General features: G+C 39.0%; 9 protein-coding genes and 1 long non-coding RNA gene across 18 annotated transcripts; 8 read left to right on the plus strand and 2 right to left on the minus strand.

The window, feature by feature from the left end:
- The first annotated feature begins 941 nt into the window (after window positions 1-941).
- Window positions 942-29312, plus strand: LOC124159234 (unconventional myosin ID). Its single transcript, XM_046534901.1, has 16 exons — window positions 942-1141; window positions 1670-1776; window positions 3412-3607; window positions 9849-10068; window positions 11391-11609; window positions 11712-11915; window positions 12876-13077; window positions 13731-13900; window positions 16049-16309; window positions 16737-16981; window positions 17123-17285; window positions 17868-18034; window positions 18571-18892; window positions 22176-22316; window positions 23587-23747; window positions 24868-29312. The coding sequence occupies exons 1-16, from the start codon at window positions 1053-1055 to the stop codon at window positions 25073-25075; spliced, it is 3075 nt and encodes a 1024-aa protein (XP_046390857.1). The 5' UTR covers window positions 942-1052; the 3' UTR covers window positions 25076-29312.
- A 408-nt stretch (window positions 29313-29720) lies between these two features.
- On the plus strand, window positions 29721-33206 carry LOC124159235 (dynein axonemal assembly factor 3). Its single transcript, XM_046534902.1, has 2 exons — window positions 29721-31451; window positions 31535-33206. The coding sequence occupies exon 2, from the start codon at window positions 31572-31574 to the stop codon at window positions 32961-32963; it is 1392 nt and encodes a 463-aa protein (XP_046390858.1). The 5' UTR covers window positions 29721-31451; window positions 31535-31571; the 3' UTR covers window positions 32964-33206.
- A 204-nt stretch (window positions 33207-33410) lies between these two features.
- Window positions 33411-113770, plus strand: LOC124159236 (ATP-dependent translocase ABCB1-like). Of its 3 annotated transcripts, none has more exons than XM_046534904.1 (27): window positions 33411-33519; window positions 46260-46471; window positions 84746-84809; window positions 85178-85315; window positions 86025-86176; window positions 86288-86423; window positions 86656-86789; window positions 87819-87990; window positions 88148-88272; window positions 88602-88773; window positions 90021-90245; window positions 90938-91063; window positions 93684-93887; window positions 94743-94913; window positions 96175-96410; window positions 96533-96674; window positions 97057-97200; window positions 99165-99266; window positions 101055-101216; window positions 101345-101548; window positions 101634-101734; window positions 102865-103005; window positions 104343-104499; window positions 107293-107487; window positions 110413-110634; window positions 112628-112774; window positions 112885-113770. In XM_046534904.1, the coding sequence occupies exons 1-27, from the start codon at window positions 33433-33435 to the stop codon at window positions 113077-113079; spliced, it is 4266 nt and encodes a 1421-aa protein (XP_046390860.1). In that variant the 5' UTR covers window positions 33411-33432; the 3' UTR covers window positions 113080-113770. The 3 variants fall into 3 exon arrangements, with proteins under 3 accessions (XP_046390860.1, XP_046390861.1, XP_046390862.1); XM_046534905.1 differs by lacking the exon at window positions 33411-33519 and adding an exon at window positions 40337-40523; XM_046534906.1 differs by lacking the exons at window positions 33411-33519; window positions 46260-46471 and adding an exon at window positions 73794-73975.
- Window positions 113771-117458: 3688 nt separating this feature from the next.
- On the plus strand, window positions 117459-118302 carry LOC124159847. The gene is made up of 3 exons (XR_006865030.1): window positions 117459-117767; window positions 117881-118046; window positions 118130-118302. It is a non-coding gene; the product is annotated as an uncharacterized LOC124159847 (long non-coding RNA).
- Window positions 118303-120160: 1858 nt separating this feature from the next.
- Window positions 120161-130476, plus strand: LOC124159237 (ubiquitin carboxyl-terminal hydrolase isozyme L3). Of its 2 annotated transcripts, XM_046534908.1 has the most exons (8): window positions 120161-120416; window positions 120523-120534; window positions 120725-120853; window positions 122880-123025; window positions 123152-123293; window positions 125145-125220; window positions 129518-129576; window positions 129723-130476. In XM_046534908.1, exons 1-8 carry the CDS (start codon window positions 120384-120386, stop codon window positions 129807-129809), a joined length of 684 nt encoding a protein of 227 aa, XP_046390864.1. In that variant the 5' UTR covers window positions 120161-120383; the 3' UTR covers window positions 129810-130476. The 2 variants fall into 2 exon arrangements, with proteins under 2 accessions (XP_046390864.1, XP_046390863.1); XM_046534907.1 differs by lacking the exons at window positions 120161-120416; window positions 120523-120534 and adding an exon at window positions 120538-120623.
- Window positions 130477-177497: 47021 nt separating this feature from the next.
- LOC124159238 (Krueppel-like factor 8) lies at window positions 177498-345450 on the plus strand. 2 transcript variants are annotated; one of them, XM_046534909.1, is made up of 6 exons: window positions 177498-177950; window positions 276839-277350; window positions 279686-279721; window positions 281992-282641; window positions 283761-283820; window positions 341696-345450. In XM_046534909.1, the coding sequence occupies exons 1-6, from the start codon at window positions 177840-177842 to the stop codon at window positions 341884-341886; spliced, it is 1560 nt and encodes a 519-aa protein (XP_046390865.1). In that variant the 5' UTR covers window positions 177498-177839; the 3' UTR covers window positions 341887-345450. The 2 variants fall into 2 exon arrangements, with proteins under 2 accessions (XP_046390865.1, XP_046390866.1); XM_046534910.1 differs by lacking the exon at window positions 279686-279721.
- A 41598-nt stretch (window positions 345451-387048) lies between these two features.
- On the plus strand, window positions 387049-404625 carry LOC124159239. Of its 2 annotated transcripts, XM_046534911.1 has the most exons (6): window positions 387051-387477; window positions 388474-388638; window positions 393567-393626; window positions 395716-395784; window positions 399693-399752; window positions 401197-404625. In XM_046534911.1, the coding sequence occupies exons 1-6, from the start codon at window positions 387343-387345 to the stop codon at window positions 402319-402321; spliced, it is 1614 nt and encodes a 537-aa protein (XP_046390867.1). In that variant the 5' UTR covers window positions 387051-387342; the 3' UTR covers window positions 402322-404625. The 2 variants fall into 2 exon arrangements, with proteins under 2 accessions (XP_046390868.1, XP_046390867.1); XM_046534912.1 differs by lacking the exon at window positions 388474-388638 and having other exon boundaries at window positions 387049-387477.
- A 3925-nt stretch (window positions 404626-408550) lies between these two features.
- On the minus strand, window positions 408551-420341 carry LOC124159242 (E3 ubiquitin-protein ligase RFWD3-like). Its single transcript, XM_046534917.1, has 6 exons — window positions 419827-420341; window positions 419629-419744; window positions 419102-419516; window positions 417469-417872; window positions 413679-414212; window positions 408551-411017 (listed from the first exon to the last, which is right to left on the minus strand). Exons 1-6 carry the CDS (start codon window positions 419894-419896, stop codon window positions 410367-410369), a joined length of 2190 nt encoding a protein of 729 aa, XP_046390873.1. The 5' UTR covers window positions 419897-420341; the 3' UTR covers window positions 408551-410366.
- Window positions 420342-420447: 106 nt separating this feature from the next.
- Window positions 420448-472909, plus strand: LOC124159241 (ubiquitin carboxyl-terminal hydrolase 47-like). Of its 4 annotated transcripts, none has more exons than XM_046534914.1 (23): window positions 420448-420535; window positions 421840-421904; window positions 422877-423099; window positions 437412-437802; window positions 440174-440349; window positions 441362-441536; window positions 442326-442447; window positions 443795-443988; window positions 445439-445793; window positions 447203-447550; window positions 447650-447817; window positions 448484-448663; window positions 449272-449470; window positions 455634-455935; window positions 456471-456597; window positions 458800-459148; window positions 465112-465295; window positions 466457-466607; window positions 467763-468016; window positions 468636-468751; window positions 469831-470158; window positions 471322-471503; window positions 471620-472909. In XM_046534914.1, exons 3-23 carry the CDS (start codon window positions 422884-422886, stop codon window positions 471843-471845), a joined length of 4743 nt encoding a protein of 1580 aa, XP_046390870.1. In that variant the 5' UTR covers window positions 420448-420535; window positions 421840-421904; window positions 422877-422883; the 3' UTR covers window positions 471846-472909. The 4 variants fall into 4 exon arrangements, with proteins under 4 accessions (XP_046390870.1, XP_046390869.1, XP_046390872.1 ...); XM_046534913.1 differs by lacking the exon at window positions 420448-420535 and adding an exon at window positions 421379-421487; XM_046534916.1 differs by lacking the exon at window positions 420448-420535 and adding an exon at window positions 421379-421487 and having other exon boundaries at window positions 437412-437640.
- LOC124159243 lies at window positions 472517-910519 on the minus strand. Its single transcript, XM_046534918.1, has 7 exons — window positions 906815-910519; window positions 859814-859961; window positions 479024-479333; window positions 475821-475923; window positions 475710-475735; window positions 474863-475124; window positions 472517-473977 (listed from the first exon to the last, which is right to left on the minus strand). Exons 2-7 carry the CDS (start codon window positions 859814-859816, stop codon window positions 473428-473430), a joined length of 1254 nt encoding a protein of 417 aa, XP_046390874.1. The 5' UTR covers window positions 859817-859961; window positions 906815-910519; the 3' UTR covers window positions 472517-473427.
- Between the last annotated feature and the right edge of the window lie 112840 nt (window positions 910520-1023359).

A 1023359-nucleotide genomic window follows, 5' to 3' on the forward strand; every position in this document is an offset into this window, starting at 1 on the left:
TTACATTGGATGTTTTCACATTGATAACACACTAAGCGAAGCTTAAAAATTACTATGCAATTTTTTAAAAGGCAGGATTTCACCATATTCAAGGATTTTGTGAGGGAGAGTAAGCATTCTCTAACTCTTCTGGTCTGGCCTTCGCTGAGGAATGTCTGGAAATATGAAGTTAGATGTGGTAGCAGAGGGAAAGGATAATTTTCAGCAAGTCGATTAAAAATATTTGCCCATTTTTGTTATTTTCTGATAGTTTTCATCGTTGATATGACCTATTTTTTCCCAATTGGGATTACACTTCCTCAGCGATTCTAGAAAATTATGTATCCATTGACTAACAATTTTAACCCATGGAAAATATGACGTATAAAGGGATATACTTTGTCAAAATGAAAAATAACGAACCCCACAGAATGAGGCAAAAAGGATCAAATGGGTAGGCCCTTTCCCATCGACATGCTTTCACTCCCATTCTTGTAGAAGCGTTTGCTACGAAACGCACAAAATCCATTGATACACAGGTACAAACATATAAACACCTGTGTATACGCATGGCTGGTCCCCCAATTATTACGAGCAATAGAAGCGAGATAATTGCGCTGTATTAATAAAATCTCATCCCGCGGCAGATAACATTTTACCGGAGGCTTTCTTAAGCTGTACGTTAAATAACATTGCGGGTCATTTCTAAGCAATACACTTCAACTTTAATATGTCTTCTTCGTGGATACTTATCCCGCGGGACGAAAGTGAAAAAGAAGATCGTTATTAACAGCCATTGGATAGGTTTATCCGAGGTAGTGAATTATTCTTACTACATGCTTAATACCCGAAATTGAATTTAAACGATTTAAACGCTCACAACCATCAGCGGTGCCAGCTGTTGTTGGCAGTTGTTGGCTTGACTAGAGATTGCATAAGTCGCCGATAGGGAGCGTTGAGTTCATCGTTGGTGGGACGGGCGAAGGAAAGCAAATCTGATTGAGGTTGCCGATGCGTTAGTGTTGTAAAATATTGTATGGTAACGGTCCCGTAGCAGGAGTGAACGCTCGACCATGGCCGGACAAGAAGAAGTTGGAATTGGGGACTTTGTCCTTTTGGACGAGATCACCATCGACGCATTTATGGATAATCTCAAGAAAAGGTTTTTATACAAGTGAAAGTGTTTCATAATTTGGAATTCTTCTCCGCGCGATTGTAATTTCTTTGTAAGAGGAAACCAGTCATCAGTTGCATCTTTATTACATCAATTATCTTGTTTATTCCATTTGTACATCAGTAATAGATGTGAATTTATCAGTGAATTGTGTGACTTGCCCTCATTGATCGTAGTAAGTATAGTAACCTGTAATATGCTTAGAGGGCGTGGCTTGTGGTCGTGCATTGTTATTTTCAGTCTCGGGGAGGAATTATTACAAGAAACAAGTGTAGTTGTAACCGTGATTTAAAATTTGTGGGTTTAATGTTAATTTGAATTCCTTGGCGTGTTTCTCTAGAGGACATTACCCTATTTTAACTTGTAGTGAAAGTTCATACCGGTGATTCATCGTGAGTCACCGTTCGTATTTAGGTGTTGGATAATGTTATGCGCGCGGTGTCATCGTTGAGTGCATGACAATGTTGTCGAAATGTGTCACTCATGACAGCTAAACTGATGGAATTTTTTCTGCAGATTCAACGCTGGAAAAATTTACACTTACATTGGGGAAGTATGTGTTTCCGTAAACCCGTATCGGACAATGAATATTTATGGTGCAGACTACATATCAAAGTACAAAGGTAATAAAATCGCCTTAACAGTCTCTTAAGTAATAATTTTAAGTTTGAACCCCAAATTTTCGTTAATTTCCATATCAACCCCGTCTGGTCATGAGATAAGGTTCGGCTGGAACACAGATTAAGTGCAGAGTGGTATCTAATCTGTAAAGTAGGTGCATCGAGTTTTATCATTTTTAACCACTTATATTTATATGCGGGAGATAACTATGAAGATATCACTAATGAGTCCGACGGAAAGCTTAGATGCCTTTAACTTGATCTGCTAAATCTCTGATAACTTAAGAACACTTTTTGTGGTATTTTACCGGGTAATTTGTCATTAATCTACCCGTAGTTTTTAATTTTACAATGTCTTTAATGGAATGAAAGACAATTTCAACAGTTTTACATTTCAGCAACTAATTAACTCTAGTTCTTAGCATGGGATGCTAAAGCTCAGTTTATTTATTAGAACCAGCATTATTTGCGTTCGAATCGGTTACTCCTCACATAGCTGATTAAATGAATATGGCAGGAAGGTATGAAATACCAATGAATTAGCTGATGTATGGAACTAGTATGAGCATGCTTATGAACACTGCGTTGTTGAACCACCTACACATCATACTACGAATTGTTAACACAAAATGCTCGACTTAATAAATCCCTATCATCCAGAAAGTTAATGGATAAACTGTGAACCATAAGAAAAAGGGCATTTGCAGATTATGAATGTATACATATGCAATAGCATTATAAATATTACAAAGCTTTATTTATCAATTCTGTCATGGTATATCACATAGGATGATGTTTTGAATTATATTCTTGAATGTTCCGAATCAGCAGTGTCGGTTTGGGCACATGGGTGTTTAATAGAATTGATGGTGAACTAATTGAATAGTCAACACACGTGCTTGCTCAACATGAGACAAAACAATGTATGAGGTACTAAAAATTCATAGGCCTGGGCCAAAGTCAAACATGAAGACTATTGAACGTTTTGGTCCAGCTTTTCACCTCGAAAAGATTTTTCTTCGTATTATAATAAGACCTTCTGGTGGGCCATGCCACCCAAGGCACAACTCATTTCAAACTGGAGTGACTATATCACCCACCAGTCGGTCATTCTCTCACTATACTGCGCAACATTTTTGACCACTTTTGATCAGAAGAAACCTGTCTGTGTGCAATTTTTGTACCAAATACATACAATCCAATCCAATGTTTATGCGACCCAAATATGTGATGTCACTTCAGAATGGAGTTATTCAATTTAAGTTTTAAAAAATGGGATCGTTGGTGCTCCTATCTGAAGTTGGTGTCAGTCTAATGCTCAAGTTGTATGAGCTGGAAAAAGTGCCACAGCCAGGACTAAAACCCCATTTTATAAAAAAAAGTTTTGGATTATTAAATAGGTATAGAATCACATTATTTGTGGAAATTAATAAAATACCGTTGTTGGAATTGGGCCATGTTATAAAAAATTCCAAATTAAAGTTAAACATTTTGTTATATAAGCCTTTTTTCCATAAAATTAAAATTAGAGATATGCCTTGTTTGTGGAAATAAAATCTGAAAAAAATGGTCTTCATGTTCTTCCCATTTCCACAAAAAATGTTAGATGATTATTAATTCTCTTTGCCTTTGTTATAGGAAGAGAAATCTTCGAAAATCCTCCCCATATATTTGCAATAGCGGACTCTGCTCATATGAAAATGAAGCAGTCTGGCAGAGATACCTGTATTGTTATAAGCGGGGAATCGGGTAGTGGAAAGACAGAAGCGTCCAAGATCATTATGAAATACATAGCTGCTGTTACCAATATTGGAGGCCAACAAGAAATTGAGAGGTAAAAATTTTGTGATCATGCATTGTTTCAGAATAGTTTTCAAGTATAGGATGGAAGTGCTTAAAAATGACTTTTTAATTTACTGTGGATTATAGATTTTGGATTGAAATTGTGATTCTGAGTTTTCTTTAGTATAATTTTGTATAATATATATTTAGAATATACTGCCATGGAGGTATATTTATTTGTTGCACAAAGCTCAAATTAATGTTATTTTTAATTTTTGATCAGTCATGATGGAGAAAATGTGGGAGAAAGTCTTCCTGGGGGGGGTTTGGAATTTTGTTCTTTTACCCCAGTGTTTTCATCATTACCTGCTGTGAAGTTTCCTTTATCTTCCATTTTCCCAATCTCTCATACAGTTTAGATAGCGTTGGTGTGTGATGCGGCTGAAAATAGCATAGAGCCACTAGAGTAGTTTTTTTTTCCAATGGGAACATGCAAAATTTTTTAAAAGTACTATAATGAGAAGGTCCATACCTCAAATGCACTTGCCAAAAATCTTGCAGATGATTGATTACATAATGTTTTTTAGCTGAGTTATTAGTCTTTAAAAATTAATCTTCATTGGCTGCTTGAAAACACAATGGTGACGGTATGCACTGATGACAGACTGAGGAAGTGGATAGGACATCGGTCTATGCAGGGGCTCGAAGAAAACTTTGGCAAAAAAATTGCTATTTTAATCTCGAACTGAAGATTGTGAATATGTTGGGTTGCCAAGGCATTGTTGGAACAAGATTTTCTTTTTAAAGGTTTTCAATGGCCGCGGATTGTTGCACAAAGAAGACATAGGTCGCAATTAAGTATGACATCCGGTCATCAATACTGTAGACAATTCTTGCCTCATGGTCGGGAACTGCTAACACTGCATCCATGGGGCCTAATCAATAAGGCCTCATTATCAATGTCAATGGTCAAATGTCTTAACTGGCTTCAGGGTCCATCTTGCGGGGACAAGCAAGAATGGAGGCCCTGAAGTTGGGAATGGATAGCTCACGGCATCCAATGAGTGGCTTCACAAATTTAAAAGGTAGTGGAACCTGACGTCATAAAAATTTTTGGGGAGGAGGCTTCTGTGAATTCTAATGTGGTGGAGAGTTGGAGAGAGAAGTTGCATTTTCTAGTTGGAGAGGGCAGCAGTTCCAAGAACATATAAATTGCTGACAAAGTGTTTTTTTTATAATTTGCTTCCTAACCGTACTCTCAAGGAAAAGGCATACCATGGGGGGTAAATGAGCAAAGAAACTCAGCTGTTTTAAGAATATTGGAGTGATGCCTTCCCCCTGTGGTAGCAGCAAAATGTCATGAATGACAGCAGGATTATTGCAGTGGTGGTTGGCGGGAGTTGATGCACTCATGAAGTCTTTAAATCTGGATCAATATCGGCAGTTATTTATCCAGAGTGCAGTGGAAATGATGCTATTTTCAATGAATTATTTACTAAGACCGCAACCGCAAATATTGCAATAGAGTATTCTTGATTCAACTACTATAAAGAAATGCTGCCAACCGCTACACATATTAAAGGGTCGATGAAAGTTGCAACTTACGTCGTTATGGAAGAGCGATCTGAATTACATGGGGATGAAGGTATAATTAGTGCGGTTGACTTAAATTTATATTAGTGATGGTAAGATCTATCGAAATCATAATTTTTCAGTGTAAACTGCGGGAGTACCGGTACTCTATTTCATATTGAGAATAAATGGATCGCCTTACGCTCAAAGGGACGCTGCATGCATTTTTGAAAACCGATTAAAAAGCACGCGGAGTGATGGAACAATACAAACAGAGGCTTCCTTTTTCCGGGTTGTGAATTATCCGTGCATGATTAATACTCTCGCTCAATTTTTTCCGCGATCTTTAAAAAAAATTAAATCGGACGCAAAATCATCAGAATTAATGTATGAATGCGAGGATACACCGGGATTATCATTTCCGTTAGAATCCCCTTCGTAAAACTGAAGCAATTGCGTGCAAGCTGCACCCATGGGAGCACCGTGTTCCTGTTTTCCAAGCCTCGCAGTGCGTGACCGCCCGCCGTGATCACGGATACTCGTCCTGCAGCAATTGCAACCTGGGCAACTTGTGCGAGATGCGACTACGTGGCGTGGTGCCTGACAGTGTAGTTTCCGACGTCAAGCAGTGGTTTTGAAGCAATCGTGCAAACCACTTTTCTGTATCCATGATCACGCAGCCACAGATGTGTAGTTTTCGAAACCAGGCCTTACATGGGGCATTAATAATACGAGTACAACTATGTTATCACCGCTAAAAAGATTGTGCACTGGTGAAGAAAGCTCTCAATGAGTCCCGGAAACACTCTGAAATAAAAGAATACCTGCATAAATAATAATAATATATTGTTTGTTTTTGGTAAATTATTAACACTGCAAGACATTCAAGTGAAAGTTTGGGTTATTCGTGTTTTCCGGTTATTCGTTCCGTCTCTCCCCATCATTAACCAGGATGATCGGGAGTGTACTGTATTATCAGTATGTTTGTTGTCCTGTAAAACCATGGCGAGTAAAGGATCTTACTAATAATGAAGTTGCATCAAAAAAAATTCTGTGAATGTGCAAATAGTTGTCATAACCACATATGTACTGATGTAGAGTATGGTTACTGAGAATTGATGATTTGAACTTATGTCCTGCTTACACATTTAATTCATTTAATGATGGAAAATCTTCGGCTTGTGAAATCAGATTTTAAGCATTTTTGAGGTTAATGTTACTAACTAGACACGTTATTGATTAATAATTTAACTCCTTATAAGATATTATAACTCCTTACATATTTATATTGCAAAATATTGACATTATCAATTAAGCATTTCTTTGCTCATTATACATCCATTTTTTGTTTAATAATTCTATCATTGGTTTATCTTTAAAAGATAGTCAATCACTTTTAATTTATAAATTTAATATCAGTTTTTTATTACTTAGATTACTACTTAGATTATTCTACTTTATTATGTCGGATTTGTTTTAATTGAACATAACAATCATTGATAATATGTGAAAAGAAAATCTTTTCTTCTTACAATATCCCAAGTTTTCTGTATCAGCTTTAAATTATATAAAGACTCGTGCTTATTCTTACTATCTAATATTATTGTTTGAAGTAAGTGTATGGAGAATGATTATTGCCAAAGTTGTCAAATTTGCTGATACTGTCTCTTTTGGACTCCAGGTGTCCAACGTTGCTTTTAAGTTGTGCGTATAAGGTAAGTTTTAGTAGGACTTTCAGCTTTGGTCTTGAAACAAATTTAATACATACTTCTTTTAAGGTCTTGTAGCATGCTGTAAGTTTTGTACAAGTTGAATGCATTATATAGGATGTATGAGTATTTATCTAATGATATGTACGTTTGCTCGGCTGTGTTTCTTAATTTAATGAATTATGTTTGACTGTAATAGGCTAATTTTGATCCCTGGAAGAAGTTAATCAATTTTTATTTGCTTTTAGTCGATTTTCCAACAGGTTGATACAAATTGCCTATAATCATGTATGTTATTGATTTAATTTTCCTTCTGTTCGTTTTACTTTTGTTCCTGACTTCAGTTTTTACATTTTTTAAGCTTTTTTTTTACTGTTTCAGGAACAGTATTTTCTATTGAGTTTAAAGAATGATATAATAATGGAAATTGTGCCATTCGTTCTAATTGATGGAAATGCTTCATTTTCTTGTTTCATTACATTAGGTACTGAAAAATGTCATATCTTTTCTCAGTGAGAATTTATGATTGTGGAATTTGTATACTAATTATTATATATGTATGCATGTATGTATCAAGTCCTTGTTTCAAGTTGCCCAAGTTTGTGTGCATCCATTATGAAATGGTTCTATAAAAAGCATTTGTATGAGCAAAACAACTTGATTGAATGGATGGTCATATAATACATTCAAATTTTTTCTTTGAGCGCTTGTGAAGGAACATATCCAAGTTTACCTTTCTGGTGACCTAGTTTTTAAATATTCTAGAGCTATTCAAAAATCATTCATTATTTTCAGAAATGAAATGGCAATAGGTCAGATGCAGTCCAAATCTCATGTTGTATTTTTGTTCTATATTTTTCCCGAAAATCACATAATATGATGTTTTAATATTTTTTTATATTCTTGAAAATTTTCTTTGCATTAATGAAATTACTGAGGGTGTATTTGTTATGCTCTCAGTCCCAGTTTTAGGAAAATACTGCCTGTCTCTCTCTGGAAGACTTACCACGACTTATGTTCGGCACTCTATGGGATGGGCTCTGGGTGTTATCCTCCCTCCTCAATGCAATATTGTGGTTTCTGCTCCTGATGACTACAATTTAGCCACTGGAAATGTCGATGAGGGGCTGAATTCTAGCACAGATGAGAGGTCTCTTTGATAAACATGACAACATTGCCTTGTGATTGTAATATTCGACACGTCTCTGAAAGGATTCCATTTGAGGCTTGCATTAGCATTCCTTTCTCCCATCTTAGATAGCCTTTTGATATTTGCTGTTTGACATGCCATTCTCAAAGAATGTTCTAATGGAAATTAACCCTGTCTTTCACCAAATGATCCTGTAATTAGCTCATATCTGTTGGATGTGTGGTTGTCTCACTCTTATGATTGGGTCGTTGGGTGGATCATAGGTACCTGGTCCACTAAAGTGGCTGTTTACCTACACTTTTTCCTCCTTGATTTTGTCGGGTCATCTTAGTGCAAAACACACGTGTATATTCATGCCCTCATGAATTGTGTGCCTTGGTCTCTCGAATGAGGGAGAATTGAGTCAGGGGAAATGAGTAGGATTGGGAAAAAACTTTCTTGAAACCAAAGAATGGTTTGTCTAGCCCCTATGATTCATTTCTAAAAAGTATTAATTCAATAATCTCAAGAGTGCTGATTTGTCAGCTATCAATGTATCGTAAAAGGAAGAATATGTTTTTGGGAAAAAAATCTACGACATTTATTTAAAAAAATATATATATATATTACAACAGTTGTGTGGTGGCTGGGAATGTTCAGGCATCGACCTTCAACAAAAACAAAAAATAAGGAGATACGCATACTGAGTCCCAACAAGCATTTAATAAAGTCTGTTTTTGTTTTGGGGAGAAACAAATTCATAAACATATCAGTTTGGCAAAATATATCTCTTAATTCTTTGTTTCTCTCGGACCTTGAAATATATTGATATTGTTAGATGTTGTTCTCATTATCGTCTCAGTATTGCTAGGAAAGATTTCTTTATGTTGGAAATAGCCGTGTGTGATTCTCATTCTTAGAGACAAGATTTTTTTTCAGTGTGAAATGCCATCATGTACACTACCAAAACTTCATAATCAGTGAGGTGGTGGATATATGAGCAGTCTGAATGGCAGTAGCAACCTAATAGTGCCAGCAGTGACCTCCTAAAAATCACCCTTAGCAATTTAGTGGATTAAAATAATATTCTATTAATTTCTTCAACCCCATTCTTAAGGCTAGGAGTCACATTGACTTGGTCTGTTGAGTGTGCGTTTGTAATAGTTCTGTACAAACTTTAATGGGCATCTATTTAGCATTCCATCTTGATAGAAATGTCATATTTTATTATTAGTACATTTAGTGAGGCATGATGATTTTTTTTGTGTTGCATTTATTCGCCACTTGAAAATTTAAAATCCAGTTAATTTTTATTCTTCTAGAACAGTGACAGTGCTAGCGCCTTTCAATTAGTGAATGGATATGGCCCAATACTGTATTGTACTTAGTTTTGGATACGTAAACATGAAGAAACCGTTATAATCACCATTCTTCTCAACTTTTAATTCAGAAATATCCTCTGTGAACATTGAGCACATGAGAAATGAATATTTCAATTCAAGTGATAAATTTCGAAGTTGTGCCTGAACCTGCCAGAGTTGAGAAAAAAATGAACTGGAATTTGTTGTATCAGAGATATTTGCATGTGTATTAGTTGTTATTGGTGTATATATATATTTGTACCATACAGACTTATTTAATCAGTGAATTTTAATTTCTTGCATTATGCATTTTCATGGGTTAATCAGCATGTGAAGTGTGTATATGTAAAATACAATTACCTAGTTAATGTAGTATTTACATACATGTAGTAGCTCTGTATTTATCTCGGTGCCGTGCACATAATACTTAGTCTTTTTTATGCCTGCCTTTTATGAAGTTACTAATGTTGTTCAGATAATGTTTCAGAAAGTGGCCACGTTTAACTTTTACTTTTATTTCAGGGTAAAAAATGTGTTACTGCAATCAAATGCAATACTGGAAGCTTTTGGCAATGCAAAGACGAATCGAAATGATAATTCATCGAGATTTGGAAAGTACATGGATATAAATTTTGACTTCAAAGGTGATCCAATTGGTGGACACATAAATAACTATCTTCTTGAAAAGTCAAGAGTGGTGCTTCAGCAGCCTGGAGAAAGGAACTTTCATTCATTTTATCAGGTGATTTTAAGTCTTCGAATAAATATTGATTTTTATTGTATAAAAATTGCATCTTTTATTAAGCACTCATCTTATTTTTATTATCCTTTGTAAATTTTGTATATTGGTAATCTTGGATTGTGGTTTTTCCTGTATCAATATTGTTTCCTTGTACCAGTACCATTACATTTATTTTGTCATTACAAGGAACATCAATGAGAAATCAATATAAATGACAATTTTTAGTGAAATGGAATTTATTGCCGTAATTATGGTGGAAATCCGAGATCATCCCTTTCTCTTAGGTGTTAGATTTTGGAAGAGCACGATTGTGTTATGAAAGCATTCCATCAAAATTTTGGTATTGAAATCTATTTTTCTTATTCTATGATTCAAATATTTTCACTGAAAATTGCATAATTATTTGTGTGTGCTGCATCAATGTAGTTAATAGTGTGAGAAATTTTAACACTGGTTTACAGGGAAGTACGTATGTATTTTTTGTTGAGCAAAATTTAAGAGTATTTTCGAATATTTATACCTACTCATTGTAAGCCCTAAAAGACTTGAAGTGTCCCATATAACTTAAACATCAAATATTTCATGACCAGTTGAATACGTAGAAAAAATTTTAAATTTTGTTAAAGGTTGATTGCAAGCAAAGTGAACATCATTGAGAGTGAAATTCCCTGTTTTTGTGTTGTAAGAGTAAACCACAGAAATTCAGAATTGCAATGGAGTTTGGGTGCCACTCATTAGTATTTAGTGCATATTGTTTGCGTATGTTTTTGTCAAAGTACTGGTGTTTAGCTTGATGCTGTGTTGCAAATCATGAAACCAGCAAAATGTTTTTGTGAAACAATGCAGTTTTATAATGCGATCATTATGAGGGCAGTTACTGTGCTGAAAGAGTCCTTGATCACCACCTGCCTTGCTGCCTTCCGTGATATGAACACAGGGCCCACATTAAGGCTTTCTGTGTAGTGCAAGGGTGCTAGTTTTGTCCATGTAGCAAGCAAAGAAGGTACAGCTGTGCAATAGCAATGACAAATGAGTTGGTTAATGTGGGCGAGTGTCTTTGAAATGGTGGACTGTTTCAGCTCCTGGACTAGCTAATGCCTTTGTGGTGGAATTAGAATCTATCTGTTGAATATCAGGGTACTAAAACCTCTTGTATTCACTGGGATTTTTGTTGCTCATTTTTTTTAAATGTATACATTCTTTTTTGCCTTTTCTACTTGACCATAAATTTGTGCCTTTTTTGCTAAAATTTCAATTTGACTGCAAAGGAAATGACATCATTTGTTGAAAAGAGATATTCATGGTTATAAGTACCTTTTCAGTTGCTGTGTGGCTCAAGTGACAATGAGCTTTCCCGTCTGCATCTGAAGAGGGATATTGGGGCATATGTGTATGTGCGACAAGCAGGGCAGTCTGCTCGAGGGGATCCAAGTGATGACCGTCCTAATTATCGAGCAACAGTGTCTGCATTCAAGACTTTGGGATTTACACAGTCTCAAATTGACACAATTTGGAGAATTGTAGCTGCTGTTCTCCACTTGGTAAGAGAATTGATTTTTGGGTAACAACCATTCTATAGTATTACGTTTGATGAGCTATAAATTGGCCTGGTTCTGTATGTAATGCCATATATTTGTTTGTAGGGGAGTGTCGAATTTTTAGCAGATGGTGATAACACTCGCATAGCTGATCCTGCCACTGTGAAAAATGTGTCTTCCTTGCTCTCTGTCACTGAAGGAGAATTAATCCAGGCTCTATGCCATAGGGTTATTGCTGCCAGAGGAGAAGTCATGCAAAAAGGACACACTGTCTCTGAGGCTGAGTACGGGCGTGATGCCCTCGCAAAGGTAACATGCTCACTCCATGAATATTAAATTATCAATTTCAAAATATACGCAGTCCTAGTGATAGAAGTGGCTGCACTTCATTCAGCTACTGGTTGTTATTCTATTTGTTTTCGAGGTAGGCCTGAAGCTATAATTCAGAAAAGCATGTCCACTGTCATTGGGGCCTGCAAGCCATATAAGGAGCCGGGTGACACCCTTCCACCCCCTCCCTCTGAGGAGGCGGTAGAAGGGTGTCGCAAGAGAAAACATGCACAGGGTCGCTTATCAACTGCCTACTTTGTTCATCTGCCAATGGCCACATCGGCTTCTTATGGTGTAAAATGATGTAACAATGTAATGACAGAAGCAACCAAAGAGGTCTCCATTGATTGTAAATTGTAACTTAGTGGTAGAATCCTGCAAGACAGCATCCATACATGGCCGCAATCAATCGGCTGCTCATAAGCCATCTCCCACTCTTATGTTTTTGATGGAGAAACAGGTGAAGAGCCTGGAATGACCAGAAATTTTGGCTGAATATGGCCATCCTGGACAATGAATCGGATACAGTCATACTTGCCTGCTTGCCTGAGAAATCATGTCTCACTTATCACAGCTCCTAAGAATGGTCTTATTAGTAACAAATAGGAGTGCCGAAAGAGCTGCTGAATTGCCTCAATCCATAAATGACCAGTGGTTGATTGTGGACGTGCCTGTAATTAAGGACAGCCACAATCAGTTAACTCAAGGTTTGAGTGATACATTGGATTCTACTGTGTGCTGGGTGAAAGTTTTCAATGCTTTGCAGGGCCCTAAATTGGGGACGATAACACTCGTTATGAATACCTGTGGGTTTCTGCTTGTGTCTATTAAATTATCTTCAGTTTCTTTGTGCAAGTCGATTTCATACGTTGACATTGTTAAAAACTTAAATGTTGAAGTGTATTTGGAATGTACTTACATTATTTGCTTTTATTTCAGGCTGTGTATGACCGATTGTTCACCTGGATTGTGCAGAGCATAAATAAAGCCATAGTTGTGCACACTACACCTGGGTACCTTCCTTATAAGGGTACTGTCATTGGTGTCCTGGATATTTATGGATTTGAAATTTTTGATCAAAATAGCTTTGAGCAATTTTGCATCAACTATTGTAATGAAAAACTGCAGCAACTTTTCATTGGTAAGAATTTTTTTCCTTTTCTTTAAGTCATTATGCTGAAGAGCAATGGCATTAATGCGTATTCTGAGTTGAAAATTTAATGAATTGGAAATTCCACTCTTAACCTCAAATTATTGGTCATAATGTGGCTTTGCAATATGTTTGGTCCATAGTTTTAAATAATTTGCAGTACATTTTGATTTATTCTTAATAGAATTTTGAAGTTCTCTTTAAATATATATTTGAAGAAATTGAGTGTAAGTAAGAGGAGTAACCTGGATGCATATGATCAAAATCATTCTCATTGAACTTACCTCTTTTGCCGATGATTATGGAACCTATCCAGAACAACTAGTTAACTATCCATCATCTCATGTGAACCTCTTGGCACCTCTTGAAAAAAAAGAGTTTCATGGAGTTGTCTGAATGAACTATTTAAGGTTTGAATGCATGTATACATATTCATTTTGGAAGTTCATTTTGAATGTTTCAGTTTTATTACAGATATTTTTGGATTCTTGGCTTTACTGTGTACTATGAATAGAACTGATAGCCATGTGTTATTTTTGCCATCTAGGTATTATTCCCTGTCTTAATAATTTTCGTACATGTCTATATGATTCATTTCCTTCTCCAGTTTTTAACCCATATCCTTGCTCTTTAATTTCTGTCAGAATTGGTGCTTAAACAAGAACAGGAGGAATACATGAGGGAGGGAATTCAGTGGCAGACAATAGAGTACTTCAACAATCAAGTTATATGTGATCTTGTTGAGCAACCCCACAAAGGAGTGATTGCCATTATGGACGAAGCCTGCCTAAATGTTGGGAAGGTGACAGATGAGGTATGTAATCTGTGATGAATCTTTTTTTCTGCATTTTCTATTGCTAACACTTTGCCTTGTCTGTGCTACCTTTTTTGTATTGGTATCATCTTTGGCAGTGATGTAATTAGGAATATGCTTAGGGGGTGACCCCAACCCCCAGGCAACCAGGGGTCGGGGAGGGGGGGGGGGGAGTTTTTGTTAACTTGCCTGGAAATACATTTTCGTCTCACTGTCACGATATTAATAAATGATCTTTAACTTTAAGCTGATGCAGTTATTATGCATCAAAACGAAGGCTTAGTGTCTGTGTGGATAAGTTCGGATTTTGTTCCAAGGCAGGATGGACCACCAGGTATATGCATATTACGTGTGTTGAGCGTAGAAGCAGTGACAGTTCATTAATTTTTTGTTGTCGATACAGTAGACTCCCGTTAATATGAACAACGTTATTACGAAGCAAATTGTTGGTTCCGATGAAAAGGCCTATCCAATTTATAATAAAAGAAACTTTATTACGAAATTTTCGTTATTACGAAGTTCCACGGATATGCAATGGCATTTTGGTGGATATACGCTGTGCTAAGTTTCAATAATTGCGCCACGTTTAAGTTTTCCTCGTGAACTATACCAAAGAGTGTTAATTGTGGTTCTTTCTTCAGTACGTATGCAACATCATATAACAAGCTTCATTCCTGTGGAGTCATGGTTACCCACTCATAACCATTCGTAAATTGTATGTACAGATAGTCCTCTGCCTATGAACATTTGATTTATGAACTTTCAGAGTTGTGAGCTTTCAAAAATTTCAAATTTCTAATTTGGCACCTCTTGATTCGGCCAATGCGACGGGGTGTGGCGTGGAGGAACTTCGGGCATAATCTTAAAAAAGTATCATTGAATCTGGTGTGAATTTAAGAACTGTTCAGCGTTTCGCCCAGCCTTCCTTACGGTGGGGAGCAATTTTTCCGGCTCCGGCTGCGTCGCACGCCCAGCTAGATCAGTTCGTCACAATCGAGAGTTTGTGCACAATTGTGATGCAATGTTGCATTCGGCAGGATAACAGTACTCCTCGATGACTTTCATATTGTCCAGCCGGCAAGGGTTGTCCGACGACAGCTCTAAAGGAGGGTAGGAGAACCTTGCACCAGCACGGTTTGCAGCCAATCGCTGTTCCCCAATTTCACCTCACACCCTCGCCTAGTCATACAACATTTTCACATGTATACGAAGCACTGAAACAAGCCTGAACCACCAAGACAAGCCCTTTCTTTGAATCACCAAAACAAGGAATTTTTCCTTTGAGTCCTTCACGCTCGTCGTCCCTTCCGGCTCCTTTCTTCACGGAGGCCTTTTGTTTACCAGTGACGTCGGCGGTTTGGCTTACTTACGTGGCAACCTTGCCCCCTACCTCGAACTAGACCCTTCTAACTGTCATCAGACAACTCTCGGCGGCCGGAGTGTAGGTTTATCAACTTAAGAACAAGCTCTCGGAACGCATCTATGTCGTATATCGAGGACTAACTGCATTAAGTGATCAACCCTCGATTGAGTCATGCCGCATTCTTCTATTGAGAAACTGAAATGTCTTCTAGTTTTTATATATTTGGGGGTAATTTAATCGCGTACAAAATATACTGGTTTTTTAATGATTCCTAAAAGAAACGTTTATATGAGCTTCATTATTACAAACCTCCTGTTTTTCGGTCCCATGAACTTCATAATAACAAGAGTCTACTGTAGTACTTTGGAAAATATTACTCCTTTGATCGAATGTTGATCTATGAAGACTATATTCTTAATTCATGGCATTTGGTTTTCAGTCCTATGACTTCTCTCCCCTTATGAAAATGTAAGATTTGTTATCACTTTTTTCATCCTTCTTTCATATCTGGGCTGTGTCCATTTATGATTTGAATTTTCTTTTTAAATTCATTTAATGTGGCCTTCCTGGTTATGAAAATCCTGGTATTGCATTTCATAAAACACATTTTTTCTACCTGAAAATATGATACCCATTATATGTACTTCACTTTCTGCCAGATGACCTGGATTATGGTACAATTTGCATAATGTTAAATCTTTGGAAAGAATGTTTTGATAAGGGTACGAGTTAAGTAACTGCTGAACTAATATTTTTTATTTTATTACTTTCTGCTATTTATCTAGATGCTCCTTGAAGAAATGGATAAAAAGCTCTCTAATCATCACCACTATACTAGTCGACAAACTCGTCCCATGGAGAAAGAGTTGCGTCACAAACAAGAGTTCAGAATCAGTCACTATGCGGGAAATGTTGTGTATGATATCACTGGATTTCTCGACAAAAATAAGGATACTCTGTTTCAAGACTTTAAGAGGCTATTGTTCCATTCTTCAGATCAAACTATTAAGGAAATGTGGCCTGAAGGCGTCATGGATATTACCAAGGTAAGTTGTTCAATGTGGAACTGGTTGTGTTCTTATGTTGATGTATGTAATATTTCTTTGGATAACATTGGTATTGTACAGTGGTAATAACAAATCCTTATTTGTTTATATGTGTATATGCAATAGAATTGCTAATGTGTATGTGGTCTTCTCATATTTGTATACAGTTTATGTTAAGTATTAATTTTTATCTGATTATGTATTGTTTTTATTTCAAATTACTCAGTAGTTGGGGATACTAACCCTGAATGGTTTAAAAAAAAAGAATTATTGAAATTTAGGCTTTTCCTTGTAATTTCTCTGGCCAAAACATTTATTTGACTGAATGTTACTTATTTCTGTTTGACTTCTGTTTGTTATTATTGTAGGATGAATGCTGATTGGAATTATGTTTAAGTCGAATTGATTTTATTTTAATGTTTTTCAGACGACAAAAAGGCCTCTTACAGCTGGAACTCTATTCAAAAATTCAATGATAGCCTTGGTGAAGAATTTAGGTAGTAAAGAACCTTATTATGTGCGCTGCATAAAGCCCAATGATGCCAAAGCTCCTGCAGCATTTGACAATGAGCGAATAAAGCACCAAGTGTCCTATTTGGGTTTGATTGAAAATGTCAGAGTTCGCAGAGCTGGATTTGCCCATCGCCAGCGCTATGACCGCTTTCTTAAAAGGTTAGTTTCTTTAATTATTGTTGGCTGAATGTTTCTGTTGTGTACCGACTGATTGCCGTATCATTTGAAAGGAAAACTGTATGGACTTAATATTGTTTAATTTTTTGAGTGAAGTCAATTTGATTTTATTCTTTTTTCCAGGTATAAAATGTTGTCACAATACACTTGGCCTAATTTCCATGGAGGTTCATCTCGTGATGGCACTAAGGTCCTGATCGATGAACATCGGTTTTCTGACGATGTGATGTATGGGAATACAAAAATTTTCATTCGATCCCCAAGGACATTATTTGCCCTTGAACAGGTAAATGAATCCAGTGTTTATGAAATAGAATGTGTGTGGGCTGTTCTCACTTCCACAATTTTTATAGTTGTTGATTTAATTGTGTATATTTTAATCTTATTGGTTTTTGTGATTAATATGTTTTCTGTATCATTTTCCACTTATGTATTTATATTGGCATGAAATGCATGCGAACTCAAGAATTAGTGAACATTTAAATTTATATTATTATTGCTGAGAAATTGAATACCTGAGATTAACAATGCAAGTAATTTTAATGACTATGTTTTTGTTGCGTTGATAGAAATTAATGTACTCTTTTTACCAACCAGCCATCAAAGGAAATAAAAAACATGCCTGTTAAACTATGTGGTCAAGAAATATCAAAATTTAATACTTCCCTTCAAGCCATTCACTCAAGTGTACATTTATGGAACCAGAATAAAATGAAAGTCTTTTTGGGTTATTGTTGGTGGGGTGGTGGCAGCCAATGAATAAAAATACTCTTGTTTGAAAGGGATGGTGATGTCTGTGTTGAGGTTTCGTCACATCATGCTTAATTTTAGAGCCTGAGTTCTAGCTATGTTTTGATTTCTTTTGTAGGAAAGAAGCAATTTGATCCAAGGAATTGTGATATTGCTTCAAAAGCAGTGGAGGGGAACCGTTTGCCGCATGAGGTACAGGAAGATGAAAGCAGCATTGGCTATAATGAAATATTACAGGCGATACAAAATTCGTTCTTATTTCAACAGTCTCCAGAACACTTTCAGGTGAGGTTATTCTCCTTTCATTCTCCGTGTCTCTAGGAATGTTCCTCAGAGAGAAAAACTGAAATAGCTCATTGTAATGTATTGAGGCCATAGGCATGTAGGTAAATTAAAAATAACCAGGAGAAATTACTGCCACAAAGAAATTGACTGTTTGGCTATTTGTAATCATGTTCCATGAAGTTTGTTAATCATAAGAAAGTCTATTCAATGTAGCTGCTCGTTTGGTCAGGGTGGCTACTCTTCTGAAAAGTCAGGGATCCCATTGCTTCTGTAAAGTTGAGATAGTGATAAATAATTCTAGAAGCAGCATCATTGTTGTGAAAGTATGCAGTAGTGATGAAGAAGTTTGGTGTTAGTATCAGTTCTAAATGTAAACCTTTTGAACTCAGTAAATCATTTGAAGACTCAAATTCATTGTTTTATGTGTTTAAAGTCTGAGTTGAAAAGGATTATTCAGTATTCTATCCTCCACCTTCAGGTGGTGGGTGCTGAAAATTCTTGTTAGTCATGAATTGTATTTCTTGTGTACTTTCCAGTGGGGTTGCTAAACGCAAAGATTATGGTAAACATCTTACCTGGCCAATGGCACCGTTAGCTGTCCGGAAGACTGTTCCAATGCTCCAAAGTATTCATGCAAGGTGGAGAGCCTGGATGATTTTGCGGTCTATTCCCAAAGACCAGTGGCCCCAGTTACGGCTCAAGATATCTGCAGGCTCAGTCCTTACTGGGCGTCGACCCGATTGGGGACAAGCTAGACCATGGGAAGGAGACTATTTGTCTAAGCCAAATGAAAATCATTCTTACAGCATTTATAATGACAGTGTAAACAATCTTAGAAATGGAGATAAGTGTGGGAAGGTGAGTATCTTACTTTTTTTCCATCCCTACCAGTTTTAGTGAGTGTGGCCTAAACATAGGTGGAGTTGAACCTTTGATTGATTTTTGAACCTTTACAAAGTGACCATAGTTTTCAACCTATCTCCCAGCCTTGACAGGCATATAGAGGGTACCATGTACGGATCAATGAAGGAAGTTGCCAAAGTGGACTACCAAAAAGTGTGTGGTAACAATTTTGCCCCAACTATGAAACTTTCTTCCTGCTAACCCTCTTCCCTTCATGAGGCACCATCAAAAAGAAAGTTTGGTCTGCCTGCCTTAAACAATAAAGAAATGGTCGAGCCTCATATCTGTGTTAGGTTAACATCTCTATTCTACTGGAAGAGTCTTAACTTTTTTCATGGCATTCCCTTTGAATTTTCATGGTTCTGACTTCAGTATTAAAATGTTTTGCAAACTCAAGACATATGACCCTCAGGTGTTTGAAAGTTTCTCACTTTTGTTAACATTTGGCATGTTTACCTTACATAGGTAGGTGAAATGGCTACCCATTGTCTATAAATCTCAGAGAAGCAACATATTTCCTTTGAAAATAGAGTCAATGCTAGAATCTTCCACTTGACTTGTATGCATAATTCTCATTTGTATGCTATGTTATTGGTTCTTTCACTATAAGTTTGTCATTTTGAACGAGTCATTTTGCAGTCAAGAACTTTAATGCAGTGCAACCTCGATAAAACGAGACCCCACGGTGCTCAAATAAACACTCCCTATAGCGAATTGTCGCTTTACCACAGGTGGAGCAAATAATAGCCAATATATCTATTGCGAACTGTTATACAGGAACAGGAGTGGTACGGCAACAGATAAATTTATATCCGATAAACGTAAGCATAAATCCAGACAAAAGGCGATGTTTTTTTGCATCACTAAATTTCCTTACATTAATAATTACTATTCAACCAATTTATAAATGCCGTACTGAATAAAAATTCATGCAAAGCATTGCTTTGTCAATCATTATGCCAATGCACAACCGGCAAAGCCATTTTTCTATGTACTTAATTAGTACATTATGTGATCATTCTATTATTTTGGTATTTTCCTCTGAAAATTCAAAACGTAACTGATAAAACTGTATCGCAGTTATTTAATGCCTCAAATGCTTCCATTGGATTGTTCCTGTACGTTAAGCGGCAGTTAAGTGAAATAACGTGTCGCATTTGTTTCTGCAGAGGAAAACTGTGGAAGGTTGTATAACAATCCTGCCTCGGAAGACTTTTTCTATCATATAACGTAATAAATCTTCATTACCTGCGGTAAATATTTTGTTAAGCATGCAAAATGATTTGGTTAAAATTGCCGTTGTTAAAAAAAGTTCCTTTTGAGTGTTACGCTCGCGACGTATTTGAAAAAATACACTGAGTTTAGCACAGCAGTGCAATAAAAATCATTTGAATTAAAATTGGTAGTATACGAAAAGATATATACATAATATTATTGCACAAAAAAATATAATGCAGATATTATGCTGATGTCACTTAAGTAAAATAATAGCAAGGTGCAAGAAACAGCGTCAAATATAACTCACATGGGTAATATTTGCGACTAAGAAGCGGAAAGGCATGCACATCTGATGGACCCTAAGGCCAAAAATACTTACGAGTATGAATTTATTGATTTAAAATTCTCAATAATGACTGAGAAACATGAAAAAGGAATGCAGAATTTTTTAAATGAAATAAACTAAAAGCGCTGCATCAGCTCTTCACATATGTCCTCTATGGCGGCGCCGAATGCATATGACATGGTGCCATAGACCTTGAATATAAGCCTATATTCAAGGTCTATGCATGGTGCCAAACGAGAGTCAGTTGTTCTGTGAGTTCTTCCAGCATACTCGGCTGCCCGGGTGACGCAAGAGAGCACCAGTACGACCTCGACCACTGACGCGAATAGTCCACCCTTGTGAATATTACATTGTGATCGTGACTATTACTTGTAACCGCAAGAGAGAATAAATACGTCCATCCGGACAATTCACGCTGAGTATCATTGTATTGTACATCCTACACCATCGCTAAGGCACGCTACCTACCTCAAAAGCATCATAGCAAGAAATACCTTGTACTGCAAGGGTTTTGTTGGGGAGTAGGTTGTAAAAGATTTCCGTTTCGTCTATGTTATGTCACGCGGGGAATACTTCTTAAGATACCTAGGATCGGAGTGTTTTCTTCCACGACTTCGGGTTTACACCGCAGGCATCACCAGCAATAATGACAGGAGATAACGCTTTGGTGCTTTGAATTAGTATAACCAACCTTCTGAACTCTTGAGTTCTCGATTCGCAATCTATCCCGGAAGTACTCTGCTTTAGGCTTTGGCATAGACCCTTTCTCAGAATTTCCACAGATTGAAGTGGGCAAAACCACCCGAACAAAGCTCCTTATAACTCTTCATGGTCTGCATACCTTGGGCACTTTTGTTTTTATTTTTAATTGTGAAGAGCGAATAGGAAGATAAATTAATTACGCCACTCTCATATCTACTCTATTATTTTTATTTTCTTGCTTCGACGTGTTTGGCGTTTGTTGGCCATGGTGTTTTGAAGCAATTAATTGGTCTGCTACATCAAAACAATAGGGTCCTCAAAATGGAGCAGTACTGTGTGGCTCTTTAGTCCCAATAAGCAGGTAATATAACAAGGGAATTCCAGGTAAGGTGGGAGAAAGAATGAAATATTGGTTTTGGATATGATTGTTGTTATTCACAGACAGGTTTACCTTGTAAAGACCTTGGCAATACATGTGGCTTATCAATAGGCGAGAATGGGGAAACTGAAACGAGGAGGGGCGAGAGAGTTGGATTGAGAAAGTGAGTATAAATGCCTGGCAGAACTGGAGACAATAAGGAGAAAAAAAAGAGTTACGAGTAAGAGAACAGGAGATATAGAAGATAAATGAGTAATTAAAAAGAGAAATGGTAGAGAACGAGGAAGGAAAGTGGGAACCTAAGGTGCAAACGAGAAAAGGAGGTTCACGCAGTACGAGTGCTAACTGAAGACGTGGAATGAAAGCTTAAGGTTGTTAGAGCGGCATTGGCTGTAGTCAAGTGATGTACTTGGGCTATCTATTATTCACGAGAAAGAGAATTTATTTAATTTTCATTCATTTTATACTCACTATCTTTTATTTTTGCGAGAGTTGCTTGAGGCAGTGTGTGTTCTTTGTAATTCTCTCTATTTTAAAGTTTTTTTATCTCCACCATTAGTTAATTGCTATTTTCATGCTCTTTCTTTTTGCAGGTATTGTTCTCAGCCTTTATTCAGAAAACTAACAGATTCAATAAGAGTGCTCAACGAGTGCTTCTAGTCACAGAAAATTTTATTTACAAGCTGGATGCAAAGAAGTACAAGCCAATGAAGAAAGGAATTCCTTTTCGTGAGGCAAGTATTGACTTATGCTTTTATTCAAGTGGATGCTATTCTAATGCTTAAGATCCATACAGGCAGCATCATGTATTTATACTTTGTATTCAGAGTGTAGTTTTGAAGATGGAATGCTTATTTGCCTCATCTTATTGTGATTTTTAAATGATGCTCTTTTTAATACAAGGTGAGTTTCTCACTGCTGTATGAACTTTTCCCCTCATAAATCACAACCTAAGTTGTGGGTGTGAGTGCAATGCTTCTTTTTTATCTTTAGGCTATAAAGGGTGCTGAGGAAATAGAAAATTCTTCTGCCAAATGAAAGCTTAATGTGCCAGAATCATGCGTATGAGCTGTAGCTGGGATAAGGTTGCTTCATTTCAGATGAACAGAAGGTTCTTAGTAGGTTTTCCAAAGTGCCAATAATCAAGTTTACTTTAAGTTCACTTGATGATCAAGCACAATTATCTCATATGACAGTTTCCCAACTAGTACCTGCAACGAAGGAGATATCTAGCTGTTGTGCATTGAATATCATGAGCATTGAATATCCAATGGTACCCATTATACAGAAATCATTAACCTTGAGATTTATCCTCTTGTAAAGGTATTTAATGAATTGTGATATGGAACTGTTGTCCTATGTCACCAAGTTAAATCAAATCATCTTAATTATTGTCACTTTAAGTAATGCTCTTAGGAGTAAAATTGGCTTGCCACCAAAGTGTGTGTTGTAAAGGCACTTCATGTTGTGAAATTGGTGAATTTCAGTGAGATAAATTGTGAAAAGGATGATTGACAGAATATATAGCGAGTTAAGGAAAAGTGTGAGATAGGTATGTTAGTTTTGTCGAAATAATACTTCCATTAATACAGAGCAAACCGTGTCAATGGATCTTTATTTCTTTTTTACGATTTCGAGATTTCTCCGTTCCCTAAGAAATTCTTGATTTGGCCCTAAAAATGGTCTTGTGGGCAAAAAATCTTACTTTAAGGCTACTATTGAATATCCCTCCTTCCAAGCTCCATGCCTGAGAAAAATGCCATGTTAAGTATGAGAAAAGAAAACTGGTGTAAGATTTTGATAGTAGCTGAAACAGTGCTAAGCCCTGTAAAATCTCATGCTTGGGTACGTAATGAAAAAAATTATAATCGTCTACTTATTTCAAAAGTTTTCACGAGTTACCTAATATTTTATAGAAATTTTGTGATTTGTCAAAATTCATTTATTACAGTAATAGTTCTTAGAATTATGGTATTGTTAGTAAAAACTGTTTAACTTTTGCAGGTAACTGGCATCAGCTGTACACCTGGGGCTGATCAGCTCATAGTGATCCATCTGAGTTCTGGAAATGATCTAGTGGTGTCTTTGGAATCTTGTGGTGGCATTGCTGCTAGGGAAGATCGTGTCGGTGAGCTAGTCGGGATCATCATGGATAGGAAAAGACAGTAAGTATTGCAGGTTCATTCATTGAAGAAGAGGAAGAAATGCCATGTAGAAGGGGATTTTCCACTCATCAATGCCAATGAGTGGCATGGGTTTTCAAAAACCATCACTTGTGTTTACTTATAAGTATGGAAGTAGTTGGTCCCAGAATTAATTCCTCCCATTTGATTTAATTTTGTTTTTGTTAATGATTATTTCCTATTAAATGTAATACAAAAACATCTACTGATAACTTTCTAGCATTTTGTATACTTCACATTCTTATCCAAAACTTTTGATCTAAATAGGTTTGTCTGTCTGGTTTTAATGTTTCTGCAGTAATTGTTATGAATTATTACTCTTAAGTTTTTCAAGAGTCCATGGTATTGGTTGCCTCAAAGGCTCCCTCAATTTGTTAAAAACGGTTGTTATCAATAACCATCTACTCCTATTGTAAAGACAAACAAACCTTATAAACGGATGGTATGCTAGCACATTGTTCACCAATTGTAGCTGTTACACCTTGCAATGGAAAAAGTTCTCACATTGATGGGCATTCTATGAATCATTTCTCTATTGTTCTAATTCAAATCTAAACTGCCCAATGCATTTGAATGAAATTGATCCTGTTGCGAGGCAAATGATAGACCCTGTGTGCAAGATCTGTGAAGTTTTTATTGTTACATTTTCACAATCCTCTTGAAAATTCTGCCTTCCACAAAGATTGTTGTAACCGTCGCACCCTATAATAAGAAATAGAAGAGTTTTGATTTTGTCTCACATTCTCTCACCTTAAAGATTTCTTACTTATCTTAAACTTATATGTCGTATTTTATGAAATGTAAATATTGTGGATAGTATAAATTGCAAAAGAAGAAAACATGAGTAATATACATTAATTTCTCTTAGGTTATTGGCCCACTCATGTGCATGAGCACCAACCCTAAGAGCCTTTCCATGTTTTTTCATCTTGGGATGGGGTTTCGATACATATATTTTAGCTTTCATGGGGAAAATTTCTCATAGTTCTCTAGTTTAACGTGTCTTAGATAGTGTCTTCACTGAAGAAATCGTTTTGAGATTGGTAACCATCTGTTGCATTTGTTTTTGCTAATTCTTGATTTAATTTTGTATTTATTTTAGGTTGAGAGAGAGAGAATTGCCCGTTAATGTCAGTACCAGTTTTACATGCTCTCTCGGGAATAAGAGGCATGCTCTTCGCGTTGAAGCATCACATGAAGTATCTGTGCCATCCTTCCGTAAGGATTCAGGTGATGGCATTGTGTTCTCTCTTCCAGCCAACTATGCCATTGGAATGTCTCACCCCAGCAACGGGAAACATGTTAAGTGAATTAACTCTGAAAAGAGAGATGGTGAACACAGCTCCATAGCTATCTTCTATCATTTAGCTATTTTATGTTTTAGATGAAAAATCGTCGCAGTTGCAGCAGTTGTTTATCTTTTTTAATTTTAAGTGCTTTTATCAGAAAAAAAACTTAGGGCCAATAGGTGAATAATTAGAAAATTCCCTATTTTAATTACATATGAAATAACTAGGCCATGAATTACAAGAATCTGCATTACCTTTTGTACAAATTTATGTAACTTATTTCCTTTTTGTGCGAGTTTCTTTCAGTGGTTGGCTGTTTTAATAGGGTTTTTATTTATTAGATATTATATTTGCTAGCAATTTTAGTAATACATGAGATGTATACATAATTGAATGTACAGTATTTTGAATTGATACTATTTGATAGTCAAATGATGCCATACATGTTTTTATTGAAGGAAAGTTTAAAATGTGAGATGGATACAGTATTTGTCCAGTACATCGAATTTTGTGTTGTTTTTAAAGCATTTAATTGCATTGGTGAGTACTTTTGTACCACTTGTACAGTAAAGCATTGCCAATTACCATATAGGAGGTAAATAGTGCTTCAACCAAAATCATTCTCTATATTTTTTTAAAATCTTATAATGTTGCCTGTGATAAAGAGTACATACTGTGGTGTTTAGTGAACATAAGTTTACATTTTCATGTTTTTGTTTGTGACTTGATCAGAAATTTATTCCTGTTGCAATTTTTCATCTCAATAGGATTTATTCAGACCATCTTTAGGAAGTTTAGTATTTTAAAGAAGTAAATTTTTATGCATGGTTGAAATATTTTGGATATCACTTTTGTCATACATTTGACTGTCTGAAAAGTGGTAGGCATGTTGCTGAATGAAATTCTAAATTAGGAATTTTCATTGATCAAGTATGCTATTTTCCCCAAAATAATGTAACAATTTTAGGGATCCCAATTCACTTTTCAGTTGCTTTCAATTCTTAGTATGTAGGTGACCATACAATTTTCTATGTCTTGAGCTATTTTGTCAGAATATCTCTATATAGGTTCAATATTTTTCTGCTCTATATCAGGTATTCTGTTAATTCTTAGGATGTTCAAAAACTTATCTGAATGATTTTTTTTGCCAGAGTAAGGAGAAAAAATAGCTTATTTCTTGGATGTTGAACCTGCATCCATTTATAAATCTTTGGTGAGAGGTCAAGTAAGGAATACACGTGCAAGAATTTTTGCTGTTTCCACGGAAAAAATGTTTGGAATCGGAAAATTAGGGTACTTTGATGAATATTTTAACAAATAAGTTTTTATGAGCAACATGAGAAACTAAAAACGTTATTGGCATTTTATCTTGGAGGTCATCATTTCGAGTCTGGGGGTATACATTAACTATTTTCATTCCAATGTGATGTTTGAAAATTCACATTTTATCGTGATTTTTTAATTTCTCCTACCTTGGCTATGGTAGGGAAGAATAGTGCCTCTCCCCCGGTGAGAAGTGTAGCTACCACAAATGGATTTTTCAGCCAGAAGGCTTGTTTTATTTTCTTTCCCTGCTAGACAACTTGCCAATCCTATCTACCTAATTATTTTACCTTCCACTCTTGTTCATAATTGTTTCACTACTTTATTATCTCCATATCTGACTCTTGACTTGAAAAATATTTCTTGATGTCACTTTTCACTTGCTGTAGGGATAAAATGTTCTATGTAAAGTTTGTAGAGAGCAGTTTGGGAATCCAAGATTTGATTGAATTCTATCATATTTCTTATTTAGGTTTGTGATGCTCTTATTAAGGATTCAAGTACCAGTTTTGCTAGTTCCATACGCTAGGGGCAGAATATTTACAGTTTTGCTGAAATGTAAGTTTAATATCTGGTGGATTGAAGTTGAGAATTAACGCGTTAACTGCTGAGTCTAACAATTTAGACTCTGCCTTCCCCCAGGGCGGAGCATGTTGTTGGGCATGCCTAGTCTCCATTTCCTTGTTACTGGTATAATGTAAATTATTAGAAAATTTGATTGGAAATATGTGATACTTTTTACCCTAAAAATGCCATATTAAAGTAATCAGAAAGGTAAAAATCTCCTGTCAATTAGTTAATTAGGTGGAAGCAATATTAAAAAATCAACTGATAAAAGGTAGACAAAGATTTAAACACATAAGGAATATTATGTTTCTTATTTGATTTAAAAAGGAATGGTGTATTACCAATTAGGATGTGAAAAAAAGAAAGGATTATCAAATTTTGGATTTGACCCATTACTAGTATTAAGATGTGCAAGAGTGAAAATGGTTCTGTTGAAATGAACCAAAGTGGATTGTATGGAAACACCCTTTTCTTCCTTTCTTATTTTATACTCTTTTACACCATTAGTGCAATATTTTGTAAATTTAATTACTTATGTAAAACATTAAATCATATAGGCCACTTAAGTGAAGCCACCTGTCTAATAATCACTCCATGTAGGCAACCCTCTCGATGAGAAATGATTTTTGTTAGTATGCGACCCTTCAGGCTGAACTAGTGTGGTAATTGAAAAGTGATTGTTGGTAATCTGGGTAAAGTGAAAACATAAGATTTCTTCCCAGTTAACAGGGCCCATTTCAATTATGACTCATTCCTCATTTTGAAGAAATTTGCTCCATCCTAATCAAATTTACATTGAGCCATGGTTAAAGTTAATTAAATATTATTTTCACTTTTTTAGGACTAACACTCAAAAACTCCCATCCTAGTTCCCAATGAAAAGCTTTTATGTAATGACAAAAATAAAAATATTTCTCACTTGAAACTTCCTAGAATACAGTCATCCATAAATGAGTTGAATTGGTTCAATTACTTAGGACATTGCCTAAATTGTATTATTATGAGTCAGATGTATTGTATCTGAAACCCAGAATTGTACAATGAGATGAAATTACTTATTTTACAAGTGACGTGGTCATAAGCTAGCATAATTACCCAGGTATAAATATAATTATTATGATGAAAGTGGTTTTGGATTTGGATGCAGGAGATGCTCATGCTACTTAGTTGATTATGGTGATAACACATTTCAGGAAAGACAAGGCATCAAATCCCCTGTCTGTCAGTGGCAAACGAAGTTGCCTTTCCAAAGTTAATAGCTTGAGTGCTGAACCTTGGAATGAAAAAGAATTTAGCTATGTCATCGGCTATTTCATACATTTTTATCAAAATCAAATTTATGCCGTGATTAGGTAGGAGAAAATTTCAATACCTGGAATACCCATGTAATCAACAGTGTAGTAAGTGTGCAATACTTGGACTAAAAGGAAGAGTCATCCATTGAGGCTCATATGACTCGGTTGATGTGCTATACAATGGCTCAAGTGGAGGGAATATAATGTTTATCCATGCATAAACAATAATTTGAGTTAGGTTATCCAATTTAATTCAAAAATTAGTCAAAAGCATTATCTTTGAGATTGTGGACAGTTGGCTATGAGCCAGAAGTGTCTCGTGTAGTCAAATATCATAGGAAGGCCATAGCCAGGGTCAAAGGGTGTGTATCTTCATCTCTTTGCCTCTCTTGAAATGTACTCCCTCTCTGAATAACCCCCTACACAAACCCTCAAACTTTTGTTTCTGGCCCTGGCCTTATATTTTCAGTAGAAGTAATTTCTTATCCCAGTAAAATTCTACTGATATAATTTGGAACCATCCCATTTTTAAGCACTCATGAAATTTATTATCAATTGGCATGGTTGCAACTACTGTGCAAGTATTTTTTTGGATATAATACTATTTGTAAAGTGCATTTTCATGGAATGTCAATTTATTATGTTTTTATAAAACCTGCAGGGTACAGATTTGGCTAGGGATTTTTATTCTAGAATATAATGAGTTAATGGGCTCTCTATTAAATTTCAAATGAAGCATTTATTGAAATAATAGTTTTCTTAAAAAAATTTTGAAGTGCCCTGGAATGAAGTTTCAAGGTTTAATGAATTTTGTCCAGTATTAAATGAGGACTTTGATTGTATTTTTAACTGAATGTGATATATGGAATATTTGGAGCTGGTACTTATATTGTTTAAATTTATGTTCACTTTTGATGAGTAATTGTGAATTGTACAACTATTTTTGTGACCAGTATCATACTGTGTCTGAAAGATTTACATTAAATTCTGTAAAATACAAGTGAACTCTGTGAGCACTGTTTGTATGGATGATTTATCAATAAAATTGGATTATATTTAATCCTTTTACTGTACCCTTTGTTGTAAATGACTTGCTATCGGATGTACAATAGTGCACCGATTATCGGTAGTAATGGTGGTAGAGGTAAAATTTGATAATCTATTGAGAACCATTTTCGTAGTTGTTTTCACCTCCTGTTTCAATGGTTTCCCTGTACCTTTGGCACCACTTCAATTGAAGTACGATTTTCAAAGGGCAAGGTCAGGAATGGGGGAAAGAAAATCTGTCTGAAGGGGATGTAAGAAAGGGAGTGGACAGCAAAAATGTAGACTGATAATTAAACCAGTTAATAAAACAAGGGTAATTATCACTCTCATATGTTTAATTTTTTTCAAAGAATGGTTTTATTTAACTTTTTTCTTTCGACCTTTTTCCAATGTTTACCGCCATTAGATTGAGTAAGATTTATTTTTTTGGGTTAAATATTGTCAACTCCTTACTTTTATTCCTGTAGCCACTCATATCCAAGCTGATTTTTGGACTTGTCAACTAGCAGCCTCCAACCAATCCTGTTCTCTTCCATCTAAATGTTACCTAAATCTAAAACCATGGCCATCTAAATCTAAATTTTCTCCTGTCATTTGCCACTTCATCATCCCATCTTAATCTCTCTGGTGGGCACTTGCCTTCCAGATATACTCTTCACACTCCTATTATAATTCTGAGCCCTTATCTTGTTCTTGCATGCCCAAGCTATCTGATCTATCTATCCTCCTGCTTCTTACCACAGCCACAATATCAGGCCTTCTATAATTCTTTAAGTTTTTTTTTTCAACCCACCACGTCCCCGTTTCATATTTGATCCATTGATTTTTCTTAATAATATCCTGTCTTCAAATTTTTCTGCATGTATTCCTTTATTGTCCACAATTCCGACCCACATTAGAGGGTTGGATAGTAGCCTTGTATACCCTAGTTTTTTTATTTCTCGATTGAGGCTGGCTCTTAAATGTTGGCAGACTACAGTAGCACGTATTGGAAGCATTTAGTCTTGCTTGTATTTCCAGTTCCATTCTATTTTGACTAGTAATAGAAACTCCTAGGTATTTGAACTGTCACAGAAAATTAGTGACCGCTCATGTTCTACAATGAGTTGGCTTTGCATCTCCTCCTATTTTCAAATATTTTATTTGGAATTCAATCGCATGTAAACCAACTTTGCCTTCTTCTGCTAAGAAGGCTTCCGCTATCATGTTTTAGATCATTTTTACTGCTTTGTCATCTGCAAAAGGTAACATGTGTATCTGCAATTCAGACCATCTATAATTTGTGCAATATAGTTTGTATCCTTTTTTAGAAGAAGGAACAATCACTGCCCCTTGCCACTTTTTCAGCAAGGTATCCAAGTTCCAGATTTGCACTATCATATAATGAAAATATTGCATCGGCAGTCGTCCACTATATTTTATTTCTTCATTAGGTACACCCTTCTCTTCAAGAGGCTTATTTATTTTTTAATGTCTTCAGCTGAAATTAAAGTATTCTTGAAACCTATTTTTCTGTTAATTTAGAAATTTTTTTACAGCCTATTATGGAATTTCTGAGAATTTTCCGATGCGGTTATGGAAATAACACTTGAGATAGGCAGTGTCCGATCGGTTTATTTTGCAGTTCTAAGCAATGACGGACAAATAAATACTCTTTTTCTTATGGCACACACTTAAAGAACTATTCAGTACCTTTTTAAAGTTCCTACAATGGTTTTCCTAATATTCATAAACACAGCACAGTACCTTCCTACAAGTAGTCTCGTTGCAAGACAAACATTTTAAATATTTAACCTCAGTGGCCAAGAAAGAGGACATTTTAGTTTGTTAAATGCCTAATGATACGCGATCTCAGCCGTTCGTGCAAGCAAGTCTCACTCGTTGGACTGGGAAGAGTTACTAACTGTTACTGATCAGTCAACTTTTAGTCATTCAACAATTGTTCAACAACAATTCAACATTAATGCATGAAAATATTTATCATCGTCATACTTTTGGGCATACTCATAAAGAACCAAACAAGTTTATTACCTCAAATGCAACTATTAACCATTAACGCCTGCAAAACAATAAGGGATTCCACTATAGCTACAGTTGCTATGGCAACAGCCCATCCAGAAGCCAACAAGCTAGTTGCTTCAGTCCTTCCCCCAGGACCTTGTGAGGTAAGTCATTTTTAGAGTCCGATAATGTTTTCAGCAGAAATTCTGGGTAGCATTAATTTTTTTATTGTTTTCCTGCACGACAGAATTCTAACTTCCTGTGAGAAGAAAAAACAACCTACAATGTGGGGTTACAGTCCGGCGTTGGATTTGCTCGAGGAGATAACCTTGCTCTCTCCTAAATCTCCAGGCGAGGATGGCCGAAAACAGCTCAATATATTGTTGATTGGAAACTGCGATGGCAGGCATATATTCAAAACACTAGCTCAACTTCAGCGGCTTGGAGCGGATGACGTTGCTGTAACTTTCTACGTCATAGAGAAATCGCTGGAGCCTGTTGCGAGGCAAATGTTGCTATTGACATTGGCCCTCGAACCAGCTGACATACTAGGTTTACAAGAGAAAACAATTTTATTCTTGGAGGTGTATGGTAATACTATCATAAGACCTACGAGCTACAATTATATAATTCAGAAAGCTCATCAACTTATCCACATGGTTACGGACTTCGATTACTTGGCAGCGAGAATGCCGATTATAAATATTGAAAACTTAAAGTACAAAGAGAGGGATGCTTTGGAAACAATATTTAAGTTCTGGATAAGCACCAAAGCGAGTCAATTAAACACAGAATTTTTATGGGACTCAAGACTTCGGAGATCGTTGACTAACCGCTATGATTCGAAACTGGGGGTTTTTGATTGGGATTACCATATGAAGTTGTGTAAGGCAGGACAAGAATCCATAAGCCATGCTGAGTATAACAAGTGGAGACTCAAAGGAATAGCATTCTCTTGGCATGATCGAGTTCTTTCTAAATCCAATTACACATTAATATCAGGTATCCAAAAAGTGAACGGTGAGATAGTGAGTTTCGGGTACACCGGCGATATAGAAAACGGTCCTTTCGCTACATACGGATTAACAAAAGATATTGGAGACGGCAAGCGTAAGATACAGAATCCTCGGAAGTGTACTACAGCTTGCTTGAAAGAAGTAATGACGATGCTAAGCTGTATTATTCGTTCTACTGAAAGCGTGGTGATCCCCGATGGAAACGAATTAGAGGGAACAGTGCTCGCAGATGATCTACAACAGAACTTGTGCTCACTGACTGATAAAAGTGAAGACTTTCAAGCTGAAGAAAGTGCCAGGAAAATATTTGATAAGGAAACATACTCCGCTGCACCACTAGGCCCAGTGAAAGTAGTCTACTTGCCGCTATTATTCCAATCGGATATCCACCTCAGGGACAAGTTCAGGAACGTGTTTGATGCCATTGTCATTTCTCACAATTCAATCGATTCTTTGAATTCTAATTTGATTAAAACGGCCAAATCGAATTCAATAATTGTGGTGGAAACTTTAAATTTTGTGTTGCCACCTCAGAAGGGATTCCATGAAGCCTTCGTGGAAAAAATTGAAAAGTTAGCTAACGATAGCAATTGCAAACCAATTCAACTTCTAGATGGTGAGGAAGACTTTTATAGAAGATTTGAGGTCGTGACAGAATGATTGATATCCACCGGCTGCATAAGTTTTCCAAGTAGTTTCTCAATTAAAAGAGCTAATTAATTGAACATAAGACTTGCTTTAAACCAATTACGGGCTATCATTATGCTGCATACATATAATTTAAGTCCCTTTGATACTAATTAATGAGTTGTGGGACACAATAAGTTATTAAAACCATGTGAACATTCTTAAGTGGATACGCCGTTAAAAGTCACCGATGAGAAATAAATAATTTTTAAAGATCATGGTTGTTTCATTTACGACGATTTACAGCTGGAAACTAAAGAAATCCTCCGCAAGAATTATATTAACCTTTATACTTGTTCCTTTGATAGCCCCCAATTTTAATCCTTCAAGGTCAACTGTACGACGGTACAACCGTTTTTGTCGATGTCCTCGATCGCCAGTCGAATTTTTCCTTTTCTAACGTAACAGTTGAAGCTCGTGAGGCCCAGAATGCACGAGTAGCATGGCACCAACGTTAAAAAGTGTTGACTCCTGTGCAGGGAACGAAGAAACGCCGATTTCTTTGGGAAGTCTTCGTTCTGATGCTGGTGTGAGTATTTAAACTTAAGTAAGGCGATACTCCTGTCTGGAATAGCAGAACATGAATGTAAAAATTGTATGTCACGCTTTAATATAAGTTTTTCTTTTAAGAAAAGTATGGGCAGGAAGCAAGCGTAGGCTACAACAGGTTTTCCAGTGGGCTTAATATATCTAACAATGAGTTATCGCCATCAGTTTGAATGGCTATGCGTCTCTGTTTGAATGTGATCATATTTAGTCTTAAAGTGATTTATTTTTCCGCCCCTTCACCTTGCAATTCGTTTTTCAATTAGGCCTCTTCATCGGGCGACCTTCTCGGTACCATGTATTGCAAGGCTGCGCCGATTAGTTAATTGACGGATTACCGACTTCCATGCATTACACGACTGTAGTTTAACCCCTCTAGTAGACGGGGTTCTCGAAAGATTTTTTTAGCCCTTCTTGCACTTCCGCAACATGCATCGTTGCGTTGCTAGAGCATCTATATTGCTCCTAATGGTGTACGTATTGTCGGATCCAGCTGAGCTCTCACTAAAGTATGCACTCCTTTGAATAATCTTAGAGAATTGAGCTGGAGCAATGTTATAATAAGACATCCTCGCTGAATCCACTCAGAATTAATGAGGACCTACTGCTGCGGCCAGGACTTAATGGGGACCTCAGAATAATAATCCGATGATTAAACAGTTAATTAGATAATTTTCAGTCGTGAATGTTTAGCTGTGCATACTTCAGTGTTCGATCATGAAAATCTTAAATCGGCTCAATTAAATATAATGATCTTGAGAATAAAGATCTTGTATCGGTTGATATCGGAACTTGCTGATTTAGTCGATGCAACCTAATGCAACCCTCGACAATACCAAAAATACTGACTCTATTTTCAAAAAGATTCAGATCACGAATATCCGTGATCCATGAGTCCAGCGTAGTCGCTTTCTAGTAATTTCACCATTGAAAGCTGACGGTGAAAAATAATTTTGTGAGGATCCTTTTGTTGGAAAATTTTCCTTTACCTCATTTAGTTGGTTTATTTGTCACTACTGTTAATTTACCTTACTTTTGATATAGTGCATGGAATGTCATATCGATAATTACGATCATGAAAATTCTAAACGAATTGTAGCCCGCCTACTTTCTCTTATTCACCTTAACCCGCTTGAGCCGATTTCTTAGCAGCAATGCCAGTGACGATGTGATTGGATTTTTAAACTTTGGGTTTGTTAAATTTTTATTTGTTGAATTACTTTTCTTATTTCGGGGCACTACCGCGGGAAGATTCCTAATAAATCATGTAATTATTCAGGCCCGTCGCGAGGGCGGGGCAACCAGGGCATTTTGCCCTGGGCGCAGCAAGTTGGGGGCGCACCGTGTTCGCCGACGAAATTTTTTTTAAAAATATCCTTGTATGTTTTACTTTCATAATCGATAAAATATCTTTATTACGAAAAAATGTTTTCAATTGTATTTTCAACTCTCCCGATTGCAGATATATCAATGTTATGGTTCGGGGGGATGGGGGGGGGGGGGGGGGGGGGGAGGCGCACGATCACAGTTCGCCATGGGCGCCAGATCAGCTAGCGACGGGCCTGTAATTATTTATTTAAATTTTATACGTTGCGACAGAGAGGTTTAGGTCTATGCCTTGATCGAAAATCCTCGGTTACCTTTCCGAAAAACATCAGCGCAAGCGATATTGTTTTTATTTTGAATTATTAGCCCCTGTTAGGGGTTAATATTCCAGACAGGATTATGTTCTAGATGTTGGAAAATTTTCCTCCGAACCTCTCTTTGGAGTCATAGACTCCCTTAATTCAGACCTGAAAGATATTACATCTTACTCTTTATTGATATTCCAATGTCTAAGGTAACTTCTTGAGGGACTTTGATTCTGTATCAGATCCGAATTACCTGATTTCGCTCTAATCTCTCTACTTCGCCGCAGTGGATGTGGTACCTGTAGGCATTAGCGTAGCCAGGATTTTGAAATAAGGGGGTTTAACAGAGATTTCGAGGCCCTTCCGCGGTGTATGAAAAACACTCCAGGGCAAAGGGATATGGAGGGGTCCTCCCCCGAAAAGTTTTGGCTTTTTGATGTTGAAAACGTGATTTTTAGGACTGAAAAACAGTATATATATATACATTATCTTTTTATTTATTGAGGCCATGTTACTCGTTTTTAGCGCCTCTTTTAAGAGGGAGGTGAGGGAGGGAGGTGGTTTGTAACTCGGAAAACCCCGTGGCTACGCCACTGCCCCTAGGAGACAGGGAGGTAAGGAGTACCCCACTACTGTACCATTTGTCATTTTATTGTCTTTAGGCCGTTTTTACACGGGGCATGTCTTTGCGCAGGTCAGCACTGAAAACATTTTCGAAATTGCGGGAATGCGAGCTCGGGATTATATCACGGGCTATTTTGCCATCTCGCATCCATGCATTCTCGCTTGCGTTCTAGCAATTCACCGTTTTACACGATGCAAATGTTACTGCACCTTCGTACATACGTCAGATTGTGCATTGGCGTGCCCCTAGTAATACGGCCTTTGGGGAGTACCTAATTGCTTGGGGAAGTGGGGAGGGGGGGGGGGTTCGTTTCCTGGTTCCTCCGCCGATCCTCCTTCTCTACCTTGATTTTGTTTTTTTCCGACTTTGATTGTTCCCATCAGATCCAGAATTAATAAATGGAATGGAATTTTAGGCGTAAGCGTATAGAGGAGAATTGGGTAGTTTCCTTCATCAAAGAAAACGAAAGGAAATGATTGCGATTCGTTACCCACCATTAGTGTATTCATGATATACAAATTATTTGGTTGTAGAAATACCAGTTTAGACGAATGGCAATGGTCAATTTTGTCCTCATTTGAAAAAGGCCAGATTGGCGCCCATGCGATGCCACCCCACGTGACGTCTCAGGGACCTAGTTTCTATACGAGTAGATAGGAGTTATGCGTCGTCTGAGGTTACCAATGCATGCATGAGGCACAGAGCTCAGGGAAACATGTCTTAATAATCACCTATTAAAACTGGCTAAGGTCGCAAAGTTTTCCTCGTTTGATAATGTATTAATAATCCTTATTTAAGCCAAGCGCTACCAGCGAGCAGGGTACTCTGCTACCACCCTGCGTCGTATCAGCGCTCAAAGCCTCGCCCCAAGGTCACCTCACTTGCAGCAGCGGGAACCAGAACGACTTCACACAGAGTTTTCCCAGCATTCATACTTAGTCGTCGCATTTTTGTGCGCTTAAAAATTTTCACTTTTCATATAATCGCGTAAAATAGATATCGTCATTTAAATATCGAAAAGCGTGAAATACGTACTCCAGGAGTAATAATCTTTCGATTTAGGCAATAAAAAAATAATAGGAAACCACCCTATTGATGAAGCATATTTATTTAGGTAATTTTTTCTAACAAAATAGAGAGCCTCAAATATGAAAACATTTCGCAAAAATCGCCGCTACTAAATTTTTGCAGTACCGTCGTTTTCCAGGTTTTACTAATAGGTTTTCCGTTTGACATGACATTACAGAGTCAAAAAAATGAAATAAATTCATTAATATTGTGTTTTAAGTTGAATTATTGTTATAAGATAATAATTATTTAAAAATATTTCTGTATTCATTTAAATGTATAAAGACTTCCATGTTCAAACCTGAGTTACAGGTTCTGCCTTTGAAATGTAATTCAAACTATCATTCTCAACTGTCACTTCGTGCCAGCTTGGCTAACGCGTGTTGCGTGCCCTTTTTAAAGAAATCATAAACTATAATCGATATAAATATTCCCCATTGTGTTTACGTGCCCTTAATTTTGGCTGTTGTTCTCACATTTTAGCAGATTTTGGTGCATTTTAGGTATGGAGTTTTGGAGATATTACTTCTTTTGCTAATTTAAGTATCTAATTTTTTAATACCTAAAAGTGTTATTTAATAGAAAAGTAACTATATATGAGGCAATCAAAAATAAATTGCCATTAGCATATGAGAGCATTTCATATCGAGCTACTTTTTGTTCTTATAGAACTATACTGACATATATGACTTGTGAGATATGTATATAAATAATGTCACTTTTGACACAATTTTGTTATTTTTAAACAAATTTGGAATTTATATTACGCGATGCGTTAAACTTAGAATTTTTTTCCTACTAATTATTAAAAGAAATAAGAAGCCACCCTATAATATAGAAATTTTAACATTCTAGTCTCGTTATTGTCCTAATTAGAGCCATTGGAAATTTACCGTTTTCCCCTTACTCGCCAGAATGGCCGTTTTCAATGTTTTTTAAATGGCTGCAACTTCATTAAAAATTAGCTTAGACCATGCGTCTTCAATCTTTTTTAATCCAAGGGCCAAGAATAGATTTCACATCGCTCGTAGGGCCGCAATGCTCCACACCACTTTACCACCACATCAATAAAATAAAATAAAAATAATTTCAAAGTGCAATGTCTTTATTGGTTAAACAATTCAATTAATCAAAGCGATTTTTGACATTGTTTATTTGTGACAAGTGTGTCGATGTAAATTTTATATTATGTAGCGTGATACAATATTTTCTGTAGCCTCTAGGAACTGCAAGAAATAAGCCGGCGGGCCGCATACGGCCAGGGGACTGAGGGTTGAAGACCCTTGACTTAGGCGATTAAAAGTGGCCGATTTCTAAATCATTCATATGGGTTTACAGCATATTTAAAAAAAATCTATGATGGTGACCCCGCACTTTTCATTGGGGCCTGCATGAATTGGAATATAATGGACCGATATTAGTTGTAAAACTTCTATCCCCTTAATTAATTCAGTCGACTCATGTAAGTTAAAAGTCATTCAGACGGACGACTGTCACACAAGCTCAGCCCTCAAGCTCTCACGTGCTTTTGGAAGGGTATTTCGTACGTTTTAAAACTTTATTTTCCCCGCCCCAATTTTTTCTATTGAACCTTTCAAGAGTATGACAACCGCATGATTAGGCGCAAATCTAGATGTTGTTGGCTGGGTCGCCAATACTCGCCTTTTTTGGACCTACTCCGAGAAAAAGTCATGGAAGTACGTATACTTTTGGCGGAGCTGTTTTGCGTGTTTGCCATCGAAATTATCGTAGATTTTGCTTTCTCCGAGCTGCTGGATAAACTGTTTCCTATCCCCTATTAAACATGCGCCGAACCGTCTCCTTTGCTTTCAGGATATGTTTCGGGAAAACCGGACCTCCGCGACCCTCTCATTTGCATCATCCTCTACCCATGATGGCCAGCCACCGGATAGCCATTATTAAATATTTAGTTAATTTCAGAACGGTATTCCAATGACACAGCACTATATATATTCTTATTTTTTATTTCTATACTCGGAAACACTTAAAAGAAATCTTGCTGCGTTCATTCTATGCGATTGCTTTCCTGCACGTTGTCATTTTTCTCCCCTGATAATATCCAGATATGTGTTTCAGTTTGCTGTTGTCCTCCGGTGCCCTTTAAATATAATTAAAATAACCAAATCATTGGCTAAATTTGGGATATCAATGCGACTCTGAGAGTGATGAAAATTGTAGAATTTCTTCTGTTACAAGACCCATTTTATCAGGCTGGTTGTTTCCATATCCATTAAAGATTTGAATTGAAATAAATACTTGCAACTTTCCACGATTATAAAATGTATTACTTCCTAGGTATGAATGGTACTACATCATCTTCAAGATTGAAAAAAATGGAAAAATAATAAAACAGTTAGAAAAGGAACTCTCATGACGTCATCAACTGATGATAAGTGGGCAGCATCTTTAAAGTTTTCTCGTATCTAACTTACGATAGATGAGTGATGAAGTTTTTTTTTCATCGTAGCTTATCTGTCCTTTCCACCTAATTAATTTTTTTTATCAATAGGGTAGTTACCTTCACCAAAGAAAACGAAAGGCATTGATTGCGATTGGTTACCCACCATTAGTGTATTCATAATATACAAATTATTTGGTTTTAGAAATACCAGTTTAGACGAATGGCAATGGTCAATTTTAACCGCATTTGAAAAAAGGCCAGATTGGCGCCCATGCGATGCCACTCCACGTGACGTCACAGGGACCTATTTTCTATACGAGTAGGTAGGAGTTTTACATCGTCTGAGATTACCAATGCATGCATGAGGCACAGAGCTCAGGGAAACATCTCTTAATAATCACCTATTAAAACTGCCTATGGTCGGAAAGTTTCCTGCCTATGATGAGGTAGTAATAATCCATAATTAAGCCAAGCGATACCTGCTAGCAGCCTGCATCGCAGTGGCGCACATATTCTCGCCCCAAGGTCACCTCACCGCGGCAGTGGGAATCAGAATGACGTCACACAGGCTTTTCCCAGAATTCATACTTAGCCGTCGCGTTTTCGCGCGCTTTAAAATTTTCACTTTTAATTTAATCGCGAAAAATGGATAACGTCGTTTAAAAATCTAAAAGCGTGAAATGTGTACTCTAGAAGTAATAATCTTTCAATCTAGGCAATAAAAATGTATTAGGAAATTGGGGCTTCGGGAACTATTGGGGAACTATTTTCATGTAGGTATCACGTTTCTTTGGTTTTTTCTTATGAAGTAACCGTGACGGGGTCAATTTTCGAATTTGATCAATTTGATATTTCCCCAAAAATCGATACTTTTTATCATCCACGGATAGTACGCTGGTGTCCGTATCTTCGTCCTTCGAGAGGATCTAATCTTTAGCTCACGCCCTTGTGGGCGTAAACCCGGCAGTGATTAGATTTTGCCGTCTATTTTTCTTCGCAACGATCGGAATCGGTCGAATGGTTCCCCGCCGTTCCATTTTCTAGGTCCCCTCTTGCTTAGGTTAGGGAATGGGCAGTATTGAAGACCTTACGCGTGGAATACTTCGGAAGGTGAGCACGCGTGACGGCTTGCAGTCAGCCTCTACGTTCGGTGCACACGTGAAGAATCCCCCCTGAGCACTGCATCGCCCCTACAAGCCCTCACCCCTGAGGACGCAATGGACTCGAAAGCAGCCAAAAGAGTAAGCTATTTCCTCATAGTTACTCGTCGAAACGTGTCGCAAGCTGCACTCTGCGGATGCTAGCAATGGGCGTAACTCAGGATTCTTTCGGCGAGAGGTTGTGGTGTATTTGGGTGGTTTTTATTTGAATGGTTCAGTAACGAATGCTTTTTAAATATTTAGGGGAAAGAGGTTATTAGCTTTGACACTTCTGATAGGAGTGGAGAGGGTTTGTTTCATGAATGGCTGTCAGCTGTCGCAGAAACTTAGGTGTTTCCAGTACCTGCTTATTAAACCTTAATTATAGTTTTTTTCACGTGCATGTCCCGCGAGCAGCCTCATTGGTTCTTGGGACGTGTTCAAAAATCAGTCATGTGAATTAAAAACGGAAGTGAAAAGTTAGAGTATCTTTGAATTTTCTACTGCAAACCAGTTGTTTTAAAGCGTATGATCCCATAGAAAATAAATAATTACTTATATTTTCTTGGACACTTAATTTATTTCTTTTCTACTGGTCTTGTAAGTCTTGTTGGTTGAAACTTATATCCTCTGTACAAGGTGATCTTTTTTTGAATGGGTAGTTTGGTATGTCCAGGGGCGGATCCAGGATTTTTTTCTGGGAGGGGGGGGGAGGCACAAGGGCCTGACAGGCAAACGATCTTCTCATACTTGAGATTAAAAACAAGATACAACAATTACTGTACGAAATATTCTCTTTAATACACAAAACAAAACTTAATGATAACCGTATAAAAATTTTGTCTGGGGGGAGGAAGGGGCACGTACTAAATCCGCTTATGGATATGTCCATGCTAATTATTTTAACATTATGTTTAGAATCCCTGCCAGGCACGGAACTAGTGCGGGGCAGAGAGGGCACGTGCTCTGGGCGAAAGATTTCCGGGGGCGGCAAATTTTGAAGTTTATTTACATAAGTTATTTTTCCAATTTAATTATCTAACATTAATTATTAATTTATAAATTGCTAGACATTAATATTATTAAAATTTCTTAGAAGCAAACATACGACGTGCTATTTAACTACCGTATCTAAAAAAAAATAGCTTACGGATGTATAATATTTTATTGGCGGGAGAGGGTGAGTGTGTGAGGATCAGGGGAGGGGAGGCAGTAAACTGATCTTTGCCCCCCTGGCAAAACTCTAGGTTCCGGCCCTGATCCCTGGTTCTCGATTCTCTAACCCTGGGGCATCTTTATGTTGTTGGTTCGTAGGGATACAAAAGAATGTATCCGATCTTGCCAGTGGCGCCGACTCCATGGGGCCTGAGGGTGCCCGAGCCCCCTCAAAAATTCGATGTGGGGGGAGGGAAGATGTGTCAGGCTAGTAGATTTTCCCCGCAGGGTCAAGTTATCGAGAGTCGAGTTTTCAGGGTTCTTTCTAATGTTGATAATATGAATCTTCTAAAATGCTAAAAGAAAAAGCTTTAAAACTCACTATTTATAAAAGTTCCCGCGGCAAGACCCCCAGTGTGTGCCCCCTAAAATTTTGTATAAGTCGGCTTTCCCGGTTCTTACACGTGGTGATGTTTAAAAAAGTATTTCATTAATTTTTATAACATATCTTTATTTATCATAACTGATCATAAACTGGACTTCCAAATTTAAGATAGTGTAAAATAACCTCGTTTTTATGCTATGGGTAAAGTTTGTTCCTCTAACTTGTTAACTGGAAACTCCGTGCAAAAACTTCCTTCGATTTCTCCAGTTATCAGCTGGTTTCTTAATTATCTTCAATTAAATTTTGCTAGCCGTTGATGTAAGCGCGAATTAATCATTCAAGCAGGACTCAGCTGTTTAGAGTCATAGTGGTAATCATCTGGATGGACATTCCTTCCCGATGAAGACAAGAGAAGAAATAGGGATATATGGTGGTATTTCTTGGATAATTGTTGCTTGTAATGAAGATACATTTTATGGTAGCTCGAAGAACGGATTCTATACATGCGCTCTTGTCGAAAAAGGGGCTCCGTCTGGTTTCATGCACACCATAGAGTTTTTTGCTGACCATAATGTATGAGGCATTTTTGTATTAAATTTCTTCGCCTGAGGTGCTGAACTAAAAAATATAACACACGTCGTATTCGGAGAGGGCTTCACTTTCAGTTTTGACGTAGTCAGTGATTCATTCGTAACGGTGATTGAACTCTCTGACGAAAGGTTTTGTTGAACGCCGATAAAAAACATTAGGAATTCTTCAGTGAGCGCAAATTAGATTAGATTTTTCTAATTAATTATTTTCCCGTAAAAAATTCCAAAAATTGTATTTTCGAGTAATCAAAATTAAGACGGGATTATTAATTATGTGAGTATATCGGGTCTAAAAGATATGTGTAATATACCATGACAGAATGTCGATGTGTTTTTTAATTGCTTGGCATATTTTATTACGATCGAAAATCACAAGATTTAATCGTTTAAAATTTTATTGGGAAATAGAGAAAAAGAATCGTAGAATCAAGTCTTAAAGGATATCACTTTAGTACTTACAATTAGTGGGAGGAATATGTAGTCTGAGTATATGCAGTCTATTTTTATGAATTATTTTACAATATATGAAAAGTTAAATATTATTAAAATAGGAGAGTATTTGTATCAATTACTTCAATAGCTATCTAACTAACTATCTAAATATCTATAGCTATCTAACTAACTAACATCTATCTAACTATCTATCTTATATATATTAAAGAGGAAAAGAGGATGTCTGTTTGTCTGTCCGTTATGCATTTCTCTACGGCTGCACGAATTACAACCAAAGTTAGTACGTTGGTGGATCTCATACTCCCAAAGCCTGTAGTACTACTTCCGGTTGTGTTCGACGCGTCTTTTGTCGTTTTCTCATTACCGTTTGTTACGTCACTTCATACCGCTGCCTGTCAACACCTGTGGTTGGACATCCTGAGGGGTGGGCACACATATTGACACGTTCAAAGGGATAACATAGATCAAAGGATTCTACACTTAAGTATTAATCCTCTTTTTGCTGGCGTACCTATGCGTTCACGTGACGTTTTTGGTCTACGCACGTACGGACACGTAGAACGATCTATGTTTTGAAGCGGCGTATAAGCTGATACCGTGCGCGGTATTCGGAAATCATTTTTTACTTCGTTTGCTGTTACGTATATATATAATCATAATATCTGCTTTGTTCTTTTTCCTAAAAATCCTTCCATGTGACTATGAACTCCAAGTTACAAATTCCCCACTTCAATGGGTATTATCCTTCCCGAGCAACGCCGGGTGGCCTGCTAGTATCCAATCACTACGGAAACAGGAAATGGAAGCATTGAGATGGGTGACCATAGAGAATTCCTTCAGCGAGTCTTATCAGGAACTTGATAAGAATTTCCGCAAATCTGTTGTGCAGGGATGAGGCAACACGCTGTTGCGTGAGCGTAACGTCGTAGACGATACCGTTTGACCAGGGTCAGTGGGAGTTTTGGTATTTGATGTCGGACTCATCCCTTTTTCTTCCTGCCTTTTATCTCTATTATCCATGGTCAGTGCTTGGTCCGACGAAATCAGCATGCCTTAGGGGCCGCTCGCTGATATGAAGAGGAACACTTAGACGACGGTGCACCGTTGTCAAGTCTTCGGGTGTTTAGTTTGAGATTGAATTTTAAATTTCCTTCCTTTTCTTCTTCCATGAAAAATCATCGAATTTCTCGAATGCTGGCTTTAGTCGCTTGCTAGCGATTGAAGCTATTTATTTCAGATTCAATTAAATCGAGGCGAATGCTCCCTTATTTTTACAAGTTTCTGGAATTTTAATTTACAAGGTTTGAGGAGGGTAAACGGTAAAAAAAATTAATTGAAGTTAGATCTGTTCGGCAAAAATATACTCTGCTTTCTGGCATTAAATAGAAATAATAAAAATACAGTAATACAATACTGGACTTTATTATTTCATCAATAAAACAGCTATTAGAGTACATACTCATTTCATTCACATAAAATGTGGTTAGAGTGATGTTCTCGGTAAGAAAAAGAGCAAAATACACATGTATCGAAAATGTTTGCTATCGTTAATTCTTTTTAGATTGATGTAGTCCGGAGTTGTATTCTTTGGTAATATAGGTATCATTTTTTGGAGATGACTTAATAATCATTCAGCTTTCTTATTTTATTTGAAGAAAAATTCTTTTTAAGAATATAGGTACGTAATTTCACGAAAAGCGAACGAGCGTACAAGTACAACCAATGTATAAAATACCTCCGTTTTTGAAACATTTACATCCTGAGTTTTTTTTTCTCTCTTATTGATAATTCTGGCGATGTATTTATAGGGGTCGTTCACTCAGACTCGAAATCGCAATTCATACTGTTGACGTTCATTCCACTTTTTATTGTAAACCTGATGTTTTATTATGTCAGCCAATATTCCTTTATCTCTGGCTATTTCCTCATTTTTATGGGTAAGATCAACTTGACCTTATTGATGACCTCTGGCCTTGTTAGCTACTCACGAACGCGCAACATAGGACCACCAGCTGTGTGTAGAAACTCCGTGGCAGCTGCTCAAATCATGAACTGGTACTATTTATTTCCTTTCATACAGCTGCTCTCTTGTACTGATTACATTGTTTACTAAGCCTGTCGAATCGTAGGTATTCCTCGATGTTCATCGTGATCTTGAGCACCTAGGTTTCAATTGAGATGTTCTTCTGACGGTTCCTTAACACTTCCGATGCCCCTTGCATTTGTGTAGCCCTTGAGGCCGGCCATTTTTTTTAAATTTTCACGCAGAAGCTACAAGTTTACAATTAAATTCACACAACTCAAGAACTAATACATGTTTGATACATGAACATGTACACGTTTTTATAATGAACATATATTTTTAATGTATATATTTTTATTTATTTTTGCAAGAACAATAACTTGGTGCAACAGTTCAAAATAATTCCGCAGGGGGGAGTGAGGAATCATGATACAAAAACACGTAAAAATACGTGACTGGAACACTACCGATGGATGAGGAAACACGTACTTTTACGTGAAAGGACCACAATGTGTTAAGATCTGAATATTTGTACTGGATAAATCGGGTGTCTTTAGGGCCACCTTGAAGGGAGGAATTGGCGTCCATAACCGTGGGGCTCATTGTCAGACCCTCTGTGGCTCTTTGCACCATGAATGTTTGAGCGTTGGTTGTGACGGAATACCTGCATTACTCTACTTAGCCTTGAGGCCCGGATCGGTCGTAGGTGGACCTGGGGTGGATTGGTGAGAATCGTATTGCCGTATTGCAATGAAAAATTTAGTATTTTTATTAAGCTATGGGGAGAGCTAATATTAGTTGTCCATTCTCAATCTCCTTTGATAAGAATATGAATCAAGTACCGTTACATTATATTCAAAATAACAGCTTTTATGATTCAGCCAATCTATGCTGTGGAAGGTTATTTCTCTACATCGATTTTTATTAGTTTGCTTATATCAGAGCATTGAAAATTTCTCCATCAGTGGCTCTTAGAAAACACCTATTATTAGTAAGTTGAAGATTGAATGTTGAACACAGTACTGATTGGCGTTCTAAAATCATCAACCTGAATTTTATGTCACGAATTCTTCGTTTACTAATGTCGCTTTTCTTTCTTTTTTCACCTCCTTATTTCCTCTCTAAGTTGTTTGAGTAAGTGCTTAACCCCTTCGTGTTCAGAGGCCTTGTTTTTAATTACCATTAAGTGTAAGCTTCAGTTTCACTTACGACATTTTCATTTCCTTCGGCAGGAAGAGACAGCGGCATGCCTGTCTCAAGAGATGACGTCCATCTCCTTGGGGGGCGGAGACGCCTCACAGGCCGATGGCGACGCCGAAAAAGACGCAGACGCCACCAGCGCGTTGCTGGATTCGAAGAGGGCGATCCAGGTGACGGCGAAGGGACGTCCGTCGGACAATGAGAAGAAAAAATCTCCGACAAAATCCTCGCCTCCAATCTCTCCGTGAGTTGACCAAACAATGTGGATTAGAATAACCGTGGTTACTGGCGTCGATCCTGTGGGAGATCTGGGGGACACGTCCCCCCAATATTTGATATCGAGGATATTTGCCCTAGTGAATTCAATGAGTTTATTATGAATTATCGCCATTAGCCTTTTTTCCTGATAGGATATAAAATGGAGTGCAAAATGCTATGGAGTCACAATTTCCATGATTTTTTTTGTTAATTTCCGGGTTAAGGCCCCCAGACCTCTCTTCCACTGGGAGGTATTCCATACCTTCCAGATCCCCAAAAAGTTCAATTTCAAGTTTCAAATACATCAATCGAAGCCAATGACCATGGTAATAAAAAGCTTCGTACACTTCGACACTTTTACACATGAATATCATGATCTCAATCGATTTCCGATCGAAGTTTTCACCCACTGAACTGAGTTCAGTGACAACACGCCTTTTTCAAGAGATCTCAGTAATCTCTGTTGAAATCGTGTAATTAGTAAAAATAAAACAAAAAAGATAAAAACTTCGGTTTTTCCAAAAGCAGGATAAAATAAACTAAAAACGAAAAATGAACTTTTCATCACTCGGAGAATGAACCGTGGGTCCTGATTGGGTTTGTTATTAATGAACGTTGAAGAGCCTGTTAGGTGAGTAAGGATTGGCACGCAATTTTAATATCTTAACCTAACCAGAACCCTCGCTTGAAATTTTAGCGAAAATCAGATTCATGTCCGTTGTTCTTGAGACCTCCGTAATGATGATTGTAATAATTTTATTTGGCATTCATAATTATTTGAGAAATTGTGTTTCCATTACTTCCTAATTTCATAACACAGCTGTAATTATTTTCTCAGCTTAATGAGCATGGATTTACTTGCTATTACCGCTATTCTTTTATTTATTGCATCACCGCTTTGTATGCTTCTTTGGATACATAATCCTTTTTAGTGAAATCTTTGAGTATATGCTAACACAGCATGTATGTACTGCAACGAATAGGTATTCTTATCTAATGGAAATGTTCGCTGATCGTCTTGAAGTTGTTTCCACACTGCTTTATCCTGAGTATTACTGATATCCTCTTGATGAAAATAAGTTGAAATGCAAACGTCATCAAATGATGCAATACGTTTGGAAATTATTTACCTCCGCAAATTCTACTTCTTGTTAGAGCGTTTCTCTGTTCGCATAAAATGTAAAATTAATGTGTACAAACTTTTTCGAATGGTTGTTGACTGAGTTCATAAATCGATTATTCGGTTACTAAAGACAAAATCCAATGAAAATGGTGAGAAATCATAGGTATATATTATATGCACCAAGGATCAAGTTCGCCAAGAAAAAAAATATTTGGCTTAGCCGTGATCCGACCCCGGATCTCCCGTAAGGTTTAATTTTCTTTAAATTGAAAAATTTGGCAGAGTTATATTTCTCTTAAACGTCATACATTTCTTCGGGAGATCCGGGTTCGAATCGCGGCCAAGACAAATATTTTTTCATGGCGAAGTTCATGTACTTGCCGTATATTATTTCAGATGATCAGTTAGGCATGTTGGGGTTATTGATTATGAATCCTTTTGGATCAGATCACGAGTAGTGGATTTGTTGGCACCTACGTAACGCGTAGATCATCGTGGTGGTGTATGAGTTAGGTTATGGACGAGTTACTTTTTATTTGCACTGATAAATATATGAACGCGTTGGCGTGTTGTCGCTCTTCTTATCAGAAAGCATACATTCTTGTGAGAATTTTTTTCGAATTCTCTAGTGGTCACATATTCCAGTTTATGCATGGGTAGGTTTGCTGGTTGAAAGCATGTAGGAATTCCCTGGAATTATTCCCGGAGAGTCTGCCGTGGGCACGAGTCCGAGTACTAGGAGACGAAATCTATTTTCACACCAAGGAACTCTACGTCGTAGCCTTGCTGCCCTGCGCGCAGTTTTAAGCTGTTTAAGCTAGCCGGTGCCAGATGCAATGAAACCTTCAGGTCTTGCCTGGGCTTAATTCATTTCCCTGATGCACTCAATCCTCGGAAAAAAAACTTGAGGCTCATTGTCAGTGGAAAACATAAATATTGGGCTTAAGGTTTTAAGCTTCCTGAAGGTTACAAGTTTGTAAATTCTGTTCTATATGGAGTGTTAGTAAGTAATCGAGTAAAAGTAATCGGACTACTTGTAACGATTACTTTTGCAGTAATCCTAACGTGTAACGGTTACTTTATACGCAATTCAACTTTATTTGTAAGTTTTTTCTTACGGTGAAAGTTACTCGCTCTTAATAGACGATTACTTTTCTCATTTCGCTAATTTACCTAGGTCGGCAGATAACTTCGAGTCTCCGAGTACTATAATTTACTTTTTTAAGTCCAGCCACTCTTATGTTGTAGCCTACTTATGATGGGTAAAAAATGTGCCACCTCTTGTGTTGTTATACCTTTTATAATTGTATCTATCGTAGGTGAAATTGCTATTAGAATTTCTATGACTCAATTATTCCAACTTTTTTGTGCAATATTCGACAGTTGCCTGGTTGTCTCTAGAGTGGGCAATTTTACGAGCAGCAATTTTATTAGTACATGTAATTTTACTGATTACTCCTTTTAAAATCAATAATGTGCACTCGTAATTGATTAATCATTTTACGAAGTAACTGTTATTGAGTTCAGTTACTTTTTCTCGGTACTTTTACTAACAATATGTGTATGTATTTTAAATGCTTCACAATTTAGACTCCACCTGTAATGAATGGCTATATAAGACTGCCAAATTTTTTAATTTACTAAAGAAAATTAGAGTAATAATAAAAATAAAATACAGATAACCATTTGTAGCGAGTACTGTACGTTTTAATTTTTCGACGCATCAAAGAGATATTTTTATGAATAATGTGATTTTTGAGGTATCTATTTGCCATATTTGGTGGGTGGATAGGATCATATAAGGCTATCACTAAAGTGTAAATAGCGCTAATAGAAAAGGTCCCATTCAATCATTCTCTTTCAAAATAGGTACGCGAAATGCTCTCCGAATGGCTTAAGTGCTGCGAGAGTGATCGAGAAAACGCTCCATTTGATCCTGGATTTATATAGGTTAGCCCAGCTCTTCTGCTGGCCTATAAAATTTTTAATGCAGTCCTTAGGTGGGTAGTTTACTCCCTTGCCATAAGGTCATGCAGAAGGATTTTTAGCTAATGTAAATTGGCTGGGGAAACGAGCCTTGCGAAGATGTCTATCCTGAACGAGATGCATTCGGAATTAATTGTTCTATTCTCTGCTATCCAATGTCTTTAGTGCAGCTTTTTTTGCTAGACCTCGTACGAAATTCTACGGGATTGGTGTGTTGGCAACGTTTCTAAATACTTATCTTGGGGTTTTAGTGGACTCTACCCTTAAGCTAGGTTTACACCTGCGAGAAAAGTTGCGACATAAGTTGCGCGAGTGGTGTCGCATAGTGTAAACTCACGGATGCAATTTTTCCCGAGAGTTGGACGCGAGTTATTCTGCGAGCTCTCGCGCGAGCCAGTGTCACTGTTGGTTGCGACAGTTGGTATGAAATCCGTTTACATGTGACAGCATTCGGTGCAATTTCAACTCGCGGAAGTGGTCCCTCCCGTACCGTGGTCAGTAGCTTTTTACAATGTCACGAAGTAGACGAGCGCAAACTGCCGCTACAATAGTGTTACTTGATTATTGGCATAGAGCACATAAACAGAAAAAAAGGAAGAGGAGTATCTGGGTTAAGGAATGGATTGATAGAACATTTGAGAGCTTTCACGACTTTAAGTAAATGAGTTACAAACAGAGGACTCTCAACAGTTTAGGAATTTCATCAGGATGTCTGCTACAGAGCTGGAGAATCTGCTCTACTTTTTTGGGCCATAAGTCCAATAACAGGACTTAGTTTTGAGAGGATCGATATCAGCGAGTCAGCGGCTGATAGTTATAACCCCACGTTTTCTTGCCTCTGATAATTATAATCGTTTTTATTCGTTATATTGGCCTGTTTACGTATGTGTAAATATCCACAGTAACCATACGGATGGCACAGAGGTACAAATTGCGAATCTAGCGGGAAAAAATTATTTTCTCAAAAAACATAGATATTTTGTCGTGAAAACATTCAGAAATGCCAAATTATAGACAAAAACACAAAATAACACTATCACAGGTATTTTCAAGGGGGCTTTTATGAAAAAATTAATTTAATTTGCAAAATAATTTCATGTTACTTAGCACTTACAGAAATATCAAGAAAATCATTAAACAATTGTATAGTTATGCGCTTTTCTTAATTTAATGAACTAATTACGTTAAAAATATGCTCTCAAACACAGGATTTAAACGTAAAATCGTTTTTCACAGAAAGTGAACTGCGGAACGTTAGTCACCTTCATCATTATTACTCTCCCAACTCTCTTCATTTCCGACATTTACCGACTCCACGTCCTCCATCTCTTTAACATTACTCATTTCATTAGGCGCAGGTAATAATGGTTCCCTGAGAAGCTGCCTGGCATCCATCGAGAGGGAATAACAATGCCTTGGGTGCAACGAGCTAATTCTGGAAACATAAGGTCAGATGTGACCAATAGTAGGTTAAAAACATCTCTCATTGTGTCCTTTCTTGAGTATTTTAGCGCGTGATTTTCTTTGAATTTCCGAATATGCTTAATCCTTGTTTCTTGGGCCTCTTCGGAAAACAATGCAATGGGGACAATCAATCACTTTTGTCCCATGAATTATATTTTAAGTACCGTGAAAGGCATATAATACCATGAGTATGACGCATGTATATTTCTACTGTTTTTTAGCATACTTCTCAAATTCCCTTGTACTTATGGAGAAACCACAGGAAAGTGCGCTAAGAATTGTTCCAAACCAATGAAATAATTCCACCTCTACTCAACTAATGCCTGATGAAATGTCAGGATTCTTTTAACGTCAAAATTCTGATACTTTGTACAATTTTTTCTCGTTTATTTCGATGACCAAGGGCATCAGTGGAGAGATCTGTGCCTTTATCTTTTGCAATTCTTTCCCAGTTGCCTCATAACTTTCATATTCCATAAATAATTTAATGGGTCTACAGTACCTGATCGAAGACGGCCTAGTATTCTGCCATAAGATGTTGTTTTTATCATTTGATTTTAGCGGAAGAGGCAACATAGAAATGGAAAACATATAGGAATCATCCACTGAACCTAATTCCTTCCGAAATACAAGTCTCAGCTTATATTGCTTATGGCCACTACTTCCATGTTAACTCCACTTAAATATCATCGTATATTTGAATTCATTACCAGACCGAAGGAAGTTATGAAAGTTCAATTATAATTTTCTTCAAATTTTATAAGAATAGCTAATACTAGTAAAGTAGTAAAATTGTCCATTACAATCTACTTGAGAGAAAATTTGTGCCACTGAAGTGGTACCATGTATAGCTTTAAGGCCGTTTTACACGGTACACGGAATTGCGAGGTCTGACGTACGTGCGAAGGCGCAATCAAAATTGCGTCGTGTAAAGCGGTAAATTGCTAGAACACCTGCAAGAATGCGTGGATGCGAGACAGCAAAATAGCCCCTGTTCTAATTTCGTTCATGCATTCGCGCAATTCCACGCCATTGTAGAAATTAATGCAGCTCTAACCTGCGCAATTCCGTGTACCGTGTAAAACGGCCTTTATGTTTGGCGCTGTACTATCTATGCACTATCTTCGTCATACAATCTCTATTTTTTAGGTGACTCTTATCATTCTCTGATGTATTTATTCTTCTTGCTAATGTCACGCAAATATTCCTGATTTTTCACTCTGTTTCTGTAATCTTTCAGGGTCACATTCCACAATATTTCGCTTTCTTCATATAAGGTAATATGTTTTTTTTGTCACCAAGTCCGACCATTTGTAACTGCTTTGCTCAAGGGGATTATCCATCCTTTTCCCTTCATCCATCTACAAAACAACATGACACAAAAAAAAACAAAAAAACAACAAATTACAGGAGACTCGAGAGACAACACAACTACCCTCCGCCCAACTTCCGCAAAAGTGTCGGGAAATATCTCCCGTGGTTTGATCAGGCGACAGTGCGAGCGCGAGAAATTGCTAGAGCTAAGTTTCATGTTTAGACCTGCGAGTCGAAGTGTCAGACACTCCGCCGCCCAGCTCGCGACACTGCTCGCGACAACTGTCGCGACACTGCTCGCCGACCCGTTTACACTTGCAATTTTGACTGTCAGACAGTAAACTCGCGCAATTTCTCGCAGGTGTAAACCTAGCTTTATGAAAGTAGGAGAAAAATATTTCTGAGGAGACTAGGTTCCCATTTGGCTGTTACTGTAGTCCTGACATTGAAGCTTTTCACCTCCAAGTTTTTTTTACTGAACCAATTGACTTTTTTTCTCAAAATAACAGCGAAAATCGATAGAGAACCATATATAAAGCAGATATCTATTAAAGTTTTTATAAATTTTTACTATAAAGATTTGATAAATATATACCATTGGAGCTATTCAGGATTGGATACTTCGATTTTTTTAGAAGAATGCCGTGCTTTGTAACTGTTTAACTGAAAAAAATATATATAAATATATAAAACTATTGTCAAACATAAATTAGCTTATAAGTAACAAATGGATTTTTAAAAAGAATGTTCTTAATTAAGTCGACTGCAAGGCGATAAATGATTGGTGGAATGAAACTATTTTTGCGAGAACTCGAATCGATGCATTCGATGTCAAATAACGGAAAAAATATTGATTTCTCTGGTATAATGTCTTGTTGGTTTTTGGTAGTTCTTGAAAAGACCATTTAAATTAGCACTGATAAAAGTCAATTAGGGTAAAATTGAAGGAGCTATCGTAAAAAACGGAGTTTAGCTTTCAAGTATTTTAATAAAAAATTAATCTCGATGGTGGTTGGTAAAGGTTGAAAAGTGTCAAACATATCGTAAACCATGTTCGAGAAAATGGGGAAAGTTATTGATACTTTATTTTTAAACCAGATTGTTATTAATCAAATTCTTAATCCTAAATTATTGTTTGTTTTTGCTAAGAGGTGGTTTTTACCCCATAAAAAACTAAAATCATCAGGCACTTTTCCCTCAGATAGGATTTACCTTTTACCATCATTCAAATCGATGCAGATCCAAAAAAAATTCGGAGGTTACAGCTGGTTCTGGACTACTTTACCTACCATTACCTACTATCGCGTTCAAAAGTTGGTCAAAAACAACGGCGCAGCCGTCACCGTATTTTTCTGCATAATACCTTCGTGTATTACATATCCGGTCAATGCCTTCCGGGAGTCAATTATCATAATGGATAACTTTCAGATTTTAACAACTTGTACCACAATCGGGGCCCCGGTACGCCACGGTATCGTTATCTTGAGGGTTCTAGCGTGGATTCTCATTCTTGATTTGTTGTTTAGCTGAGCGCTAAACGATGACAGGCGATGAGCGAGCACTTTCCCGTCCAATTGACTCCTGTTGACCGTCGGCTGGCGGTGGAGTTGCATGTTCTCCGCCGCTGCTCTGCCCTGTATCACGCTTCAGAGGATCGTCTCAAGGCCAAATTAGATTGCCCCCCGCTCGGAAACTCCATCCGAATCTCGCTTTCTAGTTCTCGTGAATATCTACTTATTTCGTCGTTCGGGCTCTCTCTCCAGCCAGAACGGATGTCACCAAGGTAGAATGAACCGTGTTGTTGGCGACAAAGTTTCTCCGAGTTCAGTGGCTCATCGCGACTGCTTTCAATCTAAATAGGAGGAAATCTCCCTTTTAAAATATTTTTGGGCCCTTCCTATCATAGGGAGATCTGTGTTTGACGCTGTTACTGATAATAAATAGTTATCGAAAAATTAATATTTTTTGTGTAACCCATTTCAGGCCAGAAAACTTACTGCTTGCGATTGTGAAGATATTTAGGTGCCTTACTCATATGGTCGTCTTTTTTAATCTAATGAAATATTTTGATGATACTTAAATTTGTTTCCTCTAAATGACCCTTAGTAATATAGACACACTGGATGTTAGCGATGTCAGAATCTAATGTTGGTCAATTTCTAAGAGTGATTTTGATAGAAAGGATGAATCTTCAGGGCAAGCACATGTTTGGGTGAAGGATAGGTAAAGGTAATCTAGATAGTGCCATTCCCTGTTTAATTTTATGATACTTGCATGTAATTAACTGACTCAAAATCATGGCATATTTCATGGACTGCAATTTGTAGTTGAAAACAATGGAGGATGGATAGACGGATGTGCATATTTCTTTAACTGGAATAGTTTCGGCAACCATATTAGTAGAAAATATAGTTTTATTGTAATATGATTTCATTTATAAATATATCAAATTTACATTATTTTATATCCGAGGAGTTCATAAAAACCCATATCAAGATACATTTTTCTAAGAAGTTTAGAGTTCTGCAAGTTTCAAATCCTCATCTCAACCTTAGGCACGCAAGTATGACCTCATTATAGTAAGTCCTTGTCAAAGGGGTCACTGTTGCTAAAATTTAATCCTGTAAAAACGAAAGATAGTAGTTTGGCATCTCACATAACCACGGTCGCGAGTCCATTTCAAAGTATTTAATAGAATATATGAGGGGGTGAGAAGCCAAGGGGTACAGGTGATTATTTTGTAAACAGAGTTAGGAACATAAATTTGGTAAATAAAACAAACGAGATCAACATCGCCGGCCTCGGTGGCGGCGGGGTAGGGTTCTCGCCTGCCATACAAGAGGTCGCGGGTTCGAGTCCCGCCTGGGTAGGTTTCCCCGGTCCAGGGCATGGTCGTTTGTGTACGTTTACTTGTTACATTTGTTGAATACCCCGGTGTAAAATGGCCAACAAGAGCTGTATCCGGTGGTTTGAGAAAGAAAAAAAAAACATTTAGTGGTGCATTTGATTTTCCACTCGATGTCAGTACAGTACAGATGTGGACATAGAGAAAGCATTTGACAACGTGGATTGGAGCACAATTCTTGGAATTCGAAAGGGAATTGGGGTTCTTTTAAATGACAGAAGAATGATACACAGTTTATACAAAAACCAAGTAGCAGTGATAAAATCAGGGACCAGCATTCGATTCTGTAAATGTGATATCTGTGCTTCGCGTGCTTCGAACCACAGTGGAGTTCTCACGCCTCTCACCGTGAAAGACGTTCAAGCGATTCTGCAAGCCTGTGTCGTGAGATGTTTGACGGATTGCGAACGATCACTTCAGTTTCTTATGTTGGTAGCTGTGCGGATGCGAGGAACTAATCAGAATCTCCGACACAAACGTACTTCAGCGGCCAACTGCAACTTCAGTTACCATAGAGAAACATATACAATGCCGTGGAATATTCACTCCCAAAGTAAATAATACTTCTTTACTCAATTTTGAGTGAGGTCTTTTCTTTTAAAAGTACCTATTAATAAGTTCAACAGATTCAGGCTTCAATTGGTGGAAGTTAGACATATTTAAGTAAATGAAAGGTCGTAGCACTTTTCCACAAGACTTTTTTATTCGTACAACGCGTTTCGGCTCACTGAGCCATCATCTGGTACAAGACGCTTGAACACATGTGAAGATCCCTTTTATACCCTTGAGAGAGGAGAGTATTGGAGAAGGAGAGGATTTGACATCTTTGAGGATGGGGGGGGGGGGGTGGGAACGGGTGTACAGAGTATAGACAATGGGGAAAGATACAACTACGGGATGTGGAGAACCCACGTTGGAGGGAGGGTTCTGTTCATAACTGTAAAATGACGACACGTGCGGAAGACCATAGCAAAACAGGAGGAGGGGGGGGGGGGTGTTGAGAAGAGTGAAAAAAGGGGGGGGTGCTTAGGGTAAAAAGAGGCCGCGTGTCTTTTGAAAGTGAGAGGAGTAAGTAGCGACGCAGGAAAAAAAGGCGGGGTGAGGAGTCCCTTTGGGTTAGCTGAGAAGGAGTGAAAGTTAGCGGGGGTACAAGGGGGGGAAATTGCCAGCAATAGAAAATGGTCAAATGCGTAGAGAGGATGGGCGGACGGGAAACACCCCGTGGATGTTGGGGCACTTAAGGCGTGGGTGAGGAAAGAATTTCACCATTTGTTTTGGTGAAAGGTATCTTTAGGAGAGGGGAGTGGGTGAAAAACACTTGCTCATTCATAAGCGTATTCAAATCACTTTGTACAATTTCGAATTGCTCAAAAACATCCAGTCTTGTACCCTTACTTTCTAAATGTAGAATTTCAGGTTTAAAATTACAATAATGTAAGGTCTGAAGAAGGTGTTTAGCGAGAAGTGACGTTTCATCTCCATTTTTCCAGCACCTTCTATGTTCTTTCATTCTGGTAATGAAACTTCTGCCTGTTTGACCGATGTAACACATGTTGCATGACTCACAATTAACCTTGTAAATGCCAGATTGATTGATTGAATCTATTTTGTCTTTGTTGCGGCACAAAACTTTACCAAGAGTGTGGGGGTTATAAAAAGAGACATTGAATTTATTTTTGGGGAATTTGCGAGCAAGCCTATTTGAAAGATCCCCTACAAACAATAGCCGGTACCATTTTTTGGATTTCTCCTCTCACTTTCAAAAGACACGCGGCCTCTTTTTATCCTAAGCACCCCCCCTTTTTTCACTCTTCTCAACACCCCCCCCTCCTCCTGTTTTGCTATGGTCTTCCGCACGTGTCGTCATTTTACAGTTATGACCAGAACCCTCCCTCCAACGTGGGTTCTCCACATCCCGTAGTTGTATCTTTCCCCATTGTCTATACTCTGTACACCCGTTCCCACCCCCCCCCCCATCCTCAAAGATGTCAAATCCTCTCCTTCTTCAATACTCTCCTCTCTCAAGGGTATAAAAGGGATCTTCACATGTGTTCCAGCGTCTTGTACCAGATGATGGCTCAGTGAGCCGAAACGCTTTGTACGAATAAAAAAGTCTTGTGGAAAAGTGCTACGACCTTTCATTTACTTAAATATACCTATTAATGATAAGTTACGGTTGCTTAATTAGTTTGTAGCTATAAACTGTATATTACCTCTTTTATATGTTGTCAAGTGCTGCGTATCGAAGTCAGTTATCACGTAGCGGGCTCGTAATTGCACAATTAGCTCTAATTTCCTCATAGCATGGAGCTAATACTTACGCGGAATGATAACAAGTGTTATTTTATTATTTAATAATGGTTCATTCTCGTATGCGTTTGAGCTGTTCTCATCATTTCAGTACATAATTTTAAATGCGCTGTGGTGCGTATACATATATGTCTGATTGTGCAAGCACATGCCACTATTCACGATTTATACTGATGAAAATGTTTCTGGCGCGAATACGAGTAGATTATTAACAGTTTCTGCTAGAGGGCGAGATATTTACATGTCTTAGTAGGTATTTCTATTGTGTCGACAGAAAAACGAATCATGTTGGTCGTGTTACTGAACGGCAGCAATAATGCATGGAAGAGATGGAATAGATGATCAATGTTTATCTTAACGTACTAATTGCCCCGGCAAGCCATCTAATCGTCTACGAATTAATCGTGGTGTGAACTCAGTGATCCATCGCCAATCTCACGTCTCGAAGGGATTGTTGATATCGCGTATCTGCCGCCGAAGTATGTGCATCTATTGCCTCCGTCGACATTGATGCTCATGCAAAAGTAGCGGAGGTATGTATAGAGCCTCCATTCTCGTTAATAAAAACAAATCGAAGGCTTGAACTTACGAAACAAATATTAAATAAATCTGTTAACATTCAGTACCGCACAATACTTTTACCATTGTTTCTACTCCAAATTATTATGAACATTAAGTTGTGAGTATTTTACTTGTACATTCTAGAAGATGCACAAATATAAGATAATTGCCAAACCCTCAGCGCAAGGTTTAACTTCCCACCAACTTCAATCGCAATGAAGGCCAATCAATTTAAATAGGACGCGAATGTAAATTTAACTTTACGCATTTCTTTTATTTGTTTTTAATACATATTACTTATGGGAAGTGACAATATGAAATAGCCACCATCGTAATTAATGAATAATTTGCTATTAATTATCAATCACAGCGTAAATTCATAATGAAAAATTTGAGCGCATTGCCGCGACGAAGCTACCACGGGCCCTCTTGGGCGTGAATACTTTCACGGACGCGGCTGCGAGAGTGACGTCACTAAAAAGTTTCAGAATCGCTCCAGCGTCAAAGCCGTGAATACATTGACGAAATCCGCTTGTGACGGCCATATCACATTTACAGAATCGAGCTGCAGCTGTGAAGAAGCAAGCATTAAGAAAGGAGTGCGACAAGGCTGTACATTGTCACCCGTAATTTTCAACGTTTACATTGAAAAAGCCATTAATGAAATCAAAGAAAAGGCATTGGGAGTGAAAATCCATGGAGAAAAAATTAGCATGCTAAGATTTGCCGATTACATAGCCATCATAGCAGAAACAGAGAAGGATTTGAAAAATATTCTGATTAATATGGGTAGGGTAATGGGTAGATATCAACTAAATATAAGCACGAAGAAAACCAAGATCTTAGTATGCAGCAGAAGAGAAGAAGTCAAGACTAACATGAAAATAAGGAAGGAAAAACTGATAGAGGTGGATGAATTCGGTTATTTGGGAAGCAAGATAACTAGTGACGGGAGAAGTAAGAAAGAAATTATCAGCAGAATAGCCCAGGCGAAGAGAGCATTCCACCAAAAGAGAGACCTGCTTACAGCGGGAAACTTAAATATGGAAATAATGAAACAATTTATAAGAACCTACATTTGGAGTATGCTCCTATACGGAAGTGAGGCATGGACAATGACCGCAGCGGAGAAAGCAAGGATAGAGGCTATCGAAATGTGGTGCTACAGAAGAATGATGAAAATCAAATGGATCGACCGAGTTAGTAACGAGGAAGTCCTAAGAAGGGTGGGATAGAGGAGAAGCCTCATGAAAACCTTAACAAGAAGACGGAACAACCTTATAGGCCACATCTTGAGACATGATGGCCTGATGAAGACAATCGTCGAAGGACAAGTGGAAGGCAAGAACGGAAAAGGAAGACCTCGAATAAAATATATGGAACAAGTGAAGAAGGATGTGAAAGAAGAAATACGTAGGTGTGAAAAGATTAGCTGATAGGAGAACTGAGTGGAGAGCTGCGTCAAACCAATCCTAGGATTGTTGACCAGTGATGATGATGATGATGATGTCAGTACAAACAGAGAATCACTAGTATCCCTTATCCACCAAGTTTTTTAAAATATTTCTTTTATCAATTTCTGTACCTAACTCTGTTTAGAAAGAAAATCACTTGTACCCCGTCAGGGGCGGATCCAGGATTTTTTTCTGAGGGGGGGGGGGAGGCTCTAGAGTCTGACAGGCAAACCATCTTCTCATGCTTGAGATTAAAAAGAAAAGGTAAAACAATTCTATACGAAATACTCTCTTCTCTTTATTGTAATGTGAAAGTTCTTAATATTAAATTAAATGATGAAGGCCCATAATAAACAAAACGAACGTAATGATAATCGTATAAAATTTTTATATATGTTTAAAGCGTCTGGAGAGGGGGCGCGTGCCCCCGTGCTCTCGCCTCCCTAAATCCGCCTATGTACCCCGTGGCTTCTCACCCCCTCATATGTAATCGTTGCGACATGATGGCTTTTCAGTCGTATTCTGACATGCGTTACCCAACAATATGCAAATGCTTAGCGCGTATCAAATGACGGCTTCAGAATTCGCCGTAACACGACTCCGTGAGGCATTCACGTTCTCTCGGAGGCCTAGGCTCATGTGCACCCCATCATACAAGCCACTTTGCCGGTCGAATTCCTTTCCGCGATGAGCAGCATACTCTGATGCGGAGTTGTTGTTCAGCGGCTTTGCCTAATCGTCGTCAATTCGTTAGGTACTTAGAAAATTTTCGTCTCCTAGATGATAAGCTTTTTGTGTGCGGGACCATTCTACGCTCTTTAAATACTGCGAAACTTACCTTTCCAAGAGGGTAAGCCGAAAGGGATTTTTTGTCTTGTAATAATTAATATAAGCCGTACCTGTACTTCACTGCCATGTGAGCTGGGAGGGAGGATCTGTCATGGGTTTAGCATTTTTCTAAGTGGCCTGCAAAATTTTGTGATTTAGACCATTTTTGTTTCCTGTTATCACATTCATGATATTGAAAATCAAGACTCGCTGGCTGTGTTGTCATCTCTATGTCTGGACAAACGGTTGTCTTTGATAAAAAATACAGTTATTTTCCACAAGATAGATTGCTTCAGCTGGCGTAATCAAAATTGACGTGGCGAAAATATTTTGCCTAATCTCCTTGTCCTAAATATTCTATACTAATTGCCTAATCTATAATTATCTGCAGTACCCTTTAAACATCATTCTTCCGTCTGTCTTCTATGTCAGCTCACCCTTCCCTTGGGAATTGCTCCTAACTTACTTTTAGCTATCTCCTTATCTCAGTCGCTAGTTTCCTTTCTTTGTCACGGTGGCGAAAACTACTTCTCATACACGCGTATCCGTGCGTAAGGTTTTGAGTAGGGGTTTTCTCTAAAGCTTACCCTAATTCTCCCTCATTTTCCTTTAAAAAACACTTATCTATGTCTATATTGAACGTGATACTTTAGAATATAACATCTTTGTCATCTTCTTTCCCGCCGTTTTTAATTTTTCAGTATGTTAGAAAAATGTCTGAGGTTACTATTACTCATTTTTTATGATGGGCACCCGCAATGCTAATTCAGTAATAATTTAGGCAAGAATTAAAATTTGACATGAAATATTTAATATGTCAATCATGTATAGCTAAATTGAATCGAACGCATGCGGTATGTAACCAGTCTGTTTATTTTTATACAACTAAGAATGTGAGAAGAAATTTCGAGCATGGGTAGTTATAACCACTCTAAATGTATTGATGCTTCTATGAAGGAAGTACATAGTGTAATTTGAGGAGAATTATTTCACGAAAAATTGGATTTAAACATTTGAATATTGCTTGTAACATAAATTCGGCGCGTTAAAATACCACAGTAACTTCTGATGCTCACAGGAAAATTTAATTACTTTACTAATAACAAAAAAAACACGATGAGAATTCGTAATCCCTCTCTGTCTGATCTCTAGCTCTTATTCTTTTCAACAAAAATATTTCGATATTTATGCGTTTTATTCGTCGCTTAAAAAGTCATCTGACTTAATAACGTTTTTAGTTGATCTTGATTTCGCATAGACATGCTCATTATTTGCCAATGAAAGTTGAAATGGAGAATAGATATTCAACCCTCATGAATCCATGATATCTGCCATTTATTCCCATTCTATGGCCTCTTCAGTATCTTTGCTGGCGGGTAAATCTTCCTGCACGATGAGATTGCTAAATTTTATCTCACCGATTGAGAAACGCTGTGTAAGATTACTTGTAATTGCTTTCCATTCATGACGGAGTGGCCGTCATCATCATTAGTCGGCAATTCGAAGAAAGATTGGGGGTATACAGAAACCAATCAGACGACCGTTTTCTCCGTTCGCTATACATTTTAATTTAGATCCTGCGTCACCATCCTGACACCTTCTAATTATAGTAGGCTGTGCAACAAACATCAAAACCTGTTTTCTATCGATGTTTAAATGACTTAACGTAGCCATGCCGAGGTTTTTTGATGAAGGAGGTTAGAGCTCAACTTAGACTGATATATATTTACATAATAATGTTCAGTGGCGGATTTAAGGGGGATCACAGGGCTATGACCCCTCCCCCAAAATAAAAAAAAAATTAAAACTTTAATTACTTATATAGTTTTTGTATTCTTATAAATGCGTTTAAGGGCCCCCGCGCACTGACAGCTAGGTCAAAGCAAATATTTAGTTGCTAAAAACCCACGTGGTCTATTCCTGCCGGCAACAGTTTACTCACCCTCGGAATAGGTCCGGACACAAATTATTTGGTTGCGGCAACTGAAAGTCGCTCGTACGCGAGGCTACAGTCAATGACATGTGTTTCAAGGGAACTTCGTCAAAGCAATTAAATAGTTGCTTTATAAAAGTTGCCGGTGCGCGGGGGCCCTAATGCGAATAGTAAAGGGAGTTCATATGGAAATGCATGGCAACAAGTCACAAACGTGATCGAAGTTTGAGTTGTATTTACCGTAGTGCGTAACACTCCCTACCGTAAAAAAAAAACAAGCTGAAAAATAAAATAAGCTGTGTCGTTAAGAATAGAAATGAAATTTTAGGCTCCAAAATGCGAAAAAATGGATATTTTAAAACATTTTACACAGGAGAACACCCTTTTCTCCTATTCTCCCTTCTCAGGTATTCCATACTCCCCGGACCTAGATCATCAACTTCCCCCTTCCAAATTTGATGCTGCTTCCGCCCCTGATAATGTTACATGACCCGGGTGGTGAAGAAGGGGAAGGGAGAACAGGAAACGAGGCTAAAAAACCTCCCAGGGAAATTCTCCACTGACTCCCTTGTCTTAAGTTTTTCAATATTCGACGAATGTGAATGGGAAAAAAAGCAATCCTTATGTCATGAATGGGCAGCGATTTTTTTTCATTCTCTAGTCGAATTAAGGAGAAGAGGTTCCTTTTCCGTGACCCTTGATATTTTTGGAAGACGGAAAATGCACAACTAACAGTTTATTTTCGGTTCTTTCATAGGTTTCATCCGATGCGGATTTAAGTCCGTATAAATCAGGAAATTTCCGGTTTTAGGGTGGGTCTAAGATTGAAATCCAAGCCTTACACTCGGCTACTGTTAATTTGATCTTTCTGTTTTGTGATCATAATGGAGGAAGTTTTGCGGCCAAAGGTTGTGTCCACGGGATTGGTTACATTAGAGTATGATGCAAGTTGTCCAATGCCTTTGGGTATTGGTACCATTACATGCCAGATAGTGCCCCGAAATTTGTTTTTATTTTGCAATCCGTCATATTTGAGATCAATATCAGCGAGTATCGGGCGTTGCGGTTTTTACTTTTTATCGAAATTCTCTCTCGAGTATTGCCAAAGGAATGGTTGTTTACTTTTGATGAGTTTAAACGTGTCTTACAAAATTGTATGCATTATTAGAACTGCAATCCTTACCTAAGAATATACTGAAAAAAATTAAAACTGCATCAACGTTCAGCAATGAAAAAAAGGTATTGTGATGGCCTACAGTAACTTTTTTTTGTTGAATCTCTCGCGGGTCATTTTAGATGTTTTTCGGGTTACACCCGAAAAACATCTAAAATGACCCGTATTTGTTCAGTTTTTGCCCGACGTTTCGTGGCCGTTTCTGCTCACTTTTTCAGTGGGAATGAAGATAGTCTTTTTGTGGAGGGTAAATATATGGAAGGAGGTTGAAAGGGGAGGAGAGAGAGAAGGAACTGTCATTTTATTTTACATAATTTTAGAGCAGGATTCCAGGTGTGGCTGATTTTTAAACCACAGACCCTGTTGATATTCTGTTTGCATTTATATATCTCCTACGCCTTTCGGATAAACCGGGGTTTGTAGTTATTCACTATGGTCATTACTTTAGCATATTTGAAGTCAATAGTGTGTCCTGAGGCTGCATACTCCGCCACCACCGACTTCAAGGGTTGTGCCAGTCGAATGGCACGCTTGTGCTCTTCCATTGCTGTTTTTACGGAGCATCCGGTTTCCCCGATGTATTTCCTGGGGCAGTCTTGCCCGGGTGTCTCATACACTCCTACTTGAAAAGGTGTTGTGTCCTTCACACTCCTCAGGCAATTTTTAAGTTTTATATGTGGCTTAAAAATTGTTTTTATTCCATGCTTGTGGAGAGAACTTCCTATTCTTTCTGTCACTCCACGGACACTGAAGGAAAGCCATTTTGTCTTGGTCTGGAGTTCCAATTCCTTCCTTCGAGGCTTCTTTATCCTCCGTCGCGACGTACAGCTATGTTTTCCGCCGAGGTGGTAAACTCCCGTTAAGAAAACTATCACGGATATTATAATCACGAAAACTATCTTCAAACTCGTCCTTGTTGTGGTGAGGGGAGTCGAGTGTTTAGTGATTCTGCTACGCGGTGGGATTCCAAGTACCCATGGGGAAAGCCAAAATCAAAATGAATTTACAACCAAAAGAAAGTGTAAAATTTTATTTATAAACAGATTCTCTAAAATAAAAATACGACTTATTATCTGATCATATCAGTTGTTTAAATCCCCGATGTTAATGTAATCGATCGGAATAATATCCGATTATCGATTTAATGTACATCGTGCTACTCATAATTTTTCTTCTCAACCCTCATCCTAAGTTTAGTTCTTAGGACTTTTTTTTAGTTTTTTCGTCGAATCCAAACAACCTACGATCGAAATGGAGTTGAGCTGTCGCTGAAATTTTTTACTCTTCCCCGTTCTTCTTCGTTGGTATCGAAATAATTACTTCTTTAGGAAAATTGTCCGTTGGCTCTTGGCCTTTTTTGTATCTGTAAATTGTAAAGAAGGTGAAAGTGAAAAATCTCTCTTCTAGTCTTCCTTTGGTGGCTCATGGTAACGTTCGCAGGAGTGAAATATTTTGTAATGTGGACCTTAATTGAATGTATGGCGTTAAGCTTATGGGCATTTTGCCTTGATGATGTTATATTTTTTGATAGCTCATTTCCCCTTGCTGGATCCAATGATCCAATTATCTTCAATATCTTTTCAGCTAATAGTCAATTTCATGCCATAAATTCCAAGGTATTTCTGACCTGCTACTTCAGCTTTATCTCAGCCATTGTATTAATAAAAATTAAAAGTTAGGACCTTCGGTTTGGTGTCATCTTGCGACACGTGCACTCAAGGCTGTACAATCAGCATCGAGATACGATATTACGTTAGTTTTAAAAAACAGTTTTTGATAACTCTTTATCAGATGTCTGATTGGAAAGTTGAATAGAAGATTACAGAATTCGTGAATTTTTACGTCATGTTATCTGAGATTTTTTTTATCACTTTAGAATGTGTTTTCAGGCTTTTGGAGATTGTCAATTTACGCTACAAACTAAGGATTTTCCGCGAAAAAAGGTGTAATTACTACCTCTTTGAATAATGGCAGTCCACGCCTCCTAAAGATGGTTCTAACTGTATCGACACTGGTGGTAATTAAACCTTTATTGTGGAAAATTGGCATTATTAATATACCATAAGCCCTAAGTCTTGATTTAAAGAGTAATGAAGAGTGCAGTGATTATAATAACTGGACGTTAGTTTGCAGGTTTTCGCGAAATTATTGACTATGCAAGTTTATAGGTATTCGGTTACACCTAGGGTAGGTATATATCACTTGCAAACACTAATTATAATACCTTAAATAAATAAATCTTGGTGACGTAAAAGGATGTTAATGAGAAAAGGATGTTAAGTATTCAATTCCACCCACAAGAAGGAAGTTCTTTGGTGGAGAAAGTGCACGGTTGAGGGGATAGCTCGTTGATCGGTGCAAGTGAGTTTAGATACCGATACAGTAGCCATGCCTCGAAGCGTAATGAACTCTCCAAGATTGCGGGGATAGTCTCACGAGGAAGTCGCAACGATAAATGTAGTAACCGGATTCAGCAGGACACGGAACAATCAGAACGTGAAGTATTTGCTTGACGATATGGACTGTTTGTCCGTTCTACCGACCGTCATGGTATTGATAGTTTTGGTGTCCACAGCGCTGGCAGGCACGAATCCAGGGATTCTTCGCATTTTAAAACTCTTGATTCTTCACATTTTGATTGAAGAATAGGTTATTATCATTTATTAATCATGCTTCCAAAAATTTCAATAAAAATCTGTCTAATTCTTAAATGAAATGACTCTATGATATCATGATGTGGATTTCCGCTATATCACGCCCGAAGAGGTTCGTTTTATTTATCAAATCCTAAAGGGGGCAATGCTATATTCTACTCTATTGCTTCATATTCATAATCCAGATATAATATATGTATAGTCATCTCTGGTTAATAATATTTAGATTGGTTTGACGCATCTCTCCACCTAATTCTCATATCAGGTAACATTTTCACGCGTATTTCTCTCCTTTCTTCGTCCTTCCTTATCTGCACCACGTATTGTATCCGTGGTCTTCCTTTTCCGTTCTTTCCATCCAATAGTCCCTCGATGACTGTCTTCATCTGGTCATAGCCTATTAAGTTGTTTTTTCTTCTTCTTAAAGTTGGCATAAGGTTCTCTTCTCTCCTACTTCTTCATAGAACTTTTTCATCGCTCAATCGGTTGACCTATTTGATTACCATCACTTTTCATGTTGTGTCACATTTCGAATGGCTCCACCCTTGATTTATTTGCTACTTTCATTGACTGTGTCTCACTTCCATAGAGAAGTATTTATCAGATGAAAGCTCTGATGGATTGTTTCATTTTTTATGCACTTAAATTTCCTGCAGTAGGTAATTAGATCTTTCCTTTTCTAGAATGCTCTCTTCACCGGGGCTATTTTACTGATAAATTATTTCTTTCTCCCTTCAACGCTGGTTATTTTGCTTGCTCAATAACAGAATTCATTCACCTTCTCCAGTTGTTGTTTCCCCAGTTCACTGTTTTTATTGCTGTAAAAAATTGTGTTAAAATATTGTGCATAACTGGTACGAGATTTATATTTCACTCACCCCTATCGTCAGCTTAATTTTTATGAATCCTGCCTCGAGCACTGATATTTTGGTGTCTACGTTTTTGGGCGTAAGGTTGTTTTCTTGACTTTGGTTTATCCGTGGAATTCAACGGAGCGTTTTCCTGGAGATAAGTGGGGTAAATTGGCATGAATTTCTTGGGTGAATTTTGAAGAAAATTGATAACTACCTTTTTGTTAGAGAAGAATGCTTGGTAGCTTTGTTGATAATATAGCAGTGTTTATGTAAAATATCTTCCCAAAGCCTTTTAATCCATTCCCACTTTGGTAAGGTATCGTGTTGTGTAAACTGAACATGGTCTACGTCTGGCCATGAGGATTATATTTGTAACAATAAAATAAAATGGACGAATATACCATTCAGCCATTGCAAGAACATTACAGTATGTGAAGTAGCAAGTAGAACCTCGCATCAATCAAATCTACGACTTGCCTCCTGTTAGTGACTTGCGATATCTTGTTTTTAATTGGGTGGATAGATGAATTGGTTACTCATGGTCATGGGTAGGACCATGGGACTACGTGTAAGGATACTATTGGAAGCAGTGGCGCAGCGAGGGGGTGGTTTTGGGGGTTAAAACCTCCCCCCCCCCCAAGGAATCAGAGAAATTTTTAAGTTTAATCCATTGTACTTAATTGGATTGATATTACTAATAGAATAGTGTAAGGATTAATAAAATATCCCTCAGAAAGCCGTAAAACTCACCATTTTGAACCGTTTATCTTAAAATTCCGCAATTCATAAATCTCGCACCTACCGTTTATCCTGGTGGGTATTCCATACCCCCACACACCTCGGTATTAGTTGCACCTAAACCCCTCCCCCCAGCCTCAATTCCTAGCTGCGCCCCTGATAAGAAGGGTCTATGTTTTGGTTTTGAGATCAAAATTTATCGTGACAGAGCCGCTGCTGAATTATAGTCATGAATTTTGAAAAAAATACGTGTAATAGCATAGAGTAAGAATATACTATATATATACTTACTCTATGGTAATAGTTACGTTATGGTATCTCTTTATCATACTTTTACTATTTATTTTTCCAGGTTAGGAACAGATTTATTGCAGTTCGTAAGGGATTCGGTTTATTTTTTTATGAATTCAAATAGATTATGAATCCATAAGTCACAACAAATTGCTATTGTCACGTCAGTTTTAATATAACTTTTCTTAATTTTGATCACTCCCTTTTTGGCGATGTTAATTTTTTATGATATTCCTGCTTGTTCGAATATTTCTTTGCAGCTAGAAGAATGTGTATCAGGTAAATGACCCAGCATGGTATCTCTTTGCTGTAGCCGTGACGGGGCAAAATTGTCCTCGCCGAAGCGGATTATATTTTGTCTAGTCATCTATGACTTCCAATAAGTCTTATCAGAGATTGTCTATGGCATAGCAAACATTCGTTACTTCATCATACTTCATCATTATATAATATGCCTATGACATATTCTTGGTAAATCCCGAATCACACTATCATTTTTTCCGTCCCTCAGAATGATACCTTTAGCAATAGGTTTTCAGGGATCAAAAGAGTGATCGCTCGACCCATCATTTTCTGAATAACACCACCACCATTCCCACCATAGGCGGATTCGAGAGGGGGGGGGGGGGAGAGGGCACGGGGTCCCCTCACCCCGACGCTTAAAAAATAGACAAGGTTTTTAATACGGTCCCTACTTTCGTTTTGTTTTTGTGCAATCAGTTATATGATTAAATGTAGAGGATACTTGAAAAGCTTTTCTTTCGCTCGTAAATTCAGATATCAAAATTTATATCTCTTGTTAAATAAAAAAAAACATCAGCTATTGATCGCGAGTTAATCATAAAAAATATTAACTGTTTAAAGGAAACGTAAAATAAAACTGTCGTTATTATGTACGTAACTTATTCATGTTTTCGTAGTAATAACTTTTTATTTAAATATAAAGTATATTTCGTACAGTTTTTGTTTTATCTTGTTCTTAATCACAAATATGAGAAGACCGTTTGCCTGTCAGACCCCTCCACCCTTCAGAAAAAATCCTGGATCCGCCCGCGATTTCCACCATCTCTTTTTCCATAGATTATGCCATCACTTCCCGTACTAATAATTTTCATTCATTTGAAAGCCAAGCGTGGCTGTATAATCGATGTTAACGGCCGTGCGTTCTGACGGGTGACGAGTGATGGAAAAAGGGATGGGATTTCTATCCCTCGAGCAATCGCGGAAAATGATCGCGTGAAAAGGTAATTTTTACCGCCATCATTGAAGCGATCCCTAGAGCTGTCCCTCGAAAGGAATGTTAAAAATGATAGCGTGATTCGGGCGTACGTCATGAATTGCTTGACGGAATTAAAGCGATAGGTATTTACTTTTTATGAATCGGTTTCCGTTCGTTATTTAGTATATTGTAAGAGTAAAGTTGAAAAAATAGCTATTTTATCTGTATAAACTCTTCTCAGGTTACCGCGCGGGTAAGATTATGTATGAGCGCCGACGTTTCGGGTACCGACTCGCTACCTATTCTCACGGCTACTGAAGAAGAGTTTGTACATGTTGTTCGCCGGGAAAGTGTAAAATCTTACATAGCTATTTTATCTCTTTCTCTTCAAAAGCACAGGGTGTAGCTGATAAGCGGAGGCTTGATAGGAAGTGGAAGTCGGGTAGCTAGCGACGTCAATGTCGACGTGGATTTGGGAAAGGAGTAGAGGAAAGGACATAACTATGTACCTAACTATAACTATGTAACTATGTACTATGTGAATATATCTTGAGGTAGGGAACAAATTTTCGCTAATTGGAGTTGCTTTAGTGACAAATATCATCTTTGAAACTTAAATTGTCCTCGATTGTAAACTTCGATCACATGCGTAATCACATATGCCCAATTATACGCTTAAACAATGAATGCAGTTGGTCATACCATCAATACAGGCCACTTACGTCACTCTGTTAATATATTTGTTTGAGGAGCCCATTCATGACTTGGGTTATTAGACAACTGTTAGGTGCAACGTAACTCATAAAGGGTGTGACGCCATTGGTCCAAACCTAACTCCTCTTGACCTCTCGTGAAGAATATTTTTTGTGGGAAAAATATTTTTACTAGCAACATATGCAGTTTATAGGACAAAAGAGAGTTAAATTCACGTAAAACCCGTGGAACTGCTGTCCTTTACGGAATAATAACACTGCATCATCTAAGCCACTCACATATACTGTATTTTCTAAACATTGTGCTTAATTTAGGTTACTTTCGTGGTTGTTTATGTAAGCTTGAAGTTGTTATTTTTCCCTAAGCGCAAATATTGATGTCTGCCCCGCGTTGACTCTGTTCCAGTCAATATGTATGAGGCAATATGTTCTACTTTAGGTCATTGGGTCAAATTAGACTTTTCCACTCAAATTTTTCAAGGGCCTCTCGCGGTTTGAATAGTAAATTAAAAATTTCTTTTTAAAATATTTTGTCAATTTTTTTGTCCCAGATGCACAATGGAGAATTTCTGTTTATCTCTGCTCCTTAAAGATCCGCTTATGTTCCCCTCCTTTCTCCATACCGAAACCCAATTATTACATAGCAGTGGGTTATAATTATGGGCCAATTCCCTGAACGTGTAATTTATAGATATTATTAAGAAATATTCTTTTGGTATTTTTATACCACGATTCGGGGATGGTAATAGTATCACTATTTTTTTATTTATTGTTTTTTCATCCCTACGTCAATAGTTACGTATGTCATTCGCGAAGCAATTAATGTTGCAATAATAATTTTCAGAATATTCACTTGATTCCATGCGCATTTTTAGTGATCGCATGCAAAAATATTTTAAGCTAAGGGAGTGAAAACAAAATTTAGCCTAGAATGAAATACCTACATAAATACATTGTTGAAAAAAAACTATGTGCATGCCTGTGGTGGACAATTCATGACGCCGCTAACAGTGTCTTTCCGTTGCGTTCACTATTGTGGGCGAGGTTAGTAGTTAATTTTGACGACTATAACATTCGCAGAGGCACTCCCAAAGACGCGGACATAATAACAGTCAATCCAAGGACTGAAGGATGCGTCGTAATTCCTTAGTATTTTTCGCGTATGAAATTAAAAAAATACTATTTACATTGCAAAAGCAGGGAGAATTAAAATTTCGGGGCGTACTCTGGAAACGTGGTCTTCCATCAGCTCCACTGTCTGGACATCTATACATGATTCCAACAAAAAATCATTTGTCGAGATTTCACTCAGCTATCATTTCATATCTGCGTTACGGAAAAATAAAAAAAAACCTCGCTAAGCGAACATATTTTCTTAGGTCGCCTTTTTTGACTCTCACTTGCGTATTCTCTCATAAACCTGAAACCTAAATATGCTTTCCCTCCACTCTAATATTATCATTTTTTCGATAGTATGTACTTTAAAAAACGATTCTTTATTCTGAAGACTAGAAATTTATCATTTTCTATTGCGGAACGACGAAGTTCTGGACAGGGTGGGTGTGGAGAGACAACTTCTAGGTGAGATACGGAAGAGGCAGAAATTATGGAAGGAACGAGTACTGATTGGTACGGTGATGTTGAAAACGGTTTTAAAGGGTAGAATGTTGGGATACAAGAGAGAGGAAGTAGGTTAATAAAATTTTAGATAGAGTGAAAGGGTTTTATTATGAATTGAAGAGGGAAGTTCATGAGGGGAGAGGAGACTGACAGAATCCGTTTTAAATACTCCATGCAAACCTACCTTATTCGGTGGAATATTTTAATAATATTCTCACTATAAATAGCCCGTAAAATAGCCCGCCTCTCGGGGTAGAGGATAACCTTTCTCTCAAGTAGGGGCATGTCCTCATTCTTGCCAACATGAGTGGCTATTACGTTTTCTCTACTAATTACGTGCTCCCGTCACATTATCTCGTTGAATTCATTTGGATCGCAAACCCCGCCGAAAACTTTTCGCGTTGCTTTCCATGAACGTAGGTATGTGGATTTTATGAATTATTGTGTGTACGAAATTATTCGAGACCGTATGCATAAATATGAACTCCAAAAATACCATGCTATTTGTTGTTTTCTGCGTAATTTCTTATGTTGGAGACTGATTCACATTGTGTCGATTGATACCTTAACTATAAGGAGCAACTTCATGTCTGAAACATAAATTAATATTTTTGTCGTCTTTTTATCTATAACATTGAGAACTTCAAAAGTTTTATAAGCTAATTCTTCCATAGAGGGATAAAACTATCTCAAAATAATTTGCTGCTATATAAAAAATGTGCATTTCGTTTGATGGTATAGTTACTTCGCTATTTTATTACATAATATTACTGAATAACATCCCCAGCAGCACTAAATGTCGATATTTTCGTTGCTTTTCTTGCATGCCCCAAAGTTTGTATTGCATGTCCAATGTCCATCCGACAATAACCCAAATTACTGATGTAGGTAGCAGAACGAACTGCTGCGTGCTAGGTGAGAGCTCCCCTGACACGTAATGGCTCGTCCAATAGGGTAGTTTCCTTCACCAAATAAACGAAAGGAATTGATTGCGATTCGTTACTCACCATTAGTGTATTCATAATATGCAAATTATTTTGTTTTGGAAATCCCAGTTAAGACGAATGACAATGGTCAATTATAACCTCATTTGAAAAAGGCCAGATTGGCGCCCATGCGATTCCACTCCACGTGACGTCACAGGGACCTAGTTTCTACACGAGAGGATAGGAGTTTTACATCGTCTGAGATTACCAATGTATGCATGAGTCACAGGGCTCAGGGAAACATCTCTTAGTAATCACGTATTAAAATTGTCTAAGGTCGGAAAGGTTCCTTCGTTTGATAAGGTAGTAATAATCCATATTTAAGCCAAGCGCTATCTGCTAGCAGGGTGCTCTGCTACCTGCTAGCAGCCTGCGTCGTATCAGCGTTCAAGCCTCGCCTCAAGGTCACCTCACAGGGCGGCAGAGGGAACCAGAATGACGTCACACGGACTGTTTTCCTTTCATTCCTACTCAGCCGTCGCGTTTTCGCGCGCTTGAAAATTTTCGCTTTTCGTTTAATCGCGAAAAATAGTTATAGTCATTCGAAAATCTAAGAGCGTGAAATGCGTACTCCAGGAGTAATGATCTTTCGATTTAAGCAATAAAAAAAAATAGGAAACCACCCTATTATGTTAGCATCTACATGTAGCGGAGTGCATGTTTGGGAGAAATTCCCCTTAAACCCTGACATCGGAGGGGTGTCTCGAAGGATATTATAGGTAGATAATATGTTTGCTCTGATCGTGTTGATTGTGGATAATAGGCAGTGACCCTTCCAGCTCTTTATTTCGGTGGACATGTAACCTCAAAATGTTCGCTCGTTACGCTATCATAAGAATAACTTTCTCGTTTACTCAACCAACGTCTCAGATAATAGACCTCTTGCGCTGCTCTTTTGTGTTTGACAGATGTGCACTCAGAAATAGCGTGACTGGTCACCCAAAAATTTCGAAGTCGAAGGCAGTCGAAGATTGTCCAGCTTGCAGAATGGGGTATTATGACGTGGCATCGGGACAATTTGAGCAACAGTCTGCGTATGTGCTGCATCGGTCGTCCCGCGATAACATTTTAGGGTGTCAGTTAGATGCCTTGTCGATAAGGAATTTCGTCCGAGGGCAAACAAGCATGACTCTTAAGGGATGGGAATATTGTCTCGATTTTCGTATTCTGTCTAAGCAGTCTAGTGTCGGCTATCCGAGTGCACGGGTCGCGGCAGCTCCGAGCTTGCTGTTGTTGCTCTGTTTAAGTCCTAGGGCCCAGGGCGGTGTGGTGCTGCTGCCATGTCCGAGAAAACACCGCTGCTTAGCGGGAAGGCTTCGGCTTTCGAAGGATGGACCGGGGTGCAGAATGTCCGGTGGTATGGGTATGTTGATCCAGAGAATAATTTTGTGAATTTTATTAATTTTTCAATTCGAAGGCAACTCGCGTAAGCTGTGAACCCAATACTTAACGCTCCAAGTTGAAGATATTTTAGTACTCTACAGTTCGTGCATGGAGTTTTTTTGAAAAGTGCTTCTTTGAATGGTTAGGTTTGAAGTAAGTCGTTTAGGCAAAATTATGAGTTTTGTCTAAGTCTGTCTTTGTTTTGATGGTGGCTGTGTTGTGCGTTCATTTTTAACGGTGTACGGGGCGAAGGAACTTCTTAAATCACTTGCCTCTTTTCTAAAATTTTCTCTTGATGGTGATAATGCTGTTAGGCGGTGTTACTCTAATTAAAGATTTTTGTTGAATCTTCTGTTTAAGCCACGATTATCTACCCAATTCTTCCCTTCCTGTATTTTCTGAGATCTTTGATATTTGAGTGACGCTTTGGCATATTGTCTTTATTTTTGTTTGGAATTTTCTCCGTCTCTTTTCGTGACACATAGTTTCAGACGCTAGAGGAATGATTTTATGTTGTCATTTTCAAGGTTGACCATCATCTTGTCATATTTACGCGGCGTGTATTTCTTCTGACTTTTGGTTGTGGCACACGTAGCCTACAAGGTTACGTTAGTTCTATCTTTATGTTAGTTCTGCCTTTAAATGGGTTTGTCGCTGGACATGCATGTATAAATGATTTAACGTGTAGTAATAATTCATAGTTAACGTGGTGTTTCAGTGATAGCCTCATCTGTTTTGGCTATCGTACTACCTAATGATGTATTGAGTCTCGCTGATGTTATCGTTTAAGGAGAATCGGAAGCTTGGGTGCAGTATTGCAGTAATATTTTATCTATGTTAGTGCAATTGTAGTTGGATGCCGCGGAGGCAACATTTCTCCAGAAAACTTAGCATCATGTAACGTCATATCAAGAGCGAAGTTGGGTAGCGTAGATATTTTCGGAGTTACCTAACGCCTAAATCTTATCGGACCCTGTCTGTCCACTGAGTGAACTGTCCTTTGTCCGAAAACATCACATGATGTTTGAACATCATCTAACAATAGGTCATAGATATGTAGGATCCTGTTAAGATTAGCATCTCGTGAATGCCCATTTTTTTGGAGAAAGCAACCTCCAAGGTTGCAATGCGATGCAAATGGTAATTTTTAGTATTGTAAGAAATTGGTAAATAGTAATGATAGTTGGACATTTGCCCCAGCTTCAGATTCTATATGAAATGTTACGATATCAGCTCATGATAAGTGGCTGAATTGCGTAGTTAGTGGCGCTTAGAATAAGAGTTTCGTCGTAAAGGGAATTTGAAACCGAATAGAAAAGGACAGATTTTCGTGATGTTTTATATTACTTACCATTCCTTCCGTGACTGAAGCCGCGTAATTTTGGTGGTGCCCTAATGGTCTTATCCTTCAGATCAAGACTGCGGTTGTAGAAGACGACCTGGTAATGCGGGTTCCTTTGCACCGCAAACGCTTATCGCATGAATATTTTATAGCTAGAATTTGGTTTGTCCTAGAGGGCAGACCTCATCGCGATCCAAGCCATACGTATAAGAAATTCAGGCATTCACCTTATAGCCACTTAATTTACCTTGTCTGCTTGCAATTTGATGCTAACTTTTGGCCAGCGGAAAACTGCTCCGTGACGGTCCTAGGAGTATCCGAAGGCTCTTCACACCCAAGTAAATATAAATAAGAGGGTTCGAGGTGGCTGCGCAGAAACCAAAATCAGAGGGCAACATAGGAACTCCACCTTAAGTATTACTCTAGGAAATTTGAAAAATTAGCGAAGGAAATACACACAAAGAGACTTTTAGTAAAATAATGACACGTGACTCTTCAATTTAATAGATATAAAAATTCCAATCGAATGCTAAAAATGAATCAAATCGCCAACATGAAAACTAAATATACCGTCGTAGTCACTCCTAAAAATGAATCGAATTGCCAACATGAAAACTAAATATACCGTCGTAGTCACTCCTAAAAGTGAATCGAATTGCCAACATGAAAACTAAATATACCGTCGTAGTCACTCAATCAAATCCGTCACGCTCTGTCGTATTCTGCCTTTTCAATCTTGGTCTCATGCGCAGTAGACGATTATCACTGCTGTGTATGTTTACTCTGAGACTTCACATTTGTGCAGGGACGCCGACTTACAAAAAATATTGGAGGGCCCAAACCGGGGATCTTGCCCCAGGAAATTTTATAAGTAGTGAGTTTTAAGTTTTTTAAGCATTTTAAGAGTAATATGATCAACAGTAGAACCCTGATAACTCGAATCTCGATATCTGGACACTCCGGGGAAAATCGACAAGCTTGGCACATTTTTTTCCTCACACCCATAACGAATTTTTGAGGGGGCTCGGGCCCCCTCAGGCCCCATGGAGTCGGCGCCACTGCATTTGTGTCTAAGAACGACCGGTTGTCGCGCCCTCCCCAGTAGTTTGTGCAACTCTCTATCCGCTAGACCATTACGCAGGAATTTGTTGATATAAAGTTCACATCTCTTGATCGAAGAGTCCCGGGTTGATCTCGGGTGTTACCTTTGGAAACCCCAAACAAAAATCCTCTAAGTGCGAGGTGGCTCACAGACTGGAACTATCCTCCCCTCCCGGGATGCCTAAAAGTCACACAGCTTTGCCTAAGACTAGGGTGAGCTCTACCCTTACTATTCAAAACCGACCTTCGGTTTGAATTACGGAGTGAGTGACTAGAATTCCTGGTCGGTTCCTCAGCCTCACATTCATACGTTTTATTTCGTCCTTGTCCCCGTTTACTCGTGTTCAGCCGAGGGGCGGATTGTGTTCCTCTCTTTGAGGAAGGGGGAGCCGTTAACTACCTTGCGGACGCCCAGGGCAATGCAATAGTTCGGGAGCTCTGTAGCAGGCCCGTGCTGGGCCGCCGGGACACCGGGACGTTTCCCGGTGCGCCCTCGAGATGCCCTCTTGAGATCTTTGGCACCCTCCTGTTCCGAAACTGACAAATTTTACAGTCGGAATACAAACATTGAGCAGTTTACTTGATTTCAATGTCGTCTCATTTAACAGCATAATTGACGCCGTTTTGAGTAAACAAAATGATAAATTAATATAATTCAATCGGATAAGATTCAATTCAATCTCAAGATGTTAAGGATTAAAATTTCAAAATTAGTTTATTATAATCCACACCCCCATACCTCTCGGTGGTCGTTCTGCATAATGCTGACGCTGCTGGCCATGGCCGTCCTCCGCCGTACGAAGGGGTCCAGCGCGGGCCTGCTCGGTTGGATATCCTTCGGAAAACTTGGACATAAAACGCGTGTAGCTAAAGTGTATGCTGTCCTGGATGGAGAACTATTACTTACACCACTTCTTTTTAAATAAAGCGACGCGGGTTTTGATGAATAATCATCATCATTCGTCAGTGGCGTTGCTAAGAATATGCTTTGGGGAAGGGGGGAGGCAATGGGACAACCTCCTCAAGAAAGTGAAATTTCATGAAAATTTTTGAAAAATATCATGCCTGAAAATGCATTTTACATCATTTTGGTACTTAAAATTTAACTTAAAGCAGATACAGTTATTATATATTAAATCCAGAAAAGATTTTAAAATAATTTTTTGATTTCTCCGAGGCTTTGGGGGTGGGGGAATACATCCCATCATCCCCCCATAGTTACGCCACTGTCAGGCGTGAATTATTAGCCATTTAATGTAATGAATAGCTAAGAATTTACAATTGATGATGGTTATCCATTGAAACCCACGAAGTTTTATGTAAAGAAAATTGTTATAGGTAGTTATCCATCCAAGGCACATCAGAATGGAATGCCACCAGTGGTGTCAAGGCAAAATTAGCCATCACGGAACGCACTTTTCTTTTTTTCACAAGTGGAATATTACAGTATTTTTTATTAAGTATTGCGACTGAATATTTTAAAATATATTTTTGCTTTGGTTACGAATGTATATATTAGAAATTTTGAGGCAACTAAATTGATAAAAGTCTTAATTGACAATGATGTCGTGTCTTAACCAGTGGATTAAATGCCTACACGGTACCAGAGGCGGATCCAGGATTTTTTTCTGTTGGGGCACAAGCAATGCCGTATCCAGGATTTTGTTCTGAGGGGGGGCACAAGGATACCCCGTAATACAAAACGAACGCAATGATAACGGGACCGTATTAAAAATCTTGCATATTTTCTAAGGGTCGGGGGTGGGGGGAGGGCACGTGCCCCCCCCCCCCCAGATCCGCCTATGCACGGTACCATTCCACTGGTCGATCTCGGAGCTGACGTCGTACTGTTTGAATAAATCCCCGTAGCGGCGATGATGAAAAACGCATTGCCCGACGACTCATCGTGCTTTTGTCCACTATCTCACTGCAGGCATTCTGCAATCCCCTATGAATATTTTTGATATTTTGGTTTTCCGCCAAAATTAACTCAATCACAGCCCGTTGTTTGGAATGCTCCTCCGTTACAGGTGCCATTTTAATTGCTCCGTAACGCGGTCACGTATCGGAAGCCAATGCAACTATACGAGATAGTGGGCATGTTTGAAAATGTTCCACAAGAGATTCCAAGTCTTTTCTACCATAATTGGCCGTGAAAAAAATGCGTTGCATTACTTATTGAAATCGCATCTTATTTGTGGATATGCCTTTGCTAGAACGAAGAACTTCATCCTACGTCGTTTTGGCTGATAAAGTTGCTGGGATTCATTACTGCTTGGTAATTGTTGCGGTACCTTATCAACCGGCCGTTACGAATGGCGCAAATATTCAGTTACCCTAACCAATTAAATTTCATTCACTTGACGAACTATACCGTAATCCGTTCTTTATCGCAGTTTTTCGAGCGGAATTATGTTTTTTTTCGGGAAAAGTAAATCCCTCAGTGAAGATTTCGGCGCTTACTGAAAGCCATAAATGTTTGTATAGTGAAGATACGATTGAAAGGAATGTTTCCTTGACTGATAAGCCATATTCTCTCTTATCTCAGTTTTTTAAATAATGTTTGTCTAGGTTGTAAATTAAGTAAAAAGTACAATGAGTTATCTTTATTATTTTTTTCCTCAGGAAGATTGTTAATTGTGTTTCCTGCGAATACTGCTAAATTTTAAGAAATTCTAATTAAAGCCGAAAAGTAAGACGAGTGCCTTGAAAATAATCTTGCATTAATTAAGTTGGCGTGTCTGAGGTCTGTGGATCATCACTGTCCCTTAACAAGGTTGAATAATCATTTAGAAGAAAAGTATGCAATTTTGATTTTTTTTATTCAGAATATTTTTTACTAGATTGCCATAAAGGAGTTAGAAATTATTTTTTGTCAATAATTACCATTTTTGTCGAAAGTTGCTTGGGCAGTGGTAGGATCTCAAGCTCTAGACGAAACTTAGTACTCAGTTAATCTATCTCTCCGGAAAAGGAAGTTGGATAAGGAATTAAGTCCATCCGTATAATGTGTAGTTTTCGATTCAAGTGCCCAAGAAATCAATCAATTCTGATGAAAACGGATGAAATTTATGCCATCGCCTACTGCGTTGTGATATGTGAAAAGTTGAAAGTTTGGTAGATAAAAATTCATTTTCATTGGAGTTTTTGGCGTGGCAGTTTTTATCTACCTTGATAAGTTTACATTGGAAGTGTAGATAGCCAAATACATTCAAATTTTAAACAATTCATCTTACGTAGCCTGTTTTTTTGTATATTAATCGGATTTGCACCTTCAAGTCGACGTATTAAGACCATTAAGGCCTGTTGTACTTGTTCTTATCTAATACCAATCGAAGTATCGGAATGAACGTGGTGAAATTTCTTTTTCAATTATCTGACCGCTGAATAGCCTGGGTTTTTTATTCAATGTGGATTTAAGTGGTGTCATGATTAGTCCTTGCGGATTTTAATTGATTAATTCAGGTTTAAATGAATATTCAGAGTGTTACAACGACATCTCATCGACTGAGGGCTCATATAATGTTTTGAAAAGTATATATGAACCATCAAAATTTTTTAAGAGTATCTTGTTCTAACACTCGTTTTGTGGGAAAGTTAAGGGTTTTCTTTGCTGGGAGTCATGAAGCAGGGCTCCTTTTAATGATGCATAACTTGGATTTCGAACCGTTGGAAATTCTTGACTTACTTTCTCGTAGCGTCGAACAATCGAAATCAATGGATCAACAAATTTGTTCATCAGCATTTATCTAGTTCAAAAGAAACAATTGTTTTGTATGTAAATAGTAAATGATACATTTACGGTGGGACCCATTACTCTTATAATAAAAAAAGGCCAAAACTTGTTTATTACACTTTTTGCGGGGTCACATTGGTAAATATGTATTTTTACCAAATAGAAATAGTCATATATTTAAACAAATGAATGGGTTTATTGTTTTTTATTTAGATTTTAAGATAAGAATTCAAATGATTTTTTTAATAATATCTTCCTTTGGTTGAACTTTCCGTTTTGCGTCGTTAGTCTAATTTATTTAGAAAGTTACGGCGCCTGGCACTGGTTTTGAAGACCATGGTCCTCTTACGAAAACTGGTTTTTCCTCAGAAACCTATTCTAGGCTCAAGTGAAGGTGGAGGGCATTCGATTCTTGGCGAAGATTTTATTGTCTTTTGTGGAAGTTTTTCAGTCAATTTTTCAGTTTCTCCTTTATGGAATTCTGAAAGGTATGCTCAGCAAGCCTATGATAAATTTTTAAAGCAATGCCACGTTACTAGTTTCAAAAATCGATAATGCCTGAGTGAGTAACAAATAATGAATATAGCATAAATTACTGCATTATTCAAAGGGATTTCCTCCTCGCAGGACGCGCGTAACCACCTCTTTGAGTTAGGGAAAAGAATGGAGCGCGTCGTGATTGTTGCAACTTCCTTCCTGTCCCGGACAGGATGTGCGATTCTCAGTTGTATTTCTAAGTACGAAAATAGCAATTTCCCGGCAGTGAGGATGACTTAACTTCATTATTCCTTCTCTCGTGTAATATTATTCGGAATTTCCTTCTGCCTTGCGTACACCAGTTGTACATCGTAATATTCTTTTAAAACCGTGAGTGAAGATGAGCAAAATTCTAATTTTTGCGTGATTAGGTCTGAATTGAAAGTCAATGTATTGTTACGTCCTTATTTCATTAATATGGGTACAGTGTGGTAGCTTTGTGCAATGATGTAGCAAATTTTGAAGCGTACCCATTTTTCATTTGGGAATGTAAATTAGGCGAACTAAAATTTAGCAATCAGTGTGAATTTAATTTAATTGTTAATAAAATTATTTATCAAAATAAAAATATTGATAGATAAAGGGTGACATGATTGCTTGATTCCTCGTCAGAAAAATGCCAATGCTTCACTTGATTTAGACGGCTTTATCATAATTTTAATTAAAAAAAAACGCTAAAACTGCTAGAGTTTGATGGATTAAAATGTATATTCACCCCGGACATCCATCGAGGCGAGCGAATTCTTCTGTTGTTAATTGCACGGATGAAGAAAATACACTACATATTACTTTATAAACTATTCGTATTCTCAATCATTTTATCGTAGTTAGATAAAAACCATGCTTATCGGTTTTACATGGTGTTTTCGGAATTAAGTACATTACGGAAGTGCCTCCATAGGAATCTTTGGGCCCCTCGGTTTATGAACCAAGCAACCACCCTCTCCCAAAAAAATCTCACTGATTTGTCAATATATCCATTACCTCATTTCCTTAGAGTATTATGGATACAGTTTTCCCGTAATTAGACAAATAGACTGAAACCTTAGTCTGAGGAAATTAAGTTCATTGCATGTGGGGAATAAGATATCTCTAGTAGAGATTTCTTTAATTTTTTGTTTCCGATTACTTGACTCCAAGGAGGTTGTAAATTGTAAAGTCAAGCAAGGATGTTGTATATTTACAACCTCCTTGCTTATGTTGTATATTTACAACCTCCTTGCTTGACTCCGAAATTTCTTTCCATCGTCCGCTTTTATTGTATTTTTTATCTCTTTTTCTGCTTCTTCTATTTCAAATACCAGTATATTTGAAAAAAGGGATGAAAGTCTTTACCCCTAAAATGGGTAAAATCGTAAATTTTCTGATCTTTTTTAGAATATTATTAAATCCATATTTTTGGGCCCATTTTTCCACTTTGATGAATGAAAAAAGGGGGAAGTCTTTTGTATTTTCTCTTTCGTGTACGAGCTAGTGGGTGTAGAATGCCCCTGTAAGCGAATAAACTAAAACTCTTCACCTTATTGCTATCTGCCCAAACGATATTCCCCGAATGTTCCTTGGCAAACCATTTTCCATGCACCGGAAATGCCTTAATTCGTCGCATGACTTTCTTTTACGAAGGCAAACAACTTCCTGGCAAATTACCGGCCGTAATAGGAAGAAATGTTTTTACGTTCGAAGGCCATTTCCTTACAAAAAATAAAATTTTTCACTGGAGCTGAAAGTGCTGCTGCCCCATTTAGAATGCGCATTCCACGTATGCCAAGTGCAATGAGGTGACTCAACACGGTCACGTTTAACGATAGTGATCGAAATTTTATGCAAGCTCCGAATAGCTATTACCTAGGTCATGGTCGCTAGCACACATAAATATAGGTGGAAGATGTAGCGATGAAGAGGTCACTGATATTTTCATTCTCGATGATAGTATAGTAAGCTGAGTATATATACACCCAAAAAAATATTCTTCTTCTCATTGTGAGATTTTTTTATAAAATACGCCGTACACGCGAGGAGCTAAAAAAATTTTCCCCTCTCTGCGGTCCAATTTTGCAAGCGTTGATACTTCAACAGTCAAGCTACCTCTGTACTTATATTCGTGCCTATAGATCATAGCCTTCACTTACAGGAATCAAAATAATCGGATACATCAAATTGTGGAGCATTCAAATCTTTGGGAGTATAAAGCGAAAGTACTGTTGAGGGCACAAATGGCCTGTCAATATCCCTGTCTTCGGTACTTTTATTCAAAATCTCCTGTTATATTTAGTTCAGAGGTCATACGTTGCCCTGTATACTCAAAGAATGTGAAAATTTGATGAGGCGCTAATGTCGCCTTCAGAATCAAAGCTAAGGACTAAAAGAAAAGAATACGTTAATATTCCATCGTTGCGGGTTGCCTGTTCTTGAGGATAAAAATTCGTTTTACGTCTCGGCATTGTTATTCGAGAAACTTTAGGCGTGTTCCCAGGATAAAGTAGATACCAGCTATGCGAATAGGGTAATAGAGACATCTGATAGAGAGTGAAATATGTCATTATAATTGTTGCTAATTGTTCTGTTCAGTTTTTTGCAGTGATGTAAACAGTATACTTCTAATGTAACATAATTTAAAGAGGCCAATGGCGTAGCCAGGAATTTCGTCCGAGGGGGGGTCCAAAACCAGGGGAATTTTTTTTTTTAAAACAGGCTACGAAGTAGAGGCTTTTAAACTAATTTTAACACTGTTTATAATCGAAAAAACTCCATTTGGTAAGGAAATATTTTCTAAATTCATGATTTTTCAATATTTTGTTTTCTTTTATGAAGGAAAACAATTGTGTTTTTATATTTCGTGCTTCCCCTGGCTATGCCACTGAAAGAGGCAGTAAGTGATTCTAAGTATGGAATGAGCATGGTTCTGGGCTTTAGGCAACTAATGAAGCACATTTGCCTTATTCTCTTTTCTGCAGTAAATAATGCCACGGAGTCTATTTTTTCATTCAATGCTTTAGATGGCAGCAAATTTGTACTTCAAAGAGATAATAAGGTTACTTGAACATTCCATTGGTGGATTTGAAAATTTTATGGAAGAACCCATTGAAGAACCCATTGAAGTTTTCCTGATATTAAATCATGTGTGTACCACCTAGGCGCGGCTTCAGCATCAAATTTGGGGTTTTAACCTGGGTCTGGGTAGTATGGAATACTCCCACAGGATAGAGGGGTGTTGTTAGAGTAGGGAGTGCTATGCTCTCTAATAAATACAACTCAATTCTCTCATGTTTGGGACTTGTAGCCATGCATTTGCATATACACTTCCTTTACTCCTTTTTAACACGTTCACTGCTGCTTTGGTCATAATGACCGAAACCCAGACTTGATCCTTACACCGTTTCGGTCTTCATGACTTAATAATGAGTCACATTTTTGCCCTCGCATAGCTACTTGGTCACAGCTACTTCGGTGCCGTGTATATGATGTGGTCGATACAGCACACGTATACGAATACATACGAAAACTGAAATGGAAAGGATCCAAGTATTAAAGAGAAAGGAAAAAGAATTACACTTTGGCGCAGTGGGTGAATTTGTCTAAAACTCCGTGGCAGGGAACGGGTTAAATTTTACAAAAACTATTAGAATAAAAAATTAAACTTTTTGTAAGTTTCAGGGGAGGGAGGTTCATAACACCTGTGATCCCCCCTAAATCTGCCCTTGGAACCTCCCCATTATACCCCTATTTCAATTTTAACCCTCCTTAGTGCTTTCTCCTAGCTAAATTTAAAGGTAATTCAGTTGAAAAGTTGTTTGTAACGCAATCAGAATTTATTAGGACTTGTATTTGCCAAATCTTGTTCAATGTATATGACTGTCTTTATCACCATTCATTCAGTAATTTATATTTTGTCCCACTGAGCATGGCAGAGGTCCTATGTGACCACCAATTGGGCTTGGAACAAACGTTAGGAACCAGTGCTCTAGATATTGCAGTGGTTTGACTTTGAGAGGATAAGCTAACTTACTCATCATCATGTTTACTTTTTATTTTAGGGGTAAGAGGAAAAGACGAGGAGATGATTCAGAAGCCTTGAATAAATCTGGTATCCTTGGTTTGGTGAGTATGAATTATTTACTTTGAGTGGTTGAGAATAATTCCAATCTGTACAATTGCTGCTGGTGTTTTTTGTAATGATTTTTTTAAATTTAGCAATTATATTAGCATTAGATCACTTAACTTAGATGTGTGATGGGATTTTGTATTAAGTTTCATTCACTATGGAATTTTTGGCATAGTGTTGACTCGATATTTCACATCAATTAGTTAAGCTAAGTCACAAATTATAATTTGTTAAAATCATATTATTATTACCATGGAATAGGGTACCAAATGGAGTTAATTACAGAGTATGAAATGTGGATCTTAAGCCTCCAATTTAGCTCTATATTTTCTGCATTGAAGATAATAATGTATTTTTTATACAGTTCAGATGTGCAAGACCCAAGGATTTGCTTCTCATGGCTATTGGACTGTTCTTTGCCATCATTCATGGTGCCAGTTTCCCTGTACTTGCTCTTGTATTTGGTCGGATGACCAACACTTTTATACTTCAGACTGTTTGGGTACGTACATACAAATGGTAAATAATGTTAGTGATCCACTTTTTCTCATCAATTTTTATTGTTGTAAGTTAATTCTATTTTCACTATGTAGGTCTCACTATTCATCGTTATTATTATTTTAAGACCTCAGTCATAGATTAACTCTTGTTAGACACATTGGTGTAATTTTGGCCAACATTATTCCTCTATTAGCTTATACATATTTTATTTTTTAAATGGTATCAGTCCTTGCTCCTATGGGAGATGAGTTTTTAAACCCGTTTTTGTTAAATTAAAAAATATCCATTCTAATGCCTTTAGTGTTAACTTTACATGACTTATTTTTTCTACCAATATATCTCATGTACCGTATTTCTCTGAATGTAATCCCCCTCTGAATATAGTCACCCCCCCATAATTTTGAGGCTTCAGTTTTGAAAAAAAATTGCGTTTGAATATAGTCCCTCCTTTACTTTTACCGCAGGCATTTTTGGAAGAAAAGGGGGACTAGAATCAGAAAATTACAGTTATTAACGACTTAATTTATCAAATACTTACATGTTGTATTAAGTGTAGTGGCAAGTACATATATGTATCAAGCGCTAAGTTATGAACTTACAGATCATGATGAGCTAATCAGAGGATATTAAATATTTAATTTGTGTTTTGTTATCATCGGTATTTTAATTATGTACTCTCATTTTGATTTTAGTCAAATTGTATCTTTCAGGGGTTTAAAGATCAAAATTCATCTACGGTAGAAAATTCTGAATATTTTACTACGGAATCAGTTTTCATGACTTCTACGATATCGTCAATCATTGAAGAAGAAATGACTGACCCATTCACCACGATTACTAGTGAGACAATTGATAATCATTTGTAAGCATAAATTGAAGAGTGTCAAAATTTTACTTTGCAAATCAACTGTGTTAATACTGCCTCATTTTTTGATTTTGAAGAGAATTTAATTATGTACTTAATACATTTCAGAAATGCTTCTGGAGGTGTAAATATAACTAACAGTGGTTCTCCTTTATCTGCTGAAGAATTTATGGCTTACATGACTACATTTTCATTGTATTATTTATTTATTGGCATTGGTGTGCTGATTGCATCATACATACAGGTAAGAACTTGAATGTAAGATGCCTTGTGCATTTGTATTTTATTGCTCTTTTGTATTGTATTCTACTTTTTGTATTTATTCTACACTGTAAGATGTCACAGAACATGAATAGTAAGTTCAGTGACATCTTACTATTTTCATTTCATTACCGCAGTTGGTTTTAAATGTCTACCACATGTTGGTAATAAATGTGATTGAAAGTGTAATTATGCTTTGAATATTAAACTTGCAGACTTATTGCTGGGAATTGGCTTCTGAAAGGCAGGTGAATCACCTTCGTAGACTGTTTTTTGCCCAAGTTCTTCGTCAAGATATAGGCTGGTTTGATAAGAATCAGTCGGGTGATCTCAGCGCTAAACTTTCTGAGTATGTATTTGGTTTTAAGTTATTATTTTTGGTTATCTCTAAAATTACCTTAAATGATTAACCTATGCAGTCGAGCCTTAATTAGCCATCATTTGATTAACAATCAGTAGGATATCTGATGATTTACCTCCTCAGATACTCCCCTAACACTTCCCACCTAATCTCCCTAGCTTATCTTTCCCCATTTCAAAATAACTAAATTACTTTTCAATTCAATAGGTGCAAAACATGTAGATCCTTAGAAACCTGCATACGAATGGCTAACAATATAATCATGTATGGATATTCCGATCCTTTCATTATCATTTGGGCTTACTCTTCCATTAGGATGGATGATCAGAGCTCCACTGTACGTGTTCTTACCTTCACTTAAAAAATTTATGTCAGTAAGTCCCGAGTGCATTATTTGACAAATGTATCAGGAAGGTCTTGTTTTTATTCTTTTTGAGCACATCATAAAAAAACCTTTTCAGCTGTGTTAATTATTTGGGAAAATTTATGATTAGGTTCTCTATTTCATATTTGATGAAGTTAATTTATATTACAGGTGTCATTTGTCTAATTTCGTAGGTTAACTTACTGTTACTAATCGTTTTTTTTTTTTTAAGAAACAAGTACTGCATACTGTACTCATTCCCCCTAAATTCATATGGGAATTGGAAATTCCAAATCTGTTATGATTTTTAAAATATGTAGTATCATTTGTTCAATGGGTTTTAATATTTTTGTTTAGTACTTAGTTTTTAAGTTACTTGCCAATGGCTGACACTTTATGTTGAAGCAAAGCTTGTAAATTCTATGCGAGTCGTAATATAATAATTAGATAGAGCCTTGCATACCTATGTATATATTAATGACGTGCTCCATGGAATGTGTTAGGAGATGGGATTCAAAGTCTTGGTCGTCATTAATTCAAATGTATCCTTTTTTTCCTTTCTCAATAAATAATATTTGATTGTGTACTTAATCGACCATGTCCAGAAACAAAAACCTCTAACATTTTTTTTTTTTTTTGCTTTTGTAATGTAGTGATTTGGAGAGAATTCGTGAAGGACTGGGCTGTAAGTTTAGCATGGTTCTGCAGTTTGTTTCCACTTTCATTGCTGGTATAATTGTAGGCCTAATTGCAAACTGGAGACTGACATTGGTTATAATGGGCATTTCTCCTCTTCTTATTGGCACTTCAGCCTATCTTGCAAAGGTGAGAATAACACATGATATGATTGGGATACTTATTATGCATGCAGTCAGAGTAAATTATTAGCCTAATGCTGCAGGCATTGACAATGGAAAAGTCCTATTATTTTATGCACATTTATAAAACTTCGCAAACCTTAATTTTCTTCTGTATTAAATAGATGGCATCATCTTCTGCTGCCAGAGAGCAGTTGAAATATGGTATCGCTGGAGGGATAGCTGAAGAAGTGTTATCCTGCATTCGAACTGTGGCATCTTTTGGAGGACAGAACAGGGAAATACGAAGGTAATGAACAAAATAAGAGTGTTCCCAAAATACTGAGCTATGATTTCAATTTTAAATAACATTCTTTCTGTAATTATAATTCAATGCTGTAATCCTTGTTTAAGCATTATTTTTGTCATGCTGGACAAATTTGCATTCATATTTATTTGTGTGTGGAAAAAGTATTGTGATGTATCCATATCTTAGGAACAAAAATGGTATTTATCGATTCTCATTGTGAATAATGTGATTAGTTATCCAGATCATAAAAAATTGTTATAGTGAATGTCTGTATAATTTTCTTAAATTTTTTGGTAAAATTCTCTATCTTCCCTGTCTTATCACTGTAGGTATGAAGATGCTCTAGAAACAGGGAGAATTCTCGTAATGAGAAAATATTATCTAATGGCATGTGGTGTTGCAGTTGTATATTACATAACATATGGAGCATATGGCCTGGCTTTTTGGTATGGATCTGGACTGATAGGTGAAGGTGTGTCTACTCCAGGAAGTGTTTTCACTGTGAGTAATATGCCTCGACTTCTCTTGTCAGTGGTTGTTAAGAGATGGGTGTCGGTTAAATAGGTTTGGGAATTCATGCCAACTTTTAGATGTAAAGTTTGCCTTACATAGATTATGAATTACCCCACAAATGGGGAGCGTGGGTGCCTAGTGGCTAGAGCACTTGTATTGTGACTGAAGGCTCTTAGATCCAAATCCTGGGCAAGGCCTTTGGACACCTCTCTTTCAAGGAATCCTATGAAGTGGGAGGGGGCCCAGGGGAAAGACAAACATCACAAACAGGTTTGTTTGTTTGTTTGAAGGCCTTGTACCCTAAATATGTGAATTCATAGCCTATCCCTCACCAATACAGACAAAACTAATGTTTGAAACTGAGTGATGCTTTTGCAACCAAATAAAAAGCCTTGAAACAGTTGAAACTCATAGAAAATCACTTCAAATGGTGCTCTGTTATCATGAGGAGGTGGCCTAATTAATTAGTTTCGCTTGAGGGCAGCAGGCTCAATCTGGGACTTTAGTGTAGATAATCTGTTGTTGTATTCTTGTTGTTTATCTTTTGTAGAACCTGTCAGTGCTTTCCTATTATCATGGTTTTCAGTCAAACTGGTCATATATTTCTATAAAATTGCCGTCTAAGCACATATACTATGTACACTCATGTCTTTGCATGAATAGTTTTGCGCAATCATTTTTATGCTTTGATTATTTATCCTCATGGTAATCAGTGAGGTCTCCATGTTTTTATAACTCAAGGCATTAATAAAACATAATTAAAAGGCTACCTTTAATCAAAAAAGCTTGACACTATAATTAACAATGAAAAATTAAAACAAGCAAAAACAGCAAAATATATTTGGATTTTTCTGAAGATAACCCATTAAAATATGATGAAAATACTATCTACAATTGGGTTGCAAACTTGGTCCTACCATTTATGAGTGGTACTTCTCTCTTACTTAGCTACTTGTAGATCATAAAGAGCACCATTGGAAGCAAGTCCCTTTTTAATTTTAATGGATGTTGACTTTTTTTTGTAAAGTATTGGTTATATAGCCCTATTTATGGGAAAATTTGTGATCCACAAATGGCGACAATTATGCTTGCAAAGTTTGAATTAATTCTGAAGCTCCATTGCATGACTCACCCCTTGTTAGTTAATTGTTAAACATAGGACTTCAAAATTTCATGGGTTAATATTTTTTAAATCACATTTATCATACAGCATGCTTTTCTTGGGGTGCTTTCAGGTTTTCTTCAGTGTGATGGCTGGGGCATTTTCACTGGGCAATGCCCTGCCATTTGTTAATGCTGTGAGTACAGCAATTGGTGCAGCTTCTACAATATTTGGAATCATTGATCGCGTTCCCTCAATTGACCCTTACTCAAAGGAGGGGATGAAACCCTCTGAGGTTGATGGGAGAATAAGCTTCCGTGGTGTCAACTTTTTCTACCCTACTCGTCCAGAAGTGCAGGTAAGCTTCTTTTTTAACTTTAAACTTTTTTCATAGGAGGGAGAATAAAAATGTGAATAAATATTGATGCATAGATGTAGAAAAAAACTTTCCAGACTGGAACTTCTGGAACACTGGAACACTCATTCATGACACTCTTTTAGAAATATTTTATTCCTCTCGAGCTTAAAAAAATTAAGGTTTTGAGAGAATTCTTGGTAATAATTTTGATGTTAGTGCTTATTATTTAATCTATATATTTTCGATGTCTAAGTTCAACATGCATTCTCTATTATTGTGACGAATTGCTCCATGGAAGAGCTACGCAAGATTTGATAATTTGAAGCAATTTGGGTGAAATGCAAACTTGTATAATGGGGTGAAAATGTGCAAAAAGTATGTAAGCAATGGTCAAACTGTTATTTCATTATCACTTTTTTCTCAAGTAATTAAAAAAATGGTGCATTGAAGTGGTCCAAAGGAGAGGAATATGATCTGCAATTCAATCTGGAAGTTATTTTATACATTTTTCCATCCTTTTCAAGAATGGTGCAATGCATGTGCAGGTCATTGTCATTTAATGATGATCACCCATTGCAATAGTCCTCATTATATATGTGAAGTGCACTATATTACAATCTCATGGCAAATCTTGAAATGGAGTGATATGAGTACACTTTGCTTTAATGAATTTGTATCTGTTTTAACCTCAGGTTTTGAAGAACTTCAACTTGGATATAGAGCCTGGTAAAAAAGTGGCCTTAGTGGGATCGAGTGGTGGTGGTAAAAGCACCATTGTTGGCCTTCTGATGAGATTTTATGATCCCTCTTCTGGAAAGGTAATGACTCAGGAACTCAATGTTGTTGATAAGTTTTCCTTTGCGTTTTCTCCTCCTGGTGATCTCCCACTGCTCAAGTGCATTGAACCGATGTCCTTTTTTCTTGAAAGGCCAATATTTTTGGGGTGAAATTGCACGAATGGCCCTCGTTGATGAGATGAGTGGCTGACTGGGACTTTCAAAACATGTTTTATGTTCTGCTGCCCGTACTTTGAAGTTCCAGCGTGTTTGACGTACATATGTTGAGTCACACCAGTCACAGCTGATTTCATAAATGCCGGATCTGAAAAGAGGGTCCAATTTGTCTAACGATTTGTCAAATAATGTTTCTAGCGACAAGGGGAATAAAAACAGAATTTGAATCAGTCTCTCGGGAAGCACTTAGAAACTTTGTAAGACTCTTTGCGTACATATGGTAGTTTCACCCACTTCTTGATATTTGAGGTTGGCTTAAGGTCTGTGATTTCTTTGAAGGCCTTCTTCATACGTGAATTCCGTAATATCCTCTCAATCAGATACCCATCGTAACTGTTAACCAAGGCAATGTGATGTGGTTCAGTTCTTTAACAAAGGACTCCCATGAAAGAGGAATGTTCACAGGTCTATTAATCATTGAGTGGAAGGCTGTCATTTTGTGACTGAAAGCATGGCACAAATCAGAATGACCGTAATCGGATCGGAATGACCATATCTTTAGATATCGGTTTTCTAAATATATCAAACATGTGTTTTTCCCCGGATAAAGATAGCTGTTAGTCTAAAAAACTGATCCTTCCATCTGTAGCTTCCTCCATAGTGAAATTAATATTTTTATGACTTGAGTTTAAAAGGTTTAAAAAAATTATTGGCTTGCTGATGACTTCCAGTCCAGCAACATAAAATACAGTCAACATAGCGAAACCAGTAAAAAACGTTTTTTTACAAGTGAGTCATTGGAGTTAAAAAGTGTCCTTTTGAAATTGTCCATAAAAACTTCAGCGAGCAATGGAGAAAGAGGAGATCCCATTGATAGGCCTTCATCTTGTTGATAAAATACATTGTTAAAAAGAAAGTAATTTTGTTTTACACATGGCTACTGGGTTTTCTTGTGAATCATTAAGGATATTTATAGCCATTTCTAAGGCTTCATTCACGGGTATGGAAGTGAAAAGGTATTTGATGTCAAAGGAAATTAGTTTTGCATTCCTAGGTATCTTGATAACTTTAAGTATTTCGGCAAGTACAATAGAGTTTTTTATGCTGAATTTAGGGGTAAACTTTGTGAGCTGGTGGTAGAGGTGATTAATCCTATGCAAAAGTTTGTGTACTGGTGATCCAACACCGGAAACCACTGGTCGTATGGGAGTGTTTGTTTTATGGATTTTTGGGAGCCCATATAGCCTTGGAGGGAGGGGATTCATTTGTATCAAGTGATATTTATGACAATGAGTATCATCAATTATTAAGTATCAATTAAACCATTGTGAATTCAGGAACTGCAAAGCGTTTCGTATGGTTTTCCTTCCCTTCACATTTGAAATTTTTCGGTTCCAAGCACGTGGCACACGTAGCTAGATCAGTTTGTCACCATCGTGATTTAACGCAATATTGTGATGCAGTTTTGCATTCTTTAGGATAACTACACATTTCGTTGCCTTGCTTAGGTTTTCCTAAACAAATTCAACTTACGAACAGGGTCTTGAAATGCATTTTGTCCATTCGTGGAGGACCTACTGTAGCAATAAGAAGAGAGAGGTTCACTCTAAGAAAAATTGCTTTCCTTTTTGTCTGACATGTCACAATTGTGTCAATAGAACATCCAAGTATAACATGAGAAAGGTCATTGAGGGTGTCTTTTACATCCAAGACTTTGTGTATTACTTTAACCTATCCAGAGACGTTTTTGGAGACGTTGTTACTCAGTGGGAAAGAGGACTTGGGGAAAATGCTATGGTTTTCAGTAAATGGGTGAAGTGTTAAAAGTAAAATCAACCAAAATGGTAGTTAGCATTCATGCACAGTCACTTTACCATCCAATTGTCCTAAAATTAGGAAATATTTCAATTAAAATAGTAAAAAAGGTGCATGGAAAGCATGATATAGGAACAAAGGTGCGAACTACTAAAAATCATCATGAATGGTTGTCTCTCTTTTGGTTGCCTCTCATTTCCAGCTGCCCCTTGGTGACCATAGTTTGCTACCGTGATGTTAAGGTATTAAGCAATAATTAATTGTATATTTAGCTTTTTGAAATCTCTTCTATCAATTTGATTTTGGTTTACATTGGCTGTAAGGTGATTGACTAACTTGAAAATCCATTTCAACTCATGTGCTCATCTCAACAATATCGAGTCAATAGGAAATCACTGGCTTTCAATTGTACCACTGAGTTTCTATCCTCATGCCTGGTTACATTCCTCTCCCTTTCCCAAAGTATACATTTTTGTGGGAGTCCTTTTTATCCTATATGATTACTGGTCACTGACACAAGGAACACTTCCCACTGTTCAGAAGGTGAAAAATAATCTTTTCATGGTTAACCATGTGAATTAAAAGTGGTTACATATTGATAGTGAGGTGACTGTAAACTATGAATTACCTGTTACTACTTTTGGCATATATGTGTTCATTTCTTTTCTAGATCTGTTTAGATGGTATTGATGTTCGCTCTCTGAACCTCCATTGGCTACGCAGTCAAATAGGTGTTGTACCTCAAGAACCTGTTTTGTTTGGTGCTACAATTGCTGAGAATATTCGCTATGGCAGGGAAAATGTGACAATAGAAGAGCTTCACAAGGCTGCAGAGTTGGCAAATGCTCACAGTTTTATCACAGCCCTCCCATTGGTAAGTACTTCAGCTTTAGTTGTGAATCAGCTAAAGTCAAGTAGCCATAACAAGTGGGGGAGGAGTATCAGGGTTCAAACTCGAAATGCTTGGTAGATAGCCTTTTACTGCCCTTTTTATTTGAACCCTGTCAAAATCTACACCATGTGGCAAATTTGAAGTTGCTGATTACCAAGCAGAATAAATTTACTGTATATTTGTTTTGTACTTTGATACTCAATTTTTTGAGACTGGAATTTTAAACTAGAACTCAAAATGGATTTTAATCTCAATCAAATTAAAAAATGCCAATCTCCTAACATTCCTTTACTGTACCAAGGAGGTATGTTCTCATTTTATTGCTTTTCACATGCTTACTTTGTGTATAATTCTTGAAAGCTCTATAATTACTCTTTTTATTTTAACTTTTGTTTAACATTTTTAGATTAGAGTTTGTATTACTTTCAGCTGAGTATTTGTTGCAATATTTTGGTTCAATTATTTTTAGTCTGTATAGAATATCCTTGACTAATTTTCTCATTAATCTGAGCACAAAATTAATTAATGCAACACCAAGGGTGAAATTCCTCATGAAAAAATCATGTGGCTTTTTTAATGGCGAATTTCACCTTGGTGTTTTTCTGCACCTGTGCATGTGACTGTGTACTAAGTCTGTTTCATGCAGTGCTTTGGAAATGTGTGCAATCTTATATATTGTACATTTTTGCTAATGCATGTCTGCTTGCATGCACTTCTCTGTTACTTATGGATTTGGATTCATTTATTTGTTTATGATCATAGTCTCTCTTTATAGTAAGTGTAGTGTCTGGTACATGCGCATACCCCTTTGGTAATCCTTACCTTTTTCATAACTAGGGTTATGACACTCTTGTTGGAGACCGAGGAGCTCAGTTGTCAGGAGGACAGAAGCAGCGTATAGCCATAGCAAGGGCTCTAGTTCGTGATCCAAAAGTTTTGCTCCTGGATGAAGCCACTTCAGCTTTGGACACCCAAAGTGAGGGTGTTGTGCAGCAGGCCCTTGAAAAGGTGAATTATGCAAAGACAGTACATTATTATATGTATTGGTCTATCATTTTTTGGTTTTGTATATCTTTTCCATGCCTTTTTGAAAGAGGGTTTTTAAATGAAAAAATAACTCATTGTATTTCACAAACAATGAATTACATGCATGCAAGATTAGTGTCTCAAGGTGACTTAGTAGAAATTGAGCTAATTTAGTTGGAAAATTCACTTAAAAAAAAAAAGAAATTTACCAGATTGCAGACAATGTGCATCCTCTTCACTCAAGATGTCATTTCTCTTATTGTTGCTAAGGCTCCAGATATCCATTTGTCCATCACTGCACAAACAGTCATGTATACCACTTAGTAGCTATTACTGATAAACAAATACTAGTTTTTGTATGGTTCCTCTTTTGAAGAACGTTAGGCTTTAGTACCACTGGCAATCTCTTGGATTCATGTGATTTGTTTTGCATACACCCATGCCTCGTATAGCGCAATTTCGATATAACACAAATGGGTTCCTTGGCCTAGTGTAGCCTAATCAAAAACTTTAACACTCTCACGATAAAAGGTGAACTTGCGCTAAGAACACACGATATTGCTATCATTTTGCGCGTATTAACAGTACTGCTTGCCTCAAATCTTATTTTTTTTAAATATATTAATCGAAATCCATTGCTGTGCATTGGCCAAAAGCATTACTCTTCATTGGGTCCAGATAGCTGGCCTACCGGAATAATTTTCTCGTGTCCTTGATAGAATGACAATAGTTATTTTAGATCATTAATTAAGCGTGAAGCTAGTGGAAATAAGTTTTTTTAAGCAATATGGTTTGAGACGTAATTTTTGCCGTCATAGGTTACCGGGCAAATGACTTCCAGGTAGAGGGTCTACGCTAAAGCCTTCAAGGTTATCGGTATTCACGGGGGAGAAATGGAGCTGTGGTCGAGTTGCGTATGGATAGCATCAATGCATAAAAGGGTCCGCTATAGAATCTCAACACAATGACTTCATTCCCTCCCAGTAGTCGTAGGCCCTCTGCGTCTCAGGAATACAGTTACTTCTTGAGTACAGTTTTACTTCTTGAGTGATACCAGCAAGGTTTATATTGGTTTCACAGGCAATGAATATGATAAGCTTTTTTTATTATAGTGCATAATTATGTTAGTTCCAAATATTGAACTACTTTTTGCAAATAAAGTTATGTCATTTGATAATCTGATGCATGCAATATTTATGCATAAAGTACGTGTTTTGAAGTATAGTTTACATTTAATCCTTAGGCAATGTACGGCCGCACTACCATAGTGGTAGCACACAGACTATCAACTGTGCGCGATGCAGATGTGATATATGCCATGAAGAATGGGGTTGTGGTCGAGTCTGGCTCCCATCAGGAGTTGATGGCTCTCTCTGGATTGTATTATAGCCTTGTCATGACTCAGGCTGCGATTGAAGAAGAAGAAAATCAAATGTCTGATAATGCTGTCGAAGACTTGAATGAAAAGTCTTTCAACCGGTAAGTTGGCAAAGTGCTTGATATATATTTTAAATTTCTCCTTGTCGTTAAGCATTTGACAAAAAATATTTTTTTACTCCTCCTAAATTGACCTGACATAAATTAAGCAATTTTTTTTTCAGCCAAGAGTCTTATGATGCGGAAAAGGGTATTAGTAGTCCATCTGAAAGAAAGAGAAATAGTACTAATCGAAGCTCATTATCAATTGCTGGATCTCTACATGGTGACCCTGAACTTGACAAGCTACAGGAAGAAGTGGAAAAGGTAACATATTGCTTTCTTACTATCTTGAAGTGTTTTTAGATAGCTTTTATAACTTGATGCTGTTAATAATTTGGTTACATATGAAAATAATTTCTATTTCATCTGATGAGATGTTGAGTTCTTGAGGCTGATCATATCATCGCAGAAAAATTATTTCTCTTGTATCAGGCATCTAATCATCCTCAATTGACAAGAATTGGCTAATCAGTTTAATAGGTTGCATTCTTTAGGATATTTGGTGGTGTTGTTGTTCATGCAGTGGTCATGCATGGGTGATATTTTTTTAAATTCTCATAGTGATTTTACAATTAATAATTGTGTAATTATTGAATCCAAAATCTTCTCATTTCTCTCATTGCAAACTAATTTTATTTTTTCTCAGGCTAAAAGTGTGGATGTGAGTGTTTGGCGGTTGTTTAAACTGAATTCTCCGGAATGGCCCAGCCTTGCTTTGGGACTCTTTGGCTGTGCTATATGCGGCTCCATAATGCCTGTATTTGCTTACTTTTACGGTGAAATTTTCTCTGTAAGTACATCAGTTTGAGTTAATAAGTCATTTATTATGTCATCTATATAAATAAATCATAGTAGTTTAGATTTCCATAAATGAAAGAAATCTGTAAAAATATAACATCTTGGCATTTTCTGAAATGCCTTAGAATAAGATTAAGTGTGTTCAAGGGCATTGGCAAAGAAGGTTGTATATCTCCTTCAAATATTGTGTCTCTTATTAATGGCAAGTGAAAATGGTTGTGGAAAAGTTTGTTTCTTACAGTTTTAAGTATGATAGTGCCTTTTATCTGGCCAAACTTTAAACTTTTCAAGCTAAAATATAGATTACAGTGGAACCTCGTTAAAGCGAGTACGGGCCATAGCGACACCCCCGCTATTACGAGAGATAGCCGATGCACCGTCAATTGACCCTATAATAAGCGTGTTAAAAAATTCGTTTTTACGAGACCCTTTCGGTGTTGGCTCTCGCCATAGCGAGGGTTTCACCGCCAGAAGACTTTCATGAAGACTCCTTAACCTCTGTAATTGCTGGCGATCTGTTAGAAATGAAGTTAATGGAGTGCTCAGTCTAAATTTATGTGGTAAACTGTCATTCGATAAATATAATGATGACGAAACAATGCTTTGCATGATTTTTATTCAGTGCGGCGCTTATAAATTGTTTGAATAGTTAGTCGTTATTTGAGTAAGGAAATTTAGTGATGCAAAAAAACATCGCCTTTCGTCTGGATTTATGCTTACGTTTATCGGATGGATGTTTATCTGTCGCCGCACCACTCCTGTTCCTGTATATCTGTTCGCAACAGGTATATTGGCTATCATTTGCTCCACCTCCGGTAAAGCGACAATTCGCTATAGCGAGTGTTTATTAGTGCACCGTGGGGTGTCGTTATATCGAGGTTTCACTGTATGTTATTCAAGGATGTAGCTGCTTACTAACCAGCAGTGTACCTTTATGGAGTCACTCACTGGTGCATGTACTAGCCAAAATTTGTCTGAGGGAAAATCATTTTCCTTGACTGAAAAAAAGTTTGCCAAAGAAGAATATGCCTTTGTAGTTCAAGTGATGGAACACCTGATGTGAAATCAGGATCATGTTTCAGTCTTGGAAAATGCTTTTTAAATTTGTGGATTTTTTGCACTTAGTGTACACTGAATGAATTGAACCCTAAACTATCTATATCCTCATGCTGATCTCCTTCTGACCTTCCCTGCCCACCGTGGACAATTTGCGAAGTTTCCAGCCAATGTGGAAGTATTAACTCCTGGTAGCTTCACTGAATTTTATATCAACTACTTCATTTATGGTTTTCTGATTGTACCAAGGCCTTGGAAAGACACCAAAAATCTTAGATGAACTAGCATGCTTCAGCAATCCATGTAAATTTTTCTTCGAGACTTTGAGAAGTGTGATTGAGTTGCTCAAGCCTCCACCACCGAATGCTGATAGTGTTTGGTCTGCCCGTATTTAAATTCACAGCGAAACTCCTTTTGTCTTCCTGTTAGACTTTGTAGCCTACCAGAAATCTGAGAACTGGCAAAGCTCTAGATGTTGTGTTCTACTTAGGAAAATGTCACCATCTTTGTAATAGTAATCCTTCTTCAAAAATTGCTTTGTGCCTCTGCTCCAGTGCCCTTGGTGAGGAAGCTGTGGCAGAGAGAACTGCTCGCGCTGGCTTGAGCTTGTTGTGATATTGTGTTTTTTCTTATCCTCTCCTCCTCATTAATTTACAAAGAAAATTGCTATTAAATGTAATTTCCATCATTTATTTTCCCCTTCTGACAGTTACTCATTGAGAATGAGGGGTTACTCTTGATGGAAGGGTTGGCTGTAAGAAAGTCCAAATCTTTTCCAAGCAAATGGAAATTCATATTCTGTGGTGACTGTACAATGTGGGTTTATTGTTATTGCATATGTACAAAGATTGAAAAGTGTGTGAAGCAAGAACTGATTTTAGTTTTGTTCCTATCTTTCAGACATTTACCTTGACAGGGGAGGCCCTAAAACAGGCTGCACTTTTTTGGACTGGGATGTTCATGGTTTTGGCATTTCTGTCCGGCACTGGTTTTGCAATTCAAGTAAGAAATAATTTATGCATTTCATCTCTTCTCATCTTATACATATTGACAAAACCTGTGCTTACCTTTTTATTGGGAAACTAGTACAACTCAAAGAATAATTATAATAATAAAGAAACGAGAATAATTCAAAATAATGTCAGTAAGGAGGAAATCAATAATGAAGTCATAATAATAATAATAATAATAATTTATTAATTTGCCAGACGACAAGTATTGTACATACATTGTATATGGCACGTCATGAATACAAAATCAAGTTATATACAAAATGGCAGTTTAAATACAAAGGCAGTTACAAAGATAAATATTCATCAACTGAGTAGAAACAATTGGATAATAAAAAGTTTTTACACTTCGTTTTGAAGGTCGACAAACTCATGGGAGCTTTTAGGTTCTTCGGAAGCTTGTTATAAAGCCTTAGAGTCATTGTTTTAAAGCCACAGATAGCTTTCTTAGTACGTACAAATGGGATATGCAAGTCTCCCTGCTGCCTAGTACCCTGGTTATGAATATCCGAGTTTAGCGCAAAGTCCTTAAAGTTTGACTTGGCATATAATAAAACAGAAAGTATGTAGACACAGGGAATGGGTAGCACGCGGAGACATTTAAACAAAGGGCGACATGGGGTTCTACATGGTTTGTTTGCAATCAAACGTATAGCTCTTTTTTGGATTTTAAAAATGGTCACTGCATGGGGTGAAGAGCCCCAGTGTAGAATGGTGTATAGTAAATGGGGGTAGAATTCCCCATAGTAAATAATTAGAAGAACATCAATGGATACAGTGGATCTAATTGATCTGATTAGGAAACACTTAGAGCTAAGATGACCAGCTAGATTAGAGACAAGTTTTTCCCAGGAAAGATGCGCATCGATATTCATTCCCAGAAACATGGTGTCGTCAACCTGTGGAATACATGTTCCATTTAGGTCAACATTAAGCAAACTAGGGGTTTTGTTGAAATTAGAGAAGTAAATAAGTTGGGATTTTGTGACATTGAGATTAAGGCAATTCAGTTTACACCAAGTAAGAACCTGATCGGAGACAAAGTTGGCTGCTGTATGTAACCCTTTGACAGTTGAGGACGTTCATGTCATAGATATCCACTTGCAGTCATTTTTTTCTAATAAACATAGATAATTATTAATTTATAGGTATTGTAAAGCCCATGAAAAGTGATTACAATCATATTTTATTTCAGTTCCATGAAGTTGAATTTTTTAAAGCCAAACTATCACGTAGTAGCATTTTTTGCCAGACTATGTTAAATAACTAGTAAAAAGTTAAAAAGGGAGTATTGATAAATCAACTTGTCTCAAAAATCAGGATTACCTTATCTACTCTGATAGAGATTCCCCTCGTCAGCTTTAATGCCATTATTGCCTAAGGAAATATGTATACCAAATTATTGAACAAGCTAATATTGCTTGCTGGAGCAATCACTTTTGATCATCTTATTTAAACTTCAAATATTGTTCCTTTGATATTTATGGTTTGAGTCCTAGCAGTTTGGGAATTCATTCTCAGAATGCTTATCTCATATCAGTTCTTTGTCATAAGTAATTGAAAGTTACATACTACTCTTATCTTGATTAATCTTTCTTATAATATGTTGAAAAATCATTTTTACTTTCTCTTTAAATGGGTTTCATTATAATATTTTTCATTTATATTTTTGATTGTGAACTGTATATCTATGATCTTTACAGTGTGAATTGCATTTGAATTTTCATTACATTAAGCATAATCCTTGAACTGCACACTACATACTGATTTCTTTTCATAGTTGATATTCATGTGCCTGGCTGCGGAGAAGCTAATCATGAGGCTTAGACTCTTGGCTTTCATCAACATTTTGAGGCAGCCTGTTGGATGGTTTGACATGGAAACTTATTCTGCTGGAAAGCTAATCACAAGACTGGCTAGAGATGCCCCATTTGTCAAAGCAGTGAGTACAGTGAAGTCATATGATACCTAATTTTTATTTCCCAGTGTACATTATGCTAATTGTATGAGGTCCAAAGTGTATTTGAAGCTATCAGTTCTGCTGACTCTTTGTTTCTTCTGATATTTCAGGCTGCTGGTCTTCGTGCTGGTACTGTTATAAGCTCAATGGTCACTTTGATTTGTGCATTGTCAATAGCTTTTATATATGGATGGAAGCTAGCAATGCTACTAATGGTCGGTGTACCACTTATTGCCATAGCTTCTTATCATCAGACCATGGTCTTGCGACGGAACCAGCGTCGTGATGCTGACTTAATGGAGGATGCTGGAAGGGTCAGTATAATTACCTTTCTTATATTTTTCATACATTATGGAAAACTATCTTACTAATGAGGTGTATAATATCTTTTCTTTTTAGGTTGCCTCAGAATGTATTCAAAATGTTAAAACTGTCCAAGCACTTGGCAAAGAGGATGTTTTTAATAAGTTGTACATGGATAAACTGAAAACTCCATACAGGCAAGTACTTTTTACCCTATTTAACACTTACACAGAAAAGTATATGAGATAATCTTTGTGTTTTGCAAAAATTAACAACCAGCTGACTCATTCCTGGTGAGAACAGGTTTGCAAATCAACGTGGATTCATTGAGGATCCACCGTAGCATATAAATGTTAGGTGGCTGTGGAAATTTGGTAGATGTAACATGAATCCCATCTGGATATTAGGTGGGAATCATGTAGGTCTTACATAGAAAAGTGGGGATTTGGTGGGTCTTATAACCAAGTCTCATGAGTGCCACTGTGTATTTTCATCAAATTTCCACAAGCGGTTCTGCTAGTGGGCATGAAACTAGATGCGCCATGGTGTGGCTATGTTCAAGATTGTGCAAGAGTTAAAGAGAGAGAAAAACCCTAATGATCGATCTGTTTTGTTTGTTATGCTCTAGCCAAGCAATCACAGGTGCCTGGAATTCCACCAAAAAGGGTTATTGACAGGAGTGGTTTTGGAATAACTGTAATTTGTCTTGCCTGAGGCAGTGGAGTCGACCTGTCGATTTGTGAGAGACTTAATCTGCAAACTGAATAAAATTCAAAGGAAGGCTGGGCGGTCTGTCAAAAACTGTTGTGGGCGTACAGACAGCGTTACCCAGATGTTAAGCAAATTAGGCTGGGAGCTGCTGGAGACTCGGAGGCTGCGCACTAGTCTTAGATTGCTTGAACAATTGAGATGGATATCTTTAAGAGCAACATAGAGAACATAATATTAGAGCTCCACTATATTTCCAGGTCTGATAGAAGCGATAAATAGAGATGTTTTGCCGAATGGATAGATATGGGAATTCATTTTTCCCGAATCATAATGGACTTTGATAAATGCTAGTCATAATTTCTTTAGAGCACTTCCTTATGTGTAAACGGCTGGTGTCCTAACACCCCCTGCCACACACCTTTTAGGCAGCTTGCGAGGTATTATGTAGGTGTAGATGTATATGAATTTTTCTGCTTTGATTGGCTGGATATCCTGATTTGATCATAGATAAAAATTATATATGTACTAAATGCATCAGTGATTGCTTTGCAATGGAAATAAAATGTTTTGCCTTCTATTTTTAACATTAGATTATCCCCTTCTTTTAATCAAACAGGGAAGCTAAGAAGCAAACATACATCTATGCAATGGTGTATGCCTTTTCTCAGGGTGTTATCTTTATGATGTATGCTGCTGCATTTCGCTTTGGTGCCTATTTAATTGAAATTGAAGAAATGGAGCCTACAGATGTTTACAGGTAAGTGCATGTCTCAAACTTTTTATGATGTCATTCAGTAGTTAAGAATAAGGGTAATTATGTCATGAGCTTAGGAAATAAAACAATGGATATCCCTGGACTGTTGTGAGCATACCCTTTGTAGACAAGGGGAATTAAGTCAATCCTTTCAAATTTTGCTCAGCCATTCTTCAAACTTATTTTTAGTTTTTGAGTGCTATTGATAAATGTGTAGCCATGTACATTAAAAACTTAGCTCTATGTTTTTCAATCATGACCCGTGAGCATATTATATATTTAAGTTTAAAATAGGCTTCCAACAAATGGATTTCATGTCAATCTAGAGTTTTTCCTGTGGTCCATGTCGTCCTTGCAGGCTTTTAGGATTCTGTTGCATCTTGAATTATTGGGCTAGGGATTTCAATCCCATTAGAGGTAGTGTCATGAGAATAATGAGTAGCTTGGTATTTTTGCAAGAATTGATTTCTGCTTGCTCAAAATGCATGATTTTTGAAGCACACTCAAAAATCATGCACTGTCAATAATTTCAATATGGAATTTTCAATAGGAAAGTTTCAATATGGAATTGGTTTTCCAACTATCTCTTGATAACTCCTGCCATTATCCTGATAACTTGGAGAAATTAATTTTTTCAATGATTAATTTATAAATCCTGAATTGGTTGTCTTGCACAAAGCTTTTGGAAGGCTGGTTAAAAAGATGACCATTATTGCTAATACTCATCATCATTATCACTGGTCAGCAATCCTAATATTAGTTTATTGCAACTCTCCACTCAATTCTTCTATCAGCCAATCATGATTTCTTGAATTATCGGAGTGCATATAGAAATTATGAATTGTCAATTATTTTGATTTCATTGTTTTATGAGGGTAATTTATGAACATGATACAATTTGCTTTCTGGTATGCGGATATTTTTGAATGCCAAGATAGTTTATGCTCTTCACCTTCTTGATTTGCTGAAAAATGTATTTTTTTATGTGCTTGATTTATTCAGAACTTCTATATGCTTGCATGAAAATACAAATTTGCTTTATCTCTGAGTTAGGCATCTCTTATTACTTGCCTTGAGATGCCCAAAAACTTGCATTGCATTTTGATTTTTGAGCCATATGGTGTTTTCTGTCTTTTTATTAGAATTGCTTTGCAAGCTTAAATGCTTTAAATTTATATTTTTAATGTGAATTTGTTGTTGTAAATTTGTACATAAAAATTGTTATAATCATAAAAATTAAGCATCAAATTCTCCATGTTTTAATGCCCACAGGTGGCTACAAATTTCATTTTTCGTAGTATGGTTTGGTAACACCTTCAAACTTTATTTATCCATTTCAGAGTATTTTTTGCCTTAGCATTTTGTGCAGCATCAGTTGGCCAAAGCTCTGCATACTTACAGGACTACACTAAAGCAAAATTAGCGTCTGGGCTCATGTTCCAATTGGTTGATCAAAAATCCAACATAGATCCCAGTGCATGCACAGGAGTGAAACCGGTAAAAAATGTTATCCAAAATTTCTGGTAAACCAGAGGAAATTTTGGGAAAAACTTTAGTGAATCATGTTTCATAGTGTGTAATATTTCAAGCGTGCTATGTGAGTGGTGGTGAAATTTATGTGAATTGCCATGAGGAAAAAATTCCTATTGTGGGAATTGAGGAAACTGGATGGTGCAGTGGTGTGTGGAGTGGCCCAGAAAGCCAAAGGTCCTCTGTTTTATTCCCAGTCTTGGGGATTTGTTCTCATGGTATTTCATGTAAACGATTAATGATGTTTGATTGTTAAGTTTAAGAAGTTACTTCATCATGGTAGTCATTTTCTAAGATTAGGGTTGTATTTTGTCATTGCCATTTGTCAGTGTTACGCTGCCCTCTCTAATGCACATAGTTTAAAAAATTGTATTGCCATTTCTAACAAAAGATTATTTTTTCAAAATTTAATTGCCATTTCAAGATGCCCATTTCATGCTCCCAAGTGAGAAGCAGATGATGGATTCATTTCAATCCAAATGTATTGGTTTCTTAGTTTTTGCTATCATCTTAATTTTGTTTTAACATATTGTTATGCATTTCCATATGCGATAGTTGTTCGTTGACTTTTTTCGACTATGGCAGATAAGCTAGGAAGTTATCTCAGCTCAAAAAGCTATGAATGGGTGAAGGCATTTATCCACTGCCAAAGTGATCTTTTCAAGTTAAAAGGGATACATCCTGTGCTATACGCAACCCGTTATTCTTTGGTGTAAAGTGGGTTGCCATGATCGAGGGGCTCAGTTGCTGTTGCCATGTAGAATGAGGAATATTAATGTCACTCGAGGGAGATTATTAGTTATAGTTGAAGGATGCTATCGTGTTGAACCATTCCTGATTTTGCTTTGTAGTGAGCTAATTTTAAGATAGAATTGTGCTGCTTTTCACCTCAAACTGGAGACAATTATTCATCAGATAACTAAAATTTTAAAAAGCTAGGATCATTTCTCTGCTTGAGAAATCCCTGAGAGAGTGTTAAAATGATTTACTATTGCAGCTTAGATATTCACTTGTGAAGGTGAATTGCATTTGTACCTTTTTCATGTATGGAATGGTTAGGTTAGTTGGTAAAGAATGATCCTGTGTTTGGCAAATGCACAGTGCTGAAAGTACTATACACCTGCATGCTAATAAAGCATCAACCTATTTTTTGCAGTTTAAATTGTTGTGATTCTGCTACAGTTTTAACCCATGAATAAAAATGATATCAGTTAGCATCGTTGCACTCTTGAGTAGTTAGCTAGCAAGTAAATAAGTTATACCTAAAAAGAGAATTGCAATTGTTATCATATACAGCAAGAACTTTTAGATGACCAAAAAAATAAAGCAATTAAAGTATCACTTATAGATAAATAAAACCGTTATGTCCTTCTATGTATACTGATTCATTGTAGCGATCTATGTTATTGAGGTTTTTACTCCTGAGCAATTAAGTTAAAGTATTATCCATTGCATTGTCCTGTGCAGCTATATAATAATAAGAGTTTATTCAGATTTATTGTATACATTTTTCTTATAAGCAGTTTTTTTGGCACGCTATAAAATTTTGGCTTCTACTTATGTGGTAGTAATGCTGATGTAATAGTAATTCTTCGAATTGGCTATTTCTGGTTCTGGTAGATTGCTTTGCTTATTTATACGATGGCTATTTTTTTCAACCTCCGATTGGTCATGAACAGAAGATGAAGTGATTGATTTAAAATTATTTCATTGCTAAATATTGATTAAACTTGTGGTGTCCTTTCAATTTTAATTGCCTCGGGATGGAATTGGTCGTGCGTGTGGACAAGCTTTACTAAACCTTCTTCATAGGAAGTTGCTGCCAATATATGACTTCCAATGAACTTAGGCTTTGTCGTGAAGCTCATCACTCGTTTGAAAACACTTCCCTCCTTGCTGCATCTTCATTTCATGGTAAAGATTGAAGTCACATGACACTAGGTTGACATTGCAAGGCAGCTGATCGAAAATGTACCATTGAAATTTCTTGAGGCAGTTGCTGCATCATCGCTGAGATAGCAGGCATTGTCATGGATCAGAACGCATGCAGTAGTCAGCATGTCTCTTATTTTGAATGGGAATCTGTGTAATGTTTCAAACTGAGCTGCTGCATTTACGTTTTCACGGCTGCATGAAATCCTTGAGCAACCTTTTTGATTCAAAGCACAGTAGCATAACCTGTTGGATTGTTGAAAGGAATTTTTTTTGGTTTGCCTGGTGATTTTTGGTGCATCCATTGTTGCAATTTTTGCTTTGTTTCGTGAGTGGCTTATTAAATCTGTCTCATCTCTAGCCACGTTGCATAGAAAAAATCTCTCATCTGCAGTAAGGGCAAGACATGTCAATGCTGAAGCCATTTGGAGAAATTTCTGGCTGCTGCTCCACAGTCTACACTTGACAGAGTAATCAATTGAAACAGTGTGGTTAATGAGATTACCACTAACCTTAAACTAACAACTTATGGTTGGAAATGACTTGAGCGTGTGGTCCGGAGGACTAGCAGTTGACCTATCCTTGCAGTACCCGCCTGTCACTTGTATGGTGTTTTTGCTGAGCAATCGAAGGTTGAAAAAACAGCCCTTGTATTTGCTTTTGAATGTGAAGATACTCTCTATTCAGGTTCTCGGCTTTTAAAGCATAACCATATTTTGTCAAAAAATATTGTAAAAGAGGCATGTGTGTGAGAGTTGCCAATATCTTTCTATTTTAGAAAAAAAATATTTAATTTTATTGATAATCTTCTTACTAAATATGTTTCAGAGCATACAAGGATGCATAGAGTTGCAAAATGTCTACTTCTCCTACCCCAACCGATCAGAAGTGTCAGTTTTGCGAGGACTCAACTTCTCAGTCAATCCAGGTCGCACTTTGGCTCTCGTCGGTGCCTCAGGATGTGGGAAGAGCACTGTCATTTCATTGCTTCAGAGATTTTATGACCCTAAACATGGTGTTGTGGTAAGTAATGCTGTTAGTTAATGGTATTTGAATGCAGCTGTCTCTCTCCTGCACAGATTTTTCTTTTTACTACAATGCCTTTTCCTCTTGGAAATAGGACAGCTCAACTGGAAATAGTTCTTTTATTTGTTTAAAACTTTAAGATTGATTTTTTGCTCTTTTTAACATCTTGATAGAGAATAGTTACATCTGAGGAAAGAGTAATTGCTGAGCAATAAAATATTATACGAGTTGATTTTTTATAACCATATGGTGTATAAACAAATTAAAGTTAGACACTTAGATGAATCATGAATTAGAATATTTTATGAATTGTGTCATTTATAGGAGCTCTAGTTAGTCATTTGCTCATCTCTTCAACCACCAAGTCATTTTGATTGAATGGATAGTATACAATTATGTGCAATATCAACAGATTATTGATTCAATAGAAGATACCTACAAATTACTTGCACTCGATGATATTGAATTGAAATATGCAGAATTGTGTAAAAAATTGAGGAAATTTTGTCATTTATATAATTCAGGTAAATGAATGAATCTATGAGCATCTGGGGACATGCATAGCTCCATTCATACACATATGTCTTTGGTAAGGTGTGTATGTTTTTATCAAGTTATCGCTGGGTATTAGAATAATACTGAACAATTGATAATTCTACAAATAATCATATGTACAGTTAGGGGAAAACCCATATCCACTTTTCACTAGGACGATGACCTTATTCACCAAGGAATGTTTGTGTGTAAACTAGTGATGGGTCGATTCCAAAATTTTATCGATTCCGATCCCGATTCCGATTCTGACATTTCGATTCCGATTCTACCGATACCGATTCCATCGATTCTGACGACATTGGCTCCAAGAAAAATACCACTTATAACTACAAGGGAGAGCCCTGAGTAAAGTCATATTTACAGTTATAATTAAGATTAAATACTACTTATATAAATCATGTAATATTTGGCCCTATCAAATTCTCAATCAGAAAAACCAACATGCTCATGCTCAGCCAGCAGGTTTTGATGTCTCCATGCTACAGTATTACTGCCTGCAGAAAATTGCCTTTTGTACATAATTGTGTGACTGGAAAAGTACTTTCCTCCCAAAATTGCAAGATTTCGGAAACTTGAAGTATATCATCGATCTTCATGGATCTTGAATCCTCATGGAACTCAAGTTGCCCAAGTAAATGAACTAAAGAACTTAGCTTTAGTTTTGTGGAGCCAAAAATATCCATACTTCTCACGTCGTTTAATCAACCTTAAAAACTCTTTGTTTTTTTAAGTTCAAGATAGAAACTAAACGCTACCAATGAATATCACATCGGACGGACGCAGTAATAAAAAAGGCTAAAAGATGCCTAGTGATGTGAAAAAACTTCTTTCCGCGCGACTCACCTCTGCGAAGGCGGAGAGGGAAAAAGGGTATCGGTTGTTGCCTTTCGAGGAAACAGTTCATTTTCCTCTCTCTTTAGCATGCCGACTTAATCTCTTCACTTCACTTCAATACCCGAACCATATTTCTCCGAATCCAAGGGTGGGATGGTTCCGAAAAATATTCAATCCTTAGTATTTTCACTCGAGTAATGCGTTAAATGGTCAAGTCGATCTATACGTAACCCTTTTTAACACCCTCAGTTTAGTTTTTTAAGTCAATGAAGACGATTATCCGTGCTTTAAATTACGATTATCAAGACTAAAATTTTAAAAAGCTTGAAAAATCGGCCTCAGTTACCGAGTTCCGCGGCGTGTGGCTCAGCCTTACAGCACCTTGGCACCTCAGCCTTGGCGCACGATTGAAAAACCGCTCTTATTTCCTTTTTCGCATAAGTTTTTTTCCAAGATTTCTGCTTAGTACCCTTTAGAAATCTCTTTTTTATATTGTGGTTCAAATTTTCCGAGTTATATTTTTGGTAAACGAAAGATAGTTTCTACTTTACGTCAAATTTTAAGTGAAAAACGGGTCGACCATTTCGCGCTGTAAAACCAGACAGATGAAAGTCAAAATCTTCAAAAGTCATTGGAAGTATAGACAAAGCACCAAGTGAAAGGAATATTGCGTTTTTTATTCCATAAAAATCATATTAAGGCAACACCACCTGGATAAATTTAAAAATTTTTGAGGGTTAACGAGATCGCGTGTGGTTATGAAAAGTTGGTCATGTTTGGGCCACTGTATCATCACTTAAGCGTCGTATTTATGTAAAATGGCATTTAAGTATATATCTGGTAATTATTTATGAGTATTAAGGCTAAGTTTCAAGTCTCTATCCCCAAAAAGGTGATTTTGGACTGGATTCCAGCTTTTTCCGATTTCGGACCGGTGTGCGCCGGGTCGGTAGACGATCGGATGCCGCGGCTGGCGTAAAGATATTCGGCCCCCAAATCGACAACTATAGTGTATTCGGCAAGCTGAAACTACCAAGCCAAGGCATTGGAATGACTTATCGGATTTAAAAACAGTATCACTACATGAGTTTCATGATAGCGCTTCCTGTCGGCACACTACTGGACCTACTAGCCTCAAAAGGCATGTAACCGTAACTTATTCCACTCGACATTTGCAATGCTACTCGAAATACTCGAGTCAAGTACCAACTACTCGAATCTACTCGAACTTTCGAGTACTCGCAAATCCCTAGAAGATAATGTGTTTTGTTGTTACGATAACGCGGCGCGAAAATTCAAATGACTGTTGGAAACGCAGTCATATTTAAATTTGTGGTTTGAAGTACCACTGGAATCGGAATCGATTTTTCACATTGGCAAGTACTCATTTTCGATTCCGATTCTTGGCCGAGAATCGAGGAATCGAAGAATCGAGGAATCGAACCGACCCATCACTAGTGTAAACATATCTACAGGGATTGCTGAGGGTATTTCTGACATGCTAATGAAATTTCCTTTTTTTTACCTTTACAGCTTGTGGATGGCTTTGATATAAAAACCATGAATGTGGCTCATTTGAGAGCCTCAATGGGTGTTGTTACTCAAGAGCCAGTATTGTTTGACTGCAGCATTAGAGAAAACATTGAGTATGGTATCTGCGGCTTGACATCTTCCAAGATATCAGTTTCAGATGAAGACATAGTGCGTGCTGCCCGCACAGCCAATATTCATGACTTTATTGCTAGTTTACCTGAGGTAAATATTAAGTTATTACATCTTCTTTGAATTTATTTTTATTTACTGTGGAGCTATTGTCAAATAATTGAAGGAAATAACCATGGATATTTCATTAATAATGAAGTGAAGTAAACTTTTGAAATTTCACTTATAAGTTAAATTCACTAGTTTGGTTGTTGTGTGGCATTTCCTGGACTAAATAGCATTGGACTATGACTAATTCTGTTGGGTAAACTTCTAATGATTGCATTAAACATTGCACGATTATTTTAATAAAAAATATTACCGCACAATATGTTTCATTGTCACTACATTTTTAGCTGAAAATTTTGTGAAAACATTGTGTTATGTCCATTTTAATTGAGGATTTCCACCACATTGTGCCACACATCATACATGATCGAGTATAATTATACTGGTGAAATTTACAGAGTTATTTATTCAACATAAAGCATTTTCAGTAAGTAACTCTGCTAGGGATGTGCGAGTGCTTGAAAATTTGAGTTGAGTCGAGTAGTTGGTACCCGACTCGAGTGATTTGGGTAGCATTACGAATGTCGAGTCGAGTAGTTTTGGTCATAGAGCTGTTGAGTCTAGAAGTTCAACAATCTTCCGACAGGAGGCACTATCATGAAACTCCTGTAATATTATAATTTTTAAAGCCAATAAGTTGTTCTGATGCCTTGACCCTGGAGTGTTATCTTGCGGTATTCATAGCAGTCAGTAGTCGATGTGGGCGCTGGATACCTTTTCGTCAGCTACGGTGACCAACCATCTTGCAACTTGGCGTAATTCAGAGTAATTGGAGTGAACCGCTGCACCACTCATACTTACCTGTGCGTTAACCCTACCTTATCTACTTAACTCAAACGCCAGGAGAATACGTAAAAGTTGTTAAGATTTCAATGAAAAAAATATGTAACTTTTAGTTTTTAGTCAAGGTTGTAAATATCTGGAGGTGCTGTATTCGAGTTTTAAGCATGGTCAGAATTCTGCCATCTTGGTTTGACAATTTTCGGACTTAGTCTCAAACAGTGTTCGTATATAATCAGGTACATATTCTATTCCTTTTATGGCCTCTGATTTATAGAATGGATATTCAATTATTACATCTTGATTGTCGTCAGAGTGTTCTGATCGTTGGTCATACTACTGTGTATATTAAACTGTCCATACAGTCATATCGTGGTGATAATATATTGTATGTACATACTTTTGTACTATTATTGCAACCGGTCCGCTATTGTAAGATTTCCATTGGCTGTAATCTTAGTAATTACCAGTAGAAGTGCTGGGGAATGGATATTTTACACTTGTAAAATGTTATTTTCGGCTAAGCTAGTTGCACAGCGGAACCATGGTGATTGAAAATAATTTTTCCTCAGGAAAAGACATTCGAGGCATATTTTCATGAAGCCTTCCCATAATGATAGAAAAAAGGTTTACTGTGTTTGTTTGCGATAGTTTATTTTAACATAACAATGATCAGGACCTAATATATCACAAAATAGTTAGCATTGACTCTTATGGGATTATCAATGTTTTGGCCAAAGTAGGCGTGCCTACTATCCTACCCAAGCACCCCTATTCCTGCCACACTGTGCTCAATGCTCAAAACCAGTGGTGCCCCCTCCAGTATTTTTACAACCTCCTTGGTTTTAGTTGACAGTGCTGGTTTTTTCCGGTGTTTGACGTCACAAGTAGTGACATCTTTAAGGCGTTTTGAATATTACTTACGTCTGATGTTAATTTTTGATTATTCCATTCTTAAGTTTAGTTTCCTTCTTGAACTTGCGAAAAAGGATACATACATTCACTTTAGATTGAACTGAACTAAACCCGTTATTTCTGCATTTGAAATTTTGTCCCTGTATTTGCTTATTGAGTTTTAATGTTGAGTGACCAAATGATACGAATGCAATTTTTTTAAATGAAATATTTGTATTAATATTGGTGTAATGTATTAGTTGAGTATGTGATTAAAGGACTCAAAAGATTTTTCACTTCATAGGGCTATGACACAATGGTTGGTGAAAGGGGCACTCAACTCTCTGGTGGGCAGAAACAAAGGATAGCAATTGCCAGGGCATTGATACGGAATCCAAAGATCCTACTCTTGGATGAGGCAACTTCTGCATTAGATACAGAAAGTGAAAAGGTGAGTGACATTTGCTGTACCAACTTCATTTATCAATTTGGTTTCATGAGCATCATTCCTGTATGGTATTGTGTTTCATTATTTTTTTCTATTCTTATTTTGTGACACAGGTTGTTCAAGAGGCATTGGATAAGGCTAGTAAAGGTCGCACCTGTGTTGTGATTGCCCATCGTTTATCTACTATAATGAATGCTGACAGTATAGCTGTGATTCACAAGGGAAGAGTCGTTGAGCAAGGAACTCATGAAGAACTGAAAGCCCTTCGAGGTTTTTATTATCACCTCATCACAGCACAAAGACTATAATCGGTGGGATTCTCATATTAGTACTTAAATTCATCACTTTTACCTCAATGATGGTAAAATTAGTGATATGGTGCTAAGTATTTTATCTGATTATGGTGATGCGAACACACACAAACTCTTCCAATCTTGAGAATTCTATGTACATATCATTTGTTTTAGATGAAAATTTTTTACTGTGGTGATAACTATTTAAAGAAAAGACATTTTATACAAATACAAATGTTTTATTTAAGGAATTATGGTAGGGCATGGTTATGTGATCCATGTTCTTGTATCAGCTTTTGTGTACGTCTTAGAAATGTGTTTGTTGTGTACCACATCAGCTGATGAAATTACCAGGATATGTGTATTTAATAAAATACAGATGTTTTATTTCTTTTCATACAATCACACATACTACTGCTCTTGAGTTATTATACTAGTAACTGTATCCTATAAAGTAGCTCTGGTGTGTGAGTTTCGTCCAATTTCGTAAAAATGCATGTTTTAATATGATCCTATAATGAGTCACAAAGTGTTTTTATATTTTTAAGTTTCTGTATTGATAATATTTAAGTTTGTAGATTGTGAGCAGTTGGTTGTGCATTTACGTCCAAAGAATTCCTTTATATGTCTATTTAAGTCTTAGATTATTGTGACTGCATTTTAAACATGAAATCTATACATTGAATTTTGAATCTCTCTAACCAAACATGACTTTATTATTTACCTTGTTACAACCATAGTTTATAGAATACCTGTTAAATACGTCCTGTTGATTTGCATCTCGAAAGTCAAGAAACAAAATAATTTTTTAGTCGGAGAAAGTTTGTAGTTTATCATACATTTTGTGGTTTTCCACAGAAATACACTATTTTCACCTCTTTATTTCACGGCAAGTTATAGGTTGTTCAAATGATTTGAAGATGTAGTGCAGTAGTAAACCTTAAAAATTATTTTGGAGAAGTACATAATGAATCTAGAAATCACATATGCAGAAAGTCTCATTTGAATACTTGGAATATGATATGTTTGGTGACTGCTCTTCAGGTCCTACAATTATAATCAAAGTTAGAAAGGCTGCTATACTCGGCGAATGATTTCATTCGCATGATCATTCACTGTGTATAACGGATTAATTCGTGAATGAACCTTCATGCGCATGATCATTCAGTGAAAATTAGATCAATTAAATCAATTTTGCTCGCATGATTCTGTGAATGATCACGTGGTCATTCAGCATGATCATTCACCATGTATAGTGGCCTTAAGGATGCCTTCTACTTAGGATGGGAAGAGGATGTGGACTACTTGTAATCAGAGTAGTGAGTTTTGGAATGGTATGCCATGTGAGTATATTTTTGAAGGATTATGATCGGTGTCAAAAAGTTTAAGCCTATTTGAGAGACTGAAAATAACCAAAATAACTTCAGTATTTAACTATTTATTTAATTTCTGTTGCTTAAAAAAATAATTTGCAGCAAACATTGTTCAGAAAAAGATGGATGATAGAAAGATACTGGATAATAAATTAAATGGGAAAGCTACGAGAACTAAGTGAACAATATACATAATTGATAATATTCGTCTTCCCTCATCTCTGTCTCATTTGGTTATATTGCTTTTAAGTTAATGATGAAACTGCTGAAAGGTAGTTTTGCAAGAGCAGAGAGACTGTTGAGATTGAACTGCAAGGATATCCCATAGTACATAAAGGAGAAGAAACTTAAACCTTTCACTCCCAGCCCATTTCAGGTGGGATGTACGAAGACTGCCAAGGCTATTTTCCAGAATTAGCAACATTTCATATTATAAAAATATTCCGCTACTTAATTTTATTTAATACGTCTAGATTTTTTTTCCCAATTCTTAAGATATATTTACATCTTATATAACCATAGATAGATTATGGGGGTTCACATAAATTACAGTCGTTGAAAAGGCCACAATCACGAAAAAAGGTGAAATAAATCGGTCCCTGGCATTTTTCGCTCAACCAGTGAGGGCCGATATATTGGCCCGGTGGCAGTAAAAGGGTTAAGAGGGACGAAATATGTGGACAACATTCTGAGCCTGTTGTTGTTTTTAAATGGAGGGACAAAAAATTCTGTCTTTAATCTTCACATTCCACAACGCTGAAATGAATAGTATTGAAAGGCCAAAAAGAGACTCGCAAGTCTGTTGGTGTGTTAGATGATTATCAATTTATGGGTGGGGAAGATAAGATTCCTTCTAAACAATCAGCATGTACTAGGATCTCTTCAAGATATTTTCTTGACTATTGATGGAGCTTCTTAACCACGTGCTTAAGTCCACTAGAGCCATCATTCATGCTGTGTGGTGTTCTTTCAGATAGTTTGTTGAAATTCTCATCGGGTGTACTTCCTGTGTGTGGTAATTTTTTTATAATTGGGGACTCTACGAAATGGGAGTAATATCAAAAGGCAAAAAAGAGACTTGGAAGTCTGTTTGTGTGATTATAAAAAATTTATTGGCGAGGTGAATTTCAAGGGCCTGTTATTGCATTCTACCTAATGAAAAGAAAATGCCACAACAAGAGGTATATGAAGTTATATTTAGGATACTTTCGAATGCTGCAGTCCTACATTCATACATTATTCACTGGGAAAACGGGGATTAAAAATTGGCCCCTTCATCATTTTGCATGCAGTTGGTCAAGGGATTATTTTTGAAATATGAAACTGCATATTGGCAGTTTCCCAAGGAGGAAGAAAAGTCAAAATGACATCACTTTGACCTCAAAATGACCCACGAAAAGTCACTATTCAGTCATAACCGTGAAGGTGACTTTTTGCGGGTCATTCTGATGTCAAAGTGACGTCATTTTGACTTTGAATTCATTTGTAGATGTTTTCATTAAAAGTGAGAGCATATAAAAAAATTATCAAATATTGTCTACGATACTGGCTCTCCCTGCATTCCAACCTGAAGGTTGGTTCAGAAAGGTGAGGGTAGAGCTCACCCCTGACACTTAATCACACAACCGCGCATGCGAATATCACACCATAAGGAGGGGGGCCAGTTCCTTTCCATGGGCTAGTTCTACAGATAATTATTAATTTTGGGGAGCCCAAAGCTTCACCCCAGGTTTAAACTCCTGGGACCCATCTCCCAATAGCCAATGGCTAGATCCAATAGGCCACTAACATATAGTGGCATAGCCAGGTTTTAGGTCTAAATTTAAAAGCCTTAAAATTCTCCCCTCCTTCCTTTCCCCTATTGATACCCCAAGACGTGATTGCGCCACTTGCCCAGGGCGATATGTATCGTGAAATATCGCGATAATTAATTATATCGGGAATACGAATTCGAGTTTCGTACATTATCGAAAAATCATTGTCCGATAAAAAGGGCCCAATAAAAGTATTGGGACTGATAGAATATCGGAACCGATAAAATATCACGATATATCGTCCAATAAAAATATCGGGTGCAATAAATTAACTGAGCCATTAAAAATATCGGAATCGTTAAAAATAGTCTTCCGATAAAATACTACGGAACTACTATTATAAGGTAGAAATATCCTTTCGATAAAATATAAAGATATATCATCCGATAAAAAATATCGGGCCTGATAAAAATCGCCATTTGATAAAATACTACGCTTGATAATCCGATAAAAAATCGCCACTGCTAAAATATCGCGAAATATCATCCAATAAAAATTGCTGCTCGAATAAAATATCACGATTTACTGTCTTATAAAAGCCGCAGCCGCGATAAAACATCGTGATTTATCACCCGATCGCGTCGTCGCGCGCGATAAATTATCATGTTTTGGCATCGGGAAATTAGTTTGGGAAAATGTTTATGGCTGGAATATGTATAGGGTTGGCCTTCGTTTATGCTAGACCATAAATCGGTGCGTTAAAAACTTACTAATGTATGGTATATCGCGATATTAAATAGGAGGTATTTTTTCATCGAATTATATAACGTGATATATTTTATCTGAAGGCAAATTTTTATCGGGCTGGAGATTTTTTTATGAAATGATACATCGTGGTATTTTATCGGTAGGCGATTTTTATGGGCCCTGATATTTGTATCGTCCGATACAAATATTGGTTTAGGATATCGTCATGTTTTAATGGATGATATTTATGATGATTTTTTTGTTCTCGATATTTTTATCGATTTTCGTCCGAGATTTAATGACGATATATAGATAATTGTTCCTTAAAAATGGTCTATTATTCGCTTTTACCGCAAGAAAGTCCCCGGGAACGAACCTATTTCGCCAAAATATTTCGAAGGAAATCCGTGACGCGCCATTTCTAAACTAGAATGCGCCGCGGTTTTTTTAAATAACTCATCGTCGCTGATTGCTGCATTTGCGTAAGAAATAATTAAGCTTCTCCTCGTTTTTAATAATATTTTCGGTGAGAGCCCGTGCGTACGTCACTACGGGAATAATAGCCAATAATAAATATCCGTCTTCATTTCAAATCAACAATGGAGCGTTCGTTATCTGCCATTTCTTGATTTATTTACGTTTGTTTTTACAAACGAGACAAGAGATTGCAATCATACAGGAGAGGAAAAGGAAATGAAAATTTGCTTTATATTAATCCAGAAGATGGGATGTTTGAAGCAGCTAATATGCCAAAAGTTCTCTGGGTGACGAGAAGGATTTAAACAACTTTGAAGAGCTCCTGAAAACCTCATATCTCTTCAAATCATTTGTGAGTAAATTGACTGTTATCTGCTCTACATCATCCATCAAATTAACCCTTCTATTTTCCCTTCTTGAGCCATATGAAAAAGTTGAAATTTATTTTGGTTTCCTATCTCACAGGTTTAACATCTTAGACAAATTGCAGTTGATCATACTGATGGAGTTTTCAGCCCATGCGACCAGATATATGTGTACAAATGAATTTGCTCGCTGCATCAATTGGGATGGAGAGCTTGGAAAAATTATGTTCAACAACCCCTACATCAATACCTTAAGGCTATATGCAGTTAGTATCAATTTTTCTATTTAATGTATCATCGAAATTAGAAACTTTCAGCTTCTTGATGTTATTTTTTCCTTTGTTTGCAGTCCCACGATGGAAGAATTTCCCTGAGGATAAAGTAATGAAAACGAAGGCAAAGATTCAGCGGTGGTTCAAGACAATTGCTTAAGCAACTAGAGGCAACTGAAGGGAAAGGAAATGCAACAGAATCAACTGAAATGGCCAATGTAGATGATTTTTCTCGATTTGTATTTGAAGAGGGAGAAAAGGAACATTAAAAGGAAAATTAAAAACAAATCCTGAGGAATTTCTTCTTGTAAAATCTATCTGTTTTTTGTTGCAATAAACCCTAATAAAGGTTGAGTTTCATATCTGAAGTGTTTAATTATCCCTAAATGACAATCTAAATACAGAAATTATAGTATGAATTGTCATTAGAAGAACAAATAGATTTGGTCACAAATAGTCAAAGTGAGGTCAAAATGAGGTCAAAATGATAGGTAGTCATTTTAGGTCATATTGACATCATCATGAGTCACGAAGGATGTCATTTCAAGGGACCATTTTGAGGTCACCGTGACTACCAAGCCATGACTTGAAAATGACATCAAGATGATGTCATAATGACTTTTCAATCCTCCTTGGGTTGTACAAGGCTGTCAATCCTTATACAATTTACTACCAAGACTCACTGTAAGACGTTTCCTAAGGAAAATTCCTGCAGCTGGGAAGAAACCGAAGCCCAAAAGAAGGAGTTCAGTGTGTGCCAGGCATAGGAAAAGAAGAGAGCACGTGATCTGATGTGGACAATGTGCAGTGAGCATTATGCTTGGATTGCTTCGAACGATGTCACACGTACAAAGCAAAATTACTAGGTGAGGTAAACTCATTGGAATTTATGTCCATATTGATGTTTGAAAAAACAGATCATAAGTACCTATAAGAAATGATTTGGTTGTAACAGAACAAAGTCAAAGAATTGGGTGAAGTCATGAATTTTCATGAAGGCAAAACAGGTAATCCTACTTAAAATATCCAATCAGTTATGAAATTTTTAAATCTTTATCACTAAACTATAACATGCCATTATTTAAAAAAATTCATGGCATGTTAGAGATCTTTGCAGCTTAATCGAAACAAAATTTAAAACTTTAAAAACTGAAAATTTATTCATTATATTTTTACAGAACGAGAAACATTAAATAATAAATATTTATTCAAATTGATTGAAAAGTTGTCAAATAGTAACGCATCGTGTTTTGCAAATTTACTAAAATTTTCAATAATTCTGGCCATATATTACTAAAGTTATAAATTTTTTAATTATAGCATACCAAAAAAGGTGAAGTCCCTTAAATCTCATCCGGCCGCTGGGATTTAATTGAATGCCTGCCGCACTTGAGGGGTTAATGTAAACTGTAGGATGTGCTTCTTGAAGCTCTAGAGGGGAAAATTTTTGTTGTGGATATCAATATTATGATGGGCTGAGAAATGGAAGGCAACCATATATAGTTGTTTGTGTATAGTGATGATAGAACTTCATCAGAGGAAAGTGATGCAAATAGATAAGGTTCTTGATGATTAATGGAGCATCTCGTCTAACCCTGAAGATGGTAGTAGATGGCATGTTGTAACATCAGAGCAGTTTTAACGATGGGAAAACTGAAAACACTATCACATATGCATTAGCTGGGAAAACCAAAGTTCTTTCTAAGGTAGTGCTGGCTGAACAGAATGTTACTGCTCTTTGCCTATTTTGAGTTACAGTGCCGTTTTTACCTTTGGATTAATCTCACAGTAAAAAAGGGAAAGTCCCTGGAGGAGCATTTCTCGTTACCATCTAGATAATGTATTTCTCTTGGAAGACTATTTTACTGAGAAGCCTGGGGTGGTCCAGACTCCTCCCCCTCTACCCTCCCGCAAAATATTTAAAAGCACAATTACTTTACTTCATCTTCCCCAATACAAATTTCTCCATTGACCTGCCTTTAAAAACGCGCGTAAGTCGCCGCGCTCGGCCGGAGGGCCGTAAAGGCTCTCGGAGGCAACAGGCTGCACTAGGTAATTCAGTTTATCGCCACCATGTCGTTTATGGCGTAACAATCGGCATCTAGAATTTGGTTGGTCGCCAAATTTGTCCAAATCACATCGGCTGGCATTCGGAAAGCCGGTACTCATACAGAAACTGTCATATATTTGAAACTAAGTGTATTTGTTCTCTTTATTGTCAATCTATCATATCTACAAGAAGTGAACGCTATATCTCGTATTCTAGAGAAGACGCTGACTTTGGCTGAAGATATATTGATTTCGTTAAACGTAGTGAAATAACTTTTCAAAATGTCTTGGTTACCATTGGAATCGAATCCCGACGTAAGTTTTACCACCTGTTTTCATGAAATTTGTTAATTCTCATTCATATTTAAACAATATACTTTACATGAATATTGATTTCTTCTTCTCGATTGTCTTTTTATAGGTCATGAACAAGGTAACGGCGTAGGTGTGGTCATGATAGTTATCAGGAGGAATGGAAAGAACGAAGGATTTTGGTTACGTAATTCCGAGAAATTCGTTCAGGTCCAATCTAATAAGCATATTGATCCATCTAATCAATTTAAGAAGTAAAGGTGACCGAAAATCTTTTTAACTCATTATGTACCCTTTTACCCCCTTACCAGTACCTCCAAAGCTTGGGCGTTCCCGAGAACTGGCAAATCGTTGATGTGTATGGTCTTGATCCTGATATTTTGTCAGCAGTCCCTCAACCCGTAATAGCTGTGCTGTTGCTCTTCCCAACCAGTGATAAGGTAAGTGACATTTCCCATGGTCACCATTCGAGTAAACTTCAGGTTTTGTTTTAACTATTACTTAGTAAAAATATATCTAAATATCATTGAAAGTATACTGCAACCGCAGTCCCTCGTATAGGTTCGCGTTATAGAAACTTATTTTACGTCATAAGTGAACATGGCATGCACAAGTTGGTGGAATTCAAATGCCTCAAGCATCGTGTATCCAAATGCTACGATCTTATGTAGCCACTAGAAAACCTTTGTGTCAATATGAGGTTTTTATGGCTATAAGAACTAGATAATGGTTTAGAAACTAACCCTGTGATACATTTGAGTTGTCGGTGCCGGGCTAAAATCCCAATATATATATTCTCTTATACTCATCCACTCCTGCTCCTTTTTGCGATATACATTACACATTGAATAACATTTCTATTAGCTATTCTTGTCCATTAATCTGGATTATTTCGAAAACTTATTCTCTCTAAAGATCATATTATTCTTTCATCAGAAAATTTGCTAGCTGCGAAGTTGCTGTTGCTTAATTACTTTTTATATTCTGGATGATGAGCATCTGTCTGTCGATTGGAATACCACTTTATTTGGTGACACACAACTGTTATCATTGGACTCTCCAGTCAAGGTCATCTATGCCAAAGGACTAGTCATGGCTGGATATTATTTATAAGGAAGTAACTGATGAGGAATAAGTATATGTATTATAAACACATGCTTAATACGTTTGTGAGGCTGAGACTTTTGATGAACTAATAAATTCCAACAAGTATTAAATTAGATTCTTTGAAATATTTCATCACCTAAGGAAGGTAAAGATGAATAATTACAATCAGACTTACGGAGGTTGAGTCATGGGCATACCCAGTGGGGGGCAGCTGTATCTTCCCCCTCCCCTTCCCCCGGGAAGTAAAAGTAAATTTATTTCAAAATGAAAGTTATGAACAAATATCTTTAAAGAATCCAAGGAAATTGATATTAGTGTAAGTATGCAAAAGAAATATAAATATTTTTCGGAGTAAATAATTTTACAAACTATTAAAGTGCTGTTTTATTTTTCCTTTAATTTTGGATTCTATAACTTTGTTTTTTGTTTTACAACGTAAACGACTTCAGCTTGCCCCCCTCTAGTTTTTGTCCAGGGCACACCCTTTATTACATTGTTATTGGGAGAATACATTGTAGAAGCCAAGTCAGGAACTCAGAGCGGCAAAATTTGGAAACATATTACAACAATAATGAGCATGAGTGAATGGGTACACAAGGATGTAATGTGGGATTTTTTTTCTGACATCAATAACTCTGTCTTAAAATATTTTTTTTAATCAACCCGCTATCTAGTTCTTTTAGCCATCACAGTCCCTCAATGGCACTTAGGTTTTCTAGTGCCCACACAATATCATAGCATTAGGGTACAGACCAACTCCACCAACATATGCATGCCACATTCAGGCCATCATAATATATTATAATATACTGAGACACATAGAGTGAACTATGGTGGCGGCCTTGGCAGGTTTTGAAGGAAGTGGAAAGTTACTTATAAACTTAAGGGAATAATCCCCTCTCATGCCAAAATTTTTGTGAGTGTGACTTCAAGTGAACCTGCAAAAAAATTCTGGCAATTGCTCTACAGTGGCTTAATGTCAGTAATGAATTTGGTGTTGTAAGGACTAGCCTAGTCTTGGTACAAATGTACTACCCAAAATTTTTACATTCGCAGCCATTTGAAGTTGTGAGTTTCATTGGTGAGGAATACTAGCTGAATCTTTAAATATAGCATTTCAGTTCCTTTTTTTTTGTTACTCATGGGGATTTATTTAAGAATGTACATTTTTTGAGAAAATCCCCTCTCTGAAGTCTTCATTTTATTTTTATATTTGAGAGACATATACTGAAGAATTATCCTTATATGATGCATTTTCTTATAGCTTTAAGAATGAAAACTTATGAATGTCGTCAACATTTTTAGTTCCTGTGGGATGTTTTGTGGTTTTATGAAAATGCTGTTATTTTCTTTAACTAGTATGAAGAACATAAGAACAAACAGGAAGAAGAGCTTAAGAAGGCTGGTGATGCCATGCCTGAGAATGTGTACTATTTGAAGCAAGTTGTTAGCAATGCATGTGGAACCATTGCTCTTATCCACAGTGTAGCTAATAATACTGATAAGTGAGTACATGCATATTATTCTCTCTCTCCTACCTACTATAGTGCCTACTTTAATTTGGTGGTTAGCTAATTAATCATTTTACATATGCTTAAGATATATCTTTTCACGTTCCATATTGTTTTCAGAATTGATCTGAAGGATGGAGATCTGAAAAAATTTTTACATGAAACTCTTAGCTTGAACCCAGAAGAGCGAGGTGCAAAGCTGCTTGATTCTGCTGGCATAATCAATACTCACAAGGAAGTAGCTCAGGAAGGTCAAACTGAGGTAATTATTTGTTAGTCTCATAGTTACTTTTTTATACTGTAAACTTTGATCTTGTTACATCCTTCTTATGGATGAATGTTGGTGCACTTGGGACATTCACGTAACACGGAGTCATTTATAGTTGTTACTATACAATAAAACTTTTTTCCGACCACAGCCCGACTGATTCATTCAAATGTTTGCAGTGAATAAGACAAGAAAAGACAAATAGTTGTTGAATTGATGAATTTTCTATCTAATACAGTGTTTCCAACTGCCTCTTTGCTTCTACTTTTTTGGGGGCATGGGGTGGTCAAAAAGTCAATTTTTCAAAAGTTTAATGCTTTCAATCTAGACCACATGATACGACGAGAAACCAAGTTTCAGACTGATGAATCTGCAACTATAAAATGCACTGTGGGTGCCTGTGTGGCAGTAATGTTTTTAGGATTCTATTTTCACATTACAATCATAAAAAGTATATTGAAATGAGTTTGTAGCATTTTGAAGAACATAGTACCTATTTAAAATCTGGGTTCTGTCTTCTTGGGTGAATATTATGAAAACTGACATCGGTATTGCTAAAAACATGATCAAGGTATCAAAATTATTGTTTAAGTAATTTTAGTGAAAAATCAAATAAGAGATTACTATTCATCAAGCATATTAAGGTTAGAAATCTTGTGTGTGGACTTGTAAAATTTTTATAAATTGTTCTGAACATGGGTGAATATTTGTTACTGATGTAGTAATTGGAAACATTTCTTGTACATGATGAAGGATTCGAGGTTGTCCATTTGGTGTGGAAGATAAGACGTTGAGAACCAGTTATTATGCTTCCCGTCTCATATTAGTGATGTTGGCGCTTGGATTCATCCTAAAGATTACAATGTGCTCAGCCCTTAAAGCATGTCGCACATCAAAGGTGTTGTACATTTCAGATGCCTTGCAGGGAACTCCAAAAATGTCTTTATTCTCTCCCCATCCTATTCGCCTTCCCTGCAAATCCATATCCTGCGGATGATGGTGCTTAGGGAAAAATCTCATAGGTTTGTCCCAGGAACAACAGCCAAATTTCATGTATGCTTCATCAAATACAAAGTTTATGTATGCTGTACTGCTATGATTAGTTTAGGACTAAGGATGGCTGTGTGCCATGTAATTTGGTTCATTTTGATAAACTGGTAAAAAAACTGATGAGTATGGTTGTCATTGTTGAGATTGCTACAGCACCAAGGTGAAGCAAAGGTAGATATGTGGTATTATTTCTTTCCACGAACAAATAATATTTAAAAAATGCATTTTCTTGTTGAAATCCATTTACATGCAATGCTTTCCATCATAGACTGTCCGTCCTTATCCAAGTCTGTGTTGCTAACAAAATTTGATCCACATAAAATGTTAATTATATTATTTGATAATGTAAAAGTCATACATTTTTCATGTGGGAATGTGAATAATAAAGACAAAAAAATTTTAGAATGGCACTTATTCTTTTAATTTCTGAGAAAAATTCTTTGAAGTTCAGTTTTCTCCAATCATACCTGACTGCCTAAAAAAAGTCAATATGTCTCGAATTTGATTCTTGTTGCCCATTATTTCACTGTAGCTCCTGGAGCTCTCTATTTAGAAATGGCTCGTATTCCAATGGCACTGATATCTAAAAATTCCATTTTTCAAAGGTGTGCCTGGTTTACTTTTTTAAGGTATTTATTTTAAATCAGTCTGTGAAATCAAATACTTATAAATATTCCTAAAAGATGCTATATTATTGTACAAGGGCACATGCTATTAAATGCGAGTGCTTATTCTGTTCCAATGTCTATTTATTTTGTGTGAAAATACTTAACAACTTTTACATTCCTTCTATAGGCCCCAGACTGCAATGACCCAGTCAACTACCATTTTGTTGCATTTGTTAATAAAGATGGACAACTTTTTGAATTGGGTAAGCTGTTCTCTTTTATTATCATTCTAAGTGATCATTTCAATGTTATAATGATCATGAATTATATCATCATGTGGCAAAGTAGTATATAGGAACACTGTCATTTTTTAGATAAATGTTTATATTGTGATAATTGGGAGTTTAGCGTCAAGCTTGACAAGCAAGAAAATCAGTTATTAGTTCCAATACTACAATGCAGTATATGTTTTGTATAGTTTCCAAATAATTCCTTGTTGATGCCTCATGCCGCTTAAAATGCAGTAGATGAGTAGCTCTATTTATGGTTTTATAGTGTTTTAAATTCGCTCAATTTTTTTGTTGACATCCTATTTATCCCTAATTTTTTCCCAAAGTCTACTGGAAGAAACCATTTATTTAAGTACCATATATTTATTTAAGTTCTAGTAAAATGTTTAGGTGTTGATTTTGGCCAGTCTTAGCTGTCAAGATGGAGTAACATGATTTCTATGATTGAAATTTCACAGAGCTCAAAATTATATTGCCATCTTTGATACTGATGAAAATTTGACTGCAGAGTACCTATTCAGTAGACACACTATAAATACCTCTCCACTGCATAGTGTGTCTTCAACTTCCCTTCTCTTCTCTCCCTAACCCTCCCCTCTTTCAATGTAAATTTTGATGTCCCCTAACGTATGGGAGCTGCCCTGTTTGGTTGCATTTAAGTATATGGGGGTAAGGTGATGCTAATTTTTGAATGGGTTTTTGTCCAGTTTTCATGGAAAGCTTTCCTGCCATAAGATATTTCATTTATTCAAGGAGCTGATTAAGTAATCGTGGTGGTAAACTACAGTGGAACCTCGTTAAAGCGAGTACGGGCTATAGCGACACCCCCGCTATTACGAGAGATAGCCGATGCACCGTCAATTGACCCTATAATAAGAGTGTTAAAAAATTCGTTTTTACGAGACCCTTTCGGTGTTGGCTCTCGCCATAGCGAGGGTTTCACCGCCGGAAGACTTTCATGAAGACTCCTTAACCTCTGTAATTGCTAGCGATCTGTTAGAAATGAAGTTAATGGAGTGCTCAGTCTCAAATTTATGTGGTAAACTGTCGTTCGATAAATATAATGATGACGAAACAATGCTTTGCATGATTTTTATTCAGTGCGGCGCTTATAAATTGTTTGAATAGTTGGTCGTTATTTGAGTGAGGAAATTTTGTGATGCAAAAAAACATCGCCTTTCGTCTAGATTTATGCTTACGTTTATCGGATAGATGTTTATCTGTCGCCGCACCACTCCTGTTCCTGTATATCTGTTCGCAACAGGTATACTGGCTATTATTTGCTCCACCTCCGGTAAAGCGACAATTCGCTATAGCGAGTGTTTATTAGTGCACCGTGGGGTGTCGTTATATCGAGGTTTCACTGTATGCGGTCTTTCAATGCCGAAACTGCATTCTATTTGTCGAAATTCCCCGATTTTAAAGTTGTGAATTGTAATAGTTTCATAATTTCATTAAATCTTGAATTTATTTTTGAAAATATGTTTTAATGGATATTATTTTGTTATTAGCGAAAGTTTTCATTTTTATTTTTTTAATGCAAAGCCAATATTTTCAACAACAAAAAATGTTCTACTTAACAACTCTACAATCAATGTAATTTGACGAGCTAAAGGTAAAGAAGGGCTTTAGCTATTTAAAGGAAAACAATCACTGTGCTTAGTTTTTCAAAGAGTTAAGTTTGTGAAATAAATATGTTACTTAACAACAGATGCCAATGGGATGGTTTGCCATGGTGAATTGCCTTGTGTATATTCATTGTTGTGTAAATACAAGCATGGCAAAACTCCCTAAAGATCAGCATTTTTCAGTTTTCTTGAAAACTCTTATGGACTATGTAGCTGCTGACAGAGTATTTTCATGGTTTGAACAACTGCATCATGTTTTATAATGATACTCAGTCTCAATTTTGACTCAGTTTCATAGATTAATACTGGTTTTGGGTGTCCTCACGTTATGAAAGTAAATGTTATGGGACTTATCAAATAAAATATAGTAAAACTACAGTTAAAAAATCTGTCAGTTTATTCTGATTGGGCATTTGGCAAAGTATTGTAAAAACATATGCCTAGATAAATCAAAAATCCACCGTGACGTTGAAAGTTAAGCAGATATTTTAAATCTGTACCCAGAGCTTGGCTGTGCCATCTGGATGTAGTAAAACTGTGAATCACCTATTTTGAATGAGGAGTTTTACCTTGAATTTTCAGGATTTTGAGCTGTGTACATAGTTGCAGTTATAAATAGATCCTATAATATGTGGAACACTTAAATAAATTGCTGATGATATCATGGCATGCAGAAATCAGGGTCGTACTATTTAAACATAAGTGTGAAATAGAATAAAGTATTTTTATTTCAAAACAGAAAATTTTTACCTTATGATGTTTCTTCACTTGTATTCCATAAAACTTAAATGATCATGCTCTTAAACTCTATCTAAACTGAGTTTTTTACCCAATAATATTATGCAAAGCATAAAATAGTGCGTAAAAATTATTATTGTGTATGTTCTGAGGAGCCTGTTTGTCATGCCTTATTCCCTGTTAATTTTATCTTTGCGGGTGAAATGATGTGGCTAAAGCAAGTGGGAGTGAGGGGAAGGAAAGTTTCTCGACATGTGATTCCTTTGCCAATCTGCAGACAGTAGGCGTGGCCTAGCGTTTCAGAAATTGTTGCTCTCAGACCTCCGTCGTGTTAGCATCGTGAATCTGCTCGTGGAGCAGTGTTGCCAAACCACATGCATTCTCCTTTATGTCTCTAAGTACACAAATGGTGCCGCATTCAATTAGGTAGCTGATAATTTCATGGCTTCTGTGAAGGGATTATACTCAATAACTTCAAAATGAGAATGCATTTTGCCTTGGTGCCAGGCCCAAAATACCTGTGGCCACCCAGGACTCGCACATCTTCAGTGAGTAACTAGGGCAGCAATGTACGTTTGGCAATGTTAAGTTCACTCTTGCTCTCCCTCTCAGTACTACCCCTCTCCCATCAGTGAAGCCCTTTGAGAGTATTAGGACTCTCAAGAAAGCTCACCTGCAAACATTAAGTGAACAGATAACAATGCACAAAAGAAGGTCTAGTTAAATTGGACAATTTTAGTATCATGGACCATTTTAGAGTATTGAACGGTAATTTACATTTCAAACTATTTTTCCTTTTAAAATTTTATGCCCGAATTTCATTATTATTCTTTTATCTCAGTAATATTCTCGCTGTTGCAAAGAATTTTTATCGAAATTTAAAGCAGAAAGTCTTCTGGTCTCAACTACCACCATTTACTAGACTCATTACATGCCACCCTTACAAAAACCTCCATCTAACTTTGAACCAAAGCCACGTTTGAGCTTACATAACATAGACATAGTAATATAGTAAACTCCCTATCATCTGTACACAGATTATCCATGTTGCACATTCTCCATTCATGAGTTTCACTCTCCACGATTTATATATTTTCCAAGATCTTTATAAAAAATTAAATCATGTCTTCATTTGTCATGTGATTATTATGTTATTAAGTCTAATTCAAGAAGTGAATTACATATAAGTTGATCATTGGTGTTTTATGAATGACTTAATCAGATTAGATTGAGTGTAATACAAAAAGTAATCCATGCTGGGGTGTAAAGGGAGAGCAATACATTGCGTAAAGACAAATCAACCCGCTTGTGATTTGCTGAAGACCTGGGGCTGCATTTACAGAAGAATGCCATGGAAGAAGGACTACCAGCTACATTCTATGGACTCGAACAAGAATGTTGGCATTAAATTTTTGCTGTTGTGCTGAAAGTTAATGGGAAGGGATTATTCTAGGCACCAAGCTATTTCATCACCCAGGTTACAAGGGCAGTTGTGTGGTTATTTGAATTGCTCACTGAAAATAAAGTGATTTAAACACCAGAAAAATCTTAGTTCTGGTTCTCCCTGGTCCCAGATAATCAATCTGGTATTGTATATTGAATACATATCTATTTTTTGCATCGGATGTATAAGTTGAAAGTATGTTTAAGTATTCACAATTTCTCTATTCCTTTGTTTTATCTCACTACAATATGAATGTATCATTGTTGAAATGACACATTGCAATATTTCCACTTATAGAAGTTCACTTCACTTTCCACTTCCATCTATAAGTGGAAATATTGCAATGTGTCATTTCAACAATATTACGAACTTCCACCACATCGTGCCTAATATCATACAAGATATGAATGTATCATTCTGTTGTTAATCTCTTTTCAAATGCTTTCAATTTCAATGGCAGATGGTCGCAAGTCATGCCCAATAAACCATGGAAAAACAAGTGATGCAACCCTCTTGCAGGTATGAAAGTGTTTATTTTTCCAATAATGCCATTTGTGTATGTGCTTTCAGACTTATGCGTTTGTATTCAATATCGCTCTTACAATTAGACTAATTATTTGGGCCATATTTATCTCAATATTCACTTATAACCCTATCATTTGTAGGATGCCGCCAAGGTCTGCCGTGAATTTATGGAACGTGATCCAGAAGAACTGCATTTCACTGTTGTGGCTTTAACAAGCTCAGCTTAAGTGGCAATATTGTGATATTCAAGGAAAAAATATCCATGAAACAAAGCAGCTCATTAAAATCCATTGATCTTAAATTTTTTCACCATAATTGAAGGTGAAATGCTTTAAAGGCTTTTTGTAATAAGTCATTTGTCTTTCTGTGTGTTGCCTCATGAAGTCTTGATAACCATTGGCTTTAATTCCAGTGATGTGATAAAAGCATATTTATGAAGGCTGAAGAGATTTTATTACCTGCATTTTAATCTATGTATTCATTGATATGAAAATCTCAAAAAGAGTAAGGTCTGACAGTTGTCTTTTAATAACTATTTTGATCTCTTTTTCAACCCAGTGCTACGTTTTTGATGTGCTAATATTGTTTCACGCTCTGCATAAATGTTTAAAACATGCCTTGGAAAAGAGTCGAGTGTGGCTGTTGCCTAATTTTGAAACCAAAGCATATATCATTACCATTACTAAGTCTCAAGATGAATAGCACTTGTAAAATTCTTGTTCATTTGTAGCCAATATCATGGCGTTGATTTATACTGTGCTAATGAGGAGGGTAAAGAAATATTTTATTTAATTTACATGTATTTTGATATTGGAGAGCATGTTTGTAATTTTGAAATGCTGAAAAGATTTGCATACTTTCGCAATACCAAATAAATTTGAAGTTTGAAAGCAACATTTTTCTTGTGTTTTGGATACCGTTGTTGAGTAAGTTGAGTAAATGTTACTAAAAATAAGTGTAAAAATTGATTTTCATAAAGCTTAAATGAAATTAACTTTGGAATCTAGAGTTGATGACAACTAGGTTGATAAGAATCTAAGGTCTGGAGAAATGTCATTCCATTTAACACTGTATCAAGATTTTGACGGTTTATTGACTGGAGTGGATTCTGTGAAGAAATTCCTGACATCCACCTATGGTTTCAAGTGAAGGGAAGTGCTTATTTTCTTATTTGAGAATAAGGATGTCTTGGAGGGCATTCATGCTCTGGTGTGACCAAAGAGGTTGTAAATATTTGGAGGTGCTGTTTCCAAGTTTTTAGCGTGGTCCAAGTTCCGCAATCTTGATTGGACAATTTTTGGACTTAGTCTCCCACTGATATTTTGATGTGGCTAAGTTATCTTCTGAAAGTGCCCTACAATGAGTGGAAAATTGACTACAATCACTAGTATTTCACCTGTGATTGTTAATGGATTTTTCCCATCATTTGCGATACTTCTATTAATGTCTCAACACTGTGTCTGTTAGCCTCTTTACAAGTGGGAAAATCCTTGAAAATATACTTTACTACTGTGATTGTTAATTTCCGTTGGCTATAATAAAATGAAATACCAGTATTAGTGCAGGTAAAAGACTAGTTTACTCTCGTGAATTTAGTCAGCTGAGCTGGTTGAAGAACATAACCGTGGTGATTCATTATAATTTTTCCCTGGGAAAAAATGTTTGAGTCATAACTTAGCGAAGCCTACCAATGAAGTAAGGAAAAAAGGTTTACATTAATAGGTTATTTAAATGTATTGACGAGTTATTACAAAAAATTTCACCCAATGAAAGCATTGACCCTAATGGTATTGTCAATGTTTTGGTCAAAGTTTGTCCTACCCAAGCACCCCCATTCCGGCCACACTTCGCTTTACACTTGAAACCAGTGGTGCCCCCTCCAGATATTTACAACCTCCATGGGTGTGACTCCTTGAATTTCTGCGATTAATTCTTTCATTAAGTCAACACATTGGGCTACATTTCATGAGATTGCCCTTCCTTTGAGAAAAGAATTTGGTTCTTTAAGTTTAATTTAGCTATCAGAAAGGGCTCACAGAAAACTTAATGGCAGGCAATAGCCATATATATGCCATTTGGTTATGAAAGCGACACACTTTCCAGATTAATAGATATAACCCTGGCATTTTAAATCTTTGAATCGATGCAGTCAATGATTATAATTTTATTACAATTCAAATGATCCTTCTCGCAGGAATTTTTCTTCTTTCTGATGTTTAAATCTTAGATCGGCATCTGCCCCTTCTAATTAAGATGGCCACAAAATGTATGAATCTATCTATGCTGTAATTGAAATCCTACCATAAATCATGCTATTATAAAATATAGTATAAAACCCATATCCTAATGGTCAACTATAGTCAGAGAAAGAAGGAGGAGAGGTTCTTTTCTTTGGGAGGGCAGAATCCAGGAGTTCAAACTTCCCTTCAGAAACCGTCTGTGGTTCAGTCTTGAATTATTCCTTACTCCCTGAACAGTGGCGCCAACTCCATGGGGCCTGAGGGGGCCCGAGCCCCCTCAAAGATTCGTTTGGGGGGGCGGAGCTCCCTCAATATTTCAAGAAAATAATGAAGTTATATTACGCTTTTTGAAATCACAAAAATATATTGGTAATTTTTATTTCCCATGTTTGACGATAGTAAACATCTGTAATTTGATTATTTGATACCTTTTAAAATAAATTCAATAATGTGTTAAAACAAATAATTATAAGGTGAAGCAGGTTGACTGAATCAGGTGGTGTGAATCATGATAGTGTTCCGGTGCTGCGACACACTTTGAATTTAACCTCTTTCCGGGGCAAGACCTCGGATATGGGCCCCCCCAATATTTTTTATAAGTCGGCGTCCCTGTCCCTGAATGCACCCCTCCGAGAGAATCCCCTTGAAAAAATGATCAGGCTACAGCCATTATAGACATTACATTACTTCATGTATTTGTCAGCAGAATTCCTATTTATAAGAGCATCTAGGCTAACTTTACCCATGACCACCCCAACCAGTGGCAGATTAGGAAGGGGGCAGGATAGAGTGGTGATTCAACTTAAAAATTGCCAATTTTGCCAGTTCCTGAAACTCCACTGAAGCGTTTTATTTTACCGGCTTAACAGCGTTTAAAAATAATGGATGAATGTGTGTAAGCCAGAGCCGGCATTAGGGGGGGCGACTGCCCCGGGCCCCGCGCTTTGGGGGGCCCCGCGTTCGTGAAAAAAATTAAAATATACGATAGTTTGAAAACGCAACTTCAACTATTACTGTATTGTTAAGTCCGTGCTAGACAAAAAATAATATTATGAAAAAGGAATAATAATGCAGTAATTTAAAGTAAAAAGCGCGCTTTTTATGTTTATTTTATGTTATAATTTTATGAATAAATATAATTATAAATTTTATTTGTATTATACTATTTTGAACTCAACTGCGTGATGGTATCATAATGGCGTAATTACGAAGTCTGAATTTGGGAGGGGAACACATACTTAGCCAGAGAGCGGTAGGGATTCAAAATGCTCGAGTTAGTAGATGGGGTATAGAGTTTAATATTTTAAGTGAAGGGCCCCGCACTTAAGGTTCGCCCCTAGCCCCGCACTAGCGCCGTCCCTGGTGTAAGCCACTTGGTATGCATCATCATTGAGGTATTGCATTCCACCTAGGCGCCGCTGAACGTTGTGAAGCCCCCTAACCACTCAAAAAATCGACCTTAAACTATGACTCCCTACCAAATTTCCCGGTAATATCTTCGCCTGTGAAGGAATCAGATTTTCTCCGAGGCTTTTAGGATTTTCTACGAGCCCGTAGCAAGAATTCTTTGGAGAGCATTCCTCGAAGACCGTTATCCAAGCATTTAAGGGATGATTTGTATGTAGTTCGTGCAAACGTTGTTGTGATAGCGATGAACGTTCTTTCAAGTGAATTCAGAAGCTTTTTGGCAATTACGGTTTGTGATTGCTTCCATTATTAGCGTTAATGATAACAAATTGACAAAATGCCGCAATATAGTCGCATACCATTGTAAATTTACCGAATCATTGAGGTTATTCAACCGATTCAACTCTAGAACACTTGGAAAAGTGAATTATGAGTCAATTAGTGTTGCCGGAAGAGCTCTCTCCAATACCACCACTGCGGGCATATGAAGGAATCCTTTATTGTAAGTATACCAGGGTTCCCACTCAACCGTGAAAGCCTTAAAACCGTGAATTAGCCGTGAATTTCGTCTACCGTGAAAAAACCTGGAAATAGCCGTGAATTTCGTCCTTAAACCTTAAAAATCTCTCAATCTTGATAATGATACCTTCCCAAAAATTTTCAACTTCGTTCGTAGCGAGCGCACTTCTATTCATTGTGGCGAGCATCGTCTCATGGGTCAGAAAAGCGTGGGAACGAATGTTGCCTGAAAAAAAAAAACATCTTTTCCCAGCGCAGGCCTTTTCTCTCCCCCCTCCTGAAATATGACACCACTTCTCATCAGCTTGTTTACTTTCCTCGACCGGCTTGGTTTCCCCTCCCTCGGTCACTGCTTAGTCCCCTTCCACCCAATTAGGCTTCCCACTGGCTGCAGCGACCACTTTCAAAACTAAATCTAGATGGCATTTGTTTCGAAAAATTTGTACGTTTATTCAACACCCTCAAACCTGTGATTGGAAGATCGCTAACCTGGACAACCTGCTATGCGCTGTGGACACTACGCTCCTTGCGTTTGAACCGGGCGACAGCGAGCTTTCGGCGCGAGGTTACTAATTCTCGCGCGTTGCGGCCTGAAAACTAGAGAAGATTTCCGCTTATGGCAACACAGCATTACACGATCTTCGCATGCGTCGACCTGGGCCTTGCCAGTTTTACGTCGCAACCGGAAAGTTTGTGTGGAAATATTTGACGAGTGATAAAGTAAAGTGAAAGTGAAAATAACATGTTTCAGCAGGTATTTATTATGTCTTTATATATGTATTTCAAACCAAGTGAATTATAATGCACCTATTTGCACCTATCTAAGACAAGTTTTTTTTTCCTCCTAACTCCTGCAGAAAAGAGGGTTCGTCTTACAATCGAATGCAAAATTCTCGACGTCAATCGGGTTGCATAATTTTCGTCGGAAAAAATTATGGATACCTGAGGTTGCAACCTAATATATATAGCTATACAACGAAAAATCAACGTCAAAAATACCTGAACAGTAATTTAGCTTATTTAATTTTGTGTTTAAGTGAAAAACTATTGCCATTTTAGGCAGCAGGTAAAGCGTGCGTGCCAATCAATCGCCTGGTGCACTTCTGCCGTGTCCGCGAGATCGCCTGCTTTCTCCCTGGGTTCGGCTCCATTCAAGTTAGAGCTTGATCAACTTACAAAATTTTTTTGTGATTGATTACAATTTACCTAAATTTTAACCAGAGGCGGATCCAGGATTTCTTTCTGGGGAGTGGGGAGCACAAGCAAAGCCGTATCCAGGATTTTGTTCTGGGGGCGGGGGGCACAAGGATACCTCATGATACAAAACGAGCGCAATGATAATGTGACCGTATTCAAAATCTTGCATATTTTTTAAGTGTCTGGGGGGTATGTGCCCCCGTGCCCCTCCCTAGATCCGCCTAGGATCGTAACGTTAAAGCCTCAATGCCGTCGCGATATAAACTGCTACAAAGTCGTTCCATTTTTCCCAGAACAACAGTATGAAGGGAACATGATTTGCCTCTGATTAGAGAGATCGATTCAGTTTTGGTTTCAGAGTATTACGGTAGCAGAGAAGTCATTACACTGCCGCTTTCAAAAGAAAAGTTATACGGTGGAACCTCGATCTATCGTTCCCGCATTGATCGTTCGCCGTTTCTAATCCCAAATAAAGTTCCTTATAGACAATGTAATTTTTTCCCGCATCTATCGTTCCCCGAAGTATCGTTTCTCGCATTGATCGTTTGAAGATCGTGGTTCCGACGCATAATTTTCCCGCATCCATCGTTAGACGAAAATGAGACGAAATAAATACAATGTGTAATTTTTGGCTAATAACGAATAGCACATAGTTGGAATCTTCCCCAAGAGGTGGAACTACCATTGGGAGAAGCTCAGTGCCGTGGGAAAGTAACATTAGCGCATTTCCCAAGATCCGTTATCCCCCTCCATTCAGCATTCGCCTCCCCCCTTCTGACGCTTTCCTCTTCTTCAAAATAAAAAAGCCCCAGCTCGCGCAGGGATTGTATTACGAAGACCTTAGCTTCGAAAAAATTATCGAGTTACACGAGGACAACAGAAACGTGTTTCGTGCTCCCCCCTCTTCTCACCCAATGACCTTTTTCAGCCTAACTCCTTCAAAGTTCCCAGTTCCTGGAGGTCAACTGCTGCATGAGTCCCCTATTAGCCCAAAAGGTATCTAACAATCATATTCAGCAATTGCTATTATGCTTTTATTAGATTGAAATGTTAGTAATTTGCACGTAATTAAAAAAAACGAGACCAAACGCGACGTATTTTAAGCAAGGAAATAGATGAAAAAATACGATGGTGATTTTTGGCAAAACGCGATATCCTCGTAGCTGAGCTTCTCGGCAGTTAATTCGGCATTTTGTCCCGGAAACATGATATCAGGTTGTTATCAGTTATCAATTTACGAGCTATACTATAAGTCTCACTTGTCAGAGTTACTGACGAAGGGATATCTTCTCAGGATTTTTGTTTCTCCCTACTAACAATCCAAATTCATCTGCTCATCTGGCACTACGATAGTTACAAAAGAATGGGTATCTTTAGGGTAAAAAATTTGATGGCGCAGTCATATGGTCACGCTTCGCCCTCTGCAGTGTGCTCTGCGTACCCCCGTACGCGATAGCATCAGTTCCGATCTTCACCTCGTACGAGTGGTACCCTACTTTCCAGGGTGGCTGGACTTCGAACCACCGAGTGTTTTCCATGTGGGTTTAATAAAGTCAGGTTTCATTTTCACTAGTTTAATTTTATTCGTCTTCGGACCTTTGCCACTCCAAAGAAACTATTGAGAACTTTAAGAGATGGACTGAAAATAATTGAACACGAAGAAAAGAATCCGGGGTAGATGCGCGTGAATATTGCAGAGCGCCTTGGGTTGTCCGCTAGCACATGACGGTAGGGGTGGGGGTAGAGTGAGCTACCTGGAGAAAGCAAGTAGAGATATGAAGGCGAAGATCCAGATGAGCGTGCCACTGACGATTAACGCAACATCGTTCACGCTTTACACACTACTCAATTATATTAAAAATACAGAATTTGACAGGAACAATTCAAGTAATAGACTATTTTTAGCCTTCGTCATCCATCTCACAACCAGTCACTGTGCCGGCGAATGCGGTTGTTTTAGGCACAACATGCACATTGCTCTCGTGAATACGTGTACTGGAAATGGTGTTTGATGGATAAGAATTTTTACATCAGACTGAAATCCATGATAGCAGTGTAAATTCCGAGTGGAGAGCAAACATTTTTTTAGTGAGGTGGCGTTTTCCTTCAGAATTTTGAAAGAGATATGGGTCGAATCAACAATATGACCTATGTGTCTTGATAAAGTACTACTATTCCTGTTATTATCTAAAATATTGTTTGAAACCTTTAATTACTCGCCAAAATCTTGCGTTTCCTGGGACATAGGCAACCTAGCAAAAAATAAAGCATCGATCTTTTTTCCGCATTCATTTTATAATCGTAACGTTATTAGGAAAAAAAATTTTCCCCTAGTGGAGTTCCAAAAAAGGAGGGTAGTCTTAGAATCGTGTTCGTCTTAGATTTGTGCTAATACGGTGTATGAAATTGTTTTTCGATTTATTTTATTCTATAAACAATTTAAATAAAATATTTTCCGTTAAATAAGAATGATTGGGGTGGGGGAAATTCGGTTACTGTGCAGTTATAACAACGTGCGCAAAAAACAATCTCTCGGCGAGGAATTGAAAAAGGACCTCGGGTGTCCGGACGGAAGAAGGTCCGAAGGGTATTCGGCGTCGAGGCAAGAGCGCGGTTGGGCTGGTCCTTTAGTCGGCCCTGAATTTTGCAAACGATAGATCACGTCATAACAGATATCACTTTTCATTGCGGCGTTAACAATTCACAGCGTTTGCCGCGTACGTTTATTTTCTGTTGATGTACGGCCAGTGATTTTCTTATTGTTGGCTTATTAACGGACCGTGAATTTAGCGAAATTGTGACCGTGAAAACCTGAAAAAAAACCGTGAAAACGTGAAAAATAACCGTGAAAACCTGGAAAAAGCCGTGAATTTCATTATTCAGGTAGAGTGGGAACCCTGGTATACCTACCCTTAAGCACTTTTTTTTCGTGGGTAACTCGTGTATTCTCTAGTAATCGGCGAATTCAATTGTGTACCCATAGTTTATATACAGTGTTTGAGTATCATTTGAACTCGTTGCAGTTCGCATCTGTCAGCTTTTTGCATCTAACACTGCGAAAAGGAATGAAGTTTGTTACTAAATATGTATTTATTGATCCCATTGTTTAAAATTGGGCTGTTCTTGACTGGTAATTTTGTTCCAGGCGCACAAATACTAGACATTGGCCGTATAATATTTCGTAGTGCCTTCCCAGGATTCACGTGCAATTTCGAACCAAACCGTAGCGACTGGGGAGGTCTAGGGGACATGCTTGGCAGATACTGTACCCTCACCATGGGCGTACCCAGCGAGGGAAGGGGGAGTGGGCAGCTGGCCCTCCCCCTAGAAGCAAAAATCGCAAGTGTTTAAGCAAAATCAGTACTGAATTGAAACGAAAGTATTCAACAAATTTTCTTTAAACCCACGAAAATTGATATGTATTAGTATAAGATATGTAACTAAAATAAAACTTTTTTCAAGGAAATAATCTCGTAAACTAATAAAGCGATGTTATAATTTTGTTAAAATGTTGGTTTCATTCACCTTTTCCATGCTAAAATGTCACAACTTGGCTTGCCCCCCTGGACCATGGCCTGCCCCCCCTGGACCATGGCCTGCCCCCCCTGGACCATGGCCTGCCCCCCCTGGACCATGGCCTACCCCCCCTGGACCATGGCCTGCCCTCCCCCCCCCAGTTATGATCCTGGGTACGCCCTTGACCCTCGCCCTGCCAACTGAATCCCCCTTCCCTGAAATATAATCTCTCACCAGCTGATCCCCCTCATACATTTTTCTGGGTAGTGATTTATTATGCACGCAATTATAGCTTGTGAGATTGGTGCACCGATTTTCTCTCGTCTCCTCATAAGCCAATTTTACGGTAAGTGGGTAACTTGAGGGTGAATGAGGGAGCCTTGGGGAAAGACCCAGGCCCCCCGGCAACGGGTCCGAAAAGTTTTGAAAATTGAAATGCCTAAAATTACATTTTACATCATATTGGCGCTTAAAATTTGGGTTTCACTCGTAATTCCGCGGGAAATCGTCTCAGAATTGGAAACATTAGTATGCTATTTTTTTATTTCTCTGAGGCTTTGGGAGGGGATCTATCCCCCTATTCCCCCCAGTATTGCGGGGGAGATGTAACTGCTTAAAGAATCTGGCGTTCGTGCGAGAGCGCATTTGAAATTGCGTGGTGTAAAGTGGTGAATTGCTGGAGCGTATGCGAAAATACCGGATTGAGAAAAAAATGCAGTTCTGAATTGTGCTATTACATGCCACGTGTAAAACAGTCTCTATGGAGGTTGGTATTTTTCCATTTCGGTGGTGTCATGGAGGAGTATCTTCATCTTGTATTTCTGCCTCGTGTGATTTGTTATGGCATGTGCTTTAGTTAAGAAAAAAATGCAGTAATTTCAGTGATGGGTCTGAGGGAGGAAGAGGGAAGGGGATTTCCTACCACATTTCCGTGATTTTCCATGTTTTTCTGAAGGCCGTTTTACACGGTACACGGAATTGCGCAATCTGACGTACGTGCGAAGGCGCAATCAAAATTGCGTCGTGTAAAGCGGCGAATTGCTAGAACACATGCGTGGATGCGAGACGGCAAAATAGCCACTGTTCTAATTTCGTTCATGCATTCGCGCGATTCCACACCATTTTAGAAATTAATGCAGCTCTAACCTGCGCAATTCCGTGCCCCGTGTAAAACGGCCTTAAGGCTAAATTGCTGCAAGGACTAATTTTGGCGGGAGGATCACTTAATGATTGAATCATGAACATATATTGATAACTGAAGTAATATGTGTTTCATGGAACATACTACCATTTGCTCAGATTGTGGCAATTTTCCGTTTATGACATGGGACAAAATTTCATTTATTTGTAGATTCTTTTCTGAAAAGGACACTGGTAGAAACATTGTGTAACCCATGCAACATGATAAGCCCTCATCATTGGATGCCAAGTAAGCGTTTAACGTTTTTCTAACGAAAAATTAAAGAAATAAGTTATTTTAAAAATCATTTCTCGTTAATAAATGCGCGAATTGCTTGAACTTGTTTCTGTATATTTGTCCATATTCCAATATATTGAATATTGCTATTGTATTACTTTTTGCGTTGAGTGTTTGTTTTTTGAAACCTGTCCATAATGTGTAGCCATGCCCAATTGGTGGGACGCTGACCATTTGCGGTTTGCGAGAGCCTCCGGAGTGGTCTGCAGAATTTCAAAAACAGTAATAGTAATAGTAAAAAAGTAAAAAGTATTCTATCGTGTAAAGTAGACTTACGTGAAACATTTTGCTAATCACCTTGCCTGTCCGCTCTCCCCACATTGAAATTTCCTCTTCCATTCCTTCTAACCTATTTATAAATCTTACTCTCTTCCTTCCCCGATTACCTGACATTCTTCTCTATAATGCGGTTTTAAACATCCTCTCCCCGCTTGGTTGTCGCTCCATCCAAACCTTTTTTCTTCTCCGTATCATATGTGCCTATGTTCTGTGTAGAAGCAGAGAGGAGTTTACTTATATACATCCTCGGTATAAGTTACCTCTTCTCGCTCGCCAAATCTAACGCCTGGTCGTTCCTCTTCCGCACCTTACATTTCACTTTCAATGAAACATTGGTAAACTGGATACGGGACTTTCTGAGTGATCGTAAACAAAAAGTAGTTCTTGTTGAAATTAGTTCTGGTGTAGTTAGTTGACATCAGGTGTCCCACAAGGAAGCGCAAGCGCTTCTGTTCATTATATGCGTAAACATTACCTTTGCACCCGAATTAGCTGTAAAATTTATTTTCTGACGACGACGTCATCTTTCGCGAAATTAGAGATCACTCTGACTTAAATTCTATCATCGGGTTTAAACAACGTTTATATGTGAACCCAAGAGTGCGGCCTGGAACTTAATCTGAGCAATTACGAGGTGGTACATTTCTTGCGTAGGTCGTCCAACTATCCACTTGTATATTTTGTGGATGGTTCGATATAAAAGCGACAGATGAAGTGAAGTATCTGAGAGTTACAATAAATTCGAATCTATCGTGGGGAACACACAAAAGAAATATTTGTGGCAGAACCCTGAACAAGCTGGGATTCGTCAAGCGTGTTGTGGAAGATTTTCGGTTGAAAAAGTAAAATAGAGGTGTTATTTCGCATTCGTCCGGCCACACCTTGAAAACGTCGTGAGCACATGGGATCTGGGGAGGAAAAACTTAATCCGTCAACTAAACGAAATACATGGGAAAGCCGAGCTATTTGGTAAATACTAGGGATGAGTCGATTCCACTTTTTTTCGATTCCGATTCCAATTTCGATTCCTTCAAATCGATTCCCGATTCTCGATTCCGATTCCATCGATTCTTATTCCTTCTAACAGGTGGGATTTTGATTTTTCTGTAGCATTGCTGTCATTAAAATTTAAGAATTGAATGGAATAAAATAACTAGGGATGGACGGATCCAGGATTTTTGGAGCCAGATCTTTCGAATTGGATATTTTCGAATCCAAATGCATTTTCAAATTCCTACCATTAAACAAAGTCATTATTCAAGTTTATTGTGGGTGCATACAATCAATGGAATGCTTTTTAGATTTTCATACACATTTTAATATTTTTATAAATTAAAAATTATTTTATGGGCTTTCAAGTTGTTTTTTAAAAACATCTTTACATACTCAGGGCCTAAACTGTTACGCTTGGGTTTGGAAATGAAAATAGGAAAATTCTTAGGATGAACCACTGACCAGTGGCGTAGCGTGAGGACCCCCCAAAATATAAAAACACAATTACTTTCCTTCATAAAAGGAAACAAAATATTTAAAAATCATGAATTTACAAATGAAAAAAATGAATCTTTGAAAAGTGAAGTATTTTCCATTATGGAGGGCGTTAAAATTAGTTTGAAACCCTCTCCTTTGTACCCTGTTGTTTAAAAATTTCCCCCCCTGGTTTTGGATCCCCCCTCAACAAAATTCTTGGCTACCCCCCTGCCATCGACTGAATTCAAATTTTCCTCACTCACGTTTCCCACGAATTTTACTTTCTCATCGCATACGGACTTGTGTTTCATCCGAAAATGCTTCAGTATTGTGAGGTGGATTTAGCACATCCTCGCGATAATTTACGCCACAGTGCGTAATATATAAAAAATCGGACACTAAATAATGGGTTTTAAACTAATTTTAACACTTTTTATGATCGAAAAACTTCATTTGTTAAAGAAAATTTTTGTAAATTCCTGATTTTTCGATATTTTGTTTTCTTTTGCGAAGGGCAATAACTGTGTTTTTATATTTCGGGGGGTGGGGTCCGGACCCTCCCCATGGCTACGCCACTGGGAAGGAGCGCGTAAAGGAGAGGTGGAGAGAAAGGAGCACGCTCCCTCCGTATTTCAAACAACGAGGCTACAAATGAGGGAGTTGGACGAAGAAGTTAGATCTTGCTTCAGTGACGTCGTTGCCTTCAAAGCGAAGCGCGCTACGTGGTATATGTAGTTGGCGTTTCCAATCCGTCTCTAATTGTTTGAGGGGTTAATGCTGCGCTTTTTTCATTGAAAATTATGCTGTTTTGAAAATGTTGCATATCAGTAAAGTGTAATTGTAGAATTGTAGATAGAAAACTGAGTGGCAATCAATTAGAGCTGAAAAATAAACATAAATATCGTCAGGAATGCGTCTCGTTTGGTCTCATTCTTTTTTAAATTTCGTGCATATCATCTAATTGTCGAAGCTATCAAGATATCTTCGGGCCCAGAAAGTCACTCTCCTAGCATTTGTCATCTAGAAACGGAGAATTGAAGCAGGAAGGCCAAAAAAGGTCAGTTGGTGAGACGAGTTAGGGATGAAACACGCTTCAATTGTTTTCATGTGATTTGATATTCTCCTTAGAAGACAATGATTTTTGGTCCGTGTGATTTCGGATACGAAAAAAAACAACAGAGGCACGGGCTGATGGACGGCCGAGGCTGGTTTTCTGAAATCTGCGACGTAGTTTCTTTTGACGTGGTTATTATCCTACGGCGCTGAGATTCCTCCGATGATTGTTCAATCTCTTGGGAAGAGTCACACTATGTGCCAGTCGTATTTTGCCTTTTTTATTTTCTGGCTTGAAAATCCTGGCCACGGCTGAAATTCTACTCGCAACATCTGCGAGAGCTTTCAAACAAAACGGTTCATGAGTAGGACAAGAATCGCATGCGACGACGCATTCGAAGAGAGAATCGGAACTCTTTCCACCCTGATGGGGCGTGGCATTCACTGAAGCTATTATTTAAAATTTCGGATCCAGATCCAATGTCTTCCGCGACTTTGGATCCGATGTATCCGATGAAGGGCAATATCCGCGGATATTTGGATCCGAGGTATCCGATCCGACCATCCCTAAAAATAACAATAGCCGCGGTGGCTACATTCTCGTTTGGCCGCGGTGGCTAAACAAATAATGTAGCGTTCATTGCGTCCATACATACCAGAGCAGCCTGGCGGGTGCGCGGTGGCGGCTGAACGCAACCTGTCGAGTCCGCCCGGAGGCCGCGGCGGCTTATGCCAAGCAAGTATCAACTTCCTCAAGGGTTGCATTGATGAAACTGGGCTATACAAACGCGAATGTGTCTATTTTTTTTATTATTGACGCAGACGCGTGTTAGTCTCAAAAAGTTACGTATATAAAAAAAACCCGCTCTCAGCGCGTATTTATAAGAAACTTTTTTCACAGGAAAACTCGCTCTCTGCACGTTTTTATTATCATCAGACTTCAAATATCATTCGAAAATAAAAAAAATATATTTCGATCTATTATACTTTAAAATTGGTGGTCGAGATGAATTCTCCGAATGTGATTCATCGCAATACTTTGATTTGCCGTGACCAGCGGCTAATAAAAGAACGGAAAACGCATGCATTGCTTCCCGATCCCGAGGTTTCCAATTTTTTTTCTCTTAGAGTTGCTCATGATCACGCGCCATTTCAGGGTTCGTCGGTTTGTCGCTCTTGCCGACATTTTCATGTTTCCGAGGCCGCTTAGGTATGTTCGTCGCAGCACCCGCGAGCCGGGCGTATTCTCCGCGCGGGCAAGGCTGACACCGCGGCCGCTTGGGTGTGTAGCGGCCTTTATGCCCCAAACTTATATCATTCAGTGAAAATTGGAACATGTTCTATTTTGCTCGCATGATCTTGTGAATGATCACATGATCATTCGCATGATCATTCACCGTGTTCATATAGCGCCTTTTACTAACGCAAGTGTTAAGCGAATTAGGCTTGGAGCCGCCAGAGAATCGGAGGCTGCACCCTAGCCTTAGATTGGATATCTTTTAGAGCGAGACGGAGAAGATCACATGTTTCGAGGCCCGACAAAAACGATAAATTAAGAGAGATATTTTTCCGATCGGATTGATTGAGTATTAGTTTTTCCTACGAACAATAAAGGGCTTATAAATTGAAGCGAAGGCTTCCGATATAGCTATAGCTACTTTCATAAATGCTATGCGGAAGTTCGTTTGAGCATTACCTTTTTATTTGTCAAGGGCCGTGTAATAACACCCCCTACCACATGCCTATTGAGACGGCTTGCGGAGTAGTATGTATACGTATATTATGATGAGATATACCTAATACTCTATCTGTTTAACACGGCTCTCTGCGAAGACATGGGGAAGGTAGGCTATTTGGATTTCTGTAGCATTGCCCTGTTGCTGCTGAGATAAAAAAAATGCTTCCTCATTCTTTCGGATTTCATCAAGGTTTTATTTTCCTTTTAACAAAGGGAGCAAGATACACTTTTTTTGCTCTGAAAGCGGAAACTACTATGAAATGCGCCATGCTGTTGTTCATTAGATCTATCTGGTTCAATAGAAGTACTGAAAAATCAATAAAAGCCATTTATACCGTAAATTTCAGCCTATATTTTGACCAAGCACCTCATTTCAGAATGCTGTGCAAAATTTTATTAAAAAAAAATGGGCTTTGTTCATTGATCCACCGGCGTATTTAGTCGATAATGAACTTTTATTGATTTTCATGCATTTAGAATATTTTTAAAGTGATCCACTACTGGGTACTTCTCTTCCTTATCATTGCTCCTATCGCTTTAATCTGACGGGATAACACCTTTAAAATAATTTTGAATTTTCTTAAACTGTTGAGTGCGTACCCATTCATCGGAATTGGATATAGATTTTAATGCGAAGATCGAGTTATTATTTATAGGAAAAAGGAATTTCTACCTTTTGATACAGAAACATTTGATCCGAAATTAGATTGTAGTATGAATTACCTCCTTTTTTTACAAAATTCATTTCGGAAGATACGAAAGATACTTTTTTGTGTTAACTTAGCATAATATTGTATCTTGCTGAGGTTTTGAAACAAATTTGTGGGAAAAAGATTATATTTCTCATCCCTCTCCTCGAATAACGATTTTTGTCATTCATATGACGTATATCATTTTATCAGCCAGTTAATGATCATGAATGTGTTCGTGGTTTCAACTCTGTAGTGAATTAAACACTACTTTCACGTAATTGACTGTATGAAATGTCTTTCGCAAGCATATTAGATTGACGGCTCGTCATTCATGTCACATTAGGATGGCGCGGTTGTCATCACCGTTTATTAATGACGTTGCCTGGCGTATTTTTTTTTTTAGCTCGAATGGAATGCCTATCAATAGCCGTGATGCATGGGAAAAGGCCTTGAACCGTTCCGAACCTTTCGAATGAATCATTTTATCCGTATATGGCAGACATTTCTGGACAAAAATGCCATGTTGTGTCTGTGAGACTGACTAAATAATGCTGCGGGAGTGTTGATCAATCAAGTCAGAAAATATGACGCCTTTTACCGGTCCGTGTTAAGGACCTTCACGATAGTTGGAAAACGAAAAGTGACTGATCGCCAAAATAATATATGTCGAATTTTTCCGCCAAGGATTAATTGCATTTCTGCCGAAACATCAAAGATCGTGTTTCCAAAGGATAACCTCTGCAAGTTATAATGTTGTTCAGGCCATCTCTCGCCCCTATTTTGAAGACTCGGTATTTAATATTTCGCCCCTACTTCGGCGTAATTTTGGTCATGGAGGATTAGTAAGTTCTTCGCAATTTTATTTTTTTCCTATTTTGGAACAGATTGGTAGGGAATTTTGACATGCAACTTTTTCGCCCTTACACTAACACAGTTCTCACTTCCATCATTATGCGCGGTTCGTGTAGAATTTTCTAGTATTAACTGTATGAAAGAACTCACTTATTGAAACATAGGAATTTCTGGAATAAACAATAAATAGTTAAGGCATTAGATTCAAGGAAAGCTAAAATATTTTGTTATTTGTGGTGATAGATCAGGCATACTAGGGAAATTTCTGTAAGCCATATTAAAATAATAAAATGTTTTTAAAAATAGCAATGTACAGAAGATGGATATGAAGATCTACAAGAGCTCCATGCGGGAGGGCGGTAGACGGCCTCAACGCGAAATATTTTCCTGATTTCGGAAGGGGACAGGGCCACCTGAGCTTCCCCGTATTTACGACACCGAGGAAGAAAGGTGTATTCCTAATTTGCCATGTTGACTACCCAGCATAAACTTATGATTCCCACCTATATATATACACGCCCACCTATAACTTATGCATAGGTCGTGCTAAGATTATTTTTCCCCGCTCCCTCTTCATTCATCTCCTCCAGAGATAACACGGTCCATGACGAATATTTTATGCATCCGCTTGCTCAAAAATATTAATTTGGTTTTATGTATCGGTCTCACGTCGACGTTTCGTTTGAAAATCCGGGTATAATCATAATTACATGCAGTGAGAAATTTTGCCGTAAAATGGGTGCGCATAGAGTCGTTTTTGTCGCAGTAGTAACGCTAAGATCTAAGTATTTGTTGTTGACAGGAAATTATGACTTTCGTATTTGAAATTGTGAGTTTAGTTCAGACGATTAACTCTGTTTATTTACTCTCGGTAATTTATTTTCTATTTTTCTGTTTTTGTATTCGGGCGATAGTAAGATTCCGTGATATGTAGGGTTATACGTACTTCATAACCTGTGCTTAATTTTTTTCCGATGGTAGGTAAAGAGTCGGACTCGGGGATCAGATTCAACTGCTCAATAGAGCTTTTAAACTAATTTTCCCTCTATTTTTTGGAGGGTGAAGTTACGGTAGAATATTGTGCATAGGATAATTCAGGAATTAGAGAAAATAATGTGAGCGTATCTTCAGATACATGATGGCAATGTGCTTTACGAAGATACCCATACGTTTGGATTGGAGATTACATTTACTTGCATTAACTATTAAAATATAAAAAAAAACTTACAATAGATAGCTAGGTTACGTACGGGTCTTATTTTGTGAAGCACTCTTTGGGGATTGTGGGAATGAATTAACTTTCGGTCAAGCGATTTCATTTCGGTTCTTAGTCCTTCACACTAAATCTCTGTGGCGGTTCAACATTCCTTTTCACGAAAAGAAAGCAGCGGGTAGAAACAATATGCTAATAGTTCCAAATTCTTCCTCCCCCTTCACACCCGCCATCGCGCGCTTGTCGATGCAAATCATGCGCGCACACGGGACGCGGGAAATTTTCTCCCTCCTTAGGACGCGCCATTTTGGAGTTCTTTTATTTTTTTTATTAATCCACGACTCCCTCGGGCGAAACACCTTGTGGCCGGTGCGCGCGAATCGACTGGTGCAGGTGCTGCCCTCTTCCCTTCCTCCACGCTCCTTTGTCATTCATGCCTCGCTCTTTCTCTCGGGGGAGATTTTTTCGTGGTCCTGCGTAGAAGGGCTTTCTCGTACGGTGGGCCCACTCACGCAGGACCACGGAGAGGAGAGAGAGAGATCTTCTCAAAGAGATTCGGAGGATGTCGGGTGGGTTGAGGAGGGAGAGGAAACGGCAGGCACGAATGGAGTAGATAGGAAAGAGCGCCGTGACTCCCATATCTTTTGGAAACCGGTTCAAGTTTCTCAGCCTGCGCGCGTGTTACCTCTTCCCTCCCCACTATGTGCCATGTTGTTTATTTCTTTTTTTTCATTTCCATTTTATTTTTACGAGTCGACGACGCCGACATCCTCCGCCGTGCTTCAAGGCACCCCGGTGCGGTGGCGGTGGTGTGACCAGGCTGTCCCCGCACCATCCACTGGAGGAAGTCGAGAGAATCGATGCCTGTCGAGTAAGTTCACAGATATCAGTCGCTGCCAATCCTTTTGTTGCAAAAGGTGAAGGCAAATTCAGGATGGAGAAAAATTATGTCGCAAAAATTTAACCTTGCATACCTGGAGCAACTAGGAACCAAAATTAATGCGAATGAATTTACTTCTACGTTTTCCCGAGCGCACATTGTTTGATTCCAGGCCGTGGATGTCCGTGAGTGATTAAAAAATATCCGGGGTGAACATTCGTCCGGAGCTATATTAATTCTTTCTCGAGAACGATGCATCCGGGTTCACTCACACGTTAGTACAGTGAGGCGGTCTTGGAGATAAGGTCGTAGGATTATACAATGTATAATATACATCCCTTTTCGGCAGGCATTTTTCGTATGACGGTTGGGTGGTGTTGCTAATGTTAATGAAGGCACTTGAAAATACATTGTGGAGAAAAATTGTGTCGCGAAATTTTAAAATTTTAACCATGGATAGCTGATACCAATTGGAGCCAAAATGACTGATGAAGTTTAGGTCGAAACTCGCGGCCAATCGGAGCGCTTGGCTCAAAGTTTCTGTACTGGTTCGTGCGTTTTCGATCTAAACATTATCGATCATTTTAGCTCATATTGGCATCAGCTGTCCAGGGTTAAAATTTCGTGACATAATTCTTCTTCACCCCTCTTACTCTCGATTGTGGAAATTGAATGTACCTCTCGTCCAGAATGTGTTTTAGTATATCATTCAATGGAATGCAATCCCAAGTTTTGTTTGCAGAAACTAATCTCATCTAGCTAGATTCATTTCTCCCTATTCCAATCTAAATCCTTAAGCAACCTAATTTTTTTGTGTGCTTCAAATACTTATCTCTTGGTCTTCCTCTGTTGGAATTTTCATTAAATTTTTCTCGCCAGTCCTCTCGTTATTGCTATTTTATGAAAGTGCTTATCGGGTCCTTCTCTGGCTTATGGTGCTTCACAGTTGCCTCTATTCTTCAGTAAATATAATTTCTTACCCTATCCGTCAATTTCTATTGCGGCACCCGCCGTCAACACTCGGTCTCGAAGGCCTCTATTCTTTTCTGATCGACTTTTCTATTAGTCCACGTTTCTGATCCGTAGATTCCACCTCCCACGCAAGTTTTTTCGCGTACGTTTTTCCTTGTCTCCAGTCTTATGTTCATGGACCAGAGTAGCGGCCAGTGCGCCATGAAGGCCTTCTCATTTCGGGCTGTACGACGCTTGACGTTTTTGTGTTCGAAATTGTAATACATATATATATCTCATTGTCATCATTTGGATGGTTATGAACTTCGGTTAACTTTCACGGCAGATAGCTCTAGTTAATTCTTTTCGGTTTGTCCTCTTATATCTCTTTCTCCCTCGAATTTTAAGTCTACGTTATATAAGCCGACGCGAAGACTATTATTTTAAATTGAAACGTCGCGACGTTTAACCCTTAGTTATTTTCTTGTTGATATAATTACTGAATTAATATTTTTTCCATTTATGTGAAAAATTAGTCATTTATTTAATATTAAGATTATATAAAATAGTTTAGAATGATTACCAACTTTCACTAATTGAACTCACCAACCATTGACTTGATTGGCCTACGGTTCGTTGAGACCTTATCCTAACGTCGTCACCATAGGAAGTGGGAACAAATCTCCCCACTAAAGTTCGGTTTTTATCGTGCTGGTTCAAATCGGTCGGAAACCCGAAAAGAATGCCTAAAAGTTGGTTGAGTAGTTGTGAGTCGTTAAAGATATACCTAACGTGGATGTTTGGTGAAGATTAGAGGACAAGGTCTTAAAACAAAAAAAAATTTTTGGCGAGTACACAAGTCTTATGTGGAAATCTTCCATTGTTGAAATCCACCGCAGGACTACTAATTTAAAGGGACATCGACTCACGAGAGATATTGTATTCTATTGGAGATCTGTAAGAATGGATATCAGCTCGAACTCGCATTTCTCTACCAGGCATGACGAAAAAAATCGTCGCGAGAAATGAATACTAAAAAGTACTATATTCGTGCACACCTCGGATGAAGTTCGCCATGAAAAAAAAGTTTGCTTACGTTATCGGAGAGAACTTCATGGCGAACTTTGCACCCGTTCATGTGACTGCGTACAAAGTCAGTTGTTTCATGCAGTGCTTTAAAATCATATTTCAAATTGGAAGACTGCTTTTCAGTATATTTTGTAGAATTCATTTTGTCGGTTCGTGAGGTGAACCAGAGGTTTATTGAAACTCAACTAACACCGGCAATCAAATGATTCAGCGGCAATTGTTTTTGTGATAGCGATAAGCTTTTCCGAAATTTTTTTGTGTTGTTTCATCCGAAGATGTGTTGATATCCTTTATCATAAGGAGTCAACTACCCGAAAATGTGTACGATATGTAGAGTCGTTCCAAAGGAATTACTGTTATATTTATTTATTAAATATTTCTGGTTGTTTTTTCCTAGTTTTATAAATTATACCATTGGATGGGTTTATGACATTTTTTATTTTGATAATAATTGAATGTTTATTTTTAAATGACATTTTCAAGTGATTGTTTGAAAAAGATACATAGAGAGACTCCAAAATAGGGAATTGGTATGAGAGGGACTCCAGAATGCATCGAGGTCTAATAAAAATGTGACTGAAGATTTAGATAAATTATTTTTTATGTAAAAAATTCGCGACATAACAGACGTTACTCCACACTCAATTCTCCAGCAGCACACTAAAACGATTATTTTATTAACACCCTTAATCGGCTTCTTCATGTTTATCATCCGAGCCCCTGTTTAGTACCTCTCCTGTCCATACCTGTGCGGCTAAGTTAGTTGAAATGATAAAAGCCATAATTTTGTTATCATAGACTGAAAAGATAGGGTAAGGTATATTTTTAGGCGGTGTGCATTGCAACCTGATTATGTGAGTAGGGTACCCTTATTCCTTCAGTCCCCCCTATTATTGCACCATTGGTTACGGGGAGGATAATTTTCTTCTGTTTGATATGTTTTTTCGTTACGTTCAGATATTTTTGTACGAAAAAATTGTGAGATGAGAAGACCGGAGGACTTTTACAACAGCGCAAAGCGTGTGGTGGAAAGTAAAATCTTTTCTAACCCTAAAAAAATCCTTTCCAATGCAGAGAGAATGTCGGGAGACTGAGGAATTAATGGAAGATGCAGGGAGGTGAAGAGAAAAAGCATCAGCTCAGGACCGGCTCAAGTCCCGTCGCTAAGGAGGATCCCCCCCCCCCCCCCCCCGACGCTAACACAACGCCACCTCTCTCTCATTCCTCCCCCAAGTGAACCCTCCCCCCTCAACCCTACCCCCTCTCCCCCGCCCCCCTCCACTGAGTGCTTCACTATCTCTACCTCCCCATCTGGACTCCCCCTACCCTCCCCCTACTCTTCCCCCCCAAAATACCCCCTCCCCCTCTCTCCCAATGCCTCTCATTCACACTTGTACAACCCCTTCCTTCCCCCCTCCCCCCTCCCCGCTCTCGCCCTACTCCATTCATTACTTCACCCCCATCCCCGTCAATGGCCGTCCCACGCATAGACCAAAGACGGCCTGGGAGAAGAAGACCGGACTCGTGGGAGGGTGGGTGGACAGGTATCTTGGGTTTTTGACGACGCGAGCCGCCGCGCCGCTGCTAAATGCGAATCGAAATTTTCGCTATTTTCTCATTCATCCTCATCGCAGCGGATGGAGTAGTACTACGTTCTGCCGTGAAAATTAGCGCCCATCTACTGGTTTAATTTGGCAGAAATATCATAATAAATGAATATAAGGTTGAGAGATTGTGGGGACCGGCTTGATGTGGTGGCTAGAGTGTTGGCTTCCTACTCTGCGGGCTCGGGTTCTAATCCCGGCGCTGGCAGAGAATTTTCAGAGACTGCCCGATCCCTTCTTGTATGTTGTGTGGGGGAAATTTCAAATTCAACATTCCGTGCGTCGGATGGGACGTTAAGCCGAGTTCCCTTTGACGTCTTTCGTTTGGAGTAGGCTAACACCGACCGCGACGTCGGGTTTCTCTCCACCCTTCCTTCCATACCCTTCCCTCATGGCGCAAATGGCCTCAGCTGTCGGTCCCCCACTAAAAATAGCAAGAGATTGTGTCAAGCTTTTCTGCAGATTCAACTCTTGATCACGAAACTATTTCTCATTAATTAAAGGTTGGTGTATTTATATCGGTTTATGTTTAATAGAAATATTATGAAAGGTTGAGAGACTGTGGCAAGTTTTCCGGAAGATCCAACTAACCACCTTTTCTCATTTGTTTAAGTTTACTATATTTGTTTTAAGAAGATGATTCAATATACATAAAATATAGGAGTGTTGGATAGAACTATAAGTTAAGCGATATGAGAATTAGTCTCCGCAGACAAAAACACTTGTAATAACTTGGCAATAATCCTCTAAAGCAATCTACTTGACTGGACTATCTGCTACTGAACTCTCTGGAATTCTGCCTTACTCGAAGGCCTATTTTCCTCATGAATCTATGGCGCCCTATTACACTCGCGAATTCGAGTTTTCTGGCACCCTCTGTAAGTACGATATACCTCATACCATTTTTCATTTAACTTAATCTCTTACTGAACATGTTTTCCTCTAATTTTATGCTATACCAGACGATGCCACCTAAATTAATCGATAATTTCTAATCCAAAGCGTACGTTTAATAAACTTATTAAATATGAAACAATAACTCATCATAGAGATAGTCTACCGATTAAGGTAGTTTCCAGGACACTGATTTAGGTTCTGGGTGTGATGAATGAAATCCGGTTCACTAAAATTTTTTTCACACCCGTTCCATCCTCTGTTATTTCGAGGTTATTCCTTCAGCTCGGCACACTGCTTTGTTCTATTCATTCTATCTGCATAGAAAATACGTTCTCTTCATTTCCTTGGTTGAATCGGAACCCATCAACCTATCTTGGGGCCCGTCAATTTTTCCCATTTATCGTGCGTATATCCTTTCTATAATTTCTTTCTTTCTATCCATTCATTCTCCTCGGCAGCGTTCCCCGTTTGAAATTCATCAAAAATGTTTAGCCATTATACGGTAATACTTTTCTTTTTGCCGGCTAAGTCTTGTTATTTGCTGTATCAGGAAGGTCAAAAATAGATCAAAGAAAGGAAATATCAGAAAATTGGTGCCGGGAGTTATTCTTTTTGGCATAATCTCGCAGCTTTCAAAAGCTTCTTTTATTATAAAAATTTATTCTACCATGTGCCACCGATGTAAAGCTTCCTCTTGAGTGTGTCACCATTGACAGGTTTTTTGCCCTCTGGCAGGTCTTAACCCACCAAGGTTGTCTCCTACTCCTCGTGTCCCATGCCTCCTCCTTGGTCTCCTTATACCATCTTTTAATCCTCACTTCATCTGTCATCTTCAGCCACCTTCTTCCTCTCCTCTTTTCTCCTTTCTCTGTTTCCTTCAGAGTGATGGTTATTTAATTTCTGATTTAATTTTAGTCACATTTTTGATGAAAACTGTCTACTCATCCTTAAGATTCAGTTCTGTTTGTTGGCCCTCCGTAATCTAGGCCGGCATACAATCAGATCCATTTTTCGAAGACCCCAATACGTGATATCGTATTGTGAGAGTAGTAATACTCGATCTTATGTTTTTATTTTATTTTACAGAATCTATTAAAAAGTCAAGTTTACATTTCTGTGGCCTCAATAGTACGGAATATCCGATGGTGATACAGGGAAATTTATACCCTGAGTTAACAGTCTAGACGCCAAAGAAAAATGGAGGTGGCCAGAATGTGTACGTGAGACATTTATTGCTGTGCGAAATAATGTATTGTTTTTGGGAAGTAGAGTCATTATTTCATATTTTTAGAGCGTGAATACTTAAGTAAGATGGGAAGAATAGCTACACTGTGTCGCTTGTGGGTAATATACACCGGAAATGCGGCATGACATATCGGTGTGAGAGGGGAAGATGCGGGACGGTTAGCGTCATTAGCGTGAGCCGACTAGAAAAACAGAAGACGTTACTCAGGCGATCGTCAAAACAAAAGGTTTGTTACATTTTCTTAGGGAGGAAAGAAGGAGAGAGGGTGGTTTTATTAAGTAGAATAATTAGTTCTCATTTTAAAGGGCTTGTGCATGCGTTATCAGGGTGGCTGCTCTTCAGTAAAAAACAATGAAAGTCAGCGAAAGTCATGGAATTTCGTAATGTCTTGTAAGTCATGTAATGTCAGGGAATAATACAAAAATGTATGGAGAGATTGTATTTTTTGTAAAAGTCTGGTGTTAATTTTTCCTCGTCCTCTTACACATTGGCCAATATTTGATATTTGATCCTCTTATTCACAACATTTCCCTTAGATTGTGCTCAATCAGTGGCGTAGCTAGGGAGGAGGTCCGAGGGGTCCGGATCCCCCAGAAATATAAAAACACGATTACTTTCCTTCATAAAAGAGAACAAAACATTGAAAAATCATGATTTTTCAAAATATTTCTTTGACTAGTGAAGTTTTTTCGATTATGAAAAGCGTCAAAATTAGTTTAAAACCCTCTACTTACAATTAGTACCCCGTTTTTCAACAATTTTCCTCTCATTGTTAAGGACCCCCACGCCCGAACGAAATTCCTGGCTGCTCCACAGTCATCAGTAACAGTCAAAATTCATTTCTATGCTGTGAATTTGTTTAATTTATTTTAGGCTATTATTTCATAACTCTCAATCGCGTTTATATATTCTGTAACAATTAATATCTGTTAAATACGAAAGGATAATAAAATCCTGTGGTGAACTTCAAAAAGAGTATGAAAATTAATGGAAAAGACAGAATATTTCAGTTTCTTTTTTGAATGGCCATCCTTGTGAATTCGTTTCAAATAGTGCTGACCTATGTGTTATTTCTACTTGTATGTTGAAACACGATAGATATCAGCAATGTAGTCGTATTTATGAAAATTATCCTCTGGATATTCCGAGCACCTTCCACAAAATGAATAAAAATGCCTTGCAGTCTTTCTATTCGTAAAAATGGCGGTCGTAGTTTTGGTGGTTGAAGTAGGTAAATTATATTTTCCCTAGTATCGTATTTTAGAGCACCGTTAGATTCATGAAATATCGTTGGAAGCGGCTAAAATGGCGATAATGATATGGTATTGAGGTGAAAAAAGCTCTCTCGCAAAGCCTTATTTGGCAAAAAAAACTGCCTTGTTTGGGAGTCTTTACTGGTGACCCGAGGCCATGGAAATGGGGGTGGAGTGGAAATTTATAGCCCTGAAAATAACAAGGGAGATCAAGAGGAAAGGACCAGGTGTGATGGAATGAGGAGGATGTGGAAGGTTTCGTAACGGAAGCAATCACCGTGGTTCGTTCACTGCATTGGTGACCGGCCGAATTTCAAATCGGCCGAAACGAGACAAAACAACTTTTTCCCCCAGAGGGCGGACTCTTGAGAGATTGCCCCTTCCGTTGCTAATTAAGCTGCTTCCTCAAGTGGAGAACACATCCCGTTTCGCTAGGTTTCCCATTTTCCCTCGAAAATTATATTTTTTTTTTGCAAATACAGGATCTCCGAATCTACAGGAGAAATTTCCTCTGGATCCAGTCGCTGAGTTGGTTCTTGAGAGCCAATCTGAAAGCATTGGTTTGGACCATTTGCTGTAGATACGTTTTGATTACAACAGGAAGACAAAAGAAAGTCGTGAGACTTTTTATGAAAAAAGTGCCCTCCGGTGACCTTTCCTAAGAATGCAGCAAAAATTTTCAATAAAATCTACGGGCTTCGGAGAATTTGAGAGGAATTCAGTTGTTGTTGTAATAAAATGTGGGCGTCAGAGATTTGGTGCAATTATTTTTGGCAAGATTTGATGAAGATGAATTTATCACAACGCCGGGACAACTCTTTTTAACGCCTTGAGATGATCTATAGGATCTGTTTTCACCTAGATGAGCCTAAGATGACGATAAGACTCGTCTTTATGAACTAATAAAAAAATAGGGCCACACAATTTTTATTTTTTAAAGTGTCTTTAATATGCTAATTGAAAACCTCGTTGGGATTGTAATTATACATTTAATTCACCTGATTATGACGCTCTGCGTCGAAACGCATTGAGACTGGCTCTCGTCATTAAAAAGACTGTTATGTAATGTTGTTCCACCCAGGGGTGCAGCTTTGAATTAAGGCTGGGGGGAGGTTTAGGTGCAATTACCTAATACCGGGGTGTGTGGGGGTATAGAATACCCACCAGGATAAGCGTTAGGTGCGAGGTTAATAAATTGCGGAATTTTAAGATAAATGATTCAAAATGGTGAGTTTTATGGCTTTCTGAGGGATATTTTATAAATTCTTACACCATTCTTTTAGTAATATCAATCCAATTGAGTAAAATGGATCAAAATTAAAAATTTCTCTGAGCTCTGAGGGGGGGGGGGGTTATGCCCCAAACCCCCCCCCCCCCCGCCCTGCTCCACTGGTTCCATCACATCTCATTGAATTCTGTTGAACTTATTATCTGATGAGCATGAGAGTTAAGGGTTAAACAATTTGTTTTAAGGAGAGAAGATCAGCTTCTTTATCTGTACCGACGTTTATGATTGGAATTGTAAGATACATACCTAGCTAAAGAATGACGAAGACAGTTGGTGTCGCATGTACATACGTGAGGTCATAAATGGGTTGAGATTCACAATTATCATCATGTCTAAGTAGGTATAATTTTAGGGCACTCAATTGAGAAATATATCCGTAATGCATTCATATCCTAAACAAGGGAGATCGGATGAATAAAACAATATTGCCTTGTAAATTTTCATTAATGTGACTTCAAAATATCCGACATATTTAACGACATTACGACGTTCTGCAAGTACGGAACGTTTATTTTTGGTAAAAACTTCGTTTCATTTTTTTAATACTAGACGGGGAAATATTTCCTGTTTTAGCAGTGTGTCTCTGAAGTGACGATGGGTGGGAATCGGAGATTTATACGTGAAACGCCGAAAACTAAATCTACTCCTCAGCACTGATACTCAGCACCCCAGCCAACTTAACTAATCCAGTCGTCACGTGTTGAGTATGCAGATGGGTTTTCCCTTAGGATCATGTCCTCGAACTCAAGCGCTCAGGGCACCCTACTTCCTTGATCTTCTGATAATTAATAATGATAAATCGAGGTAATAAATATTTTTGTTTGGTCAAATCTCATTACTGACGACATATTTAATTGACCTGACAATGACGATATGCGTCGAAACGCATTTTGACTTTTGTTATTGAAAAGACAGTGTTAAGTTCAAAAAACTTTATTTACTCTATTCATAAAGTTGTTCCACCACATATTACCGAAACACTGATTAATTATCTGATATCACGGCGAATAATGTTCGGCTGTACCCATTTCGTTACCTGGCCGTATTAGCTGGTGACTTCGCGCACTCCTGTCGAGCGGGTCTCTACAACTGCTGCTTACCTGTGTTTTTTTATCGTTTACTATTTTGTGAGCGATTCATTCCCTCGAGAGAACCGTTAATGGATCTATTATAGGTTCATCTTCATATCTATTGGTCTATGATAGATCAAATTAACCAAGAGCGTACCCAGGATCAAAACTATAGGTTGGGGGGGGGGGGGGGGGGGGGCAAGCAGTGATCTTTCAAGATGTAATACAGAAAAGGTTAAGGAAACAAAAATTTCAAGAAAATTACAAATGCACTTTATTATTTTCTTAAATTATTTGCTCGAAAATAAAATATTTATATTTTAATTACGTGTTTTTATTGCTAATATCACTTTTCTTGAATTTAAATTGAAATTTGTTCAAAACTTAGCTTCAGTTTGCCCCTTCCTGCCCCCTGCTGGGTACGCCCATGAAATGAACGTTTCTCTCGTAACGAGTTAATGAATAGTAACTAATGATGTCACCGAGTAACGCATTTAGCGATTATCAGCAATACGGTTGCCCATGCAATCTCACCCATCAGTTTTCAGACAGTCATGATCGCACTTTTTCGCCCAACCTTAATTATTTAATGTCCTTAAAAATCCTAGTAGTGAATATAATGACCAAAAGGCGGGACAGCCACGAAAAACCGTTTTCATGGTAACTGCAAAGTGTGCCCAAAAATGTTTGCGTTGCCATGGCAAAGTAACTAAGGAGTTGCGACACCATGATTATGGACAAAGAAAAACTTAAAAGAGTCTCCCCCCCCCACCTCAAGAAGTATTGCAGATTCCTGAAACATCCTGTTATACTTATAAACGAATCACTTGTATTCCTTTGCTACAACAATAATGTGTACTCCATCAATCATTATCTGCATTCTGCACCTATCTTCAAGTTTGTACAAATTGCGCTCGTAACCCTTGGCTTCTAGGGTCCTCAATAGGGTGGTTTCCTATTATTTTTTTATTGCCTAAATCGAAAGGTTATTACCCCTGGAGTGCGCATTTTACGCTCTTAGATTTTAGAATTACGATATCTATTTTTCGCGATTAAACGAAAAGTTAAAAATTTCAAGCGCGCGAAAACGTGACGACTAAGTAGGAATTATGGGAAAAGTCCGTGTGACATATGTCTGGTTCCAGCTGTCGGCCTGTGAGGTGACCTTGGGGCGAGGCTTGAGCGCTGATACGACGCAGGCTGCTAGGAGGTAGCTGAGTGGCCTGCTTGCAGGTAGCGCGTGGCTTAATTAAGGATTATTATTCCCCTATCAAACGAAGAAAACTTTCCAAACTTAGGTATTTTTAATGTGTGATTATTAAGAGATGTTTCTCTGAGCTCTGTGCCTCATGCATGCATTAGTAATCTCAATGTAAAACTCCAATCTAAACTGGCCCTTTTCAAATGAGGTTAAAATTGACCGTTGCCATTCGTCTAAACTGGGATTTATAAAGCCAAATAATTCGTATTTTATGGATACACTAATGGTGGGTAAGGAATCGCAATCAATGCATTTCGTTTTCTTTGATGATGGAAACTACCCTATTGCATTCAGCCTGATCTATCCCGATAAAAGGACCAGCCCTTGTCCAATAGGGAAATGAAACTCTCTCTTAGTAGATGTACTACTCCTTTCACATCAAACCCCTTGCAGACGGGAGTGGTTTGAAACATTTTCCGCTCCATTCCGACCTGAAGAATGTCGGGTCTCACCGCGCCGTGCATGCACTCTGTGCAGCCCGAGATTTTTTTCTCTAGAGACGGAATGAAAAATCGAAAACCAAGAGAAGGGAATGCCGGATTCTCAATGCCAAACTGCGTTCCTTCCGCGTTACGCAGTTGTTCCCAACCCTCCATTTATTGGTCCTCTCAACCCCGTCCCAGTAACTGGGGGATGAGGGAGGACCATATACGGCGTACTCATTTTCCTGTCGAGGAAATTCGTTAGTTCAAGTGGTCTCGGACATGTCTCCAGCCACTGAGGATCGCTTTTTTTCCTTCAAGAATTAGTACAATGAATAATAAAGGCAATATAAATTTACTGTGAAGTACGAAGAGGAACGAATAGTAATAAAACGTACGGCTGGAGAATGGATATATTCTCTGGTTTGTAGTTTAAAAATTTTCCAAAGGTGGAAACCGAAACGCTGGGAAGTGAAATTGAGAATTCCAAAACGGTACAAGTCAACTAGGTCGGATTTTGGGACGAATAGTTTTTTATGAATCGTTGGAGTTAATTCATCTATTTCTTCCATTTTTTTGTCTTTGATTTGATAATTATTGCATAACGTAACTCATCTTTTCAAGGAGAAAGTCGTATGTATGGCTTTCTCAGCTCTGAACGTGTACAGATAATGTGATCTGTCTCAATACTTCATAGAACGTACTCGTGCTTTTTCATTATGCACGGATTCAATTATGAACTCGTCAATGCGCACTAAGCGAAAATGGATACCAGATAGTTTAAAAGAATCGAGGAAAGAGTAAAACCACTTGAGACGCATGATTCGAATGTCTGCAGATAATGCAACTTAAAATATGATATATCTTCAATAAACTGTTGATTTAGAGACTGGATTAATTTGAGACAAATTTTGTGCTTAGATTCTACCCTTTAAGCAGAGCTTCTCAATCATACATTATGTATTAATATTCTAGTCAAATTCGTTAAAATCTTGTGTACGAGAAGTGGTGTAATATTCATCAGGCTTGATAATGATTTCATAATTATTTCGTAAAAGAGATGGCAATCTTCATCTACTTGCTCTCCGCATGCTGCATAAAAAGGCGTGTGGCAGGAGGTGTTAGGACACCAGCCGTTTCCTTAGTTTCCTTCATCAAAGGAATCGAAAGGCATTGATTGCGACTCGTTACTCACCATTAGCGTATTCATAATATACAAATTATTTGGTTTTAGAAATCCCAGTTTAGACGAATCTTAATGGTCAGTTTTGACCTCATTTGAAAAAGGCCAGATTGGCGCCCATGCGATACCACTCCACGTGACGTCACAGGGACCTAGATTCTATACGAGTGTATAGGAGTTTTACATCGTCTCAGATTACCAATGCATGCACGTGGCACAGAGCTCTGGGAAACATTTCTTGATAATCACCTATTAAACCCTTTCTAGCCCAGAGCTTCTTCTGGGAAAAATCAAATTTCAAGACCTCTTATTTTAAAATGTGAAAAATTTACTACTCAATTATAATTATTGTGGCAGCTACTCATTTCGCCATTGAACTTTACAGCACAAAAGAAAACAAAGTTTAAATCTTTCCTGGATAGAGCAAAAAATGTGAACATTTTTGGTGTTACTTATGTTAGAAGTAACATTGGGTTATAATGGGTTAAAAATGCCTAAAGTGGGAAAGTTTCCTTCGTTTGATAGGGTATTAATAATCCTTATTTAAGCCCAGCGCTACCTGAGGGCGGGGTACTCTGCTACCTGCTACCAGCCTGCATCGTATCGGCGTTCATAGCCTCGCAAAAGGGTGGCCTCACACGGCGGCGGCTGGAGCCAGAATAACGTCACACGGGCTCTTTCCAGCATTCATACTTAGCCGTCGCGTTTTTGGGCCCTTGGAAATTTTCACTTTTCATTTAATGGCGAAAAATATATACCATCATTTAAAAATCTATAAACGTGAAATACGCACTCCAGGAGTAATAATCTTTTGATTTAGGCAATTTAAAAAAATAGGAAATCACCCTATTCCCATATCTATCCGTTCGGCAAAATGTCTATCTTATTTTATTTCTTCTGTCGGACCTGGAAATATTTTGGGGATCAATAATGATGTTCTCCGTGTCGCTCTTAAAGATATCTACTTTCAGTTGCTCAAGCAATCTAAGCCTTGCGGGAATCCTCCGAGCCCCTTGCTGCTCTCAGCCTAATTCGCTTAACATTTGAATATCGCTGTCTGTACGCCCGAAGCAGTTTTTGACGAATCGCGCTGCTTTCCTTTGTAATGTGATGTATATGTATGTTACATATACACCATACTATTTTGCAATGGAGTACTATCGGTACGGTAATAAACACATTTTATTTTAACTCTTTTTAGTACCTACTACTCTCTCACGCAGTGGCGTAACTAGGAATATGCTTTGATGATGGTGCTTAGTGGGGACTACCCCCCAAGAAACGGGGAGTTCAGGAAACATTTTGAAAAATAACATGCCTGAAAATGAATTTTACATTATTTTGGCACATAAATTTAACTTGAAGCAGGTGGAGTATTCATATCAAATCTGTACGAGCAATACTTCTGGCGGTGCACCGCAGTGCGGTGGCAGGGGAGACAATTTTAAGCATTTTTGTTCTATAAACATGGGATCGCAATTCCTGAGTTACTGAGATGTGGCAATGCAGATGGAGTATTATATATCAAATCCAGACAATATTTTAAAATATTTTTTTTATTTATCCAAGGATTTTGGGCGGGGGGGGTCATACATCTCCTCATTCCCCCCATAGTTACGCCACTGCTCTCACGGGCACTATCGGTACTCCACCTGTCTGGCTTTTTTGGCATCCACTCGGCCATTTTCCTCGTTCCGCCGCGACTCACTGCCCCCTCCATTAACTTCACTCTTCCCCCCTTCCTCTATCATTTCCCCTCCTCCCACTCCCACCCATACCTCTCCCCTCTCCCTTCCTCCTTCCACTCGAAAATCGTATTCTCCTCTCTCGCTTCGGAATCTTCAATGGATGCTTTACGGCGGAGTTGGTGGTGAATGGCCGAGTTCACCTCACGGGCCTTTTCGTATACATATATAGCAGTGGCGTAACTACGGGGGGGATGAGGGGATAGAATCCCCCCAAAGTCCAGGAATAAATAAAAATATTTTAAGCTATTGTCTAGTTTTGACATGCAATGGATCCATCTTAAACATGGGGTCGCAGCTGCTTAGTTTCTGAGCAATGGTAGCGCAAATATTTTTAATGCACTTTGCAATTACCATGAAAACGGTTTTTCTTGGCTATCCAATCTTGTAGACATTTTATTTAATAATATGGGTTTTTAAATACTATAAATAACTAAGATTGGACGAAAATTCGCGATTATTATTGCCTGAAAATATTACTCTTTGAGCTTAATTAAAAGATAGCTTTGAGCGAGTATCAACAATACAGTTACGAAAACTCACCCATTTTGATTTTAATAGTTTCAGACAACCAAAATCGTACATTTCCGTCTAACCTTAATTATTTAATGTCTTTAAAAATGCAGAGTATTAAGTAAAATGTCGAAAATTCATGATAAAAAAAAGTTTTCATGGTAACTGCAATGAGAATCCAAAAAAAGGTTTGCGTTGTCATAGCTCAGTACTAAGGAGGTGCAACCCCATGTTTATAAGACAAAAACTGCTTAAAATTGTCTCCTCTACCGCCTTCAGAAGTATTCCGATTCCTTCTGAAAAACCCTGCATTTTCCTTTCCTAACAAACCTATTCCCCTGCGCATTTCCCGACAGTCGTCGTCCAATAGGGTAGTTTCCTTCATCAAAGAAAACGAAAGGCATTGATTGCGATTCCTTACCCACCATTAGTGTATTCATATAATACAAATTATTTGGTTTTCGAAATCCCAGTTTAGACGAATGACAATGGTCAATTTTAACCGCATTTGAAAAAGGCCATATTGGCGCCCATGCGATGCCACTCCACGTGACGCCACATGGACCTAGTTTCTATACGAGTAGATAGGAGTTTAGCATCGTCTGAGATTACCAATGCATACATGAGGCACAGAGCTCAGGGAAACATGTCTTAATTATCACCTAGCAAAGGTCTGAAAGTTTTCTTCGTTTTATAGGGTATTAATAATCCTTATTTAAGCCCAGCGCTACCTGCTAGCAGTGAACGATACGCTACCCGCCAGCATCCTGTATCGTAGCAGCGCTCAAAGCCTCGCCCCAAGGTCACCTCACACGACGACAGCGGGAACTAGAATGGCGTCACACGGAGTTTTCCCAGCATTCATACCTAGCCGTCGCGTTTTCGCGCGCTTGAAAATGTTCACTGTTTATTTAATCGCGAATCGTAATTTTAAAAATCTAAAAGCGTGAAATACTTACTTCAGGAGTAATAATCTTTCGATTTAGGCAATAAAAAAATAATAGGAAACCACCTTATTTTCTTTCTTCTAAGACCACATCGCTGTTATTATTGTTAATCGCTTTCGCTCGTTCGCCTCAAATTCCCCCAAGAAAGTAGAAGCATGCAAGGAGTAGACAGCACTGAAATAGACAGAAAAATTAGTAAAATGAAATATAAAAAAACTTTATAATTCCACATAAATTTAACACTGTACGACCGAGGTATCGACGTGTCATGACCAGCTGTAAACGGTAACAGTTGATGATAGGCAGCGATTCTTCCGGGTTCCCTTACGCGTTTATCCATTTTGCTGGACAATATTTCGCCAACGTCCAGTCGGCTTCCTTAGGTCCACTGAAGTGTCGATGCAGGAATTTATCTTACTTCTATACACATATGTGTATTTACTTACGACTACTGAATGTACTGAGGAAGCCAACTGGAACGTTGACGAAATATTATCCAGCAAAGTGGATGAACGCGGAAGGTAACCCGGAAGAATCGCTGCCCATCATCATAATCTCCGCGGAAGCCTACTTGGAAACGGTACCGGATGATGACATAAAACGTCGTAACCTAGGTTATACAGTATTAAATTTATGTGGAATCATTTCCTTTTTTTTAAATTTCAAAATGCTAAGTCGACGCCATGCCTCCCGAGACAACGAATAATAGAAAATTGAGTGTTTCGACATTTTTTCGTGGACGATTTGCCACCGTTTTAGAGGATTGTAGAGGGGGTCGATGCTATGAATTTTTGTCGTTTCTCGTTCCGTTCACTCCAAACATTTCTATGAATCAGTTGGTGGACGGAAGTGGGTTATATAGCATTATTGTTATTACATTTTTTCTCCCGCGGCGTTGGATTTGAAGACTTTTAAAGCGATTGTGTCCTAATTTACCTGACGGAAACCTCAGGCCAAATAAAAAAACTGATGTCTCTCCGCGCTGTCTCGTTTGTTTCACTTTCTTTCGCGTGGTATTGTTTCCGGGTTTGTAAACTTCTCTATACCTCAGTAATGCCCTCTGTCACAGCTTCTCTGCTGCAGTAACTCTTCATCCACAAAATGCTAGGAATGGGAATGACCGACAACGCCTACAACGGTAATCTCATAGTAAGTAGGAATACTATCTCTTAAGTCGACAACGATGGTAGCTTACTTGCTATTTGGTAGGGAAGCCTGTGAACTAAATAAAAAATAAACTTAAGCAGCTAAGTTACTCAAAAACTACTATGAGCAAACAGAGAGCGTTACACAGGTAATAAGCGCATTATTTTGGTAGCCGCTTGAGACTTAAAAGCTTCCGTGTTACTTTTAGATTATTTGACCTTTCAGAGCGATTCGTAGAACATAATACTAGAACTGTATTATATTTCCTGGTCCTACAGAAAGTTAAAATAAGAGACTTTCTTTACGGAGCGGATTGGCATAGGAGTTCGTTTTTACCTCGAGCAATGATATTTGAATCACTCGCAACACACCACTTACATTATGCATTCGCTCACAGGTTAACGGCTTGTGTTTTAACTCCTCCTGCTACTCGACAGGCCAAGTGAGTTGTTCCTTCTTTATCTTAGGGTTTTTGAAGACTTCTCTTTCCTCCCATCTTCTTAGCACTTCCTCATTGCTTACTCGGTTGATCCATGTTCTCTTCATCATTCTTCAGTGGCACCAATTTTTCAAATGATTCCTTATTTGACTTTTCTGTCGCTGTCAACGTCCTGCTTTGCTCATATAAAGAAACATGCTGCATATGTAGTATCATCTGAATTGTTTTATACATACTTTATTAGATGGGTAATATGCGTTGCGTATATATTTACTGGAACATAGAGGGGTAAGTAACCGAAGGTAATTTAAGTAGCAATGTTTATCATGGAAACGGGAAAAAGTTTCGTAAAAAATATGCAATCATGTTTCCAATCGCATGGTATGGAAAAAGTGACGGAATATGAAAGATATAGTGATAATTATTTCAAATAAAACAGTAGATGGTGGTGACTTTCCATATAATATGATTATTATTTAAAACAACCAGCCAAGGTTGTTTTGTACGTAATGGGATTATCAAGGTGATTATTATAATTATCTGCATTCATTTTCTTCTCTTGATGTGTGTAGTTATATTGAAAAATCTTGAGTTAACGAGGAGAAGTGAAGGGAAGACGTTAAGGGTGTGATGGTTTTTGATTGATCAATTGAATGAGTTGTACGTTTTTTTAGAATTTAAAAATATTTCACTACACGGGCACCTTTTTATTATTTCAGGTAGAGTAGAGAATTGAATGCTTCAGGCTCCACATACATATATAATGTTTTTAACGAAGTAATTCGTGGTTTAAGTAGCTTATAATCTAAACGTTTATCAAATGTGAATAGTACTGGAGGTTCGGCTCAATAATGAAGGCAGGAAGCATTAAGAAATCGAGGTTTATGAAGACACATAAGGAAAGTGTGAACGAAGACATCTGTTTACCAGATACCTTAGAGGAGGAGAAAATATGCCCTTTGAATTCAAGTTTGCAAATAAAAAGACAAAGTACTTTTTTAAACATTCGTGAGTTGAATTTTATCCTTCTCAGTTAATACTGTTGTATATTGATGCCATTATCGGCTAATTTTCATTTAAATTTCTGCCCTGTCAACTTTTCTATCAGGTTTTGAAAAAACATCCTTGTCCTGAGCTGTGGTAGGTTGAGCCGAGACGTGAGCCCGCAAATCCAGGATTTGTATACAATGTCTTAAACCTATCGCCACTGTCGATGACACTATTGGGATAGGGAAAATAATTCGGATTTTGGCGGAGGTGTATAAAGGGGGTAAGTTTTAGGAACTGAATAACATATTTCTGTTTGTCTACGTTAAGATACCTACTTATATTAATTTTGTATTTCATATACACAATCACTTTCAAAAGTTATAGGAGAAAAAAGTTTGTGGCGCCAATTATGCACTTTTGTTATCATTGGCTACGCACCGCAAATATTTCATTTGCGCGTGTAGATATGTGCAATCAGAGGGAGAAATTACTCGCAAATTTATCATTTCGATGTTTCGATTATGTTAGATTTAACGATTATTTCGCGTGCATTTACTGTGTACTTGCCCTGGTGTTCACTGTCGATTTGTATTTTACGCTAGTAGTAGTCGCTATGGTCTGGTGAAGTAATGGTAGGTAGATCGAGTCCCCGACTTTTCTCATAATTTTTTTCGGCTCATTCGCTCGTTTTGTGTTTCTTGAAGGTCTCCAATCACTTTACATTCATTGCAACAGCTCTTTTAGCGGTATTAAATTATATTAATAAACTAATATATAATTAACTGAATAATAATGAATTGAAAAAAATTCCGCATGGAAAGATAGTTTTACATTTTCTTTATAGATGGCGTTATTTATATTTTTTTGGTCAGCTCTGGCGTAATCGATTACATGATTCACCGCTAAATATTAGGAAATGAAAACAAAATGAAAGAAGGTTAAAAAAACACGCTCTTTCCAAAAACAATATAAATTCAAAATTAAAAAAAAAATAAGTTTTTATGACTTGGAGAGTAAACCGAGGTTACTGATTAGGTTTAGATATTAACATTGCATAGACATCCTTGCTCACCAAGATTCTTTTTTCACTCATTTCTTACAAATCATGTTAATGTAATCCTGATGTTGGATAAAGCATGTTTAAAAAATATCTTGAATTTAATCTTTAATCACGGAATTGGAACACTCCCCACCAGAAATCACGTGGGTGGAGGAAATACTCCCCGGCCCCCTCTTAATTTTTCCCCTCCTGTGGTAAGCTAGCGTTTTAGCGGACTGAGAAGGAAATTAGATAATTCAACAAGTGCTACGCACTTACAATTAAATAATTTTTTAACGAAAAGGTACCCTTTTTTGTGCATCTACCGATTGAATGATAGCTCATAACTGCACTGAAAGCTTGAAAGGGTTGCTTTCTTCAAGAACTGAAGGTGGATCGTGATGGTGCAATGCTTCCAGAGACAACTCTTACGGACTCAGCGTCCACTACGAAGATCCGTCGGGCCGTCGACTACCTGGCGAGCGTAAACTGGTTATTCAGGAAGATTTTATTTCCCAGCAAAATGTCTTGGTTGTCTTTTTCGTCGCGGAGGTGGTCTCCAACGCTATATGGCCCTGCATCGGAGCGCAATTGATGACCCGTAACCTAATGGGGTCCCGAAATAGTCGCTGAAGCTTATCTCCCGAATTTATCTCGAGTGCCTCCACGGGCACTTGTGAAACTTCCAGGGAGAGATAAACTTTAAAAATTAGTCAATGAAGAATATCACTTGACATCGGTAACCCGGATATCGTATTGGTGGGTCGTCAGTGTACTACTCTTCTCCTATGAAACACAAGTAACCAGGGTGGGAGCCATAGGAGCTTATGCAGTGGCGCAGCGAGGGGGGGTTTTAGGGGATAAAACCCCCCCCAGAGCTCACAGAAATTTTTAAGTTAAATCTTTTTTACTTAATTGGATTAATATTACTTATAGAATAGTGTGAGGATTAATAAAATAGCCCTCAGAAAGCCGTAAAACTCACCATTTTCCTTCAATTTTTTTCTGGTAGAGGGCCTCCGCACCTTCCACTTACCCTGGCGAGTATGCCATATCCCCAGACACCCCAGTATTAGTTGCGCCTGAAACTCCCCCTAGCCTTAATTCTTAGCTGCGCCCCTGAGCTTATGCACCAAGAAGACTGCATAGAGGAGGCCCAATTCCATTGCATAGAAGGGTAATTTCTGTTGCTACTTTGGTCGCATTTTAATTAGTTTGAAAACATGTCCACGTCATGGTGATTAGTACAGTACGATCCAATTTTTTTCCAACATTTTGCAGCATAATTTTTGCGATTGCGAGGAATTGCATGGAAAAGCTATGAATTTGATATATCAAATCATTTTTTAAATATAAATATCGGTTAACACCCCTAATTATACCTTATTTCCCCGTGAAACACGGATCACTTTGTCGGTCTGCGACACGAGTGGCGACTTTTATAAACCTACTTAAAGGCGCGATGGGTGACATCATGCAGATGAGGCCGACTTGAGAATCCTTTTTTTTAACATTAGTGTAAATATATTGTGTGGGATCAGCTAAATACTAAGTTAATCAGCATATGATCTCTCCCTCCCTGGCGCCACAGTCTATTTGGGACCTCGGCCTACTCCACAATTTGCCTCCAGTCTTCCTTATCTTTTGATTTCCTTCTCCATCCCGCGAAGTCATCAGCCGCAATATTGTAATACCGTCATCTATCCATTTGAGTTTCGGTTTGCCTTACTTTCTTGATGGTTGAGCTTTCCCCTCATTATTCATAGGGGCATTTTAGGTATTTGGAGGAGGCGACCGACAGCTTAGGTCATTTGCGCCATGAGGGAAGGGTATGGAGGAAAGAGTGGAGAGAAACCCGGCGTTAGCATTAGCGTAATTTAAACGAAAGGCGCCAAGGGGACCACGGCTTAACGTCCCATCCGACGGACGGAGTCATCATCATCATTACTGGTCAACAATCCTAAGATTGGTTTGATGCAGTTCTCCACTCAGTTCTCCTATCAGCTAATCTTTTCACACCGACATATTTCTTCTCTTTCACATCCTTCTTTACTTGTTCCATATATTTTGTTCGAGGTCTTCCTTTTCCGTTCTTGCCTTTCAATTGTCCCTCGACCATTGTCTTCATCAGGCCATCATGTCTCAAGCTGTGGCCTATAAGGTTGTTCCGTCTTCTTGTATTGCGTTTAAATTTCCTCCAAACAACATTCAAGCAAGGATATAGCAGTATTATGGGAATTCTATCTTCTTCCATTCTGTCAATACGGGTTAGCCGCTCTTCACGAAATAATAATCCCAATAAATTATTCAATGCAACAATGAAATTCGTTCTCTTTTTGCACTTATAGGAGACTTTTAATTTGAAATAGACGTAGCTCGCCGCCCCCCCTCTCAGAAATAAGATCTGTGGCTACGTGGCTATCCCCGGCTGGCTTTTTTCGATTCCAGTGTTAGTGGAGATATAGGAGAATCTCTCTCAAACTCCCTCCCATTTGCATTGGCCCCTGGGGGAGAAGAAGTCAAGGGTTCAAGGTCAAGGGGTCAAGGTCAAGGGGTACTTGTAGCTTATAGAGCGGTCGCGCCCCTATTAAAATTTTTATCAAATATTATTTTGAATTCCATCCATTCCACAAAGTAACTATTTTTTATATTTTCTGTAATCTCTAGTGTACCGAAATATCGCGTTGGTTTTATTGTATTCTGCAAAGCTTTCTATGAAAAGGATACGACTTCATGCAGACCTTTAATCTCATAACTAGATTACTAGATCCAAATCAAACTTATACTTATGAATCTTCAAACACTTATGAAAATCACCATTATATTTTATTCTACCCTTCATTTTTGGGGTTATCAATTTGTAAAAAAGTCGTTAGTGATTCTCCCATGATTAGTCATTCTGAGTTGTCTCAAACACTTATTATGAGTTTATTTGTGTTTGGCCACTCAGTAAAAGGACGTTCTTACTTCAGAAATAATTCAAGCGAACTTGTGATGGATCGGAGCATACGTTATTCCGAGAAAGAATTCCAACTAGCAGAAAAAACCTTACTTTCTCTATCTCAGGGAGCTATTTTCTTGGGCAGGTAAATTGATACTCAAAGTAAATCTAGGCCAAAATGTCCATGATCGCATTCGGTGTACGGAAATAAGGGTGTACAGTCAATTTTTTTCACGAATTAGTAATTACCAGGTGTTCGCAATTCATTGCCTTCCAATCTTTTTTTTTAATGACCAATGCAACTTTTAAAAAGTCATCAATTCATCATGCCCTCCATTGCTTTTAAATGCATTTTACATGTATTTTTTGCAAGAAAGTTTTTTTAAAAAGGATTTACATTTTCCTCTCATTTTACATTCACAGTTTACGCCCACATATCGGCAGATGTGAGCAGGATTATCACGCGTTACTTATCACCGACTATGGGCATACCATTGCTTTTATTTTCATTAAATAAAATGGCTTTTGGTGTGATTTTCCTATTCTATTGCGTTAAGGATATTCTAAGCATCGAAAACTGTGGATGATTTGCCCTTTTTTTATACGATTGCTCTCGTATTCAATCAGGGGCGGATACAGAAAAAACTCAAGGGGGGGGCGCAACATATCTTGAGTTGTCTTTCCTTTTATCGTAATAAAAGATGATCAAGTCACAGGCAAAGTATATGAAAATTTTATTTAAAGTGATTATAAACATGTAAAACACAATGCCATCTAATGATATAAAAAGTTACAATTGTGGTTTTGCAATGTTCGGCAATACAGGCGGACCCGCAAGGGGGGGGCGCGCGCCCCCTGCGCCCCCCATCTGTATCCGCCACTGTATTCAATAATATTAGGGATGCATATTTAAATCCCCAATCAACCATATTTGTGTCCATACAACTACAATGTTTAACCATAAATTAGTTTTTAACCCATGATTTATTTACTAATCCCCTCAGGCTGGTGTTTAAACTCACAAAACTTTCTCTCCTTCCACATGTGATGTAACAAAAAATTAAGATTATTATATTCGCATGATACACAACAGAACTTCTCTACAATTCCAGTCCGAGAACATCTAATTTCTTAATGGCTCCACATACTAAGAAGTTAGGCTACCGTTTCCGTGTATTTGGAGATAAATGTAGCGTGAAAGAAGTCGAAAATGATTAAGTTTTGCTATCATAATTCATTATTGACTCACTCTGAGATAAACTGATAGAATTCTCTCTACCAACTCATTCATCAGAATAATTAGTACCTTGGAATCCTCTTACGGGAAAATTCCTCGAGGAATGTGATCTTGGAAGTAGATATATCTAATTAATTGCAAAATAAAGTCTTGGAGTGGAAAATATCTTCAAAATGTTTCTGTATAATCCTCTTGGGTACGATTTTAACAATCTTCGGCAGAGATTCTGCTCGTAATCTCGTTTTTTATTGGTTTTTCGGAGGGGTAAGTTGTGATAGTTTTTTCGCGAGCTGGTGAATCACAGTTTTCACAATAAATTATCACTGTATGTTACCTATCTGGAAATAAACTCTTTTGCAGCACGATTCCTATTAAAAGGAGAGCGAACGTGATCAAGGAAACGTTTGTGCTATAAGAGGGGAACGTATATTACGTATGAAGAAAAAAGAAACTACTGTTGGTAATGCTTATCAATTCGAATTCTGTTGGACGTGCAAGGTTGCGGAAAATCGCTGTTCTCATTATTATGAATCTTTGGCTCGTAATATAAGCATATTGAGTTTATTATAATATACGTTCATTTAACTCCAGTTTTAATTTACGCTAAATTAACATAAGGTTATAAATTTTTGCAATTAAAAGCCTACTGGCTCGCCCAGTACGCAAAACAATTTTATTAGGTATTAATCTGTGCTTATAACTCTTGAAAAAATCGGTATACTATTTAATGGAAGCATACGTTTTGTTCGAGTTCCAATTTCTTCAGGACTGCTGATATAAGTCTCCATGAAAAGTTTTACTAGCACTCTCGGTAATCGGAATTTTTTTACTAACGTTGAAATTAAGTAATTAATTATGTGTTTGGATAGTCTCTCAACGAAACGTGGGTCTCCATCTTGCACAATTTAATCTTATGGGGAATCCGTAAGGAGGTCACCATTAGTAAAGAAAAAGTTCTCTTTAAGTGCGTGAAATATTCCATTGGGAATTATAAAAAGAGAGGAAACCTTGTTTACAAAATAAAAAAATAACTTGGAAGCAGCATTATGATCCTCTTAAATTAGGTTTAGAATATTAATTGTTTACTAAATCAGTATATAGGATTGTGTAAAATTGAATAAATGAATCTATTTATTATGAGAAACCATTCGCATCGGAACAATCAATTACACGTAATGTTTATTTTAGTAATTCATCCAAAATATTATTGAAAAACAGAATGTGTGTAAAACATTTTTGGTTTTAATTAACAGCAATTTTTTTAAACCGTTCTTCCTTTTTTCGCTTCACCAGCCCGAACTTGTGGATATAGGCTGATAAATTGGTCACTTTATTTCTTAATTTACTCTGATGTTGTGAGAATTGATTTACCGATGTGATGGGGGAGAGTCTCGTCAGTGATGACGTTAATTGGAGCAAGGGGAACAAAACAAAACGTGATATTTCCTCTCGGGAAGGGATTATATCGAATATAAGGCTCATTCGGGAAAAGCTTGATTGATTAGCCCTCGCCTATGGATGAAAGTTTCATTTATCATTAGAAATTTCTGTACACTTCGTGGAACAAAGCCAATTTAATGTCAGCTTTTTTAGATCACCCGCTTAGAATTTCACAAGCTATAACGTGTTTGATTAATTGTAATATGACGTGTTAAAATAACTTTGACTGGCTATCTGCTAGTTATGGGGCGTGATGTTTGTTTCAGTGTTGACAAAAGATGCTGAATATTTTATCACTTGTTGGATTTTGTGACTATGATGCAAATATTATTGGATTTTTTCGTAGAATGGTATAGTGGCAATAGGTCTCTCATATGTTCTCTAAGATTTTATCAAATCCCCTCATAGTTTACCATCATTGCTATTGTTGATCGAGAACGTACCAAAACCGATACCTAGCAAACAGTAATACGCAGGAGATGGCGAAGGAATATCTACCAGGTTGGACAATCTAATTCTTAAAATTCTTTTAAAAACAATAGTCAAGATTTATTGAGAAACGCGAACAAATTTTATCTACTAAAAGAATGATATTATGATGCACATGGTTCTATAAACACCTCAAAAACAATATATTTTAGTTTTTTTCCCATTATACTGCATATTGTTTTTCTGGTTCGATGAAAACAAGCTTTATTTATTTCGAATTGAATACTTCGATAAGCTAGCCACAAATCTGTATGTTCAAATAATCGATGAAATTGGTCCAGCTAAGTGGCTAATACATCTAATAAATCTGATTAGCGAGTGATGAGCAATAATTGTCACGCAGTATGTGACTGAGTTGCTAAAGCTAATGGAACCAAACTTTACTATGGTCTATGAGAGGCTAACATCATCTTTATTTAATCCTAACATTTGATTTAATATTTCCGCCGTAGTTTATGCATGCTTTTGCGTTTTGTGAATGACTTTAAAATAATGTATGAATCCTGAAATGCAGAATTTTGTCTCTTTTTTTTATATATCATCCATTGCTTTCAGTGGCGGATGCAGAAAAAACTCAGGGGAGGAAGGTGCAAAAGATATTTGGAGCTACCTGTACTTTCATCGTAGTGAAAAATAATCAAGTTTCATCCAAAATTTAAGGTAGTATTATTTAAACTGATTATACGCATATAAAAGGCAATGATAAATTGTGATGTATACAAGACAATGATATATTGTGATATAAAAAAGTTACAGTTGTGGTTCTGCAATGTTCGGCAATGCGGGCAGCCCTGCAAGGGGGGGGGGTCGCACCCCCCGCGGCCCCCTCATGTATCCGCCACGGCCACATTGCAATGCTTTGAAAATCGATACTTGTTTGATGTTGGTATTCGCAAAAAACACACGACTTCTAAGGTGATTATAGGTTGGGAGGGAAGGAAATATTGAGAGAAACCCTGGGATCGTGTAAGCCCACTTTTAGAATAGGCGCTAAGAGAACCGCGGTTTACTGTCCAATTCGAAAAGCTGAAGTGCAAGGGCCCTATGTAACATCCAAGTGCAAGTGAGTATGCCGGGAGTAGCCACGGTGATAGCTTTACTGAGTCACCCGCAATAAACAAATGCGCGAAATTCCACAGAGTATATACATATAGTAATAAGTCGATACTACAGTGCACCTAATTAAGCAAACTTCCAGAAACATAGTTTGAAGTTGTTATGATAAGGAGACGACGGTAGCCAGCAAGCATGCTTGGAAATTAAACTGCATGGTTTTACGAGCTCAAAAATTGAACAGAATGAATAGAGAAACCAGATCAGTGTTAAACCTTGTCCTTGAAGTTAAGTGAACCGATTTCATGCCCTTAAATCTTCATCAAACCCTTCCTTGAGACACCAATGTAAAAGATATTTTCATATACTAAAAGACACCTAATGAAATTTCATAGTAAAAAAAATAGAACTTAAGTTTGAATATACATAACAACAACATAATTCATGATGCAGACTAATTTTACGCAATGAAATTCGAGTTTCTTGTCCATGGATATTCTAGGATATTCAGGGTTTACAACTTTCAATTTTACATTTGTCTCAATCCTTACCCAACAATCTAAGTTAACTTTCAGTTTGAATTATTTTTAGAATTACCTGACTTAACTGACCTTGCGGAGGATCGGAAAGCGAGGAATCCGGGTTCGGATCCCGGTGAAGGCGAATGAGTTTTCCTCTGCGGAATTTCTCACATTTATGCATTACGGGTGACTACAGATTGTTCTCACCGTGGCTAGTCCTGGTATACTACACTCAGTCAAGAGTGAACAGCTCTAGCGTTCCAAGTTCGAACAGTGTCGCACGACTTGGACTGCTAGTCGCATAATGTGCACACCAGTCCAGACCATCTTGTCCTGTATATTCCACAAATTTCTAAAGAGGGGATTGACGGTAGTTTAACTAGCTGTAGCACTCGACCGAAAATTGAGGGATTCGGGTTCGAATCCAGATCAAGACGAATGATTTTTCTTAAGTGAAATTTCGTACCACCCAAGTATGTATATCCACTTACTTGGTGGAGAAACTACCGACCTACCTCGCCGCACTAGGCTACCACACTGTTATTTCCTTTATTCTGCCGGCGAATTCTCCCCTTATAAAATGTGAGTTCATATCTGACAAGGTTTCCATCAATGTCATTCCACGCATGTTAGGCTCCCCATTCAGTTTTCTTCTCTCGCCTAAACGGTCGCTGACGATACGGACGGAATATCAACATCTACTTTGCAACCATTGGATACCTCTTCCTAGCTTACTTTATACCTTTATTCGATTCATAAGTTTTGTTAGGATAGAGAAAGACTGGCTCACGTTCTCTTCGGTGTCCTTGAATACCTTCTCGCGACGGATAATGTAGAGGAGGATCTGAGAAATAGCTGAGAATTGCGTGTTTCGTGATCTTTCGCAGATGTAATTTTGAATTTAAGACAGTGGTCAGGGATATCCAGTTGTTTAAGCATTAGAATGGCAGCGTGACCATCTACAGAAAATATTTCTAAATGCCGGTTTTGGGAGAATGCGCTTTACTGGTTAAGGTTCCTTCATCTGAATGCATTTCTCAATGCAAAAAGTTATATAATAATTCTCTGAGTAATGGAGTAAACCTTGACCCCGTAAAAATCTTCCTTATTCAATAATTCCCTAAAAATTTCAAAATAAAAAAACGCAAAATTTGCCGCCCACTTTTCATAAGTTGGTGACGTCATTAAAGCTCGGGTTCATGAACTCTTGGACACTGAGGGAGAACCACTCATGAGGGAGAACCACTCATTGTGGGGAGGCATCGCTCAAAAATGAGTATTAACCCATTAACTGGGTAAAACCGATGCGATAGACGGGAGTAGCGAAGACCCAGCTGGCTTGATTTGCGACGTCATCAACTTATCTACGAAAGGGTTGACGGCGACGATTTTTCGTCGCGAAAACCTCGGAAAATAGTTGACGTATCGAGAAACGGAAATATGCAATTTAGTCACTTTACGTTTTTAGTTCTATCACAATCAATAATAAAAGAAAATTGGTGAGCGTGCCCATTACTTTGCGACCCGTTTGAGGCCAGATATTTTAAAGAGTTGGCGAACATAGGGAGCATGCACATAGATCGGGTTTCTTCATTTTCAAATACGGCGGCGCGTAAGCCCCCAATCATGATCTTCTAGGGAGAACCACATGGTCAGCGTGAGCCCTCTTTTAGGTATTCGACTTACAATTAGTTTTGACCATTCCGCACAAAATATTCGTAAAAGCCAAACGTTCTCTCTTACTTGTGCCAAATGGAGGGGAGGACAATATTCTTCTCTCCAACAAATTTTTTAATGATTCCGTATTGGTTTCACTGCGCGAGAATTGGACGCATGAAGTAGATTAGCCATGTAAATTTTAGCTTCTTGTAATATTTAGTATGGAAGCGATAAATTGAGTGACTTTATTCTTTCAACTCAAATTTATAATTTAATTTACAAAATCATAATATTATTTTCGCTATTTTTACTCCGGGGAAATTCTTTACCTCACACCTGTAAAAATATCAGCTGTAATTATTAGTGAATTTTTTGGCCAACAGAGAATTCTAATAAAAAGACTTGCATGCATATACATCTAAATAAATCTGGCGTTAATTTCCTTCTGCATTAAATACATGTTATCATCTTCATCTACCTGAGAACAGTGGAGATAGCATTGCCGCAGGAGTAGATGAAAAAGTGTTATCCTGCAACATTGGGAGGACAGAAATTGGAAATGCCCTCGAGAGGATTCGACTTTGTTTTGACCAAAAATATTCGCAGACTCCGAGCATTTCCTGGCGAAACTAAAAAACAAGAGGGGAGGCGGGCCAACATTCCTCTCCCATCCACATTTTTTAAATGGTTCCCCAAAAAGGCTGCGCGGCGGAAAAAAGACGTAAGACGCGGTAAATGAGCGCTGCGCAGTCTTCGGCTCCGAAGGAAGAATGAAGCCCGTGGAGGAGTGAGGGAGGGGAGGGAGCTGGAGGGTGGTGATGAGGAGGTGGGGGCGGTAGGGGAAGTAGGGAGTGGGGGGGAGATCGGAGCTGGAGTTGTACGCAGGGGAAGGCGATGGTCTGAGGAGGGGTGGTTAAGCGTCTCTAGAGAACACACACCACTCTCCTCAGCGCGCGAAGCCTTCTTCTTTCCTCTCCTTTCCATTCAGAAACAGACGAGAGGCTTGCCCGGTCGGACACAGTCGGCGGCAGTGTGCTCTGTGCTCGTGTTTTTTTTTTAATACTAGCCGTGAGGGGAAGAGAGAAATAGTCGAGGCAATAGTGTTGAATCGGAAGGGAGACTTGTGTGACCCGCGGTCTGTCCCAGTGCCTTCTTCGGCGCGTTGTGGCTGGATTGCCTCCTTGTTGGCTGGCCGCGCGCTCAAGTTTGCCCCAGGAGCGGCCCTTCGGACTTGGGGCACGAGGAGCTGTTGGGACGGCCGCCGGTGGTGGAGTCGCCGACGAGGAGGGGCAGACCTCGTGATGGAGAGCGGCTCCTCCGTCTGCTACTTGAGGCGCATGCACCACGATGATCAGATAGTGCCCGACGAAGAAGTTAGCCCCCCCTACATGCAGTCTTGGATGCACCTCCAGGTGAGTCGGTCGAATGAGTACCCACGTATATGAATGAACGCACATGCTCACTTGTTGTCGCGGACGTAATGCCGAGTCGTGCGTTGTGCTGGGCGAATCAAGTGGAAGGTGATGAGCGGGGATGCTGATTGCTGTTTTAGGCGGTCGAATGCCGTGAGGAGGGTCTGTTTGAATGTGGTTAGAGGTAACAGCGATCTTTATCCCTAGCCGATGGCGGTGTTAATGTGTGGATGCTATAAGAGAGTCAGTTAGCGTCAGCTGAGCGCCAATTAACTGTCAAAGGCCATCGCGAGAAAGCCCTCACGATGATGTGATAGCCGAAAAAGCTGTGGCTCAAATCAGTTTGTGCGTGAGTCTCTACTGTTTAAGTATCAAAGTTAGAGTAATGTTTAGCCACGGAAGAGTATGGTCGTAGGATTCGAATTGGGAGAACTGAACGCCTGTTCAATGTACCATTAGGGATATGATGTTCGGCAGGTCGTCCGTTTGACATTAAGTAGGAGCTTAAGTGCGATCCTTTTTGAACCCAAATAGGGATTGGATCATCGGTAAAAAAATTATCACCTCCAAAAGCTATTGTTGACAATGGCATGTTGGAAACGTCAAAATATGGCAGTGACGCCTTCTAGGTGTTGTGCTCAGCATTTCCTTCTTAACACCTTCCATGAGTGTATATTTAAAAGAGTGGATTCATCTGACCTTTCGTAATAAATACCTATACATTTCCACCTGCTCATTTTGCTCATCAATCTGGGATGATGCAACTTCCATCTATCGCATGTTCCGAAGATGCTAATCAAGGCAAATCTTGCTTATAGCCCTAAGTCTAATAAAGCAAGCTTTGAATAGTATGACTTACGGCTACGAGGCAGAATCGCATTATCGAAGGGTCTTGCATTTCTTGGATAGAGTATGCCATCGTTTTCAGAGTGGATCACCATATGCTCACTTATCTCAATATTGTAAATGCAGGGGCGCAGCTAAGAATGAAGGCTAGGGGGGGTTTTAAGCGGAACAAACACTGGGGGGGTCTGAGGGTGTGGAATACCCGGCAGGGTAAGCAGGAGGTGAGGGGGCCCTTCCCGAGAAAATTTTTCAGTTAAATGGTGAGTTTTACGGGTTTCTGAGGGATATTGTATTAATCATTACGCTATTATTTTTTAGTAATATTAATGCAATTAAGTAAAATGGATTAAACGGAAAAATTTCTCTGAGCTCTGGGGGAGGGGGTTTATCCCCCATTACCCCCCTTGCTGCGCCACTGTGTGAACGTACCATTGGGAAAACTTTAAATCTTTCAGTACTCTACGGTTAACGTGCAAGCCTGACACCTCCTAGCCCCACATGGTTCTTTGGTTGTACGTATAGTTTGTACAGCTGACCCCGCCCTCTTCGCCAAAGGAGCGAGCGAAGCACAGCACCCCAGCCGCTCCAGATGAGGAAGAAGAAGCAGGGCAGGCATGAATCCCTCCTCCTTATTTAGGCCCCACTTTCTCATTTATACCCACCCGCCCGCGGTCCACGGCTGCAGAACCTCGGAGATAGGGTTGCGACACATCCATCCGCGGAGGCCCTCTCCTCGGCCGATCTTCTCGTGTTGTTTTCCCCCCCGGGGACCGTGCTGTGAGAGAGGAAAGCGTCTCTCGTCGATTTGATTCTCGAGCGCGCGGGAGGGCAGCAGCCCAATCGGATTCGAGACAGTTGAGAGCGCTCGAGTTCTCTCCCGCGACGGAATAGCATACGGTACAGGGACAGATCAAAGCAGTAGCGGATTGAGAGAACACTCAAGGGGCGCGCAATAAATATCTCGAGATACCTTTAATTTTATCGTAAAAAAATAACCAAGTCACATGCAGAGTTTTAGGAATTTTTAAGTAAAGTGATTAGACACATATACAAGAAAATGCCACCGTATGATATAAAAAAGTTACAATTGTGGTCCTGCAATGTTTGGCAATACGGGTGGCTCCGCAAGGGGGGGGGGGGGGGGTTGCCCCCTTCACCCCCGTTTTGAGGACTATAGGATCCTCTTTTGTATCATTCGTGATAACAATAGAGGATCGTATTATTAATTCTCTCAATAATATTCGTGATTACAATCGAGGATCCTCAAGTCCGCCTCTAGACATTTTGTCTCCCGCCGCGCATTTAAATGGGTTTACAAAAGTCGCCACTTGCGTCGCTGACGGACAGAGTGATCCGAATTTAATGGGGAAATAAGGTGTAATTAGGGGTGTCAACCGAAATTCACATTCATGATGATGTCTATCAAATTCATATCTTTTCAGCGCCATTCATCGAAATTACAAACATTATAATGCAAAATATGTGAAAAAAAAGTGGATCGCATTGCACTCATCAGTGCGCAGTGGGCATTTTTGAAAACCGGTTAAAATGAGACAAGAGTGGCAACATAAATCAGCCTTCTATGGCATGGGATTGGGCCTCCTCTATGCAATCCCCTGCATTGAAACTAGGTATGAGTCGATTCTAAATGTCGATTCTCGGGGACGGAGTCGGAGGCCAGAATCGATCGCCTTAAATCGATTCAGATTCCAGAAGATAAGCACTTTGAGCATGGACTATAAGCTTTGGGCATAGAGGCCGCCACACACCTGAGCCATTGAGCACTGTAACATTATTAAGTTTATAATTTATCTCTGAAACACTTTTAAGTGTTTATTATTTTATTAAAACTGAGGCATACCAAATAGAAATTTTTAATGAATATACTCATTAGAGCCACTTAATTGTCTTTGTTATTTTGTTCCATTCAATTTTAATGACGGCAATGCTACTAACAAATCATCCCTCATTTTCTCGGTTTTCCGCTCGGGTAAGATATTCGAAGGCGCTCTTCGAGTTTCTTACCCGCGCGGAAAACCGAGAAAAGTTTAAAATATTCTGTTCGCCGGGAAAGTGTAAAATCGTGCATAATATCCTTCCTATTAGCATGAATAAGAATCTATGGAATCGAGAATCGGGCATCGTATAAAATCGTTTCAGGCTTAACTTGGTTGAAGTTCAATATATCTTCGATAAAAAACTTCAAATAGTAACTTCCACACAATAATTCAAAACTCAACTACCGACCATGGTTCCAGCATATATACTTTTATGCCTATCGGTGCCTTGAAAATGATATATATGTTGAAACTATGGTCGGTAGTTGAGTTTTGAATTGAAGTGTGGTATTTACCATTTGTGGTTTTTAGCTTGTATGTATCGGGAATCGATTGTAAACGATCGGAATTGAAAAAAAGTGGAATTGACCCATCCCTAGTTGAAACAGGAGCTGTCGGAGACGCCGGACGCCTCAATGGTCGATTGCAAGAGAGGATTTCGCTTCTCTTTCAGCCGGAGAACGTAGATTCAGAATGTGGCGTAGCCAGAGGATAGCTGTAAAGGGGCATCAACAAGGTCTTCAAGGGCGTAGCCAGGACGATGTGTTTGGGGAGTGTCTCTGTATTTTTTTAAACAATATTGTGACCAAAGATTTTCCTCTGCGAACCATTGAAAATTAATTAATTAAATTCATGCCTGGGCCAAAACTCCATAATATTCACGACTCTAATAAATGCAAAATATTATAAGCGTTCGATTGATATCATCTAACATTTCAAGCTCACGATTGCTGTATTTGAGGAAACCGGTATTTGTAAATAATTTGTATGTTATTGTTGTTGTTGTCGCAGAAGGATGAAAATAAATCTGTGAGCGAAAGAAAAAATGTTTTAAATCCTGACTGGGCCCATAGCTTATTAGAATTACGCTGTATAATGATAAAATGTACAATTCCATTATGTTTTGGGCCCATTCAGGATTAATATTAGGCCCAGCATCCAACAACGATAAGTCGAACATTGCTCATGTTTGTATTTACTCTTAGCCCAAAATGTCAGGTGCGGATATAAGAGGTCAGGAAAGGCAGGGAGATCCCTATATCTTTTCCTTTGCTTTCCTCTCCATCCCCGTATATTATGAACAGGTATAGGTAGAACAACGAAACCTCCACTGTATCACCGCGCAAAAATCGCCCACCGGATCACACCCGCTCATCTAGGAGTCCAGCAATACGAATGCGCTCAGCTGGCAATAGCCGGAGCACAAACGCTCACCTCCAATTCTCCAAGCTGCGGAGGTGAGCGTTTTTGATGCGGCTATTGCCAGCTGAGCGCATTCGTATTGCTGGACTCCTAGATGAACGAGTTTGATCCTCTGGGCATTTGTTGATCGTATGTACAATGGCAGGAAAAATTAACGCAAAGCTCGCTGGCGTCTGAGAGCGGCCAGTTCGGGAACTACTGGTCTTCCAAAATGTTTGCCCTCGTAATGCTCTCATACAACCGGGGGTTTTAAAAGCAATATATCCCTTATACGAGGGAAATAATCATGCCCGTCGCATTATGACAAGGCGCAAAAGATCCGGCTACGAATTCTTCGCCATATTCTCCGAAGTATGCTCTGCCCTCGACTCACCTAGAATGGGATCTACTCTCGTCGGGACATCAGTGGACGCTGCCGACATATTGGGCATTGAGAATGCCTTAGAACGCAATCGTTCCGGTGGTGTAGTGGGTACTCCCGGTTGTATGAGAGCATTACGAGGGAAAAATTTTGGAAGACAAGTAGTAGTAGTAGTTCCTGAACTGGCCGCTCTCAGACACCAACGAGCTTTGCGTTAATTTTTTCCGCCACTGTACAATGAAGGTATCGAAGTATAAATATTTGTGTATATTTTAGGCAGAGGCATTTTGTGCAAATGCTATTAAAATATGCTTGGCATTCGTTTGCCCCAATAATTAGTGTAAACTGTTTCGTGTTTCTTGCCTGAGACGGGAAAAACTTCTTTTCTCTCAAGCTTTCAAGGTATGGAGCTTCTTACGTCGATTGAGGGTCGTGACCACCTCCTCTTTCCCGCCGCCTCTGTACGTTCAAAGTCATCATCATCAAAAACATTGACGACATCAAAAACGTTCCCTAAAATCTGTTTCGCCGATACTTTTGCTTCCGCGGCATCCTGTCCATATTTTTACATTTCTCAAGTACGAGGAACCTTATTTTCTTATATAAACGAATTAAACGAATATATAAACGAATTTCTCGTACCTTGTATTCTGAATGAAAACACTCATTTCATGTTTCTTGATCTCACAAAACGGTACGTTTCTTTCACAATACTCTTGTTGATTTATTCTGTAAGATTGGGCTTAGCATATCTTACGAAGGAGGAATAACGAAGTGCCTGACATGGTGGGTGAGGAGAAGCAGCTTCTAGATGAGATTATGTTAAGAGTTAATTTTCAGCCGCAAGAAAAGGGATCGGCATCCTAAGTTATACTCTCTTATTTTGAGTTGAAAACGGAAATTCCCTGGACATCTACTCTTGGTTGTCTCCACTATGAAATAAGTTTGTCCACCTGGAGATGCGCACGCGTCGAAAAGACGCTCTCGACTTGGCTCCTGAGATCTCTTGTGGACGGTTGCCATCTTTGTTCGGTTGCCAGTTGGCTGGGCAGCCGTGTTTACCATCTTTAGGTGCAGACTTCGTCGACTTCCCCTGGAAATTGATAGGCGTCGGGAAAGCATGTTCTCGTCTACTCAGCTTGATACTTCATTAGGGGTTTTTGGCTAAAGTTTGACTTACATCTTAAATGGAAATATTTTAATTGCCTCCGATTGGCGAAGACCTAAGCCAACATCTCACGGGGGGTAACATGCATTACAATTAAGGATGCATCACCTATTTAAAGAATTGGGTCTATCTAATGGTCATACAATTCTCTAATCATAGATAGATAGTATGTCAAGCCTTTGAGATTATTGAATGACTCTTTTCGACTATGTTGGTGGACTTGTCATTTCAAGAGAATGTCGACGCTAAGCCTGATAAATTAATTAAAGTATTCTACCGATTCAGGAAGAAGCTTAATTAAGGTAGGAAGGAATACTTACGAAGCAATGTGGCAGCTTCCACTTCCTTCATGTGCTTCCCTTTTCAATTCACAATTAGGCAAATTCCCTTTCATTCTACCTAAAAATCCTATTCTCTTCCTTCCTCTCCCTTTTATTACCCAACATTCTACCCTCCAACACTGTTTTCAGCATCCCCTCCCCGCTAAGTACTCACTCCGTCCACACCTTTTGTCACCTCCATATCTCATCTAGAAGATGCCTCTACTCACCCACCATGTCCAGCACTTCGTGGTTCCTCCTCCCCTCCGCCTTCTTCACACTATCCACTCTGAAAATTAAAAATTTTGCGCCACTTTTCCGCAATTTTAACAAAAGTGCCATGCGTTTCAACCCACGGAGTCATCACCTATAGAAAAAATGAGCCTTTCATGGCAATACCAAGCCTTTACCTGTTAATGGTGAGCGTTAATTTTATTCCAAATCCTCTTTATTTTCTTAAAGATACAGATTCTTTTGGCCTCACTACTTCAAGCAACTTTCCTTGCTATCTCTCTCGTCAACAATCCCTCCCATCAAAAACCTCTTACAATAATTAAATATCACAGGTTACGGGTACCCTTAAGATATTGGTATTAGAGTGATTTTGGTTGCTTTAGATAGACTAACACTACAAGTCTAGGATGTTCTCTCTTCGAGTTATTTTTAGCCCGCAGCAAGCTCCGTGGATATACCTACGCAGAATTCTGTCCAATAGGTCTCCTTCACGGGAAGGAAGGCCTATTCTTCCTTTTTTCCTCTTCCGATCCAAGGAAACCGTTTCTTATCCTCCTAGTTTTCATGGCAATAGGCGAGGGAGACCTTGTCTCCTTTATCTATCTCTCTCTGTTATTCGTCGGGGCCCGTATAACCTCCTTCCCATATCTACGTCTTCTCCTCCTCTGTTGGGAACACGCCGCGCGGCCTTTCTCTTTCTTCCTCCTCTTCTCACTGCTGCTGCTGCTGCGGAATTCCAGCTAGAGTTCTTCCCCGGAGGCTCTCTTGGAAGGTTCCCAAGTCCATCCATCGGTTGCGAAATGCAGCTTCGGCAGCGAGCAGGCCTTCCTCTCTCTCTCTCTCGTACAGCCCCACGTTCTTCACGGCTCGTGCGATGGCTTATGCTCACCGGAAGAGCGAAGAGCGACTGTGGCTACCACCGCCGCGCCGTCTCCATGTGCGCTGTACCTCTCTGGCGTTGAAGACTCCTCCGCCATGCTAGAAGAGTGGGCACTGGAGCAAATATTGGCGAGTTGTCATCGTGGAAAACCATTGCGTGTTGAATATAGTAAAAACATATCTCTATCGTCTCAACTTCGTCAGGCTCAACTTTGAGGAAGTACAGTTTAGCGTTAATCAAATGAAAAACTTTGTTTTATTTCACCAATTTATTTTAATCTATGACTACTGGCAGTAGTCATACATTAAAAGTAGTGGTAGGAGTAGTATCTGATGACGCCGCTGCGTCGAAACTAGTCATACCTTAAGATAAATCGTTGGAATACAGCAAAGGTTTTAATTTCATCAACGTTATAGTTTAAACAGTGTTCTTTACTCAATAGGTTTGGAGAGAATAAAAACAATAGGCTCAGGTTTTGCTTTGTGGAACTTCGCCATTATGGCGCTAAAGTAAAATCAATTTTTAATATCCATTCACACTTTCGATAACAAACAAACTGGCCAAATTTCGACCGTTAACCTTGACAGTGACGGTTAACAGTCGAAACCTGAGTCGATGTGACTTTTATCGGAAGTGTGGATCGATATTACACAATTTTTTTCTTTTACCGACAAGGTAGAGGAAATTTGAATGTTCTGTGTTCGCTTCGCTACCGAGGATAAAATGTAGTTTACAGGAATGATAAGGATCGAGCTAGAATCAGGGTTGTGGAGCGTAATTTCAAAAGAGAAGAATCTATTCCCTTGCCACGTGGAAATGAGTGTAGATGGAAAAGGAATTGAAGAGAAAATAACTATCGTCCGAAGATATGGAGCAACGCGTTTGCAAGCCCAAAAGACTTTTATGGGCTTGACTATCTATTTCGGCTTTAAGATTCTCCCAAGAACTTAAAAAAATGAATTTGATGGTATTACAATCAAAATAGCTGATAAAATTGATGATAATTACGGTTGAACTGCTGATGAAAAGGCGTCATCATGTTTTAAATTACGAAATTCCTTCTCCCTCTGTGTCTTGTACCTCCTTGTCGACCGTTCTCGTCTGGAGATCTGTGCATACCAGAAAGTTAGCGGCGACATCTTATTCCTTGTGAGACATTTATTTCTGGCGCTGAAGATTGTAAAGGAAGATTGAAGTCCTAAGTCTTTTTAAAACCCTCTTTGACATAAAAGAACGTATAACTGGTCAGTTGTATGGGTAAAAATGGTATCTTGATACCTTGATAAAATAAACTTAAGGTAACCGCTGCTTGTGGAATAGGGCTTTTTCTTTGGGATTTTCTTTGATATTTTTGTAATCGGGCCATTCTTTTTTATGATTGCCATATATCAAGATTAAATAAACACTCACTGATAAACCTTTCACTTTTCCAGACGAACCAGGAATGCGATTGAGGTGATATAATTTCTTGATTGTTTAGATTTAAGAACTAGACCATAATAGAATAGAAGTAAGTTCTCTGTATTTCAGAGTTAGCACCTGAAATATTCAGTGTATCTCCGTTAATAGCTAGTTTATTTCTCGGATTTTCTGAGGATAATTTTTATTTTATTTTCCTTTAATACTGGAATGAATTTGGAACTTTCATGGTTTAATTTTCCCAAAATTTTAAAATGTTTTTCCATTACATCTGAATTTACGTCATAATCGATTTCCCTTTCCTCACGAGCATTTTTTATTTCAGAGTTTAACCCAGTTTCCTCTAGGTGCTTCCTTCGATTGATTAAAATATTATGGTCCTTTACATTGTTTTACCAATTTGCGTGACCAATTTTCTCTCGCTGATTCCTTCCTGATATCCACGCAAGTATATCCATTAGCGAGTCATCCATCTCTTTAGGTGAAGCCTAAGTTTAATAGCGTCCATGGTGTTGAGATGTTAAATTGATGGGCGTGTGAATTAAGGGTTGTCAGGCTGAGACAGGTGAAGTGAGCTATATGTTCTTTGATTCAATTTAAATGATTTGAGGAATGGATGCCGGTATTTCTTAAATTGATAATAGCAATTCTCTTTCCGTTGTGAAATGTAGTACATTCGGCTGATATGCTTACGATAGCATGGTTTTAGCTTTGTATACTAACTAGATCTTCGTAACTGTTGTAAACGGAATTGTTTATTTTCGAATCTCTCTAATTTTTGGGGTGATCCCTTGAAGGTACCAAAAGTCTTTTTTATTCATTGTAAGGATTAATTAATACTTTTTATGGCCGAAATTTTTAAGGACCGTATGCAAAGGGTGCCAAAGCTATTATTGCTTAATTTTACATGATTTAATTTCATACGTTATTGAGAATGAATTATTTCCTATGTTGTAATTAATTTTGAATGCCTGGCCTCCAATCCAATCTCCTGTAATGCATAGACTGGATCGTCTTTTTGCCAGCGATAAAAAATGCGCACCTTCAGTTGTGTGACTGTGCGCAAATGGATATGGATCCCATAACAAATTCCGTCCAAAATTTTTACCGCCCGTCATGAGAATAGAATTTTTTCTCTTAATGAAAGCAGGGAAAGAAAAGTATCAGTTTTAATATCATTGGATACGAGAATGGTTCAAATGATCGTGTGTATTTCACAAGTAGCGAAGATAACCTGTCGAGAAGATGAAGGAAGTCTCGAAGGAAAAACTGTGAAAGTGACTGTGTATATAGCTATCCGTTAAATGTTATGACATGATAAGCCTGCGGCAGATAAGCGTTAAGGCATGGGTAAACGGAGAGAACCGTGGACATTCACGACACCGAGTGAGATAAATGAAGCAAATAATGACACAGTATCTTGCGAATAAGTGCGAGAGCCTGAGGAATTTATCCTATGGATTTATTGACTTGGTTTTCAGGGCCGAACACGTCTTACGATTTAGCCCAGGCAATAAAAACGATGTGCCTTATCTGGGGTTTCGGGAGTTGGTAATTCGTGGAAAAGGGGCAATTCGTATCACTTTCACACTCATTCTTGTTTACGCTTAAGGTAAGATATCGACCTCAGAATGGGTTAAATATATTAATTTTCGTGACAGTGCAGGAGCATGCGAGTACCTACTGCTGTAACAGAGAACATAATATTAGAGCCACACTATATTTCCAGGTCCGATAGAAGTGATAAATTAAGAGAGATGTTTTGCCGAACGGATAGATACGCGAAATCGTTTTTCCCCCGAACCATAAAGGACTTTAATAAACGCTAGTCCCAACTTCGTTTGAGCACTTTATTTTATTTTATTTTTTTGCTGTAAACGGCTGGTGTCCTAACACCCCCTGCCACACGCCTTTTAGGCGGCTTGCGGGGTATTATGTAGATGTAGATGTAGATGTAGATGTAGATGTAATGAAGTCTGGGTATGGAGCATTATCGGGCTTAACACAAGATTTTCTGACGACTCGATATGTATAATACAAGAGAAATACGACCGAGACAACTGCATGATTATTACAAGGCACTAAACATTTCATGGCGGTTATTTCCGGGTGTATTTTATACGCCGTGCATTATATTTATTATGGTTAGGCCAGATAAAAGCGTGAACTTTGTTTTAGACACAGGTAGTTTAAGAGTCTTTTCCTAAATATTCGGCTATTTTTTGGAACTAAATATTTAAGTAGATGACGCATTCCATAATTTGCTTCCATTTACTACGAACAAGGCCGTAGCCAGGGGGAAATCAAGGGGGATTAATCCCCCCCCGGAATGAAAAAAATAAATAGATATTTTATGCTAGCTTGGTGCTCACACGACGATATTATATAGCGGCGCAGGGACATCTAGTAGTCCAATGCGGCTCAAGTCAATAATTATCTAAGCGAATTTGTAGGTGCAGTGTGTGTAGTTGTAGTGCAGTGTGTGAAATAATAGTGCTGTGAATTAGTAGAAAGGTAGACTTATGGACCTCCAGAGGGACCGCAGAATTAACATCGACACCAAGGAGTTAATTCATTTGTTCGCTGCAAAGAAAGCTAGAAGGCTAAATTCAATTTTATAATAATATTTTTATATTTTCCTTTAAGTTTTTATAATATATAGGTATATTTCACCGTATAAGCTATTTTATTTATCCTATAAAAGTGATTTTATGTTTATCTACTATTCCAGAAACCCCCCCCCCCCCCGAAAATATTTTCTGGCTACGGCCTTGACTACAAAGAACCCATTGAAGGAACCTACAAGTTCAGTGAATACTGATTTGTAGGTTTGTAGATTTGTAGATTCGTTTCACCCTCTAGGAACCCGTTCTTGAAAGTCATAAGTCATGAAAAATTGATGCACAAAAATGAGATTAAATATCGAGCATAAATACTGGCACTGAATATCGTATTTCACGATGTTTTTTTCAGCAGACTAGGCGTCGGTGCTGCGACTGTTTTTCGGCGTCGTCGGCGCCCTGCTCTAGATGGAGGAGTCTATGTAGTTAGTGCTTAGAAGAGAATGGCGTCTGCGAATGAATGGAATGTGTGTGAAATCCTGAGGCAGTGGCTACCTATGAATGAAAACGTATCGATTCGAATACATGCACCCAACAAATCTTGAATGGCACCCCGCTATCCAGCAAACATGCCTGGCGAAATCTTGACAACAATAACAGCCCTGAAAGAATCTGCCCGAGGCTCGTTAGTGAACTTTTGACAGGCGCGGGAAAGAGTGACTGGTGTCCTCTGCGCATGCGTCCAAATGGTACAAATGGAAGAAGGAAATTCCCCCATCTCGCGTGAGATCGTTCTGCTACAGAGAAGACGTTGATTGGCTAATTCCGTCAATAGAATTGTTTGAATCTAGGATCATGTTAATAAACAGATAATCCCTCTATCACTTTACTATTAAAGTGGTTTGTTCCTACGTCAACCTGGACCACTGGCGTCAATACTGTTACCGAACCTTCGGTTAGAGGAGATCGTTCACAACATAGTTTTAAGCTCAGAGTTAATATAATTCACAGTGCGCATGATGATTGCGCAGTAAAAAAACTGAGGCTATCATAGATGCCTCAACTTACGGATGAGTATGAAGTATGGGTACAGAAAAAATACTTCTCTTAATTAATTATATAGTATTAAATTTTTGATACTTTTTCTAATTCGTTAATTTATGGGAAATTCATGATTTCCAATTGAAATGAAAAACATGAAAAAAGCATTATCGTCTCAGTCGGCCAACAAGACCCATCTTATCCCTCATGTTATCCAGGTTTTTGTCATTTCCGTATTGACTATATCCATGCCAGTGTGATTATTAGAAATACAGGCTATGGAATATAAATCAAGATAGCGGAGGAACTATAAAATTGAAATAGAGCCTGTGCGTCAGTTAATTTTTAGTATTTTATAAATACCCTATAACCGCAAAGCTAATTCTAATTTTATTTTACGCTATTTTTGCTAAGTCTAGGCATTAACCACGCAGCCAGGTTGAACGTCCTGTTGATTTTTGGCGTGAGGAAACGATGGAAGGAGTTCTGAAAACGAGAAGGAAGAAACCCACAGGCCCAACTCAAGTCCTTCTCGAAGTCCCCTTGGAGTGCTTTATTATTGCCATTTGACCGTGTCTCCTGTCACGGCTTCCCTCCAATTTCCAATGCTCTGTCGTATGTGCCCACCGTCGAGTGTCGTTGAGGACCCTCTCGTACTCCAAGTGCGCCTTTGTTCTCCTCTGTACCTCACTTCCTTTCCTTCTGCTGCCTTTTTCCATCGTCCCTGTTAGCTTTGTGAGTATTGTCCTCTCTGTGGCCATATATCACTTTCTTTGCGAACCCCGTTACGACACTTTGGACTCTGTCAAGGGGTCGTCTGGTTCCTGGATGACTTTACACCATCCGAAATGTAAGGAGACTCTTCGTGGTCAAACCTTCCCGAAAACGGGAAATAGTGGAAATTGCGTGTTTTTCTGGTATATGTCGATTTTTAGTTATGTATGGATATCTCGGAGTAGATATTGAGTAATAAAACGATTTAAACGAAGCATAGCCTGGATCATGCTTTTCTTTGGAGCTATCTCCCCCACCCTACCCTTTTAATATAAAACACCACATATGCTTTCCTCAATAATTATAAGTAAAATGACCGAATGAAAAATTTGACATCAGGTTTTTACCTAAATGTTACGAATGAATTGCTAATGTTGCCAGTCATGAATTAGCCGGAGTAATATCAGCTCCGTTGTAAAGCTTGTAAGATTGTAGGTTAAAGTATTTTTTACGTAACCGTGTTCCCATAGGTCATTTTATTCTAAACTCGCAGCCATACCACTTATTTCACAAAGGACGTAAGTGCTGCCTCACTTGGGAACGATTTTCCCTAACTCTGAAGGCCGCACTATACACGGTGAATGATCATGCGAAAGATCATAAGGAATGATCACGTGGTCATTCACAGGATCATGCGAGCAAAATAGAACATGCTCTAATTTTCCCTGAATGATCATGCGAATGGAATCGTTCGTCGCGTATAGCGGCCTTTATTGTTGAATTAGCCCTTCACGCATCACATGAGTTTTAATCTTAGACTTTCGCTGTCACGTAGTTTTTCATGTACTGAAAATGAATTTGACCGCATGATTCGCAAATTAACTCATTGTTTTGTCTCCGTGGACTCTTGTAGATATGTTCGAAACTTTCGATGTAGTTCGTACCGTCCATAATTTTAAAATGACGGTGCGTGTTCCTTCAGTTTGCCTGGTCTATGGTTGTTCGTTTATATATTTTGTTCAAGGGAATGCAAGAGTTATTCATTTTAAAGTCATCGAAGTCATAATTTTACAAAGTGTTTGTTTTTGTGTAAGACCAGTGTATAAATAAGCGATTTTTTCATTTTATACGATAGAAGGATGAATAGTGTCTCCGTTTTATCAGAAGTAGAAGTTTTATCGTTTCCACCCATGGACATCCTAAAAATCATGCTAGGATTGGTTAATCACGGATAACGTTACGGGTATTGTATAGCATGGGAGCTCTGATTCAAAGCGGTGCTAGTAGGTCGGAATTACCAATGGTTTGTGGACTAATTTCAGACAGCAGAAAGGAATTTCGGGTTTCCCACCGGGTAATTGGCTAATTGGCCGGGAGACGTGAAGCCAATTACCCTGTGGATAACCCGAAAATCCTCACTGCACCTGATACGCCGGAAAAATATAAGATCTGATTCCAGGTAACTGAAAACTTTTCATCATGCTAGGAACAAGAATAAAAATCTTCATTTGAGCTTGAAAAGAAATGGCAAATTCCGTCTCCCGTTTTCGATGAAAGGCCATCATTCCGCCGACTACTGTTTCACGAAACACCTCCGAAAGCTTTAATGGAATCTCTCCGTTTCCACTCTTTGATCATGAGGGAGGAAGATTGGTGGCTGCATCCTGCGTGTATTCAATTCGCCGTTTCCCACCTCCAGTCGCATGCCAATCATTTTGACAACCCATTACGCCTTCACAAATTTCCATTACGCCCCCGTGGGGGGAGCCACTGGTTGGGAGCGCATTCCTTCCTGGGAGAAAAAGTGAACAATGTCGTGAGCGAGGCTATATCGTGGTGGAGGGGATGGTGCCTAGTGTAACGTCTTTCCCTTTTTGGACTCGGGGTTTGAGCGCTCAAGACTGTGTGGGGATGTTTTTTCATGGGGTTAAGATTGCTATGGACAGAAATCAGAATTGGAGCTTGTTATCTGAGGCTTGGAGGTGCAACAGCGTATTCCACGACGGAGAGTAATAGTACAGGGTGGCTGGTATATAAGTAGATTTTGAAAAAACGAATAAATTCTATATTAACAGCACTAATTTATTAAAATTAATATTATACATATAATATTATATAAGAATCTTGATACATACTTTAAAATTCAATGTAAGCACCTGTGGCATCGGCAAATCGTCTCAAGCGGCCAGGTATGGAGCCCACAGTTTCCAGAATACCATTACCTAAGTATGGGCTTATTTACACAGGGATTCATTACGTTCCTAAACTGAGCACGTGCCACGTATATTCGAGTGTCTCGGTACCCTTGTTTTTGCGTATGTTGTCGGCAGACGAAACTTCTTCACTAAAGGTATGGAGGAGGCGAACGACCCTTATCTCGTTTTCGCCATGAGGGAAGGGTGGAGAGAAACCCGGCGTCGGCATTAGCCTGCTCTTAACGAAAGTCGCAAAGGGGATCACGGCTTAACGTCCCATCCGACGGACAGAGTCCTGTACTTGAAGTGCCCTCCTCAAGTCTCCAGTGGCGCCGACTCCATGGGGCCTGAGGGGGCCCGAGCCCCCTCAAAGATTCGTTTGGGGGGGCGGAGCCCCCTCAATATTTCAAGAAAATAATTAAGTTATATTATGCTTTGTGAAACCACAAAAAGATATTGGTAATTATTATTTCCCATGTTTGACGATAGTTACCTTTTAAAATAAATTCAAAAATGTGTTAAAACAAATAATTATAGTGTTTCGGTGTTGCGACACACTTTGAATTTAACCTCTTCCCGGGGCAAGACCTCGGATATGGGCCCCCCCAATATTTTTTATAAGTCGGCGCCCCTGCAAGTCTCTCAAGTAAGGATTGGGCAGCCTCTGATGAACTCCTCAGTTTTCCAAAACGGCATTTTTTCTACGGAAAAGTGTACTTATTGCACGCTAGTTGTCTTTCATCAATGGTTGTACTGGTATATGTATCACAAATACTTTCTTTCAAAATTTTTCGAATGTTTAAACTACATGCTCATCCTATCAAGTCCTTATCGCGCTTAGGAATAGTTTTTTTTGAAGCAGTTGTGCACATTGTACCGGGAAAAGTGAGAAAATTATATTTACTCCCTCACTGCCTTAAATCCAAGAGTCATCGCCTCAGGAAACATTTATAAGTTTGACGGCGCAAGTTATGCCTATTTTTTTGGCACCGGCGTGTGATTGTATGCTTAAGTATAAGTTCATGGAAGCTGTTCACCTTCATTGTGACGCGCGTCTTGTGAGACGACATACTCGCAGGCGATGAACGACACTCAGCGAATTTCTAAGAATAATTTGAAGTGATTTACATGCGAAATTTGGATATTTCTCAGAAATAAGGCTCTGTGATGTTTCTTGCGGGATATGATGCATTCTTTATGTTGATAGTGGTGTTATTCAGTTATACCGATGTGTGGTGTAGTTGGGCTTGATTGTTAGGTTATCAACACTCTCTCTCCAAGTAAGGACCAAAATTAGTCCTAATTATCAAGGATAAATCAAGGTTTATCCTAAAAACTTTTATTAAAAATGTTTTTAAATGAGAATGAATTGATAATACACAACCGTAAAATAACTTTTTGAATTTAATGCTAAGGTTTAAAAAAATAATATTCTGGCTTTGAATGCAATAGTAGAAAAACTGTTATAATATCCTAATGAATCAACCCTTCCTCATATAGTTCCTCTCTGGGCTCCGCCATTGGTATAAATCCTTACTCATCAGCAGTGGCGGTGGTTAGGAGCTTGTATTGGGAAGAGAGCAAAAATGAGAAACTTTATGAACTAAATGACTAGAGAGCGGAGTTTATGCTTGTTAATGTGCTTCAAGTTAACGCCTTTTGATTTAAATTCATCCTTAAGAAACTCACTGTCGTTTTATAACGTCGCGACTTAATTTACAAAAGGTGATTTGGAGCAACTACCCTCCTCAACCCCTCTTATCGCCATCAATCCTTATTACTTATGTGGAACAGGGATTGTCCAACTAGCTTGTCTGTATTGGTTTCCAGTTCCACGAATGAAGTTTCTATGAATTTCTCTAAAATTATTATTGCGCCTTCTCATTGGTTGGTTAGCCTATGAAAGAATCTAGATAAATTCTCCTTCGTTAAGGTGCCTAGGATGGATGACTATTATTAATACCACTTCTTTTTCAAGTAGAGGGACCCTGATCTCCATTAATAATCAGCTAAGAATTTACGCCTGATGAAGATGATTATTCATCGAAATGTAATATTTCAATTTCTGGACAATATAATATTTCGAAGAATTTTATTTAAAAAAGAACTGATATAATTAGGTAATTGTTATCCATCCAAGACACTTTTAAATGGAATACCATACAATTTAAAATGAGTCAGTGAATCTTCCTCCGTCATTAGCCGCATTAATGGATTTCTTGAAGAGTGGCAGGTGTTGCGAGCTGCTCCTTAAAGTGAAAGTCTTAGCTGTTCCTCCCCCGTCTGCGATTGTGAACATCTCACGGTTAGTTTTTTTGTGAACCTCGGACAACTGCGTCGAAATTTTTTTCCGGAACGGCTGAAAGGAGAGGAATCCCTCCAAATGCTGCAAAGTGACCTACTCCCAGAGCCTCTTCGTCTGCTTTTGCTTGGTTGAGACTTCCGCCGCCGCACAGCCGCGGGCATTCCTCGAATCCTCCGCCAGTCAGGTTAACGGAGGGGACTCGGCGGCCGACGTTTGGCGGTCCGTGACGGAGATGGGCATTGCGATGCGGATGGTTCGGTCATCCAGGGAACGACCATTGGAGAGGAGAGGTGGTAACTTGCTGCTCGAATCGGAGGGGGCATCGCTGTAGAGGAACTAATCTCGATAAGAAATAATGATACTTTGCACTTGCCGCATATGTCTTTATTTAAAGGATTCGACATGTTTCGCTGCACTGCAGCGTCATCAGGAGTTAAACATGGGCGTTAGGCATGTTTAATTTCTAAGTTAGCCTTCATGATGCTGCAGTGCAATGGAACATGTTGAGGAAACAGGCTAGCGCTCACTTTTAACTTATATGTTAAGGCCGTTTTACACGGGGCACGGAATTGTGCAGGTTAGAGCTGCATTTATTTCTAAAATAGCGTGGAAAGGCGCGAATGCATGAACGAAATTAGAGCAGGGGCTATTTTGCCGTCTCGTATCCACGCATTCTGGCATGTGTTCTAGCAATTCACCGCTTTACACGACGCAATTTTGATTGCGCCTTCGCACGTACGTAAGATTGCGCAATTCCGTGTACCGTGTAAAACGGCCTTTAGTCCTGATGATGCTTCATCGCAGTAAAGCATGTATAATCCTTTTAAAAAATTATGAGTTATATTTCTGCATTTATGGAATTAGCATTTATAGTATAAAGGATATTAAGATTCGATCATTTATATGTGATTTGATTTGAGAGAAACGGTCTCCATGTATACGCATCATTCTCATTCTGAGAAACGCTTCAAGCCATTGGTATACCGCGGAGAGAATGGTCCAAAGCTGGAAAGTTCTATTTCAAATACTGCGTTGGAAAGCGAACCACATGCAATTTCATTTCTACTGTAATATCTTGCGCCTTTTATAGATTGCACAAAGGACACTTAAGAGGATAATGCTTGGCCTTTGAAAACTATAACCTCGGTGTGGTTATGAGTTTCCATTTGCAAGCTTCATTTTAATGTGTGGACGAGCGGTTTCGTGGGAAGAAACGTATGTATTTAGCAATTCGAAAGACGACCGTGAAGAGAAGCAATGGTTGGTGATGAATATGCATATAAATAGAAATACATTTGAGTGCTCAACGCCAAGTGAAAGCGATTATGCAAAAATTAGTGCTCTTCTTGAAAATAAATCTTATTCTGTTATTTATTTCCTATCGTGCATGGGTCTGAATTATTACTACAACCCCTGCGGTCAATCAATGGCGGATTTATAGTTTTTCTCTCCACGGCTTAGGTTCATCAGGTTCACGTCCACTACCTTCCCTTTTCATGCGTTTAAATGATTAAAGCTGCAAATCACTTGGAAATACCCGTTTTACTGTCGCGCAAGCTTCCTGTAAGAGGAATTTTTTCCCCTACTCTTTTAAGCATATTCATTGGGTACTGAAAGCTATCAGGAAAAGAAAAGCCGTGGAGCAAACAGACGTAATGAAACTAGCCTCGCACGTTACGTAACTAAGAAATGCTAGAGACGCGGCGTGGCAGATCATAATTGTGGTGCCACTTTAGATATTAAATTACGATTGTCATCTTTTTACTTATTGCGAGGGTATTCCCGTATTTTATTTCATGGGGCAGCGTCCTGCTTGCATCTCGTGGAATGCATGAGTGCTTCTTTGCGTTGAATTCAACTCTATATTATCTTCGGGGTACTTGCTACGTAACGGTTTTGTTAATCACTAAGAAAGATATTTATGGGAGTTATGAGTAAAAAGTATGAGGTTTTGGTTTTTTTAAAATCATTCCTTCTTCTGGACTAGATATGTGTAAATGGTGTAAAGGCCTTAAATGAGCTGTTTTAGGGGCTATGAAAATAAATAAATAAATGAATATGATTAGAGACTGTAAGAATAGTTTCTGTTTTTTTTTGTTCTCATCCCCATGACACTGGTAGTGATATGAAAACTACATCCAAAGAAAGGTGGAGGAAAGCTGTTAAATTGTTGCGTACAGTATTTTAGCGGGGTGTTTTTTTTAGAGCAATATGTGCTTAATGACTATTATTTTTTATAAAATACTCTTTCTATTGTTTGTTTGAGGAGTTCTTAACAAACAGGATGGCGTTAATATAATAGTTAACCAATCATATACGGAGCGGTAAAAAAAACCTCTCATAGGATACAACATTCAAAGTTACTTTCTTGATGACATATTTCTTCTAAATGAGGCAGAAAAGATCATAAATATATTATTGATGATAATTGATTCTCAAATTCTAGTAAAAATTAATTTTAAAGTTTGCAATTTTACACTCAAAATTAAGCGGAATAATGCTTATGTGCGGTGAAGATATATGGTCGCACGCATCTCGCACTGCGAAGCTAAGTGAAAAGAAATGTATTGGATTAAACCTTTTGAGTGGCGTAAATAGGATTTTAATTTGAAGCTTGATGAACCTCTAAGAAGACACAATATATCGAGGGGACCCAGCTAAACAAACTCCCGAAAAATCTTTCAACCACTTCGCATTGCTACTCGTTTGCCTATGTATTTGAAAATGCTACGTTTTAAAGTCATTATTATACTCCTTTTGCTGAATTGTTCTGCATATACGCAAAAACTGGAAAGAGTGTACTAAAGTCCACTTGAAATCTCGATATTTTCTGTTATTGAACTCTGAGTAAGTAAAGCGTTCTACAAATTCTATATTATCCCCAGTAGGAGACTTCCCATTTTCAATTCGGATTGAAAGTCTTTCTGCAGGAAATATTCAATACTTCAGAATGGCAGAACAGAATTAAAATCTTTGACATTGTGGGAGTTTCACGTAATAGAATTTGCATATGTATGCCGCATTCAATTCATGATGCTAATTTGTAACAGAATGGATTGGTAAGATTGATTGCTTGCTCATATGCAGCTCGCATGTGTGTTGCAAATAGTAGTTTCCATTGAAATTATGCTTACTTTTTTTGTCTTCCGCTGAATGCATTATTGATATTGAAACGGGAGTCCTTAAAATGGCGGCTCTATTCTTTACCTGAAGATTTTGTTGCCTCGATCTGCACTGAGCAGCATATTATAGTGATTTCCTTTTGAATGATTGTGTTTATAAGTAAAGAGATAGATCACAAGGAAACCGGAGTAGTTAAAAGTAGTAGCAGTTCAATTCCTTAGCTGAAGATTGTTTCGCCTCGAACGACACCGAGAAGCAACCTATGGTGATTTTCTTCGTAGAATTTATTGACTGTTTGTAGTAAAGATATGACTGGTGAATCATAAATGAAATTCTTTCGTTTTGAGTACACAACGGAAGCACCTAATTGCCACTCTCGAGAGGAGAAACCTGTGTCTGTAGAGAGGACTGGTTTGCATATTCAAAACGCTTCGGCCACAAATTATGTTTTTAAGGAGGCTCGGTGCGCACCGGATCCAGTTATGTGGGGAAATAATTTTTCTGCGAAATGATCATCGTTGATCGTTACGGTTACTACGAGGATCGTACGGTCATGAAAAACAGGCCAAATGTGTCTTCTTTTCCAATTTCTCTTCCCAACTTAAGATATTTTGCGTTGTGGAATATTTAAAGGATTAAAGGCATAACATGAGGTTTTGTGCTTGTATCCGCAGCAATTGCAATTATTTACAGCTTGTAAGTTGGTTGAGAATGATGACGGGGAATCGATTAAAAGTAATCATTTAAAAAATCAGTTTAATCTTTAAAAGAAATTGAATGCAAAATCTTTCCTTTATAGTGTATTTACCGAATAAAAGAAGATTAAATTGGAATAAATGGGAAAATTCAGCAAATTATTGGAATAGCGGAGGCATTGGTTGCTAGCGCGTGCCAAGGAAGGTTATTTCTTTTAGGTCTCATTTGAAATAAATTCCAGTAAATCAAACTGATTTTTACTTTTTATCGACGCTTAAATGCTTTTGGGAGCCTTGGTGGCCCAGTGGCTGGAGGACTATACCTCATATATGAACTTTGGCGAGGCCACCCGCCAGAGGTTCCCATGTTCAAATATCGGCAATTTATTTGAAAATCACTAAAGAAATCATAGTAGTGCGAATTCCTAGTCGTAAGTCCTTTGATCTTATATTCTTAATGAGTGTATCCACTGAGATATAACCCTATGAATTAAATCAGTGATCGTTTTTGTGTAGAATGGGGATACGACATATTCCTTTTTCTTATGTTTAGATGAGAAAGAACGTATATCCTTTTACTCCGTTTAAGTTGTATTGGTAAAAAATGCCAAAAACGTCTTAAAGAATCAAAAACTTTTATTTTTTATTTGTACATGCTTTTAAAAATCAATCCGATTAAATTTCACTTGCAGGAGTAAGTTGTTTCTAATATCACATTATAAAATCACCATCGCATCCAAATGTATTTTTCTGCTCCATCACCTCTGGATAACTAGATCAAGTAGGATGGCGCTGCCTGATTTGGTAATTGAAACGTTGTCAAGCATTAAGGCTTAAAGATGGCGGACCGAGTGAATGGCCGGATTTCGGATCGCATCAATTTAATCAAAGTTCACCAGGATAATATTGTGTCCTCATATGCCTTAAAGCATACATCTATAGGCATAATACACGAATGTGCGATTTGAATCCGTGATATTGTCTTTCGGCTATTGAGTCTTTAAAATACTGCTGAACACTCATACCTTAATTTTTCTGAATCCATATCGTCGCTCAAAACGTATAAATATTTAAATTTTGTGGAGGAAAATGATTAAAATAATTTTGACGATCCTGAAGATGGAATATAAACGAGATAAATTCAATTGTTTCCTATTAGTTAGCCATCTTTCTTTGAAATTTAAGGCGTTATTTTGAATAATGTCGAGATGTTGTCGAAAAAATAACTATAAAAATAATTCAAGTGTGTTTGATATCAGTTTTTGGATGCTGTTTTAAATTGCTTTCTTTACTGAAAAAGTTGGTTCTAATTGGGAATGCATAATATTAAACATAAGTTTTATAATAGTTTAGAAGATAAAGAAATAAACTTAAGCAATTAAAATACTGTCGCAACATTTTATGATTATTTGATTTATTGCGGTCTCGCAATACCGCACGCCACAGGTTGTGTAACAAATATTTCACGTGGATGAAAGCTTCTCGGGTTTCCAACCGGGTCAGGGTCTGCATGGTGTAGGCCGACGTTTCGTTGGGAGACTTTCCCAACATCATCAGGGCTGATGATGATCATCTGATGATGATGATCGTCATCATCAGCCCTGAGATTGTTGGGAAAGTCTCCCAACGAAACGTCGGCCTACACCATGCAGACCCTGACCCGGTTGGAAACCCGAGAAGCTTTCATCCACGCTATTCACCGGGAAAAGCTCAGATTCTTTAATATTTCACGTCACTGATAAAGGGTTAAGACTCCAAGATGTCACGATCCATCATGATGAATGCATATTCACCTGAAATTATGGTTTCTAATACCAACCCACATGCTATTTTCCTTCTTCCAGTTCCTCGTGTCACGCGTGAAACTGTTCCCCCTCTCTCTGTTCAGCTCTCACCTTCCGTTTGCTCAGTCTCCTCGTCAAACGAACATCATTTCCTCAACTCTCCTGGAATTTACCTCCCATCACCTGCGAAATGCGCGTTTCCTACTCTTCTTATATAGCTCCACTATAGAGTTCCACCCGACTTCACTTTATCTCCATTTGCGTATTTTTTTAAATGCCCACCTTTGCCGTTCGTTTGATAGAAACATTCAGGAGTTAATGCAGCGACCAAACTCCCTTCTCCCTCCATTCCTCTGCTCTTTATGAGCGCTTTCCCGGGAAGGGTTAAAGAGTGTGTGTTCTTCAGCGGAGCATGCGGAATGTGGCCTCGTAGCTAGGTGTAGCATCTACCTCGTAGCATGAGAGGAAGTTGCTGGTCAGTGACTTGGGCATTTTTAATACGGTGCACCTTTTTATCGCTTGTTTCCCTCAATGCGATTCGTAAAACGCAGCGCAAGGCGCCAATTTGTATCGATATTACGGGTGTGATTTTTAAAATTTCCGTTAATATATTATTTAAAAAAATTTAGCTTCGTAGTGTTTTCAAACTAAAAACTGTTAGATATGTATTAATTTGGTCTTAAAGACCATTGGTTTTGGGTGAATATGTTTTAATCATGATGGATCTTGACATCAGAGTCTTAAAATTCCAGTTGTGTGTCAAATTTTATCAATTACATGACTGAAGACAATTGCTTAATTTTAAGGTATTTTTAATACGGTGCCTCATTTTGCCACTTACTTCCCTCGATGCGAATCGTAAAATGCAGCGACAGGCGCCAATTTGTATCGATATTACGGGAGCTATTTTTTTAATCGCGTAATATTTTCTTTAAAAAATTTGCATCGTAGTTTCGCAAAACAAAAAAAATGTTAGATACCATAATTTTTTATTGATCATACTTTAATCATGATGGATCTTGTATTCTATGCGGCACGGAACCAACGTTAGAGTTCCTGTCCAACTATGAAACTTATTACAATGCTGCACATTCAAAATTCTGGTAACATTTAAATCATCTTATTTGTACTCACAATACCGTGAAAGAGTAAAAATGATTAAAATGTCGAATATTTATTTATGCATATAGGTACTTCTTAAAATCTCCGTAAGCATTGATTCTCCCCCATTTTTTGTTCCCAATGGCACGACTTACACTCTTGCCACTTGCACTCTCCCTATGTGCAGCTATGTCTAGAAGTGTTGAGAGGTGAAAGGTTTGCCGAGTTCAATGAGAAAAACAAATGATGACCACCTAGCAAGAGGCAAAAGGGGATCAGGCGTATATAATAAGATGAATATTGGTAGGACGTATACCGACCTGTAGGGATAAATGAGGGTGGAGTTCATAGATTGAAGCTGCGATAAAGAGGAGCGGGGATGTTCGTCTTTAATTAAAATTCCTCTTGCGGTAGATTACTCTGATTCATTGGCGGATTGTGGTTGGCCAGATCCCCTGTAATTCCTGAACAATTAGAAATAGTAGTAAACATCAACACATTATTCCTTAAAGGAAGTTTTTTACGATTAATAATTAATTAAACGCAATAATTATTCGTTTCGCAAGCGTGTTTCCATTCTTTTAAGTTTTCTAATATGTATAAAGGAAATAAATCTGGAAGTGACACGGATGGGACAGAAGGTATAGATGTAGCGAGTACTCAGCGGGGAGGGGATGTTGAACACAGTGTTAGAGGGTATAATATTAGGTAAACGAGGGAGAGGAAGGAAGAGAGTAGGATTTTTAGGAAGAATGAGAGGGAGTATGCCTTATTATGAATTGAAGAGGGAGGTGCTTGATGGAAGAGTCCGAGAATTCTTCTCAAGTACTCCATGCAAACCTATCTTAATCGGTAGAACACTTTAATAATATAAAGAAGAAAGGTGACTTCCCTTCTAGTCCCTTTCCTTACACTTTATTTTTATTTATGTTTTCATACGTTATGTACCATGGAATAGCGCACCGCGACGTACCCGGTCGTATAAAATAATATGTATGTGGAAATTACACACGTTTTCGTTTCTGCACGAAGCAATTTCACCAAGTCACGTCGCAAGCTACTGATTTTTTTCCTGGATCAATATATGCAAGGATTTTTTTCTGGGGGAGGGGGGGAAGGAAAATATAATTATTTATATTTTATTGTTTTTATTGTGTATATCTGTCCGGAAAGTTATACAGCAAAAATAAGAAATTAACAAAGGCACCTGCTGACAAGCCGTTTTGGCTTAGCAGGACCTAAATTGTAAGATGTATGTATTGATATATTGATTATTGATTCTTTTATTCTCTTATATTTCTCTTTTTTTATTATATTTTGTTTATTATTGTATATTATTTTATATTATTGTATATTATAATTATCACATTATTTCATGCAATAAAATTGTAAATTAATTATTAAAAAATATATATTTCTGTTACATCATCATGGCGTAATGATGGTCGTATTAAAAATCTTGTCTATTTTTAAGCGTCTAGGGGGGAGGGATACGTTCCCCCGTCCCCTTCCCCTAAATCCGCCTACGAATCTATGGGCCAATCTTCGTTCTCTCTGCAGCATCCTATCGCTCGTTCGCACTCGACGCGGAAACGCTTGTGATCCGATCCCGCCGTGAGCAGCGCCACCGTCGCATCACGATTTCACATTTTCATTGAGCTCGCCCACACACGCCTCCCTTCCATTCACAGCACTGGATTCCCGCCACGCTTGCTCGTTGTCTCGGGCAATCGCCGATGGCTGGCGCATGGCTGCTTTTGCTGCCATTCAAAGAGAAGGGGAAATCGAGTTGGGGTGCCCTAAACGCGTCTCCGTCTGTTTTTCTGGCACGAATATTAACCATAAGTATTCTCCAGTCGGCCTTTTGTTGCCGTGCTGACACCCGCCGCGCTTTTTAATGAGTTAAATAAAGACACCACTCGTGGCGGTGAGGGGCAGAGTGATCCGAATTTCACGAAGAAATTAGCTGTATATAGAGCTGATTAGCTAGAGCCAATGCTGAGATAACTAGACCAAATAAAAAATTGGGTGCAGTGATCTAATTTATGAGTCATGCGCTGAAGCATGGCCGCTGTATGAAGTGAAGCTATAGTGCTTCCTCTTTTAACTATAAATTTATTTAAATACGCGATATCTTAGAGTGAGGGGTTTATAGAATATATATATAGTTAGAATTTATAAAAATTTCAGAGAAACAAAAAAAAATATTTAAAACTATTGTCTAGTTTTGAGGTACAATAACTGCATCTGCTTAATGTTAAATTTTTAGTGCCAAAATTATGTAAAATGTAATTCCAGGCATGTAATTTTTCAAAAAATTTCTCGGACCCCCTTGCCTGAGGCCACCTGAGGCCATCCCATCGCCCCCCAAAGCATATTCCTAGTTACGCCACTGCTTTCTATAACAGAAAGTGATATATACGACCATGATAAAAACTTCGAATGGTAAATTCCACGCTTTGAGACAAAACTCAACTACCGATTATGGTTTCAACATATTATGTGATTTCCAAGGTCCTTGGATTAGCGTAGACTAAAAAAATATATTTGACTGATTTTCATATGTCGTTTCAATTTTCAAAATCGAAGAATGTGCTGAAAGCAGTGTTTTTAAAGTGAAGTTTATGGAAAGGTGACTTTTACTATTTAATCGGAATGTCTTAATCGCGTTAGCACCTCCTTTAAGAGAGACCAAACCGAATGGTTACCCTCTCTATTTCTCCGCGGACAGGATCAATCTTGGGCATTTAGCATTTCCACCCAATTAATCCCGATACGCTTTCATGCACAGTAGGTCGGTTTAGCGGATAGGTCAGAATAATTGGGTACGATTTTCATTTTAGAATGGCGGCAATTTTGTATTCGTTATGGATTTACCATGTGAGAGTTTCTATGGTGCGCCCATTTTTAAACTTCGGATAGGAAATCAGTTTCACCTGAACACTAATAGGCCAAAAAATCGATTGCTTCAGATGTAACGTGGTGGAAATGTTGGATATTCATGGTAGCACAAATAAACATTATAATTTTCAGAGAATTCAGTGGAAATTACTAATTGCAAGTTTGATTTCTCAATCAGTAATGTGCCATGTTATAGGGTTGACGATATGATATGCCCCCTCCAACGATGTCGTCCATATGCATTTGTAATCTGGGAAGGGAGTAGCTGGACCCCTTTTCCGCTCTGGATTCGCCGATGGCCTTGTCACCAGACTAATTTTTGTCGTTATTGAGACCTTTAAGACTTTGTTTACTAAGTAGTTTTGTTTTTAACAAATGGGTATCATGCTAGTGCAGAGTAAGGTTAAACTAATGCGGTTTTCGACTTCTGCACTTGCGATCAGGATAGGAATGGCAAAAACTTCGATCACGTAATGGTCTGTCCGATTTTATTGTCTGACTGTGACGATACCGCTGAGTTTCATGTTTTTTTTCTGGCTGTTGGAGATTTAGTTTCCATTCAATTTAATGCTCACAAAGAAGGAGAAGCATGGAGATTTCAATAAAATATATTAATAAGTATTTAAGTTTATAGCTTCTATTTACCACACAAATATTGCAAAAAAATCGCCACAGACGTATGGGTGCAAAATATTCGCCACAACTTTTGGTTACTTCGCAGCCAACACGAGCGTTCTCGAATATGTTTGATCTGAGGGTATTATCTCTGCAGGTTGATAAGTTAGTGTATAGGATACGAGAGCGGTCCCTTGCCTTCGCAGCCTGTGTACTCCGACAACGATGCTTTCCCCTCGCGAGCAACTTCGCCACCGAGGTGTAAAGATGAGGAGAAGGGGGAGGGGGCGGAGTGAGCGAAGCTGAGCAAATGAAAGAAATTGCGCAAGCGCCCTTCTCCGTGCTCTGCCATTTTCTTGCATCCGTGACTTACGCGCAGTACTTACTCCCAGCCTCTCCCGCTCCCGTCCTTAATTTTCAAGATATTCCGGAGTGTGCGCCGCCGGCAGCGCCATTCATGCCTCCAATTCGCCTTGAAATGTATTAGTGCTTGCGCGAGGGCGGTTCGCGCCGAACAGATGGGGGTGACGTAAAGAGATTGCATGGCGACCGCGTGAATCGGAAAGATAATGAATCTGTTTTACTGTTTCAAATTACGTCTTCGATCAAGATTTGTGTTTTCTATCAAACGTGGCAATCAAAATGACTTCGATTAACCTTTTGTGGTGATTCAAGCTTTTGCCATTTTTGCTAAGTCTTCCTTAAGAGCAACGGTATTGCCATGTTAAAGTTTTACGAGCTCTATATGATTCATTAGACGATGTCGTGGAATTGAGAGACTTACATGAAATGAGGGGTTATACCTCAATCAAAATTGCTGCGGCACTTATTGAGGTATTGAGAAATTTCTTGCAGTTGGTGAGCAAAAAGCTAAACATTTTCAAATTCAACCAATTTTAAAATATGTTTGAAAAAGGTAACAGAATAATTTACTGCACTGTTAAATTAGCTTTTTTCATAACAAAAAATTTTTACGACTGGAGGCAAATAGAGGAGGATATCTCCTTATAAAAATTAATTTTTTTTTTGAAATCCTAAATGCCAAATTTCATTAAAGTAGTGCAGAATTACTATGTGCGGAGACGAAAAAATAATCATACCGTGTTGACAGTACTTATTTTATTCATGACTACTGGTCTCTATGTTTTAGGGATGATATAGAAAAATCGACTTCCATTGAAAGAGAATTTAATGTTGCAAGTAGCTATAACACCTGATCAGTCACAAAAATCGAGATATTGATGTATGAACCTGATCTTATCTAATGAGGATGCATTTTCATACACCTCCATTTCAAAGGTGGATTTCAATGCGCAGTTTCGCAACGTGAAATCATTCGAAGCGCTATTAATCGGTTTATTATTCCTGATCAACCACTTGTTTGTGAGGCCACATGTTCCCCTGGAATAACATGTGTTTTCCTGGTAATAATTATGGTTTGAATAAGCCTGTAAAATATTAGCCAATTCTAAAGGAATAGACTATTATAAAACAATATACCTATTGTCATTAAATGATTTTTTATTAAATACATCGATCTACAAAATGTGTTGTTTTTAGATTTGATAGCTAGTTTCAAAGAAGATATTAGCATAAATTATAGTTATTTATACGTTGGTAAGAATGAGGGATTGTTTTCCAACTTGAGCTATGCGACTTAATTTACCACAACAGATGATTTCTGGGTGTTAATGGCGATTGTTTCGGATTCATATTCTGCCTTGCGCATTGTAATTAAATTCAGAATTACCCTTTGATACCGTGTAAATTTGTTGTTCCTTGTACTCCTTATCCAATCTGTTGGTGAACCTAATGGACTTTCTTGATCGTATTCTGTGTATCTAATGCGCGAATGACAGTCTTGCTTAATTGTCTCTCTGTGTGGGCTGAGATTAAAGAATGGTAATGCTCTAGGTGCTCTCATGCTCGACGTATCCAATGGCATATCATCGAGAGGTGACCTGGGAAAACCTGTTTCTTATATTGTAATCCAATTGTTTTCCGCTCATTCCATCCTCGGAGACGTGATCGTACGATTTTTTGCCGTGGCGCGAACTACGGTACTCGTAATCCTTTGGGATTTGATGAAGAGAGATTTCCTTCCATCCAATAAATAGGCATAGCATTTTCCCTTAATTTAAATGAGATACGTCTCTAAGGATAGGGAATTTTTTTGAGTATTCGACTCACCCTTGCTAGTTATTCTACTTCATTTTCTAGGGCGGTAAATCGGCAAGTTATTTTGGTTCATCAGGAAGAGACCAGGGACGTGGGAAGCATACGACTTTTTCTTCCTAGATCCTTAATGATAGTTCTCACACATTACTCACTTCTTCATGCTCGAAAATTAAATATGTAAGCTTTCATTTCCCGTGAATGCATCAGATATTCCTTACCCATCCTACAGTTACCTCTTGGAGGAAAGCATATGAAAATACAGAGGGCATAACATTGGTTAACTCTTTTCTTTTCAATTGAGCTTCGGTTATAATATTCTTCTTACTGCATCAAATGTTTAGGAGACTGGAGAACTGAAAATGTTAAATGTAATTGGAGTATGAAGTATCTATTGCCAAATTAGAGTCTGGAAAAAATTTGCATAATTATTTGTTTGAATAACATATTACATTTTTCTGTTTTTTGACGACTCTTGAATTTGAGTTTCTTCAGCTGATGATAATATGTCAAAATTACCTTCGCTGTCAAGATAAAAATTTTTGGTGCATTCTTAGTTGACTCTGGCCGACACCTCAAAATTGAAAATGTTTCCTTCGTATTTATTATATGTATTTTTTTAACTTTTGGGATGATCTCTATTGTTGATTAAGATCTATTCTACATACTTTGCAATTTTTAAATCTGATGACTTTGGTTTAAAATGGGTAAACGCCAGCGAAGAAAAGGCAAAATACGACCGCCCTGTAGAGGGAGTGATGCTTCTTCGGTTCGCGTTACCTCGCGACGTGAGCTGCGGCAAGGACTCGAGAGGGAGATGCACAATTAACCGAGCGGGAGGAAAGGAAGACTTGGAAAAATCAAAGGGAATGATCTTTCGCGGCGGAGGTCACCGAAATCCACTCCACGTGCGGTCACTTGCGTGTGAAGTCGCCGCTTGGCGATCGAGTCGGTGTGTGTGTGTGTGTTGGGGCCTGTCCTTCTACGGCGAGGCAAGAGGAGGATAACGGAAGATCTTTTCCACCGCCCGCGTGAGAGACTTGGCCAGCCTCTCTCTCTCTCTCTTGCTTACCGGAGGATGGAGACAGAGCTAAATGCAATAGGCTTTTTAAGGAGAGAGGCCCGTTATTATATTTTCTGGGAGGAGCGGGAGGAGGAGGCCTTTAAGACGGCAAATAAAAAGGGGGCCCCATGAGTGGATTCGGAATTTAGTTTCTTGGAGCCTTCCGTGTAAACAAAGTGATTACTCTGCTGACCTGTCTCCTTGTCATGTCTCCCTCGCTCGTGCCTGGGAAACTTTCCCAGAGTGTTACGCGAGCCTGAGGTATGATTGAGCGCGCGAAAATGAGACGTTGCGTTGGTGCAGTTTACATCGGTGAAGAATTTTAAGTGTCTTGAACGTTCATTTTCTTGAAACGATCTGAAAACGAAATTTGCAGTTAAAGTAGGAACTGATTTGTTCTCCTAAATGTGGCCGATTACAGGGGCGCAGCTAGGAATTAAGGCGAGGGGGGGTTCTAGGGTAACTAATACTTACGGGTGTGGAGGTATTGCTTACCCAACAGGGTAAGCAGGAGTTGAGGGGGCCCTCTTCCAGAAAAAAATTAAGAATATTGGTTCAAAATGGCGAGTTTTACGGCTTTCTGAGGGATATTTGAAAAATCAAAACACAATTCTATAAGTAATGCTGATCCAAATAAGTAAAATGGATTGAACTTAAAAATTTCTCTGAGCTCTGGGGGGGGCTTATCCCGCAAACCCCCCTCCCCCTTGCTGCGCCACTGGCTGATTGTATCTCGTCTCACACATTCAAGAGAATTTGTTTCTTTGTCGCGAAAAAACGTGATTCTTTGAACTGACTTTGAACATGACGTCTTTTTAAACCGTCCATGATTATATCTTTTGCATTCTCTCGGAAATTTTTTTCCCTATCGTATTACGAGTACCCATAAGTATTAAATTACGTGCTAAAATTGCTATTATGAATGGAACAGATTAGTTTGAAAACAAGAAACTCAAGCTGAGAGTCAAAACTAACTGAAGTTAGCGGTTCCAGTCCTGGTTTGAAATTTTTAGCTTTAATCATGAAGTTAGGATTTTTAATTTTATATTTTCATCATTGAAATGTTTTGTATAGTTATTTGCCTGTAAGTGACAAAAAGAAAGCATTTACAAGATTACTTCCTCAACTAAGCTCCTATTTTGTACAATGAATGTATAGTACAATGTTTGTATATGCAGACAAATATGGTTATTTTTAATATCTGATCTAATACAGCAATGTGGCGTAATATATTCAAGCTTCCAATTTGCTTAAGCGTTAACTAATCCGCTAAGGATTAAACTTTCCGATGCTAACGAAATGAATGCGGTGTAGGGCGTGAGTACTGCTTTAATTAAGCACCATATGCAGCAACTTCTTTAAAACTAGTCTGCGAGGAAACCATTTACGAAGCAGATTCTTTATTTTTGCGTGACAGGAAATTTCAATGCCGTTATGGAGAGAACACTTCATTCCGATCGCGTCATTTCTTAATCAAGTTCATTTATGTATCGCTCCGAGGCGAAATTTTCGAAATTAAATATTACCGACGAATCTATTGATTCCATATGCGGGGTAGCAGGCTATCGCGATTCTTTCCCGATGACTAGTTCCCTTTCATTGGAAGTTGACATATCAGCCTCGGGGCGATCGCAAACCCATTATCCGCCATCTAGAACTTCTCATATTTCAAGGACGATCCGCGGAATAGTGATTTACAGCCGGGAGAAACTCTTGCGAGCTCTTTCTCTTCAGTCGTATTCACCTCGAACCAACGCCGCAGATGCTTTGTCGCGGCGTCATCGCTAGGCGACAATGCAATGCATCAATGACGTTGCTCATGTTTTCAGCCTCAAGTAAAGAGACCATGGCTCTTCATGAGCGGGGAATAGATGTTACTCGAGCTTACCTCTTTGCATTGTCGAGTTGGTTTCACGGAGTCTCAGTTGAGTAGTTATTTCTGGACTGAAACCTCCTCCCTTCTTCTTTAACATCTAAGTTTTTGCAACTCTCCCTAATGATGTATGGATCCACCAATGAAGGCGAGCGAGGAAATTGAGTTTTGTGCCTTTCGTTTACGTACAGCGCGCTGGAAGGCTATAGTAATAGAATAGATTTAGTATATTTGAAATGGAGTTGAATTTTTGGTGATGCTTTGTGACTTATCGATTTAATTAGGCTCATATTTGATTTTTGACCTTATCTAATACCTTTGCTTTGTAAAATGCGCTCATCATAGACACGATGGATTTGAAGAATATCATACTGATACGGCAATGATATTCGTATCGACATTAGGAACCGACCGATTCTTCAACATTTAGTTTATATATTAGTCTCTAACATGTGAAAGGTCTGTGATGAAATCGATAAATGTAGTTTTTGATTTTTGGATTATAAATCCTTAGATATCACCATGTACTACTTGTAATCTCAAGTATCGATGGCCCGACTAGAGGCTTCATACTTCTAGACCGGCTCCCTCATCTCCACATTAGGATAAGTTCAACTGTAAATTAGCAGCATGATGAAAGAAATGGTAGTGGTGATGACAACCTTATGCCAATATTAATCCTTTCTAGAAAAGCGGTCAGTGCGCCCAACATTAAAATGAAAATTTGTGCAGCGAATACGTGATATTTATCTGATTTCGAGTCGAATATTGAATTTTTGTGAAACCTCTTGTTATTGAGTGCAAGAAATGAACGATTCGAAAGAATAAGATGCTTTTTTCCTTAGCATATCCGACCATCCGAAGACAGAGAAGGCTAGAGGTGACTAATTACTTGTGATGTAGTATCCTAATATGTTTTTGATTTTGTTTTTGTTTTTGAGGAAAGAAAGGTTGTGTGAATAACGGACCAAGGCTTTAAATCGGAAATGAGTAACGTTGTAAGTCTTGAATTTTTCGATAAACTATAGTTAACCCAGTTATTCTTAAACAAGTGGAGGCTCTGGTAAAAAGGTATTGTAGAAAATCTCGCAAGTGTTGAGATTTTTCTTTCCAATACCAATAATAAGCTTATGTATTCTGTTCTTTCTTTCCTCCATCGCGTGCCAGTGCTAGAAAGTACGTCGTCTGTTTTCATTTTTTCGAATTTAAGAATACCGGGACTAGTCACGGTGATATCTTTACGAAGTTACATGCAATGCAAAAATTGTGCGAAAAATCCGCAGAAAGTAATTATTCATGCATTGGGGGTGACTCCGTAAAGATAACACAGTGGCTAGTCCCGGTATACTTAAATTAAGTCATGATCGACCGCCTCTATGTGATCAAAGTTCGGGCTTTGATCTCCGGCTGTGGTGCTGTGCGCACGATTTGAACTGCTTGTGGCATCATATGCTCAGCAGTCCATACCTCACAATATATAGTTCAATAGGGCTTTAATAACTTTATGGTCCATACCACCTTGTCCGGTATAGTCCTCAAATTTCCGCAGTGAAGAATGGCGCCTCGGTAGCTTAACTGGCTAAAGCACTTGACCGCAAATTAGGGGATCCGAATACGAATCCTGACCATGGCGAATGATTTTTTCTCTGTGGATTTTCGCACAATTTGATTCTTTCCATAAACAGTGGTTTTTCCTTTTTATCGTTAAACAAGTGGAAGCTCTGGAAAATATTTTAATGTAGATAAACTCTCATGAATTGGTATTTTACTCTCCAATTCCAAATCATATGCTCATGCATTCTTAGTTGTTTCTTTCCTCCAGCGCGTGTCAGTGCTAGAAAGTACGTTTCATGCAACCATTGAGCCCGTATGAGGTGTGGGGGAGGAGCCTAGTCCCACCACGCGAACGGAAGCGCGTTGCGTGCCTTCACTCAAGTGTTCGTATTTGGCTTTTAGTGTGGAATCCGTGGCGGGATGCTCGTGTCTCCTCCGCTACCGGAGCGTCAGCGCTTCCCACCGACCTGTTCCGCATTTTTGAGATGTTCGGGCTACACGCGCTCCTTCTCCTCCCCCATCATCTTCCGCGCCGACCTGATGCGACCATTTATCCCGCAGTGAGTCATCCAAGATACCATTAATCCTCCCGATTGTGGAGATGTTAAAGGAGGTTGCGGCGTAACTATGCCATTCAAAACAATCACATAGTTCCTGTCTTCATTAGTAATGTTTAAAAGAATTTTTAACGTCGAATCAGTAATGAAGTTGATGATTGGTGAATTAACTCTGTGGAAGTTATACATGATAAAATAAAATAAAATCACTTTGTACTTTCCGCACAGTTTTTTTATGTTTTTCGACCGGTTTTGACGTGTTCTACGTCATTTTTTTCTAGAGGGAGTCCAGCTTGAAAATGATGTAGAACACGTCGAAACCCAAAGTGATTTTATTTTATCCTTTACAATATTTACAATAAACCTTGTAGATTTCCCATAAGTAATATTAAAATAATGTAATGATATAATATTTTAATGATATTTATGTAAAATCAACAAGTTTTTTTTATTCGAAATGAAGCAATTTCACGAATTCTCGCCTCAAACTGTCCATTTAATTTTTTTTTAACTTTTGACATCTGAAGATGCTAAAAAGCAAAATCAGGCTACATAGCATGCGGATTAGTCAATGTCTATATCCCGTGGCATACTCTAATTTGCCTTCGTGTATCTGCCCTCTGAAGACACTTTATCTCACGATATAAATTATTCATTTTATTCACATAATTCGTAAATTTTTCGTTGAGCATTTCTTCTCTTCAGCATTAGCATAAATCCTGTTATAATTTGATTGATGCATCCGTACATGTTCCGATCCAGTCCAACAAAATCGTTCGTGCAAACAAACATCTCGTACGTGTTAATGCATTTTGTAAAAGTGAATCGCGTAGCAGGGGAAAGGATTATTTGTTTTGGGAGGGAATGAGCCATCATGGTTGGAGGATTGGGGGCACCTTTGGTGCAAGTCGTTATGGTCGGTTTACACGGGGCACGTCATCGCGCCATTTGACGTTTTTACGAAGACGCAATCAAAATTGCATCGTGTAAAGCGGTGAATTGCTATAACACAAGCGAGAATGCATGGATGCGAATTGGCAAAATAGCTTATGCTCTCATTCTCGCAATTTCAAATTTGTTTTCAGTACTAACCAGCTTAATGACGTGCCCCGTATAAAACGGCTTTTATGTTTCATCCGTGGGTCCTTACAGTGACGACAGACTCCAATGAAATGTTTGGAACTCATTGCCTTCGGAATACTTACAATCGAAGCTCATCTGAATCCGCCAGCGACGAACGATACTATCAACCTTATATTCCGACAGCCATCGAATCCAACCGGACAGCTCCGAACTCTTCGGCCACCATTGCCAATAATATTCTGGGCTTCTTCCGCGGTGAAAGCAGTGCCCCATAATGGATGCGAGGCACATAATTTAGTTCGCCGCCTGGTTCGAATGTCGCAACTGCGCCATTGGACCCCGCTGTTTCGGCTCGTCTGATGCTATCACATCGGACGGTGGACCTCCGCGACACATGACTGATCGCCTCCGAAACATTGGAAGTCGTGCGCGCGGCGCCATAATCCCTCTTCGGGGATTAAGTCCTCTAGGAGAAGATCAGAATCGAACCTGCCCGAACTTAAGATTTCCCAACGGTCGCAAAGTCAGGCGAACTGCGCCGTAACTTTTTGGAAGATATTGCGATTTTAAATAGTCCTTCAATCATTTTTACGCGAGTTTTCAAGGCGTCAGCTAAGTCTCCATTTTGCTCCTAATTTAGTCTCGTTCGGTATGGTTTTTCTCCATTTCATAGCTGCATAATACGACGCACTATAGTGTTTTTTTTGTTCCAATTAGCTCTGATTTCCTAAATTATAATGTAGAAGAAAGGAAGAAGGACTTTTGATAATTACTGGATAAAGGTTTATGATTCCTCATCATCAGAGGAGTGTAATCCCAAGATTGGTTTGACGTTGCTCTCCGTAGAAGTTTCGTATGCGGTAGTTCTTCTCCTCCACATCTGTCTCCACATTTACATTATAATCATCCTAGGCATTCCATTGTCGTTCTTCCCGTCCATTGGCTCTTCGGTGATGGTCTTCATCAAGCCATGGTTCATGGCCAATCATTATGGTTCATTGAGTGCCCTTTTAAGTTGTTCCGTCTTCTTTCAATTTTCGTAATTTCTCTTTTCTCTCCTGTCTCATTATTACCAATGAATTACTACTAAGGCAACATCATGCCTTTGAGAAGCCTATTTTATTATTTATTAATCGAGTTTTATTTGCTAATCAACTGTATACAGGATATCATCTTAGAAACGAATTAATTACTTAGTTCTAATAGTTTTTCCCTATGAATATGAACCCGGTGTGTAGTATATTTTTTCACGGGTGTACACTTCTTTTTCTGCCCTGAATTAATTCGTAATTGCGCGAACAATTGAGAATGGATATCTTTAACAGCGACGCGGAGAACAACATATTAGAACCCCACTACGTTTCCAGATCTGGCAGAAGCGATAAAGTAAGAGAGATATTTCGCCGAACGGAAGGTATGGCAATTCGTATTTCCTCCGCACAATAAAATACTTTAATAAATGCTAGGCATAATTTCGTCAGAGTATTTCTTTTTTATGAGCAAACAGCTGTTGTCCTAACACCCCCGCCACTCGCCTCTTGAGGTGGACTGCGGGACGGTATATAGATGTAGATGAATGAGTATGCCATTCAGTGGTGTATTTTTGTCGGCCCATAATTATCTTTTTTGTGAAAGACTGTTTGTGAATCAAAGATCTTCGTTACTCATGCTGATTTCCTCATTCCTTCGAGTGAATTGTTACCGCAAAATTGTGTTCGCTCATGAATGATGATCACTGCTCGAGACCAATAAAGAACTTTGTGATGAGTACCAGCCTATTCTTCCTCTTTTCCATGAGTCACATCCTGATGCACATCATGCCTCAGTTTCTTATCAACACTTTCTGGCTGTAAATCTTCAATTTCGCGCGAGGTTAAACCAGTGATTCAGGTATGACCAGGTATAGGCCTTATCGCGTTTGTTCTTCAAACATTTGCGGTTATCTGACGCTGAAATTACCAAGAATTTAGGAAATGAGCAATGTCGCAAAGTAACCGAATACATTTCCTTGGAAATTGCAAGTGCCCAAGTAAAGTGATATCCCATTGCTATCTTTCTTGGATTTCTTGCCACTCGATTGGTTTTCATTGTAATGCAAGAACCGATAAAATTACTTCTCTGTCGAATTTTCGTTTCCATTAAGGGTAGATGTAATATTATTTCTTCTGGAAAATTTATGGGTGTGAATTGATGACAAGCTCCTTGTTGCACGTACTGCTTAGATAAAAATATGGGAGACAATGATGCTTAAAACGATAAAAACTGAGTTCTTTGTTTCAACGCGTAACTTTGTATGATCGATGATGGTGGTGGTAGTCCAGGCACTAAATAGGCCCAAAAGCGGTCGTTTTACAAATGGAACGGCATTTGTTTCGGCACAATTATGTTGAGGGTAATTCGACCCCGCTGGATCCTATTTTCTTATTTTGATTCTGATTGTTTTGAATTTTGGAACCTTAATGCCAAAAACAAGATGGCGACGATTTTTATCAACCAAATTGGCTTTTCCTTTTCATCCGTAGGCCATGAACAATTAGTTCATTTCCTTCTTTAATTTGTATTTAGAAATGTACCACCTATCAGAAAGGTCTTGTTAAGGCACTTCATGGGGCCTGAACGGGTCCTAGTTTAATATGGCGTCCAAAATGATAGCGTTAAAAAAATAATTCTCAATGTATATTACCATAAAATGTGACAGAACAAAATGTGGGTTTTTGGGGTTAACTATATAGATAATTCCAACTTGAGCCATCGGCGTTTGAAATTAATGCATTTCGGGGAATACCTACCTGCCGGTGTAACTTTTTATTGACCTCGGATTTCTTGAGAGAAGTAAGCTGTACCTCGAAGATTTGTTGTTTGGGTTGAATAGAGAATTTACCTTGATAAGGAACTGGAATCATCCAGACTGCATCCTAATGATTTTTCCAGGATTGTTTAAGGTAGAAAATTTATATATTTTTAGTTACCGATTTTGAAAAAAGGGTAGAAGTTCACATCTTTTACAGATCTCTTTCGAGCTGATTATAATTCCAACTGAAGAGAAGAGTTATATTACAGTGGTGAATTGGTTTTGTCACGCATTAAGAGATGCAGTCAACGTGCAGGAAATTGTATCAACGGTTTCCCGACCGACTGAATGCATTTCATTTAATATTTCTCGGGGTGCGGCCACGAAATGAAGGTAAGACGTCTTTGAAAACACTTAGCGAACCGCGGGACTTGAGAGTAAGATGGAAGATACTCGGGGAATACCGAAATGGTCATTTAGCTTTCGAACTGTCTTTTGTGGAGAGGCAAGGAGGTATTTGGTGCTTTTGATGGGGTCGGCAGCATTGAAGTCGCAATCGTGACTGTGATACCAACGCGAGATGGGAGAAAGTCAAAGGCCTCGTTGAACCTCCCTGGCCATGTGCAAGCATCGGGCTGAAAAAAAATTGATCTCTTTTTTTCCGTAAGCGTAAAAACAGTCTTCTTCGAATTACGCTTTTAGCTGTCGGGCTTTTTTCTAGGAAAGTTCTTCAGAGCAAACTTTCTTCCAATGTTTTCATAACGGAAGAATTATATTTACTTCACTTATTGTCTTAAACTTGAAGAATACCAGATTTTACCCCATAATGTTCACTGATAGAAAAGCCCAACGCACCAATTCTGTCATTTGCCTGTATTTTCTATTCTTACATCTGAACCATTTCCTTATTTATTCTCCACCATTAAACTCATTTACTTTTCTGTCTACTTAGTCTGCTACCTCTGTCCACCTTCAATGCACATTTCGATTGATTCCCAATCATTTAAGTAAATGCCTCTCAAGAAAGCGACGGAGAAATCTTCTGCTATATATGACGCAAATTGTTAAGTATAAATTCTACGGCTTGCTGAATAGATTTGTTGCCCAAAGACAATGGTAAAATTCGACTAAACAGTTTAATTCACGGGCTATTTATACACCTCTAGTGCCCCATTATGGCGTGGTTGAAAACTATGCATCGCCGACTTTGATTTACAGCTACCGAAGTAATCGTGACATCAATTTGCCTAGTGAGGTCACTCGAGTGCATATAGGTGTATCACTGCTTGGATTGCGTCGTTTCCATTATTATCGCGGAGAATAGAATGGTGCGACGATATTTGTGGCGCTCATTTCAGGAAATTCTTTTGTTAAGTCTGTTAATTCTTTAACCATCGGGAGATTGACAACGGAAGCTTTATGACTTTTGATAGCCACAAACGCGGATGATTCTAAATGAACGATATTTCCGCCAATTGCGGGTTCAGCGCTGGCATGAGGTCTAAAGCCGAGTTGACAAGTGGTCTTCGAACTAATTGTAGAAGACCAAGGTACTTGGTTCGATTCTCCACCCAGGTATATTTTTTTCTCATCACAAGTGATGCGATTCTTAAGGCCGTTTTACACGGGGCACGGAATTGCGCAGGTTAGAGCTGCATTAATTTCTAAAATGGCTTGGAATCGCGCGAATGCATGCACTAAATTAGAACAGAAGCTATTTTGCCATCTCACGTCCACGCATTCTCGCATGTGTTCTAGCAATTCACCGCTTTACACGACGCAATTTTGATTTCGCCTTCGCACGTACGTCATATTGCGCAATTCCGTGTACCGTGTAAAACGGCCTTTAGAAAGGTAGGAAACTAACACGTGCAAACATTTATGCGCACGGATTAAGTATTGCGTACTTTGTGAGTAGTTCTCTTTAAGCACTCTGATTTTGTGGACATGGACGAGATATTGACCGATAAATGTTATTACCAAGAAAGCCCGCATCTCCGCGATTGTAGATACCTTTAATTTATAATTGCTAGTTATTCAACGATGCCACTATATTTGATGTTCACGATTTTTGGAGAACACGAAAAAGATAATGAAGAACGGTTAAATAGGTTTTCATTTGATTTAAGTGGATATGAAACAGTCAGTATGTTATTGTATTGAAACAGCCGTTTCACTCAATATCCATTTACCGTATTCCGTTCCCTCTTATTCGTGAAAATTCATCTGAAAATTACAGACTAATTCAAAATGTACCGGTTTCTCATGGGGTTTGTGCGTTCCAGAACTTGAGTAGGTATTATTAGTATTCCGATTATCGAATCGACCACCATAATGGAAGTCCACAAAAAATCCCCCCCCCCCTGAGCCTCGCATACCAGCGGCACTGTTTTATTGACTTTTGAGGCCTCTGCGTTCCAGACCGGTTAAAATTGGGGACACATTATGATCTTCTGCGCAAACGACTATCATAACTGGACTTCAAAGAGATGGTGATGAAAGATATGCGCGAGCATATTTTTTGAGCTGCTTTGAAACAGTGGATAAAGTGGATCCTGAAATACTGCCATTGTGGGTAGATATTTGAAAAAGACGTCATCAACTCACTTATATCAGTGTTCGATTGACTGACCTCGAGGCTGACCAGCGCTACCACTCGCCAGTTTGTTGTGTACTTAACGTGCGAAAACAGTAATTTTATGGAGAAGGAGTGGGTTAAGAAACTTTCGTGCTGGTTTTACCAAAAGCAACATCCAACTATATACATTAAACACCTGTCATTTCCTGCATCTGGGGATAGAGGGTTAGAACGTAATGTCGGAGGTAGTTTTCACAACTTTTCCGCAAAGCTAAAAGACGTTATTTTGAACTGTAAGGAGCTATTATCCTGACCGGTAATAATAATTAGATTTACCTTTTCCTTGTCTTGACCTCTATTTTTTAATTATCATGAGTATCTAGGAGTTTAGGTCAAATTATTGCAAAATTTTTATGCCGTCGTTTCGGGATATTTGTAAACAATATTTGCTTACAATTAAACCGAAATAATAAATTGTTTTGTTTCTTTCAATAATAGTAATAGTAATTATTCTTATTAAAGTTATTATAATAAAGTAGCATAAATAATTATATATAATGATTATTTATGATACAATATTAACAATTATCACTTCTCCATCATTTTTTTTGTGAGCCTACATTTGTGGTTATGTGAGGCAAAGTGTTTTTCTTCGGCAGCGTATAAACGACGGAAACAGATATTGTGTTGAAAAAAGGCGCATAATAAAAACAAATGAACCTAATAAATTCTGTGAGGTTGGGTTGGGTCGGTGGGTTGGAGTGGCCGTGATGTCCTCAAGTCGGATGTTGATGCTTACGGATTCAATGAGAAAGTACGTAAAATCGAATATGAGGGATGAAGACATAAAATGTGGTGAAGGAGGTCTATGAGAAACTAAGTACTTAAGAGATGAGACTGGTGAACCTGATATTATTTGATTGGCATCTTTTCCATCAAGAAAATATCACTATCACAGGATAATGTTAGGATCATGAGGGGTACAAGCATAAATATAAGCAGGGATGCATATTAATCATCGTGAAAGAGACAAGAAAAATATAAATAAATGATATTAGGATTGTTGGAATGCGGATCAGATATGTTGCACATGAGCAAGCTTGGAAAAAATTTATAAATTGGGGATCGGGTTGGTGTGGTGGCTAGAGTGTTGGCTTTCCACCCGGCGGGCTCGGGTTCAAATCCCGGCAGTGGCAGAGAATTTTCAGAGACTGCCCGATCCCTGCTTGAGTGTTGTGTGGAGGACATTTTAAGCGCAACACTCCGTACGTCGGATGGGACATTAAGCCGTGGTCCCCTTGGCGCCTTTCGTGAAGAGCAGGCTAATGCCGACGCCGGGTTTCTCTCCACCCTTTGCTCCATACCCTACCCTCATGGCGCAAATGACCTCAGCTGTCCGTCGCCTCTTCCAAATACTATACCAATTTAGAAATTTTTACGGAGACTGAATATTTGAAATTTAATGTCATAATTTTCATGAACGTGATTTCCCTTTCTTGACGTGGTTTCTCGCGAATGGGATATTGAATGAGGCATGTGCACCGCCGTGAAAAACTAAATCTCCGGACGGGAAATTTGCATACGTCGGCCGGAGAGATGTCCGCACGTGCGGGGTCGTCTTTAAAGTCCCTTTGTCGGAGGGACGGAGAAATCGAGGATTGGCGCGCGTGACAATGATCGATTGAATTTTGGGACAAGCCAGATCGTGGGAAAACGCATTCCACCGTCTGCGTCTTTATGGGCCTGTCATCCACGCCGTATTTGTCAGTCTCGCGTTTCAGGAAAGGAACGGGTGAGACGCTTGCTTAAATAATAATAATAATAATTTATTCTTCCATGCATACATATTTTTTACAGACTATTACATCCATTCAAGGAAGTAAGGTAGCCCATAAGGCAATAAGGCAATAAGCCTGTGTTTGGGCTAACTTCAATTTTCATAAATTGCGGAAATGATAACACATACAACCAAAATACACAATACCTTGAGAAAAAAAAAACCTGTTGAAGTTATATGGAATGCAATTTATTTATTTACTTTTTATATATTTTAATTACCCCCGAAATCAGCACAGTGAGGCCTTTACATCGGGAGTTTTAACAATCAACAACAGACGATCACTTACATCCATGTCACGGGAGGGGAAACCTATATTCAGGCGGGACTGGAACCCGCGAATGAATGAATGAATTTATTACTCCAAAATTAAACTTACACATTTTTTTAACAACACAATTGAAAGGAGCTTTAGGTAGTTTCAATGGTAAAATAAACGAGCATGGAAGATATCATCCTTAAAAATTAAATACGCCCGTACGTCCTTCGGTATGGTAGGCGATGGGGATGGCCGCCATCTAGGCCGACAAGTCACGTATTATAATAACCAATGACAAATATTTTTTGAAAAGAAATACTTCTTTTTTTTAGTTTGCAATACTCATGGCTATTATAGTAATTATTCCGAATGCCATCACAAATCTTAATTACATTAATTAAGCCATTTTAGGATTGGTGTCGCAGAAGGAATAAGAAGAAAAAAAACGTTTGAAGGTGTTAGCTCGTATTGTAATGTCTCTATGGTTCGGAGGGAGTAGTATGTACTAAAGAGAAAGTACTAAAGAAATAAATTAAGAAATGCACTGCAGTTTGAATAGATATATTATACTTTTTCGGAATATTTTTATCGAGTTGTTGTCTCGAATTTTTCCCAACAACTCGCGTATAATAATCGTAATGTTAATTAATGATGAAATATACTATCTCCACAATTAAAAAGAACAAACTTTCTATTTATCCACCAATTTATTTTCCTGGTACTCGTGGATAAATGGCGGTAAGTTGGTGGATAAATTCAAAGTTTTTCTTTTTAATTGTTGAAATGAACTTCCACAAAGTTGAGCCTGAGACTATAGAGATTATACTATCTCTCTAATCTTTTTCATCATCGACTGTGGGTAATCAGAAAGCGTTAGATGCCATTCAAGTATATTTGTGGGCATTAGTGTTTCGTTATGCTTCACGTAGTGAATGGATCGAATGCATTACCCGCAGTATCTATTTTCCTCTTCGCTGGGTATTTCGAATAGCACGTCGTTTCCGTCACCGAGTTACATTCACCTCGTATGCCTATTCGACCCGCATACTTTATGAGCTTGCGACCCCCATACTTCTATAATTAATAAGCGGTGTCAATTAGGGCGACCGTGAGAATTTTTCCCACCTTTGTAAAAAAAATAGGCACCTCTTCTGAGTTAAAAAAAATTAATGCGTCCCTTTGAAGGAATTCGGCAATTCCTTTCAGCCATCCATTAGCAAGTAACCAGGAAGGGACCAATGTTTAAGGTTCATAATTTAAACGAATTGCACAATATATATTCAGGCGGCGTCTGCCAGCTCTTTTAATAGCATTCGGAAAGGATGACTGAAAACGGCTAACGGTAAGGCAGGCTTTAATTTCGCTGAAATATCTGACGCTCTCCGATGACGTCTCTCGTATTTCTTTCTTTCATCTTCCCTCTCTCCCTCTCTGCTTTTTCCTCCGCTGTCCCAGCACTCGAGACGCTTAATTTATTCGTGGAATTCTTTTTACTGCTGGTATGGTGCGCCTTTTTCTCTCTCTCTCTCATGCACACCATTACAAGGGAATGCTAAACACGGCACTGAAATAGGCCACGGACTAAAATAATTGTTTCGAGTCAATTATCGAATATCGTCTTGATCGTAACGACCTGAGTATCGGCAGAGGGGTATTAAGTCTACTGGGCAACGAACTTGATCGCCGTTTGCCTCGTTCACAGCGGCTTAACTTGGCGTAACTTGAATTAATTAAACAATTATTCAAGTAAAAAACTATAACACTATAAAATCCTATAAAACAAGAAACAAAAATACCGGTGCTAAGGTAAATTATACATAAAAATATATGAGAAATATAAGAATTATGCAGATGACTTGATTTTTACTGCTTTTGGTTAGAATATTGTCTTTTAAGTGCAATATTTTTATGTTTTTGATTTTGGATGGTTTCTACCGATTGCGAGTTATATTTTCATACGATTTTTTGATCGTCATTTACCTCGTTCACAATAACTTAACTTGGTGTAACTTGAGTTATTTTGAGTTACACCAATTAACGACATATTCCGTCAATCAAAACTGAAACCGAGAAATGATTGTGAAATCGATTTTTAGAGACCTAAGATTGTTTTATATAAGTTGATATAAAAAATTATTTTCTTTGCTTCGTCTGTAGAAATTTCAGCCTTACTCCACCAATGAATATCCTTTGTAGGTCGAGTTATGCCATTTTAAGTTACTGATGCTCTCTCTCTCCGAAAGTACGTTGTTGTGAGCAGGGCTTTAGCCGTGTCTAGCATTTTAAAACTCTCTAGTTTACAATAAAATAAATTAAACCAGTTTTTCATCCATACTAATTTTTTTATTCCTGCGTGAATTGTGAATGTGAATTTTATAAATTTGACTTATTTTACTTTTGGAAATTATGTTCAGTGTGTAGAATGTATCATGTGCTAATGGCATTAGCTGTCGACGCATTTAAGAAAAAACCCACATCTTGCACTCGAGTGAGTGATCGAATTGTTATTTTACTTTTTTCTTTTTCTTGACCTCAATCATTTAATGATGATTAACGTCTAGGAGTATAGGTCTGAGAATGATATGCATAAATGCTTTCCAATGTTTCGATATATTTCTTATATCTTCTTCAGGACTATGAATCGTAATGCATACATTAAATTGATATGTATAGGTATGAAAGATCATTGCAATGTTTATTACAATAATGAAAAAGAATTCAATTGTTCATGAGTGAAAAAGAAGAGACAAGAATTTTGACTCACCTTATTTTCACAGATTTGTTAGCTGGTTGTAACTAAGGTAGTACATTACTAATATCATAGTTTACTTATTGGAAGTAAGGAAATAAAACTTTGTAAGGTTCACTGTTATTTAATTATGGGCACGACCCGGGCTAACTTGGTTACATCGTCAGGTGACTGATCTTGCATGCATCATACCTGAACCTGCACCTGCACATACATGCACCTGACGATGTAACCAAGTTACGAAACCCGGGTCGTGCCCATAATTAAATAACAGTGAACCTTACAAAGTTTTATTTCCTTACTTCCAATATGGAGAGGTTTCACAAAGTAAAGCCTGAAGTTATTAGTTATATATGGTTTACTTATTTCGAGAATAATCCAAAATTATATTCCTACGCATCGAATATTGAATTAGTGGCTTTAAAGTTCGTGAAGTTTTATAAAAACGAAAAGTTATCCGTGATTCGGATTTATCGCAATCCGCAAGAACATCCAGAAAGAATGTGAGAACAGGATTAATAATGGAGTAATGCCATCGGAATTCCGTGTGCTTGTCGTGGTCATGCGTGCTTATTGCATTTGGTTTATCGACGGAGACGCAGCGCAATTTGCAGTGGCACCCGCCGCAGATGCAGCGCCGTTTTTTCTTCCACCTTTCTATTTTACATACTGATGGCCGGATAACTGCGCAGTCCCGACGAGTCGCTGGCATTAAGTTGCGACATAATTTCGAAAAGAAGGCATTCGGGCACGCGTGTGTGTGTGTGGCCTGTGTGTGTTATAAAAATTGAACGTGACGAAATTTCTTATCCGAGCTATTTCCAATGATGTATTCCGGTTATTATACCGTGATGTCAAGGAATGACGGTGATGAAATACAATTCGTTGATACTGAAGAGAATAACTCTTAATGCAGCCGCAGAGATGATATTCCTCCACAAAATAATCGTGAGGTAATAACGTAGTTCTATTTGTTTTGACTCCATATTTATTTTTTCGTCTACTCTAATGAGCAACTTCATTAGTATACCTTCTTGTTTAATCGTTATGATGTTAACCATATCACATTTGTCAAATTTTTTAAAACTATTTTCAATGATGTAATCGGTTTTTTATACCATGATGTCAAGTAATAACTATGATGACATAAATTTCGGTGATACTGAAGGAAATTACTCCTAATTGAGCGTTAGAAATGGTACTCCTCCGCAAAATAATCGTGAGGTAATGGTGTTTTAATTGCTTTAAACCTATCCTTATTTTTTAATTTATTGGATTTTGAATGAATAATTTCATCAGTGTTTTTAAACTTCATAACGTAATGCAATTCTTGATGCTGAATAAAGTATCTCTTGATAGTTGCCATGATATTCTTGCGAAATATAATAAATATAAGGTAATCGCGTTGTATTATTTGTTTTGACTCTGTATTTTTATTTTAGTCCTCTAGGATGAGTAATTTTATCACTAAATTTACTTGTTTAAACGTTATGACGTAAATCATATCACGATTTGACTACATTTGGCATTGATTATGTCAATTTTTATTTGTACCTGTGTATAATCCTGAATAATATAGTTGTGAATGGTATCGTTCCCCATTTTATCCGTTAGAAATTTATTTGGTGAAAAATCGTCAAGTTAAATCGTCTGCACTGAACAGTGAAATATATGGGCTTTATTCTTACGGCTTTAAGGTTGAAAGTTTTATTTTAGTGCCGTATTTTTTTATCCTTTTGAGTTATGCTGATTTCTCTCGATCGCGAGTAATATTTTTATCACATTTCTGAAACTTTTTAAACGAGTGATTCGTCAGTTCCTTAGGGCCTCTTATTACTGGCTTTTGGTACAACTATCAACTACTCATCATTATGAAGTATTTTACTCATACTTGAAGGGTTCACAAGACCAATTTTCACGAATGAATTACGATGTTTTTTGTGAGTAAATAATTCCGTTTTTCATCAATAAATCAAAACTGAACACCTGTGTGAATTTTTTGATGGTATTCATCGCTGTTAATAATTACGAATGAATGACTCTTTAAAAAAACATATGTATTACCTTTGGTTACTATACTCCTTTTATGTTAGCAACTAAGGAATAGGAAAAAAAACCAAAATGAAGGTAATTGGTCATTCAGTATGGACTAAAAAAGAGAGAGCGAAAATAATTTTAAGCCCTGAAGGAGTCGTAAATTCTTGTATTAGACTGAACGTCCCACTTGCCTGATGATTCATTGCTTATGAAACTTTCGCGTCGAGCCAACCTTTATCTCGAATTTTGTTGTGGTGTGCATTGAGATAATTGCATTTTCTTACACTTGACCATTTTTTGTTTCCTTCATCTCCATGATTTTCCGCGCATTTCACTAATATTGTTCTAAATTTCCCCGACAGTCAAATGCTTTCGTAATACTCGTTGTAAATCTTAGAAAGTTAAGAAACAATGATAAAAGGGAAACAGTTGCCTATGCCCCAAAAAAGTGTATAGATTCAGTAGTGTTAATTATGCCCATTTTTACTGGGCTTACATGCAGCTTATGGTAATACTTCGGTTTAATTGGTAAATTTATTTCGAATCAAAATATCCCATTTTTGTATCTTTCAAAATCATGAATTACTTCACGTCGTTGGTTTTCAAATTCTTGAAATAATTCTTATTTAAGGTCCTGTCTATCACCATATCTATAGATTTTCTCTGGCTATCCTATCCTCTTACATCGAGTTTTCACTTTCATGAAATCTGTTTCACGTTAAATCTAATCTGCTCTGCAAGAAGCTTGTTAATAACGGGTTAAAAATAGTTTAACCCGTTCTTAACAAATTTTTACTCCTTTCGTGTTTCTATACTATTCATGTTACCTTCTTTCCTCTTGTACCGCTGACACGTGTTTAATACCATATTGCCCATGTCTGACTCGTTTGCTCATGCGAATTTTACGATATTATGCAGTAAAGTATGTTTCAGCGCACTTTTTATGCATATTTTTTTGTTTATATTTTATAATATATTAATTAGTCATACGCCTTAAATTACTTCTTAATATTTACTAAGCTCTGAATTTTAAGATCCCTAGTAAACAGCTGGAAAACGGGAAGGATGCACACTTAAGGTGAAATACGCCAATAGCATATGTTTGCACTTGTGCACGTAACTGGGTAAAAAACATTTGTTTCGTGGAGTGTTTTGAGAGGTATGTCAGAAAATAGAACTTTAATAGGATTCTACTGCTTCCGAGATAAAGGAGGTGTCCCCATTGCTGAGAATTATTTAAATTATCACGTCAATAGCTCGCATCGATCTCATCCATCTCAACCCTTTGTCTGAAGCACCGAGTGAGTAATGAGGAATATGCGATTTGAGTGGTCTCAAGGCGTGAATAAAACAAGTTTTTATTTTATTTTAGACTGATAGGCGTGACTACAAGTATCATTGGTCACCTCATAATGCTGTCTGTCATTTAAACCCGTATAGTCTCTGTATTTATGGAATGACGATTTCCACCGTGGCCTATTGTCTTTTGTGAAACACATAAGTCTGAATCGAAAGAGGTATTCGCTCAAGGACATTTGCGGGAACCCAGAGTCTGATCTTTCAATGAATGGAGTGATTTTTAGTCTCCGCGAGATTGATGGAAACTCATTACAATCTCCTATCAGCGAGCCATTTATAACAAGCGTCTAATGTATCCAGTAATTGCGATCTTTGCAGAACTTTCAACCTTTCATCATCCCGAGTAGCAAGGTCTATTACCAGGTACATGATATATTCTAATTTTCTGCAATATATCATTCCGACTGTGAACATCTTTCTACCCGTCCATGCTAATATTATACCCTAATTAATTAATCATTCCGATCACTGTGTGACATAAAAATGTTGACTTCTTCACCTGTAAATTGATTTTGTTTCCGCTGACAGCGTTTTTTATCTAAAATTGGAACCATCACAGTTGCAATTATTATTGCAAGGTGCTTTTTTAACGTTTAATTATTTTGGGAGTATGCAAAATCACCGTGACAATGATACGATTGATATTTGCTGTAACTTTCTCTTAATGATGAAATAGAGACCTCCATAATTGCTATTGGTTCATTCTAGAAATAATCGTTGACAAGAATTGATCAGGTATATATTTTGAATATTTGGAGGGATTAAAAATTATTTTATCCATTGATTCCTGGCCATTTCGATGTCTTTGGGATTTTTAAGGTTTAATTTTAGTAAATTATAGAATTGAAACTATCAGCTAAACTAACAGCAGTGACCATAATGAAGATCCTGCCATAATTCAGATTTCCAAAGCTGTGAGAAAACATTGCTTAAATATCGTACCAGTTACAGATTTGGAGGAGGGTCTTATCCCATTTAAGTCTCAACATTGTTTTTACTGATATATTTTTCGGAATCCGTAAAAATTATCTTACCAGCCTTCTGAAGTTACATATTTTCTGTAACCATTTATCCTTGATTTCATATCCTCGCCTAATTTTTTTTACTGCGTCCTTTTCTTCGACGATGCCCCTAAAAGGTTCGTGCCGATCGTGTTTTGAATATTTATTTTCCGAGCCGAGGCTGTTTTGACTATTCTGTTTCATTTTTCGAGAGACACATCTTATGGGTTCGCATTGATCTTCATATTGTTTGATCTATTTTTCATTTGCCAATTCCAAGTGTATTTTAATCGGTATAAAAATAGCCTCCGTAGTTTTCCTCGTGATAATTGCAATAGACGCACTCCAATTTGATAATCAAACGAATTCTCTCCAATAAAGTGAAAATCACTATACGGGGTCTGTGTCTTTTATTGATTGAAACTGAACTATCCCGGTAAGAACACAGACAAACGATTTCCTGCGAGCATACTTCTGTCATTAATTTGAGTAAAATGCACGTAATACGTAAATGCCTCAGGAGTGCAGCCAAGGTTTCCGAGTTGACCTCGCCACGGAAAAGTCAGTGGATTCGTGTGCTTCTTTATGACATCTTACATATCCCTCTTTAATTCTACAAAGGGACCGTGTTGTCGCGAGTTGAGCAGGGTAGTAAATATGTCATGAAACCGTGGTTCAGGTGTGTGTGATGGCTATATATCTGGATTAGAAGTTAGAGAGCTCTGCTTGAGATCATGATACCAAATATATGCTTCATTGAATGTACAGGTACAAACAGAGTTCTTGGAAGTGAATACTCACACATTGGAATGGAGAATTAACTATTTTAAACTAGCTCTTCGCCCCTTCATTCCCCGAAATAAGCCTTTGCTTGAGGAGATTCTATAAAAGGAAACGGAATTGGTGAGAAACAATTATCGTGCTTATACATTATTCTGCATTACAATAAGGATATAAATAAACTGGATATAGATATCATTCAGAGATATAATTAAAAATTACAGGTCACCGTAAGTAACTTTTGGAATATTTGGTTTATATAAATGTAAATTGTTTTTGAAAAGATCGCTTCTCAAGAAAATTAGGAAGCAATTATGTATGAAAACCGGATTTCGGAAGCATCATCGGGTAAAGAATCCCCGCAAAGATTTTCCGAGATCCCTTATGGTTTGGAATTCTATTCTGACATTTGCGTACTTTCGTTACCTTCGCCTTTGAAACTTTCATTCAATGGTGGTATTTGAACTTTGAAACCCAAGCCATGCATGTTATGGATTCTTATATTGTTTGCTTGGTATATTTACCTACATACCTATATAAAAGAGGATGTCGATTTTCTGTCCGCAACGCGTTTCCATATGCTTGCACGGTTTGCTACCAAAGTTAGTACATAGGCGCATCACATGCTCTAGAACCCCGTAGTGCTACTTTCGGTTGCGTTCAACCTGACCTTTTCGTCATTTTCTCATTAACGTTTGTTACGTCACGTCATACAACTTCTGTGGTTGGACGTCCTGATAGGTAAGCAGACCTCCACGCTCAAAGGGAAATTATTACTCAAAGGATTCTACTCTATCATAATATTATATTAATCCTCTTGGTGCCAACTTTTTATCTGGGGAATGCATTTAAACGACGTTTTTGGTCTACGCACCCAAGGACACACAACGATGAATATTGTGCGGCGGGGTAAAACGCTGATCCCGTCGGAAAAAAATTCGAAAATCGTTTTGTTCCATTGTTTGCCGTTATATATGTATGCCATTACAGGGGCGCAGCTAGGCATTAGGGCTGAAGGGGGGGGGGGGGAGAGGGTTTAGGTGCAGCTAATACCGGGGAGTGTGGGGGTATGGAATACCCACCAGGATAACCGGACCGGTAGGTGCAAGATTAATTGCGGAATTTTAAGAAAAATGGTTCAAAATTGTGAGTTTTATGGCTTTGTGAGGGATATTTTAATAACCCTTACACTATTCTATTAGTAGTACCAATCTAATTAAGTAAAATGGATTAAACTTAAAAAATTCTCTGAGCTCTGGGGGGAGTTATCCCCCAAACCGCCTCCCCCCTCGCTGCGCCAATGTGCCATCATCATACTTGCTTCGTTGCTTTACCTAAAAATCCTGCCATGTGACAATGAATTCCAAGTTTCAAGTTTCCCACTTCTCTGGGTGCTACCCTTCCCGAGAAACGCCGGGTGGCGCGCTAGTATTTCATAAAACCACTGTATTTAAAAAGGTTAGGAGACGCATCTATCCGTGAACTTGAGTGGTACGCCTTGTGCACTGTCCTGTAGGAATGCCACCCTGGATGACAGCATTCTTCTAGCAGCTTCGCGAGTGAGCGGTGACCGTGACCTTTCTCGCGCTATCCGATCGTCTTATTTTTTTCCCCTCCTAACAAATGCCCGTGACTCAGAGGCTTTATTAGTCCTCAAGTGTTTTGATCCTCCCACCGCGTATGAGGAGCATGAGAGAACCACTTTGAAGCCGCCTTTGCCATTTGTGCCGGTGAGCTCTGATTGCCCGAGGCAACCGCGGATAATTGAGCCTATTCAGAAGGAGAAATGCTTTCTAAATCGCTCTTGAGCGAGTGTTTTCTCAATTAAAGGGGTCTTCGCCGAGAAATTGAGTGGATTTCATTTTTTCCCGACCTCCAAGAATAGAATGAAGAGGTGTCATAATGAAATTATAGGAAGGAGTGTGGGAATTGAAACATAGAATGACGCGCTTTCATTTTAATTATTTGATGTCATCTTGAAATAAAAGGTAGTTGTACTTATCCACTTGTGAAAGGTCCTGTACAAAACCTAGTACAAGATCTTGTACCAGATGATGAGCCGAAATGCGTGTCATTCTAAGTTTCAATTCCTATCTATTTTTTTATCCTATATTCCTATCCATCTAATTCCTATCCAATCTATTATGTTCGAATGTATGTTTATTTTTTATGTTTTTCATTCTGTGCCACTGTAAACTGGTAAGCTGTGTGTGGACAATTTACTAAAAAATACAATAAAAATAAATAAAGTCAACAAGTCTGGTGTCGTAGTGATAGGGAGCGCTATAAGAGGCGAACGAATCCATCAAGTATTCTGCTGTCGATCGGTGAAGTGGTAAGGATGCAGGTCAGCTACAGGAAATAGGAGACCGTTAGGGAGAGATGACGAAATCTTGGGCAACATCGAAGAACACAATGCCACCTCAATGTTAAAAGGCATCATTCTCCCGAGACACGTGGCATTTGGGAGGCTTAGTTTTATATGTATTTGCACGGAACTCTCACCTCGTGTGCATTCGGACTATCGCTTAACCTTTTCCCGTTGATACATGAGCCGTGCGAAAAATAGTCGAGCCACAAATCGATCTCTCCCCCGCTGTTTGTCGCCTCCGTTACCTCGCCACCCATGACGATTGACAGTGATCAATCAAGCCGTTACACGGCCTGGGCCATTCGACTCCTTTTGCCTTTTGTTCCACGAGGCGATCCCTCTTTTAAAGTCGAGAGAGTTACGCTCGAACCCGGATAATCACTCGCAGATCGTATTTCCAACGCGCTATTGAAGCACTGCGACGCAGTCGCAAGGAAATTTGTGCAGGTCACGTTAATACCAAACAAACCTTTCATAGATCCTTTGGAACGATTGCAGCGATTCTTTTTTTTGTTGGCGGTAGAGAATGTCCTGTTATTTACGACATTAGAATCAAGGGTTACCATTTAGTTGATTTTCTTTGCTGTCTTGTCGGGTTCAATGGCTTCGGGTTTTGTCTCTCGAATACAAAAACACTATGAGCTTGAATAAACTGTTCTCGCCCAAATTTAAAAACTATTTAACGGAGTCTACGGTAAGAAGATTATTTATTCGGTGAGAAGTATTTTTCCAATACGACAGGCTATGTAATATTCAATTTTTTTTACACTCATTTCTATTAAGTACTCGTTTACTATCCGCCTTTAATTTTATTACACTCGTTTTCTTAACTTGCTTTGCCTTTTTGCCTGTTTCATCGATGGAATCTTGTAATTGTTTTGTAACCCACTTCCCAATGTCGGATTGGCTTTAAACTTGCTTGCATTTGATGAAAATATACTATTTAATAATAGGATATTTGAAATTTTGTTCTATAGTGGTCTAATTAATTATCTGAATTTTCATATGGAAAGATAGTTTAACATTTTCTAAAAATATGTCGTTAGTTGCAATTATTTTTTATCACATATTTATTTAACAGCTCTGGTTTAATCAATTTCGTGATCCTCCACTAAAAAGTTGAAAATGAAAATAAGCGAAAAATAGATGAAAAACTCCCTCTTTGTAAATGTAAAATGTAAAAATAAGCTTTTTGTCACTCAGGGGGAAAAAACGTGAGTACCAATTAGGTTTACTTATTAATATTGCGTGCCGATCGTAACTCATCGATCAGGGTCATCTACACTCATTTCTAGTGAATTTAATTAGCGCCCACGCTATATTTTACGTGTGATGAAAAGTTTATTTTTTTTACTTTTAAGTGAATTTTATACTGTTTTTGGAAAGAGCGTGTTTATTTAATCTTTCTTATTTTATTTTTTATTAAACTTCTCTTTCAATCTTAACAGATACATGTTTATTTTGCCACATAAATTTCACTGAGTATGCAGTGCATCGATGCAATCCCGAGCTGTTTTTGTGCGATGATTTGATGAGTAAATATTCTCAGTTAATCCATTCATCTCCAGTTTGTCTCCATGAATTTTAAATTGCAAGTGGCGTAGTGGGATGGGCGTTCCCCCTTCATGCGTGTCGCTGAATATGTTTGAAACATAACGGTATAGTTCATTCCTTAAGATCTCACTTCCGCAGACCGTAGCTCTGATGCCTCTTCTGAAAAGGAACGTGTTTCTCCGAGAGCCAATTTAGATAGATCATTCAGAGGTAGGTTTTTACTATGTCGTTGTGAAAATCTCGGCATTTTTTCTCCTAAGAATAATCCATCACTTTGCTATGTTTAAAAGTAGCGATATTTGTCCGAAATTGGTCGTAGTTGTATCTTTGGAATATGTAGTCATTACGATAACGGTCATTTTATTTAAGTTGGATTAAACATATAATTTACATGTCAGTACGAGATAACTTTTTAACTTGATATGTAATTAAGAAATTGTAGTTCTAATATGGATAATTTTCCGGGTCATTTACTGATCCTTCTTTTTCTCTTGTCTCCAGACCTTGATTACATCTGACATTCGAATACTTTATTCAATCAGATGTCAAAAATCTTGGTATGGTATTAAAAGGAACTCTGCTGAAAACTGCGGTTATTGGTGATGCTGATAACCGGGTGAAGGAATTGTGGAGAGAAACCCGGCGTGGTGGAAATAGGAACAGTGGCAGGCTTTAAGCCGATCCTGAATTGAGTTTTGTGCACCCAATTACCCGTAAGGCACCTAGGTAACCGCTCTTAATCATACCACCCATGTTGTTACTATGCGTTCCTCCTCCCGTGTAACATAAGCGGATAATCTTGGCCCGAGGTCTATTATTAGCCGTGACTCACGTCGAGAGATACATCGCGAATGCCACATGACTAAGACGTCGGCGGAATAACTTAACAGAGCGAAGAAACAACTTGTCGGCGATAAATATGCGAGCCATTCAAATCGCCTTTTTTCCGTCAGAATCGCGTAAAGAGATGTTTTCTTCGGAGACGGAGTTGCCTCCGAATACCCTTCTTTTCGCTGCTGTGCGGTAGGAAGTCGTAACTCGGCGGGGTCTCGCTGTTGTCGCTGCCTGAGTGTAAATTCCCCTTCTTCGACCTTTAGCGCTGAATTTTTACATCGCGCCTTCCTTCTAACGCGCGTTGGCTATTTTTTAAAGCTCGGAGTTAATCCTTGCGCTTGGCAGAAGTGAAAGGCGTGCTTCCTTAGGACTGATTCGCCATGTCTTCCACCTCCGCTACAAGTGCTGTTCCCTCTCCAGGGTCAGTAAATGTGGCGACGGAGATACCTATAATGGCGTCGAAAGAGATTTTTTTTCCCCGCCACTGTTTGAAATACGCGAATTAGCTTGTCATCTTATTCGCATCGATTTTGACGTTTCTTCATTTTTTTCTCCTCGAACTGAATTTTTAGAATATGGTTTAATTTGGTGCCTCAAAGCATGTTAATCATTCACTGCACTATCTCGGCCTTCGGGGTGTGCCCAGAAGATGGAGTGCTGCATCGACTCCGAAACGTCGGCCAGGTATGTGCACTGTGACAAACTCGACGCGGCCTCACCCCGAAGATGGAGATAGTGCAGTGATTAATTTTAACCGCTGAAGCCTACCTTTTAGAATGGTCAATCCTTTCAACATTTCTTACCGTATTATCACGTTAGTCGAAAAATTTCCCAAAGTGATGAAAAAATAGCCTCCAGTAAAAGGTGAGCATACCTTCTCACTAAATGAATGAGGTATTGTTTTGTCAATTTGTAATTCTCGGAGATGATAAGCCGTTAAGTATTGGATGATTTATTGTAGATTGTGGGTCAAATTCTTGCATGATGCAGCGATCGGAGGTGGCCCAAGTTATGGACTGACTCGGCTTTGGAAATAAATCAAATGGTGGATTTAAAACCCATGCTTACCTCGTGTATCATCCAATCTTTGAAGTTGGTGGAGATTTCTTCTTCATTAGGTTTCTCAGAAAGGTTTCTGGGCCCAAATCCATTAACGCGGGTAAGTTTTCATCCATATTATTTTGAACACGATCAGTTGTAATATTTTATTATATCTTAACTTAACATGAGTTTGTATCGATAATTTTAAATCAGCAATCTGCGTTTCTCTTGCGTTAAATTTCCTAAAACGTTATTACATTGAAACTTTCTTTGGGAAGCACTTCAGTAATAAAACTAGATTTTGGAGTATATCTTAACACTTTGATTGCCGGCCGCAAATTTTAAAGCCCTACTGAAAAATCCAGCCATTTTTTACTAAATTCGCAAATTTTTTAAAACATTAGCATCAAAAATATATTTATATCGCTGTGTATTGCAATAAAAATGGACTTTCCTCTTCTTAATGAATTAGTTGAATAACATTTATTGCTAACTTTTAAATATATATTTTAATGATGAAAACCTACAGTTTTTGTAAAATAAAAAAGTCGCAACAAATGATTTACCACCATACAATGCATAATATTTTTTTATTACGCTCAATTTGAACTATTTAAACCAAGGAAATCATACAAAAGCATTGTTCCAAGCAAAGCATTTAAAATCCTGGATGACAAAAAGGGTAACTGCACCCTCAATGAACTTTTCTTTCCTCCAAAGAATTTTCACACTAATTATGCTGAGATACGGGTGCCGGTAGCTACAGAGGATTTTCGTCCTCAAGACATTAAAAGAACTCTTTTTTTCCATCGAGCAGTTAATTTTTGAAATAACGGAACCGCTAAGCAGTAAACTGTAAAAGTACCTTGGGCGAAATATTACAGCTTCACACAAACAAAGTCAATAAAATAGGTAGAGGTAATATTACGTCCATGGTAATCCTCTCAAGGATTAACAGGACGTAATATTACGCCCATGGCACGCAAAGTGTTAAAATCTTTTTGTTTCCTTTGCTTAAAATATTTATGCAAAAGCTTTCTGTGGCAGCTTTATTTTAAACGACGTTTCAAAACTGCCTTCATCCACCTCGTCATTTTTGTCCATCTGGCGTCAGTGGGGTAAAAAGGTTACGTTAAGTGGGGATATGATGAGACGTTCACATTTCGATGGAAAGAGAGGCTAGGCAATAATGGGAAGGATTATGCAGAATGACAAGTGTTTTGCGATCATCCTCTTTCGAGTGGATTTTTTTTTAACCAAGCGCAGCCTCTCCGGCTGGTAGGTAGGTAGCGTTTTTCACCCACCGTATGCCCACAGGCGTTTGATGTAAATTGTGCTCACTTATTTTGCCGCTGAGTCACCGCGGGATGAGTAACCAGTTGGGTCCCAAAGTCTTTTCTCCAGAATTTTTTGACAAGAGTTTCCGCCGAGGTTGTCCTCCAACTCGCTTATTGTCATTTGGCCCAAGAGGAGCGAGGTATTCTCTTTCCGCCCGGCAAATTTTGGATGTATTAGCCTCCCGTGGGAGGAAACTATAAGCATCTCCTGTAGCCCATTGGATTTGACTCGTTCCTTCTTCCTTGTAAGCTTTAGTTATCTTCCGTGCAACATTCTCGCCATTGTCAAGGATGGCCATTAATTCTGGAAGCGGACGTGGAATTGAAATTTTTGAAACCAGGCTGCCTTGGACTGAACTTCCAGTCGCGTTTTCGCTGCATGCCAGCTTGTACCATTCGGATATATGTGATATCTTGAAGGTGAACATATCCGCGTCTTAAATTGTTGCGGAATTTGTCTGAGATGAAATGATAATGAAGTCGTTAATATTTGAGCGAATAAAACTCTTCGTACACTCCTTGAGCTTTGAGGATAAGCATTCTAAATGTGGTCCTGAGTAAGGATGATGGAGAGGAAATGATTAAGTCAAGTGAGTAAACAGAATGCTTTAAGCGGAAATATTTTTATACTCTACGTTCGACCAAATAATAAGACTAAGTACTCTACGACTTTAATCTTATTTCGTGACGTATTTCTGTTATAAAACCTGTGGTGGCATCATAAAACTTTCAGGATACATAGAGGATACCTTTGTTTACATATTCCTCTTTATATTTGCCTTTTGTGTCCAAGAATATTCTGAGGGAAAATTTCGTATTCATAATTGAGGCAAAATCTGAACAGGATGTACTTAACTATGTATGTTGAAGTTTCATGATGATATCACGTACTTTTAACAGGGAATAAGTCATATTTAGAAAAGTAGGAATATATAATATAGAGACATGATGGTCTAATGAAAACAATGAACGATCGGGCGATAAGAATGGCTAAGAGATGTCGCTGATAAAATACTCATAGCAAGTGATGAATGATGAAAAAAGGGAAGAATAGCGCAAATGTGAAAAGAGTATTAACAAACATGAAAAGAGGAGAATAACTTCAAACCAATCTCAGGACTGTTGACCGATGTTGATGAACAAATATGATATACTTTGATGAAGTTCTGTCCCTCCAACACCACCCTTTTACTGATGGAGGTGTTTGTTGAGGTATTTCCACTGATTTAGTCATTGACTGCTGCACGTTCCGGTTTTAATTGCTTTGTTGGAAATTCTCACGACGCATTCGACATTGTAGCCATTTCCATTCTTCTACCCAAGATGTGTTGTCGTCAATTATCTTGCGCGGAAGTAAACCTATCATTAAGAGGCGTTAGGTGTAATACGATGTCACACGGTCAGTTTCAGCATTAAATCTCGGCAGTGTGCCCATTAATGACATCCTTCAAATGATGCGCCGTGAAAGCTTCGTGAATGCTGAATTTTAGCTGCGTTCCAGACTTTCAAGCAAACGAGAGAATTTTCGATTAATGATTGAATTTTTATTACTTGGTGTTCCAAGAGGAATCTGCAATTCTCCAGGAGCTGGTAGGGGAGACATTATAAACATTTTATCCATAAATATGAATATAAATTCTTTAGTTACTGAGTTATGGCAACACAAACAATTTTGGATGCACCCTACTGTTACGATGAAAACGTTTTTTATTGGGTATACAGCCTTTTCGACATTAAATAATTAAGGTTGGAAGAAACAATGCGATTATAATTGTTTGAAACAATCTCAAAATGGGTGAGATTGCGCAATCGTATTGCTGATACTCGGTTAAAGAACTCGTTCAATTAAGCTCATATATTTATTGTTTCCGACAATTTCAATCGCACATTTTCGTCCAACCTTAACTATTTAATGTCCTTAAAAATTCATGTGACATATTAAATAAAATTTCAAATGTCAAAAAATTGTTTATGGACAAGAAATGCTTAAAATTGTCTCCCATAGCACCTCCTGAAGTATTGCAGATTCGCTTTGGAACACGCTGTCAACTATACAGTTGTTGCGGGACAAGTAAATGGCCAGAACGGAATAGGAAGACCTCGAATGAAATACATTGAACAGGTAAAGAAGGATGTGAAAGAGAAGAAGTATGTAGGTGCTAAAAGATTAGCTGATAGAAGAATTGAGTGGAGAGCTGCGTCAACCAATCTTAGGATTATTGACCAGTGATGGTGATTATGAACAGGGGCGTAGCCACGATTTTCGTTCGATTGGGTTCCAAAACCAGGGGGGGGGGGAATAAAAAAAAACTGGGTACTAAGTATTGGGTTTTAAGCTAATTTTAACACATTCATAATTGAAAAAACTTCATTTGTTAAAGAAATATTTTGTCAAATCATGATTTCTTAATATTTTGTTTTCATTTACGAAGGAAAATTATTGAGTTTTTATATTTCGGGGGGGTGAGGGTCCGGACCCTCTGGATTCCCCCTGGCTACGGCTCTAATGATGAAAGTTGAAATGACAGCGATAAACCAAAAGTATTCTACCGGACTTCCGCATGAAAAATATTTTCAACGTTACTACATTTTTTACCCATTCCTTCATTGATTTAATATTCCTTAGAGTCTGCCAATCGCAAAATATCATGTGTTTCGCGGAGCTTCGAACGCGTTCCGCGAAGAAATGACGGATACTCTGGCTGAAGTGGACGCTCACCGTGCTACCCTCGCACGTGATCTTTTAATTAATGCAAAGCGTATGCGGCGCTAGCCGTGTTTCCTGCGCATGTCATTTCGGGATGAGTTAATCCCGCGCGTTGGATTTCGTTTTAATGCCTCCTTTGGTAGACAGCTGATGATCGCACTCCTCTTACGCTTGTGTGAAAAATGGCCTAAGGTGCTTGTCTGATAAGTGTTAACCCCGCTGTGGGCTGATGACGGAACCATTTTTCCCTTAGTTTTTTTTTAATCGGTGGACGCAGCGTCCCGTCATTCATTTGGCAGAAGAAGTTAATGAATGAGCCGTGCGACATTAAACCTCGAGAAATTACTTAAGTCGTAAAGATTCGCTATCGAGCATGCTTTGAACTCGTTGCTCAGTGAATTCGTTTAGAATATTGGCGCTCGCTGAATAATCGCTCCGGTAATGGAGTAATTTTAGCTGAAAATATTTGACGGATAGGTAGTCATATATACCACGTGCACGGCAAACCAGCGCAGATACTGACAGTCTCTACCGCCAATAAACAAAATCAGCGTCCTATTCAAGCAATAAGTTGCTGGCCATGTTCTGTTTCAAGAAGCGTGGCGGGCAGTCGCCTGAGTGTGACTGGGTTTCGCTTTATGTTGGTAAAAAATAAAGTAAATTGTAATGTTGTCGACAGAATACTTAATTATATTTTCATCTTTGACCTATTCCTTTGGGAATCTACCGTGGTTCGACATTTGTGGGAGCAACATCACAGGCTCTTCATCATGATCTGTCGTATTATGATAGAAATATGCCCAGGTTTGTTTATGGACTACACTTGACTAGTAGGATAAAATCGGAATTAAAGTTAACCGTAACTTAATTAGTGTTAGGAAAATTTCGATGGGGAAATTAATGAGCTTTTTCTATCGCGTTTATGAAATCGTCTGAAATTAATTCCTAGACATTGCTTCGTAATCAGGTGGAGGCTATGTGGGCGAATCCGTTTAAAAATATTTTTTTATTTATCCCATTGTTAGAATTACTGCTATGGGAACTAAATTTATGCGCGTAAAAAGGGTAAAGCTGAAGTAATTACACTTAATTTTTTTCATACGAAAATCGGCTGGTACGCTTCTATCATCTTTATTTTAAAAAATAAATCATCTTTATTGTATTATTTACAACAAAATTATCAAACAATAACTCTGTATTTGTATGGAAATAATCGTCTTTTTTTCTATTTTTATTGGAAATTGAAAAAAAATCAATCCCACTTTTCGCCACTGCCAGGAGTAAGCCGAAAAATATTTATCATATACAATATGAAACTACTCTCTGATCTGCTAACTAACTCCCTGGTACATATCTATTCACAAAATAGATATATTTACAAATAATTTTGGCGTAATATTCCTCAATGTGAGGTTTGTATCTATAGCGCACGTGACTTCACCTGTTCTTATCCATCTCCCCCTCTCAGTAAGCAGAAAATTTTTCCATCGTGTACCTGCAGCATCCGCCCATCTTTCTCTCTCCCCCTCCTCCTGCTACACCTGCTCTCCTTCCCCTCCTCCCTCCTCCCCCTACCGCCTTTTCCCCTCCAAACGCGTTGTATAGCTCCCCATCCTCTTCCGTCACCCTCCAAGTATTTGGGTCGAGCGGTTGCATTCCTTCAATAGCATCTCTCTCCCTCCCTTTCTTTCTCTCTCTTCTTCCTCCTCTCTTTCCATTTCTTCCTCCGATCTCTCCGCGATTATCTCGCTCGAATACAGGCAGACGGAACGGCGTCGGCTCGCCCGTTGCTCATCTTATGTTTCGGCCACTCCTTCCTCCGATCTCCGCTACGGGTTCTCCTCTCTTACGTTCACCTCCAGCTTCCTTCGTTCACCTCTTTGTTCATACACTTCCAGTCCTTCCTCGTGAATCTGATCCAAGATTTATGATCCATTCTGAGATCTTAGTTTAATTATATTATTTATTTAATACTAAACAGCCGAAGTCAATCACTTGGCATTGATGTATTTTTTGAAATTTATTTATTTATCACCAAAAACAGCAAAGCCAACATTTAATAATGAAGTTGGCCATGAAAAAATACTTAATACTTTGCACCCGCGCATTAAAAATACTTAACTTTGCACCCGTGCGCGTGACTGCGTACAAAGTCACTTGTTCCTGCAGAGCTTTTACTCGTTGGATATTTCATAACTCGTTGGATTCCTGAATCCCTGAAGAAGATGGGCGAGTTTCTCATTGAAACGTTGGAAGGAGACATGGAGGATCTGACCCAGTGAGAATCCCGACAAATTTTTACTTCAATTGTTCGCCGGGAAAAAAAAACAAAAATTTTATAACTTATGTGTAATATTTCAAATCCTGCCGCGTGAATGGCGGTGAAATATTCATGAATTACCATGAGAAAAAAACCCTCCCTACCGGGAATTCGAAATAATCAAACAATCGAATGGTACAATTGCAATGGGAATAAATGAGTCACGATAGCGTGGTGGTCTGCGAATTAGCCCGGAAAGCCGGGGTTCGTTCCCGGTACAGGGGAATTTGTTCTCATGGCAATTCATGAATATATGACTTACATTTGAGTTTCATGAAAAAGTGATACATTACGTAAGTATGGCGAAAAACAAATGTATAAAAGTATGGACGTTCAGCCATGATCATGCCGTGGAAGGTGTAAATTTCATCCCCCCTAGGTAATTGCAGAGCTTCTCCGCTACAGGTTCTCCTCTCTTAAGCCTGAATCAAACGATCGTTTTTTTTCCATCTCTTTCGAGGGACAGCTCCAGCGATCTTTCCAATGATGGCGGTAAAAATGACCGTTTTTACGCCATCATCTTCCGCGATGGCGCGAGGGATGGGAGTCCCATCCCTTTGTCCATCACTCTACTCCCGCACGTAAACACAAGAGGGAGATGGGAAACAAAAGTGTGGCGAAATAATGTTCTAGCGTCAAAATCGAAATTATCGAAATATTTGAATTGTAATAGTAATAACGAAGGTGTATAGCCGAAAGTGAACCCTTCCGGCGAAATGTTTCGATGGACTTAGGAGTAGATGTAGATGAACTTGGGAGTTGTAGATGTACTTAGTGTGTAGATGTAGAACTTAGGAGAACTTATGCAGATAAACTTAGGAGTGCGACTATATCGATATTTGTTTTGCGTTGAGTGATTTTGGTGTATTCGTACAATGGCGTCAGTCCTGTGAAGGAAGCGGGGGACGCCCATGATTTGATACGTAGAATATTTCCCCCAGATAATTTTATAAGCTTAATATAAATTTGGGTAAATAGCGTAAAAAATGCTTTAAAATCACAATTTCCATGATTTGTTGTGTTTATTTTATAAGGAGGGGCGCCGGACTCCTCTTCCTCTGGGAGATATACCATACCCCCAGACCTCCCGGAAGACCGTCCCCCACAAAGTTTTACTGCAGTCGACGCCAATTAATTCGTTTGTGCGTAGTAGTGATTCATTTTAAGGAAATGGTCATCAGTGGTAAATTCTTTGACAGTGAAATTGAGCATTTTTATGCGTAGAAGTGTGTTATTTACATGGATTCTGAGACTATCGCTATTTTTGTTGAGCTGTGAGCGCTGAGATTGCTAATTTGGGTGAGCTCTACCATGACCAGACACCGACCAAACGGCGTCGACGCACGGGTCGCTCCTCACATGTTTTGCCTCTCCCCTGCCTACACCTCTTCTCTCCTCCTTTCCATGTTGATACAATTGAAGCATATTTACGCTTCAAAGCTTGTTATTTAAATGAACGTATGGACTATGGATATTTTCATTGAATTGTGAGCGCCGAGATTGCTAATTTTGGGGAATTCCACCATCACCAGACACCGACCCACGAATATTAAAAAAGAGGATCCTCAATTCGGTAAATGTGTTGTCAACCACCGCGCATTTAAATTGGTTTACAGAAGTCGCCACTCGTGTCGCTGACGGACAAATTGATCCGAGTATCACGAGGAAATGAGGTATAATTAGGGATATCGACCGAAATTTACGTTCGCGATGATTTTATTTATTCAATTCATAACTCTTCAATGCTGTTTCTTGCAATCCTAAACATTCTCCTGCAAAATATAGGAAAAAAGTGTATCGCATAACTCATCACCGCGCTGCGGACATTTTTGAAAACCGGTAAAAATACGACGGACGGGGCAACTGAAATTAACCTTCTGTATGATGGAATTGGGCCTCCTCTATGCAGTCCCCTTGATCAGCAGACACCGTGCGAACAGCGTCGACGACGCGGGTCGCTTCTCAGATGTTTTGCCTTTCCCCTCCCACCTTCCCCCTCCCCTCCCCAAACTCTCTCCGTCGCATTCCTGAGACACCGAATCGCATGCGTATATGTGTTCCATCTCCTCTTTCCTCCGTTCCATTTATTCCCCCATTCCAACCCTCGTCCACCTTCTCTTGCTCCTTCCTTCCTGAGGCTTGCATCTCCTCCTCCTCGGCGTCCCAATTTTCTCTCAAGACTTTTCCCCTTCCAACTCCGCTCATCTCGGACCCTTTTGCGATCCCCTCCCCCCCAAAGCCACTTCTCCTCCCTCCGATTTAACAAGAGGTAGTCCTCGCATTCGTGTCCATTATACACCATATACTCATTTTTTTCCCTCCCCAACGAGATTGGCTCGGCGGGACCTTTTAATTTCGACCCAGCAATCAACTCTTTGGACCCGAGATGTACACCGCATGGTCGTGTTGGTGATGAGGGACCGGCGATCTTTTTTTTATGGCCTAGGTGGTTCAAATTTGATACTTATATTTTAGGAGATGTGGATTTCGATAGTGATGAATGGAGATTGAAAACGGTTTGTGGATATTGGTGTCTGTTGGTTGCGGTATGGTATTTGGAGGAGGTGACCGACAGCCGAGGTCATTTGCGCCTCGAGGTGAGGTTATGAAATAAAGGATGAGCAGAATAAGCCCGCTCCTTCTTTTAATTGACGGTGTGAGATGCCAACGGGTAGGAATGATTTTTTTCTAAACAGAGTTAGGTACAGAAATTAGGTAAATAAAACAAAATAGATCTACTAGATATTTATCAGTGCATTTGATTTTCCACCGAATGTCAGAGCAGGACAGAGACTCGTATTCCTTGAATACCAAGTTTATTATATTTTATCTATTAATTTTTGTACCTGACTCTGTATAGGAAAAATATCCCTTATTACCCTTAGCTTCTCACCCTCTCAATTATATTTTTTTAACGAGAGGTGCCGATGACGGCTCAACGTCCGCCACCATCCATTCGACGTACGGTGTGCTGTGCTATAAGGGCCATCCACTATGCCAAGGGGACTGGATAGAGGTGGCCCTATTCGATCCCACATAAGGCTGATTTCTGTTGCCACTTCCGTCGCATTTTAATCGGTTTTCAAAAATGTGCGCCGCGCGGTGATGAGTGCAATGCGATTCACTTTTTCGCATTATTTTGCAGAATTGTCTTTGCAAATGCGAGGAATGGCATTGGAGAGTTATGAATTTGATTAGTGGCATCACGATAAATGTCAATTTGGGTTGACACCCCTAATTATGCATTAATTACCCGTGAATCTCGGATCAATTTGTCCGTTAGCGACGCGAGTGGAGACTTTTTTAACCCATTTAAATTCGCGGTTTGACAACACTTTAGAGACCGACTTCAGAATCCTCTTTTGTAGTATTCGTACACTAAGCGATCAAGTAAGGATGCGGAATTCTCCCAGAAATATACTCGGGATTCGCGTCCAGTCCCCTAAGCTGGTACACCAACGCTATAACCACTCAACCAACCCGATCTCCTTTGTTTGTTAGGGATGAAGGAAACCGCACGAAATTTATAAAATAATACAGTACGACTGATCAAAGCCTTATCATTTAGATCACTCGGAAATTATATCTCCCTTATCGAATAATATAAAAAGAAATGATCAAGACAACGGATGGTTAATAATATCGAAGAAACCAAAATCGTGCGGTTAATTTGAAAAGAGTAAATTAAAAACGCATAATTATGATTGAATGCGCTTTGAATAGAAATCCTTTACTGCCTAGTCTGAGATATTAAGTTTTCTCTTCATCAGCCCATCGAATATAGGTTTCTTCATTTATAATCTCATTTTTACTTGGATGTACACCAAGAGTCTTTACCCTTCCAAGAAGTGAGCAATGGATCTTATTTCCCTTTATAACCAGACGAGATTTCTCCAGATTTTAATTGAGTGATGTCATTTCTTTAGGCGGAAATAGCGTGGCTGACTCTTGACATACGAATAAGACGGTTAATACATGTAAGCGTTTGGTAAAAACATGATAGACTTGTTTTTAGTTTTTTTTTTCATTCTTAAGGAAGTTTTGATCGTATGGATTGATGTTACGAAATGTCTATAAGAATGCTCCTTCTAACATACTTAATTATGGTGATTTCTATTCGAAATAATTGCTCTCGCGGCTAAACAGAAAGTAAAGTAATTTGATTGAAGATGTAAGCATTGATGCCTTGTCTATTCATTTTAGCCTTTATTACTCTAACTTGGTTGATAGCATAATTAAACACGAAGAGGACATAAATTCCTTTCATTTTTAGCAAACATAAACTGAAAAACAAATATAAAGCTTTCAAACTGTTTTCATCCGTCATTTCGATTTTACCGTTATCATTGCTAAGGTCATTTCGTCACGTTAATTTTAAATTTTTTTAACGAGTTTGAGGTCTTAATAGGAAGTACACAAAGGACAATGGATGAAGGATATATTACTTTTTTGTGAATTTCAAATGGATCCTTAATTTTCTCTTGGCTTACCATCACTTCGGAGTAATAGAAAACGAGAAATTGTTTATCGCGAAATAATGTAATGAAACTGCTTGTGTTTTTAACTTAACTTGCATGATGATCTATTTCTAAATGTTGTGCCACTTTTAGCATAAAGAAGGTTCTGTTCTCTATTATAATTCCTAATCGATGAGAATATTGTTTTCTTTGTTAAACTATACTTAAAATTATATAAACTAGTACAAGGGGTCTCAGTTTTATCCGGTAAAATAATATTTTTTGTTAATTTATACGTGACTCAGAGGTAAAAAAAATCATTCATCCTTTCGAAATGGATAAATTAATACAGTAGTAGAATATCTATCTGGCCTTAGCTATTAACGTAATCAATCGGTAATGTTTATTATAACTATTTTTATGAAAAGTATACTTTCTGCCCATTGTTCGTGCATCTCAGTTATTACTTTTGTCTAATTTACTTATAATATTCACCCCGTGGTGCTCCTCCATCACATTCAAAAGCGCCTCGCGTTTAATTGAGAATTGAAAATTAATTGGAATGAGTTGTACGCGTTGGTTGATGTTGGTGTTGTATGTGCTGGAGAATTAAATTACTCGTAATATGCCTACACTATGCAAAGAATATGAGTGCATTCTATTTTTTATTCCTGATTAACGGCTGATTTATTAGGTTTCTTGACATCAAAGCTGAATATTTATTACTTTTGTATAACATATTCATCATTAATCCGCTGACAGACACGAAGAATTTCAAAGTGGCTTTGAATTTCATAATGGCCGGTAAATTTCTAGTCATGCACATGGAAAAACTTTATCGAGCGATACGATTAGGAATTATTATTTTCTTCGACTGGAGGAATTGGAATATTTTTTGGCTTTTGAGATTTAAGGATCACCTCGCGAGATCATTCTTCTTCTATCCAACGAAATTCAAATCTTGCGCAGTCTATATCATCTTTTGGTGAGTTGAGCTTTTCGAATTGTATGGAAATGGCCAATCGATTGTCCATCTCGTTCGGGATAATCGAAGAGGAAACATCTAGCATGAAATGCGGCACGATGTGGTAGAAGCTCTTAATGTTAGTCAAATGAGTCATTGCAAAATTTCCACAGGATTTGCTAATGTTGATTTGTTAATGATAATTTGGACTTGATAATGTTGTTTGTGACAGCGAAACGCATCGTGTCCTATTAAATTCTGTGGAAATATTGCAATATCTCATCTATATTTATAAAAGAGGATGTCTGTTTGCCTGTACGGTATGCGTTTCCATAGGGCAGCACGGATTGCGACCAAGAGGGGATTGCCTAGAGAAGTGGAAAACTTGGAATTCCTGGTCACATAGTGGGAAGTTTAGGCAAGCTGAACAGCTAATTATGTAAAAAAAAACTATATCCATATACCGCGCACGGGATCTGCTAATACCCCCACACAGCTTATACTCCACAACATTGATCACTTTTGGTCTACACACGCACCGACAAACAGCTATCAATGTTTTGGAGCGGGGTATAGGCTGATTCCGTGCCCATTATACGGAAATAATTTTTTCGATTGTTTGCTGATCAGCGTGCCTAAAAATCCTGCTATGCGACCACAGTAACGGATGCAGAAAAAACTCAGTTGGGGTGGGGGAGGTTTTTTGAGGTACCCATATTTTTGTCGTAATGAAAAAGAATGTTACATTCAAAGTTAAAGATAGTGTTATGTAAACTGATTATACGCATACACAAGACAATGCTATCATATGATATAAAACAGTTAAAATTGTGGTTCTCAAATGTTCGGTAACGCGGCCAGCTCCGCAAGGGAGGGGGGTCGTATTTTGGCCCCCCACGCCCCCCATATGTATCGGCCACTGTGTGACCATTAATTCCAAGTTTCATATTCCCCACTTCTCTGGGTACTATCCTTCCCGAGCAACACCGGGTGGCCTGCTAGTTTAACTAATGAAGAGGAAACAGCTTTCATGGCCATCGAGCCAGAAAAACGAAGAAACAATGGAACATCTCCGCGGTGTGAGCACGCCGATGAGTCTGAGGGCATCGCTAGGTGGCAGCGGTGTCGGTCGGTGGCTGCGAAATAATTTCACCCGCGTGCCTTCGCTGACCAACTTTCCTGGGCCGACCAACCAACCAACCGGCCGCTCACCTGGCCGGTCGGGTCCGAGAGCGAATGAATGTCCGTCCATCCCCAACGCCAGCGAAAGGTTAAAGTTCGCCATCTACGGCTCTTCCCCACCACAATGGCTCCATCTCCACCGCTCGAGCCAGAAAGACCCGTCCGACCAAGTCATCCTGGCCTCTCTCCTCCCTCCTCTGCATCTTAGCCATTGTTTGTATCCACCTCGATCGTGTTTGTATCGGAATGTGACTGTGAAATGTCTGCATTTGTGTATTTAAAAAATAAGGCTCACATTCTGGGATCTATAGATGGAACGATAGGGAATTAATCTAATTGCGATTTGAAAAGGCAAGTCCAACTCGAGGGGGAGGTGGTGGAGGAAACGAGATTTATGTATTTATTAATTAATTTAATTCAATCCAAATACAGCACGAGGCCAATTACAGAGGACAGAGAATAACAGGAGAGTAGTTTACTAATGTTAAGCGAAACGTAACCAACAACGAACAAAATAATATTCAACAGTATTTACATATAAATAACAAAGAATGATGGATTTCATCAGGTGGTGCGAGGAGTAGGGGGAAAATTAAGATAGAGATGGTGTAAAATGGATGAGGGATGAAAAAAAAGGATCAAAATCTGGAACTCATTTGGAATAGGAGTTCATGGAAGAATTAAGTCTGAATCGAGATGGAGTAAATCGTATAATATTCCATTTAAACCTACCTTAATCGCTAGAATAACTTTGATGTAGCCGATGATAATGATATGATAACCGAGGATAACCGATCGAATAACTTTGATAAGCAGTTATTTCGAAGTAAAAATTTCTCGGATTTCTGAAGATGATGGACGAGTTTCTCATCGAAAAATTGGAAGTGGATATGGAGAACCAGACCCAATGCCGAACCCGAGAAATCTTTGCTTCAATTGTTCGCCGGAAAAAAACAAGAATTATATCAACCCAATATTTCCTTTGATAATAAATTCATAAAAAGTGCTCCTACCGATGACAAAGGGGGTTTTCAGGCTTTGACTAAAGTAATAGCTTGACTTTTAGTAAATTATAATTTTACTATTATTTTTTTGAAAGCATGAAAAACTCCTTTATAATTGGAAGGAGCATTATATTATTTGCGTTTATTGTTACAGGTAATAAACAGGTTTTTACTGTAGGTATTCTAGTGGTTAAGGTTGGTTTAAAAGTAGCATTTTCCGATTTGCCACGTCCTGTCCCTCTTCCCAAATCGGACATCTGTTTTCAATTCAATCCAAGACTTACCTATTCTCTTTCATCCCATTCATAAATCCGATTCCCTTCATCCCCCTTCTTCGCTTACCTAACATTCATTCCTCGAGTTAATTACTTGAATTCTCATCCGGCTATTTACCAGTTTAGGTGTCGTAAGTACATAACTACGAAAAATGCAGGACTTTCCAAATTTTAGTAATTTAGTATGGCGTCAAGATTCCACTAATTGAAAGTCACCCCTCTATGTCTATCATTTTTCCACTGATCATTTGCAAAAATTTGTATTCGCGAAAATCAAGTGGCCCTATTATTGGTAAATGCGTTTGCGAAGCTGGACAACCTATATCAGCAGTCGCAGCTGCAGGTCCCCTATTCTCTGGTTCTATTTCATTCTTCTGTTCAGAAAAGGGCTTAACTTCCTTCATATTGTCCGTGGCACGTATCCTATCTCTCTTTTGTACTAATCTGTTGGGTACCCTTCCCTATATCACATACACATTTTTTCGCCCTCAAACACAAGGTCTATCCTCACTCTTTTTATATCATTTTATCCATTCACCCTTGATGCCTAGAATGTATCCATTCGTTTTCCCCATTATCCCCTACCACCTTCTATTATCTATTTCATATTCACTTCTGCCTGCCTGCGCACTATTTTAAACATCCTTCCTGAATGTCTACATTTTCGAGCAATTCACTCCTCCGTTCACTGACAGACTTGGCTCTAAACAAGTTGTTTCCAATTCATATCGTGTCTGTCCAGCATGCTCAGGTTTGTTTTCCAATAACCGTGCCAAGTAATCACCGATGAAGTAGGTCCCGAGCCTTTGCTTTGATATAGACTTGACCAAAAAGTTTAATGAATGTTTTGCGGTAAAAGTTGCTGCGTTAATATTCGCCACAGGTGCAATCGTGTTTATGATAAATAGTCGCCGACCAATGTAGGTTCTTTAAATTAAATGATTGATAAGTACGTGTTAGCAGATATTTAAATTATATCATTGTGTGATGATGGGTGAACATTTTTAACTGCCTTCAATTGACTGATAATATTTCAAATCTGAAATTTCTGTAATAAGAGGTATGCCCTGGAGAATTACAAGTATTTTAATTATTTAATGCTAGTTTCTTGTTGAGAAGGGGCGTATACAAAGAGATAAATATTCCTCCAAAGTTTCCTGACTCTAGTCCCCTAATCTTTCCTTCGTCCAAATTGCTGTAAGGTAAAATATTTGCCTTAATGAGTTGCATTGAGTATCATTCTCGTATGCAAGACATACCTCCAGTACGTGGTGTTTTTAGATGTGTTGTTTCCGTCGCTGTCTCTCCGATGCACACCGTTAAAGATGGAATGAAACTTCAAATAGGTCACCCACCGGGTCTCGTCACCATGCGGATGTCAACGGAACGGAATTCCATGGAATAAAAAAAAAACACTGTCGTATAGTCCCGATTTCTTTTCTGAGAGTCGCAAACGATCGGTGACATTTGCGCCTTCCCCTAGACTTCCCCGAGGAATAAATTATGATTCACCATATGTTCTTTTGTCTTTATCGGCTTGTGTGAGGTCGTCTTTTTTTCGATTCTCCGAGGATGAGAATGTCTGGGGAAGTCCCAGAGTGCGGTTAGTACAACTTAACCACATTTGCATGACCCCTGTCTTCTTAGGGATTTAAATTGTCCGTCTTAATTCCACGAATCTAAATTGAGTAATCTTCATACCTGGCTCTTGACTTTTGGATTGCCGATGATACCAACAACGACCCGGAGACTTTGGGTAATGGATGCATCGAGGATGAAGTTCGCCATGAAAAAATATTTTGCTTTGCCGGGATCCGAAACTGGATCTCCCGATTGCTAGTCAGGCATGCTAGCCAATTACACCACTAAACCATCTTCTCAGAGCGAACTTCATCGTTGTCACTTGCTTCATGCGGAGCCAGTGGCGTAGCCAGGAATTTCGTTCGTGGGGGGGGGGTCCAAAATCAGAGGGGGAAATTTTTGAAAAACTGGGTACTAAATAATGGGTTTAAAACTAACTTTAACTCTTTATAATCGAAAAAACTTCATTTGTTAAATAAATATTTTTTAAATTCATGATTTTTCAATACTTTGTTTTCTTTAATGCAGGAAAATAATTGTGTTTCTATATTTGGGGGGGTCCGGACCCCCCCCTGACTACGCCATTGTGCTGAGCATTGAGTAATACGTTAATTGACCGTATCTGGATGAAAATACAGTGCTTTGACTTAATGCTCAACCGAAAGGTGTTAATTGAGAGACAGCATCTAGGACAACTGTCAGCCAGCTATCAGTGACATTTTCGCAATATATTTTGTTATAATTAGCTTTTATTAATTGATTCCAATTAATGTTTTTGGAAATTTAATTGCCTGTCAAATTAGGAAAAATTTCCTCTCACCAGAAATCAGGTGCTTGTGAGATAAATAGTTACCTAGGTGTCTTATTGTGAAACAGTCAATGGTTGCTTTTGCAAATGCCATCATAGAATACCTTCATGATTGCGAAGAGAGACAATCATGGAATCGGCACAAAATTTCTTCACCATGATAAAATCACTGAGAATATCTTGTCCTTCAGTGCTTACATAAGTTACTTCTCGTCGCAACGGATATTTGTGATTTATTCATCGATGTAAATAAGAATTGGACACAAACCTAGGCTACGGTATGATTCGCGTTGAAAAATATAGACAGGCAGCTTTGAAATATTGGTGCATTTTCTGCGGTTGAGTCAATCCTAACCGGCAGGTTATTATGATTACGAAAGTGCTCTGAATAATGACAAAAAAATTCCGGAAAAGGTGAAATATTATTATATCGAATGAGATAGCAAGCGCGCTAACTCATTCAGATGCCACCGAATGTATGAAATGGTAATTTTTTGGCACACTCCCAAGGCATAACTGTGCATGGCATGCAAAAGAACCTCTCGCGTACCCCTCGTGTTTAAAAGCGCTCTTGTATCTGTGGGTCGGCTGTTCGGCCATGGGTGCATGTCTTGCTCGAGAGAGAGGCCGTGAGAGTCTATGAGACGCGGAATGACTCTTTGTTATTTACGACCCTCGGAATGGTTGATATTGATTAATTTGGTCGTCATTGCGTGGGTTTTGAGGAGTTCCATTATCCTTACTCATTCGCTCAATATGTTCCCGTATGTGGTCATCATTTCATAACATGGGGGGTTTGAGGTGGCAGATCGATAATTCTCTGCTTCCAGTGCTGTGTACATTATGGTAATTATGCAAAGGTGGAGATAATCTACCTTTCCTCAACTGATTGCAGTGCGCTCATGATGAGTCTTCTCTTACCTCACCATATTATTCATTCGTAGATGTGTTGATATTTGATACTCGCGTGTGCATACAGTTTTCCTCGAGCAAGCTTCGACAACTTCGTATCGGTTTACGTTCTTCAGTTAATGAGCAGCAATCAGCGCATGAAAGTGACTTACGTACCGTTTTATTTATTAATTTTACCCGTGAGTTCACCATTCAAGGAATAGTTTGCGTCAAATAAAAATAGTCCCCTCCTTTGAACGGGAATGGTGTTTTCATTATCGTTACTCGTTAAGTTAGAATTTCTGGGATTGTAATCGGCTTAATTTTTATTGTGAGCAGTATTTTAAGAAAAATTCGAGAATTTGTGCATATTCCAACCGTATTTTTCGGTTTGGTTGAGTCATATGATGTTATGCTGTCATTACGGTAATTAAAGTAAGTACAGAATAGATTTTTAAGTTTATATCACGGAGGGGATTAGAGTCAAATCATGATATGCTGTCAAAATGGTTATTACAGTAAGTACAGAAGCCAACGAATTTTTAAGTATATATCACAAAGGAGATTACAAAGTTTTGAAAAATATTGGTGTTAATGTTCTAATAATTAATTCACAGAATTCTCAATAATAGTGGGATTGCCTTAGATGTCTAGTCAATTCTTAGAATCTATCTAATTCTTCCCATTGCGAATCACCTTTTTTGGCTGGGGAGAATCGGATATCCTAGCATTGGCATGGTGCATCGAATGACGATGCGTCAGACACTGGCGGTGAGAGTTGAGAAGTGTCCAACTCACCCGAAATACATATTCCGTGATTCCCTCATCTCACCCCTTGGAAGAGGTGTGAGATCTTACGGACTCGTAGAGGAACTGGGTTCTAAATATTGCACTGCATAACCGCGCCGAAGGCGCTAATAGGAGCTGTACCTGTGAGCCTCGGCTCACCCCAACCAGCCAATTTACAATGATATTTACAAGCTCGATTTGTATTTTATATATTATAAAGCACGTGTTCTGTTGTTTGTGAGAAAGAAAAACTGAAATCTAGAATTTGATAGTACTTTATACATTTAAAATTTAAGATAGCATCCCATTTTGCTGTTAATAGTTACGATCCTGCAATTTTAATTAGTCTGTTTTTACGTTCCAAGAATGTGATGGCTCTTGACTTTTTTGGCCTGGAGTGTAGTCTTTGTGGTGTAGAAGCGTGGACGCTGAGGAAAAAAATGGGGAGATAAAGGAATCATTCCAGATTGCAAGAGCGGGGACAAAATGCAAGTGGGCAAGAAGAGATAGCTCCAGAGGAGATTCAATGGAGTCAATGGTAAATGGAGCAAGTACTTAGCGGGAAGTGGATCCGAAAAACATGATTTATAGGCAAGCGGCGATGAGGGAGGAATAGGAGTGGGTTTTTGAATGTATTGAAAGAGAATGGGCCTAACTGTAACGTAAAGAGGAAAGCTCAATGTGGGAAGAGGGAAAGAGTAGAGTGTTTATCAAATTTCACCTTGTTGTATTACCGTATAATAATAAATTCTCGTAATAATCTGAGCCGTGAATTTCAAAACGGCTCAAAACCATTCCTTAAAGTTTTAAGACATGGCACTCATTCTGTTTACCTTCGAAAGCTACCAAACCCATCTCTTCGACTTTTCCTCATCAATAGAATTATATGTGCTACGTCAGGTTGAACGTGTTCTAAGAACAAGAGCACTACAGCCTGCACAAAGTATGCGTTCTCGGACCAAGGTTTATTGGACTATTTTTCTTGCTATTGTGCACTATCAACTCTCAAAGTATTGGCACTATTTTTCGAACACCCTGTACAATTATATGTCATATCCACTCTTAGAAAAAAAATCGAAGCAACAGGTATAGACAGACTAGGCTTAGATTGCTTAAACAATTGAGAATGGATATCTTTAAGAGCGACACGGAGAACATAATATCAGAGCCCCAATATATTTCCAGGCCCGATAGAAGCTATAAATTAAGAGAGATGTTTTGCCGAACGGATAGATATGGGAATTCGTTTTTCCCACGAACCATAAAGAGCTGTAGTAAATGCTAGTCCTAACTTTGTTAGAGCACTACATATGTATGTGTAAACGGCTGGTGTCCTAACACCTCCTGCACACGCCTTTTAGGCGGCATCCGGGATATTATGTAGATGTTTAATAGCCTCTAAATTATTAATAAATAATGGTCATCCCCAATGCCTGCGAATCAGAATTATTGCGTTCTTATCAGGCGTTGGATGTGTCGCTTTTTTTTCGTCATCACCCCAAGATTTTCCCTCATTCGCAGCAGCCATCGAGGGATGACGAGACAAGCCGAGTTCCCTGCCACCAAGTCATCCGAAATGGCTGCACTGTTCTCGCTTACTTTGTATGTCATTTAGTGCGTTGCCTGGGGTATGTCGCGTGTCGCGGTTGATGCATCGCTGAATTCGCGAAGGCTCGCGGCGGTGACCTCACCCTACCCATCCCCCTCCCTCAGATCTTCTCCCTTCCTCCCCGTCCTCTCATTAATGATTCCGAGGCAGTGCGTCGACGGAGCTGCTCGGCGGAGTTGACTTTCGGAAGACCAATGAGAGAGGAGGAGGAGTCGTGATCCGCCCTGGGCGCAGGTATTTCCAGTGGGGGCCTCTTAGTCATAACTCTCTGCGATCTTCTTTTTTTTCTTTCTCTCTCCTCCCGTACATATCTTACCCTCTTGTTTATGTGCCTGCTATCTCTTTCGGAATAACAAGAGCAGGGTCGATAGACAAGGAAAGCAGCGTTTAAGTTGTGAGGAAAATAAAAAATAGATAAGATGTTGGTGATGGAGATTGGAATTATTATTAGTGCGACTTGTTATGCTTTGTAGCAACTACCTTGAGGGAGGTGTTCTATTAAAAGGAAGGAGAAAGGTCTATAAATAATTTTTCTTAAGGGAACATGAATGATTATGGTTACGACAAAACGAAAGAGATCAAAAATACGGCATTGGAGGTTTAGTCATACGGCTCCAAGGACAAGGATTGTGCCCAAGGAGATAATATTGATATCATATTTATAGAAATGTATTTTTACAGTGTGATTGAGCAAAATGCTAAAAATATATACGTTATAATGAAAAATCTTTGCCTAATCTAATTCCGTGCTGACCGTTATCAATAATATCACACCACAATGCTCACTTGTTTCCATTAGGCTACATCACCACAGTTATTACCACTCCATTTATTAAACCGAATTTTCATTTGATTAGGAGACATAATGGCTACAAATTTAAAGGCAAATCGCCGAAGTGGCGTGCTAGTGGAAAGTAGCCGTTGAGCTAGCAAACTTTTTGCGATAAAAAATTCAGTATGCGAACGTTTTTGGGTTGTACGAATTTTCTTACTTTAGCTATTGATTCTTCAGCACTTACTAACGTGTTGGAGGCCCTATACGGAAATATCTTGAAATTATTGTTCGCAACATGTGTCTCCAGGGTTGGAGAAAGCGAATTTATTCGCGCACAAATTTCAAGGGACGAACGTTTGTGGATTGTGTGAATTTTCGATCGTATTTTTGTAAGAGGATTTTGTGCTTTAATTCGTCTTCCTCAACGAGTGCCTTCTAACGCGCTGGGGAAATCCCTTTATGATCTTAATCGCAAAACCTCTCGCGCTTGTGTTTTTTTTCGTTCGTCCGCCTTTCGCTTTGGATTGCATCCTTCAGTGTGCAGAGAGAGAGTGTTTCGGAGAAAGCGAGTCGCACGCTGTGGAGTTCGCCGGAATTATTAACCCCAGAGTCTGAAATAAAAGGTGTTACAAAAAAAGTTAACGTAATTTATAGTTCTATGGTGCTGGATCCTTTGTAGTTTAAATGGGCCAGGAACAAAAGAGTAAGCCGACGTCTTCCGAGACTTGTTTTTTTTTGGTCCCTCAGGGCATTCGCGAAAAATTCCGTTTTTTTTACGCAGTGGAGTTATTCTGAGCTTAAGGTTCGGTAATGGTTTCAGTAGATTCTAGTTTTAGGTTAGCTGGTGTGTAATTAACCTTTTAGAAATATTCCAAGCTTTTAGGGTGAACTATTTATTTGTTAATTTAATGGGATATGCAATAGAGTAAAATGTTGCAGCATTCGATTTAAATATATAATGATTATATATATAATGATAATATATAATGATTTAATATTTTAAGTCACCCATCATGAGATCAATATCATTGGATACATCCATTTATTTTAGAATCAACTATTAATTTACAGGGGGTATTATTTCAAGCATTAATCCAATCATTACGATACCCTGCGTTACACTATATCATTTGCCATAAACCTTGCTGTGATATCCCCGAATATATTCATCAGAGGATTACTTGGCTCTTGATTCAATTATATAATCCGTGATAACTGGAGTAAACCCTATATGCCAATCGTTTATTGGCAAATATGAACCAAAAATCCCTGAATAAATTTAACTTTGCGTGGAAAATTCAGATCTTACACTAATGCCGATCTCTGTCTCTCATCACGGAACTGATTGCGAATTTAGATCCCTTGAAGCCTGCCATTCTCTGAGTAATCATATCTCCATGCTCATTCACGGATTATTTCCTTTCCTTATAGTTCTCCAGACACAATCATTTAAGAAAAAAATACATCCATTATTTAGTTTAAAGGGGCTGTATATGTTCTCTAAGCCTTTTTACATCAGTTACTCTGATAAATCTTTTTTCAAAAGACTTACTCGCCAATGGAAGGTTCAAAAATACCATTAGGAAAGGAACTTAAGCCTTTAGAGACTCGAAGGCATTATTTTGAATGCGAAGTATTATTTTAAATTTAATGATTGTTCCTATATAATTTCTTTTTTTAGTGTGGTAGCTTTTTAATGCTCATGCTGCTTTCGAATTGGAATCGATGAAATTATTTTTCGGGGATATTTTTTCTTTTAGGAGCATTATTTCTAATTATAACTCAGATTTATAACTTTTTCTTCTAAAAAATACCAAAAATATTATTCAAGCAGTATTATGCTTTTGGTGAAGAAATTGGTGAAGAATCCAATGTATTCTATGCATGAATCGAATTTTATTATGAGAGCAATAAACTTTAAAAAAATGTTTTTTCAGCTCACAATTATGAGGGATTTGTATGAGTAAGTTTTCTTCCTCAGGTAATTGTAACATTAATTTTATGGTCGTTATTGGGCCAATTATATTGGACAGTGAAGTAAGTTCAGTAATATACTTTAAGGAGGGATATATAGGCTGAGATTTCTTTATACACATAGAGAAATGAACTGTCCTGTGTTTGTATCAGAATATTATTGTATCGAAAAAATGGTTCAGTATTTACCCCCGTTCCAACCTTCACAAAAATATATTAAAAAACGAAATGTTTTGCTATAAACTAATGATGTTGACATCCTTTAGGGATTCGTATCGTTAAGATTATATATTGAGACATTTTTATCGCTCAGAACGCACTTCTGTTGAGAGAAATTTAATTGAATGTGGGATCATGCGGCATACATGCATAACAAACCACATGGCTAAGAGAACAAATATAGTATCATTTTCTCTTCTAATATGAAAAATATTTTTCGCGAAATTTCGACCGAGTACGACTTTTCGAAACCTGTCCACCACCTTTAACCTTTTGAGTGCCAACCTATTTTCGAGGTCCTATGCTAAAAGTTCCGAGGATTTTTTTTTCTGATTTAGCAGTAGATTAGGAAAAAAATTAGGTCTCAAAAGCAATACAAGGTATATATTCAAAAACTTTAGGAAATCTATATTATATGTGGTTACACCTTTCCAATGTATCATTTGACGAATTTTTGGTAATATGAGTTAATTTTTATAATTTAAAGAACATAGTTAATGTTAAAATAAAATAGCTATTGATTATTGAATGATTAGTGAACTATCTGGCACTTTTCGCGAGAGATAGGATGAGGGCGATAGCGCTCCCCGACACTCTAAGGGTTAACCTGCGAAGTGAGAAATGTATGTAGAAAGGCGTCCTTCATGAGTTGAGTACGCTCAGTTGAGCCTCCACCCCTCCTCCTACCATGATTGTCCTTTTCCATATCGTCCGTTTCATCGCATATCGCATCCATCAAACACTTTCTCCCGATTTCCGCCCCGTGAGACGCGCTCGGCATGGGAACGTGCACTTCCCCATTCTCGAACGTGAGCAACACTCGTCCATTCACGCGCGAATCTCTTTGACGTGACGTTTGATAAACATATGCACACGTTCTCGTGGCCGGCTGCCGGGCGACGCGGGCCGCATGTGTTCCCGGTGGCCGAAGTCACGCACCTGCGCCCGACACCCGAAGGACACGGCCATCCTTGACCGGCGTGCCTCCTTCGCCCCCCGTGAGGTCGCATTGTTTCCCCTGGGTGGCCCGATCATCCCTTTGGGACGCTGAGGATCTCAGACCCTTATAATTTCACGCATACCGCCTGCTAGGGTCCTGCCGATTATTATTTTTGTGGGAGGGTATTTTTTTCGGATGGATATCCCGTAGTTTTACCGGAAGAGAGTTTTAAAGGGGTGGGAATAACTTTCAACCGTTGAAATACCGATACAAAAAGGGTTTCGACAGTTTTCTGTGTCGGTTTCGACTCTAATCCCTGTCTATTACATAGCAAACGTGTCCCTAGGGCTGGAATTTGAACGGAGTGTGAACAGACCGCACAACTTGGCTTTGTGTTAGCAAAACAACTGAGGCTGCCTTTGAAAACGTATTTCTGTGTAATGCCGATATTATTTTGTATAATAAAAAAGCTTCCAAAATGAATATCCAGCTATGTTCATTTTGGGTCAATTACAGCGTCAGTGTTAAGGCCTGTATACGCTATGTATTAACACGTGCGAGTTAATGTGTGAATTCATAAACGATTTTTGTGGACCGTAACGGAGCATCTACAAATTCATGAAACTAATTAGAACAGGTTTCATCTTCTGTACACATTCGCAAAATTTAAGTGGTTACACAATATATTTTTTCGTTCATTCATCCTCTCGTTCCTTCATTTAGACAATAACTTCTACCAGCTAATGTGGATGGGATGGGTTTAGGGAAATTATGGAGCTTTCTGGACGTTTCTTTCTTTTCTGGAGAGTACTGGTAGGTAGGTGCGTGGTTAAATGAATGCTTGAACATTTGAATATATTCTTGGCCAGATACGTTTAGTTCAAACTTAGAACTAAGTTAAATTGGATATAATTTTCATTCGAAACAAACTCATAGTTTCGATTTTAATAAACCTGTCGACGGAACCATTGATGTCCGCTGCCATGGGAAGAATGGATTAGGGGCGACTTCAATTCAGGGACCCTGGCGGCTCGTGCGGAAGCCAAAAGGTGGTATTTCCTATCCTCCATATACTTTCTCTGGGTGGTCCAAATATTCCTTTGATGCTTCTTTGTGGAGAATCTTGCCCTTATAATTTCATTCATACCGCCTGATAGGGTCCACTCCTGAGGGTAGTCACACGGGATGGCGACTTCGTAATGCTGCGGACGAGTATATAAAAGTAGAAGTCCGAACTTTCAACTGCCAGAGAATTTATCTTTACTCTTTCCCTTTCATTCTTCCTTTACGCTTCTTTTCTATTTATGGATACAAACATTAAGCTGGAGACATTGTCAGGATCAAAAATTCATACTCTTTATGGATACATTGAGAGTATATTATGACAGTGGGTGCGTCCAATATTTCTGCAAAAGTAAAGCATCGATGGTGCTTATTTATTTGTTTAATCCAGCCCAAAAACAGCACGAGGCCAATTACAGAGGACTCACAATAACAGGAGAAACAATTTAATAATATTAAGCAACGTAACCAATAGTGAATAAAAATATATTCAACAGTATTTCCAAATAAATAGAAAAGAATAGTAAATTTCATCGGGTGGTGCGAGGGATAGGGAGAAAATTACGAAAGTGATGGTGCAAAATGGATGATGGATGAAAAAAAGGATAAAAATTTGGAACACATTTGGCAAAGGAGTTAATGGAATAAGGAAGTCTGAATAGAAAAGAACGTTTAGAGACAGAAAGGCGGGGGTGAAACAATGAAACCGGTCATTTACTTTATTTTACCGCCAATAGATCGGTGGAAGAGGGCACGATTTATAGTATGTTGGTGTGTTGTGGAAAGAAAATTGAATGAACCGAGTTCTTTTAGATATGAAAGAATTTTGTGGGTGGCTAAAACGTTAAACGGGTTACCCAGGCGAGCCTGTTTCCATCAGTTCTTCCCAAGTAAATCCAATTTGAATAACAAATTATTGTTGTTATTATCATTTATGCCATGGGAATGTTTCATGATCATTTTTTAATGTAAGTCTAGTTGTCTTGGCAGAAAGTTGTTATAATATTTTTATAGAAATTCTGCTGGAGACTTTAAATTTACATGGATGGCAAGACCATTTTCTCTGTGGTGACATGTAAAATATTCGCTCAGTTAGGTATTCGAAAGATCGAGGAATGTGACCTCTTCTCCTGATTTATGCCTCTATATTCCGATTGCGGTGAGGCAACACTCTTCTACGTGCAAGGGTGGTTAAATCCTCCAGTGAAACGTCAGGTCGCTCTGGACATAAATATGCTCCATAATGGGGAATCATTTGGATGCAGTATAAATTCCAACAATTACAATTTAGCAATTACTCCAGCTCCGCTGAGTGCTTTTATTATGACTGGTCTGGAATGTTCCCACTTGTTTGCTTGTGCCTCGCAATGAATTTCCTGAAAACCACCTTACCACTTAATATTATCTCACTTACAGTTGTTCCAGCAATTAAGAACGTTCATAGTCTTATAGCTACCTTGAGTCGATGACAGTTTCCTAGCAACGATCCCAACCACAACATAGTCCTTGAACACTTCTCTTTCACAATGGGCTGAAGGGGAAGCAAACTGGCGAAAAACTCAAAAGCATTTTGTTTTTAGCTAGGAAGATATAACTTCGGACAAATATTTTCAAATAATTCGTTCATAACGTGCCAATTTTGATATTTTCTTATTCTCTCACAATAACAATATATATGGGGCAATTTTTTTACTTCTCTAAAAACGTCACCTTCAGCTTTTTCTGAAAATTACTAACTTTAGCCTCTTGCTGAAGTTTAAAGAATTCCTTTTTGGAAAAAATATCCATTAATTTTATTTGGCATGTAATGAATACATATTTATCTCCTATGGAATGGTTTTTCAAAGATTTGAATTTGCTAATAAGTAATAATCTTATATACAAATTGGCGGAACCTACTTTAAGGCTATATGTTACGCATATGTTACTTATACCACGACATTCTACTAAGCTTCTAAATTGTGAATATTTAGTAAAATTTTGCAAATACTACCAACCCCGAATAGGTATACTATGCATAAATTATTTGAGAATATACATGCGACGTTTCATCTTCCAAGTAAAAAAAAAGTTTTTGAAGTTTTGTCAAGCTTTAATCGATTTCAGCCCCATTTGCTCCTACTCATGACCCAAAACCGTATGTGAGTTCAGAAACGTTCGGTGTATATCCCATGTTTACAATTTGAATTTAAAGACATGGTTCTAACTGAGAACTATCAATAATAGCCGCCGTGAACTCCTAGAAACGCCTCTAATTCACGAATACCTGGATTTGGCCTCCACTTCGGGTCTTTTCCTGTGAAAGAGAAAAATGTGGTCAGAAAAATTATGCAAATGAGTTGTTAGAATTCTTTGATGGAGTGTATTTGTATTCAGAACCATGGCTAAAAGGATTTCAGACACTCCTGGCGTACACAGCTCGAAGAACCCAAGTTTATTTTTCCCTTCCTCATGCTGTGTCTATCATAGGTAGTTGAGGTTCTTTCGAAATTACTTACATAGTTCGCAAGATCACACAGGTCATTCCTGCAATAGCAGCTTAGAAATGTTTACTATATTCAAATATTCCACCATAAAAGCTTTCACTCATGTAGTAGAGTATGGTCCTTTTAGAATATCTCGGTCGTTTAGAAAATCGGAGAAAAGAGAACAGTGGTGAAAATATTAAGAAATAAGTGAAAATGATAAGATAGAATTAATATAGTGTAGAACTGATACTCTAAAATTAGTAAAAATACCAGGTGGCGAAGAAATGTCATTCTGATATGCAAAGTCCTATTGAACTTTTAACTTATAAAAAATGAGAATAAACAATTAACTATTCTGAACAGGAGGATTGGGTTAATGTGGTGGCTATGTGCTGGCTTCTCCCCTTGTGGGTCCGGTTTCCAATCCCGGTGATGGCGGAGATTTCACTCCGTCCGTCGCGTCGGTCTGATAGGATTTTTAGCTGTGGGCACATCGCTATTTTCGTCAAGAGCAGGCTAATGCTGACGCCGGGTTTCCCTCCACACTGACTTCTCTAACCCCCTTACATGACGCGATTGCCCTCAGCTGTCGGTCACCTCCTCTAAATACCTTCTTGACCTCAATTATTTAATGCTGATCAACATCTCGGAAAATATGTCTAAGAATGATACGAAAAATTGTTTTCGAACGTTTTGATGCAGGTATTACATCTTCTTCAGAGCTTATTTTCAAATATCTGTTTACTGATGCAAATCAGCCCTGAAGAAGATATTATGAATGTATCGAAACGTAGAAAAAATTTAGTATATCATTTATGGACCTATACTCTGAGACGTAAATCAATATTTATTATTTTATTACGTATTGTTACTAGTAGGCTATCGCCTGGTGGTAGCAGAATATTATATGCTATATTATAAAACCAGAGTACGTACTTAAAAGCTGAGGTTAGCCTCCCTACCCACCTCCAGCAGTACATCACAAGTCCCAAGAATGGTTCCGTGTCCTCGACACCAGCGTCACCGCTTGCTTTCGGATGCTTATGGCTTGGAGACACATTCGAGCAAAAGCTAGCGTGTCGAATGGGGATTTCGGGCGTTAAAGAAGGAGCCTGGGTGTGGAGGCAGTGATGTTGTGTTGTGAGTGGAGAGGATGTCGGGTGGTGGGGGAGAAGAGGGAATGTAACGAACGGTTCTCCGCCGCCAAGCATTCGGATTCCTCCGGCATCCACGCTGCTGCGGCAAATAGCGATCTCCTCCTCTACGGGAGGTCGACGACCCGTTGCGCGCCTTGGTTGTTCGTTCTCTTCTTCCGCGGGGATGGCGGGAGGGAGGGGCCGAGGGGCGGGGGAAAGGGTGGGGGGTTTGGGTTCGACCCCTTCTCTGCGAAGAAAGAGGCCCATCAGCATGGCACACCCCCCGAGGTCCTCGCCATTAACCTCGGGCAACCATTCCAGAGACTCACCGGAAGAACAGCACGTGCGCCCCCTATAATTTCGCACGCCCTCCTCCAGATCACACGTGTTGCTCCATTTGATCCCAATTTCCATACCCGAAAGGCTGCAGGATCGCATCGGTTGCGGTGACAACAACGGGACTATTCTGGTCTTGTGTTCCTTTTCATTTAAGCTCTTTGACGCTATGTCTAAGTTAAGTCTTCAGAAATGCGAATTCGTTTTTCCACCGAACCATAAAGGGCTTTAATAAATTATAGCCGTAATTTTGTGTGAGTGTTCGCTTTTAATGGTGTTTGCTTTTGACGGCTGGTGTCCTAACACCCCCTGCCACACGCCTTTTTAGGCGGGTTGCGGGGTAGTGTGCAGATATTGAAGTCTGCCGTCTGACGTAAATTTAAAATGAAAATATAAACGTGCCGATGTGGACTGTGATTACCCATTGATTAACTATATTAATTGATGTTCTTAATTAGGAAACGATACTGGTAAAAGCAGGTATTGGAATTCGTTCTACCCCCGCACGATAATGGACTTCAATGAACGATAGACGTAATTTTGCTAGAGAATTTCCTTTTTATATGTTAACGGCTGGAGTCCTGTCACCTCCCCCCCCCCACCTATTCAGTCGTATTGCAGGACAGTACATAGATGTACAGTACTTAATGACAGGTGGCGAGAAAATGTCATTATGATGTGACAAATCTGAATGAACTATCATGTTCTCATCTCGTGTTCCACTGGGGATTGGGGCATGCGATAATCATTCCCCTTAATAAAAAAAAATATTTTTCTTTCCTTTTTTCCTTATATTCTGTTCCATTTTTTGTCATGGTGGGTGTTTTAGGGATTTATTACCAGGGCCAACTAGTTTCCGAGACTCTAAAATTATGTTATGTCAGCTTCGCTATATCGGCGTTTTTAATTATTCTTAAAACAAAGATTCCACGAAGTTGAAACGCTATGAAAAAATTGGAGACAGCATTAGGTCGAGATCGTAAATGATAAAATCTCTGATATCCAGTGACACACACCCTTCATTTGATGACCGATGACCGCTATCATTTGAAATCCATCCGTCTCGTTATATTTATCATGATTGAATTTTTGCGTCACTCATATTAAGAGTTGTGAGTTTTTTTGCAGTATAAATGGAGCCTTAGCCTTTTGTAGTATAAATTGAGCCATCGTAGTTCTTACTAGTAAACGATTTTCCCGCTATTGAAGGTCTTAAAAAGGAATTGATCATTGTAACGATGCTAATATTGACATTTTTATCTCATTAGAAATAATTAGAAAGGGTTATTTTTATGTATTCTTTAACGTGATTAATCTAAATGAAATATCGCCATTGGTAATAGATATGCGTGTGGTATTATTTGAATGAGTAAAATCGGCCAAATCAGCTGAAAAAATAGGTTAAATTTTTTAGGATTTTTAAGTGCAGGAAGATTATTAGAAAATGATTATTATTTATACTATAACATTGAAATTGTCCATGAAAAACTCATTTTGCGTAAATAATTTTGTCATGGCGAATTTCATCCTAGGTTTAAATTTGCAGCCGTGCGCATGACTACGTACAGAGTCAATTGTTATATCCAGTGATTTGATTGATCATTTATTATACATTAATTTCTAATTAAAGAAAGAACACCAATATGTGTACACCTTAATAGCAGTTTAAGCACCCTAAATCATGCAGTCTTGTAAGTGATTGCGCCCATGAACAATGCAACCGGCGTCACATTTTACTCCTAAGTGCCGGTGGCCCGTGTTACATAATTTCATTCGTGGCTGAGCCCCATGAATGGACACCACCCGAATATTTCCCCACAATTAGTCGAGATCTTCAGTGATATATGATACTTCAGTATAAGACGGAAATTTCTCGTCGATTAGCTTTGGTGACTGAGAAAAGAATTGCGTAAAATCTCGTGGATCATATAGATGGCTTGACGTTTACGTGACTTTCAAGAAGATTTGGACGTGACAAGAATCTTTAAGCTTTGGTTGGATGTATATCATACTCTAGATGTTGAGGCTGTTTGAATATGAAATTTAGCCATAAATAAATTCGTTTTCAGCGGACAAGAAACCTTGGTGCACGCCTCAGAATATTAATTTTTTGCTGTTTTCCCTGGAGTTTCCAACAAAATTGAATCGTGTCATAACAAGTATTACTCAACCAGATCATACATGTAATTGGCCACTGTAAAAATTGAAAATTAGTGTGGTGAACATTAGCGCCGTTTAAAATCCTCTGGTCCACATAATCATATACGTATTTTTCTACCACCGAAATATAGTATTTAGGACGAGGAATGGCTATAATATTTCTAAATGTCTATAGCCAATAGTGATGATTTTAGTAAGAATAGAAGTAAGATATTAATAACTATAAAACTTTGACCAAATGAAATTTTATGTTACTATCTTCATATGAGAGTACATCTATCGCGATCATCTGATTGACCATATTGCATGCACTATTTATAAATGTCATAATCTAGTAAAAACGAGTAATATTCCTTTTGTTACTAATATTGAATCAAACGAGCATATTCTAAATCTTTAATCCCGAAACAGAGAATATTATGGTCAGTTTTGGCGCCATGAAAGAATGATGGAGTTGAGTCACCTTTTTTCGACTCATAGCTAGTGTGCAAAACTGTAGTATATTAATTTCAATATTAGTACATTAATTTCAAACGATCTTCTGCACTCTTTCCTGCTCACCATAGCTTTCTCATTTGCTCGATCTTAGATCATCACGTTACCTTATCTAGGAAAATTGGGGTATAGATTTACGAAGACGTAATTTCTGGTTTCGACTACGCAAACTCCTTAGTGGTTAGAGGATGATGAGTAACCCGACTAATATCCCAAGCGATACAGAATTAACCGCTGAACCGAGAATAATGGCTGGAATTCAAATTAATATCGAAAATGTTGCATCAATGGAGAAGAGCATAATAGGTCATTTGAGTATCCGCTGTGCCATGACTAATGTTTCCACTATGACTTTTTCCCGCGTTATCAGCAGTCCCGATTTTAGAATCCTGACCAAGATTTGTAGGGTGGGCACCATCCCTCACAGTGCTGATGGCGTATTCATTGTAAAAGTAACAATTCTCCCCCCACTGGTAGGTATATTGTATGTATTTTAAAAATTCCCCTAAATTTCTATCTATGTAAAGTCACATTTAAAAAATTCTTGATATCCACAAGAGGTAGGTTTGAATAACTTATAATTTAGTGCGTATTGATCAAGGGCATTTGGTGCGTCATTAATGTTTAGGGAGTAATTTCTCCGAAAAAAAATCGTGGGCATATTGTAATATTATTAATGTAAAGCCACAAAAATTCTTGATATCCTTGGGAAAAATGTGTGTATAACTCCTATCTTACTGCGTCCAATTCAACAGAATTTGGTGCGTAATTTTTGTTTATAGAGTACTTCCTCCGGTAAAAAAATTCGTGTCCATACTATATTATTATCTTCATAAAGACGCATTTTTGAAGATTCTTGGGATCAACGGGAAGACTGTTTGAATAACGTCTAATATATTGTCCAGATCAGTGAAATTTGGTGCGCAGTGACAATTCAGGGAGTACTTCTTTCGGTAGAAATTTCATGCACATATATAACATTATCTATGAAAAGTCAAATTCTTGATATCCACGCGAAGACTAAGAATTTTTTCTAACATATTGCGTCCAGATCAACGAAATTTGATGTGTCATTATAGTTTAGTGCAGGATCTTCAATCTTTTTTATTGCAAGGGCCAAAAATCGATTTCACATAGTCCCGAGGGCCACAATGCTCCACGTCACTTTACCACTGCATCATAAAATAAAAATATATATCATTTCTAAGTGCAATAATCTTTATTGGTTAAAAATTCAACCAATCAATAAGATTTTTGGTATTGTTTATTTTGACGAGTGTATCGATATTTGGTTCGCGATACTATATTTTCTTTAGCGTCTATGGGCAGCGAGACATTAGCAGGCGGGGCGTGGGTTGAAGACAATGAAGACCCTTGGTTTAAGGAGTACTACCTCCGGTAAAAATTTCGTGTGCATGCTATAGTATTATCAATGTAAAATCACATTTTTAAATTCCTCTGTATCCTCGGGAAGAATATTTGAATAACTTTTAACATATTACGTCCACATCAGTGAAATCTGTAAGCCATCGTCGCAATGGAATCGTCCGATTCTGGAGGGGTCATTTTTGCCCTCGACCCCAGTCGGGGTAGGGTTGACTCGTCCCATCATAGGCGGGGGGAGGGGTCGGCGGAAGTGCTAATGGTCCTCCTCTCTGGCTCTCCCACGACGGCCTCGAGGTACGTGGGTGGGCATCCCTCGGAAGTGGGCATCTCTCTTGCAGTGTGGGCGGCGACAGGTAAATACATTCCACTTGATTACATCCCTTCTTCTTCATCACCATCATCACCCCATCCCTGCTCTTTTGAGAGGTGCGGAGAGTGAATGGAGACGATAGGAAACTTGGGTACTGATGGAATGGGGAAGATCATAGGGTTTGGCGGGTTAAGGTTGGTTAAGTTCGAGGAAGGGGTGAATGGAGTTCGAATTTTGGTGCGTAGAGGTTTTTTTTAAATATTCCATTATTCAATTTCCTGGTTTTTAATTTTACCCTTAAAAATTAGATACTATCTGTAGCTATTAATAACGAAAGATTTCTCTGGTTCATCACATATCCTCCCACTTCCTGACCGGGACATCTCCTTTTGGTCTAACAGAACAGCTGCTAGGAAAAATAAATCTAAAAACCAATCGTTCAGGGTTTTACAGAGGATTTTAATACGTTCATAATTTATTTCTAGCTTTGTTTAGAACATATATGATTTCTTGGTTTATTTTTGAAAATTTCATTCCACAAGTTGTAAATTCAATCTTCATAAAATATTTATATTGTGAATATTCTGAATCAAATCTTTGATCAAATTTTTGTAATACTTCGTAGATATAAAACATAAGTCTAAAATCGAGAGTATGTGATTGATTGTGATCCATATAATAGATCTGCGGAGAGAAGAGATCATGTAAGGAACGTGACGTTTATGGCAAGGAGGGATATCATATCTTATCATATCAGGGTGAGAAAGTTCAAGCTATGGAGGCATCAAACGTGAATACAACGCTATAAAGAAAGGCCAGAGCTATTGCGATAATTCGAAATGATGCAACCGACTATGAATTTTTCTCTATTGGCCACTGAATTTACTGCTCTCCTCCCCGTGCATTTTACTATGTTTACTAAATTCGCCATTCGAGATGCTGAGGGTGGAGCGATCCGAATTCCGAGACGGAAATGAACTATAACTAGATTAGATAATCGGAATTTATGCTTGGAATTGTACAATCCATGGAATTAGTAGCGGATCAATGGGAGGGCAAAAGGGGCTATAGCCCCCCCCCCTTTGGATATCCTATGTACACTAGATAGAATGGCAATTTTGTTCTGACCCCCACTACTGCTGGGAGTTCATACCCCCCCTTTACCCCTATTCTGGACCCGCTATTGCATGGAATTAATAGATTTTGTTGCAACTGCTTTTTCTCGCGAGTGCAGACCTTTTATTGCTAAAAATTTGAAATAAATGGATCGCTCCTCGCTCATAGCAACGCTGCAGAAATTTTTGAAAACCGTTAAAATATCGAGCGAAGAGGCGGCGTAAATCAACAGAACGGGCTGGGGCTTGCTATGTGTAGTCTCCTTGCTATGGAGGCATCAACCACGAACCCTTGGGTCATTGCCCGAACCTACTGGAATTCAGCACTGTAAAAGAAAGGACAGAGCTTTTGCGATCCGATTCTTTGTTGTTATAATTGATTGATGGGTTGTCCCAAACAAAAAAATGAAGGAACTCATCCGAACTGGACTCTCTGTAGCTGCTAGAATCGTTTTATGATTCTAAAAGCCCGGCGTTTTTCCCCACGTTTTTCAACGCGAGATAATTTTATTTTATTTTCATCACCTCCCTTATACGTGTGTTCCTGGAAATCAGCGCGTTTATCGAATTTTATTCCCGCTTTTTTTTCTCTCTCTCTCTCTCTCTCTCCTTCCGAAACGTCGATTGGGGTCGCATTCGTCGTGTCGCGATGCACGTGTAATCTAACCGCCGCGTCCGAAATACCAATCCATCTCCTTTTATTTGTCCCGAGTTAGTATCCGTCAAACTGAACTTGTTTGCTTTGCGTTTGTGAGTCGGGAACACGATACCGCGATGGCTATTCGGCGCCAAACATCGTGAAGCTGGTGTCTTTCCGTTTATGCTCACCTCGGGGCGTGCCGAAACGAGCAGACGAGTACTTATTCTGAACTCCGAGACAAGTTACTTCCCCTGTGACTTGGTTCTTTTTTTATGGAGGAATGACCGGGAATGTACGATTCAAAACAAATACTTTTCACGAATGTGACACGTAAAAGACAGGATGTTTTTTTCTAACTTACCCCCCGTGGATGGGTATATTTCTCACCGAGCTTGGTTTTTTGCTGTCACTCCCTGTGCATTTAACTAGGCTTACTAAATTCGCCACTCGTGACGCTAAGGGTGGAGTGATCCAAATTACGAGATGGATATAGGTTAACTACAACTAGAACTGATTATTGGAATTCATACTCGAAATTGTATAATCCATGGAATTAATAGATTTTAATTAAACTGCTATTCCTCGCGAATCAGATCTCTTATTGCGAACATTTGGTATAAATGAATTGCGAGTATTAACGAAGAATTTATTTTTTTGCAGTCAACTTTAATTAAATTAATTGCTGAATAACTTATGAAAACACAAAGGCAATCGAGTAAATACATTGTCTATCGAAGTAATCAGTGATTACAATTAGATAAAGTATAAGATGTATCATTACAAAGGCACAATGTACAACACAATAGTAAAAAACACAAGATCATAAACTTATGACCCGTCCGCAATGTGCTAAAATTAAGTTATTCGATCAATGACTGCATCCATAGAGTCAAAATTAGAATAATCAGAATATGGATAATGTAAAATATTTTTAAATGGACACTTGCGCCAGGTATTTGTGCCGACCGTAAAGCCATTTTCATGTAAGGAACGTGATTTGACTAAAATTACAGCATTTATTTGCTAATGACTCGAAATTGGTGAGGTGATATGCCTAGGTATTATTTTTTGGTTTTCGGTTATTATCAGGATTCTTATGATTTCGCGGTAATTAAATAATTTTTTTCTAAAATGATGCATTTAATCTTGCATTAATCGATTTTTTTCTCTATCTACCGTTGTAAAAGTAAGAGGAAGTATCGCCGTAAGAACCTGTGTAAAAATTCTGATTTTCGAAATTTATTCCCTGAAAATGTAAAAATTAAAGCCTTTCATTTGTGACCGTCATCCAATGAAGCGCAATTAGAGGAGGTTATTTTGTATCGTTCAAGAAAATGTAATGTACTCACGTAGTTTCTCGGATCTTCTTAAGGGCAAAAAGCGAGCGGCATTGTTTTCGTGGACTCTAGGGATCTCTTCCGCGAGCACGTTTCCCTCCGCCTTTCGAGATGTTTTCTTTTCATTCCCCGTGTTCTCTGCTCTCAAACGGGTCCGTTGTGTGCCCCTGCTATATGGAGAGCGGAAGAGGAGGCCGTCCCTCCCGCTTTCAGGCCGCGTCTTCGCCGCCTTTGAGCGAGGCTTTGTCAGCGAGTTCATCACTTACGAGAGAGCGGGTCGAAACATAATCCTCTGCTGGGTATTGTATACGAATAGTATAACTATGCGGACTGATGGAGCCGCGAATTTTTCTCGAGTAATGAGGATTCATTACTCCTTATCGACCGCTTTTATTTTTTGGCTTGATTTACAAACGTACTACTTCTTTAAATGTTGCGTTATTATCTCGAAAATTTCATTGTAGATACACCAGACCCTATTCAAGAACAAAATTTAAGTAAAAATGAAAATTACGCCTCAGTGCAGTGGTTATGAACTCTCATTTTTTGGCTGTTCCGGTAAACCATGTTCACCCCAAACAGCCAGTTCACCATATAGTAATTATGTAGTGCACTTATTTGTGCTGTATAAGTAGTATGCTATTATTGATTGTATTATATGAGTTTGTACATCGTGTCTAGAACATTGATCAGAAAATATTAAAATAATTATATTTTTTCAATATTCTATTACTTGTAATTTTTCCATTTTAATGATTTCATTTTTTTTCATCGAAAGTAGAAATTTTTATCATTTTGTTTAAGTGCGTTATTTTCTATATCTATTCTTCATATTTATTTTATTTATCATATTTTTTGACCCTGAAATACTATATGTACCATGAAAATTGCAAGATGATAACATTAGCTATATAAGAGTTAAACTCCCGGAAGACATCAGTTTCTTCCTTCTCAAGGGATTAAATTTGCGAACCGATCATCTATCACCAGGTTCACTGAAGCGGTCCAGCCCGTAATCTGAGATGGGAGCGCGTAAGGCTTGCTTCATTTAAGAAAACATAAGGAACTAGCGGATCGAGACTGGATGTATTTTTACCAGTATTTTACGGTAGTTCCCCATTTTAATTAAATGTATAATGAAAATCAAGCTGGGAAATTTAAACATAGTGAATTAATTTGTCACCCTTAAAAAAAGAAGAAAACCATAACGTTTATATTAATAAATACTAGAAAATTTAAAATATCGCCTGCATAAAACTTCTCGTTGATATGCAGTATAGTGCCATGGCAGTTTTTCAATACCCTTTCTTGCTTCATTTAAAAAAACATAAGGAGCTAGCGGATTGAGACTGGATGTATTTTTACCTGTAGACTACATAGACCTGGGCCGAAGCTGAACACGCGAGAGTGCTAACCCTTGATGATCACTTTCATAATCGTGATGTTTGTTCCAGAAGCGTTGCATTATGTGAACCGATGGTTGAGCAATTAATCGTGGAGAACAGGAGGGCCTTCTGACCCATGGCAATTCGAGAATGAGTGAGAGCTACTTGTTACCTTCCTCCAACAAAGAAGGGTGGGTGGGATTGTATTCTCCTCGGAAGAGTCACCTCTGTTCACTTTCTAGACTCAACAGGCGTGGTGTGTGAAATTTGTGAAACGGAACTTATCACGCTTAAACTATCTTAGACCACAAAAGTAACTTCACTAGAAGATGGAAAAAATTAACTATGAAAAATATCCTCATAACTCAAAATTTTTATTTATTGATGATATTATTCAACCGATTAAGGTAGGTTTCCATGGAGTACTAAAGAAGTAATCTGGGAGCCTCCTTTTCCTTCGAGCTCTGCCTTCTTCAATTCACTGTAAGGCCTAATCCGTTTCAATCTATCTAAAAATCCTATTCTCTTCATTCCCCTCCCTCGTTTACTCAACATTCTACCCTCTAATACCGTTTTCAACATCCCATCCCCGCTAAATACTCTCTCCATCCAAACCTTCTGTCACCTCCATATCTCATTAAAAGTTGCCTCTCTTCACCCACCATGTATAGCACTTCGTCGTTCCATCTCCTCTCTGTCCGTTTCACCTTCTCCATTCTTCTCCATACCCACATCTCGAATGCCTCCAATCTTCTCTCGCCCTCCTTCCTTAGTGTCCACGTTTCCGCACCGTAGAGAGCTACAATCCAGATCAAACTCTTCACTAACCTTTTCTTTAAAATCTTGCATAATGATCGTTTCAGAAGCTTCTTCCTGGTCATGAACACCTCCTTTGCTATTGCAATTCGCTTCCTGATTGCCTTACTACTGTATCCGTTTTCCTCTGATGTGCTGCCGAAATATAACTCATAATAAAAGACATTAAATGTATGCTGCTAAAAAGAATGGGATAGTATAATAGGGTTAAGAATTATTTTGAATGTTAATTTTGTGCAGAAAACCAAGTATCTTCTTCACGTAGGGGTAAAAATAGGTTCCCTATTTTTAGTGGGATTTTTCGATTGAGGATGAACGAAGATAATTGGAGGGAGGTGGAGTGGACCACTGTCAATTTTAACCTACTCATACGGTCTCTCTTTCATCGTCAATCTACACTGTATGGTCGAAAAATAAAAAAATATATTCTATTTTAATAGCAACACCGATCATGCTTTCATATACTATACTTTATTTATACTTAGCTATATTTATATATTCTTTACTTTCGCGAAGGAAAACCTCTGTGAAAAATGGCATGGAATGGGAATTATCAGTCTTTCACTTTGAAAAATTGTCCATTGTTCTCACTTTTTTGGTATCCCCGTGGACTTAAGTAAAGGTAACCTTAGTTGTCAGCATAACCGAATGTAATTTTATCGAACTAATAGCGTAAACGATAGACTGCTAGCAAAATGTATGTGAGGAACTAATTATCACAATTTGGCTACCCTCACCGAAAAATTTAGGTTTAAAATTTTAAGGCACAGAAATGGATTATATTTTTATTGTTTCCATAAATTTATTATTATTTGACTGTCGTCCTTGTTGGTGGCGGGGCAAATTTCTCGCCTGCCAACCAAGAGGTCGTTGGTTCGAGTCCCGCGTGGGTAGGTTGCCCCTATCTAGGGCATGATTGTTCGTGCATGTGTCATTGTTAAATTTGTTAAACTCCCCGATGTAAAATGGCAAAAATGTGCAGTATTAGATGAAATGGGAATAAAAAATATATGTAAAACAATACACTTTGGCCATAGTATAATAAGGTGCAAATAATTGTTTAATGGAAATGAAAGAGCCATTTAAACGCGTTTTGGAAATTCTTTCGACACCATGCTATCTGGCTTCGGTGAGGATTCCACGAGAAACTCTACTTACGCGAGAAAGACGGTCGCCTACCCTTGTTTATGAGTTGCGCCCTCTTTTATTACCGTCTTCTCGGGTCACTTTTATTTTTTTCCCATCAACACCTGCGTCTACGTTTTTCCCTCTCGCGTGTCGGTCTTCACGTGTGTCCACCCTCCACACTCGGCAAAAATCCTGCCGGATTTTTATGAGTGCATCGAACCTAAATTTGTCTTCTTCGGCGAGGCAAACGCGGTGGGGATCGTCCGATGCCAAAAATTCTCCGAGCCCGGTTTCTCCAGCGCCGACACGGGACGGAGAACAGGTTTCGAGTGTTTTCTTTTCGGGGTGCGTTCGTCGATTGTTTTATTTTCGCGCGTCGCCGCGGCGGGATCGAATTCTGTTTTTCATCCGCCGAGTGCATCGCATGAATCAAGGCTTCAGACCGCTCCGCAATGGAGAGAAAGTTCCCGGCGTACGTAACGAGAGGTCTCGTGAAATCGGATACCGAACCGAAAGCCTGGGTCCGAAGAAATGAATGGCGTTAATTGACGACGCCGGGGAGTAATAATTTTCAACTCCCGTCTGTTACGTGGGAATAAAAGAGGTTCGAGCCTCATACGCTTAAATGAGAGCCCTTCGCAGTTAAATTTTCTTGGGTTTCGATTGACATTGAGTGCTGTTCCGCCTGTTATTCTTTTCTTTTTAAGGCTTTCATTCGCTCGGTTCGGCTCAGGTACTGCATTCCTGTATTCGTTCTCTACCAAGGTCCGAAATAAGATATTGTGATGAGATTTAATACCATGCGTAATTGGGCGATGAGTGTGAGAAATTTTTTTTTTCGAAAATCTCACGGGACAATAGTAAGACTTACACATTATTAAAAAATTAAGGGTAGTCATGTGAAAATAATTTCACAGTGTTTTGCTTTGGGCAACGGCATTAGAACATGTATTTATCTTTGAGTTTTCGGTCATATTTGTATTATTGCAGAACTTTTCTTTGATTAACCACTTCCATTTTTGATCCTTCCTCATCCCTGAATTATGGGCTGTTTTCTTTTTGTTTTTCTACTCAAATTGCTTGAAAACTAAAGAAAATATTTAGTAAAATATTTAGGTAAATATAAATTGGTTAACTGAGAGATCTGTCCTGAGTTAATATTGAACATAATGTTTGACAACTTTAACTGCTGAGTTCTCTACCTAATGTTTTTATCTCTGTGAAATATTTGAGCTTCATTTTCCTTCAAGGGATTGTAACGTAAAGATGATGAAAATATTCGGCATGACCTTTGGTGGGTCCTTCTTAGATGAAATCAACCGGTTTCTTCCTGGTTATAATGTGGCTTCTTTTGAGTTGTTCAGCATGTTTGTCGCATTGGTGCTGTGTTTACGACGAGATGACTGCTACTTCTGGTCGAATTTCGTCACCTCAGCAAGTCGTTTTGGAAAATTGCCAAATGTTAAGTAACCTTTGTTTTTACTTGAAATTCGAGGAAATAAGAAATAACCGTTGGCACAGTGTTTTCTACACGTTAGCTCATATTCAGTAACACTTTTCTTAAGCAATGACTAAATTATGAAAATTATTTACATCCCTTTATCGAAAAAGAAGAGGTGATATCTTGTAGAGGTTAATGCGTTTTAAATACTGTGATTGCACTTGTAGCAACTAATTTTACAACAATTTATCTCTGGCACAATTTTCACTACTTTCAAAGGTGATACTATCGTTGCCACGTTATGGTGTCTCATTTACTATCCATTAGAAGGTGAGGAGTCCTTCGTCTATCATGAATATTACCAGCCATTCCATATTCATTTTCGCAAAGCGGTGCATCGTTGTCAACGCAAATTAATAACTGATAGATTTTGGTATTGTCTTTCACAACATATAATAAACTTGCCACAATTGGTTCTGTACTACATGTTATCACCAGGTGTAACATATTGAAGTCATTCGATACTCAAGCCTGGATCATTTAAGTTAATAAACTTAAGGAATAAAATTTTCCATTATTTATTCAAGTAAATTTTATCGTTTTCTTATTTTTAGAAGTTGACAAAGTAATTCATTATGTTTAAATTTCTCAGTTTGGTTTTGATTAGACATAAAATTCAAATTGGTATTTACCGTAAAAAATTATTTAAATAAATACTAAAAACTTCTGAACGTGATCGGAGAAGTATAATTTTGAACGCTTCCATGTTTTCTGCTAACTCAGTGCCCAATGCTTATAGAGATATTTCATTTCCTTTTGCAGAGCGGCGAGCTGGACGCTTTCCTGTGCCGCCAGGAGGATTGGTGCGAGGGCCGGGGGGCGACGCTGACCGGGGGCGGCGGACCCAGGGGGTCCCCTGCGGACATCCCTTCGGCGGACAGCTGCCTGGGGCGCCGCGGAGTGCCCGGCGGCGGCGTTGGCGGCGGCGGAGGCATGGTGGTGTCGCGGGCCATCGAAGACGACGACTCGCTGGACGTGAAGCCGCGGCGGGAGTCGGCCTCGCAGATCGACGAGTTCTTCGAGGACCCGGCGGCCATCCCGCCCGCGCTGCTCCACCTGCACCCGCTGCACGCGGGGCCCGCCGTGACGACGCAGCGCCGGAGGCCCCTTGGGGACCCCGGCGGCGGTGGGGGCGGGACATTGAGGCCTCCCCTCGCCGTCAACCCCGTTACCAGGATGGTGGACGAGGACGTGTTCCTGAAGCCCCTGTGGGAGGATATCGCGACCAGTATCCAGAAGCTGGACCCTGAGAACGCCGACATGCTCGTCCACAGGTGTGTAAATTCGATGTGGTTTATGTCAAATAACCGGAGTAAGCATTGCAAGAGCGATTTTTGGATGCTGTGCATGAGACGAAGATTCGAATGGCAACTACGTATATATTTACACGTACGAGTGACACACGTCCAGAAAACTTTCTGCTTGCGATTGTGAATATATTTAGTTACGTTGCTCCTATCGTATCGTATTTCTTGATCCACTGTTATGATACAATTAGTTACAATAATATCGACCGCTCCTAGCCGCAAAGTAGTATCTCAAAAATCATTCCATTCTCGTGTATCGTGAATTTCAAGTCCACAAAATCGCATGTGTAAAATTTGAGCGTAAAAATCATAACTGAAATTGCGTGCGTCAGAATATCAATCCACAAAGCTGTAATTTTGCTATCCGGAATGACTTTTTGAAATACAGCTTTGACAAACGAATTTATCGATGAAATTTCAGATACGATTGAATGACACAAATTTTACATGCACGTTTTTCTGGTCTAGAAATTCAAGATACGCCAGAATGGAAGGATTTTTTTTGAGGTACTACTTTGCGGCTAGGAGCGGTCGATATACACAATGCCGTTCCCTGTTCAATATTTGATACTTTCATGTAATTTTCAAACAGTAGGTATCCATATTGAATTTTCGTTTTGCACCCGTATCTTCCTTCAGTTAGCTTATTTCGACCGGCTTCGTGAGTAAACTAATTAGTGGATTAAGAAATTGCGAGCTTCAACAACATATTTGAGACAGTTTGACAACAAATAGGAATGCGGGTTTTCTTCAAGAGCCTCCTATGCTCAGGATGTTAGGATGTAGCCATACGGCTACGGTGGGTAGAAATGAGTTAATGTTTGATTGCATGGATGATTTTGTGGGTCTGAACGGAACATTACGAATGTATGAACCAAATTAGAACTCGTTCTATTTTCGGTACATGTGTTTACACACGGTGTATTTTGGCGTTCATTCTCGCGTCCACTCGTTTAGACATTAACTTGCACTAACTGATGTACCCTGTAAACAGGCCTTTAGATCACATGCTTGGTCTGATTAACTGCTTCCGACGTTAGCGTTAGTTTAAAAGTTGCTGCTTGTCGTTTATATATGTCGTTTATTTCGTATGGAAATAAAATCTCCATTGAATTAAACGCCAAAGACTAATGAGAAGTATGAAGATTCTTAATAAATTCCATTGAGTTTGCTAACTTTTTTCTATTATCTCCAGTAATAATTAAGATGTGGTTTCACAGATAGCATACGTTTTTGTATCCCGCGTAGCCATCTTCAGCGTTCTTGCTTATATTTACACTGAGTTTGAGATTAGATTCACATCAATCCGGTTAGGTTTTACGTGACAATACTCGCTCTCATATGAATGAAATTTTGCCTAAGAAGTCTCTTTTATCTGGTTTCATATTTTGAATGAAAATTTCTTTATTATCACTATATTATATCCGGGCGTGGTGCTAAGTAGGTTAAATAAGAGACTCTCTTCCCCGTTTTTGACCACTGTAAACAAGCCCTCCGTTTCCTGGCGTCGGAATTCTCTCTCCGTCATAAATGTCGTGTTAGGGTTTTAAAAACTCATCTGCATAAAATATTTTTGTGTATATCAAGGGAAACGATTTTTACCGTTAAAAGCTGTCAGCTCGAGGGACTCATTCACCGAGCTTCAGAATTTAGTAATGCATTTGTTTGCCCCTGGCATACTCTTTAAGTATTACCCCATCGACGCCACTACATTATGCAAATTCCCTGTACTTTAATTTACCGACTCTGTTTGGCAAATATTTTGTGTGACACAATCCGCTTCAGAGTGCATGGGCTCAATGGAAATCATAAAATCGGATTAAGAAGTCCATGTGTGCCGTTGTTGTTCCGTCCTCATACTCGAGCAGCATTGCTGACTTAGACGACAGCTTTTGAATTTAATATCCCTGATGACACATAAATAATATAATTATATTGCTTAAAATTATCAGTTGTTAGCTTAAATAAAATATTGATGGAAGCATAGATGAGGGGTGACATTCCTTTTCTATACATTCCTTCGGTTGAGTCAAAATTAAGGTTATTTCGTGACGTGACAATGTCATGCTTTCGTATAATTCTAATCCGAAACGAAATCTACGTTTACGTACGTTATCTCTAGTGTTGGGATTGAAATATTAGAAGATATGGGAAATATTAGCAAAAACTTAACTTGTTTACCTATTTGAAGATTTTGCATGCTTAATGTGTTGTCTACTCTCCGTCTCCACCTTGTATGTGCTGCCTCACGACGCAACTGTTGCTGGAACTGTGAACGTCAACTCTCCAATACGATCCCTAGACGGCAGATGGACAGAATATGGAATGCGAACAATCAGTGAGTTTTAAAAGACGCACTTCCGTGTCGAAAGCCTTTAATACGACTTTTTCTGAACATTACACAGTAAAATTATTTCTCTTTCTCTTGTAACTAGCTTGTTTTCCGGCTTGATAGCTACAAAATGGTTTCCTTCTTAGGCTTCATGTGGCAAATAAATAGGCTACCATTTTGCTGTAGCAATGTACTCTAAAGGATGAACACAATAACATGGACGTACGTGGCAAAATTCGCCTCTCCTAAGAACCCAAAAGCATTATGAAATATATTAATCTTTTTGCAGTCCTAATCTTTTCAATCTTAGAGCTTTATCACTGTTCATGAATTCGCGTAAACTTGAAAATATATTTCATAATATTTTGATAGACGCAATGTGTTTGAATTTTTCAAAGAAATAAATTTATGCTCAGGCTCTTCCTAGCGTTGTGGGTTCATGAGCGTGGTGAAAAACAAGATTGAACACTTGCTTACTTATCGAAGGGTCTTTGGTTCACTCCTAGGTTGAGTCTTCTGTCAAAATGCTCGAAAATCGGGGTGACCCTTGTAAAGAAAGTGCTCCCTCTAAACCATTCTTTGGCTTACAATTAGTCTTTGGCGATCTTAGCTCTCACCTATTAAACCCCCAGCACTGGCGCAGCGAGAAGGGGAATAAACCCCCCCCCCCCAAAGTTCAAAGACATTTTTAAATTGAATCCATTTTACTTTAATGGATTAATATTACTCATGGAATAGTGTAAGGATTAATAAAATATCCCTCAGAAATCCGTAAAACGCACCATTTTGAACCATCTAGCTTAATTTTTGTGGGGTATGGCCCCCTCTCCTCTTGCTACGCTGAAAAGTGTAGCTCAAGTTCCCAGCTGTTTTAGCCGTCCACTGAGAAGTTCTGCACATTTGATGGTTTCAGTTAATTAATTTTCTCGGTCTGATCATGGCATAGTGTCGTAGGCCCCGCACCTCCCGCTTTTTCTGTCCAGACTCTACAGTATTAGTTACGCCTAAAACCCCCTAGCCTTTAATTCCTAGTAACGCCCCTGACCCTCAGGACATGTTAGGAACACTGTGAGCTGAGGAATTGATTTTGAATCATGCATTGATGGAGAAATAAACTTTTATGCATTGATTTCGGATTAGGAATGGAATCGCAGTTAAATACTTGCAGATTTGTATCATCTTACCTATATTTGATGTGGATTAAGCTACGCTGTCTTAAAATAAGAGCAAATATTTTAAAATAAACGGACTAGGCCTTCCACTCGTTATCAATTTTAGCGATTCAGGAGAGAAATCTTGGATTTTAAGCGCGTTGAATGCTTGACTGAATGTATGTACGTGGGGCAAGCCCACTACCAGATCAGGTCTTTGATAATAATCTTTGTACAGCCACTTTGTACTGCAATTTTATTCTAGGGCTGTAATATTCTCCTTTTTAATAGCCATTTTTGTTTAAAAAATAATTTATAAAATATAAAAAATAAAAGGCGTAAAATTATTTTAAATTGACTTTCAACTATAAAGTAATCAGGATTAGATAAACACTCATTGCCCTAATTTTCTCCCGGTTGTGTGACTTTAAGTCCAACATTTAAACCGCTTTCTCTACCAATACCTTTATGAATGGAATATTAATTTTCATCAATGAATAAATGATTTTTAACTTCTTAAAGAAGAAATCATCCAGATGGAAATCTGAATGTCCAACCAGCCTATACAAATTACACTAAGTATTAAAGCTGAAAATATGAACTCTCTGGTGACTGATTTAGAAACTGAACCGTAATTTAATGAAGTAATATTTCAATAATTGTTCATCCTTGCTGTAATCATTAAAGAAACAAACTTACTTCGATGGTGGGCACGAAAGTGAAAATTTAAACCCTGATGGTATTGATAATTAATAAGAAAATTGTGTCCACTAGTTGGTTACATTTCAATTATTATAGTTTTTGTAACAAATGCTTGCTCAATATGTACCACTCATACTATTTGCAGATTTGAAGGTTCTTCGAGCCTAAATTAGGTACACATTGGGTAGCCAAACGTAGTCTAAAGTTAAAAATATTGTAATTCATGTAATAAAATAGTCGATGTAATAAAATATTTGTTGGAGTCATCATTGGTTTTAGAGTACGATATCGAAAATAATATTGCAAATATGTTACTCTGAAATGCATTTTGAATCTTTGGAAAGCTGTGATCATTTTGCTAATTTGTAGCGCTTTGGTCATTCTGCAGAACTTTATAGAAGGCTACACGTATTCCTTCCGCAGGTGCGACCCCACGACGCTGCAGACGCTCAACGTGAAGGTGGAGCGGCCCGACCGCATCCCGTCCGTCCCCCTCGTCCCCCCCGCTTCCTCCTCCGCCAACCTCTTCGGCGGCGGTCCCTTCTTCGGCGCCCCCACCACCACCACCACGGCTGCGGGGGCCTGCTTCGGCGCCAAGGGCGTCGGAGGCGGCGGGGGCGGCTTCTGCCTGGAGCGGCCCTCGCAGCATTCCCCCCAGGCCGTACCCTCTCCTTTCGGCCCCCCGCTCTCCACACCGCCACCTCCGACCATCCTCGGGGCCCCTGGGGGCCTCCCGACCCTTCCCCTGATCGAAGCCTCCTCGTCCCCGCTGCCTCCGCTCCTGCCCGCGTCGCCGCCTCCGCAGCTCCAGAAGAGGCGGACGCCCCCGCCCCCGTACCCCGCGCCCCCGCCGCCGCCCCCGCCGCCCGCGTCTGCCTCCTCCTCGCCGGTCAACAGGCAGTCGTCGCTGGCGCCGGCCCCGCAGGTCGGGGGAAACGCGAACGCCGCCGTCACCGCAGCGGGCAGCGGACCGGCCGCGGCGGTCGCGACACCCGGGCCGACGGTCGTCAAGTACAACCGCAGGAACAACCCGGAGCTGGAGAAGCGGCGGATACACCATTGTGATTTCCCCGGTGAGTAAGCCATTTTTAATGTTCATTTTATAGTTATGTTTTTATTTCATTAATAACTTTTGTAAGTTTATCAACCGCTAATCGAATTTTCATCCTCTTTACTCATGATTTATGGTCCTTTTTTGCGCAACTTTCATCTATATCAACTCAGTGTATATCACTCTACACCAGCCATTACGCATTAAGATATCATTGGAGAATGTTGTTGATTAACGTATCGGAGTATAGGTAAAAGAATGATTTGTAAAATTATTCCCCACGTACCGTACGTATGTACTTATTATATCTTATTCTCTAAAAAGAATTCATTTGCACATCAATTTTTTGGGAATTACAAGCATCAGTCATCGTGACGTGAAATTGAAATTGATTTCTCCGCTATCACTCTAATTATTTGCTGAAAGTATTATGTAAAATTTCGGTGAATCCCGATTCAATTAAATGCGATATCATGAATTTTTTTTGTCAATATAATCTGCGAAAAGTAGTATTCGGGAGTCGTCAGAATTAGTTTAGGGGTCCCTTCAATTCTATATATCCTTTTCCATGTGATCATAATCTCTTTCTTGGCACGAAATCTTTGAATTTTGGAAGAATTTGAAGAGCCACCTGTAATGACCACGTGACTAGTATTTTTATCATATTGATGAATTTATAAAGTTAAGGAACATGTATCGTTGATAAGGATCTGAGAAGGTGAAAAGTATGATGAGAAAAAAATAATGAGACTCGACATACGGAGAACTCGTGAAGTAATTAATCACTTATGCTGGTTTTAAAAATTGTCGTGTTCCCGTAAAGCAGTAGATAAATATATCTGTATCGGGAGATCGATATAATTTCGGAGACACACTCCAGCAGTATCGATTTTTGATTGAATTGTGAGAAAAAAGTAAAGAGCAATTATTTTTGTTGCTAGACTATTCAGGCTCAATAGTTTTGATTTATTGTTTGAAATTGATGATACAACAGCAATTTTTACTCTACAGAACTGTGTACTAATACTTAATACATGTCTACATAAGCTATTTTTTGCTTTTCGATATGTTATAAATTTAAATGGAGTTGGGGTGGTTGTTAGTCTTGTTCTAGAGTATAAAACAATTCTCTCGTTTCCAGGTTGTACGAAGGTGTATACCAAGAGCTCCCATTTGAAGGCGCATCAGAGGATACATACAGGTGAGCTAAATACTCATTTCAAATCATTTAAAGAATGATATTTTAATTTTAATGATTATAAATGTACATAATTTTCTATTCTTACCGCGTATCATGAACTTTCTAATTACGACATCAAATCCTCTGAACTCTCACTGAACTATTGAAAAGCTGCAATGGTAATATTTTAATGGCTGTAATGTGAATTTTCTCGTCTGCCTTGAGTCCGCAATCTGGGTTCAGTTCTAAGTGCGCAATGAAAGAGCAGTGTAGAGTACCTATTACGGGTCTCCAAAATATTCTATCTAATTCAGCAAATTTACCTGGGAGACTTCAACGCCTGCGGTGAGTCATATTTTCAGCTCTAAGAAGAATCCTCGTTTTGTGGAATGACCTATTCGTTTGAACTACATCACCTTTATCATTACGTATAAACTATAATATCGTACTTTTTTTATATGCTTAGTATTTTATGAGCGTATGGTGTGCCTGTGGGGATTGTCTTGCATGGTAAGGATAGGTCACCCCCTGCCAAACACCCTACAGGTGGCTCGCAGGGTATTATGCAGATTTAAATTCCATTCTTTTGATTATTTCAATTCCAAACTCATGGGATTTTCCTTTTCGAGATCAACTGAAAATGTCTTATTGTATCGTATTACATTTTTACTTACTTCTTTACCCAACCAACTCTCTTATTCTTTCGATTTACTTTTCTATACATTAATCCATTGGTGAGGGGTGTTGCATCCTCTAAAAGCTTTGATTTATCAGTTTTTCCATTTTGTTATTAAGGTATTGGCATCAACGCAAAGACATATAAGGTTTCATGGTTGGCCTCCGCACTCGACTTTCTCCCAGCCTCGTCGAGCATCTGGTTCGCTAAACTAAGTAAATTCAAACTATTGAGGAGTGATTTAGTAGAAGTTCGATATATTACAGTAAAGGTTGTTACACTTTTCCGCATTATTCTAATGGGTACGATGTGTTCCGATTCACAGAGTCATTATCTGATACAAGGTTTTGTACAGGGTCTTGAACAAATTCTTGTACAAGCTTTTGCACAAATTCTTATCCAAGATATTGTCCAAATCCTTGTACCATATGATTGCTCTTTGAGCCGGAACGCGTAATACACATCAAAATAATTGTAAATAAAAGTGCAAATGCCTTTTATTTCAGTGTGGTTCCCTGACCGTACTCCGCTTTTCATAGTCGTTAGAGCTGGATTGTGTATCTCGCCCACGAATCCCTTCCAATTACCCATTGCTCGGATTCCTCTTCTTCAGTGTTTTTTCTCCCTCGGAAGTCACATCTCCTTAGCACCACACAAAAAAACACTTTAACCGACCTTTAAAATATTTGGTCGACCTCCCCTTGTCTCTCTCTCTCTCTTCGTCCGAGTTGATTGGAGGCGACGCGTGCTCCGGCTTCTATTTTTTTTCTGCTGCCCCCCTTTTGTGTTTTCTCCTTCGGGCCTTTTCGGGCGACTCCTCCATCGGGAAAACGAGGAAAAAACGGAGCGGCGAAGACTAACCGTCTCAAGGGAGAAATGGATTAACCGGGGTCAATCGTGGTCTCGCCTCATCAACCGAGAAGAGGAATAAAAAATCTTTTCCTCCAACCACACCGTGTCTTTCATTCTATCCTCTACCTCGCCCACGCGTACTTACCCGGTCGTATTTTTTTCTTTTACTCGGTCCTCGTCGTCCACATTTAATTGGCTAACACCTCAAAGGAGTGCGCGTGGTGATAGGAACGTCTTTACGTACGTATGCACGAACTTGTGTGCAAACTTCAAATTTTACTCTATAATCAACCCACCAGTATAATATGCAAAAAATTTCCTCTATTAACGTTTTTCATATTTTCGAAGGGAATTGCTATTTTGGATCAATATAGAATAGAATAGAATTTTTTTTATTAAGCTCAAAGTAAAACCTACGAGAGCAAAAAAAAAATGGAAAATACAGGAAATGTTCTAAATATTAACAAAGGCATTTTGACAAGTTGTTGATATTTATACAAAAGATGTAAAATATTCAATACTAAAAACAAAAAAGTATATGTTTTAACTTAGACAGTAATAAACACACACATACATATACATATTTATGTAGAAATTTTTGTTAACATTACAAATTTAAGATAATAACTCTAATGAGTTTAGGAGACTGAATTAAGCCGAGACTTCAAATACGAGTACAGCCTTCTTTTAAACGACTGAAGTGATAGTGACGACTTTATATTTAGCGGAAGAGAGTTCCAGAATCTAGACGCAGTTAGATGAAAAGATTTGAAATATATATTGGTGCGGGCTTGGGGAATTTGAAGGTCAGAAACACGGCGTATATATATAGAGGTAAGTGGTCCAAATATTATACAACTAAAAGTTGTAAAAGGCCGTTATGTGCTATTTACGGGGAAGTTTATCGGGGAAGTTTACGGGGAAGTTTATTTAATCAACCGTCCTCTCAATTTCTTCCCAGCAATAGTTCGACACCGCATAACTCACCTCAGATTCTCTTCACGTGCCGAAATACTTCATTCACTTGGATTATTACACCCCAACCACCGCAGATTGACATTAGACATAAAATTTCTTTACCGCATCATGAATTGGTCCTCCAGATCCAGTGATCTAATATTCTTTTCACTACGCATTCCTGCTCGCAAAACCCGCAATACTGAAGCTCTACACCAGCCCAATTTCCGTCTGGCAATATCTCATAGATCCCTCTTTTTCCACCTACCTTCTATTTTCAATTCAATCTCCAATACTTCATCCTCTCTTGACATCTTTGCCTCCCGCACCAATTTTAATAACCAAGTGAAAAGTCTGTCTTTTCGACACCGACCTTTTGTATGCTTTGTACACGTTGAAAATGATTGTTATTTATGATATTATTTTATTACATGTTTATTAATTATATTTACATAATTTATTTTGTTTATAAACCCAATGTAAAGGCCTTAGTGCTGTTTTTGGTGTGATATAAATAAATAAATAAGTTGATAATGAATAAAAAAATAAAATAAACCTAGGCTTCGCATTTTCGTTTCGCTGCGGGTCGAATCGAAACATTTTCGTTGTCATCCCTGCTTTTACCTACGACATGCGACGCACATTTCGTCCTCGTTTTCGCGATAGCTGTGCACGTACTCCTCTACTTGCCTCATTTCCCGCTCTTTCCCTCCCCATCCCCCCTTCCCCTCTCGGCGATTTCAGTGAATGGGACGGACAAAATGGAGGGGAAGCGGGGGGAGACGGGGGTGGAAAAGTCCCCCTCCCCTCTCCATCTCCTTGTCTTTATCTCTCCTCCCTTCTTCCACTTGTCGCTCTCTTCCTTCCTCCCTCTAGCAAGCCTTTTTTCGGCCGCCTCTTCTTTCTTCCTTTATTTCTTCCATGGCGCACCGAGAGTTCTTCTGCCTCTTCTTTCTTCTGCCTGAGCCTTTGGGCTGCCTCATAGTCCTCCCTCCCGTGGGGTGCATGAAAACGCTCCGGGAGGAAAAAATAAACTCTGGAAGAAAAATAGCCTGCTGTGCACGAGGTCATTCCACCCTACTCTCCTCTTCGCTCGCCTCCCCATTCTTCGCCAACCTCACCTCTCTGCCTCTCTTCCTCGAAACCCGTACCAGATGGAAGACTCCACGCATGCTTGAGGTCCGAGTGGAGGTTGTAGTCTGGGTAAAAGAATGGAGAGAGAGACAATGAGGAAGGTTTGTGGATATATTAGCGCCGTATTGTAGTTTTAGCGTAGGGATGCTCCTTGTTATCACGGCGCACGTTTGATGCTACTTTGCGATCATATACCATCAACTAATGTTGCGCTAGCGTTGGCATCTCTCACGGGGCACGTACATGCACAATCTGACGTGTGTGTGAAGGCGCAGTCAAAATTGCTCCGTGCAAAGCGGTGAATTGCTAGAACACATGCGAGAATGCGTGGACGTGTGATGACAAAATATGCCCTGTTCTAATTTAGCTAGCGTTGGCTCTTAAGATCGTTTTACACAGGGCACGTACATGCACAATGCGACGTGTGTACGAAGGCGCACTCAAAATTGCGCTGTGTGAAGCGTTGAATTGCAAGAACACATGCGAGAATGCGTGGACGTGAGATGACAAAATAGCCCCTGTTCTAATTTAGTTCATGTATTCGCGCAATTCCGCGCCATTTTTGGAATTAATGCAGTTTTTACCGGCGCAATTCCGTGCCCCGTGTAAAACGGTCTTTAGGCGGACGCGTCACTCGTGCTTGACCGTTGGTGTTTTTTTGCCTCTTATTATTCGTCCAAAAATTGGAGTAATTAGAGTCGACGGCATGCCTAGATTTAACCCTTTCAAAGCATACTTGTACCTCATATGTGTCGATCTATTTTGAGGTAAAATATAACGTTTTAGCATGTGAAAATTATATTTACGGGATACTCTTATGTACCCTGAAAACGTTCAGATGAATTCGTGAACATAAAGCTGCTACTTCATACGTAAAGAAAAATGACCGGTCTAGGAAGATGATTGTTCCTCAGAATGAACGTTTTGCCTATTCTTTAACAAAAAAAATCAGTGGTTGGGACAATGAATTTCTTCTTAAAAATTATTTGTATGATAGTTATAAGCATAAAAGATAGTCAACTACAGACGTGGAAATCAGAAGGCATTGGAAGCGGGTGATAAAGTTGTTGGAATCGAAGGGATTATGAAAGGGGTAAGTAAAAGGGATGCTGTAAAAGGAAGATAAAAGATTGATAAATTGGTCATTACGATAGGTTTCCGAATTAGCAGCATGGGTAATAGTTCGACATTGCTAATCACGTGGTGGTGAACATCATGTGTTGAAACCGAAACGAAATAATAATTTGGAACGAGGCTGAGGAGCGGAAATATCGAAATGAACGGTCGAAATATGTGCTTTTCTGTTATTTAGCTAAACATTTATGCATTTTTTTGGGATAGTTTGGCCGTTTTTCTTTTAACTTTTGTGCAATTTTGCCCATGCGTGTTTTTTTCCTTTAAAATTCGCTCCTTTAGATACTTTCATATTATAACTTATTTAATAGTGGCGTTACGTAGACATAATGAATATATGTAGCAATTAAAGGTCAAATTAAAACCCTATCCCTCTGGAAATGTCATACAAAGATTTCAATAAAATTCTTTGAGCACCGAATGGTTAGTGATTGCATGAGTAACCGCAATCACATAATTAGAGTACGATTTATGACTAAAAAGTGCGAATACAGATCAGCTTTCGGTGGCTATAATTATAACTGCTTTCTCTTGCAGCCGCACCAATTCAACTCATGTAACCAGCTTTGGTTCTATAATCAGAGCATTATAAGTGAAATAAAAATTGCTGCCACTAATTGCGTATTGAAATGTATGTCGCCGCAGTCTCGGAAGAATATAGTATCCTCTTAATTGTAAGTTGAACTCAGAGTAATAAGCACAGAATTAAAGTTGGTGTCTACGGTACAGAATCAATGGTACTGGAGCTACAAAAAATGGCGGATCTCCTTTAAAATGGTGATTACTCGATAATTGCAGTGTGATATATCATCCGGTGTTCTCAGCGTTTTTTGTCTGTTCTGAGTGTATTTTTTGCATCGCCGAGGACAACATTTAGGCACATGAAATATGGCGTTGCCAAACGACTCGTTTCAATTATAAGCACAACGCTGAGGTCGACTGCTTTAATGTGTTGGCGATTGATTTAGTGGTCGAAAAGATATTGCAGCTGAGGTCGCGCGCAGGTGATTGTATGCGTACCCCGAATTTCAGGTAGGATCATTAGTGTTTCATTTTTGCTATTATTGTCTAAATATTTCCGAGTTCTCCGTAAAGTATTCCGAAACACTGATTTTTACGTCGTGAAGTTCTGCAAGGTTCTCGAAAATTTGGCCACTGTAAAAATACGAGGCATATTCATAATTTAAGGGCCGTTTGGTCACAGGAAATAATATACCCATATGAAACACATTTTATTTGTACTTTTAGTTAGCCAGAAACCTACTTCACTTCTCTACATAATAGGGTAGTTTCCTTCATCAAAGAAAACGAAAGGCATTGATTGCGATCCGTTACCCACCATTAGTGTATTCATAATACACAAATTATTTGGTTTTTGAAATAACGGTTTAGACGAATGGCAAGGGTCAAATTTTATCCTCATTTGAAAAAGGCCAGATTGGCGCCCATGCGATTCCACTCCGCATGACGTCACAGGGACCTAGTTTCTACACGAGAGGATAGGAGTTATACATCGTCTGAGGTTACCAATGCATGCATGAGGCACAGAGCTCAGGGAAACATGTCTTAATAATCACCTATTAAAACTGGCTAAGTTCGGAAAGTTTTCATCGTTTGATAAGGTATTAATAAACCTTTTTTAAGCCATGCGCTACCATCCAGCAAGGTACTCAGCTATCCGTTAGCATCCTGCGACGTATCAGCGCTAAGCCTCGCCTCAAGGTCACCTCACCGGGCGGGAGGGGGAACCAGAAATACGACGTACGGAGATATTTCCCGGCATTCATACTTAAGCGACGCGTTTTCGCGCGCTTGAAAATTTTCACTTTTCATTTAATCGCGAAAAATAGATGTTGTCATTTAAAAATCTAAAAGCGTGAAATACGTACTCCAAGGGTAATAATCTTTCGATTGAAGCAATAAAAAAATAATAGGAAACCACCCTATTGTCGTTCTTTCCTACAAGCCGGCTTCGGAGGTGGTGGGGTAAAGTCCTCCCCTTCCATGCAAGAGGTCACGGGTTCGAGTCCCGCCTGTGTAGGCTTCACCTTTCCAGGCTATGATTGTTCGTGCCCGTGCAATTGTTAAATTTGTTGAATGCTCCGATATAAAATGGCCAATATGAGCTGTATGCGGAGGTTTGGGTATTAAATGTAATGAAATAAATTAAAAATTTTTTAGCTTTTTTCGTACCGCTGCACGAGCTTCTTTATTATTATTAATACATAAATTGTTACAAGTCGACCATAGTGTCGGGTGGTAACATAAAATCAGGAAATACATAATACAAAGAAACAGAACCAGAATATATATCCATGATAAAAATAATACCCTTATTCTAATCTCATACAACTAAGAATTTAACATTATCCCAATAAAACAATTTAAAACAATCCATTAAATACATTAATTCTAATATAATACAACTAAAAAATGAGCATTGACCCAACTTCAAACTCTCTTTTTGAAACATTATGTACTTAATCAATAGTTAAGTGCTTCACACTTCTTCCTAAAAATTTTGACATTTGAAGGGAAGATCTTAAAAATCACTTCAGGTAGGTCATTCCACTCTTTTATTCCTCTATGTAGGAAGGATTTTCTCAAAATGTCTGTTTTCTGTTTTTTCAATTGAATTTTAAATTTATGGTCTTTCCTTCCTATGTAGCAGGGTGAGCCCAACTTTAGACCTAATTCTATCCAACCCCTCTGCGTAGAAGCTCGGGTGCATTAGCGGTGAATCCTCCGTAGCGATACACAGCATCTCGTTGCTGGGCACTCAAAAGCGGAAAGGATTATAAGAATGGAATGATACGTAGCGACGCAGGAGGAATAGGATGAAGTTGGGCTCTTTTTCCCTCTGTCTCCTCCGGTTGTGCTGGTGGTTTATGCGTGGGCGGTGGGTCCCAGCGGGGTTTATTCCGGCAGGGATGAGACAACGCAAGAGGGGGTGGCATGTCCCCTCCACTCTTGTGTACACCTCCACCTTCCCCTCCAACCTCCCCTCATACGAAAAGACCCTTAAAATCCCTCCCCCCCTTCTTCTCCTTCTCTCCTCTCGGCGACGGGTCCGCCGCACCTGCTGTGCTACCCACAGGTCACGGAGGGTCGCCCGCCGCGCCGGCATTCCAAACCTCATTCAACCTTTTCTCTCCCCACTCCCCTCCTCTCCTGCTCAACCCTTCCCCTCCGGCATCTCCCTCCCCTCCTCCCTCAGCATCACTCAACTCGGCAATGAATGGGCACGGGCTCGGCGCATGCGCAGAAGGTTGAGGGAAAAGCATTTTCGTATAAACCTTCCCCCTTCCTCCTCCTCGGCCGTGTTGTGGCTCTTGTGCGCGCCGCCGTGTTGTAGACTTGGCAACGTCGCTGGCTGAACCAATGAATGGGCGGCCAATAGATCGTTTGAGAAGGCAGGGGTGTGAGTTTTTATTTTTTTAAGGGGATGGGGGTTGAGTGGAGGTCAAGACGTGAGGTAGGGTGAGGTGGTTTGGGGATGTAGTTTAGGAAAGCAAGGAAGAGCAGTTTTAGGAGGATTGGAAAATAATAGGAAAAATGCTGGAGGCGTGCAGCTCCCTTTTTTGGTACCATTATTGCCGGGGATAATGGTAATTGCATCGGGAATAAGGTTGCCGTTTCATTGTGTAAACGTGGGGTAGACCCGCCGAGCTATACCTGTAAAAGTCACCTTTTCATTTGCCCGTTACCGTTTTTGAAAGGGACGAAGGAGCTATTCCGTCTTTCTAAAGGGACCCGTAAAGGGATCATTCTGCTGTTCAGTTCTTCGAAGACTAGTGTGTCTATTTGAAGTTTATTTCAAAGATTGTTTCCAATTACGTGTTTTTCACCCGCTGTGAATTATTGGTATAAACGCTTTCCATTGTAATATTTAACTACACTCATAGGCTGCATTTAACTATTGGATATGCTTTATTTAGCGTATTATCCTTTCCGGATTTGTAACATGCGTGGAAGTCGTCACAAAAAATATATTCATGTAAATAGACTTCATAGGAAGCAAGTTTTCAAGGATTGTATTCAATACGTACTTTCCACAAAATTGGGCTATATTGGAGCGAAATGTTGCAGTGTTATTAGAAAAGTATTGTTTAAACATTTACTTATGTGTATGGGCTTCTCATCTCTCTTCCAGATTACAATAAAATAGAGAATCGGTATGGTAATAAGTGTAGGTACACTCCATAATTACGATGTCATCATGTTGCGGTCAATAAAAACGCTATAAAAGTGGCCTTCAGGATCGTATTTTCTCTCTTGTCACCAGAGGTTGCGTTTAGAATGATATTTTTACGATTTTAACCATTAAAATTGAAATGCTCACAACAATGCTTTTCGCAGGAGTTCAGGATACAATGGTGTTCGATTTACTTCTTATCCGATTCCTCAATAGACTTGGTATACACTGGATCAGATTTTCCCATGGTTTAACTAGGCTTCAGCCTACTGGCTTATGATCATGAGGCTTACTTTCAAATTGTTGGCAAAATTAAAATTATACTATTCTAAAAACAGTGAACACTAAAACACTGAACCGAAAACTAGGAGAAATTCTACGAATACGACGAATATTTTATTTATTAAAGTATTCTACCGATTGAGATAGGTTTCCATGGAGTACTGGAGAAGCATTCTGGGAGCCTCCTCTTCCTTAAAACACTTCCCTCTTCAATTCAATATAAGGCTTCTTCCTTTCATTTCATATACAAATCCTATTCCCTTCCTTCCTCTCCTTCGTTTACCTAACATTCTACAACATGCATAAAAATGTATTGGTTGCGATGAACACGTTTGACTCAAAGGGCCTCTTCTCATAGAAATCCGGCCCTAGTCATACCATCAGTAATATTGTAGCGTATTTTCTTTACTTTATCAGTCGTAAGCGATGTAACTTAACTTAACTTAATGTGACTTAAAATACTTTGGTCAATACAGTGCGTCAACTACTTGGTTGCGCATCATCAGCGACCGTAATCAATCATCCATGGAGAGTATCATTTATCTTTCAACATTCTCTCCCGTATTATTTCGTATCTTATTTGCTCCTTTCCTCCCTCTTGTTTGACAACGTTTTGTCTTTATCCTGCTCCTTTGAAATTTTTGTGGGAAAGTTTGTCAACCTCTTTCTTTCTCTCCTTTTTCGGATATCTTTGCACAGGAGGAAAAAAGGGGTTGCCATGTTTGTTCTATTCATGTCCACTCAACCGACAAATCAAACTTCTCCTGTTGCAGCAGTGGGAAAGAAAACCCTGAAAATACCCGACGTAGTCTCTCTTTACGGCTCAAAGTATGGCTAATTTTGTTTGATCCTCAAGCCTCGACCGCAAACGTATACTGATCTTTAGTCGTGGAATCCAAGCGCTTGTGTTTTCATTTCTCCTGTGGGAACCTAGAAAGATTTTTGACTCCATGGCTGAATTTACGAAAATTTTCCCTTTTGTTTACTTAGGCGCCATTTGTGGTTTTCGGAAATCTTTCGTGATGGCTGAGGTCGATTGCTTTGCTTAAACAGCTTCGGGGAGACGCGTGACTCCATTGTATCTCGTAAATTAATTCTAAGCTACGACCATATTTGACGCTGTAATTTATTGGAAATATATCGGAATAGGAAACCTTCGTGTCGCCAGACATGGGACAGTTGATGTAAGTTTCAGAAAAGTGTAAGGAGACCTGTCTACAAGTAAGGTGTAATGTATTTTAATGAGTGTATATAAAACAAGCTTTTACCTTCCATACTTTTATATTATGCTAAATGAAGTTATTTTTCAAGCCAATTATTAGTCCAAATATATCTCTTTCTTAGCCGCGTTCATCCATTCTTCAGGAGGGATTCAGGTTTATATAATATTTTTCTGCCTTTCCAAAGCCATAATTTGAATCTATAAAGAGTTCGCAACCTTTATTACGGCATTTGTGGGTCCATTTTACTTCATTCACTGTTTGTAAAACCTTAACCTTGACGCAATTTTGAAGATAACTTGCTGCTATCATTTACGTACTGTTAAAATTAAGAGCTATTTATTTATTGAAAATACTTCAAATTGGCGGCTGTGACTATACTTCTTTTACATTGTTGGAGACTTGGCCTTTGTCTGCTTCATCAAAAATTTGGATGCCAAATTATTCGGAATGATTTGATAGCTTGAAGAAATTGTTATGTAGGTAAGCAAGATTATCTAGCACCGCCAGAGGAACCAATCTCTGGCTTTTTCCAGTCTTTACTGTACCAAACTAGACATAACTTTCCTAATCCAATTTGCCGTTAAACCTCTTCCTTTTACGTACTTCGATTCCTTTCTCCATCCCTCTGTTAACTATTGAATTGAATTAGATGGGTCCATTTGTAATACTTTTCGTGTGATTTTTAATTCATTTTACAAACATAATATTCCTGTCAGCTTTTAACTTTTTTCTGCTTTGTGACATTATAATATTTTTCAGTGATTTGGGGGTATTCTAATTTGCATTCGTAGTATTGTTGCATGGGCGGAGGCTCTTTGACTCGGCGACAACCTCATCGCATTCTGCCATTTGGAGAGAATCCAAATCACTGAGTGACTCATTAATAGGTCTACCTACTGATCTCATCCGAGTCTCCTGGCTACCGTGATAGACTTGAGCGACCACCCCTTCTATATTCGATGACTCGCCAAGTCCGTCGAAAGCGAACCCTCTCAGTCTGAATTTGTCCTTAACGCTCGAGTATCTACTCTGGGTATGACCATTGACCAACCCGTGGACCGCCTTGAACATTTGTCTGGCCTATGAAATTCATTACACTGTTACAAATTGTATTTATTTTGTAATGGGAAAAATTGTGAGAGGCAATGCCTTAAAATTGCATAAGTTTATATAAAATAAATATATTTATACGGGGGTACGTAATTTTTATGCGGCCCGCGAGATTATGATGCATTTCTAAATTGCCTCGCGAGATCAGTTTTTTGGCCACTCATGATTTACTCTTTTAGAATGTTTTTAACCCTTTTCGCGGTCCAACGTCAAGGCTGGGTCGACATCACAAGGTGCTGCGATTACACTAAGGCATTGTTTCAAAAGATATCTCGCATTGAAAAATTTCAAAGAATAAACTCTTTGATTAACAAAGCATAACATCACAACCTATGGATTTTTACTCTAAACAATAACATAAAAACATTTAAAAGGTCAACAATCAATTTTGTCAATCACTTATTTTTCTCCTAAGAGTTTATATGGACCAGACTACTCGAATAAAAAATTAGGCGCCAAGGTTTAAGCTTCCAAGTGATTATCGCATTGCAAATCGCCAACTTATATTCATTTTCACTTTCTTTGCCCCCAGTTATGTCTACCATTTTTATTGAATTCATTGGATTTAATGTGCATCTCAAGCGATCCTCAACCCCGACCTTCGTGCTTTATAATTTGTGGCTAGCCGAATGCTTGGGGGCTATGTCGTAGACATGAATGAGTGATAAGGTCCACTTGTTCGAGTACTATGGAGTAACTGGGACAGTTCTCTATGAACCCGTAGCTAAAGTGCACCCGAAGAGACCAAAATAATAAAGTGTCATTGAAAACGTCATTAATAAGGAATTTCACCGATGAAAATATTAGGTAGGTGATAGCTAATGCAGAGTACATTTCAAAATTTTAAAATTAAAGCTTACTGCGGAGGAATGGTGAGAGAGGACACCATTTCGGTTATCTACTCTAGGACCCCGTCTAGAGTCTTATGGACATACCATTGATTCTGGACATTTCCGCCTTTGACCTTGCTTAAAATATCACCTCTCACCCTCTAATGTTTTCTTCGACATCATCTCAGTTTTAGTCCACCGTTTCTTCTTCGATAAGTCAGGCATTTGCCATTTTCTAGATTTCTATGTTTTGCTTTCTAGCTATAATCTCACATCTCTAGACGTAATTGTCACCCGTGGTCTACATGAAGCTCGCTATAAACAGTTAATTGAGCTTTGCTTTAAAATTCCTATATTTTTAGCATTTGTGTAGAAACTTGATTCATGGTGGGAACTTGGAACAATTTATCTCTGTCAAAAGTTCGAAAGCTACGGCTTGTTTTCGCCATATCGCAAGAAAAATGTACTTAACATCTCCCCTCATCAATTTTTTTCAGTTCACTTATAGATATGCGTCATCGTTTTCATGCGTCGAGGAGTTGGGGGGCGTCGCGTTGGCAACGTTTCGTTGCCGGTGATTGTGCATCTCAAGCGATCTGTGAAACGCCACCTATTCCATATTAAACTGCTCTGAGTTAAACTTTTTTTTTGTATCCGCCAAGACAGAAACTATTACAAGTAGTTTGTCTCTCGTGATCGGCATCGAGATGACGTACGATTTCGAGCGGCCCATATGGTGAGGTACTTAATGCATGCCGTTTGTGTTCGACAGCATGCATTGAGGCGGAAGCGCATTTCCGTATACGAGCAGCATTACGTATACGAGATACTCGAGGGTGAGGGCATTCCAGTAAAATGAAGCCAAACAAAAAACTCGAATGGCTTTCCGTAAATCATGCTCGAGTGTTTCACTACGTGGGTTGGCATACATTACCCCCGTCTCATTTATCACTCCACAATTACTCTATTCGTTTTGAAATGCGCATGTTACGTGCACCCGCAAATGTCACTACTCCAGCTCAGTGCATAGTCGATTAGTATTGAATAAACGCTTTTAGTTAATTTTCTAGTTTCCTCTCCTTGAATAGTAGTATATAGATTGCGTAATGGTGATTTATCTATGCATTGTTTACTCATGTCTTTCAAACCAGTGGGCCCGGTTGCAGTTAGATCCAATTAGTCTTGTCAACAGTGAGCCCGTAAGTTAGAGAGACCCTCTCGATAGAGTCCTTAACGGTTTGTTGAAGTGTGCTTTCAATGATCGGAGGTAATTGTATTTTTTGCTGCTGCGTAGTGCGTACCCATAGCGGTGCTTGTTTGAGCCAGGAAACACTGTCTTCGGAGAGGTTTCATATTATGCATGGAGATGGATGCTGCGGACGTGCTTTAAGAGGGCGCATCACTCCAACTCAAGCGGTCGTCTTTTGTCTTATTTACGACGCATTGCGTTTGTGAGAGCTATGCCATCGTATTGAAATTTCATGAGTACGGAGATTAAACTATTGTCAGCATTTGCCTGTATCTCAAATGCGAAGAAAATATATTTGATATTCCGAGGAAATATCAAGTATTAAGAAATAAATTTATTCAAGTAAATCTAAATTTAAATAATAAAATGAATATATTCCGCGAATATATTCATAACTGGCTTCTTTGCCAGAATTGTGAGATACAGGGTGCCCCACTTGGGAGACAAGTCTACCAGCTCAATCCTATCTTCTCTGTCGATCACTGATCTCTGCCATCCAAGGATTAAAACGGATTTCAAATTTATTTTCAATTTTCTAAACACACAGATTGACTGTCCTGATTTGCTTTCCTCTATTAATTTCAGAGTGCTTAGCCAAGCCACACGTACACATCCCTTACTTCATACGCCTATCCCTAAACTACCCTCGTTAAGCTCTCACTCCGGCACCGCCTTTACTCCATGCTCATTTCATTGCCAGACAATATTGATGCGTTTTTTCGGCCCTTAAACTCATTTGTCAATCTCGCGACGTCCCATTCCCCAGCGAATGAATAAACCTCCTCCCTCACCTCCCTTTCCACGTGTCTTGTATTTTTGTTCTTTATTATCTTTTGCTAGTACTCTTTGTTTTGATTGTTTACGTTTAAATTTCTTTTTTGTCACTGCGTCCCTGCAAATTGGCAGAAATGCTGTATGTGAGAAACTACTCAAATAAATAAAAAAATAATAATTTTAACCCTGAATCGCTTAATCATTTTTTCCTTCCCTCAGGATGATATCTTCAGCGATAGGTTTTCATAAATCAAAATAATGGTCGCCTGACCCCAAGAGCGTACCTAGGATCAAAGCTAGCGGGGGGCAAGCCGTGGTTGTTCAAGCTGTCGCCTGAGGGGGAGGTCCCAACCCCAGCTTCCTTCATCCCCCCAAAGCATATTTCTAGTTACGCCACTGTGGCGTGATGTAATGCGATTAAAAAGGTATTTAGACCACAGTTGACAATGCCATTGAGATCGTTCATGAATGTATTGGAGGCACTTAGTCTTTTCCTCAGAGGTTCCTTTAAATAATTCATGGATAAGCTCTTAATGGATTCGTTAAAGTTTTAATAGCAATTAAAGGAAAGCTTATTAAAACTCTTTAGAGATTATCTTATGTAACCTCCTTTGTCTTTCGGCAAAAACATGTTTAAAGGAGCTTAAAAAAAACCTGTTGAATCAGGTCATGTAAATTAGGGATGCAAATCTCAACTTACGAATTTATAAGTAATTAGCAATAATAGTGGGTAAAAAGTTCGGGTAAATTTGAAAAATATTAGGAGATATTGACAATTGGTGAGAGTCATTGCTTTTGGGAGGAATAAACCATCGTCAAATTGTAAGATAGGTATTGGTTAGCCGTTTTTAGAATCCTGGCCAATTCAGTACGTTGTCTGGAACATTCGGTACGAAAAGTTTTTGGCAGGGTTTCAGGCTGCATGCGGACCGTGCGTTGCCAACTCCTGCGGTGTACACCGTGCTGTTCAAATTTTCTTTCCAAGCGAAAATAAAAAAATAAATAAAAAACGAAGAAGGCAAAAGATGAGCGGGAGAGAGGTGGCTGTTGTTGACTCGTGGAGCGTTGCCAAGACGAGGAGGGAGCACGCTCGACCGTTGTCAGCCGTCTTCGTGCACGGCGAGAACCAATGGCGTCGCTTTGCGAATGCGCCTTCGGAGGAAATACATCTACGAGAGCGTGCTTCGCTGCTTCGGCTTCTGCGCATGGGAACAAGGCTGGAATGGTGAGAAACGTGGGTCACGTGATGAATCTGATGGATCCGATAGGCTAACTGCGACTATCGCGATCAGGGGCGCAGCTAGGTATTGAGGCTAGGGGGGGTTTTAGGCGCAACTAACACTTACAGGTGTGGGGGTATTGCATACCCACCAGGGTAAGCAGGAGTTGCGGGGGCCCTCCTCCAAAAAAAAATTAATAATAATGACTCAAAATGGCGAGTTTTACGGCTTTCTGAGGGATATTTGATAAATTCTTACACTATTCTATGAACAATACTGATTTAAATAAGTAAAATGGATTAAACTTTTAAAAAATTCTGAGCTCTGTGGGGGAATCAATCAAAACCCCCTCCTCGCAGCGCCACTGATTGCGATTGCTAGTTCACGTTTCATGACGGCTGATTGATCCTGTAGTTCATTACGATTGGAGATTTAATTTTCATCAAATTTAATACTCATAAATAAGGAAGAGTTTCAGGGTTTTTATAAAAAATCTAAAAAATAATTTTTAGTTAGCTAAGTACATGGAAGAATGGGAGAGAAGAGAAGCCTATTGAAAACCTTAATAAGAAGACGGAACAAAATTATTGGCCACATCTTGAGACGAGATGGCCTGATGAAGACAATCGTCGAGGGGCAAGTTGATGGCTAGGACGGATAAGAAAGACCTTGAGTAAAATATATAGAACAGGTAAAGAAGGATGTGAAAGAGAAGAAATACGTTGGTGTGAAAATATTAGCTGATAGAAGAATTGAGTGGATTGCTGCGTAAATCAGTCTTAGGATTGTTGACTAGTGACGATGATGATGGTGATAAACTATTTCCATTTCCCATCATTATACGGAAGTTGGGGTATTAATATTTGCTTCGGGTTTTGGTTACTGCGTACAGTCATCAGCAATCTTGTGTAGTAAAATTCCTTTGAGAATGCGTCGCCGTGCGGACTTCATTTCGCATTTTGAACGCACAAAAATGGCGGCCGCCGCGCGCGGTTCGTCAGAACTCCTCTATGAGCCTCCTTCCCTCCCCTTAGGCGAATACGTGCCCATTTCGATTGACAGTGTGGTATTACATATTGTGGGCTCTCCATTTTATTTTTCGAGACGAAGACGTGACGGACATGTATTAAAAGCTCGCGCCCAGCCATTCACGGGGCGCTCTTCGATTTGCTTGCTGCTGCGTCCCGGCGATGCACATCCTCCTCACCTTGAGCCCCACCGGCGGTTAATCAAGTGGAGGGAGAACAAATACCGTGGATTAATGAATACGAGAATTGAAAGACTTTGATAGCCCTGATTAGCTTCCTAGTTCGTAAATTGGGTTGGGAAATAGATATCTTTGGCTAGTGTAAATAAGGTTGTAATTTTGGGCCTCCGGTCTCAAAGGTAGTTTTTCACTCTCAATTTCTGCGCTATAGTATTCCCTGAGCGGTAGCTCTCGCCATGCGAAGGCACTTGTCATGTGTTGGTGGATTGCTTTATATCTTTCATCCATAATCGTAGCTTAATTGTGAGATATTGAGTGAATAAAACATTTATACCCTCAGTTTGAAAATGGAAGCAGACGCGCCTGATACAGATTTCCACGTGAATATAGTGAGGTGTTAAAAAGCTTTTATTTTTTAAACTCACGAATAATTCTGCTAGAAAGAATAATTTTCCTGGAGTAATTCATGGCTGAAGTAAAAAAATCTATAAAATATCCTCAAAATTGTGAGTCATTTATCTTAAGGCCTCCAGCTGCGATTTATTTTACGTAAGGGTACCGCTGGCCCTTGAAGAGTATTTAATGGCACTCAAAAATTTAGTTTTCTGACTGATTTTTCGACATCTACCTTAAAAATAATGCTAAGATAAATGGAATGCAAGGTAGCTGAGAGGAGCCTTCGTTACTCCCCCAAATGGATTGTTTGGTAGATCACTTCAATCCAGAGTAAATGATGCTTTAAACGATACGTTTTCAAAAACCTAAAATGCTCTTCCGGAGTCCTCGGATTGAATGCGTTAAATGCTGTTCCGTCATTCCCATTCCGCAGTGAATGTGTTTACGGCAGTATTCTTCGACAGTTTCTAATCATTCAAAACCTGGCATTGCTTCCTCTTGCCACTTATCCATACTCCTATATTTTCATCTCCTTCCCATTTATACTTTTGCTCTGTTCAAATCTCTCTCCTCCATGTTTATTCAATGTCCCTCTCACGTATTCTCCGTTGCTATGGCAAGTGTTCTCTCTGCCACTCAAAGTTAATTTTCACTATTTTCTTTCTGTTCGGCTCATCCCTTCTGCCATAATCTGTTCGCTAAGACAGCTCGCATGGTGTATTACCCAGATATGTATTTTCTCGGTTGAATTTATCATCTACCATCTCATTCGGCCTATGCTCTTCATATTATGTCTCCTGCATGAGGTACTCTCTTTCTCCTCCGTTCTAGCTTCTTGAGATTTTTTGAGTCTCTAGGTTCAAAACCCTATCGGACGGAAGTTCCCTTTCCCCACGTTGACAAAAATGTCTTCTTCCCACCGTTTGACAGGACCCGTCGTCCGTAAAAACCCTCCCGTCTTGTTGTTTCATGTGCTTGGAGGGTATAAAACCCAAAACTCTCGGGACGTCTGCGTCGCCTTCCAGGCCCCAACTTTCTCCTGCGGACCTCTTTCCTATTCGTATAACCACTCTCGTGTGTGTGTGTATGCGTGCGCGCGCTAAAAGGCTGCAAGACTTCTTCTTCGCCCGGGAGAAATTGGCGGCTGCCAAAGGGAAGGGGAGGAGTGGAGAGTGTTCTCCCGTCCGCCTCGCCCGTTGACGTCCGTCCCCTCAAGCGCGCCTCTTCCCAATTAGCACGTGCTCCCGAGTCGGATTCTGCGACGAACCGGACTCTCGTGAATGAGCGCGTTTATTTCCCTCCGCGGCAATCTCCCCCACCTGCGTGTCCTGCAAGTGCATCTCCCGTGGGAGTGGGAGGGAAAATGGGGTGCAAGAGAGGCGAAAGATATTCGTGGAGTGGCTGGCTGTATGAGTTGGATTTGCTCTTTTTTCCCACTGGAGACACTTCACCGTGTGAAAGTATATGACGCAATTTATTAGCTTCGTAAATTTTTGTACATGTATTTTGATGGATTTTTTTAGTGTACCTATTTGATAGCTCCTAGTTTCCTAGTTCCTAGAATTGCAAGGCGTAGTTTTGCACTCTTGGAGTGGTTGCAAATCGAGGAAAAATTTACTTGTTTTCATTGTCTTCCCATTCCACATCGTCTAATCTAATGATCATTTCGGCTCTTAAGTTTCTTAGGTTAGCGTTTTACTTGTGGATCATGCGCTCAAAAATTATTTTATTTAATTCCAATTTTCCATGCAGTATCTTCCGTAAATTTCCATTACTTTCTAGATGATAGTTTTGTGTAAATAATCTTGAGTTTCTTACTTTCTTTTCGAGGGTGGGGATATTTTTTTTCTTGATTCAAACTAAATACAATTCGGATCCGTGGTTTTATGGTCATGGCAGTTTTTAATACTTGTTTTCTTTGAAAATGATTTTGGTGAAGCTGCTGATGGTAATGTATATGGTTTCTTGAATATTGTATAAACTCGTGTGTGTTGTGACTCATAAAAAAGGAAGAATAGTTGCAGTGATTGCGTTTCTGAATGGAATGTTTTAAATTTCAAATAGAAAAAAAAGAGAATTAAGTTAATTTCACTCGCCGATTTTAGATCTACAAAGTGAAAGAAATGTAGATCTACTTATTGTAAGGGAAACAAATGGAGGCGGAGGGTTGATGAAAGAATTGAAAGACACGTATTATTCAAGCCAACAAATATGTAGGTAGTTATCCCAAAGAGCGAATGTGACATGAGCTCTACAAATGACTGCAGTGAAACAAAAATCCGAGACTAATACTGAGACCGACATTATTATCATGGGATATGGGAAAATTTAGCGAATTAAATGCATTAAAAGTAGATTATATTGAAATTATGACACTTCTTCTTCCTCCTGGGAATTTCCTTTTTTGGAAATAAAATTTTTAATCAAAATATACAGCATGTAAACTAACGTTATCGACGGAATCAGCCAATCAGAGTCATCAAGTGATTACAGATTTCAATCTTGGCCGCATGCGAATAAGCCAAAATTTCTCCTGCTTACATATGCTCTTTAACTTCGGAACAGAGTCTACAAGGCGTGAAACCTAATTTATTTATTTCCATTATTAGCACCGAAAACAGCTCTATACGGCCTTTTACGTCGGGGTTATTAACATGTTAACAATTTAATGTACACAAACAACCATGCCCTGGATAGGGGTTACTTACCCAGACGGGACTCGAACCGGTGACCTCTTGTTTGGCAGGCGAGGACTTCACCCGCCGTCACCGATGCCGGCTATGCTATTGCTCTGGAGGTTTGAAACAACAAATTGACAATTTTGATGGCCTATTGTGAGGGGATTTTGAGAACAGTGTCGGAGGGTAGAATGTTGGGTGAACGATGGAGAGGAAGAATAGGAAGAATAGGATTTTTAGATAGAATGAAAGGAATTGGGTCTCATTAAGTATGAATTGAAGAGGGATAACCGTGAAAGGAATGAATAAAATAGCTCTGGTTTGAATAAGACGATTTGAAATTTTTGATGGCCCATTAGGAACGCGAGAGGTGGTGTCTAGCAGCACTTCCTCGCCATTATACTGCATGGCCGTTTGGTTTTTTCGTCCCTGCTGTTCCTCCTCTCTCTCTCTCCATACTCTCTCTTAGACCCATCCTCCTGCCGTGGAGTCTTCCCGTTCGTGTCCCGTGCCCCATACCTCTTTCATACGTCCCCGTCCTACAACTCTCTCCCTCCACAACTCACTCTGCAGGCGGTGCCAGAAGAAAAATCCTTTTGGAAAGTGGTCCCAAGGATGGTATCGCGGAGGGTCGGGGGAGGGGTGGGGGGAGAGGTCGACCGGGGTACGGGAATGGGGTGGAGGCGGTTGGGGGGGGGGGTTGAGAGGGGTCGCTCTTCGGCTTCGAGGTGAGCCACATTCTTGTGCCGCCGCCTAGTTGTTTGAATGGACGCCTACTATCCCCCCTCCTCTACACTCCCCTCCAACCTACCCCCCTTCCTTTCCGTTCACCATTCAACTTCCCCTCCCCTCTCTTTTCGTGTGCCCTCTTCCCCTCCTCCTCCATCGTTTCCTCTCTTTATTTCCTTCGTTTTCGTCTCTACGATTTTATGATTCTTGCCGTTAAAAAAACTAAGCGTTGCATTGGCGTAGATTAGAGTTTTATTTATTTATTTATTATTTTAAAGAAAGAGAACCGCTTGCAGCACACAGTTGCCATTTTATAGTGGCCACGTAACAATACATAAATTAGAGGACAAATAAACAATATAACAAGCGGAAACAAGAAATTATTATACAAAAAAAGACAACAAGAATCTACAGGTACAAGCTACTTCGGCGACAGGATAGGGAATGGCTTACGAAGGATTACAATGGGAGTTGAAAAGGGGTCAATGTATAGAGGAGTGAGTTTAACACAGAAGCAATCCGGTAGAAAAACGAACGTTTAGTGAGTGAAAGTCTAGGAACAGCATTATTTTGGGGGACAGCAATCCTGCCAGTAGTTTAGGTCTATAAGGTCTGAAAGCTCATTGCGGTGTTATACATCGTGGGCTTTCATTTTTTCACCGCAACTAAAGATATGCTGTGCTTATGTTTCATAAACTTTGTTTTCGTAGGAGACGACCCTCGATGTTAAAAATCAACCTGATAGTACAGGATAGTTAATAATTTTAACCTAAAAGTTACTCTTAATATCTTAATTTTTTACAAACGTCTGCCATAAACTTACTTTACCTTAAAGCGTAATTTTAATGGTAGTTCATGTTTTGGCTATAGTATGGTAACATAAACGATTGAGCACTCGCTTATAAAATAAATTCGAAAAGCTTCTCGCTAGTGGACTGATTTGCGAAATTTTTGCTGCTGAGGGAAGATGTCTGCTTCGATTCGGGATTAATGAGGAACCTCCAATTATGTACTCATCAAATGTGCCGAGAAAAATTATCAGGAAGCTAATTTCAGGCGGCTAAGAAACGTATCCATTGATATCGGTATCAGAACTATACTCCCAGTTTCTTGGCGTTTTCCTTCCTTTTCAGTCTACATAGTTGTTTTAATTAATTTTATGATTCTCTTATAGATAATTTCAAATCACATTAGGTCCACTGTCTGTAAAAAAAAGCAAGATACTTGAGTTTGAGGAGCTCTAGCGTCTAAACGAAGCAATCGATTTCAATGCAATAAAAAGCATACGAAAGAAAATTTAGTTATACGTTATATCATGTACTTTAAAAATTCTTCGGCTAAATAGTATTTCCTGTACTTAATTTTTTCTCAAAAAAGTACCCGTTTTTTGCGCGTAAAATCAAGGTGCCCAACTTTGAGCGCTTGGCATTCCCGTAGTTTTCGTTCTTATAACTTGCAATTTTGACATAAAGAAGCCACATCTATTACTAGCAGTTTGCCGAAACTAAATTGTTTATACCAAAAAAATGAACAGAGTTGTTGTAAACAACGCAAACCTCTGCTAACTTAGTGTCGTAGTAACTTAGAGTAGTGTCTATTATTGATTGTGAGTATGAGCATTCCCGTTTTAATTTCCATTTTTCACTCAATCATTAATTCCGTCAAGCTGTATATCTTCGTTAACAAGCTGGTGCTTAAATGTTAGAGGTCTCATTTTGATTTATATAATTTTGACAACTTCAAAAAATTGTGACAAAAGAATTAATGATCCATAGTTACTAAGATCATTTCCAAAAGTCGTGCTTATCTGTTAGAATTTGTAAAATGGTCAAATATATTTTCATTTAATTCTTTCACAAAGCATTTATGAACCGCGATTCAAAGAAATATCAAGAAGTTTTTGCTCCAAAACTCGCACGTAACGCATGGAATGTTTCTGGAGTCATGTAGCAGTCTCTTTTGAACGGGCACTTGGTTTATTAAAGTATTTTACGAGTTAAGTAAGGGTTAACATGGAGTATTTGGGGATTATTTCGGCCGCCTCCGCTCTCATTATGTCCCATATTGGCCAAAGTGAGTGAGCGCGAATAAAAATGGAGCAGTATATGGAGAGCGTAGATAGCGGTTTCACGTCAATTTTTATCCGCGTCGCTAGATCTACACGTGTATCATTTGCGTCGACCTTGGTCGGCATCCAGAAGCTCAATCTATATGCATCACTGCCTCGGGGATTTACGGAGTCAGCCGCGGGTTCCATCATTAAGCATCACATTAAGTTCTAATAATATGTTTTCATTCCTTTCCAGGAGAAATATCATGAAATTCAATTTTATAACTCCATTCGCATTCCTTCCTATCCAACAAGTATTGGATTACTCAAATGAATGCACTGAATTTATGTGCACGTATACAGACGTGTCCAGGTATTTGTAATCACCACCGTACTTGCCGTACCAGGTAGATACTTCACAACTGAAGTTTATAGGATAAAGTAACGGCAATTAGTGCCTCATTCTGCGAGTAAAAGTATGCAAATTTGGAATCGTGAGAGCAGGGAATCGTCACTGGAAGTGGAGACAGATAGAAATAGCGAGTTCAAAGTTATCGCTTCTCACTAATTGATACTGAAAATTACATGGATTGGTTGTATTCATACCGAAAATTGATAGTTAATACCATATTTAACAAACTTATATCTGCAAATGGTAACAAACTATTATTATTGATGTGTGAAAAATTTCTAAATGCCACATTTTTTCGGAATATCAATAATCTAAAGAACTTCTTGGTGCATCCTATCAATTTATATTTTGTTTAGTTGTATTATATATTAATGGTAGTTGCACTTTACCACCATTATTTTATAATGCGTACGACGCGTTCTACATCTGGTCTTGTACCGTACGATGGCTTTGTGAGCCGAAACGCGTCATACGCATGTGGTAATTGTGGAAAAGTGAAACTATCTTTCATTTCGAAACGTCGAAATTATACTTTATCGCGTATGAATTGGTTGATCGTCTTTCGTTGCTTCATTATGACGTTTGGATTCAATCTCTTTTTTATCTACTATCTCGCTTTGAGTTTCAAGTTTGCACGGTTATAATTACTTTTCATTACTGACCAATTGTGGGTATTTAAAGAGCTTCCTAGCTCTCTATTCACACCATTCCGCAATTCTTCGCGTTGCACCGAGTATTGCATCCTCGGAGGAGGCTTACTTTCGCCAGACTAGCCAACCATGTGCGAGTTCGTTGTTTTTTCGCCGATGGCATTAAAAATCACCTGAACCTCAATATTCTAGGAGGAGGCGACATCTGTGGACAAAAGTACATACTAGCGATATCTGATCAACCATTGTCACCGTTCCGCTTACGTTTATGCGCTTGCGAAATGGGTGTATTCGTGTGTCTCTCCCGCGATCATGAGGGTCATATCGTAAAAGGCTAGGGAAGAGTTTTGAACAGTGTAACGTGAATGGTGAATGTCACCGTCCTCTAGTAATGTTTGAGCTCTAGACGTCATTAAACGCTTTCAGCGAAAAATCTTACAACTCCCTAAAGTCTGTTGAGTCTGGCGGAAGTAGACCCGCGCCAAGTGTAATCGGTGAACACTCAATCCCTGCCAATTGCGCGAGGTGGGGCCGATCCTCTTTCGAGCATAACCATGGGTGCTGGTAGAAAAATTATCGGGAGGGTTCCAACCTTGAGGCTTTATGTTGCCAGGGGTGGCGATGAAGTTTTTTTTAACGGTAAAACTATGGTATTTTGGTTTAAACGGACATTTTTTCGGTCGTAACTTTTCCTTTTTCAATAAACTGTCCCTATTAAAATTATACATGGAGTTTCAGGAGGAATCTGCAATGTTTCAGCAGATGGTAGGGGAGACTATTATAAGTAATTTTTGTCCATTAACATGGGGTCGTAAGTTACGACCCAATGGCTCCTTCGACTCGTAACTCCTTAGTTACTGAGATATGGCAATTCAAACATTTTTTATGCATTTTGCAGTTACCATGAAAACGGTTTTTCTTGGGTATCCAGACTTTTCGACATTTTATTTAATACTCTTAAATTGGAATTTTAAGGATATTAAATAGTTAAGGCTGGTCGAAAATATACGATTATAATTGTCTGAAGCAATTATTCTTGATATGGGTGAGATTGCACACAATCGCATTGTTGATAGTCGCTCAAAGATCTCTTTCAATAAGCTGAAAGATTAATTGTTTCAGTTTTCAATTTCATAAAATGTCGAAAAGGCTGGTTACCCAATAAACACAGTTTTCATTGAATTGAAATGCAGAAACATGAAACTCCTTAGCTATCAAGGAGTGATAGTCAGTTTGCTAAAATATTTTGAATGATTTCGACAGTTTTAGCGATTATCCTTCCTTTTTCGTTATTCTGTAGTGCTTCTTTTTTATTTTTTTTACATGTCAAAATTTTATTCCCTAATCAACGAATATAGCTCATATTGGCCATTTTATATCGGCTTATTCAACAAATTTTACAATCTCCCATACATGAATTACTATGCCCTGGATAAGGACTCTAACGGGACTCGAACCCGCGACCTTTTGTTGGGCCAGGGAGGACTTAACCCCGCCACCACGCTGGCTGGAAAGTATATCTCTTGGAAAGTATATAAGTATTCTCTAAGTATATATCCCTTCCCAGTCCTGCGGTTCCATCTATTTTCTCACTTTCTCCATGACTTTTTTTCCTGAAAACCCAAAGGGTTCTCTAATGGTAAGCTTACCCATTCAAATTCATCGACGCTTTTTTATCGTCTCTCACGTTGTTGTTTTTTTTAAACCCCGCGTGCAAACGTTTTCCCTACCCGTCCTCAATCCCCGCCATTTCCTTTTAATCTGTTCTCTCCCACAGAGCCTTTTAAGTCAGCCACGAGTGTTCCTTTTCAATTAGCGACTTCCCTCGGCGTCCATGGGAAGCGATCTATCGAAAGAGGAAAAACACATATCATCAGCATTATTATCCCCATTATTTGCACAGCATTCCCGCCAGGGGAATTTAATGGTGCTTGTGGGATTGAGAGGTATAATCCAAGTCGTGGGGAGATTAATTTAATGGTGAAAGAGGCGCGCTCTTCGTATTTGTGCTATTATCCTCTTTGTGGAGAACCCGCTACCATTGCATTGGCGCGAGACTCTTACTAGGGTCAACACTCTCCTACGACTGGAAAAAGGTAGGCATTTGCTTTTATTCAAGAAATGTGAGCAAAGTGGTTCATCTGTTATACCAATTTTTTTTTTAATTCCCAGACCACCGAATACAGCTGTCATAGGCCATTTTATATCGTGGAACGTATACAAACAATCATGCCGTGAATAGGGGAAACTTACCCAGGCAGGAATCGAATACGCGATCTCATGTTTGGCAGACGAGGACTTTACCCCGCCGCCACCGAGGCCGGCTAATACGTTGTTTTCGGAAGATGGATTTTATCAGGAATAGTTGGCCTAAAGAAATTCTTACCTTGCGAAAAAAATTCCGTTGGGTGATTTTTCTCCATCCTCTTCACTATATTCAGAGAAAGTGACATTTTTCATTCATCGAAATACTAAATGTGATAAGAAACCCTTAATATTTTTCGAGGGTTTTTGAATGGAGTGTTGCAGATGTTTTATCTGACTATTAGACTCAAACGATTGAATAACCAATTGAAGTAGCATTGCATCAAATTACATTATTTCACTCCATCGTGGGGCTATTACAAAGGGAAGTCTTTTATTAAATTTGTTTACCTCTGTTTTACTTTCGTATGGTTGACTCCGAGATTCCTCCTTTCTATTAAGGGGATGCGTAGAGCTTAGCATTTGATGAATCATGGTTTCTTTACGATTAAAATAGGAAAAGTCTGAGGCTCAAAATCATTAGTAATTGTTTGGCATAGTTATATATACCAACTGTGGCTATGAAGCTATCTCTACTAATTCTTAGAAACGGGCATATTTTTGTCCATTTTCATTTGATGATTTTTTTACAATAACCGCTCTTTTAACATTCAGCCAGTCTTATCAAAATAATGCGAAATTTCTTTAATGCAAAATCAAGCTTTAATAAACTTTCTTTTTAACTCAATCGTTTCTGAGTAAGCAATGATCTCGGTGAACTGGACGGTAGCAGCATGGTGAAGTCCTGACCTAAAAAACTGAAGGACGCGAGTTCGAGTCTTGCTTGGGTAGGTTGCCCCTCTTCCAGGGTATATGTGCTGGCGATCGTCTTACATTGTTATTTGTTGAATAAGGTCTTGGCTGCGCTTTTTAGAGGCATTGAAAATGAATAAAAAAATAATAAAATATTTCGTTGATTTTTGTATTTTCATTCGAATATAGTGCTGCTTTTGGATAGGTTTTGCTTAAGTATCTTTTAATCACGTATTTTGACCAAATGCTAGGTGGTTAATGCTTCAGCTATCACGTAGCCTTGCTTTCAGCTATATTCAAGACGTGAATAACCTTCTGTTCCAATTGGATTTCCCGCCTTAATGCGACCCGTCCTTTTCTCAACGCGGTTATCTTCAGTCTCCTCACATCGGTTTCGTTTAAAATTTACATATTTTTCTAATGATCGAGACGAGAGAGGATTTCGTCAACGTTGTTAATGCCACGATAGATTTGAGATGAGCTCAGATACGCGTATATTATATGAGAAAATCTTGCGCCGGATGACCTGTGCCATTTTCTTAAGGATTCAAAAGAAACTGTCGATGCAATATGAAAGAGTATGGACACAATACACTTCTTAACCCGTAGATAGAAAAAAATATGATTACTTTCCAAAGATAACAGAATTTTGGCTTATTTTTTTCACTAGAGCATCTTTAAATGAGACCATGGAGTCAGAGACATCGTGTGTTGATTAAAATCTCTAAAACAAATGTAACACAGAGAAAAGAATCATCTTCCTTATTTATACTTTATGGGATAAAAATATTATACCATCCCGCCTAATATACAATACAATTAGGTAACATTATCTCCTCATTCAATGAAGCCGATCTTTGAACTCAACAGTTGTACATGGGGCGCGAGATTGTACATCCTCCAATTGCATGTATTTCTCGATTTGAGTGTTCAATAATTGAATTTGAGGATGGGCTTTTCGCCCACCTTTCGTTTATGGTTTTGCGCGTATTTTCATACGATTCGCGACTTTACATTATGAATTTTTAATTACACGTTCGCACGGGCATTTCAAATATATCAAGTTGTTCAATCGCTTGCCTCGTGTGATACCGGCTTTTAATACCGCTGTTTACACAATATGACCGATTTAAATGTATACTTAGCGGTTTGCTGTAAATAAATTTTCGCAGAATACTGAGGATAGATATAATGGAAGGAAATATTTGCTTATACTATACTATATACCAAACTATACTTGCTCTTTAGCACAATTTTTAGTAGTTAAGATCCTGATTTAAAATCCGGGTGCTGTAAATTATTGTTCCAATAGTGAATAAAAAGTTAAATTTTACTTCCTTTACGGAGGAGTTCCATAAATTAAATCTTGAAATCATGTAAAAAAATTTTCTGCATTATGTCCTCACAAAAATATTGAATACCACCTCGAATTTCTAATTAATATGAAGTCATCTGATTCACAACCTGAAGTTATCGAAGGGTTGTTGGAAATCGGGTCGGAATTAAACATTCATGTATTGGCTTCACTTTTCGCACTTACTGTGTTAAGAGCTACTCCTTTACACAATTACATCTGAAACAGCCCAGGTTACTGAATTCTTTGCGAACCTAGAAATGATTGGGTATTAAAGGTTTTATTAAAGCTTAATTTGGTGGAAATTTCACATATTTATGGATAAGACTGGCAATTCTCCTTTAAAAAAATATCCGACCGGCTGTAATGCAGTTGGTAGGTATCATTCCCTGGTTTGTATAATCTACTTGAGGTTGATGCTACCTGTATTCTACGCCAACTAGGTATGGAGCCCCTGGAGACCTAGAGGTTGCGTGCTGGGCTTAGATTGCTTTAAGAATTAAGAACAGATACATCTACATTCTACATAATACCCTGCGAGCCACCTCTAGGGTGTTTGGCAGGGGGTGATCAATCACCATCAGATACCTTTCATACTGACAGGTAGAACATCACGCAAGAACCATTATATATTTCCAGGTTCGACGGAAATCATAAAATAAGAGCGATATTTTGCCGGATAGATAGGTGGGGAAAGTTCGTTTTTTCCGCGAAAAATAATTAAGTAAATTAAATAGACGCTACTTCGAACTCAGGCAACGAACATTTCACTGCGCGAACCTTATTTTTTTGGCACTCTCGTACAGAATTAAGGCTGGTGTTCGAGCACATCTTCGAGCACACGACCATTTAGACGGATCGCAGGGTAGTATGCCGATGAAAATAAATGTATGGAAACCGGTAATCTGTAAAGTAAGTTTTGGTGGAGATACATCGTGCCTTTTTCATTGATGCGATTGAGACTCATAAGAGACGCCATACAAAGGGGTTTCGGGGATTAAAGGAGTGACTGATGACCATTTATATGGCACAGGGGTCAATAAGTTAAGAATTTAGGTATTTAACAAACGGGTAGAAGGATGACCGAGTTCCCTGCACTCACGTACAGATAATTTCAACTCGTGTCTCAACCACCTTGGAGAATTTCAGGCACATTGGGTCGGGGAAGGGGGCGTGGCGACCACATTTCACCTTCTCGATGAAGGAAGACAAAAGTCAGGCCCTCAATTATGTATCGAGGCCAATTGCTTCGTGCATCCAAGTCCATCAGCTGCGATTACGAAAATGGAATATTAAGGGTTTGGGCGGTGTGGAATTATATGGAATATAATATGTTTGGGCGGTGTGGATTTACTTCAGCATGCGTGTTGATTTATGTTTATACTTTGGTATGCAAAATAACGCATGCCGTTCCTCGTTTCGCAATATAATAGGCACTCATTACAACGCAAGGATGTCTATTTGGGCTAGGATGTCTATGCTTATTTATTCAATGGGTATCAAGTTAATTATTCCCCGGAGTTACCTCGTAATAGCCGTCAACACTGACGTTGCTAGAGCTCCTCGAAGTGTTGGAATACTGATTTGTTCAAAGATGCTCCGTTCATTCAAGACTAATGAAACTGAAATTAATAGAATTTTAGTATTTGCTATTACATATAGTTATTTTTTCAATTTTATTTGTTCATTCGTCTCCGTAATTTTAATTTAAAGGGTTTGGCTGGAAGTCCTTGGGATAAACCCCCTTTTTATAGGTGCATATCAAATTATTTTTAAAATTTTTTGCAGCACTAATTTTTATTCAAGCACTTTCATATGAAGTGCTATGGGGATATATATTTGATACTTTAATGCTACGGACTCTACTCGTTGCCTATTCAGCCTTCATAGAGCCGTAATCTAGGCAATCTCATATTGTTTTCACTGTTTTGTCACTTATATTCATAAAAAAGAAGTGTTCTCACTGATTAACTGATTACACAACTTATCATCGTAAGGTCCCAACAATCGATACTGGAAAGCCTCTATGCCATTCATTTCCTTCGGGATTTCCTTAATGTCGCTCATATCAAGCGCGAATTCATTTCGCGTAGCATATGTATTATTTGATCCGTAATGAGACCGAATACTTCTGAATATTATTCAATATGAAAATACTTCGCTGGCGCTCAGGAGCATAATTTACTTCATTTGATTCGTTCGTATTTGCTACTATCACGCTATAGGTGTCGCCAGGGTATTTTCATGTCTCGGACTATATTTTCTTGGGAATTTTCCTATACAAACTTTCAAAGAAGTATAATTACAACAATTCAAATAAAAGAAAAGGCCATCAGAATAAAAATCGGTTCCGCGAAAGCTAAATCGAGAAACCATTAGAGCAGAATAGGTGATAGCTAATCTTTTCTCGCCGAAAATAATAAGCGCTAATACAACTCACTTAAAGAATTAGTTTGCTTTCGAGCTTAACTTTACTTTTAAATTAATCGATTTACTACCAGCCACTCAAAATGACTTATTTTGGGATTATAGTTGATAAAGTTAGTTTCCTAACAGCAACTAGCAACCAGTAAAGAACACAATATTTCCCAAATATTTTGCGAGCGAAAATTTATTATCCTGTCGTGATATAACACGAAATCGCTTTTGATTACATACTAAGATACTTAGAAAATATCCCTTCTCACTCGTGCAAAAGAGTACCATCATATTCATTAAATTCAGCTTTGCATAGAAATATGAGGAGAAATATGAGGCGAATTTTGTCTACCAGTGTCAAACTATTCATCTAATACTTCAATAGGGTAGTTTCCTTCATCAAAGAAAACGAAAGTCATTGATTGAGATTCGTTACCCACCATTACTGTATTCATAATACACAAATTATTTCGTTTTAGAAATACCGGTTTAGACGAATGGCAATGGTCCATTTTTATCCTCATTTGAAAAGGACCAGATTGGCGCCTATGCGATGCCACTCCACATGACGTCACAACGACCTAGTTTCTATACGAGAAGATAGGAGTTATACGTCGTCTGAGGTTACCAATGCATGCATGAGGCGCAGAGCTCAGGGAAACATGTCTTAATAATCACTTATTAAAACTGGCTAAGGTCGGAAAGTTTTCTTCATTTGATAAGGTATTAATAATCCTTATTTAAGCCAAGCGCTACCAGCCAGCAGGGTACTCAGCTACCCGCTAGCAGCCTGCATCGTATCAGCGCTCAACTCGCCTCAAGGTCACCTCACAAGGCGGCAGCGGGATCCAGAAATACGTCACACGGAGAGATTTCCCGACATTCATACTTACGCGTCGCGTTTTCGCGCGCTAGAAAATTTTCACTTTTCATTTAATCACGAAAAATAGATATCGTCATTTGAAAATCTAAAAGCGTGAAATACGTACTCCAGGAGTAATAATCTTTCGATTTAGGCAATAAAAAAATAATAGGAAACCACCCTATTACGATAGCATATAGTAATTAAAAAATAAGGTATTAAAAATAGGTATATAATGTATTTACATTAAACTACATGCTTTGAAGTTTGGCATTGCCATCCGTGGGAATTTTTAATCTAGCCATCAATGAGCTCGTTGAATATGAATAGACTGAATTTTGAATGCGTGCGTTGACCGCACAATACTTCCTGACTTCACTACACTCGTCGGGCTCGACTAAAAAGTCTGGGAACCGAGGGAGAGTAAAGGGTTTATCGTGTTTCTGTATGCGACCAAAGTGATATAACGTACAGAATTCGTGGATACTTCGACGGAAAAAAGAGCCAAACAAAATCTCCAGCCCTCCGTTTCGTCCGAAGTGGATCTTTGCGCAACATAGCTGTTAAAGCGGGAATAGATCCTCGGATTCGAGAGCCTCCATCTCGGCGTGGAGAATCTAGAAATAAAATAAGCCCATCGAGGGACGTATTAAGTATCCGCACTAGGAATTTCCGGGCGAAAGAGTTGGAAGGAGAGGGGGGGGGGGGCGAAATTTGAAGAGGGATATTAGTAACGGTTCTGAGTGGGGCATTCTTTTCGTCTGCGTGGGGCCTCTGGCGACATTAATCGGTACGACAGCGCGGCTCATTGTTTCGGGCAAGGAGAGAATTCATTTTGTCGAATCTCTTCTTTCTTCCACGTAATTTTCCCCGGCATCAGCTGTGAGCAACAAAATGTGGGCGGAGCGTGCAACGCCTTAATCACGGTGATCTCGCGGGCCATCATTATATAATTCTCAGGGTGCCATTTCCAGGAATATGGTCCGTCGCATTCGACGTGCCGGAAAATGGCGCCGTCGGCATTCCTCGTAGAGCATGCAACGTGCATTCCATACGTAATGGGACTTGTATTTTTGTTCCTTACTATTTTTACCCTGTACTCTTTGTTTTGGTTATTTTTTTACGTTTATATTTCATGTTTGTTACTGCGTCACCGTAAATTGGGAGAACTGCTGTATGTGAGCAATTATTTAAATAAATAAATGAGTAGTATGAAGGGAATATTAAGCTGTGGATGGAGAGCGCGTTGTACCATTTGTGTCGTAAGGAAACATAAGTATATGGTTAAGTACCAGCGGAAGTCACATGTTGAAATACAGCGTGGAGTGAAAGATATTCAGCATGGTAAACATCTATGTACTTGCATTTCATTAGTCTCCCCTCACTGTTCAAAACATACCCTTTCTCACTCGTGCAAAAGGGTATCGTTATATTCGTTCTTAAACTCAGTTTTGCATGGAAAGATGAGGATAATATGATCATCGAATACTTCCATTACGATACAATACACAAAGTGTAAGTGTGGTATCTTTAATAAATAAATATATAATGTATGTACATTCGAATTCAACGATCAACAAATGTTTACTAATATATCAAATGAGGGCGTCAAAATTTTCCACTGCTGACAATTTTTGACTCGAAGGTGCCTGATGCGAATTTATGACTAATTAATGAAATTAATAAATGCAGCTTAAAAAGGTATCTCGCGTGAAATTATGGATATCATAATGCGTGTGAGATCCGAAAAGCAAAGGAATGTGGCAAATTCAATATCTACCTTGAGATAAACGTATGAGTATTATCAAAGTTTGAGTGGGTGTTGTCCGTTCAGAAATACCACTCGAAATGACCTGCGTTCTGTGTGGCTAGAAATACATGGCGTACCTCAACGTACAGATCTCTTTGCTATCTTAGGCATTTGAATCGGAGTAGAAGCACTATCACGCTCTGCCACGCACTGTATTCTTAGGAGTGCTTCAAGCGGAGATAATTTTACTATTTTCCATTAATGCGTGCATAATATTTTGTCTCATGTTGTCAGTATCTGTGTCATCGCATTTCTCCCAATGTCCCGTGTTTCTCTAAATGACACTGCTAAATTCGTTGATTAGATGAGAAAATTAAGGCCTAGCATTAGCATATTAAATACTGTGGAGTATACGTCTGGATAGGATTTAGAAATGGAAAATATACACGCCGATCAAATTTTATCAATTGGTCATTATGAGAATCAAATTGTTGGAAATAAGTTGCCATGTAATGGGCAGATGCTAGGGTTTCTTTTTTATAACTCTCTAAAGGGAACTTTAAATTTGTGATTAGCAAAGATTTATCTAACAAAGTTATGTTATAGGCAGGATTCATAATACAAATTCTATCATCATATATGTACAAGAACCTCTCGCAAATCGAGGCCAAAATTGCTTCGAAATTAATATTTATAGTAGAAAACCTACCCCCTTTTAATTAACTTGAAAAAGCAGACGATTCGCATTATTTGTGATTATTTCCATCTCGAGGCTATCAGGTGAAAGTACTGACCCAATGCCCTGAGATTGCTAAATTTAAACTTTTTTCACTACGTGTTGGCAGATGTTCAAATGAACGAGGCTTGATTATAACCTTTTCTTACCATTTTACTCACGATGCAGGCATACTCATAATATAACTCGGCGTCTCACAACAGCAAGTGATTATCACTCTTTGTACTAATTATGTACGAAATATTAGCAATATTTTTATGTGAACCAAAATAGGTTTGATGCCAATATAGTTTTAATAACTTTTATCGAAGTGATTTGATGGTATTATCTCGTGCTGACGTTTTTTTAGGCCCACTATTAGTGCGAGTTTAAGAAATTGGTTTGATTTCCAAGACTTTGTTCGTACAGATACATTGATGTCCAACAATAGATTATGTCAGGACCAATTATGAAGGAACTGTTCTTATTTCATATATTGTGAATGGACTCTCTGAAATCAATCGCGATTATTTGTATCTTTAGAGAAATTTAACAAAATTTATCAGCAAAATTTCTGATTCGCTCGTATGGTATTGTCTTATCTGTAGAATGTACAATTTTTACCTTTTCCTGTCCACGTTGCTTTTGTGCTCTGCTGAAGTACTCCCTCATCACCATTGCAGGGCATTCATTTACAAAATATAGCATTAAATTTCTCCTACGATTGATCTCCAAACCTCATTTTCCAATTCCTCCTTACTTTTCATCCCGTCCGCCTAAGCGTTTAACTATATCCATGGTTTATTTTGCTCCGGGAATTAAATTAGCTTGGAGATGTAAAGGCACACTTGAAGTGGGCATAAACGAGTAATGGAATAGGAAAGCATGCGGAAAGGAAAATTATTCAAATTAATCGTTATAATACATGTAGAAGCGGATTTAGATTTTTGTTTTCAGGGGTGGAGTTCATTACTTTCCGCTGCGCCTTGTTGGTAAGCAATACGTCTTAATGATGCAAATGCAATCTTAATCCTGAATCACTTGATCATTTTTTTCCATCCCTTAAGAATGATAGCTCCAGCGATAGGTCTTTAGGGACCAAAAGAGTCTCGCTCGTCTCATCATTTTCTGAATCACAACGTCATTCCCACCGTCCCTTCTCCCGACGCTTTCCCGTAGTTTTCCGAATTTACAACTGTCATCATCATCATCGTCATCACTGGTCAACAATCCTAAGATTGGTTTAACGTAGCTCTCCACTCAATTCTCCTATCAGCTAATCTTTTCACACCTACGTATTTCTTCTCTTTCACATCCTTTTTTACTTGTTCCATATATTTTGTTGGAGGTCTTCCTTTTCCGTTCTTGCCATCCACTTGTTCCTCGACGATTGTCTTCACCAGGCCATCATGTCTCAAGATGTGGCCTATAAGGTTGTTCCGTCCTCTTATTAAGGTTTTCATGAGGATTCTCTTCTCTCCTACTCTTCTTAAGACTTCCTCGTTACTAACTCGGTCGACCCATTTCATCCTCATCATTCTTCTTCACCACATTTCAAAGGCCTCTATCCTTGCTTTCTCCACGGCTACCATTGTCCATGCCTCAGATACTCCTAAGGGGGAAGATATAGGAACTCCAAAGATATAGGAACATACTCCAAATTCAATCCAAAGCCAAGGGTGGTGTCTCTCTTGCTTTTAGCGGCCGTGCGCTCTAATTGGCTGAGGGGTGGTGCCAGCAATGGTTTCAGCGACGGGAAAAGGGATGGGATTCCCATCCCTGGAGCCATCGCGGAAAATGATTGCGTGAAACGGTCATTTTTTCGCTATCATTGGAGCGATCGTTGGAGCAGTCCCTCGGAAGGAATGGAAAAATTGATTGTGTGATTTAGCCTTTCGATGCAGGAAAATTTTGGTAAAGGTCTGTACACCCATTTGTTTAGGGTTTAGGTATTAATATTATTACAGTATCCTACCGATTATGGTAGGTTTCCATGGAGTACTAAAGAAGTAATCTGGGAGCCTCCTTTCCCTTCGAGCACTGCCTTCTTCAATTCACTGCAAGGCCTACTCCGGTTCAATCTATCTAAAATTCCTATTCTCTTCCTTCCCCTCCCTCGTTTACCTAACATTCTACCCTCTAACACCGTTTTCAATATCCCCTCTCCGCTAAGTACTCGCTCCATCCATACCTTCTGTCTCCTCCGTATCTCATCTAAAAGCTGCCTCTCCTCACCCACCATGTCCTCCTTCTCTTACTTCGTCGGTCCTCCTCGTCTCCGTCCATTTCACCTTCTCCATTCTTCTCCATACCCACATCTCGAATGCTTCCAATCTTCTCTCGCCCTCCTTCCTTACTGTCCATAATTCCGCACCGTAGAGAGCTACACTCACGTCATGAAAAAATCACAATGACGATCGGTTGAGAGAGTGTGTGATGCGTTCTGTTCAAGTTGAAATTCAACCATATTGTAACCTGTAGAAATAAGGTCCTGTATTATTTCCGCTCGTTAACGGACGCCAACGTGATGAATAAATCCATGTTCCTTCCAGGTTCTTTCCAAGAGTCATATCGCGCCGTTAAAAATAAATTATTTATTCTGAGTTTTCCTGGATATCAGACAATTAGTTATACCACTTATTTTTTATCAGAGCGCGACCCGGGTTTCAATGAATTATTATCATCTTCAGGCGCAAATTATGATTTGTTTATCTTATTAATGAGTAATTGTCTGATATCTAGGAAAACTTATAATGGAATACCACAAAGTAAATCAAGAGTCAGTGAATTTTATTTATTCTGAGTTGAAATATGAATCGATCTATTTATGAAATTCATGATGACATGGTAATGTTTTGATGCGTAGATGCACTCGGACATGATCGATGGTTTAAGAGGCGTTGGATCTTTCTCCTCACGAATTAGAGGCATATAAATGCTCGCTTCGCCTCCAAGTGACGCCCTAGTAGTCGGCTGTCACAGCGCCAAGATTGTATGCTCGTTACGAATTATATCCTGTTAAGACAAATGAATCATGTTGGTCGCCAACGAGTTAGACCCAGGAGTCTTCAATCGCTCAACCCCCAAATTGCTGGTGAGCTGATGGAGTTACACGGGAAAGCACTTAAGAAATTGCGGAAATGTTATCGCGACAATCCTCAGTGAACAGAAGCGTTAAAACTTCAATGTGTTTTTTTGCACAAGGTCGAAGGTCACATAAATCTATATGAAGTTCCTTTTTCCTCTGGAAGTAAAAACCATGGGTAACATAATTAGTTCAGTTGAAGGGCGTAAGTAGAGTTTTTCGCTCTGATCAGCAAATTTGACATTTAACCTCCAAGATCATAGTTGCTGTGTTTAGAGGTTGAGGATTGTAATAATTAAGCTTTATTTGACTTCGCGTTCTCCAAGTGTATTGATATACAGTACTATTAGCTGGCCATAATATGAGAATTATCGTGCTCCTGTTTACGTGGTAACCCTTGTCACTAGTGAGTGTTGGTTTAGGAGACACATTGGTACCCGAAGGGAAAGTTCGGGGTTATAATATTCTAGTCGGGTTACTGTAGTAAATTGTATTGTGTATTCTGATTGCCTTATTTTCGCACAAAATGGAAATGAATTCGGACAAGAGAAAGACCATATGCCCTGAATGTGTGATACTCACTTGTCAATAGCTTCGGGCGAGCTCTACCCTCACCTGTCCAAAGCAACCTTTGGTTCAAAACACTGGATGGAAAAGGTGACAATAGCGCTTTCTAATTCACACCAGCTGGAAATTAGTGGTCTTCTACGTATTTGAAAAATAGTTTATGTAGTCAAGTTGGAATGGCTCTTGGCTTGTCTAGCATTTTATTGAATGCCGGAGGTGAGAAGCCAAGGAGTACAAGTTATTATTTTTTCTAAACAGAGTTAGGAACAGAAATTAGGTAAGTAAAACAAACGAGTTCAACTAGATATTTAGTTGTGCATTTGATTTTAATCTTGATGCCAGCACAGAATATATGCTTACTCGTATCCCTCCAAGTTTTTGTATATTTCTTCTATCAATTTCTGTACCTAACTCATTTTAGAAAGACAATCCCTTGCACGCCTTGGCTTCTCACCCCCTCAATTGTTTTATGGATAAGGAAGCTTCTATGGGGAAAAATTATACTCATGAAAGTAAATTTAAACCTCATAATTTTGGATACTAGCAAAAGTCCCATCGCACTCAACGTAGTACAGAATTTTAATACTGTCGTGATTATAAACTCCTCTGGACTATATTTTACCTCGTTGACTACCAAGTAAAATACTATTGGGCCTTATTTCTCCAGAGAATCTTTGTTGACATATTAAAAAAATTATAAAATACGGAATGTTCGCACTATGAGCGATTAAATGATTGCAGAGATAAACTAAGATGGAAAAATGAAGGACAAACACCACTATCCGGGAATATTTACCAAGGTCTCCGTATAGAATGATTATCTCCTGCTGTTTCGATGAACATTGCATTTTTCTGTTAGTTTCCAACACATGAGGCTGAGGTGTTTTTTCCCCCGTGTTGACATTTTTTTCTCTTCCTCCGAATACCTGCGAGGGCCTCGTGTTTGGGTTGTGTAAATTTGGTCTCCGATAGCTTATCGCTTCACGGTAAACTTGCTAGTTTTTTTTCTGTTTTATTTTTGACGCAGTTTTTTCAGATGAAAGTTTTCTCAAATCTCCTCATATATATGAATCAAAAATATTTTAAGCAATGAGTTTGAATTTGTTGGAAGAGTTATAATTTATTGATAGAGTAAGGTAGTTATTTTTCCCTGTACTTTGGATTGGAATGCGGATGAAGATTTTTATCCTTGGGTTCCTGTCCTATCGCATGCATTCATGTCTTATGTACCCATATCTGAATACATATTGCACTATATCGCCCTATCAATGTCTTTCATGCCCTCAACAGGGAAATATCGCATAGACTATTCATTCAAAGCTAGCCGTAGTTACGATTTTAGCGTTCCGGTTAGATTTATAACATTAATATTCTAACAAAATCGTTCCCTCTTTTTTTCTATGAACGATTGAGCCAAAGTTTACATAAAATTTTTGAACGAAGAAGACCGAGGAATTCTATTACTAAACATATATAATGAAAGATGAAAATTAAAGATGCTTATGGAAAGGCACTTGTTTATATACCTTCGGAAAACACTTAAAAATACTCGAAGGCATTATTATCCCAACCTTATTGAGGAAATTTGTTTCCTTGTTCATGCCAAAACACTGCCGCTATGCCTATAAATACAACCATCTGCGCATGAATGACTTCCGTAACTAGAAACATTCATTAATACAACACCAGGGAAAAGTTCGTCAGCTTAACCGGACACTGCAGGAAGTTACTATTAAAAAAACTAAATTCTTGTAGAAAACGTTGTTCAATAAACTTCGTATAGAAAGAAAAGCTGTTTGTAGCAAAGAAAATAGGTCGAAAAATATTTCTTTGTAAAAAAATCCTTTTACAGTGTGACTTCGCTTTTTTCTTTCTTTTTTAAATAACCGTGTTGAGAATTTTTGTAAATATTTATATAACGTTTTGGTCCTATCTTGCTGTCGAAGCACGTACAATATAGTTTTTGCCGATATTGTTTTCATGGAAAATAAAACTATCCATCTATCTGCCGAAAAGATCATTTCCTTCTCTCTTCTTACGAAACATTCGATAAAAATCTCATCTTTCCGAACGAAGTCGAAGCGGAGAGCGGCCATAAACAATAATCCGAAGCAGACGGAGCTCTGGGATCTCAATTGGAGGTGAATGCGTATCAGGAAACGCCAAAAACTCAAACATTCGTAATCTTCGACCGCGATATTTATGAAGTCAATAAATAAACAAGAGATTAAAGAATAGTGCGAGAGTGGACGAGCGGAATTCTCTTGGCGAGATAGTCGCGAGCGCTGCCCGCGGATGATAGCGGAACTGAAGAAGGGCGGTGAAATTGCTTCATCGCCAGGTAATGATTCCCGTCAGATGGCCAGTGATTCACCCGTGAGTAAGGGGAGAAAGCAGCAGTCTCCTCTCTTTCTCTCAGTCCGATACCATTAAATCACCGCTGAAAACGAAAATGAGGTTCAGGAAGAAGAAGACCCCACCGTTAGCTAAATGTCCAAACAAGGGGGAATGTTAAAGCTTGTGAACCTTCGCGCTTTTGTCGGCCGCTTCCTTTGATGCGAGCCGGAAGAACCGTTTTCGGAGTTATTTCGTTGACCGTCCGAGTTAGCTCGAGCGCGTTTACAGCTAACACTATATAATAAGAAACGAGGCTAAAGCTGTGTGAAATATAGTTCAAACTTTTCGATGAACCAGCGGAGACGTTTATGCGTAATCACTGTTATGGACGCTGGATGGCTCGGCTTTTTTTACTGTATGTTACGGTTTGATGTCTGTAAAGGCCGTTAAGGGAACGTACCCTCTCTACTAGTCCTTTTCCGTCAAGTGCTACCTTCTTAGAATTCACGCCACCATCTTAACTTATATCGGATTGTAAAGTTGACCCTTGAAGACACTTAATTTTATCAAAATTATAATAATATTCATCATAATTAGTCGGCAATCCTAAGATTGGTATGACGCAGCTCTTCATTCCTCTCTCCTATCCGCTTGCCTTTTCTTAGCGACGTAATTTTTCTCATCAATATCCTTTATAATCTGTCCCATGTAACTCATTTGAGGCCGTTCATTGCCCTTCTTCCCTTCCACTTGTCCTGCTATGCTATTTTGTTTTCATCTGATTATTTAAAAGTTAGAGTAGATGCGACTCATCGGAATACTAATGTGGTGGTTTCCCCTTGCCATCCAAATCGTAGTACTACAGTCGTAAAAATAAATGTTACCACGCCTGTATTGAAATGAGCGTCTCTGATAATACTAACCGAGTATTTTCTCGAATCTTAATGTTCTTAATAGCGATACAGAAAATTGTTGCCTTGGCTGCGTTGAGAACTAAGAGTTCCAAAAATCCTGGCAGGTATCCGCGCCAGTAATAGTTTCAGGTGTATTTACGTCACTGATTCAAAAATGGAAATTGGGAATACATGTTCCGGATTACCGAGGCGATGAAATGGCTTTATTTCACAAGGAGTGCTGAAAAAGCTGAATGAAATGGTTTCGGAATTTTTCAGAGGAAAATCATAATTTCTTCATTGAAAATTTTCGTTGTGTTCTGAATGCGGCGCGAGATGGTTTAAGGGCGGAAATAAACTTGGAAAGAGTCGTAGATGATTCCTCTTCAACTCTGCGTCAGGTATCCTTTCCAGCGCAATGCACTCCACAATGAGGTGGTTGCGGTTGCATTCCACTATTCTATGCCGAAACTTATCGTGATATCTAAGGTAGGCGGAACCGTTATGACCTGCTCCCCACAGTCATTCCGAGTAGAGATATCGCTGAATAAAATCCCTCATTTTATTTCCCTCGTTGCCGTAAATGGAGCCCGCGCAACTTCTCTCGGAGACGCATATTTTACACCGATGTTATAAGTAAAAAAAAAACGGGTGGAGAATCATCCCGAGTATGTGAAGTGGCCCTGTTTTTTATTCATCTGCTTAAACTACACCAGTAGTTGACGTTGTCTTCGTATTCCCGATCATAATTTATGTTTAAAGTAATATTTTTTCTTCTGTTTTCCTGTTCTCTTAAAATATCTTAAAGGTCTATTATTTACTGCAAGCGTTACTCATTTTTTGATTAAAAATTTCAAAATGGTTTAAAACTCAATTTTATGGATATTTTTAAAATGGTTATGGATGTTTAAATTTCTCATTCATTATAGCATTGCGTTATCGATAAAATGCAAACCATGCACTTTTTTCTTCAATACTGTACATTCATATGCATACAGTGTTGTAAAGGGCTTTCGTTCAAGAATAGAAAGACTTCTTAATCGTGATAGCATGGAGCTAACGATCAAGTGCAATGCATGCATTTGTTTCTTCAACATTGTACATTTATATGTATGCAACAGGTTTGCTAAGAGTTTTCACTCAGAAAGAGAAGAACCTAAGATGTTTTGCACTTTTCGCTCAGGTCGTGCACCTCATTGATGTATCCTTTGATGTTCATGAATGTCCTTAACGCTCGTGCTGTATCTTCACACCCTTGTGGCGTTTAATGGTGCGTTGTCAACCCCTCTTCTATCTCCCCTCCACTCTCCATATCCTACCCCCTCTGCCCTTTCATTCCGAAAGCACGCCGCAGAGCATGTTGTCGTCTCGTTCGTCGCCGCCGAAGACGCCTCGGCATTTAGTGGGGTCGTAGACCTCGACGCCGCGAGATGGCACGACCGTCCTCCGGTCCGTGGAAGATTGTCCATCGGCTTTTGTACTCGGCCGTGTGCATTATCCATGTGTCGGGCGGGAGACGCGTGTAATAGCTTCCGACTGTGCGTACAATCCACACGAGGAGGCTTTTCTGAGAAAGGGTCGTTGAAAGGCAGGGAGGGAAGTGCCGCTCGTAATGGAAGTCTTGGCTTTTTCGGGATGGGTGACTACTAGAGATGTTATGCGCTTGGGAAAAATTCTGCCCATCGCGAGGGTTAACTCCTCGGCTAGAACAGCCCTGTTAACGATTTGAATTCGGGTTCCGGAAATTCTCAGCTTTTAATGCGATCCCTGACGGATATATATGTATGAGTGTTGGAAAAGGTAGGCAACTTTTCCTCATAGAGGGACCTCCCTTCCTCAGCTCTGGACTGCCCGGGAGCAGCACTCGGAAACTTTTATAACCCCTCCCTTATCGATGCATGTTGTGAATAAAAATAATTATTTTGTAAACTCATCCGTGATCGTTAATTTAATCAGAATTGCAATGTTTCATGAGAGGAAAATGACAAAATTTTTAGTTCCAACGAAAAAAAAAGTTTTATAATCGATTTATCTTTTTGCTTTGCTGCAACTTTAAGTTCTTAATGTATTTTCATAAATTACTCAATGGATTTTATTTTAATTCGTAATAATATGCAAAACTAATTATTTAAGAATTATTTTATTAATATATCACTTTAATGTCCCTTTATAGAGTCTATATACACATTATCTCTAATTCTGTGGAATTTATAATGCTTTCTTCCTGACTTAACATTCTACCGACTTATATTCTGCTGCACAACCAACATGCTGTTCATTTTCAGTGCAGGGGCGGATGTGAAGAAAGCTGTAAAACTCATTAATTATCTCAAACCCTTTGTTTTCTTTAAAATGTATCTTTTACTCACGCTCATTCAATGTTTCGTATGATCTCCCGACCTTCAAGTTCTTCATATCGCTTATCTTCGGAGATTTTTTCGTCCCACTTCACCCACCCTGTATATTTTCATACTTCCCCTACCTTTCATCCTATTCTCTCTTCTCCCATAAATCAGCTCCGATATGAAGCCCTATTTCAATGTGGTGAAAACAAAAGAAGCTCTCCGTTCTTGCGTATATCCATTGCCGGTTCATACATTCCACATATTTTCATGACCCACTCATTCTTCACTTTTATAGTAAGCACCTCTCACAGAACCCATATCCTTTTTACTGAGCTCACATTCCTGATAACCGCTAAGAAGTCCAACGTGGAAAGTAAGGCCGATGCAATATAATAATCTAGAATCAACGGATACGACATCATACACAGAGAAATTACGGAATGTTAAGAAGCTTGGGAATCCTAGTCTATTTCTCTCACAGAGCCTATATTCTATTTACTGAGCTCACATTCATGTAACCGTTAGGAAGTCCAACGTGGAAAGTAAGGCCGATGCAAAATAATAATCTAGAACCAGCGGAAACGACATCATTTCACGGAGAAGTTACGGAATGTTGTGTGAAGCTAGGGAATCCTAGTCAATTCTCACTGCATACATGTATTTAACGGTTAAAATTTCTGTGAAACGTCTCATAAAATCCTATAATTTATACAGGGTGGGGCAGAATGGACTCCCTAGTTTCAGACAATCACTGTAGAGTTCGCAGGTGTGTTAGCGGGGTGGGAGTAGTGTCGTTTGGTGGGGGAAGCGATGCCATTTTTTAGTAATTGCCATGAAGTGGTCCGGTGAGCATCGAGGTTTTGTCATAGAAACGTTCTTTATAAACAAAAATAGTGTATTGGCGACACAGAGGGCTTTTCGTAGGCAGTTTGGTTTGGCTCGTCATAAATAGGTTTCTGATGCAAAAACCATTAGGAAATGGATCACTAGTGTGCGGGCGATAGGATCTACACTTCCTAGAAAACCAGCAGGGCGACCTAAAAGTGTTAGGACACCTGAAATCACCGTGGCAGTGAGAGCGTCCATTGAGCAGTCCCCATGGCGCTCTGCGCGGAAACATGCTGCTGCCCTTGAAATATCGTCCAGAACAGTAAGGCGAATTTTACACAATGACCTTCACTTACACCCCTACAAGATGATGGTCGTTCAAGAATTGAGTCCACAAGACTGAAACGTATGGATGCTTGCAATGCAATTTTAACCTCTGTGCAACTCCACGCTATTCTGTGGTCTAGCGATGAAGCGCATTTTCACCTCTCCGGCACAGTTAGCAAGCAAAATTTTCGGTACTGGGCGACTGAAAATCCTCATGAACTTCACCAAAGACCTCTTCATAGCCCCAAAGTGACAGTTTGGTGCGCTGTGTCCTCCATAGGCATTATTGGGCCTCACTTTTTTGAATCTCGAGGTTTAGCTGTTACTGTTATCTCTAAGCGTTATTATGAAATGCTGGAGAACTTTTTTCAACCTGAAATGGAAGAATATGGTCAGCAATATGGCACATAAGCCTTTTGGTTTCAAGAGGACAGTGCCACGGCTCATACCGCCCTTCGTTCACGCCAAGTTCTGCAAAGACAGTTTCCCGGCCGCCTGAACTCATTAATAGGCGAAGTTCCGTGGCCCCCTCGCTCCCCGGATTTGAGTCCATGCGATTTTTTTCTTTGGGGATATCTCAAAGCTGAGGTTTAAAAAGTCCGACCAAGGACCTTGGAAGCTCTTAAGGAGGCAATAACAGATATCATCGTTGGAATATCAGAAGATATGCTGAGAAGAGTTTTCGAAAACTTTTTTGAACGACTCAATATGTGCATCGCTCGCCAAGGTCGTCAACTGGATGAACAAATTTTCAAATTCAAATAAAAATAAAATGGCATTGAATGCAGTTTTGGGAAGTATAAACGTTTTAAAACTATCTTTGCTAGTTTTTTCACAATTTACCCGTCAAATCAGGGAGTCCATTCTGCCCCACCCTGTATATAAATGACATTTTTTAACGATAAAGCCGTTATGTAAAACGAAATTGCAGAACAAAGTGACACATAACGTTTTTTATTGCAAGCAAGCCCTTTTTTATATAATCAATGGGTATGATATAACGTTTTTCTGTGAGTTATTGGCGTTGCTCATAATGGAAGCGTTATTGTTCCTTAGTTTTATAATTTTCGCCTCACATGTTTTACTCTCTAGAGACACCTGTAAGAATGTGATCTGAAAAAGAGCATTGATCCGATATGTCTTGCTGGCTCTTTCGATAGAAATATTTTGACGACGATTTCATTTTACTGTCTAAAAATTGTTTTTTTTTTTTAATGTTTCGCATTAAAAATATGAAAAAATTCATTTCTGAATTCTAAATCATCATATTTTTTTAACTGGCGTTTTGATGTTGATTTCAAACGGAAGCAAAGTCAAATATGCGGTCGGGCATATTGCGATAAATTGGTAATGCTCGTCAGTGTGACCTCATGCACTCGGAGTATTGTATTTAATGCTATACCAACCACTGTGACTTTAGGAAGTTTTTTAAAGTTTATTCCAGCCATAAAAAGTAAAATGTTGCCTCCCAGACACACAAACTTCTGCTGAATCGAGTCGTTTTGTTTGAGGAAGGTGTGTACTCTTATGAATAACTGCATAAGAAGTTTACGATTGTTCGCTAGATGACATCATTATGCCATGACCTCATCTAGACGTCATCCTCGTCCTCCTTTTACCAACATTTACCCACAAATACATTGATACTAACGGATATGCAAAGAACCATGTATTTCTTTCTAATTCTGGAAAGGGGCTTTCTTTTGCTCGATTCTCGTACATCGGTCGAATGAAATTATTCACTTCATTGCTATGGTAGGATAGACTAATGATGGGAAAGGCGTTGAGGTTTTCCTTTAATAAGGCAATCATAGGTGATTTTCATACATATTTTCTGAAAATTTTTATTTTAGTATATTCTTTTTCCGTTACTTTTTGTGTGACTCTCGGTAAAATCAGTGTTTTTTTTTGTAATTGGGAACAGTGGCGCAGCGTGGGGGGGGGGGAGGTTTGGGGGATAAACCCCCCCCCATAGCTCAGAGAAATATTTGAGTTTAACCCATTTTACTTAATTGGATTGGTATTACTAATAGGTAGCATAGTGTAAGGATAAATAAATTATCCCTCAGAAAGCCGTAAAACTCACCATTTTGAACCGTTTATCTTAAAATTCCGCAATTTATTTATCTCGCACCTACCCCTTATCCTGGTGGATATTCCATACCTCCACATACACCGGTATTAGTTGCACCTAAATCCCCCCCCCCAGCCGTAATTCCAGGCCGCACCCCTGATTGAGAAAATATTTATTTTATTTTCTACGGGATAGATACTGTGATAGTGAGCACATATTGTAATATCCTCCCTAATTATTGAGTATATTTGAGATTTTGCAATGTGAACAGGGATTTTACGGTAAAACCTAAAGTGAAATTCTTGTCGTTTTTCTCCTTGACCACAGCTTCTGCGCATGGGTACATTGAATCCTAGAAATTGAAAATTTAATCGGTAATCGTCTGTTTCCCAATCATTTAAGGTTTTATCTTAATTTTTTTCAGAGTTTTCCTTTAAAAATACACGTAATAATTATGAAAGAAAGTTCTTTTATTTGTATTGTTATTGTTTTGTTTAAAGCGCAAGGTTTTGTTTTGTCCATACTAAATAATAACAGCGAAAATAACACTGTTTGGCCTGCTGAAAAACACCATAAGAGGTTGATGACATACCGATCATTATTATTCGCTGTAATGATCGAGTTCTTTGGGATCTTTTTCAAGATAATCAAGAATACTTGAAACGAAATTCAGCGAAATCCTTCACATACCGTACTTAAATAGTTTTCCTCATTACAGTTAAAAAATCATAATCGTATATTTGACGGCCTTATTTTTTTTACCTTTCCGGAATTCACAACCGCTTTATTATCTTCAGCATCATCGTAGAACAAAACCCTAGCTGTTGTATAATGAAATATGTGTCTTTCTGTGTCCGCAAAATGATGAACAGTGATTGCTTCTTCCGTTTATGGAACTGTTATTCCTATCTGATCAACCCTCACCGTTCTTGGAAGCGATGGCATTTCCTTTCTGGTGACTGGGCATTTGAGTTGGACGGGAAAATCCCCAGCAGAGAAACCGGTCATTCGCAAGCATGATTTTTTCCGTCATTCGTTTCATTGAGTATACTCTCTCCCTTAGTGTCCAGATTTTGCAATCACAATTCGAACTTACTGTCGCACAATCTCAACATTTAAATTAATGTCCCGTAATCAAGGAAGTGAAATTCTAGTTTATTTTAAGGAAAATTTAGTGTTTATTCCGAAAATAATGGACGTTGATCGGTGTCTCGGAGTGCAGGTCTCGAAGAATTTAAATGCAAATTTCTGCCAACGTTTCAGTATAAGTACTCATATACCTTCATCAGGGCTATGAAGAATATGAGTACATAAAGTTGATGCATAATGGCGTAAAAGATCATTAAAATGGTTCTTAGAATAATAATACAAAAATAGAAAAAGAATTCAGCTGTAAATTAATTGAAAAGGAGAGATTAGAATTTTGGTATCTACTAAACTACGTTATTCATGGAGGTCATGAGAAAGAAAAGAAAACTCAATATATTGGAAATAATAAAGTTCTCCGTGAGAAACTGCAAAATTATTTCTCTCGTCCGTTTGATTGCTAAGCGAATTTTCTTCTATGTTATCGTAAATTCAAGTGTTTCAGCCCGATGATTGGTTGATAGGCTAGGGTAGAGCTAACCTCCGACTAAGTGTTAGGTGAACGATTATCAAACACAGTGGAATGAGTTTTTTTCTCTTTTTCTTCCCGACTCAACATTCTATTGACTTACTCACAACTTAGCTGCTTTTAATTTTTTAGAAGCTAAGAGAAAGTTTGCTATTTCTCTATTAACTCTTATATTTTCTTTGCTAAACGTTTTATATATTTGTGTGCATTAGTATTTGTGGAAACAAAACTGTCTCCATAAGATAATAATGCAATGAAGCAATAAGTGAGCATTATTACCACTAACATTAAGTAAATGTTATTTTTATCACACACTATTTCCATTCGTGCCAATACGTGTTCATAATGCACAGTTTATCGATGAGAATTTACGTAAATTTGTAATACGTAATTTTGCACATTCTAATTTTACTTACGTAATTTACAAATATTGTATAAAGATTCATTCAAGTTCGCATGAGTAAAATTATCTCACTCTAATTATAAATATGAAACAAGATCGTTCCTTTTCATATTATATTCATCCTACCTTCGGTATTCCTTTTTTGCGTATTCCTGGTTGATCATTTTCCCACGCGTTGAACTCCTCTGATTTTATCGACGCCTCATCGTCTGCTCGAGATGTCAGGCGTGGCTTTGTCGGCGGAGTTTTTGCCTCCGAGTGATTTGGAAAGCGAACACGCAATTGACGGCACGACCGTTAGACTGGGAGCGCCTCAAGTCTTAAGGCCGTTTTACACGGTACACGAAATTGCGCAATCTGACGTACGTGCGAAGGCGCAATTAAAATTGCGTCGCGTAAAGCGGTGAATTGCTAGAACACATGCGAGAATGCGTGGATGCGAGACGGCAGAATAGCCCCTGTTCTAATTTCGTTCATGCATTCGCGCAATTCCACGCCATTTTAGAAATCAATGCAGCTCTAACCTGCGCAATTCCGTGCCCCGTGTAAAACGGCCTTTAAATGTGATTGTGAGGTGAGAAGTGGAGGGTCAGAGGCCGAAGAGAAGGTCCCCATTAGCACCATGCCATAGGCCTTCATTGCGGGAAAAACTTCTTCATTCAAACTTCTTAACATCAGGGTAGCGCGGTGGCTAATAGTCGTGTGACGGCACCGACAGAATAGCACTACCGACAGGGTGGCAGATGAAAAGAAAACTATCATTATCAAGGATTCAACTTCCATAGGGGAAATATTTAGACTGCGTTGCATTTAATCATTGTAGCAAATCTATACTTTCATACCTTTTCTTTGTAAAAGATTAAAACCAATAAAAGTCTTTATCGATATACTATAAAACTCTTTCTTTATTAAAATAATAAGAAAAAAAAAACTTTCGAGCTCTGACTGATTGATTCATACAAATGTTTGGGGTGAACGAGGCGAGATACAACAAAGAGTCATAGAATCAACCTCCTCTAAAATCATCGGAAACCCTAGCAAATATTGTCGGAATACTAAATTTTCTATCTATTGCAGTATTTCCAACTGCCTCTATGCCTCTTCTTTGTGGGTGCATTTGGGGGTGCAAAAATCGATGATAATGAGGAATTTAAACATCGTGGAGAATCCTTTTAATGGCACCAAAGTCATTGCGGCTGCCACGAATATTACTAAAGAGGATCCTCAAGTCGGCATCTACATGTGTTGTCACCCACCGCGCATTTAAAAGGGTTTACAAAAGTCGCCAATCGTGTAGCTGACGGACAAATTGATCCGAGTTTCACAGGGAAATAAGCTATAATTAGGGGTATTAACCGACATTTTTGCACATGATGACGTGATCTATGAAATTCATTACTTTTCCATGCTACTCCTCGCAACGACAAACATTATATAGCAAAATATTGGGTAAAAAGGATCGCATTGGACTCATCACCGCGCCGCGGACAATCTAGAAAACCGATTAAAATGCGACAGAAGCGAAAACAAAAATTAGCCCTCTATGGGATGGAAATGGGTCTCCTCTATGCTTCCTCTTGGCGGCAGCCATTAATCCATACCTTGTAACAATCAGAAATTCTGGCAGCCAATTGCTGTTTGTTATTCCTAGGATTCAATTTCAGTAGGTTAGATATCACCGAAGAAAAACGATTCATAAAAAAATGGCTGACTCAAATGGTAAGAACAGGCTGAATGACCAGAAAAGACCGCAGGCTGCAGCAGAGCTTCCCCTGTGAGCGAAAGCGAGTCCTACTACACTTATTGCGGTGTCGGTATAAATGTTCCTCGAGACAAATTTGATGTTTGTTATATATTGGTTTTTGGTCAGATATGTTTTGTTATGCATTGGTTTTTGGTCAGAGTGGTATCTAAGCTGGGCCATTGGATGCCGAACTTCACCTAATCAAACAAACCTGTAGGCTGATTCACTGGGTGAGATAAGGTTTTGGTTAGACCAAATGTCTATAAAAATATTTCAGCTATCAATAAAATGTCCGTGCTTACCAAATGCATGAACTACTTAGATTACTAATTTCTTTGTGAATTCGTTGCCTTAAGGGTATTTACAGATTACAACTGATTAAAATTAGCAGTCGTCTGGCGTAATGATAATTTTAACGAAGCATTTTAATGGCTTCGGTAATGAAATTGGCATTGAAAAGGCAAAGGTTCCGTCATGCGTAACCTTGAAATGCATCACTTCCTATCTTAGCTCCTTAATTTATTGCTGGGAACAGTGGATTTTCCACCGGCGGCGGTGCTTTTTGTACGCAGCACTTTGTGCGCATCATCGATTGGTTTGTTGTGCCCATCAGGTAATGCGCATCAGACACTAAAGCCATTTCTCATTACACGCTTTTTCATAACTTGTTTCGTCTTTTTGCATGGGCGTACCCAGGATCAAGACTAGGGGGTTGGGACAAGCCGTGGTCGTTCAAGTTGTAGCCTTTCAGCTCGGAAAAGGATAATAAAACCAAAATTTAAAGAAAATTATGACATCCCTTTATTAATTTAAAAAATCATTTGCTTGAAAAAAATGATTCATTTTGTTCCATATCTGATACTAATGTCATTTTTCTTCAAAAGAAAATTTTTTCAAAACTTCCCTTTTGAAGTATATTTATTTTCGCTTCTAGGGGGAGAGGGTAGCTGTCCCCTCCTGCCCTCCTCTGGGTACGCCCATGTCTGTTTGCCTGTTTCATTGATGGAAACTTGTAATCGGTTATTAACCCGTCTCCTAATGTCGGATCGGCTTTAAATGTTGCACACTTTAATGCTTCTCATAACAATGCAATCAATACTCAGTAATTAGACATTTGAATTTTTTTTCCATTTTGCTCTAATTAATGAACTAAAATTCCGAATGGAAAATATTTTTAATAGATGTCGTTAGTTACAAGTTTTAGGCAGAACTTTTTTTAATAGCTATGATTTATTCAATTACATGATTCGACACTAAAAAATATAACATAAAAATAGAATAAAATAGATTAAAAGAACGTGATTTTTCAAAAATAGTATAAAATGAACTATTAGGTAAAAATATCTTCCCATTACTCGAAGAATAAAGCTTAGGTGTTGATTAGGTTTAGATATTAATATCGCGTGCCGATCCCTAGTGTCATATATCTTTTAATATCAGTTATCATTAAGCAAGTTAATTGACTATGATTCGGGATAGACGATTTATTTCTCAAACTTATTATTAATCACTATGGTAATGATACTGTTAAAGGCGTTCAGAAAGGCTTATATGATTCTCTGGTCAGGATTTTGACATATTTGAGAGGCATATGTGGCGGCCGCACCTCCTGCCTCGCCGCCACACCGCTTGCTAGAAGTTTCTTTAATGCTCAAGAAAAGTAAGATAGTAAGAAAAGTAACATACTGGAAGTTGGCAAATTGAATAAATACTGCGGCCTTTCGGCCGGCAGTTCAGTGTGGAATTGTAAACGAATCAATAAACATCGTCCAAACCATTCCATCGAATCTTCATTGATAGCAGCCTACTTCGACGCCTGCTACATATTGTTTTCTCGGCGAAAGAGCCCTAGAAATGCGATAGTGTTGCACATATTCGAGAATTCAATCAAGGTTCGAGCCAAATCATGTCTTTAGAGAATTCAAATGAATACGGGATATATACTGCCACACTGTAAAATAGAATAAAATCAAACTAACTAAATCCATTTTCTAGGGGCCCCTACATTCCGGACAAGTGATTCATTAAATAATAATTGTATTTGTCTATTCGAGAATAAATCATGTTAACAATAATCATTACTATTATTGTTTTATAGAAAGAGGAAATAAGTGCTAAAAAAACTGAAGTAGGCATGCGATTATCCCTGAGAAGTTTATTACTCATACTGGGGATTCGAACACAGGCCACCAATCAGATTTATCACAATCCTTTATCATGGTTTAAAAAAAGATCTTAGGTGAAGCACGATGTGGTTGAATGAATGATAGGGAGTAATAAATTCTACGATTCCACACTATTTACGTTTCCCTACCAGTGAAAATTTGGGGCAACAGCAAGAGAAGGCTACTAGGACTACCTCACGCTTAGATCCTCCTCTGCTAGTGGCGTTTGAGATTTCTTGGTTCGACTGTGTGATTCTGGATGTTCGATTTGTCCTTTTTTTGCTTCCTTCAATCGTATCGAGTTTAATTTGAGTTAAAAATCCGGATTTTTTAAGTTTTAAAAATAACACAAAGATGGCAATATTCCACAGGTTTATTTTCCGCACAACGCGTTTCGACCGTTAGGTCATTATCAAGTACAATAATGAATGGTTGGTTTTGGGGTTGTATTTATATAGAACGGATGGGTGACAGGTGGAAGGGGAAGTTGGGGAAGTGTATGTGTCACTGGGTGGAGCGCTTCGGGAATGGTATGGCCAGGAGTGGGGAATGTCCAAAAAATAGTTGTTCATTCATCAGTGAAATGCCTCCTTGCACAATTTCCAATTTCTCCAAAGTGTCCAATCTTCGGCCTTTCATCTCCACGTGGACGATCTCCGGGTCAAACTCGCAAGAATGTTTTTCCTCAAGGAGATGTTTCGCCACGAGAGAGGTGGTATCTCCTTTCTTCCAGCATTTCTTGTGCTCTTTCATGCGTGTATCGAAGCTCCTGCCTGTCTGACCGATGTACACTTTATTACAGTCGTTGCACTTGATTCTATAAACCCCCGATTGTTTGAGGTGAGGGATCTTGTCTTTCGTGCGGCAAAGCAGCTTTCCCAAGGTGATCGGATTGTGGAAACATGTTCGAAGTTTGTTTTTCGGGATATACTTGGCGATTTTGTACGATAAATCACCAATAAATTGGATTTTGCACCACTTTTTGGTTTCGAGTGGGGGCGGTCCGAGGGAGCACAAATTTCTAATGGCGACGTCACGTTGTTTTTTATTTAAAAGTCTGTCTATTAAACCGTCACTGTAGCCGTTAGCCAGAGCTATGTGTTTAATTATGTTGAGTTCTTTTGTGAATTCCACCGGTTGAAGGGGTAGGGACACCAGCCTATGGATTAAAGAGTGGAGTGATGCCAGTTTGTGAGTGATAGGACGGACCGAGTCTATAGGGATCACTGCGTCATTGTAGCACTTCTTCCGGTACACTCCGAACTCGTGATTGCCATTGGTCAGGGATATTTTCAAGTCTAAAAAATTCAGCTGTCCACTTTCGTCTTTCTCCAACTTAAAATTGATCTTAGGGTGTTAACAAACGGTCGAAACGCGTTGTACGGAAAATAAACCTGTGGAATATTGCCATCTTTGTGTTATTTTTAAAACTCAGAATGTCATTCCACTATATAACGCCTGCTTCTGTTACTTTTAAACATCTGGAATCCAAGTGGTAAACATGAAAATTAAATCTTTATTTATTACGACTTTTTTCAGCTTCTTCCTATCTCAGCTGCTTTGTAGACGTAAAAACCGTGTTATTCCTTTCATTCATATTGCTGTATAAATATGAAATATGTTTTTAAATTTCATACTTAGGGATATCATTGGATGATGTAAAAATACATTTTGCCATTTTTAAATTTTTTTCTGACATTGTGTATCCGTATTCTTCTTTCGTGTAAACTTCATCAAAGTTTATTTTTCTGAACATTCATTGAAATTCATTTTGAGGATTTCCTGTCATTTATCAATGATATAAGAAGCTTTCGGGCATTTCCCCGCGTTTCGTTATCATGAAGTGGCCATAGTCTCTCCAGCCATCATGCTGATGTCTCCAGATCAGAAGTGATGAAATATGCTTGCCCTCTGACCCAAGGGGACAGAGATTTCTATAGAAACTTAAATTTACCTAAACGAGGAGAAATAACCGATTACATCTCCTATTACCTGATGAAAATTCTATAATATAGCTGCTTGTATAGATTTCCGAACCCTCATACTCACGGCGTAAACGAGTGTAAATTATCTAGTTTCTATATTAGTGGTAAACTCATTGGCTGGCGAGGAAACCATGTAGAATTTAACCATCCAAAATTAAATTGATGTCCGTAAATGGATGAAACTGGTCGACTCAAATATTTTATTTTCACTCAAACCTACACAAGTGAAAATCTCCAGCCTTTGAATTTGTCCACGGGGTAAATGAAGATATGAAAGGATCTTGAAAGGCATGCATTTTATTTTTAACCGATGAGGCATAGATCAGGCTTAAGCTATTCTTGATATACTTAGAAACAGTTTTGTTTAATTGACTATGAGTTTGCTACGGGAAGATCACTAAGGAAGGGTTACAGCTGGTAAGGAGTCGGAGATGGTTTCGTACACGATTTAATTTCAGGCTGTGTGGTCCGCATTTTTCTACAGATGGGAAACTACTGTTCTAAACGAACCTTTTTATCATTAGCATCAATGGGGTCTTGCTTCGTATTGTGAACGGCGTGGGAAATGCGCCCTGCGTTTAGTTTTTAATCGAACTGCGTTAGTTAAATTGATGTTCAGAAATGTCTGACTTTGGTGTAATCGAATAAAAAGGTCTGTGCAATAGATTTTATCTCATTTTCACTCAAACACCCACAAGTAAAAATCTACAACTTTTGAAGTAGTCCACGGTAAAAATAAAATTACAGGTGGATCTTGAAAGGTATACACTGTTCGTTGAATCGAATAGGGCAGATAGGAGGGCTAGGCTATTATTGGCGTACCAATAAACCATTTTCCTTAATCATCTGTGAGTTTGGCTGCGAGAAGAACGAAGAAGAAAGGGTTACTATAACAACTATATTGCACTAGACATCGGTTAAAGCTGAAAATATGCCGTAATAAATAAAGTAGTAAATTTGCAAGTTTATCGTTTGGATTTCAGATATTTAAATCAAATTAAGCTCATTATCATTAAAGGAAGCAAAAAAGGGGAGATCGATTATTCAGTATCACACAGACGAACGAAGACCTGATAAAAGGTATAATAGGAGGACGGATGTGGCTTCGTGCACGATTTAATTTCAGGCTATGTGAATGATCTTAGGTTTTCCGGACGTATCAGGGCCAGAAAAGTTTCTCGGGTTTTCCACCGGTTGATGTTCTCCTTGTCTCCCGACGTTTCAGAGGATTCCCTGAGGATGAACGGCAAGTCGCCGCTCGAAACGTCGGGTGACATGGAGAACATCAACCGGTGGAAAAGCCGAGAAACTTTTTCTGTTCAGGCTGGTTGGTCCGCATTTTTCTACGGATTGGAAACTACTGTTCTACACGAAATTTTTTATCATTAGCATGAACGAGGCGCGTATTTTGGCTGGCGTGGGAAATACGCTCTGCGTTCCAAAAATAAAATTATATCCCCTCAGCGGAAGCCGCTCACTTGATCTTCCTCCGCGAGTATGTACCATCCTGATCCAGCCGGAGGCAGCGATGGTAGCGATAAGGCTACAACTGAAAGCTCAAGGAGCTCGCTTACATTTTTAGTGCAAAGTATTTATGTGCGCACATATCTGGGGATGGAATAATAAAAGTTTCCCCCCCCCCCCCCCCCCCGGTTTCCCGAGAAGGGAGTTTTGGCATCGCGGCATCTCATCTGAATTGTAAAGTCGGTCCGCGGGACGTGTCCAGCGTGCTCATATCCAGCGATGATGGGGTCGAGAATTGGCTGCGGTTGCGTGAGGGTCTGCCGAGACACGCGCGGCCACCGTCTGTGTTCGGATTACGTATTCCGGGCGTACTGAGTCATCAATGGGCAGCCGCGTGTACTGCTTAATTTCGTGCCGTGGTTTCTCGGGGCCCGTGATGATACGGCACGTCCCGTACCGTCGCGTATCTGATGCCAGACGACGGATGCAAAAGTTGGCCCGGGAATGGCTGATTTCAGTTCGTTCACGAAAGTTTAAATTTCTAATTTTAATCTTGGATACTACCACGTTCCTCGCATGAGGTACGATACGTTGATTTGGTTCATTTTGAGAAATGATCTAAGATTTTTATTGAGGCCGAATGATTCCTATCGACCTCTGTTTTTATTTATATTTACTTACTCTGGAGTTTACATATGAAGTGGCAACAGCATTTTGGATAATTTCAACTTTTCCCTAAATGATTCATTTTCTAATTTTAATCTCCTTGTTTTTGTCCAAGGAAATTTTTTTCAATTGGTTTGTCTCGAGGAATCTACTTGAGAATTCATCGAGGTCCAATAATGCGTCTTCTTGACAACTATTGCCATTTTCCTAGCTCATCATCTATTTTTTATGTAACAATTATTTTTATCAATGATAGGTACACTAAATTGATTTATTTTAACATCCGAGTTTTATTTTTTCACCCTCTACATTGGTAAAAAAAAACTTTAGCATTGGCTAGCATTAATAAACAAACTAAAATTTACTCAGAAGAAATAAATTATAAAACATAAATATAATAAGTAAGAAAAGGTGGCGCCCACTACTCGTGAGTCACGGCATAATACATTACGCAGACTTTGATCAAACTTGTGAGGATGCTAATGCTTGGAGATATGAGGACAAATATGAAATTTGGAAGAGACAGTGGCTTTCACTACAAGGGATTTTTGGGTTATGATATTCTTAAGACACTGTGACACCTGACACTGTGAAATAAAAAAAATATCATTGGCGTAAGACTTAGATGAATTGATTATGCTGTAAATTCTACGTCTATATTTTGTTTTTAATTCTCTGGCAAATTTAATTCGAAAACCTACTATTAATTTGACAAAAATAAACATAAACGTAAATATTTATCAATTATCATGGCTTTAAATTATTAAATTTTCCGCCCAAGATAAGAATGTTAAAAAAGGTATGCAGTGGTTGCAGAAATTCGGTCGTTTTCATAAATTTTGTTTCTAGAGAAATATATAAAAAGTGGCAGGCCATCGTTATTTTTTATCAAAATGGGCTCTTTGTTTTTTTTAACAAAAGATACCGTTTCCAGCGCGTTTCGGTTGAAATATTTGATATTGAACATAATGAAAGCACTTGCCTATTCCCACATTTCTTATTCTGCCGAACCAGTTTTCGACATCTTCGCCATGAAAATCAGGGACGATTCAGCATCAAATTTGGAGGGGTTCATGACCTGGGTTTGGGGAGTATGGAATACCCCCCTGGGCGTTCTCCCGTGTAAAAAGTTTTAAATACCCAATTATTACGTATTTGGAGCCTAAAATTTCGTTTTTATACTCGAATACAGTTGAAATTGAATTATTTTAGACATTTAGGGATAAAAAAAAACTATGAAACTAGTAAATATAAAAAAAGGTTTGATAAAATTTTGGGTGGAGGTCCCCTTTGACCCCCCTGTATACGCCACTGTTTAAAATAAAATTATGTCCCGAAACCTGAGCCGGTAGAAATAAAGAAGTGCAAAAGACTATTGAGAGTGATTTTCTTGTTTAATCCCAGTTTTTTCTCATATTTATGCTTTGTACATTTTCTTTGATCCAAAAGTTAACGTTTGTCTCTTTTTTTTTTCAATTTTCCAGGGGAGAAGCCATATCGTTGCCATTGGCCGGAGTGCGAGTGGAGGTTCGCGCGGTCCGACGAGCTGACCCGCCATTACCGGAAGCACACTGGCGCCAAACCGTTCAAGTGCCAAGTCTGCGACCGTTCGTTCGCGCGCTCCGATCACCTCGCCCTGCACATGCGCAGACACCTACCCAAGGCCCCGAAATGATCGAAAATCAGGGCCCCTCGACGAAAATGGGCGGACCCTCGACCCAGATGACGTCGGAGTGCCACACGGGAAGATCTACGCGGGAGGGAAGAAATGTGCAGTGCCGTGTTCGAGGACGTCTCGATTTGGAAGACATTTTTTTTTATTTACGTTACCTCCGTTCGAACATCAGTGCGCAAAACTGCATCTTGCCAGTAGACTTGATTTTCACGAAAACGTGAAGATTTACCAACTTTCTTCCACACCCCCATTTCCTGGCTCTCTTCTCCTGACAGTCGTTTTGTTTTATGCTACGTCTATGCATCGTGAAGTACAAGTTTGAAGAGTGAAAAACATTTAAACCGTGTTCCTTAGTACGAATTTAGATCCTCGAATTGTTTTCGTAAACAAGGAGGTAATCGGGAGTAATTCGATCGTCGGCTTTTCCTTCCCCTTGAATGCTAATCGGATTTAATAGAAGAAATAATTGAGACTTTCATATTGTCTTGGGTTCTGTCTCATTCTATCTTAGTATTGATTATTTTGACATAATTTAGACAAGCCTAAGTTCCGTCTTTCTATACCTCTCATCTTCAGAGTATACAAACATCTATGTTGAGATTTGCTTGTTTGCTCCAACTGTCTATAAAAGCCAAGAAGGTTTTCCCGCAACGTGACAGTGATTCTCAAGATCAATCATAGTTTAACTATTTTCGATTATCAAGCTATTAACCATTTTCGTTTATTCAAACCGTTGTTTCAGATGGCAATCATTTATGAAAAAATTGTATGTACTCAAAGAAATAGCTTGCTACTTATCTTCACTGAATCGCGCTGAAATGTACTTAGTTATTTTCCTTGTTGACAGAAAGTATTTTCCATTAATTCAGCCGCTAAGCGGTTTAAGGAACTCTACAATCTCATCTTCCTAGACTACCCTTTAGATTGATTCTACTACTATCCTCTGGGCTGGAGTACTACGAAGGTTCGCTTAGAGTTGATGGTTCATACCTGGGATCGCGTTGGCGAATGTCGATCGATTGAAACACAGGTGAGAAATTGTGAGCAGTTTTTCAAATAGCTGAAGAATTGCTGTGAAACCTGAATGTGAAAAAAGTGCCATTTATAGTTATAGCAAGGAAAGACAACAGAGAAAAAAAGTCATACAACGCGCCGTCCGTATCGACTACTCCCCTTATATTCGCGAAAATATTTCCGTTTGACGTATTAATCGGCTTCGAAATTCATAATCCTGAAAAAATTATGTGCAATCTATTGTTAGGGTGATTTCAACTTAAATCTAGATAGATGTGAGATATTTGAAGCCTCCACTTTGTTCGAAGCGGAAGAAAACATTAATAATGCGCCCTTAGGACACAAATCGTCTATTTACCTTCTAATTACGAGCGTACTAGATTTAGGAATTGAAGATTTCGCCCAAATTCCGAAGCTATGACGTTTATGAGGCTTAAAAATATGTGATGAGTAAAGAGAGACATTCCAGACGTTATGCATATGTAATATATAATGGTGCATTCGAAGAGTTCTACGTGCATATGTGTGTACATAGAGATTTTTATAACGTTTTACAAGTTATTGAAGTTTTACAATGTCTATTTTTATAATATTTTATATCGTTTGATTCGTAAGAATTCCGCTCACCCATACTAATGTTTTATACTTATATCGTTTTATAACGCGATCATTTTTTTAACAACTACTAATTTCTGAGGTCTAGTGCGCAGGCGAAAGACTGCGTCAGTCCTGTACACATATTAAAAGGTAATTACAAATAAGATTTCAATGAAATCGCACGCTTCAGGGAGTGAAAAAATTGTATCGTTGTAAATAAATTACATAATGGCGTTCCAATTGCATTTACACCACTGAGTGATTTACTTGTCATGAACTTATGTCATCGCCATCCAGTGCCTTATCCAGTATTACTTCGATTTTTTTAGAAGTTGTGAGAAAAGGAATATATTTTGACGACATATTAATTGCCATTCCATTTTATATGTTGAATTTATTTTATGCTGTTTGTCCAAGGAATGTAATATATTTTACCATAGCAAACGTTTACAATTAAAAAATAAACTGCCGTCTTATTGTTTTGCCAATTGCCCACTCTGTTGGGAACTACTTAGTCAGATTTTTTTTAACATTTTCTGTCGTCAATAGTGTACCTTTTTAATCTGGGGTAAGATCCATATTTTTTTATCAAACCTCATGATCTAAATCGTGTTCCGAATGTTAACTATGTACTTGAATCATCACCGCTTGTAATGCCTTCTCGCAAGTGATGAAGTGGTATTCAGTGTAAATTAATGCCATGTATTTTTAATCTTATACATATTCATATTTTATTTGCTGCGATCAAGTTCTGTGACAAATTTACATATCTCAGAAATGCATTTTTCATCATCATACATAGAAGAAAATTCGTCGTACACCCTCCATTGCAATCGTTGTAAAAATATTAAGAGAAATTTCTCAGGGCGAATGGTGCAACAACGCAAGTACCTTTAATTTTAAATTAAACCACCCTAAATTTAATGTAACAGTCAGAGTCACTTTTATGTGCTCAATTTTCGAATGATTCTTCCTTTCAATGTTTCTCCTATTATGTCTTCTAGTATTCTCCAATAGTGATCTCAGGCATTTTGCTGGCCGAAAAAGATTAAAAAATTCTATCTTTTTTGACTTTCGAGTTTCTTATTTTTCCTCTTATATCTGGAATGAGTGGTGTAAAAATTATTAATGAAATTTCCTTTTTGGTAGAAATTCTACAATCCAAGCCATTGGTATTATTCATTGAAAGTTATTAATTAAATTCTGTCAACAATACCAACCTCCTCTGATTATCAAACTTACTTAAGCCATTATTAGTTACGCCGATTAGATTTCAATCCCATGTGCTTAATACATTTCTCATGTACTCAAACTTTACCAACAAAGTCCTGGGACCACCGTGGAGAGTATTGTATTTATTCTGAGCTTCTCGACGCTCCTACATGTACAAATTCGCCCATTCAACTTCTCTCTGGATATCGTGGATACATTTGACCCCGCTAAAAATAAGTCGTTCCCAATATTTGAACACCTCAAGTAGCCCTAAGTATCACCATCTTAGTAGTTAAATTATACATACAGTTTTCAGTGCCCGAAAATTATTTTTACCATCAATCGTTACCAAGATACAATCCATTTGATGGTACTAGTTGCCTCAATGTGCCATACGTTGCCCTAAGCGACCACCAATTAAACATTATTTTGTATTGCAGTCATTGGATTAGTTTAGATCAGTCTACTTGAAATCTCGTGTTAAAATTGTGGTCCTTGCTCATAGATTCATAATTGGGCAAGGGAGCAAGCAGTACATAACGTATGCTTGCCGGTGTTTATACCTTTTCCCGCTATATAATTGGATCTTTTGAATAAAATCAAAGGATGGTAAATTATTGTGCCAAGGAAAAGTTTGTAATTATAGTTGCCAAATATTGGTAAAAATTTTGTACATTGTTCATTATTGTTGGATCTGTTCTAAAAATGTCATAAATGTGTACTTAAAATGATGAAATCAAATTTCTTGGAAAAAAAGAAGGGCAATTTTCTTGTTCATCGAGAGGAAGGTATCCGTTGTAAATGAAAAGTTCGGATCTTCCTGCCCACCTGTCTACTGATATACGAAGGTGCTAATCTGTATTTAAACGGATGTACAATTTATGCTCATTCACAATGGTGCATTGTTGTCATTACAGAACTCTATTTTGAAAAAAATGTGTTTTTATTTTTATGCCTAATATAAATGGAACTGTGAACTAATCATGTCTTTCCGTTTAGCAAGATCTGATGGTTTCCCGGCGAATATATTCGAAAAAGGCTATTCGGGCTTCCAGCCGGGTGGTCTCCGGGTGGGCACGAATGGCAGCCGTGCGGGCAGAATGGAGAGAGACCACCCGGCAGGAAGCCCGAATAGCATTTTTCGAATATCTTCCCGTTGTTTCATAACATTCCTTTTATCTTGAGCAACAAGCGGGTGGTGGTATGGTATGATATATAAAGAGGGTGACTGACATTTGAGGTCATTTGCGCCAAGGGGGAAGGGTATAGAAGGAAGGATGGAGATAATCCCAGCGTTGGCATTAGTCTGATCTAAACGAAAGGCGCGGCCCCATCAGACGGACGGAGTGTTGAGCTTGAAAATTTCTCCAAACAAAACTCAAACTAGGATCGGGGAGTGCTTGAAAATTCTCTGCCATCGCCTGGATTTTAATCCGAGTCCATTGGGTGGAATGCCAAAACACTAGACACCACACCAACCCGATCCCCAGTAATATACAGGTAGATTTCGGGGTGGTCATCGAAGTATTGTCATTATACCCTCAAACAGTTAGCTTGAACTCCGGAAAAGCAGACATTGGTCAGAGGAGCGTATATTCCAGAAAAAAGATTATTTGCTTATAAAGGCAAAACTTATCACAAGTGATTAATGGACACAAATCGCCCTGAAAATGTTATACCAGAATAATCATGATATTTGAGCAAAGTCAAATTTTAGACTCATTGTTCATGTTATAATATACAAGAAAATATATATTTTGTAACTAAGAAAGCATGAACATCATAATCTGGAACATGTTATTTTTTTTCTTACTTGAATTGCTATTAGAAAAAATTATCTACACCGGGAATGGAACCACGGACTTCGGTTCAAGAAGCGCTCTCCGCGACCTCGGTGCCATACCAACCGAAAATATGTTTTGATTCAACACGATAACCCTCGGCCCCTCATAAGTTTGAGGACTCCTGAACTCATGACAAAATAGGGTTGGACAGTACCACCCCATCCACCCTGCAGCCCTGATCTGTCTCCCTCGGACTTCCACTTGTTTGGGGTATTACAGGATGAGGACGACTAGGGAGTGATTCACACACAATGTTGTTAGAGAAGAAATGGTTCCGTGACCTTAACAAGGATTGGTACCAACAGAGCTTACATGCCCTTGTTTCGCGCTGGAGGGAGGCCATAAAACTGGACGGAGATTACGTGAAAAATAGGGTGTGTGGCAGAGATATCATTCTTTCGTGTGTATAATTTTCGCAATGTGTGATAAATAAATGTCGAAGAAAAAACGTGATACATTAATATCTGGGCTACACTCGTATAAAACAAAAATAAATCTTTTTTGACTGAATCTATAGCTGGATAAATTCGGCTAATTCATCGACATAACTTTGAAGTTAGGATTTGGGAATCGGATATTTTCTGGTCATAAGAGGGTAGTTGCTAGTGAAATGGATGAGGTTAAGTGGAGTGAAAAATACTTATATAGGTTTTCCTAATCTACTCTTTCCCGAGCCGTAGGATTTTCTGGCCAGTTATTTAAAAAAGTGCTAACTATAACCTGTGATTCGTGCATTTTCAAATCAAATATGAAACATTGCTTAGCTGGGCTTTAGCTTCATTGAATGCTGCTTCATACTCAAATTTCGGAAACCTTCAGGTATTACGTATTTTAATAGCTTTTTAAATCTATGCATTAATGACTCAAAATATTGTGTTCTTAAGGTCTACCAAAGACGTTGGATTTGTCAGACGATCTCATTTATTCACACAAAGGTGCCTGTTAATTAAGAGAAGTATTTGAAATTGAATCCTCTCCTCTAGTCATTCTAAATTCCCTAATGGCTGAGATATCTCAGAATTATTTTATTTATTATCAATATTTACGTCCTTACAGTGAACAACACTTCACAGTTCTGAAATGATATTTTTTTTTAGTTGAGCAGCTGACTAATTCGAATTCAGCGCACGAATTTACGCGAGAGGAACCACTAAAACAGGATACCTGGGTCGGTATTTACTATCAAAATTAACTACATGAGTGCTTTTTCCTTCTGTCAGTCCATCCTGAGGCTTGAATTTTAATGCTAAGGTAGATAATGATTTTTTTGCTGGAGTTCAGATTGGAGTTGGACGGCATTCGGAGCCTTTAACGACTGCTAACACTTGTGACCCGCAAAAGAAGTGTTCAAATGACAGAGTTCAAGCGTGAGTAAGTATAGGAATTCGACTTTATATACTTTTTTAAAATAAGGGCAATATTTAAGGAAATAAACTATACGCGCAAGTTAAAAAATTGTGTTCTATCTACGTCTCAAAAAATGTTTAAAAATGTACATGTGTTATTTTTTCTCTCCTTGACATTTACCATCTTTGCGTTTTCAGGATGTTCTGAAGTATGGAGTGGTAGAAAGGGCTTTTGTAGATAAGGATTGCGTGAGGAAGGAGAAGAAAGAGCTATATCCAGGGGGAAAAGAGGTAGAAAGTTTACCTATTTGAATGATAAAATCACTTTCGATAACGGGAAATTGTAGGTATAGGGGATTTAAGGAGATATTATAGCTTTGATAGGTTTTATTTCTTTTGATAGAATTTTTGACTTTAAGATTAGTTCTATTGTAAAATGAAAATCTGTCAGTGAATATTGGTAAATATTGTTGAAGGATAGAATATCTTATCCTATATAACTTCCTCCCTTCAAAACACAATCAAAACCCAACCAATGCTGTGCCAATCCCTGGCTAAATAATGTAAAAATATCGATTTATTCTATTGATTTTATTATTAAATTAAACATAACATAATTCTTTAATGGGATTCTTCTAAAGAGTTTTCGTGAGAAACGAATTTCAATACTGCCGACCGCTTGATCTTATCAAATATCACTTCTCGTGACAAAAAAGGGCATAAACCAGAATAATTTTTTTCTCTCTGGTAAGTTATTTTGCACCATGATATTTCTCTAGAGGTTTTTATTATTGCAAAAAATTTAACAGAAATGCAATGGTTACAAAAAAAATTTACGTGATTAAAATTAAAATTTTGTTGAATTTACTTCCAAATAGGTAATTTGTGATGATGACGATGTTACTCAGTTACCAGGGAAAATGTTATGTAGGTATCTGTAATGAGAAAATGTATCACTTACTGAATCATGAACCATTTCAATAACACTACTATCGGCGCAAAATAGGTATAACGCTGAACTTAAGGCATTTGTGTGAAATACTGCCGGAGCTCATAGGGTCGTGTATTATATCGTTTTATTTGTTAGACTAATATAATGAATCATTAAACAGTGTTTAAACGTAAATGTTTAGTTTCTATGGTCAAAAGAGTGAAGAAGAACACGCGAAAAACGATGAGAACGGCGAAAAGATCGTCTTCTTCATCTCATCATGGCCAAATATTTGATTGGTGCACTTCATTGTCTTTTTTTTTAGAGAGAACGGTACCTTTGCATTAAAAATAGCTTTTTAAAATTGGTTTCTTTACAACTCCAAGCTGTTTTCGATGGATAATTTTTTCCTTTCATACTTTTCGCTTGACAGGATTCACTCGTGTTGCCGGTGCAGAAATTTTGCGTATTTTCGATCAGTCCATGGAGGTTTGTGGTTCATTGATATCGGTTGGTACTCCGTGCACAAAGCCGTTCGTTACAGCTTTACCCATTTCGTTCGTTCCAGCTCTAAGTTTACCCATTCTTTGATTTTATTTGAATGGCTGAAAGGTAGTTTTCAATTTCCGAGGTGTAGAAAAGTAAATGAATGTTGAAGTTACGTATGCAAAGTGGAAAAAATATTTTCATACTTTTCATATAATCGATATTATTCCTCTTACTAAAAATAAACTAATAAACGAAAATCGCCATTTCGGTAGCGTGCATATCCGCGGCGATTTTCGTCTTCGAAGTGTTGCTATTTCAATTTTCGTCCCATGCACAGAACCCGAATATCCCTCTCGTTAGTATTTTCACTGAGGCAGCGCCTCACGCTGAATTCCCGAGTACCGCGACCATACCGAATGTATGACTAATGCCAGTGACGGATATCGTCGTTGAAATTGCCGTGCCAATCCGTCGTATTGCTTGTCGAGGTGGTCGATGAGGGGTGATTCATCGCTTTACTCTCCGGAGCGAAAGATCAAGACAAAGCTGGAACGAACGGCTTTCTACACGGAATACCAAACAATATCAATGAACCACAAACCTTCATGGACAGATAGAAAATATGGTAAATATCTGCACCGTCAACATGCGTGAATCCTGTCAAGCGAAAAGTATGTGAGGAAAAATATCCATCGAAGACAGCTTGGATTTGCAAGGTAACCAATTTTTCTCATAAATGAGCTAATGGCTGAGAAATTTTCATGATGAAGATATGGATGCCATCATTTGAGCTATTGGGGGACAAAAAGTTGTCCGCCCAATGAGATGTTAAACAAATGACCTTGAGTGATAATTCTTAGGTGCTGGCAATTTCCGACTTCCGGACCTTCTCTCATTTTATCTTCCTCGCGGACCAAATATATTTGGTTTCTCGTTCACCTTATTTCAAAATCAATGTAAGGTTACTAATGGTGTGGAATGTAACATATAATTGAAAATAAAGTGCGTTATCGGTAATCCGACCAATATGCAGCCGAGGCATAGCCGGTTTCATGAACATACATGTATGTTCATGGCCGGTTTATTGGAAACACAAAAAACAAGCACAGCGCACAAAAAGCTTTTTAAGGTATAATTTTGCAATTTAATACAAATAATGACGCCAAATCTCCCTACTTCTTAGGATGTGAGTATAAGATATATAACCAAATTACGATAATAATAACGATTTGGTCGATAAAGGCAGAATGAACTCTGAACACCACTGTGACTCTGCAAAGAAAATCTCTTTTCCCGATTCAGTGGGTCGCATAACCAAAACTTCAAGCAACTTATGAACTGATGAACACCTGCATACAAAATAATAAAACAAATACTTACTTTATGTAGAAAAGTATTTTATTTAAAACTGTCGAAGTTATATGAGCCGAAGGGAGGTCGCTAGCCTTGCATGCCAGATTTCTGGACATGTCGGATTATCGTAAGGCCGGATTACAGAGATTGTGCTGTAAGTATGGAAATCCATGAATTCAAATCGAAAAATGAATGTTAAAAAGATATTAATTCACGATCCAATTCTTAAAGTCTTCCCTTGGACTATAACCACTTTTCCCTACTAATCCCTTCATTGATATCAGCTCCAATTACAATGCCGTCAAGTAGAAAGAGTGGATGACAAGGCTGGTGCGATGGGAGAGGGTCTTGAATGATAAAGACCTTTCCACCCGAGTTACTATCTCATTCTCATATGAATAGAGTGATTTCGTCACTACTACACACCGTTGAAATCAAGGATTTTAAACTCTGCAAATATAAAATCTTGCTTAAGAGGAAATTAATTTGACGTATAAGACCAAATTATGGCGAAAAGAGTTGCTGGAATTACAAATGGCCCTTTTAAAGTTTTAAAAATTGAAAATACAGTTAGAATTGGTATCGATTGTAAAAAAATCTCTTGCTCTATGGCATTGGCAACGTGCAATGACTATCAGTTATGAGAACGCCTCCTTCACTCACTCTGGGCTGGTCGTATTTTGTCTTTATTCTTACGTGGTTTGGGTTGGTGTGGTAGCTAGAGTGTTGGCTTCCCACCCATTGGGCCCGGGTCCAAACCCTCCATTCCTTAAACTTATCGTTCTCGTCTTGGAAATTTCGGAGTGTTTACAGTTGGCCTTGGTTTGCATTTACCTGCATCTCAAATATTTAAAAAAGGACATCCGAGAAAATAATTAAAAGGTAAAAGTTTCAAATTTGTGATACAGGCTTAGGGGATTGAAACGCTCTATCAAAGGTAGTTTTTGAACCATCTTTAACCAAAAGGCCTTCATGAGAAGGTTAAATAATATTGAATTTAAGGGTCTCCCTCATTTTTGTGTTTACTATGTTTAGATTAAAGTTTGTTTTGTATTACTGCTTATGTGTTTCTCCATGTATATGAGAGGTGGAAAAGCCGGTGGGTACAAGTGATTTTCTTTTATAAACAAAGTTAGGAACAGAAAATAGGCAAAGAAAACAAACGAATTCGACTAGTTATTCAGTAGTTCATATGATTTTCCACTCTTTCCACAGTTTAAGTACATCTCTTTTATCAATGTCTGTACCTAACTCTGTTAATAATAAAATGCACTTGTACCCCTTGGCTTCTCAACCCCTATTATATTTTTTTTACATTGCAGCGTCATGCAATGACTTATGTAAAACCAATCTTTGTTATCACTAGACCGAATAATCCACTTGTTCCTTAATTTTTATATATATTAATAATAATAATAATAATAATAAAATTTCAAGAGAATAGCGTCAGTTTTAAGCAAGTGAAAGGTACCTCATCAAAAAGTATCGGTAGTGATTCGTCTTCCAAATATACGGAACCCATCATACCATATCCAATCTTTAAGGTTGTCGCTTGATTACATGAGTCAGAGCCGCTCACCTGATGGAATGGATTCAGTTCCAATCTCACCGTTCATTAAAAAAAAAATGGAAATGAATTGGCATTACTCATCCGTGGTTTTGGTGTTAGTTGAAAGTCACGCCACGCCATGGCGTCGTTTTTTTCCTCCCGTGGACCGGCTGGACGACAAAAGCCTCCCGGTTCCCCTTCCTCGTGGCTCCCGTTGACCTTTAGCCGCGAGCCAACGAACCACTCGGCCACCCGGTGTGGGAATTATGGGAGGGGCGGCACGAAAGAATTGGCTCGATTACGGGACAGATACGAAGATTCGGTCGCAACCTTACAGCATCCCTACCATCGGAGTGGATGACTGTTAGTTAGTAGATGCGTTGCCGGGACATGTATTGGTTTGATACCTGCAATGAGCTTATTTTACGGACGCCAACATACTACGGAAGATCAGATCATATTAAATAAAATGAGAGAGATAGACTGTAGAACAGACAGATTCAGAATGTCTTTTTTCCATGATCAATAAGAGGTTATAACGGCAGCGATAGAACTCATAAATAGATTAGATGACTTGTGGTGTAGCCTACTAACCTATGTAAAACTTAATGCATGTTTCTTAATTTTATTATTATTTATTACAGCATATGGTAGTATAATTTGTCAGTATGCGTGACGTTTTTTTAGACTGTGTGGTGTGCATGTGGAGTCCAATTGCATTCTGCATACTGGTGATTGATCATCCCCTGCCAAATACCCTAGAGGTGGCTCGCAGGGTATTATGTAGATGTAGATGAATGAGCTATGGAAATCTTTATCAGGGTGTTTCAAAAAGAATACACGTATTACTAAGTATTATTTTGTCCAAACTCTCAATTGTTGCTCCGCGGTTGTCTCCGAGGTTTCACGAAGATAAGCTCATTTTTCAACAAAACGAGGCACCCCCATCACTGGAGTCGCCAATAGCATGAATATCTGAGTGAAACTCTACGGAACCGTTGGATTGGTCGACAAGGAGCTGATGACTTAGCATGTCTCAGCTTGGCTCCACTGTCACCGGAATTGGACATTCTGTGACTTCTTCCTGTGGGGTTTCGTTAAAGACAACGTTTTTGTACCACCACTACCACAAAACCTGGAAGAGGTGAATAACCAGATCCGTACTGCCATAACATCAGTGATAAAGGACATGCTTTTCCGAGTTTGGGTGAAATTTGAGTATCGATGTGTTATTATTCGTGTCGCTAATGGAGACGCAGTGAAGATATGTAAGCTAAACTTGAGAAGTTGGTAAATTTAGATGTGAAGTTTCATATTTGTATGCCTTAAAGTTAAAAAAATATATACATTCGAAATACCTGTATTCTTTTTGCAACGTCCTGTATATAAAAGAGGATGTCTGTTTGTCTGTCCGCTATGAGTTTCCATTAGGCTGCACGGATTTTGACCAAAGTTAGTACATAGGTGAATATTATGCTTTCAAATCCAGTATTGCTACCTTTGGTTGTGTCCGACGCGTCCTATTCGTCGGTTTCCCAGTGCCGTTTGTCACGTCACGTCATACAACTTCTGCGGTTGGACATCCTGCCGGGTAGGCACACCTCTTGACAAGCTCAAAGGGAAAAACATAAAAATCCCATGTGACCATGAGTTCAAAGTTCCAAGTTTCCCACTTCTCTGGGTACTATCCTTACTGAGCAACGCCGGATGACCTGCTAGTTAATCATAAAATTTATAGAATGGCTCTGTAGAAAACTTAACCCGGACTATTCCGGAGCTTTTCTCATCTTCACTTCCCCGTGGTCAAAACACTCCATGTTTTTTAAAAGAGCGTTTGTTACTGATGTATACCAGTTACTTTGTTTCGTACCTGAGACGTAATACCAACGTTACGAATATTATTTTTACGGAGACTATTTTCTGCTTGACGATGGAGGCCGTGGATCTCACCTTACTTGTTCTACCTTCAGTTTCTCTTTCGCTTTCATTCGGAACCAATGTAATATTGCTGATGGTATGAAATTTAACATTAAATTACAAATAAGTATAGACAGGAATGAAATAAATGGGAAAAATAAATGTTCACCAGGAATGAATTGACGATCCACTTCTTAATGTTATTTTATTGTAAGACAACGCCGTTTTGCCTTTCTTTAGATTATATTCACTTTTCCCTATTACTGCCGTCTTTTCTGTCAGAGTAATAGTGTTTAGCCGTGGTTTGGGGGTTTGACAACAGGAAGGCGTGATAGAAAAGATTTATAACTGTTCTTCGACGAGTATTCACCCATCTTCACTAAGGAATTTTCATTTTTATTCCTGATATAACTAATCAATAAATCAATAAAATCTATGAAACTATTGTATCTCATAAAATCCTCTGCATCTACAATTTTCCTCGAAAGTGATGTCATAATTCAAATCGGTAAACCTTCTACCTCTCTTTCCGCTGACTATAGCTCTTTCTTCTCGATCCTCCGGCTATTCTGTTCAACCGAAGCTCTTTCAACTACTCTACTTATCAGGATATCCTGGCATCTCAAAAATTGTGAATGTAAAGCAGCGAAAAGGAAAAATATTTGCCTTTTAACATATTTACGTGTATAGATATTTTAAGACATAGGTTACAGCCTTTAACCTGTGCATAAAGTCGATTTCCCCTACATACTGCCCGTATTTCAAAAGGTGTATAAATTTGTATTTCCAAATTTACTTTTTTCGGGTGACAATATTTTTCAGTCGTTAAAGTCTCCAAATTCCATTGAAATCAAATCTCAACTCAACAGCAAAAAATTCTTTATCGACCTCAGCGTAATAATTTAACCCTCGGAATATATTGACGAAAGGATATAGCATTTATTTTGTAAAATTTGAAGGTAAATACCGATCCGGTATTTATCCGGTGACCAATTATGCCCTCTTCCTATGCCATTGAGTTCTGAACTTGAAACTTGAAGGGCAAGTTTGATGCGATAAATCAATTCCGAGCTTCCGTTCTTTCGACGGGAAGCATTGAATGGGCCCGAGTCCTCGAGGCTAAGTGCTAAGATAGCCTCAGAACTGTGAGTTTAAGCCATTCAACCGACTAACGACGGCAAATGACTCAGTCCACTCTTCCTGTAGCATGCCCATTGTGAAACGAAGTGATTACTCCCGTTTTCTCCTTACTTGCCTTCATTTTCTCGCTTTCAGCTTAGCCAGGTGGAAGTGCACGAGTGGAGAGTCGAGGAAGGAGAGGTGTTGAACGAAGAAAAATCTGGAAAATGAGGTAGGCCCGGCTATTAGAGTGTAACTAATAAGGGATGGACCTGGCGATGGATTCACATGATAAAAACACAATTTGCATTGTCCGTTGGGGGAGAATGATTTCATTTTGACATTAATTTAGTGTCTAAGGACATTCGCTAGGTTAATGAACTTTGTGATGGAAACAATAAAGTATAAGGAAACCCGAAAGAATTGAGTTTACGTAACTCTGTACCTAATAAGTATCTAAACTCTACCGGTTGAGCACGAGGTAAATTCAAGGAGCTTATATTGATACCAAAAAGAAACCACTGACACCTCTGAAGAAACGATCAACTTAACCCCTCGTCCATTATAAATTATGAAGCAACAATGCATTCAAGTTTCTTAGGGAGCCACGAATGTAATTAGTGTGGATGGGTATCCACAACGATTGATTTGGGTGGATTCGAAATCCTATGGTAATTTCATCGAGTTTCATGATGATAGAGTTCACACAATGCATCCCAAATGACAGCGCATGGGTGAAGAGAAATTTTTAATGGCATTTTATGTGAAACTTTTCCTCTATCCTTAACACAATTTTTAGCGTCCCTTCCCTGATTACTATCATTTTCTATCCTGTCCCTGTTATCACCTTATCGCCTATTGAAGTTCATTCTCCACGCCCATCACGTCTAGCACTTCCTCGTTCCGTTTTCTCTCTCTTCATATCACATTGTCCATCTCCTTTCCAATAATCACGTCATATTTCTCTCGTGGAACATGAACATGAGTTAGAGAATCGCTTTGAATGAAAAAACCACCAGTTTTGCTGTTTTCAGAGGATTTTTTTTTACTTCCGGAGATGTCAATCTTTCTTGATTTGCCTTTTGTTCTGGCTCTCTTCGATGAATAGTCCCCACGACACTTTGCAGTACACATTTACCACAGATTTATTCTACTAAAGTTTGTCTTGGAAGAATTAAATTCTCTACAAACCTGTTGCTGTGGGTAGATGGATGGTACAGGTGTTACCGGCACGCCTTTTTTCCTGTTTACATTTCCGATCTTCACTGTACATTTCAACCAATGCAATTTTCAGCTTCTCTATACTAGCATTTATCTGATCAAGGTTGCCTCGTAAATATTGCGGCATATGCTTAATTTATTCCCATTTTCGCGCCTGTTTTCTCCGATTGTACTTACCTCAGTAGCTCAGTTCACGGCTCACCTCCGTCTGTATCACTCGATCAACTCTCCCAATACCACAGAATTCTTCAGAATTTTCTCGGGTCTGGTCTACCCAGTACTGGAGAAGAGTACCTGCTTACTCTTTCCTCAATATTTTTTTCCCAAAATTGTATTAACTTCTCCAAACATGTCAAGCACTTCCTTGTCCCAATTTTTTCATCTCTTTCACTTCATATCTTCTCATTTATACTCGCGTGTATGGAGCAAACTCATAGGTCAATTATAATTTTTCAATGTAATCGCACTATGAAGGCGTATGGATGGATATTGAATAATCTCTCTATATCGTTTCTGTTATATTTTGATTTTTTTCCCGTGAGAAAATAAACATCACCTTAATTTCTCTCCTTTACTGCACAATACTTAGTTCATATCTCTAATAATTTACTCTCGTAAAAGAAAAATAAGGTTGGCCCGTAGGCCATCCATTCAGATGTGTGGGCATGTATACATTGTTTTTGACTTTGAAATTTGTCATTTGATTTCAATGAATCTGAATGCCTTCAGTTATTCGCCATAGTGTATTTGGAAGGGGCGACGTCCCTTCGTAAATGGCTTAAGGACAGCGGGGAAATATTGGCTACGTGTTTCAAGCTCCACTCCGAGTCGAATTGTTCAGTACGACTTGGAATTTACTTTTGTGCGATGTTAGTCATCTGCTTTCCATGCGCTCACTTTTCGGCACCGTTCCTTTCCAAAACCACACCGACTCGATTCGCCTGCCGTGCTCCGCGCCTGTAAGGAATGCAAGCTTTCGCTGGTACATGGCGAATATTAATATCTAAATCTCAATAGCACCCACGATTTAATCTCCGAGTGATGAAAAGCTTATTTTTAACTTAACTGTTTTTTTTTTTGAAAAATCGTTTTCGTACCTTTTTTTATTGTATTTCCATTTTTTTAAAGCAGTGAATCATGTTATCTATCAAACCAGAGCCGTTATTTACCCAAAAATTATATTTTTACCTGGATACCTTGCACTTGGGCACTTGGTCCTCACTATAAGAATCGCAGAGGGGATACCATACCAGCCCTACACCAAACCAAAATGCGAACAAAGTGGCTACAGAAATCAGCCTTCTTACAAACAATATGCTGCAAAATATTGGAAAAAATTGGATTGAATTGCACTCATGACCTGTCGCTGACATTCTTGAAAGCCGATTAAAATGCGACCGAAGTGGACGCAAAAATCAACCTTTTATGGGATGGAATTAGGCCTCATCCGTGCACTCCCCTTGATTCCATCAATGAAACAGACAAAAGACGAAGCAACTTGAGAAAAAGCGAGTTAAGAAAAATGCGACCGGTCGACACCAAGTAATTCATCCTCTTGAAAATCGCTTCGCTCTCACACCATTGTCTCGAAGACATCCCCGTGAGTGTCCGGGAGGGTGGAGCCGATGACTCGCAGGAGAGATGGACGGCTGCCGCTTCGGGAATCCTTAAAGGTCCGTCGACACCTGAGGGCAACCATGAGGTCACTCTGCAGTGTGACGACGCCGCTCTGCTCGTGTGTATACAAACAACATGAGCGCAATGGCGATGGAATGGGCCTGGGACTGGCGGTTGGGTGCGGGACAGGGAGGAGGAGGGAGTATATGTTGGTAGGATGGAGAGGCGCCCGCCAGGATTGTGTGCACACGTGAATGAACGCGCTTGTGGGCGGATCGGGAGGCGTGAGTCACGAATCGTGATGTTGTCTTTGAAAGAAGGGGGTGGTGAGAGGATGGAGTGGGAAGGGATTTTTGCGTTGTGTCATTGGTGGGGGAGAAGGGAGCTGTGGAATTAGAATGTGTGGGAGAGCTATATTTTTTGGAGGAGTGAAAAATAGTTATTTTATGTATTAAAGTATACTACCGATTTAGGTAGGTTTTCACGTGGTATTTAAAAAGTATCTTGGTCGGATGTTACTTACACCACTTCTATTTTAAATAAAGCGACCCGGTTTTCAATGAAGGCAATTTCATTTGTGACGGAATTGCCTTTAGAGAAAACTCTGCTGTAGGATATTTCGACAAAACTGTGGAAACAAAAAAATTGCAAAAATTCTAACTCAGCATGATCAAAAAACATTTATGAAGGTGATGCTCATATACAGAAACAAAAATTAATTATCGAAATACCTTCTAAATATGCCCTAAATTAACACTTGACGGAATAACTGCCAAACTGTAATGATTTCAAACATCTTCAAAACTCTGTGAATCGAAGTATATTTTGAAAACTTTTAATAAGGCTCTGAATAATGTTTCAAATACTGATTTCATAATATTCAATAAATTAGCTGTTGATTTTTCAAGATAAAATATTTCAAGCCTAACTTTTAATTTGAGAGAAAAGTTGACATTTTCATGGAAATACCCATGAATAATCATCATCATCAAGTGTTAAATATTATTTATCTAGTTACCTAACGGAACAAGAGATGAACTTTGAAATGGACGCCAGAATAGGGTAAAAGAATGGGTAAAGAGATATTTGTTAATGAGAGTGTTGTCCTGGTTATTAAAATTATTAAATTGGATTTTAGAAAGCAGAGCAACCTTAAAATCGAATACCACACAGTTAAAAATGAGTTGGTGAATTTTATTTTAGACGTATTCTGAAGGTCTCCCTTACCATCATAGATTTTACAAGGCCGACTCCTTTTCATTCTACCTGAAATTCCTATTCTCTTCCTTCCTCTCCTTCTTTTACCAAAATTCTACCTTCTAGTGATAAAATAATTCTTGGAGTATAGGTCAAATGAATATAGTGCAGAAACGTTGGCAAACAACTTTTTTGCATTATATACATTTGACCTATACTCCAAGAATAATTTTATCGTTAATTAAATGAGGTCAAGATAAGAGGAAAAAAACTAATTATTCTACCTTCTAAAATTGTTGTAAGCCTTCCCCACCAGCTGAGTACTCGCTCCATCCCTGCCACATATCTCCTATGATCTCATCAAGAAGCTGCCTCTCCTCACCTTAAATATAGTTAAGAAAGGTGAGAGCATTATTACGTTCACGAAGTAAGATCACCGAAATTTAGAGGATGCATCTTTCCCGCTCTATGGGTCTTCTTTTCCTGGATGAGATATGGAGGAGACAGAGGAGTTGATGGAGCAAAGACTGAGCAGAGAATTTCAAATTTTGTGTCAGAGGGAGGAGTTTAGTTAAGGGATGGAGAGGAGACGGATTGGGTGAAGAGTTCTCGGGATCGCCTTCGGGTCGGGAGCTGCATTTCTGGCGGCGTTTCGATGTCCAACTCAGCCATCGTCCTCAGTGCTAAGAGTGACTCACTGACTCATACCCCTAACAAATCTTCACGCAGTTTATTCGCCCGGAAAGCACCAAATATTTCCTCAGGAAGGAGGAGATTTGCAGATAGAATGAAAGGTGATCGGACTGATTGAGTATTGAAGAAGGAAATCCGATTTGGGAGGGGAGACAAGTCGAGGTCACTCGCGAAATTCTTCTTGCAAATCTACATTAGCTAGTAGAATACTTCTATCATAGTTATTGTTTGTAATATTAATGTAAAACATAATATATCGTCTTTAAATTTTCCAATATTTAGAATAGACTACTAAAATTTGCGTGAATCTCGAGTTGAAAATTTGTTCATAAGTATTTTATCAGCAATGATTTTTTTAATTTGAGAAATAGGTTTTTGAAAATGGGTCTTGTTGAAAATTTGTTCATAAGTATTTTATCAGCAATGATTTTTTTAATTTGAGAAATAGGTTTTTGAAAATGGGTCTTTTCTACACACTTTGAATTTTTTAAAGATGTCAGCTTAATTATGATAATGGAAGGTAATTCATTATATAATTGTGGAAAAGTGCAACTACCTTTTATTTCAGCATGCCGAACATATTTCCATATGTCCTAGGAATGCTTTAAATCAATTATTAACTTAAGAAGATGACTATGGAGATAAATTTCGAAGATACCTTAAATACTAATGTGAAGATAGTCATAAGAGCCGCGTCAGTTTCGGAAGTTAATGAAAGTTTTTTTTAATAGCTTTTATTAAACCTTATCGAAAAACTAAAATGGATTATTTAGCGATTCTTTATGCAATAAGAGAAATTATAAAACCTTAGACAGGGCAATATTACTTTTTCTGTTGGGTGGGAAATAAAACATCGCAGGGCTTATGGAGTTTTAACATCGGAATAGAATCTCCGTAAAGCAGCTATTGCCAATTGAATGTGGATCTCACTAGGAAAGGAGAGTGCTAGCGTTTATTCAGAAGCGGGGATGAGTGGTCGGAAACAGTTAGCTAATTCAGCATCCTCACGCGGTATTTTCCCCTCGAGGGGAACAGCCCGGGGTTATAGCCGGAGGGAAGCGCCCCCTTATACCTTCAAGAAGATAGCGTTCCATCGAACATTCCGAAAAGAAAAGTGGTGCGGTGAAAATCAATGGTATTCCACCAATGATAGTCCTGTTATGAGATCTCTGGGAGCAGAATTTTTGTGCCTTGTAAATAAATTTTGTAACGCTAAAATTTTCCGAATAGTGCCTTTCACCTCAATTATTACATTACGCTCGCATCGAAATAATGTGTGGCTTACGCATTTTACGGATTACGACAGGGAACAGTTCTTGAGTTAAAGAGATAATCAAAGCCGAAGTCTTAACATTAACTGTAAGATTTTTTAGCATCGGATATGACAAAAGGTGAAGTGTGAAGATCATTTTATTTCGAAAATGCTGTGAATTTTTTAACTTTCTTTTGTTCGCCTGGAATTGAGGAATCTCAATATTGTCCGCTGAAGTTGGATAATTCTCATTTCAACTTTGTTTATTGTATGTTTGTTCAGAAGAAAAATTGAAATTTTTAAAAATACGATAATATTTTTTTATAATTCGTATCGTGGAGCAAATCTGTATTCCTTCAAGACTAAAAGATTTTTAATTTCGTTGGATTGTTGTTGCAACGATTTCGATATAAAATCAAATTTGTTTGTGATTTCCCGCCTATTTCAGCTGAATAGCCGATTTTATATGAATTAATTTTGATTTTCTTTTTTTTTCTCGTAGCGCGCGGCTAAAAAATATTTAACATGACAAAGGAAATTGTATTGTGACTATTTCAGATGATAAAATGCATTTTTATCACAGACACTCTGAGGTAATTGAAAATTTGGGAGCTGGAGTCTTATAAAAGCCTAAATGAGAAGACAGGACAACTTAGTTTGTTATATTATGAGAGATGATGGCCTGATGAAAACAATCGTAGAAGACGAATTGAAGTTCGCTCTGAGAAAATGGCTTGATGGTGTAACTGGTCAGCACGCCTGACCGGCAATCGGGAGATCCGGGTTCAAATTCCGGCTAAGTCAAATATTTTTTTCATGGCGAACTTCATCCTTAGGTGTATTTAATCGTAGGAGGACAGGTGTAAGGGAAGAAGAGTAAGGTACGGCCCTGAATGAGTTATGTAGGATATAAGGTAGAGGACAGGTTATAAAGGATGTAAAAGAGAAGAAATACGTCGCCATGAAAAGGCTAGCGGATAAGACAGAGGAATAGAGAACTGCGTCAAATCAATCTTTGGATTGTTGACTCATGATGATGATAGATTGTAGGTCTTGGGATGAAGCTGAATGAACGTTTAATGCTATAAAAAAAGAGCTCGTAAACATATTTAATTCCAATACTTGATAAGTTTATTTCTCCGATAATATTTCAAAAAAAGCAGTACGAAATCTTTGAGATATTAACTGTTTACGTCCTGGTACGTAACCGTCCATTATCGTCGGCTCTTCAAAGACTGGCGTCGGCTATTCTGAAAGAGCATCGGAAATGGAAATTTGTGCTTGAAATTTATTCCTCATCCGAATGCACTACGCATTGAATTAACGTTATGTATATGTTAAGAGTTCTTCACCGTTTATCATTTTCCCTCATACCATTAACTTCTCCGCCATTTACCAGTTTGGTGACTCATCTGTCATCAATTCAATGCACATGACTAAACCGTCATCTTTGACTCCTTTCTGTTTCGTCCATTAGCAACGCAATTTAATTAATATTTTCTCTCGTTATCTTCTTATCCCTCACTGCATCTTAAAATTCCTGACTTAACGATTCGCAATTACTCCAAATGTGACCCACACTCACCTCACCTTATATTAGGTGTATATTTCCTGGAGGATACGACTTAAGTTACCACCGAGGAGATTGGAAGGTATAGCATCGTCGTTTTGAGGATACTTTGCTTCCTTTTAAAGATGTCAGTTGATCATTTTGTCAATAATATTAGTTATTAACACCAACTATTGATTTTACTTCTATTCTAAAACCAGCGCTGAAATTTTCGAAATAATGAAGAGGAAATATTTACGTCGATGGAAGAAATAATTCGTGAATCGATTCGTTGGTACCTACTGCTGATGGAATATTTTATTAATCACTAAGGGGACTATTAATCACTCCCTTAATTGATCACTAAGTAATGAATCTCCTAAGTAGTTTGTCTGTCTGACAAAAGGACAGGTTTTGAGTCGTGTGAATTCTGAATGAAATTGTATCAGCCCTGACATGGTGTAAATGCGGTATAACCATGATAAAATATGAACCATTATTACAATTATAATATACACCATTTGTAGTTTATATTTCATCATGGCGTACATTCTGTTGTAATATTCCATCATTCGCGCGAAGAATGAATTTGTACCTCTACATTCTGGAATCTTATTGCTGTCGACCAGATATATTGAAATAATTTTAATTCAGCCTTCCGCTCAACTCTCCTATCAGCCAATCATTTCACATTTCCACAGTTTTGTGATCATCCAAACTACTATATCATCGGAAATGTGTGTATACAAACACAGTTGAAGAATAGTCGTGAAAGAATCATTCATCACCCATCCTTGGGTTTTTGAGCTTGAAATCCTTGATCATCATGTGCAGCGATGCATAGTTAAATTTCTTGAAAGAATGCCACCAATATATTTTACCGCACGGTCATGCCATCGCCAAGGAATGTGGAAGACTTGATATATTATAGTTAATGTTACAGTTTCTGCGATTTATTTATACGTTCATCTATACTTCTAAATAATTTCGTAAGTTTAAGAAAAATATTTACTAATCCGTGGAATTTTAACCAAACGTAATCGGAGATTTCTGACCCACAGCGCACATATCAGCCAACGCATTACTAATGTATATTTGGAGTAATTCTCTGTTTAAGGTTGGCTCATATATAATGCGGCAATACGCCTTTTATTCCCATTTTATAGCCTGTTTTCTGCGATTGTACTTCCATCCTTAGCTCAGTTCACCTCCCAACTCTTCCTTTATCACTCGTCCAAATTTCGCAATACCACAGACATCAGAATTCCCTCGGCTCTGGCCTATCCAGTACTAGAGAGGAGAGTACCTACTAACTCTCTCCTCAGTATTTTTCCAAAATTGTGTTATCTTCTCCAAACATGTCAAGCACCTCCTCGTCTTAATTTTTTTCTATCCGTTTCTCTTTATCTCTTCTAATATATGCTCGCGTATACGAAACAAACTCAGTTCTAACTTTTCAATGGAATCGCACTACAATGGCGTTTGGATGGATATATAATCTCTTAATAAGCCTTCTATTATACTTTGATCCTTTTCCAGTGAGAAAACAAACAACACCTTGATTTTTCCCTTTACTATACTAGATTATAATTATAATCAGCTGTCGTGAGAGAAAAATATTGTTGGTCCGCAGGCCATCCGTTTGCTGGTGTGGGCATGAATTCAGAGTTTTTGACTTCCTTGTCGCGATTACAAAAATGAGCGAATGGGGTCTGCATAGAGGAGGCTCAATTTCATTGAATAAAAGGCTGATTTCTGTTGCCAATTACGGATTTTAATCGGTATTCAAAAATGTCCGCGGCAGGGTGATGAGTGCAATGCAATCCACTTTTTCACATTATTTTGCAGTATTATCTTTGCAAATGCGAGGAACAGCATTGAAGAGTTATGACTTTGCTAAATCACATCATCGTCAATGTGAATTTCGGTTGACACCCCTAATTTTAACTCATTTCCCCGTGAAAATCGGATCAATTTGTCCGTTAGCGACGCGAGTGGCGAATTTTGTAAACCCATTTAAATGCGCGGTGGGAGACGACACATTTAGAGGCCGACTTGAGGATCCTCTTTTTTGATATTCGTGAATAGACGTATCAAGATGCATCCTTCTCTCGGCGTCTGAATGTCTGTCGAGCACTTCGCAAGCCAGCTCCGAGGTGCGTTCGGAGAGGTGATTTCATTCCATTCGCGACTGGTATGGAATGCCAGATGATGGAGCACAACAAGATGCATGTAACTTCAAGGTCAGGGACACTCAAAGAACTAATCTGTGTGTCCGCAATCTGTTTTACTGAAAATTTGAATGAATAATGTGTTATTTGTATGTATCTCGAATTATCGGCATTAAAGCGGTTAGCTACAGACGTCTACGCAGAGAATATAGAGGTCAGTCCGATTGGTATCTGGCTATTTTGTTTTAATCCCTCCTGGTTTCTTTGTTTAAAAATGGTAGTAACTCAAAGATGGTCAGTCATTAATCTAACATTAAATCAGTTCAAGTCTTGATAAGAAATCATACCTCATGAGTGGCTCGAGGGAGAAAGATTGTCTGATGCTTCCGCTAACAAAGAGAGCAAAATTTTCCTGGAAGATGGAACTGGAATTAGCGATATTTGTGTCGTGTAATCCCGGATGGTATACATTCATGAATAAATATAAGCTTGTCAAGAAATTCGCTATCATTAATAGTCAATGCAATTAAAGTGATCCATGTTTGGGCCAGCATTTTGAAATAAAGCGTTACCATCACTTCATCGTGAATGAATCGAAGATAAAAATCTGTCGCATTGTTTTATGTTTTTCTGTACTTTGAAAAATAGATGAAAAGGTATATTTTTTAATTTTAAAATGGAGATTTAAAAATTTTTCCCCAGGAACTACGGATCCTCTTTCTTTTGGAAAGTTTGTATAGAAAATACTGTTTAAGTGAGTTATTAAATACAACATTGAAAATTGTATTACCTATTCAACCAGTCAGTTGGCCATTGGTAACGCGTTTTCGGTCGTCATCTGAATATATAAAAAAAACATAAGAAGTCGGCACTTTTAACATTACATCGTCCTTGTTTTTGCGGAACTCAAAATTTATCCTAGCAATGAGTTTTGCATTCCTTATTTTAGCAATTATTTCGTCTCTATAATTCTATTGCGATGCCCAAATATATCCTCCGTAAAACCTTTTGAACTGAAAGACTATCTTCTTCTACGTGGAGTAGCTAGGGAAAATCCATGGTTTAAAAACCTACTATCCCAAATCTACTACTAAAACTATTCTATTACTCTAAATCTGCTACGGACCATCTTATCATGGTCCGATTGAGGACAAAATGGAGGCTCTCATTACATGTATGTTTTATAATAATGTTCATTATATGGTTCACTTTTATTTTTGTTCATGCAAGTGATGATCATGGAAGGGAAACTCATTCAAAAATTTCACCAGTATTTTCAATTACGTCCCTGTAGCTGAGCAAGCTATATTCTAAAAACTGCTCCGGTATTTCGGAGTCACTATGAGGTTAACTTTGTTCCAGAAATTCCATTGCCACTCCGAAGTGCGTATTTTCCAATAGGCATTTCCCATTAATTAATCGCTTATAAACATAATGAAGGGTTACTTGCGCATGTGATGGTAATGTGAGATTTAATGGCAGTTCACCTGGTGTGTCTATATGTCTATCGTGTTCTTAGAATATATCACTTTATAAAGAAATATCGGATTCGTAGCATTGTACAGTATTAACCCTCTAAAAGTGTGATTTTCATCTATGTGTCCATAACCATTTCAACAATTACTACGAAGATTTAATTTTTAGATTAAAGATTAAATGATACAATTCTGTCCGCTGTGTTTCAAATTTAAAATATACGTTAAACCGTCCGGTCAGTAACCGGGTACCCGGCTATCCATTTCAGTTTCACAGGTAGAATCTATTAACTTCCCCATAAAAATGACCGCTCAGATCCCCAAAACGGAATTAGTTTGACACCAATTTTTCAACAAAATATTTTGCAATCAACGATTCAAAAATTGTTATAAACTATTGACCGTGATACGTCCTCCGTTCAATAACCGGGTATCTGGGTACTCACCAAGATCATTGAGTATGAAACCCAGGATTATTCTCACTGAAGTACCATTTATCAAATTATTAGTAGCTAGGCGTATCGCCCGAGTCTCGAGTGGTTTAACATCTGCAACTGAAATATATACGAAGAACTCGAAATCCATTGATATCGCGACACTTCCCGAGCTTCGGAGAGCAAGCATGCGTTTTTATGCCTGGCCATCATTTTTGGCATCGACCGCATCACGCACCATTCGACTTCCACGACACGAATGCAAACTTGAGATTAACGGAGAGGTAGACACATTGAAATGGGATGAGGACATCGCGTGCGACACAGGAAATTGCGTTCAAAAAACTAAAAGATAAACTTCTGGCCTTCACATCGATTGGCCATCATCGCAGCGCTCACGCTTATACGTCGTCACTTGTTTTGGAAAACATGAAACATGGATCGTAAGAGCGCCGTGACGTGACCGTGCGGCGGAAGGTGAATCGGCGATCAAACATTGCGAGGGATAGATGTAATATAAACGCGCTTCAATGGCTGGGCTCGTTAGGTAAAAATACCAAACCTCAGGCCGAAATAGAGACACAAGCTAGGCTAAAAGCTGGTCAGTAGACAAAGTAAAGCAAAATGCGCCTAAAGAAATGAACTGTATTGCCTCTTTTATTATCTAATAAGGATTCGCCTTTCAAATTTTGTTTTGCATTTTTTTTAACAAATCTCATATTTTCGATATTTGAAAAAGAAGTTGTTATTAAATAACCAATAATTAATTATGTGTGTGCACCATCTTACGTTTTACGTTTCAAGCAGACATTTGCAGAACAATCCCTGTTTGTTTTGGAATTGAGGTTCTTTCTTTCAAACCGTAGGTAGTTTCATTGAAAAAAGTAATGAAATTTTATGTAGTTATTTCCTTCATTTACATTCCCTTCCACTATTGCGAGGCAGTGTATTTTATTTTTGTGGCATCGCGCTAAAAATATTACGTGTTTTTACTATACAATATTGCCGCTATTTATGCTTACATGCGTTTATGTAAATTATATTAGCATTTTAGTAATTCAACCTCGAAACAACGGTGCGTTTCTTTTACTCAAAAAACCATAGTAGGTTGTGGCTGATTTTGAGTCGTAGATTTTTATTTCCCCCGTACAATACGCAATACTTAGGCGTTTCGCGAATTCGACCATTTCTTTATTTTTTACGTGGAAATTCCTCAAAACTCCTTTGTATGAATTTACTTTGCATGTATTCCAGGCGCGACGACTGGTAGTAAACCATCCTCCTCGAAAGAATGACTCAAATTCGTTACTTCTCACTTTACAACCTTGGGGGATAAATGTAAAAACGAGAGATGATTGGCTTCTGTGCATGCGATCACAACGGAAACGGCAAAAATCGAGATTACATGATCGTACTGTTGGTTCCGATTGCCTGATTTCGACGATTGCGTTTGTTTGAAAGCTATTTTATTACAATTGGAAATTTTATATCCAAACAATTTAAAGTTCACTATGAGGAAAATTATCAGAATTTTACTGAAATCTTAAAGATTTTAATTTTCTAAAATTTTCCATCTCTCACAGTCACACTGAAGTTGAGGGTTTCAATGTTGTCTCAGCTTTCGGGTACTGCTTAGTGGACTGAAATCGAAAAAAGGTGGCCAAAACTCGAAATCCAGTTACTTTTTATTGCAGAAGCAAGAATTTATCTACTATAAGTGATTCGTACCTTCTTAATATGAATATGCTATTTGTTTATAATTGTGCAATCGAGGGGCTCTCTAAAACGAAATGACGGAAACAGTTAAACCCTAATTTAAAAACAATAAAATTGGAACAAACTAATGTACTTACTGGGATGGGACACATGGGATACTTAACTTTTTCTCAATATTACTGTGAATTATTCACGTAGCCAACTTGTGCGCTTTTGCACATTTTTACCCTTGAGATTTCAAGCATCGTCAGTAATCACAATTATCACATAATCATTCGCTAATCTCTTGCTGTTTAATTCGCATTTCATGATCAAGGCTAAATTCTGAGCAACCCTCGTAACCTTGTGCATGGATGTTTTACTTCATAAGCCTGTGAGCGACCCTAAGTGGGGATGGAAGAGAGCCGTTCACTATATGAGGAACGAATCGGAAATGAATGTCGGGGAAGATAGTGCGAGTGAGGTACATGCGATGGGGAGGGGGTTATGCGTCTCAGGAGAAGGGGTAGGGAGAGTTGAGGGGTATGGCAGGCAATGCCAGGTTGTGAATATGTTGGAAGATCAAGGATTGTGGGAGGGGGAGAGGTACAGCGTATTAAAATGGAAGGGAGGGAATGGAGGTGGAGGGGAGGGGAGAAGGAATTTGGCGAGGGATCGCAGCGACTCTCGACGGCTGGGATGAGAACTAGAGGTGGAGACGTTGGGGAGAGGGGGATGGAGGAGCAGTTTGGGTGGGGGAAAGAATATCAAGAGGGATAGAGGGACGTCACTTCGGTTTAAAAAAACATCGAGTGGTTATTTTTCTAACAAAAAAAAATTTTCATCCAAAACTTATCGAATTTTCACACACTTTTCCGCGTTTGTTTGCGTTTTGTTTAAAGCCAATTTAAATTTTATTTTCATCGAATATAATACGAAAAATAATAAGGATTTTTATACAATCTAATTAAAATTACTTCATTGTCTTTCTTTTTCCATTTCTTTTTTGTCAACCCGAAGTAATGGTATCACGAACCCGCTTACGGCCAATGTGCAGGTGCCTTGAATCCTCTTGCTATATTTTACTCGCTTTTCCTTGCTATGTCTGTCAGCCAGTCTCACCAATGGAATCTTGTCATTAGTTTTTTAACCCATTTCGCATAGTAGTCTCGGCTTGAAATTTTGCACACCTTATTGCTTTTGATGACAATACAATAGGTACGTAATCAAACATTTGATAAATTTATCCATTATGCTCCAATTAATTAAAACTAAATTTCCATTTGGAAAAACAGTTTATAATGTTCCACTAGAATGGCGTTAGTTATACTTTTTTGGCAGACATTCCTTTATCAGCTCTGGTTTAATCGTCCTCATGTTACTCCACGAAGAAGTAGAAAATAAAAAAAATAAAAAACATTTTCATAGATTTTTCCAAAAACAGAACAAAAAGATTTAAAAAGGAAAAAAATATGCTTTTTATCACTCGCAGAGTAAAGTGTGGGTGCTGATTAGATTTAGACATTAATATTGCGTGCGTAACCTTACTCACCTATCAGGTTCTTCTACACTCACTTATAATTAACCTTATCAGCACCTACGATTGATTCTCATAGTCGGGGAGAGCTTGTTTTTTAATTTTTAGTGCATTTTATAATGTTTGTGAAAAAAGCGCGCTTTTTTCTTTTATAATTTTATTTTATTTATTTATTGTGTGTTGAGATGTTGAATATTTTGTGCCTTCCAGCCTAAAAATATAACTAACGGAAAATTAATGGTAAGCCAAAATTTATATTCTCCTAAAGACGTGTAGGTGCATATATTTCTCTTCCAACACCTTTATTCCTCCTTTTTTTCTACATCTGCAATCACAAAGCGTTTTGGCAGTGTTGTACCCTTCTATGTAGATAATAATGGCTACATATCGTTCCTCAGATTCTAACTGACCCTGTGATTCAACCCGAATGTTGGTTCGCTTAGGTGACGGTAGAGCTCGCCCCGGAATAGGCTACAGGCGTGTGAAATTTACGTATTCAGAGTTCCTTCCCGAGATTAAATCGAAACTTGAAGCTTTTACGTGGTGGAAGGGCTCCATATTAATTATGAAAAACCTTAATAATGGAGTAACAAAGTGTTTTTCATTATTAATTCCTTCCCGAGGGCCACCTCGTACTGCGAGGATTTTGATTTGGGGTGTCCGAATGCCTCACCCGGAATCTGAACCCGGGACCCCTCGATTACCAGCCGAGTGCTCTACCCACTAACCTACCACACTCCTGATATTATATATAGCTTTTTACTAAAAAGTTTCAGCTCCAGCGTGCAAACGAGACTATTTTCTGGCACTCGATCTTTTCGTGATATCGGCAGAGAAACATCGAGTTGGGCGATGCATCGATGTGGTATCCCTGGCAGGAGATTTGTATGCGCGAGGGTGTGAGGAGTGTGTGGTGGTTGCCCCGTGGCAGTGGGCAAAACAGAGATTAGGTGAGTCACGAGTGGTGAGCTCACTCGGCTCCATTCCAACCTCCTCTTGGGGACTGGAGAGGGGGGAAAGGAAACGAGGTATTAGGAAGGGGAGGGGAGCGAAAAAAAAATGAATGGCATGCCTACCCCTCCCATTCCTCATGTTCCTCGCATGCCGAATTTTTTTTCGTATCTCTCACATATTTAGTCCAGGACTGGCGTCCAATCGACACGAAACGATTTTAACGCCGCGGAATAACGGCAAAATCCGATTGATTTTTCACCTGGCCACCTTATTCCAATCTCGTCTAAGTTCACGAATGGCACCTGCTAGGTGTGTGGAAGGGAAGTCGCGAAGAGAGGTTACTCTGTTGATGTTACTCTGGTTTTGCCCCATCACAACTTTTTTAGAATTGTTGAATACATCATACAGTATAACCTGTCTGAAGCTGCTTAATCTACATAATACCCTGGGAGCCACCTCTAGGGTATTTGACAGGGGGTGATCAATCAACACCATACATCCGCAATTTTATTACAATTTCTTAATATATCATACAGTATATCCTGTCTTAAGCGGCTGCATCTACGTCTACATAATACCATGCGAGCCAGCTCTAGGGTATTTGGGAAAGAGTGATCGATTACTAACTGTAGCCTGCATGAGGAACGCCGCTTGCACACCGAACTGCCATAAAATACAAGCAACACGAAGTACCTAATGACTGGAAAATCGCTAATGTAACGCCTATATTTAAAAGTGGAGACAAGGAACAGCCATCTAATTACAGGCCGATATCTTTAACGTCCATCTCTTGCAAAGTCCTTGAACACATCGTAGTCAGCTCGGTAATGAAACACCTAGACGCGCAAAACTTATTAATGGGAAATCAACATGGATTCAGGAAAAGCAGATCGTGCGAAACTCAGTTAGCGCTTTTCGCCCACGATATTTTAGTCTCCGGGGAAGACAACATTCCAGTAGACGCGATTTTTCTTGATTTCAAAAAGGCATTTGATAAAGTACCCCACGGAAAGTTAATAATAAAACTGAAATCTTACGGTCTAGACGAAGATGTCATTTCCTGGATTAGAGAATTTTTGAGCGACCGCGTCCAAAGAGTAGTATTAGACGGTGCAGTCTCCAATGAGGTTAGAGTGACTTCTGGCGTTCCTCAGGGTAGTGTCATTGGCCCACTCCTATTCCTTCTTTATATAAACGACATTGGCGAAGTAGTGCAGAGTAAGTTACGATTATTTGCAGACGACGCTGTAGTTTACAGAGAAATTCGTTCCAGCAAAGATATAGATGAACTAACGAATGACCTTGCTGCTATCCAAGCTTGGTGCGATGCTTGGCAGTTAGAATTAAATTTGGAAAAATGCGTCGTAATGAATTTCTGGAAGAAGAATAACTCCCTACAGCGTAACTATGTCATTCGGGGCACGCAGTTAAAGGCAGTTGAATCTGTGAAATATCTAGGGGTTAGACTCAATAATGATCTATCGTGGAATAAACATATTCGAGAAATAACCGGTCAAGCTAATCGTAAAATGGGTTTTGTTAAAAGAATATTAGGAAAGTGCGACGACAAAGTGAGAGAAATTAGCTACTTTTCCCTCGTTAGACCACATTTGGAATACGCTGCCAGTGTTTGGGACCCTCATGAAAAAGGCTTAATAACAGAGTTAGAACGCGTGCAAAGAAGAGCTGCCAGGTATGTGAAAGGTCGTTACGATAGTCTTGTTAGTGTAACTGACCTCTTACATAAACTCGGATGGGAATCTCTGTCGGACCGTAGATTGAAAAATAGACTAAACCTTTTAGATAAATTCAAGAGCAATGTCTTCTCTAACGAAGTTAACCATATCTTGCGGACGCCAACGTACTACGGAAGATCAGATCATATAAATAAAATAAGAGAGATAGATTGCAGAACAGACAGATTCCGAATGTCATTTTTTCCACGATCAATAAGAGATTATAACGGCAGCAATAGAACGCGTAAATAGATTGCATGACTTGTAGTGTAGCCTACTAACCTATGTAAAACTTAATGCATGTTTCTGAATTTCTATTCTATATTCTATTTCTAACAGCATATAGTAGTATAGTTTGTTATTATACGGGACGCTTCTTGGACGGTGTGGTGTGCATGTGGGAGTCCAAATGCATGCTGCATGCTGGTGATTGATCACCCCCTGCCAAACACCCTAGAGGTGGCTCGCAGGGTAATTTGTAGATGATGTAGATGAAAATATTACGTATGCTAACAAATTATACGTCCACATTCATGCAAAGAGAAAACTTGCTGACAGCTAGTAATTCCTATGGCAAATCCATGCAAGGTTGGATACAATGGATAAATAACAACATGCAATGAGTCCTCTTAGCGAGTGACGCCATTGATTTGATTAAAGAGACACCCTGATAGTACGAGGACAGAAGGACATTTTTATATTCTCTGTTTTTCATTCCATTTCCTTTATTTTCTTCTTGTGGTCACGTCTACCAAAGTATGGCGGTAAGCAAAAGATATTTCACATCGTCTAAGAAAAAATCTTCTCCGAATTTACTAAGTAAATTTAGCCTTTACTTTGACTTACGATCATGTAAAGATTCGCATTCTAACATTTTGGAATTTTGGAAATTTTGGAAATTTTTATCGTAACAACTAATCACGAATCTGACTGCCCAGCGCTACAGTCCAATGATATCAGTTATCAGTCCTACTTCATTAAAGTCCCACAAGGTCGCAGCATATTTAAGGTGAGGCCTAACCAGAGTGAGGTTGCTAATCTCTTTCACCTTTCTACCGAGCGGGGGAAAAAATGTGGCCACTAGAGGTGATGACCGCTGAAGTGACATGAGAGGATTAAGAATTTCACGGATCTGGAGTATTAGGGTAAGCTATTCATATATTTTAATTGCGAGTATGATGAGCAAGGGTACGAATGAAACAATTCTGGTTGGAGGCCACGGAGGGACTTTGGCAAAAGAGAATCAATTCTTTAAAACAGCGGGGTGATTCTAAAAAAATAGGAAGTGACACATACACGATACTCCGAATTACTTAGTTTTCTATGTTACGGTATAGTTATTCCCAAGAAACATTCGCGGGTATTGTGTCGCAATAAAGGTCAGGGGCTAGTCTCACTTAGCGAATTGACCGAAAAAGATGCGACCGCTGGCCGCTGAAAAGAGGTGGAGTTTAGATTGCTTCTACAGATTGCTTATACAAGTTTTGTAGATCAGATCATATAAATAAAATAAGAGGGATAGACTGTAGAACAGACAGATGCAGAATGTCTTTTCTACCACGATCAATAAGAGATTATAACGGCAGTAATAGAACTCGTAAATAGATTATATGACTTGTAGCGTTGTCTACTAACATATGTACAACTGAATGCATGTTTCTCAATTTTCTCAATCATTTCTAACAGCATGTTTTGTGTGTTCTAGCTTTATTGGCAGATGACCTCGATGAGTAGTTCGTAAGTTTTACCTGTGCATGAATGTGGTAGTATAATTTGTTAGTATGCGTAAAGTTTTTTGTACCAAGTGGTGAGCAAATGGGAATCATGTTGTATACTGCATGCCGGTGAATCGATCACCCCCTGCAAAGCACCCTAGAGGTGGCTCGCAGGGTTTTCTGTAGATACAAGAAATATGTAACATTTTATTCCAGGGAAGAGTGGACGCTTATAGAGGTGGCTGCTGCAGGAGAGGGTTGTTGGGCACGTTTTACTGTTTTAAAACAAATTTCGTACCAAGACTAATATAGGTTGATTCGTAGTGAAGACTTCTCGGGTCTCACACCCGATGAGGTCCTCCGACGTTTCGAAGTGCAACTCATACATCGTCCTCAGGGATACGGGAATCGAAACGTGGGAAGGAGATATGAAGGACCTTACACGGTGTGAGACCCTACTAGAGTAGAAATCTTCACTGCCATTGTTCGCCGGGGAAAAACAGACATTACAAGGTTGATTCGTCTTTAGAAGCAACAACTTTTCGCGAATAGCGAAATAATAGAGTCCAATTCATATATTTATATTAAACCCTACGAGCCACGTCTAGGGTGTGAGGCAGGGGATGATCGATCGCCAAAATGAAGCATGCCAGAGGACCGCCACGAGTAGGTACACCGCACGGTCATAGATATATTAAGGATGATAACACAAAAAATACGTGCATATTCATGCAAAGACAAAACTTTAATAAACGGTTAGTAATTCCTGCAGTAAACCAATGCAGGGTGGGACAATATAACAATGTCAAAAACATGCAATAAGTCGCACTAGCAAGTGAATTCATGGGCGTAACCAGCTTGGGGCAGGTGGGGGCAGCTGCCCAACCCCCCCCCCCAGAAGCGAAAGTAAATTTAGTTCAAAACGAAAGTTTTGAACAAATTTTCATTAAATCTAAGAAAAGTGATATTATTATAAAACATGTATTAAAAATAAAATATTTTATTTCCGAGTAAGTAATTTTAAAAACTAATGAGGCACGATTGTGATTTTCTTGAAATTTTGGTTTCTTTAACCTTTCCTGCGTTACATCTGGAACGACCACGGCTTGCCCCCCTCTAGGACTCTAGAATCAAACGGTTAGTGTTTACGTGGCTGTGATATGGACGACATGAAAATGTTAAATAGTTTTAGTAATGTTAAAGTAGGCATTGTTTTTTATGTTTTATTGCAATTATGGCTACGAATATAGTTTGAATAAACTTTACTTAAATTGCCATTCGCGAAAATTCTGTTCCTCAATTCATCTTTCACGGAGATTTACATCTACATGATACCCTAGGAGCCACCTTTTGGGTGATTGGCAGGCGGTGAATGTTTCTCCCCAAAACCACATGCTACATGAAACGATGTGGCTATTGAGATCTTCTGCCACTTAATGCACAATATGAAATATTTTATATGAAATAATATCCCCGTTTCCATCGATGAACATACGAATACGCTCCTCTGGAGATACTTTCTCATGGAAATTTGGAGCCATTCAGTGTGTCATGTGAGCCATGGGTGTATAATGTATATGTATGTGAGTTTATTTTGTGAGAGTATTTTTCAGAGTGTTTAGGTCGTTTTACACGGTACACGGAATTGCGTAGGTTAGAGCTGCATTAATTTCTAAAATGGCGTGGAATTGCGCGAATGCATGAACGAAATTAGAACAGGGGCTATTTTGCCGTCTCGCATCCACGCATTCTCGCATGTGTTCAAGCAATTCACCGCTTTACACGACGCAATTTTGATTGCGCCTTCACACGTACGTCAGACTGCGCAATTCCGTGTACCGTGTAAAACGGTCTTTTGTGAGTGCATCGGCAAACTAAACCAAGGGTCCTTAACAGGATCCCACCCAAGTGAAGAATCCTAGGTTATAAACTAGGAAGCCTTTGCGAGGTCATGTCAGCTCTTAAAAAGAGTACTATTTTAGTTGTTTGCATTTGTGGATGACAATTCCATGTTGAGAGCTCTTCATGCCAACCCTCAAGGTTGAAACCGTTGATTAAAGGCCTGGTTACACGGTGCATTAACCCGTACGGGTTAATGTATGAATGCATGTCTGCATGGACGTTTGCGTGAACGAGGAGCATGAATGAGCGGTTACACGGTACATGCGTTCACACAAGTTTTCACACATTTTCTCGTGACGTGAGGCGTTTAGTTTTTGTTGCCACCAAGTGGCTCTGTTATGAGTTCAACTTGTGCGAATGCATGAACGAAATTAGAACAGGTTCTATTTTCCGTTCACGCGTTCATGCATTTGTACATTTTGGGGTGCTTACACGGTGAATTTTTTCGTTCATTCTCGCGTTCATACATTTAGACATTAACCCGTACGGGTTAATGCACCGTGTAACCAGGCCTTAAGTGTTGATTTTCAATCCTGAGCCGTTGACCAGTGATGATGATGATGATAGCCAATAGACGACACCACGCTGCAGCGTGGTGAAATTTATATCATTACAGAAAGGCCGTTTTCTGTTACTTCGTATAAGCTCGGTTAATACAGCACCTTCAGTGATAAATGAAGTATCATTTAAACGTTGAATCAACGGCTTCCGACGAAAATTACAACATTTATCTCAAATTTTACTATTAACCTATAAATTTGATTTAAAAGTTTCGATTTTGCCATGTCGATAACTCGCTCGAGGTATTACGACTCCACACAGTTTTTATATTCTAAACTTCAAAAAAAAGTATATGTTGTATATTTTTGCTAAACAAACAAGTGTAAATAAAGTACTTTATGACACGCCTTCTCAATTTTAAACCTAATTACACCATTTCCTTAACGTACTTATTCCCTGATAGCGTGAAAGTTCGAAAATTTCGCACGGGTTAGCTGGTTTATTTTAAATCGATTCCATCGAAAATATCTCGCACATCATCGATAGCTCTTCTTCAGTCTTCGTGACCATCACTCGGTCCAACTTAAAAAAAAAAAAAAAAAAAACATTTGAAAAACGCCGCCTTTGGTGGATGGGGTTAATACCAAACGCGCCGCCCCACTTTGGTGTATCTTTTCGGAAAGAACGGGAAAGAAAATTCGGCACCTAATTAATGGCTAGTAAGGCAATAGGGGGAAAGAAGAGGAGGCCGAATCCATTTTCTGTCGGACCGCTAGACAGAATGCTGCACAGTTTGGCGGCCTCCAGCTCCCATATCAAGGCTATCTCAAACACGCTTCTTTCAGAATCGGCGGCTACAGGTGACGTGGACTTCGCAATTTGCATAATTTTAATCTTTTAACCTGCCCTTTTTTTTCGCTCTTCCTCGGAATCTATCTTATTGATTTTCTACTCACTGTCAAAATTATCTTTCCCTCATGTCAAGATTATTGAAGAAAAATATGATGATGTGAATGTTTCGACAATTTTATTTTCCATTATTTTTCGATATTTAAAGGCCTGGTTACACGATACATTAACACGTACGGGTTAATGTCTAAATGAGTGAACGCGAGAATGAACGCCAAAATGCACCGTGTAACCACCCAACTTGTGCAAATGCATGAACGGAAAATAGAACCTGTTCTAATTTGGTTCATGCAATCGTACATGTTCCGTTCCGGTCCACCAAAATCATTCACGCAAACGTACATTAACTCGTACGTGTTAATGTACCGTGTAACCAGGCCTTTAAAAGCAAGTGGCTCGATTTGTCTAGAAATCTAATTATGACATATACTCGCTACTCGATGGGAATTCCCGAATATTACTCTTGTTATGATTGTTTAAAGAAACTTATTTGGTTTTAATGGACGGGATTTCTCCGGATAAAATCCTAAGTATTCTTTAGAATCAGACCTAGCTTGGAAAAATTTTCTTCCATTTCTCAAATTGAGCACCTCATCAATATCACGTCTCATACTTTGGGGGTGGTAACATAATAAAGAAAAAGTAGGAAAGTAGGGAATAACGAATCCGTTAGTTTTCTCTCGTGATTTTGGAAAATAATTGTTTCCTTCGCTTCATTTTGTTTCGAGATTTCACATTAAAAATCCTGGAAATACGTTCATTTTTCCTTGAAATGTGCCCAAATACACGATTTCTTTGGTGAGTGAGGCAATGATATCTCAGAAGATTGCTTTATGGTGGCTAATGGCCCCACTGGGTTTTTATTTTGATGTTTTTTTTCGGTCACACAGTAGTAAATAGATTTAATTTAATAACTTCAACCTGAAGTTGTTTACGCTGTGATGCGTTCAGTGACCGATGATTTGAAAATGGTAATGATTAGCAAAAGCCTCAGCTCCATTTCCTGTGATCATAGCTTAAGAGGTATGCACTGATATCAGTAGCAACGGAGGAATATCATTGTAACAATCGCTACACCTCTGATTGTGAAAAAAATGAGGCCGCAATGGAAAGTAGACAAGACAACGAATTTCAGCTTCAACCATGGCTCCAAAAATCCTCAGTTTAACCGAATTCGTTCCTAGAATACTTTATCTCAAATGATGTATACCTAGAAGAAGAATTTGCTAGTATTTTTTTAGGTATTGAAAATCTAGACTGATTCCTTAAAACTTAAAGTAGCCTCTACTGGTCTCATTCCATCGCGCTTTAGTTCGCTATTGCGAAACGGTTTCATAGGTGCGTGTTGCAATTGTTTTGATAGGGGTTAATATGCCTCCTTATCAAATTTATTATTCTAAAAAAGTTTTTAAATAAAAAATCTGTTAACGTACCACCGTATCCAAATATAAGTCCAAATAATATTTTAGAATCTATATTCAATGTCTCTCTTATACTCGGCAACAAGTCTATTCACTTCATTCATTCTACTCTACCTGTTGAATCTAAACTTCTTAACGACTCAAGAAGCATTTGTTTGACCAATCTTCCTTGAATTCCTTTATTTCATAAATTATTACATTTTTTCTTGCGTTTTCCCGATCAGTTCCTCTCTTTTGACCTTCATCACCCATCTCTATCAATTCTTGCTTCGATCACAAATACCGTTTATTTTCAAAGTCGCTGGCGCAAGAGCGGGCGCGAATTTGAAGGACTTACATTTTTTATACAAAGCTTCGAAAAATAGGATAACAAGTTGAGAGTTGCTCTTTTTTCTGATAATATAATCATGAAGTTTCGCCATAAAAAGTCATGTGACAAAGTCATTAGCATAGTAAATATGATTAATTCTCAGTAGGTATAGAGCTTTCAATAGCATTGGTGTTTCGTCGTTTATTCGCAATTTACATCACAATCGACTACTACATTATTTTCCCCAGCGATTAAAAGAATCATTATGAATGTTGGAATGCAGTCTTTCCATCGAGTTAGTTTTTCAAATACACATAGATAATTGTAATTATTTCTTAATGTCAAGATGTCCTGTTTAATTATTTTTCTTTTGTGTAATATATATATTTCTGGATAAATTCAATACGGATTTAATCGTAAATTCCCTAACTGTGAACCCAAATGGTGTAATTTCCATCTAAAAGTAAAAAATTGACTATAAAACGCCGCATCAAGTGATATGATCCGAATATTTTTTTACAGTCTATCTGCCATTACCTTTGGCAAGAAACCAACTAGTCTTTTCACTTCCATCATTCTATTCTCTCTCTTAATGATGACTTTCTGAATAATTATAGTCTTTTCCTTGCACTTTCCCATAAGTAAGTCATTTGCACTCTTTTCCAATCTTGTATTTGACTGCTTCAGTCGGTGAATTACCTCCATTATTCCTTTCACCATATAAATGACCTGAATTGCCATATTTGGGGCGAATGTTATATTATTTCCCCTTGTCTCTCGATAATTTCTCATATTTTCCCTTCTATTCATCTCCTACTCTGATTTCTACCTGTACAGTACGTACAGCGTACGATCTTTCGCACGTATTAAATGTACGCACCAACCAATAGTGTGAGCAACATGATCTCTGGCAACATGGCTATTTTAGTCAGCTTCGATGAACGCTTCTCGAACGATTAAATGTCTCCAACAGCTCTCAATTGTCAGATTCAATTTTTTGTGTTAAAAAAATATTTGGTTTAAATGGATCCAAATAGTTTTTTGAATCTTATTTGAGGGAATATGATGAAAAACTGTGAAAATAATTTCTCAGTAGGCGAAGAATTTTTGGGTGCTTATCTGTAAGATTTTGCCTCAGCAAAATCATTTATGTGTATTCATTTATAATGATATTATTGTTAATTTATGAGTATCTCCACTCTCATTTTGTTCATTTAAATGCTATTTTTACGAAAAATGGGCGCTATATTGGATCTCTGGCATTTTTATGAACTGGGTTTACCCTCCCTGGTCGGAATCTAGATCCACCTCTGAGTCCTATTCAATTGTGTTCATCCATCTCAGTCCGTGACGAGTTGACCAAATTGCGAGGGTGACTGCTGAGATCATTCCTCGACCTGTATTGGGTTAATGGGAAATGAGGACGGGGTGAAGTAGAGGAAATGGCGTAAGGGAATGAAAGTAACTCAGCGTCAGAGGTGTGCCCTGGCCCTGTTTTGTGTGCTGAGGACAAGGGGTGTAGACATTAGTATGGAATTCCTTCCAACCCACGCGGCGCAACTTCCGGAAGTGAGGTGAGCTATTGAGGAACATATAATCCATTAAATGGTTTTCGGCTCAACTTTGTGGAAATTAATACACGAAAATGAAAAGGAGACTTCGCTGCTTTCCAGATTTATTTCGTCCGTACGACATGTTTCGACCATAGAGGTCATTATCAAGTACCTCTTATCTAGTACCTTATCAAGTACATACCTTATCTAGTACCTTATTAGATCATTTTCACATATAATCCAAATGCTGTTTGGTCAAACCCATATCTCCATTCTTTTTCTAAGTGAAAGCACACTAAGGTTTTACTCATTTACAAATTCAACAGAGAATGCGCTGTTTTCTCTTTGCAGCACATCCTATAAGATAGTATATTTTAGCTCTTGATTGGTAATATCTACTGCAGTTCAGAATAAATTTAAATAATTTGTTTGTTGGATTAAATTAATGAAAATTAATGTGCTTTTTGTATTTCATAGTACCATGGGACGGCCCTCGTGAACCGAAAGAGAAACGGCGCTACAAATGCATGAAGTCTCAACATCTCCCCAAAGATCCAGAAAAGCACTAACTTTAAGCATTCAAGCTTGAGTCAGCTGTATCGGTATTCAAAAAAATGCAACCATTTCCATGATTAAAAAGCATTTACATCCATCCTGCTGTTCCTAACAATGAAACGATTAATTTTGCCAAAGAAAAATAATTAGATGAAACGGTTTCTTTTAATAATTAGAATTTCAGCCTTTGAGAAAATAAATTATGCCTCAATAACGGAAAAGAGAAGCGAGTACCTAACATTAAAATGCAAAAAAAAATACTTTTTCATGCTGTCAATAACCAGAGTGTGTATTCTAGGAATATAAAATAGTTTGTTATTTCTCCTCATGCTATGAAATAATATGAGAGGGTTTGGTAACCTCGGTTGTTCAAAGTCGGTTACATTGAAAGGACCTCGCTGCAATTTATCTCCAAGCCCAAGTTCGTAATGAGAATAAGTGAAAACACTTAGTATTTTTCCCTATCCTCTTATTCCCCTGCAATACCGGTTTTGATGCAAATGAGTCATCCTTGAGAACAGAGTGAGAATAACTTTAATTCACCCGTCTGCAGTTATCAAATAATCTTAGAGAAAATAAATTTATTGCTTCCTTCTCTAATGCATGGTTGAGTGACGCAACGGTACTATGTATTCTTATGTCCTTCACAACAGCCATCTTTACGTCGAATGTGCCGAAGTGTACCTATTGAAGTGTATTCGCGGATGGGACGAGCTTGTGATACCAACCAAGGCGGCTACTTGTACATGAGTCATCGTAATGAAAGTACTCAACTTACAAAAGGCGCTGCCGAGGAGATTTCTCTGATGATTTACGCCGTCAACTATGGGACTTCGTTTTGAATGCAGCCGCTTGCGCGGTGCTTTCAGATAAATATCGTCAAAAAAAATCCAACTTGTTGTGAAATACTGAATCATCCTTCACAAGATCCGTCCATATCGTAATTCCTGTCGGATCTCCTGTCTCGTGGTTTATATTGATTTATTATGTTACTTTTATTCTTACCGCCTTGATTTCAGAATTTATCTGATGACCCCTTTTCCCACTACCTATTGGAACTCTGACGATGATCATTGGAAATAACCAGCAATAGCCTCATCTCCATTGACACAATTTATCAACTCTTTCTTTCTCTGTTGGAGCTCAAAAAATATCAAGAGCGCTTGAATTGGCCGCGCAGCGATCGATCGCGGTTGCCAGCGTTGAAAAACGTTACTTTGTAGTAATCACGATCAGGGGCGCAGCTAAGAATTAAGGCTAGGGGGGGTTTTATGCGCCACTAATACTTACGGGTGTGGGGGTATTGCATATCTACCAAGGTAAGCAGGAGTTGCGGGGGCCTTCCTCCAGAAAAATTTTAAGAATAATGGTTCAAAATGGCGAGTTTTACCTCTTTTTGAGGGATATTTGATTAATCCTAACCCTATTCTATAAGTAATACTGATCCAAGTAAGTAAAATGGATTAAACTTAAAAATTTCTCTGAGCTCTGGGGGGGGGGGGTTATCCCCCAAAATCCCCCCCTCGCTGCAACACTGATCACGATGTGATTACATAAAATAGACAAATTATCCAACTGCTTTAATCTGTGCAATAATTTTCAACTTAAAGCCTGATAACCTGTAGCAGTCTGGAGTGGATTGGGGCACTTGGCTGCAGTTCATGATGAAGCCCTGCTTACCTGGGTATTCGGGGGTCCTTCCTCGGAAAACTTAAGGAAATTAAATGCCCGGAAATGCATTTTTAAGGGGATCGGGTTGGTGCGGTGGCTAGAGTGTTGGCTGCCCACCCGGCGGGCTCGGGTTCAAATCCCAGCGATGGCAGAGAATTTTCAGAGACTGCCTGATCCCTGCTTGAGTGTTGTGTGGAGGACATTTCAAGCGCAACAATCCGTCCGTCGGATGGGACGTTAAGCCGTGGTTCCTTTGGCGCCTTTCGTTATGAGCAGGATAATGCCGACGCCGGGTATCTCTTCTTCCACCCTTCCTTCCATAACCTTCCCTTATGACGCAAAGAACCTCAGCTGTCGGTCGCCTCCTCCAAATACCATACCATACAATGCATTTTTAAGTTAGTTTGGCACTTAAAAACTAGATGTAAGTTAATAAAAAAGAACAGCAATTTCGAAAAAAAAATTGTAGATTGAGAATATTACAGCTTATAAAATTTGATAATGCATTACGGTTCTATTATCTATTTAGTGAAGGTGTTTCTTGAAACTGCACTGAAATCTAAAAAAAACTCAAAAAATGACCTTTGCGGGGATAGACTTCTGAGGGGCGGGACTGAAGTCCGAGACTTTTACACCCGCACTCCTCAGGAGGGGAAGGAAAGAGGAAGGAATAAAGGAAAGGAAGCGCCGCCGCGATGAGAGCCCGACGACAGCTCCAGGGATAATATCGGGATTGAGGGAATGGGATAGGGAAATCCCGCCGCGGCTGGACTGAAACTGAAAAAAACTGGGCAAAAATCGCTGTATTCTAGCATAAGTGTAGCTAGATTTATGAAAATTGTGTATTTTAAAGATACAATGAAAGTTATTTAGGATGATTAAGTCCAGAATATTGTTTATGAAGGTGATCAAAGTAAATAAATAAGGTTATGCGATGCGGGGAGTATAGTTTCCCGGGGTAAGTCGATTATTTTTGTACGGGAACATTTGGCGAAAGAAAGAATTTCTTCCATTTAAAACAACGTTAAAGCTAACAAGCTTGATGATTTAAATATTTTCTATTGGGTCTTTAACTTGGAATTTTAGATCATTGAAGCGTAATAATGTAAAAATATGCCGTAGAGAAATATTTTTATTGCTAATTGCTCAAAAAAAAAAGGCTTAAACTCTTATTTTTAGTCAGAAGATGACGACTCCTCATATTCCCAAATATTTTTTTCTATCGACAGAATATTTTTCACCTCCTCTGGTAACTTATTTACTTTAGGGTGAACCCCCGCGGAACAACAAATGAAAGGATCTGATGTAAGCAGAAGCCTATGGAAAAGGTCATGGTTTGCGGCAATCCTAGAACCTTTTCTGGTATGTTGGTGCCTATTGGTGCCGGGCTTCCAATGCATTCCTTCGAATAGGAAGAATGGCATTTTTCACTATTCCCTCTCCATGCATTAAACATTTATGAATAAACATTTATGATTAAACATTTGTGAATAGTTGGTGCCATGCGATGGCATGGATAAAGTTTTTCGCACAGTTTAGCTGTTTTAAGCCAGCATTAAGCTGAGAAAATCGTATCATTTACTTGAATTCCAGTCGATAAAATTCTCAAAATTACTGAGAAGCGGGTAATCAGGTCGTCCAAAATTCCAAGAAAAGTATTTATCATTGACCTCTACTAGTATTGTCGATTCATAATTTTACCAACTCGAAGATATTTGGGAGATAGGTATATTAATACAGCATTTAACAAGTGTGAATGACTTTTTCTAACCAAATTTTACTAATATTCAGAAATCTATCGCGATTTTTTGTCACTTTTTGTAGGTTAACATGTATACATAACGAGCATGAATAAAAATGAGTTAACCAATTTTGGGTATCTAGACTTAAAAAAAATGTTATTCAACTTTTGGATCAATACAAATAAATGGCAAAAAATTGGATTTTGGTCGGCTTTTTTCGATTTCCGCCCTCTTGTCTCTTCGGTCTCATTAGAGCGGCGGGGACCACTGTTATCGAAACCATGATTTGCACCTCCTATGTATGTGGAAGAATATTCCAAAAATAAAAATATTTCACAGATATTTCTGTAGATAAATATACAAAACATAGCCATTTTATGATATAAAAAAGCTACAATTGTGATTCTGCAATTTCCGGCAATGCGGGTGGCCCCCCAAGAGGGGGGCGCGCGCCCCCCCCTGTACCTCCCATACGTATACGCCACTGATCCTAATGTAACTTTGGGCATCGACTTGTAATAAACAAATGGAAAAAGAGACTGCCTATTTTCCTACAGCACCTTCTCTAGATCATAGTGCTCTCCGGTGCTCCCCTAATGTCACAGCCGCGAGCGGGAGAGGACCTACCTCTCTCTGGAAAGACCGAATTGCGACCAAGGCCCGTATATAAGGGCCATGGTTGCGACAAAAGTTCGGAAAGATTTTTCGAAAGAAGAAAGGAAGAAACAGAGGAGCACATTTTATATATGTACTTTGCTGGTCAGTGGTCATTATGATTGAACGAAACTTTTTGTAGGGACTACAGTTAATGACGGGCTGGGCCGCTGAGAGGGCGGGGACAAAGAGGGGCACTTTCACCGATCCGATATCTGTATACCGATGTATTTCGAAATCTTTAAAATATACAGATATAATCCTTTTGGTGATGCCAGGGTAAGGAAGGAGTAGGGTAAGAACAACATTCCTTCAACCTCAAATGTATCTAGCTAGCCATGATGAAGATGGGTATACCTACCATGGTAGGTACCCGCAACAACCTTCATCAGAATCATCTCATTTCGGGACCTTAAATTCCGTGACAATAATGAAGGGCGGCTGTGGAAGAGAAGAAGAAAGGTCTATTCGTTTTCTTCCTGGGTTTATGAAGGGCGTGATACGAGATAGGACATCAACTCTTATGAAGAACCTATAATTCCATAATCTCATCCCTCGGATTCGATATTTTTCTTCAAACTCCTCCTTTTTTTAATGTCATGATTGTCTTATTGTTAGATAGCGGTCGCAATTAGGAGCCGATGGATTGATAAAAACATCATTTTTGTGACAGTTAATCCCTGATTTATTCCTGTATAGGAAAGCAATATCAAATTTCTACTTATTCGAAGGTCAAAATTTTTATTTTTTTTGGAATAATTGGGGACTCCCCTTAATATGCACTTTTTCTTATATTTTTATGTGATCGTAGTTATATTTCTCTGTAATATTTTTATTTGTGGTACTGAAGAATTTGGTGAATGGTGTATACGTGTTACACGTCGGTTTATTATGGGGCACCATCATTTGTCAGTACTTCCGTGACCCTAAGTAATTCATTTATTATTATATCTCAGAGTGTGAGTAGTAGCTTCCACCATCAATTACGTTTTTAGCAGTCGCATAATTTAATTTATAACTATATTTTTTATATGATTGCATTTTTACGGTCACAAACCATGTGAATAGTTTGATGTAGGCAAAATTGAGGATATATTCAATATTGACTTCCTCTTGCTACATGTGACCACACACTTTAATTTATATAGCACTTTCAGTGAACATTTTATTTACCAACCTCTCTAAGGTCTCGGAAAATGCATAATTACCGATTTTTTAAATTATGTATTGAATATTTATTCTTTTTTATATCCCTATAAAGACGCTATTAGCAGGTGTTTGATAATTAATGGTACAGTAAATCTTCCAGAATATGGTACTCTTGACAAGGGTAGGCAAACCGAGTGCTAAGAATTTTGTGCGAACTTCACGATGTTGTTGTTTACATGCATTCAGAAAGAATGCTAGGGTTTGGGGTCTTTTCGGAGCAGGGTAAACATACTAATTGAAGATGGTTGGATGAGTAATTTTTGTACTGTTAGATCTCGATTCTCGACCTGTTAGAATAAGTAGAATGTAGAAGTACAAATGTTTTCTTGTAAGTGTTCTTGAAGGATAATTTGAAAGTAAATCAAGACATCCGTGAATATTTCTAACAGTTAAAGGTTCAGTCTTTATTACAATGGGTTCGTCGGATAAGTTTAATACGTGTAGACTGTGCTTGCGTGATAGTGTTTCTTTAATCGATCTTTTTGAGGAAACTAATGAAAGAAGATGTAGCATTAAAGAAGCCATTGAAGATTTATTACATTTTAAGGTAAGGATTCCAGGGTTGAAAATAACTAGTTAGAGCTTCGTGTTTAATTCTTGTCTTATGGTTTTCCTTAGCATTGAATTTTCCACGTGGTCATTGTTTACATTAGAATAGGAATAGGGTTATTGTAAGCGATACTCTATCTGCGTAGTGTGAAACAATCGGTCATTTTGATGGTCTTCTCTCTCGCCAAGGATGTTTGTTATAATTGACCGGACAATGTATCCAAAATACCTCTTTAGGATTTAATATGATGAGCAGCATCATTCATTCATATTATTTCTGTCATTTCGGTCACAAGTGCGATTTTTTATCGTACAGCTCGTAATGTTACTGTTCAGATGGCACCAAATTGAAACACTCCTGTTGGATTATGTGGTCCAATTCCCCTATGTAAAGCTTCAAATATTGCACTTTAATCCATTTTTTCTTTACGTGTATTTCGTAATCAATCGGTTTATAGAAATGTTATATTTCGTTGCTCGGCTTCTGTTTATGAACCGTGCTAGATATGGTTATTTGCTTTGGTTTGCCTAATGTAGTCCTAATGCCAACGATTTTCTTGATTCATTAATGACACTTTTCTTTTGTAGAATTCAGTTTTTCATCTAATACTTTCAAAATTTTCGCTTTGCTAGCTTTCCATTCTTGTCTTCGATTATCCCTTGAAAGACTACATCCAGGCAAAACCTCTGTAGAGGCATATATACCTTAAACGCTCATAGACCTTATCAATTGAAAATACCATCATCATTCTACTTATCTCATAATCTTAATGTCTCGGAAATTCTTGTGAAGAAAAAGTAAATTCTTGCAAATGCGGATCTTGTACCTCGTATGCAACGTTACTGTTAATCTTGAAGCAAAGTATGGTTACAGCTTCCTTTGCTTTGTCCATGCTAAAAAATCGATGTGCTTAATAAAGTTGTTAAGTCTAAAATGTCATTTTTTTAACAACGCCCATGTGTACATTAATGCTGATACATGTTCTTCATTAAGGTAAACAAAAGGCTAAGTTTGCCATGGGTTGTTTGCCCGCTATGTTGTGCCAAGCTGGATGATTTCCGAAATTTCAAGATGCTTAGCCTTAAGTCCAATGAAAAATTTGAGATGAAATTAAACCATCAAGAGGAACAATTTGAAGGATCTTCCTCTCCAAATATGGTATGTTTTTAGAGTTGATGTATGAATTAGCCATTAGTCTCCCATTTTTCATCATGGCTAAGAAAGATAAATAAAGGAACAAGTAAGAAATTAGGTGGTGCAAAAAAGAGGACACCGACATATTCTTATCATGACACCCAAATATTGTGTTGTCATCACTTGGTGAAGCCAAGCTCGTATTAGGATGTTGGGGTCATTTTTATAAGTATGATTGTTAGGGATTAGTTCCTATGGATGGTGTTCATGGGTTTGCTTTGCTTTCTCAAGCTTTTTTGACCGGCGCTGTATTTCATGTCAAAGTCCCCTGTGAATCTGGAATCCTCATTTCCTGTCTCCTTCATCCCTTTTCCTGTGTTGTGCCATGAAGGGTTGAGGGAGGGCAGCCTTAAAATGGGGGTAGGTCTTTCCATAATTAGGTAGGTAAATAATTTGTGTCATTGATCTCTGGGCTCATGCCAAGGCTGATTTAGGGGGGGTCGCAGGTGTGATGACCATCTCCTTAAATTTTATCTAAATTTTAATGACTTAAATAGTTTTTTATTCTTGTAAAGGAGTAACAGGAGTGCAAATGCATGGCTGCAAGTCCCAAATGTGAGAGAAGCTTGAGCTGTCGTCCTTAGAGTGTAGAACTCCTTACTGTAAAAACACTCTGTATTGCTAGTAGACAAGTGGCTTTTAGAAAATTTTCAGTTATGCTTAAACATTGTTGAGCTGGGGAAATAAAAAAGTGTATAGGAGAGCCACCTTAATTATTACTTTCCTACCTTTTTTCTAGAAATTAAGAAGGGGTCACTCTGCGAACCACCTCTTAATCCACCCAGGGGTCAATCATCTGAGTTAAATCAAAATAGATTTCAATCATCTGAGTTGCAGGGCTGCAACTCAGATGATTGAAATCTATTTTGGCTTCTTTCCTTCCTCCCTCTGCTACTCAATCTCTCTTTCTGCTCTCGTCCCTCCATCCATATCTCCCTGCCAATATTATATTCTTCAAATTTTACTTTGGTACTAACTTGAGTACGTCGTTTCTTGTTCCTGCTTGTTTCAAATGGAATATCAGTGCAAATTAGAAGTATAAATCCAGTTAACTTTCTCTGTGAGCCATTCTGTTAAGGCCATGATTATTTGCACCTAAGACTTTAATCTGTTACTATTGATTTTCTTTGTCATTTGACCTTGAACCCCTGTCATTTGACCTTGTACTCCTGTCATTTGACCTTGAATCCCTGCAATTTCACTGAAACGTGTGTAATTTGACTGTGAAATGTTCCGCTTTTAAGCCTGGCTTATAATTTTTGTCTTGACCTTTTGGCTTAAAATTCAGGACCCTTTAAAATGCATAAAGAATGTTAAAGTTGGGGTAACATTTTTCTCGCAAGAAATAAGGAAACCTCTGAACCTCTCCATTCATTCTAAATAAACTTTTATATCAGTTACCATTGAGAAAATCCTATAGTGTATATTAAGGATAGTCAAAAGGTCAATGTACGGATGATTAGTTTCTACAAACTGTGATGTGGTGGTAATGATGATATTGCAATACTTGTTCATTATTTAATTTTCATGCCTATTATTTCCAAGGCATTCTCATCGCTCAATTGCAATCAGTGTAAAATGCTGCGTTCTTTACACAGGATCTGGCACATTTTAACTACAGCCATGAAATATGCCTACAAATTCAAAATGCCATTGTGGAAGTCTCTTTGTGTTTACATTTAATGAGTAAGCTATAGCGAGGAAGATTTTTTGGGTGGTTCACTTGGAAAGTGGGTCGGAGGGTTTGATTGCAGGGGGCACACTCAAGGCTACATCTCCCTCCCTATTGCAATACCAATTTTGCAAAGCATAAGGTAGAAAGTAGTCATCATAGTGAATTTAAGCTGTCAATTCTTCATTTAGAAAATAATGGTGCAAAATTGATTTTCTGGGAATACTGAAAATTGTCAATGCCCCAAACAAAAAATTCTTGTAGAACGACCATGCTTTTGAATGTTGCTCAAATCCAAAATAGCTGAGTTGAGTAGGGTGTTGGCAAAAAATTTCAAATTTATGCTTAAGCAATAAATTCCACCTCAACTGTGGGAAGGATAGAGGGATGTAAGGATAAGAATCGAGGAGTTCTGTATTTCTCTGAATATAATTCCCTCCCCCCTTAATTTTGAGGTTTAAGTTTTGGGAAAAATTAAAAAAAAAATTCATAGGAATATAGTCCCCCCTTTAATTTTACCATGGGCATTTTTGAAAAAAAAAAGAGGGAACTATATTCAGATAAATGGGGTAATCATGGAGGAGAAGCTGGTAGTGATTTGATGGAATGAACATTTAAAAAAGTTATTGAATGAAAAGGAAGATTAAAATGGTAACATACCTTAAAAAAATTAATCATGGTGGGGAATTAATACCAGAACCTATGATAGAATAACTAGAGTCAGTAATTAAAATTGTTGCACCGAGGGCAGTTGGTGTGATTGTAGAGTTGATCAAGTTGGGTTGTAAACATTTTACTATTGTACTATATATGTACATAGGTCTATCTTGAGGATTTGGAAAAGTAAAGCCATATTGCATCAATAGAAAATATGAGTAATATGTCAAATATACCAGAAAAAGTGAAATGTATACGACAGGTGAGATACCAAAGGATTTCGAGAGGAACATTATAATCCCTATTCCTAAGAAGAAAAGAGCGGAGAAGTGCGAAGATTTTAGGACCATAAGCCTTACTACACATGCATCAAAGATACTGACAAGGATCATCTATAGAAGAATAGAACGAAAAGCAGAAGAGTACTTGGATGAGGACCAATTTGGATTCAGAAAAAACAAAGGCACAAGGGAAGCAATATTGGCCCTAAGACTGCTCATAGAGAAGAGAATGGAAAAGAACAAGCCAACATTCGTTGCGTTTGTGGACTTAGAGAAAGCATTTGACAACGTGGATTGGAGCACAATGCTTGGAATCCTAAAGAAAATTGGGGTTCTTTATAATGACAGAAAAATCATCCACAGTTTATACAAAAACCTAGTAGCCGTGATAAAATCAGGGCCCAGCTGTGAAGAAGCAAGAATTAAGAAAGGAGTGCAACAAGGCTTTACATTGTCACCCGTAATTTTCAACGTTTACATTGAAAAAGCCATTAATGAAATCAAAGAAAAGGAATTGGGAGTGAATATCCATGGAGAAAAAATTAGCATGCTAAGATTTGCCGATGACATAGCCATTATAGCAGAAACAGATAAGGATTTGAAAAATATTCTGGTTAATATGGGTAGGGTAATGAGTAGATATCAACTGAAAATAAGCACGAAGAAAACCAAGATCTTAGTATGCAGCAGAAGAGAAGAAGTCAAGACCAACATTAAAATAGGGAGGCAAAAACTGATAGAGGTGGATGAATTCTGTTATTTGGGAAGCAAGATAACTAGTGACGGGAGAAGCAAGAAAGAAATTATCAGCAGAATAGCCCAGGCGAAGAGAGCATTCCACCAAAAGAGACACCTGCTTACAGTGGGAAACTTAAATGTAGAAGTAAAGAAACAATTTATAAGAACCTACATCTGGAGTATGCTCCTATACGGAAGTGAGGCATGGACAATGACCGCAGCGGAGAAAGCAAGGATAGAGGCCTTTGAAATGTGGTGCTACAGAAGAATGATGAAAATCAAATGGATGGACCGAGTTCGGAACGAGGAAGTCCTAAGAAGGGTAGGAGAGAAGAGAAGCCTCATGAAAACCTTAATAAGAAGACGGAACAACCTTATTGGCCATATCTTGAGACATGATGGCCTGATGAAGACAATCGTCGAAGGACAGGCGGAAGGCAAGAATGGAAAAGGAAGACCTCGAACAAAATATATGGAACAAGTAAAGAGAGATGTGAAAGAGAAGAAATACGTAGGAGTGAAAAGATTAGCTGATAGGAGAACTGAGTGGAGAGCTGCGTCAAACCAATCCAAGGATTGTTGACCAGTGATGATGACCAGAAAAAGTATAATAATTAGGCATGTGGTTACCATAGACTTATTATGCTCTTAGGGCAGTTTGCAAGATATTGTTTTACCTGATTTTCAAGACTTTTACATAGAAATATTTGTAGTCTTAAGGCAATCAATCCTTCAACAGTGTCAACCAGACTAGACTGCAGAGAGTACTCAAAGAGTATGCAATATCTGCAAAATTTATGGAATTATTGAAGGGGAATGTGAATGATGCCAAGATAAAATTAAAAGTCAGCAATTGGTTGGGTAAAGAAATTGAAAATAGCACAGGCATTAAGCAAGGAGATGGGCTTTCCACCATTGTATTTGATTTTGCTCCGAACAAGGGGATACATGTGTTTGAACAGATACATTATTAAGGAAATTCAGTCAGATATGTGCATATGCAGAAAATATCACAGTCATTACCAGGAAAACACACATTCTTAAATAAATGCGTGAGCTGATGGAAAAAGAAATATAAGAAATTTAACTTCTAGTTTATTATAGGAAATCGAAGTAAATGGTAGAGTCTTAATAGGAGGTCAGAACTTCGAAGGAGTTTCCAGTTTCAGATATTGGAATAATGGCATATGTATGGAAATGGTGAGATCTGTAAAGAAATAAGTGACATAATTCAGCCTGGAAATTCTTCATTTTTTGAAAACAAGCAAATGTTCAGGGTTGTAATAATTATTAGAAACTCAGAGATAAAATACCCAAAGCATTGGTTTGACTTGTGTCACATTTTTTGAATATTTTGTTCCTCAAAAACTTGTTTTAATTGGCTGATAAAAAAATAGTTTTATAACTATGATCAGTTGCTATTGTATTGATGCAAATATTGATTGCATACATCTGTTGCAGTTTTAAAATTTTACTTACTTATTTATGAAATCTAAAATAAATATTTGTATGTCTAACTTATTCTAATTTCTTTACTTCAACAGTTTGACATTGTAGACATGAAAACAGAGCTGTTAGAAGTTCAGGAAGAAGCAAGCCCTCAGGTGAGAATACTCGTTGTTAAATAATGTTGCATTCATTGCATTGATACTTTAAATAACCTTTTACTTTTATAAAATAGCAATGTCAACTGCATCTAAGTAGCCATTAACCTTTGAATTTGTGGTAATTGAAAAGCTAATTTATGATTAAACAAAGTATGTATCCTTTCAGTGTGGAATTATTGTTGATGATTACGGTTTTGGTTGAATTTTTATGTGATAATACATATTTTAAATTTGGCAAAGAAAATAAGACCTGTGCCTTTCAGAATTTCTGACATTGTAATCAAAATTTAAGTTTGAAATGTAAGGGTTTTAAGATTTATATTTATGAAATTGGTGTGCAAAATTATAAGGTAAGGTGCACAGATACAGCAAACTCCTAATGATGGGGAGAGGCAGCACAAATAATTAGAAAACACGAATAATCCAAACTCTCACTTTAATTTTCTGGTCATTTTCATAATTTATGTAAATCAAACAATCTAATATTATATATGCACATTTTCAGATATTATTGATTGCTTTGTGGAATCATTAGGTGCTTTATTATCCCATTGTTAACCACTGAAAAATTTTCTAAAATTAATAAAGAGTTTTTTCCCACCGCTTATCGTCGTCTGCAATGTGTTGGTGTAGCCATGCTTTAAAATGCAATTATCGTGGTGCTTTTGCATCCAATTTTATTTTTTATGAAAATCGCATAAAAAGTCGAAGGAGCGTGAACTAGTGCACTGATAATCTGCATCACGGATAAACTGCAGCTGGATAATCAGAAGTCTAAACTGTAATAAGGAGCAGTGGCGTATCTAAGGGGGGATGAGGGGATAGATCTCCCCCCCCCCCAAAGACTCAGAAAAATAAAAAAGTCATTTAAAACTATTGTCTAGCTTTGAAATTCAATAACGGCATCTGCTTACAGTTAAATTTTTAGTGCCAAAATTATGTAAAATGTTTATCTAGGTATGTCATTTTTCAAAAATTTTCCCTGACCGGAAAATCTTTCTTCTAATTTTTTGAAAAAATTTCTACTGACAATTATTGCCTGGGGATGGGGTCGCCACCCCATCCACCTCCTCCCCCAAAGCATATTCCTAGTTACACCACTGATCAGGAGTGAATATAAATTTGGTTAGTTGTTAATTTTTATCTAAACTTCAATATCTCCATAAATAAGGAAAACCAAATAATATCCAATGGCTCATTTTAAAGGTCTTAAATAGAGTAAGATAACTAATGTGGTATTTTATATAAGCTGAACATAGTGTTTAAATTCATAACTAATTAAAATTTTCAAATGGGTTTTCAGGATAAAATGAGGAAAATCAAAGGGATAGCATCAAATCATAATTTTTTTTCTTTGAGTGAAATATTACTCCTACCAAATTTTTAAAAACTTGAATAGAAGGGTTGTATCTTCAACCCACAAAAAATAGAAAAAAATCCAAGCGGTGGCTACATTGTCAAAATTCGCTTTCAAAACTTAAATGTATTATAAAGTTTCTGAATGTTTTAAAATTTAATTAATAAATCCATAAGTTATCTTTCTTAGTTCAATAATTAAAATGAACCATTGCATACTTTAATATCTTCTTTATTTCCAGAGATGTAATAACTGGAATGAAGGCATTTTCATCAAGTCTCAGTTTTATAGCTAAGCATTATTATGTAAAGAGTCGCATGTATTACTTTCAGGGCAGTCCTCCAATATATATCAATATAAGGAAGATAATATTTTTATACATAGCTTGACCTTTTATATCAGTGGCGGGTACATGTTGGGAACTGCAAATACATATGTACTAACATTGCAGAACCATCCACCAGTAGCTACCATCTGGTGGCTCTTCAGACAATTTTTTCCATTGTAAATCGCCTTAGAAATATTTATACTCCTACTAGATGTAAGAGCAGCTAACTCTTAACAGCATATAAAAATTTGGTCAAAATCAGTCAACAAATACTCTATTAAAAGTCTTATTTAAACCAACTCTAAAATTCTTCAAAAGTCAGTGGTGTTTGGGGTCAATTTAAATCCCAGGGGATGGATGCAAATGGGTTAATATTACATTTACAATTTATTTCCATTCAGGTCGCAAGAATCTCTCCCATTCAAACGGAGCAGGAAGAAGAAATGATGTCTGATCGTGCATCAATGGAGGTATGAACCATTTTTATTGATATGTCTTTTGATTCTCACTTTTATCACCTTAATACATATTCAACAAATAGGTATTGTTGTATTTACTTCTGTCCTGTCCTATCTTGGAATCAAACTTTTTGGTTGCATACTCTAGGTATACATATATTCAACTGATATGCATATACAAACCTCCTCTGAGGCAGAGAATGATTATGATATGTGGTTGGTACTGAAATATTGAATTTGATCAGTTGACTTCATCCTATTGCCATTGAAATTGGCGAAACTTTTGTATATAATGTACATCATATTTTTATAACAGAAAATAATCTTTATTGTGATGGGAAGAAGAGATAGCCTATCTGTGGTCGTATGGCAAATTGTGCAGAGAACATCATCTAGACCCTCAATCAATCAGGTGCACATTTTTAGAATAAAGGATAAGAATTACCACTACCTTAATGTGTGGCACATGACCACCCTTTTTTATTTCAATATAATCTAAGGAAACTTGTGGGTAATATTATTTTTTGAGGTAGTTATATTTGAATATCTTGTTTTATGTTGATGTAATCTTGTTACATCCCGACTTTGGGCCTTAAACCCATCACCAATATTCTTTTGCAACCTTCGACCATCAAATCCCATAATCTTTTGTGGCCTTCAGCCATTACACTGGTTTACAAAAAAACAAAAATTTTCTGGCGCAAGAGGTTTATTAACCGATCTTTATAAGGTTTTTCACGCTGATTTCAAATATGTAAATAGTTTTTCTCCATCACCCTCAGTTTTCGTGTGATTCCCCGAAATGTCCCGAAAATCCCGAAAAATCTGGTTTCATGCACCAATATACACTTAAAAGGTCATAACTTCCACCCTAGTTATCGTAGAGCAATGAAACAAAAACCAGCGCACTTGTCATACTATACGTGTGAATAGAGACTGCATTTCGTTCCATTATACATCGTCAGGGTTGGTACCCGGGGACCACAATGTCAAAAAATGCAATTTTGGTAAACACGATTTTTGGTGCAATAGGTTCATTTGCTGACCCTAATAGGGTTCTCCGCGCTGATTTCAAATATGTAATTAGTTTTTCTCCATCACCCTCAGTTTTAGAAAAGCTTGCATATTTATAGAAATATGCAAGCATGTAAGAAAGTATCATCTTACCTTAAAATGTTGTGGAGATGGATTTCCTTCTATATTTCGCATCTTTCACATCTCTCTTCAGTGTCCAACGGTAATCAGAAACCATTCTTGCATTCCACTGTCCCTGATACCTCTTCTCCATAACACTTATATCTTGGTGGAACCGCTCACCATGCTCGTCACTGGCGGCACCAAGGTTGTCAGGAAAAAAGTCCAGATGCGAGTCCAAAAAATGAATTTTCAGCGATATGTTGCACCCCATGTCTTTGTACGATTGCAACATTTCTTCCACAATGTATCGGAAGTTCTCTGCTTTATTATTCCCCAGAAAATTCCGTATCACACTTTTCAGTGCCCCCCAAGCTGTTCTTTCCACTGGGTGTAACCCATCCTTGAACATTTTGTCACCCATCAAAATTCTCATCTGGAGTCCCACAAAAATTCCCTCTTTGATTTTGGCGTCACTTACCCGAGGAAATAGTGCCTTCAAATGGCGAAATGCATCTGAATTTCTGTCCATAGCCCTTACAAAGTTCTTGACCAGCCCTAACTTTATGTGCAGAGGAGGAAGAATAATTGCATCTGAGGAGACTAATGGAGGATGCGCAATATTTTTCTGTCCAGGAATTCGTGATTGCCGCTGTGGCCATTCCTTTCTGACATAATGTTGTGTCTTATCTCTGCTATCCCATTCACATAGGAAGATGCAAAATTTGGTGTAGCCTCCCTGGAGACCAGTTAACAAGGCAACAACCTTTAACTTGCAACACACCATCCATTTGTATATATCATATTGAATTGTGTCCAAAAGAAATTTCATGTTTTCATAAGTTTCTTTCACGTGAGTAGCATAAGCTACAGGCACAGAGGGGAATTTGTTACCGTTGTGCAACAGCACAGCCTTCAAACTCGTTTTTGACGAGCTGATGAATAGTCTCCATTCACTCGTTTTATGTTCATGGCCAAGTTCATCCATCACATTCTCAATGTTGTTGCAGTAAACCAGACCATTTGCTTCAGAATAGAAATTTTGGAACTCTCTTTGACGATTGCGATAGAAACACACCTTTGTGTCATGATGCAATAAGTTCCAGCCACTTAGTCTTGAACCTATCAGTTCGAACTGTTGTTTCGACAAGGAAAAATCACGAATAAGATCGTTTAAATCACCCTGAGTTAGGAGATGAGGTTCACTGGAAGATAAACTTGCCGTAAACGTAGGATCATGCAGCTGTACCTCTTCAACATGGGTGTCTTCCTCATGTTCAAAGTGCACTGGTGGTTGTGGTGGATGAGCTGGCACGGGTAAGTCCTCGCTGTGAGCAACTGGCCACATTGCAGACGGCAAATCTGGGTACTTCACTGTATGCTTGGATTTTGCAGTAATTCCACTTATCTTTGTTACACAGAAGTAACAGTCTAATGAGTGGTTTCGTGGTTCACGCCGAACCATGGGTACAGCAAAGTTCATGTGACGCTGCGATCCCTTTTCCCACTCTGTGAGACGTTTCGCGCATGTCGAACAACATATATGTGGTGCCTAGTCCTTGTCTTGCTCCCCCGCTTTACAACCGAAGTATAATTCATAGCAATGTTTCACCAAAGGGGTCAAAGAACGATGTTGCGACTTGAATGTCAACTCCCCACAAATATAACAGAAGTTGTTGGGGTGGTTAACGCACTTCCGGGGCATCTTGTCTCACACGTAAAACACAGGCACAGCACCGCACCCTGAAGAAGGAGAAAACAAATTCACTTCGTACCGGTTATTCAAGTCCTCTGTCACCTTACGCTTGCCACTGAAATGTCGGTGATTCTGACGAGCGAGTGTGGTCAACAATGACTGACAACGCGACTACAGTAGGAATGTGTGCGATTATAAAGCACGCACTCCGATCCACTACTCACGACACATCCCTGATTAATAATATATGAGCGATAAAATTGACAATACTAAAAAAATAAATATATATATCACTGGGCGTCCAGAAAGTTCGCTTTTTCAGGAACAAAATTGCATTTTTTGACATTGTGGTCCCCGGGTACCAACCCTGACGATGTATAATGGAACGAAATGCAGTCTCAATTCACGCGTATAGTATGACAAGTGCACTGGTTTTTGTTTCATTGCTCTACGATAACTAGGGTGGAAGTTATGTCCTTTTAAGTGTATATTGGTGCATAAAACCAAATTTTTCTGGATTTTCGGGACGTTTCGGTCAATCACACGAAAACTGAGGGTGATGGAGAAAAACTATTTACATATTTGAAATCAGCGCGAAAAACGCTATTAGTATCGGTTAATGAACCTTTTGCGCCAAAAATCGTGTTTACCAGTGTTATCGGAGTCACAATTTTCTCACACTTTCTAATTTAGCCGGTCGTCCGCACTTAGGACTGGCCGTTCCCACCAATAGAGGACGAGGAGAGCTGTTCATGCCATTCCACGATATTCGCCTTGCCTTCTTCTCCGCCTTAACGCTCATTATTTTTTGCCTACCCTTTGTTATCGCCACTGCTATTCTCCGCGATGACCACACAGTTCCGGCTCGTGATACGACAGTCTCATGCAATTTTTCCTAGAGTTGTTGATGTTAATTACGTAATATCCTTAAAGTATGACTATGTAATTGATTTCATTTTTCTAACTAGAATATGACTCTTAGTGGAAAAGATTTTACCTTTATAACGGTCATGTTGTGACTGCATACATTCATGTATGTATATCAAGTATTATATATGATCACAGAAACTGTGTTTTCTTGCTCTTGCAGATGGACAGCATGCCTTGTTGTTCTGAAAGAGGAGTGACTGATCCTCGCCTAGGATTTGAGGTATGATTTTTCTTAAGATCATTAAAAGGTGTACACAGTTCAGTCATTTGAAGCTCTTGGATTATCATATTTTTTTGTGTCTTGAGTTCTTAATTTTATTCAGGATGCTTATGCTATATCCTTTTTTTTTACTCTTGGCGGCTGAACCAAAGAGAGCTAGTAACCAAACAGAGGAGCTATCCCCCCCAACCTCACTATTCCTCTTCATCCCTCTCTTTTCTCCCCAGCACTCCCCTCCTTGTGGCCTACTAGTGTTGCTAGTCCATAAAAGTAAATGTGCGCTCGCTCAAAAGCAAACCACGCATCTTGGAACCCTCCTTGCTATAAAACCGTTGGTTTGAACCAGTGGTGACTAGCTGCTATAACCATGTGTCCACTTCACATATAACCTTTGAATGCTTTCTACAAAGGAATGAACTGATGTGGCATTTGTCCTGCATGAGCTGATAAAAATAGTAGATTCATCAAACTTATAATATAATTAACAATGTTACAGTTTACTTGACCCCTATGCATGGGCATACCCAAAATCAAAACTGGGGGGGGGGGAGCAAAACTAGCTGTGGTCATTCAAGTTGTAACTTTTTTGCACTGATAAGGTTAATGAAACAAAATTTTATGGGAATTATGACAGCAATTCATTAGTTTTTTTATAATTATTTGCTTGAAAAAATAATGTTTTTTATTTTAGATTCATGTTTTATACTAATACATATATATAATTTTTCTTCCAAAAGAAAATTTGTTCATAACTTTTGTTTTGAACTAAATTTATTTTCGCTTCTGGGGGAGGGGCAGTTGCCCCCCCCCCCAATTGGCCCCTATGGCTTAGTGCTGATGTAGTATGTAGCTGACTTCAAATGGTGTAACATGAATTGACAGTACAGGAAAGAGTTCGTTTTTTTTTAGCAAAAATTGGGATAGTTTCTCATCCATCTAGCTAGCAGCATTATGACTTTTTAACAGAATCAAGTGATAGAAGTCAACTAGCGTGAACTGAGGATGGAGGGTAATCATTATAGAGCTAATCCAAAAGTTGTATTATTTACTTTCAAGCTGTGCAAAAAGTGTTGCTGGAAGCCATGAATGAATCTAAGTTAGCATTCACGGGAAACTGACCTTTTAAAAGTTGGTCTGAATAAAGCCTTCAGCTTATTAAATCCAGAAACTTTAATACTTAGCACGTAAGATGGTACACATGTTACTCTCAAAATTTTATGAGGAAATATTTCATAATTATGTTGATTTTTGTTCATATTTTACAGCGTCTTTGATGAAAGTGTTTCTGGAAAATGACAAATTTAAACTCTATGATTCCTGTCTTTGCATACAGTTGTGGCATGGTTGACTCTCTAGCAATTGGTGTGGACATTTATTGCTATGCTTACACGTATACTTGAAAGGAGCGTAACTCTTATTTGTATTTTGGTTATTGCCACCATAGGGTTTTGCAGCTGATTTTTGGAGAGCCACAGAAGCTGCTCTTGAAATAAAAATTCCAAAGTATCTGAAACATATTTTAAAAATGAATGGATTTGATAATGGATTATCAATGGCTAACTTCACTGCTGGAAGTCTTGTACCAGTTCTGGAGAGGTTTGTCCGAGAGGATATGCCTTATGTCATTCCAGCTGATTGTTTAAGAGAAGACTATTATGGAATATTTGAAAGATGTCCTGAACGTTTCAGGATTGTATGGGGTCATGTCAATATTCTTGTTAAAATGGCTGAATACTGGAAAGAATCTCGTAAGCTATCCAGAGCAATCCAAAAGAATAATGAATGCTCATTTGCTGATGAAGTTGGGTTGAATCCTCAGCCATTTGAAAATCAGGGGCAATTGTTGGATCAAGATTGGTGTAAAGAAGCTATTCAGGATAAAACTGTATCTCTTAGTGATACAAAAAGTGATAGTCAGATGCAAAAAGATTTTCCCAAGATAAGGATTTGCCAGCATTCATCTGGTGTTCCTAATGCTATGAAAACATGTTTGAAGCATGGTGAAAGCTCTGATATTGGCTCTGAAAAAGTGGATGAGAGTGAAGAATGTGGGCCTTCGTACTGGAAAAGAGAAAAGGATCATCTTGTTAGTGTAATTAAAGAAAGTTTGAGTGAAAAAGTATCAGATTACAATGAGAACATAAAACTTGCCGTTAATGATTTGCACGGTCAGCATGTCATTACCAAGTTTCGACTGCTCGCAGATGTACAGTGCTTCCTGTGCACAATATCGATTAGGACTTATAGAGTGTGCAGTGAATACAACATGTCAAAGTGGATGGTATCAAATTATGTGCGCCATGTCGTTGAACAGCACTGCGTTGGAGGCAAAAAGAATAAGAAAAAAAGCGTTTCACTCAGTGAAACTAGCGCCAACAGTGTGAGTGATCACAGTGCCCAAGATAACCAGCATTCATCACACAGCAGGGAAAATGTTTTGGGTTGCACTGCCCTGGAAGATTATTGTGCAGAAGATTCTCATCCGAGAATCAGTTTATTCAGTGATGAGACACCATCAAAAAAGAAAAGAAGTGTAGAAAGTAAAGAATGTGATGCTTGTGAGAGTTAGGGTATTAACGTACCAAAGTAGTACCTAAATATTATTTTTGTTCTGTTATTTTGTCCAGTGATGTTATCAGCAATAGAATTTGTTCATAGAAATAGACATTGCCAAAAGATTGGTAATTATGTTGCACCTTGATAGTGTTATTCTTATTTCCTATTGTATGTGTCTTGGATGAAGATGATACAAGATACGTATATTACTTCCATTCACCATGCTTGCCATCAGTTTGTATCAACTGTTGCATTTCTAAGAATATGGGGAGCATCATTTGCATTTAAAGCTTACATTGTGAACGATGAACTGAGGTCTTTATTGTTTTCTCTGATATTCAGAGGTATGAATACTATGATGTAATGACAAAACTGCCTCATGATGAAAGTGAAGCTAAAAAAATGGGATTCTCGTGCAATCACTTTTTTTTAAAATTGGGAAGGATATATTATTTTTGCCATATTGGATTCAGGATTTAGTCGGAGATAATGCTATTTTTCTTTAGCAGAATGAACTTATGAAATTTACTGCCATAAGGCCTCTATATTTTGCCTTGATTGCTTAAGGATGATTGATTTTTTATGAATGGTTATTTACAAATGTGAATGACATCTATTCAACAGTGGGCTATCCTTAGTAAATACCTTTTGATTATGTACATCAATTTGTACTCGATTTTTGTACCTCTTCCTCATTTGGCAAATGAGTGCCCTGTGCTTCATGATTACTGTTATATTCACCCTATCTCGAGGAATTAATTGTAAAAATAGAAAAAATGCTTTGTCAAAACTTTGGTATGTGTAATTTTGTCCTTCTACTCATAATATAATAAGCTTTTATTTTTCTTGTCACTTAATCAGCCTTAGGTCTATCATTAGGTGTTTTTTGGAAGTAATTTGGCCAAATTACCTCTTTTAAGGAAATGGTGTTTGTAGGAATGTTAGTAATGGATAAGTTGTAATTTACATGGTACATCATTTCTAAAATTATAGCGGCAGTGTTTGGAATTGTTTAGGCTATGATGGTAATTGGGTAACTGAGATTATCTTAACTAAGAAAATCTTCTGACATGATTTGGCTGATTTCTTGAATGGGAACCAAAGTCAGAGGGAGAATTTATTTAATTTATGAATAGAAATTTGACTGTGGTCTTATTTTCGCCTGGTTAGCTCATTCTTCGAAGCCAAGATTTAGTAGGTGTAACTGCAGTAAGGGCTAGTTCATATTAGGAATATGATACCTTTTGGAAGTATTGCTCTCTCCGAGTATAATGCCAATTAGTATGAATATGTGTAAGATTATGTGGTGATTCATAAGTCAGGAGACTTAGATTTTGGTAGAAAAAATCATGAGCTGCAGATGTGCAAAAGATGGTTAATTGCTAAGCAATGACTGTGGGTGATGGATTCTTAATGGAGTTCATTCATCTGCATGCGTCAAGTTATCTAGTACAATGGCTTTAGAAATATGAGGCTTTAGTGTTCTATTACATGCACGTGGGGTGCAATGACTCTTTATGGACAATTAACGCATAGAGGAAAAGAATGCTATCTTCTGCTGTAGCTGAGTTGTCGTTATAATTATTCATTTCGTAACAACCCCTTATTTATACACTGCTGACTTATTCTTCAGAAATACAGAAGTCTCAGGTTTTCAGATGTTTGCTTCTGTGAAATTTAACAGTCTCTGCTATTATCTTTTGGGTGAAATAGGAAAGAGCTCATCATAAAAATTTCAGTGGAGTTCCATAGCATCTATTTGGAAACTTAAAGAAGTATGTACATCATATGCTTGAGATGGGATAACTTGAGAATGTGTGTTATAACTCTTCATTATTGCTTTGGGCAAGGATGTTTTTACCTTCAATTTCTACACAAACTATCTCTACTTTTCTAATTCTTCATCTTTCCTCTCCATGTTTCATGTTTTTAAAATTACCATTCCCATTAAGCATAAAACTTAAACCAAAATTTTTTTATGGGACTACACAACATTTTTTTCCCTGGTTAATATTTATTCTATCGTAATTGTACATACTTTATTACCTTTAATATTTTTGAAGCCATTGTGATTGGTAATTCTGTATTTATGAAGTGAAGTGGTAAGTGTTTCCAGAACTTCTTACACAAACTCCTTTCTGAATATTTATTGTTACCATCATCCTCTTCTTGTGCGGAGTTCTAATTGTTATCTGTAAATGCATTGACTTCCATCTAATCACCATTTTTGTGTGCCTTTTAATTTTCTGTTCAATTAAATTTCTATTTCTCTTTAGCTTAATGTAATCATCTGTTAATACATGATTTACCAAATTAATTCTTTGTCTGATTTCATACACATTACAATGCCACCATTGCCATTTTATTGGTAAGGTATATAGAGAGAAAGCGGTGATATTGATACATAACTGTCTAAGCTCTCCACATATTGAATTAAAAATTAGTTGCCCAATGCTTCATTTGTAATCCACCTTGAAGGTGTCTAACAGGAAATGTTAAAATGGGAATAATGAAAATTTTGTTTTGCTTGTCAATCTTTTCATTCTAAAAATTTGTTATTTTTTTTTTTAACGTGATGTTTTTAAGTTTTCTACCAGTCAGGGAATATTAAGGAAAAGTATTTTTTTAAATCATCACAGCCTTTCCCCCTTATTGCAATGAACTTACCTCATTATTCCACATTAGAGCCCATCCTCTTTTATTCTATCCATGATCATGGATATGTTGCGGTATTCATTTCATATGAAAATTATTCTCTTCCTTCCACTTTACTGCTTCGTAAACAGCCTTCCTTCTAGCAGTTTTCATGAAGCAGTTCTTGTTTAGCACTTGCTATGTCAATACATACGTACTAAGTTCATTCAATATCTTCTCTTTAAGTTTTTTCTCCTCAACCCCCATGTCAGTTCTTATTTTTATGTATTCATTTCCATTCATCTCACATACCCACTTCTTGAATGCTTCCTTCTTTTACTATCCTCCTTCCTTCGTATCCATGTTTCTACTCTACATTGCAACACTCCATATCAGACTCATCACTATGTCCTTTTCTTTGCACTTGTGCCCACTGATTGTAAACACTCTCCAATTCATACACTCCTCCTTTGCTTAAGTCATGTACTCTCCTCCTGAAATTCTTACTGCTGTGTCCATTTTCATTTATTGTAGTACTAATAGTTAAATTATTCCACTTATTCAAGTTCATGACATCTACTTGTATGCTTAGCCTTAATTCCTTTCCCTTAAAATAAACTACATGACTGTGGACTATATGTGATTAATCTTAATGCAGTATTATTTTTATTATTTACTTGTGCATACCCGAGAACCTGCTAGCATTTGGTGTCTGGCTCAACAATGCATGATCATTCACAAACCACACTGATTTAGGCATCTATTTAACCTCATATTAGGCATTTATTTTGCTCTATTTTTAATTTTAAGTAACTCTTCTTACATCTCCATTACCATCTCTTGCTCATTCACTTTCAGTGGTAAGAGGAAGACTATAGGCAGCAGGGGTGGTGTGGGGGGATTGTGGGCCCTCGGCTGGGGCTCATGATGGGCCCCATATTATGGGGGTCCTCCCCCAGAAAATTTTAGGCAATTGCATGGCTGGAAATGAATTTTAATGCTATCCTGGCTCTTAAAAATTCGATGAAAGTTAATAAAATATAGCAATTTTGTTAGACAATATATTTAGTGAATTTGTTCCTGGAAACTGCACTGAAATCTAAAAAAATCTCTACAATAACACTTTCAAAAAAGCATCAGGTTCTCTTGTATCTTCTGGCACTTTTATTTATTTGTTTATATAATATTTTATGCTAAGTGTGCCGTAAATAAAGCTGTTAATGAAAATGAGGATTTCATAATTGCAATAAGCTTTGGTTCAAATAATCTAAGTCTTTTGTTATTACACCATTCATATTCGCCTCACAATAGGCACGAGCATTGTTGGGACCCCCTAAGCTCGGGGCCCTCGGCGATTGCCGCCCTGGCCAGACTGCCCCTGATAGGCAGCCTTGTCTCACCCCTTGGACTGTGCTTGCTCATCTATGTACTCTATCGGCTAGCCTCTCTTCAGGGCCATGAACAGATTAGGAGTGAATTGCCTTTTCTTCCATTCCACCCCTAGTTTCTAATGAAGAGTCATTAACTTTACCCATTAATGAGACTACTCAAATAGGTGCTTTTTCAGAATTCTTGAAGCAAGCTTACAAGTCCTCTTCATTCTCCTAATAAAGACTGGGTTCCAGGGATGCCGACTTACAAAAAATATTGGGGGGGCCCAAACCGGGGATCTTGCTTGGGAAATTTTATAAGTAGTGAGTTTTAAGTTTTTTAAGCATTTTAGAAGAGTTGTATAATCAACATTAGAACCCTGATTAATTGAATCTTGATATCCGAACACTCCGGCGAAAATCGACTAGCCTGACACATTTTTTCCTCACACCCATAATGGATTTTTGAGGGGGCTCGGGCCCCCTCAAGCCCCATGGAGTCAGCTCCACTGCTGGGTTCTTTCCTACTAGAGTCATCTTTAATGTTATCAAATCATGGATTGACTTCAGGAAAACAAACTGATTGTCACTCAAGTGAGTTTTTGCTCTTGCCTCCACCCTCGGCAATAGTTTCACTACATGTGATGACACTGCATTCTATGGATTTCTGGTTTCTTGGTAGCAGAAAGAGAATGCAATCCTCAGGCCACCAACCTTCTCCATAAATCATATGAATGAGTTTGAAAATTCTTCTTCTCCCACTCTTTCTGCATTCTTTTAAGTTTCAGAGGGGACAGTGTCTACACCTTCATATCTTGTAAGGCTCTTATAGTTATGGGTCTACCTAAGTTTAAACTCATATCAACTTTTTTTCTGGTGAGTTAACTTACCAATACATTGCAGTAGCATTTCAATGATTGATAGGCTCTTACTAGGATGGTATGACTTACACCGTTGCTAAATCTACATTTAACTTTTTACCATCGCATATATAAATTATCCAAGAAGAGAGACCACAATTTTTAATGTCATACATAAGTTTTCCAGGCTCTTGTACAGAAATAATTGCTAAGAAAGGTAGTGACCCTTGAATTCACTTCCTGAGAAGTGATAATTTTTCACGGAGAACTGTGCATGTTCCGTGAATCTCTCTTCCAAATTAATTGTATGTAAATATGTATGAAATTTTTTCATTCAAACATAGATTTCATGCATTTCATTTGATTGAAGTTTATGGTTTTCACGTATCAGTAAAGAAAGGTGAATTTTAATTAATATTCACTTTTGATGCTTTGGTTACATTTGGATCTCAAGAACAGAGAGAGAGGAGTATTAGGTGCAGATAAAAGAACCACCAAACTTAATGAAATTCACTCCTTTACCTGTGATTGCCTTTAATTCTTGAAAAACAACCAATTTTCCTGAAGTCACATTGAAATTAAGATAGACTTATTTAGTCTGTCTAGCAAGTTCATAGGTCTATGATAAGGTCTATGATTAGGCAGAGCTAACTTTGTCAACCATAGATGTTCTGTGTCACGAGATGTGTAATTTAAAATTCAAACTTTTCTCTCAGCAAAAAGAAGTCAATAACTGCATATGAGAGAAAAAATCCCCCATTGATTCATTTAATCTTCTGTCATCCAGATTATCAAAAAAATATTTTGTGCATCACCTTAGAGAATATCTTTTTTCCTTGCCATTTTTAATTGAAAAATTGTAAATTTTTTTGCATATAAAAACACATTCAGTGCGTAGCCGGTCATGCCGGGAGCCCTTTGTCTGCCTTCATACATGACTAATATCCACTCCCGAGTCTTCTGATCGTGCGTATGGCCTTCAGCAAGCTTCCCTCTTTCAAACCGTGTGTGCTGTTTGTAATAAGCAGTATTTGAACGGAAGTTATGGTGCAGAAACCTCCCTCTATTTTTCTTTCTTATTTTAACAGCCGATTTTGACGACTTTAATGGAAATCGGGCCTGCATTGAATGTGTTAAAGTCTGATTGATTACACAAACATCAACATTACAACTTAAGAGCGAATGCATGATCAGTAAGGAGAACCTGCTCTCTCTTAATTTATGCATTTGCATAAGTTCCATTATGTCAAAAACAACAAATGTACAGGCACTTATTAAAGTCAATGTATTGCATATCCAGGCCTTACGATCCAAAAAATGTATCCAATGAAAATATTTCAATGGTTATGAATAAGAAAAATCTTCAACAGTTTTTTTAAAATAATACAATTCATTGAAATGAAAAGAGAAATTGGCATTGTAATCACAGTCATAGCTTTTGAGGATACATGAGTGTCAACATATGTTAACATTACGATTTTTCAATCTATTATGTTATGTAAGTCTCATAAAAACCACAAAGTGCCATACAGGGTATTCTTTTAGGATGCCAAACCTGTTTTTTAAACCAATTTCACCAACCAACCATGGCTAACTCACTCCATTTGTGGCTAATTCAATAAGAGGTAACAATCATCAATGCAGATGAAACTTTTCAAAAGCACATATTTTTGAAGCATGCCACATAGGAATGTAGCTTTAAATGTATTAAAGCAATATCCACCAATAAAGTAATCAGAGTTCTCAGTGATTACATATCAGACAAAATATTCATCCAATGAGAATTAAGCTAAGTATTTATAATTCTCTGAACATGAGTATGGAAGAACTTTTTTCACATTGAACCAAATTTCATCTAAGAACTGGGATAATAATAGACTGTTCTCAACCTTTCAATAGAAAATTGTCACAAAACAGACAAATCTTGTTGCTATTTATACTACCAGCCCTTCCTTGAATTGCAGATAAGTACACCAAGTAGAAAAATAATTTTGTACAAATTTTCCCTGAAGGCAACTTCCCTCATTACATAGTATCAATAGAAATGGAAGGAGTTAACCTTCTAATACCAAAAGCCTTTAACCCATTTAAGTGAACAAGTACAGCCTTACAGTACAGCCTTTAACCCTTTTAAGTGAACAATTTATGGTGATTATATAAAACTGTGTGATGTAGGCCTTGGAGAATACAGTTTTAATCTGTTCTTATAAAGGCTGCTAGACTCATGCTTAATTTTCTATTTTTCTTCTTTTCTATTGACATATTTTTTGCAGGTGAATTAAGTCGTAATGCAGAGATTATTTTATTTTCTCCAATAAATTAAAAATTGAGCTATAATGAGCAATGGATACCAGTTTGTCAAATAAATTCCTCACTTAAATTGGTACATTAAAAAGCTAATTTCCAGGAAAGACACATTGTTACTCCTATTGGTTTACTACAAATTCAGTGTATTTATACAATCTTGCATTAGAAAGTAATGAATTCAAATTTATTTATTTGTTCCATTGCAATATTGCTTGAATATAGGAATGGCCCTGGATTTAAGTTGGCCTCGTGCTCCACCACATACTATGCTTACATTCAAACACAAAATTGATTTCATAGGTCTTCATTCACACTCTTTCATCCTAAAATAATTATATGGTGTTTGCAATATCATTAGTAGGCTACTGCCTTCATTTGAAAGAGTGTTTGAATAATAATGAAACTTCATTAGTATGGAATTCAAACAAAATATGCAATGAAATAAGAATTGGAGAGTATTTAAAAACAAGTGACATTCCATTCAAAGAGTAGAATAATGTTTTTTTTTGATGAATTAAATGAACAATGCCAAACTATACAACCAATTCAACACATTCTTTAATCTCATTGTCATCCGTGAAAATTAATGCTACTACCTTAAAAAAAAGCCTCATGCACACATTTTGTACTATAACATCATCTATTTTCAAAAATATAACTCAAAATTCCTTTCAACTTCCTCACTCATTCCAGGAACGCACTATAACACATCAGAACTCATGAGGACTAGTATCAAAGCTCCTCTTTCATAACACATTTGAGAAGGATAATTCACCCGGGTAGAACACTTTAACGCAATAAATTGTACAATCTCAGCTCATTCATCACAAAGCCTTTAAACATAATATAAGGAGAGGTAATCATTCACAAACGCAAAAGATCAAACACTAATGAATCCTGTACAGCCTCAAAACTTTCTCCGTGAGCAAGGCTAAATGAGTATCCCCATTGGATGTCAAAGGGCACACGTCTATGACTGGATCAGATGCTGGAATTGTGGCAACTCTGCTACCAGTTCCCACACTCCAAAGCGCCACAGTACTACTGCTCTCTTGGTGAGCTGCAACCACTAAGTCTCTGCGAACGGGCAGCAGACAAGGCCGTGACAGCACTCTCTGACTTGTTCCCCCCAAAAATGTGTGCACTGGTGGATTGCAAACTGAAAAGGAAGTGGATTCCTCACTACTGCTTCCCCCATTAGTCCTCGAGTTCCTCAATGCCCGCTCACACACCGAATGTCGGGCGTGAGGTGCCCTTGCTGAGGGTCGTGCGGACACTAAAAAATGTTGAGTTCTTGATTCGTAGCGAAGGGCTGTGAATGGCCCCTCATGAGGTAGACGAAGGGAGCCAGGACTGGTTGAGTCGTGAGCCCAGCAAGATGACAAATGACAAGAGAGCAACCCACCAGATGGCAATGCTCTACCTGCACATGGCTGAATAGGCACAAGGGATATGACTGGGCTGATGTCATCTGGATCCGATATCCGTGACAACGGTGCTGATGTTCTCCTGACATCAAAGGACAGGACTATGCCTCCCTAAAAATTCATAAAGATAAATGGTTAACCAACTATGAGATGAAAAAGCAGGACCTTCATTTCTCAACACTTGAATGCATTAGAGATGATTTTTTTTTTTGTTCAGGCTTACAGTCTGACAACCAAATCCAACATCCCTGACTACAATGGTATTATTTACATAATACACACTCACACTTGCTATGGTGAACGCAAATGAATTACCGTATAAGCGTGTGTAAGAGGCGCACCCCTATTTTGAGCATCGGAGCTATGAAGAAAAAAATTTTGCGGCATTTATTTAATACTATCGCGCGGTGTTGCAGTCGTATGCCTGGAATTTCGACGGTTATCGAACTTTCCTCTTTCAATATTATTTGAAAGAAGAAATTTTGATAACTGTGGCGGTAATAGCGGCATAAGAGGGAGTAGAAAGAGTTCTGATCCTCTCTTCGCATACGATGTTGCTCTACGATGCTTGTCCTATTCACGAACAATTTTGTTTAAATGCTCTCGCAGGAGTATTGCAATAGAATTGCAGCCGTGGAAAATTTTAAGGCAAAACTCGACAGGCACATAGCATGAACCTTCCCAAGAGCTTGGACAGCAATCGGGGCAACCTCAGCGCCGTAGGATAATAACCGCGTCGTAGATTTAACGGAGCCACACTCGGCCCTCCATCAGCCAATGCCTCTGCCGTTTTTTTTTCCTTTCCGAGGACCCCACAGGAAATTAGGAAAACATCAAGTTACAGGGGAACAATGGAAACGTGTTTCATCCCTACCCCGTCTCACCAACTGACCTTGATCGATCTCCCAGTTTCTGGAGGCCAAATGCTAGGTGAGTCATCTACTGAGCCCGAAGATATCTCGATAGTTTTCAATAATTGTATGACATGTACGAGGTTCATAAAAAGAAAGAGATCTAACGCGACGCATATCTGACAGAATTTAAGTTTTTTAAGCTCTAATTGTTTGACACAAAAGTTTTATAGTTACAACAAGGCTAATAATATTCAAAATAGTCCAAACAGGACAATTTCGGAAGAAACAAGCGTAGCATAAGCGCATTCAAACAAGACGAGACGGACTGGAAACTTTGGGCAACTCAAACTGCGTATATCACATTGCTGCGCCTTCGCCCCTTCGCTTTGAAGGCAACGACGTCACATGCAAGATCGGACGTGTTCTTCCCGTGCTCCTTCGCTCATAGCCTCGTAGCTTGAAATACGGAGGGGAGGGAGCGCGCTCCTTCCCTCCGTATTTCATTTGCATTTCGTTGCTTGCTTCGAAGACGGACGGATCGCGCTCCTTCCCCTCGACCTCTCCTTCCGCGCTCTTCACTTATAAGCATTTCTGATTTCTTCCATCCACAATTTAGTCCAACAATGAACACACTCGTTCGAATTTTTCAAAGCGCAGGTTTTGACACCAATATAATTTTCAGTTGCAATAATCCTCATATTAGCGTCTGAAGATGATTTTTGGAAAATCAGGTCCTCAGCTTAATGGAAATTACTCGGCAAGACAGATATTGACTATTAACCAGGTATGTCATTCAAAAATACGCGTTTCTCTACGTTTGATAACCGATTACTATATGCAGTATAAATGCCGCGGGATGCCCACTCGTGGCAGTAAATTTAGCGCGCCCTCCGGAGCGAAAAACCCTGCGCGATCTTCCATGTTTACCTCTGGGGTACCGACGTGACGGCATGATGCTTACAAGAAAAGCAAACAGGAGCATTTTAAAAATACGTCACTAAGGGAGAAACTCCCCTGCCTGCCGCTTGTTTTTGACCCAGGGTTCCAGATGACTGACTAACACTGAAAACCAAGGCCACTCAGTTCCCCTTAGACTTGCGACCGGTGAAGGGGAGGGGGGAAGATAAGAAGTTTGTGTAAGAGGCGCACCCTCATTTTCGGCTGCAATTTCTGGGAAAAAAGGTGCGCCTCTTACACGCGCTTATACGGTACTTACACTAGCTAACCTTGCTGCTTTCAACAATAAGGCATCATTATTTATTGCTGTTACTGATTGATTGATGTTGTTTCATGGGTTTTGGAGTGAAGCCAATTCAAGATGAAAGACAAAGATCATCAACAAACTACCATCAGCAAATTCCATTGTTAAGCAAAATTAATTTGCAATACATATTTCCATGAGCTAACATAATTTTTAAGAGCAATAATATGCTATCAACACGGCACTTCGGCATAGAAAAAGGTTTAGAAATGAAAATACAGTAAACTCCAGATTATCTGTGAGCGGAGTACCATGAAACAGTATTTTACCTTCACATCCACTGGAAGCATTCTCCTTCGCATCCTCTAAAGAGAGTGAAAGGTATATTGCTGCAAGTATATCTTTTTACAGCCGACTAATCTTTATTTTTGGCTCTGGGAGGGGAACACAAAAGTATTGTTCATGCATTAACAATTTGAGCATTATATGAATAAAATTTGAACAGGCAAAAAAAGTTAAATACTTTGAACTTATGAATGCGGATGAATACTGAATGATCATTTTCATGCTCCAAAACCCCAAGAACTCTCATATTTTGCAAATGACAGGTTCAAAGTTACACCTTGGACAATGTCATCTAGTTACGATAAATAAAATCAAGAAGGGCAGAAGCATCAATCCCAAACAATAGCCACATTGACATAATAGTAAACTCACCTGTGTCCCAACATAGAGTAAATTGGGATCACATGCATCCCAACAGCAACTCCACAAGGGCGTGTCTGCTGAAAGGGTTGCCACAACAGCATTCGCACCACCACTTACATCCAGCAAGCGGGCTGTGCAATCGAACGAAGCAGAGAGAAGAAGACAGCGGATTGCAGACGGTGGAGCAAAAGCCAAGTCTCTGATTGGCTTTGGATGGGCTGGAACAAACTGGGTGGCACGGAACTCCAATGAATCAACTTTCTTCACACCGAATCCAGGGAAAAGTGGATTGGTAGAGCGCTGCGAGACCACAACGAGGTTGAGTGTCTCGCAGTGAGCTGCGACACGACAGCCACCTTCCCTAGCTATTTCCACGGTGCTCCTCAAGGTGAAGTGGCAAGGGTCACCATCGCCAGCAATTCCTACCAACTTCGTTGAAATTTGAGACCCTTCGTCAGATGTGGAGTTACTTCCTGCAGTTCTGCCAGACTCATGCATGATAATAGCACCTGTTCTTCCTCTACGCAGTTCTTCAAGTTCAGCCTATGAAAGGTAAAAGAAATAATAATTATTTAAGGGTGGCAACTCATATGTCAACCTGGAATTCTCAGACATTTCCAGTTTTCCTGACTATTTTTTTTTCAATTTTCCAGACTGTTTGATAACATAAATTTTACGGTATACATATTCATCTTTATAAGCTGTAAAAATGTAAATCAGTTATTTCCGGTGCTCAATCTGAAGTTTTAGCATTCTATTTTCCTGTTAAAAATAGAGAATGATTAATATTAGGTAGCCTCACAAGGAATACAGTATTGGTTGGCGTGACATTTAGTCTTGTGACTCCTTGTTGTGGGACAACTTGATGATAACGGTGATGCTTGCTCGTGGTACTCATTTTACATTCGTAAAAGGCTTTTTCCTTTCATTTCTTCCCGTTTCTTATTTAAAAGTTCTTTCAATCATAGAATCCAGCAAAGACGCATGCCTGTAATTACCATCCAGTCAACTCGTTCATCACACAAGCCTTGTTTTCAAATTGTAACTGGTAGTGAAGTGAGTGGTATAGACTTTAATCTTTGGTTAACTGCTTTCTTTTTTTCTCATTGATATATTTTTTTAATTTAAAGGCAGCATTGAATTATAAAGTCTTGAATTTCATATTTATTGTAATAGGATTGCACGTGTGTAAAATACGTAAACCGTATCTAAATATGGCTTGAGGTAATTAATAGTAGCGGGCATAACTTGGTGGCAATCCATAATCTTAGGAATAGAAGGAATTATAACTTTGCTATTTCCACATGGCAATTTATTGAGACCGACCGCTGTAACGAAACCATGGTCAGTATCAATAAATTACCACGTGGAAGTAGCAAAGTTATTATGTATTCCTTCTATTCCTAAGGCTTTAGGTAAAGCTGAATAGCTGCTTTATTTATTCATATCCATTACCAAAACGTCTAGCAAATGGAAAAAGACAATGTTGAAGGGATGCTTAACCATTTATGAAGAGATTTAACAGTAATATATTATTTTCAAATATGTACTACTTCAATCAAATTTCTAGTATTAACTTTAAGTGACTTCCAATTATAATCGCTTCCTTTCCCTCTTCTTCCAGCTGGAACTTTTTGTGCCGTAACAAATGAAAAAAGAAGTGATTTTCACTGGACTTAGGCTATAACGAGTTCTTGTCACAACAATCGATTTTCCAGTGATATTCAGAACTCATTATAACAAACTTCTATCATAAATATTTAGTGCTGAACGATGGGCACTGATTTCAAGAATTAAAAATGTTTCAGATTATGTTCTTGAAGATAAAAACTAAGATTGATTTCTATAAAATCACGAAATTAGGTCCAATTACTAATCCCTATTTCCTGTCCACATGTGGACCACAGATTCATATTTTATCTTCTCAAGTTTGATTATATATATCCTCAGGAATTTCATCACTGGTTTTCAGAATTTTTTAAGCTTTACCCAAACTTAGGAGTTACTAAAACTATGTGCTTTGACAGCAGCCACCATATGTTCCAATGAAAATATGTAATGCCAAAAACATAAAATGAGAACTTCCCATCTACCTTTTTCAAGAAAAGAGAATGTACCCAGTCAGCACAAAAGATAATTTAGATGGAAATTATTTTGTTAATTTGGGGCAAATTTACCCGTGTCATCTTTACCACTTAATAACTCGCATGCAGAATTGCCAACAGTAAGGTATGAAAAATATATAGTGAGGCATTTACTTAATTGTATGTGCTTAAGAAAAGTTCAAAGAAGAAAAATGAAGTTCAATACCACAGCAACTCTGTAGTTTCAAATTATTTTCGATTCCATTTCACAAATAATACACATTATATACACACTATCGATGAAAGGCTGTGGTCATTAACAGAAATTAAGTACTGTATATGGTCCCCCCTTTTTTTTCCAAAAATGCCTGTGGTAAAAGTAAAGGGGTGGACTATATTCAAACGCTTTTTTTTTTTAACTTTTCCCGAAACTGAAGCCTTAAAAATTAGGGGGGGGGACTATATTCAGAGGGGGACTATATTCGGAGAAATACGGTACTTAAAAATTACCTGATTATTTTCTTAAATACATGGAGAAGAGTACAAATTTTCATCGGATAATTATTTTTGCTAAATTAATTATATGAAAGATCAAATTCACATCGTAACAGTTGACTATATTGGTTCCTCAACTGCGATGTGGGAATAGTGGACCATAACATTGGCTACGAGCGGACAAACAAAAAATGAAGGAGGAACATGAACGCGACTGCAAGTGCCGAAGTAACGTGCCTGGCAATTATAATTTCTAACTATTACTGCAGCATGAAGTAAACTAAACTAAGTTACCTGATATAATGCTGAAAATAGTAATATTTAATTCAGTGGAAAATTTAACCAGAGAGTTGCATCACTTTTTGTAGTGACGCCATGGTGAGACAATACTTTTTAATAACCTTCATAACAGTTATTTGTTTCCCTCAACCTCTGCTTAAGTATAGCGCTCTTTATTTAAAGTGATTTCATTGAAAAATTAAGGTGAAACAAATTCGGAAAAGCACTTCGTTTTTTGGATCCGAGTATTGACTCGATCTTTTGGGTGAATTTGTTTGCCCTGAGGCGTTCGGTGTGGAAGCTGTTGTCACCGAGTGCTCAACGGAAAAAAATTAGTTCTAGTAACATTGTGTCCATGTTAAAAGAAATCAAATCTCCAATTCCTCTTAATACATAGCTGTGATTTATTTCGGCCATTTCTCTTTCAACGAGTACGTATGTCCTCATGAGTGCGAGTTTGATTTTTGTAATTATGTATTTCTTTTTCATCAAGTGGTTGTTTTCTTATATAAATGTCGTATTCGTATATTTAGTAACTTTTCATCGTTCAATAAACAGTAATTCTTCAATATCAATGTCAATTTCGTTCATTATCGTGCAATAATTCCTATAATGTCTAAGTCAATGGTTTACATTAGAACCAACAGAGGGGGTGGCATCATGTTTCTTTTCAAGCTCCGTAGATAGCTCTGATGTCACAACCGGAGGTTTCACCCGGAAAAAGTACAATTTTATCACCAAATTACCCAAATTTTACCACTTAAATTTAAAGATAGTTTACCCATTACCACGCAAGATAGATTACCCATTAACACGCAGGTTATCCATCTTTTACCATAATTTTACACGTGTAAAAATGGGGTAATTTATCTTTTGTGCTGACTGGGTAGTAGTTGGTAGCAAAAAACCTATAATTAGCCTGGAGACTATTACAATCATACCTGAAGTTTCTCGACTTGTGCTTTCTGCATTTGATTTGCCATGGTGAATCTTGTGACTTCCAATTCTAATCGTTCCCTTTCCCTCTTCGACTCTTCCAACTGGGCCGCCAGCCGATCTCTTTCTGCAGTGTCGATTGCTCTCAGAGATCGAGCAAAGAGAGGGCGAATGTCTCGGACTTTTGCTTTGGAGTTGCACTGCGGGCATCGTCCAGAGGACAGAGTGGTAGTAGATAGCCACCTTCGGATGCACGATTCCCCATAAATATGACCACATTTTAAGCAGCATAGGCGATGGCCTCCTGAGTTACTCCACTCATCCATGCATATGGGACAGGTCTGACTAGTGGAATCATCCTCAGAATCCACAGGATCATCATTTTCAGGATCTTTTTTCCTCTTCTTACCTTCATAAGTGAAAAACAAGACCGAATTCATGAGAATTGAGAAAATTGGAAACAATTGAAAATTGTGAAACTATTCAAAGTGTGTATTAGAGGTGGGCAACACAATTGCTACCAACACCGTAAACTACAGATACACACTACCTCGCAAGCTGCCTCAATGGGCCCATGACAGGGGGTCGAAAAAAAAATGCGAAATTGAGTTCCTTGACCACCGAGTCACACCTAGCATTTATTGAAATTCTTTGTCCTCTTTACTCCCTTGATAAATTATTTCACGCAGATGCACCAAAACCATGCCAGCTAAAAATAAGATTGATAATCATCCAGAATATACTCAGTTGTAGGATACTCGCATAGAGGACATTCAAGCTTATTTTTTTCATTTCTTAATTCTTAAGGCTTGGTTACACGGTACAAAAGCACGTACAAGTTAATGTACGTTTGCATGAATGATTTTGGTGGACCGGAACATGTTCGAATGCATGAACCAAATTCGAACAGGTTCTTTTTTCTGTGCATGCATTCACGCAAGTTGGGTGGTTACACAGAGCATTTTGCCGTTCATTCTCGTATTCATACATTTAGACATTAACCCGTACCTGTTAATGTAACGTGTAAACAGGGCTTTAGAAACTCTGACTTTAGAAACTTTTCAATTGTGACGTTATGATGTGCAAGTACTTGTCGTTATGACCCAAAATCACTATGTGGCAGCTAGAAAAATTTCAGTGACTCTACTATGGCTTGTTATACAGCTTCATACATGGACATACATTTGGCCATGTGAAATTACCACATTACCTAGAAAAAGTAGCCTTGCATGCGAAAGGAGAGATGAAGGGCAGTAGGGTACCATACATTTAAGATTGCTATGCTAAGTGGTATGTGCTATCTTTAAAATAGGTAGAGGAGTACTCGTGGTTAACAGATAGAAAAGTAGGCCAAGAAACAGAATAAGAATGTGACATTCAGTGACAGATTCAGAGCACTCTTAATAGGTGAATACCCCAATGGTAACTCTCAGGTTAATATATTGATACAGAGATGTCACATTTCAATTCTCTAAATAATTAAATCGTCCAATACAACGAGAACACACTTGAGTACCGATAAGTTAAATTTTGTGAGTCATTCGTATTCAACAACGATCAACAGTAAATATAATAAGCACGACTTAAAGCTGTGACTGATCACATTGCATCACGAATAAAACCTTCCATATCCGTTACCTCGCGGAGATTCGCAGTCAGGCCCTTTCTTCTCCGAGGAAGTTTTGCCATGGGATTCATTCGATTGAGCAGGCTGGGCATCATTTGCTGGCACCTCGGAAGATGCCGATGTAGAGGGTTCGCCAGAAGTCGACAAATCATCCAGTGAAACGGGTACACCTGAGCCGGAAGGTGCTGTCGATGATGCAGAGGGTGCTGTTGATGATGCAGAGGGTGCTGTTGATGATGCAGAGGGTGCTGACGATGATGCAGAGGGTGCTGACGATGATGCAGAGGGCGCTGTCGATGATGCAGAGGGTGGTGTCGACGAGGATGATAGTGCTGACATCATGGAATTTTCATCTTCCAGTGGATCCTCTTCGGGAGGGTGCCAGGAAGAATCCTCGGAAGCTTGCGAATTTTGTAATTCGGAATCCTGAAATACCGAATTCAATCTTTTTCAATATTCCTGAATAGGAATTTCAAACGATTAATGCCAAATGATGGTTACATCATTAGAACTACTACCCCTGGTTGGGAGTGGTTACCTCAGCATCACTAAAATCGCGAGTCGACTCCGATGCGGACGTTAAACCGGAGAGTTCAGCCTCGACCTCAGTATCACTTAAAATGTCCTGCACTGCATCGTCTGACTCAATGTCTTCTACAACTCGAGAAATAACAATAGTTTGCATGTATTTGCTTTTAGGTGTACTTCAAATAGTCATGCAAAAACAATCACTTACCGTCAAAGACTGAAGCAACTTCATATACAACCGAATCATTATCGTGTTCCTCCGATTCTGATGAATCCATTATTAGACACTAATACTTTAGACCTCTTAAAGAGGAGAGGATCATGAGAGAATTAACAGGAAGCGTTAAGCCATACATATCTTAATGTTAAGGCGCTGTACTCGCGTAGAAATAATTTCGCTTATTTATATATTTGATGAGAAAAAAAGGAGCAGGTTCATTGCTGACATTAGCATCAACATAGAGACACGAAACCCCCAAGGAGAGAGCGCGACCCAAAGAAATGTTTCCTGTATGTATGTATGGCGTCAATTCATGAGATTGAAACACACTGATATTCAATAATTATAGGCCACACTAATTTCAACAAAATATTTACGTAATATCGACTTTCAGACCACGAAATCGTAACCACGACTTGATACAAGTTTATACACAAATCATTTTCCCTTGCTGATGAAAACAAATAACTATCGTGTAGCGTGAATGGAAAAGGCGGGTAACGTTTATTTGTTTACGCTTTAACCACCCCTGAGTAAACAAGGAATGAAATCAACAATAAGGCAGTAGTAACTGAATGGTTACGTGCAGTAATGATAGCTATCAATTTCATATTCGGCTGTCCGAGTTCAACTTATGTGGCTAATTGTGCCAACATGCATAGCAATCCCATAGAAGGGCGAAAGATATTACAGCCAGGTAATAAACTTCTAACACTTGTTACTGTATTATTAGTCAATACAACCAATCAGATTCATAATATTTCTCCTTTCCCATGTGAAGTCATACAGAATGGTTGACAAGTTCTTGCGTTAGAAATGCACTACAGTCTAAACGCTTGGCACTCGTTTGAGTCGAAGCAGTGAATGACTTTTAGTTGGGATGGATTTTATGAATTTTGCAATCATTACACTTAGATTACTTTCCGGATACGTCTTTGTTGTAGTATACATGTCATAGACGACGATGTGGTGCCACGAATACGCAATGAAAAGGAATGGGAATTGCATCTTAAAAATTAAGCATTACATTGAATGAAGAATCTTTAGAGTTTTAGTACGAAGCAGCTTTTTCCTGCTTTTTGTATCGTTAAAATTTTGTATTTTATAACAATTGTTTTACATGGCTTTCCTGTCATACGCTCCCTCGTAATGTTTGCGGGAGATGGAAAAAATACGACCTACAATCAGTGGACTAAGCATACCAGTATTGTAGTAAAAATTCACGTGAGAATTATGCTGTGTAATGGATTTTAAGACGCATCAACCATAGGAAAATAAGTAAGAGTCACCAGTGAACATGTTTCCTTGACCGATTTTGTATTTGGAGATAACATAAGAAGGCCTTATTGCGTGATATATAATTTTCTTTATAATTTGGTCTTTGCTATAAAGGCTGTTGCTTCTTCGGATTTTATGGATAATATTTTAATAATGGCTAATATTGTTACCCGCTGAATTATGCGCAGCACATTTCTTTCAATACGTAGTTATTTGTGCTCTTTTCTTATGTCACGCGTAAAAAATGACGTTCACATGCCTGCATGACGTTTAGCCTGACGTAGCCTGATTTCGACCAATCAGGTGGTAGGTGATTGGCTGCAGTTAGTTGGTTATGGCTGTGATTAAAGTCGGCATTAGAGATAAACTCGGTGTGTACTGTATTATTAATGTCTTTTTCTTCGGGCCAATCTGTATTTTACCTCAGTATTAACATCTTCTTTAAATTTAATGTAATAATTTGTTAATCCTAAGCCACATTCCATGTATCTTGCACGTAATGCGTCGGAGTGGGAAAATGAGATTTCATTTAATATTTGTGATGTTTTGTTGAATTTAAGTTCGTGTTTCCACGTATTGCATGCTTTGCTTGTTTTACCAGTGTATGGGTTGTTTAAATGGTGTTAACCTCCGATTTCATGTTAAATTAGGGTGTGCCCCTTGTTGTCGTTTACATGTAGACCATTGGTGTCAAGTGTTTTGCTTAGTAATACTCTCTTTTAGGCCCTGCCATTTGAGTTCTGACTGCCACAAGGCCATCTGGTTAATCATTGGATTGTATAAATTTGGTGAGTGAAATTTTAATTCCATCTATTTTTGTGTTGAATCACCTAAGTGGTACACGTGATTAGTTTACTTGTAGCCCTTCTCTTTATTTACCCAGTTGCCGATTTTTCATCAGTTGTATTAATTCTTTGTAAACTAAAGACACCCCTTTGACTTATATTTTTTGTAGTTGAATGTCGTGCTGAAGAGAGTTAGTCATAACGTATTTTTGGTCTTTCATCAACAAATATTATACCATTCATGAGAGATGGGAAATGTCATTCGTTAGTGTTCTTGTAATTCGAAAACGTTCGCACATTTTCTTGTTCTCCACCATCACTACCATCAACTCAATAGATGTGACTGCATTGAAATAGATCGGCTGAGTTAGCCAAAAATAGAACCCTCTCTCCCAACGCCGCTCATGTGGGCGGCTTTCTTAGGATGGCCACTAGGTGACTCCCTTCCCGTGGTAAAAAATAAATTATGTGAGCCAAATGCACTCCCAAGTCTGCTGGAGAATTGCCAGAATAAGGCATACCTGCCTGTCCACGTTTTATAACATACTTCGTTACATAGAATTAGTGTAATCCCAGTGAGTAGTTATCGTTTTGTTTGTACTTTCACAATTTTTATGGCCTGGGTGTAGTATTCCCTTTCGCCATTGCCTTCAATCTTTTGAGTAAAAGAGAGATGTCCTGTAGTGACTGTTGAAGTATCAGCCATGCTCTTGACCTCTATTTTAATTGGATAGATCCTCGTAATGCATGCTTTTTTGTTTGCTCCATCAAGGGGTTGTTTGTATTCTGAGTGAGGCTCCTCCCTTGTCGCTTTTCAATTTTCACCTCTTTGCATAATTGTAATTCTCTACAAATCATAGTTATTTGTGTTCCTGAAGTATTCGTATGTCTAGTGTATTAACTCTTTTAATGTTTTGGTATAAACTTCCTTATCTCTCTTGATGCAGTTGATTACTTGATCTTCATTTTCTGTAGTGTGAAAATGGTGTGTGCAGCAGAGGAAGAAGATACCGGCCGTGCCATTTGTGTGGTGAGAGATATGAGAATGCAAACTGTTGAAAAAATGGATGGAGTTGTTACCTTACATCCAGAGCCAACCACGACCATAGGGGAGTTTATTGAGGAAACTGCGTCACAGTTCCACTGTGCAGAGGACTCTTTCGACTTGGTTCTTGTCAAGAATGTTGATGGTGCTTCGGTGAGTACAAATGGAGACTTTTATATTCTCTTATGCGTAGCACAATGATGTTTTTCTATTCTGCTTGTGTTACATTTCATCTCAAAATAGCCTTTGCACAGTACTTCAAATCGACAATTGAATCTTAGGATAATTTTCTGGTAGATAGTGAAAATGATCAATGACAATTATTCTGTCCTATTTTTTTGCATTATGGTGGAGAATATGTTGGATAGAATATGAGTGCTTAAATGTTTTATCTAGCTAAAATTCCATGTAGTCATTGAACCATGCAAGCATTTTTCATGTGTAATTGATCACTGCTTTAATATGGGAAGTCTATTTTGGGGTCATTGTCAAGCTAGTATGTAAGTGTTAGAATGAGTTGTACCAACTGTTACCTTATGGAATACTCCACCAAGGAAAAGTAATTGGATATTTACTGAATCTTTGGTGATATCTAACACCAACTATTAGCCTTCTTTATATTTCATATATGCTTTTTGCCATTGAAAGGAATTTCATTTCATCAAATGATAAATATTAAGTAGCTGATATTTATTCATATTTTCTTCTAAGTTCCCCATCATGCTCCTGTCCATTCAGAAAAGATTACATGACCAAGAACCTGGGAAAAAAACATGAACACTTCAACTAGATGTTATGAAAAACTATTTATTGTACATGTACAATCGAATGCAAAATTATTCTAATTGATTGAATTTGTTCCACAGTTCCAAAATGGATTTAGTTTATTTTCTATGGCCTCTGAAGAAGGGAAATTTGAACTGCATTCATATATCCCATAATATTTTAATTACTTCATCAATGATGGGAATTAGTTAAGGGGAATGCTTAAAGTTCCAAGTTTTCATTGATTGCTAGGCTCATGCTTGAGATGAAATCCGATACCAGGGCTTTAAATTTACAAAACACGGTAAATCAGCAGATTTTTTGAGACATACACACTTACCAATTAAGCTTTATCAATGAAGGTGAATGATAAAAGAAATAAGCCTTGATATCACTGCTATTGATGCCACCATGTTTAGAACTAAATGTACTCTTGTTACTCTTACTGATTGGTTCGTTTTTTTGGTTCCCTCTTGTGGATCACCAAAATCTGTTATGGGAATCAATTTCTTTCACTGCATCTGATAGCTTAGTGGTACAGTGGTAGATAGAAGAATTTGTGAACTGTAGTATTGTGTGTATAAATCTTACTGGTAGTATTTTATTTTTATGTAGGTAGAAAATGTTTATAAAATATCCTTCCTATGTACTTTGTAGTATAGGAAACACTACTTCTGTTTTCCATTTTTTATAGCAAAAATTCATTTTGTTCTCCACATAAATCACAGGCAACAATAATAATAATTATTGTTTTGTAGCTTACTATTCCAATCAGAGTTTCTTTTAAAATCTATTTGGTAGAAGTCTAATGGCATATAGTAGAATAATTTTGTAAGTCCATAGTCACAGCCTTTGTCCTTCGCACAACGCCTCCCATAGTACATCTTAATTGCCCTTATGCATTCAATGTCCCAAAATTTGCCGAGAATTCCTCACAGGCTGCTGTGTAAAAGGTAGACTGAAAAAAGAAGCCACTGACATGTAGTGGTGCAAGCCTTGCTATACTAGAACTAGGTTTATAAATTGGGTGTGACAGTGGCGGATACATATGGGGGGTGCACGCCCCTTCCTTGAGTGTCTGCCCATGTTGCCAAACAATGCAGAGCCACAATTGCAACTTTTCTATAGCATGAGATAGCATTGTCTTGTATATGCGTATAATCAGTTTAAATGAAACTCTTACATTTTGCGTGTAACTTGATTATTTTTCATTACGATAGAAGTGTGGGTAGCTCAAAATATCTTTCGCAACACCCCCCCTTGAGTTTTTCTGTATCCGTTACTGGGTTGTTGTTAAAGTACCTGCCTCAGCAAATTATCTTTTATATTGGGAGATTATGTGAGATGGAGAGGGTCAGGTGTTGCAGGTGGCCATTGGAGAAGAAACTAAGGGATGGTACTCTTCAATAACTTTTATCTAACAGGACAAGCCTAAAAACCAAATGTGATTTATCCAACCTGATGTTTTGTTAAGCATAAATAAAGTCCAATTATAGAGCTCCTGATGGCATTGGAAAATCTTGTAACATTTTCCCTTTTTCCTTGAAATTGGCAGTTGGTTATTTGCTGCTTAACCATATCCCCACACCCTTTTTTGTTATTAGCCTTGGCCATTTCTTTTTTTTATAATTTCTCTGTCAGAATTTTAAGATCAAATATCATTTTGTTGTTGTTATTGGAAGCAAAGACATCACTTTGGGGCTAGGGCTTAAATGTATTTTACTGCTACTTAGAAAGCAGAGGTCATTTATTTACTCTTCCTTGTGTGACTTGTATGCTACTTAGATTACATCCGAGCTAATTCTGTCGATAGTCACTAATGCTTATTGTCGCTCCCTTAAGTGGGTATCCAACTTTATTGTTAAGGTATCATGTAAATGCTTACATAAAATTGAGAAAGGGATCTTGAAATTGTTTCTTCATTTCATATGATTGAAGAATGTTGTGAAGGAAGAGGTAATTAAATTGTGCAAGGTATCAATCGATGTGTTGATTCCATAAATTTTTCCTGTATAACCTGCTACATGTTTTTGGTTTTAAACCTTCAGGTTGTACTGTATAATTTTTTCCTGGATTTCATATGTCCTGTGATTACTCATCAGTTTAAAATCATACAATATGTCAACATCTTCATGAGAATAAGTGATCTCATTGGCAAAATCTTCAATTATGCCATGGGACATTGGCACAAAGTCCCTGGAAGTTATATTTTTTTGGAAATAATCTTGTTCTACCTATTTATTCCAAAAATATTTTCAATAAATGCCATTAAAATAAGTTATATTTGATGGAATTGTTGAAGCTGTGCTGTTAAAGTTCCCCTTTCACAATTTTTCCTCTTTTTTCTATTTTATAGTAAGAATACTGGTCTTTGGGGACAGTTCATGCCCACATTGTTTCAAAGCAGTGTTTTTTTTCAGGAATCTTGTTGGGAAACAAAGAAAAGAACCTGTTAAATATAATTTTCCTACAATTATTTTCCATAATTCATTTTTTGAGTGATATTTTATGGCTTGGGGTATCATTGGTGGTGATTTTTAATGGGATTTACAAAAATAATCTGCTATTTTCTCATACTGTAACTTTTGTTAGCATTTATCAATTAAGGTTTGTATTTTACAAATAGAGGAGAGGAAGATGATCACAATTGCTTTTTTCTGCTAGCCAGCTCAGCACTCCTTCATTGTCGTTGATAATTTTACTCCTTAATGCATATCTACCTCACTTTCATCTGCTTTCTTTACATTCCTGCTCTCACCTTCAAATGACACCACTGTTCTTCTGCATCTTTGAACTGCAACCACTATTTCCTCATCATTCATTTATGAACACATTGGAGTTTCTCCATCTTCATCCACTCAGACCGTGGGCAGGGTTGATTGATTTAAATCATAATGTGATCTATATGTTTGATTTTTAAAGAGTCAATAAGAAAAGGAAGCTGCAAGTGCATAATTTTGATTTTTATTTCTTAATTAATACAATGAATCGACAGTTATCAGCACAATGGTGGCTCTTCAATAGAAATGATACTGTAAGAATGCATGTTACATGAAAATTTAAAAAAATGGCTTTGGTTAGAATACTAGTGTATCCGTTGAAAAAAATTGTTTTCTGATTTAACTTCTAAGCGTAGGCACCATACAAAGTTGCAATTACAGAATTTTTCTAAACTTATTATGCTGGTGTAATTTTTAATTTGATACCATTTGCATTTCCATAGTTCTCTCCCCTGATTGACTAAATGTTGTATTGAGTTTAGAGTATCTTGCCTCTTGTTGTTTCTGCAAATGATCATTCTCCAATATGCTGCCCAAAAAGTTAGTTTTGCAAATAACTGAATTTTTGATGAATGGAGAATCATAAAAATCTCATTTAAATCAATAAAATCCGATTTAAATAAAAAAATCAACAAAAATGATTTTTTTGAAAAAAATCATGATTTTTATCAACCCTGGCCGTGAGGTCATTCTCAATCAGTGTATCAGCAAAATATTTTGAAGCTTCCCTCACACCTTCCTCCGTCATCATCATCATTTGTCAAAAATCCTTAGACTGCACAGTGGTCCCAATCGCTAAACTAGCGGGGCAAAAGTCAATTTTGCAACTTTTAAAAATAAAGTCGCCGTAGGTGTCGCGATATCCGCAATTAAATGCTTCATCATGATTGGTAACTTTTACAACGTTTATATAAGTTATAACAATGTTATGCAGCTGCAAAGTCACGCATTGAGATTGCCTACCATCCGCCTACACCCAGACGGTGGCTGACTCGCTAGCATTAACACGTACCTGCTAGATAGCAATAACGCAAGGAACGACAATTTCTAACGGGATCTTATAGCCATCGGTATATAGCATTATTTAGAGTGATTTTTCTTCAAATATAATTGCTTTAAAATACTAGATTTCAAATGGCAATCTCTTAGTCTTTAAAACCTCGTTTTTTATCGACTTCAATTGTTTAAATTGACTTATAAAAAATATATGTCGAGGTAGGATTGCGAAACCTTCAAAGGCATGTGGAAACGTCCTTATAGTTATAGATACTTTAATCACATTTTGCGCCTACTTGCGCTTTTTGACAATAATGCCCTTTTTGTTCCATGAAGTTAACAAACGAGAACCGTTGAGACGCGGGACTGGGGGCATTTCCTCGGACGAAGCCTGGAATATCGGGATAAATTACGCTATTATAGAGAAGAAATATTTGTAATTTTAACTATTGCAGTTTTGTACTGTATAAATTTTTATTAATATTTATGGTATAGTTATTACATGGCTTACAATTGTTTACATTTTTATATAGATAGGGAAAATCATGTCGCATTCAGAGCGATTCAAGGTACAGGCGGTAAATCGCATGGAATTGTTATCATTGCTGAGGGAAAAAAGACTATAGATGATTTATTAAATGCGTAGAACATAAATTAGGATTTGAAAGTCGTAATGAAGATACCTCAAAGGACATCAGGAAAATTGTGATGCTATTTTAGAGTTATTTTGATAAAAAGTAAAAACAGTGCTCCAGAAAATACGACAGATTTTGGTAGATGTGAACAGTCTCTTTTGAAGGATATATCGAAAATAGAACCTTGTTTTGCAAGCCAGATTTCATTGCCAAGCTCTGGGAAAAAATATGCGGCTGCAATTATAAAAGACATAACTGAAAACATACAGAAGAGAGCTACCAACTATAGGAAGGCTTAATTGTCTTCACCTTTGATTCAAATACCATATTCATCATCAGAAGCTTTGTCCTTTTCCAGGGAAAAAACCTGCTAAGCAACAGTGCGTAAACATCAGAAGAGAGGCCAACCAGAGACGGTGCGATATTTATCCCTCATACAAGATAAATTTGAACTCAAAGTTGTCTTGCTATCCCCCATCACAAGAACTGACCATTACTGATACTTCGGCCGAGGTCAAATTACTGGCTCTCGTGAATAACACTATTTTGGCTCAGAGAGATGTTGTCGCCGCTTTCCTTCGGTCTGGTAATGAATTCAAACTAACGATGATATTTAAATGGGGTTAAAATGGGAGTGACGGGCACAAGCAATATAAGCAAAGATTTGTATTTCGGAAGGAATTAGGTCCAGTGGACGATTCCTATATGTTTTCCATTTCTATGTGAGCTAAAATCAAATGATAAAAACAACATCTTATTGCAGAATACCAGGCCATCTTTGATCAGGTGTTGTAGACCCCTTGAATTATTTCTGGAAGATCAAAGTTAGGAGATAACTGTGAAAGGAGTGCAAAAGATAGAGGCGCAGATCTCTCTACTGATGCCCTTGGTCATCGAAATAAACGGGAAGAAATTGTACATAGTATCAGAATTTTGACATTAAAAGAATCCTGACATTTCATCAGGCATTAATGGAGTAGGGGTGGAATTATTTCAGTGGTTTGGAGCAATTCATAGCGCACTTTCCTGTGGTTTCTCCATAATTACAAGTGTATTTGAGAAGTATGCTCAAAAAACAGAAAAAATATACATGCGTCATACTCATGGTATTATATGCCTTTCACGGTACATGAAATCTAATTCATGAGACAAAAGTGATTGATTACCCCCATTGCATTGCATTAGTTCACATTGGAATGCTTTCCGAAGAGGCCCAAGAAGCAAGCATATTCGTAAATTCAAAGAAAATCACGCGCAAAAATAATCAAGAAAGGACACAATTAGAGATGTTTTTAACCTACTATTAGTCACATTTGATCCTTATGTTTCCAATATTAGTTCGCTGCACCCAAGGCATTGTTATTCCCTCTCGATGGATGTCAGACAGCTTCTCAGGGAACCAATGTTACCTGTTCCTAATGAAATGAGTAATGTTGAAGAGATGGAGGACGTGGAGTCGGTAAATTTAGGAGATGAAGGGAGTTGGGAGAGTAATAATGATGCAGGTGACTAATATTCCGCAGTTCACATCCGGTGAAAAACGATTTTTTGTGTATCACCAGTGTTTAGGAGTATATTTTTAAAGTAATCAGTTCATTAAATTAAGAAAAGCGCATTACTATAGATTTTTTAAATGATTTTCTGCATATTTTTCTAAGTGTTGAGTAAAACGAAATTTTTTTATAAATAAAATTTTAATTTTTTTAATAAAAACCACATTGAAAAGACCTATGATAGTGTTATTTTGTGTTTTTGTCTATAATTTGGCAATTCTGAATGTTTTCACGACAAAAGCTCGAAGTTATTTGGGAAAAATAATTTTGTCCCGCTAGATTCGCAATTGGGACCACTGTGGACTGGTTTGACGTAGCTCTCCACTCAATTTTTCTATTAGCTAATCTTTTCCCATAGAGATACGTGAGTAGTACCGTATTTCTCCGAATATAGTCACCCTCTGAATATAGTTTTCCCCCCCCCCCCCTAATTTTGAGGCTTCAGTTTCAGGAAAAGTTAAAAAAAAAAATGCGTTCGAATATAGTCCTCCCCCTTTACTTTTACCACAGGCATTTCTGGAAAAAAGGGGGGGGGGACTATATTCAGACATATACGGTACTTATTGATCTTGAGTCGTTGAAAACTACTCGCAAGTATCGAGTCGAGTATGGCAATTCCTGAACTACCATCGGCACAAGAATGTAGAACGCTGAACTTTAACCACTTGCACACAATTCTCCCAAAGCTCCATTGGGTCGTGTCATTTATGGTTTTACTCATTGTTTATTTGATTACAACAATGGATCATTAAAATTGTTAAAACGTAAACGTTTAGCTTCTACACCCAAAATAGTGAAGATGAATACGTGAAAAACAACGAAAATGGTGAAATGTTCGTCTTCTTCATCTTGTCACGGGCAAAATATATGATAGGTGCATTCCATTGTATTTATTATAGAGAGAACAATATCTTCGCATGATAAAGAGATTTACAAAATTAAATTTTACCCATTCCTTGATTTTTTAAATCGCCGAAAGGTAGATATCAATTACCGAGGTGTAGAAGAGTGCATGAATATCGAAGTTTGCTTTATGAAAAAAAATATTTCCAATCTGTTCATGTTTCTACTTTTTTGCGGTGATAGTAGGCAATACAGCAATGCACACTCCAACATATCCTCATTTTTCCTATCCCCTTGTGAATTGTCTATTCGGAATGCATAGCCTGATGTGAAAAGGAAAATATAATGAGGGACGTTAATGGTAATTGTGTCACAAAGAGGAGATGAATGAAAATTAATGTGTCTTAAACAGTTCCATAAGCACAATTGAAATGAAATAACCCTTAGTAATATGTTAATTTAATTAATGTATGTATCCAAGCTGGTCAGAAGAGCCCTCAGTAAAGTCATTTGTACAATTGCAATAAAGATTGCATACGAAAATGAATAATGTAATATTTGATCCTTTCCAATTCTCATGCAGAAACATTAATGTTTTACATTCTCAGGCAGCAGGTTTTAACGTCTCCGTGTCACAATATTATTGCCTGCAGAAAGTTGTCTTTCGCAACACGCTTGTGTGGCTGGACAAATAATTGCTTGCCAAAGTTGCAAGATTTGGAAACCTTAGGAATTTTAATTACTGTTATATCAAATATTTTTATTGATCTTGGATCTTCATGGAATTTATTTGGACGAAGCGAATGAACTGTAGAACTTAGCTTTAGCTGTGTAGACCAAAAGCTTTTTTATTTCTTACCATGTTTAATCATCCATAGCAAATCTTTTTCTGTTAGTTCAAGATGGAAACTAAACGCAACCAAGGATTAAGCAAAAATTAATATTGGATGTATATAGTTCTCAAAAAGGCTAAAAGGTGTTACTCAAAGAGGCTACTTGTGACGTCAAATACCTGGAAAACCCGGCATTGTTCGCTAAAGCCTAAAAGTTGAATTTTTTCCATAGAAACCCTAACAATTACTAATTACATATTTCCTCAGTACGGGTAGTGTATAAAAGAAAATATATAATCGTATAAGAAAGTATGTGAGATGCAGTGGTCCACTCCGATTATGCCGCCAGGTTTGAAGACGGTCGACCACCATGGCTGACAAAAAGGAATTCAGTGCCTATGCGAACTACTAAGGTGGTTGTGCCTCTCTACCTATAAAATAGCTGAAACTCCTCGACTAAGGAAATAAAACGACTTATTGACTTTAAAAACGAAAGTATTGCATGAGTATAATGATAGCACCTACTGTTGGCAGATTTCTGCACTTAATGGTCTCGACAGCTCCATAACCGAAACTACTCAAAACACTTGAATTGAGTGCCAATGACTCGACTCGAATTTTCGAGTACTCGCACATCTCTTTTTGCCCACCTACATATTTCCTCTCTTTCACATCCTTTACCTGTTCCAAATATTTAATTCGAGGTCTTCATTTTCCGTTCTTGCCATTTTTACTTGCCCCTTGACGATTATCTTCATCAGGCCGTCATGTCTCAAGAAATGGCCCTAAGGTGGTTCAGTCCTTTTTTCAAGGTTTTCATGAGGCTTCTCTTCTTAGGACTTCCTCATTACTTACTCCGTTGATCCATTTGATCCTCCTCATTCTTCTGTAATGCCACATTTTGAAGGCCCCTACCCTAGATTTCTCTGCGACTTCCATTGTTCATGCTTCGCTTCGGTAGAGAAGCATACTCCAAATGTTAATTCTTACCTTCCTCCCTATAACCAAATAAAAACATTTTTAGTTTGTATCCTGCGACCACAAGCAACACACAATTTGACCAGCAACTTTGAATTGAAGTGGAAGATATGTCATTCTAAGGCAAACCAATATTATAGACCATGTTTTCAGGGTAACTGTTCTAATGTATTGCTCTTCCTGAAATTCTGAATTAATGGCAGCAATGAGTAGTTCCCATTTCTAGTAGGCTTTAAATGGTCTTATTTAGTGATTGGTTGATTTCAAGATTTTAGCAATCCTGATTCTGGTTCTGACATTTCGATTCTGATTCTACCAATAACTATTCCGTTAATTCTGATGCCATAGGTTACAAGATAAATATCATTTAATTCCAGGCAACAAGACAACCGCTTAAAAAATTATTACTCTGTGGAAGGACCAGTTTACGAAAGCATCACTGTGTAATTAAAATATAATTGATAAATTTCAGAACTGAACTAATGTGTCTTCAATGTAGCTACGGGACTATGGCATTATGCTGATTCAAATGTGTTTTGTTTTTCGGATTATGTGGCGTGAAAATTCAAATGATTGTTATAAGCACAGTGGCGTATAAATTTGTGGTTTGAAGTAATACTGGAATCAGAATCGATTTTTCGCCTTGGTGAATACTCATTTTGGATTCCAATTCTTGGCATAGAATTGAATAATCAGGGAATCAAATATAACCATCACTACTCTATAACTCCTTGATCCATGGGCTGAGAAGGGTAGCAGTTTTTTTGTAAAAACATAGCTACAATTTCGCCATCTGTTGATTTTTTTAAAATCAGAAGATGGGTATTGCCTGTTCTACACGCTCGGCTCAGCGCCTAGGATCAGCCGTCCTGGCGGCTGATCTTGCCGTGTAGAGACGTTGCCACGGCTCAGCCGAGGGGGTCGAATCATCTCGCCTGGGACCCCCAGCTTGAGTTAAACGCTGCGCTGTTGTCATCACCTATCTCTCACATGGTGCGTGTATTTGGTTGCGTTCGGTTTTCTTCTGAGTGTGGTTCTTCTCACTGAGCTCATAAATGACAAAGTTAGTGGTGCGTGCTCGAAATGGGATTGTGAATGAGACCAACGTCCTTACTGAAATATTATAATACGTTCCTAGTGAACAAGAAATTTGAAAGCCTTTACCGTCGTCGCCTTCTCCTCAGCGTTCTTGCCATCTTATCGCGGTCTCCTTCATAACCATTCCATTGCTGATCCAAAGCAGTCGTAATATTTAATTAACGGAGTCATATAATATATCAAATATATATTTAGGATTTTTTTCAATGTACAAACTTCAAAATTCTCTACTTAACCTGTAACAAAAACTGAGTAAGTATTATCGTCCTAACCAACGAAAAATCATCTTAATTATTCTAAATTCCTCTCCTTCCGTTGAAGTAACTCATATATCAACTCGGGAATTCACTGATCTACCAAAATAAATCCGGTAATTATCTGCTTTGCTAGAACTTTTTCCATAAAATGATTCAGCGCTCGCCGATTCTCAAGTATTCTTAGGCTTTCAGTTATTGCCATCAGATGGCGAGGGGTCGACTTAAGCCTCTCGTTAAGAATGGGTTCGCGCTGAGCGATTTGGCTGAGCTAAGCCGGATGAGCTGATCCGAGCATGTAGAACAGGCATATGCAGTATGGTGGGCCAAAAACATGAATGTGTCAGAATCAAATAGTATTAGTGAACAGAAGTTGCTACTCATGACAAAGGTAAAAAAAATTGAAATCAGACCATATCTTCCTTTGCATATAGATTGTAAAATTCTGAAATACCATGAAAAATGACTTTTGGTATTTTTGAGAAAGGAGTTGCATTGATCGAATTACATTTCAAATCATGATGTGGTGACTTCTAATTACCCTTTGTCTGAAATAAATTCATTACTCCTTCATCTCCTTTTCAGTTGAGGGAAGGGATCGTTCATCTCAATCAAAATTCATTAAATGAAATTTAATAAAAAAAGAATAAATAGTTCTTTATCAAAAGGAGGGACTCCTTTCCTGCACTAAAGAGTATTTGGCTGTAAATTAAGTTATATTTTACCTGAATGGCATTGAAATTTTATATCTATTGATATGGGAAAAATTCTCCTATACCGTAGCCGGAAAAGCTTAAGGTCCTTGGTGGCTACTTCCAGTCAAGGGGAATTTTTTCTTATTGCAAATATGTAATGTGAATTGTCTTAAACACGTTGAAAGGAATTTTATAAATTTCTCTCCTTACTTTTGCCATCGCCATTCATCGTTCAGCAAAATGAGAAGTTAAGAGTTTATCTTTAATAGACACTTTAAATATGTCATGTTAGTGGTACTGCTAGGTGTCAAGCATCTCCAGGTCATGCTGACCAGAATGAAAGAGGGTCTATTTATGGGTCCCACTTTTAGCCTAGGGACTTAAGCTTTAGCTAAGCTTTAGCCATTAGCTTTAGCTTAGCTAAGGGCTGAGTGGGACCCTCAGGACACACACTATCCAGACTGGATGGCACGATGTGAAATGGTCGACCATTTTTTGCATATCCTTGCACTTACGATTGGTATTTTGGCCTCAATCTGATAACAAGAGGGTGATAGATACAGTAGAAGGTTGGTTATCCGGAATGCTTGGGCATTCTGGATTAACGATATTTCCAGTGAATAGATCAGTTACCAGGATGTAGGCAACACTTCAACATGAATTTTTTTTCAGAACGTGCATTGTTATCATCGAAAATGATGCATTTTTGAGACAAGGGTCAAGTAATGAGAAAAACCCAATCAAATTCATAAAATTCATGATTAAAAATGTGATTTAAGAAGATTCAAAACATTTGTTCTTCGTCCGTAAATAGCAAAGGTGGATAAGTCGTGTACGTTATCTCGATGAGACCGCCTGTAAGAGGAAGAGAAATTGCTCCACATTACTGCATCCTCATAGAACATGAATATTTAGCCCCTCCATATTTTTCAATGTACTCCTGTTGCAAAATCCATCTCGTTTTCTCGACCACTAGCATCAACTTATCGGTAATCATCAAATTCTCCCATCAGTGGTAATCCCATCCCAATCCGTTACCATGAATAATAACCGATTGTGAATTATAACTCTTATAGTTAATATTAGCAGTTGTAGTTAATCTTATAAGTGTGGAGAATGTGAGTATTTTGGAAAAACTGCATGTTATTAATTTCATAAACAATCTTCAACTAATCCACATGACTCATGCAGAGAGGGGCCCTTAAGGCTCGCCCATCTAACGACCAACTCAAGAATGGTATGCGGGTGGCCTGTCACTCTTCTCATGGAACTGATCATCTAAATCCCAGGTTTCAAACACTCATTTGGAAGTGTTAGAAATGTTTTGAGAATGAAATATTTTTCAGAAGAAAACGGCAAATTCATTGATTAACTCTCCCAGAATTATGGTGAAGATAGCCAGGCTGTGAGGCAGCAATTAAACGACTTAGCCATATTTTTGGTGATGCAAAAAAAAATTAATTTTGAAAAATTCTGGTACATCTTCTGTAGTTTAGATCATTTCATTGTTTAGATTTCCATATTGTCAATCTTCTACTGTGCATGATAATTTAGCAGTGGTGAGACTTGGTTATAGGTGTGTGTGCTTTAGAAGGGTTCATAGCATTCAGAGAAGCCATGGAGATTAATGGTAATTAAAATTTGGACTGAAAGGCATGGAAACATCAGAGAAATTAGAAAAAAAATATTAGGTTTTGATCAGGGAACAACTGTAGATTCTTGACGAAAACTGTGGTTGAACACACGAAAGTGCTTCTATGTTCATGTGGCAATGTGGCTATTTTGTTGCTGCCTTGACTGGGTGGATTGGTATAGTGCTGACTTGGCACTATTCTCCTTTATTTATGGTACTACCTCTACTGCACCATATAGTTTCACACTACAACTGGCTGAATTTAAGATGAAATCCCTATGTACAACTGTTTTATAATTGACGTCATTATCATCATCATCACTGGTCAGCAATCACGGGATGTCTCAAGATATGCCCTGTAAGGTTGTTCCATCTTCTTGTCTATGTTTTCATGAAGCTGTTCTACTCTCCTACTCTTACTAGGATTTGTTAAGTACTAACTCAATCTATCCATTTGGTCCTATCATTCTTTGGTAGCACTATATATTGAAGGCCTTAACCCATGATTTCTGTGCTGATGTCATTATCCATGCCTTTCTTCCATGAAGAAGCATAATCCAAATGATATGCTATAATCAAATGATATAGCAATTGATGAAAAGTCAGGGACATTAAAAAATTAAAACTAGAAATCAGGGATAAGTTTGAGACGCTGAAACTTATGTACCCTGCGTAATCTAGAGGTGCAGTACTTGGAGGGTCTTGCAATGGTGCCCGTAGTGTTCTCTTGTGCAGCAGTAGGCCTAGGCTGTGGCTGCCCGAAATTCCTCAACTTTCCCTCTACCTGCTTCTATTGGCGGGTGGGTGTTGTGTGCACTTTCACCTCTTGCCAGTAGATAGAAAATGATCCTAGACTGGACCAATTGGTGGGCCATACTGGGCAGAATGAAATCCATGCATGACCCACCTGTGGGTCGTACTGGATTTTGATTCTGGGAAGGGAGATTCATCTCAACAGTGAATCTATTGTGTGTAAATATCCCTGAAAAATTATTTCTCACACAATCCTGCCATAAAGTGTGCTCATTCACCAACACACATATGTAGAAATCTACATGGCTCTATTATCAATAGTTTTGTCTCCTTATGTGTGGTAAAATTAAACATTAACCGTATAAAAATTATTCCTAAAAAATTAAATCTCTAAAAAATTGCTCCTCCGTGCATCTGTGCACAACAAAAAGAATTCATTCTTGTGGCTGTGAATTTATGAATGGAATCAATCTAGATACTGTGCTTTATGCACACACTTGTTGAAATTAGTCTGGTAAATCTATCGTTAATTTTATTTTGTAATAAAATTTTTTTTTTCTGTCTAGCTTTGCCGGTTCCAAGGTATCTAGTCTTTCCCGTTACAAACCTTTCAATGTTTGATAGCATTAGCATCTGTGATTCGTTGCAGGTAACACTCAAGAGCAGCCGTGCTGAGACCTTGAAGGATGTCGGTGTTTCCTTCAACCGGGACGCAAGGAATAATTTTGTGCTCTCGGACCCAAAAGGCACAGCCTCCTCATTTGGGAGGGTGCGAAGGCATGCGATTGTGGAGGAGGCTGGAGATGCCAAGGAAGAAGTTGGTGGGAGCGGAGAGCATGCACGGCCCTCGACCATTGGGAACCTACCATCGTCAAAATGTCAGTGGGGTAAAGGTGGGAAGGGGGACTACCTTAAAGACTGTACCCTTTACTTGCCTCCTGGTGGGCCTGCAATTCCAGCCCCTCCACCAGCACCTCCCCCGCTTGTGTCGCATGTTGACAGCAGTTCTTACGCTATTTCCATCATGAAACCAGACACCCGTGAGTAATTGGTTCAATATTTGGTAGATAAGATTTTTTACCATTCTTATATACAGTGGAACCTCGTTAAAGTGAGTACGGGCTATAGCGAGTCCCCCGCTATTACGAGAGATAGCCGATGCACCGTCGATCGACCCTACAATAAGCATGTTAAAAAATTCGTTTTTACGAGGCCCTTTTGGTGTTGGCTCTCGCCATAGCGAGGGTTTCACCGCCGGAAAAACTTACATCAAGACTCCTTAATCTCTGTAATTGCTAGCGATTTGTTAGAAATGAAGTTAATGGAGTGCTCTGTCTCAAATTTATGTGGTAAACTGTCGTTTGATAAATAAGTAGTTAATTTTGGTGAAAATATTGTGGCATTAGCATTCGCGAATACTTGATCTTCTTTTGTTCCTCGGGCGGCAGAAAGCAGTCGTCTGCATACCTGCACGTCCATGAGCTGCATGAATAGAAAGCATTTGATGGCAGACACCATGGCCAAGAAAACACCAAACAATTAGTCATTGTTTGAGTAAGGAAATTTAATGATGCAAAAAAACCATCACCTTTCTAATGGATTTATGCTTACGTTTATCAGATAGAAATTTATCTGTCGCCGCACCACTCTTTTCCTGTATAACTGTTCGCAACAGGTCACCTCCGGTAAAGCGACAATTCGATATAACGAGTGTTTATTGGTGCACCGTGGGGTGTCGTTTTATCGAGGTTGCACTGTACTTTGTCAAATTTTGTCATTTTTTTTTTATTGTTTGGAAATTTTTATTTTGTGATCGTGAACCATGATAGGATACGTTTTTGTCATATTTTTATAGTTTTGCTTATGAAGTTTTAGGTCTCAGGAGCAATACCCCTTGACACTGTGGTTTCTCATAAATAATGTATAGGAATTTACTTTTGGAATTTACTGGTGACTATGTTTCAAGGAGCTAACAATTTTTTTCCATAGTTTTCATTATTAGCCAATCATTATGGATGAAAAGGTGGAAGTAGGTGTCTAAAAATCATTGGAAATCGTAAGAACTTTCAAATTAATGTTTATTAGAGTTCTTAACAAGGCAAAATAATTTTCAACTTGCTTATTTGGTTAATATGCTTGATTAAACTTAAAAACCATACTATACTACTTCATATATTAACGACCTTGACTTTTGCAATGGTTATAAGATTTGAGAATGATGAGCTTAAGTTTTTGTGTGAAAACTTTAATCAATATTAAATTAACCATTCATTTTACCTATTATTTGCATTTTATAATGAATTTTACTAATACTGTAATTATACCATGAAACCAAGAATGCTGATCTACAGTGTTCTCTTGAGGGGAAAAATTTTTTTAAGATATTTATTAAAAAGTAAATATCATCTTAGAGGATACAAATTTGATATCATAAAACCCAGAAATGGTGCTGTTTTATATATTTAAGTTTTCTTTGTTAATACACCAATGTTGTAACTTTTCTTGACTAAGCAAGATTTTAACAATACATAGTAGGGGAAATTGATTTTTGCATTGCATATGTCCGAAGGAAAAATTGATTTCTCATTTCCTTTGACTCCACGTTTAGGTGAATTAATTAACCATAGTAATTCTAATAAGTTTTATTGTGTTGGAATGAGTTCTTCATTGACTTCATTTTGAATAATTAATTTAATTAGTTTGAATTGAATGTTTGTTGATATCATATTAAGTTTGCATTTTAGATTTTCTCATGCACTTGTAGCTCCTCATTGGCTACTCTCCTTTATTGGTTTTGAGCATTCACTTATCAAATTTCTTTGAAGTTAACACTATGTGTATGATAAAGACTATTTCGTATTCATAGAGTGTACTCTTTTAAAGATTGATATATCTCAGTTGTATTTTGTTGTTGTGTTGGTTGATAATCTATGTATATACATGAATAAACTCATTTCTTTTTTAATTTAATGGTAACATGCTGCGTGGATATTGATTTTTACTATCATTCTAAAGTTAAAATCCATTTTCCTATAGTAAGCAATTGCTTGGATGTCAAGGCTTTTTACTGGCCAAGTGAATATAGCTTCATGATTATTAATTTCCCACTGCCTATCAATTTTTTCATTGATTAATCGGGGCAAATGGAAAGTATTTTACCAAAAATATAAGGAAGAACATCATAGTGAAATATTTTCTCCAATTTTGTCATAAGGACCTCTCTTTGAACGAAGATTTCATTTATTCTTGAATTACTTGATTTTTATTAAATTCTAGAAAGTTTTTTATGGTCAATCTTCTTATCTGATTTGATTTATATTCAATGTAGGTGTTATTCATAGACTTTAATGAGTGGTCTTAATGGCGAAGTAAAGAAAGCAAGTAATTCATTACCCGGTTATTTTTTCCCAGGTTATGTGGGCCTAGTGAACCAGGCCATGACCTGCTACCTCAACAGTCTTCTGCAGGCCCTCTACATGACCCCAGAATTTCGTAATGCCCTCTATGAATGGTGTTATGATGGCACAGAAGAAGGAACCACTAACTCGATCCCCTTTCACCTCCAGAAACTATTTCTGAATCTGCAAGTAAGTGTCACCATCCAAAGTCTCATTTTTCTTTTCTTATTTTACATCTTTCCTAGATTCAAAACTTATTTACATACCATAGAGATGCCAGCCTCGGTGGTGCTGGGGTAAAGTCCCCGACTGCTAACCTGGAGGTCGTGGGTTCGAATCCCGCCTGGGTGGTTTGACCACCACCCAGGACATGGATGTTTGTGATTGTCAATCAAGTTAATTGTAAGAGAGGACAATGTTGTCCTAAATTAGCTTGAAAAATAAAGATGAAATTATTATTATTATTCATTTTTCAGTCTTTCGAGTTACTGTTTGTGGGATTATCAACCTATCACATACCTTGCCAAACACAGTCCTACTCCATAATCTCTCAAAACACTGCCCTGTTCTCTCATTCCTACTCTCCTAGCTATTCTTACTCTTCCACACCTCGATACAACTAAATTTTCTGTGGAATCGATGCAAAAGATGGAGAGAAAGGATGATTCATAAAATAACTTATAAGTTGTCGGGGTCATGAATGGATTCTGTCTCTTTTGATTATCCTTCCATTATTTGGATTACCCTTCCATTTGGAGGGTTAATCAAAGCTTGGCATTATTTTATTTCACCCTATTCTGTTTCTGTAAATGCTCTTTAAGCAAATAAAATTATGCCTGACCTTGCTTTCAGGAGCACAGTAATGGAGTGGCTGTTGTAACATATTCAGGTGATTCAAACTTTCATAATCCAAGAAATCCATTGAGTATTCTTTTGAATTACCCTCGTCACATTTCAAAATTCCTGTTTTTGTCTTGACTGAATAACTTCCAGGGACAGAAATATTTGCACTAGCTTTATTATGGAAGAAATGTCAATGGTAAAATTTGAGTGTATCTTGAAAGAATGACTTTTTGTTTCTCCTTCAAGATAAATCGTTTTCTGTGGATTGCTAAATAAATTTCTTTAATTAATTTACTTGCTCATGGAATTCTTTTAGAATTATTTTTGGTTTAATTTTATTAAAACTTATTTCTTCTAGACTTCATCACGACCTGCAGTTGAAACAACAGAATTAACTAAAAGTTTTGGCTGGGAATCTAGTACTGCCTGGCAGCAGCACGATGTCCAAGAATTATGTAGAGTAATGTTTGATGCCCTGGAACAAAAATTCAAGAACACACCTCATTCTGATCTCATCCAACGGCTCTACGAAGGTAGATCCATTTATTTTGTAATACGACTGATTTATAACAATATATTACTCTGTGAAAGAAGCAATCAATTCTCAATCAATGCAGCATTTGGTCTTTCATAACCAAGTCCATGGTTGGTTTTTTGTGATCAAAGTCAGTGTGGGTCGTTCACGTTGGAGTAAAGTTTTCTGGAAATCCTCCATCATATCTCTACTGACCACTGCTAATTGTGGTTTTTTCCAATAATGGTATTCAGTGAGTTATTATGGTGTTCTATTCAGAAATACCATGGGTAACATTTTATTGTAATCATAATATGCTTCACTGCCAACTGCACGTATATAATGTAATGCAATTACTTAATCGATTAAAAACGAAATGGCTCTACAAACTTTGTCATCTCCTGACTTTGGGCTTCGCTTATTAAAGACTGGATATTTTTTTATTGAACTTATCCCTGTGATACAGCAAGCTAGGTTTTTTGCAACCAACTATAATTTATTTAATAGCTAAATAATTAACAAATAAACAAAGGCGATTGAGTGTAATACATTGTGTACTAATGTAGTCAGTGTATAGAGAAAGTAGTTACGATGTATCATTACTGGTGGCACATAAAGGCAAAAAGCAGAAATCACAAAAGTTGAATCGTGACCTGTTCGTAACAGATAATGGCTGAATGATGGGTGAACTCATGACCCATCCGCAATATGTTAATAATCTTTCATTGCCATATTCTGAGTCTTTGGTAGAATTCATGTAATATTAATTGTAATTTTTTGCATAACCTCTGGTTTTCTTAATTTTCAGGAAATATGATAGATAGTGTCAAATGTAGAGAATGCAGTACTGAAAAATGCCGTAAGGATACCTTCCTGGACATACCCCTAGCTGTCCGTCCATTTGGCTTAGATGTTGCATATGGGAGTGTGGTGAGTAATTTTTATTATGACTGGCACATGCGAAGATAATTTTGCCGTTTTGAAAATTGCTTGATGACCTCACTAATACGTATTTATTTTACATGAAACTCATTGGTTTAGAAATGGTCTCTAAACCCTGCAGATCTGAGCTTCTTGTTTGTGTAGGTGTACAGTGAACAAGTTGAAAGTTTTCTTATTTCATGTCATTACATCTTTTCACTACTCCAGATATTTTGGTTTTTCGCCAATATTGTGTTCACTTCAGTATCATCTGGAGAAGTTCAAAAACTTGAGCAATTGTTGAACAAAAATGCGTAGTGCCTTTGAGACTATCATAGCACAAATAGAAAACTTTTATTTTGAAAAGGATGTGGAACACAGCCAACAATCAAAATCCAGTAATATGATTAATAAAGCATGCATTTATAAAGAAGTTAGTTTGAAAGTGAAAAAATGAAGTTACCACTTTTGCATAAATCTAAGACATACAATTCTAAGGTAGTTCATTTTTTAGAACTCTGTTAGGCAAAAAATTAATTTTGAAAAATATTTACTTTATATCTCCAATTGTCATCCCCTCTGTCTAGTCCAAAATCTCAGGAAGATAAGTAATAGGGTAGCCTATATTGTGGCCTCCTTTAATAATTTATTTTTTAAAAGAGAGAATACCCATGTTTGAGCTTAAGTACTTGAGTGACTATAAGGTAACCTGAACATCATTGTCAAAATATAAATCGCGTCGTGGCGGACATAATTATTTGAGGTTTTGACATTGTCAAATATTATTTAAGATGTTTTTAAAATTTTAATTGGAAACCAGTGACCAAATTTTGAAGGAATACTTGCAAGAATGCAAAGTGCGCACGTGCAAAAATTTTGTACATTCACTCTATCAGGGAATAAGTATGTTAGGACGATGGTGTAGTTGGGTTTTAAAACGATAACATGTATCATAAAGTACTTTCTTTATACTTGTTTCCTTGCATAAAAAACATATGAATACAATACAGGCAAGAGTGTTTGGTACCTGTAGGAACAATCATGACATCTGTTACTGAATAATGGCACTTAATTTACAAAACTTCTTTAAAGACAATATTAGAAGTGACTATGTTGTTGTCTGTAACTTTTTGGTTATGAGTTTCTTTAACACAAACATGTTAGCTCTGAAATTCCATGCCATACGCTCGTTCGAATCATTTCAAATAATGTGATTTCTGTACCATTACTTAGCATACTATTTTCTCGCTTTAACTCTTTGCAAATACATATTTGGCTTTGTGATCCAAAAAGTATTTTGGGGGTGAATTAAGTATTTGGGAAGAAATGTATTACGTACCTCTTTTTTATTTGCAGGAGGAAGCTCTAAAAGCCTTTGTACAACCTGAAACTCTGGATGGGAATAACCAGTATCATTGTGAATCATGTAATAAGAAGTGTGATGCTTACAAGATGCTTAAATTTTCCAAATTCCCTTATATACTTACTCTCCATTTGAAGCGTTTTGACTTCGATTGTAATACACTTCATCGCATAAAGCTTAACGACAAGTAAGTATTCTTTCTTTGTGCATTCATGCATTATTTTTCAGATAGTAACAATCCTGGATTATATTTTTATAACAGCAATTCTTATATGAGAGGTTATTTGTTTCAGCTGATAGCATTTAAATTGGAAATTATTCCTATGCATTTGGACTTAACAAAAAATCTTACTTATGTTAAAAGCTGTTGCCATTTCAAGCCTTCTTGCATTCATGCTCAAAGCTGCAGTCCTCCCATTTCTTAAAATTTGTTTTAAATCTTATGGTCATTGTGATGTAGTCTCCTTGGATGACTCTGAAGGTTGCAGCATTTTATCTTTAAGTAGCAGATCTATGCATGCATTGCTCATTGAAACCACAAACACATGCCTCTGAACCTAAATGAGCCTTTATTACGAGGAGATCCACTCCAATACCTGTAAACAAGACCTATTGGAAGGAAGGGCTTTTATGTCACTAGACAAGCAGCTTATACAAACTTATGTATGTCTGTTTGATTAGAAATTTGGAAAGGAGGTGGAGGCAATGTATTTTTTTATTTCCATTTTTCTGATTGAATTGAATCCTGCCATAGTTACTCAGTATGCTAATATGATTTATGAATCCTTTCAAGATGAAAGTTCACATCTGCCTACAATCAAACTACACATTATTCAGGGACATTTTCTAACAAGTTGTATTCTACTATTTATTTACATCCGTTATGTATGATAGGATAGATATTGCCTTGGTTGAAAAGTTCACTTATTTGAAGAATTCAAGGGAATGCCTCAGCTCTTATCTATTCTGTCTCTTTTGGTGAAGCTCATTATGATTCTGTTAGGAGGAATTTATGTAAGCGATATGAGAATCCTTGGATCCTAGGGTTAGTTTAAATTTACAAAATTGTAGAATTCCCCCTTTCATCTCTGGCATCTTTGATGCAACTGTTTATGGTCGTTTTCTGAAAATCACTCTGCCTTCGTTAAATATTCTTGAAATGGGGAAATTCATTTTGTTTAGATTAGCAGCTTGCTACATTGGTGCAGTAACTCTTGCCCTCTTTGAAAAGGCATTAGATATTGATCCATTTCCTTTTCAGTTTTGTCAAGAAATGGATCAAAGTCTTGCAGACCTGCCTTGGCCCTAATGTAAAAGATTCGGTTTATCTCCAAAAATCTATGCTTTCTGCAAAGGTCATTATACAAATTTTTGTGGACAATATCTTCTCAAGTTAACAGATATGCTCAGGAGTTGGTTCTTTCCCTATATGTGAGCCCACTCATTCTCTATGGAAGTGCCCTAAATATCTCAAGATGAGTGTTACTGATTGTGCTTGTTTTTTGTGCTCGAAAAGGCTTCACTTCAATTGTTTGAAGCCAGGTCATCGGGCTGTTAAATGTCATTAGAAAGTCGTGCAGTGTCGCTACAAGAGCACTATTCTTTTGATTAATGAACATTTCTGTATTTTCCAACAGGGTAGTGTTCCCAAAGATTCTTGACCTCAACAGCTTTGTTCAGGATGCCTCCCCTAACAAAGTGGAAGAGCAAGCAGAAGAGGGAGGCCAGGGGTCTATGGAGACAAAAGGAGCCAATGACATGCGCTGTGATGATGGAGCAAGTAGCACCACTGACAGTGGATCGGCTCTGGATGAGGACCACAATGGTTTCCCATTAAGTAACAATATTAGCACTAGTCCAGGTGGAGAAAGGACACAAATTCCACCTCAAACCCTTTCACTACCCCAGCATCAGCAGCCCCCGCCTGCACCCCCACCATCGTCTTCGTCTTCATCCTCTTGTGGGACTGGCGATGCAGCTATGGAGTCCCAGGTTTGTATTACTTTCTATAGTATTTAGAGTTAAACTTGATTCTCATATCTTTTATAAGGATACAAATTCTCTGAAAATAGTTACTTCCATGTTTTGTTTCTTGTAGCTCATGTTAGCTCAATGACAATCGTAAGGTTCTCCCTTCGCAAACTTTCCGAAACCTTAGTAATCCAAAGGAACTTGTCGTGTGCATCATGGTGGGGTTCTTTTTCCCTTGATACTTCCCAAAATGCATCCCATACAAATGATGCCAGGTGAAATAGGCCCTTTTTAGACGAGGTGGTCAGACTACGTAGCTAAGCTATGCAGCTAGCTACTGAACCCATTGACGAGTAGGGTGGCCTCTCTAAGCTAGATTTCCTAGTGTATTAATCTCCATGAGATAACCATACATGATGATGAGTTGAGCAGCTAGCTGCATCGCTGGTGATGTGGCCCGGCCACCTAATCTAGTGAAATTCACTTGGTTTTTTTGGAGCCTACCGTATAAACCCGTGTAAAAGATGCACCTCTTTTCCCAGAAATTGCAGCTGAAAAATGGGGGTGCATCTCTTACAGATTTCTTATCCCCCCCTTCCCTGGTCGCAAGTCTGAGAACTGAGTGTTTTTTGTTTTCCTTGGGCCTGGTTTTCAGCATGAGTCAGTCATCTGAAACCCTAGGTCAGACTATAACCATGGTACGCTGCATTCACGATAGCATTAATTTAAAAATTTTGGATTCAGATTAAATTCTTAAACAAATTTGGATCCGAAGTATTGGGTGAAGGGCATTTTCGGTGGATATTTGGATCCGAGGTACCTGATCTGACCATCTCTAGTAAGCATCATTAGGTTAAGACTACAAGTGAATAGCTAATTATCTCTGAGTGCCATACATATTGTGTAAATTTAGCTGAAAAATGCCACGTAAATTTTTAGTATTGAAAGTGGAAATTTTGAAAACTGTCCCAAGTCCAGGCATACGTCTGCAACACTTTGCGATTGGACAAAAAAAATTGCCGCAAAAATTATTTTCTTTAGCTCCGATGCTCAAAACAGGGCTTCATCTCTTAAACAGTATGTGTTCAGACACTTTTTCATGTAAAATGTTGACCTGAAAATCCTTTGAGAGTTAAAATTTTTTTGTTGTAGGAATTATAATCATCCAGTTTGTTGTGATTTGATTTTAGTGTGATTTTCTCAAATGTTTTTCTGGATTTTTATTGTTTAACTGCACAAACATCCTTTTTTCAATGCTAAGATGGCATTCCTAATATAATAAGAGTAATTGTAATTCAGATGATGAAGCCTGTCGTCATTAACTCCTTCGCTCAGCTACACTGTCAAATACTCAGTTTTATTGGGAATGTTTTGCTTCTATTAGGTCATTTATGAAAGAAAATTAGTGACTATTATTTTGCTCTTTGCAGGAGGATGATGAAGGAATAGATGTCAGTAGCATGCCATCAAGGAAGACCAAAGTTCACAATCATATCAATCATGAGAGACAGAATTGTCACAACATGGAGGATGAGGAAGAGGAGGACTTCGATGAGAATACTAATTTAAATGACTGTTTCATGAAGGTTAGGAGAAATGAAAGAAATTCAATGGAACAACAGTCATCTCCAGTCTCAACATCTACAGGACCGTTTGTGTATGAGCTATTCTCTATTATGATCCATTCTGGCAGTGCTACTGGTGGTCACTACTATGCTTACATCAAGGACTTTGCCACTGGGGAGTGGTTGTGCTTCAATGATCAGTCAGTTACTAGGGTAAATATAATTTAATTATGGATGAGTTTTCTTCTTTTTCACCTCGGAATGTGCTTGCTTCCTTGAAATATTTTCACTGTCATGAAACAACTCTTTCAGATCACTGAGGAAGATATTAAAAAAACATATGGTGGAGGTCTACCAAGAGGATATTACTCAGGAGTATATAGCTCCAGTACAAATGCATACATGCTTATGTATAGACAAATAGACAAGGATAGAAACTGTCTAGCCATGAATGTCGATCAATTTCCACCCCACATTAAGGTAAGTTTGTATATGACTGAAACTTAATATGTCCATTATCGGCCATTTGTCGTCTCTGTAATTTCTGTGCTTTCAGCAAGTATCTCTCACTTAAATTTACTAAATGAAATTGAAGGAAAAACCTCACCATATAAGAAACGTTGCGTTATCCCTGGATATCTTCTGTGATTAAGACATCAGTTAGATAATTTCTAGTAAATACATTGATAAATAAAAGCGAACAAACTATGTATAAATCCACCAATTGATTTTTGTGGTACTACTAGTTTCGACGCAGCGGCATCATCATCAGGTACCAGGTAGGCATCAGGTACCAGATAGGTGCCTGATGATGGCGCCGCTGCGTCGAAACTAGTAGTACCACAAAAATAAATTGGTGGATTTATACATAGTTTGTTCGCTTTTATTTATTAGAATGAACCTCCACAAAGTTGAGCCTGTCATGATAGAGATTAAATACATTGATAGAAAAATTGTCTCGTTGATGGAAAGTTTAAAAATCCTCATGATTTTTTTAACTCACTTGTAAATAGGATGGAAAACAGAAATGTGATTGAAGTAGATTTGTGCATCAATAAAATATTAACCGTCACGTTAAAAATCTTGGTGGTGTTGAAATTTTATTGTTTCTCTTGTTGAGTTCGTAAATGTTGATTTATTTCCTAGGAACTGCTTGCCAAAATGAGGGAGAAGGAAGAACAGGAGAGGGCTGCTCGAGAACGTGATCTTGATTCAATCAAAATGAAAGTCTTTCTTAATCACCCTGTGCAGCAGACCATTGTTGATGCAAGACTTACTTTGTCTAAATCAACCACTCTTAAGGAAGCTGTTTCTGTTGCTCATCAGGTAAGGTAGCTATTGCAGATGTATTAAGTTTTTATTGCAGCAATTTTTTTAGTGTAATCAGCAGTTTCTATTATTTTTTAACTTACTCATTATGTCTGGAAAATATTAAGTAGCTTGCATCTTTTAAGAGGATATTTAGTATTGAATTAAATTGGTCCAAGAGGAATTCCATTCTGATAATTCTTTCCTTAGAAAATGGTTTCAGTTATGGTTATAGCTGCTCAAAAGTCCTCATTGAAGGAAATAATAATTTTAGAATAGCATTGATATAAGGCCTGATTTTGCATTGCTCTGGTAATTAAAAATTGATGTTGCTCCTTGATCAGTAATATTTTGGTTCAAGACGTTTTTATTTTGTTATTATTTAAAATAGATATTATGAATGTATTTTTGGGGAACCACTTTAGTAAATGAATAGCTATTTTGGATATTGAAAGCCTTGTGCCACATAGGGAGCCACTTATGAATAATTTTTTAGATGAATGAAGGATAGGAATTGCAATGAAGAAAAATTAATACCAGCCCAGAGTAACTTTACTTCTGACTTTGGTAAATGTGTACGGACCATGGGTATTAAAACGTTCCTCTTCATTATTATTTTTGCATAGCTCTTGGACTTGGAAGGTGTGGTGGATGTTAACCAGTGCAGACTCGTCATTTACGAACAAGTTTTGGGTAGCATAGAATGCAGTTTTGAAGGCCGAGAGGATGACCCTGTTGGAGATGTCTTAGCACCTTATGCCAAGTATGACCTCTTGCTGGAAACCAAAGAACCTGATGCTGAATTTGAAGTTTATCATCCTGGTGGTAAGTAATAAAACTGGAATTAAATGCTGTACTACTACTTTACCCTATTAAACACTGTTTAGATGTGTTTAACCCTTGAAGGGCTTCTGGGAGAAATGATGAGGAAAAATAAGTAAATTGTTACTTCTTTGGAAGAAAACATGAAGGAGCTTTTTTTATGTATCCATAACCATTTTTTATGTTATTTATTTTTACTTTATGTATTGTGTAAGTTTTAGTAATTACAGTAGACTCTCGTTATTACGATGTTCGGGGGACCGGAAAACCGGAGGTTCGTAATAACGAATTTCGTATCAACGTTTCTTTTAGAAATCATCGGAAAAAATAGTATTTGATAAACAAGATGAAATTAAGCGGAAATATGTTTAAACAGGAAAATTCGTTCCAGTTTCTCAACAGAAGACTGCGGCACGACGCAATCGAGGGTTTATATCTTCCCGAATATAGCAAGTCCGATATACGAATTGGATGCATTTCAAGACCTTGTTCCTAAGTTGATAAACCTACAGTACGGCCGCCGAGAGTTATCTGATGACACACAGAAAGTTCTATGCCGGGGTAGGTGACAAGGTTGCCAGCTAAAAAAGGGAAACGCCTACAAAGGGTTCCGCGAAGAAAGGATGCGAAAGCGACGCCGCGCGTGAAGCACCCAGAGGAAAAATTACTTGTTTTGGTGATTCGAAGAAAGGATTTTTTGTGGATCAGCCATATTTCGGTGCGTCTTATGCATTGACAACGTTGAGAGACAAGACGAGGGAGCGTTTGGAGGACAGCGATTGACTATAACCCGTGCTGGCGTAGGGTTATCCGCCCCTCCTGTTGTGCTGTCATCGGGCGACTCTCGCCGGCCGGACTGTATGAAATTGCATTGAGAAGTACGGTTATCCTACAAAATGCAACACTGCATCACAATCGTGTTCTAGCTCACGATATTACGAACTGATCTAGCTGGGCGTGCGACGCAGCCAGGGCCGAAAAATATCACTCCTTGCTGTAAGGATGAACGGGCGAAACGCTGAACAGCCATTCACGCCGGAGTCTATGATGCTTTGTTCAGATTGTGCCCAAAGTGAGAGTTCCTCTACGCCAAGCGAAACCGCGAAGCATCGGCCAAATCGAAAGGCGCCAAAGTCGAAATTTGAAAATTTCGAATGCTCATATCTCTGAAAATTCGTAAATCGGATGGGCGTAGGAAGAGGACTAACTGTACGAGCGGTTACGAGTGGGTCACCATGGCTCCACAGGAATGAAACTTATTATGTGATGTTGCGTGTACACTGAAATAACAACCATAATTGATGCTCTTGGGCACAGTTCTCGAGAACTTTAACGCGGCGCGATTACTATAACTTAGAGTAGTGAATATCCACTTAAATGCCGTTGCTTATGCGTGTAACTTCGTAATAAAGTTCATTTTATAGCTGCCGGGACCGGGACTAAGGTTCGTAACTTCGTAAAAACGAAAATTTTGCAATAACGTTTCTTTTACTATAGCTTGGATAGGCCTTTTCGTCGGGACCAACTATGTGCTTCGTAATAACGAGAACTTCGTAATAACGTTGTTCGTATTAGGGAGAGTCTACTGTATAATGAAGGGCTATGCAGGGGCCAAAATATTGTCCCCTTGCACTTTCTGTCCAAAGCTGATATTAAGGCCCACCTCACTAGGAGTGATAAGTTTTAAATGAAGTGTTTCTTATAAGTATTTTAAATCCAGTATTTTAATTGTAAAAGCACGGTACTCTTTCTCCCAAACTATCCATGCTGTCATTTGATAGCTCCCTTGTTTAGTGTAGACCAAGCCCGTATTGACATTGTATTATTGCAAAGGATGGGTCAGTTCCACTCTTTTTGTAACTTCTGCTCTGAATTGGCTTCAAGGTACAGTAAACTCTTGATTTTACGAAGTCAGTGGGACCGGAAAATCGGCACTTCGTAAAATCGAGTTTCGTAAATTCAAACCTTTTTCATAAGTCACGAAAAAAATGTTCGCTTTTGTTTCTTCCGCCGTTTTTTGTCTTTAGTGGTCTCATTTAAATGTTTTCGGTGGTTATTCTAGGTATAATTCATAGAAAAGACTTCTTGTTATCGATGTATGATGTGAAAAATCGTTAAATAATTATACCACCATAAAATTCCCATTTCTTGTTCATACTTCAACATCAACGATCGCTTAAGAAATTCCCGACCAGTTTTGAAAACGTAATCAAATAATGAATTGCTAAGTTTATTATAAGAATTTAATGTTATAAATTTGTGGTTAGGAGCGAATAACAACTATTAAGTTAGCGTAAGATAGATATTTGTTTCCAGCACCCACGGAATGTTAGCGGCAGCCGGCCTAACCGCCATTTATGTCGCCCTCTATCGCTCAGTGACGAGAAAAAAAAGAAAAACGAGGGCCTCGACCCGTTTCGTAAATAACCTTCGTAAGTTAATATTTCGAGTTACTCTGTATATTCAATTGAATGTGCTATCTTTTCCATTGGTTATTTTTGTTGAGATTCAGTTACTTTCGTAGGATATGATTATCTTCTGGCGAATATTGGAAGTAAATTCTGTATGAGCTCTCCGTCCGGATACTGTGCTCCATCATCTTCGCAAACGTTGCTACGAAAGACTTTATTCTTCATCCGGACCATATTCTTCATACCGGGTGTGAAGTGCTATGTTCATATAGTATTTCTCTCTCTTCTTTTATGCCGACAGGAGCAAGGTTCCAACCGGAAAACGACAGGAGAAACATCTTCCATTATCGGAGAAATAAAGAGGGAAACGTTATTATCCGCATTGATTGTTTTTCTACAAGAGATGTTTCATCATTTCTCAGCGTGTGTGAAGTATTGGTTCACTTGCGTGAATTCCCAAAAATGACACGCAAAAACCTGCACATTCACCTCATTTACTTTTCGTGTCCCTTTCTCTTCCGTATTGAAAGTTATGCAAAGAATCATTGACGTAGAGAAAAGATTTTCTTAGCTTTAGCACTAAAAATAGTCGCGCCATAATCGTAAATAAATATAGTGAGGAAAGAGCAAAGAAAATAATTTCAATTGAAACGTCAGCAGAGAAGAAGAGAGGGAATTATAAGCGCGGCACCATTTCCCTGATAGTGGAAGATACTTCTTCAGCCTCTCTCCAGTTAATAACTTACCCCCGTTGCAGGTAAAGATGAACCATGCCCTTCTCCACAATCGGGGAACGTTCCCAGTGGGTGGGGTGAATAAGAGTGGGATGGGGATTGCCTGAGGAAAGAAGTGTGGTCAGCACAAAGGAGTGGTGAACAGTGGTGAAGGGGGCAGGAGAAAGAAGGGTGGGGAAATGGCCTTCAGCTCTGCCTCAGTCTAGGTTTGGGGGCCGTATTTTTTGCGACGCACTCAACCTCTGTCACCTTAGGGGGGAGGGAGTGAATGGGAAATGCTGGGGAAGGAGGGGTTTGGGATGCGTAAGATGGGTGTCAGCAAGATCAGCAGAAGGTCGCGGGAGGAAGTAAACAAAGACTGTGGAAAGAAAGATCTCTCGGCATGGGAAAACGGGGGACGCGCGAGAAGAAAGTTCACGGTTAGAAGTGCGTCTTCATTACGAGTAGACTGAAAAATAAGTTGGTGGTTAATAGAGCCAAATACTTAAGATATTTAAGTTGTTTATTCAGGAAGGCTATTATATACACGAAAAGATACTACTAAAATATCAATTATTTTTTTTCCCTTTTTGCCCTTCTCCATCGCCGCTTCCTCCATGGTTTCTCACTTGCATAAATGGGAATGAAATTGGGGACCTAACTCGTTAGCCAGATCAATATATCTTAATGTTTTGAGGGCAGCGGGTACTTCTTTTTTATTTGGTGAAATTACTTCACTTTCATCTTCGTCGTCTCTGCTATTATGACTAGTCCCGGCCGCTGTTTCTTCCGACGCATGTACCGGCGTCCCATTGTCGCAAGCCCGGAGATCATCGTCAAGGGCAATATAATCGTTTGATGTTGCGCGCTGTGCTCTTCCTGCTTTTTCCAAGAATTTTTCAAAATCATCTTTTAAGCCTCTAATCTCCTCCGCGATTTTATCCGCTGCTGCTTCCTGAATGTATAACGTAACGAATCAACCATGGCCGTGATACTATAGCAGTAGAATTACTAGTAGGCTAGTTGTATCCATTACCAACCTCGAGAACATCCTCATGATGCGCTATCAAAGGGAATACGGCCGATTTCCAGCAATTTGCGATTGTAGTGGAGGAAATAAAGTACGTCTTTGAACCGTGTTTCTGCGATGAAAAATGACAATTTTATTAACTTGGCCATTTTAGCAAAGTTAACAAAGTCGTTATTCCTCATCGCAGAAACACGGTTCAGAGACGTACTTGAATGCCTGATAGGCAGGAGTGCGATGCAAACAATTATTTTTGATGATGGCATTGATTGATAGATTTTCAAAATGCAGTCAGAGCGGTCACTTTTGGGAAGAAAAGGCCCCACGCCCGGAGGGTCGAAGAGAGGGGCCAGCGAGGGTGAGCTCGTCGAGGAAAGGGTCCCGGATTACCCTTCGTAGTGCTTCGGCAAAAAGTAGTCAAGTAGTCTTCGAAGTACGTTCACAGTAGCCTGCCTTGCGAACGTACCAGGTACGTTCACAGCAGTGCAAAGGGTTAATTAGGACTGTACGAAAGACCCCGCTCGACCTTCCTGACATGTTAAACTACGAAATATTGTCGATGCGATGTTTACGAATAGGCACGTAAATAGGGGCATTATATCAGTCGCGATATTTTAATTAAGTCCTACTTCCCCTAAATTCCCACCGTGAGGTTTTAGGCGAACCCTTTCTCTCCAAAGTTGCACTATCATTTACGATTTCACACTTTTGATGAACCACAGTTGGAAGCGCTGATTTTTTTTAGCTGCTTACGCCGGCGTAACTAGTTTTTTGACAAATATTTCGCCATAGTTCGTATAAACGAATGCCTTTTGCTCCTGGGGACCGATCCGAGGTTCGTAAATTCGAAACATTTCGTATAATCGAAACTTCGTATAATCGAATAGCACCATGTATTTACCATAGGCTTTTCGCCGGGACCGCACTATCACTTCGTATAATCGAAAACTTCGTAAAATCCTGCTTCGTATAATCGAGAGTTTACTGTAATAGTTCAAGGTCCTAGTTCTTGGTTCTAGTTCATAAGTAACTGTTCTATTTTCATTGAATAATTTTTGAGAGCTTGCTATGATTTTTGCTTTACTCATATGAAAACTGCCTCAATCCGTGAAGTTATATCATGATCGATTGGCTCCATTGCATCACTCTATTTCAAGTATGTCATGTAAATTCTGCTAAAGAAAAATTTTCAAACTGGAGTTTGAATTAATTACAGTGAAACCTCTATTTTACACTTTTGAATGGACCGCTTACATTAAGTGCAAAATTGAGGAAATTGTAAAATAGAGTATCATTTATTAAAGGTGGTATTGTTCGGGACCTGATAAAAAGTGTGCAAAATCAGGGAAAACGTAAAATGGGGGAATGTAAAATCGAGGTTTCACTGTAGTTCAGCCCTAGCATTCAGTCTTTGGTTCCAGTGCCAGTTCTAAGCTCAACAACTGAAGCACTTTATTTATTGCACAGGACCAACCCTTTATCCCTTTTCCTAACCATTGTCAGATCACAGTTATACAAAAATGGTTCTGAACTTTTAATTTTAATAATACGAATAAGATTTTAAATTAGGCAAGTGTTTTAAACAAACTACTGAAACAAGTGGTCTAGGGAAGACCTTCAAACCCTACATCATAGTCAGGGTGAATTACTTACATGACAACGCGATTCATCACTCTGTCGTTTAAAATTTTTCAGTGGGTTCTCTTTCTAGTGGCGAAACAATCTTTTACCAAGGAGTGGTACTTAAGATTTGCTACACCCCTAATTTAAATTTGTTTATGGAGAGTAAAAAATCATATCCTGGCAATGAGCCCTGAATATTCCTGGCATGATATTTTTGGTTTGACTCTTGATGAATTTAAGTAGTGTAGAGTGTTTACACAAAAGCTGTCTGTGATGACTTACTGAAACATAACTGTGTGTGCGATGGCATACTGCTATTTATATTGTATGTATACATAGTATTGGATGAGAAAATGTTTTCCTGTTATGATAATTATTTACTTGCATTTCAGGTGTTGTTTCTAAAGTCTACTTCGTTGATGTGGATACAGAAGAGGTTAAAAGTCCAGTCACACTCAGGAAAAACATGAATATGACTTTGGGTGAGTATAAGGAATGCCTTTACAAGGATCTTCACCTGATTGATGATCCTGGTGAGGAACAGGGCGAGGAAATTAATGAGGAAAAGAGCACCAAGCAGAAAGAAAAGAGGCCACCACTGTATTTAGTCATGGAGAAACATAATATGGACCTTAGACTTCTAGAGGATGACACTCGAACATTGAAGAAGGAGGACTTTGCTACATATCACAGAGTAAGAATAAACTTAGACCTAGCTATGCTATGTATATTTACTCCAATTACTCATAGACTTGGTTTTTCAAGCATATTAATGTTCTGCAGGTGTGGAGCAGTATCTTTTTCTTTCTTGAACCTTGAAAAGTTGAGAATCGCATAGCCCTGAAAGGAGTCTACCTGATTTTTTTAAATGCCTTGTTCTACATTTACCTTTTCTTTGATGTCTCTTTTTGATATATCCTATGACATGGACATATTCAGCAAAATATTTTTATTGGTATCTGATCATTTTGGCGGGTATCTGTCTGTTGTACTAATTAATTTAGCTGCTTATTTATCATCGTTTCAGTAATATGTTCTAATGCCTGTTTTAATGGCTCATGTCTCTAGTGACAAAATTTTTTAATGGTTAATTTATAAAGATGGTGTGTTTCATTATGTGTGTACCACACTGTACCATATTCCTTTACATTTGTGTTTGACTGTGTACTTTTTTAGATATTTTTTATTTTATTAGCTCAACCAATGTTCAATTCCCTCTTTTTTTATAGATCTTTGTGTCATTCAAACTGGATGATGAGCTGCATAAACCATTTGTAACATCCAAACTCTACCGCATAGTGAAAGATTTTGTCCATATAATAACCCTGAAAATAACTCTCCCAGACGTTGATAAAGGTAAAATAGTTTTTTTTTATATTAAAATAGTATTTTATGTAGAAATTCATGTTTGTGATATAATATATTCAGCATAGTATTTTACCACAAGTATTCTCTTTTATCAAGTACTGTACTTAATGTTCTTATTTAGGTGTACTTTGATGGAGCACTTTAAATGAAGTGGTGTGCAATTTTGCAGTTTTCATTCATGATTTTGTGGTCTTAAGAAATATATTTCGTCATTATAGCTTATTATTATTATTATTGGGTGAGTTCAAATTTTATGGGAATCAGAAAAAAACTGAATCTATTAGGGTGCCTTCATAGCTGGGCGTTGCGTACTTGGGGGTGGAGCTAATTCATCGCAGCAAGTTGGAGCCCTTCACTGCTCTGCGTTGCAAAAACAAATGAAAGGCAAAAAGCGATGGCTCCTAAAAATCGGCCTGGGAGCAATTCATCTTATGATTTCGAGCCAAATGCACAATACATATGTTGTTTTGTGCATTTTTACGCAATTTCATTTCTTAAAATATCCCTCTTCCCATAAACAAACACCAATTCGAAATCGTCGGTGCACTGCCGCCTTCACGCAGAGAAAATTCGACAGGTTCAGTTTTTCTGCGACGACGCAGCGAGCTGAACACGTGACGTCATCAATTCTCAAAGACGGGCTCTGATTGGCTCGCTAGCTAGTCAACATAACGCCAAACTGTGATGGCACCCTTAGCCTAGGTTTTTCATCTCCTTAATTTTACTTTCTAATTGGCAGTAGGTCATTTTTTAATGATGACTTTTCATGGATTTCTTTTACATAATCAGGTGGTTAATTATACATTAGACTCTCATTATTACGAAGTTCACAGGACTGAAAAACTGGTGGTTCGTAATAACGAAGTTTGTATAAACGTTTCTTTAAGGAATCACAGCAATAAAACGTACTTGGTCAAAATTTCTGGTCTCCTCAGTATTCCGTATATGTAGTTGCACTGCAGAATAGTTTCAGTGTCATGTGTTGACATAAGTGATTAAATTATGTGCAAATTTATAAAAACAAGAACATTCGTTTGGTTTTAGCAATTAAAAAAATGCAACATGATGCAATCGAGGGTTGATATCTTCCCGAATATAGTAAGCCCTCGGTATATGAATAAGATACGTTCCAAGACTGTGTTGGTAAGTTTATAAACGTAACAAAATGTGCTGTTATCCTGCAGAATGCAACACTGCATTGCAATTGTGTGTTAACTCATGATTGTGCCGAAAAAATCACTATCCACCATGCGTAGGGAAAATGTATAGTTCTATAGTTAGTTAGTTATTATGTATAGAAAAAGGTGCTGTATAGTTCCCAACTTCACAACGGTTTATATGATACTTCGTTCAGATTATGCCCGAACTGTGAGTTCCTCTACACCACACCGAGTTGCATCGGCTAACTCGAAAGGAGCAAGATTTGAAATTTTGGGCACCCTTCAAATTCTCGAATGCTCGCATCTCTGAAAGTTTGTAAATCGAATGTTTGTAAGAAGCGGACTTAATGTACGTTAAATTTACGAGCATAAAAGAGTGGGTCATCATGATCCCACACGAATGAAGCTTATTATATGATGTTGTGTGCATACTGAAATATCTCCTACTGAAGAAAGAATCGTAATTGATGCTCTTGGGCACAGTGCACGAGTAGGACTTGAACGAAGCGCAATGATTATAACATATATCCTCCTAAATGCTGTTGCTTATTCTTGGAACTTTGTAATAAAGTTCTTTTTGTAACCGCTGGGACCGTGACTGAGGTTTGTAATTTTGTAATAATTTTTTTTTACTACAGGTTGAATCGGTCTCTTCGTCGTCACCAACGATTTGCTTCTTTACAATGTGAACTTCGTAATAATGTTGATCATATTGACGAGAGTCTCCTGTAAACTTCTGTTATTTAGATTAAATTGACTCTTATAGCTGCTTGTGACTTTGAAATTAATAATTATTTGTTAAATCAAAATAGTATATTTAAGGTATTTTCCTTGGTTTCTTCAAAAGTTAAAAAAAAATTTTATGTGAAATTTCTGATAATATAATCAAAATATAAGCTAAACCATAGAGTGTGTTGTGACCGCTTTAATTTGAAATGTGAATTTGGGATATGTTGATTATACTGACGTTATCAATTATCTCTTCATGGTTTGTACTGATTAAAAAAAATTGTCTCATTGTTTGATTCAGACATCTTGGAAAGAATGTCAATCCCTCCACTCAGTGCTGTCCAGAATCAACCCAAGCCTGCAGCCAACAACGATGAGGGTGGTTTTGAAGAAAACTTGAACTATAACATGCGCTTTGTCTTCCAACGCACTGTTGTCAAGCCATCAAATGTTGACGAAGAGGAAGAAGATGAAGGGATATGGGACGGGGAGTGTCTTGGAGCAACCGATAATACTGCGGCAGCTGGAGAACTGAACACTGGTATAGGTAATTGGACTGGGCGTATGTGTGTGCCAGGGGAGAATGAAGTTAGCGGCAGAAATAGTGATCAAAGTGCAAGTGAAGACAGCAGCCTCACAGACAGTGAAAGGTGAGAAAGCCACTCTGTTTTAATGTGTCACACCCAAGATTGAGTCAATGCTATTTGAGCCTTGAGGGGAGCAGTGATTTGCATGGAACTGAGGCTCAACCAGGACAAGATATTCCCGTTTCTCTTCATCTTGAATGGTTTCTATAAGTGCATGATTGTAAGTATAACAGAAGACTTTTTATTCTTAATATCCAAAAGAGATAGGAGTCACTTATTCACCTCGGATGAGCCTTTACAATGCAGCTGTTTGACTTATTACCAAGTAGATAATGTTGCATCTAGTGTAGTCGTATTGCTCTGAGGTTAAAGTTGAACTTGTGATGTCATCAGTGAGTTTGAAGTACAGTAGAAATCTATAATTGGTATGGAGGCTTCCGTGGTTATTTAATACCGTATATCTCCGAATATAGTCCCCCCCCGAATATAGTCCCCCCCCCCAATTTTGAGACCTCAGTTTTGGGAAAAATTTTAAAATGTAAAGGAAGGCAATTTTTCTGTGGTTAGCAAGTTAAGATTCTAGATTCGATAAAAACTATTATTTTCTGTGAAGATTAAGAACATATCTGTTCACATATTTTCCATCACAACAAAATAACTATACCTAAAACATGTTGTGATCCATTGCATGTATCAGTAATTTATAGTTCCTTAACCAGATGTAATGAAGAAATGAGAAATTTTTTTAAGTATCCAAGGCTATTGTATTTTTTAAACCTTCACAAATTATTAATATTTTTGATTTCCAAATGACTACAGACAATGTCAATATATAAGCTTTAACTTAAAGCCCATAAACAGTATTGCATTTGGCCCTGAAACTTCCTTAGATCCAGTGTAACACACCCATCAAGTCATCACAAATCCAAGTGACCTGAAGAATTTAGGAAATCTAAATAAAATTGTGTTAAATAAATTCCCAGCTAGCACATTATAAGTCATTGAGATAAGGTGAAAGGAAGAAATAAGGAAGTCGCTTCTCAAGTAAGCTTGTTATGGGTTTCTTACGGCCAGGGCGACAAACATCCAGAGTAATGGCAAAATGGATGCCAAACTTTCAGCACTTCCGTAGATGCTGTTATTATCCCATCGTTACAGAGTGTTAATTAAGGCCTTTATGCATTAAAACAATGTTTTTATTATTGGCGCTTCTATATTATGAGGAGAAATAACATCATACCGCCATAATTTGAAAATCATTCACATTTATGAACTGATAGCTTAACGAAGGTCGTAAGAAAAACACAATTTCACAAGAATACCAACGTAGAATAATATAAAAATGCCGGAAGGAACATCTAATATACGTATTGTAGTCATCGGGTTATCAAACCATAATTTAAAATTCATAAATGTTAAAATGTATGGACCTTGAATAAATTCAGTTTTTCATGCACATGCCAAACAAGTTTTTTTTTACATAATTGGATATTTAATTAGTAACTACGCCACCAGTTTTCAACAACTGCCGTGGTGTTGTGGTTAGCGTGTAGTTCTTCGGTTCCGTGGGTCGCACGTTCGGATCCACCCTGATGTTATATTTTTTTTCTTTCCGCCGCATGGATAGAGTACTTTTACTATGCTTTATATCTTCACTAGCCGGTTGCTTGCAGTTATTAATTTTTTTCTATTTACGGGAAAATCTGTTATCAGTTGTTCAGCCCTTATAAAAACTCGCTAAATTTCCCCAATAGCCTTTAAATTCATGTCAAGATGAACCGCGTAGCATGTGTAGTACGCTGTTCAGCCGCCTTTGGCGCTCCAACAGAAGTGACTTACATTGCCTGAGGATATTTGACGGCATTCCTTACCTAAACGTCCCTAACGTCTTACCCCTGCCTTATATAAGTCCCTTAGCTTACGATAAGCTGCTTATCAATTTTTTCCGTAAGAAAACCATAAGAAACGGTTAACTCACTTACTTTGTGCTATCTGGGTTATAAATATTATAAAAATATTGCTATCAAATGCCTGCTAAGCAAAACAATTAAACTACAGGACTTACAAATATCAAAGTAATAAAATTAAGAAATAAACTTTTTCCAACAAACATTAAAACTGAAAAAAAATTATATCAATTTTCAATGCCTCGTCGCGAATCATTGCATAAGTTACACAAAGAGCATCTGCTCTGCATTTGCGCACAAATTCGACGATATTTTCCTCTAATTCTTTGAATCTGCCGCATCGAGACCCCCGAAATGACTTCCGCGATGTATTAGCGCTTTGCAAGCGCTGTAAATACTATGATTTACGGCGTATTCTGCAACGGCTATTTTTAAATTGGCATCGAAACTCCGTCTTTGAAGGCCTCTAATCTGCGGCAGGATTGATCCTCATCTTTCTACTTGATCCATCACCTCACTGTTGAACGTAAAATTATTTTTAATAAAGAAAATATCGCGGAAATAATTGCGAAACGTTATGCGACGTAATTTATCGATCCTATTTACCCTGACGAATTGAAGATATTCCTCAATAAATTGATTACACTTTCGATGCTGAGTCGCTGTATTTCGATCAAATGCAGTAATGCCGGAGCTTCTGGTTTAAAGTCGTCGATTATTGCGCCTTTTCAGAAACAAATGCATCACCTATTGCGCATTCTTGTCCTGCGAAGGCGGTAAAGGCAGTGGTTGTAAACACCGTAAACACGAACCGCACGGGCACATGGACGTATAGTAGCTACGGACGCAATGAAATGCTAAATCGTCACGAAAGGTTCACTTTATGTTTATTTTTCGCAATTATTTAAATCGTGTAGTTAATAAATGAGCGACGGGTACATATACTATTGATTCAATTCTAGTGTTCGATTAATGTAATGATAGTGTGTGTTTAGTTTTCATTTTAATTATTTACTGTTTTGCGTCATTAAGTGATCAGTGTCGATTGAATTATTCTAACAATACTTTTCCAAGAAAAATTAGCAGCTACCCGATGGATTCCGTGAATACGCATATTCGATATGCTATTTGAATCGGAATAATCGTATCTGTACAACATTTGTGGTAAAAATTGTCTTAATTTCCGGTAAAACGTGGCAGTATTTACTAATATCCCCGATTATAATCCTTATAAATATACTCAAATAGAAAGACTACGAGAACATTAGGCATTATGCCGTTATTTATTACTTTACGGTCACCTTTAGTATGCTAAACTGGATTACACTCGATTATAGTCCCCCCCCCTTACTTTTCCGCGGCCATTTTTGGAAAAAAAGGGGGGACTATATTCGGAGATATACGGTAACAGTATTGTCTTTGAGTTTTTCATCTTTAGGGACTAAACGAATCACCGTGACAGTAGAAGTCTATCATAATTTGTTCAGCCTATGGTGAGGTACACTACAACGAATCATTTTTTTGTGTTGGTTGGTCCTTGTGGAAGAGCATATGGAAATCATCTGCCTATTGCAATAGCTCGTGTTTGCAATAGAGCTATAACAAGTTCATTTCTTTGCAGATGTTATCCGTGTTGTATTACTCTCAGAATATCCCCACGCTAAAATTTGATGGCAGGATGACTGTAGCAGGGCTCTCACTTGACCATGAAAACCTTAAAACCGTGAATAAGCTGTGAATTTTGTCAACCGTGAAAAAAACTGAAAATAGCCGTGAATTTTGTCATAAAACCTTAAAAATCCATCCTACTTGATCATTGAAGTACGATTGACAGATGAAAAGGATAATCGATATGTCGATCGTGTTTCAAGGTCAGTCACGTGCAGACACTGTTCATGCATTTATCTGCTTACATAAATTCGAAACGCAATTATTGGTCCATGTGCCATGAAGACACATTGACCTTAAGCCTGTGATTGGAAGACTGGTAACCAAAGTGTTCATTAACTTTGGTGAAAAAGCAGACACGTCTTCATTTCCCTGCCGCCCTACTCCCTCCATTTTCCCACTCACAACCTTTAGCCGGCCCTGAATTTTGCTGACGATTGGTGACGTCATATGATATAGCAATTTTGTTGCTGCGTTTGCTTTCACTACCTCTTTTGTATTTGTTAAATTTTTAGTTAGCGTGCGGCCGGATTGTAAGTGCGGTTATCCTACAGAATGCAACACTGCATTACATGTTTGCATTAACTCAAAATTGTGATGAGCTGATGTAGCACATGCAAAACAGCTGGAGCAAAAAAAAATCACTGTCCAGGAGAAGGAAGAAAGGGCAAAACGCTGAACAGTTCCTGACTTCACAACAAATTAATTGATACTTCGTTCTGACTGTGCCCACAGTGCGAGTTCCTTTATGCCACACTGCATTGCATTACCCAACTGTAAAGGTGCCAGATTTGAAATTTTGGGCACGCTTGAATTTGTTGAATGTTAGTATCTCTGAAAGTTCGTAAATTGAATGCTCATAAGAAGAGGACATACTGATCGTTATATACTAGTGTTAAGGAGTGGGTCACCATGATTCGACGGCAATGAAGCTTATCATATGATGTTACGTGGATACTGAAGGAAGAATAATTGATGCTCTTGGGCACACAGCCAGAGGAGAATTTAAACATAGCACAATGATTATGACATTGCAAAGTGTATATCCACTTTTAAAAATGCTGTTAGTGTGTTATAAAACGCTGTTAGTTAGTGCCAATGTTCGTCGGGACCAATGATTTGCTTTGTAAAAATAAGAACTTCATAATAGCTACGTTCGTATTAATAAGAGTCTACTGTAGATCATCCAGGCTTTGGAATATGTGACTACGGAAGCGAAGCACTGGTTCATGCAATCTGTAGTTGAGGCTGAGTGGGATGGGTAGTGCCAAAGTGATTTTCACTTATAAGAAAATCTATTGTTTTTCATAATCTTTCAAAGGGAAGTGCGCAGTTATTACCAAGAAGGTAATTGTCTTATGCTTATGTTGCATTCTAATCTTATGGATTCTGACAAGTGGTTAATTCCCATGCAAGATATAATTACTCAGCCCCTCAACCATATTTACTTAAAGATCTCTGGAGTTTACTGTTTGGTTAAGAATCTTTATACCTAATATATATACAGCCCTATGTATGACTGACTGACTCACCCATAGATACAAGTTCCTGATCACTTCTAGACATGCTGGAGGGTTGAAAGTTTGCACACGTGCAGGGGATCGGAAATAATTCGGAGTAAAAATCTGAAAATTGGAATTTTACGTCCCACTTTGTTGCTAGGATGAAAAAATGGCAGAAATCGTGCATTTTCTGGGGATGGTTATTATGTTAGTACACACAAACCATGCGTGACATGCAAGTGGTCATTGTAAATTTGAAAGATGATGAATGTGGCCATGTATTCATGTGTTTTTTTTTTTAGTTTATTTTGAAGTGCATGGCTGCAATAAAGCCGAAAAAGTTGAGGAAAAAGAATTTTGCATTCTCTGAGAGAGTTTTTGTTTGATAGTTGATATGGCCCTTAGGAATTATCACTCTTGAGACAGCTTTCGCAAAAGCCAAAACTCTCTCTGTAGACACCTCGCTTTAAATTGAGTTTCCTTTGCTCCTGGTCTTACCTCATTTGTGAAGATTTTGATGAGTACGCCTATGTGACTTTTTTTTGTAAGGTTGTGGAAAAACACTTTCTATTCATATTTGATTATTTTCTCAAATTTATGTGTTTTTAATTTGCTCAATGATGCATGTAATTGTTCTTGGATGTTTTTGTTTCTGACATAACGATACCTTTACTGCACAAGCACCCAACAATTGCCCACTAGATCAAACCCGCTTATCTAGGAGCCCAACAATACACATGTGCTCAACTGGCAGTAGGCGGAATACAAACGCTCACCTCGGAAGCTTGGGATCAAACCGGCTTATCTAGAATCCCGCAGGTGATTGTTGAGTGCTTATGCAGTGAAGGGTCAATTTTGTAAAAAGACAAACTTTATATTCTTGATTGAATTCTCATGTTTTGTAATAGCCAGTACATTAGTGTTTATTTTTTTCTTTTATGTCATTTAGGACATTGGTTGGAGACCACCAAGAAGAAGCTCTGGCCCAAGTTTCAAGTTCAAGCAATTCTCCTCAAGGCTCTGATCACGAGCAGGGAATATCCTCGCCTGAGGAAGGAAGTGGTGGCTTATCCCTGCCCTCGGCGAGAGTTGGTGGAAGGGATAGTTCTTCAAAGAGGGTTATCCGGTACAAAGTGAGTTCCCAGATTTTTTCCTTAAACTCGCACTTTCTGGGGAATCTTGAAGGGATATTTGGTCTTGCCCATAAGACAAGTGTGAAGTGTATCACTTCTTCTATCACATAAATTATGTGACACGTTATTGATTATTAAAAGATAATCTCTAATTTCATAAATCAAGGAATAGGTTTAGCGGAAAAAGATTTCCTAAATGGAGCGGGGTGAAGATTTTGTTGCCAACTTCACTCAATTTTGAAAGTATAGAATTTAATAAAATAAAATGAGATGCTAAGGGCTCACTAGCTTGTGAGAAAAACTTCAAACTTCAAAGTTTGCTTGGTATCACGATTCATACAGTACAGCAATCACCAGTAGTGAAGGCTATTGCAACTCGGGTGAAGCAGCGGCCTCGCCACTTCAACATGTCACTTGCAGTGTGTGACTTATCGGAGTTGTTGAGGAGAAAATGGAGTAGAGGGAAAGGAGAGGAAGTATGAGGGTCAGATATGGGGAAGTGATTATAATCTTTATTATTAATCCCAAAATGAAGTACACTTTCTATGTAAGACATTATTAATGCTGAGAAAATACTCCAATTCCTGGTTTAGTGGTTGCTTAATGGATCAGCTGCTGTTCAGCTTGATGGTTCTCAATTTAATGCAGGACGTTTGCTTTTTCACATGCGTATGATTTTTTCGCACTTTTTCCGTGTGAAAAAAATGGATAAAAAGTTTCCACACTCATAATTAAAATTTTCATTTGAAATCATTAAAATATTGGTGAAAACTAGGATTCTTTGGAAGAAATGATGAGCAATAATTTTTGAGAGATGAGGCTCAATCTTGGGACGTCGACATGGCAGTCAAACATCATAACCACCGGGCTACAGCAAGGAATAAAAATGTCTCCTATGAAGGGAGACATTTCTATTCCTTGCTGAAGGAAGACCTGTAAATTTTTAAATGTATATTTTGTTTTAACTCTTTTTTTATGTAACCCCCTATGTTGGTGATTCGGCCACAGTGCCTGATGGACTAAAACTCTACAAAGTTTGATTAAATTCTGAGACTCATATTTCCAATACTCGTTGTAATAAATTGAAAGCAAATTGAGCTTTGAGATCTCAACAATTTCCTAATTTTGATACATGTACTAATGCTAAGCCTGATTTTATAGGATTTGGATGGTGAAGATGGCTGTCACGCTGAGGAAAATTGGGACACAGATGCAACAACTGGTCCAAGCTCAAAGGTGGAAAACTCTCCTATATCATGTAAATTCTATTTCAAAGCAACTCATCTACCAGATAATGGTTCCAATCGTAAAAGTAAGTACTTCTGGCCAATAATATAATTAATTGACTAAAATGGTCCAGAATGACAGACAGATTTTTTGGGTGAAGCACATTTTGCTATTAAAATTTTTTATTTCTCATTATATGCTGCCAGTCTTTGTTAATACTGCCGTAGCAAATTGTGAAAGGGATTATTTCCAATAATACACACACCTCTGCGGAAATGGGATTATAAGTGAACTCAAACAGTATAGTTTTCATAATTGTGTAATTGAGTATTGAAATAAAGTGGTCAACACAGTTAACCATAAAGAAAAAATAGTGCTATTTGAATAAAGAAAATCATTGATTTTGTGATGGTATAATTCCAAGTAATTACTAGTTCAATGTCTATAGTTTAGTTTGCTCAGAAATGGAGGTAGATTTGATCTAAACCTGTGGTCATTTGGCTATCTGGGGTCACATTTATTTAAAAATGTTAATAAGAAAAGGAGAGGGGAGGCTTTTATCTGGCAAGAACATTAGTCATGAAATGTTCTGTTGTCGGATTTCTAATACAAGTGACTTTTGAGAACTCTCAGACCTATACTTTAAGATGTTATTCACTACTTCATAATTGAGGTCAAGAAAAAAATTGATTATTTACATGTAAAATTTTTCCAGAAGTTAATGAATCTATACTACAAAAATTGTTTTTGAAAAAGTAAATATGTTTTCATTATAAATTTAGTCAATGTCTTGCAAGTATTGCATCATTAGTTGAAAAAAAGGAAAAGACAATGTTTGATTTAATTACATCGTAATATCAATCAATGTATTATAATCAATCTGTGAATAATTCAAATATTTGTTGAAAAGGATGATTGCCAGTCCTTATATTATTGTATCATCAATTTCAGATGCTTTATTCATCAGTAGGTCCTTCAATGTGGTGTCAAATTTTTATCTTAATATTGAAGCTTCCATTTCATCCTTAGACTCTTCTTTCTCTGCAAATGTTTGCAGTGCAAGACTATTTCTATGGCATAAATATTCAAGACATTCCTTCCATCTCTTCAATTTGTGTTCATTTTAAATCAGGAGATCTCTGTTCTCTCTCTAAATGGTATTGCATATTTGTCTCTGATGCTTGTTTTAAATTTAATACCTATCTAATTTCTATTAAATATCTACCATCATTGTTTTCAGTGCTCCAAGTTCAGGTAGATAAGCGAATGCTACTAAACACCCTCAAACTCGAGTTGGAGCCATATGTTGGAGTTCCTGTGGACTGCTTCAAACTTAGTAGGGTTATGGGACATCAGGATTTTGAGTGCAATAGAGTCGGTGGTCTCCTCAACATATTTCAAGATGGTGATCAAATTTTGATCAAACTTGGAAGAGTTCTTCGGAAAGGGGACCTCCTCGGAAAAGTCTTCATGTTCAAAATCAATGAAAATGAGGTAAGTATGCCTCTATTTGAGAGGTATATAAGTGTTCTCTCCTAATATTAGTCATTTAATTAAAATTTTACTGCATGTAACAAACAAATGTACTGTAGTTTGCCATTCAGATCTTCCTAAGAAAAAAATTAATGTGATTGTTGTTCATACTGTCTAAAGTGCTGTTTACTACCAGTTTTGTACAATAATTGAGCGGTGGTGATGATGAACATTGATTTAAATCTGGCAACTTATGTTTCATAGCTTATGTAGCTTCAGTGTGTCTGTTATTGCTATGATACCATTGCAATATTTCACGTTCGTTCTCTATGTAACTAAATCAGTAGCCTATGTTTTCTTTATTATTTCATACAGTTTTTGCCTATGAACTTAAATATTGTCCATTGTTTGGGCTAAGATCATCATTAGGTTCTTTTGAAATCAAATCAGTTATGTCTCTCAAGTTTTGTCTTAATTGATTCATTGTGTGCTATGTGTACTATTTTATATTTATAATCAACAATGTGAAAGCATCAGACTTAAGTTGTCGGCTATCATTTTTTTTGCATGCTCTTTGTTGTATTTGTTCTATTTTTCATAAAAATTTTTATTGATAGATCATTTATTTTTATTCAAAAAGCATAACAAGCTCCTATTTGAGTTCGTCCTGTCGAGAGGCCAAACGGTTCTTCAAGCAAAACGAGAAATATTGGCTGAGCTGAAGAAGAAGCTGTCCATTGAAATACCACTCAATAGGTAATTAAGGAGATTTGCATGATATAAATATTTTAATCGATATTTAAACGAAGAAATCCAGTTTGAATGTTGAAATAGAAATAGGTGCACCTCTATGGTAGTCCCCTGCTCCTGGGCCCCTCAGTCTTACAAAATTATTTCTTTCTCATTCGTTAGAAATGCAATGCATTAGCCTGTCTGAAAGCTGACCTATGTCTTCATATATCCACTAGGCTTATTTTATTTCTTTTCTTAACATGTTTTTATTACATTTTTTTGCTGCATCGCAGAATGCAGCCTCTTGAAAGGTTTCCTGGATGCGGTTTGGGGTGGAATTAGTTTTTCTGGTTCTCTACCACATTGCTTAGTTGTAGAAGACAATGTCAAAAGAATATTCCCATTTCCCTCTCACTTGGAAGAGACGTGACATTAAGCAGAAAAGTAGAATTTTTCTGATTATTTTTTCATTGGTGAAACAATCTGGGAGAGATCTTGAAATGTCAGCTATCTTAAGTAAAGCCTCTCTTTTCCAGTATTGGCTTCATTCACATAATGCCCTTTATTTATTTGATATACCTTTTCCCTCTCCTAACATGCCCAGCGTTCTCCTGACAATAACCTCTTCCATCAGCAATACCTATTAATTCTGTCTCAATCCCATTCTTGAATGCGTAAATCCTCTTTTCATTTTTCTTCCTCATGATCCATGTTTCAGAACCCATTAGAGCCCAAGGCAAATTTATCTTCATTTCCATGGTTTTATCTCAATGTGTACGGAACAATTTATTTAATAGTTCTTCTCACTCAAATTTATGGCCCCATAATTTTTTGATATGTTAAACCTCTAGTCTGATGTCTATGAAAGTCAATTTTGATGCCTTTTGGTGTTTTGCAAGCTCAAGAAAATGTGTTTCACCCACAGAAAGTAGCTCACGATCTGTCAAATCTTTGTATGGCTTTCCCATTAATAAAATTACCTCCTCTAAATGAAGCTAGTTCACCTGTATAGCTCAGAATTTTACATTTTTTATGAGAATTTTTTCTCTTCATGTGCTGTGCCACTTTTATGTCTATACCTTTTATGCTGTTTATCATTTCAGGTGTCGTCTTCGTAAAAAGTCATGGAAGTGTCCTGGTAAAGTGTACCTAGATAATCAAAAGTTCGACGATGACCTAAACTTTTTGCAGCACTGGGAAATGTTTGTCCAAGAACTGCCCCCACCCCCTGTACAGAATGATAAACCCAATGGAGAAGGTGACAGTGAATCATCTACAGCCGTGAAAGAAGAGGATATCCAGTATGAGCCTAAAACAAACCCAGATCAACTCTGCTTGTTTGCTAGGCGGTGGCATCCAGAAACCCTGGAGCTTGGAAACCTACAAGAAGTAGTTATTAATGATGCTACTGTTCAGGAACTCAAGGAGAAGGTAATGAATGATATTTGTAAATGGAATGATATCCTGGTGTAATGATCAAATTTGGATGTAGTTCATTTCAATTTCTGGTTCTGTCATCAAAGCACTTATATTGTGTGTCTAGCTATCTGGATTGTGTAATCTGCCTGTCCTATGTGTAAGGGCATTTTATTGTAAATGGTCATAGTCTGTAAATCAGTGGTGTAAAGATTGTGCATTTTTTGCCTAGTTGGGAAATCAATTTTCTCTGGAGTAGTCGAATGTTTTAGTATTCCTTCCACTTATGGGAGTGCAGTGTTTTGAGAAAATCAGGAAAAAGAATGGTTTTTCTTCTCCCCTTCATTAACTTGTGACAATTACTTTGAAAAAACTCATTGACTTCATTATTTTAGTTGCTGAGTACCTTCAATGTCAATGCTATTATTAGCAGCCTGAATGTAATATGCACACTTTTTCCTGAGGGCTAGAATGACATGTAAATCTAAGCAAGGGTAATGCTGCGATTTTCTCTAAAGCTATTTATAAGTGTTGTATCATTCTGTTATTTTTTATTTTCCTCCATATACACAGTTTTTAAGTAATCCTTAAGGCTGTTTTACATGGGGTATGTAATTGCACAGGTTAGAGCGGCATTAATTTCTAAAATGGCGTGGAATTGCACTATTGCATGAACGAAATTAGAACGGGCTATTTTGCCATGTAATATATTGTGGAAGTGTTAAGATTAACTCAAAAAAGTGTGGCAGCCAGCATATACAAAACGCAGGAGATATTCATGAATTTTTGTTTTATCTGACATTGCTTCAGAACAGTTGAATTGAACAGTTTTCAGAATCCTAGCCTTACTTTATAGATGACCTGATTCAATGAAAAAGACATACACCACTTGATTCTGTGAATTCCAGTAACATAAACTAAATTTCTTTCAAAAAAAGGTTTAATTGAGGTGACAGTTGATTTATCCAAGGCCGTAGCTAGAATTTTTTTTGTGGAGGCTCTTCTGGCTGTTTTTCGGGAAAGCTCACTTTGGAATTCTTTGATTTTCTTAGGATTTTTACAGCCTTCTCCTCTTAGCTGGTCACAGCCTTGGATACACTATGAATTATATTCTTTTTAATTATCGTCTATTTATTACAATATTATTGTTCGTTATTAACAAGCTTATTCATTTACAGTTATCCAAAATGAGTGGTATTCCCTTGGAGAGGTTAGAAATTGCTCCTGCGGATGGAATGTTTCCGTACATAACACCAATTCTATCAATCCACTCAGATATGGATTGGGATAATCAGAAAGTCACGTCTTTGTCGGATGAACCATTCTCCATCTATGATGATGGATCATGCATATATTACAGGTATGAGTTTCTGTGAGGGCTGAGACCCAATTTAAGGATTGAAAATCTTTGCAAATTCTATTTTATTTCGTCTTCTTTGTGTGTGTACTGATTGGTTATTTTTTTACGTTGGACAGAGATTCTGCTGACCAGCTGAAGAAGCCATCCCCAGAAGAGAGGCCAATGTTGGCCTCGCGTTGTAGCAAAGGCCTCGGAATGCTTGGCTCTCCCTCCACCACCTCGTATTCCCCTCGAAAAGAGCGAGCCCTCAAAATCTATCTGGACACTACCCCTGCGCCGCCCGTTTCCGCTTCTGCTTCGACTGCGCAGTCCCAACGCAAGGATGAGAGTGAGGTAGATTGAGCATCCTGCCATTTGTGTGTTGTGCATATAGAGCCGGCCAATTTTATCAAACGTGGGAGTGTGCCGCAGAGGAGAGGACCATTGGTTGGCACGTCAGCCAGTGAGTGGAGTGGAGGGGCTGTGAAGAACTTAACTGGTTCCTTATGTCACCTTATGCACAAGCTCCAGCTCATGTGTTTGCAACAACCAGTTTGTTTCACCCTGGGCTCAATGGAAGGTGTTTGGCTGAGATGATCATACATGCGTCGAACTGTAAAAAGCTGAAATAAAAGCCCGAGTGGTGATTCTTTGCTGGGGTGTGTGTGGTCTTTGTCCAAGTTTGTTGTGCCATTCTATCAATTGCTAGCGCCTTAATCGCATCTCTTTCATGATCCCCTTGCTCTATTAATATTTCACCTACAGGTTGTGTTGTGTGTGTCTGAAGATGACTTGCTTTGATGTTGAACTTTTGGGGAAATCATCTTTGGTTGTGTATTTTGGTCGGACTCGGTCCCGTACTGTTTTTACCTTCCCTGTCTTGAAAGTCCTGAGCTTTGAGTGGCTCCTTCCCTCCTAGGTTCCTTTTTTTTTACTCTCGTCACAATCTTTTTGTAATTTTCACCATTTTTATTTTCTGGGTACTTGTTGCCTTGCATATTGCATTTTTTGTCTTCTGTACTTTTTGAAAAGTCTTCCCTCCTACAATCTAAGAGCAAAGCTTGCTTCACCCCGGTTTGGAATAAGGGGTTTGTAAGGTGCTTTTCCCTCTTGGTCTAAAAAAATCATAGGCAATAGTTATTATGAAATGGCAGAATAAATTGCATGTAAATAATGTCATAAATTAATTTTGGTCCAATATGCATTAATTTGTCTCTTTTTAAGTGCTGAATTTTAAGGAAATTGTCTTTTTGGATGACCATTTGTGTCTTAGATTATCAATTGATGAATAACCTTGCTTTTTGGTTCCATTGCAATCTTGTTGAAAAGCTAAAAGCAATTGATAATGATTAAACTGCTGGAGTGGATGAACGGTTATGTTGGCTGTCAGTATATATTTATTGTGAATAAAGATAATTAACGGAGAATGGTTTATGTTTTTGTTCAGAATTGAGCATATGTGGTGATATGAAATTTAGCATTATTGCAAGAGCATTCTTATTTAGGAGGAATAATTATTTTCCTTCAAATTATAGTATTTGTTCCTGCAGTAATGGCTTACTTCAATAATTCTCAAGTTTATAACTTACATGGTTCAAGTTATATTGAGATGTTACATTTTAGGAACATCACTTACCTTGTAAAAAATATAATTTTCTTTGTTTAAATTATTGGAAATACCTTTAATTTTATATTTCAGTTTTATTAACTGGTTATCATAATAACAAAGTCAGGCTTGTAGCTTCTTTCCTTATAATGCTCTGCTCTACTTCCTATAAACATAAATACAGTACCCACCTGTACAATACTTCTTGTAGGATTTGTAATCAGTCCAAGTAAAAAAAATAAGGCTATTATTTACAGTCGATCACATTATAAGTTCTTGTATAAACGAATGGTTGGCATACTTAAATGTCTCAACTCTAGTCTATAGCACTTTCTCTCTTTACACATAATCAGATGGAACTGTTTTTGTCACTGGCAGGGAACAAATGTGATGTCTGTTGTTGCATGCAACATGATCTTCCCCCTCACTCTCGACACAGAGTAGTCCGACAGCACTGTTCACTGCCTCTGGTGGTATTGTCATTTCAATCTCATTATCACTGGGCCTGATTGCAACTGCATTTGGGTGCACGTCTGAGGGAAGCCTTGGGTCCGCATCGACGGCTTCGTAGGTTGCTTCCCAGCCACCATTTGGTGCCTGTGCACTCGTGGAAAGGTCCGAGTAATAGGCACTGCTGCTACTAAGGGGGGAGGATGCAGACAGACGGCAATTCAGTGGGTCCATCACTGATCCCTGGTATGCCATATTTTGATAGGAAGGGTCCTCATATTCTGGTGATGGAATGGCCTCCGCCCCATCCTCGTCTCTCGGGTCCAATTCGGCATAAAGGGCCTCCTCTGCAATGCTGATTACTCCAACTGGCATCATGGGAGCTGCTCTTCCAGTGGATGATAGGGTGTAATGATTCTCTGGGGTGTAGTGGCGACGCCTACAAGGCAAAAGATGATATTATCTTAATACATATCATTGTAGTTTGATCAAATGGAAATTTGTTTAACTGCCTTACTTCAGTAAATATTTAACTGTAGTTGTAGTTAGTATGTTCCATATATAGTTATTATGTATTATCATGAATATCCCTGTGTTGAAGGTTATTGATGAAAAAGTGAGGTTTTTCCTTTCAATTTAAGATCAGGATAAAGAAATTAAATTCAACTAGGTGGAAGCAAAATAAAATGCTGAGAAATGATCGATTTTATCACTACCTATAAATTGGATATGCTGCTTCAAAAAATTCTAAACCAGATGAATGAAAACATGAGCTCAGCCTTCCGCACAGGCAGCATTTCTTTATTTGTACTCTAGAAGAAGAGGAATGAGTTAATCCCCCAGTAAAGTGTAGGATTCTACTGTTTTGCAATCCTTTTCCATGAAGTGCAGATATTAATGGTTAACTCTTTGTGAATTCCACTCCTCAATCAACATGACCTTGGGTTTCTTTCAAATTTTGTGCATTAAATGACCCTTGATAGTTATGAAATTATTATGTATTTGCAGAGCTTTAAACTTTCAAAAAGTTACTGCGCACTGAAGCTGAGAATTTTTCAAATGAAAACGTCTCTGTCTCAAATTTAGGATTATTCCCCTTGACTACTTTCTTCATGAAAAATATACTATGTAGTTAGCTATTTTTGGAGTTACTACAGAGAGAAGATGATTAATTAGCTATTGCAGCCATGAAGGGAATTACAATGGATTAAATTCCAATGGAATTGATTTAACTAGACCATAAGCATTTATTCCGTGTTTAAAAGGTCTGAAGTTAAATTTCATTAGCTTTTAATAATATTTCAAACAGAGTTATGTCTGTTACCTTTCAACGTGGGGACTTGGCTGATGGTCGTAGCGCCTACTGCGACGAGTGGTGAGCCAAGCCCAAACCCCATGTCCATTTGAAGTTTGGGGCTGGGTCGTGGTGGGTGGAGTAGATGGTGGTAGGGACAAGCAACTGACGGCAGAGGCACGTGAGTATGTTTGTCCTTTATTTGCATCATCTCCATGAACATCAGAACCTCCGACATTGTTCCCATTTCCTTCAGGAGAACCTCCAACTGTGCGGCAGAGTGAGCAAACCCCTGGCAGAAGACAAAAGTGAACTATTTCTTAGTTATGCATCTCAATAACACTGAGGATTATTACACACTTGCCCTGGCAATAACTTAATTCTTATGTAATTTTTCATTGTAATTATCTCTTAACCCTTGTAAATGCCATTCAGTTAATGTATTTGTAATTATGGCATATTTTTCATTTTCTTAACCCTTTCACTGCTGCTGAAAACCTACCCCTCACATGCGGCAAAAGTGCTGAGCGCATAGCGGGGAGGAAGAAAACGTTCACAGCAGCCTGTCATGCGAACGTACCTGCAGGTACGTTCACGGCAGTGAAAGGGTTAAACATTGAAGCATGCAGTTTTAATTCCATAATTTTTTATTAGTCCATTCTTTATAGGAGGCGGAATGTAATCCTTGGAATTTAATCTTTAATTATCAAAAATTTTCAATCTCGCTAAAATTTTATGGGATGTAGTTGTAATCGTATACCCTCCAAAAGAACCCCTTGAGTTCGTCTACTTAGGGGGAAACCTGGACTAACTTACAGCTTTTAATTTAATTCTAACTGGCCTTCTATTATGGTGAGCATATTTATTGAAAGCTTACCTCTTGATCTGATGTCCTTCAGCCGGCTGAAATAGAATGAAAAGAATCTGTTAGTGAAAGTAGTTTCATCTATCATTTATTCAACACTTGCAAATGAAATTAAGTACTTACTTGCGGCATTGGATTACTGTGACCATTATTATTGCACCAATTACTGCTGACACTATGGATACGATGATGAGAGCTAATACCCATCCAAACTCTTGCGGTGTATCTGCAAATGAACAAATGAAAATCAGTGCTTTCACACCTAAATGCATGCGAGCTGTATACACTTAATTTTTTAAACAAAATCACAATTAACAGATAGCTCTGCTCCCAAAGGGTGTTCTATTTCCTGGCATCGGATCCCAGTGGTTTTCAGTTTAGTGATGCTGAACTTAAGCTTATGCAATGGACAACAGCTTTCCATTCACCGTAATTTCTATCCAAGGCAACATTTCCATTCCTATAGCATTAATTAGATTCTTTAGTAGGGGCGTAAATCTCCTCCCTCCATCGAAGAATAAGATATTTTAGAATTTAAGGGCATGGAACTAAATTTTGTAAGTGAGAGAATTGCCCTCGCGAAAGAAATCGTTCTAGTCAGTTTATTAAATCTCTTCTTCTAAAAGAAAACAGAAAAATGAAATAATTTTTTACACTTAAGCGGCAGGAAGTTTTTCCTTCAGAAATAAGGGAGTTATTTTTCTCAACTGTGGCAGAAAAGAGACAACCATTTACCAGAAATCTCGAATGTTTCTCATTCCGATTTCATATAAGCACTGGCTTCCCAGCCATATTATCACCGTTCCCAGGATAAGTTTTTGTAACCGCCAAAACATTGGCCATTAGACCGAATTTTTATTATTTCCACTTTAGACTAAATTCAACGAGACGTAATTGAGACATATTCGTAATACTGCAGTATTATTGAATCAAATATAGTACTACGATCATGGTGAAAATCCATTGCCTCTCAAAAAGGAGAGCAGAGTTTCTTGCAACTTGAAAAAATATATGGATAGTCTAATCGAGAGAGAAATCAGAAATAAACGCTAACAGCGAAAAAAATAATTAAGAATTCGCGGGGGCAATTTCTACAGTCATTTGTCACCGTACTTAACTGCGAATGGAGCGTCTTTTCGGAGACGTAAAATTGGTTTGAGTCAGTGAAGTTTCGGAGATTATTTTTGTATACTTGATTAGTATAATTCTATCATGCGTTGTAAACTTCTGGTGTGTGATAGTATTATGCGAATGAAACGAATGTGCTGCCAGTGAACGCGAAATCTTTGCCATTTGCATCGTTTTGATGACTGTGATTGATCTTGCCGTCCTCCTGTTTGATGGCCCATTGGATTAGACTGAGAGTGACCAAGTTTGTTGGGACATCGCCTGTAAACAAAAAGATAGCGTATTCTTCAGGTAAGGATTCATCTAGAACCCTCATTCAATGTATTCTGCTTGCATACCCTTATATTGTCTCATCTTCCAAGGGCCCAAATATTGCGTTTGAACCTTGCGGGCATCGGTTCTGTGATGTGTTAACCATTGGGGGGAGGGGCACGGGTTCACGTGTCCCCTCCCATCCCACACAATCAAAAAATTGCCAAATTTTTGTATACGGTTATAATTACGTTCGTTTTATTTTGTGTATTACGGTGCATCAATAATTTAATTTCATATTAATAACTTCATATCAAAATAAAGAATATACAATCAATGATATAATTTCGTTCAAGAAATGTTATATTTTGTTTTTAATCTCAAGTATGAGAAGATCGTTTGCCTGTCAGACCCTTGTGGCCCCCCAGATAAAAATCCTGTATCCGCCCGTGGTGTTAATCATTGTTTAACCTGCAATTAGTGAAGCGAATAATCCATGCCATTTTAAATGGTAGGTTACTGTTATGCTGTACTAAAATTTCGGCATTTAATGCTTTGAACACCTTGATGGTGAAAATGACTGGCTGGAGTAGGTAAATTTATCTCTTAAGGGTTAGGCATGATCACGAAACTTGCGAGCTGCTTTTTGAAGAGAGATGGATCTCATTTCCGATCATCAAGCAAATTTACTCCGGCTTGATCTGATTGGCAGTGCAGGATTTACGTCCAAGTTACACAGCATATAGCGTAGGGCCTACACTTTCTTGTAGGAGCTTGACTGAAAGTCGTATTTGGTTCTCACATATCTCTCGAATATCTGGACTTCTAAAGGGCCCCGTATCTGAAATAGCTTAGGGCAGGCATGTAATCAGGAGAGGGCTTAGGGGCTCCAGTTCCCCTTGAAATGTCTACCTTTGCAGCGACTGCCCACCATACATTCGCCAAGGAGACGGCTTGCCGAGGGTCACTTTTAATCTCACTTTCAGTAAACTATTTAAATTTGATTGATATCAGGGTCTCAGATTCGAGATTTTCTCAGAATAGGATAATATTAACAACTTACACGAGAGTTAAAAATTTTCAAAAAATTGTGCGAATTTCGGAAAAAAATCTACGGAGACAAATATAAATAACTTATTTTTTTATAATTTGTATTTATTTATTTTTAGTCTCTAAATATATCTATAATAACTGGGGAAATTTCAGCATAAACAATTTCAGCGACATGCGAGCGAAATGTACTGCGTATTTAAGTGAAATTTATAATTTTCCTACGCATGAAATTACCAGATGAGGAAACACGCATGCCACGCAAATCCCTCCCTGAAGCAAATTGTGGCTACGGGACTCATCAAGGCTCCCGGTCACCTCGGCCGAAAACTACACCGCAGACGTCTGGTATAATTCGTCTGATTCGTCTGCCTCTGTTATTCTATCCACATCAGTGGCGCCGACTCCAAGAGACCTGAGGGGGCCCGAGCCCCCTCAAAAATTCGTTATGGTTGTTAGGAAAAATATATGTCAGGCTTGTCGATTTTCCCGAAGTGTCCAGATATTGAGATTCGAGTTATCAATGTTTTAATGATGATCATATGACTATTCTAAAATGATTAAAAAACTTAAAACTCACTACTTATAAAATTTCCCGGGGCAAGATCCCCGGTTTGGGCCCCCCTAATATTTTTTGTAAGTCGGCATCCTTGATCCACGTAGCATTTTAAGGGTTATTTATGTATAAGCAGTGATAATTAAAATAAGCGAAGCAATTTTTCATTTATCATTTTTCACGCTGCAATATTGACCGCGGAAAAACACTAGTTTCGGTAAAATTAGCTGCCTGCCACGGCGTGTATGACGACCAAGTCCAAATTCGTGTGCACTTTGCCCGGGCGTACTTATCGGACACCCTCGCAGAGTACAAATTTAAGCGCGGTGGTGGTCCTCACCGTTGAGCGCCGTTCCGTTGGCCCTGGTGCCGTCGAGGAAGAGCAGAAGGTCGCCCTCGACGTCGTTGCCCTCCTGCCACGCCCAGCCGCACAGGTCGCAGGGGGCCTCGTCGGGGATGTCGAGGAAGGCGGGCCGGGGCGGCGGGGGCGGGAAGGGCGCCACGAACAGGTCGCCCCCGTACTCGGGCAGCAGGAAGGCAGCCGCCTCCTCCGACAGCGTGTCCTCCACCGCCGCACCAGACCACCACTCGTCCTCCTCCTCGGCCCAAGAGCTGCGCAGGAAGGTCTCGTTCGGGAACGCAGTCGGAATCTACAAACAAGAGGGGAAGGAAGAATTGAGGATTAGAGGAGCAGTTTCGGAGTCGTTTACTCAGAATTGCAGTCCATTCATGGGCGTACCCAGCGAGGGGCAAGGGGGGGGGGGCAGCTTACCCCCCCTAGAAGCAAAAATTGCAGAAGTCTTTAAGAAAAATAAGTCCTGAATTGAAACGAAAGTATTCAACAAATTTTCTTTAAACCCATGAAAAATGATATGTAATACTATAAGATATGTAATTAAAATAAAACTATTTTTCAAGGAAATAATCTCATAAACTAATGTCACAACTTGGCTTGCCCCACCCCTATACCATAGCTTGCCCCCCCCCCCCCAGTTATGATCCTGGGTACGCCCTTGAATCCATTCGAAGAATATGCAGTTGACGGAAGGGATGGATAAGAGCGAAAGTTGCCGCTCACCTATCTTGAGTTGCTGACGTCAATTTGACCACTCTTCTAACCACTCCAAAATATTAGTGATGCTGTAGAGCGCCAACAAATTCTTACGTAATGTTCACCCAGCATGCAAAGAAATACGGCACAGCCAATTTCGGTTAAGCACCCGTAAAATTATTTGTGTGTGGTGTTGTACTTATTTACCAAATTTTAAATAGCTAAAAAATGTTGGAATCATCAGATCGTATCCGTACTGCTAAATTAGTCACATTATAGTGTTGACTTCTTTAAGTAACCAGCCTATCGCCCTGGAGGTGGTTTACAGGGTATTAAGGCCGTTTTACACGGTACACGGGATTGCGCAATCTGACGTACGTGCGAAGGCGCAATCAAAATTGCGTCGTGTAAAGCGGTGAATTGCTAGAACACATGAGAGAATGCGTGGATGCGAGACGGCAAAATAGCCCATGTTCTAATTTCGTTCATGCATTCGCGCAATTCCACGCCATTTTAGAAATAAATGCAGCTCTAACCTGCGCAATTCCGTGCCCCGTGTAAAACGGCCTTTATGTAAATGTAGAGTTATATAGGTAATTAAAAGTGCTTTTGCCTGCATCATATGTTGCTAAAATTCGCTTCATCCTCCTAATAATAAGTTCCTAATAATCGCAATAGGGTAGTTTCCTTCATCAAAGAAACCGAAAGGCATTGATTGCGATTTGTTACCCACAATTACTGTATTCATAATATACAAATTATTTCGTTTTAGAAATACCGGTTTAGACGAATGGCAATGGTCCATTTTTATCCTCATTTGAAAAGGGCCAGATTGGCGCCCATGCGATGCCACTCCACGTGACGTCACAGGGACCTAGTTTCTATAGGAGAAGATAGGAGTTATACATCGTCTGAGATTACCAATGCATGCATGAGGCGCAGAGCTCAGGGAAACATGTCTTAATAATCACCTATTAAAACTGGCTAAGGTCGGAAAGTTTTCTTCGTTTGATAAGGTATTAATAAACCTTTTTTAAGCCAAGCGCTACCAGCCAGCACGGTACTCAGCTACCCGCTAGCATCCTGTGTCCTATCAGCGCTCAGAGCCTCGATCAAGGTCACCTCACAAGGCGGGAGGGGGGACCAGAAATGCGTCGCACGGACTTTTTCCCATCATTCCTACTTACGCGTCGCGTTTTCGCGCGCTTGAAAATTTTCACTTTTCATTTAATCGCGAAAAATAGATATCGTCATTTAAAAATCTAAAAGCGTGAAATACGTACTCCAGGAGTAATAATCTTCCGATATAGGCAATAAAAAATAATAGGAAACCACCCTATTCAAAATTTAGTTAAGATTCAAAATCCCGACTCCCCCAAGAAAAAGTGGGGATGTACGTAACTAGTAGACACTGTTCAACACCCAATTTAGGTGATTGCCACAATTTATATCCCTTTTTTAGGTAAGCTGTCGTTAAAGCAACACAAGCCTCGGGTTCGGAGGACTAGCCATTTCCACAATCTTTAAAATAATTTGGAACTGAATGCTACTGCAGATACGGTAATTAACTTTTTCTGTGAAACTTTTATGCGGTGATTAAGCTGATTTGTCATCCCTTTTCACTGATCCTGGAAATTGCTATTCCAAGGTTTTTGACGTTGGTGGGTGGAGTTGATCACTACGTATGCGCGGACTCCCCTTTTGTATTCACTCGTGCGTTGGCACATTCGCTGCTCATTTATGTAATTTTGACCCTACATCTGTTCTTGCGTCCACCTGCGCAAGGTTACAACTTGGCCTCGATCGGTAGCAGGGTCAAAATTCTGCCGGTAATATCATCAAGACAAATTCATTATCGAAGTGCCAAAAGATTTGTTGTTGTTATAATTGAGTGGAGAGCTGCGACAAACTTGTATTCGCATTGCTGACTGTTGGTGATGATGATTACCGCCATCAATTAGACTGATTCTTGCCTCCCTGGTAGGTAATGACTAAATGACAATTTTTTCTAGTGGCAGTATTTCATTAGGAAACCACAGCATATCCCTATTTTTTCTCTACCTCTCTATATATCCGTTGTGTTGCAACGCTTCCTACCGTTGAATTTATTTCTCCGCATTCAAAGATGGTGAAGATACGGCGACTCCGTGTATATCCCTCTCTTTTGATCCTATCTTCCCTTCTAGTTCTTTACTGCCGAGTTCGGATTTCATTGCTGCCACCTGGTCTTTATGAGGACTGTAGATTTGCTGTTCTCATTAAAATATCTTCTATTTGCTCCTTAATATTTCCTCTCTCTCCTGCTCCAGTCCACATGTTTGTCAGTTTCTACCTCAGAGTCTGTTAAAACTACAGCTTTATTATCCTTTCCCAATGTCCTCTCTAAAAATGACCTCTGAGCGAAAGTAATAGCACACAAGTCCTGACTAAATCAAACGTATTTCACTTTTTCTTCAACCCCGGGGTAGGGTAGTTTCCTTCATCAAAGAAAACGAAAGGCTTTGATTGCGATTCGTTACCCACCATTAGTGTATTCATAATATACAAATTATTTGGTTTTAGAAATACCGGTTTAGACGAATGGCAGTGGTCAAATGCCTACATGAGGCACAGAGCTCAGGGAAACATGTCTTAATTATCACCTATGAAAACTGGCTGAGGTCGGAAAGTTTTCCTCGTTTGATAAGGTATTAATAATCCTTATTTAAGCCAAGCGCTACCAGCCAGCAGGGTACTCTGCTACCTGCTAGCATCCTGCGTCGTATCAGCGCTCAAAGCCTCGCCCCTAGTCACCTCACTTGCGACAGCGGGAACCACAACGACGTCACACGGAGATTTCCCAGCATTCATACTTACCCGTCGCGTTTTCGCGCGCTTGAAAATTTTCACTTTTCATTTAATCGCGAAAAATAGATTTTTTTCATCATCAGATCATTTAAAAATCTAAAAGCGTGAAATACGTACTCCAGGAGTAATAATCTTTCGATTTAGGCAATACAAAAATAATAGGAAACCACCCTATTCCTCTGTCCAACGATAAATTCTTATTCCTATGATGCTCATGTTAGCATCCTCGAAACTTATGTTCGTCTCAATAAGTTTCCTGTAATTTTGATTCGATTAGGTCCTATAATTAAGGTCCTTGATAGTATTGATTTTTGTTGATCAGTTTTCTTGGTGCATATTTTTGGTACAATGGAAGAATTTTCTCTGTAAATCATACATTAATGAAAGGCTGGTTGGTTGCGAACAAATGAATAGTGAAGGCATTCCCTTACTGTGGTCTGCCGACTCCTTCATAGGGGATCACAGTAGCCTGGTCTAATGAACTTAATTATAAATATCAAATAAAGTCTGTGTGGTGACCTTTTAGATAAACTGATTGACTACAGAGCAAATGATCCCAGGTTTAAATCCCGTGGGAAGACTTCAGGCCCTCCAATCCGAAATTATTGAGGTGAGGAGGGACTCTTTAAGTACAGTTCATGCTTTGAAATTAACTTAATTACTTGATGGGAGAGAAGTTAGTCTTAATCATGGGTATGCTGTACCCTCGCCTATCCTAGCCAACTTTGATAGAAGTTTTGAGTGAGAGTTATAGAACCCAATGTAAAACGCTAAGTGCTGTTTTTGGTGTGAAGTAAATAAATATGAGTGAAAATTTAAGTTAGGCTAATAACGTAGCTTAAATTGTGCGAATAAAATTAATGATTGTAGCATTTGTTTTAAAAATGGAGATTTTGTTTAGTGCTGAGTAGCCCTAACTTTTTCGTTTTACGCCATAAGCACCCTCAAGTCGCAGGTCACTCTATTTTATTCCCCGTTAAGAGGAATGAAAGATAATTAGAGAGTCCCCGAGTTCCTAAAGCATACAAAAAAGTAATTTCAAAACTTGAGGGAAATGACATGACTGGCTGCATGGCATGCAAAGAGTGCCGATCCCAAAATGGGTGTCTGATATGTCCAGATATTTCCATTCGGGCCGGGCTCATATCTGGCCACTTTTGATGGTCTCAGTAATTGCTCTTTTGACGGTCGGATTCTCATTAGCAAGCCGGCAACTTCTGAGTCATGCCCTCTTCATTTTCTTCATGCGAGAGTTCCCGGAACTCTCACCACTCCATGAAACTAGCCCGTCTTCATCTCTTACACAGTGGCTTACGACGGACAATGCGCCGTCGTTAAAGTTATTTCTTCTTGCTGACGGAATATCGAACGAAGCTTTGAGATGTTCTTCCCGCTTTTACGACGGGAAACGATGTTTTCTGTTGGAATTTTCTTTCTGTGGGCTGTTTTACATACGATTTTGGTATGTCTTTGACTCCAGGGTGAGGGAAATGATCTATTGGTCGTCATTCACTTTTTACTGCCGAGCATGCCGATTTTTAGTTCCTCTTCGATGAAATAGGGAATGGATGTCTAATTAATGACCATTGAAACTACCTAACTAGCCTCTATTTTTTCTTCTTTTAGTTTGCATTTATTGTTGGGCTTTGTTGCGAGGAGGAATTTTTATTGTTCCTGTAATTTTTTTTAAGTATCGAGGATACTCGGTTGTCAATTGAATAAATTTGACAATTCTCCGGAAAGTCATTGAAGCCATTGTTCTAGCAGCATGAGTACGATGCTTTTTTATCTTTATCATTATTAATTTTCCATGTTGTATCGAATCCGAATCGTATCTGTAAGTTATGTAGTCAATTTTTCTCACTTTGAATTTATTACAAATGCTAAAGAGGATAGAGTTAGCTATAACTAAATAATGACTTTAATTATAATTTACAATATGCTAATATGCTCCAGCATCCACCATACAGTCCGGACCTGTCACCGTCTGGCTGACATCTGTTTGGCCCCATGAAGAAATTCCTGGCTGGTCAACACTTTGCTACAGATGCTGAAGTGAAATCAGCAATCCGCAGATGGCTATTCTCCCAGCAAACGGACTTCTACGAACAAGGCATATTGAAACTGGAACCACGAAGATGAATAGCAACAATAAATACTGGGAGAAATGTGTTGAGAAAATTCGTGACTATGAAGTGAAGTAGGTCAAAAATATGAGTTAATTTGTGATATTTTTGGTTGTGGTACATATTAAAGTTTTTGGGAAAAATTATTGCGGCTTACTTTCCGGTCTGCCCTAGCAATTTAGTTTATCTTTAGGAGAAAATTTTGGAGGGAAAAATACTAGTGGAATGCAGAGATGGCGTATGTTAGGTGGTGTGTTTTGGAATGAACAGCACAGATAAATTGTAATATTTAGCCGCATTCAACAAGTGATTAAGGTGACAGCATCATCAGTTTCATCGGTATCAACCGATAAAATGTTACCAGCTATTGCTATAATATAACATCTTACAAGCTTGAGGCTCATTTGGACATAATGTTGATGTGATCGTTTTAGAGTTTTGCGAACCCTCCAAGCCAACTTCCTCGGTGTCGTCTAAATTATTATTTATCATAACTCCTAATATACCTACTTTCTTGAGGCTAGTTTTATTTTATATCTGGGCGGAAGACCGTGAACTGTACGAACGTTTTTTTTTCTGTTTGAATGCTGGAGTGAATTAATTTTCCCATTCATTACCGATGCTTCAACGAGTCCTTAGTCTGATTAAATATGCGTGGTCATAACTTTCAACTAACTCCAGGTTGAGGTGTATTGTGCTTGACGTATATTGGATGCCACATAAAACTGTTCCCTCGCTCGCTAAAATCTGAACGCTCTTGCCACGACTTTTTGCCCAGGAAATTACGTATTTAAGGGTGGTCTCGATAAATCTGCAAGATGCGACACTGCTTCGATGAATTCTCTCATTTACGGGTGATCCCGGCCGTGTTGGAATCGGCTCGCCTTTTGTGTGCCGTAAATTAGGCCGATACCTTTTCGGTCCACCTCCGGTGTTTCCTCGTCGGGACGTCGACCCGACCCGAACGGAAAAGCATTCGTCTATATGTGATGCCTGTGGAAGAAAAACTGGTCTCGATCGGTCTCTTAATGTGGATCATTTTGCGAGTCGAGTCTGTTCAAATAATTCGAAGTTTTGCGGTCAGTTGCAGCCGCCGAGGCGGCTCTTGTGCTTCATGACGCATAATTCTTGTAATTTTCAATCGGTTCGCGGGCTCTTTATTTTCGATCGGTAGATGTGGGTACGTAATTTGAGAGCTGATTGAGTTAACCGCGGGTAGGCTTCTCGTGCCTCGTCATTGAAATATGGAGTCTTCGGGAGGGAATTCGACTGGAATCGGTGTGTGTGTGTGTGCCTTCGTGCATGAACGGTTCGAGTTTAGGGTACCGTTTTCCGTCATTACGTGCATGAATGGATTTCACCGTCGGAGCTGGGATTGTTTCCCTTGCCTGGGCAGGATAAGTTCTCAGTTTTGTGAAAGATATAACCGCGATGTTTAATGAGGGTATCGGGTATATAATATATTTCAGGCGGGTGAAGATCTATGCAAGTTTAGGCTTTTTTATTGTTGATTAAGACACCCCACGATATATTATGTTAAAATGAATGTAAAATCAAAAACGAATAAGAAGTACTCCTATATGTCTAAGCTGCGGGCTGTAGTCAGTTTAAGCGCTAATAATTGTCCTCTTTCGGTAGAAGGGGTCCCAGGTCTACGTATTACGATAATGCCGCACCTGATTGATGATAATGCCCTATTTATCGGTGATAAACTCTTCTCATTTAGATTACCTTCCCAATCTTATGAAAATCGAGCTGTATTCTTTAATTTGAAGCTTAAAATCATTTGGAAAATTAAAAAAAAATTACTCGAGAAAATTTCCAAATTATTCAAAGTGTGATATTCCACCATATCATGCCTGATATGCTGTTTATGTATCTTTATCTCCTTGCTGTCCAAGGTGGCAAATATTAATACCTTCAGGTACTCAGCGCTCTACCTAATGAGCCCCCACGGTCCCCTTTACGATATATATGCCGGTTATTATTTTCGCTATAAAGTCACAGCTTTAAATCTAAAAATAAACTTGTACAATCCGATGGTTAATATGGTTCTTGGACCATATTCAGAATCTCTTTGTCAATGTAACCCATCAATTCCTTAGTAAAATGGCTAATATTGTATCTATAATGGAGGTTTTTTTTAGATAGATTGAAAGGGAGTTGGCCTTACAGTGAATTGAAGAAGGTAGCGCTGGAAGGAAAGGGACTCTCCCAGATCACTTCTTTAGTACTCCATGGAAACCTACCTTAATCGGTAGAATAATGTAATAATAATAATGGAGGTTTGAAAAGAGCGAATAATTTGTATCGTTTTAGAATTGGATTGATATTATCGAAATATCCTGGGTTCGAATCCGAGAAAGGTGTCAATTAGTTGGGACGATGAAATTTCTGGGAACCGTAACTCCGTGGGAAACTTCCTGTATATGAAGGGTAGGAGGGGCTATCGCCACTTCCTCCGCCACGAATGGGTGGCTTCCCGGCACCTTGCGCGTTACATCTATGCTATGAGAAATCCCTACTATTCGTGTTGATCACAGTGTTGGTGAGATTTTCTACCCATCTCTCCCGTAGTCGTACGCTAAGTTCTCTGTAAAGGCCATTTTACTTCAAAATCAAAAAATTGTTTTTTTTGTACGCATTTCTAATTCTGTAATTGTGCATTTTTCTTTTATTGCTTTACTTTATCAGTGGAAGCGCAAGGATGATACCCGTCATGAAGGGAAAATCCAGGGCTAGGTAACACCGAATGACCTAATGTAGTTTTACTGTTATTTCCAACATTAATTTCGATCCCTGCCATTGTCCTGTCGCGTCGGTTCCCTTTGGACCTGACCGCCTAATGTCACGATCATCACCTTTTAATGTCCGTATTTGGAAAATTTAATATTATATCTATATTGAATTTAGAATTTTTATCTATAGTTTTCCTCCGGATATCTCATATCTCCGGTTATTACATATTCATCATCATTATTACTGGCGCTTAAAAGGAATTTAAATCTTCCCTGGTGTATTAAACCCTTTTCTGAATAATAAATGATCCCAACCTCAAAAAATACGTTTTATTATTGGTGCTCAAGCTAGTAAATTTATAAATTCCCTCATTTTGGGTATTTATGAATTTACCAGTCAATGGCTATTTATATAGTCTTCTCTTCGGGAATGTTTCCTGGATATCATCACTAGTGATAAATTATCTTAACTTAAATAAAAAGTTTAACTTTTCCTGGTGAATAACATTCTAGTATTTCTCTCGGACTCTACAACACAGTAGCGGATATAAAAAAAAAAAAAACTCGGGGTGCAAAAGATATCTTGAGTTACTTTACTTTTATTCCAATAAAAAATAATCAAGTCACATGCAGAGTTTGAGAAAATTTTAGTTAAATTTATTACACACGCATACAAGAAAATGCCATCTTATGATTTAAAAATTTATAATTGCGGTTATGCAATGTTTGGCAATACGGGCAAGCCCGCAAGGGGGGGCGCCCCCTGCGCCCCCCATCTCTATCCGCCACTGCTGTAACAGGTTATTTCAGTCGCACAGGCCGATATTTCGGAAAACGACTTTTTTCCATAATCTAGACGATCCTGTCTTAATGTAGAATTTGAGTGTGAAATCCTACATTGAGACAGAAACACGCCTTGCGAATGGATAACAAGTCGTTTTTCCGTCGCCATCCGTCTTTTGAAAAATCTTGGTTTTCCATTTTTTAACAAAATGGAACATCTCTAAACCTAACCTCTAAATAAATAATGAAATAAATAAATGACCAAAATTCATTTTTTTGGAATGATAGCTAACATTTATTCCTTCCATCAAAGGTTGATATTTAAGAAAAAAAACACCAAAGTGTTGAAAATGGACAGTGCTGGGGTACAGATCTTCAGTACAAAGGTCTGCAAGGTAAGTGTTAAAAAAAGGAAAAACCCAAAAATGGATTTAACCCCACAGCCAGGCCGACGAAATCAAAAGTGTCCTTTCTCTTGTTCTTCACTACGCTCGTAGCGGGCGCGGAGTGGTCGTAAGATTGAGATTGTTTGCAGAACCGTTTTGCTTCGCCGTTTATTTTTCCCTCATAAAACAGGAGTGGTGTCCACTCGCGCGTGTGGACGCTAGAGCTGTTTTGGGCGGAAGGACGATAGAGAGTATTAAAAAATAATATCCGAAAACCCCGAGCTCGTATTACACCTCAGTGGGCATCCTGTTTCAACCTTCCCTCGACCATTCAGTGAACATATTCCTCTTACTTATTTTTAACGAGGGGACCCGCCTTTTCGGTCGAAAAAAATCGCGGAGGAATCATCTTCGGTCATTTTTTTTGCATAAAAATGAGAGATGGTCCGTGCTACCCTGATGTCATAAAATCCTTCACCCTCTCCCCCCTCATCCCAGGAGCACATCCCCCGGAAGTCGGGTGTCTGTTCGTTCCTGGAGGAAGTTTTAGTAAGCTCGCACAGGTAGAGGAGTGGAGGCGGTAGCAGTGAAACGGGAACGCGAGGCGAGGGGGAGGTTGGACGAACACCTGCCGCCGCCCTGGCTTTCGGACCCGGGTGGGCTTCATAGCTCAAACAGCTCGGCCCGGCCTCATGTTGTTGTCCTCCCGTCTGGTGTCGCCTTGGATACCAAGGCCGATTCACGGAGAGAAAATTAACCCCGAATATAAAAGTACCGGTGGTGATGAAAACTATTCAAGAAGGTGGGATGTGAATGACTTCAAAAGCAAACCTAACATTATTTGAGACTGGATCTTCAACCTTTTTTTAATGCAAGGGTCAACAATCGATTCCACATCGTCTGGAGGGCCGCAGTGCACCGCGTCACTTTACCACCACATCGATAAAAGAAAAAAAACGCTCTTTCATAGTGCATTAATCTTTTTATAGGTTTACAAGTTCAATCAATCAATGCGATTTTTGACATAGTTTATTTTTGACGAGTTTGTCGATATTTATTTTATATTATGTGACGCGATACAATATTTTTTTAGCCTCTAGGGGCCGCAAGAAATTAGCCGGCGGGCCGCATGAGGCCCGGGGGCAGCGGGTTGAAGACGCTTGATTTAAGAGGTCCTTTGTTTACTTAGGACCTAAACTATTAAATGATCTACCAGAGAATTCGAAATTTTCAGAAAACATAAGAAAAATTCTAAAGCTGCTAAAGGAATGGATACCTGCTATCCACTGAAAGATAATTAACCCCGAATTTAAAAGTACCGATAGTGATGAATACTATTTAAAAAGGAAGCGATGTGTAATGACTCCAAAAACAAGCCTAACACTATTTAAATGCTTTTGTTTACTTAGGACCTAAACTATTAAATAATATGCCAGAGTATTTAAAAATTTCATTCTGAAAACATTACGCAAGAAAAAATCTAAAGCTGCTGAAGGAATGGATACTATCTATAAATAGAATCGAAGTTTTGTTTTATATTTGTAACTCGTATTCCGAATTTTAATTAATCATGTAAGTGTTTAGATAATATAGCTTGATGTTTTGTAAAAAAGAAATATGTATGCTGATTTTGTTCACAATCTGGCATAAATGAAATAGTCTTATTTGTGTACATATATGTAGGGAAAATTTTCAGTTTTTGCATAAAAACACCAGAAATGTCATGCATTTATTTACGGAAGGCAGTCTCGATTCAGGTGCTTGTACTTTTGAGGCCAATGGGGTAGCCAGGAATTTGGTTGAGGGGGGGGGGGGTCCAAAAGTAAGGGAGAAATATTTTTTAAAATACAGGGAACTAAGTTGAGGGTTTTAAACTAATTTTAACTCCTTTCATGGACGAAAAAACTTCATTTGTCTTAGAAATCTGTTTAAAAAATAAAGATTTTTTCAAAATGTTGTTTTCTTTTATGAATGAAAGTAATTGTGTTTTTATATTTATCTTTCTCGCTCCGCCACAGTTTGTGGCTCCCTATAGTGACAGATTATTTGTATTTAAATGCTAAAAAAAGTTATGGAGTAAAATATACATTATTATAATATTATTATTGAACCAAGACTGAGGATCTGTCGGAACTACACAAATTATTGCCAATACGTAATTACAAATTTTAATATGAATTATTTTATAATAGTACTGCCTACATAGATTCAATGTTTTAAACTCGTAAGTAAGGTTCTTGGAATGTAGATGAAATACAGAGCATGCTTTGGGAGGTTGCATCAATCACTGGCCTTAATATATCTTTTTTGTGACATATTACTGATTTAAAACATACGCGTTCATCTTTATACGCCATAGAGTTTGAATTAAACCATTCTCAACATTTCTCTCAAAATTTTACTACGAGAAAGATATTGGGGTAAAATTTTCATATTTGGTGTAGAGGTGTATGTTGAAAAGAGTCCACTCTCTGTAACATGAATAATCAAGATCATAGGCGGATTCAGAGGGGGCACGGGGACACGTGCCCCCCCAGACCCTAAAAAATATGCGAGATTTTTAATATGGTCCCATTATCATTGCGTTTGTTTTGTATTACGAGATATCCTTGTGCCCCCCCCCCCCCCCAGAACAAAATCCTGGATACGGCCTTGCTTGTGCAACCCCCCCAGAAAGAAATCCTGGATCCGCCCCTGATCAAGATGATAACCTTAAAGATGAAGTTTTAAACTTCTAAGAGTAACGAAAAATAAATCAGTCGATCGGGAGTCGTCTGTAAATTGACGAATTATCTGTTGATTCCTCTTTTTCCATTTGACTGATGTATTTTCTCTCCAGCTACAGAGTAAAATGCAAAGAGTTGGCGAAAATAATTAATGATCCTTGTAAATTTGTTTTTATGCAGTATTTAATTATTTTTGACGTTAGTTAGAATTTAAGCAAATTTTATGACTGAAAGTGAGCATTTATTTTGAATTTTTTATTTTTTCAATTCATCGCTCAAATAGGCCGGAAAAGTATTTGCGGTACGAACCAAAATTGAACAATTCTGTAAATTTTTCTGAATTTCAGTCAGGTCATGTGAATTAGTTGAAAATAAAATCCAGGTAACCAAAAGTTTTTTGCGCTGCTTCGGTGGAGTTAAGAGTTAATTAATACTGGAGTGACGGCGTTGTGCAATTTAGTCTGCCATGAGCCATTATTTCAAATAAATATAATATTGATAATATTAACTGGCAGACTCTTTTTTCATTAATAAACTGATGCTTGTGTAGCCTGTGTCAAGCCAAGTCGTAACGCATGAAGAATATTAAAATATTTCTGCTCCCTTTTGCTCTTTTAATTTTATCGATTACTCTCACACCGTAATATTTCACAATGGATTATTCTGACTGCTGTCATAATGACACGTTAAGTGCAGACGTAAGTGAAGGTTATCGGGATCAAACCAGTTATAATAAAAAGGCTGGCCACCCGGCGTTGCTCTGGAGGGATAGTACCCAAAGAATAGGAAACTGTGAACTTGGAATTCACAGCCACATGGCAGGATTTTTAGGTGAAAGAAAAAGGAGGTATGATATACATATGAAACAGCAAACAATAAAAAAACCATCTTCGTCTACCGCGCACGGGATCAGCTTATACTTCGCTCTGCAACATTGATCGTTTTGAGTGTCCGTGGGTGCGTAGACCAAACTCTTCGTATGAATGCATACCCCCGCAAAAAGATTTGCACTGATTATGAGAGGATTAATAAGTGAAGAATCCTCTTGAGTTTTGTTTTCCTTTGAGTGTGTCAAGAGTTGTGCATACCCTCCAGGATGTGAAACCACAGAAGATTGATGACGTAACGTTACAAACGCGAATGAGAAAACGATGTAAAAAACGCGTCGTACACAAACAGAAGTGGGACTACGGGCTTTGGGAGCATGAGATCCACCAATTTACAAACTTTGGTCGTAATCCATGTAGCCATATGGAATTGCATAGCGGACAGACAAACAGACATCCTCTTTCATGTTTATAGATGCGTGTATGTCATAAGCGGCGATGATCCGGAATGAGCGCCCCCATTTAGTTGTTACTCTATAAACTACTCTCGTTTACGTTCAGTTAATAAATAAATTGTTCGAACAAAGCGTGTACCTCTTTTCCACCCCCTTGCATGGTTTTTTTGAGCCAAATCGCGCTGCGAACGCCAGCAATGTATGGGAGTCAGCAAATAACCTCGGCAACCAAGTCAATTTCGGCGTTAATTCAGCGTTAATCATTTTCCACAAACTGCTTATTACGATAGGCTCCAGGAAAGGTGGGCGGACGTGTAGAGTGTAGTTACATTCTTCAAAAAAAGTCACTTCCTCCTGCCAAGGCCTCGAGTAGATTGGACGTTTGGGCGCGTCGTAGTGGAATTTGTAGACCCGCTTTGATTGATTGCAGTCGGAGTCGAAAAAAGTGTTCTTTTGAAGGAACAAATTCGGGTGCTCGTGAAAAAAATTGAAGGGCCTCTGCTAATCGGAGATTGATTACGTTCACGGCGAAAAGTGAAGAAAAAAGTTTGTGGTACGAATAATCCCTTAAATATTTATTATTATAATTTGTGCAACTTGTTTGGGCAGTGTTTGGTCTGTGGGGTGACATTAATATGGGAGAATGACATTGGTCTGTGGGGTGACATTGGTTTCATAGCAGTGTTTCGATTGTAATACGGATTACTTTCGTCGTTGTGCATGTCTCTTTTCTTCTCACCATAGTCCGGATTCGGGTGTGAAGTACGGTTTATTTTAATTTTGAATATTGATAGATACCTAAAACGTTATGCTAACGTTTAGCTCTGCAAGAACGGCTATCTTTTGAAGGGACGAATGACATTTGAATTTGATCGTAGTGCGCAATTTGTCATCGTTATCATCAACAAAGGCCTACAAATGTGTGTGTGGATCCATTATTTTCATTTATATATTTAATAGTTTTTCGTGACTATTAAGTGTTCCTTTTAGAAGATTTAGGTAGAAGTATCACAATTCGTAAGCGTCTTTTTACAAACAATTCTTAAAATTCCTTTAAAACTCAATATTTTATTAGTGAACGACTGCTGAAGCGTGGCTGAGATCTAAGGGAAAAGCATACGCATGATTTTTTGTGCTGGCTCACGAAGTCTTTTTAGTGCAATACAGCCTGTTTTAACAGCTTCGTTTGAACGCCTTAATTAATGAAGAGACATGCATAAATATGAAGAGGATGAGCTGATGGGATAGTTCAGTGGAAAGCTGTATCCTAGTATTAATGTCTTTAAATTAAGAGCACGCGAGAGTACGGAATTATTCTCAATTTGTAGCGGAGTTAATGCTTAGTAGGCCTTTTACTTAGTAGAAATGTTCGTTAGGTAAAGTTATGATAATAATGATGAAGGAAATGCCATTTTTTTCTACAACTTCTTTGGGTGTGAAATAAAAAAATCTTTGGAAGAGTTAATGTTTTTTCAGTTATCATGAGTATAGATTTAATGGCATTAAGCGCAGCCAGTGGTGTCATGGTGCCGGAACGCCGTTCCCGCTTTGGTTAACAAAAGACAAAATAGTTAAAAAACACTATTATAAATTTTGCTGCTTCATAATTTCTAATATTTAAATTCGTAACCAGAACAATGTAATAAACAATATAATAAAATGTAAATAATAACTTACAATAATAAACAAACAGTAATATTTCTCTTGTAAAAAAGTTAAGGAAAGTGCGTTCCGGCATCGCTAATTTTGCCATGACGTCACTGAGCGTAACGTAATGGAATTCTATTTCAGCAACGGCTGTACAATTTTAAACTTCGATCGGTAATATTACAAAATAAATCTGTGGAATGTATTAAATCGTGTAGAAGTGCTAAGGGTTGAATTTGGTTTTTTAAACTAATTTTTATGGCAATGACCATCGTGAGAAACTTTGTCTTAGCCCAGAGTGGTAATCGTTCAACTATATCGCGGCCGCGGGGCGGGATGGAGCGGCTAAGATGCAGATAAGCGCTTCGACGTTCCTCCGGTGCATGACGATGGAAGAAGAGAATAGGGTTGCTCAATGAGCCGCTTCAAGAGGTCCGTCCCTCTCTCCCATTGAATCACCTGGAATAACGGCGTGCAATATGATCTCGGTTCACCCAGCAACCTGTTGCACGGAACTGGTTGCATGTCTGCCTGCGTTCGTGCGTCCTCTTCGTTTTATACTGTGGCGGGAACCACTTAGCGGCCTTAAATTCTTTCCTGTGATATGGGCCCATTAACCGCGAAATCACTCAAGTGCCTATATCGACTACTTATGAAAAATTCCTCTGTTCCAACGTTCAGTTTAACTTCCACTTGCGAGCATATATGCACTTAAAATGCGCGTCACAAATGACATCTTTATCCGACCGCCTTGACAGTTTTGCCTCTTGTCAAATGCTTTTCTTTGATTAGCTTTCTTACCTTACCTCTTAGATTAAAGAGACCAATTCGCCCTAAGAAACATTTTCTCTATGTAACCAATTAAATCTAGTGTCACACATTATTTTTGCTTGGACAGGACTTCGTACTGCATGAATTTAGCTACAAAGATGGCGCTTGGAAAGGTAGTACCTATTTGACGGTACCACCTTTTGTAACAATGACGGCTGTTAAAACTTTTTATAGGAATTCAACTCCTAAATTATATCAAATGAAATTTAACCCGCGTTCGCGCTCATCATTATTAGTTGGGGGTGAAAAATCCGTTATTTTTTAGGGAAAAAGCCGAAATTAAACGAAAATGTTTTTAAAGTCGATTTTGTGGCCAATTAAAATTTTTTTCGAAATATAATGGCAGATTGATTATAATGCCAGATGAACTGGTAATAAGTATATGTATTCTTCCGATAGCTGATAGCATCTGACCACTTTTTCTTTTTTTTATATCATTACTATAGTACGTAAGAATCCCACTAAAGCATTTATACGATTATCAAAAGTTATGCGTACATATCGTAAGAAAAGTAATAACTATGAATGTTCATGTTCATCTTTTTGATTGTTCTATTCCATAAAAATGTAAGTACTTAATTTTTTAAAGGAAATTTCATCAATGCACTTAAGGTGTAAAAAAAGGTCATGAACCAATATGGCGTTCCAACGATCGTTCATTATTATCTTGATTTTGAATCACTTTTCTGCCGAAAAAACGGCAACTGCCACTGCTCTCGGAATTTACTTAACTTTGGTATTGGTGAATCGAAATGAAAATCCTCATTGAAATATACCTTAGATAATCAATCTTAAGCTATGCGAGCCAGATTCTAGTATATTTTATTCCATTTCTCTCTTTTTATTTTTCTTCACACTCCTGCTGCTGCATTTACGTACTCAGTTTCGAGGAAATAGTAATAATATGTTTCGTATTGGCTCCTGTCGAGGAAGGTTTTATTTGATATATGTATTATTTTTTAATTGGATGATCTATTAATGCGATACAAATATTATATATTACGCGATATTTATCTGGTATTCTCTCGTTTCTTATTTCAGTGGTTAGCGTGCGTTACTTTCATTACATCCTTATGTATATTCATTTACAATTACCGTCGTTACGTTTGTTGTGACATTCATGATATGAATTACGATGATTAAATTGAAAATTTCTTGGCTTTCTACTCCCATTTGGCCTATTCACGCCTTCTTTTCATAGCTCCAACGACGAATCTGTGAAAAAAACAGCGTTTACATTTTTCTCTCCCCCCAAAACACAGTCTGCTCTTTTAATATTTTTTTTATCTCATCCATATCCCCGTGCGTGAATATTTAAAAGATCAACGGCGATGATGAGTATTCATGCCTTATTTCTTTATTATTTTTGTCTTCTCCTCGGCTTTCTCGCATGCATATTAATGAAAATACCTTTTTTTCTTTTCGGGAATCGCTTTACATTCCTCCTGCGATTTCGATAATCGTGCTTGTGTGTCTGCACGTGGTTTTCGCCATGTTTCGAAACATCTTTCGCTTCACTCGCGTCACCCAGGAAATGATCGATCGTCACATCCGTCGTGCTGTTATTATTCATTCTGGTCTAGCAAGCACAAGGAGGAAGTACGTGATGTCGGAGGTAGCCCTAAGGTTGGTCGCCTCCCTGCCCCAGGCTATTCACGGTGTACCCACTGAATGGCGACTATCGTGCGGGAATTACGTGAAGGGAATTCAATGCGAAATAGCTGGTACGCGTTGAAATGTGCACGTTTAGCGACTTTTGTCGATGTGCAATTATATTTTCAGTTTTTTTTTTGTAGTTACAGCGGCACTGCACCTCACATGAAATAACATGTTAGGCTGTAAGGAAGTACAATTCACGGTGTTCTCACTCAATGACGACTGTCGTGCGGGAATTACGTGAAGCGAATTCAATGCGAAAAAGCTGGTACGCGTAATGTCCATGATTAGTGACTTTTGTCGATGGGCGATTACATTTTCAGCTTCTTTGTTGTTATGGAGATAGTGCACCTGCTGTTAATTCTTAAAGCCTACTCCTATGAAAAAATTCTCAATCCACAGAATGGACCTTAGTTGTGTAGAGTTTATTCTGATGTAAATTTCTGGGATAATTATTATAATTAATAAAATTACTCAACCGGAGACATTCTCAGTCATTTTAGGAACAATTGAACTCGGAGGGTGCTTTTGATATTTGAACTTTGCACTCGCCCTATACTCAGCAACAGGCCATCTAAATTTCCATAGGACAGAGGGTTAGTTCCTCCTCTATGGCAACCTTGCATCATGCGCGTTTGCTTTGAGTCCAAAAGAAATCGTTTGGTCACTTGAAACCTGTGATTAGTAGCCTAGATTCACCACTCCCTTATAGTGCTGAATATTGTAAGAAGAACATTAAAAAAATGTTGTTTATACTTGTCAAATTGCATGCATATTGAAATTATGATCAGTGTAGACATGTGGATTTGACCTTAATTTTGCGACAACTGATCATGCTTTGTAGTATGCTATCTAAATACTACTTTAGCCGTACACATGAGGCATGTTCGTCGAAAAATGTGCGTATTTTTAAAGATCAAATGCTGTAAAATCCTCTCGTGTTAGCGTCAAGGTTTCTGGGCAACATGGCTCGGAAATTAGAGGACTCATTCTTGTGATACACTGACCCTGCTTTGCCTCACGTTAGAGGCTTGGTCTTAGAAAACATAGTAAAAGGCTTCGAGCGATCTAAAGGTTCTGTGCGGAAAACTATGACCATGGTTCTTGTTTCTCGTTGCCTGATTTGCTTAATTTATCCAAAGATCATATATCTTTGGAAAGGACTGCACTTTGAGGTAATTAGCAGTTTAAAAGCTCATCTCGCCAGATCATCGACGCAGAAATTTTCCGACGACCGGGGCCGAATTTTAAATCTCGTATTTTATTCAGAATTTTATCTCCCTAGTAAACGTCGCGATTTTGGTTTTATTTGTTTTTTATTCGTTCTTCGAGGGAGATAAAACAATCCGTTACGGTTGGAAGTGTAATGGCTCTTCTAACCGTATCTCATCATAGCTGTTTCCTTTGGACTTTCTCGTGTTAATATTTTTTCTGCTTTGTTAAGATGTTAATACGGTTGCTTATTCGGTATTTCGGACAGTTTTACGCGGCAGCAGAGGTTTTGTTTTTGCTGTTTATTATTTTCATTTCTAGACGTTTTTGGAAGTCCGTTCTTAGATTTTCTCCCGTACTTGTTGTGCTGTGATTCAATCAATCGCCTCTCCTCCAGGACCAATTACCCATGTACTGCATTTTGCTTTCCCTCTACATTCTTCCTTTATGCAGTTATTTTCTTTAGTATGTCTGAATTATGTTAAGCATTGTGATTTTGATGTGAAAGATGGCTCATTGTGTACGTTCTCTTGCTTCTGCGAACTCGTAAATGCATCTTATCGCTGTTCTCATGGCCTCTCTGATAATTCATCTTCGTATGAAAAGTATCCAAACTTGTTAGCCGTGCAGTCTCATTAAATTCTGTACTTCCTCCCTTGATGTTAATCTTAGTCATTATTATTTCGGAAAAAATCACGCTGTCTTTTTAAAAAAAATGATTTCCCTTCGTTTCTTGCCTCTTGCATTGACCCTGCAAGTGCTCTCTCAGCCATGACCGCTATTCCTTGACCGCTAATTCGCCGAACGAATAGCAAACAGCCACAGCCTGGCTTAACGAGCTATCCACCCTACTCTCCGTTACCTAATTATTGCCCGTGTAATGCATCCGCCACTGTTTACCGTCAGGGTTGAAAGTACCCAAAAAAACTGGAGTCTTTCGCTTACCGATTCCTTATCTATGGAATCTAGCCATGTATTCAAATTATTTAAAACGTTGCTTCTTAGTGCCTCGATAATTGTGGAGTGTACTTATATATTCATTTCGTTCAACCAGATACTCCACTTACCCGATTACCTGATATCCTTTACCGGGTTGGTGTAGTGGCTAGTGTATTGGCTTTCCACCCCGTGAGCTCGGGTTCAAAGCTCGGCGGTTGCAAAGAATTTTCAGAGACTTCCCGATCCCTGCTTGAATGTTGTGTGGAGTACAATTTAAGCGCAACACTCCGTCAATCGGATAGGGCGTAAAGCTGTGGTTCCCGTGGCGTCTTCCGATAAGAGCAGGCTAATGCTGACACCGGGTCTCTCTCCACCCTTTGCTCCAGACCTTTCCCTCTTGAGTAAATGACCTCAACTGTTGGTCGCCTCCTCCAAATACCATTCCATATCCGGTAATAACTAGTAACAATTCAGTAGCGAACGTAGTTTTTATCCAAACATTTTAAATCTGTTCCCTGTTTTCTCCGTAATGTAAGATATGTATGAAATCATATTAATTTCTTCTCTCTTAGATTTCTTAGCCTTAGCGTGGTGGGAGGTATCTACAATATTATTTTAACCGTTCTTCGGATGGGATCTTAAGCCTCGAACGAAGCCTTTAGTTCCTTTTTTAAAAACAGTTATTTTATGCTGATTTGGTTAACCCCTCCGAATATCCTTGTCAAACCTTTGTTTATCCACGTGAAATATAGGATTTTATTAATGTCGAAGTGTGACGTCGTAATGTTTCTTCGATTGCTTTCAGCGCCGTTGGAGTTTTGCCTTTTTTGTTTCCAAAATGTTTAAATTACATGTTGGAAATACACTCCTTTTTTTTTAATTGGTGTGTACTTCAAACAATCCCGTTATATTTCATTATTTCTTAGCGTTCGTTTGTTCATTACCTAAATTGATACTTAACCTCGACGCATGGTTATTTTTCATGGTTAATGGGAGAACATCCGTCAAATGATTTTGGGAACGCCTCAACTCCGACCTTTTCTCTCTCTCTCTCTCTTCTATTCCTCTCCTTCGTTAATTTTTCCACAAGTCCATAAATTGGCTGTAAAATACCTAACGGTTGTCTTAGTGTGAGCTTAGGGTGAAGGTGTCTCAAATGGGTTCGTGAGTGTTTCGATTAGAACGGCTTCGAAATTTTATGGCTTCAAAATCCACATTGGTTTAGTTAAAAATATTTTAATTGGAAAATTCATGCTCAAAATATCTAAATTTAACTATAAAATGATGGTGATAATAATAAAATTATACGATGATTATATAAATATGAACTAAAATATCTATGATGTAAATATGAACTTAAAATCGAGTAAAAAATTAAGACGTAACTAAAGTAATTAATTTCAACGATTTTGATTTGCCCTCTCTTGTCAGCAACTCTTTATTTTATACTCTAACGAAGTTTTGTTTTGCTTCGAGGTCCATGGTAATGCTTCGACTTATATTTCATCTATCTCTTTCGAAGCGCCTAAGCTGTTCTTTGTATTCCAAACCTATTTTTGAGTGATATTTGCTCCGGCAAAACCCACTTTGAAAAAAAATACTGGGCAACATACTTAGATCGTTGGAATTTTTATTTGTACTTGTTTTCGCGCTAATAATAATAACAAACACTTATTTTTTCTTTATATGATTCCATGTAGAGGGAGCGTGGTATCCTAGTGGGTAGAGCAGTTGGTCGCTTATTGAGGAGTCCCAGGTTCGAATCCCGAAAGAAATCCGAATGAAAATCCTTTAAGTACGAGGTGGTCGAGAAAAAAAGGTTACCCCCCCCCCCCTCCGCTGAATGTGTGAAGTTCTCACGCCTGTGGCCTAGTTCGGGGTGAGCTCTACCCTAACCTTACGAAACCGCCTTCGGTTTGTATCACTGACTGAGTGATCCCATGAAGTTAAGGGTTAGCTTATCAAATATATGAGGCCCAGACTCCTCGTTTACGTACGTTGGTAACGACATGTTAGGTCGTGTGACCATGTTCCATGCTGCGATGTCACAGTACCTCATGTGAAGTGTTGGGATCTAGAATTTCCCCCGGAAACGTGTTGCTCTCGCAAAGAAAAGTAACGCATGCAGTTAGGCAAGTCCGTAAACGACCTTCATCCTGGTGGGAATGAGTAATTGTGAGGAGACAAGGGTTTTGCAGCTGTTAAAGAGTGATGTGGGTGTGTGAGAGAATGGAAAAGGAGAGATGTACGGAGTGGAGGACAAATGGGGTTGTGGATGGTGGGCGAGGAGAGGGAAGTGCTGTTTGGTGAGACAAAGAAAGCGGGCAGAGAGGCGGGTGTGGCCGAGCATTGTGTTTTTCTCCGCAATTCGGGGCGAAGAGAGTGCCATAAAACAGCATTTTTTTCATAATATGCACCATTGCAATTAACTATTTCTAAAGTACAAAGCAGAGAGTCATCAGTAATGGCTAAACTATTACTGACAAATCTAATTGGAAATATCTATTTTACAACTTGACTGTTTTCAAATTTTTTGAGGTGCGCGAAAATCCAGATCTTCCAATAATCATTTTAGCATGCTAACATATATTGAATGTCAAATTCCTCGAAAACGATAATTTTTTAATAAAAATCACCCAGATCACGAAATGCAAATTTCTCAAGATCGGGATTAAACACGTAAGTACCTATTTCAAATTTTCACGATTTTTTTCGTAGACCTGACCTGAATATCTTCTGCATACCCTCTAGAACTTGGTAACCAAATTTGGGAGAAGAAATTGTTTTTCGCAAGAATTAATTCTTGATAATTTTTAAAAAGCAAAGAAAAACATGTTTACAAATATCATGATTGAAGAATTAACGAACATCGGTGATAATAATCAAGATTGATTACGTGTCGTGACATTTAAATGTGAAGGGACTCGAGACTCCTTTGAAAGAATAACTTTCATAGAATTTTATCATAAATACGGCATGCTTTTGCCTCGATCATGTAAATTTTCAAGTATGAAAATGTTCGGGGTCTAGTAACCAAATTGGCTTTCATAAATAGTACAAAATTCGATTATTTTGTTCAAAAAAAACTTTATAATGTTTCACTAAACTCGATGTCTGTTTGTTTGATTTTAAAAAAGCAAAATTCAAAATGTGACGTGTCCGTGGTGTTAAAATTCTCCATAACGACGCAGAGGACAATAGGATGCAAGTGCTGCTAAACAAAGATTCTCGTTGACGATGCGAAAATAAACAAAAAGGGGATACATATAATGAAAATAGTGGCGTTTTGTCGTACGTCCGATTTTTCGTCGTGAATACTTATCAATTGAATTGGTGAGAAGCCTAAGGGGTGAAAGTGAATTCCTTTCCTATACAGAATTAGGTACAGAAATTAGCTATAGAAAACAAACGAAATCAACTAGGTATTTAGAAGTGTATTTGATTTTCCACTCAATGTCAGTACAGAATAGACACTCACTCGTATTCCTTGGCAACCAAGTTTTGTTGTATTTCTTTTAACAATTAACTTTGCCAAAATCTGTTGAGAAAAAAATCACTTTTACCCCTTGGCTTCTCACCTCCTCAATTGTGTTTGCAATTTGTGTGTAATTTCATTTGTGAAGCAATGGTACGTGTCGTCGCTCCCGGATTTTCATCGTGACTAATCACCCGGAACAGTGGCGCTGACTCCATGGGGCCTAAGGGGGCCTAAGGGGGCCTGAGCCTCCGATAAAATTCGTTTGGGGGGCGGAGCCTCAATAATCAAAGACAATTAAATAATTTTAATCCACTATATTAATTTATTCTGGTAATGGTAGTTAAGGATTTATTTAAATATAATTCCAGTCTTTTCAGAGCTACAAATTCACTGCTCTGTAATAGTCCATTAGCATAATTATTACCGTATATTAAATTATCTTTTTACGAAAATACCGTGCTTGTTTATGTTTTGTTTCTTTTTTGAAAGCCAGAAAATGCGTCAGGCGTGTCGAGTTATCAAAATTCAAATGTTGGTCATATGACTATTCTAAAATGCTTTTAAAAACTTTAAAATTCACTATTTTTTATCTAAAATTTAGAAAATTTCCCGGTGCAAGGCCCCCCCGGTATGAATATTTTTAATAAGTCGGCGCTCCTGATTATGTATGTAATTTGCGTTAATTTGATTTGTGAAGTAATGGTTCGTTTCTTCGCTCCTAATTTTTCTTCGTGAGTAATTAGTCAGGACAATTATGTCTATAATTTGTATTTAATTGATTTGTGAAGTAAAGGTGAGCATTAAGGTGGGGAAACATTTTTGCGAAGGTCACCTCCACGGAAGTGATCGCTTGGGACATGATATGTTCTATAAGCATTAGTCTGAGATTTTCTCCGTGAGAACTCGACGCGTAACCTCTGAAGGTGAGTTCGTACAGGGAGCGCGAGAGAGATAACACTAGGAAGAGCTGAAACCACGAAAACGACCACGACACTCGCGACGATTGAAAGGGGAAGGAATAAAAAAAAAGAAGGAGAAACTTGCGTCTGGCATATCTGATGCTCGCATTTTGCGTAATTGGTTTTGCCGTGTGGAGGCGAACATGCGGCAAGGGGGTGCGCGCAGGTGGCCTAATCTGCACCCTTTTTCGCCCCCCCTTGTCGGACGAATGGATTCGCTCGGGATGGACTCCGGCGTCGCGAGGTATGTTCTCCTTATCTGCCTCCGAAATGCGAGTTTTAGGTTGATTTTACCGCGCGGCCTCTCGATTCTTTTATTTTTTTCTGCGCCCTCCATACTAACGATGAGACTGAAGGTAGCGGCTCATCCGTACATTTTACCTGCATCGGTAGATAAGAAAGTCCGTTTTCCGCACAGTGCCCAAAGCTGCCTAGACCGCAACTGTCCCTATTCCGCACATTAATCCTAACCCTCTACTGCAGGCCACGGTGGCGCTGAGGTAACGTCCCCGGCTGCCAACCTACAGGTCCACGGTTCAAATCCCACCTGGGTGGGTAAACCTCCATACAGGGCATGGATGTATGTGATTGTTAAAACAAGTAAATTGTAAGAAAGGCCTAAATAGTTCTAAATTCGCTTGAAATAAAGGCGACATTATTATTATTATTATTATTAACAAAAAGATCCTGCAGAGATGGCGAGTAAAATGAAAATAAACATTTTCGTTTCGTTTCACTTGCCGTTTCGGAGGTAAAGGAAAATACGAGGCTTAGGCTTGAAATTAGTTCGTAGCCGCACGAAATTTAAAATCACCAGGGAGTTTAGTTTCGAGCCTTTACGGGACAAAAATTTACTCCCGTGAACGAAACTAAATTAATCGAAAATCCGCCCTTAATAGTTAAGTTTCGACCTTAATAGTTGAGTGGAGGGGGATAATAGGGAATAGTTTCGACCCATTACGTTTGACATGCGTATAGAGAGGTTAAAACATTGAGTTTAAAAATCGAATGGCCAGTTTGTGTTCACCGTTCTCCTGTTAGTGGTAAAAATATGAGTGCCCCATGCATCATCTAATGGCGGTGGGCTGAACCTCTTCTTCATTCAACCATACTTTGTACTTGGTGTGTGGGTCGAAACTTAACTTTTCGAAGGTGAAGCTTTCCTGACCGCGAGCGTTCAAGCTTGGCATATTGCTTCTAGACCAAAGGCCATAGGTCGTCTCTCGGGTCTTAAATAGGTATATAGTTATTATATGTATGGTACCCGATGGCGGAAAACACATTGATTTGTAATGAAAAGAAAGTTGTTTTTTAGCCGATCGAGGCATAAATTAGACATAACCGATCAAATCAAAAACTAAATGCATGCGCTCCAGCACGTTGATAAATCCTATCTCATGAGGATCCCACGTAACGGCAGCGTACTCTAAATGAGGTCTCACGCGGGAAAAATAGCTCGTTTCTCTTACTTAGTCTTTGCACAAGAATCACGAAACGAACAACCAGCTGCTAGTTATTTGCGGAATATAGACGCACGGATCAGGGGGACCTTTTTTCGACCCTTTTTGACGGTCACAAAATGTGCCGAATGCGGATGCGACCGAAGGTTGCGGGCGCGGGTGAAGTGTGATTGGCTTCTCTCCTTTTTAGAAGGTTAACCAGGGGATCTATTGAATATAATTTTAGAATCAATAGGAAAACTTGGAATGGCTAAAATTTTGCACAGATAAAAATCCAACTTACATGCGATAATGATGTAGAGAAATGGGTAAAAGGTGTATTTTTACTTGATTCAAACGCAATTTACTTGAAAGTTGTCCACGTGAAAAATATAAGCATAAAAAATCTGTTCTTCTTAATGTTAAATCGGTGTTCAACAGCAGGTACATAGGCGGATCTAGGGGGTGACGGGGGCACGTGCTCCCCCCAGACCCTTAAAAAATATGCAAGATTTTTAATACGGTCCCGTTATCATTGCGTTCGTTTTGTATTACGGGATATCAATGTCGTCCCCCCCCCCAGAAAGAAATCTTGGATCCGCCCCTGAGCAGGTATGTTTGTTGGTATATATTTACTATAATAATAATTTACTAATAATTAATATAATATAATTACACAATCTCTGCATGAATTTTTGTACAGTTTGATCTCCTAACAAGGATGTATAGAGCGAGCAGTGTACCATTGTGCTGCGTGTTGCATGCATTCAGGAATTTTCCTGTTACTTTCCTTCGCAAAAATCTCGAAAACTATTTTGCGTTGGCGGATGAAACAAAAACAGCACCTTATGGGTAACAATTTCCTATCACCTAGCAAAACTTGAACGATAACTGGTGGTGACACTTGAGGGACTTTCTTTCTATGCATGCTTAGCAATGAAATATTTAGTGTAGAGGGCGAACTAATTTCCTTTCCAATTATGAGCTAATTTAAAAATCACCGGCCTATAAATTCACACTTTCGATGAGGATTCTCGTCTAAGGATGTTCTATCTGGATAATGAACTGCTATATTCCTTTTTTTCTGTAATACAATAAACGTTGCAAAATCCTTAGCGATTAGCGATTTCCTGTATGCCGAAGTGCTTGATTTCTCCTCTTAACTTTGTGACCGTAATCCCTGCCTTTAATTGTGCGAGGGGTAGAGCAGAGCACTAATCTTCGTGACCCGAACTATGGACTAAAGATAAGGTCTGTGGTAGCACGTAACTCTCGGAAAAAAAGGAAACGAGCGTTACAACAAAGTCGGTGAAAAAAAGTCATTCGGCCTACTGCAGATATAGTGGCGGAGGTTTTAAATACAGTTGGCGTATTCGATAGTAGTTCCGTTACCTTGCGATCCAAACCTCGGGTCATTAAATAACTGAGGTACGCTACCACCTTGCCAATATATTGGCTCCAGTTGATTCACCGGATAGGAGGATTCCAGATGCGTAGGCTTAGATAAGAACGGAGACTGAAGGAGGGTAAATATATTCGAAGGAGCACATACTATTTATTGGATGGGGAAAAGAGGAAGTAGTTGGTGGGAATAAAATAGAGGATATTTCATGAGTGGAGATAGAGTGAGCTAGGGGGTTAATGGCTTCACAGAGCATTGAATTATTAAGAAGGAAGATAGATGGGGAAATCGTTGCACATATTATTCAACCGGGGGGAATAGAAATAATTAAAATTAAAGTCAACGGACTCATAAGTGTTTGGTGACCGGAGAATGTTTAGGCTAGTACGAGGTGATTTTTGTCGACTGATTCAAGACTTAAAAAAATTAAGTAAATAAGAATTATTATATTATGATAGAATTATTAATAAGCAAATTCAGTAAGAATTTCAGGCAAGTATTCTATGTGAATATTGCTGTTAGAAATCAGTTCATCTGACCGTAGAATTAAACGTGCCTGAAATATTGCAGGGCGCTGCACTGTGGGACAATTGAGTGGAATATTTTTATTATTTAAGAGTAAACTAGTGGTCATATGCCTAACGTCTTTTCGTCGTGTTTATTAACCTTATTTTCACGAAACCTTCACCTTTCTTTACATTACATATTGTATCATTCCTCCTCCCTCACTGCCTCCTTTTAACGCTTCTGTGTCGCCTCCGCCTTTCCTTCTTTAGATTAATTTCTTGTTCTACTCGTCGATTTCTATATTCCTCGTTTTCCCTCATTAGCTATTGTCTCTTCTCCTCTCTTACCTATTCTCACGTCTGAAACTACTGCTTTATGTTCTCATCGTCTTACCCTGTAGTACATGTTACCACTCAGTACTATGCGATTATGTGATACGCTTTTCTTTATTTACACCATTTAGAGACGGGAGATGTGGGTGATAAAACCCATCTCGTTAAAAGAGGTTTTCATTGAAGGCATCTCTGAACTGAGGAACAAACGAGGTAAGAATTAAGAGTTTTATTAAAATTTTTATTAAAAAATAAAGTAGCTCTTGTTCCCATTTTCTTGAAAATTTTACGCAGATATTGTAGTTTTTTTTACAAATAAATTCTCTTTGAGGCGCCTTTTTCGCGGATGAAGAACTTTTTTCATACCTTGAAATCCACACCTACCCCATTCAGATGTTTTTTTTTACTATAACCTTGCTTAAGGAGTGTATAGCCCTCTTTTGAAGGACGTAGTTAGAAAAAGTGACCTTTTGTGATAGTGCTCGTCCTTGGTTGAAATGCATCAGGTGAAATACTTTGCAAGAATAATGTCGATACAACGCTGGGAGCTTACCCAGGGTTTTTTCCAGCTAACTTGTGGCTATGCCTCAAATCTAGGGTTCGTAGTTCAGCCGCTGGTTTATCAGATCCTTTTCGTCTCCAAGATCAACCTTAAATATTTCTCCGCCGTGCTTTGGCTAGGATTAAAATCATCTGTAACACTCCGTGCCCCATGGAACGGCTCCCTTTTACTGAACCCATTCCGAACATTGGACCCTTCGCATTGAAATAAATTCGTCCTCTGCCACTTTTCATCCGAGGGAAACCGATTCAACAAAAGATTTCAAGGTGGATAGTCTCCACGAGACAGTAATAAGAATAAAAGATAAGGGGTTAGAGGCGAGTAAAATATCACCCGTCGAAAGTGGCGACGAAGGTTCTCGAAAATAAATCAAATTGGGATGTTACGTACGGCATCACATCTCATTAAAAAGTATATATAGTCGCCGTGCCCCGGTCCCAATGACTCCTCGGACACCCGAGACTCCCACAGGCTCTCGCTGCCGCTCTGTAGAAAGGACGCCCACGTGAGCTGGAGCACACAATGCCCGCATGGCCTAGGGCAGGGAGGAAATCGTTCCGCTTGAAACGACAAGAATGAAAACATATATACGCGTCCTGACTGACTTGCTCGCTCATCAACGCGCCCTGGCCAAGCCATTGCGAGGTTACAAATTTTAGATTTTTTTAAGGCTATATTCTCCCCATATAATGCGGGTACTCACCGTGTTCGAAATGATTTTACGTATGAATATTTCCAAGCTTAAGTGTTGGGTATGTATAGAACATTCGAAATTTTGTTTTCCGCCGTATAAATTAATGTATTTGATAACTATTTCATTTATTTGTGGCATTGTCAGGATGTAGTATTGGAAAAACTGAAACTATGTAATCAATTCAATATTAAGCATGCGATGTGTTGTTTTTTCTGTTTTATTATAATTATAAATTTAATTATCCGTCATAATTGAAATTCGAAATTTTTTACATGAGCCATCGAACTCGAGTGGTTATTCGTGGTATTTGGAGATATTTTTTCCCCAATTTTCGTAATGTCATCTTCCTAGCTGACACTACGGGCTTAATTTTTATTTTCACGTGTACCATGCAGAAACGTATTTAATTTATAAATTTTAGGTATCATTTATCCGTGAACTACCAAAAATTACTGCACTGAAGACGTATTTTTACTATAGAACTGTGGGTAGTAAGTAGTTATTAGGCGGAAAAATGAAGAATGCCTCTTGAAAATATTTATTAGAGTGACTCCGGTAGGTGACACATTTCTGCTACATTGTTTTTCAGTATGACAAATATTTTATTTTACGACGAAAAGCTCTTCTGTTATCTTAAGTCAGTTGGGTATGGATATGCTTAAAGTCGCAAATAACTCAATCGCTTAGGAAGAGTTACTTGCTGTTCATCGCGCTAAGTGCACTAATATACTCGAAAATTCCTCCTCTGATATCGAGATTTCGTACATTCGTCCAATCTTATTCGCTGTCACTTCTCCCCATAACGATTTCAGCTGCATCTAATTTACACCACGGTGGGCCTGAGATAGGCCAACGAGACGTTATTATATTTGTGTAAACTTGATAGAAATGTAACGACGCATGTGATACCATCACGGTCTATAATGGAATCATGGTTCTCCCGCCCATATAGGTATACCTACACCCCATTACGCGCCTCCCGGCATCTGTAACAGCCCGTGCGAGGCGTGCCACTCCAGATTAGCTCCACCTAACACATCGGAGGGGGAGAACACTTTTTCCATCGCCACCCACGCGGGTTGCTCATTCATTGCGTTGCAGACGAGAAAAGGCGGCGATTTCGGGGCACGCCCTCGAAATAAAATAGTCCAACAAAATATATATGTTTATATATATGTATGTACTAGTGGAAACGGTCACAATGGATCCCGAAGACGCGGCCACTCCCCATCTGCATCCTTCACTTCGGGTTGTGTCTCTCACGCGCGTACGGCGTGACAATCGCACGCGGGCATAATCAGCGCCACCTCGTGGGTATCCTTCTCACTGAATGGTCACGGGAATAGACTTTTGTGTCGGAAAAAAATCGCTTTTTTTTTTTTTTTTTTTTTGGAGTAGGGCCGTTATGACTTTTGATGTATGAGAAGCCTCGGGAGTACGTACTTCCCACGAATACCACCCTCTCTCTCTCCTTGTCCATTAGCTCACGCCTGTCATGGTGGATTTTTTTTTTCGGATCAAAAATCTAATTTCCCGACTCGGACCCACACACGAAGTCGTTCCAGAGTGTTTGCGAGTCTAATTTCGTTATCCGCGTTGTCACAACTGCAGCTGAGGTAACAATCGGCGTAGGTAACCGCGTCGGGGGCTTTTACTGTGGTTTAAAATGCCGCGAGCATTATCTAAGTTTCTTCCGATGGCATCGGCTTGGTTGGGATTTCATTAGCTTTGCGTGATCCATAGGAAAACGTATGAGAGGTGGTGTTTACTTATGCGGCATATAGTTGAAAATCAGGTAAGTTATTTCAGGAAAGCGACAGTGATACGTCTTTTTAAAGAGATAGAAAAATATAGTAGTAGAAATGCGTTTTAGGGGTGCTTCGATGACAGGCGCATTTTGCACGCTCATGTTCCTTTTCATTAAGGAAGCTTACTGATTTCTGATAAGTGATTTCAAAAGAAAAAATGTTCAGAAAAATCCTTAAATCAAAAATAATTATAATAATAAAGTTTGTACGCACATACATAATTACAAAAAAGACAAACTGTTCATTATATGCATAAATCTCTATGTATAATGTCTTCTGAATTAATAACATGACAAATGTATGTACCTACGTAAAAAGGGAAAATAGAGTAATACACCAAGCCGGAGTCGATACAGCGCAAAAAATCATGCATTCTCAACTAAAAAATTACAAAATGGTTCAGTGAATAAGGATGTGAAGACCCAAACTCGAACGAAGATCCAGCCAAGTAAATAAAAAATGGGAAAATGTCAAATTATTGTTCAAAAACACGAACAATAATAAAAAAAACTTGGTTGTGCTTTTAGTTTCACTCCAAGGCTATAAAAATAAGAGAGACAACGTAGACACTTCTCCGTATAATTTATCTCCCTTATTATCATCGGATGAATTTCTAACAAGTTAACTCGTCGAACATTTGACTTCAGGCAGTTTGTCACCTTGGAATCTGACCATACGAATTGGTAACTTATCCCGTAATGCATGTAAGAGCATATTGACAGGATAAAAGCCAAGGTGAAGAGCGAAAAATTTACTGCTCTATCCTCATCATAATTCCTCGTCAATCCTAAAATTTGTTTGATGCACCTTTCCTCTCAATTCTCATCTCTGTTCCTGTCTTTGTATTTGTTTTCCTGCATGCATTATTTGATCTATATCTAAGCCTTCCTTTCCGTTTTTTCCGTGAAATAACATACCTACTGTTGTAGGATCTCTTCAGCTGTCGACAATTCAACAACGAAAACCTCTGTAAACGTGTCATAGACGACTACGGTGTATGCAAATCGAGGAACTGTTCTTACTAAATCCATTTCTCCTTAAGACCTTTCTTTGGCAAAAAATGTCGTTACTCTCTCTGTTCGTCGAGGTTGATGCCTTTTCAGCCCTTGCCATTCGCTACCCCTGATCACGTGATTGATTTTGCTCTCTTTTAAACTCTCCTTAGAGACAAATGACCCTTGAAATATGCAAATTGGAATTCAGCAGAATCTGAGGCAAAAAAGGTTTTCAAACCAAGTTTCATTCCACTTCTACAGGCGGTTGATTGTGTCGGAATAAATTAATTTGAGCCTTAAAAAAAACTTTGTGAATGATAATAAGAAATTCATTCGTAGTTCGTGCATCCCATTCGACTACAGATGTACTTAGAGTTAAGTTTATTCTTAGTAGTTATCGCAATTGAGTGGGTTGGAAACCAAGGGGTGCGAGTGATTTCTTTTTTCTACACAGAGTTAGGTACATAAATTAGGTATAGAAAACAAACGAGATCAATTAGATATTTAGGCCCAGTTTCACCAACACGGATAATATTCTCTATTATCTCAGTTTTCAAAAACTCGGTTAAAATCATTATCTCAGAAATGTGAGGGCCGTGTTTCACCAACGACGTTTTATCCTAGTTTTCAAAAACCGAGATAATCAGAATGAATGATTTGGCTTGTACGTTTTTCATAACTCTGACGTGGGAAAAACAAATGACGGTAAGCAACCGTATGACATGGAATCAGCTTTAATAAGCCGGTAAGTGTACAATCAAGTACAGAGTGATAAAATGAACAGCAACAGTATTAATATAGACAATGAGAGTTCGAAAAGCTCAAATATTAAGTTTTCGTGTAAGGATTTATTAATTTGCCTTACGAAATACCACGCACGGGTAGTAAAAAATAAATAAAAAACAAATAGGGGAACCGCGTTTAGCAAGAGCAAGGAATGCGAGAATATTGCGGTAAAAAAACTTGTAAGCACCTTTGTTTAATGCATCGTTATTTAAAAATGAAAATTTTTAATTTACCGAGACTCCCACATTTAAACAAACACAGTTCTTGGTTATTTTGTGCTACAATAATTAATTACGTCTCACATTGGTAATATTGCGATTTCGAAGATAACGATGCTGTTACATAGGTATTAATTCAGGAAGAGGACAGGGATAAAAGGTTTTTGTACATATATGTAAGAAAATTCAAAGAAAGGCTTATGACATTTATGAATACGAACATATTTTGGCAAGAGTTGTCGGAAATATTGGCTCAAGGGGAGCATAGGCATGGGAAAGCTCAAGTTTAAGAGAAAGAAACGTGAAATTTCTTTGACAAGGGGAGATCACGTACCCCATTATGATGATAAAAAATTTTCCTCATGTCTATGCTTGCTACAATTAAAATTATTCATATACTTGTCGCCGTATGATCAAAACGAAGACGAAAAAAAAAGCTATGCAAAAGTTGCCACGGCGAAGGATCGGACCCTGGTCCCCTGGGTGAGAGTCGACGACGGTACCACTACACCAACTACCCAAGATATGTGATGCCACGCTATTTTAGCATTATAAATCATTATTGAACAAGGCTTGTTAAAAGTACCGCATGAAAATTAATTAATTACAGCCAAACAAAGGCCCATTCATTAGAATGACCACCAGTTTATAGATGTGTTCGCCATTCCGAATGCTATAAAATATACGGCATTGGAAACCTCCACTTCCCCTTGTTAGTAAAATTCGTCTTCTTCAATGAGAGCGAGAACTGCCTTTGTAGTTTCATATGCCATTTTGGGATGAGTAAATAAATGTACTTCACCATATATATTAAAATAATCTGCACGCTCATTTATCCATAATGAACGTGGTCTCCGAATAGAATGTCGATATTCTTCATCGCTGTCATTCGTATTTTCCGAGAGCTGATGAAGCTGCATGCGCGCCATGCCATCTGCCCTCAGATTAACTCGGATAATAAGCTTTGAACTGCGGAATATCGTCAGTAAAAGTATAAACCGAGATAACAGCCCAAAACCGAGTTAATGCATCTGGTGAAACACGATTGTTGTAATATCTCGGTTTTTGAGAATATTATCCGAGTTAATTCAATTATCCTCGTTGGTGAAACTGGCCCTTAGTAGGGCATTTGATTTTCCACTCGATTGTCAGCACAGAACAGGGACTCACTCGTATCCCTTGGCAACCAATTCTTGTGTACTTCTTCTAACAATTAACTTTACCTAACTCTGTTGTAATAAAATTCACTTGTAACCCTTGGATTCTCACCTCCTCAATTCTAATGATAAAGAATGATCCGTAATGCTCAAACTCTAAGACATTAAATTTGTACTTTGGAGTTAAGTTTTTTTAGTAGTAATCGTAATTCTGATGAAAAAGAATATTTACTTATCCCTTGATTTAAAGGCCTTTAAGTTGTGGGTTGCTCAAACTCCAAGTCACCTTAAAAGCTGTATCCCAATCGTCAATCATCTTAGAAATCTGAATGCCCCAGAAATATCGGCTCTTTTTAAGAGGGTAGACTTGATGGCGTTTTTTTTTAAATCTTCTCTTTTACAAAGCAATCTTTGATTTTGAATTCGATTATAATCCCTCACAAATGCCATTCACCGGCTCTTAAATTGCGCAAATCGATGCGGAGGCGCCGAATAAAAACATGACTACCGCCGATCCGTGGATCCTTCGGGTTTGAACCGCGCTTAATATAATCAAGCGTCGGGAATCACGCGTCGTTTTGTTCGCCACGGGGAAAGAACGATGGCGTCTTTTGCGCGCAGCATCGATCACTATCCATCCTTGTCTGCATAAAGTCAGCCGTCATAAATCAAATTTCGAACGCCGGTTCCTATTTTTGAACCCCCTGACGTGTGCTCCTCACGAATACAGAAATGTGAAAGCACATCCCGGATTGCGATGCTGCGCGGGAAGGAAGAAATGAGAGAGGTGAAAAAGGTAACTCGTTTTAGCAGTGTCAGAGTTAAAAGAGTGTGCAAATAGGCAATGCTGGTAAGCAATCGAGTGAAAGGAATCGCACTACTTGTAACGATTACTTTTGCGGTAATTTCTACTTGTAACGATTGCTTTTTACAAAATGTAGTTTTTATTTGTAGTTCACTCCTTATGGTGAAAGAGGAATCGTTACTTTCATTGCAATCGTTACTTCGACGCTAATCGACGATTACTTTACTGATTTCACGGATTTACCTAGGCCTTCAGATAATTCGAGTCACTGAGTACCAATATTTGCTTTTATAGGTTCATCCACTCTTATGTTGTATCCTACTAATGATGGGTACAAAATATCACATCCCTTGTGTTGTTACTGCAGTCATAAATATATGTTTCGAAAGTAAAATTGCAAATAGCAATTTCTATGACTAAATTATTCCACATTATTACTCCAATATTCGACAGTTGCCAGGTTTCACTAAAGTGGACATTCTTACAAGAAATAATTGTAGTTTTATTAACTACTTTTTGAAATCAGTAATTTATACTTGTAATCGATTGATTTGTTTACAAAGTAACTGTAATTGAGCACAGATACTTTTTCTCAATACTTTTACCAACACTGCGTATAGGCCTGTAGAGTCGGGCTTCAATAGGATTGCCTAAGAAATAAAAAATACCTATGAGTCGCGAAAATTTGTTACCACTAAAGTATGAAAGCATTACAAATATTGATTAAAAAATTAAGCTCGCACTCCTGGATTTCCTCTAATTCATTCACTGTCTATCCGAGGGTTTTGGCGTGTAGAGTCGGACCTCTGTCAGTCAGATCGCCTAGAAAATTAAAAATACTATGAGGTGCAGAAATTTATTACCACTGAAGTAGGGAAGCAATAAAATATTGATACAAAAATTAAACATTACTCTGGGAGTTCCTCTAATTCATTCACTGTCTATGCGAGGTTAGACATGTAGAGTCCTTCTGTCAGTCGGATTTCCTCGGAAATTAAAAGTACTGATGAGTCCCGGAAATTTATTATCACTGAAGTGGGATAGCAATTTAAATATTGATACAAAAATTAAACTTGTACTATGAGTGTTCCTCTTATTCAATCATTGTCTATCCAAGACTTTTGTGAATATACAGAATTTTCAGTATTTAAAATAAAAATACTTTTGCTGAATTTTGGATAACCCTTATAAATCAACAAACCTCAATGAAAACTTTATTAAATTGACTTTAATATCCATATGATGAAGTTTAATCACGGGTATTGTGTGGATTGTCGACTGTGCCTAAGCGGGTATTACCGAATCATTCCACTCGTTGCTTTTTTTTCTCTTAGGCTATCGCAAAACCTCATGTATGGTAATTAAAGCAGTTGATAATTCGTCGTAGTAAATGCTACCTTAGTAGTCAGTAATGAACGGAAGGATCACCTAAATGAGTTCTTCTCATTGATACGTATTTTCTTTTTTCCCGACAGACCACACCGTTTGTTTTTCAAAATGCAGTGACTAGGGCTGACTTTGTTACTGTAAAATAAAATATCCAGGTGATGGTTGGAGATGAATTCAACTGGGTATGTCGTATTGTTATGTAACATACTGTCCAATAATTCAATGAAATAATTACAGATTTAGAAATTTTTAATTTAGTGTATTCTATTTTATTTTCTAATACAACTAGTTTCAACTCTAGCAAATAAAAATAAAAGTGGACATCTACGATAATCTTCAATAATTTCTTTTCTGGGTTGGAGGTTTTTCGAGCAGCAGGTTACATGTATCACCCGTTTTCGACGTAAATTCGGTATCTGCATCCGTGCCATTGATCTACGATCCGCGGCTCAAAGTGTAGCTCCGTGAAAGAAGGATGGGGAAGGATGATTAAGCGTGCTCTGGGTCCACGCGAGAGGCACGATAACTATGCATCAATCAAGGAGCGATAACTGTACGCTTGGCTCTCTTCTTTTTTTTTCGAAAATTTATTCTTCTTTCGCTCTCCCGAAGCTAATTCAGCGGGAGGTATGGTGTGTTACTTTTTTCATCTTAGCGCGAGCTTGCGGGTCGCTACTTCCCAACAGGTGAAGCGGAATACATCTGTTTGGGAGCTGAGGTAAGCGCGAGATGAGGGCGGTTGGTCAAAGCATTGATCATTAATGATGCTGTATTGCGGGACGGAATGACTCATGAAAACAAATGAGAAAGTCCATCTTTTTTTTAATTTTGCCGCAAGAGAAAGAAATAATGGCATTCTCAATGTGTAGTTACGTCCCTTGGCGGACTAGAGTACTATTTTAATGGATGAAACCTGCATTCGTCGGTACAGATGTGTCTCGAGTTCTACCCGATTAGCTGACACCATATCCGACGTATGCTTACCTTGCCATAGATTATTTTTTTCTATTTATCGTCATCGCCTCGAAAAAAGCGCATTTAAGGCGATTTTAAGCGATGACTGGAATCTGACGAATAATAATGAACGATCACAAACAACCATTCCCTGAACAGGGGCAACCCAGCCAGGCAGGACTCGAACCTGCGACCTTACGTTTGACAGATGAGGACTTTACCCCAACGCCAACGAGGCAGATACAAAGACGAAGTCACTGTTCTCTTCATCCCCGAAGCCAGTAGTAGATTTACCTGACGAAACGCTGGAAAATCAGGCTAATAACCAAATGAATACTCGAGAAGCCTCTCCTAGCAGTATCATACCAGAAAAAACTTCTATCCCTTTGTTTCGTAAGCTAATTTTGCTGGCTGTCTCCCAATCCGTTGCACAACTGACCCCGATGATGATACTCATTTGACCTAGGCCTACATGATATAATTTTTTTAAAGCATGAATACATATGAACCTTGGTTTTAAGTGAAGTCGTCAAATGACATACAATTTTAATAACGTGGTATCAAATGTACCCTTCATTGAGGTTCCTAGCCTGTTTCTAGTGTCGCTGTATTCATCTATCTAGTCCTTTGCATATACTTATAGGCTTACATTAGAGTAATATTTTAATGAATGTTGATTACTTAATTTAATGCTGATGTGTTAATTAAATTTATTTAAGTGCGTTATTTAGATGGATTATGGTGTTTTCTTCGATCTACGTATATTTTTTTTCGATCCGATGCCTACCTCTTGATCCATTCGCCGAGCAAAATCGATTTCGCAGATAAGCTAAACAAGAATATTTCTGAGATTCGCCTTGGAAGAAGATGGCTTGGTGTGGGTCCGAATCCTGGCTGAGACAAATGATTTTTTAATGGCGAATTTCATCATTGGTGTACATAACTTCGCAGATAGGTTGACGACGAAACGAACTTATAACTCCCGCATTTCTATTTTGACGGAATGCAGTTTGGGTTCTCAGTGAACAAAAGCGAGAATCTGCAAAAAGGACGACTAACTGGATCCATATAGAAAAGTACGCTGTTCTAATTTCATATTCTTTTTTTTTTGCTCATTGAATAGCTCAATAACTAGATTGTCGAAAGAATCCGAAATGAGGACAGTGCTATTTTCTCTATTAGGAGAATGATTTATGAAATAATAGGGTAGTTTCCTTCATCAAAGAAAACGAAAGGCATTGATTGCAATTGGTAACCCACCATTATTGTATTCATGATACACAAATCATTTGATTTTAGAAATCCTAGTGTAGACGAATGGCAATGGTCAATTTTAACTGCATTTGAAAAAGACCAGATTGGAGCCCATGCGACGCCACTCCACGTGACGTCACAGGGACCTAGTTTCTAAACGAGTAGATAGGAGTTTTACATCGTCTGAGATTACCAATGCATGCATGAGGCACAGAGCTCAGGGAAACATTCCTTAATAATCAGCCAATTAAACTGCCTATTATTACTGCCTTAAAACATATTCTAGCCCCAAGGTCATCTCACTCGGCGGCAGCGGGAACCAGAATGACGTCACACGGGCTTTTCCCATCATTCATACTTAGCCGTCGCGTTTTCGCGCGCTTGAAAATTTTCACTTTTCATTTAATCGCGAAAAATTTATATCGTCATTTAAAAATCTAAATGCGTGAAATACGTACTCCAGGAGTAATAATCTTTCAATTTAGGCAATGAAAAAATAAAGGTAACCACCCTATTCGAAATGAGGACAGTGAATTTTTCTTTATGAGGAGAATGATTTATGAAAGAATTCAAAATTAGAACAGTGTACTTTTCTCTGCGAATCCTGTGAGTCGCCAGTGTCTGTCTCCCTTCTGTAGATTCTCGCTTTCCTTCTCTTCAATTCTCTAGCTTCTAACCCTTCTCTCCTCCTGCCTTCCTTCCCCTGTCTCCATCCCCTCTGATCCTCCTCCTGGGCTGTCTCCACTTGATCCTCCTCATTCACCTTTTTTTTTACCCCCGTCGCGTCGCAACCAACAGTGAGGATTCCCCGTCAGTCCAGCGGCGCCGCCGCGGAGATCGGCGATGGCGGAAAGTGGACGGAATCTTATCCCCTCGCAGTAGAAATGACGCCTTTTCCCCGTCTCTTGTTTTTTTTTACGTTTTCGAATGCTCCCTCCGCAATCCTCGCCTATTTGTTCGCCGCGACGCGCTGCTGGTGGGAATTTTCGCTCCTCCTTGTCTTTCCATCTCTCGGCCGGTGGATGCTGCCGGTTGCGGGGAATCGGACACGGGTGGGTGGAGGGGGTGGGGGGAGTGGTGGGGGTAATCCGAGTACATCCCTATTGAGCAGGAGAGAGACTTCTGTCTTTTTTTGTGCTCTTCCCTGGGGAGTCTCTTAAGTAATTTATCGGCGGGGAGGAGATGGGTCTCTTCCTCCCGGAGTTATGCGATTGGACTTCTTCAATCTTTCGTGAACCAGGTGGGGTCTGACGGACCCCCAAGTAAGGGAAAACTACTGAATAAATGTATTGATTATCGTAGTAAGTTTGGTGGGATGAAAATTCTTTTGTTTTGGGCGATATCAATGTTGATTATATATTTGTGGGACGGCAAGAACAATGCAAGGTTATGAACAATAAGTGGAAAATGTGGACGTTCTGTAATATTTTACATTATAAATATATTTGAAAAAAATTTTGATGGTACGATGATGATTGTAGATGGTCTGGGATTACTAAGATAACTCCAAGCGATGGGGGTGAAGGACTCTCTATCGTTAAAGCTTTCCTCATTTCTAGGCCACCTCTAGTCCCCCTTCCTCCTCATAGATCGAATCCCCCTAATTCACACCCTGGAGAGGCCACCCGAAGACAAAATGTCGCTAACAAACCCACAAGAACGCAGGGATACGCAAAAACTATTTTGGTTTAAAAACAGCTAATATCTATCTCTAACATAACCATCGAGTTTGCTTTACAATTTACATCTACGTGTTAGTTTCCGCCGGCTACATGACTTATTTGATACGTACATGCATAACTAACGTAAGGCAAATCAAAACAATTATTGTTTTTTGTAATTTTTAGTGCTAATTCGTGATTACTTCATGCTTGTGATTCACCATCATGAAGAACTGATAAAAAGCCTTCATAATTTGAATTAAAAAATTGCTTGTCTGAAGTAATTACTTTCCTTTTCAGAAATATATTTATCACTCATCAAATCATTTTAAATGGGCGATTAATATGTTTGATTAATTGTTTAGTTATTGTAATGTGATTGATCGATTTATTGGAAGGTAAGAATTGATTATTTGCATTGAGCGATTAATCGTTGCCATCCGTAGTGCTATAACCTTTAGATGAAGTCTCTTCAGAGAGGGCCTCTTTTTCCTCCTCTTTTCTTCATCTTTTTTCTCTCTCTCCAGTCGTGGTGTTGAGTGTTCTGTTCCGATCCTTGCCTTGCAATCCACCCTCACGGAAACGGACTCGTCGTTCAGAGATCCGATCGCATTGATGCGGTGGCTACCGTACGGTGAATGCTAGGCAGGAGAGGAAAAAAAAGGATTCCCACGCCTTTGGGTCGGGTTCGATTCCCGGAAGGTGTCACGGGGAATCTTTTCGGTCAGTGTTCCGGTCCCTTGGTTCCCTCACCGGGAAAGAGTTTGTTGCACCTTCTGGCTGACGCGACCGTGATTGTTGGATTGTGTGGTTTTCTAGTAGTTACCTCCATCTTTCCCATGGTAGATATACCTCGTGAGTTCACGCGGTGAACCCACATTTTTTGGTCTATTTTGAGTAGATTTTTTGATAAAATCAACAGTTTGCGGCGTCCCTTTGTGAAATTGCTTCATGTTGAAAGAAAAAGCTTTGTAAATATAACGTAAATGATTTTATACGACCCGTTTCATCGCGGTGCGACACCTTCCGGTCAGGAAAACCTTAGTCTTAAATCTCTGTTGACCATGTGCTCTGTTTTCTTGCACTCTGTATCATAGCATGCTGCAATAGACAAAATGTACGATTGTAATTGTCTGAAGCAATTAATCTTTAAGCTTAAATAAGTGAAAGCGACTATCAACTATGAGATTTCACAATCTCACCGATTTTCAGATACATTTTTTCAGACGATTGTGTACCTCGGAGTTAAAGGGCTCTATGTCCGTTTTCTTAATTTTTCATGAGAGCAGGTTCACGATAAAAAAAATATAGCCACTGGTTACTAGAAGGTTAGGTAGCAAGTTTACTACATTTTTATATAATTATGGTATTGGCATTGAAAGTAACCTAGCCTTCTAGTAATTACTGGTTAAATTTACAAAAATCTTAAAACTGCTCTCCTGAAAAATTAGAAAAACAAAATAAAATTCCGGAAAGCCTGGATACTCAAGAAAAACCGTTTTCATGGTAACTGCAAAGTGCATTTAACAAAATGTTTTAATTTCCATGTTGCGACCTCATGTTTATGGACAATTACGCAAAAAATTGTCTCTCCTTCCACCTCCAGAAGTATTGCAGATTCCTCCTGAAAACCCCTATATAAATGAGTACCTGCCGTTTAAGATTTTTCATTTTCATGTAGATGTCGATGGGAAAAATTTCCCATAGAACCAACCGGCCCTGCTAAAAACGTTGTTTTGTTCCCCGAAGCGTGTTGAATTATTACAAAACCGTTAGTTTGTTCGTGTTACATGACTCAAAGTTGAACTGTCGAGGATGTGTAGTAATGCTTCCAGCGGTGAGCTGTTTCTCATGTCGGACGGCGGCGGCGTGTGAAGGGCTGACGGTGCGTGAATCACACGGCTTTCACTCAGCCGTTCGTGACCCCTAATCAGTGAGACGGGCGAGTCTAAATTCCTCTGCAGCGGAATCGCGCCTACTATGTGTTGAACGGCAATGAACGTGACCTCATAATCCGTGCTTCGCCCCCAGTGGAGTGAAAAATTTCCTTCATGATCGCGGGGGCGTGACTTCGGTGAGAAATTATGCCGGTGAAAAAAAGACGAATTATTGATCGATTCAGTATATTTTTTGTTGTTCTAGCTATCCTACATATATGTATCCAGAAACATATTGCTCCGATAGTGGGACAAATTATTATAATTTGTGCATATGCTTCTTAGGCATACAAAGGGGAATGAAAGTTAAATGATCTTACGATAGAAATGTGCCTCCTTATTTTTAACGTAAATGGTGAAACTATTTGAGTTTTTTACAGATTTTCTTTTATTTGTGTGAACAAAGTGTGGACACTTAAAAAATATAGCATGTTTTAGCATTGAAATAAAAAAATAATTTGTGGTACTTATCAGGCTAGGGTGTATTGAAATTAACGAATAATAAAGTAGATTAATTTTGGATAAGGCATTATTTTATACATCCACGGTAACTGATTTGTTTCTCTCTGAAAGTAAACACTGAAAATGAAGGGCTTCATGAATAGTTAGATTTACTACCAGCAGTATTTCCTCACACACAGCTTATTCTCATATTACTTTCGTAAATGAGTATGGTTATTAGAACTGCCTAGCGTGATATTCATTCTTAAATCCTTGTATCTGTTTGTAATTCACTATATAAACCATAAGTTCTTATGCGTATGGTTCCAGATCCCATCAATTCAAAGAGTGGGCGAAGGAATCTATTTGGCTCCTTTGATAGGAGCTTGAGGAAGTGGTACGGAAGTTCCCATGGAGGTCAGGGCACTGCTGGGAATAAAGTGGTGAACTTGAACGTTGGCGGAGAGATTGCTGAAATGGGATAATGAAATTGGAGAAAGATGTGAAGGATACAAAACACCCTGGATAGATATCCATGGAATATACAAATATAAATGAAAGGAATATCAACTCCGTTAATAAGAGAACTTGAATAATAGAGGAAAAATTTTAGCAAATACACAATTATCCCTTTCGGAACTGAGTATGCTCCATTCGTTGCATGCATTTTTTTTGGCGTTTTTCATTCCACAATCTAATCATTTATTGGCGTTCTCTCGCTATTTATTTTTACCTAACTGTAGTCTATTTTTGTCTTTGCTCTTTTACGTGTTTGTCAATTTTTTGAGCAATGTCGTTGTAGGTGCTTTAAAAAAATAATTTTAACAGGTGCGTAGCATGGCAATCGTTACTGTTACGGGGTTAGTTTGGTCTCTATCTATTCGAAATTGTTACGGATCGCCCTTGGGTAGCAGATGTATAATTCATCCCTTTCTTGATTTATCTTGGCCATATTACTACAACATTGTTTATTTTCCTGTACTAAAAACTTATAATTTTTTTATATTATTTTATAATATGATTATAATTTTTTGTGAATATTCCTCTCTTTGAACTCATTACAGATTTAGTTGGAGTGTAGGTATAGATTTAGGTGTTCATAATTGGTTTAGCTATTATTTACTTCTGTTAAACGTGAATGCTATTATTTGAAAAAAGGAGAGGACGGAGGTAATTAAGCTCCCGCTTTTGTCACGTGGCCGATTTGAAAGTATCTTTATTTACCGCTCTATTCGGCTTTTTTCTACCATTTCAGCTAAGGGCTAGCGGAACGCTTATTGTTGTATATCAATGGGCACCGTTCTCCGTGCTTTATAATGTCACGTTTCCACTCACCGCGCTCACGACATGGGCTTAAAAGGGTCTCTATCGGATCCCACGAGAATATATATCTTATTCTCAATCGACCCGAATCTCCGACGGTCCCGTTCAAAATGTCAGTCAATGCCTAGCATTCGACTGCGTCTCGGGACTAGGCAGCCTGGCGGCTACTTCCAAACTATCCTCTATCTTTTTTTACCAGCGTGAAATTTAAGGAAGAAGATTTCGCGACTGTGTTATTCAATACTTACCGCCGATGTTATTTTTCGCCAACAAATATGGTATCCGTCGAATTTAACAAGTGAGATTGGAATGCGAATAATTCAAGTCTAATAGTTTTAAGTCGACACTCTTTCCAGCGATTTTAGCCAACCTTCGTGCCATTTTCATGTTACTTACGTGATTACGGCCGTGAATACTGTATACACTAAGGCGTTCATTTGATACTAATATTACAATAGATTTTTTCCAAACGACATATATTCTTACATAGTTCAACATTTTTCGTGCCCTTAAACATTCATCTCAATAAGAAACTGTATAAAACTAAGGATTTTATGGTGTAATTTTCAGAGAATATATCACGAAGAGCTTAGTTTTGAGGCCGTCAGTCGACGAATTATAAGTGAAAGAACATGTTTTGATATTCTCTTGAAAATGTCATACTTTGTTTTCCGTACCAACATCCTTAACGAAGAGAGCGCTCACATTCGCTTCTCGTTACTCTTTTTTTTACGTGGTTTACGTGTTCCTTCCTCGCGTTCTTCGAGCCTGACTGTCGGTCGATGGAAGTGAAGCTCACGTCATTAATGCGTTTTGTTGATTGATAACTCTCTCTCGAGAACATTTTCCCTGTGGCAAGCCCTCAATCAATCCCCAATGAATTCCATGCTGTCGTAAAAAAAAACAATGCGTCGTCTTATTTCCCTGGATCTTAAGGTGAAGTCTTCATCTCTCAAAAGCTCTTGGCCTTGTGTGACTTTTATTTCTCATGTTGTTTCCTCGAAGTAATAGTCTAAGTTAGATTCAAATTACTCAAAAATTAGTGCAATTAGGTAGAAGAAAAACGTGTGGAATTACTCCTAGTAGTCACGATTAACGCAATCGATAGTTGATTGGTGATTTGGTGAAAGATTTCAAAATGAATAACGAAGGAATAATTTGTGGCGAAAAAATAATTATTTCTGTCGGTAAAAGATACAGTGTCCGGCGTGATGCGGTGGAAATCTTTGATAAATAGCTTATTAATACAACTTGTCTGTTTCCACACTATTTTATTTTTACCGACCATGGTTTCGGCAGCTTGTGCCATTGTCAAGGTGATTTTCTCGTCGTATACATTTTTTGGCGTTTGGCGAATGTATTACTGCTTTTTTGTGGACCGTTATTCCACTATCTAATTATTTATTGGCGGCTTTATAGCAATTTTATTTTGCCTAACTGAAGCCTGTATCTCTTCCTCTTTGGTAATATTTTTTTAATATTGTCATAATGAGTGTTGTTTATCAATTAAACACGTAATACTTAGTTTGAAAACTGTTACCGTTAGCATTTTCCTTTCCATTTTATTCTAAAGCAAAATGTCTCCCATTTGCAAGGATGGTGATTTGAAGCCGCAGGATAATTTTAATGAACCAGCGGTCACCGAAGAAATATCACGCACCCAACTATCAGCAGGTACATATTAATTTTTCATAATGAACATTGGCTTTTAAAGATTTCGTAATATTTATTTCCCATGTCTTACGATAACAAAGGTCCATCAGATGAAAGAACAGTATTCCTCTTTAATTTAACGAATAATAAAAGTTATCCGTTTTATTTTGCTGCAAGATTGTTATAATCTAGAGATTGCTGGATAAAGCTCTATTGTGAACTCGAATAGTCACTGTAATTGAATGGAAACTCTCTGGATTCCATTAAAAATATTTTCCTATGTGCTTTCCACATCGCGGCACCACAATGTGGAATTTTTACTATCCCTTTCTTGAAATGGATGCAGTGTTGTCATCGTTCCCAATTCTATTACCCTTTCCACTCTCCTCTAAAATAAAACGAGGATCTGTTCCATTCTTTCACGTTACTGTAGGGCAACAATAGTTGGCAGCAGGCCTCCGTTATCGTTTAGTACGCTCAAAGGATTTAATTATATATTTTAGGTCATCCTTGGATGGATAGAATTTTCGGTCTCCAAGTGTTGTCGTTCCTGTCTGGCGGAACATCTTTTTGGTTCTGTATTCCGTCGCAGTATTTGTTAAGGATTATAATGTCGTTCTTACGCTTCAAGGCAGTAATTATCATATTTATTCAGGATATTATGTAGTATTGTGCAGTTTTTGTATGAAGTTGCCTAAAGTTTCAGTCAATACATAGATACAACCCCATTCCTATGAAACAAAACAATTTTTTAGCGTCAAAAATAATTGACTTTTCAGTAGAAATCAGTTTTTCTCGTTATAATGGTGTATTACGAGCATTATATCTTAGAGATATCTTCGGTAAAATAAATTCCTGGTACATATGATTTTAAAAAGGAAACATTTTCGGTTGAAAAATACAAGATTTATATCTTGGGTCGCTATAAAATAACGGTATTGAAATGATGTAATCTATTTCACGTCATTTGAAGTTTAACCCTTGAAAGATCGATTTATATATTCTTTAATTGAGATACCGTTAAGGTTAATAGGCTAAAGAGCTGAAATTACTGCCTCCTAGGAATTATAGTTAATTGACTCTCGGTAAAATTTTCATACCAGCTAGTACATGTCATACTTACGTTTGGCTGAGGTAGGTATGTTAATTTTCAAGAAACAAAACAGAAAATTCCTAACTGTGAAGTCATTCCTGTTCAGCTTATGATATTTTTGCAATTAGAGGACTCGAGGGAACAATATGTAGATTATTACGACTTAAAGGACCTAGCCTCAATGATGCGAAACAGTAATTATCCGCAAATATCCGCAGAGCCTCAGAATTATCCAACTATAGCAATTGGATTTTTACCGTTGGCCGGATAATATCTTTTTTATAATTACTGCAGGTAAATGGAAATAATATTTCCCATTCGTGATTCGGCTCCTTTAGTTTGAATGCATGACCTGGTAGTGGTGATTATTTTTTGGGCCACAATTTATTCACGCATGTATTGAGAAGGGAGCTTTTCGAAGTTCACAATTTCTCTTGGAATACCCGAAGATGGTGGGTGATTGCATCATTCTAGAGTTAGCGTTTCACCTGCAGTTAACCACTCGGGATCGGAAAAATTTTTCGCAGCTCGATGAGAAATTCCGCTGGTGGCAAATAGCTGCTCAAAGCCTCAATGGGTTGGTTAAGTTTTATGGAAGTCAAGGAGTTGAGAGCTACGAGTGTATTTTCTTCGCCACCGGCTCGAGGAAATCTCAGGATTCACCCCACACTCCATTTTAACCTCGCACTCGAATGGGATTGGTAAAAAAATGACAGGTCGGAATCCATTAAATTTATTGAAACGATTCTCTTCCGCCTCGGAGGAAGCTGAGCGTGAAATCACCAAAATGCGTAAAAAAAAGCCAAAAACGACCTTTAAACTTCCGGGGTCATCAAAGTCTTTATCCATTATTCAAAGGCGTAAGAACATTTTTGCGTCTTCGTTTCCTACATAATTGCGGTTGTTGTTCCCAAGATCATGAAGCGTATGATTTCAAACCCGTCTTCCTGTTGTGTAAGTGTAGAAAATTAAAAATGAGCTGCAGAAAGTGTGACTCGGTGCGCATCAGGTATTCATAGTTTTGAATCCATTAATGATTGGTGAAAAATCTACGTAGATTTATGCAGACTCGTGTATTGCTGTATACTTAAGGAGGATATGCATTTTGTGTGCGTGGCTGCATAGCCATTGGCACGTTTTTAGCTCTGAAAATTACGGCATCTTAAAACAGTCGACTCCGAGAAGGCCTGACCAAGAGTCGTAATAATATTTTACCTTTGGCGAGGTAACCATAAATCAACAAAAAGCATCACTTCCTCTCCACTGATATTTTTCCTGGTAATACTTTTTTAATTTTTACTTTTAATGGACGTAATACATTTTGAAAATTTCAGAGTATGTTGAGTTAATACTAGCCAATACTTTTTTGTATCTTAGATAAGAAAATTTTACCTCAGATTTTTAGTATTTCAGATACATTTAATGATTCAGTTTGCTATTGTTTGTATTTTAACTCACCTTAACCCATTTTATGTCTACAAGGGTCTACTCTATACCCCTTGAAAATTTTTAAAGTTTGCTAGCGTTAGTTTATAACAATTTTTTAAAGGATTTTCAGCAAACAATCATAAGCTGCGCGCTTATTATTCGTCAGAATGCCATAGACGTGGAAATTTTTTCTTATGTATAATTATTCTTTTTCCCGCCAAAACGATATACATAACACATCATCATCATAAGTCAACTATCCTTAGATTGGTTTGAGGCATATCACCATTCCGCTCTCCTACCCGCTAGACTTTTCATACTGACGCATTTCTTCTCTTACACATCCAAACATATCATAGGTCGGGATATATTTTGTTTCATGGACCAGTTTGTACCGCGTTTGATTTTTCCCTGTCATTAGTTGTGGGCACCAACTATTTACTGGCAAAAGAAAAAAAAAAGATCCTGAGGATGTGGTGATGGTTTTTCCGGTTTAAACCCGCTGCCGCATTGGTCATACTTGTTGGTCGTATACTTGTTTCGTTTTCCGGTCGGGATCGCATCTCATTCCCGTTTGACGAATGAAGCGGAGTGGATGCGTCACGCCAAAATAAACAAGCTTCGCGGAGTGGTTTCGCACCCGCGATTTCATGCTTAAGAACGCGGCAATGCTCTCTCGGCCGGTGGTGTACGCACAACCGGTTCGGTTCCCTTATTCGATCGGGAGAAAAGGATCTTTTCTCGGATGGCTTCCTGGGGAAAATCATCATGGATTCGTGGATAAGTGCTGATCGAAGATAAAAAGCGTTTAAGGTTTCAAAGTGCCTATATATTCATCGCGGATTCGCTGCGTTTTAAAGCCGCATTTCGTTAGAGGAGTACGATTCTATATATATTTCGTCGTCGCACTTTCTTTTCTCCGCGAGGCCACTTGACTTCAACACTGCTCTTTACTGTCGTTCCTCCCTTTTCTTATCCCCATTTGCCTTTTATCTTCAAGTGGCTGGGTTGGATTTTCCTCGAACATCACTTTCTTTTTTTTTTTACTCCTCATTTCCGTAACTAGGGTGTTTGGTTTTTTTGTATCGGTGTCCGCCAACGTGTAAGGCGATGGCATTTTTCGCGTCGCGTCAGTCAAAACTTCGTTTGGTGTGTGCTTAAATCGGTAAAATTTCCCTATGATTGACGATGGAATCACAAAATTGGGTAATATTAGCCAAATTTAGTGGGCATTTATGATTTCTCTTGTTTGAATTTTCAGCAAAGGCCATCAAAATATCTATCGCACATGAAGAATGGACTTTGTCCTCCAACATGTAAGCCGGCGATGGTAGTAATTTTCGCGTCGAGCCAGTCAAAACTTCGTTTGGTGTGGGCTTTATTCAATAAAAGTTCCTTAATATCGATAATAGAATCGCAGATTTGGGAAATACTAGCCAAAAGTATTGAACATTAATCATGTTTTGCTTGAAATTTCAGCACAGCTAGTCTTCAAACTATTCATCATAGAAGAATAATGGACGTTGGTTTTTGACTCACAATATAAGGAAATTCCAAATATTGAGCCTAACTCACTAACTGTGGAATATCATCGATGATGGAATCAATGACCTCGGCAATGCTATCAAGATATTAGAGAGAAGTTGGCCGAATAACGTGGACGGTTAAAATTGTTCACTGGAAATTTAAAAATGAGGCCAACGGAATTTTCAGTAGCGAACAGTTTGCAGTGAAGTTTTTTCGGGTTTCGCACCGGGTCAGGTCCTCCATTTCTCCTGGGAAGGTGAAATGAAGGACCTGACCCGGTGCGAAACCCGAGAAAACTTCACTGCATTGTTCGCCGAGAAAAAAACAAAAATTATATTGGCGAACAGTTTGATTTACGATGGTTTTAACAATCCGGATATCGATTCGACCTTTTTTATTTTATTTTGTTTTTTATTATACCCTTTAACTTTTTGCGATAATTTCCTTTTTGAGATTTTTAGGAATTCTGCTATTTCCCATGTGATTGTGCAAATTATGGGCTAGCGAGGTTTTACTGTGTGTTTTCAGCTCGGTTAAACACCGATGCTACGATAGCAGATTCAGGAGAAGTAAATATTTTATTTCCGTAACATGTTGATATTTATTATGCCCTCAAGTTTATGGCGGAATGAGCTGTAGAAATATCGGTTTCATACCATGCTCGGCGTCGTGAAATCGGAGAAAATTCAGAGGATTTTGAAATTTCTTGACGCCTGCTTGGGAGTCCATTGCTTCCCTACGAAGGGCGCAGAATCTCTCATTTCATTAGAACCTCATAGAGAAACCATGCTCCTCCTTGACGTGGTTTTTCTCACGCTCGGCGATATTCTATCCCGATAAGGCATCATGCTCACATCGAAATCCACGGCTGAGGTTTCATGAATGCTACGTGAGGACATGCGATTTGAGAATCTCGCCATTTCGTTTGAAATAGTTTTTGTTGTTATAAATACGAGTTATAACATAGAGTGAAACGTCGCTAGACTGTAATTTGCACAACCAAGGGAAACAGTTGAATGCCTGGAACTGCATGAGAGTATTATCGTAATAAGGTGCCCGGTGAAAAAATGTAAAAAAAAACCAATAGCGATTTAATCAATATCTGGATTGTTAAAGCCTTCTGGTTTTATTGGTTAAGTTATAAATTAAAACTTCACGCATAGTTAAAAATGTATTAGTCCCTCTAAATGGGAAGGATAAGTAAAATCTATTGAAGGGAATTAGCGTTTTTCGACCAATTTTTCACTTATGCTGATATATTTAAGTCGAAAAGTTATATTTAATTGGAGCGTGTGCAATTCATGAGTGATAATTTTTTAAGAGGAAAAAAAATCATGCTAAAACTATGCATTTGCTGCTGAAATTCCTTTTTGTGATCAAAATACCAACCACTAGTAATCCTACAAATAATTATTCTTACGGAAGCTCACGAAAATCACTTAAAATCACGAATTGGATATTCATTTTGGGTGTCTACACAATCCATAAACTATTGATAATAACCATCGACCTTGAAAAAGTAGCTTTATGACTACATTTTCAATTGAAGGCTGGAATGAAAGGATGAAAGAGAAAAAAATGTTATCTAAGGGCGAGTAATGGGAGAAAAAAAAAATGGAATAAAATAGAAACACCCAGCATGGCATGCAAATAGTACCTTTCGCGACTGCAGATATTTGATTATATATTTAGCCAATCGATCTGTCAGCAGTGATGCTACGCGTTGAGCGATGGCGCTTCCTCAACGTCTATTTTCGTCAGTCTTTTTTTACCGCCTTCTGTGCGGGGGAGTAAGTGACGAAGCACCAAAGGAAAGGAGTTAGGGAAGGCAGAATAGTCATAATTCTTTTAATTGAAGGTTAGAATTAAAGATTTAATGATTAGGTAATCATTTCCTAATTATGTCTCTAAAAGCGACATAATTTGGAAAAGATTTTTCAAAATATTAGAAACAATAGCTATGGCTACCAGGCACTGAATTTCGTAGCTGCAAGTATTGGTCTAATCGTGCTCCTGTCAGTAGCGATGCTCGCATTTCTATGAATAAAGCGATTTGCTTCCTCAGCGTCTGTTTTCGTCAGTCTTTATTTTTTTCACCAACCTACTCCTGCGGGGGAGTACATGGTGACGTCTTAGAGGCCATATGGGAAAGGAGGAACGTAAAGTAGAATAATCATTATTCTGTTAATTTTTTGTTGGAATAAATGGTTCAATGAGTTAATCTTACCCAAATTATGTCTCAAAATCGACGTAATTTGGGGAAGATATTTCGAAAACTAAGAAACAGTCACATTGAAAACCAGGTACTGAATTTAAAAGCTGCTAATATTTAGTAGTTTTAGACTAATCGGGCTCCTTCCAGTACCGCTGCTCGCATATCTATGAATTGTGCTTCCGCAGCGTCTGTTTTCGTCAGTCTTTTTTTTTACCATCATTTGCGCGGAGGAGTAAGTGACGTCTTAGTGGCGCCGAAGTAAAGGAGTTAGGTGTTGTAGGATAATTATTATTCTTTTAATTGAAGGTTAAAATAAAAGGTTTTTGATGAGTAGTCAATCTTTCCCGAGTGATATCTCTAAAAGTGAAAAATTATAAACAATCACTATGGCAACCAGGTATTGAAAATTTCAGATATGTATATTTAGTAGTGGAATAAAGCTGATCGGGCTCCTGTCAGTAGTCTAGCTTGCATTTCTATGAATCAAGCAATTTTGCTTCCTCGTCGTCTGTTGTCGTCAGTCTTTCTTTTTAACTTTTTTCTTTCGCGCGGGGGAGTAAGTGGTGACGTCTTAGCGGCAGAGGAGGCAGGATGCAATGGCATTTCTTCGGGACGGGAAGCGCGTGCTAGTGCTGGCGGCAGGAAGGAAGGGCCCGGAGGGAGAAATTTTAAAAATAATGGCGGAGTTGGCGGAGGGCCAATCGCATCTCTTCTCCCTCAAAAAAAAAGTCGCGGGGTGGCAGCACCGTCGAGTGGAGCCATAAAGGCTGGGAAGAGATAGAGAGGAGGCGGAATGCGCGTCTATATACCCACTCTCTCTCTCTCTCTTTCTCCTTGTAAAGTGATAAAAGGAAATGCACCCTCTCGGGTTACGTGAGCTCTCGGACCTTCTTCGCGACCGCGACGACGCGTCGAAGTCGCGCGAGGTGTTTTACAACGCGTAGACATCTCGCGGACGGGTCGCCAACACCTGGGCCGGGTTTTACGTTCTGCGGAATGAGGAGACGTGGTGCCCCACGAGCAGTAGCTCCAACTTTGTCGATGAGAACGTCATTTTTTCAATGGGCTCGTAGTGAAAGTGAATGGCGTCATCAATATTTGAACACGTTCAACGGATTCAGGCGAGATATCGCGGTAGTTTTTGATGTTATTAAAGAAATATGCATGTCATTGATAAAATAAATAGAAATATATAAAACATTAAAATATATTTTTAAATTTTTAAAAATAATTTACCTATGTTATTTTATAATTTGGTTTTATATATTATCATGAATGTATCGTATTTCCACCTCGTCAAGCCTGAAACGATTTCAAAGAAATGAATATTAACACGGATTTTAACTGGTGGTACGCATTAAAATAATCTGCGAGAAAGTTCATTTGTTTCTTTTACTATCTACATCTACGTAGCACCCCGCGAGCTATCTCTAGTGTGTGTGGCAGGGGTGCTAGTTATCACTTCGGCAAGGGTGTTCATATATGTATGTGTAACCAATATTTGGTATTCAGAGATAACTAATGCTATTATTGTTGTGAGGAATGAAGTAGGTACTTGTATTATTACCCTTAGATTATCGATTTAAACACAACTGGCGTATATTTTACTCTCATTAATAATGCAGTAGATTTTAATCTGGTCCGTAATAAGTTAAATGGAGTTCTCCCTGCAATAGATATCAGAGAAACCTATTGGTTTGTATTAATTATTTGTTATTAAGGACAGTGAACGGTACTAACGTCTTTGGCGCTTCGAGGGAATAAAGGGAGGAGAGAAACCCAGAGTCTTGATTCTCGTGATCTATCTTAACAAATAACTGCTGAGCGACCACGACTTAGCCTCTGCATACTAGAAGTAAGGGAAATATAAAAACAGTGTTTATAGACCGCATGCAAATAGTTTTGACGTTTTCTAATAAGAAACACCATGTTTTATGGTATCAAATGTGCCAATAGAGTTGGAAGACATTTGTACTACCATGCATAAATAACCCGATAGATGACTGGTCCTGAGATAGACGTGGTTATTTATGTGTACACTTTAGCACATATTACTCTTTCTTCAGAAAACACCTTTCATTACGTCATGCCGCAAAGAGCATTAATCATTAATCTAAACAAGCGTTCCCTTCAGCCAAGAGGAAATACCTAAATATCCGTGTGAATAGATCTTAATTACAGCAGTTAACCCCTTGAAACTTGTTTTATGGTTTCTTTTCATTCTTCTATTGCTTGAGTTCCAAACATAAATTGCTAAATGAGTGCTCTAATGTTCTTGCCACTCTTAATTGTCTACCTTCACATTCTCAATGAAGTGCCTTTCGTGTCCCGTCCCTCACCTCTCCTGCAAAGAACTCCGCTTTCATAAACCTGTGCTACCCCCGACTCATATATTCTCTTAACGCGGAAAAACAAGCGGGGCACCTTCTCTTCATTTGAGTCTATCGCCGTAGGATCTATTCCGCTAACTTAAATCACCCTCTCGTTTATAAGCTTGTGACCCCCTTCCTCTTTTTCAAAAGAATTTTAACGCAGTTTAAATCCGCAGAATGTAGCGTACAAATGTTCTTGACGCGTAAAATTAAGTATCGCCGCTTTGGAATGAAGCGTTCGTGGTAATATACGAGGTGAATTCAATAGGTGATGCAGCAATTTTTTTTCTCGGCCAAATTTGGTTGAAAAAACTTGCAATTTCTTGCGGAAGATTATAAAACACAGTAGATGTATGAACGCGAGAATGAACGCCAAAATGTACCGTGTAACTACACAACTTATGCCAACGCATGTATCGGAAACGGAGCATGTTCTAAATGGTTCATTCATTCGCACATATTCGGTTCCGGTCCACCAAAATCATTCATTCAATCAGATGTTAACTCTTACGTGTTAACATATATGTAACCAGACGTTAATAATATAGAAGATCCACGCGCACAGAAGTCTGTTAAGTTTATTGTCGATGTGTTTTATTGCCGGGTGAAACTAGGCAAGAATATTCCGTCATGTTTTTGTGGAAATAAATCCCGCCTTAAGCATCCCTTCCCAGTCAACTGTTAGAAAGTCAATCGTTGATGCGGATGTCGTGACAGGTGTAAAAACTGCATAATAGTGGTTCAGTATTATTAGTTTTTTTTTGGCTACGCGGTTTGTAGTTTTTTTTGGTGTTAGCAGACCTCACTTGTGTCTCTCCAACAACGATTGGAGAAGTTGTTTATGGCCCATCCAGTGTCGTCTTCCTTATTGACGCTTCGCAGCTGTAAGATTTCCTCACTCTTCATTGTCGTATTGTTGTGTTGCATAGATCTATTAATGTCATGATATATTGAGGTGGAAAGTGATAAATATATGAGTGGATGAGACGCCAAGGGGTACAAGTGATTTCTTTTTTCTATGCAGAGTTATATACAGAAATTAGGCATAGAAAACAAACCAGATCAATTAGATACGAGCGTGATGTGCCCGCTCCCAGCCCGCATGCAGCGGGCTGCCCCCGCTCTTTTCAATGCAGGTCCACAGAGGAATAGGCGCGTTTCTAATTTTAAAATGTAGAAAAAAAAGGCAGGGTCTTATTTAAAAATTTAATTGGAATGTTCATGTACAAATTGAGGTCAGAGGACCTCTTTAAGCACTACATTGGAAGTAATTACACTATCCTCTGTTAATACTTGTTTAGCGTTTATCTTAATATTTACAAAAATATTTTGAAAAGATCTTACCCTAGAGAATTCTACATTAAGTTGGCCATGAGAGAATACAGGGTCAGGCAGGAATAAGCCAGCTCTTTGCAAAGTCTGACCCTGACCTTGTTAATAGTCGTCGCATAGGAAACCTTAATGGGAAATTGTCTGCGAGTCAAATTAAAAGGCATGGTGGGATCCGACGGCGTTAACTGTATTCTTGGGATGAGGACAATCTTGCCGGAATCGTTTATTTTTTTAATCGATTATTTTTTTAAACCTATTTTAGGAAACAATAGCAATATTTAGGAAGTAAGATATGCCGTCGCATGTTCTCTGATAAATTCTGTGCAATATGGTACCTCATTTGTAGAGTTTAGTTGCGTATAAGTTGAGAAAAAGGTATCTATACAGTAGAAATAATATAGAGGATTTAGTAGTGCATTTGATTTTCCCTTCGATGTCATCACAACAGACACACACTCGTATCTGTGGTAACCTAGATTTTGTTTCTTTCTTCTAACAAATAACTTTACCTAACTCTGTTGAGAAAAAAATCACTTGTATCCCTTGGCTTCTCACCCACTCATATGTTTTTACTTCGACCTATGACAAATAGTGGAGAGTTCTTACAATTACGAAGAATACGGATTATGCTGCTCAAGAAACCTTTCATAAAAGAAGCAATATCACAATTCATAAGAATCGAGATACAAGCAAAATTTTCTCGTCCTAAAAAGCCACTAACTCCACATTGTAAAATATTTGTATTGGGTTACTATCGTGTAATTTTTACATATTTTACGACGCAGACAACGAAAAGTTCAATTGGTTTATTATGTTTTGTTATATCATATTTAATATTTGTTATCCTGCGTTACTGGTTCTGTTTTTTTTTGCGCTGTTTACTGCCAAAAGCAAAAGTACGCGTATGATATCACTTCTTCTTATGAAACATCTTATGAGCGTTAAAGTCATCTTTCTAATGCAGTCGGTCTTCCAAGGTGCAAGGGAGTCGGAAGAATTGCTTGGATAATTCATCATTGGATGCTGGAAGTTCAATTGGTTTATTATTTGTAATTAAAGCATATTTAATATTACTTATAATGGGTTAGCGGCTCGGTTTTTTTGCGTCGTGTACTGCCGAAGGCAAAGTATATGTTACCAATACAGATTTTTTTTCATTACGTGGTGGGACTGATTGTCGAATTCCCTCGATAGCTTCTGTTTTCGTGTTCTTCTTTCTATTGGCAATTTTACTTCCCTTAAACTTAATGCTCACAGTGAAGAAGAAGTATAAGTATTTTGATAAAACTATTTATTGGTGTTTCATTAGCTAACACTTTCCTTCGGAACGTTTTATGAGTGTTGAAGTCATCTTTCTGTTTCCGTTGGCGTTCCGAAGTGCATTGGAGTCGGAGGTTTTCCAAGGATAATTCGTCATCGGATGCTGGAAGTTCGATTAGTTTATTATTTGTTTTATAGCACTCATAATATTGGTTATCCAGGGCTAGTGGCTTAGTTTTTTTTGCGTTGTTTACTGCCGAAGGCTAAGTACATGATATCACCCCTTCCTATGGAACATTGTATGAATGTTAGAGTCATCTTTCTATCGCAGTTGGCGTTCGAGGTGCACCACCGTCGGAGGAATGGCGAGGATAATTCATCATTGGATGCTGGTATGTTCCCTCTGCTCTCTTCCATAAGCATATGCCGGTAACGAGAGCCCGTGTCTCTTGCTCAGCACATTTTTAGGTAACGAAGTCCCGTGGCGAAGTCGTTTTCGTATTCCTCAAGGATTTGTCTCCGTCTCCGCGTCAATTCTTCCATTATATATCATCATACTGTTCGTTCATCCGTCACAGTCGAACGTGCAACGACAAAGGACTTGATGAATCCTTTGCTTGTTCTCATCCTTTGTTACTTCCGTGTGCCTTCCGTGTTGAACAAGCGTCGGTCGTGCCCTTGAAGGATGTCATAATTCTAAGCAATAAAGCCGACTCATTGCTTTTAAGAGTCAGTCGCAGTCTCCTTTGGGTACGCGAAACGTCGAGTACGTTCGTGGGGGTTGTGAAACGCGAGTTCGTTAGGAAACTAATTTTTACGTTGCTTTTTCTCGCCGTAAAGGGACATTTTATGACAGCTGACAGAGTTTCATGCAACTTTTTGAACTCTATCGGCATTCTAGCACGATGAGTCAGAAATGGCTATTTATTCATCAGTAGTGTTCGTTGCTCGCTTTGATTTTGTTTTTCGACCATGATTTCCACACCTAAAGATATTAAGGACATAAGGCTGTCTGCTGCTAAATTTGTATTCAGCGATAAGTACGACCAATTCAGGTATGAGATGGTGGAAGTTTGACCGGTTGAAATTAAAGGTAAGTGGTACTTTTCCTCAGTTATGTAATGAGTACGTTGCGTTTCGCCTCTCAGAGCCATCTTGCCCTGCGTTCATCACAGAATCGTCTTGTGCCAGATGATGACTCAGTGAGCTGAAATGCGTCGTACGCTTTAGATCAGGGGTCTCCAATTTACTAGGCCACGAGGGCCACATTCCAAGTTCCGAATCGCCCCGCGGGCCGGATAGCAAATTTGCCGATGACTGAAGTATTCGATACCAACGTCTACTCAAGAATCCGGTGGCGTATTTCTTATTTACGAACAGTTGAAGGCGACTTTGACGTGCAGTACAGCGCTGCAATGCTCCTAGCGGCGTCTTACAGAGTTAAACGAGCGAGAATCGCGCGCTACTTGAAACGAGTACGCGGGCCGGATGAAAGCCCTTCGCGGGCCGGATCAGGCCCGCGGGCCGTATTTTGGAGACCCCTGCTTTAGATGACCGAGGAAAAGTTCAAGTACCTTTTATTTCAATATTTCAGTATTCAGCGGTACTTGGAATTTTGTTTTCATTATAATTATTTTTCACTTAATTAAATAAAAATTGAAAAAGAAGTACACTTATGAAAAATCAAAATTATTAATTCATTTGAAGTGGAAGATTCCGTGAAGTCGTTATTAAGTTTCTGTGCTTAATTGACGAAACCATTTTTTTTAACTCGAGGTCTAAATTACATAATCACGCATTATTGCAAGTGTTATCGATAAATAATTTGAAGTGAAGGCCAATTCATGTAAAATTTATTTGTCATGCTTCTTCAAACAATGTTTGGCATTTCATTTTCATCGTGATTATTTTTCGTTTAATGAAATAGAAATTTAAAACGAAACACAATTATGCGAAATCAAAATTATTGGTATTTTTTATAGCTGGAAGATTCCATAGAGTCGGTAATAAGTTTATGTGCCTGATTAATGGAACCACTTTTTTATTCGAGGTATAAATTACATGCTCACGCAATATTGCATGTGTTTATACCTAAATTATTTTAAGGTTAGCTCAATTCTTATTACGATTCATTTGTCATGCTCCTATAAACAAGTCGCAAGCAAATCTCTTTTTGAAGTTAATTTCCAGTCCGTATATTAGTGATGAAGGCTAGGAAGCCGTTGGAAAGAACTGCAATGTAAAAGATCAATCACCAATTCCTTTAGTTTTCGTTGATTAATTTATCGTATTATTGCATGTGTTTATCGCTAAATAATTTGGAGGTTAGCCCAATTCTTATAACTATTTATTAGTCATGCTCTTCCGTACAAGTCGCCCGTCTCTTTTAGAACTTCATTTCTAGCCCGTATAATAATGACTAAAGCTAGAAAGTCATTGCTAATAACTACAGTTTAAATGATCAATCACCAATACCTTTAGTTGTCGTCGACGACCTTCAAAAATCCTTCGCAGCTGTGGAGTTAGCCTCCACCTGCACGCCGAAGCAATGCGTGAACATTTTTTGCCCACCTACCACTTCGTATTTCACCCGGCTGATGCTTCTAAAATCGAAACCGAACGAACTTCATCTCTTCGGAGTGCACTCATCGTTTTTTTGTATCGAGACCGAAGGCGGAACTGCATATGACCCTTCGTTCGTTTCAAATTAAAAAAAAATTCAAAGGATGCTGGAAAAGGAGTAGGAAGAAGAATCGGCCTCGTTAAATAAAAATTCCACGGTTATCGCCTCCGACCTCCAGTATTTTACACCATCTTCGCCAACCTTCCCCCTTGAAATAAAATCGTCCGACGGCGTCGAAAACGGAGGAAAAAGTGGAGAAAACTCGAAGAGGGAGGCGCTATAAAGTTTCAACTCGTCGCCTTCCTATTGCACATTGGCGGCGGGTTCGTTTCCCTCCGGAGGCGTTGCAAATTCAGGAAACAAAAGGCAGAGAGGGGTCGGGGAGAATATGTATATATTCTTCACCACCACCCCTGTTCACTCTCCCCCCTTTCCTCCCCACCCATTTCCACCTCTTTTCCGTATGTGATCACAATCGAAAATTCCTCCGCTCCTCCGCTTTGCCCGGCTGGCTGGCTGGCTCTCACTCGAACCCCCCGCCACATAAAGTTTTCGAGAAGTTTGCTGGGTTTGGTTTTATACTCGAAAAGGACCGAAAGAGTGGAGAGAGAGAGAGAGAGGGATGAAAAGAAACAAAAAAAGAACGCCACGGGATGGAAAACAAGTGAGGAGCGGAGGCGAACAACGGGCTGAGAGAAGAAACGACACGATCGGCGATTATTTGTATATATTTTCGTTTTTTGCCTCTCTCCGCCTCCACGTAAGAAAAACGTTGGGAGGGAAGAGAAGGTGGTGGTGGTTCCGTAAGGTATAAGGAGGAGAGGTGGCGTAAGGAAATATGGCGGACACCCGCTGCTATTTTTCTCTCTTCTTTTGTTTTTTATTTTTTTCGTATTTTTTTTATCTCTTCCTAACCGCCCCACTGCGAAAAAGCGCCGCAATTCTTTTCTCTCATCCTTTTTTCACATCTTCTGTCTCTCTCTATCTCGGGGAAGCGATGGCGCTAAAGGAATTCCTCGATCGCCTCAGCATCTAGCTCATCCATATTCTCTTTCACCTCAGCCATTTCCCCATCTCATTCCATCCACACCCCCTTCCATATTCCTCCTTTCTCGCCTCGGCTACTGCGAGAGCCCATTCGAGCTACGGCAGATGGAAACCCTCAAGCGGATTCGATTCCGTAACTATCCGATACCTTCGATCGGAGTTAAACGACTTACGACCAGATACCTATTATCAATGAATCATTTTGCATAAAAAAACCTGGAAGATTTCACATGAATAATTTTAATACCAGCCAGTTTCGTTACTGTGCGACATCGTCAGGTGCAAAAAAGAACTAGCAGGCGACCCGGTGTTGCTCGGGAAGGATATTGCTCATAGAAGTGGGAGACTTGGAATTCATGGTCACATAGCAGGACTTTTTGGTAAAGGAATCAAGTAGGTATGGTGACGGTATATAGGTATCGATTTCCGTATACCGCGCATGAGATCACCTTGTACTCCGCTCTACAACATTGATCGTTATGTGTGTATGTCCGTGCGTAGACCAAAAATTTCGTGCGATACGTTCAGTAAAAAGCAGGGATGGCAGTTCGTACTTCAGTAAAAAGCAGGGATGGCAAGTGAAACGAAACGAAAATGTTTCGTTTCACTTCACAATGAAAAGTAGTTTTACTTCGATTTCGTTTCGACCCTGAGTTTAGCTCCCCGTGTTTAAATTCATTTCGTTTAGTTTCTACATTTCGCTCCCGAGAACGAAACCATTGAAATTTTACTAGTTTTGACTTTCGTTTAGTTTCCCTTACCATTCTTGGTAAAAAGGTTTACACCGAGATGATTGATGGGTAAGTGTAGTAATACTACACCGTAGTATCCTTCGAGTTGATTTCCCCGTCCAACTGCAGAAGTTGTGTGGCGAAACGTAACAAACGGTATTGTGAAAACGAGGCAAAGGACGCAAATGAAAGTAGCATCGAGAGCATGAGATGCACTTATGTTCTATCTTTGGTCGCAATCCGTGCTGCCGTATGGAAACGCAAAGCGGACAAACAAACATACATCCTCTTTTATGTATATAGATAGATAAAGCCCTGTATATTTGCATGAAGATGTCGTAAAGTGACGAAACTGCTCGATACTAAACTATTTATGAGAAATCTTTAAGGTTTTTTGATTCGGCATGAAGGAATTTCATATATAAGATTTCATAGTATAAGAGAGCTACCGATTGGCGTTGCCGAATTTCGGTTTCACATCAATAAGGTTTTATTCAATACTGGCGTTTTACATTTATATTTACAAAGTGAGGTTGGTAGGTTTTATATTTACAGTCAGGTCTCAGTTATTGGAAAATATTTCCTCTTAAGGGCGAAGGCGGTGGTAAAACCAATGGAATTCATATTCAGGTATGGTTCGATTATGAGTATCGCTTGCAAAATTTGGTGCAGTTTATGATATTGCTGTTCTACTGATTAAAATATCGCTGAAGCTTGAAAGTGAAATATAATTTTGGCTGTTAGGTTTCACAGTTAAACAGCTGAAAAACAATTTTTTTTAAACTATAAGGCATATAACTTTATACCCACTTAAGATCCGAAAGACGGCCTACTGCCGTTGGCGTGGAAGGAGTATGCGAAATTTGGACGATCACGGTCAGGAAAGTTCGGTTGATGTGCGGAACATGAATAATCGTGGTGATGGTATCTTTGGGTAATGTGCGGAAAACGAACGTTCATATCTAACGAGGCAGATAAAATGTTCGGAGTACGGATCGACCTGTTAGAAACTCTCTCTCCTCTCTTCCTTTCCCGCTCGAAAAAGTAAAAAAAAAAAAAAATGATGAAGCCTATCCTTTGCGGGTTGATGACCATCATGATTTTTTGATTCCATATTTATTTCATTCTTTCCAGTTTGGCGACCTTAGAGAAGATTAAGGCATTAAGTTGGTGCGGGGCGATAAACTGACTCATCGATTTCTTTACGTTTGAAAAAAACATATAATTTTAAAAACACCCGCCGGGTTTTCTCTGCCTTTTAGCGGATCGACAACTATCAATCACCATCACGAAATTGTTTTTTTTTTTTTTAAAGTAGTCGTGGGGTCTGCAACTCTCCGTTATGCGAACCCGGCGGAAAAATTTCTTGCTGTTTTGCGTGGCTCCCCAAACATTCGAATCTTCCTGGAATGTCTGCGGGAAATCGCCCGCAGGTTCTACTCGGTAGGTCCTTCTTTCATGTACTGCCGACAGCTGGAGTTTATTCGCCCAATCCTTTTTTTTCATGTTTTCTCTAGAGTTAATAAATGGTGTTGAATTTTCCTTACTCCATGGTATTTATCGCGGCAAGATCAAAATATATCCTATGTGTACTTCAAAAATTACCTATCTTATCGTATATTGTTGGATTAGAAGCTGAAATAATGAAATTTAACGAATAGTGGTGTATAAAAAGATCTTCAAACTAAAAATATACAAGAATACTTTCGGTGTTATACTTAAAACAAAGGTGTTATTTTAGGTATGGCATTGATTAGGCTTGTAATATGAAAATAGCGGCATCCTTTCATCTTCAAAATTATTTTCATTAGATATTTTCTGATGTTCATTATTTTTTGTCATGAGACCCGTAGAAAAACACACCGGGTAAGGAAAAAATTATTCGCCTAAAAAAATCTCACTGAATCATTCTAGCGCCACATCTAGATGTGGTAAATCCACTGATTGCTTACCTCCTACCCCCGTTCGATCTCTCTATTGGATAACATCAACCACCATGGAAATTAATGATGACCTTTGTAAAATGACCTGGACCCTCTGGCTTGGAAAATATGTTTTTTTATAGTTGAAAGCCTCAGGAAAATCATTAAAGCTATGTGATATTTATTTCTTTATTTTCTGTTTAGAATGCTTAAATATTAATTTTAATTCAAACCCTACAGATTTTATAGAATTTTTGGTTTTACAAATTACTTACAGATGCCTAGCGTTTAACAATTTGCTGTTTCCATTCAAGTGATCACCGTTCATTGTTTTTCTCGTTATTTGGATTTATTATTTCGTATGTTTATGCATATGGGCCGGGAATAAAACTATCCGTTATTGTAATTGGAATGTAGAACTTACAACCGCAATATCGCCGTAGCTGGGACGAAGTTTATATCATGGTCAAAGTACCCATGGAATTTATCGGAACCTTATTTCAAAGCGGGTGGTTTATCAGACGATGTAAATTGGCCCATAGCGTCTGCGCGTTGCAGCGCGTAAGTAATTTCGAAGTATGGTAGCGGAGAAGATTCACGCAGCCAATTTTTGGTTGTCAAATCGTGTTTCAACCAGTTTTAGTGCTTCGCCAGGTTTTTTCTCCAGAGATATCATCAATTGGCTCCTTTAAATCCTATCGCGGATGCCCCACTCGCAATGAGTAACCGCACGTTTGATGTGATCCATACTTCCCTACAGTTTTGTTGACCAGCTTTCTATTTAACATTCGCTTAAGATAATATCGAATTATTGACTGCCTATTCCTTCGCGCGAGAATTTGATGAATTGATATCGTTTGCATTGTGAAATTAGTGGATGCATTTTTGATTCGGAACTTGTAAATATCGGAAAAGGACAGACAGCTTGATATCTGCGAGTTGATAGAAATTTTATATTTTCTCCTTAAAGGTATGGGTTGCCAACTTTAGCAAGGCTAATTTTTGTACTTAACGATACGAACGACATTTTGATACGCTACGAGTTGAATGCTGACAGCAATTATAAATTGATCGAGACGTTATTATTAGGACATAGGCATATTGTGTTGTAACCTTTGTAGTATTCTCGCTGGTGCGTGCCCATTAGTGATTTGGGAGAAGATAAAAAAATGAAAAATAACCACCTACTTTATTTCATTCTACTATGAAACAGTTGAACTGTGAAATGGGCAAGAAAGATGACTGACTCATAATGTATTAGTACCGGATAGACAGTAGTCTAACTATAACAATCCCGTGAAAATCACATTTTCGACTTATTTGACCTAAAATACTTCATTTACCATCTCATTTTACCGCTTCCTTGTGATTCCCTTAAAATTACTCATAGCATAAAATAAAGTTTACTATCTCATGAGACGTTCTTCTTCGATCTTTCAATTTCTTCGTGTTTTCCCTTTTTTACTTTCCGTATTTTTCGAGCCTGAAGATTAAGGCTTAATAAAATTTTATTCTTCACTTTCTGTATTTAACATGAAACGAAGACACGAGTAAAAACTACCCCAATGATAAACTTCTAGTTTACGGCTCACGAAAGTTTATCTATTTGATCTTCTCTCGGCATGATCACTTTTGAGACTCGTACTCATCAATATGCTAGCGTATTAGTTCTGTGGTCACCATTATTAGATATTTTATCGCCTATTTCACTATTGTTCTTTCGTGTCAAACATATCGACGGCATATTTTCACCCTTCTCTAAACGTTACAGCCCTTGCGGTGTATTGGATATTTTTTCCCTCTCAAGAAATTTAAGATTAAAGTATCTTATTTTTTCGCATTCAAGTGTCCTTCAGTTGTTTTTTCAATCCCGCGAACTTCCATCGAAATACTGATTTCTAGTCTTAGATCATTACTGAATATCCAAATGTTATTTTTCGTAACATTTTATCATCTCTAATTTTCTCTCTAGCCTTACCCAAATCACTCATCCTAAGACAAACGTATTCTTACAGTTTTACTCAATTTTTCTCTTTACTTTTCCAGCCAAAACTATTCTGGTCCTATATCGTATCCTTTCATCTTTTCAAGATACCTCACATTATTACTGAAGTGTTGCAACCCGAAGATAGTTTCATTAGGTTAGAGTAGAGCTCGCTCAATACAAAGGTATTGGAATGTGAAAGGAACACGTAAATTGCCCAGGGGATATGTCCTCCAGAGCATAAATAAGAAATTTTTATGCTCTCTTCTTAACAGTGTGATGAAGCATCGCGACCTTAGAGCTTAAAGGCGTGGTCTCCCCAGCGGCCAGGCGTTTAAAATATTTTAGTCTTTAGTTTCAATATTTAATTAATTTTAGCCCTCACCAGTAGCAATTGATTGGTTTTATATACCTCTACTGATGCCTTATCTAATATTTTATAAATTTTTATTGCATAAATTCCTTTTCAATTATAGTCCACGATAGGGTTTATAATTTTATAGTTCGGCTTAGGAAAAGTGGCCACGATGATATCTTTTTAGAATTATTATATTCAACCGTCAACATCATGGGATTAAAGCAGATGATATAAATCCAGTTTATCAGAAACCAAAGCATTTGAAAAGCTCCACCTTTTCTTTCTAACAGCCTTTGATGGGATCTCTTAAGGTTTAAATTCTTTTTACTCCTTTAAAGGATCAAGTAATCGGCAATAAATGGTCGGAGGTGATTACACCAAAAAAAAATTGGTGCCTTCGTCATTTTAAGTCCGGTTTCTCTACATCTAGCAAAAAACCTTTCCAGGTTCTCCTTCGTTTTTCGGAGAGGGAATCTGTAAGGACTGATTATTAATATTTGTGAGGCAAGTTTCTGTTTCCTCCTGTATCAAGTATCCAGTTACATTAATGGTTGATAAAAATCTAAACTTTGGGGGCATTAGCGAGGAGCGAGTTTGCAAAATTAAAAAATCCCTCGATACTCCTTCATCAAGTTCGATCATTTAATCCACATTTTAGTTGACCCTCCAATGCTCATTGCGTTCTCATGGCTTCAACCTGTATGGGTACGGATGCGATTGCCTTGACCTGAGGCGGATTTAGAGGGAGGGTCACATGGATCATGATCCCCCGCAAGATTTTTAATTGTTTAAATTTAATTGTTTTTGTATCCTAAAATGTATAAAATTGTTCTATATCATTTTTTAAGAGTAAAAATGAAATTGTAGGCTCCAATTCTGTTAAAAAGTCGGTATTTTAAAAACTTTTACATGGGAGAACGCCCCCCTCTCTCTCTGGGGACATTCCATGCTCCCCGGACCCAGGTCATCACCCCCCCCCTAAATTTTATGCAGAATGCGATCCCGGCTTTGATCTAAATTGCACTTTAAGTTTCAAAATATTATAAATTTGGAGAAGTTATTACAATTAAACTTATTGAAATATGCCCGGCTGCTGCCCCCTCCCTGGAAGCGAAAATAAATTTAGCTCAAAACGAAAGTTTTGAAAAATTTTCTTTTCAAGAAAAATGATATTAGTGTAATATTCGGAACTAAAAAAATCATTATTTTTTTCAAACCAATAGTTTTAAAAACTATTAGCGTTGTCATAATTTTATAAAAATTTTGGTTTCATTAAACTTTTCTGTGCTAAAATGTTACTTTTTGAACGGCCAAGACTTGCCTTCCCCCCTAATTCTGGTCCTGTGCTGGATATGGTAACGCTTTAAAAATCAGTTACCACCACCTTATTTTGGAGAGAGGGATATCTTAATTAAGCACATTACTGTCTCACTATTTCTGATTTACTAAGACTGATTTACTTTATCTGTTTTTAACGATTGTTATTTAATGAATTCAGTAGAGGTCGTAGGACAGTGGCGGGAAGTTGCCACTACTGTTAGCCCCAGAGAAAATCTTAAGCGTTATGCTCCAAGTAAACTCTAAACCCTCCCATCTACATCGCTGTATTTTATGGAAATGAACTTTAAAACAAAAAAAGATGGACCATACATGTCATGAATATTTTTTTGGCGACCACGTCTCGCGTTCTCATCCACGTCTTGCGTTCCTGAGCGATGACTGGATAAACGGCTTTAAATATATTGTCTCGTGGAGAGAGGAGCAGGTTGGAATAGCCGTCATAGATAATTCATCGTGACGCGCGGGAAGAGTGAGTGAATGGTAGTCAAGGGAGAAGGAAATATAAAAATAAATAAAAAAAGAAAAGGAAATTGAAAGGGAGCCCAGGAGTTAACCCCGTGGCATTCGTTCAACCGTTAAGATGTATATATTAGGTATGAGAATCGAAATCGTAATCGAGAATCGATCGCCTGAAATCGATTAGGGGCATTTTTGCTCAGTTCGCGAGAATATTCTGAATAATCTTCATAATATTCATGGTTACTAATGCGACATCTATCGGAAAAAAATATTGAAAGTTCGAGAATGCGAGCTCGGAATTAGAGCAGGGGGTATTTTGGCGTCTCACATCCACGCATGCGTTCCAGCAATTCAACGCTTTACACGACGCAATTTTGATTGCACCTTCGTACATAGGTCAGATTGCGCAATGACGTGCTGCGTGTAAAACGACTCAAGGAAAATCAACTCAAGGGAATCAAGGAAAATCTTGATTGAGACGAAAGTTTTCAATATATTTTCTTTGAAAACCACGAAAATTATATTAGTATAAGACATTAAACTAAAATAAAAATATTATTTTAGATAATTTTTAAAACTAATAAAACGCTGTTATAGTTTTTTAAAATGTTGTTTTCATTCACCTATTCCATGCGAAAATGTCACAACTTGAACGACCGTGGCTTGCTGTCCCACCCTTAGTTTTGATCCTGGTTACGCACTCGGACTCATCCCTAATATATCTATGAATTGGAAGTCATTTGTGTCTCCGGTCGATTCTCGCGGTAGTGAAGGAAATCGAGAAGAAGATCCCGCGAAGACGAGCCGGGGTGAATACATACGTTATCAGGGCGGGAGTGTAGGCGAAGCAGGGGGTGGTAGGGCGGTGGGCGTCTTTCTTACTACCTACTGGTGTTATTCCCTTCGCAGTCAATCGTCCTGAAAAGTGCTCTCTCACTCATGGGCCCATCCCTCCTCTAGCTCCTCCCCATCCCCATTCCTCTCTCTCCCACGGCCCCAGTAACTTATTGTCCCCGTCAAACGGTCGACCGCTTCTGGGCCGAGGGGATCTCGCGCTTCCCCTCCCACTCCGATCTTCGCAGCCTCCCCCCGTCATCTCATCAGTCCATTTTCCCCGCCGCGGAGGGCGCCCTAGCTCCGGCGGCGGCGGCTTAACAGAGATAATGCATCGCCGCGGAGCATTCTCCGTCTCCTTTCCTTCCTCCAAAGCATCCTCCTCACCTTCTTCTTCTCGCTCGTTCATCTGTCCCCCATCGCATGCCCGCGTCTAGCATTGCATTGCTTGCACCTTGGCGCAGAGGGAGTTTTTGGTCACAGTGGATTAATTCTATCCCAAGCGCTCGAAACACTGTTGTGTCGGTATTATTATTAAAGGATTCTACCGATTTGGGTAGGTTTCCGTGGAGTAATTAAGAAGTATTCTGGCCGCCTCCCCTTCCTTCGTGAACTTCCCACTTCAATTCACAGTAAGGCCTACTCCCTTTCAGTCTAGCTAAAAATCCTATTCTCTTCCTTCCTCTCCCACGTTTTCCCAGCATTCTGCCCTCTAATACTGTTTTCAAATTCCCCTCCCCGCTAAGAAGTCCCTCCATTCACACCTTCTGTCTCTAACGTATCTCATTTAGAATTACTACTCACCCACCATGTCGAACGACTCCAGTCTTCTCTCGTCCTCCTTCCTTGGTGTCCACGTTTCCGCACCGTAAAGTGCTGCGCTCCACATCAGACTCTTCACTAACCTTTTCTTTAAACAACGTACGCTCCTATCATAAGCTCCTTCCTATTCGTTAATGCCTCCTTTGCAAACAAATTTTGTCCTTACTGCTGTATCCGTTTTCCTCTAATGTACTGCATAAATAGTTGAATTGCTTTGTGCCGGTAAAATATTTAGTAAGTCTTGTTGTGAATTTTCAGGTTTCCCATCCTGTTAGTGGCTCCATGGTTGCCAATGTATCGGTTTTGGTTTTTTATGTCATGTTTAATTTTTCGGTTATAACTTCCATGGACGCTGAGTTTAGTATTTATTATCCATTTATATTATCCGTTTATTTTATTATCCATTCCATGTCTAAAACTGTACAAAGGTGGCCATTTACCATGGGGAATATTCAACAATTAACAATGAACGATCACAAACACCCTGCCCTGGATAAGGGTTACCCACCCAGACGGGACTCGAACCCGCGACATTCGGTTTGGCAGGCGGAAACTCTACTCCGCCGCCCACGAAGAAGGAGAGATATTAGGATTTTAATGAAAATTAATATCGAGTAACTGATACTAAAACAGATGACTGTGCCCCCTCGCGTGATTGGAAGAGTATTTCGCCTTTTCTGAAGGGGGAGGAATAGCAGGAATTTAATAAAAAAAATTTAAAACTTATTGAACTAATGACATGAATATGAAACCTCGTGTAAATGGAAGAGTAGTTCCACGAATATTACAAAAGAGGACCCTCAAGTTGGCCTCTGAATGTATTGTCACCCACCGCGCATTTAAAGAGGCTTACAGAAGTCGCCACTCGAGTCGCTGATGGACAAATTGATCCGATTTTCACGGGGAAATAATGTATAATTAGAGGTGTCAACAGAAATTTACGCTCTTGATGATGTTATTTGTCAAATCCATAACTCTTCAATCCTTTTCTTCGCATTTGCAAAGACTATACTGCAAACTATTGGAAAAAGTGGATCGCATTACACGCAACACAGCGTCGCTGACATTTTTGAAAACCGATTAAAATGCGACCGTAGTGTCTCCAGAGATCGGTATTCTATGACATGGAATCAGGCCTCCTTTATGCAGTTGAGTATTTCACTGCGTTGAGAGGAATTGCTTATTTAATCGATTAGTGATCGGCAGCGCCGGTATTTCACGTCGTAACATCGTAATTCTCTCCGCATCCTTTATAACTCAACTGGCAAGTACTGACATGTGTGTGTGTATGTATGCTTTCGTCTCCGACTTGGATCGTTGCGGTCAAATTAATTCCTCCCCGTTCTTTCCCCGTTTTCATCTCCGCATGCCATTAACTTAATCGTCCGAGAGTGAAAGCGCTGATTTTTTTGAAAACCCATCTAACGCTTGGCTTGTTTCTCCTAGTCATTTTCATACTCACTGAATTTCACGCTTGCTTCCCTCGCTTTTTCGTCTCCTTAAGAATTACTCAGACGTCAAGTTTCCTCGTTCGTCTCTGCCAGGATAACTGTGGCTTGATTGGCCAGATTAATGCTCTGAAATAGATTAGGGAGAATGTTTCGTAGAACGTGGATCAGATACTCCAGTGTTGGGATGGAATAGAATGACCTTCTTTGCTGACCCCGTGCACTGAGTAATTTTGCTTTTTCGATCTAAGGTATTGAGCTTATACTGTCTGAAGCTAGAGTAAACCTCTGGCCGTTTTTTGATTAATTTATGAAAGTTAACGCATCGAAAGTTCGTGCCACGTAAACAGGTATCAAAGCCTTGGATAATAGAAGTAAAATGATATGTCCCTTAATACAATTTGCCATCTTGTGTGGTGATTTCAATAAAAATCCGGACATTAATATCCAATGACGTCGCATATATTTTATTTCACCTGAGGATCCCGTGCATGGCATTTTTTTGAACGCTTTGTGATGGTTGTTTATATTCGCGCATGCGCAGTGCAATTCACGGGTCGTGTGACGTTAGTGGCCCAGAGCAAGCTTCCCATGAAACATGCTGGGGTAAATACTATATCCTAGCAAATGCATTTGCTGTTGGCATGATCTAAGATCGAAACTAATAAGTACTGAAATTGAAGATGTTGGACGCATCTTTCATCCTGCACTATCCCAATCAAAACTAGAGGAAATGTCTTTTTATTCCCTATTTTTAACAGACTGCATATATTTATTTTCTGCTACCACGATTCAATTGATTGTTTCCCTTTATTTTTCATTAATTCAGCCCAATCATAACATGTGTTCGTGTTTTCTTGTCGAAGTACGTTATAGTGTCACCTTACATTCATATTGATCTTATCTGCGAGCTTTTACTCATCACTTTGAACCCTTGGCTATCTTATTTTTCTCGGGTCTTCTTATACTTCGGCCTCGACTACCATTAGGAACTTAATCCTGTGTGACGTTCACCCTAGAGGGTGGATTTAAAATTCCATTAGAGTCCCACGGTATCTTCTCGCGGCATCGGATATTTTAAGGTACCGTAATAATTTTTGCATATCACCTTTGAGGCCATTTTTAAAGGTGACGTCGTTAATTCTTTGGTAATATGCATAGTATTCTCTTTAACTTAATGTATCCGGGTAAAATTTTAGTTCTCTCTCGTGAATTTATTTCCACAAGAGTGATGAGAATGTATTTAAAGGTCGTGGGTCGTAAGCAAAGCAATCATTGTCATAAACTTTGACTATTTGAACCATTCCCTTCTTAGTCAAAGACATTTTCATGGAATGGCTCGCCATTAACGAGTTATGCCTCTCTCATGTGCTCATGCCATAATTTAAGCTTCAGTCATGGGAAGGCGATTGTTGAATTGATATATTATTCAGAAAGATCGCCGTAATATTTTTCGACACCAGAAGAATTCGAGAGAGAAAGCTGAGCATATTGTATGATCATTCTTTGCCTATCACGGACGGCCTACTTCGGCGAATAAGTGAAGGGAACGAATAGGGAATAATATCTTTAGAATCATTCACCCAGTTAGGCTACCGGAGTCGTGATTATAATAGCCCAGTATAGCTTTCTTCAGCGGCATCATCTCTCGGAAGCTTTGTACCACTCCGGCTTTGGAACGCGAGGTGATTTATATCTTTATTGGTTCCCTCTTCCAGCTTAATGTATTCAGCCGAGATCGGTTTTGAAAGGTTGGACAGAATCCATTTCTTTCTTACTCTACTGTCGGTTCTTCATGGTTTTGATGCTTCTCATTCTCTATTTCGGGGAGATGACGTTATTTGTGGTATGAAGATGAGGTTTGAAGTCTTACTTCATTTCAGGACTGGGGTTAAGAGTTGAGAAAAACTCGGGACTAAGGGGTTGCATGTCTTACGTTGAGACGACTTAGATCCGACACGTTTGGTGACAGCATACTTTCTGGTTCTGCATAAAGGAGCCAAAAGGAAATATTTCCTATTTTTTTCAATGAATTTCTTTAATTATTGTTTTTGGAATAAGGACAATAAAACCTTGTCCGATTTATATGCTGAAGACCTACTGAAAATTTCCACTGTTGATGTCATTAATAGTTTAAATTCAAAATAATTATAGTATTGTGTCGAGATTTTATTCACATGGAACTTTATTGGAAACATGTTTGATTTTCATGGGATAAATACTTAAATTTTATCTTCTAAGCACTTCATAATTTAGTTCCGTGTTGTTTCACATTCGAGCTTAGTATTAGTAAATTTGCATGGAAAGATAGGATTTTTCCGTCTTTTTCAATAATTCTTTTTTATCAAATTAAATTAGTAATTTTCAATGAGGTGCTCAGAATTTTGCGTTTAACCGCAATTACAGAAAAGAAATACTATTTATGAAATTATGTATTTTAATGCGGAAAACTTAATAGGAGGCCAACTGCTTCAAATATAGTGATGCGCACTTTAATACTCGGTTACTATCAATTACATGGAAGAGAAAATATTGAAATCTATTTAAAATTCAGCTATGCATAAACTAAATACTCTTTTCTGATGGTGCATTGAATTCTCATGTGGCTAATTTTGCTCACTAGTTAGAGAAGGTATCAGTCGTCTGATTGCAGATAAAAGGGTGATAAAATGAAGGAATAGTTTTCGGGTTTTCCACCGGTTGTGGTTTTGGTTAATTGCTCCCAACGCTTCAACGGCTGAGTCAGCCATCGTCTTCAGGGGTAGAATCTGGAGCCTAAATAAACCAACAAAGGTATCCGTCGTTTGCAACCAGATGACTGATACCTTATCTGACTTGTGAGCTAAATTACCTAAATGCGAATTCATTTCAACATCAGACGAGAGTATTTAGTTTGTACACGACTGAAGTTTAAACAAATTTCAACATTTTCTCTTCCATGTATTTGAGAGTAACCGAGTATTAACGTGAGTATCACGACGTTCGAAGGTGATAAAATGTTTTCAGATGCAAAACAGCGTTGAAATGGAAATTTTGATGCAGGTTTAAGAGCAGACGAGAAGTGATTCGGGTGGGCAGGCCAATTTGTTACTCTTCCTTCAATGCTTTCTCACGAAGGAAACACGAAGGGCTAATTTGCTGCCTTCGCTTGGATTCGATCCAGCGAAAAAAAATGAGGTCTCAAGCCTTCCAATACTTTTCCGGCTGTTAAACTTGAAGTATTTGTCCGCTTTGCTTATCGCTTCCTCGCGAGAAGGAGCGTATGGAACTTTCTCGCGTTGCGCGGGAATGAATAATAATGTTTCGTGCCACCAATTTTTTTCCATGCCGCCTCCGCGGTCGCCCACTTGTTTCTCCGGCGCGCCAAGCATCGCGATTTAATGCGATCGTTTTATTTCTCATCCACGTCCACTCGCGTCGCTTTAAGCGGGTCGGGAATCTCTGTCTCCTTCTCTCTTCGGCCAACGATTTCACGCTGCATCCATCCGTTGGAATGTGTGGTATGTGCAGGATGGAGAAAATTATGTCACGAAATTTTAACCGTGGATAGTTGATGTCAGTAGGAACAAAAATTACGAATGATGTTTAGGTCGAAAGCGCAACATTTTTACGAACTACAGAAGCTTTTGAGCCTTTAGATGGGGAACAACAGCACTGTCTTCGAAGTAGTTACTTTTCTCCTTGATACACCTCTATCAAATTTTACAAACAAACACACCAGTGTATCTCAGAGACGAATTTCTAACACTTAGTAGAGTACGCGACTCGAATACGAGATGAAATGAAAAACTCGTTAAACCTCACCAGTTAGATTCAATAAATCATTCATTGTGACTGCATTTCGCGAGGGGAGCAACATTGATTTACCGCTAAGAAAATCATCATCACTCGCCTCCTTCAAAAGGGAACTACACGTAAAACTTCTCCGAGAACAACAAAGAGACATGTAACATCAAGGGAACAGTAGGAAAGATTCAACACTTATATCTTCCGGCTCCATCTGATTTTCCTTTTCTTTCCAGGTACCGGGTGAAATTTCCTTTCAATTTCTAGTATTTGTAGATACCCATGTTTACAATACCTCTTTCTCAGCAGGTTTTCGTTGGTTTTTCACGCCCCCGTTCTTGCGTTTTCCTGCAGTGCGTTATTTCCAACAAGGACGAAAGTCAATACCCTTCGGTTTTCCCCACGTTAGCTCACATCTTTTCACACTTGGTAAATGGTAACTTTGTTATCTTATAACTTTGTTTGTTGATTGAAAAGCGTGCTTCTATGCCTCGTTATGTAATTTCTCTGCATGTAATTTCATGAGCACCTAGAAAATGTATTTATTTGCATAAATTTTATGTTTGACGAGGGGTTAGATGGAAGATGGGACTTTCTAGTCCCAATCTCGCCCAATAAAGGCGTCTTATTATTATTATCACTGGGTTATGTCACGTAATTTTATCCCTGCACAGCTGATGGCAGAGATCAGGACACCAAGGTGGGTCCTCTGAGAGTTACAACGCACCGGGGCCGGGAACCAAGTCCGAGACTTAAACGCCCGCGCTCCCGGGGAGGGGTTTGGATGGGAAGGAACAAGGAAAGAGGCGTCGCCGCGATAGGAGCCTGACGACGCCTTTGGGATAATGATGGGGGAGGAAGGGAGGGACGGGGTAAAAACCTCGTCGCTATAGAGGCGAAAAGGGCCCACTAAACAGCGAAACCCGGCACCAGCCGTTAATGTGCCAACAATTTTGGTGGATTTTCGTATTAAAGAGAAAATTCCATCGATAAAATCGTTGGATCATGGCTGATAGCAGAAGGAACAAAAATTACTGATTATGTTAGGGTCGAATAAGCACCATTTCTAAACTACAGAAACTTTGAGCCAAGCGCTCTGATTCGCCGCGAGTTAGCTCTGTTGCAGGATGCTCTAGGCAAAAGCAAATGCAGGCAAAGATTCGAAGTCATTAGTTGTCCAGAGCATCCGGCAGCAGGATAAACTCGTGGCCAACTCGGAGCGCTTGGCGCAAAGTGTCAGTAGTTTAAAAATGGTGCGTTCTCGACCTAAAATATCATTTGTAAATTTGATTCTTACTGTCATCAGCTATTCTGGGGTAAAATTTCGTGACATAATTTTTCTCCACCCTGTGTATCGAGTTTCCGTGCACCAGGTGTATTTTTCCACATGCGTTGACTTATAACTATATTCAAAGTACTGCATTGGAACAAGTAACTTTCTTCGCAGTCACACGCACGGGCGCAAAGTTGTATTGCTGTAGTGTTATTGCAAGAATGAAATTCGCCATGAAAAAATCATTTGGGTCCACCGGGATTAAAAACGCGGATATACCGATTGTCGGTCAGGTGTAATACCAGTTACACCACAGAGCAATCTTCTTCCTAGGCGAATCTCTGACTGCGTTTACCGAACAAGGTATCGCCGTCTCGAGTCCACGCTGTGCCACAGGAGATGGAGGCCGTATTTACGAAGCCACTGTAGGAGAATAATAGCCTACTTTGTCACTATTCCGAGACATACGTTTTCCAAGGTACTGCATGGAACCAGTTACCTTGCGAGGAGTCACGCGCACCGGTGCAAAGCAGTGACGTCATGGCAAAATTAGCAGTGCCGGAATGCACTTTCCGTAACTTTTTTGGAAGTGAAATACTACTCTGTTTGTTTTGTATATTGCAAGTTATTATTAACATTTTATTGCATTTTTTTTGTTTTGGCTTCGAATGTATATGTTAGAAATTTTGGGGCAGCATAGTAGATAAAAGTGCTATAAGACTTTCCGGCATCATGACACCACTGGTCCACTGGTGCAAAGTTTTTCACACCAGGGTGAAATTCGCCACGAAAACATCATTTGTTTAGGTCCATCATAGGTTTTTTTATTCCTCAACCATCTAAAACAGCTCACATTGGCATTTTACGTCGGGGTTTTCAACAAATTAACAATTATACATGCACGAATATTCAAGCCTTGGATTAGGTCAACCTAACCAGATGGGATTCGAACCCGCAAACTCTTGTTTGGCAGGCGAGGACTTCTCTTCTCCGCCACCGAGGTCGGTAATATTTTTTGTCTATTTTCAAACATAAATACAAATAAATCGTGAAGAAAAGAGGTAAAACGCAAACACAAAACGTTGGACACAACGGTGGTGTGGAGTCGAGATGATGGTCGAAAACGCATGGAAATAATTTCACCTCGACGGAAAACAGAAGGTCCGCGGTTCCTCGAGATGAAATTTTTTTCCGTGTTTGCTTCCATCGTCTCATCCACACGCCACCGCTGTGTCCCGCGTTTTGTTTTCCTTAGTGTTCTATCTCTTTGTTTCCGCATCTATTTGTGTTAATGTTTGTGTATTCTCTTACGGCGACCTGTGTGTGTATTTGATATTCGTTTATCCACATACCACCCCGTAAATCGCCTCAATATGTGTGTGCCGGAAAGTGTAAGGACACCGGTTGTTAACCTAAATAAGAAAACAAAATAAATTTAGGTGCCTGTTGTTAGAGATTTGACTGCCGAATTTGATCTAGCAATTGTTCAAGTAGTTTTTAATACGGGGAAAAAACAAATTCTTACACCTCTCTGTTCGGCAAAACCATCATCATCACAAGAAGTGACGCAGTTTAGTCGTTAAAGAAAATGAATGAAATATCGGATTAAGTATTATTCTTTTAACTCTTAATAATAATATTGAACTGTAAATATTGGACTTAGGAAATTGAATACATATGAAGTTTCAATATATTTTACGCACAAAGGCTGTTGGCAATTAAGTGTTTATGTTTTAAGACTATTCAATACAATGAGTGGTCATTTACTAGGACAGATCCAGGATTAAATAACTGTATTAAAAATCGTGTGTTTCTTCAGGGTCTGGGGGGGCACGTGCCCCTTTACTCCCCCCCAGACCGAATTCGCCTATGGTCGTTTAAAAATTATGGAATCTAGAAGAGAAGTTAAGAGAAGTACAAAAGTTGCTATACTCATAAATAATGTTGCTACAGATATGTGATAATTCTACTTATAAATTACAAAAGGCACCTGCTAATAAGTCAGGAGTGGCTTATCAGCACAAAAATGTTAAATTAATCAAATAGTTTACTTTTAATGTCAAACTGCCACATTATAAAAAAAGTTGTTCTACTATTGAATTTATTTCAATGTCACATGCATAGTTAAAATCGTTGATTTGATGTAATAAATGAATAAATCTAAAACATTATGAACCATTTTCGGGTGAACTACAGCATGGAATGAACTTTTATTGGGAAACATTTTAAGTATATTCCAAGCAGCAGTGCATCCGAAAATGGCTTGCAGTAGTGTATCCAACCGCTGCAAGTGTCAAAAAACGAAAATATTCTTTTGGCCGTCTTCCTATCGGTGTGTCGATGTATTTTTGTACAGTGGAATAAGAATTGCATCGATGATATGTACTGCTCCGACCTGCATGCATCGTACGATGCAGCTCATCGCGAAATACCCTTGAGAGCTATTTTTTTAATTGACCAATCCAAAACTACGATAGTCAGTTGCGAAAGCGCTTATTTTTTCTTTAACCAATGCGAAACAACGCCTATTCGGTCACCGCAGCGCCTAAGCGTCGACCGCAAAAACAAAAGAGCAAGGCTTCCCGCAGGATGATCGTCGAGTCTCTTTTTACTTTTCAATGTCATTTCTCCCGGCCCTCACACCGAATGGCTTGGTGCTCCCATCTCTTTTCTTCTCCCTCGTATCACCTTTCTTTGGCTTCGCTCTTCCTCCCATCCGTGTTCGCCTCCTCCTCTTCCTCCATAAGATCATCTTCCCTCCACCTCCTCGAATCTCCCCGGCGTTATCTGCTGCGGATCGACACTCTCCTTTGTTTCTTGTTTCCCTCACCGTATGAATGTGTTTATATATAAATATACATATGTACGCTGGCGCACATGCGCACGGATACATATTCACACACACATATATATGTGTGCGTATCTTGCGTTCCTTTCTTCGTCCATGTAGGTATAATCCTTTCGTGCTTTATCGCGTGTACGTGGAGCCATACCGCCTCCCGGCTTATCTCCTATCCCACTCAACCTATCTAACTCCCCTTTTGATTCTCCTCAGACCCTTTTTTTTCTCTGTTCGATTCACCTCTTCAATCTATCTCCTCCTCATATTTATGCTCAAATGTTGGTCGCTTGAATCCACCCATTTTAGTTTTCTTTCCTGCCCAAAGTATTAAAAAATTGATCAGTACCCACTGGAGTGAGTGACATACGGTGCATTTTCTCTAGTTATTTTTTCTGCAATTAGCATGTTAAACCTCGATTAGTAAGTATATCAAATTACGATTAGTTTATTACACTGCGTTACTTTTAATGTTAATATTAATTGAAAAAGTTAATTGCGAAGGAAACTCCAAATCTTTTTTTTACAGCAATCAGTGCTAGTGATAGTAAAGAAAACTAAAAATAATATTTTTCAAAGACAATTACTTCAAGGGAATCAGTTTTTCACAATACAGTAAAATTAATAGAATATTTACAGCAGGAATATTTATATCTAAACTTAATGGTGAAAGAGTCGTGAAAATAGAAAAAAAAATTCATCACGTATAATCAAACAAAGCCTCTAAGACTAAGGTGGTGGATTCGAGACCTGGGTATCATCATATGTTTTTGGAAATTCCATACGGAACTTAGAACGATCGTCGAAATCATGTTATATTGCATGGTGTTCTGTAAATCGATGTGGAAGTTAGGACATACATTTATACCGACAAACCGAATACAATAGAGTCTTTTATCCCATCTGTGAGAAAATGCGCTAAAATGACAATGGTATGACTCTAGAATTTACGTTTCACTTCTTATCGAATGCCATTTTTGCGTCTCCCGCTTCCGGCAACGTAGTAAAAGTTTCCATCCCTTGATCGGCTAGTTATTTTGTGATGGTTTCATTTAAAATGAATTGATGAATTGTTGAGGCTTTAACTTCGTAGAATTCCATTTTAAGTTAGGAAAAAAATTGCTTTCTACAACTTAAACTGTAATTATTTTTCTAGAAAATGGTACCGTTTAGCGAAACTAGTGGACAATTAAATGTTAAGTTGTGAAAAGTAAGTTTTTTTTAGTTTTACCTAACTTAAAATGAATTGGTTTTACGACAATCCAATCGTTTTCTAGTGAATTAGCTAAAGAAGGTTTTTAAGGGTTTTCTACCGGATGAGCTGTTGCATGGTAAAAGATATTCGATCGCGATCGAGAACAGTGGCATTCCCATGCGGCCTCTGATCGACCGAGAAAGTAAAGAGGAAGTCCTAGAAACCAGTGGCGTAACTAGTAATATGCTTTGGGGGAGGGAGGGCGACCTGCCTCCCATCCCCCCGTTTGGGAAAATTTTGGAAAAATGGCATGCCTGCAAATGCATTTTACTTAATTTTGGCAATTAAAATTTTGGTTTAATTAAAAGGTTATGTTAACATTTACTCTCTGTCAAAACTAGATAATAGTTTTGAATATTATTTTTATTTCTCTGAGGCTTTGGGGGGGATCTATCCCTCTCATCCCCCCCATAGTTACGCCACTGCTAGAAAACAGTAGGAGAAAATATACAATAATTGCCATGAGAAAAGATAAACCTCGTGAAAACTTTGATAAGAAAATGAAACAACCTAATAGGTCGCATCTTGAGACATGATGGCCGGAATAAGGCATTCTTCGCGGGAAAAGTAAATGGCAAAAACGGAAAATGGAAACCTTGAATAAAATATATGGAAAAGGTAAAGAACTAATTAGACGTGAAAAGATTAGCCAATAAGGGAATGGAATGGTGAGCTGTGCCAAACCAATCATAGGATTATTGACCAGCGATGCTGATGCAGTCTCTGTAATTAAATGCTTGGATGGCTAATGTTGATTCTTCTTGCTGCATGCCGTAAGGCCCTTACTATAGAGGCAGTTTATTCTACATAGTTTGTGAGAAGTTGTTATGTTTTCATGGTTGTGAACTTGTGCTCTTTGGAGTAAAGCAGAACATTTTCTATCACTCTTTTCGTAATATACGAAGCCGGCGTTGAGTATTATTTTTAATCGTGTCATCGTCGTTAAGTCATCTTCAGATTAAAGAGAAGAAATTAGCTAAACTGCATGTTCATTCTTCTCGTGGTTTCGAGAGACGACGTGAAGTATCTCAACCCCTCGAATCGGCATCCGAAAAGGGCATTGTACACACCAATCATCCCCGCCAGCGAAGAGAGCTTTGGTGGATAACAGAGAAGTGAAATTTGTACCTTTTATGCATTTTCGCCTCTAGTATGACTTATGGGTCTGAAAATTCCTTCTCATTTTTTTTCACTCCCCCCTCTTGCGGGTCTAGCTATTGCGAGGATGGGGGCGGGCGGAGTAAGGGTAGCTCCACGTATCCCCTCGTAGATTCTTGATGGCGGAACACCGACGGGGAACATCCGTGCCCTAGCCATGCTTCGAACCCTTGACCCCGCCGGAGGGAAGACGGACGAGCTACAGCGCAAAAAAAACGTCGGAGGTATGGAAGGAATGCACTCGTACTCCGCGCTATACATCCTCGCTCATATGAGCCATTGGTCACTCATCCTTCGCTTAGCCAAAGCAACAATCTCCCTTCCCCCACCCTGCACCTTCAACCACTCGCGCATAATGTCCCAGGCGAGATCGTCATTTGTTACCGTAACTCTGGCGCGGCTCTCTCAAAAGGTGGCGCGCATGGTGTGTGCAACCGGAACCTTATGAAACTTTATCTCGTGCGATCTGCGACTCTTTGCCGAGTGTTTTGGTCAAGTGCACGACGGCGGAACAGAAAGAAAGACAAGGAAGAGGAATGCTCCGGACCGTAATGTTACAGGCGGTTCGGAGGTCGCGGGGGGGAAACATAATGGCTCGACAGCGTAGACTTCTCGCCGCTGTTGAGTGTGGTCAAAAGCATTTTGGCTCGCTTTAGCGTGGGTGCGGTGGGTAAGCACGGAATTCATACGGTTGGCACTTTTATTTCTCTCTTGATTCGCGAAGTAAGACGGATTTATCGCGCGGTTGCGAGACACCTGGATAATCCTGGAATAAATCAGAATTAATTCTGCGACACAAAGTGCGGTATTTTGACTTTCGGTTGGTGGAAATAGTTTATTCCCCTGCGCAGTTTAGAAGAAGCCGTAATCTCACGCTGGGGGATTGATATCCTGTTTCCTAGGGTTGAATCTCATATCCTTCCACCCTTTTTCCTCTCGAGAGAAGATTCAGTATCTCTTTCGTGGTTGCGTTGTCTCACGAATGACGTCCTGACGGATTGCGTCTAATAAACAACTATATTACGGTAGGTCAAGCCGTGTAAATATCAGGGAGAACATGCAATTGTGGTGGTGTGGATATATTCTTTGAGGGAAAGGAAATCTCTTATCTTTAGAAAAATATCGAATGGAAAAATATCTCGTGAAATTCAGGGGTCAAATGAAATTGAGCTGAAATATTCATTTTAGATTGTGTTCGGAGTCAAAATAAAAATAAATTGCTTTTATGCGTTTTGTATAGCGTTTCTGGGAAGTTTGAACAGTTTGATAACCCGCTCGCAATGGTTTGTTTAGATCGGGTACTCCTCTCCATTAGGGGCGCAGCTAGGAATTAAGACGGGGGGTTTAGGTACAACTAATACCGGAGGTTTCTGGGGGTATGGAATACCCGCCAGGGTAAGCGGGAGGTGCGAGATTAATGAATTGTGGAATTTAATGATGCATGGTTCAAAATGGTGAGTTTTACTATATTTTTTATTATCCTTACACTACAGCACTACACTAAAACACTGTAATATTAATCAAATTGAGTAAAATTTATTAAAATTAAAAATTTCTCTGAGCTCTTGAGGGCTCTGAGCTGCGCCACTGCTCTCCATCACAAATATTCAGGTGTAATTATTATCAGTTTCTTAACTCGTATGGTTTTATCACTGCCATAACGTAAGTAGTAATAAAATAGGGTTTCAATCTGAATTGAAATTAATACGAATCCGCGATCGTCCAAGTTAGTTCGCGGATAACAGTTATACTCTGTAAACTCTTTTATTTCAGATTCAGTATTTAACTTTTTATATTCAGGTTTATAGCGCTTAAATTTGGTGGAAACGCACTTATAATTAATCCTCCGTAAATTATTTTTTGCACTCATTCTTGCGATCTCCTTGGAGAATTCCTCACACGATCAAAACCTTGGCTATAAAAATTGTTTTTGAAACCTCGAAAGAGAGCCAACGGTGAAATCAAATTTTAATTTTAGAATTACATTTCGAAGGTCACGCGAAAATAATTTGACGTCAAAAAATCTATGCAGCAATTTTATTGCCTTTGGGCTCAAAATTTGTAAATATCCACTCTATTAAAGGGTGGCGTGAGGATAATTCCGATGGCGCGAATGTGTAAAACTCGCTGTTCGTATCCCTTTTTTCTCCCCCCTCCCTCGCTCTCACTCCGGAATCTGCAAGCCACGAAACGCAATAATGCTGGAGAATGACATGATTACCACGTCAAATAGAATACTAAGTCACGAAGTTACGTTTTCATTCACTCTTTAATGAACGGTTCACGTCCCGAATCTTTGTTTTTCCTCTCCATCTTCCCTCTTCGGTCCATTTATCTTGTATTCCCATCTCTTTCCACTCTGGGTCCATCCCCTCTTCAACCTTCCCACTCATGAAGAATGCCAACGTCTCGAATGGAACACTTTTTTTTTAGCATTTCTTTTGAGTTCTTTTTTTCTCTCTCTCTATATATCCACTCCCCACCTCTCTATGTACCCCTTTTGCAATCGGCTTTGGTTCGCAGCGAATAAAAAAAGGGCAGCTTTATAAAGCCATTCTCTCTCCCGTACGTGATTACCGTCGGATTTCAATAATGTAATCCTTCATTCGCTGCCGTCGAAGCCTTGACTTTTTGGCGTCCCTCGCTTGTGAGTAGTTTATCTGACCCGATCGAACTGCCGTCTACCGTCGGGTGTAAGGAACAGATGGATCGCTCCTCGCTTTTTCTCAAGAGTGTGCGTGTGTGTGTGGATCACACGAAGGTTGGTATACAAGGTGGCACTGTTTATTCCTTTTTTATTGAGGTCATAGTTTCGCCATCTTGGTTTGACATTTATGGGCTTGGTCTAATGCAGTCTGTCGAGCTACAGCCTGCGTTAAATTTACTTGGGTTATATAGAATTAAATACTTCCAGATATGAAATAAAATAGCCAATTGAGACGCGTAAAAATACGTGAAATGAGGTTGAATTTGCTTTTTGCTGCTCTAAATGCACCGAAAATGTAATCGTATAGCTCTGTTACTTTTTTCCCTTAAGACATATATCGAATCGATTGAAGTCAATTGTTGATCCCATAATCTTTTGAATAGATATAATCATGTATGAAAAGAATAGAATTGTGTGAGCTTGAAAGTTTTATATACTGCGTTTAAAAGTATATTTTTACTTAAAAGTTCGTCCGTCTAAGATAGGCTGCGCAATGCGATACACTCCCTATTAAGACTTCTCTAGGTTAGAGCTTGGTCATGTCTAGCACTTCGTCGTTCCTCTTTCTCTCGTTTCAAATCACCTTCTCCAATCTCTTCCATACCCACACCTTGAATGCCTCTATTCTTTTCTTGACCTCTTTCTTCAGCGTCCAATTTTCTGCTCCACAAAGCGATACACTCCCTACGAAAGCTTTTCTTTGAACTTTTGTGGCCGAAAATTTCTTTGTATTTTTTTTGTTTGTTTTGTATAAAATTTGTAACTTACTCATTGACCTTTGGGAAAATTCCAATATTATGGTCGGAGAAGGGGTATCGTAACCTGTCGAAGTATCCATACGACATTTCGCCCCATGATCGGAACGAGTCCAGTGTATTCCAAACTCCTCGGTGGACAGCGGGGGCTACCGACGCCACCGCCCTCTTTTTCACTTCGCGTGGAAACAGATGAATGTGGTCGCGCGCGAGCAGAAACACAACCTCGCCCACTACCACCCCGTGCATTTCTCTAACTTTCCGGAAGATTTATTCGAGGTGATTTTCATTCGTCGCACCTACAGAGGGCTGGCGCTCCTTCCAAACCGTCTCCTTCGGGTTCTCGTCGATTAAAAATAAAGAGAAAGAGTTGCATGCTCTCCCTCGGTCCGTTGGAGACTTTAATTAGCGGTTCGAAAAGGGGGGCAAAAACCTCCCTGTTGATTCTCAAAGACGCGTAAGGGGCTATCCTAAATAGAAAAGAATATTTTCGAGTTTCGTTTCAGGAAAGGATGTTCGTTTTTTCTTTCGTAGTGGGAGGAGTTAGTTTGGGGTGTATCTCGGAGTGGATAGGTTAAGGGGATCGCGGGAAAAGTGGGAAAGACAGGAAAGCGTTCGTTTGTGTTTGTTTTAAGGATCATTTTTCATTTCACCCGGGCGGCGCGGGGCCTGCCAGTCTTTTGTTTCGTTTTCCGCGATGGGAATTTGTTCTCCCCTCTTCCCCACACCTCCCAACCCCCCGGGATAAACAGTTGCGCATCGCCCCCCGGCGAAGCAATCAGAAGGCAAGCGAGCGGTGGCAACATCGAGTCGTCGTCTTCTTTCGTCTTTTTCTTTGTTTCTCTACCTGTTGTGAAGTTTCCGTGTTAACTGCGTGAGTAGGAAAAATTGAGGTATACCTTATTCACTTTGCAGTGTCATTGAAATTACAAGCGCCGCGATTTTGCTTGTGCATCTTCTTCATGCCACGCCAAAAAGAAACGTAGAATCTGAAAGCTAGAGTATGCTTATAAGAATATGTTTATTTCTTTCAGTAGCACTTATTTCCATCCCATTGAACCTTACTTTGCAGTTCTGTTTTTGACTATAACTTACTGTTTGTGTGTATCAGGCATCAATTTCTGTCACCCAGTTACATACATCTCAGAGTCAATGAGTGCGTTAGGACATCTCTCTCATTAAATGATTATTTCTTCATAATTTCCGTCACATTTCGAAAGGAGTCTACCGCTCATTTAGTTCTATATTTCATCTATTTTTCTGCGTTCATCTTAACGAATTTTTAAAAATTAGATGGAGATTATTTTGAGGATTTAGGAATTATATAGATTTCGATTGGGGGAACATTAATTGGCGTAACTTAGGGCATATTCGGCTGCTCGGCAACCTTTTCGGCCCAGATGTGGAAGAAAACTAGCCTAGGATCATTACCAATCAATTTCTTGCACCTATGGCATCATACATTGCTAATCACTCCGGAAGTTCAAGTGAACTGTGAAGGGATAAAACATCTATTGCGAGGGTACGATCTTGAGCAATCAGCTGAGTTATGGCTTCCGTTGATTCTTGGATTGGTAGTACTTTTTTTTAAGAATATAAAATGGCCATAATGTCGTAGCGTAGCTACTGGGGAGTTTAGTCAAATCCCAGAGGTAAAATGGACATTCGATCGAGGTCTCATTAAATTAAATTCGGTCGAGGACAACGCCGAACTTATGTATGGAAAATATTATGGTCATATGTGTGTATTTACGTGAATTTATGTATTTTTCGTCACATATTAGAGTGATTTAAAAAGGACAATTAGCTCGGAATATTTTCGTATTATATTTCATCATTCCTTCAAAAAAGTCGTGTTCTGGTTACATCATGGAATAATGAAGCGTGATTTTACGTTTTTCTGGTCCTTATTTTTCGTATCCTCGGTCTTTTCACGCACTGTCATTGCCTTCCAACTAATTATTAGCTAACAATTACATTTAATGCTGAAAATGAAAGTTTTGTCATCCGGTGGGAAGCAGGAGTGGTATTTTTTGAATGATAGTAATGATGCTCACCTCATTATACGGCGATGCTTCCTCACTTGGCCCTTTGATTCCGTAGCTTATCCTGGGTGGCAGGAAGAATGAATTCCACGGACACCCGTCTCTATTCTCACCCCTTTCAGACCATCCTTTTCCTTCTTGAAGCCCGTTTTGTTTTTTTTTCTATTAATTCTGGGAATAACAGATTGACAACCCTTGATTAAACTCGCAAGGGGATGAGGAGGAATCAGATACGTATCTGCGGCGTGAGGCATTGCCATCCGCTTCTTAGACTTCTTTTTTTTTTCTTTTAATCCGCCGCTGGCGCCCAAAGGCGTCATATGAAAGATTTTTCGCTCCCGTCGATTGTTAACTCCGCGCGAAAAATTAGTTTCTGTGAATGTGCGTATTGAAAGTAGAAAAAGCGCTTTGGTTGCGGAAAAAAATGACGTGAACGCAATCAATCCGTACATTGGACGCATTGGTGATGGAATATTAAGTGGTGGTGTTGAAGAAAGCGACAACTAATTAATTTTATCGCCGCATGGAGGGGAAGTGATTTTTAATGGAACGGTGATCTCAGTCGCGGTCGGAGCTGTGGCGACCAAAGGAGCTTTTTTGTATTGATTTGTTCGGCTTCATCGTTGTTCTCCATTTGTAATCTTAGAGCTTGTTTTTTTTCTCGTTAGTCGCGGATGTTTGAGGAGAAATTGTTGAACGTGTCGATACTTGTGCGGGAAATTTATCAGTGTCGTTCATACTGTGGTTAGGTTTATTCCTCAACCGGTGGCTGACTTGAAGCGTGAAGCAATTGAAGCAGCAGGGGAAGGTAATGCTCAGCATTCAATGAAATATTAGTGCGTTCTTCGCATTCATCCATTAATCCTGACAGCTTTTAACTTAGGTATGAATAATGATGATCCAGGTAACTCGATAGTATCATAGGAGTGATCTTAGATACTCCCTGCAAGGATTCATGGAGGGATTTGAAGGTTTTTATTTGGAAGTCTCCGAAGCCTTTACACAGGACACTTGAGCAGCCAAGTGCACTAGGCACTAGTCTTATCACACTGTCTTGACAGTACATAGTCACAAAAACAACATTTGAATTTCCACACTAAATTTTATTTATTCAACTTGTTTTTTCAATTTATTGCCATTGCTAAGAAGAGTGGGAGAAAAGAGAAGCCTTATAAAAACCTTAAGCAGAAGACGGGACAACTTAGTAGGCCACATTTTGAGGCATGATGGCCTGATGAAGACAATCGTTGAAGGACAAGTGGAAGGGAAGAAGGACAACGGACGGCCCCGAATGAGTTACATAGGAACGGTTATAAATGATGTAAAAGAGAGTAAATAAGTCACTATGAAAAGGTTTGCTGATAGGAGAATTGAGTGGAGAGCTGCGTCACACCAATCTTAGGATTGTTGACTTCTGATGTTGATTGCCATAATAATGGTTAAGTCCTCAAGTTGCGATATCAATATATAATGGTCGGTTAGTACTTTGAAGCCTGAGTATACCTCGGGATGTACCCCTATATATACTGTCAGGGACCCTACCCCGAGTACATCTATCGTATTTGATTCCGTAGAAAAATATTCCGTGTGCTTTCTCCTCGGGCCACAACTAGGTAGCCTCTTTCTTAAGCTATTTGGTCTTCTTGTACGGAGGGTGCTGCCGTGTGGCGGCTCTTAATTGTACTTTTTAGGATCAGGAAATGGCTTTATTAAAAAAAAAAAAAAAATATTGTCACGCAACCCGCGGATAAAAATATCCCGGGCTTCAAATTATAAAATAACGTTGAGTGTGGAAATTTACGAGTTGGTTTTTTTTATATTTATGTCACATAGTTTCGCATGTTATCGCTGGAAATCTGAAAATTTGTGGGAGAAGAAACATTGAAAAGCCTTACTCATACCATAGGGCCGTGGAGGAATGAGGATGGCGTTGGAGTTGGTGAACGTTATGCAGAGCTATCAATCCGACTGGGGCTTCCCTTGGTGGGAGCTGTCTGTACGCATATTGAAAAATACGCGACGCGGGGCGTACTTCGAACGCTCGACTTGAGTATGCAGATTAGAGTTGAAGGATCGCTTTGGCATCGGGGGTAGTCGCTGACGTTAGACTTTGAACATATTTGGTGAACCGCACTTGACGCGTGAAGTAATAGTGGACTCGGCGTTATCGAGGCGAGCGACCGGCTAGGTCATTTTTGCAGCTCGAGCCGCTCGAGGTAGATGTTCAATTAGAGCAATGGTTGGGACGGGAGGCTGGGAAGAGAGGTGAGGAGCAATCAGGCGGCGGGATCGGTCTCGTCTCGGACGGACTCCGCGGAGGTCGACGATAAAACGTTCCGGCTGTTGGGAGGTGGTTGGTGATTTGAACGCCTGCATCCGTCCCTGGCGGATCTCAAGCGAGGAATATGGATATGTTATTCCTTACCCTATGAATCAGAGCCGCATTACTCGGAGGCTACTATATAGCCTTTACCTTTTTGGAGAAGTTGGTAAATGGTATCTTTCAGTATGATGCAAGGGATATCCTTTTGTACCAACGCTATACTTCAAGGCGTGACAAAAATGTGAAACATTTTGAGGTATTTAATCGAACGGATAGGAAATAAGTGTTTTTATATAGCCTTTACCTTTTTGGAGAAGTTGGTAAATGTTATATTTCATTATGATGCAAGGGATATCCTTTTGTACCAACGCTATACTTCAAGGCGTGATAAAAATGTGAAAAATGTTCAGGTATTTAATCGAACGGATAGGAAATAAGTGTTTTTATATAGCCTTTACCTTTTTGGAGAAGTTGGTAAATGTTATATTTCATTATGATGCAAGGGATATCCTTTTGTACCAACGCTATATTTCAAGGCGTGATAAAAATGTGAAAATTTTTCAGGTATTTAATCGAACGGATAGGAAATAAGTTTCGAAAGGATTTTTAAGCGGAAAAAGAAGAACAGTCCCAGCAATTAAGAATTGTCAAATCAATCCTTTCGCACGGATACGAAAAACACCCCTTTCAAGCGTAAAATAAGAGCAATCACAATAAGTACGCATTCTCAAATCAATCTCTTCGCACACCTTTATTTTTTTGTAATAATTATTAGTGCAAATCTTTATTTCTTTTTTTTCGTCATCTGAAATGTTTGTTTCCAAATCGCAATCCTAAAAAAATAAATATTGAACATGCGATCTTTTTCGAGCTTCAGAAAATGAACTCTGTGAAGGAGTAAAGAAGTAGCCTTTTTTTCTTAAGGTTCTTCAATGTTTAATCAGTCCTCGAGATTCTTTTGTATTGTCTTCGTCGGACGTGTGGAGATATCCTCATTAATTATCACTGGAAACATTTCGCACGCTTCGGTAAATGATATGAAATGATGCTGAGGGCACGTTTTAACCTAATCATAAATATGCAAAGATATCGTGATTCCGTATTATTTTCAGTTGCCTCGCCTCTACAGGCTTGGGAGATCAGGTGCAAGGAACAAGTCTGAGGCCTCTGGAATCCCATCCTTTTTATGAATAATCTATGATTAAACAGGGCAAAATGGAAAGCACACCTAATTCCTATATTGAACCCGTGAGGCTCCACTTCCATTCCACTAACACTAGCACGTGGCCAATCATCAACAGCATCAGTTTTTGCCCCTACCTGTTTTTTATTGTCAGCGTATCCTTTCAATTAGCTTGCTGTTCGACTTCAAGGTAATTTTCTTCTTCCCACGTCTGCGTGAATTCCCTCGTGGAGACTATTAATTTTCCTTTAATTAAGTCATCCCTTACCTATCGGAAAACTATCTCATTTTCTTTTTTCTTGACCAAGCTCGCAGGTTGACGTTCGAGAATGGTCGCATTCAATCAACTCCGGTTGGCATTGGAGGTAACATTTATTTAACTAAACTGCCTTAGTGTCCGGTAAATAAAAAATATTTTTATTCCAAGCAACCTGCCTTATATTTCACCCCTAAGCTTTTGCCGTCAGACCGGAGAAAAGTACGGAGTGCCACTGTGCGCATCCAGACTGCCCCAGACACATAGACTGGGGGGGAAAGAAAAAAAAAAAACGAAACGATTGAGTCAACTTCCGAGTTTAATGGATGCCACTGTCCGCGGAGAGTGAGATCAATTTTTCCCCCGGCCCATGTAAGGAAGCTCGGGTGGAGAGGGTAAAAAAGTTGGCTTCTTTAACAAACCCGACCGAATAATTATTTTAACGAACTTGACTTCCGAAGCTTTTCCCTCTCCCTCCCCAACCCCTCCCCTGGGCTTTCTCCCCATCCCAACAGCCCCACGCGGTGTGCGCGCGCTTACAGTGACAAATTAATGCCCCGATCGCGTCCAAGCGCGGTAATCTTGATAGGGACGTGGCAAAGACGCCTCCATAAATAAGGACGCGCCGTATGACGGCCGTATTTTATGGCACACGGATGAGTAAATAAAGAATCCGCATATTTCAAACCCCCTTCCCATCCCACGAGACCTCCTTAAGTTTCTTTTTATTTCTTTTTTAATTTTCGTTGCTCAAGTTCGCGCGCGAGAGTCCGTTTCGCTTGCTCGTGTCGTCTCGCAGATGTCTATGCCGGCGTGCGAGTCATGTTATTTCGCGTATTTATGTTTGTAGATGTGTGTTACAGGTTGAGGAAATAGTTTTGTTGCTATTGCTTTTACCTTAGGATCGCGGAAGAATTATCAAGGGACAAAGTGGAGATATGAGGTGAGCGATTTGGTTTCATGAGAATGTATCGATGGAATGAAGTATGAAGGAAGAGAGGAAGGTACACATTGAGGCAGAAGACGAATGTATGGATAGAGAGTATCAAATCGAATTGGAATTAGGTCATTCAGATGGAAGAAAAGAGGAGAAAAGAACAAGGAAGATATGGAGGAACAATGCTTAATGAAGTATTCTTACGAATCGTCATCAGGGCATGCCGTTCTGTCTGATGTCAATGGAAAAATTTCATCGAAATGTCGGCCGTGATGAAGGACCTGACTCGGTGGTAATCCCGAACACCCTTCCACGATACAATACGCCGGGAAAGCCTGCGTTTATTCTGACGAATTATTATAATCAAGGGGACTGTAGAGCGCCAAACGACCAATAGGGGCCACGTCCAAGTCGTTTCGTCAAATATTTTGAAAATCATTGACGAAAAGCCCGTAGGGTAAGGCCGAGAGGTAAATACTTTAGATACATCAAGTAGGAATGAGAACATAGGGTAAATGAAGGAATTGGCTTAGGAAAAGGAGGAATGTAGGGCTGCAGTGTGCCTATTTTAGGATTAAAGTGCTATTAATTAAAATAATAATAAAAAGCCTTTATGTATCATTGAGAATATGTTGGACTGACCATTATCGCTTCACATTCGTCTAACATTCACAAAATCAAAAACTCATTCTTACACACCGATGCGACCCGCGACCTTTGTTTTAGCAGGCTAGGCTATACCCACAAACACCGAGGTCGGCTACAGAAGTAAAGGGTGTAGAAATTAAGTGGAAAAGAGTTAGAGATAATAGGAATGAAGTATGGAAAGTTTGGGTAATAATGTGAGGAATAAAGTTTCGTGGCTAAAGACTAAGAGTAAATTGTCTGATAGGGTTAGTAATAAGGCTGGCAGTTATGTAGTCCACGCAAGAGAAACGTACTCAGGGTAAGAAAGCGTTAAGTAGAAATGAAAATTGTTGCGGTGTTTTCCAATTTGGATTCATTTTGATGCAGAAATAAGTCGCGCTTTTGATGGAAAAGAAGCGGGGAAGGTAAGTAATAAGGCTGAAGAAGAAGGAGGAGAATGAGACAGAGAATAATAATAGAGAACGTCGCCATAACTCATTTAAATGAGTATTTAGACATGGTCCACGCTTGGAGTGAAATTATTTATAATGCATATTAAATTATTTCAATAAATTTCATTTGAAAATCCCGCATTGGATATTTGTTGTACTGTAAATGCCAAATTAACCGCTGCTAAAGAGTACAGAATGATAATTTGATAATACAAAAGATGAAGTACAATAAAAGTTAGCTTACATGATAAAGGTCAAGGGTTTTCAACCTATTAAGATAAGAAGATTTTGGCAAGAGACGCTTTTGATGATAGAACAATAAGAGGAAAGAAAGGTCAATATTACAAAAATAACTGGAAACAAGAGATCAGTGCATTGTAGCAGGGAAGAAAAATTAAGAAGAAGATATAAGTTCTATATTCAATATTAAAATCCTCGCCAAAATAGTATGCGAGCATCGTTGGGCGCAAACGGAGTGAAATGTTGGAAAGAATTCCTTTGAGCACTTTAACATCTTCATAGTTTCGAAAGAAAATGTCCTCCAAAATTATCATATATGAATTTTCACCGCAGTTACTAGTAGCAGCATCAAAGAAGGAAGGCTAGTATTTATTTTACAATAACGATTAATGGTGGGTGCAAGGCATTTCATTGGTTGAGAATGCGATACCCATATGGGCCACAAAACTTTATCAGAAATATTCTTCTGCTGTACCGATATGAGGTAAATATCCAGAAAGCAAAGACAATGGAAGATATTTGGTTTCCCAAAAATATTCAACGAAGAAGCGAGGAAGATAAGTAAGAAAGGCGAAGAGGAAGAGGGAAGAGAATGAGGTAGAGAATAATGAAAAGAGAACAATTTTGATTGCGCCTTCATTCATAAGTCAGATTGAGCAATGATGTGCTCCGAGAAAAACGGCCTTTAAGAGTAATTTCCTCAGAACCGCGCCTCAAACTTTAGAAAGAAACGGGAAAAGAAGAGGGGAAGATAAGTAAGAAAGTTGTAGAAGAAGGAGAATGAGATAGAGAATAACAATAGAGAGCGCCGCCTTAACCCATTTCGTTGGGTATATAGACATGGACCACGCTGGGAGCGAAAGTATTTATAATGCATATGTTTTATCATCTCCGATACGTCCTCTCCCCCTCTTTTATTTTTCCACGTCATTTTTCTTCGCGTCTCAATCTCGCGCTCTGCGCCGCGAGACAGGCGGAGAGATAGATAGGGGTTGGGCCAGGCCGGGCAAGAAAAAGAGGGGAAAGTGTTTCTGGGCGATAGGTGTGTGGGAGGGGGGGAATAGTAAGAGATATATCTCATTCCACCGTTTTTTTTTTGCTCATATGCTTACCGACCTTTCTCTCTCCTCCCCTCCTCCCTCTCCGCGGTAACCCTACAGCGAGAGAGTGTTCTCCTTCTCTTCGCCCGTGTTGTAAAACTCCCAACGGGCTCGATCCCTCCCTCTCCGCAGCCTTCACCTCCTCTTCATGCCTACAAAGTCTTTCTCTCTCACACGGACAAGGAACTCGCCGCTGGGACCACCTTCCTCCCTACTCCTCTCCAGTTAACTCTCTACCTCCCAAACCCGGTGCGAGCATTGCATCTGATACGTCTCGGAAGAATGTTTTCGTATAGCATTGTTGAAGGGGGTCCGTCTTCTTATTCTCTTCTTCCTTCCTTCCTTTTCAAGCATCTTTGCTTTTTCGTCTTCTCTTTCTCATTTGTTTTAGCCATTCTCATCTCCTCACTTCCTTCTCCTGCCCATACTTCTTGTTATTTTTCTAGTTCAAAAAACTCTTGTCCAAGTAAATGAATAGGTTCATCTTACGTCATTACTCTAGTTTATAAAATCGTTTCAGGCTTAACTTGATGGAAGTTCGTTATATCCATGATAAGAACTCAAGTGGTAATTTCCGATTGAATACGTCATTCTTCTTCGTCAGATTTGCGTATTTCTGTGTATCCTTATCTTTCTATCACTCCTAATTCTAGGTGTACCATTTGGAAGATAAATTAAAATTATATTGTTAATTAAAATGTTTTTGGGCAATGTTGACCGCATCAATTTTCGGGTAGCTCCAACGTTTCCCGACCGATGCTGGTCGCTTTTTCAAGGGAATCTCTTAAGGCCTGGTTACAAGATACATACGTACGAGTTAATACACGATAAACACTTACGGGTTAATTTCTAAATGTATGAACGCGAGAATGAACGCCAAAATGCACCGTGTAACCACCCAACTTGTGCGAATACATGCACAGAAAATAGAACCTATTCTTATTTGGTACATGTATTCGTACATGTTCCGTTCCGGTCCACCAAAATCATTCGCGAAAAAGTACATTAACTTGCACTTGTTTATGTTCCGTGTAACCAGGCCTTTAGATTATTCAATAATAAAATTCTATTTATCGATAGCTATGTGTACTCATGATTCAGCGTTTATCAACATTTTAAGCGTCACCATCAGGTCGGGTCAGGTGTAATGATGTGGCTTTAAGCGCATGCTTATAACGGCTCCGTTTCGCCTTCATTAAATATCTATTCCATTCCCTTCTCCCGTTTGCTCAAGTCGCCATTCTTGTCCCCCTTCTTCTCCTTCTTGTTCTTGTATCAGCGTTCTGACCCCCCCCCCCCTTCCCCACCCGGCTTTAACCGAGCTCAACTTCTCATTCCGAGTCTCCTTTCCAAGTCACTTTTCAAGGGCTCTCTCTCTCTCTCTTCCCCTCCACCCCCCTCCCCCATCTTCTCCTCCCTTCGAGATCGTGGGTGGGCTAAACCACCTTCATTCGCTGACCTCTCCCCCCCCTCCCCTCTTCTCCCACCTCCTCCTCCTCCTCCCACGCCCCGTCTTTGCGGACACCAATTTCCTCCTCCTCTCCCCCCCCCCACCCCTCCCTCCCCTCCATGCCTCCCCCCTTTTACCCCTTCCCCGCCCTCCCCAATCTCCACACTCCTTTCTCATGCAATTCTTATCCCACCTCAAAAGTCTCCCACGAAAGTCTCTTCCTCCTCTCACCTCTAGCTACTATCTCTATTAATCCTCACTATCCGTATAGAGAATTGTTCCAGGCTTTAATCTCGTGGAAATCATGAATATCATATTATACGAGACTCAACTTTTCCTCCTACAAGGAATCGTGTCATGCGAACAACACCGATTGGACATGTTTCATTTTAGTGGAATATGTTGAGTCTTTCACCCAGCTAAAATGAAAAAAAATATTAATCGTCCAACTTGGACATGATGGACCTCTCTGCAGTTAGCGGTTAATTAAGTTTCCACTCTGTATTGATATTGTGGTAGGAAGATTTTCAAACTAACAATTGCGTGCTTCTGTGGTTATCGAGGGAAAAATATGATACTGTTGGAAGTTGACTTTTTGGGGAAAGTTGCCATTTATTATTAAATTATTAACTCTCTCTCTCTCTATTATATTTATCCTCTTACTCTCATTATCTTTCTCCCCATTCACCTCCGCCTTCCAAGCTATTGCCCTGGATATTTGATTCAGAAAATCGCCTAAATGGACCAATGCCTTCTTTTTGGGTTCCTTAATATTTTCCTATCTCATTTTTGATATTTTCACTAGCTTTATGGAATGTTTTCTCCTTTAAATACCGCGTACGAATACCTAAAAATTATCATATCCTCATACATTCATCCATGATAAAAACTACAAATGATAATTACCATTCCTCAATACAAAACTCATATACCGGCCATGGTGTCGACATTCCACATATTCCACATATCTTTCATATTCCCATTTTCAGTTCTCTTTTCATCCAGTATAAAATCTGGCTCAGGTGTCAAATCTTCTTCCATTTCTTCTGATTCAATTTCTTCCTCAGTAATCATATCCAAGGAACTCTCACCTCTCTTTAGAGAACCTTTTCTATCTTCTGCTGCAGAAGTATCATGCAATGGCTTACTTTTATCTACACGATAAAAACTACAAATGGTAATTTCCACTCTTTAATTAAAAACTCAACTGCCGACCATGGTCTCAAAATATCATGACATTTTCAAGGAAATTTAATTTTTACCTTGAAAATGACATATAATGTTGAAACCATGGTCGATAGTTGAGTTTCGAACTGAAGTGTGGATGTTACCATTTTTAGTTTTTATCATGGATATATCGCACTTCTACCAAGTCAAGCCTGAAATTATAATTAACGTTAACAATCCATATTTATCCTGAAATTAAAGATGATTTTTCATGGGACCATATGCGAATATAAATTAAAATTGATAATTATATTATTCCCTTCAACGAGCTGGTATGGTATGCCGTTTTCCGGAGAAAAACTTCGTACTTAAGGAATCAACCATAAGGAGTCATCATCCCTTTCAACTGACACACACTCTTTACCCTTATGTCCGTCTGTTTTTCTTCGAGCCTTCCTCCGTAAGACCCCGCTGGTCTCTCGTGCAAGCTTTACTCCAGATTCTCCGCTCTGGTCGTGATAAAGGAGTGAGCGTCGTGTGAAAGGAAAAGAAAGGGTCTCCCGTGTAACGGGAGGGGAGGTGCCATGGGATGATCGGAGTGGGATTGGCGGGGAAAGTGTTTTACCTTGTGGGGGGCTTCGTATCAAACTGCAGTCTTCCTGTGTTCCGGAATGAGATAGATAGAGAGAGAGCCATTTGGAAAAAAAACTCACGGGATCGGGTGAAAGAAGTGGGAATGAGATTCCGAGAGGGATGGTGGCGCTGTAGCTCCTGGCATCTCCTCGCTCTAGGGAGGTAATTATTTAGGGGCCAAATCATTTTGACAGGTGTGCATGCACTGCCGTAGAGGAGGTGAACGTGATCCCGTCATGTCCAAGGTGTGCAGTTCCTTGAACCTAGGCTTTATTATCTCTTTGTCGGCCCTTAGATTAGCGTAAATATTGATATCGTGATACATTTCTACTAGTAGGACGTATTTCAGGCAAATCAAGGGAAAAATCTAACATTCGCATTTTCCATCGCTACTGCAAGCGGCTCTCAGAATTTCTCTTAAATGAGAGCTTTGCCAATATTTACTTTATATCTTAGTTATCAATAACATTGTACAGCAATTATATTTTTTGTTAATTAAATATTTGTACTGTCCATTGAATTACGACTCGTTTGAAGTGTCCTATTGGAAAACTCGTTTTGCCTAGTTATATTCATCAAAGCATTTCGTGCCTTAAGTACCTATATTCTTAAAAGAGTGTGAGATTTGCAGGCATGAGGTGGTGAATAGATCATTTCCTTCTGTAAATTGGAAAATGAATAATACTTATTAAAAAAATACACCTAAGAGAACGGCATTTATTTTACTGGTTTCTGGAAATTCTTTCGACACTACAAATCGAATTCCTTAAATGGACGAGCCATTTTTTGAAAATATAAGGAATGATTTTTTATGCTTATTTCAAGTAAGTTACGTTGAAATTTCTTCATAAAATAACATTCAAAGGAAGCTATACAATTTCCATTTAGATAACTTGGGACCTTATAGGCGCATGCTTATTATTTCTGCCGGACTTTTGAAGTAAATAAATAGTTTTTCCAGTACTTGCAATTCCAAAGTGATTGTTAACAATTATCTTCTCAACAGTCTATCTACATTTTTTCTTAGCCGTTAAAACTTGAGTATACTAATCATTATTACATTTTTCGTGAGTCGTGGAATAAAATATTTTTTAAAATATTTTTGTCAGAAATAATGACCAAATTCATCGTAAGTATTCGGCGAATGCAATGATTCACTGGCAACGCTTTTTCCTCCATACCTGAAAGGCATTTATTTATTCGATAGAGGATTATATGAAATGTTTATTTCATCTTCAGGTCACATTAAGCTCGATGGCATCCGAGGAAAATCCGGTGTTTGTGATCACGCTGGAAATTTCACATATTTCGGTGCATGTTGCTTCCAAATTCGTGTTCGGGGAAAAAAATGGAAAATCACTCTGTTTCTCTCTCTTAATTGGGGACCCAATTAGAATGCTTTCGGACTGAGTCATCCTTCTTTGCCTTCCCTTGTCCCTGTCTCTTTTGCTTGTCCTTTATATATCCAGCGGGACTTGTCTCAACCTCCCTCTCCCCCTCTTACCCACAAACCCCTGTCCTGTCTCCCTCCGCTCCAGTGCTCTGCCACCGCTGCTGGAGACCTCTCCTTGCAACCCTAAACTACAGGTTGGCGGGTATATAACTACGTGTTATAAAATAGCTAAGAAACAATTTATAAGAACCTACATCTGGAGTATGCTCCTATACGGAAGTGAGGCATGGACAATGACCGCAGCGGAGAAAGCAAGGATAGAGGCCTTCGAAATGTGGTGCTACAGAAGAATGATGAAAATCAAATGGATCGACCGAGTTAGTAACGAGGAAGCCCTAAGAAGGGTAGGAGAGAAGAGAAGCCTCATGAAAACCTTAATTAGAAGAAGGAACAACCTTTTAGGCCACATCTTGAGACATGATGGCCTGATGAAGACAATTGTCGAAGGACAAATGGAAGGCAAGAATGGAAAAGGAAGACCTCGAACAAAGTATATGGAACAAGTAAAGAGAGATGTGAAAGAGAAGAAATACGTAGGTGTGAAAAGATTAGCTGATAGGAGAATAGAGTGGAGAGCTGCGTCAAACCAATCCTAGGATTGTTGACCAGTGATGATGACAGAATCATACATTATATTACGGAAAGGTTTTTTTCCTGCCTTTCCGTATATCGATGGCTAAGTTCTAACAAAATAGCAACTTTTCAGGAGAGCAAAAAAACGATAAATTATTTTTACTTGAACACTGAAATTAAAACCCATAAGTTCGTAAAACTGAAAAAGAAGCATTCATTTTCAAACAAAGAGTTGTTTTTCGCTTGTATTTTATTTTTTTAATGTTATTACACTATGTTTAAGATAACTGTCCCAAACCGGCCGAATTTGAGATACGTGTTGTTAGAACTTAGCCATCGATATACTCCATTAATACTGCGCCTACAGTGATCGACGAGGTATCATTATAGAAGTTGAATCACCGGCTTCTGACGAAAGATACAATTTAATTCTCAAATTTCACCATTCAACCATTAATTTGAATTAAAAGTTTCAATTTTTCCATGTCGACTACTCGCTCGAGGTATATCGACTCCATTTTTTTTTAATTCTAAACTTCAAAAAAAGTTTTAAAACCCGTTTCATCCATAACTAGACCAAAGAAACGTAGCAGAAGCAGGCAAAAATAATAAAAGTAAAATGTAAGAAATATGAAGAAACCCAATTACATCGTTTCCTAATTATGCTTATTCCCTAATAGACTGAAAGTGCGAAATTTTCGCGCGTATTACTTAGTTTTAATATTGTTCTATAAACTTATACCTAACAACCACAATCAAAATTATTGTAATTATTTCGCAATATTCGTGAAAATCGCAAAAAAATCATCATGTCTAATCAAACAAAGCCTAGCAAAGGTCGTGGATTCGAGATCTGAGCATCGTAATACGTTTTTGGAAATGGCACTCCATGCCTGACCTAAGACCACCATCGAAATCATGTTACATTGCGTAGTGCTGTAAACCGTATGCAATAGCACCTTTTCTTCCTCATAGGTGTATGAGTAAATGCGCTAGATAGTGTGCACATGCAGGAAATCAAATAAGGTTTTGATTATCAGATGGCCTACTGTATCTGCATGGAATAACATCGATGACATTATTTTTATGCAAGATGGCGCACCACCTTTACAAATGTCGTGCGTGCGTGGTTTGATGAGAGGTTACCAGAAGGACGCTGGTTTTTGAGACGCGCACTTCATGAGTGACCTACTAGCAATCCATATCTGACACCATGTGACTTTTTATGTGGCTGGGCATAATGAAAGGTATACCGGACAAAACCACGCAGACCGCTGCGATTGAAAGCAAGGATTCATGAAGTTATCAACAATATCCCACGCGTCTTCCTCAAGAAGACCGTCGACTCTATACCTGGCCGCTTGGGACGATTGGCCGATGCCAAAGGCGTTTACATAGAATTTTAAACTATGCATCAAGATTCTAGTATAATACTGTATTTATAATATTAATTTCAAAATATATCAGTGCTGTAAATATATAATTTATTCGTTTTTTTCAAAACCTAATTATATACCAGCCACCCTGTTTCTAATACTGTATGTATGATATTGATTTCAATAAATTAGTGTTCTTTATGTATAGAGAATTTATTAATCTTCAATTTTCAATTCCTACTTATGCACCAGTCACCCTGTATTTGCCCCTCGTTGGGCTACTTAATCGACTTCTAGTTCGGCCCGGACCTCTTTTATATCGGTGGTTCTTTGCTCATTATCCGAGCTAAGCGCTCGCTCACCTGCTCACATATTTTCCGTACCCTCCCACCCCCTAGCCCTTTCGTTCGCGTTGTTTCTTTCCGTTTGATTTGGAAACGAAAACGGACCGGATTCGTAATGTTGTGCCATTGGTGTTTTTCTCGATTTGCGTCCCGAAGCATTTCTTTCGATCTCCTGTAGGTGGAAGTGGTAATCATGTGACATCGGCGGTGATCGTATGACTTCCCGAAAGTGTGAAAAATAATGATTTTGTGCCTACTCTCTTCAAGTATCTCATTTACACTCTTTCCGTGTTTCAACCCGAATTGATGAGGTCGCTTCATATTGACCCACAAGTTTATTTTGTAGTTTCTTCAGGAGTTTCAATGGCTTCTGTATTATCATTGCTGAAGGAGTTACTCAGACAGTATCCAGATCTTATCATAAATTGAATGTTGTGGTTACATTTCATCCACCAATTGCAGTCCCCTACAGAGTCAGAACTAATGGCATTATGGAATTTTCTCATTGAACCTTGCTTTCGATTTATTTTTTTGGTGTTAGAGAATGAAATCTACGAGGAAAGACACGTATTTGTGAATGGCTTCTTTCCGTATCTCCTTCTATGATTCTCCGATTATGATGTTAACCTCAGAGGAAATATACGAGAGCGCGTTTGATGACAGTGCAGTAGGAAAAGCCGACAAAGGCCAGCATTCAAATTCCTAACTTTCCTATTACAACGGGAAATAGAAAAGAAGGTTCTCTTGATCATGGCTCCAAATAGAAAAGCGGCAAACGCTAAAAAGCTGGGGTTGAAACATTTATCAAAGTAAATAAATGCCAATAAAATGAATTTTTTGGCATCTTTCTTCTTGAAAATTACATCAAGTGGAAATGCAATCTCCAATATACTGTAACAACGTTTTTAACCTAAATTTTTTGCTAATTTCCAATCGAAATTAACAACAGCGTGAAACACTATCATCATAGTCAGCCAATGAGGCCCATCCATCAAGCGATCTAGGTTTTTGCCATTTCAATCTTGGTCTCATGCGCAGAAGCTAGTATGCGTTCTCGGTCTTGCATATATATTTCCTGTGAGGTGTAATTCCCTCCCCTATCGGATCATGAATGCTGACCTCAGAAGTCGCTCGCCTCCGCATTTATAACCACCCTTGCGAATATCCTTTGAGTTACACCCACCTTCTCGCAACACCATCCTCCACCCCATTCTGTAGGAGTGGTCGCGATGAAGTTCGCGGGGTGCCTACCTGCAATCGATTTAGTTTATTTTGACCTCGGCGCGCGTAATTTAGACGACTGGTCTCGGAGACGGTTTAACTCTTTCGAATTTAATTTGCTGTCTGCTCCTCTTTCGAAAATATGAATCACAATCACTTGACCTCAGCATCCGAGGGAGTCTCGGATGCGTGACAAATTTCAAAGCGCGCGATGCGCATAGTCTCTGCTTTTTTGTTTTCTTTCGCACGGTGGTATATCGTCGCTAATCATCTCCGCTCTCCTGCGTACGTCATCCGTAGAAACGAGGTGAGCGCAAGGTCTTGTCCTCCAGTATTTTTAACGATGCTCTTTGGAGGAAGAGTTATGATGAAGGGTGGCCGTAAGTCAAACATTCTCTGACCTCTGAAAAAATAAGGTCAATTCTTCTTTATGTATTTATGCAAAAGTTTTTCAATGGTTTTAAATTTTCACTATTGTATCTTTCGTGAATTTTGAGGGTGTCAAAGAATGCAGTATCTTTTATGGTTTTCAAATGAACAAGCTCTACTCAAGTAGATATAAATTACAGACTGAGGACTTCTTTGCTTTTCTTAGCTCACTCACTTAAACTTTTGTGGTAAAAACAAATAGCTCATTTGTATTTAGTGGTTCGTGAATGAATTAGTTGTGCAATGGTATACATTATCGGCATCATATCTCAGGACCCCCTAGCTTTACGTAGCTTACTCATTTAAACTCATGCAGTAATAACTTCGCCATTTCGATACCTTCCCATTAGGTTAGCCTTTTATGACTGATGAATCTGCGTAAAAGTTGGTATTTTCGCCATATGCGCTTACCGATTAATGATATTGTAAACCTGGGGATATTTCCTAAACTCATAGCTTTCCAACAATTCACTTCGGCCTCAAGTTTTATTTTCATTAATATTGCCTTATGTCCTAATCCTATAAATAATTACATAATCAGATAATATTTGTCACACACAGTGTGTTGATTTTGTGGAATTAGCAAAAATTTCCGTTGGATGTTTTTTTCGTGACAAAATAAATTAAAAGCAGCAAAAAATGACCTCGAAGACGTTACAATGATCATGGAAAATTTTCTTCTTACCACAATTTTCATGATAGGATATCCTCCAGGAGTAACCACAACATCATTGGTGAAAATGACGGCGTAATGTTGGAATCTGGATCTGGTCACTTACCTGAAAATAGATAAATTAAAATATTAGAAACCATTTATATATTTAACTGCAAAGCAACTCTATTTAATATCAGCGGAAATAATTAAGTATTATATTAAAAAAGAAAGTAGTAATCTGGGAATGGGATTCAGTGATACTTATTAGTATCTTCTGAATATAATTATACTGCTTAATTTCGTTCGGGTTGCATGTCATTGTTGTGTTGTAATTGATGGTTTTTTCATCGTGTTAAAATCCACCACAATCGGTGAATTACTTCTCATAAATAACACACTTCTTTCATCGCACTACACTGTTGGGTGTACAAATATTATTACACAGGTATCTTTTTTATTTTGTCGTTTTATGAGCTATAAGTTTAAGGGCTCAATGAAACTACCATATTTCTTGTTGAAAATATTTTTTCCCACCCAGGTGAGACGGATATTATAGACGACGACGATAGAATGAACGGTATGATATGAACGCACATACTAGGAAAAGCATGGATGATTGTGGTTGAATAGAGCATTGGTAGGCAGGGGAGAGAAATTCGTTGGGTGTCCTAAGTTGAAGGAATCTGCACGACGAAGTGCTTGCATTAAAAAAAAAAAAAAACAGAAAAAAATGGCGCGCAAAGATGAGGCAGGATGGAGGGCGTTATTAAAACATCCAATTTTGTTGGCCTCAAGTCCAATAATTAAGTTCTTACACGATCGAGTTCGCCGCGAGAGGGAAAGGCGTGATTGGTATTTAACAACGAAGATTATTATTGCATTACATGCTTCAGTTATTTTCATGGTTTGTCAGCGCTTCCCTTCCGTCGCTCCACAATACTTGCGTTGTATCAAATTTTCAATTAGTCACGCGTTGCCTGACCGGGTAATGATTGGTTGGACGCAGATGAGAACGAGTATAACATACACGACCTTCTTCCTGCCGAGCAAAGTTTTCCATGATTTTTTCGCCGCTCTCGTTAAGGAAGCTGGATCGCAACTTCGTGATTCAAAAGAAATACTTCTCGCGCTATTTTTTTTTTTGTAAAAGTTTGAGGCGTCATAACGATCAATAAGATCGATCGAAATACAGTGACATTAAAAATTGAAATCTGGGTACAAAGAATGCGGATAATTCAAGCTTTACATGTTTAAGTGAATATTTTTTTATTATTACAGTCTACCATAGTGCTATTTTCATGTATTTACAGTGGTGATTTGACTTCAGTTACAGCATTCATTTATTGATAACTCAAAATGTACTACGGTGACGTGCCTAAAATTTAATTTATCAAAGTATTTAAGTTTTTAAAGTTTCGACGTCCATAAATTGTCGATTAATAAAACTTTTGGGTTACCACCGTCTATATAGGGAAGCCTATGTACCCGTCTATATAGTGGTACTTCGTAAACACACCACATTTGCAACAAGGGGCCTAGGGCAGACGCCTAGCAATGCATGCCTCCCTGGAATATCTCGAAATAAAGGAATAAAACACCTGAATTTTCCATTCCAACTCCCCTATCCCCTACCCCTCCCTCACCGTGACAATATATTAACAGATGCACAACCTTTCCAAAGCACGTTATTCCTGAAAAGGTCCCCGGCAAAGGGGAAGAAACGTTGAATTTTAGGCCACAAAACGCGGGTCAATACAAAAGTTCTATTTATTGAGATTGTGCTTAATTAATGTTTAACTAGCATCATATCATTTCATCTCGAGGCTTTCGCAGCGCCGGATTGCAGTTCTCTCTATGGTTTCCGGGTTAGTTGCGTCGAAGTCGATGAAAGATGCAACAAACCCGGAATCTATGGGGAGAACAGCATCATATCAGTTTTCCATAAAAAATGAGTGGTAGAATGTGATAGTTATTAACATTTTTCCAATGATTAAGACAAGTACTGCCGTGAAGAGTATCGTTTTCGAAAGTTTTCTTTCGAAAGAAAATTCATCCCCACCTTTTTTATCTCTTACATTCCGCCCCAATGTCCAGCTCGGTCCCATCCCATCCATACATACCCTTCCTCCACCCTCCTCCTATCCTTTTCCCCATTGCTACCCTTTTTGGGCAATAAATGCGCCGGCCGAGACTGGCTGCATGCCCCCACCTCCGCACATTATTCCCTTTATGTGCATCTCGACGACGCTAAATCTCTCGAAGATGTCTCGTTTCCGGCTCGGATAATTATCTCGACGGTTTTTTGTGGCAATTCTACTCTATCTACATCTACGCACCACCTCGGGAGCCGCCAGATGGGCGTGTGGCATGGGGTGTCAGGACACCGGCTGTGTAAGGAATGGAAAAGAAAAAAGATTGGTAGAGGTAAAATATGAGTTGAAAAAGTAGTGCGCGAAGCGGAATGGGCTCGTTAACCAGTTTGCCGATTATCTGATTAATGTTGAAGAAATTGATGGCTTTGCAGTAGTTTTGGGAGTTTGACATCTGGAAGAATGAGTATTTTATAAGAAAACGTTTCGAGAGACAGTTCGCGATGTAATAGGAAAGTCTATGAAGAGATTTCTGATTCCAGGATAATTATAATGGTACAGAAAGGGTTATCGGGTTTTCCACCTGGTAATTGGCTTCATCTGAACTCCTTAGATTCCCTGAGGATGAATAGCTAGTCGTTCTTCAAAACGTTGGGAGACAATTACCCAGTAGAAAACTCGAGAATATTTTCTGCAGTTAATACACCCGGAAAATCTAAGATCTTACAATTATATTGTTACTTTGGTAATTTTGGTATTAGTTGCCTATATTTACTTTATACTTGTGTATTTAAATTCATAAGCTTAACTTCGTATGTTAATGAGTTGGGTGTCTATTAAATATCGCATTCTTGCATTCAAGACTACCCTGTTTTGAATAGCTGGAGATCATGGGGTTGATCTCTCATTTTGACCTCTTTTTCAGCTAAAATTTGAGTGTAGTTTCTATATTATTATTGAATTCTTCCTTCTATCCCTCAATACCAACCTTTTAATTTATTCATAACGCTTACGTGAGGAAAAGACTCACTGAAAACAATCTATCAAGAGTCCCTGATATTCGGAAGATGAGTAACTCATGGAATGCTCGACATAATTACGGAGGCGATGTTATGTTCGTTTTTATATTTTAGCAATAAAGATTAGGAGGCATCCATAAATTACGCGAGAAGTTTAGGGGGGAGGGGATCAAGCCAATTCTCACACAATCTCATGGGGGTGCTGGCAAGTATCACGTAATTTGTTTTCCGCAAGAAACAGTGTAAAATGTGATTATAGAGTACGATCTTAGTAATCTTAAATAACTAGTGTTAACGAATCTTAAATAAAAATTATTAAACAATTTTTAAAATAAATCCAACGAAATGAAGCATAGATTAATGCATAGATTAACGCCAGCCTCGGTGGCGGCGGGGTAACGTTCTCGCCCGCCAAACAAGAGGTCGCGGGTTCTAGTCCCACCTGGGTAGGTGTCCCCGGTCCAGGGCATGGTCGTTTGTGTACGTTTACTTGTTACATTGGTTGAACACCCCGGTGTAAAATGGCCAATAAGAGCTGTATCCGGTGGCTTGAGAATAAAAAAATGTACACTGGGAACACACATTTTGAACTATTTCACGTGATATTAGAGGGAGTATAGTGTGGATCGAGCGAAATATCACGATATCTTACTAACAATGAGAAGGGTCCAAAAATCGCCAAAATCATCTCACGTAACTAATTGACGCTACCTTAGCCCAATATTAATATAACTTATCTTTTCCCCAGGGTAGATAAATCACAATAAACGCTTCGTTGGGCTCAAAGCACGCTGGGAGTCATTTCTCGTTGGGACAGTGTCATATCCTGTAATATCAGCGCTTTTAGCGGTTCGCTCTCAGCGCTGTGGCACCAAAATACGCGTGCGAGGAAAAGACAGCGAATGGCGGAAAAACCATACGGATATTTCATTTTCAACTATTTCGTCTGATTTTCGGAAATGAGTAACCCATGGAAAAATCGTTCATAATTACGGAAGCGATGTTACATTCGTTTTTATATTTAATTTTTACTCAATGGGCTAGTATTACTGTAACTTCTATTGCCCTGATTATAGAAAAATCGCAATAAACGCTTCCGTGGGTTCAAAGCCCGTTGGAAGTTACATCTCTTTAAACCATTTTCTTTGGGCTCGTCATTGCGAAATCTTACGTATGTACAAAGGCGCAGTCAAAATTGCGTTGTGTAAAGCGGTAAATTGCTAGAACTCATGCGAGATGTTAAAACAGCCCCTACTCTAATCCCGAGCTCGCATTCTAGCGATTAAAAAAAATGTTTTCAGTGCTAACCTGCTCAGTCACATACCCCGTGTGAAACGGCCTTTAGGGACAGTGTCATATCCTGCCATACTCTGGGTTTCCACCATCACGTCTTGCCTCGCAAGCGCTTTTAGCGGCTCGGTCTCCGCGCCGTGGCACCAAAATGCGCGTCCGTGAATAAACCAGCGAATGGCGGAAAAAACCATAAGGATATTTCATTTGCATTATCTCGCCGTTTCATTTCCAGATCTTATTTCTCTCGCCTCCGTGCGAGCAGAATCGTGAGTGTTTATTCCACCTTCGTCTTTTTTTTCTTCCCCACTACCTCCCGTGTATCTTTTGAGGTATTCTCTGCATGCATGTTCACTCGGCCGAGTCCTTCCAGGAAGAATGAAAAAAAAGATACTGTCGGATTAATGCGTCACTTCTCTTCTAGTGGCCATTCGCGTATTTACGAGATTCTATCTCCTCCGACCTTCATTACCCGCTCAAAAAAACACTCGCCTGTCTCCCCGTCTGTGAAAAGATGGCGTCGCGGTGGAGAAATGCCAGGGTGTAGTATTTGATGGCCCTCGCAGGAGCGTCGAACGAGTTTTCATGTCGACAAGATAGAGAGATTTAGGTGTTAATAAGTGGACATTTTTTTTTCTAAGCACTTTCAAGTCTTGTCGCCTCGGAAAGTTGTAGCTTTTCGGTTTTTATGGCTTCGTTTTGCCTGCGTTTGAATCTCCTTGTTCATTTATGTCTGTTGCTCCACCTTCCTTCGCTATCTCTCCCTTCTCTGTTTATGAAATTTCGCATGCCCAAGTTTTTCGTGAGAACCTTGTTGATTTGTTGGGTAATTAGTGGTGTTATAGTCTAAAGTTTTCTGAGAAAATGAATACCATTTTCTGATTGTTCTTTCCTTTCTTCCTTACAGCGATTCACAGTAATTAAAGGTTCTTTAGTTCGCGTAGAGTTGTCCTCTACTGAAGAGAAGACCATATACCCACCAAAATACAATGGCAGAGTTTGTATCTACCATCACCTACCTTCAAGTGCTCGTCGGGCCGACTGTGGCGGCTCTCGAGAAAATAAAGTAAGTACATTTTGCTTTTAGGAAATGATCTAACTGTATAATTTGTTGTTTTTTTTCTATTGCGGAAACTAAAAAATCATTATTGCCCTTAAAATTCATGTTTCTTTTTTCACGAGAATAGGTTGAACTTCGTAACAATGGCATTATTTTCGAGTTGATATGAATGCTGCATGCATGGCAAAACTGAGTTATATTGAAGACAAATAAAGTAATAAAATTACGAAGATTCAGTAAGTATTAAACTTGGGAATTTCCACCGTAGCTACTATCACGGTTACCAGCTCTCAGTCATGTGTGATAAGTGATTGTATTCGTGTTGCGTGAGTCGTATGCAAACTGGCGTCAGTAATCGTTGAAAGAACAATCTTAAAAATGTTATATTCGATAAAATTTTGTCGTGTTATATCTTCATTTTAATTTGTGCCCGTCATAATTGATAGCGGTTATTTAAAAAATGAAAATGGGCGATTTCTGTAATGTGAATAGTTTCCACATTCGAAGTCGAAAGATATGAATGCATCAGAAAAACCATCCAGAAGCAATCCAGAAAGCAAGAAGCAAATACCTAAGCGAACGTAATTGCTGATTACATTTGATTTCTTTGAGCTCATATTTCCCACTTTGGCACGGCGATGAATCCCGTGCCATTTCCTCCGTCGTGAATACAAACGATTGAAAAATGTGATCGATTGGCGATCACGCCATCAAAATTGACTGTTTTATGCATTTCAAGGATTTTATTTCATGTTCAGTTGGTCAGATTGAAATCGCACCGCGTCTCGAGTGCTCATCTCCGCTGGAACACGTGGATCTTGTGTGAGGGGCGGGAGTAGGGTGTGTGGTGTATGTATAGACTTAGCTAAGGGGGAAGAAGTTGAATTTCAATGCGGCGAACAAGGAGGCACTGGCCCGCGACACGGCGCTGCAGCGGTCGACGCTTCCCCTTTTGGAAGTGGACTGACTCAAAACCCTCGAGAAATCGCGCCCTATTAAATAGGCCAATTACAAAAAAATAGAGGCAGGAGCTGTATTCAACTATAACAAGGTTATTAATTTCGTATGAAACACATCAGCTAAAAGAACTTTGCCGGGTTCAATCGGTGACAAACCGATTTCCAACTTTTGTGCGTATTCAAGAGGCCGTTTCGCTCCCGTTCTACCGATCTTTTTCGGTGCCGTATTAGTTGACCGAAACTTAAGGTATTATTAATCACGTTCAATTCATTGGGTAAATAATGTAAACCGTTGAAATCAGCCTTTATCTTGAATATGAAAGATATACCTCAGTATTTTCTTCAGAAGAGATATTTTTGTATTTGGGATAAAGGTAAATGGTGCAAAAGTTGTGCTCCACGTACTCAGAAAAATGTAAGTCTAAAACCAGTTTTATGTGTCAAAAAATACGCAAAATACCAGCGTTATAGGGGAATATTGGGTCCTCCTAATGCCATTTTATTCTTTATTACATCGTAAAGTTCAATGTGTGCTTTGTATTTATTTTATGACGAATCAACCAACCATTTGGTTAAATTTGTGTTTTTGTTTTCGTAATCATTTCAATGCTGAATCTTCGCTTTGTGTTTTTCTCTCAAAACTTTGTGGCGACTAAGGTTTCGGCATGAGATGCAATCAATCGTTAAGCTTAATAATGTCATCTCAAAACTATTGTCGGTACGAGTAAAGCACGAATGTGGATTGTACGTAAAAATTTATATTTCCTTTCCAATCTCCGAGTATCTCAAAGTCAGCCGCAAACGCTAAATCGTACTGAATGCTCAAGTCGGATTGAGTGCTCTATATTGCTTTAAACCCTTCGTAAAAACATTATATTCTTTTATGCTTCATTATTATGTCATTAAAGTCGATTCTGACACCTCTTTTTTCTCATTCCCTCCTACCTAATTGTTATTAACTAAGTTAAATTGTACGTGGAATTATTGCTTTATATTTTTAAAATCTCTAATACCTTTATCTTTAGTTTCCTCCTCAGATACATAAACTAATCGATTTTCGCAGTCGAAGTTTATTAAAGTTATGACACTCGACGATGAGCTTTAGTTTTGCGAATCGGTACTAGATACATTTTATTAAGCGGAATTTTGTTCGAATATCAGCCTAAACCCTGATCGGTTGCAACAACATCGACTGTACTTTATTAAGTTGAACATCGCAAATGCATTAATGTAATAATACGGATTTAATAGTGATTGCTCAAATAGGATTTTTACATGCAAAGAATCGTTATCACTGGAACCTGTTGAATGCAAAATAAATTATATGTTTTCATTTAACAGCCTACAACAGCTAAGTTGAAAACGGTGTAAGAGGTTGAATGTTAGGTTAACGAGAGATAGGAAGGAAGAGAATAGGAATATTTTGTAGATAGAATGAAAGGGAGGAAGATGCCTTACTGTGAATTGAAGAGGGGGGAAGAAGTATATGAAGGAAAGGGAGGATGCCAGAATGCTTCTCAAGTACTCCATGAATTCCTACCTTAAACGGTGGAATACTTTAATAAAACAACACCTACAAAACGTACGAGAGTGTAGTTCTTTCCACTCTCTCTTCATCGAGTGGAAGAGGCATAAAAACGAACTCCGGTGGTCGTGAGGAGTCGCGCGTGGAAAGCTCCCATGTCGGGTAACATCAACGACCGAGACTGCCCGAGACGAGGAAGGCTTTTTTTTTATTAATTTAATGGGAAAAGCAGGATGATATGAGAGGAGGGAGGGAGACGTCCTTTGCCTTCGCTCAACACTTTTTCCTCTCAAGTTTTTCATCGCTCGCTCTCCCGTCGTACCCTCCACACCCGCGGCGCGGCGCAGGTCAGGCTCCTTCTCGCCTCCAACTGACTCTTTGAAAGTTCCACCGTGGGATTTTCAAGGCAAATAGCCAAATGCGAATGTCCAAAGTCGCGGAATGTTTTTATTTTTTTCTCGTGAGCGGCGTGTGGTAATTAAAACGGGAAGATCTCGTTGATTGGTGGTGGAAAGAAAACGAGTGATAGTTGGCTTTGGGCCAAATATGTACATCTATACCTACGTAATACCCTGCGAGCCACCTCTAGGGTGTTTGTCAGGGGGTAATTAATCACCAGCATGCAGCATGCGATTGGACTCCCACATGCACACCACATATGATGGGCAATAACATCTACATTGACACCAAGGGTGAATTTCGCCCTGAAAAATCATTTGGGTTAGCCGGGATTCGAACCCTGACCTCCCGATTGCCCGTCAGATATGCTACCACTTTCACCACAATGGTGAAGTTAAGAAAGAAGAAGGCAAAAGTGGCTGAAGTTTTCATGGTGAATTTGCACCCGTGGCTGCGTTCAAAGTCTCTCGCTAAATTCAGTGCTACGAACAACCACATTCATTTTTATAAATTCTCGTATAATTGATCATAATTCAGATCCATCAAGATCGCATTATTTTGTAAACTTTTCATTTTGAAGATAGTTTTGTTAGATCTTCCATTACGATTATAAGTAAAGTGATTCAGGAAATTATGCAGTCACTCTGCAGGATTTGTCGGGCCTCGTTGAAGTTTGAAAGTGTACCTAAATTTTGGACGAACCAGCGATTTTAATTGTGATTTTTGCTATGAATCATTAAATGCTTAAAACGAGTCTACATCACGTGATTCAGGAATGCTACGGAGTCACTCCGAAGGAATGGTCGGGCCTCTTTGGAGAAGTTTGAAAGTGTACCTAAATTTTAGACAAACCAGCGATTTTAATTGGGATTTTTGCGATGAATCATTAAATATTTTAGACGAGTATTCATCGCGACTTATTTCCGTAGCTGTGCTATACGCTATTCGCCCAGGACTCATCTCTGGAAGGAGGAGGTTGTTTCTGGGCTCCGATGCGGTTCGGATCCTCCTTAAAAACCATCTTCCAAGCCGACCCGCCAACACTGTTGCCTTCCTCCTTGCGAATGAGAAGAATTTAACTCTTACCTCCCTCCATCTCTCTTTCATTCTTTCTCCTCTCTCTCTCTTTCTCTACATCTATCCGCAGAAAGAGAAGAAAATCTTTTCCTCTCCGGATTGCTCCGCCGCCGACTTCATTGTGTTCCTGCGAACCTGGCGAATTCCACGCAAGCCAGCTTGCCTTCTCGTTCCCGATGGTGGAGAGAGAGAGGGAGAGAGAGGGAGTCTTAAATCCAAGTTAAACTCACCGCCGGTGACGTCGGATTCTTCGTCTTCCTCTCCGGGGATGGAGCGGGCGGGGAAGAGGGGGTTGGGGGGTCCATTTCTTGAAGTAAAGGTGGGGAAAGGGTAGGCGCAGGGCGGGGGAGGGGAGAGAAGGTAACAGTCGGACAGACAGACTTAAGATACAGCATGCCCTCGGATAGGCGGCACGTTTGTCGTCTTAGCCGTTAGCCGATGGTTTACGTCCAATTAAAAGACTTTTGCCCGCGTCGTTAGGATATGATCGGATGTTACCCCTCCCTCTCCCCTCTTCCCAACCTTTAAGCCCATCGCAGTGCCCTTCCTCTAAGTACTGCAAGAGTCCTGCGTCCTTTTGAAGCGCCAGCTCTCCACGTCCTATCTAACATCTACGCATTATCCCCCTCGCAGGGGGCGTGAGTGCATATACGTGGAAGGGTGTTGTTTGGTCGCCCTCCAGGGATGGTGGATGGGGTTAAGACCTTGAAGATCATACTGTGGACTTATAGAGGCCTATAAATCTGTAGGGTAAGCTTGGTGGTGTGGTAACATGTTGTTTGTTGGTGGGATAAAAACAATTCTACATCTAAACTAGGATTTTACTTTATCTTTATCAAAATTTTATCGTAAGTAAAGAAGTATTATAGAGTAAGTTACCAAATATGTTTAAGATAAGACTTATTGTGATGATAAGAGAGATAGATGGAGAGCTGCGTCAAAAATGACCAGGATTATCATCTGCAAGAAAAAACCTAGGAAATTTTTACAAACTTTAATTGGACCTACCTTTAATGGAAGTGATTCACTGACGCTTAAGTCGGTCCAATAAAATATTTGTGGAAATTTCAACAGTTATTCATGACATAATATTTTTCACTTATTTCCTCAAGTTAGAGGCGTAATCCAATATCAGGATCGTCAACTCATGACGATTATCAAAATTTTAAAGCTGTCAAATATTTTTACGCAATGTATTCCGTAGCATTTTTATCACTGTCCAGTTCCTCTGTGATTGAGTGGGATGCGTTCTTAAATTCACCAGCGACCTTGGTGTGAGCTCCCGTCCACAGGTGGAAAATTAAACAGAAATTCCTTTTGATGGTTAAATGAACAGATGTATCGCGGAGAGGCTTTACCTAGCTAATGAAACGAATCCAAAAATTCGTGTTCTTGGGAAGGTTGGCCTCCCATCTTTATTTTCAGGTTATTGGACCAGATGTTTCTGCTGAACGCTAATAAGGTAAATACATCTTATGGAAGGAAAAAAGGGAAAGAGTTTTTTTAGGCAATAAATCCCTTGGAATCGTTTTTTTATGAGTAAAGTATTTTCGCGCAGCTGTTGAAAAAACGGGTGATGTGACCAATCAAGATTAATTCAATTTCCGAAATGGACGACTAGTGGTAATGTGGTCCATAAAGGCTGGTACCGGTTCCTCATCGATTTTGTATTCAACATCTATCTATCTTTGATTATATACCGGTTACTTATTCAATAACAGCTCAACCTAGGGTCGTCAATGTAGTAGTAGTTGTCATGCCACATGAAATTTTTAATGAAGTGGAAGAAAGTTAATGTTTTGGTTATAAACAATTGTGAGTCCAGTAATAGTTTGAAAAGCAGCTTAACTTGTGTGGCAGTTTCTAATAAAATTTTCGCTAAATGATATTCATGTAATATTTATTGATGTAATATTAAGAAATATTTAAATAGCACTCAGTTCTTTCACTTTTGCTGTTACTTTGTCCTTTTTAAAGTCTATTTGAAGGAATAGTGCATATTTAAATACATCAGTTTATTCTTGTTATTTGAATACTATTTGTTTTCAGCCTAGTATTTCAAATACCTACTAATTTTGACGTTTTCGGTTATAAAGGTTGTAAATTCGAATTTATTTGTGTAGGATTTTTCTTCGGGCTATTCAGTACAATGGTAGAGGTGCTGGTAGGTGCCTTATAAGAGAGGATTGGGTCACTATTCTTTCCCAATGTCAGATGGAGATGTGAGCCAAATTCAGCTGTCATAAATTCGTTCATGTTGTGTATAATATATTAATTTGGTGCCCTGAAAATTACTTTTTAACTAAAAGACCGAATAGGGAAACTAATTGCTTGAAAATATATTTAGTTTGCCACTTTTTATTGTTAAATACAGATAAAATTCTATTTCAATCAATTATTTCAACGACGGAAATACGATAGATTGGTCTCGCTCATTCTCTTTCGTCCTCCATACCGCGTTAAGGGATTAAGTCTGTGCTCTCATTCAGGTGCGTCATTGGGATTGGCTCAAGTGTTCCAATTGCGTGAGGGTAAAACGATTCATTGCTTCCATTTGCTCCGCAGTGGATTCTTTTCCTTCGATTTCCACATGAGACTCCCCATTCCTCCACATGCCACAATACCTCCCTCCAACCCGCCTATCCATCTGAGATTCCGAGACAGATCAACCCTCTTCCCTTCAATCCGGGACCCTTTTGTGGTGGCCCGGCGATAAGATGATTTGCGATCGGATGGGAGGGAATGGAATTGAGGTGGACGGATTCTTTCCCCGGGGATGAGTGTCTAAAGGCTATTAGCGAGAGGATCTCTCTCTCTTCCTTGCATCGTGTTCGCTTTCTCTCTCTCTCTCTCTCTCTCATCCCGGAGCCAATCCTACTACTTCTCCTCCGTTTTTCCTCGGGGGAGCTCTCCTCATGTCGGCTGTGCCCATTGTTCCACTGCGAAGCTCGGATTCCGCACCTCCGTCGTCCTCCGATAAAACAAAAAACAAACGGTTTGCGTCGCGGGAGACTCTTCTTTCTCTCGCGCTAGAGGAGGGGGTGGAGATGGTAACGGAAGGTGAAACGAATGGCAATGGTTTTTATGCCCCGTTTCCTCGCGAGGGACGTACCGATTTGCCCATTGCGTTCGGACGGAGAGCGTGGGCGAAGTGTTGGGGCCCGTTAGTGTTCGCTAACTAGCAGTCGTCCCTGCTAAAATGCCCGCTGCGCGACTCCTAGTTGGTGGTTTCCCATTAAGATGACTCGAATGAGGTTTGATTGTCGTCCTGTTACCTGCGGCAAAATAGACTCGTTGTCCTGTTTCAGATGCAGAGCGAGGTATTAAAACGAAGAGTCACTAAAGTTCATTGGTAGATTAAAAATGAAAACTTTGTTGTAATTACACACAGTATTTATTACAAAAAATCCACCGGTTTCGACCTTTTCAGGTTATTATCAAGATATTGATTGTTTACATCTTGATAATGACCTGATAATGTCGAAACCGGTTGAGGTTTTTTGAATAAATACCGTGTGGATTGTAACAAAGTTCAATTTTTAATCTATCATTTCACGATTCCACAAAGTGAACACGAAAAACCATTGATTTTATTGTTCAGTGGTTTTAATGCAATTTTTTTCAATTTCGGTAAATATTTGATCACCCAAACGGTAGTGTCGTTTGTCGGTGAAAGGTAATGGTCAGGCTAGAATTAAAGATTTCTACCGATTAAGCTAGTTGACCATGGAGTAATTAATAAGTATTCTGGCAGTCTCCTCTCCCTTCGTGCAATTTTCTTTTAAATTCACAATGAAGATTACTTCCTTTCATTCTATCTAAAAACTCATATTCCCTTCCTCGTGTCTGTCCTCCAACGCAGTTTTCAACACACCATTTCCGCCCAGCTCTCGCTCCATCCATGCCTTCTGTCTCTTCCGTATATAATCAACATGCTGCCTCTTTACACACATCAAGTCTAGAACTTCATTGTTCCTTCTCCTCTGCGTTTACCTCGCCTTCAACGGTTAGGTTTAACTGGAAAATTAAATTTCGCGGTTAATTTGCTTTAACTCTTTTGAGATATGACGTATGGTTGCTTATGATTTTGCGAACTAGGAAAACTTTCGCTTGTGCACTTGTATTTGGTGGCGCAAGTTATATTTTCGGATTACGACCGGTCAGTTGCATTACTCTGAGTCATTTGCAAATCTCTGGGAATTTCTTTTCCAAATGCGAGGGAATTGGTAAACAATTGGGAATGTTTTACGCCTCATTTCCACGACAGGTGTGCCAATTCTCCATCGGGTACGAGCGAATCGTGGAATCGATGTGCGAGAAGTGTTTCCAAGGGGGGTGCATAGAGGAAGCCCAATTCCATCCCACAGAAGGCTGATTTCTGTTGCCACTTCGGTCGCATTTTAATCGGTTTTCAAAAATGTCAAATCGCGGTGATGAGTGCAATGCGATCAACTTTTTCCAATATTTTGCAGTATGGTGTTTGCAAATGTAAGGAATGGAATTGAGGAGTTATGAATTGGATAATCACACTATTATGAAAGTAAATTTCGGCTGATACCCATAATTACACCTTATTTCCTCGTGAACTCGGATCAATTTATGCGTCAGCGACCCAGCGGCAACTTCTGTGAACCCATTTAAACGCGCGGTGGGAGACACATTATGAGGCCGACTTGAGGATCCTCTATTGTAACATTCGTGAGTGTTTCTTTCAGTTTTCGCTAAGTAGCCTCCCGGGCTACCATGGGCATCAGGTGGTTCCCCATTAATATGACAAATGAATTTTCACTATCTTCCTATCACCTGTTACAGAATAAAAATGGTAAGCAGTTTGAGAAGTAGAGCAATACTTATCCTTCAAAGTCTCTTGTAACTCGAATTCAATAGTAATTTTGTGGATTTTACACGAAAATATTTGCCTTACCCAGAATTTTTGCATGTTACCAATAGTATCATCGATGCGAAAGAATTTTATATGTGAGGTATCGCCGAAAATATAATTTTGCGATTAAATTGCTGAAAGAGTTGTGAGTTTTGATTTACAGCTGCAAACAATTTTTTCGACTGGATATGAACGCGTAATTTCAGCGCCTTTTTAATTTCATTAAAGTTCACTCACAGTAAGTTAATCATACCATGCGATTTACGGCATACTCACTCATATCATGCTCACGCAATTTAGTTAGGATCTTAATCACCAGTAAAACTCCCTCCTATTTGAATGCATCTGAGTAATTTTGAAAATCTGTGGTAATATTTTTCTCGAATAAATAGGAATAGGTGCACGAATAGGAATGATTTATGCACCTTTGCTTCGAGTGTCGTAGGGACTTGCCGGTGCATATGATTCGTGTGGGCGGAGAACGCCATAGACGTGTTACGCCCGTTAGTATTCGCCAACTAGTCATCCTGTTCAAAATGTCCACCCACTTAATCTCCAATGATGAATTCAATGTGGTTTCATTCACATCCAGTTAATTATCGCGATGTGAAAATGGGCGTTGGTTTGATATGAAGCACCAGTTCTGCTAACAATGCTTTTTTTCCTAAATAAACAATAATTGCTTGCTTTAAATGAATAATGATGGATACTTGGACAAGTGTAATATTTTTAACAAACAAATATACATGCTACTTTTACAAAAATTCTTTGTTCTGTCTTGTATATTGCACTAGTATCTTTGAGGAAATAATTTGTGAGTTATATATCTTTAGAAAGTTTTTCTTCGTGATTGCATTGGAATTACACCAGCCAGTTACTCGATAATGTACTTCCATTTAGTTTCTTGCGCAATTTCGTTGTCAGTAAGCCAAGGAAGTTTTATACCCGTTGTATTCGCCAACCAGTCATCCTATGTTAAGTGTGCCTTCTCATAGAGTTCTATAATGAATTCAGTGTGAGATTTTCCAAGGTACTGCTGTGACAAATGGGAGTGGCAGAATCTCCTCCGTATGGCAAATTCAAAACATTAGTTAACGACGTCAGAAATTGGAACTTTAATGCGAGAAATTATGTAAAGCGTCCTTGAAAGAAAGCGTTAATAATTTTTCACAATGTAAACTAGAGATTTCAGCACTAAATATTGGCCAATAAATTTATGGTAGTGCTAGTTTTAACTTTTGACTTATGAATTTAATGTGCTTATTCTTCCCACATTACGGTCGAAAAATGACTACTTCCTCTCTGATTTGTCGAAGTAACCATTTCAGTGTACAAGATTCAATTTTTAGGTTAAACAGTGAGGAAAACCTATAAGTTTACCATTGTAAACAGCCGGTTTACATGAAATATTTCCGTCGTGATGCCTATTAAAAAGATGCTACTTTTAGGGACTTCTTTCTGGCCATCGAGTAAAGTCCATAATAATAATAAGAATTAACCAAACAGTATAATATGTAAATATTAGCTGAAATATTTGAAGTAATGGTTTGTAATTTACTACTACTATTTACAATGGTTTGTTGGTTACTATAATTAACGCAAAATCGTCAAAATATAATTGTAACACTAAACAAATTTGCAAGTTTGGCGCAGATGGGAATTCCCTCGAGAGATTTCAACGCCTGCAATTTTTTAAAACATATGCTCGCGGAAATTTTTTCAATAAAACTGCACCAAAAGACTACGAATGTCGGAAAAACGGCCGTCTGAATCGATTTAAACCGTTTTGTCGGAATCCAGAGTGGTCGTAAGTCGTCGACTGACTGCAGCGAGAATGTACTTTGGTTGCCTTCGATGGTTCGTACGTGTGCAATCGCATCGGAGACGGGACGTTTGCAGTTTTTCGGTTTTTCTCCGAGCGAGAGAGAGAGAGTGTGCAGACTGGGGTGAAGAGGTAAGGAAGGAGCTGTTGTGGGAGTGAGTGGATGCGATTCTTCTCCTCCTCCTCCATCCTTTTGCTCGGAGATTAATGCCCGCTGTTCCCGCCGAAAAGTAATAGCCAGAGCTTTCACTCGTCCTATGTACCTACTCGGGAGGGGGTTTGAAAATAAAGGGTAGTTGGGGGGTGGATTGAGGGAGAGTAGGTAAGGGGGTGGTTTCTGTGCCTCCCCCGCACGTATAGTAACCCCTCCCCACCCTCCTTTTACCTCATTTCCCCGCTTGGAACTTTATTCCATCCTCTCCTCCGTCGTCTTCTCTTCCTCGACTTTATTTGGCGATAAGTGGTCGGGGATGTGGTGAAATTTATGTAGGCAATAACGTCAGCGTTTAAGTTCCAAGACCTCCCCCTCCGTGCCTCTCCTCCACTCCTCACCTGTCCCCATCCACCGATTTCGCCTCCCCTTACGCGTCTGTGACCACCCCTCCCACGGCCGACCTCATTGTTCGCAATCAATTATTCAGCGTTGTTATGACGCCCCGGCGTGGGTGCCCGTTTTGCCGCTGTCTCTCTCCGCGGGGAGGGGCGGAGGAAGAGATGATGCCTTCATCAAGCGCGTGTGCCTTTGAGTGTTTCGTGCTCTGCGCCGCCCGTCTTGTCGTCGCTTCGCGGAAATCTATTCCCTCCGCGAGGGGTCGGGACCGAGTCATGGCGGCTTTCCTCTCTCCGTCTTTTCTCCCCCTCTCCGCGCCGGCGCTGTCGTCGTGTGCGATCGCCTTGCGCCGACCGCTTCGTCTTTGTTCGACCGCGAGGTGGACTCGTTACGACGCGCAACGAAAATTCCGCGCGAGCCTTTTATCGGACTGAGGCACGTTTTTCTCTCGATGCCTTGCCTAATTATCTCATTTGCTATATTTCTTATGATTTATTATAGTAAAATTTATTGCCTATTTACCTCATTCGAATCTTTTTTTTACGTATGTCTGCGGATATTACAATTTGAAGGCTCTAGAGCGCTGGTGAGGGCGTACCTTCTCCGCTCCGGCGCTGTCGTGTGCAATTCTCTTGCGCCGACAGCTTCGCTTTTGTTCGACCGCGTGTTGGATGAGGTGGACTCGGAATTATGCGTAACGAAAATTCCGGGCGAGCCTTTTAACCAGACTAAGGCACGTTTTTCTCAAGAGGCCTTTCCTAATGATCTCATTATTTACTATTATTTATTATATTAGAATTAATTGCCAAATTATCTCAGCCGAATCTCTTTTACGCATGTTTGCGGATATTATAATTTGAATGTTCTTGGGCGCTCGTGAGGGAAAGTTTTGTACCTTTTCCGCACCAGCGCTGTCGTCCTGTGCGATCCTCTTGCGCCGCCCGCTTCGTCTTTGTTCAACCGCGAGGACTCGGGGGCTACCCATAACGAAAATTCCGCACGAGCCTTTTTTCGGACTAAGGTACGTTTTTCTCTCGATGCGGCGGGCGATTCAACTTGCCGAATTTATCGCCTAATTATCGGAGTAGAATCTTTTGACGCATGCGTGTGGATATTATAATTTGAAGGCTCTTTTTTTTTTGAAATTTCTCTCGTGCCCACCTGTCTCGAATGGATATGCTAAAACCCTGTTTCTTGCTGCAATACACGCACTCTTAATAAAAATAAACTCAATTAGTTCGACTGCTCCGTCCTTTTTCCAGCTCTTTATCGATGGCCCTAGACATAACCGAGTTCATGAATTTTATATTTTCCTTGCGGATTTGTCATACAATTCATTTCGGAGGTAATGAGTGAAGAGGATGTTTCAGTTATTGAGTTATTTTTTTATTAAAATATCCTTTCACGTAGAATATTTAAATTATAGAAATAACGCTACCATTTATCATCCCTCTATTGCAACTCGTACGATTCCTTATAGGATTTAGTTTCCAAACTTCTTTTTGGCAACTCTTGTTATTACTTAAAAACCCTTTTTTCACTATCATCGTCATAAAATGTCGTTGAAATAGACATAAAATTTGGCGTAGTCAAAATAATCACCAAAGAAAGAAGATATTATCCCAGGCTGCTAAGGGAGTCAACTGAGGTCACCAAAACGTCAAAAAACTTCAACAGGCAAGACTGATACCATCTGGCTAATGCCTGGCAGAGAGTGTTCCAGGAACCGGCCAATCACAGCGCAGATGCGGAGACTGAGGGTAATATAAACGAGGGGAAAGATGGGTTGGTAGCTTAAGTGGCTAAAGCACTCGACCGGAAATCGGGAGCTCCGGGTTCGCATCCCGGTCAAGGCGAATGATTTTTTTCTCTATGGAATTTTCGCCCAATTTGTGCATTGCGGGTGACTACGGACAGAAATCTCCGTGGCTAGTCCCGACATACTTAAATTATATAAACCCAGCCGGCACTTCAACCTGGAGAGGCCTGGTGAAATCCCGGCGGAACTACCGTCAACATCAGACAAAAAAACGCGGCGAAAACCTGGAAGTTGAAGAGATCCTCGAATCTAGAACGCTACGGAAAACTGCAAGCCTAAACTGCCGCCGTCGTTGAATAATATCCTAAACTTCTCTTCCTTTAAGCAATCATTGCCGCACCCATCTAATCTGCTAAGAGTGATTATTAGACGAGTATGAGTTATAACGTATATTTCTAATAAGCGCAACGCACTGAAGTCAATTCACGAAGACTCGCGTCCAGAATAAGTGTTGCGTGGCTAGCGAAACATAATAAGATGGCTGAATCCTGCTCGTTCAGGTTCTTATTTCCTTCTCCTCCTTCATCCTCCCGCCTTACCCCGGAGATAATTGAAAAGTCGGCGCTAGTAGTTTATGTGCATAGCCAGTGATTAGAAAGCATTTGTTTAGTCGGTTATCCTACAGTTTATATCCCTTCACCAACCATCCTGTTAACACCTGGTTTTACTCCTTTAGTAAAACCCTCCCTTTCCTCTTCGGAAACTACAAATAATCACGCAATTCGACTCTCATTTACTGGCCATTATTGAGGATGGCCGTTGAGGAGGGGGGGTGGTCGAGTGTGATCTATTAGTTTGTTGCATGCTCGCCGGCTTCGGCAAATCTTATAATTGGACCTTGAGCGGAAAGAATGAGATATCCGATACGTTTTGAGCTTCGTCGGTCTTCCACGGGGCGTCATCAACTTTCAATCAAGTCTCGCGACTTCAATTAAAATTCCTCCGGCTGCTATTTGCGCGCGCCGCCAGTGTCCGCAAGTCCTACGCTCATCGATAGACGTTAATCAAGGTGTTGGCGATGGGTAAATTGAAAATTCCATCGTAGTCGTCCTCGTTGTTTATAGCACTTCGATTGCATTATCTCTACCGCTTCTCGGGTACCTTCGATCCAGTCTTCCGCGGTCGCCGGGTGCATAGGTATCGTATTAACGCTGTGAGCGAGGGTGTAGACGTGATAGGAAGTGGTGGTAAGTCTTTTTTGATTTTTTGGTCCGATGGCACCCGAATGGGAGAGATCGCGAATATTAAGGCCGCTATACACGGTGAATGATCATGCGAATGATCATGCTGAATGATCACATGTTCATTCACAGAATCATGCGAGCAAAATAGAGCATGTTCTAATTTTTACTGAATGATCATGCGCATGAAGGTTCATTCGCAAATTTTTCCGTCATACACGGTGAATCATCATGCGAATGAAATCATTCGCCGTGTTTGGCGGCCTTTACAAAAGAGGATCCTCAAGTCGGCCTCTAAATGTGTTTTCACCCACCGCGCATTTAAATGAGTTTGCAAAAGTCGCCACTCGCGTCGCTGACGGACAAATTGATCCGAGTTTCAATACAAAATAAGGTATAATTAGGGAGTTTTAACGGAAATTTATATACATGACTATGTGATCTATTAAAATCATAACTTTTCGATGCTATTTCTCGCAGTTACGAAGATTTTGCTGCAAAATATTGGAAAAAATCGGAGTGGATCACATTGCAAGCATCACAGCGTCGCGGATATTTTTGAAAACCGATCGATTAAAATGCAACACAAGTGGCAACAGATATCAGCCATGTATGGGATGGAATTGGGCCTCCTCTATGCAGTCTCTCTGGGAGATATTATGCGAAAAAATCGCGCAGCGAATAATGCGCAAATGTACATATGCGCGAAGAAAGGGCACAAGGGCCAATGTGACAGTTTAGGATATGGGGTTACGTTACCCGGAAATGAATACTAGGAGCTGATTGGAGGTGAGTCACCACACAAAATACTTTAGCTCAATTATATTTTCTCTGACATAAAAAGTTACCGTTGACAGAGCTACACTTTTACTGATTTTGGATAAGCTAAAATATTCTGCTAAGACTGTAAATATGTTTAAAATTTTTTTTACTTATATTGATTTTCAACACGCCTAATGATAAACAACCATTTGGTATTTAATCATTTAACCAGTGCAAAGCCTGGATTAAATGTGATGGGAATCATAAACTAATTAATTCAACAATTATTTAATTGTTGAAATGCCAAGAAGCGTGACCACAAATAACATGCATCTTTTATTTTCTGTTTCTGATCTGGAGAGTAGCGCTTTATGGTGAGGAAACATGGACACTTAGGAAGGAGGACGAGAGAAGACTTGAGGCGTTCGAGATGTGGGTGTGGAGAAGAATGGAGGTAAAGTGGACGGAGAGGACGAGGAACGATGAAGTGCTGGCTATAGTGGGCGAGGAGAGGCAGATTTTTAGATGAGATACGGAGGAGACAGAAGGTATGGATGGAGCGAGTTCTTAGCGGGGAGGGATGTTGAAAACAGTGTTAGAGGGTAGAATGCTAGGTTAACGAGGGAGGGGAAGGAAGAGAATAGGATTTGTAGATAGATTGTAAGGGAATAGGACTTATTGTGAATTGAATATGGAAGTACATGAAGGGAGGGTTGATTCCTAGAACGCTTAAATCGAAACCGGTCGTAAAATAATTTTCACAAATACTTTGTGGAAGTAATAAAGTGTCTGTAAAACACACCAAAGGATGAAGCTAAGCTAATCCCGGCTAAGTCAAATATTTTTCATGGCGAACTTCATCCTTTGGTGTATTTAACTTTGCACCCGTGCGCGTGACTGCGAACTAAGTCATTTATTTCTGCATTGCCTTGGAAGTGTCTGTTATTTATAATGCCAGAACGCTTATTAAGTGCTCCATGGAAACCTTCCTAAAACGGTAAGACGCTTAAATAATAATTGCCTGTGTGTGTGTAACATTCCTTATTTCCAAGAAGATAGTGGATAGATTCCTTTTATAATTCGAAAAGGTTTAACTGTGAGCTTTTTTCTCTGTTCGCTTTTTTCGCGAAACCATAGGACAAGCCTTTGGTCTAATGAAAAAGGGTCGTATTCAGTGGGCGGGGTGGAATTACGCTGCTCTTTCAGACTTCGACTCTTCTTCCAAAGCACGTACGAGAGTTTACTAACCCTGGCTCTCCGGGGACAGCCGATGGAATCTCTGCCGGGAAGTCTCTCATTTCCCCCCCGCTAAAGGGGAATCGTGAATTAAAACCTCTTGCGCGGAATCCTCGCGAAGGAACAAGTGAGAGGACTCCTTGAGGTGCAAAACTAAGCTAATTGGATCCAACTCGTTCCTCTTTTTGACCATCTCCTCCGTCCCGGAGAAATAACTCCTCCCTTATTCAGGACTTCGTCTCTTCTCTTTCTTCCCGTTGAGGAACCGGTATCGTGATAAGCCTTTCGCAGCGTGGTGGCGGCGCCTCGGACGGTCAAAGAACCTTTAGCAGTCCATTAATGCAGATTTGGTGTGTACGCACATGACAGTAGGGATTAAAGTCACGCGGGATTATTTTCGGCCGGCGGGAGTTAGTCATGGGAAAATCCCTTTCTCTCTCTCTCGCCGTGGTGGTAGGAAAGATCGTCCTCGGAAATATGATATGTTTTTCTCTCCTTTTCCCGCCATATGCCGGCGTTTAAATGAGAAGGAATTTCATTTCGGAAAAATTGTTGCTTCGGAGATGTCTTTACAAGTCTCCTGCCGTTATATCGCCTTGTTCCGCATGGCGTTGTGAATGTGTTCTTTATTTATGTCATTAGTCCAACACTGGATTGGATGAAAATTTCTTGTTATTTTATTTATTCTTTGTGGCACTTTTATTGCGGATCGAATTACCCAGTGTAATATTAGACAATTGTTTCCCTTTAGACCTGTTTATTCTTTTTCAAATGATATATTTTCAATATATCTTTTATTTAATGGCTTCTCTCTCAACAACTCCTTGGGAACATTTCATCAGTATTCATTAAACATAAACATTATTGATTTATATTAATAAATCAATTGATTCATTAACATAAAATCAATAACAGACTTCATTTAGTATACACCGAAATATCAAACGTTACACCAGTAAATTCTTCTTTCGCAATTCATAATAAGCGACCTTTTTCTCCTGTTTAAAATAAAAATACTCATTTATAATTTTCTTTTCTCCAACTGAGAGAATGTGACGATGTACCTACATCGTTAGACTCGGAAATAAAATACGAACTCTCTATTAATTTCAAGGCAACAAAATATTCATTTCCATATTCAGATATATTAATTTCAAATCAATTTTATCGGATACGCTAATGAATTATGTGATTGATTATGCGAGAGAAAATATGTTACGTATGGTATCATTTATCGCAATTCATCGGGAATTATCATTAACATTATTATCTGGCTCGTCCCACTTGCGATAGTTTTAAACTTGTCATAAATATTGAGTCTCATCGCTATAGTATATCGCAGAGACATGCCAAATAAAGTTGTTCACATAGAATTTGCTGGACAAAAGGTATCATCAAAGAGGCACGTTTCTATCATTGGCAGAAAATCGCTGTGAGATGGTCTCTTTAGTGCATTGTTTCCATTATTAACGTACGATTGATGCTATAAGAACGCCATATATATTTCAATTCGTTAACCTTGTTTGAGATGAAATCATTTTTTCAAAACTTCATCGAAAAACAGCATAGCCATCCATTGCTTTCTTATCGATTACTTTAAGATGTGTATTATTTGTTAACGAAGTTATCTAGGCTTCAACTGAAGTATTATTCATTTTATAGTATATTATTGACACATTTGCTCGTAAAAGTGTCGATGTTGTTCTGTGAATTGCTTGCAAATATTGTCACCTCTTGCGTGAATTTGAACTGTTGCAATTCCAGTTTTGGTCTTGCAAGCATTTATTTTTTTAGCTCTACACTTGCCGAGCCAATATTTTGAAATCTTATTGCGCTCTTCCTGGCTATTTTGAATATCGATCCTCTATCAGCTGTAAAGGTTTTCACAGTATGAGAGATAAATGCCAACTTGCCGCATATTATCGCAACGGGGTCAGTCGCTAATGGACAGTCGCATGTGAAACGATTACGAGGATAAGGATCATTCCCTGGACCATGGTAATCGTCATCGGTTTAGTTGACCGTGCCATGTAATGGAGGAATTGTGTGCTGCGTTCTATAGAAAGCTCCTTTCTAAAGTGCCAGAGCTATGATTGAATCGTGAGTTCAGACAATTGAATTTCTCGGTCGGGCATCGGTGAAAAGCTTTCTGGAGTAAAGATTATAATCGACGTCGGTAGTGGATAGTTGAAAAGGGCGATTGCTGGTGACTTACCGTCTATTTCAGAACGTATTTTAGAATCTCGATTTGCCTCGACATGGAACTAAAATTTCACCGGCGAAGCCTTGGCAACACAGTTATGGCGCCGCATTAACTAGGAGGGAGGAGGTTTCTAACCATTTCAACGGAGCTCACGAGCACGGGATGTTCATATTCACATTCACCGGAAATGAGCTCCTTACCTCGATACTCGGGTTACTCATCCAGGGAATTAGTCGACAAAAAAATCGATAGCCAATGCAAAAGCCACAAAGGCAAGAAATATTCCGAGTACCATTAAAAGCGCTATGTAAAATTTTTTAGTGCGTTGTGCCTAGTTGAGTCAATCTTTCTGGCTTCCTTACGAAGGAAATAATGTAATACAGAATTGTTTTCGGTGATATGGTTTTTGAGAGTTGAAAACACATTGGACTGCATATAACGACAGTTGGTGGTACCCTATATTCATCGAAAATCAATCAGGATTATCATTTTCATCCACCTTAGAAATAAATGTTCAAAAATTCATTGAAGTACTCGAAAATCGGATGCAAAAATCATTTCTCAAGGTGGCGGTCAATTAATTTCGCTTAAGGCATCTATGCTTTTACCTAGTTCATGATCTTTTACCTATTTTCTAATTTATTTATTTACAATTTTTTTCCGAAAAAAATAATTGCTGTAATTAGTTGGTTAGAAACTAAAATTTTGATTCGCACTCTGCCAAATCTCATGCCAGCTGTCGCGCATGAGACCTCTGCATTGGTTTCTTAAATACAAAAGTTATGTGCTCAACATATCATGAGCGTCGCCACATTAAAGAAATATTTATAATTTAAAAAGTTGAACTGCATGCAAGAATTTGTGGGAAAACACGTGAAAAGTCGCTGGAGCGTAGTACGAGTTTTATGCCAGTGATACAGGGAGCACGAAATTTATCTTCAAGATGCATCTTTTTCTTAATCGGATGTGCAATCACTTTAGAATAGGAGCAGGGACACCTTGCCTTCACGCATTTTACGGCTCAACACGATGCATTTTGAAGTACATGTCCGCGCATGCATTATGTTGTGCAGTTTAGTGCCTCATGCACAACGGGCTGTAAACTTGTGAAAACTAGAAGTGCTTATAGCCCTCCTGTCCAAGGGCGTACACTGGATCAAAACAAGGGAGGGGGGCAAGCCATGGTTGTTCAAGTTGTTGGTAAGATTGAAGCATGGAAAAGGTAAATTAAATCAACATTTTAAGGAAACTTTAACAGCTCTTTATTAGTTTTTAAAATTACTTAATTGAAAAAATAATATTTTCCTTAAAGACATTTGCGAGTTCTGCTTCTAGGGGGGTACAGCTCGCTGGGTACGCCTTTGCTCCTGCCTCCCACGTAGCTTTTGCCTTGGAGGTTGGCTCTCAATAAAGGGTTTATTTAGTATTTTTACTAATTCGATAGGTAACTCCAATTCAAAAACGCTCAACAATCGCCCACCAAATCAAATCCGCTCATCTAGTAGCCCAACAATACGAACCCGCTCAGCTGGCAGTGTCCGGAGCATAAACGCTCACCTCCAAGCTTGGCAAATAAGTGGGCGATTTGGCGGGCGATTGTTGAGCGTTTTTGCCGTGGAGGTATTGAATTGCCATTGTAGCTGATTATGAAGCGTTATTGTTTGTTAAAACTTTCGCGATAGTTCGTCATGGTTGCTAAAAACATTTTGGGCGTCAATTTTTCGATGGCCACTTTTTTTGAATGCTGGTAATATACTTGTCACAGTGCGAATCAAACTTTTAAATACGGACCTACTAAGGGGCCAAAAAAAAGACAAGCCGATATAGCCCAAACATTTTTAACTACCACTATCATGAAGCTATTCAACTAACCCTTTGAATAGAAAAAAAAACTTTCCGTGTGGAAGATTCCTCCTATTTTCTCGGCGGTTCTTGAAAGAAAAAATTTGCTATCGTATTTCAGCGCTTGCTTTATCCAGGAGGAGGTCCATGTGGAAAGCGTGAGATAAGAGATCGCTTTTTGAGAGACCGTGAGAATCTCTCCCTAATCCTTTGCGATCCTCAAACAAAACACGGGGAGGCGTTCTTCCAACCCCTCCCCCTCCACATTTCTAGGCTTCACAAAGCGTTGAAAAACATCGGGACACCATGGCAAATTGGGCATTACCGTGGCCTCCTCATGATCTCCAAATACACTCAGGTGTGAATTTTTTTACAGTCGTATAATTAAAACGTTTTGGGGGATTGGGAATTTCCTCCGCCGCGTCCTTATCGAAATAATTGCTCGGTTGGCGTGCCTGCGTACGATCTCACTTCGTGCCGGAATCCATTCAGAGAAATTATCGCCTCGCATCATTTTACCCTCCGCGTTCCCATCCCTTGCACATATTTACATTTTTCCATTCATTGTGAGATAAAATTCGAGAATTTCTCTCTTAATAACAATACCCATAAAGAAGGGAGGTTTGGGTGAGTACTTTCTTTTAATTCCACGATGTACTTGTCCCCTATTAAGGCCGTTTTACTCGGGGCACGGAATTGCGCAGGTTAGAGCTGCATTAATTTCTAAAATGGCGTGGAATTGCGCGAATGCATCAACGAAATTAGAACAGGGGCTATTTTGCCGCCTCGCATCCAGGCATTCTCGCATCTGTTGTAGCAATTCACCGCTTTACGCGACGCAATTTTGATTGCGCCTTCGCACGTACGTCAGATTGCGCAATTCCGTGTACCGTGTAAAACGGCCTTTATACTTAACTCGTGCATTCTTGTAAACTCGTGCAATATTAGGCTATTGACATTAACCCATTGTAACCCAGTGTTGCTTCTAAGTAACATCAATAATGTACACATTTTCAGCTCAATTCAGGAAATATAGGATATTTGAGTTGGTATAAACCACGTGTTCTTTTGTGCTGTAAACTTTAACGGCGAAATATGTATCTGCCACAATAATTCTGATTAAGTACAAATTTTCACATTTTTAAAATGAGAAATCTTGCAATTTAATTTCTCCCGAAGCAGCTCTGGCTTATAGGGGTTAAGGAAGTAGGTTTGCGACTGCGATATCCATAAGAAAAACTTATCTTCAAGGGTGTAAAACTTATTTCGATTGCAAACGATAACAAACGAGGCTATCAGGTACGATAGGGTTACCCAAAATACGGGTAATTGAGTCATATAATGTTTATATTAATATTTTTTTCAACTTATGGAACCGACTGTTTTCAATATAATGGTTAGCTCGGAAATGGAATCCGTAATAACGTTAATTGGCCTAAATGAATTAAGAAAATTGACTTCAAGTTCAGTACGACGCCATCGTCATTTGAGTTCTACGAGCTCGGATTTAGCACCTGTTAATGGAGTTAAGTTTTCTGTTCATTGTTAATTAAGTCTTTCTTTTGCTATGTCCAATATCTTATTAGCTAATAATAGCATCAGTGAATTTTCAATACTATTTCGTATAATTATTTGCGTTTAATTAATAATTTATTAATTAATAAATAAATAATACGATTAACACGATTAATATTATTTTTATCATCCTTCATTTATTTGCAGTGTTTCATTTAATTATCGGAATTGGGATGAATTGTCATTAATGAAGATTCTTTAAATCTTGACCATCAGATTCTTTCTTCAATCAGATTTCAGAAATCAGATTCTTTAAATCGTGACTAATAATACAGGAAAGAAGCGTTGTGAAAGTATACCTACAGGTTTATCCAGCTTGCACACGTTTAGCGCAATGCTAAGATCCTAACTCAAAGATGTTGGCATTTATTGTGAACATGATATCGAGGCATTGATACTTAATTGACATTCCTCGATACGTCAACATCTTTCCTGAATTGGTCGTGACTAATAATACAGGAAAGAAGCGTTGTGAAAGTATCCCCACAGGTTTATCCAGCATGCACACGTTTAGCGCAATGCTAAGATCCTAACTCAAAGATGTTGACATTTATTGTGAACATGATATCGAGGCATTGATACTTAATTGACATTCCTCGATACGTCAACATCTTTCCTGAATTGGTCGCACTAAATTAACGATGCGACGGCTGAACTTCGAAGCCAAAATTGTTTATACTACTCACGTCAGGAATGTGGCGGATAGCATCTATCGGAAACCTAACGCTGGGAATGCATCGGCGAGAGCATGAAATCCCATCCGCGCGGACGTTGCAATATGTTGCTCCCGTTTCATTCATTCGACCGAGTCTTGTAGCGCAGTCTTTCCTCTCCATATCGACGCATCGTGATGCATCACTATTCAAATCGCGCGTAATGGTTATCTAAAAACGTCTCGGCGTGCGGCAAGCGATTGTGTGAAATCATTTTTTTAATAGCCGCGAAAGGAGATGAGCTAAAGAAAGGGGTGGGGAGGGGGAGAAATAAAAAAAATAACATCGACGCATTCCTGCTCCGAAACATCTAGAGTCCCTTAAATGCTAATCGTCGTCTCAAATGGCTCGCGCTCTCGAGACGGGAAGAATCCATCGGCCGAACCATAACGGGGAGGACGCAAGAGTATATAACATGTCGATCGCTCTTCAACGGCATCACCCGGAGTCCAGTGGCTCCTATTGTAACAGCGCCCTCGTAAGAGTTTTTGATCCCATTGCCTCTCGTACGGTCTCCCTTCACTTGTCGGCGCTCTCGGGCAAACATTTGAGGATCGCCGGTGCGCTGCGATCGCAGACTTCCTTTCTCCCGACGAGTATGGTAAGTCATATATGAGTATACCACCACCCTTCATGAGCCGCTCCAGATATATCCCTCCCGAAGATTACGGAGCCTTCCAACAATGGCTCTGCGTCGGTCCTCAACTCGCTCTCTTCATTTCTGTCCGTTATCGAAGGGACGGGATCTCACTTCGAGACGTTGTGTGGCTGCTGAATGCGTGGCCGGGTGCGGGGTGGAGCGCTGGAGTCCAGGGCTGGTAAGGGGAGGATATTTCGTTGAGGGTGGGGAAATCTAATGGCCGTTTCCTGTTGTTAGATGAAGCGAGAAATCTCCCCAAATTGCTTTTACTTTCCAGACAACGTGAGGTGGTTCTAAGAAATTGTGAAGTGGGAATTTAACCTTGCCTTTGGAGAACTTCCTTTGTGCATTTAATTCTATTGTATAATAATATTTATTGTACATTTTTCCTGTACAAATCTACTAAATTGTATAATATCACATTATATTGTATAGCATTTTATAGAGTTAGATAAGAATAAGGTCAATGCAATAACTTATTTAAAGTTTACTGTTTTTTATGAAAAAACACGAAGCGATTGTTTCGTTCATTATAATCTACTTCTCTTACAACCCACCCTCTACAATTTTCCCTAATATTTTTAGTCTCTGGTCGATATCTCAAACAAAGAATGTGCTCACCCGCATGTTTGAATGTTAGTACGTTTCCTTTAACTCCAGGAATAAATATCTAGAAATATAATAGCTAAAAAATGTGCACTAATTTTTTTCAATTTTTTAAAATTCGTTGCGCATTCAGATTAAGTATTGCCCTAGAATAACTTAGTAAATTATTGTCCAGCCAACACCTTTTTGTGGATGATTGGTCTATGGTCTTAGTTAAATGCGTATGGTAATTTACCTCGTATACTTGATTTTTTTGTCTAGACGTCAATCGTTACCGTTCTAAAAACATACACTCTATTCTTGGTTAGCTGTACCGGAGCTCATTTTTCTTGATTTATTCGTCTTTCAGAATCTCTCCTCGCAGGATAACTTCCCGTGATTTAGGCCACTGAAAAATCGCATCACATTACATGTCTCAAGAACTATCCAAAAGGCGAAAAGTAAGATCTTCTACAAGATTTATTAGCCTTTCATTTCAGACCTCACGGCATATTTTCTAACCCCTTATCCTTCATCCGGAAAGAACATTCTCTCTCCCTCTCTTTCCCTGCATAACCGCGTTATATCGCGTTGATCAGCATTCCATATCCCCTTATCGCCAGCTATATCCGGTCTTTCTTCGTACTTGTATCCCTCTTCGCCTACCTGCCTTAGCTAAATTATCATCTCTAGTAATTTTTAGTTCACCTAAAGGGTTCTTTTTGAATCTTAAATATTTGTTTAAATCGATTGAACTCGGATAAAGAAGTGATAAAACGAAGCAAATGTTTCCTTTCCTGAGATGATGACTATGTTCATCTAATGTTCGTGAGTACCTACAGTTTCTCTGGAATCAAGCTTAAATTTAGTTTTAATTCTCTCACGTTATTTTTATTAGGTATGGGAGCAATTTTAATTTAACGAAGAATTCCAATTTTAAGCTTACTGCAGGAAAAAACTTGAAGAAAATTTAGGAATACATTACAAAAAATGACCGATCAAAAATTACGCGGTAATGCCTCGCAAAATGTGTTATTGCTAGATTTTTTACTTCGCTAATTTGGCATTTCGTTCGGATTATTACGTGGTCCGGAATATTGACGGTTAATCAGTTTACTACAGGGTGAATGTGTTGCTCCAAACCGTAGTAAAGACACTTTCCAATCAAAGCTACGCTTTATTTTTACACTCTAGAAAGTTACCATAGAGTATATGAGGAGGTGAAGCGAAATTACTAAGCGGTCTGCGATGATTTTTGCTGAAGAAAGGAAGTTACATTCAGGCTAATTATTATCAGTCAAGATGCGAATCATTTTTTTGTCACCTTACCCAACCAGACTTAATCAAATGTCATCATGTCATGTCTTGTAGTTTCAGTTCCAGCGAACAGAGTTTTCAAAGGATTGCTGCAGTGTATAAGCATCGACACGATTATTTTTTTTTCAAATTCTGAATGCTTGTATGGCTTTATCATTATTTTTGGTACATCACGTTTCATTTTTCGCGGGGTGCTCGCTAGACTCTGGGAATCGAAGCGCTTCCGTCCGGTTATCGAGGAATGAAGGAAGGGATTTGGGAGACTGTGATGAATCAATGGATCATGTGTAACGGCTCGCCATCCAGCGGTCCCGCGTTCGAGGAAGAGCGTGCCGTGTTTCCCGGACGGATGAACGAAGCAAAGAAAAGAGGAGGACAAGCCACGGAGGGAGTAAGTGAGAGGGACGTCTTCGACAGAGGATAGGAGATAGGGTATGGGGGCAAAAGATAGACGCTGAAGAACGGGTTAGAATCTTTGTGTAGATAGTCCCTGGCGTTACAAGACGACGGAGGATGCAGTTCGTCTCGTCGATAATGCATTCAGCGCGGACCGTTCCCTACCTTCCCTCAGCCTTTCGTTGTGGCCCCGGGTTCGATGTCGCCGCGCGGGTGATTCACGACTGTGCGGATTCCGCGATGCTTTTGTTTTTTTTCAGCATCGCGGGACGTGTGGTTAAAGCGATCCCCTTCACCCATTCTTCCCTCCTCCCCCCCACTTGTCGGGTGAGTGAGATGTTTCAGTCTCATGGAGATGCACGAGGAACGGCACACCGTTGGTATGGTCCCGGCACCGTTGGTATTCTCCGTCGCATGGATATCCATGTAGAGTGGTCACTCTGGTGAGATGTTGAGATGGCTGCGGCCCATGAGGATTGCACGCTACAGGACTACAAAGGGGAGACTCCCGCCCATCCCTTAGAAACTTGATCTACAATAATTATATTGGTCTATTATAATTTCTAATGATACGTGAAAACCGCATTTGCGATAAATGCGATACACGTGAATAAATGCGACGCAGGCGCGATGACTGGACTTTTATGATATTTAAACTGCAAATTTGCCTTTTCGATGACAAAATTCGTAAATTTAGTGCCGAGCCCACCTTTCGCCGTGCCCCTGGACGTTGGGCCCTACTGCTTCATAGATATCACTTTCTATAGTTACTTGTATTTTCATCGGCAGATACTAGAGAGGTTGAGAGAGGACCCTCATAGCTTCTGCGATGTTAAGCAAATATTTTTTGCCATCTGCCTAGAAAAAACTGAGTTTGTTAGTGCTGCACTCCACACGATCTGGACACCAGTTAAACATCGTGGATGTAGAGAGGTTTTTCAGCCAGTAGAATCTAGTGGTGACTGACAGACGCGACCAGTTGAAGGAAGAAAGTTTTGAAACTTGTTCAATGTTAATGTTCAACTGGTGTAAATGATATTCAAGAAACTAATATAATTTATTATTATTTACTTTATGTCATATTCCTAATTTATAATTGTTATACCCCATCATTATTTAAACTATTCCGTATTTTTTCAAATAACTACGTTTCATCACACATTGTCTAAAACTACTAGTGCTATATTGTGAAAGCAAAGAAAAAAGTAGATGCTACAAAATGCTAAAAACTGTAATTAAAAGTGCTATAAAATTAGAATGAAAGTGCTATATTCACGTATCTCTAATAATGACGTGTTTTTATTGCTCTTGAAACATTTTAAAATATCATTAATACAAAACCATGTTGGAGCTTTAGGCCCCAGAGGCATTTGACTGTTTTGGCCACTTGATTCATATTTTATCGAGTTTCATAAATGCCCGCTACGCGGCGGTGTACGTAAAGCAATCCATTTATTACCAGTTTTACAATTGAATTGTATTTTCTCACGAGAGGAATAGAATTTAAAAATTATGAATCCGATTAATTATATTACCTCGGTGAAAATATTTTTTTCAACGCGCATGACTTGTTTAAAACATACGCTAACATTTTCAAAATTTCCTGGGTGTAAGGAAGGACGCTTTTTATCCTTTATCTGTATCTTGAGTATGAAAATGTTTCCTCTGAAAAAATACTGAGATAAAATTTTCAAATTTGAGATCCTGGTAAATGTAGACAAACCTCTACGCTATGCACTATAAAAATTATAAGGTAAAATGTGAGTTTTAAACAAGCAATACGTGATGAAAAATGACTAATCGAATGATTATAAAAGATGCGTCCGCCAGGAAGTCTGATATGCTTGTACTAATGCTATTCGCCGTTTATGTAACACCTTCCGCAATTTCGGCTGCTTACGGGGTAGTATGTGGGTGTACTTCTAGTAGTATATGAACTGCATGAATTAACTCAACAGGTCGATAATCTGGTTTATTTTGACTGGTATCCGTCCCCGTCAACCGATTTTACTCGGACACCTTGGGTTTAAAATAATTCGAAAAGTAATTTTAATGTATAGGTGTGTGTTACGTCTCGACTTTTACATTACCGAGTTCGAGCTGTACCGAGTCGTGAATTAAAACTAAGATCATCTTTTTCCATTAAAATTTCTGTCGCGTCAAAAGGAGAAATTTAAAAGATCGCTGTAGCATGTGTCATTCGAGTATTAAATACCTAAATAACTCTGTTCTTCCATGATAGATACTTTCTCTACGAAATAATTCAATTTATTTATCACTTAAGAGCCATTTTTCGTGAGCTTTCTCTTAAAGTGTGCTAGTAAGCTGGCCTAAATTCGATAAAAGCCGCTAAAAGCTGTCAATTAGTGGCATGAAGACTGCGTCAGGTTTCCACGTGAACATGAAAATAATCTCTTTTGTGACGGGTCTTTTTGTCGTTGTAGCATAAGTTATTTTAGTTAGTAGCATGCGAATATTCACTCCCTAAATACCCCTGTTCCTCTATGATAGATATTTTCTCTACGAAATAATACATTTTAATTATCAATTAAAAGCCATTTTTCAAAGGCTTTTCTTAAATTGTGAACATCAGTTGGTCTAGTTTAAATAAAAGCTACCAATTAGTCGCATGAAGCGATTGAAATATGGCGTGGCTGTGTCGGGTTTCCACGCGAACGTGAAAATAATATCTTTTGTGACGGCGAAATTTTGGACCAATTATATTTCTTTTATATAGGTATGCGTGGCGGGAACGGATGAAGCTGATTCCGTGATAAACCTTTTGACGGCTCGTTTGTCTCTCGTATTTTTCTTGGTTTCGGGAAATTCGGTTTGCCATTAACATCACGCCATTGGAAGTCTCTCAAGTCTTACCGTCGCCCCCTTAAAACGCTATCGTCTCAAAATCTTTATAGTCGAGAAACTCTCTCCCTAATTAAATTAATAATTGGACGGGACTAAAACAAACCTTAAGGAGTGATTGGGGATGACAAGTGGCTAACAGAAAGCGATTAAACACGTTTATGAACCTATATAAGTCTCGTGGCTTTTGATGGCCGTCTTTCGGAATCATTCCTTCAACTGTTTTCGGTCGGACGGAGCGATAGTAATGATGCGTTCGCCAAACTCGCGGGTGGCTGTTAAATTCCTCCTGCCTGTCAAAAAGAATACCCTCGTCTTATTTTGATGGCCACGGATGCCATTCGGAATCGAGTATAGAAATCACGAATATTACAAAAGAGGGTCCTCAAGTCGGGCTCTAAATGTGTCGTCACCCACCGCGCATTTAAATGCGTTTACAAAAGTCGCCACCCGTGTCGCTGACGGACAAATTGATCCGAGTTTCACGGGGAAATGAGGAATAATTAGGAATATTAACCGAAATTTATATATGAGGACGTGAGAAGCCAAGCGGTACAAGTGATTTTTTTCTCAACAGAGTTAGGTAAAGTTAATTGTTTGAAGGAATACATAAAAACTTGGTTGCCAAGGGTTACAAGTGGGTCTGTGTTCTGTGCGGACGTCGAGTAGGAAATCAAATGCACTACTAAACATCTAATTGGTCTCGTTTTTTTCTATAGCTAATTTCTGTGCCTAACTCTGTTTAAAATCAGAAATCACTTGTATCCTTTGGCATCTCAACCACTCATGTATGATGGTGTGATCTATAAAAATTCATGACTTTTCAATGCATTTCCTGGCAATTGCAAACATTTTACAGCAAAATATTGGAAAAAGTGGATGGATTTGCACTCATTACCGCGCCGCCGACATTTTTGATGGCCTATTAAAATGCGATCGGAGTGGAAACAGAAATCAGCTCCCTATGAGATGGAATTGGGCCTTCTCTATGCAGTCCTGTTGGTCGAGATGTTTTGAAGTACACGAAGACAAAAGGACCTGTTGACCTTTTTGGGTGCTGATGGAGGTGAAGTCAACGAACTGGGCTTAATGTCGGGGATGAGGTAGACGTGACTAATTGTAATTTATTTGAGATCAACAAGGCTATATTTAAGAAGACTTCATTCCCTCCATAATTTCCGTATTTCGTCTTTTTAGGTGACTTGTTTGTCTCTTAAAACTTATCTTAAATGAAATCTTTTTAGGAGCCACCCGAAAATTGTCGCGGCGACACATTCTAAAAAAGTTTATGTAACACGAAGTGTACCCGCGAAAGTTTTAACGTAGAATTCTTGAAAACTAAAGTTATCATCTTGAAATTTTTGGGCAAGTAAAGTTGACTTCTGTCAGTGCATGCCTCTATCTGAAGCACCCACGCAAAAATACAGCTGAGAAAATTCGGAGGTAAAATTTTCAAATTTGAGTTCCAGAAAATGTTGAAAATGTGTGTCCTTTTTATGCCCCGAAAGTTTATAGATGATATAATTAGTTTTAAACGAGTGATGCCACACGAAAAACAAAGAGGATGTAGGGAAGTGATGCGTTCTGAATGAATTACGAACTTTTGGTCTTTTTCTACAATCATTTTATCGTCCAATAACTAACTCATGCGTTAGTATTGGAGAGGTCTGCCTTAATTATGTAATACCGGTGTGATAATTAGGATACCTACATTTAGAAGTACAGCTTATGGACCCGACGACTAAACATTGTTCGAGCAAAAAATCCCACCGATATTAATAATAATTTTAACGCGTCTCTGCTTCACCGTTATCATAAATAGTGCCGTAAATAAAGCTTTTATGCAACATTATAGCAATTTACTATATTATATAAATTTTATTGTATTTTCCCATTTATTGGTGCAAAGCCAGCTGTTAACAGTAAAATTAGCGTCCTGAGGCTGTCGAAGAGAAAAGGTACAGTGAATTGACCTCAAAATGTTAGGAAGGGGAACTAGCACAATAGCCTATGAGAATTCTATCCAGTTAACTACATATCATCGTGTTATACCGTGTACATACAGAATTGGAAAATGAAAGGTATGGACATTGAAAAGAGAAAGTTCAATCCCTTGTGCAATCTTTAATGGGAATATTGTGTTCCTGGGTGTATGCTGAAAATGGAAGATAAATTTATATCCAGGATATGCAGTTTCTCTAGCCAGAAATATTAGCACCCGAGGAATAGCTGGCATGTACCTATTTAACGGTGAATGTACGCCCATTTCGTCTTCTGAAACAACTACGCCTCAATTTAGTTCGCTAGATGCCTTAATCTTTATGCAAGTGCATTGAATGAAGAAAGTTCAGTTTTTTTTTCAATCCATCGCGTTACCCTCTTGGATAATGAATTTTTTCCCCGCCAGTCTTTACGCGTTATACAGGCTATTCATGCGTTATTCACTGAAACAAAAACAGTTATTTTATCGTCTTTCATAGCCTCTTGTTTTATTCCAAATACGAAGACATGAAATTTCTTTTAGTTATCAACCTTATTTTTGCAAAAAAATAAATCCCTTGAAACCAAAGTGAATTCCTTCCAAAGAACCCGTAGTTAGCTTGTTGGGGTAACTAAACCATCGATAGAGGGAAGTAATGCTGTTAATGTATCATGATTTTCTGCCGGCAGATTTATACGTAAGAGGTGAACGCCTGCGCACGGGGAATTTTCTTTCCCTAAAATGTTTTCAGCTACTTTTCCTGAAAGTATTTTTCGCATTTTTGTGTACATGTGCACGTTGCTCCGATTATGCTCACCGCCGGCCAGGCTGGGGTTGTTTCATTTTGTTAATTCTTTTACTTACCGACATGGATTTCAGAATGGCTACAGCTTCAGGATTGCACTCACCTGAAAAACAGAAAGCATAATATTAGGCTCAGAATTTAATTGTCCTCATTTGATGATTTATATCACAAATAGAATTTTTAGAGAAATTATGACAGTATTTATAAAACTTTCAAGAATATCGTAAAGACGTGGCTTACGAAGATCAGCGAACAGGAATGATTGTAAGTCCGAAGAATGTTCTTGCTTTGAAAAGGTTTCGTAACGTACCATTTTAATACAGCCCATTGATGATTTTATCGGAGAATTACCAGCCGTTTGTGGCTTGATGGGCCATTAACGACTTCCTCGGCATCTGTGAACCGAGATCCTAGTGTCTTTTTATCGCCACATTTCCATTCTAGGAAATCGACAAGTGCGTAATTCATGGGGATCATCCTCTTTGTATTCACGAGAAGAAGATTATACTTAATAAAAGATATATTGCTTGGTAGTTGAGTGGGAAGGTGGTTTTAACTTGAGTGAAATCTAAAATCGCTTTCCTCCTGCGGGAAAGTTCACGATACATTGAGCATCATGAGGTACGTAAACGACATGTCATATCCATTCCTGAGCAATAATCTTGGTTGTTACGATTGGATCTTCGCTGTTACGTAGGAGAAGATCTTACTAATCATCTATTCGTATAAAGGGAGATGGAAGTTTATCACGCACCCTATTGTTTAATTCCTAGAACTTAATCCATGCATTGTTTTTGGGATTGCTTTATCCGTCATTACCTTGCATCTCAGGGCTTTTATGGGGCATATCCCACGTGATATGTTCCTTTAATATTCGACAGGATGGATTGTATCAGTATATTAATCTATACCATGTATCTTTATTTTACATTGTCCACGTTCTTTATTTCCCAGTAGTTCAGAGAAATTCGTCAATTTGATCCTCATTAATCCTAGAATGTCTGAGAGAGGTCCCAAGTGAGCATTTTCTTTTGGGACTACACAATAAGATCGTTTCTCCGGGTGCAGGTCTCCTCTTTCTTAGAAAGGGAAATATAAAGGTAATTTGATCCGGTAAAATGGAAATTTGGAAAAAAAGGCTAGAAAGGCTAGAAAAGGTCAGCTTACGAAATCGTTTTACGAATCTTTGACCTTTTCTACACTTTTTGAGGATATAGTTATACATGATACGTAAATATTTTAATTTCTGAAATATTCAGATACTGTGCCTTAATGTAATATTTGAGCCTAGCAAAAACATTCGATATGCGGGACGTGGCAAGTTTCCCAATGCTGACACGAGTGTATAACTTGGTGATTTTCATAAAATTTCTTAATTACTGGCTTCTCAGTTTTTTTCATTTTTGGGATTCTGTTCCTATGGCGTAAAGTCCCTCTTGTAGCGACTTGGACATTTTCGGACTCAGTTTAAAAAAAAAATTGAAAAGATTTTCTTTTTGAAAATGGCACCTAACCAATAAATCGTTAATTACTGAGGCCAATGAACATTTCCACGAAGATTAATTTTTGAGATAAGGTATTATACGTACAATAAAGCAAATTTGGAAAACTGAATTTATGTCTCAGTTTTCAAAGTATCGTACCCAATTAATCTCAAGTTATGTAGCTCAGGCTTAAAATATTCTGGCTTTATACAACGTTGTGCCACGAAGCACTTAGAATTTATCGTCAAAAGAATTACATTTAAGGTTAATAATTTATACAGCTACAAGTGTTTCCCACGCTTTCATTTCATTGGCCTCAGCTTCAGGTTCTCAGGTTGAAACTAGTTGTACTCCAATTAAATTTTTAAGGAACATGCTGTTTTTCATTTCAATATTTAAGCTTCTTGAGTTATTTCTTTGCTCTTCGCTTCCTTTGCTCTCTCCAAGATGTTCCCTTGGACATTTAATCGTCAGATAGTGGGAGTCGTCCCATAGCCTGTCACTTAAAGCTTGCTGTGTAAACAAAAATTTTCCGTTGGGTGAGCGCGAATTAATAACACTGTGCATTACTCACTAGGCCGAGATTGTTATCAAGCTGGTATGTAACGCGAGATAAGGCGAATGCGCGCTATAATTTCGGTTCCCGCCCCTCGAGAAAATTATATGTTTGTTTATATATGCTGCGGCGTCAAATGCTTTCTCTCCCTCCCTATTTATTTAACATCAAGATTTTCCAACGGCCGCGTTCCGAAATTATTTTGAATTAGGGTGCAGGAGGGTGTCATTGAAGAGAGTGTGCGTAAGTTTTAAATGTTCCGGAAGGGGAGGTATCGACAGGAGATGGGTGTCTTGCACGGCAATTAACTCCGAGCTATTTTCTCGCGGGTCCCATGAAAAAGTGACACCTTTAACTAGTAGTCTGTTGGTCGATCCAGTAGTGAAGGGAGGAACGTAGTGGGCCTGAGCTTCGTCGCCTGTTCCGTGTTCTTCTTGACTCGTGATTATAGTAAGGAAGAGCGTTGCCCCGAGCTCTCCTTCATAAGGCGAGGCAGGAAGAATACTTTGATTAGCAGCTGCCCAAACGTTCTCTTCCCCCGGAAGTGCCTTGAGTTTGTTCAGCAGAATCTATAATTAACACCATCCGGGTTATCTTATTAAAAGTTGATTACGACAATGTTTAATCTATAAATATATTTAAAAGAGGATGTCTGTTTGTATGCGTCTCCATACGGCTGCATGGATTTTGATCGATCATAGTGGTTAGATCAACCGTATCCATTATTCGATCTCAGATGTTTTCTAATTTTATTTCACACGCAGGCGAACTATTTTGAAGTAGTATACCTTATGCTTCGAATATTTTGGTTACAAATATCGTGTGCTGTGGAAACTGTTAGAATATAAAGTCAACTGATCTCTGTATGAACTCTCAAATTTTAAGTTACCTCAAGTTTTTTCTGATAGTTTCGTTGCACAGGCAACAGCGTCAGATTTTCCTCTAAATTTATAGTTGTAGTACGCTACGCAATATATTTTATTATAGAATTCAGTTAATTTCACTGACCAGGCACGTTATTAGATTACCTTGCGCGCGAAAAAGTCATCTATTTGTTGAAGTTTGATTTCATTTTCTTCCCGTTTACGATTTTGCTAAGTTGGCTGGAACAGTATGGGCACAAGTATTTATTTTTACTGCAAGAATACCAGGATTTTTTTGTTCGGGCGTGATTAAGAACAGGGTGTGTTATAACGATTCAGTCTTTCATTTTGGAACCAGAAATTAATAAATTGTAATAATTCATAGACTACTTAAAATGAGCGTAATGTTAGAAAATATAAAATAGCAATATTAATGTATGAAAAAAATGTATGTAGTTCATTGAGTTCATACTAGACAGTGCGGAAAAGCACTAGGGTTTGAAGCTTCAGTTCGTTTTGGAAAGTATTTATCGATTATTTTTCAATATTATGTCCCGCAATGATGCAATTAGAGACAATTTTTTCCCTCAAAGCCCACAACCTTTTCAAAAATGTCTCCTCATTCTCAGCTACCAGAGTAGTGGAAAAATTGTGGTTGCACGAAACAGTGGCTTGGTTAGAAATTAAGACACGACAGATCCTCCCTTCTGGAAAGTGATGTACGTATGCATTGTCTGAGCAGAGTAAAAGCAGGTTCATAAATATCTCCCGGTTGAAAAAAAACCAGCGGGCGAGGAAAAATGCAAATGTGTATGGAATCGTATCACACTCGTCGTGGGCGAGTGCGCAAATCACTTCGTTGACCTCCTGCTGGTTCATCTAATTTCGTTCCGGCTAAGCTTTAATTTAAATTCTACGAGTTAAAAAGAAAAGTGTGCAGTCTTTTGCTTCCAGAGACGTCGCTTTGGTATTTGCTGCCGTTTTCTCCGGAGATTAAGAGGCTCCCAAAGTCGGAGCAAGGAAAACGGAGGCGCGTCAAAATTGTCAAAACGGCTTTTCAACTCGCTCGGCACGACGAAGCTTGGAAGGGCTTATAGTGCAAGGACGGATGATGGAGGTCTGAATTCTACCCTAGGCTCCGTTAATGCCTACACTCCAGCCGTTTTCAAATCCGTAGTTTGGCTATACGCCCTTCTTGCGCTTTTCGATTGTCAACTTCTGTAGGTTACGACCAAAGGGGACTGCATAGAGGAGCCCAGTGGGTATAGCCAGGAATTTCGTTCAGGAGGGTGGGGTCCAAAACCAAGGGGGGAAATTTTCGAAAAACAGGGTACTAAATATTGGGTTTTAAACTTATTTTAACACTTTTCATGATCGAAAAAACAATTTGTTAAAGAAATATTTTGTAAATTCACGATTTTTAAATATTTTATCGTATTTTATGAAGGAAAATAAGTGTTTTTTTTATATTTCGGGGGGGGGGGGGGGTCCGGACCCCCCTTGGCTTCGCCACTGGAGGAGGCCCAACTCCACCCCATTAAAGACTGATATCTTTGCGGACATTTTTGAAAGTCGATTAAAATACGACCGAAGTGTCAACAGAAATCAGCCTTCTATGTGATGGAATTGGGCTTCCGCTATGCAATACCATTGGGTGTTTCCATAAATATTGTATGCAGGATTCTGCATTCCCGAGATTTCATTGATTCCCGCCGGTCGCCGCAAATAGTGGCGCTCGAGTCGCTAGGATACCTGTCAATATACGTGTTAACCCGCATGAGATACGATACGCGGCAAATTTAATCGTTGATTGCTAAAAATTAAGCTCAAGGCAGCTATCTACGAACATATTACCATAGGCGTGAGTTGATTTGCAGTGTCCAAGTTATGAATATGATGCTGGTGATGCTTTAATAGAAATGGCGCTGTCACTTGCATTATGTTTTTATGATATGATGTGAGCCAGAGACCGATATTATTTGTACGAAGGAATCATTCTGGTTCTGGATTTGCGTAACGATTTTGTGGTTGTGCCTCGTATTCATAACCTGTAAACTGTAAATAAACTCACGGTTATGGTAATAAGTTCAAATATATAGTTGACATGGGCTTAAATTTTAGCGATAAACGATTAAATTCGCCGCGTAGCGTATATGTAACAGGCTAATACGTATATTGCCAGGTATACTAGCGACTGGAGTGCCACTATGTACGGCAACAGGTGGGAATCAATGAGGTTGCGAGCGTGAAGAATCCTAATGGAATATATTATTCCATTTAGAAAACGCCCTGCGTTCCCTCGAGTCTCCGCAGAGTGAATGCCTCCTGTGTTGGGTTCGTGTCTCCGGCGTTTCCGGCGAGCATTTTTTGGCCCTGCGGGAAAAATTCTTATTTTTTGGCACCCAGGAAAAGGGTATCAGATGATGCGGTTAGGAGATAAAAAATACGCAGTGGAGAAGAAATAATAATGGGTCGAATGGAAAATATTTTAAGCCTATTTTGGCTGTCAAAACGACTGAATACATAGGCAGCATTTGTAGCGAATTTTCAACATTTACATGTTTTAACAGTATGTCTCTCTCTATCAGGGTGTTTCAGAGGTCTTTTGCAGCAGCAAATCCTAAGTTTTACTTCCAGCACTCTTCTTAGCAGCATTCTCGAATATCATAAATACTTAAATATTGATATTGATATATTAAAAAGATTGGCGGCCATGCGATGCTACTCCACGTGACGTCACGGACCCAGATGCTACACGAGTAGTCAGGAGTTTTGCATCGTCTGAGATTACCAATGCATGCATGAGGCACAGATCTCAGGGAAAAATTTCTTAATAATCACCTATTAAAGTTGCCTATGATCGGAAAGTTTTCTTCGTTTGATAGGGTATCAATAATCCTTATTTGAGCCAAGCGCTACCTGCTAGTAGCCTGCATCGTATCGGCGCTCATAGCCTCGCACCAAGGTGGTGTCACACGGCGGCAACCGAAACCAGAATGACGTCACACGGGCTTTTCCCAGCATACGGACTTAGCCGTCGCGTTTTCGGGCGCTTGAAAACGTTCACTCTTCATTTAATCGCGAAAAATAGATATCGTCATTTAAAAATGTAAAAGCGTGAAATACGTACTCCAAGAGTAATAATGTTTCAATTTAGGCAATTAAAAAAATAATAGGAAACCACTCTATTGATCTTCCTCCGCATAGTCCCCTTGTTCCTCCCCATGCCAGTAGTCGAATGTTCCCTCCTCGTTCTCAGCTCTCGGTGACGGTTGCCATGGAGGAGATTTCAAAGAGGGTCTTGTGTAGTTTCCGTTGACGTCGGGTGACTCGACAGAGGGTGCCGGGGGCGCGGTGGGGAAGATCTCCGCGCCCGTGGTTTCCCATTTCGTGCGCTTCCAGAGATTGTTCCCCGCTCATTTCACCCGTCGTGTGTCGCTCGTGAAATGGCGGCTCGAGATGAAAGTTTTGCGGCGTGGGACAAGAATATTGAGAAATCCAACCCTTCCCATTGTGTCCTTGTCTGTGTGTAAGAACAATAAGTACTTACTTCCACTATTGACGACACGTCTAGCTGGATCGTGGGATGGAAAGTTTTACCTTCAGTTTTCAGATGCGTCGAAGGATTAAAAAAAAAACTAAAAACACTATATAATTCAGTAAAAAGTAATAATAAATAAGCATTTCATAACTCGGATAATAAAGGCTGAGTGCTGATTGCTTTTATTAGAAATGAGTTTATATGAGCCTGTTTGTTGAGTAAAGATTGGCGCGTAATATTAATGTCCATATCTAATTAGCAAAATTACTCAATCGGTTAAGATTCGGCTTACGCTGTAACGAAACCTTGCTAGGACAAAATAAATCACCAAGTGGAAAAGCAAAGTTATTATTCCATCAACTCCTTTGCAATAAATGTTTCTTCTCTAGGCTATCCAAATTCATGTCCTGTAATATACCCAATTAAATGTTGTTATAGTATGTTGTTTTGTGGTAAGGAGTTGTGACAAAATTTTGAGCCATTTTTAGTCAATATTATGTGTCGTTTTCTTTCGCTCTGACACCAGGTATCAGTAAACATCCGGTTAATTTCTCTGCTCTCCAAGACATCGAGTGAATATGGAATTGAGCGTGGAAAATTTCATGTAACCCACAGTGGTGATTCAAAATCCATTTGCTATTTTTACGTTTTTGTTTCAGTCAGTGCTTTTGACGGACAGCGGCGCCGGATTCCGATCCAAAATATTAATGTTTGTTTTTTCCGGTTGAATTGCACGGTTTCACCGTCCATAAGTTGATTCGTATGTTCCTCTACTTTTTTCTCCAAATATCTCGAAGGAATTCTCTTTCATTTTTAATTCGCGGTTGACGCTCCAAGCGGCTTATTTCCGACATCTTTTCTCGTCGTATCATAAATAAATAATAATCAGGATTCGGCCTCGAATATATTATACGCCCGGGCGAATCTAATTCCTAAGTGAGACACGCCTCGTGTGACGTGCTTACGACATCTCGTGAGATCGGTTGTTCGTTCCGGGGAGTACCCTCAGGGCCTTCCATGCCGTTCTGAGTGTCAGGCCGGACTTGTATATCGAATAGATAATTCCCAGGCATTATGTAAGACCTGGGGGATTTATTTTGAACGCTTGGGAATTATAAGCCGATTGGTTTAATAATTCCGGTTCTATTACGCACTCACGCGCACACGTGACTCAATCTCCGGATTATGGTAGGCGTAGATTATAGATCGGTTTCCACGGAGATAAATTCGTCGGGAAAAGAAACATCAGGTCGGTACGTATACTTTCGCGTCGTATATAGATATATTTCGTGAGCACGGGCCGTTTTCCTCTTTAAATTTACCCTCAACTGCCCGACAGGTTGGTTGACTTAAAGAGTGAAGAGTCTATTTCATGGCGGTCGGTATCTCATTAAGCAGTTTATCCCCTGGTTCGTGTTGTTTGTCGGTACAAAAATCGTTTCCCTCCGAGGTTATATTTTTCTCCGCTCCAGAAATACGACCAAGTGATTTAATGGACGTTGAAGATAAGGCCAGTGAAGTTTTCATCCTTAATTTACACGAACCGTTTGATGTATATTATCTGTGTTTTCATATTTTTTAATGTAATATTTTATCTCCGATGTAATCCAATATAGTGACTTAGCGGTCTATATTTCTGCGTAACCGTATGTATCTCTCGAATCCGCGATAGCTGAGAAAGCGATGTTCGTGATGGAGGTCAATATGCACGAGCATCGTCGTAGTTCACGTCAGCACTGCACATGCCAATTGGTGAATGGCACGAAAACAGTACGTGTATACAGGTACTACTATATTCATATTCGCGATCAGTTATGATGATGCTACGGTATAGAGGGTATCTTAAGAGAAATGTACAGGCGTAATAGCCGTGTCTTTAACGATAAATGTGTATTATTTGAACAGTAACACATTTAAGATTTCTGCACAAAAACATTCTTCGCTAAACACCCTGTTTGTACAATCAACCAGTGATATGATATTTATTTGCCTAAATTTCTATTTTGACACACTTCTTTGTTCCACAGTTAGCTTTTTTGGAGTTTTGAAATGTGACAATTTCATAAACTACAGTCAATAGTTTTGAATACAAACAGTTAAATTTGAAACGGTAGATCCCTTATTTCTCCCCTCTGGGTGGGCCTGATTGCATTGCTGCCTTTATCCCTTTTCAGGAGACTGGCTGAGGAATGTAAACTGTATTCCCCTCGGGGAAATAAATAGCTATCAATTTACTTATAATTATTATTTTCACCCTCTGTGAAAAATTTTCAAGTCATGTCAACCAGGATGACAGGAGAGAAGGATTCCGGTTTCGGAGTTAATCGTGACCGCTTTTTTTCGCCTTGTACTCTCCTTCCATTCCCTTCCGAGACGTCCTCACTAATCAGCCGCACAATGTGTGCAGCGGTCTGTAATGAGCTACAACGGATGAGCTTAACTCTGGAAGATCATTTGGGAGACGGAGGTAGAGCGAAGAGAAAACTGGTGGTCCTATAATCAGCCTCGTGTGATTGGAATGCACCTAGGACACAAAGGAGGTCCTTGAACTGACGTGTTACGAACACAGTAATGCTCGCAGTAATGGGGTGCTCTTCATTCCTTTCTTGTCCCTCTTTCGTCGTCGTCTAAGTTTCCGCACCCTAAAGCGCTACATCCCAAGCAGTATATTTGGTAGCTTATAAAAATAGTTTGTGTTAATCGCACAGAATTAGTCATCAGGTACCCAAAAAGGTATATTTTTATCGGATGAAAATTATGCATGCATAGTTTTAGGTTAGTAGTAATATGATCAGTATTTGTTCACCCGTAAGACTGACTCAAGGTATTCATTACGTGAGTGTAAGTTCTATTATTGCTTTGAAACTACTTTTATATGTTAATGAGTATACATGATATCATACATTGATATGCATGATATCACGAGGAGCCAATTACGACTGATTTTAGCAGAGAACTTATACTCACGCTGATGAGCGCAGGGATGGAGTGCTCTAAGAATATAGTAAAATTCCCGAGTGTAGTAAAAGTATAATTCTTGTCGAAGAAATTTCGAGTTAACGGAAACCTTTTTTTTATAAATATTTTATCTGCCTATTTTTGAATGTGAAGAATTGGTATTGTGGTTGGTATATTTCTTCAGGAGTTTGTTAGTAAACTAAGGTGTAAGCATACAACAAATTTAATTCACTTATTTCTTGGTTCACGGAAGACAATATCTTTTCAAAAAGCTCGTACCTGTCATTTTCAAACTACGTATACGGTTTTCCGCAATATCCCTCCTCAGGTGTCATCCGACCCTGAATATCCCCCTGTGAATGATTTATGCAAAGTAACGAGAATACGGTGCTTTCGAAATATTTAATTTGATATTTTTATTGTAATTACTTCGTAATTTATTAATTATCATTTGAATAATTACATATTTTTGACTGATCGATTGGACTACAGATTCGTGATCATTGATACACAAATGTTGAAAGTTTAAGAGAAGCTAACTGCCTTCCTAAAGGTAAGTCTTCTGGCTATAAACATAGCATAATGGATATTTTTTATCCGAAATAATCTGAAAATATAATTTCCCATTATAATTTTTATAATGTTTATCATCTTTTCGGATTGATATTAGTTTTCATTTGGGGTGATAAACAGCCCTTGGCGCCAGAATTAAATACATTTTAACTAATAAAAGTGATGTTCCGGCTTCGAGTTAACTCCACTATAATTTAGCATTAAGAAAATACTGAAGGTCGAGATTTGAGAGTGGAGCTATATCCCTCAATTTATCGGATTAGTTATGTGGATAGGAAACTGACTTGCCATGTGGGCGGCCTGGCTTCAAATCCCGATGGGAGAAGAAATTTTTCTGAGGAAATCCGACCCCAACTTATGTGCTTCGAGCCCTAGCGCTCGTCCTTCGTCTTTCGGTTTGGACGCAAATCTTTGTCGTGGACATCTTACCTTCAAGGGTAGACTAATATCGGCGGAGGGCTTATATTTCCCTCGTTTCCTTATGCTCAAGTCTCTCACCAATCCTCTTTGGCTTGAAGTGACAATTCGGGTGTCATGGTCTTGAAATACAGTGCTGGAGACGACCTCTAAAAAGCCAATCCAACCCAACTCCACGCCAATCTGGATTGGGATCGAGTATAGAAAGTCTACGATCCTTCTCATCATGGTGAGGTATTAGCCGGCTGTGAAAGTATTTTTTACGTGAACAGTTGTACTGCGTTAAACTCATTGCATAGTATCATCCACTTAGCTCCTTAATTTTGACAAATGACTAAGAAAAGAGCGATATCTATCTTTGATTATTTTGAAATTGTAGGCTTTCTATTAATGTTACATATAGCATTTTGTCAGGTTCTGCATTGTGTTAAATATTTTATGGGTGGATTTTTTTAAGTGACTCAATATTTTCAGGCGTAACTCGATTCTCCTACGATTTTTAATAAGTAGTAGCGTGTTCTACCAATGGTTTACAATTAACGCTTGTTCCATCGTAACCATAAATAGTATAAATTGATGGTGCTTCAGGTTAAGGGTTGATTAATTGGGATCCACTAACAGTAGTAGCATAACATGCCTTCTGACCACGAAGTTCTCTCCCCGAGTGCACCCCTAATAGATGTTCCACCCTCACAACGAGATGAAAAATGTGCTGTAAAAAATTAGGTGGTATTAGTAAATAAAAATTAGTTTTACTTAAGTTGTGAAGCTACATATGCACAGGTAGTTCATTATTAGTATTTGTAGTTGAGCAGGCACCAGAGTAATCTTGATTGCTTACACGCCCCTTACAGTGGCGTCATTTTTCCGGAACGCGCCGGAATGCCGTTCCGGCCCTAAAAGACATAATAGTCAAATAACAATTTTATCAATTTTGGTGCTTCAAAATTTCTAATATATACATTCGTAACCAAAACAAAAAAATTGTAATAAAATGTAAATAATAACTCGTAATAAAAAACACACCAAGTAACATTACACTTCTAAAAAAAGTTTAGGAAAGGGCGTTCCGGCACTGCTAATTTTGTCATGAAGTCACCGACCCCTTATTATTAAAGTATTCCGTCGATCAAAGTAGGTTTGCATGGAGTACTTTGGAAACATTCTGGCAGCCTTCCCTTCTTTCATGTACTTCCCTCTTCGAGTAACAGTAAGGCCTACTCCCTTTCAATCTATCTAAAATTCTCTTCCTTCCTTCCCTTTGTTTGCCCAACATTCTACCCTCTAGCACTGCTTTCAACATCCCGGCCCCACTCAGTTACCTTTCCATCCATACCTTCTGTCTCCTCTGTACCTCATCTAGAACCCTGTGGTCAGTTCTTAGTGTGATTACCAATAGACTCCTTGAACAAGCATTTCCATAAGGAATTAACCCATCGAATTTTCTGTCTAAACAAAACCATTTAACGAAAAAATGTTATTGGAAGTAGATTTAGAATACTTTTTTAATTTTCATTATTTGCTCATTACGTTAACTTTCCGGGAGTCTTTTTATTAGGAATCCGAGTCAACCCAAGCGACACGGGGACCGGTTCCTCAGCCAGTCGCGGTTCGATATCCTTTTGTTTTTTTGCCTCGTTGTATTCCTTCCGTCCTCTTCCCTGCGTCCGCACCGCTCAGCTACACAATATGGAGGCCGGCCTCTTAATGAGCTACAACGGATGAACTTAATATCCCGGGCTACTATTTCTTCATCCTATCGACCTTTCTTTTTTTTCTAAAAAAGGGAAATATTAATTTATTTCATTTTTTAAAAGCATTATTATCATCATCATCATCAACCTTCCTTCTCGTCATTTCGTCCTTCACGAGGGAAGAAGAGTAAAATTTAAAAATAAATAAATAAATAATAACTCATCGAATCAGCTCGCTGGGCTGAATCGCTCCGAGTTGTATTTATGGCTGAACGGGCACGCGGACCCGCTGGGATCGTTTCACTTTTTAAGAGCGGTCTGGAGGGGAAGAAGTTGGAGTGGGAAATTATGCTTGGAGAACGACATAGCTGAGGGGATTAATAATCACGGAGGAGAAGGATGAGGTAAAAAAAAGAAGAATGGACGCGCGAGTCAGGAGTTTGGTGGGATATAAAGGAAATTGAGGGACCTACGATATTTAGCCACCCATGCGAAAAAACTTGTTCGCAAATGAAAGAAGGCTCACTTCAGACCAGTTTTGTATTTGACAATTTCTTTAATAATCATATTTTATTTCGAGGTTCTACGTTGATTACAAATTACAAAATATCATTTCATTACCTACCATTTGTAAAAGAACCACAGAAAAAGAAATAGAGAATAGGAGCACGATATTCAGAAAATTAATGGAAGTGGAAGGGGTTGATAATAATCTAGGTGCAGTAATTGTCAAAAGTCGGTCCCCACGGCCTGCGCGAGCAACTCCGTTTTCCGCTGACAGAGCTCGAACTTCGGGTATTGCCTATGTCTTCTGCGCCTTGAAAGGGCCAGCTTGACTTACTCTCACCGTATGCGTAAATCCTACCGAGGTATTCTTCGCTATTCCTAAATTCTTCGCGACTTCCCCGACTCCCGGTGCCAGAACACAAGGCGAAGCATAAGTTCTCAGTCACGCGATTCTCTCCCTGATAGTATTTTGAGGTAGATAGTCTGACAAGGAGCAGTCTGGCTTTTCATAAAAAAATAGACGTATCTGCGCCGCAACGCACAATTAAGGAAGAAACGAAAATCGGAATTTATGTCTGAAAGAGTAGGTATTCTTAAAGTTGCCTACAAAATAACTTTATATATTATGCCTTTAACATATGATTACCAAACATCATCGATGCATATTGCTCTGTTTTTAAATATTTAGACACTCTGATAGGCGCATTCATTATTTGTAAGCATTTTCTTAGGATATACATTAACCTACATTTTTCTACGTGTCTCATCACACGAGAAATAAGAGATACTAATTTGTGCACTAAATGATTATGTTTACTTCGTTATGATATGTATTCCAGTTGTTAATAATATTTCCCTAAGAAAATATTTAAATAATGCTTAATATATTTCAGTTATCAGTAAGCAATTAACCGGCATCTTCACGTTCATTGAAAGTTCGAATGTCTTAATAGTTGTCATAAATATATTTTCGATTATAAAAAAAACAATCGGAAGCATTTTCAATAGTTAATTTCCATAGCAATTCATTGTAACGTAGATTCTTTAATCGAAGTGATCAGCAGACAAAATTTGGCCGCCATGTTTTTGCAGGGTGTAGGGCTGGTTCGGGTACCGTACATTAAGTATGGCCCCTGTTTATGTAGGGGCTGATAGCGTATCTAGGGTCGGCTAAGAATACGGGACGACTAAGAATACGGAAGTCCCCTGGAATATCATTCTTAGTAATTTTTTTAGCTTTCATGAAATATGAAATTCTTGTTTTTGTGAGGGGCAATATTCATTCTATTCATCTGTATATATTTAACTTTCTAAACTTCCCTTCAAGACCTAATTTACGACATTTCCATGGTAATAATTAATTCTTATTTTGTTTTCCTCTTTTGTTACTCCACTTTCGACTTAGGGGACTTTATAACCCAGGTTAATAATAAAATAGCCATTTATACATAAGTTTTAACTTGGGCTCATTATTAGGTTTTCTACCAATGGCAACATATAGAATAGAAATGCGATCTGATTACAGTTTCATCGCACTCTCAAACACTTAAATCTATCTCATTTTTCTCAGTCTATTCTAAGTATGTGCAACGAAAATGTCCATACATAATCAATAAATAGCAGCGCATAACCACTTATAAAATAACCCTGGATAAATTGGGGAAGAAGGGTAAAAAAATTACGAACAGTTTAGGAGTTTTGGTGGGAACACAAAAAAATCGGAGACTCACGTTCTTCAAGATCTTTCTTTCGTCTTAATCTTGTATTTGTTTTCCTTTTCTTCGATTCGGAATGACACGGTCGTTCTGGAGTGAGAGGTTCCTTAATCGGCCATTGCCGAAGGGGGAGCGCTTCGTAGCATGGCAGTTTGGAGGTCTCTCTCGTGTAAAAAGAGTTTGCGGCGCGACGTTCTTTTATTTATTTTTTTCGGAGACGAGATTGAAAGCGAACTGGCGGAAGGAATTGGAAGGAGGACAAGGGGAAATCACTGGCTTGAGTTGAGTCAAGCGGAAAAGGATGAGCATCGATATCTGGGAATAAAGCCTTAAGGTTTTCCTTCGTAGCAGTAGAGTCACACACGCACAAATTTATGAAAGCGCTAATTACCGTGCGCGGTGGAATGCAGTCCATAGGTACGAGTCATAAAGCATCGCTTACCGCTCGTTCGCGAGTACGGGAGATCACGTCTTGCCCATAAGCCCGGAGCCTGGAGCAGGTGTGGGAAGATCCTATGGAGGAGAAAACCCACTAATTTGCGGATGGTTTGTTCCGCACAGTTTCGCTCCGCGGATGACATGGGGGGCTTGACTCTCGCTCTGAAATTATGCATCCAGTCACGTTGGCGAGATCGACACCTTCGAAGGGTATGATTGATATGCTTGCCTTACAGTTTTGTTTAGTTGGTTATATCATTCCTGATTCGTGAACTCGTTGGTAGTGAAATTCACATTAATTTACATAAGAAAGAAGTTAGTTCTGGGGGATCGGTTTCATGTGATGGCTTGAGTGTTGGGTTCTCACCCAGTGGATCCGGTTTCAAATACCACTGGTAGCAGATATTTTTCAGAGGCTGCCCGATTCCTGATTCCTTAGTGGAGGGCACTTGAAGCACAGCTCTTCGTCCGTCGGATGGGACGTTAAGTTGTGGTCCCTTTGGTGCCTTTCGTTAGGAGTAGACTAATGCCGACGAAGGGTATCTCTCCACTATTCCTTACCTACCCTTTCCTGATGACGCCTATGACCTCAGCTGTCGGTCGTCTCCTCAAGCACACCACCAAGTTAGTTCTCGGGCCCTATTTAGATAATAATCTAGGGCCTTTTCAGGAATGTGCTGGCATTTACTAACCTCATATCTGGCTTAATTTGTCATCAGAATCAAAGAACTCTCAGCTAACTACCACTACTTCAACGGTAAAGTGTTTTTGATGAGGCTGGGGCCCCTATTCAGGTTGGTCTGGGTGTTTTAGACCCTTACTCTCACCTATTTATGACACCAGTATGTTAAAAGATTTTGTGTGTATTTTAAAAATTTGTCACCAGTCAACACTCGTGAATATGAAGTATGTAAAAAGGATGAGGCTAGTCATGCCCAACAACATTCTGAGAGTACGTTACGTCTCATCGATACTTTAAGACCCCGAGATACTTAATAAGATTCCGAGACTGGGAATCTAACCACGTGAATGTCTTATGTCGGTGCTGACCATTTCGCCATCCGAAATGTTATTTCATTTTGGGTCGTCAAAGTTCGGATAATCATTGTGATCTGCTGACGCTTGAATCACCTACTCAAAGGATTACATCCATATCATTTTTCTCAGTCTATTATAAGTACAACGAAAGTGTCCGTAATTAATTAATTCATAGCAACGCACAATTATGTATCGGAAAACACTAAAATAAAATTTAAATGTTAGGAACCTGTTCCCAAAACTAGTTACTTTACACTCCTTGATGTTTAACCAAAGATCATGGTGCTGCGAATTTACTTCACTGGCCTTGGAGAATGCGAAAGTAAGGGAGGTTAAGTCTCTAAGAAAGCAAAATACAGCTTTCCTTAATTTTACACATTTATTTTCGGGCACTATCAATAAATGAGTTATTGTAGATAGCATGTCGCTTCGATAGGTCATGGGTTTTTGCAGAGTTACTGCCTGATACCTTAGGGTACATTTCTATAATCAATTAGCAAACATTATTAAGCTTGCTGAGGTAACCATTGAAAATAATGTTGTAATTAAAAACTTTGGAATCAATCTTCATGACTTAATACGTAAAAATCCGACGCCCTCCGCACGAGGGTAGAGCTTTAATGGGCGATTTGTATCGACGTGTAGCAAACTTGGAGAGAGAAAAGGTAATTACCCCTTCTCGTTCCCTCCGTCAGAATTCACCGTTACAGTCTCTGTTTCAAATCATCCTCCTTTTTGGCACGAGACGTTTTCGCTGTGCCTTAACGGTTTACTTCGAATCACGGCCGTCGTGCAGTATGACCCCTGAGCACACCTGCGAAATCCTCAAAATCTCTCCTCAAACTCCTCGAGAAAGAGGAACTCTCTCGCTAATGGATTTAAAAGTTTTCCTCCTCTTGATGAGCCGCGAACTACGGCATCACACAGTATCATTTAAGGTTGCCCCAGGTGAGAGAAGAATAGCAGTGAGCATACGTGACCAATCTATTAAAATTTCGACCGTTGCGGTTTTTTTTCTGTGAACTGCTTCATCTCGCGGGGTGGGTTGGGTCTCTTCTTTTTTTTACGAGGTGTGACCTCTCTTCGTGACCCCGGCATTCCCTGGTAGGTATGGAAACCCCTTCCCTCTCCTCTCCAATGTGCCTCTTCCATTTGCTCTCGAGATGGGTGTGAAATTTCTAGATTGAACACGGGAATAAACACATCGAAATCTCGCCGCAATATGCCATACCGTTGCTACCTTTTCCATTTTATATGTTTTAAAGGGAAACTTTGGTTCGTTCACCCCTGTGATATTTGGGATGTAAATAGTGGGATAGGGATAGTAGATATGGAAAGGGATAGTGGGATATGGATGTTAAGAATGTATTTCCGGCCTTATGAAGTCTGTTAATTTGAACAGTAGGCAATGGATTTTGTTGAAATTGGTGGAAATTACGATTAAATATAGTTAATAAATAAGTTACAGTTGCGTTCTTCATTCAACCTTGTTCGCAATCACAGAGAATATCATAGGAAAAATGAAGTAGAAAGTGTGAAAATAACTATCCCTTTTGTTGCTGTTACTACTGTCCTAGTTCAAAGTCGTAGTAATTATCGCCATTGCGTATTAATGTTTAAGGTATTAAAAAAATGTCCGTAGTCATGAATTCATCTTCAATACCTTTACACAGTCGCTATACAGATCATAAATGTGTATGTACAAGAAGCTTGTCATTATGATACAAAAATCCGGAAGAAAATTCATGGAATAAAAGTACGGTAATAATGCATCGCCGGGTGATTAATCGAATTTCTCTAGGTTATTCATTTTCAAAAACAAAGTATCGTTAGTTAAGATACCAGAGCAATTTTGGTAACTGTGAACTTCATTGCAATTTTCGGACGTTAAATACCGTTTTTTTAATAATTTATTCCCTTCGCCTTAACGAAATCACGGAATGGAGTGCAATGTATCGCATATATTGAAGGAATTTCATATTTAGGCATGGATTCATTAGTATTCTTTTTTTAAGGGCGATAAAGATTGACAGTTTATCTTGAATGTCATCGGAAACGTTAAAGGTTATTCGTACCTGCTTTCGAGATCATTCTCATTCGATTTTTCGTGGAATTATTAAAAATCGAAGTTGCAGGTGTCGAGTTATGTTATGATATCGCGCCATCAGGTCACCCTGAAAACTATGGATAGCGAAAGCTATCCAACTAAAAACATCGATGGTATCATGACTTTTAGATTCCAAACTCCATTGTGACTTTACCCAGCCGATAGCTTTGGTTAACCGATACTCTTGGTTTGTTTTGATGGCGGTAGATAGTAGATGAGTTCTTATTGGAGACCTCTTCGTGAAGATGCGCGCGGCAGTTTAGGGAAGTGTGCTGGTGTAAAAATAAGTCCGTTACGTGCTCGGCGGCGTTGAAAAAAGGAAAGAAATGTCTGAAGGCTGGCGCGAGAGGGCGGTATCTCTCGCTCGCGCCGCGTAGAAAGCCTTAGGGCCCGGGGGAGGGGGCGGGGTTCGAGTCGGAGCGCGTGATCCAGAATTAAGTAATGAAAAATAAAGGGAACTAAAAGCGATCTTTATTTTGAGAGCCGAAATGAGTGGGCGAGGGGAAAGATTTCGATGCGGAGCTCAAAGGCGCCCTTGGCTGTTTTGGCATCAGGAAGTTGTCATGATGGGTCGAACCAGTTGCGGATCGACAACACGTGAGACCCGGGTTCATATCTCGGTGAATAAAATGAAGTTTTATTGTTTACAAATTTATATATCGTGTGCTTTATGGTCGTCGCCCCAATCTTGGTGATGCATCATTTTTAATAATCCTACTTCCCCTTTCATATCGTCGTTGATTTTTTTTTAAATTTGTATTTTGTAATCTTATCTCATATGTTTTGTTGTTGCTTATACGTTACATTTCTTACTTATATCCATTATTAAGATGCTGTTAATAGACAGAAATACTGTATGTGGTCAACTAGTCAAAAAATTAATAAATACGATACTTCGAGAAATCTTCGTTCTCAGTTACCTTGATGCTTTCGAAGATAATCACTTTTAGTTCAGTAATAAAGATACGGTCAAAAATAATAATACCTTTTCTGGGGAAATGAATGCTTCTTTTGAATTGAAAACAAAGGGTCGCTGCTGTCCTGGAAATATTTTTGCTATTTTATCTTTATTTCCGCCATTCATGAGAATTTGGATGGCCTACTTTCAAAAATTAATCCTTTCATACTCAACCAATGAGGATCAGGTCAAAGATATAAACAGGAAAGACTGGAGGTTTTGTAGTTCACTCTTAGTACTCCAGAGTTATGGTAAAGATAATGTGGTTTTTTTAACCTTATCAATCCACAGTGGCTGTTTTGGAATCAGAAAGTCGGAATGACGTTATGTACTAGAGGCGGCTGTCCAGGTAAAAAGTCGATTATTGGCACAAGAGTTTTTGATCTGAAACACGTCACCAAAGCGCCTTGTTATTTTCTGAAAATATTTTCCAAATTGGAATATCCAATTTGGAAAATAATGTGATCCTTTAATCTTTTTCAGTAATAAAATCACTAAAGTGTTTTTTTACGTGATTCAAAAGTGAACTAGATTCCTCAAACTTCTTTTTCAGTGATACCATCGCAAGGCTGGCTCTACCTTTTGTGAATAGCGCTTTAGCCTATTAGCAGATATTTTCTCCAGTTTTTTAGCTACTTACAGATTAAGTTGGGATGCATTTTCTAAGTATACTATGTGCGATTATAAATTATCGAAACTTATATCAAGATATGCACGCAGCTTAATATTAGTGACTATTTCCTCTTCTATATCTATAGCATTGAGTTCGTGACGAAATGTAAGGACCACGAGGTATTTCTTCTCTCCTTCCGTTGAAAGTTTCTAAGGATCTCAAAATCCCTTCCTTTGAAGGGGAAAGTCACTGCACCATCTTACGGGGATCTAGTAAATCTGTCTTGCTCACGAAGGAGTGGTAGAACCGGTAGGGTTTTTAGCGGAGGCAAGCATAGAAGATATTATCGCTCATTCGTTAGCCCTCGTAAATTATTTGCCGCTGACTTTTGCATGGTTTGTTCACTAAATTCGCTTCTGTTTGCGAATGGGGGAGGTCATCTGTTTCGGTTCAAGGCACGAACATTTTTAACGGCGACTCTTTTCAAGCATCGCTGACTGTAGTCATCCCCTTAGGACCGCTATTGTTGTTTTCGAACGTTCCTTGAGGAAGGATCTTGAAGCCTCTTGTCTTTCCGTTGAGGGCTCTCCGAAATTCCTCGAGGGTCGTAAATCAAGCTTCCGCCGAGACCAGAAGGACACCAATGGCTGTCTTCGGAGAAGGACCCGGCGGGTTTGCCCTTTCTCCGGCCTGCTCTCTGACTTATTTATTCCCAATTAGTGTATTTCCCACGGTAGCTCTAACATTAGCCGAAAAGAGTATGTGGCGTGTCCTACCCTGTCGGCATTGCTTTTTCAGCCGGCAGCCAGGAAACCGGAAGTCAGAAGAAGAGGAAACTAGCAAGTTAGAAAGTAGCAATTCACTAGTAATTCACTGTAATTGTTGGAAAATACTTTGTACACAACTACGAAGCAAGAATGAAAAGTTATGTACACCGAAGATGAAATTCTCCATGAAAAATATATTTTGGCTTTACCAGGATTCGAACTTCGCTTCCATCTACACCGCGAAGTCGTCTTCATTAAAAGTTAACAAATTTGAACGCCCGTTGCGAAATCCGGTTTGAATCCCGAAGAAGACAAATGATTTTTTCATGGTTAATTTTGTCTTTGGTAGAGACCCGTTCATAATGTCATGGTAGAATTATTATTCTGTGCTTTTAAGCTTAGAAAAATAACAGCTTTGCTTTCTTGTATGTTCTTCAGTTTTGACCTTTTGAAGATTTTTTCAGCCTAAATGTTGAAACAATGCATATTGCCGTCAGTAACTTGTAGGCAATGATATGAAAGCTGATAAGTATCCTCGGGTGACAATCTCACTAGCTTCCTTCATAATTTAGCAAGAACTTCCTTTACTGCTGGCGATGAGCGCCAATTTTGTGGATGCTATCAGAATGTGCTAATTAACCTCCTGCTTGTTTGATAGTTTTATATAGCTTCTTCCTCAATTATTTCTCAAAATTATTTTTAAAAAGCAAGCATAAATGACTTTGAAGTGATATGTGTGATTTTTACCGTCAGTTTTTAGTCAATCGCTTTCATATCCTTTACTTTCTACTAATTTCAGGCTGAAGAGTAAATATTTCCAAATAATATTTAGAATTTGAAAACCGTTTAATGAATGATATGTATCCGATTCGTTAAATACGGTTCTAAAATTACCGAGGTGGCCGTGACTCAATTCTTATTTAAAAGTATTTTTAAAACCTTTTCGAAATCTTTTACGCTAGTAGAGGGTATAACTTAACGAAACTTAAATGCTTCTTTTCTGCAAAATTTAGTAATTTTTAAATTCTCTTTCATGGTAAAGTGAAGCGTATTTTGAAAGGAGTGACCATTTTTTTCTTAAATTTCTTACAGTTCTCAAGCAATCTTCAAGTTAACCTTTTTGGACAGCCGGGTGAAATTTGTGGATTCATGGTGTGAATGAATCTGGAATTTGACGAGGCAAGTAGAAGTAATGAAAACTTATTTTTTCTCAATTTTATTTACGTTTCTGCAAATTAACGTCGGTAATATCTTCCAATCTCGTATCCTAAAAATCTTCTCCTTAAGTAATGAAATTTAGATTAATCAGTATTGAAATATCAATCCACCTGACGTGCTTATCTGTATTTGGCGATAATTCAAGACATTAATATTGCCTGGTGATCACGGTTTATACTTTTACTTTTGTAAAGTTGCGTCGAATCATTTTGGCGACTTAAAGTAATCCTCCTCAGAGGGCGAATGTTTACTCCTTAAGAATTTATTCATAAATCCGTAGGAATGAGTGAAAGTGATTATGTATTATTATTAAGGTAATGTATCATGTGATGTGCGCATCTCGCGCCTGAAAGGAATCCTTTGGTGAGATGTCATTGTTCACACGTTGCAACACGAAGAATTCATTCACAATTGACACTTAAGTTTACCTTTCAGAGATCAGTAATCTTGATATAACCGAAGTGATTCAAATCTAGTTCAGCGGTGAAAACAAGGTCAAAAATTATAGTTACTAGTCTGGGGAAATGAATGCTTCTTTTGAGCTGAAAACAAAGGGTCGTAGATTTCCTGAAAATATAGTCGCTATTTGATCTTTATATCCGCCATTCACAAGAATTTCGATGGCCTGTTTTAAAAAATTAACCCCAAAAAATAGAATATAGGAGGAGAATTTCAGATATATGAATAAGAATGTCAAAAGGTCATGTGAGTCACCCGTGATCCTTCACCTAGGCTATGTGTATGAACTGGTTTAGTTTAAAACTAGATCAATTCACAATGATTTTAATTCTACTTTTTTATGTCATTATAAACGGGGATTTGAAGATTGATTGAAATACACGCTCTCAATTTTCCCGACAGTATTAATATTAGAAATGCATTTATCTAGTCCAGATAAATGTGACATTGAATGCAGTCATGATGCCTTTGACTTAATTGTATCTGATGATTAATACAATTTGAATTTCCTTCCAAATCATAATTTTCCTACCACGCTTATACAACTTCTGTACGAGCCTCCGCTTTGCACGCCTTCGCTGCGTCACGCAAGGTTAATATTGGACCGGTTGCAGGAATACTAAGCGAAAGAGTAAGAAAGTTGAGCTACATCTTTTACACGGTTCAGAAATTCTCAGGAGAGTATCAGGTACAAGTTACGTCACGAGATATTATGCGAAGGAAGAATGGATGACGGGATTTTAGCTGGGGGTTACATAATCAGCCGCTACTGTGTAACCACGCCCTGGGGAGTGTCTTGCATCCGTTATGTCATAAGCGAACAACATCACCTTATTTATAAAAGAAACTTGGGTGATGAATTTCTGATAATTATTGCACAATATCCCGTTATCAATGGTGCCTCTTTATTTATAAAAGAAACTTGGGTGATGAATTTCTGATAATTATTGCACAATATCCCGTTATCAATGGTGCCTCTATTATCGTACGCAATCGCTGTGAGTAAAAGTTTCGCGATGGACAGCGGAAGAGGCGTTAACTTTCTCTGAGATTATCATCGTCCTCAAGTAAAAATATCTTGGAAAAATAAAATTTCAATCGATTCAGTAGAAAGTTGTGTTCATCAGTTATTCCTGTGATTATAGCCGTCTATAGCATTTCAATTTCAAAACTTATTTAATCTAAGCATAATAATTGTTCTAATTTTACTAGAATTTACTGAATATGACTGTAGTGAACATGACGGTCCGATGTCAATTGCTCTGAACTCCTTTAATCTCATAATGCTTTGACAGTCATACGGTATTCCAAGGGGGCGACCGATATCTAAGGTCATTTGCGCCTTAAGGAAGAGTAGCGAATCAGTTTGGAAACTTATTCTGGTATACTAGATCAAAATGAAATAAAATTCTGACTTTCCTGGTTCAATGTAGACTGTCCTTCTGAGATTCGGTCCATCACAGAAGCCCGGTAATTAAAATGCTATCATTTACAAGAAAAAGAAGCAAAATGTGTCAAAAACATAGTCAACTTCTCGCCAAAATTGGAAAGGTTTATTTATTTTTATGTATATTTGGAGGGAGGAGAGAAACCAGGCGTGGGTATCATACCACTTCTAACGAAAGGCGCCAAAGGGATCACGGCTTAACGTCCCGTCCGACGGACGGATTAATTTACTTAAAATGACCTCCACCGAGAACTCGGAAGAAGCCGGAATCGGACAGTCCTTGAAAAACCTCCCCCAGGATTTAAACCCGGTCCCACTGGGTGGGAAGCCGACACTATGGTCACTACAACAACCCAAACCCCATTAGACAGTCTTATTCAGAGAGGTGATTCGGACAATTTAAATCAGATTTCCTGTACAGTTTAAAATGAAAACAGGCATTCCCGCACGAAGATAGCTATTTAATTCTAAATGGGTTAAAATTTGATGATGACCGTCAGCTCGTGAAGGGAAACCTGTTTTAGCAGGACTACGATGGAACCGGAAATCGGACTTCTTGAAAAAAGGAAGGAATTTCCTCTTTCGTTGGAGGTCCTCAAACTCATCTCAATAGCCCATTGGGATTTGGATGTATTATTTGAAACTTTTAACAAGTAAATTTGAAATTTATGATTTAGAAGAGAAATATTTTTAGTCTACATTGATGGATATTCCTATATCTAGCCAAAATAATTCCAATTCTGGTGATAATTTCACTTTATTTTAGCACTTTCTGCTTGTTTTCTCATAAATGATAGAATTTTCATTACCGGACTTTTGTGATGGACCAAGTGTCATAGTGGTAGTATTTATTTAACAAGGCATGTCAGAATTTTATATCTTCTTGATCTAGTTTCCCAAAATAGGTTTCCAAACTTCCCTTAAAATATTATTTTTAGTTTTTGCTCGACTCCTTGCCGGTTAACGTACTCGCGTACTTACCACAAGGTCGCTTCCTTTTATATCGCATGTTTGGGCTTCCATCATTCTTCATCAGTAAGTATTGGTAAGAAAGGTATCGTTAAGTAGAGATTATTATTGCCCATAATTATAATTATTTATTTCCCTTGAGAACGAGCAGTTAGCACACTGAAATAAATGATCATTCACAATATTGCGTCTAAAAATATTGAAACTATAATGAACATAAGTTATGTGCATTCAAATATTTATTTATCTTTGTATCTCTGCTAATTATCTGTATTTTTATATGAAGATAGTTATGTTTAGTTTCTTTTACATTTTTGGTGCATTAAAATGCCACTTGCATTTTTTTCAATTTTATCTTTATTTCTGCTGATATGCGTTTTGTCAGTTTGAACTCAAGGTTATTAATTCGATGAATTTTTGTGTTTTTTATTGATTTTCGGTGTACTAAAAAACACCATTTGTATTTTTTCAATTCAGCGTCAAGATTTTCGTTGTATTTCGGCTGATACGCAATTTATTAATTTAAATTGAACGTTTTTGATTCGATGAAAATAATCTCTTAAGACTTCCCACATAGTTCCAAGTTTTGCGATAGCCAATTTGGTAAAAATGAATTACTTTATGTAAATATCGTGCATTGAATCAAACCCTCGGCGGCCCATCATTGATTGCGGAGGTGGTCTCGGAAGTCCCTTGCCTATTGGATCCCCCTTCGACCGTCACGAGAATTCGTGCCCTTCCGCCGGGCGGACTCTGTGTGCTGCCTCGTGACGGTAGGGAGTCGCCTCCTTTATGAAAGGGCGTGCGCTCCACAGAATTTCGCATTTCATCGCTCACGGTTTCCCGACGTTGCCCGCTAAAGCTCCTCTCCTCCCATCTCGCATTTCTCTGTTTTACGAATACAGGCACAGCATTTTCCGACGCCGCACAGTGATACAGAGTTAACTAGCTCAAAACCCAGTCAAATATCCAAATTCTGAATTTTTTTTTTGGAATTACTTTTTTAAATACACCAAAGGATGAAGTTCGCCATGAAAAAATAATTTGTCTTTGTAAAAGTAATTTGACTTTGCCGGGATTCGAACCCGGATCTCCCGATTGCCGGTCAGGCGTGGTAACCAGTTACACCACCGAGCCATTTTATCAGATCGAACTTCGGGATGGGTTTTACCGAACAAGATGTTGACGTCCTAAGTCCACGCTGTGGCATATGTGGCAAGGGTCGTGCTTACTAAGCCACTGTCTGGGTGAAAAACCCTTATTTTGCCGCTGGTCTGCGACGACGAATTTCAAAGCACTGCCGGAACAAGTGACTTTGTACGCAGTCACGCGCACGGGTGCAAAGTTAAATACACCAAAGGATGAAGTTCGCCATGAAAAAATATTTGACTTAGCCGGGATTCGAACCCGGATTGACTTTGCACCCGTGCGCGTTACTGCGTACAAAGTCACTTGTTCCTGCAGTGCTTTGGTTATTTTTTAAGTTCGAAAATCAGAATTCATAATCGAGAAGTTCAACATTTTTGGTGCAAAAAATATAAAATGAAACATCCGATGTCAGCATTTTTTTCTTTGGGAATGAAATTCTTCATTGTCGGTTACTACCGCGTCGGTTGCCATGGTGTAGACAACTCGCTAGCACTACTGCCAGCGTCTTCAGGTTGAACATTGTGGGTTTGTCGTCTTCGCCACGGCAACCGACACGGTAGTGTACGAATATGAAGAGTTTCATCTCACACCTTGGAATTCTCCGTTCTCGCATTTTGTCATAGCATTTTAATCTGAGGTTTAAAGTCGATTTCAATTTACGGAGGAATCGAGCATATTTTTGCGCGGTAGAGTTGCTATCTTATTTATTTTGTTTCAGCTTTGATTACAGTCGGATTGGCGCAAAGGTTTTTGTATTTATATGAAAATAATTTTCCTTATTTTTCTACCGCTTAAAAAATGTTTATAATTTTTCCTTAGGTTTTTAGAACTTTAAAAACTAAGTTTATCTGAATCAAGTTTCAAAATTCTAATAACTGAAAACACTAGGTTTTTTTTTTTTTTGGGTAACGATTTTGGTCGGGAGCATTTTTTTGCATTGTAAAATAGTAGCTCTTTTTGATCGATGGAAGAGAAAAAAACGGGCATATAATGGGGTCGCAATCTGCACCTCTGAATAACATTAGGTCATTGGTAATTAGAATTTTACTGATTGCGATAGTTAATTTCAGGCCCGAAAAATTAAATGATCATCTCAATTAGCTGTAAGTTCATGATCAAAGCACAAAGGTAATATCCACGCTATTTTATTTATCACTTAACCGACCATGGTTTCGACACTTGGTGTCATTTTCAAGGCCTTTTTGACCAAAATGACACAAAGTGTCGAAACCATGGTCGGTTAAGTGATAAATAAAATAGTGTGGATATTACCATTTGTGATTTAATCATGGATATAGCATTATTCCACAAAATTAAGCCTGAAACGATTTTATAAGCTGGAAGTTAATTTTTTCTTCTTTACTTAACCAATTTCGTTTTTAAGAATAGCGAATCAAACAACAAATAACCAATCGTAAGCCAGGAGAGAAATTACAAGGCATCTGTATGATGCGGTGGCGGGGGAGTTTGGAACCTGACGCTCACGTGCAGCACCATCTTCCGGCGAACATCCTGTGTTTATGTTCGTGACCCACCTCGCATGACCCATACCGCCAGCGTCCTATTACATCATTCACCATTGTCTTTCAATCCGCCCTCTAACAGTGAAAATCGTCGTTTCTTCTACCTTGTAAACATTCTTTCTGAGCCTTTGGAAAACGCCTTTTTCTATTGAGATCCTTTTCGGGCGGAAATTTTTTTTATTGTTTTACGATGAAGAAAATCACGAGATTGCCGAGTTCAAGGCCGCGACGTGGAAGTGCTTCAAATTTCCTCTACCGTCGGTGAAAATTTTGGTTATGTATCTATTTCATCCAATGTCATTGCTAGTGATAGGATGAAGTCCATTTTCATTTTATGGAATCGATTATCGATAGTTTTTCTAAAAATTATGTGTGACTGGTACATGATGTAATAGGTCTTGGATTATAATACAGATAATTGAAATATTAGGCATTATTTTGATTGATGAGTGATTTTAAATGCCGTTGAGTTATCAAAGGTTTTCGATTAATATACATCACTAAAATTTAACGTTTTATTGCTTTTGGGATAAAATAGTTTTTCCTTAGATGAACATTATCGATTGATGGGGTTAAAATACCTGTGGTTGGGTGGATCGAATTTTTTGTTCCTTTCTTTATATATAAACTCGGGCTCAACAGAAAGTGCCTATGTGGACGTCTTGTGCTATTTACTAACACGTTTGCCCTATATCATGGACGCAAATTCGTAGATAAGTGCTATCCACTGCTAGATGGCCACGTTTTATGCACGCTTTTGCGAGACAGGACCAATTGCCTTCCATGCTTGTATCCCATTTTTGTGTAAATTTTTAACTAAATCCAACTTACCAATTTCTGCCCATGGTGCAGCTTGATATATTATGGGAAAAATTGACACTCATAATGAACTATTCATTTGTGGAATAAAAGTTTTCACCGTGAAAATTAAAATGTGTCATTTCCGTTCGATAAAATAAGTGTTTTTATGATAAATTTGAATATTAACTGCCCATTCTTTATTACTAATTGCTAAAGTTATTTTGATAGCCAGGTGGTTTTTTAATGGAATATAATTTGACTTGATTTTATTCGAGAACTCTTTTTAACCGAGTATTAATCGGGAGTTACTCCTTTCATGGTGGTATATGTATCACGTTGACATCAACTAAATAAATTTATCGTCAATAATAGATAATTCTTCTCTTATATTAACCACTTCTCAATTCTGTGTATGACTATACAATATTTTATCACACGTATGTAATTACTATGTAAGTCTTTCTACGCGGTCGAAGTTATTACCAAAGGAACAGCTTTTGGAAGGTTAAAAATATTCTAAATAATGAATGAATGCAATTGGGTTAAACAAACATTGGTCAGTGCCATTTGTTAATTGTTGTTATAGTTGAGCAATAAGTCACCAAAAGGGAGAATTTCAATTGATATATTGCCAGCTCGATTTCATATCGTAATCGTTTTAAAATTTTATTTGCAGTTTTAAGGGCTCTGCGTGTTTATTGGCCGTCTTTTCCCCCATTCTCAATTATAACTGTTTTTCAATGAGCAGTAAAATGTTGAATGACAGTTGTGTTTGCCAAGGTTTTTTTTAATGAGAAGAGCACACATTTGCTCACTATCTACCATTATGTTATGTTCCCGCTGGCTTTCGTGCTAATGGCTACAAAAAATTTAGGAAAGGTGCGATAAAACTATCATCTGCCGTACAATCTTTCCCTTTCAGATTTTAATGGATAGCATCTCTGAATTATTTTTATTTATTCGGGGAACATTAAAACTAAATATAAGGGAGTATTGTAGCCATTAGTGCACGTGCTATTGGAGATTTCATCGAGGCCTTAACTTTATCGTTGCAATGCTTTTCTCGTCATTGTTACGGGAGTGTATACTCAGTCGATTCTTTAACAGAGGCCGACGAGTTTTATGAATTCCAGTTGAGATATATGCCGTGCAATTTTCCTGAAGTTCCTTGCCCTGTATTCTTGAAGTAAATGCCTTGGAGGACTAAAAGATTACAGTCAAGTTAATGGTACTTATTATTAACTTAACGTTGCTGCCTATTACTCGAATGCCGTCGTATTTTGTCGTTATTTTTCGAACCACAGACAATATTAAGGTACAAAGTAGGATACTTTAAATAAACAAATGGATTTAAAAAATACTAAAAATTTATTTTACCCCAATCGTATTTATTCAGTATTTTGGAGATTTTTATTCTTGCAAAAGGTGTTCCTTTGGTAGTAATTTTTAGCGCGTAGAAAGGCCTGCAGAGAATTTTCATGGCTGTATTTAGTTAAAATCTAATTTTTTGAGATTAAGGTACTAATTGAATCTACCCTAGAAGACGGTTTCATTGAAGTGGCTTGTCCTAAGGGTTTTCAATGTTTCGCATTTCAATGTTTAAATAAATTAGTGAATTATATTCTTGAAAGTTGCTTTTTTTGCATCAATAAAAGATTGCAGGAGTTGTCTTGTGTAAACGATAAGTGTATTAACCTTGAGTATAATCCTTTGAAATTCCCTGACCAACAGCTTTGCATTTCGATCCTACTTTTTGTTACTTTGTATTGTAAGCAAGTTTAAATTCATTTCTTACAGTGTTCCAGGTTCTTAGAAAATCAAAACCGAGTAGTATTGAGCCTGGAAAGGATAGCATCGCACGCTCAGGAATGTTTGATTCCATCGTTGAGAGATGAGTGGCGATCGGTGAAAAAAATTTTCACGTAGCGTTCAAAACGTGTTACTGGAGCGATTTGGGGTTATTAGAGGCCATTATTGTGGCGTACGCTTGATGTGAGCAATGTCTCTTTCGGGGAAGTTGATTTTTTTATCTTATTATCCAGTTATTCTCAATTCAAAGCTCTCGTTAAGTGTGGTGTTAAACGCCAGAAATAATTGCTCTTAAATGTCCGTGTATTTTTCCGAAACAGGATACGAGTGAAATTTTCATCAGGTAAAATTGACTGTCGGCACTTTGCAGAGTTGTGAAGTATTTGTTAATAATTGTATCACCTGGTAGTTTTCCTCACGTATTTTATTGGCTTTTACCGTTTGCAGTGTTTACAAGTCAATACCTATAATGGAATACACGTCAGGATGGTGGCCGTCTCCACTCGATATTAACGTGTACGTAATCGCGAAAAGTTCGTAAAACACTTGAATATGGAAAAGAACGCTGTCTTCAGAGCCGGCTTTAGGGCGGGGCGACCGGGGCGACTGCCCCGAGCCCCGCGCTTTGGGGGGCCCCGCGTTCGTGAAAAAATTCAAATATACGATAGTTTGAAAACGCAATTTCAACTATTACTGTATTGTTAAGTCCGTGCTAGACAATAAATAATATTATGAAAAAGGAATAATAATGCAGTAATTTAAAATAAAAAGTGCGCTTTTTATGTTTATTTTACGTCATACTTTTATGAATAAATATAATTATAAATTTAATTTGTATTATACTATTTTGAACTCAACTGCGTGATGGTATCATAACGGCGTAATTACGAAGTCTGAATTTGGGAGGGGAACACATACTTAGCCAGAGAGTGGTAGGGATTCAAAATGCTCGAGTTCGTAGATGGGGTATAGAGTTTAATATTTTAAGTGAAGGGCCCCGCACTGAAGGTTCGCCCCTAGCCCCGCACCTGCTAGCGCCGTCACTGGCTGTCTTTACTTGATATTAACGTGTACGTACTCACGAAAAGTTCGTAAAACACTTGAATATGGAAAAGAACGAGGTATTTCATGCATTATGAAATATACCTTCATCTGAGACATAAGAGACCTCTATTTCTTTTCGGTGTTTCGTTGGCTTAATCTGCTGTGTTTAGAACAAATTTGGTGAATATAACCATTTTGGACTAATTTGGTGAAAATGTGCAGATGTTGATGTTGATGTGCCTGTTCCTGTGAATAGACATTTTTCTGGATGAGTCTGTGATATAGTAATCAGTGGCGTGGTCTGTAGGGTGTTTTAACCAGCTCTAACTTCCTAATTTGGTTATTTTATAGGCTTCTTTGTGTTGAGATTCGGTCGTCTAAACCGCCGAGGTCATTTTTCTGATAAAAATGTTATTTAAAATTGTATTACTATATCCCTCATATGTGACTCATGCCTTTCTCTTTACTGAAGGAAAGCAAGCTTCTCAGTGTGATGAGTGTAAGTGCCCTTTAAGTATCCGACATATCATGACAGAGTGTGACAAATACCGTGACGAGCGGATACGGTTCAATATAGGGTGAAACCTTGAATCCCTTGTAGAAGACCATCGTACAAATTTAAATTGTACTATTTTGTTTCTCAAGGAAATAGGTCTGTTTAGTAAAATTAAAAAGTTCCTGTTTATTTCACGTAGATAAATTGTGCAGTGACGATCCCTTTATTATACGATTTGAATCAAATGATTGAATAGTGGTGCAGAATGACCTACTACTATAAAGACGACAAACGCCCCGCGGCAATTCACTCCACCAAAACGGGGATTTTCGTGTTTTTTGTTTATTTTAAGTAAGAGGAACAATATAAACATTTCCTTACATTAAAAGTTTAGAAATATTTTTTTACATATACCATAACAAGAAGTTACACATAGCATAACAGAAGTTAGCTCAACATTCATGCATTCATCTATACTTCGGAAATTGAAATCTGCATTTCAGACATTTTAAAAATCAAGGAGTGGGTAAAATTTAATTTTTAAAAGCTATTTGTAATGAGAAGATGTCGTTCTCTTTATGAAAAGTAAAATTAAATTCACCAACCAAATATTTAGTCCGCGACGAGATGAGGAAACGACCGTTTCACCGTTTTCATAGTTTTTCGCGTGTTTTTCTTCACTCATTCGACCGTAGCAGCTAAACGTTTACGTTTAAACGATGTTTAATGATATATTGTTGTAGTCGAATAAACAATGAGTAAAACGATATATGACATGACCCAATGGAGCTTCGACAGAATTTCATACAACTGCTTAATGTTCAGCGTTCTACCTTTATTGTGGCGACAGTAGCCGTCGACGCACCCTAAAGCTCAATTCTACTACTATATTACAAATTTTTATTTACCGTATCCTATGATTTTCAATCATTTCTTGTCAGTAATGTTTTGTGATCATCCTTGTCAAGCCAACCTCTTGCCTCCAGAGTAGTTTCTGGCTTGCCCGCTGCCGTGTATTGGGTAAATTAGAGAAAGAAAGAAAAAATGTCAGAGGAAGTTCAGATGACTTTCATCCCTCAGCCGCAATGCGCCGACCGCCATTTCGGCGTGTGGGTGCGTTTTTATCACCGCCATTGTTGGGTGTACATGCGAAAAAATACGACCGGGCGTGGATTCTGCCAAATCGTTCATCCCACCACTTCCCGGGTGTGAAATAACACGGTTTCTCGAACGCCGAGATCCTGTCCATTATTTGTGGACACGGTTTTGCGGTCACGATGGTACAATATCATCCCGAAAAAAGCACGTGAATGAGAAAATGATAAATTGCTGATGTAACTCATGTGATCCGCTAAAAGGATTAATGTCACTTTCCTCTCTTACTTCAAATTATGGAGTAAATAACGGCAAGCCGTATGTGAATTCAATTTTAATAGCGTTACTGAAGCCACTGCAACAATTAGAATGGCTTCCACGGTCGAATAATCTTAGAATTAATCTTTAAAAATATCTGTGTCCGAAAACATCAAATTATTCTTCAAGCATCAACAATTATACATCAAATTTACTTGGGTTTGAACTATCTGTAAACTCGATGATGGCTATCTTATGTGGCTATAATTGTAAGTAGGTATCAGCAAATAGAGAAATATCAGATGAACACAAGAATCCCGGTATCTGAAGGCCATACCTACAACCCCGCCACTAGTCAATTTCAATGATATAGTAGTATATAGACAAAATGTAATCGGGCTCAATTTTAACTACACTGTCATATTAAGTGTAATTAAATACAATTACAAATTACTCTGTGAGAAATTAATCAGCAGGATTATAATTACCATTTAAATTATGGGAAATACAATTTTAAAACTTTGTTAGGTTCGCTTGGATGTATAAATAAGGCACGACTCGGGTTTTATAACATAGTTACATATTCAGGTGAACCTAAAGTTGTAAACCGGAAGAAGGGTGAACGTGAAAATGTAACAATGTTATTGAAACCAGGGTTTTGCCATCTCTAAATACGCAAGTGATCCTAACAAAGTTTTTTTCTTTTATTTTCCGATAGAAAAGGTTACATAGAGTCAACCCTTAGGTGATAAGTTACAATTTTAATTACTTTTAGTTCTGCTTCTGTGAATGATGCCGGGAAAAAAGTAAAACGGTTATTGGCGGGACACCTTGATGCTACACGTGCGGTTCGTTGGAGGGATTAATGCCACTCTCTTCTGTTGCCTCAAAGTGTGGAATAAAAAACGGGAATCCGTATTTGAAATCTTTTCCTCTTTCATCGCTCTCTCGCTTTTTTTTATTTAAAGGAGAAATCTCCGAGGGAGTGGTTCGTTTTATCCTCGCATTCGCCGCCACTGATTAAAATGTCATGCATGGAAATGATGCGCGAAAGTGGGAAAAGAAATTGCCACGTCTCGGTGTTTGCTCGTGTGCTCCGGAATGGCATCAACCTCCCACTTGATCAGGACAAAGAGAGAGATACGCCATTTTATTATTTAACTGCGGGCAGGTGCCGTGCTTGTAAAATGTTGCCGGATTTTGAGTCTTCTATACAGTTTTCTTTTGGATTGTTGGTATTCTCTAAATATACTGTAAACAGATCGTATTAATTCTCGTTTTTCTGTTCATTTCGTGATCCACGGACGAAATATTATGTGAGTAAACAAATGTATTTGGATGGACAGTGGCGTATCATTTTAACATCAAGTTTGTAAATGTTAAAGAAAATCTGTATTTGCACGCATCATCTTCGAAGGTAAACTGATATAAAGGTAACAAAGGAAAAAAACAAAAAAAGAAAACAGGACAAAAAAAGAAAACAGGACAAAAAAGAAAACAGGAAAACAAAAGAACAACAGAAAATGAAAAGAAAACATATATGCTATATACATACATAATTGTAGCATATATAAGAAAACATATATATGCTACATACATACATAATTGTAGTATATATAAGAAAACATATATATGCTACAATTCACTCATGTTTATCCCATTCACGTTAAATTCACTTTTTAAATTCGCAATGAGACCGAGCACCGGTGCGGGGTGGTCCGCAATGGTTTTCTGTCGAGCAGTCTGCTGTATTTTCCTAAAAAATATCCAAGTAGGCCATTGGTAACTTTTCTATTCACGAGATTTAATTCTTCCTATTTAAGTCCTACCTCTTTACATGCTATGCATGTGGCCTGTTGTTTTACTTCCCTGTCATTATCCTTCTAATACGGACTTCACTATCCTTTCGACCTTCACAAGTGTTCTCGGTCAGTTTCCTATGGTCGTTCCCTACCATGTACTTTAACTTCTCTTCTGCGGAAAGGGTTGACGAAAACTGCCTTATCTCAATTGAAGCTCGCATCATTCCATGGAAAAATCAGGACTTGGTGTGTCTTAATTTTTGAAGTATAATTTAATATCCGAAATATCCCAAATTATAGTTAATCGTGTATTTAATAAGGACTCAATGCATCCAGTTAAAAATACGGCTCCGTCATTTTTGCGAAACTGAGTCAAAGATGGGCATAATTATTGCAGTAATCCCATAATATGATTATAAATATATTGTTGATAGACACTCAAGTTTTATTCTATTCATATTTTTGGATTCAAACCTTTTTCAGACTATTTTCTCTGAAAATGGTTTTTTCAATGTATATTTGTATTTATTATTTTCTCTCATTTTCAACTCACTCCCCAATTTATTATCATTCTTCTTCAAGTTAAATTTGTTACAAAAAAGAATGGGAAAGGCAGGAAGTATGTGCCGTTATGAATAGGAGATCATGCGATTCCGTAGCGAGACGATGAGGGAAGAGAATGGAATTTACTTCATTTTGCTTTGGGGACTTCCTTGATGACGTGGATGTTCTCAGTTCTTTGCACAAATCACCCACCTATCAACCTCATAGGTAACCTCATCTCCATTGTGTGAACGGAGGTGATTAGCTTCTCCCAAGATCGCTTTGGGTTTCTGTTTTTTTTAGGTTTTGCAGAGAAGAACGTGACCCTTATCTTCAGTTTCTTCTTCCTCCGCTAAATCTTTGCACACGCGACAATCGAATACAGACGAGTGTCCTCGACCTCCCTCGGCGTTTCGCTTATTTATTTTTCTCTCCACCCCAACCCCCTCGCACCGTTTTATCATTATATTTTTTTTTGCCGTGCAAACGAGGTGAGATTTATTTCCCCCCGATCCATCGTGTGCGCCCTCTGAGAAAAGTGAAGAATAAAAAAAATGAACAAATGAAAAAAGGCTTCGCGCATTATCTTACGTATGCGTCGCCATGCACACACACACAAGTCTTTCGGTCGTGATCCCCGATTCAGTTCCCTTTCACGTATATTTCTCACCATTAAAGAGGTGCGAGCGACCTTAATGAGGTTTATGCCGCGTGAATATACCCACACTGCCTTCACCATCCGTCTCGTTCCTCTTTCTGTAATCGGATTTCTCGTTTTCGTGCAAGCGAATCACGGCGTATGTATTACAACGCGTAGTTTTTCGTTCCCATGTAACCCAATACTTCCGTATAACTAATAACTTCAGGGTTTACTTTGTGAAACCTCTCCACATTGGAAATAAAGAAACAAAACTTTGTAAGGTTCACTATTATTTTAGTATGGGCACGACCAGGTGACCTGAAGATATAACCGCGTTACGAAACCCTTCCAGCATTCAAGAGTGAATTCTTCCCGGGTTAAGGTTTCTTGGTTAGCTAAAATTTACTTAGACCATCTACATCTACATAATACCCTGCGAGCCACCTCTTGGGTGTTTGGCAGGGGGTGATCAATCAGTAACATGCTATATGATTTCCACATGCACACCACACGGTACAAAGATCGTTACGCATACTTACAATTTATATTACCTCATTCATTCAAAGGCAAAACTTTCAAACTACTCATTAAGGTTTCTGCCAATAAAGCTAGAGCACGAAAAACATGGTATTAGAAATAATAAGAAAATTCATAAGTTCTCTGGACATTTGAAAAAATAATGTTGATTCCTTAGTGACTACTCTCATTTGTATCAATGATTACCTATAGATATGTACTTGAGGCAGATCGAGAAGGCCGTGAAAGAAAATAACCCATGTGAAGTTAACGAATCACCATAGGTTTACTTCAGTGGCGGATTCAGAGAGGGGCTAGGGAGGGCCATAGCCTAGGTCATCTAATTTACCCCAGATAAGGTGGTAATTTTTTCAATTGTAGAATATATATCATCTAGCGATTTGATCGTTGGATTATTCTTCCCCATAGAATAATCCTCTAAAATCGCTGGCACAGCAATGGTTTTCCTGGTTTCGCTAGTGGTAGGACCCGCCCGCCTTTGTGACGGTGCGGGATTCCTCGTTCCATCCCTTCCTTCCCTATCCCGTCCCAGGAGGCGTCGTCGGGCTCCTATCGCGGCGGCGCCTCCTTCCTTTTTCCTTCCTGTCCTCCCCCTTCTGTGGAGCAGGGGTTATAAGCTTATAGCGTCAGACTTCGGCCCAGGAGAGTAACTCCGCGAGCCCGCCCTAGGGTTTCGAATCCACTGTCGATTATATATGTATATATGTAGGAGAAGAGAGCACCCTTGTCCTACCTTTCCCTTCTGTTATCTGCATTGTCTTCTTAAATTCTTTTACCTTCTGCCTTCACCATTTACATAGCTACTGTTTAGTCACAATTATTTTCCTACCATCTGTTGGTGGATTGATCGAATCGAATTCATTAGAAGGTAGTTTGGAAAGAATGCCACATTCCCATTCTTTCTTCACAGGACGTACAAGTCCCCAATGTATCTGACTTTTTCACCATTTACAATTAAACTTCAAAACGGCACGCTTTTGGCGCCGTTCAATGATGTTGCAAATATCTTCGAAAGTCTCAAATGCCGAAAATAAATTCTCACTCGCCGACGAAATCGAGAGGCTCCGTGCATTTTTGGTGCTTTTTATCGATCGCTTGGATATTGATCGGCAAAAGAGAAGGAATTCTCGCTTCGCAACACGATACCGAGAGATTCTCTTTTTTAGCCATCCATTTCACATTTCACCGTAATTTATAAGCCCGAATCTTTTTTTGGGACCTTCTTTTTTTTCACGAGAATCCGACACGCACGTAAATAACCCGCGGGGAGTCGTCGACTGGTATTGAATCCAAAAATAGGCGCAATAACTTTCTTCCCGAGCGAAAAAAAAAGGGTCCGCACAACCGAAATGCCTGCTCTTGCGTCCCCCGCAGTTTATTCACGAGCGATCGTTTTTCGGCGATCGCGCGAACGATATGAGACGCCACTGGCAATTGGCTCTCCAAATTATTTATCCGTATCCATTACTATTACCGAGCGACCTTGGCGGAACGTGCGCCTAATTCTTCGAAATATATATCTGGTTGGGATTTAAAAAAAACAACTGAAGTGTTGACATGGGATATGCCGTTAAAGGTAGTAAGTCACTGATTGTTTTTTTGACCGGGTTGGTGTGGTGGCTAGAGTGTTGGTTTCCCACTCCGTAGGCTCGGGTTCAAATCTCGGCGGTAGCAGAGAATTTTCGGCGTGTGCCTGATCCCTGCTTGAATGTTACGTGGAGGACATTTCAAGCGCAACACTGTCCATCAGATGGGACGTTAAGCCGTGGTCCCCTTGGCGCCTTTCGTTAACAGCAGGCTAATTCCGACGCCGGGTTTCTCTCCAACCTTCCTTACCAACCCTCATGGCGCAAATTACCTCAGCTGTCGGTCGCCTCCTCCAGTTACCATACCACCATCACTAAATGTGAAATGTAGAGGAGACGAAATATAGCGAAAGCTTGCGTATTCTGAATGCACAGAATGGGGCAGGCAAAATGTGTGGGGGGAAAAGGGGTTATTATATTTAGCAGGAATTTCATCAGGTACATGAGATTAAATTATATATCAATGTCCATTACCACTCAGTCGACCTTGCCGGAGCGTACCCGATTCTTCGAAATGTGTCTGATTGGGATGAAAAACAATTTTAGGGCAGTTATCATTTTTGTTTCTTATGGGTACGGAAAATCGGCAGTAAAGTTTAATAATTCAATTATTCCTTCTGGTAGAGGTACGGTTTTCGCGAAATTTCGCGTCTTCTGAATACGCAGAATAGGGGAGGAAAAATGTGAGGGAGGGAAAAGGAAAGAAAGGAGGGTGGGGAAAAGCGAGCGCATGGCAGCCAGAATGGCCAACGTAGCCATAACGCCGAAGTGTAGCAATGGCAGCCCTAGTGCAGTAGTGGAATTCCAAGTCGTAATGATGAGTAGGAGTCGTAGTGGAGCATGATGTATGTAGACGACTCTTTCACGTCACCATTACGCCAGTCCTCCTTCCCCTTCAGAACACCCTGTGGTGAATAACTGGGGTCATTCAGATTTATTAAAGCGCACAGCATGTTTCGAAGTCACTCAATTAACGCCATCCAGCGTCAAAACATTAGTCTTGATTTGTAAATTGAAAATTACACAAATTTATCCTTTGATTAGGAAGATCTTCACCGTAATATTGTGGAAGCGGTTAATTTGAAAAAATTCTAAACCTGCTTAGTGGAAAAGATAATACTTCAATATCTACTAAGATTTTCTTTAAGGATGCTCCAATAGTCGTAACGTGTATACGTAATTAATTAATCTGTGCATTAGTGATAACCTATTCTATATCTTCTGTAAAAAAACAATAATTTTAATATAAGGCGGAGTTAACGGAGAAACATATATCTTTTGGCTTCATTTTCCTATTGCAATAGTATTTACAACGTATTTACCAAAGTTTTTCTCTTGGAGAGAAGTGTTTACATTGTGGAGCTCTGCATTTTTAGTGGAGGAAGGTAGTTATAGGCAGAAAAAGTGATTATGGGACATATGTGACGGAGCTATTGAAATTTATTAAGTAGGAAATGATAAGAGTGCGAGGTAGGAGAAAAACGATAATGGGCTTCATTGTGTACATGTCATCTAACGTAAGGCGACCTGAGAAACGGAACCATGGAGAAGTGCTATTAAACGTTTAAGTGTGGTGAAGATAGCAAATCCTTCACAATACCGGCCTGGGAAAAGGAGATTGCCTTTGTTGGCTGAATGATATGCGAGAAATTAATTTCTTAGCAAATGATGACCCAAATTATAGACGCGTTACATTGCTTGTGCTTTAATTTGTGGAGAAAATGTACCACAAAGTAATTCGTTTAAGAAGGTAACGAATATCAACAATTTTACAGGTATAGGATGTGGAACGAAAGGAAATGTTTCGTTTCTACCCGGAGAGAAACGAAAATACGAGGCTTAGGTTTAGTTTCGTTACCGTACCGACACAAAATTAAAATCACCAAGGAGTTTACTTTCGACTCGGGACGAAACTTTACTCCCAGGAACGAAAATAAATTAATCGAAACTCCGCTGCTCATAGTTAAGTTTCGATCCCAGAAGTTGAGTGGATGAGAGATAATAGTTTCGACCCATTACATTTTACATGATTTACGAGTGGAGAGGTTAAAACATCGAGCTTAAAAATCGAATGGCCAGTTTGTGTTCACCGTTGTCCTGTTAGTGCTAACAAATATGAGTGCCCCATGCATTTAATGGCGGTAGGCCGAACCTCTCCTTCATTCACCATACTTCGTACTCGGTGTGGGGATCGAAACTAAACTGGTCGAAGGAGAAGCACGTGATCTCTCCGGTGTGAAACATTATCTACGTTCCGTTTCGTCCCAGAGTTTAGTTGCGACCCGAAGTAGTTTTGACTCCGATTTCGTTTCGACCCTAAGTTTAGCTCTCTGGGTTAAGTTTTTTTTCGTTTCGTTTCTACATTTCGCTCCGAGGAACGAAACTATTGAAATTATACTGGTTTTGAATTTTGCTTAGTTTCAATTGCCATCCCTGCGGTTTTGACCGGTATATACGCAAGTTAAATTTTTTAAAAATTCGTTCGCGCTGCGGAAAATAACGGTACTGTCGTCTCAACGTCTGGGAAGCATCTGTAAAAGTAAATGTAAAATAAAAAGAGTGGTTCCCGTACACTTGTGCCATAACACCTTCGGTGTAAGGAAACGTGCTCTCCAGCGCGAAATAAATGGTAAGATGGGTATCTGCTGGAAGAAAAGTGAGACTCGCCACAACCCGCATAATTCACATCTTCTTGCGAGACCCGAGCCGATGACTCGATGTCCTTCCCACCAATAATACTGCCTCCAAATTTTCTCCGCGGGAGTGTCATGAGAACAGACTGCGAAAAATTGACACCTCCCCGAGAAAAAAACGGGAATATGACCGTTGAACAATTTTATTGCCGATGTAGTCATCCAAGAGATATACCCGTTGATATTTGTCATTTTAGTAGGTTTTTATGAATTAATGTGATTATTTATGAATGAAATAGGAGTTTCTTTTCGGTTTCTCATGATTCTACAGTCAGTATTAATAATGAAAAACACTTTGTTACTTCCACAAAATTTTGTGAAAGTAACAGTGTTTTTCATTATTAACGTGGAGCCCTTCCACCACGTAAATGCTTCAAGTTTCGATTTAATTCTACATTAAGGTTTCGTTCATGCGTCTCGTTTTAAAGTATTTATTGTCGACCAATACCCGTTCACTTCGCCATTCGTCATATTGCCCAGGAGAAGGGAAGTTCTTCCATGCTCGTCGTTTTTTTTTATGGAATAACACAATACGTTTCAAGTAGAAAACCAGTGCCGTTTGATATGCTATCAGAGTATTGCATGACTTCAAGGATTGTCTCATAATGTTTATGTTTAGTATATGAAGGTAGCGGTATAACCAGTATTCACTATAATCAGCCTCCCGCTTTCATTAATTAGTTGGTGATACTTTTTCAGAGGATTTCTGCACTCACTAAAATTAACATGAGCCATTTATTTTTACTCCTTGTCTTCAAGCATATGAATCTCTACCAATGAAACCTGTTGAATGCAGAAACAGGCAATAATATTATAATTGTTTGAATAATTATGTAAGTTTCATTACTTTTGTGAAGATTATATGCAACATGAAGATTTAAAAAAGTAGTTTACCACCAAGAAATTAATTTTGTATCTTCACAATTTTCTTGAATAATGTGAAGTTTAATCCTCCCAACAAGCTTTTATTAATTTCACCAACAGTTATGCGGGGATGCGTGCACACCACTTGGAAAGTAATAAATCACGGATTCCATACATGATGCGAATTCTCCTCCTTCTCGCAATCCGCCACGAGTCGTATCGTCGATTTTCCGAGCCCGTTTTTCTCGACTCGTGTGCATGTATCCGTGTTGTTTTCGGCGATCGCGCGAGGGAAATAAAAATAATGACAATAATGGCGACGATTTTTTTCTCTCTCTCCCTCGGAACCTCGCCGACAAGGACCGTTTTTTTTCGAGCAAAACTGGTAGTTTCCCTCACACTCCCAGTCCTCCTCGAAGCATTTCGTGTGATGGACGACCAAGGCTCACGGAACAGCTAAGAGCGTCGTCCTATTCCCAACTCCCCCTCTCCCCTCCGCCCCTTCCGCACTTGAAATATGATTCGCTCCTTTGCAAAAGGTGGAAACCGGTAGCCAACATCAGAATGAATGAGGAAGAGCGGGAATGGTCGTTTGGAGTCGTGTGTGTGTGTGAGTTGGTGGGTGGAGATCTTGTATGCATATATGAGTGCGCAGGAGTAAGGGATACCGTTGTGGGATGGGTCCATCTCCCGAAGCGACAACTCGAGAGGCCGCAAGACTGTGTGGATAGACGTCATCTTTCCCGCATGTTATGCCATGCGCGTCACCCTTCGTTGATGCATGCGTTAGGCTGCAAAAATATATAACCGATTTGTAGAGGTGCCAAATTTTCGCGGACAGCATTTAAAACATGGGCGGAGTTTTTGGAGGGGGCCGGCAGAGGGATCCTGGTCCCTCCACCTTCAATGGTAATTTTTCCTAAAAAATGTTAGAAATCTGTACATTCAAGTGCAACGAAATTTCTGACTGAGACAACTGAGATTTCGCTACTATCGGAAATTTAAGTGACTAAATAGATTTGCTTTCTTTTCTCTGAAATGGGCCGTAATATTTTTTTCTGCTCATTAGCATGGCGCTAATAGTTCGCTTTCTATTTAAGATTTCGTACTATTCAGCATCCTTTTTAACACCATTTAGAAAAGAGGGGAGATTTATTTTACCATTCTCATTGAGAAGAACTTGATTTATTAAGAATAAAAATATAAGTGCATCCATAAACGTTGATGAAAACGTAAATATGCCGTGTCATGTTTCCTTATTATGTCTTGCGTGTCAATTGAGGTTGATGAATGTTATACCTAGCTAGCAAATATAACGGATATATCCTCTTTACTCTATATTTCGCCGCAAAAAGTTTTTCTACTTATTATAGGCGTAGTCTTCGGGAGCCTAAGTAACCTGCAGCCAGAGGGCCTGAAATAATTTTTATTTTTACCCTATGGAGCCTGAAAATGTGTGGAAGGCATTCACACAATCGGAGCTATGGCAACGGTTCTATTTTTGAAAGTTTTTATGCTAATTTTTTCAAGAAGTTTTTAAGGCTTGCTTCCATAATTTATGCTATCCTTTTACGCTCAAACAACTGTGAATCAACAATGATATGCGGAGGTATTCATGTAATTTTAATGACTTTTATTCCCCTTTTTTACCATTTACTTGCCACGCAGAGAGAGCTTGCACCAGTCGCATATGTTTCCTCGTTCTCGTATCGTATGTTATGACGCAATGTAACACACAGTGAAAGTAGACGAAAAATCATCTACTATCTCCGAGGTGACTCCCCAGAGCACCTAGGAGATATAGACAAAATCGCGTCGTAAGCGTCCTGCATGATTCCGGCCCATGAGGTGATAGGTTTGTTTTTCCCATGCCGTTCATTCGCCGAAGAAGGTGGTGTGCGAAGGGTAGGGTGAGGGGTTGGGTCACCGCCGCGAATATATCATCCCTGATGACTTGCGGCCGAGGCGAGGCGGTTGAGAGAAGAGGGAGAGGGTGTGAAGTCGATGCGGGTGGATGAGGAAGAAATATCCGCGGTTTGAATTTCCTCGGCAGGCGGCGTGCCGTGTTTTCGTGTCGCGGCCGTGTCGCTTGATAAACGCCACACATATTCCCCCCTCCTCCGCCTTCACACCCCCACCCCCAACACCTTCTCCCCCATCTCGAGATAGTGGAATGCGAGGCAGAATCGATAGCTGTCGTGTTAACTATTCAATGCTCATAAGCGACATTCGGTGAGATTTTTATTTCGTCGAGAGGGATGCAGTGAAATATTTCTTTGATTGCAATTTCTAGTATCGAGCATCAGTCGTGAATCGCCCTACAAGTTTATAAGCACTAAGAATGAAATTCTCCGTGCAAAAATCATTTGGCTCAGCCGGATTTGTGTTCAAAGCCACTTGTTCTATGCATGGATTTGGCACTCTGAAAGTGCTAATTTTTAAAAAAATTTCGGGCTAAAATCATAAGTTACCGGTCCATTTTAATGTAACTTTTATAAGATACCTTAAGTAGTTCCCACGGGAACGTCACAACTTGGTGCAACAGTTGAAAAATGAAATTCAAATTCTCTTTGCCCATTATGATAATTAATTTTTCAGTAAGTTATGCATTTTTGGTTGATCCAATGTGATGTTATAAGTACATATCACATATCTTTAGCAATTTATGTGATGCAAAAATTTTAACGGTAATTTTTGTTTGATGATGCAACTGTACATTTTTCTTGCTGTAAAATATCTTGGGATGTATTGAGTAAAAGAAATTTATTTTTAAATAATGCATGCAGTAAAGAAATGTTTCACTAATCTCTATCGTAACAGGCTCAACTTTGTGGAGGTTCATTCTAATAAATAAAAGCGAACAAACTATGTATAAATCCACCAAGTTATTTATGTGGTACTACTAGTTTCGACGCAGCGGCGTCATCATCAGGTACCTCTGTTGGAGGCAGATGTAACCAGCTGTTGGAGGCGGATGGAACCTTAGTCTTACCTGATGATGACGCCGCTGCGTCGAAACTAGTAGTACCACATAAATAAATTGGTGGATTTATACATAGTTTGTTCGCTTTTATTTATTAAATGTTTCACTGTTTCGATGATATGATCTTGAAATTTTCTTCGAAATAACAAAAGTTGCGGTATTGAAAGAGAGATAATCAATTTTCATGAGGGCATCCGTAAACTTGCCGCGTCTCCATATTCGCAGCTGTTGGAGGCGGGTGGAACCTTAGTCTACAGCTTGCTCGGAGAAACCATGTAAGCAATATAGAGGATGGAGAAAAATTATGACACGAAATTTTAACCAAGGAGAGCTGATGCCAGCAGGAACCAAACTTACTGATGATTTCTAAGTCAAAAACGCAACATTTTAAAACTACAAAAACTTTGAGGCAAGCGCTCCAATTGCCGCGATTTTGCTCTGTTGCATATCTTGTATGATGTTGGGCACGATATGGCGGAAGTTCTTGACGTTAGTAAAATTAGACATTGCAATATTTCCACTGAGTTTTATTATGACACTACCCGTTTCGTCGTTACGAGCAACATTATCGAAACGCGTGGTGTCATAAGAAAACTCAGTGGAAATATTGCAGTGTCTAATTTTAGTAATATTGTTCTGTCGAGTGACGCAAGATGGTCTGGACAAAGGCAAGGACAAATTCAGGCAAAGCATTAAGTCATGAGTTGAGCAGAACATCCAGATACTGGGAAAACTCGCGGCCAATCAGAGCTCTTGTAGGTGTGTACCTTGTAAGTGCGTTTGACGTCACGAAATTTAGCCTTCCGAACAGTTATAATCCAATAAATTCTCACCGGTGTAAAATTAACGCAAGCAGTCTCGCAACAGGGCAGACTCGCGGCCAATCGGAGAGCTTTGCTCAAAGTTTCTCTAGTTTAAAAATGGTGCGTTTTGGTTCTAAACTTCGTTGAAAATTTTGATTCATACCGGAATCCGTAGGCGTACCCAGCGATGGGCAGGGGTGGTAGCCTCCCCCCCCCCACCCGCTAGAAGCAAAAATTGCAAAAGTCTTTAAGGAAAATCAGTACTGAATTGAAACGAAAGCATTCAACCAATTTTCTTTAAACCCACGAAAAATGATATGTATTAGTATAAGGTATGTAACTAAAATAAAACTATTTTTCAAGGAAATAATCTCATAAACTAATGTCACCACTTGGTTTGGCGCCCCCCTAGACCATGACTTGCCCCCCCCCCCTCTAGATCATGGCTTGCCCCCCCTAGTTATGATCCTGGGCACGCCCTTGCCGGAATCAGCTAACCAGGGCTAAAATTTCGTAGCATAATATTTCTCCACCCTGTATTGTAGAAAACCTGCCTCGAAATAGAAGCAGTAAATGGAATCAAATTTGCTCATTTAATTCACGACGGCAATCGCTTTTGTAAAACGTCTCAGGATATCACTAGCCATCGTTTTCTGTTGTTTTAATTACTATACGTTCTTATAGTTGTGCTTACTGCAATTGACATCCCTTGTTTTTTGTTAAAATTCTGTAAAATCTCCCACATTAATTTTTCGAAAAAAAATTGTGAGTGTGGAAAATTACTAAGGCTGATTGTATTTTATTAATATGAATTTCCACAAAGTGAAATGGGCGGCAATAGTCTGATTCGGTGAAATCGTTTAACTGTGTCAAATGTTCCCTACAATCCATGGGTAGATGTGTCCTATGGGATGGGGCTGGGAATGTATGTAGTCCCGTTGACCATAGGGAACCTCATTGAGGAGGCCCATTCGATCCCATTGAAGGCCATTGATTTCGGCTGCCACTTCGGTCGCATTTAAATCGATTTCAAATGTCCGCGGCGCGGTGATGAGTGCTATGCGATCCCTTTTTTTCCAATATTTTGATGTATAATGTTTATAATTGCGAGGAATAGCGTTGAAAAGTTATGAATCTGATAGAATACGTCATCATATGTATAAATTTCGATAAACAACCCTAATTGTACCTTATTTCCCCGTGATACTCGGATCAATTTGTCCGTCAGCGACGCGAGTGGCGACTTTTGTAAACCCATTTAAATGCGCGGTGTGCGATGACACATTTAGAGGCCGTCTTAAGGACACTCTTTTGTAAAATTCGTGCTCTTGAGCATGGCATACCAAGTTTTCTTAGCACTATCCGTAGGATCGGATTGAAAATTCGTTTTCGTCTCTGTGCAACGCGAGACTCATGATACGTAACAGCCTCGCCGAAAATTTTTCGTGTTCTCACTCATGGTATACTTTTTACGTCGCCCTGATTCGTCCTGTTCCGGCGATTCGCTCTTTTCTTTATCTCCTCCAATTTCTCTCCGTGTACTCGCTTCTTGTCCCCCCGCCTCATCTCTCTCCCACTTTCCTCAACATGGTTCGCCCCCGGGTTCTGTTCGCCTCGATGCACAGTTGGGGGGGGCGCCGTATAGCTCACCCCAGAAATGAGTTTCTCTCCACCTTTTGCCTGCCAACGGCAATTTCGCACCGCCTTTTGCCTTTGCGAAAAGCCTTTTCAAACCGCGGGCCCCATTGCGATTTCGAACGCTTTGTGTTTCTTGTCGGTGTGCATTCAAGAGACCGAAAAAAAGCGTGGAGGACGACTTTGAAGTGGGAACGGAATGCGAGACATTCCAGTGAGAGAATGAGACATGATATTGAGGTTGGAAGGTAAATTCAGCCTTAGTCTTGTCGTTTCGTGAAAAATTTTAAAGCCATTTATTGTGTCACGTATATCGATGGCTAAATTCTAACAACACGTATCTAAAAATTTGGCCGGGTTGAGACGGGTATCTTAAACAAAGTGTAATGACATTTAAAGAATAAAATTCAAGCAAAAAGCAACTCTTACTTTGCAAATGTATTCTTGTTTTCAGTTTTATGAAACTTTGGTTTTTAACTTCAGTGAAAAATAAAAAACAAATTGTTTCTTTTGTTCTCCTGAGAAGTTGCTATTTTTGAGATACGTGTTGTTAGAACTTAGCCATCGATATGTATCAATTGCGAATTAATTAATTTATGTTTGATCTTGTAAGTTTACTCAGGTCAGCTTGCACGATACATTTACACGTACGAGTTAATGTCTGATTTCATGATTGATTTTGATAGACCGGAACGGAATATGCACGAATGCAGGAACCAAATTTCGTAGAACATGTTCTATTTTCTGTTTGTGTATTTGCACAAGTTGGGTGGTTACACGGTACATTTTGGCATTCATTTTCGCGTTATCTCATTTAAAAATTTACTCGTACGTAATAATGCTTCGTGTAGCCAGGCCTTTATTCGTGACCGTAAGCTATAAGATTGGAAGAAGCGGAATTAAATCTTAAATAAAGTATTTTTCGCAAGCCGAATAATGTACGAATTCCTATTCTTCGTTTCAAAGCTTTTTGCCATTTTCTGAGTTTTATGAAAGCGCTATGTTATTATTTTGTGAAAATATTATTAATTACCATAATGTAAAAATTACCATATTTGTAGTACAGGAAAGTTATTTTGTGTTTTAACGGAACCTGAAATGCCTAGTTTTTCCATATTTATACAGATAGAATGAATGTTCCCTTCTTCGCCGCTGTCTTTCGTGGTATTTTTCCAGCCATCTGCCAGATTTAGTCATACTCTCTGGAGGAAAAGAATCCATCAAAATCTTATATATCCATCTATCAAATATTTATTTAAAAAATATTCTAAACGAATACCTTAAGTATGCATGGATGATATGTGCACAATATTTTATAATTGTCCGTCTAGGTCGTAAGTAGTAGGTACATAGTTTTTGTATTTATAAATAGTAATAGTTATTCAAGGCCAATATCCACTCTTAATTGACCTTGTAAGTTCGTTTCAAATCGCGAGAATTTTTACTTCTGAGCAGTTAAAATCCAATAAATGCTCCTGTTGCCAATGTAATCAAGTTTGTCTAACGTGCCTGCATTTATAACTACCTTTTTACAAACTCGTACATACTAGTTTCATTTTAGTGAATTTTTCACTCACCAGAATTACCCTACCCGGCCAAAGATGTATAGAGTGTCACTCACCTGAAAAGACAATAAAAATAGAACATTAACGAAATGAAAAATTTTACCGTCAATGATTCTTACAAATGTACATTTCAAATTCATCATACCAATAGATATATTTCATATTATAAAACATTTAAGACAGGAGAATATTCTGTCGACATATCCTAACAATTTCATCATTTCTTATGTTAAAATCAACGATTTAAATACATTTTTACACGAAGTACATTAATTCTTATTTATATCGTTATTTTTCGTATTTATACGTAAAATTTTTATTCTAAGAGCCATAAAGTTCCACCGAGGAGTAAAAAACCCTCATTTTTAGAATAATGGATTTTTTAGTGGAAAACAGATATCATAACAGAAAAACAATCATTAACTGGAGACTTTTAATACGTCCATCGTTATCGGGATGGATTTCTTGCTATTCTCGCTCATTTTACCTACATTTAATTCAAATCATTTCATTTTTCCGTTATTAGCCATTTTTCCTATCAAGGATTCCATGCATTAACAATTGTTACAAATGCGTTTGCCGCTGCCGCGTGCGCTGAGGAATGGACCACCCAGCTAATGCATCATTATTCTTCATTGTGCATCGCTTAATGAAGAGATTTTAATTGGGAGTACAAGATGAGTTAAAAATCCACACTACAAATTATTCTGGTATACCGTGTCGCTCTTAACCACTATCATTACCGTGTAAACCCCTTTTCTTCGCTTTATAATGGCGACTTAATCGATTTCTTGAAATGGCGACATATTGCTAAAGGCCCTTTCGCTAATGGAATTGATTACGCAGTACTTGGCATTATATGTCCCTTTGAGATTCTCCCTATGTGGCCAAGGTTGATTTATTTTACTGGGATGGTGTTTATCTTTGAACTTACTCAAGGCCGTCGCCTCCAGACACTTGCTAACTGGACTCCTATGTATTATGCAAACACTTTAATGGACTTTATCATAATGCTGTAGCAATTTGCTAATGAGAGCTGAGGAGTGTTAAGAGGATTTTTCATTCAATAATCGTTCCATTGAAGTTGCATCCTGAATTTCGACGTGTGTTAGTTTATGTTCCAAGCGGGTGAATGCCAAATATGGCGGACTGAGTATCACTAATGTACGGCAGAAGTTCAGCTGCTCTTGATTAGCATTCTCTCATTTGTTTACATAGTTCAATTCCGTTCCCAAATAAAAAATGTGGTATTTGTATGCACTAAGGCTTCGATGATATTTTTGAAGCACAGCTAACGTCAAAATGCTATTATTTTCTACTTTGAATAAATGAAAATTTCCGCTTTGTTGTAACACTTTAATGAGATATTTTGAATTTTATTCGGCAGTGGAAGATGAAACAGTTCCACCCTATCGACCAAAGTACTTTTACGTATATGCTTTTAAGTCTCCAGATATGTCCAAGTAATCCAATTCCACATCGGGATAAAACACTTTAAGGTTCGCAAGCGATGTTCTATCAAAGAGTCACTACATAGTATTTCTTATGGCAGAAATAGTCTTGTAATGATAAGTAATAGGCAAGCGATTTCGTGCAATGAATTTATTTCTCTCTAGTATGGAACAGAAAAATAGTCAGCACCTCCTAACGCCTTCCTGAAACTAGATTCTCTCTCATCTATTGCAGTTGAATGGTGTTCAGCGTGATTACGATGTTGTTTATAGCAGTTTCGTGAAATAAGTGTTTTTAAATTAGCAAATTAAGGCTCTATATAAAACTAATTAGATATAGTTAGCTAAAGCCAGGCTCTTTCGTCGTTTATCTTTTTGGAACCTCATCTCACAACAAGTAAGCACGGCCGTTGTCAATTAGTTGCCTATGAAAGCAGGTGATTTACTAACAGTATCCAATTACCAAGCCAGCGAAAGACGTATTTTCACTGTGGCAATTTTCCAACCGCAACGTCTTCGTTAATGGAGCGGTGACCATTTTCACTCGGCGATTTCCCGAATTAATTCTCTTGCATGCCGATTTACATATTTTTCAGATACTTCTTTCGAGGCTTTCATTAGCCGCTGTCGGTTTATTCTGCTATAGCTTCTCACGTGATCACTTTCAAAATTTTTTTTTCGTGTTTTCCATCTTTAAGGCTCTGTTCTTGAGCTCTCGAAGTCGTCACCTTGAATTTTCTCCATGACAGAAATGTTATTTTATGTAATATTCGATCATAGTAAAATAAATATGGAAGCAACATCTGTAATAGGCCCAAAAGTGTACCAAAAATATTCCTGTAGTCCGCTATCGGTGGTGGAAGGGTTGATTAATGAAAGCCTGATAATACGAAGATTGTGTGTTCTAAACTCGCAACATTACGCGACTTGCGTACTATCGTTTTTAATAATATGTAATGTGTCCTGTTTTACTGAAGGTGCCGGGTCGGTAAAAACTTGGGACATGAGGTAAGCTGCATCCTTTGCTTTTATACCACCAAGAGCAGACAGGGACGGGCAGGTTTTCGATCGGGCTAGTGAAACGGGAGTCGAACTCCTGGGGCAAAAGCCTTAGCGGAAGGAATACATTGAGGAAACTCACATTCACGCTCAGTGGCGTAGCCAAGGGAGGGTTCCGGGTTACACCTTGAGCCTTTAAAAGAAGCGACAAAAACGAGTAAGATAGGCTCAATAAATAATAGAAAATAATTTATTCAATAAATACTCTTACAAAGTTGCTGTTTTTGAGCCCTGAAAAATCACGTTATCAATATCTAAAATCCCCAGACCCCTCATTGCCTAGGGATATTTTCCATTCACCCCGGAAGGGCTCCGAAAGCCTCATTTATTTAAAAATTCTGGCTACGCCACTGTCCACGAACATCATTATTTGGAATAAGAAATTAAATTTATTCATCCCAAATCCCTGCCAACCCAAGGGTGTACCAGTTATGAAAACAAGGAGGGGGGGCAAGCCATGGTCGTTCAAGTTGTAACATTTTAGCATGGGAAAAGGGGAATGAAACCAACATTGAAGAAAAATATAAGAGCGATTTTTTAAAACTTATTTGATGGAAGAGAAACCTTATTTAATTACACGTCTTGTACAAATATCATGTTTCGTAGGTTTAAAGAAAATTTGTTGAAAACTTTCGTTTCAATCCAGTCCTTATTTTCCTTAAAGACTTGCGATATTTTCTTCTATGGGGGCAGCCGCCCTCACCTTCTCCCGCTATGTACCCCCATGTGCCAACCGGACTTGTATCGTTTCAAAATTCGTTGCTTTTTTTGCTTTCTTTTAATCAAATCTCAAAATCTTGCATCTGCAGCTCGATTTTTTTTAAACTCTCGCGAAAAGGGGAATGTCACGAATTGAATAAATAGATCCTCCGGAAGTGCCGTTTTGTGATGGGTAGGGGTGCGAAAAGGTGCGAAGGAACATGTCAAGTGAAAATAGATGGTGCAACTATATTAGCAGAGGTGGAAACAATATACTCTCAAAAGTTCGCATCACCGTGCGAGACACTATTTGTTTCGTTATTAAAAAAAACTCTACACAGTCACCGACTCGACGTCATAAAAATCCCATTTTTTCCCGCACCCATACCTTCCTACCCAAAAACTACCGTGAGGAGAATGTTAGGTCGTTGGATGGGATGGGGTCCAAGCAAAGAAGGGTTCGAATATCCTTATGGCTCCCGTCGTAAAAACGTGAGATACATTTACGAGCGTCGAAACTCTCATTTATACAATCGCCTATCTCACGTCTTAATAATAATCCTCTTCTGGACCCATCAATCCGAAAAAAATATGCGTGAATATGAATATATATACGTGTGTGTATAATATATGTGTTCTCGGTTCCAATAGATGGGGTCCTCGCTAAGTTGGAGCAGGTGATGCGGCTACCGCATTTTTTGACGGCTCACTCTCGCAGTGGAGATGGAGAGAAGTTTTTAAACTGTTTTCGTCCTCGGTGTATATCTATATATATTTTTTTTAATAAGGTGAGATGGCCGGCTCGAAAGCGATAAGCCGTAACGAGACATCATCAGAGGAGTGGTAGGATGGGAACGGGGAACCAGCGACTGACGCATGTCATTCGGCATTCCTTTTGCTCCTTCTTCTTCTTCTTCCCTTTTCATTTCTCTTAAATAGAACCGCCTCTCCTTTCAGGCCCCCCTGCCCGGGCCTATTAGGTAACTAGGAAGTCGTCCCGAAATGGGCGGGAATGAGTCGGTGATATGCGCGGCATCTATCGGGTTAAAAGAAAATAAAAAGATATCGATCTTCTTTTGTCCGGCACGGTCGAATGCATCATCCTTATCTCGTGAGTGGAATGCCACCGCGAATGAGAGAGGAATGGAAATAAAAAGAGGAATGGAGTCTCCTTTTGTTTTCTTTTATGGTTATCCACTGTTACATGTGTCAGACATTTATGTTGTTGGCTGCATTCACGCTGTTGGCTGTGTTCGTGCATTCATAGATAATTTACCGCAGACGCGCACGATGAAAGAGAGGTAGGTTTCAACTCATAGGTTTTACTCTTGGGTGCTTTAACTATTCAGCGCACGTGATAATCGTAGGTTACCCTTGTAGCCATTAAAGGGAAGTTTATTAAAGGTATCAACTCAGATTGTGAAGCCTCAGATAACGTGATTAATTTGTTTTCCCATCTACTGGTACCATCTGTCCCATGCAATGCAGCCATCTATGCTATTCATATCACGGGTAATGTTCCCATAAAATTACAGACTTCACTACCGACGATAGTGAAAGAAAGAAATTAGCTCATTGAGTTTCTTCCCTTGTGATTTTACTGATATTCTGCTCTTCGATCGGTGTCTACATGAAGTCAGTATCAAAGAATGGAGAGACTTATTGTGAAAGCATTGGAAAATAGTGAAGATAAATGGTAGAAGAAATGTGTTCCTTTTTCGCTCATCTCTAGCTGGTTTTCTTTGATATTGGGGGTTCACGGATGCACTAATTATATATTTTCGATGCACTAAAAGAGACACAAAGTACATTCGTGCTTTTAGATGGTATAATTCGATGAATGCTCGTACTAATTTTCTGATGAAGATATTGTGCCTTCTGCGATCTGTGGCGCTTTTCAGATGCTTGGATTCGATGATGTCTTGCGTTGTCAAAGGCGATGAACTAGAAGTTATGACATATCGCAGGCTATTGTGAGAACTCTTTCTTGAAAATTGTGAAGCAAACATTGACATCTCATCTCGGTATCGTAAATACTTAACGCTGAAAAGTACGCTCAAATTTTGATACGTAATCATCATCTAATAACTTCCTATCTCGGGCCAAGTGATATACTAGTAACGTTTTCGTATGGTTAAGCAGTGGCGCAGCGAGGGGGGTTTGGGGGGGGGGAATAAAACCCCCCAGAACTCAGAGAAATTTTTAAGTTTAATCCATTTTACGTAATTGCATAAATTTTACTTATAGAATATTATAAGGAAGTAAGGAAATAAAACTTTGTTAGGTTCACTGTTATTTAATTATGGGCACGGCCCGGGTTTCGTAACTTGGTTACATCGTCAGGTGACTGATCTTGCATGCATCATACATTTATACACAAAGTACACAAGTGACAGTGAGGACATCTATCGGAAAGGAAAAGGACTGGTTGAACTGAGTACTTTGTCTCACTGTCACTTGAGTACTTTGTGTATAAATGTATGATGCATGCAAGATCAGTCACCTGACGATGTAACCAAGTTACGAAACCCGGGTCGTGCCCATAATTAAATAACAGTGAACCTTACAAAGTTTTATTTCCTTACTTCCAATATGGAGAGGTTTCGCAAAGTAAAGCCTGGAGTTATTAGTTATAAATAGTATAAGGCTTAATAAAATATCCCTCAGAAAGCCGTAATACTCACCATTTTGAACCATTTATCTTAAAAATTTTCTGGGGAAGGGCCCACACACCTGCTTACCCTAGCGGGTACTCCAACCTACAAACCCCCTAGTATTAGTTGCGCCTAAAGCCTCCCCTAGCCGTAATTCCTGGCTGCTCCCCTGTGGTTGAGAATCAGTAATCGGTACTTGCGGACTCTGTTGAGGTAAACAATCGATCACATTTTGTTTGGCACTCCTCTGCATCAACTTTGTCTTGGACTGGTATGCCAACGATATAAGGGATACAATGGTTGAAAAATTTCTCACCTTTTGTCGCGCAATTGTCGAACTCAGCTCCTCACTGCATCGCTTTTGCATGTATTGACAATTTATCGCGCGCTTATGAGTGAAACTTCCCTTTTTGGTGTAATCACTAAAAGTCTATTGGCAATTAAATATAATGCGTTGCCTCGGGCGTGACATCATCGAATTGACTTAACTCAATGAAATTAAAAAAAACGATAACTCCACATAAATTTAAAACTGCACAACCTAATTTTCTTTAGGACCAATGGGAAATTATAAAGTATTTTTACATTTCATTATGTTAGGCATTCAAAAAGCTCACCAGAATGCTTGATTCAGGATGAGCGCTTTACATGATTTCTTTTCTTATATTCAAAAAATATTTCAAGTGTTAAATGTTTTATTTACATAAGAACCATGGTTTCTAGTACCTAAAGGAATCGATTTCGAGTTTTCTCTTACAAATAATCCGTTGGCTAGGGCAAAATGTCAAGCGTTCCTGCATTGCGATCAGTGGGGGATATATATGGGGGTGCCCCCCCCCCCTTTGCGGACCCCCCTGCATTGCCGAAACATTGCAGAACCACAATTGTAACCTTTTTACATCATAAGATTGTATTGTCTTGTATGTGTGTGCAGTCAATTTAATTTAACTTTCTTGAACTTTGCATGAGACTTGTTTATTTTTTTATTTACGATAAAGTTAAAGGTAGCTCAAGATATCTTTTGCACCCCCCTTCCCCTTGAATTTTTTCTTCATCCGCCACTGATTGTGAAGGCAATGTGACGCTAAAATTGCCGTTCATTATCTGTTTTAATGTGTTTACCACCGGCTCACTCTCCGTATCTTTTTCATGTTTACCCATTCGAATACATATTTCAGTTTTTCCTCATCCCTCCTCCATTTCCGCTTCGTTTACGGGCTTCATTCACCCGTTGCGTTTCAGGATACCTATCATGCACTGGTTCGTTTACGTGGGTTATCTAAATAATACCCTTTTTTCATCACGACAAAGATTCTTCCGCTTCTTTTCCTCCGTGAAATTCCCACTATTCGTTCTTTCTACACATTTCCAAGCTCCTCTCTGCTCATGCGAGCTTGAAGTTTCGACCAAGGTAGGGCATATTCTGACATTTTTTCCTATACGTGATGCTGCTTTCGATTCCTATTTTCCCTCGATACAAGAAGATAGGTTTTTCTATTATTTTTTTGTTTTCACCTCCGTTTCGGATGCGTTGTGTGGAAATCCTGCTTCCTGTGCCGATGAACCAAAGGTGGTTTTTCTATTCGACGATTTTTTTCGGTCGTAGGTGTCATAAATTAAAAATTAATGCTTGAAAATAAATGCTGCTGGGAATCCTTGCTATGAAGACTTGTGTGTGAGTTAAGTACACCAAACAGCGCATTTGAGCTCTGCATAAGCTAATATTATAATGTTGCACATTATTGCCATTAAAATCATTTAGATTGTGACCCAAAATGGCCTAATATTTTTAGAATTCTGCTAATAACGTGCATGTAGTATACGGCGATTCATTCAATTGTACCGATTTCGGAATGCCGATCTATTGCGTTGATTGTGAATGGAAAACCAGTGCTTCTCAGCATTTCATATAGTCGGCCTCGGTGGCGGCGGGGATAAGTTTTAGCCTACCATGGCGAAGGTCGCGGGTTCGAGATCAGCCTGGATAGGTTGCCCCTTCCAGGATATGGGAGTGTGTGCTTGTGTGTTGTTGATTTTTCAAACTCCTGATGTATGGTCTCATCATGTCGTTTTCGCGGGTAATTGAAATATAAGTAAATACATCACCTCAAGGCCTGTTTACACGATACATTAACACGTACGAGTTAATGTACGTTTGCGTGAATGATTTTTGTGGACCGGAACGGAACATGTACGAATGCATGAACCAAATTAGAATAGGTTCTATTTTCTGTGCATGCATTCGCACAAGTTGGGTGGTTACACGGTGCATTTCGGCGTTCATTCTCGCGTTCATACATTTAGACATTGACCCGTACGTGTTAATGTACCGTGTAAACAGGCCTTTACATTCTAATTTTGCACATTTTTGCCATTTAAGTCACAGAGGTCGAGGGCCTCCCAAAAAATAGCCGATTATTTGACTCCTGCTTATAATGTGCATGTAATTCGGTGATCGTCATTCAATTGTACCGAGTTCAATATGCCATTCTTCCGCGGTCGATTGTGAGTCGAAAATCTTATCGGTACACGCACCGGTGCGCGTGTCGCACGCATTTTTACTTCCCATCTCTCCGCCCATTAAGGTCGCGCGAGGCGGAGGGAGCGCGCGGGGAGAGGAAATCGTATTCACGACCGTGTGCGAGAGAGAATCAAGTCCGTGGGTGGGTTGTCGGATGGAATTCGATCGGCCCCCCTCACTATCCCCCCATCCCCACCCGCCAGTGAAAAAGACTCGAGTCGTGGAAGGGAAAGAGAGGAGTAACATGGACCAGAAGAGAGAGAGACCGACCGCTCGGGAATGAAGGATAGGAGCGATGCAAAAGGCAGGAGGAAGGGAGAGAGAAAATAAAATTCGAGAAAGAAAGGGAAGAGAAAAAAAAAAAGAAGTGAAGCGTTCGAAAAGAAAAATACTGGAGGAACACGGCCACCCAAACGTCTTCTCAACCTCCAGCCTACACTCTTCTTACTCCATTCCAAGTTCGGCTTTTCTCCCCCCTCCACCTCTTCTCCCCCTCCCCTTTCACCTCTCACCGTTTCGTCCTTTTTTTCTTTCATTTTTGCTTCTTCCCCCTTCGTCGTCGCTTTTCGTTTCGTTTTTGTTTCTCTCCCTCCTCCATTTTGTTGTTCCTCTCCGCCTCACACACACCCCCCTCTCCGTCCGCTCTGGAGAAAGGGTTAACGCCCGCCCTCTGCGCGCTCTCTCTCTCTCTCTCTCTCTCTCTATGGAAGACTCCGGTAAGAAGGCAGTCAGTCGCTGCTCTCCTCTTCGTCTTAACCTCGCCAACTTTAGGCTTAATCTCCTCGTCTCCCTCTCTTCCTCAGGTGGAACATGCTGGCTTCGCCTTTTGTCAGAAAGGTAGCCGTAAAATTGGCACGCTCCGGTTCTATATCATTTTGCACTTGAAAATAATTCTGTAAAAGTTGATGCTTTTTCAACTTAAGGAGTCTCTCTATAATTTGCTCGTCTCTTCATCTGTTTCGAGGTATTTCCCGAACATCAATTTCCCTAGGCCATCGAGAATCAACATGAGCAATTCCTTAAAATTTAAAGTATTTTTAAAGAAACGGAGGCTCTTCATAATTTGCATATCCCCTCTTAATCTCATTCGAGGTATTTCCCGATCAATAATTTCCCTCGGCCAGTCGATAGTCAACGACAACAGGATAAATAATGATTGATGCCAGTCAATGACAATCTGAAGTAACTAATTTGTCTTTGATGTCCAAAATCATGGACTGTGTTAGTTGACTCGGGCGTTAGGTGGCGTTCAGAAGGAACGGGTTAATGGTGAGGGTGATTATTTTACGAAGGGATCATTTTTATTTGCGGGGCGCGAAGTAGTCCCCTTGGTGACCTTCGTTACGAGCGGGCTAATGCCGACGCCGGGTTTCTCTCCACCCTTCTCTCCCTACCCGCCCCGCACGGCGCTAATGACCTTAGCTGCCTGTCGCCTACTCCAAATAACATACCAGGGGCGTAGAAAGGGCAATGTATTGGGGAGGGACGATGGCGAGTATTATCGAGGTCATTGAATGTTTTAAAATCATTAATTTAGATTAACGTTAAAATATAAGACAGCATTTGCAACTGAACACGTCGTTCACATTGTGTTAGTTAAAGCACGACCCTCATGGAACGCTCCTCTGGGGAAAATATGAAAATTTTTGTCTCTAGAAATCGCATTTTATGCAATTTTGGGACTTAAAATTACACAATTGATGGGTCGCCGGGGAGCTGGTTTTCTAAAACATATTGGGGGAATTGAATAAATTTATTTTATAGATTAATACCTTTTAACAAGTGAAGAGGTGTGCCTACCTGACACGATGTTCAACCCCAGAAGTTGCAGGACGTGACGTAACAAATGCCAATTAGAAAACGAAGGGCACAACTGAAAGTAGCACTATGGGTTTTAGGAGTATGATATGCACCTATGTACTATCTTTGGTTGCAATCCGTGTAGCCGTATTGAAACGCATAGCGTACAAACAAACTGACATACTCTTTTGTGTGTATATGTTTTGAAGATATTTTTCTGGCTAATATTAATTGGTTTGGGGGGGGGCATGTGCGTCCTGTGCCTCCCTCTGGCATCGTTACTGTACCGCACCATAGTTTTTCGATTGATCGAATCGTCGAGTAGACCTGTAAGGTGGTGCTGAGAAGGAAGGGATAAAGGAACGGAACGGAGGTCGGATGAAAGATATCGTGGGTTGGGGTGAAAGAGATGGGAGGAAGAGGTTAATGGAAGTTCCCTCTGAGGTGAGGAAAGAGGGGTAGGATGGCCGGAGGGGAATATGAGGACGGGATTAAATGGTCCAGCAGCCGAGATCACGGTGGGTGTCGGTTGCGCGAGGAGGATACTCCACTCGGCCATGATATCCGTCGACTCTTCACTCACGGCGCCTGTTTCCTCGATCTCTAGGTATTCGTGAAGTGGATATGTTTTGGAGGTGGGAATGAAAACTTGAACTTGGTCTTATTAACACGTTGGGTAAGGTGTAACTTCAGATTTTCGTTTAATATTGAAGTAAATACTTGCAAATTTTCCGCGATTACATAATTTATTACGACCTAGGTTTCAATGCTATTACATCATCTTCAAAATACTTCTTGAAGATGGTGAAGGTATCTTGAAGATGATGGAGGGACATAGAAACTGTGGATGACGAAGACGAATGACGAAGATGCACATAAATGAGGAGAATATTCGTCCGGAACGTTCGGGAAAAAAATGACGAGAATTCTCATTCATCTGTTGATACTTTTGATATTTAATTATTGATGTTGATGCTGTTAGGGGGTTTTTGATGGGAGGATAGGGGTGATTGTTGAGGAGAGAATGAAAAGTGATATTTGGCCAACATTATTTGCTTGAAGTGGTGAAGTGTAAAGAAACTGTATCTAAAAAAACAATGAGAAATTCGAACAAACCAAAGGTCTAAAATCCGAAAATTCCAGTGTTAGATTTTTTTGGGAAATTTTCCAATTTGTAATGAATGTTTGTTTTCTATTGAAATAAAATTTCCACAATTATAAAATTTTAATTACGACCTAGGTTTCGATGTTACTACGTCATCTTCATGGCACCTCAAGGTACATTAAGAAGGCATTTTAGGACAGGAGAACGTCTCATTAATACCTTTGATCTTCCCCCACCTCAACTTGACTCCCTCAACTCCCCGATCAACTTCACAGTGTATTTATCTGCATAAATGTTATTTTTTACGAGGGGTTAGATTGAAGAAGGGACTTTAAAGTCCTAATCTCGCCCAGTAAAGACGTATTATTATTGTTACCTCTTCCTCAATTATTGTTTTGTACCAGATGATGGGTCTCTGAACCGAAACGCGTCGTACGCATTAAATAATTGTGGAAAAGTGAACCTACATTTGATTTGAATGAGCCGAACTTTCACTACACCACGCCTGAATCGGTTGAACTCACTCAAATGTTGTTTTACCCTCAAAGTTCGGACCATCAAGATCGCTGCATGAGGATATTGCAGCTGAGAGAACCCTTAAGCTCCTTGCGGATTTGAAGCCAGGACCCTCCAGTCTGGTGCCTCGCGATCGACTCGACGAACTCATCTTCTCATAATGGTAATACTTTTTTTTAGACGCCATGTCTTAAAGACTAAATTTCTCGATAGAATGACGGATGCCATTTCAGGTATGCAAATGCATTGGAGTGCATTTTGGAGAGACATATTTAGAGGAAAGGCTCACTTCCTCGCCGAAGTAAGCGTGATCATTTTTTTATCATCCCTAAATGGCATGAGCAGTTATTAGCCAAAATGAACCTCGTCCGCGTACACGTATGACTTCGAAGAGCAAAACGATGCAGGAATAATGACAGGGAAGAAGCCGTTGGTTAAGCAATTATGCTTTAATTCGCTTTATAGCCGAGAAGAATTGTTTCCAGTTCAGAGAATATGCTAATGAGCTGGTGTCTTCCAAGCCACAAATATTGCGTGATCCAGTTGATGGGTGCATTATTGCTGGCTTGATCACCAGCATTATTACAGATTTGATACGAATTTTGCCCATTACGGATCATACATGAGATCTTAAGATATTTAATCGTTTACTATCAGCCATTCATGCTTGATTGACCCCATTTCATAACTTTTTCTACGTCTTTTTGCTGTAATATTTTTTTCCATGGCAAAAGGAGAGGCATTGAATGGAATTCGATATCACTTGACTAATGACCATATAGAACGATGAGATGACATTTCTAACAGGCGTATTCAGTTGCAAATGTGGTCTTATATATTTTAATGTTAATCGAAATTGTTGATTTTAAAACATTCAATGACTTCGGCAATACCTGTCAGGTTGCATGGTCAAACGAAATTATTCTTCCCCGTAAGCTGCTGGAGAATATTTTATGTTAACGGTTACGCACTAGTCAGAAGTCAACCGTAGGAAATAATATTCCTCTGAATTTTTTAGATAGAGCCTTGATAAAATTTATTAATAGTATTTCGTAAATTCAACATTAAACTTTTCATTTGCTTCAACTACGAAGATTTTAGGAACGCTAGCAATTGGCTAACGTATTCTTAAAGATACATCGGACAAAATGTATCGTTTTATTATTTATTTTGATTTAGTTTTATAGGCAGTGTATAATTTTAATAAAAATGGCTGATGTTAAATGGAAATAATCGATGATATTTGTATGTTTAATGCTGTAGCCTAATGCGCTTGTCTTTAAGATCAGACAGATACGGGAAAGTATGAAAAGTTTTGATAAAAAAAATCACCTTTGGGTTAAGAATGGGAATTTTAAACCACATAAAATAAACATTATCAGGAAAAGAATATCATATTATCCATGATGAAGAGCACAAATGGTAATTTCCACGTTTTTTAATTCCAAAACTCAACAACCGACCATGGTTTGAACACATTGTATCATTTCATTTGTGTTCTTCATCGTGGATATAGCAAACTTCCACAAAATCAAGCCAGAAACGATTTTATAAATCATATTATTTGGTGGTTTCCACCAATACTTTGTGGAATTTGCTGAACATATTGAATAAATAACTTAAATTTAGTTTTTTTTTCGTCCGTTCGTTAAATTAGCCAGAAGTTGACGTCAACCGTCGAAACCATGGTCGCGATTTACTTAACAAAAAAATTCTGTGGAAAAACTAAGTTGAAGTCATTCATTCAAAACATCATATTACCTTAATATTTGGGCAGTTCTCTCATTTACCGAAGAAGCTGTGTAATTTGAGGAAACTAGGGCTTCTTCACCATCGTCTCCGCAAACACATTCGTTCCCAGCACGTTAATCCCATTCCCGTTTTGAATGGCATTCTTGACTGCATCTGGATGGAGATGGAAAACGGAGATACTTCTAATTCGTGACCTACCGACGCGTCATGTAGGAAGTGGTTTCGTGTCGGGATATAAGCGTGTATTTCTTTTTCCTTTTCATTTTCTGACTCATTAAAAATCAATCGTGGAATCCTTTACGGAGTGAGGCGCTATAGATTGGATCGCGGTGTGATCCGCTTTCAATCGGCCCTGGGACCGCTGCGGCCCGCTACGAAGGAGGAGTAGTGGATTGGATGGGATCGCAAATCCACTTTTGCCTCCCTCTTATGAAGGAGGGAGGAGTGGCCGGTCCCACGGGAGAGACTCTTCTTCTGCTGCGAGTCATCATCCTTCCTCACACCCGTCGCGAATCTCTTTCTGGTCTGGTCTGGAGAGAGGAAGAAGAGAGTGTGGATGGCGTTGAGGAGAGGGTTGATCGATAATATAGTAGGAAGAGGCGAATATGACGGAGGTATACGAGGATATTCCAACGTGGTGGTGGCTGTGATGGATTTTTAATAGTTATAAATTAATCGTTTAATAAATTTTGATTGTATTAGAGTATGCTTTTGTAGATATGAAGTGCAAATTTTATACAATTGGACGCCGTAATATGGTAATTTAGGGAAATTTAAATTATTTAATGAAAATGTCTTATTGAATAATTACAACAACGGAAAAGTATGTATGTACAATATAAAACAAGAGTTATCAAAAAGAAACAAAGCAAAACACGTAAATTCAGAATCAATTTTTCTGCGGGAATCAGAAAAATTGACCTGTGACGGCCACGAAAAGTCGGGTAAGAAACCCACTTAGCAAACAACAAGTGTTACAAACCCACCCACCCAAACAGAAGCACATCCGAAGAAAAAAACATCACCAACAGGTATAAATGACCCGTGAAAGCTTCGACGAAGAGACACCCTAAAAGTTGATTTCTGGCCACGGTCCCACAAAGAAAACTCTGAAGGCCGTTTTACACGGAGCGCGTAATTGCGCAAGTTATAACTGAATTAATTTCTCATCATTTCTCTGGCTAACCTAAAGTCTGATCTTATGCAGAAGCTAACCAGAACCCTCAACCACATTTCCCTCAGAAAAAAAGACCAGCGACGGCCACGAAGTGTCGGGCTACAAACCCACCATGAACGCAGGTCCCACCCGAAGATAGAAAATCATCAACATGTATAAATAACCCATAAAAGCCTCAACGAAGAAACATCCTAAGATGTAATGTCTGGTTCTTTCCCGGCGAACACTAGCAGTGTAGATTTCTCAAGTGTTGCACCGGGTAACGTCCTCCACATCTCCTTCCAACGTTTCGACAAGCAACTCACCCATCTTCTTCAGGTATTCAGGAATCCAATGCTTGTGTATGCAGTCTGATCTTGTGCAGAAGCTAACCAGAAATTGCGACCACATTTCCCTCAGAAAAGGTGGCCATTAGCAGCCACAGGGCGTCGGGCAACAAACCTACTAAGTCCGCGGGGCACACCCATGCAATGTTTGGATTCCTGGATCCCTGAATACGATGGGCGAGTTAATGTAGTTGCTTGTCGAAGCGTTGGAAGGACACCTGGAGGACCCTAACCGGTGCAAGGCCCGTGAAACCAACACCCTAAAGGCCGTTTTACGCGGGGCACGGAATTATACAGGTTAGAACAGCATTAATTTCTAACATGGCGTGGAATTGCGCGAATGCATGAACGAAATTGGAACAGGTGTTATTTTGCCCTCTCGCGTCCACGCATTCTCGCATGTGTTCCAGCAATTCACCGCTGTACACGACGCAATTTTGACTGCGCCTTCGTACACACATCAGATTGTGCAAGTACGCAGTGGCGCAGAGAGGGGGGATAAACCCCCCCCCCAGAGCTCAGAGAAATGTTTAAGTTTAATCCATTTTACTTAATTGCATCAGTAATACTTATGGAATAGTGTAATGATTAAACAAATATCCCTCAGAAAGCCGTAAAACTCGCCATTTTGAACATTACTCTTAAAAATTTTCTGAACGAGGGCCCCAGCAACTCCTGCTTACCCTGGCGGGTATGCAATACCCCACACCCATAAATATTAGTTGCGCCTAAAACCCCCCCTAGCCTTAATTCTTAGCTGCGCCCCTGCAAGTACGTGCCCCGTGTGAAACGGCAGAAGAGTTGATTTCTGGCCCCACTGCTAAACCAGGCGATCCAATAGCTACGGACCGGCAAAGGAGACTCTCGAAAGCGCAGGGCGGGCAATGCAACTCTCTCACTCTGGAGGCTCTCATCCCGCGCGGGTCCGGCGGCGGTGGGGAGAAGAAGAAGAAGAAGGAGGGTTATAAAGGATCGGGAGCGTTGTTTGAGCGCGGAGAATTGTGGGAGAGAGAGATAGAGAGAGGGGAGAACGCGAAGGGTTAGGTTTTTGAGGGGCAACAGAATCTGAGTCTGGGGGAGGAGGAGGAGGAGGAAAGGTGGTCTGGAGTCAACCCCACCACCACTACACGAGGTGCTAGTTTTATACAACCATCGGCCCCGTCCTTGAGCTGCCAAGAGCAGCCGAAACTCCCCCCCCCCTACTCCACTCTTCCTCTCCCCCCGCCCCCTTTCCCACAGGTAGAAGGCAAGAGAGGAAGATGTCTTCATCTTCTGCCTGCTGCCCACCGATGTTGCCTCGCTTGGGGTGGGGAGATGATGGTTCGTGGGGTTGCCGCTTGAGGGCCGAGGAGGCGGAGGTGGTGAAGGGAAGCGAGGGGGGGGATTGGCAGAAAGAGTCCTGCCCCCAACGTGGAATGAGGTGTACGAGGGAGGAAGAAGGGACCCTGGAGGGTTTAGCGAAGTATGAGGAGGGGGAAGTCGGCGGGAATCTCTACGCGGGCACGCGATTACAGGGAACGACTCAACGATCTTCCCTTCCCCCCATCGTATAACTCCTCGACCAATACTCACTCTTCAATAACTTCCCGGAAGAGTTGTTCGATTAATCGAAAACGTATAAGATGTTCAAAAGCCTGGATTAAACGGCCAAGTAGACTGCTATATTAATAGATCCTATGCGATACCTATTTCCAATTATTGTTATGGAAGTTGTAGTAAGGGTAAAAATACGTTCAGCGATGGCAGAAATGTGGAGAATAAGTGACGGTTACGCTACAGACAGTGGCGCAACTAGGAGTATGCCTTGGGGGGATGGCATGGCCTGCGGTGGCGAACTCCCTCTCTCCCAATGCAACAGGGTCCGGGAAAATATTTGAAAAATGACATGCCTGGAAATACATTTTACATAATTTTGACACTTAAAATTTAACTGTTAGCAGATGCTGTTATTCAATTCCAAAACTAGAAAATAGTTTAAATATTTGTTCATAATGTCTCCGAGGCTTTGGGGGGGATCAATCCCCACTGGCTACAATTATATATTCATCTCCTCTACTTTGTGAGATCATTTCATTAAAGTTTAGAAAATAACATTAAGTTTAGCGTACCTCATAAAAAATAAATTCAATAAAAGCTATCTGTAATTATATTGTTTGCCTGCATTGCCAAACCAGCATTTGCTTCTTGCGACATATCGCTGGACATCGACTTCCACTGCGTTCAAAATGAAATGCTTCAACTTCGTTAATAGATCGAATGAAGACATCGATCTATTCATACCGTATCTTCGCTGTACTTTTCAGTAGCTTTCAACTCGTACGAATCGAACCTAACAGTCGACTGCTCTAAATTAGTCAACTTCGACGCATAAAAAGACATCGATGTGGGGATAGTGACCTTCGATGATACTGGCAGGCATGGGTAACTTTATTTCGGTGGTCATTTAATTTCCATCGTTGGCAATGGGCTTCGTATTGAATATTCATTATAGCCTGTTTTATTCTTTGAAGTTGCACGCTATACAAGTCGACTATGACGATCGTCTCCAACATGAGAACAGTGGCTGCCGAGTACTACTCTTTTCGGATGGTGGTAAACTTCGACGTGTCAAGCAGGATTCAGATAAATGATTAACTTTCATTCATGGAGAATGTATCGTAATCTCTAACTTAAGTCGCCAATTTTCATGACGATAAAGCATGAGCAAGTTTTTTAAATCTTTATCAAGTGAGTGCAAATTCCTCCTTTGTTACATCAAAACTGTTCAGAAAATTATCTTTTCACCTCCCAATCTTGATGAGAAAAAGTTGGACGTATTGCAAATTCCAAATGCCTTGTTTTAACTTATTACCACTTTTCACAGAAAGTCCATTGTTTGAAAGAATTTTATATACTTGGGGAATCAGGAAGACATAAATAATGCCCAAATACCACACGGGTGGAGATCTCTGCTAGAATAAGCCGACTATTGAGACCTTCGAGTCTCTTCTCTCTCTTCCCACCCGTGAGCAGCGGTCTTTCTCCCCATCCCTTTTTCCTTTCCTCTTTGCTGAAAACAGATTTCTTTCAACCGCCAGACTTTCTTATTGCGAGTTCCTCCCACCAGCGCAGCGGTGAGTGGCGCGGACACCTCATGCCATCTCCTCCTATTCTCTACTATCTTACAGCTCGACGGCGGCGGCGAGCGTTTTATAAGCACGCTTGCGCGAAGTGAGTCATTCCGCGGGTGTTCCTCTGCCTCGGTGGCCATCATGTGATTTTCTACCGCTCCCCTCAACCGGCTTTGAACCTCTGGGTTCAAGTCCCGGACGAGTCATAGTCGGCTTTGTGGACGAAGATGAATTGAAGCCATGTATTCCAAGTCGATTTGGCAATAATTTGGGTTTAGTTGGTTAATTATTTCTATTTTGTTTGATTTCTATTAGTTTATTTGCGTTGTTTATTGTTGAAGCTGGAGCTGTTCTTTTGAATTGTTTTCCGGGAATGGATATTGCATAAAGTATTGCTGTGGTTGGGGAATAGGGAAGTGTTGGCCTTGGTAGCTTGAAAGATGCAGGCAAATATATATCTACATCTACATAATACCCCGCAAACCGCCTAAAAGGCGTCTGGAAGGGGGTGTTGGGACACCAGCCGTTTACGAAATAAAAAGGAAGTGTTCTAAGGAAATTACGACTAGCATTTATTGTAATCCTTCATGGTTCGGGGGAAAAACGAATTCGCATATATATCCGTTCGGCAAAACATCTCTCTTAATGTATCGCTTCTGTCGAACCTGGAAAAAACAGTGCGGCTCTAATATTATGTTCTCCGTGTCGCTCTTTAAGATATTCATTCTCAATTGTTCAAGCAATCTAAGCCAAGCGCGCAGCCTCCAAGTCTCCGAGTGTAGATCTGTCTCGATAATTTGCGGAATGCACTCGTGATATTTTGGAATTTATGAAGCTCATATTGATCACCTACGATCTTGATGTGACGAATGCAATTATTTCAATTATTCATCTTTATTGGATATTCTTCTAGGTGTATTAACATGGACATGTGCGTGATTTCATTAATATTTCGCGTATCTCGTTCATTACTGTGGCTCGTGCTACTGGAAATGTAATTTTTTTGTTGTACAACTTTAAATTTGGACATGATTTAAAGGAATAATCGTGCTTATTTTGCATATTTCGCGTTATTATTAGTGGAAAATAGTACAATTGTGGATAAAGCACCTAATAAGTTAATCTTTAGATGATATATTTTAGCCGCGAGAGCTTTTTTAAAGTATGGAGGTGTAAGGTGAGAGCCCCAAGTCCTGGTGTTTTTGTTTCTGCTATAACTTTTAGCATATTTAGTTCCATGTAGAAAAAAATTATTTTTCTTATGTTTAGTTGTATCCTCTTGAAGCCGTGTAATAAGGAGAATGAAAAGAAATCCCGGGTCCAGAGATCAGATTTAGTGAATAATCCGAAACAAATATGTACCTAGAGAGTAAAAGATTGCCATATATCATAATGACCACTTTTAACTTTCTAAAACTTTCAACGTGCATTCTTGCGTTTTCTTTTCCATCCCCAGTCTTGAAGGAATTCATTCAGTGCTTGTCTTACTCTCGACTTCCACGTGTTTCAGAATAATACTACATTCATGTTTTAAATAACTTTTCTCATTTTTTCAGCTTTTTTTCTATCTTCTGAGTCTCTCTGTGGTGGTACTCGTCCAGCCAGTGTGGACTTTTGCCTATTTATTACTTTTCTGAAGAATTTATTTGTAGACTTGGCATCCCATTTGTGACGGTAAGAAAAACATCCTTTGTCTTCGATTCAGTTTAACCATAAATTACACCCTGATATGCTTTTTTTTTTTTTTCACCTATCGGCTAACACTTGTTATCCTCATCGGCATCTTGTCGTTGTCGATATCATATCATGTTCACATTGCACCGAACAAAATTAAACACTGTGACTCAACACATAAATATGCGCTATAATTTCTTCGCCCTAAAATACTTCGTGTGGCAAGACTGCTGGCGAAGTAAAACTTAATGCCTCCACCCAATGAAATCCCTCGGAATTTTCCTTCGCTCGTCAACCCCCGCGACGCTTAAGAAGTATGCCAGAAATTTCCTGTCCGAGAAGCTGTAAAAATTAACGAGTGAATCGTTCGGAGACCTGGGAATGTCCTACAATGCAATTGGACAGAAAATATCTTTGTTCTTATGTTGGTTTCGAGATTCACTACGTGATAAACACTATGCTCCGATCGGAGCCTTTTTTAAATCTACAATAGTTAATAGGTTTGTTTATGATGATAAAAAATTGTATTATAAGCAGTTGCTGGTTGAGTTGAGTGGTTTGGTGGCCTTCGTCAGGTGGTCTGGGCATTAATACTTTCTTGATCAAATGTGCCAATCATTCAAGAGCCCCCTTGCCACTAGGACACAGACGAAGAGAGTACCGCGATTGAGATATGAATGGTCATCTATCCAGGATTAGCATGGGCCTTACGTAGCTTAATTTCGCTGATCTTAAAGAAATCGGTATGCTATTGCTAGGTTTTAATTATTTAGGATTAGATTTAGATAATAATATTGCGTGCCAATCTTCACTCACCCATTAGCAGGGATGGCAAGTGAAACGAAAATGTATCGTTTCGACTCGGAGGAAAGTGAAAATACGAGGCCTACGTTTAGTTTTGTTCCTACACGAAATTAAAATTACCAAGGAGTTTACTTTCGACCCGAGGCGAAAATTTACTCCGGGGAACGAAACTAAAGCAATGGAAACTCCGCTGCTCATAGTTAAGTTTCAATCCCAGAAGTTGAGTGGAGGGGGATAAGAGGAAATAGTTTCGACCCATTACGTTTGACATACGAGTGGAGAGGTTAAAAAATCGAGCTTAAAAATCGAATGGCCAGTTTGTGCCCACTATTCTCCTGTTAAACGGTAAATATATGAGTTCCCCAAGCCTGAGTTCCCTGAGTTTAAGTTTAGTTTCGACCCGAAGTAGTTTTCACTCCAATTTCGTTTCGACCCTGAGTTTAGTACCCCAGGTTTAAATCCATTTCGTTTCTTTTCTACTTTTTGCTACAGGGAAGGAAACAATTGAAATTTTACTAGTTTTGACTTTCGTTTAGTTTTTACTCGCATCCCTGCCTATTAAGCTCTTCAACACTAATTTCTGATAGACCAAATCAGCACCTACGTCTTAATCTCCGCGTGATGATGAGCTTATTTTTCACTCTTTAGTGCATTACATACTATTTTCAGGAAAAACGTGTTTTTTAACCTTATTTTATACATTTGTGACCGGCATTCCATCTTTGAACTAGTGACAATTTTTCCTTGAAAGTTTCGTTTCAGGTTGTTGTCGATTTTCTGCCGAGGTGGGACTACTTTCCTCTCCTTTTACTTTCTTTCTACTTCCCCGATCTCCCCATTCCTTGCGCCGTTCTCCTCTCCGCTGTTGCGTCTTGCCTTGTTCATCTCAAGTGCCCCTTAGCTCCTCGCCGCCCAGAATCCTTCCTCGAACGACCCCCAATATCCGTCCCTCATCCCATCCCGCCTCTCAATTGCTCCGTCCACCCCACTCGAGAAAGAAGATGAGTCTCCCGTCCTAATTTCCCTCCGTTTTGAAGAGTTAAATGAGACGGAAAAAAACGTTTCGGCGTTAGTCGTTTCCTATACGGTCCGACGCCGACTTGCAATTCTCGTGTGTGTGTGTGACGGTAAAGCCGCCATCCTTAGGGTTCGAACAAAAAAAAGGGTAAGATCCCTGGGGAGAATACAAAAGGGAGTGGTGTTGAAGTGTGAGCCCTTTTTTCTCCGCTGAAGGATGTAACATATGCGGCAACCCAGTCCCGCGTGGGAGGCAAATGCGTGCTTAGCGGATCCTTTTCCCAATGGTTTTCCTGCCTACTTTCCCCACCCCGACCCTAGCCTAGACCTGTGTGCGCACTGCAGAAATCATTTTCGTCGGCGATCAGATGTTCACATATATATTTTCATTGTCGATGGTGATTATTATTGTTATTAAATTTTTCTACCGATTAAGGTAGGTTTCAGTGGAGTACTTAATAAGCATTCTGCCTGTCTAGCCTCCCTTCATGGAACTCTCTCTTCAATGCATAGTAAAGCCTACTCCCATCTAAAAATCCTATTCTCTTCCTTCCTCTCCCTCGTTTAACAAGCATTATAACACTGTTTTTAGCATCCCCTCCCCGCCACGTAATGTGGACGGGAAGCAGAAGGAACGAATAAGTGCTAGACATGGTGCGTGAGGAGAGGTAGCGTGTACATGAGATAAGAAGGAGTCCGAAGGTGTGGATGGAGCGAGCTCCAGTATCATACTGAAGTAGCCTCTCCTCACCCACCATGTCCAGTACTTCGTCGTTTCTCGTCCTCTCCGAGTACTTTACTTTCTCCATTCTCCTCCACACCCACATTTCGAATGCCTCCAGTATTCTTTCGTCCTCCTTCCTAATTGTCCACGTTTCCGCACCGTAAATCGCTACACTCCTGATCAGACACTTCACTAACCTTTTATTTAAACTCTTACATAACGATCCTATCATAAGCTCCTTCCTATAATTCGAAAAAAAGATCTTTTCCATTATCCGTTCCACCTTAAACTTCTCGAGATATTCGCCGCTTAAAATCGACGGCATAAAACCCTTGCGGAGATAAGTTGATGACGTCATGAAATCATGCCGAGCGGACTATCGCTACTCAGCTTCACCTCGGGCTTATAATTTGCTTTCTGTGGTTCTTTGATGTTCACATCCTTGTGATCGGCTCCTATTTCATTTAAAGCTTCTCTCTGAACGACTAAATCGACCAGAACTCTAATGATGTCACTAACTCATGAAACGCGTGCGGAAAATTACACTTTTTTAGGCTAAAATTACCAGAGAATGGGTGAATGATGAAGATTTTTTGTCCTAACTTACCTTTTAACATAATATTTTAATGAAATGTGATTTCGGTTCTCAGTGAACGACCAACTTTTTTGCGTCATGCCTCGACGCGTCGGCTTTCTCTCCGACGGCTTCTACGGCGCGAATTATCTAATAAAGACTGAAAATTGAGTTTCGAACGGGAAGAACTGCAAATTGAAATCCAAATTATGAGTATTCATCCGTGAGCGAGTAAATTTTGAGAAATGGACGATTATATCTTGACCAGACTCTTCATCTTCGGCGTCACGGCTTGGAGCAGTTCGCGGTGTAGGCGGCGCAAAGGCATAATCAAGAATATAGCAATTGAGGGAATGAGATGCCGAGGGGTACTAGTAGGTTTTAATCTACGCAGAATTAGGTACAGACATTTGTAGATGAAATATACAAAAACTTGGTGATGAAGGGATACGAGTTAGTCTCCTTTCCATAATCATTCTATACGGAGACCTTGGTAAATATTCTCGTATAGAAGTGTTTGTCCTTCATTTTTCCAGCGAAGTTTATCTCTGCAATCATTTAATGTCTCAGAGTGCGTTACGTTCCGTATTTTATATATTTTTTTAATTGTCAACAAAGATTTATTTCTTCGTCTCTGAAGAAATAAGGCCCAAGATAGTAGTTTACATGGTAGTCATTGAGGTAAAATATATTGCCCAAAGGAGTTTATAATTACGATAATATTAAATTCTGTACTACGTTGAGTGCGATGGGACTCTTGTTAGTGTCCAGAATTGTGAGGTTTAAATTTACTTTCATGAGTTTAATTTTCCGCCATAGAATCTTCCTTATCCGCAAAACAATTGAGGGGCTGAGTGCCAAGGGGTAAGTGTGTTTTTTTGTAAACAGAGTTAGGTACAGAAATTGATTAAAGAAATATACAAAAACTTGGAGGGAATCGAGTAATTATATGCTCTATGCGGACATCGAGTGGAAAATCAAATGCACAACTAAATATATAGTTGATCTCGTATATTTTCTTTGCCTTATTTCTGTACTTAACTCCGTTTAGAAAAAAAATCACTTGTACCCCTTGCCTTTTCACCCACTCCATTCAGGATTCACCATTCAGCCTCTATATGTATTACTACTAGTGATGGGTCGGTTCGATTCCTCGATTCTTCGATTCCTCGATTCTCGACCAAGAACCGGAATCGAAAATGAGTACTTGATAATTTGAAAAATCGATTCCGATTCCAGTAATACTTGAAAGTACAAATTTATATACGACCGCGTTTCCAACAGTCATTTGAATTTTCGCGCCATGTAATCGTAATAACAAAACCATCTTCTAGGGATGTGCGAGTACTCGAAATTTCGATTCGAGTCGAGTAGTTGGTACTCGATTCGTGCGTTTCGAGTAGCATTACGAATGTCTAGTCGAGTAGTTACGGTTACAGAGCTTTCGAGGCTAATAAGTCTAGCAATCGGCCGACAGGAAACGCTATCATGAAACTCATGTAATTATGCAGTTTTACAGCCGAAGAGTCATTCTAATGCCTTTGCCTGGTAGTTTTAGCTTGCCGAATACACTATAGTTGTCGACGTGGGCGCCGAATACCTTTACGCCAGCCGCGGCGGCCGATCGTCTTCCGACCCGGCGCACACTGGCCCGAAATCGAAAAAAGCTGGAATAAAGTCCAAAGTGACCTTTTTGGGGATAGAGACTTGAAAATTAGCGTAAATACTCATAAATATTTACCAGATATAGATTTATATGCGATTTTACATAAATACGACCCTTTAGTGAGATACAGCGGCCCAAACATGACCAATTTTTCAATGCCACGCGAGATATCATTTTTCCTCAAAAAATCTTTGAATTTATCCTGGTGGTGTTGCGTTGGTATGAGTTTTATGGAATAAAAAACGCATTATTCCTTTGACCTGCCGCTTTGCCTATACTTTCGATGACTTGAAGATTTTGGCTCTCATCTGTCTGGTTTTACAGCGCAAAATGGCCGACCCGTTTTTCTCGTGAAATGTGACATAAAGTAGACATTATATTTCGTTTACGAAAAATATAACTCGGAAAATTTGAACCTCAATATAAAGTAGAGATTTCTAAAGAGTACTAAGTAGAAATCCTGGAAAAAAAAGTTTGCGACAAAGGAAATAAGATCGATGTTTTCAATCGCGCGTCAAGGCTGAGCTACACGCCGCGGAACTCTGAGGCACGGCAAAGGCCGATTTTTCAAGATTTTTTAAACTTTAGTCTTTAAAATCGTCATTCAAAGCATGGATAATCGTCTTCATTGACTTAAAACACTAAACTGAGGATGTTAAATAGGATTATGTATAGATCGACTTGACCATTTAGCGCATTACTCGAGTGAAAATACTAAGGATTGGATATTTTTCGAAACCATCCCGCGCATAAGAATTATGGCTCGGGTATTGAAGTAAAGTGAAGAGATTAAGGCGGCATGCTTAAGAGAGAGAAAAATGAACTGTTTCCGTGAAAGGCAACAACCGATACCCTTTTTCCCTTTCCATCTTCGCCGAGGTGAGTCGCGTGGAAAGGGGAGTTTTCACATGAGAAGGCTCTTTTAGCCTTTTTTATTGCTGCGTCCGCCCGATGTGCTATACATTTGTAGCTTTTAGTTTCTTTCTTGAACTTAAAAAAAACAAGAGTGTTTAAGGTTGATTAAATGACGTGAGAAGTATAGAATTTGTTTTGGCTCTACAAAACTAAAGCTTAGTTCTATAATTCGTTCGCTTCGTCCACTTGAATTCCATAAAGATCCATAAAAATCGTTGATATAATTTTAATAAAAATTCCAATGTTTTCGAAATCTCGATACTCGCGAGTAATTTTCAACTCGACTCGAGATCAAAAAATGCTACTTGCACATCCCTATTATATTTCAAAAGAGCAAATGCAGACTAGGGAGCCTGTGACAGGTATATGGTCAAGATGCAGAGATGCATTTGGAAAAGTACCCAAAGTCACCATGGCAAACACTGTTGAAGCTGAAGTGGAAGCACAGTTATATGAGATGAATGCACCACCAAATTCCTTCCCTAAGAAATACTGGAAGATTTGTATCTCCTATCCAAGGCTGAATGTATTAGCAAAGAGGTTATTTGCCATACCGCCATCCACTGTGTTCAGTGAAAATCTTTTAGTTCGGCAGGAAAAATATGTGATGTAAAACGAAACAGACTTTATACCGACAGTGAAGATGCTTTGCTTTCTGTGCAAAAATTTAAAGCCTGTAAAAGGAGACTAAATTTGTGAGACATTATTGATAATGATAAGATATTTTCAATATAAGATAGATATTAAAGGAGATACTTTTATTTTAAATTTAAACATGAGTGCTAATATTATAAAGTACGTAATACCTATGAGGTAACACCACTTTTCAGGTATGTTCTGTTTTGAAATTTAGCTATTATATTTTAATTACATGGTGATGATATGAAAGATGCTTTTGTCAACCGATTCTTTCACAGAGTAATATTTTTTTTAAGTGGTTGGCTTGTTGCCTATTTTTCTTGGAGCCTATGGTGTCAGAATCGATGGAATCGGTATCGGTAGAATCGGAATCGAAATGTCAGAATCGGAATCGGGATCGGAATCGATAAAATTTTGGAATCGACCCATCACTAATTACTACCCATTATGCACTTAAATAATCTCTCAGAAGTCACGTCGTTGGCGGGCTAAGCAAACGGAATTGCACGACAAAATGACAATGAATTGGGCAGTTATTCGAAATTTAAGTTCGTGATCTATCCCATCTGAAACCTTTCAATACCATTCCGAAAACTGCAAATAACAAGTACCTTTGTACGCAGTCACGCGCACGGGTTCAATGTTATTCGACGTGAAATAACATTTGGCTTAGCCGGGATTTGAACCCGGATCCCCCGATAGCTGGTCAACTGGCTAGGTGGTGTAACTTGTAGCATAGCTGGTAGCACATCAGATACATTTACTTTGGCGTATGCCATTCCTTACGATTGTAAATATTGAATATTAAGGATAAAATAGACCGCCCTCACCCTTTCACCGGCCTCGGTGGCGCCGTGGTTACGTCCCCTGCTGCCAACATAGAGGTTACTGGTTCGAATCCCGCCTGGTTGGATTTCCCACCATCCAAGGCATTGACATCTACATCTATATCTACATAATACCTTGCGAGCCACCTCTAGGGTGTTTGGCAGCGGGTGATCACTAACCAGCATGCAACTGGATTCCCACATGCATACCACATGGTCCAAAAAAACTTTACGCATTCTAACAAATTATACTTCCACATTCATGCAAAGGAAAAACTTACGAACTACTCATTAAGGTTATCTGCCAATAAAGCTATGATACACTAAACATGCTGTCAGAACTGATAAGAAAATTCAGAAACATGCGTTAAGGTAAACATAGGCTAGTAGGCTACACTACAAATCACCTTATCTATTTGTGAGTTTGTGGACGTATGATCGTTAAACAAGTAAATTGTAAGATAGGAGTGTCTAGTCACAGATTCGCTTGAAATAAAGATGACATTATTATTATTATTGCGCCCCGTTGCGGACATATTTGTATCCCGATTAAATTGAGCCATTCATTAGTACATGCAGAATGTACTTGAAAATAGCTTGACATCTGAAACCGGTCCTTTGGTATTAAATAAACAGTGGAAGTCACAAAGTCTATTTTGTTGATATTATGGAGCCCTTACACTCCGTCACAGCTTCCAATTTCGATTCATTTGAACACTTCACCTTGGATGTCTTTTTTATGTTTGAGATGTCGGCAAATGTCTGGAAAGTTCCAGTCTATATACTCCGAAATTTTCAAGATGATGGCTCAATTTTTAAGTGAGAAATTTGACGCGAACTCTGCTGTCATTGGTCCTTCCTATGATGGCCAAATATGTAACTTTTTTTTGCTTTTCCGAGGGATGAGCCATGTAATTCGTCTGTATTCAGTGTATTCGTCAAGCATTTAATATTGTATTTTCGGTCGTTAATAGTCTTTTGTTTTTCCTGGTTGTCATTAAATCTTAAGACTGTCTGTTGTTGTGAAGACGACTGGCGGCAATCTACGCAGGATTGAACAGCATCATCATGGTATATCGCACCAGTACTGTACTTCAAAATCGCCTATGGATTGCATTTTCTCAGTCATTTGCAGCCATGAAAGAGGAATTAAGTGGCAACAAAAATATCTAACGGGGGATCGGGTTGGTGTGGTGGCTAGAGTGCAGGCTTGCCACCCGGCGGGCTCGGGTTCCAATCCCGGCAGTGGCAGAGAATTTTCAGATACTGCCCGATCCCTGCTAGAATGTTGTGTGGAGGACATTTCAAGCGCAACACTCCGTCCGTCGGATGGGACGTTAAGCCGTGGTCCCCTTAGCGAATTCAATCGTGTCAGGCGAAACATGATGGAACTCCTTTATGATGAAACAAAAAAGGAAAGACAATTATTAAATTGTGGAACCAGCCATTGTCTTTCCTTTTTTGTTTCGTCCCATTGGCGCCTTTCGTTAAGAGCAGGCTAATACCGACGCCGGGTTTCTCTCCACCCTTCCTTCCACACCCTTCCCTCATGGCGCAAATGACCGAAGCTGTCGGTCGCCTCCTCCAAATACCATACCATACCAAAAATATCCAACTTAAACGGGGCGGAATGTTACCCCCTCTATGTATTAGACTCCTTGGTCCGGTCGGAGGACTCTCCCCCGCCTTCCCATTCCCCTCCACACATCCCCCTCCCCACCCCCTCGTCTCCTCCCACAACATTCTCGCGCCGTCATACGCTCCGTGTTTTGCATTTTTCGCCCCCGGGGCCGGCATCGGACGCTGAGAACGTGACGGGAGATGCCGCCGCCCCCCCTCCTACGAACTGAGACACCCCCACCCGCCCCCCTCACCCCCCGAGGCTCTCTTGTCGGCCCTGTCCAGTTCACCTCAGCCCGTCTCCCCGTGTGTGGCAAGTGAGTTACGCATGTGCGAATCTCATTCCGAGTTGGGCTTGTTCGAAGATGCGATTGATCGTAACCGTCATGGAATTTGGAATGAGTTTTTTCGACTGCCTATTTAACAGGACGAATCACTCAAGTCTGGTATTTTTCCGTCACGTACCCGTTTTTAAATTGCGCTTTAATCTTGAAATTTTCACTCTATATTAAGTAAACCCTTATCAACATTCTTCTGTTTCTTAAAATTTGAGCACTTCACAAAAGTTGCAAAAAATTGTATTCTAAAATTTACTTAGTAGAGAACGATTGGTTTCGGCAATCAATCCATTTTTAAGTGCATTTACATGCAGTATGTACTTGAAAATAGCTTGACAGCTGAAACCGGTCGTTCTATAGTAAATAAACTATGGAAGTCACAAAGTCTATTTGTTTTTGACATTTTGGACCCCTTACACCCCGTCATAGCTTCCCATTTCGTAAATGGTCTTTATTTTTCCTCAGATTTCATTCAATCATAACTGAATTTATCATTGCGGCGACGGATGGCGTCTATCAACGCAGGCTTGAGCAACGTCATCGGGCTATGTCGCTTGTTCAAAAATATATGTAGTTCAAAAATTTCCTGTAAATTACCGTTTTTTAGTCATGAAAGAAAAATATAGTTATCTTTGAGCTATTACACAATCTCCATTTGTGTATGGAACAGTGGCATCGCATAGCCACTATCTATGGAAAACGTATTGGGGCTTGGCGAAACTTGACATAATCATAATCAGAATATGTCGCTAAACTATTGTTCTTCGAAATATCGCGGTTTGGTTACATTTTTTCAGTAATACGCTGTTAGCTAAGAGGTATATAGTTATCTTTGAGTCATTATAATCTCCATACGTACATGGAATATTGGTATTGTAACGCCACCTTTTAAATATCGCTCTTTTATTTCATATATCTTTTTAACGCCGCACAATCTCTCCCTTTTTACAGTCAACAACCACTACTACCAACATCCCCGTAGCAACAATTTTATCAATAACATCAAGTAAATAAACACAATTATAGCAACAATTTTATCAATAACATCAAGTAAATAAACACAAATATGACGGCGTTACAGTATGGCATAGCGACTTTCCACGGAAAACGTTAAGGGGTTTGCACATACTTAATATCATCATTATCAGAGTAGGGCGCTCTAGTTTGGCTCTCCGAACGTCGCATATCGGTTACAGTTTATCAGACATTTGCAGTCATGAAAGAGGAATACAGCCATCTTTGAACCCTTATAATCTCCAAATGTGCATGAAATATTGGCATCGCATAGCATCTATCTTGGGAAAACGTTACGGGGAAGAAAGATTTAGCTCTTTCCCACAGTATTAGTTGGCTTCCCACAATTACTGCGTGAAGAGTTTTCGGGATCGCCAACGGGTCAGGAACTGCATTATTGCCGACGTCTCGATGTCCGACTAGGTCATAGAAACGTCGGTAGTGATGCAGTTCCTGACCCGGTGGCGATCCCGAGGACTCTTCACGCAAAACGTTACGGGGTTCGCCGAAACTTCAACTCATCACCTTTATCAGAATATGTCCCTCTATTTTGGCCCTCCAAAACATCGCATGTCGGTTACAGTATCTCAGACGTTTGCAGTCATGAAAGAGGAATGTAGCCATCTTTAAACCATTATAATCTCCAACTGTGCGTGAAATATTGGCATCGCATGGCGACTATCTTGGGAAAAAATTTCGAGGAAGAAAGAATTAGCGCTTTCCCGTAGAATTGACTGCGTGAAGAGTTTTCGGGATCTCCGCCGGGTCAGAAACTGCATTACTGCCGGCGCGCCGGCATTCGACGTCCGACTTGGTCATAGAAACTTCGGCAGTGATGTAGCTCCTGACGCGGTGGAGATCCCGAGGGCTCTTTACGCAAAACGCTAGGGAGTTTGTCGAAACTTGGCATCATCATTATCAGAATATTTCTCTCTAGGTTGGCCATGCGAAACATCCCATATCGGTTACAGTTGGGGATCGGGTTGGTGTGGTGGCTAGTGTGTTGGCCTCCCACCCGGAGGGCTCGGGTTCAAATCTCGGCGGAGGCAGAGAATTTTCAGACTGCCCTATCCCTGCTTGAATGTTGTGTGGAGAACATTTCAAGCTCAACACTCCGTCCGTCGGATGGGACGTTAAGCCGTGGTCCCCTTGGCGTCTTTCGTTAAGAGCCCTGTCCCTAAAGCGGTGATGAATGCATACATGTTTCGTAAGCTTGAGGTACTTCCTCAGCGAAGACGTACCTAAGGGCGCGTCTTTTCTGCTTGTTATTATGTATTTTCAGGTTAAAATTACGCAAATAAGTCTCATTTTAAGCAGTATTGATGTTTTCAAATGTGGATCAAACAATATTGTATCTAATGCCGACGCCGGGTTTCTCTCCACCCTTCCTTATCTACCCTTCCCTAGTGGCGCAAATGACCTAAGCTGTCGGTCGCCTCCTCCAAATACCATGCCATACCATCGGTTGCAGTTTCTCAGTCATCCGCAGTCCTCCATCGGGGACTTGAAAATATAATCCGGATCGCATCGCTCCCAGATGTTCGGATCACGATTCGGCCGGTTGATCGTGTGGGCGTGATGGCGCATACCGCGTGTTTATGGGGTGTAAAGTTAAGCGGTGCGGTGGGCGGAGGAGGTGTGGTCACTGGCGCCCTCTCATTGCGGCCCGCGTCGGCGTGACGTCTTGATTTTCCATTATGACGTGGAAATGAACCCCTATTCGGAACAATTCGACGCGCAAAGGGGAGGAGAAGCCTTCGGGTGCTGGCGCGAACACGCGGCTCGTGTGATGTTGTTTCCCCCACCTACTTGCTTGCCCGCTGAGTACACTGCGGCCTCATATTTTTCGCTGACGACGATTCCTCATTCGGAATTGAATCCAATGCACTCCTATGCGTTCTCATATGTCTACTTGGTAGCACTATACGGAAACCAGATGACTCAGTACCACGAATATAACAAAATAGGATCCTAAAGTCGGCCTCTAAATGTGTTGTCAGCCACCGCGCATTTAAATGAATTTACAAAAGTCGCCACTCGCGTCGCTGACGGACGAATTGATCCGAGTTTCACGGGGTGCTTTGGGGAAAGTAAGTGATGGGAAAGGAAAACAACATATTTATTTTGTGTTAATTATTCGACATATATGCCAAAAAGTCTCTCGAAAAGTAGAGTAGGACCCGGATGAAAAACTAAAGAAGAATCCATTGATGCTGAGAAAGAGAGATGAGACAAATCAGGAAAAGAGAGATACCTAAGTCATGAAACCTAAGATACCAGTCTTAGGTTTCATGACATCAAAGGCAACAAAAATACTTACGGTTCAGGATATTATTTGAAGATGGTTGGATTTACAGATTGAATGAAAGGGATTGAACGTAATTAAGTGATTTTTCTATACAATATCATAAATCGAAAAATTATAGTATCGAAGAATAAACATGATCTTTTATTGCCAGAGACAAGAAGTACTTGTAAAGATATCGCATCAAGGAAAATGCCGTTGACACCGGGACTAGAATGTTACTTATGCCTAGACTATTAAATAAAAGCGTGTAAAAGAATATAATAACAAAAAAACGCGATATTAGAGGAAAATTCGACAAAAAAGATACATAAATATAACAGAGATAACTCCTATCCATGCGTCCGCGGCCGCCACCTTTATTCGCCACCACCCACTTGATCCAGCCGACATAATCCTGCCCGCGGGCATTCATCTCATCTCATACCGGACGCGAGACCGCCGTCAAGTTTCTCCATATTTTTTTCCGCTGCCCCAGCCGGCCGCGGCCTTTACACGCTGTACATTTTTATGGGGATGCAGCAGCGAGCGGCCAGGCGCATTCTTCATCCTCGTCCACTTGGACAGACGGCCGGACCTATCGCTCGACCCCGAAGGCGCAACATGAAGCAGTTAATTGAGCCGGCCGGGGCTTTTCGTACCGCGCTTTTCACTTGTTTTTTTTTTCTTCCTTCCCCCTTTTCCTCCTGCTTCCCCCCTCCCCTTCGCGTCTCCCTCTTATCCGGCGTTCCGAATTTTAATGACCATCCCCGGTCATCCGTCCGCGAGGAAAACTCTTTGGCTTCATCCATGCTCTTGACCATCGTAAAGGCGGTGGTATTTGTTTAATGATGTTCTGAGCTGTAAGGCTATTCCGCGCTCATGCGGCTGTTATTTATAAGGACCGCGGTCAACTAGCCGGCAAAACTGTTGGAGGCTGCAAAAGGAGCATAAAAAACATCAGTCTCGTCTCGTTCATCGCCTTTTCGAATCGCATACTGATACCACCTAAACAAGGGGTTGAGGAGATAGTCGGTTTAACCTTCTTGCTTGGGTGAGGATTGACTCCTTTTTTGTTTTCAATTGGCGTGGATTATGATGTGGCGAGAATATTTGCGGGAAAAGTGGCTGTTTCTATGTTTTTCTCTAGAATAATAACCATGGTATTGCATAATTTTGTGCATTTCCACACGAACTTTACTTCACTATTTCAAAGGTACGACGTCATTTTCAATACATAATCTATTGTGAAATTAGCGAGGCCATCGTCAAGAAATTATTAATTATGAAAATTTAAATCTATTTTGAAGCGACGAAACTTTTGTACATAATTTCAAAGCGTTGAAATCGATTGAGATCGTGAAACAAAACATTGTAGATAAGGTCAAATTTATTAATGGCATGGTTATTGTGATTAATCTCAGCATCATATTTATTTCTAAACATTAAATGCGTCGCGTTGACCTGGCAATTTTGACAAATTATTTTTCTACGTATGAATCCTTTTCACTTGGAGGTTATACAGACGAACTCCTGGGTAATGTATTCATCCATAATAAAGCTTAATGCGAACACTATTCTTACCTTAAATGCTTGACGTTTACTACGGAGTGCTACGTAGAAGGGTAATTATTAATACGATGGCGAATTGAGGGGTTCCGACCTTGAGTAAACTCAGAAGTTTATATTACTTGGCATGCTCAAAGGGAAGCCCAGGATGAGATATATGGGGCAGGTAGTGAGGGGTGTAAACAGAAGAATTATGTTAGTGTCTAAGACTATCCGATGGTATAATTGAGCGGAAAGCTACGCCCAAACAATCTTCGGATCAAAGATTCATGGTGATGAGCATCCATATCAAAATATACATGACCTCGACTGTGATCTTACTGGGTCAACTGATGCATTTTCGTTAATGAAAGTGTTATTTTCGGTTTTCTCGTGTTCGAAAACCTCAGAATTGACATCTTGGTCAATGAAATTCAGACTTTTTTCTATCTCGATTTTTTTACATTGAAACCCCATAACGAGAAATGCGTGAAAATCGCTAACGCGATAAATGCGATATAGATGCGATGTGCGCACATAAATGCGACATAGATGCGATGACTGAACTTTTATGATATTTTACGCAAATTTGCCTTTTCGACGGCAAAATTCGTAAATTTGTGCCGAGCGCAGTTTAAATGCTCAGCAGACACTCACCGCTTAAAGCATGTGAGCGACTGGCCAGTTGCTAGTTGGCTGGGACTCTTACGTGGCCGCGAACTATAAGTGGGCGCGGGCAAGCTACACCTCCGCCACTATTTGCCATATTTCTTTATTTATTATTGTTCTACAACATAATTATTTAAAATATTCTGTATTTTGTCATATAACTGTGTTCCACTACATTTTATCGTCATAAACCTCATTATGAAAATAAAAAAATAGACGCTACAAAATGCTATAAACTGATGTTGAAAGTGCGATAAAATAAAAATGAAAGTGCGATTTTCACTTATCTCCACCCATAAGGGAAATACAACTTTTTGGTTTGGACCCACATTGTGAGGTGAAAATTGTAAAATTTGTTAAATTTTGCTTGCATTCAACAAAACTTCGGACGTTTCCCCATAAGTATGCCAATTTTCATGAATAATGCTCGATGCTGATGTTACTAAAATTGGAGGTCAAAAATGACACACGACCTGTGGGACAGTCTGTATAACCGTCCAAATGAAGCATCAGTTTTAGAGATAAGTTTTCCATTTTTTAACAACCACTCTCAATCGCAGGCGCGGCAGGATCTCGGTGAGCTTCTCCGTTTTTCAACCGCAACTAACTTGTAACCGTAGTTGGACAAATTTCACGGTTTCGGTCACGTGGTAGGAGCGCGGAGAGGAAACCGGAGACGGCTGTGTGAGGTCCCCAGGTGGGAATTTCGGAATGCCCGTACCCTAGGGATTTTAGAGAGTCCGAAGACATGCGGTCTGCAAGGGCGTCCCCCGAAACCCGTTACGGGATTTTCTCCCTCTCGCTGGACGAGCGAGGCTCTGTGGATTAAACTTAAGTGCCGGGGAAAAGTTGGCAAACGCACATAATCCGAGGGTATTGTCTCGCTTTGAAACGGAAACCCAAGGCGAGGAATGCGACACTGTGGAAGGTCCCAAGGTGGAGGGAAAGTAAAGCTCATTAAAAGCATTCGTGGGTTTCCGCCGTTGACTCCTGACAGGGACTCCTCAAAAAAGGGCTTCTTCGGTTTGAAAAGGACAATTTGTAGGTGTACGCGTAGAGGTGTGATTTGAGCGATATCTTTTATCCATCCACTACCATTATCTTTTTTGTTCGGTCAAGTGGGACATTTTTCAGGGAACACCTTGCGTACATACCGGTGTAAAAGATGCGCATGAATGGCTGTTCTCAGTGACTGTTCCACAAAGGAAAATAAGTGGTTAACTCGAGCGTCACTCGGGGAGCATCGGTGATATTCATGAGGGTATGTCTGTTTGCTGCAAGTAGCATAAAATTCCTTGTTAATGTTGACTGTTGTCGCAGGTAGACGCTCTTAAACTAATGAGAGATTACATTTTTTTAAGAATGTCGAAGAAGATATTATCCCTATCATATGTTCCCAGCTGTTAATATTTAAAATACATCTTCTGTAAATATCATTTCGGATCTTAATCACACTCCTGACGGCTGAGGTCTACCAAAATGGAATGTCAGCTGAGAATGTCAGCTGTGGTGATAAACGAATTGCTCTGTTTACTGAAAAAAATTATATTTTCACTTAATCGTATTTTCAAATAATAATTTCACCTTCAGCATCTTTTTTTAGTAGAACGTTGCTATAAATTGAGATAAAATCGATAGTGCGGCAACCTTATTAGTTTAAAACTCCGGACATTCCTTTCAAATTCTTATTTATAGGTCGAAATGGGAGTATAAATCAATTAGCCTCAAGGACTTTGCCCGACTACAGTACAAACCACCATTTCCTTGCATAACCTGAAGGGAGCGAAATAGTCTCCGTGGGTAGACGTGAGTATAGAATACGGTATATTCCACTGGTATTTGTAAAATGTGGAATGAAATAGAATCTCTTTCAATGACTCGAATAAATCCGTTGGTACTCCTTTAGGATGCTGCAGAAACTATTTTTTTCGCGACGAACCGATGGCAAACACCTGGCCCAGATATTTGGGCGCTTGAACGCATCTCGTGCTTTGGTGTGGTTGGCCACGCATCCAAATAACAGGGTTAAGTCCATACCGAGCATTCCTTCATGGGATGTCACGGCTGCCCGTCAAACGCTTTTGGTAGAATCGGGGACAATTCGTCGGACCAGAAGAGAAAAACGAAAGAATTGTCGTGACAAAGGTGTGGGACTTTCCTATCTCGGGGTCGACTCTAAGCGGTGTCCCTCTACGTCTAAGAGGGAACACGGCCCTGTCTGTGCTTTTGGACCCTGAAGAAGGGAACCCCCATCTCTCCTCTCCGGCCAAAAGTCCTTTCGTTTTTGTCGGCAAATCCTCACCACCTTCATTTCTTTTCCTCGGGCCACCAAGAAGCTTGCTTCCAGGTGCCAATTCACGGGAGACGACCCGAATGTAGCCGGGCGGAAAATTCGCCCGTGATGCGGGCGCTGACAGGGGTCCCAAGGGGGACCACTATGTCTGGAGAGGAGGAAAAGAGAAAGAAAGGTTTTTGATGGACAAAAAAAAATGGGTCGTCTCCGCGCAGAAATAGATGGTAACTGATGTAAAAGGGAGGAGTCTCTTTAGGGTGTATTGTCGTGAGTGCGTGTGAACGATGTTCGCTTTAGTGTCGCCCAGATAGGACGCGAGTGAGGTTTAAGCAAGGGGCGACAAAAGAGTTGGGAAAGCGAGGCAGAGATAGCGAGTGACATGGTGAGCGGGGGAGTTGCTCTTGTTTGAAGGAACGCGGGTCGATATACGTGTACAAGATGATCCCATGTTCGTACTAGCTTGTGGCCGTTCTTGTTGATGATCTTGGAAGTGCTGGGGATATTGGATACACAGTTTTGAGATGAAATTCATATGGAGCCCTCTGATGAAACCCTCGTGGCGTTTTTTTCTGTAATGTGCGACTTTGTTTATTATGTACTCGTGTCTTAAGGAAATGGGTTCGCAACCAACGACCTAATTTTCGGAATTCACACGCTTATAATTTATTTGCAGTGCGATATGCGAAAGCCAACCTTTGGGATGGAAATACTTACGTAAATTAAATAAAGAAGCTTTTCATTTACTTAAGTATTTCCATAGTATAAGCTTTATTTGCGTATCAATCACTCTCAGGACTTTAGTATTACCCTTAATTGAAAATTATTAAAATGGACCTAAGATATATTCCCTGTAGGGAACACCCGCCCATACAGGGGTTGGGTAACTTCGGTTCTCATTGTTGTCGCACTTTCAACCACCGTAATGTGCATGCATCTTCATGATACCCCGCAAGCCACTTCAATTGGCGTGTGACGGAAGGTTTTTGGACTTATATGTTTCTAAAAAAAATGACGTTGTGTGACGTTAGGGTGATTTGACTTCTACAAAACATTTACAGATATCCCTTATTGTATATACGTAGTATATACAATTAGGGATTCCGGGCCTCGTTTTTAACCCAAAAAGGGATTATAATCTCTTATTGGATTAAAAACGAGTTGTAATATGTATCCGTTCGGCAAAATATCTATTTTAAATTATTGTTTCTGTCAGTCCTGGTCCCATGGGCGAAATTTAGTGTTTAAAGTAAAGGGGGGCGGCAATGCTGCCGGGGATTTAGGGGCTAATGAACACCCCTCAGTCAGACCCCGATTTTAAGCCCCCGATTGTTTCTGGAAAATTGGTCTAAATTAGCCTCTAAAAACAGCATTTTAAGTATTATATAAGACTAAAATTAATCTAAACTTTTGATGTTTCTGTTTTCATTGTACGTGAATGTACAGGTTTTCTTTATGGACTTAAATGTACAGGTTGACTTTTTTTTACAAAGAAACTGGTTTGAATTAACCTCCGTAAACATTTTAAGTACTTTGTAAGACTAAAATGTATTTTAAATTTTTATGTTTTTGTTTTCACTGACTTTGAGTTGAGTGTAGTTTTGAGAGTAGAGTTTTTTTAATTACCTTTTTCGGACGATTCACTATTTAAGTTGGGGGGACCAGGCTAACCCTAGCCCCCCCTAAAACTCCACCCATGCTCGGGCCCCCCGCGTGGTAGCACAGTACTGAAACCACCTCGATAAAACCGTCTCCCTATCGTTTATAGGAACTCGAGGAGTTGTTCCGATGCATCGGAGAATGGTTCGCAGTTTGATCCTCGGGCATCGGCGGAAAAATCTATCGCGTCTTTTATTTTTTGTTTCTCTACGAACGTTTTTTTTTTCACCTCCCTCTCTCCTCCTCCTCCTCCATTCTCGCCCGGCAGCGGCTATTTCTCGTGAGTCGTGTGAGGCTCAACAGGTTCTCGGGATGAGTTAAAGGTGGAGGGAAAAGATGAGAGGGTTTGAGAAGGAAGGAAGGGGTTGCAAGCGGTGGCGGTGGAGGTCGGTCCGGAGGGAAGAAAGCTTTGGCGGGTGGGGGGGGGGGGGGGAGTTGAAAAGTTCGCCGCGCCGAGATGAAGTGATCGAGAGGATAAGTGGGATGGGGGGAGGGAGGAGGCTCACGCTCCCCTCCCCTACCTTCCCCTCCCACCTCTCATCGGAAAATGGTGTGGGAAATTGGTGAGGGGAAGGGGGGGAAGGGTGGAAGTTTTTTTTTTTTTTAGATCGGAAAGTGGTGGGGGTAGGTGGAGAAGAAAGGTTTTCGGTGCTTTTCGGAGCTATAAAAGCTACCTTGTAGATAAATGTCTTCATTTTCTGTGCGAGTCTCGTGGTTGGGGGAGTAGGAGAAATTTTCGGTTGTTGTTGAAGAAGGATCGGATTAAAATCGAGGGGAAACAAAACCGCAGGCCCAAAAGAATGGAGTAGTGCTGCACGAAAAGGGGAATTTGGGAGGGAATGGGGATGGATTTTTTTCAATCACGTGCACTTCCCCCTCTCGTCTGAGTTGTGGGTGATTATTTTCCCAGCCACTTTAAGTGGGACTAAATTTTCAAAGCGATGTATAGTTCGCCTAGAGAGCATTTGGCAGGGGTTGAGTATTCATCGCAGTTAGAGGTTGTTATTTCTACTATATCTCCTATTTCTTCCCCATGTCAGAGTGAAGAACTGTTTTCTCCACGTTAGGTTTCTAGCAATTACGTCTACACCTCCAAAGTACCTATATAGAAACCTCTAAACGACCTCTCCGTGCCGCGAAGTAGCATCTCAAAAAAACATTTCATTCAGGCGTATCTTGAATTCCTAGTCAACAAAATCGTATCTGTAAAAATCGAGCCATATCACCCTATCTTAAATTTCGTCCGTAAAGTCGTATGTCAAAATACCAGTTGACAATGGATACGATTATAAGGGGCGAATTTGACTCATACGATTGATTTTCTGGACGAGAAATTCCAGATAGGCCTGAATGGAATATTTTTTCGAGATACTACTTTGCGCCTAGTAGCCGTCGAATTATATGAATGCTACTGATGGGGCTTTCAATTTACGCGGTCATCAAAATTGTTATTTTTTCAATCGTTCTCATATATTTTATTTTTCGTTCATGGAAGAACATATATTATCTTATCGACAGCCAATTGGTTCGTCTACATCATGCAAATCCCTATAGTTCATTGGTTATTTTCCGGGGGACGCGTTTTCTCCACAAACTATCTATTTTTTTCATAATCCGCATCTCTCTTCTATACTTCTCCTGAATAGTTTCAGCTGCCACTTTATTCGCGAAAATTTGTCATGCCTTCTCTTTATTTTCACTTGCACTGCGTCCTCTGTGTTTTCATCCAATGCAAAGAGCCTTAAATTTTCTCTCTCTTCTCCGCCCGATGTTCATCCTTCCTTCTATTACTAACTGTAGCATCCTACAATAGCAAATGAAAACTAAAGTGTCGACGAGAATGAATTGAGAATACTGGCGTCTACGTTGTTATTTGCACCTTAAAATTTTTACATTATGTATAGTACTATCTTAGATGTGTTGCATATTAATTATGTTGTATGTATATTTAAAAAAAACATAAACATTCATTGTTGAAAAGAGTAAAAATTTTATGAGTACAGGGAGTGTCATACAAAGATATTTTAATTTTTTTTGCTGATGATGTTACATTCAGTTCAATGCTTTTCACGCTCAAGGGACTGTTTTGATACATGCATCTTGAAGTTTGTTTTTTTTGGATATGTTGTCATGTGCATTCATAACATAAACATTCATTGCTAAGTAAGACTAAAAATTTCGTGAGAATAAGTGCTGCTATACTGTATTATAAAAACTAATAAACAACAATCTATGAGCTGACCATGTAAAATAGTTTAGATACTTGGAATGCGCCCTCTACGGCTCTATTATTTTTTTCCAGAAAAAAAGAAGGATTGTCGACGGGTCATCCACGTCCACGGTCTTATTCCACGAACATGCATTTTCTTCCCCCAATCTCTCTCCTACCAGATGGGAGGCGATTATATCGCCTCCTCCTCCGCCTCCTCAATCCTTCCCTTCCCCCGTGTTCTTCAACACCAACCTTCCGACGCCGCTCTCGCATTAACGAATCTCTCCTCGATCTTATTCCACCGAGATAGATAACGATGGAAAGCAAAAAAATGCATATTAGGAATGAGTCGATTCCAAATATCGATTCTCGATTCCACCGATTCTCGGGCACGGAATCGGTATCGAAAATCGATTGTCTAAAGCCGATTCCGATTCCATCGATTCCAGGAAGATATATATTTTGAAAATAGAGTTTTTTGTGTTTGTATCGGATCTTGGTGCATAGCTCCATTTGCCGTTTTTTACTTCAGTTTCATGCGTTTGTTATATTTTGTCATGTTATGAAATGGAAAAAAATTATACGTAGACATTTCAAAATAATGAAAAGTTTATCACTTTTGTTATTATCTATTTTTAATTAATATGCCTGCAATATAATTTTTGTTCTTATGGATTTTTTCCTGAACAATAAATATTTTTCTATCTATCTAGCTATAAGCTATATATACCGTTATAATATATATAATGCAAAGACCATCACACACCTGAGCCATAGAACCCTGTATATCATTAAGTTTACAAAGTATGCCTGAAACAGTTAAAGTGGTATTTATTATTCTATTAAATCTGAGGATATATTCCTACAATGCTAATTCGCTATTTTTAATAAATATACCTTTTGGGCCACTTAAGTGTCTTTATGATTTTATTCTATTCGATTCTTAAATTTTAATGACCGCAATGCTACTGAAAAATCAATATCCCGCCTGTTAGAGTGAAAAAGAATGGATGGAATCGAGAATCGGGAATCGATTTGAAAGAATCGGAATCAAAAAATAGTGGAATCGACTCATCCACAAAAAATGCATGCATGCATATTTGGTTGAGAGGGGAATATATTTGGTGGAGAGGGGAAGGCTTGAAGTGGTATCGATAGGAATGGGTTAGAGTGAAAAAGAATCGATGGAATCGAGAATCGGGAATCGATTTGAAAGAATCGGAATCAAAAAATAGTGGAATCGACTCATCCACAAAAAATGCATGCATACATATTTGGTGGAGAGGGGAATATATTTGGTGGAGAGGGGAAGGCTTGAAGTGGTATCGGTAGGAATGGGTTAGAGTGAAAAAGAATCGATGGAATCGAGAATCGGGAATCGATTTGAAAGAATCGGAATCAAAAAATAGTGGAATCGACTCATCCACAAAAAATGCATGCATACATATTTGGTGGAGAGGGGAATATATTTGGTGGAGAGGGGAAGGCTTGAAGTGGTATCGGTAGGAATGGGTTAGAGTGAAAAAGAATCGATGGAATCGAGAATCGGGAATCGATTTGAAAGAATCGGAATCAAAAAATAGTGGAATCGACTCATCCACAAAAAATGCATGCATACATATTTGGTGGAGAGGGGAATATATTTGGTGGAGAGGGGAAGGCTTGAAGTGGTATCGGTAGGAATGGGTTGTGGACGGAAACCTATGTCGAAGACGGCAGGCGATAGAATTCCGAAGGCAGATCTGCGGTCAATGAAACTGAGACAGGCAGGCGAAATAAAAAAAAATCAATCTTAACCATCGGTTGCGCGTCACTTCCTTCCGTGGTCGAGAGAAAAAATGCCGAATTCGTAGCGGAATAAAATTACGAAATAGTTTTTTCCCTTGTCCTCGCTTCAATGTCCCTGAAGTCGTCAAAAACCAAGCAAACAATTTTCTATTATCCGTTTAAGTACTTTTTCTCTGAGCAAAATGTTAATATGAGTTTGCCATTCTTTCCAAGACAATGATTTTTCATTACGGCTTTTAGATAGCCTTCCTTCTTAATCGTATGGGTTGATTTCTTTAATCTATGTACAGTAATAACGTCCTGTTACTTGATAGGATGGGATATTAGAAGCGAAGACATTGCGACTCAAAATCAGGCTGATTCCCGCTTTAGTGCTGTGCTTTTCTAGAAAAATTTCGTCCATTGTGCGTCGAGCAAAATCGGAAATTTGGTTTTCAATGCGTATTTTATTCCCCACAGTCTGCAGTAAGTAAAATAAAATCATATATTCACAGTAATGGCTGTTAATTTCACCTGTAGATGACGTCGGACTTCGCCAATAGCATTTTAAATACTATTTCCTCCTCATTCTGATGTCCAAATGAGAGTTGAAGTTGAAAGAAACAGAAGAGTATATGTTTATTATACTTTGGTCCATACCTTTGAAGTGAATTTCATTACATAAAGGAAATAAATTAGTAAAACACGGTCAATGCATGTAAACACACATGCATGTAATGGTGATAGTTTACAACAAAAAGACGGCACATAAGGAGACAATATTTCAATTATTATAATACTGGATTTGTTGGCTGTAATTTATTGAGAACTATTAGTTTTATTTTGCAGTGATTTTAGTGAAATCATAAATAAGACATTCATAAATATGTAAAACAATGAGGCGCTGTTAGAAAAGTAACTGTTAACTCTGAATTATGCAATTAAAAGTTATTTTTTTCGAAAATTGCAACTCATCAAAGCAATATGGCGAATTCCACCACATCTTGAGATAATCTCAGGCTTTTTTATAATTGCATGCACAAACGGAATTTTCACGTTTAAAAATTTCCGGTGGGGAGTTATGAAATTTGGAGGTGGTAATATAAAAAAGACCATCAATGAAGATGACTCGTAAAATGTAATGAGAAATCCTTTGTAATAGGAAGATTGCTTCGCTCTCGGTACGTACCGATCTCTAAGGAGATAGTACCTATCAGTCGAGCCCTTGTTTTCCGCATCGCCACAAGTTTTATCTTTCTCTCTCGACTTTTTTATTCCCTATCGGACCAGTCGAACGGTATGCACACGACCGGTTGAGGCGGTCACGAGTCCATCTTTCCTCCTCAACGTATAAAACTCGCCCAATCGACTTTGAAGGATCGGAGAGAACCCCAAAGTGACTGCTCGCCTTTGCCATGCCTACCTTACCCTTCCCTAGAGAGTAACATTGTTCTTTTTCGCAAGGGAAATTTTTCCTGATTGTCGTAATAATGAGAAGAAAAAAAATACGCGCCTTCTTAGACGTATAATGTGGCCTCGAGAAAAGGGGTTACTACAAAAGGGCCGCCGTCTCAGGATTAGCGAGGAGAATATTTTGACGGGACGCTGCCCCGACGACTATATAATTATCGGGCACAAATATCGAGATTAGGTGAACCCCGAAAATTTTTCGAGCGGGCATCCGTAAAAAAAAGCAATGGAACAGTTTTTTGTGTGATGGATTTTTCGAGATAGACCCATGAGTTCTCTCTCTCTCTTCATTGTTTCTTTTTTTTTTTCAACAACCTTGTTTCATCTCTTTTCGTGTCCTCTTTTTTTTGTCGGGAGCAACTCCTTAAATTTTTAAGTGCGTGGCCTGACTACTTTTGACGGCTCTGTTTCAATCCTTGAAATTAAGTCTTGGGTCTCACGTTTGGCTAGTTATTTGTCTACTTAATCTTCATTTGAGGCCGTCTTCACGGATTACCGGGCGAAGGAGGATAAAAAAAGGTCGTCCAAGTCTCCCAGCCAGATGATTTATCGCATAGTTTTCCTCTTACTATATTTTTATTTTTCCTTTTAAACTGAGATCGATTTTTGTGAAACCTATGCGAAGTTCCATCCTGTAAATAATATTGAATGTACCGCATAGCAACGGTAAAACCGCGTGAACGGGCTAGAATGTGCCTGCAAATTGGGTACCTGTTACAAATTCAAGTAAGCTAAAAGCTTTTTAAAGCAATGCTACTTCAACTCACAAGAAAATATTCGGCTTATTCGACTCACATACGCATGAGGGTAATCTTGTTGATTGTAACAGCATAAAATAATAATTTTTATATCTTCTCTGATGATATAAACGTTCTCAAAAGTATGTGCGACATCGAAGTATGTTGCCATTATGTATGAGATAAACCTAGACCTATCTAGTATTCCAAAATCAAATTTTAGTTAAAATCGCGGTGTTATCCTATTTAATTATAAAATTAACAATAGCTTAACGCAGACCCTGGGGTCTCATGTCCCCAAGGTTCAACATGGCGTACAAAAAAGAAAAAAAAAAAAAACCGATTATTTATGTATCAGAGACAGTACTATGAATTCAATGTTTAGGATAACCTTAATCGTTATGCCATGTGTGATGTATGTTTTTGTAAAATTCCGTCACATTTTGAGTGTCTCATGAAAAATTCATCAAATCCAGTAATATTTGGTATGTCTAACTACTCAATGGCGACTTTTCCTTTACGCTAGTTTTCTTTGATTTCATTTACACTAGATCTTCGATTTAAAGTGATTTAGGGAGAGGGCAAGTTGAGGATAAGGAAATTTATCTAATATGAGGGTTTTAATAATTGGTGTTCATAGCTTTAGGACCTATTTCCCCATGCATTTCGTTTTGTAATGTGGGGATGTCTCCTCTGACCTAAGAACTTGCCTCATCGTGGAACGCAGGAATCCTTGAGGTTGAGCTTATGAGGTTTCCTCCTTGCGTCCATCCATTTGGTCGACCTCTGGACACTGTCCCTTCTAAAGGTCCGTTGGGAACGCCGTGGACACTGCAGTCCCAGCGCCTAACTATGGCGAGCGGTGCGAATCGACCTCCCCACACTCTCCCAAGAGGAAAGAAACCAAAGAACTCGCCGACGACAGCGAGACCTAAGGGCTTCGTTCGTTCTAGCAGCAGGCGGCTGGAATTCCGACACGGTCCTACCCATGACACACCAGGGGCCGACCTGCGACCCGAAAGCGTTTCACACCGCAAGGGCAGCTCGGAGGAGACATTCTATCCTCCTGGATGTGAACGAATTTCTATCAAAGAATTGATTCCAATGATCAAGGATTAAGATTTCATAAGGTATTCAGTTTTTGGTCCAAAGGGACTATCGATTTTATTCGTGTTTTGTATTATGATGATATTAGTGATTTGATAAATCTTTTATTTTACCTTACGATTGTCCTTTAAGACATTTTCATTTTGGGTAACTATCTTTTTGACTTTTGTTTTACTCTCTCATTGGATTCACTTAGTAACGTCAGAGAGTGAACAAAAAAACAATATTTTCCAGTACTTATTCGAATTCTATATTTATCGAAGTCAAGGGTTGTATGAATTCCAAGTGTCAACCGGTAACTGGAAAGGGATTTTTTTAGTCCATTGTGAAATGGAGCTTTTTGTATTTCAATCTGCGTAGGCAATTTGTCAAATGTTCAGATAACTACCGCTTCTGCGCGTACTGGTATGTTTGAGGCAGTTCAGGTAAGGTACTGACTTGAATATTTTTCCAAATATTGGAGGCAACGACCGTCGAGGCATGGTGTTACCTGAGGTAAACGTAAGGATGGTAAAACAATGATTTAACCACGCCGATGTTTACGTCTTTTGTCGGTACATCTGGAATATTTTAAGTTCATTTGTCTAAGTAGAATAAGAATTTTATGATTGTGATTCCACCGTAGGAAAGTGAAAATCAGATTCACGGTGAAGAGTCCTAGTGGGTATGGGTTTGAATTTTGACCGAGGGATCGAACCTTTCGTTGTATTTTCCCTTCAATTCTTAAATCCTCTCACCCGTTTTCCGTCCGGCAAAGAGATAATTTCAGCCTAGAAACCTATGAGAACCACATCTCGGTGGGATGGGACTGATACCATTGCCCGTTCTGTATCCATCGTAGGTACTATGCTCATGCTATGCCTCTCTTCCACCTTGTTGAGTACCAAATCACGTGGAAAAGCTTAAGTTACGCCGCGAAGGAACAGTTCTGCAAAGCCTTTGACCGGTAATCTTGAAGAAAATATTTTTTCGGACTAGTTTTATGATCTCTGATGTTATTATGCTCTTTCAATATCATATACGTCTTTGAAATTCGCTAACTGCTGTCATCTATTATTCCATATTGTGCACTAATCCTCTTAATTCCCATTCACTTCTTCCTGCTCCGAAACCTACATTATTAGGCCCTTGTACCTATGCACTTATCCTTTGGCCCACCTCAACGGAACTCCCATTCTATCCCTCATGGGCCTATTGTGTTTGAGTACGCGTCCAATCCATCTGGTTCTACTCTTGCCAGTTTCCCTCCATATGGACTTTTCTTCTCGTGATATTGAGTGTACTTCCTCGCTACTTTTTTCAAACGTATATCGTCCAATTTAATCCTGAGTATCCGCCTCAGGGTTCATGTTTGAAAGGGCTCTCCATTCATCTGCATCGACCAGATTCACCCTAAGGCCGAGCCTCGTAACCCACACAATGCCTCGCATCGTAAGATTGCTTTCGAATGGTTCTTCCTTGTCTCTAATCGTATCATCTTCGAGTTCAAAGATTCCCTCCTCATCATAAACGCCTTAATGGCGCTGCCTATTATTCGTTTAGTCTGTGGCAAAAAGATTTCTGCTGAATAGGATTTTTAGATCAAAACGCAAGCACAGACTTTACTAGTAAGATGGTGCAAAAGAGATAAGTGTATCTTATGGTGGCTATTTGTTCACAACGACCGTATATCGATTGTATTTTCACGGAAGGAATAGAAAGAAGCACATCGAACGTGACTGGCAGCTGATGCTTTTTCTTCGCGTCTATTAGAATTTACTAGGACGGTAACCAGTTATAGGGATACATCTGTTGTGAGCATAACATCTCCTTCCCTTACTGAGACCATAGGGTATAGGCATGAATATGGTATTTGGAGGAGGCAACCGACAGCTTAGGTCATTTTCTCCATGAGGGAAGGGTATGGAAGGAAGGGTGGAGAGAAACCCGGCGTCGGCATTAGCCTGCTCTTAACGAAAGGCGCCAAGGGGACCACGGCTTAACGTCCCATCCAAAGGACGGAGTGTTGAGCTTGAAATGTTCTCCACACAACGTTCAAGTAGGTATCGGGCAGACCTTGAAAGTTATCTGCCACCTCCGGTATTTGAACCCGAGCCCACGCGGTGAGAATCTAAGACTCTAGCCGTCACACCAATCCGCTGGGGTCCGCTGTTGATAAACATTCGACCCAGGGCAGGAATTGCTGTATTCAGAGGACCTATCAATCCCACTAGAATAGTCATATTTTGTCTTTGCAGCATGGGATTAATTTAAATAAAAAATTCTAAGATTATCCTAAATTCAGGCTACCATAATGAAAGTTTAATATGCATGGCGTAATCTTGAGTCAGTATTTACCTGGATCACAAAGATAATCCTACTACCGATGTTCGAACCTTAGGCCTAATTATTGACCAGTAAGTTTTTTTTACATTCACTGAGATTCACGTGCCTGCTTAGTGTACGCCACCGTCCCCTAATATGTGTGAATATTTGCGTACTATTTATATCACAGCGTTGCAAAATGTATACCCGCGGTTTTCTTTTTAGTAAACTCACCCCCTGCCTGGCTCTATTAAGACTATTGTTATTACATATTGCTGCTATTGCCTGAAGGCAGCATTAGATTTACACACAAGAATAACAAATCTACCTATCTAATAACAAAGTAAGAAACAGAAAAGACACCTATAGTAAAAAATAATACATTAATTTTAATATCATATTACTAACAATTGTACGTTAATTCTAATATCATGTTACTAACAATTGAACATTGACCCAACTAACCCAATTTCAAACACTCCATAAAATACATAATTCTAGTATCATGCAACTAACAAATGAACAATAGCCCAATTCACCAAGTTTCAAACACTCCCTAATAAACCATTAAGTAATTGACCAATAAATGAAGAACACTTTTTCCTAAAAAATTTCGCATTTGCGCTGAAGATCTCCAAAATAACTTCAGGTAGGTCTTTCCACTCCTTTATTAAGGTAGTAAGTGGATACGTATGAGAAACAAAGTGATTGCACTTCTTCAATCGTTTTTGTCTCCATCTTATCTTGATCATTAGTTGATTATTTTTCGGTGAAGAATTATCGTAAATTTTCCACGAAGAATTGCTGTTAATACGCGGGAAAACCGAAACGCATCGTCGGGTTGAGCGTTTCGAGGTTGATAGAACTTCAGCGAATCCCCTCCTGCCTCCTCCGAGCCGTTTTCCCGACTTCAGGATGTTCTCAGAAATATAACGTGGTTCAGGAAAGGAAACCAAACCCTAAAACTTGAAGGTGTGAATTTTCACTCGCACCTAAACGTAGTTCCACCTGTGACCGGCCCACCCCAATAAAATCGGCCTCTCTGATCCCTGGTAACGGAGTTATTTTTTTACGGAACACGCCCTGTATGACGGTTCGTAATTACCGTCTCAGTTTCTGACAAAGGAAATATTACAGGCCCTCTAGCATGAGAAATACCAGTAATGTACACGAATAGAGTGAGTACTATCTTCGTGGCATTCTGTAAAATTTGATGTTACGCTTTACTTTTGAAATAACTTTGTTTTCTGCTTATGAATGACGGAAACTTCAACTTCGTTCCACCCTATCATTTCCCTGATTTTCTCATGGAGGTGAGGGCGTCATTTTGAAGAACCTAGAAAGTGTGTGCATATTTTTCGTGAATATGAGTCGCACGTTTTGGAAGTCTTTTGAAAAAATTTTGCTGTATTACTCAGTGTTTAATCCAAACGTCGCACAGTGGGCGGAAATCGGTAAAAGCCGGACAAAATTACAAAATGGCTTTTTTTGAGTTATAAACTTGAAACTTCGCAGGTATACTAAAAAATGATTGAAATTTATTGATATGTACTTCATTTGACATATATCCTACCCGTCTTTTTGTATGAGTCCCAGGAAAACAACTCACTTTGTCGAGGTTTGAACGCTTTTAATAGAAGCATGGTCTTCGATCGTATCCAAAGATAACGAAATGAACTTCGATGAAACGTGCAAGTACATCGCATGAAAAACCTCCACTGTCTTCACCATAGACCATTTGAGAATCGGTGTCTTGAAGTAAAACATAAAAACGGTGAATGTTGAGCGTTAAAACCCATACAGCTTCAATAACCTTACCGCGGCGCGGCTAATCCAACTCCCGACGCGCGGAGAAGAACCCTGCCGCGCGATCGAAAAATCAATGTAATTTCCGGCGACGCAAACTTATTTCAAAGAAAACTGCATAAAGACCTCAAGAAATCTTCAAACAATGCTCTCATATATGTTACTCTGCGCGACCTTGCCGAAAACCTATTTGAAACTCTACCTAAATGTAAAACTTCGTCGAAAAACAGTATCCGCCATTTTGTTACTGCACGGTAAGAATTTATGGGCTGTATTCTTTAAGATTACGGAAAATTAAAGAAAAAACACCATGCTAACAGATTATGTGTTTTTTTATTCGGCAAGAATCCACCCATAACTTCACCATTCACTTACTTTGGAAGATTTTCAGAGAAAATTGAAGACGGGCGTTTTTATGGAAATTTGCTCATGTTTGAGCCTCTGTATCTCAGTAACGGGTGGGATCTATGTCAAATGAAGTACATATCAATAAATTTCAATCATTTTTTAGTATACCTGCGAAGTTTCAAGTTTATAACTCAAAAAAAGCCATTTTGTAATTTTGTCCGGCTTTTTCCGATTTCCGCCCACTGTGCGTCGCACAGCGGGCTAGAATCGAAAAAAGCTGGCCTAAGCCTCAAAAACAATTTTTTTGAGCGAGGAAGTTGAAACTTCGCATACATATTTTCAAATAAATTATGCATAACTCGCCAGATTATTTCAATCCGGTGTTTCCTCGTTGACGATACATTTGAGGTCAAAGTTGAACAAATTTAGCGAAAAATGACCACCATAGATTTTTTCTGAAAATAACCAGCTTTATCCTCGTGCAGTGGTTTCATGAATAGTTTTGTTGACAAAAATGTTATGCAGTCTTAATTAACACTTATTTTTCTTCCATTTGGAGGGCTTTCAAAGATTTATTTTCATAATTAACCATAAATGTACAACAAAATGGTGGAGCCTGTTTTCAGCCATTTTTTTACACAAACATGGAGAAAAATAAGATACTTCCTCCGACTTCCGCCAAGTGACTTACGCCACGTCGTTTTTGGGATATTGGCCAGCTTTTTTCAATTTTTGCCCACTGTGCGTCGGTTTCTATGGGCAAAGGTAGAGCTCACCTCAAACTAACAAGAGCCACAGACGTGTGTAAGCCACAGACGTGTGAAATTCACATTTTCAGGGTATGGGGAATGGTTCTTTTCTCTGGGCCACCTCGCACTCCGAGGACTTCGTTTGAGGGTATCCTTGATATGAACCCGGACTCCTCGATCAGCAGTCAAGCTTTCTACCCACTAGGCAACCTAGATCGCTTTTGCGGCATAAATTATTGAATTTATTATTAACATTTACTCCTTTCTGATTTGCCGTATATCATGGTATTACAGTAATTTTGTTCAACCAACCACGAATCTTGCCCATCTTCAAAGTCATTTAATAAGTACCAGTTTTTCGTGCATGGGATCGAGTTGTGAGCGTTTGGCATTTTTAAGGTTTTCATTTCACTGACTTTCAACTCTGATTAAATTTTCAATAATTTATTTTTATCCATTTATGTCCATCACCTTGAAATGAGAACTGTTTTGCCTTAATGTCTGTAGGCTACCACAAATAACAAACGGGCCACCGCAAACATGCATTCCATGGTGAGAGCGTTTGGCATTTTTAATGTTTACATTTCACTGACTTTCAACTCTGATTAAATTTTCAGTTGTTTCGTTAAAAGTGTAATTTATTCAGGCGGCGCTCGAACCCGCGTTCTTCTGTTTGACAGACGAAAATTCTACCTCTGCCGCCTCCGAAGTATTTTTTGCGCATTTAGAATGTAGGGAAGGGCCTATAAATTAAATTGTTGCGTTAGAATTCTGCGCAAGGTCTTTTCAAGTCACCGCTTAACCCATATTAAATGGAGTGGCACACTTTAAAGTGCATGACTTGTTCTTCATAGAGATGGGTGAGGGGACTAGAGAAACGAGAACGTAAGGGTTGTGTCTCAAACTGGCTATTTCACGGCCATGAGGAGCCTATCCGGTTACCGTCATGCGAAAAGAGTTTGCGGCAACGCGTCGAGAAGGTTTTCATGGAAGAAGCTTGACGGGTGGTTTGGAAGTGATGTGGGTGGGTGAGCATTTCATGGTCCATGGTCCAGTGTTCTTTCATTACGGTGGCGTACACATTTAATTCGGATACAAGTGAATACCTCGCGGTTAAGGTTGTATGGTAACAATATCTCATTTGGATCTTTCGCCAAAGAATTTCATTTTTGCCGAAAAGCTCAGTCCAGATCCCTACTTTCATCCGTACCTCCATTATTGTTGAGTGTTCAGGCGTTTCTTATTAGTTCGTGCGAATAATTTACAGAACGAAAGGGCGTATTAACGGGTTCAACGCCTGCAGAAATGTCCGTGAGATACAGTCTTGACTGAGCCCCGGTACAGATTCGCTTTTCCCCCGATTTTTTTCTTAGAATAGATTATGATAGTTCCTATCAAAGCGTCACCAAGTATCGTCTGTATTGTCACCTTATCCTCTTACCAGTTGCATCGAAAATTCACCAAAAGCTAAACACAAAATTTCATTTGCCAGTTACTGTCAATTATCTTAATAATAGAATGTTTATTGTGTTTTCTAGTCGGCATTCATAGCATCTAGTCCATCGCAGGCCATTGCGCTTTCTTCAATAGTGTTTAAATAAATATTTAAAGTTTGAGTCCAAGAGGTACTGTATCAAGCAAAATATGCGAAAATTACAAGCGTCAACTTAAAGACTTGTTCATTAATATGGTGTTACAAGTTGAGATTCAGGGAGGCGGATTATAGAAATGGAGACTTGCCTTTTCGCCGTCGACATCCAGTGTGGTCTAGCAACTACCGTCTTTATCTAGTTAGAATATTTAAAAATATCAATTATTGGTCGGAGACTGAGCCGCACACCGTTTTCGTTAAGTAACTTATTCTTATCATCTGTTCTTCAGTACGGCCATCTGAGTTAGCATTGTATCTTTGTTCGTCTCATTAACGTGAATCCCAGGTGATTGGATTTTTTTTCTGTAAAATGTTCCATTGTTAATGATTATAAATTTTTGCTGTCCACTTCACGATCACTTTATACTTTTTTTATTAACCATTATGGATAAAAGACTATCTGTTTGACGTCGTATGCTCTTTTTTACGGTTTTATTATCATCACGCGCTAAATAATTCCCACATTTTTTCTGAATTTCGTGGAATTTCTATTTCACGAGCACCCAATTGTACCTTATTGAGCTAAATATCACTACCAAAACTTGTATAAACGAAAGTGAGAACAATATTACGTGGCTATGGTATTTTTGGTGTGCTTTTTTTGTCTTCTGCGATGAGCTTTATGTGAAACATTACTCCCCTTTTACCGACTTTTTTCGAGACGAAATAATAGTTTGCAACTTATGATATTAACTAGAAATTTTCTGTGTAGGTACAGCAGACTCTTTTGCAGTATTTGACTCAAATATGAAAATTTCGCCTCTTTTAATGCTTAAAAAAATGAGTAACGCGTCGCGGTAGAAGGTAAAATACGACCCGTCTAGAGCGTGTGATGCGTCCTCTTAAGTAGACAAGTACCATGCTCAATGCAGCGTTTTATTTGTCTTTTAAAATGGTCACTCATTACGTTCCCTTTATACATTTGCATTGCATTTAGTACCGCCTGTGGTGGACCCTAGCGGCTCCCTTTTGTACAGAAATTTGTTGTGCCGTCCGTACTTAAAAACGTCTCGGCGTTAAATAGATCCTCAAACGGCCCTCTCTCGTTTCTCGGAACTCTTCGGAAAAGGAGAACTTGCGGTCAAGAGGGGAGGTTCACTTTAAAGGATGCAGCGGCAGTTCCGTCGGCATTTTCGGCGGTACTCTTTTGGGGTCCATCTTTTCAAAACGTCGGCCATATCACACAGCAGCCTCATGTGGTGCGGCAAGAAAGAAGAACGAGGAAGCGGTATACATGCATACAGGGCAAAGGAGGAGGGGCCGGTTGGTTGTTGAAGTGGCAAGGAAACCTTAAATGAAGGAGGGACCAGGAAGAGGGTCTTTGAGGAGGAAAAAGAAGTGCATAAGAACGCCGCGAAGGGTTTGGAAAGAGCCGAGTGGGCCTGTTACACGGAGGGTTTCGAAGGCATCTCTTCACGAGGTCGTCTCGTCGGGTCAGGAGGAGAGAGAGCTAAGGAGAGATGACCGCCTGTAGGTGAGTGGCTCTCTTCACGCCACTTAACGCCTAAGCGTTTAAAAAAAAATCGATCGGAAAGGAGAGATAGGGAGGGATATTGGTAGCAGTCTGGTGATGACATGGGGTATGAGATTGTGGAGGGAAGGATGATAACATTCATGTGTTCCAGTATCAAGTTGATGGAGCGAGTTGTTTCGATCTGGTGCATCTCTGGTTCAAATCCACGTGAAAATCTCGACTAAAAGTTTTCGCGATGAGGTTTTTTTTTGTTTTTCATGACTTGGTAGTTAAAGAAGAGCACAAACCAATTCTTCTATATTGGTCTTTTTTGGTTATGCATTAATACTTAAAAACTTGAATTGCCATCATGAAATTTCTGAGTAATTGGGGTAAGTAGATACTATTCAGCGCTTGGAAGTACCTTTGACTTGAAAATAGTGCTTTCTCAGGTGGAAATTTTTCAAATTTGAGATGCAGGAAAGTATTAATGCCGATATACTCTATGTAACGTGAAAGTTGTAAGATGTTAACGTAATTTTTAAGCGATCATTTTGTTGCAAAAAAGGACAAACTACAACCAGTTGAAAGGGGGCAATGCGTTCACGAAATGTATAAACACGTGCGGCATCAAAATGCTATTTCTAATGTTTTGGTGTCGCGATTTAAATATCGGTGGTAGAGAAGCTTTGGTATTTCTGTTCCAAAACATGCAGTTTTCCCCCGATGACTACGATCGTGGCACCGAAATAATTTGCTATCATCCTTGCCTGAATACCAGGGTGGGCCGAAAATCACGAAAGTTTCTCAATCAAATCGCATTATTTTATTAATTAAAGTATTCTACCGATTAAGGTAGTTTTCCATGGAGTAGGTACTTAAGAAGCGTTCTGAGAGCCTCCCTTTCCTTCAAGCACTACCCTCTTCAATTCACTGTAAGGCCTACCCCTTTTCATTCTATCTAAAAATCCTATTCTCTTCCTTCCTTTCCCTCGTTTACATTAGAGTGACATCTCCCTAACATTCTACCCTCTAACTCTGCCTTCAGCAACCCCTCCCCGCTAAACACCCCCTCCATCCATTCATTGTCTCCGCCTTATCTCATCTAAAAGCTGCCTCTCCTTGCCCACCATATCCCGCACTTCGTCGTCCCTTTTCCAAAATTTGCTATTTGTCACCTTGATAGCAGGAAAAAAATTGAAATCGACAAAATATTCCACTCTTGCATTAAGATCGTATTTTCGAGAAATCGCTCCGGATATGAGTTTTTGTTATTTTTTTATAAATGAATCTATTGATTGAACTGCGCTCAAAGTCGTGGTATAACCCCCTCTAGTGGTCCTCAGTGAAAAAATGCACAATTTTCCTACTCTTCTTATATTTTAGGGGTAGAGGAGATCACTCTACTGGATTGAAATTTTGAAAATTCGGAAAAGGGACTTTTTTGGAAAAAAATCTCTCTCTAAGTACTTAAAAGTTGTGGTATAGGAAAATAGTATATAGTAATAGTGAAATAGTATATAGTAATAGTTAAATAGTATAAAGTAATAGTGAAATAGTGTATAGTAATAGTGAAATAGTATTTAGTAATAGTGAAATAGTATATAGTAATTGTGAAATATCCAAGAAAACTTATAATGGAATACCGCAAAGTTAATAATGAGTTAGTGAAGAAACATGAATCTTCTCGGGGATTTTCTCGTTATGAATCACAGCGATCGCATTGCATACTAAATCGGTTATGTGTCCTCTTCTAAAGACTCTTTGTCTTTTAAAAGATATAATTTCCATCTCTCCATGCGTCATATACATAATCACGGGAAGGTTAGGTAGAGAGTAAGTAGTGGATGCAGGTTGTTGATGACGAGATAACAACCATATAGCTACGCGAGAAGAGACAAGACTCGCTACCCCACACCGTTGCGATGCGCTGCTTTTGAAGAGATATGGAGATACGTCGTGGCGATACGGCGCGAGTCGCTATGGTAAGGGGAGCTCTCGTAGAGAGAGAGAGAGAGAAGGGGTGGGCTTATTCGTGATACCCACATCGGGTCATTGCATCGATAGCCCGGAGTTTATATATGTACGGGGAGGGAAGGGGCGAGCGAGGAGTTTTAAAGAGGAGGTGGGAGGTAGAACGATGCTGGAGGTATTATAGGGGGACGGCTATGTACGTGGGTGGTTCGCGAGAGCGGGGGAAGAGAAAGGGAATTCTTTCGTGGATATAAAGATTGGATATTGAGAGACAAGGGCTCTGGGTGGTGGGAGTATGGGTGTATTGATGAGGAGGTGGGAACGGTGGAGGAGAGGAAGAGAGAGAGAGATGATCTTAAATATCGAGGAGGAGCGGGCGATAGAGGAGAAATGAGGAGGGGGTGGTGGTCGGAATGATGCATAGGGAAGAATGCCGATGGTGTCAAGAGGTTAAGGCAGGAGGAAAGGAGATACTGGTGAGAGAGAAAGAAATAGTGAGAGGAGGGGGGAGGGGAGAGAGTTATGAGTTTGAATGGAAGGCGATTAAGTGAGTAATAACACAAAGGCGTCTTAATATAGGGGGGAGTTGGCTTTAGGGCGTACCTCGTCGATTCGCGTCTTTGGAAGTAAGAATAAAAGGCAATGTAATTTCCCCCACTCCCGAGCCGCGTCGCTAGTGTCGTGGGCGGACCAGAGAATGTGCGCGTCATGCATTCAATTTATTTAGTGTCCCCTTACTTCATCGATGCATACTCAGTGCAAGTAATCTAACTACGGTTTTCGGGCGATTAATGACGTTGCCTGATAACAAAATGTATACGTATACTTTTTAACTATTTTCTTCGTTACCAATGTAAATCCCTTTCGAGGAAATACAGCTAACATTAGATATACACACGTACCTATTGTCCATTTAACTTTTCCATCTATTTGTGAATTTCACATTTTCGATCATAGAAATATCTTCATCATCTTAATGGATTGAAATTTAATTAGTCATTGGGATTGGATTGTGTGCCAATGAAGTGCAATGTAGGCTATTGTTTAAAAAAAGGACACAATGAGGCATGACTTATATATTTGTGGGTATCCTTCAGAAGAGCACTTAAGTGATGAACTCGGCATAATCTTTTATAAATTGTGTGAAAAAATATGGTTCACGACTGTCAATTTTAAATTATCTCAATAATCCTCTAAGAATAACGGAATACCGGTGAAATATTCTCGAATAATCCACCGGGTGAGTTGCTTGTAGGCCTACGTTCCGATAGCTGCCTCTGCATGCCCTGAGGACGATGGCAGAGGTATCTATCGATGGTAGAGGTATCTATGTCATAGCTATCGAAACGTCGGCTTTCTAACTACTCACCCGATGGAAAACTCAATTAGATTTCACCAGTACCACACGCCGAGAAAGAACAAAATCATGTGATAAAATAATAGATTTCTTCTTACCTTGGAACGAATTATTTTCTTGGTATTTGAAGGAGGCGACCGATAGCTTAGGTCATTTTCGCCGTGAGGGAAGGGAATGGGACGAAGGGTGGAGAGAAACCCGGCGTCGGCATTAGCCTGCTCTTAACGAAAGGCGCCAATGGGACCACGGCTTAACATCCCATCCGACGGACGGAGTATAACCATTTACCATGGTATAGCGCTTGAAAAGTCCTCCACCCAACGTTCAAGCAGGAATTGGGCAGTCTCTGAAAATTCTCTGCCACAGCCGTGATTTGAACCCGGGCCCGCCGGGTGGGAAGCCAACAAACACTCTAGCCACCACACCAACCAGATCCCCAGTTATTTTCTTAATAAGATTAATAAAAATCCCCGTAAATTTTTGCTGGACACTCCTTATCGTCAGGCATTTATGAAAGCGATATTAAAATGAGACGTAATTTCCCCCACTCCCGAACCGCGTCGCTAGTGTCGTGGGCGGAAAGAGGGAATGCGCGTGTCATGCACGTATCTTTTTAAGTATGCGCCGCGTCGACCTCTTCTTCTTAGACACTCACGCACGCGCGTACAAGCGGACGAAAGGGAGGGCGCTGCTTGTGTCAAGCTCAAGTTCGCATCGTCCCCTTCGATGTACGTATATTAAGCGGTGCGGGCGTCACGCGCATTTCAAATGGGATAACAATACGCCGATGACGGTGGGGCGAAACATCTTCATAATGTGATCTCCGTCGGTGCTGCCGGCGTGGGCGGACGGCTCGGAAAGAGAGAGAGAGGGTGAAAAAATATATAATTTCTCTTCCCTCGGGCGTGACACTCTGGATGGATATCCCTCAAGAAAGGTTGACGGGGTATTCTTCTTGAACTGAGAGGGACGAATGTTGCGTTTGGATGCAGAGAGAATGACTCCGGAATGCCTCTTTGTTGCCATCGATTACTTGCTTATGATTGAGATTGAAGAGAGATTGATTATAGTCTCAAAATGGGTAAGATTTTTCGCATTCTTACAGTTGATACTAGATCAAAGCTCCCATTTAATCCTTTATAACCCAATGTTGCTTCTAGGCAACATCAAAAATATTTAAACTTTCAGCTCTATTTTGGGAGTATCTAAACTACCCATTATTTTGTAGAGTAAATTTTAATGACGAAATATTTAGCTGCCACGATAATTATAATTGAGAGTTAAATTTTCAAGTTTTCAAAATGAAAAATCTTCAAATTTTGATTTCTCCGATAGTCAGCTCTGGATTAGAAAGGGTTAATGAAGCTCTAAGATTAATAGAATAGGTGAGAATCCAAGCGGTACAAATGATATTTTTTCTAAACAGAGTTGAGTACAGAAATCAGATAAAGGAAACAAAGGAGATATTTTAGATATTTGGTAGTGCATTTTATGTGCCACTCGATGTAAGTACAGAACACAGACTCACTCGTATCCCTACACAGCCAAGTTTTTGTACATTTATTTTCACAATTAATTGTACCTAACTTTGTTTAGAATGAATATCACTTGAATCCCTTGGCTTCTCACCCCCTCAATTCTTTCCGAAAGTATTATCTCGCATTAGCATATTTGGATGCACTTTCCTGTTACCATGAGAACGGTTTTTTCTTCGGTCTCCAGCCTTTTCGATATTTTATTTTAATGCTCGCACTCTGGATTTTTAAGGTCATTAAATAGTTTAGGTTGAAATAAAATGTGCGATTATAATTATCTGAAACAATTTATCTTAAAATGGGTGAAATTGTTCGCAATCGTATTGTTGATACTGGCTCAAAGCTTTTGCTTAATTAAGCTCAAATATTAATTGTTTCAGGCAATTATAATCTCGCATTTTCCAACGTTAATTATGGAATGTCCTTAAAAATCCATAATCTTCTTCTTCCTTCCAGGATTAGGCTACTAAGGGCCAGTTTCACCAACGAGGATAATTGAATTAACTCGGATAATATTCTCAAAAACCGAGATATTACAACAATCGTGTTTCACCAGATGCATTAACTCGGTTTTGCGCTGTTATCTCGGTTTATACTTTTACTGACGATATTCCGCAGTTCAAAGCTTATTATCCGAGTTAATCTGAGGGCAGATGGCATGGCGCGCATGCAGCTTCATCAGCTCTCGGAAAATACGAATGACAGCGATGAAGAATATCGACATTCTATTCGGAGACCACGTTCATTATGGATAAATGAGCGTGCAGATTATTTTAATATATATGGTAAAGTACATTTATTTACTCATCCCAAAATGGCATATGAAACTGCAAAGGCAGTTCTCGCTCTCATTGAAGAAGACGAATTTTACTAACAAGGGGAAGTGGAGGTTTCCAATGCCGTATATTTTATAGCATTCGGAATGGCGAACACATCTATAAACTGGTGGTGATTCTAATGAATGGGCCTTTGTTTGGCTGTAATTAATTAATTTTCATGCGGTACTTTTAACAAGCCTTATTCAATAATGATTTATAATGCTAAAATAGCGCGGTAACTCATATCTCGGGTAGTTGGTGTAGTGGTACCGTCGGCGACTTTCACTCAGGGGACCAGGGTTCGATCCTTCGCCGTGGAAACTTTTGCATAGCTTTTTTTTTCGTCTTCGTTTTGATCATACGGCGACAAGTATATGAATAATTTTAATTGTAGCAAGCATAGACATGAGGAAAATTTTTTATCATCATAATGGGGTACGTGATCTCCCCTTGTCAAAGAAATTTCACGTTTCTTTCTCTTAAACTTGAGCTTTCCCATGCCTATGCTCCCCTTGAGCCAATATTTCCGACAACTCTTGCCAAAATATGTTCGTATTCATAAATGTCATAAGCCTTTCTTTGAATTTTCTTACATATATGTACAAAAATCTTTTATCTCTGTCCTCTTCCTGAATTAATACCTATGTAACAGCATCGTTATCTTCGAAATAGCAATTTTACCAATGTGAGACGTAATTAATTATTGTAGCACAAAATAACCAAGAACTGTGTTTGTTTATATGTGGGAGTCTCGGTAAATCAAAAATTTTCATTTTTAAATAACGATGCATTAAACAAAGGTGCTTACAAGTTTTTTTACCGCAATTTTCTCGCATTCCTTGCTCTTGCTAAACGCGGTTCCCCTATTTGTTTTTTATTTATTTTTTACTACCCGTGCGTGGTATTTCGTAAGGCAAATTAATAAATCCTTACACGAAAACTTAATATTTGAGCTTTTCGAACTCTCATTGTCTATATTAATACTGTTGCTGTTCATTTTATCACTCTGTACTTGATTGTACACTTACCGGCTTATTAAAGCTGATTCCATGTCATACGGTTGCTTACCGTCATTTGTTTTTCCCACGTCAGAGTTATGAAAAACGTACAAGCCAAATCATTTATTCTGATTATCTCGGTTTTTGAAAACTAGGATAAAACTTCGTTGGTGAAACACGGCCCTCACATTTCTGAGATAATGATTTTAACCGAGTTTTTGAAAACTGAGATAATAGAGAATATTATCCGTGTTGGTGAAACTGGGCCTAAGTCTGTTCCGGCTCCAAAGCACCGGCTCCACCATATTTTTCTTGGTCTTCCAACACTTCTCTTGCCAATTGATTGATATTCCATTGCTTGTTTTGGAATTCTTTCATTTGGCATTCGAAGTATATGTAAGGCTGACAAGTCGAGGGGTAGGGGACAGACTAAGTTTAGCCCACTGGTCCTCGCGGTTCGAGGTTATGCGACAGGCCGGTAACTTGTCCATGTAAAAGATCCTTTCCCCTAGGTTTCACAGAGAGCCTCGGAGAAGGTTAGGATAAAAAAATCCATAGTATTAAATAAAATCTCGGAAAGACTTGATGCCCAGGAAAAACCATTTTCATGGTAACTGAAAAATGTATTAAAAATGTTTATGTTGCCATAGTTCAGGAACTAAGCAGTTGCGACACAATTTTTACTGTCAAAAAATGCCTCCCCTCCACGTATTGTAGACTCCTCCTGATAAACCATGCATGAACTTAAATCTCGCCTTTCTTTTATCGCTCAACAAATACTATTCCGTCTCCTGACTCCTACAGTAAGAATAATACTCATTCCAGTTTGAATTCCCCATTTGCTTGCCTCACTCTTACGTTAACTGTCGATACTCACGTGATTTTCCAAGAATGATTTTAATCATCGAAGAGATTTGAGGAAACAATAGTTTTCAAATCGTGTACATGTTAATTGGCTATTCTTCTTCTCCTCTTTTTTTCTCCTGCTCTTGAGAATGATGAGCTTATCTGAGTCGGCTTTCCTTCATCTCCTTTCCACGAACATAATCTACTCGGCGGACGTGGTTGCATTACCTTGAAGCACCCAATTGGAATTTCATCTCTGAAGAATAGAGTTGTAATTACTGTTAAGATGAGGAAGGAGACTTTGAATGGGGAACTAATCTTATAGGAGAGCATGTTATTCAGATGTGTAGCCTTTTCTTAAACCTCTCTTCATGCAGTTGAGGGATTTATTCTTGTTTCACGTTTCGATTATAAGATAATTTACGTTCTTTTTATTTTGCTAATTCCAAGCAAAATTTAACCAAAAATCAATCTTTAAAATTCCATACGTTTTCACATAATGGTGTTCCTATTGCATAAGATTGGCGTGAATATTAGGGTCTCCACGTTACAAAGTGACTCTGCCGATATCATTATCATTTGAGCTCCACTTGAAAATATCTATAAATATTCAGTACCTTTTTAGCGCTATAATTGTCTTTATTTTTCATCGAAATCGAAATTTTAGACTAATTTAGTATACATACTCATACATACATTTAGTATACTAATTTAGTATACATGTATTAAAGTTTTGCATCCTTTGCTCAAGCCTCGATACAGGCTGAAAAGAATCGATCCCTCTCCAGATTAGAATATAATATATGTCGCAGCCGCTGCATCAACTGTATGCCTTCAATGGGCCTGTATGGGCAGGATGGGGCAGCTGCCCCCCCCCCTTAGAAGCAAAAATCGCAAATATCTTAAAGGAAAATAATATTTTTTTCAAGAAAATAATTATAAAAACTAATAAAGAGCTGTTACAGTTTCTTTAAAATGTTGGCTTCATTCATCTCTTCAATGCTTAACTCTTACCTTTCTCTTACCTCTCTGCAATGTCTTAGGAATGCATTATTAACGTCCGGGTTGAGAGATATTTGATCTACGTCAAGATTGTAAGTATTCTATATTATTAATATTGAAGATAGAAGTTAGTTTCATTTAATTCCGCTACATTTAATTTTTTTTTGCCTGTAAACTCTAATTGGATGTAACACCTGACTGGTAATAAGAAGATCCGGGCTCGAATCCCGGCTAAGCTAAATAGTGATTCAAGGCAAATTCATCCCTGGTTCATTTTAACGTTTGCACCCATCATGGGCGTACCAGGCGAGGGGCAGGATGGGGCAGCTGGCCCCCCCCCCCCCACAGAAGCAAAAATCGCAAATATCTTTAAGGAAAATAATATTTTTTTTTTCAAGAAAATAATTATAAAAACTAATAAAGAGCTGTTACAGTTTCTATAAAATGTTTGTTTCATTCATCTTTTCAATGCTTAACTCTTATGCTAATTTTACCTTGCGGTGCGTAATTTATAATGCCAAGCAAAGAGTCCTTAACCGTATCGATATTGCACGCATATCGCACGATATTGCACGCATAGTATACGATACTGAATTCCACATTTTACGAATAAACTGAGTAAAACCGATCATCCTCGTAATTAAATTGCCCCCCCCCCCCCTAGTTTTGATCCTGGGTACGTCCTTGGCACCCGTGCAAGTGACTGCTTGCGAAGGCACTCGTTTCATGCTGTGCTCTGTTACCTCGGTTACAGCCATCGTGAAGCCATTTTCAAGAGTTGGAAATAAAGAAATAAAACTTTTTAAGGTTCACTATTATTTTTATTATGGGCACGACCCGGGTTTCGTAAACCTGACGATGTAACCAAGTTACGAAACCCGGGTCGTGCCCATAATTAAATAATAGTGAACCTTACAAAGTTTTATTTCTTTATTTCCAATTTGGAGAGGTTTCACAAGGTAAGGCCTGAAGTTATCAGTTATATTTTCAAGGGTGCTTTGTCTCCTTTACTATTTGAACGACTGATGGACAACGATGGTTGAGGTTGGAGAAAACATGGTGTTGTCGAAATATTTTAGAAATGCGTCCATGATGCACTTATGCATGGTTCATTCCACGAGCGCACCACTTAATTTATGTGTGTCCCTAACGCAGTAACTGAATGTTTTCCGTCTTTTCGCGAAAATATCTCCAGAAATTCGAATCGGGACGCCAGGGGTGGGAATCCAAAACTCGAGCCATCACAATAAAATCCCAACCCCTTGAAATTCTTCGAATATCTCTCGCAATGAAAGTATCCGTGTCTTAAATTCACTGGGCGTGCCCACGACAAGTGCGCCAAGCAACTCATAAAACCTTGTTCCTAAGGTGCGTTCTCAAGTTGTGTTTCTCAGCTCCTTATCTCCTGCCCTCGTATCCTTTCTTGTCGTTCGTGGTCTTTTATTTTTCCTCTTGTGCGCTTTCCGGACGTCGCATACGATTTGTTGTGGTAGCGAAGAGGGGGACATTGCAAAGGGGGAGTTGGTCGGTGGCTTGCTCACCCACTTACTTCCCTGAGAGCTTAATCCGCGCGGCGAGGATCGTCCACCAACTCTCTTTGCGACCGTTTCCATGCGTTTTATCTTCGCGCTGAGCCTTTCAACCAAAAGCGTGCATGCCCCTTGTGCTGCGCCGCTAATAAAAATTTGATGATAATCTCGTCGAGGGCAAGGATGGGGGTTAGGGGGGGTTTCTTAAAAAAATTATGTGCTTGCGTTTGTAAATTTCTCCTTTCGGAACGGATGGAGTGGGAGGAGGGAAGAGTTTCAAATTAAAAACAAAAAAAAACAGAAGAGTGAGGGAATGCCCCCTTCGCAATTTATTTTTATTTTTATTTTATTCCGATGAGTTCATTCTTGTGTAAGTACACCGTCTTACTCGCGAGGGTTGGGGAAGTTTACCAACTTGGGACGGAATTCTCCGGGAAAGCGTGTGCAAAATAATGCAACCTTTATTACCTCCCTTTACTAACCCCTCCCCTCCCCCCAACCTTTCGTACCATTCTGGTACCGGACAATTTATGCCGTGCGGGAAGCACTTGCGAGTGCTTTTTGAATTACGGCCGGTCTACCTTCTGTTCGCGACTCCGTGGAATGTCTCCATCCTGCGTGGAAGCACCCGCGGAGAAGAGGGTTATTTCTTTTTTTTCTAGTGGGAGGAGTGGACAAGGCCTCTAAGCGCCGTGAATTATTTCCTGCGCCTCCATTTAAAACCGCCACGATATTAGCGACCCGATAACAATTTAGTTTATCGCTCGCTCACCGCGCAAACTCAGCGGCATCGTGAGGAGCATCTAAATTTATAAAGGTGCCACCACGCTAAGGGAATCTCTAACCTCTTCTACCCTTCCCTCGCCTCGCGACAAAAGGCCCTGGTGACGCTTATCAAATGGAATAACGAAGGAGTCAAGGGCTTAAATAGCATTATTGTTATTGCCCACGGGGCGGGTTAAGGGTACCGCTGTGGTGGTGGTATAAACATGCCAACGCCACAGGGAGGTTTTTTGAGTTAGGGGATGCCGAGGGAGAGAACTACTATGTCTTTTGAGTCGTGGATGTTCTCCTCCCGCACTGCGGGCGATGCTTACGAGCAATCCAGCGTGGTAGTGATGTAAAATACGCGGGGATGTAGAACGCAGGGTAAATAACCGAAATTGATGAGTACGCGGTGCACTACTGGAAATGTTATTGAAAATTTCGGACTTACTTTGCCATTATTTCCTATAATTAGTCCTTCGACCATTGTCTTCATAAGACCACCTTGCAGAGAGGTACATTACGTAATGGGCAACAATTGCACCAGCCCATTCTTATTTAATCTAATTGGTCTCATAAGATGAAAAAAAATTAATGTAGAATGCAGGGTAAATGAGCGAAATTGATGAGTACCTGATTGAAAGATATATTGAAAATGTCGGAGGTACTTTGCGGTTCTTGCCCACAATAAGTCCTTCAACCATTGTCTTCTTAAGATCACCTTGCGGTTGGGGCATATAATATAACGGGCAACGATAGCCCTAATCTTTTCATATTGATTTTAGTATCATTGGTCTGATAAATAAAAAGAATCATTTGCTACTTATTATGATTGCTCTCTTGTTTTTATTCGGGTATTAAAACTATATTTATGTGTTAAATGACTATCTATCAGTAAAATGATTATCATTGCCTGACGTTGTTGACGCACCCTAAAGCCCTAATCTCCTATTACTACTTTGACCATAATGGCTCTTTACATGGACGATTAACTCTTACCTTGCTGAACAATGAACATAGTACTGTAGATCTCTACCCCAGTACTGGTCATTTTCAATACTTTATTGTTATTTCTCAACAACCAATCTTTGATAAGACGAATAGGTGTTTGGTATAATTTTAAGAACGAATTTAGTTTTTTTTTCATTTTTGATTCATAGGTTACGGCCACTTTGTTTAAAAAATGACAAACTACGATGTTTCCCAAGACAGATGGCGTAATATTACGCCCATAGCAAAAATTGAAGGATTTTTTTCTCGTGTAGCATTGCGCCCATATCACGTAAAGTGCTAACTTTATTTCAAGTTCATGCATCCTAGTAATGTCACATTTTAAAGGGACATGCGGTGGGTTTTATTTTTCATCCTCCCCGGGGGATTGAAACCTATACTGTAAGCCACTGGATAAACTAAAATCGAAAGCGTTCGAATCGACCCCGCGGCGAGGCTCAATCTTTTACGATCGCGATGCAGCCGCGGATGGGTTTTGTCGGGGGCGAGATGAGAATCCGAAGCACCCGAAGGAGATGATTGTGCGGGGGAACAAGCGCTCTGTGGCGCCAAGTGCGAGCGGCGAAATTGTGGAAGAAACGAAGAATGAGAGGCGGGAGATGTGGTGATTGTTTCCCTTTTTTCCTTCATCCCACTCGGAGCACTTGAGACGGGAGAGACGAAAGAAGAGCCAATTACCTCGATCCTCCTCTCCTGCCCTCCTCCGCATGTGAACCTATAACGGGCCACTCCAAAGTCATTGCGAGGTGGGAATCGGACGGGGATCCGACGCTCAAGTGGACTGGTCAAAAGCGTGAAAGACTTCTTTTTTTTTACTATCTCCCTCTCTGTTCTTGTCGAGGCATGGTTGCGTTGAGTCGAATGGTGAAAATGAAATAGGTAAGCGAGATTTGACGGTGGAGAATGAGATGATTTAAGTGATGGACCATTGGATGGGTGAAAAACTGGAACTCTGCCTTGCTTCTTCCTCCCTTACCGGTCGGCCGGCTGCCATTATTTGCCGGCCTTGGTGGCGGCGGGGTAAAGTTCTAGCCTGTTAACCTTCCGGAACTCGCGCTGAGCCTGCCAGGCTCACATTGTTGATATTTTCTTAATAGTTCTTGACCAATTCTCAATAATGCGCTTAGATTTTCTTTACCTTTTCCTTACTCTTTTGGCTACGTTTTACATGCGCAAAATATCCCGATCAACCTATCATAAGGTTGGAATATGATACTTTTGCTTCGTATGCACGCGGTCTGTGCCCCTCAGGCTCTACGCGAGTGCTCGCGTTACATTTTTGATTCTCTCTCTTAGCCTATTCTTTTTCTCTGATTGCCTGTATAGACCCAATGTAGGCTGTTATGGATAACCTCTAACACTATACTCCTAGTAAAGGTTCTTTTTCTGCCAAATCGGCTTGATATTTTGAAAGCCAAAACTATTTACACGGGAGAAGAGGTCGCGGGTTCGAATCCCACCTGGGGAGGTTTCCTCTAATCAGGCCATGATTGTTCGTGCGCGTGTAATTGTTGAATTTGCCTAGCACCCCGAAGTTAAATGGCCAATATGTGCTGTCAATAATATTACAAAAGAGAATCCTCAATTCGGCCTCTAAATGTGTTATAAACCACTGCGCATTTGAATGTGTGTGGAAAAAAGAATTCTTAATCCCGTCCTCTCGGCAAAATATCTCCCTTGTTTATCTTTCCTCTATAAGCTGTAAATGTAGTGCGGTTCAAAAGTGATATTTTCTGTATTGCCCTTAAATATTTTTCGCTTTAATTGCTCAAGCATTCTGAGCCTTGCTTGTAGCCAACAAGTCTACAGCGACTCTCTGCCTTATTCGCGCATAAGCCGTGTAACGCTCGACGAAATTATAAATTATAATTAGTGTATGCAATTGGTGGAGTCAGGCCCACAAAGAGAGAAGATTAATAGGAGTATTTTCCTAAAATCATTGCTCAGATGTGAGTCCTGTACATATTCATCACTGTGGTTTACTTTTCGCTAACTTCAAAAATGGTTTATTAAAGAGTTCTCGGGATCGCCTCCGGGTCAGGAACTCCATAACTGCCGACGTTTCGATGTCCGACTCGGTCATCGTCCTCAGAGATCTGAGACCACTCACTCACAGCCCTGAGGACGATGACCGAGTCGGACATCGAAACGTCGGCCTTTATGGAGTTCCTGACCCGGTGGCGATCTCGAGAAGTCTTTACTAAGTCTATTCGCCTGGAAAGCATGAAATCATCCTTCGGAAATGGTGCTTGTTCTATTAGCTGGGACGTTTAACTATGATCCTCTTTCTTACTTGAGGAATACTTATTATTAAGTGTTGATTCTCTTCTTTATATATCACCGGAATAAGAGTTTCAGCAATAATGTTACTGTCGAACATTTTAGAACCAAGGACTGGTAATTTTCCACCTATCAATATTTGACCTAAGGCCCCGATGTAATGAGCTAGTACGCATGATAGTTTAGTCGAGGATAGTAGTGATAGTAGTTTCTCCTCTCTGGTTTAGTGCATCGAAACACTGACTGGCATCAAGTAGGTAATAAATCAAATTAAAATTGTCTAGTGCTCTACCTTATTAATCCTACCTTGACCCTTTAGACATCTCATATATCCACACATATCAATCATATATCTTCACTGCATGTCGCTGTGGTCCCAAGCTCAATTCCTAGCTTAGGAAATTTGACTGCTTCACACCGTCTATGGGCATGAGCTAGCGGGTTATTAAACATGTTTTGTCTGATACAATCAACACCTCGAGAGGGGGGAGTTGGGTGATGAGATTTTTTTTCTTTCCAAGCATTCAGAATATCCCCTGGGGACATAATTGCTTTACTCTTTCACCCCTGTGCCCCCTGAGAATGGAACGCCCCCTGGTGGGAGGGTGAGATGGGAACCCTTCGTCCTCAACCAGAGGTCCAGAGGACTCGGCCGTGGGCAGCGCTGTTAAATGGTTAAGATTGATGAGTTATCCTCAGCGTCTCTCTCTCTCTCTGTGCTGCCTTATTAAACTCGCACTACGGAGTACACTCGCATGAAAGCGCTATGGACGCTATACCGCTCCGAATCCGTGAGGAACATATAGCGTCAACCAGTATTAATTGCGTTCCGATGGCTGAGTTGCTTATCCCTTCACTGCTTATGTTGCGTGGAGTTGCTCCTAACGCCTGTTCACACGATAACTTAACACGTGCAAGTTAATGTCTGATTTCATAAATGATTTTGGTCGATCGGAACGGAAAATGTACGAATGCATGAACCAAATTAGAACAGGCTCTATTTTCTGTTCATGCGTTCGCACTAGCTGGGTGGTTGCATGGTGCATTTTGGCGTTCATTCTCGCGTTCATGCATTAAGTTATTAACTTATATCTACATTTACATCTATATAATACCCCTCATGCCGCCTAAAAGGCGTGTGGAAGGGTGTGTTAGGACACCAGAGTTGATGTATCGTGTAAACAGGCCTTTCTAAGGTGAATCGTTGGTAAACCCATAGAGCAAGCACACATAGAGGGCTCACCACACGTACAAAAATCGTATAAGTTTTTGGCGTAGTTCTGGAACAATTAACCAGATGGCTTACTATAATATTATTACTATACTTACTCTATGGTAAAACTATTAAATGGCCATGCGATACTGGTTCTTAGTGTATTATTGCGTGATGTTATGTATATGGATCTACATTTTATGATTACGTATCTGCTTCTAGACTAGGTTTCAGGGATCGTGGAATCTAATTATATATATCGGTACTTGATGAAGCCGATGTTGTTAATTTAGAGCTCACTGGTGAAAAACACAGTTTACTTTTTATACCCGATTTGGAGATGTATAACGAATTAAATCCGGAAGTTAGTTATTGAATATATTCTTTTTCATAGGAACTTTTTCATAGGAACTGCTGCGCAGTGTCATGCGATTCCTTTTCTTTATGAATACCTCACTCGTCATGCCTCCGAGAATTCAAATTCTCTGCTCCTGGGTGACGAACAAAAACATGCCATATACCAAAGATCCTTTCCGCGACGCTGCGTCTCGACAAAATGGATTTTTTGTCAATCACTTGAGCGAAACCTATTTAAAATATTTTGTCATGCCTTCGTAGTCTTCCTGCATCAAAAAATTTCAACTCTTTACTCGGCAGAGTTCCTTTCAGAAACGTTTCTCACACAAAACTTTTGTTTGTCCTGCGCCTTCGCCTTAAATTTCATCTACATCTACGAGGTACCGTGCAAACCACCACCAGGGTGTTTGGCATGGGGTGACTCCACACCAGGCATGCAGCACTCATCCTAGACTTACTCAGGTAAACGCTCGCTTGATCGACGCAGGCCAAGCACACAAGGCTGCGAGATGCGATCAGACGAGAAACTAGTAGTGCTAAGTGCACAAACATGCTACCATGCAAATGAAGGTATTGGTTGGTAATAGAAAACGAAAAGTTAACTAAGTAAGTGATTCATGCATGGGTTATAACTTGCCTAGAAATGCATGCAGATATCTAGTAGAAAGCTATATTACTCCGCCCTGTCTTCCCTCCCAACCTGGGTTTCCCTATTGAATTTACAGTGTGGCCCATTCATGTATGAGTAATGACAAGCCAAGTAATGCATGCAGATCGCTTGTGTTGACAATTACAGTAGGTTATTAACTATGTATGTGCATGAAGAGCCTATTTTACGTAGTCCGAGTCAAGCTATCCTAGATCTAAGCTGTCTCAGGTATTATGGTCCACTATTGTACGCGGAAAAAATGACATCTTATTTGATCGTCGTTAAAAGAAATTTCATGGAATTTTGACATCAGGTGATCGTTTATTGCACTTTCCGCTTTAAATTCGCATGGGAAATTTCATTGTCGCTTGCGATATTTTTTTAGATACTCAGTTAATGTCGCCATAAATTTCTCTGCGGATGTATTTTTTTCGTCCAGTGCTTAACAAAGTGAACAGGAGGGGAAAAAACAGGCTGGGCAGTTTGCCATAAATGACAAAAATATATGAAATGCAGCAGCAGATAATAACTGTTGGAGATTGAAGAAAAGGATTGTCACAAACAAATGGTCGTTATGCAAACGTATGACATCAACAGTAGTCCCATAAACAGCCACTACGGTTTTCTCCTCAGGTTGAGTAGGAAACTATTCCTGGTCTCAAAAACATAAACAGTCCACTAAATTTTTCCCTCCTGATTTTATTGTCTCAGTATTTCTTTCTTATTTCGTATCCGTTCTTGAAGAAATCATGGCCGTTTTTATCGTCTCTCCATTGTGAGCTTTCATAGAAGATTCGAGGGAGCTGCGTACCAAGAACCGACGCGTCGTCGGAGAATATGGCAATATCTACGACCGCAGTTTCCTGCAAGCCTTTTTTTTACCCGAAGTTTCAGAAAGCCGAACACGAATTTTCAGAAAGATTTTTCGCTCCCACTCACTTGAACTTGTCGAGTTCGAAAGCAAGGTTGTGCTGCCGGAATCGAACCGCGTGAATTAAACGATCCCTTGAAAATATCAATGAAGCATTTGTGAATATATGCTAACATAACATGCAATAGTAAATTTTGTTAGGCGCTAGAAAGGCGCTACACTTGGCTGCGCTGTTAATGAACGCTGGGGTTTAAATTGAAACCACGTGATATTGTAATAATGAGTATTTCTTTATGGAAACTGTTAGTGAAGCCTTGAAATCCGTCCTAGCTCATGGCCTTACGTGTAACATCCTTCCTGAGTCAGCTTGTAAAAAACTTTTTCTCGGTAGTAGCTGCTTGACCGTTTATATATTACATTGTAATTTACTTTAAATGCTACTCTTAAGCATAAAGTGTGATTTTATCATGATATCCATTCAAAATATTTTCTACTAGTTAATTACAATTATTGAACCATCATCAAAAGGTAAATATCTGGGGTGTAGGTACCACAATCACTGATCTAATAATGGAAAAAATTGGTATACAATGCTGACACTAATAGTTACTAAAAAATAGTATTCAAGGCGAAAATTTCGACTTCTACATTTCTGACGAGCGTAAAACTGTTTCAATGCTCATTATTGACGAATAACTGAAAAATCCAGCTAAAAATCGTAATATTCTTTGCCATCGTGAAAAAGTATCTTTATTTACTAGCCCTGCCCTGCCTCAGAGTTACGTTGATGATGACCAAAACATGATTATCATTCAGCATGATTAATCCCACGGTACGTATACAACTATTGCGTACAGTGCTGATGGTTACATTTGTTTATGTAAATCGATTTATCATTCATTAGTTACCTACTAAGTCGCGCAAATGTCTTTCTTTATTCATATGTGTTTTGACCATCATATCTTCGCATGCAGAATCAAATTGTTAAAGCCCAGATACCCTATTTGACAGTGGCATGCTAATTGAAGATTGACTTTTTCCACTTATCGAGCCAAATTTAGTTTTTGATCAAGATAATTATTGATCTATGTTCGATTGGGGTAGTGGCAGAAGTTCTCCTGAAATTTAATAATAAATATATAATAAAAACAATATTTTTACAATGGCTTTCTGTCACCCATTCTATTTTTCAAGTTCAAACCCTCGATTGAAAATGCAGTGATCATGATACGATAGCTGTGTGACCTGATTTTAATAAACTTGCCCATCTCTCATAGTTATTTTTCGGTTAGCTTAGTGCGTAATTATACGGTGCCCCTAGCTCATGAGTTTCATTCCCTTGCGTTAGCCGCGAAAAGAGTGAAAAAGAAGTGAACTGATTGATGTGAATGCCTACCGCGCAGTCCACGACATGGAACACGGCGGAGAGATTCCGTGCCGGAAAAAGGACTAGTTGATGCTCGATGGTTCGTAGCGGGCGAAATAAAATTTCGCATCTTGAAGGAAGAAGACCTGATACTAAAAATTCCACCCCTCTCTCTCTCCCTCTCCTTCCCTTTATGTTACTCGGCAGCCCAGCGGGAACATAAGCTGGAGAGATCTCGACTTTATTGCCGGACAACGGTTCCTGAAATGTTATTTAGGGGAAAAAAATTCGGATTGTTACATCCGTAAAAAGTTAGTTTTTCTCATTTGCCGAGCCTTGACCATTTGTCGGTCTTAAGGTGGGCATTACTGTCGTAAATATGGGTGGGGATCCCTCTTAGTTATTCGACATGTCTTGCACTTACAGCGTCGTAAAATTTTTAGCTTTAAAATGATGCGTTAAAACTATACTTTAGCGATGAATTCTTCTTTTTTTATCTCCCGCTGTTGCTCTTTTGCAAGTTGGTCCGATGTCTCTTTAAAATACCTGTCTTTACTATTGCCTGAAGTGTTCATCGATGAACAGCCTCTTCGTTTGTGCCTTCATATTCCAGTCGAGTAAGATCTTTTTTTCGGCTTGGAAAGTCGTTTCGATGAAGACGTAATGACTGGAAGGTTCTTGAATTGCGTTTAAAGTTGATGCCTTTTATGTGACTGTGCCGTAGGGGTAAAGATTATGGGCCCATTAATCTCCATCTCGATTATAAATTCCTTGATCCAGATGTAAGAAGTCTCGAGGAAAGCAATTTCCTCAAGAAGTCTTAGCATGCCACCTTCCTCACTCTGCTAGACCAAAAATAAAGCATCGGGTTGGGGTGGTGGATGAAGTGAACCCGACTGGATGGCTTTGCACCCAGTCGGTCCGGGTTCAAATCCCGTCGTTGGCAGAGATTTTTTCTGGGGCTGCCCGATCCCTGAGTGATTGTCTTGCGCAAGGTAATTCAAGTGGAGCATTCCGTCCGTCGGATGGGACGTTAACTCGTTGTCCCCTTGGCGCCTTTCGTTAAGAGCAAGCTAATGTCGACGTGGGATTACTCTTCACCCTTCCCTCCCTACCCTTACTGCATGGCGGAAATGAACTGAGCTGTACTGCTCCAAATACCATACCATACGAAAAATAAGTTTCAGTATCATCTGCTCGGACCAATATGCCAATCTTCCCTCTCGGATTCAACCCGAAGGTTAGTTTTTGTAGGTGAGGGTAGAGCTCACCACAGACTTGGACGCAGGTATGTGCATTTCACACTTTCATCGTAGGGGGTTAATTCCATTCCCTGGGCCACCCTACTCTTTGAGGATTTTTTGGAGGGTAACCGAAGGCTTTGCCCAATATTTAAACCCTGGAACCTCCGATCAGCTCCCAAGCGCATTCCAATATTATGTAGATACGTTTAAATTCAGCTTTGCTCAAAAGAAACGAAAACGTTTTTAAAAACTCATTTGAAAATGGCATACGCCGAAGAAACTCTATATAAGGTAGTTTTAAATATGAAAAAAATCAAGTAGCCTGTTAAAAAAAAGGAGGCTATATTTATATAGAGCCTCATTCTTTTCAATGGTACAGTTCTTAGTACTTTACCTAAGTTAGATGGTGATTTTTTGTTGATAATGGTGAACCTCATCGATAGCCGAGTTTATTTGATGATTGTAAGTTTTATTTCGTATGATTGTGAGTGTACTTAGAAATTCCTACTCCTTTTAGGTGGTAACTCCACATTTTATTGCTGTGGCAAATACTACACATTCAGTTATCTTTTCTAAAATTTAGCGGTTAAGCAGAAAATTACTTACCACAGGACAAAGATTTTATGGAAAATTTTCTTTTTACCAGCAGTTTTCTTCGCTGAAGCAGCATCACTGGATATCCTTTGGATGTATGTTTTGTAGCATTGGTGATAATTACCGCTGTAGGATTCTTAATCTCTTGACTTACCTACAAAAAAATAGAAAAAGTAATTAGAAAAACTATAGGTTAAATATGTCACAACGCAAATTACGATTAGTTTTGAAGTAAATTTACTAATAAATAGTACTTTGAACCAGCAAAGAATTTCAGAAATTTATTTTAATAGTTAGCGGCATAAAGTCGTAGTGAGTAAAGCATTATAATCGGGGCCAGAGGGTCTCTAGCTTAAAAATGGCCGAAGACACTGGATATCCTTAGCAAATATCGGTTCATTTGTGTGATGTGAGGCATGGATGTGGCCTTTGATAAGAAGCTTTTTCAAAAATAACGGTACGTCCCATCATTACCACGTAATATGGTAATTCCACTTACTATAGAAGAGTACGGTTTGAGCTCTGCCATAGCTAGTCTAGCCAAGTAACTGAGTTACTGATTTATTTCCTGATTAATCATAGCCAGTTTATTTAAGTAATGCTCTTTAATTTTGCTTAATCATGTAATAGACTTTTTTGGCTTAAGAGCAGATGTATATAGCTTCTATACTTAATATATGGTGAGGAAAGCTTACTGTTACTAAACTTATTATATTTTTTTGGGCTTTATTGCCGACCTCTTCCTTGAGCTTACCATTTTCGCCCATCATATCGAGCACCTGCTCGTTTCATATTCTCTCCAAGCGTGAAAAATCTATACTGCCAGTTTGCTTCCTGTATTCATAGTATAATAAATTGTGAAGTTCTTGTCTCAATTACGGAGTCTCTTTGTGGAACGGAATTGAGTCGTCTGGTCCCCAGGTGTTACATCGCACAGATTTTCTAACATTTGTGTGACGCATCGAGTTTCTTATTAACAGTTTCTTTTTTTGGGGCAGTGAGCGATAACTATCCGACCCAGGGTCTGGTGGAAATGATCCAATTTCGGTCCGAAGCAATAGCAGGTGTTCACATTGAGGCCTTTGCCATTTACCGAAGACAAGGCACGAACATGCGTGAACGAGGGGAAACGTCGTGCCTTCTTCTGGGTGGAAAATCCTCAGGTGGGTGTTTCAAGGTTTGAGGGTCTCCTGCGGTAGGTAGTTACCAAGGATCACTTTTAGAATACGAATATCATCAGCGTTAGAGATGGAATCGATATTCTGAAGTGGGATTTTTTTTATGAATGGCATATCGAGGGTAGTGATCTCTTAGTACACCATTTCTTAAATTTTATAGAGTCGTTTAGTATTGAGGTGTCAGAGGCTAAGGATAAGTAAAGGACTAGAAAATAGAGTCTCAATATTTGTATTTATCTTTTTGAACTCAAATTCTATTCTAGCGAACACCTTTTAAATTTATTTTCTGTTCTAAGTCTCTAAAATATTCAATTAGCAACATAGAAACACTATGTTCTCACGAATTCTTTAGAATACATTTGTAAAATATGTATCATAATAGCATTCTACTGCAGGTATTACCATCTATATTTTATGATATATACATACTGCAATGTAAAATTCAAGGGCCTGACATTGATTTTCCTGGTATGATTTTTTTATGCAGTCGCTCGACAACTTGTTTGTACTACATTCAACTACCTGAAATTAATCAGATAAGAACAGATTTCTTGCTTGATTTATTCATTTTCACATCCGAATTTCAGCCTAAAAAGTGGAGAATTCAGAGGATAATTTATCATTTATTTCCAAATGGGTGTCACTGATAATCGAATTTGAATAGACTTTATATCCTGGTTGAAATTTTTAAATCGCGAAGGTAATTATGTAAATGTCAATCAAATAACCACAAAAGCATTTTGAAAGCCAATTTGGTGAAATCGTGCTGATAAGGTATCCTCACCTTATCTGAGGCCTGAAATTGTGCTTAGCACTCACATAGCTATCCGTTTTCCACAAACTTCCTGATATACCCCTTAACATTTTAATATTTAAGGGCTACGTTTGTAATAATGTAAAATTTTTGGTTTACTTCGATATTAAATTTCGTTTTGAGAAGATGGCGTGGTTTTGTAATTCTAGCACGCCTGATCGCTAATCTGGAGAACAAGGTTCGAATCCCGGATTAGTCAAACAGTTTTTTTATGGCGATTTTCATCCTTGATGTATATACTTCCATATTTCTTTCCTCATTCAGTGATCAACGATCAGAGAACGTAAATGTACATCTAAGCAAGTCTTTGGAATATCCTAGCTTTTATTGGTGAAGCTCTATCTATCCGTCGAGGAACTTGCCGCTATAGTAATGTAAAAGCCAACCCCCCGAAGATGGTTTTTCTGGTATGTTATCCACTCCCCCATGAAGCTAGAATGCCGTTGGTCTTTGTGGCACCAATACGCCCCATGACCGTCTGTTTATAGGCGTGGGGAAACGGGCCAAGATTTGAGAGGAAAAGATGAGGGAGGCGGGGAAGGGGAGAGGTGGTTAGGTTGTTAGGGAGCAGAGAAAAAAAGGAGAGTGTCCCAGGGGTGTGGAGTGGGTAGGGAAGTTGGTTGAATAGACGCATCAGGTGGGTTTTTTCTTATTTTTAAGTGTCGGGCAGGGATGATTTAAGGTTGAGATGGAGGTGCAGCTTGTAAAACGTGGAAAAAGAGGGTGGGTGGGGAGGGAGTTGTTGAGCTGGGGGTGGGAATTTTTCCTGGAGAGGATTGTTGTGCCAGGATGGTCAGGAGGGGGGGGAACATAAGGGTTTTTGGGAAGGGAAGAGTGTGAAGAGTCGCGTGGGGTAGGAAATCCGGGGGATGTGTGAGAAAGTGGGCGGGGGTGCATTTATAATGTGGAGAGTGAGAGGGAAGAATCAGTTTTTCACCACGTCCTTAGTCACGGAGGGAATCGATGAGGGTTCAGAGGTTGGTCTGGGAGGTGGCTAGAGCCTGACATTGTAACAAGCCGACTAGTTTTTCCTCTGTTCGGTTGTGCTGATATACACTGAGGATGTTATTTTATTTGTTTTGAACCAATGAGTTAATGCGTTTCCAATGAAGACTACGGCAGATTCATAATTAAACTTTGCTATAATCCACTCAGTATTTATTAAAAAATAACTCGACTAACTGAGAGAGAAAAGTCAGTTTTTCACCACGTCCTTAATTGCGGAGGGTATTGATGAGGGTTCAAAAGTTGCACTGGTAGGTGGCTAGAGCCTGACATTGTAACAAGCGGGCTAGGTTTTCCTCGGGTCGGATGGTGGAGTACATTGAGGATGATTTTTTTATTTGTGAAACTAATCAGTGAATGTGTTTCCGATGAAGGCTTCGTAGGCACGTTGGAGATGTCTTCATGTTTTTTAAAAATATTTTCTGCGTTGTCTGTCTGGTATAGGTCAGAATCATGTCTTCGGAAAATCGTGCAACGAAACGATGGAATCGATTATCCATGGCCCTTGATTCTTTGCTATTCATCCTCAATTTTCGGTTCTGGTGTGATACTATCGTTATTAGTGAATTCCGCGGCGAAGAAAATGCCGTATGCTACCTTCACCAACTTATAAATTAAGCTTACCAACTGAAGACGACTGAATCTTGGTATTTTATATTATGTAAGTTAAGCGCCCAGTGATGATTTATCGACCATCCTCTCTTGATAGACTGTCGATATTCGATTCATCATCGGCTGTCGAAATCAACTGTGATGTAGTAATCGGGGATCGAGAAGCTAAAGTGTCGATGACGGTCTCGATTAATTGAACCATCGTGCAAGACTACCTTTTCGGATTTTTATGCGAGCTAGTGCCGTCACGCCCTAGTCATTCGGCGGCCAGGCCCACGGGTTTCGCCTCGGTGTTGGGCGATGACGCACTGTGTTCTCGCCCAGACGATCCGCCCGCTGCACAAAGGGATGTTATTGTCCCTCGAAGCACGCTCGTTGAGAGCAGAGCGATACACTGGTGAATGGCGGAATCAAAAGACGCCCAGACGTCCGTGGGATGAAGTTTCCGCTTTTTGTTACGTTTCTTTCTTCCCATCTCTCCTCCTCCGTCGGGCAGTCTCGGGTCTGATTCTTTTATATTCCTCATCTCTTCCATCCTAGAGATCGAGAGAAGTGGTTTTCGGAGGCGGGGATGGGTTTTCGGTTTCATTCTCTTCGGTTACCATACCCCGAGCGTTAAAGTCTCCGAATTGCTGAATGCTTCGGGCCTCTCCGGAATGGTTGTTAGCCTTCTGTGAATTAAGGATGTGGGTGCTGTAAATTTTCCGCAATTGTTATGACTTAGCCACTCGTATGACCGAGGCGAGAACGAAAAGATGTATAATCGTTCAACTTCGATTCTGACGATCGTTGAAGTCTCCAAATCGCTGAATTCTTTAGCGTCCCCAGTGTGGTTGTTAGCCTCCTGGAAACTAAGGACGTGAGTCCTATAACTTTACTGCAATTGTGTTTGCAATTCGTATGACCAAGTCGATGATGATAAGATGGTAGATATATTTTCAACTTCGAATCTAACGAGCGTTGAAGTCTCCAAATCATTGAATACATAAGAGTTCTTCAGCATGGTTATTAGTCTTCTGGAAATTAAAGATGTGACTGCTATAAATTTTCTTTAATTGTTTTGAGCACGCAATTCGTTCAACCAAGTCGAGGACAATAAAATGGTAGTTACATGTTCAACTTAGAATATAACGGGCGTCGAAGTTGAAGTCGGGCTTCTTTGTAACTTGCGTGTACCGATTATGTGTTTTATTTTTCTGCATACTTTTGCCGTATATTCGGCGAATTTGATCGGGATATCGTACTAATACTTTGAGTTAGAAACGCATTCATGCCCAAATATACTTCATACTCTCCATTTTAGGAATTAAAAGTAAACATTTTGAGCGTATGGGCACTTTGAGTTTACGGATTTGTTTTAGTGCTCATGCCTACAATGGTTATTACCCTCATCATCATAAAAAGATGCCCTTTAGACCATGTCATCGCGTAAATATACGCAAGATTCATCTTTTAAGGCTTCTTTTTGGAAAGGAAATTGTATCGGCTTCTGTGTTGCTTGCTTATACTCACGGCTTTAAATTCACACGAACGGTAGCGCAATGGAAGAAGACACTCGTCGAAAGCATCGCGTGAGAGCGAATTAAATATTTTCGAAATTGCGTGTACGGCGGCGTGAATTTCTATATCTTCCCTTTCGCGGTTTCGCCCGAGAAAAGACCGACGTGCACGCAATCACCCGTTGACAGCTTTAAGAGAGAGAGAGAGAGAACCCTCTCCCTTGCCTTGACGAGAATGGGATATTCAGTGCCGTCAGATGAGCGTCTATCTCTCTCTCTTGCATTCCTCTCCTTTGAACTTGCATCTTGACGTTCGGAAAAATCGAGACCGTGGACACACCCTAGTCCGTTTGTCTATTCTGCGGGATTGATTCTTCTGTGCTTCACCGCCAACGATAGCCGGAGATTGGAATTGGATTCGTGGGAACGTTGTATCGGCACGAATGAAGACATCAGCGTTTGAAACGTTTCCGTCATTTGATGGTGTGGCGTGGAACCGTTTTAGTACACACGATTTTTTCTTCTTTTTCCGTTCGTGTTTCAATCCCGCCTCGGGTTTCGGCGGATCAACGATTTTATTGGCGAGGACCGATGACGATTTCTCGATAGGTAATGTGCTGTGTGACGGATTGGGTGGGATTAATCGGGAGGAGAGCGTTTCAAATGATAAGGCTACGTATTAGGAGGTACAAATTGTGTGCAATTGTGCCTACATACCAGCTACTAAATTTATGAGCCGTAGAATTTACTGAGATTTATGCACATGAAACCTTTGTGAGTTATGACGTAACATTTACGTCCCTCTGTTGGCTTGAAAATTTCCAGAATGTACCAAAATTAGGTTCAGGACAGTAATAAATCACACTGTCATTGTCATCATTATGGTTTCCCCTTCAAATTCCAAGCCTCATTTGACAACGGTTATGATAAAGGAAATCTTAAACAGTCGACGGACTATTCAAGTGCTTTCCTGATCAAGGCGCATTGTTGGACCATCTATTTTATCTGAAAGATTGAAATTACCGCGAACATTGTCATGGCTTTCCTTGCGATAGGGAGATCCGGGTTTGAATTCCGGTCAATCCAATTCAATTTCATTGGTCTTTTCATCCCTAACTGCGTTTAAGTTTAAGCTGTTGACATTGGTGCGTTAAAATTCATTTATTTTATCATTATTTTAAGACCCCTTGGTTAAAGCTGATTGTTTCTGGAGGGTTTTTGTTAGCCATTGCGTCCTACGTCATGAACTGGCATCCTTGCCAGTCTGCGATCCATTTTATGATCTGAATCCGAGAGTACTCTACTGCTCCCTTTTTTTGACAGCGACGGTTGTTATTTAACCCTCCAGAACACTGACTCTGACACGCCAGGTGGCCACATTTTCACGCCAAAAAAATATCGGTCGGAGATATTTTTCTCGAGCCTATATTCTTACGCCGCCGAACATGGAACCTTTTTCAGAAATCAGTCATGGCTTCTGGTTCACGTCAAAGAATGCTGAAACACCTCCTATGGACGTTTTATTTTCTCCTGAGCAGGATTCGCCACCCTTATCAATCTCCTTGGAGTAAAGCTCCTCCCAAGGATTTTCTCTGACTATTGGTCCGTCCATATGTCGTGACATCAGTTCCGCGTGAGTTGACTAGGCCGTGCAAAGGGTGTATCAAGAGACTGCTGGCTCGCTTTTATTGGAGCGATTGTTCTTCTGACGTTATCTTCATAGCAAAACTAAAGCGGAATAAAGGATTATTTCAATGTGATCTCTTGAGTGAAGTATGATTCGGATTTCTCCGGACAGGCCATGCGTTTGTGGGAGTCTCTATGGCTATTATCGGAAAATATGCTATGTTTAAGATTGACAAATGTCGGATTTGAATATTTAAATGCAGGAAATGGTAGAATACGTCTGTTCATCTTATTTAAAAACTTATGTGCGAAATAAATGGAACAGCAAATTATCCTTGAGAATGGATTTCGAAATTATTTTAATGAGTCTTGGCTAAAAATGAATTCTTATGCTTAAGGTCATTATAAAGAATATCGAGGTAGCACATTGCAAAAATGCATTTCACTGAAATGCATTTCTATTTTGAATAATAGTGCTGTCATCCATTAAAGGATTTACCGCAATGTTAAAATTGCTGAACCCTGTTCTAAAAGGATTGATAAACCGTATTATATTATCACTTTTCCACTTCATTAGTATTGGCTTTCTGCGGAGAGTGATGAAATACCACTTCTATTTTTTTGTAGAAAATTGGTGTATACTACTTATACGTTCGTTTGATGAGTTTCTGTCCTTAAATTTATTGCTATTATTTTAATTTATGCATTTGAACAGGCACAGCATATAATTGGAAGAAGCACGAATGTTGTATTCGGATAATGAGAAGTAAAAAAAACAGCATTCAATGTACAACAGCAGAAAAAGAACACATCCGATAAATATAGACAAATTATGTTTTAGATTTTCTTCTAAGAAAGTTAAGATATAATAAGTATTAATAGTCTTAATAATGACTGCTAATTTCCGGGTTCTTCAGCCGCGTCTGTCGTTTTTGGTTGACAACAGTTTCGGAAGCCATCCTGCTTCCGTCTTCAGGTCGAAGGTGAGAAGTTTTCATTTTTTGCCGTCTTATATAGCACTGGCCGATCTCCTCCTGTGCGCTGATTGGTCAGAACTCTCTTCCAAACGTTGCTGATTGGGTAGCCGTTGTCCCTGTTAATCTCCCAATCACTGGCAGTAAGAGTAGCTGCAAGTTCCAAGTGAATCCTGTAGAGTTCCTCGGATAATCGGTGAAGGTCCAGCCTCTTTTGGTGAATTCGTTCCCTCAAGAGTGCTTCGCTAGTGCGGCGAAGTATTTTCTTGGCTGCGTAGGTGTTTAGATGGTGTTTTACTTCCACACATGATGGTAATGTGTTGGTGTCACGGCATCGTAGGAGGAAGGCGAGAGAGGAGAGTAACTTCCCCTTCTTCTTCCTTAACTTCTCAAATCTCTTGGACTTCCTGAGAATCTCCTCCCCGTAGAGGATAGTGAAATTCGTGCGTAGGTTTCCGCGGCGTTGTTCACGATGACTGCTAATTTCCGGGTTCTTCAGCCGCGTCTGTCGTTTTTGGTTGACAACAGTTTCGGAAGCCATCCTGCTTCCGTCTTCAGGTCGAAGGTGAGAAGTTTTCATTTTTTGGGTCTTCATAGGTATTTTTTTAAATTTTCTTTGGTCTTAATAGGTATTTTTTTAAATTTTCTCCACGTTGGTCCTGCTTAACTTGTTAAATATCATTAATAAGACGTTAATGCTGCATTTAAATTTCATCCAAGTTCAGGTTATAATGCCCGTCGAATCAATTAATTTGCATTGCTCGTTTCGTACCTAACTGCTTATAAGTTTAAGCTGTCGACGTTGGTGCGTTAAAATTAATTTATTTTATAATTTTATTGAGACCCCTTGTATTTATGTGGCTATTTCTGCAGAGTTTAGATAGAAAAATTACACCATTGCGTCCTGAGTCATGATTGTGCGAAGTCATGAGAGGTATCCATGCCAGTCAGAAATGTATTTATATTTATTTTCTGTACGGTAGCCCTGCTAAGTGATGCTTGTTAAATATTATTAACGTAAGGTAACTATTGCATTGAAGTTTCATTAATGTTAAATATTATTAATATTACACCCTTATTGCTGTCTGATCCCGTTCGCTATTTCCCTTCCACTTCCAGCTAACCTACTTCGAGGTCACAGCAGTGATATTCGATTTCTTTTCCCGTTGCTTGGCTCGTGAAAAAGGGTAACTCCTCGACCTGACGGGCTGTTTTATATAGGAAAGGATGGAACCTCTTCCTCCTCCACGAATTTCGAACGGAAAGCCGTGTAAATTAACACATCAGGCCGTGAGGGGGTCGGGGGAGTTCCTTTCACGTGTGCCGCCGCCCGTGTGTTCGTTCCTCTCGTGGTTGCCGGAAAAAAGTCTCACGACTTGATTGTTGCGGGGCGTGTCTAAAGGGACTTCACCCGGATTTGACGCCGGGTCCTCCTCCTCCACAACCCTCCCCCCCTCTATTCCTCTTTATAACGCCCGTGAAGAACCGGATGCTCTTTCCGAAGCCAGGGTTCAACTACGCCTTCTGAAAGATGAAGGGTGCGAATAATTTAGGCCTATATCTAATTAAAAATAACATTTATGATGCCGGGGAGCGAGGCTGACTAAAGAGTTGAGCGCTTGACTGCTTTCCGAAGGGTCATGAGTTCAAATCATGAGTGAAGCATCTGGACACTCCCGAAAAAAAAACTTCGAAGAGGGAGAATTCCCAGGGAAAGGAATTGGCCTCCCTTCCCTGACCGTGTGTTTGCACGCAAGTAGTTGATACCTGGTTTAGATCTCATTACATCGCTAGATTTTCACTACGTCCCTCAAATTTTCATTTTTTATCTTTGATCACTTAAGGTAGGGGTCTCCAATTTACTAGGCCACGAGGGCCACATTCCAAGTTCCGAATCGCCCCGGGGGCCGGATAGCAAATTTGCTGATGACTGAAGTATTCGATAAAAACGTCTACTGAAGTATCCGGTGGCGTATTTCTTATTTACGAACAGTTGAAGGTGACTTTGACGTGCAGTGCAGCGCTGCAATGCTACTAGCAGCGTCTCACAGAGTTAAACGAGCGAGAATCGCGCGCTACTTGAAACGAGTGCGCGGGCCGGATGAAAGCCCTTCGCGGGCCGTAGTTTGGAGACCCCTGACTTAAGGCGTTATTCGGCCGGAGATGGCTTGAGGGGCTATAATTTTGGTTCCGCGGATACCATTACGTTGATGGTAAGCCATCTCCCGAGAGGTGTCTCGCAGGGCATTATGTTGATGTGAAATATTACGCATTTTGGCCTGATACTAATTGTAAGATTCTATCACACTCATTTCCACAATGTTACTACCTCAGAGCTAAAATATCGAGCTTTTAACTTGGCTTAGCGTAAACTCAAAGTTGAGTCCATCATTGAAACTAGTTGATTTCTTTAGAAAAATTGAAAACAAGAACCTTAATACTGTTTTATTTATGAGCCTGATTCCTCTTTTTCTTCGAGTACGTAATTCGATACGGATTGGTATGAAAATTGGATTTAAATCTGAAACATGATTTTTATTCCTTATTCCTCGTGGATTTCGAACTTATCATTAAAATGGTCGTCTCTGTGTTTTGGGAGAATATATATTCTTGCTCTATAGACCGGAGGTTGGCATCCCACGGTTTGCGTTACAAATAGCTGAGTGTTATTTTAATATTAATTTCAGGTTAGGAGAGCGTGTTGTCTCTACATACTTAGCAAATTGTTTGTTTTAAAATACTATAAAACGTGTATGCTTGATTGTTCGCCAAATACCCATCCCGATTCAAGCACATGATCCGCACCTGAGAGAAGGTTGTCGTCCTCTACTTAAAGCACTTATTGTGAATAACGCTCCACACCATCGCTAGAGTTTATTTTTCTGGACGCGAGTGAAGATTTAACCGGGGCATATTTATCTTTCACGCACTGCTCGGCGCAATTGTTTGCGCTCTGAATTATCGTTCCGATTGGTGCTCGCAGTGAACGAACATCAGTGCGCTTTTGATTTCGTTCCAATTGTCACGTCAACGCCCTCTCACGCTCCGTTGACGAGGCCTGAAATAGTAATATATCACCGTGATCCCTATAATCCGTAATTTCCGGTAATATATCTTTCGCTTCCCGACGCATTGCGGTCCCTAAGTGGGCGTAATTTCCCATCGCTCTCACCTCCGAGCGCCCCAACCTGTTTGGGCGAATCGGCTGATGTTCTCCAATCATTCAGTTGTTGCGTGCCAGTTGCTAGGAGACCACTACCTGGCGGCTATCTTACGAGCTGGTGCTCCTGCCTCCCAGGGTATAACTCGATTGGAGGCGTTATCTTTTGTATAATCTTTATTTTCTTATTCGCACTTCTTTTATGTTGTGCCGTAAATCGATTTGATTTTTCTGTCTGCTATGCAAGATGAATTCACAGTAGTTATGCATTCAAGTTATCAACCAGAAGGAAGTTTTATATGCGTTTCACTCTTTTCTAGCGTCTTAAGAGTGATTCCCTTGATACATACTAAGAATATGTCTATGATGAAACTGATAAACACTGGTAGTACTCTACATTTATCTGTGTGCTCATACGCAAAATTAAGTGTGGATATTTCTCCTGTGTTAGTTTCATCATAGATGTTACAATCCTTCCACAAAGTGATACCAGAAAATATTTCCAGAAAAACAGAAATTATTAAAGTGATGGTGTGTTTTCTTCTTTCTACTCCTTATTTTCTTAGTCACACATCCTTATTTCGTCTCTCCCGTAAATATATTTTATATTTCTTTCTATTATACAAGTTAAATTTACAATAGTCATGTATTCAAGGTATGGTCATAGCCAGAGTGAAGTTTGTTATCCGTTTCACTTTTATCTAGCGCCTTTAAAGTAATGCCTTTGATGCATGCTAAGATTACTATTACTATGTTACTGATAAGATTAAATTTGTCCATGCTGAAATTAATAAACACTGGTAATACTTCACACTTACTTATATTTGTGTGTTCATAAGCACAAATGTGGAGTATCACCTTTATTATTTTCTTCACGAATGTTACAATCCTTCCCCAAAGCGACGCCAGATACTATTTCCTATATAAGTGATAGAGTTCAAATCACGTTATTATATTTAAGACGCCATTAATTATTAAATCCTTGAGTTAGCTCTACAACTTGGGTAGCTATCAGGAACAGATTTGTTCACACTCGGATCGATACCATTCAATAATGTAGAATTTACTCATTTTGTATTTTTATTTGCTATCATGAGTTGGTAACACCTTCGTTAGATCGTCGAAACTACTGATCGATGGAATAACTATTTTTTTCTGGTCGGACGATTTGAATCCAATCCTCCGACAGCCAGTCGGATATTTTTTTGTCACTTGGACGATGCGAGTGGTATTACAGGAACACGCACCCCCGTCTGTCTACAGCAGGCGACCTTCGAGTTTTCTTGTCCATCTCTTACGCCTCGATCACCGGAGTGATTTTCCCCCGTAATGTCTTCAATGTCATCCCATTATAATTTCGAAATGCCGCCCTCGGAAGGCGAGGGAGAGAGATGAGATGCAAAATCAAACGAGGATGAGACTATTTGTTTTTTGTTCTCCATCCACTCCGGGCGGAAGAATTCCCCATGGCTCCGGCCATCCTCTCGGGACAGGATACCCCTATATGTGATGCCGGATGGGGAGAGAACCGTGTATAATGAACTGCTGTGGAGAAGGATGACTGTCCTCTTTTTCCCTCCGCCGCTATCCCCACCACTCTTTCATTTAATTCTCCTCCACCCCGTTTAGCTATCTTCGCTTTTGCCGTCGATCGCATCCGAAAATCTCCACGCGTCGATATCTCTCTCTCTCACACACCTCGCTTTCATTCTGAGCTATTCAATTCACTCTCGCAGAATGAGTAGCACGATCTCCTTCTCGCAGGAAGGGCTGTCGATTTTCATCGGTTGGAGTTTTTTTTGTTAACGGTCTAGTGAAAACGTTTTATTATTATTTTTTCCTTTCTTTTCGGGGGTCTCGGTGAAGCTACCTGTACTGATAGATGTTTGTTCCTTTGAGGCGTGTGGGCTAGTGTTTTTTCGGCCATTTCGTTACCTCACATTTCCCTTATGTTGGCTGGTTTAGTAATTTGCAGGACGTTACCGCAAAGATTTTACATTAACTAGACACTGGGACTCCTAGTTTCGTCAATATCACGTCATCGATGGCTACTTCGGGACAAAAGTTGGTAGTGATGAAGGGTTGTGACGTAATTAGATGTCATGTTCCCGACATCAATAATAACTTCATTGCTGAGTTAGCTATTGGTTTAGTAAATTTGACGCAATACTTTGACTCCGTATCCTGTGAAGGTAACAACCTTAGCCTTTTTGGAAACGGCCAGGGTCAATGAGAACTAGAGGATCGTGAATTGCGAATTTAGCTCTATCCTCTAGGCACCATGCTCCCCGTGCATACTCGTAATATGTGAAGGAAATAATTTTACGAGAAATATACTAACATTGGAGAACGTGAAGTGGACACAGAGGAGGAGTAACGACGAAGTCCTGGACATAGTGGGTGAGGAGAGGCAGCTTCTAGATGAGACCATAAGGTTCTAGATGAGGTAGAGAGGAGATAGAAGGTATGGAGGGAGGGAGTACTTAGCGGGAAGAGTATGTTGAAAACAGTTTTAGAGGGTAGAATGTTGGATAAACGAGGGAGAGGAAGGAAGAGAATAGGATTTTAGATAGAATGAAAGGGAGTAGGCTTTATAATGAATTGGAGAGAGGAGTGCATGAAGGGAGGGAAGACTGACACAATAGGACTTAAATACGACATGAAAAGTAGAGGGTAGAATGTTGGGTAAACGAGAGACAAAAAAGAGAAGAAGGGGATGTTTAGATAGAATGACACGAGTATGTCTTATTGTGAATTGAAGAAGAGGACACTGCCGGAATACTTCTCAAATAATCCATGCAAAATACCTTAATCGGTGGAAAACTTCAATAATAATTCTAGCAGTTGGATAAGGGTGAATAAACTTTTCTCGGGTTTCCGTGTGGTTAAAAAATCTGAGGCAACCGACGTTTCGGGTTCTGTCTCGTTACCAATTCCCATCCCTCAAATTTTTTGAATCAGTAGCCTTAATAATTGGTGACGAGACGGAACACGAAACGTCCGCTTCCTTAGAACTTGTTACCCGCATGGAAACCCGAGAAAATTGTATTCATTCTATTCGCCGGGAAAGTGTTAAATCATACATAGTTAGGAAGGGGTTTTCTTTTGAATGGCTCGGTCGGGGCGGGAACTCCCTTAACTTTTCGTTCGTACCGCCCGCCTGTCTGCCATCCGTGTTTCCCATGCTTTTCAACCCTTCTCCACCCAGATACAAGAGGCTATGGTGCCGTGGAGATAATAAAAGGAACACATCCCCCGCTTTGAAGGTGCCTTTCGCTTCAACTCCTAGCCTTCGGTAGAATATGTTAATAATAATAATAATAATAATGAAATGGTTGAATGAGCGCTCCTCTATATAGTCTCGCTGCCCCAAGTGAAGCGGATAAATTGCAAATGTGGCCATATTGAGAAAGACCTCGAGCATAACGCTCGATTTAAATGCATTGGAAATCACGCGACTAAAATTTTTCCCATCTCATACAATTCGACGTTCGAGATGTGAGTATTCGTTCTCCAAAAGGAATGGAGAAAACGAAGTGGGTGAAAAGGAGAAGGAACGACGAAGTGCTGGACGTGGTGAGTGAAGAGAGGCAGCTTTTAGGTGAGATACGGAGGAGACAAAAGGCATGGATGGAGCGAGTTCTTAGCGGGGAGAGGATGTAGAGAACAGTGTTAGAGGGTAGAATGTTGGGCAAACAGGGAGAAGAAGGAAGACTAAAGGAATTTTGGTTAGAATTGTAGTGACCCGGAAATGGAAGATTTCCATTTCCGAAATATGTATAAATATGTTGTTGTGTGACGTCTCAGAATAGCCAGCTATGACAAAGTATGCCCCGGGATTTGCACATTTTCACTTTCTAGAACGCCTAACCTTCCTCTTCCCCTTCCTTTCCCCTTCCTCTTGGATGAAGACATCCTGGTTCCACTTCCCTATATAATGGCACGGTTGAGATGCTATTAGCACTCAGGACTCAGGGACTCACGCACTCAGTAACTCTACTCAGTCACTGGTCTGTCAGCTATGTAGCCGTCAGTTGGAGTCGAAGCGCGGGCCGTATGGCTCCTGCGACCGAAGCGCCTCGCTATCCACCCGTGCCATCACCAGCAGCTCCTCTCCTTCCCGAGACTTGGTAATATCTTAACTTTTGGCTATTCTGGACGCACAAGTTCATCATTGCTTTATGTGTATTCATTGCATTGACTTGGATATTGGGTTTTTGAATGGAAATAAACTTTGGGCTAAAAACTTTAAATACTTGTGTGTGATTATTCGCTTCCCGACACCAAGGGCAAGAACCCGCACCCTTACAGAATGAAAGGGAGTATGCTTTATTGTTAATTGAAGAGTGAAGTCAATGAAGTAAGGGAGGACTATCAGCATACTTATTAAATGCTCCATGCTGATGCACATACTTTCAATGGCCGACGTATGTTTTTATATGTTTTTGTATACGTTGCCATTCTTTTTCTGAAGTTCATTTGTTGATTGTTGTATTTACGTTTTGATTTTTTAGTGTTTTGTGTTAATTTGGCGCCTTCGTAACATTGAGATCTTTACAGAGAAATAGATTGTTGAAGAAGTCATTTTGATATGTAAGGGATAAAGAAAGATAAAGTAGTGTCCAGTGGTATTGAAGTTTTGCTTTCATATAATTACTTTGATACATTATTACAAACCTGCCTTAATTCCTTAAATTAACCCTGCCTCAATTTATTAAATACAAAGAGTTCCCCACTTACGTGACATGTCCACCAGCTCAATCCTATCTTCTCTGTCAATCACTGATCTCTGTCATGAAAGGATTGAAACAGATTTCAAATTTATTTACAATTTTCTAAACGCACACATTGATTGTCCAGATTTGCTTTCCTCTATTCATTTCAGAGTGCTTAGCCGATCCACACGTACACGTTCCTTACTTCATACGCCTATCCCTAGACTATCCTCAGCGCTCACTCCAACGCCGCCTTTACTACCTGATCAATTCATTGCCAAATAATATCGATCGGTTTTTTCTGCCCTTAAACTCATTTTTCAAACTTGCCATGTCCCATTCCCCGGCTAATAAGTAAACCTCCCTCTTTACCTCTCTTTCCACGTTTCTTCTATTTTTGTTTCTTTACTTTCTTATGCCTGTACTCTTTGTTCTAATTTTTTATGTTAAAATTTCATGTTTGTTACTGCGTCACTATAAATTGGCAGAAATGCTGTACGTGCGAAACTCCTTAAATAAATAAATAATCGGTATAATAATTTAATAATAGTTCTAACAATTTGATACGGGGTTTTCTTTTGTATGGTGCAGTCGGGGTGGGACCTCCTTAACTTTTCGTTCGTACCACCCGCCTGTCTGCCACCCTTGTTCCCATTCTTTTCAACCCTTCTCCACACCCAGATGCGAGAGGTTATGGTGCCGTGGAAATAAGAAAAGGAACACATCCCCCGCTTGGAAGGCGCCTTTCGTTTCAACTCCTATAGCCTCACCTCACCTCCTCCTCCAAGCCAACTCCGTTCGTTTTTCGCCCCTTTGGAGCGGCGGGGAAAAAGCCCTGTGATCACCCGCCCGTCTTGAAGAACAAGGGCCCTCTCCTTCTCTCGGCAGAAGGTGATGAAGGACGGGGGGGCAAGAAGGGTCAGCTGGGAAAGAGAGTAGACTTTGGGTGGAAGGGGATTGCAGTGTGGTCAGGGCGGTGTTGTTTGTGATGGAGCATGGGGGAGGAGTCTAGTATATATATATATATGCATGTGCCCCCGGGAGGGGGTTCCTGGTCAGGAGAGGGAAGAAATGACTTAATAACCGTTCTCATAATAATGTGTAGGGAGGGTTCATAAAATATTATCATCCCCTCCCCCTTTCTCTTAACCTCCCGTCTCTATCAACGGCAACACGGTTTTAGACTCATTTTTATAAACCTATCCACGGGATATGAATTAAGTGTGGATTCGGAATTTTCATCTAGTTCGTGAGTGCGTAGGGCTTTGAGAGAGACTACCTCTGGTTAATGGTGGGGCCCTCCCAGGATCCGGAATGGTATTCATTCGAACGAATCAATCTTATGTTTTTTTTACTCCTGAGATAGCTTCACGCCACGAACGATTTTTAGTTGGGGCATTGTGATAATACATACGAAGATGGAGCGCGTGAATAAGACGTGTGGATCGGAATTTTCAGGAACATGACCTGTGTTTTGTGAGATTAGGTTTTTTTTTAAGCATTCACGCGCCGGTATGTAGTTGGTAGATAGTGTTTCGGATACCGTCAAATGAAGTGAATTATTTAACATAGCGAAAGCACTTTTCTATTTCCACACTTATTAATTTCTACCGACCGAGGTAATGCCATTTTTAAGGTTTATTTCGCGAATTTTAACCTTGGGTTTATGAATCATTATGATTATAATGAAACTGTTAAAAGAAAACCGTTGACCTGGTTGCATCATGACCATACGATTGAAGCTATTAAAAACCTTGTAAAACATTTTGAAACCTACTTCTTCAACCGATTTTTCAAAATACACAACTATTTACAATACTTTTTCTGGTAGGTAGTTCCAGTCCCGCATGCTCCTGAGCAAGACGCTTCACCTTTATCTTTTGTGATCGGTACTTTATCTTGAACTTGTGATCATTTTTCCCACAAAGTGTCTTCGTATACGAAAGTGCAATTTGTCATGCAATTCGAAGGAAATCGTCATTAGTTGAAGTTGATGAACGAGTTTTAGATTCATTCCCTTCAACAGTGGTTTAATTAAGACATCAAGGTTATTTAGAGCCATGGTGGAATAGGTGGTGTCCAAAAGCTTAATACGGGATGTTTACATATATACATCCAGACATAATACTCATCCATTAAGCAACCTCCTTCCCTTAGGTAAAGTTTTGTTTCTCCTTTTGTATCTATTTTGGCCTTCACTCTTGTATAAAAATAATTTCCATGCGCTCTTGGGGGAGTTTAAAGCCATATTTTTTTCGATGCATCCTAGCCTCGCTTTCGTGGAGGCAATAATGATAATAAGCCAATGTGGTAGCGTGTCGGACGCTTGGCTTCTGTCTCGGTGGCTTCGGGGCACAAAACCCGAAGTTTTCTCTTTTGGACGCCCCAAGCTGTGCGATTTTCCGGGAACGGCGTGGTATTCTTATGGACACCACGAGGCGGGCGGCACTTGGGAGCAAGCCCGGCCCCTTCGCTTCCATGAATGCGTAAATTGCAGTCGCCGCGGGAGAGCCAGCCTCTCTTCCTAAACGATTACAAGGCATTTCGCTTCGAAGATTGTGGCTGAAAAACTGGGGATGAGGTCCAAGCTCTCACGTTTAGCAAAAATTATAATCTTATGAGATACATGAGGAACATATCGGTCAATTCAAATCGATATCGTCGGTGAATAGCGTTGGAAATGATGTGTTAGCATTGAAACCTAGGTCGTAATAAATTATATGATCGTGGAAAAATTCCAGTATTTATACCGATATGGAAAAATTCGAAAAACCAAACATTTCATTAATTCAGCTTTTTGCTTCGTTTGCTTGTTTCTGAAAGTTAAATACATCGTTTATTATTGACAGACTTCGGAAAATGTAGCTATATCGAAAAATTGATTGTCAGAGGATAGATGCCCCTGGGCAAGTGGTCTCCACAGTGTAAGTGTTTAAGTATATAAGAGGGAAATACAAGTATTCTATGCGTATTGTCTGTGTCGGAAAACGCCATCACACCATAATGCCCAATAATATCGATTGGTCGCATCGTCGTACGTACGTACACATTTTACATCAAGACCATCACCGGTATGACGCCGTATAAAAATAATAATAATTTAATTTATTTTCGTGAGCACAAAACCCATAGGCAAATAATTGTACATCACTTTGTACAATTTCAGAATGGATACATGCATAAGAGAAAAGAAAAAAGAATGCAAATACGAACAACTGCACCCTGTACGGATCGCCGGTAGTATCGAGACAAATCAATACAACATGATTGCCAACAAAAGAGAAAGATCACACTGTGATGTAATACAAACCACTCCACATTATACGCAGTATAGGAAAAGATGTTCGCACTGAGATTTAGCAGAGCCAGATCTCAATTAGTATTTAATGACTAAAATGAATAACAGGAAGAAAAATGAAAATGTATAAAAAATAAAACCAATTCAAATAAATGTCCCTTGTGCGGACAGGCTATACTAAGGCGACAATATATTATAACAATAATGTCAAAAAAACAATAATTTTTATAGATGAGATGGTGGTATAAATATTTGTATAGGTGAGGAGGTTCGGAGGTAGAAAAAGTGGATCAAGTAGATGAGTGAGGAGAAAGAGTCTGAAAGAAAGAGAAAGAGATAGTTTGGAGGAGGGGAGGTTAGAGATGGAAGAGGCGTGCTTTGGTATTTGGCCGCGAGAGGTGTTCGTATAATAGCATAATGGCGTCTGGGTTGGTGCCCAGCCAGGACTTGGGTAGGTAGGTGCTCGGGGTGTGAGGGTTGGGGGGAAAGGAGGCGATGCGATGCGGCAAGTCGAGTGGTGCCTAAGGGGGCTGGAAAGAATTGGAGGGAGGGGAGGAGGAGAAAGAAAGTTGATGGCAGAGGGTGTGCTAACAGAAGAGATGGTTGGGGAATGAGAAGGTATCGGGAAGAGGTGGAGTGGGGGAGGCGTTCGAGGCCTTCTGGGGATTGGTTTGTTAAAAAAAGGGGGTGGGAGAGGGGCAGTGCAGCGTTTGATTGAGGGTGAGAACAGTAGGAGATAATAAGGGAAGTGAGATGTGAAAGGCCTGTGAGGGCGAAGTGTCTAAGGGTGGGGGTGTCGTAATGGGGTGTAGGGGAGGAGGGGGGAGAAAGGAGGGGAGGGGAGGGGGAGGGGTGCCTGCAAGTGGTGGGGTGGTGGTAGGGACACGCTCGAAGAGGGTGATGGGAAGGGATGGATGAGGTTTTATAGGGGAGCGGAGGGAGTGGGAGATGATTGAGCACGTCAAAGCTCCATTTTGAGTGGAAACTTGTCTTCATGTTTTTGTAGTTTCTTTTTTTGTATTCCCTCTCTGCCTTCTCCTCCTCCTCCCACGTTCCTTTTCCCTTCTCTTCTAGTACACGCTATAGCTCGCCCCACCAGGGGCGCAGCTAAGAATTAAGGCTAGAGGGGTTTTAGGCGCAACTAATTCTTGGGGTGGGGTTTTGCATACCTGCCAGGGTAAGCAGGAGTTGCGGGGGCCCTCCTGTAGAAAAAATTATGAATTATGGTTCAAAATGGCGAGTTTTAAGGCTTTCTGAGGGATATTTGATTAATCCTAACACTATTCTTTAAGTTATACTTATCCGAATAAGTAAAATGGATTAAAGTTAAAAATTTCTCTGAGCTCTGGGTGGGGGGATTTTATCCCCCAAAACCCCCCTCGCCGCGCCACTGGCTCGCCCCACTCTAGATTTCTCTAGAAACACAGAAATATTAGTACGAGGCATAACGATGGCTTACAACACGTGTCTCAAAAATAGCAACTTTTCAGGGGAGCAAAAAACCGATTAATTTTTTCTAATTGTACGCTAAAATTAAAAGCAAAAAAATTCATAAAACTGAAAATGAAGCTTACATTTGCTAACAAAGAGTTGCTTTTTGCTTGAACTATATATTTTTAAATGTTATTAGACTTAGTTTAAAATACCTGTGTCAAGCCGGGCAAATTTTGAGATACGTGTTGTTAGAACTTAGCCATCGATATTCGTAAAGTAAGATCACAGCAAGGGCGTACTCAGGATCAAAACTAGGGGGGGCAAGCCATGGTTGTTCAAGTTGTAGGTAGGATTTAAGCATGGAAAAGGTGAATGAAACCTAAGATTTTTAAGAAATTGTATCAGCTCTTTATTGTTTCATTAGTTTTTTATTATTTGCTTGAAAAAATGTTATTTTCCTCAAAGACATTTTCGATTTTTGCTCATAGGGCATATTCGATTTTTGTTCCTATTTTTGCTCATTTTTGCTGCTGTCCCTTGCTGGGTACGCCCATGGATCTTACGAGCTGGGTACACCCACGACTTAATTTTTGTTTTTTAAATTCGTTATGACACAATCTTAAGGTGTTTTTACATCCCTAAAATTCTCAAAATTTTCGTAACCTCTCGGACCCCCACTACTAATGGGAGGTTACTCCTTGGCCCTCCACCTAGCCCCCCCTTGATACAATCCTGGATCCGACACTGTCAACATTAGCCTGTGACTCGAATACACAAAATTTTAAATGGAGATGGCAATGTTTTTCTTCCTTCTAGTTTTAAAGTTCAGTTCAACAAGGTTTATTTCCGCGAGATAACAACTTTATATGAAATATATAACAAGTAACATGATAACAGAAATATACATCTCGCGGAGCTGTTTAGGCATAGGCCTCTTCAGCAATACTGGGGTTGAACACTGGTACGGGAGTGGTATTGGCCTGGCATTTGCCCTAAGGACGGCGGGAAACCCGTAAAACCGCCGTCAGGCCATCACGGTACAATAGACTATGAAATATTAACGTGCCAAGGATAAGCTACGTTAATATATTAACAAGGATATACATGTACACGGATTACAAATAATAAATTTTTAAATAAATAGTCTCTGCTCCTTTATTTTATTTTTATTTTATTCACAAACCTCCGAATATAGCTCGCATAGGCAATTTTTAATCGGGGTATTCAACAAATTCAACAATGAAACGTACACGAACAACCATGGCCTGGATATGGGAAACTTACCCAGGCGGGACTCGAACCCGCGACCTCATGTTTGGCAGGCGAGGACTTTACCCCGCCGCCACCGAGTCCGGCAATGTATGATGTGCTATGTAGTTTTAAATACAGGAAAATGTTTGAGAGGGTCTGCTCTGAATACCCTGCGAATATCAGGATGATAGCTGTGGATTCGAGCAAGCGATACGTTCCAAATACGAGACCATTCGCGCAAGAGTGATGAGTCCTCTTATCCGTGTCTGACATATATATCCTCCACCGCTCGGTCTCATCTAGTTGCCTCGGAGTTAACACGTCCGCGAGACCCGCTCTCTCTCTCTCCCTCCCTCGTAGAACAACTTCCACTCTCGGCGCGCGGCCTGTGGAGTTTTTCCAAAGGGAGGAGGAAAAATATGGAAATAAAAAGAGAGAGAAATGGGTAGAGTGGATGGCGGGAGGTGGGAATGAAAAACTCCTCCGGATTTATATGTCCGGGAGACAAAATAATAATAGGTCTCGTGAAATAGTGCTCGGAAAAAGTGTTTAAAAACATTTGTGTTCCGTTGGTGCGCTTTTCGAGAGTCTTCTGTATATTTATCTGCTTTTTTTCTTCTCTATCACCTATTCCCTCTTCATACTCCGCCTTCCTCATTCTCTTCCACTTCCCTCTTTTATTGTCATTACAGCAATCCGGCCTTTTACACCTCCCCGCTCTCTTCTTCCGAGCAGGCTTATCTCCTTAGAGGCGATTCATTCCGTGTCGTCCGCAGCCGAGAAAAAGAAGACGTTAAACATTGGCTCCTTATCAGCGTAGAAATTAACATCTAGTTCTTAAGGTTTATGGTCTCCTCCTTTTTTTGTATACCGTTTATTCTTCTTTTTCCTGTTTATTATCCCTTAGTACCCCTTTCTTTTTATTCGAGCTTCTCGCTTCTTTAAAGTTTGTTTTTATTATTATTATTTTTTGTCATTTCTACCTAGTCGTGGTTATATGGATGACCGTTCACCTCCCACTCTTTTTTTAAAAGTTAATTAGCCAGCGATAAAACTGATGCATGTTCCTTCATGGCGTCCTTCAAGGGTGGAATTTTTTCACCACCATTTTTTTGTAGAAAAATTATATCCCCCCTTCCCGTGTGAGATTCTTTCAATTTTTTTTGTTTTTCGTTTTCAATGCACGCGATTGCCATTCCCGGGTATCCTCGATGTCTTAATGGACGCGACGTGTGATGGCCTGCGAAATAGAATGAGGGTCTCATTTGCGGCATGGCGGGGAAGGGTAGTTCGGTCGTTAGCTTGTTTTCCTCCGCTGTTTTATTTCAATGGGACAGGAGGATTTTTATAAAAGAAGATTAAATACAATTGCTTGATAGACCTAGTAGTTTTCTAGTGCAAATAAATAAATTGTCTTGGCCAATTTGAAATAATTATATTGAAAAGTGTCAGTGATTTGATCTAAAATAAACCAATTAATTATGATATTGAAACAAAGGATAGTTACACGTTTTCACAATTATTTAATGCGTACGTTGCAACGTGAAGAAGTCTTGTCGGTCGCCTTCTTATCACTTCTCCTCCCTTCTAAATTCCCTTCTTCCAATATCGATTCTTTTAACTTGTCCTGCAAAAATTTCAACGTACAAGCTTCGTTCCATATGTCAGCTAATTGAATATTTTCCTCTCTATTCTGGTTTATACTTTCTTTATCAGTTTTTATATTGTTTTGGCATTTTGCCTCATTCGTGTTTTGCTAAAATTTTAATAGTAAATGGCGTCACGGCCGTTTGTGAAAAATTATTTTAGCAAATGAAACAAAATCTCATGGATGTCGGACATGTTTTACGCGGAATGTCAGACAAGAAAACAGAAACGTTGACTCAAGTAATATTCAAACACGCGAAGAATAGAATGTCAGGTGACGTCAACATCGTCTGATGAGGTCGAAGCAGCTTCTTGGCTTACATTGAATAAATATAATGTACTTATGTAATATAAAAATAATACATAAATATAATATGATTTAAAAGTATTTAAGTAATTTTGGGTGTTTTAAAATTCTTACCTATCGCAGTAATCACATAAGATTTAAAAGCACTGCAGAAACAAGTGACTTTGTACGCAGTCACGCGAACGGGTGCTAAGTTAAACCATAGAGTAAGTATACATATACTTACTCTATGGTTAAACACACCAAAGGATGAAGTTCGCCATGAAAAAATATTTGACTTAGCCGAGATGTGAACCCGGATAAGCCAAATATTTTTTTCATGGTGAATTTCATCCTTTGGTGTACTTACATAAGATTTACTTGGAATTTTGCAAAATTTCCCTCTAAAACCAGGAATTATGCATGAATATTTTTGCTAAGATTGACTGGACACCCCGACGAAGTAAAAGCTTTAGAGGATCAAGGGGGGATTGTTTACCCCCCGTGGCTACGCCACTACTCAGGGGTCGGAGTGTTAAATCTTAAATGAGTACGGAATCCAGCGGAGTCGACTTTCATTTCTTCCGCGCAAAAGTTCATTTAGCGCATCCCTCTCCCTCGGACCTTCCTTTTGCATTGTGCGCAAGGCGTCCCTCCGGGAGGGACGTTGCTTGTGGAAATAGAATAGGATGCTCCTCGCGAATGCGTCTCGCATTGTGCCCCGTCTTGTTTGCATATTCTGCATCAGGCGGCGGGCTTCTCGGTTGCCGCGGCCATTATTTAGGTCGGGCGAAAAGGAAAGATCTTACTCCCCCTCTCTCTTTCTCTCTCTCTGAGGTGCGAAAAAATCTGTAGGAAACCGTTTTGCGTGGTGGATAAGAGGTAGAGGGAAGCGCGGAGAAGGAGAGAGAGGCCCCGTGAATCTTTGGCTAACATCGGGATATCTCTGGTCGCGTCGTGAGGTCGCGAGTGAGTATTTCTCGTGCTCGCTCCTCTTCCCGAGTGTTTCTTTTGGAGCGGGTAATTTTCATTCCTCGCGGGAGAAGTCTGCGCGTCGGAAGGTGGCGGTGATATCTCTCGTCTCCTGTTATTTATGCTCTCTCCTTCTATTTCCCTCTCGCGAGCGGAGGTGGCGTTGAAATCTCCGTGGGAATCTCGGGGACCTTATGGAGTCCGTTCGTTGCTATCGTGGAAATGATCGGGAGATCGCGGCGAATGCGAGTGGTGCCCGAAGTTTTCTAGTTTCCTGGCCGAATATCGCCGAATGTGCCTCCATTTCCGGACTTCCGCCGGTAGTCAGTAGCGGATACAGGAAAAACTCAAGGGGGCGCAATAATTATCTCGAGCCACCTTTACTATTATCGCAATACAATTAATCAAGTCACATGCAAAGGTAAAAAAAAGTTTGATTTAAACTGATTATGCACAAATAAAAGACAATGCCATCTTAAGATATAAATAAGTTACAATTGTGGTTTCGCAATGGCGGCCTAGCGGCCCGGGGGGACGCGCGCCCCCCGCGAACCCCATATGTATCCATCACTCGGAAGAGCGATGGATACATATGGGGGTGAGTGAGTGAAAACTGTCGTAAGCAACTCCAATCAATAGAAATAATAGCGTCATTCGCTTGGACGACTCATTGCATGCTATTTTTTCATTTCTCTTCTATTTTTCTAATCTTGCATCGATTTGCTATAGGAATGACTAACCATAGGCAATTTTTGATCTTTGCATGCATGTTTTGTTATTGTACATTATATTTCTACGACAGTGCGTATAAAAAAGTGAATTTTTAGTTAAAGAGATGACTGCTGAATACAGGTGATAGAATGAAAAGAGTAAGTCATTAAGCTAATTGAAATAAGAATGAAATCTTCGAAACGGGTTTTTCGATTGGCTAGGAAACCGTCTTTTGGGAGGTGAATGTATTTTAATCTGTTCTAGGACGCCTATCGCGTCTGTTGGTCTTGTGATGGCGTAACGGCCCAGGGGGGTCCGATAAATGTAATGTGAACACTTGGTGGATGTTGAATTGCCAGGTATGAATAATAATAAAACGAGCCATTAATTTTTTAATGCATGATTACTTGGCATTTGTTATGTCGTATATGAATGTCGTTACCACAGGTTTAAAAAGATGAATATTGGTTGCAGGCCTCACAGGAGTGGATATGTTTTTTAATGAGCGATATTCAAAAAGTTCTTAAAAGGTATCTTTAGAAAGTCAAGTTTCTAGATTAGAAGAGAGCAGTTGCCTGTCGACATTACAAACTATTTACGGCGGCTCATAGCCATGAATACAGCCATATTAAGTACGGTCATGGGTCATCGCTCGATGTCGCGATGTGAAATCTTGGGAAAATTCTGTAGGGGTCAATAACTGTATCGTGCTGCCTTCATAGGGTAAAATGTGGTGCTGGTATCGCTCCTACATGGATTCAATATGAGCCAATGATTGAAACGAACTTAATGACTTATGATCGCAATTGAACATTGTAATATGAAAAAGTGACAAAGAGATAAATTTTGTCTACATTTCGCTCCTATTTTTCCCACTTTAATTGGAGCTCTTGGGCATTATTTCTAATGAGAACTCTCGTTATTATCTCAGTTATTGCTCTACTCTTCTCGTGGGAAACGAATAATACAGTCATAAATTTCGTGTTTAATACCTTCATTAACTTCGCCTTGTAATGCGGATGACGTTTACGTTTTTATAGCAAGTAACGGTCTCCAATTTAAAACTCGCGATTATCAACCATGTTTCTCACAGGTTCACCGCAAGGCAAAAGCTGGCGGACATGTGTGCCTGAGAAACGAGAGGAAAAGAGAAAAAAATGGTTAAAGTTATGAAAAATTTATGTCGTATATTAGTGGCCGAAGCAGAGATTTCCAATTGATATTTCTAATTTTCAGACGATATTTCAAAAACTCCATCTATTAGAGTGGCATATAAATAAGAATATTTCTTCTATACAAGCATAGAAGTAAGGAAACAATTCATCAGATGATACATGTGGAGTATGTTTCTCTATGGAAGCGAGGCTTGGCCGTTGACGGCAGCAGAGAAGTCAAGAGTGGAAGCATTCGAAATGAAACCGAAGAATGATGAAGATGAAATGGATCGACCGTTTAAGTAACGAGGAAGTGCTAAGAAGAGAGGGAAAAAAGAGAATTCTTCTAAAAACCTAAAGCAGAAGACGGGACAAATTAGTTGACCATATTATGGAAAATGTTGGCATCATGATGAAAACAATCGTAAAAGGATAGGTGGAAGGGAAAGGGAAGATGGGTAAGGGACTGCCCCGAATGAGTTTAAACATTGTTTTTGAGCACAGGACAGGTTATAAAGAATGTAAAAGAGAGAAAATATGTCGCTATGAAAAGGCTAGCGGATACAAGAGAGGAATGGAGATCTGCGTCAAACCAATCTTAGGATTGTTGACTAATGATGATGATGATAAATAAGAAATTAAAGGTACACATTCAGTTATGCAAGCGTGCTCTTCTTATTATTATCAAGCAAGAATTTTATCTTTTACGTCTGATATGATACTCAGGTTCGCTTAATGTAGGGGTATAATCCTCTATCTCCTATTATTTTCCTCCCTGCTTAAACAATAATCTTTATCGCTAGCAGAGTTATAAAGAAGAGTATAGTCAGAGAATACAAAATACAATGTACGGGCTGGAAAAGATTAATAAACACCCTGTTGGTGGATGATGCAGAATGTACGACAGGCATAACAGGTGGTAATGAACAAGTCCCCAGCATGGTAGATGAGTGCAGGAAACTCGAGGAGGAAATTAGTAGCAAGCAGATTGGTTTATTGGTCCTGGTAATGAGGGTGGAGAGAGAATGCTTGAAGGCCGTCGGGAAAGGAAGTATACGAGGCTAGAAAGGAATGTAATCGTCCCTGTGGAAAGGGTAATAGGCATTGGGACGCATGGCGAGAAGGAGAAACAAAGTTGTGTTGAACAGGAATTCTTGAGTTTAAAATAGCGCGCAGTTACGCTGTTCACACTACCATCTGAACAAGCCTCGACCACTTTATCTGTTTTTTACGAGTTATTATCTCTCTTATAGTCATAGTTTCCAGAGATTCGGGAGATGTATCGTTTAATGTAAGTAACAGCATCATCACTGGTCAACAACCCTAAGATTGATTTGGTGAAGCTCTCCACTCAATTCTCCTTTTAGCTTATCTTTTCACACCTGCTTGTTTCTTCTCTTTCTCATCCTTCTCTACCTTTTCCATATATTTTGTTTCTAGGCCTTCCTTTTCCGTTCTTCCTATATACTTGTCCCTCGACGATTGTCTTCATCAGGCCATCATGTCTCAAGATGCTGTCTATATGGTTGTTCAGTTCCGAATGTTACAATAATCAGTTGTTAGTACGATAGAAAATCTGGCATAAAAGTAAAGGTATTCAACGCAATCAAACTAGCTCATGACAATGCCGAATTATGAAATATTGAATATTTCATCATTTTGATTTTAACTATGCATATCAATTAGTCCTCAATCATTGTGATCAAATGCCTAAGTGAGGTATTTTGATTTTATCTCAAATATTAAGCCCAAAAATATTGAGAAAATTATAAAAATATTTTTACCGGTGACTAAGGTACAGGTACTAATGGAATCCTAATCAATAGGTACCACTCACGTTATTTTTTTTAATTCCTTTATTTTTCCCTCGATTATTTTTATTTGGTCTGCGCTGTGTGTAGGCACCCATTCATAATGTATTAAACCTTGGCTGTCGACGTCTTCTGCCGCGAATCACCTTGTTACGTGGTGCGGGGTTAAACACGCCGGCGCGGGCTTGAAAAAGCTCGTGGCGAATAGAGAGACATAAAAATGTTTTTCTTCCCCGAAGCGCAGTCATCCATCCAACCGCAAGAATGTAATGTACTCTCTCTCTCTCTCTCTTTCTGCTGAGGGTAATTCAGAATTGTTATTCAACAAAACGGAACAACGGGGCTTAACAATCCCTGTATGTAGTACATGGTATGTACGACCATAATTGCTTGTTTCGTGCGTGTACGCACGATCTTTCCGTTACACATCCATTTGACACGTGTAGTTCTCGATTTTAACGAGTAAGTATTTTTTCTTCTGCGACCACCTCTCTCACAACACCATTCTAGGGTGTTTTTACCATTGAATTAATGAGTAAATGGAGTTAGTGGTCACTTTTTAGGCATAACACTTCCGTTTAGTAACTGTCCTCACATTGTATCTACCGATCGCTTCGATTTAATAAGTCATATATTATAGATTCACATTTTCAAGTTTTAAGGTAATGTGAGACGGGTAACCTACGATTAGGCTACTTTACTGTAATTTTTAACGTACTATTGACCTACCTTCTTTTAAATACCCAAAATGAAGACGGGGGTTGACATTTTAGTCAAATTTAGTAGTTTTTTAAGTTTAGGATATAAACGGATTGTAAAATTACTTAATGCATGCGAAAATTATTGCACTATTACATAATTATCGCAATCAAATCTAATAATAAAATAGGAATACTTTTACTTGTTGTTGATTCAGAAACCTAAATTACATTCTTGAAGATTTAGACCAACATTAGGTAGCGGTATGCGATATTTTTTATTATAGGTTGTTATATCTAAGGTTTAGTACATTTACACTTAAGCCATTTTTTTTCATTTTATAACGTCCTTTCTGGAAATACCTTTGTTTCAAGTAGCATCCAAATGTGTCGCAGGTTTTACAAAAGTTCTTCATTCAATGTAGCTATCATCAGGTGCCTTTAATGTGTTCTAATGAATTCAGTGGTAATGTATAAACTCAGAAGAACCAAGCGTTATGGAGTAGAGATTTTCATATTGAAATTAACACTTTCAGTTTTCTACGATTAACTTTCAATTACGACCTAAGTTTGGATGTAACTGCATCATCTTCAAGGTCCAAAATGTTTTTTTTCTAAATTCCCAAGTAAAAGAAAACCAATTTATACATTATATTTAATGATTTCCCAGCAAATGATGTGGGTAAACTCTTCTCGGGATTCCCACCGGGTTGATTATTCTATAATGGCCAACGTTCAAGCTTCAACTCGGGGATCACCCTCAGGGCTTAATTTTTTTAACGTAGTACTGACCTTTGTTTTTTTAAATACCCAAAATGAGAAGGGGATTTATATTTTAGTTAAATTCAGTAGTTTTTTTTCAGATTTAGGAGATAAATTGATTGCAAAAGTACTTAATTCAGTCGAAAATTATTGCCGTATTTCATAATGATCGTTATTATTATTGCGCTGAGGATGAGCCCCGAGTCGGAGCTTGAAACGTTGGCCATTATGGAAAAAATGGTGGGAATCCCGAGAAGAGTTTACCCACACTTAAAACATTGACGATGATGTAGTAACGTCAAATCCTAGGTCGGAATTCAAAGTTTATAATCGTAGAAAATTGCAAGTGTTTATTTAAACAATGATAATGTCAGTTGCCCTGGATGAATTGATTTTTATATAAAAAATATTTGGCTTGAAAAACTTCTAACTGCACTAAACTTCTATCTTTCTCACTGCTTCAAACTCGCTGTATATATTTATTTTGCTCCTTCATCAGTATATGAGGAATTAAGAACATATATTCCTATATAACTTTAATTTTATCGTCTTCTCCATGATATGGTGATCACCATTCGAAGTTTATGATCGTAGAAAATTACAAGTGTTTATTTCAACAATGATAATGTCACCGTCGGTCTCCCTGGAATTGGAATGAATTGATTTTTATTTTTAAAAAGATATGGCTTGGAAAAATTTTCAAAACTGTGCTTGCATTCCTTCCCAGGAATTTTGTTTTCGTTGCGTGTGCATGCTTAGTTCCGCAAGCCTTAGCTTATCGAACTCCGGAATCTCCCACCGTTTATCTTTTCAGTGTGTCTTAGAGACAAGCTTTCGTGAAACCTGAATACCCAATTTTTTTTCTCAGTCCCAAAGTTTAGGCATGGGAGTCACCTTTGAGATCTATTTTAAGCATCGTTTCCGGCAAAGGCGTCAAGAGTTCATGCTGTTATTATATCACCATTTATACAGTTTCCCCTCATTATGCCTCGGTTTGCGTGGCAAAGTGCAGACTCGAGGTCCTTTCTCAAGTTCTCTAATGTCTTCATTTCAGCTTTTTTAGGATAAATATTATTTGACTCGTTTTCGTTCTAACTGCATGGAACTCGCGGCAATTATTTTTTTTCGCTTCTTCGCCAGCATATTGAGAATTAAGAATATATATCCCTATTAAGCCATAATATTATTATCTTCTTCGTGTTATGGTGGTCGGTTTTGGATGTAAATTTGGCCTATAAAAGCGACCAATTTACTGCGAGGAAAAAATTACTTAGGTTATCTGGAGATTGATACTCCGCAACGCATTATCATGCTGGATCACTGCAGTGACCTAAAGGGCCTTATGTCACCCGCTAAATTTTTCTTTTGGCTGAGCGGGGCATTGAATAACTATATGATCTGATGTCAAATCCATTGAACTTTACAGCGCTAAAGAACACGTTGTTTAAATATTTCCTGAATACTGCTGAAAATGTGTACATTTTTGATGTTGCATATAAACAACATTGGGTTATAATAGGTTAATTTTTTATTTGTTTATTTAGCACCGAAAATAGCCCTGAGGCCTTTAAATTGGGCTATATTAACAAAGCAACCATGTAAATTAAATAAAAACGAGTATAAAAGTAATCTCATTAATAACAATCATGTTTAGCGCATACAATGCATAAAAAGGTGAGTATCAAAATGAAAGTCTTTGCAGTTGGCTAATGAAACTAGTGCGGGAGGCAAAGAGGTCAAGAAAAGAAGTATTTGAGAGGGAATTGAAAAGAGAAGGTAAACGGTAGAGAAGGTATCTATGGGAAATTGAAAGTCGGAATTCGGGCTGGTGTAGAGTTCCAGTATTGCGGGTGGTGCGGGCTGGAATGTGGAGTGAAAAGAATGACAGAAGATCAAAGTGATATTACTTGGCTGAAATTTTGGTGGGCAGTTACATTGGTACTCTGCGTGCTTTATCGGTTGCTGCAGAACGTTTTTTGGCCATTTTTGATCACTTTTTGTGAGGGAATTTCCCTCAGAAGCGTCGGGCATAAACCGATAGTGTACGCAGTGTACAAACGACAGCGCATCATTCCCCTTAATTATAGTCTGTTGGATATTACATATTCGAAGGATTTTTTTTTTTCAATTTAAAACTAATTTTCCGAAATTAATGCTGGAAATGTTTTTTTTTCAACGGGGCGTACCAACCTGAATTTATAAAAATATCAAATTTTCGGAAGCAAGCTTACCAACAGTGCGTGGTTGATTATTTTCCGCTTAGCTCAATTTAATCGACTATCGGGTCAATTCGAAAACACTTGTTAATTTCAATTTGAATCTAAAAAGACAACTGTTCTATCCAAGAATTTTTTATGTGTTTTCTTTGTCAGTTCCCCGTAATCGTTAAACAAGATAAGTTAAATTAGAGCCGCGTTACATCCAACCTCTCAGTTTAGGATCACTGGCATCAAATAACCCCCACATGGATATCAGTGCTGTGAATTCTTCCGAGAATTTGTTATTCGAAGACATCCTCGTGAAATCTCCATCTTCGCGTAAACACGGCTCGAGAATTGGAGCAATTTTAACGAGGGGCTGTTATTCTTCGCAGCGGGTGCGGCATGTAAGCAGCCTCTCCTGCGGAGACGCCGGAGGGTACAAGAAATTGAACAAAAAATGTGAGACAGCCGTGGACGGATTAGACCCTCGTTTGTTGGTTTTCTGCTTTTGAAAAGAAATGTGAGGGATAAGTGGAGATATATACCCCTGCGGAGCGACCAACAAGCTGTATGAGGAATCGGAGGGGTCTTTATAATCCGCATGAGAGTCGTCTCTGATATTTATATCTAATAGAACATCGGTGAAGAGCCTGTAAAGACGATTAGCTTGGTGTAAAGGAAATAGGAACGAGGAGGTAATTTGCATTCCTAAGCTTCTCTACTACTTTATAAGTATGACTGCAAATAAGGCGAGACGACAAGTTCATTGAATTCATGGAAAGTGCTTTGCAGGCTCTAAGCTACAACGCAACGCTATCTTGGCCATTCTGCCCACTTTTACACATCCATGGCATATATGCTCATCCAGCTCATTTTTATGAAGCAAAAGAGAAGGGTTATCAAAGGACTTTACCCGGATTAGGGCCGTGAGCCCTTCAATGAGAAACCAAACGCTCTTTGTTTCCGATTGACTACTTCGTTAGCCATAAAACATAATCCACGATTTTTTTACTAACTAATTTTTCCAAAATAATACGTACGCTCTAACTTTCCTTAATGTTGGTAGCAAAACCCTTCATATGGGTACAGAGGAGTTCCTTTATATTTACTTGACCTCGCGTGGAAACAAATACATAACGATTGCAAATAAATGCTATCATGCAATAAATATTGTATAACTGAGTATTATAAATTTATGTGAGCAATAAAATATCTCTTCAGATTGTATCACAGCATTTTAAACACAGGGGTTAGCTGATCAGCAGTTGAGCAGTTGAGCACTGAGCAGCAAGTCCCTGTGTTTAAAACGTTTTAGCGCAATCTCAGGTAAGATTTTGTTATTTACAGTAATTTATAATATTCGGTTTTAAGATACTTCCACGTTAGCATTTGATGGTTCATATAATTATTTACGTCTTTGTTTCCATGCAAACTCAAGTTACTTTACATAAAGTAATTTCCGTATTTGGGGGAAGATAGTAATTCGATGCTTCCATTTGCACTTACTCTAAAAAGAACTGCTAAGGAATAATAACATATTTACTAGGGATGGTCGGATCGGATACATCGGATCCAAAGTCGCGGAAGACATCGGATCTGGATCCAAAATTTTAAATAATAGCTTCCGTGAATGCAACGCCCTACAAGGGTGGAAAGAGTTCCGATTCTATCTTCGAATGCGCCGTCGCATGCGGTTCTTGTCCTACTCATGAATCGTTTTGTTTGAAAGCTCTCGCGGAGGTTACGTAGGAGAACTTCAGCCGTGGAAAATAAAAAAGGTGACTTTTCCCAAGAGATTGAACATTCATCAGAGGAATCTCAGCGTCAAGAATTTGAAAATGCTTTTGGATCCGAAAATATCCGATCCGAAAGATCCGAAAATTAAGGATCCGATCCGAATCCGGATCCGAAAAAAATCCTAGATCCGTCCATCCCTAATATTTACAATTATTTATAGTATTCGGTATTGCATATACTTTGGAAATTGATAGTTCAATTTTTTGTGTGAAACAAAAGTAAATAAAAAGTGATTTTCAAATGCTCCGATTGATCAATGTACTTTGAATGACCTACCTTACTTTTAGATATGTTTTTATATGCATCTCCATTCTTATTATGTGTCATTTTTTGAAATTCATTTGTTGTTTTTTGTATATACTTTTTGAATTCTTGCTGGTTTGTGTTGAGTTGGTGCCTTGGTTACAGAGGGAAAAACAAGGGATTGTTGTAGAAAAAGCCTTATTCCTACAAAAGGGATAAAGAAAGATGAAATAGTGTCAAGTGGTATTGAAGTTTTTCTTTAACCTAACCGTTTTGATACATTACTATTTTCGTTATTTCAGCGAAAACAAGAAATAGGCAAAACCTTTATTCTTTGGCACGAGACCACGTCGCAAACATCCTCAATTAACCATCAATTATCATCCCGTGATGTTTCGAGCCTCGCACACGCCTAAGGATCGCGCCTGTCTCTCTTTTCGAAAGAAGTGTTCTTATATTGCTTCATTCTACAAAGAGAAGCCGAGAGGAGGAATCCGTTTCGCCATCATCTTCGTCCAGAGTCGCTTGTTGTTTATAAAAAATATCTCTATTTAAAATGCGAGATGGAAGAGGGATGTAGACAAGGCGGCTTCGAGAAAAAGAGAGGACAGACAAGGTGGAATCCCGTCGGGGTTTTTTTTTTTGACCACCTCCCCTCTGACTCTCTCTCCCACCGCTCGATTTTTCATATCTCATCGCAAACGAAAGTTTCATTTAATTCGACCGCTCTCACATTTCTTCCACTCCGACTCCTCTATCTCTTTTTCACTTCAGCGTTTCATCTTTCCTCTCACTGTGTTCGTGTATAGCCTTAAACTCCTCCTCCTTCTCCACCCGTCCCACTACATGCACCCCCGCAGATAACTCCTCACCCTTTTCCCTGCGAAACTTCAACCTATCTCCCCTCCCTCCCATACGAGCTTCTTTGCTCAGAGAATAGGTCGAGTTCGACCTGAGATCATAATAATAATTTATTTACTCCCACATTTTGATTTTACAGCTGATTAACAAGAAAACGAAGAGAAGGAGTTTAAGGTGATCTCCAAGGTCATAGGACCAGAATTGAGCCACCATCAAAAAACAAAAGTGTATACCAATACAAGAAAATAATAATGTAGTAAATAATGCATGAGTGTTTTAAAGAAATAACATCTAAGTGAGTGTCCAATTATATCTTGTGAGAAAAGCAAGTCTTCTCAGGCAAGTAATCTCTATAGCCACGGGCTCAATTTTGTGGAAGTTCATTTCAATGGATAAAAACGAACAAACTTTTTATTAATCCACCAATTTATTTTCAGCGGCGTCATCCTCAGGTACGTGAGGGAACTAGTCGTACCGTGTAAATAAATTGGTGGATTAATAAAAAGTTTGTTCGTTTTTATCCATCTTTGGCAAGTCTTAACATTTTATTCGGTGATTTATTTTTTTTTAAATTCTAGCCTAATTCGCTTAACATCTGGGTAACGCGGTCTGTACGCCCGTAGCAATTTTTGACGGACCTATGATAAACAACGTGGCGAAAACCCGAAAGATGGAGGGATCCACGAATGATAAACACTTATTTCTGTGGACTTATTGGTCCTTTTGAGATTGATAAATGGACAACAAAAATAATGCATTCACAAAATCAACAAATCAATAAAACACGATTAAAAAAATACAACTCAAATATCCTGAATGATTTGTACCTACATAGTATAACATGCAACCCGTCCCACCGCATGCAATCCCTGCAGCTAATTCCTCACCTTTTTCTGCCTGCAAAACCTCAACCTCCCTCCCACTCCCTGTTCCTCAGAGAACGAGTCAAAGCTGAACCTGAGAGTGTCGCGAAACGCCTCTTTGCATCGACTTAACTCTGCATAGATTGTCTAATTATGACCCCGACTAATGAGACATACATTACACCAAGCACCATGATTAATTGCTCCCGAAACCGATGTGAAATACTATTAGAATACAAAAGTCGTTCTGACAAAAAGAAGTTCCTCTAACACATGAAGGTCCTAATGAAAATTAAATTTATGCTTGTCACCACACAAATTTAGGATTTATCAGAGATTTAAGGCTGAAACTGAAGTCGATATGCTCAATTTCATTGAAAATAGCGGTTAGTCGATAGTCGACTCAATACGGGGACTTAACTCTAACGGAAAGTACATCAAAAGTTACTATTTTGACGATCAAAAGTTTTTAACCTTAATGAGACAAATTCCATTAGCTTCAGGAAGCCTGAGACATGCTTGATGATCGTACAGGAGCACAAAAGAAGTGCGATTTCATCAAACCAGGTAGACCAACGAGTAACATTACTCAAGAAGCAAACCTATATCACTGCATGAAGCCTCTCAAACACTCCTTCCTCCCACACTTCAGATAAAAACGTTACACACATCCCCCCAACTAATCCCTCGTCCAGCATTCTTAAACCCCTCACCTTCCGCTTCAACAAGCCGCCCAGCGTCTCGATACACGTATATTAATATTCCATAGATAGATAAACGGATTCAAATTCAAAATACATGCATAATCACTCGCGCTCCGATGGTGTTCGGGACACACTTATGAAAATCAACGAAGGTAGGATTCCCACCTTTTTCCCAACACACACACGGGATACGTCTCCACCTAGAACCCGCAGTGGTGAATTCATTGGCGGGCATGGTGATACACAAGGAGAACGGGGGTGGGTTGAATTCTCTGAACTCACACGCCGGGTCAGAGGGAAAAGGATTGAGAAAGAGAGAGAGATATCTAGAAAGAGAAAGAAAGAGAGAGGGGAGAAAGAAACACAGGAGGGGGAGTGGGGGGAAGGATGAGAAGGTCATAAAAAATGGATAACCTAACCCTGCCACATAAATTCCGAGGCGTCAAAATTTCGGGGCTTTAGGATGTTGGACGTCAGACGGCCCACGGAGAAGCGAGGGATGGCGAACGCGGAGAAACGAGATAGATACAGAGAGGGAAAGAGAATAAGAAAAATACGGACTGGAATGAAAGAACGAAAAAAGAAAGCAGAGTCCAATCGAATGATGGCTAAGCTTCTAGAGACCAGTTCGCGTGGATATCAAGAGGGCTGCTTAATGACGTTATTAATGACGCAACATAATTGATGACCAATATAACTTTCCACACAGAAATATTTTGATTATTTTAAAACGGACCATGGTTTAAGAATAGTAATAGCCTTAAGTGACAATAATTCCTATTGTTCAAAATTTTGGCGTTGACGTGAAGTATTTCAGCAAAATTTATTCGATCTCGCTTCTATAAATATGACATAATTGGATAATATGATTGGATAAATAGGAAGTTTTCTACTTTGATTGTCGTACCATCTTTGGTATAGAGACGAACAGTTCCATTAGAGGTGCAATTTAATGGTCTCTATGCTCAATAAACCGTCTGTTGAAACCAGTCGTCATAAAACAAAATCCCAGGAGGAATAACGCTCGTATATTTTACCATCCGGTTATGGAGCAGTTCTATCATGTCGACTATGATTTATTGTTACAAATACAAAACCTTATTACGAGGGACGTGTTATTAGAGCTGTTGGTTATCTAATACCTTTTGTTCATTTCACTTATAGACTGAAAGAAAATGGGATGAAGGTAAACTTGGCGCCGTCATTAGCCTTCCCTTTATGAAATATGCCGGAGGTATCTCGGCTTAACGTTTAATACGACGGCATACGGACTGGTCTAGAAGAGCCATTCTCAACATCCAAGTTGGGATCGAGAGTCTTCTGAAAAATCTCCACCACTTCCGGGGTTTGAAGTAAGCCTTCCAGGATGATATGCAACATCTCGCTGTTGCATTCCGATCCTCTTTCATGCCTTTGTTTATTTCAATAAAATTCATGACTATTCAATGCTTTTTATCTCAATTGCATACACGATACTGAAAAATATATTTTTTTAAATTGCGTCCCAAAACTCTCATCACCGCGCTGCGGAAACTTCTGAAAACTGATTAAAAATGGTCCGTTGTGGCAACAAAAATAAACCATATATGGGGTAGGAAGGGTATGTGGAAGGAAATAATAAACTATCTATGTTGTCCCCTTGGTCTTGAGTGCCCGTTGGATTCCTTCAGGCACGCCGCTGGAACTAATGTAACACCATACCGTTCCTTTTTTTACTCTTTTTCTTAACTTGACTCGTCTGTTTCATCGATGGAATCTTGAGGTTGATTTTTCACCCAATTACCATTGTCGGATCGACTTGAAATTTTCACTACTGATCAGAACAAGATGACTATGCATTCTTCTGAAATCCGCATCCGCGGGTCACTCCGTAAAGTTATCACCGTAGCTAGACCCAGTATACTTCAAATTAGTCAATAGTGGTCAATAGCGACCGCCTCTCTGTGGCCTAAGTACGGGCTTTGCTCCCCGGCTGTGGCGCTGTGTGCACGATTTGGACTGCTTGTGGCATCATATGCTCAGCAGTCCATACCGCCTTGTCCAATATAGTCATCAGTAAAGTATGGCTATTTTAAAGAATTATGCCTCGGTAGTTTCACTGGTTACAGCACTCCACCGGAATTCGGGGGAACCAGGTTCGAATTTCGGTCAAGACGGATGATTTTTTTCTCCGTTGAATTTTCGCTCAATGTGAAGTGGTTGTTCGCTTTCAGAGTAAATATTAGTGATTTCATTCCTAATAAGTGCAGCAAGTGTTCTTTGTTGCAACGGTTGATGAGTAGACTTAATTACAAGAAGATTTCAGGTTCGACTCCTGAAATATTCGATTTTTTCCTTAAATAATTCAACTTTGTTTATAAGTTGAATATGCCCGTGTTGCATCGTTTTAGTGCTTGGTATTTCTTACCTAAATATGAGGAAGTATTTGGTATCCTTATAGGCCTCTCTTACATATAAAAAATAAAATTGTAAAAAAAATATTAATGAGAATAAAAAATATTCTTATAAAATTCACATTTATATTTTAACTAAAAAGAAGGAAATAAAAATAAAATAAAAAAGATTTAAAAAACTCGATTTTTCTTAAAACGATTTAAAATACCCTAAACAGTAAATTATAAGGTTTGCTTCGCTCCTACGCGAGAGTAAAGCTTCCTTAAATCCTTACCCACCTATCAAGCCCTGCTACACTCATTTCAAATAAACTTGATCAGCAACCATCGTTTTATCTCCGAGAGAAAAAAGTTTATGCTTTACTACGGAGTGCATTTTATATTGTTTTTGGAAAAAGCGTGTTTTTCTCAATCATTTTTATTTTATTTTTACGAAATCTGTGCCGGAAACATCACACACTATGCGCCGTGCGAAAGTCTGTCACTCCGAGAGTGGCGATCTTCCTTGCTCGAAATGAATTTCCGCCTCTCGCCTCCTCAGTGACGGCCCAACGCCTCCTCGGCCGGCGTACAATCCTTCGCTTTCATCGCATTGAGATGTTCGCGATCCTCGTCCTGCACATGCGAATCGGTGGGTGAGCTGAGTAAGTTTTTTCTGAAAATTTTTCTCGCCGTGTGGATGCGTCGCGTTTTCATGTCATGTCACGGATTTTCACGAGTTGATTTTTCGTCGCGATATGACCACAACCGCCGGATCACCTTGAGGAAGGGGTCTCTAACTACCACCGCACCATATATGTCCTCCCAGCGGCGGTGTTTACCCGGCTGTGTACGCTTGAAGCTTGCCATACTCAGTCGCGCGAGGATGAAGGGATAGGACATGCAAGAGACAGACACAGTGGGTTCGGGAGGATGGGTGGAAGAGTTTTGCAGCATGTGTGAGAGGAGGCGATGACTGCGCCGAGGGGAATGGTGGAATAAGCATCGTTTGTCGCTTATTCCCACCGAGAAAATCTCCTTTACGATGTTATTCAAATTGATAACCAAGCATCGCTCTTGCGTGGCTGGTGAAGATGGTGAAAAAGGAGACTGCATAGAGGAGCCCCAATTCCATCCCATAGAAAGTTGATTCCTGTTGCCACTTGGGTTCGAATTTAATCGATTTTCAAATATGTCCTCGGCGCGGTGATGAGTGCAATGCGATCCACTTTTTTCCAATATTTTGCAGCATGATGTATGTAATTGCGAGGAATAGCAGTGTAAAGTCATGAATTTGATAGATCGCTTCACCGTGTGTATACATTTCGGTTAATACCCCTGATTATACCTTATTTCCACGTAACTTTCGGATCAATTTGTCCGTCAGTGACGCAGGTGGCGACTTTAGTGAACCCATTTAAATGTGCGGTGGTTAACAACACATTTAGAGACCGGCTTGAGGATACTCTTTTGTAATATTCGTGATGGTGATAGTGAGCTTCACTCACTAACTCAGTGTTTCAACCCGAAAGTTGGTTTGGTTAGGTGACGGTAGAGCTCAGCCCGAACTAGATCTCAGGCGTTTGAAGTTCACAGGGTAGGTATTCCATTTAGGGTAAAATTAGCTTATCGCAATACAATGGAGAAAATGTAGAGCAAAAATAGTATTTTAAATTGTGGAAGTTGAATTTTTTCAAGGAGTTGAATATTTTTAATTCCTGAAAGTGATATACTTCGTCACTGTACGGCAAGTGATAGTTGATCCCTCTTTTCCTTTTACAGATAATTTAGATCTAGCTTATGCAAACAGTGATTGGTGAAGCAGGTTGAAGTTGATTGTTTAAAAAGAGACATTGAGCCATTGAAACATGGCGTTTTTTGGGAATTTCATTTGGTTCTTTAGGCTGCTATACACGGCGAATGATCATGCGAATGATCATGCTGAATGATCACGTGATCATTCACAGGATCATCCGAGCAAAATAGAACATGTTCTAATATTCACTCAATGATCATGCTCATGAAGGTTCATTCGCGAATTGTTCCGTCATACACGGTGAATGATCATGCTGAATGATCATGCTGAATGATCATGCTGAATGATCATGCTGAATGATCATGCTGAATGATCATGCGAATGAAATCATTCGCCGTGTTTAGAGGCCTTTTGAAATGAATTTCCCCGTTATATTCATGAAAAAATTTCCTTTTCCTTCCCTTACCTCGCTTGCCCAGCATCCTTCCCTCTAGTTCTGTTTTCAGAATTCTATATCCTCTCATTACACGTTCTTTCCCCATCATCTACCTCCTTTATAACTCGTCCGTTCATTTCCTCTCCTCCACTACCATGTGCTCTTTAGCTCCTTTTTCTCTCTCTCTATTACACTTATTCCATCCTCCTGCAAACCATCATGTCGACCGCCCATGGCCTCTTCTCATCCTCCTTTCTTAACGTCCTTGTTTTTACACCTTAGATTGTAATAATTCATGTCAGAATCTTTAGTAGCCCTTTCTTCACACTCTTAAGGCAGTTATATACAGGGCATGGAATTTCATATTTTTATTGATGTCTTTCTTTCTGGCGTGGGATTGCACGAATGCACGTACGAAATTAGAACAGGGACTATTTTGCCATCTCACGACGTAATTTTGACTTCACCATCAAATTGAGCAAGTATGTACCCCGTATATATCTTTACATAACGATCCTGTCATCAGCACTTTTCTATTCATAAACGCTTTTCCTTTGATTATATACTATTCCCTCTCTCTTATCTCTTTTTTGATATCTCAGTTTTCCTCAAACGAACGGATGCAAAACAAACTGCTAAGTATATCGAGAGTTTGCATCTTAGGACGGTTATAAGGACCAGGTGAGATTTAAAAAAATACTAAATCTCGGAAGAATCCTCGTGGTTTACATCTCGTAATGACTTCCATTCGACCGAGGCCACCCCGAAAGTAATACCTCCAACGTTGCTCACGCCTGTGTCTCGAGCGTTCAAATATTAACTCGGTCGCTTTTAACTTGCGACTTGATTTCATGCGGGCCACAGAGTTGACAGGTCCGTATTCTCTTCTCAATCCCCACCCAACATTAGCTCCTAATAAAGTAGTAGGTAGTTGGTCGAGTCATCGCGGCAATTTTCGGCCGGTCGAGCAAATCGTAAAGAAGTGACTTTATTTAGCGAGGCGGGAGACTTCCGCGTTCCACAGTCAGTTCGTGGCCCAAATCATGAGGGATAGCTCGAGCTTTGAGGATCTTTGGAATTGGATGAGGACCGGGTGGACGGTGATGGAGAGGTTAAGAAGCCCAATGAGTAGATTCTTGTAGCTCTTGCTCAGCTGATCCCATCTGCGACTTCCCATTCTTCTTCTTTTTTTAAAGTATACTACCGATTAAGGTATGTTTCCATGGAGTACTTCAGAAGAATTCTGGGAGCCTCTCTTTCCATCAAGCACTTCCATCTTCACTTCACAATAAAGCCTGCTCCCTTTTATTTTTTTTCTTCTTGCCGGCTTCGGTGGCGGTGGGGTAAAGTCCTCGCCTGCCTAACCTTGGGTCGTGGGTTCAAATCCCGCCTGGGTAGGTGATCCCTATCCAGGGCATAGATGTTTGTGTCATACTTGTTAATTCTCCGTTGTAAAGGCCTCTTTGTGCTGTTTACGGGGTAGTTTGAAATAAATAAATAAAATAAAAACCTATTATTTTTTTCCCTCTCCCTCGTTTACCTAACATTCTACACTCGAAACCTGTTTTCAACATCCCCTCCCCGCGAAGTGCTCGCTGCATCCATACCTTTCTGTTTCCTCCGTATCTAATCTAAACATTCAAAATCCAGGAAGCAGGCATACACGTCCTGGTCATATTCTAGGTTCCTCTCAACCAAGAACCTCATTATTGCTATAGCGTCACGAGTTGACTTCCCTTTTCTAAAACCAAACTGATCATCGCTCAAATTCTCGTTTGACCTCGCCTCCATTCGTCTGTTCAATATCCTCAGTACCATTTTCGCCACGTGTGATATTAGGCTAGATATTGAAACCAAAGTACATGAGTGGCTTTGATTTCCGTCTGATCTGCCCTGCTGTTTCTCCCTTGTGGGTTTCGTAGTTAAGTTTGTTCCAGTTCCATTTGAAATTTGGCATCTCATTCTTTGGAATTAAATTCTTATAAAATGCCAGAGGTAATTTAAATCGCGCAATCAACTCATTAAACGATCGGTCATCTACTGAGTTAATTGCACGACCTTGAGCTTATAGGTCGCGACCTTTCTCATGATCAGGGTTTAATACAATTAATTAAATGTTGATTTATCATCAGGTGATAGAGTGTTTAATAATCACCATAAATAATATAACTATAGAGTCTATCTACTGGTTTAGATGACTGGGGACATTGATTCGACTCCCATCTTCTTAGACTTTTTCATATAATCCATCAAAGTCTTTGCCTTGAAAGCCTTTCATTCCTTCCCATACCTATTTGAAATTCAAATAAAGCATTTTTCATGGAGTGTGGTGCTTCATTGTTTAACAGGACTAGGCTGCGATAAGGTTATGGGAATTATTCCGTTAGAACCCTAGGAAAAACCACAATAAAGTATTGACGGCTTCGACTTTATAATTGCCACGTCCTCTTACGGAAACACTTATGACCCAAGGAAAGAAAACTTATGTATATCATCTATGTTTGTGAATTTTATTCTTCAAATGCGTTAATACTGGAGGAATTCTAACCTGGGCAATTAAATACATGAGTTGAAAATGTGAAGATGATAGCATGATTTCTGCGCAAATATCCGTCAACAAGAACGCCCAGTCGATAGAGAGGGAAGTGCGCTCTCTGATGGAGAATAAATATAAAAAACTTTTAAAAAGCTTTTCCGACAGCAGTCTACTAGATCTTTTTAAGTTTTCTTTTGCCATTAATGTCACTTATCACCGAAAACTTTCTGAAAATTAGTCTTCGAGCTAAAATTTTAATTATGAATGTCCTTCCACTGAGTAGTATTAGCTTTCCTGATACCTGTAACAGCTGGAAAAAATTTTTTCCAAAAACTGTCTACTATATCTATATCTAAATTTTCTTTAGCAATCAATGTCACTTATCACCGAAAACTTTCTGATAAATTATGAAAGTAAAATTATGAATATTCTTCCCTTCTGGGTAGTAATAGCTTTGTCTGTGCCCGTAGAAGCTGGAAAAACGATTTTTTTTTTCGAAAAAAGTCTGCTACTTATATCTTTTTCATTTTTTTTGCGATGAATGCCACTAATCATCGAAAATTTCTGAAAATTGCTCTCAGAGATTAAAATAAAATTATGACTAACCTCCTCCCTGCATAGCAATAGCTTCCCTGATACCTGTAAAAGCTGGAAAAAAGTTTTTCCCGTAACAGTCTATATCTTTTAAATATTCTTATTAATGTTACAAAATCATCAAAAAATTCTGAAAATTTCTCCTCCAAATGAAAGTGAAATCATGAATTCCCGTCCCCCGGGTAGCGCTAGTTTACCTCATACCTGATTTGGAAAGAAATGCATTTTTGAGTCGATTCTGTGTCTTGAAGACCTACTCTAAGACACTGAATCAACCTTAACCCTTTGCGGTCCAACGCCGAGGCTGGCTCGACAGGCCTTGTGAAAGCATCAGGTACAACGTCTAGTTGAGCTCTAAATCACAATGTTACATCAGGGGATCATACAAGGGCAATGTTTCAAGAGATGCCACACATAGATAATTTTTAATTAATAAACTCTTTAATTGAACCTATAGCATAATATTACAGTCAGTGGAAGTTTACTTTAAAAAACAAAACAAAACATTTTAAAGGCAACAATGAATCCTGTCAATTATTCTTTTTTTAAATTAATTTGGACCAGACAATTTGAATTGATAGAAATGGACCGCAAAAGGTTCAACTTAGAGGTCAGGAAAAAGAAAAAAAAACTCAAAAGTATTTTTATGAAAAGTTATTCGTCGCATCGTTCACCGGGCGCTTCCATCATGTGTCGCGGAAGAGGAGAGTGGGGAAGAGGTGGAGGAGAGGCGACGGGCGTGTCCGCTGCTTCGACAAAGGTGAACAGAACTCCCTCCCGATCCGAATCTTGTCCGCTTTTGTGTTTTATTCGCGCCGGGGGGACGTGACAAGCCGCGCTCCCTTCGACGGAATGAAAAACCCAATGAAAAGTCTCCCTCATGCCCCGTCGTCGTCCACCCTTTGGAAGTTAGTTTGAGAGGGCGTGGAAGGAGGAGAAGGAAGCGTGGGCCACGGCAGCCACCCAAGTTTCACGCGTTCAGCCGCGAGAGGCGGAATAGTCCCCGTTGTTTCGGGGACTCGCTCCATATCTAACCCGAAGGAAAACATCGCTACGAGCGTGTCACGGGACAGAGGGAGAGGGAGTGAAAAAAGGAAAAAAATGCCCTTCGGAAGGTTTAAAAAAATAATTTTTTAATGCGTGAAATCTCGAATAACACATCAATCAAGAGTGTCCTCTCAGCTTCCGACCGGGCGTATTAAGAGGACGCATCACTGAGTGTCATCTGTCTCACCTTACTAGTCGTGTTTTGTCTTTTATCGTTACGCAATTACTAATTTTAAACCTGTGCTGCAAAATTTGAAATTTTCAGGGTATTTAGCTGGGATCATTTATACATTTTTCGGTTATGTTTTTTTACTCTCGACCACTTATGATTGCTTTTGTATTTTGTACTGACGATTGTGACAAATGTTGTAACCGACGGAATACAAATGTAGTCGTAAATTCAATTTTTGAAGATTGCATGCATCATTATTTAATATTACTTATTTATTCAATAAAACGTGCAATGCTTCGAAATATTTTTGCCTTTCATTTTGTGCCAAAACTTAAATCCAATTACTTCTATCTCCTTTGAAAAATTAAATGTTTAGTCCAAGGCGTTTTATCATGTGATTGTTAGCGATGCTGTAGTTTAATTTCATATTAATGTTGACAGTTTATAGTTAATGCTACAAATATTTAGAGCAATTCAGGCTTATTCCAAAAGGGTATTTATAAGCTAATCTTTTCATCGTTAAGTGATAGCGAGATGACGTAAGCATTCCATTTCAGTAGTAAGGTCAATTATTTGATCAGTTGTTTAAGCAACGCGGTAAGAGAAACGAATTATATTACATATCAACAAAACTGTAATCTTACCCAGTTTCATGGCCAGAAAACCTCAGCAGAGGAATCAACAATACCGGTCAAAAAGACCGCATTTAAAAGTCTGGGTCTGGTTACTCACCTGCAAGATAAAAAATAAAAATGTCAGGGCAACAAAAATCAATGAGATATGTAGCTATGCAAATTATAGCAATCATCAATAAGTAAATTGTGAACAATTTTGTGGGAACAAGTGGGTTGGGCTGCACTCCACCGCGGGGGAAACAGATTAAATGAGGGTAATTTTTAATGTAAATCTTTGCGATTTATCGGCTTTCAGAAAGCCTCTCGGAAATTAATTTATCATTGTATTTATTTACCACCAAAAACAGCACTGAACACTAGCCTTTACATTTGGTTTTATAAACAAAATAAATTATGTAAGTATAATAAAAAATAAGTATAAAAATATTCTCATAAGTAACAACCATTTTTAACATATACAATAAACACAAAAGGTGGGTTTGAAAAAATAAATTTTTTGCAATTCGCTATTGAGATTGGTGCGGGAGGCAAAGAGGTCAAGAGAAGATGAAGAGGTGTAAAATCATTTCTGGCACGTGAAAATTGGTGCTTCCTACCCTGAAAGTTTGCACATCATGCTTTACACGGAGTAAGGCCAACCACCATCCGCCAAACACACTTCTGCGACCGTGAAATGAATTCAACAACAATTCATCCAAACAAATATATACGAGGGCACTTCAACAATTAATGCAACATATTTTTTTTCTGAATCAGTGGTTTTTTTAATTCAGCATTCAAATACATCATGTTATTTCCCAGTATTTGAGCTACACTACACAATTTTTCAACGTACTCTTCATACAATGACTACGCTTGACACCGCCTAGAAGGAAGGGCCTGTATGCCCGCACAGTACCATTCCAATGGTCGATGTCCGGGCCATCGTCGCACAGTGGTCCGGATCCGGAAAAAGGTGGGCAAAAATCATTTTTTCGACTTTTTTGAAACCCGCTTTGACTATGCAAGTTCTGTAACAATATGTCTGGGGAATCTCGCTTCATGCTTATCTTTTTATTAAAATTTTTTTTTAACTTTGATATATTGCGTCATTGTTGCGCTATTTCGAAAAGAAACATGATTTTTCGAAAAATACGTTATTTAAATTTATTTTTGGCTTGACGTCGAAAATTATTTTGGAAATATAACTTTGTATATATTGATGCAGACATTATGCTATAGTAAAATCTATAGGGGATGACGCGTCGTACTGTAACAATAACTTCTTCATCCATGTAGGGGCGATGATGAAACACGCGCTGCTCCACGAATCACCGTGCTTTTGTCCAATTTCAACTTTGGGCAAAGCGTCTCGCGTGAACTCACGCGAAGGGATCCAGGCCTCTGATTGGCTGAAGATCCCGTTTTCGCGACTCTTTGGCAGAAACGCGTCCATGAAAACCCACCTCTACTGTTTTACTCTCGGCAATCGCCTTGGTGTACTATTGTCCAAGAAAGGAGCCGTCACTTACTGCTTCCAATCTCTTGAGCGACCCGGACAACCTCGGTGGTCCCCTGGTCATCGCCCGAACCCCGCCGCTCCGAAGCGGAAGCCATTACACGAGGCTCTCGGGCAACCGCTGCGCGCATTTTCATTTTCGTTCAAACGAGCAGATTACTTGTGTAGCACGTGAAAAATCGTTTCGTCCATTCGTAGGGGAAGGGAGGGGAAAAAATTGAAAGAATCATCTCATCTCTCCGTGGGCCCACCAAAGGAAACCGTGAATGATAAAATTCGAGATTTATCTGGCGAGCGAAACGACCCCATTAAGTCTCTCTCCCGGTGGAAGATCTGCCCGTGAATGAGAAAAAAAGCCCAACACCACCCCGTGGACCGTCTCGGATACTTCTCTCCGAGGGCGTAAATATATATCAGCCGCGCAACTCCTTTTTTTTTCGTCATTTTTCCTTCGCCCTTATCTCCGAAAGGCATGTCACTCGCTAAGGCGGGTGGGGATGTGGTGGGGACGGACCATCGCATTATATACAGCCCCGCACAGCCTACATTCTGTGGTCGCGTGGGATGGACCGGGGTGGGAGGCGAAAATAAACGAAAGAAAAAAAATTGAAAAAAAAAAAGAAGTAAAGATTTTTTTCAAACGTGTGGGTGTTGTCGGATATGTACACTGGTTCGTGTACGAGGCCGACCAGGAACTTGTGTGTGCTGTTGTCGTTGCTGTTGTTGTTCGGAGGATGAAGAAGCAAGTCTTTTTCTTTAACCGAAAGGGCTGTCTTCTCCCCCCAGTCCTTTATGTCCGCGTCGCAACTCAAACAGCGATCGGTGTATGTGTGTGTGTAGGAGACGGGTTGGGTGCCAACAACGCATCCATCCATAAGGTGGTGGTGGGGTTCTCGGGTGTAGGGTGTGCCCAGAGATTGGAGGCGTTTGGAAATGGAGGGAGGTGAGTCTGGAATGTTTTTAAGAGCGTCGGGCGATAAGAGAAGTGAGTTCGAAGCCTTCTCCCTTTCGGTGGGATTGCCACCCGTTTGAATTTTGGTGTCGGGATGGGCTTCCGATTGGACCGTTCGGAATGGTTTCGACAGGTTTTTGACTCCATCTTTGGAGTTGTTGGCGAATCTCTCTCGCCTTTTTTTTCCTCCATCCGTGCCAAATTTTACATTTGTAAGCTCTCGTATTTTCGCTCCGTGAGTCACGATTGTTAGGTTTTTTTTTTAAACTTATTTTCAAAAATGTTGCAAAATTATTTCCCATCGCACAGTTCGGTTTCACTACATCTTGGAGCTGTTTGCGAATTTCCCTTCTTTTTTTTTCTTCATCTGTGGCAAGTTTCCTGTCGTATATTCGCTCCGCAAAACACCATTTTTACAATTTTTTAAAACTTATTTACAAAATGTGGCAAAATTCTGGGCTTGACAGGCTTTGAAACCAGCTTTGGAGCTGTTGGCGAATCTCTCTCACGTTTTTTTCTCTTTCTGTGCCAAGTTTACTGTTATAAGCCATATTCTCGCATATTCGCGCCGCGAACCACCATTTTTGTTTTTTTTAACGAATTTTCAAAATTTTGCAAACTTATTTCCGATTGTATCGTTCGGAATGGATTCGAATGAGTTTGACTCCATATTTGGAGCTGTTGGCAAATATCTCTACTTTTTTTCTTTTTCTGTACTTACCAGTTTACTGTTGTTCCCCAGTATGTCCCAGCTACGAACCACCATATTTATATTATTAAACGTATTTTCAAAATGAAAAATTATTTCTGATTGGACCTTTTGGAATGGGTTCGACAGACTTTTGACTCCATCTTTAGAGCTGTTGGCGAATCTCTCTCAGGTTTTTTTTCTTCTTCAGTGCCAAATTTATTGTTGTTAGCCATGCTCTCGTAAATTCGCTCCGCCACCCACCAATTTTTTTTGTTTTTAAAACTTATTCTGAAAATGTTGCGAAATTATGTCACATTGGACCGTTCGGAATGGATTCCATTAAGTTCTGACTCCAGCTTTGCAACCTATGGCGAATCCTTCCACGTTTTTGCTCCATTTGTACTAGCGTATAAGCAATGCCCTTGGGTATCTACACAGCCAACCATCATTTTTTTTTAGTTTTTTTCTACTCATTGCAACGTATCATTCAGAATTAGATATTTTTGGATGTTTCAACAGAATTTCAACAGCTTCAACTCCAGATATGGCATTATTGGAGTCCTCTCTCTTTTTGCACCTTCAGTACCAACTTAACTTAGCTGTAAGCTATCCATTCTGTAGTTTCTCATTTGCCTTTTTTGTCAGTTTGTCTTAGCCAATTTTAATAAGACCGGGATTAGAAGGTTTGGGATTTAAGATTTTTAACTATAGGTGATCTGATCACTCTAACTCGAATTCTCCTTTGTACCTCCATTTCGCGTAATTTTAATCATTTATTTACCTTTGAGCCAATCGCCACTTGTTCGATATCAATTTTTTTCATGAGAAATCTTTGCAATTTGTAATCAAAGCGAAAATAGTAGCCATGTGGAACATAGGTATCCGTATTTAGAGCGTCAAAGTGGTGCAGTTTATCTCATTCATTTGTTGAAGAAAAAAATCCTTGGAATGGGTATTAGAACATGAGTCTCATGACCAGTGTTGCTTTCTCAAGAAAGAAAACTCTCACGATCCGTTCACTGCTCTTTTATCGATGTAATGGAAAGAATAATGAGTGAATGTGAAATCTTCAATGAATCAGTGGTAAAAGCGGAAACCTCGTGTTTAAGGGAAAAAGAAATTTCAACGGCTGAGAATGAATGCAGCTTTGTGCAAAGTAGACATTGAGGATGGAGTATCAGAATTCGTGATCAGGGCGTGTGAGAGGATGGAGGAAGCGGAATGGACGGCGAGGAAGACTGAAGAAGAGGTGCAAGACTTGGTGAAAAGGGAGGAGAAGCTGTTGAATTTGGTAAAGAGGCGGGTTGGCGGGGTTAAACTGGTGATAAATATACCAATGGGCCTAGTCTTACTCAAATACGCAAATTTTTCTGCTATACTTACTAGCACTCATGACAATAATGAATGACATAAATTGTTATGTCCTAGCTGCTTAAAGTTAACAGCTGCAGGTACATGAATGCGGACCGTATAAAAAAGGATATCAGAAAAATGATTGTCATTCGATTCTCCATATTCATACTCTAATTTTTGAGGAAATAAAATTACTGGCACTGATTTTTTTATTCCTTCGGTCCGCATAAATGTGGGAAATGTATAATTTGGCCCTTACATTGAAAAGTTTGGAGACCTCTGGCCTGGAGAAAAAACGCCCGCGGATCCGGAATCGAACCTTAGACCTTTTGCTTTCCATGCCACTGCGTAGACCACTTCGGTTTCCAGGTTCGTTGATCCCCTTGGCAGTTTCTCGAGGTTTCCCTTCTTCCCATTCATAAATCCAACGCCCGACCTTCACACCCCCTTTGCCTAACACCCTTCCACGAGCGGAGAGCATCAACATCCCCATCCTCCACACCAGCTTCAAGCACATATCACGTCTCTCCCTTAAAATTCATCAATGCAAGTCCTCAACGCTCTATAGGTCCAGCGTGGGGTAGTTTATGGCTAATTAATTGGCTTTAAATGGAGTCCGAATCGGTCACTCTCCTGGGATATATCGCGTGAATGGAAAAAAGAATAAACTAGACATAAAATACCTGGATGTGAGCGGATAATTGGGTACGAAAAGTCCTGAATTATTCTCGTGGTCAGGTAGTCGCGTGGGTTTAAAAACAACAAAGAAGTCTTGACTAAAAAAAACGTATTTTACGTCAATCGCCAGATTCTGTCGTGCCTACTTGGACTTCGTATTTTGTTGGATAATTAGGAACGAAGAAGAGTCCTGCATTATTCTCCTGGTCAGGTGGTCGTAATGGGGGGGTTAAAAACTACAAAGGGGGCTTGGAAGAAAAAAAAACCAACGTATTTTACGTCAATCGCCAGATTCTGTCCTCTTCGTGGACATTAGTGTTTTGTTTTTTTTTCTTCTCCTTTCGTTCGTGTGTTGGGATTCGATCGGCTGAAATGTGGCAACGGGACGTCCATTCGTTAGTCAAAAAGGTGTGATACGTTGCGTGTGCATCCTGTTAGTCCACCTTTCTCTCGGTCTTTCTCTGTCCGGGGTTGTCTCCGGGGAATACGACCGCCGAGGAGTCTCGCGAAGGAGGGAGGAACAGGAAAAGAGAGTCCCGTCGCATAAAGAAAGCAACACCTACGGTCTCCGAGAGTGTTGACGACAGCTACGGGGCCTTTACCGTTTGCCCAAGAGATTCCTTCGTAATGCAAAAAGGGAAGGAACGAGTTTCGTCTCTAGCGGCGTTTCAACCCTCTCCAACTCTCGTGTGTCCTCGGCGACATTGGATACTTCTCGGAGCATAAACATCGGTTACCATCCGGCTGGGATTTCTTCATTTTTTTCAATTTTCTCTCACTCTCTTCCTTTATTTTCTTTTTCCGTCCATCGTGATTTAATCGCATTTTTAGTCGTGTGAGAAAGGTGAAAAGTCTACTCCGGCACAGCGTGTTTGCGCCTGGATCCAGAATGAAGTGTTGAGTCTTGAGTATTTTCGCCAGGTTGGTTGATTTTTCGGGTCTGTTCATTTTTTATATTCAATTTACCGAACAGTTTGTGAGATCAATTTCGCAATTCGTTCAATTTTTTACTGCGCGGGCGAAATGTGTATGAAGTGCTTGAAAGTGTCTTCCCTTTTTTTTTCATTTCGCTTTTCCACTCGCGAAAACTTTTATAACTTATTTTCATTCGAAAGCAGTATAAGGAGACAATGTATATCTATATCAGGCAGATTACTTTTGAGTATTATATGGAGAAAAGTGGGGACTTTGGAAAGATATTCGTTGTAAGATTTCCATCGATTAAGATGATACTGTGTGTGAGGACAAGCTAATAAAATGAGCTTCGGTACGAACCTGAAGAAAAATTTGGCTTAGCCGAGAGTACCTATATTGTTTGAGTTTTACGAATACTAAAGATGTTCTCCGAAGGAGGAAAATGGTAATGTACTCCGAGAAGCCAATTTGTGCGGGGAGAATCGAATTTGTGAGATATGAGAGAAGTAAATATTGGTGAGAAGTAAATTTCGGAAAAGGTTTAGGTGTAGCGGTGTTTGAAGCGGGAAGTTCTTTGCTTGAAGATGCTGAAGTGAGTGATAAATTTGTTAGGCAAGCTTAGAAATGGTGGGAAGAATAATCTCTCAATGATAGAGCTTGAACATAAGCCATACTGATATATTGTGTCTACGTGTGTCTACGCATACATACATCTTATAAAAGATAAAAATAAAGTAAAAATATTTTAAATAAGATTTTTAGACACTTCTCACGATTTAACCACCTATTTACTACTCATTCACTATTACCTAGTGCATACCTTTTTTTCCATAATTTATCTTATATATAACTTATCTTTTAGTGCGTTCACCTTACAAAATCCCAGTAGTGTTGGGGGGGGGGGGGCTCACAGGGAGTTTCTCCATACATGCCGGTGCCTATTTTATAACTGCTTTCGTAATAGATGAAAAAGCTTATTTTGAATGTACCTTACCCACTTCTGTACGCGTGCTAATTTACATACTCCGTAAAAAATAATATAGCAAATTGCAAACAGGAAAAACCTCACTCCCTTTCAGACACCCTGAAGTTTGGTGGCATGTTGACATATATTTGTTGTTTGTGCCATAATTGTTGGATTGATAGGGTTCTAAACGTTACCGACCATCCCAATGCTTACGGGATGAGATGTCCCCCCTGTCAACCCATGGCATCGTGGCATCCTAGGTAATTTTTTTGCCATGTGCGGGAATCAATGTGTGGGTCCAGATGGTTTATAGTAAGAATTCGGATTTAAATACTCTATTACTCAGCAATGATAATTACTGAGACTGATATCTCTTGAGATACCTGTTGTTGGATAGACTTTCTAATAAATTAATGAATAATTATAATAAATACGTGATGAATCAAATTTAATCATAAAATAAGTATTATAAAAAATAATGAGTAATGGTTCTTTTACACCCATGTCTACATACACGAGCGTGAGCCTAATATCAAACTTTCCTTTGCAGCCGACATCGTATTCCTCGCCCCACCTACTCAGCTTCCTCGAGACCTCCTTTCACTGTCAATTATACACACCTCAGGATCAAGGCTTCCCACAAATGGTGAGTATTCACCAAATCAAACTGGGACCGATGCAAAGGAAGCTTTTTGCAGCTTTGACTTTCCGTAGAGTAATTAATACGTTAACCTTATATATGCAATCTCTTTGATTGCCAGCGACCGTCAAGTCAAGTTTAATTTACTGAAGCGTTTTTCCCCTGCATTCTTGATGGAAAATTACTCTCATTAAAGTGAGTCTTAAGATGTCTACGCTAAGGTTGGTCCTCCCCACGTATTCAGTTGACGTTCCACATGCTATAAATGAATGTGTTTTTTTGCATATGAAGGATTTTTTGGCTTCCTCGTTTATTATTTGGTCGAAGTTGGGGTCGTAGAAACATACGCCATGAAAGATACGCTTGTGAAATGTACAAAGCCAGCTGAAACAGTTTATATTGGGTAACAGCTATTTTCAAACAGCTTAAAGGAATGCAGTTCTGCCATTAACTTGGGTAATTACCGAGTGATTTAGTATTCAAAGCGGAGCTGAGAGAAGATGTAGTAATAGTTTACCATCAAACGGCTACGTAAATCCACTCGAGAAAGGTGTAGAAGTCAGGATTATCAGTTTTATCGTTATAGTCGTCGTGTGTTCAAAACTTTTATTTCTCGTGAAGTGCGATGGTGTCATCCATTTCATGGAAAACTTGCAGAAGTAAAATATTCACAGCGAAAGAATGACTGCCATTTGAAGCCATAGAAAATTCACCCTTCTAAATTTTTATTTGCCAAGAGTTTAATTTACCACCGCTGCTATTTTGATTGGAATCTGATCAAATATATCTTAATTGCGCCTTAGTCATACAAATTTAGACCAGAATTTACCTTATTAACTAAATTTCATATGTCACGATACGAAACTTCGGCATCTGTATCAAATGCGTACGGGTCTAAAACACACGTCTTTACATTTGGAGTTCAATCTGTCATCTGGTGTTCTGCCCGTCGGCAGGTCCCTTGCGCCTATGCTGTCTCCATTATTTCCTGTTTCCGGCCATTTCTTTGGAGTCTCTATATTTTCCCATTTTTAAATTCAATCATTTTCTATATCCAATGCTTCAGGTTTTTCATCTGTTGCATATTTCTCCTGTGCGTATTCTTTCCATCTTTCTCTTACTTACCCTTGTTCGTATATTATTTTACCTTCCTTATCTTCAACCTCTCTAATTCTTGCTCTTCCTCTCTCTCCCCCCATGTAATATCCTTAACCTCCTTACACATGAAATAATATTGGCCTTTTCTCTCTAATTCTTCCATAACTTCACACTCGCTTGATAACCATTTCTCCTTCGCCTTCTGTTTCCCATCTCAGCTCATTGTTTAATTTCCTGTACATGACCCAAGCATATTCTCCTGTCTTATTCTTATACGTCATCCTCTCTTTCATTTTTGCTCACATTTCTTTTGTCACCCATGGTTTTTTTTACCTTTCTTCATTTTAGTATTATATTGCGGATGCGAATACCATCCAATGTTACTCTATCGTCATTATTTTATTAACTTGGTGATGTAATATACATAATTTTATATTAATTACCGACGAAATTAATTACACACGAAATTTGTGTACGGTTGTAAAACACCTGTCTTACTGTTTGGAGTATAATCTATTTTTATATTATTTATGTGAATATCGTTTTACCTCATTTTTATTCTAGCATTCCATATGTTTTTAACTCGATGATGGTATATGCATTAATTTATATTAACCCCCAGCGCTGCAATGACGAGTCTAGCTCGTCATCGGATTTGCATAATTTTAGCACTATTTAGAGGAACAATATAATTATTTTGTCAGATTAAAAATGTTAAAACATTCATATTTTACATAAATGATTCATATTTCATGAAACATGATGCATTGGAAGGATGAAAATGATTTTATTCTAGTAGCGATAGCTATGTTCTCCATGTTTAATAATCACATTTTATTCACGGTTCTAGGTTGATTACAAATTACAAAATATTATTTCATTACCCACCATTTGAAAAAGAACCACAGAAAAAAAATAGATAATAGGAGCACGATATTCAGGAAATTAATCGAAAGGGAAGGGGTCAATTACCCTAAAACCCGTCAGCAATCCAATTAAGCTAGCCCACTTGTAAAGCGCACGTATCCTTCGAAGTCTGTATCCCTGGCTCTATTCCTAGCGTAATTGTGATATCCCTCGCCGATACCCCACAAGGTCGCTGCGAATAGAACAACATTGCTCGGGGAAATCGTTGCGTGCTCGGTGAAGCCGAGTGCGGGCGTCCGACCCCTAGAGCATCGCTCGTTGGCTGCGGGCCAATGTCAAACCGCGGACGCTTCCTCCTCCCTCGTATTTATCACCTGCTCCGGTTTTTCTCCCCGTTCTATTATTGCGAAGGAATTCATCAGCCTAGCGACCGGGAAAACAGCTGCCTATGCTCGAATTACTGAGTGGCATGTTTGTTCAAAAGATGTGGGTTTCGGATGGTAGAATAAAAGTAACATTTTGTTTTCTTATCTATCTTCTACACCTTATTTATCTTTAATAGTTTTTTTCATCATTATAGATGCTCAGTAGTTGTTGTATTTAAAGTTTAAATACAATTTTTTTAGACACCCCTCACGATTTAACTACCTATTTTACTACATTCATTCACTATTGCCAAGTGCAAACCCTTTTTCTATAATTTATCTTATGTAAGTATACATAATCTATCTTTTATAGTGCGTTGACCTAAAAGGTGCCCAGTAGTGTTGGAAGGGGGCCCACAGGGAATTTCTTCATGCATGGTGGTGCGATATGTATGCACATTTCCTATGATATAACTATTTTCGTAATCGATTTTTGTGAACTAACCTACCCGCGTAAAAACGCCATACATAATAAAATAACTTAATTTCTATGATTTCCTCCCTCGGAATCACTTTCTTGTTTTTTTTCCCTTCAAAATTTGTTAACAAATCATGATACCTACTTATCAAAATATTTGGCAAGAAAAAGAGTCGGTGATGGAGAACGAAATTACTTTTTATCGTTGAAAATCAAAATTCTATCGTATCGTTGGTGTGGCGACGGGAAATTTAAGATATCAGTGAAGAACAATTAAAAAATAATTCTTACTGAAAAGTTAATTACAATAATTTGTAGAAGTATATCAGATATTAACGCGAGCGTTAATGGCGTGGCTTACATCCTATATGAAGGTCGGAGTGGGTGATTGACGGAGTATGTGAATATTTTCAATAGAAATATTTACAGTGATAAGAGGATATTAATAGGAATTCCTTAGATTCTAATGCAGGAGGCTCTCAGCCTATCATTTTGATTTTTGGGTCGACGCCTACGGATTGTTTTATAGTTTTCATTGCAAGGAATCCCCATCACTATGAAAATGTGGGCATGGGAATAAAAGTACTCTCTTAGCTTTGATTTAGCCTATTTGATGTTTCAATTTTTGTCAACTACCATTTGTAATGTATTAAACATTTACATTTAAACATTAATGGAAAGCACCTCGAAAATTGATGAATGTAATACCATGCTTATTTTCGATGTATATATTAGGTGAATTTCCATGTCGTGATATACGTATACATAATGTAGCCTTGGTAAAATTTGAACTACTAGGCATTGAACAATATCTATACGATCTATCAATTTTGAATTTTTGTTGATTATAAAATCCTTTACCAATTATGATTGATGGGCAAGTTTTTGACTGGGCCCTGAATTTTTTCATTCATGAGTATGGTATATTTGGTGAATTTCTTCAGTGGAAATATATGTCTGTGAGCTCTCCCTAGCCAGAAGTTTTGGAGCATGAATTTTCCTTAAAGTAAAAAAAAAACATTTTGAACCTCCAGAGAAAATGTGGAATTTAATTAATTAAAAGTACTATTATCTACAAGAGTAAACAAGTGGAACATTCATTCAAATTTGAGGTCCCTGGAGTGATTTGAAAAGAAATCAGCTGGCAGATGTGCCAACCTGTAGCTAAGAGATCCCAGTTCGTGCCTCGGTTAATTGAAATTTCTCCTTATGGAGGGCGAACGCCCACGGACCGAATGTTTTTCCTTAGGCATCGGTCTTGCCAACAAATATCTAGGCGTCACAACACTCTGAAGCGTGGGAGTTGGCCTGAGTGAAAGTCACGGCGCGGTTTACAAGCAATTACGACATTAGTAGTCGGTAAAAGCAACACGTGCAATTTTATACGATAAATTTATTTTGCCGTGACATATTTCTGCGCAGAAACCTAATGCTACTTTTTTATGCAATGAATGTTTCATTAATATCTTACTATAAAAGTATGTTATTAGTTACAGAAATATCACGTTAATAGCGATTTACTGAAAGTAAAAACGGGACTTCCGTGACTGTTTTCAGCTTTTGAAAATCAGGAATAGGTTGTATATTTTAAAATGACCACATTTTGTAATTAAGGGTGCGTGGTAGTAGGTAGTGAGCTTGTAGTATAATGGATAGAGCCCTTGGCTGACAACCAAAGGGTTCGAGATGAAGCCTTAGGGCACTCCTTAAGAAATATCCTCGAAGTGCTTGATGACACAGGGGAACGAATTCGCTCCCCTTCCCTGAATTTATGATATTGCCTCGCTCATAGCTTAGCCCAGGGTGAGCTCTAATCTCACCTATCCAAATCAAGCTGTGGGTTAAATCACTCAGGACATTACAGTTAGTAAATTTGCTGGAATTCCACTATTTGGGCAGATCATTAGAGGAAAACGGACACAGTAGCAAGAATATCAGGAAGCGAATTGCACTAGCAAAGGAGGCGTTCATGAACAGGAAGGAGCTTCTGAGAGGATCGTTATGTAAGAGTTTAAAGAAAAGGTTAGTGAAGAGTTTGATCTGTAGTGTAGCTCTCTACGGTGCGGAAACGTGGACACTGAGGAAAGAAGACGAGAGAAGATTGGATGCATTCGAGATGTGGGTATGGAGAAGAATTGAGAAGATGAAATGGACGGAGAGGAAAAGGAACGACGAAATACTGGATATGGTTGGCGAGGAGAGGCAGCTTTTAGGTGAGATACGGAGGAGACAGAAGGTATGGATGGGAAGAGTACTTAGCGGGGAGGGGAAGTTGAAAATGGTGTTAGAGGGTAGAGGAGAATGTTAGGAAAACGAGAGAGGTGAAGAAAGAGAATAGGATTTTTAGATAGATTGAAAGGGAGAAGGATTGAATAAGGTGAATTGAAGAAGGCAGTGCTTGAAGGAAAGGGGGGCTCCCAGAGCACTTCTTTAATACTCCATGGAAACCTACCTTAATCGGTAGAATAAAATAATGAATTTGCTGGCTTCAGTGGTGTTTGAGTAATGTCTTCCCATGCCAACTCTGAAGTTGCGATTTCGAATCGTCTGTGTGGTCTTTCATCATCTATGGCTTGGCTATCTTGAATGTTTGACAATTCAAATGTGAGACAGGACTTTGTAGCCCTAATTTTTCTTTTCAAGTAAAGACGTGATTTTAATCATTAATATTAAATTTTTCCCATTTTTTTCTAAATTTTAATCTGGAATTCGACCATGTGGCGGGTCTTAGTGAAGCTACATTACTTAAAATATGATGACGTATTATTTAGTCCGCAGAATTTAGGAATGTAATCTCTACCTGAACGATGTCTAATACGGTTTCCTACTGAATCATATTAATTTATTCGTTTGAGGATGTAATTCACAGAAAGTAAGTACCGTAAGAGTGGTCAAAAATTTACTCCTTGAATCGATTTGAAAAACGAACTCCTGTATTCACGTTTGAGTAGCGTGAGTAGCATTTGGCTTCGTGGTATACCACCCGTGTAAATTTTTTCCGAATTTTTTTATTCCTTATCTGAGGTATCCGTGTCGCCGCGAAAATCTGGGCACCTACTTGGGGGTATGCAGGGGCGTGGGTGTGGGTCTAAATGGAAGTCACGGCGGCGTGCCTATATTCCCGGCACATGCGCCTCTTATCTGTCTCTCTCTCTCTCTCCACCGAGTCACGCCCACGCGCTCTGAGCGCGAGCATGACCTCGAGTGCGGCATGTCGCAATGATGTTTCCCCGCTCCTTTGCCCCTTTCTTGGGCAGTCGCGGGCCTTTTCCAGCCAGGTCGGCATTCCGCGGGCAAAAAGCCGGGCGCACAGAGGTTGAAAATCGAGAAAAAAAAGCTGACCAAAATTTCAATTTTCGACTTCTTTACATCGATCCAAAAGTAACGCGTTAATAATCTAGAATATCCAGATACCCTAGTACAACAATTTATTTTAGCTCAAGCGCGTTCTTTGCAATTTACGTAATGATTCAAAAAGTGACAAAAATACTCGTTTTTAGTGTGAAATCACTTTACGTTTATTTTCCTCGTGAGCGAATAGAAGAAGAAGAGAAATTTTGGAGAATACAATCATGATAACCAATGGCAATTAATGTGTAATAAGATCATGAGCAGGTTAATATCTGGTTGGAGTTAACCGGAACATAAGATAGTCATAAAGTTAGCTTGAGAGTATTCAAAAGTAAAAGTAAATAAAGGACATCCAATACTCAAAAAGTGACCAAATATACATACTCTGAAATCGCCGTTTACTGCGCGAAATGTCTTTATTTTTCATCTCCTGGTATAGGTTTTATAATATAGCAGGGGCCATTTTTATAATATTTGGGTGGAGTTAACCAAAACATACGATAGCCATAGCATTGGCTTGTGAGTTTTCGAAAATAATAGTAAATGAAATAAATGGCAATAAAGTTATGCGCGTGATCTTGAAATTTTATTCTTCCTCATTGCTGACTCTATCGAAATGAATCGAACGCGTAAGTAACGAGGAAGTCCTAAGGAGAGTAGGAGAGAAGAGAAGCCACATGAAAACCTTTTCGGCCATACCTTTAAACATGATGGCCTGATGAAGACAATTGCTGACGGACAAGTAGACCTCGGATGAAATATATGGAACAGACAAAGAAGGCTGCGAAAGTGAAGAAATATGTAGGTGCGAAAAAAGTAGCTGATAGAGAATAGAGTGGAGAGCTGCGTCAAACCAATCTTATGATTGTTGATCGATGATGATTCTGAAAATTAAAACTAGACTAGAAGTGAAAAAATGTGAACTATAAACTAGACATCAAAGAACATGCCCTACGTATAGGATGCTATACCCTATAAATGGAATGCTATAAAATTAGTACCTTTTTAAGATTTGAGAAAGAAGTTTAGATGAAGAGAGAAAAGTTTAAGATGTGAGATGTGTCTTAATTGAAATGCAATTTGAGACAGTATCAGAAATGCAACAATTTTCAAATGAATAAAACTACAAATAAGGTATTGGCTCTTCTTTTTCGATTTTTCACCCACTGAGCGCGTCGGCGGTCCTGTGTCCGGCGACAGTCGGGACACCCCCGCATAACAGAAAGCACGACGCCTCTTGCCCGCTCTCGTCCACAACATCTGCCCGCGTCGGAGAAAATATACATCACAATCATAGACAGTGAGGTGTGGACGGTGGTGAGTTATGTGCTGCCAGTTGAGCGCGCTCATAGGACCCGAAAGGAAAGCGGAGAGATGTTTAATGCTGCCCCGGCTGATTTATCTCCCTGGAATCCCTCCCCCTCTTTCTTAGTTCACATTTTTTCACTTCTATTGAAACTTAGTAACGTGCCTTTGTCGAAAGCGGTGGTTGCAATATGTTCCAATGTCATCGTTTTTTGTGCCTTTCCGTTTATTGTGTCGTGTTCCAGCAATCTGCTACACCCGACTCTTTTATGTATTTGATAAAATAACTCAAAAATACACGTGTTTGCGAGTTTTTTTTCCTGCTATTTTATTTCTTCGTCGTGGTGTATCAGTTTCTCGCTCGAATGGCGAGAGAATTCCCAGGGGGATATAAAGTTGTTGGTCATTTCTAACGTCTCATTCAGCTTCAGGAAGATTTTGATTTTCGTTTTCTCGTGTAAATTGTGCATTAGAGAAAGCAGGTGTTATGATCACCGTAGTTGAAGGCTAAGGATTTATCCTCATGGTGTTTGAAAACATTTTGTATCTGCCCCTCATTAAGTGATTTTTCGTTGTCGTGTTAAATTAATGGTTAAATGTTGAATTCCAATAAATGCCCTCAAGTTTTTGTGTCATTAATTTTAAGATAGCGGAGGTGGATCAGTAGGTGTAACTAGGGGCGCAGCTAGGAATTAAGTCTAGGTGGGGTTATAGGTGCAACTAACACTGGGGGGTATGGAATACCCGACAATGTAAGCAGGAGGTACCTACGGGGGCCATCCCCCAGCAAATTTTTAAGATAAATGGTTCAAAATGGTGAGTTTTACAGCTATGTGAATAGTTTGATGTTTTATTTGTTAGCTTACAAGTCATCCGTCCCATTATTAGTAATATTTTTCACGTAAAAATATTTTTTTTCGTTCTCTGAGCTCTGGGGGTCCCCCCAAACCCCCCTCGCTGCGACACTAGGTGTAACGGAGGTATTCTTGAAACATGCCAACCATAATTTATAATGCCATAGACGGGATACCGACAATTCTTGTATCATGGAAAAGGATTAATATTTTATTCGCCATCTTCACACGTTAACTCCAGCGGGATTGTTTTGTTTAAACGCTTAGAGATTTTATTTTTATTTACTTTAAGATGTGGTAGTGAATTTTCTCTAATTTTTGCTTCTTATTATAATTTTTGCTACTTAGGGCTTAGAAAAGAAATTGTTATCGAGAGAAAATGATAAGGTTTCTTGTACACAAAATAGCGTTCCGTCTGGTTTTACAGAATACTTCGCGGTATGTTTTGAATCATCAGACGATCTACGATTTTGGTTTATTAAAGGAAAAAAAATTAATGTTAACACAAGTTCGGTTTAAATGTAATTTGTCCTTCTTTCCATGTTCAATTCACGGTAAACCTATTCCTAAAACATTAAGCACCGACAACGCGAGTATTTGTTAAATACTTAGTGTTTGCGCGAGGAGTTAGGTACTAGCAATTTTAAAATTTATTTTCAAGTCAATCGTCATTTTACTTTTTTGAAACTGGTTTTTTAATATTTTGGAGGAATACATTATTTATGCATGCAGTTCACCTCATTGTGTTTTTTTTGCGCTCATATTAAAAATAATTTCATGCATAGAATGTGAAAATCCACTAAATTACCTTTGCAAATTCATTAATTGTGCCTTCATTCTTAATTCATATGGCGTTCCCTAAGGTAAAGAGCATACTTTTTATCCCTTGCGGATTAACTCGAGCCGTCAACTCTTTTGGTAATCGTTATTTAATCCCCTGCCATACGCATCGGAATTCTTTCGAACGTCTTACTCGTCACACGCGAGTGCAGTCGTTTACCGAAAGAAGGACATGGCAATGGTGCCCCCTTCCTCATCTCCCTCCGAGCCTGTCCTCCGTCGAAGTACGCCGTGATTTATATTGAATAAATATGCGCACTTATTAGTTCCGGGGGGAAGGGCCCCGGGGCGTGGCAGCGGGCAAGTGAGGCGGATGGTCCCCTCATGGGTTCATTCATCATCATCGCCGGACGAGCGCCGCTCCAAAGTTTGTTGTTTCAGTTAATTATTAACGGTCTGTCCGCCGTGGAAGATATATATGCGCAACCCTTGGACCACAGCATTCGTGCCGCAGGTTTTTCGGCCTTCTCCTTCCCCTTCTTCGCTCTCATCTTCCAACGTTGGTGTGTACGTTTCAATTTTCTGTCCCTACGACAACGAAAGGTTGTCCCTCCATCTCCATATAATCTTTTCTTAATATGTTTGACGCCATGTAAAAATATTCTCCTCTCCTCGGGTGTAATTAGATTACATGAAGATGGAGTCCATGTAAACTGACTGTAAACTGTAAATAGAAAGCCGACAAAATCTAAACTGTTCTCAATACGTTTCACTCCATGTAAAAATATTATGTTCTTCTCGGTGTAAAATATTCTCTGCATATCGACTTTGGCAGGTGTAATCTCGAGTAGTGTGTGTATATTATTTGCTCAAAAGTTGAATTATTTAGTCAAGTAATCCTTAAACTTACTTACTCATAACTTTTATTTCCTTTCAACTTTACCTGTACCAAAATAATGCTACTTTAGTGAAAAATAATATGTTATGGTCTGGAAACAATTTATTCTACTTATATTTATGACACATTTACGCTCCGTTTTGCATGAAAATTTTGAAAATGTGACCAAATCGATGATGCTTATTCACCGAGGAGAGGAGAATATTTTTACTCGGAGAAACACACATTGAGAAGAGATCACATGCTAAAAAAAAACACCATTCATTTATGATTACCCTGTATTTTGATTTCGTCGAAATCGAAAGTGAAATTCTTATCTCATCTCATTTTTCAATTTTAAGTATCTGCATTAAATGGCCGATAAGGTAACCTAAGATAAGGTAAAAAATGCATTGTATTCCTTGATTATTTGATCACCTTATAGTCGTTTTTAAGGTAGTCATTTCGGGGGAAATCTTGAGAAATAAAATGTTGAAACAAGGGACGACTACATTCCGCCATTAGAGCAATGCAATTTGAAGCTAAATATCACAATTTTCTAATCCTGTAATCAGAGCAAAATGGCCGATGACCCCCAATTATTTGCTCACTGATCGCCCAAGGCATCATTTCTCTTCAACATATGAAACTATCGAGGCATTTCTTCGAAGGTACCTTAATGACGATTTATTACTCGTTTATCGATGAAAGAACTTGATCCCTAGGGAATAGGTTTTCCCTGCATTCATTTCGGGAAAGACCTCTTGGGCGCGGGAGGGTCATTATTTGGGGTAGATGGAAGATGGGAGACCCCGTCACGTAATTTTGCCCTTTTCGAAGTCTTCAACTTGGTTGTAGGATCCGTCACCCTCAGGAATAATTAATGGCTGAAATTATGCGTGAGGGTTGGTTAAATTATGAGAAACGTCAATTCTATGAATTGAAATGTTTAAATATATTGTGGCCGATTTCGAAGTGAGTGAATGGGGCGGAAAAAGTCTTTGAGGAAGAAAATAAGTTTTTTTTAAATAATAAATCGCCTGCGAATTCAAACATATGACAGGGCTGGGTTCCAAGTTTTTTTTAAAGGATTTGTTGGTGCCTTTTGCCTTTGGGTCATGATAGTTATTATGCTTCCAGCTGGTGGTGTTAATTGTGGAAGCAATGCTTCATTTCTTGTACAGTGCTCATTTCGAAATGCACGTGTGTAAATATAAAGGACCAACTAGCGGTAGATTTAAGTTGCTCCAATTGTTTTCAGAGCGAAACTTAATATTGAATGTGCAGCCTGTGTGCTTAAATATTACCTCGAAAATTTTTGAAATGTTCTCATATTTGCACTGACTTTCTGCATATTATTTGTCTCCATTTTATACTTGAACAAGTACTTAATGCTGTAAAGGATTAATTAATATTCATCCACTTCTTTATGCTCCTGCATATAAGCGTATTCTTTCGCCCTTGTTCCCCTTTAACACTGTTTATGAATATATCAATTACTGTAGTGAGTAAAATATTTAGATGACACGTGGTCCTTAAGAATATGTTCGATAGTTGATTTGGAAATATGAAATCAAATATGGAAGGGTAGGTTCGTTTTTTTTCATCTACAAAGGATGCAATTTAGATGAAAAGCTTTTCGTTGTTACTTGATAAAATTAATTCGTATTCTTTCGGACGATCTCATGGACTCATCCATAGTAATAGGATCTCACAGTACATCAATCCATACCAATATTTCTCTGCGTCATCATGAAAAGTTACTTTCAATTCACACTATTTATTTTCAGTCGACTTAAGTAAATAGTTGAATAATAATTGAAAGCAAGTGAAATTTATCATGCATTCTGTAAGTTAAGGCGGAATTATATCCTTTTACTTATTTCTTGGTGAAATTTTAAAGAAATCGGAATATTTTGACGTCCATAATCTTTTTTGGCTAAAACGATTATCTTTTTTCTTAATTTGGGACGTTTTCTTGGGCACGGGTAAAGAGGTACTCATCCTTGAGAATTTTTCTTCAGATTTTTTTTCAATATTTCGCGCATATTTGTAATATGTATTATAATTCCGCGATGCGTTAAATTTTCGTCTCACGCATGAGTTCGTCGTGCGAGACGGACTGAACAGGAGAAAATAAATTCATCTCTTCGACCAAAGGGGTCGAACCAGATCCTTCAATGTGGGAACCCCATTGACCAACGACCGCAGAAATCCGACACCCGAAAGCATGAGAGAGAACTTGTGGGGTGTCCAGTGGAAAAAAATGCGCGCTCGAAACAATGAAAAAGAAGAAATCGCCTGCCCAACCGTGCGGCTGGTGGAGCGATTCCGTGAAAATATCCCCCGACGGGAAAAAAATGATCGTGACAGTCGTCATAAACTGGTTGATGGAATGGGAGTTTGAGATGAGAGCGCTTGTACGAATACGTCGGAACGAATCAAAAAGCCAAGTCAGACGATGTATATATTTCCTCGGCGAACAAAATTTCAAGTATCCATTTCTTTCCTTTCGTATTATTATTTTTTCTTTTAAATTATGAATATTTTATTTACCTACTTATGCGTCGTTATCACTTCATATCTTTTTTTCGTGACTTCATATCTACCGATGCTCGTATCTTTACGTATTTCAAGCATCTTCAAGCCCCTCCAACTTTGTTCTCGTCTGCACGAATGCCGCCTTAACTCGTTAAGCCTTTCATCTCATTTTTTTAAATAATGGGTGGTAACATAGAGTAAGTACATGTACAGGGCTCACCGCATGAGCAAAATTCGTTTGTATTTTTGATTTAGTTCTGGAAGGTTTGAGTGGATAGCGTGGTAGAAATTTTGACAAATTTTTGTATTTGCCCGTTTCACTAGCCTTAAAATATATCCCGAAGCAGAAAAGGCCGCTACGTTTAGTGATGATAGTGCTAGTTGATTTTGTTCATAAAATTCCTTTAAAAAATATTTCCTTGAATTTCAGCTCGTAACTTGGCTCTTCCGAGTTTATATCCCTAATCCAGTTGCCGGCAGACTGATCTTAGTATTAAATCTAAACTTGCAGGAAGCGTTTATTGTACAATTTTTTCCATACTGGTGAACTTTAATTTGTTCTAATCTCAGTTTCAATTCAGCGTTGTCAAGTTTGTTTAAATATCTTTTGGCTAAAAAATCTGAAATTTGCAAGGTAAAAAGCAATCGCCTGCTAACTTTCGTATCTTACTATGAAGGTCCAGATATGCTGTGACTTACTCTATGGTTGTACACACAAGGATCATCCAATGGATCTGCATTTTCCGTGATATACGCGAGGGGAAAATTCCTTTATAACGTGCAGACTTCATTTAAGCAGCATGTGCGAAAATTCTGGAGTGAAAATTTTCCCTTGGTCTCTACACAATAAAATGGCATTCACGATACAGATTATCAGATGCTACATTACGAAAAAGCTTCAATTGCCTTCTGAATGGATTACTAGTTTAAAAGGTAAGTTTTATTCACCATTAACTTTCATTTGACTCGGCAGCGCTATTTGAGACGATTAGAATTAGTTCAGAAATCAGATAGATTGAAAAACACTTATTCAAATTAAAAAAATATTTCTTCGCCTATTGCTCAAATTGCAAGTCCCTCATGTTAAGGTTATTTTTAACCGTTGTAAGCGCCTTTCTGTACCTTTTAACCGGACAAAACTTAAGGTAATACATCAGTTTGGTTCTGTTTCAGGAGACTTTCTCCGAATAAACGACTGTCCTTATCCGAGTTGGACCAATTAACTGGAATCTAGTGTATTACAATAGGATCTTCATTCCAACTTGGACTGATATGGAGAAAAAAATGTGAGAAGCGGTTAGAATTCAAATAATAATTATTCTCTTTACTTCCGTGCGTAACAATTGTTAACACGGAATCCCTCTTAAGAGGGCCTAATCCCGTGCGTGTGAAGGATATTCAGACTGTCTCATTGCTCGTGTGTCATTTTTGACCTATAATTTTAGTCGCTTCTTCTCAAGTTATATTCATTAAAATTGGCATTCTCACGAATATTACAAAAGAGAATCCTCAAGACGGTTTCTAAAAGTGTTGCCACCCACCGCGCATTTAAATGGGTTTACAGAAGTCGCAGGCGAACAAATTTATTTGAGCTTCACGGGGAAATAAGGTATAATTAGTGGTGATAACCGAAATTTATACGCATGATATTGTGATCTATTAAATTCATAACTTTTCTATGCTATGTCTCGCAATTACAAAAGTTTTACTGCAAAATATTGGAAAAAAGCGGATCGCATTGCACTCATCACCGCGCCGCGGACATTTTTTGAAAACCGATTAAAATGCGACCGAAGTGGCAACAGAAATCAGCCTTCTATGGGATGGAATTGGGCCTCCTCTATGCAGTCCCCTTAGGCATACCTACTCATCGGAAAAGGTCGTATGTTTGGTTGAGTACAAACAAAATTTTACAATTTTAAAATTTTGATCTTTTGGCCTCACAATGTGGGTCCAAACCACATTCTATAATATGCCATATGGAGTCTCGGCTTCCGGGCGTTTCTCCGCGTTGAGTTGTCCATAGGTAACGAAGTTTCTCCAAACCTTCCTGCTGGCATCCTCTGGTCAGAAGTAGCGATGCATGAAATATGGCCGTCTTATATAGGTACTAAGGGGATCAGAGGTTGGTTCCAGAAGTTCTACCTCTGACCCGGAGACGACAGCAGAATGGCTGGAGAAACTGTCGTTAACTATGGACAACTCAACGCGGAGGAACGCCCGAAAACCGAGTCTCTTATGAAGAAACGCCGCGGAAACATCAGATCAAACTTGCCATATGGAATTTCAATGATAAAAAATCGAGGTAGAAAAAAGTCTGGATTTCACTGACAAAGGTGCCATTTCATAGGTTTTTGGAGACGAGAAAAACGAAAAAAAAAAACACTTTCACTTACGAAAATTTAACCGTTGACCCAGTAAGGTCACAGTGTAAGTCAAAGAGGTGGCAAAAAGAATGTAATATCTGTCCTTGGGACAAAGGGGAAGGGAGCGTTGAAAAGACAAGGGGCGTGGATGCGGGCGTACATAGTCAGGCGTAAATTGATGCATGCATGTATGTATGTACAGGGGTGGAGGCAGCAGTGTGTGGTTGGTTCGCCGAAATCCAAATACGAGCAGCAAAAAAAAAAGTGCAGCGCGGGGCCCGGCCGCTTTTCACGCCCCGGCGACCCGTCACGGGGTAGCGAGCGTATCCAGGGGGCGAAGTCACGTCCCGGGCCAGAGTGTCTTTTTGCCGCTACTGCCCGGACCGCAGGTAAGGAGGCTGGTTTCTTGGGTTGCGAGTATAATAGGCAAGAGGACTGCATGGAGGAGGCCCAATTCTATTCCATAAAAGGCTGATTTCTGTTGCCACTTCGGTCGCATTTTAATCGGTTTTCAAAAAGGTCCCCGGCGGGGTAATGAGTGCGATGCGATCCATTTTTTCCCCTAAATTTTGCAGTATAATGTTTTTAATTGGAAGGAGTAGCATTGTAAAGTTAAGAATGTGATAAATCGCATTATCATGTAAATTAACTTCGGTTGAAACCGCTAATTAAAGCTCATTTCTTAACAAGTGACTTGTTTTGCGCACGTATAGTGCCTACGAAATAGTGATTAATATTGTTTCAGAATGCATATCTTAAAGTAACTAATTTAATTATGATACCGTTTTGAACGGCTTTTTTCCAATTAATGGGGGAAATTGCACACTACCCAGAGCCCATGCATTGTAATCGGAAACAATGCACGCTGGATCTTGCGTTGATGGCAGAAATTTCGGGATCATTCACGGGTGGAATATCGTCATAGCATCATAAATAGTTCATTTCCAAAAAAAAAGCTTATTAAGATAATCATTGACTGAACTATGGAGGATGTTGCTCTAAAGCCCTTAGGATTGGTCAAGCGTATGTTGCGAAGATGGATGAAGTATGAGAAAGTAAAGGAGAGCTGTCATTTCACACTCGTCCGGCACACCTTGAATATGCTGCTGATCCGGTGCAGAAAGGCTTAATCCGTAAACTGAATAAAATACAAAGGAAAGCGGTGCTTTTTGTGAAAAGCTGCTATGGGCGTACAGAAAGTGTTACACATATGTTAAACGAATTAGACTGGAGGCCTTTAGGGACTTGGAGGTTACGGGCTACGTTTAGATTGCTTGAGCAATTGAGAATGGATATCTTTGAGAGCGACACGGAGAACATCATATTGAAAACCGGACAGGTCCGAGGAAGGATAAATTAAGAGAGGTATTTTGCCGAAGGGATATGAATGGGAAATCGTTTTTCCCCCGAATATTAAAGGACTTCAATGAATGCTTGTCGTGATTTCATTTGAGAAATCGCTTTTTATCGCGGAAGGAGGTGTTAGAAACGTTTGTTCCTAACAACTCCTTCCACACGTCTATTTAGGCAGATTGCGTAAATATAGAAATAGAAGAAGCTTACTTTGAGCCGTTACTTTTTCACCCACTGTGCGACGTTTTCGGCCCGAACACATTCTGTCTGCGTGACACTCAAGGTGCCCACACTTGGTGCCTTGGTGGTGACCCCTCGCGGTTGTCCTTCGCTCGGTTGCACCCGTCGCACCCACGAACCAACCAACGGGGGGCGAGGGGTGACCAGATCCCTCGCTTTTGATACTCGACAACTCCGGCCGTGTGCATCGCCCCTTTTTATCTCCTCGCTTGCATTGTCAGGTGGACGACGGCTCGAGTTTCTTTTTTGTTTTTCTCATGCGCGCACATGCTTCCCCCACCTCCTTGTCCTCTTTCGTGGTAAGTATAAACAGTGGGAGAGTCAAATTTTTGGATTTGGACACCGTTTTTATTCAATCCTCCTTATACCACCGATTCTTGCATTGCACATTTTTATTTCGTAGATTAATACTTCTAAAATACTCTTTGAAAATCCACCCTAATCCGTAGAATACTTTGGTAGTAAGAATAAAAACTATTGCGGAGTTAAATTGAAATAATATTTTTACCGACTCATTTCACCTCGTTTATCTGGACCTCAGTTATCCGGACCTCAATTATCCGGCTCTCCGGTTTATCCGGATCAAAGACATGAGCCAGCATTCCACGAAAGGTGTCGTAAAAGATTACAATTTTCAATATGGTTGAACGTCAAACAAAATAAAAAAGAGAAGATATAAGATTACTTTGTAAACAAAAAATAAATAAATTTATCTCTCAATTATTGCCTTTAATCAAGACATCGTAGTCGTGTGCCATCTGCTTAGGAGTTGAAGTCTCCAATACTGACGATATAAATGCATCAATCAATCAGTACCTTCCGTTATTACAGTTTTATTTACACTGTAATAGGCTGAATATTGTTCTAATGATCATATATTCTCGACTCTTCTTGAATTCATATCCACCTGTTCATCCGACTTGCATTAAAATTTTCTCCCTACATTATTAAATAATTAAAATGAACATCCTTCCATATATTTCATCTTGTTTCGCATTTTACCACAGTATTCTTTTTACGTGACAATTTTTGGTTAGATTTTGGTGTATTCTGTAATGATACAACTTTTCTAACGTTTCGTTAAATGCAACGCAATACGTATACCCATCTTGATACATGTGGGGAAGTTTTAGTATAGTTTTCTGTTTTTTTCCAAAGATAATTTACGCGAAGCTTTTTACAAGATATCGCTCAAAAAAGCTAACTCGATATCGTTTGCAAAATCAGTGTGCACATGGTCAGGTTTCCTCCTACGTGCCAACTATGAAAGGTAATAAAATTGGAGGAGGGCGAGGTAGACAACGCAGCGTCATGGTCACACGTTTTTCCTCACTTGTAAAGTCTTGCGTCCGTTGATTGATTAGAGAATCAACGGGGAGAGAGAAAAATTGGTTCGCTCGGCCAAAATGGAAGTGAGACTTCGAAAGGTGGTGGCGGGAGGTGGGTGGGGAGGAAGGTGAGTTTTATCATGAGGGTGGTTTGTGTCCAGGTCGTTTGCGAGGTGGGGGAAACGTGTTTTGATGAGGATCATAAATATTGAGAGAAGGACTTCGCGGTGTTGGGTAAAAATGAACAAGACTTTCTCACGTACAAGGCGTCTGGGTCGGGATCACGGCGGGCAAGGACTCTACTTGTCGCCGCAGCAACCTCAAGAAAATAGTAGAAGAAGACGGGGAAAAAACCTGAAGGGCGAGGAGCGAAATTTCCACATATCGTTGAGTCCGATCGTCTTTTCTTTATTTTCCTCGGCCGCCATCATTTATTAATTCAGGTTAACGAGTTTTCGTCCCGTCTCGACTATTGCTATAAAGGGTCTCGCAGAATCCGTAGCGATCCTTTCTTGCGGAGGAATTCTCTACGTCCGGGAGCTGTTGGTGGATATTTGTGGGCTGTAAATTCGGTATCGTTAAAGTGTCGAACGTTTTGAAATTGCGATGGTATCGGGTGGAATCGGATCCCGCGCTCTATATCTTATAACGTGTGAAACGGACGAATTTAACGATATGTCGATTTACACCGGCTATTTGAAAATAAGTCGGACTAGGAGAGTCAACCTTGTTTTGTTTGAAGGGAATGACTCACCCTGCATTGCCATAAGGTGATTGCTATTCTATTACCGGCTTTTTTCCTTTCTGCTTCTTAGGTCGTGTTTTTACCTTTCTGCTGGAAGGCACATTCTGCAATTAAATATTGAGGTACTTTAGTGATAAATATTTTTTTAAATTTATGGATTGTTAAATATAATATTTACACCTGGTCGACGGTCTCTTGCTTGAGCTTAAATTCACCTATCCTCAGTTAAAATTAATGTTACCGAGTCTATTATTAGCAGTAGTATCAGTTATACTAGTTGTTGTAATCGATTGTCTCTAGGCTATTTCGATGCCTGGTCTATTTTTATTTCCTTTTAAATAATTTGCTTTATCACATTTAAACTGGTATGGTAGCGAATTTGATTCTAGTTATTTGCGATGAACTTAAAAAATACGTATTGAATCTAAACGCTCCATCACATGAACGAAATAATATTGCTCTAACAGGTTTTTAAATTTTATTGACTAGATTAGCTGCGCATAAAACGTGTCTCTCTCCTTAATTCATCTATTTTATCTTCAAATCTAGGCTGCGTTATAAAGCGTTCACTATAGATTGTGTTTAGAGACGTTCTGCCTCTGTAAGTAATTCGCTTACGTTGCAGGGTCTTGTTAAGTCTATTATTTTCTCAGTTTAGGTCCCATATTTACGTAAATAAAGTGCCCGCAGATATGTGTTACTCATTACGGAATGAAGGGTGAGTGCCTACAATTTCGGCAATACAACTCGCGTGGATACTCACGTGGGCTTCGTATCATTCGCCTGTCAAAACATACGATTGAATGTTTTACTGCTGGTCGAAGTCACATGTCGTGGTACCACCGTGTTGCTGAATCCCCACGGTTGTAAATCTCGAAGTGGAACAAGAACTTCAATGGCCGTACATCGGGATGCGTGGGTGGGTGGCCTTGGTTCGAATCGGGAGAGGCAAGCTAGTTGAAAACTTCGTATCCCATGCTTAAGGTTTCTTATTCAAACGGAACATCGTCTTAGGATTTATAGTTTTCCCGCCTTATTCAAGTGAATCCTAATTGGTTCCTTCCGTGTCTTTTCATTTCAAAGGAAAGTTTTATAACTGATAACTTCAGGCTTGACTGTGTGAAACCTCTCCATATTGGAAATAAAAAGAATATAACTTTGTAAAATAAAACCTACACTAGTGAACCTTACAATGTTTTATTCTTTTTTCTCGAAAGTAGTTTTCCTCGAAGGGAAGTGTCTTTTCAGATTCTACCGATAAAAATGCTACGTAGTGACGAATTTTTTTTCGTGTATAAGTTAATAGTGTGTATTTTTCGTTGATTGCAATTTAAAAATTTCTGTGGTTAGCTGTGGAGAATTACGACGATCTTTGCACCAAAAATGTCTGTTTTTTTATTATGGCAGGGCTAATATAGTTACGTATGGCTGGTGAACTCACCTCAACCATTAAACATCCAATGCGAGGTGAAGAATCTTCAGCGCGCGGAATAGGATCCTTACAAAATATACACTGTGTATATGTATAATATCTAACGATTTGATCGTTGGATTATTCTTCCTCATAGAATAATCCTCCAAGATCGTTAGAATATTAATTGCGTATGCTTGGTTTCGCTAATATTAGGACCCGACCGCCTTTGTGACGGTGCGGTATTCCTCGTCCCTTCCCTTCCTTCTCTATCCCCTCCCCGGAGGCGTCGTCGGGCTCTCATCGCGGCGGCGCCTCCTTCCTTCCTCCGTCCTTCCCCTCCTGCGGGCAAAGGAAAAAAACTAGCGCTTAGAATCCCTGCCCCAGGAGTGTAACCGGCGAGCCCGCCCTGGAGTCTCGTTTCCACTGTGTACATGTATAATACCAGATTCAGCACTCCACAAACCACTCACCTAGGAATTGGGTGTGCCACTCTGACAATATCACTTTTAATTCGTACGATATTAACTTTTTCAGCGTCAATTTTTTGCGTCCAACCTAAGTCTTGTCCTCCAAGGTTAGTGAATCACAAGCAAGCTTTGAAATATGTGCAAAAATTGTTAATTCCCGTCGGTCAAACGAAGGATGCAAAACTTGTAGCTAGGGTCTCGCTAATGACTTACTAAGTAAGTCACTTGCTAATAAGTAGGTGGTGGATGAACAGCAGCGGTTTCATGGTGCCAGAACGCGCCGGAACGCCGTTCGGGCCATGGTTAACGAAAGACATAATAATTAAATAAAACTTTTATCAATTTTGTTGCCTCAAAATTTCTAATAAAAACCTATACATTCGTAGCCAAAACAAAAAATTGTAATAAAATTTTAATAATAACTAGTAATAAAAATTACACAGAGTAATATTTCTCTTCTAAAAAAAAGCTAAGGAAAAGCGTTCCTGCACTGCTAATTTTGCCATGACGTCACTGATGAATAGGGTTCATTTTCCCCCTCTGCTCATATTGTGAGCGTACTCTAAAGCCAGAAACACTCCAAAACTTGGCAAACATCCATTGATTTGATATGGTACTCCTAAATATTGCTTTGCATGCATTATACTCAGTTCAGCACAGTTGATCACGTTTATTTTATGTCTGATCATGAGGGCGCAGAATAACTACCTGCGTATCATATATCAGTTGTATAGATGTTTGCGTAGTTATCTGGTAGGTTATTCTGAGCTGTTCCGCAAGGACAACCCAAATAATGCAACCACTATTTTAGTTAATAAAATCAGTTTTTTCATGGCCTCTATATTTGATGTTAAATAGTATCAGGAAGTGCAGATTTTGAAAAAATTGAAGGCCAATTATGGCCAACATTTCGGTTCATTTTTAAAACTTCGTCAAGCCCTGGTTACACGGTACATGAGAATGTACAAGAAAATGTGAGAATGTCTGAATCTCAGAATGAACGCGAAAATGCACCGTGTAACCACGCAAAATGTAAGAATGTATGAGTTTCTGAACGCCTGCTCTAATTTCATTCAGACAATCATACAATTTGAACTCAGAGTCACCTGGTGGCAGAATACGAAAACGACATTCATTTCATCTGGCTTGTATAGGCGACTTCTTTGTTTACGTACGGCCCCGATAGTTATTTCGATTTGATATGATCTTGCTTGACTTGGATATCTCACTGATTGGATATAGGTAGCGAAAGAATGGAACACAAGAAAAGGGGATGGGTAAAATGAAGGATCAGATGGAAAGGCGCTGAATGTATGAACCGCGAGAACTGTCCAAGATTGAGATCCAAATGATCGTTAAAAGGTCATAAAAAGCATGTGATAGGCAAAGAAATGAGATTCAAGTACTATTTACGCTGTATTTACTCGAGTTCCTGTTTTTGAATCGAGACCGACTGCAAAGCGAGTCGAAATTTTAGGTGTTGCGTTGACACAGCGAACGTTATGGGCATCGCAGTAATAAATATTGAATTTACCTTGCCAAAAGCCTCATATTTTTTTCTCGTATATTCCTGCAGCGTGCGCCGATTCACAGGAGAAGGATGGAGAGAAATCACGACACACTCGCTTTCAAATCTAAAATTCAACTGCCTTTATTATGTCCTGTTTATTATATCACAAGGCTTAAGGGCACGAGAAATTTTGAAAATGTGCTTTTATTATGGAACACTACTATCCAACAAAATTTTAACGATATCGGCGAAAGACACTTTGAGAATATTCCTTGTTAGGGGCTCCTTGTGACGAGAGGCCGGCCGCCCATTACATTCCTTATTTTTCACCGTGGTTTAATCGTAATCAGTATTTATTCTCGTAAACAGCCACTTTCCTTATAATTTGATCCTACAATGGGTAGAATGATAGGTGCATTTCTAGAGTTGTTTACCAAGTGAAATAAGTAACTTGATAAAATCCTGCGGTAACCCTGATTTAATAGTGTACTTACGTTGAGGATATCCCGTTGACAATATAGATAATGTATTTGACTCCATTCTGTGAATCATCAACCACTCATTACTCTTATTTTTGTCCCTTCGAACACAAGCAAAAAACTTCTCCGGCGAGTAAATAGAGGTACTAGACGTCGGGGCACTTTATATGGTTTTATGGGATACACTATTTACATGGTTTTCACACGTTTTTCTATTGAAGGTCCATACTACAATATACTTACTGCATTAAGCAAATGATGTAGGTGTGTAACGTAGATCACAATCTGCAATCAACTTATTTTAATTTAATCTTTCCAAAGCCCCCCAAACAATCGCCTTTATTTATTTCAACAACGCCTTGGCAACCCAATATATTCACAATCCGAAGTTTGACGTTAAAGCAGCAATTATATTCGCCAAATTTGCGTTTGAGTCCCTAAATAGACAGTTTTTCTATCCACTTCCTCAGTCTGTCATCAGTGGATTCCAGGCCGTGATGTAACGCGCGCACGCTCCGTCACGTGTTTTCAAACAGTCGAAGAAGATTATTTTTAAAGACTCATATCTCAGCTATAAAACATTATTCATCCGCAAAATTTTCGGCAAGTACATTTGAGGTAAGGATCTTATTATTCTAGTACTTTTAAAAAAGTTTGCATGTTCCCCATTGGTTTATATTTGAAGTTGAAATAATTTGTTGCGCATTAAAAAATGTACGAAAAAATGTCCGAAAAAATGTACCGTGTAACCACCCATTCGTGGATCTTGTCCATGAGAATGTACAAGAATCTGTTCAGAAAACCATTCAGAAAAATGTACAGATTCTTGTACATTCTAATGTACCGTGTAACCAGGCCTTCAGGGCTTGTAATGAGTGATAATGGATTTATAATTATACATAAACAAAATAAAGAGCTATAACAATGTTTTTACAATAATTTAGAGTATAATCGAAATAAGAAACAAAATCATTCATAAATTAGCAAAAAAAATAAACGAGAATTATGACACGTCTTTCCTGCAGTGTTTATTATATTTTATGGTTGCTAAGCTAATTCAATTCATAAATCGACGGTTATCCGTGTTCATCCAACACCTGAGGCATTAGCGTGACCCTAATGTCGAGTTGTGAATTGCATGCTTAGCCAGCAATTTTGAAAAAGAAATTCACAACCCTTTATTTTGTTTACATATCAAAATTTTACATGCATTTTCATTTCAAGCCCTGATGATGATTCATAAATAAACCGCGGCGTTGTCAAAAATTGCATATCAATTGTTCCTAGACTTTCTCTCTAAGGTACTGATTTAATGTTTCAGGTAATGAGAATATGTCAGATGATGAAGGCCGAAGGCATCGCTTTAAAGCTAACAGATATTTTTTTCATTCTATCCTTAACAGGACTAGAAGAATTTTTACCGAAGGAGCTTAATAACAAGTTTTAGAACTAAAGTTACGGGGACTTAAATGTGAATGGTGAGAGACTTATCGATCTCAGTCGTGCTCCGTAGGAATTACGGTTAGGGTGCACTTCCCATGTCGTGGACTATGCGTGCTGATTGCTGACACTTAGTTTTCCCGTATCGAACTCTCATTGGGAATGTTCTTTTGCAAGACAACAAGCAAAGGAATCGTGCAAGCACGAAAAAAATTCCAAGAATTCCCATGATCTTGTTTGCGTTCGAGTTTACGATCAACGAGATGTCTATCTAGAATGAAACCTCTGGTCGTACTTCGGACACTCTTGTAATATAATTTCACCGACTGGTTCCAGGCCGGTAGGTAATAGTCCTTCTCCGAACACGTACAAAAACGTCTTAAAAGTAGACTCGAAAAGGTGTCTTTCTTATCGGAAGATCTGGTCATTTGCTGTAAAACCTAAACTGCGGCATTATTTCGTCTCGGTATTTTCAAGCTGTCAAAAAGGCTATTATCGGCCCGAGGAATACTCTAAAATCAAAAGGACTGACTTGCAATTTAGAAAACTGGATATATTAAAGCCTTTAGTCTGGTTTCCACAAGGACTATAGACACTTATACTGTCCCACGAGAGACTTTTTATGCCACCTAATTTTTCTGGTCATCGTGTTATAAATAAGTTCGTATTAAGCCTTGCAATATATTCCCGATAGCCTTCGGCCAGTTCATTATGCCAGGTGGCGAACGGAGAGGATTATGTATTCCAAAACTTCGAAGGCGTGTCGAACGAATTTTCGCTGTTACCCGGTAGCTTTTTTCCGTCCTCCCGTTTATAGCACGTAAATCGTACATTTTATAATGCCTATATCGTGATCGTTCTGCTTATGAAATGGGTTCGGAGAGGAGTTTTGTGTAATGAGATTGCTCCTGGTCTTTAAATGTTAACCGAAAATTTAACATTTGTTGTTTTCCCTGAAGCGAAAGTAATCCGGCTAGTTTCGTATTCCGTTGAAATCAAAACTAAGGTACCTATGTTATAAGTATTCCAAAGTCAGGATTTCCAAAGTGGATGCCGATGTAGTTGGTTCTGTTAGAAAATTTTCCTTAAATTTTACTTAAAAGTTTCCAACTGCTCATGCTTGAAGATAATCTTCCGATGAATAACTTGGATTTCTAGAGACAACTTTGTATGGGATAGTTATAAGTTTTACCGTATGTCTTGACTGAATTGTCTGGTTATTTTCCTTATTTCTATTAGACATCAATAGATTAATAGAAAGTCCATTGGGGAAGGATATTGGGATCTCTTCCGGAACAGCCTATGAAATAGTTGCTTAATTTTATCTTTTATTGTCTTCTTCGGTGCATTTATCCAGGTTTCTTTTACTGTGCCTAACCTTCAAATGACTCCATCGCAAAGTTTTTATGAAATAGCCATGTAGTGAGGAGAGTTATTTAGCAAGCCATAGTACTGGGATGATATAATAAAGCTTGAAATTGCGTGAACTCCGTTAATGGACGTGAATATATCCATTAGTATCAAATAATGAATTGCCTTCATGAGGTCGCGGTTTATGTTAATTCTCGATTTGAAAGAAGTAAATTATGTACATTATTTGTCATTTACTTGAAGACCAAGTGGAAGAGCTCACTCCAATAACCGTCCATTCCCTTGCCTTAATGCCTTCTTCATCTTTTCGAGAGACGCAGTCAGAATTTTTATGCACCTAATGAGGCATTCTTCGCCATTAAGTTTTTATCGCTGTCATCAGTTGGGGAGGGGGTGGTATGAGGAGATGACGGAAGGAGCTGAAGGCCTCGTTTCCGATTCGGTCCAACGTTTAATCACCACATCCAGTGCTCTTCGGAGCGTGAGTGATTTTGAAACTTGGAGACTAAGTTCAAGATCGGATGTACGTAAATGAGTTATTCTTCGCCGTCAACTTTTTTATCGACGTCATCTGCTGAGAGACGCATTGACGACTGGTCGGAAATGTTCGCGCCAGCGTTTCCTTGCCCGCGGTCGCTTAATCATAAATGCCGACTTCTGGTCATAAGCCTGATACACGCGTGGAGACTTCGACGTGAGACCGGTAATTTTTTTTTAAGAGCCGCGAGCTGACTCGTTGTTCCTTGAGTATGATTGAGACGTTTCACCGTGCCAGTACCGGAGCAAAAAAAAATAATGCAGGAGAGAGACGTCAACCAATCACGTGATTTACTCATGTTTCAGGTCCATTTGTAACCTCTCATTCCCGCACGGTGATATTCGATGGCATTGGGATCCAATGAGTGGACAGAGGGTGTTCAACCGTCAGTTTTTGTTTCGCTGCGAAAAATATAAAGTTTTTTTTTCTAATTTTACGAAACGTTTTACGACACTGAACTTGTTCTACGGTTAGGAGGTCATTATCAAGTTATTTATTATCATGACCTTCCCAATAACTGTCTAGTAGTTGTAACTCGAGTCGGTTTAGAAAAGAATGTTCATGGATTTGCGCTAACTATTCATCGTTCTCAGTAAAATTAATGTATTTTGCTAAGAATTGTCTGCTCGTTTTTTCAGTTATTTTTAAAAATTGTGGTGACGAATAGAGTACCACGGAAACATTATAGCCTTCTCTCTGATTAATACTTCCCAACGTGCACGGAGATATTGTGGCCACGCTTAGGTGATATCACAATGGCACTTACATGTAAGTGACAAGCATTGTTTTAGTTTAGCAATTCTTCTAATAAGGGAACGGAGATAGACTTGGATGATTGGTAAAATTTTACTTGTTTTAGCTGCTTTAGCGTGTAGATTATCTTTCATTTTCTGATTCAAGCTGTCAACAATTTTCAGTGTTCCTAAGATGCACTGACAATGAGCTGCTGCAATCGTGCGTAGGTGACATCAAATTGGCAATTGTACATAAGTGGCAAGTATTTATCGAGTTTGGATATTCCTTTAATGAGGAAAGGGAAACAGACCTCGTTGATTGGTAAAATTTATCTTTTAAAGCTGCTTAAGCCTGTAGATTACCTTTGATTAATTGATCAAAGGTGTCGCTGGAGTTATCCCTGGGTACGTTAAGAAAAAATTTGACGCGCGATTCAAGGCATTATTTCGATCGCGGCTCTTACGATTCTTTCGAATGTCGGACTCGCTTTGATCGCGATCAGAGGAAGAGATAACGTCAGTTTCACTTCATGCCGGCAAGCAAATTGTCGTTAATTCCTTTTGCCATTGAAAAACTGGCGCACGTAAATCACGTGACGTTTGCTGAGGAAGGGAGGAAGGGAGATTAAAAAAAAGCAGGCGAATGACGCGAGGCGCGATTGAAGTTCCGCGACCGGTTCTCCTGCGTCGGATGTGCGGCTATGTCTTCGTGGAGATGTAGTATGCAAGCATATCCACAGATGCGCGGCTTTTCTCATGCACACAGTCTTATATTCCGAAAGTGAGTTTTTTTTCGTCAGTGACATCATCGAGGATGGTGAGGGAAGAGGCAATGACAGCCAGGTGCTAAAACGGCATTGTAAACGAAATGAGCAGAGGTCGGTAAAATACAAGTAGTTGCACAAAAACTAGGGAATGCTAAAAAGGGGGAGAATGATAAAATATATGGACTTGTCACCCCCTCAGGGATTCCGTGGTGAGATGGAAGTGGCGAGGTTCTTAAAAATTCGCTCGCAGTTTTTTCTTCGAATCCCGGAGAATGCTTCGCAAAAAGCGGAGATTGCATATGTCGAGTTGGATCATTCGAGTGCGGGAAGGCATTGGTCTCTTACACTCTCTCTTTATCCCTTCTGTGCGCATAAATTGTCACCGTTGTCACTGCCGTGTCAGATTTTCTCACGAGGTGTTTCTGAATCAAATGCATCTCTCGCAATACGTCTCCGCAGTGACATTTTCTGGAAGGCGACGAGACGGGGTTGAGAAAATTGATGAGTTTTATCACAGTTTTTTGTAAATACCTTCCTTATAATTTTTTCTTTCCATTAAATTCACCTCATTTTCTGTTCAACAGCGCCGTGCCACTAGCTATTCAGGTGTCGTTTGCAAGGGAAGCGTAGGACGAAGAGGCGTCGTTCATGTTGGGATTGCTTGGGAAACGTAATTATTTTTCGTTAAAATGTAAACGATTTTTTTACGTTTCATTTACGATTTTATGTCGCGTCAAAATTATGCCACTATCTCGGCTAATTTCACGGTTGAAATTTTTCCCGGGTTTTCAACTAGGCTAGTTGGTCTTTTATTTTACATTTTCGAGGTTCTCATTTTTCCTCTTGATTGGTTTGAATATCGCTATGCCTAGTAAGAACTCACATGATAACATGAGTGCATTCACTCTAATAACAAGGTACGATTTGGACCACGAATCGGTTGAAATATCGAACCTACTCGCCCGATTGGATATCGGTGGAAAATTTACTCGCTTATTCAGGTTAAATCAACTAATGGCGACTAAATATAAGGAAAATATGAAAGGATAACTTGATGCGTATTCATTCCCTCCACGTTATGTGCTATGAGTGGATTTGGTTCATCCTCGCGTCAATTAACTCACCTCAATTTTTCACTCTCCGAATAAAGTAGCACCAGATGTAGAAACATGAAAAATATGTAATGTTTTTAAACAAAACCTGAAAAGAAATTTATCATGTTTGATGTTTTATGTACTTAATAAAATCTTACGTATCGGAAGCACCACATTTAATTGCAGGGATTACTCGTTTAACTTATCGAAATGAAATTATGGCCCGTTTTGTGCAAGCATTTAATCTCATTCGACTTCCCAGTGATCATTTTATTTATCAACGGGATGATAAATGAAACCTGCATTTACTTGCATTTATCCGCCCTTAGCCTTCATCTCTGGAAGCAATGCCTACATAAGTAGATATTCTGTACCATTTAAAAACAAAATCCCGAAAATACAATGCTTATTGTTTGATGCTTTAATTTCGAAAATCTTATTTATACCAAACATGTTATGGTTTGTGGAGTAGGCTCGTAGCGGTCACTCTATTCCTCTAGGGAAATACAATTATTTTTTTGTTGAGATGACAACTATTTTAATAGCTACATTTCTAATTCGATTTGGTGTTGCCAAGGGGACTGGCAACTGAAATAATAAGTGCAATAGTGAATGAAGTTTCTTAAGACGGTTTCACACTGTGTAATTCGCGTCAAATTCCGTACAAGACTCATTGAACAAGCTTCCTCGAATGGACATGACGTCATGTCAATGGTCATGGCTGTGGACATTTTGTCTTGAATGCACTTGAATCCCTACGTTTCCATCAAATTAGTCTAGTCTTGAAGGGTTCTAATTTCTGTTGAATCTCGAATGGTGTTGAAGCGTTTCGACCAATCAGAGAAGGTTTTCTACCCTTCCCAGCACTCCCTTGGAGATTTGAATTATTATTAAATTTTACGAGGAGCAATGGTATTTCTATCAAGTGAACTACCACATGAAGCAGAAGGGAAGTTCGGCACTGGAAGAAACAATACAAATTTGTTGCTTGTGCATAAAATTATTATGATAATTCTCTACCGGTCTCGCTATAGTCTATACCTTTGTCGATCATGTTTGCTATCGTTATTCAAGTTTTTTACAGCAGTGTGAAAGGCATTTCAACTCGATCAAGATATGTCGAAAAATCATTCTTGAAAGACTGCCTCGAATGGTCTTGAATATCATTTTATCGTTCAAGACAACTTGTTCAACGTTCCTTGTTCAAAAACTCTCGAGTGGTGTAAAAGATGCTTTAAAGTTACTAAAATTTCTTTCTCCGGCAACTTGATTGAAATAGTGAGCCCCCAAGATACGCTTCTCTTCAAGGTCTTGCCATACTGGTCGTTAGTGGTACTTGGCAAAATGGTGGTTTCCTGTTATTTTTTATTACCTAAATCGAAAGATTATTACTCCTGCAGTACGTATTTCACACAATTAGATTTTTAAATGACGATATCTATTTTTAGTGATTAAATGAGAAGTGATAAATTTCAAGCGCGCGAAAACGCGACGGCTAAGTATGAATGCTGGGAAAAGTCCGTGTGACGTCATTCTGGTTCCCGCTACCGCCGTGTGAGGCCACCTTGGTGCGAGGCTATGAGCGCCGCTACGATGCAGGCTGCAAGCAGATAGCGCTTGGCTTAAATAAGGATTATTAATACTAGGGACGTTCGAAACGGATACCTCGGATCCAAATATCCGCGGATATTGCCCTTCATCTTATACATCGGATCCAAAGTCGCGGAGGACATTGGATCTGGATCCGAAATTTTGAATTATAGCTTCAGTGAATGCAACGCGCAATTAGGGTGGAAATAGTTCCGATTCTATCTTCGAAGGCGGCGTCGCATGCGATTCTTGTCCTATTCATGAATCGTTTTGTCTCCTACGCAGAGGTTGCGTAGGAGAATTTCAGCCGTGGAAAATAAAAATCGCAAAATGCGACTGGCACATAGTGTGACTCTTCCCAAGAGATTGAACAATCATCGGGAGAATCTCAGCGACAGGAATTTGAAAATGCATTTGGATCCGAAAATATCCGATCCGAAAGATCCGACTCCGAAAATCAAGGATCCGATCTGAACCCGATAAAAATCCTGGATCTGTCCATCCCTAATTAATACCCTATCAAACGAAGGAAACTTTTCGACCTTAGCCATTTATAATCGGTGATTTAATAATGTTGGAAATGTTTCTTCGAGCTCTGCTCCTCATGCATGCATTGGTAATCTCAGACGATGTAAAACTCCTAACTACTCGTATAGAATCTAGGTCCCAGTGACGTCACGTGGGGTGGGCGTATGGGCGCCATTCTGGCCTTTTTCAAATAAGGTTAAATTTGACAATTGCCACTCGTCTAAACTGGGATTTCTAAATCCAAATAATTTGTATATTATGAATACACCGTATGAATTTTGGTTAACGATTCGCAATCAATGCCTTTCGTTTTCTTTGATGAAGGAAACTACCCTATTACAGAAAAAAATATGGTCCAAGCCTTGGTTAAAATCGATTTCCCTCCTCCGATTGCCTTATTTAAAGAATTCTCTGCCTCGCGAAAATACAACCGGAGACAATGCGCCTGGAGAAAAATTATCCATCCTATTTATAATCGACGCAAGATTTCGGGATCAGTTGTGATTCAAGCGGGGTAGTTGATGCGCTCGGGATCAAAGGAGACAAACCCTGGGAAAGAAACGATACGACGAAAGAAAGAGGAGAAAAAAATTTTTATCGCTCCGGGATTCTTCTATGCCGTGTGTCTCTGTGTGAGAGTTGAAAAGAAAAAAAAACGGTATCCGGTAGTTATACCTATTGAAGCGAAGAAAAAAATGCAGTAACTCGTCTTTGTGTGTCTCACGTGAGGAATGCGTTCGTGTTATGTGCACTTCGCTTCGCCCCCGCTCCTCACTTGTCAATCTTTCCGTATGGACGTCACGTGCGAACTCGAAAACCCGAAGAACCGCGGAACGGAGAGGAGTTGGGATGCTGCATTCAAGCAATTGTCCCCGCTCTTCGTGTCATGGTGCCGTTTGAGCATTCCTCCGCTCATGACTGTCCCATTGTGTTAAGGGAGGGAGGGTCGTGAAGAAAGACCGAACTTTGGTTTGGCTGGGTGGGTACGCTATATTCCTATGAGAGGTAGAGGAAGGGGACATTATTAACCACATCGTTGCATGTAAGTGGGAGGTATTTCAGTTCTAGAAAGATATGGATCTCTCGCGGTTCTCAGCTTTTCGATTGTGTTCCAGAGAACGTGTAAAACGAAGTGTATGTCAATTTCATGAAAATTCCAAAATATGCCCTTATAATTTTACAGTTCAAAAACGTTTTTCAACAGATGGAGTGGCGCCACAATCACTTTGGTATAAAATTCAGCTTTGTACGTATTTTTAAATTATTCGCAGGAATTTTTGCGAGCGAAATTTAATAGAAGCGCGTATGAATTTTTGGCAGTAGGCTTATGTTATTAAGTCAACCTCAATAGCTCGTACAAGGAACAAAATGAATTTGCCAATAAAGACTTTTACACTCTCCAGCTCACTTATAATCATTCAACGATGTCATTTCCATGGATTTACGAAGTTAATGCCAATTTCTTTGTAGCTCCTTGGGAGAAGAACTTGTTTTAGTACTGAAGGTCCAGATAATTCTAATCTTCCAATCGAAAAAAAACGTTTTACACTCGGTTTCCCTACAAAAATATTCTATTTTTCCATCTAAAGTTCCTCGCTTCTGCTGACGAGCTAAAACTTAGCTTTTGATTTTTAGGTTTAAATTTTATGAATTCATTTCATGTTTCATAAAATAGGGTAGTATTTACTTTAGTTTCTCGCCCTTATTTGATTGCAAAGAACAAAGATTACGGTGATGGGCAGTACGACGATCTGAAATCCGATTTTCCAGCAGGCCGTCTTATTCCCCAACCCACTATACTCAACGTTGCGTGTCAGTGCAAGGCAATGAGGTCTCGACGATCGGGCTGGCAAGATATGGATCCTCCCCGATGCTTCGTGTCCTGAGGGCCGTTACGCCCTTAGCCGTCGCTTTTGTCATAATGAGAGGCCTCGCCTCCCCGCGTGGGATCCTACACACGGGACGCAAATGTATTTGCGATTGAGGGATATCTGAGATGAAGTAAGTCAACCGATCTCTTGGACGGTCCCACGGGGAAATTGTGGGAATCAGAGTGGAGGTAAAAGGCGACACTTCATTGAAGTGGCTCTATTCTTCAACGATACCATTTTACATCGCATCGTACTAAATTTCCTTGAAAAGATCTTTGATTTCTGTTGCTTAAACCGACATGCTTGAATACTGAAAGATAAGTGGACGTATCAAATGAAGAAATATTTAGTAGATGCGTAGTACCTGAAGACGCCGGTTGGAATACCGGTGAAACTGTCGTCGCATAGAAAATCCACGCGGTGAAACCCAGAAGCATGGAGACATCATGAAGAAATATTCAATCAAAATATTGAATCAAATGAATGAGAAAAGAAGCACATTGAAATCGGTCGTAAAAAGAAGAGTCCAACTTATTGGGCATATGTTGAGGCATGGGGAGATCCTATTGAAAATCCTAGAGGGACATGACGATGGAAAAAAGGTCCCGCTGAAGACCACGTCTCTAGTTTATAAATCAAATAATAAAGGGTTTGGAATGCTCGAGCTATGAGGAAATGAAGAGGAAGGCGGAGAGACGATAAGAATGGAGAATACCAGAGGAGGAAATTGTCATATCTTTACGGTGACTGATGGAGGCTTTCTTTCACTTCTTAAAACTTTATTTATGTACTTCCTTGGTATTACTCACAGGATAGTCATTTGTCTATCTCAAGGTCTTCGTATTCAGAGGCAGTATTTAGTGAGAAATACCTAGATCGAAAATAATGTTTTAGGGTTATATACAATCGACGTATTCTGAAGGGGAGGATGTTTCCACTTATTAATTGCACATCTGAAAACTGACACTGGTTTGTTTCAGCTCTTTATATCGGTGGAACATATTCTGTAATCTTTGTGTCGAACCTTTATATTATACAAATGGTGCTATCTCTCGAATGTATCTCGTCTCAATTGCTAATTGGTCTCGTTTGCTAATGTTCCTGGGTAGCGTAATATTGTGGGTATGGCCTGGGAAGGTGAATACCGATTTATGATTCGGAGGATCCTTTCATTTTTCACTTCTGCAACACTCTGTCCGAATCGGTCAAGATTATGATTTTTTTACGAGCTCATGAGCCAATATTCGATTTTTTTAAAGTTTCAACTGAGCTATATTTACGTACATTTTTTATGCAGTGAGGTGTTTTGTAATTTCATTTTTCAATCGCTCACCATCAAGTGAGCCTAAGTAATAGGCATTTATGAACGCATATATCGAGAGATATCGACGCTGGCTATGATTCTGGGTGGTGTTTGAGTGTCATCAAGTCGCTCGCTCTGCAGTTCTATGTAAATTTCGACGGATATGAATTTACATCGCTCCGACGCGTGGATATTTCAGATCTATTCAAATCGGATCTCATTCCGTCGCTGGAGACGAGGACGTCAAGAGGTTCATTGATTTAATAAGCTCTTGATTTTGAGGATATCGAGATGGGATTGCGCGATAACTCCATCGACATGTTCTTCCCTCCGTTGTCGACGTCTCTTCGCTGTTCGCGTGTTCCAGATTCTTGCCGATCATTGTCTACGAATTTGAGCGAGGATTGTTTTTTTTTAATTCTCCATCCCCGCGACTCCACCGATACATCTCTCCTCTCTCATGTTCTCGCGAGGAAGGGGCCGAGAGGTAACGGGTGAGAAGTGACGTTCCCTCGAGGTTGTAACGGCGAATTGACGTGAGACGATGCAAGATCCTTGTATTCTGCTCGTCACGACGGAAAAAGGCCTTTACGACTGCATTTTTATTTAGACCACTTTTCGTTGCCATGGCTCACATCCATCTTTATTTTTCTTCCCATTTTAAGTACTCCGTGAGAATGGCAATATATCTACAAATTATCCTGTAAGCCACCTACAGGAGCACGCACACTTGTGTCACCAGCGTTAGCGAAAGTTTCGAAAACCTGCGTGCGTGCGTGTTTCCCACGCGGAATTTTTAGTTCCATAGAGAAAATCCGCGAAAAGTGTGTCTATTGTTTAATTTTGTTGGTTTTTTGCCAATTTTATTAGTGTGAAAGGGTCAATGGCGTAGGCGAAAGCTACGTAAATCTGAGAGGTTGTGTGATTGACACCTACGCGGAAATTTGTTCTCTTGGTAAATCTGCTAGGTGAGTGGGTGAGGTTTCATGTTTGTGTGTATCACTGTTTTTTCAGTTTGAATTATTGTATTTCACCTCACTGACATCCTTTCTAATTTCCCAATACCCATTATCCTTCCCCTTCTATTTCCCCCATTTTTGTCCATTAAAGAGCACAGCCTTGAGAATTTATTTCTTTCAAGCTACAGAGGTGTTTGGCATGGGGCATACAAACACCAATATGCGCCCGAGGATTAAAATTTGCTTCCACTAACATGGAATTCGCATTTACCCTACATATGACACATAAGATATTGGATTAATTTATATCTTACTTATGAAGGCAATCTGTCGACGAATCTAGAACATGCCAAACGTGTTGTTAGAAATATTAGGAAAATTCAGAAACGTGTATTGATGAATAAATAAGTTAGTAAGCTATACTACCAGTCAACTAACTTATTTCTAATTCTAAACGCTGAGTAATAGTCTATCTACTCTACGTTCTATGTCTTTTATCTTATTTTTTGATCTGATCTTACGTAGGATGTAGGCGTTCGTAAGTTATAATGAACTTCGTCGTAAAGTTAACTGCTCTTGAGTTGACTTTAGGGGGTGAGCATTTTCGGGGATGAATATGAAAGGGATCACCGTCACTATTTCCATCATTTGTTATCGTTGCATTTTTAATCACTAAACATCTACAGCAAGAGTGATATACAGCACGTGATATACAGCAGAAACAAATTAACTCATGAGACCAAATGCATAGTGTGGTGACGTCATTTTACTTTGTGGAAACGAATAGGTATAGTTCACATAGTGGAAGCCTCAAGTGACCATTTGATGCAGAAAATGATGGTTTTAGCATTCATTTTTCCTGCCATTGAAATGCGTTGCTGAAAATTTCACTGGAATTGTGCGTTGACTTAACACTTCGTTTGCATCACGTACAGGCTCAGACCACGAAATCAGTTTCGGCAAAATTCGAGAGCTTGAAGATATCGAAAATTATTTTTTTTTATTTGAGTGAGAAAATCATTTATAAACACAATGGCCGGAATCTTGGCTAAGCAAAATAATTTTTCGCGGCGAACTTCATCCTTGGTATTGGCTATTTTCTATGGATGTGCGAGTACGAGTCGAGTAGTTTCGGTTACATAGCTGTCGAGGCCAGTAACTTCAGAAATATGCCGACAGGAAGTGCTATCATGAAACATTATTGCAATGGTGCAAATACTTTTATTTAGCGCTGTTTCTATTAGTTTGGATACATATATATTAATTAAATTGACCACATATTACTAGAGAGAAATTCATTTCAATAGTACATATGGAACTTTTCAAGACACGTTAATTTTAATTTATTTCCTAATGCTGTCACAATTACCATCAACATTCCTCATTATCTTTTCCTTTTTATATCAAGCTAAGCATTCAGAAAAGAAAATTCACAAAGGGATTTAAAAATGAGAATAAGTTGTGGCATGTATATTATCATATTGCCAGGTACAGAAATGACCAAACTCGACACGACTCGATACTCGCGAGTAGATTTCAATTCGACTCGATACACGACTGGAGATCAAAAATCAATATTCTAACGTCTCTTGTAATTTTTCCCAATGCCAAGAAAATTTGGGAGAAATTACCCATTACCATATCCGGTCGGTAACCCGAAAAAATTTCCTTCAAAGTATGCGCCGGGAAAAACGCAAATTCTACATTCATCCTCGGTGTTTATGAATTGGCATCCGTGGGCTTGGCTGCATACAATGGCCCTTGTTTCATGCAGCGCTTTAGAAAATTATTCATAGAAATGCTTTGAATTTTCTCCCGACTACAGAAAAATGGGGTCGCGGTATGGCAATGCTTATTCCCGCATTTTTATCGTGAAATCTCATAGGGAGGGTGTGAGAGGGTTTACTCAAGATCAAGATCGTGTTATATATAAACGACTGCATTATTGCCGGGGGAGAGCGGAGGATTAGGCCATTTTTAACGTAACAAGTGGCCTCTCTTCGACTTTAATCGACCACCTGGCGTGCAAGTCGAGTCAGTCAATGCTTTCTCCGGAGACGGCGACGCCTCGCCACTACTGTCGAACGCCGCAGCGCCATCTGGATGGTGTGTGTGCATAATAACGTATTCCGTCTGGGATACAATGCATATGGGCGCGTCCGCTTTTCGTTTCAAGTAGGAGGGTAGGTGGCCCTCGGGGCGAGTTTGCCGTGGGACGAGTTGACGGTCGTGCCGTCGCGCGGTCTCTTATCTCCTCTTATTAGGCCTCTCAAGAGTGGCAGCCCTTAGCGGCGGCCCCATTCGACACTTCTACACGAGGCTCGTCTTCGCGCGCGCGAATTTTCTCCCGTTCTGCCGAACCTTGAGGCTTTAAAAGAAGCTTGGAATGGACCAATTTGAGAGGACCAGTAAGAATTTTCGCGCCCACTCGAAGCGTGCTTTTACGCTTGATTCGTTATTTTATATTTGACAAATGGGGTCATTCGATAGAACACGATCTCGTAATTTCAGAAAACAATTTTGACCACGAAGGCTTTTCGCGCCCATTATAAAGGCGCGACTTTAGTGAGTACTCATTATTTTAGATTTGAAAATTGGGTGATTCATTCGCACCCGTACTTGCAATTCCGCGAAAGATTTAGGCAGATAATTATTAAAGTATTCCACCGATTTAGGTAGGTTTGCATGGAGTATTTGAGAATTATTCTGGACATCTCCCTTCCCTTCATGGACTTCCCTCTTCGGAAGACAAAATTAAGTTGCTACGAAAAAATATCCTCCTCAATCTACCATGAGTTTTCAGGAGTTTGTGACGTCATTTGGAGTTGAGGTTCATGTACTCAATTATTCGCCCTCAAACTTCATTTGGTGGTAGAATCACTGGGCGAGAGTGAATTATATTGTTATTAACCGTTGAGAATTTATTTATTGTTGTAGTGAGTGGCGATTTCAAATTTAACTTGATAATGGAAACATTTGTTTATTTTCACTCTTTTTTATTTCTACCGACCAAGTTTTCGCCACATAAAGTCATTTTCAAGGGCATTATGAGCCCTGAAACCTGGATAAGTAGAAATAAAGATCTGTGGAAATAGACTAGTGCTTTCATAATGTTAAGTATCAAAGCTTTACACCTAATTATGCCGGAAACTGTGTCTTATTGTTTCAATTACTTTGAAAAAGCCAACTCTCTTGAAATGCTAGTGAAATATTATTGGGTCTTCCACGGATTGAAGTCAGGGTCATTTTTAAAAACATCAATATTAACATTTATTTTTAAAATTAAAGCGTCCACCATAGTTTTTATTCAATGAAGTGCTACTGAATGGGAAGCTCTGCATTTATTTCAAAGGTCAATACTAAGCTCAACTTCGATTTTGCTGAAGAAAAAAAAAACTAATGTGACAAACCTTAGGCATTACGTGAGGGAAACCCATCGATTCGTTGCGATTTAATTTTTCTTTTTCCTCGGACACCGCGAGCAAGCGGGCAATTGGAGATCCCATATATTAAGCCGCGGGATGTAATCCTTCAATGGTTCTTGCCCTCCCTTGCAAATGCTCTCTTGAGCCGTTCAACTCTCCAGCGCCGCCGCTCGTCTGCATGTGACCGTATCACGCGAAGATCCCGGCGTGCATCCAGTGGCTTCCCCGCCGTGACACACGCCTTCTGTCTTCTCCATTTTTCCAATCCAACACACTCCTCTTTCTCCTCCTTCTTTCCCGCGCCAAAGTTGCGACGCGTTCCAAAGAACGCATACCTTCTTCTCGACTGGTCATTTTTGGTGACGAATATCCTCGAGCAAAACTCATGCTAACTTGAAATATTCAGGGCATATTAAGTGTACAGAAGTGTAGTGCACAAGGTCAGTGTCAAGTGTCTAAAATATATGAATATTATGTCAGAGACAACAATTAAAAAAATATAGTAGTACTAAGTATGTAAAAATAAATTTTTACAAAATTCAACATTTTTCTCGCGACAATTTTATAATAAACTTTGATTTAAACTAATTTGTTGTAATTATTTTCCATCATTTTTCCTTCCATTTCATGATGGCAGCGCCACCATCGAATTTTAGTGGCCGTTTTTTAACTAATAACCATACTCAATTATAAATTGTGAATAAAAATCGAGATACAATTCCAATAGTAATGAAAACGTAAAAATATTATATTGTCATTAGGTTCTGGGTTATCATAAAATTTTCAGCTTGATAGCTAAACTGAAAGTGGGTTCACATTGAGTTGTCAGATTTGGCCCGGACCAGACGACAAACAAAAAAGCGAGTTTATAAAACGCTGTAAAATGGCCAACATAATAAGTCAACAGTCATAAGATTGGCTTCACGTAGCTCTCCTATCCGCTAGTCTTTTCATAGTCACGTATTTCTTCTGTTTTACATCAATTATAACCTGTCCTATGTAACTTATTCGGGGCCTTCCCAATACCCTTCTTCCCTTCCACTTATCCTTCCACAGCTGTTTTCATCATGTTATCATATCTCAGAATGTGGCCAACTAAGTTGTCCTGTCTTCCCCTTAAGGTTTTCGAAAGACTTCTATTTTCTCCCACTCTTCTTAGCACTTTTTCATTACTTACTCTTAAATTTTATTCGTAAATTATCGTTATTGCGATTCGCTAAAATCTGTTAAAAAGCAAACTTTCACGCTCATTATCATCGGTCGCACCGTCAAAGACAAATAAGAATTTAAATTCTTGCACTTGCTTTCTGACGATAAGGTACTCTCGGTGATGTCGTTAAACACTAAAACATTGTTTTGAGCTGTTGGTTCCTCACAGCAAAATCTACCGCGAGACCACCTTCTAATTAAAGTCACCGACCAATACACTCTCCGCTGCGAAATTCCGAAATCAATACTTTGAAATATTAGGGTAAATAAAATTCTTTAACTTAATTGAGCCAACTTATATTTTAACTATTTATCATATATCATCATGGTGTGTCTAAATTTGAAAACCGGATTGTCTTCGTAAAGTTTGTGTGCCTACTCATTTTTTACTGTTTTTCCGTGAAATAAATGGATCGCAAAAAGTTTTTCGTGAGAAGTCACTTTGTATTTCAAACGTTTTTTTATTTTTTTTCGCGGCTAATTTCAATTTAATTCGTGCGAAGATTAATTAGGCGTTGATTTTTTTCCGTCAACCAGCGGACCACGCCCATTTTTTTACGTTCCCTGCCTTGACCGACGCCACTGTGCTTCTATGAAGCCCGTCCATCCAGCGATGTCCTTTTTCATCTCCCTGCGGGAAAACTGGTGAGTTGGAGTTGAAGTGGAGAGGATGAAAGGAGATGCTGCTGTAACCCCTTCACCTGTTTTTTTTCTCCCCTCAGTTTTATGTTGTGGGAAATTGCTTGGGGGACGGTGGTCGGCTGGTCTTGGTAGGAAAGACCCGGTCGGAACAAGGATCTATGCGCGTGGACTTTACCCAAGGACTACAGCTTCCGAGCTCTCCTCTCCCCGATGCGCTTGCGTGTGTCATTTTTTTTAATTCCTTCATTCTCCCCAACCCCTACCTTGTCCAGTATCCTCCCCTACCCCAGTCGTTCACCGCGGAATCGGAACCTTAGGAATTTGAAAGCGGCCCTTTCCGCAGCATTCCTCGAGTTGCTCAAAGAGTTGACTTCCCTTCATTCCGCTGTAGATGGCGCATCGCTACCGATGAATATCAATGGGAATCGAAAATATGTTTGTTGTTTTGTTTTATCCAAAGAGGGGGAAACATCAAATGATTTTACGTTTGTGTGCCTGTTTCTTTTTTATATGTCCAAATTTCCAGGGGTTGACATACAATCGGGTCCCCATAATTCTTCTCGATGATGCCAGGGAGTTTCAGGTTATGATTTAGATCTCCACTTGTTGTGGAATGGATTCTGGTGAGTTTTTTTCTATATTAAGCTTCCGGGAGCCAGGTGCAATATTTTTTTCGGGAATTTGGAAGTAGCGTTCGATAGAAATCAGTTCCCATCAACGTGAAAACTGGATAAAGAATTGAATGTACCGAGTTCGTCCAGATTTGATTTGGGCACTATGAATAGTTCTGGTTCAAAGTTTCCTGCTGGATTCCTATGTAGTTCAAGGTTACCGTTTGAGGATTTCATCCATCGGATTATGGGTGTTTCGAATTATATAACGGTCGGAATTTCACTTTCATCACTATCCTACGCCGTGAAAGTATCTGTCAAATGCTATTCATATTTAATCACTTTTGAAGCTATTATTTATGGGAAAGTTAAACCGTGAGCCTCTTGCTACACTAGGCTGAGAAGATTAAAGCGTAGATACAGGATATATTGATATGAATTATAATAGTAATTATTATGATATAACTATTTTAGCTGTAAAAGCCACTTCGTTACTCCGAAGTAGCTAAGTGTCTTTCATTGCTAATATGGAGCCCTTCCACCACGTACAAGCTTCAAGTTTCGACTCAATGATACTACTGATAACTTCAGGCTTAACTATTAGAAACCTTGCCATCGTGGAAAAGAATAAAACTTTTTTAGGCTCGTTGTATATTTAAAAAGTCTCGATTCGGGTTTCATAACAACTTTACGTCTTCAGGGTTATAACCTTAAGTATAGATTCAAGTCACTACATTACGAAAGGAATGATCAGATTTTCTTGTTTCTTTTATCTTGACTTCATTTAATTTATGATTAAATGATTAATGGAGTATAGGTTTTATAAGAATAAATATGTGCAAAACTAAGCCCTGGTGAAGGTTTTAAAATAAACCGAAACGTTGGAAAACAACTTTTTGCATCATATATGACCTATACTCCAGGAATTATTTAATCATGAAAGAAATAATAACTTTTTCAGCAAAGGGACTTCTCCGCCCTTCGTTCAGAAACTAATTTTATGGAAATTTTCTCAGTTGCTCTCCAAAATTTATGTCTAAATTTGTCTCCGGTCAACCTCTATAAGAAGTCAGATTCAATTCAATTCAGAAGTCAACACTAATAAAACTACATAATAATAGGTATAACAATTCGCTGTAACCAAACTACGTTGAAGTCTTGAATTCGGCTCGCATATTTAAAGGACATTAATGTTAATATCCCTAGAGTTGAGTCGAGTTGACTGCCTGTGTAGATATTCGCGCGACTATTTGCGTTTTACATACATGTACGTGTATCATTATACTTTTTTTCCCTTCCAATCCATTCCGTGTGCTCTTCGCTGCGTCGCGCAGTGAGTCTTCAGTTCACGACCACGCCCTTGCGATCCTCTTTTATTCATTTACTCACGCAAGACTCGGTGCGGAGGCACGCGAATGTAGTGCAGGTACGGACTCGAGAGCGTTGGGGGGAAAAAAACAGTCGTTTGGCTGCGCGGGAGGAGGTGAATCCCCCCGTGTAATTATCTCTTGGGATGCTAGGCGGGCTTCGATGCACCGCAATTCTCGGATGCTACGCGAATCTCATCGAGAAAAAAATAGTCTAACTACGAAACGTTTATAGAGGCTGTAATGTGCGCTTGAAATTTATGTTGATATGTCACGGTTAAATTGGCCAATTATTAATAAAAGGCCTTAAGTCGATAAAATAGTTGATGTGTGAAATATCTGAGGACTTAAGATTATGCATCAAATTTATGCAGGGAGAATAAAGTTTGAGTTATTTTGAGTTGAATGTTAGGCCCCTTGCACACACACCGATTTTGGACGGCCGGCAAAATATCAGCCGTCTACATCCCAATAGTGAACAATTGGATGGCATGGGAGCTTGCACACACACCGACCACGCGCCGGCACCGGCAAAATGCCGGTTAGCTGCCGGCCATTGTCACTGTGGATCGCCGGCGCTGGCTCGAAAACATAGCAATTTATCGTTTGACCGGTAAAAATTCGGCGTTTGTGCAAGCATCGCTTCGCCGGAAAAATATCGGCCGGTATTTAATATAATTTAATACAATATGATTTTAAAATTTAATAAATAAAATATAATTTTTATGCTAGGGGCTGGAGAAAACTATTTAAAATAACATAAAATACGTCATTTTTATTGCAAAATGCATGTTTTAAAATTTTTGGAATTTTAATTTGGCACGACGTAAAAATTGCGAAGGTTTAATGGTCCAGGGTTTAAAGTTCAAAAGTTAAGTCTGTCACCAAAAAAAGATCGATCGATAGGGAGGTATGGGTCTCGCAGTTGGTCTACCGCTGGATGCTACTCTTCCACATCGCCTGCTCATCTTCGTCCCCCAACTGCAGTTCAGTCTGTTGCCTCCTCGTTTTCCTGCCTGAGGTACCCTCCCCTCTATCAAAGGCTTCATCAGACCCCCTCGCGCCTCATTACTCGCTACCACAATCTATCCTGTCTCATCCTAATCCCTCCGCCGCCATTTCCCCTCCTCACCCGTCACTCGCACAATCGTCTCCCTATAACCACAGAGTAGGGATATATATCTACTCTGTGCTGCCGCACCTTCTCCATTCTCATCCACTCGTACTGTGGGTCGAAAAACGAAATCCACGAATCCAGTGGCGCCACGTATTCCCTTGGACAAAGTTTGACTTTCGCTATTGTTGTGTGTTATTCCATGCACTTGAAGATCGAATTTGCGGTGTCTATTTTCTTGGATTATTTTACCCCAATGGGAGTGTATTTAGAATACACCTAAGAGAAAGCAATGAGAAATAGAGAATTTTATAGTTATAATTTATTTCCTCCAGGGAATTTATGCTCGGTATTATTACTTATTTTCTAATTGAAATTTTCAAAAATGTTTGTTACCACGATTCATCTGCATGGTCTTTGAATAATTTTCTACAATGCAGAAGGTCAAATATCGTTTGAGAGCGTAAGTGACGCCTCTCCATTTGCAATTCGAGTTTTTTGATCACCCATAGTACATAAAATGAGGAGAGGCAGCTTATAGGTGAGATACGGAGGAGACAGAAGGTATGGTCTGAGCGAGTACTTAGTATGGAGGGGATGTTGAAAACAGTGTTAGAGGTTAGAATATTAGGTGAGCGAGGGAGAGGAGAGAAGAGTATAGGATTTTGATATAGAGTGAAAGGGAGTAGGCCTTATTATGAATTGAAGAGGGAAGTCTTTGAGGGAGGGAGACTACCAATATACGTCTACTAAATAAATTACTGGGTCCCTCTGCTTAAATTTAAACATAACAAAAAGCACTATCTAATATTATAACTTTTCCAGCTATCGCATTTGAATGGCATGGTAGTTGCCCATGTAGGATAGTCCCGTTGTGGCGGCAACTGATTCCGTTCGCGGCGTTTAGCAATACTTTTTTTATGAAGTCCTCAATAAAAGTCCATCAGATGTCAATAGATATGTCACTATCAATAGTTTAATGTCCTTAAGAAGTCTCAAGAATGGATATATATCATTATCTAGGTTGCGTGATTAAATTGAAGTAAATAAGGAATGTCTAAATATGTTTTGGGAATCTGTTTTAGCTAAGTGCAGAAACATTATAGACATCCATAGACTATGGGCTATCATTGACGCTGGGCGAAATCCGGTTTTCGGCGAACTACCACTGCCTACGTGAATCAGAAATCCACCAATCTGTGCTCTCGGGAACTAAAATACCCGACTTCGAGTACATTTGGGACACTCCTACTCCTACCCGTCAAAGGATCGATGCATTTCCGTCGACGTTTCGCTCGTTTTTCTCCCCGCCATCTTGGGCGCACCCTTCCTTATCCCTCTCCAAATCTTTTCTAAAACCTTCCCGTTGCAGGGAGTGGATGTGAACGGACGAGGGGGTACATCCGTGGACGTCACGCACGCGGCAGACGACGCGTGGGCGACTTGGGGACGGTTTTCGCGGGAACGGAGGGCGGGGACTTAACTTCAAGTCTGGGAAGAGGGGGATGCACGATAGACCTGTCTCGTTCATTTCTTTCGTAAACGAATCGTTCACAATGAGCTGTTTTTAGAAACAAACAGAATATATTGATTCATGAGTTACGTACATTTGAACGGAGTTGGTCGGTATATGGGGGAGATGACGGAAGGCTTATTCTCCATTAGCTTCATTAAGCCCCTATTTAATTTATGAAGTCCTCGATAAAAGTCCATCATATGTCAATAGATCGGTCCCTGCCAATAGTTTAATGTCTTTAAGAAGTCTCAAGAATGGATCTATTTCTTTACCTAGGTTGCGTGATAAAATTGAAGTAATTGTGGTATGTCTAAATATGTTATGGAAGTGGAGTTCGAATAATCAAAATAAACGAGGATCCACATTCCTAGGCAACTCTGTGAAACAATTTTTTAGATAAAGCTGAATTTCATTAATTCATTTAAGAAATGATTGGCATATTGTGTACGCATATCCCTAGTATTTAAATATAAGTGAAACTCCATTTATAATCCTCGAAAGCGATTTTATTTCTACTTTCCATTTTATTTCTTGGAAGAAATCGCGGGTTACTGCGAGAAAGGAACTTCCTTCCTACATTCCTAACTTGAATTTGATAATACTCGTAATGTGGCTTACTGCGAGTCAAAAAGTGACCTGTGCCAATAACTAACATTGTCTTCATTCGTGTTGATACATTCATGTATGACTGCATATTGATTTAATATCTTCAAAAACAATATTTTTATCACACTATTTACCTATATGCATGTGTACAAATGCAAAATATTTCAAGCTACCTCCACAATTTTGTCAGAATATTGCCTTGAATGTAGGAAGCTAATTTTCGACATTTTTTCTCGAAAGGACGTGGATAATTTTCTCACTGGATGCTTGAGAATTCGATGAATCGGAAGTCTTCTGTGCTACCTGATGATCACACTTTATTTCCATTGTTATTCTGTAATGTGAACTCTGTCAAACTTAATAATTATATACCATAAATTTATGGCGTCAGATTTCTAAATCTTGTCAAATTGTTTTTTTTTACCGTTACTTTCCCCGCAAGAAAGGTATTTTAACAACGAGTATACCTTCACTCCTGAGTTCGCATTATTTTCGGTCGTGGGAAGGATTCCCCCGCTGTTAAGAGACCCAAGATCCCTTAATAAATCAAACGCGATCCATCTTAAATATGCGTGTTTCTTATTAGGAACGCAAAAAAATAAAATAAGCACACAAACGACAAGTCGTGAGATACAAGATAATCGAAACGGGGAAGCCAGAATCGGATTTGGTTGTCACGCAATTTTTTAATTTGCGTACTATCAGGGCCAAAAAATTAATTTATCGATCAGGAATGCTATCTGCATCGGATGGGGCCACCCAAGTTCCGTGACAGCTTGTTAAAGAGGTTTCGGGAGCGAGAAATTTAAACCACGTCCGAGATGGGAGGGCAGTTGTCATCGTCCGAACGGAAGACCCCTTGCGTCTGCCGAGATTTTTCCATGGTCACGTGACGCGCACGCACTACATTTGAAGTATCATGTTGGACCGCGCATTAATCATTTTCTCGTTTACACTGCTTGCGATTCTCATTGCACGAAACCGATGCATGGGTTTGATAAAACGAATCTCGTCCGCTCAATCCCTCTTCATTGTTTAGTATTCCATTTTCGGATTGGTGCGCGAGTGTTGACGAAATTAATACGAGCAGTGGCGCAGCGAGGGGGGGGGGGGTTTGGGGATAAACCCCCCCCCCAGAGCTCACAGAAATTTTTAAGTTAAATCTATTATACTTAATTGGATTAATATTTCTTATAGAAAAGTGTGAGGATTAATAAAATATCCCTCAGAAGACCGTAAAAATCACCATTTTGAACCATATATGTTAAACATTTTCTGGAGAAGGGCCATCGCAATTCCCGTAATGGATACCACCAGTATCAATTGCTCCTTACACCCCCCTAGCCTTAATTCCTAGCTGCGTGCCTAGTCTATGGAAATATCTACGTAGTTCCTGAGAAAAAGTTATATTTCCCGTTTTTCACGGGTCATGTGCTTGCACAATCTAACGTACGTGCGACATCACACTTCAAATATTCTCGTTTAAGCGGTGAATTGCTAGAATACATTTGCTAATTTTTTTTTCCGGCGGAAGGTCTCCGCACCTGCCGCATACCCTGTCGGGTATGCAATGCTCCCAAGCCTCCCAGTATTAGTTGCGCCTGAAACCCCCCCTAGCCTTAATTCCTAGCTGTGCCCCTGAATCGAAGCACTTGCTTTCGCTCAATTGCGGCCTTTTCTGGTCTTTATCTGTGAGGCTACTTCGTCTCTCCCTCCGTTGTTGAGATAATAATTCACGAAATAGACTTAAACTGCGCGATTTTGCCCGAATTAAAAGTTCTCCGATCGATCTGAAAATTGGTATCTCGACGTAAAACGTTGTCTAAGTTCGAGAAATGACATTTTCGAAAAATTAATGTTTTTTTAACCCCCACATGCCCCCATAATTTGAAGGCATAAAGGCAGTTGGAAATACTGTAGTAGATTAAAAAGTTAGTGCTTCGACAATTATTCCAAGCGTTTCGGGCGATTTTAGAGGGCTCAATTAAATGACTTTTTGTCATATCTAGTCAAACATTTGTATGAGGAAGTGAGTGGCCGGAAGTGGGTTCCATTGTATATAGATACTTTAAGAGGCTCATTGAAGTTTAAAACTCTATTTGTATTGCGGCCAATTTGTCTGTCAATTTGTCGGCCTCGGTAATGGCTAGGATATTCCTTGCCTACCATACCGAAGGTCGCGGGTTCGAGTCCCGCCTGGATAGGTTGCCTCTTCAAGGATATGGATATATATAGTCGTCTGTTGTTGATTGTTATCTCTTGCGATGTAAAGGCCTCACTGTGCTGTTTTCGGGGGTAATTGAGATAAATGAGTAAAGAAAGTAATTAATTATGTAATTCTCTTGACTTATTCCCGGGTGCCTTTTATTATTCATATGAGGTTTTACCAATTTCCAATTCTGAAGTTTTAGTAGGAACCTTGTCCTAATTAATATAAATTGTAATTAATTAGAACGTGTTAGTTTTGAAGTTACTGTCATAGCTCCTTTGCTCAAGCATTAATTCTTTTCGAATCTTCACATTTAGTAATACCAGGTTATACGCACAGTGAATTTTACTTGATTATTTTACTAGCAATTTTATTAACGTTATGATTTTGCCAGTGTTTAAGTGCCTGTGAGTTAGTCTCAGAATCATTATCAGTCAGCGCAATGACTCAAATATTTCCTAATGATCAAAGCATTTTTTTAGTTGGATCATTTTTACTGTTTTCTCTCTTTAAAAATATTCAATCCCCATGAGAATAATTGATTTTCGAGTTTGCAATGTAAAATATTGCGGGGATTGACTTATCAGAAAGGAAAATATGACAAAGATTCAACGTAGAGGATAATGAAGTTTTTTGGAAAAAGTCATCCATCATAACGTTCGTTCTTAATATTTCACACTTCGTTAAAAGTTACCTTCACCAACGCACGGGCTATATATATTTCAAACGTAGGCTCGCATAAATTGAATTATATCCTTTCATCTCGCGGCCAGTGCCATTTTTACAGCTAGTTTTCTCGACCGTAATTAGTTTTACGCGCTTCTAAAAGAGAGAGGGAGAGGTCCCTTTCGTGGCGATGCCGAAAAACCCACCGATCACCCCAGTGCCACCTGTATATGGGGTGGGAACAACTTGTGTCCCGCCGCGTTTGCTGTTTATTTATTTATTTTTCTCCTAAAGCCTTGATGTAAGGAAAGAATGTATGCGAGTCAAGCGCCTCAGCGTGTAACTCGATATGATGCTTTTTTAAATTTCTTTTTTTTTCATCTCTTCGTTCAGTCTCATGGGCGTAACCCCTCGACTAACATTGTTATTTCGAATGAAAAGTGGTCTCGCGGTTGCGTCTTGTACCGATCCAGCCGGGGCCGCGGTGGGGGTTAAGCTGGGCGGACGAGTCGGCGACTTTTTTCAAATACCTACCTCCCTTCCCTTCTTCTCCCGCTCAAACGTCCGTCTCTCTTTATCCCAAAACCTGCCGAAACCCTGCCCATCAAGTTTTTTGAATCCCTCCCGGTGTTCTCCATTAGGCTTTGGCGAACTGCATATCGAAATAATAACAAAAATGTAATTGAAGCTCTAAGGCCGTTTTACACGGGGCACGGAATTGCGCAGGTAAGAGCTGCATTAATTTCTAAAAATGGCGTGGAATTGCGCGAATGCATGAACGAAATTAGGACAGGGGCTATTTTGCCGTCTCGCATCCACGCATTCTCGCATGTGTTCTAGCAATTCACCGCTTTACACGACGCTATTTTGATTGCGCCTTCGCACGTACGTCAGATTGCGCAATTCCGTGTACCGTGTAAAACGGCCTTAAGGCATAAAATCAGGAATTAGATCATGCATTATTTTAGGCATTAAATCAGGCATCAAATCAAGCATTAGATCAGGAATTAAATCAGGCATTAAATCAGGAATTCAATCAGGCATTTCAGGCAGGCTGTGTGAAAAAATTTCTTCATGGAAAATGTGCGAATAATATTTGTTAGGCTCACTATTATAATTGAAAAAGCACGACCCAGGTTTCATAATATAGTTACATCGTCATGTGCATTAATCATGCATCCATCTCCGTTTATATCAAGTCCGGTGTGGCAATAAGGATTATAACTGTTGGGAAAGAGTTGGGAGTCAAGGGATAGAGGAGGAAGGATTAGGGGAGGTTAAGGATTTCCCTGTTTAGATGGGTCTTCGACCAGCAGAGGCAGGGTGGGGGATGAAGTGGGTGAGGAACCGAGAGCTAACTCATCCCATGAATTACGCAATTAACACGCTCCAGGTGAATTTTACTTCAGGTTGCAAAAGACTTATCCCATTACTATTTCTAACGTTTCCAATTTTCGCTAAAAATAAAAAAAAATTGATCCCGAATTGAGAGAAATACTTACATAAATTCATCGATAATCATTTATTGAGGTTTGACCATTGGCGATCGGTGGTTATGCGATATAAGTCGTGATATGTGGCCCGATAGTAGCAGTAAGAATATTGTGCCCGCCGCCCGATAAATATGATGTATTGTATTATATTGGATGATATACCGTGATGTTATATCGGTACGCAATTTTTAATCACAAAGCGTGGGATATATTTTATCGTGATACATTTATCGGGTCCAATAACTTGATAGTTATCGTTCCGATATTGGAGTCCGTAATCGCCAGTTGCCGATTTAAAAAAATATCGTTTTGCGGCATTGTATTTTCAAAACCACTTTATTTTATATATTTGTCAGCTGAAGTTGGGTTTTAATATTTGGTTGAGCTTTTCGTCTTTTTTTAGAGCTGCTTATACTCTTTATTTATATTATTATTCTCAACGTGGGATAATTTCTTCTGGTTTATATGGTATTGATACTGGTTACTTACGTTAATATTTACTTTCAGGCCCCTGAAGTCGAGAGGGCACACCCGTGGTGGAGGCAGAGGAAAGATAAATATACCAGGGGAAACTTAACGTTTGACGGAGGTAGGTAGTCGGACGTTTTGTGAATAGGAAGGCGGTCACGAGATGTCGAAACCGTCTAGTTCGTATAACCGAAGGAAAGATATAATACAATATAAAAAAATATTGTACGCACTCACGTACACGTGAACCCTAAAGGGTGGAGGATATGATTTCTCAGCGGGGAGGGAAGAGTTGGTTTGTGTTGCGGTCGATGGGCGTCTTGTCTTGTCGTCTTCGGAGACCGGGGAAGTGGGCACGGCCCCGTCATTCCCCAACGGAGAGAAAAACCTCCATCCGAATGAGATGCCGGAGGTGCGGTGCGCAGAGGGGGGCCTCTGGCGTGGTCGGCCCGAGAGTTTTGGTTCCATCCGCACGGGCGGTGGTCCATCCTCGCGGAAAAATCCGACCGGTCCCCGCGGTGAACCCTGCGGAACCCCACGCCGCGACGCGGCGGCGAAGACCGGTGGAGCGAGCGGTGGTCCCTCGGGAACCCGTGCCGTCTCCGCCCGGGGGATGGCGGTCTCGGGAAGGCCCGCTTTCGGAGTCATGCGAATTCGATCCGGGCTATAAATCACGTTTCTCAAGGGGGCTGGATAATAGGAGGAGAAGGAAGGAGGAGCTACCGTGAGATGGGAAGGAGAAAAAGGCGAAAATGGCTCGAGGATGACTGAATTGGAGGATTCGCTGGTTGAGTGAGATGTCGAAACCGTCTAGTTCGTTTAACCGGAGGATATATATAATTCAATATAAAATAATAACTCTCTTAGTATCGTTTTCGGTTTGATTACTGAATTTTGTCCAATTTTCGGTCTTTTATGCGGCTTACTTTTCCAATTTTTGCAAAATATTCCAACAAAAATGATCAAAAATTTTTCTTTTGCATTTGAAACGAGAAAGAGTGAAATGGAGGGTTTGCTGGTTGAGTAAGTTTTGGTCTCTAAGTATCCTTTTCGGTCTAATTTCTGACATTTGATGGATTTTATTTTTTTCTGTGGCTAAATTTTGTAATTTTCGCTAAAATTTAAGCAATATTGATCGAAAAATTTAATAATCTTCTTGTAATTTCCAGTGCTTTATGATCTCTCCAATATTTCCGAAGCTTGAAAGCCAGTTATGAAATCGAGGCCAGAGAACAAATACACATCCTGGAGATGATAACACTCTTACCTCTCCTCTACAGTCTCACCGCCCACTAAATTGTAAATTTGACTGGCTATAATTATACCGGTATAAAATTTTTTTCAAACTCAGAGAAAAATTCTCTATTATATTTGAATTGGTGTGTATCCAAGAAATTTTCCGCTTTTGAATGTCGTCACTATTTCTTAATGCTGCAAATTACCTTACTCGTAGTACTAGTAATCAGCTGTTACTTCCCCTGACAGTTTATTCGACGAATGCATCTGCATTTAATTTTCTCAAAATCACATGCCAAAATAAGACGTTACGCAATTATTGCCGGTGCGATAAATGCTTGAATTATTCGTCTAAATAAAGCGCTATTATTTTCTCATTTGACTTTGCAAGAGGTGTCGTGTATTTGTTGTAAAGAGTAGCTTCCTAATGATACGGAAAACACCTCTTGGGTTATTTAAATTAGCAAGTTTTTTTTAGAAACTTGCTATCTCACGTGTTTGATAGACCGCATGTCTTTTTCAAGTTTTTTTTTCAACAACCCGCTGTGTGAAATATAAGGAATCACCCTCGGCCTCATCGGAATTTCAAAGGTGGCGGATATTTTTTTTTCCATTGCTGTTGAGGTTTATGGTTGATTCGGCAAATTCTGCGGTACCACAGCCTCAGCAGGGAGCAGTATGGAAATCTGCCGACGCATTTAATACGTGGATTATACGTATTTTCACCCGCTTACTATAATCACCTCCTTGTACAGTCGTATATTCTATGGAGAGATCCTTCCTCTACGGAAATATTTTCATTTATGTTGCGGTACAAAGTCTTACATTTTCTCCTTATTTTATCAAGCTAATTGAGTTTGAAGAGGCAAGTGCGGTGGATTGAATGTGGGGTAAATAATACTTGTGCGCATTATGGGTACAATTTACGAGAAAAGCTGTGATTAGCATCTCAACCCATTTCACTTCAATTATTTTTTAATATCGTGCTCCTATCCTCTATTTATTATTTTTGTGGCTCTTTTTAAATGGAATGGTTTGTGGTGATATTTTTTTAGTTTGTAATAAACTTAGAGCAGTTAAATCAATAGTGATTATTAAACATCGAGAACACAACTGTTGCTACTCGTGTAAAATCATTTTATTCCTTCCAACGCATCATATTTTATCAAATACGAGTTCATTATTTTCATGATGGATATTTTACCATTGCTAAAATTTCAAAATATTTTTACTTTTCCCCTAATCAGTTAAATAGTGCTAAATTTATGAAAATATGATGATTAGCTACTTTTTTCATTACGCGATTCAGCATCGGAAGTTTATGACTAGCTAGACTCATCATTTCAGCGCTAAGGGTTAGCAGCGTCGAAGTCGTTTTCAAGATGACGTTTCGTGGCCTATGCTGGCCATATCTTCAGATAGTTCTGAGTGCTGAAAGATGGTAATGGAACTAATGCAGTCGCAGCACCTTCTAATAAGATAAAACTCCGCTAAATTGGCGCGTTAAAAATGAATATTTCGAATTGTCGGACTTAGGTTTTCCAACGCTGGAATTCACATTGGTGTCAATACATTAAATGCCAACAAGTCAAATCTTTTTAATTCTTCTCGTGCTCTCAGCCAGATTAATCCTGATTCATCAACATCATTCACCTTCAAATTAAAGTCGTTGAAGTCAAATTGTCTTAGTGTTGTCGATTTTGTATTTCTGTAATCTCTAAAAATTACATAAAATGTTTTCTTCGTGATCACAAGGTGTTCTCACTAGTCACCAAGAGTTTAAAAAAATCAATATTTCCTTTGGAACTGTAAAAATTATATCTGGAAAATTTGGCAATTTTCGGTATTTATGCCCAAATGCCACGCACCCTGTCAAAATCTGCTTTTAGCGAACATATAGTGTTGAATAGTTTGTATACGGTCTGCTCGTTGGACCAGAGAGCCCAAAATCCTGGCTGTGGTTAACTTCAAGTGAAAAAATGGCAGAATCCAGTATTTGTGATATTTCGCTTTGCCTCTTTAGAATCTCCTTAAACGCTCGTGAAACCATAATCATGCGGCCGGGAATTGTAGAATGTGAACTGTTGGTGCGGCAAACAGTAAGCAGATGGAGAAACGAAGGGCAATCGGAGAGGCGGATTGTATTTTCTTTTACTTTCTTTCTCGCCTTTCATGCAACGGCGAGATCCTGCCTCCCCGGATCTCCTTACTTAAGGGGGTCCTTTGCAAAGCTAATTTCCTCTCTTTTGTACGTAGATGTACTGACCGTAGAACGAATTATTCAACTTAGCGTGAAAACGAATTCCTGCTTTTCCGCCTTATATTTTTTTAACAAATCGATCTTGAAGTGGAGAAAGTGGATAAAACATGGGGAATAATTGTACGAAAATTTCACAGAGAAATAATCATTCACCTTGACCGGGATTCGATCCCGGACCCCCCGATATCCGGTCGAGTGCTGTATCGAGCTACCTACGATACCAGACAAGAAATAAATTTTCGCACAATTTGGGCATAACGAGTGATTCCGTAAAGTTATCAACGTGGCTAGTCCCGGTATATTTAAAATGGGGAATTATTATAAGTCTATATCGTATTAAAATACAGTTTGCGCAAACGGCAGCTGCTCAGATTATGCTATTTCGTCAGATATGGCAGTGTATTCAGAGAGCTTCCACAAAATGTTTTTTTTGATATCAGAGATGTAATGAAATTATACTATCCAGAATATATTCCTTCATTTAAAACCTTTGCTGTTGGTATGTCAAGTTGGAGGAAGCCAAAATAAAAATAATTCTTGAAGGCAAATTTTCCTTTTGTGATCGTTAAATTAGAATGATGATTAATATTTGTGCTTCAGTAACGAGACATATATTCGTTTCAAAAGAATTTCTTTAGAAACACAGGATTGAATTAATATTGAAGCTGATTCATATAGCTGCTGAGTAATACCCTAAAAACCTTGCAGTTATGCCATTACTTTGGCTAGAGTTGCCATAGCTTTGGCTGGATTTTGGGTCAGTAATATTCGCACTTGCTAAAGGTTTACTAAAGGCGTACTATAGATTTTTAACAAATCACACAACTTCAAAGAAAATACCGAAAAACATGGTGAATTTTCATCCACTTAAGCTTCCCCGTTGCCTGTCGTAAACATGTCCTTGTTCATACCGATCGTGTTTGAAATTATGTGCGTTGTAATAAGCTAATCCAGTAATGTGATAATTGGTATACATTAATATTATGTGAAAATAATAAAATTAATAATAATCCGGTGTATAATTATGTTATAAAACGGTGTAAGACGTTTCACTCCGTAAGCCATGCGATCAGGAATGTTGAGATACAATACGGTAGAGCGACCGGTAAGCGAGAGAAGTGGAGTCTGAGCTGTGTATTGTATTTTTTAACCTTCGTTCTCTCCTCCGCTTGGGTTCGTACGTACGGCGGTGGGATCTTCCCTCCACCCGGGACTGTATTAATTTACTTAAATCATCGTTATTCATTCCCAGCTCGGACTCCTTGCGCGCGCAAACTCCGCTGGTTATGCCAGTTGCCATTAAAGGACCTCCTCCTCCCATAGTCCCTTCTTTCGCTGCTGCTGCTGTTGCTACTCCTTCTTCTTTCCCTCCTCCCTGAGAGAAAGGGAATACGAATGTGTGCCGTTTCTTACCTTTTTTCTTTGTGTTGAGTATTCAATTTCTTTTTTTTTGTGTTTCGTCTTCATATTCTCCTGCTGTTGCTACTTCTTCTTCTTTCTCTCGTCCCTGGGAGAGAGAAGGAATACGAGTGTGTGTTGAAGTCGTTTCTTTCTCTTCATCTTTGTGGAGCAGTGGCGTAACTATTTGGGGGGGAAGGGGAGATGTATCCCCCCCCCCCAAAGCCTCAGAAGAGAGAGGAAAAGGAACGACGAAGTGCTGGATATGGTTGGCGAGGAGAGGCAGCTTTTAGATGAGATACGGAGGAGACAGAAGGTATGGATGGAGTTAGTGCTTAGAGGGGAGGGGATGTTGAAAAAGGTGTTAGAGGGTAGAATGTTAGGGAAACGAGGGAGGGGAAGGAAAAGAATAGGATTTTTAGATAGATTGAAAGGGATTAGGCCTTACAGTGAATTAAAGAAGGCAGTGCTGGAAGGAAAGGGAGGCTTCCAGATCACTTCTTGAACACTCCATGGAAACCTACCTTAATCGGTAGAATACTATAATAATAAAAAAACTGCCTCTGCTTAAAGTTAAATTATAAGCGCCAACGTGATGGTAAATGCATTTTCAGGCATGTTATTTTTCAAAAATTTTCTTGAACTCCCCGTTTTCTAGGGGGGATTGCGCCCTCATCCCACCAAAGCATATCTCTCGCTACACCACTGTTGCGGAGTATTCATCATTTTGTCCTCCGTCTTCATATCCTCCTGCATCTTTCTTTCTCTCCCCTCCGCGAGAGAAACAAGGAATGTGTGTGCTGAAGACATTTCTTCCTCTTTTTCTTCTTCGTAGACATTTTCTTTTCTTTTTTCGTGCTCCGTCCTACTACCTATCCAACTAACCCGTTTACCAAATTAAGGCTGGGTGGCGATATTTGGCGGGACTTGGTGACAGGAAGCATAATAAAAAATACACTGAGTTGTATGTTCCACAAAATTTTGATTAAAAATTTTGAAAATGACATAGTGCACATGTCGAAACCTGTGTTGGTCAATTAAACTTTTGTGCAACATACAACTTAGGGTATCTTTTATTGCGTTTCCTCTCCCTTTCGCGTTTCTTCCTCTTTGTGTGGAGTGTTCCCTTTCTTTTTGTGCTCACTCTTCATATCCTTCTACTACGTTTAAGTTTCTTTTTCCTCTTTTTCTTTGGGGAGTATTCATTTTCTTTTTCTCGTGCGTTCTATCTTCATACCCTCCTGTTGCTACTTTTTCTTACTCTCTTCCCTGAGAGAGAGAAGGAATACTAGTGTTTTCTGATGACGTTTCTTCCTCCTCTTCTTTGTGTTGAATATTCATTTTCTTTTTCTTTTTTGTGCTCAGTCATATCCTCCACCTGCTACCAGTGGCGGATACAGATGGGGGGCGCAGGGGGCGCGCCCCCCCCCCCCTTGCGGGTCCGCCTGTATTGCCGAACATTGCAAAACCACAATTGTAACTTTTCATATCATAAGATGGCATTGTCTTTTACATGTTTATAATCACTTTAAATAAAATTTTCATATACTTTGCCTGTGACTTGATCATCTTTTATTACGATAAAAGTAAAGACAACTCAAGATATGTTGCGCCCCCTCCCCCCTTGAGTTTTTTCTGTATCCGCCACTGCCTGCTACTGCTTATGGTACTTCTACTTCTTTCTTTCCTCTCCCTTAAAGAGAGAGAGAAGGAAAACGTGTGTGTGCTGGGGACGTTTCTTCTTCCTCTTCTTCTTCTTCTGTGTGTGGAGTGTTTCGATTTCCTTTATTTTTTCTGCTCCGTCTTCATATCCTCCTACCCCGTTTATACCTTTAGCCAGCTCAGCGAGGGATGGTCGTCGGGTGGTATGAGTGCGGTGCGGCCGCGCTGGAATATAAAGCGTTTTTTTGTGGGCGACCGGTTCGCGGATATTTTTTTCACGGGAAAGGAAGTGAGCGAAAGCGGTCTTGAGACAAGGAGAGAGAGAAGAGAGAGAGAGAGAAAGGGAGGGGGATGGGGAGTTCGCGTGTTGGAGGTGGGATGGGGTGCTAGATGGAAAGATAATTCCCGGAGTGGGGAGGGTGTGGGGAGGGCAGCGTGTGGAGGATTGAGACGGGAGAGGGTTCCTGATGGTTTCGAGAAGGAGGAGAGGCGGTCCCCATGGAGCCCAGTGGATACGGGAGCTTATTTTCGTCAAACTCTTTTTTTTTCCTTTCCTCCGGTTTTTTATTCATCTTTCCGGCAGTCGCGAACTCGAGACTATCGCCCGTAAAAAAATGAACGATGATCACCCTTCTAATGTGCATTTCTTATTTGAGTTATATGTAAAAATAACAATCCGTTCATTATGAAATATTAATAAAATGGTGGTCTTTATATAATGGTGGTCTTTGCCGGCCTCGGTGGCGGTGGGGAAAAGTCCTCGCCTGCCAAACCGTAGGTCGTGGGTTCGAATCCCGCCTGGGTAGGTGATCCCTATCCAGGGCATGGATTTTTGTGTTGTACTTTGTTAATATTGGAAACCCTCGTTGTAAAAGGCCGTCATGTGCTGTTTACGGGGAATTTGATAATAAATAAATAAATAAATATGTTCAATAATGATCTTTTCATTATGGAGACTGTCATTTGGCTATAAAACATCTGGATTAAGCCATCGGTGCCTGAAATCGAAGGATGTAATGGTATTTTGGCACGGGCAGGTATGGGCTCTCGTTTTAATTTTGTGGAAATTGAGTATACCCCTGTTAAAATTGAAAACCAATAGTAACTTTTCACTCAAATGAATCTTCTTGACCTGTTTTTTATTCATCTTTCCGACACCCGCGAACTCGAGATGGTCTTCCGTAAAAAAATGAACGATGGGCCTCTCTCTGATGTGCATTTCTTATTTGGGTTTGATAAAAGAAGTTATCACTGGAAAGATTAATCAAATAATGATCTATACCTTTTGAGGAGCTTCTTTGACGGCAAGACTTCTGAATTGAGTTATCGATGTCCGATTCTGTAATCGCATCTTCACATTTATACGAGGCGCTCGAGTTTTAATTTTGTGGAAATTGAATCTAGCATTGTAAAAATTGAGAACCAATTGTAAATTTTCGCTCAAATGTATCTACTTCACCCAGGCAGTTCCCATGGAGACCAGTGGATACGGAGATTATTTTCGTAGTATTATTTTTTTCCCCTCCATTTTTTATTCAGCTTTCCGGCAGTCGAGATGGTCTCCTGCCTGTAAAAAAATTAAGGATGACCCTCCTTCTCCAATTTACTTTTCTTATTCGAGTTAAAAAGGTAAATCATGAAATATTAGTAAAATGAATACCTTTAAATTTTGCAAATTATCATTTGACTTCTGAATTAAGCCATCGGTGTCTGAAATCGAGGGCCTTTGTCGTATCTTCACATGTACAGTAAAACTCGCTAATAACGAATCTCAGGGGATCATTGTGATATTTAAATATATACGAGATTTCGTCGTATCCATAATAAAGGATTTTCCCTGTAAATATTGCTGGCCAACGTTCCGTAAATTGTCTTCATCTAAGCAACAGATCCGTAACACGTGATACTTGTTAAAATTCAAAACTAATAGTAACTTTTCACCCAAATATATCTACTTGACCCACCAAGATGTCTTCACATACTGCCATTGTCAACGCATTATCATTTGTATTTATCGTAATTACTGTGACAACCTCTGCGTGAGAATCTGGTTATTGTAGATGATATGTCATACTCTGATGATGCAACGAGGTCCGTTCTTTTAACATCTCAACCCCTTGAGTAGTTAAGGGCACTTAGTTGAGATAAACAGCAAAAGGCCTTGAGGTGTCGATTCTTAGTCCGCTACATTCTCCTAGTGACACGCCTAGTCCATTAACGCTGTGTTTTCGCGGGGAGCACATCGTGAAATCTTTCGATGCATCTTCTGAACGACGCCATTCATAATGTGGTGAACGTCACGCTCTCGCAGCCTCTGGACTATCCAAGGATTATAATGCTCTCTGAATGATGCGAGTAGGGCGAAAGATTCTCATTGAGGTCCCAGGGATGCTGGGTGTGGTCAGTGCAGATCCCAAATTGTAATCGGTAGGATTAATTTTTCAACTTCATCAAAGAGATTAAAATTTCTTCGTATAAATTATGAGAGTGTGTTTTGTGCTTGGATTGAGGGGTAGAATTCATAAGATACTTCTTAACTTAGTTCGATCTCTTTTTTATCACCGTTGGTAGTAATGCTGTCTCTTTTTTAAAAGCTAGAATTAGCCAAAAAAAGTAATCCATCCGCGTCATGAATTTAAATTCTAATCGCTTACGTGCACGCAAAGAGCGAGAGGCGCGTAATATAGTTTTCATTTTTTTAAATCAATCTGGTCCAACTAATTATGCACTGCAAGTGTAAAAAAGTGCCAGAGTTTGAAACAGGTCCGACCTCATTATTCTAAGAAGTGTGAGAAAATGAAATCTTTTTTGTTTTTGTTTAATAATGCTTCAATTTAAAAAGATTTTCACGAAATATCGAAACTGGTCCAAGTAATTATTTGAGGCAAGTGTAAAAAAAAGTGCAAGAGTGAGGAATGGGTCCAAACCTTGTATTTTAATAAGTGTGAAAAAGTGAAAGTATTCTTTGTTGTCGTTTTATGTATTCTTGGTCGCTACCGAATCTATCGCGAACAGTAGTCCTCGGGAGGGGGCGTCGGCCCAGATGCAGCGGATGGTAGGGTGGGCAGCAAAGAATTAAAATGCTTCAATTTCAAAATTATACGACCAAATATCGAAACTGGTCCAATTAATTATTTATGGTAAGCGTAAAAAAGTGCATGAGTTGTAAACAGGTCCAACCTTTTAGTCATTGAAGCGTGGAAAAGTGACATAATTATTATTTTTGTTATATGCATTACACCTGCGTGCGATTGATTTTGCACAAAGAGATGGATACGCATTATAATGCCTCAATTTTAAGAGAGTTTCACTGAACATCGAAGCTGGTTCAACTAATTATTTACAGTGACTGTAAAAAAGTGCGAAATAGTTCCAATCTTTTGTATTAAGAACTGTGAAAAGTGACAAGTATTTTCTTTTGTTTAACGCACTTTGTCGCGGCCGAATGTATTGCACGCATTAGTCCTCGGGACCACACCGTTAGTTCTGATGAAATAGGTAAATTCGAGGGCGCAAAGAGCTAGCTGCGCATAATGATACCTCAATTTTAAAAAGAGTTTGACAGAATATCGAAACTGACCCAACTAATTATTTACGGTAAGCGTTAAAAAGGATGCTAGAGTTCGGAATGGATCCAAACCTTTTATTTGAAGGGGTGTGAAAGTAATCTTTTTGTTATTTTATGTATTAAGCCTCTTTGCCGCGGCTCAATCTATCACGCTTTTGCCAAATTTTAAAAGGGCTTCTCTAAATATCGAAACTGGCTCAGCTTATTATTTACTGCGAGTGCAAAAAATTGCTTGATTTCGGATTAGGTCTATTTTTTTATTTTGAGAAGTGTGGAAATGAGCAAGTATTTTTTATTGTTTTACGTATTCTTTGTCGCGACCGTGTCTATCGCGCTCAGTGGTCTTCAAAGAGATGTTTTGACTCTGATGTAACGAGGTGCTGGGAGGGCGCTTAAAGAGCTGGAGACGCGTTATAATGCCCCAATTTTAAAAGAGTTCGACTTAATATCTAAACGTATACAACTAATTATTCACGTTATTGTGAAAAAGGGTAAAATTTCGAAATAGGTCCGACCTTATATTCTAAGAAGTGAGAAAAAGTGCACGTTTTTTTATTGTTTTATGTATTCTTTGTCGCTGGAGGTGCGTTATAATGGTTCAATTTTAAAAGATATCGATTTAATAAAAAAAATGGTCCAAATAATTATGTACTTCTTCGTCTTCCTTCCAGGATTAGGCTACTAAGCCTGTTCCGGCTCCACATTACCATCTTTTTCGTCTCCCTATACTTCTCTTGCTAATTGGTTGATATACCATTGTTTGTTTTGGAATTCTTTCGTTTGGCATTCGAAGTATATGTTCCTTTCACCAGTGTTTGTATCCTTGTAATTTATCATTACCTGCCTGGACACCCAGTTCATCTCTTATTTGAGTATTTCTCAATTTGTCCAATCTTGTGTATCCTTTCACTGATCTTTCACATTATTTTTTGTTACCCAACATTCTGATCCGTAGAGTACAGCAGAGTGTAATTATGTACATATGCGTATCTAGGGGGGGGCATGGGAGTACCCCCCCCCCCCGCCAGACCCTTAAAAATACGCAAGATTTTTAATGCATTATCATTGCGTTCGTTTTGTATTATGAGGTATCCTTGTGCCCCCCCCCCCCCAGGACAAAATCCTGGATACGGCCTTACTTGTGCCCCCCCCCCAGAAAGAAACCCTGGATCCGCCCCTTATTACGTACCTACAATAAGTGTGAAAAAAGACTAACTGTTCGTAGCAAGACCAAAACTTTTATTTTAGAAGCACGATAGAGTGCAAGTATATTTTTTTGTGTATTCTTTGTGGCGGCCGAATCTATCGCGCTCAGTGGTCTTCGAGAGGTGGCGTTGGCCCTGATGTGGGTGTGCGTACGAGGGAGTTGAGATGGGAAAGAATTCCATCCGGCCTGCTTCACGCCACTCCCCCTCCTCCTCAAAGGGAGGGAGGCTGCGGAATAAGGGAAGGGGAGGACTCGTAGGGAATGCAGCCCTGCCTTTCATTACGCCCGGGAACAGTCGGAAGCCGTCTGCCCACAATTGCCGCGACGCGTCGCCTGCCCATATCTCAACGAATCTCTTTCTCTCTCCGACTCCGTCCTGCTTTGAGTCCCTCCTCTTCCTCCCAACTTGAACGGACTCCTCGCATTTATTTTCCCCGCCGCAACCCCCCGCCCTTCCCCGCCAATCCAACCCGGACCCGTCCCTCGCGGACTGTTGCCTCCCATATCTCGACGAGAGCGCATCACTTTTCAGTCTCCGTGGTGCACAGAGCGCATTGTAAACAGGGCGGTCCGCGGGGCTTGTAGGTACTTCTCTCAGCCCCAGGAAGAGAACAGGATCTCTTCTGGGGGCGTAGTGAACGACCGCCGCCTGAGCATGCATCTGGATCGAGTAGTTAGACCATAGGTCCTACAAAACTTCCTAAACGCTAGTTTAAGTCAGCACATCACCTCAAAGGTTGTAGTAAATTTTTCTCTGGAGCGATTTTGCTCACCGAAAAGTGCATGTCTATTTTTATTTATGTATTTATTTATTTTTATTTTATTTTTTATTTCTAAGTTCCCCGTAAAAAGCACATTTAGGCCTTTACAACGGAGGAATTAACAAAGGAAGGCGCAAACATACACGTCCTGGATAGGGACCACCTATCCAGGCGGGATTCGAACCCGCGACCTAAGAATTGGCAGGGAAGGACTGCTCCCCATCGCCACCGAGGCCGGCTTTTCACGCTTATCTATTTCAACCGACCCAGGTTTGGAACATTTTCTAGTTATTGATAATGGCATTATGGATAAACCTTGGTCGGTTGAAAGAAATAAGCGTGGAAATAGACAGGAGCTTTCATTATGTCAAATATTTATTCGGATTTACCGAAATTACCGAATACCGAATAAATTTTACCGAATTATTATTATTATATTATTTATATATTTATTTTACCGAATCACGTCAGATACGGTATTTTTCATTCAGCGAGATTTGAAAATAAATGTATTCGATGCAGTTGTATTACGAGAATCGGTCATTGATATAAATTGTGAGTTATCGTAGAGGGTCATCGATTACTACGGATTACCTATAGTGTAAGTATACGTGGTGGTCCATGGTTGATGATCAATTACAGCATTAGTTGTTGGTAGTTTTCACAACTACTTGACCTTCGACCATCGGTCAATCATGAACGATTGAAATGAAGTTGCTGAGTCTAGAATGGAGTCGGCAACGGCCGTGTCCAACGTTTCGGTAGCTGACTCTGCCTCCTATTGTGGCTTCTAACTGCAAACTTTTAGCAGTAATCTCTAAACGGATTTTAATTGGATAGTGTGCAATTATTCCTCTACCATTTTATTATCTTTATAAGGGATAGGTGCTATCAAAGCCCTCCTAACATCCATTTCTCACAGTCATTCCTTTTTTCAACTGTACCGTTGAAATCAATCGATTTGACTTTAACTTTGTGAAAATCCATGTTGAAATGAAAAATGCACAACCTTGGTAAATTTTCACTGGAAATTATTTATTGGTACGACGCGTTTCGACGCTGAGGCGTCATTCTCAAGTATGACTTGGGTATGTATTTTTTGTTTTTTTTTTTGTTGTGTATTTTTCATTGCAACTGTGCGGTTATTGTCATGAAAGACCATAACACACGCCCCTGAAATACATCAGCGTGAAAGGCAGTTTTAGAAGCATATAGGCCGTTTTGGAAGGCTACTGCTCTTTCACGTCCTTTTCATCCTACTAATGTGACATATTTATAAAATAATCTTGAAGGATTCGAGGACAATCATTCACTATCATCGTGAAAACTATTTGTCGTAGTGCAGGCAAATTAATTGCAACCGTTGACCCCTACACCTTTCACTGACCCACCATTAATTTTCACGAGGCTGAGCAAACTTTAAGAATTGATTCGTAAATTAAAACTATAATTCTTCTTTTTGATCATTATCAGTGATGAATACCGAGGAGCAGTTTCTTCCCGAAAAAAAAATGATAGTTCTTTTATTTCGTTCAACTTTTCATCATCACCTCAGAATCAATATCAAAGGGAAATAAGAGATGAGAAAAATTACGTCTTTTAATTACGGTAAATCATTTTCGTCGCGGTAAATTATTTAACTTGCTTTCTGCAATGATTAACCTGGCCCATGATCATGACTGAGATGAAAGGGAGATTTATAAGACCTCGGGCCTGAGTTTCAAAAAGGTTTGGTGGAAGGTTATTGTATTAAATCGACGATATTTCACCCAAGTGGCCCAAGTTTTGTGATATTTCATTTTTATCACCATTCTGTTCTTTCCTTGTGCTCGAGAAAGAAGGGAATGAGACTGTGAATGTAATGATATATGGATCACTGACGCCATTTTTCATTCTTATTTTATTTTGGAAAATATAATTTCGAAAATTTTCATTCTGAATCCTTGTGCGTGAATAAACAATCAAAATCCCTTTCTTTTTTTGAGAAAATAAGTAACATTGGACTATATTATCCTCCAGTATTTTCTATGGTTTCTAATGTTGAGTTTTCGAGACAAAATCACGCTTGAAGGTTTTTTTCGGGAAATTACTAGTGCTTTACGAGAGAGATCGATTTTTTTCATAATGGGCGCATACCCTGACTAGGATGGCAGACGGAGATATCGAAACATGACGTCGGTCGAGTTACATCTTCATATGCAGTAGATAATCTAAGTACATTCTCTATCAATAAACTTACGATGAAATTGAAAGAGTGAATACCAAAAAAGTCTCCATTCGGCAAAATTCTTAATGAATACGCTCGTTCTGTAAATCTTCAAAGCTACCAAAGCTATCACCACGAATATCTATGAGATTCATTTTTTTAAACTGTTTTGAAGCCCTAAAGATGAACAAAAACTGTGTCCATCTCGCGTTCCCGGCAATTAGAATTAATATTGTTTCAGATTTTGTAGCATCTACTGTTGCAAAGGATCAATGTGAACGACCATTATCGTCAGAAAATTATTTGCGCTACGCATGAAGTGCATGGGTCACTATGTATATTAATTTAAGGCATATTTCTCCGATTAACCGCTCGTTTTCTATATCTTCAAAGCTACGACTTATATCTAGAATAGATATGATACTTTAGGCAATGTCCATTCATAAAAGACTGCAGCCATAGCATTCCCATAGATGAACATAAAATCTGTTCATCCCATATTCCACCAGTTACCAGATGAAGTTAAAAATATTCGGTTTCTGAAATCGTTGAAGGCAAAATTGTATTATTGATTACTTACTGCCTCATTATAACTTATTTGGTTACGAGAAGAAAAGTGTATATCTCTTATATTTCTTTAGTTGTTTGTTCTTTTCATCTTGTCACTTAATGCAATTCCTGAAGCTTCTTCTTCATTGGGTCTGTTCTTTTTGATATGTCGCTGGGTAATTGATGGGCTGTAATGCTACGCATAGTTATTATACTGGAACTAATTATAATCTTTGGAACACTGTGTATGATATACTTTTCTTTTTTTTAACTTTGTGTAATGGAACCCTTTTGTTATATTGGCCTGTTAGTTTATTGCTCACGACGAGTAAGTGAGTTGATTTCATGATTTTATCTTTAATTAATTTTTTATGTTTAAATCTACGCTATGATTTTGTACAAGTAAATTGTTTTTTTTTTGCTTTTAGAGAACATAAGTCGTTGAAAAATAAATATCTTTCTTCCTTTCTTTCGAATTCCCGGCAATTGGATTTCTGCTACTTTTATGGCTTGAACTGTTGCGTAGGATCAGAGTAAACGACCCTTATCATAAGAAAATTATTTACGCTACGGATGAGGTGCATGTTTCCCCGAGTATATTGATATGAGGTCAGTGGATGCAAGTCACTCACCATATTTGATCTCTCTGTCGACGAAACTTCCTCTAGGGTTGATTGTTTTCGGTCCCTCTTCAGTGTTGGCTGCTCTCCTCGCCTTGTTCTCCGAGAAACACTGTTCGTCCTTTCATCCTTCAATGTTGATCATGCCAGGGTCGAGGATCTGTAATGGAATATTTAACATCAAAATTGACGTACATCTCTATTGTTGGGCAGGAAATGACTGGCGAAAATGAAAAAATGAACAGGATTAAGAAAGATTAGTGCTTTCCCTGCGAATACTCTTCGTAAAATGTTCTCGGGATCGCCACCGGGTCAGGAACTGCATAACTGCCGACGTTTCGATCTCCGACTCGACCATCGTCCTCAGGGCTGTGAGTGTCGATTGAGATGTTTTCCTTGCTTAAGGCCTGGTTACACGATACATTAACACGTACGGGTTGATGTCTAAATGTATGAACCCGAGAATGAACGCCAAAATGCAACGTGTAACCACCCAACTTGTGCAAATGCATGCACAGAAAATAGAACCTGTTTTAATATGGTTCATGCATTCGTACATGTTCCGTTCCACTCCACCAAAATCATTCACGCAAACGCATATTAACTTGTACGTGTTAATTTACCGTGTAACCAGGCCTATATAAACAGTCACTCTCATGGTCAGGTGACTGCTGATTGGCTGTCATCAGCGGCGCGCTCTGATTGACTGGCGTGTTGGTGATGAATTTTGCTAGCCATTTTTATTTTCTTGAAAGTGTTGCTCAATGCATATCCGGAATCTCTATTACCCACAAGGATTTCGAAACGTTTGCGACGCGTCGGCAGTTATGCAGTTCTTGACCTGGTGGCGATCCCGAAAACATTTTTCGAAGGAATAGGATTGCATGCACCTAAAGAGAGATGTGCTTTGCACGTATCGGAATTATTCCAATAAGTTGTTAAAGCGACAGTTTTTTTCCGAATAGCTGTCTTCTCGAGGGTTTCTGAAAATTTTGACTCCTACGACTAATTGTGATGGCTACTCATATTGCTATCGGAATGAATATATTCAGACTCCACGTATTCCGATCACGTAGCCAGACAGTGGTAATCATCTACTAGCTATGAAAACCGCTAGGCATTGCTCCGATTAGTTTCAAACACCCTCCCCCTGCTGAAGGATAAACAATTGAAGTAAAAATAATATTTCCAATGACTTAAACGAATTATAATGTGAAATAATTCATTAATGACTGAGATCATGCTTTAAAATTATTGTTTTTCAGCATGACTTAATTAGTGATCGTGGCTGATGTTCCTTTCGACTATGCTAGTAGTTGTTAGAATTACTCTTAAGGTAGTATCAAACCTTTGTCATTATCAGTCATAAGTATCAGCTCCGTATAAATGAGAATCAATTTCTATAGGTCTGCATTACTCTGGCTAATAATAAAGAAAGTCTTGTGGGCAACGACTTGAAATAACTTGGTGTATTATGACAGAGACAATGTATTGAAATATTTCAGCAACCACGACTGAAACCCCGTATTAGATATGAAATCAATCTATAGGACTCTCAAAGGTCAGTAGGCGTCCCTAAGCCCTGGTTTCTGGCTAAAGTTTAGAGAAAATCGAGCTCCCTCCAGCTAGGGACTATGTATAGATGAGGTTTACCGCGATAATTCATTGGTAACAGCCGCAAAATCTTCTCTAGAGCTCAACTCCTAAGTCACACCAAGTTATATCAAGTTAAGTTGTTATGAATGTGGCTCCTTCATGGTAAAAAAAAGTTCCATCTTGTAAATTCAGCCTCCTATTAAGTCTTCCCTCAACCATTCAACTCCATTGCTTTCTTTCGCTTGGTAATTCTTTGCAAGCTCCTGAAATAACTCAATCGTTCACACAAAAACCGAAGACCTTTTCTTTTTACTAATCTGACGGAACTTTTATGAACTTCATCTGATTTCTAAATACGGATGCGTGGACTAAGAAATGATAGAAAAAAAAGATCGCTCGCGAGTTTGATCGTAAAGCCGTATAAAATTTGCCCGCATCTTAGCGTTCACCACCAGCCCGACACATCTTAATCGGTGATATCTCATGGATTGCAAAGTTCTCCCGGGGAAAGTCATCCCTTAGTAATATTGTTTATATGCGCGTATGCCTCTTAATTCATCTCCTTTGAATAAGGAAAGGTAGCACAAGAAGTGCCATTGTGAAGGACGTGGAGAATTTTTTTTAAGGAGAGTGGAAGCATGATTCATATTAGTATGTTAACAAGCAAAAAATACGTGAATAAGATCTTCTTGCGGGAAGAGCAAAAAGATTCCTGGCTTTGTAATTTATAGGATCACCTGTGAAGGGCTGCAAGGAATTTTTTTCTCGTGGAATGCATCACATCTCAACTTGAAGGGCCAACAGTTCTGAAGCTGCGATCAACGGCTCATCTTCTTAGTCTTAGCCATGTTATTTATCGGATACTTTTTATGCCCATAATTACTCCTTGGGGGCCTCTGATTCTAGGCAATTATCCTCTTAATCCCATTTCCACTCAAGTGTATTTTGTAACCCTCAACTCATTAGCTTGGGCGTTATACTTGTATCTTATTTAATTACCATATTAATATATAATATTGTTTTTTCAAAGTGTGAAACAGTAGGTTTTTATCTAAGTCACAATATTTTTTAATACGATATCATGCACAAAATTGGAAAACTGGTATTTCTTCGTTCATATTTTTTAATGTTAATTTTAGAGTCATCAAGTTTTTTCCTTAATCTGTACGTACTTTTACAGTTTGCGTAGATGGTTTTCTACAATCACTAATTTTCAACACACTAAAAGATCATTATGTCAGAGCAATCCGACTTACTTCGCCTATCCTTTTCTTAAGTAGATACTTGTATTTTGATATAAAGCAGTCGTATTACATAGGAAAAATTATGTTATTAACTGGGATAGAGTGCGGAATTTACTAATGGGGAATTTATTTCATACGTAATTAGCAGTGAGCAAAACTGGTTTAAAGTAATTGGTGACTAATCTATGTATTTTTATGAGGCTGAAAACAATTCATACCACGTTCAAGTATTCATTGGTGGCAGGTAACTGAAAATGTTCCACGGTCGGTCGAGTTCTATAGTTAATGATTTTTATTGGCATTCCTACTAAAGAAAGTATTTATAAGAGTTTTTGTTAAGGTGCTGATTTTCAATTAAAGGTAGCATAGCTAGGAAAACTGGGGAGGCCAATGAGTTTGATAGCTTACAGCACCCATCCGGCTAGTGATTTCTCATGGACGTTTTGTTTTCAACCGATATCGTCTCAATCTTTGGAATAAATACTTTATTTCGACTCGACTACCCACTGATTCACATTGAGGACCCCTCTATATCGAGGTGGGATTCCCACATATCCATTTGTCTCCGGACGTTTTTCCCTCTTTAATTCAATTGAATATTTCTCCATTCAAATGGGGCATGAATTAAGAGCTAGACAAACATTTTACGACTGTCAAAAAACTGAATTCATGAATAGTTATCGGGACCATCTCAAGCTATCGCGAAAGATCGCATCTCGATGAAACATGTTCCAACGACGACCGGCAAAAGTTACCCACCTTCTTATGTGCCTCACCCGTGACTCAACCATTCATTTGCGCGTTTAAAATAAACGGCGAACACAATGAGGATTTATTACAGTAATACAAGCGGACCTAAGTAATAATTAAATCACGCGGTCGAACTCTGGGCGGAAATGCAGAGAGAAAGAGGGACGACCGCGAACATATTTTTTTTTTCTCAAATTAAGATGGGAGCCAATCGAAGTGGCAAAGCTTAAATATGCGGCGGGTGGAACTTGGAAGGAGGCGGTTTATGGAGTCTGGGGGAGGGATAAGGACCTCCAGATAATTGGTCCCGGGCCATTCCTTAGGCATAAACAAACATGTGTCGAGACATTCCTGTATGACGTCGAAAAACCTCCCCTCTTTTATCGAACGTATTTGAACAGGGAACCATAAAGGAGACATGGCAGCAAACCCTTTGCTTAAATTGTCCGCTACGGGAAGAACAATGGCGTCTCCGTCGATTACGTCGGCAATACTAATCAACTTTTCAGCCGTTAAAGTCTCTCTCTCTCCCTTCCACTTTCAATGATGGAGGAGATCGTGCATATCTCCGGAATCTCCTCTTCGATTCGCGGCGGGACGTGACCGGAGTGTCGGATGTCCGTGTTCCGGGGTCTCCCCATGTGCCGGCGTCGTCCGGCGGGGAGGAAATGGGTTTAGCTTCGAAGGGGAGTGGCGGGCGGTCCGAAGTATGTATTAATGCTGAAGAAGGCGCGTCGTCGCTGTCGAAATGGTCAATGGCGAATTCATTCGATGGCTTTCCCCTTCCGATTTCAAGGGGGGTGTGGTGAAGCACGGGACGGCTATATTTATTCGGCCGCAGCGGCTTCGGATTTCGTCCTAGGAGACGGGGGAAATGTGAAATATTGGCTGGTTGGCCAGCAGGGGTAGTGTTTTTGGAGATAGGGGCAGGATGGGCCGAAGGCTTCCCCCTCATTCACCCCATATTGGGGCAAAGAAAAGAATCGATTTGATTTCTGCCCTAGAGAATTAAGGTATGAAATATATTTCTCCACCCTTTCCTCGGAGTGTGAATTTTACGCTTCTAAGTTTAGTTTCCCTTCACTTACGATGTGTCCTAAGTTCATTAACCGCGTTAAGGCATTTTTGGAATGTTTTCAAATAGGGGATAATTTCTTCAGTGTGACTATTCGTTTCATATAAAATGCAGCATTAGAAGGATAAAGCATTGTTGAAATGATTTCACGTACTGAATGCATCCTAAATGACTGTTCGAGGGGGAGTTCTCGAGATTTTACCGAGAATTATGCGTCAAGCTCGTTGAATTTTGAGTCTGAAGGTTTAAAATGTCGGAGGTTCCTGGTGATTCATAGACGGGGGGAAATATACTTCCTCCTGCTCTGAATTAGCAGAAACCAAAGCGCTTTCCTAATCGGAAGCAAGAAACCCATGGGATCAAAAGTACAATCTGGTCCATTTGTAATCGCAAAATAAGAGATTACGCGATGAGCCTGATTGTCTGACTATGACTATAAAGCTTGTTTTCATGTTGTTTGTTTTAGATCAGTGATTTTACTGTTTAATATGTTATGAAACACATGTTCCTGTTTCTTTCAGTTATCGTGTGAGTTTGTATCTTTCCTTTCATTCTTGTATCCTTGTCCATTTCTTCTGTTGGTTAGTGGTGAGCTGTTCCAGTGCCATCTATTGGTTACTCTTATGAGCGAAAGCAAAGGGAGTTTTCTGTGCATAAACCCTCGCCGAAATCATGGTAAATCTACTGGTAGCGCAACTGATAGAGCTCCTGTCCGGCAACCAGTAGGTTCTGGGTTCGTGTCCCAGTCAAGCTGCATTGTTACCCTCTGATTTCTGGCTTTTTCCATCTACCGCAGCACCGTTGTCCTCGTCCTTTTTCTTTTATATGTTCCTATCCCATTCTTTCCTTACCTATGTATTTATATAATAATATTTTATATTTAATTCGATTCTCACGAAGTAGGAGAAGAATGAGGATATTAATATTTTATTATTTAACTCGTGTAAACTATTTCATTATCAAAAGTAAAAAAAATTAGTAGTTCCAAATACATTTATTGCTGTAGGACCTAGGTTTCGACATGGCACCAGGATGACGTATCACGTCGAAAGCTATTGGTCGTATTACAGTGTTAAATTTACGTGAAATTTCAAAGTATTATTTACATTTCTTTACGTTAACTTGATTTCATTAGGTCATGCCAACGTGAAGGCAACGAATAACTGTTTCATTTGCTTACTTATTTTATTTCTCATTACTTGCTGAATTTAGGTTTTTAATGTTGGCTTCTGCTTTTTCGTAAACTGCGCAGGCTCATTCAGCACTCTTGCGTAGCCATATTTATCATGAGGTCTCCTTGGCCATCTTACTCTCTGCCTGCTAGCGCTAAGTTCACACGCCGCAATACTCCGGTAGCAGCAGGTGAAGCTTCTATTCCCCCCTTTTGCCCGTCAAATCGACCCTCTGGGTTGAAGACTGCGCGGCTGGTTTTTCATTTGACGAGCGTGGGAGGGAGTCCGGGAGGTTAGATTTCGCGTCGGATCTCCATCTCAAACTCACACTCCGTATATGCGACCCTTATAGTCGTCGTCTTAGTCGGGTGAGCCACCTGGCTATCTGGTCTTCTTCACAGATATGGTGACCAACGGCTATTAAAGGCTTGCGCGTCCTAAGAATCCCGACATCCCTTAAAAGAAAACTCCCGCGCTCCACGTTTTGCTTTTGCTTTGTATTCTTTTTTTTCCTCCTCTGTTTCGTCTCGTCCTCCTCTCTTGTAACGTACGTAAATGGCCATGCGTAGAAGGGCTTTCCTAGTCACAGCGGTGCACGATGGGAAAGTGACACGTGGACGCGAGGCGAGTCCGACAGGGGAGATGATCTCTTCCCATGACGTCGTCCGATCTTCTTTTTTTTTTAGATCGGCGTTTGTTTCAGTTGCGACTCGCGGCCGCCCCACTCACCGGGCGCTGCTGTCGGGTTCGTCGCGGGGATGGCTTGGGATGCGGATAGGCCGAGTTCGCGTCCGCTCCGTCGAGTTTCGCAAATTGATTCTCAAAGGGTTGAATCGGTGTTTCTTGTGGTGCGCGATCACGTATTTGAACTCCGCATGTTCGCTCTGGCGAACCGTAAGCGGGAGGTTGAAGAGGTTTGGTTGCGACATTGCTATTCAAAACAAATACCCATGTTTTCCTAACTTTTCAGAAATTACTTTTATGGCGCTCGTATCTCTTTACGCTGCTAGAGAAATAAAATCCGATGTGTCCATGAAAGCAATTGCATTATGACCGTTAGGAACGTACCCACCCATTGTATGAAATACTAGACGATGTACGAAAGTGTCTTAATATCCAACGAGTGAAAAGAAAACTGAAGTGATCACCCTAAAATGCAGTCTCATTATATTCCTTCCATAGGAGCTCTATTGTCTTTACGCTGCTAGAGAAATAACATCCATTATCCCACATAGCAATTGTGTTACGACCTTTAAGCACAAACTCACCGAATGCATGAAGCACCAGGCGAAATACGAGCGCGTATTAATATCCAACGAGCTAAGAGAAAATTGTAATGATCACTCTAAAATATAGTATAATTAAGTGCCTCCATGAGGCTGAGCTGTTCCATAAAATATAAATTTTAACTTTATTTCTAATATAAATGTCACCTATAGAGCATACTAACTTACTATAATACTCTTCAATTTGTAAAGATATAATTTCATGGTTAATTATACATTGAAGGGGCAGAAGGACGTAAGTCGTCCATGTGCCGCAAAAATTATTACTTATTCTATCATTAAACGATTCTACCGGTCAAGGTAGATTTACATGAAGCAAATCAACCCGGCTTGTCCTGGAATTGAACTTTCCTTTTTCAATGTCTAATGAGACCTTATTCCGTTTCATTCTATCTAATAACCCCATTTACTTCCTCACCCTTCTCCGCTTACCTAATATTATTCCCTCCAACGCTTTTTTAGCATCCCATTCCCACTTACAATAACTACTCGCTCTAACTAGATCCTCTGAATCTCGTCTAGAAGTTTCCTATCGTTACCAACTACGTCTTAGGCAACCTCATTCTTTTTCTTCTCCGTCCATTTCTCCTCTCCTTCTCAATTCTTTTGCTGCGGATACACTGTCAGTCGGGATGGAAAAATCGTGCGTGACGTCTTTAAGAAAATATTTTCCTATGGTAGTTTTTAAAGATCCAGTATACTCATCCCTCACCCCAAACTATTAAACATTGTCCTTTTCTTTATAAATATCTCGTGGAGACGCAATTTGTTGGAATAACAAGCTCTGTTCGGATTTTCGATTGTCTATTTTTTTCTTTGCTAACACTTTTCGCGAAATTAATTTGGCTAAATCGAAGCGTTTGTTTATTGTCAGATTTTTTTTACATAAAAATCGATTTCGAGACGCATATGTTGAAAAACTACGTTTTAGTACAGTTCTGTTTTTCTACTGAAAGTAACGCTATTCTCGCGCTTGATGTAGTTGCAAATGTGCATTATAAAACTGTGTAGTTGGTGAAAAAATATGGACGTTGTAGAATATTAGACGTCTCATACATGCAAGCGTCGAGCTTCCTACCTTGGAATTTCTTAATTGCCTACGTTTCGACCAGTTGATATTTGGCACATCCTCAGGATGTCGGAATTGGTATTCGCCGAGTTTGTCTTGACCGTGTTGTTTTTTTTAGACCATATTCAAACGATAGCAATTCCTGGGCGAGAAAACACCTTCGTTTCGTAGGATGACTTCGAAATATATTTAAGACCGAAGTTCTTTTTTCCTCGGTAGACTGGTTTCCTGCAAGGGTTGTCGCAAAAAAAATGTTCGTCGGTAGTTTTCTCGGCTGCGTGACGGGATATTCGACATGGAGCTGCTATTTCCTCTCGTAAAAATGCGCCGCGAAAATCATTAGGTTTTTATTATACCCGGGGGTTTTCGTCAAAGCAAGTCCAATTCAGACCCCGAGAGTTCAAATTACTGTTGATGTTTATCGCCGAGGCGAAGTATTTTTTTCCTTGAAATAATAGCCGAGCCCTTTCACTCTTATCTTATCGGGTAATGGACGATATAAAGACATCCAGATCAAAACAGGCATGTGTTTTCCTAATAATTATTCGTTTCGGAGCATGCTGGACATCTTCTTTGATGGAAGCTGCACGTAAGTTCAAATTAAGCTTGCTTTTTTGGTGTTCGTAACAATTATCCTTCTAGTTAAATTTTCCATCTCGGGAAATACCTTCATCTTGTGGATTAACGATACGATTTTAGATAAAATATGATTTTAGCTATAAATTTTTATTCTATTGCAGACCTTCCATTAAAGGCAATAAAGCATATCTCTATAAATTAATTATTTGAAGTATGGTTAGTGCTTTGATAGACACATTGTTGTCAGGCACTCTCATCTCGCTAACTAAATTAAATAATGATCGAAATATAATTATGTCTGCACTACCATGGGCTGGTGATAAGGCTTACCTTTTTTTTGCCTAGCAAAATAAAGCAATTAAAACAAATATATTTTGGTGTTCGGTCGATTATCTCAAAATTCCCCTCAACATTTTTTGCCCTTAATTTTCCGAGCATGCTAGCGTTTTATCTCAGAACTAGATGTCCCACAGGGTGGAAGGAAGGATGGGAAACACTCTTGGCGATATTATAGACCTATCTTTGATCATTTCGAGGCCTGGCCGGACAGAAATTCTCGCTACAGAGTCCTCTTGAAGGAATACACACACACTCTCTCGCCCTGTTCGAGGCAGATGTGCGGGAACGCAGGCACCCAGAGTGTAGAGAAGTGCATCGCAGGAATAAAAAAAAGAAGAACGGAATATACACCCTTATCCGAGAAAATTGGCGAGCTCTCATCTGATCTGCTCCAAGTACTTAGCCTTGCCCGCTCTCGTTCTCTCTCTTTTGCCTGGGGTAGCTGCGGCGAAGAGAAAAAAAAGAAGATCGTCGCAATCTTTCCAGACGTTACCACCAACCCCCAACTATCTCGTGCTCGCACGTTGGATGACATGCGAAAGCGATTTGTTTTCGCTTTCGGAACGAAAGAAAGAGAGAGAGAGAGATGGAGAAACGTGGAGGAAGGTAAGGGATTTGAAAGGAGGGAAAAAACACGTTAATTGCCCCCTTTTTGAGTTTTTACCTCTTTCGGACCTCAAAAATCTTTCGTTTGCCGCTCAATTTCCATTGCTACCTATTTCTCTCATCGGTGAGGATAACTCCCCTCGTTAGCGCTAGCGTCACGGAAGACCGATCGGCTCTTCGCTCCAGAAGTATGTAGTAGTGGTGGGTCGAAAGGGGGTGGAAAGAGGGAAAAGTCCGTTTTTTTTGTCCTGCCAAGGACTTTTGAGCTTGATTAAAGAGGAGAGTCTTCTGGTTGGGTCCTCAGTAAAGGGTAGGGAGACGTAGGGCGACACGTGATATCGTCTGTCTCCTTTTCAGAAGTGAATAAAAAATGGAAAAAAAACTTTGGCTTGATAGTAAGGTGGCTGTCTGGTCGGTGGCTCTGTTGACTGTCGCTAATGGCCGCCCCAACCTGCCGGCTGACTATCGTCAACGCACCCAGCTTGCGTGACCCTCTCCATTGCACACCTCTTCAATTCCCCGTCGCTAAACGGTGATCAGGAGTCGGGGAAACGTCGCACAGTGGGCGGAAATCGGAAAAAGCCGGACAAAATTACAAAATGCCTTTATATTTTGAGTTATAAACTTGAAACTTTGCAGATATACCCAAAAATGATTGAAATTTATGGATATGTACTTCATTTGACATAGATCCCACCCGTTACTGAGATACAGAGGCTCAAAAGTGAACAAATTTCCATAAAAACGCCCGTCTTCAAATTTCTCTGAAAATCTTCCAAAGCAAGTAGATGGTGAAGTTATGGGTGGACGCGTCGGACGAAATGGTCATGGAGCCAGGCCCGCTCCCAAGCCCAAGAAACTTAAAGTAGGTTCGCGACTGCTCAAGACTTATGGCACCCGCACTTAATTTCAATTTTTTGTCACCTAGAAGTCACTATGTTAATATATTTCGATAATTACATATGAAGAGGTATTCTGAGAGCAATTTGGCTTAAAATGCCGCAGCTGAAGCATCCTAGAAATCTTTTTTTACTGGAGTGGGTTGTGTAGATGACTTTTTTCCAGCATAATCCGTGAAAGCAAATTATTTTTGCAATTTTCAATTTTAAAAAAATTTTCACATTATAGACGACATTCATCTAGGTTAATTTCAAAATAAGGGTTCAGCGGATGTGGATAATTCAATCCTTATAATTATACTTTAACTCATTTTACAGCTATTTCGCCGAAAGATGCGCCATTTTTCATGCAATGGACAATATTTAACTTCAATTAAAAAATTAATTTGCAAATAACTCATAAAGTGGACTGGTGAGGAACCAGAAGGTCTGATTACAAAGTTAATTATCACTTGCTAGTTGATATCAGAATGCATGAACCCGAGAATGAACGTGAAAATAACCAAACCCAACCACCACCCAACTATTATAAATGCTTTAACAGAAAGTAGAACCTATTCTAATGCGATTCATGCATTCGTATACGTTCCGTTCCGGTCCACCAAAATCGTTCATGAATTCACATATTAATTCGGATGTTTTATATATCGTGTGACCTGGCCGTGAGTTAATGATAATTTCAAAGGTATAGCGAAAATTATACCTTTTTTTGTAAAATCTACTTGATCAATAGTTTTCGCACATTTAGATAAATTCCCTCATAAGAGAATGTATAAAATTCGAATAAGAAATAAAATAGGCGAGAAGCTGTGTGTGAGAAAAGGGAATATTATATGACGTGAGAAAAGGGAAAATTACTGTCAGTTTCAGGGAAAAATGCCGTAGCTGCCCTTATTCCGAATGTAGCTTTAGCAGATGGGCTGGGCAAAAATTTTATAGTAATGAGTGTTGGCATAAATTTATGTGTACTTACCATTAGACGAAATTATTAGGTCGTATATTATTATCACCGAACAAAAGTTTTATGGGTTTATTAGATGCTGTAATCACAGCATACTGTACACATACCATGTATTAACTTCAAAAGGACTATATTCTTGTATCTTTACTATGTTTATGCCATTCGTAACTGACCTACAAGCCCCTGTAAAATCCACATTTGACTACCCTGACTGCTGTACCTCTGCGTATTAGCTGTTAGTCTTTTACGGATGGGGTTTATCGAATTACTCGTACTTAACTGGAGATTTTTAAAAAATATTTTACTGGGTAAAGTGCTCAGGTTTATGAGGTTTAAAAAAAGAAGAATTATAAAATTATAAAAAAACTCATGGACCTCTCCTACCTTTGAGTCACTTATTTCCCGTTTTTCAACCTGCGCATAATTAATGTTATTAGACCGTCGGCGAGTCTAATAATTCCATTTCCAGAAGAATAAATAAACCGATGGGCAAAGATTGCGCTGTTCCGCGTTCTAAAAAGGCATGCACCCTCCAAATTTGGTCGTTTTCAGCCCATGAACATGTGAGTTAATGAACCAGGTGGACTTGGGCATTGAGCGTCGTATTGATAATGTTTTTAATTACGCTGAGAAGACCAAGCTTGTCTGGGGTGTATTTTCATCCTTGAAATTTCAATAAATGTTTTCTCGAATGTAATTAAGAGTATTATTTTGGGAGTTTCATCAATTTATAGTCCTGGTGTGAAATATAAAATTCATTTCAATCATTTCTAGAATATATTTTTTCCTTCATCATCGACATAAATATGACGGCATCGCTATTCTAATTCAAGTTTACCGTCAATATTAAACAAATACGTGTAATTATGTATATTTCTTTGTTTTTCCACTGTATATCCAGAAAACTATTCGTATTGTTTGGCAAGGCTTGTAATGGGTCTGGTGGAGCAGTAATAGACTGATACGGACAATGATTACCAGTGGCTAAAGAATTTTATTAGTGAAGGCACCTTTTTGAAAATGTAAAGAGAAGACTGGCAAATAGTACAAAGTAGATTATCGCGTTTTACAAGTAATCTGGAGAGGTGAGTCATGTTGTTTGCTGGAGAGTCGCAGCCAATGTTTCAAAGGTTGTTTAGGAAGAAAATGCAAATGCTGTTATGGACGGAGGTGAAAAGTCTCATGATGTTTAGTGCATGCTGAGTGTCTTAAAAAAGTTTCATCTCAGAGGTTAGTTCTGTTAGGTTAGATTAGAGCCCACCCCGGTGTAAATCTTAGCTGTGCAAATATCATGTCATCGTGATGGAGATGCCTATTCCTCCCTTACCTTGGCTAACTTCCGATGTTTTTGACTCCTTGTTTTCAGGTTTGTAATAGCAATATGGTTGATTGCTATGTTACTAGGAATTTCTCTTTATTGGTGAGAAAATATTCCTTACTTTTGTTCAATTTTAAATCTTGCTGAATCCATCAGGAATTTCCCTTCCGAAATTTTCGTGAATTGGAGAAAATTCTAAAATTTGACTAATATAGTAAAATTTAAACTAATATCGTATCGAGCTTTCGTAAAAAACAGTGCCAGCGATGATGACTTGGATAAGAAAGATGCTTTATTAGAGTAACCTGATTTTATGTGAAGCTTAGTGATTTAACAAAAACTAAAGGTTCATATCTGCGCCTTAATTCGTCGGATTCCATGTTTTCAGAGAGTCACAGTGCTGATTTGTATGACGGTTCGTGTAAACACTTGCCCTTGGATTTGAAGGACATCAGTATCATCTTTAGTGCTCTTCTTATGGGCCTTGAAATGTCTCACCTGCATTCCTCTGTGGTCAAGATTAAAACACAAATCCTGAACTAATATATAGTCACGCGAAGTGCTTCCACCATTCAAGTCATAGCCTGGATTTACACGCATGCTGCTGGAAAAATCTGTGGCACCCACTTAATGTGCATAGTCCGAGGACATCCGGAGAGTTATCATTGAGTGCGCAACGCACGAAAATATCGATTTATGGAGACGGAATCTCATAAAAGCCATCCGGCGTACGCGAAGGGTAAAAATTTTTCCAAGTTCATCCTCCGCTAATTGAACTCGGAAACATATCCATGTGTCCTGGATGATGTAGTTGCGCTGACTTTTCACCACGCACGAGCGAAGCAGAAGTTTGTTTTATTTCTCTCTGGTGCGTTTATGTAATCATCCAAAGCTCTAAATCTCGCGGGATAGTTTCCCCTACTTTTTGCATACGCCTCTAACAACAATTATCAAAATGGAAATGATGTGGGGCGCTGGAAAAGTGCTCATCTCGGCCGTTGTCAGGCGAGCGTGATATAGTGCATCAGTAAAAGTTGTTCAGCCTCTACCTATATCCCTACCCTTGGTTAAGTTTGATATTCAAAAACGGAGAGGGATAAAAAAAACGGCAAGATAGTCATCTGTGATTCCATGCGAATATCCACGGTTAGTGGCGCGTATTAAGTACTTAGACGCTTTTTTTAATATATGTATATAAACCTCGGCCATCTGCTCCGTGATAACTTTATCCTGGAAGAATAAATACCTCGGAACTACCAGTTTATTTCTTCTGCCTTCACAATCACTCGCCCGGCGGTTCATGAATATTTAAAGAGCGTATTAAATATGACTTCCACATGAAATCGCAGTAGTTTTTAATGGAGAGTAAACAAGGATCTTATGTTGGAAATATATCAAGGAAGGACGGGACGAGATCATATCTGCTGGAGCTAGCTAGTTCGAATTTATTTCCTCGTCGTCATTGAGCTTAATTCCACTAATCTGACCGGCATCTCCCGCAGCGCGTTTTGCTTCGATGCTAGAGCATTTAACTCTCTCCGCACTCCTTAATCGAGATGGTAATGAATAGAAAAGTATAGTTGAGAAATTGTGAGTAGGTAACTATGCGCCCCGGAGTAATTCCGTGCAGAGGAAAAGAAACGGCTTGAATCTCTTTTTCTTCCTACCGTTCTGGAAGTATTTTCACCTCGCGTACATATTTTACGTGCGTTGCAACGTCATTTTTTGTCGCTTGTCTTCCGTTTTGAGTTTCTTTTTCGAATTCTCTCTCTCTCGACGGGCAATGGTAGCTAACTCCGAGACTCATTGCGCCGCAACTATTCGGAATATTCGCACTGAGTTCCGTGGATGAAGGAAATAATTCTTATTATTATTATCGTTATGGTAGGCATAAGGTTTGCAGGAGGGGACCAAGAGCGAAGGTCATTTCCGTCGTTAGGGATCGTTAATTAATCTCTCCTGTATTAAACAAACTCTCACTGTTAATAGTTGAAAGGGTAAAAATCTAGGCTAATGCTTTAATTTTGTATTATCATACTTTCATAATATTAGTCATACGATTTGACTGTGGCAAATGCTTCGGTAAGGATGTCATGTATAAAGAAGGTGAGGTTATATGCGCTTTTAGGGATAGGCAAGACCTTCCACACGGACCAATCCTGTTTGTTTGTTATTGACTGTTTTCAGAAATGATTTTTTTAAGCTTGTTGAAACGTCTTGATTATAGCAATCAGTTGCTGAAATCGATCGATGAAAAGTACACCGTATTTTATCGCGTGGGAAACTACTGAGTGATATTCTTTCTCTAACTTGCATCTTATCTATCTTATTAGACCCCCATACCTTTCCAGGTCCGACAGATATCATAAATTAAAAGAGAAAATTTGCCGAACGTTAGAGCATTTCCTGTTTATGGGTAAACGGCTGGTGTCCTAGCATTCCCCACCAAACTCCTATTGAGGCGGCTTGTAGTATGTAGATTATTTCCACTGTAAAGGATGACTAGGGAAGAAAGGGTGTAGAGTAGTACGGCGTAACTGCGCTAATAAGGAAAGGGGCCAATGTTATCACGGTGTAAGGTCCCATTCGTCTGAAACAGTGGCGCAACTATATGAGTGGATGTATCCCCCTCCCCAAAGCCTCAGAGAAATTAGAAAAAATTATTTAAAACTATTGTCTAGTTTTCACATTCAATAACTGCATCTGCCTAAAGTTATTTTTTTTGTGCCAAAATGATGTATAATGTATTTCTAGGCATGTAATTTTTCAAAAATTTTCCCTGAACCCCCTCCCCGTTGGGGTGGTGACCCCCTCCCCCCCGTTGCCTCGGGGGGGGGGGGGGGTAACCACCCCAGGCAATCCAATTCCCCCCAAAGCATATTCCTAGTTACGCCACTGGTCTGAAATTAATTTAAATAAAAAATTATATATGTATTTCTAAAGTTTACCATGCAATAAACTTCGTAAATATCGTAAGGGAAGGAGGGATTGCAAAATATTTTATGCTTTTGAAGCAATAAATCCCGAATTTATGGCAGCGACGCGTTTTACTCTTCAGTGGATAATTAGTTATTATGCAAAGGAAATTACGTGGGTGCGGTTGCGGGCTTCACTGCATTAGCCGTAATTTTCTGTCGCGAGCGGTTTTCTGGCCGTGACCTCGTGTCCCACCCGCTTGACTGAGGAGTCAATTAACCGACAGGCGTAATGGTAGTCATAAACTTGGCCCCAGCGCTTGATTGCTCGCGAGGAAGCGAATGGAACATCCATCGTCATGCGGAGCGGGATTTTTTGCACTTCGGAATGAAGGTGGAGAAAACTTGAATACATTTATAACTCGAATATTAAAACTTAAAATTCAAAATGCATGATTCATCGAGGCAATCCAGTATCCTGGCGGGAAGTTATATCAAAGTAAGAAGTAAATGGTTACGAAACCCATAAACTAGAATTCTGACTACCTATTTGACAGCACGGATGATCCGAACTTAAGGGTGGATGACGATATTTGGTGGAACTGTGTAACATGAAGCATAATCATAGATACGCTTATATTTAATGTTACACAATTTTGTCTAATAGTCTGACCCAAGTTTCAATACTGTACACTATGTCAACTTTTTAGAATGATTATGTGTGACTATTTTTCATGGAACACGGATGAGGTTGATACCTATTAAAGAATATTAGGTTACGCAAAAGAGTTAGATTGTTATAGATCTTTTAGTGTGACACAGTTCATATCATTTTCTAACCGTTTTACGTTTGCATTTTCAATAGAAATTATATTTAAAAAAAAAGAGACAAGTTATAATTAAAATTCAATTTTTCGATAAAAATTCGCATTTTTTGCCGACAGTAAGGGCCACAGTGAAACTGAAAGCCGTCATATAACACACCGTAGGTTAGTTATCAAAGCATGCTCCGGCTGCCACATGTATACCAAGCTCACCAAACCGAATCAAATCATCACCAGGTTTGGCTCCAGACTTTTGCTGGAATTTCTCAGCAGCTTCTTTGAATCCTTCAGTAAATTAAAATCCCACAATATTTAGAAACTCTCGGCGCAAACATAAAGACGCCACTGGTGATAATCTAAAAAAAATTCTAAAAATACGACTAAACAGATTGTATAGTTAATCTCTAATTTGAGGCCACTCACTCGCGACTTGGTAATTCATAATCAGCTTATTCGTGTCTGCACTTTGAATGTCCTGCCCTTTGATTCGGTTTATCCTATCATTTTTTGTGATACTTTCATGTTTTTGAGATGTGGGTATGGAAAAGAATAGAGAAGGAGAACTGGACGGAGAGGAAAAGGAACGACGAAGTGCTGGATATGGTTGGCGAGGAGAGGCAGGTTTTAGATGAGATACGGAGGAGACAGAAGGTATGGACGGGAGGATTACTTAGCGGGGAGGGGATGTTAAAAATGATGTTGGAGGGTAGAATGTCAGGGAAACGAGGGAGGGGAAGGAAACGAATACGATTTTTAGATAGATTGAAAGGGAGTAGGCCTTACGGTGAATTGAAGAAGGCAGTGCTGGAAGGAAAGGGAGGCTCCCTGATCATTTCTTAAGTACTCCACGGAAACCTACCTTAATCGGTAGAATACTATAATAATAATAACCATGTTTTATCTAGGTCCCCCAGTATTAGTTGCGCATTAACACCCCCCCTAGTTTCATTCTTTGCTGCGCCCGTCTCAGCTACTCGGAGAGAAGTCGTGAACATTGTTATCGGGTACACTTTGGGAAGGCCTTAGGTTTACCTGAGCAGTTTAGAGAGCGGAAACGGTCTACTCATCCTCGCGGAAGAAGGCTAATGTTGACTTATTCGACGTCCCTTAGACAACCTCCTCATTCTGTTTGCGTGCTGCTAAAGAGTTCAGTCATCAAAGTTGTGTACACTGCGTATCAAGAGATCCTTACACGCATCTCCTCGAGTCTAAATCACTTGTTGTTTTCGTTATATTTCAAGTCCTCCCTCGGGTTTTAATGCTTGAGCGTGCTTGCTTTCCCTCGCCCATAGACGGTGGCTTCCAAGAAGAAACCGCTCGTGTGAATTTACTTTGGTTCTGTTGGGGAGTGAGGGGAAAACAACGTCGTTAAAGAATCGGCCTTGGAGGGTAAATAAGACAGGCTGTGACCCCACGCGAGGTACAAGTGTTTTCGGAATGTTTATGTCGCTCTTTCCCCGCTCCAACCTCCTCTCTCCGACCAGCGACCGGAGTCTTCGGGTTTGTTACCGCGCCCGGTACGTACACCCAAGTTTTGATCCGTTTCGCGCGGCATTCCGGGTGATCCCACGGCATTTTAGGAGCAGGTGGGAAGCTGTAGGTATTGCCCCTTCAAGTACCCGCCACAAACGCTCCGCGCCTTCACTTGTCTCCCGAGCGTATATATTTCTCTCTCTCTCCTCTTCTTTCTTCCACCCCTTACCACCCTACCCCCTTCCCCTTCCTTTCATTTCTTTTTCTTCTCTCCAGCGTCATCGGAGTTTAGACGCTCTCCTACTTACGGAGGTTTGGTTCGCGATACGAAGTGTATGGCCTTTTAATGAAATGTTGAAAGTATGCTCTGGGCGTACCCATGATCAAAACTTGGGAGGGGAGGCAAGCCATGGTTTTTCAAGTTATAGGTAATATTTAAGCATGAACAAGGGTAATGATACAAGCATTTTAAGGACTCTGTAACAGTTCTTTATTAGTATTTAAAATTATTTGCTCGAAAAAAAATATTATTTTGCTTAAAGACATTTGCGATATTTGCTTCTAGGGTGGGGGGGGGGGGGAAGCTCCCCTCTTGCCCCTCGCTGGGTACGCCCATGCTTCTAATAGTTTCATCTAGTGATTGCAAAAAAGGTTTTTGTGAGATTTTTTATGCAGGTTATTATGGCGATACATGTCTAAGCGTACGAAAATTTTTGATTGATTCTAGAATACACTTATTGGAATTCGTTACGCTCTCTATTTTCAACCGAGTAAGTGATAAGGAAGTGTTAAGAAGAGTGGGAGAGTAGAGAAGTCTTTTAAAAACCTTAAGGAGAAGACTTGTTGGCTAAGTTGGCCACATTATGAGGCATGGTGGTCTGATGAAAACAGTCGTGGAAGGATAGGTGGAAGGGAAGAAGGGCAAAGGACGGCCCCGAATGAGTTACATAGGACAGGTTATAGAGGATAAAAAAGAGAAGAATTACGTCGCTATGACAAGGCTAGCGGATAGGAGAGAGGAATGGAGAGATTCGTCAAACCAATCGTACGATTGTTGACCAATGATGATAATGATAATATATCGTTTAGACAAAAATTGATTTAAAAATTCGTCACAGCAGGTAAATCATTGCACAAATGTAATTTAGGCTCGTCACCGGACTACTTTATGGGTAATTAGCTCATAAACGCTATAATTGAAGTCGAATCACGCCTGAAAATGTCGCCAGTGTCAACCCGAAATTATGGAAAACCTTTCACTTCGAACACACACATTATATATTATTTAGCACTTTCCCGACGAATAGTATGAATGAACTTTTCCCTGGTTTCCGCGCGGGTAAGAAAGTCTAAACCCTGAGAAAACTTTATTCACACACGATATAATTTTCAACCTTACGTGAACCCTTCTTTCGCTCAGCCGCCTCGATGGATGTTACCTATCATGGCAAAATGTATTTTTTTAAAGGCATATGCAAAAAGTATTTGTTTTGAACCACGCAGTCACAGCGAACCTGCCTCCTTAGCGAGGCGAGAATGAGTTGGATTCCAGCCAAGAATATGGCTCTTGACACTTTCCACCTCCTCCACAACTCCCGCTCAACACTTCAATCCATCCACCGGTCCCTCCCCGTACCATTACGTGACTCATTACGAAACGACCCCTTTGTTCTCTTATATGGTCCCGAGACCAATCCCTCCGTTTGAGAGAGGAAGGAGCAGTTGATAGGCAAGCAGGCGATGCTAACGATGGTCCTGCCACTTCGCTGCTACTCCGTACTCTCTTGCTCTTATTATTTATCCTTCCTCTCTCCCTATCTCTCTCCGTTCGCTCGTGTTTTACGGCGTCATCGGCGATGGTCTTGGAGGTTTTAGACGCAGGTGTTGATAAGCGAGGCGCTCCCCCATTAGCGGGTGTATTTCCTTCCGGTCCAGCTACAATTCCCGACCATCTTACCACCCCGGGAACGACTTTCACAATTGTAATTATATTTCACCTTCTACCAATCACCCTCTCCGCCATCTTTCTTCAATCCAGTAAGAGGGAATGTTCGCACCGCATTCACAATTCTCGGGTGTGTGTTTATTTGCTTTCCCTCCAGTCGCCGTGGGTGTCGCCGCTGCAGGCGTTGAACTCTCCGCCTGAAAAACCTCTTGCGTCGCGGCCTGCCAATCTTTTCACATGAATGGACTCGTTCACCAATTTTATTTTAATTTTCGTTGATTATGATAGAGTTTGAAAAATAAAGAGACCAATATTTTGCAATTTTTCGATCCGTTTTTTACTTCTCGAGGTATTCGCGACGACAAATCGACGGCCCTTTCGCAGATTAGTTGATGACGTCACGAAGTCATATCGAGCGCATTTCCTCTTCTTAGATATCCCTCGGTCCAGGGCCCCGGTCGGGCCAGGTTAAATAAAAAACAAGTCAAGTCGGTCTTGTGCATGGGCCTTACGTACTTTGTTGCTCTTCATACGTTTTTGAGTGAATGAAAAAGTGTTTTTTGAAAAATTACTGCACGAAGATTGAATCACATTCCAACATTTGGTATTCTACCGAAAAAAGTGGCTACATTCCTAGGATGGGTTTGACTCTGCTCTTCACTTAGTTCGCCTATGAGCATATCTTTTGTCACTAATGGATTACGAATCATTATTCCCCTAAGGGTGAACTTGTACGTTACTTGTCAACGATTATTTTCTAAAAAGGTGTTCCTTGTTCTACAGTAATTTTACATTACTTGGAAAGTAGGCACAGAAGATGCCGTTCTCCTTTCCTTGCTGATAAGTTAATGGTATTCATTTTTTTTTTGCTATCACACACTTTGAAAATAAATTTTATGACATTTTATGAGCATTATCTATACACCATAAATTAATTAGTAATAACGATTAAATAATGGTGCAAAATTATTATAATAGCGGTATTATCTCATTTTTAGGTAGAGCATGTACTTTTCCCAACCTATATTTATCTTAAAACAAGCCAAATTTTCATTTTCTTTTGAAATCTACCTTTTCATTCTCCCACGTCTTTTACTCTTCATTTTTCTCCATTCTATTAGCATCCTCATTTCTTTGTTCCATGTTCAGCCTCACGAAGAAGCATTTAAGATGGGCGGGCGGGTATGGAAACAACTTAGTATGTTACAAGGCTTTTCCCTTCCCTCCTCCTCGTCCGTGGCTCAAGTCTTTTTCCCTCATTCATTTTTTTCTTCGAATTCGCCAGCCGATCCGGAAAATAACAGATAGACATCTCGCCGGCGAAATATTTTTTAATGGTCCCTTTTTCGTCGAGGGCGGCTTCTCGTGTAAGTTCGTCCTGTGGTGGTCTCCTCCCGTCTTTACGACCGAAGACTCCGCATGGGATTTCGGTAGCCGAGGCAGCTGAAGGGTTTGTCAAAGGTTTAATGGGTTTTGTCAAGTTTCCTCAGTTTTGACATAAAAGTCGTTTTGATTCAAGCTTTTCGGGAATGACTATCCCTTCCTTTTTTTTTAATATCAAGTAACTCGGGAAAATTACTCTCGATGAAGAATTTGAGGGGTTAGGTCTGCGTAGGTTTTTATGCGGTTATTATCTTAAACATTCTTGTGCTATTACAAAAAAAACTAATTACTTTTCATTGTTTTTTTCTGTTACAACAATGCTGGCCGAAAAATAAATAGCTAATGGGAACTGAATAATGAGAAGCCGAAAGTTTAACTTTGTCGCATTCACCATTCGCCGTTCTTTCTTCGTGAATTATTATTTTTCTTTATTTCTTTACCTGTGTGTGTCTTAACCCCTTCAGACCTGAATTAATTTGGGTGGACAAAAAAAATTTTTCTTTTCATATTTTAGATATATGAGCCCTCTCAAAGATTTTCAGCAAGTTTCATGCAATTTCGCCAGTAAATAATAAAGTTAGTGAATGTACAGTATACTGTACATTTGGAATCAAGTGCTGCATACTTTCAGGATACAAGAAAACGGAAACAAAATATCAAAAATAAAAATAGCCTTGCACCATTCAACAGAAGTAATATTTATTTGAAAAATTATATTCATTCACATTATATTCTATATATTAGCTTTATTATTCAGTTTTTAGTTTTTTAAACTCAGTTACTTGTGGAAATTCACAAAACAATTTCGCCCTCTGTTTATACAAAGGTGAACTTCACATTTTTTACAAAATATGTGGGACCTTTGGGTACAATTAACCTGCTTGCATCTTGTAGGTTCCTTCTTCCCATCATGCTCAGGCAAATGGTCCACTGAATCCAACTGGACTTCTCTAAAAGGTCTCTTTTCACAATTCTGCCTTTTAGCAAATACTGGGGATGAGTCACTTGATGGCCTACCACGCTTATTTTCCTGTATCGGTTTGCCTGCCCTAACAAACCCTTCAGCTACTCTTAGCCTAAAGTCTAGTAGGTCCAGTATATTTGATTGTGGTGTGCCAGAATTTTTCCCATCTTCTCTATATTCTAGCCAGCTATTGACTATAGCTAAATCAAGAGCATGAAAAATCATCCTCAACGTCCACTTTTTCGACCGAATGAAAATTCTGTAAAGGCTGACAAGCTGATCCAAAAGGTCGACGCCTCCCATACCATGGTTGTACCTTTTCACTATTTCTGGTCGAGAAACTTCAATATACTTTGAGCTCTTTTTATCCCATCTCTTTACCTTGTCCTCTTCACCAATTCCTATATAATTAGATGCTAACACAACACCCCGGTTATCAAGCCACTTCACCACAACAACGTCACCATCAAGACTACTTACTTCTTGACTGTATCCCCTTTCTCTTTTTTTTCCTTCCTTGTCAGAAATAACAGGTGGATTTAAAAATCTGTTTATTCTAATCGTCCCTGCAGCAAATATTTTTTTTGCCTTTAGAACCTGTAAGAGGTTATATGAAGAAAAATAGTTGTCATAATACAACTCATGCCCAGTCATGGAAACCCTCTTGCATAAATGCAAAATCACACTTGGGCCTAAACCATACATCTTTTGTACTGAAGGATTTATCTCTGTAGTACTCCCTTGATGTATCAAAAAATCATAGGCCAGCCCTGACTTACCGCATAAAAAAAATATTTTTATGCCCCATGGACAAGGTTTTCCTTTCACATATTGTTTCACATTCAGGTGTCCACGAAAAGGAATTATTTGCTCATCAATACAAAGCTTCTTTTCTAGGTCCAGCTCTAAGCATCTTTGCCTGATGACTTCATACATTGGCCTCACCTTCCAAAACCTGTCTGTATTTTCTGGTTTTTTGAGTATATCTACTAAGTGAAGGTTGTTCCTTAGTTGAAAGAACCTATCTCTTGCCATATTATGTTTGAAAATATCAACACCTATTGCACTATCCCAGTACATTCTAACCCGAGGATATTTTAGAGCACCCATCATTATGTGCAGACCTAACAGAGTTTTAATTTCATCAGGAGTGGTAGGCTTAAATGATATGTTATGCTGAAGGGCATACATATTTGTTTTCTCGGACATGTCCTGAATCAATGCATTTGGTAGGTAACGTAAGCAATATTCCAAAGGAGCTAATTTCTCACAGTTTTCCTGATTATGGTTTGTCTCGAAGGAAGCCTCAAATGGAACTAATGATCTGTGTCTCCATTTTATATCAGCGCGCTGGGTCAATGCAATATCATTGAAAATATTTCCATCCAGAGCTTCACCGTCATTGAAGACAGCTGATTCATCTTAGCATACCTCCTCGACCTCATTACTGTTTGGCAGAGATACATCTGCTCCTGAAACAAAATTTCAGTCACATTGACACATTCAATCTATCTCAGGATAAAAATATCTAATCTATATACATATTCACTAATCACATACAGATGCTGATATTTACAAGAATAGTGTTTACCTACCAACACGATTATATTTATTAGTCAAGCATACTTGAGGCACGCATTCTTCTGCATCACTTAGTTCATCACAATCAGATTCATCTCCTTCCTCAATCAACCTGAGAATCTCTTCTGAATCATTTGGATCAATTTTCACTGTGAATAGCATTTTTTAAAATTAGTTCAGTACATGTGTCATGCATGTATGTAGTTTGAGAAAATTAGTGATTAAAAATAATTATTTGATTATCTTTTTCATACCCTAATGTATTGTTTCTGTATTTGTCAACAAACCCACAAACTAACTCGAACAACCATTAATTTTGAAACAAAAAATACTTTGTAAACCAAATGAAAAACAGGAAATAATGCATTTCTAATTACATTGTGGTTTGAATAATGCTGTTGTTAAAAAAAATTCAACCAGTTGAGGATAAAATAATGAATCAGCATTTAAAATATTTTTCGGCCTTTCTGTTGTTATTCCCATTTACTAACTTGTGTCAAGCGAAAGAAATGCAATTAGTTTCATTTATTAGTACATCGACCAATTATCAATAATTACTATTGCTTCTATATTTGGGGCCAATTTATACAAGGTATTTCCCAAGACCGTGCCCATGTAACCATTTTATGATCAACAAACCTATTCCGATAAGCTTTATATAGTTATTAATTTTGAGATATAAGTACTAATTCTGATAGTCATTGAAAATTTCAATAATTATACGAAAACAATCCGAAAAGACAACCGAATTCTCACTACTAAAACATTTCTCATTTTACATCTTCCCCAAAACGATCATAACATCAACAACACTTGAGACCTAATGTACAGTATACTGTACATGCATATTTCAGGCACGAATATGCAAAATTGATGCAGTATAAAAACATTCTATTACTTTCAAATATTACTTATATGCTTAATTAACATTTTCAATTAGAGAATCAGAGAATAAATGGGTTTCATATAAAAACATTAAAAATTTAAAATGGGCTTACTTGATCGCAGCTTCTTCCTCTCCGCCATCTTGTTTGTTTATTATTGTTGATTCCATAAATAGGCAATTAGCGGCATGGAAACAACGTTGCACGGTATACAAAACACTAAAGATATTATTTAAATGCTCAAAACAGATACAAGAGTCTAAATACGCACATATTAATACAATAAATATGATGTACAGTATACTGTACATTTGGAACGAAAGGGTTAATGAAAGCCGCCCATGCATTAATATTTTATATTTCTCCATTGCATTAAACTGCGCAGCTTGATGAATAATTAAAAAAAATTCCAACGGTATAAACCCCAATCAAAGGCGGAAAAAATCATTAGCGATTTTAATGAGGACTGGAGAGAGAGCAAGGCTTTTCACGAGTTTTTAACTGCCTCATCTTCGCATAAATTTATCCCCTTCCTCTTTCCAACGGGCATACATTCCGTGAAGAATTTGAGGGAAGAGGTCTGCAAAGCTTTGGGCTCAGTTATTTTCTTAAACATTCTTGGCTATTAAAAACTAGCCGCTTCTCATCGTTTTTCTTTTCAGCTTCAACAATGTTAGCCGGAAAATAAACAGGCAATGGGAGATGAACAATGGGAAGCATAAAGTGTAGTTTTGTCGCATTCACTAGATAACGGCCCGTGTGAGGTAGACATTCAAATATTGACTTAGGGCACCTTTTCAAATTTTTATGACTGTTTTAACCCCTCACGGTTCACATCCTTCTATTTTTCCTTGTCCATTTGCCGTTTTATTTCTTAGTAATAGGGAGGTTGAACTCTCTTACATATCTTCCCGGAGTTCGCTCTGGTGAATACGAAATGTGTTGACTTTCACGTAATATGCGATCGCTCGCAGTAATCCGTTTTTAAACGCGACAGAATCTCACGAAAACGCGTTGCTTTAAAGTTTTTGTTGAACGCAAGGCTGTATTTCAGGTTCTCAATCTGTATCAAATACCTCCAACTGTAAAGTATGGGAAAACGAATAGGTCTTCAACTTGATATAAATATTTATGCTACATCATTCCTATTTTATCTATTAAAATATACTTTGGGGGTAAGATCTTGGCATTATAAACCAGAAACGAAAATTAGGAAGCGACACAACTTGCCGGCAACAGAACGCCGGACCTGTATAAAATCAGGCTCACAGCGGAAAAAGATGCTACGAACTCCCTTAATTGAACTTTCCCGCTCTTATTTGAGTGAGTAGTCGGTCGATACATTGGTCGAAAAATCCAAAATGCCGATGCGAATCCCGTAATTTCCATTGCTATTTATATAATTTAATTATATTTTTAAATCATTTATTTTTCGAATAAAATGATTTTTTGGCATCAATTCGTGATAATGACGCAAGATTGTTCGTAAATATTCCAGTAAACATTATGATGATAAGATGGATCTTATTATGATGTGAAGAGGTCACTTGCAACACAATATATGTATTTCCTGGATATAAACAGTTACTTATACCACTTATTTTATAAGAGCGCGACCCGGGTTTCAATGAGTAATCATCATCATCAGGCGCTAATTATAATTTGTTTATCTTGTTGTTACCTAGTTACTTGATGAATTTTAAAACCGACGCCAGAATAGGTGAAAAGGATGGGTAGAGATATTCATTTATAAGGGTACTATCTTGATTTTCAATAATTTTTAAAATTTCTAACTGTTCCCTAGAATCCAGTTCTCGGCGGTCATTGCAAAAATTTAAAATATTCATTTTAAAATCGCTTCTGTGGCAGTTACATATTAAGTGCTTAGCAAAATTACTCTTTTCATCTTTATTATGTTTGTAAGCACTTAAATGTTCTTTTTTCCTAATTTCAAAACTTCTTCCTGTCTGTCCCACGTATACACCATTGCAATCGCTGCATTTCAAAGAATATACTCCACATCTATCCAATCGGTCTATATGGTCCTTGCATTTAACGATCAGTCTCCTTAAGGTGGAATAAGGTTTAAAAGCCAAGCGGAATTTGTCCTAAGTGGTATAAGTAACTGTTTATATCCAGGAAATAATGGAATACCACATAGTTAACCAAGAGTTAGTGAACAATATATGTAATTGAATTTATTGAAGCATATAAACAAAATTATTTTTTCATCAGTAACTCCTTTTATCAATGCACCTTGTTTGGCAGCGAGAGGGATTTTTCACCATAGAAATTCATCCCAAGAATCTCGCTTTTGAAGAAGGCCAGTGTGCAAACTTTTTTTGTCTTCTTCTATAAATATTAAACATCCTAGATAAATGAGTACTTATTCGCCATTTAGCGATTTTATGACTCCCCTAGTATAACTAATATTATTGTTTACTTTAATTACTAGGTATCATACGATTGATGGCAAGCGTTCTTCCTAACGCTTCTTAACCGTTGACCGTTTTCTCGAAGCATGCTGATAAAACCGGTTAGCATGATATCAATGTTTGATCGCATAAAATTTTATCAAACATTTTTGTGGCCTCTTTTGCTGCGTTATCGGTTAGAAATTATTCTGAGAAAGTGGTTATTTGCAAAATAAAGTTCTGCTCAATACTCAATTTCATAAAAAGCGAATATTTGTGTCGAAATTTCCGGTGAACTTATCTCGTTGATTTCAGCGGAGTTTTCGTTTTTTTATCTGTCTTAATCTTTTATTTTAATCTGGCTTAACTTGGTGGAAGTGCGATATATCCGTGATAAAAACTACAAATTTCCACACTTTTATTCAGAACTTAACAACCGATCATGGTTTCGCTATGTTATGCCATTTTTAGACCAAAAAAAGCACCTTTACATGTCAGAACCATGTTCGGTAATTGAGTTCTTTATTAAAGAGTGGAAATAACCATTTGTTGTTTTAATCATGGATTCTCTGATGCCCCGTCAACGCCCACGGATGCCATATGGCACCCAGTGCAATGCCGAGCCAATACTTTTGCAATGCATATAAAATGTGAATTTTAGCATACATTTCGGTGCACATTCTTAGTAAAATTTTTCCTCTATTATTCAGTCAGTTTGGATTGTGTTCACTGTGTAGAGCTCATATGTATCATATTTTATAAAAATGAACTATGTGTGATTAAAAAAAACTTTGGGCGCTGGAAATGTTTGGATGGATGAAAAGCCTATCGTTCAAATGAATGATTTTTTTCGCAATTTGTTTTTTTTAATTTCATTAATTTCCCCCGGTCAAGTCATAGCTGATCATCAACTAATCAATGATCAATGCTGGAGTCTTCTTTTCCGCTGCGGAGAGTGAATCAACGTTACATTTTTCCGTCGCGATGCATTGGAGGCTAAGAACTTCGGCAAGTCTTGTTCCTGAGTCGACAAGAGAGGAAGAAATGGTGGGATAGGAAGAGAGAGAGAGGAAAGAAATGAAGGGAAGAAATGCAAGGTAGTCGCACGATGGCGACGCAATTAAGCGCCGGACGCGATCCGGCTCCGCATGGGGTGCTCGCCTTCCAGTCGTCGGAACGGACGCGAGCGAGCAGAGATTGCATTCCTCGCGATGGAGATGGAACGAAAAGGAAGAAACGAAGTTACGAGTACCCACTGCGACTTGCATGCGAGCAAAGTTCTCTTGTATAAATTACACTACGGCAAAACCAGATTTATATTTGGATCATAGAAAAAATGTATTCAGTCATTCTTTTAATCGCGTTCTGCCTCATATGTTATTGCCTGTCTGCTCCAAAATTCATCACCCGGCTCTGTATTTTCATCTGGATACACCAGATTCATTTGCACTCTAGAAAAGGCAAAATTCCTTAGCTCCCTTAATATTTCTACTTGATTATTCGCTTGCATATCGCCGCATTAAATGCAGTAATGTTCAAAACATAAACATGATTATGCTACAGTGAGAAAAACCTAGTTTTGTACCAGTCAAATAGCATTTACTCCAGAAAGTATATTTTTCTCTTTAACTATGAAGTGACTTGGAGGTAATAATTGATAAAATTATTCACTAAAAAACATATATTTTTATAAAACAATACCCTTATGCAATTTATGTCATGGATAAAACAAGACACTCTCTCTGCTATTAAAAATAAATATTATTAAAATAGGACGTTCTGCCATAATTTTAAGTTTAAGGTGGTAAACTTGTGGAAATGCGTGGCTATCATTATCATGAAAACGACTTGTTAATTTTGCGATAGTGATAATTGAGATTTTGTTGTGGTGATGCTAAATTTGTAGAATAATTTTTTAACGATAAATACGTTACTGAAGAACACTGTTCGAAGGTTAATTCTAATAAAAAGTGAAAAACTCTGTTGATCAAGTCAGGTTTTCACCAATCATCAAATTTTCATCCTGGAAAACTGCCAAAAATTTTCATTTAACGACAGCAGAGCGATAGTTTTTTTGTCTTTTTCCTTTTTACTCTTTATAATTTATACCCATCCTATAGTTTTTCAATGTATATGTTTATCATATTGTTCTTTCGAGGTTGAAATATTGAGTTATAGAAGCCGGTAAATTTTGGTTATGTAGGGCGTGGAATATGAGTGAAGTCTGCGCAAGTATTCCAGAGCGGTACAATTTTTCAGTCATACGCGACGTCCTTTTCTGATTTAACACACCAAAAAGTTAGCTATGGATACTATACATTGATTCTTTGGAAAAAATGGAGAACTCACCGAGAATTTTAACTCCTGCGGCGTTGATAACTTCATTATCGCGCGAGTCGTTTTCAGTCAGCCGATAATTGAAAAAATTATCTTTAAAAAACGCCATATTCTGCAACGTAAGTCCCGTTATAAATGATGGATATGATATTGAGTTATTGAAGCTGCTTAGTTTTTGCTAAGTAGGACGTGGAATCTGAGTGAAGTATCCGCAGTTAATTAAGCGGTACAATCGGTAGAATACTTTAATAATAATAGTAATAATAATGATCAGACCGATATTTACAAATAAAACCTTATATTACAGTAAAACAGATATTTAATTGACCCACAAATCACAGCAAAGAGCAAATATAGTTTACGTAGCAGTGCCACTGAATCACAACGTTGAGTCAACGAAAAGAGAGAAAATGTAAAAATATCAAAATTTGACCGGTGAAATAAAAAATATTTGCAAGTTGAAAGAAGTCAGCTTTCACCCACTAATAATCTCTGCGGAGGGAGTCTTATCAAAACGATTCAAAAAAGAAGTTGGAGACTTATGAATTCAAAAATACCTGATTAACCTCGGGCAAAAAGCTGTTTTACTACAGACTTGCCAGATTGTCAGGAGATTGGGGCCGGGTATGATCGGACAGAGTAGGATAGGGTGAATTCCCTTCATTAATATCCGGTCATAATCCTTATTTGCCCTTAGGATAGGTGAATATTTTCCAGATGGTTTAAACCAGCTGTGAAAGTGCATAAACTTAAATAATAATAATAATAATAACAATAAGGGCAATAACAATATTGTCGGCCTCGGTGGCGGCGGGCTAAAGTCCTCGCCTGCCAAACCAAAGGTCGCGGGTTCGAGTCCCGCCTGGGGCAACTATCCAGGGCATGGTTGTGTGTGATAGTTATTGTTTCGTGTTGTACCCTCCGATGTAAAAGGCCTAGTGAGCTGTTTTCGGGGCGATGGAAATAAATAAATAAATAATAATGAGATGTACTTTCCAGAATCAAGACATCGAAATGTTAGCAATAGATGATATACATTGATTCTTTGGAAAAACCTTCGGAGAAGTCACCGATAATTTTAACTTCTGTGTCGTTAATTACTTCATTAGCGCTGGAGTCGTTTTGAGCGAGCCAATAATTGAAAAAAAAATACCCGTGGAAAAGCCATCTGCTGCAACGTAGATCCCGTTAAAAATGATGGATATGGTATTGAGTTATTGAAGCTGCTTTGTTTTTGTTATGTCGGACATGGAATCTGAGTGAAGCATTCGCAGTTATTTTAGCGATACAATCCGTAGAATACTTTAATAATAACAATAATAAAAATGAGAATCTACTGATAAGCATAATCGTTAGCAGGACCTATACAATGTAAACAATACCTTTTTAACTGTAAAACATAGGGATTATATTTCATACCAAAATTTACTTTATTGAACAATTTTATATTACGACAATATGATATTTTTTAGATTTATTATATATTTTGTAATATTTTATTTTTTGTGAATTTATTTATTTGAATGTGTGTAAACAAATCTGGCTATTTTTTGTAGTTATGTAAAGCTCTCATTTGGATGTAACTATCAAATGTATTATTTAAACAAAAAATATCGTTGTAATAATCTATATTAAATAATGATAATAATTGTTCAGACAGATTCAAGACATCGAAATATTAGCTGTGGCTACCATAAATACATTCTGCGGAAAGCCCGCGAAGACTTCACCCCTAATTTTAACTTCCGTGGCGTTAATTACTTCATTAGCGCGCGAATCGTTATCAGGGAGTCGATAATTGAAAAAAAATATCTGTGGAAACGCCATCTTCTGCAACGCAGTTACCATTTAAAAATGATGCATATTACTTGATAATGGCACGCACACACAGACCGGGTATAAATTTAACAGAGCACAGAAGCGGCGAGGCGGTGCATCGTTCCGACTCGGACATTGGGAAGGAGAGGACGGGAGAAGAGATGCTGCCTGGCGACCCTCCCGAGAACCGGATCGGTAGCGCTAATCCTGTTTCATTAGGCGTCGAAGAAGTACCCCTATCTCCCCCGTCTGTGTAATGCCGAGTGCGGAGCTGTAAAAAACAATTAACAGCCATTCCTCCGCTCGGATCTAAGGAGGAGGAAGGTGGCTCTGCTGCCCCCGTCGCATCGGACGGAGATCGAGTGAAACTATTTTGAGCCCCTTTGCATCGGGAATAAGCGAAGTAATTGCTCGGGGCGAGGGTGTGAGGGTCGCCGGCGAAGGCCGAGATAGGAGACCTGGGGATGAGAGGCAAGGGCGCGTTTTTGGATGAGAAAGTAAGTAGTCGCTACGTGTGTGTCTGCTACGGGATTGGAAATTAACGAACGCGGTTGCAAAAGATCAGCCTGATGTGGATTCAAATCTTCCCTCACCTGCTGTAATTAATTTACTGTCGTAATTAGATACTAGGTAACTTTCGATTTCATTTTATACTGCAGCCGCATCGTTTCGTTCGATTTCATTTCATGTTGTAGCCACATCACCATTTCTTTATGTTGTAGTCCCGTGGCTCTTGAATCTCAGTGGCAAAATTAACGAACGCGGTCGCAAAAGATCTGGCTGAAGTGGATTCAAATCTTCCCTCGCCTGCGGAATTAGATACTAGGTAACTTTTGATTTCATTTTATATTGTAGCCGCATCGTTTCGTTCAATTTCATTTTATGTTGTAGCCACATCACTATTTCATTATGTTGTTGTCCCCAGGCTCTTGAATCCATTTATCAAAATTAACGAACGCGATTGCAAAAGATGGGGCTGATGTGGATTCAAATCTTTCCACCCTTGCTATAATAAATTTAGTGTCGTAATCAGATACTAGGTAACTTTCGATTTCATTTTATATTGCAGCCGCATCGTTTCGTTCGATTTCATTTCATGTTGTAGCCACATCACCATTTCTTTATGTTGTAGTCCCGTGGCTCTTGAATCTCAGTGGCAAAATTAACGAACGCGGTCGCAAAAGATCTGGTTGAAGTGGATTCAAATCTTCCCTCGCCTGCGAAATTAGATACTAGGTAACTTTTGATTTCATTTTATATTGTAGCCGCATCGTTTCGTTCGATTTCATTTCATGTTGTAGCCACATCACCATTTCTTTATGTTGTAGTCCCGAGGCTCTTGAATTTCAGTAGCAAAATGAACGAACGCGGTTGCAAAAGATTGGGCTGAAGTGGATTCAAATCTTCCCACCCTTGCTGTAATTAATTTATTATCGTAATAACATAGATGCTAACTTGCTATTTCATTTTATATTGTAGCCATATCACCATTTCTTTATACTGTAATCCCCAGGCTCTTGAATCTCACCAGTGAAATTAACGAACGCGGTTGCAAAAGATCCTGCTGAAGTGGATTAAAATCTTCCCACCCCTGCTGTAAATCATTTATAGTCGTAATAACATAGATGCTAACTTGCTATTTCATTTTATATCGTAGCAACATTACCATATTTTATGTTGATATCCGCAGGCTCTTGAGTATCAGGAGCTTAGACGTGGTGTTGAAATTTGAGTGTTGCACTCTGCTACAGCTAATAAAGGTTTCCGATCGAGGTATCCGAAATTCAGGCTCGATTGAGGAAATATAAATATTTTGAATTATACTTGGTCGAAATGTAACTTTCGCCACGATTTGGTAATGGCATTTAATTATCGTTTTGAAGAAGTTCGGCGTCGGTAACGTTTTCATCATTGTGGGACTTAAATCTATTTACAGTCTCAGCAAATCTGAAGGTTTCAATAACATGGCTCACCGATTTAGTTATTTTTTTGCAAACTTTATAATGTTTGATCTCTCGACCTAGCTTTTCTTCGTTACATAATTTCCAAGGATATAATATGCTGGAAGGGGTGAAGGTAAAATGGTTGGCTTATAAGTATACTGAGTGACATTCTAGTAAACTGAGGAGTCATCTCAATGACGTGCATTTCGCAGTTTCTACTCAAGGCTAAGAAGTTTAACTTCTGTATCGCAGAAAACCTGAAATGTGACGGATAGATGTAGTCATGGGATCAGTCGACTTATGTAAAGATAATATAAAATTATTATACATTTAAAGTTCTTCTCTTTCTTGACAATAAAAATAAGCTGAACTGGAAAGTGTGCAGAGGAACGATACTAGTTTAGATATTAATAAATATGTCTTGGCAGATGTGATACTGGAGTTACGGGCAGTTTTTAGCTGAGGATTATGTTGCTGTATACTGCTTTCTTTGGTACAGTATATTTTTAAACCCTTTGTTATCCATTCATTAGAATTTGTATTCATATTTTTTTACTGTTAAGGTTTTAAATACTCATTTGACTTTTGACGCAACAAAAACTACGTTGACCATTATCAATTTCGATTAATCTTTTCCTGATACGGTGGCTCAGGCTTCACATTTTAATTCGCTCGCGGAATTTGATATTAGATCTCCGGAACAAATTCGCAGAATTTTAGAAAATTATCATATTTATTAACTGGTATTACTTACCACAACTTTTTCCTGGCGAGAGCTTGCTTTCTTCGATTTACCTCATATAAAGAAGTTAAAGATTTTCTTGAAGATGAAGAAGGGCAAGGGACGGCCCCGAATGAGTTACATAGGGCAAGTTATTAAGGATGTATGAGAGAAGAAATAGGTCACGATGAAAAGGTTAGCGGATAGGAGAGAGGAATGGAAAGCTGCGTCAAACCAATCTTAGAATTGTTAACTAATGATGGTGATAGGTACTCGTAGGATACTTTTGTCTCGATATTAGTCCCGCGTTATCGTTTTGGAGCAATAGCTATAGCAGTCTACATTACCCCACCCACTGGCACACCTGATTTTTTTCGGTTAGGCGATGAAGGGAGTCCGCAAGACCTGCGCTTATTAATTTCGCCGGACATTGCAGACGAAAGGTGCATCATAATGGCATTTTATGACTGGTTCACGCGGGACGGGTAAATTGGTGCTCCGAATGTATATATGTATGTATATATTCATGGCTCGAAGTTACGCGGTGCAAGCGGCAGTTAGCGTTCGCGTTCCGCTGGATGGCATACCGAAAAAGGCCCCTTCCCCTTCGTAGGCATAGTCTTCCTTCCTGCCTTTTTCCCTCTCATCTCCACCGCCAATTACCCGCGTTCATTAAAAACTCCGCGTTAGTCGTAAATTTCGGCGTGATTGACTTTTTGCCCATAATTGACTTTCTCGTGGCCACGAGGGAGTTAGCGAGAGTTGAATCATTTTCATCATTATTATTATAGGCGAAGAAGAAGCCGTGGCTATCCACTTCGGCGAATGGACTTCCAGCGGCGCGGAAAAAAATATTACTCACGCCGTAAGAAAGGTTGGATCGGTTGGAGGATGAGGGGGTCAGAAAATAGGGAAAGTAGAAAAAAACGCTTTATCTATTCGCGTCGTCGAGTTCGACCGCCGCCTGGCGGTTTGAAATTGAGCTAGGCGCCGTGAAACGAACGAACCATGGATCGATGATAGGAAAAAGCGGCGCTTGATTTAGTGTAAAAGTTAGGAGAGAGAATCTCTATCGTCGATGTTCTTTTTTTTAATCGTGTAATTCCTTCGGCCCACACGCAGGGATTTTTGCGGCGCGTTTATTTTCTCTAGTGAGAGAGGGAGAGGTTTCTGATTCCGCCCCTGAGGAATGTGCTCCATCACGAAGTTTATGGAAACTCGGAGGAGTTTCTGAGCGGGTGAGAGAAAAAGGCCATTCCGTTCCGGGGAGACTTTTTAGACTGCACGGAGTGCAAGGGGAATTGCAAGCGGGGGGGTCGAGTGCACTGCTCGGGCTAGATCATGCTGAAAAAATCGTATTGTTTTCGTTAAATAAATATAGCTAACCCACTATGTGCAATCTTGGCTTGAGATTTTATCGAATGTTGATCGTTGACACCAGCGGCGTAACTAGGAATATGCTTTGGGGGAAATGATCTTTAACTTTAAGCAGATGGAGTTATTATGCGTAAAAATTAGAACATAGATTTAAATATTTCTTTTATTTCTCTGAGGCTTTTGGGTTGAGGGGGGGGTAGGAATATGGTATGGGGGGGATGGGATGGCCTTGGGTTGCAAACCCCCTCCAGACAAGGGGGGGTCCGGGATAATTTTTGAAAAATGACATGCCTGGAAATACATTTTACATCATTTTGGCTCTTAAAATTTAACTTTAAGCAGATGGAGTTATTATTCGTAAAAACTAGACAATAGTTTTAAATGATTTGTCATCTCTCTGAGGCTTTGGGGGGTGGGGGAATTTATCCCGTCATCCTCCCTCCATAGTTACGCCAATGGTTGACAATGAGCTCAAAACAATGAAATCCCGCTCGCCATGCAGCAATCATGTAAGTAGCCTTGTAGCCAAAGAGTTCAATTCTTACTTCACTTGATAAAAAAATTATGCCAACTTTGTTGGTTTATCGCGATACTTTGTGGAAGTTGCTGAACATTTTGAATTAATAATATTCGGCATCGGCTGGCTCAGTAGACTTTCTCATGTTTATTATTTAATCAATGTGTCACTTATTATAAGAGTTACTGGAACGACCGGTTTTGGCTATTAATCTATCTTCAGTTACATAACTCTGCATCATGGTTAGAGTGAAAGTAGAATGGCCTTGCAGTCAAAGAAATAAATACCTACTTACCTTAACATAATTCAATAATAATAATAGTTCATTTAATTCTAGAAAATGATGGAAATCCCCTTGTTTTCTTCGTTGTAATAAAGGTGTCTACTTCGAAAGAAAAATCCTATTATTCTGAGTTAATACCGTGGATTCAAATTGCGATTAAAGTTCAATGTAATACGTCTATATATTAGAAAGTAAAATCCTGTTATTCTTGTTTAATAGTTCGACTGTTTTCTCCAACATTGTTACTAAGTGATGAAAGTTTCACGTTCCTTCAATCAGAGCCCCTAAATAGTAGAGGTAAAATAATTAACGAAAAGTAGCACCAGATTCAGAAAAATGAGTATATTTCCTCTTCCTCATTTTTGAGGCAATATGTGTCGGAGTGAAACCAGTGAAAGGAGCAGGTCTAAATGCTTTTAGGAAAGTACTGGTGTGGCCTACTTTGCCGAACGAGTATTTATCTATTTTCCTCGGTGAGTTTTTTTCGCCTCCGCACAAGGAACTCAAAGTTGGCTTTTCGGAGGCGAGGCATTTCTAAGCCGATTGACTTTAGCGAAGCCCACAAATCGCGCGTGAAATGCAGACATCTTCGACGTGGAACGTTAAGACAAGAAGCCTTATCAATTCTCGCCTCGCCTTACATCTGTCAAGATATATTATCGTATTAAAAATTGTGGGGTTACTTTGGAAGGAATAGCTAATATTCATCTTTCTCATGATACGCATTAAGTTTATAGGCCAAATCATTAGCGATACCTACCTGGCCCGAGTGGTTATTTTAAATTATATGGAAATGCTTTTATACCTATAAATCTTAAGACATCAATTGCTGGCCAAATGATATCTTGGGCCAGCACGTACTCAAGAGCTTTCGTTTGGTGGGTTTCATTACGTATTTTGCATTTGCTATTTATTTTTTTGTGCACCATCGATATAACACGGTCTTGTGTGTTATGGCTGATTATTAATTTCACCTGTTTAGCGGTTAAACGTGGGGTATTTATTTCATGTCCGCTACTATGTATGGTTCGTCGGTCACATTAAAACTTAGCAGCCATAGGCAATTCGGTCGGCTAAGTTATGAGCATACCATGTGTTAATGTTCGCAGAGTGAGAGTATTTTCTCAATCGAAAAACAGGAGGACAGATGGGAATAGGAGTAGTTCAGAGCTAATCAAATTAGAACTGCAAGTTGCCATTAACTTCACTTGTTCGTGCACAGTTTTTTTATACATTTAGATTTAAAAATGATGAACAAAGTATAAGGAACAAGCATAGAAGGATGTGAAAGAGATGAAATACGTAGGTGTGAAAAGATTATCTGATGTTTTCAATCCCCCTTATTTTCTTTGTGAATAGTTGTTCAATCTAGCATGACTATATTATGCCTCTTATTACTCGAGCAAACAAGATGCCAACAATTAAATACACTATTAGAGAACCGCAGCTGAACAGTTGAGGAATCGCAAAAGCTCAGTTAGAACGAGGAAATTCAGAGGATTTTCATGAATAGTTGTTCAATCTGACATATCTATATAATGCTTAATACAACTCGAGCAAACGATGAGCCATCAATTAAAGAAACTATTTGAGAACCGCAGCTGAACTGTTGAGGAATCACAAAAGCTCAGTTAGAACAAGGAAATTCAGAGGATTTTCATGAATAGTTGTCCAATCTAACATCTATATAATGCTTACTATAACTCGAGCAAACGATGAGCCATCAATTAAAGAAACGATTTGAGAACCGCAGCTGAATTGTTGAGGAATCACAAAAGCTCAGTGAGAACAAGGAAATTCAGAGGACTTTCATGAATATTTGTTCAATCCAACATAACTTTAAGTTCCGCACCAGGGTTCAACGATCCGCGTAAGCATGCCAAACGTTTAATTATCTCTCTGGTTGGACGTGAGGGGTTTCTCGCAGATTCTTCCTCGGTTTCACGAATCGCAGTTTGTTACAAAAGTTACACAGTCTCCTCAACAATTTCTTTTCACGGCAATGGATGGTTTCGTCCCATCTGACCAGCTCGTTCGCATTAGGTCCCACGTCGCGCGTTGAAGAAAATTGCCCGAGACCACTCCTCCTGAATGACTTGTAATAATCTCTCAGCGGCTTAATTTATGAGCCTCCTTTTCAGTTTCTGCTTAGCCCCAAACCCCCTTAGAAATGACTCTCCCGTTATATTGCACCTTTTCCGCCTAAGATGTGAATGATTTCGTGAATCCTAATTTATGACGCTGATAAAGACCTCGTAGCCGTCGAAACTAAGTCAGTAATTTCTTAACTCTCATCGGGGGAAACGTCATAAACACCGCACGTGATTAATATTTCAAAAGAAGGACGTGCCCGCACTTAAAGGAGTCGCCGCGAGATTCTTCATTTTTTTCCCAAACCGAGTCTAATGTGTGGAACGGCGACACTAAATTATACTGCAATGTTTCCTGGTAACATTCCATGGCGGCAGTTTTCGTGACTGAGCCATGAAGCCTATGCAGTTAGGCGTGATGGGAGAGGTGCGAAATTTTTTATTTAATCTTTACCACTATGTCAAATACTGAATTTCGAAACATCATGATCAAGAAACATTTTAGAGCATTCATACAAATAAGCATGAATATTAAAAAAGAGGATCCTCAAGTCGGCCTCTAAGTGTGTTGTCGCCCATCGCGCATTTAAATGGGTTTACAAAAGTCGCCACTCGCGTCGCTGACGGACAAATTCATCCGAGTTTCACGGGAAAATAAGGTATAATTAGTGTTAACCGAATTTCATGTACATGATTATTTGATCTATCAAATTCATTGCTTTTCAATGCTATCACTCGCAATTGCAAACATTATAAGGCAAAGTATTGGAAAAATGTGGATCGCATTTCACTCATCACCGCGCCGCGGACGTTTTTGAAAACCGATTAATATGTGACCGTAGAGGCAACAGAAATCAGCCTTCAATTGGATGGAATGGGGCCTCTATCCAGTCCGCTTGCAAATAAGATTTCAAGAAGGTGAGTGTAGTAAAGGCTCCACCACTGACAAACTACGTACTAAAGCCGCAGAAATCTAAAGCCGAGTTGCTTGCTAGCTTGCGGTGTCGCTGAATTGCAATTCAACTTTGATTTTTTCGGAAGAATTTTGCGGTCTAAGCGAACCGATCCAATGGTCAACGGCACTTGTGGTGCTTGCCATCTCTATTCGTCCCACAACTGTGTGGAAACAGCTTAAAAATTTTCAACGTAACGTCTGCCAGATTTCATTCGGGAACCACCGATGAAAGTAGAGCGTAATTAAACATTCCAGCAAGCCGATTACCATGAACCTTATGTGCTTATTTATAGACCCACTGTTACACAACTACCACTTTATTTATATTTTTCTCTTCAACTAGGAATCGTTCAGCTTTGTTATTGAACCTTGCCAGCTCTATATTTCAGCGTCATGAAATTACGAAATTTTGCGCATTTTGGTGAGCTAAGAGGGATTTCAATATCGCTATTTTTATTCCGTTATTATGATATTAAGATGGGGAGACAGATGGTGTATAGTGAATACTTGATACTTCAAAATATGGTGCTAAAATTCCTGGTACGTCGGTGTTCACTTGAGTAAGGTGATTTAGAGAAAAATGCGTTATTTATGATGCAGATATTGACGTGATTTCCCTATCATTGGAAAATAGGGACGTGGAGCTATGAGTATGTACGCATCTGCGTGCCCACTTTCGTGAAACTACGTAAGAAGTATCTTGGAAAATACCGACAATAATGATAATGGTTTTTTACTGCTATTAAGTAAGTTTTGATGGCTGTTCAAAACATGCACCTTGGCCTATAGCCCTTTCCGTATCGGGTAAGGGATCGTAATAAGAACGCGGCAACTGGCGATAAATGTAGAAAACCTGCTCTACTTAAATGATAGTTAGTTGTGATTACCAGAGGTAATGATGTTGGTAAGGATTTTCTCCACCAACGAATAAGAATGACACATTTTCTCACTTGCTTTCAATTCCTATCGTGGAGTGCGTCTTATTTTCCATCGCTCTTTCCTTCGCCTGCCTTACTCAGACAACAACCTCCCATATACCAACTACTTAATCTCCGTTTGAAAAGTAAAAAGGCTGAAATTAGGAAGATTATTTTATCTCGTAGTATTCCGTAGCGTTCTTACTTAGATGATCTCCCCATTTTTCGGTTTCTCGCCGCGTTATAATAGATAGGGTTACGACAGTTTCGCCTGGATTCCACCAGGTATCTTCAGGTTGAAGTGCCGATATCTATTTTTCGCCGTGTTTATGTGTTTACGATAACTTCGAACCTCTCGTGGGGAAGACATATAAGGACTATTTGCGGCATAGCCCTGAAGAAATTAGGATTCGTCAAGCGTATGGTGGGAAGATTTTCGGATGGGAAAGTAAAAGAAAGGTGCTATTTCGCACTCGTCCGACCGCACCTTGACTAATATGCAGCGAGCGTATGGGACCTGGTGCAGTAAGACTTAATCCGCGAACTGAATAAAATATAAAGGATGGCTGTGCGGTTTGTTAAAAACTGCTACGGGCGTACAGTCAGCGTAACCCAGATGTTATGCGTTAATGAGGCTGGGGGCCGCTGTAGACTCGAAGGCTGCGCGCTAGGCGTAGATTGCTTGATCAATTGAGAATGGATATCTTTAATGTAGCTGCAAAATTTACGTAAATTCCATGAATATATATTTATACTTTAATTTATATTAGATATTACTTAATTGGTAATAGAGCAAAAATATACAAGGTCGGTCTTTTGCCGTGACGTTGTTTAAAACTGAAGCGGTCATTTGAAAATTTCAGGGTATATTGAGCGCAACGAAATTTGTCAGCATTGACCCGTATATCAAAACTCGAAAATTTTATTTCAATAGTTTTTCAGGTAAAATTAATTAAAAACACACAATCGTCTTTAAGAACATATGGTTTGGTGACGGATATTGGTTGAAATTTTTTAAAATTTTTGTCCTTGTGTAAGTATATAATAGGACCGATTGAATCGGTATTATGCGTCCTTGTGAGACCTCTATCCATACATGCCGGAGTGCAAAGGGCTTTCTAACCTATCAGATTCACCCCCCCTTACTAAACGACTTGGAATCAACTAACATGGCTTGCAAGACAATACGTAAATGGTGTTCCAAGGTAGCGCATGTGGTTATAACCGCACTCAAGTTATAGGGGAGGGGGGAACTAGATCGATAATCCGGCCTAACACACTGCATAGGAACTCACACACGGACACAACTGAAAAAAAAAATTTTTAAACTTTCAACCCTTGTCCATCACCAGACCATGCGTCCTTAAAACCGAAACGGAAGCGCCCACCCCCTAATTAAGAATTGTTATCCCGCTGTCTTCATTTTAAAACTTTTTCGACTCTTGGAAGGCCTGCGTCGGCGTGGAATGGACATACAGGTGGGGAGGTCCGGACCATAAATCCAGACGCCAAATTACGGAGGGGCCGGCCAAGAGGTCTGCGACGGACACAAAAACCCACCTTACCATTCTTTTTCGTCCGCGGTCTTTCCCCCAACGTTACCCCCTTCATCCATTCCCTTCGACATACGCCTACGTGCGTCTTGCCCACGGTATATGTATCAAAAGGTGGCGGGAACCCTTTGGAGAGGTGCGTCCCGATATCTCGTCCAGTTATCTCGGCAGCTTTACGGCCCATCCTTATTTTTCCTCCTCCTCCAAGGATAAGTCGTTGTCGACCGCGGGGTCGGGACAGTGCGGTTCCCAAAGGAAAGGGTCGCGAAGGGAAAGGAGGCGGGGGAGATCTTATTTTACCCCAAGGAGAAAATTTAGATCTCCCTGAGCGAGTAATCAATCCTGTAAAATCGACGAGTTCGTGTCACATGAAGAGGAAACGCTATCTGTTTATAGTGAAAAAAAAACGCAATTTCCAAAAAATGTGTAAAATGCAATAAAAACAAAATGGGTTTTCATCCATCGGAGAATAAAGTGGTGGGTGGCGATTAGGTTTACCAGAATTAATTGAAGAATAGCTTTATTGGTTAGTAAAGGGGTGTTTTTAATATTCTTTTTCATTTTTTATTTTCTAATTTTTTAGTGGTGAATTATCTAATCTATATAAGCAGCGCTGCTAATGAAATTTCTGCCTTTAAATTTAAAGTCAACGCCATCTATTTGGAAATTTTAAAATTATTTTTCCATGTAGAAGTTTGGTTAATTAATTTCATTTTGCTGGATGTACCGTGCGTTTTCTTAACAGGATTCGTACCAAGTTGCAGATTTTCACCTCAAAATTCTGATAAATAATTAATTTTAGGTGATTCATAAACTGTTCCTCCTTACTGGTTTGAACGAACTGTGGTGTCAGTCCACTTCCGCGCCTACAATGTTCCTGCAACGTCTCTGAGAATGTTTTCCGGAAATATGAACTGCATATCACATATTTTCGGTGAGTCCAGGGAAAATACAACCATCAGTTTGGTCGCATAAGTAGTAATTGCTTACGCTTTTCCAAAAAAGATTATTTGTTGGTTCTGCACGATTTATTTTAGCCTCCAAGCAAAATTTAATGTTTAAATCTTGGTTACTCGCGGTAAAAATTGGTTACTCTGGTCTTGGCGATTGAATAGACGCAATAGCTTGTTGAACCTAATTTATTTTAAAATGTACCATTTAAATCCTGATTACTCGCGGTTAAAATTGCTTCTTGTTGCTTAACTAGCCGCAGTAATGATTTAATGGACAATGGTATCTCTTTCGTCGATGCTGGAACTCGGGGAAATGTTACTTCCCACACGATGCACCATGTTTATGACCATATCTCATTCCCTGTCACAGCCTCCGCTTGATATCCGCGTGGAAGGCAGCGACATTGCGACGTGGTGCAACCCATAATTGATTTTAGCCTTGGCGACATGACGCATGCGAATATTCGCAGATGCAGCGACAACCCGCGCTCCTCAAAAATTATAAATTCATCCTCGCCGCGATGTTGGGAGGTTTCTAGTGCGGCGGGAAGAGGTGGTAGTCAATGCTGGAATGTTCATGTCTTTTGCGTGGGATATTCTCAGATATGGAATTAATGGGTTCTCGGGGGGGACCGATCCGAGAGGACTATAAAGAATCTTCGTGACTTTTACGACAGGGTGCTTGGGGAGGGGAGAAGGGGGGGGGGGCATTCGTTCAGATGGTGATTGGTTACGTGTTGCCGATGATCTCTGGGTTCACCGTGTGTGTCCCTCCCAATACGGTGACCGAGAAATTCATAACTCTTCCCGTGTCATACGCACTTTTGAGGTTTTCTCGCCGTTATGTTTCGTCCACTTTGCGACGCTGTTAGCTTAGATGTGTGATCCAACGATACCCTAAACTAGATGAAAGTATAATTCGTTATCTAGGGCTGTCTGGCTTCATGGAATCGACTAAATATGGCGAAATGTAAAAATATTTGTAATTCCACATGGATGTAACACTGTACCACTCGGTTTTCGACGAGGCTCGTCATTAACTGATGGTTCGACGTTATATGTTGATGATCAGGCCCGTGCTCGACTCCTTGTAAGGGCGGTGGACTCCCATGGCCATAGGGCGCCAGAACTATGCAGGGGTAGGGCTACCGGAAGGTCTGGGTGTGTGGAATATGATGAATAAATTTTGAAATTTTGATCCTAACCCTCTTGAGATTCTACTGAATCTTTCAAGATTGAAACATGTCAATTTAAATTATTATTTTGTTTACTCAATGCGTTATTAATTATGCTGTTAAATGAGAAATAATTGAAGTCCAGCTAACTGCTCAATGTTGGTATTCTGACTGTAAAATTTGCCAGTTTCGGAACAGGAGGGCGCCAAAGATTTCCACGCTGGAGGGCGCACCGGGACACGGCCCAGCGCGGGCTTGGTGATGATGACGACCCACCTAGGTCGTGCAATATTAAATCTATGTGGAATTACAAAGTTATTTACATTTCAATAGATAAAAGTAGTTGTTTCAAGGATAGCGTGACGGAATTTTCTGAATTGACGTGTAGCTAAGGGTTAAATCTCTAACTAAAATATAATTTTGCACTAAAAGAGATTCTTTGCTATCATACACTTGGTATTTTCATGCTGTATGGTATGAATAAGGTGACACACACCCACAGGAAAGAGGTGTTGATGATGAGCAGGGTATTTAGAAGATACCGAAAACTATGTAGTGGAGAGGATGTTAGACCAACGGGGACGGAGAAAGAAGGAAGCAAACATGGTTAATTGATGGGATGGAAGGCCTTCCTCTTGTTCTAGGATGAAGAAAGAAATCCCGTCGCTATGGGATGTGGAGGTCGTAATACTTCATTTGACGTTTTGTCACCGTTTTCACCTGACGTAATCGGTAAATTAACTATGATAGTAACATCAAGTGTGTGTAACGCGATCCTCCCTTATTTGTTCGGGTGAGATCAAGTCCTTCACTGCGCTATTTTGCCTAGGATCAGTGATGGTGATCATTGAAATCACATAATTGATCACAATAATCACCACTTATCGAATAATACAAAGACGTTGAGTAAGGTAGTGACCTCAGTACGTTACTTTCTTTGGAATTCATGATTAACGCACCAGTGATGACCACAAATCAATGAATATCACAAACAAAGGCTTCGAGTTTAGACGCGAATGAGGAATACATTTGGAAAATGATCAAAATAACAACTCACAATTTTTAGAAGTTCACCTCGTTGTTAGTCACAATTTACTATTTTTTATCTAGGTCAGAGGACATTTGGTCCAATTTGATTTTGAAATTCTGTGTCTTGAAGAGAAATTATGCATGCTCTATGCATTTTACAGATGTTTTGTGAGTATTACAATGATGAACTTGCAAACATATTAGATGAGACTATTAAGTAAATATTATTATTTTTTAATTGCAGTTTGTCACTATCAGCGCATTTGGTTACGGGTAACCTCGTCAATGCAAATGTAACTGATTACTCAGTTATTATTTAGAAGGTTGGTAAAAACGTTTACCGTATGCCTGAATTTATATTCGCATTGCTTGGTACAGTAGTTAGATCGTACTTACAAGGAAGACAATGTTTGGGCTGAGTTTGTTAGACCACCGTGCGTGGAATTTTGGTCATTTAGGTACTGTTTTGAGGATTTATTTACATCACTGCTCTGCAATGTCGCCCTCGTATTTTATATTAATATTTACGGAGAAAATTAAATGCATATTCAAAATAATATTGTGTGGTACACTGTAAATATTCTCTGCCCAAAAAATTAAATTAATTTAGCAGTTTTCAATGCTAGAAGAGTAGTATTAAGCAAAGTAATACGCCGGAAAGCAGTAGAGAGTACTTACTCCGATAATTAAGCCAGCCTGTGAGTTTGAAGATGACCTTGATGCATTAATTTATATTGGTATGTAATCACTTCGTCCTAGGTTCGAATTCCGGCAGTATATTAACTTTTCTTTATCAATGGAGTTTTTTCCTCTGTCGAACTCTATTTAATATTGATTCAGCTTCTTGGAGTATAGGCCTTGAAGAATTTAAATGCATTTTTTGCCAACGTTTCGGCATATTTTTACACCATCATGAGGGCTATTAAGGAATATGAGTAAAATATTTTTTGTTGCATTAATGGTATAAAAGGTTATAACAATGTTTTCGCCATCAATATTTCTGGAGGCATGAACTAGTTAGCGGCTGTTCAACCATATTCCCTTTAAGCTTTGGAGTTCGAACGACTGGTCGTTCGCATAAAGATATTATAGTGTAAAAAGTCCAATATTTTTAAATGGAAATAGGTAGAGTGTAACGAGAAGGATATATTTTGAAATTATCACTAGGTATAGCTTTTTTTTACCTATCTCAATTGTCGGGCACCTATCTCCTTTAGTAACCAACCGATACAGCTACAGGAGAGAGCATATCCCGAATTATTCATGTCTCGGGAACTTTGTTGTGGGCCATTGTAGCCGGCACTATCCCGTCCAACTGTTCTGGAATGTCGTCTACGCCCTCCTATCCCACGGTGAATAAATTGTGACCAGTGGCAACCTTAGGGCTAGCGACCTTCCTCCCTTCCCCTACTTTCCAGAAAAAAAATCTTTGGTCGCGACCACCTTTGTGCGCATAAAACGAACAACGCTTCCGACTTCTTCGCCTGTATAACAACTCAATCGCCACCGGTGTCCCTTTACCCACACCGAGACGACCCCTTAAACATCCTAGAACCCCTCCTATACCTCCATGCTGTTCCTCCTATCTTTTTTTCTCCCTACCAAGCCACGACAACGCATCTAAATCACGATTTTTTTCCTCTTTCTTCAAAAGGTTAAAAAAAATCCCTAACCCACTCCCCCTCGAATCATTGCAGTCCTTATCAACGCATCCGTGTGACGCAATGAAATACGATAGTCCTGGCCCCCCCTTTCGGGAAGATAGTAAAGTTGGTCGCCTACAATCCCCCCCCAAACCCTTCCACCTGTCTTTTTCCACAGGTACCCCTCCTCCTCCGTTCACGAATTTACCCCTTCCACAGTCAAAGAGATGTTCCCCTGCTCCCCCCCCCCTCTCTCCTATCCTTTCTATACCCCTCCTCCATTCTTCTCCTTCCTCCCCTACCTCCGTTTCCCCCTCCCCTCCCTCTACCCCGCCCCCCTCTTTCCTGAGCCTCTCTCGGGACCCCACACATGCACATTCCGTTATCGTGATGAAGACGTAAAACTCTCCGTTCCGGGACCTTACCTCGTCCATCCCGCTGCCGCCGCCGTGGAGAAAGAGGTGGATGGTGTTGGTCGGCCTCGGAAGATCTCGGGGTGGTCCTTCTCAAGGAGAGTCGGAGCTGCCGCCGCCGCTGCCTCTTCGCGCTCTCCCGCTCCTCTCTTGTTTTTCTCTCTCTCCTCCTCCTCCTCTCTTTCCTTCCTTCCGACGTGTAGAGGTCCACGTAAAACCGCGGTTCGCTCCCGAGTCCAACTTTGCAATACCTCTTAGTATCCTTTCCTAGGGAACCTACAAAGAGTCAAGCTCCTGGTATCCTTTGTTATGAAAACACTTGGTTTCCTAGTCCACCTCCGGCTACGTATCCTATGTTTTGATTTTGTGGGCGTAGCTCCGGTTATCCTGGGCACAACACTGAATTCACTTAAAACGCAGAAGATAATCCTCTAGTGTTTCAACTTCTGTTATCGACGGCAGAGAAAATTCATATGTTCATGCGTCCACCTTTTGCTATTCTCCGCGGGTCAACTACTTTGTTTTGGGTTTAACTTCCGTTATGTGCCACAATTAGTCTAACTTTGCAATACTTCCTGGTATTCTCGAAGGAACCTCTTACAAGTATAGCTCCTGGTATCCTTTGCTTAAAAGACACTTGGTTTCCTAGTCCACCTGGGGCTACCCTATGGTTTGATTTTGTGGGCGTAACTCAAGTTATTCAGGGCTGAACATTGATTTGTATCACGAGTTCACTTAAAATGAAGCGTGAAATCCTCTTGTTTTTCAACTCCTGTTATCGTCGGCAGAGAAAATTCATGTGTTCACGCGTCCACCTTTTGCTATTCTCCGCGGATACACTTTGTTTTGGGTCCAACTCCTATGATGCACCACAGAAGATCGACTTTGTTTTCGAGTCCCTCCTGTAATTCTCCACAGATAACTAACTCCTTGCGATCTCTAGTACACCATCAGCTATTCTCCACGCAAAAACTTGCGAAGCATTTTTTGCAGATTGAGGCCGCCACGCTTAACTTCATCTACCACTGTGAAAAACTAAGAGGAGCTCAGATTCCTCGTCTTGTTTTTTGGGCCAAACTGTAAATGCGGTCGTCCGTGGTCCTCGGATTCACCACACCCGCGGGTCAGGCGACATCAAGCCGGTCCTTTTTTGTCGTAATTTTTTTGTCACCTTTTTTTGCGAGATGAGAATCACTGTGATAATGGGTTGGGGGAAATGGTAGTGCACTTCACATGTCAAGATGGTTTTTCCTCTCACAGGGAAGACTTGCCTCCGGGTACAAATAATGGGTGACAGTCCTTGGACCCTCACTTGCTCGTCAGGGACTTTTGCCGCCGAGGTCCTCTTTCCTTTTATCCTACTGCGTGTGTTGTTCTCTTAAACTCTGTCGAGTAGGGGGGGTATTGTAGGGTTCCCGTCGCAGGGGACTCGTCGCTATGTGACGGGTGGAAGTAGGGACAAGTTGAGAAGCACAATGGCACAAGAGAAAAAAAACCCTCTATGGATCTTTTTTTAACCTTTTTCCTCCGACCCGCTTTATGTATATCCTTATATCCTCCTGCACAACACCGCTACACCTCCCATACACTAGAATGTCCGCATTAACACAACCGCCCTTCGCTTTTGTCCGATGGTTGATCACGTGGCTACCAACCAACACCGTGGACTGTTAACCAACTCTTTGCCCCTCCTCGACGGAGGCTACTGGTGGTACTTCTCCGCGTCCTTCCTTGAGGGGGGTAAGAAGTGGGGTTGGGAGGCAGTGGAGGGGGGTATAAGAGCAGCACAAAAGGGTGGCGGGAGTTGGAAGGAGGTGGAACCGGACGACTCAATTAACTCTTGCGGTCGAAACCTCTTTCATCAAACTCTTTCTCGCCGCCTTTCTCAATGGTATCCCTCACTCCTTCCTCTCGATCGCGTACTGCTACGCGATCCACTGGGAAATAAATGCGCGGTTGGCCGGCGTCACAGGTTTTATTTTCGACACCCGAGAGTGTTAGGACAAGAATAGTAAGATTTTTTTATACCCAGCACTCTGTACTCTTGTCTATCACTATCGGTCTCCCTTTTCCGGCGTGAAGTAATGGTAGTGGTGTCTCTTGTTATCGGGAGGAAATTTTTTGGTAGATTTCCTCTCCTCTTTACATCCCAGTCCAGAATTACAAAGAAAGCCTTCTATTATTCGCACAAAATTCTCCTTCCTACCATCATAAATAGGACGTTTCTGATAACGGAGCCGATGTGGTCAGAAGTGGTTGGTTAGGGAGTTGGAAATGGGTTTGTCCTGGTGGTCGTGTGAACAAAATCGCTTTTTCAGTGTGTACCCAATCAGAACTTCTATAATGCTACCCGGAAGATGTGCTTATTTCTTCGACGTCCTCCAATGAATTTCGCTCCACCTGTCCCACTGGTGAGATAGGCTGTGTAAACAAACTTATCTCTTCAACATTACGTCCTGTATTGATCGTTGGTGATCGATTTTTTACTGCTGTGCGAGGGCGTGGATGTAGCACAGTAAACAAGGTAAAAATGAATGTTTTCTTGCGCGAGATCCTTCGCAGTCTCTCTTGCTTGCGTTTTTATTCAGGTTGGGGAACATACAAACAACTTGTTTACCACAGGGGGAAGCACAATTTGGACGATATAATGTGTCGTTCGATAGTGTCGCGCAGAAATTATACATTTAAACGAGAAATCAAATGAGACATTGACAGCACTTTACCTCACGTGTTTTCACTGATATTATTCTTTCACTCAAGTTTTCCCCACTCTTTCACTGTGCGAGCTGAAATATCTCGATGAAATAGAAGTGTTTAATCCCAATGGAATGCTTTCGTGAATTCTGTAACGCAGCACTTAGCGCCTTTACCCCGTGGTGTTCTTGGCTCCGTACACTCTTCTTTCGACACCGAAAGAAATCACTGCGGCGAAAACAAAACCCTTCCACCTAAAAAGTTGGCGAAGTTCCCCGAGCTCCGAACTCTTGGTGGATTCCGGATTGAAAAAAAAATGTGTTGTTTTGGGTGGGAAGAGGGTGCACTGACACAATGAAACCGATTCAAAACAAAACACACTCGAGAAATACTCTCTCGTTATCACTGCCAGATGTTTTCCCCTCTCGCGATCCGGGGGCACCGTTCGCGGAAAGTAAACACAGGGCGAAAAACGCCGGGGATCTGCGAAACTTTGCCAATTTTCCTCGCTGTTTCTATTCTATGCGAAACTCCTGAACTGTTCTATCCATCGAAGTCACTCCGAAAATATCACTTGGTGTATGTGTGTGTGTGTAGATTGTTATTCCTCACGAGTACACAGAAAGTCTTTGGCAAAGATGAAGAAACCTCGGTCCTTTATCGAAGATCACTCTTGGCGTAATTTAGTCTCGAATAAGTTATCCTTGTCACAAGTAATCCTGCGAATCTCCTTGAAGGTTTTTTTTACTACAGGATATAATCCGAAAATATCACTTGAGGGGTGCGCGTAGGTTATTGTCCTGCACAGGCAAAACCTTCATCGCACACTGGCGGATCTGATTCAAAGACCGTTTTTGACGTTTCCGCGGCCGCCTACCAGTCCATCTCCGGGGTTGTCATCGTTGCACGCGCGCGGGTCCAGTGGCGAATCCCGCCGCCTTCTCGAGGGCCGAGGTCGGCGGTCTCTCGCTCGTCTCTCCGGTCGGTCTCCGGCGCACGTCCACTCTCCGCAATTTCCTCTGAGGGAATCACCAGTCTGGCCGGCGAGAACCCCAGGCCAAGGCGGAGGAACACCCACCACCACCACCACCGGGACCTTCCCCTCCGGAGCGCCCGAAACCGCCCCTACCTGCCTCTACCCCTCCCCAATACCTTTCTCTTCCCTCCCTCCCGTCTCCGTTCATCCCTCTATCCTCTTTACCTTTCATTCTTTCATTAGAGGATTCTCAAGCCCGACGATAGAATTGTTGTCGCTCCGCGCGCATTAAAATCAGTTTTCAAAATCGACACTTGCGGCTCTACCGGTCAGCTATATCCATTTTTCACGAAGTTATACACGGCATTAATACATGACTGAGTCAATAAATCGTGTAAACCACCCATTAAACGCATATGAGAGTCGATTTTCAATTAAAAAAAGACGACTTCCACCACTGTTAATGGCGAAAGTCACAGTGAACGAGATACAGATGCCTAGTGGCGCCGTCGAATAAAATGCGCGTAAAATGACAACATGTATAATGCTTAAATACCATCTACATAATACCCTGCGAGCAACCTCTTGGGTGTTTGGTAGGGGGTGATCAATCACCAGCATGCAGCATGCATTGGACTCCCACATGCACACCACACAGTACAAAACACGTCACGCATACTACCAAATTATACTACCATATGCTGTAAGAAATAATTATAAAATTAAGAAACATGCATTAAGTTTTACATAGGTTATTAGGCTACACTACATGTCATCTAATCTATTTATGAGTTTTATCGCTGCCGTTATAATCTCTTATTGATCGTGGAAAAAAAGACATTCTGAATCTGTCTGTTCTACAGTCTACCATGTTCCTTATTATGTTCTGCGGTGCAGAAACGTGGACTCATAGGAAGGAGGACGAGAAAAAGACTCGAGGCATTATAGATGTGGGTGTGGCGAAGAATGGAGAAGGTGGAGTGGACGCAGAGGAGGGGGAACGACGAAGTGCTGGACATGGTGGGTGAGGAGAGGCAGCTTTTAGATGAGATACGGAGGTGACAGAAGGTATGGATGGAGCGAGTACTTTGTGAAACAGTGTTAGATGAAAGAATGTCAGGTGAACGAGGGAGAGGAAGGAAAAGAATAGGATTTTTAGATAGAATGAAAGGGAGTACTTAGGTCTTATTGTGAATTGAAGAGGGAAGTGCATGATGAAAGGGGAGGCTCCCGGAATTGTTCTTAAGCAATCCATGGAAACTTACCTTAATCGGTAGAATACTTTAATATCACCCCAACCTCGTTAGAGCACTTCATTTTTTTTACTTGTAAACGGCTGGTGTCCTAACACCCCCTGCCACACGCCTTTTAGGCGGCTCGTGGGGTATTATGTAGATGTAGAATATTAAAGTTATATGTTCTAGCCTTATTTCTTCATTTCCTTCCTCTCCTGTCTTTATGTATGTATGTACCATTATGCCCACCACCCCCCCTGGTGGACTTGACTGCCACCATCCCAACCTCCGCTGTCTCAGCATCGCTACATGATCCCCACCCCCTGCCTTCTACCTTTCTTCTTCCCCCACTCCTCCCCTTCGGCTTCGCGGTGGGCACGTTAGGGGGAGAGGGGTGCAGTGACGTCACGGAAGAACAGGTTGTGGAGGGGAAGGAATACCGAGTGGAGGGGGGACGAAGGGGTGGTTGAGGACCCTTGCGAGTGTGTGTGGCTGTTGAGCATAGGATGGCTTCTTCCACTGCGGGAGTCGAGTAATTCCTTTCTGAAAGAGGTCGATTCAAAAACATCGATGCGACGGTAGTCGATATGTTATGGCGCATGTTATTATTATTGTTAAAGTAAAGTTACAAGTCGACCATTCTGTGGGATGGTGGCATAGATTGTTTATACTTTTACCCAAATTACTACATATTTAAAGTTATTGGTATAGTTTACCCAAATTACTACATATTTAAAGTTATTGGTTATAGTTTACCCAAATTAATACATGATTTTGAAATGAGGAAAAAACAAATACATGGAGAAACACATAAAAAGTAATACAATATAAACGTTAACTCAAAAATTGTAAAAATTGCAAAATAAAAAGACCCCTACCATTCAATCTTATTTAACTTTCTCATAAAGGACTTCGTGGCTAAGGATAAAAACAACCTTAGGAATACCGTTCGAATCCCCTATCCCACGGTGCATATGAAAATATTTCAACGAATTTGATAGCTGCTTTTGAGGGTCTATTTTATGATTGTGATCTTTTCTTGACAAATAGTGCAGCTCTTTAAATCTATTTTAATACATATCCATGCAGGATCACCAGCACTTATGTACGATTTTATACAGTGGTCTCTCAGTAATACGGCAGATATCGGACCAGAGAACTACCGGATTACCGAAAACGCCGAAGTACTGGTAACCACTAATAATGACGCAATTAAACGGCAGAAGCTATGTTTTATTGTATACATTCATGTATGTAATGTATTATATAATACACTACATTAGTAGTTATATACGCGACATTTAGGCGTTAATGTGATAGAAAACTACAATAATTACTTTCCCCCTCCCTTTCCACCACGGGACAACTTTTCGTGGATTTCGCCGTTTTCAGTATTTACTTATTTTATTACTATTATATTTACTTATTATATTCTATTTTATTGTTTCAACACAACTTCCCCGATTTTCTGAGTTGAACTATGCTCACCTGCGAAGTAAACAACTCGAAATTACCGAGCTACCCGCTTGGTAGCTGCCTGTGTAGAAAGGCCGGATTACTTGCAGGACGGAGCAGTGAAGAGCCGCATTATAGAGGGAGTACTGCTGTCCCACCAACGATTTAGTTAATCTGGGAATTTAAACCTACGACCAAGCATGGGAAGCGCCGGTTAATGAACCCCCTCGGGTGAGGCACAAACATATTTTCAATTTTAAAATAATGTATTGTTTTTCAGGTATTTTGAATGAAAACCTTTGTTCTAATTAAGCAATAAAACGTGAATTAATTTAAGCTGTGCAACGAAAAATAAATTCGTTTCTGCACCGTATGACTCACGGTATACGATTATGGAGATGGACGATAGTGGAGATGTGTTAATAAACAGTTCCGATAAAGCCAATTTACTAAATTCCTACATCAAGATCGTGTTCACCGAGCCTTCTGAGAACGCATCCGAATAGAAATTTTTAAAAAAATCGATCAGTCCAAATAAATCACCTGTTCCAGTCTAAATCCCTTCTCGCGCATATAGAGAACTAGCCTCAGAAATTTCCTTCTTCTTTCAGTTAGTATTCAGTAAATCCATCGAGCTACACGAAGTACCTAATGACTTGAAAATTGCCGATGTAACGCCTATATTCAGAAGTAGAGACAAGGAACAGCCATCTAATTACAGACCGATATCTATTACGTCCATTTCATGCAAAGTCCTTGAACACATTGTAGTCAGCTCTGTAATGAAACACCTAGCAGTGCAAAACTTGTTAATGAGAACTCATGGATTCAGAAAAAGTAGATATTGCGAACATGGATTCAGGAAAAGTAGATCTTGCGAAACGCAGTTAGCGCTTTTCGCCCACGATATTTTAGCCTCAAGAGAGGGCACAATTCCAGTTGACGCGATTTTTCTTGATTTCAAAAATGCATTTTATGTAGTGCCCAATGGAAAGCTATTTATAAAACTGAGACATTACGGCTTAGATGAAGATGTCATTTCCTGGATAATAGAGCTTTTGAGCGACCGCGTGCAAAGAGTAGTTAAAGACGGTGCAGTCTCCAACTAGGTTAGAGTCACTTCTGGCGTCCCTCAGGGTAGTGTCATAGGCCCACTCCACATAAATAAAATTAAAGAGATAGACTGTAGAACAGACAAATTCAATTTTTTTTCCACGATCAATAAGAGACTATAATAGCAGCGTTAGAACTCGCAAATAGATTAGATGACTTGTGTTGTAGCCTACTAACTTATGTACACCTTAATGCATGCTTGTGAATTTTCTTATTATGTCTAACAGCATGTTTTGTGTATTCTAGCTTTATTGGCAGAAAATCTCAATGAGTAGTTGGCAAGTTTGCCTTTGAATGAATGTGGTTGAATGATTTCTTAGTATGCGTAACGTTTTTTGAACCGTGTGGCGTGCATGTGTGAGTCCAATGGCATGCTGATGATTGATCACCCCCTGCCAAACACCCTAGACGTGGCTCGCAGGGTATTATGTAGATGTAGATTATGGACTAAGTTCATGGAAATATGTGTGTTCAGCCGCAAGTGAATAATTTTGAAGAACTTTGTTACCCTCTAGCTTTTCTGAATTTAGTGTAAAATTTATTTTTTCTGTGAAATTGTGGATATCTCGCGAATTATTTGTGAAATTAATCTACCACCTAGTTTTATCGGTTTTCAATTTCATCGTCATCCGGATTGGAAAGCTAGAATTGTCATCAAATTTGCAGAAATCATGTATGAGTATCTCTACATTGATCAATTATAACATAGAATTAAAAACATAATTTTGATTACCGTCGTCAACAAAAGCTCAAGTTCTGTGATATACGGCCCCTGTCATTCGAACAAAAATAAACGCAAACTGAATTATAAACAACAATGCGCATTGCAACATAGTTAACACAGTAAAATGCATAGTTTTTTTTACGAAAATAGCGCAATCATCATAGGCAAATAATTACTACCATCTCGGCTTATGTTGCTCTCAAAACTTATGGATTCTGAATAGGGGGTATTTCTCTTTGGAGGCATAATTACCAATCTTTTATACAATAAAATTTACTTTTAATTACAAAATCTGGCAGACAAATAATTTATTAGCTATGTAGTTTGAGTTTTATGCAAAAATAAATTGATTGCCACTACGAAGAACTATTTCCGTTTCTTCAAATACATTTCGAGTGTATAAAATCGTTTCCGGCTCGATTTTGTGGAAATTCGATGCATCCATGATAAGAGAACACAAATGGTAATTTCCACGATTTTAATACAAAACTCAGCAACCGACCATGGTTCCAACACATTCTGTCATTTACAATGTGTTGAAACCATGGTCAGCTATTGACTTTCGAATTAAAGGTGTGGAAATTACCATTTGTGTATTTTTATCAAAGACATTTCGTGTGCTTCGTCGCACTTGCTGCACAATGACGTTAAGTAGGTATGTACAAAAAGAATGGGTTTTGTACATTCCAATGTTTAAGATGTGGAAAAAAAACAATTGATGATGTAATATTAATCCGTAGAAGTATTTATGATCAGTTCCGTGAAATACCTCTTACTCAATCGTTTCTGTTGGACCTTAAAACAAAGTAATGAGATCATATTTAAATAAAAATTTCCTTAACGAATAACGAACTTTAATATGTCGAATATAACGCCTGAATCTGTTGAACTAATACGATCACTTTTCCGTCCCTTAGAATGATAGCTCACGCGAGAGTTTTTCAGTGACCAAAAGAGTGATCGTAAGACCCATCATTTTCTGAATCACACGGTCATTTCCACCGTCCCTTTTTCCATCGCTTATTTCCTCACTTTCCGTATTTACAACAGTCATTCAATTTGAAGCCAAACGTGGCGTTACAATCGCCATTAGCGACCGGATTGGCTAAAGGATGGTGTAAGCGACGGAAAAAGGGACATGCCGAGTGATGGAAAAAGGGGTGGCGTGAAACGGTCATTTTACCGCCATCATTGGAATGATCGCTGAAGCTGTCCCTCGTAAGGTATGGCCAAAATCATCGTGTGATACAGGCTGAAGATCGAGTGTCTCCGTTCGTGAAAATGAATTATTTTGCTTCTTGTAAGAAACCTCCTTTTGAATCATCTCTCACTTTCCCTCCAACGATGGAAATGCGGCGCAGGGTGGGTAAACCGTACCTGAGCGTCCTCGCTGGACCCAAGTGCCCTCTAAAGTCCCACACAAACATCCCCTCGAGACCTCGCCTCCTCTCAAACTGTGTTTATTTTTGCCTCGCTCGCGTGAAGACCTCTTCCGAGAGGAAACTCAACAGTTTAGCACTTTTGTAACGTGTATGCATTCTTTTTATTTTTTCACTTCACCCTCCGGCTCTGGAGACGTTCACACGGGTGGGGACTTAGGGTAATGGGGGAGGGAGAGGCAGGGTGGAGCGGGCCACACCCTAGAATATTGGAGGAACACACAATAATAAGTGGATTGAACTTAAAAATGTGTGTGGAAAAGGAAGAGGTAACACTAACAGTCGTTTTCCGGAACTTCTCTCAAGTCTTGGTTAGGATTGAAATTCAAATCGGATGCAAAGCTGGTATTACGAGACCTAATTCGAGTCCCAAAGGTCGCTCCGACTATACTCCATGATGAGGTACCACTGCTTATCACTTGAGTCCCATCTCAAATAATAATGATTAAATAATATTTATTATTTAATTATTATACCGATTAATGTAGGTTTCCATGGAGTACTTAAGAAGCAATCTGGGAGCCTCCCTTTCCTTCTTGCACTGCCTTCTTCAATTCATTGTAAGGGCTACTCTCTTTCAATCTACCTAAACATCCTATTCTCTTTCTTCCTCTCCCTCGTTTCCCTAACATTCTACCCTCTAACGCCGTTTTCAACATCCCCTCCCCGCTGATATTTTCTAACTTCCCCTCCCTCATCATTGCCCTCACATTCCACGCCCCTAAATTTATAGCCGACTTCTTCTTCTCCATCTTCAGTATTTTTGCGCTTATGGCGTCGCATGAATGAATGAAGGAGTATTAGGACCACATTAGCTTGCTTCACTTGATCTTAGCGTGCCCCGAAACGCATGTTAATGTCTATTATTGTCTTTTCTATATTTCCAGCCATCGTGAGTGAGAAATCCTAAGTTGAAATGTGCTTGGTAGGATAATAGCCTCAGCCGCGGTTACTATCTCCGAAAACCTGCTGTATGCACGGTAACTGGCCAAGTGGTGGATTGATTGGATGCTGATGGAAGGGTCTTTTGTTCTAATACTTCGGGCGCTCTCGAACAATTATCTTCAAAGGACGAGGTGGCCTTGGGAAAGGAATTCACCTAAGCCTTCACCTCTCAGAATTGGTGATATTCAGTGGTACAGTCCGGGGTGAGCTCTGCCCTCTCGTTTCCAAACCAACCTTTGGGTTTAACCACTGTGGGAGTTATACAAGAATAAGGTAATAATTTTAAAAAATATGATAAAAAGTCTTGATTCAAGTAATTCAATCTTTAAGTAAGACCTTTCTTTATTCTAAAGACCACAATTTTTCTAGTAGCACATCCGCGCGTAGTAAAGATGTCATTAGCGTTATCAACAGCTGATGATTGTACCTACGGGCCTCACGATGAGCGCGATCAGTGTATTTCCGAAACCAACATTGAAGTAGTAGGGTGGTAATGCCAAAAATCACAAATGCATCGTCATCAAAATTGAACTTTTGATTTTATTGCTAATCGTGGATTTTCTGGGATTATCAGTTAATTTGGGTTTTCGTATAGGTTGTTGTTTTTTTTTCAGCGTCATGAGCAAATCAGAGCCATTATTATCTTCTAAAATTTAAAAAAATCGCGCCAAAATGATAAAAACCTTCTTCGATCCCTCCAATATTCCTATTTTTAATTTATTTATTTTCCCATCATTGGCAGTGTTAATAAAATTATTTCCAACGAAATTTTAAGTTTATTGCAAAAAAATAATATAAAGCCATTCGTAAGAGGGATTATTTTGGGAAATTAGGCTAGAAACATGAAATGGGTCAAAGATATCAGTTGAAAATAATGGCCAATTTTTCGAGTTCAATAACTCAGTAATCGCTTCTATGGAACTTAGGTTTGTATCCAACTTAGATTGTTTTCTTTTGTAAATGCGTATGGTACTACCAAAGAATGGTGAAGATAAAATGGATCGATCGAGTTAGTAATAGGGAAGTAATGAGAAGAGTGGGAGAAAACAGGGGTCCTCTTAAGGAGAAGACGGGACAACTATGCTGGCCACCATATGAGACATGGTGGTCTGATGAAAACAGAAGGACAGGTGGAAGGTCAAGGGACGACCCCGAATTAGTTACATAGGGCAGGTTATAATGGATGTAAAAGAGAAGAAATACGTCGATATGAAAAGGCTATCGGATAGGATAGAGGAATGGAGAGCTCCTCAAACCAATCTTTTGATTGAGTTTATCGTCGTAGGCATTACTATCTTCCTCTTTGTCGATACCTTATGGAAATAGAGAAGCGATATCATGACAACTATATTACGGATCTTATATAGTTGTCATGATATAGCTTCTCTATTTCCACAAGGTATCAACAAAGAGAAGGATAACAATTATACTACATAAAAGATGTTATATTTCCACAGATTACATTCCTTAATAACAAATGGTTCAACCATTACACTGTTATTATCAGGGTGACTTCATAATGACAGTGTATTTCCTAAACTGTTATTATCAAGGTATCCTTGTAATGACAGCGCATATTTTCGAAACCTTGGTTGGTTAATAAATACAATCTGTGGAAATATAACAACTGTTTCATCTTTATCATTGGGTCAATCTTGGAATTGTTGACTAATGATCAAGGGCGCATCCAGAAATTTTTATCTAGGGTCTACACTAGGGTCTGACAAACAAACGATCTTCTCATATTCGGGATTAAAAACTATATGAAAGAGTTACTCTACGAAATATACTCTTAATTTTAATATAAAAGTTATTAATATGTAAATATTTATAACATTTATATTAAAATATAAAATTTATTAATGCTTGAATTAATTGTGTCGACTATTTTGTAAGCTTCTGGGGGGGGGCACGTGCCCCCGTCCCCCTCTTACATCCGCCTACGCTTATGATGATAATAATATTAATACACAGTGTATAGAATTCATATGACGTCTGTGACGTCATTTGACCCAACTGATGTTCTGAAGGGTGAAATTATTTTCCTAAGAAAACGGAAGAACGCCGTTATTGTTCTCCCACTCTGGTTTCTCACCCCAGCTCTCCCATAATCCCCTCAGCACTTTTCTTTCTCGCACTCCGAAAAGAAGCTCGCCTGCGGTCACTTCATATCCGCGCACGCAGATTTATTCGCACGCACACAAACACGCACACACTCTGGCGCGCATATCTAAGGACGGCGTGGGCATAAATATGCGTGGCGAGAACAGCCTAAAAGGCTTCTCCCACCGTGTTATGATTTTTACGATAATTAGCATTCGGATTTCTCGGCCGTGTTCCCCTGTTGGGATGGTCGGGGATTGGAGGGGGACTCGTTTGTAGGGTTTACCGGGGGTTTTTGCAGGCGACTTTTCGGTAAAGTAATTGCCACCTCCCCTGTGTGGCATTCCCTTACAAGACCAAGCCTCATGGGCGGACCACAGTCTCTGTTTCGAAGCGGGTTGGGGACAACTTCCCGTGTACGCCGGCACAAGCTGACTCGACTCCCATAAACATGCTACGTTGTTTTTTTTTATTTTAACTCCCGTCCGAATTCGAAAATGGCTCCTTTCTTCCCCTATCTGGACCGTGTAGATGGGACATCGTGAGTGAATCCGTTCTTCCTGAACGAATTCGTTTAGGGCACGAGATCGAACCGACTGCTTCACAGATCAGTTGTTAAATACATAGATAGCGCTTTATAAAATCGTAAAAAAAACGGGAATAAAAACGGGAATCAGATTCTATCATGAAGAATTACGGAAAACCCAGGAAGGACCTCGAGTTACAGGAAAAAGCATCATCATGTAAGATCACGTCATGTAAAATCACATCATGTAAGCATCACATTTAACCAAATCCATCAATTCATCATATTCGCCTTACCATGACGGTGTGGCATGGTGAAATCGGGAAATCGGGAAAACATATAAAATCGCTGACCAGGGAATCAGATTATATCGGAAAGAATCCAGGAAAACCCGGAAATATACTAAGTTATCGGAAACGTTATTTGAGATTGAAGGAAGAATCCTGAAAAGTATAAAATATAAGAAATGAAACATTTCCTGATTTACCACCATCTACCCATTTGTTTGTAGAGCTGTGAATCGTAAAATTCAAGGAAATATTCAAATCCCGTGAAATTATACTTGTTTCATTTCATAATGCTGATAGATGATTTATTTCCACTGGAATTCTACCCTTCAACCTCTGCCTCAAAAATTCAACAAATCACATTTAGTAGGTTTTCCAAGGTTCTAATCTGTATAAATAATTTATGGAGATAAAAATATAACAAATACACTATTTAGCTATGGTATCGCCATAATTCAGTAATATGAGAATTTTTTGTCTAGGCAAGTATCGAGAGAAAATTTAATTGTCCAATATAGTTTTATTCATGCAGTTTTAAATGTATTCAGCGACTGCACTCCCGTTTTCTATTTAGGTACAGTTTTGTTCCAGCATCTCGAATTGATCATTCGAAGGCTGCACCATGCATACTGCTGTATCCCTGGAAACTAGACGACCTGCTGTACACCATGGTTTACACCCTGAAATTCACCTACATCTACATACTATACCGCAAGCCGCCTAAAAGTCGTGTGGCAGGGGGTGTTAGGACCCCAGCCTTTTACACATAGAAGTAAAAGCTCTAAAGAAATTACGACTGGCATTTATTTAAGTCCTATATGGTTTGCGGGAAATTCGAATTCCAATATCGATCAATTCGGCAAAATATCTCTCTTGATTTATCGATTCTGTCAGACCTGGAAATATAGCGGGGCTCTAATATTATGTTCTCCGTGTCGCTCTTAAAAATATACAGTGGAACTTGGTTATAACGGCATCGGCTGTAACGTCAACTCGGGTTTAACGTCACATTTTATACAGACCAGCCAAAATTGAACATTTTATGTTGAACGAAAACCCGTTTATATCGTCAACAAATATTGCGACGCTCGGGTATAGCGTCAAAAATTTTGCGGTTCTTAGGTTGCAAAAGTGGTAGTGTGATTGTATTATGTCCCGAAGTTCATAGAAACCATTTGTAGAAACATCAAAAGCAAAAACAGGTCACAAGCTGGACGTTGAGCTGGTGACGGGATGCAACTTGTTTAATTGGTGTCTGGAGGGAGCGGGGGCTGTCCCGCATACCTGTGTCTTATCCCTAAGCAGTGTTGTATATTGCAGAACATTTGCGTTTTTAATTTGTCCTTTCACTCAGATTTAAGGCTGCTTTTTTTATAACGTCACTCGGATATAACGTTAAAAATCTTCTGGTCCCTTTCATGACGTTATAACCAAGTTCCACTGTATATTCCCCATTATTCAAGCAATCTAATCCTAGCGCGCAGTCTCCGAGTCTCCAGCAGCTCCCAGCCTCATTCGCTTAGCGTGAAATTGCACCTCTCATCTATGCTTTGAATCGATTATATCGCTTGTCAAGTAAATGTCGCATTTAACCAATCATGGTAAGTCGATTATACTCTTATCTGATACAAATATTGAAACCCTATAATTGGAGTCAAGGCTTACGCCGAGGTTTTTTCAGCAGCATTTTTGTTCTTCCGGTACAGTTGCAGTCTTAGTTAAATAAACATTACGTACGATTTCTCCTCCGCCATAGAAAGCGCATTTAGTAGAAGTTTAAAAGAATATTTAAGCTATATTATATCTTATCAATATTAATAATTCGTTGAGAGACTTTGAGGGTTCTAGGTGAACGCTTCGAAGGATACAACGCACCGGGGCCGGGAACCAAGCCAATGGCTTATACGCCCGATCACCTGGGGAGGGGCTTGAGAGGAAGGAAAAAGGATAGAGGCGCCGCCGCGATAAATCGTGGAGAGTTAAATTCGTGGAGAGTTAAACCCGAGTTTTGCTTGCATTTCATATTGTGTAAGAACTTTAATGTAGTGCCAAAACTGATACAAATATTTTTTAGAAATGGCCGTGTAAAGATAAAATAGTGCATGAGAAAACTGGGAAAAATTCGTTAATTTCATACCTGCGGTTGAGTTGTTTTCCTTATCTATGTAGATAGGAAGCCTAGCGACTCATGTCCTCCGATATGCGGTTTAAATCAGGAATGGCAAACGAAACGAAAGTGTTTCGTTTGCCATTCCTGATTTGTTTCGTTGTGTTTCCCAAAGTGTTTCGTTTCGACCCGGAGGGAAACGAAAATACGAGGCGTAGGTTTAGTTTCGTTCCCGCACGAAATTAAAATCACCAAGGAGTTTACTTTCGACCCGGGACGAAACTTTATCCCAAGGAACGGAACAAAATTAATCGAAACTTCGATGCCCATAGATAAGTTTCGATCCCAGAAGTTGAGTGGAGGGGGAGAAGAGGGAATAGCTTCGACCCATTACGTTTGACCTATGTGTGGAGAGATTAAAAGATTGAGCTTAAAAATCGAATGGACAGTTTGCGTTCACCGTTCTCCTGTTAGTGGTAAAAATATGAGTGCCCAATGGTGGTAGGCCGAACCTCCACTTCAATGAACCATACTCCGAACTCGGTGAATCCGTCGAAAGTAAACTATTCTAAGGTGAAGCGCGTGGTCCCTCCAGTGCGAAAAACTATCTGCGTTTCGTTTCGTACCGGAGTTTTAGTTTCGTTCCGATCCGAAGTAGTTTTGACTCCAATTTCGTTTCGACCTTGAGTTTAACTCCCCGTATTTAAATTCATTTCGTTTCGTTTCTGAATTTCGCTCCCGGGAATGAAACTATTGAAATTTTATTGGTTTTGACTTTGGTTTAGTTGCTGTTGCCATCCCTGCTTACGACGGATAGCATAGCCGCTGGAAGGTTTCAAAATGGCGTCTGTAAGTGATGCACGTTGCAAGCAGTGCTATTTAATTGAATTTCTCACTGCACAGAAAGAAACTTTAGAGAATATTCAAAAACGTTTCTACTGAGTCTATAGAGAACCTGCTTTCAACAGGATTAGAGTTTGTCTCTGGGCTCAGGAGACGAAGACATCAGAATGTGGTTCGGCGGTGCTCCAAGATTTGCAGCCATCGGGGACTACTGTCAGTAAAAAAAGCAAGACAACCGAGTTTTAGGAGCTCTATCGTTTAAACGAGGCAATTGATAACAATGCAACAAAAATCATACGAAAGAAAATTTATTTTTACGTTGAATCATTTACTTCAAAAAATTTTCCGCGCCGTTGTATTTCCCCATACTTAATTTTTTCTAAAAAAAAGTACCCTTTTTTGCGCGTAAAATCAAGTTTCCCAACTTTGAGCGTTTCGTATTCCCGTATTTTTCGTTCCAATAACTTGGAATTTTGATCTAAGAAAGCCAGATCCATTATTGACAATTTGCAGACAACAAAATGTTTATACCACGAAAATTGATAGATTTGTTGTAAACGACGCAAATCTTTGCTAACTTCGAAACCAAAGGATCAATTGAAAATTGATTGGTACCCATGTATGCTGGTCAATGAATTGAAGACAAATATTAATAAAATTTACATTAAATATTGCTGATAAATTCAATATCAATATTTACCTAAATGTTTCTACACGCATACCGGCAGCTCCGTCGTAGGAGAGGGAGGAGAAAAGAGGCGCGTGGTTACAACTGACTTTTGAGGCAACCAGTGGATGATTCATGAACTGCCGGGGTAATTTGCTAGTAGAACAACTATTGGTACCAGTAGGGCAAACGCGCCCTTGTTTCGGATTGGAGGAAGACCTTTGAAAGGGACGGAGATCACGTGGAAAAATAGGATTTTTAGTTGAAACATCATTTTTTCAAGTGTGAGAGTCTCATTATGTTAAATCGATATATGCCGAAGAAAACAAATGTGGAGCATTACTTTCTGGGCAAATCTCGTATGAAGTGTTTGCTAATTAATTGATAAAACTAACCCATACGCTGGAGTGCTAAGAGATTTGCCAGGTATTTAAAAGAGTCGCTGGATTGCTAGCACGGACGTCGTGGACCTCAACCACCATGGAATGTTCATATTAATGATAAGTGAATTAAATATTTGGTAATTAATCTACTTATTTGTGCGCAATATTTTCAAATTATAATTGCATGCTCATATATAGTTCACGTTTTAATCTACCGTAACTTAATTTTCATCGAAATGTTGCATTATCATCAAGATAATTTACCATAGTAATAATAATAATAAGATATCTTTATGGGTTGCAATCAAATCGTCACAATTATTTATTTACAAGTTTCGCTCTCATAGTTTCCGGCTGTATATGTTCCCATAGTTTTTAGACACAAATTTACCTGATTTGCGTTACGAAACCCGGGTCGTGCCTATTTAAATACGCAAGTGGACCTTACTAAGTTTTATTCTTTTATTTCCAACATGGAGAGGTTTCACATATTCAAGCCTGAAGTTATCACTTATATTTCCTAATATGAGTTTTTTTCAGTAAATTTTCTATTTCAATCCGCATTTAAGAATTTTATAACACGAGGAAAAATTGAGTGAATTCACGTAGAGTAACTTAAGATTCAGAAAAGATCTAATTAAATACCAGGAAGGGTAGTATTTTTCTGAAATATATGATAACAGTAAAATAGAGAGAGACTGTGGCAGGAAGTATTAGACAGGGATTATGAAGTGTATGGTATACGGAGGATTTAAAAAAAATGAAAGTGTTGGCAGAAGACAGAGAGAGATAAAAGATATGTCGTCAATCGAAAAGGATTGATTACGGCAGAGGGTATGTTATTCATTTCCGAATTCGGTCTTTACTCGTAAGACGTTTTAGGTTTTTATCCAAATACCATCATTGTTTGGAAGCCCAATCAGCGACTGCCAATGGCGAGCGACTTCCACGGAAACAGCTTATTTCCACCTCATCATTGCTGTTTTTGCATTTTTAGAACTGAAGGATTCATTGAATGGCTCATTTAAAGATCCAACAGCTGTCCGAATGTGTTCAGCTGCATTAAAAAATGGATAAAAGCCCCACCTGAAAAAACTCATAGAAAATACCCCCAATTTACATAAAAGACGAATAAGTCCAATCGATTCAGGCAAGTTATAGTGGAAGTTCGGCACGTTAAAGTAAAATGTGATTGAACTTTTCCACAATTATTTCAATGCGCACGCATTTCGGCACGCAGAACCGAAATTGTATCAGATGATAGCTCTGTGTCCTGTCGCATCAAAATGATGAACATATTATAATTAAAATAATTTATTTACTCCCAAAATTTTAATTGCACACACCAGTAATAACAAAGGAGGGTGAGCTTTAGATGGTTTCCAAGGTCATATTAAGACCAAAATTGAGCAACCAGCAATTAATTAAAATATATGCCAAAGAATAAATTAAAAAACTATTACATAATTATTTTTACAATGTAATAACTGTGGAAAAATAAGTTTTATGACAAAGAAACAACGGTGGAATCAAGTGCGTACTCAGGATCATAACAAGGGGGGGGGGGCAAGTAATGGTCTATGGGGGAACAAGCCAAGCTGTGACATTTTAGCTTGGAAAAAGTGAATGAAACCAATATTTTAAGAAAATTATAACAGCGCTTAATTGGTTTATGAGTTTATTTCCTTGAAAAAATAGTTTTATTTTAATTACATATCTTATACAAATTCATATCATTTTTCGTGGGTATAAAGAAAATTTGTTGAATACTTTCGTTTCAATTCAGTAAAGACTCGCGATTTTTGCTTCTAGGGGGGGCAGCTGTCCCCCTAGAAGGTGCGCTGGTACGCCCATGAGTGGAATGGTGCAACTACCTTTTATTTTAATAAGAAACGAATCTTGGAAGTCTTCCCTGTTGGTGTACGTGACCGAAAAGAACGAATCCAACTGCCCGCACGGAACTACCCGGTGGGCCGCCATTGGTGGGAAGGGAGGCTTAGGAGCGGGAGGAGGGGGAAGGGGCGGGCCCTTTAATTTACGTCGGTACGTTTTTCGGGGGGTTGGGAGGGGGGGTGTTTATTTATTTATTTTCTCCCCCAGAATCCCTCCCTCCCCACTCACCGGATAGAATTCGTGATATGTTCAAGTTCCTCCCACTCTTTCTCCGTCGCACCTAATTATCATATATCGCGGCCGCTCGGACGGTGGGGATAGGTCCCGAAAACTCCTAACTTCTTCCGTCCGTCGTGTGGTTTATTTTATTCCTCTTCTCGAGGCACGAATCGCCGTGTTGGATCGGTTGTTACGTTATCTATTGCATTGGGCCCATACACTAATGGGTGGTAATTCTCCGTGGGGTGAAAAAAAAACCCTTTTGGGGGGAACTTGTATTATTTCCTCCGGCAATATTTTTTTTGCTGATTCAATGCCTTCGGTGTTGCTATAAGAATTATCCAAGGTTCTGGGGAAACAGTGTTTATGGTGGGCAAAGATATGCCTGCTTAATTCAAATGTACACCATTAATCGGTTCTCCCAAGTTGGTATAGCGAGATAGGAATTTGTAGCTTTAGTCTGCGAGAGGATATGTATATTTTTCTAGTGTTTCCTAGTGAAAATATGGTATTTTATTCGATCTTTTTATGTGATCTCTTTGAGGCTAGGTTATTTTATGTACTCTTCATAGGTTCTAATACCTCATTTCCTCAATATTTTTCCTAGTGAGAATGCAGTGTTAAAGTTAGTATCTTTTTGTTCAGTTGCAAGAGAGAGATATGCATTTGTAGGATTAGTCTGTGAGAGAGCATGAATCTTTCTAGTTTTTCCTAGTGTAAAAATGATATTTAATTCTATTTTATATATGATCACTTTAAGGTTAGGTTTTTGTTTATTATCTCCGTAGGTTTTCCAACGCCTCACGCCCTTTATGCTTTTCCTAGTGAGAATGCAATGTGTAAGTTGGTAGACTTTTGTTCAGCTGAACAAAGTGATTAGGGTTCTAGCGGTAGCTATTGGGCCCCAAACCGATATCTACTTGCTTGAATTGCTGTCTTATTTCATTATTCTCTCTTCAAGATCCCATAAAAGTGAAGGTCGGAAATTTCGTAGAAAAAATACTCATCATTAATAGTGCCTTAATTGTATATTGTTTTAACGAGTATCAAAGACTCTGTGAATGTGTCATGGATGAAATGTACCTTCCCTCATGTTTAATGAAATGCTGCAGCTACTACAGTACAGTTCGTTTTCACTTTGTGAGAAAAGTAGCGTGAAGAGATTACAAGTTTTTATAATAGTCAGCAAAATAAAGGTCCCTTGTGTGAAGAAAGCCACAACACTTCGATTTATGTTGGGAAGGGAGCTGTTATATGTGTTCATCTTTTGCAAATTTACGGATGCGGATATACTTTGTTTCCATTTTGTTCTACTCATCAGTCTAATTGCTTTAAGAACCTAGAGATACCGTAGTGACTTGAGAAAATTTGCAATCTCCCTATTCAACTTATTTCGGTTGTTTTTTTACTGTATCTCTGTTTTTACCCCTAAGTGAAATCTCACGGCCTAATCTATCTCGTTGCCTAGCTTTTGAGTTTGAATTTTTTTATCAATATAGTTTTTCGAATTTTCTGGCGTAAAATTGTGCTAGGCAGGTGAGCATTCAAATTTCCTCTTCATTTAATTGTTATTAAACCTTCGGCCGATGGACCACCAAGTAATTAGCACCGCGCATGAGGTTATGTGCATTAAATCATCACTCCAATCTCCCGAGTTATATTTTCATTAGCTTCGGAGTTATGTTTCAGCGTGGGAGTTGAAGGTTCGTAAAAGACCTCGCCACTTTCCGCAGTGGTGGTTGTGTTAATTAGGAGAGGCGACCAGCTGATGAGGTCATTGGTGCCATTTGTGGGGAGGGGTTGGCGAAGAAGATGGTGGTTACATAAGGACAGTGGGTTGAGTGAGACACCCTCGGCATTTGCCTACTCATTATGTCGCTTAATTGGTTTGAAGCGGACGCGACGTCGCGTTTTGTTTTTACCCTTTTTTCACATTTAGAACCACCAAAGATGGTTAAACTAAAGGGGAGAGTAGGAATGGGTATTGAGGGCATAGGAGTGCTGTCATGGAGGACGAGTGTCTCTTTTCTTTGGCGCCATGTTGGTTATCCAGCTAGGCATGCTCCGTGTAAGAGACATCGAAACACATTTATAAGACTTAAGGCTTTTGATTCTTCTATTATTTCTCAAATATTTCAAAATCAAAATGTACGCCACTATGAAGAGGAATTTCTTGCCTACCTTTTAGTGTATTTATTTCTCTTATATAATGACTATGGTCCCTAAAAATATTATTATGTATGTATATAGCCTGTATAAATTCAATATTATAATCAATGTATAGAATTATATATTCTTCCCAAGTTAAGGAATTTCCCAAGCTAAGCGAATACGGATTTCCATGCGTATAACGAACACATAATATATTCGCCCCTTCTAATCCCCTTCTAATTCTAATTCGTTGTATATTTTAGTTCGTCCCTTTCCCATTAATTCTCTATAACACTTTTCATTCGCCTCGTGAACTTACCCTGTGTGTGGGGCAAAGCTACGCTGCGACCAGGGTGCGTTTGCACACCTTAAAAATATGTTTTGGGATACTCTATGGACACAAAGTCTCGTACCTGTTGTACTCAGGTTAAATGTAAAAAATGCTATTTTAGGCTTTTGAGCATGAGATCAAGATTGAAAGGACAAATCTGGAATCTCGTGACGTGTCTTATTGGCTGATGACTAGCATAGCATTTGTTTTCATGATATTCGTTTCGATAGAAATTTTAATATCCCTCAAAGTTAATACCCTCGAAGAAGCAGAAGTGTCAGGATTTCAATTTAATCATTCTATAAGTATATTCCTAACTCCTTTCCATTTTTCCCGTGGTAATAATGAAGTATGGGCAGCCAGCTTGCTTTTATTTTCTCTTAGGTAATTTCGCCGTAATTTTAGTTGACGCGGTCGAAATATCGTGTAATAAGTGTTGCAACTAGAAGACTAAGATGGGCGCCAAATGCTTTTGTGGTCTCTTATAATTGAGAAATTTCCTTTGCTCCATTTTTCCATAATTTTCTCTGCCTTTTCCTCATTTGATCATACCTCTTTCGTCATGCTCCAAAAATAGGCTCACCTCATTCGCGATATCCTTAATAAGAACTAACGAAAGTAAGTAATGGCCCGTTAAGATGGACTTCCGGTGCTCGCCGGTCCGGCACTTAATCGATAGTCCCTGAGTGTATTGCCCACCTGTACCCCACTCCACACTCTTCCGAGAATAAATACAACCAAATGTTGAGCGTAATATCTACCATCTGCGATGTCTTGGAATATTGACTCTCATTTTCATTTATTTTTCATGAGAATCTTTTATTTTTATTTACTTACCTTACCACAGAAAAGAGCACTATATTGGTCTTAAATCGGGGATATTTTCACAGAGTGTACACGAACATCCACACACGTACACAAACCTGGATAGGGGTAGCATACCAAGGTAATACACGAACTGGCGACCTCCAGTTTGGCAGGCGAGGACTTTATCCCGCCGCCACCGCGGCTGGATATGAAGCTTATTAATTAGGATAATGTAAAATCTTTTAATATTAATGGCTGCAGTCCATCTTCGGATGCATTATATAGATCTCCATGTGAATCATAGCATCATAATCTATTCGCCCCATCTAATTCTAACTTGTGAATTATTCTAATTCGCCCCTCGCCCCTTAGGTCTCAATGGTGCTTGTCATTCTCTTATCATTTTACAAGCTTTTTCATATTAGCGCGCCTTCTTTATAGATGGGTGGAGATTCTAGCTTATTCTCCTATTTGTCCGGGTCGACGGTGACCTTTTCGAATATTGTGCAGTTAAATGTCGGAAATCTTTTTTCATTCATTTGTGACTCATGATCTCTCCTTTAAAATATTTTCCTTTTACTCCAACTTACAGTATCTTCCACATAGTAGGTTGCATTAGTCTTCTCTTTCCTTTTGGTTTCTTAGGATTTTATATCCATCAAATTGGCAAGTTCATTTTCAATGCGCTCCGAGAACAGGTCATACTACTAATTCAAAGGAAAAGCACCAAACGTCTGAGAACCATTATGGCTCTTCATTACAATCAGTATGGAGTTCCACTTGGAATGCAATTAATGTTTAATTCAATCACGTCTTGACTTATAAATAATAATACAACTTGCGATTCCATTTTTTAACCTTTAGCTTCATTCCATGATAGTAATCCGCTTTTATATGCGTATCGGTCATAGCTTTCTGGAATTACGATGTATTTTCCATGCGTGATGCTCTGAGAAGTATTTTCAAGAAACGACTGGTTACTTATTTTATCTGCCTCTATATGTTTATCTATTATACTATATACCCGTACTTACATGCCGTAAGAAAATTCAATTCAATTTATTCAGTCACTTTAAGCATATGAATTATGCATGGCTTTGTCAATAATATTACATGTTTTACACTTCATATAAATAAAAAAACATTATGCACAATATCAAACAACAATACAAATACATAAAATTTTACATTTTTTGGGATTAACACTTTCATTTATACATTTAAATAATATACATTTAATATAAGTAGGCAGTTTATTGTACATAAATATTCCCTGATGATCTATCCCTTTAATCGTTTTATTTACTCTGTGCTCACTTATATGGAAAAACCAACGGCAACCTTCCGCAAAAATTTAACTATTACATTTGTTAATATAAACGTGTGAACAATCACAAGGTGCTAAAATCTTGGCCTGCTGAATAATTAAATTTGATAGAAAATCCACCGGTGCTTTATAATTTAGATATGGTTTTTATCCTCTGTCGCGTGGTTTTAGCTTAAAATACAGTTGAATAATTAATGTAAAATAAAAGAACAGACACGATCTTTGTTCATTCCTTTATGTGTACTGTTCAAAATGAAATGACTCACCCGCAGGCCATCCGTATGCAGAATCGATAATTAAACCATCTAATAAAACTCATGGACTGGAACGCAAAGTTCGACTGTATGAGTGACGATATAATTTCGGCTCGTAATTAAAATAACGGAGGACCTTGTCGATATGAAATAGCCTCCTCTTTTATGTGCTTAAAAAATAAACGGAAAAAAATATCGAACCATGCCATAAAGTTTCGGTGTTGAAATTAGATTGGGAGGGATTATAGATATCGATAGGTAGTTTGGGCAAATAAACCAAGAGGTCGCAATGGAGATGGGGTTGGCTTTATAAAGTTTCGTGGCCGATGACGTGGGTCGAATGTTTTACCTTTCTCCTCCCCTCGCAGCTAAACTGATCCGCCGATAACTCCCAGCATCCAGTTGTTTTCGTACCTCCCCAATCTCGATAACTTTCGCCGGCCAATAATGCGTACATCTTTCGGAAAGGAACGCACTCTTCGCCCCTCGTCATTCCTTTGTTTTCCTTGTTTTTTTTGGAGAGGCAGTCATTTTTCAAAAAATCTACGCTTAGGGTCTTCATAATATACTTATTAATTACTCCATGCTGTTCTTTACTTATGTTCCTTCCAATCGGCATTAATTCTCTTTTCGAATCCCTTGTTTTGTTTGTTGCTTACCTTAGCAACCAGATATATTCCCAGTTTCCACTTGGAGGCCTTGCGTGCTTCATGTCCCCTTCCTCGACTTGGAATTTAAGTAGTCATCGCTTACCATTTTAGCTTTCAAATATATTTTTATCGGAACTCCATGGAATTTTAATAGCCGTTGCATTTTTGTAGTATTGTTCTCTTGGTATTTCATTTTGCTCTTTGTATTGCTGTGAAATTAGGAATTCACACGTCATGCTGCTCGAAGTCTACAATACTCCAATTCTCGTTGGTGGTTTCCGGCGATACTTTTTGGAATTTTCTGAACATTTTGGATGAATAAAACAAACTTTTTTCACAGAATTTAGTTCTGTGGATAAGAAGTTAATTTTATTCATCCAAAAAAACACGCTAATTCTCCATTTTTTCCCGATTGACGGTGTCGTTTTCCAATTCTGTCCAGTAAATGCAGAAAATCTGTTTTCATCTATTTGTGACTCATTATTTATCCGTAAAAATCTTTCAATTTTACGCTAACTCGCGGCATCTTCCTAATCATAAGGTTTGCAGCCTTCCGTTTGGTCTTAGTTCTGTTTACTTAACTCTAGGACATTTTTCCTTCGTCCTTTTTTTGCCTTTATGTAAACACCTTTTCTATCCGAATTGAAGATATAAGGGTATATGTATATTTAACCTTGTTCGCCTGGAAATTTTCATTCATTTTCGGTATGAGTATTGCTGCGCGCGTTTTAAGAGCGTTATGAAAAGAGGAGTTCAATTTGTAATTTATGATAATATTCAAGTCGATTAATCCATGCTGTTCTTAACTTATGTTCCTGCCAATCAATATTATTCCATTTTCTTTTTCCTTTAGTTTGTTTTCTCAATTTATCTTAGCAACCAGATAGATTCCCAAAGAGCGCCTTGTATTGCGCCTTCGCACATACGTCAGATTGCGCAATTCCGTGTACCGTGTAAAACGGCCTTAAGACACTTCGTTCGGATTCGCTATTATCCCTCTTCACGCCCCCATTTGGAACTCCATTTTGATTTACACGTTACGAATATTCCTATTCATTCTTTCCATTAATCCTATTATCTTCCTCCCACTTTACCGCTTAAGTAGCATTCTTCCTTCTAACACGGTCATCTCCCTCACCGCTCAGTACTCCCTCCATTCTCATTCTCTATGTTCTGTGTATCATTTTCAATATTATGTATCCTTATTTCACCTTTTCTATGCATGTAATTTTAGTTTTGAGAGATCCTGAAACTAAATAAGTTATCAGTATTTCCAGAATCTCCATCATATCTTAATGTAAGTTCAGTGCTAAGTTTTTGCATGCATATAGGCGTTATGATTTCAACGTTTTACTATACCGTCATATTTCCTCTCTTTTGGGCATGCTTATTTTAGATGAGGAACTTCATTTATTTAACATTTCGTTTGTATTTTATAAAATCTCTCTGTAAATGAGATGTTTATGCTATTTTCTGTTATAACTTCTCGGAGAACTTCTAAGATATTTTATTCGATCAGTGTTAGTTAGTTTAAATATTTAGCGTTTTAGTACTCTAAATAATTTAATCAGTGGCGGATTTTGTGGGAGCTTACAGGGGTCGTGACTTCCCCACCAAATTTTTTCAAACAAATTATAATTTTATTAATAGCGGTAGTATCCTTGTGAAGGAGTAAAGGGAGTGTATATCCAAATGCATGGTTACACGTCCCAAACGTGAGGGATGTTTGAGTTGTGTTTGTCGTAAAGCGTAGAAATCCTGCTGTGAATAACAAACTCAGAAAAAATAAGCTGTGCCCCAACTCGTTAGGAATTGAAGAGCATGGGTTTGGATCATGACTCCCCCCCCCAATTTGATGCTGTATCCGTCCATGAATTTAATGTTGAATCTTTTGTTTAATTATCGCTTTCTGCCTTTAAAATCATTTAAACGATAGTTTTAAATATGCACCTGTTTAAATTTTTTATTAATTTTACTTAATCGTGGTTCATGGTGAAACAAATACCCAGTATTGTTCAACAAACTTTTATTTGCTGTCGACTAGTTTCAACGGCTATAGCGTCATTATTGAGAAAAAATAGACTGTTTGTCTTGCCAATTCACGCCAAAATCAGTTGATTTCATTCATCATGGTTTTATGTTGTAATATATGATGCATATTTGTATAGGTACTTAAAATTCGAAGATGAATATGGGACTTCGTTGATTTCCACTGATTTATTTCGTCCGTATGACATGTTTCGAACCATAGAGGTCATTATCAAGTTCAACAAATTTGACTGGTAAACAAACATATAAATCACGGACGAAATAAATCAGTGGAAATCAACGAAGCCTCCTCTTCATTTTCGAATATTAACTTCCACATAGTTGAGCCTAATACCATTGAAAGAATTACTTACAATTCTTTTCTGTCATAATTATTTGAATTTTCACGTGTCTTGAATATTTTTTGTTAAGCGGCATAACCCGAAAATAATATTGTCTAGAATTGAATTGTGAACTTATGCATCTGCAACCATTTCATTTAGCCAGTATTGTAGGTGTCTGCGATTTCCAGCGATTGATTTCTTATGGGATGATTGAGTTTAAGACATAGATGCGATGGGAATTATCGTCAGAATCTAAGTTGTAACCACTCGGGCACGAACGCGGTCGTAATTACACCTAAGCTCCTCTCGGACGTGCAACTTGGAACTTCCATGAGCAAGTTTTCGTCGACAGTTCTCATTTTTCCCCACATTCACTTAGGCTTCGCGAGAAGAGTTCAATGAAAATAATAACGCCGTTTCCGATACAATCGGAGTTGAGCGAGTGATAAATTGAATGCTGCCAGTACTCTGTAGCCGTTTGGCGGTGAAACGCGTTGCACATACCATCCCAATCACTTTTCGATTTTAATTACGAGAAGCATCTTAGCTGCGATTGCTGTCTATTTGAAACATTAAGTTTCAAGTACAGTTAAATCAACTTTTAGCGCTCTCTGTCACGTTTTCATCGATCTATAGCGAGCAACCGGTTCTTAGCGTGTGTGTTGAAGAATGATTTGCCTCGGTATATATATCAACGATCTCGGTTGGAAAAGCGAGAAAAAGATGATGTCCGAGGATTACTTCTCATACCGCGAGAGAATTTTCTTTACACTTCATATCGAACGAGTTATCTTCCGTGAGTCGGATGCTTCAAGCGTGATTTATGGGTTGGTTGGTGTGGTGGGGAAAAATGCGAGGATGGAACAGCTGCCTCTCCATCAGTGTTTATAAGCCCTTCTCCCTCGTCCAGGAAGCTGAAATCCCGCTGGTACTGAGATCGCTTCCGAGATTCGCTTTTAGTGACGAGTACGGGGGGCGTTTGAAGGAATAGCTTAAGCTGAGTGGTGGTCATCATTCATGACTCGGATGAACATGCGTACCCATCACACCTTTCACTTGCACGGTGGGCTCGGTCCGAAGCCTCGCAAGAATATCCTCGAAATATGCTGCTAGCGTGTGGGACCCTTATAAAGTAGGACTGATAGCTGAAATAAATAGATTCAATATAGATTTTCAGTTACTTATAGATTCAAAATATAGAAATCAATACGGTGGCCAGATTCGTGATGAGCTGTGACGATAACAAGTGCAGCGTTTCCAATATGTAAGGGGAGTTAGAATTGGGATCTTTACGTGAGCATAGAGCAAAGTACAGGCTAAATATACTTAATAAATTCGGAGATTTTTTATTCTCAGACGACGTCAAACATATCCTTCGTTTACAGTCGTACTATGGTAGACATGATCACGAGAAGGAAGTAATGGAAATAAAATGCAAGGAGGAGATATTTAAAATGCCATTGTTTCCTCGTATTATTAAGCATCACTGTTAACAACAGTGTCTCAATCAATAAAATTAATGACGTCACTCGCTCGTTGCATGTTTTATTTTTACCGTGTTTACATGTATTTGCTCCGGGAATTACTTGCCGTTGCAAGTTTTGGCTTTGCATGAATGTGGACGTATATTTTTTATGCATGTTTGGATGATATTTTTATGGCCATGTGGTGTGCAAGTGGGGGTGCTATTGCATGCTGAATGCTGGTGATTGATCACTCCCTGCCAAACTCCCTAAAGGTGGCTCGCCGGGTATTGTGTAGTTGTAGTAAAGAAATCACATTTTCAGGGAATTGGAGCGTGGTGGCACACTACTGAAACACGCTTGGGTTCTTATCAAAGGGTTCTTCTGGGTTTGAGGCGTAATGTTCAGCGACAGCTGATGCGTCCCACTGATGTAGTTTTAACGCTCTTTCATGCCCTTTAAGCCTTCGGGAGATAGACCGCTTGCTCTGTCCCACGTAATAATGTAAAATCTTACCGAGAACCACCACCAACATTGATAAAAGAAGCTGTGAAAATCTTCATACGAAAATTGTCCTATGTAACTCATTCGGGGACGTCACTTGCCCTTTTTCTTTTCCGCCTGTCCTGCGACTGTTTTCATCAGGCCATCATGTCTCATAATGTGGCCAACTAAGTTCTCCCGTCTTCTGCTTAAGGTTTTTAGAAGACTTCTCTTTTCTTCCACTTTTTTTAGCACTGTCTCGTTACTTACACGGTCGATCCATTTTATATTCATCATTCTTCGGTAGCGCCTCATTTCAAATGCTTCCACTCTTGACTTCTCTGCTGCTGTCAACATCCATGCATCGCTTCCATAGAGAAACGTGCTCCACATAAAGCACCTGATGACTTGTTTCCTTACTTCTATACTTGTATTCTCAGCTGTTAGAAGATTCTTCATTTTGTGGAAAGGCCTCTTCGCCTGCGCTACTCTACTATTTCTTTCTTGCTTTGTCCATCGTTGGTTATTCGGCTTCCCAGGTGAGAAAACTCTTTCACTTCTTCAAGCTTATGCTTTCCGAGGTGGGCACACATATATATATATATAGATCACCTAAGTGCATGGAGGTCCAGGGGAAGAAACTTACTCCCTCTATCTACATCTACATAATACCCTGAGGGCCACCCTTGGGTGTTTGGCAGGGGGTGATCGAACACCAGCGTGCAACAGGATTCCCACCTGCACGCCACACGGTCATAAGAATATTGCGCATACTAACAAATTATATTTCCACATTCATGCAAAGGCAAAACTTGCCAACTACTTATGAAAGCAATCTGCCTATGAAGCTAGAACATGGTAGTCATGCTGTTAGAAATACTAGGTCTCTTAACGGTCGCGGAAAAAACGAGATTTTGAATCTATCTGTTTTGCAGTCTATCACTTATTTTTTTATTATTTGATCTACCGTTGTACTTTGGCATTCGTAAGATATAGCTAAAATTCCGTCGGAAAATAAACTGATCTTAAATTAATGTATTAGGTTTTTGTCTAGTTTTCAGTCTAACAGAGATTTGCATCCGCGGACACTAACAAGACTCTCACAACGACTTTGCACGTACCTGACAGCTCTTCTTTGTACACGGTCCCACTGATTTGGTTTCATATACTGATTGTGTCAAATTCAAGCGGGTGTGTCAAACTAGTGTGTGGAGACGCTAATTGAATGATTAATTTAGGGCCTTTTTCCAGAACGTTTCTGGAAGCCTTCATCCTGACTCAAAATGGACTCGGTTGCAATATCCGAATAACGAGAGCCTCACCAGAGTTCAAAAGCTCGCTTCGACAATACTCTACAGTGGATGATTAGAGCCCCACACTGAAGCGCCAAGTTCCAAGATGTCCGCCGCTGCCGCCTCATGCATTTCAAATGAAATATATCCCGTGAAACTACTTCCAAAGGTTATAATGCGCTCTACTAATGCTATTTTTTGATGAGCGGGAAACCATTTAGGGCAAGAGTAAATATTTTATTTTTACGTAAAGCAAATATTTTATTTTGTATGTTTTATTATTGAACGTTATCAAATTTACTCTATCTCAAGTGAGTTCAGTTGAAATTAGTTTCTAGATTATATGTTTATATTTATTTATGCATTTATTTACCAGTGAGAGCTTTTTGTGTGAATTTTAATCTGAAATAATAACTTCTGCAATGCTGAGGCATGACTTTTTAAATCACAGACACCGGTTTCATCGATTTATCGTCATCACCCATTGTTGAAGGAAGGATATGTATTTTTATGTCATACTGTGATAAAGTACTCGTTACTATTTCCAGTTGAAATTGCGACATGAGATACTTCCGAATAAGAGAATAAAGAGGTTTTTTCTTGATTTTGTAGCCCCATTCAGACAATTCAATGCTTGTTTTTTTTCCTCTGTGGACTTTTATCACAATGGAATACTTCGTTTTCGAGGCACATTTTCATCTTCTGGGCGGAAAATACGTAGAGTGCAGGCGTTACTATTAAGTATGGATAATGTTCTGCTATATTTACTTACTACTCTGTAAAAGAACAATGTCATTATTCTTTCGTGAGACCCTACGTGGAGTACGCCAATAGTGCATTGGACCATTATGATAAAGGAATGATTTAAGATACCTATAGATAGAATACAAAGGCAAGCAGTTAGATTTGTTAATAATTACTACGATAAACATAGTAGTGTAACTGAATTGATTAGAAATTTAGAATGGGAACGTTAAACCAATCGAAGGGAAAAATTTACATGAAATCTTTTGCTGAAATTTGAAGTACAATAACTATTGCCTGACGTTCAAGATATTTTGAGAGAGCCAAATTATTATGATAGAAACGATCACAAGGATGAGATTAGGGAAATAGACTGTCGAACCGATGGATTTAAGATGTCGTTTTTTCCGCGTACAATAAGGGACCATAATACCTGCGATAGTTTAACTGTCGGATAGCTTGACTCGGTGCTGCATACCTGCTGTGGAATCACTCCGTGCCACATGCCCTGGTGGTGGCTTGCACAGTACCCTATAGATGTATTGTATAGTTGCAATTATTTTGTTTTAAACGTTAAACATTGGAGGTTCAAAAGCTCATTGGAAGCACATACATGAGTCTTGGAAGCACGTACTTTGAGTAAATGCCTACATCTGCCGAACCCACGGAAATGAATCCCGCATGCGATGATGAGGAAGAAGAACGAGGCACTTTCGTAAATTAAGCGCACATTAATCAGGGCCGAGTTAAATGAAAATCGGAGAGCGCATGATCCTCAAATTGATGCCCACGGTCCGTGCGCTCGAAATAACGAAGTCCCTGTCTTCCACTAATAAGCACCTTGGTGCACTTGTTGAGTGATGTCGCGAACAGTTATATCCCCCCATCCCGTCCTTACTGTTAATTTTTTCCGAACGAAAAGTAATGTTCCCACATGAGATAGGATGTCGATGGAGTCGTCTTAGGGGGGTGGGGGGGGGGCTGTGTGAACAAGGAAGTCTTTTAACGGTTATTTATTATTAATTTTTTTTTCGCCGGTCGTTTGTGCAGTTGAGAACCGTGCACGTACGAGATTTGAATAATAGCCGCGACCGGCCGGCCGGAGTTCACCCAAGCGAAGTTGGTGATGGTTGGGGGAGAGGGAGGAGTGTTCAAGGCAAACGTTTCTATTTCCACGGGCAGGAAAAGTTTCGACCCGATAATATCAAACTCTCCCACCTATCCGCCGTGTGGAGCAGGCAGGTGGCACGCCTCCTGCGATGTGAATCTTTTTGTGGAAAATATATTGGGGGAGGAGGAGGAAGGGTGGAGGGGGGGGGGGTCGCTCGCCCGGAGAAGAGAATAGTGCGCGATCGTTTCCGGAAGCTTGTTACAGCGAGAGAGAGAGAGGTCATTTGATCCGGCCCATGCAGTCGGTGAGGAGATGAGTTAAAGGGTTTAGAGATAAAAGTTCTTCGCAGATGTTGTGGGAACGGTGGTCGGATAGTCCAGGGCCGATGACCGTGCATATAAAAACTCAGCTCAGTGATAAAAAGAAATGGTAAAATAATTCTTGGAGTATAGGTCAAATGTATATGATGCAAAAAAGTTGTTTGCCAAAGTTTAAGTTTATTTAAAACTGTCATCAGGGCTATGAATGAAAACATGAGAAAAATATCAAATACAATGATATAAAATATTTTTACATAAATAAATGTTACGAAAGAGTTTTTTTTATTCCCAATAATATAATTTTTTAAATATATGCAAGAAGAGAAATATGTAATTATTATATTATATAAATTAATAAAAAGAAATGCAATTTTGAGAGTGAGGGGAAAATGAGGAGCATAGGTATCTTTGTGAGTCCCCAAGGAATGCGTTTTCTTTTGGCTTGATATCTCTAATTAATTTGAATTTGCTCATTCAGAGGGCGTATATTCCTGTTATTTCCTGGCTAAGGGTTTTCTGAATCCAAAGTTAGTTAGTGATAAGAATATAAGACAAAATTGTGGCTTGAGATACTAATTTCTCCGGTAACTATAGGCAGACACTGTTAGCAATACAGTCTATTGCAGTGGCGCAGCGAAGGGGGGTTATTAGGGTATAAAACCCCCCAGAACTCAGATAAATTTTATAATCTATTCCATTTTACTTTATTGGATAAATATTATTTATGGAATAGTGTAAGGAATGATAGAATATCCCTCAGAAAACCGTAAAACTCACCATTTTGACCCATGTATCTTAAAAATTTTCTGGAGAAGGGCCATCCCGTAACCTCCCGTAATCGATACCACCAGTATTAATTGTTCCTTACAACCCCCTAGCCTTAATTCCTAGCTGCGCGCCTGGTCTATTGACTACGTAGTTCCTGAGAAAAAATTATATATCCCGTTTTTCACGGGTCACGTATTTGCACAACCTAACGTAAGTACGTGCGAGAGCGCATTTCAAACTGCGTCGTTGAAAGTGGTGAAATACTAGAATACATACGAGATGGCTTCTGTTCTGATTTCATTCATTCATTCGCGCAATTTCACGCCAGATTTAGAAATGTTTTATTGAATTGTGCAATTTCATGCCCTGTGTAAAACAGCCTTATGAGATTACCTTACCTTCTCTGGGGGTAGGAATGATCATAATGTCGCCAAATGTCAACCGAAAAGGGAGAGGTTACGAAATAGCCGAAATTATGTCACGATTTTTGAACATGCCCTACCAACACGAAGTAGTGTTTCATTACAATAAGTGTAAAAAGAAAGAGGAATTGATATAGATTTGGGCACAAGAAAACCCCTTACGTTTTCACGGTCAAAGTTTTTACAATATCTAATGATTTTTGGGCTAGCTTCCCGAATTCAGGTGACAGTACTTACTTTTTATATGTTGAATTACACGAGGAATGTTATAAGTAGAGAACGAAGTGTTTTTATAAGGCTAGAGTAGTGCTTATCATTTGATGATACCTTTCACATTTCCCAAAGAAGTGGAAAATGAATGAATAAACTGAGTAAGCTTTAGCGCTTAAGTTTAGTGTTTTCAAAATATATATTCAGGGAACCTTACATAGTTTTATCTTAATTTTCCATAATGGAAAGGTTTCGAAAATTGAAGCCTGAAATATTTAGTTATATCCCTAAGAATTGTTTCGTCTATACTCAACAAGAGAGCCCCAGCTTTCCCTGTCCCATTCCACGCATGTGTCGTAAAATGACTTGCATTTGAAAAGATTGAAACTTTGTTGAGTTTGATTATAAGGTTGGTCGAAAAAAATACTCATGCTTTTCTTTTATAGCGGATTATTTCCCCAGAGCATTCCGAATGCATTTAGCGACATTAGAGTTAAAATATTCTTGCCTTAGAACTACAAATGGGAAGATGATGAATGAAAACGAACGTTTATTCAATGATTACGTCGTGTGGCTTATGTATGGCATGTGCAGAAGGTTAAGGTAGAAGGGAATTACTTCGAACTAAGGAAATTTGATCTTATTGAAGTTCAAGTGTATTCCGAGCCCATTCAGGTGGACTGGACTCTTGTGTGCTTGGAGGAAGACATGGAGATTTGTTGGTTAAGAATATCATGTGCTATCTTCGCCCATTCATGTAATATTATGTTGTCCCACGGTAGCAGTCGTCAAGAAAGTAGCCGAGTTCAGTGCTGTAGTCCAGCTGCACAAACGACAAGATGACCAGCCAACGTGACTTTGATGATATTTTAACCAAGCCAAGTTATTCGAATGCATCCAAAGTTGTTTGTACTATATCCTTCATTTAATGCCCACTGATCTCGTAAAAAGGATGAATCGTAAAACGGAAAATTTTATTTTTTTACGACTGCGATATTTTCGTGCTAAAGAAATGCTGTGAGTCTGCATTCGTCAACAAAGCCCCAGCTTTTCTTTCTGTATGTACCTTATCTACGCATGTATCGTAAAACATGAGGATGAAAAGAGCAAGAAAGAAGATTCAAATCTTAGAATTGTATCTTTTGAGAACTGGACTAAGTATTCACGTTTTCTTGAGAGCGCTTGGTATTTCATTTTATACACTTATTCATGTTACCTACTCAAGTGTATTTATAGCTAGAATATGTTGCGTTTTAAAAGAGATCGTTGCATGTTTTCATTGCATCGTTATTTATTGCATGTTTTCGCAGCGTTTTATTTTTTCAATAAATGAACACAATTCAATGCATTCCCTTGCATACCAGTTTCAGCTTTTCTGGTATTGCTTCACTTTGAGGCTTTAAGTTGGTACTCAGCCATGCTTTTGCCTCCCAAAAATCCATCCATTTGAAAACAAAATGAGCATTAATGAACTGTCGTTGTCTTTATCTTGGGCTAAAGCCTTGTCGCAGTGGAAAGGCTTGCGCGTTCGTATGACCCATGGAGCAGCATTGAAGGGATTAATTTTCCATTACTTCTCGTAGAGCCACTCATGCCAGATAGGTAAAAGGGTAGGAGCCAGACGAAAGGTTGTCCACGTAATGGTGTCACGTAAAAAACATTGTTGGAACGGAAGTGGGAAACCCTACCAACTATCTCTTCCCTGAAAACATGGAGTACCTACAACCAAACTAGACTCGGGACGGGATGTTAAAATTGTGTAGGAGGTAGAGATGTAAAAATGTTTGTCAAAATCGATTTCTCGATCAATAGATCATTAAATGCAATGAAAAGCTCGATTTTTCAAAAAACTCGAAAATTGAACAAAAAGATCGATTAATCGGAAAAATCGGCAGTTGCTTTTTGAAAAAATAGTTTGGAAAAAAACAATTTATGATTATTTACAAAATATTCAAGATATAGATTAGAGTCGTAGAAAAATATCTTTAAAAATATACTTGAAAAACTATTCTTCCATCTTTGGCTGTTGAAACTCGATTTACGATTTTAATCGAAATCTATTTTTCCATCACTAGTCGGAAGGTAGAATTTTGGGTAAACGAGGAGGAGGAAGGAAGATAATATGTTTTTAGTTAGAATGAAGTGGAGTAGGCCTTATTAGGAATTAAATAGGGAAGTCCTTGAAAGGAGGAGAAACTGAAACAATTTCTTCTCAACTAGAGCAGTGGGGTGGGGTGATCCATCTTTTCCGCCTGATTATCCCACGGAATAATTTCTTTCGTCATCAGACCCGTTGACGAAGGACATGTCTTCTTTTGATCGTTGACAGAGAAGAAGGAAGCGCTCCTAACGCGGAAGGAAACCCGAGAACAATTTTAGCTATGATTTCCAAAAGGGAATAAGTCCACAATGCATAAATTGAGAGTGAAAAGTTTTCATGAATCTTTTTGTGACTTTTAAAGTCATTACTTTTATTCTTTCTATGAATTGATATTGCATGCAGACATATTTTTCCAATGAGAATAGTCGAAATAATTGTTTTGGCTGCTTACAGAAAAAATGTTTGCCTCAAAGCATAACCGAATGGACATGCGCTGTTTTGAACGAGTTATTTCAAGAATGCATAGGTGGTAAACAAATCCTACCATCAAAAATGTGTATTCTAATTACTTAGTATTTTAATGTATAATTTTCGTGGCGGTACAGTTTGTGGAAACGCCATATGTAAGTGAATAGGCATAGCAGAAGTGTATTCAACTCATTCAATCAATTTAAACCTAATATTTAAGTTAACATAGCGAGAGGAAGTAAAATAAACCCATATTGGAGTGGTTTGTACATTATCGTTAAGTATAGGTAAATAGGGTGGTTTCTTATTATTTTTTTATTGCCTGAATCGAAAGATTATTACTCCTGGAGTACGTATTTCACGCTTTTAGATTTTTAAATGACGATATCTATTTTTCGCGATTAAATGAAAAGTGAAAAATTTCAAGCGCGCGAAAACGCGACGGCTAAGTATGAATGCCGGGAAATCTCTCCGTACGACGTATTTCTGGTTCCCGCTGCCGCCCTGTGAGGTGACCTTGAGGCGAGGCTTAGCGCTGATACGACGCAGGCTGCTAGCGGGTAGCTGAGTACCCTGCTGGCTGGTAGCGCTTGGCTTAAATAAGGATTATCAATACCTTATCAAATGAAGAAAACTTTCCCACCTAAGCCAGTTTTAATAAATGATTATTGAAACATGTTTCCCTGAGCCCTGCGCCTTATGCATGCATTGGTAACCTCAGACGATGTATAACTTCTATCTTCTCCTATAGAAACTAGGTCCCTGTGACGTCACGTGGAGTGGCATCGCATGGGCGCAAATCTGGCCCTTTTCAAATGAGGATAAAAATGGACCATTGCCAATCGTCTAAACCGTTATTTCTAAAACGAAATAATTTGTATATTATGAATACACTAATGGTGGGTAACGAATCGCAATCAATGCGTTTCGTTTTCTACCAGCTTCAGAAAATTTAAAACTTACACAATCCAGATTATCAGTCCACGGCACTAAAAATCATTGTGTCTCTTACTAGTTCCCTTCAGTTACGACTTTATTTGTTGACGTTCGAATCGCGCATGGGATGCCCTTGATTTGTTTCCATCGTAATCAAAACTAGAATTTTTATAGTCAAGAATCCTTGTCAAATGCACAGAAAGTTCTAATAAATTCATTTCATATTTTGAGTTTAATAGAATAGTTTAATGGAAAGTCCCTGACACTGTTGGGTTAATTTTCCGCAAAGAATTTGTGGAAAATTGCGATTAAATTTTGATTTACTTACATGCTAGAATTGCGTGTGGTAAAAAAGGCTCAAAATTCATCTCAGGTTTCAATCTGGGTGAGGTACTCCCACATTCTTCTATGCCGGCATCCTAACGGAATGCCTTTCCATCGTCATCGTGGCTATTGACGATGTAGTAGTATTCTAGCGATCGTTAGTAAAGAAGGAGCTCCTACACCAGACGGGAACCCGAGAAGGATTTACCTACTTCTATCGTTCGCCTGAAAAAATCAAATCGTGCTTTCATAAATGTATGATAATTGTAGCGCGATTTTATGTAAATCATTATAACACAGTCAACATTAAATTTTTTCGATTATGCGTAGGGAGATTCTTGATATGCGAGTAAATATACAGAAATGAAGTGTAATAAACTCATATTATGGTGGCTTGTACGTTATCGTTACAACATTCGTATTTTCTGACGCTCAATTATACCAACCTGGAAGAAGAAGCGAGGTGGATAATAAAAGACTGTTTGGACTTAAACCCACGCTCTATAAACACAATCTCACCGGCCTATGAGTCCATGGCAGCTGAAAAGTCTTGTTTTACTCAATATTTCCCTTCGGGCAAGACTTGAGTTGTTGACTTCCAGCATCAGGGCGTGGGAAGTCATTAACTGCAGAAATCACGCCAACACCACCATCACATTTGCCTTGAGTGATCTCCTCTCAACGAACGTGAAACGTCGAGCAAGCGCTCGCGCGATCCTCCATTGTCGCATCGTTTAATTCACGCGTCGGCCACGTCATCCGCGTGCCGTCTCGGCTTCAGAAGAGTTCTCCCTCGGGAGGTGAGCATTCCGTATCGGAATGAATTGCAGCGCGAGGGCATAATTCTATGCCAGCGCCCACCAAGAGCGTCATCGCGCCATACTGCCGCGGAGGTGCGAGGTATAAAGAAGAGAGGCTTTGAATGCGGATGATTTAAAAGTCTTCCCCGCATAGCGGACACTCCCATGACGTGTAGGTGGAGTTGGGGTGAAAGGACCAGATGTCCGACATAAAGGGATGGGATATTATTCGTTTTCATTATGGTTCCCTTCGGAAGAGGAAGGCTTTGGTTTCGGAATGGCCGAAAATTTTCTCGGAAACTCTCCTATAGGCTCCTGGATTGCATCGTTTTTATTCTCCTTTGGATCGTTTTAAAAAGTTTGGGTAGGGTTTTGACCATTTTAAATAGTTTTAGACTCTTTTCCTATACTATTTTATGGTTCTGGGTTACTGAGGAAGATGACAAAGAATGAGCTATGACTCTACCTTAGCACGATAGATTTTCAAATAACTCTGGTAGATAAAATTACTGAAGTATTTTATTTTCTACGGTTTGAACCTTTATCGCAATTATGAGCGACTTGTTGTAATAGACCTGTTGATTTTTAAATGAGGTACGGAATTAATTCAAATAGTTTGATTTTATGGTATGCTGTGGGGATGAGAATCATTCGTGGCAGTTCTGATTTGCAACTCTGAGAGACTTGTGCTAACATAGGAAGGGAAAAATAACCTATTTGAGATCCAATATTTTAATTTAGAAAAAAAAAATAATTTTTTTACAGTCTGAGACAAAAAGTAGTTTTTTATGATTTTAATTTCCTGGAATATACAAAAACTCCGAACTTTCCTAATGTATGATTTAGGTTTCATCTATTTTAATAAGTTTCGGCTGGACTGCGTTTCATTTTGTAAAATGCAATAATTTTTAAATTTAGAGCTACGGATAACATAATTTCAATTGAATAGAATGTATTGTACCGCCTCTATCTCCACTCATGCCCTAAACTATTCCCTTTTTCGTTTCCCCTATCCACGCCTACAAATTACCAGAACCACACCTGCATCCATCCTTCATAGTTAATTTGAAAATAAGACTATAAAAAGCCGAAATTTTGATCTGAAACTCTCTTTTGGGCTCCTGGGTTTCATCGTGTTTATTCTGCTTTGCAGTGGGTTTGGATCTTTTTAAATAGCTTTAGAACATTTTATTACACTTTTTTATGGTCCAGGGTTTTTATACTCAGGGAGATGGCAAGGTATTGGCAATTGGATTACCTCAGCACGAAGGAGTTTCAAATTACTCTGATAGATAAAATTACTGAATTATTTTATTTTTTAAGGTTTTAAAAATTATCGCAAGTATTTACAAGTAGTAGCAGGCATCTTGATTTTTAAATGAGTTACTTACTGCATTAATTCAAGTAGTTATATTTTGTGATACACCATGGGGACAATAATCAATCTTGGCAGTTCTGATTTGCAACTCCGAGGGAAATATCAGATTATAATAATAATACAAAAATTAGAACTACATTAAATATTGAGTTTGGTTCCTTCTTTTATGCCCGAGTTTCCATTGTTCTACATTATATTTTGGGAAGCGCAATGATTTTTAACGAAAACTAGGGAGAACGTTTCAAATAAATAAAAATTATTGGACTGCCTCTATCTCCTCTAACGCATTTAACTTGTCCCTCTTTAATAGGGTGGTTTCCTATTATTTTTTTATTGCCTAAATCGAAAGATTATTACTCCTGGAGAACGTATTTCACGCATTTAGTTTTTAAATGACGATATCTATTTTTCGCGATTAAATGAAAAGTGAAAATTTTCAAGCGGGCAAAAACGCGACGGCTAAGTATGAATGCTGGGAAAACTCCCGTGTGACGTCGTTCTGGTTCCCGCTGCCGCAAGTGAGGTGACCTTGGGGCGAGGATTTGAGCGCTGATATGACGCAGGATGCTAGCAGGTTGCCGAGTACCCTGCTAGCAGGTAGCTCTTGGCTTAAAAAACGATTATTAATACCTTATCAAACGAAGAAAACTTTTCGACCATAGTCAGTTTTAATAGGTGATTATTTAAGACATGTTTCCCTGATCTCTGTGCCTCATGCATGCATTGGTAGTCTCAGACGATGTAAAACTCCTATCTACTCGTACAGAATCTAGGTCCCTGTGACGTCACGTGGAGTGACATCGCATGGGCGCCAATCTGCCCTTTTTCAGGTGAGGATAAAATTGACCATTGCCATTCGTCTAAACCGGTATTTCTAAAACCAAATAATTTGTATATTATGAATACACTAATGGTGAGTAACGAATCGCAATCAATGCCTTTCGTTTTCTTTGATGAAGGAAACTACCCTATTCCCCCTATCCACGCGTACATATTCCTGGAACCATCCCCGCGTCCAGCTTTCACAGCTAACTCGAAAACCATACTCTCAACAGTCATATTTCTGTTAAATGGACATGCCTACTCGTTATTTTAAATTTTAAACATTTTTTTTAATTTTATTAAAATTATCTGAACCTACTTTCGAGCATATAATTTGGAACGGCACGTTTTTATTAATGAACCAACTCCCTTTACCCTCTCTTGAACTCACTTGCACCCCATCAAAAGATTCTAGACTCGCTCGAAACACCTGTCTGGGCTTCGAATATAATGGTTAAGGTCCCTTAGCCTAATACGATCTTGCAACGCACAGTGGGCGGAAATCGAAAAAAGCTTGACAAAACTAATATCTCCGTTATTATTCAACGTAGATCCACGATTTTTTCTGTTTTTAATTATTTTTACCTCCTTAATCCGATTCTAATGTTATTTTTGCTCTAGAACAATCAGGGGCCTCTCTAAAATGGCGGGGATCCGAGATGCGGCAATGGCGGAAACAGTAAAAATCCCCTAATTTTAATATTAAAAGCGCTGCATGTTAGATGCTTATTATGTTCATACAAGTACTATAACTGACTTAGAAACTTTAATACATAACCCTGAACAACTTTACCGTGATGTATCGATACATCATAGAATGTATAGATGCGTGGTATCTATATAATATTAAGGATATGGATTTTACCAATGTATTCCACGGAAATTAATGCAAGTATTTTTCGATTATTTTCATTAGAAGTTAAAACCATATTTCTGTATCTGAAATGAATAACTAATGAAATGGAAATAATGCATACCTGAGTAAATACAGTTTTAGGTCTTCGTCACCTGAATCAATCTCGTCTCCATCTGACTCTGCGTTCTCGTCAATCAGAAGGAGGTTCCTTGCTCCCTTAGGTACCTTCACATTTTCGTATTTCGAATCGATTGATGAGGATACTATTGCGTCCGAAGATAGAAGAAATCTTCGAAAAATAAAATTTTGCACTGGAAAATTTTCTGGAGTGCTGCTCTTTGAACCTCCTAATATCCTTGTGCCTCGATTCAAGGGCCTCCTTCGACAATTGTCCAATGGGTAGCACTGCTGCGTTTACAGTACACGCTCCATGTATTAGAATCTGATGCACAGTTGGGGGTATATAATACCATTCATAGTGCTCCACATAAAGGGCGGCAGTGGAAGAGCAATACTCGCGGAATCGATCTTCATCAATTAGAAGTCGCTAATTTCCCAAAAAAATCCTTTATCTCTGCATCTCCCCCAATGCTCAATTTTTTTTAATAGAAATTTGAATGCCAATAGTTTTTTCGACTCTACCGTCTACACCATTCCTTGGAACATAGCATCGAGCAGTTCTTTTCGAGTCACTTTCCTCCTCTTCATTTTCTCCCCTGTCGGAGATAAAAGCTTCTAAATCTACAAGCCACAAAAAATTGCTGCATTTTCTAACGTTGCCTTATCGACATAAAATATTTCTACAACTAGTGGTTTTAATCATACCTGTGACCGATTAATGTAATCTCTCCGTCGTGTACGACCTCTCTGTATTAGAGTAAGTTCGACAACCGGTAACCAATCGATGGGCTCACCTAGGAGAACTAGGAGAACTGTCAGTAGTCACTGTGGCTAAAAGACGTCGATGTTTCAACACTCACCAGCTAAGTTAGACTGACCGTATGAGTAAAACTGAGGATGCAAGACATTATCTAAGCCAATAGAACGTATGAATTTTTGGGAAAACCGCCCGGTAAATCGCCAGCTAACTCGTTCACTAGCGTGGTCCAGAGAAGCGATCTTTTGGAGGGCATTAACCGATGTACAGTCACTTTCAAAAGTCGGTCCCCATACCTGGCGCAGCCGTCTCCGTTATTCTCCGAAGTCGACCTTCGCGTATTGCTTACACGTTCCTTGTCCACTGGGGATCGATTCGACTTAATCAGGTAGTACAAATGGTGCAACTTTACTTTAACCGTCGTCAAGAGCCCCACGCACGATTTCAGAGGTATGAAGGCCGCGTGAACCCCCCCCCCCCCCACACATCCAAACAATTCCACCACCGAAGAAAGCGGAGAAGAATATATGGGTTTTTCCGGCAAGTAACCCATCGCACGAGGAAGAGAGGAGAGATCTGTGTAGTTTGGTAAACTTATACAAAACATATTGTGCAAATAAATTTTCAAAACATTTCGAGCATGTTACTCCAATATTTTTTCTTCACATCGCCTGGTGAAAAATACGTAAATATATACGCCTATGTAAATATTGTCATTTGCGTCACGGTTACCATCCGTCATCGCGTTCATCCATGCCGGCGGTTAAAGATTTTCAGACATTTTTTCAATGTTTACAAGTTAAATAGCAGTCACTCCCCAAGTAGTCTTCTTTCTTCCTCATATGTGCGTTGCGACGCAGATACGTCTCGTTATTTTTTAGTGCAAGCCAGACTACTCGGAATATCCATCTCAGAATACTATCAGGGTGGGAATCCCATGACTGAGAACATATGCTTCGCCTTGTGTTGTGGCACTGGGGGTCGGGGAAGTCGCGAAGAATTTAGGAATAGTGAAGAATGCCTCGGGAAGACTTGCGCGGACGGTGAGAGTAAGTCAAACTGGCCCGTTCAAGACACAGAAGGCACAGCCAATACCCGAAGTTCGACCACCAAGAAAAACGTAGTTGCTCGCGCTGGCCGTGGGGACCTACTTTTGAAACTGACTGTACGTGCGCTGCGGTGGTAAAACGAATAGCGGCGAGTTTCAAAGAAACAACCTAGCCCCAAACACCAAATTCAAGAGCCCCACATTTTGAAGGAACAATAAGCTGGAGTAGTCAAGAGGTGTTACTTAGAGAACTACTAGTAGTGGAAGCGGATTACCGCCTCGAGGAACAATTGCGGTCTGTCGGTCGTGTGCACTGACCGCGCCTGCTTCGATTCTTTCCCTCTCCTCAAGGTCGGAGGGATTTCTAGTTTGAAGGGACCTAAAGTGCGGGAAATTCCCTGTGCATATGTATGTGAGAATAAGTACGAATAAGGGAACAAAGCACTCTGCCGACGTATGGTCACACGTCCTCATCGGGCTCATGGGTGACCGGCGGCAGCGGCGAATTTTCTACTTTCTATGTTGTAACAAGAGAGTGCGAAATTTTTTTGGACAAAATATTGCCTTTAATTTTAGATTTCACATCTTTACTAACAATTGGGGTAAAAATAATAGTGGTGGAAACATTATTTGCTTTAAACTGGAGCAAAAACCAAATCAGGGTAACCCGCGGCCGGGCCGGGCGGCAGCGTTGACTTTTTATACATATCCCATCTTTAAAAGCAAGGTAGCAAGTTGGAGCAAGATTTTTCTTTTGGAACATATAGTCAAGATTCAGGTCTTTATTTCCATATGAATTTTAAGATCGAGTCTCGTCGCCCTCATAAAGTTATTTTCCACTTTATGTCAAAAATAGTTAAAAAACAATGCACTTTTAAATGTTTAATTATTATATGAAAAATTGATAAAAATAAATAAACTATCCCGTGAAGTTCTTACGAAAGGTTTACTCTTTTAGAAAATATGCGTTGAAATTTATGGAAAACCATATTAACGGCTCAATAGCGAAAGTAAATACTCGATTTTTGCAGAAATTCAGAATTGATATTTTTTATATTTTTTTCTCGTCTTTAACGGATTATAATGATTTAATGGGTGAACCAAATATTAAAATAGCCATAGTTCCTTAATCCTTGGACATTATTCTATCGGACTGTACCATTTTTGTTTACCAAAAAAATAGTGAAAATTTAGGGTTTTGTCACACTTTTTTCGATTTCCGCCCACTGTGCAACGTTACTTCAGATTAAGATCGGTAATAAATGCTTTTCGGCGAAGCTTGAATGCATTTTATCTCCTGGTTTATGAGTTAATCATTGCACTTCTCATTTTTGATGAATTGTTTTCCCTCTCTTTTCGCAGGATTATTCACACTCAGCAGAAATTCGCTGGCTATGGAACCTGGAGAAGGCATTTCGGAAGTCGAAGGTATTTTGTGAGAAATATGTTGAAAGACTACGGTTAACTCGTAAACCAAGTCAGCCCTCCATTTGATACCTGATAATAAAACAGGTAAATAACAATAAATCCCTTTTTTTAAATACGAATATTTTTTTATTGGATAATTATAAGAATTTATAAATCATCTATTTAAAATAGTATGGAGTGTGTAGGAAATCCTGAGACAGTATAGTAATCTGACGCTTCCAAAATCGTTTCATAACCGTCGATATTCTGATTAAAAGTAAATTTGATCCCTTTTCTATCGTGGCATGTTATTCATGCTCCGAACCAGGATTTTGTGAAATACGTATTTTGTCTTAGAAATTCTCATTGTATTGAATAACGATTTTCTAGGACATTATGGCACAAGTCACGTTACAATTAAATCCTTGAGATGAATCGGGCCAAGTATCTACTTATTAGTTTGTTGACTTGTCATTGTTTCTACTCCAATGAATTTCGTCGTTCTGCTGGAAACCATTGGGGAAAAACTGGAAATTCAACTGGAAATTGGTGTTTCGGGCGTTCATTTATCGTCAAGCGGATGGCAACTCACTTCCCTGTGGTGTTGTTTCTTTCATCTGTCGTCATTCGTATGTATTCAATAGTTTAGGGCTCAAACATGGGCTCTATAGTGATTATTATGTTATTGAATGATGGGATGGTGTGCTGAAAGTCACACGCCCACTCGCCGACTGCACTGTGTTGCCTCGTGAAGCAAGGGTAAGACCGTGCATGGCGGAGCTCTCGTGGGCATCACTGAACTGGATTTTAGTACGTACCATACATATTGTATCTAAAGTCGTCCAGCTGGAGTGTTTTTAGGCGTCCATCCTCAGCCAACCTTCCTTAAACGGCGACTCATCGTCCGTTAAAAATACTGCTGCCCATGTTTCCTTAGGAGAGGATCATCGAATTTTACGGTAAATACTAAATTATTGAAGTAATTTGGACATAAATTATGGACATTGAGGAAGGAAGATGAGAGGCTTTTGGTGTTAAAGGTGTGGATATGGAAGTGTGGCAGCGTGTGGAGCGAAAAGGGAATGAGAAATAAGAACGAGGAAGTTCTCTGCGTGGTGAGCGAAGAATGGAAATTCCTGAATGAGATAGATAGGTGTGGGTGGGTGGGATTCTCTTATATTTGGGTATATTTAATCTAAATATAAGATAACAACATATAAGTGAGTCTAAAGGCATTACCATATACACGTGTGTTTCTTGAAAGTAAACAAAGTCACTAGGCAGAAAACAGTAAAAAGAGTGAGTAGTAAGCGGGTAGGGGATGTTGAAAACAGTTGTTGAGGAAAATATTTTGGATGAACGGGATGATAGCATTAATTGTGGATAGAAAGGAGAATTAAAAGCCTCGTGCGAAGTTAAAGAAGGAAATTCAATGTCTAAAGGGCAGACAATTCAATGCCAACAGATCGGGTTAAATTACAAGCTTAACTAAATATTGCATGTAAACCTACCTTAATTGCTAGATTCTCTGTGATAAATATTTAGAGAAGCTAATCTGGGACTAGTCTAGGTGATAATTTTACGGAGTTACCCAAATTTGCACAAATTGTGTGAAAATTCCACAGAGAAGAACTCATTCGCTTAACCGGGTTTCGCACTCGGATCCCGCGATTTCCGATTGAGTGCTTTAGCCAATTAAGCTACCGAAGCATCATCTAGATTATTTGTCACGTATAGTCCAAAAATTTCCTCGGAGGGGAATAAAGCGTACTAAAGCAGACGACTGGAGATTTGGGGTATCCGTGTTCGGATACCGGTCAAGGCAAATGATGCAATTTTCGCACAATTAGAGAAATTAAATAAATTCAGGTGGACCTTACGGTTTTCTGCACTGTTTAAACCTGTGACAACATTGAAGTGCTGATTATAAATTTCTTCCACGCTTGTATTATTTATCTTAAATTACTGTAATATTATATAAATATATAATTTCGCTCGACGTATAACACTTTTGAATTGTAATTATTCTAGTTAATTTCACAGAACACTTTATTACATCTACTAATTAGTGTCATAGTCGAGACTACGTTTAGGTATGTTGTTTATAAGTAAAAAGTTGTTACTGAACTTAGGATCTAAGGCTGAGTTCAAGGTTGATGATCACTCAGAGTGCTGCTTCCTTAAATTTGGTTTTATAATCAAGCAATGCCGGCACTAATATCTTTGTATCACCAAATATGTGCTACGTGACTCAGTTTTTAAATCCCTCTGTTTCAGTGGGAGTATGTAATTTTTGGATGTTATGTGCCGTCATCATCCAAAGTAATTGTTACAGATACGTGAAAATCGCACTTTCATTTTTATTTTATCGCACTTTCAATAACAGTTTATCGCATTTTGTAGCGTCTATTTTATATTTTCATAATGAGGTAGATGACGATGTAGTGAGACACAGGTATATGACAAAATACAGAATATTTAAAATAATTATGTTGTAGAATAATAATAAATTAAGGAATAAGACGTATAGTGGCGGAGGTGTAGCTTGCCCGCGCCCACTTGTAGTTCGCGGCCACGTAGAGTCCCAGCCAACTAGCAGCTGGCCAGTCGCTCACATGCTTTAAGCGGTGAACGTTGGCGGAGCATTTAAACTGTGCTCGGCACAAAATGTACGAATTTTGCCGTGGAAAAGGCAAATTTGCGTAAAATAATCATTAAAGTGCAGTCATCGCATCTATGTCGCATTTATTTGCGCACATCGCATCTATATCGCATTTATCGAATTTGCGATTTTCACGCATCTCTATTGATTGTTATTCAAAGCTTGAGGAAATAGTACTGCAATTCTTGTTTTATCAGATAAGTTTAAGCTGAGTTAAATTTGCTCATTTTTAACTTTTCATGTCGAGGAAGAGGAAGACTTTTTCTAAGTTGTCGCCATAAATTTGATTGTTAAGAAAACTTGCTCTAATATTAGATTGCAACAAAGAATTATCGCTCTGTTTACCCGGAAGGTGTGGTTAAAATCTTCTAGTTTCTCTAACCTGAAGATAAGATATGTGAAGGGTAGTGATCCGGCTTTTCTTTTTGCTCATCTTTTTCGGTGTTTGTGTTTAACATCGAAAAAGACATGAGCTCCTTTGGTAGCGGCGTAAGAAACGGAATGACACCTCCGAAATTCAAAACTCAATGCCTGTCGCTAAGTCCGTCTGGTATTTTACTCGCTAAGTGAGCGTAATCAGGGATTACATCTCGGACGGGGATGTGGAATGGGAGACAAGCTTCCTCCTGATCGGATTATGGGTCGGATGGTCCAACTGAGTTCGCCGCGGGGAGCAAAATTCTAATCAGCCACGATTATAATCTCGGGGGAAAAACATGACCCCGCAGGATATGTGGAATTTTTCGTCGTAATTTAGTTGTTAAAATATGAGACGTGGAAGCTCGATAATGGCCGTCATTTTCTTGTTTTTAGCAAATGTTTGTGTGAAGCATATGCTTCGGTGGTTCCTTTAGGTTTGAGGATAGCAGAGATGAGTTGACGCTACGAACTTTTTATGACTCGGCTGGTGCTATAAATATTTGGCGAATGGAGGGGATAAGTCCTTCCGTATTATCGCTATCCATGCTCGAGGAAGTTTTTTTTTATACCACCATGTTCTTTTGAAAGGGTGCCTAGGATGGAAAAGGGAAGCTGCTCTTTCGTCTGAGCTTCATTAAGAGTGAAATTCTCGTATTATTTTTCCATATGTTCTATCTGCAAAAACGTGTTTCAGTGGTATTTTTTGTAAATCGTTATATGTGAAATGTGTTGATTGTATGTAGTTTTGTAAGCGTTATGATAACGTGGTAGTACTTATCCACGGCCGATGCTTGCATAGAATTACTGTTACCTACCATCATTTTATGAAGTATCGCAGAAATTTTTTTTCCTATTTGATTCTATACTTGGTTTGAGATCTTTTTGATGGCAGTTGCAAATGGCAGATGGCAGTTGAGATCTTTTTGATCCACAATTGGGATAACAATCATCAGTTAGCAAATGTACTTAGGAGGCTCAATTTCCCTATCCGTTGAGGGTTCCCTCTGCATAAGATCGTTCTTTTCTTATCTCTCATCAAGCAATCTCCAAAGTATAAAAAATAAATCTCAATACACGTTTCGACTACTTAATTATAGAAGAGGTTAGCTTTATTTTTATTTCTACACGTTACGTTGGCAAGTATCCACCCCGCTCTCCAGTTAATTTAGTGCTGCAATTAAAAAAATATATTATAGCTTGAAATCTTGTAAATAATGTAAATTTATACACTAGAATCAGAGGAATACTTATCCGAAGTGCATTTGGCGCTGTGTACGAAGTTAGAGGCCTATTCTCGTAATCTTAGGCAAATCAAGTTGGTTGAGATTTACTGGTTCGGTTAGTTAATTTTCACAGAATTCGTATACTCATTAGATTGTTTGTAGAGCTTTAATATTACATTGTAAAAGTAATTTTTATAAAAAACGACGTTTTTATCGCGACAATTTTCCAATTATTGTTTATGTGAACAAAACAAATGTTCTTAGTTGCTTTAATCCTCTATCATTCTCCTTCCTTTCAATGATCGCAGCGCCTACTTCGGATTTTGGTGGCTATTTTTTTTAACAACTCTCCATATTTACTCTTAAATTCTGAATAAAAATCGATATACCATCATCATCTGGTTCTGAGCTATCCTGAAAATTTCACCCTGATTGCTGATCGGGGAGAGGGTTAAAATTGAGTTGCATGACTTGACCCGAAAAAAATGACGAACGATAAATCGAGTTTATAAAAACGTTGTAAAAAAATTGGTAATGGCATATGTACAGTATTAAAAATTGGATGCTTTATGTGAAAATTATGTGTAACATGTCGTCTGATTCCTAAGCATCATTTGGTGGCGACTAATGCGACGAAACTACAGGTTTTTTTTCAACGGAATCGGAATCTATCGAAAATTTCCAATGGATCCGTGCCGTTGCTTTAAAATATGTGAACAAAGTAGTTCCGGATGTCTCCCAACAGTGGCTATTAACAGAGGGGTGCATTCTGAAACAGGTTTCTCGAAGATATGTTCCTTTTTCGAAAGAAAAAGGTCTTTGTGGGACCGTTCCAGAAGATCGTAAGAGGAGCCGGCCGGCGGAGCTATAATGCGAGCGGAGGTGGCAATAATAGCTTTCATTACAATTGGCCCGTGGCGGTCGCTATCTTTCGTAACATATGGCCGCGCATGATATTATGGCGCCATAAGTATGTCTGAGTAGTGTGAATGAGGCCTATTTTCTCTTAACACTCGTCCGACAACATTCCCAAGGCTATTTAATGAGAACCGGACGCAAAGAACTGATGAGTATTGGCAGTCGTCCGTGGAGAAATAATTTAAGGTAGGTAGAGTCTGTGGTTCGTTTTATTCTTTGTATATTTATAGAAAGCGTTCTGCGGTTCGCAGAAATGATTCATCTCGCGAAAAGTAATCATTTCCTTGGACGTAGCTTTTTCTCGATTTATGCAATATGTATACAGTAACCGTATTTGCATATCTTTCATTTTCGTTTGTGCTCTAGGAGTTCTGGACAAACAACGTGATCGTTTTCGAAGGTTTCACAACCTCTTAGAGGGCTCTCCTTCCCATCATTGACAATATGGTAGTTTTCTATTACCTTCTACCTCCCATATGACATGTAAAGTTGTCTTTACAAGTGAAGCTTTCGATTTTCCCTGCATCAATGTTTTGGGATAGTCAAAAATAAGGCCAATTATATGCATAAAAGTAGATATTCTACGGATTAAAGTAGGTTTCCACGGATGACTTAAGAAGCATTATGTCAGCTTCTTCTTCCATCAAGCACTTCCCTCTTCACAATAAGCCCAGTCCATTTCATTCTATCAAAATATCCTATTCTCTTCCTTCCTCTCCCTCGTTTACCCAACATTCTACCCTCTAACACTGTTTTCAACATCCCGTCCTCGCTAAGTACAGGCTCCATCAATACCTTCTGTCTCCTCCGCACCTCATCTAGAGGTTGCCTTTCCTCGCCGACCATAAACGCCCAAAATAGACATATCCTTATGAATGTTGGTAACCGCATAATATAATAATCAAGATAAACAGGGGAATTCTTACGCTACCTTACTTGCATGTGAAAATCTGCCATAGATTTTAGGAGATCCCCACCTTAAGTCCATTACGCTATCTATGCACAACGTATTATCTTGGAGATTTCTTATTACTTTCCTATTCATCCTGTCAGGTAATACCTAAGCTAATGTTATTCAGACCCTGATTCCAATATAGTGCGATAATATGATAGAAATTAGCCTATTAGTTTTAATAAAGATTTCGATCCGCTGTGATGATTTGTGACTTGATTGCTAATTTGGTAATGATAGTGGTTAGACGGTAACTTTTTGCATGAACAGAGAATTCCTATGAATTATAATAAGTATCTCTTTCTTTTATTTGAAAGCTATTTTTTTATTCTAATTTGATTTCAAGTCAATGCAATTGATTATTTCTTTCCGAAATTTTTTCCATTAATACTTCGATTTTGTGCTATATAATTTATCATAAATGGGCCGAATGATGTATAGGTTATTTCACGGTTAAAATCTACTTTAGATTCCTACTTGTTGTTTATCTTACCATCCTGATACCGTTTACTCTGGAACTTCTGCATTGCTAAAGCACTATAGTGAAGAATGGGGGACGAAGACGAAGCTGTCTTGGTACCAGCCTCGCATGTCCAGGGATATTTATACGTATAAGCCCCTTCGCATTAAGGTCAGAGAAGGGTGACCTCATCTCTGATACGCTCAGACCTCATAGTTATCATAAACAACAGAAATTTTCGGCTTCTGTGCCAGCAACCAAGATTGCATGGTAGATCACATAATCGCCCAATCCTACCCTGACTCCCCGTGGGAGGAAAGAGCGCTTATTGGCTGATTCATGCGGCAATGTTAATTTAATTATATTTTATTTCGATTAAAATTCAATGAGCATAAGTTTGAACGCTCTTAAGGAAGGAGAGATATCATGAGTTTATTAACATCCTTTGTCCAGAGTAAATTTAATTTCTTTCCCTCATTTTGCATTATATTAATGGTTATAATTATAATAAAAAAGTTGAGGTTTTCAATATTTTCCGAGGCTTTTTGCTGCGATGCAGCCACCTTTAGCGCTCCGTTTACTGTTGAAGATGATAATGATTATGATGTTAATGTGAAAACTTTCTATTTTCATGGGTACTTAATGAATTTGACATAGGTAAATGTGTTAAGAATTCTAACTGTTATGCGAAAAATTTCAGTTATAAAATGAAAATTAGAAATAAATTCACCAACTACAGACGAAGTAACAACACTGCGATATTTATTAACGCTGAAGCCGAGACCCTATGGTTCTAAGCATATAAAAACCTCATTTCGTGATCTAAGCATTACGCTACCAAAGCCCACACTTCATCTAGGAATTCTTCCTACTGTCGGAGGGTAGAACAAAGCTGATTGAAAGACCCGATTGTGAAATGAGAGATCACTTGAAACTCTTGAGACTAGGCGATTGTCGGAGATTACGTAAAAATTCCTAATGAGATGGGACTCGGAATGACTCGGTGAATCTTACTTTAATGCAGCGCCACATATTTAGGATGATGAAAGTGTCGGGATATGGGAGGCCCACCGACGAACTGTCGTGTAAAGGAGTTCCTCCATCCACGCGCCATTAGTGACGACAGCAAAAGCAGAAAGAGGCCCTTCGTTAGCATACAATTCACTTCCGCCCCTTTTCTCTTGCACCCTCGCACCCTATTGTATCCTGAAGACCCTTAAAAAAAAGGCTCCCCTAGACGCTTGGGCAGGGTGGATGTGATGGAGGTTTTATCAGCATTGAGTCAATCTTTTTCAAAGCAATAGTTTTTTTTCCATTCTAATGAAATACTAAAGCGCTTACAATCTTCTACTAAATATTCAGCATGTGTTTTGATTTACCCTCGATTCTGTTTTCGATTTAGGTTCATCATCGTGCAATAACGAGGATATATTAACATCGAAATCCAGGTAAATCTAATATCATCTATTTAAAAAAATTCTCAGACCCAAGCGAGTTGTAGTATAATTTTTCCAAATTGAAATAAACACTTGTAATTTTCCAGGACACTAAAATTCATTCCGACCTAAGTTTCGACCTTGAAGATGATGCAGTAACCTATAAACGTTGTTCAAAATGAATTTTATAAGCTTGGACAATAGCTAGCGCTTATTTCAATATCATCTTATTAAAAAGTATTTTTCGTTCTTGGAGCTACGGAGACCGCCTGAGTCGTGTTGACATGACAAAATAAAGGAAAACATGTGCGTCTTCGCCCTCATTTTGTTTTAGTGCCTGAGATTCTGTCCTGTCTTTCTCTTAATCTTTTTCAAAGAATAATGTGGTTATTTTTATAAATATGCTATATGCCGGTGATTTGAACAATTAGTTATTCTTTCTACAATTCTCGTGAGAAAAATAAATGTTTTTGGAGTCGTGAAAATTGTAATTTAATAGCCTTAAGTTGGCGAAATATTTATGCGCATAAAAATATCTCTTGTGAAGCAATTTTTGCCACCTTTTACATAGCTTAGGCAATTATTCGGAGACATACTCCAAGACTGTGAGCGTTACGAACATTATTGTGGGGAAAAGTTATTTGCAGAGTAGTATATTTTGCACGTCCAATTAATCCGTGAACGAGCGAATAAAATTTGTTTCTCAGTGTGTTGTGAAGCACTGAAACATTACCCGCATTTAGATGCTAATGTTTACGTGTGTTTTAAGGCACTTTTCCTCAGTAGTCGCGGAGCTGTAAATTCATAATGGTTATAAAGCTTGATTATCAGCTATGAACGCAGAATTATTCACTATAGGTAATTACATTTCGCAACTTTCCATTAAAATGAAGACAGTAGTGCGTGTTGATCATTCCTGCGAGCATCAAGGCACAAATAAAGGGAGTAGTGAGAACAAATGATCTCCGTGCCCTTTTGATGGGCTTTCGAGTTTATACGCCTCACTTGTAACGATATTACAGTGGTTTCATTCACTGAATGCCAAGCACTCAACCATCACGTCGACATTAAATAGGTGTTAAATGGATTTCATTTGGACGCCAAACTATTGCTTGCTTTTATTGTTTGAGCACCGATAAATATCAATACGGCAAGCACTTACCCTTAGGTTTTATTCACTTTTCAACCCATAGTTGTGTACATTGCTCCAAGTATTTGCACATCTTGGAAGGCTAAGTAATGGGATTGGTAATGAATGAATTTTGTTTAATATTGTTGAGAAAACACTATTTAGTTCAGTTCGCGTTATCGAGCCTGGTCTAACTATCGCTGTGCATTTCGCTTTGAAAAAGTCGTTGAAATGGTTTTGATTAAAGAGTATTTATATGATTTACTTCATCTACATCTATATATTACACTGAAAGCCATCTACAGAGGCATTTGGCAGGGGGTGGAACATCACCATGGCGTCCACCATTGACAACCCCATCTAAGGGGATTAATGTGTACTACCACGAACATGTTCTACGCAACATGTACGCTACTTATCACTCATAAGCTATGAGATTAAGCTATGAATTACTTGTGAAGGCAATCTGCCAATGAAGTTGAAAAAATGCAAAATATTTTGTTAGTAATGCTGAGAAAATTCAGAAAGATGCATGAAGAAATACATACATAAGTAAGCTACTCCACCAGTCAACTAACCGTTAGTGCATCATTAAATCTGGTCTAAACTTCACTGTGAATTATGCTTTGAAGAAACAGCCGGTGAAATGATTTTGAATAATTAGTATTTATAAGATTTACTTAGTAGTCACGCTCAATCATCTACATTCTACAATGTGACGAACAAGGCATTCGAGTCGCCCTTCAGATGCAGTGTCACGGTCTTTTCAACTCTTCGTCATCCCTTCATCTCGAATTTCCATTCCAAGATCGACTCCTCCCTCTCAGCGTGACGTGGTGCTTGTCGGAACATGTCCCGCAGAACAAAAAACGTCAAAATATCGAACTGGTGATTTCCAGGCGGGGAGCGGGTTAGCATCATTTTTCACCCTTTTCCACGTAGTCACGCTCAAAGGACGTCTCACACGACAGCTCCAATGGTGGTACTGAAAATCGAACTCGATTCTGCTTGCCTTCTGTCCGTTGAATGGTAAAAGTCTCCATTGAACCTCAACACAGATCCACCTATTCTTACGGGTCTCCGACCAGCGCATGCGCTGAAGCAGTTATGACCTTTAATCCCGTATGACTCTTCCCAATTTGTTGGCCAATCCATTGGATATTGGATTGTGGTCCAACTGACACACACCAATTTCTAGTCCAATAGCCTTTTCACAATATTGGACACCATTTATCGCCCAATTTGGAATTTGGAATATATTCTAGTGATGGGTCGATCATGAACGATTCGATCAAAAAGATTGAATCACTAGGTGAATCAAATGACTCATGATTCATTTCGTTAAACAAGTCGATCATCAATCATCAATCACTCCGACTTCCGGTTTCATATCAATCATCCCGGTTTCCGGTTTGTTTCAAAATTTGGAACGATCGATGATCTATTTTCGTCAGGGCAGAAATAGTTGTGAGAAAATTAAATATACATGAAGAACTGAAAACTTGTGTAATCTTTTTCTTATATGTTTTCCAGCAGTTATCAGTATTAATAACACCAATACACGTAAAAGGAAAATATTAAGATGAATCCTGTTGGAGAACGTTAAGAAGTAGAAGTTAAAGCTGGTTACATTTTATTGTGCCGTTCATAAAATTATCCTGCAGATCAGATTCATGCATACTGCATAGTGTGTGGTGTATTTTGTGTTATATTTTGAGATATTTAGTTAGAAATTATTTTATAAGTGTTAAGAAACTGTGGCAGTTTTGCCTTCCCAAATATTTTCATGACACTACTTCCTTCATTTTTGCAATCTAATTTACTCATCTAGGAATTCACAATCAAAATAGTATATGAAATGATAATATGGATAGCAATCAGCGTTACCAATGCTCTTCGCAGATGAGGCAGTATTTATTCGATTATTCAAAGTGATTTATTACATCCATTGATTGAGTATTTTCGATCATGATTCCTTTTGAGTCTTTTCGATCATGACTCCTTTGAGTCTTTTCGATCTTGATTCCTTTGAGTCTTTTCGATCTTGATTCCTTTGAGTCTTTTCGATCTTGATTCATTTGAGTCTTTTCGATCATAATGATTGAATCAATTGATTGAATCACTTATGTGACTCGAGTCAAAATGATCGAATCACTAAAATGATCGACTTTGCCCATCACTAATGATATTCTATTTTCTCGCGGCCAATCTCCAATCTGAAGTCAGTTTTGTTGACCACTAGTGGCCAAAACAAGAAGTTCTTTGCAAAACATCCGGTTTGGCTGAAAAATATTGGTTTTTCTCCGAGAATTCGCTTGAAATTTCTGAAATGAGGACGAAAGAAGTTATTTCACTATTGATCGAAGCGTACAAATCGCACGAATGTTTATGCAACGTAAAATCATCGGAATACAATGGCGTTCCCTATCGGGACATTAGAACACTATTATGGCCATTATTGGTGTAAATATTGATACGAGTCATAGGGCACCTAACGCCCAATATTTTTATAAAATATCCCGCGCCGATTTATTGGCCAATAAATTGGAAAGTGTCGTACGGGCTTAAGGCAGTGGTGTATAAACTACGTGCGGACCGCGAACCACATGCGGCTCCATGAAATGTTTTATCTGGCCCACTCGGCATCTTCTCTTGACTAACGAATGAAAACAAGTACAGGATACCAGAAAATAAATATTTTCCTTATTTCTCTGTCATTTTACAACAGTACGGACGAACATATTTGTTTGCATTTATAGTTTCGATCCAAATTTTGAGAGAATGCTATTGAGAAGGTATGGATGGAGCAAGCACTGAGCGGGGAGAGGATTTGAAAAGAGTTGAAGGGTAGAATGTAGGGTAATTGAGGGAGATGAAGGAAGAGAATAGGATTTTCAGATAAAATGAAAGGGAATAACCTTATAGTGAATTGAAGATGGAAGTGATTGAAGGAAGGGGAGGCTCCCAGAATGCTTTTTAGGTTCTCCATGGAAACCTTCCTTCATCGGTAAAATACTTTAATTTTAATAATAGTTATAAATGCGGTAAAAGTTTCGTTCATCTCATTTTCCTTCATGATGTTTCAGCCTTTAATAGGACTTACTTACTTGTTTGTGTTGCAAACTAACTAGATTTCTTTAATGCAGCATTTTTATTTTTAAATATATTTCCCCGCCTGAAATATTTTCTTTCCTTAGTATTCCTCTTTTAAAACTTTGCCCAGCGCTACCTTATGGTTTTGTCTTCGTCGACCACCAACGTCTTGGTCTCAGGCACGTTCCCTGTGAACACTTCACCTGAATAGTCTCTTGTGTTGAATTTTACGATGCGTGCGTGATTATGTGGAGAAAGCTAACTACACCGTATTTTTGAGCATTAGAGTGTCCCTCGTTCTTTTTACAATTAAAATATTTTGACCCCTGGACCTACCTGGACCAAAAGATCGTATCCCGCGGGCACTATGCGAAGGCGTGTGCATGCTCCTGCGGAAAATCATATGTTGGTGAAACATGCCGAGGAATGGCGACAAGGATGAAGGAACACGTGAGAGCCACTAATAAAAAACAACTGCACTTGTCAGCCATTGCAGAGCATGCTTGGTGTGAGGCGGGCCATAAAATTGAATTCGAAAAAGCGAAGATAGTGGCAAAAGAGTCGCTACTACCCAAGGCAAATCAGGGAAGCAATTGAAATTCACAAAACACAAAATATTAACAGGGACAATGGCTACTCAATCAGCAACGTGTGGAAGAGAGTTCTGACCAATCAGCGCACAGGAGGAGATCGGCCAGTGCTATATAAGACGGCAAAAAAATCAAAACTTCTCACCTTCGACCTGAAGACGAAAGCAGGATGGCTTTCGAAACTGAAGTCAACTATAAAAGACAGATGCGGCTGGAGAACCCGAAAATTAGCAGTCATCGTACATATATTTAAGCTTTGCAAATTCCACATTTTTTGGAATGCTTTGCCAACTCTTGAGGATATATAAATCACGCTTCGCCGTAAAAATAGCCTACTTATACTAGTACGTAGCGTGTCGATTCGTTCCTCTGTATTCATTGTTGCTGCTTGTGTACGTCTGGGTAACTACTCCGACACTTCAACACGTATCGCTAAAGGAATATAGCTACGTGTAAAGCATTTTTCCCCCACCAACTCACCTACATCCTACAGGGCACTAATGCGTACATTTTAAATGAAGTGCATTTAAATTAGCAATATTTGCTGTTTATCAATGTTTCATATCAAAGTTTCATTCGTTAGGTGTGGACTTCGAAAATACGACCGTATAACATCTGCATGCACCATTTTCTTTTCAACATTGTTAATAGTCGGAGCTCCACGTGTCAGTAACTTTGGTAATACAAAAACTGAGCATATATCGACCTGTTAGTACTGAGCGAATAGGAAGTTGGATGAAGCCTAGATCTTGAACTTTAAACTTAATGGTAAATTACTACATGGACTTCATTTTACCTAACTAAGCTCCAAAAAGTTAATACCATTGTTAAATCTATGTGCGGCATTAAATGCTTTTTATCATAGCCATGATGCGCACATTTTGTGTACGTATTGCCACAGAGTACTATCTCTAAGTACTACTCTATGGCATTGCGTATTGGTGAAATACCACCCTTTTCCAACACCCTTATAGTATGATGTCTCCATGTTTCTGGATTTCACCGCGTGGATTTTCTTTTTGACGACAGTTTCTCCGGTATTCCAACCGGCATCTTCAGGTCGACCTGAAGACGCCGGTTGGAATACCGGAGAAACTGTCGTCACAAAGAAAATCCACGCGGTGAAACCCAGAAACATGGAGACATCATCTAGACAACGCCGCGGAAAACTACGAATCAACTTCACCCTTATAGTATCTCGCAGAGCGTCATGTAGATTACATCATACCATTATATAGATATGGCCTTATGTCCGTCCTTTTTCTAGCCATTCTTATTAAACTATCCTCTTTTTTGTTCTTGACGCTCCCATACATTTATTGGATTTTGAGATTTCTTATTATACGGCAGAATCAGTAATCGTAACAACTGCATTTGTTACCTTTTCCGTCGCGCAAGGTGCTAAGATCCATGTAAGGTTTCTAATTGTATTTTGTAATCGTGATTTGACGCGGAAGATGCTTTATTTTTTTCCTTTTTGCCGATTCATTGGTAATACACGGCTATTTAATGTGTAAACGAACGTGTAACGGCAGCGTATCTGCCAAGCTGTTCATGGATATTCGATGTCCAGCAAAATAATCAATTTATGTCAAATTCTTGAATACAACAAACCTTTTCCTCAGTAAGATTCTGTCTTTTATTGCCTTAACGAGCGCCATGTAATACGGTCTATGCTTTGAGGGTCTGTTAGGTAACCAAGTTCATTCTATGATCAGATAAGCTCCCGTAAACATAGTAACCCTACATCATATTGAACATCAAAATTCTATTTTTATTTTATTGTCCAATGACGGTGTCATCTAAAAAGTTTTCCTTGACATTGAGATCATTATGAAACAAATATCCACGATCAAATATAATGATAACCAATCGCTTTATTCACTCATTATTATTGAGCAACGATAATAAAATTCTCTCTCGAAGGACATACTTGCTTAGGAATATTAATAATGCTGTGAAATGTCTCCAAGGATATTTACGTTTGAAATTCTCACTTGGCATTCTTTATCTTTTCATACACGCGCATGACTGCTCTATAAAACTAAAGAATGAAGACGCAGCTACACCCATAAAATGAATTCCCGGTCGAGTCCCGATCTGCATACATTCATCGGTAACGTAGCTACATATCGCCCGAGAGCCAGCCATCTTTACTTTTATCACTCGTTTATGCAGATAAGGGATACACCTTCGCAGCATCCGTTATCTATTTTTAAATGAACATGACTATAGTTGGACATTGACAATATATATTCACCTTTCGCACTCACACATGGCGAGGAGTGTAAAAAATATTTAAAAAAGGCTTCTCGTGGAATATAAAAAGAGAGACCGAATGTGTGGCTAGAATTGGCCGGACAGAGACAAGAGAAAAAAAAGTCAACTCTCGACAACAACTTGTTGGCGCGCCTTTAAGCGTACTTCGTCGATCCCCGAACCTAAAGAAGCCAGGCGGTGAGAAGAGAATGGAGGGAGGGAAGGCAAGAATTGGACGGAAAAAGAAGGTACGTTGGGAAGATCACCGCCACCTTGCCTCGCCATATGTTGAAGGGGGGGAGCTGTGGAGGTTGGGAGGGGAGGGAGGTAGACAATCTAATCCTTTTTAAGGTGTCCCCAAAAAAGAAGGGTTGGGCGAGGAGGTTGAGGGGGTATGGTAAGGTTTGTTGGCGTGGATTGGGGGGGGTATCGGGCGGGCCCACCCAGTTCACCCTCCCGCGACTTCCCCCCCGATCTTCCCGCCGAGAGTCGGATTCCATCGTCCGAGTCGGGTGTGGAGGGGCTACCCGTCCCCATGCACCCACGCTGCCTTCTCTCAGCCTCTCTCATCTACATCTACATGCTATCCCGCAATCCGCCTAAACGGGCGTGTGGCGGTGGGTGTGAGAGCACCAGCCGTTAACACATAAGAAATAGGAAATGCTCAAACGAAGTTAAAATTTTAACGATAAAAATTAAAGTTTTTTATCGTCTGGGGGAAAAAGAAAAACATTTAAACGCTTTCTCTCCAGCGTGCGTTCCTTATTTTAACCTTTATGTTTTGTCAAGTTCACCGATGATTATTCAAATGCACTTTGTGTGATCTACCCTAAATATTTATTGAATTCAACACCGACCACAGTTTTGATACTGTTATGTCATTATCATGATCATCTAAATGCTAGCCCGCGAGCCGCCTCAATAGGAGTGTGGCAAGGGGTGTTGGGACAGCAGCCGTTTGAACATAAAAATGAAATATTCTTACGAAATTACGACTAGCATTTATTGAAGTTTTTTATCGTTCGGGGGAAAAAGAAAAAATTTTAACCGCTTTCTCTCCAGCGTGTGTTCCTTAGACCAACCTCTGCAAAATTTGAGCGATTCTATCATGGGACTTTTTGGTCTCTATTGCGTCGGTAGAACGCGTTACGATCAAGAAACGTGGATATACTGAGGGAGGAAAAGAATCTACATATACATACTCTAAGCTGCGTCAGTGGGCGTGTGGCGGGGGATGATGGGACACCAGCCATTACTCGTAGAAAGGAAATGCTCTAACCTAATTACGCCTAGCATTTATTAAAGTAAACAGCAGTATTAAAAAACGGTAAATTTTCATTATTCGTTGCAAGTTCGTTTGCGATTGGGAGGGCGGCAGAGGGGCCCATAATCCAGAGACTAATGATAAATACTGCCCCATTTTCTTACAAATCTTTAAAATTATTAACAAAATAAACAATTTAGTAGAGCTAGCTTTTCATAATATTTCGAATTAATATAATTTCTTCGTAAAATCTCATTTGCCATCATTTTCCAGCCCCAGTTAAATATTTATTTTCACTGTTGGGGATATGACTTCCAAATTTATAGTGTTAATATACTTCTACCAGCGTAGCACGTATTATAAGTTTCAGTGGCATAAGTTTTAAACTTTATATATACATATGTAAAGCGTATCGAGTGTATCATTGTGAAATTTTGTGGAATTTTATCATATCTATGCCAAAAAACGATAACCAATGGTAGGTTTCTGCACCAATGATAAGTTACACACTAATATTTTTTGAAGATTGGTTTTTAAATTTTTACAGCTACAGGTTTTTTTTAATTTGGCCATAATTTATTGTGTTAGCTCTGGTTGCAGGTTTCTGTATGAATGGAATGAATATGAATGTTTTCAAATATTCTGCTTGGTCAAAATTATCCATTTCCCATGATATTACCGAACTCAGTCAGGCTAATTTATCAATCATTCTCAAATCATAAAATTTGCCCCCCCCCCCCTCCCTTCTCCTTCAAAGATATTTCCCCGGCTACGTTTCATAAGAATCTCGATACAGAGAAAATGCGTTCCAATCGCACGCATTTTCATTCACAAGATGCTAATGAAGACGTTAGTCAAAGGAAGAGATAATGAAAAGAACTCATGGGAAATACCGCGGACGTGGTATACGCTGCAAATAATTAAGGATGCGAAAAAAGGAGAAATATTGCGGAGTTGAAAAGATTGATTTGCAGGAAAATAGAGATGAGCGTGCCAACTCCAGGATGAATGACCGGCAATGATGATGTGATGTGAAAGGGTAAAGGCTTTCCAAGTTTGTGAGTGCATTGGATGAAAACTTCTCGGGCTTCGTATACCGCGGTTGATGTTATCCAGTGAGATATTCATTTTCAGCAACGTTTCCTGCTCGCGGAAGAATGATGAGGGTATGCTGGCACTCAAGGATGATATATTAGAAATTGCCCGAGACGTTAGAAGGAGAACCGTGGTAAAGATTATGAGGAGTCGGCTTAGGTATGTGAAGGAAATGCATTGAGACGGAACAACTTAATTAAGAGAGTGATCGTGTGGTTAATGTTGAGTTATCGCAGAAAGGGGAGGAAAAGATGGGAATTACCCTAGATCCTATGAGGATAGCCAGGACAAGAGTTAGACTTTAAGGGTGATAGCAAAGGCGGATTTAGTGGGGGTTACGGGGGCACGTGCCTCTCCCAGACGCTTAAAAAATCATCATCATCATTAGTCAACAATCCTAAGATTGGTTTGACGCAGTTCTCCATTTCTCTCTCCTATCCGCTAATCTCTTCATAGCTACATATTTATTCTCTTTTACATCCTTTATAACCTGTCCGATATAACTCATTCGGGGCCGTCCCTTGCCCTTTTTCCCTTCCACTTGTCCTTCAACGATTGTCTTCATCAGACCATCGTGCCTCAAAATGTGGCCAACTAAGTTGTCCCTTCTTCTGCTTAATGTTTTTAGGAGGCTTCTCTTTTCTCCTACTCTCCTTAGCACTTCATGGTTACTCACACGGTCAATCCATTTTATCTTCATCATTCTTCGGTAGCACCACATTTCGAATGCTTCCACTCTTGACTTCTCTGCTGCTGTCAACGTCCAAGCCTCGCTTCCAAAAAATAGACGAGATTTTTATACAAATATTAATAAATTGTATATTTTAATATAAAAGTTATATATTTTTATATATGAATTACTTTTATATTAAAACCAAGATTATACTTCCTGTAGTAATTGTTGCATGTACTTCTTAATCTCAAATATGATAAGACCGTTGGCCAGTCAGAACTAGCCCCCCCCTCCAGAAAAATATCCTGAATCCGACCTTGGGTGAAGGGAATATAACTAGTTGAATGTTATCACTCTCATCGTTTCGAGAGGATTTTCTTAAATTATCTTTCTACACCTTCGTCTGTTTTTCTGTATTGAATAATTTTCGCTGAACTCAATGCCATATGGTGAATATAAACACGAAGGACTTTCGGCTTCTGCACAGACATCAGAGATTTAAATTGTAAAAACCGAGTTCGAGTGAAGGGTCTTATTTGGTGATGACGACAATGGCGTTTGATTTCATAATGTTTGATGGGACTGGAACATTTTTATCCATTCACTTAAATACGCACAAAGAAATATCATGCATTCAGTTTGTAATGAAACCTATTTATACCTATATTCTTGGCTAACTTTTTTCCATTTTCCATAATATTACCAAGCTGTAGGTTTCAATGTTAGTCTAGGAGTTTGGCCAATGAGGAGCCGCCTTGCCAACTTTTTTATGTATTAGCTGTGAGCTTGATTGTTAATGTGTATTCAATCTGATATTGCTCTCGAGAATGGAGTATAGAAGTGGTCTATTGCGGAGTAGAATCGAAAAATTTCGTATGCCGCCATTTTAGGCAGGGCTTTCGTTCATGACGCTGCGTTTTAATGCGTAGAAAATTGATGCTCTCATGGACACATTTTTCTTAGAGAGAGGAATTCGGTTTACATTGTGATATGAGTATTTTATCGGTCTCTGAATTCAATCACAATAGTTAACGAGGTAAAAAAAGCAACCGTCTGTCATTCGAAGTTTCCACATTTTTTCATCTACAATACTCGCATTGAGGTACTTATCTGTATATCCGGCGTAGTTTCGTCTAATTCCCTGCGTAGTAAAAGGTGGTCGTAATTCAATAACGGAGAGTACAGAGTTTGGCCTGATAAATTGTTCGAAAAAATATTTTCATACCTAATAAAAATTAAAAACATTTAACTCCGTAAGCCTGCGGACTTTCATAATTTATAAACATTCAGTGCATTCCGAAGCCTTTTGAACGAAAGCCAATATTGACTCAATTTAAAGAAGATTTTTATCCGTGAAACAAGCGAAAACAATTCGGATATAGTGATGGATATACATAAGTGTTTACATTCTGTGGTGTAATGGCTTGATTGTCCTTCAGAATTAGACATGGGGGACCTCTTTACTCTCTCAAACCTTTGATCGTAGCTTCCAATATCTTCACGAAGCATTATGGCTTAGTAAACTTAGTACAAAAAATCCACCCCAGGAAGTTATTTGGGTCTACCAGGGCTCTAGCGATGATCCCATGAACTGAGCGCTTTACACGATTAATTGCAGTATCCTAAATCTCAGGTATTATTTTGGAATTTTATAAATCATGGTACGTGTCAATATAATAACATTTCCTCTGTGCGATATTTGTGCGTTTCCGGGTCTGCGTTGAACATTGTGACAAGATGGTTTAATATATAGACAAACCTATTTATTTGTGCCTCTATTCTAATTATGGTAAAACCACGCGGATAACGATCTTGATATCATAAGATCTTTATCCTTATTTGAATATGTTACTAAAGCTTGGTTATCGAATCTCAAAGTACTTTGACTTGGCCGAAGTCGACGTAAATTTAAAAATAAATACCTTACCCAAAAGTATGGAATTTTCGTCCAGTTCCCAGAAATATGCCTATATAAATGTATACATCATAGAGTAACATAGCCACTTGTCAGAAACCTATTTATTTGTGCCTCGAATCTAATTGTGGTAAAAACCACGTGGATAATGGTCTTTATATCATAAGATCTTCTTCCTTCTTTGAAAATGTTTCTAAAGCTTATTTATCGAATCTCAAAATACTTTGACTTGGCCTAAGTCGACATAAATATAAAAATAAATACTTAACCCAAAAATATGGAATTTTCGTCCAGTTTCCAGAAATATACCTATAAAAATGTATACATCATAGAGTACATTATAGCCACTTTTCGGTACATATAAATATATATAAAGAGAGAGTTCTAGCGGACTGTGGTAATGGTCACTGAGCTCAAAATGTCGTGAAAGGAAATGATATCCTCCTGCTAAAAAAAATAAACAACACAGGAATAGAGTCATTTTTCACGGTTTGCCATTCTTCTTTTTCATTTCCAAGCCGTGAAGGCTGGTCCAGTTGAGCGCGCATTGTGGAGCGGAGCAGATGGAGCGAGGTTTTGTGGCGGTCCGTGACGACGAAAATGGGGGAAGGGTTCGAGAAATTAAGGAAAATGAGCGTGACTCCGAGGAGCAGCGCCTTTTTCCTCACTTCCCGGGCAATTTTTCACATCATCGCCTCCGCCTTGTGCCGCGGCGAGTTTGAAGGAGGTCCTCCTCGCCATGAGGGCTTCCGTTTTGGGAAATGACCCCTCACCACCTCGGCCACCTCTTTCTTCGGGTCTTCGGCACTGCAGTGGAGAGGGCGTGTGAGTATCCTTTCTCCCCACAGAAATCCCCAGGAAGGATCGTGTTCCGCCCCCGGGAGCATTTTCTTCCCCTTCTTTCACTCCTTCCCTTTTTCCTTTCACCTCCCCCTATCACCCACCCTCCGACACTCCATCCTAAGGTCCTCCGTAGCTGAGGATGCCATTAGGTTCTGGATTCAATTTAGAACATCAGCATAATAGTAATAATAATAAAAGGTCGTAGGCTTTCCCGTGGAATACTATAGCCCTCTTACAAGGTTTTCCCCTATAAAATCTTACAGGTTTTTCCCCTATAAAATCTTACAGGGTTTTCCCCTATAACATCTTACAGGGTTTGGCACTAGGTAGGGCTGTTTAAGGCCAACGTTTCTGTGGGAAACGTTGGCCTTAAATATTTGGCGCTTGGACGTCTTCACGTTCGTTCCAACAGTTTTTCGATCGGCATCGCATTCTAGGAGTGCCGACCTGAGCAATGGTGGACATTTCTTGACTTCACCCGGGAAGAGGATTTCGTCATTCCACTTAATTGAGTACACTGGTTTGATTATTACCAGTCGATAATCAACAAGCTATTTGCAATCGGCTGCATATCGAATAGTTATTTGACCATCGTCAATCAGTTGATCATTACTTGGTGTACCACTGGCAATCGACTGCCCATCATAATCCGGTCGCTCAACTCTAAACAATTGAAGCTGATCACCCCAAGTCATGAATATTACGGAAAAGGATCCCCTAGACGTGTTGTCACCTACCGCTCATTTCATTGAGTTAAAAAAAGTCGCCATTGGCGTCGCTGACGGGCGAAGCGATCTGAATTTCAGAGAGAAATAAGCTATAATCAGGAGTGTTAACCAAACCAAAATTAATATTTCTGATGATGTGATCTATAAAAGTCATTACTTTCCAATTCTATTCCTCGCAATTGCGAATACTATATTACAAAATATGATAAATAAAGAGGATCGCACGGCGCACACAGTCCCGCTGCGGACATTTTTTAAACAGATTAAAATGCGACCGAAGTGGCAACAATAATAAATCTTCTATTGAATAGTATGAGGCTTCTTTTATATGCAGTCCCCCAACCCCGAGTAAAGCGGAGAAATTGTGAATAGTGGCCATCTCGAGAAAGACCTCGAGAATTACCCTCCATTTAAATGCATAGGAAATCACGCCAATAAATTTTATCTTCCCACCTCATATGATTCGGCGTTCGAGATGTGGGTGTGGAGAAGAATGGAGAGGGTTAATCGGCCGGAGAGGAGGAGGAACGACGAAGTGCCGGGCATGGTGGGTGAGGAAAGGCAGCTTTTAGATGAGATACGGAGGAGACAGAAGGTGTAGGTGGAGAGAGTGTTTTGCGGAGAGGGAATGTTGAAGATAGTGTTGGAGGGCAGAATGTAGGGTAAGCGAGGGAGCGGAAATCAGAGAATTGGATTTTCTGATAGAATGAAAGGGAGTAGGCCTTACTGTGAATTGAAGAGGAAAGTACATGAAGGTAGGGAATATTGCTGGAACACTTCTTGAATACTCCATGCAAACTTACCATTATCAGTAGAATGCTTCAATTATAATACTAACAGTTGGATAACCCTTTCTAACCCATAGCTGTTCCTGGTAAATATCAAATTTCAAGATTTTTCGTTTTGAAAACTTGAAAGTTTTAAACTCAATGGTAATGGCAGCTAAATATTTCGTCATTAAAACTTACACTACAGAATAATGTTTAATTTTGATAGCTCCTAAATAGAGCTGAAAGTTTAAACATTTTTGATGTTGCTTTGAAGCAATATTGGGTATTAAAGGGATAAGGGGCTTTCTTTTGGATAGTGAGAGTTATCGGGGTGGGACCTCCTTAACTTTTCGTTCGTACCTCTCGCCTGTCCGTCACCCTTGTTCCCATGCTTTTCAACCCTTCTCCAGACCCAGATGCGAGACATTATATTAAGGTGCCGTGGAAATAATAAAAGGAACACATCTCCCGCTTGGAAGGCGCCTTTCGTTTCAACTCCTAGCCTTCAGTAGGATACTTTATTAATAATAGAATAGAATGGTACCTCCTCTATGAAGTCCCAAACCTTTTTAACATTGCGATCGAGTTTCCCTGGAAAAAGTAGTGCAGATTGAATTTGGTGACAGAATTGCCACTAAAATAATTGTTTTAGGTTTTACTGATGACGTAGTGTTAATCGTCAAAAGTTTGGAAGACTTGACTCGCCTGACTGAACTGTTTATGGAAGAAACGGAAAAATTGGACTTCCGTTAAAATTCTAAAAAAAAAACAATTGCATGCACCAATATTTTCCCACGCAAAAAAGCAATTTTTCCTTACTGTTCATATCATTGTAAATAGACATAACCATCCGAAAGTCACCATTGCGATGCATACATCGCATCGAATATGGTTCCGATGAATTAAACCATGGAACGGCGAATTGCACCCTGGGAGAAGGCCTTTATTATCTTCATAAGCCGTACATTTTCTTATCGTAAAATATTTCGGCATCGGCGATTTACATATTTTTCGCTGTTTTATTTTAATTTATGGCAATGTAGCGGACATCGGTCCTCAGATAAATTACGTGTGTTATTATCGCAAATAATTACCAGATGAACGATGCCTCTTTTATAACAAACGTATAAATTTTCATTTTTTTACCCGCTCGCACATATCTAAATAGTAGAGCTTCCAGTTGTTTATGCAGTTTCTTTCACAGTGGCTTCATGTACCTAACGTGTCCTATGTTTTGAAGCGAAACGTCTGACGAGATAGGAGGCTACTACTTATGGGTCGTCCACCAGAATGGCCTACCTGGTTTCTTAGCACCATGACTTAAACCATTGCGTTTATATTATTACTACAGGAGGCACCACTTTCTCCACTTCCGCGACTCCATTGATTCCCGCCGGTCGCCGTAAATAGTGGCGCTCCAGTCGCTAGGATACTTGTCAATATACGTAAGCGCCCGCTCGAGGTACGCTACGCGGCAAATTTGCTAAAACTTCAGCTCGTACAAAGTTGACATGAGCTTAATTTTGAGCAATAAACGATCAAATTCGCCGCGTAGCGTATCTCATGCGGGCTAATACGTATATTGACAAGTATCCTAGCGACTGGAGCGCCACTATTTACGGCGACCGGCGGGAATCGATGGATTCACGGGAGTGTAGTATCCTGTACACAATATTTATGCCCTAAACCACGAATTTTACAAAAGAGAATCCTCTAGATGGCCTCTAAATGTATTTTCAACCACCGCGCATTCAAATGGGTTTACTGAAGTCGCCACTTGCATCGCTGATGGTCAAATTGATTCGAGTTTCACGGGGAAATAAGGTATAATTAGGTCTTTTAACCGAAATTTATACATATGATGGTATGATTTATCAAATTAATTTCTACACAATGTTATTCCTCGCAATAACATACATTGGAATACGCAAAATATTGGAAAAAGTGGATCGCATTGGACTCCTCTTTGTGGTAAGGGACCGCGGTCATTCAATTATTCATTCAGTCAGTTTAAGAAGTAAATATTTGTACCTTGCTCAAAAAATATAAAGTAAGACTTGAATTCTTTGTCTTTTGAGGAGCCTTTACAATTTTTAAACGAAATTCTACGATAAATATCAACTTATATCTCGATTTCAGTACAAACTATAAACATCAACATGAAAATTGTTGCTGAATTAAATGCTTTAATATTGACGTTAGAGCGACTAAAGTAGCAACAGAAATTACCCTTCTGTGGGATGGAATTCAGTCTTGTCTATGCAGTCCCCTTGATTTAAACTAGGGATGAGTCGATTCCAAATGTCGATTCTCGATTCCACCGATTCTCGGGCACGGAATCGGAATCGAGAATCGATCGCCTAAAGTCGATTCCGATTCCATCGATTCCAGGAAGATAAATGTTTTGAGCATAGACTATAAGTTTGGGGCATAAATGCTGCCACACACCTAAGCGGCCGCGGTGTCAGCCTTGCCCGCGCGGAGGATACGCCCCGCACGCGGGTGCTGCGACAAACATACCTAAGCGGCCTCGGAAACATTAAAATGTCGGCAAGAGCGACAAACCGACGAACCCTGAAATACCTCGTGTTCATGAGCAACTCTCAGAGAAAAAAAATTGGAAACCACGGGATCAGGAAGCAGCGCATGCGTTTTCCGTTCTTTTATTAACCGCTGGTCACGGCAAATCAAATTGTTACGATTATGAATCACATTCGGAGAATTCATCTGGACCACCAATTTTAAAGTATAATAGATCGAAATATATTTTTTTACTTTCGAATGATATTTGAAGTCTGATGATAATAAAAACGTGCAGAGAGCGAGTTTTTCTGTGAAAAAAGTTTCTTATAGGTAAATACGCGCTGAGAGCGGTTTTTTTTATATTAGTAACTTTTTAGACTAACACGCGCCTGCGTCAATAATAAAAAAAAGACACATTCGCGTTTGTATAGCCCAGTTTCATCAATGCAACCCTTGAGGAAGTTGATACTTGCTTGGCATAAGCCGCCGCGGCTTCCGGGCGGACTCGACAGGTTGCGCCGCCACCGCGCACCCGCCAGGCTGCTCTGGTATGTATCGACGCCATGAACGCTACTTTGTTTAGCCACCGCGGCCAAACGAGAATGTAGCCACCGCGGCTATTGTTATTTTTAGGGATGGTCGGATCGGATACCTCGGATCCAAATACCCGCGGGTATTGCCCTTCATCGGATCCAAAGTCGCGGAAGACATCGGATCTGGATCGGAAATTTTAAATAATAGCTTCAGTGAATGTAACGCCCCATAAGAGTGGAAAGATTTCCGATTCTCTCTTCGAATGCGCCGTCGCATGCGATTATTGTCCTACTCATGAACTGTTTTGTTTGAAAGCTCTCGCAGAGGTTGCAAGTAGAATTTCAGCCGTGGCCAGGATTTTCAGCATTTCAAAAGTAACTATGTCGTAGATTTCAGAAAACCACCCTCGGCCGTCCATCAGCCCGTGCCTCTGTTGTTTTTTTTTCGCATCCGAAATCACACGGACCAAAAATCATTGTCTTCTAAGGAAAATATCAAATCACACGAAAACAATTGAAGCGTGTTTCATCCCTACCTCGTCTCACCAACTTACCTTTTTTGGCCTATCTGCTTCAATTCTCCGTTTCTAGGCTACAAATGCTAGGAGAGTGACTTTCTGGGAAAGTGTTAAAATTAGTTTAAAACCCATTATTTAGTGCCCGGTTTTTTCAACAATTTTCCCCCCTGGTTTTGGATCCCCCCCCCCCCCCCCCAATTGAAATTCCTGGCTACGCCACTGCTCCTTCCCCTCCACCTCTCCTTTACACGCTTTTGCTGCCCACTCCTTCCTCATGCTGAGCGGTTGAGCACCTCGTCGCACGTGACGTTATTACCGTTTTAAATACTTTTAATTGTGTTGCTGATTGCGCAGTTGCAATGTAATTTAATGATGCACCAATAAAAATGTCTTTCATTGTGTATAAACATTTCCATTAACAGGAGTACCAATGAATGCAGTGTGCGTGCACTATGGCGTAAATAATTGCGAGGATGTGCTAAATCCACCTCACCACACTGAAGCATTTTCGGATGAAACACAGGTCCGTATGCGATGAGAAAGTAAAATTCGGGGGAAACGCGTGTGAGGAAAATTTGAATTCAGTCGATAGCAGGGGGGTAGCCAGGAATTTTGTTACGGGGGGGTCCAAAACCAGGGGGGAAAATTTTTAAACAACAGGGTACAAAGGAGAGGTTTTCAAACTAATTTTAACGCCCTTCATAATAGAAAAAACTTCATTTTTCAGATATTCTTTTTTTTTCATTTTTGTAAATTCATGATTTTTAATATTTTGTTTCCTTTTATGAAGGAAAGTAATTGTGTTTTTATATTTTGGGGGGTTCTCTCGCTACGCTACTGGTCAGTGGTTCATCCTAAGATTTTTCCTATTTTCATTTCCAAACCCAAGCGTAACAGTTTAGACCCTGAGTATGTAAAGATGTTTTTAAAAATCAACTTGAAAGCCCATAAAAAAAATTTTAATTTATAAAAATATAAAAATGAGTATGAAAATCTAAAAAGCATTCCATTGATTGTATGTACCCGCAATAAACTTGAATAATGACTTTGTTTAATGGCAGGAATTCGAAAATGCATTTGGAATCGAAAATATCCGATTCGAAAGATCTGGCTCCAAAAATCCTGGATCCGTCCATCCCTAGTTATTTTATTCCATTCAATTCTTAAAGTTTAATGACAGCGATGCTACAGATAAATCAAAATCCCACCTGCCATAAGGAGCAAGAATCGATGGAATCGGAATCGAGAATCGGGAATCGATTTGAAGGAATCGAAATTGGAATCGGAATCGAAAAAAAGTGGAATCGACTCATCCCTAATTTAAACCATCCATCAGGCCACTGGGCGAAATAAATCGGCTGAAGGAGTATTATTACTTGTTTTATTTATCCTAGGTCTGATGAGGCCAAGTGGGAGTGGAGGCCTCTCTTCCCCAAACCCAGTGCTTTCACTGGTACAGAGTTTCGGGCAGTTTGCTATTTCTTATGTAATGGTTTACAATTATTTGGTTCATTTTACACATTTAGGTTAATATAATGATCATTTTTACTTTTTCTGAACATCTGTCCAGGATTATTCATAGTCAGGAGTCTTATTCTTTCCTTCATCCCACCAAGTAGTCTCCAGGTAGGTTGATAGAAAAATAAAGTATCTATCAGTAAACATATTTATATAAGATAGTAATATCATATGATAGGAAAATAGATTATATATAAAAAAATTATTCCATTTGAAAGTCGAATTAAAATTGTATACTTTTTTAAGTCGAAACTTTTAAAAAGGTTCAATTGATAATAACATTTTTAAAACGGTAAAATTATAAAGGAAAATATTTATTGCATAGACAATATACAAATAAAAGGGCGATATAAAGGTTTTAGATAAAAAGACAATAAGGTATTAATTAATAGGTAATAAATTGATAATTAATAGGGAATATTTCAATAAATAATTAATAGGCCATGTAAAGGATTGCGTGGAAGGGGTGGAAGTTAGGATATTTAGATGATCCCTGTCTGTCCTTATCATTGTTATCCTTCTTTTATTCTTAAAATTCAAATTAAAAATTGTATGCTTTTTTAAAGTGGAAACTTTAAAAAAAGTTCAATTGATAATAACATGTTTAAAACGGTAAAACTATAAAGGAAAATGTTTATCGCATGGAAAATAGACAAAAAAAGTGCGATATAAAGGTTTTAGGTAAAAAGACAGTAAGGCATCAATAAATAGGTAATAAATTGATAATAAATAGGGAATATTTCAATAAATAATTAATAGGCCATGTAAAGGATTGCGTGGAAGGGGTGGAGGTTAGGAAATTTAGATGAATCCTGTCTGTCCTTATCATTGTTATCCTTCTTGTATTCTGCTCTCTTGCTAGCCTGTCCTCGTTTTGAAGGGGAGTAGTCGGATGTGTTAGAGCAGCGAGGGTAGCACATATCCGTTCTCCGTAAGCCTATCCCATCAGCTCGGCACACCCCTTCCCAACGGACACCATTGTGTTCCCCGCACTCTATTAGAGATAATGAGATAGAGGCCGCGATGGACGCACCGCAAAGCTCACGGAGCGAATAGTAATGTTTCGAAATTCTTCCCCCTCCCTCTCCCACTTTCTCATCTTATTCCTCCCCGTTTTGTTCTTTTTTTTCTTTTCTTTTTCTTCAAATTTATTTCCATTTCTTCCCCGCTCGCAGCCGCCGGTAGTCGGGTCGCGGACTTTTAGACCGCTGCGGTCGGCACTTCAAAGGCCCACAACAATGCGTTTCGCCGCCATATTCTCCCTTTCTTCCCCCTCCCCACACCCTCCTTAACCCCATCCACCCCTCCCATCCCGACCATTGATGTCTCTCAGGGGAGGCTATTTTAAATGAAGTTGTTAGAAACCGAATTGACTCCGTCTACCGCGGTCGGTGGAACGCTGTAGGGATTAAAAGCAGTCCAATGATGTATGGCCGTTTGAATACGTGCCTTCCCATATGCGATGTGTGTGTGTCTGTGCCTCTCTTTTCCCGCCTTCTTCTTCTTCGCCTCCCGCGTGTGTTTTGTTTTATTTTATTTCTTTTTCATCCGTAACCATCTAGCATTTCCTCCTCCTCCTCCTCTCCTCCACCACCCGCGAGCGACTCCTTTTAGCTCGGGTGACTGGCGAATCGGCGGAGGCCGCTTTTGAGAAATGTGATGCATCAGCGGAGTCATTTGCGTTTCTCGGGGGCCCCTCTTGCGATCGCCGCGTGCATCCGCGCCGGCGCGTTTAGCAGAGGCTACACCTTCACGGAATCCTTATGCCATGCTGTAGTCTTTTCCTAAAATCTCAATGTATAAAAGGGTTTGTCACATTAAGTTGAAATGTACATATATTTGACTGAATTTTGTCTCATCATCATCATCATCAATTCATCAGTTCATTTTGCTGCAAAATCGTTGAGAAGTGTGTGAAAACCACAATAAAAATAAGCATTTTCAACGAATAAACACAGTAAAAATATACAAATAAATACTAAATTAATAGCAAAATGTGAAAATAAGGGGAGCTCTTGAAATAAATTAATTGACTAAAGAATGCGAGAAATTCCTCATAGTTTCAATAATCACCTTCGGAACAGGTACAGTTCCTCACTCATTGCATTAAGACTTGACACATCTTGGACAACTGAAAAAAACTTCATATCAATTTTCAAAAATGTACTATTTGAGCACATGCTGCACTATCAGATAATTTTTATGTACTCTGTGAAGGACGAGATACTTGATATAATCCATATTCCGTCCCTAAGCGATCAAAGTAAAAGTTGTAAAAAAATGAATTAATAATTATAGCATTAAGCTGTAAACTTATTGAAAACTGTGACACACTTAACCTTCAAACCAACTACTGTAGAAGAAAATGAAACCGTCAAATTACACTGGGACGACTATATAAAAACCGATGCAGCAGTCCTGTGTAACACACCTCGTATTATATTTTTCAGTACAAAGAAAATCTCCTCGTGATGATAGAAATAGCATCTGTATCAGCAGGTCACGACCTTTGAAAGAATAATGTAACGCAAAACTTACAGCAAAATATTGGGTATATTGTTTATTTGGAATTTTCAACACTATTTATTGGTGTTATGTACGATTCAAAAATTATGAAGATTAATTTAATCATACGCAATACATTAAATTGAAGACGAACGAAAATTCATTTACGTTAATATAATGTTGCATGTAGTAAAATCAATTCCTATTTTTGGGTTATTAACTCTCCGCATATTTTTTAGTCTTTCTACGAAGTAAATGTCCACTGCTGTAAATTATGGCTAGCATTTTGACGGAAATATCTCGGAATTTTCATGGATTGATACAGAGGATCTTTACATTTTTTCGCCTGTGTATATAAAAAGAACAATCAATGATTATATAAGATTTATTGTCCCGATATCTAAAGTCCAAGTATATTATCAGCCAATATCTAATGCTATAAATAGTACTAAGGGTCCTCTTATTATGTAGATTTTTCTTAGTTACAATATCGGAGAATCCAGAGAATGGTTTATGCACGAGGTGGTAAGTATTCATTGTAAAATCGATTATATTTTTAGCTGATGAGTCTCGATATCTCATTTGCTGGTATATCAGTCAACGTCTGCTACTGTAAAAAAAGATGAATGCTTCCCTTTCTTGGTGATGTATTCTCTAGAGATTCCACTATACCTTCGTCTAGTATTTTCACGTCCCCATCTGCCTCTCCTTCAGCTGAAAAATGAATGGAATTCTCGTAGGATTCATCCGGCTGTGCCTTCAGCGTCTTTTAATGATTTCCCTGTTTTCGCACACTTATTAAAGTCAATCATGACTTGTCAATATCACTCCCACGTTCAAGGTAATGCGGGTAGTTATTTCCTTTGGGGTAGCGGCTCCGCCATTGTGAAGAACATCAATTCAGCTTGGGAGATCGGGTTGCTATGGTGGCTAGAGTGTTGGATTCACTCCCCGTGGTCCCGAGTTCAAATATCGGAAGTGACAGATATTATTTACAGGTTGCTGGATCCCTACTTGAGTATTGTGTGAGGGACTTTATTAACTGCAGCCATCCGTGAATCGGATCGGACGTTTAGCCTTGATCCCTTTGGCGCTTTAAATTAATCTCAAAATGGGTGAAATTGCGCAATTGTAACCTTGACACTTGCTCAAACCTCTCCTTTAATTAAGCTCAAATATTAACTGTTTCAGACAATAATAACCGCACATTTTCGTCCAGCCTTAATGATTTTATACCATTAAAAATCCAGAGTATTCAATAAAAAGTCGAAAACCAGGGATACTAAAGAAAAACCGTATTTATGGTAACTCTATAGTACATTTAAAAAAAGGTTTAAATTGCCATAATTTGGTAACTAAGGAGCTATGGCCCATGTTTTTGGACAAAAAATGCTTACAATTTCCTCTCCCACCACTTCCTGAAGTATTGCAGATTCCCTCTGAAACACCATAAATCTTGATGTAAATTTACATTTTGAGCAATGCAAGTGGTATGTGTAGCTTGAATATGTATTTGGTGATTAAAATTATGTGATTTACGTTATCATGTATACGAGGGTAGCCTTTTAAGTGCCGGGAATAGAACGTTCTTTTTCACGTAGCAACTATGAATGGTGTTTATAAACAATTTTTGCAGTTGGTTAATGCCCGTGCAAAGCTTCATTAAGACTTTAAAACGGCGTATCAAAGTTCCCAAAGTCTCAGTACGAGATGGCATTATGTAATGAACAGTGCCACGCGATAATTTACTATAATTTTCGACGAAGCCTCACCCAGCAAGAATGCGTCGCGGAACTTTTTGTTGTTTCTGGAAAAGAAGCACCACCAAAGACAACCGTTTATCGCTTGTATGCAGAGTTTCAGCGAAAACGCTCTAGCCTCAGTGACGAACCGCGCGAAGGGCAACCAAAAACCGCCGTCACTCAAGAATACGTGATTACAGTACGTAGTATGGTGATGGAAGATCGTCATGTTATACACCGTGAGAGGCATCATTGGACATCTTAGGGACCTCAGGTAAAAAGATCTTACACGAAGACTTAGGTGTTAAAAATTGATTTCCCACTGGATACCGCACCTCTTCACAGAAGAACAAAAAGCAGGTCGAGTCAAATGGTGTCAATATAAGATATGAAGTGAAACACTTTGCACTTTCCACATAAAAATTTTATTAAATTACAGTCTACTCTGCAACTATTCAACTCAGGAGCATCAAACCACGTTCACAACATTGTAAGTGGTGATAAATCATGGACCTATAGCTACGAGCCTGAATAAAAACGCCTATCTTCAGTATGAGTCTTCCAAAGTGAACTAAAACCGACAAAAGTTGTTCGCTCTAACAGCGTTGCCAAGAAAATGGTCGCATCGTACGTAGCCAAATCAGTGTATGTAGCGATGATTGCTCTTGAAAATCAAAGACCAGTTAATTCTCAATGGTATACGACCATTTTCTTGCCAGAAGTGATCGTCGGGATTCGGAAAGATAACCCAAATCAACGCACTATGCTCCATCGCGAAAATGCAAGCTCACTCACCGCTCCAGTCACAAAGTCGTCCTTGGAACAGCAAAACGTCGAAGTTCTTGATCATCTTCCATACAGCCCGGACTTAAGCCCCTATGATTTTTTCACATTCGCCATAATCAAGAATATGCTACGAGGAAAGCGCTTTCAGGCGTCTGAAGAAGCGGTCGATGCCTACAAAACACCCATTTTGACTACCCCTACTTCGAAATTAAATAAATGCTTTAACGACTGGTTCCATCGAACGCAAAAGTGCATTGCCTATCGTGGAGAGTACTTCGCAAAACAATAAAAAAATTGCGTTACTGTACCTCTTATAGTTTTCTTCATTCCCGACACTTAAAAGGCTACCATCGTATCTTTGATATAATTGATATCTATTTGACGTATAAGTGATGCGAAATCACTCCTCGTGCAGAACCTTGTGTATCTGTACGCAATTCGTCAGTCTCTTTTTTTCCTTCCTCGGGTGTGGAGAGGGGTTTGAAAAAAAGTATTCGTATCCGAGTCCGACCATCGGGTTATCCTTTCCATCTCCCTCGGGGAATTCTCATTACGCCTTTTGTCCATTCGTGCGAGCCTTCTCGTCTGGAATTCGTTCTTTTTTTTTAAGGGTCGTTACTGGAGAGGAGAGATTTTAACGCCCGCTCCGATTCCTTTGTCTCCCCAACTTCAATCTACCTCGCTTCATTCTCCCGCGAAAGAGATTGTCGGACGTCGGATTGATCAAGTGGGAAGTCGTTTCAGTCTGTTCACGCGGAGTAGCCGCAAGTTTTTCAATGCCGGGAGCCGTCTCCGCAGTGCTTTGCTTATAAAAACCCAATCAGACTTCCCATCGTCTCGTTAAGAGAACGCATCGCTCTCTTTCTCTCTAGACCGATCTTTTTTTTTCACGAAGCGTTACACCTATAAAAATCAAGCAGGCATCTTGAAATTTTCAGAGTGTACTGAGTGGACCCCTCTCGGCTCCCCAAGCAGAATCACATTTCAGGGGCACAGCTAGGAATTAGGGCTAGGGGGAGTTTCAGGTGCAACTAATACTGAGGGACTTGGGGTATTGCATACCCGCCAGGGTAAGCGGGAGGTGGGGAGGCCCTCCGCCGGAAAAAAATTAAGATAAACGGTTCAAAATGGTGATTTTTACGGCCTTCAGAGGGATATTTTATTGATCCTCACACTATTCTATGAGCAATATTAATCCAATTAAGTAAAATAGATTTAACTTAAAAATTTCTATGAGCTTTGGGGGGGGGCTTTATCCCCCAAAACCCCCCCTCGCTGCGCCACTGTCACATTTCATATATGGTATGTCATTTTTAAGTCTAAAAGGTATTTTTTACTATTAATAAGGTAAGGTAATAAAAGGTATTATTTCTAAAGGTTTTGTATCAACAATATCTCCTTTACATGTACCTTGAGTATGGAAGTAAAGGGTAGCTTAAAGGGTAGAGCGCTTGGCAGCAGATTGAGTGGTCCGGGGTTAAATTCCGGATGAAGCTGAATATTTGGAATTCACACGCCAGTGGCTTGGAATGGGGCGAGCTCTACCCTCACCTGTCCAAACCTATCCTCGGGTTGAATAACTGGGTGAGTAAATCACCTTTTACCTATGCATACCTAAGGTGATGTAAAAATGATATCATTTAAATGTCAACGTGGATATTTAAATTTTACACCATTAAAAACTATGTAAAATAAATAACGCGACATATATGAATTTGATATCATTGCAATTAATGAATCGCCCGGTATTGGTAATTGATAATTGTAATTGATGAATCACGTCGGTAATTGAGGAATATCACCCGGTAAAATAACAATGACTGGCCGGACTTAGGCCTGTCGATATTTTTCTTATCAGCGGACTTAATCAGTTTTCTTAAATTGATTGGAAATGATTTCATTTTTGTAAAATTGATATTGAATTTATTTCATGTAAATTTAAATTCTGATCAATGAAAATGGTATGTGTAACGTAAATATATCTTTGGTCATAAAAAATTGTAAGATTCCCGTCGTATCGAATATATCTTTAATATAGTAGATATCGTTTTGACATAAAAGTGATGTCAAAAAGATATGATAATGTTGCTTGGGATTGGTCTGTCGGAAACTTCAAAATTTTACCTCCGTTTAATCTCGAAAGTAAAATTATTACTTGTGAGATACAGGAAAATGTTGACCAAGGGTCTCTCTAAGCACCCTGAAATTTTCGAGATGGTAGGGTTAGTTTAAAAAAAATGAATATGTATCGAAAAAAGTCCAAATACGACCGGTTCAGCGGGTGCATTTAGTCCTCTAATAGTATTTACAATATAATGATGCGGATTGGGACGATTCCCATGAAGTCTTCCATAATTTTAAACGAGTGTATACCAATCATTACTGTATAGTCTGTGTTAATTACTCAACATAAGGTTTTTATGGCTTATATTCATTGTCATTGTAGATTATTTAAAAAAAAGGCGCAAATCAATCCGACACTAATTATTTCATTAACATACTGAACGAAGATTATTCTTTCATTAAGATTATTCACGATTAGGAACAAAATGGCCCCATTCCCATTTCGGCTATCATGCTGAAAAAGAACCAAGGCAACTTAGAATTTAACGTCTTTCGTAAGAGCACGCATACTTGTAATTACAGTAAATCAGTCTCATATTTCCCGTGCCAGCAGAAAATAGCTACTTTTCTGTTTTGTAACTTACTCACAGTACTCCCTGAGAAATAACGTTACGAAATCAAACCCTTTACTCTGAGCCCTTGGCAGATTGGCACCTGTTCCATCCCTGTTGAAGATTGTTCAAAACAATCAAAAAATCTGTTTTGGGTATATTTTTCCTTCCAAATTTGATTGTAAATTGTATTTCCTACCTTCGATGATATTTAATTTTGCCAATTAGTAACTCAACTTTAATATTCTAAACACTAAGTTGTATTCCAATATTGTCTTTGTCATTATTAATTCATTTCATTACATTCTTCTCCACACCTTGAGGATTTGGAAAATTTTATGGTTATGTTTCTGCCTTAAATATATTGCAGGGCTCCCTGTTCGGTAAAACTGCGCTAGCTGAGAATTTAAGCTTCATCAAACGCGGTCCTGCTACAGTATCTTGTCCAATAAAAATTGAAAACAGTTTATTTAGTGGTCCAAATTCGTCCGAAATACTTCGTTCGTAACTTATTCAATGAGCCCAACTCATTGACTTGCCCTTATTCAAACCTAAATTTATGCTGGAATTGGCCGTAAGTGTAGTGAGTGAATGAAGTAGCCGGGTGCACTGGTACTTAATAATCTGGCGACATTCAAAACATTAAACTCACGCATCCTTGCTTTCACTACAGTTAAGTGGAGTAACTTTGGTCCTCTCCAGGTAACATTTCCCAGGGACAAAAAAAAAGATACATAGTTCCGTATTTTGCCATTTGCCTAGAGTTATCGACTAAGTTCTTGCATAAGTTGACTGGTAGCAGAACTAGCTTCACTCCTGTATTTCTTTGGGTTTTAGTTCCATAGAATGGAAGAAAATTTTCACTCCTAATGGTGATATATATGCATTGACACATTGCAATATGATATGATTTTTCCTAGCAGAAGTTTTGTTTATTTTATGTTTCATTTTTACCCGAATGAAATGAATTTAGTGGTTAAATTCGAGGAACAATTGAAAACAGTATCCTGAGAGATATTTTGTGTGGGTAATCCTTGCTCCGACTCCAATGGTTTAGAACTAGATTTGTATGGGCCAAAGTTTCCCCATTTCAAGATAACTTTGTCTCAAATTTAAAAACAAACCCTGATTGTTATAATAGTTGGAGGCTCAGAGAAATAACCTTAAATTGAAGGTGCATAATCTTTCAATAATTTTAAGCACTTTATATACTTTGTTTATTAATTATAAAATTTGATAAGTATGTTTTTTCCAAGAAATCGTGAAAAAATGGGCCAGTTGACGGTGTATGAATATAAGGGTTGTTAAAATTCATCTCTGAAGACAATACCCGCTACTATTTTAAAGACAGTAATGCACCTTCTTCTAGAGAAATTAAAATACCTTTAAAAAATTGGATAATCGGCCATGGCCGTCGAACTCAATGGTCGAAACATACATACTCTTTACTACCAAAATGCTAGCCTTACGAGTACCTTAGCTAATGGAATAGAATCACTCACCCTAGCTGTCGGAACGAAGAAATTTTGTAGATCTTCATTATATTCCCCGGATGAACCATGTCCGATGTCAAACGGAACGGATGAAAAGGATGATCAAACCGGCACGGGGTTGGATGTATTAAAAAAAAAAACGCAGACGAGTCCTAGAATGGGCATCCGGGCTCTCTATCTTTCTCTACCAGGAGGGCGTGTGGGCTAGGTTCTCCAGAAGAATTCCTTTAAGCGCGGCTTGATAAAACGTTGCATCAATTCATAGGGGAGACGCGATGCACGTCATTCCACTCTAAAGGGAACCAAACCGGAGAACTTCATTTCGGCGGAGAATGGGACGCGAGCGGAAATAAATCAGCGTAATTTATTTGCTGCCAACCGCGAAAGGATTACACGTAGCGATTCATTACGCTTTCTTCCTCAGTGATGTGCACTCTCCTTTCTTGGAATATCGAGTATGTGTGTGGATAGTTATTTTTTTTATTCCGGCCCATCTCGTGGTGCAGGAATATAATCGGGAACGAATTAAAAAGAAGTTATGCATTGGCCTTTCTTCTTCTGCCGTTGAAAAATAAAATCAATTCGCTTCCACCCGTGTAGCTTCCCGTTGCTTCCTTTTATGTGGTGGGAACAGAATTCTTTTTCTCTGGTGTCTCTTTCCGTTATACCGTCATGTTCGAGTGTGTAGTGCATTAGGGAGTTTCAGTGGGAAAATTCAAGAATTATCCTGAATTTCTTACGTTATTATGCCAGAATGTGACCTTTGAAATCGTTACATATGTATAACTTCAGTTTCCACGGCTTTAAGGTCTATGGTCACTATTCACACGTGCCTTTTGTCCATTGCGTTCCGCTCGCTGGGGGCCTCTGATACCGAGAGGCCTTTTCGCAGGCCTTTTCCCGTCGCTCTGTCAGTTCTTGCAGTCTTTGTTGATCCTATGGCGCACCACAAATATCCCTACGTTGTTGACATAATGATTCACGAAATGGTTAAATTTCTCGATTTAGACAGTATTAACCCTTTATAACCCATTGTTGCTTGTAAGCAACATCAAAAATGTTCAAACTTTCAGCTCTATTTAGGAGATATCTAAACTAAATATTATTTTGTAGTGTACATTTTAATGAGGAAATATTTAGCTGCCAGGATAATTACCATTGAGTTTAAAACTTTCAAGTTTTCAAAATGAAAAATCTTGAAATTTTATTTCTTCCAGAAAAATCTCTGGGTTAGAAAGGGTTAAAAGTGCTCAGATCAGTTTGAATATTGGTTTGTTGGCGTATAAAGTGGTCTATATTGGAAAAATCACATTTTTGAAAAATCGATTTTTATACCCCAAAATGGTCCTAAAATGTCGAGGCATAGAGGCATTTGGCAACAATAATAGATATAAAATGTAGGGTTTCAACAATTTGTCCTTGTGTGTTAGACGATTTTGGAGGAGGTCGATTCTGTGACATCATTTCGTATTTATTTATTCATTTATTTTATTTATTTATTTCAGCTCAGAAAACGGCACAAGGCTTTTACATTGGTTATGTTCATAAATAAATAATTGTTAAAAGATAACACAATTAATAACAAGCGCACAGAAAACAAAATATTTAAAATATAAAAAACATAAGAAGGGGCATTATGAATTGGACAGCGGTGAATTGTTCAGATGGCATTTTAAGGATAATTTGTAAATACTAGCAGAGGGAAAGAGATCCATGGAAGGGATTTTTGAAGCCACGGTGTTAAAAAAAATGAGGGGATTTGGTAGAAAAGAGATCGTTGAGAGATGGAACGACGGAATCGCGGAGTGTGGAGCTGAGTGTTATTACGTAAGGGGCGAGGAGGAACATGAAAACGGAATTGAGGGATAATTTCGTTAGTCCAGGAAGAACCGCTAAAGATTCTATGCAGAAACATGAGATCAGATAAGGCACGGCGGCTAGTTATGTTAGAAATCTTGAGGGAGGAGTATCTCCTCTCGCTCACCCATAACATTCATGAGTTTCTCAGTCAGGGGCGAGAAGTGGCTTTCATAGTTTATAGGTCATCATCATTGGTCAACAATCCTAGGATTGGTTTGACGCAGCTCTCCACTCTATTCTCCTATCAGCTATTCTTTTCACACCTACGAATTTCTTCTCTTTCACATCCTTCTTCACTTGTTCCATATATTTTATTCGAGGTCTTCCTTTTCCATTCTTGCCTTCCACTTGTCCTTCGACGATTGTCTTCATCAGGCCATCATGTCTCAAGATGTGGCCTATAAGGTTGCTCCGTCTTCTTGTTAAGGTTTTCATGAGGCTTCTCTTCTCTCCTACTCTTCTTAGGACTTCCTCGTTACTAACTCGGTCGATCCATTTGATTTTCATCATTCTTCTGTAGCACCACATTTCGAAGGCCTCTATCCTTGCTTTCTCCGCTGCGGTCATTGCCCATGCCTCACTTCCGTATAGGAGCATACTAGTTTATAGGTATAAACGATTAATTGAGAGCTGTGCTAGCTGTAGGCGTCAACCATGTAGACAAATCACCGTTTCAAACATTTTAAAATTTTATCACTTCCACGGTTAGAATATGGAAGGATTGCGAAGCATCAGGGTCTTCGTGAGCTTCATATTACCCCGTCCTATTTTATCTAATTGTAAGTTCCCGACATCGTATGCCTTTTTCCGCCGTATTTTTATTTTATCCTTTTTCACGTTCGTTCTGTTTGCGCGTCACACTGGTATCGTATTATCGATAGAAATACGGGACGAGTAAATAGGTTTAGTGAGATCATAAGTGATAACTCTATTTAAAGAGTTGCGATTAGAACTTGTCGAAGTGAATTGGGTCAGCCATCAACTGATCTTTTTATATCTAATCCATATATCCGCTGACTCGAAGCCTGTATGTTAGTTTATTCAGCATGAGGGAAGCGGGATGGAAGTGCAGCAGATATTTGATAAAGGAAGTTATTTACAGCTGTAGGATAAGGATTAAGATAAAAAACGAGAGTAAAGTAACTTTCGTAAATTTCAGTTTTAGTTTTAAAAGTGGGCGGCTGCAAGTGGAATATTATTTGCGCCGAAAGTTTATACTTCCATTTAGCCATAATTAGCTTTCACTCCGATTATGGGCAATGGTAAATGACACAGTTCCAATCAGCATAGTTTAGAAAGTATTTGATTTTTATAGAAGGAAGCACATTGTGAAAATATAATTTCTTTTTGGGTGATTGGAGAGGACAAATTTAAAGTGAAAGAAGTTACGATGAAGTCTTAATAAGAATTTATCTTTTGGCTTTCAAAAAAACTATGCGAGGGATACACCGTCGAATTGATGTAGATCAAAATATTGTCGTGAAAAAAGTTAACATAAGTGGCTACCAACACTGATATTGTTTATCGGGACTGACGAAAGCAATGGGTAAAGGTGAAGTACTTGGAATATACAATTATTTCACCTGAGTGAATGTAAAGTTCTAGAAGATGGTCCCTCACCTTTATATCGGTCTATATTTTTTATACAGATTCAGCCTTTCAACTTCGTTTTGCTTCACATATATCTTTCGAAAAGGGACTCGGAAGTGTTAAGAGATTATACATTAACCTAAAGGCAATAAATTACGGGTAGTTTTTGATCCAGTCTGGAATTTTTAATATCAAGTTTAGTGTTGGTTAGATGATACCATTTTATATACTTGCTCTTTTGCGGCCAAATTTAATGGCACACAAGATTTATGACTTTTCCTGGAGCATTCGGGAAGAATCCCTTTGACGCGAAAGATTTCCCGTGGCTGTTTTTCTGAAAAAAAAATGTCCTCATAATTAACTCGAAGATTTAATCTTTATGTCTGTGACAGATGACCTTAAATGGAAATGGTAGTGATATTTTAACTGAAGCGCCAGGGTTTATAACTTACCTGAGTCTTGAATTACCGAAATCTTTCCGTATCCTTTTTCATTCGATGGTTCTCTTGAGTTTTGGGGAAAAACCGTATTACCCCTACGTTTTTCTTCTGCTTCCTTTAAAGGACCAGGGTTGAGAATGTATTTGTTGGTTCATTGGTGTAATGGCTTTAAAAAGATGATGACCATACTTTGTTATGGGTGTGGATATAAAATGATAATAATACGCCTTAATTGGGCGAGATTGGGACTAGAAATGTAATCCATCGTCATACATTAAATATTTGCAGTTTAATACATTGTCAAGTTGCTCTTGTAATTAAATGCAGTCAATCATGGCAAAAGAGACGTACGAGTAAACTTTTAAGAAACAACAGACAAAATTCAAAGTGAACCAAATTATTTTTACCAATTGTAAAAAGATGTGAACAAACGTGGAAAACCTAAAAATATTGACTTTCGTCCTTATTGGAAAAAAACCACTGCAGGAAAAGGCCCGCACAAGAAGGGGGAGTAATCTGCAATACCTACCTACTGAAAAGGAGATAATGTAAATGTGGACGTATGCAAATGCAAAAATGTCACCCAGTACCTGTATATGATTTTGATATTATATGATTACAGAGAAGCTTAATTAAATTAATCGTTTATAAAAACGATTTCTTTTGGGAATATAGTGAATTCAAAACTTTCATTTTTAAATAATACCATTATCTGTAATCTAATAATATTTTTCTGCCAGTTATGGTTACTTTCTCGACCAATTAATTAGTATTAATTCGACTAAGTCTTTGACTTTTTGATGCCTATGCCAACACCCCAACATATGGTGAATTGTTACTTCTGATATAGAAATTATATCCTAAGTTGCAGAAAGTGTCGCATGAATATCCAAAAAAATATAAAACTATCCAATAATCTTTACTTCCAACCTGAGGCATAGGGTACTGAATAATTTAGTCCTTACATGAACTGACATACCATGCATACGCGTACCGTATCTATACGTTATAAAAACCGACGACTTCTCGTTTAGCAAGCGAGAATCTTACCCCACTGTTTTAAGACCGGCTTGTCTCCTATATAACAACAAAAAAATGTTTGGGCATACCGAGAACTGACTTCATCCGTGAATGTAAGATGAAAATGATAAGTTACGAGTTCATATCCTCGAGCAAACTGAAAGTGTTTTCAGCTTTGTAAAAATCATAACAAGGTTTTAAGATCTTTGTGGTTAGAAAAAACCGTGTTCGAGGAAAAATGAAGATTTCACAGGTGATAGGGCAAAAAATTCCGAGTTCTCGAGGTAAATTTGTGGTTTCTAGCATATTAAATTCGTTGATTTGTGCTTCACACGCCAGCCGCAGTCTGTGAAATATTTCTTCTGTCCCGCAAACAATGAAAAAGTCCCTTCGTTGACACTTAAAAAAAAAAAATGTACGACGGTCGTAATGACGTTAAATGCGATATGATTATGACCGTTGCTCGACGTGCGACTGCGTTTTACGAGTGAGCACCTCTACAAAAAAATCGAGGCAAATTACGAATCTCAAATTTCTCCGGAGGAAAGAAATAGAGAGGTCTGGATATCTCTGACGGCGGTGCTACCTGAGAAATATCAAGTCATCTCATGTCTCTTTTCTTACGTGGGAACTGTCCATCGTTTCGGAGACACGGGAAGAGATCTTCATCTGTTTTTTTTCGAACCCTTCTCTCGGTTTTAACGGGCCGCTTCCACTTCTCCCGACTTTCTTCTTTAGTTACATCTTCCGCGAGAAAAATGTCCGTGAAAAAGATGTTACGTTCTACGGCCACGGGACCGCTTCTTGTCGCTACCATCGGCCGTCCTGACTTCTCGCTCCAATTTGTCAAAGTGTTGGGAAAAGGGGAAGTGGAAAAGACACTTGTGAAACCGACCGGAGTGAGGTTTTGCATGAGTTTTTTCCTCATGGTTTCTTCGAGAAAAGCGTAGAACTGTGAGTTTTGTACGTTGGATGTGAATGCAATTTTGTCGGTGCTTGCGCGTGAAAATCATGCCTATTATTGAGAGTGTGATGAGGTTTCTGTATTTCACCGTGGAAATTATTCTCCTGTCTCTTCCTTATTTCGCCAATCACTTCAACTCATATTAAACATGGTTAATGGCATCTTTTCGGATGGATTTAAGCAGGAGACAGCTTGTGTATGACACATCCTTGAGTGTGAGCTTGGTTAATCGCCAATGACTTGAGCTGCCTGTCTTTGATTATATCAAATCACTTAATAACCTCGACCTCGCCGTTAAAAAGGGGTGCAGTTTCCTGATTAATGATTTGATAGACTTCCATTTAATGTAATTATAATAATGAATTAGTATATTAATTAGCGTCAGCCTAATTAGCGTTAACTAGGATACTTGCGAGATGACTGTCAGAGGAGATGGTGAACAAATTAACTTATAATTTATTGATTGGTGTGAATTCGGGGTTTGTTAATTAGTCGGTTTTTAAATTGTCTCGTCCAACAGTAGTTTTACCCTCGATTTTGATAGCTTTTGAAAAAGAATAACAGTAGTATTTTTCCATTTCTCGTGTCGCCTACTTATCGAGCTAGTCTCGGCGAAAAATTGACGGACTTAAAGCTTTCGTGAATACGTTGATGACGTCACTAACTATTTCCTAGTATTTTTCAGCTCCTCCTTTTATCGACCGAGCTTGGTACGTTGTTCTGTATACTGTTTTGGGCGATACCTTCCCTCAATGTGTAGTTCTACTCGAATGACATAATGAACCGAAACTCTTATGGCGTCACAAACTCTCAAAAAGTGGATTTCTTTTCGCGTTTCCCTTTTCATAATTTTGTGAGAGAGTGGCTAAATGGGGAAAAAAATTTTCACCGTAATTGAATGGGATTGAATCCGGCAGAAGGATATATCTTGCTTCAGAATCGCTGCGTGGTTGAGCATCCTGTTTATCTAGAATTTCTATTATCCCTAGAAAGAGTTATGCAAAAAATGGTTGAACCCTTTTGAGCATTTGTTTGGAACTTCTCCGCGTTATCGAGCATTCTATCTTTAGAGTTGCTGGCGAAGGGAAAAATTATCGGCAGAGTAAATTAGCAAGGGCGAAATTTTTATCTCCCTGTCCTCCCTTCGTATGGTTTTATGAGACCAAGGATACCGAAACGTCGTCCTCGCTTGCCGATTAGCACTTTGCATCCACATATGTACGAACGGAATGAGTTGATGTCTTTAAACGCGAAGAAGCCATCAGTGGCGGAACTGGTGGTGCAATGAACCCGCCTTCGCCTGCGTAAACTGTGGTTGACGCACCATTGAAGCTGTGGATTAAGCACTGAAGTTAAGTTAAGCATTTAAGTCTTTTGAAAGTGGCATCCTTCGGTACGAAGGTATTCGCTAAATTGGTGCCTATTTAATCCAGTTTCGAAGTGGAATTTCTCCGTCAGTTTCTGTAATGGAATTTAAATTATACAAGTGTACATTCATGTTTTATTTCTACGTATATACAATTGTACATTCCAATATGTTTTTGTATGGTCCTTTAAGACGGTTGAATATCCCCAATTTGAGATAAGTTTTATGTATTTTTCTGTTGACGTAACCATGCAGAATAATGCATGATTGAGGTTGTGTGAGAAATAAAATTTTAAAAAGCATTTCGATCCATGATATTTCTTTAGAAAAGTTATCCTGGATTGTAAAATTTGGCGCATATGTGTTACTCGATCGCTTCAGAACTGATGAATAATTGAAAAAAAAATCATGGGTAAATAACGGGTATATTTGGTTCCCTAACAGCCTCTATAACATGCGCCTTGCAGCCCCAAAGGCCCTTTTCACCGTTACAAATTTTCCAAAACAGAATATCTATCTGAATATATTACCATCACGAAAAATATTCCTGTAAGGATGAGGAAATTCAGTGGTGCAGCGAGGGGGAGGGTTAAGGGGATTAACCCCCCCCCCCCAGATCTCAGAGAATTGTTTAAGTTTAATCCATTTTACTTAATTGAAATGATATTACTAATATAATAGTGTAAGTATTAATAAAATATCCCTCAGAAAGCCGTAAATTCACCATTTTGAACCATTTATCTTAAAATTCCGCAATTTATTAATCTCGCACCTACCGCTTATCGATACCCCCACACACCCCGGTATTAGTTACACCAAACCCCCCCTCCCCCCAGCATTAATTCCTAGCTGCGCCCCTGTGAGTCTGTCTCGGCGATCGTGCGTAGAGGATAGGGGCTCAGCGATTTCAAAATCGCTTGGAGTCAAGGTTTGAAAACTTACGAGGTCACACAAACTACCTCAAATCTGACTTTCCTATGGCCGATAAGTGCTCTGTTACGCTGGATCCAATGATACCAACGCGGTTGATTTTCAACGGGGACTTTAATCTCATGTGGAAATTTTTCCTCGGCACAGAAAATCCTAGTTGAGGAAGAGTTTTGAGGTTTCGATTGAAACTCTTTTTGGGTTATACAACTTTACTTTTCTCCTCATCATGATCGCTAATAAAAAATCTCTTGGTTGGATTCACACAACTCTCCACTAATTTTAGGTTTGAGCTTTTCACACCCAGGTATTTCTCCCCTTTCATATCCTACTTTACCTGTTCCATATTCTTTATCTGGAGTCTTCTTTTTCTGTTCCAGCCTTCAACTTTTCCATCGACTATTGTCTTCATCAGGCCTTCATTCCTCAATACATTGCAGAGTGAGTTGTTTTGCCTTCTTCTGAAAGATTTGGTAAGGCTTCTTGTCTCTCGTACTCGTAGGACTTCAGCATTTCTCACTCGGTCGATGCATTTGATTGGAATCATTCTTCTGCATCTCCGCATTTCGAATGAATCCACCTTTGATTTCTTTGTTGCTGCTGTTGCCTTACTGCCATAAATAGCATACTATAGATGTAAGTTCTGATTAATACATATTTTCGTTAATATTATGCTTGAATTCCCTGCCGCGAGTGGATGCTTCTTTTTTTATTACTTTGTGATTTTTTTTAATTATGGAGATCACTTCAAAATCATTTGGCTCCAATTTCGGTTCCAGCTTTCATCCGACAAGCTCTCCAATCTAGTCTTTTTCTTGCATACACTGTGGAGGAGAGTAGTGAAGTTATTCATTGTAAAACCAGTAGCTACGATGGTGTCCTTTTTATGAATTTCTATTTTGCTACAGAAGACGGTACATACTATAACCCTGCGGATGTGATCTTTCTCAGCATCAAAAGGGAGTCATCGGAAGTGTTTTTTCGGGACGAACCGTTCTTCGGACTCTTGGTAGCCCTCCGGATTTATGCCTCCGCTATCAGGATGTGTGATCTTAGGGGAGGTTTTATTACGAATAATAAGGAGGTCGTGAAAAATACACTCTCTCGTGGTGATGGCCTCTTAGTGGTCGTATGCATCCTTTTGGAAACGTGTCGTCACTGCCCAGCACATTCCGAAAATATTGGTTTATTTCGTGTAAGGTGATACTACTACAGATACTACGTGCAATAAATTTCTGAAGTATTTTAAAAACACATCTTCTGATTACATAATAATCTTCATAATACTACGACGGGTTTCAATGAATTACATCATCCTCTGAGCAGGACAAGATGTCTGCATCGAAAGAGGTATTAAATTTATATTTGTGGAAAATTGACAGTTTTTTAATTAATTTTACCTCAAATCAAGCCTGAAACGTCTATCCCTTATCTATCCCTTAATAAATACATATCCAAAAGTAATTTTTAAGACAGCGTGTGGTCTAATTTATGTTTTTTATAACCCTTATATAGCGTAAATCTTGAAAAGTACTCCGTTTTGGTTAACTGTATTGAAGAAGGGGGAGCTATAATTATTCATTCTAGATTTTTGGCACATAGGTACTTCTTGGATTTCCACCCCTCATTTCTTGGTATGTCTATGACCTCAATTCATGACACTAGAAGATATAACGTTGCATATTCATAAACAACAGTGTCGCTTATTCAATACAGACAGTGAAAGCTGTGGCAATAGATAATTTGGAGAGCAATTTTTCGGACTTAACGTAATTAATGGCTGACTCCATCGTCTTCTTCGGGTAAGTGATGAACGTATAGGAAGCGATGGCACCCAGCCATTGAAACTTCGGCGAGTGGAAGCCTGACCCAGAAGGAGTCCGCAGAAACTTTCAAAAAGCCACCACATCTCATGATAATGTAAAATATAATATTTTACTTGGCCTAAGGATCGCGTGCGCATATTAGGCAGGTCAAGTATAGCCATTTATGAAACCAAAAAATTGAGCTAAGAAAAGGTACGAATTCGTTCATTGGATCTTTACTATTCAGAATTACTCATCCGAGTATGACAGGATTTTTTTTTTAAAAGATAGTTACTTGTAACGCTATTATTTTGAAATTCTTAAAAATTGTTTTGTAACTTATCCTCCATTTTGGGGTGAATATTTTCTTTTCGGCGAGTTTCGAGACGAATGTTTTCTGTATCATTGTTTTTGGAGAAATGAAATGGGTGTTTTTTTAGCTTATTTCACAGTTTCCATTATTAATATGCAATCTAGGGTAAGTGATATCTGGATGAAAAACTATGACTGGCTAGATTTTCGTTTATTTATTCCAAAAATGGCTCTTTATTAAATTTAAATACACGAGAACCATGGATGAAGCTGCCTCAAAATGGCAGGCCACTTCTTACTTACAAAAAAGCCATAAGGCTATTACTTTAAATCTTTAAGGCGTATTTGTTTATTATGTAGATAGTTTTTCTTGGATGAAACTCTGCTTGTGCAAAATTTGTGTTCAGAATTCCGAATTTGAAAAAATCCCTCGATAGAAATGGAAGGAGTTCGTATCTCGAGCACTCTTCAAACACTTCCTGCACCTGCGTATTCTCGAAGGATAGCATCCAACTGCTGGGAGCTATTTGCGTTACAGGTCCAGCATTCCATGACCTCCGAAAACCACTGGATGAAAAATAGATGATACGGAAAAATTCGCTCGTATCGTTTGCCAAAATTATCATCTGCGGGCCTTTCCTGTTTCGTTTTGGACCCGGCGTAATCGAGCAGAAATATCTACTGTAGAGCTTCGCATACGGACATATTGCCCTGGGGAAAGAGGCCTAAAACTCTATTGACAGGCTTTCATGCGATAGCGGGGATACAACCAATTTTCAGGGGAACGAGTCATTACCCTCCGGTGTGTGTTTTCGCATTCTTAACTCGCGGCAAGAGTCGATCGATTTGTTTACCGACCGACATATCACTAAGCACCCATCCGCTCACGCGAACTCGCTTGCGTCTTTGTTATATCGTTTTGCGATCGTGATGTCTCTCACGAGAGATCGGTCACCCCCTGAGGTGTCGAAATTTCCCCCCCTTAATTTTTTTTTGCTAAGTTCACAGACACATCGGAATAACTGAGCTCAGTATAGCGCGATGAAAATCGCTGTTCAGTTTTCGGTTTATGTTTAAGCGACCAAGATTGAAATGGCTAATTCCGTGATCAATTTATGAGTTCTGTGTATCTAATCAGCTGATTACGACCTCAGCATTTGATTGCATGTTGTTTATTTCTATTAGAAGCATTACTTATTTACTACTGTGGCCACTGAAGTGCAAATCGATTTTTGGCCTCGCCAAAAAGTTGTCTCCAGACTCCCTTGTCTTCCGCCATATCAACCTCTCCCCAAGTCTTTTCATGTCTTCAACCAATAGGGTAGTTTCCTTCATCAAAGAAAACGAAAGGCATTGATTGTGATTCGTTACCCACCATTAGTGTATTCATAATATACAAATTATTTGGTTTTAAAAATACCAGTTTTTTTTCATACATTTTATTGGTCACAGCATTTAGAACTCTTTGATTACAAGTACATTTTTACGAGTAAATTTTTTTTATACAAGAACAATTTTTTTCTGAAAACATGGCAAAAATTTTTAAAATTTACATACAATTCAGTTATTGGTGTACCCTTGCAGAATTTTTCTTGCGTCTTCACATAATAGTTTTAAGTCCATATTTTCAAATTTATTAACAAATTTTCCATTATTTTTCACAACTTGTTGAATATAATCTGCTGTTATTAGCCCCATAGCATCAGTCTTAAAACTGGGGAAAAGATTGTAATCCAGACTTAAAATTTTTAAATAACTTATCTCAATTTCGCCAAAAACATTTAGTTGTTTAAACATCTTTTTCGCTGTACACCAAGTATCTTTCACTTTATCACATAGAAAAAATTTTTGTTGTAGATCTTCCCTTACCTTACAAATTTCACAGTTTTCTGATGTTTCTTTACCAATCTTTTTTAGTTTTTCTCTCGTTACACACAGGTTATTTGCCACATTAAATATATACAGTTTATTCTCCATACTGAGGTTTATCTTTTTTAGAATGCACCACACTCTATTACAGTTTAGGATACTCTTTGTTGCAGTGAGGCCTACTGACTGCCCATCAACTTTCCCTTTTAATAAATGAGTGTAAATTGTTTTGACATTTTTGATTTTTCCCATGTCTGCATTTTCAAGAAAGTTCATTGCACCATTGATGTATTTTTTAAACGTTGGAGTTTTTCCTAAAATGTTAATGGCAATCTTTGAGAGGGACTTTTCCCAAGTACTTGAATATTCTAAGGTCTAAAAAATACCATTATAAAATAAGGCTGTTACCTTGTTTTGAAAGTCGGTTAGACCTATACCGCCCTCTCCACACTTTTTAACAGCCTGTTGTCTTGCCATTTTAAATAAATATTTCTTCCACACGAAAATGTTTGTACATTTTACTATTTTTGCCGCTATATGGTTTGGTGGGGGCAGTATATGGCACACATACCACATTTTACTCACGAAGCAATTGTTCAAAATCAGCACTCTCTGCGACAGATTTAAATTTCGCTCATGCGACTTACAACATGCTCCCACCATTGTGTTTTTTAATTTTTCCCAGTTATATTTTACTGTTTTAGTAATGTTTTTTTCCCAAGTAATACCCATTATTTTTACCGTGTTCTTGCTTTCCCATAAGTCCGTCACAGAACCTTCCTCACTATTTAGGTTCAAATAGCAAGTTTTGCTTTTGTTAACCGTCATGCCGCTAATGTTGGAATAGAATAGCAAAATATAGTCTAAGCGAATGTTAATGGTCAAGTTTAACCTCATTTGAAAAAGTCCAGATTGGCGCTCATGCGATGCCACTCCACGCAACGTCACAGGGACCTAGATTCTATAATATGAGTAGATAGGAGTTTTACATTTTCTGAGATTACCAATGCATGCATGAGGCGCAGAGGTCAGGCAAACATCTGTTAATAATCACCATCAAAATTGACTATGGTCGGTAAGTTTCCTTTGTTTGATAAGGCATTAATAATCCTTATTTAATCCAAGCGCTACCTGCTAGCAGGGTACTCTACGCTACCGCCATGCTCGGCAGCAAGCAGCCTGCATCGTAGCGGCGTTCATAGCCTCGCACCCAGATAGCCTCACACAGCGGCAGCCAGGCGTCACACGGGCTTTTCCCACCATTCATACTTAGCCGTCGCGTTTTCGCGCGCTTGAAAATTTTCGCTTTTCATTTTATCGCGAAAAATAGATTTCGTCATTTAAAAATCTAAAAGCGTGAAATATGTACTCCAGGAGTAATAATATTTCGATTTAGGCAGTAAAAAAATAATAGGAAACCACTCTATTGGTCATTCCATCGTACTTAGCCGTGGTCTTCCCCGTGGGCGCCTTCCTTTTCGTTTTCCTCTTCATACTCTTCTTATCATTGCATCCTCCTCCGATCCTCTCACACGACTAAGCCACCTAATTCTCCGACTTCTTATCACAGTCACAATATCTGATCTTCTGTACAGGTTCCTGAACTCTTCAGTATTCTCCGCACTCCTTCAAATGTTGGCCGATATATTCATCTCAATATTTTATTTTCTACTGTTATTGACTTCTTTTGGGTCTGTTTCTTTAGGTTTCCATATCTCCGCCCCATACAAGAAAACTGGATGTATTATGACAGTGTATATTCTAATATTAGTATTTCTTGGCAGGAGATTACTCTTCAATGATTATATTTGAATAATTCGGTTAGAAGTTTAATTTCCATCACATTTCATGCTCACGAAGGAAGAGAAGGATCAGGATTTTTTCTAAGACTTGTTAATAAGTATGTCATTGGATAACTTATGCCATTACCAATTGTAATATTGAATTTGGAGTTTCATCAATTCCCTCTGCTTTCGGTTACCGTTTAAATTGCTTTTGTAATATATATTTACTCTGAGTTCAGATATCGAAAAAAAAAGTGGTCGTATGTACAATTATTTTGGCTTCACACGTGAGAGGGGCATAGTCATTCCAATTTAGTGATTTCAGTACCGAGAATACCACGTCGACATTTCTTTGCCCTCCAGCTTTTTTCTTTACGCAGATATCGGTCCAAACTCTTCAAGAGGGAAGATTTAAGACTGCGCGAACATTTTTGAGTGTATGGTTAAGGTGGGAGGTCACGTCCGCGAGATGGCTCCACTGTTCGGCGATGGTTTGAGCAGCCGCCTTTTGAAGTGGTACGTGTTTAGCGGTCGTTAAAGATTGCGCGCATAATTTAACGCAGCCCTACCTTCTCCCTCCATGGCTATAGCCCCTCGTCCAGTCATAAGAACCGCCCCGTATCCGCCAAACGTTTAACAAACTAACAAACTGACTGCTTGACCATTACTTCCTCTCCCCTTGCCTACCCACCCCACAGTCTTTGGTTTTTCACTTCTTCATGGACATCTGTTTTCCATTGTTCCCGCCCCCTTCCTCCTCTCAGCCCCTCTTTCACCCTACGATGAAGTTCTCGTCTTTAACAGCTGTCTTCTTTGCCAGTGAAATATCTTTTTCGCATCCAGTTTCCATCCTAGACCTAAAGGTTTTTCCATGAGAAAAAGTGGCCCACCTACTTTGAATATCTGTATTTCAAGCTTTTTTTATCATTTTTTTAAAATTATTTTGTGGCTTATCACTTATTTTGGGATGATTTTTTTTCATTTTGATGCGTTGAAGCAGGATTTACATAGCTAGTCATTGAAAATTCAGTAACCGGAAGTCTGATCCAGTAAGGGCCGGTTTTATAATGTCTGGTTAAACCTCACGTTAACTAACGTGGAGATTACAGTAACGTGGATTTTAACGAGAGGTTGTGTTTTATAAAGCAAATCCTACCGCCGGTTGGCTGATGGGAACTTTGACGAGAGGAAAGCGCAGCTACTATAATTCTCATACTAAAAATTGATCGCGAAAAGTGAAACAAAAGAAAGTCGAAATTGAAAAATCGAGTGTAAAGTATGGGGAATGATTTGTTTACGTTTGTCTTGAAGTGACGGTTAGCCTTGAAAAGGAGTATGACGCCAATATTTTCGGTTTTAATCGTTGACGATCTTATGGTCAATCATCAGTGTGTCGTTAAAATAAAAATACTCGCGTAGATTTGTGAATATTTGGCAAGTACAAGTGTTAATTGTATGAGTGCTGCGATACGAGTAAAAGAGTACGAGTAAGTGGCCCACCTACTTTGAATGTCTGTATTTCAAGCTTTTTTTATCATTTTTTTCAAATTATTTTGTGACTTATCACTTATTTTGGGATGATTTTTTTCATTTTGATGCGTTGAAGCAGGATCTACATAGCTAGTCATTGAAAATACAGTAACCGGAAGTCTGATCCAGTAGGAGGTCCTAGAAACTTAAACAATGCCACCACATCTCATGGTAATATTTTTACCGGCCCCATGGATCGTGAGCGGCTACAAGGCGGGTCAAGAATAGCCATTTATAAAAATTAAAATTTTTATAAAGAAAAGGTTCAACTGAGTTTTCAGTCTATTTACAATACAGATTACCTATCCATGCATGACATTTTTTTAGAAGTTAGTTGCTCGTAACGTAAAATAGCTTCATATGGCATTTTTTTAAATTATTTAGTGACTCATCATTTATTTTGGGATGAATATTTTCATATTGACGAGTAATGTGTTCATGTACGTCATTAGTTTCGGAGAAAAGATGCTGTTGTTTCTTTTACTTAGGTTACAGATTCCATGATTGATGTTTAATGTAAGGCAATCATTATCGGGCTGACAAAATATGGCATGAGAGAGACTCGATTATTTATTCCAACAATGGCTGAATATTTATTCAAATATACGAGAACCGGGTGAGTTTCCGGGTTTGCGAAACATCTTTTTCGCATCCATAGTTTCCTCTAGACCTAAGGGTTTTTTCGTGAGAAAAAGTGGCCCACCTACTATGAATATGTGTATTTCCTAGTAATGGATGTGCCACGCCCACACTTCAGCCAGCATTGCTTTAAAACACTGATTGATTGATGTGGTTTGTACAGAGGTGAATGTCGCCGCGCCGAAGCCATAAACTTGTCCACTCTGTGGCCCTGACGTCTAGTTTGCTGAAAATAAAATTCTGAATGTTTCACAGTATACTTCCACTGGGTTGCATAGCTGATGTATAATATTAAAATTGTGCATCTTAATTCTTTGAAATCGATTTTCAATCGTTGGTGACCAATTGCGGCCGTGGAGGCAATCGGTGTGAATTGGTGCGCGCCGCAAGACTAACAAATACCTTTAGACGCCGCTATCGAATTTTAGCTGACGGCGCACAAGTCTAATTTGTAACGAGGTTAAAGCTGTGTCCCAACTCGTTTGCCATTAGGGAGCATGGATTTAGGCGGATCAATTTTGGATGGCCAACTTAAAAGGGAGAATGAATTGGGGCATCCTAAAGCAGGTGTCGCCATCTCCTGGGCACGAAACAAATAAAAACAAGAGAAATTTGGAATGAAATGAACAAATGATGACTGAAAATCTTCACGTTCCAGATTGTTAAGGCCTGGTTACACCGTAAATTAACACGTACCAATTAATGTACATTTACGTGACTGATTTTGGTGGACCGGAACGGAAAAAGTACGAATGCATGAACCAAATTAGAACAGGTTCTATTTTCTATGCATGCATTTGCACAAGTTGGGTGGTTACACGGTGCATTTTGGCGTTCATTCTCGCATTCATGCATTTAGACATTAACCGTACGCGTTTATGTATCGTGTAACCAGGCCTTTAGGGAAAATATTTTTCCATCTTTCAAGTAAGTTACGCAACCTTTAACGAGTTGGGACATCCCTACAAGTTGGCATTTTATCCTAATTCTGGGATTTAGGATAAAACGACCTAACTGGCGATCATGACTGCAAAAATTCCACATTTATTCCCTTACTCATGAGCGACAAATTATCTGAGATGTAACCTCCTTGGTAAGTTTCATAATGTTAACTGAGATCCATGTGATGCCAAGTTGACTCCTTGCACAGAGATAGAAGTTGATGACGGGTAGTCCTCTGAGTGACGTCAACAACCTCCCACTTCTCTTTCCGAGAGAGATTTGAGAGCCGTGGTTTGCAATTCGGGAAACTCAAAAACTCCTGAATGAATAATAAAATAAATGGTCTTTTGATTTTTCAGTGAAGTGTATCAGAATCGACGAAAAAAATTGTAAAATAGTCAATCGTTTGTTTGCTTGCGTGAATTCCTTCATCAGTGAAGGATAAATGAGAACCCTTATGTCCAGTGGCTTAACTAGGAATATTATTTCGGGAGGGGGGGGGGAGGATTGGCCGGGGATAGCAAACCCCCTCCCAGGTGACGGGGATCCGGGAAAATTTTTGAAAAATTACATGCCTTGAAATACATTTTACATTATTTTTACAATAAAAATTTAACTTTAAGCGGATTCAGTTATTAAATGTCAAAACTAGACAATAGTTTTTAATATTTTTTATAATTCTCCGAGGCTTTATCTCCTCTACCCCCTATAATTACGCCATTGCTAATATCTATATATTTACAGTGATCCAATATCGATCACTCTTTTACAGCATATCTCCCATCGCACAAAATACAGGTATCACTCACACTTCCTTATTTAGGGACGGCTCTCAGGCAAGCTTTTAATTGTGCAGTCGCGTGGTAATAGGTCGATGGATCGTGCTCAGCAAGGATACGAGTCTATTGTATACCATAAAGACGGGACGAGTTGCGTGCGCAAGTACCGTATTTCAGAGCATAGTTAGATCGCCCATAAGGGATTACCTGCGTGGGAGGAGAGGGTGCTTAGGATGGAAAGAGACGTAGACGCTATTGTGCCGACGAGCCTGCCCTCTGGCGGACAAAGGGGCAGTCACGGGAAGAGAGTTATAAGCTCAGGATGAGAGTGTATAGGAAATGGAGAGTTCTTTCATCGGACGATGGAATATAAAATTCCCTCTGCCGATTGTACCTTAGCACACTCGTCGTTTATACGTAGAAATGAAGGAGAAGAGAAATCTTCGCATTGTGTTGCTCTGAAAACTAGCTTCGCCAACGCATTGTGCCATGTTCGCTATATTAAGTACATGGCGAGGATGATCAGAGCGATGGTCGATTTGGCATGTGTGAATCGTTGTCTCCTAGTATCGCCCGGATACAATGACGCGAGAAATTCGCACTGTTAGCTCCGGTGAAGTCATGGCAAAATTAGCGATGCCGGAACGCACTATATTTAACATTTTTAAAGTGAAATATTAATGTCTGTTTTTTTCGTTACAAGTTATTATTTTCATTTTATCACAATATTTTGGTTACGAATGTAAATTTTTGAAATTTTGAGCGACAAAATTGAAAAAAGTATTTTTTTTACTATTGCAACTTTTCCTAACCAGTGCAGGAACGGCGTTCCGGCACCATGATACCACTGGTCAGCTGGTAAAAAGAGGGTCATGTGTTGATAGATCAGCTTCGCAATCGTCCGCTCGACGGTGTACATAAAGAAATACTTAATTCTGTGCTTTAGGATAGAGGTCCCCTTTGTAAAAGAGACTCTAAGCTAAATACGGTAAAGAGAGTCAATATCATTTTTATGCTGCACTTTCTATCGTTTACTCAATGTCATTGATATTTATGGCTGTTATTTCATCTTCCTGGGGGAAATTTGCCCCTTTCTAGAGGATCAACTAATCGTTTGGAATTTCATAGCAGCGGTAAAGGACGTATGTAGAGAGAGCATACTGTGCGCCTCGTGGAATGTGATTATTTGTGCTGATTAGGCCATGATGTAAGTGAACAATAGTGATACATGTTGTAATTTATGCTGTACTTATTATTTTATTTTCTTATTAAGACTTCAGGTTAACAATACAATAACTCAATCATTCAACAACTGTTATATTATTATTACAGTAACTTGGATACCAATAACATCTTTTTTTGTTCATCACACATGAGACATTGCACATTCTAACAATTCTAATTATAATAACAGAGGCTATAACATTTATGTTTTTTTTATTGTGAGACTAATAATAGCTCCATGTAGCGTATGTAGTATGTAGAGAGCCCCCCTCCGTTCTTAAATGAGGAAATTGATGAAAACAAATTAAGGGCCGCATTAAGAATTAGTTTGATGGATCATGCATGAGGTATGGCCGCGGAATACAGCGATATTCCTTTATATACTTACATAATTAATCGAATCTTAAGTCATCAATCCGGCGATGGTTTTGACGCAGATATCCATTCTTCTCTCTTATCTGCTAGCATTTTCATTTTCATGTACATATATCCTTTCTTTTACACCCTTAATTACCTGTCCAATGTATCTCTTCCCATTTCTTCCCGTCCACATTTTTTCGACGATTTTCTTCATAAGGCCACCATGTCTCATGATGTGACCGTTTAAATTCCTTCGACTTCTTTCTAAGGTTTTTAGAAGGCTTCTCCTTTCTCTTCTTAGCACTTCCTCATTGCTCACTCTTTGCTCTTCATTATTCTTCTTTAGCACCTCATTTCAAATTTTTCCACTCCTGACTTCCCTAATTATTCATATATACTCGAGTATAAAAAGATCATGGGGTGCATTCACAATATAGTCCAGAAAAATATTTCTATGGATATGACCTGCATATTGATGGCTAAGTTATAACAACACGTACCTCAAATGCGGTCAGTTTGAGACAGGTATCTTAAACAAAGTGTAATAACATTTGAAAAGTAAAATACAAGCAATAAACAACTATTTTTTTGCAAATTAATGCTTCTTTTTCAGTTTTATGAACTTTTGGTTTTTAATTTTAGTGTACAAGTAAAAAAATTAATCTTTTTTTTGTTCTGAAAAGTTGCTATTTTTGAGATACGTGTTGTTAGAACTTAGCCAGCGATATATTACTCCGTTCGTGTTTAGTGACGGAAGATGGGTAAATACCAAACTCTTTAGGTTTCTCATAAATAGGTATTTACCAACGGCCTCGATAAGTATCTAAAATAAGGGTGTCAGTAAATTGGTTTGAGTTCAAATCTAAGGAGTATTTTTCAAGACTATCGTTCTATATTTGGTATAAAAAGGCTTAAATTTGAACTCAGATTGTCTTCGAAGAGACTTTTGAATATGTCTATTCGTAAAGAAATATCGTTCGTGTTCGCCACTGTGAAAAATCTCCAATTTATGCTATCAACATTATTTTATCTCTTGCTGCTACACATAAGGGGTTGGTCAACCACGATCTCTTATTGTCATGTTAGCTATAAATACCTGGGTATTTTTATAGATTTTCTGTAGTTAATGTGACTTTAAATACCTGGCTACCGTGTAATGGATTTCGTGTTTGCGTCTTCGAAAACATTTTCACCTTTCTAGAAATTTGAACCTCTGGTCTTCGAATGGGAAACCAGCATACCTCTTACCTGATAATGAGAAACCACGATTGAATCTCCTTAATATCAATCAGTGAAATGTTTAGGTTCTACGGTAACGAATCGTATTATATGCTGTGCTTTTACTGATAAGGATGTGATGTAAGTGAACAATAGTGGTAGTAATGATAGTAATAGAGAATAGGACGCATTAACATTTTTACTTTTTTATTGTAAGACTTTTAATTGCTCCAACTATTTGTGTTAAATCTCTTTTTTATGCTAATCGATTCAAGACGCTTGTTTGCTTTGTAATAGGCTGGCAAGTGTGATTTTGTATCTAAGGCGACTTTAAGTCTCTCGTTTTATCTGCACCTTCCACCCGGACTATATCTGTGGTCGTAAAAAAACCCATGCTCTGGATAGTTTACCATGAACAGACTCTGCGACTTTTATTCTTGAATTGTACAGGGTTATCGCAGACTTATACAGCTGTAGAGTACCCATAATTCGCTGTGTACATTAGGTTTTAATGCTTGTTATTCTAGCCGTATAATTGTGTAATTAAAATTCTCATCGTCCTTTTTCCATCAACGAGGTCTGCGTGTAGGTATCCTGTAGAAATGTATGCTCTATTGCAAGAGAATATTGTTCTTTTAAAGCTTGGTACAATTTCTGATAACGGCTTTTTATACAACCAGCCCCAGCCGTCTTCACTGAGGTCGTTACTACTTTTTTTCGCTGCAAACTTTTTACATCATCATCGCGGTTCTGTGGTTGATTTCCGCAGCTTAGTTGTTGTGGCATTTTTTCTCAGGTATAACGCAATAGTATGGCGCATAAAGGGTTTAGCGACAACTGCAATAATACCTAAAGCTCCGAGGGAAAGTGATATTCAGACTTTGCGATCGTTTCATATCTCGGTGAGGAAACTGGGGGCTATTCGGTAAATTTGGTTACATATTCCCGATCGTAACCTTAATTGGATTGGATAGGGCTATTAACCAAAATTTATATTCTCGATTATGTGATCCATCCAGTACAAAGTATTCAACACTTATCCTCATTATTTTCAATATTAAAGAGTAAATATTGAGGATAAATGGATCGCTCTCACTATAGCGCCACGCTGCGGACATTTTTGAAATCGAATAAAATGCTCCCGAAAAGGAAACAAAAAGTTATCTTCACTTGTGCGTGTTGAATTAATCTTCGGTTAGGTAGGTATGCGAGGGATTGGCACTTTGCTATTGCTATTCTTTTTTCGATAGCTATGGTTTATAAACTTTCCCATAGAGGGAAATATCACGAATACCTTTGAAATCATGGGGTAAATACAAGAATGCGGTAATCGTTAGGCAATTCAGCAATTGCTTGAGGTGAAGTCACTTTTGTTCGGGCCTAAATGGCGCCGGAAGAAAACGACTCTGAAGATTAATTTCGCAAAGATGAAAAGAAATAAATATTTTTTTTCACTGACAAATTTCTATCGGAGGTACTCAAATATAAGCTCAACGAATGTATTTTAAATGTTCCCATATCCCAAGCGTTAATAAGGTTTTCTAACTGAAGAATTACCCTCGTGGAAGTAGTGGACATGTGGGGAACATTAACGTAAACAATGTAAACAAGCCGTGGCTGAAGATGGGCCCCGAAACGTGCATTGTGACAATTGAGATAAAAACAATTTTGTGATCACTAATCACAAGAGTAAAATTATTATACGCGCAGGTGAATGTTACAGGAAAAGTCCTCCTCTTCAAGAAAATAACTTGAAAATTACGATGAAATGAGCAACAAAAGTTGCCTATACTCTTCCATCGACGGCTGTGGAATGAAGTAGACTTCGTATTTTTTAATTGCGATTATTTAAATGTAGATGGAGTCCATCCTACATTATGGTCCCGCTGAAATGCTAATAACCGCTGCTTTTTTTAAGTGAAATCACTACAAATGAATTAATAGAAATTAATTGTTATTTATATTTTTTCCTCATTAATCTTCATAATGTAACAACTATTTGTCAGGGCCATCTTTTGCACTGCATGAGTTTTAACCTTCTCATATACCTCCCTACCAGATTACTCTCTTGTCAGCTATTGCACGTAAATCATCGTGGATTACCCACATGTACTCACCAACGAGTGTTGAAATCATCATCGGTAAAGAACATGAGTATGGTAGTTTACTAATCCTTTTTTGCTCAATATATTTTCTCAGCTCTCCCACGGAGGAAAACGTAACTATTATAGATCATCTTTCATTAACTCCGTAATTGTACGAAATGAAGCCACCTATTCCCTCACGTCTTCATACTTAATGAAGTAAGACAAAGACTCTTGAATCGGAGTTTCACGAAGACTAATTGAATTTTTTCCTTATCATTTGAGCGGCAGCTTTAAAAATAAATTATCTTAGAATAAACAAATAAAGTGAAAATATAATTTGTTCTATTGATTATTTTCAATTATTTACGACCAGTATTCGGCTGGATCATCTTTTGCTCTGTATGGGAATTCCCCCCCCCCCTACTGAACCCCTATTGATTGCTCCCCTGTCACGTCTAGCACGTAAATAATCATGGGAAACCCATACGTACCCATAGCTGATTAGCTGAAACCACTCATTTCGTCGGCTGCAAATGAAAAAAAATAACCGACAACCATCGTCATCCCTTTAACAAAAGAACTCTCGCCTTCCTCCTCTCTCTGCATTGGCGGCTTCGCAAGACGGAATAGCTACGGGGAGAGAAAATGTGAGGGGGGAGAATTTACTGCAAATGGATTAAAACGCGGCCCTTACGGGCAATAAATTCTCGGGGAGGAGGAAGCCGCGTCAAAGAGATGGGGGCCATCATCCTCGCGGGCTGCCTCTCCATCTTTGTGAGGGAGGCTGCGCCACAGAGATGCGCGAAGGCAATCGCGGGAGAAGACGGAAAGAGGGAAGGACGGAGCCGTATCTGATTGCCACGCACGCCGCCGCAGACTCTCTTTAGGGATTGCATACGATTATTAGATTTACGATGTCCTTGGGCGAATGAGAGAGAAAGTTGGGGGAAGGAGAAAAGAAATAGCGAAGGCATCGCAGCACACGCACTGCGGACGTTTACCCCCCACCCCCCCCCCCCCCCCCCCTGTTTGATCCCTGAATACTCCATTAACACATGAATCTGTGCTGAAATAGGGTGGCTTCCTATTATTTTTTTATTGCCTAAATCGAAAGATTATTACTCCTGGAGTACGTATTGCACGCTTTTAGATTTTTAAATGACGATATCTATTTTTCGCGATTAAATTAAAAGTGAAAATTTTCAAGCGCGCGAAAACGCGACGCGTAAGTATGAATGCCGGGAAATCTCTCCGCGTGACGTATTTCTGGTTCCCGTTGCCGCCCTACGAGGTGACTTAGCGGCGAGGCTTGGCGCTGATACGACGCAGGCTGCTAGCGGGTAGCCTAGTACCCTGCTGGCTGGTAGCGCTTGGCTTAAATAAGGATTATTAATAACTTATCAAACGAGGAAAACTTTCCGACCTTAGCCAGTTTTAATAAGTGATTGTTAAGACATGTTTCCCTGAGCTCTGCGCCTCATGCATGCATTGGTAACCTCAGACGTTGTATAACTCCTATCTACTCGTATAGAAACTAGGTCCCTGTCACGTCACGTGGAGTGGCATCGCATGGGCGCCAATCTGGCCCTTTTCAAATGAGGATAAAAATGGACCATTGCCTTTTGTCTAACCCGGTATTTCAAAAACAAAATAATTTGTATATTATGAATACACTAATGGTGGGTAACGAATCGTAATCAATGCCTTTCGGTTTCTTTGATGAAGGAAACCACCCTATTATTAGTACTATTATTGGGCAATTCTATTTGCGACGGAATCACCTTTAGAAAAAAATATGCAATAGGATATTTCGATAAAATTGTAAAATACAAAAAAATTGCTAAACTTCTCCCGGTGAATGATCAAAAAGCATATATGAAGGTGATGTTCATATACAGAAACAAAATTAATTGTTATCGAAATACCTTCTAAATATGCCCAAATTTAACTTATGGCGGAATTACTGCCAGGTGTAACCCTAAGTGTAATTTATTAAAGTATACCGGGACTAGCCACGGTGATAACTTGTTACGGAGTCACCCGCCATGCACAAATAGTGCGAAAAATCCACAGAGAGAAAATCATTCGCCTCGACCGGACAATGTGGTATAGTCCACAAATTTCCACAGGGGAGAATGATGCCTCGGTAGCTTAACTGGCTAAAGCACTCGGCCGGAAATCGAGGGATCCGGGTTCGAATCCCGGTCAAGGCGAATGATTTTTCCTCTGTGGATTTTTCGCCTAAGTGTAATGATTGCAACCCCCTCACCCCCTAAGTGCTATGATTGCAAACATATTCAAAACTCTGTGGATCGAAGTGTAATAGGGTGGTTTCCTTCATCAAAGAAAATGAAATGCATTGATTGCGATTCCTTACCCACCATTAGTGTATACATAATATACAAATTATTTGGTTTTAGAAATCCGAGTTTAGACGAATGACAATGGTCAATTTTAACCTCATTTGAAAAAGGCTAGATTGGCGCCCATGCGATGCCACTCCACGTGACGTCACAGGGACCTAGTTTCTATAGGAGTGGATAGGAGTTATACATAGTCTAAGAATGCCAATGCATGCATGAGGCACAGAACTCAAGCAAACATCTGTTAATAAACGCCTATTAAAATTGCCTAACGTCGGAAAGTTTCCTTTGTTTGATAAGGTATTAATAATATTTATTTAAGCTAAGCGCTACCTGCTAGCAGGGTACTCTACGCTACCGCCATGATCGGCAGCAAGCAGCCTGCATCGTACCCAGATAGCCTCACACAGCGGCAGCCAGGCGTCATCAAAGAAAACGAAAGGTATTGATTGCGATTCCTTACCCGCCATTAGTGTATTCATAATATACAAATTATTTTCTTTTAGAAATCCCAGTTTAGACAAATGGCAATGGTCAATTTTAACCTCATTTGAAAAAGGCCAGATTGGCGCCCATGCGATGCCACTCCACGTGACGTGACAGGGACCTAGTTTCTAGACGAGTAGATAGGAGTATTACATGGTCTGAGATTACCAATGCATGCATGAGGCACAGAGCTCAGGGATACATGTCTTAATAATCACCCATTAAAATTACCTAAGTTCGGAAAGTTTCCTTCGTTTGATAGGGGAATAATGATCCTTATTTAAGCCAAGCGCTACCAGCTAGCAGCCTGCGTCGTATCAGCGCTGAAGCCTCGCCCCAAGGTCACCTCACACGGCGACAGCTGGAACCAGAAATACGTCACGCGGACTTTTCCCAGCATTCCTACTTAGCCGTTGCGTTTTCGCGCGCTTGAAATTTTTCATTTTCGTTTAATCGCGAACAATAGATATCGTCATACGAAAATCTAAGAGCGTGAAATGCGTACTCCAGGAGTAATAATCTTTCGTTTTAGGGAATAAAAAAATAATAGGAAACCACCTTATTATTAGTATTATTATTGGGTAATTCCATTTGTGACGGAATTACCTGGATATTTGGAATATTTGGATCCGATATATCCGATCCGACCATCCCTTATTTTATAGTGTTAATTTTTCCCATTTCCCATAGTAATAATGATAGGAGATAGAAGGTTTGGATGGAGCGAGTATCGAGTACTTAGCGGGGATGGGATGCTGAAAACAGTGTTAGAGGGTAGAATGTTAGGTAGACGAGGGAAAGGAAGGAAGAGAATATGATTTTTAGATAGAATGAAAGGGAGTAGCCCTTTCAGTGAATTGAAAAGGGAAGTGCTTCAAGAAAGTGGAGGCTCCCAGATTGCTTCTTAAGTACTCCGTGGAAACCTACCTTAATCGGTAGAATCAGTAGCGTAACTATGGAGGGGATGAGGGGATAGATCCCCCCAAAGACGAATAAAAAATTATTTAAAACTATTGTCTATTTTTGACTTATAATAACTGTATCCGCTTAAAGTTAAATTTTAAGTGCCAAAATGATGTAAAATGTATTTCCAGGCATGTCATTTTCAAAAATTTTCCCGGAACCCCCGTTGCCCCCGGGGGTGGTCGCCATTCTATGCCCCTCCATCCGCCCAAAGTACATTACTAATCACGCCACTGGGTAGGATACTTAAATATTAATAATAATAATCGAATTTCAATCAAAGATATTGCGGAATTTCAGGGTTTATATTATTTATAACTATTTATAAACATCGTCTAATTCAATCAGATGTTTACCCCTGTTCAATTACAGAATACTGAATTAACAAATTAATTTGCTGAATGATGTTCACTCCTCAAAACTCATTCAAAAACAAAGTAATTTTCGTGAAAATTTTCCTTTTTGTCTGTTCTGTATCGACCATCGATCAAAGTTATTGGGGCTTTTCAGGGTGTATATTATTGAAACATCTTCATATTTAATGGTTTGAGTCGTAACTTTGTGAAAGCGATTCTTTATGAAAAATTAAAAAGAAGTATCTGTGCTTTCATATGAGGCGTAAGGCGTCACCTGATGATGACTTCTTACGTTGAAACCATAGTCGTGTAAATGTGGGAATAAATATTTCATGTGAAAGCACAATTTTTCTTCTTTTACATTTTTCATCTTCATATTTAATTGGATTCCCATGGCGACGCGTCGCTGATAGTGACGCTGGATAGTGTGTAGAAAAAAATAAGATATCCACAACGCTCATATTGAGAAAGAAATGTGAAGAGGAAACATGTGCCGAAAGCATAGAAAACACACTTTAGCCATTACCGCGGTTGTATATCCGTGCATTTTTACATAAATTTACAGTAATGCATTAATTTGCCTCATTGAGGAGAGGAGGTAGGTTCGTGGCTGTGCGATTCAAATTTTTGCCGACAGCTGTTCCATTTTTGTGTAACTAATGTCATTTAATCTGGTAAGGTATCCGCTTGCTAATACTGTATAACTCAAGTAGTAGTCCGTTGATAAGGCTAAGTTGTATTTTGGTCATGTCACTCAAAGTATAACTAGTATTAATTATATTAGGTTTTCATTAAAATAATATTCGTTATATTTTATATGTATTTTTTTAAAAGAAATTAATGTATTTTTAAGAATATTTTTTTAATGTTACGTCGGAGCTCAATGAACTAGCACTAGGTCTAGCAACGTAGGAAGTGGAACACTTCTCCCTTGACATCTCTTTAGGGATTAATTATGATTACGTGACATTGTATGAGTGCCCCCTCGATGTTGGAGTTTTACCGGTGTTTCCTGGCGTTTCAGTCCACTGAGAGATGAATTGTGATTTACGACCGCCAGCGACGCCGAAATTAAGATCGATTTTTTGAACGTGCGGCACTGTCCGGAGCAAATACATGTAATCTCAAGTTAACTCGTTGACCCTTTCCTACATGAACACAAAAAAGTCGACGAAAAATATTTTCCCCCATTTTGTAATGTATCGACGATAAATATCAAATGGCAGTAAAGAAATGAGGTTATAAGAAATGAAAAATAAATTTGGCTCTAATGAATTATAGCTCTTGTGCAATACGCTCATATCACACTCGGCAGCCTTTGTTGTTAAGTGCGGTGTAAACGTCTCGATGTGATCCTTTTTTTATAATTCCATATAAACACATAATTTCGACGAAAAACAGGGTCCGCCATTTTGCATCGTACCGGCCACAAATACTACAACTAAGTCGTAAAAGTTGATGAGAATGAACAATAACAAATCGTTCAATAATATTTTGTTGCTATTCTACTACAAAATGTTTGGCATTAGTTTCAACGTGCTGATTTTCGAAAAAAAAATTTAATGCGGGAAATTTTCGCGAAATTTGTTCAACTTTGAGGCTATGCAATTTGTTTAAAAAAGTAACCTATGAGATACGGTTTGCGTCATGGAAGCATCTACTAATGTGGTGACAATAACTATGCAAAGTTTCGAATTTTTCGAAAGTTAAAAAAAAAAAAAAAAAAAAAAAAAATATTTTTTAGGTTTTGTCTAGCTTTTTTTCGATTTCAGCCCACTGTGCATCGAAGCGTTCAGACCTCGCCCACAGTCGCCGCATGCCACCCGAGTTTTATTGATTGTCAAATGCAGTGGTGTCATGGCAAAATTAGCAGTGCCGTAACGTGCACTTTCCTTAACTTTTTTAAGTTTTTTTAATTGCAAGTTACGTCTTCATATTTTAAAATAAATTTGAGTTTTTTGTTATGAATATATATGTATGTTATATTATGAATATGTTATTGTTATGAATATTTGAAAATTTGAGTCAGCAAAATTGTTTAAAGTGTTATTTGGCTATTATAACCAGTGCCGGAACGGCGACTGGCACCAAGACACCGCTGATCAAGTGTATGATTTTCGTATACCTATTTGTTTTTACTTCTCGTTACTGTACTTTTTGGAAATATATTTTCAGTTGATTTTTCTATTTCGTTGGAAAACTCCATAAAAAGATAATTTAATGGAGTTTTCCCTCATTTCTGTCACCGAAAAGCGGAAAGAGTTCTTGTTCTCGACAGGCCGAACGTTAGTAACCTCCGTTTCGAAACAAATTCGCACAATGCCTCTTCTTCTTATTGCGCTATCTACAAATTTAAGTATGCTATGTGAAGACATCGAATGTGAACCACATGTTCTGTTGACGCGTTCTTAAGAGAAATCATATTTTTATTGTGAGGATGAAAAAGATTTCTACGTTAGATAAAAATATGATGGGAGGAGAATGCGTTAGGTTATCTTTTAAAAGAACTTTACGGTAACGATATCCGTATGCTGTTGTGGAACACTTAAGAGTCGTTTGGACTGAGCAAATCTAACTTCTCCAGCTCTCTGCATTGGTATGGCGATGGAGTTGTGCACAATCCGGTTCGCATGCTAATGGGGAGTTCAATGAGTGGGAAGTGAATGGGTACTATTTTGCTGGGCGTGAACTAAGTAAGAACGAGTCTAGTCATTAAGATAACATCGCTGGTATAATTTTCATTTCCACTCAGCCCCCTTGGCTTGTCTTTATTGCATCCCGAAATGACGACCTGTAGCGTAATAATTCCATTTTTTCGCCAATGTATTGATATATCCGGTACAGCTATCAATTGTGGCTGATAGCCTAATGGAATAACATGGTACACACGAGTACGTATGGTACCTCGTACTATTAATAACTTATGTTGGCTTATATTAGGGTAGACTGTGGCCAATTCAATCGTTTCTACGGCTTCTCCCTGTTATGAATAGCATTAAAATTAATTGTGGAACTATTGATCCGCGCTTTATTTGAGATTTGACATTTTGGCCGTATTAATTAAAATAATATTGGTATTTTTATCTTAAAAATTTCTAGTGAGTGCAAAATGATGTGGCTCGTATTAATATTTTTACTGTGATAAATTATCGCCAAGCAATGTCATTTGTCCAATTTTAGGTTGAAAACGAAAATGATTGACCGGATTTTAGCATTAAAATAAATTCATTAGTAAAATAAATTATTTAAAAATGATTTAAGTGTTAGCTCAGTGTCCCACATGGTGAAAATTTTAATTTTTTCCCCAAAAGTATATTTTTTAAAAGATTTATTGGTCCCTTAATTCTTTGTTTATTTCTTTGTGGTTCATGAAGAGGCATTGGAAATTGGATTATTTGGCACAAATTTCATTTTTTAGTTGTATGGTATTCGTATTAGTTTATTTTTTGTACCCCATCGGTTACTTTTCTGTTCCTTTCTTTTGCTGTTAGGTCGGTAGGATTTTTATTCATTTAATTCTCGCGTTACCACTAGAATATAGCCAGGGGCGGATTCAGCATCAAATTGGGAGGGAGGGTTATGACCTGGGTCAGGGGAGTATAGAATACCTCCCGTGAGAGAAGAGCGTTCGTGCAAATGTTTTTTAAAGAGCCACGCACTACGATAGATGCAACTCAAACTTCTCTCACATTTGGGATTTGTAGCCCTGAAGTTGCATATGCACTTCCTTTAATCCTGTACTTAAATATAACGACGAAGTGACGACATGGTGGGTGAGGAGAGGCAGCTTTTAGGTGAGATACGGAGGAGACAGAAGTTATGGATGGAAGGAGTATTTAGCGGGGAAGGGATGTTGAAAATGGTGTTAGAGGGTAGAATGTTAGGGAAACGAGGGAGGGGAAGGAAAAGAATAGGATTTTTAGATAGATCGAAAGGGAGTTGGCCTTACAGTGAATTGAAGAAGGCAGTGCTGGACGGAAAGGGAGGCTCCTAGATCACTTCTTTAGTAGGTACTCCATAGAAACCTACCTTAATCGGTAGAAAACTATAAAGCTTACGCGGAAATTTGATTGATCGCAAATATTTGACTCTGCTGATTCGAGGTTTTCTTGCCAACTTTATACTTAAGTTCCATCAAATTTGCATACTCTACCATACAACATCACCTGCATTCGGAGAATATGCGTCAAAATAACGGTTTAATGCTATAAAAACAATGATTTATTATTATAGTTTTCTACCGATTAAGGTAGGTTTCTATGGAGTACCTAATAAAGAAGTGATCTGGCAGCGTCCCTTTCCGTCCAGCACTGCCTTTTTCAATCCACTGTAAGGCCTACTCCCTTTCAATCTATCTAAAACTCCTATTCTCTCCCTTCCCCCCTTTTTTAGCTAACATTCTACCCTCTAACACCGTTTTCAACAACCTTCCCCGCTAAGTACTCCTTCCATCCATACCTTCTGTCTCCTCCGTATCTCATCTAAAAGCTGCCTCTCCTCGCCATCCATATCCAGGAACACTTCGTCGATCCTTTTCCTCTCCTTCCATTTCACCTTCTCCATCCTTCTCCATACCCACATCTCCAATTTCCCCAATCTTCTTTCGTCTTCTTTCCTCAGTGTCCACGTTTCCGCACCGAAAAAAGCTACACTCCAGATCAAACTCTTCACTAACCTTTTCTTTAAACTCTTACATAACGTTCATTACAGAAGCTCCTTCCTGTTCATGAAAGCCTCCTTTTGCTAGTGCAATTCGCTTCCTGATGTCCTTACTACTGTGTCCGTTTTCCTCTAATGTGCTGCCCAAGTAGTTGAATTGCTGTACCTGCTCAAGTTTTTCCCCACCTACTTTTATTTTGAGTCTCACATTCCTCGCTCGCGGTGCTTTACAAAACTGCATTATCTTATTCTTCTTGTGATTAATCCAAAAACAATGTTAAGCTATGAAATGAAGCTTTGTAAACTTGTAACTATTTTCAATAATTTTCAGTAATTTTATCATCACCATTTAAAAATAAATTTTTATGCTGATGATAAAATTACCTAAATTTTTATGCAGATGATAAAAAAAAGATTTCCGCAGCGTTCAAAATTAGAGCGGAATCGCTAGAAGGAATGGAGACGCAAATATGACAATGTCTGTTAAAATTTAGCCACGACCATTTTGATATCTTGGGTGGGCTATCCCCTTCCACAGGTGTACTTGCGCGGGATGCCTCCCCTGTTGTGCCACTGGCTAGGAAAGAGGGTTCACAATATAGACGTGGTTGAAGCTTACTATTTATTGCGTTTACTACAACGCTGTAACCAGCGGCGTAGCCAGGGGGAGGGTCTGGGGGGTCCGGACCCCCCCCCTCAAAATATAAAAACAAAATTGTTTTACTTCATTAAAGAAAACAAAATATTGAGAAAAAACATTCATTTACAAAATATTTCTTTAACGAATGAAGTTTTTTCGATTACGAAAAATGTTAAAATTACTTAAAAACTCATTACTTAGTATCCTGTTTTTCAAAATGTTTTTCGCCCTGGTTTTGGACCCCTCCAATGAAATTTCTGGCTACGCCACTGGCTGTAACGCACATCTGGAATTGTCCGGTACTCGCGGCGCGGCCAATAGTGCGCGGCGCGGCGGTAAATGGATCTTGACGGAGATGCCAAGACCGAAGCCACAACTGCATGTGTCTGCTTTGATGACATTGTTGGGTATTCAACAATCTTATCAGAGCAGAGACTTACCTTGCCAATTAGCAAGTTCGAATGTGAAGTGAAGTCCGTGGTAAATTTGCTGCTGGTAGGTAATGTTTGCAGGAGAGGTTTGAGGGATAAGGATAAGGAACTTTGTTCCTTATGCTTATCCCTCGTCCAGGGGTACAAATGCCAATTTTCATGAATGTTGCTCGAGACGAAGTTTCTAAAATTAGAGTTCAAAAATGACACACGACCTGTGGGGCAGTGTATATTATGCATACTGTATTACTGTGTAATGTATTTTTACGCATTCTCCATTGCCTTGAAGCATACTTACAAACGACTAAATCATTCTAAAAATCACAACAAAAACTATAGCATTTTTGTGTGCAATAGGTAGATATATGTGCTCTAAAATGTCATGCCTTTTTTAAATTTTTCAATCGTAGAATTCTAGGATTCTCGAGAGACAAAATTCCCTTGAACGCCTCTGCGTATCTGCGAATGACCCAGAGAAATTAGGGGCGGAGATATAAAAAGAGGCTGAGTAAAAATTTTTGAACATTATCACTGATTGTGACCTGAAGGAGGGCATTTAGCTTGTAATAGGGTATTTTCCTTCATCAAAGAAAACGAAAGGCATTGATTGCGATTCGTTACCCACCATTAGTGTATTCATAATATACAAATTATATGGTTTTAGAAATTCCAGTTTAGGACGAATGTTAATGGTCAATTTTAACCGCATTTGAAAAAGGCCAGATTGGCGCCGATGCGATACCACTCCACATGACGTCATAGGGACCTAAATTCTATACGAGTTGATATGAGTTTTACAACGTCTGAGATTACCAATGCATGCGTGAGGCTCAGAGATCAGGGTAACATCTCTTCATAATCACCTATTAAAATTGCATACGGTCGGAAAGTTTCCTTTGTTTGATAGGGTATTAATAATCCTTATTTAAGCCAAGCGTTACCTGCAAGTAGAGTACTGTACGCTACCGCCATGCTCGGCAGCGAGCAGCCTGCATCATATCGGCGTTCATAGCCGCGCACCCAGGTGGCCTCACGCAGAAGCAGCCAGGCGTCACACGGAATTTTCCCAGCATTCATACTTAGCCGTCGCGTTTTCGCGCGCATGAAAATTTTCTTTTTTCATTTAATCGCGAAAAATAGTATAGATATCGTCATTTAAAAATTAAAAGTGTTGAATATATACTTCAGGAGTAATAATCAAAAAGATTTAGCCAATAAAAAAATATTAGGAAACCAACTTATTGATACCAAGGATTCCAAAAGATCTGCGAATGACCCAGAGAAATTAGGGACGGAGGTATAAAAAGAGGCTGAATAAAAACTTATGAGCATTACCGCTGATTGTGACCAGAAGAAGGATAGTTAGCTTGTAATTGAAACCAAGGATTCCAAAAGATCCAAGTCTACTTGTCAGGGATTTGAGATTTTTGTTTATAGTTGGGGATTCTGTAGCTGATGCTTCGATTTAAAAAAATATGAATGTATATTACAGAGAGTAATGCGGAATTTATAAAGAATTGGCTTGTCTCAAAACATTGCCGAAATAAATTTTGTTACTTTCTAATTCACGCATGCGAATGTTATCACACGATCATTGCTAACTCACGCCTTGTCAAGTATATGGACAATGGGCTAAAATCAGTGGCGTAGAGAGGGGGGGAAGCGCACTTGCTTCGTATAACAAAAGAAAACCAAATATTGAAAAAAGGTTCATTTACAAAATATATCTTTGAAAAATGAAGATTTTTCGATTGTGAAAAGTGTTAAAATAGTTTAAAACCCTCTACTTACAACCCTGGTTTTCAAATATTTTCCCCCCTGGTTTTGGACACCCCCCGAACAAAATTCCCGGCTACGCCTTTGTCTAGAATGCACTCTTACATTAGATT

The sequence above is a fragment of the Ischnura elegans genome, chromosome 5, assembly GCF_921293095.1.
Source record: "Ischnura elegans chromosome 5, ioIscEleg1.1, whole genome shotgun sequence".
Lineage (NCBI taxonomy): Eukaryota > Metazoa > Arthropoda > Insecta > Odonata > Coenagrionidae > Ischnura > Ischnura elegans.

Bases quoted from the DNA above. Each gene is read 5' to 3' on its own strand.
- LOC124159234 (XM_046534901.1), top strand. From the start codon at position 1,053: ATGGCCGGACAAGAAGAAGTTGGAATTGGGGACTTTGTCCTTTTGGAC. The intron at 11,610-11,711 runs GTAAGAGAATTG...ATTTGTTTGTAG, and splicing joins TAGCTGCTGTTCTCCACTTG to GGGAGTGTCGAATTTTTAGC. The intron at 13,901-16,048 runs GTATGTAATCTG...CTATTTATCTAG, and splicing joins TTGGGAAGGTGACAGATGAG to ATGCTCCTTGAAGAAATGGA.
- LOC124159235 (XM_046534902.1), top strand. From the start codon at position 31,572: ATGTGGGGTTACAGTCCGGCGTTGGATTTGCTCGAGGAGATAACCTTG.
- LOC124159237 (XM_046534907.1), top strand. From the start codon at position 120,555: ATGATAGTTATCAGGAGGAATGGAAAGAACGAAGGATTTTGGTTACGT. The intron at 120,624-120,724 runs GTCCAATCTAAT...CCCCCTTACCAG, and splicing joins ATTCCGAGAAATTCGTTCAG to TACCTCCAAAGCTTGGGCGT. The intron at 125,221-129,517 runs GTAAGCTGTTCT...TTTCAATGGCAG, and splicing joins TGGACAACTTTTTGAATTGG to ATGGTCGCAAGTCATGCCCA.
- LOC124159241 (XM_046534914.1), top strand. From the start codon at position 422,884: ATGGTGTGTGCAGCAGAGGAAGAAGATACCGGCCGTGCCATTTGTGTG. The intron at 468,752-469,830 runs GTAATTAAGGAG...TTATCATTTCAG, and splicing joins ATTGAAATACCACTCAATAG to GTGTCGTCTTCGTAAAAAGT. The intron at 470,159-471,321 runs GTAATGAATGAT...ATTCATTTACAG, and splicing joins TTCAGGAACTCAAGGAGAAG to TTATCCAAAATGAGTGGTAT.
- LOC124159239 (XM_046534911.1), top strand. From the start codon at position 387,343: ATGGGTTCGTCGGATAAGTTTAATACGTGTAGACTGTGCTTGCGTGAT. The intron at 387,478-388,473 runs GTAAGGATTCCA...TTCTTCATTAAG, and splicing joins AAGATTTATTACATTTTAAG to GTAAACAAAAGGCTAAGTTT. The intron at 388,639-393,566 runs GTATGTTTTTAG...TTACTTCAACAG, and splicing joins GATCTTCCTCTCCAAATATG to TTTGACATTGTAGACATGAA.
- LOC124159243 (XM_046534918.1), bottom strand. The intron at 475,736-475,820 runs GTAAGTACTTAA...ATTCTATTTCAG, and splicing joins ACAGTAATCCAATGCCGCAA to CCGGCTGAAGGACATCAGAT. The intron at 475,125-475,709 runs GTAAGCTTTCAA...GTCTTCTGCCAG, and splicing joins GAAGGACATCAGATCAAGAG to GGGTTTGCTCACTCTGCCGC.
- LOC124159238 (XM_046534909.1), top strand. From the start codon at position 177,840: ATGGAGAGCGGCTCCTCCGTCTGCTACTTGAGGCGCATGCACCACGAT. The intron at 177,951-276,838 runs GTGAGTCGGTCG...TTCCTTTTGCAG, and splicing joins AGTCTTGGATGCACCTCCAG to AGCGGCGAGCTGGACGCTTT. The intron at 283,821-341,695 runs GTGAGCTAAATA...TCAATTTTCCAG, and splicing joins GCATCAGAGGATACATACAG to GGGAGAAGCCATATCGTTGC.
- LOC124159242 (XM_046534917.1), bottom strand. From the start codon at position 419,896: ATGGATTCATCAGAATCGGAGGAACACGATAATGATTCGGTTGTATAT. The intron at 419,517-419,628 runs GTAACCACTCCC...TCGGTATTTCAG, and splicing joins GCGATTTTAGTGATGCTGAG to GATTCCGAATTACAAAATTC. The intron at 417,873-419,101 runs GTAACGGATATG...TCACTTATGAAG, and splicing joins TGACTGCGAATCTCCGCGAG to GTAAGAAGAGGAAAAAAGAT.
- LOC124159236 (XM_046534904.1), top strand. From the start codon at position 33,433: ATGGCACCAACGTTAAAAAGTGTTGACTCCTGTGCAGGGAACGAAGAA. The intron at 86,424-86,655 runs GTAAGAACTTGA...TTAAACTTGCAG, and splicing joins TGATTGCATCATACATACAG to ACTTATTGCTGGGAATTGGC. The intron at 93,888-94,742 runs GTAAGTACTTCA...TTTCATAACTAG, and splicing joins TTATCACAGCCCTCCCATTG to GGTTATGACACTCTTGTTGG.